Raw genomic sequence first — 1139945 nt, forward strand, 5'->3', positions numbered from 1 at the left:
ATATATATATATAATATGTATATCCACATTTGATAAAAATAGGTATCAGCCAGGGCAGGACAGGCAGTTGGGATATGAATAGGAACAAGGAGGTAGTGATGTATCAGAGTTCTTTATTGGTTTCTGGCTGGCTAATTTAGGCAAAAGTAAATTTATTGGAATTTACTGGAGAATGTGGGACTCACAGAATCAAAAGATGTCTGGGACATCAGGCTTCAGAATAAACAGGAATTAAAGGAGCTATGGGAAGCCAAGTAACAGAAAGCAAGGAAAGAGCAATTGTGTCATAACCTGAAGTGTTTAGCCAATATACTGCTGCCTCTGCTCATTCTGGAATGAATGACCTTCCTTGGGTCTCTTCCTAAAGATGCAAATTCCCTGGAGAAAGTACTGAACTTCCTCATCCCACTACCCACCAGTGTCCCTGATAGGGTGAGAAGATCTAGCCATTTTGGCTCCTGCCATGAAAGTCCTGAATTATTTTTCCCAAATGTTATGGAGAGGCTGTGGCTAGAAATAGAGCTGCTATTAGAAAGGAGGAGCAGAAGCCAGAAGACAAAAGAATAACAAATGTCAACTGGAAACCTCATCAGGTAACCAGGCAGGGCTTTTGGCTGGGGCTGCTTACTGACTGCAGATGAGATAGGACTGGTCTTTGATAAGTGAATAACTGTAAGAACCTTATGATCTAGAGTACACAAGAATCCTTCACTGTAATATGTATGATATAACATTTAAAGGACAAACTTAGAAATATGGGAATACATTGAAATAAGCTTTAGTAATTGAATGAAGTGATGCTAAATAAAATTACCTTAGAATAGGAAAATAATTATTGATATTTTGCTGTGTTCAGACCTGCAGGTCAAAGTTGGCTATCATGGTGCTTCTGAGAAAAACGTTCTGCAGGCTGAATGAGCACCAGGGGCAACAGCACAGAAGTAGAAAGTATAACTTGAGTTTGAGGAATGGCATATATCCAGTCTGGCTGGGGTGCAGGGAACATGAGATTGTTCAGATATTTTCATGCAGACTTTAATTCTTTTAAAAGCTGAACAAATCTTTTAAAGACAATTACCTGCTTTACAAAATGGTTTTTAATTCTCACTTAGCCTGCATGATCAAATACTCAAAATCTGACTCTGGATCTCACCAATTGAAGTTCATAGTTCATCTTTTGGCCTCTTGTCATCTTTTATTTTTTAGCAGGCACTAAAAGGAATTAAAGGGCAACTGACATATTTGTACACCAATGTTTCATAGGCACTATTAACAATAGCTAAAAGGTGGGAACAACTCAAATGTCCATAGATGTATGAATAGACAAAATGTGGTCTATACATACAATAGAATATTATGCTATATCATCAGAGAATGATATAGGCAGGAAATTCTGATACATGCTACAACATCAAAACTGGAACCTGGGAGATATTGTGCAAAGTAAAATGGGACACAAAAGGACATATACTGAATGATTCCGCTTGTGTAGGTAACTCGTGTAGTCAATTCATAGAGACAGAGTCAAATGTGGTTCCCAGTGTCTGTGGGCAAGGAGAAGGGGAGTTAATATTTAATGGGGTCAGATTTTCAGTTTGGGAAGATGAAAAAAACTCTAGAAATGGATGGTGGTAATGGTTACACAAAAATGTAAAAGTTCTAATGCCACTGATGTATACACTTAAAAATGGCTAAAATGGGAAAAGATGGTTGGAATGGTAAATTTTGTGCTGTATATATTATATTACAACTCTTTAAAAAGGCAACCGATAGTCTTTCTCATTGAATCACCAGAAAAGTACAGCAATAGACACTCTCTAGGGTATCTGGACTCTGCTTTCTTCCCCAAAGCCAATGAATAATTCCTGCAATTGCATCCAAAGATGTAGTGGAAATGAGAAAGACTACCTCCAGATCCCACCTTCATGGAAGAATTTGTTGCTCCATTACTTGGTGTTTGTGGTCAGCAGTCTGACCCTTTAGGGATCCTCTTGGCTGTGGACAGCCACTTCCTGCCAAGGTCTCTCTCCTTTCTGGGGCAGCCCACACATAATGATCCATCTAGCAGGGGCTAAGGCCCAACCATTCTGGCCCAAAGCAGGATACCTCTGATGGACCATTTTAGTTCTGGTCGACCATTTTAACTCCCCATAGGTTCTCCCTTTCTCTAGTTCTTTTTCCTTCCTCTCCCTTCTAATCACAAAACACTCCCTCATAAACATCCTGTGCACAAAATTCTATCCCACAGTCAGCTTCCTGGAGAATATAGCCTGAATAAACAGACCAAGTTCCTTAAAAACAGAAAGAAAGGAAAAGATGTACAAAGGAACAAGGATGACAGTGGATTTCTTGTTGGAAACAATGTAAGTAAGAAGCAATGGAGTAACCAGGATGCTACATGCAACAGAACCCCTTTCAGAGTCTAAGCCACAAATATTTTCAGATATGCAAAAACTAAAAAAATCATTCACCAGCATGTCCACACTACAGAAAAGGTCAGTTTGAGAAAACTCATGAAACTATATGCTAACAATTTGTGCACTTTTCTCTATTTTTTGCTTTGATGAATAGTTCATTAAAAAAAAAAAGGGATCCCTGGGTGGGGCAGCGGTTTGGCGCCTGCCTTTGGCCCAGGGCGCGATCCTGGAGACCCGGGATCGAATCCCACATCGGGCTCCCGGTGCGTGGAGCCTGCTTCTCCCTCTGCCTGTGTCTCTGCCTCTCTCTCTCTCTCTGTGACTATCATAAATAAATAAAAATAAAAAAAAAGAGGCAAGCAGAGTAGTTGACATTTGTTGTGTTATGAGTAAGGATAGCTTTCTTCTCTACACAACCTGATCCTTTGTCCTGGCTGCCTTAATAGTCCCTGATGATTTTGTACAGATGGTACCTCAGTATCTCTCTAATCAGTCCAATTATTTTTTAAAATTTTATCTAACTTTTCAAGTTTTTCTTGATAAGAGTGTTGTGCTGATATAACCTCTTTCATTATAGATTAAAGCAGGGTTTTCTGTTGCCTTTCTTTATTTGTGAAATTCTTGTTCTGCTAAAAGTGTGAATGAATTTGGCAATATTAGAAAATGATTTTAGGAGAAGGGTATTGTTTCCATCTATACTCACTGCTTCATGTATATACTCTCAATAATAACAAGGGCACAGATAATTTGGTTAATTCATTGGTGAAAATAGTCAAGGGACATGAGATAGGTTTGTCAGGCATCTTGCTGAATGAGACAATCTTCTACTAACTCAGTGGATCGATCCTCCTTTCTTTATCCTTTAAATTCCCTGATTGGCTATTAGGTGAATGGTACATACTGGGAGCCTCCCTTACGTATGAAAGTCACCATAGCACTCATGTCTGGCAAAAATTTCTATCCCTGGATCCATCAACTGTGAAAAAGACAGCAGAAGTGTAGCCTGGATGTATGAGTGTTATATGTCTATGGTACCCTAAAATATAGGTGACTGGCTAATTGGATTTTTTCTTTTAGAGATGTGGAATTTGTATGGAAAGATGTAGGGACTAAATTTCCAGTAAAACTAAAACATTTTAAGGGCTGCTGCTACAGAATAAATTGAAGAACTCCTCTTGTTATGGTTTTTAGAGCTGTCCTTATTCTGCCTTCCTTCAGCTTGTTTGTGGCAGCCTGTTATTGATTCTGCTACTTACCTCAACAGCCCTCTAATGAATCCAAATTTTTTTTTGCTCAATATGGCTGGATGAAGTTTATTTCTTTAGCTTGCAAACAAAAACAAAACGAAAACCAGTGTAAGTGAATTACTCTGAAATTCACCCTTAATATTTCATAACCTTTCATTGCTGGAGGGAGAGACAAGGGGTCTACTCTAAAAGTTCTAGAATTTTTCCTCAATGTCTCTAAGAGGGAAGCAGGAAAAAAGCACTTCAATCTTAGAGAATCACTTTAGTGTATATTCTTATGTCATGCACACATGAGTCAGGTCCCTATCCTTTGTTTTTTTTTTATGCAGACCTCGTCATTGGTATACCTGGTAAAGTAATTCAAATATAAAATGTAAACTTTTTAAATGTAAAATTTTAAAAGTTTAATATGCCAGCTTCTGGTCTCAAATGTACATGCAGAAAAATAAGTTCATTGTAGTGAGCCATGTGTGGGCTAACCAAAAAATGAGTTGGAATGCGTGTATAATTGTATAACAATGAATTTTTCTTTCTCCCCAGAAGATGTACAGTTAATTTGAAGTGAAAACAAGGAACTATATCTCAGAGTATTGTATTTAGGTGGTCTTATTTTTTCTAAGAAATAAAAATAATAATAAAAGATGAATACAAAATAAGGACAAATTTTAAATTCAAATGTGCAAATATTTTTTTGTCAAATGTATATTTTCAAAATCTATCCAAGTGTCCAGAAATTTTGTTGGAATAGTTGGCAACCATAGGAATTTTACCTTTAGATGTGGTCATAGAAACATGAATCATCATGTGTTTTCCAATTAGTTGAATAACGTTTTAAGAGGAGATAATACTTAAGGAATCTAAAACCCAAAGGATAAAAAAAAGCACACATCGATATTGGACTTACATGTGTGAATGAAAGAGATTTATAGCAAATTTATAAAAGAAGGCAGGGAAGTCATACGGTGGAATAGAATGAAAAAAGACATCTTGTGTTACTGCCTATCTCTCTTATGTACAAGGGCATATTTTAAAATGTGATTTTACTTAACATGAACTTTTCTTTTTTTCTCCTACATATTTTTATACGATATAACTGAATTTCTTCCTCATGTGTTAAGTGTAAAAAATATGCCTTCTATTAAAATTCAACATTTATTTGGTTGCAATTTTTTATGACATGTTATCTTATGGAGAGAGTCTTCTTTAATAAGAAAGATGTTATTTTTCAGAAGCATGAAATAAATGTAATTCTGAAGTTCTTGCATACACATCGAAAGAAAAACAAACATTCCTTAGCCAGAGCTCTTTTTATTCTTTGCAGGGGAAAAAAAAATGAATAAGAAAACATCTTTTGCACTTTGCTGTGTTATGGAACCAAGTTAAACTTGGTTAGATACCAGAGGAAACTAATTTCAGGTAGACAAGAAACCCCTGAAAAGAAGAGTAATGAATAAGCATTTCATTTTATCCTAACTAGGATGCAGGCAAGGATACTCTGCAATCTGAAGCTACACATTTTGGGGGATCTGTCAAATGTCTGTCAATATTACTTTTTACATGCTTTGTGTAGCAGGCCTAGAGAGTGAGCAGTCCAGGTTTGAGCAAAGGAACACAGGATTCTGGGACAGAGTTCTCCAGGAAACAACTGCATTTGGAGAAGTTCCTCCTCAAGGATTTGGTTTTCCTGTTTGGGATCCTGTAACAGCTGGAGTTCAATCAGAAAAGCAGAGCTTCTAGAATATATAAGGGATGACCTTATGCAATTGTGGGGGCTGGTGAAGTGGTCTCAGAAAGCCCCTTTTTTCACATTTGATGCTGGAGCTACACAGCAGGTCAGTGTAAAGGGCAGTTGTCTGGCTGTAAGGGAAACACTTATCCAAGAGGATGAGCTGAAACCTATATCAGTTCTTATTGCCTCTGACCTTGGGTGTCCCATAGGAGCTGAACCCTAAGCCATGAGCTGAAGGAAGATCCAGGGGAAGGCAGGGCAATTCCAGGCCTGACCGAAATCTTTTGCCACCAGGATGAGCCAACGGGTAGGCAACAGCACATGAAAGCCATATCTGTAGAAAGCATTACTATATTTTAGTATCATTAATTTTTTTTCTATGGGACCATTCCATTTCTCCCAAGAATTCCTGTCTCCTGTCAAGAAATATAAGGGCGTCTGACAGAAATCGGATTTGAAAAAGGTGGTTGGGCACACTCTTTCTATCCATATTTTCATTTAATTTCTCTGTGTATGACTCCTACCTTCCAATATTCCTGATGTATCCAAATGAAATGACTTTCCAAATCAGATTCTTGTAGGAATAAAAGATGGGCAAGTGGTAAGTAAATAAAGGTGACACGGGGTGGGGAAAGGCTATTGGGCCCAACTACACTTTATATATTATTTCATCAATTCCACTGCCTGCCCTCCCCCCATTTTCACCCTTTACAATTACCCTTGAATTTTGTAGTTCCTCTAAAACCTCTACCAATAAATTATAATCTCTTATCTTCTCATGTATCATTTCTGTTTGCTTAGACATTGCAGATATGTGCCTTTTTGTTTCTTTACTGTCATTTTAAAAAGATTTAGGGAGAAAACATAGATAAAAGTGTATAGTCAATCCACCACATTTAACAAGGTTTTGATAACAATTTTCTGTTTAGTGACAGGCAGATCCATATTTATCTTCGGGAGAAAACTTTTCTTCTGCTTGGTGGGTGACATTTTAATGAGCTTTTATTATACAAAGTACAGCCCATATTATATTCTAAAAGGAGAAATTTTTTTGATGTAAGAGGCAAAATTTCTCTGTGTAATCCTGTAAGTGGTTTTCTTTAATGTGGGCATAGCTATATCACCACCAGTGCTTATGACTTAATTGGCTGGGAAGATAGGATTTTTCCCTTTCTTATGAAGAAGGAGAGGAGTTAAGGGTAGGATCTGGTCAACGATACTTCTGCCCATGGAAGGTTACATAGCCCCTTCAATATGGGAGTAGTTTGGGTCCATGGATAAAATGAGAGAAGGCTCATGGGGGACCTCTGTGGAGAAGAAAATAGTCATAATTATTATCTCTGTTTATACTTTCCTTCTCTGCATCACAATTTCCTTCTATTTCAGAACAGTTTTGCAGACATCACAGCCTGTTAAAAGCTTGTTTTGGGGTTTCAGAGAGGGACTTATGACCAAGTCTAGGGTAGATTAGGAAAGGAGAAAGTAGCCTTTTCCCACAACTACCACCTCCATCTTGAAATCTACCTGGTAGCAACAGCAGCATTTCAAGACACTACCATGGTCCCAGAACATCAGGAGCTGGCCAAGAACAGAGCAACAGTGTAATAATATGGGTTTTCCATTATACAATGTTATGTATCAGTTATACTTTAATTTAAAAAAAGAGTTTAACTAGATAAAATAATAGTAATATGGGTTTTCCAACTTGATAATTGCAGTAGCTTTGTCATTGTCTGTTTAGAACACCAGAGAAGCTGTGAAGGAGTCTCTGACTTATACGACTCTGTGTCTGTCTCAGCTCCAGCCTAGTTGATTCACACATTACATATATTTATCAATATTGCCTAGTTATCCACGAACTCCCCTATGATATAAAATGTTAATCCTCATTATGTTCTCAGGAGGTTCCTTGTAGATGATAACAAATGAGCAAAAGAGAAGAATTTAGGGGCATCTGGGTGGCTTAGTCCATTAAGCTTCCAACTCTTGATTTGGGCTTAGGTCATAATCTCAGGGTTGTGGGATCAAGCCCCATGCTGAGTCCCTTGTAGGGCTCTGTGCTCAGCATAGAGTCTGCATATTCCTCTCTTTCTGCTCCCCCCCCCACTCGCTCTTTCTCTCTCTCAAATAAATAAAATCTTTAAAAAGAGAAAGAGAGAAAAATTTAAGAGTAGGAGTGGATTTTAGGGACTAGTTGATCTAATAGCTTTATTTTACGAGGAAATTGAGGTTTAGAGAGCCATGACAGAGCATGAATATCAATGCAACTCTCAATTTTCAGTTAATTGTTTCCACTCATTTGACTGTACCATTCATACTGACATAACATGGATTAATTCCATGTCTAGCACATTCCAGAGCTATTTACTTAGGATCTATTAATTTTTAGTTTTCCCTAGTTATATAGACAATAGAAATAGGGTCATTTACTACAACATTGGTTTAGTTTTACTAATTCAAAATGCTTCTCTAAAGAAATCTCTCAGTCCCGTGCTATGTGAGAACAAGTTTTGTATTGTTTGAGGACTCTGCCTGTGATGATATCCAAACCAACATTTTAGGAAAGAGTTTTGTTACTTCCCCCTGAAGAGGCTCTGTTGCTTGAATGAAGACAGTTCTTGATGACATTTTTGCTTGATACTTACAATATACTTCATTCTAAATATTTCAGTAAAAGGCAAATTTTAAGTTTAAAATGTGATCATTGTATTCAAAGCACAGGATTTCGAAAGTTCCATAAAGGATGCATCTCTCTGAATTGAGAGTTAAGGCTGGAAAATATAACCATCAGAATATCTGCATACATGAAAGGATGTAGGATCAGCTCTCTGAGTCTAGTTCATAATGGGGCTGAGAACAGACATGTTTGATGCTGCAGCCTTGAGCAGATTAGAGATGGGGAGATCTGGAATTAAACCTTCCCACTGGGACTGGGTCAGGTATCAGATAATGGACAGGTGTCCAATCCAGCAGACACAATCCAGGATCCAGAGGGTTTGGATGACAATTGTACTAAAACTGATGTATGAATTGAGTTCTCTGAATAAGGTCTTCCAAAAGAAGAGGGAGAGAACTTGTCAGTGCTCATCTAATCCTGTCCTGGAGCCAAAATGACCTGATCTTGGTGCAACTGTAACTGTTGTCCAGTGGAAATATTCTCAGGCCAGAGAAGAAAAGTATATCTAATTACTTTACTGTGGAAAACAAACAAACAAACAAAAAAGCCTCTAAGATTATCAATACCTTTATTCATGTTCTTGGTGCACCCAAACTGCTTTTGCCTCACTCTCCAGGGTGATTTTGCCCGCCCATGAGGAATCTTCTGTGCAAATAACTAAACAGATTATCTTACTAAGCAATTCTCTTTTTCTAAACTAATGAGCTAGTTTTTCTGTTTTATGTATCCCTTGATAAACTGTTGAATGTAAGTTAGTTCCTGAGAAACTAATCACACTTAGGGTAAGTGAATTAAATCCAATTTCTTAGACAAGCTAATTTAAGATATAAACCTTAATAACCTCACTATTCTGTTCAGTGAAGCTGTCTTAAAAAAAATCCCCAAACAGCCTGAAAGTATGCATGCCAACCCTTCTTCCATTTCTGGTCCATCTCCTCCAACACTGAATCGAACCTGCTCCTCTTAGAGTGTTTTCTCACTTCTTTCAGCCAGTTATCTCTGGTCCCATTCTCATTTTAAAGGTTTGGTACAGTTAGCAAGGTCACAAATTTGACTTTTTCTCTTGAGAATTCTTCCCCCATATTCTTCAATGCATCTGTAGACTAAAGGAATAATATTTCTCCTATCAAGCTCAGTGTCTGTCAAGCTTTCAGGGAACATTGACCCTAGATTCTATCCTTATTGTCTGATTAGCTTTCTCTGGGTTTTTCTTGAGACAATGTCCCCAAAGACCACGTCCCCAATAGACAGCATTATCTATCTTTAATGATGAAGAGCGCAGACTCTCAGTATGACTATCTTTGAATCCTGGATCCACCTGATGCTACTTGTGTGACCTTGGGCAGGTTGCTTAAACCTTTGTGCCTTGGTTTCCTCATTTGTAAAATGGAGATGGTAACAATATCTTCTCATAGGACTGTTGTGGCTGACTGAGTTACTATATTTACCATGTCTAGCACATAAGTGTGCCACATGTAAGGGGCATTGTTATGGATATTATTGTTCCTTCTCTGATGAAGTGAGCACAGTTTATTAAATGCTTGACCGAGGAGAAGGCAAAAGGGATACAAGGAGGAAAAAACAGGTTGTATTTCAAAATATTTCATTTTACCACAGCCAAATAATCCCATACTTTTGCTTTTGACATTTAATGCCAGCAGCTTGAATTCTCTATGATTATGAATGCATAATTTTCACTTCCGTGTGTGTACATCACTGTCAGGGAGGAAAACTTCTAGTCAACCCGTCTATGTTCTTTGACTAGCCTAATAATTAAATTAACATAAAACAGATTAACAGGAAAGAAATTAATTTTGTATGTATGAGAGGCCCAAAAACAGAGACGCAAAAGGCAGTCAGACAGTTGAAGCATGATTAGCTAAGGAGAAGCAGGTAGTGGTTTGGGGCTTCAAAAGGAGAGGAAGAAAAGTCACTGGAAGAGGAGTAGGGCAAATGTTTGATAAACAAATGTTTGCCATGCCATGCAGATATATCTTTCTTTTCTTTTTTCTTTTTAAGATTTTATTTATTTATTTGAGAGAGAGTATGCACACAAATAAGCAGGGTTGGGGTGGGGGGCAGAGGCAGAGGGAGAAGCAGACTCTCAACTGAGCAGGGAGCCTGGGATCATGACCTGAGCCAAAGGTAGATACTTAACCAACTGAGCCACAGGTGTCCCCAAATATGTCTTTCTGACAAAAAGTTCTCTTTGGTATTAACTCCCTCCTGGTACAGAACCTCTATTTAAATTCTTTTAAGCAATTAAAGGAAAGATGAACAGCTCTTCTTGAGTCTGTTGAGATTTGATGGTCTTCAGCTTGAAATAATCCACATGTCAAAGTGGCATATTTAGGGGTCACGTATTCTGTTCCCCACTCAACTTCAACCTGTTTTCCTTTCCAGTAAATCATCAGGATTAGCTTTTTCTTCATAAACTTAAAATTTCTGAGTGAATGACAGGAAAATGTTTAATGGGAAAGTCAAACACTAGCAATACTTGAGTGTGGAAAACAACAAACGACAGAAAGAAAACACAACTCCTGTATTTTACTGGAATCTGAGTTAATAAATAGGGATCACAGAATGAATAGCAAACAACAGCTTGAGTTACATCACACAAAAAAAGAAATGATGAACCTGGTTTCCAGCCTGAAACTATTACTCAACCAATAGAGCTAGCAAGTTGAGTGTTACAGATTTGAAAATCCTCTAGAGTTTAAAACAAAAGGAACAACTCGTACAGGGTGTGATTGATGCATACAGATAAATTTCGTAATTTTGCACCTCAGGGAGTTTTTGTTTTTCTTAAAGATTAACTAAACTGACCATTTCATCTTGGCAATTATTAGCTTGCCACATTTTTTATAACTAAGAAAATTTGGACATATTGTAGTCGAATGACACTTTAACCCATATCTTTGTAGGTAAAACTTTATTATCCTTAGTACTATAAAGCAAAGCTTCAGCTGAACGTTGGTGTTACTTAACCTTCAAGTGAGAATTATCAAAGTTCCAAGTACAGAAATTCTCTGGATGAGTACAAAAATATGAGTTAAAAAATGAGAGATGAATTTTCATGAAGATACATTATTAGACCTTTCATAAAAAATTCATACAAATAGAAAAAAAGAAAAATATCTGAGTACTGTGATTTGTCATTGAATTTCCATTTTTAGCTTTCCTTCCAGTTAAACTGATTTCCTCATTTATTTGTTTCTGGATTAAAGCCAGAATCAACATTCTCCCTATTTCTAATCAAATAACAGGGAAGCAATTACAAATTCTGAATGCAGTTAGAGGATCCTGGGAGGCAGAGTGGCGGGACCTAGTCTGAGCTGTGTCTCTGACTCATTTTTTACTTCAAACAAGGTATTTAACATCTCTGTGCTTTTGACATAACTGTAATAATGCTAATTGATTTCATAGGTATGATATTAAGCATAATTCAGAAAACAACCATCGACTCCTAGGAGAGGTCAGGTTAACTACAGAGAAGACCACCTCTGCAACTTGGAAAATAGAGTTTTATCTCCTTTCCACTCCCAGTACATCTTGAATGTATTGGATGGGAATATGATGCAAAAAATAGGATTTGCAGTTTTAATATACAAGACGGGGACAATATTATAATTTCCATTTCAGAAGCAAAATCTTCAGAAATGCTTTTCTTTACTTCTCTTTTGGGAATCAAACGTATTTAGCTTTTTAAAGCTTTCACTGAGTATAAATGCTTAAGATAGGTAACAAAGATACTGTTATACTTCACCTTCAGAAAAAGAAAAAAAATAGAAGAAAATAGTCTAAAAGGAATGTCTAACTCTGTGTTAATGGGCAAACTTTTAAGTAACTGTCTTATATTAAGGGTATAGTCCATTTGTGAATGCTAACTTACTAAACATGTTTCTTTCCAATAGCTCTCTCTTCTTATAATTTCTTATATCTTGTATCCTTTCATAATAGCTTGCTTAAAACACCATTTAAAATTTTTTTACATTAACATGTATTTTTGTTTTGTAATTGTTTTAAAAAGTTATATATCAGCTGAACAACACTTCAGTTTAAAACATAATATTTTTGTCTTTATTTTTTAAGATTTTTATTTGTTTATTTATGAGAGCTACAAAGAGAGAGGCAGAGACATAGGCAGGAGAAGCTGGCTCCCTCTGGGGAGCCTGATGCGGCACTGGATCCCAGGACCCCGGGATCACACGTGAGCCAAAGGCAGACACTCAACCACTGAGCCACACAGGTACCCCTGCCTCTAAGTTTAATTCACTATCAACTGACCTAAAAAAATTTTAGTGAGGGAGAAATTGCACTTTAGAGACCTAGAAAAAATTATGTCAAATAATACAGTACATCAAAGAATAGTCATTTGAAAACTATTTTTGTTTTACAAAAATTGAAAGTTTTGTAACAGCCTAAAGCAAAAACACTATAAAAGAACTACAACTGTATAGTAAGGAATTGGATAATCTGATGCAATTTTATCATAAGCCAGATTTGCAAAATAATAATGGTTTACTATGATGAATGATAGATACCAGACTTTCAAAGCATTTGAAATACTCAATACCTAAGCATTTCTTCAACATTGTAGAAGATATCTAGAATTACATTGGATGGAGGGTTGTCTGGGTAGCTCAGGACATGATTTCAGCTCAGGTCATGATCTCAGGGTCCTGGGATGGAGTCCTGTGTCAGGCTTTAGGCTCAGCAGGGAGCCTGCTTAAGATTCTCTCTTTCCCTCTTCCACTTCCTCTACCCACCCCCACCTCCCCACTCCTGCTATCACATGTATGCTCTCTCTCTCTCTCTCTCTCAAATAAGTAAATAAGCCTCTAAAAGAAAGAATTATAATTGGGCACTGAGGAATTTATATGATTTGAGACATTATCAGGCATTATTCTAAAGATTATCAAATTAAAAAATATATTTATAACGACATCTTGAAATGCCTTATTACTGAAGGAGCTGCCAGACTAGAGGCTGCCTCCTTTCTCTGGGAAAGATCAGATTTGATTATTTTAATGGCGATGAGATGGAAATTTGAGGACACCAAGAGTCAGAGCCTGCCAAAACATTTTATTGACGCTTTATTTTCTATAACATCTCATGTATAGCAATATGTATACATGCTATATAATCTCCCAGCATCTCCCAGAGCTCTTTCAGCATACACTGTCTCTTATACAAGACCTAGAAACAGACATAGATGTAAGACCATAATTTGTTTTGAAGCTCTTTAACTTTTTAAGCTAATTTATTCATTTCTAAAATAAAGTACTTGACCCCAGAAATAATAAAGGAACTTGATGAACCAAAGAAAATATGCTAATTTCAATAGACAGTATAAAAGCAAAGTCTGGAAGGCACAAAAATTTTGTGACTTTGAATTCTTGACTCCTGAATAATTTATCTGATAGCTGGAAGTGGATTAAAATAATGAAGATTTGGTTGCTATCACATTAGAAAAACGAGACATTCTTTTTACTACTGGAAAGAAAAAGGGAAAGTCCCAATCAATAATCCATTAAAATATATTGTTTCTTTTCAGTCAGAAGACTAATTTGAATCAGAGTCACAAATGAATGGTAGTACATCATATTTTTATGCTAATCTCCCAAATCAATGTGAATATACTTAGTGAAAATTTATTTTATTTCTTTAGCTAAATAATTTTCCCTCTCTGAGCCTTGTTTCCTAAGGTGTTAATGATGTTTGGATGATCTCATTTCCTTTTATTATAGTTTTATTATAGTGTACTAGGTTCATGGGATAATGCTTTCTACTTCCAAAATCTCTTTATGTGTTTTTAAAAAAAGATTTTAATTTTCCATCTTCATTTTCTTTTGCTTGCTTATAATAAAACAATTATTCTTGCTTCTTATTTCCTGTAACATTAAAAAATTTTACATGTTTATGACTCTGCCACTGATTAAATGTTAAGAAACTTCCCTGATGTGGAAGGGTAATTTTTTTTTTTAATTTTTTTTTTTAAATTTATTATTTATTATAGTCACAGAGAGAGAGAGGCAGAGACATAGGCAGAGGGAGAAGCAGGCTCCATGCACCGGGAGCCCGACGTGGGATTCGATCCCGGGTCTCCAGGATCGTGCCCTGGGCCAAAGGCAGGCGCCAAACCGCTGCGCCACCCAGGGATCCCTGGAAGGGTAATTTTTTACTCTTTATGACTTGAACTTTATGACAAATTTAAAAATTAAATGATAAATAACCATAAAGGTACAAATGAAATTTTAAAAAATTAGCGGTATAGCTGTTGTAGTTCTGCTTGAGAAATACATTTATTACTGGGATGCCTGGGTGGCTCAGTGGTTGAGGATCTGCCTTCAGCTCAGGGCATGATCCCAGGGTCCTGGGATACAGTCCTGCATCGGGCTCCCCACAGGGAGCCTGCTTCTTCCTCTGCCGGTGTCCCTGCCTCTCTTTCTGTGTCGCTCATGAATAAATAAATCTTTAAATATATATATATATATTTTAAAATATTTAATATGTATATATTATGTAGATAAATATATTTTTAATCTTTTAAAACCTTTAAAATATATATATTTATTACCAACTGAAAAATATGAGTCAGACTAATAATTTGTATTGAGTAGGTATGATAATATCTTTAGCCCATTAAGATAGCCAAATTTTAAAAATGTAAGGTTTTAAGTTTTCAGTTATTTATTTATTTATTTATTTATTTTAATTTATTTTTTATTGGTGTTCAATTTACCAACATACAGAGTAACCCCCAGTGCCCGTCACCCATTCACCCCCACCCCCCGCCCTCCTCCCCTTCTACCACCCGTAGTTCATTTCCCAGAGTTAGGAGTCTTTACGTTCTGTCTCCCTTTCTGATATTTCCCACCCATTTCTTCTCCCTTCCCTTATATTCCCTTTCACTATTATTTATATTCCCCAAATGAATGAGAACATATAATGTTTGTCCTTCTCCGACTGACTTACTTCACTCAGCATAATACCCTCCAGCAGTTATTTATTTTCTCTTGGGATTTTATAAATTCAAATATCTCTTTTTAAAACCAATATAAGCTAGCACACACCACAATGTCATATTTGCAAATCAATACAAACTTTAAAAAGCCATAGTTTATGAATGTTCTCTGTCAATGCTGAAAGAGGGGAGATGACAGAGGCAATCTGATAGAGACATCTAATAAATTCAATAGACAAAAAGAATTTGGTCTCTAATAAGCAACTGTAAAATTACAATAACAGAAGTTCTAAAATTCTAACTTTGTTTCATAAATTTTCTTCTCATCAATTCACCAAATATTTTGTTGAGTATTTGACCCAAGTTGAATTGTTTCCCATAAAGTATCATGTTCAATCCTAATTTGCATTATCTGAGAATGTAACCTTATTTAGAAAGAAGTCTTTGTAGATAGAATCGAGTTAAGATAAGGTCATCTGAGTTAGGATGAACTCCAGTCCAGTGGTCTGGTGTCCTTGTATGAAGAGGGAAATTTAGACACAGGGAGACACAGAAACATGTGAAAGTGGAAGCAGAGAGTAGGGTGTTGCTGCCACAAGCCAAGGGATGCCAAGGATTCCTGGCAGCCACCAGATTCTAGAAGAGGCAAGGAAGCATTCTCTTCTAGAGGCTCTCAGAGGGAGCATGGCCATGTTGACTCCCTAATTCCACACTTCTATCCCCAGAAATGTGAGACAATAAACTTTTGTGGCTTTAAGCCACCCGCTGTGTGGTCATTTGTTATAGCAGCCCTATGAAACTGATACAGTACCTAACTATCTACCAAGCACTGGGATATGGCAGAAATAAAAAGGGTCAAGTCCTTAATTTCATGGCACTTACATTGTAGACAGCAGTGGAGGTGGGTAGACCATAAACATATGTATAATATTTCATTACATTTGAATATATTTATAATTTCCTTAGTGCCTAGTTGTCCTTTCTTTTAGGTTGAACTGTAAGAAATGTGTGTTTGAATGTTTTAGGCCTACAAAAATGACAATTTCTTACACTTCAAATTAATATACATAATTCATCTCTAGGAATTTGATTACTCTAGGTACTTTATACGAAGGGAAACATACAGTATTTGTCCTTTTGTGTCTCACTTGGCATAAGTCTTCAAGGTTAATATTTCATTGTGTATATATCACATTCTGATCATCCATTAATCTGTGGATGGACATTTGGATTATTATTCACAATACCTTTTGGCTGTTGTGAATAATGCTGCTATAAACATTGGTGTACAAATAACTATTCATATCCCTATTTTCAATTATATATGTTTTTTAAAGAATGCAGTTTTATTTGTTTTTCTTCTTAAAATTAGAATTAAAAAATATTTATTTATTGGGGTGCTTGGGTGACTCAGTTGGTTAAGCATCTGCCTTTGGCTCAGGAACCTGGGATCAGGACTTGTCCGGCTCCCTGCCCAGCAGGGAGTCTGCTTCTCCCTCTATCCTGCCAGCCCCACCGTCATGCTCTCTCTTCCTCTCCCTCTCTCAAATAAATAAATAAAATCTTTAAAAAATTATTTATTTAAGTAATTTCTATACCCAATTTGGGACTCAAACTCATGACCCTGAGATCAAGAGTCACATACTTTTCTGAATGAGCCAGGCAGGTGCCCCTAAAATTAGAATTTTAAAATCATAATTTTATCACAATTTTATATAGTACTGAAAAATATGTTAACTGAGAGAATTAGCAATAGTATTAAAGTCTAAGGATAATTGCCTCTTCTATTTTGCAAAAAGATAGGTAATTCAGAAGATAGGCAATGTAGCAAAAAACAGTGCCCTTCGAGTATTTATGATTCAAGTAGGGAAGTACTACATAGATTTTTATAAACAACTCGGCAAATTCAAGTCTTGCATAGATAGCTTTTCCTTTCTGATGATCCTTAGAATGTACAACTCACCATTTCAGCTTTTCTTAGGAAAGATCAGTCCTGTTTCCAATGAAATACTGTTAATAATTATGGAAATTTAAACAGACAACAGTAAATACATTGTCAACCTATATCATTTTCCCATATGATTTATGAAGTATAATCATTGAAAGTAATTTGCTTCTTTCTATTTTTTCTTCCTATTTTTTCTGTCTTTCATTCTGATGGAGGAAAGGAAGAAACATGTTTTAGGGGTTGTTGTATTTTATAAGGCCTTAATTGCATATAATTATGTTTAAATGAACAAGAGTATACAACTGGTATAGCTATATCTATATCTACAAGAAAATAAATCTTACTGTAGTAGTGTTTGATTGCTATGCCTAATTTGAAAGATGGAAATGTATTCATACCTAAATATATACAATATATCTAAAGTAAATTATTATAATTGTAGGAAGAATTTATTTTTCTGCTGGCTCTTTTTCCACCAACAGACCCTTGACAGGTAGAGCAATTATAATCACAGTTCCTTCCAAGAGCTCCTGGACAAAAGAAACATGAAACTAGGCCCACAACGAGAATGAAAATGTGTTTGTTTAAAACATCAGATGCCCTTGGGTAGGGTATTCATTTCTGTCTGAAATTTTGCTAAATGTGCAAAATCTCAATATCTACAATGCAAAGTTGAGGACACTACTGTATTGTAAATAAGGTTTTTAGTATAGTTGATGTTGGCATCTTAAAGAAGATGATTTTGTCTTTCATGACAATAGTAAAAGCCACCTAGAAAAGTTTTAAAATTATAATTCCAAGGTTATTTTATCAATTAGAAAGTACTAGTTGATAGCAAACCATTCATCATACTTCTGTTTCTTGGCAATTCTCTTCTCATTTCTGTCCTCTCTAAAAGCTCACAGAAAGGTTTTTTGTTTTTTTTTTACATTGGAAATTATTTTAAATGTCATAATTAAACCTCATTTTATGTATATTTTAATACAAGCTAATATTTTATGTTTGTTTATTGAGAGAGAGCATATGTGTGTGCACACACATGAGAGGGTCTCCTTTCTGGTCAAGGAGCTTCTCTAATTGATGGTTGATATTTTGCAGGTGGTTTTCAGCTCCCAAAAGGGTTCTTGCTTTGAATAACAGATCTGGAAGGCTGGATGAATCATATGTTTCCTTTACACGGGGTTCTCTCTCTTGAATATCCGAATAATCTTGATGAAGCTGTTTTTGTTTAGATAAGAAACCTGTGGCATCCCTAAGGGAAGATTTTCTCTCTGTAAATTCATCATACTTTATTTGAGTATGATGAACAGTTGTTTCATCTGTGGTTCTAACCAAAGCAATTCATCCTGGAGTTCAAGCAGACATTGCTTTTCTTTTCAATATCTGAAATAATCTTCGTGTTCTTCCTTTTCAGAGTTTTTGACATCTGGACTTCTTTAAGCATTTTGATGAGCTTTTCTTTCATATGAGAATCAAACTTTTTGATGGCTTCCTTACAAATTTTAGATTCTACTTTTTTGTTTATAGTCTAGGATGGTTTTCTCAAATGCATACAAAATGACATCTAGTTCATTAGATGTCATTGGCTTTCTTTCCTTTCAGACACCAAATATGTACACAGTCAGAAATATCTGAGTCTATGGCTTGGGGTCAGAGTCTATGGGGGATGGCAAGAGGGAGAGAGAGAGAATCTTAAGCTGGCTCTATGCCCAGTGCAGAGCCAAAATGGGACTGGATCTCATGACCCTGAGATCATGACCTGAGATGAAATCAAAAGTCAGATGCTACTGAGCCACAAAAACCACTCAATGTAAGTTAATACTTTAAATGTAATTCAATATCTTTAATATAAGCTATATATAAAAGCATCTAGTGTACATAGCACCTGGCATAAAGCAGTCGTTCAATACATGTTTGAATTTTAAATGGTTACTAAGATCACATAGTAAAATATCAGTTTTCCTAAACTATGTTGCTCTAAATTATATCATATGAAGTCATAAAAGGATGACTAACTGAAGAAAAACTGGATCTACAAATACTTACTAGAGCTTTTCTGCAATGAGTTATTGTATGTGTTCTTCTATTTTGTCTGACTTCTTTGCCCACTTAGCTGTGCAATATACACAGCACTCCACTTCTTTCTGTACATTTTGATCATTTAGTTTACAATGTTAGATGAAAGGATTAAGTTATAACAGGTAAATTATATATCTTCGTGGTAAATTGATTGCTATTGTATGGATTTCTGCTCAATGATATTATACAGAATGTTTGGTCTTTACATGTTTCTCACTTTATTTTTAAATTTTTGAGAGAGAATGAGTGGGGGGGTGTGGGGAAGGGACAGAGAGAGGATCTTAAGCAACCTCTTTGCTCAGCGTAGAGCTGGACACAGTGCTTAATCTTACCACCCTGAGATCATGACCTGAGACAAAATCAAGAGTTGGACACTTAACTGATGGAGCCATCCAAGCTCCCCTTTAAGTGCTTCTCTTTAGACTGTTAAGTAAATATGGATATAGGAAGAAACTTAATATATGCCTGCCTTCAGAGAGAACCCTTTTGAAAGAAATAAACAAAATACTGTGCTTATACCTTTCCTGTGTGCATGAAAGAGACTTGTCAACCGGTGGAGTTCTTTGGAGAATGATCAGGCAAGAACAAGGCTCTTCTGTTGGAGTATCACTCAATGTTAGCCTCTGATTATCTTTTCTGTGAGCTTGTTCAGTCCCCCAGAGAGGATCCCCATGGTCTCTGGCCTGGAAAGTGATGGAAGGAGTAGAAAGCAGGTTGCCTGGCCGCCAGGACAAAGTATCCCAATTGTGTGTGTGTGTGTGTGTGTGTGTGTGTGTGTGTAGGTGCGGGAGTGTTTGCAACTTATAGAATAAAGTACTCTCCCTTGACCTCTAGTGTGCCTGTGGTCATGCTACCCAGAGACTCTCTGGTTTAACTAGTGAAAAGTAAGCCTGTCTGATGGGGTGAGAGAAACAGTATTCACAGACTACTCAGGGTTTAGATGAGGATTTAGATGAGGTTTAGATGAGGATTGAGTGTCAGCACGTCACCTCCAACCCTGCATTTGAAGCTAGCCTGATGCCTTTAGCGCTGTACCTGGCTGGCACATTGCAGTGCAGCTTAGCTTGGTGAGAAAGAGAAAATAAATTCATGTCAAAAGTCTCTACCTCCTTCCTAACGCTTACTTTCAAAAATACACTGAGCCCATTGTTTTCCCCTTGACCAGGATAAACACAGAGAAGGAAGGAGGATGTATTGTCACTGCAAACAGACTAGTTTTATGGCAAGGGAGGGACATTTTCCCCTCTGAGAAAGATTTTCCTTCCTGGGGAATATTTTCTACAGAGACAAATGACTTTTTTGGAGGTCACTGTAACAAGTTAGATGCGGGGGATACAATTAGCAAGGTGGTGCCTTTGCCTTCAAAAATCTTATTCTAAGCAGTTAGAGAAAGACACGCAAAAAAAAAATCACTCCATCATTTGGCATCGTGCCTGGAACAGAGCAAGCATGCAAACAATGTTTATCCAGTGGATAACTGCTATTTTGGTCTGTAAATATAGTATGGGGGGTCATGGTAAAGGAAGTAATTAATTTTGTCTTGGGGGTGGTCTGGGAAAGTTCAGTTTTTAAACTTAATCACATTTGGGTTCACATATACTTAATTCATATGGTCCTTAATTTCTTTTTTAATAGTTATTTTCATTTCTGACTTGAAACATTGCCTTGCTGAGGCTGCCCTGTTTCTGCTTCCACAGCATGCAGCACAGTGCAGAGCGCAGCAGATTGCTGATCATCAGTAAAGGCTTGCTAACGCTGCTGTTCCCTGACATTGCTGCTGCTTTGGTGCAGCTGTCTCCTCTCCTACCAGATTCACCTGATGTTCCTTTGCAGAAGTGCATGGCTCAGGAACAAATAAGTCACAGCCACATACAGGAGTGAGGTTGAAGTTCACCGGAGAAGGCCAAGTGGGATGTCCCCCATGTGTCCATGCAGTCCATTTCCCTGTGCGTTGCAGGCACATGTGGATAATGGGACAGGCTGTGTGGAGTTCAGGTTAAGGTCATGGGTGGTCAAGGTGGAAAATCCTCCACTCAACTGCCGGGTCTTATAAACTGCTTGTGTGATCTTAGGGAAGTAACTTAACCCTTATTTATTCGTTTGTATGAGGATAGCAGTACTTGCCTTGGAGAGTTATTTGAGAATTAAAGAAGGTGCATCTAAAATACACAGCACAGTTCTAGATTCATAGTAAAAAAAAAAAAAAAGTCAGCCAAAAGTAAAATTATACAGTTATATCTAGCAGACTTTTTATTACTCCCTGTAATGCACATACTCTAAAAACTCATATTCTATTCTATGGTGCTTCCCAAGATGGCATGTGCAGTATTTGTCCCTGAATTTAAGTGTCTTTCCCGTTGTTCTGTAACTGTTTTTGTTGGCCTCAGAAGGACTGAGAACGAACTACTTTGTTACAATATCCATAAAAATTTTTGAATATTAAGTCCTTAAATCATCGCTTCCTGAACTTTGCTACACATTGGAATCAACAATGTTTTAAAAACCCCATGCATCTGACTGCCACCTTTAGACATTTGACTAAATTCTTGGGTATGGAGATTTTTTAAAAGCTCCCCAAGTAATGCTAATGGGCAGTAAAGTTAGGGACCACTTTTTTAATTACATAAAAGTTGAGAAAGAGATACATGAAAAGACCTAGTGGTCATGGGTTCTATAAGAATAAAAATAGGCTAACAATAATTCAGTTGATTCCAGTTTTCTTTTTTTCAGTGGAAACTGTAAGCATAAAATTTGAAGATTATGCAAATATTTCTTCCTGTCTGTGCTCCTTATCTTCCAAAATGTATGAAAAATCACCACTGGCAGCACATAGAAGTTATTTTGAGATGAACAAAATTTTTCATCAAGACTCATGACCTCAAGAGTGATTTATTTTATTTTATTTTATTTTATTTTATTTTATTTTATTTTATTTTAGAGAGCACATACATGTGGTAGGGGGCTAGCAGGGGAGGGAAGAGAGGGAATCCCAAGCAGGCTCCACATTCAGCAAAGAGCCCGATGTGTGGCTTGATCTCACGACCCTGAGATCATAACCTGAGCCGAAATCAAGAATCGGACCCTTAACCTACTAAGCCACCCAGATGCCCCTCAAGAGTGATTTTTTAAACAATCTCAAGAAGTGGTAAAGTGAGTTTTTCTCTACAACTTTAAATAGAGCTTAAAGACATATCATCTTGTTAGCTTGCTTATCCATTAAGACATCAAGAAAAACATTACCTATCATTTCTTTAGTTGTAACTTTTTTCATTTTTCTTTTTTTAAAAATAAAAGCAGTCTTCCATATACAATATGAGTTCTTGTTCATTAGGCAATTATTGTATACCAGGGTATCTAAAAGTATGTCCAAATGGCCACAGTCCTATCGGGTAGAAATTGTGATTTCCATTTACAAATCAGAAGCATTTTAGTAGGTTGCCTAAGGACTACACAACTAGGAAGTGGCTCAGCCAAAACACTGGAGGCAGGGCTTTGTGTTTACAGAGCCTTTGCTTTTTCTGCAAAAGCAACACATGAACAATAGAACACAGAAGCAGAGTCCTTTCTCTATTTCTGCAATTGAATGGATTCAATCTATTTAAGGTAACAGCATCATTCTGTGGGAAGCAAGCATGGGAAAGTTCAGGAGAATTTCCTTGAAGACTCTCAGATTAGAGATGAAGCTGCATTGGACATCCTGGATTCTGCCAGTTCTGAACCCAGTTCTGGTCTCATGAATAATTCGCAGTAAATTAAGTTTATGAAATTTCTTTTGTTCTTGTAGTTGTTTCAGTGAGAGAAGTGTTGAAGATGTTCAGTTTCATCCTTGTCACCACCATTCTGGTAATTGGCAGGGAAAGCTGGGTAAGATCATTTATTTATAATACCTGCTTTGACCTGAGTTTTCTTTTATTTTGCAGAAAACCTTTAGTAATTTGGTGCTGAAAAAATTAACTAAGGGAAAAAAAATGAAAAAGGTTTCTGGAAGCACCTGGCACATGATGGACACTTAAAAAGTGACATAAACTTTTTTTCTGAAAGTAAAAACCAGTATTCACAATAAATGAGTAAAAGCTTTTTTAATTTACTGAGGCTATTTGGATAGTTAAATAATCTTAGAAATTTAAAACTATCCTTAGTGATTAAAATTGACCCGGGGCTTTCCCAATATTGAGCTTTCCAATATTAAACCCTATTAGTGTAAATTAAACAAATTATTTGAAAGTAATTATAATGAACTCATGTCTTCCTCCATAAATAAAAGGGAGAAATACTCATTTACTCAAAGTTCTAGGAGTGAGAAAACTTCTAAATTTTAAATAAGCTCACTAAAACCATACATGCAGTCTCATAAAGATTGAAGACCCTTGCCCTGTACTTTCAGTAACTTTTAAATTACACAGTGCAATTTATATTTAACTATATTTAACAATATCACAACCAATGTCCATTTGTTGGAAAACAGCACAGGATTCCAGACACCATGAAATGTCCTTGCTATTCATTTTTGAGACTAGTAGGAATCAGGGAGCTAAGCAAATAATTCAGAGTGGATAAATCAAGGAGTATTGAGGAGAGAGCACCAAGTGCAAATAAGAAATGGTCCTTGAGCAATAGCCAGGGGGGATTCAGCAAAGTGGACTTAGAAATGGGAGAAGACCCGTACCACCATTTCCCTATTCTCTTGCTATGTGACTTCCAGTTTTGAGGCTGAATTTTTGTGTTTACAGTACAGGCCTTCATAAGAAGGGAGTGTACCATCCAAATAGGGTGTCTAGTTGTGCTGTTCCGGGCCACCGAGCAGCGGGCCTGGAGTATAGTAGCTCCTCCTATTTATGGAATGAATATAAGGCAGTACACAAAGATATGTACCAAAAGGCAATTGTAAATGGTGAAATCTATCTGGTCGCTGTTTTAGGAAAGAATGTGTATAAAGGTAGTAGTGTAAAGCAATCACACATGAAAACACAGAATTTCTCAGAAGTGAACATTGACACTTATCACAGGAGATCATGACGTAAGTTGAAAATAGAGATGTCAAGGTAAAAGAGGCAAAAATTGGTCTTTTGTCCTTTTTTCCCCCACCCTACCTCCAGGAACTCTTCCAGCACCAAGTACTCAAGAGCCTTTATTGAAGCTTCTAGTCCTAGTACCTCCACCAGTTTACCTCCCCCCGACCTCACCTTCCCAGTGAACCCCGCCCCACCATTTTTGCTTTCTCTTTGGAAAGTTCTCAGCCAGAGGCTGAGAAAACTCTTAGAAAGGAGCTGATAAACTCTTTCACATTCAAAATTCTTGGGATGTTTGCCCTTTTAGAGAAGATAAACGACTTCATTGGAAAACTCAGGCTCCTCCCATCCCTTTCTGAAGTAATTGAAGGAAAAAAAAATACACAAAAAGTTAAAGTGACTTCATAGAATTTCCACAGGTAAGTGGGTGAGATACTCAAGGACATGAGGGTCTAAACTAGCATCCTTTATAAAGGCAACCACATGTCATCAGATTATAAATCAAATTTTTAAAACAGTAATGCCAAAAGGTCATTCAAAAGCTTGTGTATTTTAGGGATGGATACACCAACAATGTACAATGGTGCCATAAAAACTTTACTGTCAGGAAAGCATTTAGGTGGCATCATGTAGTAACAGAGTAGGGATCTTGAACTGGATTTGAATCCTGACTCTTTCTACCTGCTAGGAATTCCTGAGCAAGTTTCATCACCAGGGTTGAGCCAATTCCTTCCTCCTGGAATCATTATGAGGATGGAATGAGACGAGTCTAAAGCTGCTAGCATAGTCATTCAGATTACTTTATATTCATATATAATTTTTTAGTAAGCACTTTGCCATAGTTATAACTACTTATTCTTCAAACAACAAATGGCATCAGAACTTTCAAACTGCATTCTGGTTAGAATAATATCCTGAAATTGGAGTTGGGGACAAAATTGAATCATTAATTTGTCCAACTGGTTAGGAGCATTTATTTCCCAATGAGAATGAGATGCACATCACTTTGCAGGCTCTTGAGAACTGTCTCCAGGAGCAGGCGCGGCTCAGAGCCCAAGTGCACCTGCTCGAGACCCGGGTCAAACAGCAACAGGTCAAGATCACGCGGCTTTTGCATGAGAAGGAAATCCAATTCCTCGATAAAGGAGAGGAGAATAATGTCATTGACCTTGGAGGCAAGAGGCAGTATGCAGGTCAGAACCTATTTTTCCTAATTGCTTCAGGAACTTAAAATATACACCCATGTGCAAAGGTGATGCTCATTGTTTGGTACTTCAGGTTTTGCTAAAGAGCTTTTCCTATTCCAGTAACGAGCAACATGAAGCATTATACCAAATTTAAATACCTTCTACCACATTTAATCCTTTTCTCTCTATAACCTCTGCAGGCGATATATAATACCAAAGCTAAATATCTCAGAATTTATATATTTTAATGAGAGATTAAAGACAATAGATCATTTAGATACCGGTGGGCAAATAGTCAATTATATTTGTGAAGTTCTACAATTGAGTTTTGTTTTTAATCGTGCATCATTTCTTGTTACGTTTATACAGTTTTCCCTTCTGAAACTGTTACGTGCTTTAGGGTAGTAAGTAAGGTAATAGAATAAAAAGGCAGGGAAAGAAAAAGGGTCACAATTATTTAGGGAAATACAAGGGCTGTTTTTCCCTGTATATTTTATGGTTTGGTAATTTCCTTGTTGATTGGGTCAGTGTTTCCACCCGGAAACTTAATGACCTTAGATTGTCAACACATTGCACATATCATTGTTCCAATAGAAAATTACTCACATGCCTTCCTCCAGACATCTTTTAAAGTAACCAAACCATAATTGTCAGAAACAAGAATGTCATCTAGAGCACTTTGTTTCTATGTTCGCTCTAGCTACTGCAATGATATGTTATCATTTCTTTGTCTATGTGTCTGTCCTGATCAATCAACCAGGCACTTTGTAAGGTCTAGGATGATGTTTCATCATTCTTTCTTCCCTCTTGCCTATTAGAGTACCTGGAATATAATAGAGCCTCGCACTTATGAATGAAAGCAAGGTAGTACATAGAGATAGGAAGAGCTAGATAAGCAAATATAAGTTGGAAAATAGATCTGACTATAAATGGAAAACTGTAGAGGCTAAAGAGATTCCAGGCTGATAGAATAAAGACATCTTTATTTTGTGTTTCTAAATACACTCATCAGTGTAGGATATAAGAATTGGGAGGATTTTAGAAACTATGCTTCAACAAAGTGCCCCCTTTTTCTTTCTTTACCAAGAACCCAATCTCTTTCTGGTCAGACTTGCATCTAGAGGCTCCTGACACTCTATTGTCCAGCCCCTTGATCTCCTACCTTTGATTCTTGGGAGTCCAACTGCCCTTCCTTCACGTAGGGATCAGAAGAAGGCCTGTGGTGAAGGGATCGAAGGTAGTGTGAGGATGGCCGGTGGCTCGCGGCATGCAACAAAGAGGAAGCAAGGACAGCTTGGGTAAAAATAGGCTTGGGAAATAAAGGCACTGTCTGAAGCAATCTCAGGGGCAGCGAGCCAGGAACTAGAATCTAAGAAGAGAACCATGGTGATGATTAGGCAATACAATGAAAGAAAGCTCAGGAAAGCCATCAAACAAAAACAGAATCAGTAGAAATTCCTTGAAGACCATGGGTAGCCAGGGCTACCCATCAGAATCACCTGGTGACCTTGTAAAATGCTGATGCCAATAAAAGAACTGTGAAGGGTCTGAGGTTTTACTCTATTGGCTGCTTGACAAATTAAACTGCCGCTGTTTTATGGATGCCAGGAGAAGATAAGAGACTGGGTCAGGAGTCTTCATGTTTGTACCAATATCTCTTGCTTGCAAATACTTCGGGAGCAGAGCAGAGTAATCCAGGGAGAATGTGGAGGCACTGGGCTGTGTCCCTGCTGAGGAACCTGAGTTTAAGAAATCAATAAAAATCAATCTTTTATTATGGGTTACAACCAAATTGGCCCATTCTTTTTTCCTTTGTAAGAGACGTTATTGTTACGAAAGTGGACAGAAACGAAACTGTCATCTGCTTTAGAGGGAGACACTGTCTCTATCTTCTAAGGCTATTTACTCTATGAAGATCCTTGAAAAAATAGTCCAGAACATAAACCCTGCTTGCAAAACGTGTAGAAAGGCAATGACCCACGGGAAACTATACATATAGTGCCTAGGTTCTATTCCAATTAAATGAGAATTTAGGTCGCATTTAATGAGAACCCCTACAGCACTGAAAAGGGATGTGCTTTTGCTGATGGATGTGGATGAGATTGTTCAAGACCAGAATCAGGTCAGGCTTCTCCCCAAAGTTCTTTTCATAGGCTGAGGAGGACCATGATTTCCTGGGGTCACCTGGTAGAAGGCTTTGCTTCCTTTCAGGTAGGAGGTAGGTTATTGGGGCAATTCAGTGCCTTTTTCAGTTGATGATGCTTGGAGCCTCATGGTAATGTGGTCAGTTATCCACTTAGCAGGTTTTAGCTACCTATCCTGAGACTGTAGAAAGTGTAAGATACAGATGTTGGGGTAAGATCTCATTGGATTAATTAGGCCAATCATTGTTGATAACAGGGTTGACTCAGAGAAGGGAGTAACTAGAATGGCCAAATGGCCATTTGATTGATGACTTTGTCTTATGGGCTGAGTTGTGCCCCACTCCCTATTCATATGTTGAAGTTCTAACCACTAATGCCTAAGAATATGACTGCATCTGGAGACAGAGGCTTAAAAGAAGAGACTAAGTTAAAATAAGGCCATTAGGATGGGTCCCACCAATCTGACTAGTATCCATGTAAGAGGAGACACCAGGGACACTGGTGCACAGAGGAAAGACTGTATGAGGATGCAGCAAGAGGCAGCCACCTGCAAGGCAAGGACAGAGGGTTCCGAAGAACCCAACCCAATGCTACTGGAGCCTTATATGATTCCAAAAGTGGTACACAGCTAATCTCAAGGGCAAAGAACTGACGGGTGGAAGGGAAGTTCCCATTATTCCAAATTCCAAACTAAGCTCAAAACCCAGGGTATCTACTCAAATATAATCTGAGCAGGTTGTGAACACAGATTCAAGTGTTCAAGTGTCCCATCATGCCAGGAGGCAGGTGATTGGATGATTGTTACTAGTACTGTGCAACCAGTCATGGGAAGAATGAGGTTTACGAGTTAAAACTCCAATCCTTGTGTCAGGAGCGCTGCGTGGAGTCCTTGGGAAACGAGAAGTCACCAAGGAATAAAGCACAAATTAGTTACTAGGAAATGGAAATGCCACGGTCAGTGGAAGACTGTATAAGCAGGAGTTGGATGGAAGAACACATGGACAGGGTCCAGACAAACCATTATAGTGTGTGTATGTCTTATAATGTTACAATGCATGTAATTAGATAGACATTTTCTGGTTTTGGATATAACATTTTTTTAAAGGTCTTATTTATTTATTCATGAGAGACACAGAGAGAGAGCCAGAGATATAGGCAGAAGGAGAAGCAGGCTCCCCGCAGGAAGCCTGATGCGGGACTTGATCCCAAGACCCTGGGATCATGACCTGAGCCAAAGTCAGATGCTCACCTGCTTAGCCACCCAGGCATCCCAGGATAAAACATTTTTTTAAGAACCCAGAAGTTAGTAGATCTGTGTAATATTCTTCATATACAGTAGAATCATGAGGGAAAAGGAGGAATAAATTATAATTTGGCTTTATCTTTTAGCATATAGGCACATAGTACTGGAGAGCCTGCCAAGGGCAAACCCTGGATAAATGAAATATATAACAACCATAAATACTAAAAATATATTTAACATAATATATGTAATATTGTATAAGATATATAAGAACTTGCTACCAAAGTTTGTTTTTGGCTCCCTTAAATTAAAAAAATTAAATTTTCATGTATACCATCTGTCAAAATATGAGTTTCTTTGTTTTTATTTACAAGTTGCCGTATTAGTACTAATTTGTTTTCTGAATTCTAATTCATCTCATGGTAGAAAACACCTGGTTGCATACAACTTAGCAATTTGTGCAAATAATGCACAAATCATGTGATTTTTATACAACATATAATTAAATGCATCTTTTGTTGAAGCTTTTGGCTGCTATTGAATTATGTATATAAATTAAAAGATAATAGTGGTACAGTCACATTAATTGGTGACCATCACAACAGCCTGTGGCATCATATCTATTCAACCAACAAGATCACTGGTTTAACCAGATCCCCTTCTGCAGGGCCCTCAGTCTTTATGAGACAAATCTCTTGAGGCAGTACGTGTAGTGGTTAAGGTCAGAGGAGGCACTGACTATATAAGCAGGAGTAGGATCGAAGAATCCCAAGAATAGGGTCTAGACAAACCATTATAGTGTGTGTATGTGTGTTTGTCTTATAAAATTATAACACATATAATAAGATAGATGATAGTCATTTTCTGGCTTTGGATATCACATTTAAAAAAAGAAAACCCAGAAGTCACTAGGTCTGTGTAATATTCTTCATCTATGGTAGAATCATTGAAGTCTGGTTTCAAATTGCAGCTGCCCATCTTGCTAGCTGTAGCCTTTGAGCAAGTTACTTAACCTTTATGGCCCTCATATTCCCCATCTGTAAAGTGGAATTTTAAGAATGCTTCTTTATTGTAAAGATTAAGAGTTACCACATGTAACATGATTACAATAGCAGTTAGTACAAAAGAACCGCCCCATGAAAGTCAGCCATCTATCTGCATTGTGTACTCTCTCCCTTGTTTTCACAGGAGAGAGCCCACACTCCCTATCCCTCAAGAATCATGCCCTCTCCAAAGAAGCAAGATCCTTTCTTCCTTTAAGTTTCCTTCTTAATGTCACCTGGGGGGTGAGAATGACTATAGCAGGGCTAGCTCTAGCATTTCCCAGCATGCCCCTGAGTGGCTGCTGAGCTCACATTGGCCTTTCTTTGAGTTTAGAATGTGGGGTACACTGTGTCTTTGGTTCTCAGCTTTGAGCTCAGCCACCATCCCGGGACAAGAGGGAAGTCCATTTGGTAGGCTGTCATGTCACTTTGTGAAGCTTAAATGTTTAGCCTTCCAGCATGTCTTGCTTTCTGCATGATCAGAGAAAGTATTCACCTCGTCCAGTTTAGTGCAGTGTTTGTCAGAGGGCAGGAAATCTTGGCCTCAGTCTAGTATTATGTAAGTGCCCAAAACTCCCTTTTTGTTTTTTTGAACTCCTATGAACACAGAGCTTTGTAACCCTGCCTTTGCCTGCCTATTATTCTTCAGAGAGTTGAGTGGGTCGAAAGATTTTGAAAATCATAGTTTTAAATACCTAGTTAATGTTTCACAGCCTACATTGCTTGACCTTCCTGCTATCACAGTGCAAGTCACATTTCCCCAAGGCAGGTTCCTTGTTTCTAACTTATTTCTTATGAGCAATTTTAATACTGGTGGGTTTTTTTTTTTTTTTTTTTTTTTATGTTTTTTCACTTGATGGGTATTTTTTGTGTTTATCCCCCCCCCCCCTTTTTTTTTAAGTTGAAAGCTTTCCTCTGGATTTAAGTTGTGTTTGGTTTTTTCCTCTGGGAAGAAGGAAAAAAAATTTTTTAAACACAAACAAACTTGCAGTTGGCATAAAATAGAAACAAATAGAAAATATTGGCTGCAAATGCTATTTTCACAAAGTTTTCCAGAGGAAAAAGTTATAGCTAATCATTTCCATATTTGCCTGGAAAATAGTTTGAATCTTTGGAGTCTTTACTATTCAGCTCTTTGGTAGGAGATTATATGTAAGCAAAGAGCTCCTTTCTTAACAAGGTTAAAATCTGCTTATTTTAATGAAAAGTGTTGTACAATTTACTTGACCACAAAGTGAACAACACTGAACCAATTTTAGGTAATGTTTTTCTTCTTGTTTAATTGCCAAAAAAGGATTTTTTTTTTTTAAGAATCTAGCACACATAAAGAATGAGCTTCTGAAACTCAGAAATAAATACACAAATAAAGCCTAAATCATTACAAAGATGAACATCTCACCAAAGCAGTAGTATATGATTGGTCTCAAGCTGGTGAGGGCTTTTTTTTTTTTTTTCCAAGATTCTATTTATTCATTCATGAGAGACACAGAGGGAGCAGCAGAGACATAGGTAGAGGGAGAAGCAGGCTCCCTGGGGGGGGGTGGGAGGCAGCCAGAGTGGAACTCGATCCCAGGACCCCAGGATCAGGCCCTGAGCGGAAGGCATACCCTCAACAACTGAGCCACCCAGGTGTCCCTGGTGAGGGCTTTTGGAAGTGACTAAGTAAATTTTCCTTTCTCTTTTAATTCATATTGCCTATTCACCAATTTAATGTGCAGTATATTTTATTTGTAACAAAATAGAGTTGTAGACAGTTTGGCATCAAAACAGTGAAAATGAAGATAGAACTTTAAAATATGCTAACAGAATAGAATTATCCAATCAGGAACAGAAATTTTTTTTTAAAAAAAGAAGGAAATTAACAAAATGATAAGGGTAAAGAGTGAAAGTTAGCTATAGTGTTAAGCTATAGTATTTTTACTCAAAAGTCTGTAACCATCTGAGACCATCTCTTAATGCGACCACAACTTCAACCAACCTGTAAACATAGCTTCCTAGGCATCGAAACAATGGTGAAGTCCATTCTCTCGCCATATTCTCTAAATGTGTATGTATCTGCCTAGATGAGACCCGGGGCAATTAATTTATCCTACCCTCAAGCAATTTAAGAAATTCATATCAAATTCAATTCATATTGAAATTCATTATTCAAATTGGTATCTAATGCTTGCTTCAATAGTCAAAGAACTATCATGGCAAAGAAGAATACAGGGATAAAAGGAAGAGTGGAAACTTGCAGTTTTTAGCAAAAACATCTAAGAATGCATGGACTGTTAGAAATTTCAGTGGGTTAGCCTGGGAGGTTGAGCCTGGGAGGTTATAAGACTCTAACAAGAAGATTACTATTTTGAATTCATCTCCAGATGTTCAGAATGATTTATAATGCTTGAAGTCAAGATAACCCATATTAAATTGTTTGAGGTTTTATTTCTACTTCCATTTCAGCATCATAGGGGTGATCAGTTCTGTTATCCTGTCAGATAAAGCTATAAGCTCCACTTAAATATACTGTAATTAACTGAATATATATAATTTTTTCATTATTTTCCACAAAAATCAGAAATAAGAAATCAAATCCCTATTTTATTTTTGTGATCATGTCAAGGAGTCAGATGATCATTAAATACTAGGAAAGGAAATGAGACTTGCCTAATATCTACTGGAAGACATCCAAGATGCAATTTTAAAAAGCTGATTATCTATACCATGTGTTTATCTGTCTCCATTAGTATTGAGGTAATCTCATCCAGAGGCTCCCATGGGGGTGAAAAAAGACACATAACAAATGTTACATTACTTTGTTTTGCAAACAGACTGTTCAGAGATTTTTAATGATGGGTATAAGCGCAGTGGATTTTACAAAATCAAACCTCTCCAGAGCCCAGCAATATTCTCCGTTTACTGTGACATGTCTGATGGAGGAGGATGGACTGTAATTCAGAGACGATCTGATGGCAGTGAGAATTTTAACAGGTGTGCTAATTATGACATAAGGATTTATTTGGAGTAGCATGTGTGAGATTAGAAACTAAGCCTTTTTATTATATCCTGAGGTCTATAATTAGAATTTCACTCTCTAAGTAAGAGACTGAAAGTTCATTTAGTAATCAAGAAAATGTTGGGGGTTGTGAGCAGTAGTTAGGAGGGGTGGGTACCTGGGTTACTCCAAAGGTCCTTTCGGGTTTTGCTAAAATCAGCTTTTACTTTAAATTATTTTAGGGGCTGGGATGACTATGAAAATGGCTTTGGAAATTTTGTTCAGGAAAATGGTGAATATTGGTTGGGTAACAAAAATCTTCACTTACTGACCACGCAAGGTAAGGTTTGCCTGTTACCAAATTCACTTGAAGTACGATTAAAAAGAAACAACACTAAAATGTTTTCACTAAACCATAGGCAACGGAACCAATTCAGTAACTGCTGTGTTTTGCAGATGGCCACGATCCCTTCTGGGCAATAATCCCCCTTATAAACTGTGGTCACTTAAAACTAGGACCAGAAGCAAAGAAAACTAGATCTGGACTGGAATGGGAGATTTCTCATATATTTATTTTCTATTTCCAGAAAGGAAATATAATGTCATCATCTTTTTTTTTTTTTTTTTTTTAATGCTTCAAGTTCCTCAAATTATACTTGGGTCAGCTATCTACTGTCACAATAATAGTATGTAACAAACCACTTCAAGATTTATTGGCTTAAAGTCACAAACATTTATTATTGCTCACAAATGTACAAGTTGGCTGGGCGGTGTTGCTCATCAAGGCTGCGTGCTGCCGATCTTGGCTGGGCGTGCTCATGGGTCTGTGACCGATGTCCTGGTCTGCTGGAGGCTGGCTATTATAGTGGGTCTCAGATGGAACCACTGAGCTCTGCTCTTTACCGTCTCTCACCTTCCAGGTAGCTTGCCTGGACCTGTTCTTGTATTGCAGGCAGTGTTCCAAAAAAGAGAGAGTTCAAGTACCGAAGTTTCTTGAGACCTAGCCTTAGAACCGGCACATGATCATTTTTACTGCCTTCTTCTGGTAAAAGCAAGTCACAGGAGCAGCGCAATTTAATGGGAAACAAAACAAAACAAAACAAATCAAAAAAGGGAAACAGACTTGATGGAAGGAGTTACAAAGTGGCATTGCAAAGGTTGAGGCCAACATTTAGGTCATTGAGGCTGTTTTTGCAAAAAACACCATAAGAAATCTTCTTGTCTCTATCCCCTTCAGCTTTTATTTTGAAAAATTTCGAAGATACAGCAAAATTGACAAAAGATTCAACCTACGACCTAGATTCTACACTAACATTTTAGTGTTTTTATTATTTTAATCACATATCTAGCCATCCATCAAGCTGTTTTATTTTATTGACACATTTCAAATTGAAGACATCTGTATGATTCCCCTTGTCTTATGTACTGCATGGGTATCTTCTGTTAGGGTTCAGTATTTGCCTAAAATATCATTAGTTTGATGAATTTTCTAAGTTTCTCTTTCCCATGATCAAAATTTACTCCAGCCCATTGCCTTCCTTGTCTCAAGTGTAAAGCCAAGATCATAGGCAGCCCCACTGAGGTCTGATGCAGAATGTTTTATAAAAGGCAATTGTATTGCTCAAGAAAGTATGCTATATCATACTGGCAATGCATTAAACATAAAAGCAAGAGTTTGCTTGTTTCATCCAAGTTAAGGAAAGTTATTGGTATTTCTATATTCATAATTCATAAGTAGGATTATAATTATAGGGATCTTTGAGACACCAGAATAATAGACAGAGAGAATAGATAATCTTAGAATCCTGAGAACTTTCTTTGCTTGTCCTTCTTGTGATCAATGCTCTCTAAATTTATATAAGATATCCCTTCCTTCAATGTATTTATTTTCATAGTTTTGAGTGCTTTATGATAGATATATAACACTTATCATACCTGCTTTTTTTGGGACACATTAATAGTTATCTGGTTTCTTACTGAAACTATGAAAACTCTAAGAAGTAACACTTGGCTCTTTCTAAATACACAAAGTTCAAAATTATTTGTCAAATTATTATTTTTTTTCAAATTATTGTTAAATGCTTATTCACCCAGATGTACTTTGCCAACACATCTGCTTCCCCTTTATGTTTTAATTGGTGTTCAGTCTCCTACTCTCATGACAGCAAAAATGTATTTATCAGTTCCAGGCTTCACAACCACATATCACATCATCCCAAGGAAAACCCATGCTTTGTCCCTGCATTCTTTAATTGTGAGAGCACTTAAGGCTAGTGAATTTCCTCTGAAAATAGCCTTATCCCCATTACATAAGTTTTGACTGGAAGTGTTTGCAATAAAATGAATTTAGGAATGGTCTGTAATTGCATTTTGATTTAGTTATTGACCATAAAGATATTTAGATGATTACCTGAAACATTGAGACTGAGACTTCGTATCTCTCCTACAATGTAAAGTATATTTTAGGAGAGTTAACTTAGCCTGCCTTACTGTTCTCATCCACTTCACAGTCTTGGTTCATATAAGCTCTCCTGCCTTTCGATAAGATTAGAGGGGTTTCTTCCAGAATTCCACATTAGAGAGCTCCAGGGGAGGAAGAGTCTGGGGGCTAGAGTGCCACCGCCAACAGAAGCCCACACTCCTCCCACACTCAGTAACAGCCAATCCAGCATTCCCTGCCCAAACAGCCCTGAGCTTGTTTCCAGGACCTGTTCATGCCTCTTTTTATCTATCCCCCTTGAGAAGATTGTGTTGCTGGTGGGCACATCCCTAAGCCTGAGGGGAGGTAAAGCAATAGCTTTTCATGTGGGTGTAAAGAGAGCTTGGATGTGCGGGCTGGAATGTCCACAAATGTGGACAAGGCCCTTTTTGTGCATGATGGAGAATGGAGATAGGGAAAGGAAGAGAGGAAGCAGACCATACACGAGACCCGTGCGATGGAGTCCAGAGGGCCTCTCCCTCTGGGCTTGCAGGTTCTGACTTGGAATCCCAAGGAGACAAAGACACTAAATTCAAACCCAGCCTCATAGGTCATTGTGAAATATTACCTATCGAAGTAAGAGGATAGAACGTATATTATCTAAGTTAGTTTGGTTTATAACTCTCTGGCTTTTGACAATAGTTCTGTTTTCCAAAAAAAGAATAATCTTTGTGATTCACAAATGATGGGACAATGGAGAAAAGATCACTTGATGATACCAACTAGTTCAATTATTATTTACTTTTATGATCAACGTTCTTAAAGAAAAAGCAGACAAATCTTTAAACTTCTTAAAACTTCTATTGTTTCATTTTTAGATTTTTTTTTTGAGAGAGAGAGAGATTGAGAGAGCATGTGTGTGTGAGCAGGGGGAGGGGCCGAGGGAGAGGAGAGAGAGAATCCTAAGCAGGCTCCATACCCAGTGTGGAGACCGATGTGGGACTCGATCTCATGATCCTAAGATCATGATCTGAGCTGAAGCCAAGAGTCCAATGTTTAACCCCCTAAGCCACCGAGGCACCTCTCATTGTCAGATTTCTTAATCTGGTAACTAAATAATGACTTATTTTCTATTGTTCTTTGTCAAATGGATTTCACTAGCTTTTACCAGTAATAGATCTATAAAAAATTTCCATCTTTAATATTTTGTCCCTAGCTATTTTCAAGTAAAATACACAATAAAATGTTCATGCTGTAAATACAATGGAGTCACTGTTTATTCTTTGAAAACTGACTCATGGCAGAAGGAAATGGTTCAAGTAAAATAGAGCCTTGAATTGTTTTTAACCTCAATTAATCAATGTCATCTCACACATCAGAAATACTCAATAACTTCTTGCTTTTTTTTTTTTTTAGGAGACTACACTTTAAAAATTGACCTTGCAGATTTTGAAAAAAACAGCCGCTATGCACAATATAAACTTTTCAAAGTTGGAGATGAAAAGGTACTCAAATTTTCAAATAAGTAGCATCAGGAATTAATTGTGTAAAATATAAACCCTGAAGCCAGAGGAAACAAAGATATACAGTAAAACCTGTTCTTTTGTTTAATAAGCAATTATTAACATTAACTTAATTATTAACAGTAAATAAAACATTATAGTGACAACTAATAGTGGAAGTTGCCTCTTTTCCTTTAGAATTCCTATGAGTTGAACATTGGGGAATATTCTGGAACAGCTGGAGACTCCCTTGCTGGGAATCTTCATCCTGAGGTGCAATGGTGGGGTAGTCACCAGAGAATGAAATTCAGCACATGGGACAGAGATCATGACAACTACGAAGGGAACTGTGCAGAAGAAGATCAGTCTGGCTGGTGGTTTAACAGGTTTGCATTTTATAAACATAGTTGCGATGGCGTTGATGATATCTTACTGGTCGGCATTAATTATAATATGTGAGGTAATGCTGTCTTCTTTGTAGTACTGGTATTATTAAGTAATCATCCTTATTAGAATTCTTCAGTGATGACGTATTTTTGAGGATTTGCTCATTGTGTGCATTAATAAAGCTTGAAAGGTATTATAGAAATAAATCAAATTACTGCTTATACAAAGATTGCTTGCAAACTGAATTATGGGCAAGTTATCATAAACAGTTGACCACATGGACATGAAGATATAGAGAGCATTTATATATGAGAAATATTTTCAGCGCTCTAATAACCAGTTTGGTCTTTCACCTTCTCCTATCTCATGAAATGGCTATGTTATTTTTGCAATTTTTTCTATGTGAAACTATTTTTCAATCACTCTGCCTTTGGCTCAGGTCAGGATTCTGGGGTCTGGGGATTGAGTCCCACATCAGGCTCCCTGTAGGGAGCCTGATTCTCCCTCTGCCTATGTCTCTGTCTCTGCCTCTCTGTCTCATGAATAAATAAAATCTTAAAAAAATTTTTTAATCATTGAATCCAAGGTCCTCCCAATACAGAAATTTCCTCTAAAATGTTCTTGACACCTAATTCCACCCTCTGGCTGAATACTTCAAAGTTACTTTATCAACTAGCTCATTCTGTTTCTTAATTGTACTCAGTTTTTCCTTTTATTAGCTTGAAATCTGCCTTCTTATATCCTGCCAGATTTTTTTTTTTCTCAGTAGTTATAGAGAGTTGTAATTCCCTTTCAACATAACCCTGCAGGCAATGGATGAGAAGATATTTACTGTATTCCTCAATATTTTCTCTTCTCTTGGCCAGATATCCTTGACTCATTTCACTGTTCTCCACCCAAGATGGTTTCCAGATAGCTCCCTTTGTTGTAATTACAAAGTTTAGGCGAGAATGGAAACTTCATACAGTCTTCCTTAAAAATAACCTGAGGGGTCTGCTCTGTCTGCAAAGCAGATGTTCTCCATTAGGCAGTGCATGAGTTTTGAATGTCTTTTCTCTTTAGAAAACAAGGACCACCTCAAAATGTCTGAACATTTAGATTTTCCATTATAGAATCTTTAGTGAGTGAGTGTTTCTGGAGTGTCAGGTTTTCCTATTTTTGAAGACTATCCATTAAGTTCCACAATCCAAATTTTAACCTTATTTTTGTGATGTAAGTCTTTTAAGAGCATTCTGCAGTCCTCTATCTTATTAAGTGGAGGTATATCAGGCATAGTCAATTTTCCCTAAAATGAGAGTCCTTCGTAGGAACATCAGTTATTGTGATGTAGATTTTAGAGTCGAAGATTCTTTTTTTTTTTTTTTAATTTATTTTTTATTGGTGTTCAATTTACTAACATACAGAATAACCCCCAGTGCCCGTCACCCATTCAGATTCTACGGAGAGAGAGCTAACTGTAGGTAGTGTGCTGTATGTGTCATGTTGAAACTAAGTGGTTGTAAAAACAGTATTTCTCTGGATTTTGCTTGTTTAAAAGTTTTAAAAATAAAACAGTATTTCTCTGGATTTTGCTTTTTTAAAAGTTTGAGTTTTGCATTTAGTTTTTGGTCACTTGTAAAAGAATTGGAACAAATACAGCAGTGAGAGAGGACAGAGAAATAAAGGGATCTTTCCTTCTTACCAAACCAAAGGTGATGATAGTCTTTTCCCTGGTGGTTTTCTTGTGCTTTTAAAATGCCGTCTTTGTTATCGTCTCTTCCTCCTCCTTATTCCTCCCCTGTCCTTTTAAGTTAGCATTGTGTAAAAATTATCAGCATTATGTAAAACTTACCTATAACTCACTAAGTTGTGAGATCCCTTAATGTTTGATTTTGAACGGAAGACCACACACAGAAATAACAATTATATCTGTTAACAGTACCATGAACCGACCTCGTTGACTGGCTGCTATTGTGTCTAGAGGACAATTGGCACACATATCAACATGGGCAAATAAATGATTTACTTGACTTTAGATATAGGAGTTCAGACATAATAAAGAAAGGCAATTCAGTAGCTGAGGCCGCTGAACTTTTCATTATCCCTGAAGTCAAAGAAGATAAGTCTGTACAGATGAAAACCAGTAAAGCTGGAGAAAAAGTCAGTTGTTCCAGAAACTTGGTGCTACTTCTGCCATGCATTCTATTCCTCTTACTTAATCTTATCATTTTCTTCCCTCTTACCCTCTTTAAAAAAAAAAAAAAAAAAAAAAAAAAGCTTTTTTTATAGTTCTTCTTTGTTTTTAAATTTTATTTATTTATTTATTTATTCATGAGACACAGAGAGAGAGAGGCAGAGACATAGGCCAGGGAAAAGTAGGCTCCCTGTGGTAAACCTGATGTGGGACTCATCCCAGGACCCTGAGATCATGGCCTGAGCCAAAGGCAGATGCTCGACCACTGAGCCACCCAGGTGTCCCAATCCTATAGTTCTTCTGAGTTACATGAAATGTTGGCACTTCATAATTATCACTCACCTGCAAGATGTTCTTTCTCCACATAGTAAACCACTCACAGGGTGTTTATTAATGACTTCTCTGCTTTGCTCACGCAGAGCTCATGCTTTGCTTTTCAACAGTGTAGCCCTAGCCATCTTCCCATCTAGTCGCAAGTTCAGGGTTTTTCAGAAACTGAAAGGTGCTATAAAATTGGCCTCAGAATAGCTAAAAATTTTTATGTTGACCATGCTGTCAGTTTTCCTAATGGGATTCAAATCACAGACCAAATAAAAATTGTTTATGTCTCTAGGAATATAGAGATAGGCCAAAATATATATTCTGGAGGCTTAGAGTATTTTTTTCTCTAACATTACTTTCCATGTAGTTTTAAAAACACAGTAGGCTTTTGATTCTTGCAGATTTAGCATACGTGGTTTCTGTTACATCCAGTTAAATTAGGAGACTGTCCAGATGGTCAGCAGGAGCAAATCACTAATCTGGTTAAGTGATCCAAGCCAAAAACTCAGCATCTATGGATAAATTATATGCTCTTTTGATTCAATAATTTGGGTACTTTCCATAGATTTTTCAAGACTATCCCTTGTGAATGTTCTCCTTATATCCTATTGTCCTTTGTTGGTTAACCAATAAAGAAATATGTCGTAACTCATTCCCAACAGTACACAGAAAATTATCACATACTCTTAGTTATCCCTATCAGGGACAAAATTTATAGATTTTAAAGGAGGAAGTGGGACATTTTGAAATTTGTGATAAGCTAACTAACTTATCTAGATTGGAACAATATATGTTAAAAATTTAGCTCTGCAACTCGGACAAATGATTATTGGTTGATTGCTGGGAAAACTTTAAACAGTAGTTTAGGCTTTGTTTTCCTACCCTTGAGGTTAAAATAATGGAGATGTTGGCGATTTTTAAAAGGGGAGGAAGGGAGTTTGCGGCGTGAAAGCTAAGTCTTGGCAGCAGATGGATGAACACGTAAGAGCTAATTATCCAGGGAAGCTGGCAACAGAGTACCATGCCACACCTTGTTTTGTTAACCCATACCACTCTTGCAAAGGCCAAAGGTTACAAGGTCATGTTTTTGTTTTGTTTAAAAGCTATTAAGAACAGAAATGCTTCTTTTATAGTACCTACAGGTGACCTGGGTTGTATCCTAGGATTGGTTATGGCACTAAAATCCATCACTTAAAAAACCCATCTGCTGATGAAATATCCTGGCTTTGGAAATTAATAAATATTACATTTTCTAAAAAATACATAATTCATAGTTTTATTTTATTTTATCATTTGCTAGCAAATAAAAGGGCTTGGGACATTTATTTTTTCTAGTCCGACTGTTCTGTGTCTTTTTCTTCCCACTAGGTGTCACTCTGCAAACCTGAATGGCTTCTACTACCCTGGCCCCTACACGGCTAAAACAGACAATGGGGTTGTCTGGCATACCTGGCATGGATGGTGGTATTCTTTGAAATCTGTGGTTATGAAAATTAGGCCAAATGATTTTATTCCAAATATTGTTTAATTTTCCCTGCTGGGCTTTCTTTCTGTAATTCATCTAGGTTTAAAGGGATTTGAAAAACAGCAGGCCTAAACACACACATGCATATATGATGATGGCAATTGTTACGTGTACTACTTTTCATTCCTACTTACCTTTATTACTTAATGCACTTTCAGTACAGCAAATATGTGTACTCTTCAAATAAATATAGATTAATGAATTCCTATGTGCAGAAGGTTATGATAAGCACTTATGTTGAACAAAAAATAAAAAGCACAGAATATATAACATGTCTTGGGTAAATATATAATAAATTAAGTATGAATGCAGTTGAAAAAAACACATGAAAAAATCCAGTAAATAACGAATTGCCAAATCCACTGCATGGACAGTAAATATGAGTTCGGATTTGAACTCAGGTCTCTGACTACAGAACTGGAACTCATAAACACGATATAGGGTCTTAATCACTACAAAACATATTTTGGGGATGTTTGTGTAGGTTAGACACTTCTTTCAGAAGATTCATTTTCATTCTTACACTAATCCTGTGGGACATTGTTATCCTCCTGTAACAGAGCTAAACATTTGATGATCTGAGATTTTGTGACTGCTCTCAGTTACAAAGCTAATGATTCAAGGAACAAGGACTCAAATCCCAATTCATTCAAGTTCCAATCCAAAATTCAGTGTTTAGCTATCATGCTACAGCTTCTTGTGGATAGAACTTGGATGAGGTGTAGTAAAAGAGTAAGAGTAAAAGGGTAAAAGTAAAAGGGTAAAGGCAAGATATTCTTAAAAATATTTGAGTGCTGGGATCCCTGGGTGGCGCAGCGGTTTAGCGCCTGCCTTTGGTCCAGGGAGCGATCCTGGAGACCCGGGATCGAATCCCACGTCGGGCTCCCGGTGCATGGAGCCTTCTTCTCCCTCTGCCTGTGTCTCTGCCTCTCTCTCTCTCTCTGTGTGACTATCATAAATTAAAAAAAATATTTGAGTGCCAACTGTCAGGCACAAAGGACATAGTTCAAGCCCAAATGAGGCTCATTCTTTTTAATTAAGACATGCACTATAATCAGAAATATAGAAATAATTTTAAAAGCTGATTAGTATGAAGGAGAAAATATGTTCCTGGGGAATGTACAGCAGGGGACCTGACCTGGCTTGGTGGGAGGGGATCCAAAAAGCTTCCTGGAAGAACTAACATTTTGAGCTGAGATTTTTAAACTTGGTGTATGTGGGAGATCATTGCAGGCTGAGAGGGAAACCTTGTGTAAAGAACACAAAGTAGGAAAGTGCACGAAAACAAATAAAACAGATCAGAGAGACAATAGAGTTTCGTGATCCTTAAATCCTTAAACCAAGGATTCTGCTACTTGATAGCTGTGTGACCTTCGGTAAGCTACTTAACTTCTCTGAGCCTCAGCTATCTCATCTATAAGATGAAGATTAGGATAGTACCTGCCTCACAGGGTTAGGTTGAGGATTACACAAGTATTTCAAATAATGCCTTGCATATTATAAGCAGTGAACAAGTACTATGTGATTATTAGTGTAGTAGGCATTCAGGGAAATAATAACAGATGACTTGAATAATAGTTCACATAAAAATCCTAAGGTTAGTTGTACTTTATCCTCTCTCCAACCAGTCCTCCAGAAGCAGTGCTTCTCAACTTTTAATGTCACACAAATTACCTGGGGTCTGATTAAAATGTAGATTTTGATTTGGGGCTGGGGCCTAAGGTTCTAGTTTTTTAAACAAGTTTGCGGACGGCGCAGATGTTGCTGGTCTAGGGATCACAAGCTGAAAGCAACAGGGTAGGAAACTGAGTTCTATGGGGAGAGTCATAATACAGGAAGAAAAGGGCTCCTTGTTCAAATGACTTTAGGAGATGATCTATTGAACAAAATTAAACAGATTTCTTCTTTTTAATATTCTACTTTGCATTCTGAATTCCTAAGAGGGACATATACTATGTTGCATTTTTATATCTATTTAGGAGTGTGGTCAGCTGCAAGGTATAAGTCACCTGATTCTGGCAGTCCAAACAAACAAGGATTTGTTCATCTTAACAAGAACTCAGAAGGTGGAACATTCAGTGCTTTGCAATGTGGAAGTGGGTATCTCTGCAATTCACTTTGCTTTTCCCTCAAAATCACAGGTTGTCCACCGCAGTTCCTGCTTTGAGTCTGAGTCAAAAACAGGAAGAAGGGTGAAGGGTCAACAGACTTCAATTTATACCCTATTGGCCAGACTTGTGTTACGTGGCCACCCCATCTGGAAGTAAGATCATGAAAGAGCATATCTAATTTTTCAGTCTTCAGAACACACTAGCAAGAAAAGTGTCTGCTGTGACTCCTCAATGTTTGTCTTTTAATGCAGTCTTGTGAGAACATGATTTCATATGTCACACTTTGGGAAGGCATAAATAATGGGGCACGAGTGATAATTTTAAATATGGGTATTATTTGCCCAAGTAGTAGCCTAAAGAATTCACACAATTAGAAGATCAAAAGAAAAGCTTCTGAAGGAGAAAAGAAATGACTCCACAGAAAAGTGGGAGGGAGCTAAACAAGTATAGTGTTACATAAATCTCAGAATAATAGTTTTTCAATGCAGAAGGAATGATAAAAAAATTAATGCCATAAGAAGATGAAAGAGAAAGCATTCTAACGAAAGACCACTGGATTTAGTGATAATTTTTTTGTGCCTTTAATTTCAGTGGACTAGCGGGAAAATAGCCAGAAGCCAGAAAATAAAAGCAGTTAGAAAAAAGTAGATCATTTGAGGAGTTTATACATAAAAGTGGGAGATTGGACGGGTGTACCCAAAGTCAAGACATGAGGAAGACCCCAGTCCAATGTCCTCTGAAATTTCACCACTAAGGAATCATTTATTAGGCTTTATCGCTTTCTTTTTAAAATGCAAATATGCTTTCAATTTATATCAGCTGATTACATGTTAGGGCCAATAAACTCATGAGTGTTGTGTGTGTCTGTTTTAAATAGAGCAAAGTATAGAGAAAATGCAAGGACGCTGATTGGCTGACATGGGCAGAAGGAGTTTCTACTAAGAAACAAAAGGTATTTTTAAGAAAAGAGAGGGGCTATGTTCCTGAAACCTGAAAGTACTCACTTCACAAATCTGCCCAATACCTAGAGTTTCAGAAAGACTGAGTCATAAAATCACAACCCATCCATAAAGCCCATAATCTCTCCTTTGGCCAGCACAAATTTAGTTGGGGAGAAAGACAAGTCAATCTATAGGATTGACATGAAGCGATAAACAAGATGGTTAAGTGTTTAGCTGTTGCCCAAGAAGATTACAGTCAGACTGTTAAGAACTTAAATTTTACCTTTGCCATTTTTTAGGTGGCAAATTACATCTCTGTGCTAAAATGTGAATAATAATACAGCTGTCTTACAGTCATGTTGCGAGGATTAAATGAGCTAATACTGTGGTTGGCACACACAGAAGTCCCACCTTCTCCACAGTTTCCATGGCTTCAGTTATCAGCAGTCAACCACCAATGGGAACCAGATGATCCTCCTCCTGAAGTATTGTCAGGTCAATAGCTGCCTAACAGACATCACAACACCTAATCTTATCATGTAGGCATTTTATCATCTCGCAGCATCTCAGGAAGAAGGCTGAGTACAGAGCAACAAGCAATTTTGAGAGAGAGAGAGAGAGAGAGAGAGAGAGAGAGATGACATTCACATAACTTATATAAAAGTATATTGTTATAATGTTCCATGTTATTAATAATGGTCAAGCTCCTACTGTGCCTAATTTACAAATTAAACTTTGTCATAGGAATGTACTTATAGGAAAAACTTTGTGCTCCTAGGGCTGGGTATGATCCACAGCTTCAAACATCCATTGGGGGTCTTGGAACATACATATACCCCATGGATAAGGGAGGATGACTGTACTGCGTTCTCTGTAAATGCTTACTGTGATGATGATGATGGTAATGCTAACGAAGAAGAGGAAGGTAGAAAGGAATATGGTAATGGCGAATTCTGTGTTCTGTGAACTTCTCCAAGGGTTGAAGGTGTGAGAAGAGAGGAGATGGTCAGACATTTTCCTGATAAGATAGTATATAAAACGAATTATGACTCTGGGTATACTGTATCTTTTTTACAAGCTCAGCAGTTCAGTGTCTTACTATTACTGGGATTTAAAATTCTCAACAGCAACAACAAACAAAAAATTAGACACCTGGCTTTATCACTTTTTGGCTCAGTCGGTTAAGCAAGCACCTGACTCTTGATTTCAGCTCAGGTCATGATCTCAGGGTTGTGAGATAAGGCTCTCAGCAGGGAATCTGCTTGAGATTTTCTCTCTCAACTGGCCCTCCCCACCCTGCTCTATTTCTCTCTTTCTCTCTCAAATAAATAAGTAAATCTTTAAAATCCTCAAAAATTAGAGGTTGACAACTGTTGTAGAGATTGTCCGGTCCCGTGGTCTCTAATATGGGCCCCAGGGGAGCCTTAGATTTTGATAATGTACCTCAAGCTTCTTGCAGGGAACAGGAAGGTCTTCCCCTTTCTCCTTTCATTTGCTGTGGCTTAATTTGTATCTATTTTATATGTTTGGGTTCCAGGTAACACTTTGTGATTTTATTTTGTTTGAAAAAGAGAAAAAGAAAGAAAGCTTTCATCTCTAAAAAAAAAAATAATAATAAGTTCAGATTTCTCCCTTCATTTTATAGATCAAGAAATTTTCTGCATTTTTCAGATGACAGGTGTTTCTGGGAAGGACTCTTACTCCCCTGACTCAGATGAATTAACAAGCGTTGTAAACCCAAGGCTGTACTCTGTTCTCACGAATGTTGGCACTTCATTTAGAATACTGCCTTAAAAAGCATATACACCCAGTAAAAACTGTGCTCTATGGTGGGCAAGCCCAAGACAAGCTGCAACCTTTCAAAGAGGATAAAAGGGGGAATTAAGCATTCAGTCCTAACAAGCCAACCTCATCTCACAGAGAAAATGACATAGGGTATTGTCTCCTTAACTCCTGGGGTGTTGGCACCGGTTGCAGTTTCAAGGCCTTTCTAATTATAGATGTGCTGTGTAACATTGCCTCCACCTGTACCTATAACACTAACAACGTTCAGCACTTAGCATTATCAAAGACTTTTCCAGCTTGAACTAATTAATTCATACAATTCCAACCATCTGGGACAGATAGTATTATTACCCAGGTTTTACGGACACAGAAAACTTCAAAAGAGGTTTCTCCAAGGTCACATAGCAATTGGAATGGGGCCAGGAGTATATTTTAGAAGTACTAGATTTTTCCATTCATTAGAAGGTGACAACATTACAGTTTAGATTTAGGGGTAATTTGATTTTTTTTTTTCTTCAGGGTGCTAAACAGATACTGCTTTGTTCAATACCAGCTCACTCTTTGGTTTCTTTTGTAGCTTGTCTCCCAAATGGAATGATTATACCCTTAGGAATTATCAAGTACGTCAAAATTCTTCGGAATACCAGGTAGTCTGGAAGCAATTAAAGGTAGCTAACATGAGCCAGCTGTTTCAACTCTCTTCTTTTCTTCCTGTATTACACCTGTAGTATCTCTTTTCAGTTGAGTGATATTGGAACACAGAGCTCTTGAAACGTAAAATGAAACCTCAGAAAAGTCAGTTATAAAGGCTTCTCTGTTCTCTTCTGGTAGCTAACCAACTAATTCAGATTCTTGGGAAATCGCATATTCCTCAAAGAAGGTCCTTTAGAGATAATACTGGCTTTTTCATCACTAGTTTTAGAAAGATTAAAAATAGCCCATGTTACCCAGTTATGAGAAAGTTAAATTTGAAACAACACTAACTCGTGAGTAGAAAATCAACACCATCCCCTTGCAGCTTTTGTGCTAGTCTAATAGTTGTGACTTGAAAGCATATTGTATCCTCCCATGTTTACTCATGGTGAAGAAGTAGTAAATCATATACTTTGGAAAAAAGATATATATGTATACCTTTCCAAAAAGTCAAAAGCCAGTACATTTTTATATAGACAATAATTATGCGAAGCAAGCAATGTCAAGTTAACATATCTTAATCAGAGTTCCATGTTGACTCAGACCAGTAGGACCAGAAAAGAAATTATTGTAAAAACTTTCAGAATATAGAAGGAATTTGGTGAATATGATTAAGAACTTTTTCTAAATAGGCATCTTTTGAAACACAAGGTCAAAGAACATCTGCATATTGTTTGTATGTGAGTCAGCATATAGTAGGATGTATAACTCAGAGGAACTTAGAGTTTGGAAGGATAATGTTTTACTATCAAGCCTATTTTCAATATCAAGTCATAGGTCTAGGCCACTTAATTTTTAACAACTTCCATAAATACGTCTGATTCACCCTAAACTTTAGAGATTCTTGGTGTCATTCCTCAGAACTCTTCTCACTCAGAGAAGCTGAGCAGTTTGATGTATTAGTTTCAGTTCAAGGCTAATCTTCCAGGATAAACCTAAATGTGAGAAAAGTTTATGTGAAAAGTTCAGATCTATATTCTCACACCATTTTCTGAAACAGAGCAGGAAAATGCAGTGGTGATTGCAATATGCAGATGGCTCTCAGGTGTGCTGCACAATCCTTGAGCAACTCCTGAGGATCAGATGGCCTGGGGCAGGATGCTGAGACAGCTGGTGGCTCTTCACACTCATTCCTTCAGTCAGCAAGCCTGTATCAGCCTACCTGCCAAGGGCATGGATGCCAGCTCTCCCTCTCCTTGTTCCATAATTTAGTAAAATACTAATCCCTGGAGCTCACTGATCACTTTATTTTTTTCATAGGAAAACATTTATCAAAGCTGAAGCAGGGGTGACACACTACTTTTCTTTATACCATCTTTGCCATCATCCAAAACTTCCTGAAAGAGCCTTTTTAGAGACTCAAACTTTTCCATGCTGGATATAGGCCCAGAGGGATCTTTTTCTTTCTTCTAAAGTGTGGGGCGGTCTGTTTGGCCATTTTCAGTTACACTTTCTTTCCCCCTATATCCATAAATAAAACCTGTCAAAACAGCTTTCCATCCCAAGATGTGACAAGTCCTCAATAAATAATACTTTTGGGGCCAGCCAGCACTTTAAAAGATAAAGATTTAAATATTTTAAAATAAATATTTGTTCATTTTACCTAAAAAATAATTCGCTCAAATTTCCTAAATTAATCTTGCTGGAAAATCTTGCTCAGAAAAATATAAGGAAACTCCTTATGTATGAGGAGGGGATTTTGCACAGTGGTTGATGGAGAAAGTTTCCAGAGGTGGCAAGTTATGAGGACACTCTTGTTTGCCTTTTTTTTGTTTTTTTTTTTTTAACCACTGGTGTTTATTGGCAGGAAGGTAATACCAGACCTAAGGCCCTTCATAGGGCTGGGCTCTGTCATCTTGGTAAGACACTGTGGCCACTGTTTCCAGAATCAAATACAGTTTAGTCCTCTTCTCCCTGCCAGTACAATGTGGGTTCTAGCAGGGTGATTGCCTCTACTGACTCACAGCCCAAGGGGTCTGCTCCTGCTACTTCTTGGGGGGATTGTACTGATTCGCTTACCCTGCAAAGTTATAGTGGCAGAGGACACCATCCATTGTCAACTTTCTTCGCAGATCAAATCCTAGGAGAACCCAGGCTTTTTCCTCTCCTGTCTTTGTTCTTTCCTCTGGAAGAGGCCAGCCTGGTGAACTCCCTAGACATTGGCTGAGGTCTTCATGTTCCACTACTGCTTGACATTCTCTGCCACAGCTGCTCAGAGTCTCCAGAAAGGCTCCATGTGTGGGCAAGTTCAGTCACTAGGAGCTGGGGTTGGAGACTTAGTCCTTCAGATAGGTTCTCTCTTGTGCCTTTTCAGATGCTGATTCACCAACGCCTCGTAAGGTAATAAGAAGGAAGGGCTGGAATGTCTTCCCTTCCTTCTCAGGTAATGGAAATGCCCTTCAAGCAACAGCTTTAAATTAATTTTGGTTCTAACATTCCTGTTGGGAATTTCCAGATAGAGAGGAAGGGAGCTTTGATGGGATGCACCCTGTATATCACATCAAAGACATGGATGCCTCCTTTTTCAGTGTTCCAGATCACCTGAGTGCCCACAAGAGCTCATTGTTAGAACTTGTTTCAACATTTTCTATTATCACTTGGAAATATTGCTATCAAAGTTAAGCTGGAAATTGAATATCAAGTTTGCAAAACTGTGTAGAATTTAAGGTCTTGAGATAGCTGTTCCTCTGTGTTCAGTATAGCAGTTGTTACCAAAGACTACATATTGATCAGATAAAATAAGAAAAAGCATGAAGTACCTATAAAAACATAGGTGACATAAATACAACATAAAATCATCTAGGCCACCAGTGTTTAGTATAAGATCAGATTCATTGTAATCTCCTGAAAGTCATGCTTATTCTCTAAGTAAGTTTTCTTGGTCCAGACTGTTGGATGGCATGTAACTGCCAAGGCAGCAGAATTCTCTGAAAGTTTCCAGCATCAGGTTTCCTTGGAACAGGTCCGTGCATGGGTCAGTCTTCTAAAGCAGATGACCTTGCCATGGTTGGTGCTGACTGTCCACTGTAAGCCATCCATGCTCTTACATGTTTCCAAAGGTTGTACAGTTGGAAATATGCACAGGGCATATACTTGGCCAGCATTTGGGTTTAATAATCCCTTATCTTGTTGCTGATTAGATCCAAGTTATACAATCTTTCAGCTGGATGGTTTGGTATAAGCAGAACTCTAAGAAAGAGGATGGGTTATTCATTTCCATGGACCTCTTCTATCAAAATTTTCATGTGACATTGATCTTTGTTAACTACAGTTACCTTTAAAAAGCAGTATGAAGGGATTAGTTCAATATTTATTTGACAAATGTGTTTTGAGCAACAGATATGTTATTATTCACTACAAGAAAATAATGAAAAATGAACCTATGCAGAATTCATAGTCGAATGCAAAAACACAATGAAATAAATAGAATGACTTTTTACTTTGTCTTACAATAGTAGTCTGTACAAAATGCTATGAAACTTCCAAGGAATGAGCCACTAATTAGACCTGAATCAGGACAGTGAATTGGGTAGAATTAATACATGTTAGGGCAGCCCGGGTGGCTCAGTGGTTTAGCACCGCCTTTGCCCTAGGGTGTGATCCTGGGGAACCGGGATCAAGTCCCATGTTGGGCTCCCTGCGTGGAGCCTGCTTCTCCCTCTGCCTGTGTCTGTGCCTCTCTCTCTCTCTGTGTGTCTCTCATGAATAAATAAATAAAATTAAAAAAAATTAATACATGTTATTTACAAAGATGATGTAGCTACCAAATATAAGCAAATATGATCTTGGGTTCCATAATAGAATTATAATAATTAGCATCACAATAGTAGATATAGGTAGTGACTACTTGGGCTTATCCAACTATATATGGAATACTGGGTTCAATTTGGGGCCAAAATTAAGAGGATTTTAATGAACCATAAGCTGATTCAGAAGAAACTATCCACAGTGAATAAGATGAGTAATATTTAGCTCAACTGGTATATCCAGAGAGAACTTTAGGAGAAACATGCTAGCAGTCACAAATATGTAGGGGATTTTTATGAAAAGATGTGTTTTGTTTATCGCACAGGACCTCAAGAGTAAAATAAATAAATCGATTAAAATATATGATGGATGGAAACTGAAAATATACCAATTTTGGCTAAAGTTAAAAGAATATCCCAGAATCAGAGCTCTATAAAAGATAAAATAATCTGCCTCTTGAGTTCTTAAGCTATTATCATCAGGGAGCTTACTTAATTGAGGCTAGACCTTTTGTAGACAATATTACAAATGCACCTAAGCACTAGTTGGGTAGTTAAACCAAGTGACCTTTTTTGACTCTCCCAAATCTTAGATTTTATGATTTGGAGTTGTGGTTTTAATATTACACATTATTTCCAAGGAATAACAAAGTAGATGAGTGTTCTTTTAATCTCCGCCTTTTGATTGTCTTATGACCAATGTATGACAGCAGTGGGTGATAAATGAATCACTTAGCAAGTGACAGTCTTAACATTCTATACTAAAGTCTTGGTGGTTAGTAATAAAGTCATTCTCTACCACCCAGAGTATCTTATGATTCAAAACTGTTGGGGAAGATGAATACCAAGAAACAAACAAATGAAGTCAGTATGTTGATGCTGAGCAAAGGCTACATTAAGGCTGAGAGAGAAACAGCACCAAGAGGGGCAAATCATGGAACAAAAGGTACAAGGGTATCCTTCAGCAAGAACAGGAATACAGCTGACACTTAGCATGGTGTTTACTAAATGCCTGGTGTTTCATTTCTGCTTACACAGCAATGAACACCCAAACACCAAACACCCCTATGAACTAGATTCTATAATCATCATCCCCTTTTGATGAATGAAGAAACACGGCACAGAGAGGTTAAGGAATAATGCCTAATATCACATAGCTAGTAGTTGATGAACCGGGATTTGATCCTAAGCATCGATGCTCTAGAATTCACACTCTTAACACCTATATCAAGAACCTCTAAGCTGAGGAGAAAGAAACAAATCATAAAGGAAGCAAGAAGTAAGGGCAAGCATAAAAAAAAGGAAAAAAAATCTAGTTCTTTAAATTCCACCTTAAATAGGTAAATAACCATTATACATGAATGTTTTATTTAAAATCAGGGAAAAATGGGAAGACATTCATAATGAAACCCCAATTCTCCTCTGTTAGAATCATTTTAACAAATTCACTTTTGACTGTCTTTTAGGCACTTGCCAATTGCGACTCATGGATCGCAACACCCCAATGATACAAGCCTGAAAGGATTCCCTTTGCAATTATCTACAAGGACAAAGGAAAGAAAGCACTGCCTTTAATCATAACCTCTGTACCAAAGCCCAAATGCAGGATGAGTGAGAATTGAGGCACCTTCAGATGCAGAGCAATTAGAAAAGGTTATATCTTTCACGTGGCTGGTGGTGGGGAGCAGTGGAAGAAACACACAATATCAAAATGCTATTCCACCCTATAAGCATTAATCTGTACCTGCTGCTACAGGCCAAGGGAATATAAAGTTCAGTTCTTCCTCTGGGTCCTAGAATATTTCTCTCCCATGAATTTGGTACAGTCAGTGTTGAGTGAGGGAAGAGCTCACAAAAAGTCTTTACTATTTCTAATATTCTGGCCTTACAAAAAAGTTTAAGCCATGCGGCTATGCAGAAATTTTAACTTCTCCCTTCTGCCTACATGGTAGGATATATCCTTGAACCTGAGGGTAGGAGCCAACTGAATTCTACTTCTACCAGTTAGTTACATTTGATGTGTTTCACATTAGTTTTACAGAATGCAGAATGATACACCAACACGTTGACATTCATAGAGACATCACAAAATTTTTACTTTGGTAGATGTAATCTTTCAAGCAATTTCTAAAAGTTTGTTAATAAAATCTTGTGGGATTTACCTTAATCAAACACTGCCTAGAGCACTGCAACAATAAGCAAATGAAAGTCCAAAGTAAAAACCCAATTGTTACTTCTTAATTCAAGTCCAAATGTCCAACCCATGTTATATTATGAGTAAAGAGGGCAGAAGGATGGGAAGGGATAGAAGTGGCCCACAGGGACGTCTAGAAAACATCTAAGGCATCTGCAGGCCCGAAGCATGTGTCATTTATTTATACAACTTGTATTTTAGAATGTGGAAAACCATAAAATCTGACAGAAAACCCCTAATAAGAGTCAAAGCGAAGAATTTGTGGTCAGTAGGGGCGCCATGTGGGAGAAGAGGGTGGGGATGATTCCATTTCCTCCTCCTCCAGATTCTGACTCACAAATTTAAAGCAATTAGAAACAAGCATTACTCAACAGAAAGCATATTCACTGTATATTCGTTATTTAATATTCTCCCCCAAATGCTCCAGTGATGCATTACACATAATGGGTAAAGTATAATATTACTATGTCAATTCCAAAGTCAGCTGTGAATCCTTCTGACTAGATGAATATTCAATACTTTTTCAGTCTTTTAATCTTTCCAGAACTAGAAAATATTTAGTGTGGCAATATATATTTCATAATATTAATCAGAGAGATTGGTTTTGCTTTCCTCTTTATTGAGGTGTGACATATGTACTGTTAAGTGCATAAACCTTACTTGCACATCTTGATGAATTTTCACTTGTATTCACCTGTGTGACAACTACCTAAATCAAGATACAGCATATTCCAGTACCCCAAAACTCTATTATGCCCCTCCAATCAATTATCACTACCTATCTTCCAACATTCAACACAATCACTATCTTAATTTCTGCTTGTTCATGAACATATAAAGTTACATATGTGTGTATATGTAAATATGAATGTGTGAATATACATATATATATATACATGTATTGTGGGTATATATACAAATACCTAGACAGACATATAGAGAGACAAAACAGTAGAGTAGTAGAGTAGGTACATTTATGCCTGGCTTCCTTTACTCAACATTTTGTCAGTGAGATTTACTCAATTTGTGGTGTGCAAAGATAGCTCATTCCATTTTATTGCTTGTAGTATATTCCATTGTATGAGGATACCACAACTTTCATATCTATTTTATTCATGAACATTTGGTTTGTTTTCAGTTGAGTCTGTTATGAATACATCTGCTATAAACATTTTTGAGACATTGCTAGGCATGCTTTCCAGTGGGCAAAAACATGAATTTCTCTCATGTATGTACCTGATTCACAAGATAGGCATATATTTAGCTTTAGGAAATCCTGGTAGTTTTTCAAAGTGGTGTTTCAATTTAAATCTCCACTAGCAATGTATGGGAGTTTGACTTGCTCCATATTGTCAACAACAGTTGGTATCATCAGATATTTTGTTTTGTCTTTATTTCTTCTTAATATTAGCCTTTCTAATGGTTATGTAGAGGGGTCTCAACTGGTTTTAAGGCATTTTTCTGGTGACTAAGAGTCTGAAAACCTTTTCATATATATACACCATTATGATCTGTTGTATATCCTATTTCAGAATGTGCCTATTTAAGTCTTTTTCCCATTTTAAAGTTCAGGTGTTTATCATTTTCTTAAATACTTTATATATTTTAGCTATGTGATCTATATTGGATGTAAGGTCAGCAAATATTTTCTTCTCATTTATAACTTGCCTTTTCACTCTCTTAGTGATTTTTTTGATGAATAGCTCTTAAAGTTAACAAGTCCAATTTATCAATCTTGATTTTGTGGTGTTTCTTGTGACTCTTTAAGAAATCTTGGCCTGTAGCCAGAGGATGATGAATTTCTGATTAGGCATAAGATATACAAAGGATTATCCTATCATTCTGAAGTTATAGTGCTTGGTTGTTTAGTGGTTATATTCTATAAGATAGTAATTTCTATGGAAAAAACAAATGAGCTAATGAAATATTTCCTTTGATTTTAGTCAGCTAAATATTTATAAATGATATGACATTCTTGATAATCATTTCCATGTCTATATCAAAAAGACTAGAGATAACAAGTGTTGGCAAGGATTTGGAGAAGAGGGAACTTGTGCACTACTGGTGCACTACTGGTGGGAATATAAATTGTCACAGCCTCTGTGGAAAGCAGTATGGACATTCCTCAAGAATTAAAAAATAGAACTACCATAACAATCTAGCAATTCTACTTCTGGGTGTTTACCTAAAGAAAACAAAAACACTAACTTGAAAAGATATGTACATCCCTGTGTTGATTGCAGCATTATTTATAGTCAAGATATGGAAACAACCTGTGTCCAATGATGGTTAAATGGATAAAGAAAATGTGGTGTGTATATACAATGGAATATTATTCAGCCATAACAATGAAGGAAATTTTGCCATTTGCAACAACATGGAAATAACCTGAGCTCATAGGCACAAAGAACAGATTGGTAGTTGCCAGAGGCAGAGGGTGGTGGGTAGAGGGTAAAAGAAAGAAATGGGTTAAGGACGTCAGGAGGTACAAACTTTCAGTTATAAAATAGATAAGTCATGAGGATGTGATGCACAGCATGGTCACTCTAATTAATAACACTGTGTTGAATCTGAAAGCTGCTAAGTAAGTAAATCTTGACATTTCTTATCACAAGAAAACATTTGTAAGTCTTTCTGGTGACAGATGTTAACTAGACTTATTATGGCAATCATTTTGTAATTTATACAAATATTGAATCACTAAGGTTGTTGTACCTGAATCTAATATAATGTTATATTTCAATTATGCCTCAATTAAAAAATGTTCAGAAAAAAAATTTACCAGAAGCTAAAAAAGAATATGATGCCTAACATACAGATACTGCCTGGATTTTAAGGCTTTCTATTCAATGATCTTATACTACATTTTGTGCACACACAAAATCACAAATTGTACAATCACCTATGCAAATGTGTTTTCCTTACATTTATAATAACTTATATCAGGGAAAAATATTTAAAAAATAAAACGAACAGAAGGCCGTTTATATGTTGGCCTTGGAGAAGCTCCTTAACCTCTCTGGACTTCAGTTCACTGCCTGGAAATGGGGATGATAATAGCACACATTTCAGAAAGTTGTTTTGGAGAATAAATAAATGAATGCATGTAAGGCACTTAGTAAGAGTCCAATAGATATTAGGCATAGTGATTACCATCAAGGAACACCAAACTTGGGGTATGTGTAGTGATATCCAGTTTTACTTTTTTTTTTTTTAATATTTATTTATTTATTTATTTTAGGGAGAGAGGGAGAAAGAATCTCAAACAGACTCCATGCTGAGCTCGGAGCTCCACAAGGGGCTGGATCTCATGATCCTGAGTTTAGACCCTGAGCCAAAATCAAGAGTCAAATACTTAACCAACTGCATCACCCAGCTGCCCCTGGACCCAGTTTTAGATGAGGAAACACTATGAGAGAAGTTAAGCCTATGACCTTAGCAATAAAGCTTGTCTTTAAGCCTACATCTGTATTTCATGGGCTTTCAATTCACCATGTGACAATTGTAAATTGTTCACTGGATACTGAGCATGGACATACCTGAATTTGGGTAAAAATTAATGAGAAATAAGTACAAGGGGTACCAAAACTTATTAAAGATTCTTGAGCTATACTTTCTATGTAACTCACTGTTAGGAGAACCATTTAAACAGATCATAAAGGGGCTCTCATTTGTTTAAACTTGTTGCAAAGCCTCTTGATAGCAGAGCAGTGTCTTCTATGTCATTGTATTATTCATAATAAATAGCTCAGTGCTGGGCATGGTGTTGATTTATGGATCACTGAGAAGACCTCAGAGAAGCTAGCTGCTGAGACATGTTATCTTTAGATCCTATTACATTTTAGACTTTAAAAGTCTTGCTTATGTTTTCTATAGTCTGATTTCTAACTCATCACACATTTTCATTTTGGCTTTGGAGTGTGAAGAGGTGTTCTACAATGCTGGTGACTCATCTCTGATGGAACTGATAGGACAGTGATTCTCAACATGTATTCCCCAGAGCAGCAGCAGCAGCACGTAGAAGTTTGTGTGAAATGCAAATTCTTAGGCCCCACCCCAGAACCTATGAATCAGAAACTCTCAGGTGTAAGGCCACATAATGGTTCAGAACAAGCCCCCCTGGTGATTCTGACACATGCTAAAGTTTGGGAAGAATGTGTTGGAGAAGGATTACTAGCTTACCCATCTAACCATGTGATGTAACTTGACTTATTTATTAATAAATTGATCACGAACTCTCCAGAAACCATGTAAAAAATAATCATTTTATTTGTAGTCATTTGATTTAATTTATCTGCTTTTTGGACCACTATAAAACTAACATGAATCAAATTTTAAACATACAAAAGAACATACAAAGAAATCCCTCTTCTTTACTCTTATGTCCTAGAGGTGAACCACCATGAAGTCTCTTTTTGTATCTTTCTAGCATTATTTTGTACATATACCAGCAAATAGTTGTGTTTCTTCCTTGATTTCTTTTCTATACAAGGTGTAGCATGCTCTATACACTGCCCAAATGTAACCATCTTTAATAGTGCTCAACATATATAGTTTCCACATTAAGTTTTGTGGTCTTTTCCATGTTTTGTAAAAGAGGGTATGCTTTATAGAACCTTCTTAAAATAGGGATTTGTTTTGCATTTATGTGTTTCCATTAAACAAATTCTAATGCTATACACTAATAATATCTTTTCTTTTAACTTGATTTCCAAATATCCCATTTAAATGATCACATATATAGAATTATCATATCACCAGGTGTAATTTCTCCTACATCACTCCCCAAAACCTCAGCCTTCTACAAATGTCAAGGGCTTCATCATATATAACTAATTTAGTTTTCAGATTTAGATTTGAACCATGTGTTATTCATTCAATAATGCTGGAATTTATTCCGAATTATGCTGGAGGCCCCTTGCTTTTAGCTTCCTATTAAGAATTATATTGAAACTCCTTTTTGAATTTACTTTTATTTTAGTCTTCTATACCTGGCATAATGCCAATTCATTTTTTTTCTAAAAAATGCAACCATATTCTCCTTCTTTATTCTTTTAGCAATATTGCAATCCTGACATTTGATCTCTGCAAGCAATTATCTTGCTTCTTCAATTCTCCCTTTAATATACTTTAAAGGGGTTGAAACATTTAAAATAGCCCTCTGGTCTACGCCAAAACGTTCCCAGCTGTCTTAAAATATGTACCAAATTATACCAAGGGACTTATCTCTTGAAAATAAAGCCCACAGGAATGGTTCTAAATTCCCTAACTTTGAATTCAAGGCCTCCAATATTCTCCCTTTTCAGACATATCTCCCCTAACTAAGCTCTCAGCTCAATAAAGATTGTTATTTTTAGTTTCTTGAGTTTTTGTGGTGTCTTTCTCTTTCCATGGCTTCATGAAGCCCATTCCCCATGATAGCCTGTCAACTTGTTTGCTATCCCTATGTCAAGATTCCTATGACTGAGATGCCCAAGTCCCTAACAATACTACTGCTTGCTTGTAAGCGGGCATATTTTATCTTACTGGGCTTTGTAACCACCTTCCAAGATAAAAATTGTGAGTATCCTTACCCCATGTTACCAATAAGGAAATGGAGACTTATTGGGCTTAATCCTTCTCCTTGATTCTTCTGTGTTGACACACTTGGCACTCACTCTACACTACCTCATAATGTTATCTTTCTATATGTGTATGACTTGTCAACACAGCTCAATTTTCTTAAAAGCACACACTTTATCAGACTGTCCTTCGGTTCATCCCCCTGTGACTTGAACAGGGAAGGAACATGGTAAATGCGAGTTGTTTGACTTGTTAGAATCAAAGAATCAAAACTTTGAGCAAAAAGGGAGCCTTATAGATCACTTAATGAATACTTGTATGTCTCAACAGATTTGAGGTTTGCATAGCCCTGGAGATAAAAGGTACGATGCCACTCATTTTTATTAAAAGATTGGTGATTAAAATTTCTTTAGTTTTAAATAAATGATGACATAGGATAGTATGAAATTTGAAATTTAAATAAGTTATAAGATGAAACAAGAAATGAATTTTTAAGATGAAACGTGAAACTTCAAAGAAACTCTAGAGAAATATCAGAACTGTAACTGGCTGCTTCAAGCTACCCAGACTTCTGGGCGGTAAATTTTTTTTCTCTTCTGCAGTTGGTGCTATTGCTGTTGAAAAAGTTGAGAAACATAAAGTGCAATGTTAATTGAGGCCTGGAGAAGGTAAGCAAATTGCTCCTACTCACATTAACTCAACCAGTATTGATTCAGCATGTGCAACTCACTGTGCAAACACCCAGGCTAAAATAATAAGTAGAACGGACAAGGACACCCACCTTATAAAGTTTGTATCTAAGTGGGGGTAAAGGGAAGAGAGATTCATTAAATTAATATTCAGTGTCTGAACCCATATAACCAGCCGCTCACTTGGTTAGTGCAGCAGAACACATTAAGTAAAACAACTCAAATCTTTGTTGCAGCCTTCCCAGAAAACACCCAAGGGAGAGTCCACTCTCATTGCAAACCAAAACATCTTTAGCATGTTTTCCTGTATCTTACATCCCAATATGGCTTTCAGCAGCTGGTCACTGACAAAAACTTAACTTTCCCAATGTTCTTCCTGAACTTCAGCCTGAAGAGCTCCCAGCACTTTGGCCTCTCCCCTCATCTCTCTTCCCATCCATTTAATTTATTTATTTATTTATTTATCTATCTATCTATCTATCTATCTATCTATCTATTTATTTATTTATTTATTTATTTATTATTTAAAACATTTTATTTATTTATTCATAGTGACACACACACACACAGAAAGAGAGGCAGAGACACAGGCAGAGGGAGAAGCAGGCTCTGTGCAGGAAGCCAGATGTGGGACTCGATCTCGGGTCTCCGCGATCACGCCTTGGGCTGGAAGCGGCGCTAAACCCGCTGAGCCACCAGGGCTGCCCTATTTTTAATTTAATTTTAAAAATTTATTTCAATTCAATGTTATTAACATATAGTGTATTATTATTTTCAGAGGTAGAATTTAGTGATTCATCAGTTGTGTATAACACCCAGTGCTCATCTATCAAGTGCCCTCCTTAATGTCCATCACCCAGTTATCCCATGCCCCCCGCCCACCTACCCTTCAGCAACTCTCGGTTTGTTTCCTATAGTTGAGTCTCTTATTGTTTGTCTCCTTCTTTCTTTTAATCTTATTTTTCGGGGCATCTGGATGGCTCACTTGGTCAAGTGTCTGCCTTCTGCTCAGGTCATGATCTCAGGGTCCTGGGATCCAGCCACACACCTGGCTCCCTGCTCAGCAGGGAGCCTGCTTCTCCCTCTGCCCCTTCTTCTCCCCCTGCTTGTGCTCTCTCTGTCAAGTAAATAAATAAATAAATTTTTTAAAAGCTTATTTTTCCTTCCTTCTATGTTCATCTGTTTTGTTTCTTAAATTCTACATATGAATGAAATCATGATATTTGTCTTTCTCTGACTGGCTTATTTCACTTAGCATAATACCCTCTAGCTCCATCCATGTTGTTGCAAATGGCAAGATCTCATTCTTTTCGATGGCTGAGTAATACTCCATTGTGTGTGTGTGTGTGTGTGTGTGTGTATATATATATACACATCTTCTTTATCCATTCATCTGTTGATAGACATCTTCTTCCCATCTATTCTTTCCTCAAAAATGAAGCTACCTTCTTATAAGAGATTTCAGTGGTTGTAGTGATGGGAAAAAATGTGAAATCTCATGAACTGATTTTCATATCTCTCACTTTTTAAATCCATACAGCATGGTAAATGTAAAAATGCAAAGTATTTGACCTAGCCTGAGGAATTAGGGCAGACTACTCTGAGAAAGGGACCCATTGAGCTGAGCTCAGACAGTTAAATAAGCATTAACCAAGAAAAGGAGGTAAGAACATTCCAGGCTTAGGGATCACAGTCATTGAAATTTCATGGTGGGAAAAGCATGGAAATAACAAAAGGCCATTGTGGCTAGAATACAAGGTAAGAGGGTAAGGGGAAGAAGCTGGAGCAGGAGGCAAGGTCCTGTAATGCAGGGCCTTGTGGACCATGTTTAGGATTTGGTCCTTTTCTCTGAGAGCAGTGATAAGTTACCAAAAGGAAGAAGGGCAGTAGGGGGATCAGATTTGCATTCTGATGCAAAGAATTGATGTAGGTTAGAGATTTGGGATATTTGTAGGAAGCTCTAAGTAGATTCCTGGTGAGTCAAGGTTGTGTCAGAGGAGATGAAAAGAAGAGTAAAAATTCAGAAGCTTGGGGCTCCTCAGTGGCTCAGTCAGTTAAGTGTCCAACTCTTGATTTCGGCTCAGGTCTTGATCTCAGGGTTGTGAAATCAAGCCCTGCATTGGGCTCCATGCTAGGTGTGGAGTCTGCTTTGGATTCACTCTCTCCTTCTCCCTCTGCTGCTCCTTCTCTTTCTCTCTCTCCTCCTAAAAAAAAAGAAAAAAAGAAAAGAAAGAGAAAAAGAAAAAGAAAAAAAATTAAAAAAAATTAGGAGTTCTTTGGGAATAAATGGTCAGGATTTAGTGCTTGATTGGAAATGGGTACTGAAGAAGAGAGATATCATGGGTAATGTCCAAGCTTCTGGCTTGGGCAACTAGATGGATGAGAATAATAGACAGAAACAGGAAATTCTAGAAAACCTGATTTTGTGGAGAAATTTTAAAAACTAAAATGGCTTGATAAGACAAAAAATTGTGCTTTTACTCAAGCAGTCATGAAACTTCAGAATTTTTTACTTAGTCTTGCTTGCTTTGCTTTTATTGTTTTATCTCATCAATAACCACTTAAGAAATGCATACAAAGCACTTTGAGTTTACTGGGCTATTTTTTTTTTCACTGCTTTCACAGAATGAAATATACATAGTATCATTTAGTAAAATTGGTAAGAAGCAGATTTTATTCTAAATTTCTTTTTTTTTATTTATTTATTTATTCATGAAAGGCACACAGAGAGAGGCAGAGACCTAGGCAGAGGGAGAAGCAGACTCCTCGCAGGGAGCCCAATGCGGGACTAAATCTCCGTATGCTGGGATCATGCCCTGAGCCAAAGGCAGACACTGAACTGCTGAGCCACTCTGGCTTCCCTCTTTCTAAATGTCATATGTTGTACTGTGAAATGTAAGCATAAGTATTATCTGTGTTCACAGTAGGAGTAAATAAGAGATGTTGGGCTATTACTGTATAACAAATCACTCCAAGACTTCGTGGCTTAAAACAACTATATTATTTTATTACTATTTTTCATGATCCTTGAAGTTGACTGGATGAATGTAGCTATTCTTTCAAGCTTCCTTAGTCGTATGTCTGACTGGTAATGTGCAGCTTTTGACTGGAATATCCATCTAAGACAACATGTTAACTTCTCCATGTGGCTATATACACGGAGCTTCCACATAGCACAGTGGGGTTCCAAGAGTGATCACCCCAAGAGAACTATGCAGAATCCATATTGATCTTTATGACTCAACCTCAGAAGCCACGTAACAAAACTACTGTACTCACAGGCCCGCCTAGATTCAAGGTAAGGGAATACAGTTCCCACCTCTCAATGGCAGGAGTGATAACTTCACTGTAAGATGAGCAGGTAGGGTGGGATATGTTTTTGTAGCCATCTTGGGAAATAGAGTCTTACAAGATGAAAGCAGAGGGATATTGGACCACAGTAGAGGAAAAGCCAATGCCACTGAGGTTGGATGAATGTAGCCAGGAGACAAGGAGAGCCTGAAGCCCAAAGAAGAGTCTTGCAAGAGAATCTCCCCACGAGCTCCAGATGGAGCTACCCACAGACACCTTGACTCCAGCCCCCTACAACTTATTTTGCACTTCTGACCTCCAGACTATTGAAGAATAAAGAAAGTTGTTTTGTTATAAGCCATGAGGTTTGTGGCAAAACATTATAGCAATAACAGAAAAGGAATACTGTAATAAACTAATGAAATGGAAGAAAAATAGTTTGCATTTCAAATAATTCAAGCCTATATAGGAAACAAACTGAGGGTTGCTAGAGGGGAGGTGGGTTGGGGACGGGGTAACTGGGTGATGGGCATTAAGGAGGGCATATGATGGGATGAGCACTGGGTGTTATATGCAACTGATAAATTATTGAACACTACATCTGAAACTGATGACGTACTATGTGTTGGCTAATTGAATTTAAATTAAAAAATAATAAAATAAATAAATTTACACCCCTAAAAAAAAAGAAAGAAAAAATAATTCAAACCTATATGTTCTTCTGCTGACATAAATAGAAGAATGATATGGTAAATTAAAATGCTGAATAAAGAGTATATATATTAAAATGAGTATATACGGTTATAAAATTTTTTCTTTTGATACAGGTAGAATAGTAATTAATCCTCCATCTTTTTCACATTACAAGTTGCTGCCTTTAAAATCTTATGGTTTTATTGATATCTTGCCTATGTTCCGGCTCTAAGACTAAGATAAACGGGCCAAGAGTTCCATAAATTTAGATGACTACATTTTGCATAATGTATTATTTTAAAGTGATTTCAAACTTACAGAACGGTTGCAAGAATAATACAAGAAACTTCTGTAACCCTGCACCATATTCACTATTTCCATTTTGCCCCATTTGCATGCACACTCTTTCTGCCTGAGCATGCGCACACACACACAATTTTTGAACCATTTGAGAGAGTTGGAGACATTTTCCTCTTTTACCCCCAAGTACTCCTGTATATTTCCTCAGAATATAGACACTCACTTTCATAACCACACTCAAAATTTCAAAATAATTAAGCTTTGACAAAATGCTATTATCTAACTCCAAACCCATTTTTAAATTTTGCCAATTGCCCCCAGAGTGTCCTTTTGTAGCTACTTGTTCTCCCAGTCAAGCATCCAATCCAGTCACTCTCACTGCATTCAGATGTCATCGCTTTGAGACTTCTCTCCTGTGTGACAGTTCCTCAACCTTTCTTTGTCTTCCCTGGCCATGGCACTCTTGAAAAGTGCAGGCCAATTACTGTGTCCAATTACTGTGTATCCCTCAGTTTGGGTTTGTCTGGGGTTTATTCCTAGTTCAGGTTTGCATGCATCCTAGTTCAGGATGCACAGTACAATGTGCCTCAAAGAGTGTATCTCAGAACATCAAATCAGGAGTCACTTGATGTCAGCTGGTCTCTCCATGTTGATGATCATTTTGATTACCTGGTTAGGGTGATGGCTAGGAGGTTTCTCCACAATCAAAGTCATTATTGTTTTCCTCTTACATTAATTAAAGAAGGTTGTGGGGTGAAACTCAGAGACTCTGTAAACACCCTTTCCTCTCTATACTTTCACTCATAGAATGAATTTCTAATTCCACCATCCCCTCAGTGTTTGGTAGCATAGTAGAAAGCATTTCCTCTTTCTCGTTTTCTCTTCTTTCTTCTTCTTCTTTTTAAAGATTCTGTTTTATTTATTCATGAAAGACAGAGAGAGAGAGGCAGAGACACAGGCAGAGGGAGAAGCATGCAGGGAGCCAGACGCGGGGCTACTGTGAGAAGTGAAATACGTCAGACAAGAAAGGACAAATATTGTGTGATTTTACTTATATATGGAATCTGAAAAACAAAACAAGTGAACAAATAAAGTTAAATAGAAGCAGACTCATAAATACAGAGAACAAACTGGTGGTTGCTACTGGGGAGATGTAAGGGGGAAATGGAGGCACAAACTTTCAGGTATAAAATAAGTAAGTCACAGGGGTATAATGCACCACACAGGGAATATAGACAATAATATTGTGATAACTTTGTATAGTGACAGATAACTATTCTTATCATGGTGAGCATTTTGTAATGTATATAAATGTTGAATCGCTATGCTGTATACCTAAAACTAATATAATTTATGTCAACTATATTTCAATTAACAAAAAAATCATGTAAGTGGACTCATACAGTGTTAACTCTTTGTGTCTAGGTTCTATCTTTTGCTGATTATAATGTCCAAGGTTCATCTGTGATTTCAGGTATTCTTTCCTTCTGGATAATTTTCCAGTGTTTGAAGATACCACAATTTGCTTATCCCTTCACCTATTAATAAGTGCTGGATTGCTTTCAGTTTTTGATGGCTATGAATGTTCTTGTTCATGCCTTTTTGTGTATGTACGTTTTCATTCTTCTTCGATAAATATTTAGGAGTAGAGTTTCTGAGTCATAGGGTAGATATATGTGTAACTTTATAAAAAATTGTCAAATGCTTTCTAAGTGGTCGTACCACCTCACAATTTATGGGAGTTCCACCACAATCTGGCCAGTATTTGGTATTTTCAGTGTTTTTATTTTTAGCCATTCTAGTTGGGTATAGAATGGTATCTTATTGCTGTTTTTTAAAAAAATTATTTTGATTCCAGTACAGTTAATATACAGTGTTATACTGGTTTCAGGTGTACAATATAGTGTCTCAGCAATTCTATACTTTACTCCATGCTCATCATGGTAAGTGTAGTCTGAATTCCCATCACCTATTTCACTCATCCCCCCACCCACTTCCCCTTAGGTAACCACCAGTTTGTTCTTATAGTTAAGGGGCTGTTTTCTTGGTTTCTCTCTCTCTCTCTCTCTCCCTTTTTCCTTTTCTTATTTATCGTTGCAGTTTTAATTTACATTTCTCTGATGACTAATAATATTCGGAGCACTTTATTGGGTGTTTATTAGACATTCATAAAACTTCATCATGTGTCTCAAAGTTTTTATTGAATTTTTTCTTGGATTTATGTCTTTTTAAAGATTTTATTTATTTATTTATTTATTTATTTATTTATTTATTTATTTGAGAAAGAGTGCATGTGCATGCACATAAGCAGGGGGAGGGGCAGAGGAAGAGGGAGACGGACAAGCAGACTCTGTGCGCTGAACACAGAGCCTTAACTGGGGCTCCATCTCACTACCCTGAGATCACAACCTAAGCCAAAACCGAGAGTCAGAAGCTCGACTGGCTGAGCCACCCAGGAGTCCCTTGGATTTATGTCTTTTTATTAGTGAGTTGTAGCACTCATTTTAAAATTCTGAGTACAAGTTCCTTGTCAGATATATGTTAACATGTATTTCCCAGGCTGTGGTATCCTATTCATTTGCTTAAGTGTCTCTTGATAAGGAGTCTTTAATTTTTAATTTTGAGGAAATTTAACTTATCAATTTTCCTCTGTGGTTGTTTCTTTCTCTGTCTTAAAAAATCTTTGCCTTCCCCCAGGTTTTGACAATATACTTATGTTTTCCCTTTAGAATCTTGAATTATTCCTTTACATTTAGGTTTGTGATTTATCTTGAACTAATGAGGTAGATGTTATGGTTTTTTGTTTCCATGCAGATACTTAGTTTTCTAAATAATTTATTGAGAACTTTCCTGTCCTCACTGAATTGCTTTGGCACCATTATTAGTGTGGTTTCATCATGCAGTTTGAAATCCGGGAGGATGATACCTCCAGCTTTGCTCTATTTTCTCAGGATTGCTTTGGCTATTTGGGGTCTTTTGTGGTTCCACACAAATATTAGGATTGTTTCTTCTATTTCTATAAATGGGTACCTTTGTACAAAATGAAATAACCATTCAGGTGTTGGTCAATTTCTGCTTTTTATTCCATTCCATTGATCTATTCTATTGCCAATACTACACATCTTGATTACTACAACTTTATATTAAATTTTGAAGCTAAGTGATCTAAATCTTCTAGCTTCATCCTTTTATTTCATTGTATTTTGCCTAACCTAGGTCCTTTGCATTTCCGCATTACTTTTAGAATGAGATTGTCACTTTTACAAAAATATCTGCTGAGATTATGGGTAGGATTGCAGTACATTTCTATGTCAGTTTAGGAAGAATTGACATCCTAATAATATTGAGTCCTCCAAAACATGAACATAGTGTATCTCTATATTTTTTCAGGTGTTATTTAATTGCTCTTATCAGTGTTAATTTTTAGCATTGAGGTTTTGCATATCTTTTGTTAAATTTGTCCTTATTTTATGTTTTTAATGCTACTGTTAATGGAATTATTTCTTGCTTTGATTTTTTAAATTGTTTACTGTTAGTACATAGAAATACATTGATTCTTTATATTGACCTTATATCCTGAAATCTTACTAAGCTCACATTTAGTTTCAGTACCTTTTTTGTAAATTTCTTAAAATGTTCCATATAACAATTATATTGGACAGCCCAGGTGGCTCAGCAGTTCAGCGCCACCTTCAGCCCAGGGCCTGATCCTGGAGACCTGGAATCGAGTTCCACATCAGGTTCCCTGCATGGAGCCTGCTTATCCCTCTGCCTGTGTCTCTGCCTCTCTCTCTCTCTGTGTCTCTCATGAATAAATAAATACAAATCTTTTTTAAAAAATAGAGGAGGAGGAAAGACTTCCTTTAAAAAAAAACAATTATATCACCTGCAAATAGGAATCATTTTACTTCTCATTTTCAATTGTTATGTCTTTTGTTTCCATTTCTTGCTCTATCAAAATTTTTCAGAATACCAATAAAATAGAAGCAAAGGGGGAGTAGACATCTTTGCCTTGTCTCCATGTTTAAGAGAGGAGCAGTTGTTTACCATCGAAAGGGTCCAAAAGATGCTGCTTCCAAATATGTCACTTTGACATAAGGATTATTTTGAATTGAAGGAAGCTGAGAATCAACAGATGGAAGAAAACTCCTCTGCTTTCCCCTTAACTGCCTAAAAGCAAGACATAAATTTCCCTTTATGAAGGTATCATTGGCATAAACTTCCTCCCTCCCCCTGCCATCTTCTGAACCAGGATGAGAGAACAACTCTTATCACCAGAGATGGAGGGCTAGTGTGGAGATGAGGCTGCATGAACAAATTTTACTAAAATAATATTTACCTCAAATTAATTTCCCTATATATTTCCTACCTTCCCAAAATTTATCAGCCCTAGAAGCCCAAACTTCCTTTCTTTTGTCAAGTCACTTTTCTAAAAAGATTTTATTTTTTATTTTATTTATTTATTTATTTATTTATTTATTTATTTATTTATTTAGGATGTGAGAGAGAGAATGAGCAGAGGAGATGGGAAAGGGAGAAGCAGACTCCCCGTGGAGTAGGGAACCTGACTTGACTTGGGGGGGGCTTGATCCCAGACCTCAGGACCATGACCTGAACTGAAGGCAGATGCTTAACTCACTGAGCCACTCAGGTGTCCCTGCCTAATGATTTTGTCCTTTGTCGAAATGGTATATAAGCCCCTAAGTCTAACCACTTCTTTGGGTCTTCACCTTTCTGTGATGCTCCTATGTGCATAAAAATATTAAAATTGATGAACTGGGTCAGCCTTTTTTCCTGTTTTCTGTCTTTTGTCAGTTTAATTTTTAGGCCTCAGTCCCTAGCCATTGAACCCAAAAGGGTAGAGGAAAAGTTTATTTTGTTTTTTTCTCCCCCCTCCATATCATATCAAGTATGATATTAGCTGAGGGGTTTTCATAAATGCCCTTTATCAAACTGAGGAAGTTCCTTTCTATTCCTAGTTTGTTGAGAGCTCTATCATGATGGGCTCTGCTTTATCATGTACCCCAAACTTTGCCCTTTAACTTTCCAAGCCACTGACTATATTTTTCTTCAATTAAAAAGTCACATATAATGCCTTTCTTTCTTTCTTTCTTTCTTTCTTTCTTTCTTTCTTTCTTTCTCTTTCTTTCTTTCTTTCTCTTTCTTTCTTTCTTTCTTTCTTTCTCTTTCTTTCTTTCTTTCTCTTTCTTTCTTTCTTTCTTTCTTTCTTTCTTTCTTTCTTTCTTCTTTCTTTGTCTTCTTTCTTTCTTTCTTTCTTTCTTCTTTCTTTGTCTTCTTTCTTTCTTTCTTTCTTTCTTTCTCTCTCTCTCTCTCTCTCTTTCCTTTCTTCTTTCTTAAGATTTTCTTTACTTATTTGTGAGAGACACAGGGAAGGAGAGAGAGGCAGAGACACAGGCAGAGGGAGAAAGCAGGTTCCATGCAGGGAGCCTGACGTGGGACTCGATCCTGGGACTCTAGGATCAGGCCTTGGGCTGAAGGCGGCGCTAAACCACTGAGCCACCCGGGCTGCCCTAGTACCCTTCTTTCAAGAATTGACTCTCCTCTAGTTTCTATCCACTTCTGGTCACTTTCCAGTGCCTTCAAATAGAAGGCGCTGTTTATATTTTTTTCTTAGAGTATAATTTTTTTCAGCAGCAGGTCTAATCTGATACAAGCTACTCTGCCATTAACAGAACTGAAATTCCAAATGACCACTTAAAAAAATATACTTTTATGCACACATGAAGCAGAGAAGCAGAAGGAGAAGTCACTTAGAATGTCAGGGGATAACACTCAAAATAATTTTGATTTCAAGTGCTTTGTTGACTACTGATGTGTCCACAGTTCTTGAAGGATTGACTACTGATGTGTCCACAGTTCTTGAATCCTTCCTGTAATGTACATCACAAAGTTCATCGTTAAAATAATTTATTGACATTTCTAAGGGAATTATTGTACAGGGAAAGGAAGGATATACATGTTACTTGAAATTTCAGATCACAACCAGAGTAAGAAAATGAGTTTATGAAGTCCAAGTAATAAAATAACTGGTTAAAAGAATAATGAAATGGGAGAAAATATTTTATACGAATTTCAGGTAATTATTACATACTAGCTTTTTTAGGACAGGAACAACATTTTATACATTGTGTTATACTTTATACAGTGGATTTTTAAGAGCATTTGCGCATGGTAAAGCACACAAGAAACATAGTATCCATTTTATAAGTATTCTGGGATGAGTTATGATAAAAGAAAATGACACATTGCAAACTCATATATTTTATCTCAATTTCATCTCCATTAAACTGGAAAAAATAAAATGATTATTACATGTATCCAAGTATTCCTTTTCCATAATAATAATTGGGCTCTCTTAAATATTTACCACAACAAATATGTGATTAACATATTTTAAATTGTAGGGGGCATTATTTTATTTAAATCTACTTTAAGGAAGATAAGACATACTGTACACTCAAACCAAAGATGTGCTCTTCATTGGAAACTGGATAAATCTGCAATAACTGTCCCATAAAAAAGAACTGGGTCCACTTGGAAGGATTCTATAAATCACGAGCTTGGGTTGAAATCGGTTGAAAGTAAATCTTAATAAAAGCACTTCTCAGTTAAACAAAACTATTTAGTTATTCCTCAAAGAAGGCAAAACTATACCTGAAGCCCTTTAGGGGCTTTCGATCTTTCCAGTGACCCCATTCTTCCTTTTTAAACAATTAAAATCATGTCTGGTAAAAGAATGCAAAGTTATTCTGTTTCCTATTTTAATATTCTTGTAAATAGAGTTCAGTTACAGTTTAGTATCACTTGAGGTCTTCATTAATAATGAGAGGATAGACTAGATAAAAAGATCTAGGTTCTAATATTTCATTTTTGAAGCAAGAAGAAAGAAAAATACTTGCCAGTCATGGAATAAACCTAAGAATCTTTCAAAACCATTGAATCTACTGAAAGCTTTTCCTAAGGACAACCCACGATCAATATAAAAGGCACTGCAGAGAATGAATATTTAATGATCAACAAGCCAATATGCTGAATGTAAGGAATAATGGCTTGGGAAAGTAGATAGAAGGATTTTGTTACATTGAGAGATCAAATGAATTACAATTAGTCTAATGATGAAACCTTTTAAGTCTTTGCTTTATTGCTGTTGCCCTGAAATTCTAGTCATGGGTTTATTATAAATCCTATTTTCATGGTCCACTGAGCCTCTCCACATGCATGCAGATAATACAAACTCATTATTATCCACAATGGGTCTATGAACCAAAGATTAAATTTAACATTATTATTATTATTATTATTATTATTATTATGTGGCTTGTCATTTTTACCTTGAGTACAAAACAAAAGACATATCTATAGCCTATGATGTTTTTAAAAAGCTGTTTCAAAGATCTCCCAGCTTCCAGTTCACCTTGGTCTCTGAATGAAAGATAAGGAATAAATCCATCAAGCAGCAACAAAGAAGTGTAATAGGTCAGGTTGACCTGGGAACAGTCAACCTACAGAAGGCTTGAAATCAATCTAATCCGAAAAATTTCCTCCTTAAAAGCAATGGCTTTCTTAATCCATTCCCTTAGAGATGGAAATGGCCAGTCCTCTGATTCTACAAGGATTTTTTTCCTGGAGGTTTTAAACTTTTTTCTAGAGGGAGCCATTCGATTTCCTCAAAGCCTTAGGATTATTGGGGCTCAGTGAGTATGGTGTGTCTTTGCCAATTCATGAGTCAGGGAATTAGGTGGGAAATGATTCTGTGTGTGTGTGTGTGCGTGTTTATGGTAGGGGAGGTAGCTATGAAAAAGCCTCTTTTTTGAGGCTCTCCATGCAGGGAGCCTGATGTGGGACTCGATTCCGGGTCTCCAGGATCACACCCCAGTCTGAAGTCAACAATTCATTGTTTTCACTTCTTGGAATGCTCTTGAGATTTTCCAGTCTTTTCTTTTTTTCACACTAGAGAAATGAGGATATGGACAAGAGATGTAAGGCCCAAAATGTGGGGGCAAGTTAAAGCAACCAGCAAATAGAAATCGTCTAAACTATTTTAAGGCGCTGTCACTTTGGAACAGTTAAGCTAAGCTGTGTAACCTAGAGTAATTTATTTGACCACTCTGTGCCTCAACTTCTCTGTCTAGAAAATAGAGCTTAAAAATAGTACCCAGTGTATAGGGTATAACCAAGATCAAATAAAATTAATAGATATAAAAACACTTAGAACAATGCTTGGCAAATAGCAAGTGTTCTGTAAATGTTACACATTACTATTGCAATTATTTGCATTAAAAAATCTAATGAACAGTTTTATGCCACTTATATCAATCAAAATCTCTTTATGATATAGATAGTATTTCTATATAATTTTCTATATAAGTTTGTAATGTGGTCATGGGTTCAAGTTCTTTTACTTTATTTTCATACAAACATATCCATGTATTACATCTTCTAGTTACTTGTCATTTTAATTTGTATATGGTAATATAGGATGGTTTTACATATTTAAATATTTTTTGGCATTTAAACTAATGCTTATTCTCCCCATTACAGGTAATGCTACATTGAAAATTTTGATATATTAGTTTACTTCCACCAAGAGAGGGAGAAAGGGTAATGGGTCAAAGAATACGTTATAGATTACTCTGAAGGAAGATGTAGCCATTTTATATTTCTACCATTAACATATAATGTATATCCTCTGCCTTTCCCCAAAGACTTGTCAAGATTGGGTTTTACAATTTTTAAATTTCTTTCTTTAGTATGTCTGTCAGGGGAGATTTCAAGTTAGCTGGGTTTGCCTTTTTTTTTTTTTTTTTTTTTCATTTTCAGTACAACTATGATTTTTTTTTAAAAAAAGCATGATGATTTAGTTTATATTTTCTTGAATGTCTACTGTTTGACTATTCACCAAGTGGAAAGTGGTTATTGATTTACATAATTGCTGATTTTCTCATATATTCTTGGAGAAATCCATTACCAGTTTATGTTGTAGTAATCTATTTTATTTTGGAAATTTTCCTTTATAATATTTTTATTCCATATTTTGTCACATGACAATTGAAAGTTTTCAAAATATGTTCAATGAATCCATCATTCCCCTGGTAACAACCTTCATTCATTTCTCCAATGATTAGAAATGCATGTTCTCTTCACATCTGGGATAAATAAGCTACTCTTCAGTTTTTTTAAAAAATCTTTTACTCTTTGATACAGCTGGAATTTATTTTAGTGTTTGAGTCTCATGTGTTTATGTAGCTGAGTTGATTCCTTCCAAACTGTCAGCCAACTATTTGGAAGACCATGTATTAAGCACTTACCCCTTGCCCTATGTTTGTTTTGTCTCTGTTCTAGGTCAAGTTCATGTTTCAAAGTGTGATAACTCAATTCCATATGATTTTGATCATTGTTGCAGTGTGTTTGGTTTTCCAACTAGGCTTGATCTAGGCTGGTCTGAATCTACCTTCATTACCTATGAACATATTTTGACATTTTCATCCATTTACTTTTCACTAGTAATTGTCATAGGAATTTTAGTTGTACTGCAATAACTCTATCTAGCTATTTCTGTTTTTTTTATTTAAATTTAATTAGCCAACATATAGTAGCACACCATTAGTTTCAGATGTAGTGTTTAATAACTCATAAGTTGTGTAAATTAAATATATATATATATATATATATATATATATATATATATATTAAAATAAAAGATTGGGTAGCCCCGGTGGCTCAGCGGTTTAGTGCCACCTTCAGCCCAGGGTCTGATCCTGGAGACCTAGGATCGAGTCCCACGTTGGGCTCCCTGCATGGAGCCTGCTTCTCCCTCTGCCTGTGTCTCTGCCTCTCTCTCTCTCTCTCTCTCTGTGTCTCCCATGAATAAATAAATAAAATCTTTTAAAAAAATAAATAAATCAGATTTATTCCAAGGTATTTAATGATTTGTTGATATGGTGAATTCTGTTTTCTTATTGCGTATAATGACTAGTTTTTGTTTGATTTCATTTAAACTTTAAGTATGCAACCATGTAACATGCAAAGTCAGATCTGTTCATATTCTTTAAGCAGTGATAGTGGTGACAAGATTACCTTTTTACATTTCTGTTTTTTGAGTAATTTGACTCAAATGTGACCTGATTCTAGTGTTCCTTTGTTGAGAGATCTTTAACAACAGACTGAACAATTACTCCTGTTTCTTTTCATTTAAAAAATACCATTAAATTTGTATATGATTTTTGAGATATACATTTGGGATTGAAACACAAAAGCAAACCTAACACAGAACCAGGAAGAGTTGGGCTCCTGGGTGACTCCATCAGTTAAGTATCTGCTCCGGTTGTGATCCTGGGGTCCTACTTCCTCTGTCTCTGCCTTTCTCTCTCTCTCTCTCTCATAAATAAACAAACAAACAAACAAACAAACAAATAAATAAATAAAAATAAAATATTTTTAAAAAAAGAACTGGGAAGAGTTATAAAGGTTCAGTTGTTTGGTGCTTAGAGGTCAGATTGACCTGGTTTCTATCCTAATCCTGTATTTATTAGCTGTGCAACATTGGACATATTTATAATTAGACTGGGTTTCAATTTATCATTTGTAAAGTGGGTAAAAATACTCATTTAAGGAGTGCCTGGGTGAGTCAGTCAGTTAAGTGTCTTCCTTCAACTCAGGTCATGATTCCAGGGTCCTGGGATTAAGCCTTGTGTCTCTCTCTCCCTCTGCCTGCCACTCTCCTGCTTGTGCTCTCTCTCTCTGTCAAATAAATAAATAAAACCTCAAAAAATATCTACTTAATAATCCAAAAAAATGAGAAGATATGAATAGACATTTTTCCAAAGAAATAAAGAGATGGCCAATAAACACATGAAAATACGCTAAACATCACTGATCTTCAGGGAAATGCAAATCAAAAGTGCAATGAAAAAAGAAAATCTGCAATGAGATGTCACCTCACACCTGTCCAAATGGCTAAAATCAACAACACAAAAAAACAAGAGGTGTTGATGAGGATGTGGAAAGAGGGGAACCCTCTTGCTCTGTTGCTGAGGATACAAACTGGTACAGCCACTCTGGAAAACAGCATGGACTTTCCTCAAAAAGTTAAAAATAGAAGTACCCTATAATCCAGCAATTGCACTACTGGGTATTTATCCAAAGAATACAAAAATGCTAATTCAAAGGAATACATGCACCCTAATGTTTATAGCAGCATTATCTACAATATCCAAATTACAGAAGTAGCCCAAGTGCCCATCAACTAATGAATGGATAAAGACAATTACTATATATATATGTATATATATAGTGGAATATTACTCAGCTATAAAAAAAGAATGAAATCTTGCCATTTGCTAGACATAGATAGAGTTGGAGTATAATGCTAAGCAAAATACGTCAGTCAGAGAAACACAAACACCATATTGATTTCACTCATATGTGGAATTTAAGAAACAAAACAAGTGTGCAAGAGGAAAAAAGAGAGAGAGAGGCAAGCCAGGAAACAGACTTTTAACTACGGAGAACAAACTGATGATTACCAGATGGCAGGTGGGTGGGGGGATGGGTGAAATAGGTGATGGAGACCACTTTTGATGAGCACCGGGTGATGTTTAGAAATGTTGAATCACTATATTGTTCACCTAAAATTAATATTACACTGTATATTAACTAACTGGAATTTAAATAAAAAAATTTAAAAACCTTCTACTTAATAGGGTTGTTATGAGTATTAAAAAATTAACATATGTCAAGTGTAAAATGCCTACATAATGCATTGTACATCATCAAGAGGTTGTGGTGCTCAATAGATTAAATCATATGAAATAAGTATGGAACTACTAGCAAAATATCTGGCACATAATAATCCTCAAATAGAAGAAGATGGTTGCCTTCTGATTTTTCACTTTTATTTCTCTATGGTTGCTTTTAACATCCACAGCAGGCTTCTACAAACCTGTTTAAACATTTTATGCTCTGTGTTGTCAAGGTGTGTACATCATACAGGGCGTCTGGCGATGAAAATCTTCCATTTGATAGTCACTCATGCCTGGAAGATGAGAGGTCATCATTTCTGAACTTGTCAATCCCCCTAGGAAGAAAGAGGAACGAGGAGAGCAAAATTAAAACCCATGGACAATATCTATAACAAATAGATGAAGGTATGTGCATGAAGCCCAAAACACTAGTAGTTGAGGAAAGCTACAGACAGCTACAAGAGCTGAGTGGCATCAGCAGCTGTATTAGAACCCAGAGGGAAGCAATGAAGCATTTTGTCCTACAGTGACAAAAATGCCAAAAAGGCACAACTACCAAAAAGCTTAAAACCACTACCTACTATTTCTACATGAGCTAAAAAAACATTAAAGAAATCATATAAGATAGGAGAGGGTAATAAAAATGGGAATTAGAAAACCTCAGAGAAGAGGTGCTAGAATCAAGGAAAAAGAAGTAGAAACAAAATCAATTCAGAAATGAAGAATACACTAAAAATAACACAAGAATAAATGAGAACAAGAGATATTATGTAAGAAAATAGAAGAGGGAAGAGAAAAAATTAAAAGGAAAAAGTAGAAGGGAAAATAGTAAAAGGATTTGAGAGGGAGAGACAAATTCAGAGACAGGCAAGGAAGATGTAACATATGTTTAATAGGAGTCCCTAAAGAAAAAAAGCAAAGCAGGGAACACACACACAGAAAACAAAACCCTACCCCCCCAAAAAAAAACCCCATAATCAAGGACACTTTCCTGAAATGCAAAACAATTGAAACTTTGAAACTGTTGGAAAGCTACACTAAATATTTATAAAACTTGACCCAGAACTAGTAATATAGATAAATATTATATATATTTAAGCTAGATTTTATTTAAAAAATTGTTTTTCATATTACTCTCTTCTACTTTGACTTTTTTTTAAAGATTCTATTTATTTATTCATGAGAGACACAGAAAGAGAGAGAGGTAGAGACACAGGCAGAGGGAGAAGCAGGCTCCATGCAGGGAGCCCGATGTGGGACTCAGTCCTGGGACTCTAGGATCACGCCCTGGCTGAAGGCAGGTGCTATACCACTGAGCCACCCAGGGATCCCCAGTTAAGCTAGATTTTAAAGGGAAAAAAATTATTGTGGACATTCAGGCAAAAAAGTCCACTCATAAAGGAAAAAAAAATTAGATTTGTTATCAAACTTTTTGACAGCAAATATTTAGACAGAACAAAATGGACTAACATTTAAGATAAAGCAAAAAATATGAGTTGAGGGTTTTCACAGATAAAGACTGCATACAAAATATTATTGCTGCACCCAAACTTAGCAATGGGGTTCCCATGAGCACTTGCTGAGAAATCCACTTGAGAACAAGACTTTTACAGCCAATATGTGTAATATTGAGACATATTGACACATTAATAAGGATTAAGCATTAAACACACACATACACATAGGTATAGATGTGTAGGTATATGTCTGAATACAGTAGTACAGATGGACTAAGTAAGGATATATGAGAGTACAATCTGGAATGGCAACACACTTGACAATGCAGATAAAATACAACTATTAAAAACATGGAAAGATAATAGGGGAAGCAAATACAAAAGAAAATTTTAGTTGTTTTCAGTAATCTTTTTGGAGTTGGTATTAATGGCGTTATATCCTGGAGCCTTGTGTGTGTACCCTGTGTGATTAAGTAAGTTAATAATTGCATAATATTCTAATTCTATCATCTCTTTTGTTCTTGGAAACCAAAATTCTCAGTATGGAAAAATTATATAGGGTCCAGGTACAGATATTAGACAAAATGTAATAGATACATTTATAGAATATTGCCAAATATTCTATATATATTCTATATTCAATTATTGCCAAACTCTGTCCTTGAAATAGTGACTAACCTGCTATCAATGAACTTCTTTAATATCCCGATTGTCCTCTGGGAATACCTTTTACCATTAAAAGAAACTAGCTTCTTAGAGAAATGGCTAATTCCAAGTCTAGGTCAGGAAGTGTTTAAGATAATCCTGGAAAATATTGTCATCTCAGATAGCAAGGAAGTTCTTAAAGGTGACTAATATTACATGATGGGGCCTTAGGAGCCAACTTAAAGAGGTTCTCAAAGGCCAAAGATGAGAAAATTTAATAACTATAATGGATTGAAATACATGAGTTCATAACTGAAACAAAAACAGTGACCCATTTAGTTACTTTTGTGGGATTCCATTCTGGACACTTCCAGACCTCTAGAGTGAGGTTCATCTCTTTATCTGATTGTTCTCCTGTGTCCTTTATATCTTTTATAATAAACCAATAACTGTTAAGTAAATGTTTCTCTGAGTTCTGTGAGCCTCTTTACAAATTGATCCAGCCCAAGGAAGAAGTCACCGGGATCTCCAATTTATAGCCCACTGGTCAGAAGTGCAAGTGACACCCTGGACTTGGATTTGGCATCTGCAGTGGAAGCAGTCTTGTGAGACTGAGGCCTTAACCTGTGCAATCTGACACTAAGAACTGAGTTAAATTTGTAGAGTACCCAGTCAGTGTTCATGAAGAACTGAATTGCTTGTGCTGGGAAAAACAACTGGAGAAGACTGAAAAAAATCCAGCCATGTCTTTCTGGACACAAGGTTTGAAATAGTTAAATTAATGTTTAAACTGTTGTTTCCAGGTATATGTATTTAAATGAAAACCTGTTGAAGTTTCCTTAAATTGCCAAACTGTTAAAATAGGTAACTCTAGGCGTTTACACTAAAAGTGGTATTTATTTTTGCCTTTTGATTTTTTATCAATGGAAAATTTTTCTACACTAAAGGCCATTGAGAGAAATGGGATCATTTCTTGGTACCAGAGTCTATCATACTAGTGTTCTCTAGTATGGGAAGAAAATACAAGAACTTTTATCTGGCTGTCAGCCTGTGCATCTATATTCTTAATCTTATTCTTTTTGTTTTTGTGTATAGTTTATTGAGTCCATATTAGCACTCTAGTGTTAAGTGTAAATAGTGTTAAGTGTAAATATAATTTACAATTAAGTGAATATTGGGCATGCATACTCATTTTTTTAATAGATAGGGAATTATAAACAGAATGATTTAGAGACCACTGGTCTACTCACTTGAACACTTCAGGCATGAACTGAGGGATGGCAGGCATTGGTATCCTGGAGGGAATGATGTCTTGGGAATGCAAGTCTGTCCATAGCCTTAAGTTCATAAGCCAACGGGAAGAGAAATGAGTGTTTTCAGTAATTTCAAATGTGAGATCATATACAAATCATAAATACATGTAAAATAAATCTGTATTTTATCCTTACAACATCCCCATGAGATCCAAAGAACTAAATTTATAAAAGAGAAACAGAGATCCAGGTAAGTTGAATCAATTAAAACATATCTAGGTGTCAAAACTAAATCTTCTAACTCCAATTGATATCCTCAGTTTTGGGGTGATAACAGTATTTTTTTGTTTGTAGTAGATGTACATTCTTATATCAGATTTGTAGACAATACATTTTTTTCCTGAGTTAAACAACAAATAGTTAGCTGTAGGTTTCTATAGCAGATAATCAAATTGTACATTAGTGGGGATTAACCATAATTTTGTAGGTACTCAAAAAGAGATCAGAAGTATACTTAACCAAAATAGATAAATCTTTGGTGGTGTTAAATTACTGTCCTGGATCAGCAACCTGACTTCTCAGTGTTCTAGATACCCAAAGGTAAGATTGTCTTACTTTCTGGTAACTAATCAGGCACTGACTGACAATGTTGGCACATTGCAATGTGTTTCAGGCAAACATAGTATTAGCCTTACTCATTGTTTGGAGAAAATAATGATGATAATATTCTCATCGGCTCTTTTCTGATTTGCCAGCCTATGTTTAGAAGAGTGATTGTATTCTGAGGAATGCTTGTGTAACAGCATGAAGGCTAATTGCTATTGTTCATTTAGTTTATGGCTCTTCCTAAGTCATGATTTGCAAACATTTGTAAGAATTTAGAGCACTAAGCCCATTTGACTGCATACCATCTGCAAGGGGTAAGATCTTCAGTGTCAAATATGGATGGGGAGCTATGAATTGAGACCAAAAGTTCCAAAATGAACACATGAAGAGTCCATCAGTAGATCAGGAGTGGATGCTGGTTTACCAGCCACAATGCAGCAACACCGAACCCATTAGGCTTCATGGATTTGCATTCTTTGCACTCTTTTCAAGGGATCACGGATCAGTTATCAGGGTCCACGGTGGACGGGGGCAAAAAGGAAGGCAGCCCCCAACTCCCTATGGGCCAGAGAATAAGGCCAGTGGTATAAATTAAAAGTAAATTAAAAAAATCTAAGTAGACTGTGATAGTCTCAAAGGTATACGACTTCAAAGCCACAGACTTATTATATTTGTCATGAAGCAATAAATACTTTGAAAATGAAAATACATCCCCTTTCTTAAGGGAAGACTCTGTCTGACTGGAGCAAAAATTAACCGATTCCAAGCATGACACAGTGATGATTCATTGTCAAGAGCAGATTACGCACACCAGTAGTTTCTTTAGTCATGACATTTTAAGCACTCAAAGTAAACATTTTCAAAGTGGTTGCATAACAAACTGGTAGTGCTATATTTTTCTTAATTTCTTCCTAATATGAAGAGGTCAAAAGTAGAATTGCAGAACAAGTTATTTGTGTGTGAGCTAAGATAATCTTGGCATCATGCTATAAGAATGGTTCCTTCTCCAGAGTCTATAAATGGAATAGGAGGACTGCTGCAGATGCCTTCCACGGTATGGGAGGATGAACAAGTTTCTCAGATGCTCTCAGGTCATTCTCGTAAGAGGAAACTGTACTTCCTTATTATTGCTTCTGTTCTGAACTTGCAATAGGAAATTTCTTTCTTGAGATACTTGATTTATAAATCTGCAGACTTCTACACAAGAACAATCTTATTCTGCTAGTCGCCCTTCCGGAATATTGATGGGAGAGTCTACTTGAGTCTCCAAGTCCACTGGGAGGATGGATGGATAATTAGAAACCCAGGAGAAGTTATTTGTGAATAAATCAAGACCATTGACTGCTCTCATACTGTTTTCTTGCAATCATGGCTACAGCGAGTCAGTGCATTAATTGACCATGTATGTCTCACCATCTTGGGACACAAGAATTAAAGATCATGTGGTTATTTGCAATATATATTTTCTCTCAACAGAAAAGGGAAACAGGTCATCAACAGTGCCACATAATTCCAACATTCTGGATCTTTCTCACGCCTACAGTTCTTCAGCACTTACTGAAGCCAAGGGATTTTTGGACATGTTAGAATTTTACTATGAGCATATTTGACTTTCAAAAGCATATATGAAAGAACTGCCATATATACACATATATGTCTGTTTACAGTCAATCCTTGAACCACTGTACTGTTATAAAGCTTGATTGGCCTTTGCTTGGTCCCTGACTGGGCAAACATTTTCAAGTTGAATAATACTTTGGTTTTATTGAAAGCCATTATGAAAAATAACGACATAAAGTTTCTTATGGTATTATATACAATATATTGTTGTTTTCTTTCTTTTTTTAAAATTTTTATTTATTTATTTATTTATTTATTTATTTATTTATTTATTTATTTAATTTATTTATTTATTTATGATAGTTGTTTTCCATTCCAGAAGTCTTGATTTGAAACACGAGTCCGAAAATTTTCCCTTTGGAAATTAGTGCTAAGAAGAGCTTTGCTTCCCTTGAAGAACTATCAGCCGCTTTTTGCAAATGGCAATTATGTAACTGGTTGGGGCACTTGACTAGCAGGAAGCTCAGTGGTTTAATTTGGTTACTCAATAGTATGTTTACTCTTACCTGTATGTTTTTCCTTGGATCCTATTATACGCTTCTAAATATTTATTTTTAAAAGTTTACTGTGCCTGTCTTTTGGAGCTATTCAAACCCCTCATTTAATGAAGTGGTGGGATAAGCAAATATTACAAATAAGTAACTTTTTAAAAAGGGATCAAGTTTGGGAGTAAAATAAAATGACCCCTGGAATTCCCATGGAATTACTTCCTCACTACTTAAATCAATGTATTGGAGTTTCCTCTTTGGGAATTAAGCTTGGAACTCTTTTTTTTTTTTTTTCCATTTCTTATTGAATGCAACATTGGAAAAATTAGCTAAAAAGCTCTACCCTAGGGAGATGTCAACGTTAATAAAATTCTAAGGAATTTGCTAATTTCTAATAAAATGATACCAACTCATCATTCTCACCATAATCACAGCCTGTTAGAATTTTATGTACTGAATACTTTCTTTTTAGATAGAGAATAGTTTGAAAGCATCAATTAAGCATTTTTCTTTTTATCCCCTCATTAATGCATGAGAAATGTGACTATTTTATCTGTAAGTGAAATTAGTAGGGAGGGAATTTTAGTCATTTTTGATGGCAAAACTTCACATTTTGAAGTTTTGAAACTTAAAATGTGTCAAGTAAACATTTTAAAATGTTGGAATGGGTATTATTTATGATTCAAAATTCAAAAAATACAAAATTATATCTAGTGAAAAGTTTCTCTTCAAATCCTGCCCTCCAGCTGTCCAACTCCCTTCCCAAGGTGCAATCAATCTCAGCAGTTTCTGATATATCTTTTCAGAGATATTTTATGCTTATACAAACAAACGTATATATATATATATATATATGTTTACATACAAGTGTATATGATTTTTCCCTTTTAATAGAAAACGTAGCATACTATTAGGTAGTTGTTTTACATTTTTAAAAATTGTGCACATAATGTGTCTTGGAGATCATTTCAAAAGACTACAAAGAGCTTTCCCTTTTTAAAAATTTTTTGGTTACTAGAACATAGAGCAGTGCTTATTAACGTTGGCATGTAACACATTTGTTTAAATGCAAATTTTCTTTTAGTTTCTCTTTTCTTTTTTTCTTGACTCTTTTCTTAAGCCCTCATAGGATGCCATTCACGGCTGTTTCATAGCTTACCAGTCCATTATTAATGAACATTTATACTTTTTTCAATCTCTTGTTATTGTAAACAATGCTGAAATGGATAAGCTTATACACATCTACCATTTCTCGTGTGTTGTAAGATGAATTATGTTTAGACTTACTGGCTCAAAAGACATGTGCTTTTATAATCTTGTTAGGTAGTATGAATTGCCCTCAGTGGAGTCATTTTAATGTACATGCACATCTGCATTGTGACTGCCTGTTTCTCCACCCTCTTGCTAAGACACAGTGGTAATCAAACTTTCTAATCTTTGTGGTTCTGATAAATGAAAAGGTGTTTTCTCAGTGTAGACTTAATTTGCATTTTTCTAGTGGAGATAAAATTTATGCTTTTTTTTTTTTTAAGGACAAAGGACCTGTAAGTTATGTGGAGTATTATCTGACCCTTAATACTGTTCCTGGAGCCTGTAGCAGGTTAACATTGGAGTTCAGAGATCAAGAACGTGGTAAAATGCCCAGAACCAAGATGGAAAAAAAAAAAAAAAATCAACAGGCCCCATTTCAAGCACATTTGCCTTGACAAAGTCCCTGATGATGTCCCTAGAAGGTAACTTCTGTTTTTATGTGCATGCAATTAGAAGCTAAGTTTCAGATTCCCCGAGGACCACAAAAGTTGCTTCTAATTGCTGAGGAGAGGGACATCCCCCCCCCCCCCCTTTGCTTCAATCTATCTCTTGGAAAAATGAAGTAAAACAGGTTCTATATTTATAGATAAAACTAAGCCACACAATAGAACTGTGGGGGGTTGGACCAAATCATCTGGGTCACATGAGGGTTATAAAGATTAAATGATATGTTTAACACTAGGACTATTCTGCTTAGGAAGGAAGCATGTTGCTAATTAGCATAATTGCCTCATGACTTGTAATAACTATATCAGTGCATTGATGTGTTTTTTGGTTTTGGTGCTTTTGCATTCAGGAGAATCATTCAATGGTGTTTAATGCTCTTCTCTTTAAAAATAGTCACACACCAAGAAAAAAAAATCACACGCCTTTTAAAGTCACAAATATGTTAGTTACATGTCTGTTTTTGCAATAGGTACATTCAAAGCAAGTTGGCACGCGAAAGAATAGAAAGACAAGATCATGAGTTAGGCTAGATGGGTTTGCATCACCTCTCACTAGCTGTGTGACCCTGAGTAAGTCACTTGACTTCTGAGCTTTCATTTCTTCAGCTGAAAAATGGAGATAATAATCTGACCTATTTACCCTGGGTCTCATTGAGGAAATATTGGGACATTGTAATGTGAAAAGGCTTTGCAACTCTAAATGGCAATACATCTGTTAGTTGATTCCACGTTGCTGGTATAGAAAACTTAGTCAAATACAATATCCTCAGATTAATTCCCTGAAAAAGCTTCTCTTAAAAAGCTTTTAGCAAATTCAAGCCGGTTATAATTATCATTCTTTTTTTAAATTTGGGTCTGGGTTGTCTGACAATAGCGAAGCAACATTATTATACATATTATACATCATCTCTCGTAAGCGGAATAGCGTTGAATGAAGGATGTATCTACAGAAGAAAACATTTTATGAGTCTAATAGACAGCTATGGATGAAATTCATTCAGCTTAGCAAAGAAGGACTGCCTCTGTGTTTAGAGAAAAGTGGGTCGGACCTCGTTGATCCCCCTAAGTGTTATAGAGTCTTTCCACTTCTTTTTCCAAGATCTTTCAGCTGAAGGCTCATTTCTTTAACCTTTCATAGGCGTTTGCTAGTCAACCTCTTAGTGGTACGAAGATAAAGCAGACCGGGAGTCGGACGCTCTCAAAAGACAGTCAGTGCCTGTTCCTAGCGGCCCTCGGTCGGGATAATTCTGCAACCTCCGGGCTCCCCGCCCCCCCCCGGCCCGCCCCCGCTGCAGTGCCCCGGGGCTCGCTGGAGCCGGAGGCTCGCGGGGACAGCGCGGCGGGCCGGACCGGGAGCCGGAGCAGGAGCCGGAGCCGAGCTCAGCTGCGACCGCCCGCGGGGACGTGAGCGGCCCGGGGACGCGCGGCTCAGCCAGGTGCGCGGGCAGCAGCCGCCGGGCGCCGCGTTGTGCACGTGGCAACAGGTGCAGCGCGGCCCTGGGCTGGCGCCGGGGGGGGGGCTCGGGGCGCGTCCGCCTGTAGCCCGGGAGCGTGCGGGGCTCGGGGACCCGGACGGGGACGCGGGAGCGCGGGAGGAGCGGCCGAGACGCGGGGCAGAGCGCGGCGGGAGCTCCCGACCCCGCCTCCCGAGGTGCCGCCGCGCCCTCCGCGGCTCCCTCCCGGGGCCCAGCGCCCCCTCCGCGGCTCCCTCCCGGGGCTCCCCTCCCGGGGCCCAGCGCCCCCTCCGCGCCGCCCGCCTCTGTCTCCAGCAGCGGAGGCGCAGGCTGGGGCCGCTGGGGGGGGGGGGGCGGCGGCGGAGCTTTTCTATTTACAAGTTTCCCCGACTCCCCGCCCTGGCTCCACCCCCCGCGGCTCGGGAGGCGGGGAGGCTGGGGCGCCCCGGACTCGGGGTTCCCGCCCGGCCGCTGCAGCCTCCCGGGGCGGGGTGCGGGCCGGGCCGTGCGCGCCCAGGTGCGGACGCCGCGCGCGGGGCGCCTCCGCGGGGGACCCAAGGGCGCCGGGGCGCTCGGGCCAGGGCTCCCCGGGGCTGCGCCTCTGCACGCCCCCCCGCCCCCGAGGAGGAGGAGGAGCTGCGGGTGAGTGCGGGGTCGAGACCCGTCCGGCCGCCGGCGCGCGGCGGGGCGTGGGGCGGGGGCGGAGGGGACGGCGTGAGCGCGGCGCTGCGAGGCGGGCGGCCCCAGCTGGGGGGGGGCGGGGGCTCTCCGGGGCTCGCTGCCTAAGGCGGTCTCGCCGGGTCCGCGCAGCTGGCGCGGCGGGGGCGGATGCGGAGCGCCCCGGAGCTGTCACCTTGAAAGTGACCGGGGCGGGGGGGGGGCTTGCAGCGGAGTTGGCCGGGCTGTGCTGGCAGCTGGAGGCCGCCCGCCACACACGCGCCCCCGGGCCCAGCCGCCCCAGCCTCCTGGCGCTGCGGGTCGCTCGGGCCGGTTCTCAGCATAGGCGCCCAGGGCTGCGGTGGGGCTCCAAGGAGGTTGCCGCAGCTCCCAGGGCCCCCTCGTGCCGTGCCTCCCCCCTTCCTGCAGCTGCCTGGTGCTTTTCTAGCTCTCTAGAAAAATTTACGCCTGAATCCAGTCACCCGATTGACTGCTACGCTGCACTAATTCTTGGACTTGTGGGTTGACTCCCCTTAAATTCTCCTTTTTCAAGACTCACTGCACGTGTGACTAAGTTATTTGTTGACTTTGACTTAGCATGATCTTGGAGTAGGAATGGAGAGATCCTGCCGTAGCCTGCAATCAAGTTTCACCTACTCTGGGAACTACTACTGAGAACTTCGTAGTTTGTGTGCTAAGAAAGGAAATCCAGTGTGTCGTGTTTGAATAAAATCAAAGTCTTATGCCAAACGGTGGTGGGGGTGGGGAAATGACAGGGTTCACGTTTTGCCAGGTGATGGGATTTCAATCATCAGCAAGCTAAATCCTTATCCCTGGGCGTGGAGGGTGGGGTGCAGGTGTTAGGAGGAGAGGGAAGGAGGGGGGACCTTCCAGGAGGGAGGGGAATAAAAAGGAAACAAGGCGCTGCTTCCTGGGAACCTATGACCTCCTTAAGGAGTCTAGATACACCAGAGAGCAGTGTGTGGTTAACCCGAAGAGAAACTGAAGAGTTTGGAAATGCAATAGAGTAGACCAGCTTCTTTTTCAGGGATAATTAGGGCAGGAATTGGACAACTTAAGTTGAAACAATGATGCCTTATTTACATGGTGCTTTGCAATGTGTAAAATGCTTTTATGGACTTTTTTTTTTCCCCTTAAATACAGTATTCCATGAGGAAAGCTATACAAAGAAATGCTTAGAACTACTTATCCTTAAAACAAACTTAGTGGAATGGAGTTTAAATTAATATGTACTATTTATTTAACTTGTGCCAACTTTTCCCTCTTAAAAATCAGAATTGTAGAGAAAATAGTGCTTGTAGAAGATCTGCACCTTTTAATTCTGTATCAGTGATACATGATTACACTTTTGGATTATTTCATAAGGTTATAAAGTTCTAGCTAGATTTCTTTCTCAGTATTTCAGTTATTAGACTGAAGCATTTAGGAAGCATGTCATGTCATTGTCCTCTTCTGTTGGCCTTGTTCTCTGTATGCTTGTATAAAAATGGGTAGATTCAGAAAAAGTAGGAGTTAAATAATTCCACTACCCAAATATCACATTATTTTCTTTGTGCTTGTTAATAGAACATAGAGTTTTTTTTTTTTTTTTTTTTTTTACAGTTATATAGTTTATACAAATAACACTGCTGACTTTTTTCCTGCTTAGCATGAGGGAAAAGTTTCCAGGTCACTACAGTTCTCCAGGAATCTTATTTTAGTGGCTACATAATGTTACGTTATAATGAGGTAACAAATTATTAAGCTGAATTTTATTTCCAATTATTATTAAATATACACTGTTGCAACAAATATCCCTTATAAAACTTTATCTACAGGGTGTATTTCCTTAGGATGTAGTCTTTGAAATACAGTTTTTGGCTCAAAGATATAGAGGGACCATTTGCTTTGCCAAAAAAAAAAAAAAAAAAAAAAAAAAAAGTCTTACCCAAGTATGATCCTGCCAACACTCTGAGTACCTGTGTTACTATATGCTTGTCAATAAAGGGGGAATCATTCTTAAAAGGAAAAGTAATTTTTACAGCTTTATAAGTAAACAGTGCTTTCTTGATACCTAAATTTCCAGGTTGGTTGGTTTGTTTTGAGAACAGCAGGCACAAGTAGGAGGAATGGCAGAGGGAGATGGAGATGCACGCAACCTGCTGAGCAGGGAGCCCAATGTAGGGCTCAATCCCAGGACCCCGGGATTAGGGCCTGAGCAGAAGGCAGGTGCTTAATGGACTGATCCACCCAGGTGCCCCTACTAAATTTCCAGTGATTTAATTACAAATCATGAATATCCAGAGAATTTAGTTATTTTTCACTTTTATTCACTTTTTTGAATGTAGTGCCAAATTTCTTCTGCTGGTTTGTTAGTATTTTTCTAGTTATAAGAACTTTTATGGATTAATAATAAAGTTTTGCGTTCTTATTGTAGATTTTTACCCCATAATATCTTGGCCTTTTAAAGACCAATACCATGTATTTATAGTGGTTTTGACTTCGAGATGTTCTATAATGTAGTCAAGTCTGTTGACTTTCTCAACAAAATCAACACTTCTGAATCATAGCTTCAGAATTGGGTGATGATGGCGGGCGATGACTTTTAGGAGAATCTCACCACCTCCCCCCATCAAATTCTGAGTCAGACTTTTCAAATCCAATAGAACAACCTCCAGGTCCTGGAGTAGAGACTGTTGCAAACCAGATTAGGTTTGTTGATAAGAAATAGTTGTGCATGGTATAGACCATTAGGAACAACATTCTTCAAAATCAGAACAAAGTTTTAAATCCCAGGAAATGTTTCAGATCTGTTGTTCAGTGATTATGTAAATAGTGATTAGGCTCACAAACCATTTTTATTGATTTGTAGGATTCGTTTGTAGTGTTTTGCTAGATTGTACAATCATTACAGTTCATACTAAATTGTTGATGCATCTTTTCTTGATGTCTAGATAATGTATATATTTAAAATTTTTCCCAAGTTTCCAACACTACTCACAGATGAAACTATTTGAAGGTGGGGATAAGCAGCCTGATTTTTCCAAACTTGAGTTACCTTTCCATACTAAAGAAGCTTAAATATATCCTGAGAACTTCTAAAAGCCTTGCTGAACATATTCTCCATCTCTTATAGCCCCCAAAGAAGCCACCAGACCATGTAGGAACCTTGAAGATGAAGCTGGTGTGTGTTGTGTTTGAGGGCGTGTAAAAAAAAAAAAAAAATGAGCCCAAATCATCTCTGGAGGCAGGTGAGCCTCCTAGGAGATGACTGCTACTTGCCTGGCAGGGACCTGGGCAGCGGTGGTTTTGGCCTTTGGAGAAGTAAGGAGTGACTGAGGATGCGTGATCCTATGCTGCAGGAAAAGAATTAGGTCATATGGGGTAGGACTTCACCGGCTTGAAATTTTTTTTTTCCAGAAAACCCTGCTTTTACCAGGGTTTCCCCATACTTTGGGAAATCTGTTATAACCAGTAGCTGAGTTCAATTGGCAACTACTTCTAAAGATGTATTTTTCTCAATCGGTTTATACAAGATATCTCTGATTTTTTTTTTTTTTTTAAGAAATGATAGCAATATTATTTGAAATCAGCAGTTCTTCCTCTTCTGTGTGGGCAGTTATCCATGATATTAATGCATGACTTTTTTCTTACTCAGGATGAAAAGACTTTTACAGTTGAGGGTGACGTATTTGGGGGTTAATCTTTACTGTGTAGATAAATACAATAAAACTTCATTCCCATATACCATAAGGTATTTTGCGATTTACGTAAACAATATACATCAGGGTAATCACAATCAAGGAAGAGAGGGTTTGCTCAACAAATAAAGAATAATAAGATTGACTCTAGAGGTGTTAGGTAAATAGCTTTCAATCACTTCAGAATTCCATTTTTGGAATCTTTGATTCCAAAACAACTTTATGTATTAAAGCTGGTAGATTTTCTGTAGCCTGCAGTTGAAGCCCGATATTGAAGAGAAAATACTTAAACTGTACTCGCATCTTGTTAATAGGCTTATTCCTAAACTTAGTGTTCTGTGTACGTATTACTTGCATGAGTAAAAGTAAGAAAAATCATACAACCCTCCATTCTCACATAGAAGTTTTATTTCATTTTGAAGTTGTAAAACTAAGTAGATTTAAAGTCACTTAAAAGTTCTTTTGAGGAGACCTGTTTACTTTTTAGTAGGCTTGATTCCATTCATTTTGAGCAGTAAAAGAAGATCACATGCAGGTCATAAGCTTCTCAGACTAGCTGCAAAGGGCAAAATGGTTGCTGGGAAATTACTTCCAGGTAATGTGAATTTTGCCTGAAATTGTAATGATTTCATGTTTCAGTAAGAGTTCAGCTCCACTTAAGCTGAAGAGCAGATCTGGCCAGCTTCCCACCATGTGCACACAGCAAGAGAAAGAGCAGACTGGGAAGAAAACAGACTGAGGAGACCCCAGTCTTAGAGGCAAGATGCCATGGAAAGAGGGGTTTAAAACCATCAAATTCCTTATTTTCACTCTTCTACATTCTTATAAGTATTTGTACCTTGTCAATTTATACTTACACTGAATGCAAAGAAAATTGGTGCTTATGTTCGTGGGCTAATCAACCATGATTCAGCTGATCTTCTATGATTAAAACATTCCAGGACATGTGTGTCCTGAATTGGCATTGAGAAAGCAGTTCTTGAGAAGAGTAGGAAGGAGATGTGTAAAAATATATTCTGTTTAAATAAGCGTAGAGCTTATATAATGTCTGTGGCTGTGTTCCTTATGTCTTGACTGTTGAGTTGTTTAGCTTTATACTTTTTTTGCATTGGAAAAACTTGGTAATATTTAACTTGGGGATTATTTACATATATACCAGTATTGAAGAAAATGTCACTATTTCTTTATTTCAGGTGAGTGGTTCATACATGTTTAGAAGTATTCAGCGACAAATGAAAAATTCTCTTAAGTTTATCTCTGTTTTCATGATTATTAACAATAATATCAAGTTAAAACTGCATGTTCTTTTAAAACCTAGCTCACTTGGCTAGCTGCATGGAACAAAAATAGAAGCCTTTATAGATACAGGTCACATAAGAGCTGACATTGAAACATGGGCCCCCTCCTTCTCCCAGCCTTTGTGTCAAGTCAATTGAGCTATATTTACCAGAATACTACCAGTTAAATCACCTCATGCTATAAAAATCCTGTTCTTTAGTTATATAATAAATTACTATACTATAGGCCTCTTATCTAGGCAAGTTATGGAATTGAATCATATGTGCATATTTCTACTAACCTAATTGTCATGTGAGCCAGGGTTTCAGAATTCCTACTTGTTGGTGAAAAAGTCCAAAGAATTGGAGAAATGAGAAGTGGGTTAAAAAGGGTAAATTTTTACACTTGCAAGAAAAATACACTTGTTTTATTAGATCTTCAATCTAGACTCCATGGATATAATGCAGTCATTTATGGAGAGTGTATAGTTAGGATTATGTTTTCACATTAAATGGTAAATGGCATGAGTGAGAATCCTTACTGTTAGAATTTGAAGTTTGCTAAGTCTCAGGCCATGTATTGAGCACTTCCTGTGGGCAAACACAGCAAGGTAGAAGGGCACAGATGTGGAAAAAACTTTGGCTCTAGTTTTCAAAGGAGTCAGCAGAAAAGTCCCCAGAGTGAGGTTTTGGAAATGTTACTGTTGAGGGTCCTAGAAATATCCCTCCCAGATCCTGAACATTGTGCCCTATGTTGGAAACTCTACCTGCTACTTTTACTAAACTTTGGTAAAGCTAAGGCAGTTTTGACACTTTTGGTTATCTAAAGACTCTTAATCTGGTGTGTGTGTGTGTGTGTGTGTGTGTGTGTGTTTTAAGATTTGTTTATTCGTGAGAGACACACAGAGAGAGCCAGAGACACAGGCAGAGGGAGAAGCAGGCTCCATGCAGGGAACCCAATGTGGGACTCCGGACTCGATCCTAGGACCCTGGGATCATTGCCTGAGCCCAAGGCAGATGCTTAACCAGAGAGCTACCCAAGTGCCCCTCAAGACTCTTAGTCCTTAATCAGGAATCAGGATTACTCCTAGAATTGTCGAGAAGCAGGATACTTAGCAGTGTAGTCTAGTTTCACCTGCTTGCTCTGGACAATCTTTTCAGTGACCTCTTCCAACATAATTTTGTTAAAACTTGTAAGCTTCTTGAGGATAGGGTCTGAACCTTATGATGTCGGGGTACATTTGCAGTTTTATAATTATTTGTACCAGATGTAGCCTGGGGTAAATCCTCTAGAGCACTAATGGCATAGGAATTTGAGATTCTTTCCTCCAACAGCCACAGCTCCTCGAAGGTCTTTTTTAAGCCAGACACAATAGTTTACTTTTCTAGACTCCTTCCTCTTTGTCCTGTCCCTCGCACTCTTCCCCTCACCCTCTAGGGGAGACAGCGAGAGCAGAGAGAGGTGGCTCGCCCTGCCTCCTTCTGAAAGCCTGTGCCTTTAGGCGTTAGGGTAACATGAGCTGGAAGGTGTGAGGTTCGTATTCCTTCGGAGTTATAATTCTGTTTTATTACCAAGTGCCATTCTCAAAACATCTGGCAAGCCCATGTGCAAATACTTGAGCTGAATTAATTCCACTTGTGCTAATTTATTATAGTCTCCATTTGTGCAGTCCCAAGTTGACAGCTTCTCAGACTTGGGCTGTTTCTTGTTTGGAGAAATATGTACTTACATTTTAAAGAGTAATTCAGATGAAGTTTCAGTCTAGAATTCTTCTTTCTCTCATTGCATTTAATAAGATTTGTTTCAAGAGTTTTTTTCGCCTTTCTGTAAAACTTCTTTATGGCCCACAAGACTTCCTGGTTATTGAATTTGATTCTGTACTTTTAAGAGTTGACTTTTTGTTTAATGCTTAAAAAGTCTTGATGGTGCTTTATGGAGATGCTAATTGCAACTCTGCAAAGGAATTTACTAATACATTTTAATTCCAATATAAGAGGGGAGTGGGTTTAGTCAATAAAATGGGAATGGGCATAGGAAGAGTCCTGCATTTCTCTTTTCATAAAAAAAGTTGAAATGGTTTTATATTGCAGGTATGACTGTTAGGTTACAAAATGGTTGTATCTTGTTACGCCGAACACTTAAAATTTGAAACCTTAAATATATGTAACCAAAGGAAAACGATTTTCTACTTAGTTTAATTATTAGCCTCCAGGGCAGGGTATTGCCTTTTCCTCCCCCTCCTTTCTCTTGCTTTTATTAAGATTGGAATAATAGAAGAGGTATTTCATCATTTTGGCTAGATCTTGTTCACCCTAATATCCAGTGTGAAACCTTGGAGACCTACTTTGTTAATAGAATTGGAAAAAGTGTTACTGGCATCCAGTACATTCGGTATTGGATTATAATGGAGAGTACACAGACTTCAAAATATGACCAATTTGGACTCATGTCTGAGCTCTTCTGTGTTAGCCATGTGGGTTTGGCAAGTTACTTTCCTCTTTTGCACCCTTTCCCCCTCATCATGACAGTGGGGGTAATACCCATTGCTTGGGGTTATCACACTACAGTGCCAAATATATGGCACCTTTTCTGATTTAATTTCTCAGTTGAATTTTGAGAGAATGGTTGCTTAAGGCCTGCTTGTGCTCTCTGCTGGGAATTAAATTCCGGGCACAGGAGCCTGATAACTTTTCCTCTTGCTTAAAAAGAACTGGTTTATACCAGTAGTGATTGAGAATATTTATTTTTGGACTCCAGCTTTGTTACCTTTTGGTTTTCTTTGGAGTTCTAGTTTAGGGGATTGCTGATATTTGGTTATATTTGAGCTGTAGTTTTTAAAAATCGAAATAGAAATGAAAATCCCAAAGTGCCTGTGTGTGTGTGACACACACAAATATGATTAAAATTAAAGTGAAATAATAACTCTGGTTTGGGAGAGTACCTTATAAGTTTGACATTAAGGACCTTTAAATTTATTTAGCACAGCAACATTTGAAGTAGACGGTATAGGTTATGAGAGGTCTGTTTTATTACAGGAGAAGATTGACTGGAACTACTTGGATAAATGTTTTATATTACGATGAGTCAGTTATAGAACCAGGATCAGGACCTGCGTCTTCTCTCCTGGTCTATTCTGTACTTCCGGTAGAATACTGATATTTGACTACTTTTAATGCCATAAGAAGTAATCACTGTTGCTAGGATTTTCTTTATATAGGTGCTGAAGTGGGATCAAAAGCGTCACTGGTTTGAGTATGTGACATTTCAGTTGACATTGGTTGGAATTAGGGCTTGTTATTTTTCCACTAACTACAGAACATAAAACAGAATGTTAAATCCTGTAACCAACTAAGATTTGTAGCACAAATGGAAAATTGATAGTTCTATAATATTTTGCGGCTTTTACACCACTTCAAAGAGAACCAGATAAAATTCTAACAGTCATCTGAATCATTAGATTGTGTACAATAATACATTGTAAAATGTACCCATTTTACAGATAGCAGCACAGGGTCATGTATGTTGAATAGGGATTAATACTTGTTTTTGTGAAACACTTTTTTCTATAGAAATACTGAATCCTATTTCCTTATTTTAAGCTACATGGGGGCAGGTAATTCTTGGGCAGATGGAGTTAATCCCAGGTAGAAATTTAACTAGGAGGTGAGGCCTGGTGTCATCAGAACGGGGAAGAGAATGTCTCATAAAACCAGTTACATCCTGAGTATCAGTCATGGTTTTTAGCCCTAAAGGTCAATAGTTCTGTGTTACCAAAATGACTTCTATGGAATGTATGGTGTTAGGACTTGACAAGTAGGTCTCTTTAGGGAGGTTGGCTCTTTCTTCCTTGGGGCTGACCCTATGAGTTTGATGTACTTACACTGATCCGTTAAAGAACTCTTATTTGCCAATGGAAAGCCTAACATAGGTAATCATTTTCCAAGTAAAAGGTACAGGAAGTTGATGTTTAATAAAGGTTGGGAGATAGTGTGAAGTGCCAACTTGCATAACCACACGCACACATGCTGACATTTTTCAACTGGTCTTGGCAGGATTCAGATGGAAAATTATTTCCTTTTAGCCAAGTGGACTCTGAGGAGATGCGGCAACTGTCTGAATGATTCTAAACAAGGAGCTGCTCATAGGCATTTAACGCTTTCAGGCAAAAGAATTCATTTTAGCTTAAAACTCTGTCCTGCATACTGTGTCTAGCCCCATTTCCCTACAAAAGCTGTGCTACCTTTTGAGGAATTCCTTTACATAACTGTGTACAACTTGGAAACAGAAGAATGCAGAGTCTTCACGTCAAGTTATATCTTTAGCCAAACTGTACAGTCCCTGGCAGTGGTCCTTGACAGGCATTGTGTGTAAGTGATGCTATGGTTTTAGTGGTTTACTTTTAGAGGGACAGCCAGCCCCTTCTATATGGGCTCTGTGGCATCCTGGAATGTGGTTTTACTGTTTATGACTCTCCTGCTTCTTAATGATTCTCGTGAAAAAGCTTACTTTGTGATGGAATTCATGTCGACCGTATGATGTAATCTCTTCAGGAGGAAGAATTTAATTTTGTTCACCTCTCTGTCAGGAGTACTTAGAATAGTGCTTCTGTTAAGGCACTTAATATTTTAGTGTCTCAGTGGTCTCTTGATTTGAGACTGTAGGTGCCTGGCATGTGGTCCTCAATTGCTTTTCAAGATGATTTCCAGTCTGGGGCTATAGTGCCCTATAGGGTCCTGGACAAAGCCTCCTCTTCTAGGAGGGTTTAGGTGAACGTGTATTGGAGCTAACAGTAAAATGAAAAACTGGAGAAGTAAAGCAGGTCTCATTTCCACAAGATCAGACAAATATGGTAGTTCATGTAGTCAACATGCAAGATTTTCAAGAGGGTCAGAAGGATTAGTTGAAAAGTAGATTATAGAACAAGAACGGGGGGGCGGGGGGGGGGGGAGACCTCTGTAGGTTCCAGAATGGGTTAATAGATATGTTTGGGAATCTGTGCCATTGTTTACTGGCCACATGATCTGTGAAAAAAATTTTGATTGATATAAAATTAAGTATCACACAATGTACCTAGGTCTTGACAGATAATCTCCCATGTGAGCAATGGTCATACCAGTTGAGATCTAGAACATGTACATCCCTCCCCACCCAGAAAGTTGCCTTGACTGAATGACCAAGTTGCTAAGTCATGGTGCTAAAGTGAAGGTAGTTAATAAAGCTGTAATAATAACAACAAGGTTGTTGACAGTATAACAGTAGCAACTAACAATTGTACTTGTTAGGAAGTTTCCAGAAATTTCATTTCACCCCTAAAACAACTCTAAGGAATGGATTGTTACTGTTGCATCAGTTTTTAAGGAGGAGGAAAATGAGGCCAAGGTTATTTTTGGCTTGGCCAAGCAAGACAGGTAGCCCAGTAACTGAGCACATGAGGGAGCCCTCCATGTCTAGGCAGTTTACAGAGCTGGGGCTGTGGCTAGCAAATGTTAACCTTATTAGCTGTGGGAAGGAAGGTGGGTAGAGACCAAGAATACACATTTGAACTGGGTTTTAATGTCCATTGTTACTCATTAACTATGTTCCTTGGGCAAGATCTCCCACTTCTGGAAAGATCTATAAAGGGGAAGAGGCGTAGGAAGGAGGTAACTGTCATGGAGCCTGTCTGTTTTGGGGCTGTCACCTGGGAGGACAACTGTGAAAGCACTTTGTGGACTTTGAAGGGCTGTGGGCTGGCATCCTTACTTCTGTGGAAGAATTCACTGCCTGCTTGCCCATCCTAGCCTCACATATTTCATAGACTGTGGGCGGACAGGGAGGAATGACAGTGTGTCACAGAGATGGTCCCCACTTGACAGTCTTGATGGGCCGAACAGTGTGTTTACTCAGCTTTTTCTCTCACAGGTCTCTCTGACATTCAAAGCCTTAGTGTTTCCGCTATTATGTCAGCCAACCTCTACAATATTTTAAGATCCTTAGTTGGCAAAATTAAAACCCGACTTTCTCATGTTGTCTCTCCAGATTTTGGGAGGGAAAATGTTACTAGTTGGTAAAATCTGAAAGGCTCAGAAACACTCTCCTGCCTGTTCTTACCCCCCAGTCCAAGCTTCGTCTTCAGGGAGCTACACTCATTCTCTCCTTGTCCACACCAGTGGAATCCATCCTTTGGGTTCCCTAATGCTGAGTTCCACCTCTACTTTTGCAGCTTTTGTAGTTACTTACTTGTACTTTCTTGTGTTAAGTATTGGCTCTTTGAAGGCTCCTTAAACACGTGGACTGTTTTGACCATTGTCTCCCTACCACAGCAGCTGGCATGTGGTAGGCAAGTCATCAGTATTTGTTGAATGAATGAACATTGTTCTAGCAAAAGTCACTTTATATCAGGAGTATGGAAATGGGCACAGTGGTGCATGAAGTGACTGACTCCCCACTTAACTTCTCTGGGACTGCTCTAGTCCTGTTGTAGGGGATTCCTCTTTTTGTAGCTAATTGGAGGTTCTGAATATTTTTTAAAAAATACTGAAACATTATCTGCTGCTTGAAAGTCTTTATTATTAAGAAAATAATTATAAGAAAATCGGTGAGGTTTGGATAGCTAACTATAACATCTGGCATTTATGTAATGGTAGGAATAGAATTTTTCTAAATTGTAAATGTGGATTAAGTTAAATCACACATTTTAGGTATAAAAGCTAATTTAGAAAGTTCTTATCCCAAATGAGAGATGTTATTTTGTTTAATGTCTGATTAAAATACTTTATACAGGGGTTAGAATCCTTTAGAGAAAGGCATGAGTAGATCCTGAAATTCTTCATTTAAAAAAAAAAAATCAGACTGTTGAATTCCACAAATACATTTGAGTGAGCATGGGTACAAGGGTACAACCTTTTTCCTCCCATTTCTAAGTTTGAATCTTCTTGCATACATCTCTTCCTTTAAACTCTGGGCCAGCCAGTCATGCCATCAGGGCCCATACACCTGTGAAATAAGAGCAGTGTTCCTGAGTTTGGTAAGTTTGAGATTTCTTGACCATACCCGAGCCACAGATTGCTGTTAAGGATGGAATCCTATTACTGAATTGTTTCTTTTGAGAATTTATTGCTGAGGGTAGTTACTTAGGAGCTTCTGTTTTGATTGACTTTTATGTGCCATTGATACTAAAGGCTATTGCAGTCAGGCTATCATAATTGGTAGCCAGACTTGGACCCTTCTCATGAACCTAAAGATTTTGCATTAAACACATTAGCTTTAGAAATATAAAGCCAAAAAAAGCTCAATATGTGAGTTTCCAAATTTTTCTATAGCACAACCATATGCATATTCCATGTCTTTTAAAAAAATTATACCATCTATCCCTCCAAATCTGTTGAGGACAGACTCTAAGATCCCATAGGCTCCCTCTTCCTACTCTCCCTTCTGAGAAATAAATTTTAAAAAAATTAGCTAATTTTGGAGCAGTGGGATTTTTGTTCTGCTAATGAGGGTAAGGGAGGGGACTTGGCTGGGTTTCTTGCTTCCTGAGGTCCATGCTATACTTCTTTGTTCTCCTGGCACACTGCCACATTCAGCAATCCTTCATCCCCAGAATGGATGGAGAAAGGACATCGGAGCAGAGGTGTGCTCATCTTTAGGGCCAGAGACTCCCAATGAGCAGATGTCACAGACAGAACCAATGAGTAAATCTTCTTTACTCATTGGTTCAAGCTTGTCCTTTCAAATACAAAACCCAGTGTGTGTTATCCTTAACATTTTCATGAGGTCTTCATTTGATGGTATCAGGAGAAATCTGGAGAACAAGCATTTTTGATGCTGTCAACCTATGGGTTCAGAAAAGATGCACAGTTCTTTACAAAATCCAAGATGGGGGATGAGTGAAAGAGATGAATTTTGATGTCATATGATATCCTTGGAGGAAAGGTATAAAATGAAATATATACATGTAGTTTACCCTATTCTTTCAGATGTGCTCTCCCTTGAAATTTCAGTTACCAAATATTCAAACCTAGTTTGAGGTTCTTCTTCTTTTTAGTAGTGAGCTGGAAAAACCAACAAAACGCTTAACTTGAAATTTGTGTTACTATAGTTGTCTTTAATAGAGGTGTAGCAGTGATGGTGTAGAGTTTTAACATCAGATATATTTAGTGTTTCTGGTAGGCCTGTACCAATTATAGATGTTATAGTATGTGGTTATATTAATAAATAGCACAAGGAGATACTTAACTTTTATTATACCATCTTGGTATATTATTCCTTTTTTTTTTTTTTTGAAAGGTAACTAAAATTTTCTTTGAATATTTTTATCAAGATGTACCTCTTTCCAGGGTTAATAAATCCAAAATTTCAGTGTTGCTACTGTATGATGTTTTGGGGAAAAAATAAATCTCAAAACCAAATTGCTTTAAATTTTTTAGCACATGGGTTAAAACTTTCAGAAAAGTAGAAAATCTCAGCTTTGGTGTTTGGTTGGTTGTTTTTTGCCTGATGAAATTATGGATACCATGGATTGCATGTCTGGAATGGGAGCCCAGCCTTGATTGGGCCAAGTGAGGGTGGTGGGTGGGTTGGGCTGTAAAGATCATGACCCTGCTATGCTTGGGAGGTCATTCTCCTTTGTAGCCTTTGGGAGATTCTTGTAGTGGAGTGTTGTTAATCCTACTGGGACTTGCCTGGCTCCTGAAGGATTTCTCTCTGCTTCATGATTACCTAGGGCCAAGTTAGGAATCAGAGAGGGGCCGCTGGCCTAAAAATAGTCACAGTTTGGGAGGAGGGCCTGAATGGCACAGCGCCACTGTTCCCTTCCTGCTGCCAGAAGATGATGCCATAAGGAGAGCGTCAAATGGGAAGAGTGTGTGTGTGTCTGTGTGTGTGTGTGTGTGTTTGAAGACAGGTGTGAAAAATGTAGAAGAGAGTGAATGTTTTCTTCCTGGCTTCTGTAGAGGAAGATAAAATGTTTTTAGAGATTGACTTTCAAAAAGCTTTAGAAGTAGTAAAAGCAAATATGGGAGGCTGTTCTTTTTATGAGACTGGGCTTAGTGGGATATATTTCTAGATGTTTCTAATTTGTAAGAAAACATTTTGTATTTAATGTTGGTCACAGATTGTTGAGGAATGGAAACAGTGATGTGCCTTGTTTCCTAAAGTGCTTGAGAACATAGAGTGAAGCATTGTTTGAAAACTTGAAGATGACAGGTCATTTAAACAGACATTTTTTTTCTGATTCAAGTGTAGTTGACATACATTAGTATACTAGTTTCAGATGTACAACAGTGATTCAACCTTTTTGTATTATGAAGCAATCACAATAAATCTAGCTAACATCTATCACTATATAAAATTTTTGCAGCATTAACTGTATTACCTATGCTGTACATTGTATTCCATGTCTTATTTTATAACTAGAAGTTTGTTCCTTTTAACCCTTCTGCCCATTTTGCCCATCTCCCTGCCTTGCTTCCTTGTAGCACCCACTAGTTCTCCATATTTGATTCTGTTTCAGTTACCTTTGTTTTTGTTTTTTAGGTTAACACATTTATTGTGAAGTTACGATATTGTCTTAGTATGGCTTATTTCACTTGATATAATACCCTCTAGGTCCATCTGTATTGTCACAAAGGGCAAGATTTCATCTTTTTTATGGCTAAGTACTATTCCATTGTATATACCCCATATCCTCTTTATCCGTTCATCTACTAGCAGACACTTAGGTTGCTTCATATCTATTGTAAATATGCTGCAGTAAACATAGGGGTGCATATATCTTTTCAAATTGGTGTTTTTTTCTTTGGATAAATAGCCAGAAGTGGAATTGTTGGACCATATGATAGTTCTCATTTCAATTTTTTGAGGAACCTCCCTACTGTTTTCTATAGTGGCTGTACTGGTTGTATTCCCACTAACAGTACAGGATTCCCTTTTCTTTACATCCTTACCAACACTTGTTATATCTTCTTGATACTAGTTATTCTAACAGATGTGAGGTGATACCTTGTGGTGTTGGTTTGTATTTCCCTAATGATTATTGATGTTGAGCATCTTTGTATGTGTCTGTTGGCCTTCTATGTGTCTTCTTTGGAAAAATCCCTATTCAAATCCTCTGCCCATTTTAAAATCAGTTTGCTCTTCCAGTGCTGAGTGATAAGAGTTCTTTATATATTTTGGATATTAATCCCTTATTGGCTATATCATTGCCATTCAATAGGTTGTCTTTTCAGTTCGTTGATGGTTTCTCCTGCTGTGGCCCCACTTATTTTTGTTTTTGTTGCCCTTGTCTAAGAGACAGATCCAAAAAAAAACATTGCTAAGGCTTTTGTCAAAGAGATTATGTTTATGTTTTCTTCTAGGATTTTTATGGTTTTGGGTCTTATGTTTATGTGTGTAATCTATTTTGAGCTTATTTTTATGTATGGTGTAAGAAAGTGGTCCAGTTTCATTCTTTCAGTTGTCCAGTTTTCCCAGCACCATTTTGAAGACTTTGCCCACTTGTATGTCCTTGCCTTTTTTGTCATAGATTAACCATACAAGTGTACATTTATTTCTGAACACATTCTGTTCCACTGTTCCATGTGTTTTTTTGGTACCAATACCATACTGTTTTGATTACCATAGCTTTGTAGTACAAAGAACATGTGGTATTATATGTTAATATAATAGAAATCTGGGCACCTTATGCCTTCAGCTTTGTTGTTCTTTCTCAAAATTGCTTTGGCTATTTGGGTTCTTTTGTAATATAAATTTTAGGATTATTCTACTCTGGGAAAAATGGCTATTAGTATTTTGATAGGGATTGCATTGAATCTGTGGCTTTGCTTTGGGTAGTATGGACATTTTATTAATATTCTTTCAAGCCCAAGCATGGCATAGATTTCCATCTATTTGTGTCAACTTCTATTTCTTTTATCAGTGTCTTATTTCAGAGTAGAAGTTTTTCACCTCCTTGATTACATTTACTCCTAGGTATTTTGTTCTTTTTTATGCAGTGGTGGACCTATACATTTTATTTATTTATTTAAGATTTTATTTATTTCTTCATGAGACACACACACAGAGATAGAGGCAGAGACACAGGCAGAGGGAGAAGCGGGCTCCATGCAGGGAGCCCAATATGGGACTTGATCCTGGGACTCCAGGATCATGCCTTGGGCTGAAGGTGGTGCTAAACTGCTGAGCCACCCAGTCTGTCTGGACCTGTACATTTTGAACTAAAGTTTCTGGGAAGATTGTTTTACTTACTAACACTTTAGATACCTTTGGTACACATTTTATGTTGAAGCCCTATTGGTTAGAAGAAATTTCTGTCTGAAAGTGATAGACAATCTCTTTCAAATGGTGGCTGTTTTCTGATTGAGTATAATAGATTCAAAACTTTAGTATTTATTTTCCAGTATCCTTTTCTATTTAAGGTGAAACAAGATTACTTCAGAAATTTAAAATATCTGTGATCAAAAGACCAAGAGCTTTGTTTTCCCTCCCAGCCTTCAGGGTGACTGGGAGATCTGATGAGATAAGAAGTAGAGAGTATTTTGTTTGAACACATTGATTTAGGGATGGATGGTTATTGATTTTTTTTTTTTAAGATTTTATTAATTTATTCATGAGAGACACAGAGAGAGAGGGAGGGAGGCAGAGACACAGGCAGAGGGAGAAGCAGGCTCCATGCAGGGAGCCCAACGTGGGACTCGATCCTAGGTCTCCAGGATCAGGCCCTGGACTGAAGGCAACACTAAACCGCTGAGCCATCCGGGCTTCCCGATTTTTTTTTTTTTTTTTTTTTTTTAATTAAAGGGATCCTTTCACTGCATCTGAGTGTTGATTATTAAGTTTAAGCAATATTCTCTGATTTAGGGGTAGCAGAAGGACTGGACTCACTTGACTTTGAAGATATTTCTTACTATCTTCAGTGCAAAGGCTAATGTGTTGCTAACTTCTATATGAGTGGGTCTATATTTTTTGCATCATGAGGGCCCACAGAGGGCTTTGAGAGGGGATTTCCAATGAGCTGAATTAAAATGCAGAGAGCTCATTCTGATTGCTTTGTGGATAATGTACTGTAAGGAGGCAAGAGGCTAATGATTTACTTAGGCCTTCAGGAGAGGGAGATGGGTGTCTTGGACCTGGAGTAATAGGGAAGGTGAGAAATAGTTGCATTTGGAATGTGGTGCCTATTTGGGTTGCTCACAAGTTTAAGAGGGGAAAGAAAGGAATCAAGGCTGACTGCTAGTTATTTGGCATGGTCAGCTTGGGCTCGTAGAGATGTCTTTTATTGCGAATAAGGAACACTGGGGCAAGAAAGAATTTATGTGAGTCTAGAAGCCCGAAGTTCTTTTAGATGCAGGAAGTTTGAGATGCCTGTTAGATAGGCAGGTGCAAATGTTGGGTTAACAGTTGAGTCTTCAAATCTGGAGCTTTGGGGAAAGATCCGGGCAATGAAATGCTTGTGGGGCTTGCCATCAAACAGAATGTTTTAAAACAAGATGATGATGAGTGTAGCATGAGAAGGGGAGTAAGGAAAAAAAAAAGGGGGGGAGGAGTAAGGGGCTGAGCCATGAATTACTCCCAACGTTAGGAGGTTGGTCAGAGAAGTCAGCAGAGGACTTGGCTAAGGAGCAGCCTGTGAGTTGAGGAGGTAAAGGGAGAGGAGTGCCTCTGAAGCCAAGTAAAGGCGGTGTCTTGGAACTTGAACCCTATAGTGTGAAGAGTTTGTTTATCAGACAAAGGACACTTCTGTTCACTTTTTTGGTAAGTAAATGTATGTTTAGTGATTATTTAGAATCTTGATAAGTTTGAGGAAACCATGGCAAAGTCAGCCAAAATTAAAACAAGTACAGTACCTCTCTTGAAAATACCAGAACAGGAGATTTAATTACCCTTAGGCAGTCTCCTTTCAGGGAACTGTATGCATTCTATTACTCACTATTGAAATCTCAACAGTGGATGCAGGAACCATAATATTCTTTGAGGGCCCCCCAAATCCACAACATTTTTAAATATCTGGCTGCTGGCCATAGTGCTGTTTTGAGAGCTTTGTTTGCTTACCTAGGAAACCTCATTCTGCATTATATCGAAATATTAAAATATAACCACTTCGTATATTTAAACAGTTGAGTTGCTATTCAGTTGTTATTAACTGTTAATATAATAGAAATCTTTCCATTCTTTTCGTCTTCCCTGTTACTTATTCCTCAGCTCTCAGCTAAACATCTGATTTGTTCTGAGACTTTCAACCTATAATAGCAACCAGAAAAGCCTGTGCTTTTTTCTTCACTGACTACAATTTTTGTTTGTATAGTTGTTTTGTTTATTTTGTTCACTCTGTAGTAACCCCTAGAAGAGTGTTGGGCACATGTGGGCACCTGATAAATTTGAATGCCATCCAGTATTAGAAAAGAGGTGCTTCAGTAGCTTTGGTTTGGTTTCCAAGCTCAGTGTCTCTATCTTTAAGTCAGATTGGCTGAGGTATCATTTAATCATGGCAAAAAATTTAGGTGGATAGTTCATTGAACTTCAGCAAATATCATCAGCCACAATAAAATTAGAAATTTCCATCATGCAGTTTCTTTCTGTCCCTTTCAGCCTGTTCCTTGACTCCAAGGCAAATACTAATCTGTCTTTATGGTTTTGCTCTTCCAGATATTCTGCAAGAGCAGTACATGCCTTTTGTGTCTGACATCTTTCACTTAGAGTGCTATCTCAAGCACTTAGGCTGTTGTATAATGATCTACCTTTTGATCGACAAGTGGTATTTTGTTGTATGGATGTACTTCCATTTTTCTTTTTCAGCCACCACTGATGGACATTTACATTTTCTAGTTTTTGGTGATTAATTAGCTTTTTATTCCTGGTTTTAATTAGTAGATAGGAAATTAAAACAGCATCAGTGACCCATAGCCACATACCCCTCTTCATGTCTGTTTTCATTTTCCCATGTTTTTTTTCTATGTGTTTTGCATGGCTATCATCCTAAAACACACTAACCTTTTTCCTAGTTCTATAAATTGCATAGTTTCAAAATGGTTGCATTTCACAGAGTTACTATAACTTTCTAGTCCGTTCCTTGGTGAAACTCAGATTGTTCCTAAGCCGTCACAGCTGTAGCAAATGTGCTAACATCTGAAGTTTTCCTATGATAAATTCTTGGCAACAGTTTAAGACTCTTAACTGAAAGTAATAGAAATCAATTCAAGCTACCTACCAGGGCAAAAAAAAAAAAAAAAAAAAAAATGGGTAGGGGTCAAAAGGGTATGAAATATTTCTCAGAAGTTAGTGTCCAGGAAGTTGTCAGGTCATTAATTCTTTCTCATTGTTCCTATCTGCTTCTCTTGGGACTCTGGTAGCATTCTCTCTGCAGAGACTTAGTTCACCTGATTCTGGGTGCATGGCACTACTCTGTAGTGCTGGGATTTATGGTTTCCAGTTCCCAAGACTTGTGCAGATCCACTGTGCCTAACTCGCTATTTCAAATCCAAATGCCGGGGGAGAGGCAGCCTGACCCATTTGAGGTAGTTGTTCATAGCAGGACCATTCACTGTTGTGCGTGTAGTGGAGCCCACCTCAGTGAGTAAAAAGGTGATATTCTTAGAGAAAAGGGGTGGCTATAAACTAAGCCCACACTCAGAGATTCCCATTTAAGTAAGATTGCACAAAATCCATTTTATCTGACTGCTAAGTTGCTTTTCAAAAGGGTAGTTACAGTATGATCTTAGGGGGGAGTTGGGAGGGTTATATAGATCTATTTTTTATGTTCGTATTTAGATATTAACAATCATTTAGGTACCTGTTTCAGCAGTTCACATGCTAAGATTGGAACAATATAAAGAAAGAGTCTCATGGTTCCTTCCCAAGGATGACACACAACTTCACGAAGCGCTCTGTATTCTTAAGTCCTGGGGCTGTAATGTCCAGCATAGTGACTATAACGAATAATACTGTATTGCAACATTTAAAAGTTGCTTAGGGAATAGTTCTTAAAAGTTCCCATCCCAAGGAGAAAAAGAGTTGTTTGCCTCTTCTTGGGTTTGATCCGTCCCCTACGAACGATGTTTAATGGATAGCTAAGAAAATCTGATTTGTTAGCATTTATTGAATGCTTGCTTTATGTTAAGCATTGTGTCTGAGACTTCTGTAAATACAGGAAGTTTATCAGACAGCTTTTATTCTTGGAACCATGCAATCAAGTGTAGATTTTTGTTTAACCCAGGAGGCGTTCATTACTAAGTGGGCCTGGAGTGGAAATGGTGGAAATGTTCCCTATACAGGTAATCGTGTCAGTCTTTGTCTGGAAATAATAACAACATGGTGCTAAGTGGTTTGGAGGGCCCAGTAGGAACCTAAGCGCTTTAACTATGGAATGCTTGCCTAGAAGCCAGTTCCTAAGTTGTGACACATTGTTGGGTTAAGTGTCTTATGCTTGCTTTGAGTTTCAGGCCCTAGCTGGTGTCCCCTAGGCTGGCCAGGCTGCTTTACCTGGAGTCTGCTGGACTCACCTGGGGACTATTGGCCATGGGTCCCACTGGTTGTCCCAGTGCTACCTCCTTAATTTTAAACAACTTCATCTAAAAACCTTTGTCAGCAAATGCATTCTGGTTGCTCTCATAATCTTACCCTTCTCTAAAATCCTTTTTTAAATGATTTTTTTTGTTGATCTAGGAGAATCTAAATGAAGATTTTAATGATGAAATGTGCCAAGTTAAAGTATCTGTGTGTATAAGTGGATTTTTTTCTATGTGATGGTCTAACTCAGCTTTTCCTTGGCAGCTGTGTAGTGCCACAATGGTCAGCATGATGACGCATGCTATAGCGTAGACCCTTCCCTCTGTGGGTTTAGTATTTCAGATACCAGATAGTCATGAGGCAGCTCAAAATTCTAAGATACGTAATATTGTGTGTTTTTTCTCCTATCCGTAGACTGGGAAAGTTGCGGTTGCAGTGAAGTTATGCTATTAGCTCTGGCTCTTTTAGTTTATGGTTTGCTTTTGGTTTATTTGTGGTAAAATATACATAACATAAAATTTACCATTTTAACTATTTTTAAGTATACAGATCAGTGGTATTAACTGAATTTATAATGTTGTGTAACCATCACCACTGCCTAGTTCCAGAATTTTCCATCAATGCAAACAGAAACTTTGAGCTCATTAAAGAATAATTTTCCATTCAACTTTCCCACCAGCCCCTGGTAACCACTGTCTGTATGAATTTGCCTATTTTGGTACCTCCTGTAAGAAGACTTCTACCGTATTTGTCCCTTTGGTCTGGTTTATTTTATTTAGCATGTTTTCAGAGTTCATCTATTTGTAGCATGAGTCAGAATTTTGTTCCTTTTAATGACTGAGTAATATTCATTGTATTTATGCACCACATCTTGTTTATCTACTCATCTACTTATCTAGTCATGTGTTGATGGACACTTGGGCTGCTTTTACTTTGTGGTTATTATGAATAATACTGCTGTGAACATGGGAATGCAAATATCTGTTCAAGCCCCTGCTTTCGGTCCTCTTGGGTACATACCTAGGAGTGGAATACCAGATTGTATGGTAGTTCGATATTTAACTTTTTGAGGAGCCACCAGATTGTTTTCCACAGCTGCTATGTCATTTTACATTCTGACTATGAATTTGAGACGGTTGCAGTTTCTTCACATCCTCACAACATTTTGATAATAGCCATGCTAATGGGTGTGAAATGGTATCGCATGGTTTTGATTTGCCTTTCCCAGAAGACTTCTGATGTTGAGCATCTTTTCATGCACTTATTGGTCATTTGTACATGTGCTTAAGGGTAATGTCTCATCAAGCCCTTTATTTCCCACGCAGTGTTAACCTTTTGAATTAAATTTTCTGTTCCTTGGTTTCACTTCACGATCCTATATATTAGTTTTCTTATGTATGAAGAAAGTTGGATTCAAAATTCAGAGGGGAAAATTTTCTGTTTTGGTGAAAGATGTCTTTTTTAAAAAAATGTCATTTTTTAAACATTTATTTATTGGAGAGAGTGTGTGTATGTGCCCAAGTTAGGGAGAGGGGTAGAGGGAGAGAGAATCCCAAGCAGACTCCCCACTGAGAGTGGAGCCCAACATAGGGCTTGATCTCAGGGTCCTGAGATCAGACCTGAGCTGGGACTAAGAGTTGGCTGCTTAACCAACTGTGCCACTCAGGCACTCTTGACAGATTTTAGCTTTTGAAGCAAAACTTTCTCCTTTTTTTTTTTCCTTTGCCCCCCACTCCCCTTCCTCTACTCTCTTCTGACTTCTGAGACTGCAGATGATGGCCACTGGAGTCACGTAGTAGAGCAGCTGCTTCCGTTCTCTTCTCGGCGAGAACTGTGTTTCCCCATTGACACCATGACCTAACTGCTGTTCTGCTCCTTGGTCTTTATACAGCTGTTAAGTGCTAGGTGGGTCTTTCTTACATTATGGATTCAATGTGCTTTAGTTTGGGAACTAGCCCTGGAACCTAATCATCATTAATAGCATCTCTCTAGGAAAATGAATTTAAGCTAGAATACATTTCCAAATAAGCTTTGGAGGATTACTTGTAAGTTGGGGACTGCCTATCCCAGCAGTATAGCTCAAGGGTGTGTGATGAGGTGCCTGGGATTTGGAGGATGAGTATGTGCAGGGGCTGCGGAGTGGGTCAGACCGTGGGCTTTGGAATGAGTAGATTTATATTGGAGCCCCACTTCCCTGTTGTGTGCTTTGCACCTAAGTTTCCGTCTTGGAGATGGTACTGTTGCTCCATGTGTCTGTAGATACGGTGTCTGAATGTGGGTTGACTCCAACCAAAGTGATGAGGGAGATGTGAGAGTTTTTCCTCAAAGTCCCTGCAGCATTTTTGTGCTATTCGAATTGCAGCATCTTACCTAAGCTTTCCTTTGTGCAGAGAGGCCACTGCTGCAAGCACTGGGTCTTCTGACTTGCTTCCAGCGTCTTCAGAGCACCTCTAGGCATCTTCAGAGCACCTCCAGGCCGTCTGTGATAACCGGTGTCGGCTGAACCCTTGAAGACTCTTCCCCCGCCACCGCACCTGGGCTTGTGGTCTGTGGCATCATAAAACATTTTCAAAGTTTGGTGCAGAGATGTTAATTTCCAGTGGTGATTAATTCAGTATTACTTTTGCTTTGGGGATGGTTTCAAGTCTTTGTTTTATTGCATAACTTTTTTCTCTTGGATCCTCACTAGCATGTCAGGAAATAGATAAGTTTCTCAACACAAGTTAACTTTTTAAAAAATATTTATTCATGAGAGACAGAGAGGCAGAGACATAGGCAGAGGGAGAAGCAGGCTCACTTCAGGGAGCCCGATGCATGACTCGATCCCAGGACCCCTGGATCACGACCTGAGCCAAAGGCAGATGCTCAACCACTGAGCCACCCAAGCACCCCCAAGTTAACTTTTCAAATCAAGTAGGAGAAAGGAAGGAAAGTTCTGAGTGTGTGTTGCACGTGCCTAGGAAACTAGAAGAATGATTTAGTTTATAGTAGGGGGTTTGTCTTTCTTAGGAACACATTTTTGGAGGTTGAATCTTCTTGATTCTCTTATGTGGATTAATTTGTCTTGTCCTATAATCTTCAGAGTTCTCATGCCACTACTTTTTCAAAGACCTATGTTGATTTTTTTTTTTCCTTCTACTCTATCCCGTTGATTATTTGTGCTGATGAACAAGTAGTTGTGCAGTTTCAGGAATTGGAAGAACTGCTCTGTTTCTTTACTCCATTGAGTAATCTGAAATGTTTTCATGCCTAGATCATCTTTATCATTGAGAGATACTGGGTTGCAAAAATGTGGAACATAGGGTGTTTAGATGGGGGCCTAGGTTCTCTTTGTAGAAAAATGTAATCTGTTTTGAGACCCAGTAGAGGACTGAATGTCCTGGCTGCTTATCTTAATTGGCATCAATGATGGTAGCCACAGTGCTTCCCTGGTATGACATTAATGCAGATGAAGCTGGCCTCAGGACCAGATAGTTTTGTCTCCGTGGACGCACATGGCAGTCATAATTATGAATCACTTTATCTCCTTTGTGGTGTAGTCAGTGAGAGATAAAGAACAAGAGGGGTTTGGGTTTAGGTAATACAAGTGAAATATTTACTCCTGTTTACGTCTGTAGCTTTGGGACACAGTCTATGCAATGTGTTACATTAGTGTAGGTTGTCTTTGGTCATTATATGTTTTTTTAGCAAGTTGTTTTCTGTAGATTTGTCTCTAGTTCGTGCAGATTTTCCTTTTAGTGTATTTGATCTCACTGTAGGATTAGTCTGTAACTTAATGCCATTTCCTTTAACATAGTTGAATGCGTAGTGTTTAAAGAGATAAAAATTTGCTTATATCTGAATAGCACCATTAAAGAGCAGCTAGAAATAAGGGTTCTGATCCCAGTCCTGTCTCCAAGCAGCTGTATGAACTCAGAAGCCCTCAGGGCTACTACACTTCACAATTCTAAGAACACTTACCATCCTCTTCAAATGGTACTCCTGTGTTTCTTTTCCCTAGAATGTGGTGTGAATGGTGACCCCTGGAGTAAGGCAACAGGCACTACTAAAAATCATAATTTACACTATAGACCCCCGTTTTCTCACATACAGAATAAGGTTGGGTAAAATGAACTCAAGTGCTCTGAGCGCCAGAAGATGCATCCATCATCACTGTTAACCTCTCCCAGGAGAATTGTAAAATTAGTTTTGTTACCAAAAATCTTGTTATAGTTCCAGAAAATTGATGTAATCATTAACAATAGCATTTCTCTAGGAAAATGATTTTGAGTTAGGATAAATTTCCAAATGAACTTTGAGAAATCACCTACTTCTACGCTGCACTCTGCCCCTGCCAGAGCAGAGCTCAGGATGGTGTGTGATGTGTGTGGGGCTGGAGGAGACCTGCATGTGCAGGCTCTGGGGCATGGGGCAGAGTATAGGCTTCAGCACCACCAAGTTTGCACCCGAGTCCCACTGTTAGAGCTCGTGTGTAGACTGCCTGCTTGCAAGATTTCTCGGCATGGTTTTCAGGAACTGAATTAGACAATCTGTTGTTGGAATTTAAAAGGCATTTATTTTAGGGCCTATATTGATTCTTGGGTGAAGTCACAGCTTTAGTGACACTACTTATTCATAATGAAAAAGAGTGGTTTTACTGGTTCAAGGTTCTGATTAAATGATCTCAATCTTCTGATCTCAGTTTCTACCAAAGAAATGCTGATCAATCAAAGTACAATCTGTAAAGAGTGGGTTTTATTCCATTGGAGCATAAATATTTTTAATACTTTGGTATTTCAATAAGATTCTCAAGATCATAAATATTTAAATAATTATGAGGCAAATTTTACAAAGGTCCCTTACACATAAATCGCTTGGTAATCTGTGAGCATTCAGAATTCCCTGAGCTTAAAGGCTATGAAAATCATAAGAGTTTTTAATATAGAAAATAGTATTCCTGCACTGGTAGGAAATGAGAAATCAAATTGTACATAGATTAATAAAGATTATACTTTAAATCTGAATTCCTGTTGTGATGTAGATATATACTTACTGGGTTTCCTTCAAAACTTTTTTAAGTCACTGGAATATTCTGGGTTCCTTAATTAAGAAGCAGTCACCCAGCAACAGTGAATGCTAATTTAATCTGACAAGCAAAAGTCCCTCCTATTTGCAGAGATGTTCCAGATAGACCAGTAAGTTGCTTGTTGTACAGAACTTTGCGTTTTTGTTTTGTTTTCAGGCTTACTGTAAGTGACGTGCAATATAATGAAGAGACATCTGTGTACAAGTTTTCCCCCTTTTAAGCTTCAGACAAGGCTGTGATGTTTTGTTGGCAAAGAGTCCAAGGAAAATTCTTTAGTTTGAGGGGGTAAAAGGCATTAACGCTCAGTTGAATTACTCTGCAAGACCCAGCTGGTCTTTGAATAACCATGGTCTCCTGAGAGGATTCATTGAATGGTCTGGTGTTTGGATTTCTTTTAGTCGGCTTGCAGTTTCTGCTCTATGAAAAAGATAATTTCTTTTGTACAATCACAATTTTTTTTTGAACAAATAACTTGAGTAAGACCTCTCTTTATTTCACAGGTGTTGATTTTGATACTTTGAGGAATGTAGGCAAGTTACTTGATACAACTGATTAGGACATTTACATTAAGCAAAAACTCCAGAGTTAAGTTTTAGAAATGATCGTTTTTTTTTTTAATAAGCTATTTTTAAAATCTTTTTATCTATACTTTTCATCTCCTTAGATTTTGTGTTATTTATCAATATGAAAATCTCTACTTCAGGATAAATTCTCAAATATGTAAAAATGGAGAGATTACTATGAACAAATGTGAGACATTCTTACCTATTTTTTGGAGAGGAAGAGTTATCAGTGTGCTGTGTTTTGGGCTTATGTTGTCAAATACCAAAACTCTAAGCAACACATAAAAAAAAAAAAAGTTTGTTGTTAAAATGGACTGTGGTCATTTTATGGTCACATTTGCAGTAGCATGGAGTGTGGCAGGAAATTATATGTAGTTTAGTTTATGTTATTGTTTTTTGGTTATAGCTCTGAGGCAGAAGGGGAGGATCACGTATAAGAATAAAGAATAAGTGAATGAGGCAGAAGGGAAGGGGAGGGTAGAAGGAAACTAGTGCTATCTGAATATTTAAAATGCTTTGAGAAAGTGTGTAAGGCAAATTGCCAGGCCAAACAATCTTAGTAACAAGATAGGAGAATTGGGGTAACACAGCTTTGTTATTTATGCTGCCTTGTGTTTAAAGAATATAGGCTGTCCTGAAACATAGTTATTTGTAAAAGGAAAATGTTTAAACATTTTACTTAAGGAAATTACTGACTAAGCTTGCAGGAATGCGGTTTTAAGAGTTTGTGAATGTGTGGGGTCTTCCACATGCTGGTTTTGAGGTTTTAGGAAATTCTTAAGACAGAAAATCTTGGAATAAAAGTATATTTTTGGAATAAAGTCCAGGAATCAGAATTCTTGAGCCTCAGCAGGTCAGTTAGTTGGTTTTGTGTTGACTTTTCAGTAGACTCTAGCTAGGTAGTTTTCTTCAGTGGTGGTGTCTTTGTCATCAGCTCCGGGCCTCTCTCTACCACCCTGGAAGGCTTTTTAATTACACAATGTGAATGTCCTAAGACTGTACTACATGTTTAACAGAGTAAGTCTGTTTTGAAATGCCAGTTCTCATAAAAATGCATCCATAGGCTTAAAGCAAACTTTATTTACCCACAAGGTTTAAACAATATCAGTTAATTTCTTAATCTTTACTAGTATAAAAAGTTGTTTTTCCCTTGGAGGAATCTTTGTTCTGGGATGCTTGATGATGGTTTTGAGGACTTTGGTATGCCATCTGTCCACCAGCACTATCTCTTACCGCTTGCTTGGTGGTCTTGTAACTGGGGTGATTTTCCTGTTTTGTTGTTGTTGTTGTTGTTGTTTGTTGTTTGTTTGTTTTTGTTTTTCGAGGCGAGGGGATTCCATCTATTTTAAGGATTCTTGGCAACATTCCATTGTTCCTACAAAAATATTCTAACTAGTGAAATGCAGCTATAAAGATGTTTTAAACACAAACCTCATGTGCTTTTGAGGGCGGATGAGGAAAGAGAGTGATAAATTACGGGGGTAGTTTTAATTGTTTTACCATGGCATAAACAAAGTTTCTCTGATAGAGTTCATCGTTGAGTAGTATTTTCACTTAAAAACACTTAATTCTGGGTGTTTTAGAAAGAAGCAAATTACTTTTCCTTGGATGATTACATAGTATCTGCCTCTGTGCTTAATATTAACTTTAACCTAGATCTCTTGTTTGTTCTTTGAATTTTTCCTTTATTGCTCGGAGTGGGAAAATAAAAACCTTTTAGCACCTTTTAATGTAAACAAACTAAAGAAAAAAAGAATCAAAAGCGCATGTAATTTATACTAAAAGCTTAAATCCCTTTCGTATCTACCTAACATGATTATTTATGCAGCTTTCCTGTACTGTCTGTTGTAGTTTCCTTCTTAAAATATTAACATAAGTGAAATAATGTTTTATTTAACACTTGTGTGTTGGGCACTCGCTGTGTGCCAAGCTCTCAGCCGCTCTGTGCAGAACACAGAGGTAAGCCTTTAAGCTTGGTCTGGCATTTCGTCTCCCTACCATCACTGTGTTCAGATCCATCCCAGCGATTTCCTGCCCTTGGTCTTTCCTCACTGGGACGTCTTTCACACTTCAGCCAAACCAAAGTGTTAGTATCCATTTTAACAGTGTTGGCAGACTCACGTTGTTCCCAGAATAGAATGCAGAGTCTTGAGCTTACCCAACTGCTGTCCTTGATCCTCCCATGGCCACTTTGAGCTTCTTACTCTTTCCAATCATCGTGGTCATTTCAAACATCAGAGCCAGTATGATTCCTTCTGACTGAATTGCCTGTCTTTCCATCTCTACTTGATATTTTCCTTTGACTTCATTTGGCACATGTAAATCTCCTCTCAGTGGTGGTCTGTTGGTTACCTCTGTTGTGTATACATATGGGTCGTCTTTCTAATGAGACACTTGCCTCGATGCAGACACAAGTGTTCCTAACCGTCTACAACAGCCCTAGCCCTTAACTGTGCTCCAGCACATGGTTGACATCAAATACATGTTTCAGACAGTATCCCTGGTTGTATTCATTTTGTAATTTGAAAGTGCACGATTTTTGCTTGGATACAAACTTTAGTCCAAGATCCAAAATCACAGTCGCCATTTATTATCACGTGTAAGAAGTGAACCGTTCAAGGAGTTTTATTCGTTGATAAGTAAAACCAGACGTAAAAGGAGCTTGATTTATGATCTTTATGAAAACCAACTAAACTGTTCTGTTATCAGAATAGTTCAAAGTGATCCATGAGCAACCCTACCACCATGGTTGTCATAACTAGTGCATCTATGGCTTAACTATGAAAGGACCATCTTCTCCCCTACATCTGGCCACGTACTTTCAGAATACAGATCTGTGTTGAAGGCTTTCTGGTTTCTAGAAAACCTCTATTAAAATGTACAATAGATAATCATGGAGATCTAGGTTCAAACCCATTTTCTTTACGGTGAAGAGCAGTGATCTGTGGAGTAGGGCATTTGGTCTCTGGGGAGTGTGGCAGAGATGGCCATTTGCCTCTCAATCCCTATTTTTCCCTATCTTTCATGTTTATAAGATCTTTAGCTGGGTACAAGTAGCTGGTATTGGTGTTCATTTCCCACCCTGCCTTGTAAACAGCTGTGGCCATGTGGTTAGGCTATGGATCCTGGAATAGCGTAGGGAAGTAGCTTCCATACTTGCTGTCTTTCCATCCTGCTCAACAAAATACAGAAGGTTCTATTTTGGGCCATAGGTTGAGGTCATGCAAAACAGAGGAATGAGAAAGGTGGAGCTGGGGCTTCTGACAGCTGGGTCACTTAATCCTGGACAACCTATGCAGACTTCTGCATGAGACAGAAATAAAGTTTGGTCTTTTGCCACTTCATTTGAGGTTTTTGTCTACTGTGGCTAGCCTTTGAATCCCAAATATTATAGTATGCTTTATGACTCTGGATGGGAAGTGTCTAGACCAGGGAAGTAGGAACTGCCTTAGAAATGTGGTACATTCTCTGGAGTGGGCAGAGATTTGGTTGATTATGGTCTAAGAGGATTCAAGGTCTGAGTAGTGTTAAGATTCCATAGATCATTTTTAAGGCTTCCTCTAACCTCAGAGTCCATGACTTTGATGTGTTCAGCTTTATGTCAATTACTATATTTCGTCATTTCTAAAATGGACATTTCCATACCGGAATGTTTCTGATATTAGGATATGTTTTATAAGACAGCCCCTTAGCTTTGGCATAAAATCAGAGCAGAATTTGACATTTGACTTGATGATACATAGGCATCCCCCAAAGAAGCTAGAATTAGCAGAAAAACAGTGAAGCGTGAACACTGGCTTAAAATAAACAGGTTCCAGTAACCAACCAGGACTGATAGTATGAGCAGTAGCTGAAGAAGTGACTAACCTTACATTCAGAAGATGGCCACTTGCAGCTTAAGTTTGTAGTTTCTTCATGGAGCCCATTTGGTGGTCACTCTTGGCTTTTCCTAAGGTTCAGACCAAGAACAGCTGAGCTGCTTTAAGATTTAAGGAGGAGCTAAGAGAGCAGCCTGATTTGGTAAGATGATTCTCTATGGAAGGAGGAAATAAGATAGATAGTAAAGGTTTGAAATAATCCTCTTACAGAATTCTTTAGTTTGTGTCCTATGCTCAGTTAAGACAAATGGTGCTAGAAGGATTGTAAGAAAAAATAATCTACCCTGTACTCTCAGAAGCAGTTTTCCTCTCCACTACTTATCTTATTTACTTCCATATTTTAAATAAAACTAGGACTGTAAATATTGTCTCTGTGACCGAAGTAATGTACTAGTTTTTTTATTTAATCTTTTTTCCTATTTGTTTTCTTTGAATATCTTGGCAGAAATAGCTCCTATCCTCCAAAAGCACCCTCAGATTTCTCTCAGTTCTGTTTTTCAATTGTTAAAACTTTTCAGTGTGTACTAGTTCCATGTTGTTCCCAGAGACATCCTTATTGGGTCTCTGACTTCCTGCTGCCATATGGGCTGCTTGCCATCCAGATGTTGGACACAGGGTCATCCAGGTGTTTCTGGGTATTCCTTTTTCCCTTGTCCTCCTGGATGACACTCATACCTGGTTTATTCCTGTTTCCTGGAGGACACTCCGACCTGGCTTAAATTCTTCACTTTGTTGGCTTTCATTCTTAAATTCCTGAGAAAGCAGGTAAAAGGTAAGATTGAGGCTTTCTTTGCCTAAAGATTCCTTTATCAGCCCTCATATCTGGTGTATGGTTTGGCAGGATTGGAATTCCAGTCTGAAAATATTTTTCTCTCAGAACTTTGAAGATAATGCTCTATTATTTTCTAGCTTTCAGTATTGTAGCAAAGTCTGTAATTCTGACATCTGGTCTCTGTATGTCCCATTTTTTTTTTTTTGGCCTCTGGAATTATTTTTTAGCATATTCGTTAACAGATGAGTACAAGACCCAACTGCTTAGCTTTGTCACTTCCTAGCTATGTAACTATGGCAGATTATCAAACTCTTATGCCTCAGGTTCTCGTGTGTACAGTGAAGATAAAAGTACTTTATACCTCTGAACAGTTGTTTGTGGATTGTAGGAGAATTCATGTAAAACACTTAAAGCTTTTTTGTGCATGAGGTACATATTGGCTGCTATTTGCTGTAATCAAGCTATTCTAAAATATCACAGTGATAAACAGTGGTCAGATCTTGTTTATTATGTAGAACAAACAGTGGACCTCTTTATTTTGGAGACTTTGTCCTTCAACTCTGGGAAGAATTCTTGTATTATTTCTTTGATTATTTCTTACCATGCGATTTTTACCCCCCCTCTTTCAGTTAACTCTATCAGTTGAATGCTTGATCTCTTGGATGAAGCCTTAATTAAAAAGAAAAGAAAAAAGAAAAGCCCTTCTCCTTTTGTACTCTTGTGTGTGTCTTTTGCTTAAATTCTTAAGCTGGGTCTTCTAAAAATTTTAATCATGGCTTTCATGTTAATTTCTATTTTTTTAAAAAAGATTTTATTTATTTATTCATGACAGACACAGAGAGAGGCAGAGACACAGGCTCTATGCAGGGAGCATGACGTGGGACTCCATCCCAGGACTCCAGGATCATGCCCTGGGCCAAAGGCAGGGGCTAAACCACTGAGCCACCCAGGGATCCCCATTTTCATGTTAATTTCTGAGCATTCTAATTTTCTGCTTATATTACTTTAAACATCCTGTTTTTGTATGAATATGATACATTTTTTAAGATAACGATCCTCCTTGCCTCAATTTTCTGAGTTTTTTTTTTCTCGTTTACTTTTCCATTTCAAAGAATATCCTCAAATATTAGGTTGATGCTTGACTTCCTTTTTAAGATTGAGTTCTCTGGACTTAATTTAGTTTCTGCCAAGAACGATCCTCTCCTATTTTGCCTATGGGCTATCAGCCTGATTATACGCTTATTGTGGAGTGGAGCACAGGAAGTAGGCTGGTAGTCCCACAATTCAGTGTACAGAGGAATGTCATTACATTTCCCAGTATGCACCCTGTGCCTCGCCTCCCCTGGGTCTAGTAGCTCTAAATTTGGAATGTCTAATCAATTTCTTCTAAGATTATATAGCTGTTTACTGAGTGGGGGTAGTTGTCTAAATGTACAGGGTATTGGTAGGTGTCTGGGGGCGAGGGGGGAGAAGGGATGTCCCGTGGATCCGTACAGAGAATTGCAGTTGATCTACCTGTAGAGGCCCTGCCTCTCTCTACCTTCTGTTACTCATGTGTCCAGTACCCGGGTCATTCTGGGGTTCTGCAGAGTGTCCTGCCTTCCGTCCTGTGTGATATGTTCTCTGTGACCTTGTTTGACCTCCCTGTGCTCTAATAAATCATTCTTGCTTTCAGATATTGAGGTTTGTGATTACAGTGTCGTATACTGTTGCATTTTTTGTTACTTTTTTCTTCCTATGCAAGAAAACAAATATTTAAATTTATTATAATGGCTTCAAATTAGGAAGCATAAGTATGTTTGCCACATGTTGTTTTGACATAGAAGTGGAAAGATGACCTTCCTGTTTTAGGAAGTATAGGGAAAGGTATTACTGTCCAATTTTAGTTACAGAATGAAACATTCCTGGAAGTGCTATTGTGTTTATAGCATTTTTATCATAAATGTTAAAATCACTTTTGTGATTGCCGTATCACTTTTGTGTTACTATGTATGTGCGTTGCACTCACTAAACTACCATCATGCTCAAGGTTAAATTTGGTATTTGAATCTTTCATAGCAATTAGTGAGTTTTAAATGAATTTGTGAAACTTTGAGGCTACATGGGAGTCTGTTTTGATTTTTTTTTTTTTTTTTTGGTTAAACTTATACCGATTGAAACTCTAAGCTGAGGATTTTATTAAAAGGTATTCTTGAGAATATAAGAAGTCTTAAGGGCACAGGGTGTTAACTGATTTTTTGCTGGACCCCATGGATTATCAGCACTTTCATGATTGGCTTAGACCAGTCAGAAGGTACCCTGGGCTGGGTGGAGTCTTCTAAATTACGATGAGATGGACACCTATATGAATCCAGGTTTCTGTGAGCAAGGAAGAAGGGCAGGATGTGGAAAAGGGAAGCACCTAGTGGTAACTGCCGTTAAGAGTAGAAGTTGCGGGAATTTGGAGGCAGGGGATCCCAGGAGGCTGTAGCTGCAGGAAGAAGCTGAATAGAGGGATAGGGCCTGTATGTGGCCTTTGGTGAGTGGAAGTGATACATTTTCGCGTTTCCTCCGTGTCCAATCAAGGTAGGTGATTACTTGTGTACTGGGTGTACTTGTGTGTGGTACTCTGGGGACATTTAATCACCCACCAGTTGCCAAGTATCTGATATTGTCCTTAAAGTGCAGATACTGGTAAGATTTATTCTTGCTAATGAAATATGCTTTCAATTTCTGGTGTTGGGCATCTCAAACTTGTTGAATAAATTCACTAAAATGGCACCTAGTGTCAGCTATTCTCATATTGCCTCTAAACTCAGAATTGGGGTTTTTTGTTTCCACAAATGCTAGCACAAATGTCTTTACTTTTAACCTATGACAAAATTATCATATAGTATCTTATGAGAATTGATGAGGGAGGATTTGTGCAAACAGGAACCAATTTTTAGTGATATTTTTTGTGTCAGTATGTAATTCCAGGAGTCCTGTGGTACTTGGTTTTGTGATCAGGTGTCTTTATCAAGATAAATACTTAATTGACTGTACCTAAAGAGTTGAGACTGTACTGTCTTTGCACTAATTAACCTTACTGAGTCAAGAAATAAAAAGAAACAGTTTTTTAATGAGAGTATAGTGCCGGTGACCGCTCATGCTGATGCTTTAAAGAAAGGACTAGTGCAAAGGTCATCATACTGCGGCCTGAGGGCCAAATCTGGCCCACTGCCTCTGTTTTATCTATTAGGACATACCCATGCTCATTTACTTATGGTGTAGGGCTGCTTTTTTTCCTACAACACTTGAGTTGAATAAATGCAATAGAGATAGTATGGAACATAAAGCCTAACATACTTCCTGTCAGGCCCTTTATGAAAATAGTTTGCCAATCCTTGGACTAGGTTAACATAGAAAGACTTCTTAGAAGAATCAAAGTTAAGAGGAATTAAAGGGGGGGAAAATGGGACAAAGCAGTTTTTCAGTGCATAGGAGATGCATTTTGAATTACTGTTTGTATATAATTTTCTTCCATACCAATGCAAGGCATAAAGACTACTTTTTTCCTGTTTTTAGATATCACTATCTTTTATGTCTGGACATTATCAGTAAAAGGGCGATTGGAATGAGCTACTCAATTTGTATCCACAAGAATTTGTAGATCTTAGGCTTTTTCATATTTTGGAAATGCTATCTATAAAATCTACCATTTTGCCAAAACAAGAGCTGACTAAAATGATATAGTTTGTAATGATTACACCTTTCCTTCAAAGTAGTTATGGTATTAAGAATATAATCTGCTTTTCCTCTGCCCTGCCCCCCCCAAAAAAAAAACCCTCATAAGAATACACTAAAATAATAATTTAATTCTTGTTCTGTTGCAGTCCAGAATTGGTAATTCTGATGGGTAGACAATAATCCTCTAAGCAGTGATTCACAGATCCAGGCTTCTTCCATCCTGTGGTTCCAGTTGGTTCATCTGTGTCAAGCTACATAAAGAGGAAAACCTAGGAAGGATTATTTGTGAGTTTTATGGTCCAGGAATAGAAGTTGTATCTACAATTCCTGCTTACATTATATTGGTTTAGAGAATATGGCATTTACCTGCAAGAGAGGTAGGAAAATACTGTGTGCCAGGAAAAAAAAAAAGAAAAAGAAAGAAATGGGTTTTGGTGACCAGCCAGTCACTGCCACAATTCCTTACTTACTGTCACTAAATCTGCATTTTGAAAGCATTCAGATGCTGGTGACATAGAAGCCTTCACTTACTTTTTTATCTTTTCTTTTTTCCATTTTGTTCCCCTTTCAGGGAATCCCTGATAAATTATCTCAGCTGAAGTGGTATAGTTTGGGCAGAGGAATTGTAGTGTCACTCATGGCAGATTTTAGTGAAGATCCTATGTTTGTATGATGTGCCATAAACTGAATATTGACATAATTACCCCATGTTAACCTTAAAACTAAAACTGCCTGTTATTTTACCACCAGAAGATGGGTCTGTTCAGAAATGAGAGAATTGCAATCCAGGCAAACAAGCTGTGTCAAAACCGTAGACAAGTCCAGGGGGCATCCTTTTTTCTTTTTTCTTTTTTTCTCTTTTTTTAAAGATTTATTTATTCATGAGAGAGAGAGGGAGAGAAAGAGAGAGAGAGAGAGGCAGAGACACAGGCAGAGGGAGAAGCAGGCTCCATATAGGGAGCCCGATGTGGGACTTGATCCTGGGACTCCAGGATCAGGCCCTGGGCTGAAGGCAGTGCTAAACCACTAAGCCACCCAGGGATCCCCTGAGGCATCCTTTTTTTAAGAAGAAAAGGGGTCAGTTGGGAAGGCTGTTAAGAAGTCATGGGCAAAAAAAAAAAAAAAAAAAAGAAAAAGAAAAAAGAAGTCATGGGCAGCCCGAGTGGCTCCCTGGTTTAGGGCTGCCTTTAGCCAAGGGCCTGATCCTGGAGATCTGGAATTGAGTCCCACATTGGGCTCCCTGCATGGAGCCTGCTTCTCCCTCTGCCTGTGTCTCTGCCTCTCTCTCTCTCTCTCTGTGTGTCTCTCATGAATAAATAAATAAAATCTTAAACCAAAAACTGCCAAGTCCATTAGAATAAACTGGGAGTTCAAAGTATGATGGTTTCTCATTGGTTGACCTATTTCTTGGTGGATGGGGAAAGCAGCTCTTCCTCTGGCTGCGGTCTAGAGTAGTACATGTATGCAAGGTCGAGTGTGTCTCTTCCTGTAGGGTCTGCAGCAGTAGGACATGAGATCTCTCCCTATCAAAACTTCTTGACTTCATTGTAGTGAGATTTCCATTACTGATTTTCACACCTGTAGTGGAGATAAATTCTTCTAAAACTACACTAAAGCTCTGCATAAATATATCTAGTTCTCTCACTCCTTGGCAAGGGTAAGATCGCACTTTCCAACTTGGCTGACGGTGTTGTCCTGTGGCCTGCTTTGGTGAACTGTGAGCAGAAGTAATGTGTGTCACTTCTTGGCAGAGGCTTTAAGAGTGAGTGGGGCACTTGGTTGTGGTCCTTTCCTAGTGTCTGAACATTATGGAAGTTTGTTTTTGTTGTTGGTGGTGGTTATTTTTTTGTTTGTTTGTTTTTTGAGATGAAGACTCCAGCAGGCTGACTTCAGGTTGACCATGAGTGTGAGTGGGGCTCCCTGCCGGAACCCCTGGACATTTAAGCCACTAAAGTTCCAGATGGCTTTTGCACTGCACCTGTCCTGAGGGGTAGAGGGCAAGTGTTCATGCCTCACGGTCTTCACCCCACTAGCATTTAAGGTTCTAAACTCACATTATATTTATAATTAAAAAAATCCTTTTCTTTTATTTCTAAGAGTGCTAACCATTTGAACTATTAGTTGCTACCCATGTAGGCTTCTCTCAAGGACAAACCTACTTTGGGATTTATACCAAGATTTTCACCCCAAATATCTTTTCCACTGATACTCCTCTTTGACAGGAAAGACTCTTGACTTCTGCCTTTACAAGTGGTGGGAGAGAGTTCTGGAGGTCATCTAATCTTTCCTGTCACTACCTGTACAGCTGGTGTGGGTAAGGGGAGCAAGGATGGAGATCTTCTCATTGTCTGGGCAACATAGAACAAGAAATCACTTTCTCTGAGTGGATGGGTGAAGAGTAATTACTGTCTCCTCGGGGCTATGGCTGCAGCAAGGGATATGTGGTTTCTAACCTTTGGGGCCACATGTGCAATCCTGGCTGTATTTCCCATAATTCTGGGGGAAATAGCAGTATTTCTGGGCAATAGTTATGTTCCAGTATGGGTTAAAATGTCATGTATAGGCTGTCTGGAATCCTAACAATTGTTTGTGTATTTTTTTTTAAATAATGGAAACTGTGTTCTGAATTCTAAACAACCAATTCATAAAAGGACTCGAACAATGCACTAATTTTCTATGAAGGGAGTTGTGCTAGTTTGTGACAAAGCACCACAAAATGGGTGGCCTAAAACAACAGATTTATTCTTACAGTTCTGAAGACGGGAAGTCTAAATTCAAGGGGTCAGTAGGTCCCTGCTCCCTCTGAAACTTCTGTGGGAGGATGCTTCTTTGCCTATTCCTAGCTCTTGGTAGCTTTGCATATTCACTGCCTTGTCAGCGTGACTTCAGTCTCTGCTTTCCCATTGCCATCTTCTGGGTGTGTCTGCATCTCCATGTGGCATTATTGTGTTTCTTCTCTTTCTATAAGGATTGTAGTCCTACTGGACTAAGACCTACCCCAATGACCTTATCGTGGCTTGATTACATCAGTGAAGATCTTATTTCCAAAAAAAGGTTCCATTCATAAGTACTGGGGGTAGGATGTCAACATATCTTTTTGGAAGAAACAGTTCAACCCATAATAGGAGTTGAAAAATATCTCTGTTCCAGTGTACTATTTAAGTCCATCCTGCTTCCCAGAGAAGAGGAAAATAAGCCCCTAAATCATGATTTTTTTTTTTTACAAAGTTAGCTAATTCAATAACAAAGATTATTTCAAAAATGGGCAAAGGACTTGAATAGACATATCTCTAAAAGAGGTAAGCAAATGGCCATTAAGTACATTAGAAGATGCTTGGCATCAGGAAATCCTTAAGCAAATGTAAATCAGAACCAGAAGAAGATACCACGTCACAAACATTAGGGTCTCTCTTATATAAAAACAAACAAACAAACAAAAAACAAACAACAAACCAGAAAATGCTGGTGAAATGTAAATATATTAGAACTCTGCATTGCTGGTGGGGATGTACAATGATACTCCATAGCTGGTGGGATGCTATGGAAACCAGTTGTGATTCCTCAGAAAAATTAAACCTAGAATTACCATATGATCTACTAATTCCACTTTGGGTACATACTGAAAAGAATTACGAGCAGGATTTTGGAGCTAGACATTCACTGATGTTCATAGCAACATTATTCACAACTGTAAAAGGGTGGAAGAAATCCAAGTATCCATCAATGCATGAATGGATAAACAATGTGGCATATACAATAAAATATTACTCAGCCTTAAAAAGGAAAGAAATACTAGCACATGCTACAACATGGACAAACCTTATGTTGAAGGAGTTAAGACGGACACAAAAGGACAAAATATGATGTGATTCCTCTGAGTTACCTAGAGCAGTCAGATTATTTAGACAACAGTAGAATGGTGGTGGGTAGGGGTGGGGTAAGAGAATGGGAGGTTATCATTTAATGGGTACAGAGTTTCATCTCAGATGAAAAATTCTGGAGATGGATGATGATTGCACAGGATTGTTAATGTGCTTAATGCTATATAATGGTACAATTAAAAATAATCTTATGTGGATTTTTACCAGAATAAGAAGTAGACTTCACAGAAGTCATAGATTTAAGATAAGAATTAGAGAAAAACAGGTCAGTAAGTATTACATAGTTTTTGTCTGATAAGTAATACCCCTCTTCTCCACCTCTGTTGAGGAACAATGGAGAAATGAGATGGAGTAAGGTATCTGGTCTATGAAGAATCAAACAATCTTTGTTGAAGGCTATTTGGAAGGGGATAGCTTAGTGTGAGTGATCAGGGAGCTCCCTAACAAAAAAAAAAAAAAAGAAGCTCCCTAACAGAACACCCCAGAATTTGGTCCTCGCAGTTACCACAGGGCTGCTCTTGAAGATAGAGTGCTCCCGTGCTCTCCACGAGCTGAAACATCCCCAGGAAGACAGTGGGAGGAGCTCTGTTTATTCTCCCAAATTTTCAAATCAGATACATTACTGTACTACTTTGGGCAGGATGAAAGTAAAAGGTCAGATTAAAGCAAAGAAGGATATACTGAACTCCCCCATTGGAAGAAGCATTCCCCTGCAACATCCCTACTTCTTGTTCTCTTCACATACCATGCTTGCAATTTAGTCCATGGTTAATCAGTGCCTCCTATTCAGGAGGTTGCTTCTCAGTCCATTGTCCCTTTGGGCACCTTCCTGGCACTTCTGAAGAGCAGTAGAGATTTGGAAGGCTCTGGCAATTAATTATATCAATCCCAAGATTATAATTAATTATATCAATCCCACTCTGTGCTCAGGGCTTAAGTTTGCTTTCCTCTTTTCAATCTCAAATGATCTACAGCCATGTTGTCTTGCATAGCTTTTTAGAAGTGTGTAGTGAGATCCTGTGACAAAGTTAAGGTGCCAGGGACATAATGGTGCCTACATTTGAAAATAAACTTCTGTCACATGCCCAGGAAAAAAATTAATTGTAGGATGGTCTAACTTTGCAAGTTCAAGTCCAATATGTTAAAATCCAATGGAGTGAAAAGTTCAAAATAGGGGTGCCTGGGGGCTCAGTTGGTTAAGTGTCTGCCTTCAGCTTGAGTCATGATCTTGGGGTCCCAGGATGGAGCCCCGTGTCAGACTCCCTGCTCAGTGGGGAGCCTACTTCTCCCTCCCTCCCTCCCTCCCTCTCTCTGTCCCCTTCTTGCTCATGTGCCCTTTCTCACAACATCTTTTTTTTTTTTTTGGAGACTTTGAAGCAAAACAACAACAACAAAAACCCCAGAATCAAATTTCAATAAGCCTAGCTTACCAGGCTAAAGTATTCTAGAAGCCTCGGTGGTCTGATTGTTCTGGAAGCCATAGTCTGGGCTGCTTCACAAGAAGGTCTGTCTTCTCGTGGTGTCTGAAGTTGTGCTGGTTCTCAGCCCCTGGTGTGTGAGGAGGATGCAGGTGATCACAGAATGGTCTTCTCTCCTTCCCACTGCCCCCAAATCACCACGTTTTGAAAACAACCCAATCCTCTAATCCTGAAATAATCAGGGCAAAAATCACATTCTTGGAATGTAGTTGATAGTGTTTATGAAGACTGCTGTGGCACCAGCTGAGCCCTGCCTAGTGAGTGACCTACCTTTCACTCTTTGACGAACAGGCATTTTCAGATTTCTGCCACAAGAGCTACTTCTACTGCCTCTTGCTCTGAATCTACTTCTAAGAAACATGATTCCTGAGGAAGATTGATCTCTAATATCTAACAATCCAATCAAGTGCTTATTGGGAACACTGTGGTGGTGGGGGTGTGAGTGTGTGTGTGCACACGCGCACATGTGAAGTTGTGATTCTTGAGTCCTTAAAAAAAAACAACACATGGATTGCAGCTTCTCCCATCCACCACTACCTTCTTGTTCTCAAATACAGAGTGGAATTTCAGTGACTTACTAGCCTAGCATTGCCTATCAGACCTATTATTAACAATTTAAAGCTGGGAACAATCTAGTTTTCTGTAGGGGGGACAGAAAGCTGCTTTGCTATTTTAAAACAATAAGTACCGTGTCGGCCACTCATGTCAAAAAGGGCCTGTAAAGATGCTCTTGCCTAGAGTAATTGTGTCACACTGGTATCTGCCTACCAGCTGTCTGCACACACCTGCCAGGAGGGTAGTTGAAGGTGTATCCGTGTGGCATGCACAAAAAGCGTGCTAAAAGCCAGTGCTTGTGCTGAGGTCTGAATGGTTTTGTTTTAGCTATGCAGCCTGGGCCTTGTTTTCTTTGAGTTACAGACTTGTGCAGTGTTCCTTCCATGGAACCGGCCACACCACCTACCGATAGAGTTGCCATGAGCTAGAGTTTCCTACTCAGATCAAAAAGATGTATGGTCTTAAGCTTAAAGTTTTTCCTCAATCTGTGCTATTTAAAACCATCCTCCTCACTGAAAAAGTGAGCTGGATTAGCCAGATATAGGTGGCAAACCACCAATATGTAAAAACACCTGACCTTTGCTTTGAGCCAAAGTGCCATCTACGTTGCTCATGGCAAAGGCCTGGATTACTCTACGCGTGTTTTGCTCCTGTAGGTGTTACTCCTTGTTGTTTTCTCCTGGTTTGTTCCTTCAGTTAATATCTTTACAGTACTGAGAGGGCGCAATGAAGAATAACCCCTTTTCTTTTCTTTCCTTTTTTTTTTTTTAAAGATTTTATTTATTCATGAGAGATAGATAGAGAGAGAGAGAGAGAGAGAGAGAGAGAGAGAGAGGCAGCGACACAGAGGGAGAAACAGGCTCCATGCAGGGAGCCCGACATGGGACTCGATCCAGGGTCTCCAGGATCACGCCCTGGGCTGAAGGCTGCGCTAAACCACTGAGCCACCGGGCTGCCCAAGAATAACCCCTTTTCAAGAATGCTATTAGGAGTGGCTGAATTGGTTGTTTCAGGAGAAAATATTTTAACAATTTGTGAAAAGTCACTTCCCAAAACCCCATATGCTTCTTTGGGTTGCTGCAGCCACTGCAGTCCTTTCTGGATGATTCCGTGGACCTCCTCCATGATCCTACACCTGAGGGGTGTGGCTGGCTCACCAGGGCTCTGGCTTCCAGGGCTGTGGTCAGTACATGTTCAGGATTGGCTGTTGACTTAGGAGTAGTGTTCGTGCCCTTTTTTTTTTTTTTTTCTGGTTATGAATGTTTGAGAAACAGAATAAGGCCCATAAATTATTATGGATGACATTGTAGATGAATTATAATTGCAGATTCTATAACTATAGAATTTTAGCCACAATTATAGACAAATTATAGATGAAAAGTAGTTTGACGGGCTGGACTATGTTTGAAAGACCCACTTAGGCTTGACTGTAGAGCAGAAGTAGGGCAGTTCTCGCATGCACCCCTCTGCCATAGGGACAGGGTCTGCTCCGGGGGGAGGAGGGGGAGTTTGTACTGTGTGGTTAGCAGGATTGGGACTAAGGTAGGATCAGGTGAGTGAGGGCCTGGCCTCAAGTCAAATGTGAGGGGTCCCAGGAAACCTTCAGTGATCAAGATAAGTAATACTTAACACATTATGGATTTTTCCATCAATTTTGTTTATAATAATGAAATATATATATACCCTTACAAGGTAGGGTTGGTATTCTGACTTTTCTCTTTGCCTCAGGCTCCAATATGGCTCAAAGGGGCACAGTTAGTTATTGTCTTAAATTTAGTGCCTGAGGGATGCCTGGGTGGCTCAGTGGTTGAGCGTCTGCCAGCGGAATCCCGGAATTCTGGGATCGAGTCCCATATCGGACTCCCTGCATGGAGCCTGCTTCTCCCTCTGCCTGTGTCTCTGCCTCTCTCTGTGTGTCTCTCATGAATAAATAAATAAAATCTTCAAAAAAAATTAGTGCCTAGGGTGAAGGACACTCCCCTCACCCCAGTCCTTGCCCAGCTAGGTCTTCCCAAATTTACCTAATCTACTAATCCACTCTATTTCTCCTGGGTGGAGCAAGTAAAAGGACAGAATGGGGCAGGAGAATTATACAAACTGAACTTCCTCTGCAGGTAGATTTAGAAGCAACATTCTCCATGACTGTACAAATTTCCAGTTTTCTATGAACGGGAGTATTCATGCTCAGAGACGAAAGTATAAAAGCCTACATTAGGGTTCAGAGGTAAGGAAAGCCTATCTTCAGAGTAACAAGTTTTATAGTTGGGTGTGGAGGTAACTGGCTCTGACAGTCCACAGAGAGCATATTGATTGGCTTGTCTAGATGAACATTTTTTCCTCAAGGCTCTGCTACATCCTCCTTGCTCCAACAGTGGTCCATGGATTTAGAGCTTCTCCATCACCAAGGAGATGGAGAGAAATGCAGAATCTCAAGCCTCAACCCAGACCTACTGAATCCATCTGCATTTTCTCCACAAAAGGTCCAGTTGTGTGTAAAACCAGCTGTGCTGTGAAACTTCCATAGCCTTCATTTTGAAATCCATTAAACCAATGCTAGCCATCCTTCTGTTTAAATGGCCTCACCGGAAACCCTCCTGCTCTTAGGAAATGGACTATTTGGTACGCTTGTTCTTGGTTCTGAGGGGTAAGATGTGCTTTACTAAACTCTACTGGAGGAGGTCGAGTTTGTGAAAAGGTAGGTTGCAGGAGCTAACTTAAGAATTCCAGCTGAAACTGTGAAAAATGATACTATGATGAGGCTTAAGGGTAAAACTTTTAGTACCTTGAATGGTTTCAAGAGGAGAGATTTATGAGTATGTCAGCAACACATGCTGATGATTTTTTGTTCAACTTCTTTATTTTTCACTTTCGAATAAAATAAAATGGGTAGCTCAGATATTGTACATAGATCGTCTTTTTTGTTCTAAAATAAGTTCAAGACCAGATATATTTTGGGTTTTGAAGCCTAGGGAGCTTTAGTGGTAGGATTAGTGAGTTCATAAAAACTATAAGAGCTGACATGATTGCATGATTTGAAAGCTGTAAATTATAACTATATTCAAATCTTAAGGCTGGTATGCCATATGTAGACATAAATAAGGAGTAAAATTAAAGTTCTTTATGGTTACAAAGTAATGAAACTAGTTTCCGTATATGACTTCTGGAAACCTCCTTTCTTAATTACCATATGAGGTAGCAAGTTTATCTGTACTAAGTTCAAATTACCAGGTTAGATATTATAGGTAATGGGAAGATGTAGAAGATATGTACTGATGTATAAGCCTCTACTGAGTTTATAGTTCAGTTGGCAAATAAAGCACATAATTATTGCATAACGTAGTAGTAGTGTTCTAGCAACCCATTTTTTTTTTATTCTTTTATTTTTTATGATAGTCACAGAGAGAGAGAGAGAGAGAGAGAGAGAGGCAGAGACACAGGCAGAGGGAGAAGCAGGCTCCATGCACCGGGAGCCCGACGTGGGATTCGATCCCGGGTCTCCAGGATCGCGCCCTGGGCCAAAGGCAGGCGCCAAACCGCTGCGCCACCCAGGGATCCCTCTAGCAACCCATTTGACGGAGTCCTGTAGTTTCTGTCGTACAGGTGGTTTTCTTATTTGTAAGATGTTTGAAATATCTTCTAGTATTAATATAATGATGGTGAGTTCAATTGAATCACAAGGATTTCATTTATATAAATGATCTTTTTAGGTGTATCTGTTCAGTGTAATAAAAATGGAATTTCTACCTTTGGAAAACAATCATTGTTCTTTTTTTTTAAATTTTTTAAATTTTTATTTATTTATGATAGTCACAGAGAGAGAGAGAGAGAGAGAGAGAGAGTGTGAGAGAGGCAGAGACACAGGCAGAAGGAGAAGCAGGCTCCATGCACCGGGAGCCCGACGTGGGATTCGATCCCGGGTCTCCAGGATTGCGCCTTGGGCCAAAGGCGGGCGCCAAACCGGTGCGCCACCCAGGGATCCCAACAATCATTGTTCTTAAACTAAGATTTAGAAAGTAATCTTATGCTTTCCAAAAGTATTGAAATAGCTCAAATCTTACACTGTTATTTTCATTGACCTTTTCTTTTAGTACAAATAGTTTTTAACCTTATAAATCATTATAAAAATATATATTTTGGTAACCTTACTCCTCTTGAATCAAGAGGAGCTAGCCTATCATATTCTCAGATCTTAGTAGGTAGGGAATTTGTTCTCCCTCATCCAAAATGTTCTCTGAGAAAGATCTCTTTATTTTCCCAAATGACATTCTTAAAAAGGAAACTTGACCATTCTGTTTGTTCTGATAGATAATGCTGCTGAAAGACAACTTGAGAAATGAACTCTTTAGGGGAGAATAATTTATTTCAACCTTTTTGCCTTTTTTTAACTTTTGATTTTGCTTAATAATAAACGTTGCCCAAATAGTAACTTTGAAGGTGTCACAAATGACATTGGAGTTATAGAAATACAAAGACACAAATTCATGGATCAGGTGAGATTATCACAGAACATGAGTCCAGCATGTAGTAGAAACTTAGTCCAGCATGTAGTAGTACTGTTCTTTAAGTGGGAGGGAAGGAATGAAATTGGCCTTCAGGCAAAATAGCTTTCAGCTTTTTTGATAGAATTCCTGAGGGAATCCTTTCCTGACCATGGATTTATCTTCATAGTGATGACTTGAAATTTTTGTTTTCTTTAGAGAAAGTTGAGCTTCCAACTAATTCTATAACTGATAATCTTAAGAAATTTTTAGTATCCAAATCTTTGTACTGCAAATTCTTTACTCTTAGCTACAAAGGTAGAAAATACTTCTGTAAATTCATTTCCTATCAAAACTCTCCTGAAGTACTTCTCAATGCATTGTGTGTGTGTGTGTGTGTTTTATATAGCTTTGCTCACTTAGTTTGGTTGTTTGTGAATTTAAAAAAAAACACAACAAAACAACAAATATATTAAGCAGTCATGTGAAGATTAGAATGGTTGATGGGTTTTTTCATTACACTTCGTAAACTACTAACTTATAAATGTAAAACATTTAAACTTTAGTGAAATTTAACAACCATTAGAAATGTTTTTATAGTATAATGACTTGGAAAAATATTTGGGGGAGAATGCTGAATAAAATACATGAACTTTAAAAGTAAAACTCAGGTCCTATATCTGTTACATATATATATATATGTGTGTGTGTGTGTGTGTGTGTGTGTGTGTGTGTGTGTATATGAATATTTTTTAATAAAGAATCTCCCCCCTTCCACCTAACAATTTGGCGAACTATATCAAGACTCTTTAAAAAAATCACATTCTTTGCCTTGATACATGCTTTTTTTTTTTAAAGGATTTTTTTTTTTTTTTTTTTTTTTTTTTTATTCATGAAAGACACAGAGAGAGAGGCAGAGACACAAGCAGAGGGAGAAGCAGGCTTCATGCAGGGAGCCCGAAGTGGGACTCGATCCTGGGTCCCCTGAATCAGGCCCTGGGCTGAAGGCGGCACTAAACCAGTGAGCCACCTGGGCTGCCCTGCCTTGGTACATGCTTATATTTCTAGGAAGTTGTTCAAAAGGAAATAAGCATAGGTAGTCAAAGATTGCAAGTATGTTTAGTGTTATTTATAAAGGAGAAAAACTGGGGAAAAACTAAATATAGAATGTCTGTGTCCTATTATACATTTGTATTCTATTATGCATTTATTTCAAAAGTAACTTGAAATGCCTTGACATATGAATCATTTATTCGGTTTTTATCAGAGTTTTTTAAAAACATAATTTTCTACGTACTTTGGAAGAAGGAACTCAGATAGTAAAACTCCTTAATTGAATCTAATGATTGTGTTTATGTAGACAAAAAATTTCTTTGAATTACATTAAAAGCTTCTGTTTATAGTGCTCATATTTTCTACTACTACTAGAATCTCTTAAATGAATATTGACCTTCATGGAAACAGACAGTTATAATGTATTTACTGCTTTTTGAAATTATAGTCCACACACATAAGTCTAAAGGTGAATAAATATACTTCTTCGTTTAAATATTTAGCTTGAGGGCAGCCCCGGTGGCACAGCGGTTTAGTGCCGCCTGCAGCCCGGGGCGTGATCCTGGAGACCCAGGATCGGGATCGAGTCCTACGTCGGGCTCCCTGCATGGAGCCTGCTTCTCCCTCTGCCTGTGTCTCTGCCTCTCTCTCTCTTTCTGTGTCTCTATGAATAAATAAAATAAAAAATCTTTAAAAAAATAAATATTTAGCTTGAACATATTTCCTACTCCCCATAATTAATGCATCTTAGCAAAACTTTTATTAGGGTATTAGCCAAACAACTATTACTTCAGTGAATTTATTGACTTCAGAACTGTGGTGGAAGGGCTCCTGGGTGACTCAGTTGGCTAAGTATCTGCCTTCAGTACAGGTCATGATGCTAGAGTCCTGGGGTTGAGCCCCAGTCAGGCTCCCTCTCCCTCTCAAAGAAGTAAAATCTTAAAAAACAAAATAAACAAAACCTAATGGTGGAAAAACAGTAATTTATATTTCCCATCAGTATATATAAATCATATAGGCCTTATTTTAGGATTCAGAATGTCCTTTTGAGTGTGTGCATGTGTATGTGCTTGTATACGCACACATGCATGCTATTGTGCTGAACATTGCAGCCTTTCTTTCTCCCCACAGTAGAAACTGATTTCAGGATACATGGCCAGAAACACACAGAGTACTGTTAGCGAAGATACTGATCCTTTCAGTTCTTCCATGGTTCCAATTCTGGTTGTATTTAGGTCACTGAAGTTTGATTACAGAGAGGATTACAAAATGGAAAAATGAGATCTCTTAATTCACAAATTTACAGGTCACGGAATGTCATTTCCCCCCCTCATGTATATTTTATTTCTTTAGGTCAGACAGCGACATCTGATTGACCCTTAATACCAGGATTAGAAATTCAATTCAAGTGAATGTATATCTCTGTGACTTACTTGCAGTCCTCTCTTGAACATTGGGTCTTTGATCGAATGCATTTTTTAGGCACGTAACTTTGGCCAAAAGCATAATAAACTTAGTTATTTGCAGAAATCTTTGGATTGGAAAGCTTTAGTGGGTTGTTTTTTAATGATCTTTTATGTGTTCAATTCAGTAGTTTTAAGTGGTATATATAGTATATATATAGTGTGTGTATATATATATATATATATATATATATAGTATTGTGCAACTATCATCATAGTCTTTAGAACATTTTCATGACTCTCAAAAGAAACATCATCCTGATTAGCAGTTGATGCTCATTCCTTTCCCTCTTACCCTTTCTCAGCTCTAGAGAATCACTGATCTGTTTTGTCTCTATAGATTTTCCTATTCTGGACATTTCATGTAAATATAATATATAATAAGTAGTTGTCTACCACTGGCTTTTCACTTAGTATAATATTTTTGATTTGTAACACTATGCATGTTGTGGCTGTGTCAATACTCCATTTTTTCTTTTGCTGATTGTTTATTCTGTTGAATGGGTATCAATGTTTTGGTATTTACCAGTCTTTTTTTGTTATTTACCAGTTTGACGTTGACTTCTACTTACCTCTTATGACTAATGCTTCTATTAATCCTGTACATTTGTACAAGTGTTTGTGTAGGCATAAGTTTTCATTTCTCTTTAGTAGGTACTTCAGAGTAGAAATCCTGTGTCATGCAATTTAACACTTTTAGGGACTTCCAACAGAGTACCACTTTAACTATTAAGAATTAACAACTTTTTTTTTTCAACTTTGAAGTATGTTTAAGAAATGAAAGCAGGGAAAAGAGAAATGTCCTAAATCTTCATTGATCTTCAGCTCATTTGCTGTGTTTGACAGGTCTGTCTGGTAATCACCCTTTATGGACACAATAAGGAACCCTTCTGAAAATGGAAAGGATATTATTATAATTATGTTGGGACAACAAGCATAAATTGGAACTGTCCTCAGCAAATTAGGATCAATGGTTAGCCAACAAGAAGGAAAGGCTCTTCTGAGATTTTCTTCTCTCTTCTGACAAATAATGAGAATATGGGGAGGGAAGGTATCTCAGATGTAAAGGCAGTCATGGTACAATTTTAGCAGTGTTTCTGTCTTCTGCCCCATTTCCTCACATAAAAAAGCATCTTTGAAAGGAGGTGATACTGAGCTAAAGATATTTTTTTTTACCTCTATCCACAGGTTCCAAATGTAAAAATAAAGTGATTGAAATCAAGCAGTGACTTACTAATTTTAATAATACTTATTTGATCATTTTGTTTCTTCCAGGGAACAGCAAATCATTATAACTTCAAAGCATCTTAGAACCTTTGAACTGTGCTAAAACTTAGGAGATGGACAATTTTTTCTTGCCTTTCATTTGAAAGGATTTAACGAAGAGAATAAAATGGCAGAGGTTTAAAGTTAATATTCAGGATGAATGATGATAATTCAGATGAGAAGACAGAAGATGAACTGCATTCCTTATTTATGAGTGACAAAAACGGAAACGCATATGCATTCAACCCAAAATCTCCACATACACAAAACTCTTCAGCCAGTAATGTGAATTGGAATTCCGCCAAGCCTGATGACATGGTGGTTGATTACGAAACCAACTCTGCTGTAGACATTGACAAAAATGTTGCTTTAACCCCTCCGTGTTTGGAAGTACTTGATTGCCAGAAGTCTTCAAGTGAGTTGATTGGTAGGGAGGTGTTAGATCTCCATAAAGATTCGGTACTTCAGTCTTACGCACATGTTGTAAGCACAGAGGAGCCCAAGTACCTGTCTAACAGTTGTCATTCCCTAGAATCCTTTCAGGACCAGAGTGCTAAGACAGCTCTGCCTTTCGTGTGGAAACCCAACAACGAGGATTTGTACTACGCAGACTGTCCTGCTGCCTTGGAGCTAAACCAAACATTTGACATGACAGTGGATAATGTTAACTGCACCTTTATAACACGTCGTGCCATTGGAAAGGATCAGTCTTTGCATACCCCTGGAAATCTGCAGCCAACCAGCACAAGGAGTGGAAATCCATCTTTATCCTGTTCCATTCATACATCTTCCCATTCTGCTGAGGTACATGTGAGAGAAATGAATTATGATCAAGACCGCTTTGAAAACACACAAGCCCCAGCAGCAGAGGCCCAAGACACAACTTACACATTGTTTTCTGATGTGATGCAAACTGATAGTGGTGTTCCAGATACTGGCAATCAGTGTCAGTATTCGTCAGGACAGGTCACCAGTGACTACACAGATGGGTCACAGCGAAGAGTGGTTGGCGAAAAAGAGATACAAGCTCAAACACCAGTTTCTGAGGGCATGGATGTTCCCAATGGGTCTGTATTACAAGAGTTCTTTTGTTTATCTAAAGATGAACCAAATAGTGAGACACATTCACAGAGCTCATATGGGCAAAAGGAAATGGGCCAAAATCTAAGAGAAACAGTGTCCAATTCTCTTAGGGATGATGAATGCCCTTTACTGGTGCCAGCTTTTGATAAAAATGAAGCCCAACTACTGAACCCAGAACGCAAAGTCACTGTGGCTGAAGACACACAAAATGCCTCTAATGAAAAGGATTCGGAAACCCAAAATCGTACCACAGAACTGATCTTGAGTAGCCCACCGGGACAAAAGATGGCTTCATCAGTTGAATTGAGTTGGGATGCAAATGATACGGTCATTAGCACAAATCACACAAATCGCATGTCAACGCCAATCTTAGATTCCTCAAATGCAACCTTTTCTATTTCACCTATTGAAGCGACCAAGAAATGTAGTAAAGTGGAGAAGAGTCATCGAGAGCTTAGAAATTTACCAAACTTGAAGGGGGCACCGATGACCATGTCTAAGCCTAATCTAGGAAAATTGACATCTAAAATAAATACCCCTATAGGGAGCAAAGTTAGAAAAACCGAAATTATAAGTTACCCAAGACCAAACTTCAAGAATGTCAAAGCAAAAGTTGTGTCTAGACCAGTGCTGCAGTCCAAAGACCCTGCTTTATCAAAGGTCACCCCCAGTCCTCAGTTAACCAATGCCTCACCACCCTCATCTCTCTCTTCAAGACAGTTGACAGCTTTGAGCAAAACCCCAAGGTCTGACTTGAATGCAGATACAAAAGCAGAAATCCTAATTAACAAGACGCATAAGCAGCAATTTAATAAACTCATTACTAGCCAGGCTGTACATGTTACAACTCATTCTAAAAATGCTTCACACAAGGTTCCAAGAACAACATCTGCCATGAAATCGAATCAGGAAGATGTTGACAAAGCAAGTTCTAATTCAGCATGTGAGACCGGGTCCGTGGCTCCCTTTTTCCAGAAGATTAAAGACATACTCCCTGTTAAAATGGAAAGCACAGAATGTTTGGAAATAACATATGCCTCCAGCATTGATAGGATTAGCCCTGAAAAGAAGGGTGAAAAAGAAAATGGGACACCTATGGAAAAACAAGAGCTAAAAAAGGAAATTATGAATGAGACCTTTGAATATGGTTCTATGTTTTTGGTAAGTAAGATTTTTTTGCTTGCTTCAGGGAAGGGTGGAGGAAGCTGAGAGATGTATTAGCAATTATCACAAGTAATCAAAAATGTTGCAGACGTAGTTGTGCAAATTTGCTTTCAGGTGTTGATTATTCAGTAATTCTTTGTTTTGTAAGGTGCACACTTTAGAGTGTCTTATAGGTTGCACACTTTAGAATGTTAAGGTATTCTGAAGTGTCTCCTGTATATTACAACATCGGAAAACTGCATATGGGGAAAATAATCAAGTGCAATATTTTGTGTTGCATACCAATGTTCCTTTTAATAAGGTGAAACAATAAGTTAATATTTTGGTGTAATAGTTATTTGGAGTTAAATATCTGATTGTATTTTATACTTACGAAAATAAAAGAGATTTGTTCATGAACTTTAAGATGTGTTGGGCCATATTTAAGAAATGACATGGCTGGGGAGAGCTGGTAAACAGTATCAACATAAAAATAACTCCTGGTCTCTTGTGGAGGAGGCTGCTCTGGGAAGCGGAGCCCTCTCCTGTGAACAAGATAATTGCAAATTCTGCCTTGGATCAGCCAGTGTGACTTTGGTGGAAAAATCTTGGACACCCAGATGTGAAAGGGTTGGCCTGGTAGATGTCTGAGGTCTCTTGTAGCCCTAACATGTTGATTCCTGGTCCGTTAAAATAAACCCCTTTGATTCATGTACAGTGAAAAAGCAGCCTGTTGTCTATAGTACTTGTGGCATATCTGATGTTTGTGGGGTGGGAGGAGGAGACTAGATCATTTAAACAAAAAATTCATGCAGTTGGAAGATTATTTTTCTTTAAATACACCTATATTTTTGTCAATAGCATGAAGAAACTAGTTTCTGAGTTTTAAAAATGTTTGTCAGGCCAGTTTTGAGCTTTGTGTACTTGTCCTGAGCCCTGTTTTTCTCCATAGGGACTTAACATGTATCTTTGGTCCCACGTAGGCTTTTCTTGGCTTCTGTCCTCTGGGCCAGGAATGGAACTGGGTGCCAGGTAGGAGGGATGTGAGACATGGGTGTTCACCGTGGAGGGTTCATGTCTCAAAGAAGCACATGTGGTGTAATGAAATGTCAGTGGGCTGTTTTAGAAGTGTTTTTAGGGTGTGTTAGGGAATTGTTAGGTCCCTTTAGGAGAGAAGTTAGGAAAGACTGGATATTCTTGAGCTACATCAGGTTAGAGATGTTTTGGCTTTTCCAACTTTTTTGGGGGAACAATGATACCCCACGATGTCTAAACTAATGCAACTGTATTTTGAAACTTGTCTTATTTTTAAGTTCTTTTCAGGTGAAACATAGGAAGCTTGTCTTATATCATTGATAATTTGATGTTTTGCCAAATTAAATTATAACCTCTGGTAATTCTAATCAACATTCATAGTTGAATAAATACATTTATTCCTCCTTGACTTATGGTAGGCTTTCATTGTGTATTGACATCTTACTGCCAAAAAAAACAGCATAAAGTTTCTCTAAAGAACATTTGCCATGAATATAAATTCATTGTATAATTTTGAAATTAAAAGTTTTTCTGTGTGCATTGAGTAAATCTTAGGCTTTCATTCTACACATGGGAAACAGAAAGCCGTTTTTCAGACTCCATATGGAGTCAAGTGATAGAATCATTGGGTTAAAATGGATTCCAGTACCTTGGGGAAGAAGCACATTCCGTTTCTGGAATCTTGCAGTTAGGATTCCCATATTTTCAGCACAGACACTTATCAAATGGTACTAAAACAAAGCAAACCCAACTTATTCTTTATTGATGTCTTCAATTCAATTCCCTCCAATAGCACTGGTTCACCTCTTAGGTATTTTCATATATCCTGCTGAAGGGAGAGGACAAACCATCACAGGCCACAGATTCTGTGCTTATTGTAGAGAGTTGAATTAGTGAAAATTTGCTTCATGCTGACTCAAACTTCCATTTCTTGATCACTTAAGCAGTACCCAGAGATTCTAAATACACCCTGGATCTATGATGAGATAGTAACGGAGGGATGTTAATTTTCATTGTGTTCTTTTGGTCTGGGGGCTAAAACAGGCCTTGAGTTTAAAAAATTTTTTTTTAAGATTTATTTATTTTAGAGAACACGCCCACACGTGAGTGGGAGGAGGGGCAGAGAGAGAGCACAAGCGAGTGAGAATCTCAAGAAGACTCTCTGCTGAGCATGGAGCCTGCCATGGGGCTTGATCTCAGATCATGACCTGAACCAAAATCAAGGATGGAACACTTAACCGACTGAGTCACTCAGGGGCCCCTAAGTTTATTGAATTCCTCAGTTGCCTACAGTCTCAGTTGTTTGGTCAGGGTTTATCTGAAATTTCAGAAAGGCTGCTTATTTGGAAGAAGGAATTTGATTTTAATTTGATACAAGTTGAGCATAGCGACACATTACAGACGTTATGTATTGGTGATAGTGATTCACCGCCCCTTTAGCTAACACAGTAACAGGGAAGGAATTGATATTTTTGTGATGCCTGCTCTGAACCACATTGCTCAGGTTTAGTATATCTATGTCATAAAATTTCCCTGTAATATACAGGTTCTGGACTGAGCCCTCTATTTTGTTTTATTGATCTCAATGTGTCTATTTTTTTCTTTTTTTTACCAGTACTATACTGTTTTGATCACTATAGCTTTGTAATATAACTTGATGTCTGGAACTATGGTACTTCTAGTTGTTTGTTTGTTTGTTTGTTTGTTTGTTTGTTTTAGGATTGCTTTGGGTATTCAGGGTCTTTTGTTGTTCCATACAAATTTTAGCATTTTCTTCTGGTACTGTGAAAAACGCTTTTGTTGTGTATGTATATGTTTTGTTTTTTTAAGATTTATTTATTTGAGGGTGAGTGAGTATAAGCAAGAGGAGCAGAGAGAGAGGGAGAGAGAATCTCAGGTGGACTATGTGCTGAGCATGGAGCCTGATGTGGGGCTCGATCCCATGACCCTGAGATTATGACCTGAGCCAAAACCAAGAGTCTGACACTTGACTATGCCACTTAGGCACCCTGTTTTTGGTACTTTGATAGAGATTTCATTAGTCTATAGATTGCTTTGGGTAGTATAAACATTTTAACATTTGTTCTTACAATCCATGAACATGGAATGTCTTTCTCTTACTTGGAGTCATCTTCAATTTCTTTCATCAGTGATTTATAGTTTCCAGAGTGTAAGTCTTCCCCCTCCTTGGCTAGGTTTATTCGTAGATACTTTATTATCTTTGGTGCAGTTGTAGACATGATTGTTAATTTCTATTTTTGCTGCTTCATTATTAGTGTACAGAAATGAAACAGATTTCTGTTCAATGATTTTTGCATCCTGTGACTTAATTCATTTATCAGTTCCAGTAGGTTTTTGTTTTTTGTTTTTGTGGGTTTTTTTTTTTTTTTTTTGAGTCTTTAGAGCTTTCTATATATAGTATCATGTTATCTGCTAATAGTGAAAGTTTTACTTCTTTTTTACAAACTGGATACCTTTTATTTCTTGTCTGATTGTTGTGGCTAGGATTTCCAGTACTACATTGAATAAAAGTGGTAATAGTGGACATCCTTGCCTTGTTCCTGACCTCAGGGAGAGAAGGTCTCCATTTTTTTTCCATTGAATATGATGTTACTTGTAGGTTTTTCATATATGGGCTTTACTATGTTGAGGTATGTTCCCTCTAAACCTACTTTGCTTGGGGTGTTTTATCATAAATGGATGTTATACTTTGTCAGAAGCTTTTTCTGCATCTTAGAAATATGATTTTTATCCTCTTTTGATTCCCTTTCTCTTCTTGATTACATGATGTAATATATCATGTTGATTTTTTTTTTAAATTTTTTTTAAATGTTTATTTATTTATGATAGTCACAGAGAGAGAAAGAGAGAGAGGCAGAGACACAGGCAGAGGGAGAAGCAGGCTCCATGCACCAGAAGCCCGATGTGGGATTCGATCCCAGGTCTCCAGGATCACGCCCTGGGCCAAAGGCAGGCGCCAAACCGCTGCGCCACCCAGGGATCCCTATCATGTTGATTTTTGTGAACATTGACACACTCTTGCATCCAAGCAATAAATCCCACTTGATTGTGGTGAATGATTTTTTCAATGCATTATTTTTTTTTTCAATGCATTATTGAATTTTGTTTGCTAATATTTTGTTGAGAGCTTCTGCATCTATATTCACTGGAGATATTGGCCTGTAGTGTTTTTATTTTTTAATTTATTTTAATCAATTAATTTTTTTGGTGGTCTTTCCAGTTTTGGTATCAAGGTAATGTGGCCTCATAGGATGTATTTGGAAGTTTTCTTCCCTCTTCTATTTTTTTTGAATAGTTTGAGAATAATAGGTATTAACTCTTTAAATGTTTGGTAGAATTCACCTGTGAAGCCATCTCATCCTGGACTTTATTGGGAGTTTGATTCAGTTTCTTTGCTAGTCATTGCTCTGTTCAAATTTTCTAGTTCCTGCTTCAGTTTTGATAGCTTATAAGTTTCTAGAAATTTATCCATTTCTTCTAGTTGTCCAATTTATTGGCATATAGTTTTTCATAGTATTCTTATAGTTTGTATTTCTGTGGTGTTCTTATTTCTCCTCTTTCATTAGTGATTTTATTTATTTGACTCTGCTCATTTTTGATGGCTTTGTCTAGAGGTTCATCAATTTGGTTGATCTTTTTTAAAGAAATAGCACTTGGCTTCATTGATCTGTTTTATAGGATTTTTAGTTTCAATATGATTTATTTTTGCCCTAGTGTTTATTATTTCCTTCTTTCTAGTGGTTTTGGGTTTGTTTGTTTGTTTGTTTCCTAGCTCCTTCAGACATAAGGTTAGGTTGTTAGGTTGTTTATTTGAGATTTTTCTTGTTGAGATAGGCCTGTATTACTGTACACTTCCCCATTAGAACAGCTTTTACTACATCTCAAAGATTCTGGACCATGGTATCTTCATTTTCATTTGTTTCCATGCAATTTATTTCTTTGATTTCTTGGTTGACCCATTCACTGTTTAGTAGCATGTTATTTAACCTCCTTGTATTTGTGTTCTTTCTAGTTTTTTTTTTTTCCTTGTGGTTAATTTCAAGTTTCATAGTGTTGTAGTCATACAAGATGAATGGTATGACCTTGGTCTTTTTTAATTTGTTGAGACTTGTTTTGTGTCTTAATATGTGATCTATTCTCAAGAATGTTCCACATGCACTTGATTAGTATGTGTATTCTGTTTTAGAGTAGAATGTTCTAAATATATGTTAAATCCATCTGTTGCATTGTGTCATTCAAAGCTGTTGTTTCCTTGTTGATTTTCTCTTTGGATGATATGAGCATCAGTGTAAGTGGGATGTTAAAGTCTACTACTACTATTGTATTGATATCAATTAGTTCCTTTGTTATTAACTTTTATGTATTCGGGTGCTCCCTTGTTGGGTGCACAAATATTTACAATTATTATTTCTTCTTGTTGGGTTGTCCCCTTTATTATTATATATGTCCTTCTTTGTCTCTTGTTCCAGTCTGTTTTTTTAATTTTTTTTTTAAAGATTTTATTTATTCATGAGAGACACAAAGAGGCAGAGACACAGGCAGAAGAAGAAGCAGGCTCCCTGTGAGGAACCTGATGTGAGAATTGATCCCAGGACCCCAGGATCATGCCCTGAGTTGAAGACAGATGCTAAACCACTGAGCCACCCGGGAATCTCTAGTCTTTGTTTTAAAATCTATTTTTTTCCAATGAAACAATTGCTACTCTGGCTTTTTCTTTTTGACATCTATTTGCATAATGTTTCTCCATCCTCTCACTTTCAATCTGCATGTGTCTTTAGGTCTGAAATGAGTCTCTTGTAGGTAGCATAGAAATGGGTCTTATTTTTTTATCCACTCTGTCAGCTTATGGCTTTTGATTGGCGAGTTTGGTCCAGTTACATTCAAAGTAATTATTGATATGTATTGCTGTTTCATTACTTGTTTTGTGTTTGTTCTTGTAGCTATTTTCTGATCTTTCACTTTCTCTGTGTTTGCTGGTTTTCTTTAGTGATATACTTGGATTCTTTGCAGATCTTTTACTGGTTTGCTTTGATTCGTGGTTAACATTAGGTTTGTATGACAACTTCGGCAAATAGCAATCTATATGAAGTTGATGGATTCTTATGTTGAACCCATTCTTTACTCTTCATATCCCCCTCCCACCATGTGTTAGGTATATGATGTCATATTTTACATCCTTTCATAAATCCCTAGACTGTTTTTTACAGAAATATTTACTTTTACTTATTTTATGTTTCCTACTTTTCATACTCTCACTTATGATCTTTCTTTTCCACTCAGAGTTCTCTTTAGAAGTTCTTATAGGACTGGTTTAGTGGTCATGAACTCTTTTAGTTTTTGTTTAAGAAGCTCTTTATCTTTCCTCCTATTCTGAATGATAGCTTTGCAAAATAGAGTATTCTTGGCTGCAGATTTTTTCCTTTCAGCGCTTTGAATATATCATACCACTCCTTTCTGGCCTGAAAACTTTTTCCTAGCCTTATGGGGTTTCCCTGGTACGTAACTACCTTCTCTCATTGCTTTTAACATTCTTTATCACTACTTTTTGCTATTTTAATTACTGTGTGTCTTGATGCGTGGACCTCCTTGGGTTGATGTTTTTTGTGGGGATCTCTGTACTCCTAGATTGAATATATTTCCTCCCCCAGATTAGGGAAGTTTTCACCTCTTATTTCTTCAAATAAATTTTCTGCTTTTTCCTTTCTTCTGGGATCCCTGTATTGTGAACATTATTATACTTGATGGATTCCCTGAGTTCCCCAAATCTGTTTTTATTTTGCATAGTTGTTTTTTCTCTCACTTGTTCAGCCTGATTACTTTCCATAACTCTGTCTTCTAGGTCATTAATTTGTTCCTCTGCTTCCTCTAGTCTCTTATTCTGCAAACATATTTTTAATTGCAATTATTGGATTCTTTATCTCTGATAGGTTCTTTTTTGTTCTGTGTAAGGGTTTCACTGATGTCCTCCACTCTTGTCTAGTATCTTCATAATCATTAGTTTAAATTATCTATCAGGTTTATTATCTCTCTTTCACTTATTTCTCTTGCTGTGATTTTGCCCTGCTCTTTGATTTGGGACACATTCCTCTGTCTCCTCATTTTGTCTAACTGTGTGTTTTCTGTGTGATGTGAAAGTCAGCTATGTCTGTTGCTCTTGAAAGCAGTGAAACCACACTTTAAATAATAAGGCCATGTTGGTCCTCTTCACAGGGGACTTGCCACTGCCTACAAGATCAGGCCTACCAGGGTTGCTTCATAAAGTGCATGCAGGTGGGGGCAGGGTGCTGCAAGCTATTCCTGTGGGTCCTTTTCCACCAGGATCATGCAGCCTCTGTGGAGACTGGAGGCCAGCTGGGGCAGCTCTGGGAAGTATGGCAAGTGAAGTCTTGGTGCCACAAGCTGTAGGTACCATTCCTTCTCCACAGGGGACACTGGAGAGTGGGGCTGCCCATGGCAGCTCCATGAAGTGCATTTGGGTAGAGGTATAGTTTTAACAAGGTGCATGCCTCTTCTGAGGGAGGTCGGAGATGCAGTGTTGGCAGGGTTTGGGTGGGTCTTATGGGGGAGGGAATCCACGGCATCAGGAGAGGGGTTGGCCCAGCTGGAGGGAGCAGGGCATGGGATAAGCAAGTTTGGTAGTGAGTGCTAGCTGTTTCCTGCAGTTGGCTTGGTGATTATGCTGGAGGTAGGGGAGGGAAATGGTGCCTGCCAGCTCCTTTGTTTCTGGAGAAGTCCCTCAGGGAACTCTGAGATTAGTAACTAACTTTCCTTCTTGTATACCCCAGGCATTTTCAAACTGCTGCTTCTAAACTGTATCTCCTCAGGCTGTTCTTTCTGCTATCTCTTTAAGGGCAAGGACTCAGCTTCCTGTTGGCCCTCCAGTCTTTCCCTGAGCAGCCTGCTGATTTTTAAATTCAACTGGTTGTATGAAAATCAGCTGCTCTGATTTTCAAAGCAGAATGTTATGGGGATTAGTCTTCCCCATGCAGCTTCCCTGGTGTGATTGTTTCTTGTGGCTCTCCTGTGCTTAAAGCTCCCTCTCTTCTGTATCCAGACCCTCTGTGTTTAGCTCTCCACCATGTGTGTGCCCTTCTCACCCTCTTTAATGTGACCTCTTTTTCACATTCAGTTGTGGAGCTTGTTATGCTAGTCTTCAGGTCCTTTTCCAGGTTATTTGCAATAATGTGAGGGTTATGTAGTAGTATATGTGGGTGGACATGAACTTAGGGTCCTGCTATTCCACTATCTTCCCTAGAAGTCTTGCCCTACTAAATTTTTAATTCACCTGGTGTATGAATTCAACTGTCAGTGAATGAATTACATATCTGTGTTAGAAATCATCTACTTATGACTTATTAAAGAAGGGTACCAATGGGGAATACACAGGATAGTTATTAGGAGTATGGATTTAGAGTTACATAGGCTTTCAGATTAGCTCCATCGTTCAGGGGAGAATGACTGGGCAAATTACTTAGTCTCTATGAGACTCAGTTCTTTTTGTAAAGGGAGAATGCAAATAATAGCTTATGGTGTTGGAATTTGCCCTTGAATAAAGCTCAAGGTCTCGTTTCCTGTGGGTAGAATGGGAATATTTATTGACTGCCTATTGTATATTATGGTGACTGTTGGGATACAGAAAGGAAAGCTACCACCTCTGGTCAAACCTCATACCTGGTGTGGTAGGTAACAGTAGAAGATAAAGGGGATGTTAAATATTAAGTTGGGAGTATGTATAAGCTACTGAGATGCAGAAGGCAGGATGGGGTCGGGGAGGAATGGGGAGAGTTGTCAAGGGAGGCTTTAGGGGAGCTATGACATTAGCCACTAGCTGGAACTCAAAGGGTATGTATAAATTGGAAGAGTACTCTGGGTAGAGGAAATAAAATATACAAAGATGAAGAAATATGAGAAGATACTCTCATTTAGGGGATTCCAGGGTAGTGAGTATGATGGGAGCCAGGGGTATAGGACTGTGAACATTAAGGGTTAAACTGAAGGGTATAGCAGAGGTTGCTAGATCCAAAAGGGTTGGGTGTGCCTTGTTAAGGGTTGACTTTATCTGGAAGACAGAGGAAAGCTGCCTAATCCAGTTTGGCCTTTAAGGAGATTACCTAAGCAATGGAGTAAAACATGGATTCGAGTGGAAGCTGGTGAAACCAGAAATCCTGAGGTTACGGTTTCAGTAATTCAGGCTCATGTTAAGGTGGATGCAAAAGAGAAAGCAGTTTACCAAGCTTTAGGAAGTAAAGGAAGCACCTAGAAATAGCTTTTATTATGTATGTTGGGTACCTGGGTATGTTGTGGTAAATATGGGAAGGCAGAGGTGCCTAAAGGATGCTAAATGGAAAGGTAAAGAAAGCTGGGAAATGCAGGAAGTGCTAACTTGGACACGTGGACTTCAGATATAATAGGGTGTAGGTGGCAGTTGAACAGTCGACAAGATCACCAAGGGAGAGCAATATAGCAAGGAAAGACCTGGGTCAAGTTTAGGACCCTTGAGACCACTAACATTGAGACAGGATCCAGAGGAGAAATAACCAGGCAGGTAGAAACAAAACCAGGAAAGTGCTCTGTTGGAGAAGTCAGAGGAAGACCCTGCCATCAGAATCCTATGCCTCAGGAGGGGCTACAGGGGACAAGATGAAAGCTGTAGCTTGACTTTAGTTCGTGGCACTGGTCATCTTGGGAGTAGTTCTGTGGATGGGCACAAAAGACAGATCTTGGTGGATTTAAAAGAGAACTATGAAGAGGTTTAATTCCTTCATACTAAAAATGACATTTAAACATCCATCTGGCACATCTGCATAGACAGAAATTGTTGCTTTGACGTAGTGCCAAGAGGAAATGGTAGGAGGAAGGTATGATCTGGATTAAAATCTTAACTATTTTTTTCACAGGGTTCTGCTTCAAAAACTGCAGCCACATCAGGTAGGAACATATCCAAGCCTGACTCCTCCAATTTAAGGAAAACATCTGGTTCAAAAGCCAAAGTGGGGCCTTCTGTTTCCTGTTTGAGGCGGAATAGTGACAGTAGAAATCTCAATTCTGATCGGGCCTTATCTCCACAGAGGATCAGGCGTGTGTCCAGTTCTGGTAAGAATAAAATAAATCAGCTGTGCCTTATAGCAGTTTATGAATTATTTGAATGTAGGAATAGGCATGTCAAAGAGCAGAAAGACAGGTTTTGGTTATAAAACTAACACATTCTATCCACTACAACATTTAGGCTTTTGCTGACCAGCATCTTACACAGGGAAGGTAGAAAAAGAAGTTATAGACATAGCTCTGATCTTTGAGTGATGTAAAGGCTAGTTCAGTGAAAGATATAGGTGTATAAACCAACTTATAATACTAAGAAAAATTATAAGCAAATAATTGGGTCCCTCTTACATACAAATAATTTCAAAATTAGAAATTTTTTTTTTTTTTGTAAATGTTTACGTGCTTAATAATACTTAAGTATTATATCCTGGACTCATGGTGGTGGAAAGAGATTAGTTTTTCCTTAACTTTTACTGAAAGATGTATTATAAATTTGCAGGGATGTAAGAGTGACTAAAAAGTTAAACTTCGCTAAGATGAACATTTATTTATGTTTATATTTTAGAAGCAGTAATTTCAAATTCCTGCTAGGTTTATGAAGTTGGAGCACTTTAAGAGTAGCTGTTAAGTGTCTTATTGAAATTTGGCAGATGGACAGACTTCTCTGGGTTGCAGATCAGAACAGGAAATGGAAAAGTCAGCCTATGTTGTAGAGACTAAGACAAAAACACTGCTAGCCATTCCAGTTGATTGAGAACACTCTGCAGGGAACAACCTTTATTTTAACAGGTACAACCTTGAGCGAATTAAAGGCAAGCCTGATGGATTTAGAAGTAAGTTCCCTTATAAAAATAGCAACTACTGTTGAATGATCTGGGGAGAAGAAAAAGTGCCTCTAGACTGATGTGTCACACACATGAGAACATTTTGCAGAAACTAACAAAACCAAGCAGATCCCAGAGGATCTCCATACTACTCTACACCTTGATAGTTTTAGGTTTTCTTTTCTAATTCTGTTTTGAGAACTCCTGTTTGAGAAGCCTATAATGAGCAGAAGTATTTTAAGGGTGATTTATTTAGATTCAGACCTAGCATTAAGATCTTGAGGTTCTGAGGAGCAAAGCCAGGAAGCAGTACGGGGGGAGGAGGAAGGATCTGCAGCACATTTCTATTCCCATCCCTGGAGGAGCTGCATAGGAGGAAAGAATTCACTTGAAGTCGTCTTCATTGGAGAGAAAAGAAGAGAAACAGAAGAGAAACAATGATCCTGATTATAGATATGCCACAGTTAGGGAGATCAAAGCTTTGGTTCTTATCATTGATGATAGGTAAGCGTAGTGGTGGTTGCCCGATGATGGGGAGTTCTCTTCCTGTTTGGATATTAGGAGCACCTATGGCTTGGTGGCGCTGCAGAGTCATGGCCAATCACTCCATAGCCTGTAGTTTAGGAGCCCTATATTCTAGTACTACTCCAGCACCAGTGAGCTGCACAAGCAAGTTGTTTATCCACCCTGGGCTTCAGCCTTGCATAGTGAAATACGAGGATTTGAGCATGTAAGGACCTGTCAGCTTTCACAGTCCTTATCTTTCTGGGTGAAGTTTGAGGACTCGCCAAATTTTCTGAGCAGTGGCTACAACTAGTATGATTCTCTAGGCCACAGGATGCTTAAAACTCAGAAAACTGGAAGCACACATACTTTCAGGAGACTAGGCCAGTACCCAGGATAGGATAGACAGTGGTCCCCAGCCATCTGGGGTTCTGCTTTCAATGATTTCAGTTAGCCATAGTCACGCATGGCACAGAGGCAGGTGACCCTCCTTCTAATGTGTTGTTACAGTCAGGAGTAGCCTAACACTGAATTGTAATGCCTAGATCATTCACCTCAATCCAGCTCCTCATGAAGGCATTTTATCAGCTCACCCCTTCACAGGAAGAAGGCTGAAAAGAGAGAGAGAGAGAGACCACATTCACATAACTCTTATTATAGTATATTGTTATAATTCTTTATAATTCTTTATTATAATCTTTATAATTCTTTTTTTATTCTTTCTGTGTCTCATTTGTAAATTAAACTTTATCACAGGTAGGTATGTATAGGAAAAAAACAGTACACATAGGGCTTGGTACTATCTGTGATTTCAGCCATCCATTGGTGGTCTTGAAACCTATCCTCTGTGGATGGGAAGATGGGGAGAAGGAGGGCCAACTATATTTTCAAAACTGGGATTCATTTATGTAGGTGATCTGTTCTACCAAAAAGTTAAGCATTTTAAAAGTCCCTTTTCTGTATATTATATAATATCATGCCTTAAGAGAAAGTAGGTCTGTTTACTCTTATGAAAAGACAAGGACATTTATTGAGCTTTGATTAACATGTATAAAGAAACTTGATAACTAAGTTATGTATTCAAAGTTTTCAGTCTGAGTTAAAAACTAAGTTTTCTTTTACCTGGTGGTTTTCTGTATAGAAATGGAAAAAAAAAATTAATATAACCAGAAACTTCATGGATTTGCATTTGAGTTTTTATGTGAACTGTTTGAAGACTAACTTGATTATGCTGTATTTAAAAAAAAAAAAAAAACAACAACAACTAGCTTGTATGGATGCTCACGGTAAATTGAGAGGTGTTTGTCGTGGGGGACAGGAAATTTAATCACCACAGAGTTAAAAGTAGAGCAAAAGATCAAGGAGCAATAACAATGTGCCTTTAGATCATTGAGAGTGTGTTGCCATTTACTGTACAATGTGGTGTTTGTGTATTAGAAAATTGAAACCAAATGAACATCCTCTGTATTCTGTATACAAAGTTACTCTCCTGAAAGGTAAGCAGCAGGAATGTTCCAGCCGACTGGGGTTTTCAATAAATCCTTTCAGAGAACTAAGTAGAAAACCAGATCTGGAATTGAAATAGCCATTTTCTTGAAGCTTTAAACTGAGCAGGACAAAGAATTATAATTAAACCCAATGGAGCTCTTCCATTTTACTTGTCAGTATCTGGAAATGGTGATGTGTACAGCATGATGACCATAGCTAATGCTGCTGTATGATCTGTATGAAAAATAAGAGAGTTAAATCCTCATCATAAGGGAAAAATTTTTTTTGCTTTTTATTGTGTCTGTGTGAGATTGTGGATGCTAATTAAACTTATTGAGGTCACCAATGCACAGTACATGTTAAGTCAAGCCATTATGCTCTACTCCTTCAACTTACACAGTGATGTGTGCCAACTAGATCTCAATAAGACTGGAAAAATAATTTTAAAAATCGGGAAATTTGTATGAAACCAGATTATGACCAGTAACAGACCAAATTCAAAGTATCTTTGTTTAGAATATGGATGTGTTTTAACCACTCCAATTAAATAAGATGAGGTAGTGAGGAAAACTAGGATAATAATAATTATAATGCCAGTGAGATAACACACTTACAAAATGCTTATCAAGTTTTAGGCTCTGTCCTAATCATTTCATTTATAGATGTGTTTATCCTCACAGTAGTTTTGTGAGGCTTATTCTCATTTACAGATTGAGGAAAACATCACACAGAAATTGAATAACTTGTCAAGGTTGTGCAGCTAGCAAGTAGCAGAGGTAAGATTCAAACCATGCAGTAGAGCTCTGGAGCCCATTCTCCTAAACTTCACATTATCGGTCTAAAGAACTACTCTTGAGGCACCTGTATTGGTCAATTGGTTAAGTGTCTGCCTGCGGCTCAGGTCATGATCTTGGGGTTCTGGGATCGAGCCCTGCGTTGGGCTTCCTGCTCAGTGTGGAGTCTGCTTCTCCCTCTGCCCCTCCCCTGTGCCTGTACTCTCTCAAATAAATAAAATCTTAAAAAAAAAAGAATACAACCTACTGTAGTAGGACTCTGAGTTTTGAAAGATTAAAATTCTCACACTCAGCTGAGTGCTTTAGAAATTGGCATTTCTCTTTTCAGGGCCTTGGCTTAAAGTTCTGTCAGTTTACCATAATTTAAAAGATGTTACATGATTATTGCAAATTAATGCTGCTAAGGAAATCACCGCACAGTTAAATACTTCATGATTCATTCAGGCATTTTCAGGCCTACCTGCCACCCTCTTGTGAAGGCGGTACCAGTTCTTATCAGGTTTTAGATTATGAATGTGTGTGTTCCTTCAGACACACCTGTAATTGCCCTTCCAGTGACCAGCCTGGGCAAGGTAGGATTACGGAAGTGAGACGAAATACACTCCCTGCCCCGTGGATCCTATAACCCACCTGGGGAGGGTAAGTGCATGCTTATGATGCAACCAAAGAGCAGCATAAAAAGGGTGTATTAAGGGTGTGGGAAAAAGCCCCTAAGTACTTTAGGACTTTGGGCAAAAGAAGAATGTTCAGGGGTTGGTCTGATTATACCAGAGCCTGAAGAAAGGCCTCATGAAAGAAACAGTCTTTAGTTTTTCTTCTGGAGAAAGAAAAATAACTTTTTAAAAGGATAAACCTTTGTTGTAATTCAGTTTATTGTGGGTTAATAAAATAGATTCTTCTCAAACCGGGAGTACATCCCAAACTTGTAATGACTTGCCTAGCATCATAGGTTTCTGAGCTTTCTTGCTACGTTGTTTTTTGCATAGTTGTGTTTTGCGAACTAATTTTGTCTCTTTAGTGTTAAAAGGGAATTTAAAATTATTTCAATTTTATATCATTTTATGGTGAGGTGAGAGTTTGAGAGAAATAGCTAGCAAAATTATGAGGGGGGATACTCACTATAAATTCATAATAACCAGAAATTATCACCTAATAACTTATTCTAAAAACTAATGTGTTGGTTTGGATGTTTCTGTGTTTGCATGTAATTAAAACCCCTTGTAAAAAATGTATCCTAAATTTTCTTGGCATAAAAATAATAGTAGTAGTAATGTTTTTGAGGGCCAGTGATGTGCCATGCTCTGTTCTAAGCTTTCTAAAGCCTCACTTCATTTACTCTCACAATTCATGAGGTATAGACAGTATGCTTATCCCTCTTCTGCAGATGAGGAATTTGAAGTTTTGAAATCTTAGTAACTCACACAAAGTTACACAGTTAATAATTGGTGGAGACAGGAAACCGAACAAGTAGTCTGGTGCTGGGGTTGGCGCTCTTGGCCTCTGTGGCGTATATCCAGGAGTCCGACACACTGACTTCCTCGCTTGGCAAGTGTCTAGTGAGTGCCTGCTTGTGCTGGGCATGAAGAAAGGCACAAAACAGATAAATTCTGGACTTTGTGGAGCTTCAGTTCTAGTCAGGCGTGACAGAAAATTAAATAAAATATTTAGAATGTAATATGATAAGTGCTGAGGAAAAAAGGTGGTGAAGGGAGTTAAATCTTAATATCAGGTGGTTACAAAAGGCCTCACTGAGCAGGTGACAAATGAACCAGTGCCTGAAGGCACAGAAGGAGGGAGGCATTAGGACATGAGATGACAGGCCTTCCGGGGCAGAGCGAACAGCAAATGCAGAGGTGTAGATGAGGGAGCACTGGGGTGCTTGAGGGACAGAGAGCTGCCCAGTGTGTGCAGTGGGGGGGGGGGGGGGGCCCGGGAGTAGCAATGAGGACAACCAAGTAGGGTCTTCCAGGCACCGGGGTGACAAGTGTCTTCTCTTTTATTCCTTCCTGACATTTTCACTGTAAATTCTCCATCTTACAGGCATTCCACTCAGTTCTTACTTGGCAAGTAATTGCAGAGAAGATTGCTTTATAGAATGACACATAATGAGGCTTCATAGGTCACTATGAACTTTCTCTTACCTTATGAATTCAAGAAAAGTCTTGAGAGCCTGCTGTGTACTGGGCAGTCTACTAGATTCAGAGAATACAAACATGAAATAATAGGCCTTTATAATCTCACTAGTTGGAGGCTGAGGTGGAAAGGGGTATTAAATCACATCATCTGAATGTAAACTAATTTTTCAAATTGCAGCTGACCTGGCCTGATATCTTGCATTTATTCTGTACTGTAACTATTTTTGTACATGTCTGTCTCCTAAATTGTGAGGTCCATAAGGAGAGTCCAGGTCTTATTTTTATTTTTTATTTTTTCAGTGCTCAGCACAGCCAGACCTATTACACAACAGGTGTTTAAAAATGTTGTCTGGCCTGATTCAAATGGAGACATCTCTGAAATACTGTGTGTCCACAGTAAAGGGAACACCACTGACTGGGCCTAAGGGCAGGCAGGAGAATAGTGATGACATTTGTACTGGCCTTGGAATGTGCCCATAGAAGTATGCCAGACGTGGAAAGTTGCTGGCATTCCCAAGGGTGCAAGTGGAGAGTTATGAAAGGGTACGGTGCGTCTGGAAACACCGAGGGCAGGTTGGCATGCCTTGAACAGATGGAGTGTTGGGGTAAGTGGTGGATGAGTCCCATAGATAGTTGAAGCAGATCAGTTCTTTCGTAGTTGAGACACAAACTTGTAAGAGTCGTGCCAGGATGTGGGAATAGGAAGCAGGGTGAAAATATCAAAAATGTTTTGGAAGAAGAGGGTCTGCTAAGCTTCTGTGGGTGGCAAATAGTCCCACATGTCTCCTCTGTTTGCTTTTTGGGTGGCCATGAAGCAAGATGGAGAAATAGTAAGAAGAGATTATCAGGAGGAGAAAGAACAATGGGTTTAGTTGGGGACATGTTGAATATGAAGAGACTGAGAAGCACCTCAGAGAGTGTGTGAATGTTTCAGGTTTAAGATGATAAAAATGTGTAGAGAGCAAGGAAGCATGTAGGAAAAGACCTGATAAAGATCAAAGCAGGGACATCTGGGTGGCTCAGCGGTTGAGCATCTGCCTTTGGGTCAGGTCATGATCCCGGGGTCCTGGGGATCATGTCCCACATTGGGCTCCCTGCGAGGAGCCTGCTTCTCCCTCTGCCTATGTCTCTGCCTCTCTGTCTCTTGGAATGTAAATAAAATCTTTAAAAAAAAACGGGGGTGGGGGTGGGGAGCAGATGGCTGATGGTCAGCTACTGAAGCATTGGAATGCGTCCAGGGTACAGGCAAGTTAAGCCTTAGAAATAAAGGGAATGCAGCAGTGTGTCGGTATAGACCTACCTGGAGATCAAGTGGGGAATTTTGAGTCAAGAGTCAGAATAGCAGTGGTGGATAATGGACCGGACAGTTTCCTCCTTCATATTGGCCAGCTCACTTTTCTGAGGTTAGGTGATATCTTTGAAGTGAGTTTGTGTAAGATCTGTTCACATATTTATTTTTGTAACCTTTGAAAAGGAAGTAAACTGAAGATGATGTTTGCTTTTGAGTCTCCATGACCTCATCAAAAGAAGCTCTGCTGCTGAGCCTTGGCTTCTGATGAGCCAGGATGCTCACCATGTGCCTTTTCCCACTGGAGTGCCAGTGAGCTCATTCATCACCACATAAGTAAATCTGTTGACAAACCTATGAAGACCCTTGTTCATCCTCTTTGTATGGTAGCTGGGGGAAAGGATGCAACTCTTTTAAGTTTCCCTTGAGTATATTACACTCTCGAGTTTATTATACCTTTAGTTGTGGGACACATATTCTCAGGCCCGTGACCATGGAAGTTATTTTGGTTTCATTTCCACGTGAAGCAAGAGACCTCTTGTGAGCACACTTGCAGAGGCAGGTACGGACAGTATCACCATGAACACTGGGCTTCTATGCAACTCAAGCCCTCGTGAGAACCTTGCTCTGTCTTCCAGGATGTTCTTGTTTCTCTGTCAAATTACCACCCTCTTAATACTTGCTGTGTTTTTATTATGACTCACCTGTACTACTGTGACTTTGTTTTTGCGTTTACTCTTGAGTTTAAGCTGTCGTTTCTTATGCCTTACTAATACAACCTCGTCTTGGCTAACTCAAGAGTGTGGACTATGAAAGTCACATTTTGCAGTACATATATATAGAGGGCTACTGAAATTCTGTGTTTTGGAAGATAATTCATTCACCTGACAGCTTGGGAGTGTGTGCTCTGTAAGTCGTACTGGGGACCCAGAGGAATTGTGGGATAAGTAAGACTTGGTGTTTACCCTCAGCTATGACCAGTCAGGTAGAGGAGGTGATGAGTTCATTCCTTATCACGTGTATCCTTAGGATACTTTAAAGAAAACTGTAGGATTTCAGAATAGGGTAAAATTATCAATACCAAAGTTTGCTGAAAAATTTTTGCTAGAATATAGATAATTCTATAAGATGATTGAAGTATACCCTTAAAATATAAGTACCAGTCTTGGTTTAGTGTTAATGCTTTCTGCTGTTTAATTTTTGCCATTGAGACTCTAGAAATACAGGGACGCCTGGGTGACTCAGTGGTTGAGCATCTGCCTTCCACTCAGGTCAGATCCCAGAGCCCTGGGATTGAGTCCTGCATTGGGATCCCTGCAAGGAACCTGCTTCTTCCTCTGCATATGTCTCTGCCTCTCTGTCTCTCTCGTGGGGGGGAGGGAGTGGAAGGAAAAGTCTTATAAAAAAAAAAAAAGGACTCTAGAAATACAACTAAAAAGGATACATCCGGATTGAGGTAATTTTTAGGACTTAACTGATGTACTAGGAAGTAGAAATGAAGGGACAATTAGAGTTCAGAGTATAGAATGTAGAGATTGAAGACCAAGTCAATAAAGGTAATTGGAAATACAGAGGAGGGCAGCTGGGCCCCAATCCATTGGTGTTCTGGCCGTCAGTGGGTCCAGACAGAGCCCAGGTCAATGGGCTCAATATCAATGTAAGGAAAGGAGAAACATGGTCTCAGCAAAGGAAATCTTATTTTACCTCTCTTGTATCTTGAAATTAACCAGTTAATTTGGATAGCTCATCAGGTTTCTGCTGCCCCCTTCCTAGTAGGCTTTTTTTTTTTTTTTTTTTTAAAGATTTGTTTATTTTTGAGAGAGTGAGAAAAGAGAGCGCAAATGTGTGAGAGCATGCAGGGGGGGCAGAAGGAGAGAGAATCTCAAGCAGTCTCCCTGCTGAGTGCAGACCCCTGCATGAAGCTGGATCCCAGGACCCTGAGATCATGACCTGAGCTGAAACCAAGAGTTGGATGCTTAACTGACTGAGCCACTCAGGCACTCCCACCCCTACTAGTAGGCTATTTTAAAAGTATAACTCTTTCAGTGAAAAGTGGGAAAGAAAAAAAAAATTACTCTTGATTTCATTAATGCCAAATACTTCTAAATTTCATAATAAATGATTCAATACCTTTTCTTTTTGCATTCTCTCCTGTATGTGTGCTTAAATATATTTAATGGAGACAAACAGTTCCCACTGTTTCAGAAATCCCACACCTAATAGGCACTTAATGAGTTGATTGAATTTTTTTTCATTTAAGAGGTGGAGTGCCAACTTTCCTAGATTCTTAAGTTCTTATTCTTTAATAACATGATTTTAAATGACCTTAAAATATTTCATCATTGAAATGCCATATATTTCTTCGACTTCTTTGAACGTCCAGTTGTTTCAGGTTTTTTTAAGATTTATTTTAAAGAGTGTGAATGAGCATAGAGAGAGGGGAAGACAGAGAATTTCAAACTGACTCCATGCTCAGCTCAGAGCCAGACGTATGGCTCGATCTCACGACTCTGAGATCACAACCTGAGCTGAAAACAAGAGTTAGACATAACTGACAGCGCCATCCAGGCGCCCCATTATTTTGTTTTTATAGTGCATGAAACAATTCCACACTGAAGAACTTTGTACATGAGTATAGAGCTGGTCAGATAAATTTCTTGGATACATTCCTTTAGATGGAATCAGAGGGTGTGAGCATTTTTAAGACTTTTGATACATGTTGCCAAATTGCCCTTCAGAAACAGCATACAAGTCGGTTCTCCTACTCTGAGTATATAAGTGTTTTCCAACACCCTTGGCAGTATTTTGACATTGCTAACACTCTTTTCAAATGTTTACTGTTTCAGAAAGTGCAAAACGGTATCTTATTTTAATTGTCATATGCTTGGCACGAAGTCTTTTTTGAGTAAATGTAGACTTGGTGATCAAAGTGCTGAGGTACAGAAGTGAATACAAGATAAAACCATGCCCTCTTTGAAGCTACATTCTGGTGGGAGAGACAGGTAATAAATACATAAGTAAAAGTATATAGGATGCTTGAAATCTAAAGTACTAAAAAGTGGTAACTCTACACACTTTGGGTGCAAACAGTGGAAGGCCAATGTTTCCATCCACTGAGATAGGTATAGATGGTGGTGACACAGATATTGGGAGATGGGTAGCAAGAACCAAGCTATAGAGATACTAAATTGAGATGAATAACTTATAAGTGAAGATTTTGAGTAGAAAGTGAGATATACAAGTGTAGAGTGCATAGAAGTCTGATCTACAGGTATAAATTTGGGATTCATCAATATTTAGATGGTATTTAAAACTGCCAGACTGGATAAGACCACTAAGAGAATGCACAGAAGAGAACAGGTCAAGGATATCACTGGGGAACTCCTAAATTTTAAAGGATTAGGGAGATAAGGAGGAATCACAAAGGAGATCAAAAAGAAACAGCCAGGAGGGTAGGAGGGAGTCAGTTAAGAGTGTTGTTCTGGAAGCCAAGTAAAGAAAACCTTTCAAGGAGGAAGGAGGAATCAACTGCATCAGATGCTGAGAGAGGAACACTTGGTAGTTAAGGATGCCATTTGGTTCAAAACAGAGGTTGTGTGTTTAACAGAAAGTCTAGAGATGGTAGGTCTAGGTTTGGTGATTCAATAATGTCATCTTCCTGATGCAGCATGTCGTTTTGTCAGTGACTTCAGTTAAAATGTGGTCGCTACGAGTTCCAAGTTCTAAGTCCTCCTGCTACTATGTAAAAGGCTAAAGGTGAAGGACAACATCCTAGAGTTGAAGCTTACTCCCGGCATGTGTGCCTATCTCTATCGGGGAGGAAAAATCCTGTTCAGCACCTTACGTCTAACCCTTGTGTCTTTAAGTCGTATTGGCACAGACCAAGATGCATGGTCACTCCAACTTGAAGAAAGATTGGGAATGCAAGAATTAGGGTTTTTAAATCTTTCTATAGTGTGTGAGCAATGGAAATGGGGGTGAGGGATGGCAGTTGGGGAGCCAGGAAAGATGCTAGACACAGTAAGGTTAAACATTTTTAAAAATTATATGGACTATTTTTATTTACTGTTTCATTAAGAGCTTTTGCTCGCTTACATTTGGAAGCATATGATTCTTTGTTTTGATATTGTTCATTGTCCTTTGTTATTAATTTCCTTTTTTTGTGTATATGGTGACTTAAATTTTTCAATTTTTTTATATGGTCCAATATGTTTTCCTTTAGTTTTGCCTATGTTTTTATGCTGAACAAGACCTTCTCTATTGAAAGAGACTAATCTATATCGAGTTATTACAGCTAATTTGTATGGTTTTGTTCTAAACTCTTTATAATCCTATTTTATTTTTTGTGGTGTGTGTGTGTGATAAGACTAGTGGCTAAATATTTAGGTCACTTAAGATGTTACAAGTATTGTTCTAAGCATTTTAAAAATAAAAATTATTTAACTTTTAAAAGAAGGCATAAAGTAAGTAACCTATAATCATGCCCATTATTTCATATGTGAAATAACAGCACAGAGAGGCTAGTTAACCTGCTCACAGCCGGTGTGTGCTGGAACTGGGTTTAAAACCTAGGCATTCTGGCTCTGGAAAGTTCACTTTTAATCACTACATCATACATGCTTCTCAAATTGTAATTTTTAAAAATTCAGTTGTCTTAAAACTACAAATAAATCTCTTATTTGAAAAACTCTCCCTTATCCTATTCTAAATTTTTATATTTCTGGGATTTATACAGCAGTTTATTAATCTGTCAATATAGTTTTGTGCCAACAACAGACTATTATTTTGTAACATCCTATAATAACTAATAATACAACCTCTTAATTTTTTTATTGTGATTAAATTTGTCACATAAAATTTACCATTCTAATCATTTTTAAGCTTGTAGTTCAGTGGTATAAAATAGATTCCCTCTGTTGTGCAAGAGTGACCATCATCCCATCTCCAGAACTTTTTCTTCCCCAACTGAACCTCTTTATGCATTAAAGACTAACTCCTCGTTCACCACCCCCTTAGTCTCTGGCAATCACCATTCTATGTCTCTGAATTTGACTACTCTAGGTGCCTCATATAAGAAGAATCGTGTGATATCTGTTCCTTGTGAGGGACTTATTTCACTTAGTATAATGTCTTCAACTTTCATCCATATCCTAATATGTGTCAGAATTTCTTTCCTTTTTAAAGGATGGAATAATATGTCATAGTACATATGTACCACATTTTGTTTATCCATTCCTCTGTCAGTGGACAACTTGGGTTGTCCATTGGAACAACTTGGTATATACCTAGAGGTGGAATTAGTGGATCATATGCTAGTATATTTTTCGTTTCATTTTTCAAATGGCCATACCATTTTCCACAGCAACTTTGCCATTTTACTCTCTAAGCAATTCACAGAATTCCAGCTTCTTCACACTGAGCATCTTTTCAAGTGTTGTTGGCCATTATATATATTTTCTTTGGAGAAAGGTCTATTCAAGTACTTTATCCAATTTTTTTTTAAAATCTGAGTTTTCTGTTCTTCAGCTGTCATCCCCTCATGTTTATATTCCAGAATTTTTAGCTATTCTTAGTTACTTTTAAACTAATTTAAATGGTTTTCTAAAAATTTTCCCAAATCCCCCTTTAAAGTAACCACATGTATTTAGATTGGAATATGATTCAATTAATATATTAATTCAGGGAATAATTAACATGGATATTCACTTATTCAAATCTTTTATGTCCCTCATTTAAATAGTTTTCTGTCATAGCACTTTTTGATAAATTTATAGAAATAGTGTGTACATGTACATGTCTCTGTGTGCAAGGATTTTTATTGCTAAAGTAAAGGATCTTTTTTCCATTTGCTGCTACATTGAAAAGCTGTTTTACAGTATTGATTTTTATAAGCAACTTATCAGGTTTATTTATGTAGTTTTTAGACAATAACACTTACCATTGAAATTAAATTTTTCTAACATCTACATTAGTATTAATGAGAAAACATGGTCCTTTTGGGTTAAGTAAAAATGAACCTGCAGCCACAGTTTTGAACATAATTCATTTCTCCCATAACTTATTTTTTTTTATCCTTTTGGGTAGACTGATCTTAGCTTTATAATAATTCCCAGCTACTGTAGATAATTATCTAAAGGTCACTTTTTCTATAGACTTGTGCTAAAACTGCCCAAGTTATAATTACAGCTATAAACATATTCTCATCTTTTAGCTGTCTATTTGGCACTTTCTCTTCCTGACTAGTTAATGGCCCTACCTTATTGATACTTATTATATTTTATAAAATAACTTATATTTAAACTATATATGTTAATGTGTAGTTTCTGTATTCTAGACTGGCCTTGGCAATTGTTGCCTTGTCCAGTGAAAATCTCCATGGCCTCCAGCGCTGGCAAGTGTGCTAGCCTCCTGAGCCCTTCTCTGATTTCAGACTTGAATTCAAACTCTTCCTGCTGGTCGGTTAAGCACACCACCATCCCTTGATCAAACCCCAGGGCAAATGCCAAGAAAACTGCAGTCCCCTGCCTTCTCAGTCTTCCCACCATATCCCACCCACAACAGTTAAGCGCTGAAGTTCTTAGCCTGGTATTTCATGCCATCCTGAACAGTAAACTGTCTACCTTTCCAATGTCATCATCTTCTTCCCCATGATACCTGCATACCTAGTATGCCGCGTAAACCACAATCCTGTTAAAAAATTTTTAATGAGATACTACGTATTCTCTAGTATTCATAATTATTACTGAAAATATTTGGCAGTGATTTCTATAGAAAGATGTCGGGTGTTTCTAGCACACTATACATCTATGCTTTGGGATTACCTTACTTTCCAGTTACCTTACTATGCAGAGAAGTAAATGCTTCTATAGCATCACCCCCTTGTGAATCTGTTGTCCAGATTTTTATTAAGATCTGTATCTTCTAATAGAGATTATATAGCAGTTAAGGTTTCATTTTTTTTTTTTTCATTATTGTCAGTTCCTTGAAACTTCTTCAGAACACTTAAATTTAATCAAATGTGAAGAACAGGTCATTTGGCTTACTGCTGAATCATCTCGTGAAAAATATATTAAAGCTGAATTCTCCTGGTCTGGTTGAGAGTTCAGAGAGGAGAACTTGCTTTGACGGGTAGATACTTCTGTGGCCTGGAAAACTGCTCTTCTTACTTTGAAGGCATTTTGCAAGCTTCTGGGACCCACCTTCTTTCCCAGCCTTCCTGTCAAGAGCAGAGGAAGCCGGGCTGGAGCTGAGAGAGGACACTGTACACCTGTGAATGCCCTGGGAGCTTTCTCCTGGACAATGAATCCTTTAATAGAAGTGTCGAAACAAAGGAGTACCATTCAGGAGTTCCTTCTTTGGCTTTAATTTTGAGTCCTAGGAACACACCATTATGGCCTCATGAAGAACTTTCCAGTAGCAAAGGGACTGTTTTCATCATAACCATATAAAAGCCTCAATTAGGCCATTGATGTCTTTGTTGTGTTTTTCTTAGTAAAATTAATGGGAGTGAAGAATACTGATGCTTGCAGAAGCACAGGAATAAAAAAATGATTAGACTCTCCTTACTTTAATTGTTGATCCAATTTATCTTTTCTTGGTTTATCTGTTTTGAACATCATTTATCTGATTAAATATTTGACTCCACTGACTTTAATAATATCTATTAGTGTTTTAATGTTTTATGTTAGCTTTTATGATAAAATATGCTTATTATCAAAAGAAAATACACATGGAGTAATAAGCATATAAAGTGTGAAGGGAAAATTGCCTATTTCTGCCTCTTTCCTCTGTGTGCCACTGTGCTGCATTTCATAACCGCCTCCTAAGATCCTGGCAAATCTTCTGGAATTTTTGGATATATAGGTAAGTGTGAGCTTAAAAAATAGGGTAATATTAATATCTTTTTTCCACTTAATAAATCATTTTATTAGATTTTTAGTTTTACAAGGCATCCCTTAATGATGTTTTGCTGTTAAATGCAGCACGTTTAATTGGATTTTCCAAGGTGGATGTCCAAGTACATTGCTTGTTGATGAAGCCATACTTTAAGCCCAATAGACTCTCTGTATTACTGTCTGAGGCTAAGTGCAAATGCTGTTCCTTCAGTGTTTCCCGTAGACAAAAGATGGTAATAATTACAGGGTCAAAACAAATCTGTTGTCTCTGTGGAAGATTATGCTAACAGCTTAAGTTTAAAAAAACCGCTGAGGCTAGTGATACCTCTGCAGGTAGGTCTTAAATCTTGATGGTTTACATCTAGGGTGGGTTACATGCTGTGAAGTGAAAGGGTAAATACTACCCCTCTGAACTGTAAGAGCAGTCCTATAAGGATTTCCTTGTTGAAGAATTTGGTGTGCAGGTGACTCAGTCTCTCAGCCCAGTATTGCCACATCTTTTAATATTAGTTATGGTGTATATGTTTTACTGCTTCTTTAGATGAAGTCTAATTACAGGTACCTGAGGTCAACTTTGCTCTACAGTTAAACATTAGGACTGTTGGTAAAACAGTGAAATACCTTGGTCGTATCTCCACTGTGTTTACCATTACACTAGGGGAGCCCCCTTCTAGAAAGAGAAGCTCAGGAGGCCTCCAGCCTAATGCTTCTTCTCTGCTGCTGAGTAGAGAGAACTCTGGGCTGGTGGTGGTAGGTTGCCTGCCTTCCTGGCATCACTGTCACTACTTCGGTGTCCGACCCGAGGAAGCCGTTTAACTACCCAAGTAGCTCTCTCCTCTGTGAGCTGGAAATAGTAATGGCAGTGCACTGTTAGGATTATTCTGAGGTTCAAAGGTGCTGAATCTGTGGTGATGGAGGCGTTGTTTAGTACCCTTACTGTCCTCTAGTCAGACTAATGGCCCAATGGGGAAGTCTTTTGCTACGACTACAAGTTGCTATTAAGTGGAGGGTGTGGATCTGGGTGGGAGGGACAATGAGCCATGTGAATGTGGTAGGGCAGGTCATGGCAATCACAGGCTGACGGGGTGACCTTGCTTCTGGTGCCTGGCTGTTTGTTACAGTCAGAAAGGATGCAGGTCTGTAGTAATTCTGAGGCACGCTGGGAAATGTCTGTAAACTCACGATGCTGTCAGAAACAATGCTATGAAACATCCTTTTCTGAAAGACAAGTTGAGTTCCCAAACTTGTTTGGCCTTAACTATACTGTTGCTGTAGCCCAGAGATTTTCATCTGTTACTTGCTGTATCTACCTTACTTACTATTTCCAGTGATGATGCAGACTCATCATATGTTTTTGCTCTCAAGGGGCCCTAATTTACTAAATGCATATTCTCAAAGATATGTTTCTGTATCTCCAAAAGCAAGTAAAACTGGTGGCTAGATATATATTTAAAAATCAAATGAATATTTGAATATCTGTTACTTGCTAATTATTATAAGGACTATAAAGGAAAATGTTTCCTTTTATCTAGTTAATAGACTGAAGAGTCTATTAGTATTAACAAAGGACAAATAAGCTTGTAAAAATTAAGTGTTTAATGCTTCATTGTAGATGACAGAAGGTATTATCAGAATTTACTCCTGGCCTTTGAAAAAAAATTAATAGCTATTACTATCATCTGTATAATTCTACATCTAGTTTTTTCTAACTTGATTGAAGTCTAACTGACAATTAAAATTGTAAGACATTTAAAGTGTACACTGTGGTGATTTGACATACATAACAGAATGACTTTAGTTATGGAGTTAATTAACCTATCCCTCACTTCATGTATTTCTCTTTTCTTTTCTTTTCTTTTCTTTTCTTTTTTTTTTTTTTTTTGGTTGATGTCCTTTAAGTTCAACTCTTAACAAATTCCAATTATATAATACAGTGTTATCAGCTATAGTCACCATTTTACATTAGATCCTCAGACTATCTTCTTATAGCTGAAAGTTTGTCTCCTTCCACCAACTTCTCCCTATTTCCCAAACCTTGCTCTTGGCCTTAAAAAATTCATTCAGCGAATATTTATTAAGTCTTACCCCATACTAGACACTTTGCTAGGTCCTGAGAGACAGATGGAATTGGGTCTTTTTCCTGTTCTCAGGGATCTTAGAGAGTAGTCTGAGAGCCCTACTGAAACATGCTGTGGTGGAAGCAAGTGCAGGTGTGGTAAAGGAAGGTATGGCCCATGGCACATGTGGGAGGGTGACCTGGCAGGAGAGGTTTTACAAAGAAGTTAGGATTCTCAACAGTGTTTCTCATACTTATGTGTATTTGAATCACCAGATTTTGTTAAAATGGAGGTTGTGATTCAGTAGATCTGGAGTAGGGGCTACAAATGAGTGGCAAGGATTTAAAAGAGCTGTCAACTTTGTATTCATCAGGCAAGGGAGGGCACCAGATGGAGAAGAGGCTAGTTCATTCACAAAGATGGGCATAGCTGAAGAATAGAGTAAAAATAAAAAGGCCTGCGGAAATAAGGTGGTGTGTGTGCACGTGTAGGAATAGGAGCATGGCAAAGCATAATGGGGGAGAAGTTGATTGGAATCAATCCTAGGACTGCCATTTCCACCTTTAAAATTAAATGTTAAGGTTAAAAATAAGATTACCCTGTAGATAATGGGGAGCCACCAATTTTAGACTGGGTCATGACCTTTTTTTCATGTTCAGGAGATCAACATTATGGACTTGGAAAAAGTGGATGGACATAACTTTAGGAGTCTAATATAGTTGTTGAGGCAAAACATTAAGGGGGTGAATAAGGATTAGTAGGATTTGGATAGAGAGGAAGACGACCTCCTCGAAAAGAAATGATGTGCCTCATGAGATTAGAATAGTACTTCCTCGGGGATCCCTGGGTGGCTCAGTGGTTTAGCACCTGCCTTCAGCCCAGGGTGTGATCCTGGAGTACCGGGATTGAGTCCCACATCAGGCTCCCTGCATGGAGCTGGCTTCTCCCTCTGCCTGTGTCTCTGCCTGTCTCATGAATAAATAAATAAAATCTTAAAAAAAAAATAGCACTTCCTGGTGTCAGCAAACTATATTGATCGGAGCAGAGCATATACCCCTGTAAAAGAATAGCATGTATAAAATTAGTAATGGGAACCCTCACTATAATGAAATTGGAGGTTTGGGCAGGGGGAGCCCTACCACCACTTTGTTGTCAGTAGCAATACCTATGAGAAGACTAACTTGCAAGCAGATACTATCGTCTCTGCAGGAGGAAGCCCTCCACCCCCACCCCACAAACAACCCAGCCAGTGAAAAGCCTTTATACATCCAGCTCCCAACTTACTCCAGCAGACTTTTTATTTATGACAGCCTTCCCAACTTCCCATTGCCCTCTCCTATGTTCGAGGGACCTGCATATGGCTTTGCCATGGCTTGCTGATCTTGAGTTGCAATTCTCTATTACCAAATAAACTCTTCTTTTGCTAATAAAATAACTGGCCATTTGATTTTTATAGTTATTAAGCACAAGGATATGGCTGGAGATATGTAGAACTTCAATGTGTGTGACTTTAAATGCTGGATCTAAGGAGTTGAAGCTCCTTCTCTATTAAGATGAAATTTTTATGAGCATAATCACTGAACTTCTACAAAGCAATGAGCATCACTTCCCAGAAATACTGCTTCACTCACTTATGAGGCCATTAGGAATATATGACACCATCTTTTTCATCTAAGTTTTTTCAGCTCTTCATATTTTTCAGTGGCATAATACTATTTAGTATTGAGAATCTTCATGTTAGATCATATGGGGATGTGAGGAAGAAAGGATGATTCCAGGGTTTTGAGGCTGGGAAAAAGGAAAAATGGATTTATAATTAGCAGAAATAGGGAGAAAGGCATCTAAGTGTTGAAATTGAAACATTCAGCAAGGAATTTAAAATATGAGTGGCATTAGTATCCAGAAAGGATAAAGCTGCAGGTGAGAATTTGGGCTGCATCCATATGGACAAGGGTTAGAGTAAAATAAATGAAGATTCTGTGAGAGATAGGAAAGAAGAAAGTTGTAAAGGTTGAATTTGGGAAATGCCCATAATCAGGTAGCAGGTGTGAGCATCAGGATTGTGTGGTTTCAAATATGCCAGAGAATATGAAGCATACATATTTCATTGCCAGGTGGAAATGCTTCTGCAAGAAATTTTTTTTTTTTTGCTATTTTTTAAATAGGAGTTCGATTTGCCAACATAGTATAAAACCCAGTGCTCATCCCGTCAAGTGCCCCCCTCAGTGCCCGTCACTCAGTCACCCCCACCCCCCGCCCACCTCCCCTTCCACTACCCCTGTTCGTTTCCCAGAGTTAGGAGTCTCTCATGTTCTGTCTTCCTCTCTAATTTTTCCCACTCATTTTCTCTCCTTTCCCCTTTATTCCCTTTCACTATTTCTTATATTCCCTGTATGAATGAGACCATATAATCTTTGTCCTTCTCTGATTGACTTATTTCACTCAGCATAATACCCTCCAGTTCCATCCATGTCAAAGCAAATGGTGGGTATTTGTCGTTTCTAATGGCTGAGTAATATTCCATTGTATACATAGACCACAGCTTCTTTATCCATTCATCTTTCGATGGACACCGAGGCTCCTTCCACAGTTTGGCCATTGTGGACATTGCTGCTAGAAACATCGGGGTGCAGGTGTCCCGGCGTTTCACTGCATCTGTATCTTTGGGGTAAATCCCCAGCAGTGCAATTGCTGGGTCGCAGGGCAGTTCTATTTTTAACTCTTTGAGGAACCTCCACACAGTTTTCCAGAGTGGCTGCACCAGTTCACATTCCCACCAGCAGTGCAAGAGGGTTCCCCTTTCTCCACATCCTCTCCAACATTTGTTGTTTCTTGCTTTGTTAATTTTCCCCATTCTCACTGGTGTGATTATTTCCACAATAATACAAATCTTATTGTGGTTTTGATTTGTGTTTCCCTGATGGCAAGTGATGCGGAGCATTTTCTCATGTGCATGTTGGCCATGTCTATATGTCTTCTTGTGAGATTTCTATTCCTGTCTTTTGTCCATCTCATGATCAGATTGTTTCTTGGGTATTGAGTTTAATAAGTACTTTATAGATCTTCGATACCAGCCCTTTATCTGATCTGTCATTTGCAAATATCTTCTCCCATTCTGTAGGTTGTCTTTTAGTTTTGTTGACTGTTTCTTTTGCTGTGCAGGAGCTTTTTATCTGATGAAGTCCCAATAGCTGCCAGAAATTTTGTTGTTGTTGTTGTTGTTATTGTTTTAAGATTTTATTTATTTATTCATGAGAGAAACACAGGGGCAGAGACAGGCAGAGGGAGAAGCAGGCTCCATACAGAGAGCCTGATGTGGGACTCAATCCTGAGGCTCCAGGATCACGCCCTGGGCTAAACTGCCGGGCCACCAGGGCTGCACAGGCTGCAAGAAATTTTGAATGAAAACCATTTTAAGTGTGACAAAGTCAAGATGAAAGGGGAATGAAAAAAAATAGTACAGCACCACCTGGTGGTAGGCAATAGGTAACTTTTTTAATGAATTTTTTTCCTCAAATTTTTCTTTCTGTTTGGGTTTTTAAATTGTCATCTATTTATACAGTAGCCTAGTGTGTGAATGGACTAGTTTGTTTACTTTTTAATCAACAGTATGAGCAGAAGTCATAGCTTTGATTTTAACTTTGCCAGAAGCTCCTGTGTCACATGGCTCTTTTGATCGATTGCTCTGTCCCACAAAACTGAGTTAATTACTCCAGGTTACAGGGTTACATCTACCCTTCACATGTCCTGATGGTCTCCTCATCGCCTCTGCTCTTCTGCCTCTAAATCAAAACTAAAAAACCACGTCTGTGTGAAGATTTCATGATTCTGAGTATTCATTTTGTGTTTTGACTCAGTAGTTAGCACAGGAGATTAAGTTTATAAGCCTAAAGCTTTCAAAATGAAATTTTTTTTTTTTAACCTCAAGGAAAGCCTATGAGGAATTCTGTTTTCTGTGTATAAAATGATTGATTTAATTGAGCTATGTTTTTCCTGTTCGGTATTAGTATCTATTTGCTCATTTCCTCTTTAAAATTTCCTCACCAAACAACTAACAGATTTATTAACTTGAGCAGTTGTGGACTGTCAGTGTACAGGCACCACGACAGATGCTGTGAGGGATATGGGATATCAAAGAACTGGTCCATATCTAAAAGGTAGTTGAAGAGGATCATCACGTGAGTAACTAGAATACCGGATAAAACAGGATTATTGGGAGTGAGGTTGGAGAGGAGGGCAATTCGCTCTGCTTTAAGGAGGCATCAGTTTGTTTCTGGTGGAAGAACAAGGACAAAGCGGTCATAGTTCTTGAACCTTCTGGGTGTGGAGCGCTGTTACAGGGTTGCCATACATTCATTCTTTCTTTCTTTTCTTTCTTTTCTTTTCTTTCTTTTCTCTCTTCTCTTCTCTTCTCTTCTCTTCTCTTCTCTTCTCTTCTCTTCTCTTCTCTTCTCTTCTCTTCTCTTCTCTCTCTTCTCTTCTTCTTTCTTTTCTTTTCTTTTCTTCTCCTATAACTTCTACCACTGCCCTGACTATATACATGAGGTGAGCAAGGGAGGCTCAGAGAGGTTGTCGATGGTCCAGGGGGGCCCTCAGCCAGCGCGTGAGAGAAACAAGAATGTGAGCGTGTGGAGGACGAGGCATCCAACTCATGGCTGAGTTCCTGAGCACGTTTCCGAGAGGCAGCAGTAGCTTGTCTCACAGGATAGTGAGGAGCCGTGTCCTGGAACTTGGGGAATATTAAAATGGGTCACTTAAAATTTTAAAAAGGTGACTGTCCGCTTATCATTTCACCTTTAAAGTTGTGGCATAACCTAAGAAAGGTTTGCGTGGAACCAGCAACGCTCTGTGACTTTGCCGAGGCCGCTCGCACGCGTGTTACCTTAAGGTTACTTCCCCTTGCAGCTTTCCCCGGGTGCGGCGTGAATTTTAAAAGCAAACCGGCGAAGCGGGCCGCCCAGTGTGCTCCCGGGGAGCCGGTGGCCGAGGGACGTGGCCCTTGGCTGCAGTCCCCGGTGCCCTGCCCGGCGCCTCCCAGGGACAGCCCTGTTGACTTGGCCACCGTTCCAGTTCTGTGTCTGACTCCCCGAAGGCGGTTGTAAAATGCTTTTGTCCCTTCCTTTTTGTCTCCTGACAAAGGAGTTTACCCTACACCCACAGAGCCTGTCTAGCGGCGATGTGTCCCCGTTGCAGATGAAGCATTGAAATCAATGAGTCTTTCTGAGTGTGATTTGCTAGCTGGTTTGATCTGTTCTGTGTAGCGCCTTGGAGCTCACAGACCCCCCCCCCCCCCTCTAATTCACTAAGAGCAAGCATGAGGGTAGGGGAGTGAACATGGCTGCAGTTTTTCCTGCTTAAGATCGCTTTGATCTTTTTAAATGACTGTACCAGGAGGATTTCGCAGTTGTACAGAGACGGATATTTCTTCAAAAATATTTATCAATTCTACACTCACCCCGCCGGCTGGCTCAGAGAGGCACTATGATGCTACCTTGTTGACACTGCTGGTCCTCGGATCCTACAGCCTTTGTATAGTTCCTTTGTTAGCCACGCTTACTGGGAAGAGAAGTAGGTCGCCGATTTCTGGTTTGATTCTTTTCTTTGTAAGCATGCTTGCATTTTATTCAATAAATGGATTTAGCATCTCTTGATTGTTATTTTTTTTTTTTATGACTTGTGATTTGTTGATGGCCATAATTGTGGGGCGTATTTAAATTTAAGTTGTGAATGGTTCTAATAGAGTCGATCTTATTCTAGATTTTTCTGTGTTTTTAGACTGTTAATATAATTCAGTGGTGTTGTCGATGTGCTGGGCACATGGAATTACCTTATTATTAAAGAGTCTTTGGCCTCATTTCTGATTAAATAACCAGTAGTTTTACGTGTGTTGCTTACCGTTGTGTGAGTATAGAAAAATATTTTTCTAGAATTCAAACCTCACATCTTTGATGATTTTACTCATTATAAGCAAAGATTTTAAAGATGTGTACCTTTTAAAGATCACCTTAAAACATGAAAAAATCATTTTGAATGGTCTTTTTTCTATTTCTGATAATGATGGGTCATGTGAGGAAATAATCTCTTGATCAGTTTTTTGGTACATATTGGGTTAAACATTTAAACCCCTTTCAAGAATGTATTCTTGCTTTGCTGCTCATTTCTTTGTGATGCGATACTGCTAGTGGCATCATTTAAGAACTTCTGAGATTGCACAGTGCTGTTGTAAAATGAGCAGCTGGTTCTTGGTACTTTGGAATTCTTTAGAAATTACCGAGTTATAAAACAAAAGACTAAATATATAAGAATAAATTTCTCTTTGGAGGTTTTAGCAGGTTCTTTCTGTGTATTCTTCTATGGATAGAACATTTAAAATGTAATGGTTTTCTTTTGGATATTAGCCTGAAATATTGCACAGTAGTTTCTATGTCAAATGTGCTCATGGATAGAGTTTAGACATTGATAAGCTCTCCGAGATTCAACTAAAGTCCAATTATTAAGATCATTGGCTAAAAATACATATTGTAGGTTTGGGGCTATTGTATAATTGTAGAAGCAGTCTTTAGCAAATGTGTAATTTTGCCCGCTTTGTGAACGTGAAATCCAAAGGCTTCCTTCTTCAACGCTGGCAAAAAACAAAAACAAAAACACTTATTTTTGAGAGACAGTTGATGGTGAGGGGGGAATTGCAAGAGATGCACACCAAAGCTGCTTGTACTCTTGGAATTGAGGCAAATAGAAGCATAGCTAAAGAAATGGAGTATTCTTTTACCTTCACCAGCCCTGGCTTAGCAGGTGTGCTATATAGAAAAGGGCGTTCACCTCAGACTCATCCTAGTTTTTCTGCTCACCCCTGGGAAGTTGAATTATCTTCCACTATCCTTAGCCTCGGGATCCTCACCTGATGAACGGGAGGGCAGTACTACATCATCTTAAAAATCCTTGCAGCAACAAATATTTCTGACCACTTCGATTTTCTTTACTACAATAAGACAGTGTCTGGTAGTATGGAAGGTGGTTGTTTGATTTGTTGGAGTGATCAAGCTGATAGAAGGGTTCTTCTTATTTACCCACAGTCTGATGGCAAGTGAGTATTGTCTCACCTGCCAACACAGGTCAGTTGGTCAGAAGTACCTGGAGTAGATCATTGAAAAGTTTATGTTTGACTAGGGATGTCTGCCATAGGTGCGGAAGGGGTGAGAGGCAGTGGATGTACTCTGGCCCTGTATTACATGCTTGATACTATGCCCATACAAATGGACTACTTAAAAAGAAAATGCTATTATCTAGACCGGCATTAATTTTTTTTTTCATTTTTGCAGTGTTTTTCTGGGGTGCAAATGAGACATTCTTGTTACTACACAGTTGAGTAACTTTGCTTTTAGAATTTGAAAGTGTAGATTTCAGTAGCGACTTGGTTTCAAGCCAGGTGGGCAGATGATCTGGCACAGTGGGTAGCATTACACAGATTGACAAAAAAAAATTCAAGAAATAACAGAATGTTGGCTCTGTGTATAAACATAACTCAACGAACAAAACAAAAGCTAATGTTAACCAGATGCTAGAATGTACTATGAAATGTTAGTTTGCAAATAAGTCTGGTACAATGAGAAGCCCTTCTGTAATAAGAAAATAATTTCTTTTGCCTAGACTTCTCTGAGAATTTCTTTGTGTTCTCTTCAGATTCCATCATCTCCCTTACTCTTTTATTTTGTTTGAATCACATTTCGACCATGGGGAGATGAAACTAAGGATTCCAGAGAATCTATTATTTTGCCGTAATTGAGGCTGCTAGGACCAAAGCTCACAACAGAACAGGGGCAATTCTAAATTGTTATCACAGCTGCTGGGGCCTGGGTGACCACACGTGGGATATCATGTATTGATTCTACAGACAAACCGTCACCGAGGGGTGGTGGCCCGTGTAGCACTGTGTTGAGAATTCTGAGGATGCATGTGGCTTCAGTGGGACTATAATAGAAAACCTACAGTTCTTCCTTCCCATATAAGGAAAAGCCAGTCCTTCCTAATGTGTGTCTCCTTGACTTTCACACTGCTACCCCACTCACAACACTCTGGTCACAAGATGTGTGGCAGTTTTTACCACCACAAGCAAGTCATTAGACACCAGCTGGGTGGTCTGCTATCCTGACACCGTCTACCAGAGATGGCATCTGATTCCACAAGTTAAGGGCTCACCCCCTTCAGATGCCAGTCAGAAGTCCAGGTGACAACATGGACTTCTCACAAACCAGCTGTAGATGGAAGATTCCAATGACTCCTATCTGAGTATGATAAATTTGCTAGAGCGGCTTACAAAACTGAAGTACACATTTATTTACGTTTACCAACGTATTATAAAAGGATATAACAAGAGGATACAAATGAACATCAGAATGGAAATGATGCTAGGGGAAGGTATGCAGCTAGGGTGAAGAGTGTCCATCCCTCCACAGGTGTGCTACTCTCCCAGCACCTGCGCATGTCCACCAGCTCAGAAGCTCTCTGAACCCTATAGTTGGGGATTTTTCTGAAGGCTTCCATAAAAGGGCATGATTGATCATTAAATTCATTTTTAGCCCTTTTCCCTTCTAAAAAAACGAAGAGCCGGACCGAAAATTCTAAGATTCTAATCATGGCTTGATCTTTCCAGTGACCAGCCTCTGTCCAGAAACCTACACAGAGTCACCTCATTAGACAAAAGCTACTCCTGTCACCAAAGAAATTACAAGGATTTCAGGAAATGTGTGTTAGGAATTAGGGGTAGAGGCCTGATATATATTTTCTATTATCTCATAGGTACTGACTACCATATTTGTTTATGAGGGCCCTGTGAGAGCATATGTACCATTTCCAAACTTGATTTTCAGACCCACTCATTATACATAGAGAGATGAAGGGATTCATAACTAGGCAGTGGCCAAGTCAGGGCCAGAACTGAAATATCATAGATCCCATTCCATTGATTGAAATTATGAGTTATTATGTTGGAACTTTTGCCACTAGAGTTTATCATTTGGATATAATAGCTCTGGACAAGGGGAAATTTAGATACCATCAGGATATCCAACCAGCTGTCATGTTAGGAACTGAAAGAGAAGGCAGGAGAAATATTTTCAGCATATTATGCCTCATAGAGAAATAACATTTTCCAAGTAGGGATTACTAGAAAGCAACGCACAAAGAGTATTTAGGGAATTAAACGATGCGTAATTGTTGGTCATCAAAGTGTGTGCAGCTAAGTATAATATGTCCCCACCGTTAGTGAACTGGGAAAGACTGAAGGTGGGAAGTATGTGCCGTAGATGATCAGAAAGAGTATGTTAGTACGTGTGTGTGTATGTGTGTATGTGATTGTACCTAGTCAAACTCAGAAATTTTATCCTTGTGTACGGATTTTGACCCATGTTATGAAATTGATAGATCTGTTGTTGGGTCTAGTATTCATGCTGAGCCTGAAGAGTGGCAGTTTGTTTCTGGGACAACACCTCCTGTCTCTGTGTGTGGCAGAGTCCAGGGATAGGAGTATTGTGCCTCTTGAGAAATTTGTGCTTTGGTAAAAATCATTTTAGTTTGTTCTTTGGAAACTGAGGTCTTTGTTTTTAAAGCTGAGAAATGAAAAGTATGAATGAATTTGGGAATCATACAATTTTTTATTAGGTCTATAAATTAAACTCAAACTTTTCAAAATCTGAGGAAGTGACTTATGATGTCGCTTATGATCATCAGTGCAGCTGATGAATTTAAAAAAACATTCCAAGAGGGGATCCCTGGGTGGCTCAGTGGTTTAGCACCTGCCTTCGGCTTAGGGCATGATCTTGGAGACCCGGGGTTGAGTCCCACGTCGGGCTCCCTGCATTGAACCTGCTTCTCCTCCTGCCTGTGTCTCTGCCTCTCTCGCCCTCTCTCTGTGTATCTCATGAAGAAATAAAATCTTTAAAAAAAAAAAAAAAAAAAACAAGTTTCAAGAAAAGAAAGACAAAATCCGGATTGTTATAATACATGGTTAAGACCTTAACATGATTTACTTCTTTCTGGAATTTTGATTTAGCAAAAGCTAAATGCTATTGAAACCCAATATCCATTTTATATGAAAACCTTAAGATAGGTTTTTGATGAAATTTTGCTTCTGTTAAGACTGTGAAGTCCTATCCCATCCATCCTTTAAAAAGTATGTTGAATTTTATAGTAGTTGTATCTTCACTATTATCATTTATATTAGCTCCCTGTAATTTTAAGCTTGAGAAAAACCAAGTCTTTGGGTTCTGGAGAAAGAGAACTGGAAAGGAAAATAGGAAGTTGACAGATCTCTCAGTAGGAGGGAAGACTCTGTTGATATGACCTAATATTGGAAAGGTTACATGGTCACAGGAAGAAGGGACAGATGGTTCATTGTAGAGTGACTTGATGTCTTTACAGGTTTAATTGTGGCATCTATAAACACTATTGTAGGAGTTAGGATGGTATAACCTAGCGAAAATTTCTGCTTTCAAATTTACAACAGTTATAAATAAAGTAGAATCTTACCCTTTTCTAATGTGAGATGAAGAATAGAATCAAGGTTGGTGATAAATGTATGATTATGTGTTGAATATTAGAATAGAACTGGATGCTTAGAACTAAGATTTGAACACCATTGAAAATGATGATAAAAAATCCAATCTGGGTTGGTGGCAGGGAGCTTAATCTTGAGAACCAGGTAGTGAATGAGTGCACCTGTAGATTTCCCCTCTGGCCCAGTGAGTCTATAGGTATATGAAAATGCCAGTGGTTTGTGTGATTAGTAACAGAACATGGATAAAAAGATCAACTTTTATAGGAGAAGGGGACCAGAAAACTTTCCCCAAGTATTTTGGTTTGGATTTTTTTTTTTCTTGGCTATGGAGAAGTGCTGGGTTTATGCTTGAGCATTGTGTAACATGGTGATCCCTTAGGAAAAACAAAACGGTAATGTTAAAAATCCTTATAGAAGCTAAACTTCTGGACAGTGTACTTTTTCAAAGATGACTTAGTTATAGAGAATGGTGAGTTTAGAATGGCGTTTTAAGGAAAGACTAATTTTTTAGTTGTTCCCACATTATTAATACAGTTGGCTGCCTGTGTTTATTATGTTAGATTATTGGCACATCTGCCTTGTCTTCTTGAAGATAGATGCTCTTCCTACCTGTACCTCGGGCATGCTTATTACATGGCATGGATGGCCATATAATTTATCTTCCAACTTTTATTGGGGATGAAAGCTCAACTGGACAACATATACTTCAAACTTGGATTATGCCAGGATGTACGGTTGCTTTGGTTGTAGCATTTACCTTGCATCCCTGAGGACAGGAGCTACATATTATCAATCATTACATTTCCAAGGTGCAGTAATGACTGGCACATTGTAGATGCTTAGAGAACACTTGTTGATTCATGGAGGAAGGAATACATCTTGGAAAGTTGATGCTCTATTTATCTATAAATAAAGTGCACTTTTCTGTTTTGTTGCAGCTGGTAATGCCGCTGTCATCAAGTACGAAGAAAAACCTCCCAAACCAGCATTTCAGAATGGTTCCTCGGGATCCTTATATTTAAAGCCTTTGGTATCCAGAGCTCATGCACACTTACTAAAAACTCCTCCGAAAGGTATGTTCCTCATTGCAGTGAAAAAAGGGAAGACAAGACTTTTTTAAGTCCTTACCTTGTAGAGAGTTAAATTTTGACAGCTAGGTTCGTGGTATATTGAACAGTTATTTACAGAGTCTCTCTGAAAAAAGACACGATACATTTTTACAGCAAAGGAACTCTTCTTCTGAGAGTGGGTAGGTTTTGTAGTTAAAACTTGACATATATAAATTAAGAGATAGAACACAAGTATAAGGTAAAAATAAATGAGACTTCCAGAATTAAATTATTCTAAGCTAGTGCTCTTGAACAGTGAGATAGAAATGCATAATTTACTTCCCACCTTTGGTCCAAGCCATGTTTTTTTTTTTTTTTTTTTTTTTTCTGTTCTTTCCCTTGGTGTAGTACTCGGTAACTGCCGTGGCTATGAAGGACTTTCAGGTTTATAAAATATGTGGTATATACTTAATGTGCAGCTTTATCACCAAATCTCAAGTGCATCTGAAGCCCATTAGAAGTTGGATTCATGCTTAGGGAATTGAAAGACTGCTTAACTGAAAGAATTATGGATGACAAACTTGAGCTCTGATATGTGACCCATATTATAGGTAATGGTTCATTAGTTTTTTTTTAGAAAAGTATTTTATTTATGCTACTTAGTAGATCTCAGCTACTGTAGTTACTCTGGGATATGTATGTCTTATCAGTAACAGGAAAAATATCTTCCAGTATTCCAATTTTAACAGGACGAAATTGCTTAGTTATAGAGTAAGAAACAATTAATGATTTTGGAGGGGAGGAGTTTAAAATATGTACGTACCCTACCCTGATATCTAGGTTAAGACCTATCTAATGAATTTTCTTGATTTCTCTTAGTCATAAAAACAAAGGAAAAACAGATTGCAAATATTTTCTTAATAGACAATTTCAATTAGAAAACAGTTTCATGAAAACAATGCAGTGGTTTGTGTAAGTGAGCTGACAGGGAGGCAAGAGAAGTATTCCAGCCTGGAACAGAGAACATCTTGTCAAATATGACTGAAGAATATCTGCCTCGATGACACCATGTACAAGAAGTCATTAGACTTTTATATATCTCAGTTTTACCTTATGTTCAAGGGAAATACAAGTCAGCAGGTTATGATCCTGAGTTGTAGTTAAGGACCCCCTCTTTTTTTAGCCTGTACGAATTAGCCTTTTGATTTGGCAATTCCTCTACTTTTAACAATGACTGAATGTGTCAGTACCCACAGTGGTACACACTCGCTCACTTTAATGTCCAGGAAAACAGAGAAGCAGACAGAGTCCTCTTTCATTCCATCAACCACAGATAGCTGTTGCATTCCTTCCACTTTTCTCAGGGTGCAGCGTGTACACTCTGCTCTTTTTATTGTGTGGCGTATCACAAAAGCTGCTTCCTTTTTGATGGCTATGACCTACTCTGTTTTCCAATTCCATAAGTTCCTGGACTATTTCTGACTTTTACTGTGGCACATAACACTGAGAGGAACAAACATCTCTTGAGTGTAAGCATTCCTCCTTTCTGATTCTAGTTAGTTCTGATGGGATATCTCTGAAAGAGGAATTGCTGGTTAAACTGTATGAATCTTTTTGAAATTGTTAATATGTTACTCAGCACTTTTCCAGAAAGGTTTAATCTCTCACGGCAGTGTGAGAGTGTCCATTGCTATTCATCCTTCTCCACGTGTGTGAATCTATGTAAAGAATCCTATGATAACTTGAGGTTAATCACCTAGTAATACATATCCGTGCTTTCTCTTTTCTACACCATTGAAGAGAAAATAGGCATAAATACTGGCAAAAAGATTCTTCAGTGTACCAGCAGGTTATTATCTGTGCATGGTCTTAAATACGTCTCTAGTACATCAGATGACCCATTGCTGGGATGACATTCTTCCTGGAATCACATCAGTATGTGAATCTACAGGTTTTATTGACAATAATAAAGTCCTAATATCTACACAAACACCAGTAACTAAAAAGAGATGTCATACTTTGATGCTAAATAACTTCAGAGAATTGGGACTTTGATTCCACTGACAACTTTATGGAATAGAGTTGCTTGTCTTGCTATTGAATTTGAAAGCTTTTATATAATCACAAAGATTTTACTTGACTGAGAATGAATGATTTTTATTTATAATGGCCACATATTTTTTTTTAGAAGATTGATGATTGAGAAAAAGAAATGCTAGGGGAGGGGCTGGGGGAGAGGGGTAGAGAGAATCTCAACAGGCTCCTAAGCATGGAGCCTGACACGGGGACTCTGAGATCATAACCTGATCTGAAACCAAGAGTCAAAAAAGAAAAAAAAAAAAAGAAACCAAGAGTCAGACACTTAACCAACTGAGCCACCCAGGTGCCCCTTGATGGCCACATATTTAAGAGATTCACATATTTAAGAGATTATGGTCTCTGTAAAATTCTATAGATAGAATGTGGCAGCTATTCTAACAAGTAATCTACAGATTACTCGTTACATAATTTTACATAATTTCCAGATTATGCTCTGGAAATGACAATTTCTGGTCAAGTAAAAGCATTCCTAGTTTTCTTCTAGTGACGTATCTTTGTAGCCCTGTATGTATTACCACCACCACTTGTATTTTTTGCCATATTTGTTAATGTATAATTAACAAAATTGTAATACTTATGGTGGTTTGATAGACATACACATTGCAAAAGGATCCCCTAGTTATGTTTCATATTGTGTCAATTTGGAGAAAAAGTTTCAGTATTTTTTCCTTCATAGCTGAATAGCAGGTGAATTGGATTTAATGGCTGGCAGTTTTAGAAATCACACACTAGTCGCTGTCTTTCATAAATACCCTGCTTTTTTGCTCTGTCAGCAGTGGGATAGCATAAACTGTGTAATATGTGTGTAAATTCAGTACGGTTAACATTTGTACTCCAGCTGTTCTTGACTGAAAAAATACTTTAGTTTTCATATCATATTTAATTTGTGACAGTGAATTCATATCACCCTTAAACTAACATCCTGATGTTATTTGGAATATCATTTTATACCTAGAGTGTACTTGATAAAGTTGGTTGTATTTCAGTGGTATTTCTCATCTGGAACCTAAAATGTAGACAATGGATTGTTTTTGAAAATACTTTCTTTGTTTTGAAAATATTTTTGTTTTGTCTTTTGTGTAGAAAATATTTTTTTAGAAAATATTTTTAAATGGCTAATTTTTGTGTGATATTTTACTTAAAATGTGTATTTTACATTTTTTTTTTATTTTTTAGGTCCCGCAAGAAAAAACCTATTTACAGCTTTTAATGTGGGTAAGTGACAACTTTAAATATGGAAGGAGAAAAAAGAATCTTTTTGTAAAGTCATGTTATTGTTGCAAGTATTTAGGTGTATTTACAGTGATGATTTTCACTATTTTTGCTTAAAAATTGAAAGAATTTCAGGCTTGTGGCATGAATTTAACTGCTGATGACTTGGACCAGAATAGTTTAAAATTTGGTCAACATGATTAACAGCTATTGGATGCAAAAGGACATTTTATTAATAACAGATAATTTTAGATTTTTAAAATTATTTTTAAAAATGTGATCTAAAGTGGAGAATATACTTTTTCACAATAAATGCTCTTTTAAAATTGTATAGTCTTCCATTGCTAAACCTTAGCATCAGGTTTTAACACCTTTTAACAGTTCACCTTAACATTTTTCTGTTCTTTTTTATACTTCTGAACAAACTTGCATCTGTCCTTAAAACAGCTTCACCCATTTGAAGCACTACTGGGAATCTAAAAGTTTTGTCTCTTGAAAAGCCTTAAAAACTCATAAAATGTCTTTACTACAGTTCCTGTATTTGATCGAGGCTAACCAGGTCCCCATATACTACTGCATTCTCTAATTTATTATTTATTCATAAGACAGTTATGTGACTTCTAAATGCATTGAAGGTTAGAACAGCAATTTAAAAGAGAGAAAGGTTTTGTAGTACACTGACTATGGTTTACCATGCTTGTGACAGTGTTGAGTGCTACGGATAAAATGGTGAGCCAGAAATGAACAAGGCCCTTTTCTTCAGGAAGCTCGGCAGGAGGTATAAATTTGTGAGGCACTGTATTTAGGCAGTAATTTAAGAAAATAGGATTGATATATTAATGTAGGGAATAACTAATATGCTTGATGTTTCAAAATTGTGTCCAGTTTCTCAGCTTAAACAGGGATGCGTGAGGGAATTATATCACAATTTGTTAACCTTTTGTAACTTCTTAAAGCTAGAGAAGACTCAGCCATCCAGAATGATTTAAATTCTTTTTTTTTAATTTATTTTTTATTGGTGTTCAATTTACTAACATACAGAATAACCCCCAGTGCCCGTCACCCATTCACTCCCACCCCCGCCCTCCTCCCCTTCTACCACCCCTAGTTCGTTTCCCAGAGTTAGCAGTCTTTACGTTCTGTCTCCCTTTCTGATATTTCCCACACATTTCTTCTCCCTTCCCTTTTATTCCCTTTCACTATTATTTATATTCCCCAAATGAATGAGACCATATAATGTTTGTCCTTCTCCGACTGACTTACTTCACTCAGCATAATACCCTCCAGTTCCATCCACGTTGAAGCAAATGGTGGGTATTTGTCATTTCTAATAGCTGAGTAATATTCCATTGTATACATAAACCACATCTTCTTTATCCATTCATCTTTCGTTGGACACCGAGGCTCCTTCCACAGTTTGGCTATCGTGGCCATTGCTGCTATAAACATCGGGGTGCAGGTGTCCCGGCGTTTCATTGCATTTGTATCTTTGGGGTAAATCCCCAACAGTGCAATTGCTGGGTCGTAGGGCCAGAGTGATTTAAATTCTAAAGGTCCCCAGTGGCATGGGTTCAAATATATTCTTACTAAACTTTTTCTAATTAAAAATACACAAAAAGGGGATCCCTGGGTGGCGCAGCGGTTTGGCGCCTGCCTTTGGCCCGGGGCACGATCCTGGAGAACCGGGATCGAATCCCACATCGGGCTCCCTGCATGGAGCCTGCTTCTCCCTCTGCCTATGTCTCTGCCTCTCTCTCTCTGTGTGTGACTATCATGAATAAATAAATAAAATCTTTAAAAAAAAATACACAAAAAGTATCCTTATACACATTGAGATTTTTATTTTCTTTTGTTTTAAATTTCTGGCACATCCTGGTATTTGGGAGAAAAAGAGAGCTAATGTGCTTTAGAATGATTTTATGTTGGAAAATCAGGTAACTTTTAATAGGAAGCTAGATGGTATGATAACTCTGTTTAACTGAGAAACTTCCAGCATGTTTCCCAAAGTGACTGCACCATTTTACATTTTCACCACCATGTATGAGGGGTCCAGTTCCTTCACATTCTTACCAACACTTGTTTTTATCTTTCTTTATTATAACCATTTTAATGGGTATGAGGTGGTATCTCACTGTGGTTTGGGGTTTTTGTTTTGTTTATTTGCATTTCCCTGATGGCTAATGGTATTGAGCCATTTGTATGTCCTCTTTGGGAGAAATGTTTATTCAAATCCTTTGTCCATTTAAAAATTACTTGCACTGTTGAATTGTAGGAGTTCTTTATATATTCTGGATACCAGATCCTTATCAGAAAATGATTTGCAAATATTTTTCCCTACTCTTTCGGCTTTTTCAATAGTGTCATTTGAAGCACTAATATTTCCAATTTTGATGAGGTCCAGTTACTTGATTTTTTTCTTTTATTGCTTAGGCTTTTGTTGTATTTTTTAAATTGAAGTAGAGTGGACATACAATATTAGTTTCAGGTATATAATGGAATGAGCATTTATATACATAGCCAAATGGTCACCACGATAAGTCTAGTTACCATCTAACACCATACAAAATTATTTTTTTTTCCATACAAAATTATTAATGCATTATTGATTGTATTCCCAATGCTGTACTTAACATCCCTGTGACATATTTATTTTATAGCTGCAAGTTTGTACCTCTTAATCTCCTTCCCCTATTTGCCCATCCCCCCACCACCCTATTCTCTGGCAACCACCATTTTGTTCTTTTATTGTTGACCCCAGATCAACATGGATCTGAACTACATGGGTCCACTTTAAGACTTTTTTCAATAAATACAGTATAGTAGTGTAAATGTGTTTTCTTATGATTTTCTTATTAACATTTTTTCTCTAGCTTACTCCATTGTAAGAATATAATATATAATATAGCATACAAAATATGTGTTAATAAACTCTTTAGGTTATCGGTAAGGTTTCCAGTCAACAGTAGGCTAATAGGTAAGTTTTAGGGGAGTCAGAAGTTGTATACAGATTTTTGCCTGGGAGACTGTCAGCACTCCTAACTCCTGGATTTCTTAAGGGTCAACTGTATTTACCATCTATCTCTTTTGTTCATTTCTTGTTTTTTAGATTCCACATATAAGTGAAATCATCTCTACCTGTTTGACTTGTTTCTCTTAGCATAATACCCTCTAGGTCCATCTGTGTTGTCGCAAATGGCAAAATTTCATTCATTTTATGGCTAATATTCCATTGTATATCTATACCATGTACTCTTTAGCCATTTATTTATTGATGGACATGTAGGTTACTTTCATACTTGACTATTGCAAATAATGCTGTACTGAACATAAGGGTGCATGTATCTATTCAAATTAGTGTTTTTATGTCCTTCAAATAAATATCCAAAGGTGGAATTGCTAGATTGTATGGTATTTCTATTTTTTTTAATTTTTTTTTTATTGGAGTTCAATTTGCCAACATATATAATGGTATTTCTATTTTTTATTTGTTGAGGAGTCCACCATACCATTTTCCATAGTGGCTGCATCAGTTTATATTCCCACCAGTGGTGCATAAAGGTTTCCTTTGACTCACATCCTCACCTGTACTTGCTATTTCTTGTCTTTTTGATAATAGCCACTCTGATGGGTGTAAGATACTGTCTCATAGAGGTTATGATTTGTATTTCCCTGATGGTTAGTGACATTGAGCATTTTTTTCATGTATCTGTTGTCCATTTATAATATGTCTTTGGGGGAAAATGTCCAGTTTCTCTGCCCATTTTTAAAAATTTTTTTATAAATTTATTTTTTATTGGTGTTCAATTTGCCAACATATAGAATAACACCCAGTGCTCATCCCATCATCTGCCCGTTTTTTAATTGGACTCTGATTTTGTTTTCATTTTTGGTGTTGAGTTGTGTAAGTTCTTTATATATTTTGGATATTAACCCTTTATTGGATAGATCACTTGCAAGCATCTTCTCTCATTCAGTGGGTTGTCTTTTAATTTTTTAATGGTTTCCTTTGCTGTACAAAAGCTTTTTAGTTTGATACAGCCCTAATTGCTTATTTTTTCTTTTATTGTCCTTTGCTGAGGAGACAGATCCAAAAAATATATATATACTGTTTACGCTATATATATATTTTTTAGTTTTATTGTTTCAGGCCTTACATTTAGTTCTTTAATCCATTTTGAGTTGATTTTTCTGTATGATATATAAAAAAAAAGGGGGTCCAGTTTTATCTTTTTGCTAGTAGTTATCCAATTTTCCCAACACCATTTATTGAAGAGACTGTCTTTTCTCCATTATATATTCTTGCTTCTTTTGTTGTAGGTATTGACCTTATAGACATGGGTTTAGTCTGGGCTCTCTGTTCTTTTGATCTATGTTCATTTTTTGCCAATACTATACTGTTTGACTACTAGCTTTGAAATATAGTGTGAAATCTGGGAGTGTGATACACCCAGTTTTGTTTTTCTTTCTCAAAATTGCTTTGGCAAGGTATTTTGGGTCTTTTCCGGTTCCAAAAAAATTTTAGGATTCTTTGTTCTAGTGCTGTGAAAAATCCTATTGGTGTTTTGATAGGGACTGCGTTCAATCTGTGTATTGCTTTGGATGGCATGGGCATTTTAACAATATAAATCCTTCCTATCCATGAGTATGGTTTATCTTTCTATTTATATGTGTCATCTTTGATTTCTTTCATCAGTGTCTTACAATTTTCAGAGTGCCAATTTTTTATCTCTGGTTAAATTTATTTCTAGGTATTATGAATGGAATTTCTCCTTCATTCCTTTTTCTGATAGTTTTTAGTATATAGAAGTGCAACAGATTTCTGTGTATCAATTTTGTATTCTGCAACTTTATTAAATTCATTAATTCTAGTAGTTTTTTTGTTTTTGGTGGATTTTTAGGGATTTCAGTGCATAGTATATGTCCTCAGTCTCTTCCTTACCAATTTAGATGCCTTTATCTTTTCTGTTGGCATGGCTAGAATTTCCAAAACTACGTTGAATAGAAGTGATGACCATGAGCATTCTTGTCTTACTCATGCTCTTAGAGGAAAAGCTTTTAGCTTTTCACTGTTGAGTATGATGTTACCTGTAGGTTTATCATATATGGCCTTTATTTGTGAGGTATATTCCCTGTATACTCATTTTGTTGAGAATTTTTATCATAAAACGTTGTTAAATTTTGTCAGGTGCTTTTTCTGTATCTATTGGGATAATCATATTTATCTTTCATTTTGTTAAGGTGGTGTATCATGTTGATTGATTTGTGGATGTTCAACCATCATTGCACCCCTGGAATAAATCTCACTTGATCATGGTGTATGATCCTTTTAATGTATTGTTGAATTTGGTTTCCTAACCTATTGTTGAGGATTTTTGCATTGATTTTCACCAAGAATGTTAGCCTGTAAATTTCTTACAGTGTTTTTGTCTGGTTTTGGCATCATGGTTTTGGTAGAATTCACATGCCAAGCTGTCTCGTCCTCAACTTTTATTGGGAGCTTTTTGATTACTGATTCAATTTCATTAGTAGTAATTGGTTTATTCAGATTTTCTATTTCTTCCTGATTCAGTCTTGGAAGATTGTATATTTGTAGGAATTTATCCATTTCTTCTAAATAATTCAGTGTTTTGGCATATAATTGTTCATTGTAGTGTCAGTTGTAATTTCTCTTTCATTCTGACTTTATCTGGGTACTCTTTATTTTTCTTGAAGTGTCTGGCTGAAGGTTTATCAATTCTTATATTTTCAGTGAACCAGCTCTTACTTTCAGTAATTTTCCCTTTGTTTTTAAAATCTACATTCCCATTTATTTCTCCTTCTGGGACCCCACAATACAAATGTTAGTCTGCTTGATATTATCTCATAAGTTTCTTAAACTATCCTCATTAAAAACATTTTTTTCTTTGTGCTGGTGAGCTTGGATCATTTCTACTCCTCTGTCTTCTAGATCTGTCTTCCAGAACACCAATCCATTTTTTTGCATTCTCTAATCTGCTGCTGATTCTCTCTAGTGTATTTTCATTTCAGTTATTGTATTTTGAGCTATGATTGTGGTTTTTTTTTTTAAATGTTATCTATCTCCATATTGAAGTCCTCACTCTGTTCCTCCATATTTCTCTGGTGTTAGATGAGTTTTATTTAGGCTTAGGACTGTGATCTCTTATCAGGTAGATGGCTTATCTTTGTTTCATTTAGTTCTTTTTCTGAGGTTTTGTCTTGTTCTTTTGTTTAAAAACCTATTCCTGTCTCATTTTGTCTATCTGTGTTTGTTTCTATGTATTCAGTAGATCAGCTATGTCTCCTGATCTTGAAGGATTGGCTTTATATAAAAAGTGTCCTCTGGCGCCTGGAAACACAATATCCCACCGCCCCAAGTCCCCCAGCATCAGAAGCAGGTGCTCCATGGTGTTTTCTTTTTTGGGCTATGTGTTCATTCCCCTTTCACTGGATCACTACCCTCGTGGACAAACTGGTGGGTGGAGCTGGTCTCCCTCCAGTTCCTGGCAGGAGCTGCTTTAGCTTCATGCTGTCTGAGGCTACTTGCTAGATGTTGCAGATAAAAGCTCCTTGATACATTGCGGGGGAGGGGGGTGGTTGTCCCAACTGGGATCTCCTGCTGGGTGAGGTAGACCTAGTAGGCTGGAGGTGTGTTTTCTGTTATGGGTATGTTGAGCAGGGCACATCCACAGAGGGGTGCTGGGGTAGCCAAGTGGTGCTAGTAATATAGAGGGAGAATGTCAGAAATGGTACCCACCAGTGTTAGGCTAGCTAGTTAAGAGGGCAGAAAAATGGTACCTGCTAGCATTTCTGCCCCAGAGAAAGTTCCTGCAGATCCCTGCACCTTTGGCACATGCCCTAAAATCAGTCAGCACATCTCTTTCATATATAGCCCAGGTGTTTCTCAAACTGCTGCTTTGATGTGTCTCAGATCAAGTAAGTTTGTGTGCAGGCCTTTTAAGAATGGAGTCTTGGTTTTCTGCAGCCCTCCAGCTCTCCCAGAGTTAAGCCTCATTGATTTTCAGTGAGGGACTCATTTCTTGGTACCAGGCTCCAGGGCTGGAGGCTTGAATGCCTTGCTCGTCAGGGAGGATCTCTAAGGCAATCCCTCCTGCTTGTGTATTGTTGTGCTGGAGGTATGGGTCCTATACAAACTGTCTCTCTGCCTCTCCTACCCATCTTGATCTTGCTTTTCCTTTATATCTTTGTGGAAGAGCTGTTCTTCTAGTCTTAAGGGCATTCTCTGGAAAGTTGTACATGTAGTTGAAGCCTTGGTGTGTCTGGGGGAGGAGGTAAGCTCAGGATCCTCCCGTTCGGCCACCTTCATCCTCTCTCTGATTTTGATGTTCTGTGGAAGAAGCCATTGATTGATGCAAGGTTTATGCCTATGTTTTCTTATAACATTTTTATACTTTAAGCTCTTCAGCTTAGGACTGTGATCCATTTTAAGTTAATTTTTGTAAATGAAGTGGAGGGTCCATCTTCATTCTTTTACACATAGATATCCAGTTGTTCCAGCACCACTTGTTGAAAACAGTAGTCTTCCCCTCATTGAAATGTCTTGGCACTTTTGTTAAAAATAGTTGCCTGTAAATGTGAGGATTTATTTCTGTATTCTCAAATCTATCCCATGGATCTATGTGTCTCTCTTTGCTAATACCACACTGTTGATTACTGTGGTATATAATAAGCTTTTGACATCAGGAAGTGTGAATTTTCTTACTTGTTCTTTTTCAAGATTCTTTTGGTTATTCTGGGTTCCTTGAATTTCTATGTGAACTTTTGAATCAGTGTCCATTTCTGCAAAGAAGTCAGCTGGGATTTTGCGAGACATTGCATTGGATCTGTAGATGAATTTGTGGAGTGTTATCATTTTTACAATATCATGTTTTGATCTTCTTTAGTTTCTTTCAATAAGTTCTTTTGTGAATATTTGTATGCAACTTTCCTTTGCTTTGGAAGGTGCTATTGATATTGGTCACAATAAAAGTGCTGGTTAAATCAATGTAATATGCTAATCTTAATCTCAATTAAATCTGAAATATGGAAAGACATTCTTCATGTCTCAATTCTATATGTAAACTGTTATAAAGGATATTTTTTTCTGAGAGGCATAGTAAATAATCCCAGTATATTATTCCCTTTCTACAATAAACTATTTGCATTAGACTTTTCTACAATAAACTCTTTGCGTTTTTCCTTTTTACAATGTTGGACTAACATCATGCCATATTTCCAAAGCATATCATTGACCCTTGATGTATCAGTAACCCTTGACAAGTGTGGTTATCAGATTGGCAAATTAACTCCTGATTAAATGAGAAAGGAAGTGGAAAATAGGAATCAGATTGTGGTTTTCTTTGGCAAAGCCTTTATCTATGGAGTAGAAATGAGGGATATGATAGAGAATTCTTGTCTCCAATTAACCCTTAATAACTAATGTTATAATAATTGCAGTGGGGAAGATTTTTTAAGGTATCTGGATAGCAGTTTAATCTATATTATGTGGTATAAACATGTATTTTTCAAAATTCATAAACATGATTTTCCATTTTTCCCCCTGGCTGATGGTTACTTATTATTTAAGACTAACCTAGCATTATGATGAGCCCACTGAGGAAAAGTCAGTGTTTTGGCTTTTGGAGAAACATCTTTGATTTTAAGAAGTGGTATCCAAGTAGCCAATGACTTTGGGTGGATCATGTAACCTCTCTGATAATAGTTTTCTGTGTAATTGAAACGAATGATCACTAAGGTTTCTCTCTGCTATAGTATTCTATGACTACAAAGCACCTTGACCTTCCTTATATTCTGCTTGCAAATGCTCTTTTAGATGATACAGAAGACAATGTTCCACACGCAAACATGTTCCTCTGAGCATTAAATTTAAAATAATTATACCATGGCTTTGAGATAGTTTTTTTTTTTTTTAGCAACAAATAGTTGTGAAGATTAATCTGGCCATCTCTTCATATTTTGTTTTAGTAAAATGGTCACTTAATTGTAGAAGTTTGCTAAATTCTAAAAAGTTTAGCATGTAGAGGTTTAAACATCAACCCAATAGTTTTTTTAAATTTGTGATTTTAAATAAATCCAGATAACTTTATGTCCTGTTTTGTTACTTAACATGAGTAATCACTTCTATTGACTATTACATTTAGCAAATGCAGAAATTTTTAACTATTCCTCTTGAATATTTGAGACACCTCTATCACATAAATGATTCTATGATGGACAAGTCTCTCTTTCAAAGTTTGGGGAAGTTTCTTGAGATAGATTCTTAAAAGTAGTTTAAACAAATCAATACCTTTGCATATCTTATAGTTATTTCACTCAAGTGAATTACTTTCTAAAATCTCCATATACCTGTATACCATGATTACAACAGAAGACTGTTGGCTTCACTATACTCTGGTTAACATTGGGTATTATTTTTAAATTGTGGCTAATGTAATAATTGAAAGCTATATGTCACTGTTTTAGTTTAACTTTTCAACAGTTACTTCAGACACTTCCATTATCTCATTAGGCAATAAAGAGGAGCAGAAAGAGAATAAACTTTTGAGGCATTGAATATTGGATTGAATCTTGGTCCTGTCACATTCTTTTTGTGTCCTGACCTTAGGCTGGTTTCCAAGGCTCTCCAAGTCTCAGATTTCTCATTTGGGAATATGAGAATGTTATAGGAATAATTCCCAGTATAAAAGTAATTTTGGCTTCATAGAATTTTTGTATAAAAAGCTCTCAAATGGTAGCTGCTTCTGGGGCTAGGGATCGTGATAATGATAACCCTTTCCATTGCTTAGGGTTCTAGTGACTTATTCTGAGTTCTTTTGCAGATGTTTAATTATTCTCAAAGCAAGTAGGAAAAAACACCTAAAGTCAAGAACCATCCTCCTGGGATCTAGCTGCTGTAATTTATTTAAAGAATCTGATGCTAAAAGATTTTAGCCAACATTGATTCTAAATAAAACATGGTTTTAGAAGGAAGATGTCCCACATACCACATACTATAATTACCTTGGTTCTACCACACATTAAAGCTGTTTGGGATACCAAAGCATGAGAGATGTATTTATCCAGTCCCCTGAGTGTTTTACACAAGATCATCAGGCTCAGGAGCCACAGTGTCTGCCTTGGAGACTGGAAAATGCACTGCTCTCTGCATACCCATTTACTAAATACAGCACAGGAGGATAAGGTTGCTTTTTTGTATCCCTTATTTCCAAGTGTTAGGAAACAGTTGAGAGTTGGAAACCTGCTCTGATGAGGTAATACTCACATAGCCAGCATTTCCTCTGGTGAGAAAAGGGATGAGCCTGTCTTTCACTGTTGGTTTATGATTATAACTTTTATCCTACTTAAAAAGCAGATTTTGTTTTGATATGTGATAAATTTAGTGTTTCACATCAAAGTGTGGATTATTTAGCAACTCTTGTTGGGACACAAAGGGTCTCTTTTCAGCAGGAGCTAGATTCCCACTTTACATACTACATACAAATATAGTCCATATTGATGGAAGTTTTAAACAAAAAAATAGGATGACGAGAAACACTAAGAATATCGACTTGGAAGAAAAGACCTCTTCCAGGAACATTAGTACAAAAGAAAAAATTAATAATTATGACAACAAAAGTTTTAGACTTCCCTTTTGTCAAAAACATTGTAAACACAGTGATGGACGCTAACCATAAGTAAATTTATTGTAGTGATCATTTTTCAATCAATACAGGTATTGAATTATATTGTACACTTGAAACTAATATGTTCTGTGTTGGTTATATCACAAAAATTATAAGCAATAATAGCAAACAACAAACTGGGACGGCACAAGTAACACATTCCATATTTCAAACCAGCAAGTAAAGATGACCCCAGCAATAGACAAATAAATGGACAGACACAAAAGAAAAAAACATGAAAAAGTTTACAAATGGCTAATTAAAATAATGTGCTAACAATGCTTGTGTGTTTTTAAAACTAATATTGGTTTTGGTGTATGAGTGAGGACCAGGTACCACACACACAGTACTGAGGCTGTATAAATTATAACAGCCTTTCTGGAGGTACTATGGGGTTATAAAAAAGTCTTCTACTGGGCAGCCTGGGTGGTTCAGTGGTTTTGCGCTGCCTTCAGCCCAGGGCCTAATCCTGGAGACCTGGGATCGAGTCCCATGTCAGGCTCCCTGCATGGAGCCTGCTTTTCCCTCTGCCTCTTTCTCTCTTGTGTCTCTCATGAATAAATAAATAAAATTTTAAAAAAGGCTCCTACCCAGGAATTCCTTTTATCAGAATTGTTTAAAGTGAAAATACTGATTTTTTAAAATTGCCTTTCAAAGTTGTTTAGAAGGGGAGAGGGAATTGGAAACAACCTGAATGATTTCAGCAACACCTGTTTAAGTTAAACCACTTGTTGAAATTATGTTCACTGACATTTCAGTGACATTTTTGAAGCCACTAAAGCAATATATAAGAGGTAGCTAATGCCTTGGAAAGATAGGAAGTTTTTAAATATACTAAGTTTATTAAGTTTGTGTTAAGTTCAAAAATTGGTTACAGAGCACTATAATGTATAGGTAATTTCACTTCTATTTTTTAAGAAATATTCTACAGTGAAGACGGGTTTTTGTTTTTAAAAACATTTTACATGGATAAAACATAACAGCTTTCATTTTTTGGAGATCAAAGAAATAGAAGGCAATGTCACTGGTCTTGGAGAACTTATAGTCTTATGGGTAGACAGAAGCTAATTTTTCTTTCTAATAGTTTTATGTGAATTTTAAAATATTCATAATATAGGCATTCCTCTTCCTACTAAGGAAGAGGACATTGTGGAAAAATTGGACCCTGAGTTGAATTTCCTACAATTGGAACAGAGATGTGAACATAAGACAGTAAAGATTACAAGGTATAAAAATGAAAAGAGTGTGGCAGTTGTGTCGTGTTGGGAAAGTAAGGAAATAAAGATTAAGATGGATATACTTGGTGTTAGAATTTGGGGGAAGATTGGATAGAGATGCTTGAATCCCTGGTTTAAATATTAATCGGCAGATTCTTCATGATCATTAACAGGACACACATCAGCCCTGGTGTAGTTGCATTTCCTAGCATCTAAGCAGCCCTGCACAGCATATGCTTGAATCCCATCTAGAATCATAACATCACTGTATTCTAAACTGAGTCTGATTAAGTACCTGCACATACACACACATGTGCACATACACTTCCATGCAGACTGCAGTGGAATCTGCGATTCTCTTGAATGTACTAGGATACTGTAACATATTGGCCTGCCAAAAACTTGTATCATTCATATCACATCTTTTTTTGTTTGTATATTAAGCCTTCCTAAAGACTCTCCACAGTTTTTTATTTGTGCCATTAATAGAAACTCAGCTTATTCTGTACCCTTTTAATAAAGCTGTTCTGTTACTTCAGTTTGCTTAATTTAAAAGTCTATTTTTTCTTTGGCTCCTATAATTTTTGTTTTTAAATATGGGAAAATAGAGAAACCTATGGCAGACAAATTGAAAAAATCCTACCTACTCCAACTCTCGGCAGTGCTGACATTTTTGTATACTTGGCTTCAGGTATTTTTTTTTTCTTATTCTTTAAAGTTGAGATCTTACTATTCATACAATTTTAAATCATGGTTTTTGTTTTTCCGCTTGATATCCTAATACAAGCTTTGCTCCCCTTCATAAAAACTCCTCTTATTCCTAATTTTTATAACTGTAATAACATTGTTCTTAGGTAACAAAAGTTCCTTAGGTTTTTCTTTACTGTCCTCAGTGATCTTTAGACATTCTCTTCAGTTAAGTCTTTGTATAGTAACCAAGATGGGCACTTATCTTTAGGTACTCTTCCTATATTTGGCATAATTTCAGAAACTACCGCTAGTGCAGAAGTGATAACAGCTGACCAAATAAGTAATCAAGGAACCTTTTTGAGCCAGTTTTTAAATCCATGCTTCCTTATCCACCCCTCCCCAAACTTCATATGTTATAAAAATAGTTGTAACACCTTAACAACTTCTCATTCACTTATTTAAAAACAAATACATATAAAGTGTTTAGGGGAGTACCTGGCACATTTTTTTAAGAGTTGGCTGTTAGTATGAATGAAAAGAGCATCCCTTTGCTTTGGCTCACGTGTGATCGCCACCAGGGGGCAGACTGTGCTGGGAAAGAAGTGAAAACCCAGCTGGAGCTGGAACACCTTTCCTGTGCGTGTGTGCCTGTGGTGCACCTGACTGCACCAGCAAGAACCGCTTTCTGACTTTTGACTTTCTGACTAGTGCTGCTGCTTTTTATTCTCATAGTTTCTTGTTCTGTTTAAAAAAGATCATTAGCGACATTTACTTCTGATAGATGTGGGAGCTTAGTGCAGTTGAAGTCAAAATTTTAATGAATGTGATGAGCTGGTGGCATGTTGCTAATTTCTCCTTTTGGATAGTCTGGGCTAAAGGATTTCCCTTTTGCACCTGGATTGCTCAGTCGGTGAAGCGTCTGCCTTCTGCTCAGGTCATGATTCCAGGGTCCTGGGACTGAGTGGAACATCGGGCTCCCTTCTCAGCAGGCAGCCTGCTTCTCCCTCTCCCTCTTCCCCCAGTTCATGCTTGCTCTCTCTCTCTCAAGTAAATAAAATCTTACAAAAGATTTCCATTTTAACCAGGATAACCTAGAGTTTACTATTAACTAACAGACAAAAAGCCATCCAAAACAAAAAACTGCATGACATCTGAAATGGGGTGGTATCAGGTCTGTTTTTAACACCAACATTTAATTTGATTCTATTTATGATTGTCATGCTGATTGATATTTTATTTATTTTTTTTCAAATTTAAAAATTCTTTTTAATGTTTTGCTTCCCTTGGTTTTCATTGTCATTATGATATCAACAGACTTTTATTAATAAAAATACATTTTTACTCATATTGAAAGCCTGTGTTTTTCATTGTCGATGGATAAGACTGGAGGGATGTTTCCCGCTGTCCAAGGTAGGCCTAGTTCTAGCCCTTGACCTGGAAACACAGACTATAACTCTGGTGGAGTCCCAGATCCCATCAAGGTTATTTGCACATTCTCAGCCTAATTATGCATGAACACCTTAAAAATATTCTTGACCACTAGGCAGGTGGGAAGTTGTTCCAATTGTCAGTTACTGGAGAAAAAGAAGCTGGTACCTAACTCTGTTCCATCTAGAACAATCCATGTGGCTTTGGGAATGGCTGTATGAATGTCAGCATACTGGCTGAAATGACAACAACACATCTGACTGTAATTCCAAGGAAAGATGAACTCCTTTGTTTTAGCTATTCAATTTTATTTTTTAAGTGAAAAAGTAAATATTAAATACTATTATCCAACTGTATAAACTCTAGTATTATATATATAAATATGCATATTTATATTTATAAAAATAATAATTCATTTTCTGGATGAAGAACAGAGGCTTGGAAGTTAACTAGGTGATTCACAAGCTCTGCTGAGTCTCAGAATCAAGGGTAGTAATGTTCAGGCCACACCGACCAATTACATCTGAATCTCTTGGGGTAGGATGTTCGTATTCTCCTTTTTTAAAGTTCCCCAAGCTAAACATGAGAACAAATGAATTAGGTCCTATTAGGTCAGAGGCCGACACAAGTTGTACTATTGGTTATCTTAACTCAAATATAGCTTAGCTTTTGCTGTGTTCTTGTGTGTGCAGTTTCTAATAAAAGGAAGGAAGCTGATCCTTTGCTCAACGGTACTGAAAGGTGAGCTATAAAATTGTACCCCAAGAATGTAACAGTGCTCTATTTCTAACTTGTAGAACTAGTCTTCATCCACAGGTGCTTATCAGGCTCATTCTTCAAACTTCAAAAGAAATACAGATATCCAGAAATTATTCTAGAGCAGCTGAATCAAAATCATTAGGAGAGGCACCTGAGCTTGTAAACTTTAAAAAAAGTTCATGATTTTTTTTTTTAATTTTTATTTATTCATGATAGGCACACAGTGAGAGAGAGAGAGGCAGAGACACAGGCAGAGGGAGAAGCAGGCTCCATGCACCGGGAGCCCGACATGGGATTTGATCCCGGATCTCCAGGATCGCGCCCTGGGCCAAAGGCAGGCGCCAAACCGCTGCGCCACCCAGGGATCCCTAAAAAAAGTTCATGATTTTTGATGCCAAATTTTGGCTGAAGATCTTTAGAGGTGTGCCACATGGTATGTGCTTAGCTGTATTCGGTTAAATTATAGGGAAGCCGATTTTTAGAAAAATAACTTTAAAAAATCACAGAGTTATCCAGCAATGGAACAATCTATTTTAAGGCAGTGAGCTCTCAATAGCTAGAAAAATAAAGACAGAAGTTGGATTACCACCTGCTGGGAATGTTGTCCAAAGGCCCTCAAATTTAGTAAGTAGTTGGATCACCTGATATCTAAGGTTACTCTCAATTCTTAAGTTTCTTTAGCCAAAACCTGCAATCGATCACCTACAATGGATGTTCACATTGTTGTGAAAACTCATGATTTTTCCAGAAGTATCATAATGATATTGTTTCTAAAACTGGCTAGAATGAAGTAATATCAATGAAATAGTGTTAATGGAACATTGTCTCTTATACTGGTCTTACCAAGGGGAATACCTTTCCCCTTGCTCGAATGGACAGAAGGGACTTTTTCTTCCTCCCTGGGAGACAGAAGTGTGGGAACAAGCTCTGTGAATCCTCATTCATTTCCTCTCAAAAGACTCTCATCTGATGAGTGGTTTTGGGAGCAGGAACTCAGCACGTGTGGCCCAGCCCCCAGTGGGTTCTCTCACCTTAAAAGCTAAATGGTCTCAGAATGCCAAGGTGGCCTCTATCTCTGGCAAGGCAGAGGTTTGCAGTTGTATGCAGGCAGCGAGATATTTTAGGGAGCCTGATAGGAAAACAAGACAACCTGGCTCTCTACTTTGGCTTCCCTTTTATAATAAAGCTGACATTTTGATCTCTCTCAGACTCCCATGTTTTATTTCTTAATTTGTTCCAAAGTAAAGAGGGGAATAAGAGAGTTACCTATTGGTGTCCTTAAGCCCCATAAGCATCACAATCGAGTCATAAATTGTAATTGCCCTTGAGTTCTGAGATAGCATTCCATTATTTTCTTGAAACTGATGAACAACCATAAAGTACAAAGTATTTCCAAAGTTACAGAAGGAACACCACATGTAAAAGGCCATCTTTCTTTACTGACATAATTTGGGAATTCTAACTGCACAACTATCTGTTTTTAGCAAACAATAACATTTTCTAAGATTGTACTTCTTGAGAGTAATCTTAGTCATGATCTGCAGCAGTTGGTCCTGGGCAATTTGAAGAGAGGTCTTCTTTATCTTCAGAGGCTGTTCCACACCAAATACAATACAGATGTTCTTCTCTTAAATAACCAGTCAGTATTTGTAATTTTTCCAGTATACTTAAGTCTTCACTTTTATAGTCATCTTCATCTTGCTCTTTTTTCTCCTCTTCGTCAGTCTCCTCTTCAAGCCCTAACCAGTACCATGCTTCCCTGGGAACCTGAATGTTCTTCTGTGTATCCAACTGCCGGCAGGCTCGCTGGCTTCTTTTCAGGTCCCCTTCCAGCTTCACTTCATCTTGCTTATATTTAAGTCGCAGTCGAAACTGCTCTGCAGCTGTTTCTTCAGCTTGGTTTTTCATGTGAATCTTTCTCCTATAACTTTCTAGTTTTTCCTCTGCTTTCTGTTTCAGTAATGCCTCATGACCAAGGCTGCTTTTTCCTGTTTTGACGTTAAGGGGGATTGGCTCAACAATACCATCTCCACTCTTGCCAAGGGGCTGACCACTTTTATATCCCATCTTTTGCAGCAAGGTAAACCCTTTGTTTTCACAGCCTAGTGCATTCTTCAACCCAATGTCACGTCTTTCTTGTTCTTCTTCTTTTAAACTCTTCTGCCTGTTTTCAAATTGGCTTCCTGTTGCTTTTCTTCTTTCCGATGGGCTTCTCGGATCTGCCTTAGCATTGGCAATCCTGGTCTAATGTCTTGTTGGACATTAATGAAGGAATCAGACATATAGTCCTCTTCTTCTGCCGTGTTCAACTTCATATGGCAAAGGTATCTGGTAGCTCTACTAGCCCTGGACCAGCTGCCGAGAGCGCGCGCTGCACATGCGCCCACCTACCAGCACAGGACTTCTGAGCCTCAAGTCTCACCTGAGTTTCCCAAGCAAGCAATCCTGATTGATATATTTTAGTCACAAGTTTTTGAGGGATGTTGGCAGGAGGAAAGGTAGTTACAGCATATTAATATGCAGAACCTGGGAAAAGGGTAGTTGTTTAATAATAAACTGTGATAAAGTGAAAAGACAACATCTAACTGTAGCTCTTCCTTAATTCCTTGGATATTTGTGGTTCTGTTGCCATGGATACAGGGTGTTTTTTGAGATCCATCCTGTGTGTGTTAACAAGTTATATCTTTCCCACAGCTAACCCTTGATAGAAAATTGGGTTTGTGTCCCTTGTTGACAGCTTTTAAGATGTTAGGCTCCTGGGTGGAGGAGGAGAAGGGAAAAGGAATTATTCAAAATTTATCACTAACAGTTTCTACATTTATTTCTAAGTCTTGTTTTCTTAGGAAATCTTGGAAACAAGCATAGATCCTTTTTTATACATTGTTTTCTTTTTTAAATCAAAAAGGGTTAAGTGTTGGGTTATTCCTGGTTATTAATAATATTACCTTTGCTTAAGTGAGCATGTTGCCTGGCTACTTTATTTATATTCCTACCTTCATCTTCCTTTAGTTTTTGCCACCATATTTTAATGTACTTTTACAAACTACCAAAATAAACACTGAACAGATCCCAGTAAAACAGATCCTAGCTTGTTCCTAGTTTCAAAGCATCACCATGAGAGGCCACCTGATTTTCCATAAATGCAATTTATAAAGCAGTAACTGTAGTCTTAAGAATGTGGCTTGATTAATTTTATTCCTCTGGAACTATTCTATTACATCCGATAGAGAAAAATTGCATTAACCTCTTCTGTAGATTAGTGCAGTCCTCAGAACCTATTAAAGTTGAACTTTAACCTTTTTGTCAATCTGTCATAATAGAAGTTTTATTAAAAACCGTACCTGGGAGCATCCATTACCTGAAGGCATTTAAAAAAAAAAAAGTGTATCCAAAGTATCAGGTTTACATAGAGATTTATGTTCAAAAGTGTTAGGTTTTTGAGATCAAAAAACATATGTTATATGTTTTATGTTTATTGGGAAAAAATACCCAGTGTTATTAGTGTGAATATAATTAAAATTTTTAAAATCAGAATATAGATTACTGAAAAGAAATCTTAATTTTCTCCTAATTCCTAAATCAGCATGAGATACTCAAAGTAGTTAATTTCCCTCATCCATCTTTCAAGTAGTGAGAGAATCCGTGACATTATTGGTGGTTATATAAAGCTCCTAAGACCACCCACTTTCTCCTCCCCTTTACCATCTCTGATGAAAACCATAACAACCCCTTAAGCGTGCACAGTGTGATGTCATTCGGAGGCTCCTTACTGCTGGATCTGCTAACAGGAGATTTTAGTCAGAGGACGGGTATTGTTTTGGCAACATCTGGAAGTGAAAACGGAAGCCAGGAACACTTGGATAGCTCTGGGTTGCCTTTTTTTTTTTTCCCCCTTTTGTGTCTGTACAGTGGAATGACATTTGCTATGTAGGCATGTTTTCTCCTGCGGTTATTTCTTGGCTTTGAAGAGTACTGAGTTTAAAAAGACAGTATGTGATAGTTCTGGAAGCTGTTTCTTCTGTGAAATCTTTTTACCTGCTCTGAAGACATGTTGTTGTCTCCCAAATTCTCCTTATCCACCATTCACGTCCGACTGACCGCCAAAGGACTGCTTCGAAACCTTCGACTTCCTTCAGGGTTTAGGAAGAGCACTGTCATTTTCCATACAGGTTTGTCTTGCATACATGTCGGTTTAGTGTTGCTTGGGGGACATCTTGATTAACTTGCAGCTGCTTATCAGAAATAGTCTAAGGAGATACCTAATTGAGGAAAGAAAGCTGGGAGAGAATGGGGCTTTCTTGGTAGAAACAGGCATTTTTGTTCTTAACATTTCAACACATGAGCATCTGATACTTTGATTCCGTGTAAGCAGACGTGTGTGCGTTTTGTTTGGAGAGAGCAGAATTGTTGCCTTGGAGCTCCCTGGCTCCTTTCTGACACTTAAGATCTGTAGAAAACCACACCTGTTAAATTACTTTTTGCTTCAGATGATTTTGGAGCTGGGACATATGGACGTTTCTCTGATCCTTAAAGGAGATGAAAGGAGAGGGTTTCTATAGTTTTTTATTAGATACTGTCTCACTGAGATTATGATAGGTTAGTTTAATATGCTAAACGGTTTCTAAATTCAAAATATTTCCAAAGTAAAACATCCTAGTAGTTGTGGAGAGGTAATAAGTGAGCCCCCCACCCCTAAAAAAAAGTAAGTTTCCTAGCTTCCTGGTGAAAATGTTTGCAATCGCAAAAGACTGCCTTTGATATTTATGCTTGTATCTGTCTTTTATTCTCTGTGCCTAAGATGGAAATAAATGTAGTGTATATTTTAGGCATACGTAAACCTGCATGGGATTCAATTAATTGCCTCACACTGCTCCCTTTTGTTCACATAATAACTGCAGCTATGGGTAAATTATGTTGGTTTTATGCTGTAAAAACAGGTGTGGTAGTATATTTACTCTGGCTGGTTAGCATTGACTGTAACAGGACTGTCTGAATATGTAAACAGATTTTTTTTCTTCTTTCATATTTGTGTCAGCCCTGATGTGTCTTGTTTTCCATCCCATACCTAGTGATTTTTTTTTCAGCTGACTGTTCTTAGTTTTCCCAGAGGCATCTCCCTTCCCTGAGGGATATCTCTCATTTTTTTCCAGCAGCTTCTCCTCATGTTTCATAACTCCCCTTGACCTGTCACTGAAGTCTGCCAACCTTTCCCTTGGTCTGAGCTGGCAACTGAAGGTAAAACAGCTGTTAGGAGGCAGAACAGTGGCTTGCTCTCTCCCAGCCTAAATGCCTTTGTCATTTTTTTCTGCCTTTATAAAAAAAAAAAAAAAAAAGGAAAAAAGGCTGCCTTGTATTTGCAATAATCTGTATGATCTAAAATAGCTCCAAGTTAAAAAAAAAAAATCTGTGCTTCAAGTGAGAAAGTCAAACTGTACAGAGGTTATATAATTTAAAGTGAGTCTGTGTCTTGCCCGGGACCCCTGTCCTCTCTCCAGGGACCACCACTCTCGTGGGTGCTTGCAAAGCCTTCTGGTAACTTGCTCATTATATGTAAGCCTATGTAAATTTTTATAGATTCTTTCCTTATACAGAAATAATATATATATATATATATATATATGCATTTTTCTATAAATTGCTTTTTAAAGTTAATATAACTTAGATTTTCATGTTAACACATTTATCCCTGCTTTTTAATAGTTATGGGCACCATGATCTATTTAACCAGTTTTTTTTAAAAAAGATATTTTTCGGGGCCCAGGTGGCCCAGTGGTTTAGTGCTGCCTTCAGCCCAGGGCGTGATCCTGGAGTCCCAGGATCGAGTCCCACATCGGGCTCCCTGCATGGAACCTGCTTCTCCCTCTGCCTCTCTCTCTCTCTCTCTCTCTCTGTGTGTGTGTCTCTCATGAAGGAATGAATGAATAAATAAATAAATCTTTAAAAATAAAAAAAAAGATATTTATTTATTTGAGAGAGAGAGTAAGCATGAGCTTGGTGGGGTGGTGGGTAGAGGGAGAAGCCGACTCCCCCTTTGAGCAGGGAGCCCGATGTGGGGTTCAATCCCAGGACCTCAAGATCATGACCCAAGTGAAAGGCAGAAACTTAACCTACTGAGCCATCCTCACACCCTTTACCAGTTTTCTCCTAGTGAACATTTCAGGTTGTTTATTGTATTTCTGTGAAGCAGATAGATTTCCAAGGCAGTTTAAGCAAAAAACAAAAGGCTTTTATTATCAGAGTTTGACTAATTGTTGCTATTTTTAGGTACCTTTTGATTTTGGAATTTCTCTAAAAACACTTTTCAACATTAATTTGGCTGCAGTGAAATTTTTAGAGCCTGGGTGTACTTAGAAGTGATCTAGTTGGGCAGCCCAGGTGGCTCAGCGGTTTAGTGCTGCCTTCGGCCCAGGACGTGATCCTGGAGACCCGGGATCGAGTCCCACATTGAGCTCCTTGGATGGAGCCTGCTTCTCCCTCTGCCTGTGTCTCTGCCTCTCTCTTTCTCTCTCTCTTTCTCTCTCTCTCTGTGTGTGTCTCTCATGAATAAATAAAAAACCTTTTTTAAAAAAAGTGATCTAGTTTACCTTCTTTTACGCCAGGAAGTCAGAGGCCCAGAGAAGTGGATTAACGTGTTCAAGGGCACACAGTAGCAGACATGGGATGAAAACTGAGACCTCTGTTTAGAACTCTTGGCTTCTAGATTTTCCCGGCTCTGACTTTTGCTGTAATTCTGTTAGATCTGGTGAATAGTCATGATGAATAAGAGGGTTGTATTGTTTCCCCCTGCGTGAGAAGCATTTAAAAATTATGTAAAGAATGTAATTCTACTTAGCCCCTGTAAGAATCTTTTGTGAGCTTATCCTGTATTACATAACTTTAAGGTCAGAGAAATCTTGCAAGGAAATGGGTACTAAAGTCCCCACATGTATTCTTAGGGTCTATAAGCTGTAACTTGTGTTTGTATTCTTAATAAAGTGAATGCTGTTGGTTGTCAGAGTGGCAGTGGTGCTGACCTCGATTCCAGGAACCTGGGGTTGTAGCCTTGGTTCTGCTAGTAACCAAGTGAATGACCTTCATCACTTACACATACAGAGCTATAAAATAAAGGAATCAGATGAAATGATTTCTGAAGTCCCTTTAACCTCACATGCTATAAATTTTGCTGGCTATAGATTTAAAAAAACCTGGATGAATTACATCTGAAAATGCATCTTATCTAAATCTTATCTAATTCTCTCCTTATTGCCCAAACTCAGTTAATACTCAGGACACCATGTTTTTCATGGTGTCTCTTTATGACACCATGTTTTTCCTTTATCCTGTCATATAACATCAGTCATGGTGAATCCTTGTTTTTCCTCATTTAACCACAACTAATTGGTTGTAAGAACCTAAGACTCTGTCCTCTGAAATCTCTATTTGGTTTTACTCTGCCACTGCTCTGGTTGTCTTTTTTATTAGGTGGAAGCACTTGAAATTACTTTTCTTGTAAGTGAAAAATGGCCAAATATTGGCAGTTTCATATGTTTGGGTTATTTGAAGGATTTTGTATTTGATCTTTGCCACTAGCACCCCCCTCCCCCATTTCTCTAAGTGATTAATTTTTATTTTTATTTTTTTAAAAAAAGTAAGCTCTACACGTGACTCTTCATCTTAGGGTTATGAGTTCGAGCCTCATATTTGGTATAGAGATTACTTCAAGCAATTTTCTTAAGTTTTTATTTATTTTAAATAAGCTCTAAATCTTTAATAAACCAGCATGGGGCTTGAACTCAAGACCCTGAGATCAGGAGTTCCATGCTCTACTGACAGAGCCAGCCAGGCACCCACTTATGACTTCTTCCCAAATGCCTTTCACAATCTAGGATTAATTCATTCATTTCATAAGTAAATACTTATTTAGACATGGACTGTGTGCCAGGTTCAGTGCTAGATGCTGATAATCTAACCAGGACTGAGTCACACATGGCTCCTGCCTTCACACAGCACATAATTAAACAGAACATCAAGTGATTACAATAGAGCATAGACTAGATGCCCAGGCAGCTCCTAGCAGGTGAAGCTAACCTTATCCTGGCCTTCCAGAAAAAGTGCTAGTTAAGCTGAAATCTCAGCATACGTGGAGTTAGCCAGGAAACAGTGTTTGAGGCGAAAGCCTGGAGCTTAGGGAGAGGTTGGCTCCTTCAAGGAAACAAAAGAATTTTAATAGGTGTGAGCATAGAATATAGACAGAGGTGTTAGCAAGAAGGAAGTAATCACAGGGACCCAGGTAGACCAGGCCCTCTCATTGAACCTTTAGATAAGGAGCACCATCCAGTATGTTGTTATCGTGTGGCACCCATTCACAGAATGTGTTGTTGAATCCAGGATGTCATGGTGTCTGTAAATAGGGCCAAGAAAAGGAAGAGTGAATTTGTCAGAGTTCTGAGTGATCTTGCAGGAGGGCAAGCGTGGATGAAGATCTCTGCGTCAGGGAAGGTGCTAATCTTCTACGAAGTCTATAAGTGGTTTCAGTGACTTGCCAAAATGCTGGCAATAGTCTCTCTTGCTAAAATTGTCAGCTCTATTTCAGAATTTTGCTTCTGCATATTGGTTCTGATTTTATAATGAGTCTGTGGAAGGAAAAGAATCTTCTCAGTTGAAATCTTACTTACCACTGGTTTTATTAGAATTCAATTTTTCTTTGAACCTGGAGATACCTGTACTAGTTATTATAAAAAAAAAAATGCCATTTTGAACCTCAAAGAGTTAATATATGTTTTTATTAAAGTGAAAGCAGTTTACTGCACTTAGAATTCATTTTGCTGAGCTAGTGATATTAAAAGCAGTTATTATAGGGGTTTCTGGGTGGTTTAATAAGGTTAAACATCCAACTCTTGATTTCAGCTGGGGTCATGATCTCAGGGTGGTGAGATCTAGCCCTAGGTCATCTTATGTGCTGGGTATGGAGCCTCCTTAAGATTCTCTCTCCTCTTCTCCAAAAAAAAAAAAAAAAAAAGGCAATTATCATAGCAAAGGGAAGGGGTGTAGTACATATATATTAAGAGGGGCAGAAATACTATTTTTTTATTTTTATCATTTTTTAAAGATTTTATTTATTCATGAGAGAAGCAGGGACATAGGCAGAGGGAGAAGCAGGCTCCATGCAGGGAGCCCAATGTGGGACTCAATCCTGGGTCTCCAGGGTCACGCCCTGGGCTGAAGGCAGTGCTAAACCACTGAGCCACCCAGGGATCCTGAAATATTATTTTTAGAGCGAGAAGAGGGGGAGGAGGAGGAGGAGGAGAGAGAATGTCAAGCAGACTCCCACTGAGCAGAGAGCTGAGGCGTGATCTGACCCTGAGATCATGACCTGAGCACTCACCACTGAGCTGCCTGGGAGTTTCAGAGGAGGGACAGAAGTCTACCTGATAGAACAAAATATTCTATTTACTTAAAGCCACACGAAAGAGAAACATTTTGACTAGATGGTAAGAGCAAGGTAGAATATGAATAAATCTGTTTATTAGAATGGAAGTCATTAAATTATGTTTGGCATTCATTTTTGAGACTGTCAAGAACAATTTTTAGCTGCGATTTAAGACAGCTTGACTAAGAAGTAGGTTATTTGTTTCACCTAACTTGTTTGTCTCAGCTAAAATGTTGTCCAGTGGCTCAGCAATGTATCAACATCTCTGCTTATTTTCTTAGCTTCCTCCTCGTGACCGTTGTCTCATGATCTCAGGATGCTGCTCTAGGCAGAAAAAAAGGTTGGAGGTGGTGCCAAATCACTAAAGCTTAATCTCATTGGCTAATTCTCAGTCACCTGGCTAGCGACCTGCAAGGTAGGCTAGGGAACTCAGTGACTCATCCAGTCTCTAGAGCATGCAGGTGTAAGAGGCATTAGAGCCTCAGTAGAGTACCTGACCCAGAGAGGGTTAAACCCTTAGTTCTCCAAAGCTGATATTGGCTGCTTATAAAAAAGGGGAGTATATCATTTAACAAGTCTGATCTTATAACAGACTTAATTTTTTTTTTGTTTTGTGACATGGATGGGTTTTGGTTATGGTTAGCTATTTTGTCATTATTTCAGTTAGACACTTTGAAGTCACTCTATTTGATTCTGATGTTAAGTGAAGTAGTTTTCAGTGATAAAATAATATGTTGAGAAAGAACGTCTCAACTCGACATACGGCTTTTATATATGTAAAACATGTTAACGAAAGGTTAATGTTTTTATTAGTACATTTGCGGTAGGTATTGCCAAGGTGACCCTAAATAAACTTGGATTTCTCTTGTGTTTCTCTCTCACATGGCAAAATGAAGGAGTCAATGAAGCCATTTTAGAAAGCTTCCATTAAAAACGCTATGTATTAGAACTTGTGTGTAAAAAGTTAAAAGATTCAGTCGTTTGTAGATTACAGAAGACATCAGAGGGACCAAATTCAAGAATAAAAGGTGAGAGATGTAGCCTTCCACCACTCCTTTGTTACTGTACTGTGAATCCACATTCTTCTTTTGGCTTCCTTGAAAGCAGGCTTGAAGATCTTGCTGGCCTTTTGCCACACTGGCCACTCACCGTTGTGCATGACATTATGCTAAAAACATTTGTCAGTGATCCATACTGAGCTCCTGTAGTTGGGGCAGTCTTAGAGCTACAGCTTTGGTATGATGCTAAAATGTACCCTTAGGCAGTTAGAGCGGTCTACTTAAGACAAGGATGTGTTAAATCAACTTTCACTCATAACAGGTTATATTTTGATAAATTTTTAGAAGTTAGATGTAACTCACAAGTTTCACATAGCTGAAGTCTTTTACTACTCTAAGTTGTGTTTTAATGTAGTAATCTGTTTTCTCACAAACGTGGAAACTACATCATACATTACAGTTTGGAGTTGAATTCAGGATGGGAAGAATAAGCAGTGTTTTTCAACAGGAACAGCTGGAGGAGTGTGGCAAGAAAATTTAGTAAATACGTAATTATAACAATTAGAATATTCTGATTGAGTTTTGGTTAACAGCAAATCATCCTATAAATAAAACAATACAGATTATAATACTTTGTGTTAGCTCTAAAGCATGTTTTAGAGCTAAAAACACGAATTTTAAATACACATTATTTATTATGTAAAAAGGCATCAGATGTGGCTTTAAATGTTTCCAATGTTGAACATCATTTTTCTGTGGTTGTCTTAGGTGATATGTTGTTATTTTAGCACAAGAGAGTCCTCTTTATAAATACCATTTGTCTGGCTCTTGGGGGAAAATTAAGACTAATAAAGCTTTCTTTTGGGTGAGAGACTTGCCCTTTTTCCCTTTGTTCCCTGAGAACAAAGGGACCTGAGTTTGAGGTGCTTGTCTTTTCAATTTCTTTTCCTTAACTGGTTAGTATTTTTGAGAATAACCTCTTTTTTCATTATTTGTGTCATAAAAATTTCTAGTGTTGGTTGTTTTAATTGGCTTTTTCATTTCAACTGTAAGATAGTGTGTACTGTAATACACATCTTTGACCCACTCTGGCACATTTGGGCACATTTTTCCCCCACATTCAGGTCTTATCGCTACATGTGCCTGGGCTCAGTCATGCAGTTTTCCTAGGGTCCCTATTTTGCAACATAGGATTGCAGGAACAGAGATACAGCGGTTACGGATGCTCTCTGTGGCTGCAGAGCACTGACCCACAGGGGATGGCCTCATTGGCACATCAGTGACCTCATGTCAGCTGGCTAGCTCAGCATGTAAAAGTCAGAGAAAAGAACGCATTTAAAAATTCCAAACTGGATACTCCCTCCTATTAGAACATGTATTTCCCAATAGTTCCCATTTAGTGCTTTGTTTCCATGGGCTATCCCAGGGTAAGCACCCATGACCCAATGCATAGGAAATGGACTGAAAGAACTTACATAGAGATAGGGGTCCCTTTAAAGGGTTTGGGAGTGCTGGGTCAGGTTAAGGCAGAAAGAAGGGAATTAGTTGTCTGTCCAAGCTGCTAGCAGAGACAGGACCCTCACCAGCCCATTAGTTCATTAGCTACATTTTGTTAACCCACACATAATAGTTTTCAGTGCAGATAGGTAGATACTAAGATAGCTGAACAGGAAGATATCAAAACTAAGGAAATATGATTCAGCCAAGATGCTGGGAGGGGGTCTTCATGCATCCCTGTATACCACCACCTCCTTCTTCCCCAGAAGACACCAGGACAGGTCCTCCTACCACCGCAAGGTTATCATGGTAGATTTCGAAAAAAAAAATATTTGGTGAACAAATGACTAGGTCAATAGGTATACAAAAAAACTAGGCAATGTTGGTTACTAAACAGTGTATAGTTTTGCATTTCATGGAAGCCAAGGCAAACTATTCTTTCAGGGCTTGTCTCTTACTTGACTTTAATATTTGGAAAGTCAGCATGTTCAATAAATGGCTTGTTTGACCTTAAGGTGAATGTGTCTTCAGGAGATAATAGGTTGGTCCACGTCTTAGTGGTTAAACTTTTCTCAAAAACCTTTTTGTCTTGTCATGGGGGTCTATATGCCTGAATGTTGGAAGCCTAAAAAGAGGGCCTATTTCTCTTTACCCTACTACTTTCTTCAAGACAGTGATAAATACATTCATTAGGCTAGTCTGAAATTTTATTAAATTGAAATTTTGGATTGAAAGGAGCAAAGATAGCAAACAGTGTTATCCAATTGGCTTTCAAGTAAGCACATGTCTTAAATTCACGACTTTTGTTTTCCTGATGGAGGTTTCAATTTCATTAGAGTCGGTACCAGGAAGATTGGATCACACACGATATTCTAACTATCTTGTTGATGGATATCCAGATCTGTGTAGAAGGTAACATGCAACTTTAAGGGTTTCTAAGTTGATTCTTTGAAATCACATGTCCTGTTAATGGTAAAATAAACGATTTTACATTTTTAAATTCAGCTGCATTATAAAAATGGAAACATGTTAAAAAATACACAAGGGCAAGTTTGGTTCATATTTTGATTTGCAATAAATCATGATTCCTATAGGATTTAAGCAAAACTGTTCTTTTAGTATTATGAAGTACCCTCTTTATGAGCATTAGGGCTTTGAGCATCGCTGGAGATTTTTGCATCATCTCTGATCTTCAATTGGGCCAGGAGTGAGGAGGGGGGAAAGATGCTCAAACTAGGTCATCAGCTACCATGTACGATTTTATCCTTTGGGAGTACTGTATATGGAGCAGAAGATTGAGGTCACAACTTGATTTTCCAGCTCTAGGTGGAGGGCAGTCTGTTTACAGTTTATTTGCTCTTAAGTTAAATTTTGAAGACATCTACTCTTAGAAGACTAATATATCAGTGTTTTCTTTCCTCCTTAAATGTAAATCTATTTTGAGTTGTCACATATAACAACAAAATCTGTATTATTTAGATTCCCATCTCTATTCCCCAAGGAAGAAACACAGACTATTTTTTTTTTATGGCTAAGTGTTGATGATTAAAGGGCTCAGAATTCAGTTTAACCACCTTTAAAAAATACTTCTTAATTTTGAAAAGGTGATAGGTTTACCCAACGATTAAAGAGTATAAAAAAATATACTAGAACACCTTGTATCTGTCTGGTTCCTATTCTCTTTTCTGAAAAGGTAAACATTGTCAGTACTTGTATGTGTATTATGTAATAATTTTGTTAGGAATTTATAAGCAAAATAGAAAATGTACTCTTACATTTTCATTGTCTTTACACAACAGAGCATATTATCTACATTGCTCTTTACTGTTTTCTCATTTACTGCAGAATCTGTCCTAGTTCTTCATTACAGTTGTGATATTTCACTATGTAAATGTACCATAAATTTGTTTAGCCAGTCCTCTACTTATGGACAGTTGGCTTGTTTCTTGATCTTGTCTTTGCAAACAAGTTTGCAGCATCAATCCTTCAGTTATGTCATTGCACTCCTGTGTAGGATTCACAATAAGATAAGTTCTTGCTGACCAGCTATGAAGTCAACAGTTGATGTTAGAATGTAGTAGAGAAGGCTTATCACAAAGCTTTTAAGTTCTTAAACATCAATATGAGTGTATAAAATTATGCAGACCAACATGATCAGAAGTGTTTTAAATGTTTGAATGCAGTTCTTGGTGGGTAATGTTGAAAATGGCCTCATGATGCTCAGGTCTGACTATTTCATTACTACCAGAGGCAGACCAGTGTTGCATTCCAGGGGTTGCGTCTGAGGTCTTCGTGACTGGATAGGTAAGAGCTGGTGCTGATACTAGGGGCTCCCTGACTCTCAAAATGCCAGTTCCCCAGCCATTAAGAAAGCCTGAAAGAAAAGGTGGCTATCATGTGAACAGCTGGCTTTTATTGAAGCACAGGTGTCATCGCTCCCCCCCTCCTATCCTTAGAGTTAACACCTTAGCACCAGAGCTGCAGGTGAAGCCGGAACCAGGCAAAGCACAAATGAAAAACAGCTAAGCACCAAGAGATGTGTGTCACTGGGGTGTAGTCAGACTTGGGCAATTGATGTTTTCCAGGCTGTACCTTAACAAAAACTACTCACGTTCATTCTAGAGTGATCTTAGCATTCCTAATACATTGTTGGGTCCAAGAGAATTTTCTACCCTTCCACAGAGTTTATGTGCCCTTGAAAACAGTTCACAGTCCCAAAATATTGGAGAATAGGACTTTTATAAGCACAGATGCCACTTTGTTATGAGAAGCTAAAGCAAACAAAATAATAAAGGAAATGTATAGTTAGTTGCCAGTCTCACTCATGGACTTAAGCCATCTGAATTCTCAGCAGCAAACTAGGGAACGGTTGATCCTGTTCCACTGACATATTGGAAAAAACTAAGAGTTTGTCTTGGGGAGTAGGGTGGGGTTGTGAAATGGGTGAATAAGGTCAAAAGGTGCAAACTTTCAGTTTTCAAACAGGCCTTGAGTATGTAATATCCAGCATGGGACTAAGTTGATAATATTCTATTGTATATTTGAAACTTGTTAAGAGAGTAGATATTTAAAGTTCTCATAATAAAAAGTTGTAACTGTGTCTGATAAAATGTTAACTAGACTATTAGCGTCATCATTTCCCAGTATATAGTGAATCATTACATTGCGCATCTGAAACTAATATAATGTTAAATGTCATTTATACCTCAAAAAATGGGGAGAAATTATATTTCAGATGGTAAAAGGGGGGCAATTAATTTAAAAAAGGAAAGAATGTGTCTTAGGAATTTGAAGCCACTATGGCTTAAGAAAACCTTTAATGGGGGATCCCTGGGTGGCTCAGCGGTTTAGCACCTGCCTTTGGTCCAGGGCGTGATCCTGGAGTCCCAGGATCGAGTCCCATATTGGGCTCCCGGCATGGAGCCTGCTTCTCCCTCTGCCTGTATCTCTGTCTCTCTCTGTATCTCTCATGAATAAATAAATATAATCTTAAAAAAAAAAAAAAAACCTTAACAAAATTGATCAAATTAAACAAGCTAGTAAAAACCATAATGGTTTCAGAGGCCCGGTATACAGTCGACAAATCCAACTTACATTTTTTAAACACCTCAAAAACAGTATGGACAGATTCTTGGCATGATACAGATGTATTATTTTAAAATCTACTTTATGTACATTGAGAAACATAGCTAATCTTAAACCAGAGAAGAATAAAGCTATCATTCTCTTTTTAAAATAATATTAGAAATGGAATTAAGTGTTTAATAAGAAAAAAGATAAACAATATCAAGTGATTTATCCAAACAATATTACTAGCAAATACTTTAAGTAAATCGTAAGAACATACAGTGAGAGAAATTTAGTTTACGAAAAAACCAAACATGATATGTAGCTCTTGCCTAACTTTGGCATAAGAAATTTGAAGGAAGATATAAAATCTGGTGTTACAAAAGGAGTACCTGTATTTTGAACCTGAAGGTGGAAAAAGAATGTTCAATAAACTAATTTAAATGTATCTCCCTATGAAATAACTTACTAGAACATGGCCAGTGAAATTCATCTGGAAGTCTCAGTAGGCAAGAATTTTAAAGAATGTTTTCTTCAAATATGTTAATATAAAATATTTACATCTCAAATTTTATAAATAATTATAACGTAACATTTTTCAAACTCTGATGTTGTGTTAAATTAAAAAAATAATTAGCATAGAAATTCTAGAAAGAGAATCAAACATTGTTAAGGGATTCAAGAAATGATAAAGCAATCTATCAATAAATTAAAGAATATTTCAGTAAATATTGGTAGGACATAGCAATGATATTAGAAGAATGAATTTATATCAATAGGTTACAGGAAATTCTAGATTACCAAAGAGTTAAAGGCTATTTTTTGCTGTTTGTATACAATTATGTAAAACTGTAATAAAACACAGATGTTTATCTATATGTAGGTTTATTGAAGAGTATCCAAATAACAGGCTTGATATGCTAAAATGACATTTTGTTACAATTATAGCATAAATAGTTATTTTTAGTTTTTTTAATTTTGTTATTTATTTATTTATTTATTTATTTATTTATTTATTTATTTATTTATTTATTTTTCATTCCTGATAGTCACAGAGAGAGAGAGAGGCAGAGACACAGGCAAAGGGAGAAGCAGGCTCCATGCACCGGGAGCCAGATGTGGGATTCGATCCCGGGTCTCCAGAATCGCTCCCTGGGCCAAAGGCAGGCGCCAAACCGCTGTGCCACCCAGGGATCCCCTAGTTTTATTTTTTAAATTAGTTTTTAAAGACTTTTATTTATTCATGAGAGACACAGAGAGAGGCAGAGACATAGGCAGAGGGAGAAGCAGGATCTCTGTGGGAAGCCTGATGTAGGACTTGATCCCAGGATCCCTGGATCATGACCTAAGCCAAAGGCAGACTCTCAACCACTGAGCCACCCAGGTGCCCCTATTTTTGGTTTTATAGGACATCTCCACCCTATCTCCACTTTCCAAGGTGGGTGGGAACAGTAGAGAATGGGAGGAAGCCTAGCTTCTGACTTTGAACCTGTCCTATGGATGCCATCCGTGCATGGACAACACCCTTCCCATCCTGGAACCTTGCTTTCCCTGTGGAGAGCTACTGAGTGGATGAAAGAGAGGAAAAGTGAGAACACTCAATGAGCAATAAAACACTATGTAATTATTATATGTTACATGAGAAATAGAACACCTAAGAACATTTTAGGAAATGATTTAAATAAAGGACTACTAATTTCAAGTACTTTGACAAACTGTAAAATATTTAGATTATTTTTCATTAATTAGTTCATTAATATGGGACCTTATAAAGTTCTCCCTTCAGGATTTTAATATTATGACTATGAACTAGGTCACTTTTCTTCATCTGCTTTGGAAGTGGTGGTTAGTGCTAAACAGCCGTTAAGGATTACTGAGAAAGACTAATAGGCAAATACTTTCCCCTTCTCTTTAAGTATTTTTAAAACACAATAGATATTTTAGTCATCTTAGAATCATGAGTTATCAAGTATTAACACAAATACGAATTCTTTAACCATAGAAAGTACCATAGAAAATGAGAGCCTCCCCCCATCTCCTATTTTAAAAAGAATATATTGAGTGTATTTTGTCACTGGTTCTTGGAGCATAAATACTGAGGATTGTTTATTTTCCTTCAAGAAATTACTATAGCTTTCCTCCTCTGAAGAATGTTTTTTAAAGAAATCTGATAGATTTCTCTTTTTTTTTTTAAAGATTTTATTTATTCATGAGAGAGAGAGAGACAGAGACAGAGAGAGAGACAGGCAGAGACACAGGGAGAGGGAAAAGCAGGCTCCATGTAGGGAGCCTGATGGTGGGACTCAATCCCGGGTCTCCAGGATCACGCCCTGGGCTGAGGGCAGGCACTAAACCGCTAAGCCACCGGGGCTGCCCTCTGAAGAATTATAGAAAATAATTCCTGTCTATAAAATGTTCTTAGGTTTGCTACCACAGAATGTGAATATTGTAGGGAATGCCTCTGAGAACAAGGGAACATTTTTTTTCTCTCTCAGCTTCTTGTATCTTTTTTTCAGATTTAGTTTTGTTTTGATTACTTGGCCTACTTATTTCAAGAAGCTAAGGAGCTTGTTTTGTGTGTTCCGTTAAAAAAATTGTTTGATATTTAAAGTGACTGGGACATTTGGAATAGTTCCAACACTGAACAGTTGTTCATTTAAAGGAGACTAATTCCCAGGACACTGGGGCATAGAAAATGAATAATCAGCACAGCATCTTAGTTGGATTTGGAGTATTAGTATGAGCTTAAAAAAAATACATAGGCCCTTACTACTACTTGGAGAAGGGAAAAACAGTAAACGTTGTGTTTCATAGAAAACGGAAAAGTATAGTCAAGAGTATAAGTGCTTTTAGCACTTAAGGGGCAAAATGTGAGTAGATTTTTCAATATATGTAATGATTTACTAGAGATTAGGAAATGACTCATCAGCAGTATAAATCTTTGTAATAACCTGGCCATCAGCAGGAAAAGATGGGAAGATGTAGAAAATGTGTAGGAAGAGGGAGAGGCATTGAAAGGCCAATCACTTATGTTTTTCTTTCAGCATATGTGATCAGAATATAGTCAGGGAACTTGTCACAGGGTACTATACCAATTTACCTAGAAAATTAGAAATTATGATATGAATATTATTTTGCACATAATTTTCATGTTTTTGGATTGCTAAATCTAATTGTTTCATATACATAATTCTCTGCCCCACGTAAATCTTAAGTCGGAGCTAAAGACATTGTCTGTGTTTATAAGTTCCAAACATCTAGATAGTTGATTAATTCCTGTTCTGATCCATATGCTTTCCTTACGTAAACATAGCTTAAATGTATTTCTGTGGTTTATCTAGTTGTTTTTGAACCCAGATGGTAGTGATTATAAAAATTAAAGTCACATATTTTCCTATGTATACTTATTCCCTTTACAGTTGAAAAGGGCAGGCAAAAGAATCCCAGAAGTTTGTGTATCCAGACACAGACATCTCCAGATGTGCTATCCTCTGAAAAAACACTTGAGTTGGCCCAGTATAAAACAAAATGTGAAAATCAAAGTGGATTTATCCTGCATCTCAAGCAGCTTCTTTCCTGTGGCAATATCAAGTTTGAAGCATTAACAGTTGTGATTCAGCACCTACTCTCTGAGGTAAGGATGTCTACCCTCTAAACAGTTTTTCTGATTGAGTTGAGGGGTGTAGGAGGGGGGCCAGTGTTCATGCTCTTGTCTTGTGAGTACTGTTCAGTTAATGAATGATAAGACCAGATATAATTCTTGCAATTATGCTTTGTCAACTCACTTGATACCTGAGTCATTCTCTAGAAATTTGGGATCGAAACATTTCTCCCTATTTTTTCTTTTCCAGAATCATTTAGACCAACAATGACATAAGGTAATTGTTACGTACATCTCCAGCCTATATTGGCATTATTTTACAGTTGTCTAACTGTATGTAGCTTTCCATATCACCTTTAATTTAATGCTTTGAAAAACGAGATTTATTATATTTGTGGGTCAAAGAACACTTCTGAAGTAACCCCCATTATGGGTCTGGGGACTTTCAGAATTTCCATCTAATTCTAAACTAGTTTCTGGTACAACAAATGCAAAACAGGTTTTCTTTGCTTACTTATTCTTCTGTGACATTCTACAAGGATATTAGTTCAGAGACTGCTTAAAATTCATTGAGAAAACCAAGTTTCTGTGAACATATGCTACTGGCCTAGCAACAAAAACTACAAATATCTAAGGGGAAAAAAAAAAAACCACTGGGATGAGATTATACTTAAGCTCTTTAGATTTTATTTATTTATTTTTTAATAATAAATTTATTTTTTATTGGTGTTCAATTTGCCAACATACAGAATAACACCCAGTGCTCATCCCATCAAGTGCCCCCCTAAGTGCCCGCCACCCAGTCACCCCCACCCCCCGCCCTCCTCCCCTTCCACCACCCCTAGTTCATTTCCCAGAGTTAGGAGTCTCTCATGTTCTGTCTCCCTTTCTGATATTTCCTACCCATTTCTTCTCCCTTCCCCTCTATTCCCTTTCACTATTATTTATATTCCCCAAATGAATGAGACCATATAATGTTTGTCCTTCTCCGATTGACTTATTTCACTCAGCATATTAGAGAGAGTGTGTGCACTTGAGCTGGGGGAGGGGCAGAGGGAAAGAACCTCAAGCAGACTCCCTGCTGAGTTTAGAGCCCAACCCAGGGCTTGATCTCATAACCCTAAGATTGTACCTGAGCCAAAATCAAGAGTGACATGCTTAACCGACTGAGCTACCAAGGCTCCCTCCCCTCTTTTGATATTTTTCAATCACAGTTTAAAAAGAGGCATATTACATAATATCTCAAGAAGAAAACTGTCCAATTTGCTTGTTCTGTAGTTCAGTTCAACAAATCTATGTTCATTTCCTGCAGAGGCTACTATGATATGGTTGCTGGTCTGGGGCAGGAGAGCCAGGCACTTGCTCTGTGCCTTTGCAAGTTACCAAGCTAAAAGATAGTAAGATCAGTATTTGATGAACATTTTACAGCTTTGTCCAAAAATATTTTTTTGAGAAGGAGTTGTAAACATTTACCTAGTTTTTAAATTACAGTAGTATATAGTCTTTCTGTTTCTCTTTAATATGTAAGGAAGGAATTGGAAAGCTGGTTTATATAACCAACTAAGCTAAATTGGAAACCATGTAATATCAAATGTAGGAAATAATTTGTCTATTTTCTAATAAACCAATTACTTTGTTTTACTATATCTAGCCCAATCAATCCCATGTTCAATGCTCGCTTCGGCAGCACATATACTAAAATTGGAACGATCCCATGTTCAACCCCTTTCTCTCCTTTCCCTCTCACATGAGATGAGTCACCAAGTGCTGTGAGCCCTCATTCCCACAGTGTGGCTCTCCTTCATCCCCTCTTTTCCATTCATACTGATGCCAACCTTGTTCAGACTCTGGATAACTGTCCACTAGATTATGATAACTTCTTAGTCTTTAGACCTGCATTCTTTTCACTATAATCTACCCCAAGCACTGCTAACAGATTTATCTTTCCAAAGCATTCCACTCTACTGATTAAAACCTTCAGTGGTTCTCCATTGTCTACAGCTGACCTGTCCAATATGGAAGCTACTAGCTTTATGAAGCTACCAAGCACTTGAAGTGCAATGAGGCTGAATTAAGATATGCAGATAGGCGTTAAAATACACATGGATTTCAAAGACTGTAGATAAGAGGTGATGTAAGATTCCTTGTGAATAACTTTTCTGTTGACTATATGTTGAAATGGTGATATGTTGGATATTCTGGGTTAAATAAAATATATAAAATTTAATCTTTTAAACTTTTAAGAAATGTAGCTAGTGGAAATTAAGGTTATATACATGGCTCACATTAGATTTCCTCTGGATGACTCTGGGGTATAACTTGGAATGTAAGTTTCTAATTTGGCACAAGCTGCCCTTGTTAGCCTCACCTCACTGCCTGTCTGCTCCTGCAGTATGATTAGTGAGGTAGAGGAGAAGCAAGAGGAATCTAATATTATTGAATATTTACTAAGTTTTTTTAGGGGGTGTGGGAGGCTATTGGTACTTTTATTTTTGTGTTTTGTTTTGTTTTTAAATGTATTTTATTTAAATTAAATTTGCCAATATAACACCCAGTGCTCATCTTATCATGTACCTTCCTTAGGATATTTATTTACTACATCATAGACATTCTTATTAAGTCTTGTCCAAAAACATAAGTTGGAATTTACTAGGAAGAAAATGGAGATGTAGAGCTGTTAAGTAACTTGACTATCAGCAGACAGCTGGTTAGAGGAAGACCAGTACTTGAACTTGGGTCTAGGATACAAGAAACTCAAAATTGCCTATGAACTTCCTGTACATTTTCATTTAAAAAAAAAGATTTTATTTATTCACGAGAGACACACAGAGAGGCAGAGACATAGGCAGAGGGAGAAGCCGACTCCCTGCAAGGAGTCTGATGTGAGACTCGATCCCAGTGTCACGTCCTGAGCTGAAGACAGATGCTCAATGGCTGAGCCAGCCAGGTGTCCTACTTCCTGGATGTTTTTATCCTTTGTTCATATTCCATTGCTGGGCTATTGCCCTTCTCCCTAATACCTACATATTCAGTGGCATCGCATCACTACCTATGTTTAATTTACATGAATTTATTATACAAACAAGTAGAAAATGCAAATTAAATAGATCAGGCAAGGAAAGGCCTCTCAGTGAGGAAAGGCCCAGAAGTGAATGTGAGATGGAAGGTGTCTGCTCTTCCTTTGGTTCCTAAATCCCTCACATGGCATGAACCTTCCACAATCCATGTAATCCCAGTGTTTCAAAATACTTTTTCCCCCTATACAACCTGGCCCCCAAATACAAACCAAACACTTTATCAGATACTCAGAGAAGGAGTAGATCAAACACTAGAAGAAAAACCTCGCTTGGTTGGACATACTGAGAGATGTTTTGTCAGTCCACAACAGGGCAAACTCTTTTTTTTTTTTAATTTTTTTTAATTTATTTATGATAGGCACACAGTGAGAGAGAGAGAGAGAGGCAGAGACATAGGCAGAGGGAGAAGCAGGCTCCATGTACCGGGAGCCCGACGTGGGACTCGATCCCGGGTCTCCAGGATCACGCCCTGGGCCAAAGGCAGGCGCTAAACCGCTGTGCCACCCAGGGATCCCCAACAGGGCAAACTCTTAATGAGTTTCTGGGAGACTTTAACTGTATGTGTTTTAATGCCCACATAATTGTAACTCCACTTCATTTCTTAAAATCAAAAACTCTCTTTTAGGGGTACCTGGGTGCCTTACTTGTTGAGCGTCTGGCTCTTGGTTTCAGCTCAGTTTTGATCTTACGGCCATGGATGCATCTGACTCCAGGCTTAGCAGAGTCTGCTTGAGGATTCTCTCCCTCTGCCCCTCCCCTCACTTGCACACATGAATGCACGTGCACACTCTCTCACAGTCTGTCTCTTATTCTCTCTCTAAAACAAGTCTTCAAAACAAAATAAAACAAAAAACCTCCCTATTTCCTGGTCCTTCTATTTCTCTATTCTGTTCACCTTCTGGATGCTAGGAGCACTTATATTTCTCTGTCGCTCTCTACTATATATTACAGATAGCCATCTGTAATCATTTTGCTTAAGACCAGAAGCTCACTGAGAGCAGGATCTGTGTCTAGTTCTTTCTTAGGAAACCACCCCAGCATCTATGGTAGGGCTTTATACATAACAGATGTGCAGTGTATGCCTGCATGAACAAATGAATGGACAGGGTGAACTCCCAGATGTGAGATGAACATGTAAAGTCTTTATGTAAATGTTCTTTGCTCTTTATAACCAATCGACAAATATTTACTGATTGCCTAATATGTACAGGGCACTATTATAAAACAGAAAGGAAAGACATAACCAGGGGAAAAGTTAAGTAATTCTGCAGAACAATTTTCCTCTTAACCCTTTGATTCTCTCATACCCATTATAGAAGTGATTGATTGATGTATAGACAAGATGTAGATTGTAGATGTAGACTGATCTATATATACATATGTATCTTATTGTTTTTCTAAATGGTTTTAGAACATTAGAGTATGGGTAAAGATGATTGATTATAGGGAATCCTAGAACCAAGACTTATCTTTTTGTTGCAAGTCTGTTTAACAACTATAACTTTCCACTTTTGTGGCAGACATAATTCATTACATAGAAGTTCTTTTTTTAAGATTTTATTTATTTATTCATGAGAGACAGAGAGAGAGAGGCAGAGACACAGGCAGAGGGAGAAGCAGGCTCCATGCAGGGAGCCCAATGCAGGACTTGATCCCGGGACTCCAGGATCACGCCCTGGGCCGAAGGCAGGCACTAAACCACTGAACCATCCAGGGATTCCCATTATGTAGAAGTTCTGATAAGTATCTCATCAATCTGGAAACTAATACCATGCTTTCTGTCTCCCAGAGTACTCACTATTGCTAGTTTTAATTTGTTCCCATTCTTGGTTTATCCTTGCATAGTTGTGCAGTGTTCTGTACAAACAGCCAAAGTGAAATCCAACGTAAAGTAGCAGCCAAATAAGGTGAATTTGGAGTGACACTGTTTACTATAAGTAAAAATATCTCAGAACAACAACAACAAAAGAGTGGATATAATTCATTGTGTGAGTGGCAGGAAGGAGAGGTCAGAGATAGCACACATCTGAGCCATCTGACGTGACTCTTTTCTGCAAAATCCCCTGTGCTGTTGATGCTTTTCAATAGCCAACAAATTCAGGCCCACTGATGGGACAACAGCCAGAGATTAAGTGCCTGTGTCCCAGGGCCTCCTAATTAAATTATGGTGAATCCATTTTTTCCTTGGAGCACTTAATATATTTAATGCATGCGTACGAAAGCATATTTCTATCCAGATTCCCACCTCCCTCTTTTTTGCACATTGTGTGGAATTCTGTAGGTTAAAATACAAAGAGGATTAAAAAAAATTATTATCTAGACTATAAAGAGTTTATTATCTAAGGCAGAAACACTGATATAGGAGCAGCTGAATAAAAAGAAATAGGCAATCAGTACCTAAGTGACAAAATGTGTTTTTATCATCTACAACTGAAGGATAGGTATCTTAAAGGGCAAGCTCCCAAAGAGAGGCAGAAGCTGACACTTACTATGGTGTGGGCACTGCAGGTGGCATTTCACATAGGATCATATATAAAGCCCTTGGTTTTTCTATTATTCTGTACTGCTTCCCCCCAGATGAGGTCATCTGCCTTGAGTGATGACTGAAGAATTGAGTATGGACATTTTAGTTCTATCTAGGTCTCAAGCTTCTTTTTTTAAATTAAAAAAAAAAAAACACTCATTTATTGATGTGAGAGGCAGAGAACTAGCAGAGGGGGAGAAGGAGAAGTAGACTCCTCACTGAGCAGGGAGCCCAACAGAGTACTGGATCTCAGGACCCTTAACTGACTGAGCCACCCAGGCACCCCCATCCCAAGCTTCTTGAAGGTGAGAACCAGATCTTAAATTTCCTCCATGTTTTCCCTAGCATTTGGAATGGTCCTTGATTAATTGGTACAGAGTAATAACTTGCCAATCAATTCAGAAAGATAAATGTCTTATCTAGGCTTTGGGGGGAAGGAGATGGTGACTATGGTTGACATGGAGTATTCCCTGAAAGTTTATATAACAGGTCAGATAAAGACCATACATCCAAGATTGTGGAGATAGGACACGCATGGCAAGCATGACTTGACCAAAACAGGAAGGGATGTGAGTCTAAACAGGTAGTGGAACACTGAGGTTCATGGAACTAGGGTAAAGTTTCTTTTTCGTGTACTCCATGGAATACTCTTTGTGAGGAAGGGCATTTATGTGTACAAAGAATATGGGACATTGATCTAGCAGCCCTCTGCAGGGTCGTGGGAAAGGTTGCTTTCACTAGTACAGGAATGAATGGTGGAGGTAGCAGTAATAGAAAAAGTGTGATAGATTCATGACACCTTAGGAAGACGTGACTGAGTTTGGAACAACCCATTTAGACAAGAGACAGAGATGACCTCCCGGCTTTCCTGCCACCATGTACTCAGATTGACAGAGCTTGGGAGAGAGACATCAGTGGCTTCTGGGCTTTAGTACAGGAAGGGTGAGCACAGTAGAGCTGGGGGGAAATGTTCACGTGGATTGAAATTCCTTGTCCCCAGAAATCTCTTTAATAAGCCAAGAGATCGGGATCCCTGGGTGGCGCAGCGGTTTGGCGCCTGCCTTTGGCCCAGGGCGCGATCCGGGAGGCCCTGGATCGAATCCCACGTCGGGCTCCCGGTGCATGGAGCCTGCTTCTCCCTCTGCCTGTGTCTCTGCCTCTCTCTCTCTCTGTGTGACTATCATAAATAAATAAAAATTAAAAAAAAAAAAATAAGCCAAGAGATCACATGGTATGTATTTGGGCTAAGATGTAAGCATTTTCACAAAATTACTCCTGGAAATGATATACCAACTTAATTTTCCAGTCCTCACTTTTCACATTTCTGGAAGTTTGAAAAGTAATTTAGCTTCTTGCAGCTTTGCCTTCTACTAGAAAATTAACTCTCGTTGGGAAGGGAATTTTAAGCAAGTTCCTTAATGTGTTGCAGGATTGTTTATGGGTATTATACTGTCTTTTAGTTTTCTTGACACTGAGTGACAAAACTTGCTTATATTTACTTGACCTAGATTACTAAGCAAACAAAATTAAGGCTTAAGTTTATGAGATCAGGAGAAACATGTATTGTATGCATTTTTCTATGCTTTTCTTCCAATTTTATCCAGCTTGATTTTCCTCAGTTTAATTTCTACATTAGAAAACTCCTGACTTGTTCATTTTTAAAAAACTGGGACTCACTGATTTGGGATTTCAGAACCATGTAATACTTCACTTTAAAGATCAAGCATCTAGAATCCCAAGAATGGCAAAATGGACTCATGAAGAAGTGTTCCTTAAATCTCATCACTGTTAATTATCCGTAAGACAGCGTTGGTGACTGTTTGTTAACCTCCTTAGGTCTTTAGTAAGAGACCATCACAAAGTAAAAGCTTTAGAAGGTATCTGATCCCCAACTCTCAAATCAGCATTTCACACTTTACCTTTATAAACACCAGCGGACCATGTTCTAAAGCATCCCAATTAAATTTCGTGGCAAACACCATGCGCTGCATCCTAATGTCATTTTCAATTGTAAGTCACAAAACACACACTTGGATTGCTCTTCACCTAGTTCATAGGCTCCTCTCGTCCACAGGTTTTGGAGAACAAGTTTTTCTTTTCTCCTAGTAAGTGTGATAATCTAACGTCCTCAATTAAAGAGGAGACTAAAAAGGCTCACAAATCTAAAAATAACTCCATCATCCAGGCAGAGGAGGTCAGTTTTTCTTTCCACTGTACCAGCTGATATTTAAGTAAGTGGCCATCGATCAGTCTAATGTCTGGCTCTCGTTTTTCATAAATGAAGGGCTGTGGCTTTAAGTAATCGCAGGCTGCTCGTGCCAAAGGCAGAGGCTGCAGAATCAGCTTCTGCCAGGAGAGAGGCATACGGTAACCTGCAGGACGGGAAGGAAGGTTCCCGAGGACCAATGGCGCTCCTCCTGGTAGAGCTTTGAATGTAGGCAGACCGACCGGTGGGTGGTGTGGCCACCTGTGCACTTCTTGGACAGTGCGGGGGGTGGGGGCAGTTGGAGACAGAAGCTGGAAATGGGCTGCTCCAGCAGCAAAATGTGCCTCTATGCTCCATGTGCAGCAACAAGGGTAATTAGTATTTGCTTATAGTGCTTTTCTGGAAGAATGTCAGAGACGGAGGCAGAGGTTGTCTGGAATTAGGGGGGGAATGCTTTGAATGACAAGCAACTTTTGCCCGCAAAAGACTTGGGTCTCATGATCTCTGCAATAGTGTGATCAAGATGCGGCGGGAGCTCCGTCTTGGGTGATCTAGTAAGGGCATTTTCAAAGAGCTTTGAATCCTGCTTTTTTTCTCAGTCATGCCCTGATGGTAGGGAATCTACCTTTTAAGAAACTGTATCTATTGCTATACGTGTGTGTGTGTGTGTGTGTGTGTGTGTGTGTGTGTGTGTGAGAGAGAGAGAGAGAGAGAGATTGCTTTGAGTTGTGGTAACTTGGAAATTGTTCTTTTTTTGCAGGATAAATAGCTTTTTCTGATACTGAAACAGTTGCCTGATTTTCTTTGATTTGTTTCTCTAACATCTCCTTACAATCATAGCTGATCCCAAATATAATAATCCTTAGAAAAATAATGTGGAATGGGGTAAAATTAGTTTAATTTTGCCTTTTTTTTTTAAAGGGTCCTTTTTTGCTGTAGCTTAACCACAAACTTCTATCTTCTTTTTAGAAGGATTGACCTTATAATGAAACTTTTTTATTTGCAAATACAGGACAAAGTGCATATAAGTGCATATGTTTAGAACATTAAATATTTATCTTAAACTGATTAGTGCTTTATTGCCCTTGGAGGAGGAGAATGCATTAAGACTTAAGTATGCATTTGCTGAAAGGTTCTGCAAATCAGCAATGAAGCATGGCTCAAAGTAAATATTTTTAAAAGTGCCTCAAACGAAAGTTTCATGGGGACCTGAGAAAATAAAGATTTTTTGAAACATGAATTTCCTTAACAACTAAGGGACATCTGTGTTTTTTTACAACACAAACTGTTAGCCTAAATGATTCATATCTTGGCTTCTCCGTTCTGAGTCTCATTTTCCTGGTGATAACAAATGTGTGCCTTACTGAAAGGGACCCTCTTGAAAACATTAGTAACTTGATGTGTGTTTTCTGCAGCGGGAGGAAGCACTGAAACAACACAAAACCCTATCTCAAGAACTTGTTAACCTTCGAGGAGAGCTAGGTAAGAGCCTTTTTTTTTTTTTTTTTTCTGCCTAAGTTTTATAAGATGAGGGGACGAATGGAAAATTTGGTTTTCTTCTCTGCATTGTGGCTGGAGTTGCATGCTGGCAGTTGTTAGCTGTCCCACTCTGGTATCTGTGCAAACACTTAATATCAACATTTCTTTTGAATCTTGGCAGCTTGACCTCAAGTTCACAGAATTCCTGGCACTCATCTGACTAAGCCTAGCAGAGCTTCTGATGACCAAAACATGGCTCTTCCTGAAGGCAGGGACAGAGTGATTTTTGTGATTGTGTGGGTTCCTGTTAGATAATCCCATCATATTTTTTTCTGAACCTCTGTCCATATAGAAGGATGGTGAGAAAATGCCTTCTCTGATTATGGCACTCACATTACACTTGCTCAGGGCACTTTGCTAGGAGTGAGTATATAGAAAAAAAGGATGCAATGCATCCAGGGTTGCCTGTCTAAAGAAGGCCTATTCTGTGCTAATGTCACAATATGAACAGCGCTGGTGGTGAATAAGGACCCAAGTAGGGGCACTGGTAGGCTTGTGCCTCTGATGTCTGTGGCACTCATCACCCATTGCTGCTCTTCCCAGGCTGAGCTCCATTTGAGTTCTGGTCTCTCCTGGAGGGGTCTTCAGGGCTCATGCAACAGATTCAGGACTGCCTTTTCCTACCTCAGCTGCTGTGCTGGAGTGAGCCAGCTGTCTTGGGATTCCCCTGTCTGCCACGGGCACCTCAGCCCTACAGAATCAGCTTCCTGCATTAGCCTCAGCCAGGTCTGGAGTTGTTCATTAAAAGGCTGGGTTCCTTGCCCTTTGCAATTTCTATGTATGCTGGCAGCTTCCTCTTAACGTGTGAGTAGCGATGTGTATAAATAATGCAAAAGCAACAGCCAGAGATGAAAATTGTGTTTGTCCAGTTCTAAAAGAAGCTCTGCTCACTTTTCTTTGGACGAGACTAGAATTTCAGCACTGTAGATGTAATTTGCTGGACTTGAAGTTTTGAGGTCTTTCTGCCCCTGCAGCACTCCACCCTCACCAAGGCAAAGATCAGATAGCCATGAACGTGGGCCCAAGGCCTGTCCCTGTTCCTCATCCCTCTTCACCTTCCAACAGGAGGCAGCCCTGAACTCCTAGCTAACCCTCCAGGTTCTTAATACCTAGCTGGGGCTTCATTTTCTCCTGACCTTATTTTAGGCTATGGAAATGAAGAACTCTTTATAGAAAAGTAATTTTAATACAAATGAAACTTCGGGACCCCAAAGACTTGTGAGTTCTAGGGGATACAGTTCAAGGAAACCACAGCTGAGAAACAGCCTCCTGGCTGTAGTGGTCAAGGCTTTCTGCCATGTTACTTAACTTGATTACCCAGATGAGCAACTTAATTTGCTTTTGTCTGTGCCTTAAATAACGTAATGGATATAGAGTGAGCAGGTCAGGAAAGAAGCCTTTTTGTGTATGTGTTTCAGAGTTCATTATGGCCCAGTGGAGGTGGAGATGAGCCTACCTGATGGTTCACATTTCAGCCTCTCCCCAGAATGAGGCAGAAACGCCAGCAGAACACTGTTCTCATTCATGCTGCTTGAATGGGGGATCCTCTTCTTACCTTTTAGTGGACAGCTCAATTAAATGATTTGAATTGGGACCCAGGTCCTTAGCACCTCCAGTTGGTCACATAGCCTGACAGGAAGTAGCCATCAGTTTGTACCTCATCTGTGATAAGGAGAGTGTGCCCTGGAGTATCCAGATGCAGTGGGTGGCCTATGCCTATTGTTCAGTCACCCAGGTGGGAGCTGGGTGACTCCAGGAGTAGAGGACTCTTGTCAGGGTGATGAGTGAGACAACAGTGGGAATGTCTGTCAGTGGAAAGGACAAGGGGGAATGTGACCATGCTCCAGGGTCATGAGGTAGAACTGCTGAAGGAACTACGAAAAGCATTTTGGGAATGGTTTCAGTCCTGTGAGGGGAGAGAAGAGAAGCCTTTATGTAGTTCTTCTGATGAAACCATCCAGGACAGATACTCGGAAAGCTGCCGGTGGGATTGTGTGTAGCATCAGCTGAAATGGAAGACTATAGGTTACAGAGCAAAGTTGGAAATGCAGTTTTATAATTTGAGGCAGTAGTTTATTTTTTTTTTTTGTAAGATTTTTTTTAAATTTTTTTTTTATTTATTTATTTATGATAGTCACACAGAGAGAGAGAGGCAGAGACATAGGCAGAGGGAGAAGCAGGCTCCATGCACCGGGAGCCCGATGTGGGATTTGATCCCAGGTCTCCAGGATCGCACCCTGGGCCAAAGGCAGGCGCCAAACCGCTGTGCCACCCAGGGATCCCGAGGCAGTAGTTTAAAGTGGTTAGACTGTGTGGCCACACTGTCTAGGTCCAAAGCTTCAGTGGCTGAGTGACATAGAGCAAGTGACATTACAGGTCCTGAGTCCCAATTTCATTCTCCGTCAAATGGCACTAAAAATTATCTGCTCAGGGGTGTTCATGAGGAGGTAACTCACTGTAAAGTGCCTGGCACCGAGTGTTACCTACTAGTAAACAGTAGGTATTAACGTGTGTGCAGTTTACAGCTGTGTAGCAATTGCCCACATTTGCTATTTTGTGGGCAGTGACTACTGCAGTAAGGAATTGAAATTAGACCAAATATTATTAGAAATCCCTTGAGTTGGGTTGGGTTTTGTTTTTGTTTGTTGTTGTTTTGTTTTTTTGTTTTGTTTTGTTTGTTTTTTTGTCTTCAGACTCCAATGGCAGTGAGACAAGATTGATTCTCTCCTCGCCCAGTAGAAGTGCTTGCAGAATGGATGGAGTCCATAGTCTAGGATTTCTGTCTGTGTATCCCCAGCTAGGAGTTGCTTGACTTCTTTGAGCCTAGTTTCCTCACTGGGAATGCGAAGTTATTATATATTTTGCTGGATTGTCATGGAGCTTGGTAAAATAATAGTCTGTATGAAGCAACTGGCATAGTGCCTCATCCACCACAGGCACTTCGAGAAAGCTGCTACCATCACCGTCATCCAAGTAGCCACCATTTCTCTCCAAAATAATGGGGTGGGGGCTGTTGGTGTCACTCTCCCGTTGAATAATGTTTCTTCTGCTTCTCTATGAAAACAGAGGCAAGGTTCCCAAACTAAGAACTACAAAACAAAACACAAAACAGCTGAAACTTAGGAGCAACGAAACCCAAGTAGAGTCTGTGATAGTGACCTTCAGAATCTAATTGCCTCCAACCTGTCCTCTCCATTGACCGACTTTTCTGTTGTCTCACTCGTTAGTCTCACAAGTGTCCTCTACGGCCAAGTTCACCCAACTGAGCTCAGAACAAAACCGCAAGGCTCCCCTCCCTCCAAGGAGTCCTCTGTATTTTACAATCATGTATTTATTTAATCTTGTGCTTTCTTGTTGTCTTCAGATAGTAAATTGCTTAATTTCAGAGATTCTTTTCTTCTTCCTATGCAAAAAAAAAAAAAAAAAAACCCGTATATATAAGCTTTTCATTTTCATAAGTAATTGATAAATATTTATGGGCATTTGAAGTATTTGAGGGTTTTAAAATTTCTTTTTATTTAAGGACGTTGTGCAGAAATTAAAATTGCAAAGTGAAAGGAAAATAGCCAATGGTTTTAGTACCCCTGACAGAGCTTTTATTTCTGCATATTCTCTTGGGTATTTATATGAATATTTATGACTTTATATCTTCAGTTTTTTTTTATGAAGGTATGACTTACAAACAACAGAATACTTATTGACACATATACTCTTGTAACCTACATCTTTATCAAGGTATTAAAGGTCTCTGTCCTCTCAGAAAATCTCCTCATGAGATGAGGATGACACCCCTCCTTCCCCAGAAGCGAATATTGATCTGATTTTTATCACATAGGTTAGTTTTGTGTATTTTAGAATTTCATATAAACAAACATGCATTCTCGTCTTTTTGTGTCTGGCTTTTTTCATACAGCAAAATGGCTTTGAGATTTATCCATGTTATTTTATGTGTATTCTGATCTGTTTAGCTTGTGTCAAACACTTTGCCATGTTGCCTTATAATCTTTATTAGATTATGCTGAATGACTTGAGAAAGTCTTAGTGAGTGGATGTAGCTTAATTTCACTTGCCCCTGTAGTGTTAGAGCGAGGGTTTCATCATCTGCTGTTATCCCATCTATTCCCCTGGTTTTAACTACAACCTATAGGGTGATGATGTACAGATTTATTTTTCTAGTTCTCTCTTTCTCAAGCTGCAGATACATTTTGCCTAGTGAAGAGCTGCCTCCAGGAGAGCCAGTTCAATGTAATCAGACCTTTCTGACTCTCCAGCCCCTTGCTTCCTAGAACCCCTGCAGTGTCTCCTGATTCAGACCTCTTCCTCAAGGTCTGTTCATCATCATTTGCAGTGACCTGATAATTCACTCACCACCTAAAGTATCACACACCTTCTCCTCCATCCTCTACATGATAATGATCTGTGTTCTGAGTATCGCCTGAATCTTTCCTTCCTCAGCCTTCTGGCTCCTGCTGTTCTAATTTAAGCCTCATAATTTGTCACCCCAAATATATTCCAGTGGTCACCCAGCAGGTCACCTTGCTCCAGGACTGCTTCTGTCCTCTGTGCTACCAGGACTGTATTTAAAATCTCACATCTGTCCTATACTAGACATTTTTAACAAACATAAATGATTTAATTTGGGCTTTGACAAAAAGTTCAGATATACTATAGGCACCATGTATGATTTGACTGGAACCTGCCAGCCCAACTTTAGGATGTCAGGACATTCTTTTGCCTTTCTTTACACCTTCTTTCCCCTCCTCATGCCCCAGCCATGAGTCCATTCATACCTCCTTGGACCTCTTTGGCACATGTTATCCTCTCTGCTTGAAATGCTCTCTCCTTTTTCACTGCCTTTCTATTTTTGTCTCTTAAACTCCTCACTAGCTACAATACCTAGCTAAGTCCTAATTAAAATACCATAGCTTCAGTTGAGTTTTACCTCATCTTTCAAGCAAGTTACTTGTGCCTTCTGTGTCCTTCAGGATGCTCTGTTCTTAGGGTTGTTTCTAGACCTCCTCTCACAGTCCAGAGCCATGAACCCTGCAAAGGCAGCATCTCCCTCACATTTGCTGCTCCACCTGCCGATACCTTGTGCCTGGCACTTAACTACCTCAGTGAATGAATGACTTTCACATTAAAGATGGTAACCAAAGAAAGTTGGTTTTATCCTTATAATATTCTAATAGTGGTTTTTGTGTACAATTGTTTTCCTGTAAACCATTTAAAAATAACATGTATGTTTTTAGGAATGAATAGTAATATAAAGTAAGGCAAGCTGTAATTCTCTTGGAAACATTTTATAATTATGTCTGAGCACCCCAGTTAGATCATATTGAAAGTGTCAGCCCTTGAAATAGATAACAGTTCAGTTTAATGGTCTGTTATGCACAGCAAGCATTTGGCCTCTGAGATAGAGGATAAACACATCAATGATTTTTTTAGGAGTTGTATTGGATCAAAACCGGTATAATAGAGAACCATAATTATGATCTTTGAAGGTTCCTACTGCTTTTTGGTAATGTTCATCATTAGAGTCCTATTTTTATCTAAATTAATGAAGAAAAGGTATTTTCTTTCAAAATCTTTAGCCATCAGAATTAATAGCTAATGTATATCCCTTTTAGAGCCTTCCATCTATTTTTATTTAAGTTTTTTTCTTCTAAATCCTACTGAGACTTAAATATCTGGTCAAGTGAACTAGATTTCAAAACTTTGAAATGCCTTTATTCCCAGGCATTCATATAAACTTAGAACGGTTTTTACTGAGCTGTTCAGACAATGCACATCTTCTCTATACATTTATCCTAATTGTTTCTATTTAATGACACAAATGGGATTTGAACCTTTAATTCACTAAGAATTACAGTAATTCCCATAATAATTATATAAAAGACCAGTTGATTTTTTCCTGTATATATAAAAATAATGAGCTGAGTAGGCAGTAACATTTATTGAATGCCAACTCTTTCCTGACAGCAATATTCAGCTCTAAACCTGCTGGTTAGTATTTTATTAAAAGACAGGACAGGGAAGGGAGGGAAGAGGAAGGAAAAGAAACTGAGGTTTGAAAGTGAAGTAACCTAAGGTCAAACAGCTAGAGAGCAAAGTGCCTGGATAAGGACCTAGGATAGGTAGGTCCAAACTCCTATTCACGGTAACAGGAAAAGCATGATGCAAATACTTGAAAGATCAGAAAATGATGTGATATAAATCCTCCTTTGTGTTGGTAGCAACTTTTGGAATCTTTTTATTTGATTCAAGAGTTCAAAAAGTATGTTAGATTAAAATAGGACTTGTTATTATCAGAGGAAAGTGACTTGATTCTGCCAGAAACAGTATATAAATTGTCTAATCAACACTTGTGTCTATGAACTTGAGGCTACCATACACCTTGTGGAATGTGTTAATTCTTTCATTAGTTTTGTTTACAAAATTAATGTCTTGGCCTAACAGCCTGTGTATTTTAAAGTAATTTTAGAACTCTTTACAGTGACTTAACTTTAAAGTTAAGAGTTGCAGCATTCCAGAAGTGATTTTTGAAGTGGACTTTAATGAAAAAACGGTTAATATAATGAAAACCAACCATCTACCAAAAGAGAATTCTTTCTCTCACTGAGTTGAGGATAGTTTTTTTTTTTTTTTCAGATTTTATTTATTTATTCATGAGAGACACAGAGAGTCAGAGACATAGGCAGAGAGAGAAGTAGCTGCATGCAGGGAGCCCAATGAGGGACTCGATCCCAGGTCTTCCAGGATCACACCCTGGGCTGAAGGCAGGTGCCAAACCGCTGAGCCACCCAGGTGTCCCAATTTAGGATAGTTTTGATACCACCTGAGACTTAACTCATTTTTCCCCAACCATATCCATCTATCCCAAACTCAGCCTTTGGCTGGCCGTGTCTGTAAGTAAAAGGTCATGTACAAGTCACCTATACAGATGCACGGCATTCCCAAGGTTATCTGTTTTCAAAGCCTATGAAGTCGTCTTCCTTGTTCTCTTCCTTGTCCTAACTTGTCCTTGTCCAGTTTTGATAGGTTCAGTTTGGACTAATTTAATGTCATTTGTCCAGAACAGTGGTTCCCAGACTTCACTGTGTAATAAAATAGATTGGGTTAGAATGCTGATTCACAGTTCTGACTCAGGCGGCTTGGGAATGGAGCCCAGCAACCTACTTTTAATGACCATGAAGGTGATTATCTTGTAGGTGCTCTGTGGGCTATACTTTGACACCACACGGGTTGTCCAGAATGTTGTTTCTTTTATTTAAAGTGTATACAAATCAAATAAGCACAATGAGAGAGTAAACAGTAATTCCAAATAACACCAGCTGAACTGAGTCCATTCTTGTACATAGGCTTCCAAATGAACATTACATTTATTATTTTTATTTCAATGCGATTTCTTTAAAGTCCTAACTGATTTTTCTCAGGCCTGAAGCTTAGAACATTATTGCAATTACGCAGCCAGGCTTGCATCTCTGATCCACTTTCATGCTCAAATGTTTTCATTGGTCCATGGAATGTTACTGCTGTGATTATGAGAGCATCTGTTTTGCAGCATGTTGTTGGCCAGTGGGTAAGTTGAAAAACAGCAAAGCCTTTTCAGACTCATATTGGCAGGAAGAACCAGAGGCTCCATGGAGGCCCAGCTGGCTCCTATGTACCCAGATTAGCTGGCTGGGCCAGATCATCTTCCCCCATTCGAGTAAGATTTTGTCAGGACTAATCTTATTCGAATGGGGGTAAAAAAGATTTGTTTTGTTTACCTGCCTTATCTTGCAGTCAGTCTTTCTAGCTTGCACAAGAGAATGAAGCCCTAAGACTCTCAGGCTTAGAATATGTATGGATTAAATTCTCTATTACGCATCTAAAGTTGAGAAAGTAGCCATGCAGGTCAGGTTCTGGGCTCTGCGCTGTGGAATCCGCATTGAAAAGGTTGAACGGATTGGAGTCCTGGACACAGTTCTGCCACTTTGCTACTTCAGTTCCCTTTCCAGGAAAATGAGATTTAAAAAATATCTTATTAACTTCAAAAACACTATTACATGAAATCATAGGCATGAGAGCACTTTGTAAAGTACGAACTGAATTTTAAAAGTAAACTGGTATGAGTTATGGGAGAATTGAGAGTGCAGGCATTTTGTAAAAGCAAATTCCTCATAAGTTATGACTAGTGAGGGGCTTTTGAAATCAGTTCATGTTGGTTCATAGAAGTCCCAAGAGCTATCAGAAAGCCATCTGTGGCTCATTTCGAAATTTAGAAAGAGACCACGGTCTGCCTCATGACTGCCAAATTTCTTGATCATATGAAAAAGTAGTACCTTTTGGAAAGCAAAACTGGAGCTCTTGTGAGTTGATCACTCTGCAGACAGTTTGTGAAGACTACAAAACCATCACCAAACAGTAAGGTTGGCAAAGCAGGTGGTATGTGCTCCGCCTGCCTTGCTCCCCAGGGAACTGAGAGGCGGGAAGTTGGAATCTCCCACTGTTGGATAGTCTAGGTCCCTACCCTGAGGTTTGTAGGCTACTGCCCCTCTATTAAGTAGCTACTGCCCCTCTATTAAGTAGCAATTTACTACTTAAAAATGGTATACTGATGACCTTATTCACTTATATTACTATCTTCAATTTTAAACAGATGAGACCCTGGTTTAAGAGAATAACCTACATAGGCATTCTCCTGGGAGTGCGTCATGACTAAATAGCCCTTGGTAGAATAAGAATAATATTTTAAAGTAATTATGCTACTGTGGTAAAGTATAGTGTTCCCATTCATGGTTCTGGGGCTGGGGTACAGGAGAAGTAAGATAAGTTACATATTTGTTTCCCCTTTACTTTTATACACAGTTGGGAGCATATTATACATGCATTTCTTTTTTTTTATAGATTTATTTATTTATTCATGAGAGACAGAGAGAGAGAGGCAGAGACAGGCACAGGGAGAATCAGGCCCCATGCAGGGATCCCAATACGGGACTCGATCCCGGGTCTCCAGGATCACACCCTGAGCCAAAGGCAGGCGTTAAACCACTGAGCCACCCATTTCTGCACCTTGCTTCTCAACACTTAACATTCTTTATATATTGAACTTTAAGAACTGTTACCAGTCTAAAGAACTATTAAATAATCTTATTTTTTGGAAAACATTCCATTGTATGGATACACTACAGTTAATTTAACCAGTTCCTTCCTAGTGGACATTAGGTTGTTTCTGATGTTTTGCTGTTATGGAAGTACTCCAGTGAAAAACCTCAAACATCTTCATTTTATATATGTGGGAATATAAGATAAATTCTTACTGGTGGAATTGCTGGGTCAGTGGACTGTGCAGAGAAAATGTGACAAGCCAAAATTGAGGGACGCCTGACTCCATTATGGGGAAGAAAAAAAGGAAAGACCTCACAGACCAGGGAAGACTCAGGAAACATGACAACTAAAGGCGATGTGGTGTCTTGGATGGGATCCTAGAATAGAAATAAGGGACAGAATTTGGAGTTGAGTTCATAATATTGTACCGAGGTTGGTTTCTTAGTTCCAACCATGTCCCTTGGTAACGTGCAATGTTATTAGGGAAGAATGGGTGAGAGGTATCTGGAAATTATTGCATTTTGCAGCTTCTCTGAAGATCTAAAATTAATCTAAAATTTTTTCCTTAAAAAAAAGCATTAGTGGAAAAACTCGTGAAATCCAAATGAAGTCTATAGTACAGTTACTAGTATTGTTCCAGTGTTAAAACCTTAATTATGACAAATGTCCCCATGATTATGTAAAATGCTAATATTTGAGGACAGTTAGGTGGAGAGTGTATAGGAACTCTGTGTACTATCTTTGTAAGTTTTCTATAGATGTAAAATTATTCCACAATTAAAAGTTTTTTAAAAGCAATTGTATTTCCCTGAAAAGTGTGTACTTTTTTTTCTTTTCAAATTTTTATTTAAATCGTAGTTAGTTAACATAGTGTGTTATTGGTTTCAAGGGTAGTTTATTTATTTTTATTTTTTTATTTTTTTATTTTTTCAAGGGTAGAGTTTAGTGATTCATCACTTACATACAACACCCAGTGCTCATCACAGAAAGTGCCCTCCTTAATGCCCACCCCTCATCTAGCCCATCCCCCACCCACCTTCCTCCATCAAAACTCAGTTCTCTGTAGTTAAGAATCTCTTATGGTTTGCCTCTTGCTCTTTTGCCCCCCCCCTTCCCCTATGTTTATCTTTTTTGTTTCTTAAATTTCACATATGAATGAAATCATATGGTATTTGTCTTTTTCTGGCTAACTTATTTTGCTTAGCATAATACCCTCTAGTTCTATCCACATTGTTGCAAATGGCAAGATTTCATTCTTTTTGGTGGCTGAGTAATAATCCATTGTGTGTGTGTGTGTATACACACCACTCCTTTTATCCATTCATCAGTTTATGGACATTTGGGCTCTTTCTATAACTTGGCTCTTGTTGATAATATTGCTATAAACATTGGGGTGCATGTACCCCTTCAAATCTGTATTTCTGTATCCTCTGGGTAAATATCTAGTTAGTGCAATTGCTGGATTATAGGGTAGTTCTATTTTTAACTTTTTGAGGAACATCCATACTGTTTCCCAGAGTGGCTGTACTGGTTTGCATTCCCACCAACAGCACAAGAGGGTTCCCCTTTTCTCTGCATCCTCACCAACATCTGTTACTTCCTGTATTGCTAATTTTAGCCATTCTGACAGGTGTGAGGTGGTATCTCAACATTGTTTTAATATGTATTTCCCTGATGATCAGTGATGTTGAGCACCTTTTCATGTGTAACCATCTGGATGTCTTCTTTGGAAAAATGTATTCATATCTTCTGCCCATTTCTAAACTGGATTATTTGTTTTTTTGGGTGTTGAGTTTCATAAGTTCTTGATTTTGAATACTAACCCTCTATAAGATAGCTCATTTGCAAATATTTTCTCACTCCGTAGGCTGCCTTTTAGTTTTGTTGATTGTTTCCTTTGCTGTGCAGAAGCTTTTTATCTTGATGAAGTCCTAGTCGTTCATTTTTGCTTTTGTTTTTCTTGCTTCTGGCAACATGTCTAGTAAGAAGTCACTATGGCCAAGATCAAAGAGATTCCTGTCTGTGTTCTTTTCTAGGATTTTGATAGCTTTCTATCACACATTTAGGTCTGTCATCCATTTTGAATTTATTTTTTTATACGATGTAAGAAAGTCGTCCAGCTGAAAGGAGTAAAGGTCTCTAGCACTTAAAGCAGGTGCCTTACGTCCTGAGTGGCCAGAAAGAGAGAGGGACCCAAAGCAGGCAAGAAACACTGGACAAAAGCATCTCATCTCTCTCATAGCTAGTGCAGAGAAGGGGAACGCGGCTCAAAGAAGAGGTGGCACCTATAGCAGGCCTGCCGGAAGCACCTAGAGAATGTGTGACTGTCTAGTTGGGGAATGAAGTCCTTTTATTCTCCTCTTTATTTATTTATTTTTTTTCTGTTACAACCTCCTATGTGGCATCATGAAAATTGGTATGATTTCCATATGACCTTACCTCTTCCTTTTTTCCTTTTTTTAGATTTTATGTCCAGCTTAGATAAAATCATCTAAAAGTTGGCAAAGTTCTATTATACCCAATGTTAAGAGCAATAGGAAGTGAAGATTGGAAGTGGGGTGGGTATTATAGTGCTCTATCGTGTGTGCATTTGTGTGTGTGTATGTGTGTGTGTATTTGAATACTAGACAAGGAAGTCTTTTTTTTTATTTTAAAGATTTTATTTATTTGAGAGAGTACACAAGTAAGGGGATAGGGGCAGAGAGAGAAGCAGTCTCCCCATTGAGTAGGCAGTCCAATGCAGGACTCCAAACTAGGACCCCCAGATCATGACCTGAGCCAAAGGTATAGATGCTTAACTGACTGAGCCAGCCAGGGACCCGCAAGGCTGCTTTTTAACTATCACATTCTGTTATGGAACCTCAAGCGTGCCTTTGAGGACTCTTCAAACACATTTGAACTGGTGGACTTTTGCAAGACCAGGAATAATAATAACAGCACCATTTATGGTGTCCTGACTCTGGTCAGGCACTGGGTCAGGTGCTTCACATGTATTACTTTATCTAATCCTGCAGGGGAAGTACTAATATTATCTCCATTTTTTCAAAAAAAAAAAAAAATGAGGAAATAAAGGCTTAGGAAGCTTAAGTAATTTGCTCAAATCACATGGCAGGTAAATGGTGTGACTGAGAATTAAACCTAATTATTCCAGCTCTATTAAGTCATTTATTTATGTTCTTGAGAATTAAAATATTTTGGGTTGTCTCATGATGAAGCATGCTACCCAGATATAGAAGTGAAGAAAGCTCTGTATCATTGCAGAAGAATATTACAACTTCAGGGCCATGGTTGTGTAATGCTTTTCTCTGTAAACAGTACATTTATCAATCTCCAAAGGGAAATTGGTCTTTATGAAATGGAGAGAATACAAATCTAACCTTCCCCTGTCAGAAAGGACTAATTAGGTAATGGCTGTGCTTCTGCTCCTCAGGACTAATAGCTAAAGGGCCCAGGATGAATCCAGTTCTATTTTTCAGTGGTTATAATTGACTATGACAGTGGGCCTTTTCTAGAGGTCATCCAGATAATTATATGAAAAGAGAAAATTTTTAGCACTTCACTTTTTCTGAAATATTTTTTCCTTGATCAGTTATATATGCTTAAACCTTGTTGTTCCTGTTTTGTCGCTGGCCTAGAATTCTTTACAGGCTTGGTTTGTCCCAGGGTGAAAATGTCAACTTCTGTCACATGGCCTCCTGCTTTAGGGCTGATCTTGTAAATGAGTTAGTTTCTTTCTTTCCTAATTCTGAAAATTCTTTCTCATTCTAAGGTGGACTGCTGGAGAGGGCTTTTGTAGTTGACCCATGTGTACAAAAGTTACAGTTCCTCAGCTCTTCACCAGGCATCCTTCATCACAGACAGGCTTTTTAACAATCACCTAATAGAAATGTTTAAATATCAGGACAAAAAGAATACTTTGTACTATATGGACTTTGTGCAATAACTTCTTGAAACAGTATTACCTAACACTGTGAAAACTCCTTGCTTGCTTACTGGAAATTCTGAAAGATCTCCTCTTGTTTTGGCTTTTGTTGGGTACCTGATAAATTGCCTGAAAGGGAGTGGAATTCTGGAGAGTATTTGAGGAAGAGACAAGGCTGAGAACAAGGGGTAAGAGCAAGCACGGGTGGCATTAGAAATCTCTCCTAAACTGTCACAAGCACAAAAAAAAAGTCCATGACTAAAGCCAGAGGGTCACATCCATCACCCCCTGGTTCCCCGCACAGTGTGTGTCTGGCAGCAAAGGAGCACTCAGACCCCTTGATGTGATGTTTACATGGATGTCCTTTAAAAAAGTACTTCATGAGTCTTTATGCCAAATAAAAATGATCCTTCAGGAGGCCGGGGCCAATTAATTCAAAGTAAAGCTGTTTGTGTGAGGGATGATTTCAGCCCAGCTGTCGTCCACATGGCACACCAAGCCAGTAGCAGAGCAAAGGTCTGTGCACAGCTGTGGGCTGATGTCACTGCTTGGGGTTGGGCCTGCGCTTCGGATTGTTGTACTAACAGCAGTAAATCCTCTGCTTCCCATTCTGACCCATTTTTCCTTCCCCTTCCCTTCACTTAGCTCACTTAGCTTCACTTAGCTCACAGTGGCCAACCAAATGTAAACACTTTTAAGTTTTGTTTTCTTTTTTTTTTTTTTTAAAGATTTTTATTTATTTGAGAAAGAGAGCAGGCATGAGTGGGAGAGGGAGAAGCAGACTCCCCAGACTCCCTGGGGAGCCCAGTGATGCAAGGGGGCTCGTTCCCAGGACCCTGAGATCACGACCTAAACTGAAGGCATACACTTAACTAACTGACTGAGCCACCCAGGTGCCCCCCGCCTTTTTTTTTTTTTTAACAGTGGCTCATGTGAGAGGATTTCCATATATCCTATTTGATTTTGAAGTCTGCACCATAGGTATACATTCAAACTGACGGTGGTTTCACTACAAATAAATCTGTTAAAATTCAGCAGAAGTAACATACTGTTAACTTCACATACAAGATCGTCTAGTTTTAGGTTCCCTTAGACATTCTGTCTCTATTAAGGAACATTCAAATCAGCTGGAAGCATACTATAACTTTTTATTTTTTGACATTTGAAATTCCAATGGAATTAAGTGAAAAGGCTGTATGAAACCAGGAGTGCCCTGACTAGAAAGTTGTTTGATGTATTTACTGACTGCTTGCAGAATATTTTTCTATTGGCTACTTTCATATAGTGTGTGGAATTCACACACAAAAGCATGTGGGGCTGTCATTTTGTTTGTGTACTTGGGAAGGTTAGTGGAAGGTTAATGGAAGCTCGTGTTGTGTGTACTTGCTTGACTAGCATTTGTCTTTAAGTTTTAAAACACTTTTTTCAAAGATTGATTGATTGACTGATTGATTTGAGAGAGCACACACAAGCGGGGAGGAAGAAATAGAGAGGGAGAAGCAGACTCCCGGCTGAGGAGGGAGCCCAATGCAGGGCTCAATCTTAGGACACTGAGATCATGACCTGAACCCAAAGCAGATGCTTAACCTACTGAGCCACGCAGACGCCCCTAAACATTTGCCTACTTGAATCATTGTGAATAATACAATAAAAAAGAAAAGTGGAAAGAGTTTTGTGTGACCATCAGCATAGTCATTATCTTTCATTAAGTTCTTTTCAAGAAAAGAAAGAACTTCCAAAATTTAGTTCCACAGGACTGCTTGTCAGTGATGGTGCATTTGATTGCCTCTATAATTGGGCCCCCATCTACCTTGTTGGGTCTCATCTCCCATTGTTCTGCCTCATGAACGTTCTAGTTCCCAAGGCACACTGACTGCATCATCTCCCACCGTTGCTTACGGTAGAATAGTTGTCACTCTCAGTATCAGAATGGCATTTATAATCCTATGGCTCAGTTTTTTAAAGTGCTGACGTAATCAAAACCGCAGAGAGATGACATTTCACACCCATTAGGATGGCTCAGAAGAAAGGAAAGCAAGTTTTAGTGAAAATGTGGAGAAACTGGAACTGTCTTGCATTGCTAGTGGGAACATAAAATGGTGTAGGCATTATGGAAAACAGGATGGTGGTTCCTCAAGTAACAGAATTACCAGCTGACCCAGCAATTCTACTTCCAGGTACATACTCAAAAGAATTGAAAGCAGGGACTTGAACAGATATTTGTGTGCTCGTGTTTATAACGGGAACATTCACAGTAGCCAAGAGGTGGAAGCAGCCCAACTGTCCACTGACAGCTGAATGAATACACAACATGTGAGCTATCCATATGATAGAATATTATCCAGCTTTACAAAGGAAGGAAATACTGACATGTACTACAACATGTATGAACCTTGAAGACGTGATGCTGAGTGAAATAAGCCAGGCACAAAAGGACAAATTCAGTATGATTCCATTTATATGAGGTGCTTAGATTCGCAGAGACAAGGTAGAAATAATTGCCATGGGAGGAGGGATTGAGGAGTTACTGTTTAAGTGGTAGGGAGTTTGAGTTTGGGGGAAGGGAGAAAGTTCTGGAGATAGCAGCAATGGTTGCACAACAGTGTGAGTGTACTTAATGCCACTGAACCATACACTTAAAAATGATTTGCAATGGTAAATTTTATGTTGTATATATTTTGCCACAACTGTACAAAAATTTGTTTTAATATGCTACCAAACCTTCCAGACCATCCCAGCTGGATGTAAACCACTTTGAGGGCCATTTATTGGATCCTTAGTACTGCCCTGTATTGTTGCTTCTCAAAAGTATATGTCTTGTCTTATCAATTAGACTGTGAGCTTCCCAGTGAGCTCCATGTTGTTTCTCACTAGTTTCTAGCACAAAAAAACAGCTGGGTGGGATGGGAGAAAGCACAGGCTTTGGGTGCAGACCATCAGAATCCAAACTGCTTACCACAGTCCAGCTTCTGCCACTTACTTAGCTATGTGCTTATAGGCGAACTACTTAACCTTTGTTGGCTCCCTTGTTCAGTTAGTGATGAGGTTCTCACAGAACTTCTGGGAGGATCGTATAATGTGTAGGGAGCTTCATTCTGTGCCAGTCACTGAGTAGTAGTTTTATTCTTTTTTTTTTTTTTTAATGCTCCTTTCCCTTTCAATAAATATTTATAGATTTATTTGAATCTCAGTGGTTCTCTTCAGCAGACACTATCCTTGCCATTATTCAAGACGGTCCATTTTGCCTCTGAAAGAATCCCAGTAGGGGACACATGACTAATATTTCTACTGCCACATGGCATATTCCCCAGAAAACAAGTCTACCTCGTTGTTGGAAATTCATCCCAGGAACCAGCCAGTTCACATGACTTAAGTAGAATGATCATTAAGCTAACCTATCCTTCTCTCTGCCCTAAAACTCCTACTCCTTCCACAGCTGCAGAAATATATAATCCTTACCAAAAGAGAGGTGAGGACTAACAGCTGACTTACTGGTACTGATTTTATATTAGTCCATGGGTATTTTAGGATATTGAGAACTTGCATCTTCCTGACAGAGTAGCACTCCTTTCACCTGTATTGAGTGTCGGTAAAGGAAGGTCGGAAAATCAAAAGTCAAGCTTCCTGGGAAATGATAGAGATCTTCCAGGATTTATTATAGTGTGAGTGGGTATGCAGTTATGTGCAAATTCTGCAATGTATTGTTAATCCTTATGTGTTTTCAGTAGTGGTGATGAAGAGGTAAGATGATCTGATTTTAAATTATGTTTTTCAGATTACTTTGTCTTTAAAAATAATACCCTTTTGATATGTTCATATATAGTTTTTTGGAGATTTTATTTTTTATTTAAATTTAGTTTGCCAACATAGAACACCCAGTGTTCATGCCATCAAGTGCCCTCCTTAGTGGCCATCACCCAGTCACCCCATCCCCCCAACCCCCCCCCCTTCTGCAACCTTTTTTTTTTTTTTTTCATTTGTTTCCCAGAGTTAGGAATCTCTCATGGTTTATCTTCCTCTCTAATTTTTCCCACTCAGCTTAATAAAGATTTTATTTGACACACAGAGACAATACAGGCAGTGGGAGCGGGAGAAGTAGGCGCTCCTCTGAGCTGGGAGCCGGATGCGGTGTCCCATCCCAGGACCCTGAGATCATGACCTGAGCCCAAGGCAGACATTTATGGGACTGAGTCACCCAGGCACCCCTATGTTGTAGCTTTTAAAATGTGTTCTTTCTAAAGTTGGTATGCTCTGGTGATTTGTGTTCAACATACTCTAATACTTTGTTTTTATTACTGTATTTTTGAAATCAGCTTAAATTAAGTAGAAGCTTAAAATCCATTTATTTCTTATCTCCGATCTTCCTTGCCCCTTGTGTCTTAGCTTCTCCCTACAGGCTCTTCAGCCTTAGAGACGCCTCAGCCAATCAGAGCCTCCCCTCCTTATGGCCCCTGCACTGATCGGTCAACACACAAAGGGTGCTTCTCCCTTGGAAACCTGGTTCTTTTCAAGTACTAACGTTACTACTTGCTAGATGGTTGTGTGTTAGGCGGGGTGAGGGGGTCGAAAAGGGGTATTGGTTTTGGTTTTTATTTTGTGGTTATGGGGCTTTTATTTTGCTGCCAGTGACCATTTCTTCTTGTTCCTATTTATCGTTCACTTTTATACCATTATATTTGAAAATCTGGTCAAGAGACAACAAAGTACTCAGAGTACTGTGCTAATGTTTCCAGAGTCCTCACAACTATGTGAGAATGTGGTGAATTTAGGATATTCAGCAGATGAATTTTTTTTTTTGCCTTTTTCCCCTCTTTTAGTCACTGCTTCATCTACCTGTGAGAAATTAGAAAAAGCCAAGAATGAGTTGCAAATAGCTTATGAAGGATTTGTCCAGAAGCTGAACCAGCAGCACCAGACCGATCTATCAGAGCTAGAGAATCGGCTTAAAGAATTTTACACCGGGGAATGTGAAAAGTTCCAGAATATTTATATTGAAGAAGCAGAGAAGTATAAAACTCAATTGCAAGAGCAGGTCTGTGCCTTTGGAGTCTGATCATGTCCTTGGTCATGACTATTTGAATTCTAATTGTTTGATGAAGAACTTCCTTTGAACTTCTTTTTATTTAAATAAGTGAAAAGAGGTTTTTCGATTTTTTCTTAGGATCAAAGCAATGTTGAGTGAAAGAAGGAAAGAAAAAAAGAAAAGTTAAAAAAAAAAAACCTTCCTTACTACCTGGAAGTAATCCCTTTTGATGTTATACTGCTACATGATTGGTTTGCATTTCTTCTTTTTCAAACTGACACTTAATAACCCACATTTTTCATTTAATAGTATATCATAAGCTTCTCTTTAATTTTCTCACTTCCTTTTAAAATCAATTCTCCATTTAGTAAGTATTTACTGAGTGCATACTATATGCTGGGCACGTGCCAGGGACTGCAGATATGAAGACCAGTATGACAGGCATGGATCTTCTGTGGTCCTATCACCGTGAAACATATCATTAATTATGATGAACTTGGCCTTTTGCATCAGTGAACCCTGGAGAACCTGTGTGTTTGTGTTCCTGAGCGAGGAGAGAGTGGAGAATTGGGAGTGACAGATCCAGCTTGGGTTGTTCTATCCATATTGTCAGGCAGCCTTTTAACTTGAACGCAAGTTTATGTGTCAAGTGTCCTAATACTGCTGCTTATTATTCAACTTAAGACTTTTAATTTTACTGGTAAACTATTTTTTTTTCGCTTCTAGTTCGACAACTTAAATGCTGCCCATGAAACTTCTAAGTTGGAGATTGAAGCTAGCCACTCAGAGAAGATTGAATTACTAAAGAAGGCCTATGAAACCTCCCTTTCAGGCAAGAATTCTTTTTTTTTTTTTAAATAGAATCAGATCTAATGGAACAGCATGATATGTTTTAAAATGGAAATGATTCATAACTTTCCCTTCCAGAGAATACCCTGTGGTATTCAGTTGGGAATGTTTTTGCTTTCTTTTTGCACTGTTCATTGTAAGCAGATGACCTTTCCCCCTTCGGATGCAAATAATAGTTTGTCACAAATGCCTTTTAAGATGTGAGACTAACTTTTATAGAACATAAAGGTCTTTTTGGCAGTGGTTGTTCTTTACCACCTGAAGTTGCGGGAAGTTGAAAGTGTTAGTTTATATCCTGGACATGGTAAAGGACCCATGCTAAGCAACACTTGCTTGCCAGTAGTCTTGCACAACAGACAATGCTGTGAAAAGAACATGGCACTTGCTGAGTTAAGAAATAATTTTTTAAAAAATTATTTTATCATAATTAGAAAGATTGAAGTAGAAGGAATAGAAGGAGCCACTTCTTTAAGAACACAGAGGGTAGTGGAAGTTATTACACTTAGCTCTGCTTGTCCCATAGAAGAAGCCTGTAGACATGGGGTAAGAACTGGCTGGCCTACCTTTGGCAAAGGCTTTTCTCATCAGAAAAATAGAGTTGTCACATGAAGTCAGAGATGATAATATGTAAAAGTGACTGGCCCAGGGTAGATATTTAGTAAACATTGTCATTCTTCCTTCCTGCTAGAATTGGGTTCAACTTTAGACTTGTGTTTGATTCATGAAGAGCAAATGGAAAAGTGCACAGGAACTCGAGTGCAGGAGTGTGAAGGCCAGTGTTTGAGGCCCACACACCTGAGATGGACATGCTGTATCCTGTGGCCTCTGGGCCTCTGTGCTCTCCATCATAAAATGGAAGTATCTGTGTTCCTCCCATCATAGGCCTAATTGGAGAATAGCTAGCTTAATTCATTTAAAAGCATCTTACAAATATAAAGTAACATAGTCATATGGCCTCATAATCAACTCTTAGATCTACGTGCTTTAACAACTATTGAATACAATGATCTCATAGGATGTCATTGCCTCCAAAAAAATCCCTTCTTTCCAGAAATCAAGAAAAGCCATGAAATGGAAAAGAAATCACTTGAGGATATGCTTCACGAAAAGCAGGAATCACTGGAGGTAGGTAAATCTTATTTACACCTGCTTCCCCAAAATACCCTCATTCCTGAGGTTTGTGTGGTTTGGGCAGTGTTTCTGTGTACATTTGCTATGTTTCTGGTCTCTGCCTGTTAACTTGTGCTCCACATTTCATTGTTTGTTTTAGAAACAAATCAATGATCTGAAGAGTGAAAATGATGCTTTAAATGAAAAGTTGAAATCAGAAGAACAAAAAAGACTATCAAGAGAGAAAGCAAATTTAGTAAGTTGTGTGTGCTTCTCCATCACTACCGAGTTTTCTTCTGTTCAGCTGCCTTGGAGGGTCAATTAAGTGTTCAGTAGCTAGAGAAATGATATGGGTTTGGGGTCCTTTTCATATTTTGCAGAATGACTTTTTTAAACTGGCTTCTTTGTTTACTGGTGTCTTTTTTAGAAAGCCTCAGAACTGACATACAGATGAAGCTCAGTACATTGCAAGTGGCCTAAGCTGATAGCCACAGGAAAACAAGAAAACTGACAATGAGAGTTAGGGTATCATGGGAAAGCTACACTTTTTTTTTTTTTTTAACTAACTGGTATATTGAGATATAATTGACATATCAGGACATTCATCTCTTTAGATGTGCAGTTCTGGATCACAAGCTGCGCATCAGTCACCTGTTATCTACTTTCAAAACATTTTGCCATCCCCAAAAGAAACCCTGTACCCCTTCCTCTCCACACCCCATGTCCTCCCTGCCCCCAGCTCTAGGGAACCACCAGTCTACTTTCTATCTCCATGGATTTGCCTATTCTAGACATTTCATACAAATAGAATCCTGCTCTGTGTGGCCTTTTTGTCTGGCTTCTTTCACTCAGCTTATGTTCTCTAGGTTGATACATATTGTAATATGTGTAGGCACTGTGTTCCTATTTATGTCTGAACGGTATGTCCTATGGATAATCCTCACTTTTGAAAAAGTACAAATTTATCTCATAAGCTCAACTTTCTCTTGCAACTTGTATCCTTACTCCCCCGCCCCCACCTTACTTTTGAGAAGAAAGAAATTCTTTTCTGTTTCTATCTCCACCACCATTTCCATTCCATATATTTGTGCACGGAACTGCAGAAGCAAAGTTATTTTGCCACTTAAAATCTGCCAGCTTGAAAAGTACGTCTATGTGGGTTCTCAGTGAAATCTTTTGCTGATGTCTTTGGAGGACACCCTCTAGACACTTGATTACAATTAGATTAGATGAGATCATCTCCAGTGAAACTTCAAAGCTATTTATTCTGGAAGATTCTTAGACAAAGCAGCGATTTAAAAAAAAAAAAAATCTCTAGATTTACATGCAGGGTGTAAACCTTCAAGTGGTTCCAGAAGCAGATTTTAAAGAGCTTCCTGGAACTGCAGCAGCTTTTGAAAATGAACGGAAACAGATTGAGGAAAGCAGGGTTACCTGATGCCTGACCTCTGTGGCAGCACATCTGAAGCAGGCACAGGCTGGCTGGGAAGTCGGCAGAGCTGCTGTGGGGACAGGGCTGTGAATGCCCCAATATTAGAAATGGATGGAGTGATTATTCTGTCCCCTTTTAACAAAAACAAGATGGGATTTGCTACCTCTGGGGAGGGCGGAACACCATATGTAAAAGGATGGCAGTACTTGAGACCTCTGAAATTTGGGAACGAGCCCTGGATTTGCAGGCTTGGGTGTTACGCCTGCTCTGGCACTTTCTGGCTCTGGCATGTTCCCAGATCTGGGCGTCTGAGTTGTGGAACTCACTATCTCCCATGAAGTGAGGGGTTTGAATAAGTAATCTGCGAGGACCCATTCCCTGATCTTCCTTAAGGATTGATCCGGAGCATTAACCACTGCCCAGCAGGATAGTTTGGATGATCAACACTATTGACACTTGTCTGAGAAAATCCCTATTAAACAGCTGATCAGTAGATCTGATTCTATCAATTTGTATGTTTTGAATGGTTCACTTGGATTTCCATAAATAAAACAAGGAGTCAGGATTGTACCCTGGTGGTGTGCTCCAAGAGGATGTCTCCCCTTATGTGGTGTTTATTTTGGACAGAATTTTCACAGTGCATGTGCTCTATGCCGTATAGGGGTCAGGTCACAGAATAAAAAAGAAGTATAGGCCAGGCCAATATAGTCCCATCGTAATAAAAGTCCCAAAGACACAGGACATTATTGTCATTTTGTTGTTTTGCAGAGCATCCTATAAATGGATTGCCTTTTCATTCCTGATCAGTTACTGACTTTGTTGAGAGAGAACAATGATTCCCTTTTTCCCTCCAAACACCAGTAAAGGACTTGTAATAGCTTCATCTCTAGCCAAAGTTGTTTTGTATTGTGAGCAATGGGTTTTTTTCTCTTCCAGTAAAGTACTTGGTACGACCAATATTTTTCCATGTTAAGTTCTGATGAATGAGTGAAATGTTTGTTTTCAAAGATGAAATGTTTAATTTCATTCCTATAACCAAAGCCTTTGAGATTACGGTTCTTAACCCTTTTTTCCACTTCTTTCTCTGAAGCTGCTGTAAGAAAGTCTCTTGCTACTTGTTTGCCCAGTTTCTAAATCTAATCAAATACACTTTCTATTAAGAATTTAACAACATGTGTTAAGCAGTCAGTCAGAGCTGTGTTCTGTTGTGTCTGTTCCAGAAGAACCCTCAGCTCATGTATCTGGAGCAAGAGTTAGAAAGCCTGAAAGCCGTGCTGGAGATCAAGAATGAGAAACTACATCAACAGGACATCAAGTTAATGAAAATGGAGAAACTGGTATGTTTCTTTCAGAGTTTTACCCAATAGAACAATGTCTATGGCATAGGAACTGAGCTCTGAACTAGAACTGTGGAGTCGTTTTAGCTGCTGCTTAAAGATACTTGGAAATGTGCAGACAGTAGAAGAGGTTACATTTTCTTCTGTGGGTTTGCTTGAGGCTTATCTGTTGCTGCCTTCTGGAACCTTTTTTTCAAGGAACATAAAGCAGCATTTGGGTCCTTGGAAAAATCACAACAAACTAATTAGGCTTCTGTTTCAGGCATCTGTGAATCTTGACCCATCTAGGAAGAATTTTAAAATCATGTAAAAATCAGTACTTGAATATATCACCAACTCTAGGCTGGTGTCTTTATGCCCAAAGCAGTTGAATATGTAAGCTAACCACCTTAGGGCAATTCAACTTTCTTTCTAAATTCTTAATCTCTCTCGTGAAGTAGAATGTGATAGAAAAGTCGTGCTCTCAGAAAATTAATCTGGTTGGATAAATGCAAATGTTATGAAAAATATGAATGAAGCTGAGTTTGAGGCCCCTAGGCCAGAGCACTGATGTCAACCCATGACAAGTCTCCCTGGAAGTCCGTGCTCGCCCAGCCCTGGAACACAGATGCTGGTAGCCAGGAGTCTCACCAAGTGGACAGGGTTTGACAAGGCAGCCTCAGTGATCCCAGCCATTGCTGTACTTTGCTCTTGACTGTGCCAGCTGCCTCACGGTGCTTGTCCCTTGTCCTCTGTCCCCTAGTTATGAGTGATTCATTATTGAGTAACTGAGTGCCTCATTCAAGCTCAAACCAGCTCTGGACAACAGGGAGTCTAGAGGCAACTCTTTGTTTACTTTTTTGTTTGTTCGGGTTTTGGTGTTTGGTTTGGGTCAGTTTTCTTCTAGAGACACCATTACCTCACTGTGGAGGGGAAGGTAAAGGTGAAGCCCCCATCTGGATATATGAGTGCTTTGAATTGCCAGGAAGTTTTGATTTTTTCTTTTAAAGGAAGGAAAGAAGAATTCTTAGGATTTATTAACATGCCTAATCTAGTGTAGACACCAGTTCCTGCCAAAGGGCATCCTGTAACATCAAGCCTGATACCTCAGCTAATATGGCGCTCACTGGTGATACAGTTAACCTTGTTAATAATTTGTTGCCCCATATGCCATTCATGCATCCAAACTTTTTAAAATACCATATACATGAAGAACAGTCTCTGCTGTAAAATTACCAAGACATTATAATTTTTGTTGATCCATAAATATTTTTGTTTCTTGCCATGTCCAAGAGGTTATCATGGTATTAGCATTGCATGCACATATGCAGAAGAATGAGTTGATTGATAAAGTAGTCACGGGTTTACCTGTTGTATCTATAGGTATACCTCAGTGAATGTTACTGTGGGCTCGGTTTCAGACCCCACAATGCCAGTATTGCAATAAAGTGAGTCAAATGCACTTTTGGTTTCCCAGTGCATATAAAAGTCTATTAAGTGTGCAATAGCTTTATATGTAAAAACAAACAAAAAAACCTCAATGCACATACTTTAGATAAAAAGTGCTATCTAAGCTTTCAGTGAGTTGTAATCAGTACTCACTGTAATCACAAGTCACCATAGCAAATGTAATAATACTGAAAACGTTTGAAATATTTCCAGAATTATCAAAATGTGTCAGAGACCTTGAAGAGAACAAATGTTATTGGAAAAAATTGTGCCAGTAGACTTCCTTGACACAGGGTTGCCACAGATCTTCGATTTGTAAATAAATAAATAAATAAATAAATAAATAAATAAATAAATACAATATCTGCAAAGCACAAGGAAGTGAAATATGATAAAATGAAGTATGCTTGTATTTGTAAACTCTAAGCCTCTGTAGAAATAAGGCTCGTAGAAAGCAAGGAGGCTTTCTCAGCACAAAAATTTTGGTATGAAGACTACCTTTGCCAGTGGTCAGCTGTGTGGCATCACCGGGGCTAGTCTCTTCTATAAAAAGAAGAATTGGATGAGATGATACTATCAGGCCAGTCCCTGCCCAGTCTCTCATTCCAAATCTCACCACCTCATGTTTTATCTTGAATTCCTTTGTGATGACTGGGAGTTCCAAGGCTCCCTTTTTTTCTTACATTGTCTCATTTGGGGGAAATTTATTCCACCTGACAGGCTTGTCCCGAGCATTTTCTGGATCATAGGAAATGGTAAGAACACCAGGACTCCCAACCAAAAGTCATAATCAGAGCAGATGAGTCATATGAGTCATACGCTGTAGAGACAGGGATTAGAATTAATTCTGTCAGAGCTGTGATGTCACTACCAAAGCAAGTAATAACAGCTTACCTTTAGAAAGTCATGGGATGTAATCAACTCTTTGTCACGTTAAGCAATTAGATGTCTTCTGGGATTATAACTTTTAATCTCTCCCCTGATCAATTTGTTTTCCTTGAAAGCTTAGCCTGGGCAGGCCAGCAGGAGAACAAATGTCTCTTCACTGAACCGAAGAGGGAGGCTCTCTCTGATGCCCCTCTTCCCGGTTGGTGCTCTACAGAGCTTTGAGAATCAGCACTTTGTGCAGCCACCCCAAGGTAAAGGCTCCAGAGAACCTGGAAACCATGTGGAGGGCCACAGTAGACATTGCCAAGAACTGTTAACTGCTGGCCTGCTAGGAATTTTCTTCGAACATGGGAAATTTTTTTTCTCCCGAATTTACTGTAGGAAGCTGTAGTGCAGGCGAGCTGCTGTTCTCCTTTTACCACCTTGAAACTGAAAGAGGCGCACAGCCCCCAGTGCTGCCCAGGGCAGAGCACTGATTCTCAGGAGCGGTTCTAAAACAATGTGACCCGGAACAAATCCGTTCCCCCTGGGTGTCTCAGTGGCCTGGCATACATATTTTTAAAAATCTGTCTCCAGGGATGCCTGGGTGCCTCAGTGGTAGAGCATCTGCCTTTGGCTCAGAGCATGATCCTGGGGTCCGGGGATCGAGTCCCGTATCCTGCTCCCTGCAGGGAGCCTGCTTCTCCCTCTGCCTATGTCTCTGCATCTCTTTGTGTCTCTCATGAATAAATAAAATCTTTAAAAAAAATAAAAAAATAATAAAAAATAATAAAAATCTATCCCTAGATGTTCTGTGTTGCTGCTTTAGATTCTTCTTGAATGCAGATACTTCAGTCTATTACTAAACCTGCCTTAATTAAATCTGCCCCAGTGCTCTGGGGTGAGGAATGTGCTGAAGGGGAGGGGCTTTATTTTTAACCTATAAACATTGGCATTCTCGTTTACACCAAGGTGGACAACAACACCGTGCTGGTTGACAAACTGAAGCGATTCCAGCAGGAGAATGAGGAATTAAAAGCTCGGATGGACAAGCATATGGCAATTTCAAGGTAAAAAAGAAAAAAACAAAAAACAAAACGGTCCTGCGTTTCCTGAGCTCCTCCCTTCCTTGAGTGACAAGTGTTGCTCTCTCAACCATGCTCCAGCAATGCACCTCTGCAAGTGGGACTGAAGCATGTGGTTGGTTGAACAAGTGCTCACGGCCCCATGGAAAATTAGATGGGAACACTTTTGTGCATTTGCCACCACAGTGTGGGCCACTGCGGTCCCTGGCTTATTGATCCTGAGCGTGCTTTTGGGGAAGGAGCATCCCAAGTCCAAATAAGAAACAGCCCCAGACATAAGAGAGTCAGAAGACATGGAGAAAGGCTGTGGGAGGGTCACCCAGCCAACCATGACCCCCCTCCCCAGCCTACCCCCCTACAAAGGTACTTTACCTTTGGCTCAGGCTCAGGTTCCTGGTGTGTGGCCAGCAGCCACACCCCCTTGCCCAGCAGTTCTGTGCAGGGCTCCCCTTTTGTTCCCAAGGGCTTGTTTCGGGGGCTCAAATTTTAAATGCTAAGCATTTTTTTTCAAGTGGTTTTTTTTGTTTTTGTTTTTGTTTTTTGTTTTCAAGGCAACTGTCCACCGAGCAGGCCGTTCTGCAGGAGTCTCTGGAGAAGGAGTCCAAAGTCAACAAGAGACTGTCCATGGAGAACGAGGAGCTGCTGTGGAAGCTGCATAATGGGGATCTGTGCAGCCCCAAGCGGTCCCCCACGTCTGCCGCTGTCCCCTTCCAGTCCCCAAGGAACTCCGGCTCCTTCCCCAGCCCCAGCATCTCACCCAGATGACGCTTTCTGGAAACCAGGAGACTGTCCGAAAGCATCTGTACAGGTCTGCGGGACTGACCCTCACCATGCTCACGGGAGCAAGAGCTACAGTGGTGGACGTGTGATGCCCACGCTGGGACTGGAGGGTCGCCACCCCCGAGGCTCCATAGGAGACTGGAATGCTGCAGGAAGACTTGCACCCAGCCCAAGAGCCTCCTCCCCAAAGATCTCCGAACGGATCTACATGGACACCGTTGCACAAAGCACTTAAAGAATGAGAGGGTCTTATTCATTGCCTTTTTCACCTAAGCATAAGGGGAAAAAACTCTCAGGGGCCTGTTAAGATTTATAACCTTTATAATGTTCGTCACCACAGACACCTTCTTGTGATTTTTACTTTGGTCTGACTGGGGATGTATGAATGAAATGGATGCCCGGAGTGTCGTGTGTCTGACGCTGTCTCCTTTGCTGTGTACTCAAAGTCAAACGCGTATATCTGGGTATGTACTAATCAAATAATAGCGTACGCATTTCTGCAAAAGCCATAGAAGGAGGAGCAATAGTTGCTTGGATCAAGATTCTCTAGCACCAACTCGGCTCAAGCCCTTGACAGTGGGGAGCAGTAATGACAGGAAAGGCTTTGACTTGTCCGCGTCTACACAGTTCTGTATCCTTCTAGAGTAACTTGGCAGTGTTTCGGTGTTGAACCATGTCAATTGATGCTACTTAGATTTTTTTTCTGTAGATTTGTAACGTACCCATGTGAACCTAACTTGAGTCTACAATCTATTTTCTCAGGCTATGAGCAAATATAGAACCCTAACTTTTCTAAAAATCTGTATAAAGAAAAACGGCAGCACCAGTGGATTTGCTTCTGCCTTACTTTGATCTATGCCCACAGATTGAAACTATCTGCTCTCCCATCATCCTCATCCCCCCCTTCCTCTTCTCCACACCTCCTCCCCCACCACCCCACCTCTCAGCAGAGCCACAAAGGCAAACCTTCTACCTCCTACCTACTTTTCTCTGGGACAAGGAATATGCTTTTCCAGAGCCAGCTCGTCATCAAAGTGCCAAAACCACTTTCCAAACAAACCAAGGCCTGGCTCTCATAGAACACATTTTGGGAAACCCTAGAGAGGATGAAGAATAAGTCATTAGCTATGGTAGGATTGCACGCTTACTGATGCGTAGCAACAGCCTGTTTCAGGCAGTGATGCAGTATTTAAAAAATAAAATAAAAAATTGGGGGGTGGTGGAGGAAGATAATGCTAAGTTTCCATGTACCCTTTGAGGAATCCTGCCATGAGAAAGTAGCAGAATAGTCAGTCAATGAATAGAAAATATGTAGTATACACAGCTCTGAGTTATATTTCAGTTTCTTTTCAGAACTTATTACCGAGTTATATTTCAGTTTCTTTTCAGAACTTATTACCTCCCCCAGTTCTAATAGTTTGGAGGGAAGTAGAAGGAAGAATTGTGGCTTTATCTCCTTCTCCCTGCAAGTCAGTATTTACTAACCTGTGTTGCTGAGGTCCAGTGGCTGTACAAGTGACCCCTATAGTGTAGTAACAGTCGGGATACTAGAGGTGGATATTTGAGTCCTCATTTACACACACACACTACATAGCGAACTGATATTCATGGTGCATGGTGGGATGCATGGTGGTTTTATTAGTGACTGTGTCTGAAGCCTTGAACCTCCAACAGCTTCTTATGTATATAACCTTCTATGTTTGCTTCTGATAAATGGGAATCTGGGTTCACTGCTGCCTCCTGGAATATCTCTCTGCCTGCCCTTCTGGGTTGTTTTCAATGCCATTAGCCAAAGTTGGGTTTGCCATCTCCTACACATGGGAAATCTTGTGCTGTTCCTTGCTGTCCTCCATACTGTTTAGGTGTCTGGGGAAATCAATCTCACACAATTAGTACAAAATGTCTTCAGATAATGGGAGACAACAGGAGAGTAGATAGGAAACGAGACTGAGAACTTTAAGATTTTTTTCCAAACCAAATGTTTTTCACGTAGGATGCAAAATGTTGGCACGTCATAAAAATATGGATGTGTAAACTAGTTGTGCTCAGTTTGTAGTGATGGAAAATGTATTTTACTTTGATCAAATAAATAATGCTGGAATATTCAATATAAGAACCGCAACCTCTGACCTACTCCACCCTCCAAAGAACCCAATTTTTCACCCTTCTCAAGACCCAGGTGACCATTTGTTTCCCAGGAGCTTCCAATGCAATGACCAAATTGGTCACAGGCTGAAATCTGGCTCTGAGAGCCAGACTTACAGGTAAGTTTCTCTGAATTCTAAGCTGTGTGTATTGGAGAAATTTTGACTGATCTTAACAATTTTGCTGTATAAGGTAAGAAAATGGGAAGAGCTAAGCTCTAAATATTTTTGAAGATGGTAAAAAAGCCTAAATGAGGTTGAATCCTCCTTGATCTAGAAATCTATCTTGTATTGAAAATCTTTCAAAACACATACTCTAGAATGACCCATCTAGAGCTAGTACTTTGGAGTGCAGCAGCTTAAAAAAGCAAATTAATGTCATTTTTTTTATAACTTTATATGCAACATGATACATAGTTGAACCATGTACTGTTCCATTTTTAGATCCTCATGTATTATGGTTGTGTTATCAAATAGTATCTTAAGTATTGACCCAGGCATGCTGCCAACAAGTCCTTCTGGGTGTACTTCCTAAACAAATACTTGGCTCATTTTGTATTTTTTATAAAAACTTGCTCATTTAATAGAGTTTTAATTTTAACATCAATGCTTTTTTATTATAAAAAAGTAGAAAATGCATGTACATAGGTAAGCAATCAGAATACATGCTTTCTGTCAGAGGAGTTAACACTTCTATTATTAGACCGAGTGACTTCCTTTTAGTTTGGATGTCTGGGTCTGACTCACAGGGCCGGGGGTGGGGTTTGGCACTTGACATCAGCCTCTGGCAAAGCATGAGTCAAAAGAACCCCAAAGCGGGTCATGTATATACGAATGAACTTTCCATCAATTCATTATACTTCATTTTCCAAGTCAGGAAAACTCAACAGTGGTGGCAACTGTAGTCTCCCCTTGGAGATTCTGAGCAGTGCAAATATAATATCCTACATCAGTGGTCTCCAAATCTTCGATTGTCATGACGCTCTGGGAGATTCTTGTGGTGTGCCCCAGGCCTCTATGGATCAGCCGCCAAGTGTCTTGAATTGTCACAGGCCTTTCATCCTGTTGAATGACACCCCCATGCGCTGAAGCACAAGCAACAAGCTGCTATAAACAGCTCCCATTCACCCTACACCGTTGGGTGTTCTTTTCAAAGTGTAAAATACGTACTTAGACTATTTGGTATGTGTAGCACAGGGGAGCTTTTATGCTGTATAAACATTATACTGTTTGGCACGTTCTTTCTGCTCTTCAGTAAATGGCTACTTAATACAAAATTTATTCTTTTGGAACCCCAAGAATGTGGAACTGTTATTAGGCAAAAAAAAAAAAAAAAAAAAAAAAAGGAAAAAGTTTCCACTGCTCTCCTCTTTACATTGCTCACTCAATAGTTCTTAGTCTCAGAATTTAAAGCCAAATGTGAATGAATAAGAGCTAACTCTTATTCAGATTCAGATTCAGAACTCTATTCAGATTTGGGGGAGGGAGAAGTAGAATTAGTCAAATATGCCAAAGGACTCCAGTGGGGAGAAAAGTTGTACCGAGGATAGGTAACATGATGCCCTTGATGACATAACTCCCTATTTCTAGAAAGTAAGATGGTCACTTTTAAGATGCTTCATCCAACTTTGGTAATAAGAATGTAGTGTGTTCTGGATTAGTTTAACATAACTGTAATATTACCAATGTTAATAAATACCCTTTCTGCTCATTAAAAAAAAAATCTGTTGAGCATCATTGATGTCTTTGAAGTGTGGCAACACTTCCTTTACCAGGAAACTACTTTTCTCTGGGGAGAGTTATTTTCCACCAATCATAGCCCGTAAGCCAGAAGTGTATTGGCTACTGAGTCTGTCTTGGGAGGCCAAATCTCTTCTGGCAATGAGGGAATTATTCCATGTTGGTAGCAAAGCTGTTTATTTTAGTGAGCAAAACAGGCACAGAGGCTAAATGGGTAGTTATTGCTCTTTGGAAAGTCTATTTTAAAATTATCTCTGGCCTCATAGCACCTTTTTGCCATGGCCTAGGCTTATATGCCCACTTGGTGGATGTCCTCACCACAGGGCACAGTTTGTATGGGGAGAGCACTCTGCTGGAAACTCATTGGCCTCCAATTGACCCAGCATTGGGGGTGGGGAAAGAGGGAGGCCCCATCCTTGCTTAAAGGTTATGAAGAAAACCTATAGAGAGAGTATGCTGAAGTGCCTAATGGAATCCACTTCTTCCCTGTCCTTTAAAAAAAAAAAAAAAAAAGATACTTTTAAATATACTGAAATCTCTTAGAAAACCAGTAAGCCTGCACTTCTACCATAGTTCCACATATTTCTCACACTTCTTAAGTTCCTATCTCTTCATTTAGGGGTGAGGATGGGGGACAAAACTGTGAATGGAGAGAGCCCACCCTTACCTTCTGTCCTGGATAGATCCACCTGAATTCCACCTCAACATCAGGTTCCCCTAGGACAGTGCAGAGAACACTGAGGTCATCCCCACTTCTCACTTTGTTTGAGGATGCCAAGATGGTTGTTGATGGAGGGCCTCTGGGAACTGAAAGAAAGGAGACAGGGAAAGTGAGATGGAATCCATGAGTTTGTCTCTAACGGAAAAAAAATCTTGAGACCTGCTTAGTTCTTTGAACGGAACTGTAACATTTCTGCCTGCCTTCCAGTTTTCCCAGCCAGCTTCAAGCCTAGGCTATCCCACCACTTGTGGTTTCCTTGGATGCCACCTCTCTACCTTGATGGTCCAGGATGGGGTACTCATCCAGGACTCCTGGGCCCAGCCATTATATTTACACTAGGAGAGGAGGCTCAAAGTTCTGGCAATAAGAGGAATAAGAAACATGAGAAGAAAGTGTGTGGGGAAAGAGCAAGCAGACTATCAGGAAGGGGCAGTCTGGGAGGAGGGCAGCTGAAGGGGTGAAAAACAGACCAGTGTGGGGCTGCCCATCCTCAGAAGGAAGAGGAGAATGTCTGAATCTGAGGAAAAAGACGTTTGCAGGAGGGGCACGAATACTACATCTGTTCATAGTACCTTTACTTCACAGCACTGCAGAAACGTTTCTTCACTAGGGGTTCGTTCCCCCAGGACATTTTGATGGCAGCCTCGAGCAAGGCAATGGATTAGGAGCTGGGACTGTAGCAGTAAACAACATAGACGTGGTCTCTGAGCCCTTGGGAGCCTCTAGTCGTGGTCTGGGGAAGGCAGACACTGAGCAAGTAATTGTGCAGTAAATGTAAAACTTGAGCTGTATTATGAATGATGGAGAAGCCCAGTATGTTCTAGAAGTTCAGAACAGTCTGAAAAGCAAGGAAGGCCTCCATGATTGGGAGAGCAGTGTTTGAACTAAAACCTGAAGGGTGAGCCTAACAGGTCTCCTAACAGAGGGAGAAGCTAGGAGGTAGCAGCAACCTGGGAATCACAGTGTGCAGAGCCTCCAAGGTGAGGAGGATGAAAGCCAGGTGGGCTGCAGGGCAGGGAGGAGGAGGAGCGCAGAGGCTGGTCCAGCAAGCACTTGAGTCCACGAGCAAGATTCTGACTAGAGGCCTGAGAAAAGCAGGAACCTACTAAATGGCTTTAATTTTAATTCTAATCAGCTGCAATGTGGAGGACAGAGAGAAATGGGGAAATCAATTGAAAAGATAGTTGTATTAGTCCCAGGAGCAGATGACGACAGTTTGAACTTTTTTTGCAGTAAGGATGGGGAGAAATAGGGCATGAAAAGTAAGATGTGAAAAGGATTTGATGGAAGAAGTGAAAAGGACTGGGAGGGAGGAGACAGGACTGTCAGGGTGACTCCCAGTCTTGGGCCAGCACATGGGTGACTAGTGCTATTGCTAAATCTGGGAAAACTGAAGAGCCAGGTCCTGGAGGAAGACTCAGTTCGAGGCAGGGCCCATGAAGCAACCAAGTGCAGATACCAGATTGGGGGTTGGACACCAGAAGCTGGCACTCCCAGAGCTGGGCCACACACACTCGGGAGCTACCGGTGAGCAGACATGAAGCAGAGTGTGGATATGGCCGAGGCTGGCCAGGAGGAGAACAGGCATGAGGAAGAAGAGTGTCTTGTGGACCTCCAACATTCACAAGCTGGGGAGAAGCAAAATGCTGACAAATGAGAATGTGAAAAGTCAGGGGAAAGGAAAACTTGAAGCCAGGGAATGTGAATAGGTGTCATGTAATCTAATAGGATGAAGATGGACACTTATCTACTGGATTTAATAGCCTGTGAGTTCCAAGGCCCTGAGCAAGAGCTGCTTTGGTGGGACACAGGGTTGAGAGATGAGGAGCGTGTAGGAGGGAAGGAAACACGGAGAATGGGGAGCACCCTCTCAGGGCATTTGGCTGTGATGGGATAAAGAGAAGACCTTAGTGGATGTCTGACGATGGTCAAGGAGGGTGTAGACTTACTTGGCGGTGGCGTGTGGGGGTCCATTGCCTGCTAAATCCCATGGCTGAGAACGAGAGGCAATAAGGAGTCCACATTCTCATTTCGGAGAACCATTTGTTCTTGGGGCTACTCATGCCTCTTCAGGGCTGCTCAAGCAGCAGGATTGCACACACAGACCACCCACCTTGGTCAAAGAAGAGTTCTTGGGGAAAAGTACATGAAAAGGAACCATTTCTTCAACTCACCTACAGGGGCTGTGGGCAGGGGGTGCTTTCTGTCCTGGAAGTCAGGAGAGGGAACCCCAAAAGAATCAGTTGTTAAGGGGATAACATGTTATCCTGCAGTAGGAAACTCTTTGCTGGCTGCCCCTGTGCCACCGGGGCAGGGACAGGGGACCTAGATTGTGTCTCTGCTGTAAGTTTCTCATTCTGACATGTTCCAGAGTTAGGGGAACAGAAGGACATAGAGATGTCAGGGGCTATATCCTTTCTGAGACCACAACACATCATGGAGCAAAGAGTACATGTGAACAGCAGGGCCTTCAGCAGAGGACCCAAAAGGAGAATGGGGTTGAATCCAACACAGGCATATGCCCGACAGGGGCTGCTTAGGGGTGAATTCCTTATCCATGGCAAGATATTGGAGCCACCATCTGTCCCATTGGGTTCAAGGATAAGCCAGGTCAGTAAATACTACCAAGAGACAACTGCCTCTGGACTGCAGCCTCTCTCCTTCTAACCCCTCCACCACTACAACCCTCCCCCCCCCCCCCCACCGACTCCGAGATGCTGGAGTCACCAGTACCGCCTGCATGCAGGTGAACAGAGCAGAAGCAGACTTCATGTCAAATGTAGGGTTAAAGATTTTAAATGAACAGTGTTAGAAACTGGAATGAGACTGTCTTACTAATCAAAGTGCCTGTTGAATGTCGAATTGAACTGAGATCATTAAGGGACCCACGTCCCTTAGGAAAGTGGGTTTCAATATGGCAGAGTTGAAGAAGAGGAGAAAGACGTATTTCATACATGAATGAACTCACTGAGTCAGAACTCACTAAAATCACTCAAAAAATAGTTCCATTTTTACCAGAGAGATTTGAGCATACTTCAGTTGTGTCAAGAAGTGGGAAATGAGGCCAACTGGAAGAGACTGAACTTACCCATCCATAGCATTTGCCAGTAGCTCTTGGCACGGGAAAGGCTAGAATCATGTTCTCCAGGGTGGTATTTCCATGGACAGTGGGAGGACAACAGATGGGCAAGGAGTTGAGGGCACTGACAGAAAGCATAGCAATGTCAAGGCCTGCACCCCAAGCTGGAAGGGCAGGAAGGGCAGGAGGGCACTGGGAAATGTGGGGAGGAGGGTAGAGGTGAGGACAGGCCCAGCGGAGTCACTGATGACTGAGCAACGATCTGAGCAGGGATGAGGCTGTGTGTGAATTGGACGTCTGACTCAGCGAGTGACTATCCAGTTAGAGCAGCTGTGGCTGAGGACAGGCTGAAGTTGCAGCTGAAGGAGGGGTTCCCGAGGTGGAAGGGATGAAGTGGTCAGTGAAGCAGGCGCGATGAACTCCAAGTGGATGTTGATGTCACCCAGAAAGTGAAGTGACAAGGAGGACAACGAGCGAACAAAGGCAGTGACTGGAAAGGAGAAGAGAAAGGTGGTGAAGCCATGAGACTCAGAGTAGCAGAGGTTCCTAACAGAGGATGGGAGGGTGAGGGTGATGGGAAGTGAGAATGGGCACAAGAAAAACTTGACCTTGAGTTGGGGAGGGATGGTGCCCTTAGGAGACCATGGATTTTGGTTACAACAAAGAGGATGCTCTCATCAGAGAGGATGTTTTAAGAGGTTGGAAATACTGGAGAATTGCTGATCCATCACACAGAGGTAGTACCAGAGTGAAGAGTGGATGAAGGGAGTTGAGGCATGTTGGGTCAGGTCACAGGCAATTCTAGAAATGGCGGTACAGCAGAGGAGCCTTTAAGAGCAGCATTCTGTGCCTCCTAATTTCCATCCACAGTTGGGAACAGCAGTACATGATACTGACCAGCCGGAAGAGACTAAAGTCTCCGTACTGGTAGGAGCAGGCTCACCTTCCACGTAGAGCAGCTGGTACTTGACTGAGATCTGAGACTTGCCCCCAGCCTCCGCCTTGCAGTAGAGCACCCCCTGGTGGTCGGAACGAGGTTGCAGATACACGAAGCCTCTCTTCACATCATAAACAATGTCTGTCCCATTGACTGGGATTTCCTTGGCTGGGAACTCCCTGTGGAGGGTGACTTTGGCTGACAGGACAGTCACCCGACAAGGAACCACAGCCTGCCTGTCCGGGTTCAGGTAGACAACATCAAAGTAACTGGGAGAAGGTACAAAGAGTTCTCCTTTCTCTGCAAAGGGAAAGATAGAGATTTATTTATTCTGGAGAAACAAGAGTACTTTAAGGATCTTTACATTCTTAGGGCACAAAAAGGGACATGCCAATATACTCCGATACTAAGTTTTTATGCATAGAAAAAGCTATTTTTTTAATGCTTCCCCCCCCCCCGCGCCTTTTTTTTTTTTTTTTTTTTTTATAAAACAGATTTTACTTCCCATCTCCTTAAAGGAAACAAAGAGGTTTGAGATCAAGCCCGAATCAGGCCCATGAATTACCCCACTGAGGAAGCAGGGAAAGAGACTGATGTCTTTAGGAGGTTAAGAGAAATTTTAAAACTCTTGAACAATCTGCTGTGAGTCTGGAGACGTTAGCCCCAGAGCACATGCTCCGTAATGGCCCAGTGGGAATGGTTCCCAGCCCAGCAGAACCTCTGAGAGGCCCAGCCCAGCAAGAGTGCTGGTATCCTCATATGTCCTTACAACCCAGAGGACCTCATTTCCTGCCAAGGTCAGTGGAAAGAGAATCAAGTAAGGACAGCCAGTTCACTAGTCTCAGGTTCTGAGCTCTGCTTGTCTAACTCTAGGCTGGGGAATTCAGTCCATTTCTTATATCCTCCTGTTTGCTCTGAAATCACTCTCCCTGTACTTTAAATTCTGATGATGGCATTTGGTCTTACAGAAATGAGAGAAACAAGAACCGGCTTGCCCATACATTTATTCCTGAGGAGAGTCAAGGGACTGTGGGTTAGGGTTTTGTTTTTGGCATGGCACATTAAATCCTTTGTTTTCTGGATGATTCTGTGAGGGAATATTATAGTTTTTGCTAAGAGAAATCTTTGAACGTAATCATACTCCAACATTTATTAAGTTGTTCCCTGTTTTTCCCTCTCAATGTTCCTGAAACAAATAATTCTTCTTGGCTCTCTCCTCCACTAGCCCTCATTGTGTCAGTTATATGATATTTTAGGTTGGGGACAGAATTCCTAGACACAACATCAAATGTCTTCATGGATCAAGAGTTCTTTGGCTATGAGTGCCAAGTTCAATGACAGGGAAGTCTTTCCCTGGCTCTGAGATGGAGAAGGAATTGAAATAGGTCATGGCTCAGTGAATCTCCATCTTTGTAAGGCTCTATATCACACTGAGTGATTTGTGCCACTTTCATGATAAATTGGCTGAAAGTTAAGGGGCACTTTCGTCAATGTTGTATCTAAAACCCATGTGTTCACACAGAATAAGTCTATATCCTTGGATGTATCACCATAATCTCTGTGCTTCTACATCCCATTTGCACAGAGAAGAATCTGGAGTAGTAAAGATAGCTTTTGAGCAAAAGCACTTGTGGAATTTCTGATTGTGAGATTTAGAAGCAACATTTATTTTAAGGTTTTATAGAGGGAACTGAACCAGTAAACAAAGCCAGGAAAATAAGTGAATAATCCGAATTCCAGAATATAAAAATATGATCTTGTACTATAAAACAGTCTTTGATTAAGGAGGGCACATATGATGTGATGAGCACTGGGTGTTATACTATATACTGGCAAATTGAATTTAAATACAGAAAAAAAATATCTGAAAGAAGCGACCACACCAGTTGCTTTAACAGAAAAAAAGACATATTTGTAATTAGCAGATTCCATCAACCACCAACAAAAACTTTGCTGAAGTTCATCTAAAAAGTTTTAGATGACATATGACCCCTGCAAACATTTGCAGCTACTCAAGTAGATGGCAAGCATTACTTTAAGAAAACTAAACACAAAAAAAAAAAAAAAGAAAGAAAACTAAACACATGGAAATTCAGATATTCAAAAGAAAAACTACATAGGCTATAAATTCAAATCCAGATTTCAACAAACTCCATATTTAGTAAAGTGCGCATTAATGTGGTTTTAGTACATATGATAATTGGTGCCCAAGGCTTTGCCGGGAGAAAGCCCTCCTGTTGGTAATGTTCTCCCCTCCACCAGGGTGGTAGTTACATGCGTATACTCATTTGAGGATAATTTATTGAGCTGTATACTTATATTTTGTGTAGCTTTCTTTATATATACTTCAATAAGAGCTTAGAGAGAAAAATAACCCTGAGAGCCTCCCACCCCAGATAAAGATTAAATAGAACATGTGGCAGTCGCTTAATCAAAAATTGTGCAAATCAACAACAGTCAAAAAGAGGCTTCGTAGTGTTTGCAATCAGACTCTGGGAAACACACAAACATAATGAATGCCAGACATTTCTCTATGTGGGTAGCGGGGCAGCATATGTTCTGAAAGAATCAGAGCCAGCAGCGGGAAGCTCAGCTTCCAGAATAGCTCATCTTGGTTTCACAAACCCACCCATGCCTGAAAAGATAAATGCTAAACCCTATACTGAAAATCTAATTGGTCTCTTGGCTTGGTGTGGAGAAAAGAGAAAATGATATAACTCAAAGGTCATGTCCCTTTTTCATCCAGGTTTCTTTAAAGTTGAAGTAAATATTTTAGCCTTCCTGGGATTCACTAAGGAGCTTGCCATAAATTAAGAATGAGGACCTGGCTCTGAAACTCAGACAGCCCTTAACCCTAGTGGGATGTTCAGCTCAAGTGGTGGGGGAGGGCCTTTAGTTCAAAATCTCAATTCAAAACCCAATATTTTAGGAAGATGTGCTAGTGCTAATCATGGCAGGGAATCTTCATTCTGCAATTTGAGATATGGCATCAGTCCTTGTCCAGGATAACAGGCTCTAAGGGCACATGGGCATTTCTGTGCAGCACATTCCAGAACGAGGCTCACAAGGGATTACCTATGAACAACTGTTAGCAATTCTCCTGACAACACCAGTTATGCTAGCTAGCGTCCTTCTGCCTGTCTATCTACCTATCACTTTGTCCTAGAAATGGATCAGGGCAGCAAGAGCATTAGATCCCAGGTCAGGAAAATAAGGGTTGACTCTTTCTCCCCACTACTGACATGGAACACTGAACGAGTCACCTTGCCCTTTCAAGTCTTGGTGTGAGCATCATAATTTCTAAAACAGAGACAGTAAAGTAACTTCTACTTATTTCCTGGGGTGTGGTGATAACGGAATGAGATACATGTGACTCCCAAATCGCAGAGCGCTCTGCTAATGCATCTTCTTGCTAGAGAGGAGCTATGTGGGAGGAAAGGGGACACACATGAGATCCTGCTAAAGTATTCACTAATGGCCAGGTCTTAAGATCATTTGGGTCACAGCGGCTACATCAGTGGAGGTCTGAAAGGTGGAAGGATTCAGGATGTAGACAAAGCCCATAAAAGAAAGCCTTCTGGCTTCATCCAAAGTACTAAGGACAACAGTAGCACCAGAGGGTGGCATTTGTAGGATTCTGGAAAGCTGTTCCTTACCTCTGAACCTGTTGGAGAACATTGTGCCCCAAACGTCATTGTGTAGACAGCTCTGCAGAGAAAAGAGACTGGCAAGCTATTTAGCAATGCCTCTTTCTCCAAAAGCAAATTTTACCTGGCAGAAACACACCCAAGGCTGCCCAAGAAGAGGTTTCCCTCTGACCTGTGCATTTTTAGGCACCTCACTTGGCACAGGGATGGGGCTGGAGCCACTAGGGCCACAACCTTTGGGAATCTTGCCCCCAAATTTCTGCTCACAGTATTCCTAGGAACAAATGTGAGGAGGCATCCTATGACTGAGGATAGGACTGAGCATCCTATGACTATGGAGCTCTAGAAAGGTCATCATAGGTCCTGAGAGCACAGTGACTAAGAGTCTGCAGCCATGCTGTCCAATAGAGATTTGTGTGATGATGGGCATGTTCTCTGTCTGCAGTGGCCAGGAGGAGCCACCAGCCACATGTGGCCATGGAGCACTCCAAACAAGGTGAGTGCCACTCAGAAATTGAGTTTTAAATTGTTTGATTTTAAGTAATTTCCATATAAATCTAAGTAGTCACACATGGGGGCGACTGGGTGGCTCAGGCGGTTAAGCAGCCGACTCTTGATTTCCGCTCAGGCTGTGATCTCAGGATCATGAGATCAAGTGCTGAGCATGGAGCCTGCTTAAGATCCCGTCTCTCCCTCTGGTCTTCTACCCCTCTCCCCTGGCTTGCACACATTTATTCTCTCTCTCTCTCTCTCAAAAATAAATGAATAATAAATAGTCACACATGTTTAGAGGCTGCCGTATTGGACAATGCAGGCACAGACTCTGGAATCAGACTAGGTTCAAATCCTGGTACTGTCACTTACCCATATGACCTCAAGGAAGTATTTAATCTCTCTAAACCCCCTCTTCCCGTGGAAGCAATGGAAATGCTGTTAGTACTTACCCTGGAGGGTTGGTGTGAGACTTGCATGAAATGATGGACATAAATCCACAGAGCCCAGCAAACAGGGAGTGTTCTCAATATCTCATCATTAGATACTCAGAAACTCTGGCCCAGTCCAGAATTCTGAAGAATCCCACCAATACACCAAAGAGTTTACCTGTGAAGAAGATGTAGGTGGAGCCTGTTTTGGTCTCGTCTTTCCTGCAGATGTACCCGTGACAGAGCTGCCCCCAACAGCTGAACTCGCCCGTGTCGGCCGCCGTGGAGTTGACAAGGGTCAGCTGGCCATAGCGCTCGTGCTGCTTCACGCTGTCAATAAAAGCAAAGCCAGCTCACCTGGGCTGGGGCCTTGCAGCCCCCACTCTCCGCGACACTGTTCCCATACGTAAATCCCTGGTGGCCCAGGCAGCGTGCCCTCTCAGAGGGCACAAACTATGAAAAGCAGACTTGGGGGAAACGTGTTTGTAGGGGTAGGGTGGTAGTCAGAGAAGCTTCTAAAAAGAAGAAATGACAATTATGTTTACAACTAGAGGAAATTCTGGAGTTTAAGTAAAATCACTGGTACATTAGCCACACACCCAGAGAAACTAAACCAAAGAGCTCTGGGCAGGTGTTGCTTCTCAGGAGTTGGTTTAAACAGCAGTCAACATGAATGAAAGCACACACCATTATCCAGTATGCAAGATCTCTGGGATCAACAAGCATAAATCTCTGAATATGAGCTTGGAATCTCTGAGATGCCACATTATTATAATAAAAATTAAAACTTCCCTTTGGAAGTTTGGGGGGGAAAATGCTTGGTTGCTAAGATCCTGAGCCCCAGTGATGCAGCCCGCCTCTGACACAGTATTTAGAACTTTGGGGCATTTAACTTTTCCTCTAGCCTCACACACTATTATTTCTACTTTAATTTTTTTCATTTTGTCCCTTGTATTTTTATCCTGTTGCATGTGAATATGTTTGCAAACTGCTTCAGTTCCTTCTGAAATGAGGAGAGACATAAATGTTAACATTGAACACTTTTATTAGCTGATCATAATGGTAATTAATTATATGATATTGTGACAGGAGCCCAGATGTTTCATCAATGGAACAGATGTTCCCCTGCGGCTTATGAGCCTCTGCATGTAGGGATGCCAAAAGAAATGGTTTTAATCTGAGGATGCATCTCAAATATCTAAATGGCTCACCCCTCTGAGGTCCATATGCTTTTGTGATGTAGTTGAGATTCTCCTGTTTGTATTTTGCAGCAACGTCAGTGTGGTCACCATGTTAAATTTAGCACACAACAAAACGTCAGGTTGGTCCTAAACGCAGCCCTGTTCTGGTTCACCACTGAATGGCTGCTTTGCCCACCAGTTCTGCCAAGAGGTGCCTCTGTACTCCCACTCCATCAACTGCCTCCTTTCAACCGAACGGAAATCTCTCCTCCTTCAGGAAGCTTTTAATTAGAATCAACTCTGGATTTCTCCTAGTGATGTAATTAGCTCCCTTGCTCTCTCATGGGTGCCTCAGACACCCATGGCTTCCTGTTATTACAATGGATGGTAAAAACTTCTGAGGGCTGGGACTGTGCCATATTTGCTTTATATTCCCTAAGCAATAAATCTGTGCAGAGCACACTGTAAAGATTCCCTAGAAATGAGGGCATTGAAATTGAATTGAACCACAGGGTTAGAACTGGAAAGACTCTTAAAAAGAAGGCATCCTGGGCAGCCCGGGTGGCTCAGTGGTTTAGCACTGCCTTCAGCCCAGGGCCTGATCCTGGAGACCCGGGATCGAGTCCTACATCAGGCTCCCTGCATGGAGCCTGCTTCTCCCTCTGCCTGTGTCTCTGCCTCTCTCTCTCTCTCTGTATCTCTCATGAATAAATAAATAAAATCTTTAAAAAAAAAAAAAGGCATCCATTCAGTGATATATGGAAAAAAGAAAGTACTGGAGAGCTGGGTGAAGAAACTGGATGAAGAAACTGAGTCTCAGAGAGAAGTGACTTTCTTGAGACCCACAACTGGAGGACACTAAGTAAAAAACTTGAATCAATTAAGTATGTACTGAATAGCCACTCATTAGATAAGCAAATGCATATAAAGCACTGCATGCCACACCAGGTTCATTGTATTGTTCTGATTATAGCTTAATTACATATAATTGCAGACTAGTAGTAACTATTGTGACTACCAGATGTAGTCAATGACAAATAATACACACCCAACACTGGAGATAATTAACACAGCAAATAAGAGTGGATCTCAAAGATACTACAATCCAGGCAAGGGGTTAAGACTAATATACATGAAAGGATCAGGGAATGACAAAAGGGGAATTCACAACAAGAACAACAGGAATTCTGAAAAGGGATTCATCCCCGTGGGTTGAAGAGGCTGAAGGCAGCTTTGAGGAGGAGGTGAGACAAACTGGCCTTTTAAAGGCCGGGGGTGGAGTGGCAGGGAAATGAGCTCACTTGCTCAGGAAATTACAGCACCAGCAGGGCTGGGATGGACCTGGTCTGCTCATTTTACCTCAATGCCATGGCCTGAGTGCCTGGTGGGTGGAAGGCACTCAATACTGATTTGGGGATTTAATATATTATCACAGAGGAGATGGTGGGAGGGGGTTGGGAGTCACCAGGCATCTGCTTGAGAACAGGCAGCAGAGATCCTCAGATTTGGAGGTGTTAAGTGGTGGCCCACATTAGCCAGGGCAAGAGTGAGGAGAACACACGTGGGAGAGGCAGGAGGAAGAGGGGGAGGTAGGACTGAGAGCCTGTCACTGTGATGAACAGCAAGGGAAGTGCTGGGGCCAGTCTGGGTGTTGGCAGAGGAATGGAAGCAAATTCAAGGCATTTTTTCTTGGGAGACATTTATGACAGACCAGGTATAAGAGGTGGAAGAAAGAGATATATTAGTCATGACCACTTAATTTGTATTTCTATGTGTCGGCAAGAATGGAGTTTTAACCAACTGAGATGGAATCATTGAGAAGAGAAAGGAGATTAGGGGGCAAAATAATAGATCAGCCACTGGAGATTTTGAATTTGTGATGAATTTGGGTCACTGAAGTGTGGATATCAGTTGATGTGACAGTTGGAAACACAAGCCGGGACACAGAAAAGATGAAACAGTACTAGATTTGTATTTGGGGGAGTCATCTCCAGAGTAAAAAGTGAAGCTAAAAGAATGAACTCAACAAGAGAAAGCATAGAAAAGAAATAGAAGATTGAGGACAAATCTAGAGCCAAAATGGGGGCCCAACAGGAAAAGGAAATGTAGATAGAAGAGAGAAGAAGCAAGAAAGTATCTTCAAGGATAAGGGTCAAGAAATGGATGCTTGAGCTATATGTTGGCAAATTGAATCCCAATAAAAATTTTTTTTAAAAAGGAAAGATGGATGCTTGAAAGCTTCATATGCCTTTAAGAGAGATTCATGAACACACACACACACACACACACACACACACACACACACACACTTCATTTGGCAGAATGATAGTTTCTGGCAATGACCAAAAGGGTATTTTCATTTGGGAGGATAGTGCTGGCATTCAGCAGATAAAAAATGGAAAGGTAGAGAGAAAACAGAGGTGGTTATCTTCCTAGGTGGACCAAAATATCTGACCACACTCCCTGTAGAGCTCAGAACTGGGGTATAAAATCAGTATTTTGTTGATAAATGTTGAGCACCTTCTACAGACCCAACACTTGCTAGCACTGTAGTGATAGAAAGTAGAAGATGCCATTCCTACTAGGAAAGTAATTGGGCACATAAAAATTTAGCACTTGGGAATAACCCTAGCATCATGAAATCTACATGTTGTATCTTTAGCAGGATTGGGGGTGGAAGGAAGGAAATCCGCTGGAAAACATTTCTGGATTTTTCCACCCCCTCTTGTATGCAAACAATATAAAACAGGAAACAAATTATTTAGCAGGATTACAGTTTAAATGCCTGGATTTAAAATGTCCATTTCTTTTAATGGTCTCACATAGTCCAAGCAGGAGGCTACCCAAAGGGGTGGACTATGACCTAAGGACTCTGGGGACAGAGTCTGCACACTGAAATGGAGACTAGAATTCACAGAGCCCTGCAAAGAACTGGGAGACACTTCATATAAAGACTTTCCCCTTCTCTTATAACCATTTAACAAATCCCCAGGAATGGAACAGTGGATGGTGTAAAGTTTGAGTGGAGAAAAAGAGGTGCCATGACAAAGTATCCCCCCAAATTATATTTAAGATAAACAGAATTTGCACTAATTAGAGGCAGCTCTGAACATCCCAGCACACCTCTGCTAGGTCTTTCTCTTCCAGACCTGGCCCAATGAGCTCAGTGATGGGCAAGTCCAAGTTTCAAAGAGTATTTAAAATTTAAGGGTATTTAATATTTAGGACTGTGGGGGTACCTGGTTGACTCAGTCACCCAGCATCTGTCTTTGGCTCAGGTCATATCTCCGGGTCCTGGGATTGAGCCTTGTGTTGGGCACCCTGCTGGTGGAGAGTCTGCTTCTCCCTCTGCCCCTCCCCCTGCTCTCTCTCTCAAATAAATAAAATCTTTTAATAAAATAAAAAATAAAATATAGGGCTGTGTATGTGCATCCACACATGAGTATACATGTGGCCTTTACAAACAGTCTGTTCCTATTAATAGAGGCTTGAAGCTTCTAGCATGTTGCCCAGCCTACTCTTTTCTGGAGGGGTAAGAAGGCTATGTCATGGGATAGAAAAGGAGGTTGATAACTCTCAAAGTTAGGGACCACTGTGGATCTCACCTGGCCAGTGACCAGGTAATGATGGTGGGGTCCATGTTCTAACCTTTCCCTAAGACTCTATAAGCCAAGGGCAGTAGGTAAGCTCTGGATTACAAAATAATTATCAGTCCCATAAATACTTAATGAGTGCAAATTAAATGAGAGATTCCAAAGTAGACAGTAAGGGACACAATGTTATCTAAATAGCTTCTTCCTTTCAAGTTTCCCATATACAAAATGCCATGGAAGTCCAAGAAGGGAAACCAGGAAAAGCTTCTGGGCTGAGAAAGTCTTGAGAGAAAAGAAAGATTTCAACATATAGAGTAGGAGGGCATGCATTCCAAGTTAAGGAGATCCCCTGAAAAGAAACAAAAGGTACTTTTAAGTATGATAAAGAAATAGTTGACTGGAACATAGGTGGACAGAGGTCTGTGGTGACAGGCAGCAGTCACCTGAGGCTTAAGATCATAGACTCTGGAGCCAGATTGATGGGATTTAAAGCCTAGCTCCACCAGTACCTTCAGACTCCTTAGCTAGAGCTTCTGCCTTTCACAGGCTGACCACACCTACTTCTTCAGACTTGAATTAACAATAGATAACACTTAGGAGTGTGGGGCATTGCACTAAGCCCTTTGAATAAGTTCAGGACTTAGAACAGTGCCTGACACAGAGTAAGAACTTAATATATTTTGGATATTGCTAATTATTATGGTCCTTTAGTTCTCATGACCAATTAGGATGGAGGCGTTATTTTTCCTCTTTTACTGATGAGGACATTGAAACTTAGAGAAGCATCCTGTCCACTGTTTTCAAAGTGGGAACAGTAGAGCTTCTAATCTTAGTGTTATGAAGACTCAGCTTAAAATGTTTGTAAATGAAAAGGGCATGGGTTTCTATCATACTGAAATGAAGCAACCTAAAGGAATTTTGACTGAGGGATGGTGCCTCTAACTAGCTTGCAAATCCTATTGAATATGGACACACACCTCAAACAAAAACATAAAAGATCTGATTAAATTACCTGAGTAATATTCTATCCCATTTTCTATTTAAATGGCCAATTAACAGTTCAGTGAGTAATTGAAGGGAACAAGAGCAGGAAAACAACTAGTCATTAAATATCTACTGTATAGGGATGACTGGGTGGCTCAGTGGTTGAGCACCCACCTTCAGCTCAGGTCATGATCCCAGGGTCCCAAAATGAGTCCCATATCGGACTCCCTGAGGGAAGCCTGCTTCTCCCTCTGCCTGTCTCTGCCTCTGTCTCTCATGAATAAATAAATAAAATCTAAAAAAAAAAAATCTACTGTATAATGGACAGCACCTAAGGCACACATTACTTTTTCTCAATCCCATGAGATGGAGATGATCAAACTAATAATAATACATAGGTAGTGCTTAGTAGTGTTAAGCCCTGGTTTAAGCGTTTTATAGATTTTGACTAATTTCATCCTCATAAAAGCTTTGTGAAGTAGGTGCTATTATCTGCCCCAAGTTATAGGTGAGCAAATTGAGGCCAAAGAGGCTAGGTAGCTTTCCCGAGTTAAGTGTTAGAACCACAGAAGAAGAATTAGAAGGTTAGTTTGAATAACGTTCCCAGGGCCACTCAACTATATGAACCCAGATATTTTGCAATGGAGACTGTGTTGCCTCTATTGACATGAAACAGAAGCATAAGGAGTAAGGGGGAAAGATGCAATCCAGAATCATCCTCGTTCAACATTCACTTCAAAAAATTAATTATTTATCTTCTACCACATGCAAGGAACTATGCCACGTATCAAAGGATATAAAGATTCATGTATATTTGCTTGTTCATATTTCAAGTGTTTGTACAGGGCTTGTGTTTAAGCTTCTTTTTAAGAATGTGTCAGAAAATAATTGTTCCACGATACTCTGGGAATGGAGCCATATCAACAAAGTACAACCCTGGGAAACAGACAGCTGGTAAAACATACCAAAGTTTCACAGTTTATGATTTTAAAAAAATGATGAAAAGAAACATGTATGAGAAACTAGTAGAGAACCAAATATGCAAAATGAGGAACTAAGTGAATATAGTTTCAATATCAGAAACTAAGCTGAAACATCCTTCCCTCCTTTCTTTCCTTCCTTCCCTCTCTCCCTCCCTTCCCTGTCTCTCCCCCCTTCTCTCCCTCACTGCTCCCTTTCTCTCCCCTACCTCCTTCCCTCTATTCTTCCCCTCTATTCTATAGTATGTTTGAGGACTATTCAAGGACCTACTCAAAACTCTTGCAATATAACTACCATATTTCTATTCCAACAACAGGTTATGTTCATGTATGTGAATGGGACTCAGGATTTTTCTACTATAATGACTTATGCCAGATTCTTCTATATTTTTTAAAAAAAAGAAGTAATAGAAGGACCCTGAGCTCACCTCCTCCCAGAACACAACAAAACTATAATTACATATAGAACAACTTATCTCTGGAAACACCTTGAAGGCTAGCAGAGCAGCTTTATAGATATAAGAAAAAGCAACACTAGATATAAAGCAACTATAGATATAAAGAAAAAGCCACACTGAGATAGGGAGAAGGGTCAAAGACATGGTCTAGTCAGGACACACAACCCTGGAACAATGAGGAGGTACTCCCTGAGGAGTGAGAGCTTCAAGCCCCACATCAGGAACCCCAGCCCTGGGGACCTAAAATAGGAAGATGAGCCCCAATAATGTCTTGCTTTGAAAACCAGCAAGGTGTAACTCCAAGAAAGCCAGAGACTATAGAAAACCAAAATTCCACTTTTAAAGGGCTTGCACACAAATTACTCCCACTAACACCTAGCACAGAGGCAGGAGTTTGAAAAGTGCTTGGAGGGTGGGGTGGGGAAGGGCACCTGGGTGGTTCAGTCAATCAAGCATCTGCCTTCAGCTCAGGTCATGATCCTGGGGTCCTGGGATTGATTCCAATGTCGAGCTCCATGCCCAGTGTGGAGCCTGCTTTTTCCTCTCCTTCTGCTGCTTCCCTAGCTTGTGCTTTCTCTTTCTCTCTCTCTCTCAAATATATATATCTTTTTAAAAAGTGTCTGAGTCATATGTCAGAGAGATTTACTGACTAATTTTTGTGAGGGCTGGAGGGGCAGGGATCCCTAGGAACTTCATCTAGGAAGGAAAGTGCTGGCAGGTATCATTTTATTTTGCTCTCCTTCTATCTACCTGCAGGGGGGCCCAACACTGATGGGTGCCATTTCTGACACATGCTCTCTACCTTGCTAGCACCATTCACCCCACCTCCACAATTCTCCTGTGGACCCATCTGACCAGCAGATGCCCCACCAAAGTGGCTGCCACTCTGCCACACCCAGGAGGTGGTCTTGGCTAGGGCTGGTACTCCCCAGTTCAACTGCCATACTTGGTAGGCAACTGTGGTATGGATGGTTATCCCTCAAATGAATCACATCCTGAGAAGGGGGAGCCTGCCACATATTCCAGCACAACCACATACACCAGCACTACCACAAATCCCAACTGGTCCTCACAACTAGCTGAACCAGAGGCCATCCCTACTCTCTAGCCCTGCAGCACCTATTGCCCAGCCACAAGAAGGTGTATATGGATCACCCAGGGGACACCCCTGGAGTGCCTGGTTCTGCAGACCCTGAGAGGATTGCTTTTCTGGGCCCCAGAGGACACCTACTACATAAGGCCATTCCTTCAAGACTTATCTACCTAATAAATAGAAACAAACACAAAGAGTCAGACAAAATGAGGAGACAGAGGAATATGACAAAACCTCAGAAAAAAAAAGAACTAAATGAAAGAGAGATAAGCAATCTACCTAATAAAGAGTTCAAAGTAATAGTTATGAAGGTGTTCACTGGGGTACCTGGGTGGCTCAGGTGGTTAAGTGAAGGTGTTCACTGAACCCAGAAAAATAATGGATGAACACAGTGAGAACTTCAACACAGAGAAATATTAAAAAGAACTCATCAGTATTTTAAAAACACATTAGAGAGAATCAACATCAGATTAGAGGATGCAGAAGAACAAATCAGTAATGTGGAAGACAGAGCAGTGGAAGTCATCCAAGTGGAACAGAAAAAAATTGTTTTAATAAAGATGGTTTAAAAGACCTCTAGACAACGTTAAGCATAAAATTCACATTATAGGGATCCCAGGAAAAGAGAAAGAGAAAAGGACAGAAAACTTATGTAAAGAAATAATAGCTGAAAACTTCCCTAACCTGGGAAAGGAACTAAACATCCAGGCCCAGGAAGTGAAAAAGCACCAAATAGGATGAACCTAATAAGGTCCACACCAAGACACATTATAACTAAGCTATAAAAAAAATTAAAGAGAAAATCTTAAAAGCAGCAACAAATAAGCAACTAGTTACATACAAGTTATATACATCAGCTGATTTTTCAGTAGGAACTTTGCAGGCCAGAAGAAAATGACATATTCAGAATGCCAAAGAAAAAGTTTGCAATCAAGAATACTCTTTCCACCCAGGTTATAATTTGAAATTGGAGAAGTAAAGAGTTTCCCAGACCAAGAAAAGTTAGAGGAGTTCATTACCACTAAATAGACTTTACAAGAAATGTTAAAAGGATTCACTGGAGAATGAAAAAAATATCAATGATAAAAGTAAATGTATACATAAAGCTACTGGATCAACCATTTATAGAGCTAGTATGAGGGTTAAAAGACACAAGTAGTAAAATCAACTATACCTATAATAATTAGTTAAGGAGTATACAAAATAAAAATATGTAAGATATGATGTCAAAAACATAAAACATGGCAAGGGAGAATAAAATTTAATGCTTTTAGAATGCATTCAAACTTCAGTGACCATCAACTTAAAGTAGGCTATTATACACATAGGTTGTTATATACAAATTTCATGATAAAAAAAACACAAAGGGAAGAGACCAAGAAAAAAGTAACAGAGAACTAAAAAACAACCAGAAAAAAAAAATAGCAATAAAAACATACCTATAAAGAATTACTTTAAATGTTACTGTACTAAATGATTCAGTCAAAACATATACAGTGAGGGGCACCTGGGTGGCTCAATGTTTGAGCATCTGCCTTTGGCTCAGGTAGTGATCCTGGGGTCCTGGGATCGAGTTCTGCATCAGGCTCCCTGCCGGGAGCCTGCTTCTCTCTCTGCCTGTCTCTGCCTCTCTGTGTCTCTCATGAATAAATAGGCAAAATCTTTTTTTAGGCATATAGTGAATGAATGGGTAAAAAAAAAAAATAAGATTCCTTTATGTGCTGCCTACAAGAGACTCACTTCAGACTTAAAAGCACATTTAGACTGAAAATGAAAAGATTTTTAAAAAGACATCCCATAAAAATGGAAATGAAAAGAAAGCTGACATAGCAATATTTATATCAGACTTTAAAACAAAGACTATAACAAGAGACATAAAAGGGCATTATATAATGATAAATGGATCACTCCAAGGGGATATAATGATTGTAAATATCTATGCACTCAACATTGGAGCACCTGAACATAAAAAGTAAATAATAGCAGTCATAAAGGGAGAAATTGAGAGTAATACAATGACATTAAGTGACTTTTAACATTCCATTTACATCAATGGATAGATTATCCAGACAGAACATCAATAAGAAAAGAGTGGATGGCTTAGTCAGTGAAGTGTCTGCCTTCAGCTCAGGTCATGATCCCAAGGTCTTGGGATCGAACCCCATAACACACTGAGTCCCTGGTCAGTGGGAAGTCTGCTTCTCTCTCTCCCTCTCCCTCTGCTTGTTGCTCCCCGCTGCTTGCACTCTCTCTCTAATAAAAAATAAAATAAAAATAAACAGTGGCCTTAAATGAAACATTAGACTACATAAACCTCATAGATATACACAGAATATTTCATCAAAAAACATCAGAATGCACATTTTTTAAAGTGCACAGGGAACAGTCTCCAAATTAGGTAACATGTTATGTAACAAAACAAGTCTCAATAAATCTTATCAAGCAGTTGGTCTTTTCTAATCACAACAATCTGAAACTAGAAAATTTCACAAGAATAAAACAGGAAAAAACACAAATGAGGCTAAATAACATGCTACTAAATAATCTGGGTCAATGAAGAAATCAAGAGGAAATTTTATAATACCTTGAGAAAAATTAAAATGGAATCACAATGCTCCATAATTGGAGGGAGCAGTATATAGTGACACAGACCACCTAAAGAAATAAGATAGAAAATAAACAATCTAACCATACATTTAAAGTAACTGGAAGAAGCATAACAAACAAAACCAAAGTAGTATAAGGAAGAAAATAATAAAAGGAGAACAAAAATAAATAAAATATGTACTATAAAAAAGTGAAAAGATCAATGAAACCAAGAGCTGTTTCTTGGGAAAAAAAGAAACAAAATTGATAAACCTTTAGCCAGACTCATCAGGAGAAAAAAGAGAAAGGGCTCCAAAAAAATCAGAAATGAAGGAAAGGTTACAACTGATACTACAGAAATACAAAGGAGTAAGAGATGCTGCTATGAACAATTATACACCAGCAGCTTGAAGAGTCCAGAAGAAAAAAATTAATTCCTGGAAATATACAGTCTTCCAAGACTAAAATCAGAAAGAAATAAAATACCTGCACAGAATGATTATTAGTAATAAGATTGTAAACAAAACCTCCCAACAAAGTCCAAGACCAGACAGCTCCAGAGGTGAATTCTGCTAAACATTTAAAGAAGAGTTAACAGCATACTTCTCAAACTAGTCCAAAAAATGAAAGAGAAGGAATGCTTCCAAATTCATTCTACAAGTCCAGCATTATCGTAAAAACTAAACCAGACAAAGATATTATTAAAAAAAGAAAATTATAGGCCAATATACCTGATGAACACAGATGCAAAAATTCTCAAGTATCAGCAAGCCAAATTCAAATATACCTTAAAAGAATGATACAGCAATTCCATCTGTAGGAATAAATCATAGCTACCTATATGTTTACTGCAGCAATGACTCAGATAGGAAAAGTGAGAAATAATCTGAAATTCTAACAATAGGGATTTAGTTAAACATAGTATGGCATTATAGGCATAACACAGAAAAGTATGCATGATATGTTAGGGAAAAAACTAATCATAAAACAGTTTGTACATTTTGATACAATTATTTTATATATAAAAATAAAACTGGAACCTTATATCTAACAGGGATAGAAAAAGAACAAAGTGCAAAGTCAGTAGGAAGAAGTAAATAAAAGATGACAGCAGAAACAAATGAAATAAAGACTAAAAAACAATACAACAGAACAATGAAATTAGGAGCTGGTTTTTTGAAAGGATCAACAAAAGTAATAAGTCTTCAGCCAGACTCATTAAGAAAAAAAGAGAGAGAACTCAAAATCAGAGATGAAAGAGAAGTAACAACCAACACATCAGACACACAAAAGATTATAAGAAAATATTATGAAAAATTACATGCCGACAAATTGGACACCCTAGAAAAAAACGGATAAATTCTTAGAAGCATATAACTTTCCAAAACTGAATCAGAAAGAAATAGAGAATTTGAACAGACCAATTACCAGCAATGAAATTGAATCAGTAATCAAAAAACTCCCAACAAACACAAATCCAGGACCAGAGATCTTCACAGCTGAATTCTACCTAACATTTAAAGAAACCATACATATTCTTCTCAAATTATTTCAAAAAACACAAGAGGAAGGAAAGCTTCCAAATTCATTCTATAAGGCCAGCATTACCCTGATACCCAAATCAGGCAATCACTACCAAAAAAGGAAACCAAATACCAATATCTCTGATGAATCAATGTAAAAATCCTCAACAAAATATGAGCAAACCAAATCCAACAATATACTTAAAAAATCATTCACCATCAAATGGGATTTATTTCTAGGATGCAAAGATGGTTCAATATATGCAAATCAATCAACCTGACACATCACATCAACACAAGAAAGGATAAAAAATTTGACCATCTCAATAGAGTCAGAAAAAGCATTTGAAAAAGTACAACATCCATTCATGATAAAACTCTCAACAAGGTAGGTTTGGAGGGAACATATCTCAACATAATAAAGGCCATATATAATAAACACACAGCTAACATCACAGTGGTGAAAACTGAGATCTTTTCCCATAAGATCAGGAACAAGAGCAGGATGCCCATTCTTATCACTTTTATTCATCATGGTACTAGAAATGTTAGCTATAGCAATCAGATGAAAAAATAAAAAGCATCAAAATTGGTAAGGGAGAAGTAAAATTTTCACTATTTGCAGATGACATAATCTTATATATTGAAAACCCTAAAGAGGGCAGCTCCGATGGCTCAGCGGATTAGTGCAATATTCAGCCCAGGGTGTGATCCTGGGAACCTGGGATCAAGTCCCACGTCAGGCTCCCTGCATGGACCCTGCTTCTCCCTCTGCCTGTGTCTCTGCCTCTCTCTCTGTGTCTCGCATGAATAAATAAATAAAATCTTAAAAAAGAAAAAGAAAACCCTAAAGATTCCACAAAAATACCTACAAGAATTGATAAAGTCCATAAAGCCACAGGATAGAAAATTAATATACAGAAATCTGTTGCATTTCTCTAAACTAATAATAAAGCTGCAGAAAGAGAAATTAAGAAAATAATCCCATTTACAATTGCACCAAAAATAATAAAATACTTAGGAATAAATGTAACCAAGAAGGTGAGAGACCTGTATTTCCAAAATTATAGAACAATGGTGAAAAAATTTGAAGATGGGACAAATGGCAAGATAGTCCATGCTTATGAATTGAAAGAATTAATATTGTTAAAATAAAAGAATTAATATTGCCCTAATATTAGGGCAGCCTGGGTGGCTCAGCAGTTTAGCACCACCTTCGGCCCAGAGTGTGATCCTGGAGACCCGGGATGGAGTCCCACGTCGGGCTCTCTGCATGGAGCCTGCTTCTCTCTCTGCCTGTGTCTCTGCCTCTCTTTCTCTCTCTCTCACTCTCTCTCTCTGTGTCTCATGAGTAAATAAATATATTTTTAAATGTCCATATTACCCAAAGCAATCTACAGATTTAATGTAATCCCTATCAGAATAACAATAGCATTTTTCATAGAACTAGAACAAATAATCCTCAAATTCATATAGAACCATAAAAGACCCCAAATACCCAAAGCAATCTTGAGAAACAAGAACAAAGCTGGAGATATCTCAATCCCAGATTTCAAGATACACTCTGTAGCTATAATAAGTCAGTACAGAACTGGCACAAAAATAGACACATAGGTCTTTGGAACAGCATAGAGAGCCCAGAAATAAATCCACACTTACATGGTCAATTAATCTATGACAAAGGAGGTAAGACTATCCAATGGGTAAAAGACAGTGTCTTCAAAAATGGTGCTGGAAAAACTGGAAAGCTACATGCATAGGAATGAAACTGAACCACTTTCTTATATCACACACAAAACTAAACTCAAAATGGATTAAAGACCTAAATATGAGACCTGCAACCATCAAACTCCCAGAAGAAAATATAGGCAGTCATTTCTTTGATATCAGGCATAAAAACATTTTTCTAGGTAAGTCTTCTGAAACAAAAGCAAAAGTAAACAATTGGGACGACACCAAAATAACCATCAACAAAAGTAAACCTACTGAACAAGAGAAGATATTTGCAAATGATCTATCTGATCAGGGACTGGCACTCAAAATATATAAAGTCCTATATAACTCAGCATCAAAAGAACAAATAACCTGACTAAAAAATGAGTGGATGACCTAAACAGACATTTTTCCAAGAAAGCCATACATACAGATGGCCAACAGACACATGAAAAGATCCTCAGCATCACTAATCATCAGGGAAATGCAAGTCAAAACCCCAATGAGGTATCATCAGTAAGAACAGCTACAATCAAAAAGACAAGAAATAAATCTTGGCAAGGATGCGGTGGGAAAGCAACCCTCATGCAGCGTTGGTGGGAATGCAAATCGGTATAGCTGCCATGGAAAACAGTATGGAATTTCCTCAAGAAATTAAAAACAGAATTATCAGATGATCCAATAATTTCACTACTGAGTATTTACCCAAAGAAAACAAAAACACGAATTCGCTAAGATGTATGCATCCCTAGGTTTATCGCAGCATTATTTACAAGAGCCAAGATATGGAAGCAACCCAAGTGTTTTATCAAGAAATGAGTGGATAAAGGCGATGTGGTATATATACAGTGGAATATTACTCAGCTATAAAAAAAAGAATGTAGAAAGATCTTGCCATTTGCAACAACATGGATAAACCTAGAGGGTATAATGCTAAGTGAAATAAGTCAGAGAAAGACAAATACCAGATGATTTCACTCGTATGTGGAATTTAAGACACAAAACAAATGAACAATGAAAAAAGGAGACAAACAAACAAATAAAAACCCAGACTCTTAAATACAGAGAACTGCTGGTTGGCTAGAAGGGAGGTAGGTAAGGGGACAGGTGAAAGAGTAAAGGGGATTAAAAGTATGCTTATCATGATGAGCACTGAGTAACATACTGAATTGATGAATAATTACATTATACACTTGAAACTAGTATAACATTATGTGTTAATTATAACCTAATAAAAATAAAACTAAAGCTGGAAGATTCTATGCTACGGTGTTAACAGTGGATCTTGGGGTTTTTAGCAACCTCTTCTTTTTACTAACCTATAATTTCTAACTTTCTAAATTATATAAACTTGATTATTTGGTAATAACAAAATAAAAACTATAATAAAAGCAAAGCAACTTAAAACCATTTATAAAACTTTAGAACAGATATTCTATAAATATGTGGTCATGGTTGACTCTTTTGTAGTTTAAAAATCTGGAGGTGAGTCATTTTTTTTTTTTTTTTTTTTATGTTGCCTTTCTAGCATGTGGATTCCAAAAGGCAGGAGCAGTAGAGATTCATTTGGAGGCCCGAAAAATCCAGTCTATTATTTTGTTCTGATTAAGAAAAATATTGCCAGTTGGAGTGTAAACGTAATTGAATACAGTATGACTTTGTTCTCAAATCTGCCCTACTCTTCTTGCACATGTAACCTGTCCAGGCTGTGCCACCTCCCTGGAACTTAATCCTGGCTTCCCAGGCTCCCAGATCTTGTTCAGGCTCCCCTCTCACCTGGTTCCCACTCTCAGTTTTGTTTTTGTTTTTTAATGGAGCCACAATTCCATCTGTCACCCAGGCTGAATCTTGATTATCAAGCTGAGTCATGACATCAATGACTCTCCATGCTGTTTCCATTCCCTACGTTTTATCAACCAACAAATTGATCTTTCCAGTAAAACGCCTCCTCTATCCCCTTCAGATATTCTACAAAACTGTCAGATATACTTTCCTAGAAACCGTTTTATTATTACCTCCAGCTTTATAATAACAGGAGCACAGAGAGTCAACTGTGGTCATCTATGCTTGGTATTCAAGTCTCCCAAAACCTCCATCATTTACCCCCCTCTCTACACAACAAAACCCCCTCCTACCCCAGACACACTGGTTTATTTCCATCCCAGTCTTCCAGCCATCTCTTTCCCACTGAAAGCCTCTCTTATTTTCCATCTGGGCTAAACCTGTTTATTCTTCAGAGTTGTATTCTTAGATCATTTGCGGGGTGCCTGGGTGGCTTAAGCGGTTGAGCTCATGCCTTTGGCTCAGGGCATGATCCCGGGATCCTGGGATCAAGTCCTGCATCAGGCTCCCCAGAGGAAGCCTGCTTCTTCCTCTGCCTGTGTCTCTGCCGCTCACTCTGTGTCTCTCATGAATAAATAAATAAAATCTTTAAACAGAACAGGATGTGCTCAGAAAAAGACACGTTTGTCTACTTGAGTGTTTCCCATTTCACAAAAAAAAAAAAAGAAAGAAAGCAAGATCATTTGTGTTCAGGGACATTTCTAAAATGGTGATATTAAGAATAGGCCCCAAATAGTGTCACTTATGTTAAGTCCCACCAAGACTGAATACCTAACCTAACTGTAATTTCAGCCTCTTCTAGGAGTGGAATTTTAAACCTATCAATCTGGAATTTCCTGATTAGCCTTAGTGAGGTCGTCTGTATGATAAACCTCCTGCCACATCCCCTGAGCCAGTGACCACGCTTGAAACTACCCTTTCTCTTCTTTTGCTAATAATTTCCTTGTCCCCACCCCTCCCCCAATTTCTGCTTACAGGAGCCCTCCATTCTGTATAGCTCTTAGGAGCCTCTTCTATTTTGTTTTTGAGATGCTACCCGATTTATGAATCTTTGAGTGAAACCAATTAGATCTTTGAATATTCCTGGTCAGATTTTTATTCTTTAACAGATTTAGTGGCAGTCATAGAACTGCCAGAGACTTCTGCTGTGGGATTTCTTTCCATGTAGCACCTGTGGCTCTTGATCACACTGCTTTGAAGAATGAAGAGGGAGACCAGATGAAGAGCGGTGGGCAGCAAAGTTTATTGAGTGATAGTACAAAGCTCCCAAAGAGGGAGGGGACCTGAGAGGACTGCTGATTTGGCATTCAAATCTAGGAGCTTCTATAGGCTCTTTGGTATGGGCTCTTTTAATCTGATTGACAACCCACTCCCCATGCACCTGTCACCCAGTCAGGTTTCTGTCCATGAGCTCCTCTACTGATCAGAGTTGTTCACAAGGGAAAGGGTGGAAGGCTCCTTCCAAAGGTTTCCTAGCCTCTGGAATCCAGAATTCATGGCTACTACTGCCCTAAGGCATGCCGGCCAGCTACAAGCCACCAGACCAAGCTGTTTGTTTAAATAAATATCCCACTGACTGTTGAGCTAGCCCCGGGGGCCTGGGTTAGGATGCTCAAGGCCATTCCAAGGCCATTCCCTTCCTTTTGGTCACAAGTCATAAGCCCTCCCCCAGTAGGAAGACCTAAAGCTAGGACACTGAGTGAAGTTGAGAATAACAGGATGAGGTCTTTTTCCTTTGCAAGGGAACTTTCCTCTTAGGACAGGGGCCCCTCGTCCTGCCTGCGTTTCTTCTGACTCTCCTTCATTACTCCTAGCAGCTTTGTGGACAACAAGAACATGGGTGTGGCAGCCGCAAACACTTTGTGTTCTCTTTCTCACCCTCTCTGAGGCCTACGGGTAAGCTCCTCTTGGTTCTGAGCTCCACTCACTGTGCGTCCAGCTCCAGATCTCATTGGCTTCCAGTAGTTCCCTTTAGAGCCCTTGGTTCTATCCCTAGATTCCACACTGAGTACTGCTGTTGGCGGCTGCAACTCCTAATGTGTTTGGAATCAGTCCCCATTTTTGGATTCTGCTAGTGCAATCCTTGCCCCGACCCCCAGATTCACTATAGGGAACTGCTGGTGGTTACCAGCCACAGGTGGACTAGGTCCAACCTAAAAACTGGACAGGGCCTAGGATGTGGCATTTAAGAAATGCACTTGACAGCAGGGGATCCCAAATGGAACAAACAGAAAGGATGCCTCCTTTAATTGGTATGCTTCCAAAAGTCTTCAGGATCCCAAAATAACTCCATTGAAAGATCCATTATAAAAGGCTAATGAAAAATTAAAAACACAAGAGGTACTTAAAGCAAAAGATGATAGGGTGGATGTGACTCCCACTTTCTCGCATCTTTTTTTTTTTTTAACCTGAGTATTCACATTTTACTAATTCTCTGTCCGAACTGCCTTTTCACTCTGAAGAGACTATTAGACAGTTACCTTTTAAAATAAAACTACTTGAGGTTGTAGACAAACCACCTCAGTTATCCTTCATTCCTTGGTCAAAGACCAAATTAAGGGCCATTGTTAAAGAAATTTCTAAGCCTAGGGAGGAATTTTTTTGTTTTTTGAAGAAATTTTTTTGAAGTGTTTTGAAGAAGTTAGAGTCATTTGGGCGGGGGGGTGGGGGCTATGTCTTCAGGGAGCCAGATTTTTCTCAACCTATACACATGTGAACAGGACCTGGTAACACCCAAAATGGATGCAGGAAGCAAGATGGCAAAACCCTGAGGATGATATCTGAGATCCTCAATCTTTAACATCTTGGGGACCAGGAAAAGCTCGAAAAACAGCAACAGAACCCTTACAAGCCATTCCTAGAGTCCTCCCTGCCTACACTGATTGATCTAAAATACAGATGTGCAGGATCCCTGGGTGGCGCAGTGGTTTGGCGCCTGCCTTTGGCCCAGGGCCCGATCCTGAAGACCCAGGATAGAATCCCACGTCGGGCTCCCGGTGCATGGTGCCTGCTTCTCCCTCTGCCTGTGTCTCTGCCTCTCTCTCTCTCTGTGACTATCATAATAAATAAATAAATAAATAAATAAATAAATAAATAAAATATAGATGTGCAAACAAACAAAAAAGATAAATCCGTGGCATACTTTAAAGCCCATTTGGAATCCTTTTACTAAAGCCATTCAGGATTCCATACAATAAGTTCACCCCACTGGCTCTAAAATGACAGCAAATAGGATAGGAGGCCACTCATCTGATTGAATTCATGTCTCAGCAAAGCATTTTATTTTTTATATTTTTAAGTAGGTTCCACACCCAGTATGGAACCCAACATGGGGCTTGAACTCAGGACCTGGAGATCAAGAATTGGTCTCCCAACTGTTCAAGTCATCCAGGTGCTCCTAAGTTAAGCATTTTAAAAGGACCCTGGAATAAGACTCCAAGCAAAAATTGCCCCAGTGATTAGCTTTACAGCCACAAGAGCTCCAAGGCCAGAGACTCAAACAATACCTGGGGCTCCCACAATGCACCCTGTTAGGGGTCCTTCAAAATTCTGGTCCAAAGATTGATTCCTCCACTATGATCTACTGGAACATTAAAAGAGATTGTTCTTCAAGGTCATATGCAAATTCATCTCTAATGCCCTCATCCCTACTTGTAAAGGAGGGTTCTTATAGAGGACCTCCCACAATTAATGGGACTGAGGAATTTGCCAGTAAATGATGACTATAGTAATTCCTTTACACAACCATGGGGAAACTAAAATCAAAACTAATGGGAAAGCTTGCCAAATTGTAGTTAATACTCGAGCTTTGCTTTCTCCTTTAAACCCCACCCTCATAGGCCAACAAATCCTTTAGAGTAAAACAGGGGTTCCCATAGTGGAGGTATCTCAAATTCAGAGAGAATTTTTATCTCAACCAGCACAGATCACTCTGGGACCTTTGACTGAAAAACATTCCTTTCTGCTATGTGAGACAACCCTAACCAGTCTGCTAGGTAGAGATCTTTCTAAATTAAAACATAGTATGTTTTATGTTCAGTGAAGACCTCACCTTCGAGTTTCCTGACCAACCTGATCTTTTATGTTCTCTACATTCTGTCTTTGTAATGAAAGAGGAAGGTTTCCAACAAAAGTCCTCTAATTTAATTGAGGTGCTCACAAATCTGTGGGTTACTTCTAATGTGGGCATTGGAAGAATAAAAAGTGCAGAATCTCTAAAGATTCAGAAAAGATATAACTAAACCTCTCCTGAAAGTACCTCAATATCCATGAAACCTGAGGCCATACAAGGCTTCACCCACAGAGGAGACTTCATCACCCAGGCGCTAATCATTCCCTGTACTAGTCCCTGCAATAGGCAGACTTTGCCGGCCCAGAAACCTAATAGGTAAGGTGGTAATTTGTCTAGGATCTGAGAGCTATTGATAACATAGTTACTCGCCTAATAGTCCCAAACCTGGATATCCTGCTGTCACAAATTCCACCAGACTTAAAATGCTTCACTATTGTAGACTTTTGCGAAGTCTTTCTCAGCATCCTTGCAGACACCAAGAGCTAATGTCTGTTGGCCTTTACTTGGAACAACAGACAATCTACCCTGACGGTTATGCCTCAAGAGTTCAGTGACGCCTTTCTTATTTTCTCAAGTATCTAGCCAAAATTTAAGCCTTCTCTAGTTCCCTGCAAAATTGACCCTTTCACAATTTGGACATGGCCTTTTGTTGTGCTCAGTTACCAAAGGGGCACCCTTAAGAGACTGCATTTACTTGCTGCAAATAGCTGAAAGGGACACAACGCCTCTAAGGAAAAATTGCCATTATCTCCACGCATTGTTCATTACTGAGGTCATCATATCAGTGCTGAAGAAATTCAGCTGTCTCCAAAAAGAATTAAACTAATCCAGGAATTTCCTCGATCCACAACCAGGCAACACCTTCATGGATTTCTGGGCCTGGCTGCTTATTGTAGACTAAGGGGTTCCTAATTTTTCTCTATTAGCTTCCCTACTCTATATGAACTTACTAAAATTTCCATCCCTGAGTCCCTTTCTTGGGAAGACAAACATGAGCAGGCTTTTACTAAGCTAATAGGAGTGCTGTAAGAACCACCCACCTTGGGGCTTACTATTCAAAAGCTTTCACTTTATTTGTGCGGGAAAGGGATACTCAAGCCTTGAGAATGCTCACGCAGGAACATAGTAATAAACATAGACTTGTTGCCCATCCTAGCATACAACTTGATTAAGTTGTTCATTCCTACCTAGCCCAGCTGTTGTAAGGCTATAGCCACAGCTGCAAGATAACGGAGGACTCAGCAGATCTGACCCTAGGAAATGGCATTTAATTGCAAATTCCACATGTGCTCCAACGTCTTAACTCTGAATTCATCCAATATTTCTCTGTATGTAGATTAACTTCCTATGAGATCCTTCTGCTTTCACCATCTACTTTACATCCTGCTCACTGCAATATCCATATTCCTGCTATGTTACGACCTGCACTCAAGGCAGGAAAGCCCCATAACTGTGAGGTAATAGTGTCCCATTCTGTGACTGCTGATTTACGAGATATCCCTCCAACTAATCCTGATCTAATTTTGTTTGTTGATGGGTCAAACTGTAGGAATGAAAAAGGGAATTTTCAAGATGGTTATGCTATTACTATGACCTACTCAAAAGCGGAAAACTCCTCCAAGCTAAAGCCACCCCACAAGCAGGGCTCTGTGTCCTTACCCAAGCATGTCAGTTATTGGCAGGACAGACGGTTAATATTTACACCGACAGCCTATATGCCTTTGGGATTATTCATGATTTGGGGATGCTATGGCAGCAAAGGGGTTTTCCTACATCTTCCCTGGGACCCCAGGGAAAAATGAGCAACAAGTAAATAATCTTTAAAAAAAAAAAAAAAAAGATTTTATCTATTTATTCATGAGAGACCCAAAGAGAGAGGCAGAGACATAGGCAGGGGGAGAAGCAGGCTCCCTGCGGTGAGCCTGGTGTGGGACCCCATCCCAGGACCCCAGGATCACTACCTGAGCTGAAGGCATATGCTCAAACTGAGCTCAAACTGAGCCACCCAGGTGACCCAAGTAAATAATCTTACTGCTATACTTTTACTTTCTATAATTGCTGTAATCAAAATAAAGGCTCACACTAAAGGGACTGGACCTGAGTATCAGGGAAATGCCCCAGCTGACTTTCCTACAGAGGTGGAACCAAAAGAATCCATAAGATTGTAGTACATGTTGATCAAGTCCATCCTGCTTTTACAAAAAAATGGCCCTCCATCTCAGAGTTTTGCCATCTTGACATCCTCATAAAATGGCAACTATCTGTTCCTGAGTCACAGAAATTAAGATGGGCCAACAATAACTATTAAGTAAATGACCACTTGGGACTACAGGAACCTCAAGACAGCTGCGTGATTCTTCTTGGCTCCCTGGCAAACCTCATTTTTCACTTTGTGCATTTCTTCACCCACCATAGTGCATTTAGATGACTCAAATTATGAATCAACACTAGTAGGGATATTAGGACTGAGTTGGACAGGTAGGTAGTCAGGGCCAGAGTCCCCGGCAAGAAGATACAGAGTCAGGACAGCTAAAATCAAACTGCACTGTCATCCTGTGTTGCAGCTTAGACTGGACCACACTAGCATTCTGCTTTGCAGCCTTTGCAGAAATGACTTCTGCAAAATATCGTAAAATAAGAGAACGAACCACAGAAGCATTTGCCAATATCATGGGCAAGGGGCAAGGAAGACCTAAGCCCCCAGATTTCAACAACAAAAAAAAGGCACATGGACATTAACCTATAGGTAGAGAAATGTGTTACCAAGGCCCCGATTGGCACGACTCAGCACACCCTGATCACTTAAGATAGCTCCGCAAAAGAACTCATAAAACTCCCTAAACTTAGAAACTCTGAGGGCAACCCACTCAGATCCCCTCTCTCTCTGGGAGCTTTATATCCTTGCTCAATAAACTTTGCTTTGCTGCCTACCACTCTTTGTCTGGTCTACCTCTTCATCCTTCAGAAAGGCAGAACCAAGAACCCAGGCACTGAGGCGCCACACAAATCTGGAACAGGGAGATTTCTATAAAATTACCAAAATAGTCTACCTGAAAGGTTCATGATCCTGGAAAGATTATTTTTGCTTACAGAGGCTTCAGACCTCTTCTCTCTGGACACTTTGAACAGCTTCAGCTGGCTTCATTCAAAGTACTCTTAGTGTGGTTATCAACATGTTATCATACATGTGTTTTCCAGATGGGTTGAAGCCTTCCACTAGTGTAAAGCTGATGCCCTCACAGTGCCAAAGAAACTGTTAGAAAATGTATTTTCCACTTGGGGTACACTTTCCTCAATCTCCAGAGATTGAGGCATCCACTTCACTGGGAAAATCATACAAGCCTTAAGGGAAATCTTGCAAACTTCTTGGAATTATCACCGTCTGTATTATCTTCAATCATCAGGCACGGTCAAGAGAACTAATGGGATTCTTAAATTTAAAATTTCTAAACTTTCCAAAGCTACTGGACTCCCCCGGCCTACGGTATTGCATTCGGTCTTGCTGACTGTTCATAGAACATCCTCTGGAAACAAACTCATTCCATACAAGATAGTCATTAGCAGACCAATGTCTCTTGATATGCAACTTCTTCCAATTCCTTGTTCTCTCATGTTAGTATGATCAGCTAGTGTACATCCTTAATGTTTTATGTTCAAGCTAATATCAACAGATTAAAGAGGCTTTCTTGGAACCCAATTCAAAGGATCCTGTTGTTCACCTTCTAGAGCCTGGTGACTGGGTAGTCTAGAAATGTCAGCAGAGGAAGACAGTCTTTGAGCCTTGTTGGAAGGAACAAGTGCTTCTGACCACCGACATTGCTGCAGGACTAGAAAGCACTGAGCCTTGGATTCACATCTTCGAGGTATAGAAGCCTCCACCTGACATTTGGCCCTGAACAGATGCTACAACTCAAACTGACAAGGAAGAGAAATAGCTGACACTGAAGTAGACTACTGCTGCATGAGATGCCCAATCAAGACTTCATACTTAAACTCAAGAAACCTTCTCTCCTTTTTTCTTTTCTTCATTCTATCATTGGCCTGGAACGATAATGCCCTCATCTATATCTCCCAGGGCACAACTAAGGGGATAAACTTTCAGATTGCTAGATTTGTCCTAGTGTAAGAGATGCACTGGTCTCCCCTGTGACCACTTTCTCTATTCCCAACGTCACTGCAACTACAATTGACCCACCTTAGAAATATGTGTCCAATTAGACACATTTCCACCTGGAAATCTGAGTACATTTGTGTCTCCACATTCCCATGATTATTCAGATCTGATTTACCTCCACTGACTACAAGATCTCACTAACCTTTGTGAGGCACTTTGGATGACTTTTATTTCAGGATAGGAGATTCTCTTCCCATGTGCACTAAAAACCTCCCTGACCCCTGGCTTAGGAATAAATACAAATGAGAATATGGTTAGAAACCTCTCCTTAACTCAGAGACACTTCAAATTCCATTGCCAAGATACTAACGGCCCAGCAAAGATCCTTAGGTTCTCTGGCCAAAATTATTTTTGAAAACATAACTATCTTTCAGCTGAGCAAAAAATGCCCGTGCAATGGCCAAAAGCACCTGCAGTACCTAGTCTATTACTTCAGGGATAGCTGAAACTCAGTTATATAAGGTCACTGAGCAAGCCACGAGGTTTAAGAGGGGGACTCGATCTACATGGGTCTGTTTGGTTTGTGTCCTGGGGACCATGACTCCAAAGTGTGCTCCAAACATTGGGAATTAGCCTGCTTAGTTACCATAATAATAATCTCTCTGGCATGTTGTATTCTCTCAAAAGCTTTAAATGCAAGTCTGCACCAAGCACCAAGCAAATGTCTTCCTAAACCTGGAATGTCAAAAAAGGAACAAAGAGGATGGTTGACTAAAAAGCTGTGAGCCCTAAGTCATGACCTGTGAATATCACAGAGATTCAGGAAAAAATAGGAGCCATGAAAGCTTTGAGAACAACCTGGTAGCTGAGAGTGGTGCTAATGCCTTAAATCTTTATCACATCTCTCAGGCTGAGTTTCATCAAAAGGGGGAAATTGTTAAAGAGAAATAATAAGCTCAAGATGGAGTCACTTATGTTAAGTTCCACCAAGACTTAATATCTAATCTAACTGCAGTTTCAGTCTCTTCTTGGAGTAGAATTTTAAACCAATGAATCTGGAATTTCCTGATGGGCACTTGTGATGTCAGCTGTATGATAAGATCTCCTGCCATAACCCCTAAGGGAAGTCGATCTTGCCTGAAACAAACCTTTCTTTTCTTTTCCTAATGACTTCCTGTCTCACCCCATTTCTGCTCATTAAAGTCTGCCTGCAATTTTTGTTCTTCAAGGAGTGGTTGAGAGCATGCATTCAGGACTCAGATTTCCTTGGTTCAGATCCTGCCTCCACTACTTATGACTGGCTCTATTAGGATAGACGGGGTCTAACAGGATACCTACAGGTCAGCAATGAGGAAGTCAGGGCCAGCAATTGGGAAGATCAGAGACCTGACTTGGCAGCCCTCCACAAGAAGCCGGATCAAACCAGACAGGCCCAAGATGGCAGATGCCATGGCAGGATACCCCCAACCTAATTGGGAAGAAGTGCAAAACCCTGCTTCCCTGCCCCAAATAATAACTATTATGCTCCCAGTCAACAACTCCTGATAAAAGCTAGAAACCCAAACCTTGGGGGAAGAACACCCTCTGGCTCGCCTGCTCTCCTATCTTGAAAGTGTACTTTCCACTTTAATAAACTTTTCTGTTTGTGTTATTTATCCTCTACACTATGCTAGTGTTTGCCCTTGAATTCATTCTTGTGATAAGATCAAGAAAATTTGGCAACTCTTTTAGCTCTGGCTGGGTGGAGTCCCTAAGGTTCAGGATCTCCCTAACTCACCTGGTAAGAGCTCTGTGACCATGAACAAGTTGCTTAATCTTACTGTGCTCAGTATTCTCGTTTGAGACATGGAGATAATCATAGTCCCTACCTTGTAGGGTTATGAGAATTAAACTAGTAAATGACCAAGGTCCTAGAAGGACGCTGGCACAGCCTAGGTGGGCACAGCCCACAAATGTTAGATGCTATTGGGTACGGCCCCAGTAAACACTGATCAAAGCTTCTTACATCCTACATTTAAAATACCTTTATCACATAGTGCTTTGCAGTGTGTAACTCTCAACTCCCTATTATTTCTATTCTCTAGTGAAATGATCCCTTCCCAAGCAGAAACCATGTTTGTCTGTACCCATTGCCTTCTGCCTGGCATAATGCTATACAGATGAGAGTTATAGGTGACTGAGCAGAAGAGAACAGAATTCAGTGAGTGAAACAGAGCCGAAGGTTCTTACTCACTGGCCCCACACCATCTGACTTATATTAAGTACAAATGCCAAAAGTCATTTTTGAACTAGAAGGGACCTTAGGAATCATCTAGTTGGATCCTTCATTTTACAGAGAGCAAGTGGCTCACCCAAGGTCACACAGCCAGTTGGAGCCAGAGCTGGGAATGGACTCCCTTGGCATACTTTCCACTGTGCACTGGAATGGAAACCTATGTATTATTTCCAAAACATAGCCAAATTCTGACGTCATGTGTGACTTAGAGGAAGTTTACAGGTGACGGTAAGAGATAAACGTAGCAGATGTGCACTCACCATGTGGAGACACTCGTAGAAATAACAGATCATTGTTGTCTTGTAACTCTGACCAGGTCATCTTTCAGACTTGGCAACCATAGGATTCTGAGGCATAGGGGTTATTTATGTTAACAATTCACATTACTATATTTCTGGCAATTCTAATCATATTAGGTAGAGGAAGCCCATCAGCACTTCTGTGAGTGACACACACAAAAAAAGCTTTCCCCAGCTCTGCTTAGCTAAAGGCTCAAGACCACATTTTCAGGGAAGAATAGACCCTGGAAGAGGAGGGGCAGAAGACAATGGAGCCAGCCTCCACCACCCTTGTTAGGAAAACAAGCTGTGGGTTACTAATCTGCTGGCATACAGCCACAGTGAGTGTATATGGCCAAGTTATAATAGTGAATGCAGAGCCTGAGGGCCAGGCCCCATTCACACCCTGCACAAGGAATACACAGCAGAGAAAGATCCACCAAATCTCCCTTCTTGCTGACATTTTCAAGGTGTCCACTCACACTAATACCACTTGGTTGGTAAATCTGAACGAGCCTGAAGAAACAGACTACCTTCTTGAGACTAGAGGGGCATTGGAATTTAGATTCAAGCCTAGTTTACTTTTACTAAAAGCTGCACAAACTTTAGAAACCCTTTTAGACCCTCTGTGGGTCTAACCTAATCACTTATAAAACATAGGGTCCAGGCTGAAGCTGTGGTTCCCCAAGCTGATGGCATAGGCTGACCTCTTGGAGAACTTTTATGTTCTTTCCACATCTCTCCATCTTATCCTCAAGGCCAGTCTGCTGTGATCAAATAATCAATCACTCAACAAATTGATCTGCCTCTCTAGCCCTTGCTGACAGCCACCTTCTCTCCTTCCCATGAGCCCCCCACATACTCGCGCTTGACCACAAGTTGTCCGTAGTTGCTCTGTAATTACATATGGTATGTGTGTCATTTATTCCACTAGTTCAAAAGTTTCTGTGGTCTGGACCATTTCTGTTTTGTTTTGTTTTTTTTTCTCACATATGCTTTCCTGACATAGTGGATATCTTTATACATAAATTAAGCTACCAGTAAGTCTCTCTGGCACACACTCTGCTCAGCTGAATGCCTATTAGTCTCAAGCTGCGACACACATGCCCTTGTCCCCCCTTCTGCTTTTATACATACGGTTGTGGTCACCTGCCTCTTCTCCCAGGGTGGCCTGCTTATCTTGTACCATTTTGTGAGCCACCTACGTAAATAAATGTATTAGGGCATATTCTCTTATATAATTTTTGGTTGGTACACAGGGTCCCACATCATGCTTTGTCCCAGCTACTATGTCAAGTTCACAAGGAAGCGCAAGGTTCTAATGGGGAGGTATGAGTCTGCACCATCTGATCTCCCCTGAGGCAAGTGAGGCATCAGGGGACTTGGCTACTATGAGGTAGCCAGGGTGAGGTTGGAATTAAGGCAGTACACAGTAGGAAGTGATCTGAAAGATGGAATCCAGGGCAAAGTCAAGATCAAGCCCCAAATAATCTAAATAAAAGGGCTTGCACTGTAAAACATCAAGCAAGAGAAGAGGAGAGGCCCCAGGGCAGAGTGGACAGTTTGCAAATGTAGGATGATAGAAGGTGACAGCCGAGCATCTGGGCATATTCCTCTAGGGCAGTGACTTCACACCAGCCCACCCACAGCCAGGGCCATGCTAGAGAATATTGCTGTTAAGGGGAGCTGAGCCCACAACCAGGAAGCCAAGCTCTGACATCTCAGTTTAGCTGGTTTTTATAATGTGCCATTGTATACACTTATATACCAGTGAACCCAAAATTTCCCATTTTATAGTTTATCCTTAATTCCTCTCTTCTTGCTTCCTCTCTGACATACCTTTCAAAATGGCTTTATTTACATTTTGCATATTTAAGTACTCGTCAGAAGGTGATCATACTATGTTAACACCCGTTTTCACTTTTTTGTACATTACATCCCACATCTCACGCATATATACATTTATGTGTGTGGTGGGTATACGTCTTTTTTAAAGCAGGGTTCATGTGTTAAATATAGGCAATCACTTAATGCTATCCTATAAACAATCCCCCCGTTTTGCAAAGAGTCTCCAAAATTATGATAAAAGAACGTGTTGTGATATTCCTATAGTGTCTTTGGTTTGAGGCATTAACTCGACTTTACTGTAATCTTACTATATTTTGATACTGTGCAACATATCTGGGATAAATCCAGCCTTATGAGAATGCTCAGGAAATGAAATGTTTTGGCTAACAAAACAATTCTTTTTAAATAAGTGCGGGAAGCATTTTCCCCCCAAATTGTGTAATTCACTTCAACCCAATCTTCCACCTTAAATGCCTAGGAGATAGGATACATTATCTTCAAGTACTAAGGACTATTAGTCTACATATCAGTAAGCACTCGGTAGCATTGCAGACCATCTAGAGTTTGTACAGATTGAGATAAATGTCTACAACAATTTTTAAAAACAATTCTTGAGAAACTGGCTGTTTTCTCATGATTTACTTCTTTGGGGGTAGTCTTCTGAATAAAAATAGCTCATCTTTACTGAGATGGCTTACTGTGTATGCCAAGCTTTACTTGCATGACCTCATTCTATCCTGACAACACCACAATGCGGCTGGTTCTATTATTGTCCTCCCCCACCCAAGTCCTGAACGGAAGAGAGCTGTGTTTTTCTGCAATCTGAACACCGTAAGAACATCTAGTACACCTAGAGAAGTCTTGTACCCTGCCACCCCCGCCAATCCATCTCTGGAAATGCTGGAAGGCCTGACACCGGCGCCATTGAGTCTGGGAAGAGAGCTGTACCTTTAGGGCTCGATAAGCTACTTTTTTTTTTTTTTTTTTTTTTTTAAGTAGGCTCCATGCCTAGCCGGGAGCCCAATATGAGGCTTGAACTCACTACCCTGAGACACCTGAGCTGAGATCAAGAGATACTTAACCAACTGAGCCACCCAGGTGCCCCTACTATTTACTTTTAATTCAACTGTTTTCTGGAGTAGAGAGCCATTTGAAGGTAAGCATCAGAGTTTGGTTGCAATATAGCTTCTATTTCCTACTGCGGCAAATTGATCCTGAGGGGCACATCCAGGTAAATCCCAAAGCCGAGGGAGAGTGCCAGAATTTTCATGAAACCCCGTCATTTGTTCTGCTCAGAAAATAAAGCAAAATGAGCTTTGAAGGAAAATGAGTTTGAATTAAAAAGAAACCTGCACAACCATATGAAAGTATTTACTGCCTTTGAACCGTATACTTAAAAATGGTCAATATGCTTATAATAGTCAATTTTGTGTTACGTTTGACTAACATAAAATATATCAAAGAAAAAAAAAAGACATCTTGCTCGGTAATAACACCAGAATATTATTCACAATATTTACCAAAATCTGGACAGTGGGATTCTTCTGTTTATAAACACTTCTTAACCTCCTTCTCTTTTTCTTTTAAAATGTCCTCCAGACCACACTCCCTTGTGATGCCATGAAGGATTAGATTGGCCTGGAGCCAGCTGTCTGCTTCTTGGCCTGCCCTCCCTTTGTGTTGTCTGTGGGTGGAGTGAGCTGTTGCCCACTGTGGTGGAGAGAGAACTCTGGTGCCCTCCCTTCTTTCTGGAAGCTATTTATTGTTTTCAGAGGAACCAGCCATCAGAGAGATCTCCTGTACCCCACCCACTCCTCCCAACTTAAAGTTCTTGACTGGAAAATGCTAACATCCGACCAGACACACAGAAACATCCTGAAAGACGATGTCTGGGCCCTGATTTTCTAGGGAGGAGAGCCAGGTTTTCTTTATGACCACATCAGCCCAGCTTGTTTTTTACAGTTTTGACAACCCTAACAAACTAGCCTAAATCTACAGCATCTGTCTGTTCTTGCCCAACATTGATTTATATTTAAGCCATCATCTGGGCCACCCTTCCTGTTTTTTATTTTCTTCCCCAGCTCAATACTGTGCCAAGATTCCTCTGTTCTAAACTCTGAAAGTGTGTTATGAGAGGAATAAAAGGTTTCTAGAAAAGATGGAAATGACTTATGTTATTTGCCCAGTAGAGGTTGATCAGATGGTCCAGAATATTAATGTTTTTTTTTTTATAGTATCAACAGAAAAAAGCAAGTTTTTAAAAATTTTTTTTAATTTGCATGGAAACATTATGCCTAGAATATGTCTGTAGACCTCAGTTTGTGGAAGATGGGTGTGAGGTACATGGAGGGAGAGTGGGTACACCTGACACTAGGAAGTGATGTTGTCTTTCTCTTAAAGGCAGTGAGGAGTAATAACCCTCACAGTGTGGCGTATAGATCCCTCTGTACTTTCGATGTGTGTGTATTTGTGAAGGCTTTAAGTCAACAACTCATAATGCCCTTACATTTCACTCTAAATTCCTCAGCATGACCGACAGAGTCTTCTACAGGCCGACTCCTGCTTACCTTCCAGCATCATTTCTCCATGGTCACCTCCTTTCTGTTCTACTACCTCAAGCTACCCCATCTTCCCCTCAACATCCTCAATGTTCCAGGTGCTATACTCTCTGAGCTCTAGGCAGCTCCTTATGCTGTTCCCTCCTTCTGGAATTCTCTTACATTCTTTTCCCACCCCTTTCTTTACCTGGTTAACTCCCAGCCTTCAGGTTATTACCTTGAGTTTTCTCTCCTCTGACCCTGTGCTTCACACAGCTATATATTAAAATTGCTTATTTAATAGTGTCTTTCCCTATTATTAAAAGATCTATGGGCAAGGACTTTGTGTTTATCTTGCTCATCATCATATCTCCAGCATCTACCTAGCATAGGACCTTGAACATCATAAATACTAAATAATAATAATAATAATAATTGTTGGAAAAGAAGAACAAAAAAAAATTAAGGGAGAGTGGTGGGGGAAGATGAATGGACAAAAGCAGGAAAGCAGGAGGGGGGCCAGAAGAAGAGTCAGGAAACAGAACAGTCAATAAATGGTACCAAACACAGTCAGAAAAATATCCTTGCTGTTTCCAATCTCAAAAGAGAGTGGAGATATATGTGATCTGGAATGGACTGAATTCAGTTGATCTGAATCAACTTTAGCACCTAAAAATTCAGACTCTTACTATTAGCTTCTGAAGCTCTGCCCAAGCTGTTCAAGGGCCCAGAGCTCTGGGAAGACTCAGGAGGACTCGGCACTACCAATGAATTTATCCTAGGGTGGGCACATGAGGTTAAAAATGCCCAGCCCTTTTTTATTTGTTAGGAAACTGATTTCTAGACTGCTTAAAATATAACTTGAAACTGTGACCACTGAGTAGCCCAAAAGAATGAAAGAACCATCAGCACAAGTATGCAATCATTTTACCCCACCCACCTTCCTTTGAAATGTTTTTTTACTGGTGAAAGGAAGAGAAGTGTAACACAGCTGAAACCTGCCATCTAGTGGGCCTTCTAATGACATGAGCTCGCCAATGTGAAGGAAGCAAACATCACAGGAGGAAGACCTGGAAGAAGCCCAAGAGCATGCATGCATCATCTCGGGTCTTCCCTGATGGTCAACGTCTACCTTTCAGGATAAGGGATCCTTTACGGCCTTCTGACAGAGCTCTTCTTTTCAAGTAGCCCAATGTAATGTTTTCACATTCTGATTTCAAAAGGTTAATGGAAATCAATGTAAAATTTTGATCACTTTCAATTCAAAGCTATCCTAGCAAGAAATCAGAGTATCCCTTTGGAAAATCATGTTTTATATCTGTTTTGGGTCCTAACTGTAGAAATCAAAGTATCCAAAAAGCAACCAAAAAAAAAAAAAAAAGAGGAGGAGAAGAAGAGGAGGAAAGGAAGTCAACAACAAATCTATCTTCCTTGAAGTTACTACCTCCACAAGGCCAAGGGTGGTCTCTGGTCTAAGTGTGTCCCATGTGACATAGCTTAAAGCACTTGAGCAGAACAGCAGCTCCATGTTGGGACCAAGGGGCCGGGGTCTAAGGCTCACACTGCTATTCACCCATTGTCACTTGGGACAAGCCATCTACATTCTATGATCCTCAGTTTCCTCATTTGTTAAAAAGAGGCACTTAGAGGACACCTGGGTGGCTCAGCAGTTTGGTGCCTGCCTTTGACTTGGTGTGTGATCCTGGAGTCCCGGGGTTGAGTCCCACATTGGGCTTCCTGCATGGAGCCTGTTTCTCCCTCTGCCTGTGTCTCTGCCTCTGTCTCTCATGAATAAATTAATTAAAAAATATTTAAAAGAGGCACTTAGGCATAACAACTACTAAGCTTCCTTTGATCCCTCAAGTTCCATGAACTTGTTCCTGAGTTACAGGCCTCATGACCCCAGAGAGGCCTGACTTTCGGCCCACTCTATGCTCAGCCCCCCACACCATACTCATACTGAGATACTGATGGAGGGCATGAGTGTATCGATGAATAATTATGATCATCTCTGTCAAGCCTACAGCTAAGTCAGGGACACAAACATAAAACAGTGATTGCACAATTGGTGATGAGGGCTTCAGTGAGGGTGTGTAACTCAGCCTAGCAGGGGGCTGAAAGGATGGGACAGGCCTGGGTTTGAAGATTGCTGAGCAGCTTTTCCAGTATGTTCATTACAAGCAGTAAGACTCAAATGGGCAAAGGCCCAGGCAAGAAGGAGACTGGAACATCCAGGCATCAGAAAGAATCCCCAGAGCCTGAAGTATGAATAAGAGAAGGAAAGTGAAACAAAACAGGAGGGGAAGGCAGAGGCCACATTATGTATCAGGAGTTTCAACTTAAATAAAATCTTAAAAAAAATGAATTATTTATTTGATAGACAGAGATAGGGACAGAGAGCACGAGCCCAGGAGGAGAGGTAGAAGCAGACTCCCCACTGAGCAGGGAGCTCTACACAGGGCTTGATCCCAGGACCATGGGATCATGACCTGAGCCAAAGGCAGATGCTTAACCAACTGAGCCACCCAGGTGCCCCTCAACTCAATTCTAAGAGTAACAGAATTACTCTGTAGAAGGGCTTGAGGCAGAAAGGTGGCAGGACCAGATATGCTCTTCTGAAAGATCTGACTGCTTGCAGAAGACTAAGGTCAGGTTCAAGATTGGGTACAGAAAAGCTAGTTACAAGATTATGCTGTAGTCCATGTACAAGATGAGGGTCATTGCTTCCATGATGGAAAGAAGAAGGAAGATTCAATAAATAATTAAATAGCGACATCATCAGGACATCCGGTAGTCGTTGATTGGATGTGGAAGTAAAAGGTAAGCATCCAAGGTGATTCCAGACCTTTGACCAAGGGCAACTGGGTAGAATTAGTGCTAATCACTGAACTGAAGGACATTGGGTGTGAAGAAGGCTTATGAGCTCAGTTTTAGATGGTTCTGTTCAGAGAAAGACTCAGGTAGTTGAGCAGGCCACCAGAGAGTCAGATCTGGAACTCAGCAGAAACATCTAGGTGTGCCATATGATCAGTGGAGGACATTTGGTAGCATGTAATGAGAAGAGAAGAAGACACGGAACTAATATTTTATGTCTTGGAGAGTAGATGATGCAGAGCTGCCAAAGCAAACTTCAAGGAGAGGCCTAAGAGCCAGGAAGAAAACTGGCAAAAAATGACATTGTGGAAGCCAAGAGCAGATCGTTCTTTTCTGTGGAATGGATGTGGTAGGGCAAGTCACATGGTGACTGGAAAGTAAACACTGTACTTAATGATCTTGACCTTGGTGATGAAGTGCATGTGAAATAGGGCAGGAGTCAGGTGCTTTAGGTGGAGGGTGATAGGAGAGGACAGTGAAGATGATGAGGGTAGACAGAGACTCTTCTAAGGGGCCTGGCTCTGAAGGTGAGAGAGGAAGGTGGCTGGAGGGCACATGGGGGCCAAGGTTGGTGGGGTTTCTTAATATGGAGAAGGATTTTAGGAGAGATCTCATTGAGAAGGGGGAGGTTGACAATGCCAAAGAGGGAGGCAACAACTGATATCTCAGGGCTTCTGAGAAAACATACTAGGGTGAGATCCAGGACACAGGCAGAGTTTGGCCTTAGGAAGAGAAACCCTTCCTCCACTGTAACTGTCAGAGTAGGGAAGGAAGAGATGTGATAAGATGAAGTCAAGGCAATTCAAGGGCTCTAACTTCTCAATACGTTAGGTGAGAAATGAATTAGATCAAAGTGAGAGAGATGGAAAAGATCAGAGGTTTAGAAAGAGAGAAAAAGTGAGCTCTCTAGAGAAATCTATCCAGCATTGCCAGACACAAGTGAAGTGATCATAATCTAATGGCACCCATCCACCTACTTGCATGGTTTCCTCTATCAGTGTTCAGTGCCCAAGTGTGGACAAGAAGAAGTGGGTGAACAGGTTCATTTCAGGTTGGAAATTTCCAAGAAGGAATAAACAAAAAACAGAGGGCAACATAATTTACTTAGGTTTACCAAGAGGTTGGTAGAAACAACAGACCCTGGAGTCTAATGAGCACAGAAGGGGACTAGATGGATAAAGAAGGAGAAATTCCTGGGCAGGGTGTGTGTGTGTGTGTGTGTGTGTGTGTGTGTGTGTGTGTAAGTCAGCTAACAAAATGGCTCCATGATGGGAAGCAACATCAGGCTCTGAGATAGTGTGGATGGATCCAAGGTGGCATATCACCCTAGATATAAAATATATTCACATTTTGTTGTCACCCTCTGCCCTACATGTATAGTACACACATGTATTTATCTTTGAATGTTGAGTGTACAAATGCATGACCAGGAACTGGCTTCTGATATGACCGTTAAACCCATGGAGAAACCAAAATCTATTTCCTTAGTTTAGGTGTATGTCAGGCTCTGTTGGAGGTGCTAGGAATCTGATGATGAATCAAATAAACATGGTTACAGGTTTACATTTTCATGGGGGAAGATGGACTTAGGCTCCAGTTTGTAAAGAATTAATCAATTAAATGAAAAAGGAAAGAGGTGTACAATCTTTTGTGGACCCTCTATATTAAGTTACATTGGCTGTGTGACATTTGAGTCTTGATCAGAATTGACTGTCCCAAAAGATCACTTGATTGTTGTGCTTAAGAAATATACACTGCTTAGTAACAATTAGTTGCAATTTGCAGAACATTTGCCATTGGCCAGGCAGTGTTTACAATAGATAATATAATCTCCATATTCCAGATGAGGAAAGTGGGTTTTTAGGCAAATTACTGATCAAAGATCGCTTTGCTGGTTGGTGGTAAAGGCAGGATTTGAATCTAACTATGCCTCTGTCTGACCTCTCTGTTCCATAACCTGTTCCCTCTTCTGAATTTGGACAAAGCTGGCAGCGTTGTGAACTTTGTTTCAGAAATCTACCAAAATTGCTTAAAGGGACCTGGGTTTGTTGGAAGCACACCTGGGGAGCTTCCAAACCCAAAGCTGTCAGAACACTGGTAAGAACTCATTGCACAGGGAAAGAAAACACAGGATGAATACCTCTCTATCCAAGGGTACCATGTTCTGGGAAAGATGTCAAGAGTTAATTTGTGGATTCTCTGGTGTCAAATAAATCATGATTTTGTTGTTGTTTGATATAAAGTTATGACTAGATGTTTTTCACATTTTTCACATTTTTTGGTAAAGTCCTTGGGGGCTCACATCTGTCTTTACTTTCTTATAAAGCCCTGACTGTATTTTGAATGAATACAATTTAATGTTAAAAAGTCAAAGTTGGTTTTTTTTAGCTCTCAGATATTTCTCTTCAATTCAGATTCATGTGCATTTTACTTTGAGTCCTTAAGATATTTTCAAACATACTATGACTAATACAACTTTGAAAATACTTCTAGAAAAAAAAAAGAAAATACTTCTAGAAAATACTATATTTTCAAGAGCCAAATCATGTAGATTTAAAATACTATGTGTAAATCAAAGACTAACTGTTCATAATAAGTTAAAAGAGTTAATTGGGTTTTTTTTAAGTGTGTAAATATCACTTTGAAAAATTAAGTCATTTAAAAGGTATACGGTAGTAAATCTTTCCAGATTTGTCCCAAGCAGGGCACGTATGCACATACTTTAATATACACACACCACACATACCACTCTTCTTCCAACCCAATATCCCTCAAGGAAAACTCTACACTATTATATCCCCTGAAGCCAGAAGAGTATCTTCAGAATAAAATGTGAAAGAGTCTTAATACAAAAGGGAAGATAGATGAAGAGATATTACTTGTATATATTTTAACTTCTTTATTCCCCGAGGTGTATGTGTGTAAGAAGGGGAGAAGACTACCTAATCATTCAATAGCTAAAGCTAAATGCCAAGGACTCCAGTAAGCCCTGTGAGAAATGCAGATTAACAAAAGGAGTCATAAGTATGAAGAGTGATTAAAAGAGAAGGTACCCAGGGCCATTGGAAAGCACACCCCCGGGAGTGGGACACGGCCTCCAGGAGAAAGCCAGGCAGGCAGGCTGAAGTTAGCCAGGTGAAGACGGGGCCAGGCACATTTGATGATCTTCCGGGAGCCCAGGGCAGTGAAATCAGATGCTAATCAAGAGATTAGAAGCAACTCGAGAGAGATTCTGAGTTAAGGGAGGGTCTCATTGGTCAGGTGAAGATGCTGGACTGTATCCCCAGTGGAGCCTCACCCATTAAGCAGGGAAAGGGCATGGATAGATCCACATTTTTAAGACCTTTGTCCAGCCGCAGTGTCAAGGAGCCCAGGAGGACAGGGGTGTGGTTCGTTGCTGCATTTCAAGATCAGAGTGAGGGACAACACTGGCTGGGGCTGTGGTCAGACGGGTTTACAGTTTGAGAGGATGTGGGATTGGGAGGGGAGATGGAGGAGATAGGGATACTCCCCAGTTTAGCATCTGAGCTGCTGAGTGGGTGCAGGTGTCCTGGAGGGAGGGGAAGAGGTGCGAGGGTGGAGTTTGTGTGGAAAATGAACCTGTCAGCAATACAGAGAAGTTTTAATGCCCAAGATCCCCATTCTTACTCCAGTCAAGTCATCCCAAATAGACAATATCCTGCATTTCCTTTTCCTAAGTCATATGAAGAAAAGGCTGGAAAGAATCCTGGTATCATGCAGTCTGAGTCCCTTCATTCTGTGCATGAGGAAAGGGAGGCTCAGGGATTTTGGGGGACCCCCAAAGATGCACTGGACCCCCAGCCCTAAGGCCCTGGGGCCCCGCCTAGGACCTACTGAAGCATGCTCCATGTTCTTGCTTTTTAACACTTTTCCTAAGCATCACCTTGGCCACTTTTCGTGCAACCTCCAGAAGACACTCAAATATGGTCCTGTCACCAACTGAAGCTCTGAACATAAACCTCACATATTCAGGAAACTTAAACACAAACCAGAAGCAGTTGAAAAGTTCAAAATCAGTTTAAATTGGCTTCTCCTCAACTCGCTTATAGGCATCTCCAAGTAGGTCATTTCAAGTTTTCATTATGATTACATAAAAAATAACAGAGACCGGTGATGGGGCTCATTTTTTTTAACGGTATGAATTCTTAAATATCTATACATCATATTCAATTATTTGTCTTTTGGCTTCCTATAAAATTTCACCCTTTTAACTCATGTGGAGAGTATTTGCAATAATTTTTTTTAAAGTGGTCAAAGAAAATCTAAGGCTTTTGCTCTTTGAGCTTTCATTTTTTATAAGCTATTAAGGTGAAGTGGTAGATGGCAGAAACAATGCAGTATTTAACACTAAACCCTTGACCAACACAAGTAAAAATAAATAAATAAATGCTCACCTGAGGCGAGAGTCCTTAAAGGTGTCAAGATAGGCAGGATAACTCCATTCAATTTTGTTCCCTTTACATCGAAGCTCTAGAGTTTGCCCTGCTGGCAGACTCAAGGTAGCAGCGGGTTTCTGGAAGCGGCCTTTATCCATCATATGTATCATTATTGACTGTGTCTTTGGTGGAGCATCAGCTGCATCCCTGTCCTTTATTTTAGGAATTTTGGGTTTCACCCTTTTGTTGGTAGGCTTGATTCTATTCTCTCCCGGCTCCTTTGGATGCTTGTTCTTGGGAGGATGCTGGCCAGTAACTAGTACAAATGTGAGGAAAGAACAATGCACTCAAATAGTAATGAACCAGAGGATTCAACATCTCAAGCAGGTAACTTTTTGACACTCTTCTCATCCATGAAAATTATTTTCAGGAATAATCTTTATTTTCTCAATTCATTCTTTAGTTGCAAAACAATGAGTCACTGAGAGGGAATACATTTCAGCTTCAAAGATTTTATTCAAATTTAGCAAAATACTGCACATATGAACTAAAACTTGCACTTACCAAACAACAAGACTATTCCTGTAATTCACCCTGTCTCACAGTCTCTAAGGGGTCACAGAGAATGGAAGCATCAAAGCTACTCAAGGCTGTTTCCTGTCCTTGCAGTGTCAGGGCTATCATTGCTCATTCTGAATTTACTGTTTAAATGCAGAAATAGGTAGCCTCCAGGGAGCGCAGACACAAACTACACCACAAGCACACTCAGAATAGGCCAAACCACTATGAACTGTCTCCCAAATGAGTGTGCACAGCAGAGTCTGGGTGTATCTGAGTGGACAACATCCACACAGCATACAAAGCTTAGGAAAGAATAGGACCTAAACTTGTGCTCATTTATAATTGTTTTAATTTTTAATTTAAATTTTTTAAAGAATTTAGAGAGAGAGCGTGCATGCACACATGAGTGAGGGGAGGGCCAGAGGGAGAGAGAGAATCTTAAGCAGACTCCCTGCTGAATGAGGAACCCAACAGGGGGCTCCATCCCTAGACCATGATCATGATGTGAGCCAAAACTGAGTTGGCGTAACTGACTGAGCCACCCAGGTGTCCCAAACCTGTGCTCATTTAAGGCTTCCACATAAGTTATTAAAAGCTCAACAGTAACTGTAGCAATGGTTTAGAACTTAGCGCACAAAATATTTGGGGATTTGGGGGATTATTTTATCACCAACATTGCTGATAATTGCTGGCAAAGGGTGATAAAAAGCTGACCTACTTTGGGTCCATTTTATTACTGTATTTCCTTTCTCTATATAGAGTTCACCCTATTGCCTGCACCCAGGGAAGATCGCTTCCACTTCCCTTCCCTTAGTATGCCTCTGGGCTCCAGAAACCTGAAATGTCCGACATGCCTGTACAGCCATGGACTTGTGTCCATCCAGCAAGAACAATGAAAAGAAGACCATGCAGTTTCAGTTTGCCCATCTGTCTGCATGAACTCAAGGGCAACCTCATTATATACCCACAAAATTACAAAATGTCCAAACTTATAGGGTCCTGAGAGGCCATTTAGGTAAAATTCTCATGTTGTAGACTTAAAAAATTAAGAAGATCCTGAAAAGTTAAGTAAGTTGCACACAGTTGGTTAGTGGCAGAATGTGAGAGTAGAATTCAGGTCTTCTGACTCTTCTCCCAAGTGTTTATTTCACTATATGTAGATAAATATCCTGTATATATTTTGAATAGATAGCCACACAAATCTTGGCCAACTGAGGGAATTACAGGGCATTTGTATAAAATGGGGAGAAGTGACAAATCAGGAGAAAATCTTTTCCTTTTTGATGTATGTATTTATCTAATAAGTGGTATACTTCAGATTTAGCATGGTTAAAAGTACAAAGATACTGAAATTAGGATCAAAAAATGGAAAAAAGTAAGTGTTGCAAACTCTTATACCAGTGGACCAGGTAGGTGGCCAAAGTAAACCAAGTGGGCCTGATAAGGCCATGACCTGCTGTTGCTGGACCTGATGCCTCAAAGGATGGTAGAAATGTAGATTTCCTGATTGTTAAATATCAGAAACTCAATTTCTAGAAATTTCATATGTGAATCCTGAGGTTAGAAGTCAGGTAGTAATTTTCCTTGGATGGGTGAGATGACCAGGAGGGGATATGGGGAGAGATTCCAGGAACACTCTCTCTTGATCTGGGCTAGTTACAGGTGTGTGCAGTTTGGGAGCATTTCATGGAACCATACATACTCTTATATACTAAAAGTTCACTTGATCTGGACTCAACTGTGTACTGATAAATTTGGCTTCTTTTGCATGTTGCCCTTTGTCCTTTGAAATAGGAGCCATTCAGATTCCACTTTTAGTTCAGCTGAGCCCAGAGTCTGGAACTAATCTCACTCTGAACCCAGTATCAATCAACATCAACACCTCAACATGCTGTCTTCTTGTATGCCTTGCTCCTTGAGCCCTGCTCTTTTCTACCACTTCAGGTTCAGTTGGGATCCTTCTTTTCCTAGGCCTGAGTCCCTTATTATTTCCCATTCTTCCTCTACTCTGGCTGCTCTGGGTCACGGGCCCTGCTGAACTTTCTCAGTTCTTCCAGGGAACAGAATCGTGTTCTTGAGCACCAGTCTCCAAGGTGAGTCCCCAGTGCCTGCCATTGAATCTGCTGTTTGCCAAGATTTCTCCTGATCCTGCACATTTGGCTTATTTACCCTTGAAGTTCTAAGGACAGAGGAGGGTGGGCAGTGGCACACATGCACATATTTCCCCAACCTTCCAGAAGGAGAAGCACTGTAATCATTGGGAACATGTCAGATGAACATGAATACACTAATCCAGCAACATCTATTGTGAACAGAAGCCTTAAGTTTGCAATAGAGTCAAAGTCACAGTACTTTACTCAAGGCAGAAAATTAAAGTGTACCATTATAATGTCCATCATCTGTGCCCCACAGGCATTTTGATCACACTGTGCCTATGGGATTCATGGACCTCTGGGTTGAAGTCTAATTTGACGTGTTTTCTTTATCATGTAACAGGAATCCAAGCTATCAGAAATGACCACAACTGTCTGTAAATCCTACGGAATTTAGACAACCAGTGCAACTCACCTGACTTCTAAGCTCTCAGATCCTGTGGGACTCTGCTACTCAGGAACATTAGATTACTTAATTTTGGATATTATGCATCCAAATATGTGGTATTATCCCTGCAAAGTAATCTGACTTGTTCACCAAATAGACCTATCAACACGTCTACCTGTATAGTTTGTCCAGCTGCCTGAAAATGGAATGGATCCACGGTTTGATAATGACACTAAATTAGTAGAGCCAGCCTACTGGTCCCACAGATACCCAGACAGACCTGAAATTGAGTGATTCCCAAATTCCATGTCTAACTTCTTAAGGAATATGACTTTTCTACCTATGTAAATTATTTTCCAAAGGACTAAAAAATTGTATTATAGATAAACGAAAGCCCATTACCATTGCATTTTTGAGACTATAGCAGTATAGTATATTTTACAGAGAAATAGGTGGCAAAATTCACAAATCATTAAATATTATTGACTTCAGGACCTAGCTGCCACTTAGTAGTTGTGTGACATTGGGAAGTTATCTATCCTCTCAGTTTGCTCATCTGTAAATTGAGAATTATATGGTAATAATGACCATCTCATTGGCTGTTGTGGGAATTAAATGAGTTAATACATTTAAAATGCTGAGAATAGTGTCAGACCCATTTAAGTAAGTGCTAGTTAAGTGCTGCTTACTGTTTTGTGATTGTCTCATGATAATGTTTCATGGTGATCTCCATGATAAACTTGTGATGGCAGTAAAGCAGTTATTCTTCTTCCTAATTTACGGGAAATAATTGAGATCACAGATGCCAAGTAGCTCATCCCAGGTTACTAAGAAGCTAGTGAGGAAACAGACCCTTGGATGCCAAGTCTAGAGTCTTCTCCAATTCATGCTATTGTCTTTTGATTCACTTAAAGATTAGCATATTGTAACAGTTTCTTTGCTTCTTTTTTTTCTTCACAAACCTCATGTGTAGTACCCTTGTCTAAGTGGTTTCTTTGTGTGATATGCCCCAGGCTTTGACAAGAAGTTCCAAATCAAACAGAACATGATGCCAGGGAGAAGAGTACAACCTTCCTGGAAGGACTGGTTATGCTTTTCCAGGCATTCATTAGAATCCCTAAGTGAAGAGACACTGGTCAAAAGCCTGCCAAAAAAATAAAAGGAAAGGAAAAGAAAGAAAGAAAGAAGAATAAATGTTATAAAACAAGAAGTAAGCAGGACAAAAGATTGTAATTCTTCAGTACTGAGGATTCCAATCAAACCTTTAACAAAGGTGACCTGACCATTATCCTAATTCTGTAGATGAGAATTACGTTGCATGAGTTAAGAAAGAAAAAAAGCCAAATTCACTAGCAGAATCACTAACAGCTGCTCAGATGAGGACTCGATACGAATACAATCATTAATACAAAGATCTGTAGCTGTTTGCCTTTTTTTCCTCATGGACGGTTAAGGGTGAAGATCTGATCTAATGTGAGGGTAGCATGAAAATAACCACACTATAAATTTATTGAATAGCTCAGGGTTCCCCAGCAAGTTATATAAACTGATGAACATGCCCTACTCCAATTTTTTGTTTCTTCATGAAATACCTCACAAAAATACAAGAACAACTCTGAGAAGGTGGGAAAGAAATGACAAACTGGGAAATGAAAATGTAAAAATGAGACGCTTTCCTTTCCTTACTCCCTTTGAGAACCCTACTCCAAAATACCCTCCTGCCATTTCTTAAAGTATCATTTACTTAAAGTATTTCTAAGAATAAATACTTCTATTACAGGATAAAGATATTACTTTGATAGCTCCTGCCCAACTTGCACTAGGTCGCTGGCCTCTTCCGGGGCCAGTGCAACCCCAAAGTGGCTCCCCATGACCAGTCTCACCCAAGAGTGTGCCCACAGCAGCTGTGGCCCAGCCACAGCAGGAAGGCATATGCAGCCCTCACAAGGTGACCCTGGAATGTCTGATTCTGGCAACCCAGAAGGACTGCACTTCCAGGCCCCACAGAATGCCATTTACATGACACTATGTTCTTCAAGACTGGAAGATATACTAATCTACCTAAAACATAGAAACACAGAGAGTCAGAGAAGGAGGAGACAGAGGAATATGTTCCAAACAAAGAATAAGACAAAGCCTTATAGAGAATTAAACAGAATGGATATATAAGCAATCTATTGCTAAAGAGGTAAAAGTCATGGTCATAAAGATGCTCACTGGACTCAGGGAAAGAATGGATGAATACAGTGGGAACTGCAACAAAGAGAGAAAATATTAAAAAGAATCAATCAGAGATGAAGCATATAATAACTGAAATGAAAAAACACTAAAGGGAATCAATAGCAGATAAGAAAATGCAGAAAAATGGATCAGTGATATGGAAGACAGGGTACTGGAAATAACACAAGATTTTAAAAAATGAGAATAGCTTAAGGAACCTCTAGGACAAGATTAAGCATACTAACATTTGCATTATAGAGTTTCCAGAAGGAATAGAGACAAAAGGACAGAAAATTTATTTGGAAAATAATGGCCAATGGAATCCCTGGGTGGCTCAGCGGCTTAGTGCCTGCCTTTAGCCCAGGGCCTGATCCTGGAGTCCCGGGATTGGGCCCACATTAGGCTCCCTGCATGGGGCCTACTTCTCCCTCTGCCTGTGTCTCTGCCTGTGTGTGTGTGTGTGTGTCTCATGAATAAATAAATAAAATCTTTAAAATATATATATAATGGCCAAAAACATTCCTAACCTTGGGATGGAAACAGGCATTCAAATTCAAGAAGCACAGAAAGCCCCAAATAAGATGAACCCAAAGATGTCCTTACCGGGAGAAGCTGAGGTCATCATCGAATTTGAGATATTTAAAGTGGATACAAAATTGTTTCAGCAATGGAGACAATTAAGTACATTGTTGTGGGTGATGGTGCCATTGGTAAAACATGTCTCCTGACATGACAAACAAATTTCCCTCAGAGTATGTACCAACTATTTTTGACAACTATGTAGTCATGGTTATGATTGGTGGAGAGCCATATGCCCTTGGACTTTTTGATACTGCAGGCAAGAGGATTATGATAGATTATGACTGCTGAGTTATCCACAAAGAGATGTATTTCTAGTCTGTTTTTCAGTGGTCTCTCCATCCTCATTTGAAAATGTGAGGGAAAAGTGGGTGCCTGAGATAACTCACCACTGTCCAAAGACTCCTTTCTTGCTTGTTGGGACCCAAATTGATCTCCGAGGTGACCCCTCTACTACTGAGAAACTTGCCAAGAACAAGCAGAAGCCTATCACTCCAGAGACTGCTGAAAAGCTGGCCTGTGACCTGAAGGCGATCAAGTATGTGGAGTGTTCTGCACTAGTACCAAAAGGCCTAAAGAATGTATTTGATGAAGCAATATTGGCTGCCCTGGAGCCTCTAGAGCCAAAGAAAGCCACAGGTGTGTGCTACTATGAACATCTCTCCAGAGCCCTTTCCACACAGCTGGTGTCAGCATTGTACTAAAAGCAGTGTTAAATCAAACTAAAGATTAAAGATTAAAATTTGTTTTTGCAATAATGACAAATGCCCTGCACCTACCCACCCACATTCATGTGAGACAAGGCCCATAGGTATGGTCCCCTTCCCCCTCTCAGTACTAGTTAATTTGAGTAATTGTGTATTGTCAGAAAAGTGATTACTACTAGTTATTCTGTTGTTTCAAAAAAATTTTTTTTGTTGTTTAAAAGCAAGGCATGCTTGTGATGATTCTGTAATAGACTAATTTGGGTTGTTGAAGCTGCTGCTGGGCTCCATTCACTCTGGAGAATGATCTGGGACATTTAGGGGTTTTTTTTCCCTTTTTTTTTTTTTTGCAGGGGTGGGTTGGTGGTGCAGGGAGTGTGTGTGGGGGGGTTTGTTTTTATTTAGTCATGTTTTTTAAATTAATTAACCATTGGACAGCCCATAAGGGGAGGAGAATGGATTGATTCCACATTCCACTTCCTAGATCTAGTTTAGAAAACTTGTTCCCCACCTAGTGCTCTTAGGAAGGAGTAGTAAATGCCTCATTTAATAACATATTCCTTTTTGAAAGTTGCCTTTTCTCTCCACCCTTGGGTAGGTCCAGTATTTGATGAAACTCATGAAAGTGGGTGGAACCTGTCTTGCCCCTTCTCTTTTCTAGGATGCACTATATATGTGACTGTGATTTTCAAGGAAATTTGTTTGCCATTTGCTGAATTTTTTTTTGAAGTTAATTTCTAACTTCTTTCATTGATAAATGAAGAAAAGTATTGCATCTTTTGAAATACATCAAATGGATTGAGTATGTAATTAAAAAGCATTTTTTCCCTGTCATTGTCTTATATGCTTAGCATAGATGTCCAGCTTAATAGTGTATGATATGGTGTTCCTAGAATACAACTGAAGACCTGGTAAATCGAAGAAATGTGAGAGGTGGCGCTAGGAGACAGATGTCTAGGGGATGGTACACATCCTCTTTTAAGTTGGGAGGATGGAGACCTGTTTCATGAATAAGCTGGGGAGTAGGGGTGAGGAGAACATTTAACAGCATGGGGACCAGTTAGGGGAATCCCCTTTTTTCTGTTTTGCATATTAGGAACCCTAGAGTAGCTAGTTAAGGCTCTCTAGTTTAATAAAAAAATTATGGAGTCTTATGAAGACTCTTCATAAGCGTTAATAGGGATTTTATTCACTTATTTTTGTCACAGTTTCCAATTTTAAAAAATATTTAGGTAATCTTCTTCCCCTTCCCCAAATCCTATTTCTTGTAGATTCATTAGTGTTGAACCAATACTTTCTCATGTCTTAATTCTTTGTATATGCATTCTTTTCAGATGTATTAAACAAAAAAACCCTTCAAAAACAGAAAACACAAAGATGTCCATACCAAGACATTCAATTCAATTGTAATTGAATGTCAAAAATTAAAGATAAAGAGAGAAACTTGAAAGCAGCAAGAGAAAAGCAACTAGTTGTGTACAAGGGAACACCCAAAAGACTATTAGATGGTTTTTGAGCAGAAACCCCACAGGCCAGAAGGGAGTGGTACAATATATTCCAAATGCGGACTGAAAAAACTGCAATCAAGAATACTCTACCCCACAAGATTATCATTCAAAACTGAAAAAGAGAGAAAGTTTCCCAAACAAAAGTTAAAAGAGTTCATTACCTCTAAATTGGCCTTACAGGAAACATTAAAAGGACTTTAAGAGGAAATGAAAAAGCCATAAGTGGAAGAAGAAAATCGTGAAAGAAAAAACTCTCACCAATAAAAGCAAATGTAAAGGGAGTAGATCAAAAACACCTATGAAGCTAGTGGGAAGGTTAAACGACAAAAGTAGTAAAATCAACTATATCTACAATAATTATTTAATGGATACACACAAAAAATAATGTAATATGATGTCACATACATAAAACATGGAGAAGGTAAAAATGTAGTGTAGTGCTTATAGAATGTGTTCAGACTTAAGCAATCATTAACTTAAAATAGATTGCTATCTACATAGCATGTTTTATATTAACCTCATAGTAACCAGAAACCAAAAACCTATAATAGTTTTACAAAAAAAAAAAAAAACGAAAACAAAGATTTCTAAACATAGCACTAAAGAAGGTCATCGAATCACAAAAGAGAGCAAGAGATGAAGGAACTATAAAAGCAACCAGAAAACAATGAATAAGTATATATCTGTCAGTAATTACTTTAAATGTTGATAAATGCTCCAATCAAAAGACATAGGGTGAGTGAACATATAAACAACAAGACCCACCTCTATGCTTACTATAAGAGACTCAGTTCAGCACTAAAGACACACATATAGACCAAAAGTGAAAGGGTAGAAAAAGAGTATCCATGCAAATGGAGATTTAAAAAAAAGACCTGGGGTAACAATACTTATTTCAGACAAAAGAGATTATTTACTTGTTTGCAGGATACAATATTAACATACAGACATTTGTTGTGTTTCTGTAACACTAATAATAAACTAGCTGAAAGTAAATTAAGAAAACAATCTCATTTATATTTGCCTCACCAAGAATAAAATATTTAAGAATAAATTTAACCAAGAAGGTGAAAGATCTATTCTGAAAACTGACACTGATGAAAGAAAATGAAGATGACATAAAGAAATGGATCATGGATTATAAGAAATGCTCATGGATTATAAGAGTTTATATTACTAAAATGTCTATATTACCCAAAGCAATTTACAGATTCAATACTATCCCTATCAAAATATCAATGGCATTTTTCACAGAACTAGAACAAATAATTCTAAAATGTGTATGGAACCACAAGAGACCTCGTTAAAGCAATCTTGAGAAAGAAGAACAAAGCTTCAGGTATCATGCTCCCAGATTACAAGTACACAACAAAGCTACAATAATCAAAACAGTGTGGTACTGGTGCAAAAACAGACATACAGCTCCATGGAACATAATAAAGAATCCAGCAGTAAACCCTTCTATGGTCAATTAATCTATGACAAGGGAGTAAGAATATATAAGGGGGAAAAACAGTCTCTACAATAGTGTTGGGAAAACTGGAGAGCTACATGCAAAAGAATAAAACTGGGTCACTTTCTTACACCATTTACAAAAATCAATATACAAATCATTATGTAAAATCAGAATGGATGAAATACCTAAATGTAAGACCTGAAACCATACAAGAAAACATAGGCAGTAAATTATTAAACATTAGTCTTACCAATATATTTTTTTGATCTCTCTATAGGCAAAGGCAACAAATGAAAAAACAAACAATTGAGACTACATCAAACTGAAAAGGTTTGCACAGCGAAGGAAACCAAAGACAATCTGCTGAATAGGAGAAGATATTTGCAAATGATGTATCTAAAAAAGGATTAAGGGCAGCCCCGGTGGCTCAGCGGTTTAGTGCAGCCTTCAGCCCAGAGTGTGATCCTGGAGACACAGGATTGAGTCCCACATCAGGATCCCTGCATAGAGCCTGCTTCTCCCTCTGCCTGTGCCCCCCCACCCCGTCTCAAACGAACAAATAAATAAATAAAAATTTTAAAAAAGGATTAATATTCAAAATATATAAAGATGTTGTGCAACTCAACACCACAAAACCAGTCTGATTAGAAAATGGGCACCGAACCTGAATAGACATTTTTCCAAAGATGACATACAGATGGCCAACAAACACATGAAAAGCTGTTCAGCATCACTAACCATGAGGTAAATACCAATCACAACCACAGTGAGCTATCACCTCACACCTGTCAGAATGGCTAAAATCAACAATATAAGAAACAACAAGCATTGGCGACAATGTGGAGGAAAATGAACCCTCCTGCACCACTGGTAGAAATGTAAATTGGTGCAGCCACTATTGAAAACAATATGTGAGTTCCTCAAAATATTAAAAATAGAAATACTATATGATGCTACAATTCCACTTCTGAGCATTTATCTGAAGAAAATTAAAACACTAAATCCTAAAATATATATACACTTCTACATCCATTGAAGCATTATTTATAACAGCCTCAAGATATGGAAGCAAAACCAAAGTGTCCTCTGATAGATGAGTGGATAAAGCTGTGTTATACATACACAACGGAATAGTACTCAGCCACAAAAAAATGAAATTTTGCCATTTGTGACAACATGGATGGACCTAGGGGGTATTATACTAAGCAAAATATATCAGACAGAAAAATTCTGTAAGATTTCACTTATATGTGGAATCTAAAAAACAAATGAACAACTAAAACAAAACATAAGCAGACTCATAGATACAAGAAATAATCTACAGGTTACTAACACCGGGGTGGGCGGGTGGGGGCAGGGAACAGGTGAAATAGGTGAAGAAGAATATGAGGTACAAGCTTCTAGTTATAAAATAAGTAAGTCCCGGGGATATAAAGTACAGCCTAGGGAATATAGTCAATAATATTGTAATGACTTTGTGCGGTAACTATAGTCATGGTGGTGAGCATTTCATAAAGGATATAAATGTTGGATCACTATGTTGTACCCATGAAATCAATGTAATACTGTAATACTGTATGTTAATATTTCAATAACAAAAACTTTACTTTGAAACATTATTATATCCATTAGAACAGAGTAGATTGTGCTCTTTTTTAAAAAAATAATTGATATATTAGTTTCAGGTGTTCAACATAATGATTTGCTATTTGTATGTGTTATGAAATGATCACTGTCTTCTTGAAGCACTCTATTTTCCTGCCTCCTAATACACAGAGCTCTCTTTTGGGGCTTGTTTTATTTTTACCTCCATTGCTGACAACTCTGTTCAGCATCCTTTCCTCATCTTCCTTTCCTGCCTGACCTGAGTCCCAAGGGCTTAATCCTTGCAACTCACCTCAATCATTTATGACACTCATTCTCTTAAGTGGCCTCACACAGCCCCCCTGTAAGAGCAGTATTTATATGCTGAGAGCCGCTGCCTTGTCCTGTCCTGACTTTGCCTCTAAACCCCAGATCTGAACAGTCTGCCACTTACTCAGCACTGCCACTTGGAAAGCTAGTAGGCATCTCAAATTGAACGTGTCCAAACTGACCTCTGGATGCCCCTTCAGGCTGGCTCCTTCCCCAGCGTCTCTTTACCCATAGATGACAACTCTATTCACCCAGCTGCTCAGGATAAAAACCTCAGAGTCCCACATCGTTCTTTCCTTTCTCTCCTAGGCCACATCCAATCCAGCAGCAAATCCTTTTGGCTTAATAGAACCAGAACCTTGTCTGGAGGAAGTACGGCCTACATCCACTGCGGCTGCGCTCACCAAGCCATTTTGCACAGAAACTATTAAAATTATTCCCTGGGTAAGCTCCCAACTTCCTCCCTAGAGCTCCTACCTTTGAAAACATCAATCGCATCATGGGCACTCCTCTGGTCAAGACCCTGCAGTGTAGAATAAAGCCCTAAGTCTTCCTGTGCCTACTAGGCTTTGCCATTTCCTGTCTCCCACCTAAGGGTCCTTTGGCAGCCCTGAGCCCGGGGCTGCCTGGAAGCCGCTGCCCCTCCCACCTCCCATCCACCCCCAGCCTGTGCCTTTGGCTCTTCGTGACACCTGCTGTGCACATGCTCGCTCTCTCCAGGCAGGCATCTGACTCTGCTGTCCAAATCAAGTTCTCACTCCCCTCTGTGCTCCTTCCATCCTCGTACCCCGTGTTACACATTGAATTGTGCCCACCAAAAGGCACGCTGAAGTCCTACCCCCCTGGTACAGCTGAGTGTGACCTTTTTGGAAATAGATCTCGGCAGTTGTAACCAAGTTAAGATGAAGTCACCAGGTAGGCTCCCATCCAATGTGCTGCTGTCCTTATAAAAAAAGACACATGGGGTGCCCGGGTGGCTCAGTGGGTTAAGCATCTGACTCTTGATATGGCTCAGGTCATGATCTCAGGATTGTGAGATCAAGCCGCAGGTAGGGCTCCGTGCTCAGTGGGGTTGTGGGGAGGTAAGGGGATGCTGCTTCAAGATTCTCTCCCTCTGCCCCTTCCCCCTGCTTACTTGCTCTCAAATAAATAAATCTTGAGAGAGAGAGAGAGAGAGAGAGAGAGAGAGAGAGAGGAAAATGCCATGTGAAGGCAAAGACAAATGGGGGAAGACAGACCACCATGTGGCAACAGAAGTGACCATTGGGGTGGTATAGCTGGAAGCCCAGGAGCACCAAGGACAGATAAGCCACCAGCAAAAGCCAGGAAGAGGCAAGAAGCCACCAGTGTTGCAGAGGCAGCATCATCCTGCTGACACATAGATTTCTGATTTCTGATCTCTAAGCTGGGCAAGAGTGAATGTCTGTTGTCCTAAGCCACCTGGTTTGTGGTACTTTGTATCAGTGGCCATAGGAAACTAATACATCCTGGCTATTGATTCTTCATGCCACTTTGCACTTCTTGATATTTGATCTTGTCTACTGTCTGTCCTCTCCACTAGATTACGGGCATCACAAAGTCAGGGCTTTTCAACCCTGTCCAGGGAAGTCCATCAATCCTCGGGACTCAGTCCTCTGGCCGGCACGCTGCCCTGTCTCTCTGTGTTACCCTCAAATTTTTCTCATTTTTGGCTCTTAAGATCAAAAATTATTTTGTATCTCAAACATAGGAGCCAAGATCCCACATGCTTAGAAACATTATTTGCACCCATAAATGATGAGAATTTTCACAATTCTTTTTTCATTATAAGGATTTCTGGACTAATTTTTACACTCCTTTTCCAAGGAATACATTGAGACACAAAAATGCTGCAGAGTCCTGGTTGAAAAATCACTGGCCGTGTTTCCTTCTCTACCCCTTAGACATCTGACTGCTTTGCCCTCACATCACAACAAATCTCTGCAGTCCTCCCAGAGAGAGAACCTTTCCCAGGATACCAAATAAGCCCACGTTAGACTGAAGATCACATTAGCTTGACCAAAGGTCTGGGATAAATTCAGCAAAACAGTAACAAATCCATTTTAATGTATTTAGTAAATAAATATTATATATTAAAACTATTTAAGTAAATAATGAAAAATTGGTAAATGCTTGTGGTTTTCTACATTTTTATGTAAAAATAGCAGCACCCCATGAAGAACACAGTGGTACCTATTCCTATACAAATGCTGACAATCCTGTGCTATAAGTCATGCCTGCCTCTAAGTGGGATCTTGGGCTGTTTATTAACTGTTTTCATGCCTCACTTTCACGCCACCTGAGTAGTACGTGCCCTCCTGCCTCCTGCTCTTCACGAGAAGAAATAACACTAGTTCTAAAAATGTAAATAAAGCATTTTAGGTTTAGGCAAGGCAAACCTCACTGACTTAGAAGAGATATAGAACCAATATGTGCTTGCAGGGAAGTCTTTTACTATTAGAAGATTTTTTTCTAGAAATGATCAGAAAAACAAAAACCTCAACAAAAGGATGAGCTGAGTCATGGGCCTTATGCATGCAGTGTGTGTTTTGGGGTGGACAGGGTGTAGCATATTCCAGCCTGCCCATCGGAGATTGGTGCTGGAAGGGCTTCTGTATATGCCTCTCTCGTTGGCCTGTTCCTGGCCCAGCCAGCAGCATGTTAACTCAAAATAGAAACAAAACAAAAACAAACATTCTTAATGGGTTTAGGAAAACCGTTATGTAATTTAATGAAGCAGATATACTTTTCTAATTATATATTCAATATTTTCTGGATAACTAGTATACCTATACTTCTAAAAACAAAGCCATGGTATTATTATCACACCTAAAATGTATCAATTATTTCTCATAAGATATCGCTTGTGCTCAGTTTTCTCTGATTGTCTCAAAGGTTTATTGCTGATATAAATTACATTTGACTTAAATGGATGCTAATTGATTTAAGCAGATGTTTGTAATCATCCTCAGGGTCTGGACACATATTGGCTAGGAAAGATCCGGGAGGCAGTGGGTGAACCTGCCTCCTGATGCTTGGAGGGAGGTATCTTGGGTGAACTGTACAGCCAAGTGAGTGGGCTATTTGAAGTTATTTTGTCTGGCTATCTCCTGCCTTAGTAAAAAAAAAAAAAAAAAGAAAGAAAAAAAAAAAAGATACCAGAATCTGCATTTCTCTCATTTGAGCAGTCATATACCAGGACCTGCCAGGAGCCTTTTAACAGAGCATTTTATAATGTGACCTCATGCCAACTCCTCTCTGGAGAAAGGGTGCCTGTTGCTCCTGGTGCAGAAGCACTGCCTACACTTGATTCAGCAAGTCTCCAGGCTGGAGTGTCCTCACCTCAGCTTCAAACTCCATGACCATTTTGGACTTTGCTAACTAGAATGTGGTTTTGGGGGTGGGTGGGGTGCGAATGCTTCCAGTTTCACGGGAAATACAGGAACTGCTCAGGATGGAATAGTGGATAAAATGTGAGCCAGGTTGAGGTGGTTCCAGAGTGAGATTGCATAACAGCAGAAGCGGCTTTCAAGCAAAACTAAGCAAAAATCGTGGCTGTAGCTGAGGAATTCCGAGGGAGGTTCCAGAATACCAAGATGTACCCAGGCGCCAAATGTACTGTACAAATAAATAACATTGTTTGGATAAAAAGAGGGGGAACCAAACAAATGCTAAAGTCATATATAAAAATATAGATACAAGAACAACACACACACATACACACACCCAAAGCCTGAGCCTGCGGTTGTGAGTCTAAACAACAGGATGGACCCAGGACAAGCACACATTCAAAAAAGTAAAGAGGCACAAGGGCGCCCATATGCTGCACAAAAATGCATTATTTTCTTCATCTTTCCCCAATCAGTTAAGAGGGGTTAACAGTTGCAGGGTTTTGATTCATTTTGGGGTTTAATACATAGAATATCTGGTCCGAGATTTAGGTAGATCTTGCAGGATTGAAGCCCAAGGTGGTATAGGAAACAAATCAAAGACTGCAGCTGGGAGGAGGAGGGAGGAGGAGGAGGAGGCTTCAAATCTTGCCAAAGCATCGGCGACGGCTTGCTTGGGTGGCACCCGCCCTCGGAAGGAGCCCCGGGGAGGCCACCCGCGCAGGGTGGAGGCGAGCCCCGCTCCCGCCGCCGCCTCCCAGGACACGTTGACACTCGGGGCGGGCCCAGGCGCTGCGGGGGATGCTCGCTCGGCCCGCCAAGGGCTTTCCGGGAGCGCGGGGGCGGCCCTAGTGGGGACCCCCAGGGTCGGGGTCGGGGTCGCCGCCCAGGGGAGCCCCGGGGAGGTGGAGAGAGGGAGGTTAGGAAGAGGCAGGTGCACAGGGCAGGGTCAAAAGTTCCGGGAAGAGCTGGCTGGAGGACTTGGCCGCGGGAGCATCCTGGTTGGGGAGCCGGGCTCAGTGCGGGCACAAGCTGGGTAGCCCCCCCCCCGCCCCCCCGGGGTCGCTCACCATCCTCCAGCGCTTCGTGCACGAGCAGAAGACCGAGCAGCAGCCACACGTTCATCTTGGGGGCCGCGGCGCGCGGGCAGAGGCGCAGGGCCCGGGCAGGGGCGCAGGGGGGGCGGGGGCGGCGGGCGAGGGGCGGGGCGGGGCGGGGCGGGCGCCGCAGCCGGAGGATTCGGTTTCATGAAGTGGAAACCAGTTTGGGGGAAAACTTTAGTTTTTCTGGTCTTTCTCTTCTTTCTTTAAAAAAAAAAAAAAACAAACCTGTACCGTGACCTCTCCTGCCCCCGGGCGGGCCAGCGGGGAGAGGCGCTTTGGTGCGCAGAGAACAGGACGGCGGGGACGGCCTGTCCCCCCTTGAATTTCTCCCCCTGAGGGTTTTACCGAGTTCAAAACGTTGGCGAGGCTCAGTGTAAGCCCTGCAGGTCCCGATGGGGTCATGTGTAGCCGTAATTGTCCTACTATCACCAGCGCTCTTCCCCCCTGTCGCTCGGGCAGAGCCGTAATGCTCTGTGGAAAGCGCCCTCGAAATATTTCGATTTTTTCGCGCTCACTAGCAAGGCCGTGGCCCTCAGCTGTTTCTTACTGTTCCTGTGTGTGTGGCCAGAGATGGGCTCTGCACCCGGCTCTGTTCCTGCTGGACCCCGGCATCTCCCCGGCCACGGGGATGCTAGAACTCTGGGGCTCCCAGAGGGGGAGGCTGGCCTTCCAGCAGAGGGACCCACGCAGGCCAGCTGCTTCCTCAGGCCCCCAGCACACACATGTTTGGAGAAATGACTTGGTCCTTTTTATTCAGAAGTCCCCCCTAAAAAAGAAAGGAAAGAAAAGAAAGAAAAGAAAGAAAGAAAAGAAAGGAAGAAAGAAATCCCACTGCCCTGTGTGACACTCAGGTGTGAGGAGGGACTGTGCCAGAAAGCAGTTCCAAGTAACACCATCAGGGCCCCCCGGTCCCCAACATGTACAAACACATCTTTCCTTCTGAGTCCAAATCAGCACTCTGGGTTTCTTTTCAAGGTACTATCTGTGTTCTCTCAGGAGGGTCCTCAGTTCTAGCAAACTTGCCCAGCTCCTGCAGGTTAGGAAACCCAGACAGGTTAAATGGTGCTGCATGGACCCTTCTGTATTCGATAGAACCATGAGGAGGTGGTGATTAAAAGGAAAAGGAGAGGGCAGCCCTGGTGGCTCAGCAGTTTAGCGCCACTTTCAGCCCAGGGTGTGATCCTGGAGACCCGGAATCGAGTCCCATGTCAGCCTCCCTGCATGGAACCTGCTTCTCCCTCTGCATGTGTCTCTGCCTCTCTCTCTCTCTCTCTCTGTCTCTCATGAGTAAATAAAATCTTTAAAAATAAGGAAAAGGAGATAGTTTTGCAAACCAAAATATAATTAAAAGCTAAATGGTGTGATGTAGGCTATTAGTAGTGAAGTTCACAGAGGTAAGAAATCAGTGAAAAGAAAGAAAAGAAAGTGAAGTTGGAGGAAGTCGCAGGCTAGGGCTTGACTCTGGAAAGTAAAGGAGGGATTGGAGGGGTCAGGAGTGCGTCCTTACCAATTGCTTGGCCAGTAGTCAGGAGAGCATGGGCTGAGGCACAAAGCACGACTTGGCCGGGTGGCACAGGCTGGCCAGGCTGGAAGGGTAGCTTCACTGTGGGAGGAGTGTGGGAAGGAGACTGGGGCAATGTCTGGGGGCTGTGGTGCGGTGGAGGAGTTAGGCCTTCATGTGGGTCTTGGCAGAGAGGGTCATAGGTTTCTGAGCTTGCAGACTCATGGCCAAAGCAGCTTGCAGGTACAGGCATGCAGATACATTCCCCCAGGTGAGGAGCAGGGTCTGGACTCCTAGCCCCTTCATTCAAACATTACTCTTAAAGTGAGCTTAATTCAAAATGACAGGAAAGGAGCTTCTCCCTCAACACTGAATAAAACAAGCTGAACACAAACCAGTACTTATCAGCCACTTCACGCCAGAGGAACCAAGGCTTCCCGTCCCCAGCTCTGGTGTAGTGGAGAGAACTGTTGCCTGGGAACATGGGAGACCAAGGTTCAGGTCCTGGTACCACCACAAGCCCTCAATTCCCTCAACCTTTCAGGATTTGGGCTCTCTCCTTGGTAAAGGAGAGGATTAGTGCAACATGTGTTTACCAGGTGTTTCTTATGAAGATGGAGCCATCCTTGCTCTTTCATGGAGTGTTTACTAGCCTGAAGACAAACACTTGAACCACCGTAATGGGGTGCTTCTCAGTCATGGAGCACACACAGTTGTGCTAAATCTGCCTGGTCTGCCCCCACTGAGATCCCTTTTCATTCTGACTCCATGAAGTTGACAACCTCACCTCTTACTCTATGTTGGAGCTTGGGTTCCACCCACACCTCCTCTCCCCAATTCCACACAGTCACCAGGTGCCACTCTGTCATGCCCTCCATAGCAACAGCACACTGCCCTCGCCCACCCCCTAGTCATCCTGTGGGTTCAACTGCACCCCATAACCCCCTCCCCTGTTATACCACCTGCCTGCCCTCTCACCACACCCTAAATCCTGGCCTCGCTTGCCCTCCAAGACTTGGCTCAGACCTTGCCTCCTCCCAGCTGGGCTTAGCACTTCTCAGATAATGAAATTTTCTATCACAGCACTTAGAACAAAAGGCAGAATTTAGCTGTGAATCTGTTATGCTCCTTTCTCCTACACTATTCTATGAGTGCGAAGGCAGGGAAGTGCATCTTACTAAATTTTGTATTCCACCACCGGTTTCTGGAAAGAAAGAATTATTTGTTAGGAACTTAGTGTGTTCCAGGCAATGTGATGCACCCTTAGCATCCATTTTTGTTCATCCAATCAACAAGCCTATAAGGTAGGCTGTATCGTTAGTGTCGTCCCCATGTTATAGATGAGAGTGCCCAAAGGTAAACTTATAGCTGAATCATAACACAGGTTTTGCCTGACTTCCAAATCTGCAGATCTAACCCCTCGCTCTACTGGTTAAAATGAAGGGCTGAAATCACTACGGATAAAAGCTGTCAAACAGGGCCTGCCTGACCTATAAACTGGAGATGCCATGAAATTGTCCCTCTTAAGCTCCTGAGACTAGAGGCAAATGAGTTGTGACTTGCCTCAATGTTGTACAAGATGGCAAGGGAACCAGATGAGTGGAATTGCACACCATTCCACGGGGACAGCAGACACACACTCTGCTCCTCCTTTTGTAGGAGCCCGCAGAGTAGATGGCTGCCATAAAAGCAGCCATTGAAGAACAAAGCTAAAATTATAATGAATTGTTTAAAAAAAAACCTCATGCAGACTGAAATGAAGGTTGAGCATCAATCTTCATTCAGACATGAGGAGAGTCCAGAATCACTCAGGAGCTCTTCCCATCAGCCCCTACGTGGTGTTGACAAAGAAGAGAGACCAGATGGCACCACATAGGAAGAGAATTGGCGTTAATGAAGAGCTGCACTCAGTTGCTCCACATATGTTTTCTTTTATTTAAAGAACCTCTCCTCCCCCAAATTACTCAATTAACCCACTTAAAAATATTTTAAACCTCCACGGAATTATATATGACAGAACATGATAAAAGTAAAAACACCTTTTCATGTCCCCTACTTCCTACTAGCTATGAAATAGTCCATAGGCAAGATGCACCATGGCTTAGTAGTTGTTCTGTTGATAGCTAGTTTGGTTGTTTAAAAAACTCTTTTACAAAAAATGCTGCAGTAACTATTGTGATCAAAATATCTTGATGCTCATGAAAATTCTATAAGATAGACACCTAGAAGTGAAATCATTCAGCCAAGTTCATGATCTTTCATATTTTTGGTGAACACTGCCAATTCAACAAAGCTGTCCCTGTTTACAGCCAATTCCACTTTCCTTGGGAGCAGCTTGACCCCCGCAGTCGTGCTCTTCAGTATTTACAACCTGGGGAGGGGTGGGGAGGTCTCATTATGCTCTTTTTTAAAAAAAAAATTAATTTATTATTTATTTGAGAAAGAAAGAGAGCATGAGCGAAGGAGGGAGATTGGAGGGGAAGAGGGAGAAGAAGCAGACTCTCCTGCTGAGAAGGGGGGGCTCCCCACACCCCAGGATCATGACCTAAGCCAAAGGCTGACACTTAACAAACTGAGCCACCCGGATGCCCCTCATTATGTTCTTTTAATTCCCATTCCTTTTGTTACTATTGAGAATTAGCTTTTTATCATATTTTTATTAGCTACTTGTGTTTGCCTATTTTTGAAAATTGAGTTATTTTTATTATTGTCTTATAATAGTAGAATCTTAATATATTCTGGCTCTTTAGCTCTTGGGTGTTATACATATTGCAGATATTTTCTTCTAATCCTTTGCTGGTGTTTTAGTTTAATCGTGTCTTTCTTCAAACAGTTACAACCAATGTTTAAGCAATTACATTTTCAGTAACGTCTCTCATGGCCTCTCAGTTTTGTATCTCCTAAGGTAGGTCTTCTCTGCCTCCAGTTTTCCAACTATTTTGTATTTTCACCTAAAACCATAATTTTGTTGTCATGTTTGGTCTTTAAAACCATCTGTAATTTTTTCCTGTTTTTAGTATCACAAGTTAGAAATCTAATTTTATGTGTTGCCAGTTGGATGGTCAACGTCACGTTATCATTTGTTAAACGGTTGGTCCTTTTTCCACCTTTTTGAATAGACCTTTAGTGTGTATTAAATTACATATGCACATGGGTCTGTTCTGTTTTATTCTATTGATCTCTTTATTTACACCTATGGAAATACCAGACTGCTTTAATTGGTACTGACCTAGTATGTTCTGTCATTTGTTTTGGTCTCCATCATTGTTCTTCTGTTACTTATCATTGTACATTTTTCTCTTCCAGATGAAGTTTGGAATTAGCTTGTCAATCTCCATAAAAACGTTATTGTATTTTGATAATGATTACATTCGATTTATGTTTGGGGGAAGAATGGTCATATTTACAATTTGAGTCTTCCCATCCAGGAATGCTATAATATAGCTTTCAACTTATTCAGAAAGTCTACTTTTAGGTCCCTATTATACTTTATAATCGGTTAAGGTTAATGCTGGTATTACAACAATATTAAAAGTCTGCATTTCCAGGTTTATTTTGTATCCTATATCTTTAGCTAAATGTTGGCTACCTAAATGTATGTGTGAGTGTGTGTGTGTGTGTGTGTGTGAGTGTTTAGCTATGTAGCTAAACACTTACATAGCTAAATTCACAGTTCTATTTTTTCCATGTAAGTCTTGCTTATTAATAGGTTGCAATAATAATAAGCAAGCCTTATTTCTTATTTTTGCTTGCTTATTTGCTTTGCCATTACAAATGACTTTCTCCCAGTGCCTTGTCAAATTGGTTAATTGGTACATCAAAAATGATTTTGGAATTTTACTTCCCCAGTCTCTTCTATATCACATGCAATTTAGATAAATTTAGGCATCTAAACTTATCTGAAGTCTGTGTTAATGGACTGAACTGTGTCCCCCAAAATTCATATCACAGAATGTGACTGTATTTAGAAATATGGTCTTTAAAGAGATAATTAAATTAAAATGTGGTTATTAGGGTGAGTCCTCAACCTATATCACTGGTACTCTTAGTCACAGGCACAGAGGGAAGACCACATGAAGATACAAGAAGATAACCTTCTACAAACCCAGGACAGAAGCTCAGAAGAAACCAACCCTGTCAACGCCTTAATCTCAGACTTCTAGCTTCCAGAGCTGTGAGAAAATACATTTCTATCGCTTAAGCTGTGAGTTTGCATTACTTCATTATGGCAGCCCAAGGGAACAAATAGTCTGTTAGGATGGGAGCAAGTCACAAGAAATATAGGGGCTTTTCTAAGACATGTAGCTGCTTAATCACAGGCTTATTATCCTTGAATGAGACCATCTCAAGATGACTGAATTTGAAAAATAAAACTGCCAAAAGTGTATTTTTATGGATTGTATTTCACTGTAAAAACCCATTTGCTTCTTTTCTAGAGTGAGAAAGAATTTTATTACTAGACTCTCTGTTTGCCTTGGTCTTTTCCATCCTTCCTGCAACAATTGCTGGAATACTGGCCAATTAAAATAAGCATTTTCTTACAGGTCCAAGTCAAATACAACATGAAGCCTGGTTTCCCAAGGCATGATGAAGTGTTGTGTGCTTGTATCTGATCACCTTAATGGAACTTCTTATGAGTCCAAATAGCTTTCTACTGATTTGGGGGTTTTTTTAGATAAATGATCATACTACCAGCAATACCCACTTTATTAGCTGCTGCCTGTGGGCTCCCTCCACCTCACTTGCACAGCAGCCTTTACTGTTTGTCATCCACTGACCCCCAACATCATGAAACACAGAGTGGCTCAGGGACAGGACAAATCAGGGAGTCCAAACCTTCTCCAAACCATTAGATCCTTCCTGATGTAGGAAGAAGAGAGGCTGGAAACACAGCAATGGCCTTTTAAAAATAGTGTCCAGGGAACCAGTGTCACCCTTGGGAGGAAATAGCATTACTTGAGGGACTGTGCATTACTGCCTGTTTTTAAAGAGCTACAACAGCAGCCCCTAGCACTGGCTTAACAATGACAAGCTGGAGAAAAAAGATGAGCAGCAGAAGGGACAAGCGAAACTTGAGAACTGGAAGGGAGAAGTGAGTGGCATCAGGGATGGGGAATAGGCTGCTTCTGGAGACTTAGGTCTAGAGAAGGGTATTGCTTTCAGTTGTCTTTAAAAGCCCAGTTGTTACACAATGTGTATCCCATGGATGCAGTGTCAGCAATCCCTTTAGGTTACCAAAGGCCAAAGTGAAAGGTCTGGACTTCCATTACTATTTCCTTGTTTGTGAGTTACTTTGTATGTTGCATTTTCATTATAAATCTTAATAAGTTTTCTATGACTAACCTGTCCTGAAAAATCTCCCTACTCCTTTGCTCCCTCTACTCTTTCTCCCCTTTTGAACCTGTATAGAGCAACAGGTATTTGTTATGTAAGCCGAAGGAAAAAAAAAAAGTCCAAAATCAGGACATTTCACTCCTCAAACTGGTCTTCACTAACTATAGAAATACAACCAAGATGAATATCTTTTTAAATCAAGGTTTTAGCAGGAGGTAACTTTCGTGGTTTTAAATACAGCTCTGAAAATCTAATAGAATGCCAATCATTGTTGATGCTCCTGTAGCCACTCATCAAGAGACACATGGGGATCCCAGAAATTTGGTTTACTTAAAATAGGTGAAACAAAGACAAGTACTTTCCCAGCTCCAGGATATAGCATGCTGTAAAAATGTATTTCTTGTCTCTTGGTAACCAGAGCCTTTAAGTGGCTAGGGGGAGAGGGACAACTCTAGGCTAACATGTAAGTGACTTAAAATGCCCATTCTCTCTTTCCTTTTTCTCTTTTTAGTGGTAAACTATCAACTATCCATTTTTCCCTGCTTACTTTCTCTAAATGCTCATTTTTAAAAAAAGATTTTATTTCTTTATGAGAGAGAGAGAGAGACAGAGACACAGACACAGACAGAGGGAGAAGCAGGCTCCATGCAGGGAGCCCGACATGGTACTCGATCCCGGGACTCCAGGACCACGTCCTGGGCCGAAGGCAGGTGCTATAACGCTGAGCCACCCAGGGGTCCCCATAAATGCTCATTTTTTAAAAAAGTACCTTCTATCAGTCATTTACAACTCTGTGCCAGGTCAATGTTTCATTTCCAAGAACAATGGCATTTTAAGTCTGATTTCTACCAGGACAATGAACTCCTGGGTCCTTGCTTGAAGAAATGGCAGATATCAATGCACAGATGGGGGAAGATTTTAGAGACCTGGAGACTCAGCCACTGGGGAACTTATGTTCCTCAATAGTGTAGTACTAATGGGTTAAGGGGCCCAGAGTCCAGAAACAAGCTTGCTCTCCATTAGGGATATATGGGCCCACCTTGAGTGGTAGAGTACTCCTGGGTGGTACAGTCTGTCTTATTTTCCTCTCCATGTTGGATGCTCCAGTTTTATTTATTTATTATTTAAAGATTTATTTTAGAGAGAGCATGCATACACGCATGTGTGTTAAAGTGGAGGGAGAGGTAGAGGGAGAGAGAATCCCAAGCCAACTCTCTGCTAAGCATAGAACCCAACCAGGGCTCCATCTCACTGCCCTGAGATCATGACCAGAGCTGAAACCAAGAGTCAGATACTTAACCAACTGAGCCACCTGAATATGCTTGGTTGCTCATTTTAGCAGAGAGCAACAAGGATTCTTTATCCAGCTTTCACTAGAAAAATTCAGGTAAATCAGCATTGAATTCTTCTTTCTGGATAGTTTCACCCCTACTTTGACCTACTTTAAAAGCCAAATTGAGATACTGTGATAATGGGTTATTTTGGTAGGTCTTTGAGATTTCTTCCCCCCGAGATGTTTTATGGTATGAAATGAATCACTTCTTCCACACAGATGGGGATTTCTCAGTACAATCTCTTGGCAAGTGGGCTTTAAGCCCTTCACCTGAAAAGGAAGCCTATTGGTGGCCTTCTTTAAAGAACACTAGGAGATAGGGCACCTGGGTAGCTCAATGGCTGAGTGTCTGCTATGGGCTCAGGTCATGATCCTGGGGTCCTAGAATTGAGTCCCGCATTGGGTTCCCCACAGGGAGCCTGCTTCTCTCTCTGCCTATGTCTCTGCCTCTCTGTGTCTCTCATGAATAAATAGAAAAATATTTAAAAAAAGAACATTAGGAGATGGCATTCTTATTGTCTGGGTTCCCGGCTGTACCCACAGACCAGATGCAGTTCCTTGGGCAACTAATTGCCTTCATGGGATCACATGGTACCAGGGCGGACACAGGGCATGGAAGCCTAGTAACAATGGTAACAGCCAACAATTAGATAAATTAGCTTTTAAGCTTCTGCTTGGTAAATACTTTGCTGTTTCCGCTTGGTCTTCAACACTGGCTAAACTGGTATTACAGTTTTAATTCAACATGGTGTTCCCTCCAACTTATTAAAATCAGTGGGAATTAAGTATAGATACAAAGACATTTCAAAATAACAAACTAATTTAAGAGATTTGAAATTTTAAATAACATTGAACCATGTCAGAAAGCTCGAACTCCTTCCTCTCAGAGGTTAAGGATGGTTGAAGTTGGTAATATTTCTTTCTTACACTATAAAGAATGTGTTAGTTGTTCATAATGGACCACCAATTATTAGAGGCTATGATTTGATAAGGGAACATTGAAAAAGGAGCTTCTTGCAGATAAAAGCAATGATGAAGAGATTGACAGTTGAAGGTGTGTGGTCAGGTGTGTGGGTCCTGGGATGGTATGCTTCAGGAGCAAGTGGTATTTTTTAGAACGTGCCAAGCAGATTGAGGGTATGTGAAAACATGTCTTTTATCTAATAGGACTTGGGAGTCCCCATGTAGCCCCTAGGCTGCCAGGTGAATATTCTTGATGTTATAATCATTTCAGTTTAGATTGTACCATATTTCTGAGCTTTAAAGGTTCTCAAAAGATAAATGTGAAAGGTATGCTCTGGGTATGTGTGATACATACACATATTCTATTATTACAAGTTGTATTACAATTTATTTCAAAAGTACATGGTCACATTAGAAAGCATGTTTTACAGTGGTAAAGCAGCAATAATTTTTATTTAATTCTAAAAAATAATCCAATTTTGTAAGTAAAAGGAACTCTGATTATCATTTAAAATATTGAAATTTGAAATTATCTATCAAACAGAAAATCTTTACATTCAGACAAGTCCATTCCATCTGTTGGTTTTTTACAGACATAGAATTTCTGTAGGGTTTTGGGCCCTATCAACAGTTTCTGTTAAGTACAAAGAACACAACAGAACAACAGAACAATGTGGCTGCCTTGGTGGGCACCAAAGATGAAGAGCCCATTAACCAGGCTGGGGCCAGAGAAACTAACCCTATTGGCAATACAAGCTCTTCACCAGCTGAGCCTGGGACCATGCACTTTCTACCACAAGGCTGTAAGCGCCCAGACAGGGACTGCAGTGGGCCAGTATCAGTTCCAGGAAGCAACCATCCTTCCCATGAGTCATGGAGGTTCCTTATCATTTACCCTTTATGCGTCCCATAGGATATTCAAAACTGAAATTAAGGACCGCAAATTCCTAACTTTCATGTGAAGTCTTTCACTTTATATACCACCCTATCATCCCAAGACCCCACTCAACAAGGGTAGCTTTAGATGCTTACACTTTGCAGGCTGCCTGTTCCTAGAACCAGCCCAGGCTCTTGGTCATGATCCTCATGGGATGCCAGTAGTCACAGAAGGTTCTTTAAGGCCAGAGATTATGGCAGCGGCTTCAGCCATGGTGTAGAAAAGCTCAGTATATTACTCACAGCCCATAGGGTTGCCAACTGGGTTGAGCCATAAGAAAATGCATTTGAGATCAATAAGACTAAACTGTGTACATATAAACATAATGAATGTTACAAAAACCAACAACCACAAAAACAGAGCAGGCCTCTCAAAATCTAGAAACCAGAAATCCATTTAAAAATGTTTAAATATAATTATACAAAGAGAAAAAAATCTCAGCTAAACAACAAAGTCAAGCAATCTCATTTCCAAATCTACATGGCTAAAAAATGATCTGTGCTGGCATTATTTACTACCTGAACTTTGGTACTTTTTCCCTTGATATTTTAGGACATGTCAGAGAATGTAAGTAGAAAATGTACAGAGAAGGCACTAGCAAAAAAAAAAAAAAAAGAAAAAGAGTTAATCCCCTCTCCCCCAAATTCACACTTATCATGTGAATTTTAATACTCCATGATGTTCACTCTAAACCTGATCCTTCCTTTAAAATTCTGTGGAAATGGTAGTTTGGGTGTTAACTAACATTGCTTGACGGAGAAAATCAGGCAGAGAGCATCATGAGCAACAACATGAGGGAGAGTTGGAATCTTGGCACAACGTTATCATGTGGTTTGTAATCTCAGAATATGCCCTGATTTATGAAGAGAGAAGACTGATCTGCTCCCCCAGCGTTATCAGTACTGGAGGACAATAATTTTCCTTATTCTCCTTGCTAAGCATTCAAATTAGTTTAGAAAGTAACTCGGTATATATAGAGTCTGATTCAAAATAGGTTTAACAACTATCTGCAAATACCCAGGACTTAGCAAATATTTTGGCTAATTTTTTAAATTAAAAAAAAGTAAAAAAAAAAACTCTTTCATTCAGAAAATTAAGAGAGGCTTTGTATTTTAAAGGAAAATAATCCTGTAAGAGCTACTTTCTATTGACTATGGTTGGTAATAGAAGAGTTTTAAATGTATCAATCAATGTTACTTTTTCCTCAGTGTATATATCCCAAATGATGTTTTTGGTTTTACAAAGTTTTCTTGATGTTTATCTCTGGGGGAAAATGTAAGTCAGCAATAATGTGTATTTCAGTATTTATCAAAAGTTGTAAGTTTTCTCATAAATAGGTTTTGAACTTGAATTTGTATGGCTACCTTTTTAAATGGGGATAGGCATGGCCTTTATGTGGTTATTCATGAATCATCTTTTCCCTTTCTTGTAAAGTATAAAATGAAGGTGCTATTATGAGAAGTTTCTCATTGAAAATATTAAGAAAGCATATTTCCTAGTGTAAGGAAGAAAAGTAAACTGTTTTTACTCAACCACAATTAAGAGAATGTACGGTGTACATTTTTTTCACGTCTGGAGAGGAGTTTATATAAGTGTGATTGATTCCTTGTCAGATCTGTACAAAACATTTTGGTAATCCTAAGAAAGTAAAAGCAGTATTTTGTTCAAAAGGTTATGAATTCAGCTACAGGCACAGGGAGGTGGTAAAAGAGCTGACAGTACGGGCTTTTACTAATAAACACATAGCAAGATAGAGATATACCAGGAAAACAATAAACAGAAAAACCCTAACACCTCCCACCCCTACTCCATGTCAGATTACAAAGCACCTGTTATAATGTACGAGAGTTTAGTGATTCCATATTAGATACATTATAAATATCTTTCTTAAAGAATCTATAGAAAATATACATATAAAATTGCTGTATATTGCAAAATAGTTTAAAACCTAACAATTTTGTATAAGCATACCTATCAATATAAAACTTTATTTTTTCTCCACATCAATTGGGTTTTTTATCCATACAAGGGTATCGTTTCCAAAGCCCATCATAAACCCAACTGATGTATATACTTTTTGAAATACACAGACATATACATATATATACATATACTCATACAGAGATATGAGCACATATTTGAGTCTTCACAGAAAAAAAGCATAGTCACCGACCAACAAAGCATCTTTTCATAGATATTTGTGTTTGCAAAGTGTTTTAATGTGGAAAATAAATTTTAACTAAATTTTGCTCCTAATTGAACAGAGTGGGCATTAATAGTTTTAGCTGCCTATCACATCCTAAATAAATTTCTTTATTTTATTATGGTAAAAGACTTACATATTTTTATATGAAATTCCTTATGTTCCCCGTGTTAAGGGCCTAGTCTAGATCGATTAGAGAATTAAAGGGAGTTCTCAGTGTAATACTATAACAAGGATTTATGATCTTGCCTACAGTCCTTACAAAAATATTTTACTCCTTGCGTATCCAACTCTTCCCCTCAGTAAAACATGCTTGAAAGAGAATTGTGGGCTTCAGATTTTACCATGTGCACCCTGGAAATTGTGGAATGTCAGTACTGTAGCTCTAGGTCAGGGAAGCTCCAACACTAGCAGCCAAAACCCAGGCTTTCTATTTCTTTGATATTTAATTACAATAAACTCTTGGTTAGACAAAATAATCACAACTTGCTTTTTAATGGCATCAGTAAAATAACTAATCTCTTGGAAGAGCTGTCAGAAAACAAATGTTTTCCTTGCTTTTGGATTATGCTGGTCAACTGGTGTGCTTGATAACATTCATCCTGGGAATGTGACCCATATATATGTGAGTGTTTCGCCCCTAGCCTCACCTAGTAAACCATTTAATTATTTGTAAGAAAGATAATTCATGAGAAGCAAAGCACACTGCAGGTAAAGAGTTCACTATTAGAGAACCCTATGAAGTAAAATGTAGTAATTATCTCTAATTCTTACATATAAAAACAAATCATTTACTCCTATAAAGGTTACTGTGTTTATATAGTTTTAATTCAAATATGTTAATTTTTTTTTTTTTTAGCTTAAGGTTTTAAATAGTCATGTATTTAACCCAGGTATCTTATTCTCCAAATATGGGTATTGACAGATTTAGTGTGCAATTAAAAATAAATGAGATAAAAAGCGCTACACAATTCATGGGATGGGGGGAGGACAATATCCTTAAAAGGTTTCCAAAAGAAATGTCAAAGGCAAATTGAAATCCAAACCCCTCAAATTGGGGCAAATGCAATTTAATATATGAATAGGCACTTTAAACTCAGAATAGGGAAATTTTCTTGTTTCCCTTCATTTCTTTCTCTTTGGCATGTGGTAAAGACATAATTTGCGAGCATACCCCTCATATCTAGGACAAGACAAAATAATAGAAACAAAGGAGTGAATTCTGTACCCGATGAGCTTTAAAAAAAAAAAACAAAACAAAACTGAACTGTGATTAGTTATTAAGTAAAGGAGAAAAGTGTAAATCGTTCTATCAATTGTGTGATCTGGAAGGTTCTATCGCCTTATTTTAAGTGACTTTAAAGACAAGGATGCTTGGTGTCTACTTATCCAAGCGTTTGCCTGACTCTGATTTTCAAATATATCCTCATCGCTGCCACTTACATAAGCTTTCTGGCCACGAGACCACCTTCACTTTCTAGAAGAAAGGGTCCCAAGTAGATCACACATACTGCTCTGCAGCCTCTGCCTGGACTGAGGGGACTATATCATTTACAGCAGGCAGAGGCCACTTCTCCCCAAAATGACAGCCACAGAGCTGGGTGACCCAGAGCGCCGCCCCTGCCAGCTGCAGCAAGGCAGACGCAAACACTCCAGTTGGCTGGAGTTCTCGCCAACTGCCACAGTCTGTAGAAGAAAAATCTGTCTTAAACCCAATGCTGGCATTTACAAGTTATAGAAAAGGCTCATTTCTTATCCCCCCTCTTCCTCCTGACCAATGACAGACACCGGGATGGGTAATTGCGTTTTTAGTGCATTCTAATTGACATTAATGACACCTACTAAGGAAAAGCAATGGTTGTTTCCCCAAATGCACCAGGCACATACAAAACACTTTTCTACTCAGTGATTGCTTCCATTTCAGCACGTGCAGCATAAGCCACCAATTAATGACAACACCAGACAACTCTAATGCAGTAACAGTAAGACACAAACAACTTCTCACATTCATATACTGCAATGTATACATACATACGTACACACATGCTCCTACTATTTGGGGGATATTCATCGCTGAGGAGAGAGCTTAGGAGCTTCCCCCAGATACGCAATTCGCCATCTGAGGAGGTGCTGTCCAGGTGAGTAAGTATAAGTTAGGGTGAACTATGTCTGCAGCAAAGCCACGGCAACCTAGCATGATGATGACACCCTGTCATGGTTTACTCCGTGTAGGATATGTATGTTAAGACTGTGGACCAGCTCAGCTCCTACAAGTGTTAGCATTCGCTCGTCTTTTCATGGAATATGAAAGGTAAACTGAGGTTTCTTTGGTGCTGGTCGTTGGCTTGAATGGCAGATTTTTCTTCTGTTGCTGCATTGATGTTGTCTGGGAAAGTCTCTTCATCGTCGTCTTCCTCTCGTGGATTACCCTCCAGGCTGTGTCTAATGCCGTAGGCGAAGTAGATCAGGAAACCTTTTAGGGGAAACAAAAAAGAAAAAATACAAAGAAGAAAACAAACCTCAATGTTTTAAGTATGTCAGAAAATGACTGAATATGGAAACTTTAATATAGAACTGAATGGTTTTTTGTTTTTGTTTTTTGCCTTCTCTTTCGGGGCTATTTCAGAACAGAATGCAAGTACAGGATACATCCACAGAAGGTTCCTGGTGGACAGTTTCCCGGCTTAATGTGCTTCTGCGTTTTTAACACCCAATCTTTATGGAATTTATGTTTCTCTCAGTGAAATGTTTTTCAGACTTTCAACTTTATGTTGAAAAAAATTGTACTTATTTTCTCAAAACTCAACACTACACTGTAAACAAAAGGATATGGGGATTAAAATCTCAAATTACACCCCAAACACAAGTGGTGGGTTGTCAAAATCAGTCATATACTTCGGAAAATATACTCTGTGTAAATGAAGGGGACATGGGTATGCTTTATGCATCACTGTTACCAGGAGAGGCTAGATAATGATGTACAGAGCAACTGGTTATTAACGGCCATGCTGATTGGGATTTAGAAGGAAAGGTTTTACATATCCCTACCAAGTAGTTTACTACTTACATGTAGGCATTTTGCTCTGTTTTAGTTTTATGTTTAAAAACTGGTTGAGAGTTTTTGGTTGATGTGAAATGCACTATGATTTTCCCATCTGAAATAACAGGAAGTATAGTTATTAGGGATAATTCTATTGCCTTTCCTGTCCTCAAAGGTTTAAAGACCCAGCCCTAAAAAGGTAACTGAGTAGGGAAAAATTAGAGAGGGAGACAAACCGTGAGAGAGTCCTAACTCTGGGAAACAAAGGGTTGCGGAAGAGGAGGGAGGTGGGGGGGATGGGTAACTGGGTGATGGGCACTAAGGAGGGCACTTGATGGGATGAGCACTGGGTGTTATATGTTGGCAAACTGAATTTAAATTAAAAAATTAAAAAAAAAGACCCAGCCCTCTCTGCCCTCAAATAAAGGTACTACCATCACCATTTTACAAAGAAACAGGCACAAAAACAGGGAGGTAACTTGGCCTGGGCCGCAAAGTGAATAAATGGCAGAGGTGGATTCAAATAGAGAGAGTCTGGCTCCCTAGTTCATGCTCTTAACCAAGATCAAGTACATTAAACCATGGTGGGCTATGTTTGGGAAGAGAAGCAGGGGTTCACAGAAAGGCAGGAAGCATGCTGAAGTTCTCTGCCACATTCAAAAGAGAATCTTCTGGGCTCAGAGGAGGGGAGTGAGTTCGACAGTCCTGTGCCCTGGGGTTTTTGGGCTTGCCTCCCTGGGATCATATGGGCAGGACCCCAAAGGAATGGCTGTATGGTTACATCCATCCCTGAGGGTGTGGCTGACTGGCAAGTGACTCCTGTTAGGATCCTGGCCCTGAAGCAACAGAGCCACCTACCAGAAGTGGTCACAGTGACAGAAAAAACAAACTAGGGTAACCTATGTGGAATGACCACCTGTGACCAAGGCACCAGCTCCCCAATCCCCTTATAGAAGGTAAGGTCCCCCACTTATGGGCAGAACTCTGATGTGGTTATGGGGAGATAAGCAAAACTGACAAGTTAAATCTCCCATCAACTCAAGTGGATCAGTGGCTTAAAACTGAAATTGAATTAATTTCCAGCAAAAGCAAACAATTACATATACAGGAGTGAATCAGGCTCATTCCTGCTGAGCCAATGAGGGGACGGTCAAAAAGCATACTCTTCAACTCCTCAGGAGACCCAAATCAATGCAGATTTAGCTCTTGTTTCTCACTGCTTCACCTTACACACATTTCTGTTCACATTTTTAACACATGTGCTCAGTGCTCTAGTTAGAACAAATGTAAACTCATTTTTTAACTCAATTTTCACATAGGAAAGGAATCATAATAAAAATGTAGTAAAGATATAAATAAACTCACTCCTGTTGTTTAATACTAAATCCCAAGGTTCAAATAATAAAGAATTTAGATAACAAAAGAAATTTCATGCTATTAGCTCAATCCAAATGTCTTCAGAAATCCACTGGTACCCTGGAAAGAACTGGGTTTGGAATCAGAGCCTTGCATTGCCATACACAACTTCGATCCCTTAGCTGTTGGGGGCTTTTTCTCACCTATTAAGTTGGAGAAAATAAATCTACAGGGCTACTGGGAGAATTCAATAAAAAGATAAAAAAGTAAGAACACCCAGAGAAGTAAGCACTCAGGTGATCTGAAATTTGGGAAATGAAGAAACTGACAGGAAACCTTTATTTCTAAGAAGGGGAAGGGGATATATCTCTAATCACAGAGCATGAAACGGGAAAGACAGAACCATGGTTCAGAGAGCTAAAACATTAAAGGACCTACCGAGTGCCATCCAAATGCTAAACCTGATCCAAGTGTCTGCGCTCAACTGGACCATCAAGTAGATGTTCACCAGGATGCTGAAGGCTGGCAAAAATGGCAGGAATGGAACCTAAGGGGGGGAAATAGACTCACATTTGCAAAGCACATTCCCCAACTCTTTCAATATGGTAACAACTAATTTGACATATATACTTCCACACAGTATCAGGAAGCTTATAGTCTTACAAAAAGGACAACCCGAAGAAAGATCTTTCTTGTAGAGTATATACTAAAGGGCGTGTCATATTTTATATGAGGTAAGTATGGCCTGAAGCCAACAAGGGATTCCTTCAGCCTGCTGACATCGGCATCATCACCAGCATGCAATTGGAATCACGGTTTGGTTTAGTTTAGGGTTTACTGGTTTAGTTCAGATGTCAACAGGCATGCCCTGGAAGTCTGGATACACATGCCATCTGCAGGGGATCCTTCCAGGAAGCTCTCTTAGTTCAAAACGGACAGGATAATTATAGCAGAAGGGCTTTGGGTAAGAATAATCTTCCTGAGAGAGTACTGAATTTCTAAAGGAAAATATTCTTTTTTTTTAAGATTTTATTTATTTATTCATGAGAGAGAGAGAGAGGCAGAGACACAGAGGAGAAGCAGGCTCCATGCAGGGAGCCTGAGGCAGGACTCGATCCCAGGACCCCAGGATCATGTCCTGGGCCGAAGGCAGGTGCCAAACCTCTGAGCCACCCAAGGATCCTCTAAAAGAAAATATTCTACTTATTCTTTGATATTATAGGTTACCTGACAAGGCATTTGTTTACTATTATGTATAATAACATGATGGGAGCATATTCAAATTTTTGAAAAGCCCTGTATAGAGAATCCTTGTGTCAATAAGGACATCTCAAAGAACTGTGACACTCTGGTTCTGTACTGGTTAACTTCACCAGAAGCGTCTTTTTTTTTTTTCTTTTTTTAAACAGCTTAAAAACTAACACACAAGATAATATTGAAGATTTCTAATGTTCGTGATACATACCATGAAGGCTACTTTTTGCTGATTCTGGGGCTGCCTCCAGATGGTGAGCACAACAGCAATGCAGAGAACAAGAAACAGGACAAGAAGAGCAAGGCTCCATGCTTCCAGCCGGGCAATAGCTTGGACTCCGTAAGTGGTCAGGATACTCAGGCCCAACACAAGAAATGCTGCAAAGGTGATATGTGTATAGCACAAAATCAGAAGACGCATTTCACTCAGATTCCCCCTGGTTCAAACAGCCTATGTTGAGAAGATATCAAGTTCTTTCCACAGCTTCTTTGCCAAATACTAAGATTCTTCATTTTCATTACAGGAAGAAATGGCTGATTCCACTGATGTAAGAACCATTGCTTGCTTACTCACAACTATCTCCTCCTCCCCTCTTGGCACTACCATCTGGCTTTTTCTGCCCAAGTGTCATCTGGGTCCACCTTTGCGGAATAGTCCTCAGACTATATCACATGGATTGATGTCATACTGTCAGGGGTAGAGATTTTCTTTTTTTCAAATGGGAAATGGCAAGTCTGTCCATTTTCTGCTGTTGGCTAATGCAAACAAGCATTAAATGATCTGTGTTTTTTCTCCCTCTTTCAGAAGGTGACATCACCCCTGCCCCATTTCTGACCATCACGCCTGCATTCGGGGGTCCCTCCTCCGTGCTCTAGAGAAGCCTGTACTTCCCTTAGCTTGCCACCAATAATCCTGTTCCTCAAAGCCCAATGAGAGCAAGGACCATCTTTCTTGCTATCCCAAGGGCCCTGCAGAGTTCTTGGCACATTGAGGGTACTCAGTAAATGTTGCTAAAAATATGACTGATTGTGTAACTGTAGGTGAGCAAACAAGATGTTCTGTATTGCCTCCCAGTTTCATTACTGGCAGGTGTTCTTGGCTGGATGCTTGCACACAGGGGGAGCACCCTACCAGACACTGAAAGGCACCGGTTTTGTAGAGCTGCCACTCACACCTCAGGGATTTCTTCCCTTCTTCTTCAATACATGACCAATTTATCCTGCTAATATAGGATCTCAGCTATTAGCGACCTGTTAGGTAGAGATTTGGGGGCTCGTGACAGTGGCAAATATATTTTAAGGCAAGATAAGACCGTTTGCCTTCTTTCACATCACACCTGCTCCACCTATGCACACCTCGGGCCTTCTCTAATGGACAAAGCGCAAAGGACTTACCAAGAAATCCTACCAGAAAGCTCACAAGAGAAGATGACTGCTGTGTAGGCAGAGCTGAGGGACTGAAGAGGATCCGCAGGCTGAAGCCCTGCCCTTCCAGCATGGTGACCTGGGACTCGCTCTTCGAGGTGGCACTGGCACATGATCCCAGAGCTTCTTTTTCAGGACAGCACTTGGGCTGCTCGTAAGATAAGCCGGGCTGGTACCTATCCCCAAACAGATGTCTGTGTCTTTATTCTCAAATAGACACTCGGCCCAAATCAAGGAAACACTGAAAACTCTAAGTGAGACACCTGCCGGGTCCCCTCTTGTGCAGTAAATTGACACTTCTCATGACTCTATGACTCCAGCCCCAGAACTCCCTCTACAGCAACCATCAGTTTCCTCTACAGTCATTTATTTTTTTTTAATTTTTATTTATTTATGATAGTCACAGAGAGAGAGAGAGAGAGAGAGAGAGAGAGAGGCAGAGACACAGGCAGAGGGAGAAGCAGGCTCCATGCACTGGGAGCCCGATGTGGGATTCGATCCCGGGTTCCAGGATCGTGCCCTAGGCCGAAGGCAGGCGCCAAACCGCTGCGCCACCTAGGGATCCCTCTACAGTCATTTAGTTACAGAGTTACATATTAGATTGCACAAGAGAGTTACACTTTCACTTGAGGCAACTGTGGCTACAGGAGGATTATCCCCAAAATATATCTGTCAGAAAACGGCACAGAAACTCTGGTTATGCATCAGCTACAGGATGACACTCAGGCTTCAGGCTGGCATTCAGCTAGCTGCCCCTGGCTATCTAACTCTGGCCTCATGTCCCTCGGCCTTCCTTTCTGTCCTCCAGTTTAACCCAGACTAATTGCATCTTCCATTCTGCCACCTCCCAACCTCACGCATGCCATGTCCCCTCATCAATCTATCCTCTTCTCCAACCTGTGCCGGGATTTCCCTGCTTCACCCCCTAGGATCTGCCCCAGTCCCCTCAATGTGGTCTCTTTCCCTCTGAGCAGCTTTTTTTTTTTTTTTAAAGATTTTATTTATTCATGAGAGACACACAGAGAGAGGCAGAGACACAGGCAGAGGGAGAAGCAGGCTCCCGGTGGGGAGCCCATTGAGGGATACAATCCCCAGGATCACAACCTGAGCTGAAGGTGGATGCTCAACCACTGAGCCACCCAGGCATCCTGAGCAGTCTTTACTTAAATTGAAAAGTAACATTTGTCCTTAGTCTAAAGAAGAAATATGCTCACTGAGAAAAAAAATACACAAAATATAACAGAAGAAAATCAAAACCACCCACAATACTACAACCCAGTGTTAATCACTGCCAGCATTTTGGTACAATTTCAGCCAGGCATAAGTGTATATGTGTGTGTGTGTGTGTGTGTGTGTGTGTGTATATATATGCAAAATGACTTCTTCACATAAATTTATGTTACAATTTAAATAAATTCAGATGCTACATGCAGCTTTGCTGAGTTGGATACATTTCTCCATATAATTAAGTACAATTAAGAAAAAGAATCTACTGAATAAATGTACCCTTATTTAACTATTCTGTTAGTGATATTCAGGTTAGCTCAATTTTTTCACTATTGTAAATTACCTTTTCATAAACAGCCTTTATATGTGTGTGTGTGTGTGTGTGTGTGTGTGTGCGCCTCACTGAATAAAATCTTTATTATAAAATCTCAGCAGTTGAAATATTGGGACAAAAACTATAATATTTTAAGTGTTTTTATACACTATAAGAACTTGCCGTTCATATAGAATTTTTTAAGATTTATTTATTTATTCATCAGAGACAGAGAGAGAGAGAGAGAGAGAGGCAGAGACATAGGCAGAAGCAGGCTCCATGCAGAGAGCCCAATGTGGGACTCGATCCTGGGACTCCAGGATCATGCCTTGAGCTGAAGGCAGACGCTTAACTGCTGAGCCACCCAGGTGTCCCCCCCGCCTTTTTTTAACCATTCATATAGATTAAGCCAACTTATTACTAATTATCAATTGAATTTAATTCTTTGCTAAGGACTAAGTACATTTATTATACTTTATACTGATGTTTTTCTGTCCATGGCCTCTTACCTCTGTGAGACTGCTAGCTTCTTGAAAGCAAGGATTTTCTTTTTTCCCTGGGCCCGATATGACACACACCCTTGAGAACAACAAGGACACTCACCTGAGGATGAGAACACACGCAGCAACCAGAGAGTAGGCCAGAAGAGTGCCAATGGACATCATGTCCACGAGTGCCTTCAGGTCAAAGAGGAATGCCATGACAGCTATTGGGAAAAGAACATAATGATAAAGAAACATGGCCTATGATAAAACTCCATACAGCTGACAACTTTCCAGTCAGGGACAACAGGCATTTTATGGTTCCTGGACCAATGATATGTCAAACAAAACTATAGAACATTTATTTCTCACAGTTAGAAAGATGATCCTTGGGTCATATAAACTGCTAGTAAAACTTCAAAAACGCTCAACCATCTATCAAGTATAAAACACATTCTACTTTGATTACTTAAAAAATATTGGCCTGACAAAGAGTGAAAATATTATTTGACAGTATACTCTCCTTTGATGTTTCAAAAAAAAAACATTGCTCAGAAACGCTGGCTAACTCCTTTTAAGACAACCATTAAAAAATTCAAACAGAAGAGCTTTCATTAGAAATGTTACATAATCATTCAACTTCCATCCGCATTTTGAGTTGTGCCATATACAAAATCATTTCCAACTAAATTATGTTTCTGATGTAGGCGAAATTCCACTTGCTGGTTAAAACCCCCAGTCTGAGCAGACTGACTAGATCTGAGAGATGAATCTATGTCTTACACTCAAATCTCAGTAATGTTGTGAGGCAAAATATACTCTCCAGTTGAACAGGGAAACTTGCACTTAGCAACTGTTTCTCCACTGAAACATCAAATCGTGGTAACTTGACTTGACCACAGAGCTGTCCCCTATCATCCTAAGTAGAAACACCACATTCCATTCACATGGTATTCCAGATATCTCTTAGCAAGCTTTATATCTCTATGATCTCAATTTTTCTTTGATCCAACAGTTCTATGAGACAGGGGTTATTATACAGGTTCAACCAAATGCAGTGGCCAGAATATGACTGTGTTTGACCCCAAGCCCAGCCATTTCACATGGCTTGACCTGACAAGATTATGATCCTCATTTTATAGGCAGGCTAACTTCGCATGGTTACAACTATGAGGTAGCAGTAGAGTTCTTTGGAAATTCTACTTGTACCCTACTTCCCCGTGCTCCTTCTACAACATCACATGGTTTCTTTAAATACACCTCATGCCTTACTTTGAAAACCCTCTGTTGCGAGTGTACTTATACATTAGATTATTAGAATTTCAATATGTTTTATGAAAATTGTAAGTAGCAAAATAAACAGCCAAGGCAGAAGAAAATGATGAATTATCCAGACAAGCTCTCCGATCTAAGGTAAAAACAATCTAAGTAAGGCTTTGAGGAGTAGAAATAACAAAAATAGTGTACTTTAGAATGCTTAAAAACAAAACAAAAAAACCTTCTGCTACAATTATCTTCTTTTAATTATTAATGTCATTATAATATATTATGCTGCTACATTAAATTCTTCCTAAAGAAAGAAGGATAATTTTTTTTAAAGCTGGGAATACAAAATTTCAGTGGAAAAAAAGTAAATGTTTTTATGGAATAAATAAAATGTGTGATCCTTTATCAAGATTTATATTCTTTTTAATAGCATAATCCACTGTTTAATAATAAAATGGGCTTTAGATCATCTAGTGCAACTCTCATTTCATGGGGGTAGAAATCTAAGCACTAAGATAATAGGGGACTTGACCTTCCAATTCATGTCCACTATAGTGCCAGGTGTATTAGAAAATATGTACAGGGCCACCTGGGTGGCTCAGTGGTTGAGCATGTGCCTTTGGCTCAGATTGTGATGCCAGGGTCCTGGGATCAAGTCCTACATCAGGCTCCCCGCAGGGAGCCTGCTTCTTCCTCTGCCTATGTCTCTGCCTCTCTCTGTGTCTCTCATGAATAAATAAGTAAAACCTTTAAAAAAAAGAAAACATTTACAAAGTGAAGTTGTTTAGGTCATTACTTTCTGACTCTGAAAAAAATACCATTTCCTACACAATTAAGAATTAGCATTGTGTAATATCCCCAAAATTCAGAGTCTCAACCAAGTTACCAGTTTTGGTTGGGACTTCCACTATCAACATAGCTTTATAAAGCTTGAGGAAGTCTCTCTCTCACTTTCTGTAACAGGACCTTTAAGGCTACTCTCTCAGTCTGCAGAATCTCTTTGAAGATTTCTACGTGGAATAAGAATCTGGCCAACAGCATTTTACAAAGATGTTATGACATCCCCAAAGGTAGGCATCTGGGTTTGTTTTTTTTTTTTTTTTTATAACATGAGTTAAGTATCAAAACCGTTGAAAGCAAAAACAGATTCCTAATAGGGTGTAAGAAGAAATAGTTGTTAGTAGGTCTTAGAGAACTGTGGTGGTCCGGGAAGTGCAGATAACCCCACGCCAAAGGCAGTGATTACCACAGCCAAGTATCAATTACTCTCTCATTTCTTATACTTAATTACAAATGAGTAAAAATACAGTGAAGAACCATTACAATTCTCTGCACATTTGTTAGAAACCTAAAAGGTTAAAATAATGAAACAGTAAAAAATCCCAAAGGGTCAGTTAAGAATAAATTTCAGCAGACCACCACCACCACAATTTCCAGATCTCAATGCTCACAATTTATCAGTGATTGTTTTTTCTTAACTTACATGCACAGCAAGCAGACCCTCTTTATAAGTCCATGCATGCGCATAAAATGTTCAAGGCCAATGTTGAAGAATCCTATGTTTGTAAAGCTTACCAGAAATGACCCCTGCCGTCAACGTGGCAGCAACAGGTGACTGCCTCTTACTCACTCTGCCAAGAAATCTAAACAGTAAACCATCCCGGGCCATGGCAAATAGAATTCGGGGTAAAGGAAACATAGAGCCAAGAAGACTAGAACAGAAAAATTCATAATCCACATGTGAGTTATTGCAAGTATTACTCTAGACAGGTATATACAGGTAAAGGTGGGACACACTAAAATGCAGAACCTATCCCCCAAAACTTGAAAATATGAAAACATTCACAAAAAAAGTTATTTATATAAATAAACACAGAAAACTGCCTAACTTTGCATTGCTCTTCAGAATCCTTGTTAAAAAAAAAACAGATCCCCCTTTTCTTAATAAAAGTCGACTCTCTCTCACCTGCCACCGCACCCGATGATAAAGTAGCAATTATTGGTGTCTTCGTTTTGGAATTGATTTGAGCTAGACATTTGAAAAGCAACCCATCCTCCGCCATAGCATAGATTACACGAGGCATTGGAAAAATGGATCCAAGAAGACTGAATAAAAAGCAAACACATGCAGTATGGCAAACACATTCATGCAAGATTACATCTCAGAACAGAAATTAAGTACTTGTATAAAACTCAGCATCACAGCTTTGATTACAAAGTCTTGTTATTTTCAACACGTGTTATGATTGGGCATTTAAAAATATTTGCCAGTATTTACCATTGTGCTACTTATTATTCTGCTGCAGACATTTGCCCAGCACACTTTCCAGACTGAGAACAATATTGCAAGTAATTTGTGCATGCCCCCAATTATTACTGAATTAAGACTAGGTAATTAAGATTTAGGAAAACCAAAACCGATTATACCATTAAGGCATCTTTAGTGGCAATAACTCAGAAATTAAAATTCCTAAACTGATATGAAATTAAAGAAGAGATTACATAATTTGACTTCATAGTATAGTCCCTTCCTTTATTCGATGGTTATGAACTTCTTATATTTACTTTACCATTATTTTTCCTCATTTAACCTGATGTTTCATCAAATTAGTAATAATAGCCAGCAGCATAAGATAATCAAGAGAAAAAGGGCAAAAAACCACAAAAAAAAAAAAACCAGAAAAAAAACTCACTGTAAATTTAGTACATAGAAGTAGCCACGATTGTAAGTCAGGAGCAGCGAAGTTTAAGAAAACGCTCTATGCTTTAGATGCTTCGAATTTCTTGTGTGTTTACTGGCTGCACCATTCCATACATGACTTAGTTATAAAAAATAACCATTTAAGAGAAAATATGTAAAATATCTTATTTTAAAAATTCATTTTCTTTATCTTTTGATAAAGCTCGGCTGTACTTGGCCATGGATAAGTCTTTGTCCATCTATCTTCTTAAGACCATGATGGTATGATGTCTTCATAGTTCAGATTTTTGAAAGTACTTGAAATTATTCAGAACAAACCTCAACACTAGCACTTGGCTGAGAAACCAAGGGGGGTAAATTTCTAACTGCTGCTTAATATTATCTTGAATGGAAAATAAACAAGATTTTCAGACAGACTAAAAGCTAGGCTGATGAATTCTATAAAAAAGATTTCTTTTTCCAATTTTGGACTTTCAAAAACTTATTTTCACTTGAAGAAAATAGTAATCAGGCAAATAGATGAATTTTCTCTTTGTAAGAATGTCCTACAGTATACCATGATATGAACTAGGATGAAATAGCTTATGATCATGTGTTAATTTGAAATGTGAGTAGCTCAGGGAACCTGAGAAATGAATTCTCAAGTACTAAAACAAGTAGCTGCTGCAAATCTGAGTACTTGAGATTCAACTCCTCTTTGCTGTCCACATATATTATATGAACTTCCACCATTGGTTTCAGACTAGTAATTTCTATTTCTAGACCAAATTCATTCTGCTGAGTGCTAAGAGAAAAAAGCTCAGTGTTTCACAATAAAAAGCACATTACACTGACAACGTCATAGCATACAGCTCCCAGTCATATAGATGCGATATTATTTTAAAAGACAGCAGAAAATGTGGGGTCTGCACATAAGGTCTTGCTCGTCTGTAGCACTATAATACCACAGGCAGCAGAGAAACACGCTAGTATAAGCATCCTACAGTTTTATACTGCATTCATATATGAAGATGCATAACATACATATATGTGTATGTCTACAGGTATATCAAAGCCATTTACATTTCTCCTGAAGCTTGGGACCATCATTATCTTGAAAAACTGACTTTTAACTGATGGGTGAAAAAGGTTTTATCACTTACGATTTTTATACGGCAATTCTGGTCAAACTATTCAGGGAAGACATAGTTGCATAATATATTCCTTATTATCAAGATTATTTTTTAAACTCATAAAAGCAATTCTTTGAACACTGACTACTTTGCAGTATTGCCAACAGCCCCTGAGTCAAAGGCAAGGTGATGTACCTCGTTGACAAAGCACAGAGGGAGCCAGCAGCAACAACGTATTTGGCAGGACCCCATCCAACATATTCAAATGCTACTGGAAGTGGGCTTTTCTCATCCAGGAGGTAATATGGCATCATAAGTGTTAAAGCTGCAGAGACCCCAAAGTAGGCCATAAAGCAAACAAGCAAAGAAGTCACGATTCCAATAGGAATAGCTTTCTGAGGATTCCGGACTTCTTCACCTAGGGAGATATAAACAAAAGATTTGCATGCTTAATGAAATATTAATAGATACATGGGTTCTTCTCATGCACAGTCATTTCACTCTGCTTTTGTTCCTTCTGTTTTCTTAGGTTGCTCCATGTATTCTACATGAAATGTTTCTTTTGTGTAATAGCATAGAGTACTATGTTATTACACAAAATTCCAATTCCCAGAGGCAAGAAGAGAAAGCAAGAAATTGTGCAGGTCAGTTTCCTGTTTCAAGAAAGAAAATGATATACTGGTGTTATTAAATATTTCGTGATAGAATGGCAGTCTTAATCTATTTGGAAAATGATTCACCCACAGAAATTAAGTGAAATTTAATTATTAATTATTAAATGTTTATTAAATTTAATGTTATTAAATTATTAAATTAAATGAAATTAAATGTCATGGCATTCTGTGGGCCCTTAAATAGGAAGGCTTCCATAAATATGAACATAAACTTTTTCTAGCCAGTGCATCAATTTATATTAAACTCTGGTTTCAACACGAAAATAGTACTTTGAATCTTTCTAGTAAGATTTGGCATTTAAGTGCCCCAAAATGGCCAACTGCAAAGCCATACAGTAATACGAACCAGAAGAAGCACTTAGACTAATTCTGGCATGATTATTTTGTTGCATAAGATAAAGAAAAACGAATTACCACAATATGTTTTGTCCTACTAAAAAAGAGACAATTTAAGAGCATGATCATCATTTGGTACTCATTGAGATAGTACTAGAGGTTACTTTCAAATTGAAGGTTAAGGACAGTGATCAGGACTAATATTTATAAAATATTTGACAGCTTGCAAAGAATTTTTCACGTGTATTGTAATCTTAAGTAACCATAACATGAGAGGCCTCCCAACTTTACCAACTAATGGAAACCAAGGCTCAGAGCATTTCACTAAATTTCTTCTTATCATATGCCGTACGTGTCACAGCTGAGTCTGGAACCAACCCTTATTACCCCAAATCCCACTCTTTCCTTAACCCTCTGCTGCCACCCATGGGTACTCCTGTAGAATAAGGAACACCTTTCCTTCTACATGGAATCAAGATTCTGCCCTTACCAGTTGTTGCAATGCAGTCAAATCCCACAAAGGCATAAAAGCAGGTAGCAGCCCCAGCCAAAGTTCCTGCAAAGCCATAAGGCATAAAGCCACCAGCCCCATAGATACTTGTTCCATTTTCAGAAGGCAGATCTCTAAGGAAGAGAACAAGCACAGTGGAAAGTCATTTTCATAGAAAACTGTTTCTTGGAAGGCTACTGTGTTCACCAGCTCTTTGAAGCCCACATATATAAAATTAAAAGTAAATCCTGATTTTTCTCACCCTGTCCTAGGGTCTTAGTGGTGTTCCCAAAAATGGCACCCTCTTGGGTTGCCAACACTTAACTGGAGCCTGATCAATAGCATAAGCTCAAGGCCCAGATCCACTCTGGCTAAAACTCAGAGCCAGGCAACACTGTGATAGCAGAGATACCATATATGGGCCGTGCTCTGAAACAAAGACATAAAACTTCCTCTTCTCATGGACAGTTGGGAAGACTGCACATTTAGAAATTTTACTAATAAGACATTTGAAAAGGTGAAATCAAATTCTCTTGGCTTGATTAATATTGAAGTTGAGTATTTTATACCATGTTAAAAATAGCATAAAACCAGAGGACTCTAATTTTTTGCCTCAAGAGAATGGCTTCAAACAACATATGTAAAGAAAAACATGTAGTTACACTTCACTTCATGTAAGAGATATTTCTGTAACCTTATTTTATTTACATATCAGAATATTAACATAAATGTTCAGATGAAACCTTTTGTAAGTAATTATTACTAATTTAAGTTTTGAGACTATCAGGTTTAGAGCAAAATACGTGAGCAATTCTGCTTATGTAACCAATGACACTTTTCAAAAATCAAGGCCTGAAAATTACTAAGAGGCTAAAAGACTGCAATAAAACCAAATGGTACTTTCAAAGGAGGAACTAAGGGATGCATGACTCAAAAGGATCTACTGTTTTGTAAAGGTGGAAAGAAGGGGAAGAAGCATCCTTCCAATAGTTAGGATCTCACTTAGCTCTTCTCCTATATCTCCTGCAGAGCTTGAAGCTGAGAACCAGCCACTTCATGGCTTCAAGTAGCTGCTCAACAGTGAGTGCACCTACGCATTTATGTTTGGGGGGCGAGACTGTAAGAAGAGTCTTGGAATAGACCAGACCCTCAGAAATGTCTCCAAAGCAAAAGAAAATTGAGAACCTCTGTTGTAGAGGAAAATGTAAGACAAAAGCAGGCAATTAAAACAAAACAAACCAAACCAAACCAAAACCAAAACCAAAACCATTCAGTTAGAGGGAAGAACCCAAATATTATACCTGGCACTCGCTGATATATTTTTGAGAAACTCTTCACTAATCTTCCAGTTTGCCACATTTCCTTTCACAAACCCAGCAACCATAACAAAGAGAAGGACCAGGATATTAATAGCTGTGAAGATTTTATTCACCCAAGCCGATTCTTTTACTCCAAAAGATAAAAGACCTATGGAAAAAGAAAGGGGCTTTTAAATTTTTTTTTTTTACTTAAGTTTTAGCAAAAGCAGTAGCATTTTGAGGCATTTACAGTCTTTAGGATATTATTTTACCAGCATCCATGTATTTAACTTACATTTATCCCTTTCTCTTGCGAGTTTGACTCACCTAACCGTAACAAGATCTGAATACAACCAACTGGATTGCAGAAGGGAGATGGTGCTCATAGCCCAGAGATATTACACTCCAAGAAATCAATAAATCTAGTAACTTTGGCTCTTATTACCAATGGGTAGGTAGAGGTAAAGGACTAAATTTTAATGAAATACTGTTCTAAAAAAGCCACCTCAGAGTTAGTGGCTGCAAAATTCTGAAAATAAAAGCTCAATCGTATGTCGGCTTCATCATGTTTACAGAATGCATAAGATAATTCAACGGCCTCACCAGAAAAAATATGTTTTTAACTGATTCCCATTTTAATAGCTTTATTTTATATTCTGATTGCAAAAGTAATCAATTTCCTATTCAAGGAATTTGAAAACACAGAAAAAATACAAAAGGAATAAAGACCAAGTATAATTTCTTCTCAAGAATTTCGGGTGTAGGGGATCCCTGGGTGGCACAGCGGTTTGGTGCCTGCCTTTGGCCCAGGGCGCCATCCTGGAGACCCGGGGTCGAGTCCCACGTCGGGCTCCCGGTGCATGGAGCCTGCTTCTCCCTCTACCTGTGTCTCTGCCTCTCTCTCTCTCTCTCTCTCTCTCTGTGACTATCATAAATTAAAAAAAAAAAAAGAATTTTGGGTGTGCCCACACACACACACACACACATTTTCATATTGACAAATAGATAACTTCATGTTTAACAACCTCTTCTACAATATGAAGACACTATAAGCCCTTATTTAGAGACTGTCTGGTAACTCTCAGTTTCTTACATCTATAAATAGTACTGACAGCATCATCCTTTTATAAATATCTTTGTACACTTTCTATTTATTGCTTTATAATAATGTTCTATAAGGTAATAGCGTATCAAGGGTATGTCCTTTCATATAAGGCTTTTGGTTCACATTGTCAGAAATATTCTCCAGAAATTTTGGCCCAACTGAAGCTGCCCATTTTTTTCTATTAGGTTATTCTATTTATATCAATTTATAAGATTTATTTATATAATAATGCTATAAACTCTGTCATATATTGCATATTTTTTTCCCAGTTAATCATTTACTTTTTCTCTTGGGGTTGATTCTATCTATCTATCTATCTATCTATCTATCTATCTATCTATCCAACTATCATATATATATATACACACACACACACACACACACATATTTATTTATATATATAGATAGATTTAGAACATAAATTTTTCCTCTTTAGTTTTCTACCTTTAGAAAGATTTTTCCCAATATTAACCACAAAACATTTACCTTTGTTTCTTTCTAGTACTTTCATGACTGTATTTATCATATATATGTGTGTGCATGTATTTTTTTTTTTAGAAGAGAGAGAGAACAAAGAGAAAGAGCATGTGCAAGTGGGGAGTAGGGGCAGAGAGGGAGAGGGAGAGAGATCTTAAGCAGGTTCCACATCCAGCATGGAGCTCAATGCAGGGATCAATCTCATGACCCTGAGATCATAACCTGAGCCAAAATCAAGACTCGGATGCTTGACTGAACCACCCAGGCACTCTCATCACATTTTTATCTTTAATACATTTTATATAGGATATGAATTATGGACCAAAGATACTTGTTACTACTGGGGAGAAGATAGTGATACTCAGGGATTATGTCCACATCTATTTGCTTCTTCCACAAATCTATACCACCCAGGATCAAATAAGCAAAATTACTCAAGTAGAGATGAGGAAAGCTGAATTTCATTTCTCTATCGGTAAAATTCCCAGAATTTCACAATAATGGAAGTAAAAATAGGAGAAAAGATAGTGCATGAACAGTATACTTACTGGCTCCGTCACACTAGAAACCACTATACACCTACACACTTTGGAAATACACACTATACACTGTACCACTATCCACTTGGAAAATAACAAAGCCATTCACATGTTTTATGAGAATTTCCCAATACCCCACGTGCACTCTCTATTCTGGGACCCCTACTTTCTGCCAATAGATTATATGCCAATGAATATCTCCTCGAAATACTGCATGCACTTTCCTGGGTCTTTAACAAAGCAAAAGCTTTAGCTGACAAGACAGTTGGTATTACAATAGAAATTAAAATTTATAATCAGAGGTTCTGATCTTTGGAGATCCTAGGGACAAAGGTATCATGTGAGCTTAGCCTATATTTAAAGTAAAAGCACACTGGTCAATGACACAGGGCAATGATGCAGGCCAAGGCTTGAGTCCTGCCATGGACCTTCATAATTATGTGTCACAGCTACATGCTTCTCATCGCTTTGAGATTAAAGCTGAATATGTTAAGATCATTGAAACCATCCCTAAATAAAATATGATGTAAGTAACTTAGTGTTAGCTAAGCTGTTTAGAAACCAAAACAAATGAAATCTATCACCTGTTGAAAACAATTGTTGTAATCTTTCTTGATTTTACAGATAAAATGCCAAGCATGTTAGAGCTATAAATTTTGTTGATGTTCCTAACCCTAAATAAAATATTTAATGAATGACTAACTCTTTTAAGGGTAAAGCTATTTTTAAAATCATATAATTGTATAAGTAAAAAGTTCATCGTAGAAAGATATTTCTGTCACATTTTTGTAGTAAGCAAGGGAGAAAGTAGCTGGAGAGAAGGTTAGATAGGAAAACAAGGGGCGGGCTATCCAGGGGATATCAGGTAAGAAGTAAGAGTACAGATTTTATTCTGAGTGAAACTTTGATTGATTTAAGCAGGAGTGCCAGTGAGGATAGTAATCCAAATAGAAAATGTTTAAATAATTAAAACAAATATAAGGTGGCAGTAGGGATTAACTATGCCTACAAAATACAACTATCTGCCAGTTTCTTACTATATAATGAGCAAGAAGTCTAAACAAGATAGACAGTCATATCCCCATTTTATGGATGAGGAAACTGAGTCACAGAAAGATTATACCACTCAATGTTCCAAAGATAGTGAGTGGCAAAGTAGTACTGAAAACCTGATTGTTCTAATTCTAATTCCTGCGCCTTTCTAAACCACTAGACTACATGGCTAGAAAAAATGGGAAAATACTAGCATCAAGTTTATCTACATAATGTCTACATTCAAAAATGATAGGTGGTTTGAATATGCCTCCTTTTCAGCTAAATACCTACATTACATAGACGAAGGCATGAATAGACAGAAATTCTTCCAGAAATGGTATGCTCGCAAATACCCTCAGTTGTAGCTAACGAGATAAAATAATGACAAAAATTATACATTCTTTCTTACTGAAACTTCAGTCATTCCTGCAAATCTCCAACTGGTATTATAATGATGTGCCTTATCTTACTCTTTAGTGCATTCCAACTACCATTTACTTAGAAGTGCTATTTCGACCATTCCACACAATATAGATTTATTTAAAAAATATGTCTATCATATAATATAAAATGTGATTCCAGCTGGTGGCGAGGCCCACGGACACCTAACAGTTCCCTAAACATATAAATATGCCACGTGTTTTGAGAACTCAGGCCCCAAATCCAGTAGTTACTTATTTTCCTGGGATAATTAATCTGGCTCATCTCAGGGAGGAATGTAATTGGTTTTCTTACCTGCTAGCAGTAATATAAGGCACACAGCAAAAAAGTCAGGATACTCTGCAAGGCCGGTATAATTCATTTTGAAGTATGTCCTGAAAAACTGACCAATCTGTTTGCTAAGAAGTTCATCAAAGGTGCCACTCCATGCTCTTGCAACACTTGATGTACCTTCCCAAAACACAGAACATTTAGAGAATGAACGGGTCACTGGGAGAAGATGAACAGAACATCCTTTGCTATCTATTCTGGGATGAACTTGGGTTAGTTTGGACAGAACTGAAAATTTTAATCACATATAAAATTGTCTTGATAATTTTACAATTATACATTAGTAACTGAATGTTCAAGTTCATAACTGAAATCAGCTAACTTTATTTGCATTTAAGAACTATGGGGTGTTTTTAAGAAGCAAGTTTCAAACCCACTAAAAAGTGTATTCAGAGAGGAAGCAGAATCACTGAATTTTGCAAGTAGGAAACATTTTAGAGGTGAGATAAATGGGACCTAGGGTGGTCACGTAATTCAGTCATGATCACGTAGTCACTAATGCACACCTACAAGGATCTCTGCTTCAGGAGTGCTAGTTCTACTATTCCATACAACTAGATTGATCTTTTTTGTTTTTGTTTTTGCAACATACCTATCACGTAAGATAAAATGAGATTCCAGCCAGTGATGAATGCCCACAACTCTCCAACAGTGACATAAGTGTACAAATACGCAGACCCAGTTTTGGGAACTCGAGCTCCAAATTCAGCATAGCAAAGGCCTGCCATCACAGAAGCAAGGGCAGCAATGAGGAAGGACACCACAATACTGGGGCCAGAATCTGCTTTGGCCACCTCTCCAGCAAGGACATAAACCCCAGCACCAAGAGTGCTTCCGACCCCCAGGGCAATGAGGTCCATGGTGGATAAGCAGCGGCATAATTTGGAATCTTCTAGACTGTCCATAGTGACGATTTTTCTCCGGATCAGACATCGGGCAAAAGATAGCGCAGCTCTGCAGGGAATCATTCTGAAGTGGATGGCCTGAGGAAGAGAAGGGAGAAGGTTAGAAGGAGATCAGGAATCATCATCCCCACGTATTGTTGGCCCAGCTTTTTTTTTTTTTTTTAATTTATTTTTTATTGGTGTTCAATTTACCAACATACAGAATAACCCCCAGTGCCCATCACCCATTCACTCCCACCCCCCGGCCCTCCACCCCTGCCCAGCTTCTTAATACAATTATGGCACCGTTTTGTTCTTGGTTTTGTTTTACTCGTTACTAGAAATGCAGCCTAGAGCAACCAGAAGGAGGACGGAAAAAGTCAAAGCTGTGAATTTCTTAGAGTTCACCCATACATGGCCTTTTAAAAGGAACTGCAACAAATGGCTTATTTGGGGAACAAAGGAATGGAAGCTTTGGGTGATTAAAAAGATTTGCCATTGTTATTGCTACAATTTTTAAAGATTTGTTGATAGAAATCCCTTCCAGGACATGGATCATTTGTCCTCCCTACAAACAAGGGGATGAATTGCCTCATCTTTCTTTTTGTCAATCATTCATTCGACTCCTATTTTTTATGCCTTATTACATGCCAGTGATTGTGCTAAGCAGTATGTCTAGAATGACGTGCTACATATTTATGGTCTCCAGCTTTATGAGGCTAGCAGTCTAGCTATTGTCTACAAGCAGGTTAAAAAACACCATCATTATGTATTTTACAGCTTTATCAAATAGGTCTTTTTTCATTTCAGTCTGTTTCATTTTAATATGAAGCCATTTGAATCTTTTAGAATAAAAAAACTCCCCCAAAAAACATACTTGGATTTTTCTAAACAAAACTGCTATCCAACGATGCTTTGAGTAAGAATTTGTAGTAAAACACATATGCTTATTTACATTTACTTGAGATTTCTAAATAGATAAATAATCCCCAAGCCCATGCCAAATATGATGTGTTTTTTTTTTAAATAGAATGAATAAGGTAGACAGAAAAGACTTACTCCCCAAACCACACAGGCTCCAACAATTTAACACTGAAAAACATTATCAGGTTATAAAACAAAGTATGGATCCTAATAAGGAAAAAATATATATGTGTTACAATAAAAAGTCTGAAGTAAAAAATACCAAAATATTAACCGTGATATCTTTGGATGGGGGGCTAATTTTTACTTTCATGTATTTCATAGAATATATATTATATTGCTAATATATATTTCTAAATGATCTCCAACAGACATGTATACCTTATGTGCAAAAGACCTATAAAATTTTTTAAAGACCCTACAAGGGCCTTGAGACATATAGCTCAGCAGACAGGGAAATAACAGAAATAAGGAATATAATAGTATATGAAGCTTATCAGTAAATAAAATGAAATGTATTTATGAATAAACAAATACAAAATCTAAAACAATAAAATAAAATAAAATAAAATAAAATAAAATAAAATAAAATAAAATGAAATGAAATGAAATGTATTTAACTTTCAGAAGTACAGAAGTACTCCACTTCCGGAGCACAGTGATGTACAGAGACGGAACGCTGTCTCCTTTGGTCTCACTATACTCATTATCAACAACATAAACTTATGAGATCACAGCTTTGCATCTTCTCTGAAGAACTTAGAGCTTTTTATCCTATAAAATTTATCCTTGAACATTTCTCATCCTTCATACTATAAAAGACAACCATTATTAAAATTATTTTATTTAAAAATAATAAATAAGATGAATTTTCTATGTTAAATCTAAATGATTTGATGCTGATAAGAGACACAGACATTTCTGATGAATAACCCAATTTCCATTAAACCTCATAGATAAAGCAAACTCCCTGAACATTATTTACATATCAATATAAGTGCAAGTCCTTGACTTTGAAAGCAGCTAGCTCAAGGAACGCAGAGAAACATCCTACAGAAATATGAAAATGAGTGAAACATTCCTTGATAGTAAAAATAAAGTTTTACACTTTGGTGTTGTCCATACCACCTAACAGAGTGCCAAGGCTCACACTTCACAAATGCTTGTTGAAAAATTTGCAAATACACGAGACATCTCCAATTTTGCCAATATTCTAGTTTCCAAAGTGAAAACCTAATACTTCTCTAAATCAAATGTGTATCGATTTCTACACCTATCTAGGCCTTAAAGGGCTATTTCTCAGATAACATAACTAAAAGATAAGGAATAAAGTGAACTGCTTAAAAAAGAATCAGGAAGGGAAAAAGGTGAAGTTATATAAAGCCAACTGAGATGGGGAGAGGGAACATGGGGGTGTTCAGTAAATGCTGACCTTCCAGAACATTCAAGTCTTTTTATACAGAGGTGTGCAGAGGTCAAGGAATAGGGATCACTGCCAACTGAAAGTTGCTGAAAAGTGCTCAGAAATGAAGAACCACTGAATTTTAGCAATGATTTAAGATCATGTGAAGATGGGGGGATGCCTGGGTGGCTCAGTGGTTGAGCATCTGTCTTCAGCTCAGGGTGTGATCCTGGTCTGGGGATCGAGTCCCGCATTGGGCTCCCTGAGAGGAGCCTGGTTCTCCCTCTGCCTGTCTCTCTACTTCTCTTGGTGTCTCTCATGAATAAATAAATAAAATCTTTAAAATAAGAAATCATGTGAAAATGGGACATGTCATCTACAACTTTAGGAAACAAGTGATGGGCAAAATGAGTCATACCTGTTCATCGTTTAACTAAATAAAATGCTCTTGATACAGTACTTCATCAACCCCAGTTTTTATGAATAAAAGATGCAAATTCTCCAACGATTGCATATTTAAGGAGAAAGGACCTAGAAGGAAGCAAGGAAACTAAGAAGAAAGGTGAGTGGAAGGATTGTGAAGGAGCTTTTATTTTATTTTCTTAATTTTTTTCTGGTAATATGGCCATAATGCTGTTTGTGAAATTTCTAAAAACAGACAAAAACAACAAAAAACCCACACAAAATCCACCATAAAAATGAAAGGGAATAAGCCAACCATTATTACAAACCTCTCTGAAATGTTAAAAATAGTGAACACTTTCATGAACATTTACCCAAAATGAATACATGAGTGACCCTCATCCTTGTCAATAGAAAAATGAATTTAATTTGCTCCAGATTACATAGGAAGCCAAATGGTTTACAGAAATTTATAGCTTTAATCTAATGATATCTGATAGCTACTGCCTCTTGTGTATTAAAAATGGAAAGTATTTTACATTAGTTTTTCTACGTTGCCCTGGGGAAATACGACAGAACTGCCATTTGTCAAGCATTCATTTGCTTTGAGTAACAGAAACGCATACGTCATAAAATCTTCTCAGAACGAACAGGTTACACAATGTCCCTCACAAACAGTCTCAACTACGCACACCTATCTGATAAAATACTGATTGCAAAAGCTATGACACAAAACCAATTTTGCAGAAATATAATGGGATGGAATTAAAGTAACGTAAAAACATGCTGGGCCAATTTAATGAATCATTATTAAGCAAACATATGTTAAATCCTGGCAGGTAGATCACGCAGTGTTTAGTTAATAAATAAAAAAGAACACTCTGCTTTTGTAAAATAACGTTTTTTGTGGAGACTGATGATGAAAGTAGAATGGCAACAGGGGAATGAGGGGAAAAAAGATACCTGGGCCTACTATCAGTGGTAGAATTTGATTATTTACATATTTTTAATAACTTTTCCTTTAAAACGCTTAAAAAAGATCTGCTCCTTTTGCGAGATGGTTATGATAACCTTGTCACACTTCTCCAAGTTATTTTCATGGCTGAAAAAAACTCTTACTCATCCTTATCCTTTGATTCAGGTCTGTATCTACTGAATTTGTCTGAGCTTTGCTGGGTTGTCTCATCAACAAATAACTATACAGAGAGAATACGCAGGAATTCTGAAAGTAATTTTTTTTAAAGATTTTATTTATTTATCCATGACAGACACAGAGAGATGCAGAGACACGAGCATTGGAAGAAGCAGGCTCCATGCAGGGAGCCCAACGTAGGACTCGATCCCGGGTCTCCAGGATCATGCCCTGGGTTGAAGGTAGCGCCAAATTGCTGAGCCACCAGGGCTGCCCTCTAAAAGTAATTCCATTGGTCTGGAGGGCACAGTTTATCCAAGAGCAATGATCCACACCATCATATCCACTGTGAGCTACTGCTATTGTGACCGAGGACTAGTATTTCCTACAGAAATGTATAGTAATGGATAATTATCTAGGTTTTGGAAGAGACTTTTTGAAAGAAAGCTTAGATCTGAAAATGCTATTGACCAAGAGAGGGTTAGAAGGGATCTACAATATACTCTGTCGCAGAAAAATATCTGAATGAATTTACTGAGCTCAATGATACAGTGAGCTCTCCCCCAGTCCCTCCCTCACCCCTAACCCTAAGTATGATTGTTTCAAGACACCTAATTCCCTACTGGAGCCCTATTAATTCTTGCCAGGAACTAAACTACTTTCTTAGAAACTTGGAATCACCTCCACCTCAAACTTCTTCAACCCCAGTGAGCTCTCCCCCAGTCCCTCCCTCACCCCTAACCCTAAGTATGATTGTTTCAAGACACCTAATTCCCTACTGGAGCCCTATTAATTCTTGCCAGGAACTAAACTACTTTCTTAGAAACTTGGAATCACCTCCACCTCAAACTTCTTCAACCCCAGTGAGCTCTCCCCCAGTCCCTCCCTCACCCCTAACCCTAAGTATGATTGTTTCAAGACACCTAATTCCCTACTGGAGCCCTATTAATTCTTGCCAGGAACTAAACTACTTTCTTAGAAACTTGGAATCACCTCCACCTCAAACTTCTTCAACCCAGGTTACAAACTTGACAGTATAAAATTTTAGGTCAAGTAAATTCCTAGCCCTGATGATATGACAATGCCACAGAGCAGACTTCCTTTCAACTAACCACAGAAATCTTTTAGAATCTGCTAAATACAGTCAAAAGTTGATCCTGGATTTTCACTTGGGCTCAAAAGTTTGATGTAGTATTTAGTCTCACAGAAACGAATCTTTCCTCTCCTCCCCTAAGTGAAATCTCACACTTAATCCTCTGTATCAGTATCACAGGCCCTGACAATAAATCTTATAGGAAAAAGCAGCTGCAGCCAGACAGGGGGGCGGGTTGTCCAACAAATTCTCAACAAATTATCTGCTCAGAATCCTCACCAATTCTTCCTGCCTCATTTGAGTTGCTAGTTTCATGGTGAGACAATCTGCACTTTCTGTTTCTGGACAGATAAGGGAAAAGGAATTAAACCATAGAGAACTGGTATCTCTGCCACAATGTGTTTTCCTAGAGCTTTGGGGCTGCAAGCTTCAAACCCAGTGTCAGTCACATTTCTACAAATTTAAAGTTCAAAAACATATTCTCAAATTATACTGTAGGTTAAATAATTTAGTGAAAAGGAGAGGAGGGATATGGACATAATATCATGAAATTATTGACTTTCATTCTTTTTACTTAAGTGTAAGAGATTACTTTCTCAAAAAAATATATCAAAAATATAATTCAGGTTAAGGGATAGTACAAAATGGTTAACTGCTCACTTTCATTAGTAAAAAACAAAAACAAACAACAACAAACCTTTGCATTCAAGCCTAAAACATTTCTTTTTTTTTTTTTTGAAAACCAAAATACTTTTTCATATACATTTATATTTGGTCCAAAGCTTACCTTTTTCCCCAAATCAAATTTTCTGAACAATATCTTCCTCCAAAGTTTTCTCATATAGGTGAACACAAATGTAGAAATAAGTAAAAGTTAATGACCCAATTCAGGCCAATAATCAATGTAGCAATGGCATTTAAATTTGCTTCCCTTTTATATCAAATCAGTACTATAAGGAAGTTAAACTTTTTCAAACTTTCTGATACAAAATCCAGAGAGAGATAAGCATCTTTCCTAAGGACATCCAACAAATGAAAAGCTGGTAGAGTTTGCAAAGGTACTTTACAATCTGAACCCATTTAGCTTTATTTAGTAAAGGCAAAAATACAGGAATAAGGCAGATCTAGCTGTCTCATTTAGATAGATGCAGAGCAATTAAAAAACATTATGCTTTCTAGGGGTGCCTGGGTGGCTCAACTGGTTAATTATCTGCCTCTGCTCAGGTCAGGATCTCAGGGTCCTGGGATTGAGCCCCCTCCCTGTGAGGAATCCCTGCTCAGTGAGGGTCTGGTTCTCCCTCTCCCTCTGCCCCTCCCATCCCCCACTCATTCTCTCTCTCTCTCTCTCTCTCTCCATTCTCTCTCTCTCTTTCTCTCTCTCAAATAAATGAATAAAATCTTTTAAAAAAAATAAGTTTTCTAGCATCAGTTTTTAGGTTGGAAAAGAGGGAAAGTAAAAAAAAAAAAAAAGAAAAGAAGCCAGAGCCCTCAGCACCTTGGTAACCAGAGTATCTGCCCAGTCAGCACCCACTTCCACAGTCAAGGATCTTGGTGGCACACTTTGGTACCAGGCGGACGCCCGTTCCCGTTAGGTTTTAGCAATCTCTGGCTAATAAATCACTCTGAATGCCAGAGGTTACCACCTGTTCCCTCTCCCCTGGCAGCTATGGAAGGAAGTGTCCTCTGCTAGGCCCTGTCATCTTATATGGACCATTTCCAACATCAGGAGAGGACCTTCCCAAAGTGATTGCACACCCACCCCAACTCTCTAAGAGCTATCCTGATGAAACTGATGAGCATTCATTCAGTATTTTCCATATGCCATGTCCTTCTAGTTTACTCCTTCAAGAATCTTCACAGTATCCATACAAGATCAGGACTGTTGTGAATCTCACAGCATAGAGGAGGAAACAGAGACAGAAAAAGGCTAGGCAAAATTAGTTAGCAGGTGGAATGAGGGATGAACCCTGCTTGTGTGACTCTGAAGCTTTTATTCACAACCACAAACTCCTGCCATCTTGCCAGGGAGCTGTCATTACCCATCTACCCACACCTCCTTTAAGGAAGAAAAAGATCCCACAGCACTCTCCTGCCACTCCCAAGCCACAGGTGACCAGACCAGAGATAGGCCCCTGACTCAGGGTTACATATCTAAAGGCTGAGTACGCTCATTCAATATTCTTGAAAATCTGAATAATATAACTGAAAGGGTCGATGGTCCAGTGCTCAGGCCGAAGTCATGCAGACTGGGAGCCAGGCTGACACCATGTGGAAACCAAGTGGCTGAGAGCAAAAGCAGTGATTCAGGGGAGCAGAGAGAGAGACCTGCCACCCCAGCGGTGAGACAAGGAGGGGAATGCATAGGTCCACTTCTCCCTTCCCTGAAGCCTTGTCGTCCTTCCTGACTTTGGGTGTGCAGAGTCCCCTGAGTCATCTCAACAAACTCACTATTCACCTAAGCTATTTTGAGTGGTCTCTGTTCCTTGAAAGCAGAAGCTACTAAAGAAAATTAAGGTGGTATCAGCACATCCTACTCTCTTGGGTTCCACTTCATTTCAACCCTTCAAGTCTTTCACTACTTCCTCCCATTTCTGGTGAATTTCCTGATAATCCCTCTTCTTTCCAAGAGCAGGTATGCTGATGGGATAACTTGATTTATTCAGATATTTTTCCAGTAAGGTACTCAGTTGAGTTTAACGTACATTAGTCCTGTCTTTTCTACTTACCTACAGACATACATACCCTCTCTCTTAAACACAGCCTTTTACAAGACAGAACAAAATCTTTTCTTCTTGGACTTACATACTTCCAGTCTGGGCTCCCGAGAACACTATTTCTCCACTGTCCACTATTGATCAAAGAGCACCCTACACCTGGTCAAGTTCCTAGCAATAGCAAACAAGGGTTCTACAGTACTTACTCAAGACGTTCAAAACATTGTTGTCATCAATGAATTTAAACCAATTATTCACTTAATGAAAGGAGGGCTAGCAAAGGAAGCACAGGAGGTATTTTATCACATTGTAGAAGGTTAAGTTTCCTGAGTCAGAGAAGGATGAGCTGAATTTGGCCATCTGAATGCAGTTGCCAAATGTAGTGGCAGAAGGAGGTCGGGAAGGGAGCAGTCGGGATTATGAGTGTTTTGGGTGGAGGGAATGGCAAGGCCAAAGGAACAGAAGGTGGTTCAATATGCTATAGAGCTTAGGGGCATGAGGAGAAGCTACAGGAAAACAGAGTAAGCAGAGGGATCCCTAGGCCACACAAGGAGTTTGGACTTTATCCTGAAAGCAGTGGGGAATCACTGAAGGACTTTAAGCCAGATATACAACTTGAAAACTGTTTATCGTTTTGACTATATTATAGGGAAAGGATGGGAAAAATTAAGACTGGAGTTAGGAAGAAAGGAAATCATGTTCCTGCAATGATCAAGGCACAAAGGACTGTGACCCTGGGGTGAAGGCAGTGGGGTGAAGTGGATGGATCTCTGAGCTGTTTGGGAGGTGAAGGAAAGAGAAGTTGGTGACTATGGTATTTGGGCCCATGGCTTCTAGATGGTTTGTGTGTCCTTCACTTAAGGAATGAGAGAGGAAGGTTCTTTCTGACCCCCCTGATTTTTAGATCTGTATGGGACTGTCACGTGGTCAAGAAAGCTCTAGAGCAGAAGGCAGGAGACAGGAGAATTATCAGCACAGAGAGAATAATTAAAGGGACAGTATCACCCAGTGAGAGATTGTACATGAGAAGGGAAGGGAACAAAACACCAAAGATCCACACATTTAAGGAATGGGAAGAAAACGACAAAGAAGAACCCATAGAGGGGCTGAGAAGAGACAAGAGTGGTAGAAGGAACCAGAAGTTCTGACCCAAAAGGGGAATGAGCCTTCGAGGAAGGAAAGAGTGGTCAACAAGGTCAGACAGTGCTTGAAAAGAAGGAATGAAATATGATCTTAGGATTTAGTGACAAAGAAGTCTTTGGTGACCTTGAGAAGAGAAATTTCTGCAGCTTTGTGGGGAGTGTAAGTCAGGTGCCTTGGGCTGAAAAATGAGGAAAGGTGGGGAAACAAAGACAAGTTTATGTGGTTTTCTTCAAGCATATGACATGAGGGGCCCATGGAGTCGAAGGGAGACTTTGTATAAAGAAGGAATTTACTGGGTTTAGACCCTGAAGGGAAAATGCTAGGAGAGACAGAGATAACATATAAGAGGGGGGCGGGAGGAATGGATCAAGAAGGTCCTTGAGATGTGGAAGACTGAGATCCAGAACTGAGATGAACAGTCAGTACAAGGAGAAATCCATCTTTACCCTAAGAATCAAGAAGGAGGACAAGGTGGTACAGGGACACACAAGTTCATAGGCGTAGGTGGTAGACTGCTATACTGTCATTTGGAGAACTTCTAAAATTCCAACTTCATGTGGTGTATGCAGTGACCCTTGAAAAACACAGGTTTGAATTGCACAGGTCCACTTATGCACACATTTTTTTGAATACAGTACAGCACTATAGATGTATTTTCTCTCCCTTATGATTTTCTTCATAACATTTTCCTTTCTTTAGCTTACTTTCATGTAAGAATACTGATATAATAGATACAAAATACAAAATATGTGTTAACTATATATAATATATTATATTATAAGGTTTCTGGTCAGCATTAAGCTACTAGTAGTAAAGTTTTGGGGGAGTCAAAGGTTACACCTAGACTTTTGACTATGAACAAGGTTGGTGCCCCGATCACCATGTTGGGGGCAATTGTAGTTTATAGATGACAATAAATGGGAATGAAAAAATAATGTCAGAATAACTTCAGCAAAACCGTACATGGATAATTTTTTGTTTTGTTTTCATCACCAAAAACTTGTACTACCATTCTAAACATGAGAAAATAAATGCAGAGTAACTTTAAGTATATGCTTCTAGAATATAGTTAAAACTTCCATGTCTAGCTCTTTGTATACTCAGAAAACAGACACGGTAATATGTGGTATGGTGACTTTGTGGAACAAGGTATTCTAAATAAATGAGATTTCTAGATAACTAAACTATAAATCTCTAAATCATTGACTGCTGTTGCTCCAATCTTGCCACAATTTAGAAATGCTACTGAATTCTCTAATGGCTATCTGCTGTGCTAACAGGTGCCTAAGCTGCTCATCTTGGTTAAGAGGGTGATGTATTAGTATTCCTGTTTAAAAACAAATATATAGGGATCCCTGAGTGGCGCAGCGGTTTGGCGCCTGCCTTTGGCCCAGGGCGCGATCCTGGAGACCCGGGATCGAATCCCACATCGGGCTCCCGGTGCATGGAGCCTGCTTCTCCCTCTGCCTGTGTCTCTGCCTCTCTTTCTCTCTGTAACTATCATAAATAAATAAAAATTAAAAAATATATACATATATACTATTTCCTTAATTCTGATTTTAGGCCACTGTTCACACAAATTAGAGCCAGCTCAAGGATGTCAAAAAATCCAGATGAACTGGACAAACGCAGGCTCCTGCTGAGAGCCATTGCTGAGGAAGATTTTTTACTTATTTCTAAATTGTTAGCTGAATTTCAGATTAAAGAATCTAGAAGTATGTTCATGGACTAGGAGGTGTGTTAAAAATACATGAAAGCTCTTATTGTCTGAAGAAATACTTCAGAACACTCTGATTTCCTCTAATCATTCTCTTTCCAAACACAGCCAAAGTATCCCTCTCAAGTCACCACCCTGCACCCTCCCTTGAAAGCTAACTAATTTAATTAATTGTTAGAATTCAACCACTTTTGTTTTAATGCTAAGCAAAATTCCTTTCAACAAACTGTGGCAGAAAAGGAATTCAAGCAGAATTCAGATTCATTTTTAGTTCAAGTTCACAAAATTTAGACAGATACTATGCTGTGCAGTCATGGTTTATGGTTTGGCTGGAAAGTCACCTTCTTGAAAAATTGTCGTTTTTGAAACGATATTTTCAATTTTGCAAAGCATGCTCTGATGTGATACTTCTTAAAATACAGAAACAATGTGTCGCTGGAGATTTTTTTATCATTAGCAATGACATGTTGGCAGATTGCTGAAAAACTGCTATTGGCTGAGAGCGGTTTGGAAGTTCATGTTGGCTTCAAATAAATCTGAATAAAACATTTCTATTCTGTGTTCAGAGAAAGTAATTAAAACAGTGCCAGTTCTTCATCATCACGATTCAGAGCCTCTAAGATTTAAGTTTAGAAGGTGAAAATTAAGAAAAAAATTTTAAACTAAAATAACTTGAAATAATGAGGTCCTTAACACCAAGGTCTGACATTTTTTGTCGCATATATTCTACTTATTAATATGCCATTACTGCAAACAATTTCTTCAACTTGAGTTTTCACCAAACTTTTTCTTAATTTTTGTAGTACTATTGCATAGACTGAATTTCACCTATCAATTGCTGAATGAACTTCAAATTTCTCTAAAAGATTAAGGTTTACAATTTCAAAAAGGAAAAAGGAAATGTTCTAAATGCAATTTACATATATATATGTGTATATATATTACATCTCTTTTCCATTCTTCCATGGATGGACACTTAGAATGGAAAACTACTCAGCCATTTAAAAAAGAATGAAATCTTGCCATTTGCAACAACGTAGACAGAGCAAGAATGTATTATGCTAAGCAAAATAACTCAGAGAAAGACAAGTACCATATGATTTCACTTATATGTGGAATTTAAGAAACAGAACAAATGAGCACAGGGAAAAAGAGAGGGAGAGACAAATCAAGAAACAGACTCTTAACTATAGAGAACAAACTGATGGTGACTAGAGGGGAGGTGGGTGGGGGATGAATGAAATAGGTGATGGGAATGAAGGAATATACCTGTTGTGATGAGCACCGGGTGATGTATGGAATTGGTGAATCACTATATTGTACACCTGAAACTAATATTTAAATATTAGTTAACTGGAATTAATATTTAATTAAATATTAGTTAACTGGAACTGCTAACTGGAATTTAAATAGAAATTTACTTAAGAAAGTAAATGCAATTTCTAAAGAACACTCCAAGGGGCATGAGGATACAGGCTGAGGGAGAAAGACACCACTGGCCATGACCATGTAGTATGCTTGAAGGTAAGGGAAGTTCAGGGTACTATGGGGACAGAGAGGAGGGTGCACCCTGTTTGGACTCAGGCTGGGCCTGGGGACTTCCTGGCAGGAGCCAAGACTAATCCGATTCCTTATCCATACTTTCACTCTAGAAGTCATTGAAAAAAAAAGAAGAAAGAAGAAAAAAATGGAATACTGCTTAACTAGTCCTCAGAACAAAGCAGCATCCTTAATCTTTAAAAACTAATTTTGAAATTCTGACAATTTATATAATCAGCCACTTTTAAAATCAATTACTTTGGGATACCTGGGTGGCTCAGCAGTTGAGCGTCTGCCTTAGCTCAGGGCACGAACCCCGGGATTGAGTCCAGCACAGGGCTCTCTGTGAGAATCCTGCTTCTCCCTATGCCTATGTCTCTGCCTGTCTCTCTGTGTCTTTCATGAATCAATAAATAAAATTTTTAAAAATAAATAAAGTCAATCACTTCAAAGTTTGATCTTTCCTTTTCCTTACTTTATTTGAAAATTTACTTTTTTTGGGAAAAAGATCCTGAATTTTGTATAAATAATGAATAACTACTGAAGTTATTTCCCTAATAAATCGTTAACAAATCCTTGAAATAATCATATGAATCTGTAAATCCTTAATCAGAAATTCCTGGAAACATCTATATTGATTTTTAACTTCCAATAGCAACGGCTTAAGTTGCTCTACAATTTAAATTCAAATGGTCTCTTAATCTGCTGAAAACTCTACTTGGTAATGGCTGATTAATGAGAGTGCCCTATACAAATAAATTATTTAGATAACATGTGAAGAGTGGGCTCTGCAAGGAATACAATTTATAAAAACAAAAAGCACTATAAGACCTACCAGTTAAGCAGAAATCTAAAATATAGGTATACATATATGTCCTACTCATAGAGATTTTCAAACTTCTTTTTAAAAACATTCATTTTTAATCCTTTTTGTTAGCCCCTATTAAAAACTATTATCTTGGCCTTCTTGCCTCTAAAATCTCTATAAGTATTCCGTATTACAACGGGGCAACGGTACATGTAGGGTAGTAAAACAAGAATGTAACAAAAAGATAAATCAGCTTCCTTCATCCTCACACACTCCTTTGCTGCTTTGCAAAGTTCATCTGACCTTCAGAATGTTTAGCACCAACATGCAGAGAGAGAAATATCACACATGGGGCTAGGAATCCAGCTCCAGCCAGGAAACCAGCACTGTTATGTCCTAATCTTGACTTTACATGATGCCAGTGAGAGGAAGCAACTCTTTGAAAGCATGCTGTGCAGAGATGTGAAAATAATTATTTTGGTCAAAGAGTTTAATAATGTCTGTAACTTTAAAATATGCTTGGAAAGACATTTAAAAAAATAACTCCAAAATAACAGAGGATTATGAAATAGACGGAGTGAGCTGACCTTTAATACTTTGGATCTGTTTGCTTACACTTGTATCTAGCATGCCTCCTGCCATCTCTCCAACTCCAACAGGTGAGCCTGGGCTTCATGACCTCCCCACCTGCCCTGGGGTTCAGCCTGCCTTCTTCCTGACCTTCTATTTTGCTATTCTCCACTGGAATGCCGTAGTCCAATCTGTCCACCGACTACCCCTTGCACATTTGCCTTCTTGCCCATATACAGGTGACAAGATTTATTGGCCACGGTGTTTCTGGTCACCCCAGATCATGTCTATGGATCATGTCTATGGTCACCCCAGGTCATGTCTATGGAGGGCTCCTCCCCAGGCCTTCCCAGCCACTGCAGAGACAGCAGGAAGGGTCTGTCTTGCTTTTCTCTCTCGGCTTCTGAATTTCCTTCTGACTCAAAGAAGTGAAAAAACACACACCACACACTTAAAGAAATTAAAGCCAAGAAGCCAGGCTGGTTTATATAATAAAGGGCTGGTGGTGGGGGGAGGGGAGGGGAGCAGGAGAACACCTACAGCTCAGAGAACGTCCTCTGGCAGGGAGAAGATGGAAAGAGGGGGAAGTGCTGGTGTGGGGTAAGAGCTGGATGTCCTTCAAGAGGTACAAGGGAAAGTTGAAATTCCATTTAGGTATACTGTTGGCAGCTGGTCAGTGTTTCTTTGAATATGACCTCCCCCACCCAAGGGACTGGGTCCTATGGCACTTGGGTAGTGCTATTAACTTTCCCTTGTACTCTGCAGGGTGGTGAGACCAAGACCACTTGTTTGGTGTAAAAAAAGATTGCACCTATTTAGATACCATCACTTCGAAATAGGATTTATTTGGCTTAACATAAAGGACTGGCAATTGGTTCCTAGGAACCAGTTTGCTAGAACGAGCCAAGTAAGGACAGCTGACAGATCATCAGGAAGGGGAAGAGGTAGTTGTACCCAAGATGCAAGAGGAAGGACACCTGCTGCCATCACTGCAGAGTGTCCGGAAAGACACATGCATCTAAATAATTCTGCAGATTTTTTTGGTAAAGATTTTATTGATTTATTAGAGACAGTGTGTGTGTGTGTGTACATGAGCAGACGGAGGGGCACAGGGAGAGGGAGAGGCAGGCTCCCCGCTAAGCAGGGAGCCAGACAAGGCTGAAGGCAGACACTTAATTGCTTAATCCACTGAGCCACTTAGGCGCCCCAAAGGTTTTTTTTTTAAATTGAGATATAACTGACATATCGCATTATATTACAAAGATTTTTTTTTTTAAGAATTCAGTTGTTGAATAATCCCCAGTGACATTTAATCTTAAAGCCTTTTAATGCTCTTACATTTTAATTCCAAAGTATGGTAAATGTATTTTAGAAATCTGAACATCACATTTGAAACCCTAGGGGATACTTCTCGTAGGGGACCTTGGAGGAAATCATTCCCCACCTCATCTTCAGTGTGGAGCCCCTTTCACTGCTGACGAGGGCGGGCCAGGCACAGAAGGCCTCTTCCCCAGCACCCTGTTCTCTCCTAGTAGCTCCTACTGCTGGGCGATCTCTTTCATGGAGCCCTCCTAACTCCTGCCCATTGGTCTAATTTGCCCCAACAACAACCACAGAGAAGTCTTCTCACTCAAATAATTCCACACGGCTACCAACCCATGACTTCTCTCCTCTCAGGAGAGAACATGAATTCAAAGTTACAACTACTACACTCTGAAAAACACTAACTAACAAAAGCGTTCCAGGTGTGGTCACACAAGTATAGCCTCAGTTGCTTATTATCTTCTTCCATCCTATGAACTTTTATTAATTCTTTGTTTTGTTTTTACTTGCCGCCCCCCAAGTCACCTCCACATTGCATCTGAAGTTCTGCTGGTCTGGTTCCTCGCGATCTCCTAGCTCATCTTCTGCCTTCATACCCTTGCGCTACTCTGGGTTTCCTTTTAACTTTCTCAGAACTCAGAGCCTCTTCCTGCCTTCTTGCTTTCAGCACAGTTAGCTGTTTCTTCTTCCTGGAAGGGGACTCCGCCTCTTTGCCTGGATAGCTCCCAATCATCCTTAATGCCCTCCCCCAAGCTAACTGTGGTCACCCTATTACTTGTTCCCATGGTGTTGTATTTTTAGGGCACTTTTTCTTTTTTGTAATTACAGTCAACCACTTGGGTGAATAGCTTTTAATCCTTGTTACAGGTTGAACAGTGCTCCCCCAAAAGATTTGTTGAAGTCCTAAACTCTGGTACCTTATTTGGTGATCTTATTTGGAAACAGGGTCTTTGCAGGTGTTATCAAGTGAAGATGAGGTCATTAGTGTGAGCCCCAATCCAATATGATTGGCGTGCTTATGAGAAGAGGGAAACGCCATGTGAATGACACACACAGGGAGAATGCCATGTAATGACAGGGGGAGACATCACAGTGACGCAGCTGCAAGCCGAGGAGCACAAAGATTCAAGGTCACCACTAGAAGAGAGACAGGCAAGGAGGGAATCTCTCCTACAGGTTTCAGAAGGAGCATGGCCCTGCTGCCATCTTGATTTTAGACTTCTAGTTTCCAGAACCATGAGATAATAAATTTCTGTTACTTTAAGTTGCCCAGCACGTGGTACTTTTTTATGGCAACCCTGGGAAATTAGTATGTTCCTTTAGACTAGAAGCTTCTTGAAAGAAAGGTCTTATTTTATTCACTTTTTGTATTCTCTGTATACCTAGTGATATGGATGAGAGCACAGTCAACATTTGTTCAGTGAATAAATGAACCAGACTTGGTTTGTAGTCAACTAAAAGCCTAGTATTCTCTTCTCAAAGATATGAATACAGATGGGTCATTTAGAGTTCATATTGTTTCACTGATTATTTTAAAACCCAATTCAGAATTCTAAGTTTTATATTACTTGGGATTATGTTGTATTACGAATCCATCAATCTACTAAGTGCCCTGCCTAGCTTTATATCACTGCAAATTTAAGCATGTCTTCTATCTTAATCCAATGATAAATGATTAAAACTGTTAAACCTGACATGGCCAAGGGCAGAGTACCATGGCATGCCACCAAGAACATCCCTCCAAGCTGGTATCGACCTATTAATCAACACTCTGGTATATCATGCAACCAACTAGAAATCCACATTTCTCTCCAGCTCAACCAAAGGTTATCATAACACATAATGGGAAATGCTTTCTGAAATACTAATGCATTATGTTTAAATTTCCCAAATCCACCAGCCTGATAACCATGTAAAAACAGAGTATGGAGCTTACAAGGCATAACTTGTCCTTGGTGAACCAGTGCCTTTTGGAAATCTGTCACTTTCTACCTGAATGCCACAAACTGCTAAGATTTTGCTAGTGAACTGTGTTCCAGCACCCTCATCTGTGGTTTCCAGGATCTACACTGGCCTCCATTTTGCAAACTCTTTCCTTTCTTCTGCCCCCTTTCATATATTTCAGGACACCTCCAAGATTACAGATGGTCACTCCACACTCCTAACTGCAAATTATTTTGGTATCATGAGGTATAATTCATCCGGGCCTAAAATTACAAACTAGCTGAAAGTAGCAAGGATCTCTCTCACCAATTTGGTTTATGGGCTCCCTTCCAGTTATTTGTTCTATCCTTCTATTTAGATAATCACCTTTTGGAAAAGATAAAAGCAAAATAGGGATAGCTGGTCATTTAGGGAATGTTCTAAGGTATGAGCAAATGATTTCCTTGTCACCAAAAGACAAACATTTTATGACTATCACCAAAAAGTGTAGTTTGTGAAAATTCTTTGGACCTTCTAAACTCTCACTACTCACACTCTCTATTTGGTTTATCTTATGCCAACAAAGACCAAGTTTGTTTAAAAATCTTTCACTGGAAGGTTTCAACAAATCCTACTTGCGGGAAAGTCCTTGTTTGCAAGCAACAAAACAAAGTTTCATCATCTATGGCTCTAGCACCATCGCGTTGTTTAATGTACTCTGAACATGGGCTCACATGCACCCAATCATCACCAGCAAAGCACAAAGAATTCTACCGCGATAATTTGAAGGTAAACAGTTCATTGTCAAATTAAAACCCAGGCAAACAAATCCTTCTAGTTTATCACTTATGTTTACCTCTCAGCCCTTACCTTCTCACTGGTAAAATGAAGATATGGTTCTCATAAGGTAGTTCTGGGGGACAAATGAGATAATACACCTGAAGTGCCCACGACAAAGCAGGTACTCCATAGAAGGCAGTAGCTGTTGTTAATTTATTATAATATAAACCAAAGACACATGTTTGACATTCATATCTTGGAATGCCCAATATAATCCACTTATAAAAGCCATTAATTTTTATTTTAAAAGATTTATAGATAGAAATTAAGATTTAGGATGAAATAGACTGCTAGTCTAGGACTCTAAGTTTTCAAAGAAAAAACCAAAGCCAGGGACAGACAGCTAATGGGACTTGCTCAGAATGCAGGTCTCCCCACTCCACCCGAGCTGTGCTGAATGTAAAACATGAGATGTAGAACCTATAGAAAACACAAATTAAAATGATGAAACATGTCTAAAATATCAAGAATTATACTAAGTATGGTTGACACATTTTCCAGTTAAAAGAGTATCATGTTGAGTTCTCTAAAAAATTACAGTTACGTGTGTTATTACAATGAAACATCAAATCAAAAGAACCTGGAAATGTTGATAGTACAGAAAAAACAACCAGGTAAATGCCAGTAATAAATGAACAGAGACAGAAAAACCAAATAAATAAATACTAATAAAAAACAAAGCCGAGGGGATCCTTGGGTGGCTCAGCGGTTTAGCGCCCGCCTTTGGCCCAGGGCGTGATGCTGGATCCCCAGGATCAAGTCCTGCGTTGGGCTCCCAACATGGAGCCTGCTTCTCCCTCCTGTGTCTCTCTGACTCTCTCTCTATGTCTATCATGAATAAATAATAAAATCTTAAAAAAAAACAAAGCCAAGGTAATTATATTAACATAGGATACAATAGGCATTAAAAACAAAAACCTTATTATATAATGTGGATAGATTACATCATGTGAATAGATTAAATTTATTGGGAAATTATTCTAGATTTCTATGCACTAATCAAATAACCTCAAAATACATGAAGCAAAATTTGAGAGAACTATAGAAAGAACTGACAAATGCATGCCCGTAGTGGGAAATTTCAATTTCCCTCCCTCAATTGTTGATGTTAAAGAAAAAAATTATCAATGCTGCAGGTGATTTGAAGGTCACAACTGGTTTGACTTAGTTCACTTACAATCAGTAATTATAATATGCTATATGTCAGTCTATTTTAGCTAGGGGAGATAGAGCAGTGAACAAAACACAGTCCTACCCTCATGGAAATCACATCCTAGATGAGGAGACAATAACCACTATGGAAATAAATGTAGAGGACTAACAGGCAAAGAACCCAGTATCTAGCAATTAGAGAATCCATACTCTCTGCGAGCCTATGAGAAACATACACAAAAACTGATATAACTTTAGACCATTTAAAGTAAATCTCAACAAGTTTCAAAGGAAACCAAATCATACAAATCTGACCACAATGCAGATTGGTCAGTTAGATCAATCACACATCCATTTTAAAACCCAAAGTTTTGGAAATTTATGAATATACTGAAGAAATTCAGAATAACTTGATAGATTTTATAGAGCTGCAGGTTTGGAAAAATCTTCCAAGTTTTAAACGTTCCATTTGTATGAAAAGAACTACATATAAGCTACTCTAGTAGAGTTGGGCTGAATTTTTCAATATGCTTATCCCAGAATTTACCAGTTCCTTCCAGTTTTTTTTAAAACACTGTTCACCATTTAAAAAGTTATCCTTATAAAATCTTAAAAAAAAAAAAAAAAGAAAAGAAAAAGAAAGAAAAGAGGGAAAAAAATAAAAGAAGGGGGAGTCGGGGCACCTGAGTGGCTCAAGCAGTGAAGCATTCTACTCTTGATTTTGGCCCAGGTCTTGATCTCAGAGTGGTGAGTTTGAGGCCTGTTGGGCTTCACCCTAGGTGTGGAGCCTACTTTAAAAAAAAGAGGAGATCTTCTCTTCATCCCTTTTGTTATAGATTGAATGTGTCCCCTTCAATACCTCTTTTGAATCCCTAATCACTTTGGGAAGTGATTAGGTCGTGAGGGTGGGTCCCTCATGAATGGGATTAGTGTCCTTATAAAAGAAACTCGTGAGAGCTTAGTTGTCCCTTGTGCTTCATGAAGACACAGCAGGAAGGCCATTTATGAACCGGGAAGCAGGTTCTTACCAGACCCTGAGTCTGCTGGTGCCTTGATCTGGACTCCCCAGTCTCCAGACTGGGAAATAAATGTTTGTGATTTAAGTCATCCTGCCTCTGGTATTTTTGTTTTAGCAGCCCAAACTGAGACACCTTCCTGCTTCCTACTTCTCACTGATTGGAAGGCAGATATGGGGCTGAAATTTGAAGACCTTCCTTAGACTATGAAGTTGAATGCTGTCTAGTGAAGATGGCAGGAGAAGAAGCTAGAATACCTCTTGATGTGCCCTTGATCCAGTGGAGCCCGTGCAGATGCCCTCTAGACTTTACATATCAGTGAAATAAGTCGCTGGTGTAAATCACTGTTGTCTGGGGTTTTCTGTCACTGACAGCTGAATCTAAATCCTAATGAATACAGAGAGTGTGGTAATGAAGTTGAAATGAAGATACGCAAAAGAGGTTTAAATTTTCAAGATTTTATCCATCTATTCATGAGATACACACACACACACACACACACACAAAGAGAGAGAGAGAGAGAGGCAGAGACACAGGCAGAGGGAGAAGCAGGCTCCATGCAGGGAGCCCGACACTCCCCAGGTCTCCTGGATCACGCCCCAGGCCGAAGGTGGCACTAAATCACTGAGCCACCCAGGCTGCCCTCCTCCTTCTTTTAAAATATACTTCGCGGGATCCCTGGGTGGCGCAGCGGTTTGGCGCCTGCCTTTGGCCCAGGGCGCGATCCTGGAGACCCGGGATCAAATCCCACATCGGGGTCCCAGTGCATGGAGCCTGCTTCTCCCTCTGCCTGTGTCTCTGCCTCTCTCTCTCTCTCTCTCTCTGTGACTATCATAAATAAATAAAAATAAAATAAATAAAATAAAATATACTTCGCAAAAGACACTTTCCCTTAATTGCTACTAGCCAGAATTAATCCAATGCTTCAAGAGGAGCCAGGAACCCAGTCTTTATTTCGGGTGTTCATGTATATGCCCAGGTAAAAACTGGGAAGATGTGGAAGAAAATTAGGTCATCTGAGAAAATGTGATAAAATACGGTTAAAAGAGTCCCGTCCAGGGGCACCTGGGTGGCTCAGTGATTGAGTGTCTGCCTGGGCATGATCCCGGGGTCCTGGGATCGAGTCTGGCATCAGGGAGCCTGCTTCTCTTTCTGCCTATGTCCCGGCCTCTCTCTGTGTGCTCCTCATGAATAATGAATAAAATCTTAAAAAAAAAAAAAAAAAATCTCACCCAGTCTCTCCTCTCTGACCAGGTGCCACACAGCAGCGCATGGCCTACTCAGGTCCCCACATGTCTACTCAGCCTTGCTTGGCTGGGGCCAGTAGGGTTTTCTCGTACCTCCTTGACAGTTAATTCTAGGCACACTCTTTCTGTGTCCTGTTAGTTTGTGTGAACTTCTTGGCTAAGGAATTACAGTGTCTTATCCGTCCCAGATTCTTTCTTTTCTTTTCTTTTCTTTTTTTCTTTTTCTTTTTCTTTTCTTTCTTCTTTCTTTCTTTCTTTCTTTCTTTCTTTCTTTCCTTTTTTCTTTCTTTCTTTCTTTCTTTCTTTTCTTTCTTTCTTTCTTTCTTTTCTGATTTTTATTTATTTATTCGAGAGTGAAAGAGACAGCGAGACAGAGAGGCAGAAGGAGACGCAGGCTCCATGCAGGGAGCCCGATGTGGGACTCAATCCTGGGACTCGATCCTGGGACTCCAGGACCATGTCCTGGGCTGAAGGCAGGTGCTAAACCGCTGAGCCACCCAGGGATTCCCCCCCGCCCCCAGTAGGGTTTTCCATCCCTCAGGCCTCAAGGATAGCCTGGATCATTCCTGTCCTCTTACCTACAAGAGGTTGTGCTGCTACAGCCATTTGTCTTTAAAGCACAGTCTGATATTCTGTAGCTTCGGTTAAGAGAACTTCAGTTAAAAGAAATTCCAAACAGAATTTCCTGGGCACGGCCCAGTGGATCCTCTCTCCCTAATAAGGAAGCCACTTGACAGGCAACTTTAAAGTGGGAAATGAAAGCAGGAAGAAATCTGCCTTCACATTTGGGGTTGATTTCTTCCTTTTACAACCAGCTGCATGCTAACAATGTATCATTCTGGGCATGAACACAAGAAAGGAGTTGGGCTTTCTTCAAGGCTTTGCTTTGGGTTTTCCTCCTTAGCCAAGCATATCCCAGCACCCATGCTAATGAGGGATTTGCTGCCAGAAAGCCAGGAAGAGGCCACAGCCCAGCTCTTCCAGGGAAGAGCCCCTGTGTGGGGCTCTTGGCACCACCTCTGGGCTGAGTCCTGCCGTGGCTGTCTGCACCGCAAGGTCTGGCCCAGGAGAAGGATTCCAGAAGCCCTCAATAGATGGCAATCTGGGACGGATAAGACACTGTAATTCCTTAGCCAAGAAGTTCACACAAACTAACAGGACACAGAAAGAGTGTGCCTAGAATTAACTGTCAAGGAGGTACGAGAACCCTACCATGTGAACCTGATATAAATTCTTCCAGTCCAACCCTGTCCCCTTCCCACCGATCACAAAGAACAAACTACAGGCATTTTTTAAAATTATTTTTTGTGCGTGGGAAAGACACAGCTAGAAGTATGCCAAACATGGCCTAAATTCTGTGAGGCTTTCCCTCCATTTTCCTGAAATACAAACATGTCTTTTGACCTCCCTCTATCAAAATATACAGTATCATATTTTAAATATATTTTTCCTAAAAGGCAAGTACCCTATAAAAGGCCCAAGGACTACAAAAAAAAAAAAAAAAAAAAAAAAAAAGACAAATAGGAAAAAAGATGTAGTTACCTTACATATGTATTAACCTAAATAATAGTATCAACAAATGGGTGACCATAAATATCATAATGGTACCATGTTTTCTTCCAAAATCAAATCGTATCTAACCCTAAAGTAGCTTCACAAAGGTCATTTCATAACACATGTTTTAGCTTGAGGTTAAGATTTTAAGTGATGTTAAAGCAGGTAACAGAACTTATCTGCTTTTAAGATACTTAAAACTTTTTATAGAGCGGCGCTGTGGTCACAAATCAGTACTGGAATATAAAATAAACATGCTACTCTATTTTAAAAGATATCCTCCTCCTTTGAAGACTTGGAAATTTGTATATATGCAAATACTAACACAACTTCTGATGGGACTTCGCCATTATGCCCAATTACCTCAGTTTAAAGTGTCAGTAAGCAAGGTTCTCATTCCTGTCCTCTCAGCTCATCCCATGGTCCTCAAGTCACAGGAGCTCAGTTACCCCTTGTTGCAACCCAGACACCCCATAGCCCATCATAACAAACACCGTATCTCCTCATTCGAACTCCCAAACTGAACCCAATCTGTATTTTTAGCCTCACCCTCCTTAGGATTAAATCAAGTAATACAAGTAAAGTGCTTAAAACAGTGTCTAGCACATAGTACACACTCAATAAATTACTGACCTCTTACTACTATTCCGCTTCTTGACTCCTTCCTTTCCCCCTCCCCCTTTCCCCTTCCATTCCACCTTACTTCAGTCAATGCAAATTATGTGTTATTTTGTCAACAGATCATATAATTTTCAGAGTCCTTTGCTTATGCTGTTTCTCTGACGAGAATGTCTTCTTAACCTCCTCTCTGCTATCCTTTCCAGATAGCCTACCCTTTCTAGGTCTTTTTCAAATCCCACCCTCTTCATGAAACTTCCTCTTGATCCCCTCAAGTGGAAGTGATCTCTCTTTGAAGAGTCCATAATATCCTGTGGACACCTCTCTGGATATGGCATTCATCACCTGTGCTCTGGACTAGAGCACCATATGTATTGGCTTATTACCCTGTCCCTAACACATACACATTTGACAAACCTGCTGGGCAGAATCTTTGTTCTAAGAATCTTCATATAATCCCTTTGGAACATACCACACATCCCCTGAATTGAAAAAGATACTAAAATATTTTAATTGTTTAATTTTTTTTATTTTAACAATTTCTGCATTGAAGAAGTAGACATTTGAAGAATTAAAGATTTCACATACACATATATATTATTTATTATAGGCAAAAAGAAATTTTCCATGTACCTCTAAACTCGATAGGACTCTGCTTTGAAATATTTGACGAAACATACCACAGCAAGAAATTTTCTACCTTTGGTGATTCTTTCCTAAAACACATTTTCTATTTTTTAAAAAGATTTTATTTATTTATTAATGAGAGACACACAGGGATAGGCAGAGACATAGGCAGAGGGAAAAGTGGGACTCAATCCCGGAACCCCAGGATCACGACCCGAGGCAAAGGCAAACGGTCAACCACCAAGCCACCCAGTTACTCCACATTTGCTATTTGTTATACACAACCTGTTTTAAGATTTAAAACTCATTTGTTGCTTATCAAAGCTTTAAAATGGCCCCAATTCTAAAATCAATGCCAAACAGTAAGCAAAATTAAATATAGCTTGAATACTGTGTTTCAGTATGGTAATCACTAATAATTCATTCTTACAGCAAACTCTTATTTTCCCTCAATTCATTGTTGAGGAAGAAGATGTTTCATTCTATGAAATGTTCAATAGGTAGACAATGATGGTAGACTGGATCCATTATCAGGGTTCATATAAGAGGAAACAGAGTATTCTTCTTGGGTCATTCTGGAAGGCTTTATGGAGAGGGCAAAGTAGGAATATTTTAAGCAAACAGAGTCAGCATGGCAAGCTGAACGTGAACATTTGTTTTAGAAGCCTGGCTATTCTTACTCAGAAGACCTGGAGAAACTCATCTTCTGTATAAGTTACCCTGAAGTGAATGAGGGGAACAAGATGTAGAAGCAGGGGAAAAAGAGAGAGAGTCAGAAGGGTTTGCGGCAAAGATTAGGGAGCCTCATAGCAATTGGCAACAAGCACCTATGTATAAGGCAGGGTCGGAGGCAAAAGAAGAGCCCAAAAATCCACATCCTGAGTAAAGGCTGACCTGGAAGAACTGAGCTGAAAGGAACAGGATTCAGAGCAAACAACTTGCAGTTACCATGGGAAAAGAAAACGGCAGCAAGAGTACTGATACTTTTTGAAGAGAACTCAATCATCAATTTAAAATTCAAGAAGGGTCTGGTAAGTTCCTAGAATGAGACACGTTTATAAAGAGCATAAAAATAAATCATTTTCACTTTTGCTGCTAGTACTGATGCTTGCATTTATCAAGGGCATTCCAGGTTATAGGAGCAGGGGAAGTGTATCACATATATTAGCCTGACCAAATCCCCAATACCTTTATGAGGTAGGTACTCTCACTATCCTTACTTTACAGATGAGAAAACCAAAGCTTAGAGAGGTAAATACGAGTAGCTAGTGCCTATCCAAGTGAGGGCACAAAGTCATGTCTTCCTGACTCTCCATAATATAATAGAGTATGATCATTAGCATTTTAGAAGCAATGTCATGAAGTCTCACAATTTAAAAACAACAACATCACAATTAAAAAAAAAAAACTACTACTACTATTTCTCCTTTTATTCTCTTTTTTGCATATGCTTCTCTTTCATTACAGCCCTGGAAGTTCTTGGTTGGTTTCCACCATCTAAAGAGACAAGCATGAAGTTTACATTTCTTTCAGAACTGAAAGTTTCCCAGGAAGAGGGCCAGTTTGGGGAAACAGTGGTCTGATGAGCAAAGTGTTAACTAGCACATCCCAGAAAGTGAAGCACAGGCAGTCTCTGCCAATAAATAGTCCAGTTATGAAGTACACATTCTAAACTGAGCTGAAACACTATCCAGAGTGTGCCTTAAGGAAAGAAACTTGTCCCCTCAGCCTGGTTAAAAGCCAATGTTAGCTAATGGTTACATCATCGAGCTCAATATAGCATTTCAGGAGAAACTCAGAACGGATGGAGTTGCAGGGTACTCTTCCTTTAGTTTTGTATGTTGTGTGGAAAACAAAATGGAAGGAAAAGGAATATATATTTGAGACTATCAACTAGGGAGACAACACAATTCAAAGGGGGTTCCATTTTACCACAGGCTTTGAGATACGAAAATGAAAAGGAATAGCTGGGCTCATACATGGCTCTCCTATGATGTTCTGGGTGCTTGACATCCTTTCCTTTATTAATCCCTCACAACCATCTCAGGGCAAACACTGTCTCATCTTCAGAGGGTGCAAATGCTTGCTGCTCAGAGATGTTAAGAGATCTGTTTAACATCTCAGAGCCAGATTTGAATCTAAGGTTTTGTAGCTTCCAACATCTACGCCCCTTCCTCTAAGCCAAAGAAAAGTGCAGAATTCCAGCTGTTTCCAGGCTCTTGGCAGCCCACCTGATACCCATCTGATTAAAGAAAGACAATTTGAAGGTCATCACTAAGATGTTACCAAAAAATATATGTGGAACACTTTGGGATTTTAAAACCTTATCTCCAATAGAGTTTCACCCTTTGAACTCATGAACCACTACCATCTTATGACTGAAAGCATCATAATTATTAAAATATAAGCTATGGAGGAAACATATTAAGAACCAGGAAGAATAAGCATCATAACTTATGTCTACATTGACATTTTTAACATATTTAAAACTCATTTCTTCTAGCTACAAAACCGTCCAGTGATCTACTATAAGAAGACTTCCTGTGATAAAAAGCTGGGGATGTTTACTGCTTGTATTAAAACAAACATTTTCTGAAACATCATATTAATTTCATAATTTATCTAGTTTATTCTTTACCCATGTCTTGGGTTGTCAAATACCTAATATTCTCAATTCTCCCCATACTTCTAAATTCAAAACATTATTTCAAAACAAATGAAGTCTTGTGGTTCTACAAATCACATCTTTCATGTTTTAATTTTGCTTAGATTTTCCTCCAAATGGCCTTGATAACATCAGGCACCTTTCCCTTCTATTACCAAAAGCTTTTCTGTGCCCTCGCTTTGCGCCTGGGAATTAACTGATATAATTCATTAGGAGTCAACATTATGCTTTTAATCCACACAAGCAATCTGTCTGAAGGGATGAAAAGGGGGAAATGAGCAGAGATGTTAGATACGTATTTGATACACCATCTGAAGTTTTATATAGAATTCCCATTTAACTCCTTAATGGCACAGAGCCTGCTGCTCTAATTCTGGTGTCCTGTTTTGACTCCTCTTGGGTGCTGGTTACAGGGGCGAGGGCCTAAAAGTAATCCCTCATGACGTAGAAGCTTCAAAAGGGCAGAGACTTCATTTGACTGCTTTGTTCACAGGTATATTCTAGATACCTACAGAATGCCTGGCACATAGCAGATACTCGAATAATTCCCAAATGGATGATTGACACCATCTTTTTCTTAAGTGTTGATCAAGTTTGTCTAGTAAGGAGTGACTGGGATATGGTGAGGGGTCTGGAAACCATGTCACCACTTGAGCAATGAAAGCAGCAGCAGATGTTCAGGTATGAAAAGCAGGGATGTAGTTGGGGCCCAGAGAGAACCCCGCTCTAAGCCCAGCCTATAAGCCTGAAAGTTAACCAGCCATGTGTCGGGGCAAGTCCCTGGAGTCTCCATCTTTCCATCTTTGAAACAGAACTGCTACAAGGATTAAATAAACAAGAAAGGTGTCTGGCAAAAAGCAAAGAATTTATGAAAAATAAATTAGTATTATTTCTACATTTCACTTCTTTTCACTCTTGGGGGAAGAAAAAGACTTAGAAATGGTAACTTTCTTCAGGTATGTGAATGGCAACCTGTAAGAAGACAATGACATTATCCATATTATACTAGGAGACAAAACAAATAAAGGACGTAATACAAAAAAGACTAAAATATTGACCCAATAAAATACAGACCTAATAAAGAGTGTTTCTACCCATAAAAAATCATCCACCAATAAAGGTATCAGATTTCTGTCATTATTTTAAACAGAGGACAGGTGATTCAGAATGATCCAGAAATTTGCAGAACCAGGTTTAGTTAAAAGGGTATTAGCTAAGGTATCTGCCAACTCGGATTCTCTGATTTAATGATATGATTTCTTTTTCTATGGGTAAAAAAACTACATTTTTTCATGATTCTTTGAATGTATAAACCAGCAGTCAGATGATAGACAATTTACACCAAGGACAATATTAAGAAATCTCCCATCCCAATCATCATCCTCATCTTTACCCTCTTCCAAAAAGTAGCAGTCATATAAATGTGCAGTGACTAGAGAACAAAACCCCCCCCAAAGTATGTCCTCAAAATAGTGATGACTTTGGGAAAGTGTCAAGGGGTATTACACCATTACATATCCGCTATTCAGATCAAATAAATATTGCTTTGGTAATCCTTTCTCAAGTTTAAAGGTTTACCTGATGCAATAAGTCTATTTTCAGGCTAACAACTGTGATTCCTCTTTCTTTCCCCTTTCCCCTATAGAGCATATTTAATCACAAGAATAGGTCCTGCCTTTAAGAGTAGCTCCAACAATGTACCTGCAAAAACCAATGTCCTACAAGACCAGAAGGAAAAGCTCTATCGTTTACTCTTTTGGCCCAGATGATGATAATGCTTAACACTGGAATATTCAGATCACACACTAAGAGGAGATATTATCTTTCTCATTTCAGTAAAATTTATCAGCGTCTGCACTGCTTTTATCCTCATTACTGTTATGCTTCCAATACGTAAGGTAGTTGTGATTCATGAATTTGAAACCGTAACATCTGTTGGAAGGTGAGGCTTTAATTGGTCATTTTCACAAGGCAACATTTTTGGCTGAATGAAAGGATCGTGAAGGTAGCCTAGGAGATGAATATAGAAACTAAGAAGCAGGGAAAAGACATACTACCCAGGCAAGGTGGAGTTTTGTTTCTACTCAGAATAACTTTTAAGAGGAGAGGGAAATCTGGAAAACTTAAAAGTTTAAGTTATTTCCGAATTAGATAGAAGGAGTCAACTGCCATCAGTTGCTGTTACATATTTCCCAGCTTCTTCCTTTCTATGTGCAGTTTTAAGAAGGGAAAAGATATTTGGAATTGCTTTATATACAGTGTGTTCTGGCATATTTAAAGAGAGCTAGAATAAAAATAGTTTTTCTTGTTGTTGTTGTTTTTCTGGGTCGCATTCTCATGCCACACTGACTCTTTTCACAACGTCAGGGACTCTGATGGGCTCCTCACCAGCCATTCCTCCCAATTCCCAACCTATGTTTTAGTGCATGTAGTATTTTTAAAAAATGCCCTCTAGTTCACCACATACCTTACTATTTTGCACTAACCAGTTTCATTCACTTGCATTATATGCCTGGACCCAGGAAATTGGGACCAAATCAGTGGGAGCTTCTGTGAGGTCAAGGAAGCTTCATGAATGTGCAGAGCGCCTTTTGCTCCCAAGCAATCCTGTAAGAGTGGAGCATGCATATTATTGCCATTTATATGCTATTTGTGGATTGAGATAAGCTCAGGACTTTCTTTACTGACCTATGCTATCACATAGATGTATACAAAAGGTAACTTATCCTGAGAATAAACGGAAACTTTTCAAATCTTAGAAAAATAACCAGGCAATATTTTAAATTTCTTTTTGTGTGAATAAAGGTAAAACACTTGATTTTATTTTTATTTAGTTAGTTTAAAGACAATTTGTAACTATAAAAGCACTTTAACACCTACTAGGATGGCTACTAAAAAAACCCAGAAAGTATTAGGTGTTAGCAAGGATATGGAGAAATTAGAATCCTCCTGCACTGTCAGTGGGAATGTAAAATGGTACAGCCACTAAGGAAAACAGTATAGCAATTCTTTAAAAAAAAAAAAAAATAACCACATGATCCAGCAATTCCATTTCTGGGTCTATATTCAAGGAAATTGAAAATGGCAACTCAAAAAGATATTTACACATCCATGTTCATAGCAACATTATTCACAACAGCCAAAAGGTGGAAGCAATCTAAGCATCCTTTGGCAAATGAATCAACAAAACGTGGTCTAAACACACAATAGAATATTATTCAGCCTTAAGAAAAACAGGATATTCTGACAAATGCTACAACATGAATGAACCTTGAGAGCATTATGCTAAGTGAAATAAGCTGGTCACAAAAATACAAATACTGTTTGATGCCACTTATGTGAAGTCAAATCCACAGAATGATGATTATCTGGGATTAAAAGGAGAGGGGGGGAAAGTTGTTTAATGGGTATAGAGTTTAGTTTTAAAAAATGAAAAAGTTACAGAGATTGGTTTTACAACAAATGTGAATGAACACTACTGAATGTACACTTAAAAATGGTTCAGACAGTAAATTTTATGCCATTTGTATTTCAACATAATTTTTTTGAAGAAAAAAGACTTTAAGACTGTTGAGAAAGGCTATATATAGTTTACTCCAGATCAACTTGGGCTTCTTTTCTTTTTTAATTTGAGAGAGAGAGAGAGAGAGAGAGAAGCATGTGCAAATGGGGAGAAGGGGCAGAGAGGATAGAGAGAGAATCATAAGCAGACTCCCTGCTGAGTGTGGAGCCCAACGCAGGCTAATCTCACAACTGTGAGATCATGTCCTGAGCCAAAACCCAGAGTTGGATGTTCAACCAACTGAGCCACCCTGGCACTTTGGGTTCTATATTTTAATGATAGATATTGAAGTGTATGTCCTAGGGCTTAGAAAAAAGCCATGTCATTTGTTACTCTGTTTTGGGTATAGAGATACTAGTAAGTTTGACCTAAAGTGTAAGTTCTAAAAGCTCAAAGAACATGTCCCTTTTTAAAATTGTGTCTATGTATAAGTACACAGAAAACTCTTGCACTTGGTGGGCATTTGTAACTATTGAGTGGCCATATGTCTTAAAGGGAAAAAATGAAATTATAAAGCTTAAAGTTTTCTTTGGGTCAATGAGCCAAACATTACATTTGCTTAAAAAATGCCAAAAAGGGACATCTGGGTGGCTCAGTGGTTGAGCATCTGCCTTCTGCTCAGGGCATGATCCCGGGGTCCTGGGATCGAGTCCCGCATTAGGCTACCTGCAGGTAGCCTGCTTCTCCCTCTGCCTATGTCTCTGCCTCTCTGTGTCTCTCATGAATATATGTGCTGCCGAAGCGAGCACAGTCTCTCATGAATAAATAAAATCTAAGAAAGAAAGAAAGCCAAATACTGTGGTGCAATCGTTAGTTCCATATGTCCCAGTTTGTCAAGAGGTGGCCCTAGTATGGGTTTTAACTCTCTAAATTCTAGTTTTCAGGGCCTATGTTGTAAATGGGAAATTTTTTCAATGACAGGTTGCTATTTAGGCTTCATAAAACCCCCAATTTAATTACCTCGTAGCAGCAAATCCATGTAAGATGGTTGTTACCCTTGATAACGCTGATCTGAAATATGTTCTGCCAGTAGAGGTTTTTTAAATGTAATAGTTTTCAAAACATATACTGATTAAGGTTTTAGATCTTATTTGAAAACAAACCAAATTCACTGAATTCTATCCCTTGAATGATTTCTATAATAACAAAGGTAGTAAATGGTAATAACAAATGTAGTAACTGGTAATAAAAGGATTTCCAAAAGGAGTAACCATGTTACTCTAATTCAAGTCATAAACTAGCTCCATTTAAAAGTTAGTTGGAAAAGCAGTAACTAAAAGTGATGACTCACAGGCATACTTCTTGAGTAAACACATCAGCCTTTTTTTTTTTGAGTAACTACAAGGTGCTCTTCCACACAAGGTTAATGGTATTCTATAAATGGATGGAAATGCAGATTTTTCTTAAAAAGTTCACAGAATTACCCTCCCTATACTCACTGTTCATTTTTATGCTCTGGAAAGGTTGCCCATTATCCAAAAGTTAGCATTTAGAAAGAGGCTTGAGGGAAAGGGAGAAGAGGAAGAGAATGAGGAAGAGGAGGAAAAGCAGATGTTGTTTCCACACACACTAGCTCCCTAAAGCCTCTGCCAAGTGCATGTAACAATGTTCTTCAAGGCTGACCTTATCCAAAGGAGAAAATACAACTCAGATGCCAAGGAAAGCAGACAGTTAAGGATGACACCCAGAGCACGGTCTACAAAAGAGCTCAGCCTTGATGGCTAAGTCTCTGATGAGCACTAGGCTCAGGTTTAACAAGATAGTTTGCCCATTCACTTGCAACTAGAAGGAGAATAATTAAGGGAGGAGGAAGAGGAAGAGGAGGAGGAGGAGGGGGAGGGGGAGGGGGAGGGGGAGGATAGAGAAGAAAAGAAGACAGCGAATGAAGAGGAGGAGGAGAGAAGACAAAGGAGGAGGAAAGAGGAGGAGGGGAGAGGAAGAGGAAGAAGAGGACCAAGAGGAAGAAAAAGAAGAAAAGAGGACAAGAGGACTAAGAGGGGCGGGGGAGAGGCAAAAACCTGGAGTCTGCTTATAAATGCTTCCTTGATTACAAGCTGAATCATCTTAAGTAGCTATAGAGGCCACCTACATCCCAGCTACATATCAGAGTCTCTAACATCTGAGTGGTATCATACTTGATACGGTCAGAAAAGACATCAAGAAGTTCTTGGTAGGAAAACCTAGGGAATAATAAACAGGAACTATCTACTTGCTATTCTTCTAGAGCGGGAAAGGAACTTAAGGGATGGATCTTCTGATGCTCTAAGCCCCTCTTTTCCTAAGCACTGAAATAGAGTTGGAAAAAAATTAGCATTTACTGGGAATTAAGAGAAAATGTGGTTTTTCCTACAGCTATAGATATTCTCAGCGTTTTATTGTTTTTAAACATGAAAACATTGTCATTTATCAGTTAGGAAATTTTGACTTTTCTGCAGATATGTCTGCACATATACAAGCTCCAGCTCACTCTTCCATTATATACACACACCTCTGAGGAGTGGCTAGGCATGATTCTGCTTGGAATGAAATGTATAGGTGCCTTCTGAGCCTAGAATCTCATGATTTATTAAAACTAGCAATGTGGTATTTTATGCTTTCAAAGATGTGGAAAATTCAATTTAGAAAATAACTGCAGCATAAGTTCTGTTGAAATGAATACTGGAGAAAAATTACTTGCTCTGCCTTAAAACACAATTCTACAGGGGCACCTGGATGGCTTAGTGGCTAAGCGTCTGCTTTCGGCTCAGGTTGTGATCCCAGGGTCCTGGGATGGAGTCCCACATCAGGCTCCCCACAGCCTATGTCTCTGGCTCTCTCTGTGTGTCTCATGAATAAATAAAATCTTAAAAAAAAAAAAAATCCACGATTCTACAAACATCATTTTGTTGGCGGGGGAAAAAAAAAGAATAAGGATTCTTGCATTCTTTTTACATCTTTTATTTCACTCAATAAAAATTACACTTGGTTCAAGAAGATGACACTTTTCTTCCACTTCTTAAAAACAGCCTGACTTCTGATTCATGCATACAAAGTTAGAAGTGAAATTATATGATTTAACTTTGCCAGTTTCCCTGGTCTAATAGGTAATGCATTAAAATTATGTGTGACGAAGTCAAGTTTTCAATTGAGCTTTCAATTACCATTGGCACCAAAAGGCTGGTGTCTGCACTCCTCACTCACCAATTCACCTCCGCAGCAGCCACATCATTCTGCCTGCCTCCCGTCACCATCACCTCCACCTTTTGATGTCACACAAGAGTTAAGCAAAAACCATGAACAGGCTGGTTGATTAACAGAGAGTCAAACATTAGCTGTCCTGAATAATTTCAAAATTGGGGGATTAGAGAAATGATAGAATCCTCAAGGCTTTAAGGTTTAAAATCCTTAAAAAAAAAATGAAGTTACTACTATTCCAATGTAGTTCAATGAGATCAAAGTGCCTGGAGTTTTCAAGATGACCGGAGCAATTTATCAGTTTTGGAAGTAGTCGGGGCATGCAACATGCCTAGAGTTGGTATTGTGGTCAGAATAAAAAAAATACTTTAAATATTGTATAACTTTTAAAGTGGCAACGCTAGGTTTATCCTTTACATTTTTGTACTCTGTAGCAAAAGAGATCAGAATAATGTAAATATGCTATTCATTATTCAGAAGGTTCCTACAACCTATTTCAGTGAGATAAAATGCATCATCAACAGAAATTTTATGCAAAGTCTGCTCTTTGTTCGGTTCACTGAACTAAGTGCAAACCATCTGTTACCTATGATAATCAGAAAAAGCAAAATATCAAACAGCTTCTTTTTTAAAAAGATAGCACAACAACACTCCAAACAGAACTTACTTACTTAAAAGCACCACTTAGGAGGTTTGAATGCTAATGACTTTAGATAGCTTAGATCCCATATTTTAAAGTCATTTTATTTTCAGGTTAAGATTACATTTTTCTTTTCTTTTTTTTTTTTTTTTATAAAGCAAGCTATTAAAAAAAAAAAAAAGTTGTTCACATTCTAAGAATGCCATTACATGAAAACATCTTATTCAAATGTTAATTTCCAAGAAATTTTAAAATCTAAAAGCTAAAGTTAAAATTGTACTTTGATTCTCATTTATAAAATTCCTACCACATAAGTGGTATGATTATGATTTGCTTTCACAGAAGCAGAATAGCCTGATATAAATCAGGGCTTTTGCTCCATCAAAATCTTGAAATCAGTTCTTCACTCAGCCTAGCTGTCTGACCTCAGAGAAGTTACACTTCTAAGGATCTCAATGTCTTCACCTATTAGAAGAAAAGTCTAAAATGTCTTTTCCAGGAGCTTACCCCCTTCTTTTTCAAACTTGTCTAGCACTATATTTGGCTGACATATACAAGTGCTAGGAGTCCGAAACCATCCACGGCCAGGGAGGATGGAGATGAACACTTCCAAAGCTTCACAAATTACCCACAAATTACAGTTTTCAATGCATTGTAAGGTTGGGATTTGGAATACAAACCCAGCTACCATAACAATATCTCATCTTTTTTCCAGTGGTAGGATCAAATTTCTGGGATACTGAGACTTATTTATGTATTATCATCTAATAAAAAAGTGATTTTGTTTTAAAGTGAAATTGTTTCAGGTGACTTTAAAACCAGTCCAAGATACGTTTTCAAAGTTCTAGTACTACAAATTTTATCAACACCCACTATTGCTTCTCAATAGCGACAAATGTGCTTTGTGCTCTTTTCTTGATGAATACAGAAGTATTCATCCCACTCCACCTACACAACCACTACACAACCTACACAACCACTATGTCACCAACGTAATGCATTTAAAGAGGGCAACAAAACATTACAAATTGTAAACACTTACAAAGCAAGTTTTGTGAAAGACAAGAATTTCAGTAGAGAAATCCACTCTAAAATTCTTGACTTTGCTTCACTGTTACTCATTAGGTACAATATTAAGCTTCTGCATGGCTTTTTAGTTACTCTTTAGTTCTGCATGACCTCTTTAGCCCCATTAAACTGTAAATTTATTAACTTCCAGAACTTTCTATAAGAAAATCCACATCAGACTGACATTGAGCCATAAGGTTGGATTTCAGGTGTCTCTCCAAGGATGCTCTGATCTTAGATAAGAAGAAAGGGCGTGGACTATTCTCCTCTATTATTCTTTTCCTTCCCATTTATATATATATTTACAACTGTTCAATTAAAGTGATCTCAGCTCAGTTTAGAATCAAATTTATTTCCTGGCCCATAGATGGGCATAGAAATCTGTGAATCTGAGAACTTGGAAGAAAAAAGATGGTGATGCTGGAGATAAGTGAAGTCCAAAGTGCCCCTCTGAGGGCAGGCAACTGCTTTCACCATTGCACAAATGAGAATGGTCATCATTGTTTTTACTGTCATAGCTTTTAACTGGAGCTTCCCAGGGCCACACTTACCTCTGAGCCTTTTCTCAGCTTCTCCATGGAGGCCAAGAGCAGCCTTAAATCAGCAAGAAGAAAGGATGTATGACCCAAGAAGGCCCCATCCTGCCCCAAAACATTCTTTCCTAAGGTACTTCTCCCAGGAGTTGAAATGGCTTCTGAATCACAGGGTCCTAAAGCCCCAGGTATGAATTCAGGGCAGCTTAAACTGCCAGATACATTACACAGAATACTGGGGCATTTGTATTTTTCATGTATATGTGAGGTTCGTCTTCCTTCCATGAAAATATATAAAAAAATATATATAAACAGAATCAAGATGGACAGAAGGAGGGGCTCCTTCTCTATCAAAAAACCATAATTACCATTCATTCAAATACCGCTGATCCAAATTATATGAAGCCTGTCATGAAACCTTTCATTAGAAAAGACTAAGTCAATGCAATCTTTCCTTTTCAACTTGAATCACTTTACTTCTCCCATTTGATTCACTTGTCCAATCTTTTAAGAGTTGGACAGTTAAATTTCAGAGACTGCTCAAACAGCAAGGACCTCAAGTTGTGAATATTAATGACTCTACTGTGATTACATTAATATAATTCCCCTACCTTCCCCTCTAAAAATGGTCATGTAAATCTGTAATCTAGTTTGAGGGGCCAAAGAGGAGAGGATTTGGTAGAGAAGTAACTCTGAATACCATCAAATTTCATAGAGATTAAACTGTGATTCACTGGAGCCATCTCATTCATGAGGTACATCCACACACAGCACAGAGTGGGTGCTCAATTTTTACTCCAAGCTGAAACTCATTGAAACACTCAGCAGTGCCACCTGTTTTAGGTGATGAACAAAGTGAACTCTCAGTATGTTTTGGACTTGAATGACGTTTCTTATTCTTCTGCCAACTCCTTCAGATAAGTTTAGGTCAATGCAAATGTCAAACCTGAGAACTGAAATAGCAATCTCATTTTGCTTGTTTAGAAACAGTCAATACAGCTTCGTTTTCTTGCACACACTGCCCTGGAAAAAAGAGTTAAGAGTCCTAACATGGCCAAGACACTCCAGAGTCTTGAGCCTTCAAGATGGAGTGTCAAAGCTCACCCCGGATCTAAGTCTCGCAGAAATGTCTCCTAAACAATTGCTCAAATAACAATACAATTAAAGAAACTTCTTAAAACTTGCTGTTGGATTCAAACACAAACGTAAAATTGTGTTAACATGGTCATTAAAAGCATATAAAAAGTCTACACAGACTAGCCTGAATTTATTGGACATAGATTTTCCACATCTAAGTTGACACAAACTATCAGTGAGTTTTCCTTTAGATTTGTATGCAGTTGCAAACATCTTTGCAGACTATGAGCCCATGCAAAAATGGTAAGCATCCTTTGCTTCAAGAGACCAGGAACATTATGGAAGTGAACATAAAGTGAATTTCAGGAGAAAAAAAAAAAGTCACTCTAAAGAAAGCTGCTTTTCTGAATGAAAGAGGAAAATTTCATTCAATACAAACATTCTCTACTTGAAGGAAAAACACAAGACATTTATAAAGACTTTTATTTGCTTATTTATTTAGGAGAAATTTATTTAAAGTTTTATTTATTCATTTTGTATTTTAAAATAAAAATAAAATGAATATCCACTCACCATCCAACCGAAAAACTTAGAGATAACATTAATGGTCATAAATGAGCCAATCAGTAGCGGCATGACAATAGAGTGCTACAAATGAATATGGAATTCTGAGTACCTACGGTCTAGTAAACAAAAACCTTGTGAAGTGATTTTTACTAAGTAGAAATAGAAAGATTTGTCTAGTACACTAAAGATGTAAATTAATTACCCGTCCTTCCCCCCCACCCCAACCCCCCTCAGGAACAATGATCAGGTGTTTTGTTTGTTTGTTTAACAGTATATTCACAAGAACCTGGAAACCTGGAAGGTGAAGCTATGGCACTCAGCCCCATGTCTTCATGGAGCCCTATCACGTGCCACGCAAGAATTACGTCTGACAGCAACTGAAGACTGTGGTCAATATAGTTTTAGTTGTACAATCTCTTTTAAAACATTTTTTTGCTTCTACTAGGTCAACAGTAGGACACTAAACTAAATGTGCTTTCTTCTAACAAAATATCTCTTCCCTCTCTAATGTGGGATAGTATCTCTTCAGCTATCAGCACTTTTTCTCCGGTTCTTGTCCATTCCAAGCTGAAAGCAAAGATCAGAGCTATCACTAGACTGGAGACAGGGACTGCCTTCCCTATCTTCAGTGGGTGTTCTGTGCAAGAAGCAATAATGGGAGGATGGATGAAGACCTCTTATGACCTTTCCATTCTTTTCTTTTTTTTTTTTTATTTATGATAGTCACACACACACAGAGAGAGAGAGAGGCAGAGACACAGGCAGAGGGAGAAGCAGGCTCCATGCACCGGGAGCCCGACGTGGGATTCGATCCCGGGACTCCAGGATCATGCCCTGGGCCAAAGGCAGGCACCAAACTGCTGCGCCACCCAGGGATCCCTGACCTTTCCATTCTTGACAAGGCCCTTTATGGGTTTTAAACTCATTAAGTTTGCATAAATGTGTCATGCTTGCCTAATGTAACAACTCAACTGTTAGAGTGAGAAATTAAAATAATCTCATGTTCTTAATTTGATTGCACTTTTGGAATGGCTTTATTTTTCAAGATTTCCCTCTAAACTATAATCTCCTAATGTGTTTTAACTTTTCTTCTAAGACCCGTCAGGGTAGTTTGAATTTGCAGTTAAACATAATCTTCTAGAGGTCCAGGGTAATAAATGATACACAATTTTGCCAAAATCACAGTATAAGTCTTATTGCCCTCCCAAATGCATATTTTGGTGAATAACTGCTCAGCCAGAACTCAAGTTCAAGTGACTCAAGTTTTACCAAAGAGCACCTAGAAGGAGAAAGAAGACTGACTGGCTTTAACAGCAATAACAGTGATGGTAATGATGATAATACCTAAAATGATTGGGCATTTAGTCTATGTCGGAAACCAAACATGTACTTTTATTAGAAAGTAAAGTTTAGAATAGATTGTTATCCTCTTGTCCTGAAACTTTCAGCTGTCTGTGTCACTCATATGGTAGCTTTATCATTCTGTTTCCATTGTATGTTTACTTGTTACCTTCTTCACTGGGTGGTCAATGCCCAGAAAACAGGGACTAAGTTATTCTTTGCTTCTCTATGGACTCCAGATCTGGGCAGTAAATATAAACAACACATAATCATACAAAATGGATTAACTAACTGTTGTTCCTGGAAGACTCCAAATAGAGTATCTCATAGGATATTCTTAGAATCAAAGTTACAAAGTTGTATTTCCTATTCCAAGGCAATCCTAATGTAGCAAAACAATAACTTGGATGCACACACAACTGCTGAATATTAACAATTCTGCATATGAGTTGTGGTAAATTTTGCATATTAATTTCACAAAAATAAAATCCAGTTGTTTCTACTAAATGCATACCTTCTTTTGGAAGCCAGACAGCATGAATGGGGAGAGGGAGGGAATACAACCCACATGCTTTGGGAAAATACACTCTGCATATGATACAGAGAGGACTTCCCACTCCCACCACTCAAAGATATTTCAAGTTCTAGAGATTGTAGTGTGATTTTTAAAAGTAGAAATTGAGTTGGATTCTGAAAATCTGCCTCAAGTTCATATTGAGTGTAAAAAAACCATGGCTGAACATGCAGACACCCTATTTTTTCCCTTAAGGTTCAATATACAGTCATTTAATTCCACTATTACTTACACTACTCTCTCATATTCCGCTAGTGACTATCATCATTTACGAATATGACAGCTAGATACCCAGAGCCAAGGCAAAAAAAGACTCTAACCAACCAATCTTTATTTCTAATGATTAAAGTACCAACTCCTATAACATTTTTCGGTCCACATAGAAGTTAAAAAAAAAAAAAAAGAAGAAGAAGCTTTAAGGTGTACTTTCTTTCTTGATTTTTTGAAGAGACAATCATTTCTTTTTAAGTAGAACAGATCCACATATCTTACAATCTGAAGTAAAAAAAAAAATAGGGGAGGAGCAAAAGTAGAAGTATAAAGTGAAAGCCTCTTAATTACAGTATCATTCGACATCCCCAGTGATGTGAAGTTCCACCCACCATGATCAGTAGGCTCACTAGGAAGTAGGCTGTGATAGCATGAACAGGATTGTATTACATATAATTGTATAAAGACTTAGGGAGGCTTCCTGAAGCCAGATTGGGTTAAGAAAAGAAAAGAATTTTCCCCAGAACTGTGGGAAAAACTAGCAAGAATTAACAAGGGACATAAAAAATCTTTGCTGTGTATTGTTCACAAAATATTCCAAAAATGAATACAACATAGGGCTTTTTTTTTTTTTTTTTTTACACTCCTGGAAGAAATGTTAAGGAATGTACTTCTATCATCTGCCTTACTACCAAGTCCCAGATTGGCTCATGTTCTGAAGAACGTTAGTAATGCGTAGCACCAGAAATTAGTATGGATTTTATTTTTTATTTTATTTTTTGAAGGGGGATGGAGAGAGGCATAAAATCAAATGTATGACATCTTTAGAATGAAATCATCAAATAGGACATGGTAGCCTGATAATTCCATTTTGGATGTGAGACACCTAATATTTTCAAGAACTTATGTCCATACACACCCAGAAAAATAGAACCACAGATTTCCCTGTGCAGAAAGATCCAAAGTAAAAGTCTAAATAGGAACAGAGAGATGTGACCCACATATTTAAAACCAGTCTTTTAAGTAAAAACCACTTCAACTCAAATCTTAAAGTCAATACTAATGGTACTTACCAATGAGAAGGTTAACTCATGGCAGAAGAGGCCATTCCCACAAACATTTAAAGTTTAAGAGTCAATAAGCACACAAAAAAAAACCCCAATAGAATACTGCATGCTTCCACAGATTAATATATGTTTATTAAGTTAGACAAGAAAAATTGATAAAAAAGGAAAAATTAATAGATAAATCATGCTTTGACTATTTTAGCTGAGCTACTGAGAACCTGGTCGTCTACTTAGAGCCTAGTGGAAACGAACCCCCAGTTGTTGGTTTGTTTTTATCAACAGCATCTACATTATTTCCACAGCCACAGATAACACTTCTAAAACAGCCAAAAAGGTAAGTGAAATACATAAGAAGAATTATGACAATTTTATTACTACCAGTAAAACAAAAATGCCAAGCACAAGTGCTTTTGACGATAGACTAGGAAGCACCAGCTTCTCCATGTATTAAAGAGTGTGTTCCTCACTCGCTTTCTGGTGTAGATGATACTCAAGTCATCTGCTTACAAGTATTGTTACTTTATACAAAATTACAACAAAAAACCTACTTGTAAATCCATCAATGAAGGGTTTCCCAAATGTAAAACTAATTGAAGAATCCTTTCAAAATTGGAGCGACACATTACTTTTGGTGGTCCGGTGACTGCTACAGAGTAGGAATCCAACAATTTTCAAGGAAGGATTATACATTCAAAGACGTACATAACACCTTCTCTCAAATTATTGAAATCAGTTAGCATTCACTCAACAATAAGACATACAAGCATGTGCCACGTGCAGACACTGCATTAGGCAACAGAATGAAAAGTTACTAAAACAAAAGACAATGAAAAGAATGATTTCATGAAGTTTTTTTTTTTAATCAAGGCTTTATCGGTGTGGCTTTCTATACTCAGATTAAAGGTATAGAAATAAGCACACAGATTTTCCAAATCATTTAGACGAGCTGTATCACATAAGTGATATCCTACTGTTAACTGAGTTTTTCAGTATTCAGTTGGATGATAAAACTTCCAAATGAGGCACACAGTACTAAACATGTGACTATTTAGAAAGATATTCAACTGAAAATTCTGCTTTTGTCTTAAATGTATGATATTCCCTTAAGTGGTCTACAAGAAGCCAGTCCTTAAAAATCCATGTGTTGGGATGCCTGGGTAGCTGAGTTGGTTAGCCGTCTGCCTTCGGCTCAGGTCATGATCCTAGGGTCCTGGGATCAAGCCCCATGTCGGGCTTCCTGCTCAGTGGGGAACCTGCTTTTCCCTCTCTTCCTCGCTCAGGCACTTTGTTGCTCTATCTCTCTCAAATAAATAAATCTTTAAAAAAATATCAATGTGTTCATATCATGTTTGGGGAAATAATAAAACAAATAGCAACATAGGGTGTTTCCAAACCTCTGTTCTGAAAGTTGGTCACGAAGGACATCAAAAGAAAACCAGCAGATGGCCCTGAACACTTAAAAAAAATACTTACATAGGTATACAGATGGGGATATACGGAGTGGCAAGCAAATAAAACAGAAGGGAAGACAGAAACTAAGCTAAACAAAGTAGTCACCAAAGGAAAACTATGGGAGAAGGCCCTTTGTAAAAGTGGGCTCTTCTGAAAAAGCAGAAACAGCCAGAGATGAGGATCCAGGTCTGGCCAGAAGAGCCAAGAGAAGCGAGGAGAACTTCAGCAAGGAGGCGTGGGAAGACAACAAAAGGTGAGCCATGCAGAACTGAGATCAGGCCCTCCCACTCTGCAAAGGGGAGTAGTTTTGTAGTGGAAAGCAAGAACTTGAAAAGTCTTCAGTTGCATATGCGCAAAACCCAAAAATATATGAGAAGATGAAAAACTCCAGAGTATTCCCAGATTTTTCAAACTCCAACAGCTACCTTGTCTCCCCTCCCAGCCTCTAATTCTCTTTTACAGACTCTAAGTCCAGTGATAATGATTAGAGACTGGAATCAAAAGGCTTTGCGGAGGACGTGCTAAAGAGGCCAAGGATTCTGCAAACTGAATCCCAGGAGATAACCAGGCAGCATTTTACTCCGGTCTCTCCAAGGCTGAGGCACACCCTTAAAGATTGTAATGCCTTAAGGTAAATGTCATTCCCCAATCGGGAACAATATGGAAACCGAGTGAGAGCAAGAGAGAAAACAGAAAAAAAAAAAAAAAAAAAAATCATAAATAATGTGGCCTCCCAGCATTAACCCAGAGTAACCAACTAGGAACTTTTGAGTAATGGAACAAATAAAAAATGCATATGTTCTTCTGCACTAAAACGTCATTTCATATTAGGCTTTAGTGCAACTAAAAGAAAAAAAAAAGGATTTGATTTACAAAGGGAAAAAGCAGCTGTAAGAAAGTATACACTTAAACTATTCTTATCCCGTACATCCCTTAGAAAAAGAGCACAAACATAATTGTTTGCAATTTCCTGGAGAGATCATTATTAATGCTTAGAGGGAAAAGAGGTGACTGAAGTTTTTAAGGACTGGCCAAGCCAAGGGTGCAGAAGTATCAAGTCAGAGGCCATATACCCACTAACCCGATATGCCAGCAGCACCCCTCCCTTCAACATTCTGAGAGCTCTAAATAAACCCTCATTAAAAGTATGATTGTTTCTGCACATGCGACTCGATTAAACCTTATTACCAGCCCTAAGGGTCAACGAAACGCCTCCGGAGGCAGTTCTGCATAAACGCACGAGAAGTCTGAATAGGTTGAACGTTTTTAACTCCTAAGCAACCCAAGCAACTGTTTGCACTGATAAAGACGTGCAGGACTTCCCGTGAGCGTATTTGTAAGCATCTTTAAGATGACCATCCCTGAGGACGTTACTCCACGGACTGGGGGGGACACGCGTAAAGACATGCTGGAGAGTTCCGCGGAGGAATGGATCACTCTGCGGCGACGGGCTTGGCGATTGCCTAAGCCTCGGGGACGGCATTTCGAGTTCGAGGCTGACGACCGCACGACATAGGCTTTAGAGAGCACAGCCCGCCCCCGACGGGTTCGCAGCTCAGCCCTCTCCTTGCAAGTAGCTCAAGCACGCAGGCAGCACGTTTTACCTGTCCTTCCAGTCCCGCTCAGGTCTGGGACGCGAAAGGCTCCCGCAGCTCCACGCGCCTTTCTATGTTTACACGTATTTATTCATGAGAGAGAGACACAGAGGGAGGGAGGGAGGGAGGGAGGGAGGCAGAGACACGGGCGGGGGAGCAGCAGGCTCCACGCAGGGAGCGCGACGCGGGACTCGATCCCGGGCCTCCAGGATCACCCCGGGCTGCAGGCGGCGCCACACGGCTGAGCCACCCGGGCTGCCCGCCTTTCCAAGTGCAAACCGAGAGTCTCCGGGCCCCTCGGGGTGCAGGGCGGGCGGGGGGGGCGCGCGGCTGCACGGGGCTGGCGGGGGCGAGGCGCCGCAGCCCCCCCGGGCCCCCCCCCGCGGCCCCCGCGGCCCCCGCGCCCGGGCCGCCCCTCCGCGCGGCCGCACACTCGGCAACTTACTGGGGCGGTGGTGGGCGAGCGGCTGGAGCGAGCCGGGGGCTCCGGGAGGCCGAGCGAGCTGCGGCCGCCTCGCTGGTCGGCGCGGAGAGGAGCGCCCGGGCCGCCGCGCTGCCGAAGGCGGGCTGGGCACGTGGGCGCCCCTGTGTGTAGCCGCGCCGGGGGCGGGGCGGGGCGGGGCGGGGCGGGGCGAGGCGGGGCGGGGCGCTGCCTCCGGGCCGCCGGCCGCGCGGGCCCGTCCTCCCGGGAGGCGGCGTCGGCGGCCGCGCGCGCCGCGGGGCGGGTCTGCGGCCTGGAGCGCGGGCCTCGGCGGTGCCCCCCGCCCCCCCCCCCGGGTCGCTCCAGGCGCAGCCCCTCCCAGGGCGGGGGTCGTCCCCGCGACCCTTGTCACATCCTCCTAAGAATTCGTTAAGAAGCAGAACGACGACGTGCCACGCACCGATATGGTCACCGGGAGCCCAGAGTCCGCTTCGCCCGGTGGCGCCACCCCGACCAATACAGACCGTGGAAGTTCATTAAAAAAAATGTGCAGTTGCTATTCTGAAAATTCCAGGAGTGTGACTAGGTTGTCATGACTATTTTAGGGTGGGCGATAAGAAAAATGACATCTGCTATTTTCCAAAAAAGCCAGAGCAGAAGTTGCGCAATCACGGTTCCTCATCCTGCGCTATTGTCTGTTTTAGGAGCCTCCGATAAGGTTGAAGGCACAACGTGAAACCCTCGGTAATTTTAATCCGAAAAGAGGCAAAGCGTTGGCTTGAATGGAACAGTGAGTGTGTCTTATTATTTTCCTTTGATAGAAAGATCTGCCTTATTTTGTTGAATATTATGCTAAACATCAAAGGATTCAGTTATTTTATTTTATTTTATTCATTTATTTTTTTTAGGACTCAGTTTAAAGGAGAAAAAAAAAGGTTATGCTATATGTCTTCTTATTCATCTACTAGTAATACTATTAGCTTTGGCAAAGCGCCAGATTCATATTGAAGCTTTCCACGTACACTTTTATGTGTGGCATTCTAAATCATGCCTAACTTCTTTAAGACCTGTGTTCCCAACAGAATCTGATTAAAGATTTGGGACTTCAAAAACTCTTACATGCACACGATCTCAGTGACTATTTCCAGAATCCAGCTACCTCCTTGAAGCCATCAGTGGGCTTCTTGGAAGAACTAGAAGTCTAGTAGCATGGCCAACTGTAAGGATATTTATTATCTCTTCTAGTAAATGTCCTAAGTAAGAGAGGTTTTTTTTTTTTAAATCAATATAAAATTAGCTTTACAATATAAAACAGATTACTTATACAACTAATCATTAATGATATAGAGGAAAGTGATACATGTTGATACTGACACCAATTTTACTCCGTCCCATAAGGGTTAGAAGGCATTTGCATCAAGGGGTGAAGGAGATTCAAGATGTTAAGAGACTTTGTCTAATTTCTAAGGATGAGGCATCCGATATAAAATTCTCCACCTGGTTTTCTTAGGAAATTACAGGTTGCTATTTTAAATACAAGAAATTATTTCCCCATATATTTTTATCTAAACACCCTCAAGGGACAGTCTGTGATGAGGTTGCACCACAGTGATTTGAGATAAACTAATCTATCTGACATTTAGAAACTGCCAATTTAGTCAGAATACCAATCTTTGAGTTTATCTGGTAATCTGACTATCTGATGTTGGTGCTTCCTGAAACAAGAACACATTGTGTGCATGTGTGTGAATAATAAAAGCTATTTCATCTCTAAGCAAAAATGAGCAAGTCCTTTCTAATAAGCACAATGTTTGATAGCTATCTTGATGCACTAGAGTCTTTGACTTATGTATTCTTTTTCCTTTTTGAAGTTATTGATTAACTGTGAATCCCACGTCTCATTTTTGGGTTGTTTCTCAGCTTTTAGAATGTATTTAGACGTAGAAAGAATGGCATGTGTATGGATCTATCGTGAGTCTTTAAGATGGACTAGGAGAGCCAAGGAAATGCCATAGGTAGAAACAAAACACTTGAAACGGATTAAGCTACTTTGACTCTATCTTCATCTTCATTTCCATATGCACTGTTCTGTTCCTACTACTCAGAATGGAATTTGCATCCTCTTCCCAGTTGAGTCACATTTTCACCCACCTCGTTCTACCTCACCGTGTCTGATGTACTACACTTTTCACTTGCATCTGTCAAGCTTCCTCCTTTGGGAGGGAACAGAAAATCCAACTTAGTCATTTTTCAGTAGCAGGAATGATCTAGGTGGTTGTGTCCCAAAGATTTCAGAAACATTTGTGCATCTGAACTGCTACGTTTTATGAAATTGCAGGGAATTTCAAGGGACTTTTGGAGCTGAATAAATTACACACCCTTTACTCCTACACTTGCCAAATACAACCCAAAGTAAATCTCACCTCGCACAAATAAGGGAATTACTTTAACTACCTAGACCGGAGTTGATTCCTATTAGTTCTAATTTGACTCCATTATCCTGAAGCTATTTCAGCGAAGACAAAGCTAAAAACCTCCATTTTTTTTTTCCTTCTAAATCTTTGGATACTGGGTACTGTGTTACAGTTGAATTGGCTCGAAAGAGAAAAAAGATTGGATCGGAGTTCAGGCCACTAAAGTTTCGAGGGCTTTTAGGCAACTCTTATTCTCCACTGCCTTTTCAAAAACGTGCAAAAAATTAAAGGCAACGTTCCACTGGACACATTCCATATTTGCCCATCCCTAAAGATAAGCAATAAAATATTGAAAAAAATGGTTGGAAAAAGAACAATAAATCCTTAAAATGACAAGTCATACTTTAAATTTGTATTTTTGATTCTTGTCTTTAAACTAAGACCAAAGCATGGTTTCGCAATGGTTTCTCAGTCCTGCGCTGCTCTCCCTATGAATTCCCTGCGTCCTGTCACTTGGCTTGTTTCTGGGGTTTCTTTACATTGGCCATTAATCAAGAATCACCCAGAGCTCCACCCGCTCTGTGCTGCTCTGTTTCCTTCTGCCAGGATTCCTGCTGGGACTGTATCTGCTGGAAAAAGTCAGCTTTCTCAATCCAAACATCTTTGGTCGGCCTGTTGGTCTAAGGATTGAAAACCAGGGGTTTGGAAGAGAGCTCAGCTAATGTAAATCCTCTTTTTTTTTTTTTTTCCCCTTCAGCTTCAACAAAGATTCTCATTGCTTTAGAGATGGCTTCCAAAGCATGTTGAATAGACTTTTCTCAAATTCTCTCCTGCTTGCTGTCCCTTTCTGCTTTGAAATTGTCTCCCCCACACCCTTGACTTCTGTGATCTCCTCCTTTTCTTCTTGGCATCTTCAGCACTTTTTGTCCTGCTTGCTAATTATGGAACTCTTAAGATTAAATTTTTAATTTTTTTTCATTCTTATCCCTATCTGCCTTCACAATCTTAGGATTGTAAGGCTCAACCAACTTAATGGCATTGATCCCAAAAGCTACTTTGCCAGACCTCATCTTTCATCCTTGCTTCAAACTATGCCTCTGGTGAGATGAACTTGCCAGCACCTGAAATTACATGGTTGAAAACAAATCCCTCTCTTTCTTAGACTTGTTTCTCTCTCTCTCTCTCTCTTTCTCTCTCTCTCTCACTCTCCCTCTCTCTGTCTGTCTCTTTCTCTCTTTCCCTCTCTCTGACTTCCATCTCACTATTCTTTTGGGAATTCCAGGCTTATTACCTTTAATTCTTGTTTACTTCTTCTCCATCATTCACAACGTTCTGCTATTTCCCCATTTATTTTCTATCATGCGAGTCATCCTTTCTCTTGATTTCTATGAATTCATAGCCTTAATCTCTATTCTTACTATGTTAAGACATGCTATTGCAGCCTTCTAGTCTTCTAAAAAGTTTCTTATTGATGGAAAAATCAAACTAAACTCCTTCTATCTTGTAAGTCTCCATCAACTGCTTCAGTAAATTTCTGCAAATTATCATTCAGACCTGTGCTATCCAATAAGGTGGACACTAACCTTGCCACAGGTGGGTCTTGAGCACTTGATTTCTGACTAGACCAAATTGAGATGTGCTGGAGAGTAAAATAACATACCGAATTTCAAAGACTTAGTACAATCAAAATCATGTGAAAATGATAGTTTTTTCATGTTGATTACATGTTGAAATAATGTTTGGGAATTCAGTGGGCTAAGTAATATATATTACTAGAATGATTTTCTCCTGTTTCTTTTGACTTCTTTTCAATGGGACTCTAGAAAATTTCAAATGACAAATGTGGCTCATCTTATGTTTCTGTTGGACGGTGTTGTGTTAGACAATCAACAAGCCAATTCTGGGCTAGACACTGCAACAAGCCGGAGGCAATTTTTAAAAAGGAAAGATTAATCCAGACAGCTCACTCCTTACAACCTGGTTGATGAGACAAGACATCGAGAGCCATTGATTGACACAACCAGAAGGTAAACAGCGAATAACAGAAGATTCCCCGGTGGGAGCTTAACAGAGAGAAGTGGTCTGAGATACCTTTTCTGAAGCAGTGAAATCTCAAAAGATGGTTGCAGGATAAATAGTGTTTCTTTTCTGTAGCTATAGAAGTAAGAGAACAGCATTCTGGAATAGAAGAGAAGGAGAGCACTGAGTGGGCCTGGGGTAAAATGTGTAGACCAACGTGTCTAGAATGAGCATTGTACCCTGAAAGGGACTCAGGTCTACACAATCTCCTGTATGTTGATATGCTCAATCATCTCTAGAATGACTTCCTGCCTGCTCTTCATGAATTTCTGTCCTTTCTTCCAGATTTCTCCATACTCAAGACCTGAAGCTACAAAATAAAGGTATATGCATGTGTTGCCAGCCAGATGTTCACTCTGCTTCTGACCAGGCTTCCAGAAAGTATACTTCAATGTATGCTTTTGGACAATGGTACAGCATGGTGTTTCACTTTCTCCTCAACCAGGTAATCCTTTGAATGGAGAGTCCAAGTCATGTAAAGAACAGAACTCTGTTTATTTAAATTGCCACCTACATAGGTTGAGTAACCATTTTCATTTGCCTGGGGACTGTCCCAGTTTCAGCACTAAAAGTCCTGTGCCTTAGGAAACCCTTCAGTTCCAGGGAAACAGAGATGGCTGCTCCACCTCACTTACTCTGCCATATTCTGGACTCTGACTTTGTTTCTCATTTCTAGCTACTGGCCTCCTGCTAATGTGCTTTCTCTGGTCACAGCAGTGCTGACTTCACAACATTTTTTCTTGGCTTTGGTTTTGTGATTTCCGGGGGAAGATTGAGGGGTGGGTCACAATTCTTCGTATTAAATTCACCTTCCCTTTTAAAAACACATCACTGCATACTGTAAGGAGGAAAGGTGTTATGCACTCAATCAAAAAGGGAGAACTTTTCGTGTTCCAAAAAGTAGGAACCCAGAAGTCCTAGTCCAAGTAGATTTATCTCATCACTGGAACCTACTCATCTGTCACTTCCCTGTCCTCCTGGGATCACTCCTGGTTCTTTTGAAGCCATACTTCTCTAGTAAGTCCTATTCTTGTTCTCAAGGGCTGTTAGCTAAGGGGAAGCATCAAAATGATGTAAAAATTCCTAGATCAGAAATTCAGAGAAGTAGGTTCAATTGCAAGTTTTGGCAGCAAAAAGGTATGTAACCCTTTTGGAGGTTAAGAAGCCTCCAAGTCCCAAAGAAGTGAAGCCCAAATGAGGAAGGTGGATTTGAGTTTTTAAGGTACTGAACTGAAATGAAACCTTTCAGATCATTTCACCCATGTCACAGATTCATAAAACTAGCTATATTAGAATCACCTACCCCAGAGTTCTAGCATCAGTCTGAAAAACTGATTCCAATTTCCACTTAACAACAACAACTTGCACAGGGCTGTGAATTCCAAGTTGCAAAACTTGGGTCTCAAAATATTTGTGTGGAAAATGTTACTGTCTAGCACCTTCCAAGGCTCCTCGGTAGCCTTGTCAAAAGATTAAATTCTTTGAGATCAAACAACAAAAAGTAAATGAACCTCTGGTGGTAGAGAGCACAAAGGAAAATGGACAGTTGATTCCTGGCAAAGCATGACTTTCATGCCTTTAACCATTTGGCTTAGATTCACAAGATCCATACCTTCAAAAGCTCCATGAGTTGGTAATATGTCCTAAGACCTCAGGGGTTGCATGCTTCAGAGAAGATATTTAAAAAGTTCCGACCTGTTTTACTTTTATATTTGGATTGGCATGAACTTATGCCTCTCAGCTAATTAAATAGTCTTCCCCTCCCACCCTTTTCTGTCCTAGACAGGTAGGCAGAGTCTGTTTTAATGATGAGCAGTCTGGTCCACCACACTTCTTCATAACAAGTCAATGCGGGCTTACTCAGGCAGGGGGAGAACACCTGGCATTCTTCCTTAATTATATAGAAGGGTCAGAACTGCTGGCTCTCATGTGGTTTATCCCCTAATCTCGGCTATCACATCAGACCACACTGTCCAGGGCAACTGTGCATTTTCTCCAGCTTAACAGGAAACCTGCCCTTTTATGATTTTGCACGGAGCTGGAGGGAGAACTCTTATAGCCAGGCTAAAACTGAGTAGGATCCTGGCCTAATCTGGAAGGCACTCCAGTTCTGTTTAGGTTAATTTTGAACCTTTCCAAGATTTAATTCTGTGGAAAAGATCATGAAATAAAAAGATACAATTGCATACAAATGTACAATAAAAAGCACAAATTAATGCTGCTGGTTGCTGACTTAACACATGATTTTGAACAAAAAGTTCTCAATTGCATTTTTTGTTTCTTTTTTCTGTGCAGTGGGGATAATAACACTTTAACTTCTTCAAAAGATTATGAGGAGACACACAGGGGAGGGGAATTACTGTGAACAAGTTAAATCACTGAGGTTTTATTCTTTTTTTAAAAAAAAGATTTTATTTATTTGAGAGAAGAGCAAGATAGAAAAAGAGAGCATGAGGAGAAGGAGGGGCAGAAGGAGAAGGAGAAGCAGGCTCCCCACTGAGCAGGGAACCTCACTGGCAGCTAGATCCCAGGACCTTGAAATCATGACCTGAGCATAAGGCAGATGCTTAACTGACTAAGCCATCCAGGTGCCCCAAATTTTGCACCAGCCATCCAGGTGCCCCAAATCTTGCACGAGTTCATACCCCATTTAGTTTAAACTTTGGACCCAGACACAATTTAAAGTTAAAAATCTAACTCTTAATTCTCAGGTTATATGTGTAAATCATGCAATGTAACATTATCTTCAGCATTACGCTGAAACAAATAAAATAGGGTTTTAAAAACTGACCCTTCAAACTAGATTGATCTAAGTAAGTCCTTTAACAATAGTTCTATCTTTGATACCATCCTCCATTGTCAGCAGTAGTAACTGCCACAGTGTGACCTGTGACCCATGGATTGGCCAAAAGGACTTCAGCATGCTGGTCATGCTTCTTCCTCTTTTTCTTTCTTTCTTTCTTTCTTTCTTTCTTTCTTTCTTTCTTTCTTTCTTTCTTTCTTTTTTTTTTAATTGAAGTATGACTGACAGACAACATTATATTAGTTTCAGGTGTATAACATAATAATTCAACAATTGTCTATATTGCAAAATGATCACCACAGTAAGTCTAGTTACCATCCATAACCACCCAAAGTTACAAATTTTTTCTCTTGTGATGGGACCTTTCAAGACTTACCTTCTTAGCATCATTCAGGTTTACAATACAGTATTATTGATTTTTCACCATCTGTACATTATATCCTCATGACTGATTTATTTTACAACTGTTAGTTTGTATCTCTTGATTCCTCCCTACTTCCCCTTTCTCCTGAGCCTGTGTAGACCTTCTTTGTAGTCGTACAGTTTTAGAGAAGCTTAGTGCAAAAAGTAGCTAGCAGAAGAAAAACAGGGGAGGAGGAAAACCTTGAAATGACAATATTTTATTTTTTTAAAAAAATTTGTTTATTCTTGAGAGACACACAGAGAGAGGCAGAGACATCGGCAGAGGGAGAAGCAGGCTCCCTGCAGGGAGCCCCATGCAGGACTCCAAACCAGGACCCCGGGATTGGGATCGCTACCAGAGCCAAAGGCAGATGCTCAACCACTGACCCACCACGTGCTCCGAAATGACATTTTAATTTTAAACTCTCAAGCATGTCACAGCCTCTGCAGGTATGTGATAATTTTTCAAAGTATACAAAAATACGTATTTTGTTAATAAAGGTATCTAAGTATGGCTCTCAAAAAACTCTACTGGGCCCCCAGTTCAATTGCAGAGGCTGCAATCTCAGCCTTCCAGTGAGGCCAGGCAGCTAACACCAAAATGTGAATCCAGATGGGCATCAGACCATAATGAGGTGGGGGAGGGAAGCTGTGGAACTAAGAAAGCACTCAAATACAAAAGTTTAAAAACACTGAGCCAGATGGTGATACACAAATAGGCTGAATCATACCTTAAGGCTGCAAATTTTCAACATCTGCTCTAAGGTTTACTTATATAATCAAGGAGTCAATCGAAATCATTTATCAAAATTATTTTTTAAACCCCATTCACTACAGGCTTAGTGGATATTTAATTTTCTGTAACATTCTAGTATGGTACTCGCTTGAAGGTACTCTGTATTTGTTTAAAAATCAACAAATAAAAGTTCAGTATAAATTTCTTTCAAAAAGTTACATAATATTTCCCATGAGAAACTCCACTTGCTCCTGTGGGAAACTATACAATGGAGTTTATTAGCAGTAAGATTGTGCATGATCATCAGAATAGCAAAGCGATCTTTTTTACCTGAGTGCATATTCTAATCTGCCTGTATGAATTATGTGAGTAAAATCTTTGAAGTATTGTTGAGGAAGTAACTTGGGTAAATTGAACTTGACAGAGCCCCTTTATCTAGTTCCAATGTGATTATATTTTGAGGCACATATAGAATCATCAAGAATCCTGGTTTAAAATATGATTCAATGAGTACATTCCAGCATTAGATAAAGCAATACAGGACAATGAAAACTGTATTGAATAAGGGGAAATTTAACATCAATAATTCAACATTAACTTTGGGGGGGTTTAATTTGATAGACTGTCTCACATCCTTTTACATTTAAGAAACTTGTCAGTAATATATAAGGGAGTAAGCATTCATTTTACAACTATATGTTGCAGATGCATAAGGTTTGGTTGGTTGTGCCCTGCAAAGCTGCAATAGGTGCCATTCATGTGAACAAGGTAAAAGGCATCCCTTTATGCGGAGTATGATTTACTCAGTCCTAAAGGTAGCCTCATTGAGGATTTAGGAGTTAAGTAAGTTGTTCTGCCTCGTATGATTCTCAAAGAACAGAAATCTGTCCATTTAAGTACCTAAATTTAAAGTGCCTTTGTGTCTCTGTGTGTATGTATACATAAATATATAAAGATTGACAGAGAGAGTGCGCATGAGCATGCATGCACAAGGGGGAGGGGAGGGGCAGAGGGAGAAGGAGAAGCAGATCCCTCCTCCTGCTTAGCAGAGAGCCTTGCAAGGAGTGGGACTCCATCCCAGGACCCTGGGATCATGACCTGAGCCGAAGGAAAGCAGACACTTAACTGACTGAACCACTCAGGACACTTAACTGACTGAACCACTCAGGCCACCCTATAAATATATATATTTTAATATATATTAATATATATATTTTATATATTTATATATATAAATGTAAATATATATTTTATATATATATTATATATATAAAAATATAAATATATATATTTTAAAGATTTTATTTATTTATTAATAAGTTATACACAGAGAGAGACAGAGACACAGGCAGAGAGAGAGACAGAGAGAGAGAGAAAAGCAGTCTCCATGCAGGGAGCCTGACGTGGGACTTGATCCCAGGACTCCAGGATCACGCCCTGGGCCGAAGGCAGGCGCCAAACCACTGAGCCACTCAGGCTGCCTAAATATATTTTTTAATGGACTTTTTCATTAGTGTACAGTTTCCTGGAACCTTAAAGAGACTCTGAAGAAGAAACTTGTACCTTTGGGTCAGGCTTATGAGCATGAAAATAATTAGAGTGCTGTTTTATCATGGATATTATCCCAGTGGTTATTGAAGTGTGCATGCTTAATGACAGCTTCAACAGCATTTTAAAGAATGTTATTGATATGACTTTAAAGGAAAGACAACTTTCAAGGATCCTACTCTACTTTGGAATTTCTCAGAAACAAACACTGAGACAAAGATTTGAGTGGAAGAAATTTAGATGGGAGGAATAAGAAATAGGGAATTAAGGCAGGGAAAGAAAGAGAGCAAATACAAAGTGTGTTAGCAAAAGTAGTACCACAAGTGGAGTGGAACCTTCTGCAGAAAGTGTAGATGGCATATCTCTGAATTATTTCACAGAGGGAGAGGGAAATGGGATATTTATGCACCACTTCCACCATCTTTGGTCCAGAGCTTTTCCTGGGGTCTGTTAACTCTCTCAGAACGTGGGCAAACATGCTTTAATGACCAGAGAAAGCCCTACAAAGGCATGTAGGGCACAACCTTCCCTGTTTTCATTATGTAATAGCAACCCTATATCCTTTTTTCAGCCAGGACTTCCTTCTCTGCTTATTGGTCATCTGGAATAAGAAGCTGAAAATGACAAGGGAGAAGATATAACTTCAGATTCAGTGAAGGGGCGCCTGGGTAGATTAGTCAGTTAGGTGTCATGACCTTTGGCTCAGGTCATGATCTCAGAGTCCTAGGATCAAGCCTTGCATTGGGCTCCCTGCTCAGCAGAGAGTCTGCTTCTCCCTCTCCACCTGCCTCTCTCCCTATTCATGCTTTCTTTCACTCCTTCTCAAATAAATAAATAAAATCTTTTTTTTTTTTTTTTTTTAAAGGAAGATTCGATGGAGCCCTTACTCTGTCCCCTTGTAGAAGGATCCCTCTGCCTTCCAGGAACCAGGACCTCTGGCCCACCCTAGACAAAAGTTGTGGGGGTGGGAAGCCCAAATTCCTCAAGTCATTTCCTGATCTATGCGTTTTAAGCAGGAGAACTTGTTCAATTAAAATGGACTATGACGTGGATCAAAGCCCCATTTTGCCAAAGATGTGACATTGCTTTTGATTTATTATCATGGCTGATGGGGGCATTTTCAGGGACTTCCATCTGGCTTTTCTTCACATATGACTTACCCTGTGTAGGCCAATGAACCAGGGTGAGGTAAGGTTTTATCAGTTCTAATTATAGTTGTTTCCATGATGCCCTTGGGCAACAGAAATTTCCACTTGCTAGTTCCATAGATCCACTGGTTTGACTATGAAATGAACTGAGGCCAGGACTCCGATTTCATTTACCACCGGTGCACCCCCACCCTAAAAGGTGGCTATGATGCAGGTTTAGATCCACGGGCATGAGTGATCTAACAGCTGCATCTAACAACTGAGCTTAAATCTGCTGAGGAAATGTAGGAAATAGTTCGAACATGTGCCTCGAAGTTATCTCACCCACATCAAGAGAGAGCTGAGGTATGTGCATACCAACTCCCTTGCAAATATCTCAGTCATAGGATGAGGGCTGCTCTAGGAGGGGTGATTCTGAAGCCTATCTGGCTGCCATGTGCTCAGCTACAGCGGACTATGATGGCAAGAAAAAGCCTTCAGTTGCAGGCACTGGTAGTTGGAGGTCAGTATTATGTGCACCCACTAAAACAGAAATAGCCAAAGGGGTAAGCATGAAACACTGATATTACCTTCTACTTTTAATTAACTTTTAACTTTTATTTATTGTATTTTATTTTATTGTATTTCTTAAATACCGCACAAACATAAAACTAATTGTTAACTCCTTTGCTTATTTATCTTAGAAAACAAGAAAACCAACCCAAATTACAAGTTAAGAGGACAGAAAATTTGCAAACCCATAAAATTTAAGTTAACATTAATTCAGTGTGGGAGATGATATTTTGCTAAAACTAAAATGCCACATAGACTATGAGTATGATACTCTGCCAGGATTTTTGAATTAGTCTTCCTTTGTTTCATGCGAAGACTCAAAAATTTCCACCATTTTTCCTTAATTATTAAAGAACTTTCATGTATATAGTGAATGTAAAATCGTTTCCCTTCACTTGGCTTGAATGCATTATTTACATGCTAAGCCATTCTCTTTTATTCTTAAGAGATATAAATCTTGGCAATATACACCTATAAACCTTCGGACAATATAAAAATATAATGTTACAAATTCAAACCAGAACGTGGGGCTGAGAAAATGCAAATGTCTAAGTGGAAGCACTAAATTTATCATTTTTCATAACATCCAAAGGTTATCTGTAGTTATCTAAAGGAATTCAATAATAAATAAGTAATAACAAATGAGTAATAAATAAGGTATCTAAAGGTACCAGGAATGGGGGTGCCTGGGTGGCTCAGTTGGTTATACATCTGCCTTCGGCTCAGGTCATGATCTCAGGTTTTGGGATTGAGTCTATTGTCAGGCTCCCCACTTAGCAGGGAGTCTGCTTCTCCCTCTCCCTCTGCCCCTCCCCCACCATTCATGCTGGCTCTCAAACCAGTAAATACATTTAAAAAAAATAAAATAAAAAAGGCTATCAAGAATAGCACATATTGTGATGTTGAATATTATTTCAACTTCTTAAGGATTTTAATTTTTTTAATTTTGGAGAGATTTTTAAGGAACCGAATTTTTAAATGTGGAAATCCTAATCTCAAATATCAATTCTATCAGTTTTTCATTGGTAACTTTTTCTTTGATTGAATTGAAGTAAAATTATACTGAATGCCACTATTTCTGTAAAAGTAACATATACACCATGATCCTAGTTTGTTTTTTTAATTTTCTTTCCTCTCTTCCTTCCTTTGTTCTTTCAGCAGAGGGAGATGGCTGGAGTTATATATATATATTTTAAGATTTTATTTATTTATTCATGAGAGACAGAGAGAGAGAGAGAGACAGGCAGAGACACAGGCAGAGGGAGAAGCAGGCTCCATGCAGGGAGCCTGACGTGGGACTCCATCCCAGGTCTCCAGGATCAGACCCTGCGCGGAAGGCGGCGCTAAACCGCTGAGCCACCCGGGCTGCCCTATATTTACTTTTGACTATTTAATCTTGGCTATTTCATTTCTGGGTGATAGGAATTTGGGGACTTTTAATTTTTCTTTAAATTTTTCTTGAATTTTTATAAGATAAAATCAGGAAAAGTATTGGGAAAAACTAGTGTAATCGAGCTTGATTTCCATTATTTTTAATTATGTCATAGCTTCTGTACTGATCTAAAGATCAAGACATATTTTTAAACCAATCTCGATTATAAACCAACCTAATTTCTAGGGGCCAAGTGGTCCAGGCATAGTATTATATTTATTTTTTGACAGTTCTCTTCAGCTTTTGGATATTAATTCATTGGGATGAGTATCTTTGGCCCAAAGAAATGGAAAAGATTTCTTATTCTTTACCTAGTTATGGTTAAAATCTATCATTCCTCTGTGGCTGAACCCATATTTTAAGCCCCTGCAATCTGTTGCTATGATGAAATCTCACAGAATTAACAAACTTGAGCCAGTGTGACCCTATATCAGGGTGATTCTCCAGGAGTCATAGGAGGCTCAGTGGTTAATCCCCTATATAGTTCTTGAAATGGAACTGGATGAAAATCAAAACTATATAAAGGAAAAAGGCAGTTTTAGGGTAAATATGATTCAAACCTCAGACATTAATGTTCTCTATTCCATGGACAATTAAGTGTGTTTGAAATTTAATGTCTTAACTTAACATTCCTTGTTGATAACTCGGCAGCAAGAGGCAAAAACTTAGAAGGTCAGGGGGCACCTGGGTGGCTCAGTGGTTGAATGTCTGCCTTCAGTTCAGGTCATGATCCCGGGTCTTGGGATCGAGTCTTGCATCAGGCTCCCTGCTTCTCTCTCTGCCTGTGTCTCTGCCTCTCTCTCTGTGTGTGTCTCTCATGAATAAATAAATAAAATCTTAAAAAAAATAAGAATCTACAAAGTCCATACAACTAAAATGCTATTTTACTCAAAATCTAATACCTGCCTCAGCTACAAATGCAAGTTCCCCCCAGTTCAACTGATGTTAAATTCAGCCACAGGAATTCACGTCAGACTGTACAAGGTACAAAGGACTCACGTCTATTAAAAACAATCCTATACCTGGAATTCCCAGGTGCTGCAGCTGTGTCAGGATAATAGATATTTTTTTATAAGATTTTTTTTAAAAATTTTTGTTTATTTATGATAGTCACAGAGAGAGAGAGAGACAGAGAGAGGCAGAGACATAGGCAGAGGGAGAAGCAGGCTCCATGCACTGGGAGCCCGATGTGGGATTCGAATCCGGTCTCCAGGATCGCGCCCTGGGCCAAAGGCAGGCGCCAAACTGCAGGCTGCGCCACCCAGAGATCCCAGGATAATAGATATTAAGTGGAGTTTTTCTTGCTGTCTCATGATTGCTGTTAAGACCCAAGCCTGAGGGAAACAGAGACTGAGGGTCCTATACCCTAAGTTCAGAGACACTAGCAGTTGGGGCCCATACCTCTGTAGCAGAGAGGAAAGGCCTGGATGAGAGGGGTGGGCTTGGGGAGGATGTGCTACTCGTGGAAAGGAGTTATCCCATCCTTCTCTACAACCAAGGATGGGGATGCCGCCAGGAAAATTATTTCTAACAGTGGAAGGAGAGGTTAGCATTGAAGTTTGCTATTTAATATATATTGGGTCAACAGACTGAGCGACTTGACAGAGGTCAAAGAAGGAGTGTTAGTGTGGTACTGAGATGCTCAGGGGAGCTAAAATCCCACCAGAGCCCTGGCTGAGTTCTTGGTTTAAGAAGAGTACAGCAAGACCTACTTGTGCCCATTGGCCCAGGAATGGCCTTGGGAGTGGACTGGAGGCATTGCCGGGACCATGGCATTATGGGGGATAAGGAGGTGGATGCAGTGGGGCAACATGATATAAGTTACCAGCTGGCTAGAAGATATTAGCTCTTGAAAGGGGCTCCCAATGATCAAGGAGGCTGCTCCAAAGTGACCTCTTCAACCATTCACACAAGGACAGTGAGCTAGAATAGCAGGTAAGGTTGTCAAGAGAAAAGGACTGCAACCTCACAGGATATAGTAATTAGATGTCTATCTGTCTGTCTCTGGTTCTCCAAAGCCAGAAATCCATCTCATGCCTCCTTCTCTGTCCCTTAGACTGGCTGCTCTGTTGAGGTGAAGGGAGATGGCTAGGTTCGAAATAGTTATGAGATTAAAATTTTGAAATGAACTGGATGGGGACTTCTGGCCAAGATGGAGTCGGGGCACCAGGCTTATATTCACTCCTGAAACTAAACACACACACACACACACACACACACGCCAGGCAAAATATACAAAGCAATGCTTTTTAAGACATGCAATTAAGCATTGTTGGTCATTATAAAAGTGCATATTAAAACTAAAATGAGATATCAGAAGGAGTAAAATAAAAAGACTATTTCACACGTTGGCAAGGATTTGGAGGAACTGGAACTCTCAAACTATTTTGATAGGACTATACAACTACTTTGGAAAATAATTTGGGAGTTTCTAAAAACATTAAGCAGAAGTCTATCATATGCCCCAGCCATTACTCAATTAGGTATTTATCTAAATTTTTAAAAGCAGAGATGCCCAGATATAAAAACTTGTACGCAGATTTTTCACAGCAGCTTTATTGGTCATAACCCCAACCGGAAGCAACTCAAGTGTCTGTCAGCAGGCGAATGGATGTACAAATTGTAGTATAACCATATAATTGAATACAACACAACAAGAAAAAGACATGAACTATTGGTTCCTACAACAACATGGATAAACCTCAAAATATTTACGTCAAGTGAAAGAGACCAGACAACAAAATGACAGCATGCCCTTTAACGGAAGGAGGGCAAAGAAGGGTTAGGAGGGAGAGATTCCAAAGAGTAAGAGGAAATTCTGGGGAGTGATGGTTGTATTCACCATCTTGAGCGTGGTGATAGTTTCATGGATGCTTCTAAGGGTCAGAATGTATCGAATTGCACACCTGAAACATACTCAGCTCATTCTAGGCCAATAACACCTCAGTAAAGCTGATAAAAAGTAAAGAACCATAATGTGGCTATAGGATCTAAAATGGGACTGATCGAATCGAAGTTATTGAAAAGTTATGAAATTGGACTGAGGGAGAATTGAGTCCTTCCTCAGGCAGAGATAGAGTAGATTAACAAATATAGTGGGGATGGGATGGGGACTGCTATCCTTTGTATTCTAGTTTCCTGAAATTTGGCAGTGCATTAGTTACAAAACCAGCTATTCACTTGCAATCACCAAATGCTACAGCCAACCCAAGAGCTTTCATTATCCTCTGATATCTTGAAAATGCAATGTTAGTTCTGCTAGTGCATTTTCAGGGACTCATGGCCGAGATGTCATGTGCTCAGGCTTGAGAATTAATCTTATTTCTCTTCCCTCCGGGTTCTGAGGGACAATCAAGAAATAGACACGGAAATTGGGGTTAAAATATTATCTTTGATTTATTATAACTGGATCAGGGAATTAGCTTGGATCTAAAGTTTGACACCTTTACGTATGATTTGAATATTTGTTTATTGTGAGAGAGAGAGAGAGAGAGAGAGAAACAGCACTGGGGAGCGAGGGGAAGAGTGTAAAGGAGAGAAAACATCAAGCAGCCTCCCCACTGAGCACGGGGCTCCACACAGGCTCCATCTCATGACCTGAGATCATGACCAGAGCCGAAATTAAGAATCCGATGCTTACGTGATTGAGTCACCCAGGAGGCCCATAATTTGAATTTATTTTACCAGCACCTGGACAGCTGAATTTCTTCCTTGCTCTCCTCCCCACTCTTCCCCAATGCCAAGGCTGAGACCATTGTAGTAAATTCACCCAAAGGAGCAAGTGCAGAGGAAGAGAAAAACATTCTGTCTGTGTAGGCACTAATATGGCACTGAGAAGAGCTACTTGAGAAAACGTTTGGAATCATAGGAGGCATTAAATGTCATTACAAGCATCAAGCTGACTAAGGGTCTTCTGTAAATAAGTAAGTGGATTGGCATTCAGGTGCTATGAAGTTTTAAAAAATTTTTTTGCTATTTTTTTTATTTGATGCACACATTGCTAGTATCAACACTAATCTCAGTACATTTTTTTCAACTGATATCTAGTTTACAAACTAGTCTTTAGTTGAAATGGATCTTCTCCATAGCAAAGTTGTATAATACATTTCTTTCAGGTATATGTCAAGAATTCCACTTAAGTTGTTTAAGTACAAACTGAAATAAGATAGATATCATAACTATGATAGATATGAAGACATGCACAGGATTTGCTCTTTCATTTTGAAACACATGATTGATGCAAAAGTGTTGTATCATTTGCTCATTTAATTTAGGTATACTCAAGTCTATTATAAAGGGAAAGTGAGAGGGAGGGGAACAATTCAAACAGCACAGTTCACTTACTCTTCTACTCATTCTTTATTCACCCAAATTACACATGTGATGCTCTTGACTCCTTCACTGCTCTCAGATCCCATGTGTCTCATATCTCACTACACTGAGTATGACTCTAGGTACAAGGTACATGTACTTGGGATGCCTGCCTGGCTCAGCAGTTGAGCATCTGCCTTCTGCTCAGGTCTTGATCCAGGGGTCCTGGGATCTAGTCCCACATCAGCCTCCCCACAGGGAGCCTGCTTCTCCCTCTGCCTATGTCTCTGCCTCTCTTTGTGTGTCTCTCATGAATAAATAAATAAAATCTTTAAAAAAAAATTAAGGTACATGTACTTTAACATAGTCCCTACATGCAATCCATCTAACTCACTCGCTGCCAACCAAAGAAGTAGTGATCTGTTCCAGTGTTGGAGGAAGTACTGATCTTATAATTAGTAAGAGATTCCTTGTCTCTTATGTGGGTGGCTGTTGGCATCCAAACACCACCAACCTAAGAGATTTTCAAGAGGAATGATTTTTCTTTACCTTTTGTTCTACCTATTTACCTGAACCCCTACATAAGATATAGCACCTCTGTAATATTTGCTATCCACTGGTGTTATTTAGTAAAGAGATTTGAGGAAGAAATAATTCTGTTTTCTGTCAGAGCATAAATTTGCCATCAACTTTGTAGCTGGTTGGCTAAGCATATTGACTTAAATGTGAGGCTTACCCATGTTTTGTCCCTCTATAAAGTACAATTTTTGAATATCTTTGTATTTTGTTCCCTTTTCCATCTTTAGCAACAAAACTAATCAATTTTATACTAGAAGGTATTATTTTGTACTTGTTCCTTTGTAAGTTCACCAGAGGGGTCATTGCACTTTTTGTTTTAATGATAAAAGAGTTTCCATGGCTTCTTGCCACTCCTAGACAAGGTTGTAAAACAAACAGTGACCTGGGGACTATAGGTGACAGGGTTGTTAGTCTAATAAAAGAGTTTTCAAATATTCTTCAATATCCTTCTTATTTATTTCTCTCTGTAGCTATTATACAAGATCATCTTTCATATTCATTTGTCCCAGTCCTTCAACAAATATTCTGCATTCATGCCAGTGTGCTGTGTTCTGTATTTGCAGTTAATGACTTTACTTGGAATTAGATATTTAAAATATTATTTATTTTTAATGACTCATTCTTGGGCAGTCAATCTTTTATTGATTAAACTACTGAAAACATAACTTCAATAGAATTTATAACTTTACATGTTTATTTCTTCTCATATTTGAGGTTACTATTGATACAATTTACATGTTTTTTATATTGTGCAGCTAGTAACAGAATATTGTAGTTATGATTGTTTTTGCTATATTCCCTTTTTTAACCTTTTATAACTAGAATTGTGATTTATGCACCACCATTACTATTTTGCAGAATCTTACTATAACTATATATTTACCATTACAAGTGAGATTTGCACTACCTTTTTATGTTTTTGTGATGTTAATTTGTGTTCTTTTATTTCCACTCAAAGAACTCCATTTAGCATTTCTTGTAAGGCAGATCTGGGGATAAAGAAGTTCCTCAGCTTTTGATTGTTGAAGAAAGTCTGTATCCCTCTTTTGTTTCTGAAGGATAGCGTCTTGGGGTATAGGATTCTTGGCTGATAGTTATTCTTCTAAAATATTTTAAATATGACATCCCATTCTCTTCTGGCCTGAAAAGCTTCTGTTGAGAAATCTGCCAGTAAGTAGTCTTATGGGGTTCCCTTGCATCTAACTTCTCTTTTTTCTCTTGCTGCTCTTACAGTTCTTCTTCTTCTTCTTCTTTTTTTTTTTTTTGTCTTTGATTTTTGACACTTTTATTATACCGTGTCTTAGTGTAGCTCTATTTGGGTTCAACCTATTTGAAATCCTTTGGGCCTCGTGGATCTGGATGTCTACTTCTCTCTTCAGGTTTTGGAAGTTTTCAACCATTATTATTTTAAGTATACTTTCCACCCCTTTCTCTTCTGAAATTCCCATAATGTGAATACTGTTTTTTTTTCATTGTGTCCCATAAGTCCCATACACTTTCTTCACTGTTCTTTTTTTTTTTTTTTCTCCTCTAACTGGATAATGTCTAACATCCTAAACTCCAAGTTGCTGGTTCTTTCTTCTGCATGGCTGAGTCTACTTTTGAAACACTCCATTGAATTCCTCAGTTCAGTTTCTGTATTTTCAAACTCCAGGATTTGTTTCTTATTCTTCTTTTTAAAAGAAAAAAAAAAAGATTGATTTATTTGTTTGTTTTAGAGAGAGAGAGAGAAAGAGAGAGGGCAAGTGCAGAGGGGTGGGGAAGGGCACAGGGAGAGAGAGTCCTAAGCGGACTCCGGACTGAGCATGGAGCCCTGCGTGGGTCTCCATCTCACATCCTAGAGATCAAGTTCTGAGCTGAAACTAAGAGTCAGATGCTCAACCAACTGTCCCACCCAGGTGCCCCATGTTCTCCCTTTTTTTTTTTTTTTTAATGGTGGCTATCTCCTTTTCAAACTTCTTTTTTCGTTCATAGTTTGTTTTCCTAATTTTATTTTGTTATCTGTGTTTTCTTGTAGCTCACTAAACTTCTTTAAGAGCATTATTCCAAACTTTTTGACAATTCATAAATCTCCATTTTGGGGGGTCAGTAATTAGAGCTTCATTAGTTTCCTTTGATGGTGTCACACTTATCTGATTTTTTGTGGTCATTAATTCCTTACATTGGTATCTACACAATAGGGTAATGGGGCTCCTGTTCCATACTTTATAGATTTAGTTTAGCACAGACCATTCTTCATCAGTCAGCAGCTTAGTTTGAGTTTTTGGATGTGTCTTCTGGTAAGGTCCTTGGGCAGGTAGGACCTGTGACCTACTATTATGGTTTCTTTTGGGGCAAGGCAACTGTTTGAGCTCTGAGGACAGGAATGGGTTGGTGTGGGGGTGCCACTGGCTGAGAACCATTGCCTAGCATGGTTCCTTATCCAGGTGAGGCTGAAAGATGGGCTCTATGGTTAGGCTTACTAGATGGTCAGAAATGGGTACTATATTCAGTTTTAGATGAAACTATGAATTAGATTCCCTATCCTGGTAGGGCAGAAGGACAGGACCCAGGGCCTGTAAAACTCCGTGTTTGGGAGCCTGAGTCAGGCCAGAGCATACACTGAATTCCCTAGTCAGGTGAGGTCACTGGTTTTGCTCTGCAGATGGGGGAAACCATTGAGCTGTACTCTCTGTTTAAATGCTACTGTATGTATGGCTGTTGAATTGGCTACACAACTGCCCCTATGCTTTGGTTATTTCCCCTTGTTGGATAAGCTGAAGGCTATATTCAGTGATTAGTGAGTCTATGGATTAGATTCCCTGCCCAAACACAGTGGGGAAGCAGCACTAAACCTAGTAAAGCTCTTTGTTGTCTTTTCTCAAGCCAACCTGCATCCCAAGTTCCTGGCCAAACAAGGTCACTGACTTTGCTCTGCAAACTATTGGCTCTCCCTGTCTTTCTCTAGCCTTGAGAAATGCTGAGTTGCACAGCTTCCAAGCGTTGTTACCAGTCCTTCTCGTCAGATAGGACGAGAAGACACTCTCCACAGTGGGTGGGGTTGTGACTCCACTTCTTGCCTGGGCATGGAAAAACCAGGCCCTAAGGACAACAAAATTCCTTATTTGAAAATCTGAAGCAGGAATATGTGCACTCTGCCAAGTTCTCTGGTCAGAGTGAATCTCTGACTTAGGTGTGCAGATGAACAAAGCTGGTGGTTGGGATTTCTACTTGGGCACTGCAGGTATGAACTCCATCTGCCAAGATCCTTGTGCTGGTTGTGGCAAGTGCCTCCTTCCTCTATCATCATCAGATTTCTAGTGGTTGAACTCCCAGATTCCTCTGCAATCCTCATAGTGTGATATCAGAGTAGGGGCTCCCACAAAATGGCCCACAATGCTGGAGAGGGCTGGTTGTACCCCTTGGGTTTTCTTTTCCTACTGTAGGAACCAGCGGCTCAGGAGAGACTTTTGTGGTACTGTGCTGGCCTGGGGGAAGGACAATGTGGCCAACATTTAGCTGCTTCTCCTATTCTCCTAATGTAGTTTGTCTTGGTCCTCTGGTACAGGGGATGTGTAGCCTCACCCCTATGTTTTAGGATTCTTTCAGTGGTGACTCATTATTGAATAATTATTAGTTGTTCTTCTTGTGGGGCAAAGTCAGGAATGGTGTATGTTGTCTTTTCTGTCTTCACTACCATGACTAATTATAAAAAGAAATCTAATCATCAAAGAATAAAACCCATACGTACATTTTTCTCCAGCCCATACTCTCCATTGATCTTCACTGGTGATAGAGAAATGAAATCAGCAACATTTTCAACTTTCTAATAAGTGTATGCCTATGTGATCAGGTGAGTGGATATTTTCAAGCCTGGGCTAGATAACTTCTTAAGATTTTTTTTTTTTTATGCTATGGTTCACTATCAACTCCAAGAAAATGAGGCACGTTGCAATCCAAGGTGTCATAGGGCAGTAGGGAACCTGGGATTTGTATTTCTGCTGTGCAGTGCTCTCTTCCTGTCCATTGGTAAACCACCTTGTAGCCATAGAACCATTGAAAGCTAGAGCTTCAGTGGGTCTCTGGCATGACCCAGTATAGCTATCTCATTTGTCACAAAAGGAAATAGAGATCTGAGTAATTTAAATTGTCTTTCCCAAGGCCATACCCCTAGTTAGTGGTGGAAGCAAGTGGGGTGGCGGGGGTGGGGGGAGTCCAAGCAGGATGTTATGATCTTTCCACTATCATTTTGCTCCTTGGAGCAAAGCATGTCCTATGACATACATAGCCTATATGTAATGTAGGAAAATTCTCTAGAATTTCTCTAGTCAACTGGATGTCTTGACCCCAGGGAAGAACATAATGTCAGGAGAGATGCACCACCAATGCATCGCTGCTCTTGTAATGAAGGTGGCAGGTGTCCTGTGGGTCAAGGTTGAAGCAGTTGGCAGGAGAGTAGTACCTGCCTCAAACATGCTTCACCACTAGACAAATATGGGATTTCAATACTTAGGACAACTTGTCCTTTAACCTTGTGATTTCAAACAGAGATGTGAGTGGAAGTGTAGGTGGAGAGACAGCAAGACAATGACTAGGCATTTGTCAAAACCGTTTGTCAACTGGTTGAAACGTGGCACAAGCCTGTACAAATACAAAAAATAAAGTACCAGTGGTAAATTATCAGAAAATAATAATAATTCTAGTGTTGCTTTATTCATCTCTAATATACTGATTGATTTTTCTCCTAAAAGATTAAAATGATGTCTTCTTAATGGTCAGGAGAAGTTAGGTTATGTCTCCAGGGTTAGGTGAAGTTAGAGGAGAATATTATACAAAAGGCAAAGCTTTAAAAAAAAACTTAGGAAAAAAATAAAATAAGGCTAAATTATTTTATTGTCCTGTCTGGCAGCCCTTGATTAGCGTTATCAGGGGGTGTGTGGAGGGGGTGTGTGGAGGGGGTGTGTGGAGGGGTGTAGCTGTAGAGCTGCAATCGCTGCTTTCTATCTGGTGTTGACGTAGGTGTCAAAAACCAGCTGACAAGCTTGATGTTGGGCAATTCTTGTGATAACTTAGTTCAAGCTTCTGCTCTTAGGCAAACACCGAAGTGAAAAACAGACTGTAAATATTCACTAGCTAGAGGGTCCAGAGACTAATCAGGTTTTGCTCCATGCATGTAGACATTCGATCTCAGCTGATGGTCAGGACAGGGTGGTGCAAAGGCATTATATGCTTTCTTATTCAGAAGCCCACTAATGACAAATTCTCTGCTTTATACCACTCACACTGATCATGAAAATAAATATTGGGCTAATGTTAAATAATGTTTTTAGGGAAATACACAACAGGGGTAACCTGATTTTTTGAGTATAAAAGGAATACTACAACACTTCTGCAGGGGTTCGAATACAAAAATTATGCTTAATCTGCTGCACCCACGGAGTTATCTATAAAAAATCATTTCAAGAATCTTGTGTTTTTAGAATTCTCTGGAAAAAAGTAGACCTTTCTAAAAATGATAGAGAATACATATACAGACGATTTTTTTCCTTTTGGGTACAAATAAAGTTTTGCTTAATTAAAAAAAAAGGTAATGCTGTGTAGTTCTGAAGTACAGCTGATATATGTCTGGCACTTAAAAATTAAACTTTATGATAAAGGAATAAGGAGTTACTACAGTTTTGAGTTTCTTTGTCAATAAGAATGAGGTCTTATAATGCTTCAAAAATTCTTTAAGGCAATGCATTAGTTTTTATCTAGTTCACAGAGAGATATGGGGCTTTTTTTAAAACAATGTTTTATTTATTTATTCATGAGAGACACACACACACACGGAGAAAGAGAGGCAGAGACACAGGCAGAGGGAGAAGCAGGCTCCATAGACGGAGCCTGATGTGGGACTCAATCTTGGGTCTCCAGGATCAGGCCCTGGGCTGAAGGCAGCGCTAAACCACTTGAGCCACCCAGGCTGCCCAAATGTGGGGCTTTTAAAAAAAATCATACAAGTAGAGAAAACTTCCATAGTCTACTTTCCAAAAGCTTTTGGTTGAAAATAATAATCAATGTGTTGTGAAAAATTCAAATATGAAACATTACAGCAAAATAGGGATAATACAGCAAGATCCACATTCCTGAATTTCTTTCTTTCAAACACAATAGTTGATTTTAACAATTTTTTTCTCCTATGTGCTCATTAACTCCTAAAGGAAAGAGATATTGCCAATTTCACTTCTACTTAAATTAGTAAATTTGAACACAGAACTTTCTCTTCTTTTTTTTTAGTTTCATGTATTCAATAGAAAATCATAAGCCACACAGTGGTGATCCATAGAGCCTGAGATTAATAAGGCATATCCTCAAGTGAGACATGAAAATAGGGAAAACTAAAATTCAACACCTTGCCAAGCCAAGTTTTTACTAGAATTCATTAAAGGATACAAACAAAAAGAATTTCACTGAGTTTAATTGAGAAAAACACTGTACCACGCTTTTCCCAGGGATGTTTTGACAACCACTGTTCTGCTTGATTTTTAGGCTTATACGTATTTTAAGGCAAATGAAATCCATATGTTTCTGATTTACTTATGCTCAACTCATCAAAATGTAGTTGTATGAGCTTCTTGAAGTCTGAGCAGCTTCTAAACCACACTTATCCTTGTGAAATAGAACTCAAAGACAGAATTGGATTGTATTTAAGTATATACTTATTTTTAAACTATCTGAGGAATTTCACTGAACTCATGTGGCTTAATACATATTATTATGCTATCTTTTGGAAATAGGCAAGTGGTACAAAATGTTTAGCCAAATAAATCCTCACTATTCCTTCTGCCCACTGCCTTTTTGATTGCATTGTTTTTCAAGGGAAACAGAAGGAATTTGGCCTGCAAAGAGAAATCTGTCCTTTCCTCAAGGAACATAATATATTCAATTGCTTTTCTCTCTAATTCTTCATATAAACAATAATGCTTGTCAGCTGTGAAATCAAGTAATTCTCATTTCTAATTCTTCATTGGACTTTTATCCAGGGAATTTTGGTCAGAGTTTGATTATGGTTTAAAAATAAAGTGTTAGCTCTATGAAGGCATGAAGCCAGTGACTGTGATCATCAGCCTTGCATTCCCACATTTGGCACAAAAAACTATTGGTTGAAGGAATGAGTATGTCTGGTTTTGTCAAGGTCACTGGTATCCACTCTTTGTTCTTTGGGCTTCAACAGAGTATAAGCAGCCCTATATTTATTAATAGTAGATGTGCTTTGAAGATAATAGAAAGACATAACAGTAATTCTGATAACTGGGTTTTGCAGAAGATTTAAAATATTTTAGGGTTCCCTGAGTGCAGGTTTAGCTCCTGCCTTTGGCCTGGAGCATGATCCTGGAGTCCCAGGATCGAGTCCCATATCGGGCTCCCGACATGGAGCCTGCTTCTCCCTCTGCCTGTGTCTCTGCCTCTCCCGCTCTCTCTCTGTGTCTCTCATGAATAAATTAATAAATAAATCTTTTTAAAAAATAAAATATTTTAATGGCTCAGATCATTATATTATCAAACATTCCTCAGGCAGCCTTTCAAAGCTAAAGTATTACAACCAAACTGAGATTAAGGAGAGTCACACACACACAAAAAATCCATAGGATACCTCTACTCTGGTATCAGTAACATTCCATGCTACCTCATGAGAAAAGTTCTTCTCCAAAGACAATGCTTCTAGGGTGAGGGGTTTCTCTGTTGCCTCTTCACCCACCTGTTGGTGGCTGGAGCTCAGCCCCAGTTTTGTCCTTTTTTCACATGAAGCTTATTCCACAGAGGACTCTACCATTATTTTGCAGTCCTGTCTAAAGGAGATTTTATCATGACATTCTCTCCTCTCAGTAGGGCTTAAGGTAGCAGTAAGATGTAGACAAAAACAAAGCATTTATGGACAGACAGACTTAGGTTACCCACTCTCACCTCCCATCCCCCCAAAAAAACAGTGTAACTGCTCTGAACTTCAACTTGGTTATTTCAAATGCAATTATAATGGCTAGCTTGAGGACTGTAATGCAAATTAAATAAGAAAACATACACAGTTCCCAGCACATAATTGACTTTCAAAATACTAGGTTTATTTCCTCTCTATTCCAACACCCTGAAGAATATCATATCTACCTATGCTTTCATTTTTATTATTTCAGAGCATACTTGTCACGTGCCAATTGTGAGCTAGGCAGTCTGTTGGGTGACTTGGACCCTAGAGTGCAGAAAAGGGTCACGACCATGTTCTTCTGGGATTTCAAACTGAGTGGGAGAGAGACATTAAAACATACAAATAATTCACTCATATTTGAAATTTAAGAAACAAAACAGATGAGCATAGGGGAAAGGATGGAAAAATAAAATAAGATGAAAATTGAGAGAGAGGCAAACCATAAGAGAGGCTGAATTCTAGGAAACAAACTGAGGGTTGCTGGAGGGGGGTGGAGGGATGAGGTAACTGGGTATTAAGGTGGGCACTTGATATAATGAGCACTGGGTATTTTATGCAACTGATGAATCACTAAATTTTACCTCTGAACCTAATAAAAATAGGAAAAAAATTTAAATTGTACATATGAATAAGTATTTACAAGTTACACCACATTGTGAAGGAAAAGTAGAGATCTGTAAGCACTGTTACTATCAAACATGTCTCCTGATCAGCCAACTCATTTCCAGGCAAATATCAGGATTCCTAACACGCAAAGCATTTTCATGGTCCTAGCCACAGTCACATGTGACACTTTCAAATCATATTAGATTTTTATGAATTGGGAGGGGATAGATACTTGTGTTTATCAGACATATATAAACCCATAGAAAGAAATGTGGGATCCATGTTAAAGCCTTAATATAAAGCGAGACTATCTTTAATGTTTATTTATTATAAACTGCCAGATTATTAACAGATTTGCACCTAGAAGACTGTATGATGCACCTGCTTGCCCTAAGCATATCCTATAGGCAAGACTTCCGCTGTAAAGTGAACAGAGAATAGCCATCATACTGCCCAGGAAAGGCAGTGGGTTTGTTTATTTTTTCAGTTTTATTGATATTTCTCTATACGTAAAAAATTGCAGGTATTTAATGTATACGTGTTGATGAGTTTGGACATATGCCTATACTTGTGATACTATCATCACAACTAAGGTAGTAAACATAGCCATGATCTCCAAAAGATCTCTTGTGTCCCTTTGCTTTTGTGTGTGATAAGAACATTTAACATAAGATCTGTTTTCTTAACAAATCTTTAAGAGCACAGCACTGAACTGTTAACTGTAGGCACTATGTTATACAGCAGATCTCTAGAATGTATTCATCTTACATAACTGAAACTTCTACCTATTGAACGACTTCCTAGCCCACCCCAGCCCACCCAAATCATCTGGCAACCACCACTCTATTCTTCTATTCTCTGTTTCTATGAATTTGGCTCTTTAGGTACCTCGTGTAAGTGGCATTATACAGCATTTGTCCTCCTGTGACTAACTTATTTCACTTAGCTTAATGCCCTCCATGTTGTTGAAAATGGTAGGATTTCTTTTTTTTTAAACCAGATAATATTTCATTGTATGGATATACCATATTTTCTTTACCCATCCATTTGTTGATGGACATTGGGTTCTTTTCAGATTTTGGCTATTGTAAATAATCCTGTAATGAATATGGGGATGTAGATACCTCTTTGAGAGAGTTGTCTCCTTTGGCTGTATATCCAGAAATGGGATTGCTAGATCACATGGTATTTCTATCTTAATTTCTTGAGGCACATCTGTACTGTTTTCCAGAGTAGCTACATCAGTTTACTTCCCACCAACAGTGTGCAATGGTTCTTTTTAATTTTGTTGACGGTGATTGAGAATTCAGAAATAATGTTAATGAATGATGAATAGGGGCCCAGGCCATATGCCATAGAATATGCATAGCAGAGCTAAATCATTATTGTTAATAGTGCTCGACTAAGTTCTAGACCATGTGAAATAGAAAGTAGAATGCAGAGAATATCTTCCTCCTGATATAAGACTTCTCTCAAGCCAAAATTAAAAACAGACAAGTGTGATTTGTTTCTATCTTGTCCTTCCTACTCCTCACACCAAACATCCAGAGCCATGGTGTTATCCAAAAGCTAAGTACTTGAGCCTCTTCAAAGTGGTAAAAGTAAAAATTGGTAGGTGGGAGATTTTATTTGTTTTATTTTGTTTTTTAGATTTTATTTGTTTTGAGTATGAAAAAGTGAAATTATATTTAAAAGGCATTGAGAATGCACAAAAGCAAAAATCCAAATCCTCATTATACCAATACACCTCTATTCTTATATATTTGTTCCTTCTCTTTTGCATACATGTAATGCAAACTATTTGGCATCCTGATTGTGTCCTTTTTATTAATTTCTATGCATTTTTCCTTTTGTTACTTTGTATTTTTAACCATGACATTTAATGACAGTTGGGTACATGCATGTCTTATGTCATTAATCCTCCCACTTGTGCTGGAAAATTAGATTGCATCCAAATTTTTTGTTACTGCAAATAACACCCTGAAAAATGTCTTCCTGCATATAGTTTCCTCTTATTAAAGATATTCTCTTTAGAGATCCCCAAAGGGAGACTTCTAGGCAAAACGTTTAGAAAAAATGTGTGCCAAGTTATTTTTCAAAAAGACTCTTTTTTGAAGTGCCCTTAGAAAGGTGTGAGAGCACCAACTACACTTATTTCTTGCCCATCCTGCCTACTGCCTGGCTTTTCAAAATCTTTCTACTTTGAAATATTTATAGCTTCACAGACATCTGCAAGGAAATGTAAAGAGGGGTCCTGTGCACCTTCACCTCCCTCTTCCAATGTAACATCATTGGAAGTTTCTATAGAAGTATAATATCCAAATCAGGACATTGACATCAGTACAATCCACAGGGCTTAGTCACTACTTAAACTTGTAGTTATTGTATGTGTGTATGTTTATATGTGTGTGTATGTGTGTGTTTATGTGTCTCTGTGCAATTTTATCACGTATGTAGCTTCATGAAGCCACCACTACAATCATGATGCATTACTATCCTGTCGAGAGACACCTTTCATTACCCTTTTATAGCCACACCCACCTCTCCTCCCCAAGCCCTAACCTCTGGTATCTACTAGTCTGTTCTCCATCTCTATAACTATATTGTTTCACTAATGTGACATAAATTGAATCTTACATTATGTATCCTCTTGAGTTTTTTTCTCTCTTCATAATTTCCTTGAAGTTCATCCAAGTAGCTGCATGCATCAGTAGTTTGTACCTTTGACTGCTGAGCAGTATTCCATGGTATGAATGTACCATAATTTGTTTAGTCATTTACTTGGTAAAGCACATTTGTTTAATTGCTAGCTTTGGACTGGGAGGAACAAAGCTACTGTAAACAATTATGTACAAGTTTCTTCGTGCAAATGAGTTTTCATTTCTTGGGAATAAATGCTAACAAGTGCAATTTTTAGGTATAGGGTGACTGTATGATTAGTTTTAAGAAACACTGCCAAACTGTTTTCCAAAGTGGCTGTGGCATTTAACATTTCTATTAACAATGAATGAGCAATGTGTTTCCCTGCATTGTTGCCAGCCTTTCCCACTATCATTATTTTTAAAAATTTTAGCCTGATACTTGTGTAATGATATCTCATAGTTTTATTTCTCTAATGGGTAATGATAGTGAATATCTTTTCATGTGCTCATTTGATGTCCATATATCCTCTTTGGTTAAATGTCTATTCACGTCTTTTGCCCATTTTCTAACTGAATTTTTCTAATTTAAATTTTTTAAATTTATTTTTTAAAAGATTTTATTTATTTATTCATAAGAGACACACAGAGAGAGAGGCAGAGACACAGGCAGAGGGAGAAGCAGGCTCCACGCAGGGAACCCGACGTGGGACTCGATCCCGGGACTCCAGGATCATGCCTGGGCCGAAGGCAGGCGCCAAACTGCTGAGCAACCCAGGGAGCCCCTCTAATTTTTTAAAAATTCAGTTTTGCAAGCTTTTTATATGTTCTGTATATAAGACTTTCATTAGACGAGTGATTTCCCAATACTTTCTCCAAGTTAGTGACTTTTATTTTTCATCTTTTTAACAGGGTCTTTCACAGAGAAGTTTTTAATTTTGATGAAGTCCAATTTATCAATTTTCCTTTTATGAATATGCATTTATGGTCAAGTCCAGAACTCTGTTTAGTCCTCATTCCCAAAGACTGTCTCCTACTTTTTTCTAGAAGTTTTATGCTTTTACATATTATTTAACTCCATGATCCATACTGAATTAAACTTTGCATAAGGTATGAGTTTCGGTTATAGATTTTTGTTTTGCCTGTGGATGTCCAATTGCTCTAGCATCAATTATTGAAAAGGCTGTATCTCCTTTATTGAATTGCCTTTGCTCCCTTGTAAAAAAGAAATTGAATCCACATTTGTGTGGACCTATACTTGGGTATCTATTTTGTTTCACTTACCTATGTGTCTCTTTCTCTGCTAGTACCACAGTCTTGGTTTACTATAGCTCTATAGTACACTTAATCTTGAGAAGAGTGATTTGTCCCAATTTATTTTCTCAAAATTATTTTGACTCTTCCTTTTCTATATAGATTCTTGAATAAACTGGTCTATGTCAACAAGAAAACTTGCTGAGATTTTGATAGGAATTGTGTTAAACCTATAGATAAATGTAGAGAGAATTGACAACTTTATTATGTGGTGTCTTCCAATCCATGAACCTCATCTGTCTTTCCAATTATTAAAATCTTGATTTCTTTAATCAGCATATTGTAATTTTCATTAACTAGATCTAGAACTTGTTTTGTTAGATTTATACCTAAGTATTTAATTTACTTTTTAAATGGTATTGAATTTTTTGTTTGGTTTTCACTGTTCATTGTCAGTATGTAGATTTTTTTAATAAATTAATTTTTTATTGGTGTTCAATTTACCAACATACAGAATAACACCCAGTGCTCATCCCGTCAAGTGTCCCCCTCAGTGCCCGTCAGTATGTAGATATTTAATTTCTGTCTGTTGATTTGTGTCATATGACCTTACTAAATTCACTTTTAAGATATAGAGGTTTTTTTTTTTTTTTTTTTTTTTTTGTAGATTACTTGTTATTTTTATGTAGCTAATCTCATTGTCTGCAAATGGAGGCAGTATCCTCCTTTTTAAGCTGCATGTCTTTTATTTCTCTTAGTTGCCTTATTACCCTGGCTACAATGGTTTGAATAGCAATGGTGAGAATGTATAGACTTGTGTTGTTCCTGATCTTATAGGGAAAGCAATCATTCTTTCATCATTAAGTACGATGTTAGTTATAGGTTTTTTTGTAAATAATCTTTATGAAGTTGAGGAAATTTGCTTGAATCTCACTGTTCTGAGGGTTTTTTCTTTTATATCATGAATCAATGTTGAATTTTGTCAAATACTTTTTTTTTACATCAATTGATATGATAATTTGTCTTCTTTAGTTTGTTGATATAATTGGTGGGTTACACTGATTGATTTTTGAATATTGAACCAGCTCCACTGAGGGGGGCACTTGACCGGATGAGCACTGGGCAAATTGAACTCCAATAAAAATTTTAAAAAAAGAAAAAAAAGAAAGAAGATTAGGAAATTGAAAAAAAAAATTGAACCAGCTCTCTATACCTGGAATTAATTCTATTAGTTATGGCATATTATTCTTTCTATACATTGTTGGATTACTAAAATTTTGCTGGGGATTTTTGCATCTAAGTTCATTAGAACTATTGGTCTGTAGTTTTTCCTGTGTATTGTTGTCTGGTTTTGGTATCAGTTATTATAGCCTTGTTAAAGAAATTGGGAAGTATTCCCTCCTCTTTCTGAAAGACCTTGTATAAAACTGGCATTAATTATTTGAATGCTTGGTAAAATTTTCCAGTGGGAACATCTGGGGCTGGATACTTCTTTGTCAGGAGCTTTAAAATTACAAATTTAACTTCTTGAATACTTACAGAACTATTCAGGTTATCTCTTTCATCTTGTCTGACTTTTGATAGTTTGTGGAGGGCAGGAAAGGGGAAGGAGAAAATATCTGGGTAAAAGTAATATTACCACAGTGTTAAGAAAGCTATACCTGGAAGTCAGCTCTAAATTAACTTCCTAATAGATACCATTTGTTACTTTTCTCACTGACAGAGATTCCACACTCATAGATTTTTTTAGAGGATCTACTTTTGGTATTGTTTTCTTTCAAGAGCACATATGATTAGAGTAGGTCACTGTGGCATAGCTATTAGTCTATATATGTGGTTCAAATATTTTTATAGTTATAATGTGTGGTGATATAGGCTCACTACCAGTTTAGCAATACCCACTTCAGGGTACATCTAAACTTAGTCAGGTACAGACACTGGATGGTGACAGAAGACCCAAGCATCTGTCACACAATGAACTAAGCTAGAGTAATCCCAAATGCCTTAGAAACAAATAAATGTCTTAAAAATCAACTCTAGGAAATATGCTCTTTAATTTCAATTTAAGAATATTGATTATAAAAAAGAAAGAAAAAGGCTGAAATTTATTTCTTAGAGAAATTAATCTCAATGTTAATGAAATTGTTGTTGATTATTAGGAGCAGCAAGTCCCCATCCACTTCTTCCTCTTAGCAGTGGCTGAGTATCATGGCCAAGAGTTTCCTAGCACCACACCCTTGGAACCATGGTTGGAGGCTGTTCCAATGTCTCCAGCCTCTACGGGATCCATACTCTATAAACAGAGTTTAGTCACTCAAACCTTTGGCTGTTTAATCAGATAGTTGGCAAGGTTGCTATTGGCTGCTCACAAAAAATTCTTGGTTTTGTAAAGCATACCTGTTGAATGGTATTTTTGTGTTGGGTTTTCATCTTTATCACTTTTTTAGCAAATATTCATTGCATGGTTACCCTCTCTTCAGAAACAGATCTGAACATCATGAGGAATCAATTTTGTTAAGCCTACTGGAAGAATGCAGGACTTGAGGTTGTCAACCAAATCTCCAGGCCTGAGTATGAGTGGTCATTAGACCATCAAATAATCAAGGACCCAGCTGGTCACAAATACCAGCCAGGAACATCCAAAAGTTATCCTGACACATACTAAAACTATATACCCATTACTAATCCAGTTTTTGGCCAGAATGCCTTTAAGAATACAGTCTAAATTTCATAGGTCACAAAAATGGGCATTTTTTGGTGTTGTTTAGTTTTAGAAGACACTGATGAGTACTGTAACTTCAAACTATACAAATACACACATTGTAGGATTTGATCCTATACCATTGCACATTGTAAGGATTTGGTCACCACATGAAAGTTATCAGATTCCTAAAACATGTGTTTTATTCATGTTTCTGCTGTTGTATTTAAGATATTTAAGAAATAAAAATACTTAAATCAGAGATCCACTTCTAACATATTTATTCAATCTTTTGTTCTTTCCTAGACAGATTATGTGGTGTTGTTGTATCAAATGGAAGTGAAAACAGTGAGACATATGTCCTTTAACTTTATGAACAAATTTTATTGCCAAGTAAGCTTGTAACAACATCTTAAAGTGTTCACAATATGCAGGAGTGATGAGTTGAAAAACTGAAATTGCTTCATATATCATCTTGCAGAGTATGACAACTGGAAAGAGGCATTGTGGACAGAAACTCCATAAATAACAGCTGTTCATGCTTAAAACTGCAAGGGAATGTTCCCAATATCTTCTTTTATGAAAACATTTAGCTTGTTTCAAGTTCTCATTCTTCCCTGAATTTTGTACTTCCTGAATGTTTTTCAAGTCTGCTCCTCTATCCATACTATTTTGCCTTTCTGTTCCATTCTGAGAGGTAATAAGACCAGGAGTCAAAAGATGCCTCTGATTTCCCTAATGGGAAAACACCCAATGATAAATGTTGCACCAGGGTTATGTCATCCCTTAAGTCAGTGTTTCCCAAACTTCTCTGAGGCAAAGAATGACCAAAGCATGTGTTAAAAGCACTAATTTCCAATCTGTACCTTTGAAGACTCTAATACAATAGGCTTAGTGTGAGACCCAGGCATCTTTCATTTTAATAAGTTACTAGGATATGTTTATCTTCAGGATAGTTTGGAAGATGTTGAATTAAAGTAGGTTTTCTCTTATTGTGTTTCAAGAATCACCTTTAAAGGATCCCAACCACTGAAAGAGACTGTGAAGATTGGGAGGGTACCTGGGGGGCTCAGTTGGTTAAGCCTCCAACTTTTGATTTCGGCTCAGGTCATGGTCTCAGGGTCATGATATTGAGCCCAGCTTTGGGCTGCATGCTGAGTGTGGAGCATGCTTGAGATTCTCTCTTTCCCTCTGCCCTTCCTCTCACCTCTTTCTTTGAGAGAGAGAGAGAGACTGTGAAGGTTGTATTGTACCTAGCCAAGTAGCAGGTGCTGGAGCTGAAGTTCCATCAGCCCTGCTGGTTAGGATGTTCTTGCTGGCAGGAGTGTGCAGGACCTAAAGAAGGAGAGCTTTTAAAATCAGTCTATTCAAAGGAGACACTTTTTTTTCTAATTGATATCCCATTGCACACATGCTAGCACCCAGCTTAGAATGCTGGTTTTATATACAGATTTCTGGATTGTTACTCCAAATCTACTGAAAAAAGATCTCCATATTGGGTTGTATTTTAAACAAACTCCACCACTTTCCACCATTGTGACTCTAATATGTATAAAATTTGGAGAACCACCAGCAGCTTATATCCCAATCCTTCAAATGGTAATCTCTTTGATAGATATGGGTCTGCATTCTTTTCATCTCTCATTTTCAGGCCTAACATCAGAAGTTGCAGGTGGCACTGAACAGAAATTAGAAAGGCTTCTGGGACTCTAGTGTGCTAACAGCACAACTTGAAAAAGCAGAGCTCATTGGTCCTCAGGTCCTTGAGCCCAAAGGCACTTTATCCATTTCTATATCTTTGGATCTGGAGCCTCATTAAATAAACACTGCACCCCTGAACTGTGACTCATTTTGGACCTCAACCAACACCATCACGACCTGCATAGCTGCATTAACCAAGCACTTCTGTGTCCCTCATTTTCCTCTTAGTTTCCACATGTTACTAGATTCTAGTCCCCATGTTCCCATTGTACTGCAACTCATTTCAAAGTTTGTCTCCATTCTCTGTACATCTTGTAATGTCCCTGAACCCAACTTTCTCTGACAGCTTATCTTGTTCTTGCCACGTTGCCTCCCAATCACTGATTCTCTCTGCAGCCCTTTCTCCTTAACCCACTCCCCCCCCCTTTTTTTAAAAGATTTTATTTATCCACTTATGAGAGACACAGAGAGAGGCAGAGACATAGGCAGTGGGAGAAGCAGGCTCCCCACTGGGAGCCCGATGTGGGACTTGATCCTTGGACCCCAGGATCACGCCGAGTCAAAGGCAGATGCTCAACCACTGGGCTCCCCAGGCGTCCCACCCCACTCTCTTATCACCACCCAACTGGCTATGATCTACCCACAGGGATGGGCTGAGCCCCTGGTAACCTTGGCAGAGGTATGCTGCTTCAGGACATGCTAGTTTCCTTCTTGTGAGACAGAAAAAATGGCTCCTTTGGATACTCACAACCTATTAAGCTGTGCAGGGGCCACTCAGGCTTGGATATCTGGGAACAGATGGTATTGACTTGATTTTTACTTCTCTTCTCATTTAGTTCTATGACTTGGCCCTTTTTACAGTAATGTGAGTCCAACACATTTCACAAGGCAGTCTGATTTAAAGCCTGGTGAAATGGGACACAGGAGAAAGAGCAAAATTGAGAGTACCACAAAACACTTGTGATAGGCACTGAGTGATGAATCACAAAATTCTACCCCTTAAACCAATATTACACTATATGTTAATTAACTAGAATTTAAATAAACACTTCAAAAAACCAACTTAGGCAACTTTCCCAGGACTTATTTATCTTACAATGGGAAGTTTGTATCTTTTGACCACATTCACCCAATTCCTAACCTCCTAACCCCCACCTCTACTAATCACAAATATAATCTCTTTTTCTTTGTGTGTGTGTTTTTAAGATTCCACTTATAAGCAAGATAATATAGTATTTGTCTACCTCTGACTTGTGTCACTTAGCATAATCCCTTGAGGTCTATCTATAGTTAACACTGCTATATAGGGTATTTGAAAGTTGCTAAGAGATTAGATCCTATAATTTCCCATCACAAGGAAAATAAACTTTTTGTAACTATATGAGGTGATGGATTATATTAACCGAGTTTACTGTAGTAATCATTTCATAATACATATATATCACTATGCTGTACACCTTAAACTTATAAGTGCTATGTGTCAATTTTATCTCAATAAAACTGAAAAAACTTAAGCAAATGCACTTCATAGTTGCCTGTGAACTATACATAGTGATTTAAACACTGCTAATGTCATGTTATTGTATATAGAAAATCCTAAAGACTCCACCAAAAAACTATTAGAACTGATAAATGAGTTCGGTAAGATCTCAGGATACAAAATATGAAGAAATATTTTTTATTTCTATACACTAATAATGAAGTAGCAGAAAGAAATTAGGAAATCAATCCCATTTACAGTTGCATCAGAAAGAATAAAATATTTAGGAATAAACTTAACTGAGGAGGTGAAAGACCCATACTCTGAAAACTATAAAACACTGATGAAAGAAACTGAAGATGATACAAACAAATGGCAAGATATTCCATGCTCATGGACTGGAAAAACTAATATTGTTAAAATGCCCATACCCAAAGCAATATACAGATTTAGTGCAACCCTTACCAAAATACCAATAGCATTTTTCACAGAACTAGAACAAGTAATCTGAATATTTGTATTCAATCGCAAAAGACTCCAAATAGCCAAAGCAATCTTGAAAAAGAAAACAAAGCTGAAGGTGTTAGAATCCCAGATTTCAAGATATCCTACAAAGCTGTAGTAATTATTTTTTTTATTTTTATTATTTTTTATTTATTTATGATCGACAGAGAGGGAGGGGGAGAGAGAGAGAGAGAGAGAGAGAGAGAGAGAGAGGCAGAGACACAGGCAGAGGGAGAAGCAGGCTCCATGCACCGGGAGCCCGACGTGGGATTCGATCCCGGGTCTCCAGGATCGCGCCCTGGGCCAAAGGCAGGCGCCAAACCGCTGCGCCACCCAGGGATCCCCAAAGCTGTAGTAATTAAAAACAGTATGGTACCGGCAGAAAAATAGACACATAGATCAATTGAACAGAATAGCGATTCCAGAAATAAACCCATGCTTATATGGTCCATTAATCCATGGCAAAGGAGACAAGAATATGCAATGGCGAAAAGATGGTCTCTTCTATAAATGATGCCAGGAAAACTGGACCACTTTCTTACACCATACACAAAAATAAAGTCAAAATAGATTAAAGACTAAATGTGGGACTGAAACCATAAAACTCCTAGAAAAAAATCACAGGCAGTCATTTCTTTGATGCTAGCCACAGAAACATTTTTCTAGATATGTCTCTTCAGACAAGAGAAACAAAAGCAAAATTAAATGATTGGGACTACACCAAAATGTAAAGCTCTGCTTCTTTCTTTTTAAAAATATTTTCTAATCTTAGCATTTCCTTTTGAATCTATAGCTGAATTTTTCTTCCGATGCCTGTCTTCCAAAGCAGAAAATGTCCGTAAGTGTTCTAAGTTTCCCCACTTTGAGACATGGTAGGGGACGGCTTTCCTATTCTCAGATTCTTTCTCAGTATCTGTTACTGCTGTTGCTCCTGCAGGTTGAAACCAGGCTCCTCCTACTCGAGTTCAGATGATTCTATTAGACATGTCTGAAAACATTTCCCTTACAAAAGGAATTGGTCTTTAATGTGGTTTTGCTAAGCTTCGTATAACAAGAGTCATAAATAACATCACTGGAGATCAAAAATAAGCTTTAATCTTTTTAAGTTTTTTATTGATGTATAGTTGATATATATATATATTATATATATATATATAACGTAGTGATTCAATGTTTACATGTACTACAAAGTGATCACCACAAGAAATCTAGCTACCATCTGTCACCACATGAAGTCATTACAATCTTATTAACTACATTCCCTATGCTGTCTATTACATCTTCTGTCTTATTTACTTTATAACTGGAAGTTTGTACCTTTTAATTCCCTTCCCCTTCTTCACTCATCTATCCCGCCATCCCCTTCCCCTCTGGCAGGATCTCTATGAGATTGTTCTCTGTATCTATGAGTCTGCTTCTGTTTTGTTTTGTTTGTTTTATAACATTCTTAAATAGCTTTCCAAGGGATCAAAGAACATCAATTTGGGGAAATCATTTGTTAGGAAACAAAAAACACAGCTGCAATCAACTGGTTCTTTCTAGATATTATCTTGTCAGCAGGTTGGATTGAGCTCTGATTTCTTGTTAGTCTACGATCAGTAGAAAAGGACTGTTTCTGAAAGGGAAAAGATACACATTTTGTTTATTAAATGTCATAAACGAGGTGCACTGTTTTCTTTGATAACACAAATGAGGATTTAGTCTTATAAAGCAATTTTTCCCCCTGGAATTTGCCCTGAGAAAACGGTGTTATCGGTGGATGGCTGCTGATCCCACCTAACTTAACCATGCTTGGGTCATCCTTGCCGATGCCACTCAGTGATGTCAAACATCTTGTGACACAGGTGTCCTAAAAAGTTTTGCTAACTGATGGGACTTTCAGTGGCCTTGAGTACAGAAATCAGTGCGTCAAAGCCAGTTCTTAGATTTAAAGAGAGTCTCCCCTTGGAACAGAACCACCTGAAACTATTCAAGGTTCTACATGCTTCAGTGACTGACTCATGTGACCAGAACAACACACCGGCTCACGGGGTAACGTCACAGAGGAAGAGGAAGGGGGACAGACTCAGGCAAATTTGCCAAATGATGTCCTGTCTCCTAGTGTTGTTTTTCTATCTGCTCATCTTTCATTGTATTTAAAGCTTTCAAGAGAACACCAGATTGAAAGAGACTTTTATTTGCAAGACCAGCAAAGGAAAAAATATAAAATCCATCACTTACTCAGATAATTAGGAAAATATTTATTGCTATACCACACCATGGTAGCTTGGATTACCAGTGGCAAACAGCAGAAGGCTGGGGAGTGGATGGGATTGCCGAGAGCACAGCTCTTGGTATTTTCACTCAGCCCTGGTATTCTTTCTTGAAGAGAAAGTAAATTAGTGCTCTAATATTAAACAAGAGTGCCCCAAAGAGCATACATAATATTTGAAAACCAGGGTTTATATTTGGAAAGCTCTAGAAAGTGATCTGGTGCATTTCTTTGTTGGTTTGAGAGGATGAGGAGATAGATGGGAAAGTTGTGGTTAAGGATTTTGAAAGGTAACAGGTGGTTTGTTATTCCTCTTCTCATTTTAAGGCCCAGGTATAAAGAATATCACCTCAAATCTTAGTGGGTTGAGGTTGAGGGGAAGGATGAAATAATGGCTAGTGACAGGGTTCAGATAGCAATTCAAAGTTTATAATAAGTTCATAAACTTCTGGAAGCCCCCAAACCCACCTGAATTGGTCACAAGAAAGCCTCTCATGAGATTCTTCAGTTACTTCCTGCTCTAATCAGGACATATATATGTAAATGTCTTTTACCAGTGTATCTTCACTTTCACTTCCAGGCGAAATGGGATGTGTAGGTATGATTGAGATGTAGAATGAAACAACATATTTCACATATTATTATTTGATGACTATTTCTATAGCTTCTATCATAAGCCTTTGGTAGTCAATAAGCTCTATCTGTTAATTTTTTTGAAATGTAATTTTAATAGAGCTTGTTCTATCTCCCCTCTTATTTATTTATGTATGTATGTATGTATGTATGTATGTATGTATGTATGTAACTGTGTTTATTTATAAAAGATTAAGAAAAGGGCAGAGCAATCTGGTGTTCAGAGATATGGACATAAAAATGCCATAATCTTTTCATGTTTTAGGGAGAAAAAGTGTAGCATGTCTGAAGAGACATGATTTTACCTTTATCAAAATCTCTATAGGAAATGATAAGGCACATTTTAAAGACTTTTTTTCTAAAAAACAAATATAGTAACTGGCTTGACAGAGGGAAAAACAGATAAGACTAACATTTAAAATGTCTATATTTTTCTCCAGGGAGCAACTACTTAGTACTATGAAGAATGGCAAATATTAATATTTTCAGTTTATAGGGAAAGTCTGAAACTTATACCAAAAGTTTCAAAGCCCTGAACCTTGGGCCTTTGCCAATACACAACATTTATTTTTGGCTCTGTGTGTACTCAAAGAGTTTGATTATACTGAGCTTTATGTAGCCTTTGATTTTTGTCCAAAAGTTTTGTCCAGCACTCTTAACGAGTTCTCCTTTCAGACAGGTTAGTGGCCTTTGCATAGGGACTGAAATGTTTGCAGCAGTTTGGCTCATTTTAAATAAACATATAAAACCAATGATGGCAATGGAGAAAATACACAGAAACACAGCTCTGGGGCCTGTGTCACAGCGGCCATGATTCATCAGTAAGGCAGTCAGAGTTCCAGAGTAAATAATTTCCATTTTACCACTGGACGGGAAGATAGAACTGATTTCAAAAAATTAAGTTTAAGAATTTTGACATCTTATACTTGGGACTATTTTAGAAATACATATATTTAAACTTCCTGGTGCTTAAAGTACTTGGGTGGAGGAGATCTTACCAGTGAGGAGAAACTCTCCAGGGGCTAACCATGAGGGTAAGAGGTTACAAAAACTTGATTATGAAGCCTAAGCACATCTAGTTAATAAAGGACAAAGATATTTCTCACAAAAAGGCAAAAATAATCAAACTCATTTTATTTTGTTTTAAATTTGTTGAGTCCAATGATTAAATATTTCTAAGGTAAAGTCTGAGTGATCCTGTACTCCTTGAATTTAATGAATGGTAGGTTGTGGTTATTAATTTATTCAAACACATATCAAAGAATTTTGAAAACAAACAACTATGCTAATTTAGTATACTATCCACAAGGTGTGGAGGGGCTCAGAGTTCTTATTCAAGCAATGATAAAAATTTAGATAAGAAACATTTTTGAGAATGTGTAATCGAGCTACTAGATGTGCAAGGAGAACCTCATGAAAGTTCCAGCCAATCATTCAGTCATCAGTGATGAATTATCTATCTATATGGCAAGTGCTGTGCTAGGCAATGGATCTATGAAAATGAAGAATTGAAACTGAGTCATTCACCATCCAGGGAGCGTCTGAATATATATCAGATTATTGTAATACACCATGACAAGTGCCATGACAGAGGTATCAATGGGGTACTGTAAGAAGACATAGGGAGCAAAAGATAGAGAACTAGAACACTCAGAGAACTAGAAAAGGCTCCATAGCTGAGTCAACCTTTAATTAAGTCTTGGAGGATGATCAGGCATATTCCTGATGAAGAAAGAGCTGTCATTCCAGGCAAGGGAACTGTCTGTTCCAACATATGGAACCCTAAAATCACCAGGTCTTTTAAAAAAGCTTAATGTTGCTGGAGTATAGTTAGCTAATAGGTGAGTACAGGGTGGGATATGGGTAGATTCTCCCATTATTATCCTGCCTTATCCATGTCTGCTCATTCAGTTTATAAAATTAGACTCAGTGATCTCTGGGTTTCAAAATTCTAAAATCTTATGAAAGGAAAAAAAAATCTGTTCTTAGTTGGAAGGAAAGAGCTCTTTGGGGTGAACAAGGGTGTGGGATTGTTTCCATGAAAATGAAGATTTGCAGCTGCCTCACATAAGCTACATTAACAGTAAAAAGAAAAAAAAAAACAAAGAGAACTTTTTTTTCTATTATTAGTATGTTTTGTCATGTGCCTCTAGCACTATTTGGAAGGAAAATGACAATTTTCTCTCCAATACTAGATATTTTTCTTTTCTTTTTTTTTTTTATTAGACTCCTTCAGCAAAAGGAAAGTTTTTGTCCTTTCCTGAACAGAAAGTATGTATTTTAACACCAGTTAATCTACCTCTAAGAACCAATTCAGTGTCTCTTATAGATAGGTACATAGGCAGGAAATTTAGAGTCCAACTTCTGGGTGGAGGTACCCTGTAACAAGATTCTTTTCAGAAACCAAACTGAACCTCAAGTTATTGGGATGAGAGGAATGACATGTAAAACTGATATCCTGCTAATGAGTGAAAGAAAAATAAAGAGAAAACAGAAAATATTCCCCACACAGTACATAATCTCAATTAAAAATGCAGAAGTTGGTAAAATAAAAAACGTGGGTTATGAAAAACAAAAACACCTGAGCCTTTTTTTAAAAAAACACATTATACTGAAAATTACGTGAGTCACATTCATGGGGAATGAAGGAGTCTGTTGGTTACTTAAATAATTAAACTTTAACTCAAAATCACAGAGACTGTAGCTAAACTTTAAATTGAAACTCTAAAAACAGACAACTACTTTTTCAAATGATATTTCATTAGAGTGTAGTTATACAAGCAGTTAAAGGAAATTGGAAGAAAGTTGTTATCTGATTTTTTGAAACTTGGATCTTAGGTAATTTTTTTTCTTTTGGTCTCAAACTCCTAAGGAGTACTTGACATGTTTTGCTTCTTTGAGATCAATATAGACCACAGATTGTTCTGACATGAGCAACTTCAACTCAACACCCTTACGATCTATCTTTAGTGGAAAAATAAGCTGTCAGATGAGAAATCTTTGCATTTCCCTGTTCCCTGACTCTCCATAGCAGACCTCCACACCTTCATGCACCCAAAGCTTAGCCACCCTTTATGACTGAATTCAAGCCATCTCTCTGTAAGATGTCTACTTGATCATGTCTGCTTGAGTAATTGCTTTCTGCTCAGACATTCTTCAGGATCTATTGCCCGTAATTTAACTGGCAACAAGTCCCATGTTAGTTCTTTTTATTATCCTGGAACTCTTGTACTATTGACTTGCAGTATGAGCAGGTGTTTGTGCCTAGTCTCCTCAACGAGATCATTGTTCCTTGAAGACAGAGACCTTTTCTTCTTGGTGCCTTTACAGAGTTTAGTTCAGCAAATATTTGGTGATTTGAATAACTGATTAATTCAACAAACATTTACCAGGCAGCTACCATGAGATGAATTGACATAGACCCTGTGTCTTTTTCTAGGTTTGTAGTAAAGGCAGACAGTCAACCCAAAGTCAATTCAATGTAAAGATCTTCATCTTCCATAGATAAGTTTTTTATAAGTTAGTAATTTGAGAATTTTTATTTAGCAAAAAGAAGAAGAAAGAGGAGGAGAAATTGAAAATTTTAGAGGACTTTAAAAATCTAAATGTTTATATTCTCTTCCATCTCTTTAACAGCATTACTGTTACATCATATATTTATGGCTAATGGTGTAATGACAGAAGGGATATACATTACTGCTCTGAGCTTAGGGGCTCCCAACAATGCACATGAACCAAATGTGAGCCTCTGTCTGAAAAAATCTGGTGATTTGTGTGACGTCAGTAAACATACTACCCCCCAATAACATGATATCTAATCAATAACCTGGTAGAAAGGACATAATATGGGAGTTTGAGTTAGATCATCTGCTTTTGAACCTAGCTATATTGTTTAATGAAGTTACTCAGCTTAAGTTCTTAGAAACCTGCAGATAATTATGAAGATGATAATTATAAAGTCTGTCTTCACAGTGTTGGTATAAAAAATAAAGGAGATAAGTGTAGGGAAAGGGTTTTGCAAACCATAAAGTCCTTTTGGCTATGACTATAGATGTTATGTTGGCCCATCACCCCTCCACAATTCATTCAACAAATATTCATATCATAAGCTAATAACTGGATATTTTTCTGTTACATATATTGGGATTTTAAAACAACTAGTCATGGCAATTAAATGACAATATTACCACATAATTTTTTAATTCCCTTTTAGAGTAATGCTTTTTAAAAGCTGTAGATATGGGAGATCGGGCTCTTCATTTCCTCATATTTTAAGTAAGGTAGTAACTATTTAATCACAGACTTACATTCCTTTAATTGATTTCAAACATCAGCATAAAATATACTGCAAAAGCCTTATTATAAAACAGAAGACATTTACTATATTTCTTTTAAAAACAATAGTTCTTAAATGCCTACAAATGATTGGTATAAAAGATTGAGGTATCAGATCAGCCAATCCCAACCCATACAATTAAAAAGAAAAGAATTTATCTGGTAATAATAGGCTGGAAACAAGAAGAACTGAGACTAAGCACTATGTCCAAGCTAGTAAATTTATTTATCACCAGAGCAGAAATCAGAAATTCTGAAACTACTTTACATGCATACTAAGGTTGAACAAATAAGTAAATGAATTATAGCTAGTGAGAGCCAGGTTTCTCACTGTTCAGATAAAAAGTTAAAAATAAGTAGGAAGAGAAATTAGAATGGACCCTGTGGTTTTGGATTAGAGTCAGAGATATCAGTATGAATTCCTGTTTATTTAAATATATATGCAAATAGAACTAAAAGTGATTTTAGCTATGTGTGTATATGTGAATTAGAACACATACATATATTGGCTCAGCAGCAGTAACACCCCAATATAAGCACACTCAGTGCCAGATTTTGGTTTCTAACTATCATTCTGCAATAAAGAAAGCAGGCTCCTTGGAGAAATGGCTTATTCTATGGCTGGTGCGAGGAAAACAAAAAAAAATGAGCCTGGAGCATCTTATAGTGTCAGGATATAAGGAAATGCTAAGGAAGAAGGATGAAGAGAAAAAGGAAAAGGAGGAAAAGAAGAAAGAAGAAAAAGGGCATATCAAAGGATACTGGAGCCAACTCGAAAGAGCTCTCTATTGACAAATCTGGAACAATTTGAAGAAACAAACAATGTCAGTATTGGGTTAAATATGTATTGATGAGTCTGTATTGGTATAAATGATTAAATAAGTGAATGAGTAAATGAAAAGGGACAAATCTTCCTTACGTAAGAATGCCAAATAATATATGTAGCTGTTCCCATCTCTAGAAGTTAAGAGCTTGATTCCCCTACCTTTGAGTGTGGCCTGGATATAGTGACCTGTCACCAAAAAAACAGAGAATGGAAAGGGAAAACCGTAAATTTATGGAGGAGAAACTTGGTAGACATCCTAGGTAGGTGACCAAGTTTAACCTCACCATGTGGATATCACCCATCCCCTAACATCATGTGAAGAGAATAATGCCCCACCTCTGTGGTATTCTTACCAAAAACCTATAACCCTCATGTGATCATGAAAAAAGAAACCCCAAATATGGGACTAGCCCAAAATGAGATAAAGTCTACAAAATATCTAACTTCAACAGTGAAGTCTTCAAAGTATCAGTCATGAAAAATGAGGGAAAATTGTTATAGACCAGAGGAGAAGCTAAGGGGAAATGTGATAATTAAATGTAATTTGGTTTCCTGAAACAGGAAGAAAAAGACATTTTTTTAAAATGTGAAAACAAAATAAAGTCCATAGTTTAGCTAATAGTGTTATTTCTTCAAATGTACATGATGACATAATATGTTAGCATTAGGAGAAACTGGGAGAAGGGTAAGTGACATCCACTATCTACAATTCTTTGCAACTTTTCTGTAAAATCAAAATTACAGCAAAATAAAATGCATGTTTAAAAAACTCTCATATTTGTCAATAAAAAAGAGTTAGGTACAAATGCATGCTACAATCTGGATGAATCTTGTGAACATTATATTAAGTGAAAAAAACCAGTCACAAAAGGCTGTATGTATGTATGATCCTATTTGTCTGAAATACTCAGAAGAGACAAATTCATAGAGACAAAGTAGACTAGTGGTTTCCAAAGACTTGGGAGAGAAGAGGAAGGGGGAATAGTATAGGTCTCTGTGGTGGGCAGGGAACAAAAATAGTCTAAAATTGGTTGTGGGGATAGTTACACAACTCTGTGAATATACTAGAAACCGTTGAATCATTCACTTTAAAAAGGTGGATTGTATGCTACATGAATTATGTCTCATTAAAACTGTTATTAAAAGAAATCTCCATGGGAGTCTTTATCTATGGCTGGATGTTGAAATTCAAACATTATCATTTCTTATCACTATCAGTTTTTCTCCATTTCTTGGTTCTGCCTTCCTTTTTGCTGGTGACTCCCCCAGGCTCCACATGGAACCTCCCGGTTCACATTGTGTTCACTTGTTCACTTGCCAGCAGTTCTGGTGACATGAGCCATCTCTCTCCCTTTGGTCCCTACAAAAAATCTCATTTCACTTTGTTGGTTCTGATTGAATGGTGAAAAAGTTCTTAAACCCCCTCCACATTGGTGTGATGGGGCAGGGATAAAAGGGGTGGACCAGTTTGGGTAGTGTTGATAGTTACTCAGGAAAACAAATAAATGGTTGTATGGTTACCAGGACAAATGTGAATGAACGGGGACGAGCACAGTCACATATATCTGCTGTAACTTTCCTGTTCCCCATATAGAAGTTGATAGAAAGTAATCTTTAACTTAAATATATTAAGTGGATTTCCCTTAAAAAAGAAAAGAAATATGTCTTTTCTAAAATTTTCTCTGAATATTCACCAAAAAAACACAACAAGAATAAGAAAAAAAAATCGTGCCAGTTTTTGAGATGCTCTCAAATGCAAAAGACAAAACTGGGCAGGTGGTCTTCTTTTATAACAATTTAATTAGTTTTTAAACTTCACTCAAGGCAACATTATACACCACCAACTAAAATGCAAACCATTTCAGGCTAGGTGAAAACTGTTCAGTTCTGTGGCTATTAGCCACATGTCACTCTTTTAGATACAGATTAAAATTTGTTAAAATTCCATGCAACTAAAAACTCAGTAATGGTCCCATTAGCTCCATTTCAGGAGGTCACTGGCCGCATGTGACTGTCTAATGGCTAACATGTTGGACGATGCTGTTGAAAACTATTCTCAGCATGGCGGGTCATTCCAGTATGCAGTAATGGTTTAAGCTATTATATTTATTTCTAGAATTGTATCACAGATCAGATACCTAAAAACATCTCCTATAAGACAACTTAATTACCCAGATAAAAGGCCATTCTAAGAAGGCTACAGAGAAGGCTCACGATTCTTTACCTTCCTCTACTTAATATCCAGTTTTATGAGTTTGGCTGATGCTCTTTAGTGGCTATTGATAATGGTCCCATCTAGGCATGACATTTGAGTCCTTCGTGGCCAGACCCCAGAGTGTCTTTCACTAGTGCAGTCACCTCTCTCCCCTACCTGAGTAGACGGTTCCCTCTCAACATCATCTTGATCACTGGCCTAGTACCTCTGGCTGTATGCAGCCCTATGTGCATGCCTGGATGGAACCAAAGTAATTTGCTCCTGGTCACTGCTGCTGGGACCACAGATAAACAGTGGCACTTTCTGCTGCCACCAGAGCCAGCACAACTATTACACTGAATCTTTTCTTTTTAATTGAGATATAAGTGACATATAACATTGTGTAAGTTTAAGGTATGCAATATGCTGATTGATACAAATCTCTATAGTGCAATATGATGAACACCTTAGCCTTAGCTAACACCTCTGCCAGTTACATAATTACCATTTCTTTTTTAGTGGTGAGAACAATTATGATCTAGTCTTTTAGCAGCTTTGAAGTTTATAACTTAGTATTATTGACTATAACATAATGATTCACCCCCTCTCTCTTTCTCTCTCTCTCTGTTTAAAAGATTTTACTGGGCAGCCTGGATGGCTCAGCGGTTTAGCACTGCCTTCAGCCCAGGGTGTAATCGTGGAGACCCAGGATCGAGTTCCGTGTCGGGCTCCCTGCATGGAGACTGCTTCTCCCTCTGCCTGTGTCTCTGCCTGTGTCTCTCTCTGTGTGTCTCTCATGAATAAATAAATAAAATCTTTAAAAAAGATTCCAGGACCCCAGGATCACGCTCTGAGCTGAAAGTAGACGCTCAACCACTGAGCCATTCAGGCATCCCAACACAATGATTCTCTTATTGGAATTGTCAGACATATAAAAATCAGGTGCAGAGCATACACCTGGATTACCTTGGTCCTCTTTGTTTTTCTCGGCTTCTCAGGAAACAGAGAAAAACAGGGATCTCTGTGTAATAGCCTTTTCATTCCCCAGGACCAAGCTTTGTGGTTGCCTTCCCACAAGTTAGAAAGAAGAGCCGAACAAACATACAGGTTGTCAGATAGGCACATTTCTATTGACAGCCTTGTGCCTATGCTTTCCCCATCCCGATAATCCCAGCTACCAAGCCCATGTTCATTCATATCAACTTTTCCTTAGGATCCCAACTACTCTGGCTCATACAAATCTGGGTCCCTAGAGACAAGGCCTTTGCACACTCACCAACAGCACTCTACATAGCACCGGGTGACAGTGAATGACGTCACATTACTTGATTACACAATAAGCCTTTTACAGACCTCACTGTAGAGTTTCACTTTTCCAGCCATGCCATTCAAATGTGAAAATGTTCTTATAAAATGACTGCATGGAGCGTTTCCAAAAATTATTTACTTTTTAAATTTCAAACTATAGGATATAGAAATAATTCAGATTTCCATAACTGAAATAAATTACAATCATTAAAAAGGTTTGTGTATAACAGCTTTATGGAGGTGTCATTGACATGCATTACTACCATGTTTCCAATATACAATTTGATAGGTTTTGACATATATGAAACCATCAGGATCAAGATAATGATTTACCACCAAAAGTTTCCTTGTGTCCTTTGCAATCCTTGCTCTCCTATCTCCACATCTACCAAAGAACCTGCCCCTCCCAAACCCTAGACAACCACTGATCTGCTTTCTATCATTATAAATTACTTTCTATTCTCTAGAATTTATGTAAATAGAATTATACAATATGTCTGTGTGTCTGTGTGTGTGTGTGGGAGTCTGGCTTCTTTTATTCAGCTTAAGTATTTTGACATTTGTCTATGCTATGTGAGTTAATAGCTCTCTCTTGTTTTCACCTGCTGAGGATTACTCATTATATGGATATGCCACAATTTATATACACATTTACCTGGTAATGAACATTTGGGTTGTTTCCAGTTAGGGAATATTACAGAGTGTGCTATGAGCATTCATATTTAAGACTTTGAGTGGACCTATGTTTTTGTTTCCTTTGGTTAAATACGTAAGAGTGGAATGGCGGAATCAAAGAGTATGTATATGTTTAACTAATTGAGAAATTGCCAAATTGTTTTCCAAAGTTTTGTACCATTTTTCATTACCCCCAGTAGAGAATGGGAGTTCCAGTTAATTCAACAACTTTGCCAACACCTGGTAGAATTAATCTTTATAATTTTAGCCATTCTTATAGGTATGACATGGTATCTTATTATTTTTTAACTTGACTGATCTATGGTTCTATTGACTGATCATGTTGAGCATATTGTCATGTGCTTACTTGCCTTCCACATCTTCTGTGGTGAAATTGTTTAAATTTTGGGCCCATTTTTAATTTTTAACTTCTTTCCAGCTTTAAAATATAATTGACATATAACTCTGTAAATTTAAGGTGTGTGCAATGTGATGATTTGATACACATATATATGGTGAAATGTTTACCACAATAAGGTTAGTTAACACAGTCTTCATTTCGCATAAATACTACTTGTATTATGTTGAGAACATACTCTCACAGCAATTTCAGCTGTACAGTACTGCGTTATTCACTTAGATTCCCTGAATTTAGATCTGGGAGTTTATACTCTTTGACCAACATCTCCCCATTTCCTCCACCCCTCACCAATCAGTATCATATTTTCTATTTCAATGAATTGGATGTTTTTAGATTCCACATAAAAGTGAGATCGTGCAGTATTTTTCTCTGTTTGACTTATTTCTTTTAGCATAATTGTCACAAATGGCAGGATTTCCTTCCTTTTTTGTGGCTGGATGATATTCCATTGCATATGTATGCATGTATGTATATTATATATTATGTTATATATATTCATCTGTTGTTGGACACTTAAGTTGTTTCTGTGTCTTGTTTGCCTGTTTTTTTTTAATTGTATGGTTTTCATATTACTGAGTTTTATTTATTCATGAGAGACAGAAAGAGAAAGAGAGAGAGAGAGAGAGAGAGAGAAGGAGAGAGAGGAGCAGAGACATAGGCAGAGGGAGAAGCAGGCTCTTCGCAGGAGCCCTATGCCAAACTCGATCCCAGATCCCAGGATCACGATCTGAGCTGGAGGCAGCCGCCCAACCGCTGAGCCACCCAGGTGTCCCCATATTACTGAGTTTTGAGAATACTTTACATACACGTCCTGGATACAAGTCAGGTATGTGACTTGTACATATTTTCTTTCAGTCAATGGCTTGCTTTTTTCATTCTCTTAAGATGCCCTTCAAAGAGCAGAAGTTTCTTAATTTTGAGAGCCTGGTTTGTGATGTCTTATTAATGGATTATGTTTTTGGTGTTTTATGTAAGAAAACTTTGCTTAGCCCTAGGTATCAAAGATTTTCTCCTATGCTTTCTTTTAGAAATTTTATAGTTTTATTTTATATGTAGACCTATGATCCATTTTGAGTTGAATAATGTGAAGTAAGGATCACAGTTTGTTTTTGTTTTGCTTTTAATTTGCACATGGATATCCAATTTTCCTAGCACTTCTTTGAAAAGACTATTCTTTCTCCACTGAATTGCTTTTGTACTTTTGTTGAAAGTCAATGGACCATATATGTGTGGGTTTATTTCTGGACTCTGTACTTTGTTTACTCTATTTGTCTATTCTTAAGCCAATATCACATTGTCTTGATGACTATAAGTTCACAATTTGCAATTTAGATATTGTAAGTCCTCCAAAATAGTTCTTATTTTTCAAAATTGTTTTGGCAATTCTAGGTCTTTTGCTATAAATTATAAAATCAGTTTGTCAATTATATAAAAACAACCTGCTGGAATTTTGACTGAGATTGCACCAAATTTATAAATAAATTTGGGGAGCAAGAAAGTAATAATATCGAGTCCTCCAAAACATGAAGTCTTCCTAAACATATATATAGGTCTTCTTTAATTTCTCTCAGCAATGTTTATACTTTGCAGTATACAGGGTTCACACTTTTTTAATGTTTATTTCATATTTTAAACTTTATTATAAATGATATTATTATTAATTTCCAATTATCAGTTGCTGGCATATAGAAATATAATTTTTGTATTGTTGTTGCCTCCTTCATCCTTTTAAAAAACTTTATGTAAGTAATCTCTACACCCAACATGGGGCTTAAACTCACAACCCCAAGATCAAGAGTCAGATGCTCTTCCAACTGAGCCAGTCAGGCACCTTGTATTCTCTATCCTTGATAAGTTTGTTAGCCAAATAGCTTTTTTTATAGATTCCATTAGATTTTCTGTGTATATAATCATGTTGGTTGCAAATAAAGACATTTAGTTCTTCCTTTTCTATCTTTAAATTCTTATTCTTGCCTCATTGCACTGGCTAGAACCTATAGTACAATGTTGAGTAATAATGGTGAGAGTGGACATTTTTGACTGCTTCTGATCTTAAGGAGAAAGTTTTCAGTCTTTCATCATTGAATATGATGTTAGCCATAGTCTTTTTTTTTTTTTTTTTGTAAATGCCCTTTATCAAGTGGAGGAAGTTCCCTTCTATTCTTAGTTTGGTGGGAGTATTGTACCTTTAATCAGGAATGGATGTTAGATTTTGCAAAATGATTTTTCTTCATCTGTTCAGATGATAATATGGTGGTTTTTTAGTCTATTAATATGGTGAGTACATTGATTTTGGATTGTTAAACCAATCTGCCTACCTGGGATTAATAGGGCTTTTAAACAGAGAAATACATCAAATTGGATTTGAGTTTACTTTACTTGACTACTTAGTGATTGTATCACAGTTTACTAACTCATGAAAGATTAGTTGTTTCTCTAGCTATGACTGCTCTCAATATATCTCAAAAACTTAATTTTTTAGAGTGAAATAATCTTAAAACATAAAATTTGTAATGATAATTGGTTTTCCAAGGTTAAATGCGATGCGTTCTTTTCTTCAGTCTTCTTAGAAATAAGAAAATATCTGAAGTATCAACTTTTTATGAGCTGTTAGGCATTTTCAACCACATAAGTTTTCAGTCTAGGACAAAGTATTTTGTGTGGTTCCACCTGTTTACATAACTCTCTTTCTCCCACTCCATTTTGTGAGAACATTGGTTGGGAACTAGTGTAAATCAACTCCCCTTTGGAGTCATTTTCCCCAAAGGAGGTGGCAGGAACACTGCTCTGGGTGACCCTGGTAGTCCACAGAAGGACATAAAAGGATTGAGCAATAATACCACCCATTAGCTACTGTTTCCCGAGAGATGTACAGGAAATGTTCGTGATCAAATTTCAGTTGAAACTCAGGGCAGGAAATGACTATTCTCATCAAAGGGGATTTAAAAGATTCCCTCAGGCCTCAGAAGGCAGTGAGGCTGATTGTACTATTGAACAAGTTGCCAAAGTGAGAAGGCAGATAATGAGCTCTTGAGTTGGAGACACAGAGCCAATCAGCCATCAACCATTTTATTAACCAGTAAATCAGGAGTAGACTGGAAGGAATCCAAGCTCTCAAAAGAAAAGAAATGATCAAGACATAACTTTCAAGAACATCAAGCAAACATGCAAGCAAAGACTAGGAATTTTTGCAAGACAGTGTCTATTAGTATATGATTTTGGGTTACAGAGACCGGGGTCTGAGTACTGCCTGCACAACTTCTGATCTGTGCCTTTTCATTTTCTTTCTGAGCCTCTATCAGTCTTCTTATTTGTATTATCATAAGGTGAAGTACAAAACGCAACTGGTACATAGTTGTAAAAGGAGAAAGATGCTATACCTACTCTGAAGTGACTTCTAAGATCAGATTCTGTTCAATGGAAAGGTGCTTCAAGTTGCTGAAGACTTAACTGGTTGGTACGTGGTAAAATAAGAACTGGGGAGTGCTGACTTGCTTTGCAGGTCACAGAAACAGAGTTTGGAGTTCTCAAAACAATCTTGGCAGAACAGGCATAGAGAAGTGCATGGGAGTAGAGAAAACCTGAGAGGAAGACTGAGTGAAGAGCCAGTGAGAAATTTTCCATGTTCAGTGCAACAGCATTTCAACAGCAGGAATGACATATTTTAAATGAAAAATTTATAGAACTTCCCTATATATTGAACAGTTATGCAAAATTGTATCTTTCTTCATTTCTCTATAATAAACTAAATTTTGAGTTACCCTTTCTAATGGGTAGTGACAAGAATAAGCTTGATTCAAGGTTAGCTTCGATCTGCAGGGTTTGAAATTCTGTGGATTATGGCTATTTTCTCCCTCATTCTCATTCTCCCTCAACCGTTTCCTCCCTTCTGCCCAGGAGGTGACATGAGTCCCAGAAAGAAGGGAATTTAACTATTATTCAGATCAGGGGAAGACAGAGCTTGGTATTCAGTCATCCTATGTACATCTCTGGCAGCTGCTGAGCTTCAACTTATCCCACCAGTCTCTAGATGTGTGTCCTACTCTGTGTGCTGAAAGAAATACCATCCTCCTGATAACCCTCCAGATTATCAGTCATTGCAGGTCATTCTGGGTCTTCCTCACTAGAGCATATATGAATCCTGGTTCCCTCCATGTCCATTGACCTGGGTACCATCCCCATGCCCCTGTCAGGGCCATAGTAACTTTCTTCTGCTGTTCCCATATCACCCTGAGGATGCATGAGGTTGCCTTTGGATCAGATGTCTAGGCATATCTCTCAGATTTTCCTGCTGCCAGGATGAATGCAGAGACTCACAGCCCTCCTAGGCTAGGCTCTAAGAAGGAAGGCCTGGGTCCCTTTCTGCTTTGGATTTCTAGTTGCCTTTCCTACCTGGACTCAGCCGAGGTCAGGGGTAGGGCCAGGGGCCAGAGACACTCAGAAACTCCCTCTCTTCTTTGAAGTCCTTTCTTCTAGCCAAGAAAAGTCTTTTATCCTCTTCTTGTGTGGCTGGAAATGGGCTCTTCATCTTTCTTATCCCTGTTTATTGTTTGAGGATAAACTTGATGTCTTCTTCCTTCTGGCTTTGATTCTTAATAATGAAAGCTAAATTTTTGGAATTCAGAAAACTCGTTTCCACCAGGTTTATGGCTCTCAGCTCAACATTCTGCTACTCAAGGGCTTTTTGGTTCTAGCTTATATCTGACCTCTTAAGTGTAAATGAAAGATGTTATAGTTTGCCTGAGTAGAGGGAGGAAAGATAATGATAAAAGAAAACATGAGATGGAACTTCAATTACTATTTCAAATATTATCCATTACATTAACATGTACTTTCAGGTTGATAGTACTACTGAGCGATGTGACATAAGCAACCCTAAAAATCCTTAAAAATTATCAGCATTGTTTATATATTCTCAAATATTTAGTGTGGTTGTATTAGGTAGAGATAGAGAAAAAGGTTGAGTTGTAAGTCTAAGAGGACATACCATGGAAGAAAGGCAACAGGACCCAGATCCTGCATTGACTTTCCTTTTCACCTAAAAATCTACAAAAATTCGGATTTTCATGAGGTATGGACTGTAGATTCAAGCCAATTTTATCTCAGAGAGTGACTATCACCCAACTGATATCTGGGTTAAAGAAGAAATGGCAATAGATGTTAGCTAATTGTAGTAGTAATGGTAGAAATATAAATTGTTGTGGTATGAATGTTGTTGAAGAAACAGACATCCTGGTATCAACTATCTTAGGAAAAAACATGAGATAAGACTAGCACGGTGAGTATTCCCTTGGCAACACTTGTTTGGAGTCCTAAGTGAGAGAAACTGAGCTGATGTTCTAATCCACCTGTATCTTCTATAAATCACTAACTGCAATATAAAATGGTGTTCCAGAGGATCTCAAAATAGTAATTGATCAATGTCTCGTTATTGACCTTGCAAGCAGGTGATGCCTCTGAATATCTGTCTAGAGTTGCTATAATTGAGTACTTTTGGATTGTCTGAAAGAGGATGGGATAAGTGTATTAATCTGGGTTCTCCTGAGAAACAGAACCAATAAGAAATATACAGGAGAGATTATAGGGAATGTATATGTACATATATATATACACATTCTATAATTCTATTATTCTCTATATATCCTATATCTATAAATCTATATCTATACCTATATACTCTTTATATTTAGGCCTAGATATAGATAGATTTATTCTAAGAAATTGGCTCATGTGATTACCAGGGCTGGCAAGGCTAAAATATGCAGAGCTGGCCAGTAAGCTATAAATTCACACAGGAGTTGACGTTGCATTCTTAATTCCAAAGGAAGTTTGGAGGCAGAATTCTTTCCTTTTTGGGGATCCCAGCCTTTTTCCTAAGGCCTTCAACTGATTGGATGAGGTCCACCCACATTATGGAGAATAATCTGTTTTAATCAAAGTCTGCTGATTTAAATGTTAATAACATCTAAAAAATATCTTCACAAAAAATACCTTCACAGTCTGGTTTTTGACTCAACAACTGGGCACCTTAGCCTAGTTAAGTTGGCATATTAAATTAGATACCAAAATTAGGAGGTTTACTGTTTTTCTTCTTTAGAGACAAGGACAATGGAAAGCATAACTGACATAATAGTATTTGCTCCGTTTAATTTGAGCACCAGTGTAAAGATGGGTGAGCTCAAAACTAAAGGAGCTTCATGAGAAATTCTGTAGACTCTGGGCTCAAGCAGAGCCACTTTGTGGTTCAGGAAAATGTGACCCAGAGGTGGGAAGAAAAACATCCTCCCTACCTCTGTGGGAAATTCAGTATGGTTCTAAGCTGTCAAAATGGTCAGCCTGGAAGTGCCAGGAAATAACTCTCTTGGCAGAGATGTTAGCCCCCTCCTTGAAGGCTTCAGCAGCAATGGATGAGGTACACCCAGCTGGGGCTTTCATGACAGAGGCTAGAGACCAGCTTGTGGAGAACAGGTGTTCCTGGGCATATCTGAGCAGCTTCTAGGAATGCCTTCCCATGCCTGAGGGGAACATTTCTGGAAACAGGAATTTCTGTCTGAGCAAGTGGAGACGATGAGCCAGTGATAGACAAATCCACAGGCTAGAAAGACCCAGAGACTTCTTGGTTATACTCTCGTTATTTTATAGACTGTGAATTCAACTAGTCTCAATACAAATTTTGAGGATTTCATAAGAATTCTTACAGGTATTGTCATCTATATCTATCTACAAACTGTATGAACTCTACGTAATTATTAAAAACCAGTCTATGGCTCAGGCTGAGCTCTGCTGAAGGCATACTATGTAGACGTATAAATGAATGTATTAACTGCACAAAATCTGGTTTTTGGTCAAACTCATAGAGCTGTCTGAAGGTCAGTTGACTTAATTAACTTAAAACAGTAAGCTAGCTAGTTTGATGAACAAGAGCATAAGATAAGGAGTAAGATAATCATGAATTCAAATTCTGGTATCACCTTGACACCTCTGTGACTGGGATTGGTTGTTTAAGTTTTGTTTCTTCCTCTCCTTACAGTTCTGTTATAAGCTCTGGCATATAGAAAGGATCCATTAATTAGTAGTTATTAATCTTATTACTGTCTACTTCATCTATCACCAGTTCCATGTTTTTCCTCTTCTACTTTAGCTGACATTTGTAAAAGTTAAGTGTATAGTCTCAACTGTGGTTCCTAACCTGGGTGGGTCTTTGGAATTAGGGGGCATTTGTGGATGCTTTGAGGGAAAGACTATTTTACTTGTCACAATGACTGGGTGGGGGAAGTGGGGGAGGGTTCCACTAGCATTTAGTGTCCAGAGATCAAGGACAATAAATATTCTGCAATTTGTGGGTCAGTTTTGCACTCTGAATTAATGGTCCCATTTAATTGTGCCACCCAAAATACCATTGAGAAATGCAGCATTTTCTTAACACAGTGAAATAAAGCAAATCTAAATTAAGCAAAATAATTAACACAAGGCACTCACTGTGAGCTTTGGTTTAGAGTTTCCAATGATAAATGAAGGTTCTTTGGTTTTCTTTTAAGCTGAAAAAGATTAAAATAAGTAATTTTGCTTGGTAGTATCTCTCATTACGTCTTGGGAGAAATAATTTGAGGAAAGTATTCATCTTGGCAATACCATGTATACACTTCGCTACAATCTGATTTGTAGGAAATAACCCTTCTTGGTGCAATGAATACTGTGTGTGTGTGTGTGTGTGTGTGTGTGTGTGTATGTATGTATGTATTTTTATACTTTCTATTAACAGAGATAAATTTATATGGAAAGAGTTTTCATTCTCCATAGTATTCTAATTGATATTAATTTTTTTCAGAAAAAGTGTTGCTTGAAGGATGAGGTAAAAGAATAAAGGTAACACCTTGACTTATAAATAACCTACATGACTTTAAAACAGTCTGTACTTTATGTCTTCCATAATGATGACCTCAATTTGCAGACTCTGCACTTCTTATCAGCTGATGAATATACATTCAGAGGTGTCTCATGGTGATGTACTGGCCAGTCAACATACTACTTTACATTAAGCTGCTTTCTTTTCTTTTCTTTTCTTTTCTTTTCTTTTCTTTTCTTTTCTTTTCTTTTCTTTTCTTTTCTTTCTTTCTCTCTCTCTCTCTCTCTCTTTCTTTCTTTCTTTTTTTTTGCATAAAACTACTTGGACTGTTTTATTGCATTTTGTCATTATTTTAAATAATTAGTAATAGGAAAGGGATACTAGTGTCATAATGATTATAGCAGATGTAAATAGCCATGATCAGGCATTTAGCTTTAGTTATAAGCAAGTATTTTTGAACTAAGTCTGTCAAGTATGTATTAAATTATGAGGGAACATTTTTTTAAATGCACACAATGCTAGAAATACATTATTGAAGTTTGAGACTTATAGCTGAAGTGTACTAAGGTAGCAATGGAAAAATCTTTAAGATTAAGGATTGGGGATTAATAATGAAAACACTCCAGAGATCTGAGGCTCAGGGACTTTCCCAGAGTCCCTGTGAGTGAATGATATGGCTTGTAGCAGCTCCCTCTGCTGAAGCACAAAGGCTTCAGATGTCCAATCTTCACTCAATAAATATTTTAACATAGTCAATGAACACTGTCACATTTCCTGCTGGATCCTAGGCAGCTTGTTTCCTAGTCAGCTTCTCCTCCTAAGATTAAAACAAATTGCTGGGGATCCCTGGGTGGCTCAGTAGTTTGGCGCCTGCCTTCGGCTTGGGGCATGATCCTGGAGTCCCAGGATCAAGTCCCGCATCGGGCTCCCTGCATGGAGTCTGCTTCTCCTTCTGCCTGTGTCTCTGCCTCTCTCTCTGCCTCTCATGAATGAATAAATAAATAAATAAATAAATAAATAAATAAATAAATAAAATCTTAAAAAAAAAGATTAAAACAAATTGCTTCGTTTCATGACAAGGCCACCTCAAGTAACCTAAGTGAATTGAGATACAAAATTATTTCAGAAAAGTATTTTTGGGGGCACCTGGGTGGTTCAGTCAGTTAAGTGTCTGCCTTCAGCTTGGGTCATGATCTCAGGGTCCTGGGATTGAACCCCATGTTGGGCTCCCTGCTCAGTGGGGAACCTGCTTCTTCCTCTCCCTCTGCCACTCACCCCAGCTCATGCTCTCTCTCTCTTGCTCTGCTGTCTCAGTCTTTCTTTCAAACAAATAAATAATCTTTTTAAAAAAAGTATTTTTTTGTCTCTATGTATTCGCCCTATATTTTGATGTTTAGGGTATGCATTATGTATCCTGCAAAGAGACAAATAATACCAATTTCTATCACTATTGGGAGTTTTGTAGTGTTTTTTAAAAAGATTTATTTATTTGAGAGGGAGAGAGAGAGAATTTCAAGCAGACTCCCCATACAGCACAGAACCCCATGCGGGATTCAATCTTACCACCTGGAAATCATGACCTAAGTCAAAACCAAGAGTTGGATGCTGAACTGACTAGCCACTCAGGTGTCCCAGTTTGTAATATTTTTACACTTTCTAGGAATGAAAGCTCTATTTTTAGTCTGTTGTGAGTCTATTGTCCTGCTTTGGTTTTCAGGGATTGCGTACACACAAAGGTGGGTCACTAAAGATAAGGTCATGGAGAGTGACTGCTGAGCCACTTCTATCCCTCTCTCCTCTCTTGTGTTCTTTTTTTTTTTCTTGTGTTCTTTAATTCAAAACTTTTACAGTTTAAACGATGCTTTCAAAGCTGGACCAGAATATTGTCAGTTAAAATAAATTAAGATCCATTTTTCTCAATTAAAAAAATTAATAGAACCATCTCTATTGGGGGAGGAGCAAGATGGCGGAGGAGTAGGGTCTCCAAATCACCTGTCTCCACCAAACTACCTAGAAAACCTTCAAATTATCCTGAAAATCTATGAATTCGGCCTGAGAATTAAAGAGAGAACACCTGGAATGCTACAGTGAGAAGAGTTCGCGCATCTCTCAAGGTAGGAAGACGGGGAAAAAGAGATAAAGGAACATAGGCCTCCAAGGGGGAGGGGCCCGCGAGGAGCCGGGCTGAGGCCGGGGCGAGTGTCCCCAGGACAGGAGAGCCCCGTCCCGGAGGAGCAGGAGCTGCACCGACCTTCCCGGGCGGAAAGGGGCTCGCGGGGAGGTGGAGCAGGACCCAGGAGGGCGGGGATGCCCTCGGGCTCCCGGGGACAGTAACAGAGCAACTGCGCGCCCAGGAGAGTGCGCCGAGCTCCCTAAGGGCTGCAGCGCGCACGGCGGGACCCTGCGGGACCCGGAGCAGCTGAAGGGGCTCGGGGGCGGCTCCGCGGAGGGGGCTGCGGGGCCCCGGGAGCAGCTCGGAGGGGCTCGGGCAGAGGAAGAGGCTCCGTGCGGAGGGGGCTGCGCGGTTCCAGGAGCAGCTCGGAGGGGCTCGGGCGGCGGCTCCGCGGAGGGGGCTGCGCGGCCCGGGAGCGCGAATCCACCAGCGCAGGCTCCGGAGCACAGGGCGCCGGGACACAGCCCAGGATCCCGCCTCCCCCGGGACAGGCAGAGGCCGGGAGGGCCCAGGACAGTGAGGACGCTCCTGCCCCAGCTGAGCACATCAGCGGCCCCGCCCGGAGCCTCCAGGCCCTGCAGACGGAGTTCCTGCCGGAGCTGAATCCAGGTTTCCAGAGCTGCCCCGCCACTGGGGCTGTTCCTCCTGCGGCCTCACGGGGTAAACAACCCCCACCGAGCCCTGCACCAGGCAGGGGCACAGCAGCTCCCCCAACTGCTAACACCTGAGAATCAGCACAGCAGGCCCCTCCCCCAGAACACCAGCTAGACGGACAACTTCCAGGAGAAGCCAAGGGACTTAAAGAACACAGAATCAGAAGATACTCCCCGGTGGTTCTTTTTTTGTTTGTTTGTTTTTGTTTTTGTTTTTGGTTTTGTTTTGTTTTGCTTTTTGATTTGTTTCCTTCCCCCACCCCCTTTTTTTCTCCTTTCTCTTTCTTTCTCTTTTTCTTCTTCTTTTTTTTTTTTTTCGTTTTTTTTTCTTTTTCTTCCCTTTTTTTTTCTCTTTCTCTTTTCTTTCCTTCTTTCTCTCCTCTCTTTTTCTCTTTTTCCCAATACAACTTGCTTTTGGCCACTCTGCACTGAGCAAAATGACTAGAAGGAAAACCTCACCTCAAAAGAAAGAATCAGAAACAGTCCTCTCTCCCACAGAGTTACAAAATCTGGATTACAATTCAATGTCAGAAAGCCAATTCAGAAGCACTATTATACAGCTACTGGTGGCTCTAGAAAAAAGTATAAAGGACTCAAGAGATTTCATGACTGCAGAATTTAGAGCTAATCAGGCAGAAATTAAAAACCAATTGAATGAGATGCAATCCAAACTAGAAGTCCTAACGACGAGGGTTAACGAGGTGGAAGAACGAGTGAGTGACCTAGAAGACAAGTTGACAGCAAAGAGGGAAACTGAGGAAAAAAGAGACAAACAATTAAAAGACCATGAAGATAGATTAAGGGAAATAAACGACAGCCTGAGGAAGAAAAACCTACGTTTAATTGGGGTTCCCGAGGGCGCCGAAAGGGACAGAGGGCCAGAATATGTATTTGAACAAATTCTAGCTGAAAACTTTCCTAATCTGGGAAGGGAAACAGGCATTCATATCCAGGAAATAGAGAGATCCCCCCCTAAAATCAATAAAAACCGTTCAACACCTCGACATTTAATTGTGAAGCTTGCAAATTCCAAAGATAAGGAGAAGATCCTTAAAGCAGCAAGAGACAAGAAATCCCTGACTTTTATGGGGAGGAGTATTAGGGTAACAGCAGACCTCTCCACAGAGACCTGGCAGGCCAGAAAGGGCTGGCAGGATATATTCAGGGTCCTAAATGAAAAGAACATGCAACCAAGAATACTTTATCCAGCAAGGCTCTCATTCAAAATGGAAGGAGAGATAAAGAGCTTCCAAGACAGGCAGCAACTAAAAGAATATGTGACCTCCAAACCAGCTCTGCAAGAAATTTTAAGGGGGCCTCTTAAAATTCCCCTTTAAGAAGAAGTTCAGTGGAACAGTCCACAAAAACAAAGACTGAATAGATATCATGATGACACTAAACTCATATCTCTCAATAGTAACTCTGAATGTGAACGGGCTTAATGACCCCATCAAAAGGCGCAGGGTTTCAGACTGGATAAAAAAGCAGGACCCATCTATTTGCTGTCTACAAGAGACTCATTTTAGACAGAAGGACACCTACAGCCTGAAAATAAAAGGTTGGAGAACCATTTACCATTCGAATGGTCCTCAAAAGAAAGCAGGGGTAGCCATCCTTATATCAGATAAACTAAAATTTACCCCAAAGACTGTAGTGAGAGATGAAGAGGGACACTATATCATACTTAAAGGATCTATTCAACAAGAGGACTTAACAATCCTCAATATATATGCTCCGAATGTGGGAGCTGCCAAATATATAAATCAATTATTAACCAAAGTGAAGAAATACTTAGATAATAATACACTTATACTTGGTGACTTCAATCTAGCTCTTTCTATACTCGATAGGTCTTCTAAGCAAAACATCTCCAAAGAAACGAGAGCTTTAAATGATACACTGGACCAGATGGATTTCACAGATATCTACAGAACTTTACATCCAAACTCAACTGAATACACATTCTTCTCAAGCGCACATGGAACTTTCTCCAGAATAGACCACATATTGGGTCACAAATCGGGTCTGAACCGATACCAAAAGATTGGGATTGTCCCCTGCATATTCTCGGACCATAATGCCTTGAAATTAGAACTAAATCACAACAAGAAGTTTGGAAGGACCTCAAACACATGGAGGTTAAGGACCATCCTGCTAAAAGATAAAAGGGTCAACCAGGAAATTAAGGAAGAATTAAAAAGATTCATGGAAACTAATGAGAATGAAGATACAACCGTTCAAAATCTTTGGGATGCAGCAAAAGCAGTCCTAAGGGGGAAATACATCGCAATACAAGCATCCATTCAAAAACTGGAAAGAACTCAAATACAAAAGCTAACCTTACACATAAAGGAGCTAGAGAAAAAACAGCAAATAGATCCTACACCCAAGAGAAGAAGGGAGCTAATAAAGATTCGAGCAGAACTCAACGAAATCGAGACCAGAAGAACTGTGGAACAGATCAACAGAACCAGGAGTTGGTTCTTTGAAAGAATTAATAAGATAGATAAACCATTAGCCAGCCTTATTAAAAAGAAGAGAGAGAAGACTCAAATTAATAAAATCATGAATGAGAAAGGAGAGATCACTACCAACACTAAGGAAATACAAACGATTTTAAAAACCTATTATGAACAGCTATACGCCAATAAATTAGGCAATCTAGAAGAAATGGACGCATTCCTGGAAAGCCACAAACTACCAAAACTGGAACAGGAAGAAATAGAAAACCTGAACAGGCCAATAACCAGGGAGGAAATTGAAGCAGTCATCAAAAACCTCCCAAGACACAAGAGTCCAGGGCCAGATGGCTTCCCAGGAGAATTTTATCAAACGTTTAAAGAAGAAATCATACCTATTCTCCTAAAGCTGTTTGGAAAGATAGAAAGAGACGGAGTACTTCCAAATTCGTTCTATGAAGCCAGCATCACCTTAATTCCAAAGCCAGACAAAGACCCCGCCAAAAAGGAGAATTACAGACCAATATCCCTGATGAACATGGATGCAAAAATTCTCAACAAGATACTGGCCAATAGGATCCAACAGTACATTAAGAAAATTATTCACCATGACCAAGTAGGATTTATCCCTGGGACACAAGGCTGGTTCAACACCCGTAAAACAATCAATGTGATTCATCATATCAGCAAGAGAAAAACCAAGAATCATATGATCCTCTCATTGGATGCAGAGAAAGCATTTGACAAAATACAGCATCCATTCCTGATCAAAACTCTTCAGAGTGTAGGGATAGAGGGAACATTCCTCGACATCTTAAAAGCCATCTATGAAAAGCCCACAGCAAATATCATTCTCAATGGGGAAGCACTGGGAGCCTTTCCCCTAAGATCAGGAACAAGACAGGGATGTCCACTCTCACCACTGCTATTCAACATAGTACTGGAAGTCCTAGCCTCAGCAATCAGACAACAAAAAGACATTAAAGGCATTCAAATTGGCAAAGAAGAAGTCAAACTCTCCCTCTTCGCCGATGACATGATACTCTACATAGAAAACCCAAAAGTCTCCACCCCAAGATTGCTAGAACTCATACAGCAATTCGGTAGCGTGGCAGGATACAAAATCAATGCCCAGAAGTCAGTGGCATTTCTATACACTAACAATGAGACTGAAGAAAGAGAAATTAAGGAGTCAATCCCATTTACAATTGCACCCAAAAGCATAAGATACCTAGGAATAAACCTCACCAAAGATGTAAAGGATCTATACCCTCAAAACTATAGAACACTTCTGAAAGAAATTGAGGAAGACACAAAGAGATGGAAAAATATTCCATGCTCATGGATTGGCAGAATTAATATTGTGAAAATGTCAATGTTACCCAGGGCAATATACACGTTTAATGCAATCCCTATCAAAATACCATGGACTTTCTTCAGAGAGTTAGAACAAATTATTTTAAGATTTGTGTGGAATCAGAAAAGACCCCGAATAGCCAGGGGAATTTTAAAAAAGAAAACCATATCTGGGGGCATCACAATGCCAGATTTCAGGTTGTACTACAAAGCTGTGGTCATCAAGACAGTGTGGTACTGGCACAAAAACAGACACATAGATCAGTGGAACAGAATAGAGAATCCAGAAGTGGACCCTGAACTTTATGGGCAACTAATATTCGATAAAGGAGGAAAGACTATCCATTGGAAGAAAGACAGTCTCTTCAATAAATGGTGCTGGGAAAATTGGACATCCACATGCAGAAGAATGAAACTAGACCACTCTCTTTCACCATACACAAAGATAAACTCAAAATGGATGAAAGATCTAAATGTGAGACAAGATTCCATCAAAATCCTAGAGAAGAACACAGGCAACACCCTTTTTGAACTCGGCCATAGTAACTTCTTGCAAGATACATCCACGAAGGCAAAAGAAACAAAAGCAAAAATGAACTATTGGGACTTCATCAAGATAAGAAGCTTTTGCACAGCAAAGGATACAGTCAACAAAACTCAAAGACAACCTACAGAATGGGAGAAGATATTTGCAAATGACATATCAGATAAAGGGCTAGTTTCCAAGATCTATAAAGAACTTATTAAACTCAACACCAAAGAAACAAACAATCCAATCATGAAATGGGCAAAAGACATGAACAGAAATCTCACAGAAGAAGACATAGACATGGCCAACATGCACATGAGAAAATGCTCCGCATCACTTGCCATCAGGGAAATACAAATCAAAACCACAATGAGATACCACCTCACACCAGTGAGAATGGGAAAAATTAACAAGGCAGGAAACAACAAATGTTGGAGAGGATGTGGAGAAAAGGGAACCCTCTTACACTGTTGGTGGGAATGTGAACTGGTGCAGCCACTGTGGAAAACTGTGTGGAGGTTCCTCAAACAGTTAAAAATATACCTGCCCTACGACCCAGCAATTGCACTGTTGGGGATTTACCCCAAAGATACAAATGCAATGAAACGCTGGGACACCTGCACCCCGATGTTTCTAGCAGCAATGGCCACGATAGCCAAACTGTGGAAGGAGCCTCGGTGTCCAACGAAAGATGAATGGATAAAGAAGATGTGGTATATGTATACAATGGAATATTACTCAGCTATTAGAAATGACAAATACCCACCATTTGCTTCAACGTGGATGGAACTGGAGGGTATTATGCTGAGTGAAGTAAGTCAGTCGGAGAAGGACAAACATTATATGTTCTCATTCATTTGGGGAATATAAATAATAGTGAAAGGGAAAATAAGGGAAGGGAGAAGAAATGTGTGGGAAATATCAGAAAGGGAGACAGAACATAAAGACTGCTAACTCTGGGAAACGAACTAGGGGTTGTAGAAGGGGAGGAGGGCGGGGGGTGGGAGTGAATGGGTGACGGGCACTGGGTGTTATTCTGTATGTTAGTAAATTGAACACCAATAAAAAAAAAAAAAAAAAAAAAGAAAAAAAAAAAATAAACGCACGTGTGTTTGAAAAAAAAAAAAAAAAAAAGAACCATCTCTATTCAAATTTTCCCCCTACAAATTTTGTTTGTCATTCCCAAGACCAAAATGAATGTACAATTGCTAATAAATATTACCATAAAAATCAGGGCAGGCTATGAAATAGATCTTTTATTGAGACGTTATTGTAGTTGAGATATTCTAAATAGGACTGCAAAAATAGTCACATAGTTATATATATATAACCTCATATCTTGGTAGAATATTATTTCATAGTCTGCAAGACCATGGAATCTCCAGCTATTCTTTAACCTAGCAAGCTAAATGAGACAGAGTTGAGATATTGGTCCTCAAGAGAAGTCATCTCTGCTGGCACCTCTTTCACTGAAGGCTGCCAGCCACTACTACTCTTGGGCTTGTGGAAATGCCCTCTTCTGCTTCCAAGGGGAGGAGGAGGACTGTTTCTAAAATGCATGCTCAAGCCAGTCCCTATGCATTGTGATGTAGACATAATGTTATAAATAAAAGTTCAATACAGTTTTAAGTAGCAGCATAATTAGTACCATTGTTTGCATCACTTCTGAGGAATGGCCCAGAAATTTAGTCATTATTTGTGAAGACTGAGCAGTAAGCAACCTACTTATAACACGGCTTCTGGACTAGAATTCATTCATCAACTGATGATTATCCAAGGAGACTCTCTGCAAAATGGTAAAATGACCAGGGACAAAACACTGAAAATAAACTGCATCTGTTCTACTTGAAAATAATGGGATTCCTATTCTGTGCTATGTTCAAGCTGTTTTGTGCAGTGGCAAGACTGTCAATATTGACTGCCAGATCTAAATGTGAACATAGGTGGTTCTCAACAAGTTAGGTCCAGATCAAATCCTTGTTAGTTCACCATTCTGAACAAATCTTGTTCATTGCTTTTGTTTACAAAAATATTCTCTCTGCCAAAGAAGAGAAGAATTTTCTTGCAGAGCCATCATTCAAAATTACTCATTATCTCCACAAGAAACTGTAATGCAACCCAAGAATAACTCTTACATTTGTTTGTTAAAAATCTTGAGTTGGCCTGTCTATGAGTTCCACGTTCATACACACTTTGCTAATATTTAGTGTCTGTATCTAAATAAAAAGATGAGGCAGATTAAGGTAGGTTTACTAATTATATTAATCCTGTGACCTAAACATCAAAGATGCATTTCAGATTTTTACTACAAGATCAAGTAAGTAATTTTTACAAAACATTGGCTTTAAAGCTCCACAGAACATTCCTACAAACTTGACTGTACTTCATAGAAAAATTTTTTTTGGTTGTAAAAATAGCACTGCCAAGATCCTGACAACTCAATGGGGAGCACCCTCCTTTTTTCTTTTTCCAGCTATTGTTTTACATTTGGGATATTTGTTTTTATTATTTCCTCATGGAGAATAAGCCTGCTTTTATCCTTAAAAAAGGATTACTTCTCAGAAAGATTATTTTTGAATTGAAATTTTAGGAAGTATATACTTAGAAGGTCTCTCAACTCTTCAGGATCCAACTTAAGTTATGCTTTAAAAAAACAAAATAAAGTTTATTCTCCACAAACATATCCACTTTAAGTTATGATATTATGTCATGATTACTGATTATGACTAGTTTTGAATTGAAATGGCCTTTAAAAATCATATTTTAAAAATATGATTATTACAATCTTTACAATTATTAAAATATGAACTGTGAATATTTATAAAATATTTTAATATAAATTTTAGTTAGTATACAGTGCAATATTGGTTTCTGGAGTAGAATTCAGTGATTCATCACTTACATACAACACCCAGTGCTCATCACAGCAAGTGACCTTAATCCCCATCCCTCATTTAGCCCATCCCCTCCGACCCTCCTCCTCCATCATCCCTCATTTTGTTCTCTATCATTGAGTGAGTCTCTTATGGCTTGTTTCCCTCTCTCCTTTTTTTCTTTTTCCCTTCCCCATATGTTCACCTGTTTTCTTTCTTAAATTCCCCATGAGTTAGATCATATGGTATTTGTCTTTCTCTAATTGACTTATTTTCCTTAGCATTATATTCCTTAGCTCCAATCATGTTACTGCAAATAGCAAGATTTCAATTTTTTGATGGCTGAGTAATATTCCATCTTATTTACATATATATTACCTTTTCTTTATCTATTAATAAGCTGATAGACATCTGGGCTCTCTCCATAGTTTGGCTATTGTTGATAATGCTGCTATAAACATCGGTGTGGGTGTATCTCTTTGAATCTGTACTTTTGTACCCTTTGGGTAAATATCTAGCAGTATAATTGCTGAATTATATGGTAGTTCTATTTGTAACTTCTTGAGGAACCTCTAAACTGTTCTCCAGAGTAGCTGCACCAGTTTTATAAAATATTTTTTAAACATTAAAACCACCCACAAACCCACTACCCAGATGTGATTGCCATATGTTTCTTTCTTCCATTTTATTTCTCTTTACTTTCACACATATATACCCATGCACACATGGATTTTGAAACCCAACTCAGATCAGACTGTATATAGTTTTGTATCTGGCTATTGGGCTTAAAAATTTGCCAGAAATGTTTTTCCTGTCATTAAGTATTTTTTGAAAAATTTTAAAGCTCATGCAGCATTTTATATATGGCCACATAACATTTAATAATTCTATTGATTTTTGATATTTGTGGTTTCTAATGGTTTACTAATCAAAATGTGACCAGGAATACTGGCTGGACTGGAACTGGGGCCCAAATACTTCCAGATTGTTACGTGAGGCAAGTCCCGTCCCATAAGGGTTCACTGGAATATGATTCTTTCCACAGGAGCTTTAGAGCTTCCTGAATTTACAGAAACTTGAACTTTGGACAGATATTTGCTAATTTCTGAAGAATTAGGGAAGCCTGTGATGCAGGCTGAGTACCAACCTACCCTACAAATACACCCAACTGAATGCACAATGGAAAATGGGATAAAAATGAAAAGCTGTCCCCAGACTACAGGTAAAACTGGTTGGGGTCTTGATGCCAGTTAATTCCTGGATGATCTGGGCCCTTGTGTATCTTTCCTGAATAGGGTTGCTGCATCTTCTGGTGCTGTTACCCCTGGACAAGGCAGTACCACCTAGGAAGTATTCTAGAGATGCCCTGAGTTCCAGGCGTACCCCATCAGTGCCTCTACTGGAGAGCAGCAACCCCATTTCCCTCTGCATAATTAGTTAGGGTCAATCTCCATGGCTAATCACATATCGCTTCTTTGGTATGCTTTTAGTTTAATGCCAATCTCAATTTCCAATTCAACAAAACCATTGTTGTGGCCCCCAGTAGAAGCAAAAACTACCTTGGTTTTTACAACCTCTAAACCAAAAAGTCCAAAATCATAGGGAGCAAAAAATAGTCAGTGTTTCAACAGGTTTCATAGTAAGAGGTACTATTCCCATTTCCACCCCTGGCTCCTTGGATTCCTATATTCTACCTATAGGAAATGGATGAGAATATTGAAAACTCATTCAGAGCATACACTCCATCTTGTAGGACATCACCCCACTCTTTGAAAGTGTTTGTCTCTTAGCTGGAGTCATAACAGAGTCTTTAATAGGTCATTCCATTAGTATATGAGGCCAATAGTTTCTGATGAATCCATGTATGGCAAGACCAATGAATCCTGTGGACATCTGCCCACTTCTTATTTTTGTGTAGCACTTTTTTTTGGGTGCAGATATATCTTGTGGGAGACTCTGAGAGTGAAGAAGCATGAAGTAAGTCCAATAGTGAAGTGCTGACAGAGGTTATTGTGGGGAAGAAAGAAAATTCATATTTAAAGTAAGTGTTTATTCTATTGAGAGAGAATATCTACTCTTTCCATAGTGGAAGGGGTTCAGTATAATCAACCTACCACAGGTGGCTGGCTGTTTCACCAGGGATGGTGTTGTATAGAATAGGGGGAAGGTAGGGGCTCAGCATCAGTCTCGGCTGTGGTACTCAAATCAGACTCAGTGAGGGAAGGCACATTGCTGAGTTCATATACAACCTTTTTCCCTACCACTAATGTCACTCACGCATGAGTCCAAAAAGTAGGCTCTGCCAAGGCTGGGAAAGTCTTGACTGACTGACAATAATAAAATGGACCATATTGTGCATATAATTATTGAGAATGTCACCGTGTCACTGAATCAGATGTCCTATAGTATTTATATAGGACAGTAATATTTTCATACTCTGGGCTCATCCTTAGACATCAGTCCATAAATATTTTCCTTAGTTCTCATTGCCAATCTCCAATCCTTTTCCTTCCAAGTTCCTGACATTTGAACAAATTGGGGGTCACCTGCCTTAAACTGCCATTGATCTGTACACCTAGACAGCTGTCCTTCAAGGCACATGAAGTTCCCAGAAAAAAATAACATAGAGCTCTGCACATCAGAACAAGTGCCCTCCCCCCTCCATCCTTTGTAGGAGTAGGTGGGAGATAGGAAGTTACTGTTTTATGGGTACAGAGTTTTAGTTTCACAGAAAAAGAGTTTGAGAAATGGATAGCAGTGATGATTGTATAGCAATGTGAATGTACTTAACACCGCTAAACCATACATTGAAAAACTGTTAAGATTGTAAATTTTGAGTTATGTGTATTTTTCCAAAATCAAAAATAAACGAAAACTTTAAAAAATTAGCATAAAGGCATGGTGGGCCTGGTGGTGGGCCATGCTGGGAACCATGTGTGATTCCTTAGCTGCAGCTTGCCAGAGGCTCCATACCACATCTCTATCTGCCACTGCAGATTCCTTGAGCATATTTGGATCTGCTGGGGTCAAAAGGCCACTGTGGTAGGTGTGTTTTCACTACAACCCAAACCAGCTGGAGAGCCTTTTCTTGCTCCAGATCCCACTCAGAGCTGGTAGCTCAATGGGTTAGAGCAAGAAGTGGTAGGGGTGCAAAGAGAAGTGACATGCCTTTCAGACTGGAGAAGCTATTTCAACTTCTGGGAAGTGAAAGCTATGTCCCAGACTATAGCATATCTCCAGAAACTTCACTGTGATGGCAGGCCCCTGAATTTTCCTAGATCGTATCACCGACCCTTTGACATGAGTGCCTTGCTTGGGCATCTAGAGCACATGCTACCTTTTGCTTATCAGATCTAATCAGCATGATGTTGCCAGTGTAGTGGGCCAGCAGGGTATTCCTGGGATAGTGGAGTGATTGAGGTCCCCTGTGGACAAGTTGTGACAGAGACGCATAGAAGTGCACTTCCAGATGAAAACAAACTGCTTATGTTAATCTCTGCTTATTGGAAGGACAAGACAAGAGCTATTTTGGAAGAACTGCATCTGGAGGGAATACTGAAGTGAATTTTGAAACCTCAAAGAATTTGGCAGACAGGAACAGTATGCGCAAAGACACAAAGATAAGCCGATACAAGATAAAGGAGGTGATTGAGTGACTCATTGATACATTCAAAAAAATATTTCTGGAGCACCTACTAAATGCCAGTGACTCACTTTGCTGAGTTTGTACAAGAGAAGGGCAGGATGTGGTCAGGCCTGAAATGACAGAGTAAGGAAATGGTACTTCATTCAGAAGGCTGTCGCAAACCACTTGAAGGTTTGTCAGCTGGAGAGGGCCAGGAGCGAAGTGGCTTTTTACAGTGATGAATCTGGTAGCAGAAGCTACTATTCCAGCCAGGATGAAGCAGTGGGGACCTGAACTAGAGAAATGAAATGCGAAAGGAATGTGAAGGAATGCGAAGGGATCAGCTGAAGGAGGAGGGAATGTACATGTGTCTGAACATGGGAGCCATCAAGACGCATAGCCAAATATAACTAATTAACTCCAAGCTTTCGAGCTTGAGTGATTGGGATCAACACGAGAAATAATGAGGTCAGGTGGAAGATCTAGGATTAGGTAGGTCATAAAATAGCTGGTATCATGGGACTGAAGCTTCCTGAGGGCAGGGGCTACCACTGCTTTGGTTCCCATTTTATCTCCAGTCCTTGGCACAAGGTGAACATTCAAAAAGTATCTGTCACAGAATATGTTAAATGCTCAATCTTACTGAATTGTCACATCTACCCTAGGAAGGAGGTGTGATTATCTCCTTTCTTTTTTTTGCTATTATTATTTTTTATAATTTTGAAGTACTTAAGGCAATAAAAATATAGTAAATACAATAAACATCCATATAGAGAGAGATCTAGTCCTCAGCTTGAGAAACAAAATAATACATGTTTTATCATTATGCCCATCTTATAGCTGAGAACCCTAAGGCCCAGGATGGTTAGAAAACTGGTTTATGGTCACACAGCTGACACACACCAGAGTTGTGATAAGAAAAGGGACCTGTCTGCCCCCAGCGCCCATGTTCTCAACCCTACCCACTTTGTGGCACTGATGAAACCTCTGGGTAGAAGCTCTCAGCAGGTGGAAGGAACATAATACATGTGGCAGAGAGAGAACTGAGAACTAAAAATATTGATAGGGGAATAATTCGCATTGAAGCGACAGCTGAAGGGATGGCAGTGGAAAGGCAATACACAGTAATAAGTGGTCTGAGGACAATACTTGGACTTTAGCAATGTGCCTTCTTGGAAGGAGAACAAAATTTAAGAGACTATTTTAAAACCTTTCCTGTTCACAGAGTAAGTGCTGTTTTTATGCTGCTCTAGAGTTTCTTTTTTGGTTCCTAGAGAAAGGGCAGAGCTGCCTGTAATCCATGGAGTGCTTACTCTCTATAACTGGCATAGGGCGAGGCCAGAGAAGGCATCGATATTTTGCATCATCGAGACTATAAAAATCTATGTTATAAAACCTATCCCCCCCCAGGCAAAAATATAGGTTTTCTGCTTCCATCATACTGAGTACCTAATACAGGTCTATCTGAGACTGTGCTTTTCAGAAACATGTGCCCTCCTCCACACATTACATGGACCACTGAGGTTTGATAGGGCTGAAGAGGAGTGTATACAGTTTCTAATCATTAGTAATACTACCCCCTGAGGAAACATTTTTTGGTCTTCACTGCCAAATCAGAAGTTTTTAGTTGCCTCAGGAGAAATGTAAGTATTCCGGAAAAAAGTCTTGCAAGCATTTGATAAGTATCCAAATCTCCTCAGGCCAATGAAGATCACAAGATTTTTGGGTAAGTTCCAAGTTAACATCAAGGTTTTGTTTAAAAAGTCCTATAGCAATATTATTTACAATCGAAATATCTACGTGATAAAAATTTCTTAAGATGTTCTCCAGAAGTTTCGTAATATACAATAGAGTACTTTAAGTCTTGGCCTATAACATATGTCCTTAGGGCTCTTTAAGGACATTTGCAACCCCCTTAAAAAATATCAGAAACACAGAAGGGGGAGATAGGATATTACTGTAACTCTCTCTGTAAAGTCAGGATAGGCTAGTCTAGGTACAAAATTTAAACCATTAAATCTCAGTGGCTTCATGCAACCACCACCACCACCACCACAAAAACATGTTCTTTTCATTCAAAAGAATCTGCTGTGACTCTTCAGTAACTGCTTTTCAAGTAATGACTGGAGCAAACGGTCTATTTCTTTCTTCCTTCATTTCAGTCTAATGCTAAATAGTTTTTTGAGTATCAGTCACATCATATATGTAGAGTGAATTTACCATCATTATTTCTCTATAACCTTAAGACTGATCTCCAAATATCAAGACAAAGAAGAGGGGGCACCTGGGAGGCTCAGTCGGTTAAGCTTCCAACTCTTGATTTCAGCTCAGATCAAGGTCTCAGGGTCCTGGGATCCAGTCCTACATAGGGCTCCATGGTCAGCAGGGAATCTGCTTGAGATTCTCTCTTCCCCTCTGTCCCACTCCCTACTCATGAGTGCTTGCTCTCTCATGCTCTCTCTCTAAAATAAATAAATCTTAAAAAAAAAAGGGGGGGGGCAGAGGAAGCTGAAGGGCCTCACCCAGGTTTTGCAGATCTTTGGCTCCAAAATGGTACACGTCACTTCTCACAACCAACTGGACAGAAATAGCCACACGGTGCCACCCAACAGTAACAGAGTTGAAATGTATAGTCTTCTGTGTGCCCATGAAGAATAGGAGAATATTGATGTGTACAGTCATATCTCCCATTTTTACATGGTAAAAAACCACTGATACTGTACTGTACTGATAAAATCAGTACAACTATGTTGTGCCTTGGCAAGGGAAGAAGTAGTTTGATGAATATGCAGGTAACTAGATATAACCCTACTATCTGATGTTTTGCTTGATGATGAGAATAGTTTTGTTGAAATATACTTATTTTCCATCAAGGACTCATAAATACTAGAGAAAAATAGCCATTTTTGCAACCCATTGGGCAAAGGCTGATGTAGTGCAAACCTAGGAGTGCATCCATCTGTAAATTATGTAGTGTTTTAAGATTAAGGTTTTTTTTCTCCCTTTCTCACTTCTTGGTTCTGGGGCCATCTGGGAATTTCTGCTTCTTGAAGACTCACAGATGCAGCATTCATCCAAATTTCCCATGGTTTGTTCTAGATACACCAAATATAGAACTTTAAGGACTAAGTATATGATTCTGAGTCTGCCCATTGTTTCCTGTACATAATTAATATGGAAATTGCAGGAAGTGAATCAATCTCCTGGAAGCTTCTTTCGGCATTTCCACATGCTCTGCTACCTTCATAGCTGGTCTACTTTTTGTTGGTGTTATTTGCATCACTATTTTGGAACTTGGTATCCTTCTCCTCTAAATCTCCTTCAATCTCCCAGTATCTGCCAAGGTAGCTTGTGTGTGACCATCAGTTAATTAATGTTAGTGTTTAAGTTTTTATTTTAATTCCAATTAGCTAACATAGTTATATTAGTTTCAGGTGTACAATATAGTGATTCAACACTTCCATACAATAACTGGTGCTCATCACAAGAGGTGCATCCCTTAATCCCCATCACCTGTCACACCTATCTTCCCTCCCACCTCCCCTCTGGTGACCTTCCGTTTGTTCTTTATAGTTAAGAGTCTCTTTCTTGGTTTGTCTCTCTCTTTTCTTCCCTTTCCTCATCTGTTTTGTTTCTTTAATTCTACATATGAGTGAAATGATGTAGTATTTGTCTTTCTCTGACTGATTTATCTCATTTGACATAATACTTTCTAGCTCTATCCAGGTCCATGCAATTAATGTCCATGTTTCTTAAGTAAAGTAGTGACTAGTTTCTCATTTTTGACCTACTTAGGGTCAACACAGTTTGCACTACAATGATGTACTCTACATTCCCTCAAGTCACTGCCCTCCAACTCTTGTTGCTTTCTTCAATCTCTTTTGCCCCACTGAGTGGTGGCTCAGAGAAGCAGTGAAACTTGGGGATGAAGGGAGGGTAATTACCAGAAAGTACAGAGTGGCCATCAAAGGTCAATACAGTGTATATAATCTAGTAATCTGAATAGTGACAAGTGGGGGAGGGTTCTTCAGAGAATTGTTAGATCAAACTAAAATGTTTATTTATAGAGATTTCTTTCCCTATTATTTTATAAATTTATTATAAATTAACACAGCTTGTTTTATTGCTGATTTACCCTGATAATTTGAATATAATTTTTGACTCGTTTTAACCTAATGCTGTTTTATAGCTATGATAATGGAAGATGTATTTCTGAACTAATCTGGAAATTTTTTCTTCAAATTAGGCCATTTATACCATTCAGATTTATGTCTTTTCACGCACCAGTTAGTGTTGTGAGTGCTTAAAAAACAAACAACTGCACTAATATGAAGGTCAGTTGTATGCAAAAATTACTTACCGAGTAAACTGTTGGTTTGCCCACCAGCAGAGGAATAGAAGAGTCCTGAAATCACATAATTCCAAGATTGTTATCCCATTCAGAATGCAAACCTCAAAACGAATATAGGATTCTTAGCACTTAGGGAATTTGGAGATGTTAAGCGCCCTTTAAGATCATTTAGGCTGGTGACTTTCACGTTCCAAATGAGGAGACTGAGCAGAATGAGTTGAGAGCGCTCCTGACTCTATTGCTGGTGTTCTTTATTAAGGTAGAAGTTATACCCTGGGTCAATTTTGCCAAATGCAAACATCAACTTATCTTTTTTGTTCTAATGGTCTCCCAGGGCACTGGGAGGTTGAAATGATACTCCGGTTCAGTCAGAGCTAAGTGGAGACGCCAAAGGAGCACCCAACACGGTGCCACGGGAAAAGCAGCTCTTCCAACAGTTAAGTGGCAGGTTGATGTGAAATTCCCGACTTCACAGAACACCTCCTAAGGATTTAACACTGCTGCTTATCCCAAACGCTACGCGCGAGCTGCTCCCGCGTTCCAGCATGTTCCAGCATGTTCCAGCATCGCAGGGACATACCCACTAGGCCGTCCTGGTCCGGAGCGCAGGTGGCAGCCTTCCGTCCGACCCGCCTGAAGTCCCACCTATCCTGGGACGCGCTGGAGGGAGCGGATCCACGGGCGGCGCGGGCTCCCCAGCGCTCCTCCAAGAGGCCACACCCCGCGCAAGGCCCCCATTGTGTCTGGGGGAACAGGGGCCTCGCTGGGTCACGCCGGCGGCCCCCCTGCGAGAGGAGCCAGCCGCCCCAGGCCAGCCGGGCCTGCAGCGGGCGGGGGGCGGGGGCGCTGCCGGGACCCACAGGCCGGCCTCGCGCGGGCGCCGCCGCACCTGGAGGCGGAGCCAAGGCCCGTGGCCCGCCCGCTGCCGGGCGCGAAGCCCCCTCCCCGCGCCCCTCCCGCCGCGCGGCAGAAGCGCGCAGGTGCGGGAGGCCGCGCCCGCCGGGACCTCGGCGAAGCGGGCGCACCATGGAGCACATCCGCACGCCCAAGGTGGGTGCCCGGGCGCGGGCCGAGGAGGGGCGGCGGGGGCTGCGGGAGGGATGCTGAGCCGGCCCGAGGCCCGGCTTCCCGCGGGCGCTGGCGAGTCGGCACCGCGAGCGAGCGAGCGAGGGAGGAGGAGGAGGAGGAGGACGCAGCGCTCGAGCATCTCCTTCCAGGCCTAGCTCTGGCGCTGGCGGAGCCAACCTCTTGTCCTTGAGAGCGCGCGCTGGGCAGGGGGCTGGGCGGGAGGGAACCCAGTTGTCCCTTGAATAATAGGGCTGCTGATCTGCTGATAGACGCCCCCTTCTAGTCTGGCACTACACTGCTGCTGCTGCCGCCTCCCCTCCCCCCAATTTTCTGTTGGCTGCTCTGAGCAGCTGAAAGAGAAACCAGCCTTCCCGATTGATGACAGGTGCAAGGAAAGGAGTTAAAGTACGCGCAGGTGGATTGAAGGCTCTCTTGGAAGCTTGTTGAATCTAAGGGTTCGGACCCACACGGCTCCCCCTGCGGCTCCCCCATCGTCAGTGGACCTTACACAGAGCGGACGATCAATATTCGCCGTGGGGTGAACGTTATTGTCAGTCCTTGCGTCTCCTTGCCTTTTCCACCAGTTTTCTTTCATTGAGGGGAAGGGGGCAGCTTACAGATTGGTCCGCTGGTGTGTTTGAACACAGCACCAGCTTTGGGGCCTCAACGAAAAACGCCTGGTCCCTGGTCCTTCCAGAGAAATTACACTGGAATCGTCGATGGCTGCACCAAACTTTCCCACTCGTAGTTGCGCTAGTCATGTAATTTAGAGTGAAAACGATGGTCAGTATTCCTGTCTGATTAAAACCCTGAACTGGTGAAAGAGTATATTTCAAAAGGAAGTTGGCTATCTCTCTTTACCACCACCACAGCTCTTTGTGTTTCCAGGATGATCTCAGTCCCAAATCTAGGCCCTTGATAGAGTTAAGTCAAAGGTGGGTCTGTGTGGTCACAATTTAGGTGGCCCCAGGGATCCCAACCATTTCATGCGGGTCTGAGGGGTGGGAATTGCTTTTAAATCCAGTAAGAAGAATTCATCTCTAAATTCTAGAATGGTTCCTAAGTACCTCTTTGTAGAAGCAGCTTTATGATGATCTCATGTCAGTGGAAGAATAGATCCTTTAGTTTGCTAGATAGTTCCAATGGTAAATTTAAATTGTATTGATTTTGCACTATGGAATTAAACTGTTGCTTTACTATTGGGAAATTGTAAACATAGAAGAGCGCGCCATAAACCACAAGGTAGGTGGCTCAGAGCTTTCAGGATTTAAGTGGTGCTAAATTATTTATTCCGGGATGACAAATTTAACTCATGAACTCCCTTCGTCCTTGCCAAGGGCATATTTTCTTTGTCGTGGTGAAGGGGGCCCTTTATAGAAATATCTGATGTGATTGTCAATAGCAAGAGTGATAGAGTGACATGTCACTATAGAATATGAATTTGGGGGGTAAAGGCTTTTTCTAATGTATGTCTAAACTTGTACAGCAAGTTTAATGTATGTCTAAACTTTGTACAGCAAAGCCATGTGTTTAACCCTGAGCAGCAAACAATATTCTTTTATAATTGGTTTTTGTGAACACCCTCTAAACAGTGTAGTACCTCAAATCAGAGATCCCTTTCTATCTGGAAATGGAAAAAATGGAGAATCATCTGAAATGTCATTGGATGGAGGATCATTAACATTTAGGATAACACAGGTGGAAAAATTATATACAGAGATTTGGTAGATCAGATTCATTTACTCATTCATTTCATTTCACAAGCCTTTGACAACTTTGAGGCTCCATTAGGTCCTGGGAGCATGAAGCATCAGGGAAGTCCTTGTTTAGAAGGAGGAGCAGTTGTAAGTTTGGACAGAGACATATACAAGAGACAGTGACCAGAGGGGTGGATGGATGGAGAACGAACTCAGCTATAGAGGGCGAGGGAAGTCTTATAGAAAAGTGGAGTCTTAACATGGAAGACTGGGAGCTGTCATGCAGTTGTGTCAATAGGATATATTGTAAGATATCATTACAATCTCAGAGAAGCTGAAACCTTGTGAGTGATAAAGATGGAAGTGATGAAATGATTGCTTGAGGCTAAACAGCATCTCTTCATTTTGCACTTTTAAGTGCAAAACTAATTTTCACAGTATAAGTGAAAAATAGAACATGGGAACTACTTACAGAGTATGTGTTGCAAAGTATATAATTAATGATGGTTATATTCATCTTTATTATTTGCTTCCAGTATGCTCTGGGGGAACTGGAATAGGTAGTTTGCCTTAGATTTTTCATGATTCATGTCTTGGGCTATAAGGATATAAGGTCATTCACAAATTTTGTTTTTTTGACCCACTGTGGGTTTGAAGTGATATTTACCATGTAGATAGTAGGTTTTGATTTTAAGAGGAAAAGAAATGCATGTATGGGTGGATAATGTACAGTTGCTTTCCTACTACAATGAAAGTCATTCATTTACTCTTTATAAGCTGTATGAAATCCATCACAGCCTCTGTGTTCTGCTTCAGTCTCTGGAGTGTAGTTTAAGGAGACAGATGCACATGAATAATCTGGAATACTTTGCACATATTTCTTTGTGTGTGCGTGTTTAACTGAAGCCTTTAACAGAGCATATGTTAAGCAGGGTGTTTCTCTCCCAGAATGGTTCCTTTATAGAAAAAAAGAAATGTTCCCAGGACAAGCTAGTTTGCAGCTGGGTCAAAGTGAGGACACCAAGCATTACCTGTACTCATCACAGTGAACTTTTGGGTTTCTATTTCACTGCCTGGATTGATTGATTGATTGATTAATTGATTGATTGATTGATTTTACCACTTGAAAGCTTGCTAGTAAGAAAATATTCTGCAAGAAGTTTAGGGATAATTTGGGTTTAGTTTTATGAAAAGGCTTCAGGACTCCAGGATATAGCTTGAAGTGTTTTGCGGAATTTGGTTTGGTACTGGACTAGGATCCTGGCTAAGTAATCTCACTTTTTATTCTTTGATTTTTCTGGAACAATTTTTTTTTTTCTCCCCACATCAGTAAATTTTAATTGTAAAATAAGATATGTGATGACCTCTCAAACTGCAAAGCTGATCTTGAAAATGTCTGCCCTTTCCACCCCATCCCCCACTCTGAGCCATTACTGGAATAGCCTACTAACTGGTAATGTCCTCTTCACTCTTCTCTAACCGCTTGTCTACAGAGGGAGTCTGGTGATGCTTTTATGGCACAAGGTGATCATGTTACTTGCCCACTGAAATTCCTGGGTGGCTTCTGTTTGTTTTTGTTTTTCGGTTATTTTTTTAAGATTTATTTATTTTAGAGAGAAACAGCATGAGTGCTGGGTGGGGCGCAGAGGGAGAGGAAGAAAGAAGAAGAAATCTCAAGCAGACTCTGTGCTGAGTGTGGAAACTGACTCTGGACTCCCTCTCACCGCCCTGAGATCATGACTTGAGCCAAAATCAGGAGTCAGAAGCTTAACCACCTGAGCCACCCAGGAGCCCCAGGTGGCTTCCCTTTGTACCCAGTATATAAAGTGAGAATGCTCAGAGTAGTCCATAAGGTCCTGTGTAGACTGAGCCCTCTTCACATTCTTATTCACTATCCTCTGGTCACAACTAGCCTTAGTGGGTTTCTCAAATGTAAATTCTTTTCCACCTCAGGACTTTTGCACTGCCGTTCCATCTGGAGGATACTCTTATTTTCACTCTTCATGTGGCTAAAACTCATCTCTCTAGTTACAGACTGGATGGAATTTCCTCAGAGACATTATTATCTAATTCCTCCTCTAAGTCATACTTGCCTGTTATATTGTATCCCCAAATGCAATGTTTCACCTTATGCTCCTCGTTACAAGTTTTAGATTTATTTGAGTGATTGTTTATTTTTCTTAAAGATTTTATTTATTTGAGAGAGCAAGCATAAGCAAGGGGGAGGGAGAGGGGGAGAGGGAGAAGCAGACTCCCCACTGAGCGGGGAGCCCGATGTAGGACTCGATCCCAGGACCCTGAGATCATGACCTGAGCCAAAGGCACACTTAACCCACCGACCACCCAGGTGCCTTTTGAGTGATTGTTTAATGCCCAGCTTCCCTGCTAGACTGGGAGCCCTGTGAAGATGAGGATCATATCTTTGTTCACCCCTAACATGTTTCCTGGCACCAATTAAGCATACAGTAAATAAGTTAAATAATAGGAGGAGTGAGTAATTCTTGGTCTCAGCTCTTCAGTTATTACTGTTTGCTTTGGTGATTCAGGCCTTGTGTGTTGTACCCGTGACTAGGGACAGTATTGTGAATCCTCTAATGGATTTAGTGTTTAGTACTTGTAGATGTCAATATATTATGTTACATATATGTAATGATATATATTTTGTGATTATATATAGTTTTACTAAGATAGAATCCAAATACTATGAAATTCACCATTTCAGTCGTTTCAAAGTATATGGTTCAGTGTGTGTTAGTGCACTTAAACTGTTGTGCAACTATCACCTAATTCAGAGCATTTTCATGTTCCATCCCCAAAAGAAACCCCGTGCCCTTAGTAGTCCCACTAATATACTTTCTATCTCTGTTAGATTTGCCTGTTCTGGACATTTTGTATAAATGGAGTAATCTGAGATGTGACCTCTTGTGACTTCTTTCATTCAGCATCATTTTTTCTAGGTTCATCCAAGTTATACCCTGTAATGATATACTTCATTCCCTTTTACTGCAGAATAATATTCCACTGTATGGATAGACCACATGTTGTGTATCCATTCATCAACTGATGGACATTTGGGCTGTTCCCACGTTTTGATTATTATGGATACTGCTATGAGTGCTCCAATACTTGTTTTTTTAATGTGTGTGAAAGTAAGGTGGGTTTTGTTTTGTTTTGTTTTTGTATAATTAACTTACAATGTTACCTTAGTTTCAGATATACAACTTAGTGATTTGACAAGTTTATACAATATGCTGTGCTCACCACAAATGTGGCTCCATTGGATCCATTTCATCACTGTTACGCATCATTGACTGTATTCCTTATGCTCTTTTTATTCCCGTGAGTTTCTCGTTGCATAACTGGAGGCCAGTATCTCCTTCTTCCCTTCACTCATTTTACCCAATCCCCTACACCCTGAAAATAAAATTTTAATTCTCTAATTCCTAGAAGTGGAACTACTGGTAATATAGTGATTCTATGTTACTTTTTGAGGAAATTATGATTACATTTTATGTATTATATAACTAAAACTTTATATGTGATTCAAACAATATAGAATGACTTGTATAAAGAACCTAGATACTTTGGAAACAATTGTTTATGAATAGACGTGTGTTATGAATAGGTGTGAATAGATGGTTTGCATCAAAAGGGAACGGTTTCTCAGCCAATCCAGTGAGCATGACATCATATTTCTATCATTCCAAATTCAATTCTAATTTGTGAGTGATCCTTTTTATATAATCATAGTATGCTTTCTCTATTTTTTGCTTTTTCTCTCTTACTGAACTTTTTGCCCACTCTTATATATATATATATATATATATATATATATATATATATATATATTCAGAATTCACTTACCTGTTTATTGTTTTTATGACTGCATATTATTTGTGTGACTGTAGTTTGTGTAACCTATCTCCACTATTAGGCATTTGCATTTTGAGCCCCTGTGAAAATCTCTGGTACTGTTTTCTTAATATATACTGTCCAAGTAGTAGGAACAATCTTATGAGGGTGTTACATAATATCTTTCAGTATTTGAAAGATTCTCATATGGCCCAGTGTTTAGGCAAATTCTTTATAGTCTCAGCAGAAACAAAGGATAATGATGGTAGAGAAGGTCTTGCTGGATATAGAGAAGTTGTTTCCCACAATTGTGCCTGTTTGTATAAAAGAAATTAGTTTATCTCTTAAAGGAATAGAGGTATCTAAACAAATGTCTCTTGGCAGTGAAGATATGGAGGTATTTCAGGCATCTGAGAAGAGAATGGACTAGAATCATGTTTGTTTTTTTAATTGAAGTATAATTGACTTACAAGATGATCAGTTTCAGGTCACTATACACTATATACACATATAGTTATATGTTAGACACTATAACATAGTGTTTCAACATTTACATACATTATGAGATGATCACCATAAGTCTAGTCACCATCTGTCACCCTATATAGTTATTACAATATTATTGACTATTCCCTATGCTTACACTTTACATCCTTGTGACTTATTTATTTTACAACTGGAAGCTTATACCTCTTAATCTTGTTCATCTATTTTGCCCATCCACCGCTCCTCCCCCCTGGCAACCACTCATTTGTGATCTGTGTTTCTAAGTATGTTTGAGTATGTTTCTGCTTTGTTTTGTTTGTTTAATGTTTTAGACATTTACATATAAGTCAAATCGTATGGTGTTTTTCTCTAACTTACTTCACTTAGCGTGATACCATACCTCCAGGTCCATCCATGTAGTTGTAAATGGCAAGACTTCATTCTTTTTTAACACTGAGTGATATTCCATTGCATAAATATGCCAAATATTCTTTATCCATTCATCTATTGACAGACTCTCAGGTTGCTTTCATATCTTGGTCATTGTACATAATGCTGCAATAAACAGAGGGGAACATCTATCTTTTTGGATTAGCATTTTTGTTTCCTTTGGGTAAATACCCAGCAGTATAATTGTTGGATCATATGGTAATCATATAGTAATTCTATTTTTAATTTTTGAAGATCCTCCATACTATTTTCTATAGTGGCTGCACCAATTTACATTCTCACAGTAGTGCATGAGAGTTTCCTTTTCTTTACATCCTTGCCAACATTTGTTACTTCTTATCTTTTTTATACTAGCCATTCTGACAGGGGTGGGGTGTTGATTTTCCTTTCCCTGATAATTAGTGATGTAGAGCATCTTTTCGTGTGTCTGTTGACCATCTATATCTTCTTTGGAAAATGTTCAGATCCTCTGCCCATTTTTTAAATGGATTGTTTTGGGGTGTTTTAGTGTCAGGTTGTCTAAGTTCTTTATATATTTTGTATATTAGTCCCTTATCAGATATATCATTAGCAAGTATCTTTCATTTAGTAGGCCGCCTTTTTTGGTTGACGGGTTCTTTTCCTATGAAAAGCTTTTTAGTTTGATGTAGTCCTATTTTTTTATTTTTGCTTTTGTTACCCTTGTCTGTGAAGACAGATCCCCCCAAAATATTGCTAAGACCAGTATCATTGAGTTTACTGCCTATGTTATGCTTTACAAGTTTTATGTTTTCAGGTCTTATATATCTTTGATCCATATCAAGTTTATTTTAGTGTATGATGTAAGGAAGTGGTCCAGTTTCATTGTTTTGCATATTCTGTCCATTTCCCCCAGCTTTGGGAACATGATACCTCCAGTTTTGTTCTAAGATTGCTTGGCTATTTGGGATCTTTAGTGGTTTCATACAAATTTTTAGGTTTGCATTTTCTAGCTCTGTGAAATATGCCATTGGTATTTTGATAGAGATTGCATTGAATTGTAGGTTGCTTTAGGTACTATGGACATTTTAACACTATCGATTCTTCCAATCCATGAGCACAATATATCTTTCTACTTATTTGTGTTGTCTTCAATTTCTTTCATCTATGTCTTCTAATTTTCAGAGTATAAGTCTTTAACCTCCTTGGTTACATTTATCTCTTAGGTATTTTATTCTTTTTGTTGGAGTTATAAATGGGATTGTTTTCCTAATTTATCTTTTTGATATTTTGGTATTAGTGTATATATTTATTAGGAACAGATTTCTGGGTATTAATTTTGAATCCTGAAACTTTACTGAATTTGTTTATTAGTTTTAGTAGTTTCTTTTATGGAGTCTTTAGAATTTTCTAGAGCATTTTGTTGGCAAATAGTGACAGTTTTACTTCCTCCTTTCTAACTTGGATGTCCTTTTCTTTTCTTGTCTGATTACCAGGGCTAGGATTTCCAGTACTACGTGGAATAAAAGTGGTGAGAGTGGGCATTTTTGTCTTGTTCCTGATATCAGAAAAAAATCTTTCAGCTTTTTACTGTTGAGTATAATAGTGGGTTTGTTATATATGGTGTTTATTATGTTGGGGTATGTTTCCTCTATACCCACTTTGTTGAGAGTTTTTATCATTTTGTTAATGTAGTGTACACATTGATTTGCACATATTGAACTATCATTTCAAAATCCCACTTAATCGTGCTACATGATCCTGTTACTGTATTGTTGAATTTGGTTTGGCAATATTTTGTTGAGGAATTTTGTGTTCATGTTCATCAGGGGTATTGCCTGTAATTTTTTTGTATTGTTTTTGTCTGATTTTGATATCAGGGTAATGCTGGCCTGAATTTGGAAGTGTTTCTTACTCTATTTTTGGGGGGAATAGTTTGAGAAGGATAGGTATTAACTGTCCTTTAATATTTGTTAGAATTAACCTGTGAATCTATCTGGACTTTTGTTTACTGGGAATTTTTTGATTACCTATTCAATGTTATCCTTATATTTTGTTCAGATTTTCTATTTCTTCCTAGTTCAATTTGGAAGATAATTTGTTTCTAAGAATTTAGCCATTTCTTCTAGGTTTATTCATTCGTCTTCTAGGTCCAGTTGGTTGGCGTATAATTGTTCATAGTAGTCTTTTATAATCTTCTGTATTTCTGTGGTGTCATTTGTACCTATCCTTTCATTTCCTATTTTATTTATTTGGGCCCTCTCTGTATTTTTCTTACTGAGCCTGGCTAAAGGTTTTTCAATTCTGTCGTCTTTTGACAGAACCAACTCTGAGTTATGTTTACCTTTTATATTGTTGTTAAAGTCTATATTTTATTTATTTTCCATTTATTACTTCTAACTTTGGGCTTTGTTCTTCTTTTAGTTCACTGGGTGGAAGTTAGATTGCTTATTTGAGATTTTCCTTATTTCTTGAGGTAGACATGTATTAATATAAACTTCCCTCTTAGAAATGCTTTTGCTACGTCCCATAGAATTTGGACCATTGTTTTTCCATTACCATTTGTCTCAAGGTGTTTTTGGATTTCCTATTTGATCTTTGTTGACCCATTGGGTGTTTAGTAGCATGTTGTTTGACCTCTCTGTATTTGTGGGGTTTTTCCTAGTTTTCTTTTTTCTTATAATTCATTTCTAATTTCATATCATTGTGGTTGGAAAAAATGCTTGATTTCAATCTTCTTAAATTTATTGAGACTTGTTTTGTGGCCTAACGTGATCTATTCTGGAGAAAGAAATGTACTTTCAAGTACATTTGCACTTGAAAGGAATGTGTATTCTGTTGCGTTTGAATGTCATATTTTGTATATATCTATCAACCTGTCTTGTCTAATGTATCATTTAAGGACTCTGTTTCCTTATTGATTTTCTCTCTGGATGATCTGTCCACTGGTGTATATGTATGGGGTGTTAATGTCTGCAATATTATTGTATTGCTGTCAGTTTCTCCCTTTATGTCTGTTAGTATTTGCTTTACATATTTAGGTGCCTTATGTTGGGTGCATAGATATTTATATTTAAAATATCTGTCTTTTTACATAAATATTACAATTACTACGACCTCTTGTTGGAGTGATCCCTTTATCATTTTGTAATGGCCTTCTTTGTCTCTTGTTAGTCTTTGTTTTAAAGTCTGTTTTGTCTAAGTATTGCTACCCCTGGTTTCATTTCATTTGCATTGAATATCTTTTTCCATCCATTCACTTTCAGTCTGTATGTGTCTCTAGGTCTGAACTGAGTCTCTTGGAGGCAGTATATATATAATACAAGACAATGAGTCTTGTTTTTTTTTTTTTTTTTGTTGCCATTCAGCCAGGTCTTTTAATTGGTCCATTTGGTTCATTTACATTTAAAATAAGTACTGATAGGTATGTACTTATTGCTATTTTTTAATTGTTTTCTGGTGGGTTTTATATTTCTTCTCTGTTCTATAATCATGTTTGAGTTTCCTCTAAGCCAAGTTACTTCAAGTTTCATACTTCTCATGCATGGAACTCACTGTGTCCCTTGGAAGTCCATAATGACCATGGACAGCTCTAATCATTAAGAAGTTTTCTTTAGTAAGAATCTGTTTCATTTTAGTTTTTAGCAATTAAGTCTAGCTCTGTCTGTTGGGATATTGCCCAGTACATCAACCTTCCTTCCAGGAAATGGCCCTTCAAGTATTTCATTTGATGCTGCCATTCCCCTAGCTCTTTCCTCCTACCTAAGTAGTTAGCTTACTGTCACCTTTTCTAGCCACCAACCAGTGGCTTCGTTTAAGTCCTGGTTATTTTACTCAGGGACTTACAAATATATGATTACTTCAGAGCTTGTTGAATTGGAAGAGAGTAAAATTCACTATTTTTAAATTGTGCATACCACAGAGCCACATCTCAGTGGCCTTTTGGTGAACTGACTGTGGAAGAGAACCCTTAACTCCACATATTGTGCTGTGAAGTATATAGCCTGCCCTGCCTTTTCCATGAGTGATAGTGTTTTACCCTCATCTTTGTTGAATATAGTCTCATTGGATTTGGTTTATTGCCTAATCCCTTACTCTGTCTTTGGATCCTGGTACACTTCTTTTGCCCTCTCAGTTTGGTACCACTGGGATTTTAACAAGCTCACCCCATTACCTAATCTGTAATCTCATCCAAGAAGGAAACTAGATTAGGTGGATGTGACTTCCTAGTAACTAAAGCCACTTTGGCCCCATCTCCCAGGATCTCAATCCTGATAGAGATTAACTTCTCTCAGTTTGGTGCCATCCACCATTTGTCCTTCATCACCTCTCCAAATAGCTTATTGAAGAAAAAAATGAAGTCATCTGTGATGATGACTGAGTGAAACCACAATGTTACTGCTGATTGATGGTTTCCTTTTCTAGGGTCATACAAAATTCCATTAAAGAAACAATTGTAGAATGCTACTTTGAATTAATGTCAAAGTCACCAACTTATAATTACAAAACTCCATATCCCCCATTTGAAAATAATGGTCTGAGTTGCAAGTGTTCTCTGTGATAGAGATCAATAGAGTCATGAGAAGATTCTTTTTCTGTGTCATCACCAAGTGTTCTCTCTTCTTTCAGTTTCATTTAACAAATAATTTTCAGGTCATAAAAGTATTATTTTTGATTCTATATTAGAATTTATATAGAAATTAACCACTGTTAATATTTGAGAATATTTCCTTCTGCCATTCTTTTTCTTTGCATGATTTTTTTTGCATAAAATACCTTTTTATTTGTTTGTTTAGAAATTAAGGATAACCTAGTTCAGTTTTGTAGTAAGCTTCCATTAACTTACCGTATTGTGGTCTTTGAAAACATGCTTTTAGAAGACTGTTTTATAATATGGAAATATCATTATCACATTAACCATTTCCCCATAAGGCTATTACAATGTTACAATTAAAATCTTGTTTGTTAATTATTATCTGCATGTGTGATTACTGTCTTAGGATAGAACCCTAGATGGAATTACTGTGTCCAGAAGATGAATGATGGACATATATTGCCAAATGGCCTTACAAAAACATTGTCAATTTTTAGAAACGAGGTATAGTGTCTTTCTCACTGTGCCTTTTTTTTTAAATTTAAAAAGTATTTGCTAATTTGAAGAACGGGGATGGCACTTCATTCTTTCATCATATATTTTTTTTTACTAGTGTTGAAACATTTTCTTTTTTTTGTTGTTGTTGAAACATTTTCAAAGATGTTTTTGACATTTTGTCACTTTTCTGTATTATCTACTTTTTCCATTTCAATAATTGGTGATTTCATTATGTGATATATGTATATATATACGTGTGTGTGTGTGTATATATATATTTAATAACAACTTTACTCAGAATCCACATAATATAAAGTTCTTTTAAAGTATACAATTCTGTGCTTTTTTTTGTATATTCAGAGTTGTATATCCAACACAGTTATCTAATTCTAGAACATGTCATCACTCCAAAAAGAAACCCATACTTATTAGTCACATTTCTCCCTCCTGCTCACCCATCAACCACTAATGGACTTTCTGTCTCTGTGTATTTGCCTTTTCTGGACATTTCATATAAATTGAGTCATGCAGCATGTAGTCTTTTGGGCTTGCTTTTTTCACTTAGCCTAATGTTTTCAAGGTTCATTCAAGTTATAACATGTATCTGTACTTTGTTTATGTGGGGCATGTTTTTCTTTCTCCTAGGTAGAATCTTACTTCTCTAAGAGTAGAACTGCTGAATTGTATGGCAACCCTAGGTTTAACATTTTGAGGAACTGCCAAACTTTTCTAAAATGACTGTACCATTTCAAAGCTCCACCAACAATGTATGAGAGTTTCAGTTTTTCCATATCCTTGTCAACACTTGTTACTGTCTTTTTTTTCTTTTATTCACCTTAGTGGGTGTAAGGTGGTACTTGTCACGATTTTGATTTGCATCTCCCTGATTACTAATTTTGTTGTGTGTGTCTTTTCATGTGCTTAATGGCCATTGGTATATCTTCTTTGGAAAGCCATCTGTTCAAATCCTTTGATCTTTTTTAAAATTGATTATTTGTCTTTTATTTATTATTTAGTTGTAAAAAGTTCTTTATATATTCTGGGTACAAGTCGCTAACTACATACATGACTTGCAAATATCTTCTCCCATTCTGTCCATTTTCTTTTTGTGATCTTGATGGCATCCTTTGAAGCACAAGAGATTTTAATTTCGATGAAATCTAACTTAAGCATTTTTTCTTTTATTGCTTGTACTTTATTTTTTTTGTTTTTTTTTTTATTGCTTGTACTTTAGGTATCAGTCATATCTATGTATATTTTTTGAAAAGCCTTTTTTCTGCTTATGAAAGTACATTGAAGAAAATTTAGTTCAAAAATGCATAAAGAAAATAAAAATCATGTGTATCTCAACACCTAGGAAAAACTGCTGTTAACTCTATGTAGATTATCAGCCCTTTTCTTTATATATAAATAGAAAAGTAATATAGAAAGATTAGGTTCATTTCTTTCTTTGTATGTATATATAATTTTAGGGGGTGAGAACTGCTTTTTTATCTGTCATAATACACTATAAATATTTTCCTCATTTTAAACATTCTGAAAAGTCATCATAACCACAGCATCTCACATTGGATGCATTATAAATTCTTCATGTTAGTAGGCACTTCTCCATGGCTTTTAAATGTTTCTGCACTTTTACTCTGAACTACCTTCTCAAGGATGATTTTACTGCAAATGGCCTTGGAAGATAGAAATAGTTTCTCCCTCAGGGGCAAAGGGAAAATGTGTTTGCAGTCCAAGATAATAAACATTATGTTTTCCTTGGAGGCAGAGGTTGGTTAGGGTTGCTGGCATACTTATGAGATGACTTGATTTATGAGATTGACTTTTCTTAAACACTAGGCTCTGAGTTTCCTCATCTGTGACACAGATCTACTCTATGTGCAACATCCATCCAGGCTGTTCTATCTTGCCCATTAGACTTGGAGTTAGGGTGCTGGCATGGGAAGCTGATGGAAACATGAGGCTTGTGCTTCTAGGTGTGCAGTTAGCAATAAAGTGCTTTGTTTCTGACCCAGGAGTCTAGTGTCTCTGTCAGCCTCCATGAAACCGTGGGAGGCTAACAGTATGTTGCAAGTAGATTAAAATCTCAGACACTTCATAGTTTTTGACAATTTATCCCCTACTATTTGATACTTACTTTGTCTCTGTTTTTCTCTCTATAATAAAGAACTGTGGTAAACATCAATGTATTTAAATTGCTGTGCAATCCCTGTTACCTCAGATTAGATTTCTAAATTATTTTGTCAGATTTTCTATATATTTTTATTGATTTTTAATTTTTATTACTGAAGCCTAGTTGACATACAATGTTATGTTAGTTTCAGATGTACAACATAATGATTCAACAATTCTATACGTTACTCAATGCTCACCATTACAAATTACTGTCTGTCACCATACAATGTTTTTATAGTATTATTGACTGTATTCCAAATGCTGTATTTTTCATTCCTGTGATTTATTTATTTTATAACTTGAAGTTTGTAATTCTTAATCTTATTTACCTGTTTTGCCTATCCCTCCATTCCCCTCATCTATTGCAACCACCACTTTGTTCTCTGTATCTATGAGTTTGTTTCTGTTCCTTAGTTTGTTCATTTGTTTCGTCTTTTAGATTCTGCATGTAAGTGAAATCATGGTATTTGTCTTTGTGTCGGACTTATTTCACTTAGCATAATACTTTCTAGGTCCATTCCTATCATTTCAAATGGTAAGATTTCATTCTTTTTTATGACTAATATTCCATTGTATATACATATATGTATATATACACACCACATCTTTCTTTCTCCATTCATCTATTGCTGGGTACTTGGATTGCTTCCATATCTTGCCTATTGTAAATAATGTTGCAGTGAACATAGGGATGCATACATCTTTTCAAATTAGTGTTTTCATTTTCTTTGGGTAAATACCCAAGAGTGGAATTACTGGATCATATGTTATTTCTATTTATAATTTTTTTGGAGAAACTTCCATACTATTGTCCACCGAGGTTGCACTAATTTACATTCCTACCAACAGCCTACAGGGTTCCTTTTTCTCATTCTCATCAACACTTGTTATTTCTTATCTTTTCGATCCTAGCCTTTCTGACTGGTGTGAAGTAATATCTCATTGTGGTATTGATTTGCATTTCCCTGATGATGGGTGATACTGAGCATCTTCTTGTGTGTCCTTTGCCATATGTATGTATTCTTTAGAAAAATGTCAAGGGGGATCCCTGGGTGGCGCAGCGGTTTGGCGTCTGCCTTTGGCCCAGGGCGCGATCCTGGAGACCCGGGATCGAGTCCCATATCAGGCTCCCTGCATGGAGTCTGCTTCTCCCTCTGCCTGTGTCTCTGCCTCTCTCTCTCTCTCTCTGTGTGACTATCATAAATAAATAAAAATAAAAAAAAATAAAAAAAATAAAAATGTCAAGGTTTTCAGCCTATTTTTAAATCAGATAATTTGTTTTATTGGTGTTGATTTGTGTAATTTTTTTATGAATTGTGGATATTAACCTTTTATTGGACATATCACTTGCAAATATCTTTTCCTATCCAGTAGGTTAACTTTTTGTTTTGTTAATGGCTTCCTTTATTGTGCAAAAGCTTTTTAGTTTGGAGTGTCCCAGTCATTTTTTTTTTGCTTTTGTTTTCCTTGCCTGATGAGACATACCTATATCTGTATATCCATAAATATGTTGGTAAGGCCAATGTCTAAGATATTACTGCCTATGGTATCTTTTTTGTAGTTTTATGGTTTCAGGGCTCACATTTATCTCTTAATCTATTTTGAGTTTATTTTTGTATATGATGTAGGAAAATGATCCAGTTTCCTTTTTCTGCGTATCCCTGTCCAGTTTCCCCAGCCCATTTATTGAAGAGACTCCCTTTTCCCCATTGTGTATTCTTGCTTCATGGTCATAGATTAATGGCCTACATAAGCATGGGTTTATTTCTGGGTTCTCTATCCCATTCTATTGATCTGTGTGTCTATCTTTGTCTTAGTGGTATACTGTTTTGATTACTGTAGCTTTGTAGTATATCTTGAAATCTGCTACTATAGTGTCTCCAGCTTTCTTCTTTCTCAAGATTGCTTTGGCTACTTAGGGTCTTTTGTGTTTGCATACAAATTTTAAGATTGCTTATTCTGGGTCTGTGAAAAATGCTGTTGGTGTTTTGATAGGGATTGCAGTGACTCTCTAAATTACTTTGGGTACTATGTACATTTTAACAATATTCATTCTTCCAATCCATGAGCATGGAATATCTTTCCAGTTATTTTTAATCATCTTCAATTTCTTTCACTTATATCTTAAAGTTTTCAGAGTACAGATCTTTCACCTCCTTGTTTAAATGTATTTCTAAGTATTCCATTCATTTTGGTTCAACTGCAAATGGGATTATTTTCTTAATTTCACTTTCTGCTACTTGGTTATTTTATATAATCTTTTTTGATAACTTCTGCTAGATTTTCCTCTAGAATTTTCTGCAAGCAGTGTAGCAGGGGAACTTTTTATTAATAATAATAATGTTATTATTATTCTAGAGAATGGTATGTGAAGTAGGGCTTCTCATTAATTTATATTTCTGCCTATTGGTGAGATGGAATATACTTTTTGTGGCTGTTTATAACAGTAGCAATACAACAATAGTACTGATGAAAGAAAATCTTTATTTTTTTTAATTTTTATTTATTTATGATAGTCACACACAGAGAGAGAGAGGCAGAGACATAGGCAGAGGGAGAAGCAGGCTCCATGCACCGGGAGCCCGACGTGGGATTCGATCCTGGGTCTCCAGGATCACGCCCTGGGCCAAAGGCAGGCACCAAACCGCTGCGCCACCCAGGGATCCCCAAGAAAATCTTTAAATAGTACTTGCTATGTGCTAGGCACTATATTAATTGATTTGCACTAAAGCTACTCTATGAGGTAATTAGTATTATTAGCCCCATTTCACAGATGAGGAAACTGAGGTAAATATTCAGCCAGAGATCAGGAGCAGAGTGAGGTTTCAAAACCAGACAATGTGGCTTCAAAGATGTATGCTTTCAAACACTACACAATCTTGTGTTTTGCTATTGAGAGCAGACGAGAGAATGCAGTTTGGGTTCTTGGTGGTTTTATAGTTGCAGTCCTTTCTTGCATTCTTGCCTTCAGGTTAATGGGCTGTCTCTGTATTATCAAACATTCCCCTCATTTTTTCTTATTTTTGCAGCTTGATTTTATCAAAGGAATCAAGCCCTACATTGTGTTTTGATTCAGATCTGTCTAAAGACAGACTATTGCCCAATTGCTAGAGGTTCTCTTATTGCACAATATTTAACAGTATTGGGGGGGTATAGTCTCTGTCATCAAATATGTTCTTATACTTCAAATACAAGGCTGATAGTTATGGTGAAATAATCTACTTAAAAGTTGAGCTGTGACAGTTATATTTTCTTTAGTTTTCGAAGTGGGAATGGATGGTCTGAACCAAATTATCACAGGAGTTGTGGTTAAGCATTCCTTAAAAACCACTTGCACTTCTTGAAATTCCCCCCTTAGTAGGTTCAGCAAAAGTTTATTTGAAGTCTGGTTGTCCCATGTGTGGCTTGGGTGTACAGAACACACAGTGTGTCACAGAACTTAAAAATCCATGTTCTTTCATTCAGTGTTTATATATAAATGCAAGTAGCTGTCAGGTAGCTTTCTAATTAGGGGGATACAGACTATGTGCGTATGTATATGTGTGTGATGGAGAAAATGACATGAAGAAAAATAGTGAAATAAAGGGGGAGGGGGATGTTGGTTGGAGCAATTTAGGATTGCTATTTTGTATATAATGATATCATGGCCTTCCTGAGAAAATGCTTGTAGAGCAGAAAACTAAGAAAGTGAGGAATCAAGCTATCTGTATATCTAAGGAAAGCAGAGGAAACACTTGGTGACAAGGTCCTGAAGTGACTATGCTTGGAATCTTCAAGAATAGCAGGGAGACAGCATGGTGGAAAGGAGGGAGTGGGGTAGTGGGAAATGAGGTTTGACAAGGAGCAACGCAGGTAATGTACCGACCTTCACTCTGGGGAGGAGATCCATGGAAGTTGATCTGAGCTCTGACTTACATTTAGCAGGGTCTCGGGCAAAAGTAAAGTGGGTGGAGGTGGGAGCATAAGCAAAAATGTCAAGAGGGGACTAGAGGGTAGCAGTGGAGTGAGAATAAACTGGATATAATAATTTATAAGTACAGTGGTGAGGATTTGTTAATGGAGTAGATATGAGAGCAGAGAGAAGGAGGAATCAAGGATAACACCAAGGTTGTTGGCCCCAGCACCAAAAAGATGGATTGCCAAGATTAGAACGGCTACGAGAGGAAGATTGGAGGTAAGCCAAGAGGGACCCCAGGAGTCAATTTTGGACATACTGAGTCTGAGAGTTCTGTTAGACACACAGGTGATGTCCTTAATAAAACCTGGGCACTCCCTTAAGGAACTACAAAATGACAATACAAGAGCGGCATGCATTTTTTTAACACTATTTCTTTTTTATCATATATATTTTATAAAGAACTCAAATCTTTTTTTTTTATTTATTTTTTATTGGTGTTCAATTTACTAACATACAGAATAACCCCCAGTGCCCGTCACCCATTCACTCCCACCCCCCGCCTTCTTCCCCTTCTACCACCCCTAGTTCGTTTCCCAGAGTTAGCACTCAAATCTTTTTGAAAGTAATCTGATGAAATCAATTCAGTGAATAAATACACATTATGGAAAAATTTCTCATAACACATACGTTTGTATTTTAGGTCTTACTTCCCTCTGGATTCCATTGTCTTTAAGAACAATTTAATGTTGAGTAGTCTGTTATATATCATGTACATAAATGATGTATTTACTTTCAATAGTTTAATATTTCTGCTTTACTGACCTTGCCAGTCACCCATCAACATGGCCTATAATCAAATACATTTTCTTAGAGTGAGAGGTATGTAATATTTAAAGGCATGCTGGATGATTCTTTTGTAATATGAGAGATCCTCCTTTGCTTCACTTTCTTTGGTTTGTATATTTGCATCTGTTTTCAACAAACAGGTACATTTATAACTTAACAGCAACAATGAAAAAGAAGCAACTCAATTAAAAAAATGAGTGAAGGACTTGAATAGGCATCTCTCCAAAGGAGATATACAAATGACCAATGAACGTGTGAAAGATGCCTAAAATCACTAGCTGTTAGGGAAATGCAAGTCAAAACCATGATGAGACACTTCATACCCATTAGGATGGCCATTGTAAAAATAATGAAAATAACAAGTATTGACAAGGTTGTGGAGAAATTGGAACCTTTGGACATTGCTGGTGAGAAAGCGAAATGGTGCAGCTGCTATGGAAAACAGGTTGGTGGTTCCTCAAAAAGTTAAATATAGAATGCTCATATTGCCCATCAATTCCACTTCTAGCTATACACCTAAAAGAATTAAAAATAGTGAAACAGATACTTGTATGTCCCTATTCATTGCTGCATTATTCACAATAGCCAGAGTGGAGATATACATGTGTTCACTAACAGATGAGTGGGTGAACAAATTGTGGTATATATATATAATGGAATATTATTCAGCCATAAAAAATGAAGTTCTGATACATAATACAAAATGGATGAACCCTTAAGATGTTTTGCTGAGTGAACTAAGGCACACAAAAGGACAAATACTGTGTAATTCCATTTATATGTGGTATCTAGAATGAAGACATTCTTAAAGACAGGGGTTGGGGGTAAGGGAAGTGAGAGTTACTGCTTAATAGAGAGTTTCAGGAGATGAAAACGTGTGGAAATAGAGGTGATGGTTATATAAAGAATATACTTAATGCTACCACATGGTGCACGTGAAAATGGTTAAGGTGGTAAATTTTATGTTATGTGTATTTTGCCACAATAAAGAATACAGCCAACAAATACATTGTCTGCCACATACTGTATGCTCAATAAGTATTTATTAACTAAGTAAATTTTTGGAAAGAGGGAAGGAGGGAGGGAGGCAAGAGGTAAGGAAGGGAGGAAGGGAGAAGAGGAGGAAGGAAGGGAGAGGGAGAAAGGGGAGGAAGCAAGGGAGAAAGAGGAGGGAGGGAGGAAGGGAGGACTGAAGGAGAGAGGGAGGGAAGGAGGAAAAAATTATTTAAAGCTCAAACATTTCTAATTTTGATGAAGCCTCACTTATCTATTTTTCTTTGGTTGTTTGTACTTTAGGTGCTTTATCTAAGAAACCATTGCCAAACCCAAGGTTACAAGGTTATACAGTTTAGGTCTTTAACTATTTTGAATTAATTTTTATATTTGGTGAGAATTAGAGTTGTAACTTAATTCTTTTTTGTGGAATTCCAGTTATCCCAGCACCATTTATCAAAAAGTCTTCTCTTAATTGTCTTGGCACCCTCGTGGAAAATCAGTTCGCTAGTGAAGTGATTTTGCATAGACCATAGATGCATGGGTTCCCTACTGGACTCTCAGCTGTATTCATTTGATCTCCATGTCCATCCTTACTTATCACACAGTCTTGATTATTGTATTAGGTATATGATCTTGAATGAGTCACCTGAGGTCTCTCAAAGCCTTGGTGTTCTCATCCATAGTTAGGAGACTAAACCAGAGAATACATTTAGAGCACATAATTACTTGGCATTCAGTACATTATAGTTGCTTTTATTATTTTTATTATCATCTTATTGCACAAAGAGGTGGCCACAGGATTATATGCTGAAAGAACATCTATGAAGTTTGATAATAGAAAACATTTTCTTAATCCAAACATTTCATTTGACACTCATTGACTTTCCCACCATACAATGGGTGACATTGTTTCCTCTGAAGGCACTCTACAAAGACTGCCTTCCTGTAACCCTACTCTACTTCACACCCATATTTGAAAGCATATTTTTCTTTTATAAAAACATTAATTTATCAAACACGATGAATCTGGATCGACATGGATTTTAGGAAAGGTGTCAAGTTTTGTTCGGGAAGCCTTTGCAATGGCCTGTGTTCCTCAAAAAAAGGCCTCAGTGACATCACCCTGGATTGCTGGGGGAGACTTTTTGGAGTGTATGTGTGCAAAGAGACACACTTTGATTTTTTTCATGGATGATTTTTTTCATGGTAACATTAACGTTTTCAAAAGGGAGATAACGGGAGGCATTATATACCAAAGATGACTTTGGATATCTTGTGAGGAATGATAGACATGAAACTGTAATGTTATATATGTGTGTGCTTTATTCTTATTGGTAAATTTCAGTATTTGTCCTTGAACTTTCATCATTATCTGATTTTGTTTGGTTATCACTTCTATTCCCGCCAGAAAAACTGTCTAGAATGTTTGTTTTCACAAAACAGATGTACATATACTTTCTCATCCTTATTTAAAGCTTATTTTTATTGGCTTTTCTATTCTGAACAAGCTGTGAAGTATGCATGAAATTAAACCATTTGACCAAGCACTCAAGATTCCATGATTTTGTCCCGTGTGATGGTTCAGTTTTGTGTTCTTATGTTGCACTCAGAGAGAGTCCAAGCAGCTCATTTTGTACCATATTTCTTAGGCCAGGAACAGTCTAAGCTATTTTTTTTTTAGTGCCCTTTCCCCTGGTGGACAGCTAGCTGAAGCCTTTGGGAGTAAAAGTACTTCCCAGGACATAAACCCAACCCTTCCTCCCACAGCCATTTAAAATAGTTTAAAAATAACCCCCACTTAAAGTTTTGTGGCAGGCTATGACAACTTTATAAAAATTGTGTGTTTACTTTTCTCCTCTTTTTCATTTGTTAAAACACTGCTTATCACAGATTCCCGGAGAAATAAATTTATTGCCAAGCTATGAAAGAAAATTTCATTCCCTAGGGCATGTAGCAAAGTATAAGTTATTTAGAACGTTCTAGGTGCTCTTACACAATAGACTTACACACTGAAGTGAACTGTTCAGCCAGGTTGGGGAGTAGTGCTTGGAGAAAGGAATTCTGCTTTCTGGAGCTAAGTGCATAGATTCAAAGACACCATTCAGGCATTCAGTCATTCACATGTACCTTCGTCAACTATTCCATGAGTGCTTCATGGATGCCGGGTACTGTTTAGGCCCTGGAGATCCAGGGGTGAACTAGACAGACAATGTCCCTAGTTTCATGGAACTTACATTGTAGGAAAGAATTAAATTTAGAAATATTGCCATATTCTTTAAACATGTATATATAATCATATAATCACTGTAAGCCAAGACCTTAGAAAAATCCTCCATTTTTAGATTTGCCAAATCCTATTACCTTTCCCCTGGAAACCCCCCAGTTATTTCCCATGCCTTTCAGAGTGAAAGCCAGAGCCCCCACATTGTCTTGGAAGGTGCCACAGATCACCCTGGCTACCTGGAGCCCCTCACAGACTCCGGTCCAGACATCAACTCCTTGTAGCCCCATGAACATGTCCAAGCTGTTCCAACTCAGAGCCTTTGACTTGTGGTTCCTTTCGCCTGGAATGCTCTTTCCCCAGATTTCCTTATGGCCAGCTCTCTTACTTACTTTGTTTCTCTACTGAAATATCCAGTCATTTGATAGGAGGGGACTTTTCTGGAATTGCTGATGCCTCTCTACACCCACCTGCTTATCCTGTTTGACCTTCCTCCCTAGCATCTTCTGTCATGCATGTATGTATGTATTTTACTCACTGCCTGTTCCCTGCCCACCCATTCCTCAGCTGAACGCAAGCTCCATGCATGCAGTGACTTTGTCTTGTCCTCTGCTATATTCTCAGTGCCTGGCAGAGAGTAGAGCTGTACAGCGAATAGTCACTGAATGAATGAATCAAGGGAATGGTTTAATGTGATGTTGTGTCTAAGCTTTACTGCCTTTCAACAGCCTTGTTTCTTAATATTTTCATTCTTATTTTTTTATACAATTATGCTAACATTTCATTAATTCAAAAGTACTTTACAAGAAAATAGGAGACTGGCTTCCAGTAAAAATGTTGTATCTGGACTTGGTACCAACCTCATATATTTTAGTTTTGCAAGGAAAATCAGACTATAAAGTTAACATTATTACCAAAACTTCAATCCCAAGGATTTTCACAAAACCTGTTAAAAATGACAGCGTGAAAAAAAACCTCTTACACAGTAACTCAAAGTTCAGCTCTGCAGTGTACCCACAAACTGGCGGGACATTGATATCCTGATCTCAACTCAACAAATAAGGATGTTATGAAGAGCTATGTATTCACCTGCAGCAGTCACATAATAAATTTAGAACCTAAAGCAGAGGTAAACTAACGTTCTTGAAAGTTCTCAGATTCTACACTAACAGGGTAACCTCTGCCCTGTGTGAAGGAAGACAAGTGGACTTAAAAAAATAAAAAAATCTCCAATCTAGTTTAATGGTGTAGTTCTTATTTTTTCCTGGTGGCTTGTGTTCCCAGCAGCTTTTAAAGACTTATTTCTCAACTATAGCTTCTTACCATATCCCAGCTGTGGAAAAAAGTCAGAAGTCTTTGTTCTAAATTAGTTTCATGGCACTTAGTATTCACCTTTGCAAATGAAGTTTGGTGGGGTTTTATTCCCCCCCTCTCTATTCCTTGTTTTGTACTTGCAACATCTTCCACGATTGAATATTTCTTCTTGTCTGAAAATTCAAATTCAGTAATAAAGCATTCCTAGATAATCATACCAGATTTTACCTACTAGTGCTCACACACTTAATTGTTATGATAATGTTCATTTTGATTCACTGGACAAATATGTTAGCACATACCTGTGCTAGGCATCAGGATAGAAAGATGAAAAGGGCTAATGCCTGTCCTTCATGTCTGACGATCGTGGGGTGTGATGTTGCTCTGAAATCACTGCTGTGGTGTCTCATTTCAGGAAGCTAATAAGCCACAAACTGTGCCTCTTTCTTTCTTCCCACAGTTATTTTTTTTTAATTTTATTTATTTATTAGAGCATGAACAGGGGGAGGGAGAGGGAGAAGCAGTGAGCTGGACGCGGGGCTGGATCCCAGGACTCAGCCAGCCCCACTGAGCAGGGAGCCGGATGCAGGGCTGGATCCCAGGACCACAGGGTTATGACCTGAGCCAAAGGCAGACACTTAACAGCCTGAGCCACCCAGGCACCCCTCTTCCCACAGTTCTAATGTAAGTATGGAATTAGTGTTGTTCATGGTGCTGCAGAGAATAGTGGGAATAAAAGCCCATGCCTTCCATGAGGATGAATAGTCTGAGAAACAGTACAAGTGATCCAGTGAAAATAGCAGGTAATAAGGCAACACAGAGAAAATCAGAAATAAATAGCAATGGCCAGAAGGGTCACGGTGATCCAAAGGGCAGAGAATGGTCCCTGTGGAGTGGAGTGGTTGAGGAAAGCGGTGTTACAGAGGCAGGTCTTGGGTGTTCAGCTGGAGGGGCCACATTGCCCTTGGTAGCCTCAGCTCATTGTGATAGGAAGCTGTGAACCTTTTCTTCCTGGACCCAGAAGAGACCACCACATCCTCGTGTCTGCAAAGCATTCTGCTTTATACTTATTTCCCAGAAATAAGTGATGCCTCCAGAGGGCTGTGCTAGAGGAGGAGAAGGAGAAGAATGTGGTGTGGATTACAGGTCTGTCCTTCGGGGCTGGGAGCCCTGGGTGAGGTATGGGAATGTGTAAATGAGCTGGAACCTGGCCTTGCCCTGGATTGACGACTGTACCCCTCTATCCTCTGGCATTGATACTTACCAAAAGGTGATGGGAGGGAGGTATACGACTCCATGGTTCTCTCCATGACCAGCTGTCTCCTCTCTTTGGACCAGCAATAAGTTCCAGTTGGCACAACTTGACCTCAGAAAAATGTTTTCCCATAGAGCTATATAAGTAGACGACCTATGCTTTGCTAATAGTGCCTTTGTCAAAAATATGTCAACTTCAGAAGCATTTTAGAATTTTAGAAATACTTTTGGAGGAAAATCATCATCCAAATAAGCCTTTGACTTTCTGTAGTGCTTCATAGTGAGGTCTTAGTCTCCTGAGACTGTTTTAGTTTTTTAAATGATTATTGTTTTGAAACCACTGATCTTTAATAGACCATTCCATACATTTATTCTTTGAGTTACAATGGGCCTTGCATCTGTTCTCCATTTACTTGCCTCATCACATCTTTCTTCCTCTTTTTCTCTTACTTGGGCTTGTTGAAAATGGTATTTTTGGTTGAGGTTATTTTAAGGTGGTGTTGAAATAAATCCTGGGACTGTCCTCTTATTCAACAACACATGTGCTTTTAAGCCTACACATCCAGGGTCATCCTACCAAAATAAATTATATGGACCCTGCACAAAACTCTCAAGTGCCTGACTTTTTATTTATGAGAGTTGGCTGCTGGCATAACGTTTGTAGTTTCCCCAGAGCAAAAATGGTCTCCCCTTTTCTTGTCTCTGCCTTTTCCAAGAATTCCTAGCAGTTAAGTAGCTACGGCTCTGTGTCCCCAACTATTTTAGCTTTATTATCCCTCTCAGGGAATTTTTTTTAAGTTTGTTAAATTTTGGCCAAATCTGTTTTAACAATTGAATAGGTAGATGGAACTCAACAACCTGCCCATTTATAGGCATTCAAGGCTATCTGAAGTCCAAATATTTCCTTCACCTTGACTTGAGCTGGGTAAAAATATCTTATCTATATAGGAAATTTGACTGATTTTTTTCTCTTTTAAAAGCAAATTCTGCAAAGCTTTTAGTTTTCCCAGAGTATAACATTATTTGTTGGAATTATTTGTTGGAAAGATTTGTAGGTGGCTTAAAAACCTGTAGAAATATGTCTATCAAGTGCCCAATTTCTCATGTGGAGAAGACTTAAATTTTCCAGAAAACTGGGGAAATATATAGATACTTTACCTTGGAAGCTGACACACTAAATTGGTATCCTTCTAATGTGCATATAATTCCAGAATCTATTGATTTTCAGTGTCCTTTTGTGCAACTACCCTAACAAAATAGGCTAGGTAGACATATCTATCTTTTCCCCCCTTACTTTTAAAAATTAGATCAAGCTTATCATGATGAACTTTTCAATCAATATCTGCCCACAGGTCTACCTAAATCCCTTGCATTAGGGATTTCTAACTGGATTTTCATCTTTCCAAATTTGAACCATCTTACTTCAGTTAATCTGGTTGGATTTGGTTCTGTTCAGGTTCTGCCTTGGGGTGAGGGGGTAAAGTTGAAGATGTGAGCTTCACAGGCTGGATGGTAGTGGAAGAAATGGAAGTAAGGATTATCGTCACATGCATAGACTCTTGTAGATCAGTGTATCTTCAAAAAATAATTGGTGGCGTCTGGCATATGAACTGGCAATGGTTTGAGGTATGCAAAAGGGAACCTGCTGAAAAGGTAAGGGTGGGCCAGGTTGTGGAAAGCCACAGCAGCAGAGAGCCACTGGGGTTTTATATATGGAGTGACATGAATGGAGTGTATGATAGGATGACTGCTTGGGTGACAGTACTGGGAATAGATCGTGTGGTGGACATGTGCTGGCCTTGGCTGGTTACCCTCCATTCTTACCACTCCCTCTTGGGGACATGCCTGCTCTGTGCTCTGTCCCTGTGTTGGTATGGCTTGTGCCTCAAATCTGGCCACCATCGTGTCTTTGTTGGTTTAAGGATAAGCACATGACCCAATGAAAGGCAGGGAGTGTTTGCTTGGGCCTTTGGTACTTTTCTTCACTGGTGGGAGGTGTGTCTGGGTTGCTGGAGCCTCTGTGAGGAGAGAGCCAAGAGCCAGCAGAGACGGACCACTGAGAAATGAGGGTGAAGAGCTGGGCATTTTGAACCCCTGGCCAGTCTGAAGCCAGCCCCATCCCAGATGTGTATGGATGCATATTTCAGTAAGATCCCTTTTGACTTAAGCAATACAGGTTGAGATTTTTCTCTCTTGGTCCTGGAAGATTCCTGACAGAGGTGGAGTTAGATAATCTGCTGGCAGTATTACTCATTAGAAGCCTTTTGATAAATAGTCAGGGTGCTTGGTACAGAGTAGACACTCAACAAATTAATAACATTAATTAACAAATTAAAAGGGCTTAATTAAATTAAAAGCTGATGGATGGCAGCTGCCTAATATTCATGGGGTTCTTTCATAGGTACTTTGCTTTGGAGGCAGCTTGGAAATAGGATTATTTTTATGTAGTCTCAGTGTGTATATCCCACTAGTATTTGTGTTATAGCAAAGAGGGGCCTTATAAAGGGCCAAATGTCCAAGTATTTCTTCTGGTTACATGTCATATATTTTCTTGGACTATGCTTTGTGATTTTTGCCCTTAGTTCTCCAATATCTGACCTCTGAATAAAATGGTCCTGGGAAAAGACTTTCATTGGTTTTACAGTTTTAAACAGATTATATCTGCCTTTTGGGAGAAGGATTAGTGTTCGTGATTATTCTATCGAATGGCTAGATTAGAGAACTCCTGAAGCCTCATTATGACCCCTTATTATTTGTTTAAACAATTTCATGTCAGTGGGGGGAAAAGTGCTTTTTATTTTTAATTTTTTTGCAAACAAGTTTATTATGTAGCATTTTGAATATGATTTTATTTTTCCAGTTTTGTTGAGATGTAATTGACATGCAACATTGTATTTAAGGCAGACGACATAATGATTTGCTATGTGTCCATATAACAAAATGAGCACATCAGGTCTAGTTAACATCCGTCCCCTCATATCACTGCAAATTTTTTTTCTTGGGATGAGAACTTCTAAGATCTACTCATTCAGCAACTTTCAAATATATAGTACGGTATTAGAAGTGCTTCTTTTTAAGTTGAAAAAACCAAATATCTTTTCTTCTGTTTAAAGAGATTATAATGATTCTAAATGGTTCAGGAATGTTTTGTTGCTTTCTTTTTCTTCTTTGTCAAGTAACTTTGCAAACACAATCATGTAGTCCACCTTTCTTATATTTGTCGCTACCACTACTTTAACAGTGGAAGATGAAGTCATAGACATGAGGTAAGCATTCAGTGGGAGCAAGAAGTAAGTCTCTGTTATGGATTTGTTTATTCATTACTCTTCATTAATAACTACAAAGGTACACACTATTTTTTTTTCCTCACACATGAACTTATAGGTGGGATCATTCATTATCCTGGAGCTCTGGCTTCAAACTTAAAACATCTTACTTAGCAACACAGGGACACCTACATAAATGAAACCATTCAGAATTTCTAATAGGGTAGACATTTCTATAATTAAAGCATGGTTGGCTAGAAGAAGTGGAATTTGATTTTTTAAATGGTTCTCCTGATGCTGGAGGATGTCATTACACCTTAGGATGTAAAACATGCCAATACTCATTTCCAGACTCTGTCCAGCTAGTCCTGGGACCACTTGAGGGACCAGACTTTCCAGGCTGTCATGACCACAATACCATGGAGAGTGGCTCCTCCAGACAAGATGAAGCAAACAGGCAGGGTTAAAATGGCCAACCAAGCTGCTCTGTACTGAATTATGAATGCTTTAGCTTTAGCCAGAGATTTTTACTTATGTAGCTCTCTAATTGAAATTTTAGGGAAAATGGAGGATAGGCTATTGAGAGCCATGATGCCTTACCTTATTTACAATATTAGTCTTGGACTGAAGAGACAGTGTAGAGGAGGGGCTTGGAGAAATGGATGTGGGAGTCAGATACTTCTGGTTTAAAATCTGGCTCTGCCACTCTCTAGCTGTGAGTCTGTGGGCAGTTGATTTACTCTTCACACACTTCTATTTTATCATTTGTAAAATGGGGTAATCATGTCTGCTTTTTAGCTAGGGTTAGAAATAGGGTATGGAGCACACTTAGTACAATACCTGGCACATGCTAGTTGCTCAGTAAATCATAGTATTGCTGTTCTTATTACCCTTCCTTCTTTCACTCCCTCTGCTCAAGGGAGAAGTTAAAGGGACTCTGCCACAATTGTGCTTCCTTTTTTACCGTTGGCATTTCTGGAAAAGTAGTCCTGAATTGGCCTGACTGTGATTCTCAGCAGTTAGCTAGTGGGGGAGTGAGGGAGGAGGCACTGCTTTAGGCCAGAGCAGCCTCCACCCACAGGCCTGTGAATGCCCAGGGATGGCTCCCCAACCTGGGAGTTTCCATGTCCCAGTTCTCACATCTCACCACCTCTCCTAATCATTGTGTTCATTACTGTACAGTGTCCTGGACCTATATTAACTGTTGTGTATTTCAAACTACTGTGTATTGTGTATTGTGTTGTCCATCCTCACATTTTGTGGCTCATATGACATGTTCTGCTTACGATGGAAGAACCCTTTAGGAGAAATTAACTCTGTCTTGACTTTTTAGTTTTTCATTATTGTAATGGCCTCAAGTTTGGTCTCTGCACAAGTTCCCCCCTTGACACATAGCCACTTTCTGACCAGTGATGTGGGAATTTGATGGGTGGGCAATTAGAAGCCAGATTGGTCTGTCCACCATGTAGCTTGAATATCACCTTGTTAAAGACTGTAAAAAAGTGGGTGGCTAGACTGATAGACTTTAATATCTTATGTTTTCAGAAATCAGATTGGCATTCTGATGTAAACATACATCATGTATAATGTCTTCTTTCATTTTAACTTAAAGAATTTTATGAGCATTAATATGAAATATAATACTTTAGGAAAGATGCAGTCTGGTGTCATTTGTTAAAGAAAGGCAACCAGGGTTCTTTCTTTTAAACACTACAGTAAGATTCTTTATTGGTTCAGACTTAAAACCAAATGATACTTAATTATCAGAGGTAGAAATAATCTAGGAAGGCTTATACCAAGTCCTCCAAGTTCCCCAGGGAACCAGGTCCTCAAACTCCAAAAAGAGGAAAGAAATGGAAAAGGAGCCTGGAGATTGGGAAAGAGCCAGTGGTGCTCAAGCAGCTTCTCCCCCAGGCTAACGGGCCATGTGCTTGGACTTGCCGTGTTCCTATCTCTCTTTTGGGCCCTAAACGCTGGATGTTGGTGCAGAGTCTGGTGCTTCCTTTTCTTAGGAGATCTCAAGAGTTCGTTTGGCCAGCCATGTTATCAAGTGCCTGGATTTCTGGAGAACTTAATACAGAGTCATTATGGTTTGTATTTTCACAGTTACAGTTGCATGTGCTCTGTGACCTCTGTAAAGGACCAGTACCACTGCATTCTTTTTTTTTTTTCTTCAGATTTTATTTCTTTATTCATGAGAGAAAGAAAAGAGAGAGAGAGAGAGAGAGAAAGGCAGAGTCATAGGCAAAAGGAGAAGCAGCCTCCTTGTGGGGAGCCTGATGCGGGGCTCGATCCCAGGTCCTGGGATCATGACCTGAGCCAAAGGCAGATGCTCAACCACCAAGCCACCCAGATGCCCCAGTACCACTGAGTTCTAAGTGTGGCCTGGTAACTTGGAGAAAGACACTAAATATCTTTTTGGTCCTTTACAGAAGTGGGAGCCCAGAGACAGTGAGTAAGCTCCCTGGCCCCACAGTGCAGTTCCAAAACCAGAACCGGCACCAGAGCCCAGGCCTCCTGACTCACAAATACTTTACTTTTCATGTTGGTAGAACTAGAAAATGTCATGATACCAAATTTAGCACAACAAACTATTTATCTAGCTGCTTTTCTTAGATTAGAACATAAACTTGTCCCAGGTTTTGGCCACGGTAGGCATTTCAATTTCTCTCTGTTCAGCAACCTCTGGATCCCTTCCCCCAAATGATTGACAGTGACCTTCAGCCTAATTTATATATGGTATTGAGGACGTGGTCTTTGGCCCAAGCAGAACTGGCTGCCAGTGACATTTGCCTTTCTTCTGTCTTCTTCACTAAAGGGTAATCCTACCCTGCACTGTGGACTGCTTGTCCTGCAGAGTAGCTCTACCTTTGTAAATAGTCTGGGATGATTCTGGAATCCAGAATGTTCCGTAATCCAATATTCAACCTACAGAATAGAAGATCAAGGCTCATATCCTATTAAGATTGAAATTAGAAAGTGGTGTGATGGAGAGTTGCTGAAGAGAGGCTCTGTGTCTCTGTGATTTACAGGGTCCCCCTGGTTCCCAGGCAGCGAGGGACGGTCGGAGCAGGACTTGTGTTCCGCAGCCGGGTGTCCTGTTTCAGACCTCGCAGTGACGTGGTAGGGCCCTGGGTTTACACTGAAGCTTTTCAGCCTTGGCCTAGAAAAGCTGATGAAACCTTTTTTTCCCTCAATCTAAAGCCAGCAAAGCAAGGATGGGAATGAAAAGGCCGTTAAACTGGGGCACACGCTCTTCCAGTGAGCCTGGAAGATTCCTGAGGATAGACAAAATTTCAGTCTTCCTCACCCTTTCGTTCTTTGGGTCTAACACGGTGCTCCGCATAGGCATTTTGTTGAATGGAGGTGGATGTTTGGTGATCTCTCTTTAATTACTTCTGAGGACCCTGAATATCTCCTGCCAGCATCTAGGCTCTTATATTTTGGGCTTTCTCTGTCTTTGGGTTAATTTCAAAGAATATACTGGTAGTGGTTTGTGAATATGGTTTTATAGAATAATTTTGTCTGAAAGCATTCAATTTTCAAACACCAGTTTTCATGTGTTCATTTAACCATAGAACTGGTTAAAATAAATGTTTATAAATATGTATTGATTTTGAAGAATGAGACTAAAATGTCCTCAGAGGCATTCACCAGTGCTCACAGCCCTGGTGTTATGATGAAGTTGGGCCCTGAGTTAGGCAGACCATAGCTCCAGGCTGAGCCACACGCAGCCTGAGTGGCCTGAGGAAACTGGTCCCCAATAACTGTGAACTGGGGATTATGTAAGGACCTAACTCATGAGGTTCTTGTGGAGATTAACTGAGGTCGCTTATGCAAAGTGACAGCACAGTTCATGGCATGGTACTCTAAAAATATTTGTTATTGTTTTTATTATTATTATTTTGGTAATTTTGACATAAACCAAATGACAGCTAAGATTGGCCTGATCCATGAACTATCGGGAAGGCTATTTTGAACACTCCCATTCTTTTCTCCTTGGAAATCCAAACTCTCCCTGGAATTCCTGCCAATTCCCATGGAGGTTTGCATTTCCAGTCTTTTCTGGTATAATCTTCTACTCCTACTGAGGTAGTCAGGTCAGAGATTGTCTCACATCCACTCCTGCATCTATGCCACCCAGCTATGGAGAATTAAAACCTGCCCCTTACTTAGCTACCCAGCCCTCATCCAACCCATCAAGACATCATGATATATAGCAACTATCCTGAAGATTTGGGGTAAAAGCAAGGCTCAGTAAAGCAAAAGAATTTTCCTTCCCATCCCTGGGATTATTTCTTCTGGCACTTCACTACCTAATAATGCTTAAATGCAGTATAAGTATTTTCTAAAATACACCAAAAAATTATAAGTGCTTATGTTTGGGTTGTGGGACTAGGACTGGTTTTCTTTCCTTCCTTCTATATTTCTGAAACTGTAAATATTATGTAAATAAGTATACATTTTAAGTTTTGTTAAAGGACCAGTTTTTAAAGCTGGGGGAGAAAGCTTTATAGGATTGGGGAAGACGTCAGTATTAGCAGGATAAATAAATCCTTGCCCAGGAAACCTCATCTCCTTTTCCGATCCTTTCAGATGTATTTCTCACAAGTTCCTCCTAATGGGAATTGTTGTATTTCCTGTGAGTATCCCAGTTCCAGATGCCCCCTTGTTGGCAGCATAATAGGATTTTTTTCTTTAACATGTCTTAACATGGCAGTTGCTTCTGGAAGGCTCCTTCTATCCTTTGGGCTTCCACTGTTCCAGGATGGAGTTTCAGTGGTCAGGCTTTACCTGCCCAGTTCCACCCTTCTACAAACAGAAGAGTCTCTACTTTCTCAGCTCCTATGAAGTTCACTTCTCCTTCCTCTGCATTAGGGCTTCTGATCCCTGTGCTCCTAGGACCACTCCTGCCAAGGTCACCAGCATCTTCCATGTTACTGAATCCAGTGGACAGTTTACAGTTACTGCCTTACGTGATCTCGTAGCAGCATTGAGAATGGACACTCCCTTTCTCATAAACTACTCCCTGTGCCCATGGTTCCTTGACAGCACATTCTCCTGACTTTTCTCCTCCAGCTGGATTCCCTTCTAGTTTGCTCTTCTGATTCCTCTTCTATCACATCTTTAAAGGTTGGATTTCCTCAGATTTCTTTTCTTCTGTCTCTACATGTTCTCCCTGGGTAAGCTCTTTGGGTCTTGTGGTTTCAAATATTATTTATGTGCCAATGACTACAAATTTAACTGCATGTCAGCAAATCTAAGACATCAGTGATGGTAAGTTGCACCCAGATTTTTTTTTCCCCTACAAAGAAAGACAGAAGTACTGCCAATTAAATGACATAACAGCTTCTTACACATTAACTGTAAGACGAATTCCATTTTCAGAAATGTCGGAATGTGAATAAGGCACACCCAATAATTAATGTTTTGCATAGATGAACTGCTGTTCGCAAAGCATGAATACCCAGTGTGTCTTAAGCATGGTGTTCCTGAGAATGCACAAATGAATTATAATAACATTATCTAGAGAAGCTGGTCCTGTCTCTCCAGGCATGAAATAAGCCTTATTATCTTATAGCTTATTGTATGTCTAAGTTAGAATTAAGTTAGCTGAACAGTGAGATGGAGTTATTGAACCAGTGGTTCATCAAGATGGTGGCCAAACTCTTGAGATTTGTTTTATTTTATCTACAGTTGACTGACTCTAGAGTCACAGTCAAGAATGTTCTAGCTATCTTAGTGTAAACCATGCGGTGGCCCCTGAGCAGTGCTCCCTATCATCATAGAGCTTCTCAAACAATTGAGTTTTAACTTTTTTTACTCATTTATTTTGTTGCTACAGATCACTGGGAAATCATGCTCTTCTTGTTTCCCTCATTTTTTTTTTCTCCCTCTACTTCAAAATTACTTTTAACAGCAATGGGACCTATAAGAACTATTGCCAAATTTTGAAATGTATTTTTCCTGCAACAGCAGCCAAAGTTAACAAAAAGACACAGAAAAAAAAATCTCATTAAGTATTCTAATCTGCCACCATCTGTGAACCTCATTTTGTTTCACTGATGCTTTCTAAAAATAATCTGAGTGGTATAGTTTCCTTCACTGCTATTAAAAGAATAATCTATACTAAATATTTTTGCCTCAAAATATTATCTTATGTTCAATCTGATTATCCCGATAAAGTTTTGTCTCCTTAGTCCTAAGGGCAGGGAAAATTATTTATATTCCATTTTTATTTTTTTATTATATTTTTTTATTTATTTATGATAGTCACACAGAGAGAGAGAGACAGAGAGAGAGAGAGAGAGAGAGAGGCAGAGACACAGGCGGAGGGAGAAGCAGGCTCCATGAACCGGGAGCCCGACGTGGGATTCGATCCTGGGACTCCAGGATCGCCCCTGGGCCAAAGGCAGGCGCCAAACCACTGCGCCACCCAGGGATCCCCTATATTCCATTTTTAGATACTGCTAACTAGTGTATCACCCCTGAACCTCCACTTAATTTAGGTAGTTATATTTTAGCATGCAAATCAGTATTTTCCCATAGAAATGTTCCAAAAATAATATATCCCCTTGCTTTTCTTCTCCCACAACTCTCTTCCATAAGGTCTTTCTTGTAGTTAGTTCAGAATACAACATTTACTGACAAAAGTTTAAATAAAATAATCTGATCATGTGGGAATTAAAAAATAATTTTTCTTAAATACTCCTGGGTCAAACAAGCAATAAAAAAATACAGTTATAGACTCTTCTAGGAAGGAAGAACAATAATACTGCAAATGAAACTCATAAGGTGCAGCCAAAGATTTACTTGGAGGAAAATTATTGGACTTAAAAGATTTGTTATTAAATAAAAGGGATGATAATGAATGAGGTGACTCAAACCTGAGAGTTCAGAAATGAACAAAGAAACAAAGTCACATAATAAACCAACAAAAGCTGAAATATTACTAACAAAGGAGCAGAAATTAAACAATTAGAAAAGAGAAATATTATTAAATCTATAGGCCCAGGACCTGTTATTTTGAAGAAAACACTTTGCTTATCTAATCATAAGAAAGTAAAAACATAATTCACAACTTAGGAATTAGAGACAGGGTAAAGAGGGAGGGATTCATCCACAGATAGGAATTAAAAGAGTTTAAGAATTTGAAAAACAGCTATTAGAATATAACTTGTAAGGAAAATAGATGCCAAAATGAGATTTAGTAAAAAAAATAGTAACATTCAGGGCATCATAACCATGACGAATTCACCTGATAAAAGTAGAACAAATAGGCTGGTACTTGTCGGTATCTCTTGAAAGCAGAGATGCAAAAACAAAACAGAAATCAAAACAGTTATAGCAGATAAAATAATAAGACATATTAAAACACCAATCCGGAGAATCCAAGACTTCTTTAAAGATTGAGAAATATATTCCTTTTATTGGTAATATAGGACTAAAGTAAAAAAGCAAATATTCATCATATTTAAAAAAGACAGTATTCATTCCTGATTTTTAAAAGTCAAAAAGTGAATGAAGAATAGGTCACTTCCCCAATGTGATTTAAACAAGTCTCAACATCAAACTTAATGGTGAAATATTGGAAGTGTTCCATTAAAAACAAGTACATGAAAAGATGCTTATCATCATTAATCTTGGGGGAAATGTAAATCAAAATCACAGTGAGATACTGTCTTACGCCTACTGGGATGGTTGTAATCAGAAAGAGATATAAAAAGGGTTGTCAAAGATGTAGAAAACTTGGAACCCTCATACACTGGTAGTAGGAATGTAAAATGGTACAATGGCTTTAGAAAACAATGTGGGAGTTCCTCACAATGCTAAACAGAGTTACATATGACACAGTCTTTCCATTCTTGGGTGTATTATGTGTGTATATATATGTATACTGAAGAGAAATGAAAACGAATGTCCTCACAAAAACTTGTAAAAGAATGTTCATGGCACGTCATTCATAATAGCCAAAATGTGAAAACAAGCTGAATGTCCACCAACTGACACATGGATAAATATAATGTGATATATCTGTATCTATGTAATGAAATATTATTTGGCAATACAAGGAAATGCAGTACTGACATATTTCACAAATGGATTAATCTGGATTGAAACATGAGTTGAAAACATATTGCTGAGTGAAGGAAATCAGTCATAAAGTACATACAACATATTGTAGGATCCCTTTTATATGAATGTCTAGAATAGGCAAATCCACTAAGAAAAAGTATACTGATGGTCACCTAGTGCTGAGGTGACTGGGGAAGAAGAGAAGCCTGAAGGCTGTTGGGCACAGGGTTTCTTTCTGGGGCAATGAAATTTTTTAAAAAATTGATTGTGGTAATGGATGCACGAGGAGAGATGTACGGCACAACGTTGTGGATATACTAAAAACCACTGAGTAGCACACTCTAAGTGAGTGGATTGTATGGAATGTGAATTATATCTCAAAGATGTATTTTAAAAAGAAAAAAATGAAAATGTGAGTGCTATTGCTATTCACTGTTAATCTGAAGGTGCTAGTTACTGCCAGTAAACAAGGAAAAGAAAAAGATGTATAAATACTGGAAGAGAAGAAACAAAGTATTGCAGAAAATATTCCTGTCTACTCAGAGCATCTAAAAGACATTGAAACAATTAATAGAGGCAATAAAAGAGTTTGGTGAAGAGAAAGTTACAAAACACACAAAAATTTGGCCGTCAGCCATTCTCCTTACTAATATAAAAAGTTCTTACGAATACCTAAAAAACGATGATCACCTAGTAGGAAAGTAAACTGGTGACATGAAGACCATTTGCAAGAGACGCAATGATGAATAATGATATGAAAGGAACATATCAATAACAAAAAAAATACTTTTTAGAACTATGAGCTGGTAGGTTAAGACACTCTTATTGAATGAGCATCTTTTACATAGACATTCACAAGGCCTCAGGAATCATGCAACCGCCTCAGACTAAATTGTACGAATAAAAACATATTTTAAATACCAGATTCTTTATTCACCTCATCAGATCCCTGGAAATTGGGAAGAAGTGGGATGGGATTCCTCCATGCTCTTCTCAGAAGGTTGGTTGGTTCCAGGGCTGAGAAGACTGAGGCAGCAGAATGTCTTGAGTGTTGTTTGACCTTGGTGTCCTGAGGAGTGCTCATTAGGTCTTCTATTCCCCTGCGTCTTCCCTGGAGCAGGGAGGAAGCCCTGTGCTCTCAAATACATCAGGGCCACCACTTCCATATTAGACTGAATACGGAGCAAATGTGATTCACTGTTCCCCGAGGCTTCCTCATGGAAGCAGGTAGCCATCCTGACCTGAGGGGGTGAAGGCTGAGCCAGTGTCTGTCTGTAGATGGTTGACCCTTGACTGTAGTAAGTAGTGCTGCCAAGCCCACCATCATTTCAGGAATGTTCATCTGGTGGTTGTGGTGACCTTGCCTTGTTAGAGTCATAGTTCCTTTAATTTCCACTTACCCTGTAGAGGTTGTCTAAGAATTTCCATTATATTTCCTATTGGAATGATACCAGCACCCATATCCTTGAAGCTGCTCTGCTTAGAAGAGAGGTATGCTCAATAAAAATTGTTTCCAGAGATCTCCCATAACCATTGAAGGTCATTGGTGAAAATTCCATTTATTAGAGAAATTTTTATTATAAATGAATGTGAGCATCTTAATTTGGTAGATTTTTCCTTGTAAACATGCAGAACATTTCTCTGATACTTTTTGCTCCCACATGTATATTTCCTGCTAGTTTATGCAGAAGCAAACTGCCTTGAGACTGTTTCTACTACCGAGAAATACATAGGGAAATACATTATTGTCCATTTAATAGACATAATTCATACGTGGTGGTTGTAAAAACTCTGATGCATACACTTCTTGCTTTATATAACTATAGTGAAATAAAAATGCTGACTTATTTAAAATACAGAAAGGCTATTAAAGAATAAGGTCTACAAATCTTTTATGGTACATTTAAAATAATATTTTAAGTAATTGATGAATTTTTGTCTTGATATACAGAATCATATACTGGTATCTAATTAAGAGAACAAGTTTTGGGCTTTATTATTGGAAGAATTCTCAAAATTATATTTGGGATTAAATTCAAGATGTCTTACTATTTATTCATATGAAGTCTTTTGCTTTATTATAACTCTGTCAAACTGATTTCTCTAGGTCGAAAATGTCCGTTTGGTAGATCGGCTATCTTCTAAAAAGGCAGCCCTAGGTACTTTGTATTTGACGGCTACTCATGTCATATTCGTGGAAAATGCACCTGACACAAGAAAAGAAACATGGGTATGCATTCTCTATTTTTCTGTTGCTTAAAGTAACAAGTTTTGACCCTCCTTTTGTTTGTGCTTAGGGTGAGGTGGGTGGGCTTTTGGTATTTGGGTGTTGAGAGGACAGTTTCTGGAAGGTCAGCTTTGCCTTTTTCTGCAGAGAGTCAAATCCACTTGATCTGATTATTCATCTTCAACACTAATTATTTGAACATCATCAAAGACAAGCCTAGAAATAGCCAGAGATATAAGTGCTTCATGTCTCAGCTGTCAAGTAGAGATTCCAGAATATCAGTGCCAGATACAGCATTAATGTAGTGCTTTATTGGAAAGACGTTTTATTTGCAGGATGCAATAATGCAGGCCACTTAGTCATCTTATTATGTTGTCTTCACTTTTCCAATTTGAAAAAGAAGGCAAGAAAAGCTAGGGAAGTGTCCCATTGTCAGGTATTTCTGCTACTTAATAATAAGACCCTTACATCTTATTTGATATAGCCACCCAACCGTGACACTATGACTAGAACCAGAATCCCTGCATTGTAGATTTTTCCCTTTTCTATATTCTATAAACATTGCTACATTTTCAGCAGAAGGTGGCAGGCATTACTGGGTGGAGAGGACTTGTGACAGGTAGTGACTATACTTGGGAGCATAGCATGTGTGGACTTAATAAATCACTATATTTTACACCTGAATCTAATGTAGCAATGTGTGTGTGTGTCAACTATACTCACATAAAATAAAATAATGAATGCTACCATTGATTGAGCAGAAGCCCCAACCACTCTGGCCACTAAAGCACCAGAGAGATGTATTTTCAGCATGACTTTCTTTAACATAGATCTCTTCTCCAGCCTGCCTGACCACCAGCAACTTAGAAAACAACAATCTTAAGTTGCTATTGAACTTGAGCATTCCATGTGGAATTAAGGAGCATGGTGGCACCTCCCAGTGGAGCCATCTCTAGCTTTTGTTGATTGCGAGGTTTATTTTACTAACTTCTCATGACCTTCTTTAATTTTAGCTATTAAGTGCATTCAGCATGTGACTACCAATATGTTCCCTTACCTGGACTTGTACAAAATTATATGCTGAATAGTTGGCTCTAAATAATTAGCCTGGATATCAGAAGGCTTGGTAATGAAAAATAAAATGATACATTTAGATAGTTCTTTCCCAGAACATTGGTTCTTGTCATCTGAGTGCAGCTGTTGAGCTAGCTTGAGATGGGGAGAGTGTTTCTTGTCTGTGTTCCTTCAGAAATCTGTGTTACCCCTTGTCTCATTTACCAGTTATTTGTGCACAGCTTCTCCACATGACTTTTGGTTGTAGATTCTTCACAGTCAGATTTCCACCATCGAAAAGCAGGCAACAACCGCTACTGGATGCCCTCTGCTTATTCGCTGCAAGAACTTCCAGCTGTTGCAGCTCATCATACCACAGGAACGAGACTGCCACGATGTGTACATCTCTCTGATACGCCTTGCAAGGCCAGGTAGGGTGCAGGAACCAGGCATTTTGTATGTCGCACCCTTAAGTTCACAAATTGTCTTCAAGAAATATGCATAGCTTAAGAATTCTGGTGTTTTAGGAATTATATGCTATCCCAGTCCTCAGAGGGGCCAAGAACTCTCCATGATTCCTTGCCTTTAAGGCAATGAACCTCTTTGATTATTCTTACTATTCACTTTATCTTTGGGAAGGGGGGGGTCATAGCTTTTCATTTTGTAGTGAAATCGTACTAAAATTGTGCCCTTGCCAGACTGTGATAGTTGAGCCACTGTGCTTGAAGCCTAAGCTAAAACTGATAAATTGTTTTGTGTGGAAAATATTAATATCAAACAGTTCTAGGGCAGTTTCCCCTCTTGGGGCTTTTAAGGCTCTGGTTTTTTTTTTTTTTATTGCTTTTTGATGGTGATATATATTTTAGGAATTATATGCTATCCCAGTCCTCAGAGGGGCCAAGAACTCTCCATGATTCCTTGCCTTTAAGGCAATGAACCTCTTTGATTATTCTTACTATTCACTTTATCTTTGGGAAGGGGGGGGTCATAGCTTTTCATTTTGTAGTGAAATCGTACTAAAATTGTGCCCTTGCCAGACTGTGATAGTTGAGCCACTGTGCTTGAAGCCTAAGCTAAAACTGATAAATTGTTTTGTGTGGAAAATATTAATATCAAACAGTTCTAGGGCAGTTTCCCCTCTTGGGGCTTTTAAGGCTCTGGTTTTTTTTTTTTATTGCTTTTTGATGGTGATATATGTTTCCCAAGGTTGTAACTAGACCTTTGTTAGCAATAGTTGTATTCACAGTATGGATATGTTAGTTCTCCTAAACAGAACCTTCTTAAGTGTCATGGGAAGAATGTTTAGTTGATTTGAAAAATAGATGCTGACAGTTAGTCTCCTGTTATGTCCCTCGGGTTGGGGTCTTCAGAGTTACCTCTTACTATACACTTCCAGAAGTGTATAGTCTTGTCTTTCTGTGTGGCTTGTATGGATTGTGGTGTCCTCTCGCTTAAAAGAAATAGACATCTGAGTTTCTGGGGAGAATTTAGTAAAAATAAACCTTTTATATAAGAGTAATGTCTATGGTAGTGTTACACCAAAGTCACTGACAAGGAAGATGGGATACGTCTTTACAGTTACTTTGCTAACTGCTTTTGGATTCAGGACAAGAAGTTCGATCGTAACGTCTGCATGGGGTTTAGTTGGGTCCTCCGTTTCTTATGATGTGATCATCTCATGTAGATAGTGAAGAACTAAAGTTATTTCATGAATATGATGCCAGGGAGCTGTCAAAATCTGATAATTTTGACTTGACTTTGCTCCGTGTTCCAGGCAGCCAGTGGAGGCTTTTTCATCTCACTTTTTCATCTCACTGTGTTGCAAAGAACTGCAGAGTTAGCCAGAAAAGCAGTTGAACTTTTTAGAGAATGCACTATAATTGGAACAGAAGTTCTGGGAAGATGTATGTTAGGTTGCGTGCAGCAGGGAATGCGAGGAGAATTGTGTGCCAGCAATTTCTGTGTCACTGATTAATGGGTGTACTGGATAATAAATGTGCTCTGACCGGATTAATAGGATTTAGGAATAGCCCAGAGAACTGGGAAAGAGCTGAGTGGCTGGAAGAGCAAATCACAGTGACTGTGAGGGCTGTGGCCAGTGATGACAGCGAGTGCCAGGACTCTCGTTGTGAGGGCCCTCAGGGAGGAAAATCTCTGTGGCCCTCACTTTTTAAAACACACACTTTTTCTTAAAGGTGACATTTGGGAGTTAGGTATTAGAAATAGCCGGAGAGCCAAAAAAAAGGAAATCATGGTAATTAATTGAATTAAACCTATTACCTTAGAAGATTTTTAGAAAGCTACTAGCATTTTCAAACATGGAATTAGAAATGCCAGTTTGCATAAAACATAGTGCTCTAATAAGTGTGGGAAGATGAACTAGAACCCAGACAATTTCACAGTTTAATGTCAGAGGCAATGCTAAAATTAGGACACGTGACAGCCTATAACCTAGGGACCAGGCTTTTGAATCTGGGTGGAGGTAAAGAAAGGTGGAGGGGGTCCCAGCTGGGAGTAGAGGTGGCTTATCAGAGCCATCTGAGGATCTTTTACAAAATACACCCTCCCCCTCCCGTAGGTCTTTCAGAATAGGAGTGTGTGTGTGTGTGTGTGTGTGTGTGTGCATGCGTGCGCGTGCATATAGTATACTTTGAATTCTAGTAGCACGATATAGCTCTCTGTGGTTCCAGTTAGTCACCAACACAAATCAACTTTTTCCAGCTACCCTCATAGACATAGCTAAACTGCAGGATCCTATGGAGGACACTATATATATATATAGTGTCATTTATCATTTTATTATATAAATGATACAATATATTTATACAATAATATATAATAAATATATATATGTATATTTTTTTATAAAGAAGAAATGCTTGGGAGTCCATTTCAGTCAAGTCTTATGAAAGAGATATTTTCAGAGCTCTTGAGATTCCCTCTTCACTGAGTTAGGTTTTCTAGAATAAGGGTACATCAAACTACTAAAACATTTAGCGAGGTTTTATTGGTTTGTCCTCTGTGTGAATTCAGACTTGGTAAGAGTGAAAAATTGAAGTAGCCAAATTCAGTAAACTCTTTAATTCTTAGTCAAGAATAATTTAGTTTAAAGTAAAGCTTTGGCCCCAATGAAAAATGGATCCAGCGTACTAAGAAGGATATACATTTTTCTGATGAGAAGACCCCTATTTCTCAGAGAGCTCCCACTTTTCCCATGTGCATTCTCCTCTCTCTGATTGGCCTTCTGTTGTTTATTTTTCTATCAATTATCTTTCCCTCGGTAGTGTTCGTGGACCATTTAACATTTAAACCATCTTTGTTTATTTTCCCATTTTTTCTAAACAAGTGTTTTTTTTTTTCCAGTTCTTAGTCCCCAGTTCTTCTGTACACTTATATGTTTTTTAAAATCTCATGATTGAAATCCTATCATTTGCTTAATTTACCTTTTTAATTTTGCTTAATTTTACCTTTTTGGCTTAATTTCACTTTTAACGTTCTCGTCTAAGTCATGGCTCCATATACAGTGTCTGCGGTGGTGATTTGCTTTTTATTGACGACACTAATCTCTGAGTCCAGGAGTCCTTTTCCACCACGAGGTAGCTGCCTCAGCCCTGGTGTTTCATTCAAATACTTGTGCAAAAGAAACAGCAGACCTTTCCTGATTCTTATTCTAAATCTGCCAAGTCCAGGAATAGCTGTGCTGTCTTCTCACCCCGTGTAAATGGTTTTCCAGCTCTGGTTATTTGAGGGTGCCTGAAGGTGCAGAAGGTTGGGAGCAGCTGAGCTTTCAGTTGTGATTTTTGGTTCTAATAAACTGCACGTATGTGCATCTCCCGGTGCTGCCTTTCCCAGACCCACCTCTGCATTCTGCAAATGCCCATTCCTGTTTGTTCTTTCCTTTCGATTTTTAAAAACTTTGCCAAAGGGAGACCATCAGGAGACCATCAGTAACATAACTTTTCTTTTTATTTTTTAAAGTATTTTTTTTATTATAGTATTAAGTTACTTTTTGTTTCTCCCAATGAGTCTATCATGGTAATTCCCCAGTTTTGTTTTGTTTTGTTTTGTTTTTTTCTGAAATATTCTGTTCTCCAGAACCATTTAGCCTGATACCTGGGAAACAAACTGGGTTGTTTTTCTTTTTTCTCTAATTGCTTTGTCTTACCCACAGCTGCCTTATCTGGTGGAGTGAACACCCTTTCCTTTTTTATGAGAGAGAAGGAGCAAGGGTGGGGTGCAGAGGCAGAGCCATTTGTAAGCTTGGTGGTTCCAAGTTGAAAATTGCCACTTGATGGCGTAAATCTTCCCCAGAGAGGAGGAAGAGGGGGATGGCCCAGGAGCCAAGGCCCTGATGAGAGCAACAGGTGTGGAACCCCTTGCAGGATCAGGTGCTTCCCTGTGTTAAGGAGTCCATGATGAACGGTAGTGCTCAAAACCTGCATCTCTTATGCTGTCTCCTGAGTCTTGAAACACCGATCTGGCTTTCCTAGAAACATCACCCAGATGCTACCCACTCTTGATTTAATCTAGTATTTTAGAAATTATTTTTTTTTTCTTTCTGAATAGGAAAACCTTCAAGTCTGCCTTTGCTTAGCAACTGTAAGCTTTAGGTGGGTAAATAAAGTAAATACCAGAATGATTTCTGATTTTAAAAGTAAATACCAGAATGATTTAAAATTTTCTTTAAAAAAAATAATGTTTTTTTAGATTGGAGGTACACATTCAGCTTACTCCAGCATATGGAGTGTTCACTTCTTATGGGAGCAGCCCTGGGGGAGGGTCCTTCAGCACACCTCCTGTTGAACCCTGCCGCCTCTAACAGCAAAAGGCATTTGATGTTGGATGTGATGGCTCAGACTTTGTGGTGTGAGAAGCCAGTGGAGTATTTAACATGTCTGTTTTAAGAGATGAGGGTGAGAAACCAGGGCTCTGACCTCTCTGAAGGAGGTGTGTCCTCTCAGTTCAGATTCTGTAAAGACTAGATTTCTCTAGCCCTACTTTTGTTGTTTTTAACTCCCCCTCTTGCTGATTACTAAGAATTCTGCTATGTATTTTGCAGGAGATGGAGGGCAACAGAACATTGTGAATGGGAAATATTCAGTAAAATTTACATCTGTGTTAGTGGTACTTTTTAATTTCTCAGAGTAGGCTATCGTCTGCCAAAGGCTTCCCCTGGGCTGGCCTTTGGGTAAGAAGCTCGCCTATGTGAATAAGACCGAGTTTTGGCTGACAAAAATGGCGGTTTCTTTGCCCTCATGTAGAATTTTACTTAACTTGAGCCAGAGCTATGGGTGATTACCCTTTAGCTTAAAAATAACTCAAAACATTTCACAGTTTTAATGGCAACTGATTCTAATGGCTCCCAAATCAAGAATGATCTTCTTAATGACTGCTATAAATTACTCTTCCTTTAGTTGGTGTTCTGTGTGCTTGTTTTCCCCCAATGCCAGCCAGTGTGAGCTCATACACAGAAAATTCTCAATAGTTCTAGAATGGTTTTCTCCTTCTACCTTTAAACTTAGTTGTAACTATTCAACAAAGAGAAGTTAGCTTCCATTATTAACCCTATATTCACAAGTTCTTCTTTGACTGCAGGAACTGAGGCTTTCTCTAGAGATTCTCTTGGCCTCTTGAACAAATTGCATTTGCGGTTAACATTATGATATCAGAGGCCTGAGTCATGAAATGGTACTGAGAGATGGAAAAGATGTGTCAGTGTCCAGATGATGGTTCCCAGAACAGGATCTCACTTTCATAGGCTGCCTACCGCAGTAGCTGAGATTACAAGAGATGGTTCCTACTGAGAGCAGCTACTCTGTGTGTGTACAGGTACCTGGAGGTGTGTGTTTCCTTATTGGTCAAAATCATCAGTATTCTAAAGCTTGAAGTTTAGAGATACATCAAAAGAAACTGAAATAGGACATAGTTTAACTGATAAACCGACTTTTGCTTCTTTTCTACAAGAAAGAGTACATGTCTAATGAAAAAGTCTAGTTCTTAAAATATGACCCTTATCTTTCTTCTTCCTTGTAGATGAGTCATTTCCATAGTAGTCACAACAAGCCCGAAACTGAGTTTAGCTCCCAGGCTGCTAGTGTGTTACTGTGGCCTTTTGCTGGTGGTGAGATCCTTTATTGGGTCTCCAGACACACATTGAAGAACAATTAAATTAGCCACATCTGAATGCATCAACAGATTAAGGCATAAAGGTGGAGGGGACCTAAGAAAACTGTGAAGAGAAAGAAATCTATTGGAGAAAAAGATGACTCGGGGTGGAACAAGGGAAAAGACACAAAAGTGGTCCATCTGGGGAGAAGGAGAAGGATCTGCCTTAGAGAGGCAGTGCGTGTGATTAGGGGCATGCACTCTACAGCTAGATTGCCTAATTTAAATCCAGAGTTCCCACTTACTAGCTGTGTGGCCCCGGGTATGTTCCTTAACTTCCCTTTGCTTCAGATTTCTAGTCTGTAAAATGAGGCCCATCATGGGTTAATACATTTATCAAGAACAGAATCTAGAATGAAACAAGGATTCAGTGAGTATCAGCTATGATTTGTCTTTACCAGATTGCTTGGATCTGCACTATCCAAGATGGTAGTCTGCGGTATCCAGTATGGCTGCATGTGGCTGGTGGGCCTTGAAATGTAGCTAGAATGAATGAAGATGTACTGTCAAGTGTGAATCACACACAGAATTTCAAAGACATTATGAAATAAGATATATGAAATATTAAAAAGTTTATTATGCACATATCAAAATGATAATAATTGGATATGTTGGGTTTCTAATGAAGAATATTGGTAAAATCTTAACTTCATTATTTCTTTTTAGTTTTTTAATGTGGCTACAAGGACATTTTAAGTGACATATGTGGCTTGCTTATATTTCTGTTAAATAGCACTGGCGTAATTGCTTCCTTCAACATAACAAAATCAGAGCAGGAAAATCAGATCCTAGCTCTAAATGGGAAAGGCTGTTGGGCCTGGCCTCACAAGCAGAAAGGGTGTTACATAAAGACATGGACATCTTGGCAGAATTGAAAGCAGACTTTCATCATGCCTCCTTGAATTTGACCCTCATGACCAGGGTGCCTTGCACAATGAATTGATTTTTTTTATGAATCCTATGAATTTTGTATGAGCAGTGCAATTATGGCATTGATGTGTTTGCTAAAAATTCATATGTTTTCAGGGCAAACCCTTGAATACATTCCACAGCTTTTCAATTGTTATTTTATTTTGCATATTGTGGCAGGGGCGTGGGCCTCCATCTACCTCTGAGAGGCCATCCCAAATCCAAGCTTGATAAACATAAATTGAATTCTTGATGTCTAATGATGCATACATTCTTAATTAATTTTTTGAAGATTTTATCTATTCATGAGAGACACAGAGAAAGAGGCAGAGACATAGGCAGAGGGAGAAGCAGGCTCCCTGTGGGGAGCTTGATGTGGGACTCAATTCCAGGACCCTGGGATCAGGACCTGAGCCAAAGGCAGATAGATGCTCCACCACTGAGCCACCCAGGCATCCCTCTTAATTAATTTTTAAGCTCCATTTCTTATTTGGAGAATATGTTTGTCTTCAAAAACTTTTTTTTTTTAAAAAAAGGCAAAAAATGGAAAAGGCCTTGTTTCTGAAAGGAAAGAAGCTCTTGTGAAGTTGAGTTTGCTTGTCACAAAATCCCTGTGCCACTGATGGGAGGAGGTGGGTGGACCTGCCCACAGAGATGGGGTGCTCCAGGAGCGTCCCAAGAGGCAAGAAGCTGGTTTGGCTTCTTGATAAACTCCAACCCAGGCAGAATGCTTTTGGGGAAATTTGGTCCTAGTTTTGATTTGGCTTGATTTGGCTTTATTCTCCTTTTTCTTGCAGTGAAATATGAGGAGTTATACTGCTTTTCATTCAACCCCAAGCTGGATAAAGAAGAAAGAGAACAGGGCTGGATGCTGATCGATCTCAGTGAAGAGTACAAGCGAATGGGCCTCCCTAATAATTATTGGCAGCTCAGCGATGTGAATAGAGACTACAGAGTGAGTGCAGGCATCTAGTCAAATCCAGATACTTAATTCAAGTGAACTCATGATCCAAATAGCTTAGCGTGACTTCTGTTTAATCTCCTTTAGTTTTTATAGCTCTTTGTAGATATAGATCTGTGGATTTACAAGTCTCCCTTGGTTATTACAAGTGCAATTCTCACCTGCAACTAGAAACAAAAAATTTGGCCAAGGGAACCATAGAGACCACCCCCCCCCCACACACACACACACATACACACCTTTCCCTCATGATTGAGGAGCTGGAGACCCAGAGAAGCCCAGTGGTGGGCCTCTTCGCCAGGCAGTGGTGGGGAGAGCCGGCCAGTGCCAAGTTCTCCCATCAGCTCTTTTTATAGTGTAGCGAGTGATTAGTGGGGAAGTCACAGAGACTCTGATGGCAGTCTGGCACCAGCTCCTCTCTGTACTCACTGAACTCTTGATTGGTACACAAGGTCACCAAGAGGCTTCCCTAGAGAAATGGGGAGAAATGTGTCTATGCTTACAAAGGCGTATGGAGAGGAAAGGAAACAGGAGAAGCAGAATCAATTTCGTATTGGTCCTCATGATGGGCTTACAAATCAATGTTGGTTTCCCTATTAATTTTTTAAATATTTTAAGTAGTAAAAGTAATTTAAGAATGTTGCAGAGCATTTATAAAAGAGAGGAAAAAGAAAAAATATCCAGCATCTCAGTGCCCTCACATTCTTCCATTAGATTTTAAATTTTTCCTTCAGTATCTTTTCCTCATCTGCATAGTTTAATAACTCCTTTCTCATCTAAGTAATACATTTAATTATTTGAAATTGGAAAACACAGAGGAAAAGGAACTGTTCAAATATATATAACAAATACGGAATCATGTTACACATGCCTTGTGTTCTGCTTTTCTTCATATATCGTGTTTTTTTCCTGCCAAGAAGTATATTTTGTATCATTTAAAAACATTATGTAACGTTAGATAGTATGGCCATATCCTATTCTTTCTACCTAATCTCCAGACATTCAGAGGACTAGTATTTTTTCCTATTTTAAATAAACATGGTGAGAACATCCTGGTAACTATACCTCCACCCATATTAAAATCCTTTTTAAAGACAGATTCCTAAAGGTGAATTTCTATGTCAGAAAGTTTATACAAATTTTTTTTTAAGATTTTATTTATTCATCCATGAGAGACAGAGAGAGAGAGAGGCAGAGACACAGGCAGAGGGAGAAGCAGGCTCCATGCAGGGAACCCAATGTGGGACTTGATCCTGGGACCATGGGATCATGCCTTGAGCTGAAGGCAGATGCTAAACTGCTGAGCCACCCAGGCATCCCATACAAATTTTTATACATATTGTCAAAAGAACTGCAGGAAAATTGTCCCAGTTTATATAAATTCTCAGTAGTTTGTATGAGAATGCTTGATTCTTGTGCCTCACTGGGAAAGAGGTTCATTCTTAGAAAGTTTTCTTGACAACTTAGTAGTGGGACAAGTGATTTCTCATTTTAATTTACTCTACATGCTTTGATTCCTTGATATGTAGATTTGTATATGCCAATTGACCATTTATATCTAATCTCCTGTTATTGATCATTTCTGATTACATTTTTAAAATTTTTTATTATTGAAGAATAGGTGACAAACAATGTTATATTAGTTCCAGGTGCACAACATAGTTACTCAGCTATCTTTATGTTACCTAATGCCCACCAGGGTAAGTATATTCACCACACAGTGTTATTACAATATTATTGACTATATTCCTATGCTTTACTCTTCATCCCGGTGAGTTATTTATTTTATAATTGGAAATTTGTACTTCTTCCTCCCATGCTTCCAGAACCTCTCCCTTCTGGCAACCAATTTGCTCTCTATTTGTGAGTCTGTTTCTGGTTTGTTTTTTTGTTTTTGTCTTTCTCTATAATGACTTATATTTTACTTAGCATAATGCCCTCTAAGTGCATTCATGTGCAATAAGATGGCAAGATCTTATTCTTTTTTATGGCTAAGTAATATTCCTCTGTGTGTGTGTGTTTATAATATCTATATATATTATATAGATTTTCCTTATCTATCAGTGGACACAAATTGCTTCCGTATCTTAGCTGTTGTAAATAATGCTGCAATGAACAGAAGGATGCATGTATCTTTTCAAATTAGTGTTTTTGTTCTCTCTGGGTAAATACTCAGTAGTGGAATTGCCAGATCTTATGGTATTTCTATTTTTAATTTTTTGAGGAATCTTCATACTGTTCTGCATAATGGCTGTGCCATTTACATTTTCACCGACAGAGACATGATGGTTCCCTTTGCTCCACATTTTGCCAACAATTGCTATTTCTTGTCTTCTTGATATTAACCATATTGACTGGTGTGAGGGGACACTTCTTTGTGGCTTTGATCTGCATTTTCTTGATGATGAGTGATGCTGAACATCTTTTCATGTGTCTGCTGTCTATTTGTATGTCTTCTTTAGAAAAATAGTTATTCAGGTCCTCTGCCCATTTTTCACTGGGATTATTTCTATTTTTTGTGTTGAGTTGTATAAATTCTTTATATATTTGGGATATTAACCCTTTATCAGATATATTATTTGCAAATATCTTCTTCCATTACATTTGTTTTGTTGATAGTTTCCTTAGTCCCAATAGCTTGTTATATAAATTTAGTAATAATTAACTATATTGTATATATAGTATGTAACATATATATACACACACACACACATACACACACACAAATATATATATTTGATTGCTAGCTTAGAAATAAAAACAGTATCGTCCTGGTACAAAAATAAACACATAGATCATTGTTATTAAACCTCCCTAATGTTCCCTCCATATCACCTCTGCTGTAGTGTCACTGTCCCCAATTTGGTGTTGTCCTTGTCTCTATGTTTCAACATTTGTAAGTAGTAAAAATGTGGTATTATTTTGTGTTTTTTATGCTTTCTATACGTGGTATTTTACTGAATGTAGTTTACTGAAACTGATATTTCACTCACATTGTATTTGAGAGTCATCTCACTTAGAAAACACGTCTATTATAGTTGCCACATGCCAGGCACTGTTCTAAAAACTTGACAGATGTTAGCAGTCCCATGTGGTGGGTGTGGTTAATATTCTTGCTTTGCAAATGGAGAAACTCAGGTATAGCCCAATAGGTAACTGTCTAAGACATCGAGAAATGAAGAAGCTGTTGATACCTGTAGCTCTCCTTCCTTCATTCTTCACTATTGTATTATACTGCATTTTACAGATGGACCATGGTTCAAAAAAATTATCCTTATCACCCTCTCCCTCCCTTTTTGTTTTATCATCAGAAAGCTGTTAACTGGTTTATACATGACTCATAGTGTATTGAGAGTTTCCATTTAGGAGTAGAATTTCTGAGTTAGAAAAATTAAAGAGATTTTAGCCTTACTAGGTATTGCCAGATTCTTTCCAAAGTGAATGCATGGACATATAGACCTAATAGCAAGATAGACAAGTTTTCCCTTCTCCACAGACTCGCTGATAATTGATACTGCCTTTGTTTGGTGATAGACCTACTCATTGACTCAGCAGTCTTACTTTTGGGAATTTATTTTAAAAAGTCAACAGTATACATACACATAGTGATATATAAGGTGACTTATTGAAGCATTGTTTGTAACAGCATATATTAGAAGAAAGCCAAGTTTCTTAGTAGAGGATGAGTTAAATAAGTTTTGCTCTACCCATATATTAAATTAATGTGTAGCCATTAAAAAATATGGTAGATTCCATCTACTGATAAGGAAAGATTACTAAAGTATATCATTAGGTTTAAAAAAAGTAAGGCATAGAGATGCCTGACTGGCTTAGTTAGTGAAACATGTGACTCTCAGGGTTGTAAGTTCGAGCTCCACATTGGGTATAGAGATTACTTTCAAAACTATCTTAAAAAAAAAAAAAAGCTAGACACAGTATATTGAATATAGTGTTATATCTTTTATCTGAAAAAAGAATGAGAAAAATAAGAAAATATGTTTGTATGTGTGTAATTGTCCCAAAGTGATAACCTGGAGAGTAGATGGGTATGGGGTGGACAGAACACAAGGATGAGGATGTGCATCTTTTTGTATTGTTTCATTTTATAACCATATGAATTAATCAAAAACTTAAATTGGAAAAAGTGCCAATCTTATTGGTGTGAAATGGATCTGTGTGGTTTTATTTGTATCCTCCCCATAACTGGCAAGTGAGCCTGTATTTATTGGTAACTTAAGTTGATTCTCTGTGACTTGCCTATTTGTTATTGTTTATCCTTTTTTTCTGTAAGGTTATTTGTCTTTTTCTTATTGATTTGTAGAAGTTCTTTACATATTCTAGCTCATGATGTGTTACTGTTTATAGCTGTTGCAAATATCTCCTCTTAGTAGATATTTACATATTGCCCCTGGGGAATCTTTGGATCCTCAGGGTTTTGAGTTGTGTTTCCTATTTTGTTCCATGTTTTAGCTTATTGCTTTTTAAAATAAACCCTACCTACCTATAAATTCTCCCAATTAGAGACTATATAATTTCCATAATTACATTTGTACTAATTATGGTTATTATGGTTTTATAATGACTTGATATTGTGCAGGTCAGTTCCTTACACTAATTCTTCTGATATCTTTTTTTTTTTTTAAGATTTTTTTTATTCATTCATGAGAGACTCAGAGAGAGGTAGAGACACAGGCAGAGGGAGAGGCAGGCTTTCTGTTGGGAGCCCAATGTGGGACTCAGTCCCAGGACTCCGGGATCCCGACCTGAGCCAAAGGTAGATGCTCAACCACTGAGCCACCCAGGCATCCCATTCTTCTGATATCTCAAATTTATAGATTTGGGGGGTAAAATGGACATGTTCACGATACTGAATTTCCTTTGTTATCACACTTAAATCTAACAACCAGAGTCGTACAACTGTGAATAGATATCTGGGGCTTCTCTGTCTCAATCATGATGAAGTATGTGGCAATTAATTTTTAGCCTTGAAATGAAAGGAAGGAAAATCCAAGTTTACTAAAGAAAATTGGATACCTTTTTAAATTTTTAAAAAAATATGACACACCCTTGAGTCAGGAAGAAAATGAATCTAAGCTACATCTTGTGGAATAATATTTTCTTGGAAACACAGGTTCTTCCTATTTTTGATGAGATTTCCTTCTAGAATTAGCACCACAAACATGACTCATATTTAGTCACTTAAGTCTTAAATGTAGAGACTACAAAACACGAGTTACTCAATGTTTATTTTCCAAAGTAACACACAGCAAACCAAAACTACAACCAACAAACTGCGTTGAAACAGAAAAGGTGAAAACCTAGGGGATTTTCTGATTTTACTAATACCAATGAAATAGGGGGAAAGATTATATACCTTTATTTATTGCCAACTTATATAATAAAAGTTGATTTTCTCAAAACTTTCAAATAGTCCATTGAGAAAGTTATGGTGTCATCCGTTACTTTTGCTTTTCCTCTTGTGGTTGAGAAAATGTTTACTTTTTCCTCCCTTCTTTTTCTTTTTCTTTTTCTGTTTCTTTTTCTTTTTCTTTTTTAGATAAAGTGGGGGAAGGGCAGATAGAGAGAGAATCTTAAACAGGTTCCATGACCAGTGTGGATCCAAACATGGGGCTTGATGTAACGACCCTGAGATCATGATCTGAGCCAAAATGAGGAGTTACCCAGGCACCCCTATTTCTTTCTTTTTTTTTTTTTTAAGATTTTATTTATTTATTCATGATAGTCACAGAGAGAGAGAGAGAGAGAGGCAGAGACACAGGCAGAGCAAGAGCAGGCTCCATGCAGGGAGCCCGACGTGGGATTCGATCCCGGGTCTCCAGGATCGCGCCCTGGGCCAAAGGCAGGCGCCAAACCGCTGCACCACCCAGGGATCCCCTTTCTTTCTTTTTAGAAAAAAACACAGGTTCAGAGCCTGTGCTGCTTTGTTCTGTTCATGCGGTCTTTGGAGGCTAATTATCACATCACCATCATCTCTATCATCATTATTCATAGTCCTACTCATAAGACTTGTCTGCAATAGTCAAACTCTCAAAGTGAAGATTTCCTTCTGTATGTAACTCTTGAAAACATTTTTTTTTTCAGATTTTATTTATTCATGAGAGACACAAGAGAGAGAGGCAGAGACATAGACTGCCTATGGGAGAGAGAGGGAGAAGCAGGTTCCTAGGGAGGCTGATTCAGGACTCAATCCCAGGACCCTGGGATCATGCCCTGAGACAAAGGCATACGCTCAACCCCTGAGCCATCCAGGCATCCCTGAAAATGTTTTTCTTGAATAAAGTAGTTGTCATTCATTACTAGGTTAAAATTTTACTGTTTCTCTTGGAATAAAATGTATAATCTAAGCCAGTAATTTAAAATCTTGTTTATTTCAGTTTTCTCCAGCTATATTTTGTGTATTATATATTATTTAATTATATATAAATCATTTTATGCAGCTTATTCCCTCCTTCTTCTTCCCTAATATTACATGGTATATTCCTTGAAATAAATTTTAGATCTTAAATGTTTAAGAAGAAAGTTGTCAGGGTACCTGTGTGGCTCATTTGGGTAAGCATCTACCTTCAGCTCAGGTCATGATCCCCAGGTCCTGGGATTGAACGCTGCCTCTGTCTCCCTGCTCACTGGGGAGTCTGCTTCTCCCTTTCCCTCTGTAGCTACCCCTGCTTATTCTCTCTCTCTCAAATAAATAAATAAAATATTTTTGAAAGGTAGTCTACAAAAAAAAAAAAAAAAAAGATAGTCTATGTAGATCTATCTCAGTCTCTGACAACTAACTCTCCAATGTGCTAAATTGATGGTCCTCAATAAATACAGAGGTATAATTAAGATGCTTTGGATGGCATCTCAGATGGTTACTACCCTGCCATGGCAAATGCATTTACTGCAAGATTACAACCAGGTCTACAGAGATCAGCTTTCCTGGGAATATAAAGTCCTTGAAGCCAGTAGCTGTTTTATTATTCATTACTATCCTAGCACCTAACATAATGCCAGGCACATATGAAGTATTCAGTAGAAACTTGTTGATAGACAACAGTATTGTACTATAATCAACAAACTTGCCAAGAGTCTAGAAGTTAATGATTCTGACCACTGAAAAGAAAGGAGAATTATGTAACGTGATAAAGGTGCTGATTATCATTACAATGGCAATCACAGTACAGTATATAAATGTATCAAATTAACGTGTACAATGGTATATGTCAAATATATTTTTAAAAACACATGTTGAATGAATGGAAGAATTATCAAAAGAGATTTTTTTTCTTGGCAAGACCAAACCAAGATAGGCGGGTATTCCACACAGGCTAATTTATTTAGTGGAGGACAAGCAAAATCATTTCCTCATTAATAAAAAAAAAATGTATGCAGAAATTATTTTAACTTCACTTTCATTGGCTCAGGTAGTCATATAAAGAAGGAAAATTCAGAGGAAAGCCTTTTCTGAATATCTCCCATTCTCTCTGAACTTTCTTATGTGATTTTCCAAACCAGGCAAAATTTTGGAAATTTTGATTAGTTTCAGAATTTGGTGGTGTAAACTTCACTGTGCATTATTCATTGTCAGAATTTTAACTATAACTGTGTGAGCTTCTTGCAAAAATGACAGTGGTCAGTGCTATGCAGAACCATTTTTTAAAAAAGATTATTTGAGAGCACGAGAAAGATGCATGAGCAGGGGGAGGCACAGAAGGAGAGGGAGAAAGAGAAGCAGGCTCCCCCAGCACTCGATCCCAGGACCTGGGATCATGACTTGAGCCCAATGCAGATGCTTAACTGAATGAGCCACCCAGGTGCCCTCAGGACTGTTTTTAAATTTCTACATGAGGGCAGCCCGGGTGGCTCAGTGGTTTAGCACCGCCTTCAGCCTGGGGTGTGATCCTGGAGACCTGGGATTGAGTCCCACGTCGGACTCCCTGCATGGAGCCTGCTTCTCCCTCTGCCTGTGTCTCTGTGTGTGTGTGTGTGTGTGTGTGTGTGTGTCTCTCATGAATAGATAAATAAAAATCTTTAAAAAAGTAAACTTCTACATGAAAGTGCTGTCAGCTTTCATGAAAGCTTGATGAATTCACTATTTTCTAGCTTGGTTAAGAATTTGTGTCTTGAAACTTGAGCTAACTGGCACTATGGGTCTGACTTTTTATTCCAAAGGTGTTTTAGCTTTTTGTAGAGCTTCCCACTCAAGTGCTTATCAGAATGCTCTTATTTCAGTTCTGAACCTTGAATTCTTTTCATCTAGACCTTGTGCTCTGGGGAAAGCAGGAGTCCCCCATAACTGGCCTCATCGGCCCTCACTCAGGCAAACCTCAAAAGTCCATGATTTCCAACACTGTGGAATGGGAACACCCGGTACTCTTAGAGGGTGGGAAAGCCTTTGCTTCTTTTCTTGGGAAGGAGGAGGGTACAGAGTGGATAGCAGTCAGGTCCCTAAGTAGGGTGGGGCCAAGAGCACTCAGGAGAGTTGACTCTGTTTACCTTCCTCTTGATGCACCAGGGATGGTGCATGTAAAGGTTACAGCATGAGACAAGCTGAGCATCCTTGGTCCTGGGAGGCCACAAGAGGACCCAGCAGGAGCTCCCCAGTTCCAAGACCCACCTCTGTTATTCAGAAAGGCTGTATGTATCAGGCATGTTGAGAAATCCCATTTATTACTTTCTTATTTTATTTCATCATAAATAACTTTGCAATTCCCTAGTGTTGTAATAATGAAGAAAGGTGATTCCTACCTTACTGAAAACCTCCCAACTTCCTTCTTAAAACTGTTATTTTAAGAAAGTGTCATAAGCCTGGTGCCATGACTACATGTCTCTTTAGCCTCAGACAAGCAGGTGTGGTCTGTGGTGTCATGTTTTGGCCAACCGACTGAAGATGGGTTCAGACACCAGATTTGCATGGGGAAGAAGGCGTAGTGTCTTGTGACAGTAATTCCAGGCAGAGCTCTCTGGGTCCAACTAGGTTGAGCCATCTGTTCTTGGTACAAGATTTTCCTCCAGAGTATCGGTGTTCCTGGAACTGGATTTCCTCCAGAGTACCCAGGCCAGAGTCTCAAAGTCTTTCAAGTCTTCGGTAATCTTCCCTAAAATGTCTTCGGCTCATTGCTGAAATCACACGTTGAGCCAGAGAATGTCACTTCTCTGGCCCTTTTATCTCCGGCTTGATATTGCTCACCAGTCTGGTAACAAAGACAGAGGATGCAGGCGAGGGAGGGCTACACCCTGGGGCAGGTGTCAGGAGCTGAGGTGGAGGCTGGGCTCTTCCTTGGGGTGGGTTTGTATTCCCTTCAGTTCCATTTTTCCAGAGGGGTAGGTGTGAGCAGAGATGGACAGAGGACATTTGTCTAGCACATTTCCCTGTTGCTACTCCTCCTTGGGGACTCCTCTTACAAGACCAAGAAGATGCTTGACTTCTGAGAAATAAACAGCTACTTTGGTGAAGCCCAGGAACTGCCATCTGGGCAATCTTCACTTTGCAAAGAGATTGATCGAGCAATGTCAACATGCCGAGCAACAAGTCAGTGATTACTGTTGCCACCACTAACGTTTATTTATGTCAGACTTTGTGGTTTATAAAGTGCTTTGTCATGGGTATTATCTGATTTGACCCCTCTATCAACAGCATGGGATATTATTTCTGTGTTTTATCAGTTTTAGAGGCCAGCATAATTTGACTCTCGGAAGGTCACGAGGTTGGCAAATCAGAGCCACGTTCTAAACTGCTGATTTCTGACTAATTCACAAGATTATTCTGAGGCTCTAGAGTTTCCACAGTGGGAATCACTGCTAGTGATTTCTGCTAGTGCAGGAGGAGTAAAGGCATTTCTTACCATTTGTGAAATCACACCTAAGAAACGAAAACAAAGCTGTTACATTGTGTGCTACCGAGTCAGATCTAGAAACTTACCTGAGCTGGAGGCTTTGGGAGGAAGCTTCTTGAAAGAGGTGGAGTTGGGTTGTCTCTTGAAGAATGGAGAAGATTTGGGAGGATCGAGGGGGAGAAATATCCAGGGAGGGCATGGCCTTGACTGCCAGCTCAGAGGCAAGAGTGAGCCTGGGGTGTGCCAGGGACGGAGAGGTTCCCCTGGGGGGCTCACTGCTGGCACTTGCCTCCCACTGGTGGGCTATCTTTCACTCCAAACAGGCAGCTGAACTTTTTTCAGCTACCAAGATGCCGAATTATAATTTCTTCATTTTTGATGAAAGAAATGCTCACCTGTTGCTATCTTGCCACTCAGAGTGCCCTCAGAAGGGACCATGCCAAAGGATGGTGTTTGCTCTCCTTTGCCATGATTTCATGGAATCAACAGCTCCTCACTTCTCTGAAGTGGCTGTTGGTTTCCTCAAAATAGTCTCCTCTGTAACTTGATTAAGAAAACTTAAATGTGCACCTTAGAAGTAAGTATGGTGAATGGAATTTCTTGTGGCAGTTCACAAGGCATTACTAGATGGCCTTAAAATCCCCATGTATTTTCCGTGACAGGTTTGTGATTCTTACCCTACTGAACTGTATGTTCCCAAATCGGCCACGGCACACATCATAGTGGGGAGTTCCAAATTCCGGAGCAGACGGCGATTTCCTGCCCTTTCTTACTACTATAAAGATAACCACGTAAGTCTCAAGGCATGCTTTTGTTTTATGTTTTGCTTTTCTTGTTTTATCATAAACAGGCATTTTTCTAGCAGCCCTCTGCTGTGTGTGTGTGTGTGTGAGTGTGAATTCTTAAAGGTATGTGGATATTGCTGTGTGTGGTATTACACAACATAACTGTGCTTAAACGTTACCTCATGTTGACCTTTCATGTTTATTTGATAATAAAGTAATGGGATTCAGTCTGAAAATACCTAAACTTAATCATCCAAGTGAATGCCTGTCCTTTTCTAAGTGGTCACCTTGGGAAGCTCTGTGCTTGTTCAAACAGTGCTGAAGAGACTCTTTGAAATGCTTATTTTAGGAAGGCTCCCAGAATCCATGGCACCTTCTTCTTTTTTTCTTTTTTTTAATGGCACACTCTTTTGAGTGTCCTCAGTATAAGAAATCTTTATTTCTTTGCCACACACTTCAGAAGTTATTTGACTTTAGCCAGGTGACAAGTTTGATTTTCAAGCTAGATGATATAGTTTGGGATTCAAAGGCAAATTCATAGCCATAAACAATTGGTTGAATACATGTGTGTGAGTGTGTATGCACGCACATGTACCTATGGGCGAGGGAGTAGGGTAGGGTCTGTGTCTGATTTCATTTAGCAGTGGGAGTTCCATTAATTGAAAGGATATAAATCGTCTTACTTCTAGTTATGCTCACTGCTATGGAATGAGGTCTAAAAAAGGCCAGTATTTTGTTAATGTTCTGTATTACTTGACTCCAACTATATTTCACTCTACACAGAACTGGAGCAGTGATGAATGAAAGGTATGAATTTCTTAAAAAAAAAAAAAAGATGGAGCGAATAGAGAATTTCATGATATTGCATTTGAAATTATGATGCCAGGAACACTGACACTGTTTATAATATCCATTGATAAAGAAGTAAGAGAGGGAGGATCTTTTATTTTTTTATTATCATTTAAGAGGCAAAGGTGGGCTGGGCATTTAAAAAGTAGGCGTAGTGTCTATCCTGCTTCTTTTCCTTCTGTTCTGATATTCTTGAGAAAAGGGATTTTTTTTTTTTTTTTTGGTCAGTGTGAGTATTGCAAAGGGCAAGTATGTGATGTCTCAGAAGAGACTAGAAGTCTTAGACATTAGACCACAGAGGCCAGCTTCTTCCCCAGCTGACCTCAGATTCTCATCATTTCATTCCTGCTCTTGTGTGCCATTCTTTTTAAGATAAAAAAAAATAAAAATTATTCATGAAAGACACAGAGAGGCAGAGACATAGGCAGAGGGAGAAGCAGGCTCCCCGCAGGGACCATGACCCGAGCCAAAGGTAGATGCTTAACCACTGAGCCACCCAGACATCCCATTGTGTGCCATTCTTTACTTGATCTCCTTTTCTCTTGAGAAGGAATCATACAGCCATCATTTATAATTTAAAATAATTGATTTCCTATATTTAGAACTTTAAGAAAGACAATACCTCATGTTTTAGCTCTTCTTACAAAGTACAAAACAGAGATGTGTTTTTGAGCATTGCTGTATGAACTGGTTACCCCAGGGAAGCACTGAATTTGCCTGTACATGCATACCCCCTCTCCCACCTCCATGAACTAGACTCTGTCCAGCATGTAGCATAATGATCCATTTTGTTTTATAACAATATTGAGGTTTTAGTATCAAGGTTTCATTATGTAAATGTATCTGATGCATCCAGTAATTTTTTTATCAAGGGAAATATTGTCGAAGGTGGATTTCTGTGGTTAGATGGATGATTGTGAGGTAACATAGCAACAGCTCATGTTGTCATTGCTCAGGAAAACTCACACATAAACCAGGCAGTCCTCCATAAAAAGTAAACAGAAAAATCAGGTAGAGATTATGTAAACTTGCTGATCTTTCTTCCTTCCCTTTTGTGGTTTTTAGACATTTTAAACTTAAGAATATATATTCCTCGCCCAATAAAACTTATGCTTGTGAGTAAGAATATCATATGTTTTGGTTAAACTGTTCCTCACAAACTGTTTTGTTATTTTAGGGATCCTTTTGTTGGCTGGAAAGGTGGCTTAGCTGATGTGGGGTTGTGGGATCCGTAGTTAGATTAAGATGCGAAATGCGCATCATCGCATGAGCTAGAAGTCCTGTGGAGAATCCTCTGATCTAAATGCCCCTGCCGAGGGTACATCATTCCTTTTGGATCAGCTTTTAAGATACGTGGTGTTGTAATCACTTCCTATTCACTTGTTGGTGAGATTAGCATTCCTGCCCTAGGGTTCCAGGGAAGGCTGAGCACATGACACCTGACAATGGGCAGAAGAGGTTGTCAGCAGTTTGTTAGTTGTACATACTCACTCCCCAAGGGAGGAGGACACGGCATGCTGTGCAGGGCCACAGAGCACCTGCACTCAGGAATTGAGTGAACCAGCAGGGATTGCAGGAAGCAGGCTTTGTAGTGAAGAGGGTGAGATGACCTCAGGTTCCACTCACGGCAGGATGTGAGTGGCTTGTTTAATTCCATGGGCTAGCAGGAAACAGAAACCCACTATTCAGACGGGAGCAGGAGCTGCATCTGGTCTGTAGAGAGAATTGGTTAGCCAGGAGGCTTTATCCATAGGAGCAGAGTGGGCATTTGAGGCCTTCCCAATTTTACCAGATGTCAAGAGCAGCACAAAATAAAAATTTAGGCCTTGAACCGCACAGGAGTTATACAGAGCCATCCAGACTCCTTTCGGATATCAAACTATTAACAGCTTTGTAGATAAAAGTTAGAGATGTATAAATGAGAAATGTCGCTTATATTCGGAAGCCTGTTACCTACCAGCCCTTAAAATTGCTGTATCCTTTGTTCTTTCTTACTAAATGTTTCAATTATTTTTAAGAAAGCAGTTTTGCTTTCTTATCACAATATTGTGATCTCTAAAAATCACAGTGCAAATCTCTGTGAAACCAAGCTCTGCAAGATTTCCAAACAGGTGATGTCCCTTAAGAAACATATAGACCTTTTTCTTCCTTTTATAACTCATGTTTATTGAAACTCGCTATGTGTTAGGTATAGTTCTAAGAAAATTATATATCTCATCACAGTCTGTAGGTTTTTTTTTTTTAGAGATTTTATTTATTTATTTGATGGAGAATGAGCAAGAGAGCACAAGGACAGAGGGAGAGAGAGAAGCAGGCTCCTCACTGAGCAGGGAGCCCGATGTAGGGCTCGATCCCAGGACCCTGAGATCATGATTTGAGCCAAAGGCAGATGCCTAAACGACTGAGCCACCCAGGCGCCCACACTCTGTAATTTTGATATTATTATCCTCATATTGTAGATGAGAAAACCAAAGTTCAAAGACAGAGGCTACCGTCTTTGTGTCAGTTACCCATTTTTTTAAGCATTAAAAAAATGTTGGATATTTTAATTACCAGTAGCATTGTAAATGAGCAGCTCTGGTGACAGTGTACCATCGAAGCTTTACCTCTGCCCTCGGGTGAAAGACATCAGTAAGAAAGGCTGCCAGGTAAGGGGAGTGTTCTCTCAACAGCGTGACTGTCTGGGGTACGTACAAGGTGAGCAGAAGCGCTTCAGGACTACTTACTGCTCCACACAAAATTGGTCACTATGTTAGCACCAAGGCAACAGAGAATTCCATGTGGAGTGTATCTATCGGTTATTAAGAATATATAACTACAAAATATGAAAATGTAGTTGGTTTAATATATCTGGTTTAGTTTATTGACCACGTTCTGTAGTGTAACTGTTCTGATCTAACCCTTTACTTCAAACTAGCTGCTCTCAACCTGCAGGTGATCATTTTTGGTTGTGGTCATTCCCTGGCTGCTTTTCCTTTCTTTTATTTTCTTAAAGATTTTATTCATTTATTTCGAGAGAGAGAGCATGAGAGTGGGGTGAGTGGCAGAGGGAGAAGCAGACTCCTCCGCTGAGCAGGGAGCCCCAGACGGGGCTCGATCCCTGGACTCCGGATCATGGCCTGAGCCAAAGGCAGACGCTTCGCCGACTGAGCCACCCAGGTGTCCTCCCGGCTTCATTTCATAGTTGGAGTCTCACTTGTTTAGTGAGCTCAGGTGTGGTGCGTGACGATTTCTCAGACAAATTCTCACCAGTTAAATGTGCTTCCTTCCCATCCAAGTCCTCTGATAGTCTAAGACCTTACCTGGGGGGAGCTGCATTAATGATCTTTCCCTAACCCCGGTGAAATATCTCATAGAACTTGCTCAGAATTGTGCTCTCACCTGTCAGAATAGCCTCAGGGCATGGGGCAGAGCCTGATCCCTTTGAAGAGCAGAAGCCGCAGAACCCACAGGAGAAGCACTAAGAAAGCCATCTGTGGCCATCTCTCCGTGGCAGCCTCCTGCCTTCTGTTCCCAGCGCCCCCTCCCCGCCAGTGGTCCCCACCACTGGTCCCCGCCAGGCCTGCCTTTCTCCCCGACCTGTCCTCATCCAGGTTCAGCACTGCCCACCCCCAGTCGCTTTCTCTTCCATCCTGCAGTTGCACTTCAGCCAATAATTCAGGAATTCTCCAACTCCGAGCAGCTCTGCTGCCCCTTTGCTTCGCTTGCCGCTCTCCCTTGCGCTTCCCTCCTGAATTCTGAATCTGGCTGCAGGGCCCAGAGTTTAGTTTAGTTTTGTTTTTTTTTTTTTTGTTTTTTGTTTTTTCTTTAAATCTATTTATTTGTTTGAGAGAGAGAGAGAGAATCTCAAGCAGACTCCCTGCTGAAGGCAGAGCCTGACATGGGGTTCGACCCCAGGACCCTGAGATCATGACGTGAGCTGAAACCAAGAGTCAGATGGTCAATTGACTGAGCCCCCCAGGTACCCCCAGAGTTCTTGACCGACCTCGGTGACTGCCCCTCACTGTTACAGATGGTACTGGAACTCTCTAGCAGTCGCGCATATATGTGTCTAACTGTTCTGCGAGCCTCGGACTGGCCAGCAGGTCCTCAGCTGAAGGATGGTATAGTGAGTGAGAAGCATCCCCACCTTCTCCAATGAGGAGCACCCAACACTTCCTTTTCTTCCAGGGAAACTCAAACCTGAGCTAAGTTGTCCTGGGTTGAGCATTAGGGACAGTTAAGCTGTGCTGGGACCCTGAGCTGGGTTGTCCCTTTCTGGATAGAGTCTGAAGTGCAGGCACCCTGAGCGAGCTTAGCCATGATCGTTTTCAGGGTTTGGCCTGCTTCGCCTGTCCGCCTGGAGCGAGCAGGTTCCCTTCCTCACTGACCCCCGCTTCCTCCATCCTCCCATCTGGAGGACTCACAACCTCAGTGCAGATTCCTGGAAAGAGTCATTTCTTTAAGTGTGAAAATAAAATCTAAGTCCCTAAAAAGTGCTTTGCCATAAAGTGTAAGTTTTAGGACTGTGAGGATGTATCCATACTCCCCTACTGCTAACTCAGGGAAAGGTTTATGCTATTGTTTATGTTGTCTGAGCATGTCTATACAACATGCTCTGTCGGACTTGCAGACTAGGGAAATTGCAGAATAGAATACAGCCTGATTCCAGAGAAACCCCTGCTTCTAACACGCTAGGGGCAGCCTGGGGATGTGTCTGCTGTCCTAGGTGTCAATGCCAGTGGCAGCAGCCTGGGCTCTCGTCACAGTGGAAACACCCCCATTTAGGATTAGAATTGGTTTTTAGTATTCGTGAGGTTTCTAAATGACTGGTAAAAAACTGATGGAAACCATTACAAAATAACTTTTTTTTTTTTTTAAACCAGTCTTGCTATTAGCAATATCCTGTAAATTTTAGGACAATAGTTATTTACTTTATATTTCTACCTTCAGCAGGAAGATTAAATAATGCCAGTGAAAGGGAAAGTAGGCTGTTTAAGTGGCTTTATATTTCATAATTTAGGTCCAGCCTAAGCATGCATGTTCACTCCTAATTTTTTACACAGAAACTTTGCACTGCTTACCCTTGTAGTGGTTTCTTTGGCCTGTAATTAAAAAGAAACCAGCCTTGGTTTTTGGAAGGCATTGAGATCCTTCTGCAGGTTGGCTCAGGGTGTGAGAGAACCAGAGGCTCGTTGTTGGGGATGCAGTCGCGAGGTGCCGGTGGGAACAGTGGGGCACCTGCCTGACCCTGCCGTGTCCCGCAGGCCTCCATCTGCCGGAGCAGCCAGCCCCTGTCCGGCTTCAGTGCCCGGTGCCTCGAGGATGAGCAGATGCTCCAGGCCATCAGGAAGGCCAATCCGGGAAGCGACTTCATTTACGTCGTGGACACTCGGCCTAAAGTAAGTGTCGCTGTTCACATCGGTGTCTTTGCAGCTTTGAAGTGTGGACCTGGGTGGGAGGAGGCAGAGGTACAGGGGCCACCATCCCCTCTCCGAGGGCCTCATCTGCAAAGAGGCTGCTCCTTCTTGGATAGTCAGGATGTGGCTGTCCTGCTGGGCTGAGCGTGTCTCCACGAGGTTTCCACATCTGTGCGAGTCCACGGGTGACCTGAGTGCCTCACCCACCAGGTACTTGGGAGAGCTCCCGGCTCCTGGCATTGTGCTGGGTACACAGTGCAAACAACAAACGAGCATGGCTTAATTCTGGAGTTTGCCCTCCTAAGCACCACCAGATTTCTTTTTTTTATTTTGGTTTGTTTCTAAAATGACCTTTTCCACTCTGACAATAAGAAATTACTGTGGATCTCCCACTGTTTAATTTTTGTGAGGTGTTCAGCTATATATACCGTGTCAAATTCAACTTGCAGCAATCCATGTCTGTGATTCCAGAAGATTTACAATATATAATGTCAAGTAAAAAAAAAAAGATTACAAAATACTATGTATACTATTATGTTTGTGTCAAATAAAACTCGGGTATATAAACGTTTCTATTGAAATTTTTAAAAATCTGAAAGGATAAACACCAGCCTGTTAAAATTCCATGGAGAAGAGAGGATTTAGAGAGGTAGAGAACTTTCTACATGTCTCTTGTTGAAAAAATTACTTTAATTATGCAAGTATTTATACACTGATTTTATAATTTAATAAAATAATCCAGAGGAAGTAATGGATCTAGTTGTCAAGAGGTAAGCTAAGTTCATCTTGCAGGCTATCTTCCATACAGATTTCCATTTTTTAGGTCCAATTTAACTTCCTATTTCACTGCTTAAACCACTTCTTTGTAAACCAGTCAACAAAACGAGTCCTCAGAAGGATGTGCCAGTGAATACATACCAAATCACCTACAAGTGCATGGAATATATCAGACACAATGAGATTATAAAGCAAAATGGCCTTATTCAACAGATTTGGCATTCTAATTTCTTGCCAATAATTAAAATGTACCTGGACTTATGCCTAAAGAAAGAAAAAAAATACATATAGCCCATCTCTCCATATGGGTTTGGAAAAGTGCTCAAGATCTACTAGTAAGCAACAAGAGTGAGATACAGAAAATATGTATAATGTCATCCCATTTATGTAATAATAATTATAAACAGATATTATTTTTTTAATTTTTATTTTTTTTATTTTTAATTGGATCATATATTATTCTATGTATTGAAAGAATCTGAAGGAATGTATGTGAAGCCGTTAACAGTGGTTTTTCCTGTGGGGCAAGAGGAGGATTTTAAGAAGGTTTTCACTTTTTAATTATTATAGTTTGAAAACATTTTAATCATGAAAAGGTTAAAAGAGCATTAGAACCTTTAATGTTAAACATAGTTACCTTATCATCAACAATTCTACCCCTAACTTGAAAGAAATGAAAACATATGTCCACCAAAAACTTATCTGTGACTATTTCTTCATAGTTAATAATAGCTTAAAAGTAGAAGCAACCACATGTCCATCAACTGAGAATGAATTATTAAAATGTGGTATGTCCATTCAATGGAATATTATTTGGCCATAAAAAGAAATGAAGTACCAAGATGTGCTACAATGTGGAGAAACCTTGACAATGTTACACTAAGCAAAAGAAGTCCGTCACAGAGGACCACGCATTGTATGATTCCATTTATATAAAATGTCCAGAACAGAGAGATCTGTAGAGGAAGAAGGTGGACTGGTGGTTGCCTTGGGCCAAGAGGATGAGAGGAATTGTGGGTGACAGCTAAAGGGGAGAGGATTTCATTTGGGGGTGATTAAAGTGTTCTAAAGATAGATTGTGCTGATGGTTACAAGACTCTGTAAATACACCAAACACCACTGAATCGTGCTGTGCACTTTCAGTGGATGAATTGTAAGGCCTATGAATTATATGTCAATGAAGCTATTTTTAAAAGGAACATAAGGACACAATAAACATTAGAACAGGAAGCAGAAAGTATGATCAAGAGCCCAAATCACTGAAAGTATCACCAATATTAAGAATAGGTAACTGTAGACATAGTCTATACTCGTGAGCCATATAAGAATTGAGAATTGGATATTATCCATTATGTAGGCACTCAGCCCCTGGCGGTTTTCAATGCTCCTCGGAGCCTCATCTCACCAAATACGGTGATTCATGACCTGGTTCACTTAATTTGATGTTTTCCTCGTTTCCGATCTGTGCCCTGGTCATACCCTCAACCTCCGACTGTCCCGTGCTTCTGACGGAAGTGCAGCTGTGGGATGGGTGTGGGCGGGGCAGCGGAGCAGGAGTCCCTCTCAGACACCAGGTCAGCAAATCAGTCCTGGAGATCAGTGATAAGACCCAGGTTACAGCTAGATCCCGTTCTAGTAGATTATAGGCAAAGGATTCTCTTGCTTTTCGGTAATCTGAAAGCAAAACACACTGGTAAGAATTTAAAAAAAAAAAAACAACAACGAAAACAAAACAAACATCAACAACAAAGCTGTTCTGCTTACAGATTTTCACTTGAAAGAAACCAGAAGACCTCTGACTTTATTTTGTCTTCGGATTTGTGCTTTTCTCTCTGGCTGATCGCCCTGTAACCCCTCCCTTCTAACCTTGACTCTCTTCTGTCCTCTCCATTGTACCTTTCTGTAAGTGAAGTGCAGCTGTTTGGAATTTCCTCATGACCAGAGGTGAATTAAAGAATGCCTGCATCTTAGCCAAATGGACTGAACACAGGATAAGGAAAGAAGGGCCAGGGCTTTGCTGATTTGGGGTGCCCTTCTCTTGTCCTATTGTCCCAGATTTAAATAAAGCCAAACAGATTCACCTACTCATTCCAGGGCCAGGGATTCAAGTGTGTACTATGCCCCACGTAAACCTTCTGGGAAATGTGACAGCTGTTGAGGCAGGCATATTCCGGATTTAAAATGAATTAATCCAGAGGATTTGATTTGAAGGGTATATTTAGCTCTAAGCATGTTTACTGTCGGCGATAAGAAGTATGACGCTGATCCATTAAAGAAAACTGGCGTCTCATACAAGTGCCCTGTTCTTGTATTTGCTCATGCATACGTACACACACATCCTGTGAGTTTTAAACTGTCTGTTTAGAACAAAGTCTGTTGATTTTTGGTTCCTGCAGAGTGTTAGGCTTCCTTGGTAGCCAGGAGACGGACCCCATGCCTGCTAGAGGTGGTGGGGAGCCGGGAAATGGGGCACTGCTGGGTTTGCTCTCAGGTTTAATTAAAAAGAGAAAGGATTAGGAGGCCACTCGGATCATTGCTGCCCTGAAAGCAAGACTGGTGAACGCATGCACGCTGCCTGTTGTGAGGAAAGCCTTCTGGATTGCTCGTTGACATTAAAATCTTGAGAGGCAGAGGCAGTAAGGTCCTCAGCATGTATTGAATATCTGCTCAAAAACAACTATACCCTTGAGGTCATATATTACTGCTGGGATTTGGTGCATTAAGAAGATAGGAAACAGTATTAATGCAGTAGATGTTGAATTGTAAAATGAGAGGGAAATAATTTTATCCCAGCCTTGTTGATGACTTCTTGTTACTTCATCCTGGGACTTTGCTCAGCTTGCAAAAATGGTCATTTAATTCTTACAATAATCCTGAAACTTGGGAGATGTTTTCTTTTTATGGCTAGGGCTGAGATTTGGAGAGGTCAAATAATTTGCCCAAGGTCACACAGTTCAGGACAGTGCCCACATGCCATCCAGGCTCATCTGACACCAAAGCCTGTGCTCCTTCCACTCGACCATGGTGCTGTTCGCAGAAATCTCCAGGAGAGCCTTGTGTCCAAAGGAGGCTCAGGAGGGCTGCTTACCTCCGAGCACACACCCAGTGGAGCTGGAGACACAGAGCTGAAGGACCAACCCCAAGCTCATCCAAAATCAGGCCAGGCCAGAGGAGCCAGCGGGGCTCTGAGCGGGACTCTGATGGCAGCACCTTGGGAAGAAGCACTGAGAGGTTCTGAGAAGGAGTGAGGCGAGGCCACCACCTGCCTTTTGTCCTTGCTCCTTCTCCAAAGACAGCTTCATGGCTATGGTTTCTAACTGCACCCTGTACGCACTTTTTTTTTTAAGTTGCATGACAGGATGTTAAAAGTTTTTGTGTTTCTCTAGGATCAGTAGTTAGGTGGTTTCTACTCACCAAATCCTGTGAGGGGGGATCTGAAGAATTGGTTGTAAAGATTAGGGTGCCTGAAAGAGAGCGTGTCTGTCCCATCCTTGCTGATGGCCTCCATGGTGGTGAGCAAGGGGAAGGGGAATTGGAGAGCACAGCGTTCAGGGGCAGTGGAGCAGTCTTTCTGCCTTTTGTTTGGGAGTACAAGGATGGAGGAATTTCCTGGGGGGTCATGTACACACTGACTTAGGAAGTGCACAGGAACCATCTTGCTAGTGTCCCTCCAAAACAGGCACGTCCCCTGGTGCTTCCCAGCTGCGTGTGACTGTGGGGTGGTTGCTGGGGAGCAAAGGTGAGGGGATTGGAAGAGTCTCAAGCCAGGGGGTGTCCCATGTCAGCAACCTGTGTACCTTATATCTCCAAGAGCCCACACGCGTGCCCTAGGGGATGCCGCATTTGGACACTTGTCACCGAGAGGGCAGCGATGCCCAGTGAGTGTCACCAGGAAAGCAGTGACGTCATGCAGAGAGAACCAGTCTTGCCTGCTTTGTAGAGAGATGTTTACCACATATCCCTCCTCTGCACTTCCCCCGCTACACACACCCTCCCAAAGCAGCGCCTAGAAGAAAGAGGAACAGGAAGGGAGTGGGAGAACAGACCCCTCACCTGTCCCCATAGCCTGTAATGAGGAAAACAGAGAATTTTCCCTCATATAGGGGATTGGAATTTTAATGGAACTGCATGGTGATTTTCTCTGTTGAGCATAACCCAAAAGCTATTCATTCTGTCTAAGATGTCCTCAGGGGTAGGAGAGGAGGCTTTCCCTAGCAGAGTTGTAGACAGTAGTAGCAAGAAAGCAAGCCTTCCCATATTTTCATGTTTATGCCACAAGTTAAGGTTCTTCATGTCACCAGTTACAGATGGAGGGAGGGAAAGGATCGTCATGTGACGCCCGCTGCGAGGCCGTGGCCCAGTCTTCCTCCTGCCAAGATAACTTTTGTTCTCATTTCCCAACGCCGTCAGATCGGCTCCTGTCATTATTCAGGTACAGGGTGTACTCTACTGAAACTTGAGACTGCAAGGCTCAGATAGTTGTAGTCTTTTGAGTGACCAAGCTGACCATTAAGTTGATATTAAGATTATCGTTGGCTAAGTTCTCATGGTTTAGCTGTCTCTGATTGATTTAGGGTCAGAGGAAGAATCTGATTGTGTTTCTTAACATTCTTGGGCTGTTCACCTCTCTACTTCAATCTTCAGTCCTTTGTTTGGCCGGCCAGTCAGCAAGTCTTCACTGAGTCGTGCTGTGTGCCACTTGGAGGGATTTGACCACAGACCGGCCCTGCAAGCTCCCCATGGAGCCTACATCTTCTACCCTGGTCTAGTGGATCTTCTCTGCCATCAACACTAAATCTTAAAATTTTCAAATAAACCTGCTCAGAATCCTCCAGTTGCCCTCCACCACTGTGGGTAAAGTCTGACCTTCTGAATTGAGCCTCTCTGTAGAGGATGCTAAATGATTTTTAGCTTCCTCTCTTGCCTCTGCAACCATCCATGAACCATCTGCTCCCCGGTTGGCTCACTGATCCCCATCTGCCCCTTGATTTTGCCTCTTGCCTCTTCTGGAATGCCCTCCCCTTTGTCTCCGTTTTCCAGATGATTGAAGTCGATCTCTCAAGGCTTTTTGCTTTCATGAAATGTGACCCCCAAACCCCTAGGCCACATGGGGCTGTTCTGGACTCGAACTCCTGCCGCCGTCATAGCCGCTGCCTGTCACTCAGCAGCCCTGGCTGGTCGAGTCCATTGTGATCTGGTGCCGTGTGCTTTCCCTGCCACACTTAGAAGCTTATGGCCACAGAGACAGTTTCATATTCATCTTTCTATTCTGTTCAGCATCTGACACACATAGGTGTTTGTTAAGAGTTTGTGGAGAAATGAGTAGGTTCTTTTTGTTTCACTAAAGAGTTTGTGCCTAAAGATGTTGAGATTATCAGATAGTAGAGTGATCTTGGGTGAGAAAACAGGGCACTTTCTTTCCAGCCCTCCTAGCCATTTGTCTCTTGTGTTCCTCACACATAAACTGAAGCTGTAACACATTTACCTTCAATGTTTTATTTCTTTGAGAGTTTTTCGAGCTGAGATGAATAGCTTTTCCGTCAGTCATGAGATGGAGTTCTCAGCCAAAGGCAAAGGGACAAATTACACTTACTCTAATACTGTTTGGTTCATACAAGGGACACTGTATCTGGAAATTTATAAAATAGGTCCAGATAGCTTCTTGAATTTTTATTAATCACACAGCCTATTTCCTGCTTTGAGGGTTAGGCATTTGCTACACTACCCTGATAGGTCTCCTGTGAAATCCGTGGAAACCTTGACAAAGTACACTTTGGATGATAGATTAAATATTGCCATCTTCTGTTCATTATGAGAAGTACCATTGACTTTCAAGAAGCCATCTTGTGTTGCTCCTTGGCTTTGAAAGACTGTCAACAAATTATCCCAGGTTGCAGGTACTCAACCGTTAAAAATGGGAACACAGAGTTCTAATTATACATTCAAATAATAATAATGGTATTTGGGGTTTTACTTATTATGCTGTTTAAAAAGAGTATCTTTGCAGTATGTGGTGAGTAGGCTTAACGTGAATTATTCAAGATACAGAAGGAATATAAGGCTCATTATTGCAAAAGGATTCTTGCAAGTATCCTATCAGTTGTTTTATTTTATAAAGCTTCTCGTTAGGGATAGGCCAGCGGCTTTGGAAAATAATTATACAAAGAGATGATATTTTATAACAGTAAGTTTCAAATGAATGATGTGTATAGGTAATTTTAGAAAACAATTTCCCCTTTAAATATGCAAAAATTTTAAAGCATAAACATAGGTTGTCTTCAAAATAACATCATTTTTGTATTTTTTTCCTTAAGGCCAAAGCCCTTCTCCTCATAGTGTGCCCAGGAGAAAGGTGACAGTAACTGGAAACAGTGTCTGGGGCTGATGTGGCTCAGCTGACATCACAGGAGCTAAGTCATGAGCAGAACTGCTGTGGAGATGTCAGGCATCTGCCGGCCCCAGCTCTGAGTGGCACTGGCTTGCCCTCTGCTGTTTTATTTTTCGCTTCTAATATGTGTTATGTCTATTATTTAAATTACAAACCTAATATATCTTGTTGGTAACGAAAAATACAAAAGCATCAAAAGTAGTATTGACTGTGACCCCTGGCCCTTGTCACCTCTGTTTTTTTGCTGTACCTGTGCCAGGTTGGTATAGGTGTTCATATGTTTTAATCCACTTAATCAAACACGTATAAACATAAATACGTTATTTGTACCTTAATTTGTTTTACAAGAAATGAGATAATTGTATGAATATTATCCTGTAGGTTACTCTTTTCATTTAACACGTCATGGGCCAATTCCAAATCAGTCTGTGTGTGTTTCTGTCTCCGTGTCTGTCTCTTTTTCTCTCAAATCCATGTCTTTTTGTCTCCGTAGAAGTTCAGGGTAGGAATATGCCATAGATGAAGTATGGTACATTCTTAGGTTTTTGAGTCTTTACTATGAGGAAGTTCTAATAAACATTCTTAGACATCTGTCTTTATGTGCTGGTACTTCTAAAGATCTGGGTGAAAGAATATTTATGTTTTTAACCTAGCTTAATTTTTTAAACTCCAGCTTTTTGCAAGTATTTGTTCCTATCCTCTCAGTATCACTGTAGGCCTGAGACTGATCTATTTCTTCTGGCGTTGAGTTCTTGGTGTCAGGATAATCCACCTGCTTTTTGTGGACAGAAGAGGAACACGGTCAGTGACTGGTGTTTCCTAGAATGGGACCACCTACTTAGCCAAACAGCAAGGATGGAATATTAGCAGTAATACATCCATCCCAGGAATGTACGTATTTCCCAGCAGAGGCCAAACTTGTCTCCTTCCTGGTTTTAGTTACATAGAACGAGGGCAAAAGTTTGCATTTAATAAATGTCTTCAAAGTCCATTGTCTTTAACCCAGTTTGCACTGGGAAACCCCCCACCATATACAAAATTGTGGTGATGACAATGGTCCCAAAGCCCTCCTAACAGGTGTCTAGACTGAAATAAAGGGCCTGGAGAAAATGGCTCTGGAGGTAGTTCTCCAGGCGCTCGTGATTTGAGTCAGTGATTCCTGCTCGAGGTTTAATTGGTGGATTCTTGTAGACAGATTAAAATCACATTGCCATTCCTGTAGGATAATGTGTTTATTGGCAATATAATACTGGAAGATATAATTGAACTTACGGAGCTTTCTATTGCCAGCTGCCTCTGCTAATATTCTTCTGCAAACCTACAGGTTATAATGTTTGGTTAAGTCAGGGCAACTTGGCTCTATCCCAGAATTCCATATTCAAATTTGGCATCTCTGACCGAACCCATGAAGAGGCATCTCCCGAAAGCTTTCCAGCTAAGAAAGTGTGCCTCACATCAACACATTTATGGTGTTGAATGTAAGCGTGAGTGCCTGGAATCACACAGCTCAGTAGAATGTTCCCATGATCTCAAACATGTTACGTTTCTGCACATCATTTTGAATGCTGTTATGGCTGTCGGTGAGCTGTATCGGTCGTTTTCTGCCCTGAATATCACTGGTGACTAACTCTGTTTTGCTGACCACTGGCAGCTCAATGCCATGGCAAATCGTGCTGCAGGGAAAGGCTATGAGAACGAAGACAACTACTCCAATATCAAGTTTCAGTTTATCGGCATAGAGAACATCCATGTCATGAGGAGCAGTCTGCAAAAAATGCTGGAAGGTAAGTCATTTCCTTATGCACAGCATTAAAAAAAATACAGTGAACTATGGTAACGTCAAGTGGAATAAGATAGTCTTTTGTTTCTTACATTGTTTTTACAATAATGCTGTTTATATAGGTGGGATAAGTTGAGATGAGAATATCATATTGCAGGGACTCCCGAAACATTTAAGTCTTCCTCTTATTTTTTCTAAGTGTCATGGGGAAATGGTTTTTTAACTTGGTTAGCAAAGCCACGCACTGTCCAGTGCTTAGTATCTAAGATAAAAGTGCACAGGAGTTTTTCTTTCTCCCTCATCATATTAGTTTGACCCACGTTCAAGGCTATTCGGAGATAAAGCAGTCCTACATTTAAAGCAGCAGCCGACTCTGTTCATGTGTGGAGATGAGGTGTATAAAATGAATCTGAGTGGCCGAATGGCCATTAGAAGGGAGGGTGTTGCAGTACCTGATACTCATTTCTCAAAAGCAGCAACACTGCGGTGCATCTGCACTCAGATCACTTTCCCATGCGACGTCCCTGCGCCCCGGCCCCCAGCACCTTCCACCAGGGGACACATGCACACAGGCTTATGGGGGAGGAAATGACAAAGATGGATTATGTAAGGTATGATGGCCATTCTTGCGGCCAAACCAGCCATAAGCTGATTAGCAGAAATTCTGCATTTCAAGCAAAACCAGCCTCATTTACTGCTTATGCTCCACATGATTGTGAAGGCACTCGAGGAGGAATCTGCCACCCCGTCCACGACTTCTGGCTCTGGTGGGAGTCACAGGGAAAGGGGGATGCAAAACCCTTGGCTTTGTGCATTGAGGTTGCGGAGAAGCTGTGAACGCTGTGCTTGTGCTGGCGGTGAAGGCCCTGGAAAGGGTGGGGGGTGCTGAGTGCGGGGACAGTGGGCTGTGAATAGGAAATGTGGGGGTGGGGGGGTAGGTGTGAGGGAGGACCAAGAAAATGCTGAATGACTTTTCCCGAGGAGGACACATTTGCTCTCGGTGTGCAGGTCTCTGCTTGACCAGGAGGACAGTGGGTAGTGAGAACGTGCCCACAGGGCTGGAGGGCCTGGAAAGACCCGCTCCTGATTTCCATTTCCCTTGCCGGACTCCCGGGGCCGGCTCCATCACTGTAAAACATGCAACCAAGCAGTTCCCCCCCTTCCCTGGGCTGTGTTACCTGCCATAAAATGAGAGGCTTAGACTAATTATTTCTGTGGGTCCCTCCAGCTGTGTCAGGTCTGTGACTACAGTTTGAGGCCCCTGGTTGCGAATATTTGAGACTTGGGTGTTTGAATGCTTAGGAGAAATCTCATCCTGTATCTGAAAAAAAATCAGGGCCCCAGAGAATCTCCGTCTTATTTCCACATGAGAACTGCCATGTTTTATGCCACTGTGATACCTTGGGCATGGTTGTTTGAGATGCCTTTTTTTTTTTTTTTTTAGAGGATACCTGGGTGGCTCAGTGGTTAAGCATCTGCCTTCAACCCAGGGCATGATCCTGGAGTCCCAGGATCAAGTCCCACATTGGGCTCCCTGCAGGGAGCTTACTTCTCCCTCTCCCTATGTCTCTGCCTCTCTCTTTCTGTGTCTCATTAATAAGTAAACAAAAATCTTTTAAAAAAGAAAGATTTTATTTGAGAGAAACAGAGCGAGCACAAGCAGGGGAAGAGGCAGAGGGAGAGGGACAAACAGACTCCCTGCTGAGTGGGGAGCCCCACAGAACCCTGAGATGTGACCTGAACCCAAGTCAGACCCTTAACAGACTGAGCCACCCAGGCGCCCCGATTGTTTGAGCTTCTTAAACTTGAGCTCACTTATGTTTGAGCTTCTTAAACATAAATAATCATTGACAGTTTGGCTGTCCCTGCTATCAGCTTTACTTTTTAGGTGTCAAAAAATTGGACTAGCTTTGCACTGTTATTAAAAGGATGGTCTAACATTAGTATGAAGGGTGTGCATCACTGTCAGAATCATTAAAAAACACGTAGTTGCTATGCTTCATATTTTTCATTTAGTAGTTTCATAAACTGACTTTTGAGCCACATACATTTTCTTCAACGCAGAAAGTAGCTCTGAGGAGTTTTTGTACCCCATCACTCTGACCTTCGTTTCGGAATTAGCCTTTTTTTTGGTCTCTTATTAGGAACCATTTCTGCTTTGTCCTCCTACCTGTGGCCTGACTCTCTTCTCCTAAAGGATAGCAGACTGACCAAGTCCTCGAGGGCAGTCCCTGTTGCATGAGGGATCACAGTAATTGGGCATCACTTTCCAGCTCACTGTCAGCGCAGTGAGCAAGGACAACCTTCTGGATACCTTTCAGGGAACTTGACCAATGTTTGACTATCTGTTTTTACCAAGTAAATTATAAACCACTTGTGGAGGCTCAGCTGATGAAGTGATGCAACCAGACCCACCTTCTAGGGCTTTTTCTGTTTCCAACAGCTGTCCTTGGCATCAAGAGAGATTGAAAGGTTCATGCTGCTGGTTATGTGGTAGGAAGAGGCATAGTGAACTTTTATTCATGGTTATTATTTTCTTGGATTCTTTTAACCACTGTTAATTAATATTATCAGAATGGATTTAAAAAAAAAAAGGAAAAAAAAGGAAAAAAAAAGAGTGGATTTTGAATGACAGAGAAGAAAAAATTGCTTGCATTCTGGCTCTGTGAGCAAGAGCTGCAGGATATTTCATCAGAAACTGATCTTGAGGACTAAGTTCACATCCGGTGTAGGTCCTTTTATAGAGCTCACTTAATTTTAACTTTGATTTATAAGTTCTGAAGCAAACTTTGTTGCTTTGCAGTATTTATATCTATCTCCCAATGAGACAGAAATGATGCCTTCCAGTTATATAGCAATTTTGTAATTGTTTTCTATTTCCTTCTTTTTCAATCATATAATGTTTTTCCCTCAAATAATAAAATGGTGCCCTACATTTTCTTTTTTTATTGGAACGGTCAATAAGAAAGCCCACATTTCTTTGCCATGTGGACACTTCTATATATGCTATTCACAACATGGCAGCTTATTTTTTCAAAGCATAACTCTCCAGTGCTACAGTCTAGCATATTACATTTCATATCCATCTATCCATCTATCTATCTGTCTATTTCTTTACATAGGCTCCACACCCAGTGTGGAGCCCAACATGGGGCTTGAACTCACAACTTTGAGATCAAGACCTGAGCTATTGTCGAATCAGACGCTTAACCAACTAAGCCACCCAGGTGCCCCATATTTAAAAATATTTTTATATTACATAATTAATTTAAAAGTTTTTAAAATATTCACTTCCCAGGATCTCATAAAGCAAGATTTGAGCCTAGTACCTCCTGTCACGTTAGAGCATTCCTCATTGATATGTGGGTACAGCATTGGAGAGGCTCACAGATAACCACCCCACGTTCTAATGGTGTTAGAACATCTACAGGGTGATTACTATGTACCAGACATTATTTTAATTCTCTCAGGTGTATTTATTCAAGTAGTCCTCATGGAAGTCTTGCTAGAGCTATTTTTAATACAGTCATTTTACAGATAAGGAAATGGAGGAAATACAGAAGCTAAGGAACTCGTGCCAGCTCATGACAGTAGGTGGTAGAACCAAGATTTTCACCTAACCAGTATGGATCCAGATGCCACACTCTTAACCACTTGACTTTATGGCCTCTCTAGGTAGCGGGTTGGGTAGAAAGTGCCCTGGCCTAAGAGTCAGAAGATCTAGGTTTGGGTTCTTGCTTTATAAAAGTCTCTGAATAAAGGTGAATAAACCTCATTTCCGGTATTTGTAAAACAATGTGAACGATGTATCGTCTCTAACTTACAGATTTATTGAAAAGATTCCTTGCAAACTGTAAAGTGCTTTCTAATGTAAAGTGTATTATGCTTTCTCTTGGGAAGCAACACTGCACTTGGAAGTAAGTACTGAATAAAATGGGTGAGTTAATGCGCTATGGATGAAGTTGGGCAGCCAGACAAATATTTGATGGGTCCTAGGCTTTTTTTTTTTTTTTTTTTGTAACTTTTCTCAATTTCTTTATTCAAGAGACATGGAGTAAAACAGTGCAATTTCAGAGGTAGGGAAGTGCTTTCCTGGTGACATGGTCACTGTCCACTCAGCAAAAGTCCGTCAAAAATAATTTACAAAACCACCTGTCAGGCCTTGTAGATGTTTTCTCAGCAAATTACTTTACAGAGATAGAAACCTCAGCCTGATGGCAGGTCATATGGTAATGGGTCCAGAGCACAAGAAGAAAGGCCAGTGTCCATTGAGCGATTTGGGCAATACTACAGTGAAAAGCTGTTTGAAGGGGGCCAGAGTCAATGCAATTAAAAAGATGGAAATCTTTGTATTGGACCCCGAAGTGTAACCACTTTTGTCTTTTCCCCCGGAATTGTGGGCATTGACAGTGGAGAACGTTTTGTGGCAAAATCAGATGGCCCCAGAGAGCATATCTGATTTGTACTCTGTGTGAAGGTTCTGAGGCCCATTATTCAAAACCTTCATTAGGTGTAGAAAGGACAGTTGAAAGCAGAGAATGTTGAGTACATCATGGGAGGCAGCGAGTATTATGGGTATCTGACTAACCACTCCGGTTGCCCTGCCAAGTTGCCTTGGGCACACCAAGGTCTAGAAAGGAGCAGTCCCTCACACACCCAGCTCTAAGAGGTCCATGAAACACTTCTCTCTGCTTAGAATTAGGGTTGTGGCTCTCAGTTCAAATGCCCCTTTTGTTGGATACCTTCTTGCTCACCTCCTGTCTTTATGAGGTGATGGCTACTTCTACCTGGAAGAAATGGAGTTCAACTCTTTATAGATATTCAGATTTAAGTTCTTCATTTTAAAGTGTTTCCTATTATGCTGCCTACAAGTTGTTGAAGTTCTACCACATATGAGCTAATAAAAGGCAACAGAAGTTCATCTTGTTTCCGTTCTCTGTGGTTTGACTTTTTACCACTATTAATTCCCTCAATTACTAACCTGTTAGATGAGACAGTCAAGGCCTGGCTGAAAATCTGGTTATTGTCCTTCAAAATTTAGCAATAAGGCATGAGTTTCCATGCAAAAAAAACCTTATTACCCATTAAAATAGAGCTAGATCGCTTCACGTCTAAGGCTTTCCAAAGAGCATTCTGCATGACCAACAGACCTGTCCTGTCAGGCTTTACTAGTTATCAATTCATGGTCACTTGGAGGCAAGAAATGGATCATGAGCGTGTACCTTGCTCTCTGTGGTGTTGTAAGAGGATGTAAAATGTGGCTGATAGAGTGCTGGGTGGTATCAGCTAATCTGGACCATAATATCCTAAGCACTAAGGCATGGAGGAAAGAGCCTGCGCCTTGGGGGTGTATGTGCAGCTCAATTATTTACTGGCTGGGTACTGGATGATGACTAAGTAAACTTCTTAAAGCCGTCTTTCCAATCCTTGTATTGGGAGTAAATAATACCCTTACGGGAGAGACTGTGGAGAAGCAAGCCCAGTACCAGCTGGGTCCTGAGCACCGTAGTTTGCTCAGACATTCATCTGTACGTCAAACAGCTATTGAGAGTTTTCTACATGCTGGGCATTGGACGGAAAGATGTTTCATTCATTAATACAAAACAGAGTGCTAATTTTGTTGTAGGGCAAAAATCATGGGCGGGGAGAAAAGATGATGCTCGCTTGTTACTGAGGGCTGTCCCTGGGTAAGGCAGGGGGTCCGGTGTTTTCACTGGATGTCCACGCCAAAGACTTTTTCTCTCTTGACATTATCAAGGAGAGGACAAGAGAAAACAAAGTGATTTAATGACAGACTAGGGACTATTTTTATTCCTAATTATGCTTTCTCTTGACATTCACTGAGACATTTCAAAGATTAATTTCACCTTCAGAATTACTGCTTTATATTTTGTTAATCACGATGGCCAGTTTTTGTACAACTAGGACATTTACAAAAGGAATGCTTATAGAAGACAGTGCCTCCCATTGCAACTAAAGATAGACGTGACTCATTTGAGTGACAAGGCAAGCTGTTCTTCCATAAGGCTGAGGTTGAGATTTGGCAGTTCAGTATTTGCTTGTAGTGACAGTGAGGTTTGAGATTTGGTGAGAATGTTGGTTCTGGCAGCTTTTGCAGCTGGTATGATGGGTGTGGAATGAGTCTCCATCCGCTCCCTTCCCTGCCACTTCTGCTGCTTATTCACCACGTCCATCATCTGCTGTCACCATCCTCATTGTCCAGGAGCCCTGAGCCTTCTCTCCAGTGCCGACCGCTGGCCGATATCTTGCATCCACCCTGACTTCCCAGCCTCTTAGCATCTTCTCCCGGCCTAGACTTCTGTATTGCCATTTGCTCTCAGTTCCCTGTTTAGACTTTCAGCCTTACCTTCAGCTAACTTCCTGCTCATCCTGCCTGGCTCAATTTGCAAGCTGACTTAATTATTCTCTGTTATTGGAAAAAATATGGAAATTGGAGTCAAGGGAATGAGACTCCTATCACAGTGTACTTACTGGGCCACTGGCATCTGAACCTGTACCTCTTCGATAAGTTGAGAAAATCAGACCTACTGTAGATGGGAGGTTGTGTCAGGTCATTGAGAGAAAACCACCAAACACCAAGCCTTGCATATAGTAGGTATAATATAAATGGGCACACACTTATTTATTTGTTTGCCACAACTGGTGTTTTTAGACAAATTCACATGCAAAGCTAATAAATGCTGAGGGCATTCTTTTGTGAACCTGCTGCTTGATTTCCTGTAGGCCAATGGTAATTAATATTCCCAGAACACGTGTATATACATGGATTTATACACACGTTCATGTTTATTCGTAGCTGGACATACACATACTCATGCACGTGTGTGCTTGTGTACAGTGTTTTCTATGCTACAACTTAGGCAGTGCTAACAAAGATATAAAGAATTTAGGCTTGATTGCATCTTACTAATTTATATTATCAACAAATTCTTTAAAAGAAAGCAAAGCTGTACAAGCATGGGTTTCATAGAATTATTATATGGCAATTCCAGAAAATAACATCATGCACAAGGCTGGAATTGTTCTAAAGAATAATCACTAATCTTGTTGGTATTCAGTGGAGATGCTAATATGCGAAACTCCCTAGTTAACGTAGAGTTCTCTAAGAGAGGGGCCATGTTGCTTGGCCTGGGTAGGGAAGTGCATACCACTAACATTGATAAATTGAATACAATTCACGCAGAGCTCAGAAGTTCATTCTATGTCACCATGGTGGGCTCTAAGTAGATGGCAGACCGTAAAACAGGCTTAACCAGACATTTCCATGTCACAGGCCATCGTTAAGTCTTCTTTAATGGGTTCACCTGCCAGGATGTTCAGTGAAGGGAAATTATTATCCTTTTACCAGTTCTTTGTTATTCTTTTTCTTTTTCTTTCTTTTTTTTTTTTTTTTTTTTTTTTTTTTTTTACATTTTTACCAGTTCTTTGAAGATCGTCTCATCGGATCTGGCATTTTGACTCCAAAACAGGAAAGGGACAAATCAAACCATCAGCAGAACTCAGGAGGCTATCCTGCTGGTAATTAAGGGAGTGCCATGAAATTTTCAACTTTAGGTCTTAGGAGACAAAAAAGAGCGATCCTGTGGGGGTTCAAATGGAGACCACCTTTGCAGCCTCCCTATCCCCCCCTGCCCCAACTGTACACGGAGAAATGAGACTGGTGTTAGGAACTCTCTAAAGAAGATCACCCAAGGCTCTTTTTCTTCCAAATAGATTTCTTCTTCCTCTTATCTCTTATTTTCTTATGTCCTGTAATCATCTATCTTTTCTCTTTTTAGCGTTATCTATATGTGTTTAGGGGATATGGTTGCCCTTTTATGTAAAACAAATATTGTTAGACCTGGGCATTAAACTCCCAGCGAGTACTAAGTGCGATTCTCTGTGGCATATGCCTCTGATGTCAGCTGAAATGAACTTCGTTCAGCAAAATGGTTTGTAAATATTGGTTTGGGTTTGGCAACAAGAGTGAACAAATCGGTATTTCTGCCTTATCCTGAGTTTATCCAAACAAATCCACTAGTTTTATATTTAAAAATGCAGGCACGGATTGTTTGAGTCTCAAGTGTTCCCCCATCTGTCCCGTGTATTAATCATCTCCAGAGCTGTTTGCTCCGACCCGGCCGCTCAGCATTTGGCGCTCACACCCTCGCAGTGGTTACCTTGCTTGAAAACCTGGTGAGGTTATTCTACTTGACGTACACAGTTTTAGTGTTCCTGAAAACAGGAATGTTCAACGAGGAGCCATTCTCGGTGTGGGAAGAAAGGAGCTGGCCTGGCAGGAAATACAGCAGCTTGTCCCCTTGCTGAGTGAGCTAAACGGAGAGGGCAACACTGGAACATTCTCTCTGGCAGTACATGTGAGGGCCTCGTTTCTGTGAGCTGTCTATGCCTCTCTTGCTTTTGGCACAGACCCATCTCCAGGTTAGCTGGAAAGCCTGGTGTCTTTATTTTTAAACTTGCTGTCATTTCCATGCCTTGTGGGAAGAGAAGGTGAAAAGGATCATTTGTTCTTGGGCTGAGCTTCAGAGTTTGGGTGCCAAGATATCCCTCAGGCTCCCCGGACCTTTTGAAGTAAACAGGAATGCCAACGAGCCCTAAGCCCTATAATAACAACCAGAAAGTTCGGCCTCTTTAGTGAAAAGGGGGGAGAAAAGAGTGTTTGCAAGGTAATGTTATCTGTGGAAGATTTAAAGGAATCAGTGGAGTCCTGAGACTCTACGTGGTGGAATGTGTGTATTTTAGGATTAAGTTGAACACTTTGGGTCATGGCCTGGGGTTAAACAGAAAGACCAAACAGCAGGCGCCCAGGGAGTGGTGGGAGGTCCCAGGCCGTGCTGGAATTTCAGGCCTTCCCACCGGGCTGGGTGCACAGGCAGAGGCGAGCCTGTCCCCTGCAGGAACCGAGTGGTACTGCTGGGCAGTGTCACTTGGCGGGCAAGGCAGGCTTGCCCAATTTTAATCGGGAGGCTGTCTTCCTGCCTTTGCATCAGAGTGCACAGTCTGTCTTCAAACTGGGTACACGCAGCTGAACTTGCGAGAAGACTTACGAGGTGCGCCCTGGCTAGCTGGCTTCACGGCATTGACTTTGATGTGTTCTCATTCCTAAAGCTGCTGCCCCTTGGAACGCTCCTTGGCCTGGGCTGGAAGCCGCCTCTCCTTTGCCACCTCCCCCTTCTGGTTGCCCTTTTGCCAACTTTATAAAAGACAGACACACCCTTTAACACATCCTCAGTCTTATGGTGTTTTATCGGAGGGTGCAGGAGAGAGTGCATCATTTCAAACATTATTGCAGGGGTGCACGTGCAGGAACGTTTGAAGACTGCTAATCAGGTTAATCTTCCTCGAGCCATCTAAATCACTGCTGTCCCAGAGAACTGTAATGGAAGTCACGCGTGTAGACAATATTTGTAATTTTACATTTTCTAGTAGCCGTGTCAAAAAAAGGGAAGGGAAATGGGTGAATTAATTTTTATGCTACATTTGTATTTAACTCGATATGTCCCAGATATTATTTTTTTAAAGATTTTATTCATTTATTCTTGAGAGAGAGATAGAATCAGAGACACAGGCAGCGGGAGAAGCAGGCTCCATGCAGGGAGCCCGACGTAGGACTCGATCCCAGGTCTCCAGGATCACACCCTTGGCTGAAGGTGGCGCTAAACCGCTGAGCTACCTGGGCTGCCCTGTCCCAGATATTATCATTTCAACATGTAGTCACTACAAAAACTATTAGTGAGATATTTTTTTATTCTCTTTTTCATACTGTCTTTGACATTTGGGACACACTTTGTGCTCACAGCATGTCTCAGTTCAGACTTTGCTCCATTTCAGATGTTCAGCAGCCACGTGTGACTAGCAGCTGCTACACTGGATGGTACAGTTCTAAGTGACAAAATGTATAATCTTTAAGCTGATAGTATGTGGGAGGCAAGGAACATTTAGAGTGGTTCGTGTTTGAATTGCAAAAAATAATATAACTGAGATCGATAGACATTGCTTAAGAGCATGGACTTTGGAGTCAGACTGAATCCCAGCCTCACTGCTTATCAGCTGGTGACCTTGGACAAGTTACTTAACCTCTCCTTGCATTGGTTTCCACTTTTATAATAAAAAAATAACAATAATAAGAGTCCCTTCTTCATATGATTGTTATGACTGTATATAAAGCACCTGGAGGAATGTCTAGCATCTGGTAAGCACTATTTAAGTTTTGCTATTATTATTAATAGTAGTAGTACCATTTCTAGTTAAAGCCACCAGGGTAGCCATGGTATAGTAGCAGAAACTCTAGGCTTTGGTCAGAAGACTTGTGCTCTCCTTCCATTGATCACATTGTGTCCTAACCTTCCTAACACTTTGAGGTCAGGTGTGAATGAGTCTGTACCTCCTACCTCTTAGGGCACCACACTAGATGAACAAATAATAAAGCGTATTTCATAGCTACCATTTCTGAGTCTTCTATCTCTCAGCATAATATTTTCTCTCATATTACCCTTCAATTTACTCTTTGAGGAAAGTTTTTTATCCCCCTGGCACCCTGGAGGAAATCAAGGCTTGGTAACTAGCCCCAAGTTGTGTGGCTGGGTGGAGACTGAGCTGGAATTTGAATGCTAGAAGGTTAGACTCTGAAGCCCATGGCCTTGAGCAGGGCTGTTGAGCTGTTGCCCCTGCATACATCATGATTAATACTAAGATGCACAGATTAGTTCACATGAAATTAAAATCTAAGTGAAACCCGGAGGTTTTCCCATTTCCCCAAGATATCAGATTAAGTTAATATGAAACACCCTCTAATAAGAACACCTAGAAGTGCCAGACAAGTATAGCAAACATTTTCTTTCTTTTTTTTTTTTTAAGATTTTATTTATTTATTCATGGCAGACACACACAGAGAGAGAGGCAGAGACACAGGCAGAGAAAGAAACAGGCTCCATGCAGGGAGCTTGACATGGGACTCGATCCCGGGTCTCCAGGATCACATCCCAGGCTGAAGGCAGCACGAAACCGCTGGGCCACAGGGGCTGCCCAGCAAACATTTTCTTAAATGAATATCGAACTTATAAGACAGAAGAGGAATAAGCCATCAGGTAATCAAGACTGTGGTGAGATACCACTGCACATCCACGAGGGAGGTGATAGTCAAAAGGGCAAGTGATAACAAGTGTTGGCTAGGAGGTGGGGACATTGGAACCCTCACACATTGCTGGGGGGAATGTAACATGGTGCAGCCGCTGTGGGAGACAGTTTATCTGGAAGCCTCTCAAGTGGTTAAACCATGTGACCCAGAGAGTCCACTCCCAGGTATGTCCCCACGAGAAATGAAGCATACTTCCACATAAAACTTGTATGTGAATGTTCATAGCATTATGCATCAGAGCCCAGAAGTAGAAATAACCCAAATGCCCATCAGCCGATGAATGGATTAAAAAATGTGGCAAACCCATTCCGTGAAATATTTGGCCTTAAAAAGGAGCGAAGTACTTATATGCTACAACTTGTATGAACCTTGGGAACATTATACTAAGTGGAAGGAGCCACTCACAATGAGCCAAATGTTGTATGATTCAGTTAGATGAAGTATCTGGAATATGCGAATCTATACAGAAAGAAAGTAGATTAGTGGGTTGCCTAGGGCTGGCGGACAGGGAAAATGGGTGACTGCTAATGGGTTTCTTTTGGGGGTGATAACATCCTGGAATTGAATATGGTGATGGATACACAACTCTGTGAATATACTAAAAATCAACGAACACTTTGAGTGAGTGAATTGTACTGTAAGTAAATTCTATCACAAAACATTTAGAAAAGAAATATGAGGAACTCCCCACCCACCAGAAGGGAAGAGTTGGGGGAAGGGAGGGGGGGGACATTGCCTTCAGTGAAGGCTGAGAACTTCAGATTTTGTTTAGATTTGCTTTTCATTTTTCAAAAAGTGTTGTAATTATAGAGGGTTATAAAAAAAATCCTATAATTCTATGTGTGTAACCAAAGCAAGAGCCAAAGTGCCATCCTCTTCCCCAGCCATGCCCACTTCCATTCCTGCTTCTCAGGAAACCGCTTCCTCTTACCTTAGGCCTTGGCCTGCATGTTTCCAGTGTCACCTGAGTTCACTGCTGTTGCCTGATGTTTCCACTTTGGGTAGTGTCTGCCGACGTCCCTCTATGGAAGAGGAAGGATGGCTGACCTCTCACATCCCTCATCTGCCTCAGAGAGTTAAATCACAATTTTGATTAGCTCCTTATTCAGTGTGTACAGTTTTGTTGTGTAATTATTCTCTTAGCTGAGGCTTTTTTTATAAAAGTGCTCTGGTCCTGTTTCCTTTCTAGAACTGTCTTCCCTGATGTTAATAAAGTAGGGAGTCTGCACTGCCCTACAGAGTTAAGCACGGGGAGTCTGCACTGCTTCATTTTTGCCTTCCAGATATCCTGCAGATGCCTGCGGTGGATCCTTACCTGGGACCCTGGAAGGGGGACTGTGGGCATCCTGGCTGTGAGTTAGCCGAGGTGACCAACCATGCAGCCCCACCGCGGTGGCTAACATGATGCTTTTCCCCAGCTGCTAGGAGCGTGAACTCAAACACGTCGGGAAAGCGATGCATTTTGTGTTTCGTTGGTGGAGACTTCCATTCTTCTGCTCCAATTCAGTGATATGAAACCGAGGTTCAGATTACTGTTCTACTGTATCATATTCTTGGGGTGCTAATCCTGTACCTTTTCTCCTGTGTCTCTTTGCTCTTACCTGAGAATACTGTACTCTGGTGTGTTGTAATTTTTTATACTTATCTTCAGTGAAGTTAACCTGTGCAATCCCACAAAATTATGGAAGTGTTGCTCTTGAGCAGTTGTTGGTTTGCTGCTGCCAGGGATCATGAGGCTGCTGCCCAGACATGGTAATTTCTCAACTAGGGAATCTCACATGTAAGGAAAAGATACCTTTGGATCCCAACCACATATCAAGACTCGACCTAGCATTTCAACATCTCAGGATAAAATTAAATTTTTCAATTTTTTTTTATTTTCTTAGGATAAATTTTTATTTTCCTCATGTGGAGCCCAGGCATCCTGGTCACCACCCTGCGTCCACAAGTGGATTTTTTTTTTAATGGCTCAGTTTAATCCCCATTCCAACTCCGACTCACACAGACCCCACATTTGACCGTGCCTTGCTGCCGGTTATATTTAGTATACTGAGGCATGTATTCACCCGCTCCCTGCACCCCCACTAAAATGATAAGGAAGTGGTTAAAAAAAAAAAAGCAAAACACAGAAGAGTGAGACAGTGGGATAACGGGAAAGGATGTGGCAGCAACAAAAATGTCAACGCTGGAAAATAGATGGATGAGTAATAACAGTGAGTGAACCGACGAGACAGAAGCTGAAATTTATGGTGGGGGTGTGAGAAACACCGAAGCAAGCCCGACAATCCCGCAGACCCTCTGAAAGCTCCAGAATGAAGCATGAGGTTCCTCTGAAACAGGTGAACTGATTGACTGTTCGTCCTTAGACCCCCAGCCTCCTCCCTCACCTGTGCTGCCCAGTGAAGGCTCTTACCTCACCTTCACGAGGGAGGATGAGTGAACTTTCTGGAAAAGTTGACTAGAGAGACTCTGGGCTCCCAGACAGCAGGCGTAGCTGGAAGAGGGGGCAGGAAATACCAGGCCAAAAAAGGAGGCAGTACGTAAACGAGAATGGAAGAAGATTCCCCATGGTTCACCTCCCAGCCCTGTTCTGAGCACATGGCATCTGGTCTTACTGAGTCACTCAGACATCGGAACATCCCTCCCTGGGGCCTGCAGCCATTCCAAGAGAACAGTTGCCGAACCTGAAGTTTGGGGGTTCAGGCCCCCCACTTCTCACACAGCAAAGCCCCACAGCTAAGAGACCTGCAAGTGCACCCAGCGCTTACGTATAAATGGACAGAGGTCACCGGACACTTGGGGAAAGCCCACCATGGAAGACGGAGACAACACGCACACGCACACACATAAGCACACGCGCAAGCAAGGAAGCGAACCTAATGAATCCAGAAAAAACCGATTCATCCAGACAGTAGAAGAAATGAAAACAAACTGGCATTAATCACCTTAGAGAAGTAACAGTGGCCCCACCGAAAGCACTGGCAGAAGCAGGTGTTGGGTAGGATGTGGGAGGAGGGACTAATCCCAGGCTGCTGGAGAGGATGCAGCAGCTCCTGGAGCGGTTCCGCGATTCCTGGTGGGATCCGCTGACCCAGCCCATTTCACTTACTGAAATGCATGCACAGGGAGACTCTCCACCCGGAGATTGTAGACAGATGTCTTTTGAAGCACTGTTTATAAATATTGAAAAAGAAGACATGACTACAAAAAAAAAAAAGAAAGGAAATCTTGCCATTTATGATGACGTGGATAGAACTAGAGGGTATTATGCTGAGTGAAATAAGTCAATCAGAGAAAGACAATTATCACTCATGGTTTCATTCATAGGTGGAATTTAAGAAACAACAGAGGATCATAGGAGGGAGGAAAAAATAAAACAAGATGAAATCAGAGAGGGAGACAAACCATAAGAGACTCTTAATCATAGGAAACAAACTGAGGGTTGCTGGAGGGGAAGGTGGGTGGGGGAACGGGAGGTAACTGGGGGACGGACATTAAGGAGGGCATGTGATGTGATGAGCACCGAGTGTTATGTAAGACTGGTGAATTACCTCTACCTCTGAAACTAATAATATATGTTAATTGAATTTAAATAAAAAAAAGAACCAACTAACAACTGTAGGGGAAAGGATACATAATCTGAGATATATTTAGAGTGGGGTGTTATGTGCTTGTGAAATGCGTGAAATCTAGTTGTATAATATGGCTGTCTCAGTAATAAAATGTTGGATAAAAAGATCAAGTTGCCAAGGCTAGAAGTGGGAATGAGGATAATTAATAGTCATGAGGGCTAACATATAAGATAACTCTTTGTTCTAGGGGCTGTTATTATCCTCACTTTATATAGCCAAGGAAACTGAGGCGCAGAGAGGCTAAATGTCCAAGATTACACAGCTAGTAAATAGTGAAGGGGCATAAACCTGCCTGGTAATGTTCATAGACTTTAGGCCGAAGAGCAAGAGGACATAGGAACATGGGACTTTATTTGTAACATTTTTTTCTTTTCTTTTTTTTTTTTTTTTAAGAGATCTGAAATGATTGTGGCCAGTCTGAGTGTCCATTATATTATTTTAAAATCTTTTATATGTTCAAATATTTCATAACACATTTTAATGACCAAGGAGACCATAACCTTGGAAATAGCCTACTGCTGAGTGCCCAGGGCGGCGGGGCTGACCCATAGAGCTCGATTCTATCCATCAGTCTGTGTATTTTTCACTGAGCTTCAGCAAAGCACCTTTCCCCGTCCTGTTCCGCACGTGCTTTATCATCGATACTGGCGGTGTGCTCTCGTGCAGGTGGTGATATGGGCCGGAGGGAACAGCACCGTAACCCCAGACAAAGGGACCATGCTCGGGGGTCAGAGCAGGGCCAGAGAGAACTCAGTTCTTTAGCTGCTGATTAGGTCCCCGGAGAGCTGTGCTTCCAGCTGGGCAAGAGTTTGAAATTTTGCCTAAACTACTTTATAACATGGTTAAGTAGAGCCTTTGCCGGGAATTTTGGTGTTATTTTCTTCATCATTGCTGTCATCTCTGACTCAGAATTTAATCACTTGTGTGTTTTCTTTCTTTCTTTTTTTAATGTGGCTCTTAGATTGCGGGAAATGAGAGTGAACCTTCTCTTATGTGGCACATTTGAGGAAAGGACAGCTGACAAATATTGTAATGAACAGTTACTCTATTCCAAATGTGCAATACTTTTTTTTTTTTTAATATTTCACTTAGAGAGAAAGAAAGTACCCAAACATGAGTCGGGAGAGGGAGAGGGACAACAGACTCCACAGGTTGAGCACAGAGCTGGACCGGTGGTGGTGGCTCCATCTCATGACCCTGAGATGACTGCCTGAGCCTGAAACCAAGAATCCAACACTTAACTGAGTGGGCTAACCAGGCACACCCGAGTGTGCAGTACTTTAAAAAATTAACACAGTTGAATCTGGGAGGTTGGAGTTGGAAGGACACTGAGATATGGTTTAGTACACCTTCCCTATTTTAAACATGAAGAAACCAAGGCTCAGAAAGTTGAAATGACTTGTGCAAGACTATGCAGCTGTGTACTGACAGCACTGGGAATGGGAGAAAGGGCTCCATGCTCCCTGCATGTGTCACTGCACCACAGAGTACAATAAAATGTACTTCAGCCAACAAACAGATATTTTCATGGAACATTATTTGTCATTGGTTGATTTAGAGGACTCCTTAAAACTACTTCATACGTATAAAACCCATACACTTTGGAATTGTAATATTTCTGATACGTAGTCAGAACGCTAGCTCTGAAGCTTTTTTGTGCTTTACGTTAACTAAAAGTAAGCTCTGGAGCTGAAATTGCTTGTGATAATATAGAAGTATTGACACACCCGCCTTAGTTGTGTAAATATAGATATCATTATGATTCCAGATGACCTTTCTTTTCAAGGGGAAACCTCCTAACTTGATGTTAGAGCAGCAGTTCAGAAGGACAGGATCTCATTTTTACTCCCAGTTGGTGGGGGTTGTTGGCAAGAGGAGTTGGAACATTTCCTTCTGAGATGTTTCGGTTAGTTCTGTGTTTTCACAGTGGTCCTCAACTGACATGGTCGAGTGCTGCGGAGTTCGGAGTGGGCAGGCGCTGGGGTTCATCACAAGAACTTTCCTCTGTAGCACGCTCATTCACGTACACCAGAGATAGTGGTCCACTGCCAATATCTTTGCTGGAAGGGTAGATAGATCTTCTCTGCTGGACCTCTACGATGGTCACAGTCAATGATTTTCATTAATATTGGGGTCTAAACTTTACAAGTATGATACTGCTGAACAAATGCAGCCTCCCCTGTGACCACAGAACGTAGAAGTGCCTTACTTCAAGTGGTTTAGGAGAACTTCAGTAAGTATGGTCATTTATCCTGATGTAGTTTCTTCCAGGAAATACAATGAAGGAATCATTAACAAACTACCTGCAAATATGATCGTATGTAAAGTAAGAGCTTGCCATTATTTTGCTTTCATGACATGATTTATCTTGCAGTGTGTGAGCTTCAGTCTCCCTCCATGAGTGACTTTCTGTGGGGGCTGGAGAACTCTGGCTGGTTAAGGCACATTAAGGCCATCATGGATGCAGGAATCTTCATTGCAAAGGTACGTAGTAAGGGCAGAGCAGCTGGGGGACTCTGACTTCAGAACAGAGATCCCATTTGCTCCCAATCTGCTGTGGCTGCCCCCCTCCCCGCAAGTAAGCTGTGGCTCGCTGAGTGGGGAGCTGGCTTTGCAGACCACAATGCTTGGCCTCTTAACATGTGACTTTGCAGAAGAGAGGACAGTGCTCTGCTGATGGTATGCTAGCACAGCAGTAAATGATAAAACATTGTTTAGAGTGTTCTCTCTTTGGTTAGGCTTGGTCCTAATTGGAGGAAAGAATTTTCTGTAGGAGAGTGCATACATCCAAATGTGTGACGCCTCAGGGACCAAGGCCGGGCTTCCATCTTAGTAAACAGCAACTCCTTTGTCATGAGGGCAGGTCAGGTTTCCAAACCTGGTAGGCAGGTTCCCTTCTGCCACAGGAACAGCGTTGCTGCAACTTCCATGTAAGCAGGGTTTGAATGTGTTGTCTATTTTGTTTCTCAATGTTTTTTGTTGGTTGTTTTTATAAATCCCTCTCAGATTTATACCTAGAGACAGCCATGTCTTTTCTGAGGATATGATATGCTCCCCTTTATTAGATAATTCGTTTCCCAAGAATTTATTTAGTGCCAGTCACTTTTATAGGTGCTGAGCATGCAATGCTGAATAAACCAGATCAAGTCTCCTCTCTTACAGAGCTTGCATGGGACACAGAAAATGAATAAATAAGAATAAACAGAATTTCTGGTACTTCAAAGTGCTATGCTGCAATCTCTGCCATGTTGCCCAATTTACATTTCCTGCCAGGATACTCAGCTAAAAATTGTGTGTGCATTTGCAATAGCAAATAGAAATTCTTTTCTTTGAGACTTGCTGCTATAACTTTTACCTTGTTTTCTCTTCCTTCCCCCACCCCTGGATGCATGACTTGACTCCTATCCTTTTATCTCTACTTTCATAGTTGTACTTCTTATAATTTTTGTGTCTTTCCCTTTTTGGAAATGATTGAGACCAGTAGCAGCTGCAGAATTGCAGTATTGGAAAGCTCTTAAGGGAACCTGGAGGGGAGGGAGGGGTAGAAGGTGGGCCAGGACACGTTTGGGCAGGAAGCATGCTTTTGTTGTACCACATGTGCTTAGCTGTAGTGGTCTGGGGGGGTAGCGCCTGGGTATGATAGGTTGGAAAAGTTTTGGTTGCCAGCACCAAACCACTCCTTGGGCTCTACCCTAATGGATGGCGCGTGAACACTAAATTAGCTGTCTGGTTTTTTTTGTTGTTGTTGGTTTTTTTTCTCCTCTCTTTTTGTAGGTATAAAACCAAAACTGGTTCTGATGAGACATTTTTCCTTTCTGTAGCCATTCTTTCTGACTCTGCTGATTCTGTGTTTTTTAGGCAGTTTCAGAGGAAGGGGCAAGCGTGCTTGTTCACTGTTCAGATGGCTGGGACAGGACTGCCCAAGTGTGCTCAGTGGCCAGCCTCCTGCTGGACCCGCATTACCGGACCCTGAAGGGCTTTATGGTGAGTGTGGCTGCCAGGCCACTCGGCCCACACCGGGTCTCTAGCAGAATGGACCTCTCTTTCGGGCAACTTCTTTCTCTTCCCTTGTTATTTTTCTCATAGTAGATTAGCAAGATTAAAGGAGAAAAGGTTGGGGCTCAGTTGATGAGTATCTGCCTTTGGCTCAGAGCGTGATCCCGAGGGCTTGGGATAGAGTTCCTTCCATATCGGTCTCCTCAGAGGGAAGCTGCTTCTCCCTCTGCCTCTCTCTGTGTGTTTCTCATGAATGAATGAATGGATGAATGGATGAATAAATAAATGTAGAAAATTGGTCTTGGAATAAAAAAGTGAATTTCTGGGATGTTGGAACCAATTCAAACTGGTGCTGTTCAATGTGAATTTGGGGGCAAATACAGAATATATTCAATAGTTTATAAAATATAAAATAGCTTTATACATTATTTGCTCACAAATATCTTAAGCTTGAGGTAACATGTAAACATGTAGTAGAAAATACTTTCCAGGAAAAAATATTTGGAGATAAAAAGTCTTCTGTATTGTACATGCAAAGTCCTTGAGAGGAAAACCTTTTTATTTACTACTTTGATTTTTTAGATAGTCCTTCACAACTCTGGATGAGAGTATTGAAAGTTTGTTTCTGTGCTCTTTGTTGAAATTATGAGTACACCCTTTCCTAGATTTTCACCTTTTAGGTGTGCATCACGGGGCGACGTGTTACTTCCACCTGCAGAATCTGTGTAGTTGCTGGGATGGTGAATCTCTGGCCAGGCTGGAGCCCTGTTCTTAACATGATGGCAGGGGCTTCCTAGTGACTGGAAGATTACCTGGTTCTTGCCTCTGGCACCATGGTTTGGTAGAAAGTGCTTCAGTGGATCCTGAATCCATGCTAGGGATAGATGCTGACAGAGGAGCCTGAATGGGATATCTCTACTGCTAGATCTCCTTCATCAAGTAATACCCGCTGACACTCTAGGGACAAGAGAGAAAAGGCAGAGGCAGGTTTCCTTTATAGGCTTTTTCTTTTTTTGTGTCAGGGAACTTCCAATTACCTGTGAGAGCACTGAGACTTCAGATTGATCTCTCAGCTTTAGACTCCTCCCCTGGATTCCTTCATTCCATTTGGAGAGTGGAGGGTCTCCGGCTCAGGCACTCCTTCACACCATCCTCTACCATTATTGGTTCTTGATTCTGTCCCATTAAGTTTACATATTGTCAAGGGCAAACTTCAACCACTCCATACATTTGTAAGGGAAAATCTCTGGCCATTTTAGAGCATTGGTGATAGTGATGGGATTGGTCTATATTATTTCTTTTTAAAATCTAGACAATTGAAGATTATAAACCTATGCTACCCCAACTCCAAAGCAGGTTGAAACTCCTCCATTATGTCCCAAACCCCCAACATTTTAGAATTTGTCTAATGTGTGGTAAAAATCACAGGAAAATATTCCTATTACCTCTTGTAAGGAGGTTGGTACTTTCTGAGACGGGCTTTGCTGTAGAAAGAGCTAGGTTATGAGGTAGCATCAACCACTTCCTAGTTGTGTGATCTTAGTATTTAACTTCTTTGTTTTCCCTTCTGAGAAATGAGAGTGATCATACTTGTCCCACAATGAAATGAGATTATATATGAGCAATATGAACAGTGCTTTCTAGAAAGCTCTCAGTGGGTGCTGCTATTACCTTTTCATGTATCCATTCCCATTTACCCTTCCTGTGGATGACCTTCAACTTTACCCTTCTGCTATGCATCTCTATATGGGTGGACAATGAGTGCTCATTTATCTACAGGCTACCCGAGGAGTGACTTCTCTAAGAACCTTTGAATCCTTCAACATTGATGGTTGGGGTCTCTTATTTTTCCTTGTTTGCTTCTCTCCATGATATTTATATATTCTTTTTTGTATAGGTATTAATTGAAAAGGACTGGATTTCCTTTGGTCATAAGTTTAATCACAGGTAAAAAAAAAAACTTAAAAATCTGTTGATTTGAATGTGTAGGATAAAAAAAAATCTGTTTTTTAAGTTTTTAATTGAGTGGGGGAAAACAGCCTTATTTTCTTTGTGTATCTTATTCAAAAAGTTAGTTATATATGTTGTAACACAGATAAACGAAGTTCTAATTACTGTTGGTATTTATTTGTTGAGCAGAACCAAATAATGTTAAATTGCTCCAGGAAAGACAGAATGCTATTAATTGGCTGAGAACCGATTTTTCCTTTTTTCCTACCATATGCATTTGATTCATTAAATTATTCCATTTTTGAAGTGCAGATAGTTACTCTAAGCTATAAGGTGTGATATGTCTGTGGAACAGTTTCTCTTTGACCTTTCACACTGGGAATTAAATTGGGAGTTTGTCTCAGATGTCTGCAGAAAGTTCCTGAAGGCTGCTGGTCTGGGTTTTGGAGTCAGATTCAGCCCCCAAACCCAGACTGTGGCATTTACTAGCTGTGTTGGGCCTCCCTCCCATCTGTGAAATGGGGATACCCTCCCTGTTCCACAGGGCTATAGTAAGGCATTGCTAACTAATCTAGTTCCTTGCCTACCCATACTAAGCTTTCAGTAAATAGAAGTTACTGTTTCTAGAGCCACCAGTGTCCCTTCTGGTGACAGGGTTGATAATGCCTGACAGGTGTTTAATCAAGCTCTTAATGCTGGGGTAATCGAGTCTTTTAGAGCTAAAATTTTAGGCAACATGCTAATAATATTTTAAATACACATTTTTGTTTCAGTGTTCCTAAAGTAAATTCTAAATTCATGGAACTGCCCATATTTAATTGTGTAACTTTTGCATTTAGCATTAATCATTTTCTGTGGTCTTCTAGAATAGTTTTTGAAATTATTTTTCCAGGAAAACACAATGATTCTGTTTTATAAATGAGAAAATTAAAGCCCGCAAACATTTAAAGTAACTTCCTTTCTTTCTTTTTTTTCCTAAGTAGGTGCCATGCCCAAAGTGGGGCTTGAACTCACCACCCTGAGATTAAGTCAGATGCCCTACCGACTGAGCCAGCCAGGTGCCCCTTGAGTAACCTTCTTAAGGTCACATTGTTTTCAGTGTTGGGGTTCTACTATCTTATGGCAGTTAGCATCTCTGAGATAGAGGATATATGGACAGAAAAAATGTGGAAATGGCTAAAAGACTAGCTATATAATTGTTTTATGAGGAAACCATTTTTAAAGCTACCAAGTTGAGTGGAACTCAAACTTTTAAGAAGTTTTCAGACAGTTTCTAATATTTTCACTCTTGGAAAAACTCCTAAGGTGATATTCACTCATTTCTCTTCCTAAAGTTGGTTATCCATTGCTGAGCAGATGAGGTTCTCTATTGTTATTTTCAATGTAATGATACCCAAATCATTCTTTTGGATTCTAAAATTCACAAATAGCACATAATAGTGTAAAGACTATGCAGCCTTCATTTAAAAATCAATAGAAGGGGCGCCTGGGTGGCTTAGTTGAGCATCCGATTCATCTTGGCTTGGGTCTTGATCTCAGAGTTGTGAGTTCAAGCCCTGCATTGGGCTCAGTGAAGGGCATGAAACCTATTTAAAAAAAAAAAATCAATACAAATGTGAAGGAGATTCTAAAATACTTTTGAAAAACAAAGATGGGAGATATAAAGGTATATGGGAGTCTGGGAATATGGGAATTACCAGATGGGAAATAAATTATGTGACAGGTTTTAACATTGCTCTAGAAATATCCTGAGAAACTTGGGAAACCACAATTTTTTCAAGATGTCTTTCTTCCTCTTCCCTTTCAACAAAATAGAGCAAAAGCAAAAACCTCTAATGTTGCTTAGATATTTCTTCCCACACTTCCCCAAATTGCTAATTAAATAAAATGGAAGATTTACTTAAAAAATCCTGATGTACTTTTGAAACTTGAACTAAAGGATGCTCAAAACAAACAAACAAACCAAAAAAAACGTTCTTTTGCCATGGAAAGTTCCCTTGAATTTTACCTTTTGCACTAATGCTTTCTTTTCTGTGTGTCCCTTCTATAGCCAGACCTTCAGCTCAAAGCTTCTCTTAAAAGTAGAATTAAAGAAGTTAATTTTTTTCCACTTCTGCCCTCCAGGTTTATATGTTTATTTAAAAACTGAGGTTTCTTTTGTGATTGCTTTTGCATTCATAGCTTTATAATTTAAAAAAAAAACCCAACTTGCTATAAAGTCTCTAATATTTTTTTCATAGATATGGCAATCTAGATGGTGATCCAAAAGAAATCTCTCCAGTTATTGATCAGTTCATTGAGTGTGTCTGGCAGTTAATGGAACAATTTCCCTGTGCCTTTGAGTTCAATGAGAGATTTTTGATTCACATTCAACACCATGTTTATTCCTGCCAGTTCGGAAACTTCTTATGTAATAGCCAAAAGGAGCGACAAGAACTCAAGTAAGTGTTTGGTTGTTTAATTTTTATCTAAGGATTTTGTGATTGAGAATTTCAGATGGCGTTTTAACATTCTGGAGACTATTTTAGCTACATATCTATAGCAACATTTTAAAGTTATTTTTTTTTCTGACATCACTTCATAAATGGTTTAATGTCAGCAGCCGACAAAGATAGACACAAGCTCATTTGCCCCAGTGATATCTACAGACAGAATGGTAGACTTGATGCTCTCATAGTGAAAGGAAATTTCCTGGAGTCAGAGAATGTGATTTTTGCATTTAAAAGAAAAAAGTTAGATATCTTCAGTGGATATACTGTCTTAGTAAGACCTGCAAATCTAACTGGGAAAGCACATTTCAAACGCAAGCCGTTCTTTTATTCAGATTAAAACTGTATTGTTTTTATCCAGAGGGAGAATCAATGAAATGTAGAATTTAAAATAAATTGCAAAAGATAAATAAATAATAAAATAAAATAAATTGCAAAGTCAAAAACTTAATAGCCAAATGCTTTAGGAACTACAATGAGAGAACAGTTTTCAAATTTTCATACAATGATTTTAACTGTGGTGTCTAATAATATCAGATTTAATATTGGAAATGATCAGTTCAAGTAAAATGGACTCCACTGTTCTCTCAGGAACTTCAAGTGTGATTCTGGGTAAATGGTAAATGATGAAAAGTATCAGAGTGCATCCTTCAAGCTCAACTGTTTTCCTAGACTGTTTTGTGGTTTGCTGTGATGGACCAGTCACTTTAATGGTGTTTGCTTGGCTTTGAATCCTGGCTCTTCCACTCACTATGTGTCTTTGTGACTATGTGACTTTTAGAAACTGCTCAAATCTCTTTGCCTTGGTTTCCTCATCTGTACAATGGACACATCTCACAGTTCAGTGAGGACTGGATGAGAGAAAACAGGTGAAGCATTTAAATAGTACCCGGCAAATAATAAAATGTCAGTGATCATTTGGGGAAAATTTCCCCCAAATTATATAGTTTTATTTTGCACTCAGAGAAATTAAACATCTTGCCCAGGTCAGTACAGATAGCAGAGAGGTTGAGACTATTACAGTGCCTTCGGCTATATCATGAGGACACACACCGACTGTACATTTTCCTGCTACAAAACAGGGACACCCCAGATATTCACGTAACAGTTATTGGTCCTTTTCCAGCTTTAATATTACACATCTACAATTTCTAAGAACCAAGATAAGGTCATTTTCAGGCTTCTTTTCTTTATAACAGAATTCAAGAAAGAACATATTCTTTATGGGCTCACCTGTGGAAGAACCGGGCTGACTACATGAATCCTCTATTTAGAGCTGATCACAGTCAGACCAGGGGAACACTTCGTCTCCCCACAACGCCATGCAACTTCATGTACAAGTATGTAAACCTTTAGATCTTACTGAGTATGGCTATGAAAAAAAAATATGTAGATTCTGCTACTGTTTGTTATCTGGAGGCCAAAGCGTATGAAACACTGAGCCTCAAGGCTTCTTTTGGACATAAAACACACCAGAGGTTGCTTAAATATCTGATCTGGTATTTTTGCCAGTGTCCCCTCTCCCTCTTCTTTCCTCCTACATGTGGAATTCTCTTTAGAAGTTGATGTTTTATAATAATAATACTATTTTAAAAATGTAAATTCCAATATTATTTTTTAAGATTTTATTTATTTATTCATGATAGACATAGGGAGAGAGAGAGAGGCAGAGATACATGCAGAGGGAGAAGCAGGCTCCATGCCAGGATCCTGACGTGGGACTTGATTCTGGGACTCCAGGATCATGCCCTGGGCCAAAGGCAGGCACCAAACCGCTGAGCCACCCAGGGATTCCCCCCAATATTATTTAAAGGCAAAAAACAGGGAGGGAGGAAGAAAGGAAGCAAGAATGGACAGATGAAGGATGATGGATCAAATAAACCAAGTGTCTTGTAAGTTAAACCACAAATTTAGGTAGTGATCATGACCTAGCTTACCTTCTTTCTCTGCTGAATCTCTGCCTAGTGGAAGGAACTATCTTCCCATGGAAATAAATTATTTTAAGACCATACATATTGGGATGGGAGAGCAGGGTGGCATCCTACAGATTCTATTAGGGTTATATGTTATATTTTATCCTTTGGCTTCTCTATGTAGAGGTTGTATGATGTGGAAGGATGTCTCAGAGGTCAGCAAAAAGACAAACTTCTACAGAATAAAATGAGAAACGCTTTTTTCTCCCTACCCATCCCCAAAAACGCTCTTAGTGCTTCATAGCTTTTCTCTGTAGTTTTTTTTCCCTCCTCAATTTGTTTTTAATTATTTCTATCTAATTATTTCCCTAGAATTGTAAATAGCATTAATTGTCACACTAAAAACAAAAACAAAAACCTGTAAAACAGAAGTTTGAGAGCTGTTGAGATACAATATAATCAATTGAATTGCTCCAAATTTGTTAGTAATAGTCAACAAATATGTTGAGTCAAGCACTATTCTAGGCACTATGGATAAAACAATGAATGACATCAAAACCCTGCTCCTTTCTAAGTAAAGCATGGATCAACAGATACTCCTGTGATAATATTATTTATTCTTTGCAATCGTGCAGGATTAAAAAAAAAAAAGGAAGACTTATTGCAAATGGAAATGTCAATTTTTGGTGGTTGTGAGAAAAAAAAAAGCAAACCAAACCCTCAAATCTGTAACTGAAAGATTCCAAATGTTAATATAATCACCGATTTTCCAAATTTACTTCAAAATTAAGAGCCATTTTCTTAAAAAAAAAAAAGAGGGGCAGCCCAGTGGCTCAGCGGTTTGGCGCCGCCTTTAGCCCAGGGCGTGATCCTGGAGACCCGGGATCAAGTCCCACGTTGGGCTCCCTGCATGGAGTCTGCTTCTCCCTCTGCCTTTCTCTCTCTACTCTATGTCTCTCATGAATAAATAAATAAAATCTTAAAAAAAACACAAAAAATAGAAAAAAGAATATGGTAATATGTGCTACTTCAGTCTGCTTTAAAAACATACATGCCTTCTTATATAGGACCATACGTATAAGTAGACTCATCATGAATTTACCCTCCCAAAAGGGTACTGACCCAACAAAAATAGAGCATCAATATGAAATCATTACCTTAAATAGGTGTCTTCTTTGAGCTCGTAATTCTTGACTGTTAGGACTTTGGGACTGTGGCATTAAAGATGCCTTAGAAGACTTGAGGAGGTGACTTTACAGATTGTGATATAGTGGCATCCTAAAGCTCTACCATCTTTTGCAGGTTTTGGAGCGGGATGTACAACCGCTTTGAAAAGGGACTGCAGCCCCGACAGTCTGTTACAGATTACCTTATGGCAGTGAAAGAGGAGACCCAGCAGCTGGAGGAAGAACTAGAGGCCCTAGAAGAAGTAAGACACACTTGTTCTTGTTCGTCTTTCTGTGCTTATTTCTTGACAACCACTGTTCCATGAAAGTCTCTCATAACTCAGGATATATGAATCGCAGCAATATAGCCATTTCATACTTTTAGCAAAGTACCTGAAACAGAACCCTATCGGGTGAGCACCCAGATGTTGGAAACCCCAACCCAGGTACTCAGTACATTTAGACATCTTGCTTGGGGCTCACTTAGATGGTTTGTTGAACTAGTTGGTTATTCCTACTGTAGGTCAGGTTTTATTTTGTTATTGTTACTTGAGAGAACTAAAATGAATTCTTTCTGGAGAGTACATGAAAAAAGGGATTCAGAGTGAAGGAACAAAATCAGATATATGTACTTGTAAAAATTTCTCTACTTTTAAGAATAATATTATATTAGGCTATAAATGGTAATAGCTGAGATCAACTTAGCAACAGCCTAGTTTTGACCTTTTATAATTTCCCAGTAATTGGCCAGAAAGGTTATAATATACATATTTTTGCTAATTATATAACTTTGTTTCCAGTGATACCACGGGTTTTACTTGCTCACTAAAACCACTTGGATTCTTTGCTTCATTCTGCCTCACTTATGCTCAAAAATTTCCTCTGGTCTTGACGTAAATTATGAATTAAGACTAAATATTTAAATAAGATGAAAAGCCTTTTCCCCCCTCCTGAGATCATATGTATATTGGTATGTTTAAATGAAAGTTCACAAAATACCACAAGATGAGCTCTAACAAAGTCCACTCTTTTACCTAATGGATAGTCACCTGGAGGTCATCCCTAAGAATGATGGCTTGGGGGACATGCAATGTGGTTCAGGGACCCCAACCATAAAGATAATCACTTAGAGGTAGCTGATGTGGCTTAATTTTACATAATTGGAGAAATAGTTTTTGACTGTGCATCAAAATCACCTCACCAAAAATCGTACTGCCAGGGCTCTAAGCCCAGTGATTCTGACGAGAATCTTTGAAGCACCACAATGATTATAAATTGCCACCAAGGCTCAGAGACCTTGAATTAAATAACACACTTAGAAAACTGAAACGAGGCACAGTATTTTAGGATTCTGGAGCTCTGGTAAAAACCTATAATTTTTGCCATTTTAGGTCCACTCATGACATCACTAGGCCACTTTTATTTCCTCTTCCTAAAGATACCCAAGCTTTATGAAAAACTTAGGATTCTTCTAATCTATTCCAAAATTCCTTTTGTTGAAATACTAAAAATGAAAAAATTACTTAGAAAAAACCTTAATTAAAAAGACTTTGGCTTTTTTCCGTTTATAATAAAGTCAAAACCCCTCAGCATGGCATTTAGGATCTTCCCACAATTCAGTAATCAATCCTTTCAGCTTTATTCTCTATTCCTCTTGCTCAAATTTAACTGTTTTCTGCTTCTTGTACACAATGACATCTTCCTACTTTTGTGTTTTTTCTTCTGTCCCTCCCTACTGCCATAAATGCTCTTACCATCACCTCCCAGTTTAATTCCTTCACAGACCTATTAAAATGCTCCATTATTCTTGAAGCTGACTTGGATATCTTCCCCCTAGCCATCCCATCTGCCCTCTTAAATAATTTTTACTCTTCCAAATTCTTACATGATCTGAACTCTGCCTCCATATTCCAAGTTCTTTATGGCTGGCTCTGTATTTATCTCTGTTATTCACACTGCCCAGTACAGTGCTCTTTGCACATACCAACTTAAGATGAATGCTTTTGAAATGAGTATACAATATTTGGTCTTTTAACACCTCCTTTGGTGACACCAAAGGATGAAATCTGGTAAATGTATTTTCAACAACCCTAATGTCCATCATCTGATGAAGAAGAGATGAACAAAATGTGGATATTCATGCAATGTGGTATTAAATAATCATAAGAAGGAATGGAGTTTTGTATACAAGCTATATTGGGGATGAAGCCCAAGAACATAGACTAAGGGAAAGAAGCCAGACACCAAAGAACATGTGTTGTATGATTCCATTTATGGGAGATGTCCAGACCAGGCAAATCCATAGAGATAGGAAGTAGCTTAGTGGTTGCCAGGGCAGTGGGAAGGGGGAATGGGGAGTAACTGCTAAAGGATATGGGATGTTCTGGGATGAGGAAAGTATTTTGGAATTAGGTAGTAGGGAATTGTTGTGTAACCTTGTGAATATACTAAAACCAATGAATTGTAGATTTTAGAAGGGGAAGTTTTATGGTAAGTGATTTATATCCTAATTTAAAAACTTAGTAGTCATCCTTCTTTCTATACCTGTAAGGTTTTACATAATGATTTCATCCAATGAACTCAAGGTACATTTTTTTTTTTTAAATCAGGAATCAGGAATGAGGTGTTTATTACCTGATTGCCGGGTGCTGAACCTAGGGTTTTTTGTTTTGTTTTGTTTTGTTTTGCAGTTTACAGAAAACCTATATACTAAGGCAGGTATTACCTTCCTTAATTAGAGATGAAGAAACCAAGTCTTGGAGAATCTTTCACATTATACCCAGCTGGAAAGTAATAAATACTAAATTATTTATGGTTTTTCCTTTTTTTTTTTTTTTTAGAGACTGGAAAAAATTCAAAAAGTCCAGTTAAACCACACTAAAGTGAAAAGTAAGCCGAGTGAACCCAGCAAACACTCAGGGTTTTCTACCTCAGACAACAGCACAGCCAACACTCCCCAGGATTACAGTGGAAATATGAAGTCATTTCCATCCAGGAGTCCTTCACAAGGTGATGAAGATTCTGCTCTCATCCTAACCCAAGACAATTTGAAAAGCTCAGATCCAGATCTCTCAGCCAACAGCGATCAGGAGTCTGGGGTCGAGGATTTAAGCTGCCGGTCTCCAAGTGGTGGGGAGTGTGCACCAAGTGAAGACAGTGGCAAGGACCGCGATTCTGATGAAGCTGTGTTTCTCACTGCCTGAAGTTTCCCTTGTGGAGATCCAACATAAAGGACACACAAGAAACACTTTCCAAAAATAAGGGAGCAGTGCAATTTAAAATAAAAAATAATTCAAGCAATGGTACATGTCCTTGAGAATTGTAAAATGTAGCAATGAAAAGGGAAAAAAAGTCCAACTCCTAGTTTCCGTAGATGCTGAAACAGGAAGTAGCCATTTCTTTTATCAAACAGATATAAAAGAAAAATTATTCCCCATTTTAAAAGTTGTTCTAGACTCTGAAAGTTTTGTTCACTATGTAGTGTTGACCTCTTCCATCACCTGAGATATCAGTACAAATCTTCCTTGTCATAGCATGCATCTGCTCAAAAAGTGCCCTGACTCCTCCTCCTCCCCTCACACCTGTTATCCTCAGCCTTTCCTCCTATTTTACTTCCAGACAGAGATTTTGTTTTCTAAAATATTTGACATTGCCTTCCCTCATGACTCTGTTACCAGTATTTCCAGTAACAGAGTACACTGTGGAAACCTACCCCTTTTGGTTGGCAGATGTGTCTAATTGAGGAGCTTTGTGATTGCTTGAGCTAATCTTTCAGGTTTAGTGATCACTTTAACTTTTCCTTAGATGATATATTTTGAATCGTTATTATAATCTTGTTTCCTTTTTCTGGAATCTCATTTAAAAAATGCTGAAACTTCTAGGATTCCCTTTTCTCTAACATAGGTCTAATACCTAATAAAATAGAAGCAACATTTACTCTTTGGTTCTTAACATCAGAATTCAGATATTAGACATAATATTTTAAATTATAAATGTTATAAAATATAGCAGTTTAAAATAACTGCCTTTTATTACTATTCTAGAGACTTCATTACCATGACAGTGTGGGCCAACCACTAGCCTGATTCTTTTAGTATAACAAAGTTAGTAATGTAACATTTTGATGAGGAAAAATACTGCTTAAAAACTAGAGAATTTGGTTGTCTATTTAATAAGTTTTATCACTTATCATTTTAGACATTGTGTAACTGGTTACTATAATTTAACATTAATAACCACTCACTGCTGAAAGTTCTAAAGAGTTTGGTTATAAGCTTTTGATCTGAAGAAACTTAGTGGAGAAAGTTTGGACAGAGATAAATAACATTTACAACTGCATGGTTTTTAATCATCAGTACATTCTAGAATGTAAAGGACCCACTTTTATAATTTGCATCAATATTTTTTTTTCTTTTAAAGATTTATTTTAGACATAGTGTGGAGGGGAGAGGGAGAAAGAATCTCAAGCAGACTCCCTGCTGATTGCGGGCCTGATCTCACAATCCTAAGACTATGACCTGAGCCAAAGTCAAGAGTTAGATACTCAACAGACTGAGCCACTAGGCACTCCTAAATCAATATTTTGAATAGGTAAAATCTGTTGATAAGTTAATGTATTAAATTTTGCTGAACTGGGAATAAGAGAAGGAAGAGGAGTGACAGAAGTTTCTGATTTTACTCCCCTTCACAAGATGACTAACAAGATCTAGAGCTCAGGAGTGAGGTTAAGCACCCCCCCCCCCCCCATACACACACACACCAGGGACCGAGACAGACCGCATTAGCTATATGCTGACCACATTGCCCCTGTGCCAGGCTGGCTCAGCACTATGTGGAGATCTTTCCCTTGACCCTATCTGGTTCTCTAGTAGGACTAGCCCATGGATGACATCTAGCCCCCACCCACCCAATGTTGTGAGTTGCTTAGTTGGAGCCCCTCCTGAAGTTTTACTTCACAAGGACTGCAGGAAAAGCTGTGGGTTCAATCACTAGAAGCCTTAGATGGAGAAGGGGCAAGACTGAGCACAGAACAGCCTAAGTAATAGTCCCATCCAGTAGTTTTGTTCATCTGCAAGCCAAATCAGTGGCACAATTTGGGGAATTTGGAAGGATTCAGGCCTGTCAAATTTGGGTCTCAAAAGAAGCTGTTCTGCTGGCTCTGGTGTTTGGTCTTCCCATGCCCTGGTAGAAGAGCTGAGCCATAACTACCCCTGCTGCAGATCATGGCTCCTGGCCCCTCATGATCAGAAAATCTATTCAGGAAAATTTGAGAATTGCCTGAAGTGGGCCCTTCCAGTCTTGCCCACACAGTAACCAGAGACACAGCTCTCTCCTGCCCCTACGTCTACAAAGCATGGCCTCCTGCCCATCTGACAGGAAGGGCTGGCAAAAAAAAAAAACCCTTGGGAGCTATGTATGTAATCCAACTCTTAAGCCAAGGAGTGGATAGGCAGAAGTGACAGCACCAAGAGCAAACTCAGTGGTCTTACTTGGCCAGGGAACTTGAGGCATGGCTTGGCTTGAGTCAAGAGAAGGGCATTAATGGCCTTTGAACTGTTTCTCCTGCTGCACCCAGCCAGGGAAACTAATTCATAGCCCCACTTACTGTTGAATACAACCTTCAGCACACCCACACAAACAACCTAACCAAAAACACGCAGGAAAATGTAGAGCCTATCCAACAGCCCCATTTACAGTACCACTTGAATAGAGCACAGCCTATGGCTTCCATGTCTATAGAGCAAAACCTGGTGGCTCATCTGACCAGGATATTCAGTCTTTACTTTTGCCTGAATCAGGTCCCCAGACAAGCTCTACAGGTCCTTGTCCTTATCCTGCTGTCCTACTAGGGCAGAGAGGCTAATTCATTGCCCCAACAAATGCTAAATACAGTACTCAGTCCCAACCTTCTAGAAAGCCTAATCAGAGAATCCAGGAAATCACAAAGACCATCCCACAGGCTGACTTGAATAGGGAACCAAGCCAGCAGTATTATCCAGCTATTCTCAATCCCAGACATACCCCTGACCTCAGAGCATGAATAGCTAGCTGCCTTGCCCCAAAATAGACTCTAATAAGATATCCCACTTACCCAAAGATGTTATCAGCAGACATGTGCAGAATCCCAGACCGAGCTTGACTGGTGAGGAAATGTCTGCCAAATCAAACATGCTAAGTCTGAAAGAGGAGACCCCTTATTCAAATGTGCAGGTACCAACTAAGGAATCAAAGATTTTGTGAAAAATCAGGTAAGTATTATACCATCAAAGGAAATAAATGAAGCTCTAGTAACTGACCCAAAAGAAATGGAGACCTGTGAGCTGTCAAATAAAGAATTCAGAATAATTCTCATCAAGAAATTTAGTGAACTCTAAGAACACACAGCTAAAAAAAATAAAGAAAATACACAAGAAGTTCAACTAAGAAATAGAAATCATTAAAAAAAAAAAAAAAAAAAAAAAAAACCACTCCAAATCCTAGAGCTGAAAAATATAACTGAATTGAAGAATTCAATAGACTTTCAAAAGCAGACTCGGCCATGCAGAAAAACAATGAACTAGAAGAAAAACAATTGAAATTACACAGCTAGAGGAGCAAAAAGAAAAATGAAAAAAAGTGAAGAGAGGCTACAAGAATTATAGGACACGATGAAAACAAATAATATTGGGATTATGGGAATTCCAAGAAAAAAAAAGAAATGGACAGAAAGTATATTTAAAGCAATAATGGCAGAAAACTTCCCCAACCTGGGTAGAGAAATAGATACTCAGATCCAAGAGGCCCAAAGGACCCAAAGAGAGCTAAATCAAAACACTTTACCATTAAATGGCAACAAAGACAAAAACTTTTGAAAACAACAAGAAAAAACTGAGATTACAAAAAAGAGAATCCTAAAGGTGGACCTCTCAACAGAAACTTTTCAGGCTTGAAAACAATGGGAGGACATATTCAAAATACTGGGAGCAAAAAACCCTCAAAGTTTCAATCCAGATTTGTATACCCAGTGAAGCCGTCCTTCAGAAATAAAGGAGAGGTAGACTTTTCCAGACAAAAGCTGAGGGAGTTCATTACCACTGGATCTGCCTTAAAAGAAATTCTAAAGGGAGCTCTTTGAGTGAAAATAAAAGATTGCTAGTTAATAACACAGAAACATAAGAAGGCAGTGTAAAAGTCACTGCTAATGATAGTGAAAAATGATTCTATAATAGGGGAATGGTGGTGTTTAAGTCATTTAAGTTTTAAAGTTAAAAATGAGCACCTAGGTGGCTCAGTCAGTTTAGCATCTGCCTTCAGATTGGTTCATGGTCCCAAGGTCCTGGGATCAAGCTCCACATGGGGCTCTGCTCAGCAGGGAGCCTGTTTCTCTGTCCCCCTCTGCTGCCACTCTACCTGCTTGTGCATGTGTGGTCTTTCTGTCAAGTAAAATCTTAAAAAAATTGTTTCTTATAAAAAACAAAAAAAAAGTTAAAAACAACATAGTAAAAGTAACTATATCTTTAATAATGTTATTACACAATAAAAATGTAAAATGTGAGAAGTGTAAAGCTTAGGAATCCAATTAAAGTTGCTGATAGTTAAAAATAGGGTGTTAAATTTTAGGATAGTTTATGGTTCTCATGGTAACCACAGAGAGAAAACCTTTTAATTACACAAAAGAAGATGACAAGTCAAAGTATACTGATGACAGGACATCAAACCACAAAGACAACAGGATAAGAAACAAGGAACAATGGACCTACAAAACAAACAAACACAAACAGCAATATTAAATCCTTACTGATTGTTACTTTAAATGTCAATAGATTGGGCAGCTCCAATGGCCCAGCAGTTTGGCGCCGCCTTCGGCCCGGGGTATGATCTTGGAGACCCGGGATTGAGTCCCACATCAGGCTCCCTGCATGGAGCCTGCTTCTCCCTCTGCCTGTGTCTCTGCCTCTCTCTCTCCTTCTCTCTCTCTGTCATGAATAAATAAAATCTTAAAAAAAAAAGTCAATAGATTAAATTCTCCAATATATAAAGACACAGACTAAGTGGATTAAAATAACAAGACCCAATGACAGTCTCTCTACAAAAGACCTGTTTCAGAATTAAAGGCAAACAGACTGGGGATCCCTGGGTGGCTGAGTGGTTTGGCGCCTGCCTTCACCCCGGGGCATGATCCTGGAGTCCTGGGATCGAGTCCCACGTTGGGCTCCCTGCGTGGAGGCTGCTTCTCCCTCTGCCTGTGTCTCTGCCTCGCTCTCTGTGTGTCTCATGAATAAATAAATAAAATATTAAAAAGAAAAGGCAAACAGACTGTGAAGAAAGACATTTCAAGCAATGGGTAACCCCCCCCCCCAAAAAAAAGCTGGGGTAGCTATACTTCTATCAGACAAAATAGACTTTAAAAATTGTAAAAAGAGACAAAGGTCATTATATAAAAGATAAGGGGGTCAACAGAGCAAGATAACATAACAATTGTAAATATTTATGCACCCAGTGTTATCATCAGCACATAAAGACAATGCAAAATGAACAAATCTAAAAGGATAAATAAGCGACAATACAGTAATAGCTGGGGACTTTAACATTCCACCCAACAATGGATAGATCATGCAGACAGCAAATCAATAAGGAAAAAGCAGATTTGAACAACACTATAGACAAAATAGACTTAACAGTGATATATAGAACATTCTATCTGGAGAGCAGAATACATTCTTCACAGGTGTGAATGGAACATTATCTAGGATAGAACATGTGAGGCCAAAAAACCCCCAATTCTTAGCAAATTCAAGAACAATGAAATCATACCAAATATGATTCTCTGACCACTCTCTTCAGGAGAGTGTTGTATAATTTCCATTGTTTTTCTATAGTTTTCCTCGTTACAACACTCTCCTGAAGAATGAATGGATCAAAGAAGAAAGGGAAAATAGAATATTTTGAGACAGATGACAATTGTGAGAGACAATAAGAGCAATTCAAGGAGGGAGGTTCATAGCAATAAGCATCCCAGATAAATAATCTTTTTTTTAAAAAAAAGATTTAATTTATTCATGACAGACACAGAGAAAGAAGGCAGAGACATAGGCAGAGAGAGAAGCAGGCTCCATGCAGGAAGCCTGATATAGGACTCGATCCCAGGACTCCAAGATCATTCCCTGGGCCAAAGGCAGGCACTCAACCACTGAGCCACCCAGGTGTCCCCCAGATAAGTAATCTAACTCTAGTCCTTAACAAGTAGAAAAAGAATAACAAAGTAAACCCCAAGTTAGCATAGAGAAGGAAAAAGTAAAGATTACAGCAGAACTAAAGGAAGGTGAGAAGCAAGCAGTAGAAAACATTACCCAGACTAAGAGGTAGTTCTTTGAAAATATAAAATTGACAAACCATTAGATAAATCAAGGAAAAAAGAGGAACCAAATTAACAAAATTATAAATGAAACAAGGAGATATTACAACTGATACTCTAGAAATACAAAGAATCTTAAAAGGTTAATATGAACAATTATATGCTAACAGGAAAACATAAGGAATTAAAAAATATTAGCATGCAATTTACTGAGACTAAGAAGAAACAGTCTGAATTAGACTAATTACTAGTATGGAGGTTTAATCAGTAATTAAAGCTGTCCCAACAAAGAAAATTCCAAGACCAGATATCTTAACTGGTAAACTTTATCAAATATTTAAAATAAAATTACATAGATCCTTCTGAAATTCTTCTAAGAAATCAAAGAGGTGACACTCCCAAACTCATTTTACAAGCAACATCACCAAAGCCAGAAAAAGATGCTACCAGAAAACTATGAACCAATATCCCTGATGACAGATGCAAAAATTCTCAATAAAATACTAGCAAATTGAATTCAGCAGCTCTTGAAAAGGATCATTTACAATAATCAAGGGTAATTTATATCTGGGATGCAAGGATGACTCATCATGTGCTAATCAATCAATGTGATACATGACATTAATAGAATAAAAGAAAAAATAATCGTGTAGTCATTGCAATAGATACAGAGAAAGCATTTGAAAAAATGAACCATCCTTTCACGATAAAAACTCTTATCAATTATATATAGAAGGAATGAATCTCAACATAATAAAGGCCATATATGAGGGATGCCTGGGTGGCTCAGCAGTTGAAAGTCTGCCTTTGGCTCAGGGCATGATCCTGAGGTCCTAGGATCGAGTCCTGCATCAGCCTCCCTGTGAGAAGCCTGCTTCTCCCCTCTGTCTGTGCCTGTGCCTCTGTGTTGCTCATGAATAAAATAAAATCTTAAAATAAATAAAATTAAACAATTAAAAAATAAAATATAAAGGCCATATATAAGCCGACATCTATTACAATATTCAATGGTGAAAGGGTGAAAAGCTTTTCCTAAAGGGAACATGACTAGTGTGCCCACTCTTAACCACTCATAGTGAATATTGTATTGGAAATCCTTGACAGAGCCATCAGGGAAGAAAGAAAGAAAAAGTATCAGAAATGGAAATGAAGAAGTAAAACTGTTATTTACATATGACACGATTTTATAAATAGAAAATCCTAAAGACTCCACCAAAAAAAGTTAGATCTAATAAATGAATTTGGTAAAGTTTCAGGATATTTAATTAACATACAAAGATTCATACTATTTCTAAATAGTATGAATTACTATTTTGTTAAATAGTAACAAATGACCTGAAAAAGAAAGAACATGATCCCATTTATGACACCATCAAAAGCAACAAAATACCAAGGAATAAATTTGACCAGGAAGTAAAAGATCTTTACTCTGAAAACTATAATATACTGATAAAAGAAACTGAAGAAGACACAAATACATGGAAAAGTATCCTGTGTTCCTGCACTGGAAAAATTACTATTGTTCAAATGTTCATACTGCCAAAAGCCATCCATAAATTCATGCAAATCCTTATCAAGATTCTAGTGGCATTTTCCTACAGAAGTAGAAAAAAAATCCTAAAATTTATACAGATCAACAAAAGACTCTGAATAGCCAAAGACATCCTGACAAAAAAGGAAAACTACCAGTAGGTGTCAAACTTTCTCATCTCAAGCTGTACTATAAAGCTATAGTAATCAAAACAGTAAGATACTCCCACCAAAGCAGACAAATAGATCAATGAACAGAACTGAGAACTCAGAAATAAACCCAAACATATGGGGTCAACTAATACTTGGCAAGGGAGCCAAGCATACTCTGGAAAAAGACAGTCTCTTCAATGAACGATGCTGGGAAAACTGGATATTCACATGTTAAAGAATGAAACTATATATCTATCTTACACCACTTATAAAAATTAAAGTAAATTAATGACTTAAATGTAAGACTTGAAAAAATGTAAGACTAGTAAAAAGAAAAAGGAATAAAGGTCCCTGACATGGGTCTTGGTCATGACCTTTTTTGGATGTGACACCTAAAGCACAAACAACAAAATAAAAAATCAGCAAGTAGAGTCACATCAAATTAAAAGTTTCTTTTGGAAAAGAAAAAACACAGTGAAAAGATAACCTGTGAAATGGGAAAAAAGTATCTGCAAACTATATATCTGATAAGGGGTTAATATACAAAAAATATAAAGAACTTATAAAAACTCAATTATAAAAATAAAGATAATCCAATTTAAAAATGGGCAAAAGACTTGACTGGACATTTCCCCAAAGACACAAGAAAGGCAACAGTTAATATGAAAAGATGCAAGTCAAAATCACTAACATATCACCTGATGCCTGTTTGGGGGGCCATCCTCAACAAGACAAAATATAACAAATGCTGGTAAGGATGTGGAAAAAGGGAACACTTGTGTACTGGTGGTAGAACTGTAAACTGGTGCAGCCAATATGGAGGATCCTCAAAATATTAAGATAGAATTACCAAACCTATCAGCACACAGCAGCAGTTGAGGTCAGGACCCACAGCCTTCCAGACCAAGGGTCACCCCATGCCAACCAATTACCCGACAGGGCTTATGGTTGGTCCTGGCAACCGCTCAGGCTAGGGGCCACCAATAACTACCATGCCCACAGCACTTGTGCACGCACTGACACAAGAGGGAGTGTGCAGCTCACACAGGGGGTACCCTTGGAGGATATGGCTCTGGTGGCCAATGGAGATTGCGCTTCTGGGCCCTACAGGATATCTCTTACTTTAAAAAGCTACTCCCTCAAGACTAGGAGACATAGCTGAAGTACCTAATACACAGAAAGAAACAAAGAGAGGCAAAATTAGGAGGAGACAGATTAGTATGTACCAAAAGAAAACCTAAAACAAAACCTCAAGAAAAAAAAACAAAACGGAGATGATTAATCTAACAGAGAGTTTGAAGTAATGGCCATAAAGATGCTTATCAAAGTTGGAAGAACAATGGATAAGGTGAACATTTCAACAAAGAAAAAAATGTAAGAAAGTACCAATCCGAGAGTAAAATAACAGAAATGAAAGCTACACTAAAGGGAATAAACAGCAGATTAGATGATAAAATATGGGTCAAAAATCTGGAAGACAGGGTGGCAAAAAATTACCCAAACCAAACAGAAAAAAAATTAAAAATATGATAGTTGAAGGCATCTCCAAGGCATCAAGAATACTAACAATCACATTACAGGGATCCCAGAGGAAAAGAGAAAACAGTAGAAACTTTATTTCAAGAAATAATGGCTGAAGACTTTAACCTGGGAAAGGAAGCAGACATGCAGGTCCAGGAAGCACAAGTCTCAAACAAGAGAAACCCAAAGAGATCCACACCAAGACAAATCACAATCAAAGGTCAAAAATTAAAGACAGTATCTCAAAATTAAAAGGTCAAAAATTAAAGGTAAAGAATAGTATCTTAAAAGTAGCAAGAGAAAAGCAATTAGTCATACAAAGGAACCCCCCCGCCCCCACCCCGCCATCACCATCACAGAACTATCAGCTGATTTTTCAACAGAAACACTGCAGGTCAAAAGAGAGTGGCACAATATATTCCAACTGCTGAAAACCAAAAACAAAAAACCTACAACCAAGAATACTCTACCTGGCAAGGTTATTATTCAGAATTGAAGGAAGAATAATTTCCCAGACAAGAAAACGCTAAAGGAGTTCATCACCACTAAACCAGATTTTCAAGAATATTACAGGAAGAGAAGAAAAGCCTATAACTAGAAATAAAATATGTGGAAAAAAAATCTTACTGATAAAAGCAAACATATAGTAAAGATAATGGATCAACCAGTTATATAGCATGAAGATTAAAAGACAAAAGAAGCAAAATTAATTATATCTATAATAATCATTTAAGGGATTCACAAAATTAAAAGATGTAAAGCATGACACCAAAAACATAAAACGTGGGACAGGGGAGTAAAAATTAATTGCTTTTGGAATGTGTTCAAACTTAAGCAACCACCAACTTTGAAGACTGCTATATACATAGGTTGTTATATATGAACCTTCTGGTAACAACAAAAAACCTGTAATAAATACACAGTAAAAGAAAAGGAATCCAAGGGTAACACTAAAGAAATCACCAACACCAGGGAAGAGAGGAAGAATGGAATAGAGAATATAAAAGCAACTAGAAAAAAATTAAGAATATAACAAATTCATACCCATCAGTAATTATTATAAATATAAATGAACTAAATGCTTCAATCAATAGACAAAAGGTAGCTGAATGGATAAAAACAAAACAAAACAAAATGATGCTGATTACAAGAGATTCAGTACAAATGAAAAGACATACAGACTGAATGGGAAGGGGTGAAAGAAGATATTCCATGAAAATGGAAAAGGAAGCTGGTAGCAATATTTATATCAGACAAAATAAATTTTCAAACTGAGGTTATAACAAGAAACAAAGAAAGGCATTAAATAATAATGGATCGGGCAGCCCCAGTGGCTCAGCGGTTTAGTGCCGCCCTTCAGCCCAGGGCCTGATCCTGGAGACCTGGGATGGAGTCCCATGTCAGGCTCCCTGCGTGGAGCCTGTTTCTCCCTCTGTCTGTGTCCCTGCCCCACTCTCTCTCTCTCTCTCTGTGTCTCTCATGAATGAATAAATAAAATCTTAAATAAATAAATACATAGATAAATAGATCAATCAAACAGGAACGTTTAACATTTATAAATATTTATGCACCCAACCGAGAAGCACCTTAATATTAGGAGATACAAAGAGAGAAATTGACAGGAATATAGTAATAGTGGACTTTAACAATCCATTGACTTCAAAGGACAGATCTGCCAGACAGAAATTTATTTATTTATTTATTTTTTTCAGACAGAAATTTATTAAGAAAATATTATCCTTAAATGATACATTACACCAAATGGACTTAATATATACATAATATTCCATCCAAAACAGCAGAATATACATTCTTCTCAGGTTCACATGGAATGTTCTCCAGGATGAATCACATGTTAGGCCACAACAAGTCTCCATAAATTTAAGACAACTGAAATTATATGAAGCATCTTTTCTAACCACAAAGGTATGAAACTAGAAATTAGTTACAAGAAGAAAACTAGAAAAAAACACACATGGAGACTAAACAACATGCTACTAAACCACCAATGGATTGATGAAGACATAAAAAGAGGAAATTAAAAACAAAAAACCTTGAGACAAATGAAGTAACAACATTCCAAAATCTATGAGACACAACAAAAGCAGTTCTAATTGCAAGTTTACAGTGATACACGCCCACATCAAGAAATAAGGAAAATCTCAAATAATCTAATCCTACATCTAAAGGAACTAGAAGAACAAACAAAACCCAAAGTTCATAAAAGGAAGGAAATAGAAAAGATCAGAATAGAAGTAACTGAAATATAGACAAAACAAAACAAAAACAATGAAAAAGATCAATGAAACTAAGAGCTGCTTTGTTGGAAAGATAAACTTCAAAACATTTAGTCAGACTCATCAAGAAAGAAGACAGGGCCCAATAAGTAAAATCAGGAATAAAAGAAGCATCATAAGAGACTACAATGAATAATGATATACCAAAAGATTGGAAAACCTAGAAAAAATGGATAAATTACTAGAAATACATAATCTTCTGAGACTAAATCCAAAAGAAATAGAAAATCTGAAGAGACCAATTAGTAGTAATTGAAACTGAATCAGTAATCAAAAAACTCCCAACAAAGAAAAGTCCAAAACCAGATGGCTTCACTGAATTCTCTCAAAAATTTAGAGTTAATAACTATCTTTGAACTATTTCAAAAAAAATGCAGAGGAATAAATGCTTCCTTACTAATTCTATAAAGCCAGCATTACCCTGATATCTAAACTAGAAACAAACAAACAACAACAACAAAAAGTTATAGGCCGATATCCCTGATGAAGATAGACGCAAAAATTCTTGACAATATATTAGCAAACTGAATTCAATGATAAATTGAAAGGCTCTCACCACAACAGAGCTGCACTTATTCTGGGGATGCAAGATGGCTCAACATTTGCAAATCAATGTGATAAACCACATCAACAAAATAAAGGATGAAGATCTTACGATCATCTCAATAGATGCATAAAAAGCACTGGACAAAGTACAACATCCATTTATGATAAAAAGTCTCAATAAAGTAGATATAGTGGAAATGTACCTCAATGTAATAAAGGCCACATATGACAAACTCATAGCTAACACACTCAACAGTGAAAACCTAAAAGCTTTTCTTCTAGGAGTAGGAACAAGACAAGGATGTTTATTCTGTTTTTTTTTTTTTTTTTTTTTTTTAGATTTTCTTCATTTACTCATGAGAGACACACAGAGAGAGAGAAAAAGAGAGAGAGAGAGAGAGGCAGAGACACAGGGAGAAGGAGAAGCAGGCTCCAAGGAGGGAGCCCGATGTGGGACTGGATCCCAGGACCCCAGTATCATGCCCTGGGCCAAAGGTGGCGACCAAACCGCTGAACCACCCGGGCTGCCTGATTCTCACTTTTATTTAACATAGTATTGGAAGAACAGCCACAGCAGACTACCAAATCAATACACAAAAACCTGTTGCATTTCTATACATTAAAAGAGAAAGACACTAGAAAGAAAAATATACTAGAAAGATAAAATAAAATTCCAAGGACAATTGTATCTGCAAGAACAAAGACTTAGGAATAAATATTACCAAGGAGGTGAAAGACTGCTGAACAGAAAACTATAAGACATTGATGAAATAAACTGAAGATGATACAAATAAATGGAAAAACATGCCATGCTCATGGATTGGAAAAATATTGTTAAAATGTCCATACTAAAAAACAAAGTGATACAGATTCAATGCAATCCTTATGAAAATTCCAATGGCATTTTTCACAGAACTAGAATAACCCTAAAGTTTATATGGAATCACAAAAGACCGTAAGTAGCCAAAGCTATCCTGAGAGAACAAAGCTGCAGATATCCTGCTCCTAGATATAGGATTATTATAGCATGCTATAATAATCAAAACAGTACAATAATGGCACAAAACCAGATGCATACATCAATGAAACAGAATAGAGAGCCCAGAAATAAACTTACACTTATGTAGTCAATTGATCTTTAACAAAGTTGGCAAGAACATACAATGGAGAAAAGACAGTTTCCTTAATAAATAAATGGTGATGAGAAAACTGGACAGCTATATCCAAAAGAATGAAACCAGACCACTTTCTTATACCATACCCAAAATAAAATTAAATTAAAAATTAAAAATAAAAAAATAAAATAAAAATAAAATAAAAAAGTACTAAAGACTTAAGTGTATCATATGGATCCACAAAACTCTAGAAGAAAACACAAGCAGTGATTTGGTTTTAGCAACATTTCTGGGGGACCTATCTTTTTAAAAAAGGACAGCAGTAAGCAAAAATAAACAGGACTATATCAAACTAAAAAGGTTTTGCACAGCAAAGGAAACCATCAACAGAACAAAAACACAACCTCCTGAATAGAAGATATTTGTAAATGAAATATCCGATTAGGGGTTAATATCCAAACTATATTAAAAACTCCAAAATATATTAAAAACTCATCAACTCAATATTAAAAAAAATAAAGAATTTTGATTTGAAAATGGGAAGACTTGAAAAGCTATTTTTCAAAATAAGACAAAGAGGTAATTAACAGGCATATGTAAAGATCTTAACATCAGCAATCATGGTGAAATGCAAATCAAGACTACACTGAAATATCACTTTGAATCTGTCAGAATGGCTATTATCAAAAAGATAAGCAATAAAATGTTGGCAAGGATGTGGAGAAAAGGGAACCCTGGTGAACTGCTGGTAAGAACATAAATTGGCACAGCACTATGGAAAAACAGTATGACATTTACTCAAAAAATTAAAAATGTATCTACCAAAAGATCCAGCCATTCCACTTCTAGGTATTTATCTGAAGAAAACAAAATCACTAATTGGAAAAGACATATGCACCCCTTTACTATATTGGCAAAGATACTGAAGCAACCTAAATATGCGTATATACGAATGGATTAAATAAGTGTTTATGTGTGTGTATGTATATTTATATACAGATACACAGTGGATTATTATTCAGCCTTAAAAAGGTGAAATCATATTATTTATGATAACTTGGAAAAACCCAGAGGGTATTATCCTAAGTAAAATAAGTGAGAGAAAAACAAATACTGTATGATTTTGGTTATAGGTGTAATCTGAAAAGCAAAAAAAAAACACAACAAACAAATAAAACAATACATGAACACTCACAGATACAGAGAACAAACTAATGGTTGCAGAGAGGAAAGGGAGGGATAGACGAAATAGGTGAAGGGGATTAAGAAGTACAATCTTCCAATTACAAAATAAGACGGGATATAATGTACATGTAGAGCATTTAGGAATATTGTAACAACTTTGTATAATGATAAATGGTAACTAGACTTACTGTAGTGATCACTTCGTAATATATATAAACAAATCATTATGTACACCTGAAACTTAGAAGAAAATATTGCCTGTCACAAAATGTCCTTGAAAAAGGAAAACTGAACTACCATGTGTTCCAGCAATTCAATTTCTGGAAACACATCCAAAGGAAACAAAAACATGTAACTCTAAAAGGTATCTGCATGCTTATGTTCATAGCCAAGACATGGAAACAATCTGTTCATTGATGTATGAACAAAGCAGGTGTGTGTGTGTGTATACATATATACACACACACACACACAATGTGTATGTGTATATATACATACATACACAATGTGTACGTATACGTACATATATACGTTGTATATATACACACACACACATTATATATATATTGTATATACAATATATACAATAATACAATGGAGTATTATCCAGCAATAAAGAACAAAGGTATCCTATCACTTGTGACAACAGGAATGGACCCTGGGGCCATTATTATGCTAAGTGAAATAAGTCAGAGAAAAGCCAATATTGTGTATGCTCTCTCTCATATATGGAATCTAAAACAAAAAACAAAACAACTCAGGAAAAGGGATCAGATTTATGGTTGCTGGAGGTAGGGGTATAGGGAGGGGGAACTGGAGAAAGATGGTGAAAAGGTGTAACCTTCCATAGAGCATGAGTACAGCTAACACTGCTTCATGATACACATGAAAGTTCAGTTAATCCTGATAATTCTAATCACAAAGAAAACAGCTTTTGCTTTTTAGTTTATCTATCATAGATGAAATGATAGACACTAAGTCTACTTATTGTGGTAATCATTTCACAACATATATACGTCAAACCATTATGTTATATATCTTACACAGTGATGTTTATCAACTACACACCAATAAAACTGAGGAAAAAAGAGAAAGGACAAGAAAGCTACATTGCTGAAATCTCTAGTATGAATGGTTTGGAGGGGGTATAGTAATACCTTTAAATAAAATAATCAATATTCAGTTGACCCCCTGAACAATATCAGCTTGAATTGCATGGCTCCATGTATATATAGATTTTTTTTTCAATAAAGCACAGTAGTATAAATGTATTCTCTCTTCTATAATATATAATTTTAACATTTTCTTATCTCTAGCTTACTTTATTACTACAGTATATAATATGTATGACATACAAAATATGTGGTGATCAATCATTTATGTTATTAACAAGGCTTCCAGGCAACAGCAGCCTACTGGTGTTGAAGTTTTTGAGGAGTTAAAATTGTACATGGATTTTTGTCTGTGAAGTCGGTGCACCTAACCTCTACATTGTTCTAAAGTCAACTGTAATTGTTTATGTGTTAATTAGTTAAAAATAGGACTCTTAATATGTTAGAGATGTGTTATATAAAAATACTCTGTTAATGTAAATAAAACAAGTGTAATTCTTTTAGAATATAAAAGTTAGCATACTATACTGAGGAATATTTGTTCATTTTTTGCAACTTATTATATATAGTAATACCCTATTAATGATACTTAGGATATAGTTGTAATGGATTTTCTATTATTATAACACAACTCACTACATGCCATTCCTATAGTTATCTACTCTTAGAAGCTTCTTTACCTAATACTGAGGATGGGATTTTAATTTCTTCCATTTGGCAATTTATATCTACAAAAATAGAGAAGTAAAAAAATTTTTAAAAATGACACATTACATATATGAAACAAAACTATGCATTTATTCTGAAACACAAATAGTATAAATATATAATATTTTAAAATGTCTTTAATGTGATGTCTTTCACATTAGACACAAACTCTTTTTTCAGCCTTCCCAAACATTTTACAAGTTACTATAATTTATACATGTTCATTTAGACTTATTAGAAGTTAATCTAATACTGATATTTATATAAAAGGTAACATTTATTGCATATTAAAACTTTATTATGCTTTCACAGGGTCTAGAAAGAGCATGGCTAATCCAAAAGACTAAAAATCTCTATTAGCACATTTTCAGTTTAAATGAAACATCAATCAGGAAGTATTTTATTGAGGGTACCTGGTCTAAGGCATAGGTAATAAACTAATGTAAGTATTTTATTGATGGTACCTGGTCTAAGGCATAGGTAATAAACTAATGTAAAACTGACTCAAGGCAGATTACTTCTCAACTAGTAATATTTAGAGTTCAAGTGACTTGCTACTCACTAATACTTTGGAAAATTTAATAACTTTGACCATGATTCATCAATCAACAAAGAACTTTTTTTTAGAGTAAAGTTAGGTGAGGATAAGGAAAAATCTGGCATATGGTTTTATTCTTTAAGATCAAGTTTACTTTGCCCCTAAAAATGAATTCCAATTTTAACTGAAATTCCTTCCATTAAAGCAAAATGTAATTTATGATCAAACTTATCTATCAAAGAACCTCTATTCCAATAGGAATTTCCTACTCTTATTTCTAGGAAATCTTCCAACTTTGAAAGGGATATCTTTACTGTACATCCCACTTATTTATAAAACCTTCTTCTATTTGAGATATTAGTGTTTAAATTTCTACCTATGACAAACCTGTACTCTGAATAATAACTCCTAAGCTTTCCTCCATTTCCTGATTTCCATCTGGTTTTCTCTTACATGTTAAAGTAAAATCAGAATCTCTGCCTTGCCACGCATTTTTCCCCCTCTGGCACAACTTCTCCAAATGACCAATTTTTAGAAGAAAACAATATAGCCATAAAATTGCCCCCAAAATCATGTACTTTTTCTACTGCAATAGAAACCAAAATTCACAATTATTCAAATGCAGACATTTTTCTGTCTTGGACAACTTATACAACCTATATCTGAACTAATTGTCTATTGGTTAAATGCAAATATTCATGATTGAACTCCTCTTTTTAATGACTGGGTTGTAAGGAAGTTGCCTAATTAATTTTGGAACGAGGAAACAAGCTAGGTTAACAGGTACAGAATGAAATGAGGAAGAAGTTTGGTTTAAAGACTAAAAAGCGTTGAGATGAATATGTGATTATATAGAAATTTACTGTGTAAGAAAATGTGTTTTTTTGGTTTGTTTGTTGTGTTTTCTTTTAAATTTGTTTTTATGTGGAGGGGAAGTTAGATGAGCACCCAAGCAACTAAACCATGTTTGAGTTACTGTATAGTATTTCCACAGTGCCTTATTCTGAATAGGTGTTTCCTAAAATTAGTAGATCAAATGAATTTATGTCCCTTTAAACTGTCTGTGATCTGCTGGTCTCTTATTATGGGTTCTATATAGTTTCTAAGAAAGATACCTGATTGATTGCAAAAGACTGGAACTATTATACCCTCTATTGCAGTGACTGCTGGGAAAATCGGAAGTTCTGCTGGTCTGTACAATATGGAAAAGTTTCTAAATACCCAGAAGACTCTGCCACAAATTTAAAACACTTACCTCAGTTATTTCATCTACAAATCCATAAAAATCATGTCTGGTCATTTTGAAGATTAAACAGCATGCCCTTAGCACAGCGCTAGTGAGACAGGCAATTAGTGAAAGTTAACATCTTTATTCCAATTATATATTTATAGTCCATATGAATACTTGCTCTTCCACAAAGCAAAGACAGATTAAATATTTTTCAAGTCTAGGAAAATAATTTTGTTTTTCCTAAAGTTCTATTGCCAAGAATGTGTATAGAAAGAAACAGAATGAAGGAAAAAGAAATCTGTACTACTATATGCTGGCATTTGGAATAACAATATATATTGAGATGAAATTTAAACAAAAATTTGCACTAAATTGTTTTGTGATTTAGATACTAACTTACCAAGCCTCAGATACATATAGTTACAGATTTTCTCCTTTATTAGCTTTTACAGCTACCCATAAAATGTGTTCATTCTGAAACATGGTACAGAAGCAAACTACTGAACACTGTATCATTTAAAGAGCAAATTTAATAAAACTAATTAAAAACTGGACTGCCTAAAAGTTAAATATTATTACTAAAGCTGTTCTCTTATGAAAAGCTAACTCACAGTAAAGGTCAAAAAAATTCATTGACTTCTGTGTCTAGATTTTCTATTTATTAACAAAAAGATTGTTTTTAACACTAGGAATTTATAAAGTATTTCATTATCCAATCATAAATCTATCATATTTATATAAAAAAATTAGTATGAAAGTTTATGTTGGACTGGGTGAAGTGGAAGGCAATTTTTTTTCTGCTAGGTAAAATAATTATTTAACTGTATTGCTTCTTAAATGTATCTTTAATTTTAAAAATTAAACAATAAATGGGCAGCTGATGTATTCTCTTGATTTATTGTGTATTAAAAGTTACTTTTTTGAGATGGCACATTAGTAGGTTTGATATTTCCTGACACTATGAATAATTTAAAAACAAATGTTTTTTAAAGTTTTATCATCATGATAGAAGGAAAAATAAGGCTTTCTATAGTTGAAAATAGTCATTTTTCAAAAAGGTTAAGAGGAAAAATATCTAAACAAACCATTTTTGATAAAGAAATGAGGCAGTTTCAAACTAAAAATATAAATTTAAATGAAGCAACTTTATAAAATATTGATACTAGCTAAAATTACATGCATAGGTACTTAATAAAAGAGGAACAGCAGTGGAACTTAAATATGATAGGATTTATCAACAATAAATAAACATTTATAGTGCAAATCATGCAGAAAAATTTCTCAAAGCAAAGACCACAGCAGTTATTCTATAATCTGTACAAAATCAGTCTCAGTTCTGCATATAGTCTATCCAGAATATTTATGAATTCAGCCATTGTGATGAAATGCCAATTTGCAAATCATACATATAAATGTGCTTAGTCTTGTGTCATTTCTGTCTTGGTGGTTTATGTTTTCAGGAAAATCTGAAAAGAAAAGAACATAAAAAACCCTAAGATTTAACTTAAGATGATAAATTTTCATCTTCTTACATTCTTTTCCAATTAAGATCTACCTGTAAGAAGATAACTTGACGATGAGGGAAAAGAAGTAGGGAAAGGATTCTAGCATGTCTGTATAAATACTCAGTGCCCACTTTCTTCTTAAACCATATTAAAAATCAACCCTTACCCAAGGGACTGGCAGTGTGATTTGTAAAACAAACAAACAAAAACAATTCAATGTTAGCACCAATGTCATATACAACTAGATTAAGAGAAGGGGCACAGAAGTCTGAGACAGAGATGAGAAAATCCTGCCACTTCCCTACCTCTAAATGCTCCTTTCTCAGAGTCCACTCCTTCAGCCCACTTGTATCAGCACAAGATCCCATGACCCAAACTGTTGCTGGGCCGGTCTCTTTTCTGAGGATCGGTAGTGAAACCCTTGTTCATATCCCTGGGCTGCTTGAACTGTCATTATATGATCAGATCTGCGGGCAGCAATGGTGGAGCATGTGCAAGTGGAGCAAAGAAAGGCTCTCTGAAGAGCATGTCAGGAAGCACAAGAGAGTGAGAGGAAAGAACAGAGACACAGAAAAGAGAAACAAGTAGCCTTGGCAAGAGTATGAGAAGGAGAAGTTATTATGGCCTCCTGTCGTGTTTTCACTCTCAGCAACTGAGCTGTCCAGTGTGCATTTTGCCTCTATAAAGTATGAATTGTTCAATAATACGAGCTTTTATTTAACACTTGTTGGGGTGGGAACTAGTTTTCGCAACCAAATCACCCCTAAAACTAAACAGAGGAGAGGAGAAGAAATATCTTGAGATCAGATAAAAGTGTGACCAAAGATACAGTGATAGGAGAAAGAACAGGAAATAGAGAACTTAAGGGGAAAATGGAAAATTGAAGTGGGTACTCTCAAATACATGCCAGATTATAGAAGGCTTAAAACCAGAGAGAAATTTAACATTTATCCTACCATTGCTAAGGTCTCACCGTAAGTTTGCAGCAGTGAAATTATACCACAGGGTGGTATTTGAGGAAGATTATTGTCAGTGCTGTGCAGGAAGGAGAAACACTACATTCAGGGGACTGGCAAGACAGTTACCGGAATCATTCTGGTGTGAGATGAAAAGCGACAGATGAAGTTCATTGTAAAGGAAGAACTGACAAAGGAGACTAGTGAGAAAGATGTCAATGAAGTGATATGGTATACACCATACACCAGCTAAGAGATAAGAACTAACTATAGTTTCTGATTCTACCCAACACTGAAAAAAAAATATTTAAGCTGACATCATTGTAACAAAATATCCAAAAGATTTCCTGGTTACATGCTAATGCATATAAAATTATGCTTAATGTATGAGGCATTTCATGTGTTATCTAACACAGAAGCTACGACAGAATTATGTCAGGCCCTGGTAAGAAGACTTCAATTAAAGAATATTCATGCAATAGCCTTCCGACACAAACTTTCTGGAAGACAGTTTACCTATAGTGGGGCATGGAATTGGCTATGCACTGTTATTGCTTGTTGAAGTTTCTCTTCCTTGGCTCTTCTACAGTGGCAGATCTAGAAGATAAATGATTTAAAATACCAGTCACTTCTCCAATGATTTAACTATTACTTCTTAAATTATGACAGAATATGAAGTAAGAATCCTTTAACCTGTTGACATTTTTTAACTTGTGAATGTTTAACGTAGCTCAGAATTTAAGAATACCCAACTCCGTAAACACTGACTTGTATTGGGAAGATAACCTTTGCTTGTGAACTAACAGAATGTTAAAACAAACCTTGACCCTTTAATTCTGATTGTGGAATTTCAAGCATCTGCATTTTAAAAATATAAAAACAAAACCCTACTGTTGTTAACCAGGAAGCTTAATAAATACAAGCTTCAAGGTATAGTTATATAGTACCAGAGAAGAAGGAGCCAGAAACCAATGCCTTACCAATGTTCTAAGCATAGTCTTTAACGCCCCTAAACTTTTTCTCTCATGGAAAATGGGGATAATAAAATCTGCCCACTTTCCTTAACAGGATATGCATACATATAGCACATGTTTTACAAAGTTTATTAACAAAAGGTTACTTTTCAAATGTGATGTTTCAGAGAAATTAGGTAAATATTTAAAACTCTATCAAAGGGCAAAACACTGTTAAGTAGATTTTCTTAATTTTTCTTTAAGTATAATGGAAATCAGAACAGAATAGAAACTATTCCAGAATGTTCTTAATATTATTTACAAATTTTAAAATAATTTGTAGGTTATTCCCTTTTTAAATAACTTGTTGAACCTAAGAAGTTGTATACTCCTATAATTATTAAGACCAGACTTAAGCTGATTTACTTGCTTCAGTACAAAATGAAAGTAAGATGTTGCTATCATTCTTAAAGAATAGAGGCTCTTCAGTTTCTCCTCATGGCACTCAAAACTCCAGCTCAGTAACATATTAAAGTTTTTTTACTCATGAATATACTTAAGTAATCTGATATTGCTGTCACTTGTCCTCAACTGAAGAGTATTACATACTGTTCTCTTTTCCATGAAGCTACTGAGAAAATCATCTATTTCAGTTTTTCCCTCTAAGAAATCTTCAGCAATATTATCAGATTCTTCCTCAGCTTCATGTGCAGCTACTTTCAGTCTTGCCTGTAGGGCACTCACACTACAACTCTGAAAAAGAAAATCAAGTACTAATTTAGTTTACACTGCTCAGAAAAACTCCTTACAGGCAAAGGAAATGAGACGGGATAGTGAGGGGCAATTCACTATATGCTTTAAATAGCCTCTTTTTTGAGGAAATCTGCTACCCACCAACTTGCTCAGCTTTTGGATACAGTAGATACCAAATACAAAATAACCCAATCCACTGGCTGCAGACCACTGAATGAGGGAAACTGAGCCAATCATTGTCTTCAAGAGTTAGGAATTAGGTCATTGTGGTAGGCACCCTCTAAGAGGACCCTTGTTATCCCCACCTCCTGGTACTTCTGTGTAAGCCCCTCCTCTTAAGTGTGTGCTGGACATGGTGACTCCCTTCTAATGAACAGAATATGGCAAAACTGATGGAATTACATATAATCAAATAGACAAAAGACCTGTACAAACACTGCTGAGAGGAACTGAAGAAGACATAAGTGGAAAGACATCTTATGGGCATGACCGGAAGACTCAGTATTGTTAAGATGACAATACTACCCAAAGTGATCTACAGAGTCAATGCTATCAATTCCTACCAAAATCTCCGTGACAGTTTTTTTGCAGAAGGTAAATAAAAATTAATTCAAAATAGATTGAAGACCTAAATGTATGAAGTAAGACTTTATTTTTTTATTTTACTTTTTTAAGTAGGCTTCATGCCTAGTGTGGGGCCTAAATGGTGCTTGAACTCACAACCTTGAGAGCAAGACCTGAGCTGAGATGAAGCATTAGACGCTTAACTAACTGAGCCACCCAGGCATCCCAAGACTATTTTTAATAGTTGTCATACTAGTGGGTGTAAGGTAGCAACTCACTGTGAAATATTACAGACAAGAAAGAACAGGAATGAGCCATTTTCTCAACACCCTTGCCAACCCCGGTCATCTATCTTTACAAGTTTGGCTCATAAGGATGATATAAATTTTGATTATTATTATTACTAAAAGGTTCAATATCTGTTCTAATGTTTCTATCATTTATTCCTGGAATATTTACTGAGTATCTACTATGTGCCAAGTACTGGACCTGGTACTGGGAACACAGGGGAATAAGATATGGCACGTTTCTGCACTGCACAGTCCAGTTAAGTGATTTATATACTTTACACAGAAGACTGACTCATCATCCCCAGAGTCTGAGTGAACACATGTAGAGACAGGAGTAGGAATCAAGGTTGTATTTTTTTAAGTGTTTCAAAAATCATTTTAAGCAAGTCTTATATAAATGGCACAGAAGACACAGTAACTGTTAAAGCAGTTTGTCTACTGGACATTCATACTTCTCTTTGAGTTTCTTGTTCTTTTCTATGCCTATCTTAGGCATCACTATCTTATTCCTAATATTAAGAGGATCCTGGAAATTGACAGTTGTGATGCTTGCTATTGGTTTCTAATATTCTTTATCAAGTTAAGGAATTAATTTCTATCCTTAGCTTACTAAGAGTTTACAAAGAATGATGTGACTATTATAAAAAGCTTATTCACCATCTTCTAAACTCTAATGTGCAGCTAAGAGTGCTTCAGTTGCCTCTCTCAGACTTTCTGGTTAAGAGAGAGGGAGGACTGCTTACCTTTGATCCCTGACTCTGATACTTTCTATTTATACGACCTCATATAAATATCCCTGTGCTTCAGACTGCTTATCTGTACTATGAAAAAACTAATGACATCACCTACCTCCTAGGATCTTGAGGGAATAATGGGCAATATATGAAAATAGCTTAATGCAGTGCAAGACACATAATTATTATTCAATGTTAGCTATTATTTTTGTGTCTTTAATTCTAAAGGATGACCAAATTATCTGAAATCCATTATAAATTTCTATTCTCCTTTGCCATCATTTTTTTTCCTGTTGTTTTATTTTCTATTTTTTGTTTTATTACATTGGCTTTATCTTCCAGTATTGCTTTTAAAGGAAAGTGGATGTTGTTTTTATGACAATGGTTATTGATATGAGATAAAAAGATTTTATCTCCTATTCCTATTTTTAAAGATTTTTCATAAATACGGGTTGAATTTTATAAAGTGCTTTTTTCAATTTAACTGGATTTCTAGCATAAAATCTATTATTTGTGGTGAACTAAAGTTTATAATTTTCATTTATTTTTCAACTTTCTAAGTTTTCATTTAAGATATCTATACATAAGCTTACAAGTGAGACTAAAGTTCAAGTTTTAGATTTTATTAGAGGACGTAAACTGGCATTTATAATAACATTTTTAGGAAAGTTATTTATAGGGCTTTTTGTATTTTTCTGCCTTGGAACCAAATATAGTCTTGCATGAGCACCAATAATTTATAATGCCCCATAACTAAGAGCTATTCATCTCACTTGAAAGTATCAAGTCTTATAAAGACAGTCACCTAATAAATGCTTTCTGATAATAATGAAAGTAAGAATGCAGCTCATACATATTGAGATTAAAAACTCTTATGGCACAGGAAATGAGCTAAACATCTTACCTCACTAAGTTCATGCTGCCTTTGCATCTTCTTTTCAAAAGCAGATTTCAGTTGTGTAAGCAATTCATACTAAAACATAAAATAAAAATGTTATTTTATTACATTTTTAAATTGTATGAATTTCTTTAAAATGATAATTAACTCACCTTATCTAAAACAGTTTGCCTTTTGGCTTCCAAGCTGGGCTCCAAAAGGAGATTTTTTCCTGTAAGATAAATTTCTGGTTTATTTCTAGGTAAACATCATATTTTTCTTAGGAAATTTAAGAAGTAAGAAAGACATACTTGCTAGCTCTTCAATACTTTTTACTAAGTCATCCTTGTCAGTAATAATCTGTTTTAGTTGGGGCAAAGTCAGAAACTGTTCTAGTAATATTTCCTCTTGTTCATTCATATCTGTAAGCTGTGACACACTAGAAACACAACAGAAAAGTTAATGAATATCAGTCATCTAGTTTTTCTCCATAATAAATATTCGTAATTTTTTCCATTTTATTCGGTTGATATGCCTCTAAATAATTTTTGACCTATCAATATTTATACATAAGAAGGGAAATTATAATCTTAAAAAACAAATAAAAATCAACAACAGTGGAACATAAAGTAGTCTGAAAGTAGTAGTGTCCAATCACAATAGGACCAGTAAGATGAAGATTCATGAACAATCACAACAATGTTTACCTGTATCTATTTAGCTAATAGATGTATGGCTATCACAATAAAAGATAAGTACATGAATTTGTGTGTTTACTGATATTCATAAAATAGTTAAATAAAAGCAATTATGAAGGACTAAATCAAAACCAAAAATCAATACCCATAGGGTGAAAGAGGGAAATGGATGGGTGGGAGAGGAATAGAAGCTAAACCTTTCTGATCATATCTATCTATTAGTTTTGACTACTGAGCTATATAAAGCACTGTATGATTTTTAAAAATCAAATTAAAAAAAAAAAGCAGTCCTTAAAATTCAGAGCAAATGAAAATAAATAAACTTTTTTTCCTCAATTACGTATCATCCAGAGAAGTATTATCTGGTTAACTTTAAAAAAAGCAGTATCCAGCTGTACATGTCAGGTGTGATAGAGCCAAAACATAAAATAAGTATAAAAACCAAAACTCTTGGGATCCCTGGGTGGCGCAGCGGTTTGGCGCCTGCCTTTGGCCCAGGGCGTGATCCTGGAGACCTGGGATCGAATTCCACATCGGGCTCCCGGTGCGTGGAGCCTGCTTTTCCCTCTGCCTGTGTCTCTGCCTCTCTCTCTCTCTGTGTGACTATCATAAAAACAAACAAACAAACAAACAAAAAAAAAAACAAAAACAAAACTCTTATCCTGAATTCAATAATCACAGTAATACTACTAGTATTGTAATTCTGAAAAAGAACAAGCGCCTTTCAGAGAAATTATTTCAGGCCAGGGAAAAGAAATTTCACAATGAGCCCATGGCATCTTTGTTTTGTCAGAAAGGATATATAGAATCCAAGGTGAAGAGTCTGCTAGTGATTAAAGATAGAACTGTTTAAGCATCAAAAAAGAACAGTGCGGGATCCCTGGGTGGCGCAGCGGTTTGGCACTGGCCTTTGGCCCAGGGCGCGATCCTGGAGACCCGGGATCGAGTCCCACGTCGGGCTCCCGGTGCATGGAGCCTGCTTCTCCCTCTGCCTGTGTCTCTGCCTCTCTCTCTCTCTGTGACTATCATAAAAAATAAAATAAAATAAAATAAAATCTTTAAAAAAAAAAAAAAAGAACAGTGACTGCAATAGATTGAAACACATCAAATATTTTTAAAAAAAATTTATGAGTTCTTAATAACACAGAAACAACTACCAAAACAAAAAACTTTCCCTCTCAAAAACTTTGGAGCTTGTTTGTGCAACAACTCATTATTCTGAAACTTGAAAAAAACAAGGATTTATCTTTCCATTCCTATATGAAGGGTATTTCAATAAAACTGAATAGTTGATAGAGAAAGTTGTTCTTCAAAAAATTCTGGCTGATTTTGGTAGTAGAAAATCACATTTGCAATCCTTAATGAAATACTGGATTCCAGGTTTCTGTTTCAATCTTAATGTCACTAAAAATAGGGCAATGAGACATCATTGTTACCTCATGTGATGTAATAGGAAGTATGCACGCATTAGGATGTTAAGTATTCTTGACAAAAGAACATATTTTTTTGCAGCATTGAAATATAACTGACATATAACATATAACATTGTGTAGGTTTAAAGGGTACATACAGCTCAATGATTTAATACAACTGAACCCAAATTTAACTAAAATTCTAGATCCAGCCATGAAGAGAAAGAAATAGGGGAAAAAGAATATCTTCAATGGTACCACAGGATGCAATCAGGCAAAAACTGGATATAGAAAATTCCACAAAACAACCGATTTCTTCAATAAATGTACAATAATATAACATGTATAATATAGCATTTTCATAATTTTTTAAAAGAAGGAAAAAGAATCCTTCATAACATTGAACAGTAACAACAACAACAAAAAAATTGAACAGCAACTACTTCCTGAGGTTGCTGCAAGCATTACAGTGTATAGGAAATCTTAATACATATGTGATACATTGTAAACTTTCACTGACTATTACTAGCAGGAAATAATGAATCACTATTTAGTATAAATGAATATAAAACACTGGGTCAATTAAGGTGACCTTTTTTTTTTGAAGAGTAGTTTTTCTCATGGGTATTTGGCCATATATCCCTAGTGGGGTATGTCCTAGAGACAAAAAGAACTACAAAATTGTTTAAAATTATACTCAGAAGTCTTGTAATAACAGCCTTATGAGTATTATAAAACTTCCATGGGGTATAAGGGATGCAATGCTTCCCAAGTTGAGTGGCCACAAAACAATTTTTTTCATAAAGTACCGTAGAGAAGTAGCGTTCCACGAGAAATGAGACCTTACATTTGAATACTACAAATTAATGTGTCATCCATTGCAATACAATTTGGCTGTGTAAAAACACTGTGCTATTACTTTATAAGAACATTAATGTGTTTCTCTGTGTATAAAGTTCTACCTAAAAAGGAACAACGAAAAGGTCTCAAGCCAAAAAATATATGAAATCACCAGGAATGATGTCTTGAGAAATAATTTTTGTAATAATGTAAGCCTCAAGAGGGAAAGGACACCATTATCCTGGTAACTATTGTATCATTCCCAGCAATGAGGACAATCCCTGGGTACATACTAAGTCACTCAATAAAGACAAACTACAAGACATAAAACTGACTTATATAACTATATAACTTTCCTATCCAACCACAATTTAGAAATATTGAGGATTTAAAAAATTTTTTTCTTTAATATGAGTATGAAAATGATGATCTGCTTTGTATTTATCATTGTCAAATAGACAGTGAATACTATCATTACTTTCCCAAGTTTTTTACCTTAGTTCTGAGAGTTCTGGAAATGTATCAGGAACATCTGGCATCTTGTAACCAAAACCATTTTGGCTTATCTAAAGAGAGTTTGAAATGATATTAAGTTTTAGCCATTTTTTACTTCCTATTTACTTGCAAATGTAATTTTTAATGTACCACATCCTATAATGTTTCAGCATCCACCTTTATTTCTGCACATTACATTGTCCTTATTCTGCCCTTCTTTCTTTACTACTATTTTTCAGGGTACTTTATACATAGAGGGTTGATTTTTTTTGTTTTTTTGGGGGGTGAGGATCATGTAAGTACTTGTGTTAGCTCTTTCTTAGGCAAGTATATGACTGTTCAATAAAACTCTTAAGTGTATCTGTCTGTGACAAGTACAGAGAATTATCTGTGGATTTCATTGATATATATGGACACACTTGCCTCATGTAAAAGACACTGAATTTTAAAAAAAAGTAGTAAGTTGCAAAAGTCTTGAATAGTTACATAACTAAGACAATAAGATAGATAAGGAATAGATAATTCATTGTTTTATAAATGACTTTTTAAAACTGAGGATCTGGGGATCCCTGGGTGGTGCAGTGGTTTGGCGCCTGCCTTTGGGCCAGGGCGCAATCCTGGAGACCCGGGATCGAATCCCACGTCGGGCTCCTGGTGCATGGAGCCTGCTTCTCCCTCTGCCTGTGTCTCTGCCTCTCTCTCTCTCTCTCTGTGTGACTATCATAAATAAATAAAGAAAAAAATATTTAAAAAATATAAATAAAACTGAGGATCCTGGAAAGGTTCTCTTTTAATTTTGTTTATACTAATTATAATTAAAATTCATAATATTCACAATATTTGTTCATAACATTCTTTAATACAATGATGAAAGGTATTGGAAAGTAAAGTCTGCTTGGGCCAATATTTTAAATTACTACAAACATGAAAATTAGTAAGATTAAATACAGTAAGGTTTTATAATACTTAGGTATTACTGTGGATGATACTCAAGGTTAAAATGAAGATTTTAAAATTGCTTCAGATGTTTTATTCATTAAGTATTAGTCTCAGTAACATCCCACATGGCAACAGCTACCAGCTTATTTAAGGACACAGAATATTTTCAAAACCAATGAGACACTTGAAGCCCTTGGCATGGTAGACAGCAGATCCTCCACAATCTGATACCTACTTCTCTTACATGATCACTTCTTGCACCTTTGCCTATTTCCTATATGACCGCCAGAGAGATCTATTAAAGGCAGTTTCACAAAAACGCAGTTTGGTTTATGCCTCCGTGGTTTTTTCAGTACTAATACCTCTTTATGGAAGGCTTCATATAACCCCTTTCATCCTGACAAATTCATTACCATCTTCAAAAGCTGGCCTTAAACATAAACAAATTTATTTTTCTGTCTCATATTGAAGTGAGCACCTACTACATGTATCAAGTGTGGTTTGAGGCACTAAGGATAAAGTGGTGAAAAAGGAGAAACACATTTTTTATAAAAGTATCCCTTCTAGGTCTACCTCCATTCCTAGGAGCACTAACCATTTTCTCAACTGCATCTTCACTCTAACTCTAGACTCTCTCTTCTACTCTACTGGAAGTTTCTCACTTACATTTAAGTGAGAAAACTCACTGGTTTCCTCTGAGTTTTTTTTTTTTTTTTTTGAATTGAAAATGTGATTTAATCTTTTAACCTTTGTGCCTTAGTTAGTGGCTGGCATGAGAAGGCATATAATAAATATTTGTCAATTGGATGAACTGTCAAGGATACAAAAATAAGGAAAACTGAAGATACCCACCGGTGCTGATGTGTCTGTTGTAGGAACAGGTAGCGGCAGATTTGAAAGGATGCCAAAAGGAGCTGCAGGTTTGGCTGGTGTGTAACTTGTTGTTGAAGAAGAAATAGTGTCAGCAACAGACAAAGAAGTGACAGTCCTGTTAGGTTCTTGTGGGGGAAATGGAGAAAGAAATGGGAAACCCTGAGATGCATAAGGAGGCAGCCCACTTGGATTACTGTACAGGCTGAAGAGAAAGACAAAAAACAAAAACAAAAACAGGAGATTAAACTTTAGGGGGAAACCTATAAAACTACTGCCAATTAGTTTGAGAATAATAGATAACAATGGTCATGCCACAGAGACAGGATCTTGTTACTATAATCATATAACTGAATTAAAAATTCTATAAATTGATTAAATATGACCCCCTCTCCCCCCAAAAAGAAAAACGTTTTAGAAAACATATAATTCCACTCATCAGAGTAGAAGTGAATAGATAGGCTTTTTGGGTTTTGAGCATTCCATTAGCATAAATCACTGACATCATAAAGAGAATGAAGAACTTTGAATCCAGAAAATGTATTTACAACAGGTTGCTTGAACAACAGCTCTCACTTTATCTAGAAAAATATAAATGAAATTCATGACTGGTTTTCTAAATGATCTTAAAGGAAAATAGTTAAATGTATAGAAAAACTGCTAAAAATGTTAAAATATAAAAAATACACATTAAAAAACACACACGTAGATTAGAAAAAGTGGTACAGCAGCATGTACTCAGGATTGAATCAGGGAGCACTATTTTTTTCTGCATGTAATAAATATTTGGGTCCTGGTTCAAGATGACAAGACAGTAAGATCTTGAAATCACCTCCTACCAGGAGTGCACTAAATCTTCAGAAACATGAATAATTTCCTCAAGAAAAAACCCCTAAAATTTAGTTGTGTAAGTCCTACAAATCAGCAAGCAAGAAAAATTAATATTGAAGGAAGCAGGAGAGGCTAAGCCACAATCTCCCTGTAAACCCAACCCTCCACACAGAGATGTCTAACCAGGAGAGAGCTCAAAATCTGAAGCTTCTTCCTGAAGGGCAAGAGTTTGAACCTCACACTGAACAGTCTCTCTTTTAAGCTCTGCATCTCAAAGAAGAGTCCCCCAAACATCTAGCTTTGAAAACCAAAGGGGCTTGTGTGCTTGGACTCACTCACCCCACCCAGAACCCAGCACAGAAGCAGTTGATTGAGAGGCACCCAGATTTTTAGCTGAAAGAGTCTCAATTCCTAATCTTAAGGAATTGAGCTTAAGGGACAGGTACCTAATGTAACCCACAACCATCAACCCACTGGGATATGCTCTGGGGACAAAGGATGGTGGGACCTCTCCTCATGTTCTCTGTCACATTCCAGACCACTAATATCTCTTGGAGGAAAGCTCTTATGCACATATGGTGCCTTATTTTTATGTCTGGTGCTCCAGTTTTGGTAGCTGTCATCCACGAGATCCCACTGACTGCACAACTCTGGAGGTAGGGGGTTCATGTTCCTGGGTCCATGGGACTGTAAAACAATGACAGGCTACTACTCCCAGGGCGCTGCACAGACAGCAGATTGAACACACCCCTAGTCTTCCTGCGAAAGAGTCTGATAAACACACCTAAAAGCTTTTGCTTGATGAGGCTTCTGGTCTGGCACAAAACTAGAGGTCTAGGGAGGCAATCCCAGGAAACGTTGGTTGGTGGATGCCATCTCTGCACACTTCCTCAGCCTCACACCAGCTTACCAGTATCTCCAGAAAGAAGCTTATACAATCATCTGGAGCCTCAATTTTGCAACTCTATCTCAGGACCACACTTCTAGATCACCTGGCTTCGGTGGCCAGCAGGGCTTTCACTTGCAGCCCCACAAGACTACATATATTTGCATACTTTAAAAAAAGCTACCTGAGGGTCTGGCTTCTAATCAGCCTGAATCTAGGTGATGGATGAGATCCTCTCAGGCCCTGGCACACTCTCAAATACTGGAAGCTATTAAGAATATAATAGGCTCCTTGGACAATTACAATGATTTTACAGACAATCAAGAGGTAGGGCAAGTAAATAATAAGGTTCATCTCCTGGTCCAGTCCTCAATACTGAGGTGGCTTGAGTCTTCAAGGTGGCTGTTTTATCTTAGGCATAGAAACAAACAGAGAGTCAAGGAAAATGAAGAAAAAGAAATACAGTCCAAACGAACAAACAAATAGAAAACCTTGGGGAGGTGGGGGGAGGATATAATAAAATGGAATTAAGTAATTTACCTGATAAGAGTTCAAAGTATTATACTTGGGGGAAGAATGGATTAACACAATAAGAGCTTCAACAAAGAGATAAAAAATATAAAAAAGTACCAAACATGAGTCAGGGAGGTTAAAAAAAATACACTGGAGGATCTCAACAGCAGACTACGTGAAGCAGAAGAAATGTTTAGTGTATTCAAAGACAGGGCAGAGAAACTCATCCAATCAGAAAAAAAAGAAAAATGCTCCCTGATTTGAAACTATATTACAATGTTACAGTAGTCAAAACAGAATGTTACTGGCATAAAAGCATGCAAATAGATCAATGGATCTGAATACAGAACCCAGAAATCTATGCATATCCTGTAACCAAGAATACACAATGGAGAAAGGACAGTCTCTTTAATAAACAGTACTAGGGAAAATGGATGGCCACATGCAAAAGAATGAAATTACCACTTCCTTACATCAAATACAAAAATTAATTCAAAATGAATTAAAGACTTAAGTTTAAGATCTGAAACCATTAAACTCCTAGAAGAAAGCCTAGGAAGTAAGATTCTTGAAACTGGTCTTGGTGATTTTTTGCATCTGATACCAATGGCAAAGGCAACAAAAGCAAAAATAAACAAGTGCGACTATATCAAACTAAAAAACTTCTGCACAGCAAAGGAAACTATCAACAAAAAGGCACCTTACTAAATGGGAGAAGATATTTACAAAAAATATATCTGATAATCAGGAGCTAATATCCAAACTACGTAGAGAAACCATATGATAGCAAAACACAATCCAGTTAAAAGAATGGTCAGGGATATCAATAAATACTTTTCCAAGATAACATACAGATAGCCAACAGATACATACAAAGATATTCAGCATCACTAATCATCATGAAAATGCAGATCAAAACCACAATGAAATATCACATGATACCTGTTAGAATGGTTATCACTAAGAAGACAAAAAAATAAGTGTTATGGAGGATGTGGAGAACAGGAAACCCTGTGTACTCTTGGTGAGAATGTAAATTGGTGCAGCATAGTATGGAAAACAGTATAGAGGTTCCTCAAAAAAAACTTAAAAATATAATTACCATACGATCCAGCAATTCCACTTCTAGATATTTACCCAAAAAAAATGAAAACACTCAAAAAGATTAATGCATCTCCATGTTCATTGCAGCATTATTTACAACAGCCAAGATATGGAAGCAAACAAATGTTCATCAATGGATGCACAGAAATAAAAATGTAGTGTTATATATGTGATGGAATATTATTAAATGACACCTTGCCACTTGTGGTAATAACATGGATGGCTCCTGCAGGCATTTTAAGTGAAAGAGTCAGGAAAAGAAAGACAAATACTGTATGATCTCATTTACATGTAGCATCTAAAAACAACAATACAGAACAGTCAAGTTCACTGATACAGAGAACACAGTGGTAGTTGCCCAAGTAGGGGGTTGGGGTGAGTGAAATGCATAAAGGTGGTCAAAAAGTACAAACTACCACTTATAAAAGAAATAAGCCAGGGGATGTAATATAGAGTATGGTGACTATATTTAATAATACTTACTGCATATTTGCAAGCTGCTAAGAGACCCTATGTTAAATGTTCTCATCACAGGAAAAATTCCAGTTATATATAAGGACAGATTAAGTAGATTTATTGTGGTGATCGCTTTGCAACATTTGTACTAATGTGGAATTACATTGTACACCTGAAACTATATAATGTTGTATGTCAATTAAACCTCAAAAAATATTTTACATTTTTTTCTCTTAGAGAAGTTCAGAGAACCAGACTCTAAAATAAGTAGGGTAATTCAGGCCTTACTGCAGGTAAAAATAATCTAAACCAATATTTAAATTAGTATTAGTTTTATATGGGTCAGTCATTCTTATGTAAAGGATAAAAAGGCTTATGCTGGTTTTAAATAAAGTGCTAATACTCAATAGTTCACATTGTTTTCGTGGTATAATAAGAAATGTATTTGGTCTTCAACTAGGTTCCTGGCACAGAGTTCCTAAGTGATAGGAACCTGTTTTTGTTATTCATAACACTGAATCTATGCTAATGAGGTGACTCTGTTTGGGCTCCTACAGTCTCAGAATGGGACAGGTCACTAGAAAGACACAATGATGAAGGGCTGGAATTATGAGCTACACCCACTGACCTCAGGGAGTAAGGGGCTGCACACTAAGCTCTATGAAAACTCTTGAACAATGAGATCTGACAAACTTTATTGGTGAATGCATCCACATCGGGAGGGTAGTGCATTCCAGCCCATGAGGACAGAAGCTTCTACATTTGGGACTCTCCCAGTCCTTGCCCTGTGTATCTCTTCACATGGCTATTCATCTGTATCCTTCTTAAGTTCTTTTATAATAAACTGGTAAACATTAAGTAAATATTTCTCTTGAGTTCTTTGAGTGGCTCCAACACATTAACAGAACCTGCAAGGTCGGGGGTGGTTATGGGAACCTCTGAGTTTATATCCAGTTGGTCAGAAGCAGGAGAACAACCTGTGGATTTGACTCGTGTTGGAAGCGAAGCAGTCTTCTGATACTGAATCTATAACCTGTGGGACCTGACACTATCTTCAGGTAAACAGCATCAGAAATGAATGAAATTTATAGGAAACCCAGTCACTGTCTGCTGACAACTGGAGAATTACTTGGTGTTGGAAAACACACATAGAGTACTGAAACATGCTCCAAAATATATAAAGCTTGAACAATTTTTTAAACTGGAGTATTATTATTTCATTAATGACAAATTAACGAGTTGGAATTATGTTGGAAAGTAATTTTTATTATGGATTTTGAAACATACAATGGTACTAAAGTTCATATGGAAAATTATAGAGAAAAGTATCTGAAGGAGGGTTAAGAAGAGATTAACTGTGACAGCAACACAAATTATAAAACTTTAATAATTACAAGAAAAAAAGAGAAAAGAGAACTTTTTTTTTAGAGTAAATAGTGGTAAATGGATATGCAGATCAATGGAACTAAATATAAAATCCAGCAAGACCCCAAAACACATAAAAGAATAAGGATATTTAAAAAAAAAAGAGAGAGAGAGAGAATAAGGATATAAGACAGATCAGAAATAAATGGAAAAAAAGATCAGTCAATAAACAGTGCTGGAAAAATAAAAATAAAAAAAAGTAAACAGTGCTGGGACAGCTTGAAAAACTGAATTAGAGTCAAATACTTATAACAGGATAAAAACCAAATTCATCAAAAATTTAAATGCTTAAAACTAAATCTTACAAGAATTAGAAAAAATCATTGGGAAATAATAACCTTCGGGTGGGAAAGAACATTCCATCATCCCAAATTCTGAGGTCATAAGAGAAAAAGATTAATTGCTTGATATTAAGAAAGAACAAAAAACAAAAACCTCTACATGACAATGCCCATTATAAGTTAAGACAAATAGCAAATTGGGGGAAAACATTTAAAACTCATATCATGGACACAGAGATAATTTCTCTTCTAAGATATAAAAAATTCCTACAAATTGATAAAAGACTAATAACTCCATAGCAAAATGGAAAACAGGATAGAAGACAGATTACAGGAAAGAAAAACATCTCTAAATCATAGAAAAAAGATACTGAACTTCATTGTTAGTAAGATAAATACAACTAAAATTATACTAACATATTATGTTCTGCTTATAAATTGACAAAGATCCATTCCAGTAATATATTATGATGGCAAAGAGTATGGGAAAGTAAGCATTGTGTATAGTGGAAGAAGAAACTGTTGGAACTTACTCTGCAGGGCAATTCTGCAGTATTTGTCAAAATTACAAACGTGCATGCCACTTTGAGAATGTATCCAAGAAATAAACTCATATTTGGCTAGAATTTTATTTTTAAGGTTATTTGCTACAGCAGTGAGGGGTAAAGAAGGTAGGCCTTTCAGGAAAGAGTGGAAACAAAAGTATCCATCAAAAGGAGTCCTGTCAAATAAATTAGACTGCATCTGTAAAACAAGTACTTTGTGGTCACAAAGAATAAAGAAATGCTTTATGTTCCAACATAGAAATCTCTCCAAACTATACCCTTTAGTGAAGAAAAAAAGGGAGGAGGGGTATAGTATGCTACTATTCATATAATGAAGGAGGGAATAATGCTCCAACTACATATTTCTTTATATGTCATAAAATATCTTGGAAATTCTATGCATACTTATTCGAAAAAATTCTGGATATCAGCAAAAAGAAAAACTAGTTTACACGGGAGAAGAAAGTTGGAAGGAAGACTTTATTCCCTATCACTTTATATTTTTTGAATTTTGATTCAAGTAAATACATGATCTATTGATAAAATTAAGTTAAAATATGTTTTCTAATTTAGCTTATTAAAAAAACAAAAGGGGGGGCTCATCTCGGAGTTCCTGTGTGGCTCAGTCAGTTAAGCATCTGCTTTCGGCTCAGTTCATGAGACCCGCGTTGGGCTCCCTGCTCGGTGAGGAGTGTGCTTCTCCCTCTTCCCTTGCTCCTTCTCTCTCTCTCTCTCTCTCTCTCTCTCTCTAATTCACACACTCTCTCAAATTAAAAATATTTTTAAAAATTAAAAAATGGCTCATCTTTATGTTAAAACTTTTATCTAAAGATATGATGTTAGTGACATAAATAGAAGTTACTTGGAAATAATATGACCAACATGAAAGAGCATTTGTGTTATCCTTGAATTAAAGTCTTTATTCTGAACCAATTTGCTTTGTTTTGACCTCAGTAGCATGTACAACTTACTAAAAAATCTCTAAGAAATGTATCAAACCAGCATTTTAATAACCTGCACATAATCATAGAACTTATTTGAAATGGGAATAAGTAAACTTATTGGCTTATATTTTCAAATAAGGTAAATGAACTTATATCCAACCCTACCCAGTCAGAAAACAGGAAATACAGTTTTTATGTAAGGAATATTGGTGAGGCCTATGACTCCAGGACAAAGACACAAGAGAGCAAAGATGAGGGCTGGGGCTGATGGACCTAATGAACTGGATAATCTAGCTAAGGAGATTTCCAGGCAGTGTTCAAGAGGCTGCCTGACTCCTGAGCAAGAGCAATTTCTTGAAAATTAGGTAGGACTGGGATATAAAACCGAGAAATATTCTGAGAAAAGAAAACAAAAAGACCAACAAGAAGGTGCATCATCATTAAATTTCAGAATACCAAAAATGTTTTCTAAAATTTACAACGGATCAGAAATCAAAAAGGCATTGGACACTTTGCAATAACAGAAGTCATATAGACAACAATATAGCAATATCCTCAAAATTGAGTGGAAAAGCACTTCAACTTAGAATCTGAACTATACTGATTATGAACTCTAAGGGGTAGATTAAAGATTTTTCATTTCAAAATTTATCTTCTAACAATCTGCGGCATATTGTATTTTCAAAAAATGGACACAGCAACATTTCTGGTCCCATACTCCCCCAGAACCTTGCCATTCCACCAAGAAGCCTATTTTTCCTTCCCTTGAATCTGATCAGGATATTGTAACTGCCCCCACAAACTGAATGCAGCAAAAATGACAGTGAATGTCATGCTGAAGACATCAGCGTCTAAGTCATAAAAGAAATATGACTTCCTCACAGCTCTTAATATGTTCATTCTGGGGATCACCATTATGTTGTAAGGAAGCCCAAGCCACAGAGAGAGGCCACGGGTAGATAGGCATTCCATCTGACATCCCCAGGTAAGGCCTCTGATGAGTAGGCTGAGAGCTCACTGATGATAAGGACAGCATACAGGAGCTCTCTGATGAACCCTTCCTGAATTGATGATTAGTGAGCAAAATTCATGTGTTCAGCATTTTTAGCCAAAATTTTGCTAAACCTTAGTAGCCAGAACAGATTTTATCACCTAGAAGTGGAAAGCTGCTGGTATTAAAAAAAAAAAAAATAGAAAAAGAAAAACCTAAAACATAGGAGTAGCTTTGGAACCTGACAGGTGAAAGCCAAATGCACCCTCAAAGAGAAGCCTGAGGGCCTGTGAGGATGCGCCAAAGAGTACTGGCAGGAAAAGTGAGGAAAATGTTGGAATGGGAACTTTGTTATGTATTAGTAGAAAGTTTACCAACACTGTTGGCTGCAATAACGGGGAAAGTAGACAAGTATGACTCATTTTATTGTGCTTCACAGATACTGTTTAAAAATTGAGAATTTGTGGCAACCATGCATCAATCAAGTGCGGGGTGTAGCAGCAAGTGCTGATAATAGAAGCTGCAGAAAGTTACCCAGAAAATCTAGCTAAGACAATTAATGAAGGTGGCTACACTAAACAAGATTTAATTCTAACCCTAATTAAACAGACTTCTATTGAAGAAGATGCCATCTAAAACTTTCATAACTGGAGAAGAGAAGTCAATGCCTGGCTTCAAAGGTCCAAAGAACAAGCTTACTCTCTTGTTGGGGGCTAATACGGCTGGTGACCAAACTGAAGCCAATACTCATTAACCATACTAAAAATCCTAGGGCCTTTAAGAATTATGCTAAATCTACTCTGCCTTTGCTCTATAAATGGAAAAAAAAAAAAAAAAAAGCATGGATGACAATACATCTGTTTATTACACGGTCTACTGAATGTTATAAGACCACTATCGAGATCTGCTCAGAAAAAAAAAAAAAAAAGGTTCCCTTCAAATTCTGACTACTCATTAACAATCCACCTAGTCACCCAAGAGCTCTGATGGAGACATATAATTAAGAATAGTGTTACTTTCGTGCCTACTACCATGATATCTATTCTATAGCCCATGGATCAAGGAATAATATCGACTTTCAAGTCTTATTAAAGAAATACACTTTGTAAGGCTATAGCTGCCAAAGACAGCGATTCCTTGGATAAACCTGGACAAAGTAAACTGAAAACTTTCTGGAAAGTATTTGCCATTCTAGATACCATTAAGAACATCTGTGAATTGTGGGAATAAGTCAAACATGTAAGGAGTTGAGAAGCAGTAGATACCAACCCTTACGGACAACTTTGAGGCATTCAAGATGTCAGCGGAGGAAGTAATTGCAGATGTGCCAGAAATAATAAGAGAACTAAAATTAGAAGAGGAGCTAAAGATGTGACTTAGCAATCTCAGGATAAAACTTTAATGTAGTTACTTCTCAGGTTTGAGCAAAGAAAATGGTTTTTAAGATGGAATCTACTCCTGGTGAAGATGCTGTGAAGATTGTTGAAATGACAACAAAAGATTTAGAATATTCCATAAACTTAGTTGCTAAAACAGCAGCAGGATTTAACAGCACTAATTTCAATTTTGAAAGAAGTACTACTGTGGATAAAATGCTATCAAACAGCATTGCATGCAACAGAGAAATCATTCATAAATGGAAGAGTTCATCAATATGGCAAATGTTACTGCTTTAAGAAATTGTCAGGTCATCCCAAACTTCAATAAACACCTACCCTGGTTTATCAGCAGCCATCAACATTGAGATAAGACCCTCTACCAGCAAAAAGATTACTATTCACTGAAAGCAAGTTCAGATAATGGTAGGCATTTCTTAGCAATTGACAATTTAATTTATGTAATTATTTTATCTTTTAATCTTTTATTAAGTTTTTATTTTAATTACCGTATAGTTAACATATAACATATTAGTTTCAGGTGTACAACAGAGTGATTCAACAATTCGATTCACCCCGTCCTCATCATGACAAGCACGCTCCTTAATCCCCATCACCTATTTCATCTAACCCCCACCAACCTCCCTTTCTGGTTACCATCAGTTTGTTCTCTATAGTTAAGAGTCTGTTTCTTGGTTTGTCTCCTTTTTCTTTGCTTGTTTGTTACTTAAATTCCATATGTGAGTGAAATCATATGGTATTTGTCTTTCTCTGACTTTTTCACTTTGCATTATACTCGCCAGCTATACCCATGTCGTTGCAAATGGCAAGATTTCATTCTTTTTATGGCTGAATAATATTCCACTGTATATACGTATCACTTCTCTATCCATTTATCTATTGATGGGCATTTGGGTTGCTTCCATAATTTGGTTGTTGTAAATAATGCTGCTATAAATGTAGGGGAGCATGTATCTGTTTCAATCAGTGTTTTGTATTTTATGGGTAAATACCCAGTAGTGCGATTAGTGATCATAGAATACTTCTATTTTAAAATTTCTGAGGAACATCCACACATTTTTCCACAGTGGTTGCACGTTTTCATTCCTACCAATGATACAAGAAAGTTCCTTTTACTCTACATCCTTGCCAACACTTGTTTCTTGTGTTTTTCATTTTAGTCATTTTGACGGGTATGAGGTGTTATCCCTTTGTAGTTTTGATTTGCATTTCCCTGATGATGAATGATGTTGAACCATCTTTTCATGTGTCTGTTGGCCATCTGAATATCTCTGAAGAAATGTCTATTCATGCCCAGTTTTCTGAACACTATTTCATGAAGACATTGCTGTTTTCCCATTGCCTATTCATTCCTACTTTAACAAAGATTAATTGACCATATAGCTGTAAGTTTATTTCTGGGTTTTCTATTCAGTTCTATTGATTTATGTGACTATTTTTGTGCCAGTACCATACTGGTTTTTTCAAGATTGCTTTGGCGCTTTGGGGTCTTTTGTGGTTCCATATACATTTTAGGATTGTTTGTTCTAGTTTTGTAAAAAATGCTGTTGGTATTTTGATAGGGATTGTATTAAATCTGTAGAATGCTTTGGGTAGTATACATTTTACCGATATCTGTTCTTCTAATCCAGGAACATGGATTGTCTTTCCATTTCTTAGTGTCTTTTTCAAATTCATCAATATTTTATTTCACAGAGAATAGGTCTCTCACCTCCTGGGTTAAGTTTATTCCTAGGTATTTTATTATTTTGGTGCAATTGTAAATGGGACTGTTTTCGTAACTTCTCTTTCTGCTGCTTCATTATTAGTACATAGAAATGCAACAGATTTCTATACATTGATTTTGTATCCTGTGGCTTTACTGAATTCATTTACCAGTTTTAGTAGCTTTTTGGGTGGAGTTTTTAGGGTTTTCTATATATAGTATCATGCCATCTGCAAATAGTTAAAGTTTTACTTCTTCCTTACCAATTTGTATGCTTTGTATTTCCTTTTGTTGTCTGATTGCTGTGGCTAGAGTTTCCAATACTATGTTGAATAAAACTGGTCAAAGTAGACACTTGTGCATTGTTCCTGATCTTGGGGGAAAAACTCAATTTTTCACCATTAAGTATAATGTTAGTTGTAGGTTTTTCATATATGGCCTCTATTATGTTGAAGTGTATTCCCTCTAAACCTACTGTTGAGTCTTTGTCATGAATGGATGTTGTGGTTTGTTAAATGATTTTTCTGCATACACTGAAACAATGATAGGGTTTTTATCCTTTTTCTGATATGTTGTATCATAGTGATTAACTTCATTTTGTTTTTAAAGATTTTATTTATTTATTCATGAGAGACACACACAGAGAGGCAGAGACTTAGGCAGAGGCAGAAAGCAGGCTCCCCATGGGAGCCTGATGTGGGACTCAATTCCAGGACCCTAATATCATGACCTGAGCCAAAGGCCGATGCTCAACCACTGAGTCACTCAGGTGTCCCAATGACTGACTTTTGAATATTGAATCATCCCTTGCATTCTGGTAATAAATCCCACTTGATTGTAGTGATGATTTTTTTTAATGTATTGTTGGGTTTGGTTTGCTAGTATTTTGTTGAGGATTTTTGCATTTATATTTTATCAGAGATACTGGCCTGAGTTCACTTTTTTGTGGTGTCTGTATCTGGTTTTGGTCGCAGAATTATACTGTCCTCCTAGAACGAATTTGGAAATTGTCCTTCCTTTTCTACGTTTTGGAATTGTTTAAGAAGAATAGGTAATAACTCTTCTTCAAATGTTTGTCAGAATTTGCTTATAAAGCCAGCTGGTTCTGGACTTCAGGTTTTTTGGGGAGTTTTTTGATTACTGATTCAATTTCCTTGCTAGCCATCGGTCTGTTCAACCTTTCTGTTTCTTTTTTCAGATTTGGTAGGTTATATGTTTCTGGGAATTTATCTATTTTTCCTGGGTTGTCCCAATTTGTTGGCATAATTTTTTTTTTTTCTTTTTTTTTTTTTATGATAGTCACACAGAGAGAGAGAGAGAGAGAGAGAGAGAGAGGCAGAGACACAGGCAGAGGGAGAAGCAGGCTCCATGCACCGGGAGCCCGACATGGGATTCGATCCCGGGTCTCCAGGATCGCGCCCTGCCCAAAGGCAGGCGCTAAACCGCTGCGCCACCCAGGGATCCCTCATAATATTCTCTTACAATTGTTTGTGTATCTGTGGCCTTGGTTGTTATTTCTCCTCTCTCATTTGTGATTTTGTTTGAGTTCTTTCTCTTTTTCTCTTAATAACTCTGGCTACAGGTTTATCAATTTTTGATTTTTTCAAAGAACCAGCTCCCGGTTTCACTGATCTGTTATATTGGTTTTTTTTAGTTTCCCTATTATTTACTTCTGCTCTAATCTTTATTATTTCCTTCCTTCTACTGGTTTACGGTTTTGTTTTCTCTAGCTCCATTAAATGTTAGGTTGTTTGAGATTTGTCTTGCTTCTTGAGATAGGTCTATATTGCTATAACCTTCCCACTTGGAACCACTCTTGCTATATCCCAAGGATTCTGAATCACTGTATTTTTTTCATTTTTGTTTCCACATAAGTTTTGATTTTTTTTTTTTTTTGATTTCTCAGTTGACTCATTCATTGTTTAGTAACATGTTACTTTATTTCCATGTATTTGCTCTTTCCAGAGTTTTTCTTATGGTTGATTTCTAGTTTCTTAGTATTATGGTCAGAAAAGACACATGGTATGAGTTCAATCTTTTTGAGTTTGTTGAGACTTGTTTTGTCACCTAAAATGTGATGTATTCTAGAGAATGTTCCATGTGCACTTGAAAAGAATATGTATTCTACTGTTTTAGGATGGAATGTTCCTAATATATCTGTTAAATTCATCTGGACCAGTATATCATTCAAAGTTTCCTTGATTTTCTCTTTGGATGGTATGTTCAATGATTTAAGTGGGAAGTCCCCTACTATTACTGTGTTACTATCATTTAGTTCCTTTACACTTGTTATTAACTGTTTATGTATTTAGGTGCTCCTATGTTGAGTGCATAAATATGTACAATTATCATATCCTCTTGTTTGATTGTCCCTTTTATTATCATATAGTGTTTTTCTTTGTCTCTTATTTATCCTTGTTTTAGTCTACTTTGTCTAATATAAGTATTATTACTCTGACTTTCTTTTGACATCCATTTGCAAGGTAAATGTCTCTCCATCTTCTCACTTTCAATCTGTTGGTGTCTTTAGGGCTAAATGAATCTGCTGTAGGCAGCAGATAAATGGGTCTTTTTTTAAAAAATTAATTCTGTCATCCTATGTCTTCTGACTGAAATGTTTAGTCCACTTACATTCAAAGTAATTATTGATAGTTACATATTTATTGCCATTTTGTTATTTGTTTTGTGACTGTGTCTTTAGTTTCTCTCTAATCCTTTCTTCTCTTGCTCTCTTTCATGTTTTGCTGATTTTCTTTAGTGATATACTTGGATTCCTTTCTCTTTATTCTTCATTTATCTATTACTGGATTTGAATTTGTGGTTATCATTAGGTTTGTATAACATATCCATTTCCTTCCCCAGATTAAGGGAAGTTATTATTTCTTAAAAAAAATTTTTTGCCCCCTTTTTCTCTCTCTTTTTTTCTGGGATCCCTTCAGTGTGAATGTTATTATGTTTGATATAGTCACTGAATTCCCTAAGACTATTCTCAATTTGCATAAATTTTTCTTCTCTCATTTGTGCAGCTTGGTTACTTTCCAAAACTCTGTCTTCTGTATCATTAATTTGTCCCTCTATTTCATCTATCCTGTTATTTATTCCATCAAGTGGATTTTAAATTTCATTCATTGCGTTTTTCATCTCTAATTGGTTCTTTTTTCGTCCTTTTAAGGGTTTCCCTGATGTCTTCTCCTCTTTTCTCAAGTCTAGTGAGTATTTTTATGATCAATACTTTAAATTCTCTATTGGGCATATTACTTACATTCATTTCATGTAGCTCTCTGGCAGTGGTTTGGTCCTATTCTTTCACTTGGGACATATTTCTCTGTCTCATTTTGTTTATCTCTCTGTGTCTCTTTCTGTTTTAGGAAAGTCAGCTATACCAACTGCTCTTGAAGGTAATGCTTTATATCTAAGAAGTCCTGTAGTGCCCGGAGGTGCAGCGCTCCCTGTTCCCCGGGACCTGCTGCTTCAGAGGGTGTCTCCTATGTATGTTGCATGTGTCCTATTGTGTTCTTGCCAGTTTTCCCTTCAGTTCAGTTTTCTGCAGTGGCTTTTTGCCCACTATGGGCTGTTTGGTCCCCAGCAGAGGTGGGGTGTACTGGTCTGTCTGCTAAGTAAGACCTGGAGCCTCTACTGTTGGGACTGGATCAGCTTAACCAGATCTGCCCACAGTGCCTGGGTAGGGCATGTACTTTTAAGAAGATGTACCTCAGACTTTTGTAGCACCTGCTACCACACCTGGTACAAGGACTGATGCCCTGCCAGATGTGTGGGTTGGGTGTCATGGTATTGGTGAGGGTTGTGCATGTCTTCTGAGGGATACACTATACTGCTAGGACTCAGGCAGTATGACTGGGGAGGGCAGATCCAATGCAGCACAGTAGACAAGGCTTGGTTTAAGCAAGTTAGGTAGGGAGTGTCGGTGCTGCACTGCTTCCCAAAGGTGGCTGTGTCTTTAAGCTGAGGTGCAGGGCAGAGAAATGCAGGTGCCAGCTCCTTTGTTCTAAGAGGTCTCTCTGAGATCTCTCTCTTGATAAGCTCTGTAATGAGTAAATCACTGTCCCTTCCATGTGTCCCAGGTAGTTGTCAAATTGCTGATTCTATGCTGTACCTGCTCAGGCTGTTTGGTGTGCTGTCTCTTTAAGAGTGGGGGCTCCACTTCCTAAGGTCCTCCAGGCGCTCCCAGAACTGAGCCTGCAGATTTTTAGAATTCTAGGCTTTAAGTCTCCTTGGTTCTAAGAACTCACAAAATTCAACCCCTCTTGCTTTCAAAGCCAGATGTTATGTGAGTTCATCTTTCCCTTGTAGGCTTCCTTGCATGATTATGTTCAGAGACAGCTATAGTCTGTCCAGAGATGGCCATAGTCTGTTTAGGTCTCAAATCACATCTTACCTTCTTTGATGTGGCCTCTTCTCTACCTTTGCTCGTGCAGTTTACCCTGACAGTCTTCAGGTCATTTTCTGGATTATGTATGCTGATGTGAATGTTATCTAGTTGTACTCATGGGACAAGGTAAGCCAGGGTCTTCATACTCCACCACTTTCACCTCTCTCCCCTCATGTGCATATTTTTTTAAACGTAACACTATTACATACTTAATAGTCTACAGTATAGTCTAAACATAACTTTTATATGCACTGGGAAATTCAAAAATTCATTTGATTCACTTTACTGTGATTTTCGCTTTATTATGGCAGCCTGGAACAGAATCCATAATATGCCTGTACTTATTGAATTAGATGATCTAGCTAAGAAGTCCAGGCAGTATTAATGGTACCACTTACTTCTAGTTGGCTATAGTAAAACCTGAGAGAAGAGAGAAAAATAAAAAGAACTGCTAAAAATAAAGAGAGAAGATCTCTTGGGTTTAAAAAGAAAAATGTCTCTCATTCCTAGCTTCTCTAAAGTTTTCAAATTAAGAAAGAGCTTCAAAGAGATGAAACCCAAGATGGGCTAGAAAATTCTTTGTTAATTCCTCTGAAGAAAACTGAGGCAGTGCCTTAGATAACTGTCTAGCCAGACAAAAGGCTTCCTAGGGCTTCTAAGAAACTTAAGGGAGCCTAAAGGCTTATTTTGTAGACTTGTGGGTATTAGTTTTGTCTAAAGAAATGGATGTAAAGTGGATTCATAAGAAAACTACAAATATTTTTAAGTAATTGTATCATCTTGGTCTAAAAGGGATAGAGACAGTATCAAATGAATAGAGGCCTATGGACCCTTAGCTTCTATAGAAGAGAAAACAGGCTAAAAAAACATCTCATCTGCAAGAGAAAACAGGCTAAAAAAACTACTCATCTGCAAACTACTCATCTGCAAACTACTCATCTGCAAAGGGCTACATTTTACAGAAAGAAAGCTGATTCAGAAGGCAATATGAAAAACCCAGAATTACTCCATCAAGAATCATTTCCAGAAAGTGAAATTAATTCCTTATCAAAGAAATGGCAACATCTTCCCAGCTGGATTCAGAACTGCTATGGCCCAGTGGCTCCTGCATAGCTTCCATTTTTGCCCTTTTTCAGTGGAAGGGCCTAGAGTAGTTTTCCTAGGCCTATGCACTGCCCTATGATAGGTGTGTGGGGGACAGTTACCTGCTACCCTGTCTCTTTAGTTCACTTGTCTTCATACCAAAAAAGACTGTACTTGAGGAACATACCCAAGAAACCTCATCTGTACCTGAACTTAGATACTTAACCCTCAGACCCTCAACATAGCCTGATTCTTTTTTTTTAACATGAGCCTGATTCTGTAATGTGACAGAGTCTGGAAGTTTCAGGGGAAGGAGCTGAGCACATTTTTGCACATAAGAGAGAAGTAAATTCTTATTGCCAGGATTGTGACAGATTGTATTTTCCCAAATTTCCATAGATAGACTTCTTGACCTTTGCCTCTCTATTAAGAGATGGAATCTATTTCCTCCTCTTTGAACCTAGGTGGGACTTTGTGACTAACTTAAAAGTGCCAGACAGGAAAGTTAAGAGAGCCTTTAGAGGATTCCAGTCCCTAGACTTCATGCCATAACAGCTAATACAAAAAGTGGAATAAAAACTAATTATCTCCAGTAGTCTCTAACCAAACTGCAGATTCACAAAGAAAATACATGTCGTCAAGGTTTGATCTGAAAGGTGCTTTGCAGAGCTGCTGAAACATGTGGAATATTAAAAAGATAAAACAACCAATGGAAAAATGGAAGTAATTATTAACTCCAGAAAAAGCAAAAAAATTATACCATAAAGAAAATATAATCACGACCAAGTACTTAGTTCAGCAATGGGGAATATTTACAGAAATATTTACAGAATTTAAGTAATGAAAATACCAAAAATGAAGTTAAGTAAAAATCATGATATCACAGAGAGAATGAGGGGAAACAAGCATTTATGAAAGATAAAGATAACTAAAATCCTCATCAATCATAATAGAAGGTCAATATATAATATCTAAAATGAAAGAACCAAGATATGTGTGTGTGTGTGTGTATACATTGTTTAAATTATTCAGAAAGATGAAGGTAAACATTGGAAAAGCAGCTACAAGAAGAAAACAAAGTTGCCTCTAAAAAGCATGAATGTATCTGCGTGAAGGTGGGAATGTGGAACAAAGAGAACTGCCTTTTAATATCATCTGAAAATTTAAACTATATTATGATTATTTTGATAAGAGTAAGTAAAATAAATATATGCAAACTTTTTTTGGTACAAACATACTTACTATGGAAATGCTGTTGAAGAAGGAGCTAAAACTGGAGGATTCTTCCAAAACTCATCCAACAGACTCTGAATAATTTTTCCAAGATCTGAGTGCATTGTAAACTAAAAGTAACAGTAATACAGCATGATCAAAATCACTTTCAGAATAAGTCTTATTAGGATAATATCATTCTAAAGCTTATCTTAAATCTCCTTTGGCACAGCAAGAATCAAATGAAAAACAAAGGATATTGTGTCAAATGACCAGATTAGTAATCTACAACTGACAATATTTTCCCATTGGCTCAATGCCACAAATCGGTTAAAAATCTATTTAACCAGTAATGGAGCAAAAATATTTCCACATTTTTTAAAATAATTTGAAGGTTCAAAGGTAAATACTCAGAGTACATTTAAGTTTAGTCCTTCAAATTAATCAATCATTGATATATCCTAAGGACTTTGAGACATATTTGAATTTTATCCCCTCCTAACAACTACGGAAAATCTACTGTGAACCAAAGTTCTAAGATCAACAGGTCCTCATCACAGAAAAACAAATAAAACAAATAACCTTCAAATCAGTATTATCTATTAGATATATTGACCTTTTGCGGGGGGGGAAATTACTTAGACCACATGAGATTTTAAATGCGTTTTAAATTTATAAAATATGCAGTAGTAAAGTAATAATACACCTGTTATACTACTATGAAATAAATTATACTATATACATACATTGTTTACTAATGGAGAGGTAACATATACTCCTTGTTTATCCATTAAGTGATGTTGTATTGGTGGGTAAACACTGATCACTGGTTTTTCCTGAGGAAACTGTGGAGGGAGTAATCTGTTAAAAGTAGAACAGATGAAAAAAAGATAAATGTTATGTTATATAGTCATAATTCTAAAATAAAGTTATAAGCAAATTAAATTTTCATGCTTTCATTTGGATTAACTATTCACAGTAATAAGTTGTATTATGGTTGTTGATTGAAAATACACAAAATGATACACTTGAGCAACAAAATTATAAAGCAATTCAGGGATCCCTGGGTGGCGCAGCGGTTTAGCGCCTGCCTTTGGCCCAGGGCGTGATCCTGGAGACCCGGGATCGAATCCCACATCGGGCTCCCGGTGCATGGAGCCTGCTTCTCCCTCTGCCCGTGTCTCTGCCTCTCTCTCTCTCTCTCTCTGTGTGTGACTATCATAAATAAATAAAAATTTTAAAAAAATAAAAAATAAAGCAATTCAATACAGTAAAATCTTCTTAATGTAAAATATGTATACCCTGAGTTACAAGATATTATTCACATATGTCAATTAATTGCTTTCAAGCATAATATACCAAGTTATGCAAAATCTCAGATAAAATCAGGTCAGGTATTTGTATCAAGAGAACCACAGGAACCAATTTGACTATTAGACCACAGGTTCTGGCCATATAATTTTCTTGTGGTTTTCCTACTTATGAAATGCTGCCAGGAATTATTACACCATCTATTGAATTTTTAAAGAATGAGTAAAAAAGCAAAAGCAAAAGCACTATGATTAAAACAGTACAGCTGTCATTATGCCTTGGTGTTATAAGGGTATCTTCTAATTGTCCCCACTAACACAATTCTTCCAAGTCTGAGGTCCATCACATGGTTTCAATCAAAGAACAATCAATTCTCAATACCAAAACAAACAACAACAACAAAAAAAGGTGAAAATCTTAACCTTTAAAACCACCACAAATTTAAAATTCAATATTGAAGTCCTAAATGGATTTTACTGGATATGAAACTCTTGATTTCTAAATGTCTCTAAACTCAGAAGAATATGCCCCTTTAAAACTGTCTCTCTGTTCCCCTGTTGGATCAGAAAATGGTTTGTATGGCAGCACTGTCAAGAAGAAAACTGGGTCCTTTTCGGCTTCTCCTACTTAGCCCTTCCTAGAGCATTTGGTAGAGATAAAACTACTTAATGTATATAGTTAAAGATGTTAAACCAGTCTGGTAAGGACAATGAATAGCCTTAGAGCCCAACAAATCTGGGTTTGTACCCTAACTATGTTACTATCTGTGTGTGTAATTTGTCCAATTTGCAGGGCTGCTGTGAGGATTCAAAAACTCCTATATCAAGATAACACAGCATAATGCATGGCGTTATTATACATTCACACTTTCATTCACTTATTCAACTAGGATTTAATAAGGCCTTCTCTGTGCAGGCACTATGCTATACAATGAGAATATGAAGATGAAGAAGCCATGGTTCCTATCTTCAAGTTAGGTGCTTCTTACCTCAACCAAACACCTACTCTAGCACCCAGCCACCTCCTGCAATCTGAGGCAATAACTTTAAATACTTTCATACTAAAGATTAATAATTATACTTACAGTTAAATGAGTACTTTAGCAATCATTTTGTCCCATCTTTCCTCTTAAATAACCTCATGACTGTAATTTTTAACTGAATTATTTTTCTTTAAATAGTAGACCAAATTCAGCCTTGAACTTTCTGGTTGACATAGTCTATCTGTTGCTGAAGACTAGAATATTTTCACTTGTTTCTAATATAGAGGTGGATATATGTCTAACAGTTTTCCATATGCAACTTCTTTGATTGTTTCTCATCATTTGTGGATTTTCTCTTTCAGTCTACCTCCGGCTAAGATTTTAGTGCATATCAATAAAAACAATGACAGTATTATTATTATTACATCTTTTTAGTGCACTTCTTCTTGAATAGTTTCTTTCTTACAACAATATACTTTACAATGTCTTTAAAAATTTGTTTCACAAAACTGTGTGACTTTAGTAAGTTATAGTTTCTAGAAAAGGAATATTTTAAATAAGTTCACTTTAAACCATTTACTTCTAATAACTAAGAAAATAGGAAAAGATTTTTAAAAGTACTAACACATAAAAATACAGGATACAATTCTACTCACATATTAATGTTAATTGTCAGGTTGTTTACGGTGAATGGCAATCTGTATTCCACATCTTTCTGTATTTCAGCTATACTGTAGGAGAAAATTTGAGAGAAAAATTCACCTGAAGGTATAAAACCATTAATGTTAAAAAGAACACCAAATGTTTTTAGACCCTACTAAAACTATTAATTTTAATCACTGAATCTAGCCATATAACTTGTATCTTGAGGGAAAAATGATCATAGATTTATCAAATAAGCAGGCAATAATATTCTGAGATATCCAAGTGTGTGTGTGTGGAGGGTATAGTAGAATGGGGACAGATGCTGAGGTAAAGTGGCAAAGAAAAACTCTCATACTAATGCTAGACTGATTTATTATCACTTTAATTCATCATTAGTAGATGTAATTGTGATCCCTCTGGTTAATACAAGTCAGCAAGAAATCTGGGTTCTGATTATAATTCTGCCATACCCAGCTATATAGACAGCTCGGGAAGTCTGGGTCTTAATAGCTTAAACTTAAAAGCCTGGATGAGATGTCTCCTATAGTCTTATGACAGACTGCTGGCTGCTCTCCAAAAACAAGTAACCTCCCTTTCTCTCTAAGCAAGAAAAGTCTGATTTTACTCTGAATAGCAATGTCCTAGCCTTTTTTGCAGCTAGCTGTTCTTACAAACTTAAGTTTTAGCCAATAAGATAGATACAGAGAGGTTGTAGGATAGAATTACCATGAAAACATCTAAAAGAGTCCATTTGCCCCTCCTGCCTCTACCTGATAGCCACACTTCTAACAAGCCATCCTGGGCCACGAGTGACCCTGAAAATGGAAGTCATACACAAGGGAGAGCTAAGCAGAAAGAAAGAAGTAGTTTGGGTCTTCAATGACTATGGAATTGTCAAACCGAATTTCTTTTTTGTGAGAGAAAAAAAAAAAATTCTATCTTGTTTAAGTCAGAATTTTGGGAGTCTTTGCTAGTAGCAGCTGAATATAAGCCAACTAATATAATTTCCTTATACTTTAACATTCTATATTTAGAGTCTAATTTAGTTTATTGTTAATTGCAGGGATACATTACTACAATTATAATCTAGCAGCCAAATCTTTGGGGGACTCACTCCAAATTCTAACGAATATTCATAATATTTCCAAAGAGAAAAATGTTAAGTAGTATTAAGGAGTTAAGGTTGAGAAGAACCTTAATATTCAAAAAGACATGAAGCTTTTTTAAGCATGCATACCTTTGGAAGATCTAGGGTTTACATAATTTTTTGTTCTTTTAGTTGCTTCAACTAATGCTCCGTATTGACATCCCATGGAATAGGGTTAGGATTGAGATGAAGAAACAGCTGAGAACAGACTCAAAAATATATTCAGTATTAGGACTTCCATAGTTTTATAGAAGTTTCTCTTTGGGGTTTAGTTTTGGACTAGAATACTGACAACCTGCTCAGTTGTAGGAACACCATATAATCAATTCAATGGCTTAAGTTTTCTATTCTTTTATATTATTTTTAGGACTCTATGATGTAACTGCTTCAAGGCAATACTGGTCACAAAAGCATCCATCAGTTCTAAGCTAAGCAGTACATATTCATGATTAAAAGTATGAACTCCTAATTAGGTTTCCTGGGTTCAACTCTCCCTCTAACTATTACTTATGTGATCATATGCCAACTACTTAACCTAAGGGACAACCCAGGTCGCTCAGCGGTTTAGCACCGCCTTTAGCTTGCTTCTCCCTCTGTCTGTGTCTCTGTGTCTCTGCATCTCTCTCTCTCTCTCTCTCTCATGAATAAATAAAAAATCTTAAAAAAAAAAACAACCCAAAAAACTACTTAACCTAAGCCTTGTCTCTCAAATGGAAAATAGGAATGTCAGTTGTTAGATTAAATCAGATAATACCTTCACAAAATACCATAATTGTTCAATACATGTTCAATTGTTCAATAAAGAATTAGCTATTATCAAATATGTATTTTGAACATGCATCGAAGTTGGAGCCTTTCTAAATCTGTAGTACCAAAGTTTTAACTCAGTTTTTCAGTGTATTTTTATATAAAACAAATTAAAGTGAATTTGACTAAAATAATTTTTACTTAAGCCATTGGTTAGAAGTGCTTTCCTTGTCTCCACAATTAGTGTTGACATTTATTAAGTTTTGACAAGTTTCCTTCACAAATGAAGTATAATAAATAAATGAAAGCAATTCTTATAATATTAGTGAGAGGTGTACCATCATTAACAAATTCCAATACAAGTTGTTCATGGCAATTGCTGGACTTCAGGACATGCCACTGCAAAATATGGCACTTCAGCATCTTGAATATTTTCAGCTGAAGGAGTTTAAGAGGAGAAGCAGGAAGGTTACCTTCTTCTCACCTCTTACTCTTTCCCTGAAACTGATCATGAAATCCTCATGTGAAATATGCTCTCCTCATACCAAGAGGAAAGTAGCATCCTCCACCTCAAAAGACAGAGGGACACTAAGAATAGTAACAAGCCTTGCTAAGCTGCCTGCCCCCTCCTTGACTACAATCACCTCACATTCCTTTACCCATTGTATTCCTCCATGACTGCGCACTTCTTAGAATTCTGTACACTTTTGATGAAACCCAGCATTAAAAAACTCAGGTCTAACTATTTCTCTGGGGTTTTCCTTCCTTATTAAGTCATCCATCTCATTTAAACTTACATTAAATAAGTTTGTAGGTCTTTCCTCCTGTTAATCTGTCAGTTTAATTTTCAGGCCCACCAGGGATCTTAAGAGGGTTGAGGAAAATGTTTTCCTCCTCTACACTAGCTGCATTAGACAAAATGGCAGATATCTGTTTACTTAATTAAAACTAGAACCATCCCCTGAATATTCACAAATGTGATTTCAAATTTTTTGCTATTTTAAATAACTTTTTAAAAAAGATTTTATTTAGGGATGCTCAGTTTAGCGCCACCTTCGGCCCAGGACATGATCCTGGGGACCCGGGATCAAGTCCCACATTGGGCTCCCTGCATGGAGCCTGTTTCTCCCCCTCCCTGTGTCTCTGCCTCTCCGTGTCTTATTAAATAAATAAATAAATAAATAAATAAATAAATAAATAAATAAATAAAATCTTAAAAACAATAAAAAATAAATAAAAGATTTTATTTATTCATGAGAGAGACAGAGAGAGGCAGGACAGAGAGAGGCAGAGACAGAGGGAGAGAAAGAAGCAGGCTCCCAATGGGGAGCCCGATGTGGGACTCAATCCCAGAACCCCGGGATCATGACCTGAGCCAAAGACAGATGTTCAACCACCGAGCCACCTTTAAATAACTTTTTAAAAACTTATTCTAGGGGTGCCTGGGTAGCTCAGGTAAACATCTGACTCGATTTTGGCTCAGGTCATGATCCTAGGGTTAAGGGATCAAGCCCTACATTGGGCTCTGCTGGAGATTCTCTCTCCCTCTGCTCTCCCACCATAAATAAATAAACAAACTTCTCTAAAAATGATTCATTCCCATTGGTGGCCGTGGGGGATAACAAGCAAAGAGAATATAAAAATCACTCAGGAAGTCGTATAGCCAAGATAACCTCTAACACATTGGTATATAACGTAATCTTTCTATATTTATACCTTTATGTAAAACAAAATACAATTGTATGTCTACACAATTTTGTAACTTGCTCTTTTCTGAATCAGTAAATGCTATTTTAAATTATCTTTTTAAAATGGTTATAAATAATGTTTTACTATATTGTTTAACCTATCCTCTATTAATTACTGAGATTATTTCCAATTTTTACTATTACAAATTACACTTTGATAAAAATTTTTTGCATCCTTATCTTTGAGCTGACAGGTAGCAGTATTTTGGATGTTAAGTACACACACATATTTTAAAGTAATACTGTAATCACACTATAAGAGCAAATTTGAATGATCTTCCATTAATACTATTATGTTCCAGTTTCTCTGAGAAGTGGATTATTATGGTTTTGCCTCATCAACTCTAAATTCGTTTGGAATTAAAGAAAGCTGAAAATTCTGTGTTAGAATGTGTGATTAATTGGCATTTTCATTTCTTCCATGGTCCTTGAAACTATAAACAAACAAACCTTGAGATGCAATAGAGGTACTGGTTATGGTTAAAAGACTCCTTTTGTAGAATCATTTATCTCTGATGTTATTACATTTTGTGTAAACTTGTATTTCATAAGAAAGACTTTGTTCAATTGTACAGCTACCTCTTAAAGAAAATACAGAAATGTGTGGTCTCTGAAGAGGGACACAGGATGAAGAAAAAATATCAAGTGACTAAAAAAGATCAAGATACTGAGAGCATGCTTTTTCCAGTGTTGGGTAAATGGAGGAATGTTTATAGCTAAACCTAGCAAATAAGGGATTCGAATGCTTTGATAAAGATGGCAGATCAAGATAAGACAACTTCCCTTTCCCAACTAAATCTCCAGGAAGTATTACAAAAGTCTAAACAACCAAATCTGTAACAGTGCTGAGAAGCAAAGAGTAAGCAGACAAGAAGTTCTGAGGAATTTCTAAGATATTAAAAAAATGGATTAGATTTAAGGAAAAGAATGATAAATAAAGAAACAAGAAAAAGAAAGCAAATACAGGAACTAATGACAACCCAAAACATAAGATCAATGTAAAGTAGGAGTTGTTTAAAGGTCCTCCAAGCCCTTGAAGGAAGTCAATGCATATCAAGAGTGTAGAGGGCCACGCAGAAGCATTTCTCAGGGTAAGGAATGGGAAGACATGTGCAACAGCAGGTAGCAATCTTCTCTTTTCCCTGCTTGTTCCAACCAACAGATAGCACTAATATTTGTACCCGTAAGAACTGTACTCAAAAGTAGCAGTGCCTTAGGAAGGCTTCCGTGCAGCCTGTTTCCAGAAGACAGCTATCAGCTTGTCCCATATTGGAGCAAAGCATTTTTTTTCATTCATCACCAGAGGCAGGCTATCATAAACAGAGTTAAATATCCACCAACAAGTCAACAAAGAATTTCAAGCAGAAATGAACATTGATATGAAAATGAAAAATTAAGAAACAGGAAATTTAAAATAAATAGCTCAAATATATGGTTCAATACTCTGTTTGGAAAATGTTTCATACTATATATTCTTTTCTTGGAGAATACAGATGCATTTTTAGCATATTAAAGGCTTTGAGAAATTCTAAAGCATTTGATTTTTGTTTTCTCAATCTGTTTGACATGGACCGCGTTCTTTAACAGTATTCTTTGCCTACTGTTGTGTGGAACACAGGATAATGAAACAGATGTGCAAAGGCCTACAGGAACACAGAAGAGAGCACCCAACTTAAACAAGGGTGGGGGGGGTGGGGTCTTCAGGGAAATAAAATATCTAAACTACATTTAAAAATCAAGTAAGAGTTAACATGCAGGAAAGAGAATCAGCAAAACCAATTATACATTCTAGACAGAAAAAACACCATTGGAAGAACTTCAGATATGAAATAACACCGGGTCCCTAAAAAGTCTACATATCCTTTGCCATTAAAAATTTCACAACCTCACTGACTTGTTAAAAAGAAAAGCAGAGGTCCAAAATTGAGACACTTAGGCCAAGTCACCATGGTGGGGATTAATACCTAACCTAACTGCAACCTCCTTAGAAATGTAGTCTTAACCAGTCAGGAATTTTCTACACAGCACTAAATGGGGTGATCTGTCACATGGGCCTTTTCCATAGCCCCCAAGATGAGATAACCCACCTAATTAATTAGACTCCCTACCCTTTACCCTTAGGGAAAAGTGACCCTGGTACAATCCTTTTTTAAATTTTGCTAACAATTTCTTTGCTCCATCATCCTTCCTATAAAATCCTCCGGTTTTGCACAACTACTGGGAGCTCCCTTGCTCCCTAGATGGGATGCTGCCCAATTCATGAATCATTTAATGAAGCCATCTACATCCTCAAAATTTGTTTTTTTTTTTTTTAACAGGTTTTGTGGAAGCAGCAGGATCTGAAGTGAACTTCTAAAAGGCCTTCAGGGATAAAGAGAAACATAGGTGCAGCACTCTGTGAACCTTTCAAATTCACTGTCTTGTCATACATTTCCAAGGACTGTTGGTGAGCTCCTCTGGGTTTGAGCTCCACCCTCTTTGCATTTGAGCTTGGGTCTAATTGGCTTTGCAGTCCAGGGTTAATGAGTCAGTCTACACAGACAAGAGACTCTAACAGAGCTCCAATCCTTAGCCCTTGGTTCAGTCTATAATTCCACATTGGAATCCCTTCTCCAATTGTAGTTGGAGTCCTCCTTGACTGGTATTTACTGGTTTAGTACCTTCCCCATTTCCAGTCCATTGTCTCCATTCACTAGAGTCTGCTGGTCAGCCTGTGCTGGGAACTGTTGGTGGCCACTGGCTAGAACTGGACTGGGTCTGCCTTAAGAACAGGCTGGGTCTGATCTGAGCTGGATTCGGTCCAGTATGAGGCCTGTGGTATTATTTTAAGTAAGGGCTAATTGATAATGGGAGTCTCGGATGCCAGAAATAAGGCTGCAAACACTGGTGGGCATGGGTCAAGCATTTAAATTCAAAGGCTATTAGGGCACCTGCCACCTTTAGAAAATTTCTGTGATAGAATAAGTTGGTTGCATTAATGCGTTATATTGACACTAGGTCACCCACCAAGATAATTTCTGCGCAATGAGGTACACTGCAAAACACGTCACAATTCCCAACTCCATCACATGTCCCTCTAGGTATTAGTTTGATTCTGAGAAACCCAGAGGCCTAGCTAAAAAAAAATGTGGGGGAATCTTTCATATCCAGAGTTGAGCAGGCTGCCTTCTGACGTACTTATTACCTCATGTCTAAAAACATAAACTTCTGTAGTCTCATAAGTTGCAAACATTAAGTTAAATGACAAGATCTTACTAAAACCAACCTAGGATTACAATGGCCATTATGATAAATGCTCCAATTAGAGAAATAATTAAGGAAGTGTACTTGAAAGCAAAGATTCTTAAACAGAATGGAATACCTATTTTAATTGGTATGCAGAAGCCACCAAAAGGTTTCAAAATTCCAGAGTTTCATTGATTCACTGCAAAAGGCCAATGAAAAAGAACAGTATCTAAAACAAAGACTGAGACTAACATATAAAACTGCATTAATTCCTACTGTTCTCTCTCCTTTGAGTATTCTTTCTAGTAATCCTGTCAAAAGGTCTGAATGGCCTTTTGACTCTGAAGAGACTAGTAGTTACCTTTTAAGATAAAGACCACCATAGGCTGCAGGCAATCCCCTACAGGTACTTTCATTCCAGGATTAAAGGCCAATAGTTAAATAATTTAAACCCACAGAGGATTTTCAAAAGGTTTGTTTTGTTGTTGTTTTTGTTTTTTCTCAAAAGGTTTTATAAATAAATTACCTCCTGAGCCCAATATGCAGGGGAAAAAAATATTCCCTTCCTTTCCGAATCTTATTAAAACCAACCTAGAATTACTAATTAGAACTAATAATTATTGAACTATTAATTATCTCCCAGAGATAACTACTGCCTTCTTGATTGTCTTATGTCCTGAGAATTTGGCTTGGCTTTCAGCCCACCTGGTACAGGCAGGTTGTGCCTGGCTAAATTTGGGAGTGACTGGATCTTGTAAAGATAATATCTTTTGCACCCTCTTTGAGGATGCTGCTCGAGTCCATGGGGTTAAAACTGCCAGAAATATTTACTGTATGTCCTGGCTGAGACCTGACAAAATATCTGAAAGGATTTACTAACTCTGTGATCAGAAATTTGGCCAAGTTTGAAGCAGATTCAGAGCCTGAAAAGAATTTAAAGACTTCTTCCCTGAGCTAAATATACCCAGAGGGTGGAAAAACACATAGGTGGATGGGTATGGGTGTCCTCTGATTACCATTTAGGTGGCAACTTAATTCTTTGAGGAATTAAAAACAGCTTTAAACCTGTCAGAAGGGCCAAAATCAAAACGACAAGAAATAACAAGTACTATGAAGATGTGGAGAAAAAGGAACACTCAGCCACTGTTAGTGGGAAAATAGTTTGGTACAGCCACTGTGGAAGAGTATGGAGGTTTCTCAAAAAAGTAAAAATAGGAATCCCATTTGATCCAATAATTCCACTATTAGGAATTTATCTAAAGAAAATTAAACCCTAATCTGAAAAGATACATGCGCCCATTTATTGACGCATTATTTATAGTAGCCAAGATATGGAATCAACCTAGTGTCCATTGATAGACGAATGGATAAGGAAGATGTGGTAACATATGCAATCAAATATTACTCCACCATAAGAAAGGATTAGCTCTTGTCAACTGACACAACATGGATGGACTAGGAGGGTATTATGGTAAATGAAGTAAATCAGATTGAGAAAGATAAATGCCATATGATTTCACTCATGTGGAACCTAAGAAAACAAATGAATTAACATACAAAAAGCAGAATCAGACCTTTAAATACACAGAAATAATGGCTGCCAGATGGAAGGCGGGTGGGAGAGTGGGTAAAATGCATGAAGGGGAGTGGGAGATTCAGGCTTCCAGTTATGGAATGACTAAATCATTGAAATAAAAGGCATAGCATAGGGACTATTACCAATGATACTGTAATAAGAAGTGTTATGACACATGGTAGTTACACTTGCAGTGAGCAAAGCCCAGGTATAGAGAAGCTGAATCATGTTGTAGACCTGAAACTAATGTAACACTGTGTGTCAACTATTCTCAAATAAAAATTCTTTTTTAAAGTATAAGAGGTCAACCTTTCATATTATATTAAAATTTAGCCCTTAAATTAAAAATAAGGAAAAACTTAGATGTAGCTTCTTTTACAACTATTGAGTTTTGTGTTTTTGTACCTAATTCATGGCAGCAATTTAAGGCCATAAGCTATGAGGTCTCTCTACATCTGTATCTTTATGTGTGCCTCTTTATATACAGTAAATGTGTGGTATTTTCTACCTCCAGATGGTATTTTTAAAGTTTATTTGTAAATTTAGTTGGCTTAAAGATCTATTTAATTGGCTTAAGGAAAATTAAGTGCTTATGTAAATTAAATTCTCAGAAATATAAAACACCCAAATATTTTTCAAGTACCTGGATAATCTTCTAGTAAATTAAAGCTAGTTTAAATTCATTGGCTTAATTAAAACAGGCATGTCTTTAGAGTTACCAACATTAAATATAATGCAGATAAATTTCATTCTACCTAAACTTATTAGTTTAATTAAATTTGTTATAATTTGTCAGTAAAAATAACTTAGAATGATGGTTGGTTTTATCTAATGTCTCATCAAGTTTCGTGGGTAATCTAAACATAATTGTTGGAGCAAATGATTTAGATGTTAAGTGGGATAAGAATTTATAGATAAGCTTTTTAGCAATTCTATTTTATGGTATGTGTGCTTAAAAAAACTTTTCCAAAACTCTTTAGCTTGGGATTTTAGGACTCTTGTTAAATCAAATGATGGAAATGTATTGAATATTTAGGTTATTTCCAGATAGGATAAAATGCTGTTATTGAACATAGGCTTATCTACTTTTGGTTTATTGCAAAGAAACTAAAAGATATTTAGAGGGACGCCTGGGTAGCTCAGTGACTGAGCATCTGCCTTTGGCTCAGAGCGTGATCCTTCCTGGTCCAGGGATCCAGTCCCACATCGGGCTCCCTGTGGGGAGCCTACTTCTCCCTCTGTCTATGTCTCTGCTTCTCTCTGTGTCTCTCAGGAATAAATAAATAAAATCTTAAAAAACTATATACATATATTTAGATTTGCTAATTTTACACTGGAAAACTGAAAAAAAAAACATATGCCTCTAGAAATTATGAAATGTATTAATAACTTGCTAATCTACAAAATGCTGATAGGACAGTTCACAATTCCTTCTTAGTTTTCACCAGAAATTAAGATTTCTGTTAAAAATTCTAATTGTTATTACAGCTACTAAAAATAAAAGAAACATCTTTATATGTAAACAAAGTAAAGAGTGTGTTTTTGTTTTTAATTAATTAATTTATTTATTCATGACAGACATATATATATAGAGAGAGAGAGAGGCAGAGACACAGGAGGAGGGAGAAGCAGGCTCCATGCCGGGAGCCCGACGTGGGACTCGATCCCGGACCTTCAGGATCGCTCCCTGGGCCAAAGGCAGGTGCCAAACTGCTGAGCCACCCAGGGATCCCCAAGCGTGTGTTTTTGGTCAGAGAAGATCTAAGGAATGGAGATACATTTTTTTTGTTGAGGGAAAAGAAAGTAATTTTGTCCTAAAGCAAGGTTGGTTGTTTAAAGAACAGGACAAAATCTGAATGTAAAAAACAAATAACAAACTTATAAAATAATGAAAAAGGAATCTTTGGAATGGAATTTTATGAGTGGTCAGGGCTAACATTAAAATGAGTAAGTTTTAATACCGAAAGTAAGCTGGTACAAAAGTAGAATTTGATATTCACTGTTAAAAGAACAAAGGGGTTTTTTGGACTTTGGGTCTGTTTTTGATAACAGATTGTGAAAGCATCTTTACCTTTTAAGTATCAAGTTTCATAATGATCTGTAATCGTATTTAAGCAAACTTAAAATTTTTTTTTTTTTTTGCTATTTTTTACAAAGTTCCCAAAACCAAGTTCCTAATGAAGGCTTTTTGACCTGTAAAAAATTTTGGAGTTCTTCCAGAAGTGTCTCTGGAACACTTTCAAAAAACTTGTTAAACTAAGTAGACTTATCTGACATATTAAATTACATGGGCAGCATTGTCAAGTAAGATGTAATACTGTGTCTTTCTTATATTGTAAGATTGTATTGTATGTGTGTGAAGTTCATTTTGCTTCTGCAAAAACTGGCCCCTCGCTGCCAGATCTTTGTCACCCTGATATCCCTGTAACAAGGCAACAGTCTGCTCCTGAATCAGAAAAAAATGAAGATGGGTCAGTAATAGCTGTAAGATAAATGAACAGTTGGCCTATGGGAACCCTAAGATGGCTGCTTGGTAATTCTGAGCTCCCAGGAAAACCCCACTTCTCGGGTTTTTGCATTCCTTTACCCACCGTAGGGCATTTAAGAGGACTAAAATTACAAATCAACACTGGTGGGGAGATTTCTACCTGTCAGGTCCATAATCCTGGAAAATAATTTTTGTCCAAAGAGGCCTCAGATCTCCCCTCTCTGGACCCTTTGAATACCTGCTGGAACTCCCTCTTAGTGTCAGTTATCAATATGTTCTTGTTATTGCATGTATGTTTTCTGAATGGGTTGAATCCTTCTTCTGTGGCAAGGCTAATGCCCTCTCTGTGGCAAAAAAAAAAAAAAAAAAGAAAAAAAAAGAAAAGAAAGAAAAGAAAAGAATATGTTTTTCAGTTAGGGTATACCCTCCACAATATCCAGTTAGTGATCAAGACACCCACTTCACTGGACAAATTATATAAAGCCTTCATGAAAAGTTTTCAAACTTCTTGGAATTATCATAATCTCTATCGCCTTCAATAAGACAAGGTCAAGAGAACTGGTGATATTCTTAAACTTAAAATTTCCAGACTTGAAACTACTGGGCTTCCCCGACCTAAGGTACTGCTTTTGATCTTGGGGACTATTTGCAATATCCTATTTGGAAAACAAACTCACTACACACAAGATAGTCACTGGGATACACCAATGTCTATTGGTATACAACCCTCTGTTCATCCTGTGTCTCATGCTAGTATGACCAAGAGACTCTCTAAGTCTCTAATGTCTTATGCTCTCAAGCCTATCATTAACAGGTTAAAAAATCCTTTCCAGCAAAAAAAGTCATGACCTATGGATGTCATAAAAAGGAACAACAAAAACCTCCACAACTTCAGAGCCATGGCTGAGAGTGGTGCTAATGCCTTAGATTTTGACCACATCTCTTGGTCAAATTCTAAGGTGACAATTTGATCAAAAGGGGAGTAATTGTTAAAAAGAAAACCAAAGACCCCAAATGGAGGCTCTTATGCCAAGTCACTAAACCTGGGCTTAAAACCTAATCTAATTGCAGTTTCAGCCTCCAGAAAATTCCTGATCAGCACCAATGAAGTAATCTATCTGTCATATAGGCCCTCTTCATCTCCCTCAAAGGAAGGTAATAATAAAACTCTGCCCTTCCCCCTAAGAGAAGGTGATTTTACCTATAACGGTTCTTTCCTTTTGTCAATAGCTTCCTTGCCCCACTCTCTTTCCTACAAAAACCTTCCATTTTGTACAACTCCTTGGAGCTCCTCTCTCCACTTGCTAGATGTGATGCTGACCAATTCATGAGTCATTAAATAAAACCAACTAGATCTTCAAATTGGACTCACATGAATTTTGTTTTTTTAAGTCTGTTGATATCACCACCTTCATGGACTGAGTGGAAACAGGATGATCATTTTTTTAACTTAGGTAGCACACAGCAGATAGCTTAGGAGTTCAGGGGGATGAGGAGAAGAGTAGATGTGGCTGGGTTCAACCAGCAATGGAGAAATGACTGCTTGTGTTGTTAATTTTTTTAAGCAGGTATGGACTGATAGTACTGAGGGGAAAACTAACTATAGACAGTACTTGAGCTGTTATGATCTACATAGGAAAAATTTTCTTTTTTTTTTTTTTTAGGAAAAATTTTCTTAAATGGTAATATGATTTATTATGACATATATTCTGCAATTGTAACTTAATCATGGGTTATAAATGGACTATATGATTTAGTGCATCAAATTAAGATTCACTTAATTATGGGACTGCTTGACATACACAATTTTAAAGTTCAAAATAAGAGTGCAATGCCCTTTATAGAGTCATAGTGTTGACATTTTGTAGATTTCTATAGCTTCAATAGGCTAAGGCATAGTAAATTCTTGTAGGATTTTTTATTGCAACAAGTTAAGGTGATTTCCTTCCACAAAGAAGTTTTAACCTCAAATACCTATAAAAAGATAACATACAATTGCTTGCAGCACAAAAGGCAGTAACCACAAACTGGGAAAGTAGAGAGAGGAAAGCCCCATAAATGAGGCAGCTATTCTTCAGCTCAAAGCAAATGCTATGTGGATCTTCCAGATCTTTTTATTTTAAAAGAAAAGCTGGAGGGGCAGTGATTATATGGAAAATCATTAAACCTGCTACTTAATTTTGTAGTGAACCTAAAACTGCTCTAAATTAAGTCTTATTTCTTTTCAAAGTTGAAAATCTGGATATTTTAATAAAAATTTCAAATTAAAATGCCAGCAATGGATCCACATTTTAAAATGTAATGTTGAACAAATTAAAATGCATACACATATCTTCTCATCACAAATTTGTTGTGTCACCAAATTTGTGTAGGAGTCCTTTTGAGCCAACAATAAAATCTATAGGAAAAAAATTATGGAATTTACGCTTACTCAGAAACCCATGAGGAGGAAGTTTTATTAACTATGAGCAAAGGGTTAAACTTAACAGCTACAGAATAAATAACTACACAGCAGCAGACTCTTCAAGGAAGTTATAAAGCTAAAGGTTTGGGGCAATTAGAACGAATGATGGTATCCAGGGACTGTCAGCAAAAGAAAACTCCAAAAACATTTTTTAAAGACTATGCAGATTAGCACCATTATTTTTAAGAAAAAATAACTGCCATTTACTGAGTATAACAAGTTTCCTTACATGCATTATATCTTAAATCCCTCAAAACAGGTATATTTCATTTGTGAGGAAACTATCTGAAATGGACGAGCTTACTGAATGGCAAATCCGAAGTATTCCTATCAGAGGCAAATGAGCTGTAGGTGAACTTCTGAGGGATTCACAAACAATAAGCTGGCAAGAAACATGCCGGTTAAGAGGCAAAGGTTCCATGTGTATGGATTCTTTGCAGTGGAAAGAAGAAATTTGATTGTCATATGCTTACTTACTATGTGCCATGTACTCTAATAAATACTCATATATGTCACTTAAATGTTAACAATCTTTCACGATAGGAATCACAATTTCTGATTTTACAGATGGGAACTGGAGGCTCAGGGAAGTTAGGTAACTTGCCAAAAGATCACATTGCTATCATGTGTTACAGCCTAATTGGAATCCAGGTCAGTTGTGTACAAAGCTTTCATTCACCTAAGTCATGCTGTTTTTCCTAAGGTCAATAATTTTTGCTTACTTCCATATATATTGCTCAAATTCATTTTGTCTTTTATCTTTACGAGAGTGCTTACATCCAGGAACCTGAGAAAGCAACAGACTTTCACAGTTGGGTGGGGCAATAAGAGATCAGGCAATTAATCCTCTTACTTCAGGGGTCCTAAGGTCATTAAGGTTATGTGAGCATCCAAGTTTGCCCTGCAGTTAATGTTACATCAAGGTCTCCTAACTTCTGGTTCAGAGCCTCTTCCATTAAGATAGTCATCGTAATAGAATGAAAAAAAGCAATTCTGACAAACATAAAAACCCCCAAATTACATTTCCTTATTAAATATAAAATAAAAATAGCACCAAAATTACCATGTAATTATTAAAATGTAGAAGTTCTTTACTGAGAGAGCTGATATCTCTAAGTAAAAGGTAATAAAGATTGTTATTTGTATAACTTTAAATTCACATAGTCAATAACCATTCCCAACACAGTTCCAGGTTACAGTTTTAGAGCTAAGGAAATAAAAGAAGCTAATTAACTTAAATATTGTTAAGAAAGAAGAAACCAAGATAGCTAGAATGGTTAACTGATAAAACCATCAGTTCTTAGTATTTTCTGATTGTAGTACAATGCAGGGAAATAATTAACAGCTTCACTTCTGAAGAATCTTTAAATACAGGGATTAGTATCACTTGGCAAATTTTCAATTGCAAGAAATTGAAAACTCAGGTTCAAAGTGGTTTAAACAGTGAGGGGTTACTAATCTTAAAAAGGATTAAATCCAGGGACGCCTGGGTGGCTCAGTGGTTAAGCATCTGCCTTTGGCTCAGGGCGTGATCCTGGGGTACCAGGAACGAGTCCCACATCAGGTTCCCGCGAGGAGCCTATTTCTCCCTCTACCTATGTCTCTGTCCCTCATAAATGAATAAATAAAATATTGGGGGGCGGGGAGGACTAAGTCCAGAGGCACCAAAAGTTCCAATGCTGATACAGTATCACAATATTATCACGGACATTCCATCTGTCTTTCATGATCCAAGCAGTTCCAGATGTTCCGTAATTAACAATATCCAAAACATAAGAGAAGAATTTCCTTCTGAACATATCCATTACTCAGAAAATATTTTGAGCAGCTCCCCAGCTGACTTCTCCTCCAACTCCCATTGATCAAGAGTCCTGCTTTCATAACTGGCAGTGTGAATGATTGGTATAAGCTATCACTATTTGCCTACTGGAATTAAAAGAGCACAGCTTCCCTGAAGTATGTGATCCTGCATACTGGAAACCCAGATAAAAACTGGTGTTCTTTCAAGAAGTCAGGAAAATTGGATTTGGGTGGGAAACCAAGAGTGTCCGTCAAAGCGAGCTTCTTTAGGAAAGGAAGTAGAAGAAACAACATAACTAATTCTACCCTTGTCCATAAAGACAGGACTGTTCGTGGTAAACTGAAAACTATGATGACTATTATTCAGAAAGTGGAATATATTATTTGAGTCTAGTCTACAAAACTTTCAGTTTCCATTTTCATAGCAGACAAACATGTTATTATGCTTTGGTTAAAAATTTTGTTTGTCATCTATGATAGTTTCCCATTTTGCCTGCCTTACCAGTAAGATCAACATGAGGAAATACACATAAAATTCAGCTCACCTTTAGGATGCACTCTAAGATAAGTTAAGAATTTCTTAAGGTAATTAAAAAAGGAGATTAAATTCATTTAAGGAAGGAAATCAAACAGATGATTTCCTACAATGCAATTTTTTTTTTATCATAAGGAGTTAAAAAAAGAAAAGAGCTGGAAAGTATAAGAGAGAATGTGGTTACTGAAGAAGTCAGAAGTTGGATACTTTCCTTTGCTAGGAAAGAGCAGTTGATCTTACATCTGAAGGATTAGAGTATGAAACATTAGGGAAGTGGGCCGCATGCAACAAGATATTGATATTCATAACTTAGAAAGTTTTTCTATTATTCACCAAAATATCACTTGAAACATTCTTTCAACTTTCGCAGAATGCACCTTCAGAATCACCAACCACAGTGTCTTACTGCACAACAATCTTTCAGTATAATTATAGTACTGAAATTTGGCTACTTAGGCAACATATTGTCATATACTGCATAAATAGATCATTTTTACCAGCTAGTTTTAGAATGTATGACATGAGTTCAAATGGCAGATTTAACAAGAACAGATGGATGACACTTTTTTTCTGGCATTGTAAATTCCTTGAAAACTGAAAGTACATCACCTAATTGTCTCCAAAATTATCCAAGTATAGTTTATAAATGTGAAATATTTCAATAAAACAAAACTACAAGTATTTTTTATAAAAGAACTTAAAAGCTTAAGCCAATTCCAGAATTTCTTAGATTAGCAACTGTTTTAGAATGTCACCTTATTTGGGAGCTCCCCCCAAAAAAACCACACAAGAAATTTCAGATCAGTCACTACCCTTATTTACTAATCTTAGCAGCAAGAGGCTGTATTTAAAAAATTCAACTCCAAACTCAAAGAATAAAAATTTGCCAGCAGTGAGAATATTTAACAGAATATATTCCAAAACCTTAAAGGCAATTAATTCCAAAGGTGTGGTTCTAAAAAAGTATTTTGGCAATATAGTACTAGAAACAATCTTCCAAGCTGATACTTTCTAAGGAGACAAACTTTTGTTATGCTTCTTCAAAATGAGTCAACTTATTTTATAAGCATATCTCTTTTTTTTTAATTTTATAAGCATATCTTGTAAGAACGGCTCCTACAGGTTAGAACAGAACACTATTTAGAATAAGACTGACTCGCGGGGGGGGGGGGGGGTGAAAGAGCAAGACTGACTTGGAAGAACCCTGGGAACTTAATTTTCCAGAAAGGAAGCCATCATTAAAACAAATAGCATGCCACTCTTCTGTTAAATACCATACATTTTCAGCTTTTGAAACTTCTGGACCAGCAGAATTGAGACAAAGAATCAAGAAACATCTGAAGTTCAATCAGCAGTAGCCACCTGTTCTAGCCGTAACAACTTCGCAGTGAATTTTTCTTTTAACAACGTATTTAATTTAAAACCATTCTACACTGTAACTTACTTGCTCCAGGAAAAATTATTAGAGTAACAGATAAAGTGGCCCCTAATAGTCTTTGAACAGGAATTAACCTTATTGTCTCATATGTTTGTTTGTTTGTTGTTTTTTTAAATGCATGGTCTTTTTAAAAAAGAGGGCTGACTGATATTGGTATCTTTACAAAGACATGTCGTGACACTGTTAAGTAAACAAACTTGCATATTCCATAAAAGGAGGTAGTCTTAAATTTTTGTAAACCATTAGAGGCCATAATATTTGCAATATAAAGGGCTGAAGTTTACAGAAAAAAAAAAAAAAACAGCTGAAATAATTTGAATTGCAACATATTTCTAACCTGACCTGCTGAAAATGAAAAACTCCTAGGAAGGGGGAATCCCTGGGTGGCTCAGGGGTTTAGCGTCTGCGTTCGGCCCAGGATGTGATCCTAGAGACCCGGGATCGAGTCCCGCATCGGGCTCCCTGCATGGAGCCTGCTTCTCCCTCTGCCTGTGTCTCTGCCTCTCTCTCTCTATCATAAATAAATAAAATCTTAAAAAAAAAAAAAAAAGCCCTCAGAGGAAGACAACAGATTAAGATGAACATAAAAGGCAATTCCTGGGTGTGAGAATAAGAATAATAAAGTGAGAGGAGCCCTAGACTAGTAGTTGGCCAGATTGAGGGGAGGCTGCTGGAACCGGGTAAATCCTAAAGACTTCAGAAGATTGAGTATGTCATTCCCAGCCAAAAAGAATCCACTGATAAAACCTCTGGCTCCTCTTGCATGTTACAACAGTTTCTTTCTTTTTCCCAAACGTTTTTACACTCTTGTGAAACCTGGAGGTTACTCTTTACGGTTCTTTTGAGCCACGGGCAGTACTTTAACAATCCTGGTAATGCGGCAATCAGGTGGGCAAAGGAGAAGGCCGGGGAGGAGGCCGATCATACTGGATACAGACCGCAAGGCAGATTACAGCCGCCAGAACTGATGTGTCAGGAGGGATGAGCAAGTCACAACTGCAAGAGCGGAGCCGCGGTGAGGCCCGAGGGAGGGAGGAAGGGTCCGGGGCAAAGTCCCGACCGCGGGTCAGGGATGGAAGAGCAAGCGTGCGACCCAAGACGAAGCCAGGTGTGCCAAGAGGAGGCAGCCGGCGGCAGCGGGCCTGAGGAGCTCCGAGCGGCTATGGCCGCGGCCCACCCTCCCGCCCTACTTCGTCCTCCTGTCGGGGAGGCAGCGACCGGCCAGTCACCTGGAGTGTGAATTCCGGAGGGACTCTATGAGGCGCTGCTTCTGCTGCTGGAGGCTGGTGAGGCCAGCGGGGGACCCAGCTGCGGAGGAGGAGGCGCTCTTGGTCAGCGGGAAGAGCCAGCTCATCCTCCACGGGTCCCCGCGCCCGAGGCCCCGGAAGGCTCCGGCCTGCTTCTGCCAGCTGCTCCGGCCCGCGCGCGGTTCCCCAGCGACAGGACGAGCGGTCCGAGACGCCCGGGTCCCAAGTGCCGGGGGGGCCGCGTCTCCTCCAAGGAAGCCCGGCCGGGGGGATCCCCGGGGCCTGGGCGACGGGCGTCAACACCCCGCTTGCCGGCAGCTAGAGCGAGGAAAGCAGCCGCGCGGCACACGCAGCTCTACCTTCCCGGCCTCCACGCGCAAACCAGCCCGAGCGACGGCCCGACCGCCCGGCGCCCCGCCACCCCCGCTTCCGCCCCCTGCGTGCTCCGCCCCCTCTGCGCGGCGCGTCATCACCGAGCGCCCCCGCCAGGACGTGCGAGAAGCGACGGCGCAGCGCGGTGCGGCGCCAGCCCCGGCTCCCCTTTCCCCCTTGCTGGGCGTGAGGTGTCTATGGGGCACCCGCTACTGCCGCCGCCACCGCCACCGCCGCCGCCGCTGGTTGCTGTCTCTATGGCGAGGAGGAGGAGGAGGAGCGCGAGCTCAGCGACACAAGTAGATCTTGCGTCTGCCGGGGGGGGAGGGGCGGGTTGGGGAAGTCGAAAGGGGGCGGGAACGACGAACCTGAGAGGGTGAGCGATGGCGCCAGCTGGAAGGCGGCTGGCGAAGGAAGGAGCGCGGCGGCGGCGGCGGCGGGGGCGGGGGCGGGGGCGGGGGCAGGGTAGCGGGCTGAGGGTATGTCAAGGGGGCGGCGCGGAGTGATGACGCAAAGGCTTTGTACCTGGGGCTTCGACGTTGTTGGACGGAAATTGGGAGTGGAGGGCGGTGGCCTGGATCCTCCGCTCCCCGGCTCCTCGTAGTTGTTCCCGCAGCAGTGCTCGGGAGTCGGTCTGGCTCCATCAGTGGTTATCAAGCACCTTCACCCCGGCCCCCTGCCAGGGAAGAGAGTTATCCATGACTTGAGTGCCTCGGTGCTTGTCCTCTCGTTTCTTCGGGAGCCCGCAGTACGGAGATTCGATCTCCCGTGATGAGAAGGCCTCTGGTGCCTGGTCGGGGCTTCTGGAATCGTAGAGAGAGAGGGGGAATGGCCGTGTTAAGCTACAGGGTCTTCGGAGTGTGGGTGTGGGTGTGGGTGTGGGTTCGCGGAGTGGGGAGGGTAATAAAGGCGAGGTCCCTCTAGATCTCGGACTTCTGTTCTTAGAGGACTTGAGGTGACATCTGTGACTGAAGTGTTTTTGGGGGGGGAGGATCATAATTCCCCTTTTTTACCCTTTTTAGGAATTTCTTCCCCCAAACTTCTGTGAAAAATGAAGGAGCCTTTGGAATTTTTCTGTCCAAGATGGGGCTGTACTCTTATCATTAGGTAGCATAATACTCTGCTTATGGACCAGAAACGAGAGATGTGTATTTGGTAACTTGGGGAGGGGGGGGAGATGCTCAAGCTTTTAGGAAATGAGAAAACAGTTTGAAATGCATACACCCTATTGTTTTCTCTCTTCCTCCAGTTTTGGACAGTGAAACAATTTCTGTGGCTGTTACTTATTTTTCAGAAAGAGCTTTTTTTTTCCCCCCCTCCCCTTCTGTTGGTGGTAGTGGTTTACTAAAAAAGGTCCCTTCTAATCAGACTTGAATAAATGCCACTAAAGTAGATTTTGTCATCAAGTTAGATTTTGAGTGTTCTGTTAATGAGTAAAAGCAAACACTCCTTTTGTCCTAGTAACATCCGATCCTGTTTATATCACTATTTTTTTCATTTTCTATGTGGAAATGGATGTCTTTATAAAGTTTTGTTCAGAGAAAGAGTTTCATTCAGAGCAATCTTTAATTAATGGAAAGTTTTTCAAAGTGATTAGTATGTACACATAAAAAAAGACTGTTACTTAATATTGATATTAGAACCAGAAAACCTATGTTGTAGGTCATTTTTTCCTACTGATTAACTCTGTGACTTTTAGACAAGTCATTTCCCAAACTGATTATCTTACAAATTAGTGACTTTGAATAAATAATTTTTTAGGTTTGTATCAACCCAATTATCCTGTGATTCAGATTTCTGATATTACTGGTTTTATTATTTATTATTATAAATTTGGTTTTTATTTTGACAGGTACAAAAATAAAGGATAAAGTATTTTATGAAACAAACAAATCTTCAATCAAGTATAACATTTTGATGCTTGGCATCTAGACTTCTGTGCCCTCACTATGCCAGCAGCAACTGTAGATCATAGCCAAAGAATTTGTGAAGTTTGGGCTTGCAACCTGGATGAAGAGATGAAGAAAATTCGCCAAGTTATCAGAAAATATAATTACGTTGCTATGGTATGCCTATGCTCACATCCTTAAGATGCTTCTTATAAAAGAGGAAGAGGGATTTTAAAAGCCCTGAATTCAACCCATCTAGTTAATATTTTAGGGATTAATCTAATTATAAAAAAATTTTATCAGTGTCCTCCAACCAGAGACCATCAAGAACGCTCCTGCAATGTGACAAATTGGGTTTATTACTCATTACAGTGAGGGAAAATGCATGCCACTGTAATCATGGGATATTTCAGTAAGAGTGTTAGAAAAGACTTTTAGGATTTGGGCTTCTGTCAGGTGGTTTTAGGGAGGGATTAAGGAAGCAGGGCCTTGTGCAGAATTGGATGCTGTTGGGAAGCTGGGGTAATTCTGTGACAGGGTATCTTAATAAGTCTTAACTAGAATGAGAGAAGAATAGAGTGAGAATAAAGCTATAAAGAAGCAGCATTCACTTACATCAGCCAAGCTAGAAGGATGTTTGATCATTTTTGTGGTTAGAATAATGTTTATGTTTTTGTCTATGTTCAGTCATGATGACAGAGTGGTCTTGTCTGGTGATGAAGTATGAAACTGTTTATACTCAACAACAGATGAATGTTAGAACTTAGCTGTGAGTGCCAGGTCAGCTCCCAGCAACACTTAAGGTGTAACTGATAATACCAGATGAGCGCCCAAAAGCTAGGGAGCTTCTGCATGTCTTTTCAGAAACTCAGATCTCCCAGTAAAACTTTGTTGGTCTGCAATTTTTGTGTTGTTTTAATCATTGGAGTTGATGAACACACTGCTGTTAAGCATCTCTGCTTTTGCATATAGTATTCAATCTACCTCGACCGTCTATTCAGTTAATTATTTTGCTGCTTTACCTACTGTACCTTGTACATTTGTGGTAATTACCGTACTGTTTTCTAGATGTAAGCTCTGCAAGGCAAGGGGTTAGTGTCCTAGTCTACCTTTTCTCTCCCACAGCACACCTACCATAACACAAACATCCAGTGGTGTGGTTGGTTGTTGAGTTGGACTGATTTAGAGTTTTAATTTCTTTACCGTTTCATAGTGACTTGATATTCAGATTTTGTTCTTAGCTTCCCAGTTTGTTTTAAAATTAAAGTGATATATCATAGTATCATTTCCTCAATATTTTTAATGCAAATACATAAATGTGCTTCTGTGGGGAGAGGCAGGTTGAATGGTGAATATATGAATATTTGAGTGTACCTAGATACCCTATTTAGTAAAGGTATACTTAACCCGTAATTAGAATTGAAGTTTTTTTTCCTACAAAAATTTATAGTGATCATTTCTTAGATGATAAGGAGTGACATTAGAGATGTGATACTGTTTTACAGGAATAAGTGGGTATCATGCAATTTTTGATGATGTATAGATTATAGAGAGAGAACTATTTTACCCCAAGAAATGAAGAGGGTTTTGATGTTTAGACAGACTTTGTCTCAGAGAAATGATTGCAAAGCATGATGCATTTTCCATTCTTTTTAACCAGTTCCTTGGTTTTAACACTAGCATACTGTGAGCATAGTTTCACATACCCCTTGAGGAACATGAATTTATATTTTCCCCTCCCTTGGGAAGAGAATATTTGGTGCACTTATCATTTATTACTGATACTTAAAGTCATTAAGTTTAAGATAAGAAAGTCATTAAGTTTATTACAGAGTTTTATGCTTCTAAAAAGTGAAGTTCTTCATAGTTAAAAGGTAATTTGTATTTGAACATGAATGTGTAGAGCATTATCTATAATAGGATTATTTGACTTGAACTGAAAATTACATATTTATTCTAAGAATTTGTGAATTGTGGTTTTAATCATTTAGTAAATAATGAATCTTAAAACTATTTTACAGGACACCGAGTTTCCAGGTGTGGTTGCAAGACCTATTGGAGAATTCAGGAGCAATGCTGACTATCAGTACCAACTATTGCGATGTAATGTAGACTTGTTAAAGATAATTCAGCTAGGACTGACATTTATGAATGAGCAAGGAGAATATCCTCCAGGAACTTCAACTTGGCAGTTTAATTTTAAATTTAATTTGACGTAAGTGGGAAATAAATATAACCCAAACTTTTTTAGCTTAATTTTAAGAATTGATTTCCCTCACGGTGAAAAATGCTAACTGAATTTGGCACAGTTATCCTAGAGATACTTAAAACCTAATTTCAGAAGTTTAGATTTCTTCTTATGGGATGAAAGAACTAGGATAAAGAAGACTTTATATTCAAATACTTTGAATTTTGAAGATGTTGTTTGAAAAGTATGACTGCCACTTTTTTTGAAACCTGAAAAACTTTGGGTATTGAAATCACTTCTTGATAGAAAAAATAACCTTACGTTAGTTTTACTTTCAAACTTTGTTTGCAATTTGAAATATATATATCTTTGTTGTAGTAATTATCCTTGTGAAGAGATTAATATATCTGACTCCAGTTTATGAGTAGATTACATGTCAGAGGCAGTAAGGCATTTCTTGGAAACTTGGGTGGATTTTCCTTTCAAGTCAATGTTACATAATAGTTACGTTTCCAATCAGCCCACAAAACCTCTTGTAACTTACATATATAGGAGAGGTAATGGTATCCTTGAACTTTATTTCTTTCAGATACAGTTCAGAATCTGAATTCTAAGTTAAGCTCATGGTTGATAGTTTAGGGAAGTTTAGAGTGTTTTTAAGTGAGGGCAGATTGTTTACAAACTGACTCTAAGGTGGGGAAATACTTAATATATTCTAAGTTACAATATTGCAGTGTCCTTTTATTTGACAGCTTGTACTTGTGTAATATCTTATATCTGGTTTAAAAAAATAGTAAAAGAAGCTGTGGGACAGTTAGCAGTAGTGCCAATGTAAGAACCTCAATAATGTGATATTTAGCATATAAGATCTAAAAAGCCAGGGCAGATGGTTTTAGAGAATAGTGTTATAGTACTGTGGCTTATAATTACATTGTATTTAGCCTCATTCTCTGTTTTACTTTGTTGGATTTCATAATGTATACTAGAATCTTGTAAAGATTCTGTACTCTCTATGTAAACTGGTAATAACCTTCTATAAGTACTACAGTACTGAAATACTGAAAAATGTCTTTTATCCTTTTCTCAAAAGAGAACCATTTTTAAAATTAGTTCTTCACCATTTCATTTGTTCCATGTTATTTTTTTCCCAAGTTGATCATTAGAACAATGTTTTTAAACTAAGATACTGTTGTGATATAAATACATGAGTAAAAGGGGACCCATCCATGTCTCCATTCTGGTAAAATTGACATTTTCCTTTGCTAGAAACATCTTTGTTATAGTAACAACTGCCTTATTATTATAATCTTTGAAAGACATTTTTTCTTATACAGAGAGGGCTACTTGTTACCAAGCTTTGCTACTATTTATACTAATGTTAATGTCCAAGAAGTTGTTTAAGGAGAAGGATATAGTAGAATGCACTATTTAAGTAGAAATGATTAATTGGAAGATAAAACTGGGACTACCTAATGTAGAGACAGTACGATGAATAGAATCTAGGTATTTTGAAGAAAGATGAAAATTGACTTTTTTCTTGAGTGCCCGGAATGTGTCAGCAACTGTGTTAGGCACCAGGGATAAATGTTGAGAAAAGTTGGTCATGGTTTATAACTTAATGTTCCTGTAACTTTTCTGTCTGCTTTCTATTGCCAAAGTCCAAAAATTAGAATTGTTAGATAACGATGAATGTATAGGAGTTCTCTCCAAACTGAATTTGGAATTGATAATGTAAAATGAAAATTGGAGTAGACTATTGAGGAGATGTGCAAATTAAAACTATCAAAGGAGATGAGAACAAATTTCTAAAACATCAGTTTGATGATTGTAATAATTCTTAGTGTTTGAGGGAATCATTTTGATAGTGTAATAAAGGTTATAGGACATTGTGGGTTCAGTGGTAACTGAAAGGAAGCTGATAATCATTTAAGCAAAATGGCAGAGGAAAGAAATGGAGAATCATAAGTAGAAAGGACAGAATCAAACAGTGGGTGGTTTTGATTTTGTTTTTTGGGTCACGGACAGGCATTTGAAGGCTAAAGGGCACCTAAGTGTCAGGTATGGAGTTGCAGGCTATTTGTGTTGTCTTTCATATAGCCTTTGCAGATTTTTTGAGCACCTTATGTATTCTTGGTTTGAGTTCATTAAATATTAAGCTAGTTGACCATTCATACATTTGTGACAGTCTGTATTCTGGTTTGCCTTTTCTCATGATTTTTAGCAAAAACAAATATATAGCGTGTGTGTTTTAAAATGTAAATGTAAAATGTACAAACTATAAAATGTTTAACTTGTTGTGTTTAAAAATGTGAATTTGTATAGTAGGCTGAGCTTATACTTATAGGTAGGTCGAAAAGTTGGGACGCCTGGTTGGCTCAGTTGATAGAGCATGCGACTCGATCTTGGGGTTGTGAGTTTAAGCCCCACGTTGGATGTGGAGCCTACTTGAAAAAAAAGTGAAAACATATTTCTTGAATTTAACATACTATTAAAGTTTGGTTGGTAATTTAACATACTATTAAAGTATGGTAGTAAAGTTAGGTTGGTTTCTGTTTTTAGGATATTATTTGAAATGAGCAGCCTTGTATATATCTGCTTTTTGGGAAAACCTTTTTTAGAGATTTGTACATGGCTTTCACTCCTGTTGGGTTATTATACCTGAATATTTTGCCACCTTAAACTTCAGTAGTTGATTAGTATTAAGAGCAGTCACTGCTGTTCTGAACAGATTGTTCTAATCAGTAAGTCAATCCCTACACCTGCAGCAATCCTTACATTTTGGACACAACAGTGTTTTCACTACTTTTTTGAGATTTGCATCCTCTAATATATTCCTGCATTTACTGAGATTTTTTTTTCCATTTACTAAGATTTTTGAGGGTGGGGAATGATTTGAAAACTTGAAATGGATTGGGAAATGGACAGTCTTGATTCGGAATTGAATTGTAACAATTTTGGAGTTTTCCTTACCAGCAGGAAATTTTCTTCATCCTATTTAGAGATTTATTAGCCTACCTGTATAGAGCTTTCGGCTTTCTCTTCTAATGAGTTGGGCATTATAACGCATGGAATTGGTTCCAAATTTTAAAATATTTCCTCCAAAGAAATTTAAATGACAGTATATTAGCTTACGCTGCATTGAGTTATGTAAACTATGCAGAAAAAAGAAAGAAGTAATTTATCCTCCCCTTTTTTTAACCAAACTTGTTGATCATCGAATGCCTGAAGTACTTATCCAGGTCTTTCTTCTGGATATTGTGATTCAGTAGGTCTAGGCATAGGACCTGGGATTCCATATTTTTGATAAGCTCTCTGGATGATTCCTGTTACTGTTCTACCTCACATGTTTTTTGGCATGGTGATAGACATTAAACAAAATAGACAAAAATCATTGCCCTCTTAAAGCTTACATTCTGATTGAGAGTGTATTGTAATAAAGATTAAGTGAGCATATGGCCCAGAATAATGTGAGCCTAGAGAAAGAATCTGTTATGCTTTGGGTTGGTTATAATTTGCTAAAGTATGCCTCCCAGTGTGGGTATCAGAGCCTGGTGAGTGAAACTTGCTGTTTAAGATACATATTTTTAGTGTAATAAGGCTAATAATATCTGTTTAATGAAAAAAACTTAGATTTATTCAGATATCTTTCCTAAAGGGTTTTTCTGTGGGGAGTTTTGGTCTAAAGTGATGATTGCAGTTCCCCTCTATTTTCTCAAATGTTTCAGAGGCTAGTTGTTTTGTTTTTTTTTTTAATTTTTACATTAAGGTACAGTTTATATACAATGTTATATTAGTTTCAGGTGCATAAGGTTCCATACATTGTGTAGTGTTCACCACAATAAATGTATTTACCATCTGGTGTCATAGAGCATTACGTTTTGTTATTTTTCAAAGACATCTAGAAGCAGACTGATGTCCAGAGAATAGACCTTAAGAATACTTTTTTACTTAAAATGTTTCTTTTGGTTTAGTTATATTGTGGCTTTTAATAGAGTTTTCTATTGCCAAGTGGTGGAAATTAATATTCTTGCAATTTAAAAAGTAAATGAAAATACAATGGGCAGTGCACAAAATACTTCTCATGTATTCTCAGAAACCTATACCTTTGTTTTGATCCTTTTTTAATTTAACATTTTGGATTCCTGTGTGTGCTTAGAAATTAGGGCTTGCTTTTTTGCCTTAAGTAAAATCTTGAAGGACTGGTTTATATTTAGATTTCCTGGTTTGACTTTTGGAAGGTGATTTTCTAGGATTAAGATTGTTAGAAGAAATTATTGCTGTTATAGCAAAGGCTTTCATTTTAAGCATGTTACTGGTTATTGGAGCCATTTGAAAGGCTTATCATTAGTGAGAGGAGGAATCTCCCTTTTTCTTTAGGATGGAATGTAGTTTCACTTAGCCACATCAGATGTTTTCTCCAGCTTCTTCCTGGAGCTGCTGGGAGATGGGAGATGTATATAGGCTGTCACCCCAGTGGCTACAGCTCCATCTGGCAGCTATAAAAAGACTGCTGAGACTGAAAGCCCCTGGAAAAAACATGTCTTTTATTTTGTGGTGGTAGCCCCTGGTGAGTAGAAGACCCTTTTTTCAAACTCAGTTAAATATATCTAACTTGTGAAAGGCGAATGAAATTGAATCGATAGTAAAGCTTAAAATCTTACCCTTGGACTGTTTTTAAAAGATGAATTACTGAACAGTTTTCAAAAATAATAACCTTTATATTTAAATTGTATTTTCCTTCATATATGTGAAGCACTGGAATAATTGGACCCAAGCCAATCCTCTGTTTCGTTGTTTCTGGCACTGTAGTTGTAGATGTAAGTGGGAGAAAAACAGTTTGAAGTATGGCGCTTTTGAAGGTTGTCTTTCTTTTTCTCCTGCCAGGGAGGACATGTATGCTCAGGACTCTATAGAGCTACTAACAACATCTGGCATCCAGTTTAAAAAACATGAGGAGGAAGGAATTGAGACCCAGTACTTTGCAGAACTTCTTATGACATCAGGAGTGGTCCTTTGCGAAGGGGTCAAATGGTTATCCTTTCATAGGTAAAAAAGAAAAAAAATTGCATTGAAAATAGCATTTGTGTTTCTGTTTCCTAGCTGCTTTATACTTGGTGTGGGTCACTGTTCGAGAGGGAACTGGCTGCCGCAAAACAGTCTCCTCTCTTAAGAAGCTAATGTTGGTCTGCTTAAGGGTTAATTTAAAGGTATGAGATTCATTTTTAGCCTATGAGAGAGACTGTATTACATAGTGGAAAAAGTTAAGCTGATAAAGTAGATCTTGGTTTAAATCCAGCAATGCCATTTGGAATCAATGTTACCAAGAGTCATTTAACATTTCTGAGCCTTAGAATTAAACCATTCATTCATTAAGAAAATATTTATTTAATATCTACCAATGCCAAGTACTGCAGTATAAGATTCTAGGAATTAAGCTGTGAGCCAAACAGACAAAAATCCTCATCTTCATGAAGTTTATATTCTGGTCAGAGTAGGCAATTTTTTTTTTTAAATGATGACATTTATATTGTGGTTTATTGGTTAGTAAGTGCAATGCAGTAAAAAACCAGAAAGAGAGTGTTAGGGGAGGGTAGAGGTTGTGGATTTTATTATTATTTTTTTTTAAATAGAGTGATCAGCTGGCATTACTTAGGTAAATATCTTGTTTTAATGACCAATGATATATTTAGAGCATTTTAGTAAAAGACTTTACACACAGTTAATTCTCAACAAATAGTCATTTTTAATTCTTATTATAAAATAAGACTGGATTGTTGAAGAGAATTCCAGAAGGGGAATTAGTTCCATTTTTTAAGAAGAGACTTCCAAATAAGACAGAGTTTTCCTATTTAGGTAAACTAAATTAAACTGGAAGCCCAGGGACTAAAAGTGGCCTTGGTAATTAATTTATTTGGCCTTCTCTTAATGTTCTTACATTGGGTCCATTCCACACATTTAAAAAAAAAAAAGGAGTCTCCTGCATTTTCAGCTCTAGCCTCTGGAATGATTACAGTGAAGGACTGTTCATATTGCAAACTCTGGTGTAATACTAAGCAGTAATTTTTAAGTTGGTACCGAACATAGTAATTCTCACCTGTCATCTTTTCTCTTTGTTCTGCATTTGAGCTTTACTTCAGGAGACAAGACTGAAGTCTCTGTTAATTTGAGGAATGTTTTTTCAGTTTTTTGTTTTGTTTTGTTTTGTTTTACTTCCTGGTCATAATTAGAGAGCATCATCCTTGTCCTTTTGTTGTATAGGACTTACTTCATTCAAAAAAAATACTCTGAGCAAATACTGTGTGTTAGGCATTGGAGATATTAAGAGGAACAAAGGGCTCATGTCTTTTTAGAATGTAGAGTCTAAAAATTAGACTCCACTATTTGTCAAGGTATGTTTTATTCTAAATGCCATTTTAAATATTTTCTTCATATTCTAACCTATTTCTAGGAGATAAAGACTAGTTTAAGAAATTCATAAACCGGAAATTCTCATAGTCTTTTACTAGTAGTAAGCAAAAGTATTAATTTATATATAGTTAGATAGTAATTACTTCCTTGCCAATTACCAGAAATTTAAAGGTTCTGCCATTTATCGCGTATACCGTAGTGTGCTTTACCAGTCTTCAGTAGTAAAGCTTCTTTTTTCTTTTTAATATTAGAAGTAATTCTGAATATTAAATAGAAATTTTATTTGTATCCCCTCAAAAGACCGATTAATATCGTCTCTCATCAAATATGTACTGAGTTCCAGCTATGTGTAATAAAAGATTTTGAGATATTTTTTAAAGTGTGATTCCTACTTAGACTAGTGTAGAAAACAATACCTGCATTTTAAAGCATAGTAGGAGAAAACACCTTGTATAAGAAATTACTGGGAGTTAGGCTCTTTGAGGAAGGTGCCTTGTAAGAGGCCCTTGAAGTAAATAAAGGTAGACAGAGAAAAAAAGTTAATTATGGCACAGGAATGGAGGGACATATAAAGCTATGGGGAAAAAAACACTAGAGAGAGGAGATCTTGATCTGAAAGTGTGGGAGTTGGTATTTTATTCTCTGGATTTTAGTTCTCATTGTTTACTACTCTTATTTCTTCCATGTGCAGCATTTTCATTGGTATATCTTGAGGAGCCATAGGAGATAGGAACAGAATTTTGAGGGAAGAGAATGACTGATAAGATCATGTAAGGAAAAGAAAATACTTCCATTAGGGAATTACTCTTTGGGTTCTTTTTGTTTTTGTTTTTAATTTTTAAGTATTTTAATGTGGGGCTTGAACTCACAACCCTGAGATGGGAGACTTAAGCAGCGATCAAGAGTTAACACCCTTAACTGATTGAGCCACCCAGGTGCCCCACTCCAGATTTTTAAGCACATGACCTCTTTATGTAAAGTATGGGAAGAATTGTATTATTTTTGCCAATTCTGCTACCTTTTGACATTTTCAGCCAAGTTTCCATTCATATTTATTTTTCCATTTCCATAGTTATTTAAAATTTTTTGAGATATCTATAGAGTGGTTTGATATTCCTCTTAAAGAGTTCTTCCTTCAGAGTTCAGCAAAATAGTAATCTGTGACTGCAGGTTTGGGATGCTAGTATATTGATATCTGAATGATAGTGACAAGTTCTTATCACTCTTGGTAAGGTGATGGCATTTTCCCATTATCATAAACGTGTCTTTTCTCTCATGTGCTTTTTTTTTTTCTTTTTTTGGTTGATTCCTTTTTTGACCTACAGTTATGACTTACTTATAATTTGTATCAGAAAAAAATTTTTTCACCTCTGGTATTTATGTGTCTCTATTCTATATTTAATTCTTTTGTAGTGGTTATGACTTTGGCTATTTAATCAAAATCCTGACCAACTCTAACTTGCCTGAAGAAGAACTTGACTTCTTTGAGATCCTTCGATTATTTTTTCCTGTCATTTATGATGTGAAGTACCTCATGAAGAGCTGCAAAAATCTCAAAGTAAGGCTTCAAGTGGCAGTTGGTAATCCACACTATTTAGACTGAGTGATAAGTAAGATCCTAGCCTAGGATGTTGTTTTAAGCCATATTTTAAATTTTATATTAAATGTAGTTACGTTATCTGGTTATTTTGTTGCATAAATAATTTGTAGGAAGTCTTTTTCAGAACTTCAGCATACATTGGCAATATAAATTCTCAGCAAAATTCAAACCAAGAATCAGGTTTCTCATGACTGCTGGATTGAAAATCATAAACCTGAACAAAAATGTGAGGACTAGTGAGGCTCTCATGCACAGAAGTGCAAGTTTACACTGCCCAACATATGCACTGTCTATCCATGCAAGATAAAATCTGAGGTGGCCAGCAATGTACAGATGGTAGTCAGGTAGCAAACAGTTTCCTCTTCAGCTTGGATAAAAATTTTGTTCGTTCTAGTCATAGGATCACGTTCCTAGGATTATACATGGAAAGGTTTTTTTTGTGTTTTGTTTTTTTTTCCTGTTCTAAAAGATGTCAAGCAGTTAGTGCTATGGTAATGTGTAGTCCTGTCTGGGACAGTAGCTTACATTCTGATACTGCTAAATGCATATGTAATAGTTTATTATTTCTGAAAATTCTTTCAAAAGGAACGTTTCTTTAATAAGTAGAGTGCTCCTTCAGTTTGAAAACTAATCCACCCATGGTGGCAGACTCCCAAGGAATAGAAGGGCTTTATTTTTTTTTCAGATGTGTTTGTATAGAAGCTACAACTAAAAAGCACATTTAGGTAAAGTGGTTGCTTCATAGAACCTTCGTCAAGGTTGATCATGTTTTTTTATCAGGTTTTTAGAAGTACAAATAAAGTTCTACTTTTAGGAGATGGTAAAAACTCTAAGAGCTTTACTTTTAAGCAGAAAGAATATTGTAGGAGTTGAATAAGGAAACTGCTTTTGACAAATGAACTTAAAATCAGAAGCGAAGTAGTTTTTTGGCCGAAGTTTGCTTGCCTTACAACAAAATATGGTATATAACTGGGGAAATTTTTAAGAAAGATTACTTTGTGTTTGTAGCACCTAAAAGCAGCAGGATTGTATATAATTTGAAGAGACTTCTTAGCTGTGAGTCAAGTGAACTTGCAGTTGTAGTAGGATAGCCTTATTGCTGTAGAAATTGAGTTCACCTCCTGAAAGTATTACATGCTGAGAATCCATGGTCTAAATGTTTTAATCTGGCTTTAGAAGTGCTTTGTAGAATCTGACATGTCTCTACAATGACATTTTTTTAGGAACAGAATCAAATTACTGCTCCCTATGTGAATGATATTGGGAAATTTCTAAGTACACCAGATATTCTGTATATGCCCTGAGTGAGCTGCTTTGTCAAATTTAGGTTGAAGGCAAAGGTGCTTTTTGACCTATGGTCACTCATGCTGACTGCCCTTATTCTGTTGCTCTCCTAAGCAGCTGCTAATGATACCTAATCCTCATGTTATTTTTAGCACAGAAGTAAGCACTGTTTGTGCAAAGCACTGTTTCAAGCTGTGAATCAGAGGGCTAGTTTGCCTTAACAATTTAGAGAGGAATTTGGGTCTGTTTTGTTGTCGTCCTGTTCTTTTTTTCCTAACTTGCCTCCAGTTCTCCCTCCATTATTGTGCTTCCCTCCCTTCCCTGTTAACTTCTCTTTTATTCATTCTCTCTTCTTTTCTTTCATTGTCATTTCTTTGTGAAGCCTGGCAATATTAACATAAGCAGATCTCAGGAGTTGTAACTTACTCTTCTTAACAAAACCGTAATTAAGCACTTAATGAATTTTTAAGGATTTGGTTAATCGTAATAGCTTTATTTGGTAACAAATTTAGATGAAACTACTTAGAGATGATTGATGAGAAGCTTAAGAAAATTTGAGAATTGCCAATGGGCAGTTTTATGTTGATGGATGGATTGACTGTGAATGTACTTGGTAAATGTTCCCTTGTAGATCTGTTCTCTTGTATAGGATCTGCTTCCCTTAAATCTTTAGGAAAGTTATTTGCCTGTCACATGCCTTAAAGCATATGATGAAGATAAATTTTCCCAATTAGGATCTCATTTTCTACTAAATTATATACTTCTCCCTTTATTCAGCAAGTACTTTAGTTTGTAATTCACCTTCTCTTTTTTTTCTGATCTTCATATGGTCCACCACCTTTCTTTTTTTTTTTTTTTAATTTATGATAGTTACAGAGAGAGAGAGAGGCAGAGACACAGGCAGAGGGAGAAGCAGGCTCCATGCACCGGGAGCCCGATGTGGGATTCGATCCCGGGTCTCCAGGATCGCGCCCTGGGCCAAAGGCAGGCGCCAGACCGCTGCGCCACCCAGGGATCCCGGTCCACCACCTTTCTGTGCTAAAGTCCATTTATATTTTGGTCAGCGTCTGAGTTACGTAATTTTTGAATTCGGGGATTGTACTGATTCTGTGTTGACAGATGGATTTTCTTTCTCCTAGGGTGGTTTACAGGAAGTTGCTGAACAGTTAGAGCTGGAACGGATAGGACCACAACATCAAGCGGGATCTGATTCATTGCTCACAGGAATGGCCTTTTTCAAAATGAGAGAAGTATGAAGACATCAGTGCCTTTTTCTCAGTTGGTTGTTAGGTTGAGAACATTAAAAATCTTACGGCAAAAGTTTTTGGGCGATAAGTGCTCATTAAATGAAGATCCGGTTAGAGGTGCATGTAGGCTGTGTCCACCGCACTTGAATATGGTGGAAAGTGTTCAAAGATAAGTCCTCTTGAAATGTAGTTCAGAGGGCAGTGAAAAAATGATTTCTTCATAGACTGAAAAATGAAACACTTTAAACTACCTTAGGAATCATATAGGTCCAACCATACTATTTCTTAGATTAGAACTGAAGCCAGAGGCTAGTAACTTCTATCAAAAATGTCACCCGCACATTACTAGCAGAACTCTAGAATTCTTTCTGTAGACCACATCGGTGCTGCTGCTGCCAAGTCAAGTAATCTACATGTTAGGTTTCCCTGGCATTGTCCTCTCTTAGACATTAAACTGCTGGTAAAATACCATTTGCTCATGCCATTTTTCAGCACTTTGAGGATTTGTAGAGTAGTGCTTATATAGTGCTTTTTAGTAGATTCTTACAGAGAGGTTCTGAATTCTCAAGTGGTTAAGTAAATCTGAAGTAGTTTTTGAATCAAAAATCACACTGAGCAGAGCCCTTCACGTGGCAAAAGGCAGTACTGAATATAAGCTAGTCATGGAAGAGTGGAATTGAATGAACCCAAGTTTCCTCCTAGCTTACGTAATGGAGTGATAGATATAGGTATACCTCACTGTAAATTAAATGCAAAGAATTTCTTTTTGCAAAATATAACTGTAGAATTCTTTAGAGTATTCCTCTTAGACGCTCAAGAATTGACTGAGAACTATCTGGAAATTTAAAACTTTTGTAGCAATTGTATTAATAATAGAAAGCATAATAGTTGTTTTGTTTTGCCAAGTATTGATTCAGAAGTGATTTGGACTGTCTATTCGTGACAAGTAAATACTTTGTTTTGTACTTCTTCCAGTGCTACATTAGAGAATTAAAGCAATCTTTGGATTTTCAGCTTTGCATTTTAAAAATACCTTAATGGTTCAATTAATGGTGGATTCTCTGCTGCTAATTTGTTATCTTTATTTTTCTGGGCTTCTTCAAGAATAGTAACCTAGTGTGAATGTTCAGATTTATTGTCCAGAATGTGTTTAGGGTTTGATTGTTTTCAGCCAACTCGGCCTTGCATGTAGACTCAAGGCTACTTACAAGCCTAAACTTTTTTCTCCCATCATTGGCGATATTCATTCATTTTCACCATTGAGTATTGTTACATTAATGAAATAAAAATGCCTGCCATTTTCCCATCATTACAGACTCTCATAAAATTGATCTAAAATGTTCATAGGAAAGACATGTTTATACAATTTTTTTGTAATCTTTTTCTTTGGTTTCTCTTGAGCTCTCTGTACTTCTTGAGGACATTAGTCTTACTCAGTGAATTTAAAATGTGTGGCCTCAAAGGAGCATCATAGGAAAGAGCTGTCATTTTAGTTAATGAACAGTCAGTACTTACATTGCTGAAATATAAGTTACCAGTGGTACCTTTTGGTTAAAATTATCTTTTTTTTTTTTCCCCAAAATTCCTTTTTAGATGTTCTTTGAAGATCATATTGATGATGCCAAATATTGTGGTCATTTGTATGGCCTTGGTTCTGGTTCATCCTATGTACAGAATGGCACAGGGAATGCATATGAAGAGGAAGCCAACAAGCAGTCATGACATGAAATAGTCCTTTTATTTTTATTTGAGCTACACACAAGCTTGTATATAGGTTTTATCTCTGGTTGAATCCCTTGAACAATAGATACTATTTTTTTTCTTTCATAGCCCATTTTATTTTCTGCCTTTCAGTACTAGTATGACCATTCCTATCTCAGATCTTAATAAATAGAAAAGCATTCAGGTTAAATTTGGCCTTAACTTAATATACTTGTTAGCAGGCATGTGTGACAGAGAGTGGGGAAAGCTGCATCGTATTGAATATTTTGATAAACTTTATCTGCTTGGGCTTGGTTTGTTTTTCCCCCTTCCTAAATTAACTAGCACTGACTGTAATTTATTTCCCTGTTTCATGTCTCCCTTCCATTCTGCAGGAGTTTTAGCTTTTTGAGATTGTGGACCATCAATTTTGCACTTTAGAGAGTGATTCTGACTCAAATCCTCTGTTTTATCAGAAATTTTGGCTTTTCTTGCTCTTAGCTGGAAAAATGACCATCTGCCAACCTTATACAGTATTTACTTGTTTTTGACCCACAGACATAACACATGCATTGTGCAAACGGTTGATTCAGCAAGACTACAAAAAAAAAAAAAAAAAAAAAAAGACAAAAAACTACTGAGGAGCTTAGTAACTGCTGTTTCTGTACGTAGTGTTTAATCTTCCAAGCACATCTAGTGTCTGTCAGTTTCTCATTGGCATGTATAGGCTGCTCTGTGACAAGAATTTTTCAAACCAGCTTTACACCCTTCAGGAGAAATCCCTTGTGATTGGATGTTTAATGTCTGCCAGGAAACTGGCATCCAAGATATTGAAGCTGCAGTTATTTTATGATAGCACACTTCTCTTTGATATGCTTCTTTTTATTCTGTCACCGTTTACCCTTATTTTTAATTTTTTAAACATTTTATAGCCATACTTACGATGCTCTTGCTTTTTTGTTGATTCCACAGATCAATTTCATTAAAGTCCAAAGATAGCAAGTCTTTAGGTATATTTTGTACCAAATTAAATTAGAAGACAAAAAATTGTGCTTTCATAGTTGTTACAAAGATAAATAATGGAGAGATTTGGTGCAAAACAAAATACAAATATATATAGCCATATGTATATATATGTACATATGGCTATATATATATATATAGCTAATTACAATTACCTGAGGAGTGTAATGCTTGTTTATTTTTTTGTGTATATCTTTGCAATCTATTTTATATATATTGACAAAAGAGACTGTGAAATATTTAGCCATGCAGAATATGTGACCAGACCAGAGCATGTGTAGGAAGACATTTTGGTAATCATTAACTCTTCCCTGAAATGATAGACTACAAGTTATGATGTGTGTTATCTACATTTCAATCAGTAATACTAGCAAATCATAAAATGTAGCCACATTGGTTTGTTTCCTTTGTACATTCTTTATTCATGATTATTACAATGCTGTTAACTGGGTGGTCCTTTTTAAACAAAATGTTATTTGCAAAACAGAGGGTATTTGTTTTTAAAGCTTTTGTAAATAAAGGCTTCAGAAATGTTTTCTTACATATGTTGATGCCTGGTAATTTTGTTTTAAAGATATTTATTTGGGGGATTTTTGTTTTTTAATTTGGGCAAATGAATTTAGTAACTCAGTAACTTCTTTAACTGTAGCTATTAGTCTCTTAATCGAGCCTTCTGCATTTCAAACACTGTCAGTTTATTCTTTTGAATACCTCAACTAGATGTTAAGAATTGATTTTTATCTCCTTTTCAGGAATGCATTTATTCTGAAAGACAAAGTAAATGCATTTGATATGACTTACTGTGGCTTCTTTTTAAAGCTGACAATATAACGGATAATTTAATTGGTTTCTTTTTGATTTTCACCTCCTTAAAAAAATAGGAATTATAAAGATTCCCTTTTGAATAGCCACATAGTTGCTGAATTTCATGTTCGTGTCAATTTTGGTTTTTGTCTCAAGAAGTAATAAAATTTTATAACTTCTACAAGAGGAATATTATGAACTTTACTAAATCTAGCTTTTGGGCATAATTTAGCTGATAATTTTGTAATGTTCCTAAGCCATTAATTCTGGACTCACCATCTTCTATTTAAATCTCTTGGATCAAAGATCAGTAAAGTACGTAAGGCCTACAGGCCAAAACCAGCCTACTGCCTGGTTTTGTATGGCCAGTGAGATGAGGATGGCTTTTATGGTTTTAAAATGGTTGGGGGAAAAAAAATCAAAAGAAAAATACTGACATGTGAAAATTAAGTGAATTCAAATTTTAGTGTCCATCAATAAAGTTATTGGAATGCAGCTACACTCATCATTTCTGTACTGTCTGGCTACTTCTGCACCACAGTAGGAAGGCTGAGTAGCTGCTACAGAAACTGCTTATGGCTTTCTCATCCTTTCACATTCCTTCTTGGTATGCTACAAAATCAGTGATGCAGATACGATGTGAAAGCATTTGGAGTGCCTGGTCTATCTATACAACAATTTATTTTTCTGTTACCAGCTTATATCCATTATATCCAAACAGAAAACTGTACTTTGAATGATGTGCCTTGAAGGCACAATAGAGTGTTAACTAAATCATATGGTAAAATAATGTGTCATGCAATGATACTGTAACTGCTAAAAAATGCAATATATGTTGACATAACCAGACCAAGCACTCATCACAATATACCCAACTATTGGGAAAGCGTAAACATTTTAAAACAGAGTATCTCATCACATCATGATTTCTTCACAAAAATAAGTGAAAAGTCTATGTCTGGCCCATTTGTTAGCCAAGCAAAGCCATTTACTGATAGTTATGTCATGGTTTCTGAATGTAGTAGCCCAAAGAAATAACGTCTAGAGAAAATAATTTTAACAACTTAGCCTTTTGGAAAGAATGGTTGAAGAGTGAGGACATTGGGTACAACATCTACAGTTAATTATAAAGGGACAGGATTTTGAGTATTGTTCTTTGCCTCTAAATAAAATGTTCTAGTACTTTCCCAGCTATTCTTTGAGAAATCAATGCTAAGTTTGAAGTGACCAAAGAATTAGTTTCTTTTCGTAGTCTGTATGGAAATACAGGTGAGACCATTTTCAAAGAAGTTGAGAAACCACTATGTCATTGCAACCCGAAATCGACTCAGATGTATTAACAACTGCAAATACGTAAAAATGCGCATGGAGCAGAGAAAGGTTGAGTTGGTCAAATTTAAAACCTTGTGAAAATGGCAGGTAGCCATTTCACTTATCACCTTTGTTCTCTTTTTTTTTTTTTTTAATTTATTTATGATAGTCACAGAGAGAGAGAGAGAGGCAGAGACACAGGCAGAGGGAAAAGCAGGATCCATGCACCGGGAGCCCGACGTGGGATTCGATCCCGGGTCTCCAGGATCGCGTCCTGGGCCAAACGCAGGCGCTAAACCGCTGCGCCACCCAGGGATCCCATGTTCTCTTTTTTTCTTAACAAGAATAAACATTTCATTGTTAGCCGGTGTCTTACTAGTGCAAAGACCATGTGAAAAGAGAATAAACCAAAAAAATCATACTTGTGTTACACGTGTGTACAGATTCTCCTCCAGTTGATTCTTTATAGCCATTCTGGGTTTACCCATAACGTCTCCTTGGCCTAAGGATATTTTTTAAAGAACTTTGAAACATTTGCATGTTACACTAAAATCAGTGTGTAATTAAAGTTGCTCTTTATTAATATTCTCTCATAATAAATGATGGGGTCATTTAAGGTGCTTCTAATACCAGACTTTAGGGGGTTATATTATACTTACTGAAAAAGACAAGAATTCTAAACTCTGTCAATAGCTTTATTTTCATAGTTGGATAAAAGACAACAGAAGAACTGAAGCTTTCTGTGATAATCAGTTTTTAATTCAGCATCAACAGAATTCTACTTTGGAGCATTATTTTTTTTCTCAAGCACCTTTATCTGTCAAACAAGATAAAGAATTGTTATTAATAAATTCAGGTCAGGAGAGCCCCTTCCCTGAAAGATGCAACATAAATGATTGTTTTTTATAAATCATAAAATAGTACTGTCCATTCTGAGTAATGAACTCCTTTACATAGCATACACTGGAGCTTAAAATCACTTCTCAAAAAGCCCCTTTGGTTTCACTGGTACTCAAAAATAAGTCAAAAGATGAATCATCCTAACACATTTTTTCCCCAACTGCTAATACTGAATACTAGCTACAAATAAGAACACCAAAGATCTGTGGGTACTGTCACCAGTTTTGTTTTTGCTATCACTTTCCTGCCATGAGAAAAAACTGCAAGTGATTTGTTTGGCATTGCCCAGTCATATTTTAACTTTTTGTGGAATAAGAACAATTAAAGAGCTCTGAGTAACCTAAACTGCCTTACATCCTCTCTTTTTGAGGATGGAAATACACTGAACATTGTGCTGTGGGACACATGTATGTCGAAATAGGGAAAATCTGCTCATCTAGAATTTAATGGAGTAATAATTTTTCACAGGTTGTTTTCCTGAAGCATGAATCATGATTACCACCTTCATTTTTAAAGAACATATTCTATAAATCCTTTGTATTTGAGTTCTCTAGAGGATGTGGTTATTGCCAAACATACGCCATATTTCCCAGTTACCTGTTGAACAAGCGTACTCAAGTTTTATGGTCTGTTTCTAATTGCCCTCAGAATCATTTTAACCAATACATACTTATCCTGTCATCCACCTCTCCTCAAAAGACCTATGTTATGACCAGGTTGTAGATCAGCTTTGTCTGCAGTAGTTCTGGTAGACTTAGGAAAAAGTGTATCTTTAAAGCAACTTCGATTGTCAGTGCAAAGGCAATTCCATATAGACAGCTACTAAAGGTGATCAACCAGACTTTATTATGGTATAACAGGAGGGAATTCATGAATAAGCACTTCCTTGAATGTCCCATCATTGATTTAGATGCAATAAGTTTATCTTTGAAAATACAAACCCTCTTTTCACTGCACAATGGCAAAGTTAACTAAAAGTATATGAAGTATTTGTACATTTAAAAAAAATCTTAAAAATTTTACCTATATATACGGTAGAATTTTGAAAAACAGGAAAAATCAAACATCAATCAAATGGATGATCAGGATAGTTGAAGTATAAGTGTCTAAGTATAAGTTTGAGTTGAACAATTAAATTTTTTAAAGCAAAATGTTTAAAATGTTTTTAAGGTACATTTTATAAATATGTACAAAATGTAGGTCTATTTGATGCTTTATTCACTCGGTAAACTTTATACTGCATATCTAATGAGATATGCCATCATCTCTAAAAATTATAACCACCTAGATTAAAAACAAAACAAAACCCTTAAAAGATTATTCACTGTATGAAAACAAAAAGGGAACCATTACAACTTAATGGAAAAAAATTTGTAAAAAAAATTTTTTAAATCTGATTCTAATGTGTACTGACTCATGTATATCAATAATTACACAAAAGGAAACACTTAACAGTACTCTAGCAAGGTAAAGAATAAAAACTTCTCTTTTTTTCTTCTCTTTTGACAAGGAACATGTCACAGAATCCTATCCACAAAAATGGCTATAGTACTGTGCTTTGAAAAAAACCTGGCTGCATATAATTCTTAATACATCATGTGATGCTGTTGCCCTTAAGACTTCTAGCAGTAGCTATAGGTTCCAACCTGGCACTTCAGGTAATAAAAAATGATGACCAAAAAATCCTTTAAAAGTAAAAAGTAAGAATGTATCATATCTTCTGAGATTTCCTGAAACAGATTGTCAGATCAAAGTCTTTAGCTTTAAAAAAAAAAAAATCTGAAAGAGTGCCATCCTATTACTCAAAGAATTACACTCAAATGATCTATAAAATGAACTTCACTGATACTGATTCTTTCACAAACTCATTTAAATATAAAAGTTTATATTTTTAGAAAGAATGGGTTTTGCAAGGATCTTTTTTACTCCATTATCCTCTGGTCTACTAGTCTATTATGTGTTGCATTTTTGTCTAACTCAGATTTTGAAAAGTTTAATACCATTTTCTCTTTGATTAAATACCAGTTCCTTAGCTATGTAAGTTTTAAAAGATAATCTGCTTTAAATTCTCAAAATCAGTACCAAAAAATGTTTACAGCTTATTCTAATCTCTAACATTTACAAAACTTACACTCCACTCAAAAAAAAAAGAAAAAAGAAAAAAAGAATAAGTTTTTTTCAAATAGTGCATACAAGGCACAAGAGCTTCCTAGTATATTTACTGAAGCCGAACATTTGGCATCAACAAACACACCACTTTAGTTTACCTTAAACTCAATTTCCAAACAGCACACCATTTAGTTCATATTGAACTAAATTTCTAAAAGTATATTTCTTTTAATGATTTGCATAATTTAATCTTAAGTATTTGAAGAAATATAAAGTATAACTGTCATACTTTCGATGAGGGGACACAGAAATAATATAGATACCAATGGAGGATTAATCTATTGGCCCATTAGGAATTATTAACAAATTCAATATTTTAGCTATATGTTCAATAGAACAAATAACTTTTAAAAAATGAGATTTTTTAAAAAGCCAGAATGGCAAAAGAACATCATAAATGATTTTTTATAATTTTCAGCCAATTTAAGAGGATCAGAAGAGATGAAAAATATATTGTGGATGTAGTAGTAATTAATGTATTAGTTATGATAAAAATTGCTAGCTAGTTGCTTATCAGTGAGCTCAGGCTTCAATGACCATACATCTTTCCCAGCAGGGAACAAAGGCTAGAATTAGATTAAAGTCTGGCAAAAATGGTGGTAATCTTCAACTGTAGGCCACTTAAAATTTGCAATGAATTCATAGTCATTATAGTTCACTCAGTCTGGGGCTGGATTCACAACAGAGGGAATGCTACCTCCAACTCGTTGGTAACTAGTAGGTTTTATAAATAAAGCTGTCATTATACGGTAATTTGAAATCTTTCAAATTTCAATATCTTAAATAGTCTCAATTTTCTGAATCAGAAACTCAGATGATTAATGGGCTTTTTATGTATAGACATTGTACTACCCAAATATTTGGGTGAAAATCAGCCCATGAACTTATTCCAAGTTTTTATGATAGAAGATACTTTTGCCTTTGATTCATAAACCATAATTACTTCTAATATGTAAGAGGAATTTGTGTTAGTTCAAACAATCTGTATATTGAATTTAAAAATGTGTTATGTTTTAAGCAACAGCTTGGAGAGAACTAACCAATTCATATTCTGCATATCCAGCCAAAGGAAAATGGGAACAACTGGCCAATGGTGCCTTCCTGTGGGAAGCCTCTTCCATCCACCTACAGCATGGATACCTTGAAATGAAACAGAAATCATGAAGCTATTGTGTCAACTATAAAAAAAACAAAAAAACTAACCACTCATTCAGTGTTTGTTGAATAACATTCCTTGTTCAAAATTAAATATTTCCTAGGCAGAAAGCTCAGATATGTTCTTGAATACAGACTTCTATATCAGTGCTTCTCAAACTATAATAAGCATATAGAAGAAGACTAGAGGAGCTTGTGAAAATGCAGAAAATGCAGATTCTGACTCAGTAGGTCTAGGGTAAGGTCCAAAATTCTACATTTCTGTTGAGCTCCCGAGTGATGCCAATACTGCTAGTTTGGGGCAGCAATTTGAATGGCTGGTTTCCTTGTTCTGCATTTGTCTGAGGCCAGTAGGAGTTTAGGAGTGACAGCTGAGTTGGGATGGGGATTTAGGAAAATACGTTTGAAATTTCACATACATAGAAGCACAGCATTTTTTACTCGAATAAAGAGAGAAGGTGGAAAAGGCTAATTTGACTTATATATTAGTGCTACTATGGGTCTAGGCACATGGCTATCTGCAAAATATGATGAATGGACTAATAAATATTTTATAAAAAATCCCAAAGGTAATTTATTAATGTACATCAAAAAGAAAGAATATGAAAATATATTTCAGTATTATCATTAAATTAAGCATATCAATATCAGATATTATTATTCAATATAATGTACACTGAAGGAATTGCAAGTCTGAGATGTGAAGCAGGAAAAACCATTTTTAAAACTTTTAAAAACTATTTGGAATATTAGCTACTTTGGGAAAATTCAATTTTTTAAAGAAACATTTAAATGTCATGGGTTAGATCAATAGAATGAAAAACATATCACAAAATCTTTTTTTTTTTTTTTTTTTTACATAGCAGCTGATTCATGCTTCCATTTGGCTATTATGACCATTAATGTCATATATTTGTATATAATAAAATCAAGTTTCTGTGAGATTTTTAATTTTAACCATGTTATTCTATAATTATTTACAAAATGTTTATTTAGAGCCTACTATGTTGTCTGATATTATGCAATGTTGAGAATAATGATTTTCAAACTACATTAATCTTGTGTCAAAATACCGGGAAGTCTATGTGACTTACACACAATGTCACTATGTAAACTACTGTAAAATATTTACCACGTATGACCTCACAAACATTCATAATTAGGACTAATGATTCAAATTACTGAAAAAAATCCTATACAACTTTATATGGTTTATAGAACTATTTCTGTAAAATATTTTAATAGTGACATTTTAAGAATTACTTCTGGAAATTTAATATTGTCTCTTTGCTATTTAACCAAATTAAGATTAAATTTTCACTACCCTAACCATAGTTATGAATAATCTGATCCACTACACCTTATATACAGTCATCCAAAACCAAAACATTAGTCAACTGGCAAACTGCCAGATCGGTACTTTGCTGTTATTTACATAGCTATTCATGAAAACAAAACAAAGAAACAGATTTAAGAAAAAAAATAACACAGATTTGAGGATTAAAATGGGTTAAAAGAAACAAAAAACAAACAAAATAAAAACGCAGATATCCATGAAGTACCTTGACACAAATGATTTTGTTTCAGATTCCACTCTCTTGTTTTCTTTAGAGTTTAGGATTCTGGACTACAGTTTTGTAAATAAAAATTTGTCTTGATAGCTTTACTGTTCAACTCTACACTGTTTATTTTAACAGTATATATAGTTGTTGGTTTTCTTTAGATGTCTATGGCTTTGTTTCAAAAGGGCTTTTTACTGTATTGACTGCAGGCTTATAAATAAATAATCTTTTAAAGATACTGATTTGGAGCAACAGGTTTAAAAAAAATTATGGTTTAAAGAACATTATTTGGAACACTTGTTTTAAGGATAACACACACTAGGGGGTCCTACAGTAACCAAAAATGATGGAGGTTTGCACTAACAAGATATAATTATCTTGTACTGAGACCCAGTGAGATTCTACTGATAGATGGTCAAGGTTATAACCACTGTATATCTGAAGGATAGAAAAACTAAAAATAAAAAATTACAAGATTCTATCATATGACAAGATAATTACCATGTAAGTTCAATAGTTTAGGAACAATCCTTGCCATTTAGTGCATTCCTATAAAAATTAATTTTGTACATCAACTCATTTCTATTTTGTGTCAAGTTAATCTTACATATAGCTAAAACCAAAGCTAGGTCCACATTCAGAGGTCTCCAGCATAATGAATAGGATCCTAAGGGTGAACTACAACATCTTAAAATTTCAATTACTCAAAAATAAATAATAATGTCTATGGAAACTATTTGCCCTAAGAGAACAGAAAGGCTATTAAAAATATAAAACGTCACAATAAAGGAAAAACATCTTACTTCCATAAAGTATGAATTTATTTTGTTTGAAGAGTTAAGTCTCATTCTCCATGGTTAATGCAGGATTGCTCATACCTTCAAGAAAGAATATAAATTAACATTTTGTTTGCAGGGGGTTGCTTTTGAATAAATAGGCAGGACTTGTTTATCCATCTATGAATCCCCCCAATATGCTTCCAAAGGTGCCCTGCAAGTAGTACAGATTTGTAAGGTAGTCATATGGAAACACACACACACACACACACACGATACAGTGTTGACTCCCACCAGTGTCACAAAAGGCTCTTTTCTTTTTTTAAAGATTTTATTTATTTATTCATGAGAGAGACACACAGAGAGAGGCAGAGACAGAGGCAGAGGGAGAAGCAAGCTTCTCGCAGGGAGCCCAATGCAGGACTCAATCCCAGGACCCCAGGATCACACCCTGAGCCAAAAGCAAATGCTCAACCACTGAGCCACAGAGGTGCCCCTCAAAAGGCTCTTTAAAAAGAGATATTCAGGGGGTGCCTGGGTGGCTCAGTCAGTTAAGCATTGAACTCTTGATTTTGACCCAGGTCATGGATCTCAGGGTCGTGGGATCAAGCCTCAAGGGGGCTCTGCACTAGGCATGGAGCCTGCTTAGGATTCTCTCTCCCTCTCCCTCTGCCTCTCCTCTCACCTCCATCTCTAAAAAGATGAATAAAAAGAGATATATACCTCAGGAAGTGGGAGGAGTGAACAAAACCATGAAAGACACATTAGACCTGGCAATTCTCACATCATCTTAGGGTATTCCTTCTAATTCTACATTTACCTCCCTCAGTCTGGTGAAACTAATCTTTGAGCCCTTTCTCAGCTCATCCTTCTCACATTTTCCTTCCAACTTTTAAGCACCCTTTATACTTTAAATAAGTTTTCAATTCATCCATCCAAGTAACAGAAAATTAATCTAACATGCCAAATGATTAATAGCACATGGAAGCCAAGAAATCACTTCTATGTTAGTGCAGAACTATACAAGGCAACATGAATTCCTTCTGAAAGAAACAGAGTTCTTTGTCTTTCCACCACCTGAAAATTATTCTCCAACTATAGATCATTTCTTTGCCTCTAAGGAAACTGATGGAGTCAAAGGGCTAATAGGTGACATCAACTTTGTTGCGGCAAGGTCTAGTTCTTCCCATAGACTGGAAAATGTAACGGCAGGTTTGAAGGTGAAAAGACAGACCAAATTATGGATATTCACATAATAGGGATATTCATGCCTATATATAGGCATATATATTACTTAAGAATAAGTCTCTTTAAAGAAAGCCTATATTTTAGGAGGATATGATTGATTGTAGATTAAATAGTGACCTTAGAATTTTTACTTAGGAATGCCTAGTTTTCATTTTCACTAAATCCCAAAGAAATTTCAAAGAAAACAACAATCACTTTAAAATGGAGGGAGCCAGGGTATCTGGGTGGCTCAGTCAGTTGAGTATATGCCTTCAGCTCAGGTCATGATCTCAGGGTCCCGGGATCGAGCTTTGCATCGGGCTCCCTGCTCAACAAGGAGTCTGGTTCTCCCTCTCTTTCTGCCCTTCCCCTTGCCCCCACTCATGCTCTCTTTCTCTCTCCTTCTCTCTTTATGTTCTCTCTCTCTCTCTCTCTCTCAAATAAGTAAATATTTTTTTAATTTTTTATTTATTTTTATTTATTTTTAATAAATATTTTTTTAAAAAATAAATAAAGTGCAGGGAGCCAAAGTCAGGGAGGCTAGGAGAGTTTGAAGAAAGGACTAGAAATGAAGGAGCGATTTTCTGGCTAATAGTGCCTTAATCATGGTTATTTATAGGGACACCACACATATATTTATACACTTGTATGTATGATCATACGTTTTGATTAATCTTCACCAACCTGAGAAATAAATAGCATTTTATTTATTTTTTTTTAATTTTTATTTATTTATGATAGTCACACACACACACACACACACAGAGAGAGAGAGAGAGAGGCAGAGACATAGGCAGAGGGAGAAGCAGGCTCCATGCACCGGGAGCCCGACGTGGGATTCGATCCCAGGTCTCCAGGATCGCGCCCTGGGCCAAAGGCAGGCGCTAAACCACTGCGCCACCCAGGGATCCCAATAAATAGCATTTTAAAGAAAGAAAGCTACATCTAAAAGAGGTTAGGTTGCTACAAATATCACACACTAATCAGGTGTCCAAACTGGGATTTAAAATCAGGTCTGACTTCAAAGCCTTGCTTTTTCTTTGCCAATAAACTATTTTGACTGAAGTAGTCAAAGGTTAAAATCAATAATAACAAGGGAAATGTAAGTGGGATCCAAAGAAATAACAGCTAAAGTTATGATAAGTATGCAGTAACTTTACTTTGACATTTTGAAATTGGATAGAATCTTAAAAGAACCATATGGTTTAAGATCCCTTTTACTAGATATTTTTCACTCTTTTGTCTGAGTTGATTATATTTGCCATTACATATTTAGATTTTGAGTATATCATTTTATTTGTTAGGCAGTAGTAACTATTTGTTTCTTATACTGGAATAAAAGCAATGCAGATCTTTCACAACATGATCTTTTCAGCTTACAGACCTTAATCAAAGTATTTTACAAACAGAAGTTCCTGAAAATAATTCTAAATTTAAAATGGGAGTTCAACTCCGAAGCTAGGAAGAATCTATAAGAATATGATGAAATTTGTGCACTACTTTCACCTTTTATAAATAAAATCTATTAAAATAGCCATGTAAGCACACCCTTACCAGCTTTGCCTTTTCCCGGGTTTGTGCTGCTTTCTGTCCAAGACTGAGAATCAGTGAGAAGATGGCTCTGGGACTCTCTCAATGGCTTTGCAGGAAACTGATGGTTTTCAGGACTGAGTAATAATAATCAACACCATAATCATATGTTAACTCTTAATAGTATTAAGCTAAGGGTTTCTCAAGGTACAGAATTCAAACCACTTCCCAAGAGAATTGGGTGAAGGGGGAATAAGGCATTTAATCACATTGACTCACAACGAGAAAACCATTCTTCCTTCCATTCTCTTTTCATTCTTCTAAATACAGTAAGATGACAATCTTTAACCTTGGCAAGTCTCCATTTTTAAGACAGAGAACAGGCTTCCGCCCCTAACTTTAGCAGGTGAGGGAATCTAGTTAGAATTTAATAGGACTTTATTAACAATTTTATTTTTTAAAGTCATATTCTATTTATGGTAAATTATACTAGTTTTCATTTCATTTTTCATTTCATTTCACTATATATTAGTGATATAATGTATGATTTAAAAATAAGCTTCAGTACCAATTTAAGTATATCAAATAAAAATATTAGTTTGGTAAGTGGTATGGTGATATGGAAAAAAATATATGAAGGTGATGGTAGAAAGACAAGTTTGAGAAAAATTGGTCTAGTGTTTCTAAAGTGGCCTAACTTGTCTTGAACAAAGAATTCTCTGTCTTCCTCTATAAAACTGAAACAACAAATTTGAGCACTATCTTGCAGAAACGTTGAAAGCATCTGATATCATCAGGTCTTACAAATGTGATGTTTAACCTGAGGAATAGAGTCTTAAAAGAAAAATTTAAGTTTAAAAATTTAAGTAGACATGCTATATATCAACATATGTCAATATATAGCATGAAAAAATATAAATTAAAATAGCATTTCACTTAGATAGAAAAAGTTATTGGCAGAGAAACTATAAGTATACTTTTAGAACACCCTGAAACCGTAATTACTATAATGTTCAAAAGAAAAAAATACTTAAAATTCTTCCAAGAATAATTTCACATATGCGAGTTGACTATATTTTTTAAAGGATATGCTTTTGCTCCTTGATAATTACCTTATATCTAAAATTTGAGAATAATTCAATTTTGTGTAGTTTTAACATCCCCTTATTGAAATTTTGGAGGTAAGTCTAAAAAATAAAAAGGATATATTTTATTTCTATGAAAAAAAACCCCATAACTCTTAACTCTCTTTTCCTCTAATTATTATTCTTCAAGAAAGGGACCATATACCAGGTATAGCATAGTAACTAGGTTGAGGTTTAGAGACTCCTTGCAGATTCATTGCTGCTTATAAGACTCTAACAAATGACAAGGAAGGATCCATTCATTCAACAGCATTCATTGAGTGCCAATTACATCAATGAATAGTTTCTGATCACATGGAAATTTCATTGTAATTAGGGAGGAATAATAATAAGTAAGCATAGATATAAGAAGTCAGGTGACAGTAAGAGCTATGACAATAGATAAAGAGCAGTAAGGGGAAGTGGAAGAGCAGGTTGCTATTTTACAAAGGGTTTTCAAAGATGGCCTCTATTGTGAAATTACACCTGAGCTAGAAGTGAATGAAGAGAAGCTGAAAGAGCATTCAGAAAGAGAAAGAAAAATGGTTAGGAAGAGGAATTGGCAAGTACAAATGTGCTAAGTAAGGGACATGCTTGGTATACTTGAGGACCAGCAAGATCTGTGTGTCTAGGGATTGTGAGAGAAGGGAAAGTGGTAAGGGATCAAGTCAGAGAGGTACTGGGAGTAGATTAGACAGGACAAGGTCAGGACATGCATTCACTTTTATGCTGGTTAAGATGGGAAGCCAACAGAGGGTTTTGGGCACAAGAGTGACACAATCTGATTCTTAATCGAGAACAGACTGGAGTAGGGCAAAAATGGAATCAGAAAGATCAGTAAGGACGGTATGGAAATAATCTAGGTGAGAAGTGACAGCTTGGACCAGAAAGTAGTCTGAAGGTGGTAAGACTTGGATTAGTGGAATATTTTGAATGTATATGTGATAAAATTTGCAAATGAAGTAAATACAAGGTCATTGAAAGAGGAAGCTAGAATGACTGCACAGTTCTGGCCTGAGCATCTGGGAGTCTGAGCATCACTAATTGGGACATATGGAAGAATGTAGGAGATTTAAGCTGAAGGTGAGAATGTCAATGTCTGGGAATTAAGAATTCTGCTCTGCATCTGTTCAGAGGGAGAGGACTTTTAGGCATTTAAGTGGTGGGAATGTTGAGTAGATAGTCAGATATAAAACTCTAAAATACAGAGGAGAGACTATCACTTGCCATAACAATTCTATATGGGCTAATCAGGGGAAATTATATAATTATGCAAAAGATATGTTAGCTGTCAAAATACAATCTCAAAATTTAAAGGAAAGGGAAGAGAAGCCCATAGTGGTTACAAGATCACCTAGCTGGGCAATAGTGCCAGAACTAGGATTTCCCCCAAAGCCTATTTAGCAAAAAGAGAGATACTATTTCAGAAACCCAAATCTTCTTGAACTACAGAAGCCCCTTAAGAGGCCAAAAAAAAAAAAAAAAAAAAAAGATTATTGAAAACTACTACTAAAATTTATAAAAGCCTGGAAATATTCTAAGTAATCTATTAAAATGAGATTTTTCTGCATCAAGATATAAAAAAAAACCTCTTAATCCTTCAATGTTCAAGCCAAAACTCAGAGGGTATACCCCAGTAAGACTGATGCCTTTGAATATCCCTGTAAAACACATTGGAATGGCCTCCTCATTAACTGGTTGAGTCTGGTCTGTACAAAGGTCACTCTAGGGATGGGGTGGTAAACAGGTTTCATCTCTTAACAATTTAAAATGTTTTGGAAAGGCTACCAGGATCACTAACTCAAGAAGAATTCTAGGGTCATGACAGGCTCCACCAGAGAAAATACTGTGATCAGTAGGACATCCACACTAGATGGGAGTCATGTAGGGTCAGGTGTTATGAGCATGGCATTCCAGCAACTAAGAAAAATCTCTAACATTCAACTAAGAATGATATGGTTATGCTCTTGCTATCAGCTTTCATTTAATAATTAGAGGTATGGCCATATTCAAATAAATCTGTCTTAAATATGCAAAAATTAGTGTTTCAAACTCACAAATTCATAAATAACATTTTAAAAAGTTTGAGTAGTTTTGCCTTTTTGCTTGTTGGTAGCAAAGTCAGAATTAAATTTCAAGGTCTTCCTCAAATTCTTGATAGACTGGAACCAAAAAACTTAGAGCAAGGGCAAAAGTCTCCAAACACTAAATTTCCAAGACTCCTTCCCTTCTCTTTCCCCAAAAAAATGGTTCAGATGATGTTTACAGGTTTTTATCAAACATTAAGAACATGGCACACTATTGAGTGGGTGTGGGGGATTCCATTTGATCTCCAAAAACCTAATCCAGGTAAGTTCTTCTGATCTTTTTATAATATTATAGTTACCTCAGAAAGGACCTGGAGGGTCAGAGGTCAAGTTTATTGTCCACTCACCTGATCACTGGGGGAGCTAATGTGGACTGAATATTCTCTTTTATGCATTACATTTTAAAAATCAGTCAACCAAAATGTACAGAGAATCAATATCTGTTTACCCACTACCTAGAGTAACAAGTTTTACAAGTATAATTGAAGCTTGCTCTGGGCCCCTCTCTAATCATACTTTCCTTTCCCCCTCATTCCAAGTGGGAACCATTATAGTGAATTACGTTCTTCCATTTTTTTCAAAGAAATATAGAATCAAAGGTCACAGGAAGATAAAATACATTTTTTGAAAGTAAAATAGAAAAAAATATGGGATTACTTTTTCGATGTTGAATTCAATCCTGCAGAAGTAGATGCTTGTTCAGGATCCTGATTAACAAGGCAAGTTGGAAAGGAGCAGCCATCACCTAGACTATAATTAAAATGAAAACTTATAATTGAGCAGTAAACAAGACAACATAAGTGAAGCTTTGATGTTTGCGAACAGAACACAGTTATATTATGGACAAAACATGTGTATCAGACATTGGCTTCCATACAGAACGTTTAAGGAGATGAGTTAACTGACTACCACATTGATATAACAGTGAATCATAAAACAATTCTTAAAAAAAACAGGAACTTGCATGCAGGAGGATAGTTCTTCTGGTGGATTACTTTCATTAGTTTAAAACTTGAATATTTTCACAACAAAGTACCTTGAAAAAATGGGTAGCAACCAGTACTTCTTTTCATCACCAAAAACTTGTCGCATGTTTTTACTGAAACCCAAGCTGAATCCATTCTTATCTGTTCCATGTCGAAATACGGGACTTCTAAATGCCTCTACAAAACACGGTAGAGCAACTCTGTGAGTTTAGAACATATCTAGTAATCCCCGTAGTTATAAATTATTGCTCTGAATGAGAGAACTCTAAAAATTGATGGCTAGCTTCCTGTGAGTACTTATGTCCCTATCAATAGCTCTGCAACACGGATTGTCTACTCTGTTTTAAAATAATCATAAGATATGATTACATGTATTTTAATATTTAAAGACCCTGCTCTTATAGCAGCACATGTGCATTGCAAAACATTAGAAAACACAACTGAGCAAATAAACTAAAACTTTACATCTTCTGGATCTTTATTAAATAGATGTGTGGATGGATAGATGGATGGATATAGATCTACACAAACCTATACAGTTTTTTTAACCAATGAGACTGTACTTTACATACACTCTACAAATTCCCTTTTTTCCAGTCAATAAATTCCATTTTCCAATTTGATTTAAACTTCTAGCTGGTCAAAAATTTACTTTAAAGCTGGCTTATCTGAAGCAGAATCCAGTGCAAATGCAAACACTGTGCCTGGTTGTACATACTCTGCCTAATGAAGCTGGGCTTCAGAGAGGCCATGGGACGTGTCCAAAATCATACAGCAAATAAATGACAGCAGTGGAACCTGAGCAAGGTAATGAATGTCCCTTCTATTACGATACAAATTCTTCTTAAATAATGCTGATAGGCAAAATCTGAACTTTTATTTTTGGAACATGACCAAACAGAAGTTTGTTTACTTCTGAACAAACAGAAGTATAATGATTTTTTGTCCATCATTTAAAAAAAGAAAATACTAACAGAATCATGGTACTATGAAAAATGTGGCAATTTGGAAGACCTTTAGCATTTGTCACCCTGGGTTATATATAGCTTTTAATAAAATATTTTTATAATTTTAGGACTATATTGCCTAGAGGAAGTTCTTTCAGTGGTATAAGTTAAATCTAGAAGTTCCTAAACTTCTAGAAATAATTTATTTTCTGCTGAATTATAATTTATTATAAATTATAATTTAATTATCTAACATATAATTTGAAATAAGATAATTTGTTTAGAAATTATTATATCAATATAATATTTGAACAATATCTGAACAATATTGAGCTGACTACCACATTATTTGAAAGTAAAATAGAAAAAATATGGGATTATTTTTTGAACAATATTTGCTGTAGTAAGATTTCATCTGAAAATTAAAAATTAACATGTGCTGACTATATACTATAATTAAATCTTCACTACTCTAATCATGGTGTCTCTCAGCTCAAAGTGTTCTTTGAGAGACCATAAGGATTTATAAGTCCTCATTGCATTCCAAACTCCTAATCTTAGCCTAGAAGATAAGTCCCTCAGCTTAGTCCCTACTTACTTCTCAAACCTCATAATATATTTTTTGTTCTTTAGCTTTCAATGCTCTAGCCATGTAGATAGTTTCACAAACATTTTAGCTTTTTCTTTTTTTTAACTAGAGTGAAGTTCACAGAATATAAAATTAACCATTTTAAAGTGAACAAATCAGTGGCATTCAGTATATTCACAATGCTGTGTAATTAATGACCAGATTCCAAAATATTTTCATCATCCCAAAAGAAACTCCAAATCTATCAAGGAGTCTTTCCCTAGGCCTCCTTCTTCTCATCCTCTGAAAACCACCAATATGCTTTTTTTTTTTTCTAAGGATTTACCTAATCTGGATAGTTCACATAAATGAAATGTAATATTAATCTTTTGAGATCAGCTTCTTATTTACTTAGCATATTTTTGATGTTCATGCATGTGGTAGTATCTCATTTCTTCTTATGGCTGAGTAATATTCGATTGTCTAGAAAATATTCATCTGTCATGGACGTTTGGATTCTTTCCATCTTCGGGCTATTGTGAAGAGTGCTGCTATGAACACTGACATAAAAGTATCTTTTAAATTCTCTGCTTTCATTTGGGGTATATATCAAGGAATGCAATTGCTGGGTCATATAATTTCATGTTTAGCTTTTTGGGAAGCTGCAACTGTTTTTCACATAAGTGGATCCACCATTTTATATTTGTACCAGAAAAGTATGAAGGTTCTGATTTCTTCACATCCTCAGCTACGCCTGCTTTCTAGTTTGTTGATTTGGGTGTGCATTGGTATCTATGGTTTTGATTTACACCATCCTAATGATTAGCAATGTTTTTTATGTGGTTTTTGGCCATCTATATATTTTCATTAGAGAAATGGCTATTTAAATGTTTGTTCATTGGCACCTGGGTGGCTCAGTCAGCTGAGTGCCTGACTCTTGGTTTCAGCTCAGGCCATGATCTCAGGGTCGTGAGATCCAGCCCTAGGTTGGGCTTTGCACTCAAGCAGGGAGTCTGCTTGAGATTCTCTCTCCCTCTCCCTCTGTCAGTCTCCTACTCTCTTTCAAAAAATATATCTTTAAAATAAATAATTAAATGTCTATTCAAATTCTTTGCCAATTTTTGAATTGAGCTGTTCATCTTTTTTGGTTGTTGTATGATTTCTTTTTATAATTTAAATACTAAGTCCTTATCAGATAAATGAGTTGTAAATATTATTCTTTCTGCTTTTTTGACAATGTCCTTTGATGCACACATTTTTACAATTTTGGTAGAGTCCAATTAATCTATTTTTTCTTTTGTTACTAATGCTTTTGATATTATATCTAAGAATTCTTTGCCATATTAAGCTCCTTAAGTTTTACCTCTATGTTTTCTTTTAAGAGTTTTATAGTTTTAGCACCAGTTGTTAAAGACACTATTAAGTTCTCCACGAATGGTCTTCGTACTATTGTGGAAAATCACCTGGCCAAAGGAATATGGCTTTATTTCTGGATTCCTCATTCTACCATTCTATTTCATTGGTCTATATCTCTATCTTTGTGCCACTACCACACTGTTTTGATCATTGTAGCTCTGTAGTAAGTTTTGAAATCAGGAAGAACTTTTATTTTTTGCTGGGTCCTGTTTTGGCTATTTGGGGTATCTTGCAATTTCACATGAATCTGAGGATCAATTTTGCCATTTCTGGAAGAAACGCTATTGAAATCGTAATTGATATCACATTAAATCTGTACATCACTTTGGGTCATACTGCCATCTTAACATATTGTCTTCCAATATATGAACATGGGAAGTCTTACCATTGCCTAGATCTTTAATTTCTTTCAGCCAAGCTTTGTAGCTTTCAGTGTACTATTGTTGCACCTCCTTGGTTGAATTTATTCCAAGGCATTTTACCATGTTAGATGCATTTGTAAATGGAATTGTTTCTTTAATTTCCTTTTGGATGGTTCATTGCTAGTGTACAGAAATACAACTGATTTTTTTTGCATATTGATCTTATGTCATGCAACTTGTTGATTTTGTTCATTAGCTCTAATAGTTTTTATTGTTGATTCTTTAAGGTTATTTATATAGAAGACCATGTCATCTGCAAAGAGAGATAGTTTTACTTCTTCCTTTCCAATCTGAATGACTTTATTTACTTTTTTTGACTAATTTTTCAGGCTAGATTTTCTAGTGCAGTGTTAAACAGCACTAGTGAAAGTGGCAGTCCTTGTTTTGTTGCTGGTCCTAGGGTAAAGATTTTTGTTTTTCACTATTGAATATGATACTATTTATAGAGATCTCATAAATGCCCTTTATCGTTTAAGGCTTAAGGAAGCTCCTTGTGTTGAGGAAATTCCCTTGTGTTCCTAGTTTGTTAAGTGTTTTTATCTTGAAAGGGTGTTGGATTTTGTCAAATACTTTCTCTACATCAGTTGAGTTGATCATGTGGGGTTTTTTTCCTTTCATTCTATAAATGTGGTGTATTACCCTTGACTGATTTTTGTATATTGAAACACTCTTGCATTCCTGGGATAAATCCTAATTGGTCATGGTATAACCTTTTTATTAAGCTGCTAGATTTGGTTTACTAGTATTTTATTGAGGATTTTTGTATATACTCATAGGGGATACTGGCCTACAGTTGTCTTAGATGTCTTTATTTGGCTTTGGCATTAGAGCAATGGTGGCCTCATAGAATGAGTTACAAAGTGTTATCCTCTCTTCTAAGTTCTGGCAGAGTTTGAGAAAATTTTATGCTAATTTTTTTTTTTTTTCTTCATTGGGAGGTTTTCGATTACTGATTCAACCTCCTCCCTTGTTACAGGTCTGTTCAGTTGTGGTGATTGTTTTGTTTGTTTTTAAAGATTTATTTATTTATGTAAGAGAGAGAGCAGGGGGAGCGGCAGAGTGAGAAGGAGACAAGCAAGCTTCCCACTAAGCAGGGTGCCTGACTCCAGGTTCAATACCAGGACTCTGAGATCATGACCTCAGACAAAATCAAGAGTCATTTAACTGACTGAGCCACGCAGGCACCCTGGTCTGTTCAGATTTTATATTCCTTAGATTAGTAGTTTGTGTGTTTCTAGGAATCTGTCCATTTCATCTATGTCGCCTAAGTTTTTGTTGTTCCAGGCATTCACTTATAATTCTTTTTATTTCTGTAAATTCAGTAGTAATGAATTTACTACTTTCATTATTGATTTTCATTATTTGAGTCTTCTCTATTTTTTCTTTCTAGCTAATGACTTTCAAAATTTGTTAGTATTTTCAAAGAATGAATTGTTGATTTCATTGAACTTCTATTTTTAATTTTTTAACTTATTTATTTTTAAAGATTTATTTATCTATTTTTGAGGGTGGGGAAAGGGACAGAGAGAGAGGTTGACAGAGTCCCAAGCAGACTCTCCACTGAGTGGAGTCCAACATGGGGCTCCATCCCACGACCCTTGAGATCATCACCTGAACTGAAGCCAAGTGTTAGACACTTAACCCACTGAGTCATCCAGGCACCTCATCAACTTCTATTTTTTAAATTCTCTATTTCTGTTCTCTTCTTTTTACCATTTGCTAGCTTTGAGTTTACTTTGCTATTATTTTTGTACTTCCTTAAGATATAAGGTAATTGATTTGACCTATTTCTTCTTTCTTAATGAAATAATTTATAGCTAGGTATATACATTTCCCATTAAGCACTGTTTTAGTGCACGCAGCTCTGTAGGGCTTTTGAACATACTGTTTTCTCTGCCTGAGATGTTAATGGTTTTTACCATGACTGACTTCTTAAGTTAAATACTCATTGTTTTGGTGAGCTCTGTCCTGTCCATTCTACCTAAGTAGGTTCTCATCCACAGTTCTTGGGGCCTGATTCACACTTCAGCATCCTATTTGTTTCCTATATAGCACTTTGCATTTTGCAATTACTTTTATGTTTGGTTATTGATTTTCTGTGCCCCTTACTAGACTACTTAGCCCTTGTTCACCACCATATATACACAATGCTTTACACACAATGGACAGTCAATAAATATACAGCACGAGTGCATTTGTAGGTGTCTCAGTCGCCAACCCACAAAACTGTGTGTGAAATAAAAATGATTTTTACCACATCAGAATGGGTTGGCATTTAATCATATGGCAACTTTCGATGAGTATCTATTTATGTCTTTAAAGTTCTATTAACTACAATAATTGAATACTCACCTAATGTAGATTTATTTTTGCTGACTAGCCAACAATGATAGCCAAACAGAGAAGACAAGCTGACAGAAAACATAGCTGCAGCAAAGAATAAAAACATAATATGGAACTTGGCTTGAGTATCGGGTAGGCCATTCTATAAAGAAAGGAAGAAAATAAAATGTTTTGTCAAAGGGATAAGTATTCCCCTACTTTTGTAGTAAGATTTTTTTTTTTTTGCTCTACTTTTTAAAAATGTAGATATGGAGAAAGATACATGGCTTTACGTTAAAACTTTGAGGAAAAAATAATGTCATAAGATAAAAAATGTTTACTATTAATGAATACAGATTTTAAAAGTATTAAAATTTGGGATATTTTGTTTTTCATAACTGAATCATAGAAAAATGATAGTATATGGGTAAACTGTAACACTAGGAAGCAAGATAAAAAGAACTACAAAATATAGTTTTTAATTTACTTCCTGAAAATGTTCTGTTAACATACTACAGCTTTCAAATGGTTAGTTTTATTATAATGCCTGTAAATGAAGGTTAATTGGCACAAATACTATACTTATTGATGTTTTACATTACTACAAAACAACAGCATCAACTACAAAAACACATACAACAACACATCCACAATAATGCTTTAAGCTATTTTAAATAACAGCATCACAGAAAAGATCGACACTAGTGCATAACACCAGTCTGAAACAAACCTTTACAATATCCAGGTAATAAAACAGGCCCTCTCAAAGCAAAATTAGCTTGTCTCTTACTATACGTACTGTCCAAGGAGACCTGAACCCAGTCTAGAATAGTGGGCTTGGTCTATGAACACTTGGTGAAGCATCAGAGCTGCTAGGAGGTATCCCCTTCTGAGAGTAGGTTATACTATTCCGATATCCTATATTGACACAGGTTCACCAGGTCTCACTCCTAGCTTTTGACAGCAGAATCCTCACAGTGAAAACTGGTCATTCCTTTACATATATATTTATGGTTTGGAACTAAAACCATCCAGAGGATTGAGAAGCAATGAGGTAATATTCTTTCAGACACTGATTAGGGATCATTCTTCATGCTAGACATAAAAGTATTCTTGAATGCTAGGAGCCTGTCCTGTATATTCCTAGTGGTTGGCAATGAAACTGGCACACAGAGGCATTCAATAAATCTTTACTATTCAGTGTGGCTCAAATCTGACCTAAATTATCTAGGAATTTAGAGAGTCTTACCATCATAAAGGATAATTTAATGAAAATAAAGCAATCCTGGCCTGGGATAACTGGTTTTTTTACTATTGTTTGGGGTCAACAAGGAGTATCTATGGATATTTATAATACTTGGATATTTATAATACTATAATTTTGTTTTGCATACATTTAAAATACATAGCACAGAAAAACAAATGAACTACTTAAAGCCTAATCAAGCAATACCTAATAAAAACTCAGGATATTATAAAGACATAATAGTTTTAAAAAATAGTCTTTATACACATAAAGAAAATACTTCAATTTTTAAATACTGAAAAAAACACTCCTAATAAAGTCAATTCTCATTATTCGCAATTGTTATGTTCTATAAAGGTGTCATGAACACTGACTGTGTAAATATGGAACCACTACCACATGAAATTTACAGGGTTAGGTTCTTAGGAGCTTTTGGTCACAATATTCTCATCAACTGATCAATACAACCTTGTTTTATGTGTGTTTCTGCTTAAAAACACCATACTGACATTTAATATATATAGTTGATTCATTACTTATAGCCAACAGCAGTGTAACTCACATCTGTAGGAAGCTTCTCCAACACATGTATTTTCACCATAAGGTATATTAGTCTTCTTTTGCTTAGAAACACGAGAAGCACTTCAGCATCATGCATGAAGACCATTTTAAATAGCAAAATCACCAACAAAAAGTACAAAAATGCAAAAAATAGGTGACACTAAACAGACTGAAAAGCATACTTGTTTACAGTAGGAGAACAAGAAGAAAAAAGAAGGCAGTGTGCTGCCTTGTTTGATCTCAACTGGGAATGTGCACATGGGGTGAGTCAAATTTTTCCCACGCTGTGCATGTCTGCAAATGACCACAAAAGCTCTGTGAGCACTGAGTTGGGGATTATAAATAAATTTTAGCAAGCAAGAGAATTCACAAATACAGAATCTGTGAACAATGAGGACTGACTATATATAAAAGATTGACTATATATTAATAAATCTGTGAACAATGAGGATTGACTATATATAAATGAACAATGAGGATTGACTATATATATATATTGATTGCATATAAATTTTGCAGACCCTAGTCTATAAAATTAGTGTCTGAAATAACTCAATTACTGAAAATCAATTATATATTTTGTGTACCAGAAAAAATCACCAAGGTATTGACTTACTGTCCAAAATTTGATAAAATACTGTAAATCTGTAGCAGCAATAAAAAGGCAGTACAGCAGAGAATAAGCCAAGAAAAGGAGGAAAAATTTGTAATTTGAAAATCCAACACAATTGTTCACCCTGTTAACAAAACAAAAACAACATTTTCAGTGAGTGGTACACTTTTAAACTAGGTCTACATATGCACACCTTTAACACAGAATTTGGTTTCCTATCATTTAAAATTTATCGGCATTTCTTTAAGTATGACATGACTCATAAGATTTCTTTACACATACAAATATTGAAGAAGTCCATTTCACTAAAAAGGAATTTCTATTTATACTTTTAAATTTGATATGTGGTATTGCTTTAATCAATCATGAACCATGTAACTATGTTTCATGTCCAATTTTGTAAATAAGCACATCCCTAAAAACAAAGAGCCAGTGAGAAACCCAATGAAGTCAGGCAGATAAGAGGTATCTACTAAACTCTTTCTCTTTGGATTTGATTTCTAACTATGATTAACTTAAATCTTTCAGGTATTCCCAAATTAGATGAAATATCTGCGAACTACTCACATGCCATCAGCATACCAGTGAAACAACCAGATTATCCAGAGGAGGTTTAAGAAAAGAAATAGGATTGAGAGTCAGACAGCCAGGGTCAGAAAGTACATCTGACACTCAATAATTATGTGGTTTTGACCAAGTCTACAGGAATTTCATTTTCCCTATCTGTCAGATAAACGTTCCAGGGGAGCTGGCTCTATAACCTTTGATTCTAAACATGGAGATTGGTAATTCTCAGTTTGAGTATTTTGGAGAGAGGAGGAGAATTCAAACTATTATGTCAATTAAGTATAAATACAAATACAACTAATACTTTATAGTCACACTTTTCCATCAAAAGTTTTTTTAATTTTCCTTTTGACGAAGACAAGGGAATTGCAGGATGATCATGTAAACACGATACAACACCTAAGTGGAAATGGCCAGTATCTTCACTGATCAAGGTCATTTTGTTACTTGGTCTAAATAAACCTATCGCATAGAATATACACAGATTGTTTCCTCTCCTCAAATATCTATCTTACTCTAATGTTCCCAAGCTGATCTCATTCTCTACTGACTTTGCTAACAAACAGAGACATTTTTCTTTTAATACTTTTAAAGCGAGGGGCACCTGGGTGGCTCAGTTATTGAGCATCTGCCTTCAGCTCAGGGCATGATCCTGCAATCATGTCCCACATCAGACTCCCCGCATGGAGCCTGCTTCTCCTCCCCCTTCCTATGTCTCTGCCTCTGTGTCTCTCGTGAATAAATAAAATCATTTTAAAAAATGATTTTCACAGTGAAACAACGTACACGTGAAAAATGTTTACTCAACTGTGCAAGACCAATAAGCTCTAGAAGTCTGCTGTACTACACTGTGCCTATGGTTAACAATAGCGTACTGTGCACTTAAAAATTTGTTAAGAGTAGGTGTCATGTAAGTGTTCCTACAATAAAAAAAAAATTTAATTAAAAAAAATAAAAAGGTAAATGTTTTCCTGGCTTATGAGTAAACTGAAAATTTGGGGATGGGGGAAGAAAAGTGTTGATATCACCTATCTCAAGAAACATAAAGTAAAGGGAACAACACTGGATTTAGTAACTTTGGAACATAAGGGTTTTGTATATGGCAAATAAGTTCATAAAGAAGACAAAAATTGTAGGTGCACATTGTATAAAAACAGCTATGGTTCTAGTGTGAGTGCAGACCAATTACTAAGATTGCCTTCTATGACATCTGAATGAAGTAATGGCAAGGAATAATACTGCAGAGTTCCAAACAAGCCTAGTCTAATTGCATTCTATCTCCAAAGGATATAGGATATTCCCTTGGCTTCCCTGTGAGGAGAGAATGCATAGACAGAAGCTGGGGAGCCATAATACTTTGGAAGAGGGGGTGAAGACAATGACTCTCTTGTGGACTAAGGGAAAATAAAAAGGGATAAGAAAGATGGTTTCTTTCCCTATGGGAATGTAAGAAGCAGCTTTTGTATTAAATAATACAAGCATGGCGTAATGTGCCTTATCTGCCACTTAGGAAACAGAAGAGAAAGTCAGTAAATAAAAACCAAGTATCTTAGACTTTGATAAGTACTTTACTCTTGAGGAAATACAGTAATAAAATATCTCTTCATAAGACACAGTGAAATGTTTTAACTCCCTACTGCTTTGTAGACTCAATTTGAAAAGGAAGAGATGGGGAATCCCTGGGTGGCTCAGTGGTTTAGTGCCTGCCTTTGGCCGGGGGTGTGATCCTGGAGTCCTGGGATCGAGTCCCACATCGGGCTCCCTGCATGGAGCCTGCTTCTCCCTCTGCCTGTGTCTCTGCCTCTCCCTCTCTCTGTGTCTCTCATGAATAAATAAATAAAATCTATTAAAAAAAAAAAAAAAAGAAAAGAAAAGAAAAGAAAAGAAAAGAGATGTATCCTGAGTCTGAATGATTTTATATGGAGAAACAAAACATGCCCAAGGCAAATATCCCTTATATACTGTTTAAAATTCAGTGCAAACAGCTATTGGCCCTAGAATCAGGGCAATTGCTTTCTGATTCTAAATGAAGAAAAGAACATAATATAGGCAGGGGGAATAAAAAAGGAAAAGAATGTGGCCTTTTGGAGTCCAAAAAATTTGTCATGTGACCTTAAGCCCACTCTTTAACTTTTCTGAGCTCTACTTCCCCCTCCTCTTTAAAATTGGACAAAGCAGGGATGCCTGGGTGGCTCAGCATTGAGCATCTGCCTTTGGTTCAGGTCATGATCCCGGGGTCCTGGGACTGAGTCCCACACTGGGCTCTCCACAGGGAGCCTGCCTATGTATCTGCCTCTCTCTCTGTGTCTCTCATGAGTAAATAAATAAAAGAACAAATAATTTCTATAATTTCTAGAAAATTATACAGTACTTACAACACTAAGTTGTAAGTACTACAGATTTCACATTTATATCTATATATAATCTCTAACACATTATAGGCACTCAATAAATTAAAGCTAAAATTACTGAATTTAATTAGTGTTACCTTATCTTTGGCAAGCATGTCAAAACATATCATTAATATAATTAATGAATGAACGAAAATTTTATGTTAAAAGAAAAAAACTCTTCGGTGGGAGACTCAATAAAGTAAATACTACAGGATTTCTATTTTAGTTCAAACACAAGTGTGAGGTTGATCCCCTGACCATCTTAACTACCCACAGCAAATACGCTGAAGCCACTGACCACGGTTTTCTGATTTTTCAAATGCTCAAAGTTGACAGATACTGAACTTTAAAATTATATGTAAGACCTGCAAAATAAGGTTGCCCTAGAGATTGGGAACATCCTGAAGATCTTTTAATAAATGACTGTTATATTGACATAATAGCTATAAAAAAGATTATATACGGATAAGAAAAAATTTTACAGGATATATTAAGTGAAGAGGGGAAAGAGGCACAGACTCAATCCACAGTGGAACTACTCGCATTAGAAAATGTATAAAATATTTTTGTGTGTGTATAAAAAAATGTAGCGCGCACACACACACACACACACACATTTATATCTGAAAAGTACACATGACATTTAGTGATATGTTCCCTGTGAAGAGGAGAGGCAGCGGGGGAGAGAGAACCAGGAAGATCACTTTATTTTTGAAAATTTTTTTATTTTTTAAGATTTATCTATTTTAGAGAATATGAGGGGCAGAAGGAGAGAGAAAGAGCATTCTTAAGCAGACTAGCAGGGAGCCCAATGCGGGGATCGATCTCATGACCCTGAGATCATGAACTGAGCCAAAATCAAGAGTCAGCCCCTTCACCGACTGAGCCACACAGGGGCCCCACTTATTTTATTTTTGAATTGAGAACCGAGAGTACGTATTATCTATAAATTTTTTTAAGTTAACATTGTAACTTGAAATTTCAAATAAATAAAATGGCTGCTTCATTCAGCTGGCACCAAGAGAACACAAGGCCCTTGGCACAAAACCCTTCCTAAATCCACCTGGCTACTGCTGGCAGCAAGGGCGTGCCCAGAGCTGAGGCACTGGCTGTGACGGTGGCCGTGGCAGGGGATGCCACAGTGCAAAGAACCAAGGACACAGAAGCTGAAAGGCACTGCAGTCAGCTCATCCAACTTCCATGTTGCCATGCAGAGTGAGCATGCTAACAAGGAGTACATGGGTATGTAATCTGCACCTATTTTTAAAACCTCTATAGCCTTATATCTGTTCCTCTTCACTTATTTAACAGGATCTGTCAAAATTTGAAAGACTGTCAAATTATGTCAAAAGTCTCTTATAATGGCAAATTAATAGCAGGTTTAGAAAAATTGCCATCATAGTAAATTGTTATTTCCTATTTATGTGCTTTAGTGAGGACAACAAGGGGATGTAAAGCTTGGGATTAATACTGGTTGTTTCCACTTCTCCATTCCTTATCATCACAATCTCATACTACTGTTAAGTCAGAAAAATCAAGGTCAATTCTATGTCCCTGATTTCTTTCCCACTCTACTAAATTATACCGAGAATACACAGCTATTTGGAACAGAAGAGTGTCTTTGTATGCGTTCCCCCACCACCACCCCAAGAGCAGACCCTGAGACAAGAACTTGGATACAGTTTATTTGAAACAAGGAGGACAGAAAGGCACATAAAGCATGTCTTGTTGGCCAGGCACTTGCCAGTTGGGGGTGGACTCTGGAGGCATTAATGCCCTGGCATGTCTGGACTGCTTGGCTGATCAGCTGACCCAGCCTCCTCGGCAGAAGAGAGCGCTCTTGGGCAGAGAAGAAAAGAAAACAGTAGTGCCTGAGGCAGGAACTGCCAAGGGCATGCCAACTGTCTGCAGCAGATGCAACGAAGGCACAGGTGGATCGTGCACCTATGGGTGAGGCCCGGACACATGAGCTACTGGGAGGAGCAAGAGAGGAATGCAGGGAGGATTAAGAAAACTTATAGGGATGCGTGGGTGGCTCAGTGGTTGAGAGTCTGCTTCAGCTCAGAGTGTGATCCTGGGATCAAGTTCTGCATCGGGCTCCCCACAGGGTGCCTGTTTCCCCTCTGCCTATATCTCTGCCTCTCTGTGTGTCTCTCATGTACGTATAAATAAAGTATTTTTTAAAAAGAGAGAAAACTTATAAGATGTTGGGGGAAAAATCACTTGCTGAGAAAGAACAGAATGAATGAAAGAACAAGGAAAGCAAAAGAATGACTACAAATGAATATTAATAGCAAGCGAGGCTATTCATTGAGAACATTACTCTCATAGGAGTTAACTGGCCTTAACATCTGAAAGAAGAAAATCTAGCTGGAGAAAAGCAAGAGGTCTCTAGAGAGAGAAAATATTGTAAAGCCGACATTCCTCTATTATTTCCTGCTAAGATAATTATTCCCTATATGTTTCCACTTACACCTAGCACAAATTTGAAAGCATGTCTACTGTTTTCTAGGGTCACTGGAAAGAAGGCAAGCCTTTGTAGAATAATCATGCCCTATGTCCAAATCCAACCTAGCTGGCACCCTGAGTATAGTTGTCACCGATAGGTGCACACTGAGAAGAAAAATCAGAGGGAGAGGTAGAAAAATCAATCTTCATTAGTTAATTAGAGCTTTCAAATCATCCTCTGTTAAAGTGCCTGATCTAAAATTATTTTTTAAGTGTTAATAAATTTCAAGTGGAAACCTTGTTTAAACACATGTGTATTTATGTATTTGCAATTCTCCTCAATGTCAAGTTTTATTTAAAATAAATTGTCAAAGCTTGAGATGAATTAATTTGTTATTCAAAACTTCCAGTGAGGTATTGTATATAATTTATGAATACATTTTGGTGTAGTTTCTGGGAAGGGTTTCAGAATCTTTCTGTTTATGCATGTGCAGACAAAACCATTTGTTCTAAGTAAATATGACAAATTAACTTTTATGATGTTAACCTACTGGCTTTAGGGCAGCCCAGGTGGCTCAGTGGTTTAGCGCTGCCTTCAGCCCAGGGTGTGATCCTGGAGACCCAGGATCGAGTCCCACGTAAGGCTCCCTGCATGGAGCCTGCTTCTCCCTCTGCCTGTGTCTGTGTCTCTTTCTGTGTCTCTCGTGAATAAATAAATATTAAAAACAAAACAAAACAAAACAAAAAAACCCTACTGGCTTTAAAGTTATTCCATGGAAATTCTCCCGAGTAAAACCTCTTTTGAGCTAATTCGACAAATACTAGAAACTAAATCTCAAAGTACCTCCTGGTTCAGCTAAGGCAAGATTTCACTTATAAAAAGATTTAAACAGATAAATGATTCAATTTATTAAGTTCTAAGGGACAGAAAGGTGTTTAAATATAGAGCCATACTCACCATGGGCAATGATGATCCATCTTCAAAATACATCTAAAAGAATAATAAACACACACACACACAAAATTTAACACCTCATAAAATTTTAATCTCATTAAGTATAAAAAGGAAATATAAAAGTTATTTAGAAAGTTGTGGCAAGTAAAATATTGCAAACCTACTTATCTAAAAATTCAATAAATAAAAGTCCTCATCTTAAATACATTATAACCAATCCTAGTTATGATATATAATTATAGAACTCTCAAAATATACAATCTTTAAAATACAAATCAAAAACCATTTCCTAAAAACAATCCAATATGTTAAATACAATTACCTTATGCTAAAAAAAGTGCAAAATTGTCAATAGATTTACAGAAAGTCTGGATAAAAGTTTACCCTTTAGTATCAATCTTTAAGCTAAGTAACACTGTCCTTGTGGTGTATTCAGTATCTAACAATATCTGATTGTTGTGAAGTCAAATGAGCTAACTTTATAAAGGTGAAAAAAGAGTCACAGAAGTCTTTACTAAACAGAACTAGCCAAGTCTGAGTTACCAAAACTCGTGTACTTCATTCACATCAGCGTGAATCTGGGGGGAAAAGGGACAATTAGGTGATTATGGTCCTAAGCCACACTCATATTAATGCAAGGGGCTGTCCGGTTCTATGTCCTAAATAAAGGTCTCAGAAGCACAACTAAGAAGAAAAGGAAATAATCTGGAAAGCAGTGAGGAAAGAAACATTATTAATTAAAAAGACCACCAGCATGTACACATTTTAGAAGTAAAAGGTTTTCTTACTTATCACAGACGGAACAATGATGGCAGCGGTCTGGTTTTATGAGTTGGCATCTGTCACAATATCGGATTGCTAGGGACAAAAAGCTCCACTTAGTCTTAGATTAAACACTGAATTGAATATACAATTAAATGGCTTTTTCATCTATCCAAATTTAACTTCTAAAAAAGCAAAGTGAATTTGAATTTGGTAAAAATGAGATATTCTGCTGTGTAAATACAAAAATAGAATGGCTTGCCTACAGCCTGTCTCTCTTTTTCTTTCTTCTTTTCTTTCCTTCCTTCCTTTCTCTGTAATCTCTACACCCAACATGGGGCTCAAACTCATGACCCTGAGATTAAGAGTCACTCTGCTCAACAGCCTGAGCCAGCCAAGTGCCTCCAGCCTTAGTTCTCTAGAGAGGTTTTTCAAGAAAAGAGAATCTTTGGGAGGAATTTTTCTAAGGCATTCCTAATTGTCAGTAATGGTGGAAGGCTCACAAAGAATGCAAATATGTCCATTTCTATCAAAGAAAACAAAATGTCTCCCTCAAGTAAATCAACTTCTTTCCAGTACCTTAACAGGATAAGTACCTGATGATACAACCACATTTTAGAAGTTTTATGTGAAACACATTTTAGAAACACTATTAAATTCTATTAGTTGCTTAAATTGGGAAAGAGCTCACATGTTCTCTGTTGGGTGAGATACAAGGTTAGAAGTGAGTATTGGAAGAAGCATTTCCAATACACGATCTTAATTCTTGTAATGGTAATCCTGATCCTTTCTTCTCTAATACAGATAGCAAAGACAATTATGGATGACTAAATTGAAGATGCTATTTCAGTACACAGACATCTTACAAGATACAAGCAGTCTCCAAAATTACAGGAGAACAGTTATTAGGTGGGCCATGGTTCAATAAAAATCAAAATAGTGAATTTAAAATTTGGAAAAAGTACTTGAAACAAATAATTACCACTGTTACATTAGCTAATATTATGATCTTTGAAAAAGGTAACAGTTGCTATAAACTAAGATTAGGATGAGTTTTTTCAGACAAGACCTATATGAATTATTTTCAGTATTAAAATAAGTTTTCAATCATCCCCCTTACACAGCTCTCTTTTTTCCTGAACTACAGAGATTAACGGCATGACTGGCTCATTGCTGAATGAAGAGGTATCATAGCTACATTCCAGGGAAAGCTACACAGTATCACTGACTCATGCAGAGCATTACAGCATATTGTAAGCAGTATCATCCAGAAGAAATATAATGTGAGCCACATAGTACTTTTAGATTCTCTAGGAGTTATGTTAAAAGAAAGAAAAAGAAACAGGGAAATTATTTTTAAGATAATATAATATTTGACCTACGTCAAAAATGTTATTTCAACATATAATTAATATACAAATATCAATCAAATATTTTATATTTTTTCATACTAAGTCTTTGAAAACTATTATATATATTTTTTACATTTATAGTTGCACTTTAAGCGGTGAGTTTGGTGAGCAATGCTATATTTTCTCCAGATGGTGATTATTTCAACTTTAAAGTACACTGGGGAAACAAAACAAAACAAAACAAAACAAAAGCCAAAACAAAACAAAACAAAAACCTCTCAAATAAAAGTGGGTAATAATTCTCAGGAAATCAAAACAATGTAGAAATAGTTTTTTTTTTATAGTCTTTCATAAACAGAAATTTACTCTCATTAAAAAAAAAGAAAACAATCCCATTTACAACTGCATCAAAAATAATAAGATACCTAGGAATAAACCTAACCAAAGAGGTGAAAGGCCTGTATTCTGAAAACTTTATATAAAACAATGCTGCAAAATATTGAAGATGACATGAAGAAACAGATAGATGTTCCATGCTCATGGATTAGAAGAATCCATGACACAGTTAAAATGTTCCTACTACCCAAAGCAATCTACACATTTGATGCAATCCCTATCAAAAAACCAACACCATTTTTCACAGAACTAGAACAAATAATCCTAAAATTTGTTTGGAACAAAATATGTGAATAGCCAAAACAATCAAATAAACCCACAATTGTAACATCAATTAATTTATGACAAAGGAGGCAAGAATATTCAATGAAGAAAAGATAGTCTCTTCAACAAATTGTATTGGGAAAACTGGACAGCAGTAGGCAAAAGAAACTGGACCACTTTCTCACACCATACAAAAAAATAAACCCAAAATGGATTAAAGACCAAAATTATGAAGAAATTTACAGGAAGACAGGAAACCATAAAAATCCTTTTTAAAAAAAAAAAAAGATTTTATTTATTTATTCATGAGAGACCGAGAGAGAGAGACAGAGACAGAAATACAGGCAGAGGGAGAAGCAGGCTCCACGCAAGGAGCCCAATGTGGGACTCGATCCCAGGACTCCAGGATCATGCCCTGGGCTGAAGGCAGGCACTAAACCACTGAGCCACCCAAGTGTCTCACCATAAAAATCCTAGAAGCACGGCAGTAATTTCTCTGACATTGGCCATAGCAACTTTTTCTAGATACTTGCCTAAGGGCAAGTGAAAACAAAAGCAAAAATAAACTATTGGGATCACATCAAAATAAAAAGTTTCTGCCCAGTGAAGGAAACAAATCAACAAAACTAAAGGGCAAACTACAAAATGGGAGAGGATATTTGCAAATGATGTATCTGATAAAGGGTTAGTATCCAAAATATATAAGGAATTTACACAAATCAACACAAATAATCCAATTAAAAATATGAGGAAGATATAAACAGCTACTTCTCCAAAGAAGACCTCCAGATGGCCAACAGAAACATGAAAAGATGCTCATTATCTCTTATCATCAGGGAAATGCAAATCAAACCTCACTGAGGTATCTCTTCACACCTCTCAGAATGACTAAAATCTACAACACAAGAAACAACAGGTGTTGGTGAGGATGTGGAGAAAGAGGAACTCTCATGCACTGTTGGGAATACAAATTGGTGCAGCCACTCTGGAAAATACTATGGAGGTTCCTCAAAAAGTTAAAAATAGAACTACCCTACCATCCAGCAATTTCACTACTGGGTATATAGCCAAATAATACACAGACACTCATTCAAAGGGATACATGCACCCCTATGTTTATGGCAGCATTATTTATAATAGCCAAGAAATGGAAGTGGCCCAAGTGTCCATCAATTGATAAATGGATAAAAAAGTCATGCTATGTATATATACAATGGAATATTACTCAGCCATAAAAAAAGAATGAAATCATGCCATTTGCAATGACATGGATGGAGCTAAAGTGTATAATGCTAAGTGAAATAAGTCAGAGAAAGACAAATACTATATAATTTCACTCATGTGGAATTTAAGAAACAAAAAAAAATGAATAAAAGCAAAGAGAAAGAGACAGACAAACCAAGAAACAGACTCTTAACTATGGAAAGCAAACTGATGGTTACCAGAGGAAAGGAAGTGGAGATATGGGTAAATAGGTGATTGGGATTAAGAAAGGCACTTGTCACGATGAGCACTGGGTGATTAAAATAAAAACGAAAAAAAAAAAATTCCATGTGCCAATATCAACTAAACTTATACCGCTGTAATTTAAAATGAACCACCTGATTATCACTTAAAAGCTCCTACCAAAGAGAATTTTAACTGTCTTGTTTTCATTTTTTCAGAGTTTATCCATATATCTCTTATGTAATTTAAAACCCTTTTGGGTAATGTTGAAAAGAAATTATTATTAATTTCTGTGTGCAAAACGATAAGCTCCATCACCTCTAGCTGTTATCTTCTTAGTCAAAATCTACAAAAAAAAAAAAAATTTTTCGTAGAAAGAGATCAAGGGCAAGAGAGAGCTAAAAAAGCAAAGAGTCCTCATTAATAAGAATAAAAATAAAAAACAATCTAATAAAGTTTGGTGATCCCTGTAAGAAAGCAGAAGATGGCTGGATCAGGAAAAAGCACAGGACTACCAGGTGAGATAATCTCCTGCTTCACCTTGCCCAACACTAAAGTGTGAATGTGGTTGGATTTTTCCCCTTGTTAGGGCAGTCAGTTTCATATAGGCAACCGGCATTGTTCTCTTTGGGGTTTGGAGGAAGTACTGTGGATTTAAAATGGATAGTAAAATCTTCAATTACATTACCATCCACTTTCTTCAATTCTGTCTATAAAATATAAAGTACATGAACATCAACTGAACTTTTCAGTAGCTTTAGTAATCCACAAAATTTCTCAGGACGAAGAAGCAAGTTTTCTAGAGAACCCTGAGGTCCTGGCTGGGGGTGAGGTAAGAAGCACCCCTCTCACGTTCTCGCCTTGGTGGGACTGTGGCTGCTCCCCTGAATGTCCATTCTGCACCGTGTTCACCTCTACATTCTATATATTCCAGAGGGGGATCAATCAGACCAACATCATCTATTATGCTTTGTGTGTAATTTAATTTAGTTGATGACTTTAGTCAGCTAATATTGATTTTTGCAGGCATCCAGAATTTTTGCACTGAAAATATAAACAAAGGTTATATTAGGAGATCCAGACTGTATTCCACACTTTCACAACTCTTAAGAACCATAAGTTCATCTCAGGAGGTAGGTATCTAACACCTGAGAGGAACAGAGATTAACAGCCTTAACATTATACAAACTACACAAGGAGATGACTTATAAATCCAAAGTGTAGTTATTATTAATAGAAATTAATACTTTATTATGGTATGACTTATGCTTCTTCCCTCTTAATCCAGTGTATCAAGCTGTACAGTTAAAAAGCCCTGTCCTAGGAACATGGAGACTAGTTTTTCATACCTGATACCATCACTGTCATTACTAGTTTTGGAAATTTGTGCAGTAATTTATTTTTAAGGAGATTAAATTTCCTCAGTATTTGCTTAGGCTTATCTAGGGTCAATATACATAGAAGTATACAAGCACATCTGTCTTTGTGCCACAGAACCAGTGGCATTAATATTAAATCAAGAAATTGCCACTTGCCCATTGAGAAATAGGAAAAACAAACAGGAAAAAATTGTAAGACCTTGACTTAGATTCAATTATGATTCTCAAGTGAGTTAGAAACAAATATAAATAATATAAAAATATTAATGAGATATGTTACAGTCTTTTTGCCATACTAAATCTTTGAAACCAGGTGCATATTTTACACTTAGAGCACAACTGAATTTGGAGTGGCCATATTTTAAATGCTCAACAGGACATAGGGCTAGTGCTACCAAAGTGGGTGGCACAGGCCTAGAGTTATAAAATTTCTGGCTGAGTCTTGGTGTGTGTCCATTTTAAAGACAATTCTTTAATTACATAGTTGTTAAACTACCTAAAAGGTCTTGACCCAGGTAAAAGAGATTTATTAACTGAATTGCATAAGGAAAAGGAAAAGGAAAAGGAAAAGGAAAAAGAAAAGGAAAAGGAAAAGGAAAGGGAGAGAGAGAAAAAAAGGTGAAAATTACCATACATTTTAAAGATAAAGAAATTATAACAATACCTTAAGTTTTATACTACTTTATACAATTACTGCTTTAAATTTGTGTAAAATTGCCAATGTTATGTTCATTATAGATATTGCTCCCTTTTAAATACGAAGATCTATAATTAAACTTTTAAACTTTAAATATAACTACAAATCAAGATTTCAGCAGTTCTAACATCTCCACTGAGTCCCAGCTAAGTGACTAGAAAAGCCACAAGACAAGTAAAGTCAGTGTGGATGCGATTGAGATCTCTGGGCCACGCTGTTATTCACAGGTCTGTTTTGTGGAATTGTATAGGAAAGATTCAATAAACCACCCAAGACATAACACAATGCGTTTCAATGAGTGTTTGACAGTTTCAAGTATATAAATATGCTGACAGTCACCACAACAATCGTGCCAAAGCGCTCATTATCATGTACCTCCAGACATGGTCCGGGTATAGATGGGAAGATCTTTGGCTGCTCGCCTAAGAACTTCCTGATGGGCTTCTCCTCTTGGCTCTCTCTCCAACAATTCTTTTTCTGCATAAGAGAGATGGAACTGTGGAAAAAAACTGAATTTCAGTCAGAGTTCTCAAGAAACAGCACACTGGTCTACTACACCTACAAAGAGGTATATATAAAATATCAATAGTATGTATCATAGAGTGGTAATAGAGTTTGAATCTGGGCAAGTCTGTTAATCTGGTAGAGCATTAGTTGATGCATCTAGAAAAAGAGAATAATTACTAATATCTGCTTCCTTTGATGTTCGTGAAACTCAAGAGGAACAGAGTATGTAAAGTTGTTTTATAAACTGTAGAGTTCGGGGCACCTGAGTGGCTCAGTCAGTTAAGCATCTGCCTTCAGCTGAGGTCATGATCCTGGGGTCGTGGGATAGAGCCCCAAATCAGGCCCCCTTGCTCAGCAGGAAGACTATTTCTCCCTCTGCCTCTGCCTCTCCCCTGGCTTTTACTCTCTCTCAAAGAAATAAAGTAAAAAAAACAAAACAAAAAAACCAACAGCAGACTTCTACTCCAATATTAGTTATATTAATAAATGAAATGGTAAAATAAATTTGGCTTGATGGACACATTTTTCAACTGAATATTATTAGGATAAATAATATTCAGAAATGAATTCATCAAGTATGTTTTCTCATCTAAGTGAGTTTTAATTTAGGGATAATCATATGAATTCTCCAGCACTCAAAAGAATTAATCATGTATTTTACTTCTTAACCTGTCAATTTGGCCTACCCAATTAAAAATATATATTTGACAAAAATCAAATTGGTTTGAGCTGCACATATACCCACAAAAATGTCACAAAAAAACAGTTTTAAAAGTCTGTATAAAAAAGTATAAATCTGTTCCAGGAGATATGTACAAGGATACTCACAGCATCAAAGTTAAAAATGTAAAAAATTAAACACAAGCCAAATGTCCATCAAAAGGATAATGGATAAATAAACTGGAGTATGACATATCCACATAATTGAACCCTATATTACACTGCACAATTAATGAATCACATATATTCATATATATAGTAAATTGTGCATTGTATATGCTCTTTTGTATGTATATTCCATAATTTTTTAAGTTTTAAGAAAGTGATCTAATTATGTCAATGAAGGAAAGAAATATAATTTATTTAAAATGCAGTCATCATATTTGAACCTACATCTTTCTCTTTGGAGAAATATAAATTAAAAATCTTTGTTTAGAGGTTGACAATTCTATTGAGGTTATTTTAAAAAGAAAAACAAATTTCCAGCTTTCAAATGTAGATCATTTCTAAGCTACCATGCTATTACCATATGCAGAACATTTAGTTAAATATACTGTAAAATTTCAGACTTATTAAGGTAAAGAAAATAAAATATTTTGCCTAAGTAGAAATTTACATCATACAAATTATTCTAAATTAGTATAATAAATTTACTGGCATTAAACTAGTAGATAAAAAAAATAAACTAGTAGATAGGTTATAGTTAGGTCTTTAAGAGTTTCTAAGATAATTGAAAAAAGAATTCACATTAAACATTCCTTCTGTTATAAATCCACAGCATTTCTTTTCCTATTAATTTCATATTGTTCCAAAATTACACTTCAACCAGTCCTTTCTCAAATGAATACAAATAACAAATAAATAAAGGTCACATATATGAAGGCATAGTGCATTCTGTCAGCTGCTCTTCACTTGCTTGCTACCCTAAATCTCAGTTAAAAAAAAAAAAAAAAAAGAAACATTTATACAAGTATTCTGATTGGTCGAATATATATGTGAAGATGGTGAGTGGCTGTGAGTAGTGCTGAATTTCCAGCCTAGAAAAGAAAGATCTTGCAGCCTGATCCCAGAGGCTGTGGCAAAGGAACAGTAGATTAAATATCTTGGAATCAAAGGAAAATTTGGGAACCACATTTCAAATAGGTAAACAACTATCTCCCAATTGGATAACAGATTCCTACAAGTTATTCCATTGTTTTCGAAGATACTCTTAAAAAAAGAACTTTGATAGGAGGCGGGTGCACTGAGAATGTTGTCACTCTTTAGATCTTATTAACTAAATTAAAGAGCTGGCAAAGAAAAATTCAAATTTTTTAGTGATCCATCATATGCAATTGTATTGGTTTATCAGGGGATTTGTCAGATATTCTGGCTTATTTAACAATTCTAGGTTAGGGGGATCCCTGGGTGGCTCAGCGGTTTGGCGCCTGTCTTCGGCCCAAGGCGTGATCCCCGGGATTGAGTCCCACATCAGACTTCCTGCATGGAGCCTGCTTCTCCCTCTGCCTGTGTCTCTGCCTCTCTCTCTCTGTCTCTCATGAATGAAAAAATAAAATCTTTAAAAAAAAAAAAATTCTAGGTTAGACATCATGCACCTTACTACTTTAACATTTAAAATGTGCATTCATTGTTTTGAAAGAAAAAAAAAACAGTGACATAAAGGTAAATGGTCCTAACAGAACTGCATATCTTGTTTGGAAATATTTAATTGGTATAAAGGGTATAATATCAAATGATGTCATAATGCTGTAAAAGTCAAGAAAAAGACATGGTCATTGTAAAAGTGTCTGTGACACACTTGTGAAAGTGTCTTCGCACATGCTGATTCCTCTCCCTAGAAGGCTAGTCCTCACTCTATAGATGGCTCCTTCTCATTTTGCAGATTTCAGCTTAAATGCCATCTTCTCAAAGAACTTCCATGATTCCCTTACTAAGGTAAGTACCCTGAAAATTCTGTCCCTTCCTCCTGTCCACCCTCCCTTAGGTCCATATATTCCTTCTTTGCATTATGCACCACAATTTTAAATCATTTTGTTTGTTCATTGGTCCTTGTCTAACTTTCCCACAAATACGTAACCCTACAAGGGCAAGAATCAAGTCCTAGCACAGAGTCCGCACTCTCTTACAATTATGAAATGGATAAAATGTCAGTAGTCCTATGTTAGACCAATCAAGGAAAAATTTATTTTATATCTCAGTCCCCAACATTCCATTCTCAGATTCCCACCATTTAGGCAGATATATTTCCCCTCCTTATTTCTTTTTTTTTTTTTTAATTTTATTTATTTATGATAGTCACATAGAGAGAGAGAGAGAGAGAGAGAGAGGCAGAGACACAGGCAGAGGGAGAAGCAGGCTCCATGCACCGGGAGCCCGACGTGGGATTCGATCCCGGGTCTCCAGGATCGCGCCCTGGGCCAAAGGCAGGCGCCAAACCGCTGCGCCACCCAGGGATCCCTCCCCTCCTTATTTCTAAAATTAGTTTAAAGTATAGTATTGAAAATCAGTTTAATAAAGACTTAATATAGTCAAAAGAATTAAAACCAACAACATGTTACCACATTTTCTTATGGAGTTTGGGATCCTTTTTACCTTAAAGGAAAGTTTTAGTGAGTGAACTGAAAGACTGCTGAGATGTTTAATGCTTTTATTAATAAATAAACAATATACTTCATCATGTCCAGAAAACCAAATACAGGTTGGTAGAATTATTACTCATATAATAAGGATGTTCAAATATCTAATATTAACGTGGAATACACCAAATAGAGTCCTGTCCCCCAGAACACTTTAATGTGCCAAGGTTTGTCATGGATTTGAAGAAATAACATTTGTAGATATCTGAAAGAATGGAAGATCTCCTAGGGTGGAAAAGATAATATCTTTGACCTACCACCAACTTGTAAGTTATGGCAGTCCTCTGGCCAGTTAATGGATGTTGTTTTGTCTTGTTTAAATAGCTTTATCAACTTTAAAATTAAAACACTTTAGATTTATAGAAAATTTGAGAAAATATTACATGCTTCCCATATATCTTCTCGCCAAAATGCCCATATTATTAACATCATCTATTAGTACATTATGGTACATTTATTACAATTAATAAAATCAATACTGATGCATTATTACTAACTAAAGTCTATAGCTTATTCAGATTTCCTTTGTTTTCACTGAATATCTTTTTCTGCTCTAGGTTTCCATCCAGTACACCACAGTACCTTTATTTGTCCTATCTTAAGTTCCTCTTGGCTGTGACAATTTCTTAGATTTTCCCTGTTTTTGTTGATCTTGACAGTTTTTCTGGATGCTGCTTTATTAAAATCTGATTTTTTTTTATGATTAGGTTTGAGATTTGTTGTTAGAGGGATGAAGACTGCAGAGGTAAAAGTGTCCTTCTCATCACATAATATCAAGGAGATATACTACCAACATCGCCTATCCGTGCTTGCATTAAACTTAATCACCTGGTTGAGGGAGCGTTTGTCAGGTTTCTCTACACTAAAGTTCCTCATTATTTTCCCTTTTCCATCCTCTGTACTCTTTGAAAGAAATTTACCACCTGCAGCCTACATTTAAAGAGTGGGGATTTATTCTTGCCTCTTCTAAGAGCAAAATATCTACATAAATTACTTGAAATTCTCCAATAAAAGAGATTTTTCTCCCCATTTATTCATTTACTTATATTAGTAGATTGATAGATATTTATTGTATACTTTTGGCTATAATCCAATACTATTTTATCTATTTTGTTGCTCAGATTGTTCTAGTTTCAGTCATTGGGAATTTTCAACTGGCTTCTGTGTCCCTTTGAAATACCACCATCAACCTACAAATGCCCCCCACGTAGAATGGCCTCACAATTTTTTTTTTTTTTGACTTTACAATGGTGTGAAAGTGATATCCATTCAGCAGAAACCATACTTCAGCTTTTGAATTTGTATCTTCTCCTAGGCTAGTGATATTCAATATGATCTTCTCTGATGACGTAGGGCTGTGGCAGCAATCCACAGCTCCTGCCAGTCAGGTGATCACAAGAGTAAACAACTCATACACTTAAAACCGTTTTGTCCCCATACAACCATCATTCTTCACTTTCAGTACACTATTCAACAAATTCAACAATTTATTATAAAATAGGTTTTGTGTTAATGATTTTGCCTAGATGTAGGCTAATATAAGTGTTCTGAGTATGTTTGAGGTTGGCTGGGCTAAGCTATCACACTTAATGGGTTAGATGTATTAAATGCATTTTTTACTTACTATATTTTCAATTTACAATGGGTTTACCAGGACATAACCCCATCAAAAGTCGAGAAAGTGCTCTATTTTATTTTATCTTATTTACTTTTAAGCCCTACCTTACTTTTTATCACCATAAGATGATGGCTATTACCTTATAGATGGCTCTTCTTATTTAATTTTGATTTTTACTTTTTATTGAGGTATAACTAACATACAATATTATATTAGTTTCAGGTATATGACATATTGATTAAACAATTCCATACATCACTCTGTGCTCACCACGTTAAGTATTGTCACCATTACAACGTTATTACAATACTATTGACTATATTCCCTGTGCCATATTTTTCATCTTTGTGGCTTATTTATTTTATAACTGGAAGTTTCTACCTCTTACTCCCTTTTCCCTATTTCACCCATTTCCCCCCCACCCACACTCTGGCTCATCCTGAGTATTTCCTGCCCTAGTTCTAGAATCAGTCATTTCTCCAAGGATTCCTCCTTCCTTTTACTAGAAATTAGAAACCAAGATTGGAAATCAAATAGAGTTTTCAGGCTAAAGAAGAGTATAATTTTACAAGGATATACAAATTAAGAAAAAACCTGAAATCTAATAACAAATAGGACACTCACGGAATTGTATGCTTTACTAAATAAAATCTTTATAAATAAATAGGCAACCAATGGCTTTTCTTTTTCTTTTTTTTTTTTTTAAGATTTTATTTATTTATTCATGAGAGACACACAGAGGCAGAGACATGGGCAGAAGGAAAAGCAGGCTCCCTGCAGGGAGCCTGATGCGGGACTCGATCCCGGGACTCTGGGATCATGACCTGAGCTAAAGGCAGATGCTCAACCACTGAACTACCCAGGTACGCCACAACGAATGGCTTTCTTAATGACATGTAATGCCAAAGGTCTGATTAAACTGTTGGCACTCTAACTTGCTACCATTCTCTTTTCAAACGATTTTGCAAGTGATTTAAATTTCCCTGGTCTGGTCATTCAACTTTTGAGAATATTAAGGAAATAATCCAAAATATAAAGTGTGCACAAAACATACACAAACATATTAACAAAATCATTGTAATACAAAAAATTGGGATCAACCTAAAAATCCAAGTTAGGTTTTTACATATTTAGTGAGAATATTATGCCATTATTAAAAATGACAATAAACCAATGATGGACTATTATGTGGGGAAAAACTAAAAGATGTGCATGTTGGATACAACCAGGAAAAATAACTCAAAAGAAATTCAGCATGTAAACTGTCTATATTAGCCTGGGGTGATTTTTTTTTTCCTTTTTCTTTTTGTCTAGTCACCATTCTCAAAATATAATTTAGTATGGTTATCTTACTTTTATGGGAGAAAATCTTATAAATTGAAAAACTATTAGCAATTTAACAATCCTGTTATATAAAAGGTATATTTAGTTCCAGATTACTTATAATTCTTTCAATAGCAACAAGAAAATATTAACATTATTTTCTTATACTACATCTTCTCTGCTATTTTAGTCCCATTTTCAAAGATTTTTAGCAGTTGAGAGCACTCTATTGTCAATTTAAGTCAAGGACTCCACAGTTTATAACTGGGAGGGTCTCTGGATTCTGATCAATTAAAAGATTAGGGTGATATCTTGCATTTTACTAACTCAGGATTCTTAGCCAGAGAGTTGGGGCTCTTTCTTTCATAATAATGGCCTCCAAATTCTCCTGATAATGGACCCATCACTAAAAAATACTCTGGGACCAATATGCATATTTATTTATATATGTAGTATTAGCTAATATACATATGAAATTTTCATATTACATATGAAACGTTTTATATGAAACATTATATTTATATATTTTATACTTATATATGTTTATATATATTACATATATATTTCTGTAAATTTCTATACCTTATACATGTAACTTAAGTTAAAAAAAAGAAACACTAAAAAATAATAAATGGAAATGCTGTTTTTTTTTTTTTTTTTTTTTTCTCCATGCTCCAACTGATGTCCTGGATGCACCTGCCCACAGTAGTGTCCATTCTCTGTATTAAGCCATGGATACTGGCAAGAATGTAGGCTTGATGGTCAAAACAACTTCAGTTTGAATGTTAGCTGTACCACACCACAGAGTTCTAGATGCTCTGGGATAATTAGCTAACATTCAGAGCCTATGCTCCATTTGTAAAATGGTAATAAATAGTATCTAGCTCAGGGTGCCTGAGTGGCTCAGTTGGTTAAAGCATTTGCCTTCAGCTCAAGTCTTGATTCTTAAGTTCCAGGATCCAGCCCCAAGTCAGGCTCCCTACTCTGTGGGGAGCCTGCTTCTGCCTCTCCCTCTGCTGCTTCTCCTCCCACTCATGCTCTCTCACTCACTCACTCTTAAATAAATAAATAAAATCTTTTAAAAAAAATAGTATCTGTCTCACACAGTTGTAGGAATCAAATAAAGTATATGGATTTTGTTTTTGTTTTTTTTGTAGAAAAATCATAAACAAAGCCTGGTACAGCTGTAAATCACTCTCCTCAGTCTCGACTGCTCCCTCAATACTGTGTCATTTCTTCCATTTCTTCCACTTTCCCACTCTCTCTAACCACTATTTCAAACCTCTCCTCTCCCCAACCTCAGTCAACTTCCCTCCCTCCCATTCTTAGCCAGTGATCTCACACATAATTTTAGGGGGGAAATCAGAAGTTACTTCAACTTCTGCCAAAGTCATAAACACAAACCTGCATGTGTACACGTAACTTCTACTCTACATCCAATCATTTAGCAAATACTTATTGAGCACCTTTTACGGGTCAGATACTGCTCTAGGTACTGGTTATGGGTCAGTGAACAAAACAGATAAAGTTCATGCCATTGCAGAGCTTACATTCTAGGAATGACATTAAAAAGTGATTATTTATGAGTCATAGAATGATATGCCATGGAGAAAAATATAGCAAGGTTAAGGTTTATAGGGGATTCTGGAGATAGGGTTTAACCGCTTTATACAGAGTGGTCATGGAAAACCTCAAAGATAGGGTCTTATTTGAGCAGAGATACAGAGATAAGAAGTAAGTAAGGGACCTGGCCACACAGTTATCTATGGGAAGAATGTTCCAGGTCAAGGAAAATACCAGGTTTGTAGATCCCTGAAGTAGAAACACGCATATTGACATTTGAGCAAGGAGAGAGGAATGTGACTAAGGCAGTGCTGAAGAGGGTCAGAGAGGTGGTGTGGGGCCAGACCCTGAGCAGCCTTTTAAGCTACAGCAGAGAATTATGTTTTTACTCTGAGGGAGCTTGGATATCAAAGAAAAGTTCTAAGCAAAAGAATGGTATGATCTGTCTTGTGTTTTGAAAGGATCCCTGGATACTATATTGAAAATACACAGGATCGGGAAACTGGTTGAAAGGGCTATCAGATAGCAAATGGAAGAATTAAAAGTTGATTTTAGACTTCCAGCTTTGGGATGAAGGATGAAGCTTCGCAGGACTTTGGGAAGGGAATATGGGCAAGACTGTAAATAGTGAAACCCTATGGGGGATTGCAATGACTCAGACAAAAGAGATGATTGAGACCCTGAATTAGGGTAATGGTATGAAAAACAAAGAATGAAAGAAAATAGAGGGGAGGGGTTGGAATCAAAAAAGGAAAATTAGAAAGTAAAAACAGCAGGATTTGGAGGTTGGGGGAAGGGGCAAGGAAGCAGGAGAATTCTGGGCAAGGCTGCCAAGCTTCTAGAAGGCTGGAATGTCCAGAAAGATGAGCTGGATGGCAGCAGCATTAACCAGTATAAGAAACAGATGAGTCACAGTTTGGGGAAGGGGAAGGGGTGACTTCAGCCCTTGATGTGCTGTATTTGAGGTGTGAGTAGATTAAGGAGCTATGTTTGGCAGGGAGACATATAAATTTGCAATGGGAGAGGTCAGAGCCAGAAATAGATTTGGCAAGTGTTAATACAGAGGTCATAGGTAAAGCACCAGATAGGATAAGATCACCTAGGACAGGCGTCTGCATTCTTCTTCATACCTACAGCTAAGACCAAGATGGGGGTAAGAGAGATAATAGGAAAGAAGCAAATCCAGCAGGAGGGATGAAAAAAAGTTAGGAAAAAAAATTAGTAGAGAGTAGAAGGAAAAAAAAAAGGCCACATGTAAAACATTTTAGGCCAAGCATACCACTAATTCTGTGCAAATATCTGTGGTTTTCTTTTTAATATCCTTTCCTAGGTCATATAGCAAATTTATCAGCCTTTCTGACCACAGCTGCATTTTAAACAGATTACTTCAGGGAACAATTTGCCGTGGTGCTTCGATCTGTCTTTTCTTTTTTGAACTTGGCCAACTAAGACTCTACCATTATTACTGGAACAAAGTTTATTTCAATTCAACAAACATGCACTGGACTAAGTGCCAACAATACAGCAATGAGTAAAACACAGTTCTTTGCTCCAAGAACTTTTAACCAGGATGAAAGACTCAGCAACAAATACTTTGAATGCTCTTTTCAAAGTGTAAATTTGACCGAATCACTCTACCTAAAACTTTCTGTAGCTGGGACTGCTAATCCCCCCCGCCCCCTACAAATAAATATCCACAGTTTTCTTCTTGTAACATGGTTAATATGGTTAACATGGCCACTGAGAATAAAGACTACATTCCCAACCTTCTGCACAAAGATATATGGTCATAGAACTAAGTTCTAAAGTAAGTGGAAATGTCATCAGCAACTTCCAGAAGGTATCCTTAAAGGGAAGGACATTTACTTCTACTCCTTTATCCTACTTTCTCTGACCAGCTGTCTGGAAGGTAGATGTAATGGCTGAAAATGGAGCATTCATCTTAGGCCAAGAAGTGATGTTGGAAATGGGGGCTACACATATATCAGAGCAAGAAGCTGTGAACTAGCTACAGACTTTGAATGTAAGATAAGATTAGTTACATTGTTATTTTGTTGTTGTTTCTCGTGGTTGACAGCCAACTAATCTACTGTTAGTATAACTGATAATTATAATACAGCAATATCTACCTTCAGCTCTATCTATTTACCCATCCACCACCGTGATGTTTGAGTCTACAGTAGAAATGGAACACACAACAGATTTAATATTGGATATACAATACTCACCCTGTGCAAAAATAATATTTGCCAAATGAAAATTCAAGTATTTACAGACACATTAATATAAACAAATCACTACACTTAATAAATTTGCAACATTAACAAAAAGACATAAAATTCATTCTTTAGACATCAATATTATTGACTTCCAACTTTAAGATAACTTCATTAATATTTTAACTTACTTCTTTTGAAGGATTCATTGGTAATGTAAAGATAGTTTTCCAATATGACCAGACAAACATTGCAAAAAGTAGATGATAAGCAATCAGGCACACAACTAAAATGAGAAGAACATAATTACCATTATAGTATGCAAATGCAAACTAAAACCATCCATGATATTTACAAAAGATCTACTTGTTCTCAACCAAATTCTTTAATAATTTAATTATTTCATATCCCATGATTAGAAAACTCTCATCTGTAGACAAGCCCGTCTATTGGCCAAATGGCTACAGGGACCTTTCCTAAATTATAAAAGTAAGGCAGCTATGCCTGCGACTTTAAATCATAAACACAGAATTAAAGCATTGGAGGCTTTAAGAACTTTACTTCACTGACGAATAATAGCAAACCCAGTTCCTATTTGAGAAGCAGTTTGCTAATTTTGCTTAGCTGTGGTCAAATCTGTGGCCCTGATTATGCTAATGACAACATATTTAAATAGAGACCATCTGGACAAAAAGAGATTTCCTCCAACAAGAATTCAAGTGTCTTGTTTATAGCAGGGGACAACTGTTAAGAAGAGCATAGTTTTTTTCAGGCAATGTGTATAAACACACCTTGTATGACTTTAGTCTTGAAATACTGTACTATGCAAAGTAAAATATTAATTTTGTATACAGTAACAAGGATCAATTCTGAAAATACATTAATATACAAATTAATTCTGTAAGACAGCTGAATAACATTTGTAATTTAAAATGCAGCCTATTTGGTATTTTAAAACTGTGGCACTTTTTAAAAGAATGATGACATTCTTCATTTATCATCTTTTTAAAGAATGACGATACAGAATCATTTAAAAATTCAATTATTCATTAAGGCACTTAAATGAGTGTGAAATGACTAGAGCTAATGACATTTTCTACAAACAATACGGGTGACTCAGGTGTGAGGCAATACTCTAAGTTGACACAGGAGTTGTTTGATATTCCTACATCTCCAAGCCACAGGAATCTTTGGCACAGTGGCTACCATTTCAAGGGAGAGGTCTGTGCCAAGCATCTGAGAGAATTCTGTCTGGGGAGTGAGAGAAGTTTTTAACCCCACCTTGACTCTGCATTCTCAAAGTATGATTTATTAATCCCAACCAAATCTCAATGAATGCTATTTTTTAAAATTCTTTTTAAAATTTTATATCAAAAACAATAATAAACCATAATCTTACCTTGTTCTCCAACATTTTCCATGGACACTAGAGAAATAAACAGAAAAAAGCGTATAGATTAGGACACTTCTGGCAAACACAGGGCCTGAAAGAGACATAGGGCACTCGAGTAGGTTAATAACCTGGCTCCCCTTCAAACCAACATTCTCCAAATATTTGTTCAACTTTATTTCGGGGAGAGGTGAGAGTGAGTGGAAGAAGGAAGCCATGGTTGCATTCAGTCAGGGCTCTGTTGGCATTTCAGCCCTGAACACCACACAGAGAACAAAACCAGTCAGGCCTGCCCCTTCTGGGTCTTAATCCTAGATCGATGGTTTCTCAGTCTTCCCAGGGTTCAGATAAAAACAGTGTTCTCCAGGTCATCACATCTCCGGAGACATTTATTGCTCTTTATACATTGGCAATTGCCTAGTTAACTCCCCGGAAAGCATAAAATGTTGTGTCCATGGCATACACTCTTGTCAAGTTTCTCAAGTATAAACGCTGGTGCCCAATGAGTAATAGCTCCCTACTGTACAATGAGAGATGCAGGAAGCATGCCTGAGAAACTGCCACTCCTTGGAGGCTGCTGTAAACACCCCAAGGTAGATGAGGACCCTCCATCAGGGACCACATAGCTGAAACACGCTGGGACAGGAAGCTGTATTTATAACAACCCAGGCAGTTTTCCTACCTTCTATACTGTCTGCTTGTTCTGTTTTCCATATGGTCTTCCTCCATTGTGACTAGAGTCTTTTTTGGAAGTTTTGGCCTATCTCAAAGTTGGAAGTAGTAGTGAGCAAAGGTCTGGTACTTCCTGGAATATGATTCCATTGCTATTGATAAGAAGCAGTTCAGTAAACCACTGGTAACTTAAGTCTAGTTCAACTTTTAGTCATAAGTACATCCGAAATCCAAAACTTCAAATACTAAAATACGCCCTCATAGTAGGAAAAAAAAGTATTTCCCCCTTAAATTAGCAAAGAACAGTTATGTAATTGTTGCTAGAACAATTTGATTTTAGGTACTTTCATTGCAAATGTGTATTGCTGTGATCTTTCTTAGTCAGAATTTTCCTTGCCTTCAAATTCAAACTCTTTTTTTGGAGGAATTATTTACACCACATATACACAGTAACTTTTCTTTATAAATCCACAACACTAGTCCAAATTCAGTTCAACACAGATACATCCTAGCCCCATATATTCAGTCTGATGATGACGAATGCCAAGAATAAAGATTTGATTCTAATGAATGAATTGTAAGGAGAACACTATAGCTACGCTCTTTTTAATTTATCTTTAACTCATTTACTGAAAGACATTCACTACGCTAGGCTTAGTCTTGAGGATAAAATGGCAAATAGGATTCCATCCCCGTGCTCAAAAAGCTTAAAGTTCATGATCACTCAAATTCAAAATTAAAACTAACAAAAGACAAGGACACGCGGTCATTAAGGCATTGTCAATTAAGAAATCAGAGCAGCTCAGATTCAGAAGATTAAAACAAAAATGGTAGTAGCAGCACAAATACGCTTTAATATCTCCAGTCCTCACAAAGTGTCTGTGTGTCTCACGTGTCTTTGATCTCCTGTCTAGCTGCTACCCATTTTTCTGGCCTTTTCACGGGAAAAATGATTTTAACAATCATTCAAATGTACTGTCTCTACCCCTGCCAAATTCCTATTACCATCTCAACCAACTCCAGCTGGCCTTGCACCCCAGACTCCACTGCTCATCACTCCCATTTAGGTCACCAAAACTCTCCCTGGCAGTGGAATCTCCAGACTCAAGTTACTCCAACACAATTAATGATGCGTTTGTCAAAACAGTTCGTCCAATTGACAGTGAATTCTCCGACTGAATTGGCCTGCAGAAACACCCTGAAGTAGAATCTTTTGTCCCTTTAGCTACTTTCCAAGAAGCTGTAGCTCATTTTTCAGGTATTACAGATCAAAATTTGGGCGGTAGGAGGTACATGACAAATCATTCCCGGGAATGCTAGTGACACTGCTGCCAGACCATTTTAATGACAGACTTAAGAAAATACATTATTCAGATCAGTATTTCCAGTTGAATTCCAATTGTATTTTCTTCCTAGCAAATGTTTTTAATTAATGTTCCTTATAACAGATTTACTTATATTTTTAAGCCTTTATCAAACTGTTCCTTTCTCATTCTCATCTGTCATTGTGATTGTATTGACAACTGCAGTCCCTCCCTAACCTCAGCTTAGGCCATTCCCCTTTTTATGCAGGATGCTTCACCACTGGAGGCTACCTTGCTTCTTTTTCTTCTTCTTCTCCTTCTTTTAAGATTTATTTATTTTAGAGGGAGAAAGAGAGCATGTGGGGGTTGGGGAGGGGCAGAGGAGAACCTTCAAGGAGACTCCCCACTGAGCGCAGAGCCTGACTTGGGGCTCCATCCTATGACCCATAAGATCATGACTTGAGCCAAAACCAAGAGTCTGGATGCTTAAAACAACTGAGCCACCCAGGAGGCCCCAGGCTGCCTGCTTCTTGAATATGCTAATATTGTGTCCTCTGCACCTGCATTTAGCTGGATGGTAGGAGATCTGGACTCTAGTCCAATCCTCCCAATATGTGTGACCTTGACCATGACATTCAGCTGTTCTGTGCTTTGATTTTATTGTTTAGAAAAAAATCGTACTTTGACAGTTCCTCTGGCTCTAAAATTATCCTAAGTTCTACCCTGATGTATTCTGAAAAATTACTTACTTTTAAAAACCAAGGACAAAAGTCACCTCCAAATAAATCTATCCATGGGTTTATAGGAAGAATTTGTCAAGGACAAAGTGGTGGCCTTCCAGACAGAAACAAAGAGTAAGGATAAGGCTTCTTATGCAGAACATCCCAACCCATGGCTTCCAATTGTGCTCAAGACTAAGAGCCTAATAGCCCTGACCACAAACATCATGCCAGTCTACATTCCTCATTGGATCCTCATCTAATTCCTTAAAAACTCATTTTATAACAAGGCAACCATGGTCTCTTTTAAAATGTAAACTGATAGCATCATCTCACTAAAAACCATCCCATGGCTTTGCACTGAATTCACAGTGAAGTCCAATCTCCTTATTTTCTCTGGGTTGAACAAACATGATCTGGCTCCTACTTACCTCTCCAATATCACTTCTCAACAGTCATCCTCTTGCTCACTAAGCTACAAATAGGCTGGCCTTCCGTTTCTAGAACATACTAAACCTCAGTGTCTTCATGCTGTCTGAAAAGCTCTTCCCCAGCTCCATTCTTGGCTAGCGCTTTTTCATGCTTCAAGTTGCAATTTCAGTAACAGTTTCGCACAGAGTTTCGCACAGGTCCAGCTCACCCCTGCAATCATTAGGATATACTGTTTCTTTCTTAACACAGTCCAATCTGCAATTATTTTTGTTTCTTTTCCATGTCCCTCTCTAAGGTTTGAATTCTATCTCTCCCTGGATCCAGGTTTTATCTCAGCCAACTTACTTAGCCCCTCTAAGCGTTATCTCAATATTTATCCCATTGGGTTGTTTTGTGAGTTAAACTAGGTAATGTAGGTAAAAGAACCTAGAATAGAACCTGGCACTAAATATTAGGGGCTCAATAAATGTTAGCTGAATATGGAACATAAATATCACAAAAGAGGGAAGTGTTAGGAGTTCCCCCAAAGTTTGGTGTTAACTGTGTTAAAAACAATCTGGAGAAAGAGGTACGCAGTGCATTTTCAGCTTGCAGGAATGCTATAATTTTCTAGAGAGTGTCATGTGAAGTCAGGGGGAATAAATTGCTGGAAGACTTTTTGAGTGTGAATAAGAAAAAAAAACAACCCTGCAAGTGAATTACAATGTGGGCAAATTAATACAAGAAAAACTAAAAAGTGACTTTTAAAGTATATTTTCTTTCCCTACCCATTCCAGAGATTTTATTTATTTATTCATGAGAGACACACAGAGAGGCAGAGGGAGAAACAGGCTCCCTGCAGGGAGTCTGATGTGGGACTCGATCCCAGGGTCCCGAGATCACCCAGCTGTCCCCCTGTCCAGGTTCTGATAGAGCCTGACATGCACCAGATTCTCAGTAAGAGGAGCTGCGTCATATGGAGAAAACTAGGACTTGCCAGGTGGCTTGAGGCATTCCTCCTGCCTCTAACCCAGAATTTATATCTAACAAACACTCCTGAACTAAAGTATATACTAGAAATTATCAAACAACCACTCAAGATGGTTGAGGAATCGCTGGAGAACTTTCCCTGAAGGATGGCACAACACAACCTCAAAGACAAAAATGAACCACAGTAAGTCAGGCAGTATAAACCACATAGAGGAAGTCTCTTACATAAGAATAGGTTATGGTCCAAAAGATTATGCAAGGCATTTGTCATCTGGGTGGTTAGGCCTCCATACTGGCCACCAAAAGCTTTTCTAATGCATAACCCGCCTGGAACAATATTGCAAAACTGTAAATTAACATGTTATAAAAATGAGCTATTCTGTGAAGGAAAGGCTTTGGAGTTTACAAAATCCAAACTCATCGCCTTTCCATAGCAGGCATTCATACATATTTTTAGCAAAGACCCCTGGATTCCTCAGCTTGGGAAAGCACCACAGACTGAGTGGCTTAAACACCACACAGCTGTTTTCTCAGTTCTGGAGAAGAGAAGTCCAAGAACAAGGTGTCACAAGGATTGGTTTCTTCATAGGCCTCTTTCCTTGGCTTGTAGAGGACCGTTTTCTCCCTGTATTTCACATCATTTTATCTCTGTACATGTCTACGTCCAAATTCCCTCTTGTAGAATACCAGTCAACTTAGATTAGGACCCACCCTCATTAACCTAATTATTTTAATTTAATTATTTCTTTAAAGGCTCTGTCTCCAAATACAGTCATATTCTGAAGTCCTACAGGTTAGGATTTCAAGCTATGGATTTTGGGAAGACACAGTAGAGTCTATAACACTCCCCAAAATAAGACTGAAGCTTGAGCAGGGTGAAGGCTGGTGGGGTTTAGAGGGCATCACAGGCCAGGGAGGGGCAGGAGGCAGACGTCAGGGGGGTAAGAGAGAACTAAAGGAAGGAATAGTTAATTGAATGCTTACTATATGCTGATGATTGTGCTAAATTTTTCAAATGTTTCTCTCATACAGATCTTACAGCAATCTGTGAGGAAGGTATTATCACAACTTTAAAAGTTAGGACGACAGTCTTACAGAGGTAAAATAACTATTCTAACGTTATTCAAGTCATAACATATGGAGCTAGGATCTAAATATAAGTCTGTCTGACTCCAAAATTCTTTCAAGGATTCCATGTGGTCTCCCAAGTTCTGAATGCATCCCCCAGGGCTTCTCTGTCCAGGGCAGCCATTCCTTCTTTGTTGCCATCACATAATCCTGGCCTGTTTAATATCATGCTACCACCTGTTACTTCTGATTTGGGATGCAGGGTTTAAAATGTCCTCTTTGTCACCCCTTCTCCAGTAACCTAGAAATCGATCATTTTACAAACTTTGAATACAAAAAATTAAAATATTTGGTCAGATTGGGGTGCCTTGTTGGCCCAGTCCACTAGGTGTCCGACTCCTGATTTCAGCTCAGGTCATGATCTGAGAGTCCTGGGATTGAGCCCTACATCAGGCTTCACACTCAGCAGAGTGTCTGCTTGTGATTCTCTCTCTCTCCCTCTCCCTCTGCTCTACCCCCCCTTGCATACTGGCATGCTCTCTCTCTCTCTAATAAATAAATACATCTTTAAAAAAATATTTGGTCATATTTCAGAACAGTACTTGAAGTTGGAGTTTTGTGAGCTCCCAATTCAGTAATTAGGAAGGGAACAGAGTATCAGGTTCCTGGGACAAGAGTGAGATGATGATATAGGAAAGATTAGGAGATGGGAAGGGGGTTTGCTGATCTTACTCCTGAACAGTAGAGGGAACAGTGTACAGGCTCCTAAGGTACATCTCCCACGTGTAGAAACTGGCAATAAAGAGAGATGGACCATTCATCTGTCCTGATATGGTGATCTGTAATTCTTACAGTTATCAAGATCTTCTAAGTTAGAAATATTTTTCTCTCTCAATAACATGTTTTAGCAACGTGACCAAATCATAGCTCCAAATATCTAAGAAGATCTACTCTATAGAAACAGTGTGAAACCCAACTTGTCCAATTGAAAGCTGAGAATCAGCTTAAATCATTAAGAATGTGTGTGGGTCTTTCAATACATCATTTTTGAAAGGGAAATTAAAAAGCTTTGTCTCATGATTATGGCTCTGAAAACTCACTGCCACTTTCCCCTTGGCAAAGGCCAAGGCAATTCCTGAATCAGTAACTGTACTAAACAGTGCCGTGAAATACGGACATATGACCTCAGGGCTGGTCTTAGCGTCCTCATTTCACAGCTTACTCAGTGGAATCCTATAATCCCTCTGTCTCAAATTAAAACAGAAGAGATTCCCAGGGCCAGCAAGTTGTGCGGATTTCAGTGCAGAGGAGTTTACCCATTCCATGAAATAGAACTGTGTGGTCCTCCCTCTTTCACACATGGTCACAATCCACTCAGATACCTACAGTGCCTGGATCTTTTCAAGGCCAACTGCCTACCTTTCTAATTGCAGATGCCCTTCTCTGGGTTGGAGCTGAAGGGCATGACCAACTCCTCTGAGCCATGCAAGTCTGTAGTGGACGCTACACCCCTAGCAACGTTTTACCTGGTTCCCATATGCAGGTTGTCTGCTATGAGGGAGAAAGTCAAACAGGGGTTTTAGATCCTGAAAATATTTCCCTCATTAATCAGAACTAGAGTTTTAGAATTGGAGGGGCCTTAATGATTACACTGCCCAATGTAACTATCACCTTTCTTACACAGGTATGTACATATTTATTTATTGGTAGCAAGCAAAAATGCCACTTGTATTTTGTTTCTTTCAGCATTTAAAGATGTACATGGTAAAATGGAAACAATTTTTGTAGTATATTTTTTAGTGTCATTGTATCAATCTCATTATTTGATATACTCAGAATAACCAGAGAAGATAATACTAGGAGTGCTTTCTTCTTACTCCCAAACATTGGCTGTCTGATTAGGTAGAAAAATTAATGCTTCTCATCTGCTTTTCCAAAGAAACAACTCTGAAAAACCTCCCCAAGCTAGCGCTACATGCCGAGTACTATATGACCAGGGTACATATTGCAAAGCACATATAAACAAAAATTAGGCCAATATTTCTAGGTTTGTGTAAAATACTTGGCACTTATGTAGTACCCCAGAGGAAGGAACTGTATAAAGCTGTAATTCCAACCTTTTTGCCTCTGATGTTCATCAGAAGAGAATTTACAGTAGCACCCCTGAAGGGATAAGTCAAAAGATTTAAAACAACATTAGCATAGCAATAATTACTGCAGTATCGCACTGGGTCACAATATCTATTAACACATGCAAGGGTGTCAAACTGGGTATCATCCTTCTATACGGAGACCCTGGGAAGTACTATCTTCTTTTGTAACTTTACTGTCACATACTCATGCAGGAAACTCACACACACAATCTTCCTCTGATCTCAGCTTGAATTAGTGTTCTCCTTCTAATGTGCAACCAGTCATACCGTTGCACTACACTGCTTTTACCTACAGCACTGGCAGTCTGCCTGACAGTAACTGCAGGAATGTATATTCCATTGCAGCAGATTTGGTATAATTTGATATAATCATAAGCCGGCAGCCTCCACACAGAGAAGAAGCGTGTTATTGCTCCCGCTATATGATACAGTATATGACAACAGTGCAGTATTATACAAATACCACCTAATTATATGGTAGATGGATTCATTAACGTTAAGTGGGAAGTTCTAATATTTGTGTTCAGAATTGAGTAAGAGACATCAATATTTGGACTGAGTCTCTTCCTCTGTTCATTGTGTGAGCTGCATTTCGTTTTACTGCCTGGATCTCTCCCCAGTTGTACGTACTGATTTTTGCTTCTGTTTGTAAATCATTTTCACTTACCCCAGCCCTGCAGACAACACAAATGCCTTGCTATTCATTGGTGAATTGTGTAGTCCCTGTACTGTGGATAAGGAGCTAGTTCAGGATTAATACCACAGGTTACTGATGCATCCACAAAAACACATGTGTTTCCCCCACTTTTCCCCACCGGCTCCTGTTTGCCAAGTATGTGTACCATTGACACTCGTGAACGTGTTGCTCTTTAAAAAGATTCAATTTGGGCAGCCCAGGTGGCTCAGTGGTTTAGCGCCGCCTTCGGCCCAGGGCGTGATCCTGGAGAGCAGGGATCAAGTCCCACGTCGGGCTCCCTGCATGGAGCCTGCTTCTCCCTCTGCCTGTGTCTCTGCCTCACTCTCTCTCATGAATAAATAAATAAAATCTTAAGGGCAGCCCCTGTGGCTCAGCGGTTTAGCACCGCCTTCAGCCCAGGGTGTGATCCTGGAGACCCAGGATCGAGTCCCATGTTGGGCTCCCTGCATGGAGTCTGCTTCTTCCTCTGCCTGTGTCTCTGCCTCTGTGTCTCTCATGAATAAATAAAATCTTTAAAAATAATAAAAAATAAAATCTTAAGAAAAAAAAAGATGCAATTACTGCCACTTAGCAGTAGGGTTCTGGTTACTCAAGAACTATTGCTGAGTTTTAGACTATGTACGATAGGCCAGCAGCTCTCAGCATTTCTGTGTTCGGCATACCTGATGACCTGTGTTTCATGAGGGACATGCTCCCCAGTAATAAAGGCCACCTCATGGGCAAAATGGGATTATTCACAATTCCCTGACCACCCACTTTCCTGCTGCACCATAAAAGGACAAGGCAGTTAAAAACTGTTACAGTGACATTGGGATGGACCTGACAGATGCCTCTGGAAACCTTCAAATTTGGATGTTTACAAGGGCATACACAGACTTCTCTGGAATCACACTTTCATCAAAAATCAACTGTTGCAGGAAAACTGTCTGGTGATCCCTAAAAATATTAAACCTAGAATTACCATATAATCCAACATCACATTTCTGGGTACATACCCATAAGAATTGATCTCAGGGACTTGAACAGATGTTTATCTGCACAACCATGTTCAAAGCAGCATTATTCAGAATAGCTGAAAGGGGGAGACAACGTAAATGCTCATCAACAAATGAAAGATAAACAAAATGTGGTGTATACATACAATGAGATATTACGGATCCTTAAAGGGGAATGAAATTCTGACACAGGCTACACCATGGATGAACCTTGAAAACATGCTTAGGTGAAATAGACACAAGTGTACAAATATATAATTCTACTTCTATGAATTACCTAGAACTGTCAAATTCACAGATACAGACAGTAGAATAGGGTTGCCAGGGGCTCAGGAGGGGAGAATGGGTTTTATTGCTTCATGGGTACAGAGTTTCAATTGGGGAAGATGAAAAAGTGCTAAGATGGATGGTGCTGATAGCTGTACAGCAATGTGAATGCACTTAATGTCAATGAACTGCACGCTTAAAAATGTACACAGAAAATGGCAGATGGCTAGGGGCATCTAGCTGGCTCATTAGGAGCAGCATTTGACTCCTGATCTTGGGGTCATGAGTTCGAGCCCCACATTGGGTGGAGATTACTTTAATAAATAAACTTTTTAAAAAATGGCAGGTGGCCAAAATGGTAAATGTTTATATTATATATATTTTGCCACAATAAAAAAAATTAAAAATCACTTTCTTTAGAGCCTTTCCTCAAACTGACAAATTATAGCAATATTCAACTTGACCTAAAATTTTCTTTCCTACCTTTGGTTATTTCCACAGTCAAGTGTTTTGTGTGTGTGTGTGTGTGTTTCCTTTTCCTTAATCTTTTCAAAAAAAGGAATCTCAGAAGTGGTAAATAGAGAAAAGTCTCTGTAAGATGTAGATGCCTGGCTAGGCATTTCCACTGAAGTGCTTCATTCATGAGCCTTCCCAGATTCTCAATGCCTGGGTTTCAAAAGAATTTTTGTCAAGGCAAAATGACAAATTCCACTCCTTCTTGACCCTTCCAGTCAGTAGGAATCAGAGGAAACTGGGAATGTAAAGGGCCTTGGGTATTCACTTCATATGTGTATCTGTCTCGGAATGATAGCCTTAACTCAAAGTTAAATTATGCAGCATACTCTATTTGAGAAAGGTTGGGGCAAGAAAGAGGGAGCTGAAACGTTTTAGAAGGCCTTTCTTTTTTTAATCTAAAAGGGATTTAAAAAATGTCAGCACATCACGAGGAAATTTCAGTTATCTGAAAATTATTAAAATGGAATTTGAGTGCTTTATGCACATGTATTTCACTTCTTTCTTAGTGATTATTTTTATACTAGTGCTAAGATTTAATATACTCTATTGTAATTGTTCTTTTAAATTTTCAAATGGATTATACAATTAATTTTATCTCAATCCTTATTATAGATGATTACATTTCCAAATCCAGAAAGAAAAAAAAAAAGTAGCTGATTGTTGTATTTGTGTATCAGTTTGCTAAGGATGCTATAACAAAGTGCTGCTGAAGGCATGCGACCTAAAGAAGAAAATGTATTTTCTCACAGTTTTGGAAGCCAGAAATCTGAGATCAAGATGTTAGCAACTTTGGTTTCTTCAGAGGTCTCTCTCCCTGGCTTGCAGATGGTCATCTTCCTCCTGTGTCTTCACCTGATCTTTCCTCAGTACCCATGTCCAAACTTCCTCCAGTCATATGGTGCTAGAACTCATCCTAATGACCTAATTTTAACTTAATTGCTCTTTAAAGGCTGCATCTCCAAACACAGTCACATTCTAAGTTACTGGGGGGTAAGTTTTCAACATAAATTTTGGGGGGCAGGGTGGGGAGATTCAGCCCATAACTTGAAACTATAAAAATATTACAAGCTTGTTTGCGAACATCTGAGTGATCAAATAATGAAAAGGTAAAATAGAGGCACCTGGGTGACTCAGTAGGTTAAGCATCTGGGTTTGGCTCAGGTCATGATTCCAGCATCTCTGGCTCCAGCCCCAAGTCAGGCTCCACGCTCCCTGCTGAGCAGGGAGTCTGCTTCTCCCTCCCCCTGCTCTTGAGTGCACACTCTCTCAAATAAATAAATAAAATCTTTTCTTTAAAAAAAAAAAAAAGGTAAAACAGATAATGCTCTCATAAAGGCTTCATGTTCTTCGAAGATTAAAAATGTCTACTTGGGCTCACAAAAGGCTCAAAGTTCAGCTGATATTCTTTCATTTAAGAAAAGTAAGTATTGAATGCTACTATGTGTCATCCTCTGTGTCAGAGCTACAATATTAATCAGACATTGTCCCTGCTCTCATGGACTTTTCTGTAGACTATCTTCGTATAATGAAAAAGTTAAGCTTGCCTAATAGAGTAAAGCCTTTTTTAATTTGGATTGGATGATTTCAGATTTCCCAGCAACCCACACGCTGGTATATATGCTTCTTTTGGATAAACCTTTTCAATTTGGAGTCTGCTGAGTAGTCAGTAATACATCCAAAATAAAAATTCAATATCCACACTGTTAAATTCTCAGTCCTCATTTGATTGAACGCATGAGTCTATTTGTTGATTCCCACCTCCTCCTTGAGACCCCCTTCCTCTCCAGGCTTCAGGACACCATATCCTCAGTTCTCCTCCACTTCATGCTGGTTCCTACTCACCTTCTGAACTCTCAAAGTTTTGTCTCTGCTCACTTTCCATTTATTCCTTTGGGGGGACAAATGTATCCAATTGTTCTTGAAATCCATTTGTATGCTGAAGACTCCCCAATGTATTCCTCCAGTCCTGACTCTTCCCCCAAATGCCAGTTATAAATGCAACTGCTCACTCAGCATCTCTATTTCAACATCAACATGCCCACTACTGATCTGAGGTCACCTCGTTCTACCCAGAACTTTTCCATCTTAGCTGATCGCCCTCCTTCCAGGTGTTTAGCCCAAAATACTGGAATCGTTTTACAACTCATGAAAGTCTGTCTGGAAATTCTGTGGCCTCTGCTTTACAAGTGCATCCAGAATCTGACCACCTCTCATCAATTCCACTACCCTCACCGTGATGTGACATATCATTTTTTCTCACATGGAGTGATGGAAGTAGCCTACATTACTCAGCAGTAGGAACGATCTTTTTAAACGTTAAGCCAAAGCATGTCACTCTAGTGCTCTACATCTTGCAATGGATCCTCCTCTCATTCCAAGGAGAGCTGAAATCTTCACAATGGCCTAAGAGGCACTATACAATTTCTACCTTTCTCTATCTCTTTGACCTTGTCACCTACTTCAATTGCCCTTGGCTGAAATGCACTTAATTCTTGGATTTTGTAATTATTTGTTAAAATGCAAGTTTTTCTGGGGGGGGGGGGGGTGTTATTATGAATCCCTACTCTTTACTCTCCTCCAAATGACATTCTGCCCTTAGTTGTTGGCCTTTTGGAGGTCCCAGTCCTGGAATAGGCTGCATTTCATTAAAACTACACTATGATCAAAACCTTGACTAAGTCAAAGTGATTTCTGCCCTTCACCCCTTCACATTAACTGACCTCTCTGGAGATGCCCCCACAAGTCATAGTTAAGCACATCAATCTCTTACTTCCTTTCTTCCTAAAACATGTCATATGGAGTTGCCTACCTAGAAAGAAATTCAATCACAGATTAGCTCCTGCAATTCACAGCAGGTGAGTTGTAAGTGGCATCAGGCGTCTCTCATAACAGCTTGACATCAGCTGTTTTGGAGCAGGCTGCTCTTCCCACTTGTACCCCCAATGTGAATCACATGTACAGTATAGAGACCATATTTTAAGTCACACCATCTTTCATCCCTACAAATTTGGTGAAAAGCCACACTTCACATTCAGCTACCTACCACTGTGAGATGACCCTTGGGGCCCCAAAATGATTGAGGACAGACTGCAGTCTGAGTTTTAGACACCTCATTCTAAACATACCCTTCAAATACAATGAAAATCCAGTTTTCACATAATACAATTAACACAGAGAAACTTGATTTTACCTCTATATAAGAAAATATACATCCATGACAAAGCATTTTAGTTTTCCAAATTTCACTGAATTATAATTAAATAAGTCTATAAAGTTCTTGGAAATAAACTGCTTTTTTACAAGGATTCTATCTATTATTAGATGATCATGAAGATAAGCTGCATTGAAACTACTGTATTCTTTGGATGTTGCTTTTAAGGGATGCTTTTAAAAAAGGATTTTTATTTATTGGTGTTGGTTTTGTTGATGCACTCCTCTAGATCATTTTGCTCCTCCAGGATGGCAATGCTAGTGAAAAATAAATAAATGCTAGGAATGCTTAATTTACACTTCACAAGAGGAGAAATTTCAGGATACCATGAAAAAATACTGGCAAAGACATAAAAATCATCTATAAAAGCACTGCTCCTTCATTTGCATTGTTTAAATGTAATCAACAACATATCTGAAATGAACTACTGTCAAGTATGCATTTTAGAGTGCAGAGAAGTGCTAAGATGATCAATGCAGCACATATTTTTGCTCAAGAGGACCTCCCAAATAAAAATGGATTTTGTAACATTTCTGGCACTAATATTTATAATTAAATTTCAAAGTTGCAATCAGATAAAAAGTCAAATTAGGAAAAATGCTACACAAATGTTTCCAAATGTGGCAGGATTTTGAAAGGAAAAATTTCAAGCAATCATAGCTTGTTACCTTATTGCTACCATATGCTTCTTAAGAAATCAGGTCACTTGTCTCCTCCTGCTGCCCTCACCCCACCCCCTGCCCTCCAAATTCCACCCTTTTGCACTCTCAGCGTTTGACTGAGATAAAAATTAAGACATGACAATAAAGCTACCCTTAAGGGAATTATAAGATATTTCAACAATTTTCTAATAGACTACTAAAGAAATTAATTCAATTATGTTCTAGCTTTATTATTAGTTCCCTGTGGTATCTCTAAATGGTAATATGAAATCATACGGTTCCACATAATATTAAGAATGTCTTTCTAAATGATCTTTCTTTGGAAAACTATTTTTCCAACAGAGAGCATTAAGGATCTATGCCATGTTCTAATCTATCACTTTGCAAGTTAGATATTGTATTTCTATGGTCATGACACACAGTGCTGGAGTCTCGGGAGACTCATGAACTCACCACTTCCAGGAGAAAAGAGGGCTGAGGGATGTGATATAACCATCAAAATACATGAAATCAGCAGCATAAACTATAAAATATAAGTCATGGGTCCTTTTTTTTTTTTTTTTTTTTGAGATGAAAAAGCACAAATTTCCCAAAAAGATGAAAAATAAAAACAAAAACATTAACGAGAATCCTCATCCATGCTAATCTCTGGTGGGATATGTGTGTGTGTGTGTGTGTGTGTGTTTGTTTTTGGTCTTCCTGGCATTTCTCCCTATGATGTAAGCCAAAAAGATCAAACACCTGCTCTTGCTGAACCCTGTTGCCTGGGACATGGGCACAACAATTTCAGCTCAGCCAGCTGATGCTCCTGGAATCATCTTTACAAGAGTCACAGTAGCTGCAGCGCTCTGTGATGGCCAGCCACCACAGCAGCAGCTCTTACCAAAGACCATTCCTCTGGTATAATGTCCGCTTCATTTCATCCACCTTCTCTCGGTTTTTGCCTATTTTCTAAGCTAGGTTCTCCAGTCTTTCCATAGATTCAATGAGTTGTTTTCAGGAAGTTCTCTGCTTCCTCCATTTCACCCACCAAATCATAGGCCCTGAACTGGAAGCTGAGTAAAAGTTGCCCTGGCAGCAGGTAAGGAAGGTGGGGCTGAAACAGCCAACTAGTTCGTAGCAGGAGCAAAAATTGCTGGTTGTAATCTTACTCTAAGATATTTACATGTGGTATGATTTATAATATAATTAGAAATTCATTACTACCGAGGTGCTCTCCATCAGCTCTTTTTACCTACGTCATTGATTATTCTTTTATGCTGGTCCAGCAACCAATTCACAGGCTCCTAGCAGTGGGGTATTTTGTTTTCCATTTCTGCTTTCCTGCCTCTTCGCTGTGGGAGTGGCATTCCGAAAGGGAACAACTCTCTCTCCTTATGCCAAAGCTGGACAGAAGGTTTCAGGGTTTTTTCCCACCACTCCAGAGGTAGTTTTTTCCTTAGCTATTAGGACAAGATCTCCATTATGTTTTCCTCTAAATCACCTCTGTGGGAAAGTAACTGGCACAAAACAGGATTCAATAAATGCTTTTGAATGGACCTTCCCCAAACCCTTCTAAGCTGACTTCTTTCTAACCTTGTGGAAATGCACCCTCTCAGGAGACAATTAATTATCGTGATTTAAGAAACCATCCCTTTGGCTTCTGCTTAATTACTGGAAACACTGGAGCACATATTTAATTTAATGGCATGGATGACATTCTCAGTAGGCATTTGAAAGCAAACTTTCTATAACAAGTTTTAGTTTAAATTGAGTTTTTACTACTGGATCCTGCTCTTTCACTTACTTACATTACCCAAAGGCGTGTTCTTATATTAAAACACTGATCGAGTAAGACTTACTAAAATCACAAAGAGATCAATTCATTCAATAATTATGGAGCACCTCTGCATGCTAAGCACTGTGATGATTGTTTGTTGTCTCTGTTATATAAGATACGTTATCTCTAATAAGATTTAATAGCAAACAGTAATGCTGCATTGTCCAATATATCAAAAGAAAAAGAATTCTCTGACACACTAAATGGAACCAAGAAAGCATTAAGCAGAGTCTTCTCTTCCCCTGCTTTCCTGGGAATCATTTAAATTAAAGTCAAATGGCAGCACAGATCAAGAATTTGGAGCATATCATCTCTTATACATTTGAATTTCAGATTTGATGAAATGTTTTTATCCTCCTTTCATATAATTTAAAATCTTCAAAATATTTGAGAATGTCAAGAAGTCACAGAACTGATATATTCTGAATCATTACTGTCAACAAGAAATGATTTCTAAGTCATTTAAGACATTAAACATTTACATCAATTTTCTTTGGCTCAGTTATCTTCTATGTCATCTAAAACTATTTTGTAATTATGGAGAGGTAACACTTGTATTCCGAAGATCATCTGCCTGTAGTTTTTTTTTTGTTTTTTTTTTTTTTTCAAAAGAAGCTTTAATGTCCTGGAGATTTTTTTAAATGATAGTTTACCAATAACAAGAACACACTTCTATCTCTGTCTAGCTCAAGTTCAATTCATAATGGAAGGTAATTCACTGCCCCATTCAGTCTCCATTCTTGAGCTTGCAATGACCTTGAGTTAATGGTAGATCGTAGGTTAACAGTATCCAAGCTTTGAGATTTTATATATTCTATCATTAAGGATGTTTGTTTAAAGGAAGGAAAACATAACTGTATCTCTCCCAAACTGATCTCAAAGTATGTAGATTAGCTAATTTAATTCTTGAACATCTTCAATAATCACTGTGGTACATAAGAAATTGCAATCATTTTTGAGGATTGTTTATTAACAAAGACTTGCAAACCTGTGAGCAAAACCCCAATATTCTAATGGGCTCGCTTAACATACTCCCAAGTCAGCAATCTATTGCCTAAGGGCTAAGTCCCACCTGCCAACTAGTTATAAACTTTCACTGGAATCGGGTCACACCCACTTGTGAAGGTAACTGTCTACAGCTGCCTTTTTGCTACAGCAGCAGAGTTGAGTGGTTGTAACTATGTGGCCCAAACTCTAAATCATCCTAAAATTCTGAAATCATTTTGTAAAGACTGTTAGCTCACTTTTAGTGCTGTGTTAACTCTTACTCAGCAAAAACAAAGTTTAACAGACTTGCTAAATAATCCCATTAGGCTAGAGAGATTTAAGAGGTTTGAAGGGAAAGAGAAACAGACATTTTAACATTCGCACCGCAGCAGCTGAAGTCACAGCTGACACCTTCACTGGTTCATTTGGAGAAAGAACACAGATAATCTCTAAGCTTGTCAAGCTTCATGGTGGCTTCGAATGCCTCAAGTAAAGCCATAAGCAAATGCAGAACCACATGAGTACACAATGATTAAGAACTGTTTCATGGCACCTGCCTCAAGTGAGGGCGGAAAAGTCCTACGTTTTAGAAAAATGTAAGCCAAAATGGTAAAACGAGGGTAAGGGGGAGGTTTCTTGTACTATTCTTGAAACTCTTCTGTAAATTTGAAATTATAACAAAATAAAAAGGTAGAAAAATAGCTAAGACAACTTTGAATGTTAGCACTTAGAAGGGAAAACTTCAGTTACCGTGGTCAACAAGCAAAGTTAACAAGGTAACTGCCATAATGGGCTTGTAAAACATATGAACCATGTCTAGTGTGTCCACTGAACCAAGGATGATGGAGACTGCAACTACCTTTATTCCAATTCAGCATCCTAAAGTACCATCTTACAAATTTTACCCTTCAAATTTACCTAATTCAAATTAACTAAAGGCATCAAAAGATGGATAATACACAAAAAAGGCTGGGGTGGAGAGAGAGGGAAGGAAGGAGGGAGAAATAATATGAATAAAAAATCCTAATCAACACACATGTTCTGACTGTTCACAAGTATTAGCAGACCTCTTTTACCTTTTCTTTGGTAGACTGGAAAGAAACTTAACCAAAAGACTTGACTCTCATACAACATATGTATACCCCATATATTTTTATATATAAATATTCCAAGAAGAGAGATGACTTTATAATTTCATTAAATACAACCACTAAACAAACATCATGCTAACTGAAAGAGTGCCTAGAGAGCCACACACATTCACATTGTTAAATATAGAAACTAACTGTAATGAGAATCATTATCTCCAGTTTCCAAGGATACCAGGATAAGCACTACTCCTAAATTGCAGTTCATTCAGCAAAGGGCACAGAGTAATTTACATTCAGGGTCATCCTCAGCTGACAGCAGATGTAAAAGGAGGACTAGGGTAAATCACCCTGTTTATTCTATTTCTATTCTGTTACCTATTTCAGTTTCCAGTTACTACCACGCTCTGGTCCCAACCCTGGCCAATGTTTATAGGTGAAATTTGGAAAATCTGATTGTAGATAGCAACTTCCAACAGAATAGGAATCCACAAAGGGCAGGGCAGTCTGAGATGTGATTAATGCAGGGGAGGGGTGGGGGTGGAGGTAGGGAAGGTTGGCATTCCCCTTTGCTTGGTTTATGGAAAGGAGAGGAGGCTGGTTTTGTGTCTGTCATACTAGTACCATCTTTCCCAGGGCTTATAAAGGAACTGTTCAGTTCAACTCCCTACTCAACCAAGGCTATCTAGCCATGCTATTAGAGCTTACTATTCCTAAACTGCCATAGTGTCTAGAATGAAATTTGTTTTCAATTTGTCCTGCCTTCTAGACTCTACAATCTAGACTTTCACATGATCACTGTTTCTATAGTAATAAAAATATAAAAACTACTGTCTGACAACCTCAGAGATATTGCCTCTGTATCATCTATTTGTTTATTCAGGGCCATTTATTGATTGCTTTCAACGTGACAGGCATCGTACAGGCCAGATAGGCAGTGAGTGACAAGAGGTGATACGAGACTTCACTTTTGATCATCATGGAAATAACAGGCCATGTCACTTAGGCAGTTTAAACCCACCAATTCAGGTGATAAAGATTTCACAGATGCTTTAGATTTATCTTAAATTTCCAGAAAGAATATATATAAATGTGATCCCAATATAACTGTGACTTTCTATTTATTCTTTTCTCTATTACTCTTCCTCTATTACCTATCTATCCAATACAGAAAAACCTCCTGTGTAACACTTTACCAGGATAGAGGTAGTTGCAAGGAAAGAAAAGCTCTGCCTGCCTTCATAGGCTTCCTCCTGATGAACATGAGACAACGTACCAGGCTAAGCTTCTTAGCTTAATGTGATGATCTAGGAAAATAAACTCCTGTTTTGATAATCAAGACTTCCATGATTTCCCTCTTCTGAAAAAGGCTCAATAGCTGAAACTGTTCATTGCTTTTAAGAGGGAGAACCAATGCAATGCAACAAAGGTTTCTAGTAGTTATGTAATGTATATAGTATATCTCAACAAGACCAGCTATTTTGATAGTAACAATAATACAAAAAACTAAACCATGTTTTTGAAAACTTTCTATACATTTTAGACCTCAATGTAACATATTTAAATAATATGATGATTTGAGGGCAACTCAATCCTTTTTTTAAAAAAATAATTTCTTTTGTACTAAAATCATTTTCAATTCAATAAATCAATAGTATCACATTTAAAAACTAAGTTAGTTAAAAGTGATGTCAGTAATGACTTGGGGGCATTATAATGATACCTATTTCTTACAAGGAGCAACATTTTGAGGTAAGATGGCTTCAGACAAGATTCCACGTCTGAGTTGAAGTTTTGAAATGCTTTAGTTAATAAGATTCAACTAAGCAGGCCACTGTTTAACGTTTCTCCTTGTCCCACCCGAAGCTAGTGCTCAGTAGGGCAAAAACATAGACACTTAGATGAAATACCAAACACAAAAAGCATTTACAAGTCACTGGCAGAAAGGTCATCCTGTTTTAACACACATTCCGATAGCATAGATTGGCTTTCACAAACCTCCGAAGGTGGAAGCCTGCTCGTGTGAAGGAACATAATTAGATTCCCTAATTATGGACACTCAATCCCCCCCCCCCCCCCATCTTCAGCACTGACAGTACCCTACTCACCAGTTCAGGACCTAGAACTTGGACCTGAGCCACCTTGGCTCTCTGGATGAAAAAAAATGCTCCTATAGTCACCTTTTTTTTTTTCTTCCCCTCCCCTATTACCGGAACATCTACATTACGGGTCCTGCGTATTGCATGTGTCTTCAGAAATACTTTCCAAGAGCTCCCCCACCTCCGCCTCCCGCTACCTGGAGTGTACCACCGGCAGCCCCAATCACACGCGCTGCAAAGCCGCCCCTGGGCGCTGCCACAAATGTCCAAAAAGTGGCTTAAGGACAACGGGAGGAGGCGAGCTGGGCCCCGGAGGCCGAGGCCACCCCCCCCCCCCCGCGCGGGCCCCGGCGGTCGGGCGACCCTGGCGCGGAGGCTGCGGGCTGCGGGGCGGGCGGGCGTCCCCCGAGCGGGCCCGCGAGGCCGGGGGTGTGGCCGCGGGGGGCGGGGGCGGGGGCTGGGGCCGGGGGGCCGGGGCCGCGCTCTCCGGGCAGGGTGACCCCGGGACCGGGGGGCGCTCACCTATGCACAGCTGGACGGCGTAGGCGTAGTAGGACCAGCCGAGCAGGAGGCTGATGAACACCACGGGGACCCAGTAGAGCACCCGCCGGCACCGCCGCCTGACGCTGCCCGGGCCCGAGGGCGCCATGTTCCAGCCGCAGGCACCTGCCCAGCTCCGCCGCCGCCGCCGCCGCCCGCGGGCCTGGCTCCGGGGCGGACTGGCCGCGCCCCGCGTGCCCTGCGGGACCGACCCGGGGGCGGCGGCCGGGTGCGCTGCGGCCACTGCCGCCGCCGTGGCGCTAAGTCCCCATCCCGCAGCCCCACGCCGGCGCCGCGGGGTCCCCGCTGCTCAGCCCGGTGGAGGCGGCGGCGGCGCTGGGAGGGCGGGGGAGGGGGAGGGGGAGGGGGAGGAGGGGAGGGGAGGGGAGGGGACGAGGGCGGAGGGGGAGGGCCGAGAGGAGGCGGCCGGAGCCTCCGCCCCGCCCCGCCCCCCCCCCCGCGGCCCGCTGCGCCCTCGGGCGGGCTTCCCGGGCGCTCCCGCCCCGCCCCGCCCCGCCGCGGGCACCGCAGGGACGCCCAGGGGACCTGGAGGCGCCCCCCTCGACCCTCCGCCCCCGCCCGGGTCCCGCGCCCGGATCCGGCCCCGGGCGCCCCTCCCCCAGGTCCCCGCTGGGCTCCTCGTCCCGGACCCGGCGGCCGCACTGCGCGCGGGGGGGGAGGGGGGGGGACCGAGCCGGCCTGGGGCGCGCGCGACCGGCACCTGCCGAGGCAGATAGGGAGCCCCCGCCCCGCCCCGCCCGGCCCCACCCCGCCCCACCCAAGTGGCGCGCCCACCGCGAAGTCTGCGGGCTGCCTCGGGCCCCTGCTCGGGGTCGCGGTCCTCGGGCGGGGGCAGCGGGGCCCCTGCGGGGGGCGGGGCCACGAGGCGGGGCGCACCTGCCCCACCGGGCCGCGGCGTGCGGGTCGCGAGGTCTCCGCGGTCACAGCCCACAGGACTCCCGCTGGGAATTGGGGCTCTTCTGTTGGTTCCTCGGTGGCCCTCCCCTGCCGGGGTCCGGTGCTCGCGGGCGCCTTCCCCGGCCCCTCCCCGCTGCGAGCTCTTCCTTCGCGGCGGCGACTCTAAATGCAGCTGGTTCTAGGGTGGTCGCTGAAACTCCTGGGAGGGACCCGAGGGGTCGTTTAGACCAAAGCCCTGGTTCTATGGGCGATGAAATGGGGGGGGGGGGATCTACCAATGCTTTTGAGACTGTTTCCATTTCGCCTTCTGTTCAGGAACGCACCTGATTCCAAGTGGAAACATCTCAAGGAACGTACAGTGTCGGAATTATATACATAATTACCGCGGATAGTGTGCACACTTTCACTTAACATAAATGAATGTATGTGTTCACACCACACAGCAACCACACTGAATGAGGAAAGTGGCATAAATTCAAAGAAATACAAGCTCTGGTGTCTTTGAGATTATCTTGCTGTTGACCAGATTAAAAGCAAACTAATCTCCCCCGAAGTAGCTACTATATGTTACACACGCATTAAATCCCTTCGCACTTCTATTAAAAAAGGCACAGACAATGCCAGTCAAATTTCTGTGGGATTTTAAATAATTCAAAAGGAATATTTCTAACCCAGTGAGCATTTTATTTTGGTGCAGCACCTTACATCCTTTACTCGATATCCTGTAGAGTAGATTAGTATAAAAACACAACTTGCGTGGAATCAACTTTTTCCCATGAATATCAACCTTATGCTCCCAACCAGAAGAATCTAAAAACCAGAAATAAAATCCCTACCAGGACTGAAATACTCCTACAGAGACTAGCAAATCCGTGATGGAAGGTCACTGAGGACTACCAAAGTATGAAAAGTCAAGTCACATTTCCCATACTGGAAACTGGAATAAAGTGGAAATTGTGCCTATCTGGGTAATAGATGGATGCTGCCCCTCTTCAGATGGCCTTACCAAGGTCTTGAGGTCTGAAATGGATAGCATTAAACAGTTGCTTCTTTTGGAAAAATATGCAGGTGGAACATCTTTGAAGGATGCTACACTGTTACTCCTTATCTAAAATGTTAAATGTCGGGATCCCTGGGTGGTGCGGTGGTTTGGCGCCTGCCTTTGGCCCAGGGTGTGATCCTGGGGACCCAGGATCGAATCCCATGTCGGGGCTCCCAGTGCATGGAGCCTGCTTCTCCCTCTCCCTGTGTCTCTGCCTCTCTCTCTCACTGTGTGCCTATCATAAAAAAAAAAAAAAAAAAGTTAAATGTTCATATTTATAATAAATATTTGTGGAATAATTGCAATCTATTTTTAGCCATTTTAAGAGTACTACTATTATTGAATTCTTCAATGGTATCACTCTTATCTTGAAAAAAAAAAGTCTAGCCCAGAAATAATAATTTCCAAAGCCATACGATGACAAGACTTCTCTCTGCACAGGCTCTAATAAGGCGGACATAAGCATAGGTGCACAACTAAGCTCTTTGGTGAGTAGCCAATCTCTAGATATTAGGCTCTAATGAGAGTGGAGGTATAACTTTAATTTTAGAATAGAGAGCTTTTTTTTTTTTTTTTTTTTTTTTTTTTTTGCCTTATTCAAGGCTGTGCATCAACAGGAAAACAATTTGAAGGTCATGGACAATTAAACAACTTCACTAGAGGTTTACTCTTTTTTTAGAGAGAAAAGAAGAGAGAGACTCTGTGACTATCATGAATAAATAAAATCTTTTAAAAAAAAAAAAGAAAAGAGAGAGAGAGCATGTGCATAATTGGGTGGGGGTGGGGCTGGACGAGGTATGGGTAGGGGGGAGAAGGAAAGAGAGAATCTCAAGCAGGCTTCTCAAGCAGGCCATGCCCAGCTCTGAGCCAGACATGGTGCTTGAACTCAAACCCGGAGATCATGACCTGAGCCCAAACCAAGCATCAGATGCTTAAATGACTGAGTCACTCAGGTGCCCCAAGACTCACTCTTTAGCTAGAAGTACAGGAGGTTCAACTCACAAATTTTAGATATTCAATAATTACATTAAATTGTGAATTTCATGTAATGTTTTGATTAAACTGCAATGGCCATTTATGAAAAATGGAGTTGGCCACAGCTAAAGAGGAAGAGGGCAACATAAGGAAAAGGGAATGGCTGGGCAAGCAGGAGACCAACAAGGGCCCTACAAGCAGAAGAGAGAGGCCCCCTCATCTGGCCCACCAAGACCCTAAGAACAGTCATTCTGTCCTTACCAGGCCTCTGCCCGATGCTCCACCCATTCAATAGTTTATAAAAGTCATTCACCTCCAAACTTTCAAAACCCCTGTGAGCAGACCCTGTCCCCACAAAGGAAACTTGATTTTCCTCTTCTCTCTCCAGTCAAGATCTCCTTTGAACCATTTTCCCAGATTCTTTAGTGCCCACATCTGAAATCTATTCTGCTATCCTTGTTAATACTCCAAATCTTCCTTCTTCCTCCAGATCCAGATTAAAGTTTTCACTTCCTTCCTTCCATAGTGTGAATCATGAATAGCATGACCACCAAGCCGGGGGAGCCATGGACCCGCCCCATCTCTAGAACCTCCGTCCATGCTGCCTATACTGTACCATCCTTATGTCATCTTTTCAGCCACATCACCTACCAGAAACTTTATTAGGTCATTTGCTTGATAGTGTCTCTTTCCTTTTAAAAGTGTTCTTAGGGGGAAACATTGCATCTTTAAAGCATAAGGTCAATTTTGTTACTCTCAGCTAGGTGAGAAATTGATTGTATTGATTTCGCTATTAGGGTATGGTATGTGACAAATACTGCCTTTTAAATTTACAAGGACAGAAAGGAATGAAGTTGAGATCTGTATGTATTCTTTTACTTATGACTCGCCCACCCTTCCTAGAGTGTTCTGCAAAAACCTCCTGTACTTCCAGCAAAAATACTGATAATTCTCTTTCAATGTTTTCTTAAAGTAGACTTAACAGTTTTTTTGGGGGGGGAATCCTGTTATAAGTCATCAATGCACGACATCAATGACTCTAATGTTAATTTGCACTTTTATAATAGTGGCCAAGATCCTCTCTGTCCACATGTTGTTTTTCTGGATTCAGAAAGAAAGAAAGAAAGAAAGAAAGAAAGAAAGAAAGAAAGGAAGGAAGGAAGGAAGGAAGGAAGGAAGGAAGGAAGGAAGGAAGGAAGAGAGAGAGAGAGAAAGGAAGGAAGGAAGGAAGGAAGGAAGGAAGGAAGGAAGGAAGGAAGGAGGAAGGAAGGAAGGAAGGAAGGAAGGAAGGAAGGAAGGAAGGAAGGAAGAAAGAAAGAAAGAAAGAAAGAAAGAAAGAAAGAAAGAAAGAAAGAAAGAAAGAAAGAAAGAAAGAAAGAAAGAAAGAAGAAAGAAAGAAAAAAAGCAGTCTCAGGAAGGGAAACTCCTTTAGGGAATGTAGTTACAGGTAATGCTGAGATACACTTTGGCTCTCAGAGACCCATAGTTTGAAATTAACGTGAAATGTAAATTGAGTATAATGGAAGATAATTCCAAAGGCTTAAGAAATATGAGGTTGATTGGGTCAAAAGATTGGGGAAATTATAAAGTGGAAAAAAACTGTCTTGCAAATTTGGCCTTTGAAGCCCTTTAGAGCTCTAAAATGGTATTAACGTGTCTTGCCACTAGATGGCAGGGGCACACCAAGCAGTGCAGCTCTAGACTTTTCATAGATTACAATAGCACCAACCATTGGCTTAACCAAGGCAATTATAAATTATGAATTTAATTTCATGACAATTATACATAACTATAATTATGTTATACAATTAATGTTATACTTCAATGGCAAGTGATTAATAAAAACCACATGCAGAAAATTGAAAAAATTAAGATAACATTTTTTTCTATAGAGCAAGTCAGTTTGATTCTACTTCCACTTCTTTACAGTTTGCACTAAGGTTAATTTTTTTAGAAATAAAAAAATTCATTTAAATGAATGCTGAAAAAATTCACTTAAATGAATGCTGTGGCCTACACAAACCCACCTCCCTTGCCTCAAAATGGAAAGAAGGCAGTGTCTATGAACTCAAAAGGTAGGCAAATATTTCTACCCCACGGACTGACAGTATCTTTAAAGAGTAACACAATGACAAAGGTTTGATTAGAAATTATTTGAGCTGGCCATTGTGGAGTTGAAAGGTCAATGGCCAGCAGAGCGAGGGCAACAGAATCCTGCAGCATGGTGGCAAGTGTCCAGTGCTGTCAAGGCCAGTAATGGCATCCTACTCAGACTGTTCGTAATGGCAAGAACATGGTCATGCATCACATTCTTCTGTGCTGGCTCAAGGTTCATTCTTCAGGCTTCCTGTTGATTCTGTGAGGAGTCTACATACCAGCAAAAATATTTTTGTGTGTGTAAGTCAACCAGCATTGACTTGTGTTTGCAACCAGGAATGTCAAGTGGATCATAGTTTTAATTTCATTCCGCATCCCATTTCTTATGGGGTCAGTTTCAGCTCATGGAGACCAAGGTGCTTTGAGAAATTAGGGATACAGGAATTGGGGACAGAGGAACCTGCTTGGTGCCTTTCAAGTCATAATGTCTAGGCCTGCACTGTCCAATAAGTAGTTGCAACCTATATGTAGCTATTTAAATTCAAATGAAATTAAATACAATAAAATTAAAAATTCAGTTTTCTTAGTTGCAGTAGCCACATTTCAAGTGCCTATTGCCAGATGGATCTAGCAGGAACTGTTTTGGATAGTGAAGATCTAGAATGTTTCCATCATCATAGGAAGCTCCACTGGACACAACTGACTAGACATTTTATCTTGTCTGTATATTCATGAGGCAGGCTTTAAATGCATATTTATAAGTGCAAGAAACAAAAAGTCTCCTCTCTAATTCTATCTCTACTGTTTTAAAGAAACAAAAAAATGAGGGTTAGTAGACAGTTGAAAACATTTTTTTGGTTTGTAATGTTAGGAGCTTTATTTGAAGATTAAGTCTAAAGATAAGGAGCCAGATGAATCATAACAGAGAGGGAAGAGGTAACACTATCTTTAACCTGAGGCTTGTATACAAATGTTTACTTTCGAAAGATTTGCAAGGAGAAACTTATCAGAATACGTTTCCCAAATTCCTAAACTTTCTTCCTAGATACCAGCCTTAAAGCACAATATCGGCTATCTTCATCCAGTGGACATCAGGACACTTTGCCTTTTGTTGTTTGAGCAGATAATCATTGAGGTGCCCCCAAAATAATTGTCTATATTCAGCTCTGTCTCTGTCAGGCTCTGTCTCTGTAGGGTAGATGATTAGTCATGCTGGATTTTCCATGTGGCAGAAGTTGGGGGAGGTGGAATTAATGTGTCTTGTCCAGTGATCTGTACAAACCCACATTAGCTCTGGTTCAAGACATTCTCTTCTGCAAAAATAAATAAATAAGTTTATTTATTTATTTAATTTAATTTAAAAAACGTTCAGTGTTTTGTATTGGTAAGTATTTTTAGGGGCTTTATATTGGTAAGTATTTTTAGGGGCTGCCAGAGGCTTTAAATGTAACTTGAAGATCAAGCTCGCATTGAAATTTATAATTGTGGAAAGAAAAATAATTAACTAGGGTTTTTTCAGGCCTATGAAAAGAACTGGGAAAATGAAGAATAAATATTTAATGATGACGTTTAAGAAAAAAAGGCATGTTGGCTTTGGATTTGTAGTAGCAAAATTTTGATTGTCAGGGATTCTTCCAATGGCTAGAATTTACCCAGTGTAAATTATGTCTTATGCACAAGAGTCTTTGAGTCTATAATTATTTCCAAGGGATACTTAGATACTCTAGACTCTGAATTTCTTTGGATTATTTCACTGGTTGATAACACTTTTCCCCACTGGCTCATATCTCAGTCTCTTTGATAATGGGTCATGCTATGAAATGCTAGGTGGATAGTGGAATATCAATGATTTTTATATCTGGAATATGAGACAACACGACTTTTTGTTTTTCAAATACTCAAAATAGTAGTTGAGGGTTCAAAGTCCAAATGACTAAAGATTTTGGATCTTATGCTCAGAACCAAATAATAGACTTGAATAATAAATTTTCATTCTTTTAAGCTTTCCCTTGAATTCAGTAAAATAATAAAGATAACATTTTTCTTAATTTCCAGAAAGTAGAAAAGATTGAACAACTTGGGATAGTCACTTTGTGAATTGTTGGAAAATGTTCATTGAATTATAATGTAGAAATTGTAGAGTTTTAAAATATTTTTAATGGGTAGGAAAGTTAAATTGGACTTTATTTATACATGATGTGCTAATGAAATATTTCCAGTGGTAAAGATAGGGACCTATAGGAATTTATCATTACTTTTTAAAATTTAAATTCAATTAGCCAACTTATACATCATTAGTTTCAGATGTAGAATTCAGTGATTCATCAGTTGCATCTAACACCCAGTGCTCATCACATCACATGCCATCCTAAATTCCCATCACCCAATTACCCCATCCCCCCACCCACCTCCCCTCCAGCAACTCCCAGTTTGTTTCCCAGAGTTAAGAGTCTCTCATGGCTTTTCTCCCCCTCTGATGACTTCCCATTCAGTTTTCCCTCCCTTCCCCTATGATCCTCTGCACTATGTCTTTTGTTTCCACATATGCATGAAACCATATAACTGTCTTTCTCTGACTGACTTATTTTGCTCAGCATAATACCTTCCAGTTCCATCCACATCAATGTAAATGGTAACTATATCATTACTCTTTGATCAAAAGGCAAATTCCAGTGACTTAAACTAATGTTATAAACATCAGTATTCTTTTACTTTGTTAACTAGAGTAACCACTGCCATGACTTATACTGCCTCCAACACTGGAATAAAATATCTAGATTGGCTAAAAGTACTAATTAATTTTCTTTATAAAAAGGTAGTTATAAATAGCTGAAGAAACATAGAAAATCACAGAAGTTTCCAATATGTTTACAAAATTTAAATATCATGAATCTATTGAGGCTACTTAAGTATCAGCCACAGTATCAGACCTTTTAAAAAATCCTGCAGTGTATTATTTAACAAATATTCATTGAAAGCCCAGATATACAGACTAGAGAATGTGGTCTCTAGCTTCAAGGAGCTTAATGGGTTAATGAGACCAATGTACAGGTACTTTCAATAATAAGATAAAGTACATTTAATACTGTACCAAGTACATCACTGGTAAAGGAGAGTGCCTCAGGATGCCTGGAACAGTAAAGGAAACCTTCCTCAGGATGCCTGGAACAGTAAAGGAAACCTTCACAGGAAAAGTAGAATTTATACTAAAGCACAAAAGATAAGTAGGAGCTTGCATCATGGGGAAATGAAGGGAATTTTTTTTTTTTTTTTTTCCCACAGGGAATGCCTTCTTCTCTTGAGCAGCCTATTTTGGGAACTAGAAGTAAAGGGCATATATGAGTCAAGATCCAGCCAGGAAAGCAAAACTCACACCAGGGAATTTAGTGGGAGGAATTAAATATGGGAAATCAAATTTTAAAATGTTGGAAGGTTGAAAGAGCAACCATGGGGAGGTGAGACAAACCTAATATTGGCAACTGCAGGGGGAGGTCACTACCAGCCCAGGTCCGGAAGGATGAAGGGAAGGTGGTGGTGCTACAGCCCAAGATGATGGGTCACCTGGTAGATACTGGGGACCACTAAGGTGATTTATCTACTGGTGGAGACAAGGCTTGAGGGAGAAAAAAAGGGAGAGAGGAGGGAGAAAGAGAATGAGGGAGAGAGAGAAACACAAAATTTATTTGGAAGCCAGATGGCAAAGGAGCCAGGAGGACTGTGATTTACAGGAATAGTTGCCCTAAGTGTAAAGCAAAGCAAAAGAAGGATGAAGAATAATCTAAGAGCAAAGAGGCAACTGATCAGTGCAAGGGAAATTAGAATGGAGGAATCTTCAAAAGATGAAATAGGTGCCAGCTCATTAAAACAAAAGATGAAGGTCTTATATGGGTAGAGCTTTCACTAGAGAGCTTTCAAACAATTTTAAGCAGGAGAAGAAACTCTGGGTATGAATTCCAGTTCTGCCACTTACTAGCTCTTTGACAAAAAAGATGCTAAATTTATGCTAAAGAGACAATTCTGAAAGCACTGTAGTGAATACGGTGGAAAGACAGAAGAGTCTAGAAAACTCTTGTTCTTGACCAGTGGAAAGAGAATGAAATCCTGAATTGGGACCATGACAAGGGGGATGGAGAGGAGGAGTCAGATTCTAAAAAGACCAGAGAGATCTGAAAAACAGGAAAGATCAGATTTCCTAGATTTTGGAGTCTGCAGAAAGGGAATCCAGGGGAAGGCCCAGGGGCCAGGCCCATCACCCCCACTGGGCTCCAGTCCACGATAGCAGGGCCTGAGTCCATTTTTGAGGTTCTGAGATCTTAATTTTCAGAATCCCCCTGCATTTCCTTCGTGACCTCCAGTCCCCACGTGACTATACAGTCTACCGAGGAAAGACATGCTCCAGCCGCCTCCGCTGCCATTAACCATAACTTCCATGAAAATGTTACTTCTATATAAGATGCATACAGGATTACAGAGTTAGTAATGGAAATGGTGATTTCTTTCTGCTTGGGAGGGGCCTACACAAACCCATTCCATTTGGATCACACAGGGCATATGTGAAATTTTCGTTTGGGATTTTATCTGTCAGTTACTCCTTGTATAACCCTTCACTCTCTTTTTGTTCTGTTTTGCTAAAGTTTGCTCCTTACTCAGTGCTAGGGCTGCAACTTTGAAAAGTGACTTCCTTGTCCTCCATGTTTGAAATGAAAAAGTAGAAGCAGTAAAGAGATTAGGCAACTTGCCCGAGGTCATAGGGCTCTGCTACCCAGTCAAGGAACCAAGGACCCAGGCCTTGCGACTCCCAGACTGCTGCTGTTTGCTCTTCACTGTGAGTCTAAAGGGACTGACTGACTTGGTTTCTTCTATAGTCCACATGTGGCTATTTTTTTTTAAAGATTTATTTATGTATTTTAGAGAGCAAGAGAGCACATGAGGTGGGGGAGATGGCAGAGGGAGTGGGAGAAAGAGACTCTCAAGCAGACGCCCCATTGGGCCTGTCTCCCAGGACTCCATCTCATAACCCTGAGATCCTGACCTGAGCCAAAATCGAGAGTCGGATGCTTGAGTGACTCAGCCACTCAGGCACCCCATGGTTCGTTTAAGAAGCTAAATCCAGGAAGTTCAAGTTCACAGGGGAACTAGTGAAATGCCATTGTTAGATTGTATTTAAAGAATATGAAATATGCCTGGGATAGTCAATAGAGTCAGGGAAAAGATCTAACCTAGCAAAAGTTGAAGAGTCACTTAGAAGCTGAGGTGCTGTTGGCATTTAGGGCAAGACAGTTATTCATTGTGTGGAATTGTCCTGAGCTCTGCAGACACAAAATGAGAGGACCACCTCTCCTTTGCACACAAAATGAGAGGACCACCTCTCCCAGGCATTCTGACAAAACCATCATCTCCATCTTTGAGACAAATACTGTTAGACTAAAGAAGAATACAGAAGTTTCAACCTTAAATAGTTGGTGGAATGTGGGAATATTTTGCCATAATGTTCATTCATAAAGAAAAAGTACATTTATGTCAAACTATATAATAAAACACTCTCATCTGGAAGAAGATTACATTTATCTCCAGAGATATTGAAGACAAGATGAAGTTTTATCATGTTTGCACTGGCATGAGCAGGGTCATATTCTCAGGCTAGATATTAGTAATAGAACCAAAGTACCAGTGTTAGAGTTCCATTTACCTCAGGTGGTTGCATCAAAAAATCTGGTGTGAATTCTAGTTGGGACACTTTCTAGCTGTTTGATTTTTTTTTTCAGATTTTATTTATTCATGAGAGACACAGAGAGAGAAGCAGAGACATAGGCAGAAGAAGAAGAAGGGCCCTGTGGGGAACCCAACGTGGGACTCAATCCCTAGACTCTGGGATCATGCCCTGAGCCGGAGGCAGACACTCAATCACTGAGCCACCCAGGTGTCCCACTAGTTGTTCCATCTTAAGCAAGTGACTTAAATTTTTTGACATTTCTTGAGGATACTTCTTGTTTCCTCAACAACAACAACAACAACAACAAAAATGGAAGAGCAACATGTGGAAGTCCTTTAATAAATCCATTCATTCATCCATTCAATAAATTTTGGTGACTTCCCATGTTTAAGGTATTATGATAGGTGATGGATACATGGTGAGCAAAAAAGCCAAACCAAACCAAACCAAACACAAAGAGCATGGCTTAATGAAGTTCATAACACAGCTAAACAAAATGTCCACTTTTTATAGCTGTTACTTGAATGTGAATAACTTCCTAATGAAGTATGATAGTATATACTATCAAAAATATCCTCCTGGTTTGTAAACTGTCTAAACTTACTTAAAACCTGTTTGAGATATGTACTTCCAGTTTCAAGAATTAATCTGAATTGGACACCTGCTTGGCTCAGTTGGTTGAGAACTGAGGGTGGTGAGATCTGGCCCTGCCTCAGGCTCTTTGCTCAGTGGGATGTTTGTTTGCTTGAGGATTCTCTCTCCCTCTCCCTCTGTCCCTTCTCAATAAATAAATAAATAAATAAATAAATAAATAAATAAGAAGTGATCTGAATTGCCATGACCTACAGCGTGCGTAGTCTATGTCTAAAAGTGAAAATGTCCATAACTGGTGTGATATCTGGACATATCTATATGAACAATTTGATGCCAAAATGTATATTCCTCAAACATCGATGTCAATTTTTAGTATAAAGTATAAACTTTATGCAAGATTTTTGGAATCTTCTCATCAAAGTAGAGCATTGCCCAACTATTTTAAATAATCTCCTGGGTAATTTAATGGATATTTCCATTTGGTTTTTAGATTCTTCATCTACCCTTCTTTATGTTATAGGTGGCTCACCTTTTAAGATCTACATCAAAGGATTCCTTCGAACTCTGGATTCTGGTTGGTTCAATCCGTGGGAGGCAAGCAGGTGATCCAGAAGGCTAGAGAATAACATGGGGGTGTTTTTTTCACCTCCCACAGCTGGGTGTCTCAAGATCACAACTTCTGTGAAGACAGCTGCTCTCCTTCTTTGCCTCTTCAAGCCTGGGGCAGGGCCACCACCTACCTCCCGGGGCTGCTCAACTGTCTGCATTGGTTTCCTTTTATTAGATTCTTCTCAAAAACCACTTTTGGCTATGCTTTCTTCCCTACCTCTTCCACCACTGATATGACCCCTCGCAAGCCTATCTATAAATCTGAGTACAGTCTATTTTTTGCTGCATAAAAAAGCACACAAATGCCTACTGAATCCTTATTTAGAAAGTCGGTATTATCTTTAATTACCTCTTTCAAAAAAATAACAGAATTATACATTATAGAACAATACATAACAGAAAACTTGGAGATAGAGAAAGAAAAATCTTCCATGAGCTCACCAATTAACACAACCATTGTTGTTATTTTAGTATGTTCCCATCTGGCCTCTTTTTTTGTGCATATTTTTCAACATACAATTTTGTGTTCTTTCATAAATTTATCACAAATGTTTTTCATATCACTCTACAGGCTTCAGAAGTTTATATAATTACACAATATTCTGTTCTTTAGAAATACTATAATTCCTAAGCCATTCCTCTGTTGCTGAATATTTAGGTATGTTTTCTAATTTTTCACTGGTATAACATAAATAGCTTACTGAGGTCATATAGCATTTCCCTTATATTTCAATTTTCCTTTGGAAATAGACAAATTAAATAGAAAAGTCAACTTTGAAAAATGATGCAACTGTAGTAACTTTAAATATGTCTACAGATTCTCTCAAATAGTGGAGGTTAATTCTCCTCTTGAGAATTAGACTGGACTTAGTGACATATAAGTGACTCACTTATAATGAATAGAATAAAGCAGAATTTGTGGTGGACAGTTTCAAAAACTAGGTAAAAAGAGATACTGTGACTTTCTCCTCTCTTTTTCTCTGATCACTTCTGGAAAAAGTTAGCTGCCATGTCATGAGCAGCCCTATGGAGAGGCCCAGTTAGCAGGAGACAAAGGCCTGCAGTGAACAGCCATAAGAGCGAGACTTCTGAAAGTGGCTACTCTAGCGTCAGTCAGGGCCACAGTCTCCTGGCAGTAGTCCAATGTAGAGAAGGACTTATCTCAAAGATATTTGTGAGTGTGGCATTTGGCTGGAGAGAACCCATAAGGTTACATGGGAGAGCCCCAAAGTTTTGAAGAGAATTATCTTCATAGCAGCATTGCCGGAAACAGAGTCCTTTGGATTTCCAAACTTCATTAAGTTGGGAACTACTGAGGAAATCACACAACTGCACATACAAGCTACATTTCATGAAAAAAGGGATAACTAAGGTGACAGAACCAGAGAGCAGAGCTCAGAGCCGTAGAGCATTATTCCTGGGCAGGAGTAAGACTGAATCTTAATGAAGATTAAGATTTTCTAACATTTCAGCAAGGCTTTCAGAATTGTTATGAACCATTGACTCTTTTATTCTTCTCAATTTCTCTCCTTTTTTATTTTATTTTCTATTTTTTAAAAAAAAGATTTTATTTATTCATGACAGACACACAGAGAGAGGCAGAGACACAGACAGAGGAAGAAGCAGCCTCCTCACAGGGAGCCTGATGTGGGACTTGATCCCGAGATTCCAGGCTCAGGATCACACCCTGAGCCGAAGGCAGAGGCATAAACCCTGAGCCACCCAGGTGTCCCCCCCACCCCAGTTTCCCCCTTTTAGACAAGAATGTCTGAGTGGTTATCCTGTCTCTGTTCTACTATTGTATAGTGGGTATGTGTGTGGCGGAGGCAGGTAACTCTTGTTCACACACCTTCAGGTTGAGAGGATCTTTACTGAAGGACTATACCTAAGGGGCCTCCTCCATACCAGGAACTGATATGATGATGAGATTCTGGAGTTTGAGCTGACCTATTTGATTTTGTGGACCTTGGGAAGTATATTTTACATGCAGGAAGACTGTAAATAATCTGTGGCCAGAGGATGGACTGTGGTGTTTTAAAATGTGCACATAGATTCTTTGATATTGCTCCCCTCAAGAGGCAGAGTCCAATCCCCCTTCTTGTGAGTGTGGTTGGACTTAGCGTCTCATTTCTCATGGCTAGAATAAAACGGATGTGAGAGAGGGAAGCTTTCGGAACTAGGTTACAAGACATTGTCCCTCCATCCTCTTGCTCAGATAGTTTATTCCGGGAGGAGTTAGCTGTCATGGCAAGAGTAGCTGTGTGGAGTGGCCCATGTGGCAAGAAGCAGAGTCCTCAGAGTTAGGTGTCTCTCGTGTTTTGTCACCCTCACTGAAATTTTCACTCATTTTCTCTCCTTTCCCTTTATTCCCTTCTCTGGGAAATGAACAGGGGGTAGTGGAAGGGGAGGTGGGCAGGGGGTTGGGGTGACTGGGGGGCAATGAGAGGGGCACTTGGCGGGATGAGCACTGGGTGTTATGCTATATGTTGGCAAATTGAACTCCAATTAAAAAATTAAAAAAAAAAATAGAAGAAGACGACAAAGCAGAGTCCTCCAGCTGAGAGCACTGGGAGGGAGCGTTTGGGAAGTCAATCCTCCAGTCGCAGCCCATGCCTTCAGATGCCCAGTCCTAGCTCACAGCTTGATTGCGACCTTGCAGGAGACCCAGAGGCTGAATCACCCAGCAGAGCTGCTCCCGAATTCCTGACACTCAGGAATTGTATGAGATATTAAATGTTTTCTTAGGACACTGCATTTTGGGGTGATTTGTTATGCAGCAATAGATAACTAATACAGCAAAGGAGAAATATTCTTTTGTAGCATTGGTCAAGTAAGTTCAAATATGAAGCACTTAGCTTTCCAATGTCAGGTAATCATGGCAAATGATTGCCACTTGAGGTACATGGAAAAAGCCAGTGAGAGACAGAGGGCACATGTATTTACTCTCAAGTATGTGAGTAATTGTATTTATTAGTTTTAATATTAGAAGGCAGACACATGGTTAGGAAATGTGTACAGGAACAAGGTAAAAGTCAGGCAAACACAATATTTGCCATTCAGGCTTGAAATGCCTTACTTCATTCGGTCATTCATTCATTCATTCACACATTATCCACTTATTCTTTCAACAAAGATACATTAGTTATCTATCCAATCCCATGTACTACACTAAACACAGGGTTGAGCAATGCTTTGCAACAAGAATAAAGATTTATTCCCACTTCTTCAAGGAAAACACTACATTTAAAAAAGGTGTTGTGTGGGAATATGAGTGACTAGCGATCTGAAGCCAAATTAAAAAAATATATATATATATCCACACATACACACGTATGTCTTTCAGGATGACTAGATTTTGTTTTAAATTAGCTTTGAGCAATAGAAGCAATTTTCTGCTATAAAAAGGGATGCATTTTAGCTTTTGACTTAACTCGATTTTTTTAAACTAAGAGTGGGAAAATGTAAATTATGTCAATATGTAATTCAGAATCCTGGAGATAGGAGCAGAAGGAGCTGACAGGAAGACAGAAGATTTTTTCTTTTTTTGGCCATAGGCAACCCTCTTTTCTGTTTTTAGGAAGAAAGAAAACTAGTAGACAGAAATAGTCTTAGGTCCATGGGCTCTATATTTCATATGCATACCACAAAATATTTAATAAAGTCAAGTAGGTGCCTGAAAACCAAGAAAATTCAATAGCTCATCAGCTATTGGTGACAGCAATGAAAATAGGCAATATACATATAGGTTAGGTTTAAGACATTCGGCAATATCATTAAAAAAATTTTCAAAAAATATTTTCTTTTCACTGTGTTTAATTCCCTATGATAATAAACATCATTCTATACTTTTCAATAGCTCACGAAGTCATTACTTTTGTATTCATCTTCAAGGTCAAGTTTATGAACAAGTTACAAATAAACTGATTCTAGATGAATTAGGGATATTATTTTAGGAGTAATGATAACCAACATTCATTAAGTGTTTGTTAAACTCGAAGCCTGACAGACCACATCCCCTCGAATCCTCCCAAAGACCCCAGGACTCAGCTGTGATCACTGTTGCATGTGAAAAAGCCCAGACCTGGAAGGTGGAAGAACCTTGCTTGACTACGGGGGCAGGTGGTGGTAGAGTCAGGATTTGAACTTGAGAAGTCTGGCTTCAGAGCCTTGCTTAATTAACCAGTCTATTCTGAATGGATGGGTTAAATGTATTTCACCTCTTTATGTATATTTCCCAATTTATCTTTTTTGGAAAAGTAACGTTTTCTTGGATTCTGCTGTAAGTCCTTGCCCATTTTCTCTGTTCTATCCAAGGATCATTGAACCTGAGAATTATGCAAGTCCATACCTGTCTGCATGATACACTGACTCATTCATTTTGTTGAAAGGTAGAAAGCAAATTGGCTTTTAAAAATACATAGGAATCTAATTGAAAAATGTCATGAATCACTTTAATGAGAAACTAGTAGCGAGATCTCAAGTACAGAGAGCCTCAGACAATTGCTTTTTAAAAGCACTGCTTGGCTATACATATTCATCTCGAATGAAAATGTCTCTCTAGCAAGACACTGTATGACAATTGTAATCACTGAAGTTTAGGATGGGAGAACCATTTCAGTGACTTTTAAATAATTGTTCCTTATTCCGGCTCAGGTCTGACGCTGCTGGACCAATGCACCACCGTGCTTGAGCTGGAGAGCTCCCTGGCAAAGTCCAGTCAGACATCTGTCTCTGCTTTCCACGGGCCTGATGGTCATGTGGATGGGCAACTCCCAAGGGTATAGCAAGCTCTAAGTTAGAAAGTGATAAGTACTCGGATTAGGAGTGGGTGAAAGGCTTGTCTCCACTGCGTTGTGATCTCTGGCTGGCTGCCGGCGATGCATCATGGCACTGCCATGGGTGATAGTGGAGGGCAGGAGGTCCTCCACCATCCTAAGCCCCGAAGTGCAGTGGGGTGTGGGTGCCTGCCCCATTCCTACCCATACCTGCACCCAGGTCCCTGCCAAGGGCTGGAGGTTGGAAACAAACAGTTGGGCTCCAAGCCCAATCTCCATTGTCTCAAAGATTTCACCTATAAAACAAAAATTCAAAGAAAACATTATTAAGAATTTGAAGATGGTGACTGGAGAGCAGTAGACCCCAATTGTGATGCCCTCCTGTCCTGGGCTTTGTGCAACTCCATCGATCATATGTCTATGAGACCAGTGCTGCCCAGGAATACTATGAGCGAGTTAGTTGACCTGCAAGGGGGTAGGTGTTTTTATATAAAACATAGTTGTAAAATAAAATACTGAGAAAATAACCTTTTATTGTTTCTTCCCATGATTCATACATGAGAAATTTAAAATACTTACTTTATTTTCTTTAAGACAATTTCAGAAACATTTCACTCATGCAAATAAAAAAAATCCCACAGGAATCTTGCCCACTCAAACCACATTCAGTCCTCTTGGTTAATAACAATTGTAATGATACTACTAGCTAAACATACCTATGAGCCAGACAGACATGGTGCTAATTTTTTTTGACATTGTGCTAATTAAGCACTGCATATAAATTTACTTTATATACATTATTTCATCTAATCCCTATAATATGGGACAGATACCATTTTTAGCTCCACTTTGGAGATGAGGAACTTGATGTAGGGAAGTCAGCTTGTCTAAGACCAGGATATGAAAAGAATGGTCTGCCACAATCAGACTTTATTACATTAATGTAGAATAATTTAATATTTGGAAGCCTACAAAGCAGATATAGCGCATCTGGAGGTAAATTGGAAAAATGTCTAATCGTCAGTGGAAGCTGAAAAGGCATTTGAGATGATTCAGCTCTCATTCCTTTTTCCAGACTCTTTTAAATCCAGGAAATAAAGGATACAAGATAAAGTATTTATTTCAAATCAACAGGAAAATATTATCCTTCATTGAAAACATTAGAGATAACCTTATTACACAGGAAATCAAGATTTCTGCTATTGCTATTAGTATTTTCATTGCTCTGGGAACTATAATCAGTGAAATAATACTGGAAATAGAAATAAAAGCAATAATATAGAAATGAGAAAAGACACACTTGCATATAATAAAATACACCATTTGCATATAATGTGATTTGCCACCAGAAAACTCAAGAGAATCAATAGAGAAAAATGTCAGAACTGCTAAGAGTTTAGTTAAGTAGCTGAATAAATAGATGATTTTCTATATTCCAACAGTAATGATAGAAAAATCAATGGGAAAAATTCCCATTATTAGAAGCAACAAGTATGTAGGATCTAGAAAAGACCTTATCAGAAGTAGTATGACCTAGATAATGAAAGCTGTACATTTTGAGGATAAATTACTGGGATAATTGTTCCTGGATGGGCTAAAAATATTATAAAGGTGTTGTGATGGTTAATTTTTTTAGGTCAACTTGACTGGGCCATGGAGTACTCAGATATTTGGTCAAATGTTACTCTGGGTGTTTCTGTGAGGGTGTAACATTTAAACTGGGAGACTAAGTACCGCAGATTGTCCTCCCTAATGTGGTGGGTCTCATCCAGTCAGTCGAAGGCCTGACTAGAATAAAAGGATGTCTTCCTCAAGTAAGAGAATTCCTCCTGCCATATTGCCTTTGAACCGAAACACTGGCTCTCCAGCCTGCCAGCCTTAGGACTGGACCCAAATCATCAGCTCTGCTGAATTCTCAGGACTTCAGACTCAGATTGGAACTAGACCATCAGCTCTCCTGGGTCTCCAGCTTGCTGACTCACCCTGCAGATTTGAGACTTGTCAGTGTCCGTAATCTTGTGAGCCAATTCCTTCTCATAAATCTCTGTATACACGTACATCCTATTGGTTCTATGTCTGTGGAGAACCTAGTATGGTGTCATTTCTTCTGAAATTAATTTGTCATTTTACAGTGATTCCAATAATCACTTGGGAGGAGATATGGTAAGACAATTGTAAAGTTCATCTGAAAGGATAAACAGGAATAGTTAAAATTTTTGAAAAGAAGAGAAATTTCACTGTGGCTGTTGTAGGGGTTGGCAAGCTAGTCTTATGGAATATGAAAACATTATGAAGCTACAATAATTAAAACAATGTGCTTGCAAGGATAGTCAGGCCAGGAAAGAGAACAATATCTTAAAAGCAGATTCAGATATAAAAAAATATTTAAAATACAATTTGCTTTACATTATATGGCAAAAAGGAAGAATTACTCTGTAAATAGTGCGGGATAAAAATTGGCTCAATATTTGTAGGGGAATCTAGTGTTAGTTCCTCATTTTATTTTACCATTTAACAAAATTAGTCCTAGGTGAATTTTTTTTAGTTAAATGCAAAGATAATGCAAACCATAAAATATATGACAGAGTGGTTATCATATTGGGAGAGGAATTTCTAAGCTTAAAGGCAATGGAGGCAGGGCTCCTGGGTGGCTCAGTCAATTAAGTGTCTGACTCTTGATTTTGGCTCAGGTCATGATATCAGGGTCCTGGGACTGAGCCCTGAATTGGACTCCATGCTGAGTAGGAGAGTGCTTGACGATTCTCTCTCCCTCTGCCCATTGCCTCCCCCCAACTCTGGCTCTCTCTGTCATTCTAAAATAAAATTAATAAATCTTAAAAAAAAAAAAAAGGCAGAAAGATGGGTGGTTGCTCTTCTAGGTGGAGTGATTGGTCCCAACTACTAAGAAGAAACTGGGTTCTGCTACTCATTAGAGGCAAGAGGACTGCTTCTGTGACCCAGGATATTTTGTGGGTTTCTTTTTTTTTTTTTTTAGATTTTTTTAAAAAATTGATTTATTCATGAGGGATATAGACACAGGCAGAGGGAGAAGCAGGTTCCCTGCAGGGAGCCTGATGTGGGACTCGATCCCAGGATCCTAAGATCATGCCCTAAGCCAAAGGCAGATGCTCAACTACTGAGCCATCCAGGTGCCCTTGTGGGTTTCTTAGGTCTCTATACCCCATAGGAAAGGTTCAGGGGAAACTGCTACAGCAGCAGCAGCAGCAGCAGCAGCAACAACAACAAAGGCAGGATGACTGGGACTTTTCAGGAATGAGGGTTTAGATTAGTCTACCAGGTAAAAAATGCTGATCGGCTGATTCTTCTGGCTCAAGTTTGGATAAAGAAAGAATAGTGGAAGAAGGAAGCCTCGGGTAACAATTAGGACCTTGTGACCAGTTACAGAAATGACTATAGTTGCTTTTCATATTTTCCTTTTGCTTCTTACAGATCTGTGCTTATGGGTGTGTATATGTCGACAATATCCATCTCTTCTCTTCCCTTTCCTTAAAAATATTTCTATACAGATTGTTAGAGGTTAATTCTACAGTTTTTTCATCATTAGGCAACAGAACATTTAGGAGATTTTTGAGAGGTGATTAATATAGCCACAGTGGTATCTAGAGTGATTTTTTGGGTTCCGGTAGGCTTGTTGCATTGTTGTAGGGCATTCTGGGGTGTGTACAGGTTATGCCGAAAGCTGAGTGGTCAAAGGGGCGGACCATGCTCTTTATCAACTTATTTCTTTTTGCCCCCAAATTCACCCTTTTTGCTCACTCTGTAATAATGAAGGTGGATTTTGTAAAGGTTTCTCCTTTGCCTGCCAGCCTGGTGTTAAACATCATCAGAGGAGGGTTCTGGGAGGACAGTGGAGGAAGAAGAGATCCTCAGTTCTGGAATCTGAGTCATCCTGTTGGTTTGCTGGACCCTTATGGAAGGCTGCCTCTCCAGGTCCTGGTTCCAACGGCTCCCAGCCACCAGCAGCAGTCCCTGGCACCTAACAAGCTCCAAGGCTCACTGAGGACTCCATGATGATTGAGGGCTCGAGGTCTATGTAGACGGTCTTCCCTGGTACCTTACAGGTTTCCAGCAAGTCCCACATAGGAGGCACCACAGCATCTTACCACCTGGTGAGTCAAAGTGGCGCCCTCTCCATAGAGTCTTTTCCTTTAAACTCTTTAACATATTTATAAACGCTCTTATTAAAGTTTGTGTCTGCTAATTCAGACATCTGGGTCACCACTGGAAACACCACTGTTTCCATGGTCCATTTTATCCCGGTTAAGGGTCACATTTTCCTGCTTCGTGTCTATAATAGTTGTCTATAGTAGATATTGTAGATACTACATAATTAAAGATATAGATTTTGCCATCTTCCTTTGAAGAGTACTGAATTTTGTTTTGTTACTACACTGGCGGATCAGCTTGTGCCTATTGTAGATTAATTTTAGATTTTATTAGGATGGGTCTAGAATCACTTTTACTCTAGAGTAGCCTTACTCTTAAGGCATTCCTTTAATTCTCGAGTTGTTCAATGAGACCTTTGCACCCTGCTGATTTGACCTCTGATGTCTCCCAGGGCTGTGTGACCTCCAGTAGCTGCTTTCTGCCAGGCTTCATGGAGTCTTGCCCTGCTTATGTGCCCTTGGTATTCAAAGATTTAAGAATTTCCCTCTGCAGATTTCTGGTGCACGTTCCCTGCACAGCTCCTCCTTCTCTGGTCCTCTGTCCCACACATTCCCACTACCTGAACTGGCCTGAACTCTGGTTTCATTTCTTCCATCCCATGAAAACTTTTATATATATATTTTTTTCTTTTTTCTTTTTTTTTTTTTTTAAGATTTATTAGAGAGAGAGAGAGCACAAAGTGGGGAGTAGCAGAGGGAGAGGGAGAACAGGGGGCCTGATGTGGGACTCGATCCCAGGACCCTAGGATCAGGACCTGAGCCAAAGGCTTAACTGGCTTAACTGAGCCACCCAGGAGCCCAAAACTTCTATATCCTATTGGGGCTTCACTTCCCTTTGCTGCAGTTTGGGAAGTGTTCCCAGGGAGAGAAACGGTGAATATAGAGGTCAGCACACTGGTGTCTTCCTCTCAAGGAACAAAGCCCTAAAGTGTTTATTGTCCAGTGTTGTAGTTTATGATAGAAGAATATGTCTACTACTGATTTCAGTCATGGCGGGACCCAAAACTCTTAATTGAGGTTTTGATTTCAGCAATTAAATATTTTATTTCTAGAAATTCTATCTGGTAAGTGTATCTGTTTAATCCCAGTGGCTTTTTTTTTTTTTTTTTTTAAGTTTTTGTGATTTCATAGTTTGTTTCATACATGGCTCTTGTGCATTCTGTATTCAGTTCCAACATCTGATTCTTCGGGCTCTCATGCGTGGTCTCTGTTGATTCTCACTCACAGTGGCTGGCCTTATCCAGTCTTTAAGAGATTATGCTTGATTGTAGTCTATGAGAGTCTTGGTGGATGCTTTCTTCTGCTGTGGCCAGTGTGTTTCTCACCCTGTTTGTGTGTCTACTTGTCTCAGGACCTCCTTCAACATTTTAGATCAGAGAAGGGGGCGGGTCTTGGATTCAGCTTCTCCTCCTGACCCTGCTTCAGGGTTCAATATGCTCACAGATTGTCAATAGAGAACTCTAGCCTCAGGGCAGTCCTGCCTCTTCACAATGCCTGAAGGCTCCGCATTATTCTAGTTTCAAGCCCTTGTGAACTCTGTTGCTCCAGCCTGGGATCCTTACCTATGTTCCTGGTTATTTCTAGCAAGTCCAATTCAGGCTGCCAGCTACCTAACCTAGTCTTCTCCCTGGCTACTTGAGGCTCAGCTCTTGGATTTTTAAAAATTTATTTTTACCCCCCTCCCTTTACCTTTTTTTGAAGGGAGAAACCCCTGGAGACTAGAAATGCTTGTGTGTGTTGTATTTGGTGGTCTCGCTATTGTGGAAAGAAGTTTACCTTTGACCTTCTAAAATCTCAAGTATTGGGGAGCAAAAACACATGTATTCATTATATAATTAGGAAAATAACAAAGAAGTCAACAAATATCTGTATCTGAATTACTAATGTGCATTATTTGTGTGGTAAATAAACACTGAGAAATTGAGTTATTGGTATATTCTATTTAGTATTTTCGTGATGTCTGATTTTTTCTCAAGTCCAAATACTAAAGGATACTTTCTGTAGACTGAATCTTTGTAAGTTTTAGAAAAACATATTTAAGTTGACAAATGAAGACTGACATTTGGCTATGCTTTAATAGGCTGAACACCAAGCAAATCTTTTCCTTTATTTGTTCATTTTGCAATAAGTCTTGACATCACCTTCTCCTCTTTCTTAAATTTGCTTACTTAGCAGGGCACAATGCAGTTTTGATGTGCAATCTGATTTCAAAAGAATCTTTGAGACAGCTAATCTTCTGTACACTCACTGTAATAAAATATTACAGCACAAATGGTACATAAGATACTCACTTTCTTGAGAACCTCTTAGCACCAAAGAGCAATGACATAAAAAAGTATAGATTTTCAGAGTGTTTTTTTTTTTTTTTTTTTTTTGGTAGATTTTCCAGCTTGAATCTTTAACTCTTATAACACCTAGAGCTTGCAAAGAGTAAAGCATTATATGCCATAGACTGCAAATATGTTTATTCATTGTCTTTCATTACTAAACTCATTTTATTTCAGTTTAAAATCCACTGGCTTTACCCTTGAAAATATGCGAGAATGCCTTACTGAATTAGACTAATAATCAACTTCAGTTCTTTGTCTCTTATGGTAAAACATCACCAAAATATGTTTTGTGAGAGTATGGCTGCTATCTTCAACTTTTTTAATCTACTGATTTCCACCATCTTCCATTATCAATTAACCCCTTTCTTATCCCTGCCATCCAAACTGAAATCATGTGATATTCCATAAATTCATAATCATCACTATGCTTTAATTTTTCTTAAGTGCTCGCTTCGGCAGCACATATACTAAAATTTTTCTTAAAACTGTCTCTTTGAGAAGTAACCTAACTCTGGATTTGGTGAATAAATCCACCCAACATGTGACCTTCATGATTTATTCTTTTTCTGCACTGAGATTCTAAGTTTTAAAAACATGCTTTTCTTGAAAAAATAAACACATGGTAAAAATGCAAAGTAGTCCAGTAACAGCTCATTAAGTCTATGAGCTTATGGTCCCCTTCCTTAAATAGATCTATGGCCCTGTCTCCACAGGTGACCAGTTTAGTTCTATATGGGTACTTCTAAACATATTCTAAGTTTGGAGGTTAAATACATTGTTTTAGACACAATTTTTTTCCACTCCCTCTTAGAGCCATACAAAATGACAGAAAAGTATAGCTTTCTTTCTCAGGGACAAGAGAAGATGGGCTCCAAATTTTCAAACTTCAGAAACAGATGGTAATTAACTTCTAGACCAAAGTGAACTAAAATGCCTGCAACAAAGAGACACTCTGAAAGAGGCAGATTGACCCTGCAGAGGTCCTGAAAGACTTAAGAGTGGAAGGACCCAGATACCTCTGAAGCTGGCACTGTAAACAGGATGGACTGAAATTCTGTTTGTAAAGCATTGAGACCCCAAGCTCCCTCCTGCACCAACACCACCCCACCCCCACCCCCCACACCAGCAGAAGACTCTTCAGAGGTCCAAGCACAGGGATTCCGTTTACAAAGACTGGCACATTTGACTAGCACAGCTCTAGATAAAATAGTGGCTAGGCTTTGAACCAACAGGCAGAAGAGATCTGACGAAAGAGAGAGGTTTATCAATACTGAAAAAAGTCCAGCTCCCTCGTACAAAATGACTAAGCCAGAACAGCAATGAGACTCACCTGTCAAAGCTAATTCCATGTGCTTGCAATTTAAGAGTACAAATGTATAGCAAAAGGTTACCAGATATTTGAGAAAAATCTGAGACACCCCAAAAACAAACAAAAAAGAAAAATGAGGCAATGAAGAGGACAGAAGAAAATCTATAAGAAACTAAAATAACCAGAGGATAAAAGCTATTGAATAAACAAGAACAGGAGGTAAATTCAAAGAATGACTTTAAAAAGTGACAGAATAAACAAAAAGCTCAAGAGAATGGTTAGACTGTAAGAAGGTTTTCAAAAAATCTCAAGTAATTTTTAAAAAAATGACAATAAAAAGTGGCACCTGGGTGGCTCAGCTGGTTAAGCGCTGGACTCTGTTTTGGCGCAAGTCATGATCTCAGGGTCCTGGCCTTGAGTCCCACATTGGGCTCTGTGCTCAGCAGGGAGGCTGCTTGAGATTTTTCCTCTCCCTCTGCCTCTGCCCCTCCTCCCATTCACATGAGTGTGCGCTTGCGCTCTCGGAAATAAATTAATCTTTTAAAAAATGACAATAAAAAGAGATTAACAGTAAGAAAGAAAAATTACAGGTGGTGTAGAAGCAATATCTGAATAGAAACTCTCAGTGGACGGGACAGAGAAAAGAGGGGAGGGAGCACTCAAAGAAATTTTTATTATGGTTTTGTTATATTTGCAGAAATAAATGACATTAAGTTTTTAGACTGAAGACTATGGGGTGCCCAGCACATCAATGAGAAACAGTCTTTACCAATTTATATCAATGTGAAATTTTAGAACAGTAGTGACAAAAAGAAGATTCTATTGACTTTTAGAGAAAGAAAAGAAAACCAAACAGGTCAGGAATCAGAATGAAATGTATCTTGAGAACAATATTGTAAGCTGGAAGACAACAGGGCAATCCTTTCAAAGTTCTTAGTGAAGAGGTGTGCCATTCTCGATGCCTATCCCTGGACAACTTGTTACCTGAGCATGTGTTAGAATAAAAGCATTTTTAGGCCTATAGATCTCAAACATTTATTTCTAATGCAGCCTTTCCCAGGACACAATGGAGGATGGTGCTCCACTTCAAAATATGAAAAGATAAGAGGAAGACCAGGAATATGGAGAAGGTGAAATAGAATGATAGAGAAGGGAGATCCTGGAATGACAGTTCTGCGTCAGGACTAGAAAACAACCATTGTAGATGGAACGAAAGCCCTAGGAGGCATCTCTAAAATCATGAGTAAAAATTTACATATTTACCTGATGGGTTGGAATGCATTAACAATGTATGTTTAGTTCTGGAGATGAGTCTGGGGATGAATTAGTGATGGTAGGTAAATGAGAAGTATACAAAAAATTAAAGATAAAAAATACGGGATCCCTGGGTGGCACAGCGGTTTAGCGCCTGCCTTTGGCCCAGGGCGCGATCCTGGAGACCCGGGATCGAATCCCACGTCGGGCTCCCGGTGCATGGAGCCTGCTTCTCCCTCTGCCTATGTCTCTCTCTCTCTCTCTCTCTCTCTGTGACTATCATAAATAAATAAATAAAAATTAAAAAAAAAAAGATAAAAAATACCTCTAGGGAAAGTAAGATGTGTAAAAAGGGAAATAATTGATGATGCTGTAATAATTGATTTCACTAAAATTATGCTCTAACTATGCTGAAAGGATGGGGAAGGGGAAATGTCTGTCTTGGAGGGGGATTGTGTAAGACAAATTCCTATCTTCCTTTGGAGGAAGTCAACGATTAGTAATCTAAAAAAATTAAATAAATCAATCAATATCTGTATAATATATTATCCTGAAATAGGAAGGCAGATTCCAAGAGAAACTGCTACAAGATTGGAAAGTGGCATAGCCTCAGAGGAGCAGAAATGAGGGCTGATGGGAAGAGAGATGTTGGTTTTTATTTTAACCCTCTAGAGCTTTTTGACTTTTAGAAATATATACATAGAACTTTGATGAAGATACCTTAAAATATAATTCTATGCAATGAAAGTGTGTTTTGAATAGACGCAGCATATTGTAGATTCTTCTGTACTTTGCTGTGCTCCTATAAAAGTGCCTTGCAGATCATCTCATATCATAAATGGACTTCATTCTTTTTCATAGTCACATGAATGTCATTGTACAGTTATATTTGTTGGCACACAAATTTATCAACATATGTATTGGGATATTACAACCCAGAAGTAAAATTCTAGGTGAAAACTTTGGGCTATTTCTATATATTGCTCTCCAAAGATGTTGCACCCAAACATATGGCCTCACTGTTAATTGCCACACATAGTTAACCAACACTGTACATTCCAAACTATTCCATCTCTTCAGTTTGACATGAGAAGGGATATATTGTCATTAATAATTTAACTTGTATTTCTTTAAATTTGTTTTTTTTAAGAACTGTCTATGCATTTCTTTAAATTTTTCTAAAAACTGTTCAATCTCAATTTAAAAAATCTTTCCTCATTCAGATCCCTTCTCCAATTCTCTACTTACTTTCTCCATCCTGCTTCCCATAATTGTTTGTCCTTCTCTTCCTTTATAATACTGGACAAAATTTATCTTTTCCAGAAAACGTTAATAACAATGTTTTTATTTCCTCTAAGCATTGTATATTTATGTGCCTGTAGTCACAATTATAGGTATATTCCTCAGTTTTTAGTGTGCCAAAAATACTGATTGTGATCTACTGATTATAAAGATATAGAGAATTATATCTTTGCATTGATTTTCCTCATACAGTATTTCACAGAATATAAGATGTGATTGATTGTAGGACAAAGTTATTTCATGAGCTACGAAAAAAATAAAAGTGCTGCCAATTAAAAGAAAAAAACACATAATGTTTTCTTATCACTTAGAATTTTTATTTAATACTTAGTGAATATTACACAATTCATATTTTTACAGCCTATGGAAGTAAAAGCACTATGTTAAATGTTAATTTATGGCTATAAAAGAATAGGAGTTGTCTTAGTAAAATGAGGTCTACCACATACCAACATTAGTAGTGTTGGTTTAATCACTTTAAGACATTTAAACACTCAGTTCTGTAAAGCAAAATTGATACTTCATTAAGTCACATGAAGCTTCCTGAGAAGCTTTCCAGTACCTATGACTATAATTCTACAATATATGAATTCCTATTATACACTTTGAGAAGCTTTATGGCTCTGTGATTTATTTATTTACACCTACTAAAATACTGGTGAGATTAATCTCATTGGCATGTATTGCCATACCAGAAGGTCTAAAATCAATGTCGGTTTGGTTATCAACAAAAATTTTCAAAGTTCAAAGCTGACATTTTTCAGAAAGACAGTAGTCCACAGATATACATAAAACAAAGTACTAATAAGTTTCTTAGTTCAAGGGCAGGTATATTTATTTTAAGATAATATAAGAATGTACAACACTTTGTTATTTTACAATTATGTATTATAATAAAAACAATAAATTGGGACTTAAGTTAAATGAATTTCTAAATATGAAATGATCCTGAGAAATAGCAAAAACCTTTTAGGATGTAGATTTTCTGTAAAGTATGACACTAAAATTTATCTATAGCTTCATGTTTCCAAAGAATAATTTGTAGAAGGAAATACTGAGGATAACAGCATACATTTAGTCTGTTACTATTTTCAGAGCATTAACAGTTTTTTAATTGATGTAAACAAAAATCCAGGGAGATGTTTTTACCTCCCATTTTATAGATGATAGAGTTCAACAGTGATAATACAGAGGGACTGTAATTTACTACTTTTTTCATTTAATCAGAATATTTTATTTATTCCCATTTTAGTATTATGCTGCAGCCTTTTAAGTAAAGGAAAATTCATTTACACTGAAAAGCAATAAAGACTGCATATGTAGGATACCTTAGGAGACTGACAGAATTATGAAGAATTTTAGTGAACGAATTCATTTTTAAATCTATATTTATAGAACTGTTCTCAATAGCAATTTCTCCACGTAGGCAAGATAATATAGCTTATAGTCAAAGATAAAAGTAAATTGCATTAAAAAAATTTTTCTGGATATCAAATAATTACTATCGAGAACATTCAGTGCAAGATAAAACAGGCCGTGGTCATGTTAAATGAGTGGACTGGCATTTTCATGTAGTTAGTCAATTGAATCAACCTTCAAAGCAGGTGAAATTAAACTATTATACCATATGGAATCTTCAAATCTATGAATCATATAATTCTATATCAATGTAATAAATAATACCAGATAAAGAATGTTAAAAAGTTTAACAAATACATTAATGCTAATAGTAACTTTTTCTTGGAAATAATATTTTTATAAATAGGCTGATGTGGAACTATCAACTTCACATTAATAACTTATAAAACCAAAGTATTTCCTATTTTCATATGCAAAAGCAAGGTAATAGTTGGAGTGTGTGCAATTTACATTAAATACATCTTAAAAAAGAAGATAAATGAACTTATCTTCTACATATAATATATAAATATATTAACTTAAATTCAGTCTTATTTTTGCACAGTATCCTTTTATAAATTACACTTTTTAATTGAACAGACTTCCATTAAGTACTATCAAATTATTTTCTCCATGTGAAAGTCTCATTTTGTTTCTCACTAGAAAGTTTCTCTTTAAGTCATATTGTTTTGAAATAATGAATTATTCTTAAATTATTCATTATTACTGACTGGCATCCCTTCTGCATGTGGTCCTTTTACAAGAAACAAAATATTCTATTAAATATATACATCACTCTTCTAAACCATTTTATATTTGCATTTTATAGTACTCACAGACTAACAATATGCAGGAAGTTGCAAAGCTGCAAGAGACTATTTTGACTGGTGTTATGAACATATGCCATCTGCAGTGAGGAGCAGCAGCATGTTCAAGACCATAATTGCAAGGACAGGGATGGCTGCCATAAATGCTACTGCTTCTACCATCAAGATGTGACTTTTTTTGAGAAAAAAGAATCTACATTTTAAATTTCTTTACTGCATACATAAAAGAATACCAAACATTCTGATGATTTTGGTAAATGAACAAAAACTTTTTAAAAACTTTATATGATTCACACAATGTATAATGAGTACTTTTATAAGTAAAAGTATAATGTAAACCATCACAGTGTATTATATAGTTGGCTTAATTTCTATTTGTTTTTCAAAACTATCTTAATGTAATTAAAAACTTGGTAATAATGGGGATTTATAAACAATTCTAAAGGCCCTAAAATAAATCTCAAGGAATATTCATTTTCTGAAAATAAGTTCACAGTTCAAAACCAAAGAAAATATGTTGTTGCTGTTAATTTTTAAATGATCTAGATTCCAGGAGTCACATTGTATTTTAAAATGAGGCAATTTCTAATAAATAAAAAAATATTTAAAATACATTCTTATATAGTCATTGGAAGTATCTACATACTTCTGAAGGGAATGAAAAAGTACAAAGAATTCAGTAAATCAAGGTAAAAGCTCAACTTGATAACATGTAACATGTAAAGTTAATGAGAAGATGCATTTTATCTGTCTTTTGTTTAAGAGTTCGGTCAAGAAAAATTATAATTAGCATTTCATCTTTTCCTTCATTTCCACATGTTCTGATCTCAGACCTGCTTCCACTCTCTGAAATTTGTGCTTCTTCCATTGTCGTGTAGATAAGAATCGTTAAAACTCTGCTTTATAAGTACCTAATTAAAAAAAATACATATATGTATATATATGTAATATTATATGTATTACCTATAAGCAATATTTAGGATGAAATCAAGAGGTGATGACATTAACTAACTAGTATTATGATATTAATGTGAAACAGTAAGGCACATCATAAAAACACTCAACAGAAAATACAGGATTCAAAAACAACAAAACATTTCCTTTAAACTTAAATTTTAGTATTTTGTTTAGTAACTTGTCTAACCTTCGGTATTACAAAGGTTTAAAAGAAATGTTGTTTTTGTCTATGGTTCTATGTACTACTACATGGTTGAGAATACTACTTAAGTGAACAAATAGTATGGTCCTACTTTTTTCTAATGTTAGCGAAAGTTCTTATATGCAGATGAAGTTCTTTCAAATAGAGGAAGAAGATCTGACTTCTTTTGTTCACTCAACAGTTACCACCTTAGATAGATAAATAAGCTTACTTGCTGCTAAACATTTTAGACCCAAAATGAGTTTCCCAAATGTGTTCCATAAAACATTAGATCTGAAAGCTTTGCAAAATAGTGGATACTTGGGTTTTCTCTTAGAGAGACAAATAAATAGTGGCATATTAACATTTCATAAGTTCTAACGTAGAAGAAACTTACCTAACCATGCTTATTATTATGGTATTTCTCAAACTTACTTGACTAAGCAGCTTTTTTGTGTTTTTTGAATGATACATACTGATAGCCTATGGAACTACTCTGGGAAACACTGCCATAGACAAATACAAATGTTTCAAGCTCGGGAGAAACAGCAGGGAATACACATATTTGCAAGCATGTATAAATTAACGAAACCTTCACTGTTTAGATCTACCTTAAGGAGAACCTACAATCCAACCAAAATTTTGTAGCTACGATAGACTTTCACAAGAAAAAAGGAAAAGCAAACCTCTCATTCTGGAGATGAGCAGCAAATTTGAATTATTTCTTTGGACTGACATAAACTGAATGAATTTCCTGCATCTTCCTCAACTACTGCATTCTGTGGTGATAGTTTAGTGAACAATAAATAAGATAGCTTTGCCATCAGACAGAATGGGGCTCAAATCCTAGTGAGCCATTTACTAGCAAGTTATCTTGGGTAAATTACTCAGTACATCTTTATTTTCCCTGCTTTTAAATGGGACATCCATCTGTGAGGATTAAATGAGACACTACATGTAGAACACCTCATATAGGGCCAGGAACCTAAATAACTAAAAAGTTACCTACTATTATTACAGCAGATGTTTGGACATGATCCTATAAAACAGTAACTAATATTCCTTAGATGCTAATGGTCCTAGATTATAAAAATCCTATTTGGATTCATTGTATTGTATCTTCTCAGATACAAAATTGTAGGTTTAACAGAAAATTTTTTATTCAAGACCCTCCAAGAGAATTCCAGTCAAATGATTATTCATTCTAGTTCATTTTTGGACCACAGCCTAATAGCAAACTAATGCTTTGGAGTGACTGATTCTTAAATTACTGGTCTAAAATGAAATCATTAGAAGATTAATTTGTAAACTGAATTAGTGACCTAAAAGTAAAAATAGTTATAATTCTGTTTCTTTCCTAAATGTCATAATAAAAAATAATAAATTATGATCCTTCGTTACTGAATGAACTTAGAGAGACTAACATACTTATCTGCTATGAAGTTCCTTCTTTAGACAGGATTTAAAAGTGGGATACTTCTGAACTGTTTTATAACCCTGTAGAACAAAGGATTAAAAGTACGCAAATGTAACTAAAACGTTACAGGGCATGCAATAAAAATATGGGGTATGCAATAAAAAGTAAACCAAAAGAAAAACATTAAACATTTGAGAGAGAAATACAGTGTCACAGGTTTTATAGCATAGTTTGTATTTTAATTCCATCTTGCTGCTCTAAAGTTTTTGAGGAAAAGTAAGTTATTTTCAATGTATATTTATCCTTTCAGGTATTTGTGCTATCAGACTCAAATGTTAACAACTGACCACTAGGTGGCAGTTAAGTACACAATATCTTGACCAACAGGGCTTGGATTTACAAAAATCATGAAAAATCTTTAAAAATATTAAGATTTCTTGATTTTTTTCTTTTTTTGGCATATATAACTTTTTATCTTTTTAGATGTATAGTACTTTGGGGTATTCTTACCAAAGAGAACATTCTAGCTGTTAACAGAAAACTTTTTCTTGTGGCACATCTACAAATATGTTAAATGTATGAACTTTTGTTGACCTATACTACATTTCATTACTTAAAACACATTTCTGAGAAAAAAAATCATTAATAATTTTCAATATAAGATGTAAACAGGAAAAAAAAAACAGTTCAACAAAGTTTTTTTAACTTTGTTTTCTATTTAAAGTTACTGAAGATGTAGTGACTTAATAGCCTCAAATTGCTGGTCGAACTCTGCATCATGCAAAATGGAAATCGTGCTATTTGATTATCTAGTACCAAGTCTGAACTGCCTGTGTGCTGAATGAATTAATCAAAAAATATTTGGCAACATTTCTCCCCACAAACTGAGATGGAGACATTAAGTTAATTGCATACGAAAAAAAGTTACTAAAATTCAAATTGATTTATATTTTTAAAAAGCATTAACTTTTAACACCTCAAAGTTTTGAAAATAAGTACAATCTTATGTTTTCTCTTGTCAAATATAACATTTCATGTTTATATCCTTAAAAATTAATAGAAATTGTTTTTGAAACAGATGGAGCTTTTTCCTTTTTTTGTTTTTAAAAAGAATATCAATAGGCTTCAAATTTATAGGTTTACCCGGAATCCTCTATGGAGTCTGTCTTTCATAATTCCAATAAATTCTTTATAACTTAATTGATCATCTTTGTCAACGTCAAAAATCTTGAAGACTGTATTCACTAAATGTGGTGAAAGTTTGAGGCCAGTAGCTACATAGACAGCGCGCTTAAATTCATCTAGACAAATGTTACAGAAAAGAAGTAAATAGTTAATAATGTTTTTATAATGTGTTAATTACTTGAAAGGTTATAAAAGAAGTTTTTCCAAACGGGGGTCATGACCTTATGTAACACATGACTCTTCCGTTAATCATGCTATCTTTTAGGGAACAGAAAATTTCTGTGGTTTGAATTAAAAGGGCCAATAAGTAGCTGTATCTTAGGTTAATAATGTATTTATAGTCAGTGGATGTTTAATGAGCACCTACTATCCGCGATAGACACTTTAAAGATTAAGATGAATAAGTTATCAAGACACTTAAGCCAGTTGGCTCTTCTGTAGATAGATATACATCCCTCAAGGTTACCAGCGGTTATGAGGTTTCTTCCTCTTTGGATATTTATAAGCATCATTAGTTCTTCCCCATAAAATGAAATGAAGGCCAGTAATAGACTCAATGGAAAAACTTAGCAAATTTCCCCAAAACTCTGCTTAGGGAAAATAGATTTCCCATCGAAGTATACACCATACTTTCAGGCAACTTGATGGCTAATATGAAATACTGCATTAATTTGTTGTCAAAGTCCCTAGAAACAACATAGGATTATTTTTTGCTTTTAAGTTTTGAAAGATGATTACTTACCTTGTCCTATAGAACGACTTGCAAAATTATACATATTCAAGGCTATTGCAAAGTCTTCCAAGTTGTTCAAAAACTGGAAAAATGATCTGAATTCATCAAATGTGATACCCTATAGTGGGAGAATATATGTAAATATATTTAGTTTTGCCAAATTTATTATAATAAGTATACTTACTAGAAATAAATAGATTAAGCATCTGCGATGTATCTTGTAAATAAACATTTCCAGGGTAGATTCTGAAACCTTTCTCCAAGCAGAATGTAAAATTCACTCAGATATATTTCCACTGCATAGGGTTGTGACCAATAGCAATAACAGGTGAAAATATTTTTAAAACACTGTCATATCGGGATGCCTGGGTGGCTCAGCAGTTAGGCATCTGCCTTCGGCTCGGGGCATGATCCTGGAGTCTCAGGATCGAGTCCCGCATTGGGCTCCCTGCATGGAGCCTGCTTCTCCCTCCCTGTGTCTCTCATAAATAAATAAATAAAATCTTTAAAAACTAAAATAAAAAAACCCCACTGTCATATCAGCACAGGTTTCAAAAAATGATACAACAAAAATGAATAAAAAAGTTTCAGTTGTGATAATTCTGTATTTCAGGCCTAAATTTTTTAAACCCTGTAAGTAAATATGATTAAGAAAAAAAAAAGAGGAAAACAATCCCTAAAACACCTGTTTCTCCTCTACATGTATTCCTTTAATACAGCTTAGTATTAGGTAATCAACATCTGTAATCATGACAATGCAAAAATCAACATGTTGAATAAGCCAAAAACAGTGTACTTATTTCTGCCATGATAGCACTGTCAGGACAGCAGGAGGAAGTGCAATGAGTGTACACTCACAGGTCTGGGCACTACACACAGGGCTCAGTGAGGAACTGTGGAAAGAATTCTAGAATGTCACTTACATAAATTGCAATTATTGCTACTGCTACTAGTTCAAATAAACAGGAACATTATTTGAAGCAAGCACAATGTATTTCAGATAATACAAATTTGGACATAAAGACCTACATTTAATTACTGTGTTCTCAGCAAAATTAATTGAGAAAGAAAACAGAAAAAGAGCAGAGGCCAAGAGCTGAGGCTTAACAATTGAACACTTTAATATAGTCGAAAAAGGGAAAGGAAAACTAGCAAGGTAGCACTGGAAAGCCAGGCAAAGAACCAGAAGAGTCTAATATAAGCCAACTACTGATTAAATGATTATCGAAATAATATTCATTACCAATTTATTATCAAAATATCAAAATAATACTAATTTTTGGTATACATTTTTTCCACTTCACTTGCAACCCTAATTTTTACTTGTGAGGAGAATTCTCACTGTCATTTCTTTTCACAATTTTCTCTTTGTCTTTCCTTATATCCATTTATGGCCACCCCAGCCCTGGATCCTGCTTTGTGACCTGATCCCACCTGCCGTATTTTCCAGGGAGAGTGTATGAATCAATTAGGGGGACTGAGCCAGAAGGGGTCTGTCTTGATGCGGAGCGCTTGTTGCTAGGGAAACTGGTCACTGTTTGGGTTCCGTGTCAGTTTATGCTGCGACCAGCTGCCACGGCAATTTTTAAGTGAAGTATAAACAAAAATGCCAATACTTGTAAGGAACATAAGACTAAGAAGCAAACCACAGAATGACGGAATACAATGTTCGCCATCTGAATCTTCATATATTTTCAAAATAGTGTTCTCATGTTGAGAAGCCAACTCAAATTCAAAACTGTATAGTAATTCTTCTATATAGGTTTAAACTCTTTGTGTTTGGAAATATGGAATCGTAAACTGAAAAACAGGGCATTCATCTTGAGGGAGATAATTTAAAGCAATCCATTCTAACAGCAGTGAGGGAAAGTGGGTCAGAGAGAGGGAGGATGGCCATTTCTTCTTCTTCTCCACCTTCACTACCAGAATCACTTTTGTAATGCATCATCTGGATTTGAATGAAATGTGTCCTAATTGTTAGAAGTGAAGTGAAAAGAAGTAACTTACATTTTAACAAAAACAAAGTGATGATAACTGAAAAAGTTAAAGCATCAGAAAGACATGAACTGAGAGTTCAGAAATAAACCCAAATACCTATGAAAAGATTGATTTTCAGTAAAAATGCCAAGGCCATTTACTGGAGAAACAATGTCTTTCTTTTTAACACCTTTTTAAACAAATAGTGCTAGGAACACTGTATATCCACATGTAAATGAAAGGAGTTGAATTCTTAATTCATTCTATATACAAAATTTAACTGAAAATGGATCAAAGACCTAAATTTAATAGCTAGAGTTGTAAAAATCCTACAAAACCAGAAACAAAAATTTCATGATCTTGGAATTGGGCAACAGTTTCTTCCCTCTTTTTTTTTTTTTTTTTTACATTGATATGTTATTTATTTTCAAAGTGGAAGGGATGTTGTATCTCCTACTTGGTAGTGGTGTGTTAAATATGACATCCAAAGTATGAGCAACAAAACTAAAAATAGACAAATGAGACTTTGTCAAAAGAAAACACTTTTGTATATTAAAGGGTACTATCAAGGAAAGTAAAAAGACAACCCACAGGAGAAAATATTTGCAAACTATGAAGACATGGGCAAAAGACTTGAATAGATATTTCCCTAAAGAAAATGTACAAATGGCCAAAAAGCATAGGAATAGATGCCCAGCATCATTATTCACTGGAGAAATGCAAATCAAAACCACAATGTCCCACTTCACATCCACTAAGATGACTAAAAATAAAAAGACAGGCAATAATAAGTGTTATTGTGGAGAAAAGGTGAAGAAATTCGAAATTTCATACATTATTATTGGGATTAATATTGCTATTTTGGAAAGCAGCTTGGTAGTTCTTTAAAATGTTAAAAATTAAGGATGCAATGTGACCCAGCTATTTCCTCTGAAGTATATATCTAATTCTCTGACAATTCAAAACATATGTCCACATGAAAAAATTGTATATAAATGTTCATAGCAGCATAATTTGAATAGTCAAACTGAAAACAACTCAAAAACAATTCATCAACTGACAAATGAAGAAATGTGGTATATCTATATAATAAAGTATTATTTGGCAATGAAGTGCTGAAATTTGAACTTTGAAAAAGTTATGCTAAGCAAAAAATTACAATGCATACAAGAATTAGGAAAATATGGCCATTGACAGGGGAAAAAGTCAACAAACCATCCCTAAGAAGTTTAATCATTGGACTAAATAGACAAAGATTTTGAATCAACCGTCTTAGATACACTCAAAGAGCTAAAGGAAACCATGGATAAAGAAATAAAGGAAATCAGGAAAACCATCTGTAAAAAAAATGAGAATATCAATAGATGGAGACTGTACAAAGAACCAAATAAAAATTATGGAGCTGAAAGGTACTATAACCGAAATGCAAAGTTGAGTAGATGTTCAGCAGCAAGTTTGAGCAAGCTGAATAAAGAATCCATGAACTTGAAGATGGGACAATTAAAAGCATTCAGTTTGAGGAACAGAAAGAAAAAAAAAATTGAAGAAAAGTAACAGAACCTAAGGAACCTGCAGATACCATCAAGCATACCAAAATACACATTATGGGAAAAGAGAGAAAAAGAGAGAACAGAGCAGAGAGAATATTTTTAAAAATAATGATTGAAAACATTTCTCTGAAATTTGATGAAAGATAAAGTCTACACATTCAAGAAGCTTTATGAACCTTAAGCAGAATAAATTGAAAAAGACTCATAACAAGACATATACTTAAACTGTCATAAGACAATAGCATTCATGAAAGCAGCAGGAGACAAGTTCTTCTTCATAAATAAGAGATCCTCAGTAAGACTAACAGCCGATTTTTCATCAGAAACCATGAGGCCAAAAGTGAGTAGAACAGTTCAGGTGCTAAAAGAAAAAAATCTGAAAATCAAGAATTCTATAAGTGGCAAAGTCAAAAATGATTATTCTCAGATAAACAATATGTGGTAAAATTATCCTTCAAAAATGAAGTAAGACATCCTCAAATAAACAGCAGCCAAGGGAGTTCATTACTAGCAGATCTGTCCTATAAGAAATGCTAAAGGGAGTCATTAAGGCTAAAAAGAAAGGAAACCATATTCTAACTCAAAGCTATATGAAGAAATTAAGAATTCCATTTAAGATAGAGCTAATGGTAATTACACAGATTCCACTTCACATCCACTAGGATGGCTAGAACTAAAAAATCTATATATTCATCCATGGACAGGTGAATGGATAAACAAAAGTATACATACAGTAGAATATTACTCGGCCTTAACAAGGAATGAAGCACTGATACAAGTTACAACATACATGAACCTCAATAATATAATGAAAGAAGCCAAACATATAAGGTTACATACTATATGATTCTATTTATATAAAATAGAATAAGTAAATCCACTGAATCAGAAAGCAGACAACAGATCCTAGAGGCTGGAGGAAAATGCTTAATAAGAATAGGGTTTACTTTAGATGTAATGAAAATGTTTTGGAAATAAAGATGGTATTCACACTGTGTCCACTGAATTGCTCAATTTAAGATGGTTTACGTTACATGATGTTTACCACAACAAAATAAACAAAAGACTAGAATGAGAAAAAGATTAACTCGAAAAATCCAAATAAATCATTAGAACATTATCAGCCAAATAAAATAACCATTCAGAAAATATGGACTTACAAGGGCCTCAAGAGTAAACTACATTTGTTCTCAACACAAAATGCATGTTATGAATAATTTGAATAGGTAACTGATCTAACTGACAACTAGATAATAACTTTTAATATATAAACAACTTTAAATGGTTGAGGGAAATGGACCATTTTGGAATAAACAGAAAATTCAAACTTGAAAATTTACTGGTTGAATGACCTGAGACAGGTCACTTAAATCTTTCTGAACAAGTTTCCTCAAACTTAATAGTGAATTTTACTACTTTCTTATTAGTATTTACATTACATAGTTATTATGAGCAACCCTCTCTCTTCTATAGTCTCTACCTACATTCTCTTCTAGATAAGTTAACCTGGTCTGAGGGCATTTACAATTTTTAAGTTATTTTATATGGCACTATACTCATCTTTTCAAAATTCAAAAGGGACAAAAGCATGTACAATGCAAAATTTCCCTCCCTCCCACCCTTCCTTAGCCATGCAGTTCCTTTCCTTGGAGGAACCACTGTCTCTAGTTATGTGGGTCCTTCCAGAATTAGCATAGGCTATCTTTTTAAACAATGGGCACTGGGGGTTATTCTGTATGTTGGTAAATTGAACACCAATAAAAAAAATAAATAAAAAAAAAAAACAAATGGTAGTATATTATACACATTGTTTGAGACTGTGCTCTTTTTCACTTGCTGTGTGTTGGAGATCATTCTATAGTAGTATATAAAGAATCTTCTTCATCTTTTTTCGGGAATACCTTTTCTATTCTATAGATACAACATAATTCATTTAACTACTGATTTACTAAAAGACATTTAGATAGTTTCCAATCTTTTGCTATTACAAACAACACTAATAAATAACCTTGTATATCTGCCATTTCACATGAATGAATGTATCTGCTGGTAAAATTCACAAAAACAGAAAAGCTTTAAGTTCTACTTCTTTAAATACTATCAATTCATTCAATAGGCATTCTAGGTACTGAGGATATATGAATGAATAAAAAAGATGAAATACCAGTGCTACATTCTAGTCGGGGAGACAGACAACAAATAATAATAATAATAAAAAACAAGTTTTGTTGCTTACCTAGATAAATAATGAAAAATAAACAAAAACTAAGCCTATATTATATTGCATACTATAATATAGTATGTTAGATGATGATAATGCTATGGAATAAAAAGATAAGGGAAAAAAGAATAGGGAATACGAAGGGAGGGGGTTATAGCTTATACAATAGATTATTACTTATATAATAGATTATATATTATTTATATGATAGGTGATTATTTATACATTAGATTGGAAAGAGTAGGCCTCATTGAGAAATAACATAGGAAGCCATGTGGATATCTAAGAGAAGAACATTCTGGGCAGATAAAGGACATATACAAAAGCCCTGAGATAGAAGACTGCCTGGTGTTGAAAAGCAATCAAGCTGTCAGTGTAACTGAAGCAGAGGAAGCAAGGCGGGGAATGGGAGGAAATGAGGTAGGAGGAAATGAGGGAACAGCTGGTGTGGGCTTTGTAGGCCACTGTAAGGATTTTAACTTTTACTTTGAGTAAAATGGGAAGTTAAAAAGATCTGAATCATGTTATATGTCATTTCCTTAATTGCTAAATGGAGAACAAATTGTAGGGAGGCAAAGCTAGGAAGAAAAGAGATGATTTAGGAGGCAACTGTAATAATTCAGGCAAGAGAGAATCCTGGCAAGGGTAGTTTAGCAGTGGAGATGACAAGAATGGTCAAATTCTGATGGAGGCAGTGTCGAGAGGATCTGTTGATGGATTCTATGTGGAATGTGAAAGTAAGGAGTCCAAAATTTTGGCTAGAACAACTAGGGGAAATGGAGATTTCATTAATGAGGCAGGAAAGATGGTGTATGAAATTTTGGGGATGATCAGGAGTTTTGAGGTATCTACTAGATACCCAAGTTGAGATCTGAGTAGACAGTACAATGTAAAAGTCTGAAATCCAGGGAACATGTTTAAGCTGTTTGCAAGTCTATACACTAATGATTACCAAAAATAGTCCTGATTGCACCTTAACATTTCAGAGTCACCATAACATATCCAACTGCCTAAGTTGTTTCTTCATTTAGATACCTTATAGCAATCTCAACTTAAATTGTCCGAAATGAAACGATTTCCTAACCCCAAACTTGCAGTCTTACTTATTAGCTCAATGAATGGCACCACTGTTTGACAACGCGGTTCAGGCCCAAACCCTAGGAATTCTTGATTCCTCTTTTTCTTTTACACTGAAATCTAATCCAGCAGCAAGTTAGATTTTTGCAACTAAAAAATAGTATAAAGAGTTCCCATATACTCTTCACCCTGGAATTGAACTTTTTGAGTTACAGATTTCTATGTTGCCATTTGATAAAAGAAAAAGAAAGCCGACTCATTAAGGCCCTAAATAATATCCTAGCAGTAGTAGAACTTCTAATATTTATTTTTAGGGACGTGTCTATGAATTGAAAAATTCAGTTTATCATGTAAAACAGATAAAAGTCCCCTAAGAGATTATGTAAACTAACAGCCAAATGCATCAAGTCTTTTCTTCTCATTCCTTAGGAAACTGAAGAATTGTTAGCACTGTCACAGTGTATCCATTTTAAACAAAGTCAAACTATTTGCAAGTTTCTCTTGGATAGATTAACTTGACCCTTCTATAAACACAAATAGAAGGCAATATATCCAAAACATCTCATGCTTGAAGGGGTACTTGTAACACCAGTTCTATTTAGTTGCAGTGATGCATTCAAATACCACTAGGTAATGCAACTGCTCAGAATTGCTGACAACACATTTGCTGCTAAACAAATAGACAATCAGTTGTCCCACGTTCTTAACCATTCATGCCATCCAAACTCTTTGAAAAACTTCACTTCACTTCACTTGCTGATAAGATCACTCACTCATCAATGGCTATCTTCAAATGACCTTTTATTAAGAATATTACAAAATAAAGTGTGACTGAAATGATATCAATATAAACTTTTATATGAGGGGATGTTTATGTAGTAGTCAAAGCATATATCTCAGCAGAATTCTCTTCAAAAACGATATTCAAAATTTGAATAAAACAACTGCTAATAACCTTAAAGGTTTTAAGCATATCTAAGATCTAATGAATCTCTACCCAGAATTTTACATTAATCAATTTTTAAAATTTAGCCAGACAACTTAGGACACTGAGGAAAAGAGAATGAAATATATCCAAAATATCTAATAATCCACAGAGGAGAAAAAGAACTAAGAAAGGATGATATATTCTATAGATGTACACAATTATAATATATGTAATAAAATAGATATAGGGAATTAGATACCTTTTCTTCAGGTATACTGTAACGCACATTTTCCAAAAATACTGATGTATTTTCCACATTTGTATATCGTAAAAGAATATGAGCAAAATCTTCTTCACTGATAGTGTTCATCCCATTAGAGTAGGAAAGGAATTCTATTTCTAGAACTTCTGTCTGAAGGTTATCCATAAATCTATGACAAAAACATAAAGAATGAATAAGATAAATGAAAGATGATGGCAACAGATGATTTATCAACAGATAAATGAAGAGTGACAGCCTCTCAGGGCTTTGGCTTCCTCATCTGTAAAATGAGGATAACAAAAAGACTTTGCAGGGTAGCAATGAGACTTAAGAGAGTTATTGTGTAGTGCCTGGGATTTACTACAGTAGACACTATATCCATGCTTATTACTATGGCTTGCTGAGACAGAGTTGGTAATATACTTTCTTAGGAATATCAGGAAATGACCAATCCAGATATCCAGGCATTTCTTATCATTCAGTAACCTCCCATTATACTTATCAGTATAGTGACTAGTATACAGGTACTGATGGAAATGCTTGTTAGAAAATCTTCAGTTAAGAAGATGAAAAAAAAAAAAAGATGAAATCAGCAAACAGGTGAGTGTTTCTGCATCAGATTATTCCTAAAGACCACTGACTTTAGCATTTTAACATTTTTCAAAACAAATACAAAATTAAGCTCACCTATAAAAATCTTCAAAGTTGAGCTCAGCTTTTCCTTTCTTTCCAAAAAAGTGTACAAGCAGTGTAGTATCTGTTACTAAACTTGTAATGTCATCAGCACGCTTAAAAAAAATCACAATTTAAAGGTTAGCTGCAATAAACAAACAGAATAGGGATACCCAATATATCTCAAAGAATTTTATCAACATTTAAATGCCAAGAACATGAATGTATTAACATTAGAATGAAAAGCTTAAGGCTGCACTAATAAATGCCATTGCAGTTAAAATGAAGTGCAATATTTGAAAATAGAAATATGACTGATATTATCTTTATCCTCAAAAAAATTTAAAGATAGGACTATATTATTAGTTTTCTTTCTTTATTTATTTTTATTTTTTTATATTTTCAATTTTCAACCTCAAAGTATGTATATAGGATATCTGTGTTTGGGATCCCTGAGTGGCTCAGTGGTTTAGCGCTGCCTTCAGACCAGGGTGTGATCCTGGAGACCAGGGATCGAGGCCCACGTCGGGCTCCCTGCATGGAGCCTGCTTCTCCCTCTGCCTGTGTCTCTGCCTCTCTCTTTCTCTACGTGTCTCTCATGAATTTAAAAAAAAAAAAAAAAAGGATATCTGTGTTTTAAATTATCTAAAATAATTAAAATCTTTTAGTAATCATCTAAATGTTTTATCTTCATTTATGTCATTTAGTTCAGATTTTCCTAATCAACCTAAAAAATCAATTTTTTTAAAGGATGTTCAAAAGAGGCAAATTCTTCAGATGTATGGAATATACAGGGCTGACAAAAGAATGGTCTTAAGCTGCACAAAATAGTTTCCTTTGAGCATGATACTTTTCTATTGTATTCCATATTTATGATACTTTAAACAGAAGATACTGTATTTTGAGAAACTCCTTAAAAGTCTTACATTATTTTTTGAATGGATAAGAGATTAATTCCAGAGGACTTCCAGAGGTTCCAACAAGTGTATTCTTAAAATCATTTAATTCTAGTCCTTATAAAGTTTAATGGCCTATGAAAGTAGTCCTTCTTTCCTTTAATGTGGCTTTATAGATTTTCCTTTCTTTTTCCTCCCTCCTCTTCCATTCCTTACTCTTTTTTCCTTCCTTCCTCACTTGGTCATTAACTCATATCTATCTTATAAACTCAGGTACAAAAATCATAAAATTCAAATGATTATAACTCTCCCCCATACATTATCCTGGGAAATATAAGAAAAATAAGAGGCTTAATAATAACTAGCATTTTCTGTATTAAAAAATTAGCTGTAAATGTCCATTCAAAGGTACATACCTGAAATGTTACTTCTTGGACAGTATTCTGTTTCACAGAAAACAGAAGTAAAAAGTATTTATTTCTCTACAAAGGGTAAGTTGTGTTCTATGATCTCTGACAAAAAGTCTTCATCTTACCCATTTCACACTAACTCTTGGTAATCTTTTGATTTCTTATAGCTCTCTTCCCAATCTTTCATAAAGATAGCTATTCTGTCCTTCATTACATTTGTTGGATCTGTATTTCCTTCTCCCTAGACCAAATATTATTAACTTCTAATGACTAATTTGGCATCATAAAGACATCTTGTGATTGGGCTTTTTCCCTCCTACATGCCTTCTTTTAATCCTTGTTTTTCTTAAGTGGTCCCTTTGCTACTTTGATTACTTAGGCCTCTCTTAAAACCTCCAACATGTAGGGTATCTTCTACTTTAAATTATCTAAAATTGTTGAAGCTCTTTAGTAAATTGTGTAGTCTTATTTATTTTTGTTTAGCTTGGATTTTCCTAAGTAATCTCTAGCATATAACCTTCTTATAATTGGGTTGAAAGATTTCTATTTAGTTTAGTTTGCTGACAGGTCCCAAGTATTTTTCATATATATAAATGTGTTTGTGTGTGTGTATATACTTCCTCCCCTGTAATATATATAACTTCTTCAAAGATCTGATTGCCAGGGAGAAAGTAACAGAACCTGGAAGCCAGGTGTCACATACTATCTTTTAAATATGCCTCCTAAACAAGCTTATAATGGATATTGAGGAATATTAGTGGTGCCAACCTTTCAGTGTTCTATATATGACAACAGACTAGGATAATTTTGAGTAGTGCTCAAAAGACACTATTACTTTCACAATAGCTTTAGGTTGAGGAGACAGACTGCTATAAGAAGAGGATTTAAAATCAGAATGCCTGAGTTCATAATCTTTAGTTTCCTTATCAGTAAAATAGGCATAAAACTATCTATGATCATGGTTTTGAGGATAAAATTAGACTATGAGTTTAAATGAAGCATATAAATGTTAATATTGGCATATAAGATGCTTTGGAATAAAGCATTAAGACCTTTGGGAAAAAAAGAGAGATCTATAAACAGTCTTTTGTGATTGTATATAATCAAGCCTAGTCCATTATTATCCATGGAACAAGCTTAAGTAAGTTTGGGAAGAAAATATTTGAGAAGGCATGCCTAATGGAGCACAAGAGCTCTGGAGGTTCCATTGAATCAGAAATCAACATTAGGAACTGGGGTATCTATCTAGAAGCTGGAGGGGTGGAATGTGGGGGAGAGATAAGGTAAATCAGAAGAGAGGCCATGGCGTTTTAGAAAAGTTGCTTACTTCACAAATAAACACTGGTGTGGTGAGCATATTAAGATGATGAGCTCAAAGCCAGTCAAGGATTCTGCCTTTGAATCCTGACTTTTCTCCTTATTAACGAAGTGACCTCGGGGAAGTTAATCTCTCTGAGGATATTATTACCCTCAAGAATAACAACAGTACCTACCTTAAAGTGTTGTTGTGAGGATCTGGTAACACATCTAAATCATTTACCACTAACTGGCATATTGTACATGCTCAACAAATATTATTATTATTTTTGCCAAATCAATATATTTCAGTTGAAAAAGGACTTGACAAGACAGAAAAGATAATAATGTTGAAGCTTAGTGGAAAAAAGTTTTACATGGCACACTATTACTTCTTTTTTTAACTGAAACTACATATGTGTTATATAGATCTGACCAAAAAATGCCTTCAAATAAGAGGTCACAGGAACACCCAAAATTAGTGAACTCAGGTAACAATTATGAAATGTTTTCCTTTAGTGCAGTGATGTCCTTTACCTCAAAATCTAACACAGTGAAATGAGATGGCTTTGTTTTATACAGGTTTTCTATAATGACCTCATTCTTTCAGCTTTTCTCATGCCCACTGAGCAGAGCAGATCTTCGTTTACAGTCTTTCATCATCAAAATCTTATTAGACTTAGGTTGCACTTATCCAGATAATCCAGACCCACAGAGGCATAAGTAACAGTTTGACATTAGAAAAAAAAAATTAGAAAATGGAAATGGTGAAAACTTTTCTCTCCCCATTCAATGAAACAGAGCACTATTGGGAGTCATTGAAAACCATACCAGTGTCCTTAGTATCCTAACAGTGTTATATAACTTAAATCACAGGGGAGTTGGGACAAAAATAGAGACTTTATCCCTTTGATTCTTGTGTCCATTGTTAAAATAAAAGGAATTCAGGTGTTTTCATAACAAAGCAAGAAAAATCCACAAAAAAATCCCATGGGCCATTTACATGAAAGGCCCTTATCTTTGTTGTCAAATGATTTCATCAAAAATAAAATAGACAGATACATTTACATGGAATTAAAAAGTATGTAAAAATATTACAGATTTTAAGATAATCTTTCAACCTATTTTTACTGATTACAATGGGATAATAATTTTATTGAACTCTATCTAAGGGCAAAGGGGAGGGAAATCAAATATATTTCTAAGCTTTCCTTCTGAATCAATTTGAATCCTGAAATACTTCTACTATAAGCAATTCAATGTTATGGTGGCATTAGTAGTAACCTATAAGGAATTTCAATGAGTTGTAACTCAACTACGGTTAATTTTCAATTATCCTTTCTAAAGTGGGAGGGTAGTAAGAGATAATCTCCAAATAATTATTTTACTTTAGAATACAATGTAAGTTTTGTTTTCTTCTTTCTTCTATCAGATTTACTTTCATGATGTTTGAATCAATTCATTAATTAATTTTGTAATTTATGATTATAGTGTGGATTGATTATAGCCCATGATATGCTAGTAAACTAGCTCTTTAGGAAACAAAACAAAAGCCTGATTTGTAGTGTTTGCCAATTTCTATGGTATTAATACTTCTTTCATAGCCACTTTCAAGTACCAATAGGATATTACGGATGTTGAGTTGGAAGACATGTACAGAATTAACTCTAGGAGCCATAAAAGCCAGCTCCAGCAACCTCTGACAGAATGATAAACATCTTTGAAAGGTCTTATGCCTACCTTATAATCTTTGAGTATGTAAGAACTGACTAGGCTTCTAATACTAAACCTCCCAAGACTTGAATTAAATTCAACATTGAACTAGTGGATTGTGTCTAATTGTGAGAATTTCGAGCAGAGTTAAATTAGATTACAGATAGGCTGGAGGCCAAGGTGAACAATCTAGGAGGGAGAGAGAGCAGTGATAGGCCTGTTAGTTTGAAGCTAGGACCCAGTTTGTTTCTAGGACTCTAGGGCCAATGTCCCTATTTGCTCTTATTTGTAGGCACTGACTAGTATGTGCCTGCATAAATGATTATAGAATTAAGTACTTCTGAAATATCTTACATGAAACATCTATTACCACTTTATGCCTAAAGAAACTGGTTCAAACCCAAAAGGTGATTTTAAAAGGTTAATTACTGATCATAATTACATCATATTGACATATCAGGGGTAAATTAGAGAAAGGGCAAAATGCTTTATTTGTTTTGGGATTTTAAAAATTGAGCACAACTGACAACATTAACATTTCCAAGTACCTGTGCCAGTCTAGAGATGCCAATTGGAGAAACACTACATACAGATAAGAGAAGTCACACCTGGTTCCAGTTTACTTCTCTAGATATTTTTAGGCATAATTTTTAAAAGTCAAACTTCAGAAAACGAAAGGAGAAGCCAGCTTTAAAGATGCAAAAAATGAAAAATATATCTTCGTATTTACTGAAAAGTTCTTTGTGGTAAGACTGATAGTCATTTCTAATAAATTCTTAATAGGATATATGAAATCATGTTTAATGTAGAAGACATATAGTCCATCTTTTAAAATGACAAATCCCTAAAAAAAACAACAAATAAACCCAAAACAAAATGACAAATCCCTAGTAACAGTGGCATGATGAGTGAGTGGTGGAAGTAGTCCACCTGAGTGCAGCAATAAGGTGCATGCCTATGGAATTCCAAAATAATAATAAATAACAGTCAGTCTGTTTTTAATTTTCTATGCACTGGCAACCCAAAACAATGTCAAGTTAAAGTAATCCTCCCTTCCTTGATTGACTGCTCCTACCATACCTCCCTTACTCACTCTTGGTAAGCTACACACAACTAATATTAGGAAATTAAATGTTTGAATCTACCATAACTCTAAAGCATTAGTTGTCTTTTACTAAGTTAGAAGTTTCAACACTTCATGAAACAATGTAAAATTATAAGGTTAAAAGATTCAGTGAAACTATAAAATAGTATTCTCAAATTTCCTAAAGTGATCCTTAAGTTAAAAATAACAATATCTCTTTTTAATTAAGTTGGAAAGTCACATTTTCTACAACAAGCAAGTTGAGACTATTATATTATATAACATAGACTCTTATAGGTGATCTTGCAGCCCCTGCCAACACAGGTGACATATTCAAATATACCATTTACATATAGAAATTATTGCTTTACTGCAGAAAAAGGAAAATATAAAATTATTTTTGGTTTCATCATTATAACTCTAAAATGAAATGAAGACTAGTTTAACAAAATGGCAAATAGTACAGGGTCCTGGTTGAGGTTTAATTATACCTCTGCGAGGTCTGAAAAGAGTGCTTGGCTTGTATTACGTCTCAGTGTATCCCAATAGCTTCTGGAGACAAGTTCCTCAGCATCTGTTTTAAGTACCTGTAGAAGTTTTAAGAAGTACATCTGAAATCTAAAGAATAGTCACAAAGAATGATAATTTATACACTTTAAGTCTCTTCTAGCCAACCTTGAAAAGAAAACACATTAGCTTACCTGTTTTGTTTTCTGCTGTGCACAACAGTATTATATTACATTGCTGGTAAACCCAGGGTATTTTCAAAGGTGTAATGGTATATAAGCACTAGCTGGACATACAATGTGGCTTTGTCAAAAAGAATCACATTCCTCAGCCCTCCCCATGCTGTCTACTGAAACATGGGTAACTTCTAAGAAAGTGTGAAACAAAAACTTTATTCACACCTTATGTGAAGTAAATTCATTCTGAGAGTATTGTGGTAATCTTGTAGCAACCTATAAAAATTATGCTTAATTTAAAAATCAATTATTATTGCCTAGTATATATCATGTTGATGCATCAAAGAATAAAAATGACCACATTCACATGTAGAGAAACAAAATTCAAATCAATCTAAAACTTGTCAAAAAGAAATATGCCAGTTTAGGTTAAACTAGTCAAAGCTACTCAGCAATTTGGTAGGTTTGTCTACTGTGAGTAGATACGGTACTTTCTACTCTATCGCAAGGACAGAACACTAGCTTCTGTCTCAGAACTGGCTAATCTGAAGAAGGTGAAATCATGATTAAGATGTGCAGTCTAATCTTCATATGAAAATGTAGAAGTACAAGCGTAACTTGGGTCTCTGTAAACATAATTAAATGCAGTTTCTGTCAGGATTTATCAGGGAAGATTTCACAGGGTCTCAGGCTTAGTATTCTGGTTCTTGTGAGAAGAAAATGCTGCCTGATGTACATAGGAGTGAGTGTCTGATGATGAAGAGAACTTTTATTTTTGTGTGTTTATTTTAAGTCTGGTGCCACTAACAAAACTATAATGTGTTTAGGAGTTATTTCAAAAAACTAAGCTTTAATTCATTATTATTAATTAGAAAAACACTGCCTACTGCCTATATTTTAATAAAATCTTAATAATAAAGTATTATTTTGCAGGAACCACTTAGATAAATGTAGAATATTTATTACAATCAGTGTAAATGCAGCAATATGTCAGAGAATCTACTCTTCACACCCTCTAGTAACAAAACAAACTTTAACTAAGAGTTATAAGCAAAGTAAAATTAGCTGAATTCAGAACAAAGTTCATCTCTTTATATAAATATATTGTAGAACCTCAATAAATGTTAGCTAGATTGAATATTCTGAGAATATTATCTCAATATTTTTCAATGTGGATACATTTTTTATTGTAAATGAAAAGGTTAGTATATGATAAAGAAAGGGGTTGTTAAACCTATCGGACTAGAAAATCAGGCTGACCACACTACTATTTGGAGGTTAACAGGAATAACTGATTCACTTTGTAAAGTAATGCCTCCTTCCTTCTTCCAACCCTGGTCACCATCACCACTCACACACACACTCCCATATGCACACACACCAACATGGATGACATCAGAAGGATGTTTACAAAATATTAAAGGGTAAAAGTAGTTTGACAAACTATATTGATATGGATCTCTATAGAAAAAAATACACTTTCTGAGCATAGAAGTAAATATATTCGAACATGATGATTATCTCTGAATGGTGAGATTAAGATGTTTTCTTTTTAAAAATATTTTAAGAATGTATATTTACTTTTTTCAATTAAAAAAATCTTATTTAGAACATAACAGCTTAATAGTCCCCTCTGTTGAAAGCTTTCACACTCAATATTTAGGTCCAAAGATTAAATTCTGATAGAATACATAACTGAATTGCTGTAACTGCTGATATATGGTTTTTTATCCATGCTCTTTTAGATTAGAGTTTCTGAGAAAAGGAATAATATTCTCACAGCAACTACTGTCATTTCTATATTAAGGGGAAAAAAGCTCATATATCAGTGATTTTCTTGGCATAGTCATAGATTCCTATAAACGTGTCTCTTCAGGAGCCAGTATTTAATTTTTTAATGATTTAGCTGATGAGAGTAAATTTTCAGAACATGCAAAACTAGTGGAAAAGCTCAATATCAGAAAAATATAGTATTTAAAATAAGCTTAAAGTAGCAATGACAATCAGAATAGATTTTATAGCAAGAAATGCAAAGCAGATACAAAACCAAAGTATCTGCCTACAGACTAAGGAGAGACTGAGAGGGGAGATGCCCAAATATAACTAACTGAGCATTGTGATGGTTATGTAATAGACATTATGATGCTCTGATATGTAAATATGGGAAAATTTGCAAAGAGTTCCTTAAGTCTTCTTCTCAGGGTCTTTGATTACTACATGAACTTTAGGCTTCCTTACTAGAATGTTAAGTCAGTTGTAGACTTTTATTAAAAGAGGTAAAAGAAGACATAGATAGTTCAGAAGAACTTCAAAAATGAATGGCACAGGCAAAATGATGTCTCAAATGTACTGTATTCTGTAAGTATGACACATTTTTTTGCCGAGGTTTAGAGTCTGTTATTAGTAGAGTTTTGGTCAAGAATCCCCTATGCCTTTTTGGCTGAGCTAAAGTAGGAATTCTACTGAAGACATTAATGACAGAAGGAAATTAATGATGACATTAATGATAGAAGGAAAGAAGGAGGTATGATCTGAAAAGTTCCTAGGCTGAAACCCTAAGCCCCAAGGTGATAGTATTAGGAGGTGGGCCTTTGGGAGGGGATTATCAGGTCAAGGTGGGGTGGGGCAGAGCCTTCATGAATGGGATTAGTGCCTATAGAAGCCCAAGGGAGTTCCCTTATCTTCTTCCACCACATAAGGACATAGGGAAAAAGTGCCATTTATGAGACAGGAAGTAGATCCTTATCACGCACCACACTGCATCTGCCAGTTCCACGATCTTGGACTTCCCACCTTCCAAAACAATGAGAAATGTTTGTTCTTTATAAACCACTCAGTTTATGGTATTTTTATTATAAAAACATGAATTGACTAAAACAGAAGGAAAGAAGGAAGAAAGGAAATAAAAGAAGAGAGACAGGAAAGACGGAAGAGAAAACAAAGTTAGGAAAAAAGAAGACTGATTTCAAGAAGGGAATATTATCACTGTGGTAAGCAGAATAATGGCTCCCTGAAGAGGTAAATACCCTATTTACAGTTAGTATCTGGGAAAGATTATACTCAGAGATTGGGCAGGCTTGGAAAACAAAAACAAAACAGAAGCCCAGAGAACCAGAGAGTAAACTGTCTTTACTATTAGTGATGCTCAAAAAACACATACACAAAAATTAAAAACAAACAATAAAAAAATTTGTATAATCTGTGCCATTATGACAACTGTGGCCTGGAAAACTATAATCTGAGACTTGTAATTTCAAGTTACATAGAACTGCAATTTTCCACAGAAACACACACACACACACACACACACACACACACACCCTTCCTGGAAAAAAACACACCCTTAACCCAGTCAGTAATGAGTCTCCACAGACACATTCCAACAAATACATGCTCAAAATACAAAATTACTAAACACAGAAGAGCATAAACCACAAGTGAGAACCAACAGAAACAAACAAATAAACAAAAATAGAAGACCTGCCAACTTCAGATATTGAAATTATTAGGTATAGAATATAAAATAAGTTTAATAAGCTTAAAGAATATGAAGCTGTATTTGAAAGGATTTTTTTAGTAAAAACAAACTACCAAAAATTAGTTGGCTGATCAGAAAAAGAACTAAATAAAGCCTCTGGACATTAAAGATGGAACCACTGAAGCTTGGTATTATATTACATGTAGCTAGAGAGAAAATTAGTGAACACGAATGTAATATGACTAAGTTATACTGAAATGCAATGTGATGATAAAAATATGGCAAATTATTAAAGAAAAGTTAAGAAAAAGTTGTACACATAGAAGACAACATGAATGTCTATGAAAGTTCCAGAAAGTAGTAACAGATAAAATGGTAAAAAGACTATATCCAGAGAGATATTGGCAATGAATTTCCAAGACTTAATGAAAGAAAACAATACCCATACTCGAGAAGCCTGATAAATTTCATGATAAATAAAGGCCAAAAGACAGATACACTGTAGTAAAATTGTAGAATACGAAAGGAAACAGAATCTTAAAAGTAGGTAGAAAGAAAAACAAGATTAAGTACAAAATAATTAGATTCAGAGCTGACCTTTCAATTTCAATAACAGAAGCCAGAAGACTGGAATGATATAATTTGCTGAAAATAAATATCAAACTACAATAATATATCTAGTAAAATTATCTTCCCAAATAAGGGCACAGATAAATAAAGATAAAAAATGAATTCATAGAAACAGAACAGATTGGTAGTTGCTAGAAGCAGGTTGAGGGGTAGAGGAGTGGATGAAGATGGTTAAAAGATACCAACTTCTAGTTATAAGATAAGTAAGTCCTGGAGATGTAAGATACAGCATGGTGACTACAGTTGATATTGTACTATGTATTGGAAGTTGCTATGAGAGTAGATCTTAAAAGTGTTCATCAGAAGAAAAACAATTTGTAACTATCTGAAGTGACAGAGATCAACTAAACTTACTGTTGTACTCATTCTCTAATATATATACATATCAAATTATGTTGTACACTTTAAACTGATATAGTATTATATGTCAATTATATCTCAATACAACTGGGAAAAAATAAGGGCAAAATAAAGTATTTCCAGAAAGAACATCACTTGAGGATATATATGTTCTGAGATTAATATTGTAAAAATTAGGAGAGAAGGAGATTAAAAAGGAGATTAAGAAATGGTAAATATGTAATTCTAAACTAACACTGATACTATATACTTAAGAAATCTAGTTTCTGAGATTTAAAAAAAAAATATTGTATAACCTCAAGTATCCCTGCCAGGAGAATGAAAGACATCAAAGCACTGTAAGACTATTTTTAAGGAAGAGGTGAAGATAGAGCTTATCTAGTGAGAGACTTGATTATTTTAAGTATACTTAGTATTAAAATTTCAAGAATAACTATACAAGAAATAGAAATATAATGAGTGTCTTCTAAACTAATAGGAAAATGAAAAGAGTAAAAATAAATCTTAGTTAATTCAAAAGAAAGGTAAGAAAGAAGAGTATATACAATGGCTAAAATCCAAATAAATTAATAGTCACAATAATGTAAATTGATTGGATTTGTCAAATTAAAAAGTACAAATTATCAACCCATATAAAAAAGAACGAATAAAATACACAGATTATATGCTTTAAAGAAGACATATCTGGATATAAGGAGAGAGGCTGAAAAGATAGATCAGACTTCTATTAATGACAGGATAGTAAACAGCACTGACCTTCTCACTGACAATAACTGAAAAGGTTGGGCAAAATATAAAAGATATCTTTTTAGAAGTATCATAAAGACATTATTTGCCTCTGGTACTGTGTTGATTGCTGGTGTGGTGGGTGAAACTGCTGATGCCTTAGTACAGTGACAGCAATGGCATCAAAGACAAATCATTACATTCTATGTAAATCATTACATTCTTCAGTTCCATATACTCACATCAAAGAAATTTACTTAAGAATGTACTTGCTAAAGAATAAAACTTACAATTTTTAAAATTAACCTTTGAGCACACATATTTTTCATATTTATTGTGATGAAACTAGAAACATACATAAAGCACTTCTGTCTTCTGAAGTATGATGGTTGTCCTGAGAAAAAAACATTAGTGCAAGGGTTTGTTTTGCAGGATGAACTAGTCATTTATTTAATGAACTGTCATTTTTACTTGCAAGAACAACGGCTAGAGAAACTGTAGTTATTCAGACTTTGGTAGCTGACAGGCATTTTTGTGAAAATGAACCAAGTGAGCCTGTCACTTCAAGGCCAACAACTGATAGTATTTGTTGCCAAAATAACAGGTTGCAACAGGTTGAATGCAGAAACATCTATGAGAAACAGCTCTCTTCTATTAAACCAGACATTATAGAGATTTGCAAAAAAATGTGAAATACCATTGTCTTCACTACATTTTTAAACTTATTTTTCATAAAAAATATCTGTCTTGTGAATTTATTATTTCTAAACAGATTAATAAATACTTTTAAATTTCTCTTTTAATTTCTAATGTGATAAATATAGATGCAACCAACATAAAAACTCTTTTGGGTCCTCTATACTTCTCAAGAATGTAAAGGGATCCAGAGAACAGAATGCTTGAGAACTGTTGTTACAGTAAAAAAATTAAGTGAACTAGGATTTGATACAACAGTGCATATGAAACTGACAATCCTGATGGTTGTGTCAAAGAAGCAAGAACAGAAAAATTCATATAATATTATTCCATTTGTATGAAGCACAAAAATGGGTAAAACTAATATTGTGGAGGATGCATTAAGTAGGTGGTAAAACCCCAAAGCAAAGCAAAAAAGTGATTTATATAAAAGTAATGATTGTGGTTATCTTTTTGGAGGAGAAGGAGGGATTATGACTAGAAAGACCTGTGAAGGGGCATTTAGGGACGTGGCAATGTTTTATTTATTGATATATATGAGGGTTAAGCTTTTATTATTCTTTATTTTATATTTATATTTTGTTTGCAGTAAATTTCTTTTTTTTTTGCAGTAAATTTCTGAACTAAAAAGTATATTTTAAAAATAAGAGAAAGTTGCATCATTATTAGAGTAAAAAATAAAATAGAAATAGAAATATATAAAATATTAATAAAAATAAAGTTGATATATTTATTTTGACAACTATATTGATTTTTAGGCAAAAAAACATTTCTAGAGATCTGCCTTCTTATATCAGGCAATAACAACACTTCAAAATATATAAAAAATTTAAAATAACAAAATTTTAAGTAGAAATTAACAAGTCTATCACTGTAATGTATACTTTAACATACTAATTAACAGATCAAGCTGACAAAAACATTAATGATACAGGTTTAAAACCTGTATTAACATGTTTGGTCTTAACAATATAACCCTATACCCCCAGTTGGAGAATACACATTCTTTTCAAACACATTGTTTTAGTCCATAAAACATGTCTTAACACATGTTGAAAACTGTATAAAAATTGGCATGTTTTCTGATTACAACAGAATTAGGGTAATTAGAATAATCTTTAAAACACTTAAAGAAATCATATGGGGCATTTCAAAGTAAAATATACTTGACTCTGCAATATTTATTCTTTTGAATTTTTTATACTTATTTTCATTGCTGTGGCAAGATAATCAATAGTTGAATATGAGAAATATGGGAAGAATCACGGTTGTTTGCAACAGAAAAGGCTATAAGGTAACTATCTTCATAGATATGAAGGAGAATGTTCAACCTTACACTCTACCAAGAAATAATCTGACATAATACAGGCAGAAGCTCCTGTAAGAGTGATTAAATTTTCTAACAGGCTATTGCGGAGGCCACAGAACCTCTCTATAGTCAAAGTCAGGAGGGTCCCTACCTTTCCTGAATGAACTTCAGGAAAGAACTAGAAACCAGGAACTTCTTCCTAATAGTAGAATCTTAGGTTATATTCAGCTCCAGGATCTGTATTCGCATTAGATACTTTGACACTACAGTTGATCTACAATTTTGGAAACCAGCACATAACTACCAGTTAATATATAACATTGTACTAATATATTTGTGCAATATGGATATCATGGTATTTCACATAAATTTTGGGGCCAACTGAATTTTTTTCTAATTTTAAACAAGTTTCCCTTGGTGCTTCCATTTTTAAATTTTTTAAAATAATCATCCCCTTCTGAACAAAAAATCATTCTATTAGAGGGAAAAAAAAGTCAGTATATATAACCAAGTAAACCCTAAGGGAGTTGAAAAGTCATGTAACCCATTTAATAATAAGATGGTATCGTTTAAAATGACATCAAGTTATATCCACTTAAAATATGTGTTTAAAAAAAAATGTGTTTTATATTCTTAGATGGAAAAATTATGTCTTCAGTTAAATAATAAAAATAAACAAACATTACCACAATAAAATGTAAAATCATATATTTACTTTCCTATTAAATAAGCAAACAATATAAATGAAATAGGCAATTTAAATCTGCTTAATATTATTCTCTTACTGTCTGAGTGACTGCAATTTATATATGTAAATTAAACTAGAGCTATGTTAGTACCTGTTTCCTTTTAACAATAATACTCTGGAATGTATATGTTTAATAACTGCATAATCATCTATATGAAAATTATTTGCATTTAAAGGAAAAATATAAAATGCCAGTTGGAAAAATGGGTCATGCAATGACACACGAGATTAGAAGATTAAGTAATAAACTCACAAGTATTATTAACATTTATTAAGTGTTGGAGGGCATATGGCATTATAATCAGATTTTCATTTTATACATTCTTACAAATTTTTGCAATGATTAATAGAGGAACATTAAAATCTTTAAGAAAATGGCAGACTTTATCTAATGGAAAACAGTAGTGAATTTTGCTGTAAAAGTTCAAAGTAATTGTAAGGTATCAATTATGTTTCACTCATAAGGGTCTCATGGACTTGGCTTATTCTCCAACGTGTTCTAGGTCCATTCCTTGTGACTGAAGCAAGATAACTTGGGTTTATTTTTTGCTGAATCATTCTCCAATGTATGTTCAAATCTAGGACAGAGTTAATTTTATTGTTTGGAATTTTGATTAACTCTCCAACATAGGAGACAGCATACCTGCTTGTAGAGTTGGACACTATAACACTTTCAGCAGGACACTGAGTCAGTAAACCTGAATTCAAGGGCTTCTCTCAGAGGGAGTTTCTATAATTTGAAAGATTCTTCTAAGTGACTTAAGGATCCTGGGGAAATTAAATGAACTGTGCACATTTACATACAAAAGGGGCTATGGCCTATTCTCAGTTGTTTAGTAGCTGGGCTAACCAACAAGCTCTGACTTTCCAGGAAGAAGGAAAGAAGAAGAAACCTTAGCATAAGTATATCTGGAAGATCATTTGCAGGAACTCTCAACTTTTTCAAGAAAAGAAGAGTCTGAAAATCATAATCCTCTTTGCGAAATAACATGATACACTGATACATTAAACATATCAGGTATCATACCAGACTTCTGTATATACCACAGGCAGTATCCAGGAATCAAAAATTTTAGAAAAATTTTGCAGAAATACTGATGACTAAGAAAAGTCTATCTATTAATATTCTCTTTATTAGAATTGAGAAAATACTATAGCTGATAGAAAGATCTAGATCTTAAAATGCCTGTGTTCTGCAGGAGCATAGCCTGAGAATCTGCTCCATAATTTGTACTTAACTCTTCAAAAACTGCTGAAAAATATAAAATTTTGATTATTTTACCAGAGCTTCTGGCTGTTGTTCACTCAGCTTTTCCTTATTTTAATCTAAAGTTAAAAATATACAATTGCTCTGTAAATTTTATTCTTCTCATAAATCTAGGAAGGAAATAAAAATTTTGGCTTGGCTGCACCTTATCATATTCAATAAATTCCTAAACATTCTCAATAGCAGATATAGCTGTATATAAAGAAACAGCATTATAAGTATAACAAGTGAGGGCTATTTACATAAAGAACATTTAAAGTATTGTACATACACTATTAGTAGGAGAATGGTATCCATAAAGTTGAAGACGCTGACATAGAGCACAAAGGGCCAAATGAAGTGTCACATTTCAGAATGAACCCAAGTATAGCAAAAGAAAAAAGAAAAAGACGACAAAATAATCAATTAGGAAGGGCAAATCATTATGCTACATTCTATATAGAGCACACACACAATACAAGTGGGATAAATGTTAAAGATGAGTAGCAAAGTTTTCAAATCTCATAATTAAATATTAAATGAATCTGTGCTCATTTCAACCATTTTCATTTTAACTTTCTGATAGAACTATTGCTTTGAGTAAAACATTCCTCTGAAGTACACAGTTCCATTTAGACATGCTTCAGCAATTCTATACGGGTTAGGGGAAAAATCTAGATGTAGCAGCATGGCAGTGGAAATGGTATGAGAGATCTGCAGTGGAATCTTGTTCTATTTTTAGTGCTGTGATCTTAGGCAAGTTAATGAACTTCTCTAAGATGGCTTTCTCATCTGCAAAACAGGTATGATACTTACCTGGCAGAAATGTAATGAGGACTACATGGGAGTAACATTTATAATGGATATAGCACAGAGTGTCTCAGAAATGTTATGTTGCCTTCTTTCCTTCGGAAGCATATACTGGTAAGTGGCTACATGTTTTAGCTCATTTAATCCCTGTAACGATCACATGTGGTCATTACTACTATTATCCCCATTGCACAAATGAAGAAACTGAGGCACAGGCAGGTTAGGACCTGTTCAAGGTCACCCAGATAATGAATGACAGAGCTAACATTCAGACTTTGAAAATCTGGCTTCTGAGCCTGTGCTACACTGTCTCCCTAATGAAATCTATGTATTTTCACTATAAGCCAAATATCAACTGTTTAAAAACTCAAAAATCTCATCAGTTCAGATTTGCATTATTTAAAATGTGGCAATAATCAACAATAAGTTACCTCTAATTATCAATGTTGTTAAACATAATAAAAATATTTGTAGAGAGTTGTACTGTCTTAGAATGCTGTTTGTTTAGTTCAGAGGCTGTACTAAAAATTATTTCTGAATTGTTTTAAGGAATTGTTTTAATAGCTAATTATGTAAATAAATTTCAGGTGCACTAATTAAACTGTACGATAAACACCTATGAGAACCTGTGCAGATCAATGTCTCTAGGAAGCATTTCTTTACATATAAGCAAATTATACAGTATATTACTTATAAATTATTTTTGTTTTTTAAAACAAGTTTCCTCCGTATATTTACTAGAGAATGCTTCACTGACCTATATACATATAAAATTATACAATTTAGGGTATGCTAATATAATTTAAATTTCATAATTCAGATAGACTTTCCCTAATTAATCCAAGTTAGTGAGGTTTTATTGTATCACTATTATGAACTATTTGCATTAAATCAGCATTAACTTTACCTAAAGCTCAGAGCCCAGCTTTGTGCTGACACTGTAACTTTTCCCAATATGGGTTGTCTGCTATCATTTCTCCTTTTCCTCTCTCCCTTTGTTATTTGATTTATGTATTTTAGTAAATGTTAAAGATTAGAACAGTATTGTGTTTTTCCTGAAAGATCCATAACTCCTTTTTCGAAGTAGCATAAATAAACAAATAAATATTCTGAAACTAATGTAAAAATTGTTTCAATTATGCTTAAATTAAAAAAATTAAATTTCTATCTACCACTGAAATATAATCTATTCTATCACTGAGGTATATCAAAAGATTAATTAACATAGTTCATGTTTTATTAACAACTTGTTTATCCAGTTAAGTATATTTAATCTATCAAAATTAAAATAATTGCTTACTCGTTCAGTATGTTATCTACAGAAAACAAAATTTCTGAAGGTATTTAATTCTCCATTGTTGTTTGCTAATACTCTAAAAAATGGCATTATGGGGTTAATTCCTTTGGGATTTATTGATTATAATTTGAAAACCATGAGACCTGAATTAGACAACTTGAAATGCTCCTTTTAATCCTTGGCTAACATTATAATCAGCTCTTTGATTTTTTGAGTGTCTTCTATAAGCTTTGTCAATTAGAATATTGGGGGTGGCTCAACAAATATTGATAACTATATCACAGTCAAAAATCCTATGAAAAATAGGTATTTCACATCCTGATAATCTGATTTTATTAATATAAATATAAATACACACTTAATCTATTAGGATTGAATATGGCACCATTTGCTACAGATAATCCATGTTTTTAAAAAACTTATTACATATCCTTACAACAATGAAAATAATAAAAAATGTTGCAACTCTCTGAAGTTAATTATTTGAATTCCAAGTAGACCAACTAAACTACTGTACAGAGCCACTAGTTTGCAAAGGAAACAGTTATCATTTACATCTCAACAAAACTGTGTTTCTGCTATCTAAGTAAGTACCAGATGAAAAATACGTTATAATGGGTAAAAGTACAGTTTGGGAACTGCCCAGGTTAGACTCCAATCTTGGCTTTTCCATAATTACAGATAATAACAGAATTGTTGGCAAGTTAAATGCATGCAAATCATCTACTACAGTCCCTGATAGTAAGATCTCAGTACTTGTTTGTTATTTTTATTATGTGAACCTAGGATACTATCAGGCTGAACTATATGGGACAAAGAGAAAACTGGTAGGAAAATGGTGGGAAATGTTGCTTAACTCTACCTTCAGAATAAGTTGAAAACATTACTCATCCGTGAAGAGCCTGTATTTTTAAGAATTCAAAGAAACACTATTTCCTTGTTTTTGCTTCCACATTCATATGGCTATAGTGCCACTAAATTCACTCACATACATAATTAAATCTTTGCAATTCACCTTTAAATTTTTTCATGCATAATGATCTGTATTCATCTATTATATGATATACCCTTCAAATCTCATGGTTAACAACAATATGGATGAAAATGATATAATGAGTGTGATTACAGACACAGATGTTTAATATCAATATTTGATATAATATTGATACAGATGCATATAAATCTGAAGCAACTTTTCTATGTAAGAACTTTAGGAAGTTTTCCTGAAAGGGACAGCTCCAAAGTTACAGACTTTAAATATTCTTTCTCAACAAGAATAAAATAATTCTCAGCTAGAAAGCCCACCTTAATCTACTATAAATTATTCTTACCAGCATTGCACGTTTTTCTTCATCTCCTTTTGTTTCTCTCTTTTCATTTTTTTTCCTGAATATCTCTTGAAGCTGAAAAAGAAAGTGATCACAAATAAAATATCCAGTGAGTTTCTTGGTACCTACTTACCACTCTGCTATGTATATATTCTAAAAGAATTAGCTTCATCTACCAAGAACATTAAAACTACTATAGATACATTTTCTGATACCAATTTTCTTTTTTTCCCGAGAAAAAGAAAACACACCCTTTGCAACTGGCAGCCTATGGTTCAGTTAAATGTATACAATTATACCTTTATCTCTAAGACATAAAGACAGGGAGTCTGTAACACAAATAAGAGATGAAGACTACTGGGGTATAAAGAACACTGGAATAGAATTCAGGGACTCTAGGTTTGGGCCCATCTTCTGTCACATGCTAATTTTATGATGGTGGACAGGTCATTCATCCCTTATGAGGCTCCAATGTACTCATATATGAAATGAGGATGCCCTCTAAAGTCCCTTTCAGGTAACTGTACATTGTGGTGGAAGCATGCGCTCTGCATATAACCCCCTGAGTAAGTTACTCTAATTATTCAAGGGATTGTTTTCCATTTTGGGAACATGGAGATAATTCCTTACTTCAGAAGAGTATCTCTTTTCTCCATTATTACTGAAGTATAGTCACAAATCTTGTAAGAATGTTGTGCAGAGTAAATATTACAGACAGTTACTCAGGCACATTGCCTGTCACATAGTAACCACTCAAGACATGTCAGCTATATTATCAATGGTATTATTTCCTCTTTAAAATCCTATTTTATGGGCAGCCTGGGTGGCTCAGGGGTTTAGCGCTGCCTTCAGCCCAGCGTGTGATCCTGGAGACCTGGAATCAAGTCCCATGTCAGGCTTCCTGCATGGAGCCTGCTTCTCCCTCTGCCTGTGTCTCTGCCTCTCTCTCTCTCTGTCTCTCTCTCTGTCTCTCATGAATAAATAAATAAAATCTTTTTTTTTAAATCCTATTTTACAAATGGAAGCCTAATCCTCTATCACAGCTTTCTGGTGAGGTTGCTGTTCTTGGCTGTGTAACTTGAATAGGTTTTTTTTTTTTTTTTTTTTTTAATTTATTTATGATAGTCACAGAGAGAGAGAGAGGCAGAGACACAGGCAGAGGGAGAAGCAGGCTCCATGCACCAAGAGCCCGATGTGGGATTCGATCCCGGGTCTCCAGGATCACGCCCTGGGCCAAAGGCAAGCGCCAAACCGCTGCGCCACCCAGGGATCCCCTGAATAGGTATTTTTAGCTCGTTTCATTTTGTATGGCAATACTTGAAAGTCAAATAAAATGTAATATCTCCCAAGACAGTAATGACACAAATACAGTACAAAATAAAAGTTATTAATAAATATATTTATTTTCATACTTTTTCTTCGTGTAAAGAGTTTTTATAGCAAAGGTTATTAATAAACATTTTATAAATAGGCAAGAGAATCATAGATTTTAGACCTCTATGAGGAAGTAAGCTCAACTCTACCCCCTGCTTTCAGGAATTCTTTGCTGTTTACAAATAAAACAAACAAACAAACAAACAAAAAAATGACTTACAAAGGCAGCAGTATAGCCACTCCAAAGAGTACATTGCAGCTTTTTATAAGAGTATAAAGGGGAAACAGAAGTTCTCTATGAATGTTTTTACCTCCTATCTCCACAAACAGACAATATTCCAAATGGCGTCTATACAGGCATCTTTCAGCAGACTAAGTTCTAAGTTACTCTGTTAGTCGATGGGGTAGAACTTGGCAGTGTTGCCACAGAAAATTTATTAAAAATCATTTAGATTACTAGGCCCATTTTGAAAGACCTAAAGTTTTATGCTATTATAACAAAACTATATTAAGTTAAATCTGTGTATTTTAGCATGTTAGGAACATATGTCTATTTTGCAGTGAAACTGGAAACTCTCACCTCCCCACCATTCTGAAAAGCACTCAAATGAAGGGCCTTTCATGGCTCTAGGTCTAATTGTGTGGCTCAGGAACTGTCCTCAGGCAAGGGCTACATGGGTATTAGAGCAAGCCATTTGAGAGATCCCAGTAATTAATCTGCTGGCTTCCTTTTGAATGGCTACTGATTAGCTACAACAAAGATTTTGATCTTTTCCCTTTCCTACCACAGAAAACCATGATTTCATAGTTTCTCTTCCACATTCCAGCCTCTGAGGAAAATAGTAAGCTGTTTAAGAGGTTTTTTTGAGGGATTTTTTGATGGCTTGTTACAAAGGAAAATAATAAATAAAATGGCTATTTATTTACTATCTTTCCCTTTTCTCTTTATTAGGAAATACAGGTAAAAACAGAGTTGAACATAAATGCTAAGGGAGGAGTTGTTACTGTAAGGATCTCTTCTTCGGAGAAAAAATAGAATAGGCATTTTCTCACACAAGCAGATGCTTGTTCCATGGGTAAAAGGAAATAGAAAAATTCTGGAAGGGGGAGTGGCAAGATGAGTGAGCTGTGAGCAGTGAGATGATGTTGCCAAACAAGTACCAATGCTGAATCCATCAGGTAAGAAAGACTGAAGGTAGATAGGTAGATACCTAAGAACCATCTTATTTCTCCTCACTTTAGATCACCCCTGTTCAAAGATAAGAGAAGGGAATAGCAGAATGGTGACAAGACTGGAATGTAAGGCAGTCATGAGTGGAAGAGAAAAGCAGAAAGAAAAATCACAAATCCTATTATGAGGAGGAAAGGAAGTTCTGTGGCAGAGCTGTGGCTGGGGGCTGATATGATGGGGTATGAGTCTAACTGAGCATATACCACCTCTCTGGATGGCCTGTATCCACCCAATGGAAAGTATCTGACTCATTTCAAATGTTCAGAAAACATGTAAACAAGTATAATCATCTTTATATAATGGTACAATTTATATTTTTATAATATAAAATTATTTAAAGTACACAATACTATACTTAAGGTGAAAGCATAAATTTTTCACTCTTCCTTCTACATTATTCCAAATGATGCAAAAACATAAGAATATAAATAAACAATATTTAACTATTGATGAAATGCAGCATTTAATATACATACCACCAAAAACTCCTTTTTATCCACCATCTCATTGCCATCAGTGTCAAACATGTTGAAAGCTATTCTAAAACCTGCATGTGGCTCTGCCAGAAAGAATAGAAAAGTACTTGTGAAATGGAAATTTTTTTAAAGATTTTATTTATTTATTCATGAGAGACACACAGAGAGAGAGGCAGAGACATAGGCAGAGAGAGAAGCAGGCTCCATGCAGGGAGGCCGATGTGGAACTCGATCCCAGATCCTGGGATCATGCTCTGAGCCAAAGGCAGACGCTCAACCGCTGAGCCATCCAGGCGTCCCTGGAAAAATGTTTTTAAAGTACAGTTGTAAAGAGTTAATTGTACAAAAATACTTTCTTTAACCAAGAGATTAAAAGCAGTAGGTTACTAATACTTAAATATAATAAAAGCACTCTCTCTCGCGTGCGCGCGTGCTCTCTCTATATATATACATATATATATATTTCTGCTTCATTTATTAGCATACTTAGTAACAAAATTGATAATACACTTTGAAAGCATTTGTGTGATACCTGCTGCACAGCACAGACAGTAATATTTAACTACCTTACTTCTAAAAATAAATACTTCTTTTTGTTATCTAAGTTTGTCAGTTTAAAAGGGAAATATCAAATCATCACTTATGTTCAACACTTAGAACAAAAGAATAAAAATATGACACAATGGTCCAGTCCTGATTCTTAGGAAAATCAGAATGGAAATGACCTATGAAAATAAATGTCAAGCATAAGAGATTACATATTTGAGTTTAAACTTCTAGAAGCTTTAGAAGCAGAAACATAAAAAAGGCTTGAATAATTCTCAATTCCCCCAAAATACAAGGAACAACTGCTTCCTGAGAAAGACATACTTTTACACACTAAGAACTGCTTTAATTTTATGAACCTTATAATGAGGGTCAATCCCTTTATCCCTTCTAAAGCATAAAGAAGAAAATCTGAACAGAAGAAACTTTGAACATGTCCTTCAAAGAAGAGCTCAGTGCACATGCCTTTGAGAAACATCTGACCTTTGTTTTTCTTAAAGATTTCATCCATTCATTTATTTTAGAAAGAGGTAGATAGTGCATACACACACACACACACACACACACACACACACACCCAGGTGCATATGCATGCATGAGGTGGGGAGAGGAACAGGAGGGGGGAGAGAGAATTTCAAGCAGAATCTGTGCTGAGGCAGAGCCTGATGCAGGGGTCAGTCTCAAGACCCAGAGATTATGACCTGAGCCAAAAACCAAGAGTCAGTAGCTTAAGGGGGACTGATCCACCTAAGTGCCCTTCTGATCCTTTCTTTGGAGATGACTGGCAAAAAGTTTTTAAAGGGGGCCTCCCACAGATACATTTGGTATTACCTGTCATAAAATCTTGAAGCTAGCAAAAGAGAAGCATGTAATCCTACTTTCTTAACCGATAATAACGGTCTCTGAAAATAATGGAAACAGAAGCCAGTCTTATATGCAAGCTCATTTCTTGCATATAGTTTACTAACTGAACTTTCTTTCATTAGCATTCAGTTAAGAAAGAAAACATTTCATCACCTCTGATAACCCAGTTTTAAGCTTTAAAGTGATCTTTAAAATATACAATGAAAAGAAGTCCTTACAAGCACTGTTTGGAAGGGAAAATGAAGTTAAAACAATAAAAAGCAAAGAAGAAAAAACCATAGACAGGTAAGGTGGATTCTCTAGCCCACTCCCTACCAGCTCTGTTTTCACATTTCTGTTGGTTCTACTCTAAACGACATTACAATTTTTTGGTTCAAATTCCCAGAAGTTCCTCAAATGGGTCCTGAACTCCAAAGGAAGATTCACTGCATTCAAAGATCCCAACCTTTACATATAAGCAAAACCACCATGTATTTTTTCTAACACTCTTAACCATACCCTGTAGCATCTCAACAAATGGTTTTCCTAACCAGTTCTATTATATTCTTGCCAGTCACTCTACTGCTTTAGGTATTTCAAACTTAGAGTTTTATAAACCAAAGTTGTTCTATAGCTAATAACATTAACTTTTTAACAAGTCTCTGAGACACTCCCTGGCACTCTTCTAATTTTCAAGGCATATTCCTCATTGACTATCCTTGAATCATAGTGTCTTCTAGTCTGGAACAACCTCAGATAGTGCTATTACCACCTGCACCAACGCTTCTTGTTCTTCAGCACCAACATTTTAATTTCATTTTGAGTCCAGGAGAAAAAAAAATACAAGAAAAAAATAAAGGATGATAATTTTCGAAATACATATGCACAATGTACATTCCCCAAACTTCCCGTAATAGAACTCCAACATAACATTTATTACTAAATTCAGAATAACACAATGGCTCTTAATTTACTAATCCTAGAAGTACAAGGAATTTTAGGACTTGTTTCTAATGACAGAGTTTCACTGATAATTTGTATTTCCATACATCTCCACAAATCCCCACAAACAGAAATCCCTCTAGTGATATTCTTCCATTTATTTTTTTTTTTCACTCATTTACCAACTGGTTTTTGAGAGGCTACCATGTGCTAGACACTGTTCTTGATACAGAGATGGACAAAAAAGAGACAATCTTTGCCATCATGGACTTTGCATTCAAGTATGGGGAGATAGACAAGAACATGAAAACCAAAAAAACAAATACTTTCAAATAGTTTTAAATGCTATGAGGAAAATAAAGCAGGGTAAAGGGATAAAAAAGGGAGAGGTAAGAGAGGGAGCCATTTTAGGGAGGACTGTCAAAATGGGTCCCTATTTCACATTCAAAGGAAACCTGAATAATGTTTATTATCATGAGGCTCTTGAGGAAAAAGCACTGATGGCAGAGGGAGCAGAAAGGACAAATTCCTGAGGTGAGAATTCAAGGAACCGAAAAGCCAGGTGGCTGTCTCACAGTCAACAGTAGCAAGTAAGTTCCTGCATTAAATGCAATGAAATTTAACTGAAAACATTAGTAAGCCCTTCATATATTTCATAAAAATTGCTGCGTATGAAAGGCAGAGAATTAATTACAAAGCTGTTTTAGGATGTAAGATGGGTATTCTGATACATTAGCTAGTTAGAAGACATTCTTTCACGCTAGTCTTAAGAAATATGTGATTTCAATGAGTGTACTAGGAAATTTACAAATCCTTATATGACTTTCACGTAGATTAAACCACAAGAACTGATATGATATAAAGCTTATAATTTATGAGCATAAATACACCATAAAAACATTTATGTTTTCGACTCTTAATAGTGTTATGATTAACATTTGCTGCTAACATTTAGACATGAGTTTTGCAAAATAACCATGGATAAACCTAAGGTGATTTTCAATAGTAAGAGAATCTAAGATTTATTTTGCAAGATTCTCATTTAAAAAGAAAACTATCCAAAAGTAGATTTAATGAGTACACTTACTTGTTAAAATACATAAAAGAAAAAGATATTCTGTGTAAGAAATCACACCTAGAAGAAAAACAGTATTAGTAATGCTATATTTCAAATATTACTTTATATTTATCAAGTAAAATATTATTCTTATAACAATAAGCAATATTAATAAGGAACTTATTTAAAGAACTGCTAAGTATTGTTTTAAATAAGACTAAATTATTATAAAATCACAGCAAAAGAAGCAACACAATTAACTTTGATTTGTTTCACAATGCCTCCGTAGAAACCCATGCAAAATTCCCATTAATGCTGCTAGATATATTGGCAAAGAAAGGAAAATTATACTATTTACTAACTTTAAACTTATGTCAATGGATGAATCTAACATAAAACAGAAAGGTTGAAAATGGTTAAACTTTAAAGTGTTTAAAGTACTTAATTACTTCTTAGTAACTCTTGAAAAAAACATTTAGATATTCTTGCTTACAAATCAGATTTCTGTATTGCATTAAAAAAATGAAACTGTATTTATCACTTTTCTGCTTTCAAGTTACCATTTATTATTCTTGACAAACTTAATGCTTCTATCAAATGTACTCTAAGATATATTTGTTTTAATTAAATGGCTTACATTTTCTGAATATTGCATCCTGAATTCCCTGTAATCCCAAAATTACAAAGCTTAAAAGGCATTTGTTTGTAGTAAATACAAATATATAATCTGTTACTCAGAATCTTGCTTTTGGATGTAACACCCAAAACTAGAATAATGCTTAGCTGAGTTTCCAGGTGGACCTTGAGAAAATTAAAATCAGGAATAAGTCAACAACACTTCTCCAGATATCAGATAATTCTAATGTTCAGTAAAAAGGTATACAAAAATCCTTAAGTAATCAGATCATAAACCTTGAAACTCCATTTTACCTGATGTTCTTTTAGGCTACCCCCTCTTTGTTACAGAACAAAGAAAGGAGTCACTGTCAGGCAGTTTGTCAGAAGACTTGAAGGGAACTGGCTAGAGGCCCTGAAAGCATTCCCTTCTTTTGTTTATACTACAATATTGTGACCTATGGACAGATAGTTCTGGTTGACTGACATGAATGTTATGGGAGAAAGATTCTGGAATGGTCAATGTATATAAAGATAGAATACCTAGGTTCCATAAGATCCCTCAAAAAGGAAGGAAGGAAGGAAGGAAGGAAGGAAGGAAGGGAGGGAGGGAGGGAGGGAGGGAGGGAGGGAGGGAGGGAGGGAGGGAGGGAGGGAGGGAGGGAGGGAGGGAGGGAGGGAAAAAAGAAAGGGAGGGAGGGAGGAAGAAAACAAGAAAGGAGGAAAAAAGGAGAGAAGGAAAACAGGGTTAGAAAATGGGCTCTATGTCACTACAATCCATCTCACTGACTGTTGTTCTAACTAACCTGGTGGAATACAAAAGAGATGCTGGTTGGTATAAAGAAGTTTAATAACCACTATGTATCTTTTATTTGTTAATTGACTCAAGATTTCCCTCAGTGAACAATTATTTAACAGTTAGAGTACTAATCATAGTTATCATGGCAGGTACTTGTCTGTAGGACCAAATAGTCTCTGGGGTAGTATAATCCACAGACAAGGAAAACAAAGTTAAACTCAGGATATAATTTAATAAAAATGATCAAGAAAAAGAGAAAATATTACTAAACATGAACTGTCTAGATTCTTAATGCTTTCCAATTACAAAAATGGAAAACTATTAGACTGACCTTCCAATTTATTTTAAGGCCACTCAAGATCAAAAAAATAAAATAAAATAAAAATACATATGCTAAGCATATAGTAATGTTGTGATCTTTAGAGAAAGAGGGTAGAAAGATGTCAACTAGGTTTCTTTTAAAAATTCAAGGGATCCCTGGGTGGGTGGCGCAGTGGTTTAGCGCCTGCCTTTGGCCCAGGGCGCGATCCTGGAGACCCGGGATCGAATCCCACGTCAGGCTCCCGGTGCATGGAGCCTGCTTCTCCCTCTGCCTGTGTCTCTGCCTCTCTCTCTCTTTCTGTGACTATCCTAAATAAATAAAAATTTTAAAAAAAAATTAAAAAAAATAAAAATTCAATAAAAAATGTTCTAAGGGAAGTTCCTTAAAAACATATTTAGTTCCTATATCATGATACATTACAGTTGGCTGTTATAACTAAGTTTATGTAAAATATGTCTTCAAAAATGTTGCATATCAATTACTTTTTTGTAAAACTGCGTAACATTTTCTTGCTGGGTAATATTTTAAGCAGATAAAATTCATTTGTAAATTAATCTTCAATAGCTCATTGGTCACATGTGGCTATCTAAATTTAAAACAAATAAAATTAAATATAATAAAAAATTCAGTTCCTAAGTTACAGTAGCCACATTTCAGATGCTTAAAAGCCCACATCTGGCTAGTGGCTACTATGGGAGACGATACAGAAATAGAACATTTTCATCACTACAGATAATTCTGTGGGATAGCACTGAATAGATCATTTCCCCCCAAAAACTTGCAAATATGCATGTAACACAAAGATTAGGGCAAGCCTAAACCTAGGGTTGCCATATTTAACCCTTTCTTTGAATACAAAGAACCACACATTTATTTTTCTCAGATTATACTTGATCCAATTTGTATTTTCCCATGAGAGGTGTTAACTAAATATTTTTAAATTTGCTAACTTATCTTTCTGAGCTTTGAATTTTCCTGATCCTATCATCCCACTCTAAGACTTGAATGACAATCTTTAAAGACAACTTCCAGGAAAAAACTTCTAAGAGCTTTAAAGATTCCATGGCCCTGATTTCACAAAGATTTTAAAAACCTACTTATAAAAAGCCTACAGTAAAAGGTAAGGTGTTTACCCCTTTCAGACTCCATGTGAAAAAGGTAGAAGCAATCTGAATTTCTAATTCTACTCAGATAAAATACATGGATTATAACTACTCCTTTAAAATATTTGTCTTCATGCTAGAGTATATATAATTATATTTAAACCAATATCCATTAAAATTGATGAAAATGAAAAAGCTAACTATATAATTTCTTTAACATTTTATTTCGTATTCTCATAGTTGAGAATATTAAAAAGTTTATTTACAAGAAAAATTCCTTTTTAAGATTAAAGAGATTTTATTAATTGGTCTTTTCTATAAATATGTACGAAAAGTAGAGTGTAAAAGAAAACTGCAATAAAGCTAAATAATCTCATTGCAAGGAAATGTATGAATTAAGACTTAGCTTAGAAACATAAATATGGATCATACAGTAGGTCGAAAAAGTGGATTTTGCAGTGCATGTTATTTTGTTTTTTGTTTTTGTTTTTTTTAAATGGCACTTTTTTTTTTCTTTTTAATTTTTATTTATTTATGATAGTCACACAGAGAGAGAGAGAGGCAGAGACACAGGCAGAGGGAGAAGCAGGCCCCATGCACTGGGAGCCCGATGTGGGATTCGATCCCGGGTCTCCAAGATCATGCCCTGGGCCAAAGGCAGGGGCCAAACCGCTGCGCCACCCAGGGATCCCAGTGCATGTTATTTTGAAAAGAAACATATTCAAACTGGGTGACCAAAGGACGCATCCAACATGCAGAGGCAGAGGCAGACTCCCCGCGGAGAAGGAAGGCTGATGTGGGGCTCAATCCTAGGACAAGAGCCAAAGGCAGATGCTTAACCAACTGAGCCACTCAAGTGCCCTGAAAAATGCTTTCTGTAAGTAAATATATCCTATACTGCTCAATGATTGAAAAATATTTTTTTGTAGCTATAACAGTTCATTTAAAAAAATAACAGTTCATTTTCTTCTAAAATATTTGAAAGACATGAATATATATAAAAATAAGAACCACCTTTAATCCTGCTACCCAGAAACAATCATTAATATTTTGGTATTTTTCTTGTCAGTTTTTTCTCTATGCACACACACATAAACACACATATGTAACTAAAACAATTTTAAATATAAGGAAAATATATATAAAGAGTATAAATAATATAACGTCCATTTCAAAATGTATAACTACTAAAGTTAACTTGCCTTTTTCTTTAAGATTACGAAAAAGCTTTGATGATCCTTTCCAAACTGGTGGTGTTTCTGAGAGCATTTGATTTAATTCCTATAACATAAGGTATCATAACATTGATTAACAGGTAAACCACTTACTTATAAAACAGATAAAAAAATTTTAATGCCTTATACAAAAAAATTCTCCACTTAAAAGACCTGAGATATGGTTATATTTATTCTATTCTATATGTGTGGTTCGTTTAACCACAAAACCCAGTATTTGCCCATAGTCCAAACATAAATTATAAAGAAGCAACATTGAATTCAATTAGAGCTACCAAAAATTTCAGATAAATTTAGCAACTGGAGGAATACATATAAAATAATAAAATTAAGATAAAATAGTGAGTTTAAGTTCAGAAACCAGTTAGAAAAGGATAGTTTCATGAAAGTGTTAAGTAATGTTGGATTTCCTTATCAAGGTCAGAGATGATGACCTAGCTTCACATGCTGTCTCTTTTCTGTAGCCGTCTTGGGTTTAGGGAGTTTTGTAGAGGAAGTAAATGAACAGAAGCTCAAATTGAGAAAGAATAAAGAATATTTTGGTGGTGACTCAAAGAATGCTGACATCAGATGAAGTACAAGTGCAAGAGTATTGAGTGATTGTGATCACTATTTCCTTTTTTTTCTAATTTTAACTTAAATAGTCAATAAAGAATATAGGCTTCAATTGCTTAGTCAGTCTTTTTTGTTTTAAATCAAATTACCACAGCAGTTTGGGAAACTATTTTGGAAAAATTAAACATTTGAATCATTGCTCAGATATGAAAGGAATTTTGAATTTATTGTGCACACTAAGTACAAAATAATTATCTGAAAATTTTATTTTGGCTAATTGTGAAGAAAAATTCATAAGGATTTGATGAGATAAATTGAAATAAGTTGAAATAAGAAAGGTAGTTTGCAGGATCCCTGGGTGGCGCAGCGGTTTGGCGCCTGCCTTTGGCCCAGGGCGTGATCCTGGAAACCCGGGATCGAATCCCACGTCGGGCTCCCGGTGCATGGAGCCTGCTTCTCCCTCTGCCTGTGTCTCTGCCTCTCTCTCTCTCTCTCTCTGTGTGACTATCATAAATAAATAAAAATTAAAAAAAAAAAAGAAAAAGAAAGGTAGTTTGCTAATAAGTAACCACTGAAAACACCAGAAACCATTTCTATTTCCAGAACTGATTCTTATTACTTAATGTGAGGTTCCCCAATAACCCAGGCATAACCTGAGAACTTGTTAGAAAAGCAGAATTTCAGTTCTATCTCAGATCTACTGAACCAGAATATGTATTTTTAACAAGAACTCTAGGGGATTTTTTTTTTGCACATTCCAGTTTGAGAAGCACTTTAGACAAACCCTTCCTGATGTGGTTGTATCTAAAAATGTTCTGTGACATTATAAACCATTTTTTTTCTTTCCTTTTTTTTTTTTTTTTTATTACAAAGCTGGCTGACAGGCAAATAAGGAAATCCTGTAATGCCAAAAGCAGGAGAGGTATTTTTAGGGAGTTTATGGATTCCCTGAAGCCCATCTGTGAACTGTGCTTCCATTTCCTTCATAATGCTATCTATCTCTGCACTCCAAGTAACAGATGCTATTTATCAGTAGTGTCTGATTAGAGTAGCAATAGTACAGAGGTAAGAATGCAGGTATGAATAATGATGAGAAACTAGATTGTTTACTGCTTAAAAAATAATAAACTGAAATATTTTTGTTAGAGCAGGAGATTAAAAAGAACATTCTGCATATATTTTATATACCTTAACGTATACCATATCTATTATATAAATATTAACTTCTTTCTCCACTTTTAACTATTTCTATGTATTCAACTTCATCTCTTCTATCTTGAACTCGACTAGAGTTTACAACCAAAAGAATCATAGCTACCCTATGACTGAGTGACTGATTGCCCTCTATGTGTTTAACAATGGGCTAATACAATCTCTCATTTAGTTTTAAAAAACAATCCTCATTATGCATATTTTATTGAGATTTAAAGAGGATAAGAACTCAAACTCATCCAGGGTCACACAACTACTAAACGATTCGCCAGATCCTTACTGACTAAGCAGTTTATTTTAGTAATAATTTGGCTTCTTCTGGTCTGGATTATCTCATTAACACACACTGATCTTTGTCTTCTGTTCGCTTTAAGAAGTTTTAAAATGTATTAAAATCTGTATTTCCACTCAGACTGGGAATTTCTTTCCCCATTCCCAGCCCGTCATATGTCTCTTACATGTGGTGGTGGTGTAATAATAAATAATTTGACTGGCCTTTGCCCCTGGTTCCTGGAAGACTCTATATCCCTGAATCACACTTAGGTTATGGGATGCCCCAGGACAGGTTACCGATCGCCAGAAAGAACCACCATGGGATTGGAGGATTGGGGCTCTGAACTCTCCCTACCTCTGGGGAGGGGTAGGGAAAGAGACTGGAGATTGAGTTCAATAATATCTATATAATGAAACCCTCAATAACAACTCAATACCCAAGCTCAGTGGAGATTTCAAGTTGGTAAGTATACTGACATGCCAGGAAGGGTGACACACCTCTCCATGGGGAGAGGGCATGGAAGGTCTGTGTTTGGAATCTTCCTATACCTGTCCTCAGAGTCTCTTTATGTGGCTAGTCCTGTTTGTGTCCCTTAAAATAATTATAAATTTTTAATTATAAATATAAACGTGCCTGAATTTTTAATCAGTCTAGCAAAGTACTTAATTTAAAGGGGGAATTATGGGAGCCTCTTGGATTTGTAGCCAGTTGGTCAGAAGCATGGGTGGCCCTTGAACTTGTAGCTGGCATCTGAAATAAGGGCAGTGTTGTTATGGACTGTGCCGTACATCTGTGGAGTCTGACACTAACTCTGGGTGGTTAGCATCAAAGTTAAATTGTAGTATTGCAAGTTGGTGCTAAATAAATATTTGCTGGGTCAAACTCATTTTCCTAGAATTATAGCTGCCTTGTAAAAGATTTATATAATTGTCTTAAATAAATACAATTTTGTCTTATATAGTTAATATATATATACATTATAGGAAAATTAGCAAGTACTGAAAATAAAAGCTAATTATAATCCAGGTATGAACCATAATTGAAAGTTTTACTTAAATCCTTTTAGTCTAATTCTTCCTCTAGGCATAATTACATAGCATTTTTGTTGTTGCTGCAAATATTATTTTCTACATATTGTTTTATAACATACTCTTTACACTTAATACTTCATGGGCATATTTTCCTGCCAAATATTCATTTCATTTTAATGGCTACACAGCCATTAAAATATTAGCAGTTCTGAAATGTAACTCTTTATACTTTTGAAAATTATTATGGAACCCAAGGAGATACTGTTTATGTGGGTTATATCTATGAGTGTTTAATGCATGTGGAAGTAGATATGGTAATTTTTTAAGATCTATTTATTTTAAAGGGAGAGAGAGAAAGAGAAAGTGAGCAAGACTGAACATGGGGAGGGGCAGAGGGAGAGGGTGAGAATCCTTAAGCAGACACTCCGTGAGCGGGATGTCCTATGCGAGGCTTGATCTCAGGACCCTAAATCAGTCCTGAGTTGAAATTAAGAGCTGGCTGCTCAAACAACTGAGCCACCCAGGCACCCTGAAATGAGAAATCTTTAAAACATAGAAGTGTATAAACATATATTCTATTAGGTGTCAGAGTGATGGTATCATCACTCAACACTTAAACAAGTATCTTCTCAGTGTTAGTATAAAAATATTTTTTACTTCATGGACTCCTGAAAAGGTGTTTGCACTTTAAGAAGAGCCAGTCTATATTATTCTGCAATTTGCTGTGTTACTCAATCTTCAATCTTCTAGGTTCATTCATGTTGATTCCTATAGCTCAAATGTATTTATTCACTGTGGTTTTGTATTCCTGTAATTTGTCTTTGATATGCCTATTTCACAATTCTTTTATTCATTTCTCCACTGACTGACATTTATGTTATTTTTTTTATTCTGGCTATTATTTGATGCTGCAGAAAATGTGTACAGTACTACTGGTATATTTCTCTAGTATACTTCTCTAGAAGTAGACTTTTTGATATACACTTTCAAATTTATTAGATATTGCTAAATTTCTCTGAAAAGTGAATATGCAAATTTACACCCTCACCTGGTTCTTCTTCTTCCTTGCTAATTATTGGTACTGTTAGATTTCTGGAAGCTGATAATCTGATGGGTGTGAAATAGTATATTATTGGCTTAGTTTGCATATCCCTAATCACTAGTAAGGTTGAGATTCCCTTTTTTTTTTTTTTTTTTTTTGAGATTCTTTATATATACCTACCAGCCATTCTACATTTACCTTTTTTTTTCATATTGAGCTGATCATCCTTTTTTATCAATTTACAGGAATCTTATACAAGTACAGTACATTTAATGTTTTCTGTTAATATAGTGCAAGCATATTCTCCCATTTGTCACATCTCTTTTAATATTGCTGGCACTCTTTTTTTTTTTTTCCTAATTTATTTATTTATGATAGTCACACAGAGAGAGAGAGAGAGAGAGAGGCAGAGACATAGGCAGAGGGAGAAGCAGGCTCCATGCACCGGAAGCCCGACGTGGGATTCGATCCCGGGTCTCCAGGATCGCGCCCTGGGCCAAAGGCAGGCGCTAAACCGCTGCGCCACCCAGGGATCCCTGCTGGCACTCTTTTTATGCCAAAGTTTTTGATATTTACTTTAGTAAAATTTTCCAAAACTTCCTTTGAGTTTTGCTATATGTCTTGTCTAATGAAACCTCTTGCATCCTTTATTTTACTTCTAATATTTCAGAATTTTTGCTTGTCAAAATAAGAACTTAATCCATCTGAAATTTACTTTTGTATATGGTGGTCAGTTTGATATTTAATTTTATTTAGCCCCATGTTAGAAAGACTACTGTTCCAATACCTAAAGGTCAATCTTTCCTCCAGTGATTTAGAGATCTCCCATACATGCCTGGGTCTGTTTCTGGATTCTATATTCTATTATTTTCATCTAATTAAAAAATTCTTGCAATAATATAATGCTATTTTAATTATAGATCTATTATTAATCTTAATATGAGACAGGCCCAATGGTTCCCATCCTAATAATGTTCATCTGTTTGCTTCCCTTCCATCCTTTTCAGAATTGTTCTGAAAATTCTGGGCCCTTACAGTTCCAAATGAATCATCAGTGAACATGATATATTTCTGTATACTTATATTATTTAAAAAATATAATAATATCTTGCACATCTTCTGTTAGGTATACTAAGATCTAAGAGTTTTTGTTGCGATTGTGGGAAGTGTCATACTTGATAGCACAGTTTCTAACTGCTGTTGTTGATGCAGAAACACCAGCAGTGACCTTACTAAGTTTAGTAAAACTAAATTTGAATAAATTTGAAATCTATGCATTTTTATATTTTTCTCTCATAGTTATTGTCCCAATCCTTAGAACCTCCTTCTTTTGTCTCATCATACTACACGTTAGAGCCTGAGTTAAGTCTACCTCAAGTTTACATTTGCATAATTCTCAGTACCCCTGAGCATGACTATATTTAGAGACAGGGCCTTTACAAAGGTTAATTAAGTTTATTACATGGGGTTATTATGGTGGGTCCCAATCTAATATGACTGATGTCCTTATAAGAAGACATCAAGACAGAGACATGCACAGAATAATGATGTGGGAAGATGACACAGGGAAGAAATGGCCATCCACAAGCTGAGAGAGGCCTCAGAAGAAACCCATCCTGCCAGTAACTTGATCTTGAACTTCCAGTCTCCATATCTGTGAGAAAATAAGTTTCTGTGGTTTAAGCCACCTAAACTTTGGTATTTGTTATAGCAGCCCCAGCAATTTACTATACTACTTTAGCCTAGATTTATAGTAAAACAGTGAGTAATAGCTGTGATAGCAGACATATTTGTACTCTATCTAATTTTAAAGAGGATTTCTAAAATTTCACATGAAAACATCATGTTTGACACTTGATGATCAGATGAGCACTGGGTGTTACACTATATGTTGGCAAGTTGAATTTAAATTAAAAAATTTTTTTTAAAAAACCCCAAACAGAAACATCATCAGCTATAGGCTATAGGCTTTTAGAAAAATCTTTTTTTTTTTTTTTAAAGATTTTATGTATTTATTCATGAGAGAAACATAGAAGGCAGAGACATAGGCAGAGGGCGAAGCAAGCTCCCTGCAGGGAGCCTGATGTGGGACTTGATCCTGGAACTCCACGATCACGCCCCAAGCCAGAGGCAGAGGCTCAACCGCTGAGCCACCCAGGGGTCCCAGGAAGATTCTCTTTAACTGGTTAAGGAAGTACTGTAGAATGCCATACTATTTTTTTTTTTTTTATGATATACTAATGTTTTTTATCTTTTTTATATTGAAGGTTATCATACATTTAAAAAGTGCAAAAGGAATACACACACACACACACACACACACACACATATGTAATTTAAAGTCAGAAATTGTTAAGAAATAGAAAATACCAGTACTTTGGAAGCCTCTTTGCACTTCTCACTGATATATCCTTCCATCTCCCTAGAGGTAAATATTGTCTTGAATTTAATATTCATTGTTCCTTAGTTTTCCCACCTATGAATGCATCCTTAAACGGTTTTTTTTTCCTAGCTGTAGACTTTCTATAATGGAACTATAATTTATGTTTTTGTGAATTTGCTTGTTATTATGTTTCCCAGATTCATCTAGCTTAAGCACCAGTATAATTCATTTGTTTTTACTTGGTATAGTATTCACTGTATGAATATATAAAAACTTATTTACCTTATTGATATTATATTATAGTCTTTCTGGCCAATTATGAATAACCTAATAACATTTCCGTGAACCTCTCATGCATGTACAAGTTTCTCTAGGTATATTCTCTAGTGTAAAATTACTGGATCATAGGGCATTTTCAAGTTAAACTTTACTAGGTATATGTATATGCACTGTTTCAAAAGTGAGATCCAAGAGAACTGCTAGGTACAGGGTATGTCTATCTTTAATTTTAGTAGATAATGCTAAACTATTTTCCAAAATGGGTATGCATATACATAATGTGCATGCATATGTACACCAAGAGCTTTAACCTACCTGTTTGGTAAGTGACTTCCATGTTTTCACAACTGTAATAAACAAATATAAAAGAATTAGATAATAAATACTTCATGTAATGTATATCTAAATTCAGTAACCATCTAACCAAGCTTATATACCTTAAAGACAAAGTATTTTTTAACTTTGAGATGTGGATCTAAGGTATGGTTTTATTTGTGTTTTGTATTTGTTTCATGTACTACAAACTAGTTACAACAAATGATATCAGTGGAATAGGACACATATTTTCCATAATCATTATCTTACTTTGGGGATTTCTGGATTTATAAAGTTAACTTACTCCATGTTAATCATCCTTTGGGCTTAAAAACACAAATACTGATATTTATTAAATATTCATACTAGAATATAAAATATCAACAGAGAGAAATTATATTTTAATTATAATGTTACCCATGATTTCTACGATGTTAGTATCTCTGGTTATAATTCAAATCCAGGTCTCTCTAGGGTGAAGGGGAAGGGTGGGGGCAATGAGAAAATGAGATGAAAAAGAGAGCAGGTAATGGCAATAGGGAGCTAGCTCCTCATCCTGTTTTCCATTCTTTCCCTGTATTTAAGAATAATTTCTGGAACAAGAGTGTTATCACTGGATAAATTACCTGAGATCACTTTCTTTTTGTGATTCCTCCTCACATCCTTGAAGATCTCAAACACTATAAATCTTATAATACTGGAATAAGTGCACAATCAACACTGCTGTATCCTTTACTCAGATTTGAAAACTCTGAATATCTGATGTCAGCCCAAGAAATTATCTCCAGGTTTATATGTGATTAAGCCCTATAACACAGCTGCATTAGGAACTGGTAAATATTATTTCAGCTACATTACAATAATGACAACCAATAATTTTTCTATATAGTAATGTGGCTATTTCTTTATAATTAATGATAGTTATAGTAAACAGTATATCAAAGTCAAGACTAGAACAAAGGCAGTTTTCGCCATTTAACATTCTTAGTTTTTAAGCAATATGAGTCACTTTTAAGATTGAAAGGATAGAAGTCCGTTCTAAAACTCAGCAAACTGATTTTTATGGAGATCGATTTGTTCTCTATGTAGCAACAACATCCTTTCTTTACCTAAGATAGTCTGTACAAATGTGTAATCAAGTGATTAAAATCACAGGTTTATAAAGAAGAATTCAGCAGTTAGCCTTAATTCCAATACATTTATTTAATAGAGACATCCACCTTTCCATAATGAACAGAAGATTGTAAATAATATTTATTACCTTCCTTACTTGAAATGTTGCAGTATGATCAGAAGAAAAATAAATGGCACAAAAGTACATGCACATGCTCTTAGGCAATGTTCAGAAGCAATTTATCAGAAGAGGAAGTTAGACACACTCTTGAGTTTTGTAGGGTTTATGAGATTTCCAGGGTAAATTATTCACAAAAGACATATTCATTCTGCCGGATATGTCACTATGTTCAGTATTATTAGCTTTTTTTTATAAAGACTAAAGAGCCATTAAGATTGTTCTTCAAAGGATTTTCTGATTTTCTAAATTCCTTATTTAATATGAAGTTACTACATATATAAATATAACTCTGGTGAAGAGGGACTTCAATGCTATAGGATGTATTTTATTTTTTCAGTTATAAGTTGATATTCATTATATTTTTAATACTTTCATGTACATCTGAAAATTTTTAACAATATATTTTTAAAACTAAAAATAATACTTGTAGCTATATGCAAGTAATCAATTACTTATTTTAGTTCTAGAAGGGAAACTTGTCTTTTGGGTTCTATTTAAGTAGGTAAAATAAGAAATTTACTAGATTTCAAACACAAACCTATAATCAATCAACAAATGCATATCTCGATTAACATTTATTTGAAATATATTAAGAGAATGTTTACACAGTATATCACTTTTTTCCTGTTAAAGACTTTTTAAAAAATGATGATTATGAATTCAAATGATGATGATGGTGACAATGACAAAGACAGCTACCTACATTTATTAAGTGCTTACTGTGTATCTGGTATGATACTAAATACAACCAATATCACTCAATCCTAAAAAGTCTCATGAAGTTGCTATTATTTTTATTTTTTATAAATGAGGCGACAAAAGATTAAATAACAAAGTTCTCAAAGCTAGTAAATGAATGCTAAGGTTTAAATATGTCTGTCTAATTTCAATATGCCACATTGATAAACATATATGATTTAATTATTCAGTCTATGAAACACATTTTCTCTTCTGAGGTAAATACTTCTTTTTATAATCCTACACTTTAAAAAAAGTTTTTACAAATATCTTGATATTTAGTGATCGTTCTTAGCTATGTTTTAAAAGTTTCAGCTTGAAATTAACTAATGTTAATTTGTGGTTGTTAAATGCCCTGTGCAGATGTTTTATAATGGAATGTTTTCCTACAAATGATGGTTCTAGAATACCTTGAAAAGAATCACCATAAAATTTATTTCCAAAAAATAAAAAGCCACCAGCAGGCTTCCAGTGACTATATTATGATGAAGAAAAAATTAAGAAAATAATGAATTAAAAAATTTTCAAACTATGAAATTCTAAATTAAGCATTACTTAATGAATGACTTCTCAAATATAAGTTTGACAAATTATAGCATTTGATGCAAAAATACCATTTGATATTCTAAAAAATACATAGTTATATCAAATCTGTGCTAACTTAAATATAAAAGGTCCACATTGTATGAAATCAATTAAATGTATGGAATGCATATCTGTTTTTGTATAAGAGTCTTTTTCTACATAGTCTCTATACTTATGAAGCTTAAAATATTTAAAGAGGATAAAAAGTATCAAATAACCAATTCTAAGGCTAAATATGGTTATTTGGCACATGGTAAGTACTCAATAAATATTTCTAGAAGGGAAGGAGGAAAGGGAAGGTAAAGGAGCAGAGATATAATCCTTACCATAGCCCTCAAATTTTTCCAAAAGAGTCCTACTTCATTTGTAGCCTTTTCTATTACTACTATCTTACATACTCCCAAAGTGGACTACTTTGAATATACCATTTGCTCTCCTGATCCCATGTGTTTGTTCACGTAGTTCCCTTTCCATCAGTTACTAATTTCAGAGTCTTCTGACAAAATATAGCATGATAAAGTTTCTCCTTCAACTACTCTATTTCATTTCCTTTCTATTTTACAGCCAAATATCTTGAAAGAGTCCTTTATACTCGCTGTTTTCATTTCTTCATCTTCTGCTATTGCAATCTGGTCTTTCTTTGCTCTAATGACTACACTGAAACATCATTTTAAAAATCATCAATAGCCTTCAAATTACTAAATCTAGTAGACATTTTTCTGTTCTCATCTAACTTGACATCTTATTTGACCATTCTGTTCATTTTTCTTGGCTTCTATGACTCTATACTCCTGATTTTATTCCCATGTTTCCAGATACTCCTATTTTTCCTTTTGAGGCTCATCTTTCAAGCCTTTGCACCTTCATCATTTAAAGTCTAGGAATTCCTCAAGGATTGGTTCTTGGTCAGCTATATTCTCATACTATACTGCCTTATAGGCAGTATTATCCATACTTACTGTATTAATTACCAACCACATAGATAAATCCTAAATATACACTCTACCCAACCCTCTCCCCTCATCTCCAATGGAAATAATCTAAAATGTCAAAAATTAATTGATTAAAAATTAATTTGCAAAGTAGCCAATTTGCCAAATTATTTAGATTTTTTTTTTTAACTTTTAGACATTTGTTTTCATCTCACATAGTTACTTTTTTGGTTACTGCTAAAAATGCTTAAGAACTTATCATGGCACCTTGATACTTTTTCTTCTGCTGAAATGCTCTACTTTCAACTTCCTATTAGCCTACTTAACTCTTACATGCAATTCATATTTCATGTGGATATTTATTTTCCCAGGGAAGATTTCCCTGAGCTACCTAACTGACCTCTCAAAAATATGCTCTCACAGCTTCAAGTTTCTTTCATGGCACTTATCACAGATGTAATTTACTATTTATTTGTATACTTCATTGATCAGCATGGGTTTTATCCACTAGACTGTAAGCATCATGAGGGTGGAGAGTCTATTTTTGTTTGTTTGCTTCCCTCACCACTTTATTTCCAGTGCCTAGTGCAACACCTAGCATTTGACAGGTGTCTTTGATTACATGTCATAATTTGCTATGAGAAGAAATGGGAAGTGTGCATAAAGTACTCTGTTGCATTCCAAAGTACTATGGCTGTCTTGAGGAAAAAGTACTGTGATTCTTTGAGTTGTGAACTGAACCCTTTTTCATGGAACACAATTTTTACTTGAAAGAACTGACAAATTATGATTATTTGGACTTGGGTATTTGGCAAGCATTTTCTTAAAAATGAACAAAGCTATTGCTTCAAAAAAACAACTGACAATATTTGATGCCAGTGATAACATTTGAGCTTTCAAGTAAAAATTAGAATTTGGGAGAACTTGTATACACCACCATGAGTTTGACAGCTTTCCAATAAGACTTTCATGGTAATATTATGACAATATCACTGAATTATTTTTTTAAATAAATCGCCTAAAAATATGTTAATATTTGGAAGATCTGCATAACTAAATCAACCAGTATCTTCCATTTGATGTTACTATATAAGGGTAAAAGATCCATTCCAAGTGCAGTGGGGGCCAATGGATTTTTTCATAACAGATGACAAAGTTTCAAATTCCACATTACAACTAAACTCTAAGGAACTACCACTAGCCTTTGAAGTATCAAAGAAGAATATCTACAATAATCTGAAAGGGCTATTAAAGTACTCTTCCTTTTCCTTACTTCTTTACCTGTGAGGCAGATTTGCTTAATATACTTCATGAAAAACAACACACTGCAACTACTGGATAAAAAAAGCAGATGAGAATACAGCCATCTTTTATTAATCAGACGCTGAAGAAATTTGCAAGACTGTACATAATGACAAAGAGTTTGAGAACCACTGCTCTAACACATGGAAAGATGAGTAATAGTCTATATTTGCACTGTAGGGGCCATGACAAATACAGAAAAGATATAGGTAGAATTCTTGCCCCAGGTCTAGCTTCAAAGCCAGTCCTCTGAATTACTCTGTTCATGCTGGATATAAGAATTGAATAAGCAGAATATGAACCTATTATAAAGAATATCAAGAGTGACGTGGTTTTTAAGTTTGATGAACTAAGAAAGAGTAAATAAATGCAAGTTTGTGAAAAGAGTTTATAAGAAATATTAATTTAGTAAGGTTATATAGCATAACGTCTTTTGAAATACCACATTACTTGGTTAGTTGTTCTAAAAACTTACCCTGCTCCACACTTTAACAAACTGGAAATAAGAAAAAAATCTTATAAAATCATTAAGAGAATTAAAAAATATATACTTACATTTGGGCTCATCTGTTGTAACAGCCAAAATAAAATCATATGGAGTCATGAATAACTGCCCTTCACATTCTATAGAAGCAAACAAACGAAATCTCCTTTCCCGAGATGTAGCATAGAGGTCTAAGTCTTCAATGTCTGATCTGTTGATAGCAACCTAAAGTTAAGCAAGCAAATAAATATGGACTGTGTGAAATAACATCTCCTTCAGAAGCTAAATGCTTTTAATTATGCTAAAAGTGAATTAATAAGAGTAAATGACAAAGTGTGAAAACGATGTCTTCTGGAGAATTTAATCATTTTATAAATAAGTTACCCATATGAATAAAATGAATTCATGTTTAAAAGATCTTACTATAAATATCATTATGGGCCTGAAAATTCTAAACTGGCACTTGAAGGACCTGTGATTTATTTCTGAAGTTTCAGTTTCAGAAAACATCAAATTTCTGAGCTAACAGTTTCTTTTTTTTTTTTTAATTTTTATTTATTTATGATAGTCACAGAGAGAGAGAGAGAGAGACAGAGAGGCAGAGACATAGGCAGAGGGAGAAGCAGGCTCCATGCACCGAGAGCCCGATGTGGGATTCGATCCTGGGTCTCCAGGATCGCGCCCTGGGCCAAAGGCAGGCGCTAAACCGCTGCGCCACCCAGGGATCCCAGCTAACAGTTTCTTTAGAAGGAACATTAACTCTTGCTGAATGCTTACTATGTGCTTTCTATATAGCCTTACTGATCTAATTAGAAATCTACTCATAGTCTATGGATTTTCTAAAAGAAGAATTCTGATATGCTATTCAGGGCTACCACTAAGAAAACCACTTAGTGGCAGTGCTTAGGTTACAACTGAAGTTGCTAACTCTAGATCCCTAGAGTAGAGTTGCCACCAATGGTTGTTCTGAATTCTACCTAAGGTGAAGATTAACAGAATTAGAAGGAATGTTTATATATGGGGGTGGCGGGGGGCGGGGGGGGGGGGGGGATAGAGGAAGGAAGTGTCTTTTGTTTTCCTTAATTTCAAGACCTTTCTTTGTGGATAATTTTTCATTGCTATTTATTTTTTCTCTGAACTACAGCAAATTTGTTAATAGGATTTTATTTTTTTGCTGATTAGAAAAGTGATGCATAGTAATTGTATATAATTTAGAAAACAAAATTTTTAAAGTTTATAGATACAATTTTTTTCTTTTTTGGCAAAAATGGAATTACACTGCACTGTTCAGTAATCTGATATTTTTCAGTTATTAATATATCAGGGCTATTTTCTCACTAAATACTCTAGTAGATAATTTTTTTAGTAGCTGTATATTTCATATCAAGTGTTTACGCCACAGCACAATTTATGAATTGCTCATGGCTAAATATTTACTTAGGTGATTCACAGTATTTTACTATTGTAAAACGATGTTAAAATGACCAGCATAGAATATATTTACATATATGTACAGAGTTCCTTGAGATAAATTCCAAGGAGTGGATTTGATTGGTCAAACAAAACCTTTTCATATATATTTTCACTCTGCCTCTAGGGAATTAATAGCAATTTACATTACTATCAATAATGAAAAAATTATATTTTATACATTTCATAAAAATTATTTTATAGTAGAAGAAATTATTATTTAGGATGGCAAGCTTATTCTTTTTATTGTTTCTTCCATGTCTATGATGTCATAATGCAGATTATGTATAAACTATTAAAATTATTTAAATATCAATATCTTGAGAAGCTGTCTCAAAATAATCCATAAGAACTTTCAATAAGGAGATTACATCTTGCATTTCTAAGTTACACTTTATTAAATGAAGAGCCAGGCAAATGACTAATATTTTCCCCACTATTCTGAAGATTAAGACTTTTAAAAAGTAGTCAAATAAAATACAAGTACTCAAATAAAAACTAAAAAAAGGGATCACTCCCTACTTTTTAATGGCATGTATAAGAGACAGAATATATATGTCAGTGCCTTTAAGAAAAAAATACAATCTATACGGAGGGACAAAATACTAGTTGGAGAGACAAAAGGTGCAAACTTGGAAGAAAAGAATGAGTCAAGTTAGAATAAATCAAAATAAAGCACTATAGAAGTTGAGGTTAATAGGAAGGTTTCATAGGGCACCGGGGTGGCCCACTTGGTTAAGTGTCTGCCTTCAGCTCAGGTCATGATCCCAAGGTCCTGAGACTGGGACCCTGAGTTTGGGGGGATGGTCCCTGCTCAGTTAGTAACCTGCTTCTCTCTCTCCTTCGGTTGCTCCCCAGCTTGTGCTCTCTTTCTCTCTCTCTCAAATAAATAAATAAAATCTTAAAAAAAAAAAAAAGGTTTCAAGAAGAAAAAAATAGGAGTTTTAACATTAGGAAGAGATATGAACATCCTAGGTTTACACAGCATATTTGAAAAGATGGTAATAATCTTCCCAGAGCAGAAGATTTACATTCATGGAAAAGGGTAAGTAAACTGATAACGATTTCTGAATGCCAGACAAAGCACTGGAATTTAATCAGATAGAAAACATGGCTTTAGGAGATTCTTACGTAGAGCAATGACACAAAGAAAATGATGCTTTAGAAAGATAAAACAGCTCCATACCAGAGACAACTTAGTTCAGTAGTATGTTAATAACAATTACTCAGGTAATCCATAAGTATTGGGAAATTGTTTTGGCTCTGTCATGATGAGAAGTGAAACACTGAACAACTTAATGTCAATAATGGGCAATAATTTCCCTGAAGAGTCTAACAACTTAGGTCCCTTTCTATACATATATCCCATGGGGTTCTTCTTCCTCCTAGGATAGGGAAATCAATCTTGTCTGTGACCACAGCTTACTTTCTTGCTTATTTCCTGCTAGGCCATTTCCTTGGACCTAATTGGCGCCAATCAACCAAGACTCATTTCCAGGGAACTTCGGGAAGGATCACTCTGTGTGGAGCTCTCATGGTTTCTACACCACTATCTGAAGCCATGCCTTAGTCTAACATCCTGAACCACCACAATTTTTGCATCTAACATCTTTATTTGTCATGATCTAATATGGACTTGATCTGTGATTTCTGCCCCTGCCTGCCGCTGCCATTGCTGCTCATGATGTATTTGTGTTTTCTCATCAAACTTTTCTTTCTAAGTGTCTGTCATTGGTCCCAGCAGGTCAAACCTGCTTGACCACTGCAGCTGGGAATTTGATCCACCTTCCATGAGCTAATGCTGACAACTCTTCCTTCTCCTTAACTTCTACTAACAATCAATCCACAAAACCTGTTACTCTCCCTCTCATTTCTCACATCTGCCACAGTCATCACTTTTTTGTAGGCACCCAGTACTTCCCTAAAATTTTACAGTAATGGCCTGTGATTTTTGCCTCTAATTCATCCTACACTGAGAGAAAACAGGCAGAACTACAGAACAGTGTGAAATCTTTTAACCACCTGAGTAAATGTCTCAGAAAAAAATCTGACCAAGTGGAGTTTAAGGTTTTCATTAAAACTCTACTGTATGAAAGAATTCAAGATTTCAAGTAATATTACAAATTACAATATTATAATATTATTACAAAGCTGTAATGATCAAGACACTGGCACAAAAACAGACCCTAGATCAATGCAACAGAACAGAAAATCCATGGGATCCCTGGGTGGCGCAGCGGTTTGGCGCCTGCCTTTGGCCCAGGGCGCGATCCGGGAGACCCGGGATCGAATCCCACATCGGGCTCCCGGTGCATGGAGCCTGCTTCTCCCGCTGCCTATGTCTCTGCCTCTCTCTCTCTCTCTGTGACTATCATGAATAAATAAATAAAAAATCTTTTAAAAAAAAAAAAAGAACAGAAAATCCAGAAATGGACCCACAACTATATGATCAGCTAATCTTCAACAAACCAGGAAAGAATACCCAATGGCAAAAGGACAGTTTCTTCAACAAAACGTGTTAGGAAAACTGGGCAATAGATGCAACAGAAATAGAGGCAATAGAAATAGAAAACATGCAAGAGAATGAAACTGAACCACTTTCTTATACCATATACAAAATTAATTCAAAAATGGATGAAAGACCTAAATATGACACAGGAAAACATCAAAATACTAGAAGTGAACACAGGCAGTAACTTCTTTGACATCAGCCTTAGCAACTTCCTACTAGGTACTTGGAGGCAAGGGAAACAAAAGCAAAAGTGAATTACTGGGACTTCAAAACAAAAACCTTCTGCACAGTGAAGGAATCAACCAACAGAACTAAAACACAATCTTCAGAATGGAAGAACATGTTTGCAAATGACATACCTGACAAAGGATTAGTATCCAAAATCTATAAAGAACTTATCAAATTCAACAGCCAAAAACCAAATAATCCAATTGAGAAATGGGCAGAGGAAATGAATAGACATCTTTCTGAAGAATACATACAGATGCCTAACAGACACATGAAAAGATGCTCAACATCACTCATCATCAGGAAAATACAAATCAAAACTACAATGAAATATTACTTTAAATATGTCAGAAAGGCTAAAATTAACACAGGAAACAACAGATGTTGGCAAGGATGTGGAGAAAGGGGAACCCATGTATGCTGTTGATGGGAAAGCAAACTGGTGCAGCCACTCTGGAAACAGTATAAAGGTTCCCCCAAAAGTTAAAGATAGAACTACCCTATGATCCGGCAATTGCACTACTGGGTATTTATTCAAAGGATATAAATGTACTAATTCAAAGGGATGTAAACACTCCGATACTTAATAACAGCATTATCAAAAATAGTCAAATTATGGAAAGAGCCCAAATGTCCACTGACTGATTATTGGATAAAGGAGTTGTGGTATGTGTGCCTATGTGTATCTGTGTTTGTGTGTGCATGTCTATACACACACGTAAAATGTAAATTAATCAGCCATCAAAAAGAAATGAAGTCTTGCCATCTGCAAAAGTATGGATGGAACGAGAATGTATTGCTAAGTGAAATAAGTCAGACAAAGATAAATACAAATATGATTTCACTTATATGTGGAATTTTTTTTTTTTTTTTTTTTTTTTATGTGGAATTTAAGAAACAAAACAGGGCAGCTTGGGTGGCTCTGCGGTTTAGTGCCTGCCTTCGGCCTAGGGCGTGATCCTGGGGTCCCAGGATCAAGTCCCACATCAGGCTCCCTGCATGGACCTGCTTCTCCCTCTGCCTGTGTCTCTGCCCCTCTCCCTTTCTCTGTCTCTGTCTCTCTCATGAATAAATAAAATCTTAAAAAAAAAGAAAAGAAACAGACAGATGGGGGGGGGGCAGAGAGAGAGGCAAACCGTAAAACAGATTCTTAACTATAGAGAACAGCTGGAGGAGAGGTGAGGGAGGATGGGTTAAATGAGTAATGGGGATTAAGGAGGGCACTTGTGATGAGCAGTGGTGTTATATGCAAGTGATGAATCACTAAATACTACTCCTGAAACTAATATTGCATTATATATTAAGTAACTGCAATTTAAATAAAAGCTTGAAACAGTAACAAAACTCCACTTAATGAATTCTACCCCTTTTTATCTTAGCAATAGTATCCATCATTTCTGATAATGGCATTAGGTGATGCCTACAGGTCTACAGATTTAGCAACACCTTAAAAAGAAGGGCTGGGAAGGAGTTTGAGAATGGTTTGTGGCCCAGACAAAAAAGTGAATCCTAAAAGGGAAGAATCTGATTTATGTATAAAAGAGAAAACCAGAGCCTGGTGCTTAAAAGGGTTTCCTTCTACTGCAGACTTGTTGCTTCTTTCACTGCCTCTTCTCAATTTAGTGTGATAAATCATGTAGTGCAATAATATACATTGGCACTGCTCAAGTGTAACATAAACTGGTAAAAAGTAAAAACCAATTTTCCCACGTTAACCCAGTATCCTGTCCCGATCCTAGACTATTATCACTGAGTAGGAGGAATGGGTTCATGTGGGTGGAGAATGGGATGAAGTAAAGAGCAGAACAAGAAATCAGTACTTTGGTTGGTTTTATATTTTCTATTCTCTCCCACTGACTTATTTATCTCTTCCTACTCAGATGCCATACTGTTTTAATTACTAATAGCTTGTGGTTATGTTTTGATATTCGGTAAGGCAAAATTTCATCTTATTATCAATCTTTTAAAAATATTCATGGTGATTCATACTCAATTTTCTCTTCTAAGTGAACTTTGAAATTAATGCATCAAATTCTATTTAAATAAAACTACTACCATTTTGTTGGGGATGACATTCAATTTTGGTGTAAAAGACTTGATATTTTTTTCCCATCTGGGAACATGGATATCTATTTATTCAGGTCTTCAACTATGTCTTTCAGTAAAATTTTGCAGTTTTCTTCATATAAGTTTTAAATATTTTGGTACATTTTATACCTTCTATGTAATTATGAATTGTGAATGGAACCTTTTATTCCTATTACATTTTCAACTGATTATTTCTGATGAATGGGAAAGCTACTGACTTTGATATATTTGCTTTGTATCTAATTACCTTTTTAATTCATTCATTTTAATAATTTTTCCTTTGATTTTCTAATAATTATAAATTCTTTCACAATAATGACATTTGTAGCTTTTCCTTTTTAGTATTTATGCTTTCATTGCCTTAATTATGAGAGGTCTATGTCTCTATGTTGAATAGGTATCAGTTAATAGAAAGCATTTTTATCTTTTTCCATGTTTTGAAGAGAATGGTTCTAATGAATTGCCATTAAATGTAATGTCTGCTGTTGGTTTTGATCATTATCTTATACCTTAAATCAGGAATGGGTATCTGTTTTCCTTTGTTCAGTGCAAATAAATGTGTTTAGAGTTAGACTGGTCCTCAGACACCTTAGAGATCATCTGGTCCTCTTGTTTCTTTACCTTTTTTACCAAAATAGAAGCATAAATATGAGTCCTCAAACAAAAATTTTAAATGTGTTGGCCAAGTACAAGCATAGTAGAAATCCTCAAACAAAAATTCAAAAGGTATTGAAAAAAACTCTATTAGTTATATTAGCTCTTTAACAATTTTTAGTTTCCAAGATGAATATTTAAAATCAATTAATCAGCTAATGTAAATTCATTAATTCATCCAACAGATACTTGGTGTGTACCTACTTACAAATGAATTAATTATAAAATAATCAATTGGAAGCTTACTTAATCTAAAACTGTGTTAGAGACAAATGTGAGTAAGCTTGGTTTAATCATGGTCTACCTATATATGCCCACTTACAAACCTTCCAACTGTCCACGCGCTTCTTTCTCTGTAGTTTATAAATAGACTATTTTCTTAATGAATGATCTAACAGCACAGAGGAAGAATTTAGGTTTGGTTTTGTTTTGTTTTACTGTGCTATAGTTCTAACCACATTAAACTTTACAGTGTTTAGGAGGTCGATAAGGAGCGGTGGTCCATGAAGTTCAACTAAGGATACTGATTTGATTCACTAGAAGCTCTGAGTAAAGGGACAGCTTCAGCCTAGTAAATTCCCAAAATATTAGAAGGAACTCTCAGACCTTTAAAGGATTCAGCTTTACTTTTGAACTTTCCAAGGTTTAAAAAATCTAAACCTTCTGAAGTTCTAACATCACTATTATGAACATTGAAAAACAAGAACCAATAAATAAAGGTGAAAAATGATATTCAAACCAGTTTACTAATCCTCTTGGCAGTCTTGCTTGCTTACAAATGACAATGATCTTGTATCATGTTAATGTTCTGAGCATTTTAAAATACAGCCATTTCCCTGTAGCACACTGGTGTGAACCTATGGGTATAATCCTTATATTACAAGGTATACAAAAGTATACCAGTATTCACTGGCTGATCTACTTTACTTTAATACCTTTCTGCTTACCTACAACCAATATATTTTTCTAAAGTTAATTTCTAAAGCTTAAAATTAACCTAAATATTTTCCATTAATATGTATTGTTTCAGTAAATAATACCTTTTGCATCACAAATTCCCAACATAGAAAAACTTATCAATAAGTACAATATACTTAAGATGAATGGAAAAACTGACCTGTAAGCCAAAAAACCTGAATTATATACTGTTAGTTGTTAAAGCATTATTAAACTGAAAACCTCCATTATCAATCCTATTAATATTACATACTTAAAAAGTAAGCCTTTCAAAAGTAGTTATACAATATAACTAGTCCATTTGTGGACAGCTGGGAAAATACTGACAGGAGTTAATATAAGTCATGGTCATTTAAGAAAAATTCTTAATTTCCATAGGTTGACAAACTTAAAAACATCTATTTGGGAAATTGAGGAAGTGACAGCCTTTAAATTGTTATGGAATATTAAAGAGAAAACCCTCAAGTTTAGAGTGGTTACAAAGGGAAATAGCCTCTGTAAGAAGCTGGAGGAAACTAGAAGCATAGATGGAGCTGAAGACTGGTTAAGCTTCTAAGAAATAATTTCTCCAAAGTAGACACAACACAAAGTTTCCACAATCCACCTTTCCTGGAGATGCTTCTTTTAAATGACTTATTATAAGGTGAAATCCTTTCTTTCTATATACTCCTGCTTTTGGAAGTTTTTGTTGTTATCAGCAGACCCACTGAAAAGGCTCATGAAACCAAGCTAACACTGACCAACATCTAGTCCTAACTTGTTCATAGAAACAAGAATGAGTCTAGTTTCACTCTGCCTGAGATGAGCTCTGGGAACTATAATAGTCTATGAGCTATAGTCAGTTCCAGGAATATTTTAGATCAACTCAACCCTTCATTTCTCTGGAAGTGAGAAACATTTGCAGCTATTTCCAACAAGATGAATTTTTGCTCCATATCAAATAGTCTAGTGATTCTTCCACTCAGACTCTCAGAAAGAATAACTTCTGCAGCCATGCCCTCTCTACTGTATAAGATATTGCTCCAAATCAAGCCTAATTAATCACATCCTTGTAATAACATACCTGAAACTTTAACAGTGAGAGTGTTGAGAGTTCCCTGAGAGTCAACACTGTACTTTTAATAAATCCTAGTTATTTTCTTCACACATCTCTATTATGTCACTTGTACTCCTTTCCCTCATTCTTATTGGGTTGCAATTATCTGTTTACATATCTGTCTCTGCCATTTAACCAGGAATTCCTTGAAAGGAGTAGTTGTTATGTTTATAAGAACTTAACCAGTGATTAACAAAATGCCTGGCTCATCTAAGGGGCTTGGTAAATGATTATCGTGTGAACAAATAAATGCCTGTAGATGAAAACAAAATTAGCTACTAATAAAGAGCCAAAGGGCTACTGAGTCTGGGTCAGGCAGGAGACGAGGACAAACAAAAGAGAAACTTCTGATTCCAAACTAGGAATTCAGAGTAAGATAATAAAAGATAATCTAAAGTTTTAGTGAGAAATATATGGCATAATTTATGGGTATCTTTTTTAAAAGTTGTTCAAACACATCTTTAAAATTAACGTTAGTAAATGCTTAAGTTTAGCTATTGCAATAAGAAGGCATATGAGATTGGGACACCTGGGTGGTTCAGTGGTTGAGGGTCTGCCTTTGGCTCAGGTCATGATCCTGGGGTCCTGGGAATGAGTCACACATCTGGCTCCCCACAGAGAACCTGCTTCTCCCTTTGCCTATGTCTCTGCCTCTCTCTGTGTTTCTCACGAATAAATTTTAAAAAAAGAAGGCATATGAGATGTATTTTTTATTTTATTATTTTAATATAGTAAAAAGTCTAGTTAAATGAATCTATTCTTAGGTAGGGATGAAGACAAAAGTAATTTGTGGAACACTCAATTCTCAGGCACCCCTCCCAAGTGACTGCAATATATAAAAATTACATATGTATATTTTTTTTCATATTTAGATTTTAAAAGGGTTCTATGTACTTAAAATTTTAAAGTTCAATTGACCCTTGAAAAACATAGGTTTGGGGATCCCTGGGTGGCGCAGCGGTTTGGCGCCTGCCTTTGGCCCAGGGCGCGATCCTGGAGACCCGGGATCGAATCCCACATCAGGCTCCCGGTGCATGGAGCCTGCTTCTCCCTCTGCCTATGTCTCTGCCTCTCTCTCTCTCTGTGACTATCATAAATAAATAAAAAAAAAAAATTTAAAAAAAAAAAAAAAAGAAAAACATAGGTTTGAACTGCACATGCCCACTTACACATTTTTTTCAATAAATACAGTACAGTTCTGCAAATGTACATTCTCTTATGATTTTCTTAACATTTTCTTTCCTCTAGCTTACTTTATTGCAAGAATACAAAATACATATAACACACAAAATATGTGTTAATCCACTGCTTATGTTATTAGTAAGGCTTTCCAATCAAGTAGACTATTAGTAAAGTTTTTGGAGGAGTCAAAAGTTACACAGGGATTTTTCAATTGGAGGGGTGGTGGTGCCCCTAACCTCTGCATTATTCAAGGATCAATTATAATTATGATGTTACTAGCTACATATTACTTCACTTAGCTTCCTTCGGTTACACATTATCAATTCTTTTCTACAATAAAGAATAATTTTTGCTTCTATTATAATATTGCTTCAAAACGGGTAATGAAATTCACAAATTTTTCTAACTTTTGATTATAGGAATAAGAACAAATGGATAGTGCATTTGGTGAGAATTTTATCAGTATATGGATTAGGGAGAGCCAGAAGAAGGAGAATACACCTTTTCAAATTTGAATGAATAGTGGTAGTTATAACATAGACTTGGGGAAAGTCATTTCTAAAACAAACCACATCTGTAGGATTGGAAGCCTCAAGGGAAGTAACACTTCCAAATACCTTTATCATTTCTTCAGGAAATACTAAACTGCTGTGATTCACTTAGGTTGACAAGTCGACACATTTTATCTTCCACCTTCTGTATCTGTTTCTAAAGTCTTAGACACAGCCACTATTGACCTCAAGTTTAATGTTTGCATTTGCACTCTCCCTAGCTGTTTTTCCAAATTTAGCAAAATGCTTCTGTATCTCTGACCTTTTCACAAAACATTGCCCTGAGATTAAGAAAACACTGGGTCTGGCCCACCATCCTTAAATGTTGAGAGATGTCCAGTGTAAACAGATGTTTTGTGCTCCACCTCCACAGACCTATACACATTAGCTATGGTAGGCTGAACAGTAATTACTGTCCTGAAGCTTAATATATAAAATCTGAATTGAACCACCTACAGGGAAAAATATAACAGTCTTCAAATTTTTGTTCTACAATTCTAAAATTGAGTTATTCCTCAACTAAATTTGGTGACAGATTGCTATACTCAAAATATTAAAGAAAAAAAATTTAAAACCTCTAAAAATCTAAAATCTAAGTAACAGAAAAAACCAAAATTACCGAAAATTCATATATATATATATACTTGTTTTATTGTTTTTCAACTTAAGTTTTAAATTCTAACAACTTTGTTTCTTTCATTAATACAGTAAAATTCACTCTGAAAATAAAGTATCATCACACTTCAAAATAATGAAACTACAGCATGTGTGACTGACAAATATTAACTATTAAATGTAAACAGTCATGATTTCTTGGCTTCATATGGGCATATTCTAAATTGAGATGTTAAAAATTTTATAGGGCTATTTTTCACAGATTAGGAAAATATGGACATTTAAGAGACGGTATCACTGCAAAATTTTTAGATGTGGCAAATTTTGTGAAAGAAATGGAATTTTTCATTTCAAAAAGATCTTGCACAACTGCTAATGAAAACTATCCAAGCACAGACCTCAGATTTGGCACATAAATTATCTTACATTTAAGTACAAGGCTGCACAGCAGAAAAATGAAACCGAGAAATCTAGAGGTAAAAGAGAATTAAATTTGCCTTTTCATTTTATTCCTCCTAGGAAATTACATTTTATGCCTTCTAGGAAATTATTTTATGGGAATTACTTAACATTCTTTTCAAGTTTGCTAAAAATGTTTAGGGAATTTTCTTTCCAGCTCTAGAAAGCTCTACCTTTTTCTGTTTCACTGAAAAATTGTGAGCTACATTTTAATCTCAGTTTTCCTATTTATAAAAAGGAAGCATTGGGATGTCTGGGTGGCTCAGAGATTGAACATCTGCGTTTGGCTCAGGGTGTGATCCTGGGGTCTGGGGATGGAGTCTCACATTAGGCTCCCTGCAAAGAGCCTGCTTCTTCCTCTGTCTCTGCCTCTCTCTGTGTGTCTCCTATGAATAAATAAAATTAAAAATCTTTAAAAAATGGAGCATTAACATGGAAATAAAAATTTCAAACACATCTGTAAAACAAAATGCATAATTTACTCATAAAAATAAGTAATGATCATTTTCAGGTAACTTCGTGGAACTTAAGTCATGCTGACATGAGCAAGATGAGTGTTGGGAGAAACGATAAAAGCTACATTCTTTTAATTACCTCATCTTTCCAAAAGAAATAAAAATATTGTGTCAGTGCAATTATCTTCTTTGGAATTTCCAAACTCAGACCTTTGCAACTAGTACTTAGATGTTACTTCTTAAGGTAGTGAAACAAGGGCCTTCAGGCAATAGAGTACATCATTATCCTTCCAATGAATAACAGAAAGCGAGGGTTCACTGCCAAGGCACAGTCTCATGTTACTTCAGGTCAGCAATTCGAAAATTTACTCTGTGGTAAGGTCTGATTTTCCCAGGGAGGCAAGATTAAATGCCAGATAAAGGATTCACTACTTGACAATTAGAGAAACTGATGCCTACAAGCTGATAATACCCTAAAGAGGTAACTTGAAACAATTATATCAATTATCTAAACACTGTATAATATATTATCTTTTAGCAGCTGAGAAATAGGGCCATGAGAATGAAAAATGGAAGAGGGAAAAATGAAAACCATTTGTATTAACCAAAATTATTTTGATTACTCATCCTTATTTTTTCTTTAAAAATTGTTTGATATCAAATCACATCAATACTAATTTTTAAAAATAAAGAATGACTAAACATTTATCTGATTTCATGTAGGAAGCTGAGCATTTGTTATTAGGTCCTACCTGATATTGGCGATAGTACTAACATTTTTATGAAACACTGAAGGGCAAAAATCTTTTAAACTTGGATTTTTATTTTGTATTTTCTGGATAAGAACCTTATGAAATTCTATTCATATCCATTTTTATTCTAGCTAAAAAAGATGTTCACAGAAGTATTATACTTGGCTTTCTCAAATGGCTTCAGGCTCATTTAAAAGCTTCTAAGAAGATAAAAGGGGTAACATTTTCTTTGCTTGTTGGGTGGTCGAAAGGTTAAATATCAAATTCCAGTGTGGGAAAATCCCAAGTACTCTAGGTGAAATGTTTTGATGCTACTAGGCAAATGTGTCCATGTGGAAATACACAGTCTGAAGACCAGCCAATAGTATTTCCCTGGCTAAGATCAAACAGAAAAAAAAGTCGTAAAATTAAAAAAAACAAAAAAAAGTAACTGACCACTTACTCTAAAATCTCCACTTGTATTGCTATAGTAGCTTACATTATAAGGTTCTTTACAAGTTTACAGAGTACTTTCACAAATATCATCTCAATATTGACAGGAGGATAAAGTAAGTAAAAGTAATCTAAAGAGGCAGTATGCATAGTGGTTTAGCATGTGCATCTCATCTCTTCCAGCCTTTGCTCCAGCAATACCTCCCTTACCCTGATTACCTACCACCCCACTATTTTTCTCTCTTATACTGAAAACTTCCCTTCAGCATACATATCCTGGCATTCCTCTGGTCCTAGAAGGCTTCCTGTCCTATATCCTGTCCCACTTCATTTAGCTACTCTTCCCTTCCTCCCCACCTTGTCTCCTGCATTCATTTCCTGTCTCTGAATTCCTCTACTTCAATTGGTTCTCCCCTCTACCACTCCACTAAAACTGCTTATCAAGGTCATCGATGACCTCTTTGTTGCTAAATTCAATGGTTAATTCTCAGTTTTCATCTTATAGCGTCTGACAGAGTCTGTAACTTTTTTTTTCCTTGAAATAATTTTCTCAGTCCCCAAGACATCACTTTCCTGATTTTCTTTTTACTCCTCTGGCAGTTCCTTCTTGGTACTTTTTCTGGTACTTCTTTGCTAGTCCTTAGAGCTTGTCTCTTTTAAAAATCTATAATTACTTATTTGATGATCTCATCTGGCCTTTACATATTATAAATACACTGACAAATACAAAATTTATACATCTAGCTTTCTGAAATAATATAAGAATCTGTTTAACAAAACAAATAAGATGCTTATTTGTTTTTAAGAAACAAAATATGTAAACTGACCATATGTAAGTATTTACAAAAATATCAAGATAAAAATATGGAAGTTATAAAGGTTCAATGAATACTCAGAATTTATACAGTAGTGAAAATAAATTTACCAGGAGTACCTTTATCAATATAGATAAATTTCTTAAGTATAATATTAAATAAAAGTATGACTTATAAAAGGATACTATAAAATAAGTATATATTACTCAGAAGTATACTCATTTGTAACAGAATTATGAAAACACGCAGGGGAATTATAAAAATTAAGTTTAGAACAGTGGTTATCTCTTTGGGGAAGAGAGAATTATGATAGAGGTATATATATGGTGATGGTTTTTTTTTAAGCTGTCAGTGCATATATAGCTATGTATTATATTATTATCTATTCATTGTATTTTTGAAAGTTGGATATATATTATTTCTAAGAAAGAAATCATTCAGGTCTTATTCCTTACCTTATGTGGAAAAATGCTAAAATTTATCAAACAAACATAAAAAAGATCACTTTGGAAAATTTTAGATAAACTACTATACAATTACACAATTCTTGGGTTAAAAAAGAAATGAAAACTGAAATTACAAAGTTTTTTAAAATAAATGATACTTAGGGACTCACAAGCAGCAGTCTGTAATTTGGTCAAAGCCATTACTGACACGTGAAAATTAATACCCTTAAATATATTTTTAAAATAAGAATTTAAAGTAAATAAATTATACAAAGTAAATAAACTCAAGAAGTCAACAAACGAATAAGATAAATTTGAGGAAAACAGAAGAGAATAATCAATAAGATAAAAGCAGAAGTAAACAAAACAGTAAGACAGTAAATGAATTTAATTTTAAAAAGTAGTATTTGAAAAGACCAGTGAAGCAGACAAACCCCTATCAAATCTGATTTAAAAAAGAACTGAAAATGAAATACATAAACTGAACATAACTATAGTATATAGTATATAGTTTACTATAGTATATCCAGAGTTTGGAAAAGTACCCAAATATAAGAATCAGAAATCTATAATATATTGATACAGTAATATTTTAATATAATAATCAGTTTAAAAATAATCAGTTTAAAAGGCAAAAATAATACAGATAGTATGGTCACATCTGTGTTACAAAGAAAATGATATATGTGTTGTTTAAGTTTATAGGTCTGTAAATATATTTTAAAGGCCTCACATGAAAGAAAACATTTATGACCTATAAAGTGGAACAGGATTTAATTTTTACATATCCTAGAAATCAATAAATTAAAAAAATTGGCAGAAAATATTAAAAGGCAATTTCTAGGAAACTACAAACAAAAAAATTCCCCACCTCACCAATAATCACTAGAAATGGAATATAAATCATTTTTTCACACTCAAATTGGAAATAGTTAAATTTGATAATATTTCATAAATAGGACAGGAGTCCATTACAATTGATGACAGAAGTGTATTTTGATTTAACCATTTTGAAGAACAATTCAATGGTTGCTATTAAAATCCAGTTGCTGTGGACCTAGTGATGTAACATGTGCATCTCCACAGAAACCTGAATATTCACTGCAGCACTGTTTCTAATAGTGAAAAACAGAAACAAAATTCCGATCAGTGAGATAATAGTTAAATAAATTATGGCACACTGGAGTACTACAATGGAGTAGGAGTGTACAGTATAGTAAAGGATATGGTAGATGAAGAGGTGGTACTAGCGTAAGATTCATAGGACACATAGCTGGGTGAAAAAAACAAGTTATGAAAGAATGGGTAAAAAAAAAAAAGACAGAAACCAAAGTCATGCTTTAAAGAAACACACACACACACACACATACACACACATAGACTTTAGAAATAAAGTTGTGGAATGCTGTATTCGTTTTTAAAAAGCAAACAGCACATGCATCATTATCATGAGCCTGGTTTCATAAAAAGGTTACTAGCCTAGTCTAGAGAAGCCTTCATCAGGGTCAGACAGACAGCAACTGAGTCTAGGACCAAATCCAGTGTTCTTCCACATTACATCACTCGGGATATTGGAATAAAAGTGTACTGGTTTTGTAATCCTTCAGGCCTATGTTCAAATGTCAACTTTACCACTTCCTAGTTAGGTAACCTTAGGAAAAATATTCTCTCTGAACTTTAGCATTTTCAACTGTAAAAAATGGGCAAATAAATAGTAACTCTACAAACTGTAAAGATGAAAACTAAATGGGAACACTTCCTTCTCCCTCGGCCAACAGCATCAGCTCATCAAGAGTGTCTCCTCTATTGATTAACAGGGTCCAGAAATAGCCTTTGGCAGCTCAGCTCCATATATAAAGTTTGAGGGATCAAATGCCTCTGTGGTGCTATAAGTTGGAAGTCTCTAAATATGTCCATGATGATAAAACTATTCCAAAGGCCTGGCATTTCTTATGGGTCCCATCAGCCTCATGGTCTACCACCTTTCTCTCTGCCTTCCTAACTCAGTTCCAAACATCTAGATTATACTGCATATGGTATTCTATTTATTTCTTCAGACTGATGGCTGACCCTTCTTGACAAAATCTCTATGTATGCACTGAGCCACTGTCTTCTGGGCCTCATTCCATGACTCCCAAGACAGTTTTTCTAGACTGCAACTGAAAAAAATGAACATAACACACCATTAAGTTTGGACTATTTTACCCTAAATGAATCACCTTGAATTTAGCCAACTATATTAGTTAGGTTGGGCTGCCATAAAAAAATACCACAGACCAGATGGCTTAAACAACAGAAATTCATTTTCTCATAGTTCTAGAAGCTACATGTCCAAGATCAAAGGGCCAGCATATTCAGTTTCTGGTGAGAGCTCTCTTTCTGGCTTGCAGATGGCACAGTCTTTCTATTTCCTCACATGGGCATATTAAGAAAGTGTGAGTGAGCTCCCCAATGTCGTTTCTTATAAGGACATTAATCCTATCTATCTGATCAGGAGCTTACTTTTGTGACCTCATTTGACCTATGACTTCCTTAGTGACCTCATTCCCAAATACAGGCACTCTAGGGGTAGAGCTTCAACATACAAATTTTAGGGGGACACATTCAGTCCATAACACCAACTATCGAGTGACTCATGTGCCCTTTCTTTCTATTCACATACAGAGGTCTCAAAAATGTTGGCAGTTCATCTCCCTCAAGCTGGCATTTTACCGTCTGGAAGAATTTGAATATCTGGAGATATTATTATGTACCCCCTCTTTTGGATCCTTTATAAACAAACAAACAAAGTAAGATAGGTCCTAGCATCTTTGGCCTACTTGTACCCCAATGGAGGGGTTTCCTGCCCACACCAGCCTTGCCCTACTTGCATCACAGTGGGTGATCCCCTGCATGGCAGTTCTAACCCAGGTTCCCTGCCTGCCAGCACTGGCCCAATGCACACAGCTTCCAGGTTGCCAGTCCTACCGTATGTTTTCCTGTTTGCCAACCTCAGCCCAGCAACTGTGGGACAAAGCTCTAGCTGTGAATCCACCTTTTCTAACAAGGCCTAAATCTCAACCTAGGGAGGCAGCTGCCCTTCCAAGTTTGTTCTCTCCTTAGGTTCTCTCCCTCAGCCCTAGAATATTCTTCTGAAATTTGATTCCTTCTCAGTAGCTAACCTCCTATAAATAGTGAAGAATTCTTCATATTGAACCTTATCTGTTCAAATTACTGGGTAGTTTTCATCTTCTGACTGGCCCTTGGCACAGAATAGCTTGCGGTGAGTGTTACTGGGTGTTTCACAGTGCTGCCCTAAGTACAAGCAGAACAGAGACACACTAGAGGCAGAGAAAGAAGCCTCTGCTGCCTACAGTGTCCCGTGCTGCAAATTCTAATGGCAAAAAAAGCAATGTTTGCAAGTTCCAATACCAGCATTATAAGCAGGGATCTGAAGGGCACATTTGAAGCTGAGGCAATAACTTGACACCTAGCATTGTAACCTTGCTGTTATCCATACACAGTCCCTATTTAACTGCATTTTTAAAAAAAGGTAACATATACCAAGACCTACCTATGCGCCTGACTATTTTAAGCTCTCTGAATAATCCTGTAATATAGGGACTATTACTATTCCTACTTTACAGAGGAGGGAAATGAGACAAATTTAATTAGCATTGGCAAGGTACTTGAGTGAAAAAAGCTGAGATTCAAATCTAGGTGTTCTGACTACAAAGACCACACTCTCAATCACAACACTATGTTAACTTCTGTTTCTATTGCTAAGACAAAAACAAGCTTTAAAATGTGAAGCGATTTGTTCCTTTTCTGGAGGCCACTTCCCCCACTGGTCCTGACACATCATTAGCACGGCACTGTTTCCTCTCATGCGCTTGGGTGCTGCTCTGAGCAGCATCACCATTTAGACCAGAAAGCTGGTGGGCACAATGAGAAAGAAACAAAACAAGATGACAGTGGAGGGGATGCTACAAGAGGAGGAGGAAGGATATGTGGTTTAAAAATTTCCCGAACATTGAGTGGAAAAGGCAAAGTGGAGTACCTCCTAAAGTGGAAGGGATCCTCAGATGAGGACAACACACAGGATCCAGAAGAGAACCCGGACTGCCCTGACATCATTGCTGAGTTTCTACAGTCATAGAAAACGGCATGTGGGACAGAAAAAAATACAGGAAAATTGACTCTGATTCTGAAAATAAGGAAGAGAACAAATCAAAGAAGAAAGAAGAGTCAGAGGAGCCATGAGGTTTTGCCCAGGGTTTGGAGCTGGAACAGATTATTGGAGCTATGGACTCCAATGCAGAGCTTGTGTTCTTGATGAAATGGAAAAAAATCTGATGAGGATGACCTGGTCCTTGCCAAGGAAGCCAATGTCAAGTGCCCACAGGGGATCAATATCCTTCTATGATGAAAGGCTAACATGGCATTCCTACCTCCCAGAGGATGGTGACAAAAAAAATGGCAATAATTAACTTCTGAGTACCAGCCCCTGTCACATCTGACCATGGTTTTCAAGTGGGAAAGGAAGGCGTTTTACTTGTCTTGACACCATAGAGGTGGCCTGAGCAGATGTCCTTTGAAGAATCAGTACAGTTTTTGTGCCTTAGAGCAAGTGCTTTAAAGCCTTTCCAGCTATGTAGTTTGCACACTCATCCCAGTGCGGGGAAGGAAGAGAAAGAAGTGCTGCAAGGGCAGCTCATTCTGTACGTGGCTAAGAAAAGGAGAAAGCCTCCATAAAGGAAAAAACTTGCAGAATGAGTGTATGAGTGTAACAAACGATACTCTAGATCTTCAAAGAGCATCTCCACAACACAAAGCCTGCTTTTCAAAAGTTTTAGCTCTGCATTTTTATAGTGCAGTGTGTATTTAGTTTCAGCAATTTTTGGTATATTATTTGGTGGTAGGATGGATGGAGTAGGAAGGAAGAGAGAAACAGGTAGGATCATTCTTGTTAAAATTTGGGGCCTGACTGGGAAAATGGTGAAACAATGGAAAGAACAACCTAATGATGATTTGGTTCTATGACCAGAATATTTAATCTTTAAAAAAAAATGTCACTGGTGACCTCAGTGAGGACTGTGAGAAACTGTTTAAAAGCTGTGAGTACCTGAAACTTACAAGTCAAGGTATTCCCTGCCTGTGCCTAATGCTGTTCCCAACGAAGGACTATACCAGTCAATTAGTCACCAGGTGCCATTTGTAGAATGGAAACTGGTTGAGGAGGGCAAGTTTTATTGAAGCATATACCAGCCCAGCGTCCCGTCTTAGAGGGGTGCTAATTCTTGACATTGACAAGACTCTTTCTTTTTCAATTATAAAGCTATAAATATCAGCCTGTTAATCCAAGCAACTGGCTGAGGTATTTGGGGAGGGAAAGAGGGTGGTATAGAAGGTAGAACTTCAGGGGAAGAAAGGCCCATGCTCTTAGAATGGAAAACTTTTGGAGCCTGCTTTTTGAACTTTGAACTCTGAAACTACTGACAGCACAACTTCACACAATCACTTTGAGAGGTGAATGATTTCAAAAGCCCTGATCTCAGAAGATTAAACTTTCATACCGGGGCAGTGGTTCACTTTAAAACACAAAACAAAGCAAAATTTTTTCTAATCCTAAGAATTACCTAATACCCAAAATGCTGTCTTGAATCATGAGATCCATCAGTTCTTGACATTGTCTAGACCTGTACCTAAAAATGTATTGTAAAATCTTTTTAGGCATGTGTTAGGTTTCTATGAAAACTTGAAATATAAACTTTGTACCACATTGTCAGTTTTTGTCTTAAAACTATAGATTTAAAAAAAAAGTGAGGAGAAACTCTATTAGAGGCAAATTGTCTTCAATATTGCTATTAAAAAAGACAGCACACTTAGTATTTATCTCTGAAAGGAAACTAAAAACAAGTATGTCAAAATGTTAACAAGTATTAATTCTGAGTGCTGGAATAACAGTTCACCCTTGAACACAGGTTTGAATCACATAGGTCCAGTGCTATAAATGTATTTTCTCTTGCTTATGACCTTCTTAACGTTTTCTTTTCTGTAGCTTACATTGTTATAAGAATAAAATAAGGTGTATGTATATAATAATATGCATATAATACATATCACATACAAAATATGTATTAACCAACTGTTTATATTAGAAGTAAGGCTTCTGGTAAACAGTAGGCTATTAATTGTTCAGATGGGGAGAATCAAAAGTTATAAAAATTTTTGACTTTACAGGGGGTTGATACTCATAGCCCTGCATTGTTCAAGGGCCAACTACATATATTTATATACCTGTTAAATTTGGCAAAAACAACTTTAAAAAGAGAATGTAAGAAAAAAGCACTAATAAAAAGTATACAATCTTAAAAATAATTCAAATTTTCACTTGTAGAAATTATTATTGTAAAGGGTAAACAGGTTTTAAAAATCATATAATATTACTTAGTTTTGACAGTTTATTCCCATTATGTTTACATTTTATTTTCTGAGAGAACTTAAATGTCCCTGAATTTAACAAGAATGAAAGCCAAAATGGCATCACCTGGGACAAAGTTTATAAAACTAATGTTTCAATTTACAAAACAGATTTAAAAAATATATATACAATGGAATATTACTCAGCCATAACAAAGAATGAAATCTTGCTATTTACAATAACATGAATGGAACTAGAGGTATAATACTAAGTGAAATAAGTCAGAGAAAGACAGATAGCATGTGGCTTCACTCGTATATGGAATTTAAGAAACAAAACAAATAAGCAAAGGGGGAAAAAGAGAGAGAGAGAGAGACAAATCAAGAAACAAAAAAACAAATCAAGAAACAGACTCTTCACTATAGAGAAAAAACTGATGATTACCAGAGGGGAGGCGGGTGGGGAGATGGGTGAAATCAGTGATGAGGATTAAGGAGTGCACTTGTACTGATGAGCACTGGGTGATGTATGGAGTTGGTGAATCACTATACATCTGAAATTAATGTAACACTACATGTTAATTAACTGGAATTAAAATAAAAACTTTAAAAAATTTAAGTTTAGAGAGGATTAAAAGATGGGAAGATCAAAAAAACAAGTTATAATCAAATAAATTGTTAGAAAAAATAGTGATTTTAAGATTAAAGAACTAGTATAGCTGAAATGGACCTCACAAATTCAAATCTATCATCCCTAAGACATTTCATAGAATAATAACCCTGAAAGGTTAAATGACTGAGTTAGTGTTACAAAGGCAGACAGTGGTAAAGTATTAAAACTGAACCTCTTTACACACCATATCTCATTTGAGATATAAACGTTTTTAAAGGCCTAATTAATATGTACTCTCTAACTTCTCAAGATTAATCAAGATTTTATACTTAAGAGAATTTTATATGGGGATTCAGTTTCATTATCTAATAAAGTGAAACATTCCCATCTAGAAAGTTCTCTAGGAAGGAAGACAAAAAAGGCTGATGCTCAAAGAAATAGATTAAGTTCTTCTCTATCTTCAAATACAGAATTATGCAGTGTTTATTTGCAGGAACCATAGCAGGTTCATAAATTTCTATCAGATTATAGAGTATACACCTGGAAAGTGGCTCTAGATCAGGTTCAAAGAGGTAATGGTTGTACAGATTAGGCCAATGAATTTCTCCTACCACAAGGAAACATGTAAGGCTTGAGGTAGTAAAGCAGGTTCTCCTTCAGGTTTCATCAATGCAGTAAGATTATTTTTGCAGACTAAAATTTACTTAGATTGCCTGAGGACAATATAAAATCTACACCTTTATATATCATGTACATATTTTCAATTAAAATTCCTATTTAATAAACTTGAGGCATTATTAGTTCTTATGAGAATTAAAAAGTTATGGTTATCATGTTTGAAGTAGTTGATGGTACAAAAATATATTAATTATATTAATGAAATCATTAACTCTTCTTTCCAGGCATACAGTTACAGTTCATTCCCCACTATCTCCAGCACTTAGATGTGGCTATATGACTCAGTTTATAAAATGTAATATGAATGGCAGTGATGTGTGCCACTTCCAGGCCAGGCCCACAAAACCTTCCCACAAGAATTCCTCTGTCCTCCACCACCCCTTTTTGGCTAGCTGGTATGTTGACATGCTAAGTAACTTTGGAAGCCACTTATTAAAGATGGCAGAGTCACTATCAGTTTAGATGCCTGAATGACATCTAGAAGGAAAGCCACATGCAGGAGTCTTCCTTTCAACCCATACACAACCCTAGGATTATTACATAAACAATAAGTCAGCTTTTATCAGGTCAACTCACTGAGACCTGAAGGTCTACTTATTAGTGCAAACTAGCCTAATAAAGGCCTATTTGAATCCAATTCTGCATCTTAAATGGATCCTGAATCTTGGAGATGATGTGAATGTCTTGACAAGAAGCAGAAAATGAAAACTTATAGTTAGTTAGTTATGGTGTTTCTTTAAAAAAAAAAAGTATTCATTTATTTATTTGAGAAAGAGAGAGAGAGTGAGCACATGAATAGAGGGTGGGGAAGAAAGAGAGAGGGAGAATTTCAAGCAGACTCCACTCTGAACACAGAGCCCAACATGGCATTTGATCTCATGATCCTGAGATCATGACCTGGGCTGAAATCAAGGTTCAGATGTTTAACCAACTGAACCACCCAGGCACCCCAACAATCTGGTATTTCTTTCTGGAGAAGAGTAAGTACATTGTAGGACTGTGATAGATCCTAAAACTTAAGAAGCTACCCAAGGATTTTATGTGATTGAGGGTGGAATGTTTACTTTTTCAATAATCTTCCTTCATCCATAAAAACTGGTCTTAAACATACTCCCTAGTTTAACATTTTTGTGGAACTAACTGATTCTGGTCACCTGTCTTTTATCAATCAATTTTATTTATTTTGTAATTCATTTTTATATTTTTGTCACTGAGATGATGAAGATACTCTGCTCTTCTTTGCCACCAACTTCACTTAGGCACTAATATCAGCCAAATAAATTCTGAGTCACTGATGCTGTTAGAGGCAGATATGCCCTAGTTATATAACTTTGCCAATGGCAACTAGTAGGCATTCCTACTCACTTAAAAGAGGACTCTGAACATAACTCATGGTTTTCCTCATCACCACAAATCATGTCAGAGAGAACGTCAACATTCAATGTTGGCCCATCTGATAACTTAGCCTCAAAGTTCTCTCGCTTCCCCACTTCAAAATTCAAGGGCAAAATTCTATCACCACACTACATTATCACCTAGAACTGCTCCATTTCTTAGGCTACTGGGCACTGCTAGAAAAAAATCAAGGACTCTAAACTCTAAACTCCTTTCTCTAGTTTTGCAAGATGATATCTTCATTCCTATGGAACCAGAAGTGAGGGAGAGATAAAGGTAAATTTTGTTATGAAGAAGTAATAAACTGAGCAAATTTACTTCTGATCATTTTCTCTGTGAAAATGGAGGTCATTTGCTTGAGACAGAACAGAGAGGTATGCAGCAGGTAGAGTGAAAGACAACATTTTGAAGTGGCTGTTGTAGGATTAGAAATATAAGTATTAGAGACATCTAAAAAGATTGTTAAACCTATCTCCTCATTATAGGTTTCCATTTCTCAAAAGTTTATACCTAGATAGAATTTCTGAATTATTAGGCATGTGAATCTTCAATGTAAACTTATTTTCCAAAGATTTTATACTCCTACTGAGTATGAGAATTTTTGTTGCAAAAGTTATTGTCAATTTTTTTTAATTTTACCAATCTGATTGGTAAGAAATGATACTTTGTTATGGCTATAATTATATTTCACTATGGTTATAATTATATTTTCCTATTATCAATGATGTTGATCATCTTTTCATGTGTTTAGTTTTCTGAGTATCTTTCTCTTGAATGGCCTGTTGAGACTCCCTGTCCATTTTTTTATGATGTTGTCTTTTTTAAAAAATGATTTGCAGATCATTGCTTTTTGGATACATATGCTTTGCAAATGCCATGTATTACATATAAGTATCTTCTGTCATTCCAAGACTTTTATTTTATAGATACTTTTGCTTTAATGAAGTGAAGTACAACAGCATTTTCCATTCTAGATTGTGTTTTGTTTTAAAAATCCTCCCACCACCTTATGCCAAAATTTTGTCTTCATATATATATCCCTCTACGTAGCTTTAAGTTTTGTGGTTTTTTTTTAATCACATTTAAGATTCCAATCCACCTGTATTATTATGGCATGAGGTAGACATCTAATTTTATTTTTGTTTCCCACATAGAACACTTTACCTTCAATCAAGCCTTACTGTCTTACATATCATTGTTCAATATTTGAGGTCCACCTTGTTTTAACTCCTTTCAACATAGTAATAATTACCATTTTAGTTGTAGTATATAGTCAATGTTTAAGAATTCATTTTTTTATCAATTTTTAAATTCACCATTGCTTCTTGAATTTCACCCTTCATTCTATGTTCCTGTTTTCCTCATATCTTCTTTAGTTTTTTCAATGATGATCTGAAAGTGGTAAACTGTCCCAATCTTACAAAAATGAATTTATTTTACCCTCCTTCCTTAATGACAATTTACCTAGGTATAGAAATCTAAGATGACAGTTATTTTTCTCTCAGCATTTTGAAGACAATATTATACTGTCTTCTGGCTCCTATCCACCACACAAGTTAGTCTTGAATCAGGCCAACTAATATCCCATTTGTACACATCTGTCCTTCTTCCCTTTATCTTTAATTTTATAGTTTTACTGCAATCTGACTAAATACATATTTATTATTTATCCCAACCAGGACTGTTTATGCTTCCTAAATCTGGGGATTAACATCTTTGTTCCTTTTGAGAACTGTTCAACCACTCCTCTTAGAATGTTGTCTCTCTCATTCTCTCAGTCTATATGCCCAGGTAGACAAATTTTAGACCCAGTCTATTTTTCATGTCTATCGAATTCTCCTTAATATTTACCACTTCCTTAAAAGTGTGTTACATTCTGTGTAGTTCCTTCAAAATTATCTTCTGGATTCCTAAATGCCTCTTCAGTTATGTTTTATATGCTGCCTTAGCTATGGAGCCTTCAAGAACTATTTTTACATGGAAATTCTTTATTGATTCTTTTTCATACCAATTTTTCATTATCTTTAATCATTTTGCATACACTTAACTTACAGATTCAACCAAATTATCCTAATATTTAATTGTTAGGAATCCACTCAGTTTATTAACACTTTTGAAATAAAACTTCATATATTTTTGTACTTTTGGATTACGAGCTTACCCTCTTCCAGACCTTCTCTGTAAGAATTACAAATGGTCAGTGTTCAAAGGTATTTTCCTCCGAAAAAGTTTTGTATTTCTTTCTGGCAGTGATATCAACTCTTTCTCTGAGTAACATAAGTTCTAACTCTGAACTTATATGAGGTGGTAAGAGGCCATGTTTATACATTCTCAGATTTTTTTTTCGACTTGGAATCCAGGCAGACATCGTCAGGTTTCCCTGTCATCACACTAGGAGAATGATTTTTTCTAGTCCATTTTTTTAAAGAGGGCTCTGAGTGTTTCAGTTTCAACTTCCCAAGGTCTTGTTTCTATCCCCAAACAGGCATTAAAATCCAAGTCCCTACAGTTCTATGAATAATAACTCACTGCTTACCCAAGTAAGCCACAGCTCACGCTGTTCTAGTTACTAGTTTCCTCTTTATTTCTGCCCCTGGCAATTTCCCTTAATTTCTTATGAGTACAGTATGGCATTTATAAGGAAGTTTAAAATATTTTTATGACAGTTTATATAGTATGCTATATTATTAGAACCAGAAGTCTAAATCGTTTTATTAAATGAGCATTCCATAACTTATTTATGAGGATTTTAATTTAATTTAAAAGCCATTTAAAAAAAAAAAAGACAATTTTGCTAATAAAGTATACTTCACACCTAACCGAGACTGATAAATATCTATTACTTATTCTCCAGTTTTTCCTTAGAAAGAGAACTCTGATTTTCAGCTAGGCACAATAGCACACAGAATAAAGATTACATTCATCGGGCTTTGTTGTAGTTATATAAGCTAAGTAAAAATGACAATTTAGACTAAATTCTGGCCAGTAAAATGTAAAGGAAAGTGCTTGTTGAGACTTCCTGAAAGGCCAATTAAAAGGCGCTGACTTGGGCAGCCCAAGTGGCTCAGCCGTTTAGTGCCACCTTCGGCCCAGGGTGCGATCCTGAGACCGGGGATCGAGTCCCACGTTGGGCTTCCTGTATGGAACCTGTTTTTCCCTCTGCCTGTGTCTCTGCCCCTCTCTTTCTCTCTCTCTCTCTCTCTCTCTCTCTCTCTGTGCCTCTCATGAATAAATAAATAAAATCTTAAAAAAAAAGAAGAGGCACTGACTTTGCTATACAGGGCCCAGATAGATTTCAAGCTATCTGCTCTTGATGGCACCTTGCTTTCACTTATTTCAACCAATGTTATTTCCATAATCTCTAATCCCTGAGTTTAAAGCTGCTGTAGAAGGCATTCATAAGTAGAAATGGGCACGCTGATCATTGTAGAGGGAGGAAGTAAGGGATAGGAGAGGGAGGAATCTCTATATTTTCCCAAGCTAAACAATTACATGAAGATCACAGTCACTTTTGCATTAGGATGTAGTGCTGTGAGTGAATCAGCAGGATACCAAGATGCCTTCAGAGATTTTTCTAGGTTAGGTACCTCTGACTCCTCTGTCTGTGAATACCCTGATCCTAGTATTAGTACCAAAAGAATTAAACTAACTCCCTAGGGAGCCACTCTGCTATTCTACAACTAAGAAAGCACAACTACAGATAACTTGAATTTTACAATATATTTAAGAATGCCACTTTCTCAAAAAAAAAAAAAAAAAAGAAAGAAAAGAAAAGAAAAATGGCACTTTCTCTGTAGAATCTAAGAAACCCTCCTTAATAAGACACATCATCAAAATATGAAAGAGACATGTTTCTAGAACTTCCCTCAAATACACTCTCAGGTACCTGACTAACTTATGTTCTTGTTTATCTGACATCCAGATGATCCCTCTATGGTTCACTTCTCCATATCCTTCCAATTTTACCATTCTTTTGAAGATCAATGTGCAACCCAATCTCCAGCTTTAGCCATGTTTTGTATTCTGCTGGGCAAAAGATGTGCGTAAAACACCAAAGACACAGAGTGCTACTCTCCTATAATTTGCAAGTTTGCCTGCTCGCCTGCACTTTTACAAAAATTTCAAAATAACTACCATAGTAATTCAAGATAAGTTCTAGATTTTAGTGATACATATGAAATATTTTTGATAATTAAATATTTAGTTCACAATAGCACCCAGTATTTGTACTTCTAATAAAATTTAGAATACTAGGTCAAAGTACCAATTACAAATTTTAATATTACTCCCCAAATAGGTTGTATTCACTTTGATTAAGTCTGTGTTATAAACCACTTGAATCAAAATTCTTATCTTTCATGATGATCAAGTAATCACCAGGGCTGGCAGATCAGAAGAGAACATGACAGGCTTATGTGACAGTTCATGTACATAGTCCTGGACCAAAAAGTTACTAAGTCTGTATTCTTTACTAGAAGGACATAAAATCCTAATATGATCAATTTATTTGGAGAGCAATCAGTATGGAAAAAGCCAGATGACAACAAAAGCTCAAGTTACACTCATCTCCTTTCACCACAAATCCTAGTCCAAAAGCTGCCTATGATTGTTTGCCCATAGGACTCTATTATTACGTTTGATGGTAGTAACAGCTTCAAACCTTTCTTAATTTTCTGGGGATGATAAATGAGTGTGCTTGTATATATATGGAGAATTACAAGTCACATTTTATCTTCAGAATAGTAAGAATAAAATTAAAGTACATTTGACCCTTGAACAATGCGGGGGCTAGGGGCACCAAATTCTGTGTAGTTGAAAATCTATATATAATTTTTAATTACCCCTAAACTTAACTACCAATAGCCTCCTGTTAACAAAAAGTCCTACCAATAACTGAAAGTCAATTAACAATTATTTTCTATGTTATATGTATACATACTGTATTCTTACATCAAGTAAGCTAAAGAAAAGACAATATATTAACAAAATCATAAGGAAGGAAAAATACATTTACAGTACTGTATTTATGGGGGGAAAAAATCTGCCTATAAGTGGACCTGCACAGTGCAAAAAACTCCTGTTGTTCAAGGGTCAACTGCAGTTGGAAGAAGTTTAGATGATCCTATTCCACTATAACTAATATTAACAGGTTGAAGCTACCTTAAACTGCATGTAACCAGGATGCCTGGGTTGCTCAGTGGTTGAAGGTCTGCCTTCCAGCTGGGGCATGATCCCGGAGTCCCACATCAGTCTCCCCACAGGGAGCCTGCTTCTCTCTCTGCCTGTGTCTCTGCCTCTCCCTCTCCATATCTCTCATGAATATATAAATTAAAAAAAAGAAAAAAAGACATTTAAACTGGATGTAACCTATGGGAGCCTTTCTGATCTGATGTGAAGCTGGTTAGAAAAAATCTATTTTGAATTGTTCCCAAGCAGTCTGAATAATCTATTAGATCCTTCCAGAGAAAGGGATATTTCAAATATCTCATTTAGTCCATATATATCTATATATACACACACACACATATATATATCAGATAGATACCATTCTTATCAGAAAGCAGAAAAAATGGAATTATTTAAAATTCTCTTATATATTCTTTCTATATTCTACATTCTGGAGCTGGAGTGTTAAATGAGTAAAAGGTAACTTAGTGAATGGGGAAAAAGCAGAAAACTTGGATTCTACTCTCCAATTTAGAAAAATAACTTTTCAATGAATAAAAACTATGCTAATCAATTAAGTGATACAGCACTAAATTTTCACATTTTACTTTGCTTATATAATCAATATGTCAAAGCATAAAGGAGTAAAGGATTACTTAAAAAGAAAGATGAAAAACATATCTAGAGAATCCTGTTGAGTACACAAATGACTAGGCATTTTCTTTAATGCTAGATAGATGCTGTAAATAAAACTTGTTTAATTTTTTTTAACACATTTTTCTTCATCACAAGTGTTTACACTGTTAAACAAAATAAAGTTACTTAAATTCTTAGTGTTTGGTACAACAATCACAGGAGATCAGTGAAAACTAAGTCTCTAGTTTAAACTCGCCCATCAAGTTTAAATAATAGAATAAAATCTCTAGTGCATAAGTTTGGCCTATTTCCTACATAAGTTAAATATTACATCATGGGTAAAAAAGTACTAATCAGATCATATTACTAAGGCTTATACATCCTAAGAAGTGGAGTAACATAAACAAGACTTAAAATAGCAAAAGCTGTGACCATGTAGAAATATCCATTGAAAAACTTCTCCATTTCCTGAGCAAGTTAAAAACTCATTTTATCATTTAAAAACTCATATTCAACCTTGCAAATACAAAACATGAGCAAATTAAAAGATTTCATGGTCTTTTACTCTGTTTAACAAACAAAATAGTTGTTTGTTTTTTTAATGGCTATTTCCATTCACCATTCTTTCCCAAAATCTCTATCTATAATGGTTAACCTACAAATTTCTATCATCTTGCTCTCAGAAGATGACATCACCTTCTATTTCACAGTGAAAATAGAAACCATCAGGCAGGAACTCTTTCAACCATTTGCTGCTAAGAATGTGTAATCTTTGTGTCCTCCCATCCCTTCTTCCTATTACACTGGAAATGGCATTGTTCCTACTATCTACGATTAAATTCTTCCATTGTGCTTTAATGTTTATTTCCCATCTATACCTTGGTTCTTGGTAATTTATCCCCTCTCCTTCCTTTGGTTTAGTGTTCCTCTTCTTTCGTTCAACATTTAAACACATTTAAAGGTCTTTCATCTTAAAAAAAAAAAAAAAAAAACTCTATGTCCCTATGTTCTATGTTCTACGTTTTTCTCCCCCTTCTCCCCTTCATGGCCAAATTTATAAAAGCGTCTCAACACTTACCTCATCTTGCCCACATCACCTTTTCTTTACCTTTACTCCAGAATTTAATTTTCACCTACCAGATCTCACCAAGATCATCCCGGACCTCCTTATTGGTAAATCCAGTGAACACTTCCTATTGCTCATTTAAGATGAACTCCTCTGGTAGCACCCACTGAAACTGACTACAGTACTTCTTATCAGTACTTCTATAGTACTTTGTTGGCTTCCATGACTCTCCTGGCTATGCCAGTCTAGACATTACTTCTCAGCTTTCTGCAGGGTTCCATTTTTCTGACAGTTTTTTACATCACTGATGCTCACCAGGACTCTTTCCCTAGGTGCTTTACTCTTCATGTTCTACGTATTCTGAACAACATCATCCATTCTTATAACTTTCAACACTTGGTGATTTCCCAATCGATTGCTATTGCACAGATTTCTCTCCTGAACTTCTGACCTGTGTATCCAACTGGAAACTTCCCTACGGCTATCCAGAAGATACCTTGATCCACTGTACAAGTTAATAACATCATTGATGTCCACTGCCCCCAACTTTTTTTTCTCCTGAGGGTCTAGTCTCAGTGAACACTCACAGCCTAGCCAGTGCCCAAGACAAAAACTTGAGTACCCATCTCAAACTCATACCTCTCTCATTCCTAAAATCCAGTCAACTACCAATTCTGTTGATCTGATGAGCTCTTGAATCTCTCTCCAATGCAGCAACTTCTCATTGCTTCATTGCTGTTTCCCTAGTAAAGTCATAATCATTTCTTGTCTAAAGAAATAGTATGAGTAAAAACTGTTTGACATGCATTTTTTAAATTACAGAATATAGAGAATGATATCCTCTCACATTCTCATCTAAGAAGTAAGAGCATTTTACCTGGTCTCCTCCTTTCCAGCACTGTATCCCTCCCTCTACTTCCCCGTCCAGTCAAAGAATATTCCTAAAATGTAGATTTGATTATATCACCCTCATGCCTCAAAATTTGTCAATGCTTCCCTATTGCTCTTAAGGTAGAGTTCAAACTCCTTGATAAGCCTTAGCAGATCTTGTACTGTCTGCCTCCTGGTTACATTTCTGGCCTAAAGTCGGTCTGATCACTCCTGCCTCAAATTCTCTGCTATACAGACACACTGATCTTTCAATTCTGGAAACACACCATGCTCGTTCCCACACACGTTATTTCCTCCTGGAACACATTTCTTCACCCGCTTTGCCTCCCTGTTTCCCCAACAATTCCTACCCATCCTTTAAATCTCAACTTAGATATATCTTCCCCTTTGAAGCCACACTTCACATTGCAAGCCTGGTTATAGTCCCTCCTGCGTGATCCCCCCTATTTTTCCCATCGCATCACTTTACCATATTGCATTACAATTATTCTGTATCTTCACTAGACTGTAAGCTACAAAAGGACAGGAGTTTAATTTCATCCACCACTAAATCTCCAATACTATATTTCAATAAACATTCCTTGAGTGAAGTATTTGAATGAATAAATGGATCAGTGGGAAAGATGGATAAATTGTTTCCAAATTGGACATGAGATGGAAATTTTGATTTTTATGATGTGAAATTGAAAATAACTGCTTAATACACGAATCTTTAAAAAAATTAATCATTTGGATAGACTCATATACTCATATACATACATATACTTCCCTAATACTTTTCCAGGACCAGGAAAGGTACTACTCTTTACACATTAAGGGCCATTAACATAATATATACTATTTAAAAGAGAAAGAAGTGGAGGCGGAAGAGATTAAAGGAGCCATTTGGTGACAGAACTGCTACACTGACAACAATTAAGAAATTTAAAAAACTGGTATGGGAATCTGGTGGTCAACAGTTTAAATACATAATTTCACACAAGCAACCACCTCATAAAAAAACATTAAAGTATTTAAGACTAAGGACTCTAAAGAGAATGAATCTGTTGTCTTCTCATATGCTTAGAGAAAGAGAAGAAAACAAAAATGTATGCGGTATGCATCTATTATCTAATGAAATTGAAATTAGTTACTAAATTTACACCTACTACTAATGCTATGACTCAGTGTCTAATCATTAATCCTCACAGATAACACAAAGAGGTAATACACCCATTATTTTATCTGGCATTAATTTTCTAATCTTTAAAGTCACATGCATATTTGTATGGATAAGGTGATTCTGTGAAAGCAAGCTTGCTAAAGAACTGTAATAATAAAATACTGTAATTTATTTCAAGATTTAGAATTCATTCATTGAATTATTAAATAAGAATTTATTAAAATCTCATGAGCTACAAAGCTTATGTGCTTTATGGAGGATGAATGAAGCCTCCCTCAGAGAAGCTTCAAAAATTTAGGGCTTGGGAATCGCTGGGTGGCCCAGCAGTTTAGCGCCTGCCTTCGGCCCGGGGCGTGATCCCGGAGTCCCGGATGAGTCCCATGTCGGGCTCCCTGCATGGAGCCTGTTTCTCCCTCTGCCTGTGTCCCTGCCTCCCTCTCTCTGTGTCTCTCATGAATAAATAAATAAAATCTTTAAAATACACACACACACACACACACACACACAAAAACCCTTAGGGGTAATATAATTGTTTTAATAATCTCAAATGTCCGTTTTAATCTATAGGTAGAAAATGACATCCATTTCTCAAAAATTATTAAGGATAAATTATACATTCAACCAATAAGAAGGAAGCTACATTTTACTTTACTTGGGATTCATAAACAGTCCAGCCCCAAATTATATAAACAGAATTGCATGTGAGAATGTGAGAATCAACTAGGAAGTCACATTAAACCCAAATACTATTTACCTGAATTCCAATTCAAAATACAATTCAATGTTTTTATCATTTTTTAATGTGATTATATATACCAAGGAAAAAAACCTGTATATACCTTCATTCAAACTGATTGTTGTGGATTATTTGACAATGTCCAAGTCTTAAAAAAGAACTACAAATGAGAATTTTTTAAAAAGTTAAGTTTAAAGTCATGACATTTCATTTCCTGATTCACAATGTGGATCTGAATAAAAAACATTCATAAAATGTTGTAACTATCTTTCACTGCAACCAAGACAAAAGGTGTATGCACTTTTATATAACTAACTCCTAGCTTGGTATAACCAGAAATAGGACTTTTTTTCCCCCAAATTCATCCAAATTTTATTCTGTAATTTACTTAGAAAAAAAAACCCTACACTCAAGTCATTGTATGTGAATCTATAACATGGTCAGGCCACTAGAAGAAATGTTAGGTTAGAATCTGGTCCATTTGCCATGGAGTGATTCAGAAAGCAAAAAGAAGGGATCACCCACCTAGTTTAGCTATTCTACACAAAAGTAACCTATCCTCAGTTTTACATCTATGTGGCTTTCCTCAGTCTATAAAAAGTTAGGAATCTTCTCCATTTACACATCTGGCAAATTCTTCAATATTCTGGGAAAAAATAAACATAACTTTGTCTCAATATGTGCTGCTTTAAAAAGAGGTTGGGAAAAATATACAGTGAAAGGAATAAAAAATTCATGATTATTAACAATTATAGAACTATATCAAAGAGATACAAATACTGTTCTTGAAAGCAAAACTATGTGTAAGTCCTAAAATAGATGTGTTCTGTACAATAAGTAAAATATGGATTAAAGTGTATTAAGCAACCAAACTTTTTTATTTTGGACCTAAAACTAAAACACAGTTATAGAACAAAATTTTCCCACTACTAAAAATAATGTTTTAAGGCTAAAATTGTAAAGTTCCAAACAGAATCTTGTCACCATCTCTTTATAGTATTAATAAAGTTCAAGGCCATGTCTACTGAAAAATTTTGGCAAGCCAAACTTCACAATTAAAATAAATATAGTGTCACGTGACTGGTCTTCCAAAGCCTGGAATTTTGACCTTCACTGAAGTCTTCCGAATTCTAATGCTATAAATAACCAGCATTTAGCTGAACAAAATATTAAACTATTAATTCTCACAGAATGTGGTTGTGGCTTTTCAATGCATATGTCCCATGCAATGTTTAGCATGGGCTTATACACTTGACAAATATTTATTGTGTGTCTACCAGGGCTAGGCCCCTTATCAAGCAATGAAGATTTAAAGGAGACCACGACCAATACAATGCCTCTCCTTACAGGGCTAAAAAAGCAGAGAAGACAACAAACAATTGCAAGAAGTCATCACCTAGGAGGAGAGGATAAGCAGAGGCATTTCAATAACTATAAAGTAAGGGAAAGCCTCCTGGAGGACGTTGAGAGGCAATGTCTTAAAAACAAAAATCTTTTGTTGGTGTATATATATATATATATATATATACACACACACACACACAATGGAATATTACTCAGACATCAGAAAGGACAGATACTTATTGTTTACATCAACATGGATGGAACTGAAGGTATGCTGAGCGAAATAATCAATCCGAGAAAGACAATGGTTTCACTCCTATGTGGAATATAAATAAACAGCACTGAGGATCATAGGGGAAGGGACAGAAAACTGAATGGGAAGTCACCAGAGAGGGAGAAAAACCATGAAAGACTCTTAACTATAGGAAACAAACTGAGGGTTGCTGGAGGGGAGGTGGGTGGAAGGATGGGTAATTGAATGATGGGCATTAAAGAGGGCAAGATGTGATGAGCACTGGGTGTTAGACGCAACTGATAAATTATTGAACACTACATCTGAAACTATGTATCATATGTTGGCTAACTGAATTTAAATTTTAAAAAAATCCTCAAGGCTATATTAACAGATCTGTATATCTGTAAGTTACTGCTATTCACGCCTATCAGTTAAATTCTGTATTCTCATACATGTACAGGTTAATTTATTGCTAGGCTTATGCTCAGCATAACACGCTGCTTAAAAGAAGTTTTATAAATCAAAGGTTCTTATAGCTTTAAAGCACAAAAGGAATAATTTCTACTACTTCAGGAAAATCAAATGAGCAACATGAGTAAAGTGGCAATTAAATACTTCTGAAAAAATGGCAGACCTCATGAGTTTCTTTCAACCTCTTCCTCTCTTAACCATATGAAAATTACAATAAAGGTAATTAAAAAAAAAAGACATAAAAGAAATAAGAAAGAGAAAAGGAGACTAAAACATTCAAGAGAATTCATCAAATTTTTATAAAATGGAAGAGATGGAGGAATGATAATTGATGTAAGGAGGCAGAGGCAATACTTGAGTACTGTGGAGAAGGAAACCAAAGGGAAATAAGCTGACTCAAGATACAAACCCTAGGAAGGATAAGGCCTTGGGGATACAAGGAGTTGTGAAGTCAGAGTAGGTGTTGGGGCTGAAAACAGAGTATTAGATAATAATACATAAGAACATCAATAGATTATCCTCCCCTTCCCCCCACAGGCTCTCACATACAGGCACATATGCACCTGCATCTAGATTACAGCTCCTCCACCCTTTCCTATTCTTTGGAGAAACTCAATGACACCAAAGAAAAGGACTTATAAAACACTGACATTTGGGGGCACCTTGGTGGCTCAGTTGGTTAAGCATCCGACTCAAGATTTTAGCTCACATCATGGTCTCAGGGTTGTGAGATAAAGCCTGGCAACCAATAGAGTTTCCAAAAAAAGATCACGCCCAGTGTAGTGCATGCTTAAGATTCTCTGTCTCACCCATCCATCCCTTCTCCCTCTCTAAAATAAAACAAAAACCAAAGAACACTGACATTTAGATGCCACTCTATTAAAAAGGCCAGATCACTAAATGAAAAGCCATTCTCACGTATAACTAGCTTCTGAGTAGCTCTCAAATACAGAGACGCAACAACCACAGATATGTGAGGAAAACTCTAAAAATGAAAGTGAGAGCTTAGAAAATCAAACAGGAATAAAAACGAACCTGGAAGAAACAACACAATGCTTGAAGTGGAAGACAATTAAAAAACAAAACAACACTATGATTAATATCCTTATACTAGAAAGAGAAATTTAGCAGCCATAAAATAAAATAGAAGGCTATCCCACAGGAACATCAGAGAACAAAAAATAGTTTAGAATTAAATTAGGATAGCAGAAATAAAACTTTCAATAGGACAGATGAAAGACCTAATCAAAGACATCACCCATTAAAGCAAATAAGCAAGATTAAAAAATTAGAAGATCAGAATTAGTTTAGGATCTGTCAGCGAGTTTAACTTCGGACTGATAGAGGTTCCAGAAAAAGAAAAAAAGAGAAAATGAAGGGAAACTGTCAAAGAAGTAATACAAGAAAAGTATATAGTACTTTCAAACATGAATTTCTATATTGAAAGCAGTCTCAAGTTCCTAGCACAATAAATGAAAACACGCCCACAAAAAGCTCTTTATTGTGAAAGTTTCAATACCAGGGGTAAAAAGAGATCATAAACGTTTTCAAAGGGGGGGCAAGACTGATTGCAAAATGAATAACAATCAGAATTGTATGATTAGAGACTTGGGAAGAGTCAGAGAGAGGCCTTTGGTATTATTTGTAGAGGAATTTTTATAAACCCTAAGCAATTACCCCATGTAAGTATAAATAAGTAATTAAAGGAATACAATTACAAAAACAAATTTATTGAATGCTTACATGATAGATGTACAATTCTAACTATCCTACAATTCTATTTGAAATGTATTAATTCGGGGATCCCTGGGTGGCTCCGCGGTTTGGCGCCTGCCTTTGGCCCAGGGCGCGATCCTGGAGTCCTGGGATTGAGACCCACATCGGGCTCCCGGCATGGAGCCTGCTTCTCCCTCCTCCTGTGTCTCTCTCTATGTCTATCATAAAATAAATAAATATATCTTAAAAAAAATAAAAATAAAGTGTATTAATTCATTTAATTTCATACTATGAGGAAAACAGTACGAAGTGTGGTCTCTTAAAAACTACGTGATACTATGTCTCAACTTTAAAAGTAAAATTAATTTAAAAAAGAATCTGGTTTTTTTAAGGTAATATTGTTTTAATGCTCTCTACCTTCCCTTTTTTTTTAAAGATTTTATTTATTTATTCATGAGAGACACACAGAGAGAGAGAGAGGGGCAGAGACACAGGCAGAGGGAGAAGCAGGCTCCATGCAGGGAGCCCGACGTGGGACTCGATCCCGGGTCTCTAGGATCCCATCCTGGGCCAAAGGCAGGTGCTAAGCCGCCGCGCCACCCAGGGACCCCCTGGTTTGGGGTTTTGATGGATAGGTGATACCTGCAGCAACCTCTGAGGTCCCGATGCATCATGACAGCATCATCTCGGTCTTCCCAACAGCTGCGTGACCCCCCCCCCCCCCCGACCCCGACAGCCTGGCCTACGCCTGGTGTCACTCACTGGAGGTGCCGATCGGGGCCGCGCGCCTCACACTGCGACAACCTGCAGTGCCGCTGTCACAGCGGCCCGCAGCCCCAAGCGCACCGGCACGACCGTCGCGCCTTCCCTCCCTCCCGGCGCTCAGGTGCACCTGGCAGCCCTTCCCTCGGGCGTCACCTGCGCCCCCCCCCCCCCCGCGCACGCGCTCACGCACCTACCGTTTCCTTGGCAGCCGCGACCGGGATGGGCAGCAGCCCCCGGCCGCGGGGCGGGTCCTCCGGGTCCGCGGCCGCGCTGTCCGAGGCGCGCCCCGGGGCGGGCGCCCACGCGGAGTCGGCCCTCGGGTCCCCGTACAGCTGGTAGCACACAAGGCCGACCAGACCCCCGCCGGCCGCCGCCGCGATGCTCAGCTCTCCCCAGCGCCGCCGCCGCCTCCACGCCGCCTCCGCCACAGCCCCCTCTTCCTCCTCCCGGCAGGAGAAGTGCCGGCCAGGCGGGCCCGGGGCCGTCCCCGCAGGCCGCCCCCACAGCCCGGGAAGGGGGTGGTGGGGGGAGGGCGGGGGCGGCAGCCGCGGCGGCGGCCACAGGAGCCTCCGCAGCGCAGCCATTGCGGGAGCTGCCCGCACCAGCGCTCGGAGGGGGCGGGAGCGGAGGGGGCGACGAAACCTCGCGAGAAGTGGGTGTGCGGAGGCGCGAGGCTGTGCGAGAGCGACCCCTGCGACCGAGCGGCCCGGGCCCCTGCCCTCCGCCTGCCGCTGGGCGCGCCCCGGGGTCTCGGGCGGGGGGTCCCGGGGAGGGGCGGGGCGCGCCCACCGCCCCCCGGCGCCCCGGAGCCTGAGCGCGCCCGCCCCGGGGCAGCACCTGACTGCGCGAGAAGCCGACACCGCAGCGCGCGGCCGGGTCAGCAGACGGAGAGAGCCGTCGGGTGCGGGGTCTACGGGGTGTGCGGGGTGTGCGGGGTCTGCGGGGCGGGAGAAGGTCCCGGCCCTCGAGGGCGTCCAGGGCGTCCCGATCTCCAAGGTCGCGAAAGTTTTCGTGGTTGCACCTTCAGGTGTCAGGTGTTAGCGTGGCCCAGGTCAGAGGCTGTTGTGACTGCACAGTGACAGCAGTCCAGGGGGGAAGGCTAACGTTTTTGGGTTACAGTTAATTTTTGTTTAAGATTTTATTTATTCATTCATGAAAGATACAGAGAGAGAGAGAGAGAGAGAGAAACAGAGGGCGAAGCGGGCTCCATGCAGGGAGCCCGACGCGGGACTCGATCCAGGGTCTCCAAGGTCACGCCCTGGGCCCAAGGCAGATGCTCAACCGCTGAGCCACCCGGGGATCCCCTACACTTAATGTTTTTTGAAGAAAACGTTACCATGCGTAGGGTCACCAATTCAACAAATTAAGTGCATGGGACGCTATTGGTATCAATATGAAAAATAAGTGTGACCGTGTCAGCTTTATTGTTGCGACTCCTGTTTGCTACCCTGTCGGTGTCACTTCCGTGAGAAAGTATATGTGGCATTCTTCCCAGTTTCCTACCCCTGAGCCCAGTTTTGGTTAAGTGAGTAATGCTAGCTTTGGTCTCTGCTCTGGAATGGTGCTGGGAGCTCCTAAAATATTGTGGGTCTAGGGGTGGGAACTACAGAATCCAGTTGTCTCACTTGAGCTGCAGTCACAAGGGAATATGACTAAGGGCAAACAAAATGAGGTTTTCTGACCCAGATCCTGCCAGCCCCTTGCCTATAGGTAATTCATAAGATAACACCTCAGTTACATCTCGTTTTAATATAGGTTATTGGAATTTTCACTGAAAATGGTAAACAGAAAAACCCCTATGAACAAAAATGTGCTTATTTTAGGATGCCATCTTTCTGTTTCTTTTACTTTTATCCTGTTTATATATAATCAATGCCATGAGGAAGACCCAGTAGTTCCTTGTGTTATCACTAAAGATTCCTCACATTTCTGTCTTCCCTGAATTTTGGAAAGTTTTAGTATTCCCAAAGAAACATTTATTCTCTGGATATATATATAACACAGTTCTTCTTCTGGCATTGTTTACTTTGAACTCAACACAATTTCCAGATTTACTCATAAATTTCCAACATGGCCTAATGACAAAATTCTTCGACAGACAGACTGATGAATTTTTATTACTGGCATATTAAAAGCTGAGTAGCTCTAAGGAGAACTGAGGAGGTAACACAAAAGCATTGTATTACAGATCAGGAAAATGACAGAAATTCTCCATCTGAGATGGCTTTCAAATAAGTATGTATTTTCTTTCTAGTTTAAATAGATTGAATGCTCTTCTGCAAGTCATTTCTCTGGCTAGAAACCAAGGTCTGCTGTGAGAGTTGCTGGATAAAGGTTTGTCAAATACAGAGCTTTAGATAAAGCTCTCTCTGTATGCAAAAGTTGATCTAATTATAACTTTCCATAGTACTTTTCCTCTAAAAGCAAAATTTCCTTAAGAACATTGCTTTCTTCTCATATTTGATGCTCTGTGACTACATAAAAATAACCATATTCCTTTAGTACCTGTGTATTTTAGAAAGTTTACTTCTCAGGGGGAAAAATTATAGGAAAACGATAGTAGGAGTTTTGGACTTTTTGCAGATTAAAGATAATATTAGATCAATGTAGGTTTAGTCCAATTTCCTTCAACTTTTATGTCAATTCCCTTGCACATTAATAACATCCAAGAAATGTCCCTATTCCACAGGGAGAGTCAACAATTCACTTTTGTTCACTATGGTCTAAGTAAAAAGAAATGCTCTGGAGCATTTTAAAATCTCACAACAGCAAGAATAAAGCCAAAGAAGTTTTTACAAGAAAGCATATTTATCAACATAGAGTGATAAACTAGGCAGCAAAAGATTTGGACTCTTGGTTTTGCTACATAATTTTGCTACATCCTTCCATAAACTTACAATGTTTTAGAAGTCACAATTTACTATGAAATAATGAAATTGAATAGGTGGTCACTTTCTGAACCCATGGTCCTTATACACCAAAATGCTCCAAGCTTACCAGTAAAGCAAATATAAATACTTTAGGAGATTTTTCACATATAATTTCCCTTTTAAAAACCTATAAATGCCTTGCAATTGCTTTAATTCTTTCCTATTAAAATTCCATACTATGACCTAATTATTTTATCTTTTCACTACTTTTTTTTTTAAGATTTTATTTATTTATTCATGAGACACACAGAGCAGAGACCGAAGCAGGCTCCATGCAGGGAGCCGGATGCGGGACTCGATCCTGGGACTCCAGGATCACACCCTGGGCCAAAGGCAGGCGCTAAACCGCTGAGCCACCCAGGGATCCCTAACAAAATTCCTATTAAAATATTCTGCTTATATTAATCTGAGCACTGGAATCTTGACTAGTTAAAAAACGGAGCAGAGCACTTGGGTGGCTCAGTTGGTTAAGCATTTGCCTTGGGCTTAGGTCGATACCCTGGGGGAGTACCAAATCAGGCTCCCTTCTCAGCAAGGAGTCTGCTTCTACCTCTCCCTCTATCCCTCCCCTACTTGTGCTTGCTCTCTCACTTGCTCTCTCTCAAATAAATAAAATCTTTAAAAAAAAAAAAAAGGAGCAATTATATCTAAGGCCCTACATCAGAGCACATGAGTCCCCTACCAACAGGTGCACTCAATTCTGATGAGAGGAAGTTACCAGCCAAAGAGCAAGGCTGCAAAAAAAAAAAAAAAAAAAAAAAAAAAGAGCAAGGCTGCAGCAAGCCCCCTCTCTTGGGAAAGTTGTCATAAATATTGTCCTCATCTTCAGCACTGCCTTCCTTAGGGTACAACTGGCAAATTCAAAGGAGAAAGTAGTGGGGAAGAAGTGTCCTCTGGATTCACAGCTTTTTCTAGGTCTTTTGTCTTTATAGGGCTAGCCACTAGGAGTCTGGAACTCAATTCTTTAGTATCCAGGGTTATGAAAGTTACCCAAGGCACTGAGGGTCTGGTGTTTTTTTGTTTTTGTTTTTACTATCTTCCATCCCTAAAGACAAATTGACAGTGGCTTGTCTCCTGTCCTTCTCTTAGTGAAAACTAAGCTGTATCTAAGCTCCATTAAGCCAGAACATGGATTTAGCCCTCTGCAGGCACATAGCAGGACCCCAGGAAATGTTTATTAAATGGAGAAGGGAAAATTTTATTGTTGTAAGGGGAAGAGGCCAAGACGGGAAGACAATTCAAGGACAAGGAAATAAAGTAGTATATCAAAGGCTAAAGGAGCTGATAAACCAAGTGGCACATCTGGAAATGTAATTAATGCAAACGGAAGGCCAAAAGGAGAATGCAAAGGGTTGGCAAGGAAGGATCAGAGATATAGTTGTGGAGAAGGGTTGATTTGGGAACAAATTCTGTGATTTTTTTTATTTGAAGCCATCCTTGTACATATCATATTCTGGTAAAATCCTGCTGGACTTAGAGCCTTAAAGCAACAGGGGTTCCATCAGGTTCTTTTGATCCTCTGAGGAATCCCAACATAATCCATGGCTGAAGGTCAGTAAGTAGAGCTTGACATTTGCCTTCTTGTTACTACATATCTCACTGGTGACAACAACCAAGCTGCCAGTTGTATACATTTAAGTTTTTAGTTTCAAGACAAGTGATAAACCTACTTTGACCATTACATCTGTCCAGTCTGATTTATATGATTTCTGACTTTATGTGATTTTCAGAGTCTTTGCTGACACTGTATCACTGCTCAGTTCTTGCCATTCGTCCCTCATTTGGTGGCCAGAACTTGTCTTTTTATGTATTTGGGAAACACGGAGAAACAAGCATACCTCCTATTAGCAAAGCCTCTTTATTTTTTTTTTTAATTTATTATTGGAGTTCAATTTGCCAACATATAGCATAAGACCCAGTGCTCATCCTGTCAAGTGCCCCCCCTCAGTGCCATCATCCAGTCACCCCAACCCCCTGCCCACGTCCCCTTCCACTATCCCTTGTTTGTTTCCCAGAGTAAGGAGTCTCTCCTGTCCTGTCTCCCTCTCTGATATTTTCACTCATTTTCTCTCCTTTCCCCTTTATTCCCTTTCACTATTTTTTATATTCCCCAAATGAATGAGACCATATAATCTTTGTCCTTCTCCGATTGACTTACTTCACTCAGCATAATACCCTCCAGGTCCATCCACCTCGTAGAAATGGTGGGTATTTGTTGTTTCTAATGACTGAGTAATATTCCATTGTATACATAGACCACATCTTCTTTATCCATTCGTCTGTCAATGGACACCGAGGCTCCTTCCACAGTTTGGCTATTGTGGACATTGCTGCTAGAAACATTGGGGTGCAGGTGTCCTGCCGGTTCACTGCATCTGTATCTTTAGGGTAAATCCCCAGCAGTGCAATCTCTGCATTGTAGGGCAGTTCTACTTTTAACTCTTTGAGGAACCTCCACACAGTTTTCCAGAGTGGCTGCACCAGCTCACATTCCCACCAACAGTGCAAGAGGGTTCCCCTCTCTCCACATCCTCTCCAACATTTGTTGTTTCCTGTCTTGTTAATTTTTCCCCATTCTCACTGGTGTGAGGTGGTGTCTCATTGTGGTTTTGATTTGTATTTCCCTGATGGCAAGTGATGCAGAGCATTTTCTCATGTGCTTGTTGGCCATGTTTATGTCTTCCTCTGTGAGATTTCTGTTCATGTCTTTTGCCTATTTCATGATTGGATTGTTTGTTTCTTTGCTGTTGAGTTTAATAAGTTCTTTATAAATCTTGGATACTAGCCCTTTATCTGATAGGTTATTTGCAAATATCTTCTCCCATTCTGTAGATTGTCTTTTAGTTTTGTTGACTGTTTCTTTTGCTGTGCGGAAACTTTTTATCTTGATTAAGTCCCAATAATTCATTTTTGCTTTTGTTTCCCTTACCTTAATAGATGTATCTTGCAAGAAGTTGCTGTGACAAAGCCTCCTTCTGTGTGAAAACACGTTAGCTCTTTCCCAGTTGTCATATCCTGTTTTCATGCCTGATAGTGATTAAAACTTCTATACCCATTATAAGCTGTCTTCTGGAAAAGAATAACCTCAGAATAATATAATGATCATCCATTATACAAGATGACAAATAATACAATCTTTCTAAAACTGTTGACAATAATAACTAGAGTTGAACATGCGTATACCCAATGACCCATCAATTTCCTTTCTAAGGTGAAATACTCAATAGCAATGAGTATTTATGTGCAGCAAAAGATACACAGAGGGATAGTAGTAAGAGGCCCAAAACTAAAAAGTATCCATATGTTCATAAACAGTGGCCTGGATTTATTTTTTATTTTTAATATTATTATTATTATTATTTATTATTTGGGTTTGGTTTTTTTTTAAGTGTGGTATATTCACACAATTGCATGCTATATAGCAATGAAAATTACTGAGCTGCAACTATATGCATTCACATGGTTAAATTTCACAGAAAGTTGAGTCAAAGAAGGCAAAGGCAAAAGAACAAACTACTATTTCATTCATAATGTTCAAAGACAACAACAAATATATATGTATGTATATATGTATACACACATATCTATACTTACATACACACATACACAAACATACAGTTTAATAAATCATGATAGTGGTTTCCTTTGGTACAGGGTAGTGACTAGAAGGAGGCTGGGGGCAAAGGGCGATTCTAGAATTCTGTTCATATTTTATTTCTTGATCTGCGTGCTGAGTAGACAGTGTATTCACCCTGAAAATTCATAAAGCTGTCTGCCTACAATTTGTAAGTGGACAACCTTTTAATGTATGTTATAGTTCACTAAAAAGTTTATATAAAATAAAAAGTAGATTTTCTTCCTAATGCTCTTACATGAATGTGTTATTTACTAGAGGACTTGATAAGTTATGAACTGTATGACTGAGAAAGAATGTACAAAGTTTGCGAAGAGTTAAGAGCAAACATTGAAAAGTTGGAAATTAATGGAAAAGGTAATCTTAATATAGCATAAACTAAGATGCTTAGTAGATATTTTTCTCATTCACTAAGAAAATACCAAAAAGAACTTGTTTTTTTAAGCAACAACTTAGTGTTTTATCTTCTTCGACCTGTAACATTTTCTCCTGTAAAATGTCCATGTGGACAGACCTAGTATATCTGGTGGTACAACCAATATATACCCTTGTTGCTGGCTCTAACCCCAGACTGTCAGGTGTTAGATGGGAAACTGCTTTAAGGGCAGATAACTAGGGATGCCTGGGTGGCTCAGCGGTTGAGCATCTGCCTTTGGCTTAGGTCTTGATCCCGGGGTCCAGGGATGAAGTCCCACATTGGGCTACCTGTGAGGAGATTGCTTCTCCCTCTGCCTATGTCTCTGTCTCTGTGTGTGTGTGTGTCTCTCATGAATAAATCAATAAATAAATAATTTTTTTTAAAAAAAAAGGGCAGATAACTAGATAGAAAGGCAGCCTTCAGAACAGATGGCAAGATTAGCACCAAGAAGGAACCATTAGAGAAATCAAACATAGCATAAGGTTAAGTTCACGTACTTCCCTGAAGAAGCTTATAGGAATGGCAAACCAGTTTCATTTCTTACCAATGCCAATTGATTGGTACTGGCTATCCAGAACACTGTGCTGAGCAAAGTTTTCAGATCAGGTCAAGAATTCACAGGAAAAAGTACATTGATAGATGGGTATGTCTGCAAAAAGTAGGCTATCAGATTGGTCTGAGCTGTGTTATGGGACCACCTTGGTTTCCTTGCAACTCTCCAATCAGAGAAGACAGTGTAAATAGTAGAACAGAAAAACTGGAAATGTTTAAATGTTTCCATAACACACATGTGAACATTTTATATTTGCCCCTGAAAAATTTAGCAGATGGAAAAGAATTTAGAGATAAATTAATCTGGAAAATTTGTAAACTTTTTAAAGTTTTTAGGGATAGTGTGGGGAGTTCTTAGTGGAACTGTCAAAAGAAATCTGATACAGAAGCCCCCAAATACATAGTAAATAACGGAAGAATGTTTCTAGCTGAACACAGGAGGGTGTTTGGACCCTGTTCCGTTAAAGCCTCCCTTTAAACTCCCAAGGCTGGTCCTGAAGCATTTCTGTAGAATCTAAGGGCCTAAAAACCACTAACATGTATGCAGTTTTATTTTTTTTTTTCTGATGTGAACATTGAGAGGCTGTCAGGTTAACAAATTCTCTCTGGGTCTCACATTCAGGACTTGTGCTTCAATATTCTGTCCTACTGCATAATTCCTATTTTGGAATCAGAAATAGAACTTGAAACAGTTGTGTGTGTGTGTTTTTAAGGCATATTAACTTGCAAAAAAAATGGTATTAGCTCAAATAAAAGATATTTTTAGGATAAAATCATATTGAGCCAGGGAAGAGTGGTACTGGGTCTTAGGAAGTATGATATGCAGGTCAGCTCTAGAGATCTACACAGTAAGAGTTCAAGGACATTTATTCTAACATACTGCTGTGAACATGACTTGACTACTAATTCCATCATTCTCTGTGAATCTTAGTTTAGGTTCTAAAGAGAAAACATTGACTTGGTGTGGCCATGGTGTGTTTTCTACCTTTGTTAGTTTCTCACTGTTGAGCTAATCAGCTGTGCCTGGAAAGAAAAGGGTTGAGTCACAGAGGAGCATTTTCTAGCTTTTCTGTTCTATTATTTCTGGGAAATAGGGAGAAGAGCTTCTTTTAGAAGGTCCCATGGGCTTCAATGGTGTGCTAGTGAAAGTTTAACAATGAATTCTGGGGTAGAAGAGGAGAAGAGTTGTGATTTGTAGCATTTATAGATTTCCATGCTATAAATACTCTGACCATGGCTGATGCCAAGCTACCTATGTGACAAAGATACAGTAGCACATCATCATATAGAATCTTCACTAAACATGCAGAAAGATAGAATAGGTATAGGAAAATAATTGGGAAGTGATAAGTTCTTAGAACTCATTATCTTTGATTTTAAGACAATTTATCTGATTGTAAGTTTACATATTTTAATTTTTTTTCCCAAGAGATGAACTTTATTGCAAGCACCCTTGGGCGAGGTTCCATGACTCAGAGAGAGAGAGAGAGAGAGAGAGAGAGAGTCGGGGAAGTCGCAGTGAGTCGGGGAAGTCGCCATATTTTAATTTTTAATAATGTCTCTATCAGCTGGCTCACTAAATTCCTGAAAATTTAGTAATCAGTTCTATTGAACTAGCTGGCTCCAGGACACTACTAGCAGGTACTTAACAATTATCATATCCATTAGAGAATTTGGGAGCTCTTGAAGACCAGTGTTTGAGACAAGAAACAAACAGTATAAGTAGGACATAAGAGTAAGCCAAAAAAAGATCAGAATTAAAAATTTACCTCTAGCCACAAATAGCTAATTAATTTACCCATCCTTTAGTCAATGTGGGTTAACAACCTTCCTTCCCTTCTAGGGGTTGTTAATTAGTTTCAATCAACCTATATAGAGATGTTACTGTATTCTTTCCAATTAATTATATTTGCTATTCCAAAGACTTGAAGTTAAAGAATTATGTCAGGTCTGGATGGGAAAACGGACAATCCAGAACCAAGTGGAGACTACTTTTTTTTTTTTTATGTTCTCCTTTTCATTTTTTAAAAAATTGAAGTCTAGTGGACATACAATGTTACATTCGTTTCAGTATACAACAAAGTGATTGGACTTGTCTGTGCTCATCACAAGTGTAGCTACATATGTTACATACAATGCTATTACAACACCATTGAGTGGTTATTCCCTATGCTGTACCTCTCATCCCCATGACTTAATTATTGCATAACTGGAAACCTGTTTTTCTCCCACTCCCCTTTACCCATTTCACCATTCCCCCCCCCCCCCACTCTGGCAACCATCAGATTACTCAGGAGGAAACTATTCTTTTTTTGGGGGGTGGGGGGAAGAGACTACTCTTGAGCTGAGTCTGCAGCTCCCAGCTAGAAAGCTGTGCATTTAACAACTGATACCCAATAGGAATCAGCTCTGATCTCACCAGGTCATTAGGTCTTGCCTATGCTAATGTTAATCCTTAGCTTTGATTAAAATATTTCAGCAGGATGGTCCTTAACCTCCACGTGTTTGAGGTCCTTTTACAATACAACAATATAATGCATCTAGATAATATTTAAATTTATTACACCTAAAATTTCTATATTGTCCACAGGAAGATAGTCATTCTGAAGCCAAAGTAATCAACAAGTGATTTAGGTCACTATGCATCTTTTTCTGTTAAAAATAAATCAGTTTGCCTCAAACACTGGAGACTGATCTGAAAACAAAAAAGTCTGAAAATATAGGTGTTCATAAATCCCTTGGCGACTGAAGCATATCAAAACTCCTGCACTTTGGAAAAGATTCCAAGTTTTTCAGGAATGTTGCAGATCTTATGTTCAGGAACCTGTAAACCTCAGACCACCACATCAAGGGAAATGAAGTGAACCTTTCACTTGGAAATAAGACTTTATAGAAAAACCACTAAATGAGCTACTCTAACATCATCCTGCAGGTGCATGGGGCTCCTTAAACAAATTATTCCAGATTAAGTAGGCCTGTTCCTCCATCCTCCCAGCGTTATACAGGGAAACCATGTTTGATTAGAATTTTAGTGTGTGTGGTATTTGTTTCAGGGCACATGCTTTGATCAAAATCTATGTAATGGAGGCCTGTGTTCTCTGATATCTAAAATTAATCGTTGAACTCTTGGCTATGACTAAATATAATAATTACACTGACCTATTAAATATCTATGTGCCTATAAAGAATTTGTCCCTAAAGTGAATTTTAAATAAAGAGAAACATCAAACAATGATGAAAACAATATGTGAAACTCAAGATCATTATCCAAACCAGGTGCTTTTTCAAACTGAAAATGAACCAAATGAGGAAGAAGGATGAGCTAAAAGTAGGGGTAATAGAGTAATTCATCATTAAGTCTTTTAAAAGTGGAAACAAATGAGAAATGAATCTCAGAATATTGTGTGAATGCTCTTTGTTCTTCTTTCCAAGTTGCTAAAATAAAATTAAAATTTCTCCAATAATTATGAAGGACTCATATGATATCTAGCTAGAAGAGGTCATTAGGCAGTTAAAAATTTGGAACTAGAGCTTTGGGAGTGATGTCTTAAAGGTGGTGACTGACCATTATGCAGCTTTACACTGAAATTTAGTTGAGCTTTAAATGTGGTATTAGTAAAAAATATCATATTTTGAAAGCTTACAAATACTATAAGTGGATTATGTTAGAGTAAAAAAATTGTAAGTTATATAGTATTTACATAATGGGAATTTGCAGATACATCTATGAAAATATTATGTTTAAGAGAACTTCAGAAGTTAGAATCTCATGTATATAGATAAATATCGTGATCTACATATTTATTTTGATAACAATATTTGAGTTTCATAATTAGAACCTTCCTTATCTTCTTTAAAACTCTAATTTTAAGAAAAGGAGAATTTAACTGATTTGAAGAGAGAGGTTTTTCTCTAAAGGTTTGTCTATAATTAGTCTATAAGGCAAAGCTACTAAATTTTATTTTCCAATTAAATTTAACCTTGAAATTTGGATAGCAATCATAAAATTTTAGATTGAATGGGACCATAGAGGCAATTTAGTCTGAGGTCTGTGTTTAGATAGGAGTAAACTAAATGGAACGTGTCTTACCAGGAGATGTTTTCTGATCTGGCTTTTGTTGGCTACCCCTCCTTTCTTTGGCATTTTCCTAACAGGACTCTGCTTAGATAGAACTTCTTCTGAATGCTTCCCAGTTCCAAAGCCAGTTTATCTGCTTTCAACAAAGTACTTCAAACTTGCCCATCATAGCACCACCAGTATAATGTTATTTAATTATTTATATCAGCCAGCTGGACCATAAGCAACAGGAAGATAGGGATGGTTTTTGCCTTGTAACTAACACAGATAGTACCTGTTATGTAGTAAGAACTTCTATATCTTTTGAATGAAAGACAAATATTTGTTTTTATAAAATTACCAAAAATCCATGTAAATTTAATATGAATAGAGCTCTTTCTTCAAGACAATAAAGAATATAGATATGAATTAAATTATTGGTCAACATTAAGAAAACCAAGTCAATAATCTACTAGGTTCAATTATTGTCCTGAAAAATACATTTCAATGGATATAGCTCATTAAAAATACTTAAAATTCATTACACTGATAACTTTCAGGAAATAATAGTGGATCAGAGTTTACTGAAGTCAATCATAAAAGGCTACTGTCTGAACATTTCATCTCTTATTTTCATAGGCCCACACAGAGGCTATTTGCTGTTGCAATCACGTGTTTTGGTTGTAGATCCTGACACATGCATTTTTAAGGGTGTTAATATTCTCAAAGAACTGCTCTTTTTATTTGTTTAGTATTATGCAAACTGCTCTGAATCTAGTTCCTTGCCGATTCATTTACTCGACTCCGCTCCCTGTCCTTGAGCTCATTTCTCAATTTCATTGCCAGCTAGAAACGTAGAGCCTTGTTCACAAGAATAGCTGGAGTCAAATATTTTCAGCGTCAACACTTTCACGGTATCCTGACAGCTGTACGGTATATGCTGAGCTGTATTTTATTCCTGCTGAGATTATTGACATCTTCACAGTTTTCCTGTGATTTTTATCTTTGCCAATGACATGCTCATTATAACTGTGCCATTTCTGTTTTCATTTTTGGAAGGGAGACTTGGATGAGGAATTTAACAACAGCATGACTAGAAGCTGAAATGAAACTTGGCACCATTTATTCCTGTCTATCAAGGTCCCTCTTGGCCTTATCAAGGGTCTGGCAACGTGTGTTCCCACACCGTCCTCTAGTGGCTGACCCCAAGGGAGACCTGCTATCACTCTGCCACTGTGACGAAGACTGTCCTTTCAGTGCATGGACTTGTGAGCAGAGTTTATTATTTTTTAGGATGAAGAATTTTCTCCTGGGGTGTTTGCGTTCTCTAACAGTCAAATTAAATTTTACAGCATTGAATATACATCCTATGACTTAGAAGCATTCTTAGGGGAAATCTAAAAATAAATTTAAAAATCCATGGTTCTGGAAAAAATCCTAAAATGTATATCCATCAACCAACAAAGATTTACCAAATATAAAAAATATGCCAGGCACCTTTGTAGGTGCTTGATATACATAAGTGAACAAAACAAAGATTCCTGCCCACAGGGACCATACATTCTAGCATGAGGACAACAGTTAAGAACATGGTTCCTTTTGGATTGACATTCAGAACAGACTGCTTGTAAATGTGATGTGTTTCAAAAATTGTACTACCGGGAACTGTATTCTTAACATTCGGTAATGTAACTGATGTTTGCCTTATCTTCTCTAACCTGCCTTCAGAGCAAGTTGGAAGTGACTGGCACCATGTCACCGGTACAGGGTACCATAGGCATTACTAGCCTCCCATGTGCTAATGTTGCTCACTCCAGAGTGACCATTCTGGAAAGCTATTTCTTGTCTTCCTAAATTGTGTGCCAAATGCAAGAAGTGTCTTTAAGTCCTCTTTCCACTCCCCTTCTCCCAATTCTCCTCCCTACACCAGCACTAACTTCACTAAAGTCTTTCTGAGCAGTTTTTGCCTGAGGCTATGCTCCAGTTCTGCAAAAACAGGACTGGTTACTGGGAGGCCTCTAATTAGGGGAGAAAAATGGGTAAATAAGGCATCAGTTACTCTTATCGTATTGCTTTACTGGAAAGGTGAAATTTTAAGGTAGTTTAATTAATCACTTTTCCATTTTCTTTTTTTTAAAAAGAATGTAGTTCATCCATATTGATGTTACAATAAATTAAACTATTGTATCTCCATTCTTGTGATGGTGTGTTTTATTTTTAACTCATTCGAAGGAGAGACAATGAACAGACTCATTAATTATTTAAATCTACTGACTTCCTGAATTTTATGAAGATTCTTTTTTTTTTGAGAGTAGTCATTTTTTTTTCAAATCAGAATTTTAATGGCAATTTTATGCCCTCAGAAAATGTGGTTTATTTGAATATTTATGGTTTAATTTTTATTTATTATAATAAAAATATTCTTTTAGTGTTTATGTGGAATTATGTTTCAGTAGGATGAAGTGTATTTAATTTAAAATACTGTTTCTTGGGTGCTTGGGTGGATCAGTCGGTTAAGCATCTGCCTTTCGCTTGGGTCATGAACCCAGGGTCCTAGGATTGAACCCCATGTCTCATGGGCTTCCTGTTCAGCAGGCAGTCTGCTTCTCCCTCTCCTTCTGCCACTCCTCCTGTTTGTGCTCTCTCTCTCATTTGCTATCTATCAAATAAATAAAATCTTTAAAAAAAAAAAAAGATACAATAATCACTTAGGGGCACCTAGGTGGCTCAGTCAGTTAAGTGTTGACTCTTGGTTTGGGCTCAGGTCATGATCTCCCGGTCAGGAGATGAGCCCAGTGTCAGACTCTGTGCTCAGCAGGGAGTCTGCTTCTTCCCTCCCTCAACCACCCCACACCCCACTCATGAACACACTCTCTCTCTAAAATAAATAAATAAATCTTTAAAAAAAATCACTGAGATGTCGTAGCACTAATGATTTTCATACACATTTGTCTATTTGTAGGCTTCCTACAATACTTCTGCAGGTTGGACAGAACATGTAATTATCCCAATTTATAGAGTAAAAGATTGAGCCTTGGGGCTCCAGTAATGTAATTTTCTCAAGGTTTTATAAATATTGAGTGACAATATCTTGCTTGTAACTAAAAAGTAAGGAAAGAAAAAAATACAAGGTAAAAATCAAACAATGTTTGTTATTACTCTTGTTGTTCTCTGTAAAGCGGGGATGGGGGGGCTGAAATAAGTAGGCAATGACAAAGATGTTCAATTTGTGCCAGAATTTTATTCTGCTTAAGTTTGGTCCCCTGAATTATGTGATTTCACGGTCAATCAACTTTCCTTTGGGGCACCGGGGTGGCTCAGGGGTTAAGCATCTGCCTTTGGCTTGCGGCGTGGTCCTGAGGTCCTGGAATCGAGTTCCACATCGGGCTCCTGGCAGGAAGCCTGCTTCTCCCTCTGTCTTTGTTTCTGCTTTTCTCTCAGTGTCTCTCATGAATAAATTAATAAAATCTAAAAAAAAAAAACTTTTCTTTTTCCATGTCTGATCAATACTATTCCTACAAAATATCCAACCTGTTCCAGTAGAAGTTTGGGCTTTTGTGCAGATCAAAACCTATGCAAAGAGTTCAGGAATTTTGATTTAATGTCAGTTATCATATTTAACATCCGTTGAATTTAGATTTTTCTCTCCTACAGTTAAAGTGCTTCTAATATCTGAGCTGTGACTTTTCAAAATTTACACTAAAAACTTTTATTTTGATATATTGCATGCTTACCAAAAAGCCACAGGAGTAGTACAAAGAACTCCACATACCCTTTATTCATATGCTTTGTTGACACTTCACTCCACCTGCTTTGTCATCTCTCTTTTTCCATTTCTAGTTGCATAAACATTTTTTTCTGAACCATTTGAGAATAGTTTTGCAGACATAATTCCTCTTTATCCATAAAGTTTTATTTTGGATTTCCTAAGACCTTTTCATATGTAACCACAATGCAACTGTTAAAATCAGGAAATTTAATGTAGATACAATGCTATTATTTAACTCACAATCCATATTACAAATTTGCCAGTTGTTTCAATAATGTTCATTATAGTTTTATTTTTTTCTGGTTCATACTCCATACCGGGACCATAGGACACATTTAGTATTCATGTCTCTTTAGTTTCCTTTAGTCTGGAGGAGTTCCTCAACCTTTCTTTTGTTGTGTTTTTTGATTTTGACATTTTGGAAGCATGTAGGCCACTTGCTTTATAGAATGTCCCTCGCTTGGGGTTTATCTGATGTTTCCTCATAATTAGAGTGTGCATTTTTGATAGGAATACCAAGTAAGTGACATTATCCCCCCTTCTTGGAGTATTAAGAGGCATATGGCACTGGTTTGCCTCATTGTTATTTACTTTAATTATGTGGTTAAAATATCATTCACTAGATTAGTCCACTATAATGTTACTGTGCTCTCTTTGTGATCAAGAAACAACTTGTGACTGAATACTTGAGACTAAGTAAATAGCCTCTTCTTCATCTAACATTTTACCCCCTAGTTTTAACAGGCATTGATGATTTCACTGGATTAACAATGAAGAATGCAAAATGGTCATTTTTTAATTCCATCATTCCTTCAGTATTTATTAATTGATACTCTCCCATAAGGAAAAGTTCTCCCTTGTCCTGTATTTATGTATTTGTTTGATTGGTTGTTTATTTAAACAGTTGCACTCATAGATTGTTATTTCATTCTATAAGTATTTTGTTCCTATCATTATTTTGATGCTCAAATCGTCCTGGATTTGACCTATTTCCTATTGACATGTCTTCACTACTTTTTTAGTACTTTCTTGCCATCTGGCACCAAAAGATGCCTCGACCCTGGAGAGGAACTTTTTCAACTTGATAAAGAATATCCATTAAAAACCCTAAAGCTAACATGTAACTAATGGTGAGAAACTTGAAGCTTTCTCAACAAGATCAGGAACAAAGCAAGGATGTCTCCTGTCATTATACCTTTTCAATAACATACTGGAACTACTAGCTAATGCAGTAAGACAAATGGAAACAAAAGCTAAAGCTATACAAATTGGGAAGGAAGAAATAAAATTATCTTTATTTGCAGGTGACATGATCATCTATATAGAAAATTCAAAAGAATCAATGACAACAACCAAAAGTCCTAGAACTAATAAACAATTATAACAAAGTTGTAGGATAAAAGGTTGATTACAAAAGTCAATTGCTTTCCTATATATGCCAGCAATGAACAAGTTGGATTTGAAACAAAAAACACAATGCCATTTATATTAGTTCATATATGAAAAGGTATAAATCCAACAATATATGTATAAGGTCTAAATGAGGAAAACTACAAAACTCTCATGAAAGAAGTCAAAAAAGAACAAAATTAATAGATCACCCATGTTCATGAACATGAAGACTTAATATCGTCAAGATGTCAGTTCTTCTAAACTTGATCTATAGATTCAGTGCAATCCCAATCAAAATCTCAGCAAGTTATTGTGTGGGTATTGACAAATTGATTCTAAAGTCTGCAGGCAGGAAAAAAAAAAAGATCCAGAATAGCCAACATAATATTGAAAGGGAAAAATGAAGTTGAAGCACTGACAATATTTGAAGTCAAGACTTACTATAAGTTATAGTAATCAAGACAGTGTGATACTGATGAAAAAATAAACAAATAGATCAAGGGAGCAGAATAGAAAGCCCAGAAATAGACGCACATAAATACAGTCAAGTGATCTTTGACAAAGGAGCAAGGGCAAAACAGTGGAACAAAGATAGTCTTTTCAATAAATGGTGCTGGAACAGCAGGATATCCATATGCAAAAAATCAATCAGCCTAGACATAGACCTTAAAATCTTCACAAAAATTAATTAAAAATAGGTAATAGATCTGTGAGATAAAAGCTATAAAACTATAGAAGATAATGTAGGAGGAAACCTAGATGACCTTGGGTATGATGAAGACTTTAAAAATACACCACCAAGGGTGCAATCCATGACAGGTATACTTAATAAGCTGGAATTCATTAAAATTAAACCTTCTGCTCTGTGAAGGATAATGTCAAGAGAATGAGAAGACAAGCAACAAAGAGGGAGAAAATTTTGCAGAAGACACATCTGATGAAGGACTATTACCCACAATATGTAAAGAACTCTTAAAAATTCAACACAAAGAAAACAACCAGATTAAAAAGGCTTTCACAGATACCTCACAGGCAGCAATAAATATATAAAAAGACAGCAATAAGCACATAAAAAGATGCTCCACATCTTATGTCATTAGGGAATCGCAAATTAAATTAAACCAACCAGGTATTACTACGCTCCTTTCAGACTAGCCAAAATTCAAAACTCTGACAACACCTAATCTTGGTGAGAATGTGGAGCAATAGGAACACTTGTTCAGCACTGGTGAGAATGCAAAATTGTATAGCTATTTTGGAAGACAATTTGGCATTTTCTTGCAAAACTAAACATAATCTAACATACAATCCAGAAGCTACACTTCTTGATATTTACCCAAAGGAGTTGAAAACTCATGTCCACACAAAAACATGCGCACAGATGTTTATTTTTTCACACAGATGTTTATAGAAACTTTATTCATAGTTGCCAAAACTTGGATAACCAAGATATCCTTCAGTAGGTAAATGGATAAATAAACCATGGTATATCCAGACAATGAAATATAATTCAGTGTTAAAGGGTAATGAGCTATAAAGTCATAAAAATAACACGGAGGAACTTTAAATGTATATTACTAAGTAAAAGAAGGCAATCTGAAAAGGCCACATACTGTACGATCCAAATCACATGATATTCTGAAAAAGGCAAGACTATCCAGACAGTAAAAAGATTATGGTGCAGGAGTTGGGGGGCGGGTAAGGATAAGTAAGTGGACACACGATTTTTCTGGCCCTAGAACTACCTTGTGGGATAGTATAATGATGGATACATGTCATTTTATATTTGCCTAAGCCCACAAAATGTCCAACACACCAAAAGCGAACCCTGCAAACTATCAATTTCAGGTGACAATGATGTGTCAGTGTGTATTCATCAATTTTAATAAATGTCTCACTCTGGTGGAGGATGTGAAATTTCTGTGCCTTGCTCTTATTTGCTGTGAACCTAAAACTGCTCTAAAAAAATAGTCTTAAAAAAGAAAGCAAGATGCCCCAGCCCTGGAACCAGATATTTTCCATGGATCATTTTAGGAAGAGGTTGAATCAAGAAACCAAGATCTAGTATAGGTTTGCATCTAAGCCCCGTGGTCAGAGTGGAGGTACACACCTACACACATACACATGCTTGCACCATAACTGTAATTCCAATTCAACACTATAGGATTCATTCTGGTCTCATCTATCTTCATATTTGTATCTCTACTCTCTAGCAGTGAAACATCTAGCTCTCGTTATCATAAATATATTTACTCCTTTGTTCAATCTTACATCAATCTAACCTCCACTACTGAGAAAAACAATCTTCGTAACTGAAATTTCATATTTGTTCATGTATTTTTCCTTTTGTCTCTAGACTGTGGCTATATAGTCTAAGAATTGTTTCTGAAAATTAGTATTTAAAAAAATTATTATTACTCCCTTCTGTGTGGTTATGTTATTCACTTGAATTCAGTTAGGTCATTTGTTGCTGATTTTATTCCTTGCCCCTCCCCACCCCCCCAATTTTTAAACATTTTCTTTTACCTAAAATATTAACAAGATTAATATTTCTCTGAAAGTCAAAACTCTATGAAAAGTTGTTCTTAAAAAATTATCACTCTTGGGATCCCTGGGTGGCGCAGCGGTTTGGCGCCTGCCTTTGGCCCGGGGCACGATCCTGGAGATCCGGGATCGAATCCCACGTCGGGCTCCCGGTGCATGGAGCCTGCTTCTCCCTCTGCCTGTGTCTCTGCCTCTCTCTCTCTCTCTGTGACTATCATAAATAAATAAAAAGTTAAAAAAAAATTAAAAAAAAAATTATCACTCTTTCATCTCCTCTACTCCATTCACATCCATCCCAGATAATTAATTAACAAGGTAACCAATTTCATTAGTTTCTGGTTCATCTATGTTTATGTTTATTTTTGAAAAAAAAAAAGGCATATGCACATGGAAGTTTCTTTTTTCCCTGCTTTCCTACAGAATATGTAGCACACTATGTGCAAAGTATGCTAAAGCTTTGCTCTTTTCGTTAATAATATCTTCTGGAAACACTTCATATTAGTTCATAAAGATCTTTCTTATTCTTTTTTTCCCTCAGCTGTGCAATGCTCCATGGTATGAGTGTACCATAATTTATTCATTTAGTTTCTTATGTGCAGAAATTTATGTTGTTGCCAATATTTTGTAATTATTTTGTAAAAATAATAAATAATGTTAGGCAAATGTACTTATATTTTATTTAGAGTGTAAGTCGTGACTTTTAAATCAGCTCTTTTTCTTTTTCTCAAGTTAAACACATGTAGAAGTATCAAAAGGCATTGACTTCTTTTTCATGTGTTAAAAAGAAAGATTCATGACAATATGCTTGCTGAAAAGCTATATAGGAATTATATGGTCTGGAAAAGTGTAACTACATTTTGTGGAAGTAGAAATTGTAGCACATATTTGTATAACAGCAAGGCAAGTGTGGTCTCTAGGAAGTATAGGTGAAGTTGATTAGATTGCAGTGTATACTTAAAAGTTGAATAATGCACTCTTGTAAAACACTCTTCAAAATTATTTAACTTCCCATGATATCATCACAGCATGTGCAAAAAAAAATCTTTAGTGTTATCTTTTCCTGTCACATGACTAGTGCAAACAAAAGAAATCCTTATCTTTTTGTTTCTATTCTGGCCCTTTATAAAATGGCATTAAGCACCATTCAAAACTTACACATTAAAGGTTTGATTTGGGAAAAAAAAGATTTATTTCATATTTCAAACAAATTACATTTGCTAAATTATGAAGCAAAACTTTTTCCAACAACTGAAAAGTCTAGCATCTTATATGCACAGAAAACTTTATAGTTTTAAAACCACTTTCCTGTATTTTCTCACATTTAAGTCCCATAGCAACCCCAGACATAGTGAATGAGGCAGGAGTTATATCGTACTTTTGTTACAAAAGCTGAAACAGAGGCATGTAGAGAGTTTAAGGAAATTGCCCTGGGATATAGCACTCTAGACTAAGCCCTGAACTAGAATCCAGAAAAATTTTTTTCTTTATAAAGTGGGATGTGCTTATCTCATAGGGTTATTGTGGTGATTGAATAAGGTAATGCACTTGAGAATGCTAAATTTGTAGAAAAAGAAGGTAGTTTTATTATTAGAGTATTTGGGCTTTGGTGGCTATGTGTAAAATTTCCTGATATTTATATCTGTAAGTAATACAAGAGACTTAAACAGTCTAAGAGCTATAGATCACACAGCAGGACTTCAAGTGTTCATGTGGGGAAATATTTCATAGACTGATCTAGTACCTCAAGGAGCAGGTGACCGATACTAGATATCCATCATGGAATAATTAACAGTATTATATGTTGTACAGAACTCAGACCTTGAAACAAACCTCATTAAAAGGTACCTGGTCTTAGTTTTAAAACCTTTAAGTATCTCTTCTGTAAAAGTAATCAATGTATGCGCCGGCTACTTTAGTTATCCTGCTATGAGATTCACATGACTTTGATCTAACTTTCTTTGATTTAACACTGCAATTAAGAAGATTTGGTTCAAAGTAAAAGCTCATTGGTTGATGTTTTACACTGATGTGATAATGTTTACACAGATGTGCTTTGAAATCTTGCTTATGGTGGATTTGGGGGTCCTGCCACAAGACAGATCGCTGTTATCTGAAAGGTGAAATAATGTGGCATTTACCTGGTACAACCTTTAAAAGAGACTTCGAATATACGTTTCTAAAGTGATTTATCTGTTTATTGTTTTTACCTGGTGTTTTTGTTTTATTTCATATCTATCAACAGTAAATCACTTGCTTTAAGGACTCTTTTATAACTTGGTTGCACAAGGGTAAGTACTTAGGGCTGTAGTGATGAAAAGGTGTAACTTTACCTGCTTTAAAGCACCTGCCAATTAATTAGCAAAACAAAACAAAACAGAAAACCCTTCAGAGCAAATAAAATAAAGCAGTCACATCCATTTGTGCTCCCAGGTTCAGGCTTCTACTGGACAGACCATGAAATGACTAAAAATAAACTTTAGTGATTCCCTAAAACTTTTTGCTCAGGGGAAGCATAAATCTGCCAAATGATTCTCAACTCCTCTGCCACTGAAAAATGTTAATGGGAAGATCTTGAATTAACTAGTGGTAAAAAACCAAAGTTTCAAGGTTTATAATGGGCAATATCCACCCCCTTCACTTCAACGACTTTTTATTTTACAAATGTGCCCGGACACTCATACATTTTTTTTTACCAGTAACTTTTCCTGTCTCAAAGACACATTCAAGAATCAGTGCCGTTTACTCATTTTTATAATTAAAATGTGAACAACAACAACAACAAACAAACCTTAAAGAAAATGCCTAACCTGAAAAGAACAGGGAAATGCTCTTAGATTGAATAAGGGCAGTAGAGGCCACTCACCATTTATGACACTATCACAGATATTCATTTTCTATTTGTGGCAAATATAAGAATATAAACCATCTGTTTTCAGCCTATTTGGGTTTACCCTTAATCCCTAGATTCATGATTATATTATGTTATTATACGATGTTCACGAAAAGTCCATGACCCCAGCACACAATTTAAAACTTCCATGTAGATATAAGGCGATCTTGGTTATATCATGTGCTATCCGAGTAAAGATAAACATTAAAGAGAACCTGGGAAGGTGGTGGTGGTGGGGGGGTGTATGTATTCCTAACCTAACCTTGATTATGTAAAGAAAATCCCCCATCTAAATGATAAAAGAAAAGAGTAATGCTTGTACATTTTATTAGTGTTTTAAAATTAGTGAGTTAAACTGTCAAAGCTTTGATTTTCCTTTCATGTGTGTCTGGGCAGGTCTAAGCCTCAGGTAACGCCCTTTTTCCTTCTCTCTCTCTCTTACTTTTCTTTGCACCTGTCCACTGCAGGCTCCCAGCAGCTCCCAAGGAGTCCAATTCTCCTCCTCTTCTCTCCCTTTCCTCCTCCTACCCATTCCCTCCTCCACCCCCTCCTCCCGCCTTCTCAGCTGCCCCACGCCGCCCCCCCGCCCCCTTCTTCTCTATACCTGCCAAGCTGGGCTCCTTTTTTAGCAACGATCCATCACTGCAAAGGAGCCCAACATCAAAGGCGGTTGCACAGCAGAAGCTGAACAGCATCTCGGTCGTTCCAAAGACGACCCCAAAGAGGGGCCTTAGCTGCGCCTCCCCGAAGTTGCTGACTAGCTCTGGCCGGAGTGTGGGAATGATTTTTGCGACAGCATGGATAGAGGACCGTCAAGGGCCCCTTTTGGTCACTTCCGAAGAGCAAAAACGTGTTGAGAGGAGGCTGGTTTAAGATTTCAAACAGAACCTCCCCAGTGCGCATGAAAGGACTTGATTAGCATATGTCAAGAGGACCCGCATATATACTCGGTGTGTATGTACACAGGACTCTGATCTGATCAGTTTGCGGAGTTGGAGCCTCAGCCCCCAGCCCCAGCCCCAGCCCCAGCCCCAGCCCCAGCCCCAGCCGGGTATTGGCAACGGCGGCGGCAGCGGCAGCGGCAGCGCATAGATGTTCCTGCAAAGCCAGCAGCCGGCTCCCACCTGCCCAAGGAGAGAAGATCGCTCCAAGGGAGTGAAAACTCCCCTGCCATCCCAGTGCAAAGTCCACTCAGCGACCTCACCGGACTAACCGGGTCTTTCTGCGCTTGTTTTTGCTATATATATCTTTTTTCTCCCTCCACTTCCCCATCCCCGCTACACTTTTTTCCTGGGGTCTTTTGTGCTCCCGGATCCTCCGCCTCTCCCTCGGGCCCCTCCATGGCTCCCTTAGCCGAGGTCGGGGGCTTCCTCGGCGGCCTGGAGGGCTTGGGCCAGCAGGTGGGCTCGCACTTCCTGCTGCCTCCTGCCGGGGAGCGGCCGCCGCTGCTGGGCGAGCGCCGGGGCGCGGGGGAGCGGGGCGCCCGCGGCGGGCCCGGGGCTGCGGAGCTGGCGCACCTGCACGGCATCCTGCGCCGCCGGCAGCTCTACTGCCGCACGGGCTTCCACCTGCAGATCCTGCCCGACGGCAGCGTGCAGGGCACCCGGCAGGACCACAGCCTCTTCGGTACGTACGCGCACCCGGAGCCCCGGCTCCTCCTCTCCCCCGGTGCTGAGCGCGTCCCCGGGACCCGTGCGGTGCACGGTGCGGGCTGGGAGCGAGGGCGGCGGGCGCGGGGACCGGGAGGACCCGGCCTGCCCTCCTGCCGCCGCGCCCTCCTGCAGGCCTGCAGTCCGGACGCTGGGGGCGGGAGGAGAAGGGCTGGTGCTCCGCACGCACCTGGCGGCCCTGCCCTTTTCTGCAGCCCGGGACCAGACCTGGACTCGGAATCACATCTTGCTTGCACTTCTTACCTCGCAGGCAGTTTTTGCTTTGCTTTTTTTTAGATCCCTGTGTTATTTTCTCCTGCTTCCTCTCACAGTTTCTCCAGTACCATTTACCTAACAAGAATTAATAATATCGGACGTCTTCCGTTTCTTTAAAAACATGCCTCACAGTCACGCACTTAATAATGCATCCATGGCTTCTGTTCGGACGGTCGCTCTCCCACAGGATGGGAGCATTTACGTAAAGATTTAGCACCCTAAGAGGTAACAGATTAACTTTCAGTGAGCACCGTCGCTACTCTAAGGCTCACCTGGCTGCAATTCTTTGAGCTCTTTAATTTCTATTTGGGTGAGAAAAGGAAGGAAAAAAAAAAAAAAAAAAAAAAAGCCTTCCAAGCTACTGAGCATGCCCAGTCGTTCAGCCAGGCTCCTCTTTAGAAATTGTGAAATCCGAAAGCAAAGATCTTGGTATTGACCGTGTGTAAGAGGAAATGGGGAAGCGAAAGAGGATATGGGTGGGAACACAGAGGGACGTGTTTCCGAATACCTCCAGCAATGCCTGGGAGCAGAAGGAGTTAAAAGAAAGAAACAAGCGAGTGATCCTGTGACACCAGATTGGGAAATCATATGGTTTCTACTGTGAATTACTCTCTACTAGCAAGTGCCTTCAACAGCCTGAGCCTTCATTTTCTCTACAAATGATGAGGTTAAATTAGGTGATGATTTAAGGATGCTTTCAGGTTCTAACATCTCAGGATCTTTTCGCCTTCGCAGGAGTTTTCATTATATTAGAGTTAACCCGGTAGGATTCTCAAAGGATTTTTGATCATCAAACTTGGGACGTCACTGGAGAGATTTATTGTATTTTTTTTTTTTTTTAAGATAGAGCATTTACTCCTCGACAGCAATGTGAAAGGGCCCAACATCTGTCTTCCTTTCTCTTCCTTAGCACTGAGGGATTGAGAATCTCATTTCGGAATGGCCCTCTTTTATCTTGTCCTCTTCCCCTTGTTCTTAGACTCATTCCTTTTTTGAGTTGCAGTACTCATTAAAACTTTGGAGAAGTGTAAATCTCGGTTTGAGGGGCATTTGTAACTCTAGATGTAGAAATGAGCATGTGGTGGTCATTTGGTAGCACTTAAAGGCTTAGAAAATTAACTTTTTAAAACCCATATGTTTGCAGCTTTCCCTGATCTCTTTCAAATTCCCATTGACTATGAGTCAAGAGTGTCATGACCTAGTGGCCAACCTTGGGGTCACTTTTAGAAAGTGGTTTCTAAATGGAGGAGGCTGAGATTCTGATTCTAAAGAACTTTGCTGACACCAGGTGGCTCAGTTTTCTTGCTTTTAAGAATTACTGCCCTCCATTCATTTTAGAAAAAAATCCTCCAGCTACTAGAAAGATTTAGAAAGGGACACAAATGTGGTAAAATTTATAAGTACAGCAGGTAGACCTTAAGTGGAGGTAATCCTCAGACCCCCTTCCCTACCCCCGCCCCTTGTGATACATAGTATAGCCTTAGACACCTTTAAGACACTTGTGACTCAACTGTAATTCCCCAATGACAAGAGTGGTTTCTTTCACATTGTCTCTCTCTCTCTCTCTTTTTTAAAAAAAGATTTTATTTATTTATTCATGAGAGACACAGAAGAGAGACGCAGAGATGTAGGCAGAGGGAGAAGCAGGCTCTAGGCAGGAAGCCTGATGTGGGACTCGATCCTGAGACTGCAGGATCACACCCTGAGCCAAAGGCAGGTGCTCAACCGCTGAGCCACCCAGGTGTCCCACACATTGTATCTCTTTTATAAGACTATAGGAAGAGATATAAATCTATGGGAAGAGACTATAAATATTGGAGACTTGATAACATTCATTAAACTGGTATTTAAATCATTTCCTTAAGAAATGAATGTTGTATATCAGAATTACTATCTTGCTAGAACATTTTCTTGCTAGAATTTTGCATAATTATTTAATAATTGCAAAAATATGACTTAAATCAATTTTGTGATGGCTTAAGTCACTCTATAGCAGAAGGCTACATATTAAGACAAAATATTTACTGTTACACAAAGGGAAAAGAACCCAGATTAGTTCTGATAGCCTAAAAGAGGTTTTCTCTACCATGCATTACAGTGCATCCTAGTGGCCTTGGAAAGCTAAGACATTGTAATTTACTAGAAGGAAATATAGGTGAGAAGAAAGTTTATGTTTAGCATGTATGACATCTTATGCTTCTCTCTGTACTTGCCTTCTTTTCCTAGTGCTTGAAATATTAATTATAAAATTATTTTGCTATTTTCTTTTCAACTCATTTATGTCATCAAAGTGAGAATTTTGAAAAAGCTTAAGAATGGCTATTTGTGATGTTAAAGTAAGTAATATGTTTGATAGTTTATACTAACTTGCCCATGAATGATTAAATGAAAAATTCAGAACCCTGTATTTAAAATTTGAAAACCACATCAATAGAAGCTAAACAAAAAGGTCCCCGTGAGGTTAAAATAATTTCCTATCTGATTTCACTCTACATTTATAATAGTTTTTCTGCACAGTAGTACAGTAGGAAGATTTTGCCTGATATATAAACATGGAATCATTACTTAAAAAAAAAAAAAAGTTTAACCCGAGATCAAACATATTCTTTTAAAGGCTTTTCCTTTATTCTCTCCTATTCTCCATAGATTTGTCTGATGTGGTTGCATTGTGGGTTGACTCACCTGTTTATTATGATTCTTAAAAAGGCTGGCTTTGAAAATGATACCAGAAAGACAAAGTACCCCCAAGTCTTTTTATGGGACACTGGGCATTAGAAAATCTATCTAAAATCTGTGATTACCTCTTAAGGAAAGTTTTTCATGTCTACTCTTTGTTAAGGAATTAGCTTAGTTGCCACCTCATATTATAAATAAGAAAGACTTGTCAAATCTCATTTAAGAATCAAGTGATTACAAATTACTATGCGGTATACTATTTCCTTGAGGAGAAAAAGGATCAGAATTTAAAAGTGTGGCTAAAATCTCTAAGGAACACAAAAAACACATCACCTTTTTCCCATCAATCTCTGTGAACCATTGCAAAATTATTAATACCCGGTATGGATGAAGTTTTAGATGTTGCTCACTTAATATAGTTGAAACTATTGAATACAGTTATTCTAAAAATATATGTAATTTCTTATCTTTCTGCAACTACATTTTTTACAAGATAAAAGCATTACCTTAAAATCAGAAGTAAGATATAGGTGGTTTACCATTTAGTTTTACAAGGAAAAATGGATACTTTATAAGACCTGTTATATAATTGGTTCATATGGAAATGAAACATATTTTATTATACTTGAAAATTGGTTCTATTACACATCCTAATAGTCAGTTTGTTCATTGAAAGACAAGAGCATCAATGTAAATCAGATACTTACAGAGAATTAAGTTATATGTGAGCCATAGTACACTTTTCCATTTGAATTCAACATTCAATACAAATTCAAGTAATTATACATTTGTAACTGTATCCTGGATGAAATCCTATTAATATATCTTCTTCTCCTGATCATGTTTTGGATCTATATTTTTGTTTCTAACAGGAATCACTCACTAATGAGCTTGGTAGTACGTTTAATTTTCATTTACTCCCCACTTCTATGTTCGTTATTTCAGTGGCTGTCTTATGGAGCCTGTGTCTTCCTGCTATATCTTATCTTCCCTCTACCTTTGGCTCTCCATTAAGGCACTGACTCTTTCCAGCCACTTATAGGCTATTTGGTAGCGTATTCTTGCTATAAGATCCTTGATAGCTCTAGTGTTCTATGTGATCTACTAATGGTTTGAAAGAGCTCATTTGAGCCCTTGGGAATCTATGTTTAGAGCTTAAGAATCTATGTTTCTGCCAAAGAATGAATTACGCTCTGGACAGAATAGAATGCTCTGTATAAGGGTTAGCTAGATTTTGTGCTTTCTCTTGGCCTTGGGAATACCACATGTCCAAACAGAAGCTTGTACAGTAAATCAAGATATGACTTAAGAGCAAGAATCAGGATAAATGGTGCACATTTATACTGTTTGTAGAGCTTAAGAAGGAGTAAAAGGTGAAGGTAGAAAGCTATTGAGGAAGGCAGTTTCAAGCATCGAAAGCAGGTTTATATATTTTCCAGCAAAAAGTCTGAAGAATAGGACAAAGAAATTAGTCCAAAGGTTAGTATGTGTGGAGAAAAAGGGTGATGCAAAGGGAAGCATTACTTTTTTTACTATGATGTTTAGTGTATTATGTGGAGAATGTATGATACTAGTTTATCTATTGATAAATGAAAATAATGTTAGGAAGTTATTGATAGCAAAATCTACTTGCATGCTAAAATCTCGGTATTTGGCTATCACATTTAATGAATTATAAAGTCCTTTTACTTCTTTGAACTATTAAATTTATTTTTAAGAACCATGTGAGAGGAAACAGCATACTGTGTAATCTATAAAGTTTTGAAACCAATGTATTGTCCTGAAGTAGAAACACTGGATTATAGGGCTCAGAAGATGTGAGTTCAAGTATCCATTCTACTAATTCCAAATATCATATTCTTAGGCAAGTTGGTAAATCTTTTTGAGTCTTGGTGTCTTTAGGTGTAAAAATGGGGAGAATATTATCTTCCATTCCTATCTTGGGAATTGTTTTTTGGGGACCAGATAAAAAATGTAAGTAGATGCCCTTTATAAACTATAAAACACTAATATATAAGGTATACTGGCTGCTACTAGGAAAAGATTGACTTGATTCATAGTTAGCAAAACCAAAACAAAACAATCGATAGAACATATATAACTAATGGAATCACAGAGAACTAAGAACATCTCTGTTATGTACTGATTTATGATAATAATAGCTTCCATCTGTTGAATGCATAAATGTGTCAGTCCTTACTGCTGTCTTAGAAAGAGGCATTTCACTCATTTTGTACATGAGGAGATGGAACCCCAAAGAAGATAAATGACTTGTGTAGACAGAATGGCCAGTAAGGACTATCAAATTTTAAGTTACTGTAAATTTTACAGTAAGTTATGCAAGTCAGTCTGGTTCATGGTTTTATATCTTTACATTACGCCATGATGGACAACTTTACTTTTTATTTTTTTTCCATCTGTAAAATGGGAAGATCATCATAACTAATATGATTGTATAGTACTTTTCAGCTTATAAAGGACTTCTACCTACATTATTATACTTAGCAATATTGGTCTACTATTTGAAGGATTTTCAGTAGTCATATGTTCATTAATATGTCATTATTTGTCATTACTTTGTTTATAAATGTAGGTATCCTGGAATTCATCAGTGTGGCAGTGGGACTGGTCAGTATTAGAGGTGTGGACAGTGGTCTTTACCTTGGAATGAATGACAAAGGAGAACTCTATGGCTCAGTACGTATTTTAAAAACATTATTGTAATTCTTGAAGATATGACTCTATTGGCAGTAAAAAAAAACATAATAATGCATGTCAGAAGAAATACGAAAAATATACATATGTAGAAATTAAATATCTATATCCTGATTAATTTCCATGTGTCTGGGCAGTAGTGTAGTCAGTCAATTTCAGTTTTTGGTGTTTTGTTTTTGGTTTTTTTGTTTTGTTTTGTTTTTGTTTTTGTTTTTTTAGAGAGAGAACAAACACAATAGCAAGTGGGGTAGGGGTAGGTAGGGCCAGAGGGAGAGTGAGAGAGAGAATCTTAAGCAGGCTCCATACCCAGTGTGACCCTGAGATCTTATGACCCTGAGATCATGATCTGAGCTGAAATCAGAAGTTGGGCGTTTAAGTGACTGAGCCACCCAGACACCCTCAATTTCAGTTCTTAAGCCCCAAACACTTACTGCTTTTAGCTTGCTAGTTCCACCTGCCCATTATCCTGGGTCTTTCTACTCCCCTCTATATTTTGATCATTTCCTACCAAAGACAGAGAAAAATGATATTTTCTTCTTGCCATGTTAAGTTCTTTTCTCCTTTAATCATTTATTTAATGAAATTTTCTCTACCCAAGATCATCTTCCATAGCTTCCATAGCTATGTGGCTGGCCTTCATAAATAGGAAATGAATGAATGAAGTTTTAAGTAATTGTAAGCAACAACAGAAAATGGCAGCCATGCTAGTTTGATCATATCTTGATAATTATAGGAACCATGGTTCAAAAAAGCAACTGTGATCCATCCCTTAGGATAATATACAGTTCATCTTAAAGAGGCAAGAAATCACTGGGCCTTTACTACATTTACCTAATAGTAATCTCTAGATAAAAGTTAATAATAGGTAAAGTATCATCAAACAATTAATAAATACATGTAGGGAAGATATATGATTTGGAATGATGGTTTTGAATTAGGAATTTAGATGTTAAGATCTTGAAGTATTTACAAATGATAGTAGAAACTTGCTATGTAGAACTTGGGCATCTAACAACAGAACATGATTAACTATAGGCCTGTTATGTGGGGGTGGTAGTAGGAGGGAGATATATAATGAAGCATGGGAAAGTTCTGCATATTTATTAAGTATTTGAAAATGAAATTGAGAATTGATCTTTAAGTTCTTCCAACCAAACCACTAGGAAGTTTAGCTGCCTGGGAGAAAGAATTCCAGATAACATAAGAACTAAAACAAAATAAAGCAAAAATAATTCATCCTTTTCCCTTCTTTGACAAGGATATTATTATAAGCAAAGCAATAAAAATATAAAGATGAAACTTTTCTAAGGAAATTCTCACTAAGGTATTTTTTTAATGGTTGTTACATTTTTTTATAGGAGAAATTGACTTCTGAATGCATCTTCAGGGAGCAATTTGAAGAGAACTGGTATAATACATATTCATCCAACATATATAAACACGGAGACACTGGCCGTAGGTATTTTGTGGCTCTTAACAAAGATGGAACTCCAAGAGATGGTGCCAGGTCTAAAAGACATCAGAAATTTACACATTTCCTGCCTAGACCAGTGGATCCAGAGAGAGTTCCTGAATTGTACAAGGATATACTGATGTACAGTTGAAGCATGATAGTGTCTTCACTGAACAGCCAAAATATGACCATTCTTTCTTGTCAGAGTTCACATCATAGAATAATAACCCAGGCTCAGAATGTTATGGGGTTTTCTCCTGGGAGACTGAATTTGGAAAGAATACTGAGAACAAACAAAAAAAAAAACTTATTTTGACTTGAAGTAGACCAAGACCTCTCTTTATAAGTGGATTAAGTTCCCTTAGGTACACTGGCTCAGTACTTACTGGTAGCTGAAAATCTATTGAACTGTGGATAATGGGAACCCCACCTGGTTTGCTGCTGGTACCTCACCTTTCTGGATTATGTTTACTTTAAAAGTTATGGTAAAAATAGAAACTTCATGTTGAAGAACTAAATTGACACAGTCGGCCAAGATTATTGCTATATAAATTCTGAGGACCTTGCAGGGTTTTGCAGGTTATGGAGTTATATGTGAAAAACCTGGATGAAATGTGGACTTTGGAACATGCCTCTACCAAGATGGAACATTTTTTTTAAAAGGATGGACCTATTTATACATTTTCAATTTGCAAATATTTATTATATATATTTATTTATTAAAGAGTTTATTTTTTACTGGTATATGAAGATAATACAAAGAAAAAAAACAACAAAAATTCTTTTATTGTGCCATTACTTTGTTGTGATGTCCTGAGCTGTAGAGAAGACATCACTTTTGCAACATAGTAAACGTAGAATAAATCTTGAATTTCTTTTAAAAAATATAGCATAGATTATATATATTTTTTGCAGTCAATTGCCTTCTAAGTGTAATATTGGTTCCTTTGGCTTAGAAAAATGCTTTATCAAACTGTATTGAATTCAACACACATTCAAAAGGGAATTAAACATTTTTATTTTGTGTTTTGGTTTCATTCCTTTTTAGGTGAAAGTTGTTCTACTTATATATTTTTAAATGACAAAATTGAGAATATTTTGATATTTAGAGAACTTCTAATGTTGAAAATTATGAAATAGTATAGGCAATTTATGCTCACTTATTTTCTTATTCAGTGTGGCAAAGTCCAATTCCTTCCCCTCCAGTATGATCATGGAAAGAATTAGTTTGTGTGGCACCGGCATTAATACTGGTTTCTGAGTCTGGTACCTTTTTTATTATATCTCCTGTTTAGTCATTTATTCAGGGAATAGTCATTAAAGCCTACTACACAGAAGAAATATTAGGCACTAAGGAAGATGGTGGTCAAGACAGAAGTGAACCCTTCATGGAACTTAATGTGTTGTAGGAGAAACAAATGGGAAACAAGTAAGCTAACAAATAAATACCATAATTGTACATTGTGATGTGCTCTTTGGAGGAAATAAGGCTCTGTCTGACACAGAAAAGAAAGAACACATTTAGGTAGGATGAGTCAGAGAGGGCTTCTCTAAGGAGCTGACACTTTTGTTGGCCGTGAAAAATAAGAAGGAGCTGGCCAGATTAAGAGGAGGCTAAGATCCTGGTAGGAAGAGGAAACAAGGAGCCCAAAGTCCCGATGGGGGTGAGAAAGAGCTTTGTGGCTGGAGTTTAGTGAGCAACTGGGACAGGGGCACAAATAAGTTTAGAAAGCTTTGCACAGACACCTGGGTGGTTCAATCGTTAAGTGTCTGCCTTCAGCTCAGGTCATGATCCCAAGGCCCTGGGATGGAGCCCCACATCAGGGTCCCTGCTCTGCTGGGAGCCTGCCTCTCTCTCTCTCTCAAATAAATAAAATCTTAAAAAGAAAAAGAAAGCTTTGCACATACAACTCTGGTGGGTTCTTAAAGGTCTTTCTTAAGGTTTGGTTTTCTTCTTCCCAATAGTTGTCAATGTCACGACCCCCTAGATGAAGAATTGAAACTTAGGATGTGCTAATGATAATGGTAGCAGCCCCTGCCAGCAATCCCCAACCTGCAAGGCTTGGGAAAACACAGATTGCTGGGTCCCAGCCCCAGAGTGTCTGATGTGCAGATTTGGGGTAGGGTCTGAAAGTTTGAATTTTTAACAGATTTGGTCTGGAGATTATACTTTGAGAGCCACTAGTCTAGAGCAATGCTTCTCAAACTTTAATGTACATACCGTATCACCTAGGGAGCTTGTTAAAGGATGGGTTTGTTAGATTATAGGTCTGGGGTGGGGGTGGGTCTGAGATTTTGCATTTCTAACATTGTCCCAGGTGATGCTTGATGCTGCTAGACCACAGATTGTACTTTGAAGGGCAAGACCTACTAATGCTTTAATGCTGTTTGGAGTTATACATGTTCATTACTAAATTTCATCTAGCATGACTTTAAATGAATAGAAATGTGTGGGGTGAGGATAGGGTATTCAAAATACAACTTTAATAAAGCTACATGGAAATGTGTGTGTGCAGTGGGGGGGGAGAGTTGTGTGTGTACTTGATGGTGTACTTGATTGTGAGAGACAGAGATAGGGAAATGTTTTGGCTCAAAACCTCTTGGTTTTATAAATGTAAAAATAAAAAATGTTTTTGTGGTAATACTTTAATAATGTTCGAAATAAAATAGGTCTTATTTTTACTTTTATTTATAAATAAAAGTAAAAAAAACCTAGTTTGGTTCAATGTTTGATACATTTATTATTTATTTGTTTATTTAATTTTAAAATTTTATTTCAATTTGCCAACATACAGTATATTGCCCAGGGCTCATCACATCATGTGTCCTCAATGCCCATTGCTCAGTTACCCCCTCCCCCTCCCCACCTCCCCATCAGCAACCCTCAGTTTGTTTTCCAGAGTTAAGAGTCTCTCAGGATTTGTCTTCTTCTCTGATTTTTTTCCCATTCAGCTGCCCCTCCTTCCCTTTATGGTCCCTTGCACTATTTCTTATATTCCACATATGAGTGATACCTATATATAAAGTATCCATCCCCAAACAAGCTTATGCAGCATTTCAAGTCTTTTCCAAAATGATGCTGGTGTCTACACTTCATAATTATGAAGGAAGTTTTATAAATTTAAAGAGACTATACACTGATAAAAGATAGCCCACAATACATATCGTTACTCAAACAAAGAAAATACTTTGGAGATATGACGAGAGTACAGGTTAACTTTTTTTTTATTGTAGTAGCTGCTTGTAGTGATTTGAAATATGAAGAATGACTGAAGCAATAGTTTGACAAACTTTCAGAAAACTAAGAAGTCACTGTATCTTGTATTCTCATTATACTTATATTTTGGCAGCTCTTCCTAGGTATGAAAAACAATTTGCATCTGCTGAATTTGCACTATTTGAAGAAATGATCTATTAGGTATCTGAATAGATTTCACTTGATACTCCTAAAGGGAGATGATGTATGAACACATTATTTAATGCATGAAAGGATAATTTAGTTTATTATCAAATCAATAGTTTTATCTATTAAATTAATTATTAATAATTAGATAAATTAGATATTATTAGATAAATCTACTAAATTAGATATTATTTAGTAATATCTAAAACTATTATATCCTCAGGATGCTTGGGGGAAAAATCCCACAATTAGTCATCCATTTTGCTTGTTTTAATTTTCTTTCATTTTTAAATGTTCTATTAACAATCACATTAACTTACATTTTCCATTCTTTCTTCCCTGAAATAGTAAGTATCAACTGCTCAACTTCTCTACATTTCCTGCAATGATATAAGAGATCTCAGTACATGAAGGTCTTGTCAAGCTTTGGTATGCCGTTCCAAAGAGTCTGGTTTTCAATTAAATGCAACATTAAAACAATTCAGAAACCTAAAGCTATCAACCATTTGTGAGAATATGGATCTATTGTAAAATTGATATATGTAAGTTAGAAAGCCACTCAGGCCAGCACTTACATTGATAATGCAGGATGTGGAAACTGCCAGTTCTGTGAATTAATTAATGATTAGAAAGATTATGTATATACACCAAAACTCTGACTTCAATAGATAAGTTGTTATGCTTATAAAAGGCAGTTTCTAATTTCTTATGATACAATTTAAGAGGATATTATATATTATTGGTAAGTGAGGAATTAGTACATCAAACAACTCATATGTGTTCAGTGCACACTATTTCCAAAAATAATCTTAGGATATCTGGGGGATTTAGCCCAAATAAATCCTGGTTTCAAATTTCTCACGATCAATACCTTGATAAAATGTTTCCATTTCTGTTTACTCTAGTTAGAGATCCATAAACTGAAGTTGGACTCGATTAACCTCAGCCTGTTGGTTCTTAGGATGATATCTTATTCCTCGAGATATATATGATACATGAGACTAAGACACATCACTTTCCTTTAGCCATCAATATAGTGTTACTAAGTAGGGTATTTTGGTTGATAGTATAATGTTGGTTGGTATGATTAATGCATATAATTTCTTGATCCATTGTTAGAGTTACTCAGTATCTATGACACGCCCTTAGATCAAACCTACATATTTTCATAGAACCTACAAATTATATTATTCTAAGGTTTCCAAGCTGAGCCTATTAGCCAAACCTACTGTGGGCTAGTAGCGTGTACAGGGGTAGTGGTGAAGAAGTTGAAGGGAAGAGGGTTGATACATATTTCATGCAGTTGGTTGAATAGTTCACTTCTGTCTGAACAAAACAATTCTGCAGGCCACATTTAAGTATTTAAATTCCTTAACAATTATCTTTCTTTTACTTGGTTGGTAATATATATAAATGATGATGTGGTAATGAAGGGACAGTATTAAATTGATAATGTTTATACCTAATATCAATTTTTTTCTAGTATGGGCACTTATAAATCATACAACATGATTTTAAACACTTCACAATCTTTTTCTAAGCATATTAGAGCAAGTTTCATTGTTCCTGTGATTATTTTCTGCCCAACAACACTTTAGTACTTTGGGCAGGGATGAGTTTTGAACAGTCTGACTTATTAGAGTGGCCATATATTGACTGATGAATTTTTTGACTGAGTTTTGCAAAAGAATTAAGCCCTATAGATTAATAGTGTGAGTATTTCTTAATTTTTCCAGGGAGCATATGTGTGGTACTATTTTAAATGTATAGAACACAAGTTAATGTATTACACATAATGGGTGTTTGGGGATTTAATTCTTTCATGAATCCTATTGAGAGCCAATTGTGAAGTTGGCTATGCTATCATCCAGAGTGCTCCCTTCTCTCTGCAGAATTAGCTGTTTCCCACAGGACTAGACATGTTAATATAATTCTATTAACCAAAATTCTACATACCATAAAATCTTTAATGTTTGGGTACTAAGGTAATCTGAGCATGACACCAAAGCCAATCAGATCTAAGGAGTTTCTAAATGGTTCACCCTATTTCATACTCTTCGTATTTCGACCCCAATGGGCTCATGGAGCTGTAATGAAATGTTCTAGTTACATGGCACAGGTGCATTGCCTTGGATTTGTGGCAACAAACACTTACTGAATAGCTTACCCAGTAAATAGAAATATTTAATTTACATTGTTGGGCAGCTGGAAGTGTTCTAGTGTTCTTTTTAACCATTTTGATACATTAATCTCACCCAGAGACAATCTTAAGATGTATATAAATCAACTTTTATTAGCATTAATTAGTTTTTTAAATTGTTAGAATAGATTGATTTTTTTTCTGGTAAAGTGTTCTTTTGCATGTCCCAGCTATTGCCCTGTTCAATGTACAATTGGATATAATTAAGAATTTGACACCAAGGATCTTCTCTGTATAGATACCCCCCTGGAATGGGAGGCTAAAATGTATCAAGTAGCTCATGACTGCTGTTTAAATGTTTTCAATATATGCTGAAAGTAACCTCGTCTCTCATCAGTGTAAGCAACCTCAAGGTCAGGCCTCCAAAGTGCAATTGACTGGACAATTAGGGTGTAGTGAGATTATAGCCTATTATTATTGATGGCTAAAGGAAAGTGATGTGTCTTAGTCTTATGTATTATATATATCTTGAGGAACAAGATATCATCCTAAGAACCAACAGGCTGAAGTTAATTGAGTCCAACTTCAGTTTATGGATCTCTAACTAGAGTAAACAGAATTGGAAACATTTTATCAAGGTATCGATTTTGAGAAATTTGAAATCAGGATTTTTTTGGACTAACCCCCCCAGATACCCTAAAATTATTTTTGGAAGTAACATGCACTGAACACATATGAGTTGTTTGATATACTAATTCCTCACTTACCAATATTATTATTATTATTATTATTATTATTATTATTATTATTTCCTATTATTACCTAGTAGTATTTATCAACAGAGTAGAAGGATCAGAGAGAACTACACTAGAAAAGAAAAGTATGAGGAAAAAAGATTACTAAAGGCTTCTTAGTTTTAAAAGATTTCTGAACTTTAAAATTTCCCTGGCTCTGTCTGGCAAAATATTCAATATTTCCTGGTTCCTTGGTCACTAAAGCTCCGTGTAATATATGAATTGGCTTTTAAGTGGTTTATATGTATGTTGACACCTATTTGGTCAATGGGAGTTTTAATTTTTACTTTAACATTTCTAGCATTCAGAAATGAGTATCTGTGCTTATTTCATTAATAAGTTTCCCCCCAAAATAACTAAAATATAAGAAAATATAATTTTAGACATGTGTTTACTTTTATTTTTTTTAAACTCAGTTTCCCCCAGTGAATCATGTATTCTTTGTCTCAATTCAGTAAATAAGTCAGCTTTACTTCTCTTTTCTCTTTAGTGCTTTAGTATAAAGAAGCATTCAGGACTTACCATCTGAATTGCATCAGATCCCTTTATGGTGGTGGATCTGGCCAGGTATGTCTGAAGTTCTAGCATATTTATTGGCTACACTGTTACCCTCATCTCATTTGCCCTGGAGCATGAGTTATGGGAGGTGGTACTCTGAAGGGAGCAATTATTGAGAAGATAAATTGTTATCATGAAGAAGACTCCACCTTCAATCATATTGTTACCAAACTTGGTTGGGGTCACTAAGCAGTAAAAATTGACTAGAGGCTGAGCGGACATTCCAGGTAAGGCTTCTGCTAGAGTGCAAGGATGACAGCACAAAGGAAAGAGTCCTGGGGTTGGCTACCTGAGAAGAGGTCAGGGAAAGTTTTAAAGAGGCTTGGGGGCGGGGGGGGGGGGTGTGTGGGGGTGGGGGGAAGAGTGATGTTTAACCATGTAGAGGTAGGGATTTATCAGTGCCTGCACACTTGGAGATTATGCTTTTTCATACATTGCATTTATAATTAGCATGCTAAATCTCCATCCCTGGGCATGATTTTTAATATTATAATGGGGGGAGAAGTCAGTGAAAGGTCAGCCCTAGGGTCCACTGTGGTTTGGATTGGTTTGGTATGGTTCTCACAGGGGCTAACTGGTTGTAAGGTAGGCCATGGGGCTTGTTTGGAGCTTGTGGATTTTGGCTTCCTGATGGCAAGCAGCACCCACAAGCTGGGCTAGTGAAGTGAGTTTTTTGTTTTGTTTTATTTTTGTTATTACTAATTTTTTTTAGAGAGTCCAGTCCCTGCTCTGTCTCAATTTTGTTTGCCTACAAACCGGGATTTTGTAGCTACAATATCTTGTCAGATATAACCAAATTCTTAGTGGTGGCAAAAAGGACTGTTCTGTCTTTGAGTTGCTCTGTTTTAACTATGACTCAATAAGTGGCTGATAATTGATTTTCAAGATGAGTCCACCATTTGACAGACTTGACAACTTTGTCATCTTCTCAGAGACATGCCAATGATTCTATGTCAAGAGATCACTGGAAAGTCATGTCTTGGTTATATTGGCTATATGGGCTGAGAGGTTAGAAAGTTGCTTGTGTAAACTTTAAGGAATCTTCTGTCCAGGAGGCCATATAGTCCAATGATGAGACTGCAGCATATTACTGGGATATGTCAATATCCATACATGGCGCTTACTTCTTTGCCTCTGGTTTAGTGATATGGGTTTTAGGAAAAAATGTATCAACTCATTCCGTGCATAATTTATTTGTTCCAAATAATAGTACTTCCAGGAAAGTTATTGTTTAGTGAGGGCCCTTGAATTTCTTTTTTCTGTTAACTTATTCTATTATTTTTGCTAATGAAACTAAGAAGGGAAGACAGAGCCTCAGATATAATTATTTCTGCTACTCAAAATGCCACTTATGAAATGAATACATTTTCTTTCTTTGTAGAGATTTTATTTATTTATTTGAAAGAAAGAGAGAGAGTGAGAGAGAGTACTGAGCATGAAGGAGGGGGGTACTGGCAGGCAGCAGAGGGAGAGGGAGAAGCAGGATCCCCACTAAGCAGGGAGCAGGATGTGGGGCTCAATCTCAGGACCCTGGGATCACGACCTGAGCCAAAGGTAGACACTTAACCCACTGAGGTACCCCATGAACACATTTTCTATTGAATTAGGTCAGGAACATCTCTTTAAATATCACCATATTAGATTATAACATGGTGCTGAGAGTTTATCCTTGTAATAGGACAATAAATGTGTAATTCTGGCCTAATGGAAGTAAACTACATGGTGACCAAAATTAACAGGGATCTAATAGAATGCTTTTGCTATATCACTAACCACCGATTACTGAAAGGTTGATTCAATGTCCACCTCTGTTTTAGACTAGTCAAACCAGGGAATTAAAGAGATAAATAATGTTTAGGGTTATTCCTAGTTTTTTCTGCATCCCTATTATGTGAATTGTGATAGTCCTAATGTATCTTGGTATTTTTGTGTTTGCAATAGTGATAAAGAGTTATTCTAGAGATTTCCTTTTGGCATGTCCTATTGTTGGGGTCCTACTCTTTAAGATTTTTAAGGTTCTTTCCATCCCTAGAATCACAATAAGTCTGTTGAAATTGCTCAGGGAAAGGAGATATCATCCTGGGAAAACATCTTTGGTCCTCTGTGTCAAGCAATTATCACAACTCAACAACCTCAGCTACTTTCTCCTCCATATACTACAACTGTCAAAATAATTTCTCTCCCTATTATCAAGTTTTCCAGAATTAATGTTATCTTTGATCCTATATCTACCCCCTGAGATTCTTGAATATTATCCTTTGTTCAGAACAGGTTACAGAGTTTAGGGTCTCTCCAGGCAGATCTAATGTTTTAATGGGCCTGCATGTTAAGGACTTTGGGGCAATTTGTCCTTCCCTTTGAGAGACTGGGCCCACTCTCAACTTTAGGGCCAGGCTTCTTAAATTAAAGAGAGATCAGAAGAAATCAAAGAAAATGCTTTAGAACTTGTCCTTTGTTTTCATGAGCAGGGAGTTTATCCTTAAGATTTATGAAGTCCTTGTCTCAGTGTTCCCTCTCTTGGCTCAGCTCCCAGTGATTTTGAAGTGGCTTGTTGCTTCTGTGTGGAGGGTTTGCCAAGGTTGTTGCTATGGATGCAGTGCCTGCAAGTATAGCTGATTCTTGTATCCTATTGATCTCCTCTGAATCTAAGCAATTTGCCAGTGTTCTTCTTAGGAACTGAGAAAAATCTAATGACCCTTTGTCTTAGCCCACAGGGAAATTATTGTGCACACAGCAGGCCCAATCCACATCCAAAGCTTTCCAGTAGTCAATTCTCCAGCAATATCCCATGAAATACATGCTTCTGGCTTTTGGGAGGTAGTGACATAACCTTTTGGGAGACACTTAAGATGTAATTCCCTTGCATTTCAGCATGAAGATACTCATCTGGGTTATTTTGGGTTCACCTCTCCTGTTGGTCAGGTTGGTAACTATTTGAAGCTCTTCCTTTTTAACCTCCTTGATCCCTTACTTATTGGTTTTCCATGGTCAGGGCAGCTCCGTTACTTGCAACTCAGCTCTTGGTTTCCATGCTTTCCCCACCAAAGAAGCAAAGTATTAATTTCAATGGAGGTGTCTTCCCTCACATACTGTCTTTACTACCTCTCCCTCCTTTTTTTTATTGTGCTAAACTATACATAACATACAATTTCCCTTTTTAACTATTTTTAAGTATAGTTTCATGGCATTAAGTATATTCACATTGTTGTTCAGCCATTACCATTATCCACCTCTAGCATATTTCTTTTTTTAAAAAAGATTTTATTTATTTATTCATGAGAGACACAGAGAGATAGAGAGGCAGAGACATAGGCAGAGAGAGATGCAGGCTCCATGCAGGGATCCCGATGTGGGAGTCGATCCTAGGACTCCAGGATCATGCCCTGAGCCAAAGGCAGACGCTTAACTGCTGAGCCACCCAGGCATCCCTAGAATATTTCTATTAGCCCAGAATGTTCCTCCTTGCCCCTTGAAGTCCCTCCATCCTGCATCCACAGCTTGATGCAACTGATCTGCTTACTATCACTATAGATTAGCTTCTATTTTCTAGAATTTAGTATAGATGGAATCATTCCCTAAAGCCTCTTAATGTTCTTGAGATATTTTCTATTATTACATGTGTCAGAGGTATATTTTTCTTTACTGCTGAGTAGTATTCCATTGTAAGAATATGACACAACTTGTTCATCTATTCAACGGTGGATGGACATTTGATTGTTTCCAATGAATAAAACTGCAATATATTCCTAATTTTCTTGGATAAACATTTAGGAGTGGAATTGCTGAATTGTATTTATAATAAACTGCCAGCCAGTTTTCCGAGTGGCTATACCTTATTACACTTAAAGAACATTGTATAAGTGTTCTAGTTATTTCACATCCCCATCAATGGTATAAACAGTCTTTATAGTTTGAGAAATGCTAGTGATGTAGAAGTATCTCATATAGTTTTAATTTGCATATAATATGCACTTTAATTATTAAATTCCCTAGTGACTAATAATTTTAAACATATTTTTGTGAGCTTATTTGCCATCTGTATATGTTTTGCTTATATTCATTGAGTTATTTATCTTATTATTTTTGAGTTGCATTCTAGGTGTAAACCCTTTTAAAATGTGTATTTTGCAAATATTTTCTCCCAGTCTATAGTTTATCTTTTCTTTCATTCACACGGACTTTGATGAGCAAAGCTTTTAAATTTTGATGAAGCCCAATTTATGAATTTTGTTTATGCTGTTTGTTTTGCATCTAAGAAATCTTTGCCAAGTCCAAAGCCACTAAGAATCTCCTATATTTCCTTCTTGAAATTTTTATAGTTTCAATTCTTATGTTTGTGTCTATGATCCATTTTGAGGTTATTTATGACTGTTAATGTTTAGAATTTTAAAACATATGATGTAACTTTCCTATACTCATCAGCTAAAGATATTTGAGAATTTATTAACATGCCATCTCAATTATCATAGAGTGACAAGTATAAGCCCAAGAAAATATAAATATATATACTTATAAATGCATTTTATAGATTCATAAAAATGTTCCAAGATATTAAAATATCCTGGAGTCTCCCATGGCTCACTCCCTTTCCTGAGACTCATTTAGAAAACATAATCTAGATTGGTTCTTTTAGACTCTGAGATGAAGTTTAGAGAATAAATGTCTCTTAGGAAGTGCTCATGGATTAATAACTGTGGAAGAAAAGGCAAGCAAATATAGTTAGGCAGAAGTTGAGCAGTGATGCAGAAGTGATGTCAGACTTGGCCATCTTGTACTATGGAGCTACCATGGCCCTAACTCACTGGGACAATTGGCTCAATTTTTTTTTTTTTACTCGTGCTTGAATCAGTTGCTGATTGAGGGTCACTGCGAGTAGTGGGGCTCTCTGCAGCTGAGGCAATTCATGAGGGGCCTGATAGTGCCTGGGCAATTGGGGCAATAAATCCCTCCTAGTAGAGACATGTGGATAATGAATCTCCATGTCCATACACTCTACCTGTTGTTGCTCAAATCAATATTTTCATGAAGGGAATATGAATTGTATATCCCTTTGTCTTGTGCTCACTCTCATATCTACCCTGCTGTGTGTCGGATCCTATGCAGGTAGAGCAAATCTTTGGATAGTGCTTCTGGCTGAGACACTGTGGGCAGAAAAGACAATCTGTACCCAGAAACTCTATTTCTATCTGAATCAATCACAGTCCTTCTCAGAGTGGAAGGGGTCAAATTGGAGATAACTTGCCATCAAATGTACAGATGGTCTGTCTCCTTGAGGAATGGTGCCATAACATGGACTCAAGATTGGTCTTTGTTGCTGACAGGTTAGATATTTAGAGGAAGCTGTAGACAGATGCATTATGGAAAGTAGGAGCCTGTGCTGCTGGGTTGGTGCCTAACTTCTGTCTCTGTCACCAATGCCACTTTTTAATATGTCCATCGTTCCAGCCTTGGGCTGGCCAATAAGAGCTGGCTGCCATCATCTGGTTGTCATTCTGTCTACCTGGTTGTTTAGTGCCTCTTTCATGGAGGGTGCTCTTAGATTGGTGTTAATTTTAAATACAAAGCTCTTCACACTATATACCCACTCTTGTTTATCATATATATTCTTTCTGCCAGACCTCTTTGTCTCTGATCCTCTGATCTTTTTTCTTTAGGATTTTGACCAGCTATCCAGCCTAACCACGAGTCCTTTTATGTTCTAATTTCAGGCCACTTCTTTTAGTGTACAAAGTAAATGATCAGATACACTCTCCCAAACACTGCCAATTGGGAGGATTTTCCCTTTGTTAGACTATGTAGTGGCTTGTATCCACGTACTGAGCTGATCCATCTGCAAACCAAGCTAAGGCTTTTCCATCTTCTATCAGCTATTCCTTACAGATTCTCTTTCTGATCCATGGGAGAGAGCTGAGGAACAGGTACTGGTACAACCATGTTGGATGACACGAGTATGGCTATCTAATTTGGGGGGTCAAGTAGGCTTTAGCTCATGATTGGAAATTCTAGCTGTATAGTCACTTGTTGTCCCATATTCAGGCTTTCAAATTGTATCATAGTTCAATAGCATGCCAAGAGTTGCATTTTAAAAGATGTATTCCCTATTGAAAATTGTGTGACTAGGACCGGACTTGTGATTTTCTCACTGGCCTTCCTATAAATTCCACATAGTATCTTTTTCCACCACTAATATCTCTAATACAAGAGGGTCTTTTGGCACAAGTGACAGGGTACAACTTGGAACTTACCATAGGCAGTCCTAGAATCTCTTGCTTGCTTAAGAGCATCTTTGACTAGATTTTATTTTAACTCTATTACTTTTAAGCTCTCTTTCCAAGGTCTGTGAACAAGGATCTGACCAAAATGTCTTCGTAGTGCAGGAACTCTAGCTGAACTGTCAGAGGAGACATCTAAAATGGATTCTAGGAAGGGTTGTTTCTATTCTGTGGCTCCTGAGGATGCTCTCTGTTGCCCTTGACAGATTAGAAATGGTTATATTCATAATGGACATCCTGTTGTTGTTGTTGGTTGTGTGTGTGTGTGTTTAATAGAACTGGGGCAGAGAGGGGGATATAAAAGAAGAGAATGAAGGGGTAGCAGAAAATCCTCCAAATTAGCTGTATGTTCAAGCTAGGTGGTGGTAATGAGTTTCTCTTTTGTATTTTCACTTCTTAGAAAGGCATGACTGAGCCCAAAGCTACTAGTGTATTAGTTCAATACACTACCCGTTATTAAATATGAATAAAAATACAGAAATGGTAAAACATAGATACCAGTACTTTTACTCATGAGAAGAGGAAAATAAGTACTATTTATTTAAGAGCAAAATAATTGAATTTTAGGACTTAAAGATATCTTAACTATCATCTATCTAGCTCAGTCTCTTCATTTTACAAATGAGAAAATCTTTTATCTTATTGACTCTTTTCAATAAAGTCATGAAACATTTTGTTGTTTATAAGTTAGTAAATGTATCCATATGCTTTTATAAGTTTCTTTTATGATTTTCGCCAGCAATGATGAAATTAGTATGTTTTGATCTTTGTGCAACTTGCTCAGAAGGAACTTAAAAGAAGTATTTAGGAAAATCCAAGTGCTGAAACATTTAAGATATGCTTTGTGGTCTAAATTTTGTGTGATTGTCAGCCAGGAAGTTTTCTGATTAAGATGGCTTGCCAATTCCCTGCCAAATACATTATTTATTACACTAATGGGGATTTCCTATTTGAGATGTTAAAAACAAAATGTTACCAATATTATTTCCCTTAAAGTAATTGACTTAGACCAATTGATGCATTCTAATAAGTTGAAATCAAGAATATAACAGATGTCCATAAAGACATATAGGTATTTTAATGGCATATACATATTGAAATAGGCTAAATTTCACTGTATTAGAGATTTCTCATTCATTATTGATAGTGAAACGTGAAGCTTGATGTTACTGAACTTACGCTTCCTTTTTTGGATTTAATATTTTGTAAAAATGAAATAACTTTTAGCAAGGACTGAAGTGTGTTGGGTTAAGATGGCAGTTAGAATCCCATAGTTATATGCACAAATTTTAGAATTTTAGAGTCTCCTCAAAGTTATAAAGAAGCTTCTGCACACTCATGTGCGTGTGTGTATGTGTATGTGTGTGTGTTCTCTCATAGTAGTACCTACCAAGGGAGGTGTGTTCCAAGAATCTAATAAAGGCTGTATATGTGTAGGTGAATTAGCAAGCACCCTACATTATGCCTAATTTTTTAATAAAAAATATTTATTTATTTCACAGAGAGAGAGAGAGCGAGCAAGCACAAGCCAGGGAATAGCCAAGGAAGAGGGAGAAGTAGGTGACCCACTGAGCAGGGAGACTGACATGAGGCTCAATCAGAGTACTTTGGGATCATGACCTGAGTTGAAGGCAGATGCTTAACCAACTGAGCCATCCAGGTGCCCCATATCATGCCCTAATTTTAACCAAAGAGCAAAATGTGAGGCAAATTTTCATAATTGTTATAATTTGTTTGTAAATTAAAATAAAATTTAAAACTACAGATAGTGATAAGTATTACAGAGGAAAAGGACAAGGTCCTATAAGAAAGACCACTGGGCCATTTCCTTTAGTTGATACAGTCATAGCCTTTCTGGAGGTAAATAGGTAGACAAAGGATTTGTGCAGAGTATGTATGGGTGACAGGATGTGTATGGACAGCAATCTAGACAATCCAGAGAATAGCATGGAAAAAGCTTTTTGCATTTGGAAAGGAGTATGATATGTTCAAGAAACTAAAGGAAGGCCAAGTAAATATAATGAGGACAAGCATAGCATAAGATGAGAATGAAGAGGCTAGCATATATTTACCACAGCATGTAGGGCCTTGTGCAGCATACTTAGTTGGTTGAGTCCTCTTTTAGTGCAATGGGAGGTCATGAAAAAATTTTAAGTAGGACAATGACACCATTTTATTTATATCTTTAAAAGGCCACATTGGGGCAGCCCTGGTGGCCCAGTGGTTTAGTACTGACTTCAGCCCGGGGTGTGATCCTGGAGACCTGGGATCAAGTCCCATGTCGGGCTCCCTGCATGGAGCTTGCTTCTCCCTCTGCCTGTGTCTCTGCCTCTCTCTCTCTCTCTCTGTGTTTTTCATGAATAGATAAATAAAATCTTAAAAAAATAAAAATAAAAGACCACATTGCCTACAATATGGACATTGGGTTGGATTGGGTAAGAGTAGAAGATAGACATTGTTTGGAGACAATAGTGTTAATCAAAGTGAGAATTGAAAGAGCTTGGACTGAGATGTTGGCAGTGAAAATGGAGAATAATGGATAGATTCAGGGTATTTTGAGGATACAATAATCTGTCTTAGTAATAAATAGAATGTGGGAATAAAAGAGAGCTATGTCAAAATGTGCCCAGATTTTTCACTTGAGCAAATGGGTAAGTAAGGGTGTATGTGATAGTATCATTTATTGAAACAATGTAAGTCTGGAGGAAAAAACATGTTGGTAAAAAATCAGAACCCCAGTCGTGGAAATGTTAATTTTGTGATATCAGTGAGTTGATAAAATGAATAGGTCAGCAAGCCATCGAACATATAGGTCTGGAAGTGTGGGCTAGACATATATATAATTTAGTAATTACCAGCATGTGGGTGTTGGGGAGGAAAAAAATGAAATTTTGAGTCACATCAGGTCAAGTAGAAGAAGTGTTGGATGCTAGATAAGACAATCATGAAAATTTTGCATTACATAGACCAAGTAAAGAGCATTCTAGAAGGAGGGAGCAATCAACTGTGTTGCTTGTTACTGAGAGGTCTAATAAGATGAGAATTAAATACATGTTGATTAAATTTAGGAATATGGGTGTCAATGGTCATTTCAGGAGGTGATTTCAAAAACAAGAAGGACAGATGTCAGATTAGAGTGGATTGAAAAGGGAAAAGGAGATGAGAAAGTGGAAAAAAGTTGTAGAGACAATTGTGATAGACACCATTGGTTGGCTACCCAACAGCTATTTCCCAAATGCTAATAGAACCCCAGTTTTTTCAGTGGTATTTGAGTGGTCAAGTCCCTTGAGGCAGTGAATTAATATGCTCAAATCAAGCAGAGTAGGCTCATTCACCTTGCCATGTGATTGAGTCAGCCATGAGCATTTTCTACATTCTGGATAACTTCCTCCCAGTCTTAGCATAATACTAACATTTAAATAAAATATTCCAGTTAATGAAATAACTTTGATTTAGTGGTGTTTATTCCAACATTCTAGAACTAATCATGAGGAATTACTCTAAACTGAAAATCTTTTACTCTTTAACAAAACAAGAATTGTAATTATTAAAATCTATTTCTCATTTGCTATATGCCAGACATTGTGCAATGTGGTTTTTGTATAATAGTTCATTTAAATTGCCAATAACATTGTGAGGCCTATTGAGTATTATTTTTCAAACAAGTCAATCAAGACTTAGAGAAATTAAGTAAAATGTCCAAGGTTACAATCAGATTAGTGGGAAAAGCAATCAGTGATTTATTCAATCCATTCGAATCATTCAGTCCCTACAGAATACAGTGCACTTTCTACTGCATCTTTGGAAAGAGTGTCCTATCCCTGTACTCGTCTACACTTGCCTGCTTTCTTCATTGCTCAGACCTGCCCTTTTGATTCCATTGGCTTTCAGCCAACTATTCCACATAAAGATTAAATATGTTGATTTTACCAGGCCAATTGTAGTGGAATGATAAGCTTTCCCTGAATATAGTTGGGGAGGGAGACATACTATTTAAGGGCTGACCATAACAATAAGCATTAATTTAAGATCGTATTACCATACAACTTTACATTAGGCTCAAAGAAAGGAATTCATTATATATTTATAATGTGAAATCAAAGAAATATTACATAAAATTATACAGCTCTGACAGAGAACCTGATCTTGGTAGATTATTTAAATTTTCTTTTTCAAAATATGCAAATATGTAGTGTTTTTGAAGAGTGGAGGAGTTAAAAAAGTGTACCTGGTTACAAATCAGATAACAACACTTCTAAAGGCACTAGTATTCTGTGACCCTAGCAGAGCTCATAACTTTTTTGAATCTGTTACCTCATCAATAAAGTGGACATAAAACTGCCTTGTTTCCAAGATTGAAATTGAAATGAAATAAAGTTAAAACCATGTTTTCTGATCATAGTAAAGCATTTATACAAAAAAACTGTAATTTGATGTTTATTGTGTTTAGCTACTGTGGTCACCGGCAGTTATTATAGATAGTGAGAAAAATGCTGAACTACATTCATATAATGTAAATAGATAATAAATGCTGTTATAAAAACATCACAAAATCTTACAGGGGTACAGAAGGGTAGATATAGTGAGAAATGAGGTTGGAATAGTAAGTTAGGTAGAGAATATAAGGTCAATCAAAGATATACTAAAGAGTTTGGCTGTTACTACAATGTGCTTACTCAGAGTTTCTAAGTATAGGAAAAACATGACAAATGTCAGTGTGATAAAGATGGTGGTTTTGGATGAATTGGAAGAGCAAATATAGGAGTTATGGTTATCTTGGTTATATCTACAGTTATATTGGTTATCTTGCTACTCTCAAAGTCCAGAAATTCTAGTGAGTCTCAGGTAGGGCTATCAGCACAAAGAGGAAGGGATGGTGATTCAGTTAACTACTGTCACCTAACAAGATACCTCAAAATGAGTAGCTGCAGCAAAGGATAATTTCTTTCCCATCAGTATATGGATTAGCTAGATGGTCCTACTACTAGTTTTGTTGGTGCACATGCCTGTGGTTGCAATACTATAGCTGAAAATCCTGCAGAGTTCAAAATGATGGACTCACTCATATGTTGGGGTGTTGGTGCTAACAGTGAGTGAGGGCATCTCTCCACTCTTCCATGTGGCTTCTCATCCTTGAGGCAAGATTGATCATGTTTAATCTATCACAAATAGTTTGAAGGATTTTGGAAGTAAAGTTGATGGTATTTTGGGGCGGGAAGTGAGATATGGGAAATAGAAAGAGGGAAGATCAAGGTGACTCAAGTGAGGAGTAGATAGAGGTGCATTCATTGAAGAAATGAATACAAGATTTGTTGGAAGGTGGCCCTGGGGATTGGGAGAGGTTGAAATAGATGCCTATGGAATAATCACAACAAGACTGTGGAAATAAAGATTGGAATATAGAATAAGTTTAAAAAAATTTTTTATTGGAGTTCAATTTGCCAACATATAGCATAACACCCAGTGCTCATCCCTCCAAGTGCCCCCCTCAGTGCCCATCACCCAGTCACCCCAACCCCCCACCCATTTCCCCTTCCACTACCCCTTGTTCATTTCCCAGAGTTAGGTGTCTCTCATGTTTTGTCACCCTCACTGATATTTTCACTCATTTTCTCTCCTTTCTCTTTATTCCCTTTCACTATTTTTTATATTCCCCAAATGAATGAGACCATATAATGTTTGTCCTTTTCCGATTGACTCAGCATAATACCCTCCTAGAATAACTTTTTAAGAAAGGAATAGAAATTTCGCTTACAGGTCTGTAATACTGTAAAAGAGTGTCAAATTTCCTAGTGATAAAGGGCAAAATAAAAAGGAAACTAGACCAAAGATGGAATTCGGAGAAATAGTAATATTTAAGGGGTAAATGACAAAAAAAAAAAAAGCTAGCAAAAGAAATTAAATTTAAAAAGTCAGAGAATGAGAAAGATACATAGTGAGAGAGAATTATTACAAGAGTAAGTCTGTAGAAATCATAAGGTAATTATTAGAAAAACCCCAAAATGTATGCTATGCAATGCATAATATTTACTTATCAAGAGATTTACAGTTGCAATGAATCTGTCCTCACTTTTTTCTTTGTATAAAGGATTTGTATTTACTTGATGATTTTTTCGATTGAAAGAAGAGATCTAAAGTAATAGATATATTTTTAGATATAAATTTATAACTGAGAATTTTATACTTAAATAGAAAGTTAAAAGTGGTTGAGACACCAGGAAAAGTCATCTGGAAATTAACAGTGAACTTCCTGAGAAGAGCAAGTGTGTGAATTACCCACAGCATAGAAATGTTCCTGAATCTGACTGAATAGTGTTAGTACAAACCCCAACAGTGGATGTAACTAAATAGTTCTTGAGTGGGGGAAGGAAAATGCTTAAGTTAAAAAAATGCATTGTTTCTAAATGTCTATCATTTCAATCTTTAATCTTTAAAATTTATTCTTTAAGAAGTAGGAATGGTAATAATGTAAATGAAATGATGCAACTTACTATGTGACTTCCAAGGGTACACTGTAGTCTGAAACATGGGGACAGACTCAGTACAAAGGACCCAGGAAGCTGATTTAAACCTCTCTTAAAACAATTCAGTTTTTGAGTCATATTATATTTACTACAAGGGAGAGATTGTGGGGCCTGTGGGTTGGTTTAAGGCTCCAACTATAATTGTGAATTATCTATTTCTCCCTTCTCTTCTGTCCGTTTTTGATTTATGTATTTTCTGGCTCTGTTATTAAGTGCACACGTATATGTTTGTAATAATTAATATGTATTCCTGATGGATTGATCCTGTTGTCATTATGAAATGTCCTTTTTTGTCTTTAACAATAATTGTTGTCTTAAAATCTGTTATGTCTGATATTAGTATAGCTATTGCAGCTCTCTTTTAATTACTGTTTGAATACAATACCTTCTTCCATCCTTTTACTTTCAACCCATTTGTATCTTTAAGATGTGCCTCTTGTAGACAGTATGTAGATCAATGATTTTTTAAAATGTACTTTGCTAAAGTATGCCTTTTTATTGAAGTTTTATCCTTTTACAGTCAATAAAATTACTCATAATATTTATTCTGGCCATTTTGCTAATTTTTATGTGTCTTATGTCCTTTTTGTTCCTCTATACCTCTATGTCTGCTTTTTTCTGTTCTAAATAGACATTTTTCTAGGGTACCATGTTAATTGCCTGTTGCTTCATTTACTATATATCCTGAGTTATATGTCATATTCTAAGCTAGCATTTAAAAAGTACAATACTTGGGACATCCGGGTGGCTCAGTGGTTGAGCATTGTCTTCGGCTCAAGGCATGATCCTGGAGTGCCAGGATCAAGTGCCATATTGGGCTTCCTGCATGGAGCCAGCTTCTCCCTCTGCCTATGTCTCTGCCTCTCTCTTTCTCTGTGTCTCTCATGAATAAATAAAATCTTTAAAAAGTATGATACTCCATAAGAATCATCTAAATTGCTTTGTATACATGAAAACTTCTGGCCCCATACTAGAATTACTTCATCAAAGTCTTAGTGTGTGTGTGTGTTGGGCGGGGGGGGGGGGTTGTCCAGAAATTTTCCTTTTTCACAAACTCCATATGATTTTTATGAATCTTAATTTGAGAAATTTGGGGGAAAACTATTTTCTCACCTCAAATATTAGAACAGAAAGAGGAAACTAAGGTTAATCAAAATTTCAATGCACCAGCATCTGTGCTAGATATTTAAAATACATTATTTTGTTTAATCCTCACAACTACCCTGTGATGGCCAGAGTATAGTCCTCATCTCTAATTAATTAACTCGCCTAAGAACATACAGATAATAAGTAGCAGAGTCAAAAATGTAATTTAGGCTTTTCTAGTGAATAAAGAGAAGGAAAATCCCAGACAGTGTAGAAACTACAGAAAAAGAAAAGTACTCAGAAGGATATTAAAGGAAAGGGAATACATCTACTTTGTTTTCTCTACCTGGTAAGAGACTCTGATGATTGTTTTATGCAAAAGACTTAGATGAGCAGTTTGAATCCTGGTACTAACCTACTTGTGAAAAATCAGAGGCAGCCCAAGCCTTAAAAATAATCTATCCTCTGTAAGAATTAAATTACCTGTGGTTTTATGCACATTTCTTTTAAAGTCGTTTAGAAGTGATTTTTCAAAGGTTCTTTCTCTTTTTTTATTGATAATTTAATCTAAAGAATATTTGAGTGCCTTTTTCATAATATGGGGAATGTTTATTGAGTGCTTACTACATCACTGCATTATGTTAACTACATGCATTTTTATCATATTTAACAATAATACTACCAATGAGTCAGCCCATTTTACAAATGAGAAAAAAGTGACACAGAAATATGTAGTAATATGACCATGGCTGTCTTCAGAACCTGTATTCTTAGGCACTAAGCTCTCTGCACTTTGTTTCTACTCTAACCATCTAATGATAAATAGGCTTTGAGTGATAACAGTAGTCCTTGAAACCTTTGCATGTGTTTCTCATTTTCTAAGTTGGAACTCAGCTTAAAACAACCTCTAAAAATCTCTACCTATTGCCTTCTCAAGGTCTCCAGACCAAGTAATCTGTGATTAAAATTGAGTTTTACAGGTATCTTTCCCATGAAGTTAATAATACACAGGTAATATACTTTCCATACCTCCCCCCAAACAGACATTGGATAAAGTGTTCTGTAACCTATGTGTGCCTACAAATTATAGAAAAGAAGGTGTAAGAAAGAGGGTAAAAATTTGGGAGTGAGAAAATGTGAGTCTGAGTTCTGATTCTGGCACTGTTTAGTTACATGACCTTGAGCAAATAAAGCTAACCTTAATTTTCTCATTATAGAGGGAGCATAAAAACAATATCCCTTTTTTAAATAAAAGACTTGATATGAGGATCAAATGTGATAATAAACATATGTGAAATTATTTTCCATCAATAAATTGAGTGCTATCTTTCAAGGTATTTGAGCTTTATGCTTTAGAATCATCTTTAAAATAGGATTAATTATAATGGACTCTTCCTAGGCAGTGAAAGGTCTATAATGAATGACACTTAAAATTTATATACCTTTACAAACCTGCAAGTAATTTCAATCTTGGCATTGAGCATTCATTATCAATAACTGTGACACATTTTCTCAAAATTTACAAAATCCCACTCTATACTTTAGTTCATTTGCAAGATGGGAATAAATCTGCTTTGCCAATTTATTGTGAATTTTAAGTTAATAAAACATGAAAATGTATTTTATAAACTGGAAAAAGCTATATAGGTGTTATTAACTATTATCCATGATTTTGGAAAATGTGTTTTGATAAAAAAGAAATAAACAGTATTTTAATCTTTTGTATTATCTTTTTTATTTCACAAACTTTTGTTTTAAACAGCAGTTTCAGGTTCATAGCAAAATTGAGCAGAAGGCACACAGATGTACCATATATACCCTGTCCCCCCATATGTAAACCTCCCTCACTATTGAGATCCTACCTACCCCACAGTGGTACATTTGTTACAGTCAATGAACCTACATTGAACAACATTATCACGTAACATCCATATTTACACTAGCATCCACATTTGGTGTTGTACATTCTGTGGATTTTGACAACTGTATAAATGGCATATATCCAACATTGTAGTATTGTCCAGAATAGTTTCACTGCCCTAAAAATCCTCTGTCTTCTGCTTATTCGCTCTCCCTCCCTTCTGACAACATTGTCTTCATAGTTTTTCTTTTCCAGAATATCAGTTGGAATCAACAGTGTAGTCTTTTCAGATTGGCTTCTCTCAGTAATATGCATTTAAGTTTCCTCCAAGTCTTTTCATGGCTTGATAGCTCATTTCTTTTTAGTGGTGAATAATATTCTGTGGTCTGATGTGTCACAGTTTATCCATTCACCTTTTGAAGGACATATTAGTTGCTTCCAAGTTTTGGAAATTATGAATACAGATGCTATAAATAACCAGATGCAGACTTTTGTGTGGATATACTTTCAACTCCTTTGGGCAAATACCAAGGATATGATTGTTGGATCATATGGTAAGATTAATGAGTTTTGTAAGAAACTGCTAAACTGTCTTCCAAAGTGGCTGTACTTTTTTGCATTCCTACCAGCAATGGATGAGAGTTCCTTTTGGTCCACATTATTGCTAGCATTTGGCGATGTCAGTGTATTAGATTTTTGGCCATTCTAATAGGTGTGTAACAGTATCTCCTTGTTTTGTCATTCCCTAATAATATGTTATTTGGAGCATCTTTTCATATGCTTATTTGCCATCTGTATATCTTCTTTATTGAGGGATTGTGGTAATGTCAAGGATTGATGGCCACCAGCACAAGTTAGAATGAAGCAAGGAAGGATTATCTCTTTCAGGTTTCAAAGGCAGTGTGGCCCTGTTCATATCCGAATTTCGGACTTCTAGCTTCCAGATCTTTAAGACAATAAATTTCTGTTGTTTTAAGCCACCTGGTTTGTGCCATTTTGTTTTTATTTTTTTTTAAAGATTTTATTTATTTATTCATGAGGTACACACAGAGAGAGGCAGAGACATAGGCAGAGGGATAAGCAGGTTCCCTGCTAGGAACTTGATGCAGGACTCAATCCCGGACCCTGGGCTCACCTCCTGAGCCAAAGGCAGACCCTCAACCACTGAGCCACTCAAGGTGTCCCTGGTTTGTGGCATTTTGTTATGGCAGCCCTAGGAAGCTAGTATATCACTTCATGGGTTGTTTTGAGGATTAGATTATTTTATGTCTATAAGTTATCAAGCCCAGAGTCTGGTGCATGGTAAGCCTTAAATATAGTGGTTTTAGTAATTTTAATGCCATTGCACTGAATTATGATCATCTTTATATTTGTTTGTCTACTGTGAAAGAGACTCCAAGTTGTCTATCATATTATTAATAAGATCCTAAATTTTACCAGGCATATTACATCCATTCTAAAAGACTGACATTGATATAGTTAACCAGTCAATGATATAGCCCCCTTTTCCTTCATTTTATTTTACTCTTTTATTCACGTTTCCCTTAACGAGTATGATTACAATAATTGTTTAAATGTTAAGTCACAAGAGAAAAGAAAAAGTTAAAGATTCTGCAATAAAATGAATCTTGGTGTACCTGTGTATGTTACCTGTGTATTATTAACTTCATGGGAAAGATAACTGTACACTGCTTTTTAGTTGTATTTTGGGGCATGTATCTACAGTGATGTTACCATTATATATGCTATTGCATTCTCACAGACACATCAATGATGTTCTTCATGAATTCTGGTTCTCAAATCTAAAATTAATTTGGGCTGACATAAAAATGTCAGTGTTCTTCAAATAAACATTTTTAAAGAATCATTTTATATTTAAGAATTCAACTTCATCATGTACTTTTAATCAGAAACTCACGAAACAAAGGAATTCATTTTGAGAAAACATGAAGCTCAAAAAACATTTTATGTGCTTACTGCTAGACCTCACAAGCTGTTTTGCTAGTTTAGATACCCATTTGAAGAAGAAATTCACCTGAGCACTGCTTTTAAGAATGTTTTTGGGTAGTAATGCAATCAATCAGGTGATTGCAGGTTGAATGATAGCCTGGTCAATTAGGAAACCATCAAAGCACAGAAATGTATCAACTGGTGTCTTCTATCACAAGATTCTAACAGAGCTCTAAGTCTGACCAGTAGCTTGTTGGGTAGACCACCTTCATTTTCTTCAAACACATACCTCTCACAGAGAAAACTTCTTGCAGGGAGGTTGAGAGTACAGAGAGAAAACAAAACTGAAAGATGAGAAATTGAAATGAGGGTAGGGGAAGGTAGTAAAAAGGGGAGGAGTGTTAACCTTCTAAAGAAACTCTATTGTTCTAACCCTAGAAAGTCATAAATTCAGAGACTCGTCCTGTCACAGACTCAAAGGGTCAAGGAAATCCAAGTCTATTTTGGGATACCAGATCTGTGGGGAAACCTAAATTACCAAGTAACACACAAGTAACTGAAAAATTTGACCAGCCATCCTTCAACGTTAATAGGTTACTTAACGTCTCCTGTTGCAACAGTGCAATTGAAAATGAAGGCTCACTCCCTAGAAGTAACATAAAGATGGTGAGGAGGAGGAGTCAGCTGGGTACAAACAACTTCATTCTCACCAAGGCATATTCTCATTCTCACGTGTGCTCCAAATAATTCATGGCATGATCAGTCTTTAGCAAATAATTCACATCCATAGGCTTGTTAACTTTCACAGAGTCTTTGAAGGTTTTTTATATATCAATTATAAGAAATTATATGTTATTACATATTACATACATAATATATATTGTATATATTAGCTACTTTGTGCTACCAACCAGGGGAAATACTTAAATAGAAATCTCAGAGACCTCTGAAAAAGGACTAATGTGCTAAATAAGAAAAAAGAAGCAAAATTTTCCTATGTGTAAATTTCAACAGTAAGACTGGAGATCACATAAAATAACATTCCTAAATATAGTCTAGATATAACTCAAGGGGGGAATCTTTATTAAAAAACAAGTAGGCCTTTAAGTAAGGAGACACTACTGGCCTAATGGAGATGCCACGTTGACCTTTACATACATTTGCAAACATAATAGCATTCATCTCTGAGGATGCTATTTAAAATAGTCTCTAATGATAAGGATTACAAATATGAACAAATTGCTACTTCAATGTTTCCTCTTTCACCATATAGACTCTTTCAACACAGTATCAAGGTACTTGGCTGTTATGAAAGCTCTGCCTGACTGTAAACACTAGCACATCTTCACAGTCATGGGTATGGATGTTATTCCATACTCAGAAGAGAAAGTATGACTTGACACCTGGAAGGTTTGGTAGGTAACCCTGCAGGAGGGTAGACCCCAGTGTTGCGTGAAAAGGTGGAAATAGCTACAGTAGATGAGGTTTGTGTTCTATGATCAAGCCCTCTTGACTCATCTGCACCCCACTCTTGTTTCGACATCCTTAGCTCTTTGGTTTTTGTGTTTACAGGCTCAGAAGATGAGGCAATTGGAAGGATGAGAAATTGGTGCCCTGCAAAAACAGAGGCAGTTCTATCAAGAAAATGACTTCTGATTCTAGCTTCCCCTCTACATCATGGTCCTTTGGTCTCATTACAGGACCTTCCATCTCTCACACACAGCAATTCAGTAGTCTTTTTGTCTCCAGTCACCACTTTGCAATCCAATTATTCTCCAGACCATTTCCAGAGTGACATTTCTAAGAATGAGTTTATTTATGGCATCCGGATGATGCAGATTTGTCGACAGTTCATTGAATCCAAATAACTTTAAGAGGAGAGGATGCCTTCCCTTTATTCTTCAGTAAGGTTATCCTTTAGGACTTAATTCCAGGAAACCATGGCTGGTTTAACCATGGAAACCATGGCTTAATTCCTTTCTGGGTTAGGGGCCCTTTCACTTTGCTTCTTCAACAACCTGTGCTTATCTGTTTTGTAGTCTCTATTGTACTGTACTATAAACATCTCTTTGCTTCCCTGCTTCTCTCACCAGATTGAAAATTCTTTCCTCCTGGTTTCATCATTTAATAGAATGTATCATCTTGGCCATGGAACATTTTCTTTCTGAGGTTCACTTGGTTCTTTAATATGAAAATGGGAATGACATAACACCTATGTCACAAAGTGTTGGTCAGACAAAATGAAGTGATTTAGGTACATCGCTGAGCACGATGCTGGCACACAACAATAATATTTGGCAGGCAGAGAGATAAGCACTTCACATGGATTATCTCATTTATTCTGTAAAGTGTCCCTATGAGGTGACTATTATGTTACTTTCTTTTCCAGACTAGGGAACTCAGTCTTGAGGAGAATAAGCCTCCTACCTAAAATCGCATAGCTAGTGAATAGTGTAAGTGGGTTCAAACATAGGGAGTCTTCTTCACTCAGTTTTTCTCATTAGGCTATCCTGTCTACAGTAATAAATGCTGAATGGACATTGTTACCATAATTTCTCTTTTAGCTCTATACACACTGCATGGATTCAGTCAGAGCCAGGTAAATGTTCATTGAGTGCACATTTTCCTTATCTTTTATATTTTTAAATGTTAATTCCAATATAGTTAACAGTGTCACATTAGTTTCAGGTCTACAATATAGTGACTCAACACTTCCATACATCATCTGGTGCTCATTTCAACAAGTCCACTCCTTAATGGATGGGGATTAACCATCACCTATTCCCCCACCTGCCTCCCCTCTGGTAACCAACTTTGTTCTCAATGGTTAAGAGTCTGTTTCTTATCTTATCTCTCTCTCTTTCTCCCTTTTTTCCTTTGCTCATTTCTTTGGTTTCTTAAATTCTTTTATTTATTTTTTATTTATTTATTTATTTATTTATTTATTTATTTATTTATTTATTTATTTATTTATTATAGTCACACAGAGAGAGAGAGAGAGAGAGAGGCAGAGACATAGGCAGAGGGAGAAGCAGGCTCCATGCACTGGGAGCCCGACGTGGGATTCGATCCCGGGTCTCCAGGATCGCGCCCTGGGCCAAAGGCAGGCGCCAAACCTCTGCGCCACCCAGGGATCCCGGTTTCTTAAATTCCACATATGAGTGAAATCATTTGGTATTTGTTGTTTTCTGAATGATTTACTTCACTTAGCATTATACTCTTTAGCTTCATCTATGTGGTTGCAAATGGCAGAATTTCATTCTTTTTTATGGCTGAATAATATTAAATGAGATATATATATATCTCACATATCCTTTATCCACTCATCCGTCGATGGACACCTGGACTGCTTCCATAATTATAAATTATGCTACTATAAAAATAGGGGTGCATACATCCCTTTGAATTAGTGTTCGTATATTTTTTGAGTAAATACCCCAGAGCATAATTATTGGATTGTAGGGTAGTTATATTTTTAATTTTTTAAGGTACTTCTCTACTGTTTTTCCAAGTGGCCGTAACAGATTGTATTCCCACCAAAAGTGCAAGATTTCTTTTTCTTCACAAACTCACCAACACCTATTATTTCTTGTGTTTTTGATTTTAGTCATTCTGACAGGCATGAGGTAATAACTCATTGTAGTTTGATTTGCATTTCCCTGATGATCAGACATATCGAGCATCTTTTCTTTTTTTTTTTTTTTTTTCGAGCATCTTTTCAAGTGTTTGGTGGCAATCTGGATGTTTTCTTTGGAGAAATGTTTGTCCATTTCTTCTGCCCATTTTTATTTTTTTTATTTTCATTTTATTTATTTATTTTTTGTTTTTATTGAAGTTCGATTTGCCAACATATAGTATAACACTCTGTGCTTGTCCCGTCAAGTGCTCTCCTCAGTGCCCATCACCCAGTCACCCCATCCCCCCACCTACCTCCCCTTCTGCAACCCTTTGTTCGTTTCCCAGAGTTAGGAGTCTCTCATGGTTTGTCTCCCTGTCTAATTTTTCCCACTCAGTTCCCCTCCTTTCCCTTATAATCTCTTTCACTATTTCTTATATTCCCCATATGATTGAAACCATATGATGATTGTCCTCCAGTTGACTTACTTACAGCATAATACCCTCCAGTTCCATCCACATGGAAGCAAATGTTGGGTATTCGTCCTTTCTGATGGCTGAGTAATATTCCATTGTATACATAGACCACAGCTTCTTTATCCACTTATCTGTCAAAGGACATCATCATGGTTCCTCCCACAGTTTGGCTATTGTGGACATTGCTGCTATGAACATTGGGGTGCAGGTGTCCCGGTGTTTCACGACATTTGTATCTTTGGGGTAAATCCCCAGCAGTGCAATTGCTGGGTCGTAGGGCAGGTCTATTTTTAACTCTTTGAGGAACCTCTACACTGTTTTCCAGAGTGACTGTAACAGTTCACATTCCCACTAACAGTGCAAGAGGTTTCCCCCTCTTCCACTTCCTCTCCAACATCTGTTGTTTTCTGTCTTGTTAATTTTCGACATTCTCATTTATGTGAGGTGGTATCTCATTGTGGTTTTGATTTGTATTTCTCTGATGTCTCCTTCCCATTTTTAATTAGATTATTTGGTTTTGGAGTGTTGAGATTGATTATTTATATTTTGGATATAACCTTTTTTTGGATATGTCATTTGCAAATATCTTTTCCCTGAATTACATTTTAACAATGTCTACAAAAGAAAAAAATCCCCCGTGCTTTTCACACACCTAAAACTCAGACATATAAAAATTACCTTGGGAGGCACTTGGGTGGCTAAGTTGGTTCAGTATCCGACTCTTGATTTCGGCTCAGGTCATGATCTCAGGATCATGACATGAAGCCCTGCTTGAAGCTCTGTGCTGGGCATATAGCCTGCTTAAGAGTCTCTCTTTCTCCCTCTGCCCTTCCCCCCTCTAAAAACTATCTTTGTATCTTAGAAAGATATTTTCTTTTAAAAATTCTTAATGTCTTTTTTTTAATCTCTGTGTGAAAAATCTCACTTTCCTACCTTGCCAAATAAACTCAGTTTTCAAGTCCCTTTTTGTCTATGAAACATTCCCCAGCTCCTAGATCCACCAACATTTGATTGATGCCTCAATTTCAGCACATATCTTCCTGTTCTGAAAGAAGCTATCTACGTGTTCATCTGCATCACTAAACAATTAGGTCCTTAGGGGCATGATGTTCTATTTCATCCGTGTTTCAAATGCAGGGGGTGCCTAGTGGGCACAGAAGAATAGTCCAGTACCTGGATAAGAGTTACAATATGCTGAAACCCATTTCTAAGAATGCTATGAGTTTTTCAGTAGTTTAAAAATAATATTGATGGGTTACAATTTTTTTGCCCCTATGAAGTTTTTAAAAAATATTTTCAGAAGTATTGGAATTCCATAGATAATTTCTATTTTTCATTCTGTTATTCTATCATGCATAGATATTTATATAAAAGGTGTAATACTTGCCTTAATACACAGGCAAGAATTTATTGAAATAAAATAAAGTTTATTGGTTCCTACAAATAATGAAATAGTAACAGACTGAATCATATCTCAAAAAATAAATGGGGTTTTGGCCTTGGGAACAACAGTTCTATCCATGGACAATAGACCATCTCCTCCAAATTAGTTTATAGTAGTGTTACATGTAAGAAGAAACCAAAGAGGCACACATTTAAGTAGATTCTAGGAAATGGTAGTGCTCTGTTCTGAAAATAACCAGAAAAGGTAAAAAGTAAAGCATGGCTTCTTCAATAAGGAAAACTTTATAAGGAATTGGGGGAGAAGAGAACCATACATATTTCAAAGCTTCAATTAGATTTAACTGCATGAAAATCAGATTGCATCCAGATGAAAATGTCAGAAACTATAGATTAAAATGCTAGATAGATTCTAAAAAGAGTTATTAAATTCAGAGTTCTGTTGGGTTGGGGTCAATAAGATAACATTTAAAGAATCCCTGTGTCCTAAAATATTTATATAAAAGGTTGCACCTAGAGGGGAAAAAGGCTTTATTAATAATAAAGCTGTGTGTGACTTCCCAGAAGCTGCAGTATCTTCCAGAATGAAAAACAAGTGAGTGAATACAGAAAAGCAGAAATTCCAAGAAACCAGTAATGAGTACTTTGTGTAACATGGTAACATGCTGAAGGCTAATGCTATGCATTCATTAATAATATCCGAATACAAGTTGGTAAGAAGAAATGACAGCTCTGATTAAAGACAGGTAGTCAACTAATTCTGTGTGGACCACATGTGAGAAACAAGATGAACTGATGGAAGGTAGTGACCTGACTGAGAAAGGTTAGAAAGAAGCAGGTAGTATAGGTACAATTGCGCAACTGAAATTTACTCTCTTGCCATAGTTAATCACAAAGGCTAAATTTACCTGGATGAGATTGAAGAGATTTTATACAGGACAAAAATATTAAAGTTGACTTTAGCTGTTATGTGTAAATAACATATAGCAGTGTTTTATATATATATATATTATATATATTATATATTGTATATTATATATTATATATGTAATGCATAAATAATATAGAAAGCGTTTCCAGTATGACAAAGATCATAGCAACACATATCATCGTCAAACCCTGCCTTGGCCATTCAGTCCCTTAGCAATCTATTACGTCAACTGTGACTTCTCTATAATTTCAATTCCAGGCATCCTGAGGGGTGACCATTCCTTGTTATTTGTAGTTTACCTGTCAAAGCATTCTGTCCCCAGTGATCTTCCAGCCCCAGTGGTGCCTCCAGTCCATTCATCCTACTATCCTAAGGATCTTTTGTCATCCTTCATGTGCTCACTTCTCTTCCTACTCCAATTTCATGATCAATCATTATGATGACTCCACTTCCCCTTCCCAGCTTTGTTGAATGTGTACTTGTCAAAATCACAGTTTTGATTAAAACCACCTCTTCCTATCTGTACCTATGAAGCTGAGTGAGGCTGGAGAAAGACATTTGACTGTACTGTCTTACTCTTAGAATCATGACCAAGAATTTCAAGTGGTTTCTTAATGCCAGGCAATAACATTAAAATTCTCTAGTACACTTACTCCCACATACTCTTTTGGCCACCCTATATCTACTAGCATCTTCACCCACAAACTTTGCTTTCATGCCTTTTGAACTTTCCATGTGGCTGTCTGAGGCCAATCCTGCACTAGATCCTATGTTTTCTCATCTGCTCAAAGACATCTTCAGCAATTCTCCACTTTCTCTCCTATATCATCATGTTCCCTGCTCTCTCTACGGAATCATTCTGGCTGGCACACCATCTGCTCTGCTGTTATTTCCTCATTTTAAAAGCCAAAACAACAAACTTTCTCTTGATCTCACTTCTCTTACTGGATAACAGCAGATTGTCTTTCTTGCATTGACATCAAGATGCTATATCCTGTTGATTTTCTCCAATCTCACTTATCATTCCTCCTCACTTTCCTTTGCTAGTGGCTCCTCCCTAACTTTTTAATTTTCAAGCATCCCAGTGCTCAGACCTTGGTTCTTTTCTTTTCTTTGATGATCTTGTTCAGCATTATGGTTTTAAATATCACATGTACCCTGGTGAATCCCATTTATATATCTCTAATCAGGACCTTCCTTGTGAACTCCAGGCTAACACTGTATCCAAATATTGTATTGACATCTCTTTTTCGTGTCTAACATTGAACTCAACATGTTCAAAAATACTCCCTCCCCCAAATTTATTTTACCCATAGCCTTTGCCATCTCATTTATGGATGACAGTTCCATACTTCCAGTCATTCAGGCTAAAAACGTTGAATTCCCTCTTTACTCCTCTCAACTTTCTCTCACCTTCTGTTCAATCTGTCCAGAATCCTGTTGGGTCTGTCTTCAAACTATATCTAAATCTGACTGCTTCTCACCTCCTCTATTACTATGGTGATCTGAGCCACTGCCATTTTTCACATTGATGATGTGATGGTCTCCTTACTGGTCTCCCTGATTCTACCCTTGCCCCCACCCTCTGGCTGCTCTATTCTCTATCCCAACAGCCAGATGATGCTTTTTAAATCTAACCCAGACTGAGTTACTTTTCTGTTAAAAAACTTAGCAAAATGTCCCAGTTTTACTTAGTGAAAGCCAATGTTTTTAAAATAACTTACAAGGCCTTACATTATCTGCTCCTTTTCCCTACATGTTCCTCTCTTTGATCTAATTTCTTACCCATCTACTCACATTTTACTCTATTTCAGCAATATCCTAGTCTTTAGTATCAGTTGTTTCCTCTGTTTGGAAGAATCTTCTAGTGATCTACATGACAAATTTCCTCATCTCCCTGCTGTTAAATATTATATTCTGACTGCCTACTCCAGCATGTCGGATTCCCTTCTTACCCTACTCTACATTATTTTTTTCTATAAGCATTCATCATTTTCTAACATACTAGATAAAATATTAATGCATCATTTCTATTTCCATTAAATGTCTTCCTTCCTCTTTTGGAACGTAAGCACCAGGCAGGCAGGGATCTTAGTTTTGTTCACACGTGTAATTGAAGTATCTAGAATAGTCCCTGTCACTTAGTTCTCAATGCATATGTTTTGAATGAATGAATATGAATATAATTTGTGTGATGTTAAATCTGTTTTCACACATTATATTTGAGTTTAGTTGGATACATTCAAGATATCGTAGAGGGAGCTCATGTAAATACTTAACTTTAACACATTTAATTCTCTTCTTACACCTTCTAAGAGATATCCTATCCTTCACCAAAATGTTAGACTTTGGTTTTGAATGTTGTGCTGCCATCTAATGAGGTAAATATAAATTACATAAATGTTTTTCTTCTGCTTGTTGCTATAACTTTTTCTTCAAAAACAGTAACACCTAACCCTCACAGAGTTTCAAAGACTTGAGGAGAATGTTAACTAGCAAAATCTGATCCAGATCCTTGAATGCATGCAAGTAGAAGCATGCAAAGAGCTCTCTTGAAGTCTGAAAGCACTCGATGTACAAAGCTGATGCAGAGTAAAAGATTATATCAATTACAAATGTATTATCTTTACTTCAAATAACATTTGCACTGGAAAATGAAACAAATCACTTTATGGGTCACACTTTTATTTACAAAATAAACCTCTGGTTTGACCTTGTACTGACCTGCAACACAGGGAATTTCTTTACCATAAAATGGAGCTTAAAGGGAAAATTTGCAAGAAGCTTGGGAAAATGAAGTAAAGAACCATATTTTTTTCTCTACTCCTGGGACTCAAAAACAGCTTACGGGGGGCTGGAATTTTAGAGGTAGTAGACCACAGTAGAGTGATTTTTGCATGAAATGCCTCACAGGACTACAGACATGGTTAAACTTTAAGGACCTTTTAACAAATGGAGATATTGAGGCACATAAGCCTATCTGATAGTCTTGATTGGTTAGGTAGCAACATCCTGGGATAACCAATTAAAAACCCACTCACAACTTGAAATATCATACACAAATTTATTGCTGTGGCTCCATTATCTGTCATTTTACAGGTGCCGTGCATATCTAAGTGTTTCCCAATGACTAAAAAATTATCTACAGTATATTGGACATCTAATCCACAATCTATCGTTAGTTCATATATTTTTTCCTCTTCCAGGAAGTTGTTTCTCTACCCTGTCCTCTGTGATTGATAAGAAAATAGTTTCTTTCTATTTGCTTTAGTTTCTTTTTTTTAACTTAAGTTGTGTATGTTTAGAATATACGTAATCTTGAATTTTCTCCTTTTGAAGAACAGACATCTTAAAATTCACCAGTATTTTATAGAACCACAAAACCAAGTCACTTTTTCATTGGTGACTGACTATCTGAAAGGTGATAAACACAAAGTGGAAAATTAACATACTGGCTAAAGTTCTATGCAAAACTTATTCTGGAATGGCTACTTAAATGCATTTTGAGAAATCCATTCACTTCCAAATATTTTTAAATCAATTATCTATAAATGAATTTACTAATAAAACATCTGTTTTTGATTCCAAAATCATTTGAGATTTTGATTTGGTAACTCTCATAATATGACAAAACCTTAACAGCCTCTGGATCACTATGTCAGCTAGAGAGTCATGAGGCTAAATCTGTGTTCCTTCTTACTCCACAATTCATTCTGTCTACTGAAATGTTTGAAGCTCCATTCTATTCCTACCCTTATCACTCTTCTCCCATCTCATGCTTGGAATCTGAACTTAGGAATTATAATGATCAGCAGTTATCATATCATATGAGGGGGGAAACACTACTTAAAGTGATTAGAAAGTTTTGACCATGCTTGTAGAAATTGACTTGTGTCTTACACTGTTTACTACTCCTGGCCTTGTATTTAGAATGAAGTACTAATTTATTTAAACCATGTTCTGTATATTTAAAAAATCCAAACCACCCTATTTTTATCTTCTAAGAAGCAATAGCAATCTACCAATAGCTTTTTGAAGGTGCATGGATTGCTTTTTATGGCTGAAGAAGTATGATCATGTACTGTATTGTTCACCTAGTACAATCCAACATGAAAATCAGAGTGCAAACTGTTAAGTTATAAATGATTATTATCTTCACGACTTTTGCTTTTAGAAGCTTTTGTTTTCTTCAAATTATGTGAAACTCACATTTAGTTTATTTCTCTTGTATGTTTCATCACCACTATATTATACAGTATGTGATAGCTCTAAACAGGTAGAGGAGGGATGCCTGGGTGGCTCAGCGGTTAAGTGTCTGCCTTCGGCTCAGGTCCTGATCCTGGAGTCCCAGGATTGAGTCCCATCAGGCTCCCTGCATAGAATTTGCTTCTCCCTTTACCTGTGTCTCTGCCTCTCTCTCTCTCTGTGTCTCTCATGAATAAATAAAAAATCTTAAAAAAAATAAAATAAACAGGTAGAGGTTAACTAAAGATCTTGTTGAGTCTTCCTTTCTTGTTCAATCCTTTTGTTAATTTCTCCCCAGATTGTTCAATTGTTCAGTGGTCAGTCCCCCAGATAGATGAGAACCATCTCCTGTCAAGGGTATGAGTAAGTACGAGCTACTGCCAGAAACATGAAAGCAAGTGCAGGAATTTCATTGGAGCTTACTCTCATTTCAACAAATAATTAAAGGGGGTTGAGCATGTGAATCATTTCTGAACCAGAGCATTGAAGAAGAAGATGTATGACACTGAAGAATTTGCTCATCTTTGTGGATGAGGGTTTGTCTAAACTCACCAAGATGTGATTAAAAGGCTATGTAGGGGCAGTCTAACGTGAATGGGTAACCATATATTTAATGAAAAAGTAGAGCATTATTTAATTGGTCAATAATTAGAATTAGCTTTGTACAGTGCATACTTACCAATGTAGAATAAGGGCATTGGCCAATTACCAAGGGTTAGGGAAAGCTTTATCCAAAACCAAAAGATTTTCTCCTAGTCACAGTTCTATAAACGTTCATGTTGTGTAGGAAAATGCCTATTTTCTTTTAGTGCTTGAAGTGTAACTTCCTGCCCAAAGCTATTCCCCAACTTTGTGCATTTCTTTCACAGCACTTAGCACAACATAGATCTGTTGCATATGATATGTGTGTGTGTGTGTGTGTGTGTATGTGCTTGTGTGTGTGTGTATGTATCTTCCCCCACTAGACTGTAAGCTCCCAGGGGCTGGAACAAATGTCTCTCATTATTGCATCTTCATTGTCTATCGCAGGGTATAGCCCATAGCAGGTATTCAGTGCATAATTGTTGAATAAATGAAACTGGCAATTATATATTGTATTGTGCCAGATAATTCTTTAATGTAACCAGGAATGTCTGAATTCCAGGGAGGAGCACAATTTTATGTTCAAACTTGATCTGTCCCATTTCACATCCCTATGCTAAAAAAACCTCATACAGATAATGAAGCAAGAAGGGGGCTTGAATACATTCAACGTAACTAATGGGGAGCTTCTTTTCCTGTAACAACTTAGAATAATAGAGATAATTCCTACCGTAAGAATACTGTAAATCTGGTAATGGCAGTGGAACTAGCAAGGTGTCACAGAGGTGATCAGTAGGTAAAGACTGAAGTTGCATGCATTCCATTAAGTGGATATAATGGCCCAGAATGAGCAACTTGGCTTCCTCTGGCTTCACTTCCTTCATCTGAAAGATGAGGAGGCTAGACTACATGATGTAGTTTCTTCCTGTTTACAGATCTTTGTTGTACACAGAGATTTGAGATTAATTTAACAAGAATGGAAGACAAAAAGAGATGTTGGCTATCCTAGAGAACTTGACACTCAGGGAACTTGTGAAAAAAAGCATGGATAGAATGATCCATACTTGATCCTGCTGTCAGGATCAAGCTTCAAAGATGATAATACATCTAGGATATACTTCAGCTCACAATATTGCCAATGCACTCCTGGGCTTTATACTCTGCTTCCCCTACTGTGAATAAACTTTGGCTAGCTCTAGTTTTTAATTTTTTCCTTCCATCACTCCCTAAAGATGCGAAGTCTTAGGAGTAACCAATCAGCCAGGGTTGGTCTCCTGCTTATGGCCTGGTTAACCTGGACTATCTGTCTCTTTGTCTTTCCATACAGAGAACCAAGGCCTTGTTTCCTTTCTTGTGTAGCTGATCAGTTCCTGGAGAGGCAAAAATAACAAACCTCTGCTATATTCAACTTGTGACAAACTTACAATCCAGTGAATTCTTTAATCTTACGATTCCGAGGCTGATTAGTAAAGCTTCATGGCATCGATCCGAGATGTAGAATATACATTTTAGGCAGAACTAGAGGATGAATGGTTTATGTGCCAACCTCTGTTGCTGTGCAACACAGCATACCCACTGCTCTGAAAGCTGCTGTTCTGGGTTTTCCAGAGGATCAGAGGGCACTCTGGCTTTTTTTTTTTTTTTTTAAGATTTTATTTATTTATTTGACAGAGAGAGCACAAGCGGGGGTGGGGGAGGGGGAGGGGTGGGAGATAAGCAGGCCCCTGCTAAGCAGGGAGCCTGATGTGGGGCTCGATCCCGGGACTCTAGGCTCATGATCTGAGCCGAAGCCTTAACTGACTGAGCCACCCAGGTGCCTCGAACTCTGGCTTTTTGAGATTTTGGGTGGCAGCCCAGAAACTACAGTCATTGAGAACGACATTTGTGTTCTACTCCTGTGCTAATTCCATTTTCTTATTGCCCTGGAGCTTTGAAATTTGACTACTGCTATGGCAATAAAAATGTACCCCATTGATATGTGTGCCATGGCTGCTTTTATGTTATCTTGTAGTCTCAAGGAATTCTTGGTTAGGAAGGGAGATATGTAAAGGTTTCGAACTGACTTGATCTTACTTAAAGAAATAACCTAACATAATTTCAAGCATCCTTTGTATGTGAGTAACTCCACTCTAATCTGCTAACCTCCTCAGTTCTGATCTCCAATGTTTCAATCATATCTTCTAGCGTTTGATTTAAACTTTGTAGTTTTATGTATGTCCATACAAACGTATCATGAATCTTTTATGGATAATGCCTATATATAGTAATTTACTCATTTAACAAATAAGTAAGCACATGTAGTTTTCTAGGTGCTGAGTATACAATTAATGCCCAATACTTGGTTTCTATTCTCAAGTATGATTGAAAGTGGCACTAATGCAGATGTGCATAGCTTTATGTGGGTGTAAGTGGAATTGTCTGGGAAAAAGCTATACCCAGAAGGGAAGCTGAATAAGACTGGCTAAATGAGAATAAATTTGTAATGGGACAGCTATACATGAGTACTAATTTTGAATTAAATAAAGGCTCACATGTTTATATAAATTCACATGGCATGTACATTCTCAGTTAGGGCTCTGTTTGCAAGCTCAAAGCATCTAGGATTGCTAATATGTGTACACATATGCCATGGGGTAGAACATTTGTTGGTTCACACACAAAAATACAGTGCTGATCTCAGAGCCATCTGTCATATGCTTGACTAGATGGTGTTAGAAAATTTGCAGATCTTTGAGGCAACTGAAGAGTGAGAGGCTGAAGTAGTATGAATAATTTGCCCAAGATTGGGAAGGGCTTAGAACTATTTGATTCTTCTAGTTAATGACCACTGTTTATTTTAAACCTTACTCATTGTATATGATCAAAGACACAGTATAAGAAAAGTAGGCAAATATTATTTCTGGTTTCCTTTCTGCTTCCCTCTATCTTTCTGTTGTGTGTTTCTGTCTACCAGGCTTTGTGCTACATCCTGGGGATTTCAGGAAGACTAAGACACAGATCCTGGCCTCATGGAACCCAATTTCCCTAAGGGAAAGCAGACAGGACAAGAAGTAAATGTAATGCAATTTTATAAGTACTGTGATAACAGCATGACATGAAGTAAATATAATGGAATATGATAGTATTATGGTAATAGCCTGGGTCAAGATTTGGGAGAACAGAGAAATGAACATTTAGTTGTTACTGCCCAGCAGGATTGTAGAAGTCTTTACAGAGGAGGTGACACCTGACCTGGTTGTTGAAGGATGGACAAGATTGTGCCTTGTTAGGAGATACATCAACAGGGAATTGCAAACTTCAGACAGACCACATTTCCTTGCTGTTCAAAACAAGCCTACTGAGTCTATGTTCAATGTCTCAAGAACTTGAGGACATGTGTTAATGCTGAAGCAGCAGGCTAATAAAATTCTAAAATTGGATTAAAAACTTGGACCCCCAAAAAATAAAAATAAAAAAAATAAAAACTTGGACCCAAGTCAGGATTTGATGCTGATACGGGGAAGGAAAAGAAAAATAGTATTTGTTGATTGTTACTCTTCCTGGTGCTTAACATAGCTGATCTCAATCTAGAAATCAGTGAAGTAGGTATTAGTACTTATTCTTTTTAAAGGTAGGAAAAATGTTTAGGGCCACTTAGCAGTGTCATGGCCAATATTTGGACTTGGATTGTTCTGACTGAATAAGTCAATGTAATTTTCTCTGTTTTTCACCCTGTTTCCTCTATGCCCCTGTCTTGAATATATGCACAAATACATAACATTATAAATAAACAAAAATACATGCATACATACATAAATCCACATACACATGTATATCTTCTTTATGTTCTTTACCATGGTATGAATCTATTTTTGCAGGAATACTTTTTCCTGCCAACTTAAATGATTTGGAAATAAAATATAAATGCTTTATTAGGGAATGACTTTGGAATTTTATGTGAATGGATATTATTAGACCTAAATCTGTTATAAGGCATGCTCTTTTGTCTTATTTTGGTACAAAATTCAGTAGGACAGCCTGTACCGGAGGCAAGGCTCAGCCCATCACCAAATCTTTTTACTGAGAAGCTTTCAACACATAGCTCAGTTACTATTTACTAACACTTGCAAGTGTTAAAATCTTTCATGTCAACAGTTTGGGGATCTGGCTATTGAGTCAATGGGGGCATTTTGTTGACTTCATAGGGTTTTTACAAAGAAGATCAAAGGGATGCATTATGTTTCAATACATAACTTTATAGGACAGATGGAATCCACCTTTAAAGACTCGTGACACTTAAAGCCAGATTACCAAAAGCTTCAGACACTAAAACCTATTAGCTTGCTCAAATCTTATCCTCACACTGTCAGCACATTTTACCTTCATTTATAGGTAGTGGACAATTCAGTGTGAATTTTAACTACTGCCAAAGTTCAAGCGTGGGTTAGAAGGATGGGCACTGAGATATAGGTTGTTCTAGTGATGCTCTGGTTTGGTATGTGGACTTGCTCTCTTGAATGGTTATATCACACGAGTGACTAAATCACTTTATTTGAATATAAAAATTACTCACTCACGGCTTTTGGGAAGAATTCCAGAGCTTGATATTTGGCTAGGTGATAGCTTCACAAATCTGTTCTATCTCTATTAAGAAAAGAGCATGAAAGAAAGTTTTTTCATTTTCTAGAAACTCCAAAGGGATCCTGCTTGTGACCACATCTAACATCGAAATACTCCAAACTTTGAGCTTTCCCCCTCAAGCCTTGAAACAAATTGCAGTGCTATAAATGAAAGTGATGTATCTGAATACCCTTATTTTTTTAATAAATGAAAAGAAATGATTTCTATGTATCCAAACCATTATTAAAGCTCATCAAAAATCTTGTTTTGTGAAATCCTTTTAGATATTTATGGTAATTTGAAATAATTATTTAATAAATTAAAATGCTTTAATGACATCTTGTCGTTTAATGACATAGACATTTAACTCAGTGTTTGAAAAATATTTAAATGTAATTAAGTTTCAATTGCTTTAACATATACAAAGTCCCGATACTTTAATATCTTTTATACATAATGCTACTTTAAGTGGTGCTGCAAAGTGAAATCTTTTGGATTTTCTATAATGTGATGCTTATTAGAATTTTTATTTTTCTTTTACTTTAAAATAAGCAGTTGAGTTAAACATTTTCCCAAATAGATGCTGTATTTGTTCATTTCTTAGTCACTCATCTATTTATCAACTTAGGGTTTCAAAAAATAGATTAAGACAATTATATACTATTTCTAAAATGATATGAATACATATGGCACTAAATTAAGTGTGAAAATAAATGTTTAAAGGTCATAAATTACATGTCTGGTATTTGTGAGATAACTGTTTTTCAAAAATGTTTTTTTTTTTCCAGCATATATATATGCTCGATTTATGCTTGATACATTTTCTGGTAATAACATAAAAATTGGCTACCATACCTGCTACTGAGTGTCATCAGTTTAGTTTCCCTTAATTAATAATTTCCTTTGGTGTTTTTAGAAATTTGCTTTACCCTCCCCTCATTTTTGCTTAGGAGCAACTAAACTTTTCTTTTTCCTATTAATCTATCATTTCCTTCCAAGCATGTTGCCAGATAAATTCTATAACAAAGCATGTAATCTTTGGAATATACAGCAGTTTTGTTTGCGGGCTCTTTCGAGCGTCACCCTTTGAAGAGGGTGCTTTTCCACTTCTGTCTTGTGAGGACCCATTAGGAGCAGAAGAGGTGAAAGGCATCCACCCATCCAACAGGTGTGTAGGTGGAAGTCTCTGTCTTCCTTTGTTGGCAGCTCTGAAAGTGCAGGTGTGGAACAACAGCCTCATCATTCTGTTTGATAGTTCAGCTTTTGTGTGTGTCAGGTGGGGACATTTACACTAAATCTGAAGGGAAAAACCTCTCATAACTTTGTTGTCTAGTCTGAGAAGCATAAAACAGATTTTTTTTTTTTGACTGGTTTTAAAGCTGAAAAGATTGGTGTGGCTTTACCTGTCAGGCTTATAGGTAGAAGTCTTGTTTTAACTTGACCATAAAACAGATACAATTTATTCCTTATTAAAAAAATAAACATTAAACAGTTTTCAGTGGAACACTAGATATTTCCTGGATTTAGCCAAGTGATCTTGGGTGAAGTGAATGCTTTGCCCTGATTGGAAAATATACCACCTTTAAGACACTTCTGTTTATTTAGACCCTTTGGGTTTAAATTATAATTGTACTTTGTTTTTTATCACACTATCTGTCGCCTTAAATTAAGATGTATGTATCACCAGGTCAGAGGCACTGAAGAAAATCTCCCTTTAAAATACCAAAATTATCTCTAGTATCTCTCGGCCTCCCTGGCTCCTATCCAGCTGTCACTTCTGCTCCATGATTCATTCTTATAATGTTAACCAGCTGTTGATTTAAAAATCTATTGTTGCTGGAGTGCACTGCGGGATTTTTGGTTCTTTCTGAAATAGCCAAAATAGTGTAATGATTTTATATTCTTTATACAAAGAAGATATGTTACTGTCATTCTGTAATCCAGGTGGAAAAGTACATCTCTTATGCTTTGAATTACCTTCATGTCTGAGCATGACTAAAATGGAAAAATAATTCCTATGTTTGCCCCTTATGGAAAAAGTATCAGGAAGGTTACCAGGGTTCCAGAGTAGCAACATGTGACAACGTGGATTTTCCTAAATATCTTAGTATCACATGTTCATTTTTTCTGATCCATTAACATTTTGGTCTATGTCACCCAAGGGAAGAGGCTGCATGATTCAAGGAATGTCAATGACCTGGCAAATTGAAAATCATTTGTTCTTCCAATTACCATTTATCTTTTAAATCACAGAAATGGTTAGAAAAGTGAAGCCGTTTGATTCAAGGATTTTAAAATATCCTTTACATATTTTTAATGTTAAACCTTGTTTATGATGCAAATCAAATATTGAGTACTGCAGTAAAAACTTTAATGTAAAGATCAAATAACTACATACATTATAATAATTATAAGAGCTACTATTTATTTTGTGCCCTACTCTGTGTCAAGTAACCTCTTTAATCTTTATACCAAAAATTGTTCAAAGTATGAGAAAACCTAGGATAGGAAAATTTGCATAACTTGCGGTCACACATCTAATAACTAACAGCTGAAATTCAAACCCAGACCCATCTGATTCTCAAAACAGCTTCTCTTTCCACCATCGTACTTGCTTTTTAGTTAAGTAGGAAAATAAAACTATTAAAAAGAAAGAATTAGGAGTGCCTGGGTAGCTCAGTTGGTTAAGCATCTAACTCTTGATTTCAACTCAGGTCATAATCTCAGGATAGTGGAATGGAGCCCCTATTGGGGCTCTATGCTCAGCAAGAGTCTGCTTCTCCCTCTCCGTCTGCCCCTCCCCCTACTTGGGCTTGCGCGTACACTCACCTGCACTAGCTCTCAAATAAATAAAATCTTTGGAAAAAAAAAAAGGTTATATAAAAGGTGTTAGAATTAATTGCATTTTCAAGTTAGAGTACATTCATTAACAATCTACCATTGGGTTCACTGTATTACCAAAAGTGAAGTTTTACTATATTTTGAATCTTATCATTGAAAAAAGATAATATTGGAAAAAGAAGAGACAGGAAGTCAGCTCCTCCTACTCAAATGCTGCCTACAGCTAACTTAACACACCCTTGGCCCCAGAGTTGGTCTGCTTTGGAAAGAACGGTGGGTACAGATTTGGTCAGAATTTGGCTGAATGACGAACTTGTTCTTTATATTCTTTGTGGTAATATTACCATGTGTATGGTAATATGGATTCTTATGGATTTTATGACATTGTTTTTACTGTTCTTATGGATTTTATGACTTTCTTATGGATTTTAAGACGTTGTTTTTACTGTTCTAAGTATTTTTACCCTGTATTTTTAGTGTATCAGAAGAGCATAAAGAAATTAAACCTAATTCGCAGGTGGATTGAGGAGCTCAGATGAGTTCACAATCATAAACTGACAAACCACTGTGTCCTGTTTACAGCAGAGGCTCAGTAGGTATTTGGTTGCTACTTTTAATTAAATACAGCATTTCCTCCTGATCAGAACTTAGCTTTATATCCTGAATGATTTTTCCATTTTACTTTTACATCCTTCACAATATGGTTAGCAACTCTATAGTTAACATGTTACAAGAACCAAATTAACTCCAGGCAAGATATAACTTCTGTTAAGCCCTTCTTTCTAATCTTAAAAATTTTTCTTTTGTAGACTCAACTTATTATAGATATTTAGCCAGGTATTCAGTCTTTTTTATAGAGTTCATATTCAACTTCATAGTAATGAATTTGGTATTATTGAAATGTAATAGTAAGCCTCCAGTGCATGTAATGCTGAAGTAAGTCTAATGTATTTGTGTTGATAAACACATATGCATGTTGCCCTACCTAAATCTGTAATATTTTTACATAATTAAAATATACAATTTGTTTTTTCACATGCAAGTAAACCTTAAAGAAAATTATATGCTCATAGGTTTTTGGAAGTGAGGTGAATTTTTGAGATATTTTCTTTTTCTCTCTTAGACTATTCTTTTGGAAATAGCATTATTTGTTCTTTTCTTAACTGTTCTAGGATACTTTGAAGTAAAGGCAACATGTTAAAGCAAACTATATTGTTTTATATTAGATAAGTTACTGTATAAGATTATATATAAAACAGAAATGCCTTCCAGTACTGTGTAACCATTGTTCAAGAGTAGACAAGATGTACCAAACGGATCATTGAATTTCTTTATGTGCTAAAGATCCAAATAAGTTTAGTACATTGTGATTAATTGATAAAACTCTTAAATATCTTTTAATCTCAGATTTCTCTTCCTCTCTTTGTGATTTATTTTCTCTAGCTTTATGGAGATGTTATTGACATAATACATTCTGTCAGATGCATGATGTATTGCTTTGATGCACCTACATGTTGCAAAATGATTACTACTATAGCTTCAGCTAATGCCTCCATCAGGGCACATAGGCACATACTTACTCTTTCTTTTTTGTGGTGGGAACATTTGAGACATACTCTCCTAACAACTTTCAAGCATATAATACAGTATTATTAACTATAATCACCATGGTGTACATTAGATCCCCAGAACTCATTCATCCTATAACTAGAAGTTTGTGATTTTTGGCCAACATCTCCACACTTCCAGATCATATTAACTGATCATATTTATTTTATTTTAAAAATATTTTTTAAGATTTTATTTATTTATCTATGAGAGAAACAGAGAGATGCAGAGAGAGAGGCAGAGACACAGGCAGAGGGAGAAGCAGGCTCCATGCAGGGAGCCCAACAAGGGACTCGATCCCGGGTCTCCAGGATCACGCCCTGGGCCGAAGGTGGCACTAAACCACTGAGCCACCTGGGATGCCCTAACTGATCATATTTAAAGAGGTACGTATCTTCTACTGAGAAGTAAAGTCTAATTTTTCTTGAAATGAACTATCTTCATCCATTTATCATCTTCTCACTTTTGAAAGGGAAATTTGGATATGAGATCTTATATGTTTTGTTCTCCTTAATCTGGAACATAAGCAAATAGCACAAACCCCATGATGAAAGACAGTTGACCTAATTTCACAATATAGACTACCGAGGAGCATATGACTTTGTACTAGACAGTATGACCTTGGACATGCAGCTGCAGGTGATTGTTAACCATCTAAGCATATTTCTGATGCATTTAGGAGAGCCAGAATTTGTATTTTTATGTGAGAAACTTCCAATTTTTAAAGATTGGCAATGAATTAAAAAACACCATGTTTGCTAGAATGAATCAAACAGCTTACTGCCAACAGGGCCTCCAGTTTGTGAAAACTGGGCTTAGTTTTCTCTTCGTTTCTCTTCGTTTTCAGAGAAATAATAGATTGCCAAGATATATTTCTCTCCTCTCCAAATGTTTCCCTTTCTTAGCTTTATTAATGATATTTTTGTTGTTCTTCTTTTTATAGAAATATTAGTGTCCAAGCATTCAGATTACCTATTTTGAGGCTCTGTGTTGAGCCCAAAACTTTAGAACTAATGTAGCCCACTTTCCTCATTTTATAAGTGAGAACATGAGACAGGAGCACTTGTCTTTTCATACTCCTTTATCTTATGATTTGACCAGTAATGTTTTTTTCCAGAGGATTTCCCCCACAAAGTAAATTTCAGTTTAGTTCACTTGACTTAGACTGTGGTATTCTCAGAATAGAGTTTCTATAAATATATATATATATATATATAATATTATATATTTATATATTATATATATATATAATGTACTAAGAGATGCTGTTGTATATATTGTCTACTTTGTCCTTTAATACCCATTTATGAGAACCCTCACTGGAGAAACTTCTACTGAATATCAATGCAAGAAAAAACATTGTTTCTTTGATGCAACCAGAATTCTGTTTCTTCTGTGTTTTGACCTCTGTTGGCCCCTGGGAAAGTAAGAGTCAAATTAGCAATTGACATTTAGTAACAAACTTTAAGATTTTAAGGCCTGGTTTTATCTGCCTAAAATTATCCTTGGTCTTTTTATTTTATTATTATCTTTTTTTTGTTGTTAAAGATTTTATTTATTTATTCATGAGAGACAGAGAGAGAGAGAGAGAGAGAGGCAGAGACATAGGCAGAGGGAGAAGCAGGCTCCATGCAAGGAGCCTGATGTGGGACTCAATCCTGGGACTCCAGGATCACACCCTGAGCCAAAGGCACTCAACCACTGAGCCACCCAGTGGCCCCTTTGTTGGTCTTTCTAATGGTAGTGTCTTATCTCTCTCTCTCTCTCTCATTATAAATGTCTATTATTTTTATTACATTATATATATTTTTGTAAGTCACATAGAATATTTTGCAGAAATACTTGGAATGTAAATAAAAATATGCCTGTATACTTACATTTATACATGCATGCACATATACACATTTATATGAAAACAACTCTTGAGAGCAGGTGGTATGCTATTACATTCTTTACAATTGTCGACTAGCTTTAGTAGCTGTCATTTTTAAAATTAATAATCCACAATAAGCAGACTATTTTTTTAATGAATTGATTTCTTTAACATATTTATTGTGCCAAGAGTGAATGATTAACAAAATAATTTCTCATTATTTCAGGCCAGGATGCTATTTTTCAGGACAGCATATAAAAGTGGCTATAGAAAGGATAGCCCCTTTGTATTTAGGTTCTTTAAATTCATCTGCTTTGCCAACCTTGAATTATAGGGTTCCTAAAGTTGAGACAATGTTGCAGTAATATACATTATACATTGTGTAATTCTGTTTCTCACAGATGCTAACTAAAACCCTTCAGTGATGGAAGCAGTTGGATTATTTTCATTTTTATGGGAGAGCATTGTTGCTCCTATTTTTATAAGGAATGGAAGTAAACCAAAACATTGTTGAGAATCTGTATTGTTCCAGGTACTCTGTCTGTACATTTGCTCATTAAATTCATCACCATTCTCACAAAATAGATTATTACTCTCATTCAGATTGGTTAGAAACTAAGGTTCACACTTGCCTGAGGTCATGTAATTACCAGTGATTCCCCAGTTGGGCATCAAACTTCATCCACCCACCTTTGTATGGCATTGCTCTTCAGGAAGAGTAATTTTGGGGATTTGTCTGAATTAATTTTATGCTCACCTCCCACCTACCCACCTCTGCAATATGAGGTTTTAATGTTCAGATAAAGAAAAGATTTGTTAGGTGTGGAAGTCAATGTTCATGTATGTCTAATGATAGTGTGATTAGAAGCTTACATGTATTTGTCTGAACTGAACCCATATAACAAAAATATTTCATTTAGAATAAGAGTAATTTAGAATAATTTTATCTTCCTTACAAAAGTGTTTCATTTAACTTCCAGTGCCCTTAGTTTGATTAACAATTTTAAAACATTTAAATTTCTTGTTAGTTAAATATATAAGTCAGAGGAATTCTTTGCCTTCATCATGCCCCAAGCTATGTTCCTGCCCTTTCTCCTAAGACTTGTGACTTATTAATAGTATAAAGCATTTAATATCTAATCTATATTTAGATCTTTTTATACATGTATGGCAGATAATTCTACTGAAATCACCAGGATTTAGCTTGCAGCTAAACAGTCATTCTTATCTAATTAGTTTAATATCTTAAATAATGCTAGTATAATTTTAGAACATTTGGGTTGATTTTTTAATACATTACTCAGTGACAAATGACTGACCCAAAGACATGGGCAGATGGTTTTGCATTGTAAACTCCTGAAAGATAGGGGCTCTACGGGCTACCCATTTTTTTTCTATTGTGATTAATGCCATGACAAATAATTTGTTTTAAATAAATAAACTTATTAGCTAAAAAAATACTACAGGAAAAATAATTTCAGTTGACCTTTACTTTCTTCTTTTTTCATATTGTGAAAATTTTCTTCAGCAGGCATGTGTTATTTATACTATCAAGAAAAAAACAATGGAGCCATTATCATTTTAAACAACTAAAAATGAACCAGTGATCTGTAGGCTATGTTTTTGTGGATCAAGCTGTAGATTAGATAATACCTCAGAGGAAAAAACCAACATATTTTTGTTTTTGTTGTTTTGGTTTCGTGTGTGTGTGTGTGTGTGTGTGTGTGTGTATAGATTGGAATGCATTTACAAATAAGTAGCCAGAAAACAAAACAAAACAAACAAACAAACAAACAAAAGTAGCCATAATACAAAACAAACATCATTTGGCACACTAAAGGTTGGGCTTGTACAAAGATTCGGGTTTTCATATTTTGCTTTTATAGGAGAACTCTAGACCCCAATTCTATTGACAATATTATTTATGTTGCATGGAGTGAAAAGATTCCTGTGCTTTTGATTATCACCATTTGAGATTCTCTAAATTTAGTTGAGACACAGAGTGCAAGAATAACTTAGGCTGTGGAATAAAAGCTGGACCCAGTCCTAATGGGTGTTTTTAACCTGAGGACTCTATATATAAAGTGATCACATGAGATTGAAATGAAGAAAATTCGGGCTTCTAACTATCGGGCTCTATCAAAAAAAACAAAACAAAACAAAACAAAAATCCCAGCCCAGTCCTTATTATCAATAGATTTTAAAAACATATTTTGATATTTATTAGTTCACCTTCAAAATAGATACAGATGAATCTGGAGAGGAGAAACCTTGTTAAAACAAGTAGGGGCACACCGGGATTTAAGATGATATCTCTAATGAAATACAGAGCTTCGGCACTGTGAGAAAATGAAGACTTGGGCCAAGAATCAAAGAGGAGCTCAATAGTCTTCAGAAGGCGTTTTTATAGTCTGGGATCAAGGGGGTTTCATCTGCTGAAGTGTCGAGGACCAGTAATGGTCTGTTAATCTAGGAGGTGCTTTTATATTGTTTTCTTTGCAATTTCTGGGATTGTTAAAGCTTAAGAGTAAGAGGTTGCAGGCTAGAAATCAGATGTGCTCTAGAGGCAAGATGTCCCACCTTCGTGCAGTGCCATGTGATGTTCAGGAGGATTCCCTTAAAGGTTAAAGATGTCGATTATTCTTAGTTGCTTCGTTCACATTCACATTTGAGGGACCAAAAAAGCCCCAAAAATTAGAGATGGAAAGGAGAGGATCCAAAGGCATAGTCAGTTATTCAGTTTTCTGAATTGAGAATAACAGTTGCACTTAATTTATTTTTGGATATATGACGTTTGATTCTTCCACACTGAAATGGCCTGTGGCCAGTATAAATTTGCTCTACATAGACTTGCCATCTAATTTGAATGTTTATAAAGAAACCTAGGCTCTTTATAATAAATATTGATGTTTTAATATTGGAATATAATCTTAATTTAAAAAAAAGTGAATAAAAATTGCTTGTTTTCATTTTGAATGTAGTAGTACCACATCTTACCAGGGGCTTACTTCTTACATTAGAGCCTGCAAAAATCACATAGAATCAAAATTATGCTTGAAAACTCCTTATATCTTCCACAAAGTATGACATATCTGATTTTATGTGAACAACTTGTGCAATAATTATGTACATACTGAAATAAAATATACAATAAAGAGAAAATAGAGTGGAATTTCATGGTATATAAAATTTGTCAATTGCAACTTTATTATTTTTATTTTTTCCAAACATACTGTTTATGCAAGTTAAGTATGCATCTGAAGAAACTGTACTCTGAAGAAAAACCAATTAAATATTTGATAAAGTGAATGAAAAGCTCTTTGGTTTTCAAAGGTCAGTGTAGTAAGCATACCTAAAAGGTAAATGTTTTCTTGGCATACTTAATCAATAGTAAGATTGTGGATTAAATCATCATCATTGGTCTCAACTTGGCTGTTCTCAGGAAAGTGCTAAATTGTCTAAAAAACCTTCCTAATGGCTTTGAAAGATGATTTCAGCAGTTAAATCCATGAAGTAATTTTATTAAACACCCTCACTCCTATCCTTTCTTTTCTGTTAAACACTTAGAAAACACCAAGTAAATCTGCCAACAGATGACCTACTAAGAATATTCAAAATTCTGGTATAAGTAAAGGACAAAAAGTCGTTCTGATTACTTTTTCCATCACTGATTTGTCTGCAAAACCTTCCCATCTTGAAAATGATCACCACCACCATAAGAGTCATGAAATTTATTTGCTAAATAGAAAAAAAAAAAACAAACTTCCCCTCCTTTTTATCTTTAGAACACCTCATGGTAGGATGACAGGTAGGCTAAATTAAACAAAAATACTTTAAAAATTGAGAAAAATATTTTCATATTTTAGCTATCTCATAGTTTGTGTTGTATATTACCATGGCAACCGTTTTTCCTCCATGGCTATTGTTTAGAAATCTAAATGACTGTAGCTGTTAGTTAAGAAAGTGGTGTTTAGATTTGACAAGTTATCTCTTTTGAATTAGGCCAAAGTGAAGGCAGTTGTAGCCCTGGCTTTGAGACTGGGCTCCACACAGAATTCACACTGTGCGCCTCTATGGGTTGTCCTGAGGGTTAAATAAGAGTAATCTGTAAAATTCTCCATACACCTTAGAACATTTTAAATTTATAGTTTGAAGGCAGTATTGCATAGCACAGAGTAAGAGCATTATTGTCGCAAAGTTAACCTCAAAACCCCGGCTCTTTAACAAACTGTCAGCTCTCTCAGTGTACCTAAGTTCTTCAAATCCTAGAATAATCATCAATAAGATGAACACAATAGTAGTATCTAGCAGATAAAGATGCAAAGGTTAAATAAAATAATGCATGTGAAGTGTATGGCCCAGTGCTTATCACCTGGTAGGTATGCAACAAATGTCTGTTTTTAAAAATTATAATTCTTTAAGATTCTCAGGGACTAAGGAAGTTTCATAGCAAATGCACACATAAACAAAAACATGTTTTCTTACTGAAGTCTACAAAGTATAATATTTTTGAATAGCTTTACATATAAAATGGAACACAAATAAACAAACAAATGACATATCGTTCATTATTTGTCCTCTGTCCTCTTGAATTTTCTACCACCATGAGGTTCGTCGGTCTTCAAAGACTCAGCAGAAGGGATCTTTTAGCTGAAGGGATCTTTTAGCGTTATCTGCTCTCAGCCTAAATCCATTACACCAAGGGGATCCTTTTCTGAGAGGAACTAGGTGGACTTTTTTGCTTTGTTAACATGTGTCTGTGAGATAGAGTGAGAGAGAGAGAGAGAGAGAAGGAGTAGTAGTAGTAGTAATAGTAGCAGAGAGCCATTGAAAATGACCCACCTTAATGTCAGATGAGTTGTAATAGCTCAAACCTTAGTGAAGCTATATGCCAGAAAGTAATTTTTAGCTATGGTAGAAGACTTTTGTATATGGAGCACAGTGTTCTATAACTAACAAATTCACAAATTTGTACATTTCTTGTGAAAAATAATGATTTTAAAATGAGTTCCTATTAAGACAGGAAAACTATGAAACCTAAACATCTTAATAAAATTCAAATATACTGTCATTTGTTAATAAGCCCAATGGTTTAATGTGTGCTAAACAGTTCGGTTCAAATACATCAATACTTAGATTGAAAACAAAAGTCTAAAGAGAAAGAGCTCTCTAACCTCCTCATGAACTTTAAGAGTTAATCTTTGCTTAACTTTGAACTACATATTTTGAAATTCAAGAAAGTTTTGTTATATACTGTAATAAATTTACCTATAAACATGTATGACATAATCTTAGGTAATGCCAAGTACATATATTCTAGAAACCCAAGGATGATCCCAGATAAAAATTTAGTAGCATGGGTTTCTAGAATATATGTACTTGGCATTACCTAAGATTATGTAGGATTACAGACCTGTTTATTGCATCTTATCACCTAAAGGGAAACTTTCATAGGGAAATGGACTAAATGGATTATACTGACACCTCAAGTATTTAGTTAATTTTATTGTGATTATTATTGTTTCTTAAGTGGTAACTGGGAAAAAATAGGGGTGAATCTATTGAGTTTTAACCTTCTGAGTACTTTATGCTTTTTTTGCTTTTATGGTTGGATTTAGGAGTGAAAATTGATATATTTAATAATCAGTATGATATAAATTAATATAGAGATCAAAACTTTAAAATACATTACCATTTTCTCTAAATAAATACTAATATAAAATATAATACTGCTTATTAAGTGATTTAAGTTGAAGTGCAACTCTTCAAATTATTCAATAATTTTCAAAACATTCAAATCTAATTTCTTGAAACTATTGACTCCTTTTGAAACTGTTGCTATAATCTTCTCGTTTTATGTGACTGTTACTAACTAGATGATGCTCATGATTTCTCATGGAAACTGTCATACTACATGGGAAAGTGGCAAGCAGCCACATGGTATCTTGCCTCAAACACTGTGCTGATTTGATTTCTCTGGAGCCTTGCAACAGGCCAGTTCTTTTTTTCTGGGAGGATGGCCAGCAAGTTAACCATTACCTTCATAATCGCACCACCTTACAACTCTTCCCAATTAAGTTGGTATTCAGGTGACATAGCTTCCACGAGAAGAGAATTTCTTTTAAAATCAGTGATACGTTGATGACACCATTTTTTTTTTCTCAGCTTCTGCTAAATTTAGGGCAATTATTAAAATTATTTCTTTTGTTTAGTTTTGTCTGTTTCAAGTTTTTATTTACATTCCAAGTAGTTGGGCAGCCCGGGTGGCTCAGCGGTTTAGCACCACCTTCAGCCCAGGGCGTGATCCTGGACACCTGGGATCGAGTCCCACGTCAGGCTCCCTGCATGGAGCCTGCTTCTCCCTCTACTTGTGTCTCTGCCTCTCTCTCTGTGTCTCTCATGAATAAATAAATACAATCTTTTTAAAAAATTCCAAGTAGTTAACATATAGTGCAATATTAGTTTCAGGAGTAGAATTTAGTGATTCATCACTTACATAAAATACCCAGTGCACATCACGGTGGCCTTCTTAATGCCCATCCCCCATCTGGCCCATCCCCAGCCCACCTCCCCTCCAGGAACCCTCAGTTTGTCTTCTAGAGTTAAGATTCTGTTTTATGGTTTGTCTCTTTTTCCCCCCTCATGTTCATCTGTTTTGTTTCTTAAATTCCACATATGAATGAGATCATATGCTATTTGTCTTTGTCTGCCTGACTTATTTTGCTTAGCATGATATTCTCCAGCTCCATCCATGTCATTACAAATGGCAAGATTTCATTTTTTTTATGGCTAAGTAATATTCTACTGTATGTATACCACTACTTCTTTATCCACTCATTAGTCAATGGACAGCTGGGCTCTTTCCATCAAAATTATTTCTAATCAGCTTAATACTTTCTACAACAGACAAATACTAAGTATCTGTATCATACCAAGTAATAAAAATTATATATTGGAAGTCATATTTAATAAAGACAAACTTAATTCTTCAGCTTAGAAAAGAGGTATTATAAATAGTATCATTAAGCATGGTCATTTGCAGGCTGCCTGGGATTTTTTTAACACCTAACCTCTGTTTCTATTTCCTGACCTAAAATACAAATGATGATAATAATCATAATTTTGAATAGATTAATGTATGTTTAGAATGGTATTTTATGAAGGTGATTTTATTTTTAATAATCAAATCAAATATATACTGTTATGTACATAAAGGATGGACATGTAGTGAGGGTTTTGGTTTTTTTTGTGATTAAAGTTTAAATTTTATTCTGAGGACACCTGGGTGGCTCAGCAGGTGAGCATCTGCCTTCAGCCCAGGGCGTGATCCCTGAGTCTCAGGATCCAGTCCCACATCAGGCTCCCTGCATGGAGCCTGCTTCTCCTTCTGCCTGTGTCTCTGCCTCTCTCTCTCTCTCTCTCTCTCTCTCTCTGTGTGACTATCATAAATAAATAAAAATAAATAAATAAGTAAATAAATAAATAAATAAATAAATAAATAAATAAATTTTATTCTGATTGCAGTGGGAAGTCATTGGAGGTGTTTTTTTCTTTTTTTTTTAACTGATTTTTACTTTTTTTAGAGTAGTTTAGTTTCATAGCAAAATTGAGCAAAAGGCACAGAGATTTCTTCTATTCTGCTCCCCTCCAGAAATGTCTAGCCACTCCATTATCAACATTCTCCACCAGAATTGCATATTTGTTTTATTAGTCAACTAGAGTCCATAGTTTATGTTGAGGTTCACTCTCGGTGTTTATACTATGGATTTGGAGAAATGTATAAAGACATGTATTTGCTATTATACTGTGGTACAGAGTAATTTCACTAAAAATCGTCACTCAAAATCTTCTTTGGTGAGGTGTCTGTAAGATCTTTTGCCCATTTTTAAACCAGGTTGTTTGTTTCCTTATTGCTGAGTTTTAAGAATTCTTTGTATAGTTTAGATTAACAGTGCTTTATCCAATGTCTCTTTTGCAAATATTTTCTCCCTATCTGGCATTTGTCTTTTTGTACTCTTAACTGTGTCTTTCACAGGGCAGAAGTTTTTAATTTTAATAAAGTCCAGTTTACTAATTCTTTCTCTCATGGATCATGCCCTTGGTGGTGTATCTAAAGGTCATCTAGGTTTTCTCCTATGTTGTCTTCAAGGTGTTTTACAGTTTTGTGTTTTACATTTAGGTCTGTAATACATTTGGAGTTAATTTTTGTGTAGAGTGTGAAGTCTATATTTAGATTTGCCTTTTTGGTATGTGGATGTCCTTTTGTTCCAGAACCATTTATTGGAGGGACTATCTTTGCTCTATTGTATTGCCTACGCTCCTTTGTCAAAGATCAGTTGACTATATTCATGCACTTCTCTCTCTCTGAGTTTTGAATAATATGGGAAAATTTCTAAGCTGACCTGACAATTACCACCAGTTTATTTGTTAATAACAATGCACTTATTTGTTCATTCAGCATTTTTTAGTAAGTAAATAAATAAATAATACTATTTACAAGATCCTCTGCTAGCTGCTTTGGTAAATACAGAGATCAAGACATGACTCTATTCCCTAAGAAGTTCGTGTCATCTTTTTGCTGGCTACACAGGAAGTTAACTGGGTCAAAAGACTGTGTTTAGAACTTAAGAAGATCTTATTACCTTCCTCACCTAAGTTACTGTGTCAGATACACATATATACATTCATGTACAAACATGTACCAGGAACTATCACTTATTTTAGCTGGAACATATAGAAAATGCTGTCATTTGGTTTGTTCTCTGGTCTTTTTGTAAGGACCAAGACCCAAGTTCTGGAGAGAAGGGGTTCTAACATAATCGTTAAAGTTAAAAAGTAAATTCACTAAAGTATCCACAGGACTTTGAAAACACAACTCAGCACTGGCAAATACAATGGCTTTGATGCTAGCAGCTTTGACAACAATAGAAGTGTCACCACTTGTTCACTACCATACCCAGTTCTTTGTCACTGGGCACATTTTCCTTAGCATGGCCTCAGTAGTATTGGCAAAAGATATTCTTATAAGAATCTAGTATAAAGAAAGGGGGTGGTGAGTAGGGGGGAGAAGATCACGTGGAAATTTTATGAACATTTGTGAGATATCCCAGGGAGCTTTGAAAAATTGATCTAGGAAAATTCTGGCCAGAGTTTGAATTGGTATGCTGACAGCCAATAAAATTCCACAGATAGGTTTAACTTAAGTTTACACATAGCTGAACAGAAGTGAAATAGGATGTAGTTCAGTGGACAATACCCAGAGGAGAGAGGAAGAAGAGATCTTCATCGTTACTCTTGAACTTCTCCAGCAAATTTCATCTCCAAAGCTTTTTTGAGGGAGACTTATTTTTGTAATGTATTGTTGGATTCTGGTTGCTAATAGTTTGTTGAGGATTTTGTTTGTATGTTCATCAGAGATATTGGTTTATAGTTCTCTTTTATTATAGTGTCTTTATCTAGTTTTGGTATCTGGCTAACAATGGCCTTGTTGAATGAATTTGGAAGATTTCCTTCCTCTGATCCTGGACTTTTGTTTGTTGGAAGTTTTTTTATTACCAACTCAATTTCATTACTAGTAGTTGGTCTGTTCAAATTTTCTATTTCTTACTGATTAAATTTTGGGAGGTTGTATGTTTCTAGGAATTTATCCATTCCTTCTAGGCTATCTAATTTGTTTGCATATAGTTTTCCATAATATTCTCTTATAATTCATTTTGGATTATAATCCATTTATTTCTGTGGTATCAGTTGTTATTTCTCTTCTTCATTTTTGATTGTATTTATTTGACCCTCTCTTTCTCTTCCTCTCTAATTTTTTTTATGCCTCTGGCTAAAGGTTTATCAATTTTGTTGATCTTTACATGGAACAAGCTCCTGGTTTCATTGTTCCATTTAATTATTATTTTAGCCTCTATTTCACTTATTTCTACTTTAATCCTTATTATTTCCTTCCTTCTACTGGCTTTGGGCATTGTTCTTTTTCTAGCTCCTTTAGGGTATAAGGTTTAGTGGTTTATTTGGGATTTTTCTTGTTTCTTGAGGTAGGGCTGTATGGCTATAATCCTCCCTCTGAGAACAGTTTTTTTGCTCTATCCCAAAGATGTTGGACTCTCATGTTTTCATTTTCATTTCTCTTCATGTTTCTTTTTAAAAATTTCCTCTTTAAAAAAATAAATAAATAAATAAATAAATAAATAAATAAATAAATAAAAACTTCCTCTTTGATTCTTTGGTTGACCTATTCATTGTTTAAATATTTTTTTTTCAATTTTTATTTATTTATGATAGTCACAGAGAGAGAGAGAGAGAGAGAGGCAGAGATATAGGCCGAGGGAGAAGCAGGCTCCATGCACCGGGAGCCCGACGTGGGATTCGATCCCGGGTCTCCAGGATCGCGCCCTGGGCCAAAGGCAGGCGCCAAACCGCTGCGCCACCCAGGGATCCCCTATTCATTGTTTAGTAGCATGCTATTTAACCTCCATGTATTTGTGTTCTTTACAGTTTTTTTTTCCTGTGATTGATTTCTAGCTTCATACTGTTGTAATAAGAAAAGATTTTTTTTTTAATTTTTATTTATTTATTTATGATAGTCACAGAGAGAGAGAGAGAGAGGCAGAGACACAGGCAGAGGGAGAAGCAGGCTCCATGCACCGGGAGCCCGACGTGGGATTCGATCCCAGCTCTCCAGGATCGCGCCCTGGGCCAAAGGCAGGCGCCAAACCGCTGCGCCACTCAGGGATCCCTAAGAAAAGATTCTTGATATGATTTCAATATTTTTAAAAAAAATTTTATTTTTATATAATCTCTACACCCAATGTGGAACTCAAACCTACAACCCTGAGATCAAGAGTCACATGCTCCACTGACTGAATCAGCCAGGTGTCCCATGATTTCAATATTTTTGAATCTGTTGAGACTTGCTTTGTGGCCTAACATGCAATCTATTCTGGAGAATGTTCCATGTGCTCTTGAAAAGAATGTGTATTCTGCTGTTTTGGATGGAATGTTCTGAATGTATCTGTTAGATCCATCTGGTCCAATGTGTCAATCAAGCCACTGTTGTCTTATTGATTTTCTGTCTAGATGATCTATTTATTGATGTAAGCAGGGTGTTACAGTATACTATTCCTATTGTATTACTATCAGTTCCTTCTTTTATGTCTGTTAATAGTTGCTTTATGTATTTGAGTATTCCCATGTTGGATGCATGCATTTACAACTGTTACATCTTGTTGGACTATTTCATTTATGACAATGTAATGTCCTTCTTTGTCATCTGTTACAGTGTTTGTTTGGTTTTACTTTATTTTTTTTTTGAAAATTACATGTGATTTTTATTACTATAGTCTTTCACTGACTTTTGTCTCATTTTCATGGAGGCTTTTGACCTTTGTTTTTATTTAAATTCAAGCTAGCATACAGAGTAATATTAGTCTCAGGTGTACAATTTAGTGATTCAACGTTTACATGCAACACCAAGTGTTCATCACAAATGCCCTCCTTAGTCCCTATCACCTATTTAACCCATCCCCCTACAGACCTCCCCTCTGGTAACCATTAGTTTGTTCTCTATAGTTAAGAGTCTGTTTCTTGGTTTTTCCTCTCTTTTCCCTCCTATGATCATTTGTTTTGTTTCTTAAATTCCACGTATGAGTGACATCACATGGTATTGTCTTTCTCTGACTGACTTATCTCACTTAGCATTATACTCTCTAGCTCCATCTGCATCTTTTTGCCATTATAATTATTATCTGTCTTAGTGTGGATTCTATTGGGCTGATTGTGTTAGAGCTCTCTGCGCCTTCTGGATCTAGATTTCTGTTTCCTTGCAGATTCAGGAAATTCCTTCCAGATTCAGGAAATTTTCAGCTATTGTTTTCAAATAAATTTTCTGTCCTCTTTTCTCTCTCTTCTCTTTCTAGGATTCCTATAATGTGAATATTATTATACTTGATGATATTGCTGAATTCCCTTAAACTATTCTCACTTTTTATTATTCCTTTTTCTTTCTGCTGTTCAGCTTGGTCACTTTCCTTTACTTTTTCTTCCAGGTCAATGACCTTCTTTTGCTTCCTTTAATCTACTATCGATTCCCTTCAGTAATTAGTTCTCTTAATCTTCCATCTCTTTGTTAAAGTCTCACTGAGATCCTTCACTCTTTTCTCAAGTCCAGTGAGTATTTTTATGACCATTATTTTGAATTTTTTATCGGGCGTATTGCTTATCTCTATTTCAATTAGTTATTTTGCTGTGGTTTTGTCCTGCTCTTTTATTTGGGACATTTTCCTCTGTCTCTTCATTTTGTCCAATTCTCTGTGCTTGTTTCTATGTATTAGGAAAATCATCTATATCTCCTGATCTTGAAAGTACTAGCTTTATGAGAAAGAGGTCCTGTGGTGCCACATAGTATAATGTCCTCTACTTACCAGGAACAGGTGCTTCAGGAGTATGTATTAAATGCACACTACTTTTGTGTGTGGGTTGCTTTTGCCTTCATTCCCGTTGGCTGCAATTGCCCACTGTGCCTGCTGTGGGCAGAGTTTGGGCCCCATGTTGTTAATTCACAAAATTAAGCCCCACTGGTTTTCAATGCCAAATGTTTTAGGAACTTGTCTTCCCAGTTGTAGGTCCTTTGTGTCTGGAGTGTCTAGGTGTGAGATATGCTCCTCTCCCTTCATGTTTGTGGTGTCCTTCCCATTTGTGATTCATCTCAGCAGGAGTTTGGATCTAGATCATGTCTCTACCCCTCCTGCCATTCTACTCCTCCTTTCCTTTTTGACATGGTTTCCCCTCAATGATTAACTGTGGAAAGTATGATCTGCCAGTCTTTGGGTTGTTTCCTGGGTTAGTTGCAGTGGCTATTCTCAAGGTGTGTCCATGGAACAAAGTACGCTTCTGATCCTCCTAGTCTTCCATCTTTCCCTAGCCCCTCAATCTGATACATTATTAACAGGAGTGTAAACTGGTACATCTATTTTGGAAAATTATTTGGCAAGATCTAGTAACATCAAACACATGTACATCTTATGCCCTAGCAATTCCTCCCCTAACAGAAATGCAAACAGAGGTACAAGATATATTACATGTACAAAATATTCATAGAAACATTATCCTTAATGACCAAAAATGGGAAAAAAAACAAAATATCCATCAGGTAAAGAATGGACAAATAAATTGTGATATATACATATGGTCCATTATATTCAGCCATAAAAATAAATTAATGGGTAAATCTTATAAATGTCAATTCAAGAGAAAGAATCTAGATAGAATATAGTACATATTGTGTGACTTTAGTTACATACATACAAAAACAGGCCAAAATAATTTATTGTTTTAAAATTCAGGATAGTGGTAATCTCTGAGGAGGAGTGATGTGTAATAAATGGAAGGAGGAATATGAGAATATTTTATTTTTTGGCCTGTGTAGTAGTCACATGAATATGTACACCTCATGAAAATTCATAGTGCATCTGGGTGTTACACTATATGTTGGCAAATCAAACTTCAATAAAAACAAATAATAATAATAATAAAACTAAAAAAAAAGAAAATTCAGAATGCAATACACTTAGGATTTCCATATTTTTGTATATGTATGTCATGCTTCATAAAGAAGTCATTAAAGCTCAAAAACAAAGCTTTGAGGACATTGCAGTTTCCATTTGCATCCTTTAGCTACCAATGGCTATTCCTACAAATCAGTATGGTGGTATGTAAGCATAAGTGCAAAGAAGAAACAATACACTCAAAGTAATACTGTTTTTTTAAAAAAGATCATGTGGTGTTGCTGAATTTAGATGGAGTCCAAAATGGAATATTACATATGTTTTACTGACATAAAATGAATGTGTGCCTTTTTCATTAAAAAAAAAATCTAGGATCTTTGTGCAGACCAAAGTAAATCCATTTTACATGGAATAAATGCCTTTTCTAAAGATGTGTCAATGCGTATATAAAATGTCAATTGTCTTGCTCTTTTATTTTCTTGATTAGTAATAAAATCAGAAACTTTATTTGTATCAACTCAATAAAAGCATTTAGCATAGAGTTCCGACTAACATTTAGAGACAATAGCTGTTTGGGGTTTTTTTTGTAGTTATTGCCAATACGTTTATTTAGTTGAACATTATTTAAATCTATGTAAAATATAATCAGAAAGAAATCAATTTTTCTATTGGAAGGAAATTGACTATCTTTTAAAGATTCGAAAATTAAAATGTCAAAAGTCAAATGAAATGCAAAGAATATAAGTATTGCTGTTTTATTGCTGTATACAAATTTGCTATCACAAATGAACCTTATGAAATGACCATATTTATAGGTCATAAATGTTTAAAATTAATAATGTTATTTGGAAGACACTAATATAAATGGTGGGGAAAATTTCAGAAATATAGAAGGAGTTTGTAAACAAATTACTTTGTAAGAGTCTTTCAGTTTTTTTGTTTTGTTTTTGTATTCTTTAAGTATAATTAACACAGTGTTATTACTCACCCCTATGCTAATTGCAGCATTGTTTACAGTAGCCAAGATATGGAAGCAACCCAAGTGCCCATCCATAGATGAATGAATTGAATGGATAAAGGACATGTGGTATATACACAGACACACACTCATACACAGACATACACACACACACTGAAATATTACTCAGGCATAAAAAAGAATAAATTTAAGAAACAAAACAAATGAACAAACAAAGAAAAAAAAAAGACAAACAAAAACCAGACTCTTAACCATAGCAAACAAACAGATGGTTACCAGAGGAAGTTCTGTGGGGGAAGGGATGTAATAGGTATAGGGTATTAGAGAATATACTCATCATGATGAACACTGAGCAATCTATAGAAGTGTTTAAATAGTATATAGTATATATATAATACTATATTATATACTATAATAATAGTATATAGTACACCTGAAACTAATATAACACTGTATGTTAATTATACTTTGATAAGACCCAAGTTATGATTTAGTTCTTCAGTTTAAAATCACAGTAAAAAATTAATTTTCCTTTGGCGAGCCATTTAAGAATCATTTATTACTTGCATTATATGTGCAGTGGAATATAGTATACCTGTCTTTTAATCTTGTTGTGGATCCTGTTGGAGAATAAGGAAGGGCTCAAAAGTGCTTTATGTTCTGAGTGGATGCATACCACAAGTACTATGCATTTTGGATTTTATTTGTTGCACAGCATTCTAATAAGTGAATGCAAGTAGCAAACTCACTTATAATGTCTTAGTTTGTGTTCTGTTATCTGGCCTACTGCAATAACCTTGTACTTCCCCTGATGACATTAAGGTTTCCTTCTAGTTTATCCTTTACACCAGTGATTTTCAAACTTAAAAAAAAAGAATGCAGCCAAATCTTTTATAATCAAGCTAACTCTCAGTTGAACCCAAACAAACTCAATACACAGATAAAAGGAGAACCTCTGATGTCTTTGGAGTGAGATGACTGAGGCTGGCCTCTCTCATCTCTCTTATCCTTCTTCCTTGCCTTCCACTGAGGTCCACCCAAAACTTGGTAGAACTGCATGAAAAGTAGTACCACTTGGTAGGGCCTCTTAAAGAATCGAAAACTAGTTTAAGTTTCATTTCTAAAGTCCAAACCTGGTCATTCCATTCCCATGCTTAAAGGCCTTTGTATGTCTCTTTGCCAATAATTACTAAGCTTCTTAAACTGTTTTCAATACCCTCTAAAGTCTCCCCTCCCCCATCAAACTTTAGGGTTGTTATATATTTGTATCTGTACCCAGATCTTTACAGTTATAGTTCTACCTTCCCATGCCAGTTTCCTAAATGCTGAAACAAAACCATGTAACTTCCCATCTCAGAAAGTACCATTGACATTCTATCTGAGCATTTGCGCAAGTTGGTGTCTTTGGAATTTTTTTCCCCTCTTGTTTATAACTAATTCCTGTCTTCAAAGCTTCGGTCAAGCCCTCCCTCTCTGTAGAGACTTCTATGACACTGGAACAATGAGAGGAGCTTTCCTACTCCAGCGAAGTATCTGTTTCCCCAGTGGTCTATGAACGTTGTCTCAAGAACAATGTTTCCTCAAGAACATTGTCTGTGGGATCCTTGGGTGGCTCAGTGGTTTAGCGCCTACCTTCAGCCCCGGGTGTGATCCTGAAGTGTCAGAATCGAGTCCCACATCGGGCTCCCTGCATGGAGCCTGCTTCTCCCTGTGCCTGTGTCTCTGCTTCTCTCTCTCTCTCTCTGTGTCTCTAATGTATAAATAAATAAAATCTTTAAAAAAAAGAATGTTATCTCCATGTTTGAGTCTTCCCATCTACTCTTTCAACCACAGCCCTTGTGCTGAATGGCACACAGAAGTAGTCCGTTAAACATCTGCGAATGAATAAATGAATCAAATGCTCCCACATAAATAGAAAAGAAATGAAATAGATAAATAGATTTGCTTGGATACAATGAGTTTGGATGCAGATCTCTAGGTTCCTTAAAATGGTGAAAAAATGAATTTTGAGAAATATACTTGAGTGTATGTTAGCCTATTCTGCCCTACGAGATTAGATCCTTTTGAGTAATAGCTGTTAATGTCTAAAATTTTATGTCATGCTATTTACCATCAAAACTTTTCCTTTTTACTGAAGTGATGCACTTTTCTATTCCTAAATGTGTACCTAATGTAGGAGAATGATCCTAGCTCAGCAACAGATGTGCTTACCAAGAGTTGTTCCTGCATGTTCACTTCAAAAAGAAATAGTGCCTCTTTAAGAGAGGCCTTAAAACTTAAAGAAAATTCTTCCTTAATCTTAGATTTTAGTACTATTTTTTGAGCTTGAAATTCCATGGTAATCTCCTGTCTGGAGTACTAATCTTTACCACTTGAAGGGACACTTAGCATTATTATTATTTGATTTACGAGGTTAATCCTTAACTGTAGGTTTGTCATTGAAGGCCATTTTAGGAAGGCAGCATTTTGGCAGGAACTTTAACCACAAGTATTTAGGGAGTTTCTTTTTCATTCAATGACCACGTGAGACCCAAAGACAGTAGATGATACCAAATACTTGTTTATTTTTTAGAAGGCAAACTCTTAGAGGGCAGGGCCCTGGATTTTTTCAAGGTATTTTGCAATAGATTATGATTATGAGTGGGTTGTAGTGAAAGCAATGTTTTGAAAATTATATGTCTCGAAAATTTTTGTGTTATAAAAAACTATTGCCATTTGAAATGCCCTGTTTCACCTTTGAGCCTGTAAGGAAGAACATGCTGACTATTAATATTCCACTTATCCTATAAACATGATAACTCTGCACTAGAAATAAATATTTGGTGATTGAAGTACTAATGGTATCTACAATTGTTGCCACTTGTTTGTTCAGCGTATAAATATCGTCTCCTATTTTGCATCTTCTCCTTCTTATGTTTCTCTGGATTTTAAACACATGTATATTTTCATAAGTCATAGAAAAATGAATGACAGAAAAGAAGGAATATAGAAGTAGATCTTGAATTATAGCTCTGGAAGAGATTCTATAAAATGAGTGCACCATCTTAAATTTATAGATAAAGAAATAATAGTCCATGAAACTAAGGGATATGCTCCAGGTCACAGTTAGCTAATTGCAAAAAGATTTCTGGAAAACATAGTTCACCAGGCTCTCAGTTTCTCCTTCTATTGTATCAATCTTTTGAATATGTTTAAATTGACCAAGTCATTACTCATTTGCCTTCTCATTTCAGCATTAGTTATAGAAAAGTTTTCTAGGGCTTACTTTAGCCTTTTCATGGTGGCCGCTTTAAGGGTATGTAGGTGACTCTCAGATGAAGTTTTAGGTGACTTGATGCAATTTCCATCTCAGTTTCATGGATATAATTTTAGTTTGGGACAGCTCACAGGCTATGGGACCTCTGAGTAGGGCATTTATTTCAGACTCTCTCCTTTTTTTTTTTTTTTAACAGCTTTAGTGAGTTATAGAAATTAGGTAAACTACACATATTTAAAGCATACATTTTGATAAATCTTAAAATGTGTATACACCTGTGAAACCATAGCTATTGAACATATCCATCACAACCAAAAATTTCTTCATGTCTCTTTATAATCTCTCCCTTTTGCCTCATCCCCTAAATTGGTACCCAGCCCCTGTTGTCAGGTACCCACTATTCTGCCGTTAGTCACATAGATTAGTTTTTATTTTCTAGAATTCTAAATACATAGAATATATAGTAAGTACTCATTTTTTTGTGGCTTCTTTCATTTAGCATCATTATTTCGAGATTCATTCATGTTGTATTGAGTATTGATGGTTTATTCCCTTTTATTAATAAGTACCATTCCGTTGTCAAATATACCACACTTCACTTATTTATTCATCTGTTGATGGACATTTGGGTTATTTCCAGTTTGGGGCTATTACAAATAAAGCTGCTGTGAACACTCAGGTACAAATCTTTCTATAAACATAAGCTTTCATTTCATTTGGGCAAATACTCAGGAGTGCGATGAATGAATCATGGAACAGGTGTAAATTTACCTTCATATGATTCTGTCAAACTGCTTTTCAAAGTTCTTATTTTGAATTCCCACCAGTAGTGCAGGAGAAATCCAGTTGTTCTACATCCTTGTCTATACTTGGTGTGCTTGTTTTTTTTTCATTTTAGCTATTTTAATAGATGTGCAGTGGTATCTCATTGTGGGCTTAATTTGCATTTACTTAGTGACTAGTGGAGTAGAACATGTTTAATCTTATTTGCCATCAATGGAATAGATAAACTTATCTATTTACAACTTTTGTCCTTTAAAACATCGTATTATTTTCTGACTATTGTATTTTGAGGCTGGTTTTTATATTTTGGATCAAGTCCTTTATCAGATACATGACTTCAAAATATTTTCTCTCCTGGGGCTTGTGTTTTAATTTCCTTAGCAGTATATTTTGAGAAACAAAAGCTTTTATTTTGATGAAGCTCAATTTGTAACTTTTTGAAAATTGATTTGGTTAGAAATGTCTAAGAAATCTTCACCTAACTGGGGTCACAGTGACTTTTCTTACATTTTCTTGTAAAAAGTTTTATAGTTTTAGGTTTACATTTAGGTCTATAGTCTATTTGGAATGGATTTTTGTATACATTTTTTTCATATGGTTATCCAATTATTCAACATCATTTATTTTAAAGACTATTATTGTTTCACTAATTTGCTTTTCCAGTTTTATTGAAAATCAATTGTCCAAATAAGTGTGGATCTATTTCTGGACTTTCTATTTTGTTTCCCTAATATATTTATTTATCTTTATGCCAGTACTCACTCTTTTGATTGCTGCAGCTTTATAATAAGGCTTGAGATCAGGTAATGTTAAAATTCTAATTTTGTCCTTCTTTATGAAAGAGGGTTTTTTTTTGTTTGTTTTACTATATTAGGTCCTCTTCATTTCCATATGAATGTTGGAATTGGTTTGATAATCTTTACAATATAAAACTTGCTGGGATTTTATTGGGATTATGTTTAATATTGAGTTTAGTTTGAAGAGAACTGACATTATAACAATATTGAGTTTTCAACCATAAATGTGGTATATCTCTCCATTTATTATGTCTCAGAAATGCTTTAAAATATTCAGCATACAGGTCTTGTACATCTTTTGTCATATTTTTCCCTATTTTGTATTTTGATGGTGCTACAATTTTTTAAAATTCAGTTTTTAATTTTATTAAAGTTTTTATTTAAATTCCAGTTAGCTAATGGGCATATGGGTGGCTCAGTTGGTTAAGCATCTGCCTTCAGCTCAGGTCATGACCTCAGGGTCCTGGAATGGAGCCCTGCATTGTTTCCCTGCTCAGTATATTATTATACTGTCCTGTCCTTTAAATATCTAAAAATTCTACACATTTTCACAGATACTTTGCCACATGCCCCACAATTCGTGAATTTTTTCCAGACTGACTATTGAGAACAGGCAATGTAGCCAACCCTGTAGCAGTGCCACTGTCTTTCCTGTAATCCTTTTTGGATGTTTTATTCCTTGCCTTGATGGTTTCCTTGAATGCACATTTTTATAACTACTTAGGACACATATCTGAAGTTCTCTCCCTGTGCTATTCTTTTATTTCCAGTACCATGTCTTGTGAACTCTAGCTGCTTTGGTCCCTAGGACTCTCTGTAGCATCTTCTCAGTTCAGGTAGTCCACTGGGCTGTGCCTGGCTCGCCTTCCTTACACATGGCCTGGAAACTCTTTCATGTAGTAAGTGGGGGGAGGTGTAGTGCTGGGTCTCATTTCCTGTCTCTCATTATTTGTTTTCTCATGTTTAATTTCTTGAAAACTGTTATTTCATGTATTTCATCTGGTTTTTGGTTAAGTTGGGCAGGTAAGTCTCATCTCTGTTACTCCATTTTGACAGAGAATGGAACTCTCTTTGTCATTTTTATGTTATTGTAAGGAAGTTTTTGATTGATCTGTACTCCAGAGCTTTATTGATTTAAGCCAGGTAGAATTTTAACACTTCAGTTAAATTCAAAATTACTTTGAGGTATATATTAAATGAAATATTACAGTAACAGGTGATAAAATTGATGACATACAGGACGCCATGAGAGCACATAGAAAGATAAGAACTAGGGGATCCAAGGACAATTTTCTGTAGGAAGTGCCATTAATCTGAGATCTATTCAATATTAACTAAGTTAAAGTAGAAGGGAAAGACTATTCTGGATGCAGACAGTGGCATTCTTTCATTTATTTATATCCTCACAACACACTCAAAAAGCCATTTTTAGGCCTCTCTATGTGTCAGGTTGCACTGCAATGAACAAGATAGGCATAGATCATACCCACATGGAACTGACATCGAATGAAAGAGACAGAGTGAAAGTAAGGATGGAAGATATATAAAATAAAAATAAATAAATAAAAAAGAATATATATAAAATAATTTTGTATTATTATAATTATTAAGAAGTAATCTATCAACAGGATAACTGGGATCATGTAGAGTCTTCTTTGAAGGGTAATGAGGAAATGCTTCTTTGAGAAGATTGCACTTTGAGCTAAAACCTAAAGGATAAAAAGGACCTATTTATCTGGCTTAGGTCATGATCTCAGGATCATGGGCTCAAGCCCTGCATCAAGCCCCATGTCAGGCTCTGCCCTGGGTACAGAGTCTGCGTGTCCTTCTCCTTCTGCTCCTCCCCTTACTCTCTCTCTTTCTAAAAATAAATAAATAAATAATAATCATTATTAATATATTTGTCTATATCCTTATAATCATTTTCTTCTGCATTTTAAAATATGATTGCCATCATATACCATACATACAATTTTAGTTACTAATTTTTAAAATTAATTAATTTTTAAGGCATAATCTTAAAAGAAAAAATGGTTATGTAAAAAGGATTAATAAACAAAATGACAAAGTGTTCTGACATCTAGAAAATTACCATTGTTAATATTTTGATGTATCCCAGTATTTAACCTTATTTTTATTCTCTCTCCCTTAAGAAGCCTTTTTAGACATTATCCTATTGCCCTCCCCATCACCCCATAAAATTTTAATACCGTAGATATACAGTATATTCATTTACTATTTTATGTTTACCTGTGCTTTAGACATACAAAGTCTAAGGTTGTTTTTTTTTCCCCCTCTGCAAGAACTAATTCTGTACCCTTGGGAGTGATGTTGCCCAGTTGAGAATGCATGGTCTATTTGTATGAAAGCATTTTTTTTCCTTCTGTGAACATATATTTTTATGTTATTGAGATATAACTATATGTATTGATTTTAAAGTATTCTTAATGCAGAGCCATTCATGAATTTGTGGTAGAATATGCTATGAAGAAGGTTATTGTGACAGATAATAATAAACTACTGGATGGTTTATTAGTCTTTTTAAAATTAATACACACTGGCTCACTATGAATATGAATTTTTCAAAATAAAAAATGCTTATTTGTGCTAAAACACACACAACATAAAATTTACCATTTTAATTTTTTTAAATGTATATTAAATGTACTCATATTACCGTGCAACCAATCTCCAGAGCTTTTTCACCTTGCAAAACTGAGATTTTATTCTTAATAAACAACAACTGCCCATTCCCTACTCTTTACAGCCCCTGGCAACTTCTATTCTGTCGCTATGAGTTTGATTATTCTCGATACTTACATATTCATCATTTTGTGCCTGGCTGTTTTCATTCAGCATATTGGCCTCAGTTTCTTCCATATTGTTGCATGCATTAATATTTCCTGTGTTTTGAAGGCTGAGTACTGTTCATTGTATGTACAGACCACAGTTTGTTTATCCATCTATCTGTCAATGGACATTTGTGTCGGTCTATCTTCCAGCTATGGTGAATAATGCTTCTACGTACGTGGATGTAGGTCTCTCTTTGAGACCCTGCTTTCAATTTTTTTTGGATATATAAGAATATGAATTGTAAAGACACAATAACCAAATACATTTCCCAAGATAAGAGTAATAGCAGAAAAATAATTACCAACTGAGTCAAACACTGAAAGTCAAACTTCTACCCTATTCTTTGAAATTCTCCTGACCAAATATAATCTATCTGAGTTTGAAGTTCAAACTGGTTAAAAGCACATTTCATAGGCTTCATGATGTTTCTTCCAATTTTTGAGTTACTATTTGGTATTTATCTGTACTTAATTGGAATTATATGTTCAAATAACTTTAAAGAAAGAAAAAGACTAATATATTTTCTCAGTCTATGTAATAGATTCAATTTCCTATTCTTTTCATACATTTAGGTTATGTTACAGGGTAGAAAATTCTTGGATAACAATCTTTTCTCCTGCAGTGACTATAGATATTATACCACTGTTTTCAGATATGTAGGGTAGAAAAAGTAAGAAATTTGTGGCTGACCTGATTTTTATTTTCATATATAGAGCTGAATACTTGTGGAGTTTTTATTTTATTCCAGTATTTCAAATATTTTCCAAGGATACATCTATAATATAAAGTACATTTCTTAAAGGCAGTGACTTTTGACTAACTGGAAACATTAGTGTTTTGCTTTTCAAGGAGGAAACATTTCTTCAATTGTGAGTATAGTTATTTGTTTCCATCTTAATTTGTTTGGTTTATCCTTAGATTGGATCTCCATTCCTTATTCTTCACTTTTGTTACCATTTTCCTCATTATTTCCAGCTTCTTTCTTTCTTTGTTTCTTCCTTTGTTTTTTCTTCCTTCCTTTCTTTCTTCTTTGCATTTTTTCTTTCCATTCTTTTTTTTTTTAAAAAGATTTTATTTATTTATTCATGAGAGACACACAAAGAGAGGCAGAGACAAAGGCAGAGGGAGAAGCATGCTCCTTGTAAGGGAGCCTGATGTGGGACTTGATCCCTGGAACCTGGGATCATGACCTGAGCCAAAGGCAGGCACTCAACCAATGAGCCCCCTAGGCTTCCCCTCTTTTCATTCTATTTGTTTTTTTTTTATTTTAAGATTTTATTTATTTATTCATGAAAGACACAGAGAGAGAGACAGAGACACAGGCAGAAGGAGAAGCAGACCCCATGCAGGGACCCCCGTGTGGGACCTGATCCCGGGACTCCAGGACCATGCCCTGGGCCGAAGGCAGGTGTGCTAAGCCGCTGGGGCACCCAGGGATTCCCCCCTTTCTTTTCATTATAATAGAATTTTATAAGACTGTCTCACAGTTCATTGATTTGGTTTTTCATGTCACCAAGTTCTGCCCTTCACTGCCTCCTCTATACATTTTAATTCTACTATTGTTTCTTTGGCTTTCTAAAAGTCCTTCCTTATTTCACCTTTGTCTTTTAAAATTTCATGGCTTGGGGGGCATTGTAGTGTCATTAAGTAAAAAATATGCCGAAGTTGGCAGAATTTCAAACACAAATGCTCCAAATTGGAATTAAAATTTATGAGATACAAAAAATAAATAAATAAATAAATAAATAAATAAATAAATAAATAAAAATTTGTGAGATATTCATATGCCTTCCTTTATGCTTAAGAGTTGGCAATAGATGACCACAAAACATGAAAAACCACATGCAGCACATTGTGCCTGATGCATAGGAGTAATCAGTAAATGTTTTTTTGTTCTTTGTTCCCTGTTCCCATTGTCCTCTCTCCCTTTTTTCACTCCTCCTTTCTATTTCATTGTGGGCTGAGATTGAAGATACAGGCATAGAATTAAGTAGCATATAATGTGTCTTTGTTAATGGGAGATAGCCATCATGTCAACTCCAATGACATGTTGAGTGTCACAGATGAATAATGCCTGTGTGTATACACACATATACACACATACCTACATATACATAGATATGTATATCATATATAGACACAAACATAAAAATATATATGTATATGCTGGACACAAAGTCAGTGAATTCAAAAGAAGAGAAGGATATAAATTGTATATCATGTTTCATTAGTAATACAAGGGTAATAGAGTAAAGAAGTATTTTGCTGTCCCTTTCCATCTTCATCATTTCTGTGTATACCTTAATATCAGAAATATAATTATTAAATACAGATTTGATATTTGAAAAAATATATTTTGGAAGTAATTACTTAAAGCTATATAGTTTGACTACTGCTCTTTATACACCCTGGGTGGCTAAAGCTTTAAACACCTCAGGTGTCTTGAAGAATGATCAATGGACCATTAAGCAGCTATATCATGCCATAAAGCTATATTCCTGGCAGCAGGTGACCCATGTCATCATGTTCTTCCTTGCCTGCCTTCTAAAATAACAGTCCGACAGCTTTATGTACCCATGTGTAGCCTGGTAATGCGACCCCAGGCAGGGTGCAGGGATCATGTTCAGCTCAGATATGTTGACCTATGGTCAAACAATGAGTAATATGTCAGTCACAGCATTCACTTCCAATACGAGAACTTTGTTCTAAACTATAACATCCTTTGGTATATGTCACCTTTGTGTAAATCTTCAGCTGAAATCATAATTTTGAGGAAAAGAGATGGGTAAATGTAGTTTTGAGCCCTTTCTGTTTTTCTTCTCCTAATGTGTATACCCCAATCAACTGCCAGTCAAATTCATGGAATTCACTTCATGCATAACTTTGTGAATGCTTTATGATCATGAGAGTCAAATGAAAAAGGTGGCAAACAAAGCAAAGGAGAATGACAACTAAGGACAGCATGGTAGGTGAATGGAGTGATGCACAATTCATTGCTTTGAAAGATGGGTAAGATACAGAGAGGTCAAATAGAAAGGTTAGGTTATGCTGGGCAAAAGAGTTTAGTGTTTGGTGTGGAAGACAAGATTCTTGAGAAGAGTAGAAACTTGACAAAAAGCAGTATCTTAATAAAGCAGGGAGCCACAAAAGAGCCTAAAGCAGGGGATGGTTAGAGATAAGAGAACATAACACTATTTATCTATGGGTCAAGACATGAGAGCCATAGAGGACAGAAGGAAAGTATCACCTAGAAAGACAAAAAGAGGCAAATTTGAGAAAAATTATGTAAAGAATCATTAAATTACGGATTTGTCATGCAACTGACTAGGTGAATGGAAAATAGAAGTCTACAAATTATATGTACTAGAATGTATATCTCTAAATCTTTCTCCTTAAATTATATTTTGATATAATATGAAATACATATGTATATACATACATATATGTAACACATGATAACTCATATATTTTCAAATACAGGAAAGTAACACCTAGAAAGTTACAGAAGATAGGTTAGCAACTGAGGGGAAAAAGAAGACAATTGATATTGTAAATATTGAAAAGAGATAATTTCAATAGAGTAGAGTAGAAGTAGCCCACCTGCCCTCTCTCCCTCCCCCGCTGCTCGAATATCCTTGAGATAAACAAAGAAAGTGCCAAGTACACAAAGGTTTTGACAGTATATCCTTACATCCACGGGCATGAAGAGAACCATCTGACCTGGAGTCAGGTCAGAAGTTCCTGGTAAATTCTTACCTGGCTTAGATTTTTCATGGCAGACCTGAAGTTCTTTAACTGCATTGCTGGAGAGGTAGCTGGAGAGATGCCATAGTGAGGTCATACTATAATTGCATACATTTATTGTTTTCTGAACCAGGCACTCTTCCAAGACTTTTGTATGTTTTCATTTGGTTACCACAATACTTTTATGAAGAAAGTATTCTTCTTTCCCCACATTTTGTAAGTGAGGAATCTAAGACCCAGTGAAATTAAGTAACTTGATTTGTGTTACCTAGCTGATGGATGTTAGATCAGAATTCAAACTCTGACAATCTGACTTCCAGATATCCTGATGTCTTTAATTATCCTGAATTAAATGAGAAAATGAAGCAAAGCTTTTTCTTCAACCTCTATCAAAGAAACACTAGGGGCTCCTGGCTGGTTCAATCAGAAGAGCATGTGACTCTTGGTCTTGGGGTTGTGAGTTGGAGTACCAAGTTGGGAATAGAGGTTAAATAAATAAAACTTTAAAAAAAGAAAAGAAAGAAACACTGAATTGCTGCTCCCCCTATTAAAATCAGAATATGGGAATCAGTGAAATATAGTTGTTGAATTCATACTTGTGTTGGGTAATATTGCCATTTGCTCTTATGTTTGTTCCTACAATCTGTTTTACTTACTTCTCCTGGCTCAGCTACTTCCATCTATAGGCCTTGGGCTCTTCATACCCTGGGACTAATTGCTGTATTGGAAAGAAGCAGATGTACAAAACATCCTGGCTGAAGCATAAGACATCATTAGCATGTTGTGACTAGAGTTCTTATCTTGCAGCTAGACCCCCTTCCTGTCTTTCTGATATTCCTGTTTCTAGGTAGACTAAATTCCTGATACTCTAATTGTAGTATATGGACTGTCAGGATTGGTGTTCCCTGGAACTTGTTAGAAATGCAGAATTTCAGATCCTGCCCTGGGACTATTGAATTAGAATTTACCTTTTTAAAAAGGATTATTTATTTGTTTGAGAGAGAAAAGAGAGAGAGTACAAGTAGGGTGAAGGAGCAGAGGGAGAGGGAGAAGTAGATTCCCCACTGAGCAGAGCCTGGTGTGGGGCTCAATCCCAGGACCTTGGGATCATGACCTGAGCTGAAGGCAAAGGCTTAGCTGAATGAATCACCTAGGCACCCCCAGAATCTGCATTTTTAATAAGGTTCCCAGATAATATGTATGCACATTCAAGTTTGAAAAGCAGTGATCTAAATGTTTTTCTCCTCTCATTGGTGACATCTTTGTGTGGTACCTGATTTCAAATATAATTTCTGATCTATTGTGTAAACTTTGTTTCTGGCACTTAGAATCTATTGGTTTGTAGATATCTACCTAGTTTCTCAAATACATCCCTGTCCAGACTTTTACAGTCTGTGAATTTCTCAACTTTTCCATTACTAGTTTCTTATTGCTTCTTCCATGATCTATCCCTACTCATACCCTTAGAACTAAAAGAATAATAGTAATTATATTACTTAACTATTTTCCTATTAAAAATAGAGCAAAATGAAAATATATATAACCAAAGAAGCAATTAACCTATGTAGAAATTAATATTAATGATTTAGACCTAATACTTAAGCTGTTTTGTTTTTATTATAGTTAGTTACATACAAGGTCAACAGAAAGCTCCACCTCCATTCTTGCCAAATCTGCAGTATGTGGCGTTACACATGAAAGGGAACTTGATAGTGTATAGTAGTTCTTATTTTCTCATTACCTTAAGCAAAAAGACAAATCTCCATTCATCACTGTTCTGTGGGTAATGATTAATGAGTGTCTTTGGTTGCCTTTTTCAGAAGTATAGAAGAGGTCAATTGGCTGTTTTCCTCTGTTGTTACTTCTAGGATTCCTGTGGTGTGTGAGATATTTATTCAATTTAAGTATTAGTCATTCATGGGGATTTCCTGTGTAATAACTTTTAAAAGTAGAATGTCAAAGGAGAGCACAGAGGCATATTTATAGACACCCATCCACACCCTTTTCCCTGCAGAGTGTGCTTTGCAAGCACTGCCCTGAGATTTCTTTGAAGATCCAGCAACAGGTAGAGTCCAAAGACAGAAAGCTTTCTTCTTGGTAGAGTTACAAAAATATTTTACCTATGAAGTTTAGAAAACTGCACAATTCTAGGTATAGAGAAATGTCAAAATGCATGGTAATTTTAAAATTATGAATTAACAATTTGAAAATTAAATGGTAGAATCAGGGATAATAAGGGATTATTCATTGGCGCCTTCATGATGACATTCCTATGACTGTTGCTATTGTATTCCCTTGTTATCTTTCATAGACATGCACTGAAGAGTGAACCAGGCACCCTGTCAAAGGACTTCCTCTTGTGTGATTATTTTTACCAATGCTGCAAAGCTGAGCCATTTGGAAAGATTCTGCTCTCCCAATGAGTGTTTGCAGCTGGGGAACAGTAGCCTACACTAAAAACTTCCAGGAATCCCTTGGGACACTTTGAAACATTTTGGAAAAGCCTTTATCCTGAGTTGCTCTCCAAAGGCAAGTAATGACAACCAGAAACACTTGCTCATTTTTCTAAATGATTGAATTCAAGCTTTTTTTTTTTTTTCAAATGATATTCTTGAACTGTAAGACTGTGTCATCATAAAGCGAGCAGAGCTCTAGTTATATATATTCATGTTTGCATCATGGTTGTCCTCACCACCTCTAAAGATTTCTATGGTGAAGTTATTGTGTGGCAATCCATATGGAATTTTACAAACTGATTGGCTATTCACTGAGATGTAGAGACACAGCTAGATTGTGCTGGGTGGATCTGCTACTGAGGCAAAAATCAATTTCAAGCCATTTTTAGGGACAGCATGAAAGCCAGAGTAATTCTTAAAAGTGTGGTAAAGAGATTTCATACTTTACAGTCTCAGAATATAAATGTAATCAGGGGGCAAGATAGTTTTTCACACTGAATAATTTTAAAATCTCGTAAAATAAGAGCATGTTTAAAAGGAAAGCCTCATCAAGGTGTTTTCATTTGGTTGTGCCATGTATTGAACAGCTACAACGTGATATAGTGCTTTCCTTGATATAATTCCTTTCTCTACTGGTTCAGATCTTACTTGATACATGCTGAGATCCTTTATTCATATAATTTTTTTTTTATGATAGTCACAGAGAGAGAGAGAGAGCGAGAGAGAGAGGCAGAGACACAGGCAGAGGGAGAAGCAGGCTCCATGTACTGGGAGGCCGATGTGGGATTCGATCCCGGGTCTCTAGGATCGCGCCCTGGGCCAAAGGCAGGCGCCAAACCGCTGCGCCACCCAGGGATCCCTAATTTTTGTTTTGTTATACACCAACCTATTTAAATTCAACCTGTATTTCAAGGAATATTATATTTCTTTGTGATTATGCTCTTTCATGAGAACAATCCTGCCTGAGTTAGTCCCAGGCTGATCCCAAGATCAGTAAGCACAAGGTCTTGCATCTTTTGAACTGGAAGTTCCCACAGGGCCAACCTAATCCAAAGCACTAATTTTAGAGTTGAAAGAACAGAACTCCCAACAGATTACATAATCCATGGCCCAGGTGGGACCAAGATTTTTGTCTGCATCACTGTTAATGCTCTTCATACCTCTTCATGGTATATTACTTAGCACTTAGATAAATACTATTTTGCAATTTTCAATTTTAAAGTGTGCTTTTCTCTTTCAAACTAGAAGCTTCTTGAAGATATGAATATTGTCTCCCTTGCTTGAAGATTGGCATAACAGTTACCATATAGCATAGTTATTAATATCTGCAGTAAGTCTGCATATTAGTTAGCAATTGCTCTAATAATGCTATTTAACAAACTCTTCCAAAACTCAGTGCCTTATAAAAATAGTTTTATGTAGTTTACTTGTGAGTGGGTTGGTTGCAGACTGGCTGATTTAGATTTTGCTTGGCTGGTTCTGCTCCAAGCTGTGGGTCCATTTGGGCTTGTTGTCTGCCTGTGGATATGGTTTCAGGTCTACTCCAGGTGTGTTAATTGTGTAGTCCAAACTGAATGGGGACTACCCAATGGAAGCTCATCTTGTGTGATGGTTCAGGTGCCAGGGGACAAGTTAAATGGCCCTTATACATTTCCAACCTCATTTTGAACCACTTCTGCTAGGACCCTATTGGCTAAAGCAAGCCATATCCCTGTGGCCAAAGTAAAACAATCAGAAGTTCTTTTGATACACCATGAGGCTAAAATAAATCTCATGATCAAGGGAAGAGAGGAATAACTAAATAATAATCCTCCACAATTGTGATCCTATATTCAGAAGTCATTCTTGCTGTTGCTCAGACTCTCTACACCCTTGGTAGATTCTTAAGAAAGAAAAGAAAAAGTTGAAACATGATACTTCTTGCCAGTTAACCTTCTTGCTTGGGTAAGCCTAAAACACTCCTGCTGCCTACACTTTGCTGCCCCAAACGATTTGGACAGTGCCTTCTTTCCTTGTTCACCTTGGCTTTCTGAACTCTTGAAGTCAAAGGCCTTTTGGTTATAAGTAATGAAAATATGACAGAATTAACACAACAAGGGCAGCCCGGTGGCTCAGCGGTTTAGCGCTGCCTTCAGCCCAGGGCGTGATCCTGGAGACCCAAGATCGAGTCCCACATCAGGCTCCCTGAGTGGAGCCTGCTTCTCCCTCTGCCTGTGTCTCTGCCTCTCTCTCTGTGTCTTTCATGAATAAATAAATAAAATCTTAACAACAACAAAAAAGAATTAACACAGCAACAAAAGGAGATTTATTAGTAGAGTGACTGTATTAGTTTGCTAGGGCTCATGAGCTAGAAAATACCACAAACTGGGTAAACAACATAAATTTACCATCTATAAGTCCAAGGTGTTGGCAAGGTTAGTTCCTTCTGAGGGGTATGAGGAAGAAGTTGTTGTACTCTCTTTTTGTCTTATAGATGGCATCTTCAGTTTACATGGTACTCTTCCTGTATACATGTGTGTCTCCAAATTTCACCTTTTAAAAGAACACTAGTCATATTGAATTAGGGCCTAATGACCTTATTTTAGCTTTATTACCTTTGTGAAGACCAACCATATCTCAAAATAAGGTCACATTCTGAGATACTGGATTAGAACTTTAACATATGAATTTGTAGGGATGGGGCAGGACACAATTCAACCTATTACAGGGACCATAGATTTGTTTGCCTGGGACAGTTCCAGTTAATACTGTTTCCCTGGAGTTAATTACCTAAGAGTGTCCCCTTTCAATTTCAGTAATGTACTGGTTTGAGTGATAAACTATATGATCTTTTACTTAGGAGAATACAGGGGTACCTTATTAATTTCACAGGCTTCAAGGGGAGATTTTGACCCAAACCTGGAAACGATCTAGTAATAGAGTGTTTATCCTGTGCTCTATAGTCATATCATTTATTCATTTAAAATTGCTTTTTTAAAAATTAGATTGCACCTTTTTTCACATCTTTTTAACTTAAATTCAATTTACCAACATATAACACCCAGTGCTCATCCAATCAAGTGCTCTTCTCAGTGCCCATCACCTAGATAACACTTTTTTTGTAAGAATCTGTGCTTTCTGTCCATTTGCTTAGTGAGTAGTTCATATTTTTAAGCGTTTAAAAGCAATAGGTTCTTAAATTTAATAAATATGTATGTAATATCTATCTAATACACATATATAACATATATATAATGTATGTTATTATATATAAAGTGTAAGTTATACATATAATACATATTATATATAAACACACATATAAAGAAAATAAACACACACACACACACACACACACACACACACACATATATATCTGAGAGTATTTCCCTTTAAGGACTTTAACTATTTTGTGTCCATCAATTCCCATAACACTTCTCTAAGCAGTTATGGGAATGAAACTTATAAGCACTATTATACTTTTATAGATGATAAGAGCAAGACGACATGGCAGTGCCATGCTAGAGGCAGAGCCATGCTAGAGGCAGAGCACACAAATTGCCTTCTGTTCTAATCAAATGGTCTTAGTTATACAAATTTCTAGGCACAGCAGCTAAGTCAGCTCAGCTCTTTGAGCAAACCAAGATCCTCTTAGTCTTCATCTTGTCCAAAGGAAATTTTGGGAGTTTCGACAAACAAAGAAATAAAAGCAGATAAGGGGATTTGGGCTAATTTAAAAAACAAATGAAGACAAGATAAGAAGCTTTTAGGACTGTCTCTGTTGGGTGAGAGGACCTACTAAACTGTGAAAGGGAGGGGACCTGTGGGCTTAATGCACAGAGGAAATGCCTCTCTGAAAACAAGTGCTGGAGATGTGAAAATGTAGATGATCTCAGGAAGGAGATGGCAAGAGACACTTTGAGGTCGGGCTCTTTCCCAGCTCCTGTTCTCAGAGTTTGCATTAGCAGGAGAGTGAGGATTTGGGAGGAGGAATCCAGGACTCCCTGCTCCTGTCTCAGCACTCATGGGTGTTGTTGTATCAGGACCCATCATAAAGACACATTTTTCACATTTCAACATAATGCCTTCTTTTATAGCAAATAGGTAAGTACTATTAAAACAGTACTAAAACAGTAGGATTTGCATTTAAGTGTGTGACTATAAAATGTCAAGTTAAATCCAGCTGTAATGAAGACTACTTCCACAGAAATCTGTTGGTCCGAAAGAATGCTCCAAAACTCAGCCAGAACCCGTTCCCCATTCCCCCAGCTCTGTGTCTGCTCACATCTCTTTTACCTTTCAAATTTCTTTCTTTCTTTCTTTTCTCTCTCTTTTTCTCCTTTCTTTTCTTTTCTTTTCTTTCTTTCTTTCTTTCTTTCTTTCTTTCTTTCTTTCTTTCTTTCCTTTTTTTCTTCTTTCTCTCTTGTTTTTCTATCTGTCTGTCTTTCTCCTATCTATATCTGTAGATATAAAGATACCAAAGCTATCTGTTGAATCCTGACCCTTGTTTTGAGTCCTACACTTTCATTTCCAGCTGTGGATAGGAATGTCTGTGGGATAGCTTGTGTATGCTCTTCTCACTTCACATGCAGTATTGCTAAAAATTATAATCATCATTCTTCTCCACAAGTAGGTTTCCTATTTGAAGTTCTAAATTCTCTCAATATTACTACCATTTTTCTGCATCTCAGCATCATCTTGCTTCTTATCTTTTAATCATCCCACCCTAACTTGCTGATCAAATCTGTTGTTTTGTTTTGCTTTGTGACCCTGTTCAGGATCATATCTCCCTTTCATTTACTCTACGTCTGGCTTTGTTCAAACATTCAATCACCGCTCCCCTGTACCATCATGACCACCTCCTAACTGGGTTCCAGACTACAGATATTTTCCCCTGGTCCATTCTATTTCAGGTCAGATTAATATTTTTTAAATCTTTTTAAAACAAAAATCTTTAAAAAGTATAAAATCTTTGACATATTTCCTCTGTTCAAATGCCTTCAATATCTATTACTAATAGAATAAAGTCTGAGGTCTTGAACTGGCAACCAAAAATTTCTGTTGTTTTAATTTCTTCTCTACCTTTTGTTCTTATACTTCACATTTTTCAGGTAAAAAAAATATGACATAATAATGATTTCTTTTAGCTTCCTACAAGAATGAGATATTTAATGATGATTTTCATCTTATTAAAACTTCTTGCTACAATAAGATTTTATAAAAATAATTTGTATTTCTTGATTTTTAATCTTAAGAACAATTTAGAGATTATTTTAAGAGATTAAATCTTCAAATAATATTTTCAATTTATTAAATGTGAAAACTTACAGATTTATTTGAGTAAAGAGTCTATATATTTCACTGGCTTACCATTTTAGTACAATTTTAAGTAGAAGTGATATGATGTGTTCTTCACTGCTTGGTCAAACACCACCTTCAAGTTAATCCAGACCACATAAGAATGTAATAACATAAATCCTTCCCTAATGATTCTTAGTTGAAATGAAGGCTTTATAGAATAGATGTGTCCTGAGTCACATCTGTATCGGAGTTCTCACTTATAAGATACATTCACTGCACTCCACAATTTGTATGATTTTTATCTCTATTTTTCTATAACCCACATTCTCTCTGTTTCAGGAAAGCTTCACTGTTCCCACTTGCCCAATGAAGTAAGGAAATGAAGGCCTTGTTGAGGTTGGTGAGCATGAAATTGAAAAGGTAAGTCAAATATAAGAATTATTGTACAAGAAAAATGAACTAAATTGATTACAGATTGACAATAGAGGATGAAATTCCAGGTTGCTTATGAGAATTGTAGTACTGCTGACCTGGAAATAGGGAATTAGGTGTTAGAGGTTGACTTAAAAAGAAAGATGATGAACTTAGATTTAAACATATTTAGTTGCAATGTATGATCATAGAATGCCCAAGCAAAGGTAGAAAATTTAAGATTTGAGTGGCTAGGATTGTAACTGTCAATTAAGGGTTATAAGATTAGAGATAATATTTAAAATTGTGAGAGTAAATAAGATCACTTAAGAAGAGACTATAAAGTAAAGAGAACAGAGCTGAGGACTGTCAAAAATCCATTGCTCCTCAATTTAGGTTCAGTATCTATTCAAATATATTCACTTAAAACTTTATCTCTGTTGCATTGGTATTTTAACTACCTGTCTGCCCTGCTTTTTCAATTTTTGCTAAAAATCTCAAGTTAAAAGAATCATGGCTCTTATTCTGACCTCCAGAATCTGCATCTCCTTGATTTCCATTAGCTTTTCTGGACTCTGACCACACCATTGACTTGATCCTTTGCATTTCATTTCCTTCCCTGGTCTTAGTTTCTCATATGCTGTTCATTTTTGGTACTATGATAGTCTTAAACTATGGGTATGAAGAGAAAAAGAAACTAGTGGAAGATGGGGAAGAGTGGTTATAAAAATTTGAATATCAGAATTATGAGGCATAATGGAAGCTAAGAGGGAAGGCAGAAAACAATTCAAAGACTCTTGAGGGCTTATATTATCAAATACAATATCTATCTATGTCATAAGAATGCCAGCAAATTATAGGACCATCATAGAAACTCCTCCAGATTGAATTGTGTCTCTCCAAAATTCGTATGTTGAAGCCTTAACATTTAATGTGTTACTATTTGGAGATGGGGCCTTTGGGAGATAATTAGGTTTAGGTAAGGGCCTGAGGATAAGATCCTCATAATAGAATTAGTGCCTTTATAAGGAAAGACTCCTCTAGAGAATTTGTTCCCCCTCTCTCCCTGTCACACACAACACAACGAGAAGACAGTCATCTATATGACTCTCTAAGAGAGCCCCACCAGAGAACCTAATTGGTCAGATCCTCGATTTTGGAATCCCCAGCCTCTAGAGACATGAGAAATATTGTTTAAATCACCTGGTCTATGGTACTTTGTTTGGCAGACAAGGTTGACTATATAAGGACTTTCATTATTTCATTTAGGCTTTACAAATCCCTATCAAAAATCATACCTTAATGTTGATATTTTCAATGTTCAATAAAAACTGACAAAGTAAAGCTCTCATGGCATTGTAGTTTATCAAACTGAAAACATTTTTAATTGATGAAGTGTAAGATTATATTTTCTGGGATTACAAATCTGATGGCATCTTTTTTAAAAAAATTAAATTCAATTAATTAACACATAGTGTAGTATTAGTTTCAGAGGTAAATTTTGGTGATTCATCTTCAGGAGTACTTCTGACTTCTAAGATCAGAATTAGCAAAATTCAATATTAGCTAGAAGAGGTTTCATTAATTTCTGTTATACACACTTTTCAGTAATTTACAATGTAACATTCATAGTTTCATGGTAAACAAAAAAGATCTATTACATTTGACTTACAAAAATTATGAAAGACCTTTTAAAAGATGCCTAGTTCATGGCAAATGCACAAATCTGGTATGCTTCCAGGGTCAATATTCCATAGATTAAGAATTCAGTTATTCCTGGATAGTTCAAGGCAAAGTAAATGTAGATTTTGTGCCTATTTTGTATCTTTCTAGAACTATGGTAGACTTGTGATCAAGTGTGTACCGGACTATTATTTTAAGCTCATCCTTAGATACCTTACCCTTTTGCTACTCTGTTCTCTGCCCTTCAAAACATAGTAAACTACGTTCTCTTTTGAGCAGTCCTGGTAATAACTATCATTTCAGCTCAGTGGAGGTGACTTAAATACCAGTAAAATCTGACAATCTTGTAATCCTTTGGCTTAATACCCACCTGTGAACTATCTGGAACTATCACCTGCTGCTAGGGATATTGACGGCTACCTTATGTCTGATTGCACAGATAGTGTAAATCACTAACAAAATTCTCATACTTCTGAGCTGTAGGGCATTAAGTCCTGATAAGAACATTTTTTTTTTCAATGCAGGATTTTGCTTGAGCCTCATGCTCCTTATTTGGATTTGGTTTTGATAATGATATCATTGTCAAAGAAATTTCCACAAAGTTCAGAACCCCATGGATTAAGGAGGAAATGAGTTATGTCATTATTTCATCCTATTTGTGCTTTCTTGCTCCTTCTCTGCTGTAGCGTCATGGCTGTTAGAACAGTTGAGGCCTAAGGATTTCAGAGCATGGAGTTTTTACCAAGGAGACCAACATTAACCTTTAGTTTGTTTTTGTTACATATGGCATAGGGATTAAAAGTATCTTCTGACCCAAGGCCTATGGTCTCCTTTGTTCCATTTGGAAAAAGAGCTTCTGAATTTTATCAAGTAGTATACAAAGAACTCTAGAGTGATTCGTGTTCCTGTATGTGGGTGAAGACTTTTAAACATACAAGCTAGCATGAAATCAATGCTCCTGTCCTCAATAATAAGCAAAACAAAAAAACCCACACAATCTGAATCACTGCAAAAATGACTCTGGAGAGTAAATCAATACTGGTCCAAGCCTTGTTTTAACATGCACTGTAATGAGATGACTATAATTTTTAAAAGACAAAGGTAGGGCAACCTAATAACTTCCAGAAAAACTTGTCATAACCATTACAAACAGACATCCTAAATTGGAGAATGAAGTTAATTCACAAAAGATCACAGATGAACTGCAAGGTAAATCTCAGCAATCAGGCATTTGAGATTAATAGCCTAACTACCAACTTTTCTTAAAGGTCTCTTCTTGCTTCCTTCTTGCCTCCTTTTTAAGATCCTCCCCCTACCCACACCATAGGCCTTTTGGTCTCTGTTTCAGTGTTTCTTCTTTCTTTCTATGTCTGTTGAAATACATATTTTATGGTTGTTGGATTTAGAGATTCATGCTTTTAAAAAAAGATTTATTTATTTATTTATTTGAAAGAGAGAGAGACAGAGAGAGAACACAGGAGGAGGGAAGAGCAGAGGGAGAAGGAAGGAATCATAAGCCAACTCCCCACTGAGCCTAGATCCCAGGACCCTGAGATCATGACCTGAGCCAAAACCAAGAGTTAATCACTCAACCAACTGAGCCACCCTGACGCCCCATGCTCTTTAATATTTCTCTTTCTGAAAGAAAAAAATAAAAACCCTTCACAGTGAATTTAATTAAAAAATTTTTTTTCAGTAGAAGGAATAAAAAGAAGGAGCAACATGTATGAAATATAAAAAGACATAAAAAAGTAGAAAAGGAAGCAATATAGAGGAAAATGAAGGAGGATGGGTGAAAGAAGAGAGATGAAATGGGTATGAAATGGGACAGGCAGAGGGACAGTAAAGTGTAGGTGGTGTTGGGATGATCTGAAAAATGAGATCAGAGAAGGTTAATGAGATCAGAGGAGGCTCAGATTTAAATTTGGCAGTTTGGTTTAACAACATAAACCCAACATTTAATTCTTTCTAATTTACGACTTTTTACATTATCTCAAATTATTTAAAATGCAGTGTTGGACAGAAAGAAGCACCTTTAAATGAGGCTCTTAATTACTTACACTGTTGGTTGTTTAAACTGTTAATGCTGAAAAGTGTTAGGACAAAAAGCAAAATTTTCTTCCAGTCAGTGTAATTCATGCATACTTAAGTCAATATTAAGTCAGGGTACAGACAATAGAACTCTTGAAGCTAGGTAGCCAGATGATACAACTATCATTTTATTGTCTTTTTTACAACAAAAAACTCTTCTTTTGATAAGAAGTAACAGTATTTTCAATAATATGCCTACTTTTTGCAAAATCTCTATTTTCAAACAACCTCAGTGAAGTGTATTGACGTATAAGGACACACATATTTAAAGTATAAAATATAACATCTTTTAATATGAAAATGCCCATACAATCCTCACTTACATTCATTAATTAACATATCCATCATTGCTGAAAGTTTCCTTCAGCTCTTTGATAAGTCTCCACCACATTTCTTCTCTTCCATGCTCCCACTATCTCTGAAGTAACCCTGGTTACTATACATGAGTTTGCCTTTCCTAGAGTTGTGTATATGCAAAAACAAACAATACATATTCCCTTTTATCTAATTTATTTCCCTCAGCTTCATTATTCTGAGAGACATCCATGTTGTAGTGTATACCAATCCTTTTTTTATTTTAAGATTTTATTTATTTATTCATGAGAGATAGAAAGAAAGGCAGAGACATAGACAGAGGGAGAAGCAGGTTCCTTACAGGAAGCCCAATGTGGGACTCAATCTCAGCCCCGGGATCACACCCTGAGCCAAAGACAGATGCTCAACCACTGAGCCACCCAGGCATCCCTGTATCAATCCTTTTTGTGGCTAAGTAGTATTTCATTGTCTGAACATCCCATAGTTATCTATTTGCCTGTTCATGGACATTTGGGTGGTTTCTAGCTTGGTTATTGCAAATGAACATTTGTGTACAAGTTTCTGTGTGAATATATGTTTTTCTTTTTCTTAGGTAAATTTTTAGGAATGGAACGACTAAGTCTTATGGGAGATTCCTTTTTAAAGAAAGTCCCAACAATTTTGCAAAGTGGTCAATCATCTCAATTCTCACCAGGAGCGAACTAGAAGTCTTTCATTTGCATTGATATTTTGATCTCTTGTTTCAAGCTATAATGAATTCTAGGACCTTTTAATACAGCAAAGCTTGAAACCATTTTGCAACATTGAAACAGGTTTGCTGAAGTAACCCTTGCACATTTTCTTAAGTCTCTAGTTTGAGAAACCTGGAAAAATTTATGCCAAATTTGAATGCCACTACAACTTCAGGAAGTAAATTATACACTTATATTAATATTTTATATTTAATATTTTAAGGAATCTTTGTTTAAAGGGAGACCAGAGAAATACTCACCCATATCTGGTGAATAGGAAAAATGATGACTGTATAGGTTTGATACACACATTTTATCAGATACTATTAGGAAACCAATGGCTGTGCTATTTTGGGAGCCAAGATTAGTGTCCTCCTAGTCACTTACATTTTGTGTTATTTGTTCTAAATTTATCAGGGTTTATTTGATCAGAGAGCAATAATTAGGACTGATTACTTCCAAAGGAACCTTTCTTCTCCTCTGCTTCTCACTAGGTAAAATGCTGCTAAATTAAAAATACTATATCCATGAGATACATATGAGTCCTGCAGGCTCTGTGATAACTTCAAATATATTTGGAGAAGGTATTTATGATTCTGACTTAGATATTATTAAGTTAGAATTGGATATAGAGGGGATATACCCAACATTCTTAGCAGTAGGATCAGCACTGTTTTGCTTAATCAATCACAAAACCAATTCACACTTGATAACCTCCACATCAGAATTTAAATATTTTGGTTTTCCTCATTTTCCTTCTCTTCCATTCATTTATTTGTATTAAGTCAAGGATTGTACCAGTTCCATCCCAAACCTGTATTAATACTGTTTTACTAAGGATTTTTGGACATTTCTTAAGGTTTTTTCTTCCCTAATAATTTTATTTGTTTGTTTGTTTGTTTATTATTTATTTATTTATTTATGAGAGTGAAAGAGCATGAGAGGAAGATGGAGAGAATACAAGCATAGGGAAGGGTGGGAAGAGGGAGAAGCAGCTCAGCAGGAAGCCTGACATAGGGCTTGATCCCAGGACTCTGAGATCATGACCTGAGCTGCAGACAGACACTTAATCAACTGAGCCACCCAGGCACCCAATACTACTTCTTAGTCAGAAAGTACTTTCTAAGAAAAACAAAATCTCTTAGGCCTTCCCATGTGAGACATTGAATTGGCTGGCATGCTAAAACAGAGTTGGTTTAGAGAGATTATCAAAGAAAAGTTAGAGTATGAGCTACTCAGTAGATATAGTTATTCTTAAGAAAAGAAGTTTCCTATTTCCAGTTTGGTAAATTTTCCTGGAGTATAGAAATATCTAGACTAAATAGGATAGAACTTATGGCAATATGAAGACTTGGTATTTATTAAGGATTAAAATTGTCCCTTAGTTCAATTTTTTGCTTTGGAATCGTAGAAGGGAGCAGGCCCATAAGCAAACTTTGGGGCATTTAAATAGTGCTTGTAGTAGACTTTCCCTTATTCATTTAAAACTTTGGCATCTGTGTCACAGGCTTTCTATTCATATCAGTCTCTGCCATCATCCTGCCTGGCTTTAGCATATCATGGGAGAAACAGCTAAGAGCAAGACCTCTCAGCTTGGTGCACTTCTCATCTTCAGTCACTATAATTCCTAAATATCTGAGCCACAGACCCCCATGAACATACAACTGACCCTTGGTAGGAGCATAACAGCTTCATCTGCAAGATCATTATTAATCCAAATACACTACTCTAGCATCACAATCGCCTTTCTCTGCTGTGAACTTACTACTCTGATCACTCTTCAATTTCATTTGCACCTTCAGTCCATGGATTATCTATTTTCTTCCAATTCATCAGCCCCTTGCCTTTCTTCTCTTTCTGCCATATTACACACATTAAATTTTCCACATCTAACATTTTGTTTCACCTATCTGGAAAATACCCATTGAAGATGAACCTGGTACACATGTTTTCTGCATCTACATCTGAACCATAGAGCCCTCTTGGAGAATGCCACAAAATAAAGTTTGTTTGTTTCACAGTCCATTTTTGACAATGACTTCAAATGGACTGTCAATGTGGCACGCCATTTTCTCAGGTCAACATGCTTCCACACAACACTGGTGGAGGGATTGCTCTTAATTAGAAAGACGAATGGCTTCTTTATTATAATAGGAAGCACTATGCTAGGATGTAAGTTGGCAGAGTAAAGATAAATCAAAATAACTTCTTATTTTCTAGAAGGATAACTATCTATAAATAGGGATAAACATTAGCTAAACCACGGATTATTTTATTTTATTTTATTTTATTTTTAATTTTTTATTGGTGTTCAATTTACTAACATACAGAATAACCCCCAGTGCCCGTCACCCATTCACTCCCACCCCCCGCCCTCCTCCCCTTCTACCACCCCTAGTTCGTTTCCCAGAGTTAGCAGTCTTTACGTTCTGTCTCCCTTTCTGATATTTCCCACCCATTTCTTCTCCCTTCCCTTATATTCCCTTTCACTATTATTTATATTCCCCAAATGAATGAGAACATATAATGTTTGTCCTTCTCCGACTGACTTACTTCACTCAGCATAATAACGGATTATTTTATATGTCAGATAGTCTTTCCTGCAAAGAAAGGTTGTTGACATTATTTTCTGTCTATCTGTTATAAATTGTTCACCATAACAGGTGAATTGAGAAATTTTTGTTTAAGTTTCTAGCATCAATATTTGTTGAAGCATGTAGTTTTATGTCTTGAAACAGTGTCTTGACAAACGAGAAACAGCAACAATAGATACACTCAGCTGGAAAGTTCAAGTTTTGAGTTCTGGACATGGCATTTTCCTTCTAATTCATCTTTTAATTGATAGTCCTAACACATCATCGTGATCATATCACTATCTTCCATAAAGGTACCATGGGTCCCATGGCCTGCCATATCATTTTCAAAACAATGAAATATAGTTGTCAAAGTCATCCATATTTGATCCCACTCAACATATTCAACATTATATTTTTCCATATGTAACCTTATTCTAAACCCTTCTGGTTCAATCCATTACCTGTCTCTTAATTATTTCACACTTATATCTCTCTTTATGAATCTATACTGTCCAGCTGAGAGCAATAAATAGGTAATAATAGTAGAGAGGGAATTTTCTCATTCAAAACCAGCTAATTCACAATCATGAGGTAGAATCAGCCAATGGGCCTTAAACATAACATCTGGGAAGATTAATGTGAATTGAGTAAAGAAAAGAACATGGCTATACTAAGAAGGAGTTTCCAGAGCTGAACAGAAGAGAGGTCATCAAGATTGGACATAATAATAATTTAAGCAATTAATCATCACATATTTTGCTCTGTAATCATTCCCTTTGAGCAGGAGGGAATAATTCTCAGGTCAGCTGAAGGAAAAAAGAGGCCAAGTTTTTAACCCCTCAATTGATAACGTCATGGTCTGTTTCTCAGTTGTAAGAGAGGAAAGTTTGAAAGTGAGCTGGTAGTACAGCCACATCTCCCTTACCTGTCTTCCATCCCTTCATGCCTACCCACAGACTTCAAAAACAAAATGAAACAACACAAACAGCTTTCAAGCTAAAGTGGAATTGTGCCAATAATGAGACAAGAAGGGTTAGAAGTGAACCAGGTGCTCAGCACCCTTTATTCCTTTATTCCGCTCCCCAAGAAGACAGTTTTGTAAGACATGATGAAATTTTGGTTTGCAGATCCCATTCTTGTCTGCCATTAGCTGTTTTACAGAGATGATAGGGAGAGGTGTTAGCAGCAGACTGTCCCCTGACAACCCCAGGTCTCCCAAGGATACCAGAAAGGAGTGCAAGAATCATTGAACTTATGTATTGCCTTCAAGAAGGACATAGAAAGGCTGATGGAGGGTCTGGTGAATCCCAAGAGGTCTAGAATTCAGGGAGAGAAGACCGTAAAAGACCTGATTTTACCTGGTGATTAGACACTGTGGCCAAAGTGCAGACACCTCTGAAGAGTAGTGTCAGAGATGGAGACCTGGTAGAGGTTGGCAGACAACAAAGCAAATTATATTTAGGGTGGGATGTCAGCGTGGGATTGCTATTGAGCAATCTAGAGAAGAAGAACCCTTCCCACAGCCCTACAGCAATTGTATAAAACTGTAGGAGATTAGAATGAACTCTAGCAAAGAGAGGGTAAGGACGGTATCAAGTGCATCTTTGGAACTAGCAAGTATCACCCTTCACTGACTGAAAAATCCTGAATCTGGATTGAGTGTATCTGAAATTAACCAGATAAAGTTTCTGACTTCCCAGCAGATAGTTAGTATAAGGATAGTTTTCAGTCATAGTATAATTGAAAAATTTTGCATTTCAGTGCATATCAGTTTTCTAGGCTGTCGTGTATATGAAGTGCATTCCAGTTTCAGTCAGAAGGCTCAACTTAATTGAGACATTAGGGAAAAGCAGTGTGGGCTTAGTTGTAAAGATTCATAGCATGACAGATTTTATTGAATTGTATCTTTGTCAACTGGCTTTGGTTTTCTGAAGTGGGTCATATATGCAGTGGCTTTCACCTCAAAGGCAACACTGGGCCCTGACATGAAAATCCCTCTCCTTCATTTTTCTAAATCTTACTCTCAGTGTCTTTCCTCTGCAATAGGACTTCTTTGTCTCTTTCTCAACATATTGTTAATGAGTTCACTTTCTCTACACCTACTTCATTTTTAGTTTTCAGGTGCATTTTCTAAACATATTAATGAATATCAGTGTGGAGTAGGATCAGGGAAATACAAAGATAATCGAACAGAGTTAGATTCAGTCTCTCAGGGAAGGTCGATGAGTGGATATGAGCTATCTTAATAAAATATAAGAAGTGTTCTATTAGCATTATTGTCCAAGTGAGTAGAAGTATAGAAGATCACATGTATAATTCTGTTTAGTTAGATCATAGAAGACTTTCACAAAAGGTGAAATTTTAGCTGATTATAGATAGATGAGTAGAATTTCCAGGTCAATGAGAATGGAAAGGATATTTTAAACAGTAATATAAGTTATAAAAGTTATTTTAAAAAGTGTAAATGTTAGTAAGACTATTAGTAATTTTTAATGGCAAAGAAGGAATATCACCTGTGATTTTGAAATATAAACCAACAAAGCAACAAAATAAAAAATAAAAAAATTATGGAGAGATATTCAGGGCAGAGTGGAGCACTAATGGTAGATGACTGGATAGATTAGAGGGGACACATGCACTCCGATGTTTTTAGCAGCAATGTCCTCAATAGCCAAAATATGAAAAGAGCCCAGATGTCCATTGACAGATGAATGGATTAAGATGATGTCGTGTATATATACAATGGAATATTAGTCACCAAAAAGAATGAAATCTTGCCATTTGCAACAATATGGACAGAACTGGAGGATATTATGCTAAGTGAAATAAGTCAGTCAGAGAAAGACAAATACCATATGATTTCACTCATACGTGGAATTTAAGAAGCAAAACAGATGAACATAAGGGGAAGGAAATGAAAAATAAAATAAGATAAAAACAGAGAGAGGCAAACCGTGAGAGAAACAAACTTAGGGTTGCTGAAGGGTAGTGGAGGGTGAGGGTGGAGTTATTGGGTGATGGACATTAATTAGGCCCTTGATGGAATGAGTACTGGGTGTTATATGCAATTGATGAATCAATAAATTCTACCCCTGAAACTAATAATACAGTATACATGTTAACAAAATTGAATTAAGAAAAGGAAGTGAACTAGATTACTTAGGTAGAGGAGGTGAAGGCTCAGCTATAGCAGCAGCAACAGAAATATAGGAGACACTTGTAACTTCACTTCAGCAATTGATGAAAATCAAATTTAGCATATTCAGGATATTTAGTGTCTTAATTATTTCCTATGTGGAAGGCCTATGCCCTAATTTAAATTGTAGGCACCTAGAAAGAGGGACTCCATCTTTCATTTCTCTTATTTTTTTTTTATTGGTCAGCAAAGTATCTCTAGAGTGGACACTGCTTAAATAATTTTTGTTGTCTGACACCCAGAAATGGATGAACTATTTATTTATTTATTTATTTATTTATTTATTTATTTATTTTAATTTATTTTTTATTGGTGTTCAATTTGCCAACATATAGAATAACACCCAGTGCTCATCCCATCAAGTAAGGCAAAGATTTCTTAAAAAATAAAATAGAAAATATTGTATTTGTACTGACACCATGGTCTTACACACCTGTTCCAGAATAATATAAAATTACAACCTCACGTTGTCAGTCTTTGATTTTATTTTATTTTATTTTATTTTTATTTTTTTTTTTTATTATTTTTTTTAAAGTTCAGATTTTATTTTATTTTATCTTTTTCAATAATAAATTTATTTTTTATTGGTGTTCAATTTGCCAACATACAGAATAACACCCAGTGCTCATCCCATCAAGTGCCCCCCTCAGTGCAAGTCACCCATTCACCCCCACCCCCTGCCCTCTTCCCCTTCCACCACCCCTAGTTCATTTCCCAGAGTTAGGAGTCTTTATGTTCTGTCTCCCTTTCTGATATTTCTTACACATTTCTTCTCCCTTCCCTTCTATTCTCTTTCACTATTATTTATATTCCCCAAATGAATGAGAACATATAATCTTTGTCCTTCTCTGATTTACTTATTTCACTCAGCATAATACCCTCCAGTTCCATTCACATTGAAGCAAAAGGTGGGTATTTGTCATTTCTAATGGCTGAGTAATATTCCATTGTATACATAAACCACATCTTGGATAAACTCATTTTGAGCAATGGTTTGCAACTGCTTCTGAGATTAAAAAAGTCAAAATCACAGACAGTGATTGGACTGATTGGTCATATATAATAAAAGATTGTAGGTCTCATTTCTGTCAGCACTGTAAACATCAAAACTGTTTACCAATGGTTTATTGCTAACTGATTCCTCCTAGACACTATCTTGAACATGCAGATATTAAAGAATTCTGAGCACTTTATATCCTAAGGTAAAAATACCTTACTTTTAATTTTAAAATTAGAATTTTAAATATTCAAGCTTTTAAACCATACTTCACTATTGGTAACATTATTTGAACTTAGACATAATATTAATAGTAACTTATCATTCTTCTATTTTTTCCATTACAGAGGTGAAGGACAGGCTCTTAGTTTGTAAAACTGGTCTACCTATTTTCATCTCTAATTAGCGTGCATATAAAAAAATTCTTTACATCTATGTAGTCCTGCTTTATTTTTATATATTTTTCAAAGATTTTATTTATTTATTCATGACAGACCGAGAGAGGTAGGAACACAGGCAGAGGGAGAAGCAGCCTCCATGCAGAGAGCTTGACATGGGACTCGATCCTATGTCCCCAGGATCATGCCCTGGGCTGAAGGCAGCACTAAGCTACTGAGCCACCCACTCTGCATCCTGTAGTCCTATTTTTTTAAAATTTATATTTATTTATTTATTTATTTATTTATTATTTATTTATTTATTTTCTTATTTTAAATGAAATCCCAAACCTTAACATTTATTATGACTCCAACTTTGCCTCTCTTTTGTAAAGTTATCAATTTTTATTTACATTGCTATACTTCTATTGACATTTTATTTTTTTCTACTTTGCTAACAGATATTTTCCATTGGTTAAATTGGCATAGCCAACTTGGATCAGCAGCAAGACACATACACACACACACACACACACACACATTGTCAACCATACAATCATAACTGGGTTGCGTTATCAAGATCAAGTTATGGGTCTCCTTATCTGGGAATAATTTTATTTATTTATTTGTTTGTTTATTTATTTATTTTAAAGATATTATTTATTTATCATGAGAGATACACAGAGAGAGAGAGAGAGAGAGAAAGAGAGAGAGAGGCAGAGACAGAGGCAGAGGGAGAAGCAGGCTCCATGCAGGTTGCCGAAGTGGGACTCGATTCCAGGTCTCCAGGATCAGCTAAACTGCTGAGCCACCCGGGCTGTTCTGGAAAAAATTTTAAATTGTGTCATAGTTAGCACTTGAAATAATACGAAACCGATCTATACAATCTTTCTCAACTTCTTTTGGTTCTTTGTCAGGTGAATGAGATAAAAAAAAGAGCCAATTTGTTGGATTACCACTACAATACTATTGCTTACTCTGATGATTGTTTTCCTTCTTAGACTTTACCTTTTATTATGCCTACCTCAGGGAAGGGAAGCCACAGAAGAAATGTAGAAAGAAACAGAACTTGAACTTCTAAGGGCAAGGTCCTGGCAATAATGTTATGATTAAAAGAGTATTATAGCAGCCCAAATATAAAACCCTGGGTGAATATTTACCATTTACATCAACATGGATGGAACTGGAGGGTATTATGCTGAGTGGAAATAAGTCAATCAGAGAAAGACATTTATAATATGGTTTCACTCATAAGTGGAATATAAGAAACAACACAGAGGGTCATAAGGGAAGGAAGAGAAAACTGAATGGGAAATTATCAGAGAGGGAGACCAACCATGAGATACTCTTAACTCTAGGAAACAAACTGAGGTTGCTAGAGAGGAGGTTGGTGAGGGGTTGGGGTAATTGGGTGGTAGGAATTAAGGAGGGCATGATGTGATGAGCACTGGGTATTATATGCAACTGAAGAATTATTGAACTCTACGTCTGAAACTAATGATGTGCTATAAGTTGGCTATTTGAATTTAATTTAAAAAATAAATAAAACCTGGGCTGAGTAGGATGAAGGCAAAACAAAGAAAAATCAGAGATAGAAAAGAGCTGAACTCTTCATGGGAAGAGTGATAGAACCCAGCTAGGCTTGGGAGTTCTAGAATAGAGGAGACCTGGGTCTTGTTTCCTAGGCAGAAACCATGAAGTTGATAAGGTCCCAAGTATGTCCTACCCTGTTGCAGTGAAATGACAATATAGTAGCAATGACAGATAGCCATGTTTAGATACAGTGACGCTGACTAGGCAGCAAATTTCCTTGAGTCCCTGAGTAGTGTGTGACTTTTCCCATGCTGTTGCAAACAGTGTGGACATTAGATGGTAGAGAACTGAGGAATTGAAAGGAGCTTATTATTTAAGAGTACGGTAAGAAGGCTACATCTAGAAGTAGTGGGCTGAAAGACTCATACCATGTGGAGATGGAGCAGCTCCATGGAGGCCATAAGAGAAGACTGAATACTGTCAGGATGATGCCAGCTGACAGGTGGCCAAAGATCTCCTCTAGATTCGTGTCCCCTAAATAGTGACCATAAAAATATACACTGTCCTGAAGAGAAAGATTAGGTAGGAAAAATCCTGAACTAACTCTGTTTAACCACAGATGACCAAATTTAGCCAGAAAACCAGGCTAAGTCCTGGTTTTCTACTACATGGAAAAATGAGAACTTTGAAGAGAAATTGTTAGAGTAAGAAAAAAAAAACACACACACACTTTTGTATATGTCTCATATTCATTTATGAGACTTCAAGAGATGAACATAAAATATATATAATATATATATTGCCAGAAATTGATATAGATCAATGCAGAAATAACTGACCTTTGGGTTTAGGTCCAGAAGCTTAATATTCATTGAACTCAATTAATGATTTGATTAATGAAAACCACAGAGTTATTGAGAAAAGATCAAGGCATGTCTACTTTGAAAGGCTGTTCAGGTGTTAAAAATTCCTGTAGTGCTAGAATAGTCCACTAGACATTGAACAGACAAAGGGGACCTCTGTTGCATTTCAGCCTTCTTCCCATTGGTGGTTGGGCACGAGTGGGACATCATATGGTTATGATGGAATCGAATGAAATCTCAGCTGGGGGAGCCTGGCTGGCTTAGTCGGTAGAGAGTTCGACTCTTGAGCTTGGGATCATGAGTTTGAGCCCCATGTTAGGCATAGGGATAACGAAAGAAAGAAAGGAAGGAAGGAAGGAAGGAAGGAAGGAAGGAAGGAAGGAAGAAAGAAAGAAAAGAAGAAAGAAAGAAAGAAAGAAAGAAAGAAAGAAAGAAAGAAAGAAAGAAAGAAAAGAAAGAAAGAAATATTAGCTAGAGGTAAAAAGGAATCAAGGGAGTTTTGGGTCAACATTAGGTTCAGGATTCAAGTACCCCTCCTAGCTTCATCAGTAACTGACATCTGCAGGACGGTCTCTGTTTCTTCACCTGTAAAAGCAAAAGAGTTGATCCACAATGTTTCTTTAACTGTAGGTGTTTAGGAATGATAGGTAGGAGGCAATGTGTGTAGCCACAGACATAGAAGTATAAGCCTTACTTTTCAGTATTTAAAAATCATGAATGGGACTGCTTTATTTTCCGTCCTCTCTTTGGAGCTCTAAATAAACAAAAATAGAAAAAGTCAGACATTTACATGCCTATATCCTTGACCTCTGGTCCAGGGAACACCTAAAATTTAGAATAATTAGAAAAAAAACCCTTCAAATTGGAAATAGCCCTTAATTTATTTCAGTGCCTTCTCAATGTGATTTCTCTGAGATGAGAAAACAGTTGGAGCATAGTGGCGATTGTTGGTGTTCTAGTTTTAGACAATCTGGAAGAAAGGAGGTTAGCACACAGTGTTCATTCAATGTGTAATTCCTTCCTTATGCTGAAAAACTTTCCCCTCTTATCTGGATCCTCAATACTCTCTGTAGCTTTCTAACTTCCTCACTTAAGTGATGTACTAATGGGCTTAGCTCTATGTGGAATTTCTCTGGCAATGCAGATAGTAAACCATACAGAGAGTAAACTCAGGGGCCTATTGACTTTGATAACAAAGTCCAAGAAAGGAGACCCTCCTCGGTGCTTTGCAAGAAACTACCTGTGTCAACACACCCACTCAGGTGAATAGCACACCCGTCAGAGGCCAGGTGGACTAAATACCCTCTTCGCTGTAGAAAAGAGGAGCAATGAACTCAAAGGTGAACAAAATCTTGGAAATAAAAGAAAGAGCAACCAGGATGACAATGTGGTATATAACTTCGCTGTGGGGAGAATGTCACTTCTGTAGGTAGAATTTTTCTAGCAATGAGTTTTGATTACTAGGGCAAATGGAATTAGAAGAACACTTTGAAATTCATCTTCCTATCATCATTTACAAAATCATTCATTGTTGTGATATATTATTCAGTGCCAAATATCGCAAGAGAATCGATTCTGTAAGAATACAGGATGGGCTTTTTCTTTCTTCCCCCTGATTCTCCCTCCCAGCCCCAGGTTATTAGGTGATGATAAGTATTTGTAATAAGCAAATACCACTGTCTAAAAATTCTGCAAATAACTCAACTGAGAATTAAACTGGATTATTTTTAAAGGTCAGTAGATACCAATGGTTCACAGAGTAATAAATCCTTGAGATATGAAACCTTACACCATTTTCTTCTGAGAATTATTAACAGTTTAAAATCAAGTGGAAATATGGAAAATCACCAGCTCTTGGCAAAGGTCAGAAGATGAGGATCTCAAACTCAATTCTCATTCTTCAGGAACTGGTGCCCTGGAACTTTACATTAGTTCTGAGAAAGTCTCAATTGGTTTGGAGAAGATTCATTTTGCAAACCTTTCAGCTCCTCCCACAGAAGTTCCCCTCTGCTCACTCCCAGGAAATTTGCTCTTCAAGTTTTGTTTAGAGAGAATCTTCCCTTTGGAATGCTTGCCAAGTGGCTGGAAGCTCTTTGCTTGAATGGCATTGTCTGTCCTGGGAAAGGCTGTGTGTCCAGGCTGCTCTTGTTTACCTCTACTGGGATCCAGATACAATCTCATTTGCTTGTCTCATTGTTTCATCGGGAACATTCAAACCATTTCCCCACAGTGGCTCGTGGTGATCTTGTGAGGCCTTCAGAAAAGCTGTCGGCAGTTGTGTGGCTTTTCTTGATGCGTTCTTGAAGAACAGCCTGGCTCACCTTTTTCTGAGGTTAGAACATGGTGAAATACCATGCTTGTGTTAGTCCTGTTTCGTGGCTTCTTTTACTAGATGCTGGTGCCCATAAAAAAGAAAATAGGATTTTTCCATCTGTCATTGGAAAGGAGCAGTGGTAGCATCAATTTTTAGGCTGTATTTCCCTCCCCAAATGTGAAAATTTCATATTGCAATTCCGATGTAGGATATGTGAGACGTATTTTATGTGCTAACTAATGTTATATCGGCCCACATTTTTTGCTGTTGCTGTGGCAACCGGCAGTGTGCGGTTGTAGCCTGAGGCCACCTTGCTTCAGGGCATTGCTTATCTTTTGCTTTCTGCTCTCTGTTTGCTTGCCTATTCCACCCCTGCAAACTTTGGCCAATGGGGATGGGAGGTAGGCGGTAAAAACTCTTTTCTTTCACATCTTTGGGCAGATAATCTGAGGCACATTATACATAGTTTCTCAGAGAGCTCCCAGCTCTGGTTGCCAGATAAAATATAGGATTCCCAGTTAAATGTGAATGTCAAATAAACAACAGATACTTTTTTTTTGAAGTAGAAGTATGTCACAAACATTGCATGAGACATCTACCAAAGGAAAAAAAAGCGTTGTTCATCTGACATTTAATTTCATCGGAGTGCTTGCATTTTTATTTTCTGAATCTGGCAACCTTATGTCCAGTGGAATTGAGACCTAGTTGTGTGTGGCAGTACCCAGGTAGCACCATACCCTTGGATCAGAGTGATTTCTTTTCTCCCCAACCCCCCTGGCCTTCCATCTTCAAAGAAATTATCCACAAGCCAGCTTTTGTCTCAGGCTCTTTTTTTTGAGAAAGTCAAGCTAAAATGTAAAGCTAAATATGAAGCACTGTAGGCGGTAGCTCATTGGTTCGTAAATATATAGACTATAGCTCACTGAGAATAACTGGGTTTATAATTACTGGGTATTTTCTGAGTAATCCACATGTCATTCTTAGTTCTTGTCTTTTGAAATCTAGGTAAGATTGATTAGAACTGCCAATGCTCTCTGAAAGGCCAAAGCTGCTCCTTTTTACCCACAGATATATGCATTTTCTGAGATGCTTATATCCTGTTGTCAAATCATAATCCTGTGAATTAGTTTGGTTTGTGGATCACCTCACTGACCTACACATCTTGGATTGTCCTGCCTACTGATAGTCCAGATGTACAAATCAGCTCTTTCCCCAATCCCCAACCAAGGTTCAAAGGCCAAACCCAATCAGGCACTAACCAACCTAACAAATAAAAGGTTTTTTTTTTACAGTAAACTTGATTGCACATTTGGGTTTCAAATTGAATACCACAAATCCTTTTTCTAAAATGATCCTTTGCCTTTGCCATCACTGGGAATTGTTTCCTGGGCTGCCTTGTCCCTTATAGTGCTCAACTCTGGGTTCCCAGAGCCCCTTTCCTCACTCCCTCCCCAAGTCTTCTCAAAATGAATCCCTAGCCCTTAGCACAATGTCAGGCAAATGGAGAATGCTTGTTGACTCTATAGATGAATATAGTGCTTTTTATGCACACAATTTTAAACCAAAATTTGTCCAATGTTTCTTCTTTCCAAAACACTTCTACTTAATTTTTTTTTTGAAATTTTCATTATTGTTAACCACCCTCCCCACCCAACACATAATTAAGAAGGTAAAAACAGAAGAAATTTACCATATATCAACAGAATATTTCTCACAGCATGTAACAGTCAATAAGTTTATTATTGCATCAGAAGCACTGATTAGAATAAATTCTGTGGATTTAGGCTATATGGATTTTTAGTAGAAAGCTAGCTATTGAAGAAAACAGCAATGATTACATCAAAGTGCTGATAACTGGGAAAAAAGTATCAAGAAATATATTTTATGGTGGTTGGCCATTTATGAAACTCTTTATTTATGAGATCTGTCATTTACAAACCATATGTGAGAGCCTACTACTCGGTTCATAAAGGTATTTCTTTAAGGAGAAAATTCTCTAAAAGTGTATTATTCATCTCTTCTATTTTTCCCTGGGCCTGATATTTTTAAACTTTATTTTATTTAACTTATTCTTTTTTCTTGGGTTAATCCCTTTGTGCCTGGCTCTAAATTGAAAAGCAAATAAACATTTTTTCCAGCTTTATTGAGGCATAATTGACAAATAGAAATTCTATATATTTAAGGTGTACAAACGTGATAGTTTGATATATGTGTACATTTTGAAATGATTACCACAATTACATTAATTAACATATCCATCAACTCACAGTTATTATTTTGGGGGAGTATGGTGAGAACACTTAATATCTACCCTCAGCAAATTCCAAACATACTGTACTATTAACTATAGGCACCTTAGTGTGCATTAGATCCCCAGAATTTACCATGAGGCTTACCTGAAACACCTTACTAAGTAGTTTTTGATGGTAAATCTATTTAAGTGACTTGGTTAGATAAACTGTAGGTGAAAGTATTGGAAACCACAGGCAATCTGATATAAGGGTAAATTATTTCCTAGATCATGCCAACAGAAACTTATTTATTGCATCAATGTAAATAACATTAACAATAATATTATAGAACAATATTAAATGTTTCTGTGTATGTCAGACATTGTGCTGAATGATTTACCTGTCTTCTATCTCAATACTCTTGTGCAGAAGCTGCTGCCATGACTTACATTTTATACATAAATTAAGTGTTTGATTTATGGCCCCTACAAATAGTAAGTGAAAAAAAATCAGAAGTCAGATCAAGGTATAGTTGAACTCAGAGTCCACATGCCACATCATTTGGGAAATAAGGATGTGAACTAAATGGGTGGTCCAGGGATGCCTGGGTGGCTCAGTCAGTTGAGCATCTGCCTTCAGCTCAGGTCATGATCCCAGGGTCCTGGGATCCAGCCCGGAGTCAGGCTCCCAGACCAGCAGAGAGTCTGCTTTTTTCTCTCCCCCTTCTCTGCCTCTCCTGCTTCAAACAACTGCCCATGCTTTCTCTCTCAAATAAATAAGTAAAATCTTTAAAAACAAATAAATAAATGATGCGCATGATCAGGGTGAGGTCTCTTGGTAGTAGAATGAGGAATTGTTATAATTAGAAATCAATACAAAATTTATTTCTGTTGCTCTTTTTCCTCCTCACTACATATTGATGAAGTTCTTATTTATAAAATCTGAACAAAGTGCTCATTAATCTTGCTTTGTCATAAATCACGTTATGTCACTACTATACACACATGAAGGAAAAAGAATCTTTTAACACAATTGAGGTCCTGACTCCAGGTTTGAAGCTTAATTTCCTATTTCTGTTTACCGTTTGGGAATATCTGTGGTTAGTTTGGTGACTAAGCTGATGAACTACAGTAGCTGCTTTGATAATGATTCAATCTCAGTTTAGTTACATCAAAAAAAAAAAAAAAAATCCCCACTCCAAAACAAACCCCACAGAACAAAGGCAAGTTAGGAGAAACACTATACGTTAGAAAAAGTCTTTGCATGTTATTGCCGAGATAAAGATAAAATAACTCTTTGGCATTGTTCTAATATAGGAGTCATTTTCTTTAGGGTCTTTGAACTCCAACTTCTTAAATATCTTTAATGTTTGTGGGCAAGAGATAATGCTAGTAGGTAGGAGACACACAGCAGCATTCTATTTCTGTCTTCTCTTATTGGATTTTTTAAGCCCAAGAGAAAACCCCAAAGCTCTGCAATAGAAGGATTCTGATAGCTCTTTATGCCCTGTGGAGATAAACAACTTTATATCCAATATATAACTAAATATTTTTCATTCTGCTACTATCTCTTGGAGTGATTATTCTCTTAAGCAAATGACATCTATCAGCTCACTTCATTAGCATTAAACTTTTGTTTGCATGAATTCAGGTTTTCTTAATTTTGAAGAGAAACCTTATGATAGATGGTGTATTCATTTATTTTAAAACCCGTGGTTTAATTTTGTTTAGTAAAATCAGCTTCCAACAAGTGTGTTGTGGGTGGAGCATCTCACATCGTTACTGATAATTCTGTCTGGGGCTGGCAGTAGGTATGTGTGGCTTGTTCTTTGCTCATGCCATTTTGCAAGAGATTGGGCCGAACAACTGCACCCACGAATCAGTTATACCACCAGGAATTGAAAAACTTTTCAGCTGTTGTGAATGAAGTTGGGGGTGACACAAATCTTGTTTGGAGAGCTTACTGTGTGGTGCTGGAGAATTAATCTTTGACTGTAAACCTTCTTCTCTTTCCTTAATCAGATAAACTGTCTGGCCTGAAACACAGGTCTTTTCTTTTCACAGACAGCTCTGTTTTCTCCCCAAAAGAGATTTTGTCCAACATAAGGACATAGTTCAGTCTAAGGAGAAAGAGTCTTAGACTTGTATTAGACTTTTATTCTTCTTCTAATAGTTATGAGAAATAGAGAAAATTGCCATTAAAAATTTAAAAATTTGCTTTGGGAAAATTTGAGGTGAGAAAATAATTTGCATCTTCCTGCTTTGGTGAAGTATAACTAGACTAATTTAGTTTTTAAAAAGGTATTTATCTCATTTCAATAGGAAATACAAACATGACTTAAAAACGAAATATGCCTTTACCATATCACTGATGGGTAAGTAGAGTTTAATCATAATGGTACAGGCATAGCTCTTACTTTACAAAATGATAGTATATTTTTTATTTGATGTTTTTTACTTGGTATTTAAAAATTTTTGAGATTTTCATATCTCTGTTGCTGAATATTTTTCATTTAAAAGATTTTTTAATGTAATGACATAATTTTTACTTTTTTCAGCCAATTGTTCACCAAGTGTTTGACAATTAAATCACTTTTTTTCTCCTCTCTTTGCTTTTTCCCTTCCCTTCTTTCCTCCTTAGTGGTTTTTTTTAAATATTTTATTTATTTATTCATGAGAAACAGAGAGGCAAAGACACAGGCAGAGGGAGAAGCAGACGCTGCATGGGGAGCCCAAGGTGGGCCTCCATCCTGGGACTCTGGGACTCTGGGATCACGTCCTGAGCTGAAGGCAGATGCTTAACTGATGAGGCACCCAGACCTCTCTTTAGTATTTTTAAACTGCTCTGGATACTGGTCATATAAATAAGTGTATTTTTTATTATCACATCATAGGATACAGTTTAATGACTTACCTTGTGTCTTTTCTAGTTGCTTTCTTAACAGATTAGTCAATTTATTATATTTACGTTCAAATATTACATTTACATGTCACACTGGATCTCATGCATCAGTTAGTAAATTCAAATAATTTTTTTGGCATATGTTTTTATTGGAGTTCGAATTGCCAACATATAGTGTAACACCCAGTGCTCATCCCGTCAAGTGTCAAATAATTTCTTGTATATGAAATATTTTTTGTAATAATATTTATAAAAAGGAAGATATATAAGGAAGAGAATTGGACACCCCCTGATGTTATAAACGCTTTTGATATGAACTTTAATGATCCCCACCTCTTGGCAGTCCTAGTTTTGTGAATTCTCTCCTCCTGAATAACTCGCTTCTAATAGAATGTAGTAGTGTTGAGAGGATGTAACTTTTGTGATTAAGTAGCAAAAGATTGAGACCTCCATCTTGTTAGCAGACACTCTCTGTTGCTGGTTTTAAAGAAGTGAACTGCCACATGGAAGAGGCCCACACAGCAAGGAACTGAGGGTCGCCTCTGGCAATAGCCAGTGGTGAACCATCAGTCCGACGCTCCTCAAAGAAATGAGTCCTGACAACAATCATGTAAGTGAGCTTGATTCTTCCTCAGTCAAGACTCCAGAGGAGACCCCAAGGCTTGATTGATGATGTAGTTACCACCTTGTGAGAGTCTGAAGTGGAGATCCCAATTAAGCCCTGCCTGGATTTCTGGCTCATAGAAATAGAAAGATAATGAATGTGTGTTGCTTTAAGCTGCTAATTTTGGGGGTATTGTGACTCAGAAATAGATAACTGATACAATTGATAACAGTTCATTGTTTTCAAGTCTTTTTTTTTTCAAGAAACAAATATATATGCATATTAAAATTAGGATAACGTAAATATAGTTTTGCTCCCTGATTTTTCCTACACATTTCTATAATTAATACTAAATAAACCAACAGAACCCAGATTTTTCATGGTAAAATATATTATATGATTATATAAATATAATTGATGAAATAATGCATAGACTTTTAGTTTATTATTGATTTTATGATATTAAATAATTCTGTGAAAAAATTCTTCTACATAAATATGTTGCTTATTCATTACTTTTTAAGCATATGAATCTAAAAGTGATTTACTTGAATAAAAAACATTTTATTACATAATATTACTGATGTTGGTGATATTACCAAGTCCCATCATTCCAAGAATATTGGTGATATTACCAAGTCCCACTGGTGATATTACCAAGTCCCATCATTCCAAGAAGATTGCCTTGATTTTTTATTTCTACCGGAAATGTGTGAGATAGTCATCCCCTTGTCATGTATTAGTTAACAGTGATATTATAATTATTTTTCTTACTTAAAAATTTGATAGATAAATTTTATTTATGTTAATTTCTAAAAAAAATTGATCAAATTTTCACTGTTTAATTAGCCATTTGGATATTCTATTTTTTAGTAAAACTCTGGCTCAAATTTCGGTGATTTTTATATTGTGATATTTGTTTCTTTCTCTACTGATTTTAAGAGTCATTCCATATTAATGATTTCAGTTTATTAGATAGTATGCAAATAGCTTTTTCTTAATAATGTACCATACTTTAAAAATCATTGTGTTTTAAAATAACATTTATTTAGATCTTGATTCTAAAGCAAAAGGCACCAAATATTTTCACTTTTCTAGCAGCATCTCTCTTTCACCCATACACATTCATTGTTGACATTCCACCTAGTAAAAATATCAATGCCAACAGTCTTTATTAAACCTGTGTTATATGTAAAGCATCTTTTATTTACTTAAGCACTGTAATATGTATTTTCCTATTTGATAGTCATCACAGCCCTGTCTGTCTAGGTAGGTACAGAAGGTCTTATTATCCCAATTCTATTAATATTTTAAATGTAAGTTCAGAAAAGTTACTTAATGTTGCAGAGTTTAGTAGTTGGTAAAGTTGGACACAAACACATCCAATACTTTTCCCTTCATGGTTGTACTCCATACTGTATATCCAATATTATTCTAGGTATTGATGGCTGCAGACAAAAGAGGGTAGAGAATTAATGTCTATAATGTGCTAGATTGTTTATGTACATTAGCTTATTTAATCCTTACAACAATACTGTAAGTAATAATTTCCTTATTTTTATAAAGGAGGCATAGAAGTCTCAAAGATTTGCTCACTCAAAGTTATAAAATTATTAGAGGATATTATCCAGCTCCTAGGCAGGGTGTATTTAAGGCCTATGATCTGCTCTTTTATAGTTTTGAAATGGCTTAGTGTAGGGAGCAAGTGGAATTTATTAAAGAGCTGGTTTCTTTTAATACTTCTCTTCTTTCATTGTCTTTGCAATTCCTTTCTTAGGACTCTTTCACATAAATGAGGTTTCACTGGGACTGAATTTTTTACTTGGTTAACATCTAGTGTTTGGGTAAGGCTTATGTCAGGCATTGCCACCTCCAGGAAGCCTGACTTGAACTTTTTTGTCCTTGCTCAGAAACTACGTGTATCTCCATCATGATACTCATCTCATTTATTCTATTTGTCTATTTGAGTATTTGCCTAACCATTTAAAAATGTGAATTTCTTGGAGGACTACTTGTGATTCATTTTGAATTCTCCTTGCCCACTACAGTACCTGGCTCATGGTGGGTACTCAATAAATGTGAGTGAAGAAAAGGATGGAATGGCAGGGATGTTTCAGACTGTAAGGGGATGTAGCTGGCTCGTCTCTATTTCTGTAGAGCGTAGGAATCTTAGGTGCTTAGAATATACAGTCTCAACATCTGCTTGTATTGGAGTTCCATCAGAAAGGTCAGAAAAAGGGTTGTTTTAGGCTTTACCACTGTGGGTACCTATTTGAAGCTTTTAAAATAAATTCAAGAAGATTAAGATAGAATGGTTAACTTAAATATGACATTTTAGATTAAATGACACTTTCTAGAGGTTCCATAGCATTCTAAAAAAAGAAAAAAGAAAAAAAAAGGTGGAAAATCTGCCCTAAAAATGATACACATTTTAATTTTACTGTCAAATGATACATGCTTTAATTGTACCATTTTTCTTGAATAAATTTGGAGTAGTTATATACTCCATGCATGAGCATGAATATGTGTATGCATACACATGATATTTACCATATAGCTTAATTATGGACTATAGTTCAAATGCTGGATATAAATGGTAATTCTATCATTTTTTTTCAGTTTCTGCAAGTAGAAATTGAAGGCAGTGATAATCATCATGTTTTATATATAGGAGAGAATTTAAAACCCTTTTTCTGAAAAATAAAAATAAAAATAAAAACTTTTCCTGAAAAAGCATTAATATACTAAAAATAAAAAATACTAATTTTAAATACAACAACCAACTAAAATCCATTCATGTCTTTTATTTAGTAGTTTGTGATTCATTTTTAAATTAATATAGATGAAATGAGCATAGTGCACAGTAATCTTCTCTTTAGTGGGCTTGCTGATGAAAGTGGCTTATCTTCAAACTTCAAAATACATTCCTGAAAAGATGTAAACAATTAAATTGATAATTAAAGCTGAACAATGACATATTAGAAAAGTTAGCTATAGAGTAGTTAGTACTAGGCTATGTGTATGCAATGCAAAGGAGTTGAACTATGTATTTGCATTTGCCCCATTTGAAATTATATAATTTGGGAGGGAAACATTTCTTGACAAATCAGCGGGGTCACTGCCAGTTTGGATCAAAGAGAAGCTTCTGGCAGAATAATCTAAATCCCAAAGATCCTTGGGATTTATAAACCAGTTATAAATTCTCTGCTGAAGAATTTCCCAAATACAGGAAACACGTTGATACTATTAATTAATGAGCAAAGTTTAAAAAAAGAGGATTTCAAAAGGATGGCACTTCTGAATATGAATATTGATGGACCTACTTTAAGGTCACAGAATATATGTAATAAATATTAATGGATGTCTCCTTTTTTTTTCAAAGAGACAAAATATCACTCTCAGAAGAGTTAGATTTTTAAAGAATTCTAATTATGGTATTCTCTTTAATTCCCAACAGAATCCTATACCCTAAAAAATCTGAAACATCTGTTTGATTAGTAATTTCCATTCAGTAACTGTGCTGTACCCACTAGCCACACACATGCTCTAGCACCATCTAGCTAGATTCCAAGGTAATTCATTACAACTCAGTTTATTCTAGTCTGTAATTATTCCACCTTTTCTTTTCATCTTTTAATTATACTGTATTATTTAGGTGTTTTTGTCTTCCCTTCTCTTTAAACATTGCCCCCAGGGATTTTTTAAATCCTGATTTTCATTGTCTAATGTGGTAAATGGAGTCCCACTCCTCTGAAGGGGTATTCATCAGTGATAAATTCCTGGCGCATTACAATAGCATTTATTTCTATCATAAACACGAGGCTCTGATTAGGTTTGCATTTTTGGAAGGTTGTTCCTTGAAGTTACTAAAATTCCAAGATTAGTTGCCTCCACTCACACTGAAATTAGTTTTTGACAGTCAAGAAGAGGTTAGGGTAAGACTCTGGGTTCAGTAAGTACACCCTTCTGCAACAGGCCAACCTTGGCAGGTCTTGAGTGCCAGGCTGAGGAGGTAGGACTAAAACACAGTAAGAGAATGGAGGTGAGGGTGGGAGTGCCAGTGACAGAGGCACAATCTATGGAGAAGCAGAGGATGGCTTTCAATAGGAGAGTCCTAAACAAAACCAAGGAACTTGAAAAGGAGAGAGTAGAAAAAGGAGATGGGAGACATGAAATAGAGAAATCAAACCGAGGGAAGACAGGGGTCAGTCTGGGGTAAAGAAAGTATAAGAACAAAGGAAGTCCAACAAAGAAAAAAAAATAAAGGAAGAATAAAAGAAGAAAACCGAGAATAGGGATTTGTTTTCACCTTCGCAGTTAACATTCTTATGTGATACTACCTGTCTGAAAACCAGGGTCTGCAAACTGGAACCAAATCAACATTGTTGATAGTTAACTAATCCACCAACATTCACTTTCTTGATCTTAATTCGATAGGGAGAAATTTACACGAGTTGACAATACATTTTGAAATAAGAAGCTGGTCTTTGTATCCCCTCCATCTTCAGAGTCAGTTTACTCCTACAAAAGAAAAAAATTAAAGAAAATCGAGATTTACTTTAGTGAGTACTTTACATATTACTAACTTTTTCTCATGGAGAAGCTGAGATGCTCATGGGTCCCCAAAGAAGCTGAGAGACATTCAGAGCTTCCTCCATGAGAATAAATTGGTATTATTGTATAAAATCATATTTCAAATGGCTTTTTTTGCAGTTGACAATGAGTCAACTCATCGTAATAGGTGCATATGTAAGGATTTTTGACAGTTCCTTAATGTAAAAGAATAGGAGCAGAATTCTATACAGTGCTCATCGAGGTAAGTGTCCTCTTGGGGCAGCCCAGGTGGCTCAGTGGTTTAGCGCCACCTTCAGCCCAGGGCCTGATCCTGGAGACTCTGGATCGAGTCCTGTGTCCGGCTCTCTGCATGGAGCCTGCTTCTCCCTCTGCCTGTGTCTCTGCTTCTCTTTCTCTGTATGTCTCTCATGAATAAATAAATAAAATCTTAAAAAAAAAAAAAGGTAAGTGTCCTCTTAATCCCTTTTTATCTATTTCACCCAGCCACCTCCACCTCTGGCAAACACCAGTTTGTTTTCTGTATTCAAGAATCTAACTTTTGTTTATTTGTAATATTAATGGTTTTGTAAATATTACTTACCATTTCTCATTTAATGAATGTGTCACATGATTCTGCAGGACTTTCTCTTTGCTATTCCTCAGTACTACTTTGTGTCTCTATGATACCCAATCTCCCATTTGTCTTGCCCAGCTCTCTAGCTTCTGTACAGGAATCCCTCCATCACGAATGCCATCTGTACTTTCAGGAGACTTGTTACTAATCCTTGCTTGGTTATGAACAGGTAATTAAGATATCAGCAGGTATTGGGTTGAGACTTACCTCCTTGTAAACATTTTTCAGAGGAGATCTATATCTATCTATCTAATCATCTATATTTTAAATGATAAGATAATTTATTCCATTCTACAAGAGACCCAGAAGTGGGTCAGGCTCTAGATTAGGTAATGCAATGCTCAAAGATGTCAAGGACTCAAGTTCTTTCTTTTTCCTTGATATCTTCAAAGTCACCTCTACCCTTAGGCTGATTTTTGTCATGGTTATAAATGGTGGCCACAGATTCAGATCAACAATGCTCAGAGGAAAACAGACTCAAGACTTTTACATCCTATTTTTTTTAAGAGGTGAAGAATGCTGGGGTGCCTGGGTGGCTCAGTCAGTTAAGCATCTGCCATAGGCTCAGGTCATGATTCCAGGGTCCTGAGATAAAGCCTTTCCCACCATCCCCCACCACTGCACTGGGGCTTTCTGCTCAGTGGGGAGCCTGCTTCTCCCTCTCTCAGCTCCTTCCCCTGCCTCTGTGCTCCCTCTCTCTGTCAAATAAGTAAATATAATCTTTTTTTTTTTTTTTTTTTTTTTTTTAAAGGTGGAGAAAGCTTTCTTAGTAGCCATCCAAGAGACTTGTAATGCCTTGGTAAGGATTGGGTCACATTTATTCCTTAACATGGAAAGAGGGGATTACAATGATGGGCTAACGTGCTTCTCAGTCTTGGCTGCATTTGAAAGTGGGCAAAACTACTGATACCTGGATGCTGGGATGCAGCCTGGAGCATTGAGACTTTTAATGGAAAGATATTTTGAAAGGGATTCTTAAAGGAAAGAAATGTTCAAGAGTTAAAGTGATAAAAAAGGTACAATAATAGTTGGTTGAATACATATTTTTAGACGAAACTTCCCAGTCACCACAGGGGTCTGCTGTTAAGGCAGCCCCTACTCCTACAGTCCCAAGAAGTTTTAGCATCACCACCTTCAAGCCTTTACAGAGATTTGTCCATAGGGCTTGTTCCATATGGCTGGAGAATTGCAGGAATATGAAATTATTAGCCTTTCAGTGCTTTGGCCTGGTCCTGTCTGACTCCTAGGCACCATCTGACTGCATCTGTGAAGCCACAGTATGCTTTCATGCACGTTGAACAGGTGAGTGCGGGCTGAAATCCAGCTTTCTCTGCTGCTTGGAACTTCACTCTGGAGCCAGAGTGTCCTGGGGGACAGTGGGGTCTTTATGGAGGGTTACAAATGCAAACCTTTTAATCACTTCTACTCTCTATAGAATGACGAATTTTGGCTTATTGCTAACAACTGAAAGAAAAAATTAAAATAAAGTATAAAATACATTACACTCTGTATAGTCCTGTTTTATTTAGATTCTCTTCTTAGGATACCATTATAAATACTCTTTGGTGTGCTATCCAAAACATGGCAAATTTTCTAATTTTTTATTCTAAAGATTCATGATAAGGTAATAGAGAATACTTCAGTGTTCTCTCATTGTAAAAATACTAGATCAAGAGAGGTTCCATGAGACTCTTTCCTGAATATCTAATCAAATTCCTGAGCTGTCTAGTTGCATGTATTCATGATTCATTTACTGAAGTTTTAAAGTAATGAGCCCTGACTTTTAAAAAATGAGCTATTCTAAGTTGCTTCAGTTGGACTCCCAAGGACAGATAGCATCCCCAGAAAAGTGGAAACATAAGACCAGATGGCAGTTTTATTACTAATTCAGGGCTTCCTAATAACTAGTTTTTTTTTTCTAATTTCAGGAAAGGCAACCCTTATAATTTTCTCAATTTCTTCATTGGTATAAGTAGCACTATAAAAAGTACTTCATTTTAATTCTTTTCCCATCACAGCTATTAATAAGCATTGCATTTCACATTTCATAGGCATTGTCTCATTTATTGTTCATAATGACTCAACTAAGTTAGGCATTTTGGCCTTGTTGCAGATGAGGAAATTATAAAGCAACATATCCAAGGTCACACAGCCAGTAGTGGTAGAGCTGGGATTTGAGTTCAAAATCTAACTTGGAAACTAGTGCTGAGGTGGGTCTAAGTTGGAAGCCACCCTTTCATTAGGTGATATGCGCACCAAATAAATAAATAGATGATAGAAAGATAGATGGATGAACAGATGGATAGATAAATGTGTAAATTGTTGTCCTGCTACAATACTGGATTACCTAATGTTGGATTTGTTATTCACTGTACCATTTAAAGTTACTTTAAAAACTTAACTTTAAAAATACATATTGGTCCAGGGTGCCTCAGTGGTTCAGTTGGTTAAGTATCAGACTCTTGATTTCGGCTTAGGTTATGATCTTACGGTCTTGGAATTGAGCCCTGTGTCTGGCTCTGTGCTCAGTTGGAGTCTGCTTAAGAATTATCTCTCTCCCTCTCTCTTTGCTCCTCCCCACTCAAATAAGTAAATAAATCTTTCATATATATATATATCTTTCACATATATATATATGATATATATATTATATCCCTTCATAGGTCATATATATATGAAAGATATATATATAATCATATATATCATGATATCATATATATATATATAGCCTGTGAAGGGATATAATTATTGCCAGCTAATAACAATAGCAACAACACCAATGACAGTCATTAGAATTAATTATACACTTATTATGAGCAAGCAAGGTCTTCTGCTAAGAACCTTATATAATAAAAATGATGATGATAATAAAAAGAACAATAGTACTATCATTACAACTATAAAGTAAGAGCAAATAGTACTTAAAATGCATTTTAACTTAAAATGTCCCCGCTACTTTTCCAAGTATTTCACATGGATTTTCTCAGTCCTTCTAACAACCGTATGAGGTTGGTCCCATTATTCCCTCCATCTGTCGAATGAGAAAATGGAAGTGCATAGAGGTCAAGTACTTTTCTCAGGATTGCCTAGTTGGTAAACAGGAAAGTTGAAGTTTGAACCCAGGCCATTTGAATATAAAGTCCTGTATTTCACTACATGATTTAATGTGGTCATTCAAGTAAAATAATATATGTGATTTGCTCCTTGAAATAAAATAATGATTCTTTAAATTCAGCTATGATCTCAGGGCACCTGGGTGGCTGACCTAGCACAGAGTCTACTTGAGATTCTCTCTCTCCCTCTCCCTCTGCAACCTGCCCCCACCAAATAAATAAGTAGATCTTTTTAAAAAATCAGCTATGATCTGTTTCACTGAATTACATTTAAGAATAAACATTCTTGGGAAGTCATCAGCGAGGGAGAAAAACCATGAGAGACTTTATAGGAAACAAATGGTTACTAGAGGTGGGGTAGGGGGAAATGGGGTGATTGGGTGATGGATCTAAAGGAAGGTATAACGTGATGAGCACTGGGTATTATATGCAACTGATAAATTATCAAACACTACATCTAAAACTAATGATGTACTATATATTGGTGAATTGAATTTAAAATTTAAAAAATATTAAAAAATAGGCATTCTTGTGGTAGTAAGACTCTAGGTCAATATTATATAACAAATATGTATAACATTAAAGAGACTAATTGCCTAAATTAGATTCTCTGAAAAGTCTCTTCTAAATAGAATACATCGTTTTCAATATTCTATGTCCTATGGACAGGTTCACATAATGTAATTTGATAAATATTGCTTTTGGGATTTTAACAACTCTATTTTCAGTTTTAATGAAATTTTGAAGTTTTGACATAAACTTAGGCAGACCATAGAACTAGTCTTTCTCCAGAATAAATTGAAATCTAGAATTATATATTTTATTATTATGTGAGACTGCCATTCTTAAATTTTAAAATTTCATTAAGTGGGTTTTAGACTTTAGGGACTTATAAATTTGGAGTGTCTGTAGAGTTTGTAAATGTGTGTACCATATTTTTTCCAGTTTGCTGTCACTGATGAAACTGTGTAAGATGGCACTAGGTTTCTATACCTACCAGTCTCCCATAGATATGCAGGATGGGCTTAAAGGCAGCCTCTCTGACTTTAGGAAAGGGCTACTCAGGTGGTTCTATTTGTTGTTAATGATGAGCCTATTCAATTCAATGTGGAATTGCTGTGTTCATTGTATTTGGCTCTATGACTGATGCAAAGATGGGGCTTAGCTCCTGTTCTTGAGTGGCCCAAACTAGTGGCAAGGTGGAGCCTTCATAGGGCACTCTAACATTAGGCTGGTGGTTGTACAAACTGGTAATAGTAAATCAAACCCAAGTACTATAACAATATATGGTTGAGAGAGTTCATTTCTGATTGAGGGGGATATTGAGAAGTGTTTTAAGAGATGGAATTTGAACTGGATTTAAAGGATATGCAAGTCCTTAACTTTGATGTATGGGAAGGAAGATCATTAGCAGGAGTAGAAGCTTTGGAACCCTCTAGGCCAAGCTAAGAACAGTCACCCAAACTCTTTTCTCTGTTAATATTGGGTGTATCACTCCACCTTTCCCTCAGTTTTCTCACTTGCAAAAAGAGGACAAATTATTTGCTTCATACAGGTTTTTCCCCCCTCTGAGGGAGAGGGAGAGAGCGAGAGCAAGAGGGAGAGAGAGCACATACCTGAGTACAGTGAGGGGTAGAGGCAGAGAGAATCCTAAGTAGGCTGGCTCCACCTCCAGTACATCACTGGCCATGGGGTTCCATCTCAACCCTGAGATCATGACCTGAGCTGAAACCGAGAGTCAGTTGCTTAACTGACTGAGCTACCCAGGTGCCCCTGCTTTATTGAATTTTTGTGAGGATTATATGAGAACCTAAAATAAATGCCTAATGTAGTACCCAGAATGTTATAGGTACTTGATAAACTGCATAAGCCCACACAGACCACACATACACACAAACACTCTGGAAATAATGTGGTATGTGAATATAGATTGTCACATTTTCAGTATTTTACTGGAGAATTGCTAATTGATAGTAGAATTAAGTGAATTTTATTCAATTATTAGTTATTTTTCCTTACCTTTTAAGTGATCCTTATGTGGTTTGCCTTTCTTCCTTTGCTATTCATAAAAGAGATCCCAGATTTTCCTGGGAATTAAAGTTTCCCAGGAAAAGAGAGTTCCGAGGTGAATATATGGAAACCGTACTTTTACATATTTGGAGGCCTGTTTCCTATGTAATAAAAAGCAGAAAGCAAAATCTATTTCTTTTCATGACAATTTACTCTTTTATGTGGGAGACAAATATTGTTATTACTGAGAGAACCGAACAACCATTGACCTGCGAATGATGGTGGTTACCTAATAGTCTGCAGAGTGGGTGATGAGTCTAGTGGAAAGCAGCCCAAGGTGGAATAAATGATGAAATAAAATGAGAATTCTTTCTTCTCTGAGTCCTCATCTGTGGACTGAAGGAGCCTTGCCTTTTACATTAAATGAGGACATCACAGAGGATGTCTGCGGGGAGATGAAGAGGTTTTGTTCTCTGAGTGGACCTAGTCAGAGGAGGGCGATGGAGCACTGCTTCATCTATTTGAATGACTAGAAATGTGGCATGGTGCCCAGAAATTAGGTCAGAGCCCTTGGATGTGGAGGAGAGGTTTTTTCAAGATTTTTTTTTTTCTGGTGTTATAGCCTGACTCATGGAAAACAAATCGATTCCATAGGAATTTGCCCCTGAGTCTAGGTTTTTAGTTGAGGAATCAATTCAGAGAAAAAAATTGCCTATTTATTCTGTCTTCAAAACAATTTACCTTCAGTAATATTGGGTAACATGTAGGTTACTTGTATTCCATTCAATTATCTCTGTTTAAAAACACTACTATTATTCTGTATAACTTCTAAGAAATATATAATTTGTGGACCTCTTCCAAAGAATTCTTTTCGACAAGATGGAAATTGGGAATAATTATATTAAACATAATCTATCCTAAGAATGTTCTATTAAGAATTCCTCTTTGAACATAATTATATATATTAATATTATTCAAATAAATGTTATTGTCATTTAATTAATACTAATAGTAGTCAATATTATTAACTATTTAATCATAATTACATTAACGATCCCTCTCATTAAAGAGTATTTTAAGTGGCATATACTTAACAGTATTTCACTTGGGGGAGATGTTGAGATACTAACTATAATGTTTAATGGAGAAATTTTTAAACATGAAATTTGTAAATTAGTAATTATCTGTATTGTTTTAAGAGTACTTAAACTGAATATGGAGTTTTCTTCAATAGTTGATATTGTGAGATTTTAAGTTTGTTATTATTGAGGGCTTTACATGAGTGATTTAGTGGAAAAAAGGTTTTTAAAATGTAAACATTAGATAAAGAAGTATTACAATAGTCTTGGAAATACCAACAGTTTGCTTTTAAACATGAATCTTGATTCATGTTGATTTTAGGACATAGTTTTTTAAAAATAATATGGAATCTAAAAAATATCTCAAAAATTTTTTAAAAATTTATTTAAAATGAAAACAAGAAGTCTGTTATACAATACTCTGATTCCAGGGTCATTGAAAACATTTTTTATTGGTTACAGAAGAGAGGTGTTTTTTTTTTTTTATGATTCTCTGAGTATTTATATATTGTGGGGGTTTTTTTGAGGTGGATCTGCTGTAAAAAATGCCAATTTCTCCAAAAAGTAAAAGCTATTGTTTAATTTCTCCTAGTTCAAACACGGAAATTTTAGAGAACTCTGATAGATAAGTACCTATTTCCTGTGAGATATATCAAATTCTTTTTTAAAAAATTGTATTAATTTAAAAATGATATATAGAATGGAGGAATTCGTGGGACATGAATGAACATGCTAAGTATACATTTCTTTTTACAATGAAAGAAATACTGCTTCCATAGAGAGATAACTGGGGAAAAAAGTTTGAACCATTTTGGAATGTTGTGCAGAAGGTGTGTTGAATGATTCTACTTAGTAGACAGATATTCCATAATTTCATGTGAACATTTTTTTTTAGCTGTCAAGTGTATATTCTGTGATTGTGTTTTGGAATATAGTCTATAGAACATAATGACTTACTTTATTTGATAATGACCATAAGAAACTATTTTTATTACAGAGGCAAGCAGAGGAAAAACTAAATTTCAAAATGGCATTTGATCCAATTTATATATCCCTTATAATATTTTGAGGGCTACATTTAAATATTTACATTTATGCACTTTATAAATATTCCAGGGAATTTTTAAAAATTCATTAATTCAAAGCATATATGAGGCCCTTGAGGTAGCATTGTGAAGAAAAATAGATTTTAAAAAATGCCTGCTCTTGGGGATATTACCTTTAAATTGAGGGAAATGGATAATAAACAACATAATAGATATTTAATCACGTAGTCTGGGTTAAAATCTGTGAAAGCAGGAACATAAGGCAGAGTACAAGGGATCAGGAGTAAGGTAGTACAAGAAAACAATAAAAAAATGTTTTCTTAGGTTGGTCGCTTGTTTGACAAAATAAATAAGATACAGCAGTTCAAAATCTAGTGGTAGTAATGGTGCTGGTATGTGAGGCAAAACATGATATATAATGCAAAAGAGAAACAATCTTTAAGTTCTTTTCTATGATTTTGTGATTTCAATCTAATTATGAGCATTAATCATTCCTTTACTGGATACTTTCTACATTCCAGGCCCCATAATTGAACACAGTAAATGGTTATAGCCTCCTTCCCAAATTGTATATCAGATTATTCCTTATGCCTGCTGTGTGCATTTTAGAGGTAAATTTGTGATAAATTTCATATACACATAAAGACTCAGATGTAGATATATTCATTGCCTTAGTGTTTGCAAAGATGGAAAACTGGAAACAGACCAAATAAATGTCCATCAATGGAGGAATGGATAGGTCAATTATGGCCATTTTGGAAATTGTGGAGCAGTTAATATATTGAGCTAAGATTATTATATGTTGTTGTAGAACACACTTAAGATACACTGTTAAGTTTTGAAGAAAATAGGTTTCAAGACAATGCATCTAGGAAGATGATAATATTAAACAAATTCAAACAAAATAACTGTATTTTGGTTTGTATGGTAGATCACTTTCTATTTCCCAACTCTTCCCTTTGCCTCTGTACTGGAATTGCACATTAACATCATTTTTATATGAAATGCTGACTTTATCATACACTAAATTGCTATGATTATTTTTGTCTGTATATCCCTGACCATCATCTTCCTGGACATAATGTGTTGATTAATGGAATGCTAGAGGGCAGGATGTGAGCAGAAGCTTTAAATGTACTTGTCTGGTTTCACCTGATCTCTTACACGTCTGCTGTCTGCCTCAAGGATCTAAACTGATCCAGAGCTTGGAGCAGAGTTGCTCTAGCTGCCCCATAACCCCTTGGCCAATAAAAATAAATGTTCTAAGGGGTGACTTGATGGTGCAGTTGGTTAAGCTTCTGGAACTCTTGGTTTTGGCTCAGGTCCTGATCTCAGGGTTGTGAAACTGAGCCCCACGTCTGGCTCGAATCTCAGCGTTTTGTCTATTTAAGACTTTCTTCCGTCTCCCTCTGCTCTTCCTGCAGAGTGCTCCGTCTCGAAAATAAATAAATAAACCTTTAAAAAAATGTTCTGAGTCATTGATTTTTGAGGTTGGTTGTTATGCAACATTATTGCTACAATAGCTGACCCATATAATAATACATTTGTGTGTGAGTCCATAGCAAAATCAGGAACAGTAGCCACCGGATTATTAATTTTTATCTCTAAGAATTCAGATTTAAATGTAAAGAGGGAATTAAAATTATTTTTTATACTCTTGAATTTATTTTAATTTTTTAACTTAAGTTTTGAGTAGGTGACATAGTTTTATGTTTCACATATCAAAACATTACAAATATACACTAAGAAAATCAGCTTCCATTCTTTTCTCCCTCCACTCCATTTCTGCCATCTATAGATAATAAATTAGTATCTTGTTAATCTATTCAAAGCCCTTAATGACAATAAAAGAAAAAACAAATTTATGTTGTTATTTTCCCCCTTTAGTACCTATGTTTTGTTCTTGGCATTGCTTTTTTTCTTGCATTTGTATGTCATAGAGATCTTGTCATTGCAGTATGTACTTTCTTCTTTCTTCTTCTTCTATTTTTTACAATGGCATAATATTCTACAATGTGGAAATAACTTAGTTTTTTCAACCAGTCCAATATTTGCTAGGCACTTGCATTGTTGCTAGACCTTTTCTGCTACAAACAGTACCCAAAATGAAAAGTCTTGTATCATTCTCTAAGTGTAGAACCATCTGCAAATATAGTTTCATCTTTTCCTTTCCAGTTTTTATGCATCAAATGTTTTCTCTTGTGTAAATATGTAGCTGAATATGTTTATTTATTTATTTTTTTTAATTTTTACTTATTTATGATAGTCACAGAGAGAGAGAGAGAGAGGCAGAGACACAGGCAGAGGGAGAAGCAGGCTCCATGCACCGGGAGCCCGACGTGGGACTCGATCCCGGGTCTCCAGGATCGCGCCGTGGGCCAAAGGCAGGCGCTAAACCGCTGCGCCACCCAAGGATCCCGCTGAATATGTTTAATACAAGTCTAAGTAGCAGTGTTAAGAGAGGCCATCTTTTTCTTGTTCTTTCAGCATTTCCTCATTAGGAAAGATGCTGGTGTTTGGTCTGGGATGATCTATAGTCATGTTGTATCAGTTGGGTTCTTTGCAATAGATAAAGGAAGATTGTTTCTCTACTCACACACTTCTGACACCAAATGTGTGGGGTTTTCACTCCAAGCAATTCCCCAATTCTCTGCAGAAACCAACTGGATATCCTACAGTTTAATTCAATTCTGACATTAACTGCCTGGAGTTAAGGCAGATCCCTCAAGTTAAGGGCTCAGTCCCACAAGACTGCCTCAAACTCCAGATGCCAATTTTAAGTATTGGATTCCTAGGTTACCTACACTTCTGTCCAACTTGACTACAAATTGGGGGCTCCCATGACTTCCTTTTCAGGTTCAATAATTTGCTATAACAGCTTACGGAACTCAGGGAAATACTTATTATTACCAGTTTATTATACAGAATATAAAGGACACAAATGAATAGTCAAATGGAGAAGTACACAAAATGGTCTGAAGGGTTACAAGTGTAGGAACTTCTGTCTCTGTGGAATTTGGGATATGTGATCTTCTGGGCTTATAGGGATTTGCAGCAAATTGGGAGCTCTCTGAACCTCCCTATTTAGGATTTTTATGAAAGTTCCATTACATAGGTATGATTGATTAAATCCACTGACCATTAGTGATTAACTCAATCCCCAGCCCCTCTCTCCTCCTTGGAGTTGGGGAACAGGGCTGAAGCTTTCAACCTTCTAATCCCATGATTGGTTCCTCTGGTCACCAGCCCCCCCTTCTAGGAATCATCTCATTTGCTTTAACTCAGGTATGGCCTTGAAAAGGGCTTATTATGAATAACAGAAGATGCTCCTCTAGCCCCTCCAACTCAGGAAATTACTGGGGATAAAGAATAAACTTATATTTCTTATTATATCACAACAGTACAACCAAACTAAGTAATTAATGAGAGTTTAATGAAGAAAAGGCTTTTATAAAATGGTGGACAGTATTAAGGCTACTGAAAAGGGATGGTAACGTTTATAGAACTAACAGTAGCGAGGTGGCATGTCCCTCCTTAGGACCAAAGGGGAAGTAGGAAATGGAGGTTCTGGGAAGAGAGAGAGCTGTGGGCAAGAGCCTCCCAAGAGAAGTTGTTCGATTAAGACAATGTGTTAGATTTCTTAATATTGAGTCATCTCTCCCTGCCTAAATCTAACTTTATGCCTAATGTTTTACCTTTTTTTAAACTTCATAAAAATTAAATAATAAAATACATATACTAATGTGTCTGCTTTGTCTGTTTAATATTTTGAGATTCACCCATTTGTGTGTAGATATGTATAGATGTGTATTTTATTCGGTGAATATTCTATCCATTCTACTGTTGAATATTTGGTTATTCCAAATTGGGCCATTAAAAATATTGCTCTTGGGCAGCCCCGGTGGCACAGCAGTTTAGCACCGCCTTCAGCCCAGGGTGTGATCCTGGGGACCCGGAATTAAGTCCCACGTTGGGCTCCCTGCATGGAGCCTGCTTCATTTATTTGAATAAATAAATAAAATCTTTAAAAAAAAATTGATGTTGAACATGCTTGTGAATGTCTCTTGATGTACATATGTACACATTTCTATTTACCTAAGAATAAAATTGCTGGGCTGTTAGGAACGCTTATTTTAAGTCTTACTAGATACTGCTAGGCAGTTTTCCAAAGTAATTGTACCGCTTTACACTCCCAGCAGCAATATAGTAGATCCCCAATTGCACCATATTCTTGCTAACTCCTTAATTTTAGCCAGTCTAGTGGGTTTTGAGTGGTATCTCAGTGTGGTTTTATTTTAATTTCCCTTCTGTCTAATGAGGACAGATACCTTCTTTTTTGAAGTGCTATTCAAGTTAGCTAATTTTTCTACTGGATTTTTTTTTCTAATTTATTTTTATGAGTTCTTTATATATTCTGGAGATGAGTCCTTTGTCATATTTGATTATATTCTCTCACATGTGAGTTTGTCTCTTTGTATTATTAGGATTCCTTTTGGCAAATAAAAAGTCTTAATTTTTATGTGGGATGGTTAGTTAACGTTTTCCCACATGGCTACTGCCTTTTTTCCTATTTACAGATTTCGGTTGTCTAAAGTTCCTGAAGATAAGAATTATCTGTTTTATTTTTTTATTTTTTAGACTTATTTTTTTAAAGGTTTTATTTATTTATTCATGAGAGACACGGAGAGAGAGACAGAGACATAGGCAGAGGGAGAAGCAGGCTCCATGCAGGGAGACTGACGTGGGACTAGATCCCAGGACCCCAGGATGACAACCTGAGGCAAAGGCAGATACTCAACCCTGAGCCACCCAGATGCCCCTCTGCTTTCATTTAAGACTGCCTTGTCCAGTACCGTAGTGACTATTTAAATTTAAATGCAAGTTAATTAAAATTAGATGATATTAAATAAAAGATTGTCTTTCCACCACTCTAATCACAATTCAAGTATTTAGTAGCCAGAGGTGGTTCAATGGCTATCCTATTGGATACAGCAAATATAGAATATTTCCAGTGTCCCAGGCATTTCTATTGGCCTGTGCCATGCAGAATAATGGGAAGATGAAGGCCATATTCCTATAGGAACTAGAACTCCTTATATTTGATTTTTAGCAATGAGAATTAATCATGTTATTTTTGTAACTAAAATAAGAAAGGAAATAGTAAATATTATTATTTATAATAGTAAATTAGTTTCATGAGCTTTGTTTTGAAAAGAAGCAGGTATGATTGTAGGTATATTGTAATCTGATACCTAGCCAAATTTCGTTTTTTTAATTTTTATTTTATATTTTATTTTATTTTATTATTTTATTTATGATAGGCACACAGTGAGAGAGTGAGAGGCAGAGACACAGGCAGAGGGAGAAGCAGGCTCCATGCACCGGGAGCCCGACGTGGGATTCCATCCCGGGTCTCCAGGATCGCGCCCTGGGCCAAAGGCAGGCACTAAACCGCTGCGCCACCCAGGGATCCCCCTAGCCAAATTTCTAAAAGATCATTTGTACTATAAACTAACAGGAACACAAATTTGGTGTTTTTTGTTTTTTTTTTTTTAATTTTATTCATTCATTCATGAGAGACACACAGGCAGAGGGAGAAGCAATCTCCATGCAGGGAGCCTGACATGGGACTCTCCCAGGTCTGCCGGATCACGCCCTGGGCAGAAGGCGGTGCTAAACCGCTGAGCCACTGGGGCTGCCCTGGTATTTGCTTGTTAATGATACAGCCTTTCCCCAAAAGAGAATCCTGTTGTCATGTAGAGGTGTTTAACAAACTTCCTTCAACCGTTCTGATTTGTTTGGAGACCACTCTAAATTGTTCCACTTTACAAAGCTCCTTAATTTAAAAATCTTTACTCCTCTCTTTAACATAGTTTCATCTTTAGTACATTAAAATTTTTTTGTTTTGTTTTTCTAAAATGTAGCTGATACCTTTTCTTTCATCATAAAGTTCGTGGTTGTCTAGAGGATTACCTTATGGTTTGTTTTTTTGAAAGATTTTATTGATTTATTCATGAGAGACACAGAGAGAGTCAGAGACACAAGCAGAGGGAAAAGCAGGCTTCCCAGGAGGGAGCCTGATGCAGGACTCAATCCCAGGACCCTGGAATCACAACCTGAGCCAAAGATAGATGCTCAACCACTGAGCCACCCAGGTGCCTCATGATATGGTTTTGAAGCAAAAGTTTACAAATATTTTCCTTGCTTCAATTTTAAATTGATAAAATTTATAAGTCGGATTTTAAGTAATTTATGTGATTTTTCAGTGTGGAACCCAGATAGAAATCCAATGATTAATTACTGCCTCCCACTTGATGAATTCCTTCACAGATCAAAGGGTAACTTGTTAGCTACTTGAAAATACAAATTGGTTAAAGCCCATGTAGTCCTGGATTGTTCTGATTTCCAAAGTTACCTGTCAAACTTTGAACTAGAGAAAAATGACAAGTTGGAAGGACTAAACAAAAATTACCTTCCTAAAGGGTCCACTGACAATGATAATACATTCATTCATAGCTAGCCTGTGTGTGGATGTTTAACTCCAAAGATAACAATGCAGCTTTCATGATGGTTTTGCAGCATATTTGTATTTTGGTAACTTAATTTTTTTTAAGATTTATTTATTTATTTGAGAGAGAGAGAGCACAATATTGCACGAACATGTGTGTGCAACGGGTGGAGCGAAACAGAGAGGGAGGGAGAGGAAGAGAGAATCTGAAGCAGACTCAGTGCTCAGCATGGAGCAGTCTCAGGGCTCAATCTCCCAACCCCGAGATCATTACCTGAGCCAAAACCAAGAGTTGATCGCTTAACCAACTGTACCACCCAGGCACCTTGATAACTTAATTTTTCTAAACACAAAGCAGTCTACATTTTCTCAAATAAAACAGATGAATATTGAAATCTGACAATTTCTCTGTAATACATACTTCCAGAGCATATTGTATGCTCTTCCAGCACTTTTCACAGTTGTAATGATTTCATTATTTTGAAATCATTTGTCTAATATCTGTCTTTCCAGCTATACTATCAGCTGTGTCTTTTTGTCTAAAATTATCTCCACTTCAAAAATAAAATAAAATTATCTCCACTTCTTAAGACCGTATCCAGTCCTCTATGTATACCAAGGCTATGGGACACTTAGAATTTAAAACTGTTGGGATACCTGGGTGGCTCAGTTGGTTAAGAATCAGATTCTTTGTTTCAGCTCAGGTCACGACCTTGGGGTCCTGGGATCAACCCTGTGGGGCCCCTCATCTGGAGCTGCATGTTGAGCCCGGTGCTCAGTGGGGAATCTGCTTGAGGCTTTCACTGTGCCTCACCCTCTCCTGTGTGTACACCGGAGCTCTCTCTCTCTCATATAAATAAATAAATGTTTTAAAAAAGTAAAAGTGCAAATAAGTACTCCAATGTTTGTAGGTTTATTTGGATTCTTATTCCAAGGCATTTTTCAAAAGCTTGTTCAATAGGATTTCTAATAATTGGTAAATAAATCTACTTTCCCCCATAGTATTCTGCTTTCTGTTGTCTTTTTCTCTCTACTCTTACACAGACATTACTTTGTCTCTTCTACTAGATTGATTATCTGTAGGGCCAAGACTTAGTATTTCCAGTAGGGACTCAATTTTTCCTGATTGAATGATTGCTTGGTTGAACATATAAAAAAATACCAATCCATTATTAACATAAATGTCCTTATTAAGTGAGCTTCTACCAAGGAAATAATTCTTAAGTAAAAGTTACATTTTTATTAAAGTATATTCACTCTAGTCCTCTTGGGGGAAAAGAGAAATTATGAAATATTTAATGTATTATAAAAATTTGAGTTATTTCTAAATAAAATTAGCCAGAACTCAATATTTAATAAGTGCTACTACCCCCCCATCTAAACACTGTTCTTAAAAAATAAACTGTTCTTAAAGTTAAGCCTAAGTGCACCTATTGGGAATGCCTCAAATTTTGAGAATTAATGTTGATGAGTAGCTTCAGTAAAATCATCTTGTTATGATTGAACAAGATTAATACTGTCATGAGGATAATAATCAGACTCTGAAGGGATTTTGAGAGAAGATTTCTAAAATACATTTGTAGTGATGATAGTTCAGTGAAATAAGTATTTTTGGTGGAATACTTGAAAGCTAGACTGTTAGATTCTATAGTTTTTACTAATAAAGTCTCATTATAGTATGAGTATAAAATATTTGTATAATACTTCAGAATTTATAAAATGTAATTTCATGGTGCATCTCATGTCATCTTTGAAATCAGAAGCTGTTTGGAATCTACTTTGTTTTACAGAATAGGAAACCGAAATACAAAAGCATTAAGTGGTTATTCAGGACCTAGTAGTTTGTCAGTCTTCAGATTTTACAGTCCAGTCTCTTGAGGGAAGGTAGGACTCTGATCTTCATGTTTGCCTCAGTGTCTTTTCCATATGAACAACATGGGTTAGGATGGTTTGGTTTCCTACATATATGGGTATAAAAACTATGTATAAAACTATGTATAAAAACTACATATATGGGTATAAGCATATGCTTAAGCATATTAGGATGGTTTGGTTTCCTACATATATGGGTTTAAAAACTATGTATAAAAACTATGTATAAAAACTACATATATGGGTATAAGCACCATAAAGCAGTGTCTCTACACTTTCAAGATGATGGAATCAAATGTAGCTAGAATAAAGAAATGCAAGCTGGTTCAAGATGGTTAAAAAATTCTCAAAGATATTTGAAAATACTTCTTTCAACGTAGCTTCTTTACTTAGTAGTGTGAGTATTTTAGCCACTGAATTATGGATTTTTTTTATTAGGGTTTATCATTGCAGGAGTGAAAAGTAAAGATTGCTTATGTAAAAGTTGACTTAAAACTCTATTCTCTTCCTTAGTCTCTCCCATGTACAGGCATGTATCTTATATAAAATATACAAGGTAATTATTAAATTCAGCATTTTTTTCTTCTCTTCCCATTCCTAAGATTTTACTCTTGAATCCTTAATTTATTGAGAGCTTGCTGGGAGGTTCAGAATGGAGTGTTTTTATTTCAAAAGATGAACTTCAAATACAATCTTCCAGCAGGATTTTATCATGCAACAGGCTTTCTTTTACTAAGTACATGACTTGAGAAAAAGATTTGAAAGAGATGATACATCCAGGGTCATTTAAGAGCTTCCAAATGACCCTAGGAGGCAGCTTGTGGCCTCTGTATTACCAAAAGAAATAAACTTGTCTAAAAAACCCCAACTTGTTGTTATCTAAGACATTGACAAGTATCTGACCTTGATGTTCCCAGTAAATTGTGATAGTAAACATATGAACAATTACTTTTCTTTGTTTCCTTTCTCTATTGCCCAAACTTAAGGCAACATTAAGATTATAATTTTTTGATTTTGACCTTCTCAATGCTATAAAAAATGAAAATGAAAAAAAAAATGAAAATGGTTAGAATTCCTTTCACATGTTGATACACTAATATATTCATTATTATTTTATTTAAGCAGTAATAGAAGTAGTGAACATTTTAGAATTCTAATATCTTTAATACTCTGGGTCTCTAGAAGGATGGATTCTAGAAGAGAAATATTTTAGCTAGTTGTAATATGCTTTATTTACTGTAAAGCTTGGAATCAATTGTAAAAGAAATGAGAAATATTTAATTTAATTTAATTTGGGTAAAATATGGAATAAAGTAGTAAATAGAATCAATACTAATATTCAGGATGTGATTAAGCAGAAGTTATAGAAGTTCTTTCATAACTTCAAGATTTATATTTACCATCTCGTTGCCAATTAATTATTTAATTAATTAAGCAAATAATACCTCACCATTTGCCAGGCCTTGTTCCAGGTACTTGATATTTGTAGGTTAATAAAACAGATGAGCAAAATAGACAATGAGTCCTGCCCACCAGCCACCTATATATAATGCATAGGATCATTTTATACAAGTTCATGCTGTGGATAAAATGCATGTGCACATTTAATAGATTTTAATAACACAGTAAACAATGCTAATGGGGCATCTAAAAGCTAAAGAACCATTGGAAACACATTATATTAAGTCACATGTTGGAGACCCATTTATTCATTATGCAAAAAATACTTCACACACACACTCAGCATGGAAATGCTAAATGAAAACATATTCTTTACTGATCTTAGTGGTTGTAATAATCATGGAGTTGTAAATCCTAAAAATGCAATAACTTGATACAGAAGGTAGATGGGAAAAGCTCACTTACTGATGTCTAAACAGCATTAACCCATGCTACTGTTGCAATAATCCTCAATAATGCAGTGCAGTTTTTTTCTTGATGAAGCAGACTTGTTGAGCCATAGAGGATCAGTGTGGCTTGTAGTAAGTGCACACTCCATTTGGGTCAAGCAAGATGTCCTTGTTGGGACATTTTCATCTATTGATAGGAGACTGCAAAAGAAGTGATTCCCTCCACCCATTACCCCCCAGTGCTTGTCACACTGTGTCTCAAGAATAGAATATCTCTGGAAAAATACCAACATTTTCTTGAAATATAAAGCCGTAATTTTATTAAACAATTTATATATCTTACACTGATTTTTAGAGCATTCTTGTAGATTTTTATTTATTATAAATTATACATACATTTTTATCCATATTTATTAAATGACTTATTTATTTGTTATACTTTTTTACATTTAGAAATATGTGGACTAAAAGTAAAATGTTTTAGATGATTTTAAGAACATACACAAGAAATTTACAAATCTTATTTCTATGTTGATGACTAAAGAGAATCAATGATCTATTTGATTGTTTTTAAGCATATTGAGACAATTTATAAGAGATAGAGTCATTCCAGCAATTCACCCAACTTAAGCATTTTAATAAAAAAAAAAAGACTCTGTTCTTGTTGCTTTTGTCCCAGAATTGGGGGGAGGGGGGTTGAAGGGAGAAGCAAACTATAGAGTAAGCTTTTAAAAACAGACAAAATGATATTTTCCTTTAGAATGAGCAAGGCAAGTTTCATTGAAAGAAACACATCTCAGGTAAAGCTAGTTTTACTTTTATGCTTCATCTTCTTAAAACTGACTGTAGAGAGGCTCATTGTGTGCCCTACACTTTTTGTTCTGGGCACCTGAGCAGTGCACAATGTATCACTTATCAGTAGAACAAAAGACTCCTTCATCAGGCGAGCGCCAGGGAACATGACAGCTGCAGGCTCAGAGCTTCTGTAGGCTGCTACTTTGCTGGGAAGGAACAGGAAATAGACTATTCATGTGGACTTTCATGTCTAACCCTATTTAATTTGACTCAAGTAAGATTAGCCTCTTTCAAAACATATCCATCCATGTTGAATGGTAATCCTAGATGTTTGTTTCTTATGAGAGACTTGGTTCAGAAAATGTAGAAAATAAATTGTATCATGTAGCTTTTACAGTAGAAACTATAACGATTTTACTTAGCCAAAGAGTACTGCCCTATATTTTGAACAGCCTACATTTTGGAATAATATCTGTTTATTAAAAATTACAATATAAAAATAATAGGTTTTTTTCTGACTGCAAGACCAAAGAAAATCAGGAAGGTTTTGTGCTATTGATAGTGTAAGTAAATATTTTAAAATTTTTCATTTTGTTTCATTGTAGTTTAATTCTAAATATTGATCTTGTTATTGAGTATATTCCTTTATCTTTATGAAAATATATTTATTCTTGTAGTTCTCTAAGATTATACTCATATTCCTGCTAAACCAAACAAGAATTCTGTTTGGAGGGTTGCTAAACTATAGAACCCTAAACTCTTGAGCCATTATAAGAGAAAGAACTTTCTTTAAGCTCAAAGATCTCTTAGCCTCTATGTAGGTCACCCCATGTGAGAATAATTTAATGCAGAATATTTCATGCATAAGATGTCAGCACTGATCATGTTTTCTTTCATTTTATGTGTCCCTGACATAAATATTTGAGTAATCATGAATTAGAATAGATATAATGATATTTATGCCACCATATACTCTACGTCAAGACTAAAAACAGAATAATGTTATATATTTGCAATAGGATTAATTGTAGAACCTTATTAATTGAGAACTCTGGGGGAAAGAAAGTCTATATTAAAAAATTAATAGAATGAAAACATTTTACCAAACACCTAATTTATAGCCTGATTCTTAGTGATGTAGTAAAGATATGTCATATAGAGGTTCTTGTTTCAATAGTTAAGAATTGCTTCTATCAGTTTTTGCCAGTAATTGAGTCTATAAAGCTTGAATATAATTTTCTTCCTTCCAAGAATTATCTCTTGATCATCTATAATATTTATGACACGGAGAATAACTATAAATAAAACAACATGATGTATTTTAGGTAGTTTGTTCATAAACACTAGAATATTTGTATTAGTCACTTAAATAACTGAGTGATTAAAATTAATTTTATCACAGTATAATTACAAACTTATGTTTTGTACAGATCTAACCTGCCATTTAGTGTTTTCTGCGTTAGGTCAGAACATTGGTCCAACGTTCAATAAAGAGTATCTGAAATTTGTATTTGGTATGTTGCTTTTGTTCTAATTTGACACCAGATTATATATGCATATCTATATATCCATATCTTTATATATATCTGTATCTATATCTTTTATCCAATCTATTAATTTAGATATAGATTACATGCATCTACACACTAAATAAAAATGTATATATTTCTGTATTTAGATAGAGATATATATAGATACACCCTCGTCCATATACAATGGGCCTGATAAAAATTATAGAATTTCAAGAAAACAATATAATTGTCTCTTAAAAATATTCCCTTTTTCGAGGCACCTGGGTGGCTCAGTTGATTAAGTGTCTGCCTTTGGCCCAGGTCGTGATCTCAGGGTCCTGAGATAGAGCCCCATATGGGCTCTCTGCTGAGTGGGGAGTCTGCTTCCCCCTCTGCCCATGCCCCTCCTGCTTCCTGCCATGTTCTCTCTCTCTTTCTCTCTCTCTCAAAAAAATAAATAAAATCTTTTAAAAATTCTTTTTCTTTACTTTTCATAAAATTCTTGTCACATTGAAGCAAAAATGTTGAAATAGTAAAAAAAGGAGTTTGAATTGAAATTTAATTTCTGAAGATTTTTTTGAAAAAAAATTTGAGATGAACTTTTGATAGTGTTATTTGAGCATTATTATGTTATCTTCTCTCCATGTTATACCCAGCTGTTACTTTCATCATCTTCTGTTTTAAAATCAGCCAATTCACCTGTCTCCCAGACTATTGTTTTCCCTGACATACACTGCTGACTGTAGAATCTACCAGGGATAATTTTTTGGAGTGGTCTAAATTTTCTTGTTCTGCTCCATTCTCAGAATTTCCGGCCACATGTGCTCTGATCATGGTACAGTTAGAACCAATATGTCTTTTTTCAGTTAACTTTTTAAATTTTATTGACCAATATTTGAGAAATTTCTGTAGTCAAATTTCTTCACTGGTGTTTCTTATTCTTTTTTTTTAAGTTATTTATTTATTCATGAGAGACAGACAGAGAGAGAGAGAGAGAGAGAGAGAGAGAGGCAGAGACACAGGCAGAGGGAGAAGCAGGCTCCATGCAGAGAGCCCGACGTGGGACTCGATCCCTGGTCTCCAGGATCACACCCCGGACTGAAGGCGGCGCTAAACTGCTGAGCCACCCGGGCTGCCCTCTTATTCTCTTCACAAACATCTTTCTTCATCTCATTACCACTTCTGTAGCTGTTAGTAAAGTAGTACATTTTGTATGGTGAAATATAAATGACTCCTGTTAAGAGTTAGAGCATGTGGGGTACCTGGGTGGCTCAGTTGGTCAAGGGTCCAACTCATGGTTTTAGTTCAGGTCATGATCTTGGGGTTGTGGGATTGAGATCCACCTCAGCTCCCTGGTCAGTAGGATATCTGTTTGACAATTCTCTCTCTCCCTGTCCCTCTGCCCCCTCGGTGCATGCTCTCTCTCCTTCTCAAATAAATAAATCTTTTAAAAATAAGGGTAGGGTTATGTATTGGTACCTGGTATGTTTGATCATTCTGTATGTTCCAATAAATGCTTGCTGAATTAATCCTCAGAAGATATCCCTGATCATTAGAAAAAAATATATTCTTTTTTTTTTTTTTTTTTTTTAGTTCCTGGAAGCTCATTTATTTTCAATATTATTCTTCCAGGGAAAACAATTTTTGTAAATTGCATAGCTGTTGGAAAAATGGTAATATTAGAGTAGTAATAAAATAAGCTATTGGAAAATTAGCTTCCTTTATTGTCTTCTCTTCCCTGCCTTTCCTGGGGCTGTTGGTCTTCTATACAGTTCTACCTCTATATTCCTTGGTTTGTTTGTTTTTTTTTTACTTTTATTGCAGGAGTGTATTCATCTTCTTTAACCCGTGCATCAGCACTGCAGCCATCCTCTGTATCTGCATGTCTCCTCAGCCGAGATCTTGGGAAACTTTCCTGTTTCAGTGTGCATTAGGTGTATGTATGTGCTTGAACAAATACACTACTGATGAAAATCACGGCCTCTGCCCCCTCCCCACTACTCAAGATAGTTAAAAATCATGGTTTACATACTCTGTGCAATTTTATGTTCTCACATGGCTTTAACTGCTATCTCTCTCTAAACCAAAGAACCCCAATTTATTACTTATACGGAGATATTTATCTTCCATTTCCAATTTATATCGTATGTGCAGGTGCATGTGTGCATCCACGGCACCAGGCTTCTGAGATGAACCTTAGTGTCCCTTGTATTCTCTTCTTCGTGCCTCTTACCCATTTCATGCCTCATTTGCATTGAGGAGTGTATTTCTATCATAACTGTACTCTCCTTGATTCTCATCTACTTCTTTCTTGACTGGATGGTTCTATTTGCTCCCCTCCTCTTCTGATGGGAATTTCTATCACTTCCCAGTTACCTTACTTCTTCATGTTGCTATTAGAACTATTTTTTGACAATCACACTTCTGCCTTTAAAAGTTGGTAAGTTGTCAGTATCTAAGCAAACCAACCAACAAACCTTAACATGGCACATAAAATCTGATACAAAGTGGCCCACATGCACCTCAACACACTCCCTTCTCTGCTTGCCACACATTATTACTCCAGAAAAAAAATATGCATGGAGCCTAGCACATAGTAGACACCCCATGAATGATTGTTCATGAATAAGACTCAGTTTAGGTACCAAAAGCAATTTAAAAATAAACTAAAAATAGACAAATAGAAATGTGTGAATTCTGTAGTGATGTAAGCAATGGTCTAATTAATTGGTTCATAGACTCCAGCATCAGAATTACAGAGTGGGCTTGTTAAAACCAGAATCGCTGGGGTGGACCTCAAGTGTCTGATTCAGCACATCTGGAATGGGGTCCAAGACAAGGTCCCATGATGGTGATGCCTCTGGTCCAGGGGCCACACTTTAAGATCTGCTGGTCTAGTTAATACCATTTAAATTGTCAACTAAACTGAAAGTCATTAGTTTTGCTGTTATTGTTGTTGTTGTTCTCCATCTACTTAAAGGGCCTACTCTTGTTCATGGCACTTGTGTACCATCTACATGATTTCTATTGTATCTTGAAGTCTTCCAAACCTCCTGTGATGGTTAATTTTATATATCAACTTAGCTAGGCAGTGGTACCCAGATATTTGATCAAACACCAGTCTGGATGTCTCTGTTAAGCTCTTTTAAAAGATGATGTTAACATTTACCTCAATAAAGTTTGAGTTAAGCGGGATTACCTTCCCTAATGTGGGTGAGCCTCATCCAAATAGCTGAATGCCCTAAGAGAAAAAGACCCAGCCCCCTGAGGAAGAGGAAATTTTTCCAGCAGTTGGCTTTGGCACTCCAGATGCAACATCACCTCTTCCCAGAGTCTCCAGCCTGACAACCTACCCTGCAGATTTCAGACTTGCCAGCCCCCATAATTGAATGACTCAGTTTCTTAAAGTAAATCTCTTTCTCTAGCCCTTTCTCTCCCCCTCCCCCACCCTCTCTCTCTTTTTCTCTCTCCATATAGACTTCCTAAAGTTTCTGTTTCTCTGGAGAGCCCTAACTAATATGCTCACAATGTCCTTGTTCACCATAGGCTGCCACAGCATTGGGAATCACTTGGTAGCTACCCTTAGTCTTTTGCCAGGCCTCTGTAGAGTGACTTGATACCGTAAGGACTTTTTTTTTTTTTTTTTTTTTTTAGTATTTTGGATAGATATGATATAAGGACTAAGATTTAAAAAAAGTACTATTCAAGTGTCAATTATACATATGGGCCTTAAAATTTCTAATCTTTGTTTAGACTAACAAATCCTACTGTTTTTTAAATGACATCTGTTAATCAGAATACTAAGCTAATAAACAGAATATAGAAGAAGCAGTACACTTTTTAAAAAATTTCTATTTAAGAGCTAACATTTTTAATTGGTAGTTCAAGGTTAATTAGGAAGGGAGACAAAATTAATGGTCATGATGGAGTGGAGTTGTATCTTTTTTGCTTTTATAAATATACTGATTTCAAGTAGAAATTAAGTGCTGGAGAAACAAAATGGAAAAATAATGACAAAATGCCCCTATCTCAAGCTTCTTGGTTCATTGTAAGAAAATTATTTTCTCATTTTCTCTTAGTTGTAGGCACTTCAGTGGCTTAATTACATTTTAGCAGAAACAAAGCATCGACAAGCATTTTGTCCAATTTCACACTAAGGAACATGACCATTATATATACATTTTTCTTTTCTCCAGCTTATATCAATAGGAATGTAAGGATTACACAAAATAATTGCATAAATGCTTACTTCCTGCCAATATAAAATGTCACTGAACACAATGGCAGGGTCTTTCTCCAAATCACTGCTGACTTTTTGGTCTGACCTATGAACGTAAATCACATAAGCTACTTAAAGTTGGAATAATGATCTCTGGAGATTAAAATGATGAAAGCCCTAAGGCTGGCCTGATGCCAAATTTTGATTTCCTGATCGACCTTTGGGGCATAGTGTGGCAAATTTTGGAAAATTGGTCTCCTTTTTTGCAATTCACCCCAATTTAGCTACTGTCATATTTAATATGTGGCAAATTTTTGGCCAGGTAATGTACTCTAAGAACCATGACACTCTGGTATCGTTTTCCCATTTATTAATAATGAGGCTGTGTAGACTAGAGGGTAGGGTGCAGATTTTGAGTAGACAGAAGAATGGTCCAAATTCCAGATTTTCTTTCAGTGACTTAGGGCAAGTTAATTAGCATCTGAGTACAAATTATGAATAAAGTTGTGAGAACCTCTCAAATAGTATTATGCATATCAGAGGCCTAGTTCACTACTGGTCACTGTTGTATCACTTAGGAGAGTCATGCATTTCCACTTCAATGTCTCCTAGACATCCCCAGTTTTACACCCCAATACTAGACTCCTGATCTCCAGCCCCTGCAATGTTTTATCTCAGTTGATCTTAACTCCATCCTACAATTGCTCAGCCTCACTATTTTCATTCCCCACAGAAATGTTTGAGAAAGCTTTTAGATTTCATTCCCCACTTGCAGCCACTTTGTTGCAAGCTATCACCATTCTGCTAGCTGACTGCAATAGCTCCTGAGTCTTCTCTGTGCATTCATCCTTCAACCACTAGAGTTACTTTTCTAAAGATTTTATTTTTTAATTCTTATTTATTTATGATAGTCACAGAGAGAGAGAGAGAGAGGCAGAGACATAGGCAGAGGGAGAAGGAGGCTCCATGCACCGGGAGCCCGACGTGGGTTTCGATTCCGGGTCTCCAGGATCGCGCCCTGGGCCAAAGGCAGGCGCCAAACCGCTGCGCCACCCAGGGATCCCTAGAGTTACTTTTCAATAGAGCCACCATAGTGGTCTTTCAAAAATGTATGACAGATCATGTCACACCTACTCATGAACCGCCAGTGGTTCTGCATTTTCCTCAGAGTAAATGCCCAAGGCTCCAAATGGCTCACATGGCTCCTTCTGCTTTGTCCCAAACTGTATCTACTGCATCAGCACTCTGTGATCTTATATCTACCTCTTCTCTCCTAACACTTTTTTTTTTTAGAGAGAGAGAGAAAGAGAGCGAGGGGGGGTGGAGGGGGGTTGCTGAGGCTGACGTGGGGCTTTATCTCATGACCCTGAGATCATAACTTGAGCCAAAACCAAGAGTCAGATGCTTAACTGACTGAAACACCCAGGCATCCCTCCTCTCTCTCTTTCTCTCTCTCTCTCTCTTTTTTTGCAGGCTCACTCCCTCTCTCCCTTAACTTGTGCTCACAAATCACCTTCTCAGGAAGGCCTGTCTTGACCATGGTACTTTGAATTCCTGTGACTTTGCTATACTTCTCCATATTATTTACCACCTTCTAACACATCTGATAATGTATTATTTACCATGTTTGTTATTTATTTTATCACATTTACTGTCTCTCTCTATATGCTAAAGTATAAAGCCCCCAATAGTAAGGTATTTATCTTTTTCATGGACACATATACCCAGTACCTAGCACAGTGTCTATACATGGTAAGCTGATACATTATCTTATATATAATCAATATCATGTTGGTTCACCATCAATTTAAAGATACACAGAACACTTTCATTTATATTATTTTCTTTGAATTATAACTTGTCTTCTCCAAAAGTACACTGAGTAAATTATGTAATCTGGATTCAAATTCATGTTCTCATGCTCTTCCTATTTTTCTTCCTCCATTACTGCACTTCCCTAGGAAAGGCAATGGGAAAGCATATCTGAATTTAGATCAAAGATTAATATGATTTAATCTGTGCTTTAGGAAGGATCACATAGGGAAATTATGTAATGATACTGGGGGGAAAAGAGGCTTTACAAATGTCAAGGAGGCTTGAACTAAGAAACATTGTGTGAGTCTTTTTAGTGTAGAGTCTACAGGACTTTGAAACTGGGCTTGAGTGGCTAGAAATAAAGAAAATTCAAAGATGACTAAAACTTTGAGCCTGAATAATTAGACAATGGAGCTACCAAAAAAGTATTCACTTTCAAGAGGATCAAGGAAACAAGTTTAGTCAATGGGACGAAGTCCTTTCTTTGCTTAGAAGTTAGTTATTAGTGAGATACAAGAACCTCTCTGTTCAGTCTAGACAACTTTTCTAACATTGTAGCAGATTTAATGATTGAAATACTCTGTTGATTTAAGATATACTTCAAAATACTTGGGGAAAAGGAGGTGAGAATCCTTTTGGATAAGAAAATACTGTGTTTGATGTAGAAATGAGAATTGTGGTACATAAATACACATTCTATTTTCTGATAGGTGATGTCATTTTGGGGATCACCTTATCAACTTTTTTTCTATATTGATTTCTATATTGATTGATTGTTTGGTTTTTATTTTGCCCTTATACCTTATAGTTCAAACTATGAAACTCGGTTAATTAATATTCTATAATTTACCTTTAAATGCTTTTTTATTATACAACTGGAAGAAATAGTACAATGAATGCCATACACTCGCAATTTGGCTTCAATAATTATCAACTCTTGACTAACCTTATTTCATGTATTCATCCATTCCTTTTTCTCTCCTCAACTGGGTAATTTTGAGTTATATTCTACACATTATATATTTTGTCTATCAATATCCAGCATATTTATTAAAGATAAGGGGGATGCCTAGGTGGCTCAGTGGTTTAGCACTTGCCTTTGACCCAGGGTGCAATCCTCGGTCCCGGGATCAAGTCCCGCATAGGGCTCCCGGCATGGAGCCTGCTTCTCCCTCCTCCTGTGTCTCTGCCTCTCTCTCTGTGTCTATCGTGAATAAATAAATAAATCTTAAAAAAAATAAAGATAAATATGCTTTTAAAGAATCACAATGTGAATAATTTCTTAATATCAGTAAATATCCAGTTTTATCAGTATCCTAATAAGCATTATTTATTCAAATATGATTGAGTACCTCCACTTAAAGCTAACATTTATCCTCTTATTCCATATTTTATTTTGGCAATATCTGTAAGGTGATTTTCCAAATTAAATGTTTTTTCAAATAACCTGCAGTCTCCTCAAGTAATAAATGGTATATGAAGTTCAATAAAAGAAGGGACCATTGTATATTTGTTCATCAGTTATCACCAGCTCTTAGAACATTATTGGTACATAATTATTGACTTAATGAGTGAAGATTCTATCCATCATTTGTATATTTTGTCTTTTTAGCTCATATTAATTATCATTATATACTAGGTTTGTCTATTAGGCCATAATGTTCTTCCATTACTTTGATTCTTTTGATTTTATTGTTTTAGTGACAATGCTTTCACTTTGATTAACTCTCTTACTTATTTCTCTTTTCATAAAAAACTTTGAAATCTTTCCTATATATAAATGTATCCATTTATATAAGTTATATATGTATCTAAATTTTCTTTCTCTCTTAAGGAGGGAAAGACAACTTTCTTTTTGACAGCTATTTCCCCTCTAAGTTGTAGGATTACCATAAGTAGCCAAGTAGAAGTATGTATCTTTCTGTAGCCTTTAAAAAAAATAAAAGACTTATTTATTTATTTGAGAGAGAGACAGATGAAGCAAGAGCGCTAGTGAGTAAGAGGAGGGGCAGAAGGAGAGAACTTTTAAGCAGACTCCTTGCCAAGTATGGTGCCCAACGCTGGGCTCCATTTCATGACACCTGAGATCATGACCTGAACCAAAACCAAGAGTTGGATGCTGAACCAACTGAGCTACCCAGGCTTCCATTTTTGTGGCTTTCTTAAAAGGAAGGAGGTTTTTTGTAATTTCCCAGCAAAATTCTCTTTGCATCATTAGTCTTATGTGGGTCATTTACTTATTCCTGAACCTGTCTCTGTTTCCAGAGAGATCCCAATGATGATGACTTAAAATCACAACCAAGACAAATGAAGCCAATGATTGTTTTAGATGAACACAAGGCTTGCTCCGAAACTGTAATGTTGATATGTAAAATGTGGTGGGGAAAAGGTATAAGGGATATTTAGAAAGAGTGAATTACAATGGTGAACACAACGTCTTTAACAATGTTTTTTTAGTATTAAATATGTGTATATTTATCATATACATATTTAATATATTTTTATAATATATAAACATGCATTATACATGAGAACTTACAGATTCATATTCTGATGGGAAATATGAAGTCTCTGGATGAGAAAACAGATCACTTATTAGTTTATTTATTATCTTAGTGCTGGTTCAGAGCTCCCATTTCCATGAGGCAATACGGTAAAAGCCTGATGTACATATGGTGGGATTACATCTCAGGAGATGAACTTTAAAATTATGAGACTCCAATCTCACACAGAGAGGCTGGCCTCCCAACCCATCTGGCCTGTGCAGGGAGGGAGAAGGAAACCTTTATACTGCAGAGTATACAATTCTTCTCCAGGGAGGTGGAGGAAAAGTTCTCTGGACTCCCTGCAATATAAGCAAATGGCTCCAGGGGAGATATCTCTAAATCTCTCTGGAGCAATACACCGTCTCTAGCTTCTAGCATATTTGTTCTCCATCACCCTTTAACCAATACCCTTTGCTCAGAAAGCTCATATTGCCCAAAATGTAAAAATACTTTCAGAGAATCATCTCCCAACATTTAATAGCTCACCAAGATTCTCAAATAGAGATTGTAGAGCTTCATGGAAATTTCAGTCTGGTATATTAACAATACTACTTACTTTAATTATTTTTAAAGATTTTATTTATTTATTAGAGAGAAAGAAAAAAAAATGAGCAGGGGGAAGGGCAGAGGAAGAGGGAGAAGCAGACTCCCTGTCTGCTACCATAGTACTGGATCACCCAGGAAGTCTGTGTCATTCTATTCTTCTCCATTAATAAATTTGAGAATATAGTCAATTGTCATGGGTATTTGTTTAATTTACCAGAATCTACTCCAAACCCTTAGTTTGGGTTCTCATTTAGTGAAAGGTTGTAAGATTAACTTGTGGCTCTCTTGTTCTTTATCACCAGTGACTCTTTCCTCTGCCTGGTACTGTAATTGTGATGTTTACCTGATGATGTCCTTGACTACATTGTGATCTCGTTGAAGGGGTAATGTGGCTATGTATTTTATTCACTTTTGTATCTCTGATGCTAAATCCCAAGTCTAGGGTTAAATACCTCAATAAATATCCTTAAAAATATTTTTAGGGGATCCTTGGGTGGCTCAGCAGTTCAGCGCCTGCCTTTGACCCAGGGCGTGATCCTGGAGACCTGGGATCGAGTCCTGCCTCAGGCTCCCGGCATGGAGCCTGCTTCTCCCTCTGCCTGGGTCTCTGCCTCTCTCTCTCTCTCTCTCTCTCTCTCTATGTCTATAATGAATAAATAAATAAAATCTTTAAAAAATATATTTTTAATTAAGATATTCATTACTTAAAGTAACATTCACCCATTTTAGGTGTACAGTTTAATGAATCTTACTAATTAAATATAGTCAGGTAACCAGCCCACCACCTAGATATAACCCAGATCTCTCTCCGTAAAATATGTCCTTATGGCCCTTTGCTGTTGTTGCCCACCCCTGAACCCTGGCTAACGTAACTACTCATCTGTTCTAAAAAAAAAGCAATTTTGCCTTTTGCAGAATTTCACGTAAAAAAACCCCCAATACATGGCATTCAGGGCTTTTATGTTGTGTTGGACTGTTTGATATTCTCTATCAGGTTCCTGGGGTGTATGTTCTCTCTTTTTTGAATTTTTTTCATTCTATTCCTCATCTTGAGTAGTGTCATGGTCTTTCACACTTGGAAGTTGAAGTCTTCTATCAGCACTGATAAATAAAATCTGAATTGAATTTGAAGTTAAAGAAGGACTTTGCATAGGAAGAAGCAAAGTTTTGTGTTAGAATTTTATGTACATATAGTCAATAGGACTTGACTGATGAAATATGAGAGATAAGTAAAGGCAGAGAATTGAAGTATAATTCTGAACTCCGTGACTTTAGCAATGATATGAAAGTCACGGAATTAAATGAGCTATTACAGAAGAGCAAATTGAAGCAGGCTTTTAAAATAATGCACTTTTAACCTATTTAATGAGCCTTTCTAAATTCTTGATCAAAGGAGTACTATGATAAGAATTTCATGTTAAGAATATCTTAGAATCATAAGAAAGGTCTGAAAGGGGCTTTGGATCATTTCTAGTTCAATTTCTGTACTGCATTAGTAAAGTAGTTAATATCAGAATAAGCTCTTCTGAATCTAGGATTGATCATGTTATGCTGTAATTGTCATTTAATCAGATTGAATGTCTTCTTATGGTTTCATTCTATACGACAAATTAACATCTTCCCCTTCTTCATTAAAATGATTTTCCTTTCTCTGCTTTCCTTAGAAATCCTGTTCCTTTTTCTCCATCAAACCATGTCTATTTCTCAAAGGCTTCCCAGACAACCGCACATGCTCTACTCATTCTAAAAGTCCATCCTTTCCATTGTATGAATTTCTGATTCCAGAGAGCTATGTAATTGCCTCTGTATGTTTTTGTACTTCTGCTATTTATGCTTTATTAGATTTTTAAAAAGGTAACATTTATCAAGTACCATGTACAAGGCTTTTCACTTTTTTTTTTTTTGGCTAAGTCTCTCACTTAATCCTCACAATGGCCTTAGAGGGTAGTATTCTACTTCTCCAATTGAACATAGAGACAGGAAGAGATTAGGTACCTGAACACTGGTCACACAATTAACAAAAGGCAGCATTTGTATTCATCAAAGAAGAAAATGCACATAGAGTTCTCTGTGCAAGCTGTACACCTCCATGTATGTAGTTATGGTAAGAATCATTTATACTTCCATCTCCTCTGTTAGATATGAAATGACTTTAGTGGTAGAGCTCTATCTTTTTTCACTTTGCAATCTCCCAGGGTTTATTCCTATGTTCCCAGTGTTATTCATACTTAGTTTTGAGTGACCAGATGATTATCTTTTCCTAGAATAGCAATTGTTTCATGACTTGATGTAAAGCAATAGCTGATCTGACATTTGCTAGCAAATGCTAGCAGCAGTGCAAGCCAAACCATACTGCTTATCAAGGTCCAGCAGAGCCCTGGTCACTGAGGCAGTGACTGTTCTTTCAGCCGATTACTTGCCACTTCACCGCCACCGGCAGTTACTTTACGTAGCTTGGCCTGGCTGTTCTGTAGCTTGCTCTTTAATATAGATCATTTACCAGAAGTAAACCTATCTTACAATGGTCATCTTTCAAATGACTTTGAGAGAGACTCAACGCAGTAATTATTCAACTTTATTGCCTCACTGACTAAAGAATTTTTCGCTTTCATGGGCTGCCAAGCTATATACAGAGAAAGTGCTGGTGGCATGACCAGAAAGAAGAGCCAGAAAAGCAAACTCCTCTCCCTGGAGCCTCTACTAAATAGCTGGCTTTTAGATTTCTGTGTTTCAAGTAACTCTCTGATATTGGCAGCTGTGATTAGGTATTTGACCCCCTTTATCACCTGTTCATGTTAACACGGAGGTTCACAGTGTTGTTTCTTGTCACAAGAACTACGCTAAGATAGAGGAGCCTAATTGCGTATTTTGTCATGCTGATATTAACGACCCAGAGGGAGGCAGAGAACCAAAACAAATTGAGTAGAGAGAATATTTTACCAAGGTGGCAACCCATGGCGCAGAGTGCTCTGGAAAGACGTGATTTGGGCACAACCAGCCAGGTCTCAGATGTATTTGTTACCACGTGTTTATGCTGTCTGTGGGCAACAGGTGCCTGAGGTATCATTTGAATGGGGACAGACCGCTATTTTTTTGATAATCCAGGGTTACCATTATCAACAGATACAAGCATATTAAGTGCATCTTAAAAGAACACACCAAGTAAGTAAGATAATAGTTATTTGATCCTTAATGAAGACTTTTATCTCATTTTCTATTACTCTGACAGTGTATTATATTGCATTAGGCCAATTTGACTTACAATTTTGTGGAATACAACAGCATTTAAAATCATTCCAGGAAATCTGGTCTGCCTTACACGATTTTGTACTTAGCTGTGGAGGATATAGTGTAAGATTTAAGGCAGTTGAAAACAAAGTACCCAGCAGGCGATTTCAAGGCTATGGGTTCTATTTCGTTTGAGGATGAAATGAAAGAAATATGTTCCTGTGAGATATCTGTATGAGATTCAGTGATAAGTATAATCTCAACACAAGAGGTGAGGAACTAATTAGAATTAAGGAGAGGGGAGGGTTAATGCTGCAGCTCTGAGTCTTCCTTTGCAACGGATAGCAGAGGGATAGGTAATAGGAATGGCTCGCCAAAGTAGGGATGCTAAAAAGGCTGATGTGGCTGAGCCAACTTAACAACAAAAACAGAAGAGTATTATTTGCTGTATAAAAACTTTATCATATAAAGCTGTTGAAAGCAATGAGATTTCACATCAGGATTTTTAGGGGTCTATATATTCTTTTCTTGGGTAATCTTAAAAATGAAATCATCATATGCACTGTACATGTCTATGTACATGTATAATACAGTAATAATAGTTCCCCCAAAGAATTATTGCAGGGAGTTAACATATGGATGTTATAATTGACTTTCTTATATATTTTAAAGCAACAAACTTTTCTTAGGTTTCTAACATTATGCTTGACTAATAAATAAACTAAAATTTGACTAAAAATAAACTAAACCAAGAAGGTAGTATGTGATTTTTATATATGACAAGATTTATGGCCACATCCCGCACATGATGGCTTCTTTAGTCCAATTTCAAGATATAGGCAATAAATCCCCCTTCCTCTGAAAACATCTTTTAAAGCTCATAGACAAGACTAATATATAACCTATATATATAGGCTATGTAATATTATAAAAGAAGGGGGCTATTGATAGGAAGCCTAAAAGGAGTAGCAATAATAAGACACGACAGGGCAGCTGGGGTGGCTCAGCGGGTTAGCTCTGTCTTCAGCCCAGGGCGTGATCCTGGAGACCCAGGATTGAGCCCCATGTCAGGCTCCCTGCATGGAGCCTGCTTCTCCCTCTGCCTGTGTCTCTGTGTGTCTCTCAAGACAAATCTTTAAAAAAATCTTTAAAGAAAATAAGATATGACAAATAGAAATGTTTGTACATACTCTCTGTTGAGAAAATTGTGTGTAGGTTTGGTGGGGGAAGAGTTCAGAGACTGGTTAGTTCTGCCTTTCATGCACCGTGGAATAAGGGAAGGTGGAATAGTTGTCTTTTATTTGCTGAAGTTGTAAGTGAAATGGTGTCTTTATTTTAATCTAAATCAGAAAATGCAGTTCATGCTGACATAAGGTAAATATTCTACAAGTGGCTGCACTGTTTTATGTTCCCATTGAAATAGGGTTCTTTTTGGTTTCCCTGAATCCTTGCCAATACTTGACAACTGTCTGGTGTTGAATATCTTCATGTGTGTATTGGCCATTCCTATATTTTTTTTGATGAAATAACTATTCAAATATTTTGACCACTTTTCATTGGGTTGTTTATCTTCTTAATTATTGAGCTGTAAGGGTTCTTTATATATTTTGGATAGAAGTTCTTTATTGGATATGTGATGCTCAACATGTTTTTTTAGTGTGTGGCTTGTCTTTTTAATTACTTTTTTAAAAAGATTTTATTTATTTGAGAAATAGAAAGAGAGAGGGAGATAGCAAGCGAGCAAGAGAGAGAGAGAGAGAAAGGGAGAGGGCCCTCAACTGGCAGAGGGAAAAGCAGACTCCCTCCTGAGCAGGGAGCCCGATGCAAACCTTCATCCCAGGACCCTGAGACCATGACCTGAGCCAAAGGCAGACACTTAACTGACTGAGCCACCCAGGTGCCCCTACTTACTTTCTTTCTTTCTTTCTTTCTTTCTTTCTTTCTTTCTTTCTTTTTTTTAAGATTTCATTTATTCATTCATGAGAAACAGAGAGAGAGAGAGAGAGAGAGGCAGAGACACAGGCAGAGGGAGAAGCAGGTTCCATGCAGGGAGCCCGACGTGGGACTCGATTCCAGGACTCCAGGAACACACCCTGGACTGAAGGCGGTGCCAAACCTCTGAGCCACCTGGGCTGCCCACCCCTACTTTCTTGATGATGTAGTTTGATGTACAAAAGTTTTGAATTTTGATGAAGTCCAAATTATTGTTTCTTTTCCTCGTGTATTTGATGAATTCAAATAATCATTACATAATTCGAAATGACCAAAATTTACTTTTACATTGTCTTCTAAAAGTTTAAAGTTTTAGTTCTTATATTTATATTTATGATACATTTCAAGTTACCTTTTATGGAGTGAGGTAAGGGTTCAGATTCATCCTTCTGCATGAGGATGTTTAATTGTCTTAGCACCATTTGTTGCAACGACTTCCTTCCTCCATCAAATTGTCTTAGCACCTTTGCTCAGTAATAATTACTTGTTGGGCACAATTCTCATTGAAAATTAATGTGCATATATTTGGTTACTGTATACTGCAGTCAATACCCTCATCATGTTCACAAAACAACCTAGAGGTAAATGTTAAATCTATAAATTTAATAATATTCAAGACATTGTGCAATTGTATTAAGTGTTTGCTATTATAGAGGCCATAACAAATGCAAGAAAGATATTAATCACTTAATAATATAATGTATATATGGTTATGAACTATGATAAGTACTAAAATGATTTTTATTATCAAAACAGTAGTTCAATGGTAAAACTACCATAATTGCACTTTTCTTATAGTACTGAAATATTAATTTTTGTACTGATTTTATAAATTTTAAAGCTAGAAAATATTATGATCATATTAACAACTGGCTATGTGGGTTATAAAAAGAAACTACATAACTAAAGTCATTTGCTATGGTCTGAATATTTCTGGCTTTCTAAAATTCTTATGTTGAAACATAAGCCTTAAGGTGGTTTTAGGGGATGGGTCTTATGGATGGTGATTAGGTCATGAGGATGATGCACTTCTACATGAGATTAGTGCCTTTATAAAGGAGACCTGAGATAGCTTCCTCATCCCCTTCTGCCATGTGAAGACACAATAAATCTGCAACTTCGAAGAAGCCCTCTGTGCTGACACCCCAATGTCAGATTTCCAACCTTCAGTATTGTAAGAAATATATTTCTATTTTTTATTAGCTACCTAGTCTGTGATATTTTGTTACAGAAGCCCATGTGGACTAAGGCATCCTCTAACAGTTCAGTGAAGATGAATTTATTCACCAAGTTTTATTGAGCACTGAGCTAAGCACTGAGGATTTATGATATTCTTTTATAAATGTTTGCATTGTAATTGTCCTTTGAAGGTTAAAGCCAAGACTTTATTCGTATGACTCTGGGCAAGTCACTTAACTCTTTTTACCCCAGTTTTCTTTTTCTCTTGAGTGGGGATACTAATTATATTGATCTCACCAGGTTGTTGTAAAGATTAAATGAGTTAATATATATAACATACTAAAAGTGACACTTCACTCACAATAAGAGTGAACTGTTATTGCTCACTTAAATGTAAGCTTTTTGAGAGCAAAGATTTTTGTTACTTTAATTCATTTATATATTCTAATTTCCTAGAAACACGTCTGACACAAATTTAGGGTTTAACTATTCGTTGAATGGGTAATAGAAGATATGGAATGCTAGTTTTCATTAGGGCAAATCGTAGGAATTTGTTAGACTAATGGCTTATGCCACTGAAAGTCTTTCCCATGTCCTTCACCTGTTATAATTTCCAAAGTGTATGACATGTCAACAGGATGCACAGTTAGAATTACCTTTGTAAGTCATAGATTTGGAGCAATGTTACATTGTGGAAGTTTTATACAGACACATGGACTAAATTGAGGTAAGTGTAGAGAAAGACACAAATGGATTTGGGGCAAAACAAAACAAAACAAAACAAAAACCAGAAAAAACCCCACTCTCCCAGAATACCTGTTTAAGGATTTCAAAGATTTTAAGGGAAAATCTTGTCATCACTTTCAGGTGGTAGTTGATGTTGTGAAAAGAGTTTAAGAGACAAAAGAAGAGTAAGAATGGGAAGTCTCCTTGGTTTCCACAAAGCTTCCTCTAAAATTATTGAGTCTCCAATAACATTTAGGATGGTTTGAGAGAAGAGTCAGTTTCTAGAAACAAATTTAAATGTGAATACCACTGTAAAAGACGCCTTGGAAACTCTCATTGCTCGACACTCTGAGCTAAAGATCCAGTCAAGTCTAGATTCTATCAAAGGAAGATTCTTACTTTAAAAGGAAAAAGAAATTTGATCACTTCTGAGTGTAGGCAAAGTCAATTGCTGAAATGAATTGGAAAAGGACACAGTTTCAAGAAGAAAGTGAGAGTATCAAAGTTGGTTCTTTCAATATGCTTCTTGACAGATGTGCCATCTCTGAGCTGCTTTTCTTGAGGTAGTTACGAAGTGAGTGTCTGACAAAGAAGGGCTCTCATGTGCCTCCCAATGTGGAAGGTGGCTTCTAATTGCATTTGGTTACTTTGAAAAGCTGTAGTTCTTGTGGTTTGAGCTTTTGTGGTTTTCAGGAAAAAGTTTGAGGAAATCTAATATACTTATTTCCAGAACCTGGAGAGACAGATATCATCAAAATACGTCCAGGGTATCCTTTATGAAAACTAAAATTTAATGCTAACTATCTCAGGAGTGAGTCATTTAATGATTTAAGATGTTTCATTGCAATCTAGGTGAATATTAATTTATCATCATCTTTTCCCCATTATCTCAATGGGCTTGTTTCAGTTTAAATATATGTATATCGATTTAAGCTTTGTTTTGGAAGGATTATTCTTTTTTCAGATCAGTTCTGTGACCCTGTCCTCTGCAGGCAGCAAGTTAATGAAAAATATGGCTGAGATTTTCCTGAGAAGCTTACTATTTGCCATACTGGATACTGAGTAAGAAGAGATGAGGATCCTAGTTCTAGTAGTTATCATAGAACAAAACAAAACAAAACAAAAGCCAAAGGAGTAAGAGAAAGCAGAAAAATTGTAAAGCAAATAAAAGTTTGAATTACTGTTTTAACTGGAGGAAAGAGAGTTTGTGGATTCCACATAACAATAAAAATAATGTTATATGTGCAAAAGTACTTTACATTGTTTATTTTCACACATACTATTAAATTTGATTCTTGCAGCACTATTATGACATAGGCAGGCCAGGGCAGGTTTATATGAACCCCATTTTGTAAGTGGTGAAGCTGTGTGTTGCCTAAGGCTTCCATAACAGATGGCCATAAACTCAGTGGCTTAAAATGACAGAAATGTATTTTCTTGCCCTTCTGGAAGCTTCAAGTCCAAACTCATGTTGTCAGCAGGTCTGCACTCTTTCTGGGGACTCTAGGGGGAAAATCCACTTTTTTGTCTCTTCCAACTTCTGTTGGCTGTCAGCATTCATTGGCTTGTGGCCACATCCATCCCATCTCTGCCTCTGTGGCCACATTGCCTCCCTCTCTTCTGTTCTATATCTCAAACCTCCCTCTACTTTACTCTTACAAGTATGGATTCATGGCCCACTCAAATAATTCAGGATGATCTCTTTATCTCAAGGTTCTTTACAAAATTTTATTTACAAAGACCTACCATACCCGTGTACAAAGTACACTCACAAAATTGTTTGGTTTTCATGTATGTTAAAGAGAAATGAAATGATGTCATTTTAGAAAATTAAGACCTTGGAATAGAGAGTACAAAGACGAACCAACAAAGATGAAGAGAATGAGAAACTCAGAAGTCAAGTAGTCTTAAGGATGTGAGATTCACGAGCTTAAACCAAAACTTTCCAATTGTTGATCTTTAAAAAGTTTTTAGTATTTTAGTTTCAGTGTATTTTGAATTCTCAAGAAAAATGCAGTGTTTTCCAAGATGGTGGGAAGAAGACAATTCTTTTTTTCTGAACTTCAGGGAATAGAGGGCTTCCGAACACAGTATGGGAAACAGTGCATCTGCTGCTCAACAAAGAGAAATGTAGCTCAATTTCTATAAATAACCTGAGAGAAATGTAGTATGAATAGTTAGTATTTGTTGAGAATTCGCTGTGAGTTAAGTACTGTGTTCAGTGCTTTAGATGAATTAACTCATTTGATCTAACACATCTGTGAGAAAGGTTCTATTACTTTGTTATATTTATATAATACATATAGTATATGAAATTTATATTATTACTTCCCAGCTGAGGATACTGAGGCAGAGGTTTGTTCAGGTTTACACAGGCTTGGCATCTAACGGAGGCAGTCTACCCCATCAAGCCTGTTGTATTCATCCCCATGTCATTCTAATATTAAAATGTTCTAACAGAGCAGTTCCAGTGCACTCGGGTAATTAAATATATATGCAAATCAGGTCTCAAGACTCTGGAAAGCAGCAGCCTGGGTTACTTTGGTCTGTATCTGGCATCAGGGGAGCGAGGCTTGCTTTCAATCAGTCCATCATCGTTTCTGTCATTCACGGCTCTGACATGAAACGAAGCTCATGTTCTGAAGAAGGAAAAGAAACATGTTGCCCTGTTCTCAAGACTTATGTCAAAAATGCCTCAGTCCTCAGGTAATTCACTTGGGCTGGTTCTATTCCTATTTACTTCAAAGCTTCAGTAGAAATGAAAGGGATGCAAAATGGTATTTGGTCTTGCAGAGAGACATCTGGATTCTTCTCCTGGATCTGGTCTTGCTGACAGGAAATGTCCTTTGACAATCACATGGCTCTGCTGAGGTGGAAGGTATTTATTTTCTTTTCTCCTAAATAAAATTCCAATTTTTTTTTTTATAAATATCCTCCAGCAAATTTTCTATGGAGCATTTAAAGTTTATCCCCATAGTTAACAACTACTGCCTTGCTCACCATTTAGTTTGGAAGCGAAAGCTGAAATATTTTGCAATGAAGAAGAGGTTTTTAGGTAGAATGAGACTACAGGCCATATTCCAGGGGATGGCATCAAGCTCATAGAATTAAATCAGTTATTGTTTGTAAGTGCTTTACCATATACAAGTGCTTGTCGGCTAACAAAATAAAAATACCACTCGGGAGAGTTTGTCTTCTCCAGAACTAGTCCTGGTGGCATCTGAGAAAATATGAAAGGGGTCAGCTAGTACAGAAGAATACATGTTTGTAGGTGAGCTGAGCTCAAAGTGTAATATGTAATGATTTCTAACTTTTTTAAGCCTTGGAAATTTGGCACGGTGACGGATGTTCCTAAATGATGGCTGGCTTCTATTTAGATGGAAGAAGGGCTCTAAGGAGCCTCAGGAGATATAGAGAGATATTATTATCATTGTTTTTCAGACAAGGAGATTGAGCCTCAAAGAGATGAAGTTTCTTGCCCTAGGTCAGGTGGAGTGTGAAGGCAAAATCATCCCTCTAGGTCCCATGTTAACAGTTCCATCTCAAGATGCTTCCACTGTGCTACTCAAGGCAAATAGGCATGCTCAACAAATATTCTCACTAGAGCAAATATTTGTTTACATTACTTTTTTGATCTTAACAAATTCAGTTCCTCACAAGACAGTAATTCTTGTTGCAAAATTTAAATTGACAGTTTTCCTTTGCTCAAACTAATGTTTTCCATGATAGACTCAGAGAGGTGACAAAATGGTTATTAGCCCGTGTGAGAACTAGGGGAAGTTATGTGCTTTGGGAGGATGGGAATTTATATCTTCTTTTTAAAAATAACTGATGGGAACAGGGAAATAATTTTAAGGTTTGGCTGTATGGGCTCTGGATTCACTCACTTAGCAAGTAATTTTTTGAAAGCCGACTTCTATACCAGTAGCTGTACCGGGCTTGGGGAATACATGTGTCTTGTATTCAGGAAATTCAGGAAGACATGTATTTTGTAATGAGTTTACAACCTAATGTACACACAATCTAATCGAGCAACTTGTAGCTCTCAAAGGCACTAGATATTGTAAAAGAAAGCAAAAACTATTTATTATTCAACCACTAAGCTAATGTGTTCAATCGACATTTAATCTTCTACATTCAAAAGTTATATGTATGTATATAAATAGATATAAATGCATGTGTTATATATATCCGTATTTTCACTTACATTATGTCAAAGTCTGGCCATGAGGAGGAAGAAAAGACTAGGACAATTTATACAAGATATGAAATAATAAAGCTAATAAAAAGCAGACAAAATAAAGCCAATCAAATCAAATTATACTTCTACTATGATCATGATAACTAATGACCATATGTGTAGTCACTATCTGGGTCAGTTACCATGTGTTTTCATACAATGTCATTTGCTTACTTATTGTATATGTTTTCCACTTCAGTAATGACAGAGTTGTATCTTTCACTTAATAATCATGACTAGCTAATACAATAAGATAGGTACCAGGTTCCATTTAATATTAGTCTTCACTAAACAATATTCATGAAAAACTCAGCCCACAGAAGCATCTTACTTATTCTTTCTCTCCATCCCTTGACAATACATATAGGACATTTACCATTAACTATGGCATGTGTCTCCTAACCTTTCCTTAAGACCTAACTATCAGGGAGCCAGAAATAAAACACTGTCAAAGGCCCACAACCTGCTTCCTGTCCAAAAAAACACCAAATTTGCAGAGTGTGGTATATACATTCCAATTTCATAGTTGATATGAGGAAGTGTCATGGAATTAATTTTAAATTGCACATGAGAAGAGTATTCCTAGAGAACTTAAACCTAAATGTGATTTAGAATAACCTAGTAAATCACAAAATTCCAGTAATGGGGTTCACAATTCCCTCATTTTTATCTTTCCTTGAGTGTTCTTTACTTCCCTACTTTTTTCTAAAACAGATTTTTACCCCCTGTTCAGTTCTCTGAATCTATTTTTGCTTTTGTATAATGGATAACTTTTAGTTTTAGAAACCAGCAGAGCCTACACCTTATTCTTCAAGATAAGTGGATAAGCAATGAGTGCCTTCAGGCTGCAGTTTTAGAAAAAAAAAACCCTCAGTATGAATTTGTAGAACAATCTGCGTCTTTCGTGTCTGCTATTTTTCACTGAGAGCAAATGGATCTACTTCACCCTTAGACCCCCATCAGGCAAGTTTGCCTTCCTTCTTCCCATCCCCAAGACAAATTAAGAATGCTGAAACCTTTCACTCATAACAAAACAGTGATAAAGCAGGTAACAAGACCTCACATTAATCAGGTCTTTCAAAGAAGAGGCCCCAACCTGTACCCTTTGTCTAGCCTGCTGGTAGGTGGGTTTTTTTCAGACTCTTTTTAGGGTCCTAGCATTCTTTAGTCCCGAAGCACATTCTCCTTGGAAATGTTTCACTTTTCAGACAGCCTCTGTGTTGATCAAAAAACCCAGAGAGCACTACAGAAATCTGAACTTCTAATGATCTTCTTTTATATTTTCTTACAATGGACAATGGCTCTCTCAATACTAATGGCATCAGTACACAAAGAGGCAAGAATGCAAAGGGATGCAGGCTGGAGAAAGAGTAGCCACTGTCACAAGATGTGCCGTATCATCTTGGTGGTATAAAAAAAAAAATCCTGTTTTCTGTAGCCAAATTGTTGCTATCTCTTCTTGAAAATATTCAAGGTCCCTGCAAACCAACGCTGAGATGAGAAAAGATAAGAGTAGTTGAACAATTTTCTTCTTAGGAAAAAACATTACCGTCAGTTAAGTGTAATACGGATTCTGTTAGTGCTTTTCTATTCCCTTTCACTACCAACGCAACAATAGGCATCCAACTCACTAAATCTGTGAAATTTCCTCCACGCAGCGCTGGACCTTTTCAACGAGGCCATTGCGTGCAATTATGTTGAGTCAAGCGCGCCCTCTACTGATCAATTGAAATATTACCAAATTGATCCTGGATTCACCACATTGCTGAAACCAGAAAGCAAAGATGTTGGGGCAGTTTTATTTGTATGTATGTTTTCTGAAATATCATGTTGTAAGAAAATTATTTTAAAAATTGTATCAGAATTGATAGAGACATAATTAAGTATAAGTCGGTTTTTATGATTTAACGGGTATAAATAATTTACAAATTGGCAGGAAGTTTTTGGAAAAATTAAAATAGCTTTCTTTAACTGCTCCCAAGATTTTTGTGATAAACACTAACATTTTTTTAAACATTTTTTTTTAATTTATTTATGATAGTCATACAGAGAGAGAGAGAGGCAGAGACACAACAGGCAGAGGGAGAAGCAGGCTCCATGCACTGGGAGCCCGATGTGGGATTCGATCCCGGGTCTCCAGGATCGCGCCCTGGGCCAAAGGCAGGCGCCAAACCGCTGCGCCACCCAGGGATCCCCAAACACTAACATTTTAATAATACATGGTAATAAGTTATTATTATAAAGCAGAGATTGGCAAGCTTTTTTTGGAATGATACAGGTGGTAAATATTTTCAGTTTTGCTAGGCATCGTGTCTCTTTTTCAACTACTCATCTCTGCCATGCACAGGTACTCAGTCAATAGTGAATGAATAGGAGTCATGTGTTACATAAAACTCTGTTTACAAAAACAAACTTTAGGCCAGATTTGACCTATAAAGCAGTAATCCTTCAGGTAAAAGTTAATGCAAACACCTCCAAAATGTTGCATTATTTAAAAAAAAATTACCGTGGGGCAGTGGCTGTGATTTTTGCATGAACAATGCTATCACTTTGAAACATTTAGGAGCTTTTCTTTTTGATTAGTTTCCAGACTGAACTGACAAAAAACATAATGAAAAAAAATTATTCACTAAAAATAATAAAAAATTAGAAGTGGCAGGATCTTCAGAGGTTATTTAATACAAATTAAATATAAATTTATTTAATTTACAGAGGAGGAAGCTAAAGCCCAGAGAAATTTCTGAATGCTACTTTAATCGCCTGTATTTTTTGAAAAGATTTTATTTATTAATTCATGAGAGATACAGAGAGAGAGAGAGGCAGAGACATAGGTAGAGGGAGAAGCAGGCTCCATGCAGGGAGCCTGATGCAGGACTCGATCCTGGGACTCCAGGATCACGCCCTGGGCCGAAAGCAGTTGCTAAACCACTGAGCCACCCAGGGATCCCATAACCATATGGATTGTTGACTGAATCAGCTTTAGATGATTTTTGGCCATTTTTATAAGATAATGTGTGAAATATGCTTTGAAACTAGAAAGAATTAAACAAATATTATTGTTATTAATATGTTAGGAAAAGAGTGCACCTGGGTGGCTCAGTCCAGTTAAGCATCCTACCCTCTCAATTTGGTCATGATCTCAGGGTCGTGAGACCTAGTCTCATATCAGGCTCTGCACTTGGGTGTGTAGCCTGCTCAGCATTCTTTCTCTCTCTCTCTCTCTCTCAAAAAAATTATATATATATACATATATATATATATATGTATATATATATATAATAAAATGAAATATAGATATATATTTACATGTTAGGAAAAGAAAATAAAGGACATTTTCATTTTCTCTCCCTTTGAAGACCAAATCTACATAAATGATAAAACCACAAGTTAGTAATGTCTTCCTTGATTGGAACTACCCCAAGATTTTTTTAGTATAAACTCAAATAAGTGTTTCATATAAATATCACAATTTCATAGATTTTAGAATTTTTATTGGCAATCGAGTGTCAAGGTGACTGTAATTCACCTTGGTGTATATGAGCAAAATTGTGACTTACAAATGTTGATGCATGATAACCAAAGATAGTTATGTTTTTTCTACTGAAATATTTTTAGCTATGAATGTCATTATATGAAGAGAGAATTTTTGTGACAATCCATAAAACTAAAATTTCCCTGAACTTGATTCATTGCTGCCTAGTCTGACCAAATAGTGAATTTTAAATGTCTCTCAAATTAAAGTTAACAATGAAGACTTGAAAAAAATCAATTCACCAATTATTCATTTATTCAACATTCATTCACAGTAGTGACAGGCTCTATGTTAAATGGTAATGATACATTTCTGATTAAAAAAAAAAAAAACCTACCTGGTCATTGCTCTCAGTGAGCTTTCAGACTAGAGAGGAATTATCATTGACAGGGCCTTGAGCTCTGACTTTGGAAACACAAAAATAATCATATCACCAAGTTTGTGCTCAAGGATTGTACATAGGGATAGAGAGAGGATAAGTGAGAAATAATGAGGTGAGGGTAAAAATAGAACAATTATGAAATGAAAATAATAATTAGCTGGCACTAAAACATCATACAGAGAGAATATCTCTTTATGAGACAACTTTGTAGTAGAGTGACTATTTGATCCAGGCCTTGAAACCTGAATAAGATTGAACAAATATAGATGAAGCAAGAGAGGAAAGAAGGAATAGACTTTCCTAACAGCAGAAGGAACATCATTAAAGATCTAAAATGGGTGTATTGGGGGTATAATAAATAAATAATTGGGATTTGAGCATTATGCTTTTGTGAGGGGAGGGTTATGACAAGAGGTTGTTTTGACCTAGACCATGGGGAATATTAAAGATAACGAAAAGGTGTTGAATAGGTAGTGGAGAGCCATTGAATGCTCAAAACTGTGTTTTCGGACAGTAAACTTAAATGGATCAAGTTCAAGGAAATTTCACTTATAATCATAAGACTGGCTATTGTAAACAATGGGAGAAAAGTAACAAAAGCCTGAACTTCCTGGTGGTGTATGTGAATACACAGAAATTCAATCTGATTCCAATGGTGGGGAGAAGTTTTCAAGCCGGATGAGTAATTAACTAAGGAACTGGTTGATGAAGGAGAAATGAAAGTGGCTTTTAGGATTGGTCATACACATGCCTAATTGGTTGGTAATGGCATTAATAGATGAGGAAACAGGAAAAGATATCTATTTGATGGGGAGAACACAAAGTTTTCTTTTGGCTTATACAGTTTGAAGTAAGAATAGACTATCTACATAAATTGTAGAAATTTGCCAAAGTTTCTGATTCTTAAAAGAGATTTAAATTTAGAAGTCGTCTGTACAAAGTGGTAATTGAAGCAGTGGAAAGTGATGTTTTTCCCTTATGGCTTTAAAGTTTTAATTTTAATAGGACGAAACTTTTCATTTTAGTCAAACTGGAGCTATGAAATCTTTGGAAACCTAAGATATAAATTTATATGCACTGCATATTTGATAAGAATCTCTTTGGTGCTTAAATTGGAAGAAATTCCTTTAGAATGATAGCATGTTGGACTCAGCAAGTTTTTTCTTTTTTTTAAATGGGTAGGAAGGAAGAAAAATCAGCTATTAGTTTGGAAGGAATGCTTAAGACCTTGATATATTGGACATGTTACCTACTTGTCAATAGGATGGAATCAAAAGAAAGAAAGAAATGAAAGTCTCTTAAAGGTTCTCTGCAGCCATTATTACTAAGGAACAACAGCATTAAAATCATTTTCAGGAAGTTGAGTTTAATGAGCGTGTAGAGTTTAGAAGAGATGTACATCATCTCTGGTTTTCCAGCTTGTATTTTCATTCCAAGATAATTTCTAACCAGATTTACTAATTTAATCCCTCATAATGTTTTATTAAAGCATTTACAGAGCAGGAAAAGATTAATGGCTAGGATGAAAGCCTCTCATTTAATCGTAGGCACTTAATATTCAGCTAAAAAGGAAGAACAAAGCTTAACCAGAATGGGTAATGTTTTATGGAGTGAAGGCCCAGTAGCTCACTCTGAATGAAGGGAACAAGTCAACATATTAGTGAACAAAATAAAACGCAGTCCAGGATTTTATGAAATGGAAAAGAAAATGGAGAAGGGACCAACGTCATCCGTCCATAATGCCCACAGCTGCATTTCCTCCCTCTTGTCACTTCCTGTTTCCAGGTGAATGAAAAGCAGGGGAATCCAGCCCAATCTTTACACAGATGCTCAGAAGTTCTCAGGTAAGATAGGAAGGGTTCAAGAAAAGATCACACATGGGAAAAAAGAAGAGCTGCCTATGTCTAATGACTGGAATGAGAAAAGATAGGATAACAACTATGAGAAATTATTTTCTTTTAAAAATAAGATAATTAAACTTCCCATGCAGAGCAGTCTGTGTATGATTGCATACCCTGGGAAAAAAGGAAAAATATTCACAACTAATGCCTTGCGTTTTCAAAGAAATTAAAGAGAATGTAGAATATATGAAACCATAAAACAGAGATGAAGAGAATATTCTAGAGGATAATTTGAGATAGCTAGAGAAATAAATTGAATATAAAAAGACATAATTTTGGAATGAATTGAAAACCAGCAAGATGGTGTTAAATAGTGTTGAAAATTGAGCCAATGGTAAAGAGAGAGTCTTGGAAGATAATTCAGATTATATAAAGAAGAAAAACAAGACTGAAAGAAATTAGAGAAAATATAATACATATGAAAGATAATGAACCTCATCCTGAAGTTAAAAAAAAACCAGAAAGTATTCCAAAATACAATTTAAAAAAAGTTCTTAAAATGACATTGATGTTATAATATCTGAAAATTGAAATGTACGCCATCCAGAACACTCAACACTAATCTATATCAAGGTAAAGTTACTGATCCTCAAGGAAAACTAAATGATTATTTAGGATTCAAGGAAAAAAAATTCACCTAAAGATCAGGACACTGTTTTCACAATAGCCAGAAGACAGTAGAAGAATATCTGAAGTGTTGTGTAGGAGGTGGGGTGCAGTTTTTTGAAGAAAAATATTTATACCTGAGACGTTTCAGTTGAGGTGTAAATGTTACAGATGAATGGTTTCAAAGATACAAGGGCCCAGGCAATACAGCATCTATGAATTCTTCTTGGATAAAATATATAATAAAGAAATCCAATCCACCAAGAGACTAATTGACATACAGAATTCAAGGTTGGATTTGTAACTGAATTTAACCAGGGCTGATGTTTTGTTAGCTGAGTATAATGCAGAGAAAGAAGTTCAAGGAGTCGACGATATAGGAGTTAGTGATTATAATAATAGGCCATAGAACCTAAGCTGGGTAAGTAAGGAAGGAAGTGAGGACTTGAAATATGTGATAACAGCGTAAAAGAGTGGTCAGGTCTGTGGATTGGAAGTTGTAGTAAATTTTTGGAATGAGGATTATTGGAGTGACAGTTCTAGAGTGTGAGCTCTAAAAACAGGAAATAATGATCACAGAATGTGTTGATTGAAAAAGATTCTGGAGATGATATAGTAATTAGTGGAAGAGGTAGGATGAAGTACAAATGTTTGGAAGCTAAGAGGTCAAGAAAGGGAGTAGTCAAAATGTTGAATCTATAGGCATAGTGAGTCTGTCAAATTGATGATAGGGCTAGCGGTTGAAAGAAAAACACTAGGTAGGTGATAATATTCTCAGTGAATGAAGGATATCAAGTTTGGATGGCATGTGTTCAGAATTTTCAAGTTTTAGGAGGTGAAGATAAATTGTCTAGATGCTGCAAGGAGGAGCAAGTCTTACACTTAACTGACCTCTGGGTTTGGTAGTATGTGTGGAAGTGGGACAAAAATCTCCTGAGAGCTGCAGAAAATCGGTATCCTCAGGAGATAGCCTATATTCATGAGCAAAAAGGAGAAATACATGTTTAAAAAAGAGACTGAAGATATAAGAGATTATGATGTTGAATAAACATTATTTTTAGAGGAGGAATATAAAAGGTTGAGAAGTGAATTATTGAGTTCACATGTAGATATACAAAGCCATATGAGCTTAAAAGTCTGAGTAGGGAGGGATGCCTTATAGAATGGGACATTTTTTTTTAAAGATTTTATTTATTTATTTATTCATGAAAGACACACAGAGAGACGCAGAAACACAGGCAGAAGGAGAAGCAGGCTCTCTGTGAGGATCCTGGCACAGGACTCGATCTGGGGACCCCAAGATCACACCCTGAGCCAAAGGCAGATGCTCAACCACTGAGCCACCCAAGTGCCCTAGGATTCAACTTCTTATAGTGAAAAGGAATGAGGGTATAATGTTGATCTCTCAGGGCAAGAAGAGGGCGGTGGATAACATGTTCTAAAAGACTCCTTCTTGGCACTGACCTGCTAGTTACTTTATTATCACAAGGGTTTGTAGGTACGATTGGATAGGAAAGGAGGTTTTACTAGAACACAGGTTTTTCTCTGGTCCTCATTAAGTTTTATCTTGGGTAACAAGACCAGAAGAAGCACAGTTGTACTTGGGTGATGAAGGAAAATTTTTTGTGCAAAGCCAATGTAACACCGTTATCAAAACCCTAACAAGGCTTACACAAATATGTGAGCACATGTGTATTAACATGTACACACACACACACACACACATGCCTACATTAAGACCAATCATATTTATGGATAGTAATTCAGGTCTTAAAGCAGACACTAGCATTGATATATGCTAGACACTATATATTGATATATATTATATATATAAAATATAAGAGTATATATATAAAAGAGTATATATATATATGATTTTATTTATTTCAGAGGGAGAGAGTGAGCAAGTGCAAGCATGAGCAGGGGGAAAAGCAGATTTGAGCCCAATGTGGGGACTTAATCCCAGGACTCTGGGATCATGACCTGAGCCCAAGGCAAATGCTTAACTGACTGAGCCACCCAGGCACCCCATCATTGATATTTTTGATGAATGCTCAAGTCTGATTCATTTTTTAGTGTACATTTGTGGGTTTTTGGATGCCCCACTTTGCAGTTTTCTGACATGGGTGATGCACTCTCCAGCTAACCTTATGTGACTCATCCTCAGAGCCTTTTCTTGGTGGGGTCTGGTTACCTTGGCTGACTCTTCTTTTTGGAATTGATCTTTTAAGAGGACTCAGCCTGCTTAAAATCCCATGCATCAAAGAAAAAGAAGTCGATTCCTTAGCTTTTCTCTTTGTCTTAACATTGCAGACAGCTCATGGCACAGATCTTTTGCATTTATTCTTCAGGCTAAGGCAAAATGCCAGTCTTTTGCCTTTTATATGATGGGGAGTAAGCTTCTAGCTCTACCAATGGTCTTCTTAAATCTCCTTCTAGACTTACGATAAGGGTTGATGGGTGAGAAGAATAACACAGTCCTCCAGTTTTCATTATTTCAGCCTCTTAAGTTGCAAACTGTTTCTTATCCTTGGGTGATTGTAAGCTAAAAAATCTAAAAGAGTTTATGACCATCTCTTCTGCAAACTTTGTACCTTTTGTTTTGTTTCTAAGCCATTTGTAAACTCAGCAAAATTTGGGGCAAAAAAGATATCCATTTTAACATGCCATTATACAATTATTTCTCCAAAGACTAGATAGTCCTTAGGAAAAGACTTCCATTCTCTTTATGACATTCTCAGTCTTAAGTTATGGAGCTTAAATGGGATTAAAAGATAAGTGCTATTTATATGTGAAAAGAATTTATTTCATTTTATTTGACTATAACAGAAATCAGTATAATTAATTGGCCTTTGGTATCAGACAGCCAAGGTTCTAATTCTGGCTCCATGACTGTGACCCTATAGACCATGACCCTTGAGCAAATTGACTAAGTCTTTTATAAAATGGTGATAATAATGGCCTACCTCATATTGTTTTCATAAGGATTAAGATGTAAAATGTTAATATGTTATTAATATTAAAGAAATAATATGAATTTTATAAATCTCTTCCAGAAAATTCTTCACAATATATTTAAATACTATGCTGATGCTGAAACCAGACAAAAAATTACAAGAAAACTATAGACCAATGACTCTTATGAACATGAATGCAAAAAAATTCATAAAAACTTTAGTAAATCAAATCCAAAAATATTTATAAAAGATAATATATCATGATTAAGTGGGGTTTATGCAAGAGTGCAGCTTTGTTTAATATTTGCAATTTAATCTACATAATCCGCCACATTAACAGATTACAAAAGAAAAACAATACGAATGTCTAATGCAAAAAAAGCTTTGACAAAATCCAACATCCATGTCCAATAAAAGTTTTCAGCAGAGAAACAAGTTTCCTTAACCTGATAAGGGCATCTTTGAAAATCCTGTTGTTAACACAAAACTTGAGGATGAAAGACTAAATGCTTTCTCTCAAAAATAGAAACAAATCAAAGATATCTGCTTTCACTATTTCTATTCAATCTTGTACTAGAAGTACTTGCCAGTGCAATTGGAAAGAATAACAAATAAACGGTATATAAATAAGAAAGGAAGTGGTAAAACTAATTTTATTTACAGATTACATGAAACTGAATTCAATTGTATTTCTTTTTTTTTAGGATTTTTATTTATTTATTAATGAGAGACACAGAGAGAGGCAGAGACATAGGCAGAGGGAGAAGCAGGCTCCATACGGGGAGCCTGATGTGGGACTCGATCCCAGGTCTTCAGAATCACGCCCTGGGCTGAAGGCAAGTGCTAAACCGCTGAGCCACCCAGGCTACCCCTCAGTTGTATTTCTACATGTGGGCAATGAGCAATCAGAAATAAAATTTTAGAAAGTACATTAAAAAAGCGTTGAAATAATTCAGAATGCATTTTACAAAAGATGTATAAGACTTATACCTGGAACACTATTGAGTGCTAAGATAATTTAAAGAAGACTCAAATAATTGGAGAAATACATTGTGTTTAGATTTAGATGACAATATTGTCATCAATTCTAAATTGCTTCATATATTCAACACAATCATAAAATCACAGAAATTATTTTTCTAGAAATTTCAATTTATATAGAGATGTAGAGGATCTAGATATTATTAAAAAGCTGAAAAAGAAGAAATTTGGAGGTCTTCTCTACCTGCTTTCAAGACTTACTATAAACCTGCTGTAGTCAAGAGAGTGTGATATTGTAAGAGATCTGAAATTAATAGACAATACAATAATAGTAGTGGACTTTAGTACCACACTTTCAACAATGGGTAGGTTATCTAACCAGAAATCATAAAGAAAACATTGGATTTGGACTATACTTTAGAACAAAATGACCTGAAGACGTACACAGAACATTCCACGCAATAGCAGGAAAATACAGTCATCTCAGGCACATAAAACATTCTGCAGGATAGATTATACGTGATATCATAAAACAAGTATCAAATTTAAAAAGATTGTAAACATACCAAGTATCTTTCCTTGACTATAGTAGAATGAAACTAGAAATCAGTAGCAGAAGGAAAACTAGAAAATTCATAAATATGTGAAAATTAAACAACACCTCCTGAATGCCAGTGGCTCAAAGATGAAACCAAACGGGAAATAAAAGTGTATCTTGAAACAAATAGAAATGGAAACACAACACAGCAAAACTTACTCGCTGCAGCAAAGGCAGTACTAAGAGGGAATTTTACAGTGATAAATGCCTATCTTTGGTAAAAAAAAAAAAAAAAAAAAAAAAAATCCTCAAATAAACAAGTTAACTATACAGCTGAAGGGACGAGAAAAATAGGAACAAACTAAGCCCAAAGTTAGGAGAAGAAAGGAGATAATGAGATCAGGGTAGAAATAAATGAACTAGGGACTAAAATGACAGTAGCAAAGGTCAAAGAAACTAAGCTGATTTTTGAAAAGATAAACAAAATTGACAAACCTTTAGCTAGACTTACCAAGAAAAAAGAATATTCAAATAATAAAGTTATAAATGGAAGAGGAGATATTACAACTAATACCACAGAAATACAAAGAATCATTAGAGACTATTATGAGCAATTATATGTCAACCAATTGGACAACCTAGAATAATTGGATAGGTTCCTAGAAATATAAAATCTTTCTTTTGAATCATAAAGAAGTACAAAATCTGAAAAGACCAATAGCAAACAAGAACAAAAACCAGTAAATAATCCTATTAAAAATGGGCAGAGGTCTTGAATATTTTTCCAAAGAAGACATAGAAATGGCCAACAAGTACATGAAAAGGAACTTAGCATTACTCATCATCAGGGACATGCAAATCAAAATCATAATCACTCTCTCAAAGAGGTACCTCATGTTCACTGCAGCATTATTCACAATAGCCAAGATGTGGAAACAACCAACTTAAGTGTTCGTGCCAGATGAATAAATAAAGGAAAAGTGGTATATATATCCAATGGATTATTACTCAGCCTTAAAAAGGAATCCTGATGTTTGTGACAACACGGATGGTACTTGGAGGGATTATTAGATGAAATAAGTCAAACAGACAAATTACTCTATGATCTCACTTATATGTGGGATCTAAAGACATTGAATTCATGGAAACAGAGTAAAATGGTGGTTACTATGGGCTGAGGGGTTGGGGATATGGAGACATACTGGTTAAAAGATATCAACTTTTAGTTCTTAGAGGAGTAAGTTCCGAGGATCTAAAATACAGCATGGTGACTGTAGTAACCATGTTGTATTGCATACTTGAAAGTTGCTATGAGAGGAAAACTTTAATTATCTAATATAATGACAGTAACAACAAAATGATAATTATATGAGATGAAGGATGTGTGGACTAACCTTACTGTGGTATACATTTCACAATATATACATGTATCAAATCATCACATTGTACACCTTAGGCTTACATAATATTATACACCAATTATATCTCAGTGAGGCTGGAAAAAAAGTGTGATATTGGTGTAAAGATAGACAAATGGATAAATGGAATTCGGTGAGGATATAAATTCAATGGGGAAAAAGGACAAGCCTTTCCAGAAATGGTGCAGAACAATTGTTCAGTCACATGCAAGAAATTGAAGGTTAAGCTTACCTTATAGCATAAGCAAAATTTCCCTTGAAATTGTTCAAAAATTTAAATATAAGAGCTTACACCCCGGAACTTCTAGAGGATCACACAGGAGAGAGCTTAAGTGATGTTGGCCTTGGAAAAGACTCCTCAACAGCATCAAAAACACAGTTCATAAGAGAAAAATAATCAATATAGTCGATGGTTATCAAAACTAAAACCTTGTACTCTGTTAAGCAAATAAAACTAGGAGAAAATATTGCAAAACATTCATGTGAAAAAGGACCTGTACTTAGAACATAAAAAAGTCTTACAACTTAAGAAGAAAACAGTATAATAGAAAATATGCTAGACATTCGAGCAGATATTTTTTATTTTTTAAAAGATTTTATTTATTTATTCATGAAAGATAGATATACAAAGAGTCAGAGACATAGGCAGAGGGAGAAGCAGGCTTCTTACAGGGAGCCCAATGCGGGACTTGATCCCAGAACCCAGGGATCACGACCTGAGCCAAAGACAGACACTCAACTGCTGAGCCACCCAGGTGTCCTAAGCAGATATTTTTTCAAAGAAATTATATGGGTGGCAAATAAACACATAAAAAGATGCTCAAGATCATTAGCCATTATGGAATATAAATTTAAACCACAATGAGATGTCACTACTCGCCAACTTGAATGACTAAAATTTAAAAAATTTGACCACATCAAATGCTGGCAAAGATGTGAGCTGTGATTTGCTACTGGTGGGAATGATAACGCCACTTTGGAAAAAATGTTAGCATTTTCTTAAAAGGTGTACATACACCTACCATATGATCCTACCATCCCATTCCTAGGCATTTATCTAGGAGAAGTGGAAGTACATGTTCACAAAAAAGGCTTCCATGTGAATATTCATAGAGGTTCTATTTGTGATAGCTTAAAACAGGAAATGGCCAAAATTTCTATTAAATGTTGAATGGATAGAAAATAGAATATCCATACGATGAGAAGGAAAGAATCATTGACACATGCAACATTATGAATGAATCTCAAAATGATTATATTAATAAGTGAATGAAGCTAAGCCAAAAGGGAATATGCTGTAAAGTTCCATTTATATAAAATTATAAAAAATGTAGACAATCTATCATGATAGAAAACAGTTCAGTTGCCTGGGGATGGGAAGACAGGAAAGGTGCAGAGATCAATTATACCATGAGTGCTCAACAAATTTTAGCTATTATGGTAATGTAGGTATTGGGAATGTGCAGAGTTCTGCTGACATTTTAAGGTAGGAGCCAAAGCTGTTCATTCTCTTGTCAAAACCATGAATTGTCTCATTGAAGGCACTACTGTGGGGGAAATACTGAGTTCTAGTCTCTGTTACATAGCAAAGAAAATGGGAGTCCGAGGATGCTGCACCAAATGATCTTCATGCTCTCTCAAGTGTATTTTCCTTATAATTGGAAGTTTGGGCTCATTGTTTATAGTCTGTTATGATTGTCTTGCAGTGGGAATGGGAACATATTTATCCATATTAGAGATGACCCTGCTATGTACCATCGACTTCAGTACAACACCAAATGGCTTCTACTCTAGGAACACTAGAAAAAGAAGCAAGTCATGTCATTACAAAGCTTCAAGAAATGGTCAACGGTTAAAAGGGAAGAGAAGTCAGAGACAAAGTGAGAGCCCAGGACTTCTTATTGTTACTTTAGTGCTTGTGGGAACAGTGAATTAAGATGTTAGTAACTTCTTAAAAATTCTCAAATAAATAATATAAATTAGAAAAGGATGCAACTTATCATTGAAAACATTGAGAAAAGTGCATTAGCTTTATATTTTACTCACTTGATTCCTATTTTAATTCAGAGATTGAGAATGCGGCCCCTGGAGTTTGACCAGCTAGTTCACATTGCAGTTCTGCTACTTGATGCTGTTTATTCTGATGGCCCTGTTTCTTCATCTGTGTGAAGGGGAATTTAGGATTGTTTTGGGGATTATATAATAATTTATATCAAGTTTTTGCCAGTAACTAGAACATGTCAAATCCCCAAAAACTAGCATAATTTTTGTTTAATCTCTACACAGGTGCTGCAATTCTAATAAATACATTATACAGCAGAGTTATAAACCTCAAATCTGTTCTTCTCTAGAATTTAGTACACTCATAATAAGCCATACAATTTGGAAACTATTATATATGGTTATAAGAATCCTACAACTGCCTTTGAAAGTGACATAATTTAGAGACACAATCACTTTTTGTCTCCTGACCCTACAAAACCTTGGCTTATCCACAGGTCTGATGAGGAGAATGCCCTAGATACTGATGGCTTATCTTCCATGGCAATGCATGTAGTGTTGAGGATTTATGATCCAGAGTCACTGCTGCTTTGAATCATGCACATTTTTAATCATCTAGCTAAATGTTCTCCATATAACTAAAACTTTGCTTTCTTTCACTATCTTCCATTATCTAGATTTACTTTTAAAAATATTATTGGTGACTGCCCTCTCCCTGTCTCCCTGAAAGATTGGGGGATTCTTTTCAAGTTTTGCTAGGCTTGAAGCGTAAACAAGAATGAATTGCTGACATTTCTATTTTGTCTCTCTTTTAATAGATCTATTGTGATACTTTACTGTGTAAACCCCAATTTAAACTGCAAAAAACAAATTCTTGAATTATCCACTAGGTGGAAGCCTTGTTCTTCTTTTAAACATAGATCTTTTTTTTTTTTTTTTAAGTGAAATTTATATATTTTCCCCCTTGTGAAAAGTTGAATGCATCTGTCCTGGTATTAAGAACTCTGCTTAAGAAGTAATGGTTGTATCTCAGCTCTTTTGAGGTTGATGATGGAGGATTCATTTAAGGAGAAGTGTGTGGATCTGTGAACAGTGTTTAGTTTCCTATTTTCTCTTTATCCTTCATGGACTACTCAAATAAACAATCTCACATGAAACATTGTTCTCCACAGAGTGTCATGTTTCTCTAAGGACTGAATCTGAAGACTCCTTTTTGTCTCTTTACATAGGTGATTTACGGGAGGATCTCCCCAAATTATATTCCTGTATTTCCTATCAGTCTTCATCGTTCGACCATTTTGATGGAACTTTTCACAGCAACTGTAAAGTGATACGTATGTTTCTGACATTTTTAAAGCAGATCTACAAAAAGAAGGATAACTTTCAATGGTTCATTTGTGTGTGACTTCTCTAATGGTTCCAAGTAACCAGGATACCATTTTAGCAGTATATAAGGATGATGAAAATTATGGAATGATGGGAATGCATTAAATGATAAGCGCTGGTAGGAGTTTAGAGTTGGGAAATCTCGGCTTGTTTAAAGCACTGAGATATTTATCTAGTAGTCAGGAAATTTCAAATTAGGTAGAATGATGATACAGCCACTTTGTAAAACAGTTTGAGTTTCTTAAAACATTAAACATAAACGTATCATCGACCCAGCAACTTCCCTCATCATTATCTAGCCAAGAGAAATGAAATTATATGTCCACACAAAGACTTACACATGAATGTTTATTAGCAGCATTATTTATATTAACCAGGAAAGGAAAATGATCCAAACGTCCATCAACTAGTGAATAGACAAACAAAAATGGTATATCCGTGCCGGGGTGCACTGCTGAACAATCAAAAGGCAAGAAGTAGTGACGTGTACTAGAGCATGGGTGAATTTCAACAACATGTTAGGTGGAAGAACCCAGACGCAGAAGATTACATATTGTATAATTTCATTTCAGAAATCACGTACAGAAAAGGTAAATTTATGACAGAAGGTAAATTAATGCCTGAGAGTTGGAGTGGGAATAAGGAATACCTGCAAACAGGCATGAAGTTTCCTTTTTGTGGTGATGGAAGTATTTTACAATTGAGTTGTGGCGATGGTTGCACAACTCTGTACATGTATTAGAAATTACAGAATTTATAAACTTAAATTTTATTGTATGTGAAAATCTGTTAAAAATTGATAGAATAGAGCAGCCCAGGTGGCTCAGTGGTTTAGCGCCACCTTCAGCCCAGGGCATGATCCTGGAGACCGGGAATCGAGTCCCACGTGGGGCTCCCGGTGCATGGAGCCTGCTTCTCCCTCTGCCTATGTCTCTGCCTCTCTCTCTCTCTCTCTTTCTCTCTCTCTCTCTGTCTCATGAATAAATAAATAAAAATTTTAAAAACATTAATAGAATAAATCTGAAAGTGAAAGGTTCTTATAAAATCCAGAGACAGAAACTCAAACTCATTAGATAATCCAGCTTCCAGGTCATGCCAGCTTGTCTTAAAGTTTCAGAAAAGAGTAAGAATACATGTCTTTCATTTCCAGTACCCTGAAAAAAATAGCCAAATGCTCCTGAATCAAAGGATCAGAATTCAAGCTATGGGACTTGTGTTTGCCAGTGAGTTATGAAACTTTTCCCTAGTTCACATGATCTACCACACATCAAATGCAACCAGACTCTATTAAGTCTGATCCTTTTCTCTCAAGGAGCCTGGACACTCTGTTGTTTGTATATCTTTTGCAATTTAATATTATTGGGAAATGAGATGGATCCAGAAAAATTTTTTTTTCCTGGGTGACTTTTGATGGACCATAACTTTGTCCACCTTCTCAGAATGCCTTTGAGATGTTCTTTTGCCATTGTCTGACCAGAACAATGGGTTGTTTTTTCTGACATCAGTGACAGTGAATTTATGGCATGACATAGGTCTAAAAACTGACTCAGGGATCCCTGGGTGGGCGCAGCGGTTTGGCGCCTGCCTTTGGCCCAGGGCGTGATCCTGGAGACCCGGGATCGAAACCCATGTCGGGCTCCCGGTGCATGGAGCCTGCTTTTCCCTCTGCCTGTGTCTCTGCCTCTCTCTCTCTCTCTCTCCTCTCTCTCTGTGACTATCATAAATAAATAAAAATTTAAAAAAAATAAAAACTGACTCACTTAAGACGTATTTGGAAGAATCTTCACAAATATATTGATTAATTTCACTTATAGAAATGAATTTCTTCTTATCTCCTCTCCAAATACTATTAATAATTGTTACTATTTTGAGCCATTGAAAATGCCTAGTTTGTTTAACAAAACCCATCCCAAACCTGTTTTTTTTTTTTTAAAGACTTTATTTATTTATTCATGAGAGACAAAGAGAGAGCAAGAGAGGCAGAGACATAGGCAGAAGGAGAAACAGGCTCTCTATGGGGAGCCTAATGTGGGACTTGATCCCGGAACCCTGGAATCACTACCTGAGCCAAAGGCAGACACAGCCACTGAGCCCCCCAGGTGCCCCTCAAACATGCTTAGTTATAAAGAGAAATGGTGATACGTTTGCCTACATAATGCATCTGCATTTTCCATTTTGAAGGGCAAATACCCCTTCCTTTGTGCCTTTGGGAAATTTTCCTTGATGATATTACATTGTGGGTGTTCTTGGACTCACCTCTTTTCCTTCCTTGCCTGGGCCAGGCTTTCAGTGGCTTCAGGAAGAGAAAAAGTTGATGCTTACAGTGTTGACTAGAAGATGAACTCTGCTTCTGTTTCTCACCTATTTTTGAATGTGAGGTACGATCAACAGCTAGCTTTTCAATGATAGTATCAAGCTTGGTTCTTCCCTTTACCGTGAGAGGAGGACCAAAGTTACCATTTCGATCAATTCAGAGCAGAGAAGTTGTCTTTTGTATCACAAACATACACCAGCTTCATTGGAAGAAATTTTTCATTTGTTCCATACAAGAAGCTTCTGGATGAGGATTATGGGTGAGTTTTAAGAAAACTATTATTTCCTAGGTTCTGCAAATTATTTTCATGGTTGGGTCAAACATCTCAACTTTTTGTCAGTGGGCTTCTAACAATCATATATATTTTTAAAGATTTTATTTATTGATTTGAGAGAGAGACAGAGCATGATCGAGAGAGCACAAGCAGCAGAGAAGGGTAGAGGGAGAGGGAGGAGCAGACCCTCCACTGGGCTGGGAGCCCAGTATGGGACTCGATCCCAGCACCCTGGGATCATGACCTGAGCTGAAGGAAGATGCATAACTGACTAAGCCACCCAGGTGCCCAACTATCATATTTTTTAAGCTGCCATGATTGTGGCCATTTTCTTCCATGGTGACAGTAGTTACTATGATGGTTGCAACTAACTGTAGAGGCTAAATAAATTTTGCTTGTCTAGTCTCTCTACTTTCAATGCAGTTTCTCAGTGTTGCTTGATGAAAAAATCCTTTCCACCTTTTTTTTTTTTTTTTTTTTTTTTTGGTTTAGCTGAACAGTTTCTTCACAAGCTTGGTGAAAGACTCCCTCTCTTCTGCAGACCCCTCTGGTATTTTATTACTCTCCAATAATCAATCTTTTTTAAACAACCAAAATTTGGTAACATGGTTATATTAAGGGACAATTATTTTTTCTGAACCATTACTCTGAGAAGAAAATTCTTACAAATATTTTTTATTTTTTTTAAAGATCAAATATATTTCTTCTTTTTTTAAAAAAAGATTCATTTATTTATTTTAGAGAGAGAGAGAATGAATGAGCAGGGAGAGGGGCAGAGGGGAAAGAGAATCCTGAAACAGACTCCCTGCTGACTTTGGAGCCCAACACAGGGCTGGATCCTGGGACCCTGAGATCATGACCTGAGCCAAAATCAAGAGTCCGTTGCTTAACTGACTGAGCCACCTAGGTGCCCTTTACAAATATTTTTTTAATGAAACAGCTTTTAGATGTATGTTATGTGCATTGTCATTGAAAATAAGAAAATCATAAATCATATAACATCTGAACTATTGTGAAAAATCCAAAATTTATATGTACTATAGTAATAGAAGGTATTTTATTCTATTTGGCTTGTATTTATTTACATACTTATCCTTACCTCCTCTCTGGAGCTGGGCAGTGAAGTCTCTGAGGGCAGAAAACAACGTTCAACCAAATTTGTGACTTTCACTGTTTTTTGCACGTTAGACGTTCTCAGTGATACAAAGCCCGTGAACCCCCCAGAAGAGTGATTGACACAGAGAAGTCAGAAAAGATGTGTCTTTCTTCTTTCTGTTTTCTCAACTTAAAGTGGCCTGATTTAGTTTTAAGCAGAGACGCAGTGATGGCAAATGCCACAGAGCTACTAGGGATTCTGTGTTTTTTTGTTTTTGTTTTTGTTTTTGCATCCTGGCTTCACAATGCTTTTGGTTTCAAATGGAAGAACCAATATGTTATTTTTGTTGGTATAATTATATATTATATGAAGCTAGGTAGCAGATTATCTTTCTCTTCAAGGACCTTTCACTTTTCTATTTGGTTATATTCTCCCTAACATTTTCCCAACTAAACCTTTCTTCTCACCCACTTGTTGTCTATGGAATACCAAAGAATCCTATTGGGAATTAGACCCCACCCTATAAATTCCATTCCCTGGTCCAAACTTTCTGTCTTTGACTCAGTCACTGAGTGCTTACCCTGGGCCAGGCCCTATACTAGGCCTAGGTTTGGTGTTAAAATAGCCAATTCATTACAGTTTCTATCTTCAAAAACCATTTTAAAAGTGATCTTCAAAACAGAATCAACAGATAATGATCAACTGAGGTATATATGGAAAAATTTTGAACCTCTATTTATCTTTTCAGAAAAAAATTCCTTATTTCTATTTCTTAGAAGGTACATCATACATTAGCATAATAGAACATGTATATAGTTTATGAACTGTAAAATCCATAAATATTAAAGGTGCATAGAGCGAGGATGCCCTCAGGCTCCCTGGGACAGTACAGAAGAACTGCGCCCCGGGGAGAGTGCACCGAGCTCCCTAAGGGCTGCAGCGCGCACGGCAGGACCCGGAGCAGCTCGGAGGGGCTCGGGGGCGGCTCCGCGGAGGGGGCTGCGGGGCGGGAGCAGCTCGGAGGGCTCGGGGGCGGCTCCGTGGAGGGGGCTGCGGGGCGGGAGCCCAATCCAACAGCGCAGGCTCCGGAGCACAGGGCGCCGGGACACAGCCCAGGATCCGGCCTCCCCCGGGACAGGCAGAGGCCGGGAGGGCCCAGGACAGCGAGGACGCTCCTGCCCCGAGCTGAACAGATCAGCGGCCCCGCCCCGGAGCCTCCAGGCACTGCAGACGGAGTTCCTGCCGGAGCTACTGCGAGGGCTGACTCCAGGGCTCCAGAGCTGCCCCGCCACTGCGATTGTTCCTCCAGGGGCCTCACGGGGTGAACAACCCCCACTGAGCCCTGCACCAGGCAGGGGCACAGCAGCTCCCCCAAGTGCTAACACCTGAAAATCAGCACAACAGGCCCCTCCCCCAGAAGACCAGGAGACGGACAGTTTTAGGGGAAGTCAGGGGACTTAAAGTACACAGAATCAGAAGATACTCCCCCGTGGTTTTTTGTTTTGTTTTGTTTTGTTTCGTTTCGTTTTGCTTTTTGATTTGTTTCCTTCCCCCACCACGTTTTTCCCCTTTCTTTCTTTTTCTTTCTCTTTTTCTTCTCTTTTTTTTCTTTTTTTCTTCCTTTTTTCTCTTTCTCTTTTCTTTCCTTCTTTCTCTCCTCTCTTTTTCTCCTTTTCCCAATACAACTTGCTTTTGGCCACTCTGCACTAAGCAAAATGACTAGAAGGAAAACCTCACCTCAAAAGAAAGAATCAGAAACAGTCCTCTCTCCCATAGAGTTACAAAATCTGGATTACAATTCAATGTCAGAAAGCCAATTCAGAAGCACAGTTATAAAGCTACTGGTGGCTCTAGAAAAAAGCATAAAGGACTCAAGAGACTTCACGACTGCAGAATTTAGATCCAATCAGGCAGAAATTAAAAATCAATTGAATGAGATGCAATCCAAACTAGAAGTCCTAACGACAAGGGTTAACGAGGTGGAAGAATGAGTGAGTGACATAGAAGACAAGTTGATGGCAAAGAGGGAAACTGAGGAAAAAAGAGACAAACAAAAGACCATGAAGATAGATTAAGGGAAATAAACGACAGCCTGAGGAAGAAAAACCTACGTTTAATTGGGGTTCCCGAGGGTGCCGAAAGGGACAGAGGGCCAGAATATGTATTTGAACAAATCCTAGCTGAAAACTTTCCTCATCTGGGAAGGGAAACAGGCATTCAGATCCAGGAAATAGAGAGATCCCCCCCTAAAAACAATAAAAACCGTTCAACACCTCGACATTTAATAGTGAAGCTTGCAAATTCCAAAGATAAAGAGAAGGTCCTTAAAGCAGCAAGAGACAAGAAATCTCTGACTTTTATGGGGAGGAGTATTAGGGTAACAGCAGACCTCTCCACAGAGACCTGGAACCCAGAAAGGGCTGGCAGGATATATTCAGGGTCCTAAATGAGAAGAACATGCAACCAAGAATACTTTATCCAGCAAGGCTCTCATTCAAAATGGAAGGAGAGATAAAGAGCTTCCAAGACAGGCAGGAACTGAAAGAATATGTGACCTCCAAACCAGCTCTGCAAGAAATTTCAAGGGGGACTCTTAAAATTCCCCTTTAAGAAGAAGTTCAGTGGAACAATCCACAAAAACAAGGACTGAATAGATATCATGATGACACTAAACTCATATCTGTCGATAGTAACTCTGAACGTGAACGGGCTTAATGACCCCATCAAAAGGCGCAGGGTGTCAGACTGGATAAAAAAGCAGGACCCATCTATTTGCTGTCTACAAGAGACTCATTTTAGACATCAGGACACCTACAGCCTGAAAATAAAAGGTTGCAGAACCATTTACCATTCAAATGGTCCTCAAAAGAAAGCAGGGGTAGCCATCCTTATATCAGATAAACTAAAATTTACCCCGAAGACTGTAGTGAGAGATGAAGAGGGACACTATCTCATACTTAAAGGATCTATCCAACAAGAGGACTTAACAATCCTCAATATATATGCCCCGAATGTGGGAGCTGCCAAATATTTAAATCAATTAATAACCAAAGTGAAGAAATACTTAGATAATAATACACTTATACTTGGTGACTTCAATCTAGCTCTTTCTATACTCAATATGTCTTCTAAGCACAACATCTCCAAAGAAACGAGAGCTTTAAATGATACACTGGACCAGATGGATTTCACAGATATCTACAGAACTTTACATCCAAACGCAACTGAATACACATTCTTCTCAAGTACACATGGAACTTTCTCCAGAAGAGACCACATACTGGGTCACAAATCGGGTCTGAACCGATACCAAAAGATTGGGATCGTCTCCTGCATATTCTCAGACCATAATGCCTTGAAATTAGAACTAAATCACAACAAGAAGTTTGGAAGGACCTCAAACACGTGGAGGTGAAGGACCATCCTGCTAAAAGATGAAAGGGTCAACCAGGAAATTAAGGAAGAATTAAAAAGATTCATGGAAACTAATGAGAATGAAGATACAACCGTTCAAAATCTTTGGGATGCAGCAAAAGCAGTCCTGAGGGGGAAATACATCGCAATACAAGCATCCATTCAAAAACTGGAAAGAACTCAAATACAAAAGCTAACCTTGCATATAAAGGAGCTAGAGAAAAAACAGCAAATAGATCCTACACCCAGCAGAAGAAGAGAGTTAATAAAGATTCGAGCAGAACTCAACAAAATCAAGACCAGAGAACTGTGGAACAGATCAACAGAATCAGGAGTTGGTTCTTTGAAAGAGTTAATAAGATAGATAAACCATTAGCCAGCCTTATTAAAAAGAAGAGAGAGAAGACTCAAATTAATAAAATCATGAATGAGAAAGGAGAGATCACTACCAACACCAAGGAAATACAAACGATTTTAAAAGCATATTATGAACAGCTATACGCCAATAAATTAGGCAATCTAGAAGAAATGGACGCATTCCTGGAAAGCCACAAACTACCAAAACTGGAACAGGAAGAAATAGAAAACCTGAACAGGCCAATAACCAGGGAGGAAATTGAAGCAGTCATCAAAAACCTCCCAAGACACAAGAGTCCAGGGCCAGATGGCTTCCCAGGAGAATTTTATCAAACGTTTAAAGAAGAAATCATACCTATTCTCCTAAAGCTGTTTGGAAAGATAGAAAGAGATGGAGTACTTCCAAATTCGTTCTATGAAGCCAGCATCACCTTAATTCCAAAGCCAGACAAAGACCCCACCAAAAAGGAGAATTACAGACCAATATCCCTGATGAACATGGATGCAAAAATTCTCAACAAGATACTGGCCAATAGGATCCAACAGTACATTAAGAAAATTATTCACCATGACCAAGTAGGATTTATCCCTGGGACACAAGGCTGGTTCAACACCCGTAAAACAATCAATGTGATTCATCATATCAGCAAGAGAAAAACCAAGAACCATATGATCCTCTCATTGGATGCAGAGAAAGCATTTGACAAAATACAGCATCCATTCCTGATCAAAACTCTTCAGAGTGTAGGGATAGAGGGAACATTCCTCGACATCTTAAAAGCCATCTATGAAAAGCCCACAGCAAATATCATTCTCAATGGGGAAGCACTGGGAGCCTTTCCCCTAAGATCAGGAACAAGACAGGGATGTCCACTCTCACCACTGCTGTTCAACATAGTACTGGAAGTCCTAGCCTCAGCAATCAGACAACAAAAAGACATTAAAGGCATTCAAATTGGCAAAGAAGAAATCAAACTCTCTCTCTTCGCCGATGACATGATACTCTACATAGAAAACCCAAAAGCCTCCACCCCAAGATTGCTAGAACTCATACAGCAATTCGGTAGCATGGCAGGATACAAAATCAATGCCCAGAAGTCAGTGGCATTTCTATACACTAACAATGAGACTGAGGAAAGAGAAATTAAGGAGTCAATCCCATTTACAATTGCACCCAAAAGCATAAGATACCTAGGAATAAACCTCACCAAAGATGTAAAGGATCTATACCCTCAAAACTATAGAACGCTTCTGAAAGAAATTGAGGAAGACACAAAGAGCTGGAAAAATATTCCATGCTCATGGATTGGCAGAATTAATATTGTGAAAATGTCAATGTTACCCAGGGCAATATACACGTTTAATGCAATCCCTATCAAAATACCATGGACTTTCTTCAGAGAGTTAGAACAAATTATTTTAAGATTTGTGTGGAATCAGAAAAGACCCCGAATAGCCAGGGGAATTTTACAAAAGAAAACCATATCTGGGGGCATCACAATGCCAGATTTCAGGTTGTACTACAAAGCTGTGGTCATCAAGACAGTGTGGTACTGGCACAAAAACAGACACATAGATCAGTGGAACAGAATAGAGAATCCAGAAGTGGACCCTGAACTTTATGGGCAACTAATAGTCGATAAAGGAGGAAAGACTATCCATTGGAAGAAAGACAGTCTCTTCAATAAATGGTGCTGGGAAAATTGGACATCCACATGCAGAAGAATGAAACTAGACCACTCTCTTTCACCATACACAAAGATAAACTCAAAATGGATGAAAGATCTAAATGTGAGACAAGATTCCATCAAAATCCTAGAGAAGAACACAGGCAACACCCTTTTTGAACTCGGCCATAGTAACTTCTTGCAAGATACATCCACGAAGGCAAAAGAAACAAAAGCAAAAATGAATTATTGGGACTTCATCAAGATCAGAAGCTTTTGCACAGCAAAGGATACAGTCAACAAAACTCAAAGACAACCTACAGAATGGGAGAAGATATTTGCAAATGACATATCAGATAAAGGGCTAGTTTCCAAGATCTATAAAGAACTTCTTAAACTCAACACCAAAGAAACAAACGATCCAATCATGAAATGGGCAAAAGACATGAACAGAAATCTCACAGAGGAAGACATAGACATGGCCAACATGCATATGAGAAAATGCTCTGCATCACTTGCCATCAGGGAAATACAAATCAAAACTACAATGAGATACCACCTCACACCAGTGAGAATGGGGCAAATTAACAAGGCAGGAAACAACAAATGTTGGAGAGGATGCGGAGAAAAGGGAACCCTCTTACACTGTTGGTGGGAATGTGAACTGGTGCAGCCACTCTGGAAAACTGTGTGGAGGTTCCTCAAACAGTTAAAAATATACCTGCCCTACGACCCAGCAATTGCACTGTTGGGGATTTACCCCAAAGATACAAATGCAATGAAACGCCGGGACACCTGCACCCCGATGTTTCTAGCAGCAATGTCCACGATAGCCAAACTGTGGAAGGAGCCTCGGTGTCCAACGAACGATGAATGGATAAAGAAGATGTGGTTTATGTATACAATGGAATATTACTCAGCTATTAGAAATGACAAATACCCACCATTTGCTTCAACGTGGATGGAACTGGAGGGTATTATGCTGAGTGAAGTAAGTCAGTCGGAGAAGGACAAACATTATATGTTCTCATTCATTTGGGGAATATAAATAATAGTGAAAGGGAAAATAAGGGAAGGGAGAAGAAATGTGTGGGAAATATCAGAAAGGGAGACAACGTAAAGACTGCTAACTCTGGGAAACGAACTAGGGGTGGTAGAAGGGGAGGAGGGCGGGGGGTGGGAGTGAATGGGTGACGGGCACTGGGTGTTATTCTGTATGTTAGTAAATTGAACACCAATAAAAAAAAAAAAAAGACACAAGAAAAAAAAAGACAAAAAAAAAAAAAAAGGAACTTATTAAACTCAACACCAAAGAAACAAACAATCCAATCATGAAATGGGCAAAAGACATGAAGAGAAATCTCACAGAGGAAGACATAGACATGGCCAACGTGCACATGAGAAAATGCTCTGCATCACTTGCCATCAGGGAAATACAAATCAAAACCACAATGAGATACCACCTCACACCAGTGAGAATGGGAAAAATTAACAAGGCAGGAAACCACAAATGTTGGAGAAGCTGTGGAGAAAGGGGAACCCTCTTACACTGTTGGTGGGAATGTGAACTGATGCAGCCACTCTGGAAAACTGTGTGGAGGTTCCTCAAAGAGTTAAAAATAGACCTGCCCTACGACCCAGCAATTGCACTGTTGAGGATTTACCCCAAAGGTACAGATGCAATGAAACGCCGGGACACCTGCACCCCGATGTTTCTAGCAGCAATGTCCACAATAGCCAAACTGTGGAAGGAGCCTCGGTGTCCATTGAAAGATGAATGGATAAAGAAGATGTGGTTTATGTATACAATGGAATATTCCTCAGCCATTAGAAACGACAAATACCTACCATTTGCTTCAATGTGGATGGAACTGGAGGGTATTATGCTGAGTGAAGTAAGTCAATCGGAGAAGGACAAACATTATATGTTCTCATTCATTTGGGGAATATAAATAATAGTGAAAGGGAATATAAGGGAAGGGATGAGAAATGTGTGGGAAATATCAGAAAGGGAGACAGAACATAAAGACTCCTAACTCTGGGAAATGAACTAGGGGTGGTGGAAGGGGAGGAGGGCAGGGGGTGGGGGTGAATGGATGATGGGCACTGAGGGGGGCACTTGGCAGGATGAGCACTGGGTGTTATTCTGTATGCTGGTAAATTGAACACCAATAAAAAATAAATTTATTAAAAAAATAAAGGTGCATATAGGTTTCAAGCAAAAATATTTTCAGGCCACTGGTTTAGCACATTAGTGGTACTAACCTGTGGCTTAGGAGAAGTCTTAGACCTTCTACCTACCCAGAGTATTTATTAATCCCCCCACATGCAGTAAACAGTAAATGGTAAATATAAGTAAAAATAGTATGTTTATTATTTAAATTCAGCTTCAAGAGAAGTCCCCTATCACCCTATCCCACAAATTTTTTTCTGCTTTTAAATGCCTTTATAGATAGGAAACTTGCCACTGGCATGATCTCATGGTCGATAAAATAAGAAACTAAGCAATTACAGTACCACACCGATAAGGATACATATTAGGTGTGTTGGCAGCACGTTGAGGGGCATACTAGCCCTTTCTTAGGGTTAGGAGAACTTTTCTAGGTAGCATCTAACCTGAAACTTACAGGTTACATAGAAATGTGGTAGCAGAGAAGTAGGAAAAGCCTGTAGGAGGACTCAAGAGTGTGCAAGCATTCCAGAATCAAGAGACAGTATGTGAACTTGCAGGAAATAAGCCTGTGGTAGAAGTGTGGTGTGTGAAGGTAATGGGTGAGAGATGAAGTATGAGAGCTGAGCAGGACCAGACCATGAAGAGCCTTGTGGAGAAGTTTGGCTTACTTCCTGAAGGCAATGAGGGGCTATGAATACCTTTTAAGCAGAGACATGACATGGTAAGGGATGTTTTTTGTTTTATTTTATTTTAGATTTTATTTATTTATTTATTCATTCATTTATTTATTTATTTTAGAATGAGAGAGAGTGAGCAGGGGGATGGGCTGAGGGAGAGGGAGAGGGAATCTCAAGCAGACTCCTTGCTGAGTGCAGAACCTGAGGTGGGGCTCCACCCTAGGATCCTGAGATCATGACGTGAGTCTAAATTAAGAGTCAGACACCTAACTGAATGGGCCCTCCAGGTGTCCTGGGATGTGTTTTAGAAAGACGTCTCTCTAACTACAGTCTGATAGTATGACCATATGTGCTAGTTTTCTAGGACAGATCCAATTTCTGTCTATGGTCCTGCTATAAACATCAATAGTAAATAAAAATTTACTTTTCAATAATAAAATTTTATTTTGATGATATGTGGTTTTCCAAAGTGTGGACTGAAGGAGACAAAGTAGCATAAGGATCTTGGCTGCACTTGGCCGCAGTCTTCTGGAAGCGAGATGACATCTGCATTAAGTGAGTGATAGTGAGGATGGACAGAGTAGAAGAGATATTAGTAGCAGTGATATGTAACAGGTACATACGGAGCAGGTGATGGTTGATTTGATATGAAGAATGAGAAAGAACAACAAAGGCTATGTATGATACCCAGGTTTCTCCTGTGGCAGCTGGGTAGCTAGCAGACTGTTTACTGAGATACAGAATACCAGAGGATGGATACGTTTGGGAGATGGAGAATAATAACTGAATTTCGGGGACTGTGGAACAAGATGTCTGATGGATGTCTGAGAGGTCCGGTAGACATTTTGCTGTATGGATCTGAACTTCTGAATAGAACTCTGAGCTTCTGATAGAGATTTCAGGGTTGTCTATACATATGGCAACTGAAACAACATGAGTGGACGAGATGGCCCAGAGTGAAGACAGAGAGAAGAGGAGAGATGTGGGGTAGAGTCCTGAGGAACTCCAACACTTGATGCATGTATGAAAGAGTAGCTCACAGGAGAAATGGTGCAGAAGAGGCACAGAAATAGGAAACAAGGAGATGTGGTGTCCTGGTACCAAAGAAAGGGGGCATTTCAAATGAAGGAAGATGTCAACAGTGTTGAAGGCTGTACAGACTGAGTAATGAAAATAACCAACGGGTCTGACAATAAGGTGACCTTGCAAGAGAGTTTTAGTAAGAAAAAAAACAAAAAAACAAAAAAACCAGGCACGTGTAGCACCTGACAAAGTCGAGTGGGAAAACATCACTTTCCAATAGTCTTAACACTTCAATGTGTGTCTCTGTTAATTGAAAAGAGATATTAGTGGATGAATTAAATCCTTCATTTTATGAGCTAATGTGTTCCATTTCCTAGAAAACAGAACAATCAATCCAGTAAAGATACGTGTGTCCTTAAAAAAAAAAAAAGCCTACAAAGAGGTTAAGAGTAAGAATGCTCTAAAGAAGACTAGTGAGAAAGATCTTTACTACCTGTGCAGAGGAAGTTTTAAGGTCTCCTTAAATGTCATTACATAGTCAATGGCCTGCTTTTCCTACAGAGAAGGCAGGAACTTGCTGTAACTTTCCCTTTCCTTGCTCTTATAGCCTAAATGCAATCAATTACCTGCTGTCATTTGCCCTACACTATTTTTAGTACCTGCTTTTTATAATTATCAGTCAAATGCCCTGACTGTTAGCTGGTGGGAAGCCAGATGGCAGAAACACAAACTCTGAGGGCTGTGACCTCAGACAGGCAGCATAGGAGTTCGGACCCTGATCTTAGATAGAACCTGTTCTGCACCAAACCTCAGTTTCCCCATCTGTAAGATATGGATGCTAATAGTTATTCTCATCAAGTTGTTCTAAGGCTTAGGTGACACAAGAGGTAGATAAAGCACTTAGTTGACTGGTCCATAGTAAACACTCATATAAAAATTCATCACCAGATAAAGTTTTCTTTTTCTTTCTTCCTTCCTTCCTTCCTTCCTTCCTTCCTTCCTTCCTTCCTTCCTTCCTTCCTTCCTTCCTTTTTCTTTCTCTTTCTTTCTTTCTTTCTTTCTTTCTTTCTTTCTTTCTTTTTTCTTTCTTTTCTTCTTTCATTATTTATTTATTTATTTTGATGGAATGTCATTTTAAAAAGGCTTTGTGTGTAGGAGAAGCCATTTCAAGGTCAAGATTAAAGTCATTATCAAAGCTGTAAGAATAAGGCTGATAGTGTGTTTATCAGCAATATTCATTTGCCTGCTGTATTGAAAAACTGGGGATAATCTTCTTATTGTCAATCAACCAGCTTCCTCTTCTGCCACTGCATTAGCAAAAACTCAACTGTCCTTTCCTGCTTTATGTTGTTGTTAATTGATGATTGTTGGCATCACCATTTCCTGCAGAGGAATGTTGGCCTTTTTGGGTATCATTTAAATGTGACAAAGTTTAGCTGAATCTGAAAAAAAAAAAAAAAAATTCCAAGTCCCTAGGCACAGGATTTCTTAACTGTGTGATGATGATTGCAGCACATTTAGCCAGAGCTGTCAGAGGCTGGGGGTGTATCCCCTATGCTTAACCATGTTGGACCATCAGCTCACGATGTTTTGGGGAGTGTTAGATGGATTTGCTTTAGGGTTATTAGCACTATGAATTTATTAGGCACCAATAGCAAATGATTAAGGTCATCGGGGTCAGAAAGAAAAGGGCATATACTTTTCTCAGCAGCCAACCAAAGATGACAGTGATAAAAGGTAAACATGTGGGACACCTGAGTGGCTCAGTCAGTTAAGCATCTTTAAGCTCAGGTCAAAATCCCAGGACCCTGGGATGGAGCCCCACATCAGTTTCCTGCTCAGTGGGAGCCTGCTTCTCCCTCTCCTCCTCACTCATGCTCTCTGTTGCTATCTCTGTCTCTCTCTCTCTCAAATAAATAATTAAAAATATTTTTTTTAAAAAGGTAGAAACGCATATAGTATATTTTCACTGTGCAGAAAAATTACAAATTCCTGGTTTGGCTAAAATTACTCCACACGAGGACTATGGAAACATTTGACAAAAATGAAGCTTTCATGTGTTAAGCAGCTACTACCTTGATCTTATTTTTTTAAAATGATGATGATGATGATGATGATGATGATGATGATTATATTATAGCTCTTATTTATTTATTGAGAGAAAGAGCATGTGCACAGGGCAGAGGGATAGAGGGAGACAGTGAGAGACTGAAACTCAAGCTGACTGAAACTCGCTGAGCAGGGAGCCCAACTGGGGGCTCCATCTCATACCCTGAGATCATGACCTGAGCCAAAATCAAGAGTGGATGCTTAACCACTGAGCCACCCAGGCACCCCTACCAGCCTGATTTTAGCATCTCACTAATTTATTAATGACTATACCTTGGGTAAGGAAGAACAATGACACAGGGATTTAGGGCTATTGACAAAGTGTGAAAAAAGTGACAGATGACAGAATTTAGATAATTAGTATAGAAAATGAAGGCAGAATGAGTTTGAAAAGATTCTGAGAAAGGAGAGAGGACAGAAGTAAAAAATGTAAGAGTGGGAATTTAATGCATCAAAGTCAGACCAGTTCTAGATAATGCCTGACCAAGATAGGAGCCCCTCCTCTGGTCCAAGTGTCGGGTTCTTGCTCATCTGCACTACTGCTACATGACTACAGCTTCTGGAGATGGGACTGGAAGTAAGTTAACTTTATAGCATTTGAAAAATGTGGCAGGATGCTAGCTTACCCTTGGGGGAATGAGTCATTTTGCCTTTTATGGTGAGGAGATACCGATCTGTCTTCCTACATAAATTTTCACACTCATTTAACTGTTTTATGATGTGCTTTGGGATCATTTGGATTCAGAGAATACTGTACATGAGTCAGTATTTTGTGATAATATTTCCTCTTAGATTTTTTTTTACTGTTTTAAAATGTCGTTTCCAGAATTACCTTAAGAGTGGCTCCAGACTGTGTTCTACAAAACCGTGTATTAAAAAAATTCATTGCACACTCAATTGCATAGTAATTCTTAGAATTTTTAATGGCAGGAGTTTGTGAGCTACAGACTGAAATATGATCCAAGACCTATTAGAGCTGACGTTACTTCTATTAATAGTCATCGAAATGGCCCCCAAGCCCCGATGGCTTCTCATGTTCAACTCAAGTCACCCTGAACCGATCACCGAAATTTCAAAGGATTGGCTTATTCTCTTACTCAAAGTTTCACTGATGAATGTTTTTCCCTATTTGGTGTCTGCCTTTGGAAAGATAGCTGCAAGCAAGGACACTCATTAACTCAGTTATATGGGAGGGAGGGTGTGTGTGTGGAAGCGCCAAAGAAAGGCAAACTTTTCTTACTGATGTAAAGTCATTTTTAGAGCTATTGAACCTCTAGAGGAGAAAATGATTTTTAGTGCATGGTCCTTGCCTTGTAGAGTCTGCCACAAACACAGCCACTAACTTTTAAAGATACTATTAAAACAACAACAACAACAACAAACACAGCTGGTAGGCCTAATATTTAAATATTACCCCAACAGGATGCCCAGCAGCTGGTGCTGAATAGCAGGCGAAGTGCATAATAGTGAGAGCGTGAACTGGAAACTTGTTCCTTCTTCTTTCTCTCCCTGGTGGCAGGCAGTGGTGACAGGAGAGAGAGATTGGAGAAGGTGGACTCTTCTAGGTAGGTGAGTGGATGAGATAATGAAGTAAGTTAATTTGGGCTCCACTGGCTTATCTATCTGTTGCTGGCACTTTTGTCTGTACAAACACGGGAAGCCACCTCCTTCGTGAGGGTCATAATGAAACAATTTACTTGAAATAAGAAAAAAAAAAAAACTTCACATGCTGCTCACATTTAAATTAGAGTCCTTCCTCTGCAGCGTTGGGTCTTTGTAATCAATGAGTAACAATGGGATAAGAATATACTGCCTGTCTCTGGGAAAGCTGAATTAATTCACTTGTGGTCCACCAGGTGATTTGGATTGTTTTGCTCCTTCACTTCAAATGTGACCATGACAGGCTTTGAGAAGGTTATTATATGTATTGTACTTACAAAAGAGAAAAGCAATTAAAAAACAACAAAACAAAACAAAACAGAAAAATACTATTAGTCTTACAAAACTGTGACTAGCGTTCCACTACAAGTTTAAAATTCCATTTACTTATGTATTTATTTATTGTTTTCAAGTTTTAATTTAAATTCTAGTTATTTAGCATATACGGTAATATTAGTTTCAGGAGCGGAAGTGATGAATCACTTCCGTACAACACCCAGTGCTCATCACAAGTGTCCTCCTTAATGACCATCCCCCCATCTAGCCCATTTTCCCACTCATCTCCCCTCCAGCAACCTTCAGTTTGTTCTCTATTGTGAAGAGTGTCTTATGGTTTGCTTCCCTCTCTTTTTTTCCCCCTTCCTCAATTCCAACTTTAAAAGTGATTTCTGACTTAAACTTCAAAATGGATGTGGATCAAGTTTTTGAAATATTAGTACCATACTGTTCTGTACCCAATATGAACTCAGACAGGGCAAGCACTTTAATTTGGGACCGTTTGCTTAGTGTCAGGTATATGGGAGTACCAAGTGTTAATTGCTGGTCATCAAGCAGCAATTAAGAGGGACTTGTGCAGGATTGTAATTTTGAACACTAAGTTTGTTTGAAAAACCATTTTGGATGGAAGCATATAGCTTTTTGGGTTTAAACCTCCAAAAGGTTATTCTTCACTTTTCTAATGACTGGTGCCACCCTCTGAAAATCCCCAGTGCTAGGAAACTTATATTTAAGTATGATTAGAGAATCACAGAACTCTTTAAGAGATTATTTCTTTGTGTCCAGGTCACCCCCAGAGAGCACATTTCAACATTTAAAAACCTAAAATCCTGTGGATGCAACATTGTCATTTTCCTTTAGATTATATTCCAAATAACTTCTACGGTGGAGAACTTTTTCCTGCCCAAACTAAATTCCTCCCCTTACATTTTAAGCTTATATATCAGAACCCTGAACCAGGCACTGTCTACCCACCTTGTATAAAGCTATCATTCTCTCTTTCTCGTGGAATGGTGGGATTGAAGAAAAAGCTGTTAGGTCTCGTGTAAAGTGCTAATTTTTCACCTTGACAAACTCAGGAAATTACTGTATTTACTGACATAGTTTTATGACCAATCTTTGAGTCATCCGTTGGAGATTTTACCACTTTTGGCTACAAGGTGAAGAGAAAGTTATGTGGATCTATGGCTCCAAGAGCACTGAGTACTTGGAGAATAAAAACTGTGGGATAATGATTTCACCCAGCAGGCTCTAGGATCCTAGCAGCAGCTTTCTAGGTGATTAAAATTTCAAAGAACACAGATAGCCATTTAAATGTAATGGGATAGAAGATGAAAGTGCTGAGGCTCTTTGGTTATTTACTTAGGATCTGGTCTAGACTTGTTACAGCTAATGTCCAATAATGGGACAATGTCCATTATTAGTCTAAAGCTTTTTCTTAATTTCCATTTTTAATGCAAATCTAATTATCACATTATCACAAACATATTAAACTATTGGGGTGAATATAACAAACAGGAGGTATAATCGTAGCATATTAACCCTTGCTTTCGTTTATATAGTCAGTGCCCTGTTGGAGATCAAGATATATAATATAGTGTTCTTGCTTTTAAAGAACTAAGGCTCTGAAAGGGACAAAAAGTCAGTACAAAAGCATGTGTTTCACAATGTGAGAAGAGAAGAATCACGGAGATGGAAGAAAAATAGTCATTGTTGAGGGGAGACCAGTAAACCCCATGATGAGTATTTTTTTTTTAAGATTTTATTTATTTATTCATAGAGACACAGCTAGAGAGAGAGAGGCAGAGACACAGGCAGAGGGAGAAGCAGGCTCCATGCAGGGAGCCCGATCATGGGTCTCCAGAATCACGCCCTGGGCTGCAAGCGGTGCTAAACCGCTGCGCCACCGGGGCTGCCCCCCTCCCCCATGATGAGTATTGACCACAGTGCTGATTCCCTGGGATGGGGAGAGAGCATGTGGAATTGAAAAATGAAAGATATTATTTGCATTAGAGAGAGATCTAACCATTTAAAAAAGCAGCGGGAACTGAGCATATAACTCTAAGTGACATGAATGAGAAGACATAGCCAGATTTTTATTAAAAATATTCCAAGTCTTTCCTTGAATTTATAATGACTATTTTTATTGCTTCAAGATTTAGGACTGCTGCCATACTGAAAAAAAAAAAAATGAGAACAAAAACTTTTCAGTATTCCCAGAAAATTGCCTGGAAGGAGAAAGGGAAGCTATAAGTGATGATGACAAGAAAATGAGTCAAGGTGATAATAGAATTTTCCCATTATTTTAAAGCTGAGGCTGATTTTACATCTTTTATATTGCCTGGTTGTCTTAGGAACGGATCATTTAATTTACCTCTCAACTAAAGAAGAAATGATCATAAGAACTGTGTATTTTCATAGTATCTTTCCCTAAAATTTTTATTTTGATTTTCATGTTATCAGTAGGATGAAATGATTAATGCATGGCTTAGGAGGGAAGACCATGCCTTCTAGTCGAGGGACCAGTTTGAAGTCCTGTCTCATCACCACTCTGGGCCTCAGTATCTCATCCTTAGCATTTCAGGCTACTAGAGAAGAGCTGACTCAAGCCATCCGAATAATGGTTCTCTTCCTTGGATTGACCGTAGTCTTGCTAGGTCATCTAAAGGCATCCCACCTTCCCATGAAAGAGGTTGTTCCAGGTTACAGGGGAAGAAAGAGGAGAAAGGCAAGCAGCACACATATAGCACATACAGACTAAAACAGATAAACAATCACACTACCCAAGTATGTATGCCAAAGAGAGAGAATAATTGAAAAAAATGATAATCCAGGCAGTCATTTCAGATAGATGGTTGATTAGTTGATTCCTTTATTCATCCCAAACTTATGGAGTATCTACTGTGGATCAGACACTTCTTTAGGGACTAAGACAAACAAGGACTCTTCATTCATGGAGCTTACATTTTAGAGGGGTGAGAGAGCCAATAAACAAGTAAATGCATAGCTAAATAATCTAATTTTTTATTATGCTAATAATTATGAAGAAAGTGAAATATGGCACTGTGATAGTAAAGGGAGAGGGGCTAATTTAAGCAAGACTGCATCTTTAGGGAAAGCTTCACCATTCAATGAATATTGATTTGATATTTGTGAGGTACTGGAATTGACACCCATTGATCACTGCATCTTTTACCAAAAGTTCTTCCCTTGGTTTCCTGGCTGATTTCCATTTCTGTGATGCCACCTGAGGTGCTGTCCTTTATTAGCTTCCACCTAGAGACTAACTCAGGTGACTGGTATGTGCTCCTCAAGATAGCTGGGTCAGTGATATCACTTGAGATCATATACAGGAAATTGTTTTGTAAATTCTATTCAGCGAATATTCACTATGTATCTTTTCTATGTCAGCCATGCATCAGTGAATCTCTCTCTCTCTCACACAGCCCTTATGGAATTTACATTCTCATAAAGATATATTATGATTCTTTTTCTTTTTTTAAAAAAAGGCCAGAATTTCTGTAATGAAACCATTTTTTTTTTGTGGTGCTCTGTTAATTTGAGATTTCAAAAATTTGTGAAGCAAATACTGCATTGTGTTTATTCATAGGCATTCCTACCCACCATTCTGACACTTTTCATATTTGCTTTACTCTTAATCGGGCTTGGTCACTAAGCAAAGTGAGGTATCTCTATTTCAACTCGATCGGTCAGTGTTTCATATTCTTTGCCTTTTGGCTTACTTCAAGATTTTATTTACCAAGAATCTGTCCATTTTTGCAGTTATTTATTAGACCATAAGCGAGCATGAAGCTATCTCTTCCACATGCCTTATAGTTCAATCCTCTACCTCAAAACAGTTAGGTGGGTCTATTTATCTTTCCTACTTTTTAATGCATTTCAGCAGACTAAGGAATATTGGTTGAAGATGCAGAAACATACATCTTATGAGAAAATGGTTCGGCTTAACATCTTCCACTTTAAGATGGGCATTCTGCCCAAAACATTCACAGCAATAAAATTATTCCTTAGCTTACAATGATTAATGAGAAAAAAGCACCTCTTTACCTCAGCTAAATTCTACAGATGACAGAGCAAATAAGAGAGAAGAAATACAAGTTGTTCATGGTTTTTTCATGACCCAGTCTAGGTTAGAATAACCAGAAATGGGTGGGTCGTAGAATTCCCTCTTTCCAGTTGGTGAAAAAACTTCATACCACTATCAACTTGGAAATTGCCCATAGGCAAATGAATAGCACTCAGGTATTTCTAGGTAAGTGATCTGCAGGGAGGAAATGGACCCCCCCCCGTTTTTTTTTTAAACACCGACTCGATGATCTGGGCTCATGATTTTCTGCAGTGGAAATGACTTAAGGGATATAAAATTAACACAGCACTTTAAGAGTCCCTTGAAAAGTGCTTTGCTCACTTAATCATAAAAGAACACACAGTTTCAAATTAGAAAAGGGACACAGATAAGAACTATAAAATGTCAGGTACAGTGGTCAAATAAATGTTCTTATTGAGAAGACAATAAACTTATCTTGCATTGATGCAAATCTCCTATTTTCCCAATTAAAACTAAGTAAGCTATGAAATTCAGTGAAATTCATCCTAATTCATACTTTTTTTTAAGTGGGCTATACCTTTGTGGTAATTTATAAAGGGTAAGAAGATCCCTTTTGGAGATTACAGTGTGACCAGGCACTTATAGATACTGGCTGTGAGGCTGCAGAGCTTCTAGGGAGGGACAAATGGATGCCTGATAGAATCAGTGGGTCAGCACTGGGATGGTAGTGACAGAGGGAAGTGATGAAGTGAAAAAATAATTCAGACGGGAATCTTTTATTTCAGACAATGGTGCTGTTTTGTAGTGTATTTGTTTTTCCAAAATGTCACTTTCTAATTGTATGTGGCAAGCTAGGCTGCTCTGCGTTTTCTGTTTCCTAAGCTTAGCTAGAGCAATCAGGCAGGTGCATGCAATAATTTTTCCTTTTTCCTTTTTTTTGCCATTGAATCTATTTTCTTTGTTTTTTTGTTTAAGATTTTATTTATTTATTCATGAGAGACACAAGGAGAGACAGAGACACAGGCAGAGGGAGGAGCAGACTCCCTGCAGGGAGCCTGATGCAGGACTCGATCTCAGGACCCCAGGTTCACGCCCTGAGCCAAAGGCAGATGCTCAACCACTGAGCCACCTAGGGGTCCCTTGAATCTATTTTCTATCCAAAGATTGACTAGACAATGAACCTATGATAGGGAGATGCATGATGACAAAACATTATATTTTAGCTATCATAGCATTGGTTTTGCTGCTCTTTCTACTGCTGTGATAACCACTGTATTGAAAAGATCTAGATTATACCCAAGGACAGAGTTGTGGCTGAATGGGTTAGAAATCAATCAATCTGAGGTTCTGCAAAACTTAATTCAGAAACTGCTGGATTAAAGTTAGAATCTTGATTTGTTTTTTCCCTTTCAGGAGGCTCTGAGCAAATTTTTCATATTCAAGGACACTAATTAGCCCTTGCCTGTCAGACACAGAAAATTCTGCTTCATTTAGTAGGCCCAGGAGAAGGGCTCCCTGAACTTACTTCAGCATCCAGCTGGAGGGAGTCAGGATTCAGTAGAGCAGCATCTGGGCTGCTAAGGGATTGGGGAGCACTTGGGAGGTTTCCTCCTAAGGACTAAAATACTGCTTGTTGTAAAGATTTCTATGATACCAGGGTCAAGGGGAAAGCAAAACAAGGGTAAGGAATCAATTCTGTGCAGCCAGAATCTCATTTCTTCTGCTGATAAATGCAGTGCTTGGGAATTACTGTTAAGCATGGCTTGCTAAATGTTTTCTCCATTTCTTCCCATTACAATTAAATATGAAAGAAGGAGCTGCATATTTGCTCAAAGATATCGGGTTCCAGATTAAGATACTCCTAACATCTGACTATTCAAAAGATGCTCCTAGGCCAAAATAATTTCTATGAGAATGTAGTAACAGTAAAGCAAAGGGCCAGTTCCATTTTTTTCTCTCTTCCTTTCATTTTCTGGCGTGGCAGCATAAAGAGGCTAGTGTATCTTAGTCAATGCTATCCAGTAGAACTTTCTGTGGTCATGGAAATGTTCTATATCTGCACTTCACAGTAGCCACCAACCATAGGTTGAAATGGTTAATTTCAAGCACTTGAAATGTGGCTAATATGACTGGGAAATCAATTTTAAATTTTATTTAATTTTAGCTAATTTAAATTTAAATAGCTACATGTTGCTAAAGGCTACCACATTGACCAGGAGATTAGAGAGATAGAATAAAGCCATAGGTGTTGCATTTATCTTTGTTGACTAGACTTCTCAGAAGCTAGCATTACAATTGCAATGTCACATGGTGTCACCACTCCACAAAAATGAATTTATTTTGCTTTTTACTTTTTAAACCAAGGGAGGAATGTACATTTTCAGATAGGGTGAGCAATTCAGTGAATATGCCTTCATGAATACTTTAGCTTCTCCCTATTCTGTGTAGTCAATCGATCTCTGAATCATGTGAAGAGAAGTATCTGCTCCTGTGGAAGACATATCATGATACTCAGTAGTAATAGAACACGAATTGTCTGAATGTTGCAATATCTCAGCTTTCTTCAGGATTCAACTTGCATTTTTCAACAGGCCAGGAGAACTGTCAAGTTATTAGATGAGAAGTACTAGGTGAAGTTTTCAAGTGTGGTTAGTTCTTTTGCATTACATTTGTATTTGTAATCAAGCATCCAATAACAGATTTTTAATATTTTTCCCCTGATTGTTTATTATTCCAGTGGGTTTTGTTACATGATTTTTTTTGTGTGTTCATGTTTTGACTATATCATGGCAAACCAAAGTGACACTTCAGACCAAGAACCAGAAATGTCACTCTTTCAGGATGAAAGGGAGAACTTAGCCTCTCTTAATCGCATAAAGATACCAACATTTTTTTCAAAGCATATCATTTATGGAATGGCAAGAAAAAATGCAAAAACATGCAAATATAAATATGAGCTATTGAAATGAGTTTCTATTCCTATGAACATTTTTAGTTATGCACCCTTGTAACTATTCTCAGCATTCTGGCATTATCCAGTGGCTGAAGCATGCATTCCATAAGACATAAATGTGGCTTTTATAAAGAATTATGGCATTTAAGAATAGTAAGCATCACGGTCGCCAACAACATGGCCATCATTGTCCTGTCATCTTCATTCTCCCTGTTGCTGTGCAGAGAAGATTCTGTTGGTAATGTGTTTGAGTGCTGGCAATAGTTAACCAGAGCTGATTATACATCATTTCCCAACTCTGTGTTCAGTACCATTATGTTGGGAGCTTGAAATTGGCCACATGAGGGGGTATTTATACCAAATAATTGTCAAGCCCTACAATTCAAGGTTGTTTTATTTTGAGAGAGCAGGTTGTTAAACATTTACCAGCATATCACTAGACATGGAGGTGACCAGTTTGATGCTAATTATAATGGTGAGAAGAGGAGTATTGAAGACAGGAGATCCAAGAACTTTGTCCTCTCTCTAATCCTGTCTTCTCATTTCGAATGACAATTTTCTACATGCCAACAAGGAGGAAATAATATGTATGTCAAAATGTGCCACACTCTGTATAGCCTTTGTGGTAAGCTTTGGATAATATTTAAAAGGCTTTTATATAAGTAGAGCCTGCAGTGTGGGGAGTTAAAAGAAATTCATAACTGAAATGAAAACATTGCAAAGCTGCAGATAAGCTTTGTCACTGACCCATCTCATTTGGGATCCTCCAATCATTGTAATAGTTGCCAAATCCTACCACATTCATGAAGAATTTTGAAATGAATAACTTAAAAATGGCTTTGTACTAGAGCCATCCAAATTAAGCCCTTTAGGAGTTTATAATGGAATTCAACAATACCTAGAAGCAAATATGACCCCTTTCCTGTAATAAAATTAGGTGAGGTTCATTAAATCCTATGCAAGGCTGAGTGCTCCTTCCTGACTGTTAGGTATGGCTGACTACTGCCTATAATTTCAGCCTCCACTCTAGTTGCATGTCCTTCTACACTTGTACTTTTCACCATTCACACAGACTACAATCTCCTCTTGACTCCAGAAATAAAGAGAAGATGAAACTGGGAAGGATTCATAGGTTACGAAGGTTTATAAAGTATTCACACCCTCTGCTTCATGTCCTTCTTGTCACCTTCCTCCTACAAATCTTTTACCAAGATAGAAAGGCCAGTCAGTTTAGATACACAAAATGTGTAAAATATTGTGAGCCTTAAAACTTACCCTCTAATACCATTACTTTCTGGAAAGATGGCAACTATGCTTGTAGTGAGCATATAGAAATATTGAATCACTCTGCTCTATACCTGTAACTAATGTAACATTGTGTGTCAACTATATTTTGATAAAAACAACAACATTACTCTGGAGATGTTTTTATAAAAAGGAGGTGAAATTGCAGGCCAGATGTCTGAGTGACTTGTTGCAACACTTTTTACTGGAGAGAACTCCCTCATTTCCCCCCTCTCCTTTCTTCATTTTGAACTTTACACACTTCAGTAACCCCTCCCATTTTGTTGTACCATAGTTCTCCTTTTTTCATTTAAAAACATCTTAAAACTCATGTTTTCCAGAATATTTGGAGAGAAAGTATCAGGTGAAGTTACCTATCTTACCTGAATATATATTCAGAAACATCATTCTCCGGGTGCTGTCCATAGAAAATCTCCCTAATGTACGTCAGTATTGCCAATATGAACATATACAACAGTGGACAATCACATTAAGTCAAAAGATCTTTGGGGTGAGTGTGTGTTCAGGAAGGTGCAGTGCCAAATTCTGGAAGCTGATTATGTGGATAGACTTGGAAAGCAGGCAGCACTGAAATAAAATCTCTTTGGAAAGTTTTTTCTTTGCAACCAAAATTCTCTTGTAGGTAAAAATCAGCATATGGCAAAATAATAATCCTGTAATTCTGATTCTCTAATGTGGGTAAGCAGGGTTAGAGATAAATAACATTTCAACTTCCCTCTCTCCAGTGGAAGTTCACACATTTCAGAAAGCAATCTACCTTTTGGAGAACATAGCAACAAAAACAGTCTTACTTCAAGTAAAATCCAAACGGTAACAAGTTATCCTACAGTGCTTTGTTTCAGAGCACATTTTAAGAGACTAAAGGAGAAGCAGAAAGAAAGAAAAAACTCTCATAAAACCTCCCCCTGACTCTGACAACCTACAAGACTTAAATAAAACAAAACTGGAGCTGCTTCATGTAACAGATACACAACAGATGCATTCTTACATAATGTTCCATAGTGTTCTGTTTGATTCTAAACAGGCAGGCTTATGAAGCATTGAAGTGAATGCTATTTCCCCCCACAAACCACGCATCTTAATCTAACCTCTAAATGGGCAGAGTCAGAAATCCTATACTTGAACCCCAGTTTCTCTTTGACTAAATTTGAAATTCCATAAGCCTTAGTTTCTTTAGCTACAAAATTAGGATAACTATCATACCTATTTCACCGGTTTATTACTGCTATTTATTTTTATCTCCAGTCATATTGTGATTCAACATGCTTATCTGCACATCTATTGCCATCATCCTACCCTAATTGCTTGTCCTCTCTCTTGCTTGGACCCTGCTTGAATTCCCTATTGGTCTTCCTCTTTCCTGTCTTTTCTCTATTTCTCATCCTGTCACACAGCAAAGTGATAAAAAAAAAATAAAAATAAAAATAAATACCCATAAAAACAACTGAATCAGATTATGTTACTTTCTCATCCAAAATTATTCAACATTTTCATTTTGCTCTTAGAATAAAACCTAAACTCCTTTCTTTTTTAAAGATTTCACTTTTATTTTTTTTTCAAAGATTTTTTAACTATTCATGAGAGACAGAGAGGCAGAGACACAGGCAGAGGGAGAAGCAGGCTCCATGCAAGGAGCCCGATGTGGGATTCGATCCCGGGTCCCCAGGATCATGAGCTGGGTTGAAGGCAGCGCCAAACCGCTGAGCCCACCCGGGCTGCCCCCAAACTCCTTTCTAGGACCAACAAGGACTTCAGAGATCTGGCTCCTCCTCTACTTCCATCTCCTTTGGAATGTTGTACTCATTGTCTCTTCGGCCTAGAATGTTCTTTTCCCCCTTAGTTTTGAGTACAGGAGGCTCACCGTCATTCCTTAGGTCCATCCTAAATTATCCTTCTACCTATAGTCCTTGCTCACTGCTCTTCATCTTGGTTGTCCTCTCCTAGCGATTGCCCATCTAATTACCATGCTTATTCATCTTTATCGGTTACATTTATTGAGAGTTGTGGTAGGCAACCTGTCAAGTGCTTTACATGCACTTGCTCTTTGTGTGTGTATGTGGTTTTTTCAAATCGGAATATAATTGACATACAATATCTTATTTTAGTTGTACATAATACTGGCTTGATATTCGTATACATGATGAAATGATCTGCACAATAAGTCTAAGTTACCATCTATCAACATAAAATTATTACGATGTTAGTTGCTATATTCCCTGTGCTGTATATTACATTGCCATGATTTAGTTATTTTATAACTGGTAGTTTGTACCTCTTATTCCCTTCGCCAATTCACCCTCCAATCCATCCCTCCAATCCTTTCCTCCTGCTCTGTAACCTACAGTTTGCTCTCTGTATCTAGGAGTCTGTTTCTTTTTTGTTTTATATTTTAGATTCCACATAGAAGTGAAACCATATAGTATTTGTCTTTTTTGTCTTATTTCACTTAGCATAATATTCTGTATCCATGTCCTCACAAATGGCAAGATTTCATTTTTTATGGCTGAGTAATATTCTATTATATATATAGAAGATGTGGGATATATATATATATAGAGAGAGATAGATATATCCATATGTATATATCTCACATCTTCCTTTTCCATTCATCTATCAATCGATATATAGGTTGCTTCCATAGCTATTACAAATAATCCTGCAGTGAATAATGCTATTACAAATGATGCTACAGGGCAGCCCCAGTGGCGCAGTGGTTTAGCACCGCCTGAAGCCTGGGGTGTGATCCTGGAGATCTGGGATTGAGTCCCACATCAGACTTCCTGTATGGAGCCTGCTTCTCCTCTGCCTGTGTCTCTGCTTCTCTCTCTCTGTCTCTATGAATAAATAAAATCTTTAAAAAACAAAAAAACAAAAAACCCCCACAAATAATGCTACATACATTTCTTCAAATTGATGTTTTCAATTTTTTTTCAGATAAATACTCACAAGTGGAATTGCTGGATTATATTGTAGTTCTATTTTTAATTTTTTCGAGGAACCTCCATACTGCTTTCCACAGTGGCTATACCAATATATCCTCCCATCAACAGTATGAAGGTTTCCTTTTCTCCACATCCTTGCCAAGACTTATTATTTTTGTCTTTTTGATACTGGCCAGTCTAGCAGGTGTGAGGTGATATTCCATTGCAGTTTCGATTGCATTTCCCTGATTAGCAATGTTGAATATATTTTCATTTTCCTGTTGGCCATCTCTATGTCTTTTTTGGAAAAATGTCTATAAGTCTTTTGCCCATTTTGAAATCAGGTTGTTTTTTAAAATTTATATTGTTTAAGTTCCTTTTATATTTTGGCCATTAGCCAAAATCATGATATGATTTGTAGTTATCTTTTGCCATCCAGGGGGTTGCATTTTCATTTGGCTGGTGGATTACTTCACTGTACAAATGCTTTTAGTTTCATATAATCACATTTGTTTATTTTAACATTTGTTCTCTTTGTACATGAAGAGAATTGATTCAAAAAATATTTTACAGAATGATCGATGTCAAAGAGCTAACTGCAGGGGCACCTGGGTGGCTCAGTGGTTGAGCATCTGCCTTTGGCTCAGGTCAGATCCCAGGGTCCTGGGATCAATTCCCTCATGGGGCTCCCCACAAGTAGCCTGCTTCTCCCTCTGCCTGTGTCTCTGCCTCTCTCTCTGCATCTCTCATGTATAAATAAATAAATAAATCTTTAAAAACAAAACAAAACAAAAAATCAAAGAACTAACTGCTTATATGTTATTCTATAAGTTTTATGCTTTCAGGTCTTACCCTCAAGTCTTTAATCATTTTGAATGTATTTTTGTATATGATATAAGTAAGTGGTCCAGTTTTCCCAACATTATCCATTGAAGAGACTGTTTTTCCCCATTGTATACTCTTGCTTCCTTTGTCATAGACTAATTGATCATGTGTGTGGGCTTATTTCTGGAATCTCCTGTTCCATTGATCAATGTGTCTATTTTTATGCTAATACTATGGTTTTGATTACTATAGCTTTGTAATATGGTTTGGAATCAGGAAATATGATACCTCTAGATTTATTTTTCTTTCTCAAGATTGCTTTGGCAGTTTGGGGTCATTTGTGGTCCATATAAACTTTAGAAATATTTGCTCTACTTCTGTGAAAACTGCTATGGATATTTTGATGGGTTATTGGATTGAATCTGTAGATTGCTTTGGGTATTATGAACATTTTAACAATATTAATTCTTCTAATCCATGTGCATATTTATTTATTTATTTCATCTTTAATTTCTTTCATCAATGTATTATAATTTTCAGAGTACACATCTTTTACTTCCTTGGTAAAATTTATTCCTAGGTACTTCATTCTTTTTATTTATTTTATTTTTATTTATTTATTCATGAGAGACACAGATGGAGAGAGAGAGGCAGAGACACAGGCAGAGGGAGAAGCAGGCTCCATGCTGGGAGCCCGATGTGGAACTCATCCCAGGTCTCCAGGATCTTGCCCTGGGCTGAAGGCAGCGCTAAACTGCTAAGCCACCAGGGCTGCCCACTTCATTCTTTTTGATGCAATTACAAATAGGATTATTTTTAAAATTTCTCTTTCTGATATCTCATTATTAGTGTATAGAAATGCCACAGATTACTATATGTTAATTTTGCATCCTACAACTTTACTAAATTCATTTATTAGTTCTAATAGTTTTTGGTGGCATCTTTAGGGTTTTCTGTATATAGTACGTCCTCTGCAAAAAGCAATAGTCTTACTTCTTCCCTTCTGATCTGTATGCTTTCATTTCCTTTTCTTGCCTAATTGCTGTGGCTCAGACTTCCAAAGCTATTTGGAATAAAAGTGATGAGAATGGGCATCCCTATTTTGTTCGTGATCTTAGAAGAAAAGTTTTAATTTTTTTACCATTGAGTTTGATGTTAGCTGTGAATTTGTCATATATGGCCTTTGTTATGTTGAGGGATATTCCCTCTATACTGATTTTACTGAGTTTTTTTTATCATAAATGGATATTACATTTTGTCAATACTCTTTTTTTAAAAGATTTTATTTATTTATTCATGATAGATGCAGAGATTGAGAGAGAGAGAGAGAGAGAGAGGCAGAGACATAGGCAGAGGGAGAAGCAGGCTTCATGCAGGAAGCCTGATGAGGGACTTGATCCTGGTACTCTGGGATCACTCCCTGAGCCAAAGCAGACGCCCAACAGCTGAGTCACCCAGACATCTCAATGTCTTTTTTCATCTATTGAAATGATGTTTTTATCCTTCATTTTGTTAGTGTATCACATTGATTGTGAATATTAAACTACCCTTGCATCCCTGGGATAAATCCCACTTGATTGGTATTATGATCCTTTCAATGCATTGTTGAATTTGCTTGGTAATATATATATATATATATATATTTTTTTTTTTAGATTTTATTTATTTATTCATGAGAGACAGAGAAAGGAGAGAGAGGCAGCGACACAGGCAGAGGGAGAAGCAGGCTCCATGCAGGGAGCCCGATGTGGGACTCGATCCAGGGTCTCCAGGATCATGCCCTGGACCGAAAGCAGGTGCTAAACCACTGAGCCACCCAGGGATCCTCTGGTAATATGTTTTGAGAATTTTTGTGTTTATGTTCATTAGGGATGCTGGTCTGTACTTTTCTTTTTTTTGTGGTACCTTTTGTTGTTTTGTGTCAGGCTTTGTAAAATGAGTTTGGAAGCATTTCTTCCTCTTCAATTTCTTAACATAATTTGAGAAAGATAGATACTATCACTTTTTAAATGTTTGGTAGAATTCACTTATGAAGCTGTCTTGTCCTAGACCTTGGTTTCTGGGAATTTTAAAATTACAAATTCCATTTCATCATTTATAATCAATTTATTTGATCTTCTATTTCTTTATGATTCAGTCTTGAAAGATTGTGTCTTTCTAGAAATGTATCCATTTCTTCCAGGTCTCCAATTTGTTGCATGTAGTTTGTAGTAGTCTCTTATGAGCCTTTGTATTTCTGTGGTATCATCTGTAACTTCTACTCTTTTATTTCTAATGTTATTTACTTGGTTCCTCACTCACTTCTTCTTGATAAATCAGGCTACAGATTTAGCCATTTTGTTTATTGAAGTTATAGTTGTTTTGCTACTTCTGTCTTTTAACCTTCATGCTAGCTTATTAAGTGGCTGATCCACTGCCTTTGCTATATATTTGCCTTTAATAGGGTGATTTTTTTTTCTTTCATATATTTTTAAATTTCTCCTTGTGGCATTTTCTTTTCCACTTAAAGCAGACCTTTTAACTTTTCTTGTAAGGCCAATTTAATGACGATGAACTCTTTTTTGCTTGTCTGCGAAACTCTATTTCTCCTTCAATCCTGAATGGTAATCTTGCTCTGTAGAATATTCTTGGTTGTAAGTTTTTCCCTTTCAAGGCTTGAAATATATCATTCCACTCCCTTCTGGCCTGAAAAATTTCTGCTGAAACATCAGTCTTATATGATTCCCCTTGAATATGACTATTTGTTTTTTTTTTTTTCTTGCTGCTTATAAGATTCCTTTTTTTGTCTTTAACTTTTGCCATTTTAATTATAATGTGTCTTGGTGTGGATCTCTTTGGGTTCATCTTTGTTGGAACTCTCTGTATATCCTGGACCTGGATGTCTTTCCCCAGGTCAGGGAAATTTTTAGCCATTATTTCTTTAAATTTGTTTTCTGCCTTTTTCTCTTTCTTCTCCTTCTGGGACTCCTATAATGTTAATGTTAGTGCCTTTGATGCCCCAGGGGTCCCTTAAGCTATCCTCATTTTAATTTTAAATTTTATTATTCTTTTTAATTTTAATTTTTCTTAAGTTATCTCTACACTCAACATGGGGCTCAAACTCACGACCTTGAGAACAAGAGTGGCATGTTCTATCGACTAAGCCAACCAGGCATGTCAACTATCTTCATTTTTAAAAATTCTTTTTTCCTTTTTACTGTTCTGTTTGGGTGATTTCCACTAATCTGCTTTCCAGATTGCTGATCCTTCTTCTGTATTATGTAATCTGCTGTTGATTCCTTCCAGTGTATTTTTCATTTCTGTTATCGTATTATTTAGCTTTGATTTGTTCTTATATTTTATAACCTTTTCCTGAAGTTTTCATTATGTTCTTTCATTCTTCTTCTGAGTTTGGTGAGCATCTTTATGACCATTACGTTGAAATCTTTATCAGGTAAATTACTTACTATTTGTTTTATTAGTTTTTTTTCTGGAGTTTTGTTCTTTTGTTTAAAACAATCTTTTGTCTCCTCATTTTGTTTGACATTCTGTGTTTCTTCCTATGAATCAGATGGAACAGCTACTTCTCCTGTTGTGGAAGGATTGGTTTTGTGTAGGAACATTCCCTGAGTATATTGCATGTGCCTGGCAGTTTGGTGGGATGGAGCAGGGATCCCAGAGTGTGTCCAACTATGGCACCTTGGATGGATGGCTAGGGCTGGAGGAGGTGTGTGTACGGGATCTTGGGCATGGTCACTGTGGCTGCCTTGGTAGGATGGCTAAGACTATGTGCGCTGGAGCTGTCCTGGGGTGTGCAGTAGCAGGGTTGCCCTGGTGGATAGCTAGAGTTGGAGTGGTCATGGGTAGGGAGACCTAGGGTACATCGTACCAGAGCCACCTTGTGGGGATGGTGGGAGCTTGGGTAGGCCAGGCCTGGGGTGAACTAGGGCAAACCTAGCAGGCTGGACAAGGCACCAGGACCGTGCTCCCACCTGTACTATCAAGGTGGAGGAGGGTGTTAAAAAAATAGCACTCACCAGTGCCTTGGACTCTGGAAAGAGTTCCAGCAATTTTCTCTCAGTTTGGTGGATGCCCTGGAGTTAGTAAATGGATCTACTTAAAAGTCTAGTTTCCCTTTAAACAGCTAGTTTTTTGGGTTTTTCCCCCTCACTGTGCCCAGTATGAATGAGTCTGCCCATCAGCCCCTCAGTGATATTCCTCTCTATTGCATTCCCCCATATTGGGCATGGGGTTCCCATCATTACTTGTCTCTATCTCTTGTACCATCACTGTGTGATCCCTCTATCATTTGTTGTGTAAAAGTTGCTCTGTCAGCCCTCAATTCTTCCTCAGGAGGAATTGCTCTATTCGTAGGTATAGATACAATGTGTGTGTGTGTGTGTGTGTGTGTGTGTGTGTGTGAAGAGATGGGTTCAGGGTCTTCCTGAACCTTGACACCTGGGAACTTCCTCTTGCACATGCTCTTGTATTTCTCACAGGAATTATTTTTCATCCCATTTTACACATGAGAACATAAATATTATGGCCAAGATTATTTAGTTAAAAGTGGTAGATCTGAGACCACAACCAAGGGAGACTAGCTGCAGAGTTTAAGAACTCTGTAATCATTTTTCATATTCTGATTAATAGTTGTTGAATGTTTAGTGCATAGCATGTGCCTAGAATCTAACAAGTGCTAAAAAAATAAAGCTGTAATTAATACTGATATTATTTATATTGAAACAATTTTATTCTACTATTGGCTTGTTTCCTTGGAGTTATAGTGGCCAGAGTCTGAGATAAAGCTGTTAGGAAGTTGAATGGGGTGGTTGACTAGTCTGTGAAAGTTCTCTGGAATTAACTGTCTGTCTATAATAATTCTGTGGCAGACATGCCTTGAGTCAAATCAGCTGATTTGGCTTAAGGCTATCTCAAACAGCCTTGTAGAATACGAATCTTCATTTTAAATTTGAGGATCTAATGCTACTTGATGTTTCACAAATCTTACTTACAATCAATGTTACACTTCTATGGAAGCTATAAAATATATTTCAGTGACTGGAAGCCATTCAAAAGATTATCTAGAGATTTACTACTTTTAAATTGGAAGCAGAATAAGTGCAGTGGCTGAGCAACAGAGGAGAAACTTCAGGGCTGAATCTTCATCTGATCCTTACCACCATTTTCTGCTGGTCTTTCCTCATTTTAATCAAATTGACCTTTAATAAAAGACTTATGGTAATAAAAGGAGGTAAATATCCATTTAAATCTAAAATTGTTGTACTGATTTAGAGTAACAGCACATCCAAAAAGATTAGATGATATGCCAGGAAATATAAAGTGTGTTGGACACACTTGTTGTTCACAGAGTAGAGGGTTCTCCACCTTAACTCCAATGGTTAGATAGGGGGTTTTCATGATCTTACAGATTTTGCAGATTTGAGAATCATGATAGATATGCAACACTTGTGCAGGGCCACACAGTAAATAGTATTTTTCCTAGCCCAACTATTAATATAAAAATATTTTGAGACCTTTTTTTTCCTTATTAGAGACTTCTAGATACATAAAGGGATGTGTTGAGGATGACTGAACCTCTTTTTTAATAAGGGAACAATATACAAGTTACTGAATTTGTGTGTGTCTACAGCAATATGTGAGGCTATGGGTAGAGAGAAGGCATTATTTTCTTGTTACAAATCTCTGAGGAACTGGCAATATCCCAACCTCTGTGGCTAAGGTAACAGCCTAAAAAGAAAACAAAACAGAGAGTGGTCTGGATTCTCTTTTGTTACCATGTAGTCTGGCCTTGACCAAAGAACTTTTCCAAAGAAATTTTTGCTATATTAGGTCCTTTATTATTGAACACAATTGTTCTAATTCTTAGTTTTTAATCTGTCAGTGATGTCTGGCTAACTTGATACCTGCAAATGTGCTTTTTTGCTTTGTTTTACATGTTACAGAAATGACAAGACAGAGGAGCGTCTTTTGTTGAGATGAAGCTTTCATCTCTCTTCTTGGAGCTTATACCCTGCTTTTTTTTAGTACTGTGACATTTCCTTCTTAGAATATTAAATATATAAAAAAGAATATTAAATATAATATTGGCACTGGCAGTAAATAGTGAGAAGTTCAGAATTCCCAAGGGGAAATATTTTTTAAACTTCTTTATCTACCGCCCCCCCCCCATCCCCTTCAATTGAAGTAGTCTATTCATTATTCATTGACTTACAATAGAGATGCAGTAGGGAAGAAGACCAGGTAAAAAAAAAAAAAAAAAAAGTCCTGGAATTGGTTTCTGAAGAGTGAATCCATTAAAGAGTTTAGACTGGGTCGATCTGCAGGAAACATCAAAGCAAGGATAAATAAATTCTGAAGACCTAATAATGTACAGCATGCTGACTATAGTTAATGTATTATAGACAGGGAATTTGGTTCCAAGAGTTTTTTGCAGATTCTAGAGGTCACCTACATTCCTTGGTTTATGGGTCCCTTTGTCTTCAAAGCCAGCAACAGTGTGTTGTATTCTTTTCATGCCTCACTATTCCTGTCTTCCCTTTTGTATTCTTTCTCTCTGCAGACAGCTGAGGTCCTCATCTTTTCAGAGTCCATGTGATTAGATTGAGTTCCTCTGGATAATCCAGGCTAATCTCCTTATTTCACCTTAATCACATCTGCAAAGTCCTTTCTGTCATGTAAAGTAACATATATACAGGTTCTTATGATTAGGATGTAATCACTATTCATGTGGTGATTTGGGGAAATCATTCTGCCTACTATAGAGCTTTCTTTTCACACTTGGTTAGTCATGTGGGATTAAAGAGAACAGGGCTCACTTCCATTTTATACTCATCTACAATGCACAAATTCTTAGATTCCAGTTTCATTTACAGTAATCTATCTAAACCAGGGCTTCTGAACCTCGGTATCAATGATATATTGGACTAGATGGTCTTTCTTTCGTAGCTCTGACCTGTGTGGACGGTGTTGAACAGCATTCTTGGCTTTTACCACTAGGTGTCAGTAGTTCTTCTTTCAGTGTGACAACCAAAAAAACAAAAAAGCTCCAAATACTGTCAAAAGTCCATGTCCAGACAAAATCACTCCTCATTGGGAACTGCTCATCTAGACTGACCAGATAGATAACACTTGACTAAAAAGAGGATTTTTGTCTTTGTTTTAATAAGAGCTCCCCGTTTTTCTTCATGTCCGTAAAATTCCATTGGCATGTGTACAAGGAGATCTGATCAAAATAAATTTTTCTTCTTGTGGGACCCCACAGGAGGAAGACAATTACTTTCTATTAAGCTACTAACTTCTTCCTTGCTAATTTGATAGACAAGAACTACACATTATTTCTTATTTTGGATTTCTTTGTTAATAACTTGATTAGTATTTTTTCAAGACAATCATAGTTCTTTCATGCATTACCTATTCATATCTTTTGCACATTTTTCTGTTCCAGTGATTGTTTTTAGCTTATTAGTTTCATAGTTTTTATATTTAATATTTAACTTATTCTGTAATATATGCTATGGATACTTCTTTCAGATTTTTTGGTATTATTAATGTACTATGAAGACCAATCTATCAGCACAAAATTAAGATCCAACCTATAAAGTTATTCTGAAGGAAGATACCAAAATAAGACAATGTAAGCAACAATGTGGGATAAAAAGAAAAAAAATTCTAAGTTAAAGTCCATTAAAGTATTGAGAATTCATTCATTTGGCAGGTAATAATTACAGAGTGCTTTTCCTGTCCCTGGCACTATTCTAGGCACTTTGGATATAATAGTGAACATACTAGGGAAGGTTTTCTGTCTTTTTGGAGTTTACATACTAGTGAATGGGAACATAATAAAAATACTAAGTAAATTAAATGTCATGGCAAAAGGTGAAAAGTACTATGGAAAAATAAGACAAAATAAAGACAGGCAATCAGAAATTCTGGGGGCAGAAAGGGGGTTTCAGTTTGCAGTACCCCAATAGCATTGTCAGGTATCATTGTGAAGGTGAGATCAGAAACAAGACTTGAAAGAGGTGAAGGAATTAGCCATGTGGGTATCTTGGGGAAACACATTCCAGGTAGAGGAAACACCAGTGAAAGCCTCTAATGTGAGAGCATGCCTGGCTTATTTAAGGAATAGCAGAGAGGATAGTGTGGCAGGAACAGAGAGAGAATAATGAGTGATGAGCTCAGCTAGTTATTATGTCTGAGGAAATCTGGAAATGCAGGATTTGGGGCAGAGAAGCAGCATGCTGTGATTTTCTTTTTTGTTTAATGTTTTATTTTGAATGAATGTCAATCTTAGAAAAGTTACAAAAAATAGTACAAATAGTTCCTGTATATTCTTTACCCAGCTTCCTTCAGTCTTATTACACCATATAGCCACAGTATAATTATTGAAAACAGGAAATTGATATTGACACAATACTAAATCTACAGACATTATTTAAATTTTCCCAATGTCACGGCTAATGTCCTTTTACGAGATCCTTTTCTACACTCTCACACTGTATTTACTTATCACCATTTTTGAAGAGTACTAGCTATTTATTTTGTAGGATGGATCTCAAATTTTGTTTGCCTGATATTTTGTCATGACCTGATTGACGTTGTGCAATTTTTGGCGAGTCTACCACAGAAGTGATGTGCTCTTCTGGGTGGCTCAAGCCAAGGAGTACATGATGTTGATATGTCTCATTATTGGTGATGCTTTGATGACTTGATTAAGGTGGTATCTTTCAGATTTCTGTGCTATAAAGTTACAATTATCAATTTTAAAATAATAAGTATATTGTGGGGAGGTCCTCTGAAACTATGCAAAATCCTGTTTTGTTTATTTTTTTTTTTTTGTAATACTTTCACCAAATTTGTTGATGATTCTTGCCTGCAACAAATATAATGGGCTGTTTACTAAATGATTTTTCTAGTTCCATCATTATTTTTACATTTATTGACTAGAATTCTGTAGTAAGGAAGGGTTTTCCCATCTCCCCCATTTATGTAGGTATTCAGTTATTTATTTATGTAAGTGTGGACTCATGGATTATTATCATCTTATTTCTCATTTGTCCTTGATTTGGCCAGTGATAGGTACTTAAAATTAGTTTCTATGTCCTTTGGTAGGCCTCATTATTTTTCAAGCATTTCCTTAATTTACTGACACTGTAAGATGACTATAAGGATAGATATAGGGAGATCAGTTATGAGGATATTACAGTTATTTAGGTGAGATAAGACAGCCTGGTCCATGGGAGTAGCAATGGAAGTGAAGATAAATGGTTACATTCTAGATATATTTTGATGATATAACTGAAAGCTTTCCTGGTGGACAAGGGGTATGGAGTATGCTGAAAAGAGAGGGGTTGAAGATTGTTACAATTTGGCTATGACACATAAAGGTGGTAGAGAGGGAGGAGGGGCAAGACGGCGTAAGAGTAGGGTCCCCAAGTCACCTGTCCCCACCAAATTACCTAGATAACCTTCAAATCATCCTGAAAATCTACGAATTCCGCCTGAGATTTAGAGACCAGCTGGAATGCTACAGTGAGAAGAGTTCGCGCTTCTATCAGGTAGGAAGACGGGGAAAAAGAAATAAAGAAACAAAAGGCCTCCGAGGGGAAGGGGCCCCGCGAGGAGCCGGGCTGAGGCCGGGGCGAGGGTCCCCAGGACAGGAGAGCCCCGTCCCGGAGGAGCAGGAGCTGCACCGACCTTCCCGGGAGGAAAGGGGCTCGTGGGGAGTTGGAGCACGACCCAGGAGGGTGGGGATGCCCTCGGGTTCCATGGGACAGTAACAGCAACTGCGCCCCCAGGAGAGTGCGCCGAGCTCCCTAAGGGCTGCAGCGCGCACGGCGGTGCCCGGCGGGACACGGAGCAGCTGGAGGGGCTCGGGGGGCGGCTCCGCGGAGGAGGCTGCGGGGCGGGAGCGCGAATCCAACAGCGCAGGCTCCGGAGCACAGGGCGCCGGGACACAGCCCAGGATCCGGCCTCCCCCGGGACAGGCAGAGGCCGGGAGGGTCCAGGACAACAAGGACGCTCCTGCCCGGAGCTGAGCAGATCAGCGGCCCCGCCCCGGAGCCTCCAGGCCCTGCAGACGGAGAGCTCTGGAGCTACTGCAGGAGCTGACTCCAGGGCTCCAGAGCTGGCCCCGCCACTGGGGCTGTTCCTCCTGGGGCCTCACGGGGTAAACAACCCCCACGGAGCCCTGCACCAGGCAGGGGCTGAGCAGCTCCCCCAAGTGCTAACACCTGAAAATCAGCACAACAGGCCCCTCCCCCAGAAGACCAGCTAGACTGACAAGTTCCAGGAGAAGTCAAGGAACTTAAAGTACACAGAATCAGAAGATACTCCCCCGTGGTTTTTTTTTTTTTCTTTTTTCTTTCTTTCTTTTTTTTTATTTGTTTGCTTCCCCACCCCTTTTTTTTCCTTTCTTTCTTTTTCTTTCTTTTTTCTTCTCTTTTTTCCTTTTTTTCTTCCTTTTTTCGTTTTTCTTTCTCTCTTTTCTTTCCTTTTTTTCTCTCTCTCTTTTTCTCCTTTTCCCAATACAACTTGTTTTTGGCCACTCTGCACTGAGCAAAATGACTAGAAGGAAAACCTCACCTCAAAAGAAAGAATCAGAAACAGTCCTCTCTCCCACAGAGTTACATAATCTGGATTACAATTCAATGTCAGAAAGTCAATTCAGAAGCACAATTCTACAGCTACTGGTGGCTCTAGAAAAAAGCATAAAGGACTCAAGAGACTTCATGACTGCAGAATTTAGATCCAATCAGGCAGAAATTAAAAATCAATTGAATGAGATGCAATCCAAACTAGAAGTCCTAACGACAGGGTTAACGAGGTGGAAGAATGAGTGAGTGACCTAGAAGACAAGTAGATGGCAAAGAGGGAAACTGAGGAAAAAAGAGACAAACAAAAGACCATGAAGATAGATTAAGGGAAATAAACGACAGCCTGAGGAAGAAAAACCTACATTTAATTGGGGTTCCCGAGGCTGCCGAAAGGGACAGAGGGCCAGAATATGTATTTGAACAAATCCTAGCTGAAAACTTTCCTCATCTGGGAAGGGAAACAGGCATTCAGATCCAGGAAATAGAGAGATCCCCCCCTAAAATCAATAAAAACCGTTCAACACCTCGACATTTAATAGTGAAGCTTGCAAATTCCAAAGATAAAGAGAAGGTCCTTAAAGCAGCAAGAGACAAGAAATCTCTGACTTTTATGGGGAGGAGTATTAGGGTAACAGCAGACCTCTCCACAGAGACCTGGAACCCAGAAAGGGCTGGCAGGATATATTCAGGGTCCTAAATGAGAAGAACATGCAACCAAGAATACTTTATCCAGCAAGGCTCTCATTCAAAATGGAAGAAGAGATAAAGAGCTTCCAAGACAGGCAAGAACTGAAAGAATATGTGACCTCCAAACCAGATCTGCAAGAAATTTTAAGGGGGACTCTTAAAATTCCCCTTTAAGAAGAAGTTCAGTGGAACAATCCACAAAAACAAGGACTGAATAGATATCATGATGCCACTAAACTCACACCTTTCAATAGTAACTCTGAACGTGAACGGGCTTAATGACCCCATCAAAAGGCGCAGGGTTTCAGCTGGATAAAAAAGCAGGACCCATCTATTTGCTGTCTACAAGAGACTCATTTTAGACAGAAGGACACCTACAACCTGAAAATAAAAGGTTGGAGAACCATTTACCATTCAAATGGTCCTCAAAAGAAAGCAGGGGTAGCCATCCTTATATCAGATAAACTAAAATTTACCCCGAAGACTGTAGTGAGAGATGAAGAGGGACACTATATCATACTTAAAGGATCTATCCAACCAGAGGACTTAACAATCCTCACTATATATGCCCCAAATGTGGGAGCTGCCAGATATATCAATCAATTAATAACCAAAGTGAAGAAATACTTAGATAATAATACACTTATACTTGGTGACTTCAATCTAGCTCTTTCTATACTCGATAGGTCTTCTAAGCACAACATCTCCAAAGAAACGAGAGCTTTAAATGATACACTGGACCAGATGGATTTCACAGATATCTACAGAGCTTTGCATCCAGACTCAACTGAATACACATTCTTCTCAAGTGCACATGGAACTTTCTCCAGAAGAGACCACATACTGGGTCACAAATCAGGTCTGAACCGATACCAAAAGATTGTGATCATCCCCTGAATATTCTCAGACCATAATGCCTTGAAATTAGAACTAAATCACAACAAGAAGTTTGGAAGGACCTCAAACACGTGGAGGTGAAGGACCATCCTGCTAAAAGATGAAAGGGTCAACCAGGAAATTAAGGAAGAATTAAAAAGATTCATGGAAACTAATGAGAATGAAGATACAACCGTTCAAAATCTTTGGGATGCAGCAAAAGCAGTCCTAAGGGGGAAATATATCGCAATACAAGCATCCATTCAAAAACTGGAAAGAACTCAAATACAAAAGCTAACCTTACACATAAAGGAGCTAGAGAAAAAACAGCAGATGGACCCCACGCCCAGCAGAAGAAGAGAGTTAATAAAGATTTGAGCAGAACTCAACGAAATCGAGACCAGAAGAACTGTGGAACAGATCAACAGAACCAGGAGTTGATTCTTTGAAAGAATTAATAAGATAGATAAACCATTAGCCAGCCTTATTAAAAAGAAGAGAGAGAAGACTCAAATTAATAAAATCATGAATGAGAAAGGAGAGATCACTATCAACACCAAGGAAATACAAACGATTTTAAAAACATATTATGAACAGCTATACGCCAATAAATTAGGCAATCTAGATGAAATGGACGCATTCCTGGAAAGCCACAAACTACCAAAACTGGAACAGGAAGAAATAGAAAATCTGAATAGGCCAATAACCAGGGAGGAAATTGAAGCAGTCATCAGAAACCTCCCAAGACACAAAAGTCCAGGGCCAGATGGCTTCCCAGGGGAATTCTATCAAATGTTTAAAGAAGAAACCATACCTATTCTACTAAAGCTGTTTGGAAAGATAGAAAGAGATGGAGTACTTCCAAATTCATTCTATGAGGCCAGCATCACCTTAATTCCAAAACTAGACAAAGACCCCACCAAAAAGGAGAATTATAGACCAATATCCCTGATGAACATGGATGCAAAAATTCTCAACAAGATACTAGCCAATAGGAGCCAACAGTACATTAAGAAAATCATTCACAATGACCAAGTAGGATTTATCCCTGGGACACAAGGCTGGTTCAACACTCATAAAACAATCAATGTGATTCATCATATCAGCAAGAGAAAAACCAAGAACCATATGATCCTCTCAAGAGATGCAGAGAAAGCATTTGACAAAATACAGCATCCATTCCTGATCAAAACTCTTTAGAGTGTAGGGATAGAGGGAACATTCCTCAACATCTTAAAAGCCATCTACAAAAAGCCCACAGCAAATATCATTCTCAATGGGGAAGCACTGAGAGCCTTTCCCCTAAGATCAGGAACAAGACAGGGATGTCCACTCTCACCACTGCTATTCAACATAGTACTGGAAGTCCTAGCCTCAGCAATCAGACAACAAAAAGACATTAAAGGCATTCAAATTGGCAAAGAAGAAGTCAAACTCTCCCTCTTCGCAGATGACATGATACTGTACGTAGAAAACCCAAAAGACTCCACCCCAAGATTGCTAGAACTCATACAGCAGTTTGATAGTGTGCCCAGAAATCAGTGGCATTTCTATACACTAACAGTGAGACTGAAAAAAAGAGAAATTAAGGAGTCAATCTCATTTACAATTACACCCAAAAGCATAAGATACCTAGGAGTAAACCTAACCAAAGAGGTAAAGGATCTATACCCTCAAAACTATAGAACACTTCTGAAAGAAATTGAGGAAGACACAAAGAGATGAAAAAATATTCCATGCTCATGGATTGGCAGAATTAATATTGTGAAAATGTCAATGTTACCCAGGACAATTTACACGTTTACTGCAATCCCTATCAAAATACCATGGACTTTCTTCAGAGAGTTAGAACAAATTATTTTAAGATTTGTGTGGAATCAGAAAAGACCCTGAATAGCCAGGGGTATTTTAAAAAAGAAATCCATAGCTGGAAGCATCACAATGCCAGATTTCAGGTTGTATTACAAAGCTGTGGTCATCAAGACAGTGTGGTACTGGCATAAAAACAGACACATAGATCAATGGAACAGAATAGAGAACCCAGAATTGGACCCTGAACTTTATGTTCAACTAATATTCGATAAAGGAGGAAAGACTATCCATTGGAAGAAAGACAGTCTCTTCAATAAATGGTGCTGGGAAAATTGGACATCCACATGCAGAAGAATGAAACTAGACCATTCTCTTGCACCATACACAAAGATAAACTCAAAATGATGACAGATCTAAATGTGAGACAAGATTCCATCAAAATCCTAGAGGAGAACACAGGCAACACCCTTTTTGAACTCAGCCACAGTAACTTCTTGCAAGATACATCCACGAAGGCAAAAGAAACAAAAGCAAAAATGAACTATTGGGACTTCATCAAGATAAGAAGCTTTTGCACAGCAAAGGATACAGTCAACAAAACTAAAAGACAACCTACAGAATGGGAGAAGGTATTTGCAAATGATGTTTCAGATAAAGGGCTAGTTTCCAAGATCTATAAAGAACTTTCTAAACTCAACACCAATGAAACAAACAATCCAATCATGAATGGGCAAAAGACATGAAGAGAAATCTCACAGAGGAAGACATAGACATGGCCAACATGCACATGAGAAAATGCTCTGCATCACTTGCCATCAGGGAAATACAAATCAAAACCACAATGAGATACCACCTCACACCAGTGAGAATGGGGAACATTAACAAGGCAGGAAACAACAAATGTTGGAGAGGATGCGGAGAAAAGGAAACCCTCTTGCCCTGTTGGTGGGAATGTGAACTGGTGCAGCCATTCTGGAAAACTGTGTGGAGGTTCCTCAAAGAGTTAAAAATAGACCTGCCCTACGACCCAGCAATTGCACTGTTGGGGATTTACCCCAAAGATACAGATGCAATGAAACGCCAGGACACCTGCACCCCGATGTTTCTAGCAGCAATGTCCACAATAGCCAAACTGTGGAAGGAGCCTCGGTGTCCATCGACAGATGAATGGATAAAGAAGCTGTGGTTTATGTATATAATGGAATATTACTCAGCCATTAGAAACGGCAAATACCCACCATTTGCTTCAACGTGGATGGACCTGGAGGGTATTATGCTGAGTGAAGTAAGTCAATTGGAGAAGGACAAACATTATATGGTCTCATTCATTTGGGGAATATAAATAATAGTGAAAGGGAATATAAGGGAAGGGATGAGAAATGTATGGGAAATATCAGAAAGGGAGACAGAACATAAGGACTCCTAAGTCTGGGAAACGAACTAGGGGTGGTGGAAGGGGAGGAGGGCGGGGGGTGGGGGTGAATGGGTGACGGGCACTGAGGGGGGCATTTGATGGGATGAGCACTGGGTGTTATTCTGTATGTTGGTAAATTGAACACCAATAAAAAAAATAATAAAGGTGGTAGAGCAGGTTTTGGGGAAAAGGTTAGGAGTTTAGTTTTGAGTATGCTGCGCTTGAGATGTTCTTTAACCATCCAAATGGGGATTTTATTAGTCTGATTAGGCTGCTATAACAAAGTAGCACAGACTGGCTGGCTTAAACAATAGAAATTTATTTCTCATAGTTCTAGAGACTAAAAGTCCACAATCAGGATGCTGGCAAATGTTTCTGGTAAGGAAAATGACCTGCAGATGCTGTCCTCTAGCTACTTGTAATTGGCTTTTCTTTGCATGCTTTTAGAGAGAGAGAGCAGGCTCTCTTACGTGTCTTCTTATAAGGGCACTAATCTTATTAGATCAAGATCCTACCCTTGTGACTTTATCTAACCTTATTACTTCCTTAGAGGCCTCATCTCCAAATACAGCCAAGCTGGAGGTCAGGGCTTCAAGGTATTGATTAGGCACGGGGGGAGGGGGAGTGGGGAGCACACAGACATTTAGTCCATTACAGGGTTTTTTTGTAGGCAGTGGGAAAACAGTCCTGTATTTGAGAGAGATGCTTGAACTGGAGATATAAGTGATACATCTGGGAGTTATGTGCATGTTGATGAGATTTGTAACTCTGAGATTGATGGGATCATCAGGACAGGGAATGCAGATTGAGAAGACAAGAGACCAAAGACTGAGTCTTGAGTTTTTAGAGTGAGTTTAAGAGAGAAACTGGAGACCAAGTAAAAAGGCATGTCTTTTGAAGAACTTTGGTATGAAGGAAAACAAATGTAGTGCTATCTAGAAGAAAGAATGGCATTTTTTATTTTACAGGTGGAACATCAATAGAATATAAAGTGATAGAAATAATCCAGTGGTAAGAGGAAATTGATAATATAGCAAAGAGAGGAAAGAATCATCTGAATGATATCCTTGGATAGATTAAAGGGAATGGGTTATAGTCTACAAGTCAAAAAAGGGAAGGAATAATTTATTTCAGGGGAAAGTTAGGACAGATGAGTAAGTGAAGATGTTAGTTAAAGGATCAGTATGATTGTGGGAGTCTGTGAGGTTTCTTTTCAGATTGTTTGAATAAAGTAGAAAGCCAGATCATTTTCTGAGGATTAAGAAGGGGAGGAAGGATTGGAAGTTTGAGGATGGAAGGAGAAGATGGGAAATAGTCATCTAAGTAAGTGGAGTAGAAATGGACTGGAGAAAGTGTAATATGACTTCAGAAAGCATTAGAGAGTTCATTCATTCTCATGAATATAAACCAAAAAAGACCAGCCAACCTGATTGTGGGTTTTTCTTTGTCTAAATTCACTCACCCAAGTTCAGGTGAGAGAGTAGGCAGAGAGTTGGGTTTAACCCATATTTAGTTTTGTCAGAGAAAGACAAGGAGGAAGAGCTCATTGGAGTTGTAAACAGCAATGTGATTATAATAATCAATCATGGCATCTCAATGGGGTAAAGAGAGAAGTAGGAGCCAGGGGTTCAAAAGTAAAAGGTAGAGGTGATGATGGATTGGCAGTTCTGTGAGGACTAAAGATTGTTTGAAATGGGGTCCTACAGGAAGTGAGTGAAAAAATTAAAAAGTGGTAGTCAAAGAATGGGAATCTTGAAATTGAGACTATAAAGAAAGTGTTGTTATCGCTAGTGACAAAGTCTAGCTATGGCTGTAGGAATGATTGCAAATTCGTAAGTTCTGTGTGTGTTTGTTAATATATACCCTATGTAAAGAAAGAATAGTATGGTATCACCATGTCAGGGAGTATTTGAACTATATAGAACTTCTAGAATTTTTAGAAAAGTGAGTAGCAAAAAAAACAAGTACCTGATAGTACATGATTTTATCCCATCTCTATTAAAGAATGGTTTTGATGAATAATAATGACTTTTTAAGAGTTTAATATCATAAATAGATCCATGACTGATGATAGCAGTTCTGAATCTATAAAAAGGTAAAGATTTGAAAAGTGTCTTAATCTCAGCAAACTTTGACACACACATACACACACACACACACTTTTTTCTAAGTTCTGAAATGTGTGGTCATTATGCAGATCACTGACCATCTGGAACCTACTCAATCATAGACACTTTCAATCTGGTTTCTAGACAGTTCTCCTAGCAATGAAGCAGTTCCTCCATGAATACAAAATGATTTATGGATAAAGTGTAACCATAGCTTTCCTGCTATTTTTCTGACCTTTGAGAATCCAATGCAAAATCCAATATCACAGACGACAGATTTTTATAGGATCAAGACATGACCTGGAATTATTTTCATTGCACTTAAGTAGTTGCACTCTGATCTAGAAAATCATGGTTTGTTCAGATCAATGGGTTTCCATTATTTCTTCCTTGATTTAACTGATTTAAGTTCAACTTTAACTATATCTCATTCATTAGAAAGATGTTGATTTTTAATGTATATTCCAAAGATCTTTTGCTATCACTGAAATATGTTTTTAGTAACATTCAGACCAGAGGACTAAGTCAAAGATAAAATTTAATTGAACTACTTCCTATTTCTGGTTCTTGGCATTTCATTTTTTAAAAAGGATTACTTACCTACCTATCTACCTATTTCTTTTTATTTCTCTGAATCTATCACAATGTAGAACTTTTAAAACTGTCTTATCTCAACTAACCATTTTACAGAAAAGAATTAAGGCAGTCTATGGCAGTCTGTAATTGTTATACAAACATATTTGCCTTTTTTTTTTTTAGACACATAATCCTCTAACTGCGCTTATTTTCCAATTAGGTTCAGTCAGTCTTCTCCGGTACGTAATTGTGCTTCCAGATATAACACCTTGCTTTCTGAGGCTTTCATGAGAAGTTCTGGGTCCATGACTTTTGGTCTCTTTCTGGTCCCCAGATTCAGGACCAGCCGGGTTAAGCTTGGCAACAATGCTCCTCGGGTAACAGTGGTGTGGCATTTATATTCATTTATGCCACCCTATGATCTGTGAAGCTGCATATGAATATGTACTGGAATGAGAAATCCAGGTAAGTCAAGTGATGCAGGAACTTGGTAGAAAATTAAAATCTGGCTGAGGTGTTTCTTTGCTTTTATTGATTTTGAGAAGGAATTTAGTTTTCAGTCTTCTCCAACCCTAAGAATCAGAGGATAGAAAGTCTTCTGTTATATTTGGAAACTTTGAATGGTTTTCCTTGAGCATGGTTTTAACACCTTTGCAAATTTTGACCAAATTTCTGGTTCTAGTCTCAAAAAGTAGATGGATAGAAAGGGCAGAATTTATATTTTTTCAAAAATATTATATATTTTTTTCTTTTGAGAAGAGTGAGTTTCCACTATCTATTTGGTATGATTTCAGAATTCTCAGATCTCTGAAGTACATTCTCCACTAACTCCTTGTCATCTGCTATTTTCCCATTAACTTTCTTCTTCACTGACTTAAGCCTTTTTCATAGTTAAAATACAAATGCCTATATTTTATCTAAGTAATCATTTTGAGCAAGTATGGCATGCTTTGCAGCTTGCTGCCCTCTGTGCAGGTTTTGAAGGAGAGCTAACAGAAAAGGTGGAAACCACTGGCTCTCATGTTCTTCTAATCAAACTCTCTCCTCAACTTACTGGTGTATTCAAGCCTGGTTTTCTCCCTGCCTCGTTTTTTTCTCCTTTGTCCCTTGTTTCCTTCTGCCTTTCCTCTCTTCTTCTTCCATTATTACTTTTGTTTTCTTGGGCTCTTTTCCTGTTGCTTTGTTTTTTGTTGTTGTTGTTTTTTTTTTTTTTATTTATAAATTTCAGAAAATTTTCCAGTATATATCTTAGTTTTGATGATGCCGTTTCATATTTATTTTTAAACATGGTAAGCTCCTTTAATTAGCAGATCCACTTTTTCCCCCCTTGCATCTTGTGAAAAATAGTCTTTAATATATAAATGTACTATGGTTAGCTGAGGTCGTGATCTCAGGGTCCTGGGATGGAGCCCTGCATTGGGCTCCCCACTCAGTGGGAGTCTCTTTCTCCCTCTCCTACCTCTGCCCTGCTTGCTCTCTCTCCCTCAAATAAATAAACAAAATCTTAAAAATATATATAAATATACTGTTTTCCCCTCTTCCATTTATAGGACAGAATACAAGATTTCCCCAGAATGAAAAACAATTGATTTTCTTTTGCTGGATCATCATTATCTGTCTGAAGTATCTATTAACTCTCTCCTCAGAGATTCACGATCTCTGTTTTTTATTCTCTGCGTTTGTTTGGCCTCTAATTCAGTATTTGGCCCCATATATTGTTTTGCGCTATTTCAAATGTATTTATTTTTTTTCTGTAATAGTGTTGCTTTGATCCCCAGTTTGTCTTTTGAGCTTTGCAATCTCGTTTTTCACTTTATTCTGTTGTCTTATCCTCTCATCTTGGGTGTCTCATTTTATTGATTTCGTGTTGTTTGTGAGTTCTTCTAAAGTACAAATGACTCATCGTGATTTTTTTCCTCATTCTTTGGGTAGGGTTTAATTCGGTAATTACTTATTTTTGTTGTTCCATTTCTGTCTCTGTCTCTTCTCTTTCCATTTCACTGAACTTTTTCTCCATATTTTGTTTAGAATTTAAAGCAAGAATTAAATGTTTCTTGTAATTAGAAAACGCTCTGGAGATGTATGAAGAATTTTTTCTTTGCTATGCCTCAAGCCCCATCCCCTGAGGTTTCTATTGCCAAGTTATATGTATATGTTCATATTTTTCTTTCTGCTGCTACTGTATATGTACATCCACATATACATGTATGAATAAGCTTTTTTGTTTCAAAAATAGCATTCTATTCCATATAATTCTTTGAAATTTGCTTTCTAAAAAATTTGCTTTTTTTAATTTCATTTTTAAATAATCTCTATACCCAGTGTGGGGCTCGGACTCACAATCTAGAGGTCAAGAGTCACATGCTCCACTAAGGCAGCCAGGTATCCCCCAAATTTGCTTTAAAAAAAAAAACTTAATCGTTTATAGTAAATCTCTTTCTACAACACTGATCTAACTCATTTTTATTTATTTTCTAAAGTGGGCTCCATACCCAGGATGGAGCCCAACACAGGGCTTGAACTCATGACCCTGAGATTCAGACCCTGAGCTGAAATCAAAAGTCATACTCTTTAGGCAACTGAGTGGCTCAATTGGTTAAGCATCTGCCTTAGCCTCAGGTCATGATCTCAGGATCCTGGGATGGAGCCCCAACGTCCCATCCCAGCTCCCTGCTCAGCAGGGAAACTGCTTCTTCCTCTCCCTCTGCCCACCTCCACTCCCCCCTCCCCCACAACCCGTGCTTGCTCTCTCTCACTCTTTGTCACAAATAAATAAATAAAATCTTTAAAAAGAAAAAAAAGAGTCAAATGCTTAATGGACTGCAGGGCCCCTAACTCATTTTTAAGCATAGAACATAGCTGCCAGATACTCTATTTTATGGATGTGCTAAATTTATTCAATGATACCACTATCAGGGACATTTTCTTTTTGTAATTGTAAACAATACTCCAGTATATACTAAGGTGCTACATTCATGTATGCTAATGCTTTTGTACCTGTTGAATTGATTCTAAAAGGAGAATTACTGGGGTGGAGGGTATGTGCATTTAGTTATTGACAGACACTATTGAATTGCTTCCCAGAATGCTTCTAAAAGTTCATACTTGCTTTAGCATTGCATGTGAGTGGCTATTTTAGATATTCTAAAAATAATCTTTCTGGTGTCTATGAACTCTGATTTTCAAATTCTTACATTTTATGCTCAAATTAACTTGAGTTAATAGTTAAACCACTTTAAAAGTTACTATTTTGCTACCACGTAAGTTTTGTTTTTGTTTTGTTTTGTTTTTGTTTTTGTCTCCTGAGGTTGATTTTATTTTGGTTGATATGGGGCTTTTTAAAATTTTTTTTCATTTTTGGGCATTTTTGAACAATTATTCAGCAAAGACTTTTGAACACTTATTGTGCCCCAGGCACTGTTCTAGGCACTGTGGATACTGTCAGAAACAAAACTGACAACTATACCCCATGGAGCTTTCATCCTGGAGTGCAAAAAATATATATAAGTAGACAAAAAAATAAATATAAGAACTTGTTCATGGTACAAGTACCATGAAGAAAAATTTGGAAACTTATTCATATGATAGAGAATGACTAGGTGGTCAGGGAAAACCTGTCTAAGGAACCTGAGACTTTAAAGAAAAAAAAATGGTGGCTATCCATGTGAAGATCTGGGGAAGAGCATTTCAGGCAGCAGGAAAGCAATTATAAATGTGCTGAGGTTGAGACAGTCTTCAGAAATCTCTAAAGAGCCCCAGACTGGAGTGTCTACAGCAGAGTGAGAAAAGAAGAGGTATACATGAGATGAAGTAAGGAAAACTAGCACGGCAATGTCACTCGAGGCCCTCTAGCCTTGGTAAAGGGTTTGGATTTCATTGTGAGTGAGAAGGGAGTCCTCAGGGTGAATTTTAGGAGGGATATAACTTTTTTTTTTTTTTAAGATTATATTTATTTATTCATGAGAGACACAGAAAGAGGAGAGTGAGGCAGAGACACAGGCAGAGGGAGAAGCAGGCTTTATGCAGGAAGCCTGATTTGGGACTCAATCCTGGGACTCTGGGATCACACCCTGAGCTGAAGACAGACAGACACTCAACCACTGAGCCACCCAGGCATCCCTAGGAGGGATATAACTTTTGATTGACATTCTAAGAAGATCATTCTGGCTTCTCAATGGAGAATGCATTGTAGGGAATCAGAATAATTCTGAATGTTTTGTAGGAAATCCAGAGCAGAGGTGAAGGTAGGGTAGTTAAGAGGTAGTTAAGATAGTTAAGAGGATAATTAAGAGCCTAAGGAAAAGTGGACTAGTTTGGGGTAGCTTTTAGAGTCAAACTTGTCAGAACTTGCTTATGGGTTGAGGGGAAAAAGAAGCATCAACAATGACTCATAGGTTTTGGCTTGAGCAATTTAGGGGCTGGGTGTGCCAGTTACCAAGATAAGAATAGAACAGCAAAGAGATTTGAGAGATGGTAGATTAAGAGTTCTTTGCTTTTTGAGATTTAAAAATAGTAAAAAACTGATATTGTGGTATAGATTTGAGAGATACCAGCCTATCAGTGGTACTTGAAATAAGGGAATTGATTTTTGTCCACATCAAAGGATAACTTAATAGAAAACTTGACAAGAGGGTTCTGGGTATGTGAAGTGGGGCTAGTGGGATATAAGGCTTTTTTCTAAAGACAGCAGAACGGGAGCTGGTTTTAATTTTGAAGCACAAAGCATGAATACTGAGGAACTTACTCTTGGGTATCAGCCCTTACATTAGCTGCCCTAGTTCTCTGCAGGTAATTCATTCTACTATTGTATTATTACTAGCAATGACCTTTTATTTTTCCTTAGAGTCTATATGTTTGGTTTTACCACTCTGGGTGCAACAGATCTAAGTCAATATAGGCTAAAAATCCCATATAATGGAGCACCTGGGTGGCTCAGTGGGTTAAGCATCTGCCTTTGGCTCAGGTCATGATCCTGGGGTCTGAGAAGGAGCGCTCAGCAGGGCTTCCTGCTCCATGGGGAGTCTACGTCTCCTTCTCCCCCTGCCCCTCCCCTCTCTAGTGTTCTCTCTCTTGCTCTCAAATGAATCAATAAAATCTTTTTTAAAAAAAATCCTGTGTAGAGACTTTTAACCCATTTTCTTGTGCTCAGTTTCTTAATGTTATGCTGTCAGACCATACAGATATCCAGATCATTCCGAGATTCCTGATGAGCAGGCTGATGCTCTTCACTGCTTTAGGACCCTTTGCTTCTTTTTCTCTCACACTTGTAGAACATTTTAGAATCATCTCCTTCACGACAGGCTTACACCTTTTCTCTTACTGTTGATGTATTATATCTTTGTGAGGCTTTTATCATTATATTCAAGATCTCAAAAGGGAAAGAGAAACACTAGTATGCAGTTGGTCATCTTGAAATGGAAAACTGTGGATCCCTGGGTGGCTCAGCGGTTTGGCGCCTGCCTTTGGCCCAGGGTGCAATCCTGGAGTCCCAGGATCGAGTCCTACATCGGGCTCCTGGCATGGAGCCTGCTTCTCCCTCTGCTTGTGTCTCTGCCCCCCACCCCCCTCTCTCATGAATAAATAAATAAAATCTTTTTAAAAAAAAGGAAATGGAAAACTGTAATTTTTATGCAGACAAAAATATTTGTCCTTGACAGTTGATTCTTCATCTTTCTAAATATTTCTAAATATTTATTTATCTTTATTTTTGTAGTATTTTTGCATAGTTTTCATCCCATTTTATTTAATTGTATTGGCATTTATCGTGGGCAGTACTTTGTAGATCTTTCATGTAATATTTTTCAATTCTGTTAAACACTTTGCCTATCTTACCTGAGACATGTCAATGTCACTCTTGAAGGATGTACTTGCTTTTTGTTCTCCTTTCTGTATGAAATAAATATTCTTTGGTCCTGCAAGTTTTCACTTCATTTAGAGATTATGATCACCAAATATTAATTTCTGAAGGTGGTATTCATTTTTTTTAATCCATCTCTGCATTCCCAAAGGACCTTCCTCCAAGCTTTAACCATAGGGATTCAAGAAAGGCTTGACGAAATGATTAGCTGGACAGGGACATACATTGCTCTTACTCACTTCTACTAACTATACTTGTTTTTTTCATTCAGCCAACATTTATGGAGGAACCCCTGTGTTTCAAGCTTTGAGTACTGCTATGATATGGGGATCCAGAGCTGAACAGGACTGCCAATGCCTTCTAGAAATTCAAGAATGCTAACACTCAACATCTATCTTGTTTTATGATCTATTAAATTGTGAATATTTTTTCTCCTCAATACAAAGGTGGTTGAGGGTGAAAGCTATTTTATATATTTCTTTGGAACTCACCCTTCCTTTAACAACAACAAAAACAAAAATACATGAGTACCATATTAAAGGTCTATAGTTCCTCTTGGTCTGTGTTTTGCTGCCATCAAAGACCTTAACCTACTTACCCTGAAACAGAATGTATTTTCCATGGATTTTTTTCTTAAAACCACATTTATGGCTCTCTTACTTATGTGCTTCCTCAAAACTTTTTAAATAGTAAGGTTCAAAAATATTATCCAGCTAAATATCATGGTAGGGAAGGTGCAAGCTGTATCAGGTAGTGTCTGGAATAGAATTGTTCACTTGAACAGTATTGAGGCAGAACAAGACAAGTTCAGGGTTTAAGGCACTGGTTTTCAGGGGTGGCAGAAATGAAGGTTTGGGTTTGGAAGTGATCTTTCAGCATTTTTGAATAGCTCTTTCCATTTCCTAAAGCATAGAAGACCAAGACAAGAGACACGGTGAGTGGTAGAAAGTAGCTAGGTTCTATTGCCTGTTTAGTTGTCTTCTCCTTGTTGGCATTTTGCTGTACCCTACATTTTTGTCTTTCTTCTCCAGTGAGACTCCTAAAAGATCAATTTGTTATCTCATTGTTTTGTTTTTTGTTTCTCTCTGCTGAGCATCTGTGTTATTATGAGTGTGTTATTATGAGTGTGTTATTATGATTATCTGAGTGTGTTATTATGAGTGTGTTATTATGACTGTGTTTTTATTTCTCTCTGCTGAGCATCTGAGTGTGTTATTATGTCTTAAGTTTTTATGTGTATATTTTTATTTTTATTTTATTTATTTTTTTATATTTTTAGTTTTAAAAATATGTAAGGGTGGGAGCAGATCTTGAGTTAATTATACAGATTATTTCACTATGGTGTGTATGTCTGATGCATATATATATGTATCTATATACATAAACACACATATACACTGTAGGATACAACATTGTGTAATGTAGCCCACAACAATGCATAGAATCCTTCCCACTTATTAATTTAACTCTTTGATTAACTATCTAGAATTCATCTCACTCACTTATCTATAATATGTAGGAGCACTTAGCTGACAATACAAGGCAGTTTATGATATAATCTGTTTAAGTAATACGGGTGATATGAATAATAATAGGTCTCATGTATTGAGTATTCATTTTACACCAGGCACAATGGCAGGCAAACCCAACTATAAAATCCCAGTAGATAAGAATGATGTAGCCCCATTATATCATGGTGTCTACATCAAAAGAACACTGAACAAAATAATCAGATTTTTGCTTGAATTTTTAGATAACTTCAGATTTCTAATCTTTAACTTAACAATTTTAGAATTATTATTATATCATTAGCTCTCTAAAGTGCTTGAAAATACATACAACATTGGATTTTATTTATTAGATATTCAGAACTTTAGTATGATTAGGATGAAATATATTCTTGTCATAGAATATTATTAAATATTAGTAACACATTGATTATTTAATATTGATAACACTTACAGATCACTTATTATGCACCAGAAGTGCTGTAATAATTTTGAAGGAATAAATGTTTTTATCTTCAAGCTAAGTATCCTTATTACCCCAATTTCAGAGGAACAACGCCCTCCAGTGCTATGTGACCTGTCAATAAAAATAACATTTTGATTTTATGCCTGTGTTCGCTTTGGTAGCACACATAAGATTTTATGCTTATATAATTTACTTTTTTTCAGTGTCTAGCATTTGCTATCTTATTTGGATAATGTAATATATATCAGACTATATTTTTATAAGAAAGTAAAGGAAATATGTGGGAGAAAATATATTCTCAATAGTATATGACCTCTTTATAAGGATAGTCATTGAAAAACTGCACGAATGTAACCAGTGTTGAGGGGCTCTACTCTGGTTCTAGAGATACCTGAAATCAATTGGTTGCTTCATTCAGGATCAAGTAATTAGAACAAAAAAATTGATCCCAGAAAAATCACAAAATAACCCAAATGCTAGTGTGATCAATTTTATAAAAATAAAATAATTGTTATTACATCTGATCAAAGAATGAAAGAGAGCTTAGTCACGCATGAGATGAAATACATTTTTTAATGTGAAATTCCAGTAGAAGTGTGTTGATCCAGGATATTTATCACATGGTTTTTCTTATTGAAAACCCTCTTCCTCTTCAAATCATTTCCTTGTCTGTAAAGTAGTCAGGGATGAGAAAGTTGAGATACCTAGGATTTTGGAGTTTATTTGAATATGCTGATAACTCCAAGCATATCTATGCTCCTCTTAGCTTCAACATAAATTATGAGTTAACGATCACAGCATCCTAGAGAGCTGGGATCTAAATATTATTCTCCCTTTGTAGGTTGCTATGGGCACAGACCAGATAAGTGCCTTATCAGAGATGGCTGGCAAGCCAGGGGCAGAGTGGGAATTAGATTGTCAAACTCTGGATGCTTCATCTTGGGTTTAGTAGAGGGATTCTCACCAGCTCCTGTGCAGACCCTGTGGCAATTGAGGAAGTTGAGAATCCGTGCTACCTGGGTCTGCTTACGGCTCTCACTGTGAATTTTGGTGTGTTTTGAGGGGAGTTAAGAACCTAAGAGCCCATAAAATAACCTTCAGAAAATAATACAAACAATCTATTTTTTTCAAGTTCATATATTTCTTTGAGCTGGCAGCCTCAACTCCCTAGTTTAATGCCAAGGGCCAGTACTATGCTGCTGAGCTTTACCATGAAAATCTTCATCATTCTAGAAAACAGCTAAGAAAATAAAAAGACTTTTTTTCTTTCAGTTAACCCTGTAACTCTGTTTACTATAGAAAAGTGCAATGCTAACTGAAAAAAAGTCTATGATTCCGTATATTCTTATAAAACTAAACTGTATTAGATATATAAGAGGTATTATTACATAGGAGGTATTATATATAAGAGGTATATTAGATATGAGTGTAATTCTGCAAAACTGAAAAGGGAAAGTGGTATAAGAGGAGAGACTAGAGGTGAATTTACAGTTCCAAAATATTTATGGCTTTATACTGAAAACAAAACTCATGACTGAATAGGTCTACATATTGAAAACTCAGCTTCTGGAGATTCACAGCTTTGAAAGAAAGTTATTAAAACATAAATTGCTGGGTATTTTCTTGACAGATGCAAAATAGCAAATTTGATTTATGAAGATTGTCACTTGCAATAAAGCAGATCAGAACATAGTCGTTTTACCTAATAAGTGATACAATGTTATAAATTCTTATCACAACTCCAAACGTTACCAAAAGATACAGAAAGGAAGCTTTCAAAAACACCAGGAAGACACTAGAGCTGACATACTAGAAATTCACCCAAAAGGAGGAAAGTGGAGATGTGATTAAAAATACTATTCATTTTTCATTTATTAGAGAAAAATACAAAAAATTTTGAGGAACAGAAAAATTACATACCTTAAATGAGAGTAAGTATTTTGTTGTATTTTGTTCAGTATTTTTCTATCCACTTACACACATTATTAAAATAAAATCAATCAGCACATCCATTTTATAATTCTTATTTCATTTATAATACATGGCAATGATTTCCTACATTTTTCACTGTTTTTCTAATGTATGGCTTAAAAAACCTATATCTTAGTCTATCATTTCTGGTACTATATAATTCAATTAACTTTTGATTAATTCTTTAATTTTTTGATTAATACTTTGAAAATTTGATGTTTAAGTTTTTCACATTTAAGAGTAAAATTGACATTTCAATTTTTGCATATCTGATAATATGTTTGTTTGTTCTTCATATTTAAAAAATATTTGATGTGCTGATATATTGGTTTTAAGTTTTACCATCTAAAACTCTATCAATGTTGGCCTACTTCTTTCTGATATTTGATATGGAGAAGTCTGAGTTTAGTCTGATTATTTTCCCCTTTGGAGGCAAACTTTCTGTCTAGTCAAGAACTACACTTATGGTATTTTCATCACCCTTGAAATTATGAATTTCAACAGAATCACTTCGTGTTTTTGCCCTTATTAATGTTGTCTGTTAATCTATGAGACTTTTTCATCTGTAGACTCAAAGCTTTCTTTTGTTTAGGAATACATCATCCTATCATAACTAAAATTTATTGTTTTAGTTAAGATGGCTCCTTTTTCAGGAACACAAATTATGTTGCACATCATTTTTCCATCAACTTGCATCTACTTTTTCTTCTCTCATGATTTTAATCTCTGTTCATTTCTCATATCTTGGAGGCAGCTGTTCAAATTTGTTCTACACATTACTATTCAATTTTCAGCAGTGTTCGCTTTGTTCTTTAGCGAATCTAATATTGAGTGATTCTAATCTCATGAAGATATTAATTTTGCCATCTTGCTTTTAATTTATTTCCTTTCATTTTGACTTACCTTCTAGCCAAATTCCTTTTCATGCCAGTATGCTGTCTTATCCTCTCATCTGTGCTCTTATTTCAAAGGGTTATCCTTTGAATTTCATTGCAAAGAGATGACAGTGTTTCTAGAATTTTATTTCCTGTAGTATCCTTTAAAGGAATCTGTTCATGAAGCTATGTTCTCTTGTGGTACAGAAAAATTTTCTAATCTCCATACTTTCTTGGCATTTTTAATTCATTCTGTGGACAGGAAGTGAATCCAGCCTCATTGTAGCTAGTAAGCAGGGATGTTATGTCAGTTAGAATTGCTTTGGTCTGAAAGTAAGGAAAAGAACCACAGTGGTTTAACTGATGGAGTCTTGTTCTCACATGACCAGAAGTCTAGAGCTAGGAAGTCCAGAGCTGACACAGGGGGTCAAGGAAGTGGCTGAGAACCAAGGCTTCTCTAGCTGCTGAACCTCCAAAACAATGTGACTTATTCTTTTTATTTATTTTTTAAAGATTTTATTTATTCATGAGAGACACACAGAGAGAGGCAGAGACACAGGCAGAGGGAGAAGCAGGCACCTGGCAAGGAGCCCAATGTGGGACTCAATCCTGGGACCAGGATCATATCCTCAGCCAAAGGCAGATGCTCAACTGCTGAGCCTCTCAGGCATCCTATCAATGTGGCTTATTCTTATGATTGAGAAATGGCTGAACCAAATCTAAGCACAATTATATATATGTATATGAAGATTATATATATGGTATGCCATACTTACCCATGTATATGTATATATACATATATACCCATTATATATTTTATATATTAAATATATAAATATTTTAAAATATGTAATGGATACATATTATATTTAATGAGTATATATACATACACACACATACATGTGTATTTATAATGAGTATCTTTAAGAGGAAAAGGACAAAGAGGAAAGGTGGGTGTCCAATTTCTTTTTAACTTGGAAAATGTTTTATTTATGAAAGTTCCACTTAGGAACTTAGGAACTTTATTTATGAAAGTTCCACTTAGGACATTCCTGTTTCTGTTTCATTGCTTAGAACTGTGTCACTGTGTCACATGGTCACCAACAGTTGCAATGGAGTTGGAGGAAAGAAGTATTTTACCTGGTGCAAACCATCATATTTTTAAACAAGGGATAAAGACCAACATTCGTAGGTGCAAAGGCCTTTGCTGTTTTGAATTACTGGTACATGCATGGCTGTCTCTTGCCACATGAGAAAACAGGTCCCAGTGAAGACAATTAATCTTAGAACATCTTCTCTAAAGCAGAGGGCATTGCCTAGGATGGTGATTTTTTAAGTTATCTTTTATTTCCAAATTACCTTAAAATTTTTTTTAATTATTTTCAGCCTAGGATGGTGATTCTTATTGCAGCATTTTAAGTCTTATTACTAGGAGAAATCACTTCCAGATCTTGCAAGTAGGATGTTAGCTTTTGGTTGGTGTGAGTTTTTTCTTCACTGATGTTTTAGTAAGATAGAACTGACTTAGAAGTTTCAGTATTTATTCAGACATGATCATAGAAAAAGACACAAAATGAAGAATGGCATAGCAATCCTTGGTTAGATTTGTGGTCTCTGAAGTGAAAAAAAAAATCCATGGGTAGATTTGAAAGTAATGTCAGTAAATTACCTATAGAGTGGTAAGTACTAAGATATATACAAAGGTGAAATCTATTGATACTGTCTTTTTAAAAAAAATTATCAAGTAGAACAAGTAAAATAAGAATGTAAATAATTCCAGACTAAAAACTCTTTGAGGGCATTGCATATGGTTTGGTCAAAGTTTTTCTTCTAAATGTGTTTATTGCCTCATTGATAGAAGTAAATCGCCACTAAAAGCTTGCTAAATTAACAATGCAAAATTAAATGCTCTAGATAAATTCAATTATACAGATACATATGCTGTGCTCTGGGGCACAGAGTGGAAACAGAGCTCAGATCAAGTAGTTGGTCGACATGGTGGCCTTGAGCTAGGCCCTCCCAGGAAGTACGACTTGGTTAGGGAAGGGAAGTTGCTGAATGACAGGAAAACAGAAGAGGGAGGACTGGGGTGAAGGGGCACAGTGTTGAGTGAAGGAAGCAATGAGAGGAGAAAGGAGGCAGATCCTACCTGCATCACACGGGCCCTTGACTTGGTCTTCGTGAAGCTTTTGAAGTTCTGAGAGAAGGTAGCAGGGACATGTAGGCCAAAATGGAGAAGGAAACACTGGAGACAGGGAAATTAATCTGGATTTTCTACTTGGTCTCCCTGACTCCACCAGTGAGGATTTAAATAGGATGGTAAGATTATATATTAAGAAACTTTACGTAGTCAGGATTGGGAAAATTGTAATCCTCAATATGAAACGCACTCTTCGTTTTTGAAGTTTGGCTGGCTTTCATTCATTCACATATTTATTTATTTTTAGTAAAATAATGTAATAAGCACTATGAACAGCAAATACAAACTAAACAGATGGTTCTCCCCGACCACCTGGTACTCCGACTTCTTCCCAATTGATTTGTGTAGGAAACATTTCTTGATTTCCTTTTTATATAATTTTATTGCACTTATATGTATCTATTAAAAAGCATATTTTTTAAAGCTGTTTTTAACTTTCTATAAAGTTATAGAACTGGATGTATTATTTGGGGACTGCTGCCACTCATTTAGTATTATTTTGCTAAGATCCTTGCCATAATTTAAAATGTAACTTCCTTTTGGATTTTTAATTATTTTATTTTAGTCATAATGAACTTAATAATGACCCAATGGTATTCTAATTAATTAATTAATTAATTAGCCTAGTTGTCACTGGATGAATTCATGAGAAACCTGGGTCCAAACTGAGTTTCACTTGTCATAGCTGTGAATTAGTTAAATCTGTTAAATTTAATCCTAACTTAATTAAAATGTCTTTGCTACCATCCAGTAAATATCAGTTATAAAATATGAATATAGCTTTTTTGGCTATGCACGGTAGGACATTTTCTCAGATGCACCATAGTGAGACAATTTCAGCAAAATATCATAAATTTCATGAATTTGTAGTTATCAAGCCCCTAATCAGAATATTCATTAAAAATGTGCTAAAGTAGTAAATATTGGATGTGCCAGTTACAGATGCATATAAAGATATAACTCTGGGTGATGCTTAATCTCTCAGATCAAGCAAAGCTAAGTATAGGAATTTTGTCATATTTGACTATTTAAAAAATTTTTTAATATCACTCTATGTGAAAGATCCTGAACCAGATGGATGTTTTTTTAGTTATTCTCCATCTCTAGGAAAAATTTGGGACCTAATTAAGCAGAAAAAAAATATAATTGCCTAACTTCACAAGAAAGCATACATTCTGACATGCATTTTTCCCACATTATATCACATCATAAAGATGTTTCTTCAGACATTTGTGTCTTTCGTGGACCGTGGCTTTCCTTGCTCCAGAGATAGGACCTCTGAGAAGGGGACCTCTCCAGAATTAGGGGGACAAGCTTATCCCAGTTTGCCTGGGTGTTCCAGTTTTAACATTGAAAGCCCTGTATCCCAGTAGGTGCCATGCCTATAAATGCTTTGTCAGGCACCTAGAATTATGTATAGTTAGGTTATGTCATGTATCAGTAATACACTCTCTTCTAGTGATGAATTTCAGATATATTAGATTCTCATTTACATTTTAATATAACATTTGTACTATTTCAAATTTATATTTTGTAGTATGTACAAAAAACCTAAAATATAAATATTTAAAATCCATCCTTTTTAACTAATTTGAATTATAGAATATTTATAAAGTCATTTTATTTCTTTTAAGTGTATATAGTAATTTGAACTAGAAAGACTTTCTCATTATGCTTTAATGAAGAAATGAGAATGATTTGTGACTAGCATTTCAGTTGTTTGTATGCATTGCATGAAAATAATTTGTTTTAGCAATACTTAGATTGGGAGAGCTTTCTGTTTTAATTTTCTTTCTCTAAAAGGGCTTAGAAAAACTTATTCTCTCTTAGAGAGGAAATAGAGGGCAGTACTTTCAAGTATGTCTTCTGAAATCAAAACTTGGGAGTACAAAGACTGGCTCTTCCACATACTAACTACCCGATCTTGGGCAAGTTGCTTAAGCTCAGGAAAATGTAGTTTTTTTATCTTGGCATGGTATGATAATTATTACCAATTAGACTCTCTCCCCACTACTCCTTGGTTACTCCTCTCTCCTCCTCCTCCCCTCCTCCTCCCCTCCTCCCCTCAGAGCAAGTGTCCTTGGCTCTGCTGGCTGCCCACTGCCCTCCTGCTGCTCCTCTCTTTTGTTGGCACCACACACTGCCACACATGCCAAATGCACCCACCCTGAGCTGCTGGGTATCTGGGTCTTCCCAGTGAGCCCCCTTGATTCCCAGAATGACGTCAACTGCTCAGTTATGGGACCATCAAAAAAAATGTAGTATCAGATACAGCATGTGATAATTTTGCCAATAATGAACATTTCATCATCATTTACAGTCAAGGCTTTGGGATTGTGATGAATGACTACACATGGTTTGCCTTTTTTAAGTGTAAAGGAGAAGGCAGCAAGGTAACCAGTTACTGCCTTGTGGCATGGTCTCATGACCATGGCTGGATCAATACATGATGTGCTGGGTAGGAATGAAGCTTTGTTCACTGGAACTAAGGTGGGATCTACCTCTGAGAATGTGAACAAACACTGCATACCTTGAGAATCTCCAGGAAAATTATCCTAATGGGCTCTACAAATATAACCATGACTTTGTGAAAGCGATCAATGCCATTCAGAAGTCTTGGACTGCAACCACATACATGGAATATGAGACTCTTACCCTGACAGAAATGATTAGGAGAGGTGGTAGCCACAGCCAGAGAATCCTAATGCCCAAAGCTGCACCACTGACTGCAGACATACATGAAAACATTTTACATTTGCCAGCATCTAGGACAGATATTTGGAGAGATATTTGTGGTACCAATTTTGTTACTTCTGTTTGAAACCAGGCATTTGCTTCTGAAGGACATGCTGGAAGCAAGAGTCCGTATCCTAACCAACAATACTCAGACCCCAATCTTGAGTCTTCAGGAGGTTGTCTTTTACAGCCAGCATGTTCAAAGCTGTGAAGGTGACTTCTTTTACCTCACTGCAGAAAAATATGCTCAAGATTTTGGGCCGGTGGAAGAGGTATGCTCTCCCTACATAGGCATGACTCACCATGCCAATCAAAGGAGGACTGCTTTTGTCACTACACCTCTAGGTACTACTATGTGGGAGGCTGCTAGGGGGGCTGCAGTGAATTTAAAGCCCTGAGGAAGCTTGAGCTCCTCACGGGCCCATGGCAATTGCTTTTGAAGTCTGTGAAGACTTCCTCCACTGCCACAAGGGGATCTACTATCACACTGGTTTGAGAGGCCCTTTCAACCTCTTTGAACTGACTAATCATGCTGTTTAGCTGGTAGGCTCTGGCACTGACGCAGCCTCTGGGATGGATTGATGGATTGTTAAAAACGGCTGGGGCATTAGCTGGGGTGAAGATGGTTTCTTCTGGATCTGCAGAGGAATCAATGAAGGTACAATTGAAAGCATAGCAATGGTGGCTAATTCCTCAATTGTAGGGTATATGTCCTAGCACTTCTACCGACCACTATCAGTCATGAAAGGGGATTGATTTATTCAGACTGGGGACTTTTATAGTAGCAATTCAGAATATTACACATAGATTCTTATGAAGATTTTTGCCTTTAAAATTAAAACTGCCCTTGATTTGAATATACCTTCCCAATGACCACTGGCCTACTTTGCAGCTGATGCAATAACAATACATGGGATTTTGTCAGTCTTTTATAATTCAAATATGCTATATTTTTAAGTCTGTGTAACACAGGTTTATATATATATATTTTTAATTTTATTTATTTTAGAGAGAGAGAGAGCATGAGTGGAAGGGGCAGAAGGAAAGGGAGAGATAATCTCAAGCAGATTCTGCACTGAGTTTGGATTGGAGCCTTACATGAGGCCCGTTCTTAGTGCCCTGAGATTACTTCCTGAGCTAAAACCAAGAGCTGGACCCTTAACCAACTATACCACCCAGGTGCCCCAACACAGACTTATTCTTAAATTGTAAAAATCACAAGAAAATATGGCAATGATTGTTAAATTTTTAATAAGTATTTTGCAAGAAGGTAATTAGTACTTTTTAGTTTGTTATAAAGACTAAATGAAATAATGTATGGTAGTCCTGTACGATAGTGTCTGAGACTTGGAAGTTTTCAGTATTTTGGCTGTAGGTAGCTGCAAGTAAGTTGAGCCCAAATTTGTGATTCAGCAAGATCTGCTCTATTTATTTTATTTTTTCTGTAATGGGAATCAAGATTTTAGAATTAATTTTTGTTGTGTGTCTGTGTGTGTATTTGATGGCTACATCATTGGGGGACTACAAAACATATTTGATAAAGGAATTCTAATATCTCTGGCCAAATGCCCTTTTTTTGGGTTTCTTTTAAAGATTTATTTATTAGAGAAAGAGAGAGTACAAGGAGGGGCAGAGGGAGAAAATCTCAAGTAGACTCCCCTTCTGAACACAGTGCCTGATCTGGGGCTCAATCCCAGGACCGATGAGACCACGACCTGAGCTGAAATGAGAGTTGGAGGCTTAACCCACTGAACCACCCAGCTACCTCCAACTGCCTTTTAATTGAGAGCCTGGGTAGAAATGGAACAGTTAACCTGAGGTAGATTATTTCTTCTCTAACCCATTGTCTTCGGTCAAATTTTTCTCAGGAGATGGGGCTAGAGGCAATCCATTGACTATGTTTGCTCATGTTCACTCTTATTGCAGATATGTTTTACCGAGTAAATGTTGAGTTTTTAATTGGTTTCAGAATGATTTAATCAGTGTTTATGCTCCAGTCATAAAGAACACTCTGTGATAGGCTTGCCATCTGTTCAAGATAAAAATGAAATCCCTTTTGAAGAAGTGGGCAGTTGATAGAAAGATTTTAATGAATGTTTAATGTTATTGTATCTATGTGAGGGGCTTATCGTGACAGTAACATAAATGTGTAAGCCTAAGGGCTTAATCTTAGTGTTTTAGCTCCTATTAAGTCTCTGTTGGAGAATTGTATTCTGAATCTGTGAAGTTGTATACTGAAGTGATATAGGGTAGATTTAATGCAGGAAAATGTTTTCTCCAGTCAAGTTCTGTTTAGAATCTCTGTTCATTCCTGCCTGGTCACTACCTTCCAATAGAATGAGTCTATTCATTCCAAAGCGGTTTTCTCCTTCAAGAACCAATCTTTCTTTACACTTTATGGATTTTAGGAAGCACTTTAATCTGCTTGGAATCTAAACTCTGTTTAGATCTTACTAGTCTAATATACAGTAGGGTTTTTTGTTTTTGCTGTTATATATTCTAACAATATTCTTTTTTAAAAAAAAAGATTTTATTTATTTATTCATGAGAAACACAGAGAGAGAGAGGCAGAGACATAGGCAGAGGGAGAAGAAGGCTCCCATGTGGCAAGCCTGATGCGGGGCTTGATCGCAGGACCCTGGGATCATGACCTGAGCCAAAGGCAGACGCTCAACCACCGAGCCACCCAGGTGCCCCTAACAATATTCTTTCATGTTTGAATGACCTTGCTTCTCCTTCCTGATGTTTTGTTGCTGAAACATGGACCCATTACAATATCCTGCATGTCTTCTCTGATCATTGGTGTCTCTTCAAATTGAGGTACACAGTCCTAGCAAACTCAGTAAGAGGTCCAGCCAGGGACTGTCACTGCATATCATTTAGTTTCCCCTTGGATTTGTGATTGAAATTGTTACAAGGGTATTATAAAAGAAAAAGGAAGAGGAAAGCTTTTCCTCAAATGTGATATCATGAAGTATATAAACTTGACCTGCAACGTGAACATTTAGTATATTTTCTTCCATATAAAATGCCATTTGGCACAGTATATGTTTCCCTGTGTTATGTTGCTATAGAATAGTTGCCTATTTGTCAGAAGCTATTTGTCAGTTTCCTCAGTATCTGCAGGTGGTAAGTATGCTTCAGAATTCAAAGAAGGAAAACAATGTGCTCACAGGGATTTGTGGAAGTGCTTGACAAAAAATATAACCTCATTTCTGAATACTAGTGTAACCTGAATGTGCATAATCAGGACATTTGCTAGATTTCTTGCTACTGGGGACAGTGTAATCCAATCCTAATTAGTAATGGTGTAACCATATCATTACAATTTAGACATCAAAAATTTTCTGACATATTTTTATATCATAACTATTATATTTTCATTTAAATCAATGTGATTTACATATAAAAGAAAGAAAAGAATCAGGTACCTATCAGGAGAAATTGTGCTAATGTAAATGTTAGGATACTGTAACATGCACATACTTATGATAATGGCTTTGAGAATTGGAGGCAAGTGAAGTAAGGTATACAAATTAGGGTACTTTTGGCTGGGAGTGATAACATCTCATACTAAATGCAATGTTGGTGATAAGAGACTTTAATTTCACATGAAAAGAAGTTCAGAAGCAGTTCCGAGGTTGGTTTAATGCTCGGTGGTATCGGGGCTCTGCACATTCCTTTTTTCCCAGGGAAGAAATTCTGTCCCAGATGGCAAACTTCCCTTTAGACCTCACTGCTGAAAACTGGGTACAGCCAATCCATTCTCTGACAGCGATCCGGGAAGAGGTAGAAAGAACTCTGTGATAAGCAGGGACCCATCATGACTGACTAATTCCCTGGAGCTGTGCCTGTTCCCTGAGCCTGATGTTACCTCAACAGAACTAGAGTTCTATTAATGGGGAAGATTGGGATGGGGTCGAGCCAGCTGCTGGGGACAACAAATAGTGTTCAATGCATAAGCCAATCAAGAGCATGGAGAGAAACAGCAAATGGCCATCTCTGGCTATTTTACATATTCTGTTCAAATTCAAAGACCTGTTTAGTTAACATTGTGTTTTTCAGTTGGATGGAAGTGGCTTTAAATAATTATTTTCTGCTATATTTGTAATAAAAGTATTGAGCTTTCCCTGGTTTTAGTGCTAACTTCTCTTAGGCCATATCTACTTGGTATCATCAGGTAAAATCCATTTTCTCAGGTAAAATTATGTTGCTGATGTTCAGTAAATATACCAGTGGTGTGGTATGAATGCAAACAAGGCTCAGAAATTTTTGGTAGAGTTTGCTTAATTATGCAGACTGAGTTTGGTTTATCTTTGATGCATTAATTAGCCCATGTTGAGGGAAATTAAGAGAATTCTTCAACTCTTTAAGAAGGGCTACACTGCCAAATAAGCCCTCAAAATACTTTTCTTTTTTTTTTAATTTTTTTTATTTATGATAGTCACACACAGAGAGAGAGAGGCAGAGACACAGGCAGAGGGAGAAGCAGGCTCCATGCACTGGGACCCCGACGTGGGATTCGATCCCGGGTCTCCAGGATAGCACCCTGGGCCAAAGGCAGGCGCCAAACCACTGCGCCACCCAGGGATCCCTCAAAATACTTTTCATTTGCAGAAAACCCAGTACAATTTTCTGAGTCCTAAAACTTAAAAACCCATGGCATGACTAGTCAGAAACATGCATTTCTTACATTTTTTTGAAGGGGCTGTATTAAACGTTGGGTGATGTGGCATATTTTATTTTAAAATTAAATTCTCATACAGAGTGGCAATATCATTTAGTCACCAAGGGCACAGGCTTTGAAGCTAAAACATTTGGCTTTGAATTCTAATTCACAAGATTCTGAGGAGATCGTACCTCAGCTTTCTTATCCATAAGATGAGGACACTACCTACCTCAGGGTTATTATGAGGATTAAGTTATTATTTTGGTGTTCTTCAAATAGCATCTGGTACACAGTACACAACATTTAAGAGTTAAAAAGTACAGATATACCTTACATTATAGGCTCATGCTTTCTTTAATAGAAATATTAGAAGTGGCTCAGTTGGATTTTGGGTTATAATCAGGATCAGGAGATCAAATCCCACTTTGGGCTCCATACCAGCCATGGAGTCTGCTTAAGATTCTCTCTCTCTCCTCTCCCTCTACCCCTCCCCCTACACACTCTCTCTCTAAAAAAATACATTAGAAAAAAATAATTTAGAAAAATTTAATTTTCTAAACATAGCATTCCTGTGGCATGTAACATTTTTTCACTTACACATATTCAATAAAATTTTACTGAGCTTATATTATTTTTTCTAGATGTAAGTTTATTAAGAATAACAATAACTTCTAAATGGTCAAGCATATAACACATTATATACCATTCAATGATGTTGATGATGGAGGATAATATTATGTAATGTGGATGTAGAAGTCCAACTTGGCAGGTCCATTGTCAACATCAACATGTGTAGATAAATGAAATGTATATTATACTACACCCTGTGTTGTGAGGAGTAATAATGTCACTTAAAAATGTAGTATTTCAATGACTAGTTAAGTATGGACATGGAATAACCATGGAGAGATGGACAAGTGTATGAAAGAGAAAGAGATTTATTTAACTCCAAGTCCTAGAAGAGGGAGGCATGTGCACCACACAAAAGGCTATATGTGAGGGAGGAGCTCCGTGAGAGTGGGCTCAACCAAGCAGGTGGGGAGATGAAGGCAGGGTGAGAACCTGTGAGAAGATGCCTTTACTGGGATAGGGGTAGAATGTTATTGGTATGTTTGAATGTCACTAGTCACTAGAGGAAGGAAGGAGTGTGCTTGTGGCAGGGGCCAGTCTTATCACACTAGGACCCCTACTTCCTGGGCAGGGTGCTCACAACCTCTTTGTGGGGATGCTGAGGCAACAGGAAATGAGGAACTTTTAAAAGTTTACAATACATACCCCAAGACTTTCACTAACTGTCCATTAACACGTTACTATAATAGCCAAAGTTTTAAGGATCAAAGATGGTAGGCTTTGTATTTCAGGGCTATGTGTCTTATAGCAAAAATAAACAAAATTATCATAAACTAAATAAAACTAAAGGAAATATAACTGAAACCCACTAGTAGGCCAGTGGGACTGGGTAAAGGACTACATTTTGGAGGGTGAGTTTTCCATGGAGATGAGTTGGTCTCAAGGGTCAGATTTAAATAAGGGGATACAGTGGGGGTAGGGTGAGGAGGACATTGCGTGGGAGGTAGGGTCCAAGGGACCCTATGGAACTTGTCACTATCCTTGTGGTTATCGACATGGACTTCGTTATTAAAAGAACTGTAATTACTGAAGCTGAACTGTAATGAAATTGAATTAGGTTGATGCTGATGGGCTAATGGGAAGTCTGAATACGTGTGCTGGGGCCAGATCCTAGAGGCCTTGGAAAGTCAGGAGGATGTTAATCACAGGTATTTATAGGTAAAAATGATGCTCAAGGAGATAGTCTGAAAAATGAATGAAAGGGGAGGAATCCCTGAAGTCTGCAAGGAGAGAAAAAAAGGCTTTGTAGCAAAACTGAACTAAAGTGATGGGAACCTGAATGGCAGGGAGGAGTGGCAGTAAAATAGAATGGAAGCAATAGATGTGAGAGATACTGAAAAGAATGTGTTAATACTGATCTGTATGCATCTGAATGGATTTATGTGCATGTATTATTCACTGTTTTACATGCTACTGTTCCCCTTGATTAACACAGAAAATGAAAGGCTCTTCATTTGGGTCCATGCTTCATATTTCAATCTAGGGATGTCTGACTCCTTTAATCATATTTATTCATGGGTTTAGAACAGGTAGCAACTCAAAAATAAAATTATGGCTTTTAGTTCATGCAGAAAGTGAACTACCTGTGGATTTAATTGAGAACATAAGACATTGTCCCCCCTTCTGATTTTGGGGACTGAGCATATATTTCTGTGTTTTTTTCTTTTCATTATACATAATCACACTCTAATATACATAATCACACTCAATTCCTGTAAACTGACTAACGTGTTTTGAGGAGTAAGTTGGAAAAAAAAATAAAGTAGAAGGAAATTTGCTTGGATTTGGATGGCCACAAAATTCTCCTCAATGTTGTGGATTGCAGTTTGGCCTAAGGCATCAAATAAAGTCCATTTGAGACTTTATTTGCTGCCGTCCACAGTGAAATGATGTAGATGGTTAAGCCAGTATTCTGTGATAAGTTATAATGCTAAAAACTTGTGTCTTAAAAGTACATAGTGAGAATCCTCAGAGAAATGCTGTAACATTTTTATTCCTATCAAGGAAAGGGAAATAATCATAACAAAAAAGTTATGAAAAAAAGCAGATAAATCCAACTTGTAAATAATAAATAATTTTAAGCCAGATATATAGACCCAAGAAATGCTCACATAACTCCACAAGAAGAAGACTATAAGAATGTTCATGGCCCTGTTTTTTGGCTACAGAGTGTTGGAGGCACACTGGATGTCCATTATGCAAAGAATGGATAAGAAGATGTGTGCCCTGCTTGGAATATATGCAGCAGTTAGCAAGCAGGGGTGGACTAGCTACACATGTGGAAATATGGTTGCATATTTGAAGTTGAAATGCTAAGTGAAAAAAGAATCAGCTTGAAGTATGTAACACAACACTGTTTATGAAAAACGAAACATGCAAACCAACCAACAATAAGCATTTTACAAGAGCACAATGACAAAAAATTAAAATATTTGAAAATGGTTGCCTGTAGGGATGGGGTAAAAATAGGAATGGAGATTGAGGAAGGGGTAAATCAAGCAAAACAGGAGACCAAAAGTGACAGTATTTTGTGTGAAGAGTCTGCTTTCCTGAACTTTCTCTTCCCTCCCCTAGTCTTGGCCTCCGCTCTTCTCTCCCAAATACACAGAAATAGATGAAATATACCAAAAAGCAAAGCTTGAGTGCATAGAGTGTGCTTTGTTTTTAAATTTGCATTGTACTGATTTCGGTCTTTTCATAGCTGGTTTGAGTATGCTTATTTTTATGTAAACCTTTGTGTTACTATTTGTTCAATAACAAAGTTTACCTCTTCCTTAAACTTTAAACATTTTAAAAATACTGCTCTGAAGCATCTATTTTCCAGAAGCAAAAAGTCTTGGGGCAAGAAACATTTTCTCTGCTTTCTTTTGCTGAGGCTGTTTTTCTCCCTCAGAACCTTGTTCAGGGCTCTCAGCAGAATATTCCCTAGTAACCAGACTCTCATCTGGATGCTCTCCATCTCTGGGGCCTAGTGATTTCAATCACTTTAAACTGAAAAAGGCAAAGGACATTACCAGTCAGAAACTTAAGGATTCCTACTCCCTTTTTAGAACCAATCTGTGGTTATTTCTAAGTTGACAGATTTCTTCAAAATTATTTTAGTGTTAAGCTTCTGATGTATTCATGGTTTTTTAAATGTCTACTATCCATTTTAGCATAGCTATCTCATGTTCTCACCGGCTATGCTCCCAGTTTAAATACATCTTACTGCCCTAGTGCAATAAGAAAAACTCACTTTTGATATTTACTAGCCTCGTGTGTAACATTTACTTGACTTTCATGGAGCAAAAAATGGATTCCTTTTATTAGTCCTTGAATAGAAAATAATGCAGATTGAAACAACTGAAATAAGAATAATTCTGTTTAAACTGCTTGATGTTCTCTTTTGATCGTCTTGGAATTCAGTAACAGATCCAATCTAGGTAAAATTTGGTTCATTATGGACTCCTACAGAATATTTCTGGCAATAGAAGGTACTTTGTTTAATTTATGAGTTATAATTTTCCTATCATTCTTGCCCATCAGAATTGTAATTTTGAACGTCACTTTTGCTATTTTTATAGTGCACATTACCTATATTCAGATATAAAGACTCAGAACTTACCTGGAGAGAATATAGTGTGAACAAGACTTTTACTACTCAGCTGTAGAGTTATGTTGACAGGCAAAGAGAGAGACATGTTAAGATATTGAATTCATCCCGTAGTTTTTGCCAGTTTTAAAAGGTAGTCATTAACAGCAATTAGGTTATTCTGGTCAGAACTGCACCATTAATCACCCTAACAAGGGAGGTATATATCAAAACATTAGAAGATAATAGAATAAATTGGGAATTATACTTAAATGTCAGGTAGATCATTGAAAAACAGCCAGTGTTTCTATTTTGAATTGTGTGGCCTCAGAGGCTTAGAAGTAAATTCAGAAAACTTTTGCTTAATGTACTGTCATTAAACAAGTTCTATAGAACTAAGGTTTCTTATTTTTGTTAGTGATATAAAGGTAACAGACTTGATAAACAAGAAGCAGAATTTTCCATTATTACAAGTATGTTTTTGTTAAATTCCCATAGGATTATATTCTCTTAATCACAGTGTGTGTCATCGTTCATTCATTTCAAGAAATATTAATGAGCACCTACTATGTTCTCAGTTCTGTTCTAGATGTTAGGAGGACATCAGAGCCCCAAACAGATCTTTGTCCTTCTGGGTATTTGATCCTATTAAGGGGAGAGAGAGAAAAATAATGAACATAATAAGTGAGTGGATAATATTGTAGGCTAGAATGCGATAAGTGCTATGAAAAAACAAATGAGGGCAGAACAATGGAAATTAAGAGAGCTGGAAGGTGTGGAGGAGAAGATTGGAAGTATCAAAAGTATTGATTATTTTTGAGCAGGTAAAATTCATGATAAGACTTGAAGAGGGTGAAGAGGTTGCCAAGGAATATTTAGAGAAGAAGCTTTCCAGGCAGAAAGAATAGCTTGGGACACAGGCCCCAGGGCAAGGAGGGTGACTGGTATGTTCCCACGGTAAGGAAGCCAGTCTGATTGAGCCACATTAGGGAGAGGGATGTACAATTGAAGTCAGAGAAGTAATGGAGGAGCTAGAACTTGTAGAGTCTTGTGGGGCATTGGAAGAACTTTAGATCTATTTTAAGTGAAGCAGAGAATCTATTTGGTTTGAAGTTGGGAAGTGACATGATTTAACTTATGTTTTAAAAGGTTCATCCTTCTGGCTCCCGTGTAAAGAATAAACTATAGGGAGATGGTGCAGTAAACCTTGGTGAGAGAGGCTGGTGGATTGACTAGCAATGAAAAGTGGTAAGACTTGATTGGATTTTGGAATTATTTTAAGGGTAGAACCAGTAAAGTATCTGGTTGGATTAGATACAGAGTGGGAGAGAAAGAGAGGAATCAAAGAATATGTCAGAGCTGTGACTTGAACAACTGGAACAATTAAGTTACCAACAACTGAGCTAATTCAGGCTACAGGTGAGGCATGTTGAAGGAAGACAATCATGAGTTTGGTTTTAGAAATACGAGTTTGCAATGCCTAACAGATATTCAAGTGCAGAGAGTTGGATATATGAGTCTTGAGTTTAGAATAGTAGTCTAAGCTGAAAATACAGATTTGGAATCTGCCAACATAATGATGGTAATTAGTGCAATAAGACTGTATGGAAGTCTAAGGAAGTAAGTATAGACACAGAAGAGAAGAGACCATGGGGCACCTGGGTGGCTCAGTCAGTTAAGTGTGTCCCTTCAGCTCAGGTCACAGTCCCTGGGTCCTGGGAGTTAGCCATGTGTTGGAGCTCCCAGCTCAGTGGGGAGCCTCCTTCTCCTTCTCCTCCCCACTCATACTCTCTCTCACTATCTCTGTATCTCTATCTCAAATGAATAAATAAAATCTTTAGGAGAAGAGAAGAGACCGAAAGCTGAGCAATCCAAAATTATGTACTCTGGAATAAGAACACCAGACATGCATAATTAGCATGGCAGAAGGGAAATCAAGCAAGCATGATATCCTGAAGACAAGAATGCATTCAATGGTTCATCAGAGATTGAAACAAGAACTTGTTATTTTGAACCAGCTCACCACTGTCTATAAAATTGTCTCGGTAGATATTGTTGTTTGTATTGCTTAATGAACTTTGTATATAAAACCACAAGACATTCCATTGAGAGTAGGACCAGAGGAAAACTTGTTTCTTTTGAGAGATTAATATGCTTCCCTTTGAAAAAAATGACAAGACTCCCTTTATATTATATATTTATATACTTTGTTCCAGAAATTTTTTTAAAAGGAGAAAATTTGAGTTGACTTTCAATATACATGAGGTAGGAGGGAAGAAGCAGTAGGATGGCAATGTGAGGTCAAATGAATGACTAGGGGACTAAAGTATAAGACTCACTTTCATCTGTAAGAGGGAATCAAAACTTTAGCTTGGACCTTCCAGTAGCTAAGACAAACGGAGAAACATAAGCAGTTAAAAGAATGATTGTATCTGTAAAATAAAAATAATTAGTTCTGGTACTGAATTCATAGAGAAATTTTTCTCATGGGTACTCATAAAGGGTCCTATATGTCTTCATGGATGGTGCAATCAATAATACCCTTATGATATTCGCATATCATATTCATTGCTTCTTCTCATTATTCCTGTTCTTTTGAGATCAATTATATCATAGAGAAATTTCTTGAAATCATTCTGTGAGGAACCAAATCAGTTTTATTATTGTCTGGATTGAGCCAAACAGCACATTAAATGTCTAAATTACAGTTTTCCTCTCTCGTCTATTCCCTTTTGATTCAATTTATATGTGTGTGTGTAAAAATTGTGTATGTCTAGCTGTGTGTTTATCATAATGGGGGTGATGTGAATGTTTAATAAAGACAGCTCTTTGGACTTTTGTTTATATTTCCTTTGGGGAAAAAGGAAAGATGGCAATGTTAAGACAAGGCATTCCTGGAAGGGAAATGGCAGTTTCATGTACAGGTAATACATTTAAGTCACATGCTTCCTTCCAGATTTGATGACTCCTTTTATACTCTTCAGGCTAGATTTTCCCACCGTCGGGACTGGACCTTTACACAGAGAGGTGCAGCAATTATGGTGCCACTTTGAAGGAAGGAGATTAAATTCTTCTAGCCACTCAGCCATTAAATTATGTTCTAATGTTTAGTGGTGTTTTAAAAGTGAGTCTCACTATTTTAATATTAATGCATTCAAATTAGATTTTGTACCAGTCTTAACCAGTTCTGCTACTAGAGTAGAGATGGTAGGAACCTGGGAAGGAATTTCTGTAGCTTGCTTTTTTGTTCTTTAAAATATTTTATTTATTTATTTATTTATTTATTTATTTATTTATTTATTTATTTATTCATGAGAGACACAGAGAGAAAGGCAGAAACACAGGCAGAGGGAGAAGCAGGCTCCATGCAGAAAGCCTGACATGGGACTTGATCCCTGGTCTCCAGGATCTCCCCCTGGGTTGAAGGCGGCGCTAAACCGCTGAGCCACCGGGCTGCCCTGTAGCTTGCTTTTTAAAGGCAAACAATGTTATTGCTAGGAAGCAGCTTGCCAAAATGCCTATTTTTTAATCATATCTTTTTTTTTAATCATATCTTAATTAGAGAGGGGCTTGAGCAGAGATGACTTGGAGGAATGGCAGGAATATAAGGAAGGGCATTATATTTAATTATTTCCATCTTGTGTGGCTTATTGCATTTACAGAAAACATAAAATGCTGAATAGGTGATCACAGGAAACTAAGGATTCATTTTTTTACTTGTTGGGTAGTTCTTAGTGTAGTCATATAATTATTGCAAATACACATTTGAGTAATAATAATAGTATTTCAAATCAGTACACAAGGAGCTAAAATATAGAAGCAGTGTGTTTTGTCCCTTATCTCTCAAATACACACCAAATACTGAATATACCTGATATATTCTTCAGAGGCCAGCAGAACCATTTTTGGGGGGAAGTAGCACATGGCTCTTGAAACGGAGAAAGCATTATATAGAATTTAAAAGATGTCCATAAAATAGCACATTCACTGATGCACATAATAAAAGTCAAACTTTCTGAAAAGAAATAATGAATTAGATATTATTTTACTAACATAACATAATGTAGAACTATTCCATTAGGATCTACTTGTATGCTGCTATGTTTTATGTATCAGGGCAGCTATGCAAACAGTAGTGACTTGTTACAGTTGATCCTTGAACAACATGGGTTTGAACTTCGTGGATCCCTTTACATGCAGATTTTTTTGATAAAATAGTACAGCACTGTAAATGTATTTTTTCTTTCCTATATTTTCTTAACATTTTTCTTTTCCATAGCATACTTTACTGAAAGAATCTAGTATATATATATATATATCCTGTGACATATAAAATATGTGTGAATTGATTGTTATCAGGAAGGTTTCTAGTCAACAGTAGGCTATTAAGTTTTGGGGGGAGTCAAAGTGATAGGCAGATTTTCAAGTGCGCAGGGGGCCGGCACCCCAACCCCTGCATTGTTCAAGGGTCGATTGTACTTGCCGTGATAAATCTAATCCGGGCAGTAAGACAGAGGATAAATGCAAGTATCTATTTAATTATTTGTGAATTATGGATATGCACATTAGTTTACTGACTTGATAGTCATTCAGCTGCTGCCATGTGATGTACCCCTGGATAATGGAGAACACTTCATCAGTATTTGACTGAACAACATTTTATTACCTTTCGTTAAGGTGTTCCTTTTCACCTCATTGAGTTCACATTTTCTCCTTGTTCTCCCTGGAGTTCCTCGGGGGAGCACTTCATCTCACTCTTAAGTAGCTCCAATTGTTTCAGTATATAGTTCAGTGAATCAAGCTGATCAAGCATTAAGACTGTAAAACATTGTGGGTGATTAAAAAAAAAAAAGTAGTATTTAGAGGAGAAATATTCCTGAATAGACATTGAGAAACACCAGATTACAATAGAACTGTAGTTTCATGTGATTTCTCAGCACAGCCAAGACTGGTTTAGTTTTTAAGCTGCTCCATCCAGATATGGATCCCTCTGAGCTGGTAGTTAAATCTCCTATTTATTTATTTTTTCAAGTAAATTTTGGCTCTGTTTCACATCTTTCCCTTCTGTACTTAGGCAATTACTTTTTGGAACATAAATACAGGGTTTTAAATTCATCTTTTGCGTTCAAGATCCAACTTCACACAGTGATATTTGATCTTAGTTTCATTATATTACACTGCTTCTCAGCTCCATGAAATCTGCATTTTTGATGAGAATAAATTTTACATTTTAAGTATAGTTAAAATAATTATGCTAATTGTTAAGTATAAGTGTGCTATGTACCTGTAAAGTATTCCACTTCATTTTCATAGTATGGTTAATGGGCAAAGTTCAACAGCTACTGCAAGAAAGAAGACACTTTTGAAACCCAAATGTTGGCTCATGTAAAGGCAATTGAAAATATGTCCAAAGTGTGAAAGGTCGGAGTAAACAAGTCAGAGTGCAGGAGAATTTGAGCAATCTCTTGCGAAGTGCTCAAAAACAAACTGTAGGAGATCCTTAGGTAGTCAAGAAAGGAAGCTAGCCAGAGAATCAATAGGGTCACTTGTTCAGAGTCAATTTTGGGTTCAGCAATGAAAAGTGGATAGACTAATATTCTTTTTGTCTATGTTGTGAGAATGTGAGGAACAGAATGTTATTATTAAAATGTCCCCTGAAGATGTTTATATTTGGCACTTTCTGCTACATTTTAGATCTTAGCTACTTCACACGCTACTATTCGCACAGCTACAGTGAACATGACCTATTAATCTGGAATACCACACAACAATCATAAATGTGTTTGGTAAAGTCACAAAGTAATTTCTAAAATGCCTTCTGGTTTAAAGTACTTTTCTTTATCACTGGAGAAATGATTGTCTAAAATTACATGAAGTATATCCTCAGAGCCAATAGGGAGCAATAAGGAAGATAAAATGCTAGCTTTCACTATATGGGTCTATGTATTTATTCTTTCATTCCACAGGCATTTATTTAGTATTTTCTAGGCTGGGAATACCTTCCTTGAGCATTTCACCATCTGCTGGTGTTCACAGACTCTTCTGTAGCTAAAGCTGTTTGTGACTCCTTGCTCTGACTAGGCCGTCATCCCCCTATGAGTGCGTCCACTACTCTGGTGGTCTAAGTGGAGGCATGATATTATTATACATTGTGAAAAAAAAAGTTGTATTGGATGCTGCAAGGTATATAAAGTACTATCAGTATGCGGATGATTGGGCCAATGCAATGATTGGGTAAACCTAGCATCTCCTTTGAAAGAACAGTTCATTCACCCTACCACTACAGAGGAATTACATCTTAGGAATTACAACATTTTGGTTGATCTCTGTTTTATTAAAATATTTCAATGACTACCCAGTTCCCTGGCCTAAAATGCAACACAGAGAAAGGGAACGATAGTGTGTTTAAAATGCTATCTTAAAGTTTAGAGGCAATGTTGAATACGTTATTTTTGGAAATTGCTCCTTTACTAGAATGCGTAATTTTTATTTATTTCCTTTTCTTCATTTTTTTGTGTGCCAGAATTAGAATGTAAGGATCATAAAAATAAAGATTTTGTGTGTTGTGTTTATTGCTTTATCCCCAGGGCCTGGTGCAGAGCAGGTGCTCTGAAAATTTCTTTTCCCAGTGATTGAAATGGAAAATAAAATTCTCTTTAGCAGGAATTAAAGCAAATCAAAACAACTTCTCCCACATATGTTAAATGATTTAGGAGTCACAGAAAGGTGAGGTAGGACAAGGTACTACAGCTAATACTTGGGCATTGAAATGCATTCTGCATTTCTATTGTATGTAGGATAGAGTTATTTGAAGGGCAGAGAGGATCTCCTTTTTTTTTCCACTACTATTTTCAGAGTTGTTGGATATAAAAATGAGGTCTAAGTATATGAGTTGAATCTTGTCATTGCTGTATCCCAAATCTTAAGGTTATGTGCCTCAATAGACAAGCATTGTCACATATGCCTGAGAAGTCAACATCCATTTGTTCAACTGATGCTATCTCTTAAAGGCAAGCAGAGCCTGAAACAGGAATTTGGGTGCCTGTCATTTGTTGAGGAAATACTCCTGAGGGAAAAATCTTTAAGGAAGAAAATGAAACAGAGTAAAGGCAGGAATGAGAAAGGAAGAAAGAGCCCAGCGAGGATGTGGTGTTAGATGAAGCCTGACTTTGATCTGACACATGGTGGCTGGATATATGTATGGGGGCTTAGGCAGTGTGGAGGTCTGGAGTATTAACTTCCCAAAAGGTAAGGTGGTTGACCTTTTGAACCCCAGACTCATTCAGTCATTGTTTGGGGGCTGTGGTTGGGGTGTAGTTGGGGAGGACAAGGTAGCCCCTGCCAGCTGAGGGCAATTTCTGGAGAAGGTGGCAGCTGTGGGCCTTTAACTGCCAACGCAACTCAATTCTACCCTTGGGCTTAGGGTAGGTTTAAGATGAAGTACTTTGAATTAGTCATGGTCTTTACAAATATCAGGACCAAAAGAGTTTGCTGAAGCATCGTTAAAAAAAAATTATAAGAATTATAGCTGCAGATACTGACTCTGCCTTTCTTTTGACACAGGTTGTATTTCCTATAAGACAATAAAGTTATAAATGATTTAACTGGATAGAGATAGAATTTCTGTGTTGATTTATATAAAAACTCATGGCACCTCATACTTTATCACCGGTTGCTTTACCTCTGATTACAGCTTCTGTCAGGCCCCAGCTCATCATGTGTCTGAGGTTGGAATGCCTGGAAGTGACAGTTCTATGATAAGAACTTACTCTAAATCAAAAGCAGGATCAAGTTCAATTTCTCCGACAACGGGCTCTTGAAAGGCTCTGAAGAACAATAGTTGTAGGAGGTAAGGTTGTCTGGCCTCGTGGATTTTCCTCCTCTCAAGGAACACTGAATTTTCATACAAGTCTCTATGTGAGTTTTATCAGATTCAACAGAACTTGTATTTGCTTGATTGCTTTGGTTGCAGTACACCCAGTCTTTGGGTGACTGTCACTCACCGTTAGCTGTGAAATTTGCCTCATTTGAATTAATATTTATTACATGTAAAATTCTGATGATGCCAATAGTCCATCAGTGGTTACTACTATCCTCTCTAAAAAGAGTTGGTCCAGAAAAAAATGGTCATTTGGAAATTATCTCCAGTTTAAGTCTCCAATTTTATTTCATTATTTTCCAATGCACTATATTTTTAAAAACACTTATAATATGTATTAAGATTCATTGGTCATCCTGTACTCTGTTTAGAGGCTTGAAAGTGCTATGAATACTATGACACATAAGTCACAAATATCATTAGTTTATATTGCACAGTGATTGGATACAACTTATGTTTAAAATGCCTTTCTTTTAAAGATTTTATGTATTTATTTGAGAGAGAGTGTGTGTGAGCACAAGTTGGGGTGAGGGGCAGAGGGAGAGGGAGAAGCAGACTCCCCTGCTGAGCAGGGAGCCCAATTTGGGGCTCAGTCCCAGGATCCTGAGATTATGACATGACCAAAGGCAGACGTGTAACCACTGAGCCACCCAGGTGCCCCCTAAAATATCTTTAAATGATTTAATGTATAATCATACTATGGAATATTTAGACATGAGGAAATAAACAATCATTTATAACTTTACTCTCCATATCCTTTTGTGTTTTTTTCCTTGCAAACTCACTTGTTTCTCAGAGCTGTAAACTTGTTCATTTTTATAACCTGCTTAGCACTTATAGTATGAACATGGCCCAAGTTATTTATTATCTACAACCACCATTTTTAAAAACACTTTCTTTTTATCCTCTGAATAGAAACATCACATGTGATCACTGGAGAAAATAAGAAAGAATCCAAAAGTGAATAGATATTTCTCTGATAGCCTATCCCCACCCTCCCACCCCTGACCCCATGGTTCACAGTCTGAAACTTCTTGAGTGTGGGTAACAGAGGATATTGTCCTGATGACCTCTTCTGGGCCCCGGTTAAGCTGGGGTCAGGTTTCAAGTATTTATGGGGAAATCATTAGGTTGGCTCTTGTAGCAGCAGTGAGTGAAGCTATATACTCCAGCACTCTACCTCCAGCCTCCTCATGTTGTTGGCTTTACCTTGTCCCCTGTCAGAACAGGCTAATTCTTTTTTGACTAGTCTGTTTCTGCCATAGATGTTACAGTAGACCTTGAGTTTTCTCATTGGTTCATTTCCCTAGAATTTCTAGGTAGAGGAGTGGAGGGTCCACTGTGTTCAACTGTTTTGTTAAGTAAATATTCTCTGGCCAAGTCTTACTGATAAGTGCACAATAATAATTCATTATGAATTTTTAAATTAAGTATATTCAATATATAATCTAACTGTAATCATTTTGACTGTTATTTCTCTTTCTGTTCTATTGAAAATTCCTGATATACTGATGGGTAGTTGGTTCTCCTTTTCCTATACAACAAGCTAAGATGTTGAAATTAGAATTTTAGAAATCTCAAAAAATGGTTATGTGGCTTTTTGGTAGGAGAGTTGCCTGTTTATTTACTTTCATTATTAACTACAGTATTTATTACTGAGATATAATAGACATAATATTATTTTTTTATTTTTATTATTTTTTAAATATTTTATTTATGAGAGAGAGAGAGAGAGAGAGAGAGAGGCAGAGACACAGGCAGAGGGAGAAGCAGGCTCCATGCAGGGAGCCTGATGTGGGATTTGATTCCGGGTCTCCAGGATCACACCCTGGGCTCAAGGTGGCACTAAACCACCAAGCCACCCAGACTGCCCATAATAGACATAACATTGTGTCAGCTTACGGTATACAATAGTATATGACATGATTAGATACACATATATATTGTGAAATGACTGCCATAAGGTTAGTTAGCACTTTGCATCACTTCACATAATTACTATTTTGTGTGTGTGCGTGGTAAGAATAGTTAAGATCCATCCTCTTAAAATTTTTCAAGTATATAACTTTAACTATAATCACCATTACATAGATGCTGAACATTATTACATCACCAGACCTTATTCATTTTATAATTGAAAGTCTGTACTCTTTGCAAACCCCGTTACCCTCAACCTAAACCCAGGTCAACTACCATTCTAATCTCTGTTTCTGTGAGTTAGGCTTTTTAAAGATTCCACATGTAAGTGATACCATCCAGTATTTGTCTTTCTCTGTCTGACCTATTTCACTTAGCACAGTGCCTTCAAAGTTCATTCATGTTGTCACAAATGGCAAGATTTCCTTCCTTTTATGACTGAATAATATTCCATTAGGTATATAGATATGACATTTTCTTTATCCATTCATCCATTGATGGACACTTGGATGGTTTCCATGTCTTAGCTAATGTGAATAATGCTGCTACCAACATGGAAATGTTTTTGTACTCTTTGTAGTACTCTTTGAAGTAGTGATTTTATTTCCTTTGATAATATACCTAAAAGTGGATTGCTGGGTTATAAAGGCAGTTCTATTTTTAAGTTTTTGAGGAATTCCCATACTGTTTTCCATCATGACTGCACCAATTTACATTCCCACCACAAGTATACACATTCCCTTTTCTCCACATCCTCATTAATACTTATCTCTTGTTATTTTCGTAATAGCCATTCAACAGATATGAGGTCCTCACTGTGGTTTTAATTTGCATTTTCCTAATGATTAGTAATGGTGAGCATCTTTCATGTACCTGTTGATCTTAAGTAGAGTGTTTACACTTAATCATTTGTTAAGTGGGATTAACAAAAAAATTGTTAAGATTTGTTAATGGTTTGTTAATCCCACTGCAAATATTTCCTTCCACCTCAGTTTCTCTATTCATGTGTTCTTTATTTTAGTCTTTTTAATGGTTACTTAGAGTATGTCTGTAAGTAGTTCTTTTTTAAACATAGGCTTGCTTTATGAGAATTTTTGAGAATGTTCTGTTGATTGCCTTCATATGTGAACATTCACTTTTGTTTTGTTATAGAATATCTAACTTATAACTTTTTCACCCCTCATAAATCTACATACTTGTTTCATAGTGTTTTTTTTTTCAAACAATGCAGAACAGCCTGGTGCTAGTTTAACATATTTTTCTTTCTTTCTTTTTTTTTTTTTTTTTACCTTGATGCTTGTATGATTCTTTTTTCAGATTTGATGCTCAAAAAATTTTTTTTTCACAAGCATACATTAGGTTTTTATCTATGTTCATTAATTTTTTTTCTGGAAAATTTTGAGTCTCTTTATATATGCAGATTGTAGCCTTCATATCAGGGACATATATATGTATCATATATTTGATTATGGCTTCTATTATATTTTATATAATTTCTCCTTCTGTGATGTCAAATAACCATTTTGTCCTAGATTTCTATCATATACATATTTCAGTGGATTCTGATAGCTCTGGTAAATTGATTAATTTGCTATCTTCGAGTAAATAGTTCTAGGAAATTGAGTAACTTTTTATCTTGGGTTAAATCTTCTGACGCATTTCTATGTCTATTCTGCTGCTTTGTGGCATTTGCGATTTTTTTACCTTTTTTTTCTCTGCTTTATTCAGCTCCATTTTACTTACCCATTTATCATCTGATTTTTTTCTCTTATTTTAAATACTTTATGTTTCATAAAATTTTATTGAGAACTTCATAAAATGCCATCATTTACTTCTGTTTTCTCGGTAAATATCACTAACAGGCTATATTCTGTTCCTTCTTTAACTTTGCACAATAAATATCCAGGCCCCATGTTAATATATCCAGGGGTTTGTTAATATGCCAATCCATGCCGATATTTATCACAAACAGTCAGATGCAGTTCATTTGCATCCTGTCACTGTCCACAGGATGTTATTAGAATTCTGTTCTGGCGGGTTTTGCAGAAGAACTGATGAAAGGTGACATTATCAGCTCTGTGATCCAGCAGCTAGGATAAGGACATTCTAAATAAATGGACTTTATTTCAGTGCAGTGAGTTCTCTGTATCTGGTGTTGCTTATTTGGGAGGGGTCAGCTTTCTACATCTAATTCTTTACTCAGACTTCTTCCTGGGTATATGTGCATTGGGTGCTGGCATAATGTCTGCTTCATTCCTGGTACTACTGGCCCCATGTCACAGAGATGTCCCACCATTGGTCCTTTCTTGATTCTGTGGGGCTGTATGTGCCTCTGAGTACAGTAGCTGTCAGAAAGGTTTATGAAATGTTTCCTCTGTTCTATATTCATCCCAGGCTCCCAGCATTCATACTTTAAATTCTAGGTGTTCAAAAAATTTACTGGATCTTTTGGACTTTAGGTGACACTTTCTCAAAGACTGTGGCATGGGAATGTCATCTTGCCTTTGTGCTCAGTGTTGCTGCAATTTCTTCTTGATTTTATTTTTCTCTGATCAGTTGAATAGAGATTTGAGGGAAACAGTAATTAGATCCCAGTGGCAATGTCTTAGCTAACCTAGAAATACCCTTGCTACCATTTTTAATACTTGCATGTTAATATTTTTGAGGTCCGGGCAGCCCGGGTGGCTCAGCGGTTTAGTGCCGCCTCCAGTCCAGGGTGTGATCCTGGAGACCTGGGATCGAGTCCCACGTCAGGCTTCCTGCATGGAGCCTGCTTCTCTCTCTGCCTCTCTCTCTCTCTATCTCTCATAAATAAATAAAATCTTTAAAAAAATATTTTTGAGGTCCTTAGCATTTTATAATTTTTGTATATTTAGGTTAGATTTACTATTTGTATGAATAACTTTTTTCTGATATGTGAAATTTTGACATAACAACTTTTTTCTTTGTTGAGTTTTATTTTGTTGTTGTTGTTGTTTTTGGTGGGGACCCAAGAATTGCTTGTTTTATTTCCTTAGATGGTTCACTTTTTGAAGAATAAGATTTCTTTTTTTTTTTTTCAATTTTTATTTATTTATGATAGTCACACACAGAGAGAGAGAGAGAGAGAGAGAGGCAGAGACACAGGCAGAGGGAGAAGCAGGCTCCATGCCCCGGGAGCCCGACGTGGGATTCGATCTCGGGTCTCCAGGATCACGCCCTGGGCTGAAGGCAGGCGCTAAACCGCTGCGCCACCCAGGGATCCCGAAGAATAAGATTTCATTGTTTCTTAGTACAAACTCAACACTCCAAGGGACAAATAATGTATATTAAGACAGTGGTTTGCTTGTCTGGAGTCTCTGGTAGGATACAAATCAGGCCACTAGATCTCTGAGAAGAATTGCTCTTTGTCACAGGGTCTGATTTTTAAGTGTAGTGCTCAGATTCATCTGGCCTGCCCCTAGATTCCCCAACTGGGACCTCCTTTCTTATTCCCACATTATTATCTTTGCAGAAGTAAGGCATAGACATTGTTTCTAAAAGCTTGGGGTTGTAGGAATCCTGAATGGCTCAGCGGTTGAGCACCTGCCTCCAGCCCAGGGCGTGATCCTGGAGTCCTGGGATTGAGTCCTGCATTGGGCTTCCTGCATGGAGCCTGCTTCTCCCTCTGCCTATGTCTCTGCCTCTCTCTCTTTCTGTGTCTTTCATGAATAAATAAATAAAATCTTTAAAAAAAATAAATTAAAAAATAAAAGCTTGGTGTTGTAGACTATTCATCAGAACATTGATCATTAACCTTTTATCTGCAATGCTTGTTATCAAACATGCAAGGTAGAAATTTCTATTCTTCCATTGGTATTCAACTATGTGCAATTTCAATAGTTCCACAAAAACAAAATGCTGTAAAGATAATACCCTGACCTCCCATGTCAACCAACCTTATAGAAGCAGCATATAAAATGTACGTTTCCTAAATCCCTTAGTATTGTAAGCTGTAAAAAGTAATACATTGCCTTTCTAGATACTTTTAATTCCCCAAAGATTTGAAGAGAGTCAGAATGCCCCTATTTTTAAACTTTTCAGGGACTTGTGCTTTTGTTTCATGCGTCTCCAAAGGCTTGTGGCATCGGGTGATATATGAAACTCTTTCATTTGATGGATTACCTTCTGCATATTGCAGCATATGTTTTCTGTGCCCGTTTTATCCAAATGAAAAGATCACAGAAGACAAAAATTTTCCCTAGTGGTTTGCTTATGTTCACATATTGTTTGTTGTTTATATCCAACACTAACTGTGCCCATTGTTTGTTTGTTTTTTTCCTGGAGTTAATTCGACTCTTTTCTATGGGCTTAGTTACTGAATTCTTTCTGTCAAAATATATTAAAAGCACCAAGAATCAGACTTGTGGAACCAAAAAGTCTTTGGAAGAAAACCAGATATGAGATTTTTGACCACATTCACAGCAGTGATTGGGAATGGGAAATGCAGAGTGAACCCTTTGTTTAACTGATATTTGGATCCCCCTTCTCAGCTGATAATTTGGGCTTGATAGAGATACTGGGAAAAGGAAAATGGTATGCCTTGTGGATTCTAAAAATATACTTTTATGCTCAAAATACAGAAAGCATTTTGTTAGTAGCACATGCATACCCACCTTGTAGTACTATGTTTTTATAAGGGATTGTAGATACCAATTGTCTTCATTTTAGTATCATTTGTTGCTCTTGCCCTTGCTGATTTCCCTCCCTTGCACACTGTAAGAAATATTTGTCATGATGCATAATACATATTGACACCATGATCCTGGGTCTCAGGACCCAGGTGTTTTGATGTTAGTTCCCCATCTTTTTTTCCTCTTCTGCATCATCTTTCCCCCTGAATTACTTCTTTCTTTCAGACCTGTACACCCCTGATATGGTAAAATGAGGTTGGAGCTGTCCTGTCTCTCCTTTGGGGCAAGGCTCCTTCAATTCTAGAAGTCAAACATGGCCAACTATAGGGCACAGAAGAGGTGAGACTGAGGAACTGAAGTCAGAAACATTTATGGGTTTATCTTTGTATGCTTGATATCGCCATTAGAATAGTAAGAGCTACAGAGTCAGGATCAGGAATGAGCCTATGGAGTAATACAAATGATAACACACATTTTTGTGTGTGCTAATTTCCAGTTTGTAACTTTCCCTTTTGGTGAAATATTCAATCCTCTCTGGAACTTGGCCTATTCTCATTATATGCTCAAAGGGCAAAAAGAGTTTTTGACCTATCTCATCTGGACTTCTTGCAGTGGTAAGTGTGCCTTTACTCTTCGGTATCTAGTAGGCAGATAATCTATAGGCTGAGGATTTGAGAATTTAAAATTTTGCCCAATGTTTTCTGTGTCTCAGAGATGTTCCTACTATGGAGATCAAGAAAATTTGCAATCTCAGGATGTATTAATTAAGTTCTCTACTTTCTAGTAAAGGGCTCTCCCCTACCTCACACTCCTATGTTATTATAAAAGAAATCTCAGGGGCTACTCAGTGGCTCAGTGGTTGAGCATCTGCTTTTGGCTCAGGTCGTGATCCCGGGGTCCTGAGATCCAGTGCCGTATTGGGCTCCCCACAAGGAGTCTACTTCTCCCTCTGCCTATGTCTCTGCCCCTTTCTCTGTGTCTCTCATGAATGGATGAATGAATGAATGAATGAATGAATCTTAAAAAAATAAAAGAGATCTCATAGCAATTTTTAACCCCTGTGCACAGAGGTAAAAACCTTGTAATCAGTTTTAGTACAACTCAGAAGTGGAGACCTTGGTTACTCGTTTCCTTTAGTCAACACTAGAGAAAGTTATTGAAAATGACTTTTCCCTTTTCTTTTCTAGGAACTTTCTGAATCTTTTTGGCAGTTGAAGTCATTCAGCAACCATTTCAAAAATCTCTAATTCATCTATCCCTTAAAATTCTATCAAAATACTGTTATGATTAATAGATGCTATAAATGAGTATACACATTGAAGTATTTCTCACAGAACAAACTTGACATGTTGGTTTCAAATGATATTCACTGATAATTTTGGATCTTGGGCAAATTTGGGATTCAGAGGATATTTTCCTGTGCCCTTGGACCAATTGGATCATGTAGTCTTCTACAAGATTCTGCTTCATCTGTGAGGATTTGAATAAGCACATACATACATACACATCACACTTGTGACCTACAGTTCTTAGTGCCTGCAATGGTGTGGAAATCTTGCCTTTCCTCTTGAAAATTCTCTTTGTGACCAGGGAAATAGAGCAGATTATTAATCTAAAGATACTTTATGGCAGTATCTTGGTAAAATCTCAAATAACAGAAATTTATTGTTGCTCAAGACCTTTTTGTTTTCTTGGATGTTACTTTAATGTTAAATACTCACTTGTTGCACTAATTAGTGCTCTCTGGCATCTACTGGCATGACTAGCCTTCCCTGCTGCCCAAAGTCTAATCTATTACTGTTTTCCATACCATCATCCTTCTCAGCTTGTCTACATTTAGGGGAAAAGTTTCATCATTTACTGTATAGACCAAGAAAAATATTGCCTTACCTTTTTTTTTTAATGGTATTATTGCAGTTCTGCAGAAACTTAAAAACGATTAAAACAAACACATGAGTTTTCTGAATTCAGGAAATACTTAGTTGGCTTCTTTTTGGGAGATGCTAGGCCATGAAGGTACAATAAAGTCAAGAACTGGGTAGTTGGCATTTATAAGCATCTTCATAGCAATGACAAACTGGCTGGAGCCAACTGGCTCCATAGACCAACTGGCTAATTATAACAGTCCCAAACAAAACAGCATGTCCCATAGAATGAATAAATAATTGTTACATATTCATACAATGGGATGTAGTGTAACAATGATATTAAAAATGCAATAACATAAAAAATAAATAAAAATGCAATAACATGGAAAAGCTGACAAACATGTTAGATAAAAGGACTCATAAACTGAAGAATATATATATCCTTTTATATTACATATCTTATTATATAGTATATATATATATAAATGTTTCTATTTATATATAATTCAAAAACTAGCCCAAACTGATTGATTTTGTTAGAACTTGAGTGGTTACCATTGGAGCCTTCTGTCTGGAAGGGGTGCTGGGACTTTTGGTGTTCTGGAAATGCTCTTTCTAGGTTCTTATTTCATGGAGGGATTCACATTACAAATATAATTTTACAAAAAGAAGTTCAGCTTGATGAGCTTTACTATTTGTGCTTTTTAATTTAATTTGTTTGTTATGTTTCCACAAAATATTTTACATTAAAGGGGCACCTGAATGGCTCAGTTGGTTGGGCAACCAACTCTTGATCTCAGCTCAGGTCATGATCTCAGGGTGCTGGGATCAGGTTCCATGCTCAGCAGGAAGTCTGCTTGTCCCTCTCCCTCCCACTGCCTATTCCAATTTAGGTGACCTATGATTGACTTGCTTTCTTTTTTTGACAATCTCTTAAGAGGAAAGTTAAGTTAGGCTTAAATGGCATAAAGGATAGAAACAGGACTAATTTTTTAGGAGCCCATCTATGATTAGAAATAGGATAATTACAGGAAATGACTAATCTAGATGAATAATGGTACAATCCTATCAGCCTAGATTTCCTGGATAATTTCTGATTTTTCATTTATTCTAGACAAATTGTCTTTTCTGAATAAATTGCACATTTTCAGTGTTTGTTAGAATAAAGAAGAAAGAATCTGCATGGATAAAGAATATCAATATATTCTCTTTGCAAATGAGCAAGAAAAAAATAATTTATTCATAGCTAATGTCTTATTGAGCATATGTTGGTGGATTTTATGTCTGCACTTGCTTTTTTTCCAAGTTGAGGAATTTGGGGAATTTTTACAATAATCTTCATATTTTAGGGCAGTTTGGATTTACAGAAAAGTTGAGAAGCTTATAGAGAGGGTTCTTTTATATTCCAAATCCATTTTTCCTATTATTAACATATTTACAATAGTATGGTATATATATTACAAATAATGAACTGATATTTGTACATTATTATAAATAATGCTCATAGTTTACTCAGATTTCTTTAGTTTTTCTGTTCCAGGATCCCACTCAAGATGCCACATTACATTTAGTTGTTGTGTCTCTTTAGGCTCCTCTTAGCCATGACAATTTCTCAGACTTTCCCTGTTTTTGATGAACTTGACAATTTTGAGCAGTAATGGTCAGAAGTTCTGTAGGATGCCTATTATTAGTATTTATCTGTTGTCTTTCTCATGATAAAACTGGAGTTCTGGGTTATTGGAAGACCACAGAGGTGCCATTTTCATCATATCACATCAAGGGGACCTACTGTCAACATGACTCAGGACTGTTGATGTTGACCTAAACCAGCTGGCGAAGAGAATGTTTGCCAAGTTTCTCTACTACAAAGTTACTCTTTTTTTCCTCCTCCCCTTGTTTTAATAGGTAGTAAGCCACAAAATGAATTACTTTCCCCTGTATGATGATCAACTCATACCATTTGAAACACAAAACTCTCTTGCTTTTAAGAAGATAGAAATGATAGTCACACGAATGACATGATCATCAAAGTCTCTAACATAAAAAAAAAGTCTCTAACATAATGTTCATGTGCCTTGTGTCATTTCTCCATAGTGTTACTGCTTTTCTTATTACCATAGGAAAATAAGTAGAGGAGAAGCTACTAGTTATCATACTCCCTGACGTTTTGAGAATGTTTGCATAATGGAAGTTTTATTCAGCTAATCTATTTGGATATTATTTTTAATTATCCACAAAACTAGACTAATGTATAGATCTTTAAGAATAGTTGGTGGTACTAATACTTTTATTTCAGATTATTCCATTTTATACAATATGAAAAATGTATTATCATTACAGAAATGTTTACCACTTTTCCATAATATTAAGTAAGTGATATTTTAGGATAATTCAACAGAAAAAGAGAGGGCAGTCCTGTAATAAGACAGAGAAAGCTCATTCTGTGCTGTGTGGGAGGAGAACTTCTCTCAGTGTTACCTCTTCTTGGTAAAATTAGAGAACTTGGGGAGAAATTTCAAGTGCCACAAGTGGCTGACATGAAAAATAAAAGTGATTATAGGGGTGCTGGGGTGACTCAATCGGTTAAACAAGTGACTCTTGATTTTGATTTAGGTCCTGGGATGGAGGCTTGCATCAGGCTCTGTGCTCAGCATGGAGTCTTCTTGTCCCTTTCCCTCTCCCTCTGCTCCTTCTTCTACTCTTTCTCTCTCAAACAAAATCTTTAATAAAATAAATAAATAAAAGTGATTATAAGTTTACCCAGAAAAAACTGATCATCAGGTTTCTAGAGTTGAGCTACAGGATTTTGAATAAAGGTTGGTGAGTCATAGCATTCTACAACAAAGCTTATCACTTTTTCAAAATAAGTTCTCGATGATTTCTAATTTTATTTTTTAATTTATGACACAGCAGAATTATGTGTGATGAGTCTTCTAATTCCTTTCGAATAAATAATTCCCATTACATTTAAAAACACACGAAATACACCTACATAATAAAGCAATTCTTAAAAAAATAAAAATAAAAATAAAGCAATTCCTTTCAGGAAATTATGTTTATTCAAAAAAGACTATATAAATGAAATTGATTTAGGCAGGATCAACTGATAGACAGATGCAATTGTTCAGAATAAAACCAAGTAATGAGGGGATCCCCGGGTGGCTCAGCGGTTTAGTGACACTGTCAGCCCAGGGCATGATCCTGGAGACCCGGGATCGAGTCCCATGTCGAGCTCCCTGCGTGAAGCCTGCTTCTCCCTCTGCCTCTCTCTCTCTCTCTGTCTCTCATGAATAAATAAATAAAATCTTAAAAAAAGGTAATGAAAGACTAAAATAAGAGAAGCTGAATCGATTGGCAAATAACATAGTTTAAAGCAAAATGGTCTCCTCTTTATTTTATATTAACAATATATCAGAAAATCGTGTTGTTTCTGACAGCACTGATTCTAGCTAGGTTGAGCCTGTCAGGGCTCACTATAGCTTGTTTACATCTGATGGCTGAGTCACCTGGTTGACTTACACTCTAATATTCACCAATGGAGTTAAGGTGATTTTATTCAAAGCTAGTAGGCTTACTTGCATAAGTAAAGCTGGCAGAGTTTTGCATGCCCTACTTGCAGTTACCAAATTTAAAAAATTTCCACGTGATAGAGTACTGGTTAAATGAGGCCCTGTCAAATTTTTGACTCTGGCTGCCTCCCTCAAAGCCCCAGGCTTCCTTATAGCTGAAGAAAATTTAGTATTGGGAGAAAATCTTCAGAAATATGGATACCACGGTGTAAGTAAAAGAGAATAAAGTTTCAAGGAAAGACAGAAACAAAATATATATGTGTACATGCATATACACTATATATAAAACATGTACATTATATATATTATATTACACAGCAGAATGGAGGACTGAGGATTGAAATAAAGCGACACGTAGAATATTTATTTGCTTCTTGCTCTCCAAGGCACAAAGCAAGTCATTCCCTTGACTGAAATTCGTTAACATTTATAGTATTTAGAACTAAAAGGAAAAGAACAAGATTTTTTTACAACTGTGAAAGCACAAAATCATATAGTGTCAAGGATTCCAGATTTAGGAAACTGCTTCTTTTAGATTTTTTAACCCCTAGATCTTGGGCCATTAGTAAATCATTCAAATCTTTTTTTTTTTTTTTAATTGTATTTATTTATTTGAGAGAGCACAAGAGAGCATGAGCAGGGCGGGAGGAGGGAAAAGCAGGCTCCCTGTTGAGCAAGGAGCGCAACTCCGGGCTCATCCCAGGATGCTGAGGTCATGACCTGAGCTGAGGGAAGACTGATGCTTAACGGACTGAGCCACTCAGGTGCTCCCCATTCAGAACTTTAGTGTGTTGATTTGTTCATTAAAACAAATGAAACTACTTTTGGATCAGATGATAAGTCCTTATAAGTGCTTGCTGTTACTATGTGCCTACCATACATAAAAAATGATATACACCAAAAAAAATATACATTGTTATACTTACTTAACATAAAATAATGTATATATTTTCACAGATAATCCTTGTAAGAATTCTATGAGATCGTCTACAAATGAGTAAACTGAGGCTGAATAAGCCTAAGCAGTTTGCTCAAGGTCACCTGGCTCACCTGTGGCTGAACACAGATTAGAATACAGGTGGGCCGTCCTCCAGGTCTGTGCTTTTAAAATAACAATAGCCTTTATATGCCAGATACTGTTTTGTTTGAGGACACCCAGCAAGCAAGAGAGACAAAGGTCCTGTCTTCCCAGGAGGCATTTGCTAGTACAAGTGTTCCCCCAGGGCTAAGGCAGGCTCTACAAGGAAACAAATTCACAGGAGCCCACGAAACAATTTAACTTTTTGAGAGAAACACCGTGACCTCTGTCAGACCCCATACAAACTGTTATTTGGATGTGGTTGCTCAGTAAATTGAACTCTTAGGTATTTGTTTGGTTGTGAGAGTGCCATCAGCTGAAGAGTTTGAGAACTTACGCTCTGGTGGTTTTTGGTAAAGGGTGGGGTAGACGAAAAGCCTAGAACATTAAAAACTATACAAAATCAAAGGTACTTTCTAGCTGTGGTATCTGACAGTCAAAGCACTTCCCCAGGTGCTTTGAGGGTGAGGGATGCTTTCGATGAGGTGGTAGGTGAAATTTCTGAGAGATGGCTTTGGAATTCAAAGGCTGAGAAAGTGGCAGCATTCAAAAGCCAGAGAAGATGCTTCCAGGCCCAGAAGCTGACAGGGGAACTTGGCGTGGGTGAGAAAGGGCCACCCACGTGGCCTCCACGTGGAACAGAGGGGGCCCAGAGAGACAGAGCTGGGTCATGCGGACCTGAAGGATATAATGGAGAGTGTTTGATCCTAAGTGCCGTGTAAACTGAGCTTCCTTTACAATCCAGTAAGTCATTTATTTGTCATATTCTGGCTAATACATAAAATATCAATCCACAAATGTTTAGATTTATTTGTGCTCTTACAAATATCTTCACACTTAAGATGCATTATTGTCTGTCTATGGCCACATATAATCAAATGATAAAGATAATAGATTGATGCTGTGGGAAATGTCTGTAGCTGCTCAAGGTCACCTGGGTGGTATGTGGCTGAGTCCAGGAAAGTAAGGGGAATATTATTTCATTCACATGCAAAGTTAGCCAGTTTCTCTTTTTTTGGAACTAATGAAAGTATTTATTGTGGATTGCATTGTGCTCTCTGAAAAGATAGGTGGCAGTCTTAACCTCCAAAGCTGTGGACGTGATGTTTTTTTGAAAATCAGTTAAAATCAAGTTGCTATGTGGTCATGATGGGTGAGGATACCCTAAATGCAGTGACTGTGTTTATGTAAGAAAAAAATGTGAAGATACAGAGACACACATGAGGAGAATGCCATGTAAGAAAGAGGCATATGACAATCTCTTCCTCAAAGCCTACAGAAGCAGCCAAGCTTGCTGACACCTTGATTTGGATTTCTGGCTTCCAGAAAGATTAAATTTCTGTTGTTTTAAGTCACCCTGTTTGTGGTACTTTGTTTTAGCCGCTCTAGAACCTAATATAGAAGGATTTGTGGTTTTTTTTTTAACTTTTTGTTATTTTAAAATAGATTATTAGTGCAATAATATGCACTCAGCTTACCATCTTCCTTTTTTTAAAAAAATTTTATTTATTTATTCATGAGAGACACACAGAGAGAGAGAGAGAGAGAGACAGAGACACAGGCAGAGGGAGACACAGGCTCCGTGCAGGGAGCTCGATGTGGGACTCAATCCCGGGTCTCCAGGATCAGGCCCTGCAGTGAAGGCAGCACTAAACCGCTGAGCCACCCAGTCTGCACTTCCTTTTCTTTAAATACATCATATTTTGATTCTAGAATTTAGGAAAAGTTTATTTTGACATGTTGGTAAGGACTTTAACAGAATCTGATGCAGAATATAGATGATCTTATAGAGTACAGAATAATGTTAACAGCTAATATTTTTATTCTATTATCTCAAAGATTTCTCGTGAAATGTTCCATTATTTTAAAAATTAAGGGAGTTAATTCTTTGTTTGTTTGGTTTCGATAGTACAGTAAGAAGACAATGTATTTGTCTCTCCTATCCTGAAACATCAAGAAAGATAAATGGTCTCTCTCTTCATGCTTTGTCAGCATTAAAGAAGTAAATAGTGGCTTTTCACTCTGTTGGGTGGTGGTATAGTCTCCTCAGGAAATTGATATTTCTCATGTACTCACAGAAAATACTGTTGACATCTGAAGGTACAGGAAAAACTGCCCATTTAAAACAAGGCAGCAACATAACCAGAATTGGCACTTTAAAACATGATCAAATTTGACGCAGTGTATGGTTAACAACTCTCCGCCACATGGAAGTTCATTTTGATGAGAAGGCATCAGTGTAATGTGATGATTTCAACTTTTTAGACTGTTTTCCACAATGGTAATACATCAGAATTACCTGTAATATTTTTTAATATGATACAAATAAATGCCTGAGCCTACCTCTGACATTCTTATTTAGGAGTGTTGGCTGAGAATTGGATATGTGTAGTTTTAAAAAAAAATTCGTATGTGTGATTCTGATGTGTAGTCTAGATTGAGAACCATGGGTTCAACAGAAGTGAGGATTGTTTAAAAAAGAGGCATCAGTGCAGGGGCAGGTATTCATGCTTATTTGCATGAATATTGCATAAGATTCAGCATCTTAAAAATGTTTTAGTTTTTTAAAGGATTTTCTTTTTTTTTTTTTTAAAGATTTTATTTATTTATTCATGAGAGATACACAGAGAGAGGCAGAGACATAGGCAGAGGGAGAAGCAGGCTCCTTGCAGGGAGCCCTATGTGGGACTCGATCCCAGGACCCTGGGATCACGACCTGAACCGAAAGCAGACATTCAACCACTGAGCCACCCAGGTGCCCCAAAAAATGTTTTAGTTTTTTTGTAGAACTTCCATAACTGTTTGATTCTAAATGTCCTTGTTCAATTGGAGGTCGGGGCTGGTTTTAGAAGTTAATTTTGACCCAAACTAGTCATCTCTTCAATAGACCTTGATGATTTACATC

The 1139945-nt window shown here is 37.6% G+C and overlaps 10 protein-coding genes, 8 long non-coding RNA genes, 1 other non-coding gene and 4 pseudogenes across 54 annotated transcripts; 13 read left to right on the top strand and 10 right to left on the bottom strand.

Moving 5' to 3' along the window:
- The first annotated feature begins 11309 nt into the window (after positions 1-11309).
- FGL1 (fibrinogen like 1) lies at positions 11310-41264 on the top strand. Of its 2 annotated transcripts, XM_077848908.1 has the most exons (9): positions 11332-11439; positions 14090-14243; positions 22849-22928; positions 25086-25266; positions 32504-32663; positions 32910-33007; positions 36503-36591; positions 36787-36974; positions 40838-41264. In XM_077848908.1, exons 3-9 carry the CDS (start codon positions 22875-22877, stop codon positions 40995-40997), a joined length of 930 nt encoding a protein of 309 aa, XP_077705034.1. In that variant the 5' UTR covers positions 11332-11439; positions 14090-14243; positions 22849-22874; the 3' UTR covers positions 40998-41264. The 2 variants fall into 2 exon arrangements, with proteins under 2 accessions (XP_077705033.1, XP_077705034.1); XM_077848907.1 differs by lacking the exon at positions 14090-14243 and having other exon boundaries at positions 11310-11439.
- A 42624-nt stretch (positions 41265-83888) lies between these two features.
- Positions 83889-249772, top strand: MTUS1 (microtubule associated scaffold protein 1). Of its 7 annotated transcripts, none has more exons than XM_077848911.1 (14): positions 83889-84023; positions 133330-135564; positions 145500-145695; positions 174120-174254; positions 177507-177545; positions 211206-211420; positions 220610-220676; positions 238563-238777; positions 239495-239600; positions 240669-240742; positions 240888-240983; positions 243380-243496; positions 246764-246861; positions 247428-247789. In XM_077848911.1, the coding sequence occupies exons 2-14, from the start codon at positions 133477-133479 to the stop codon at positions 247639-247641; spliced, it is 3660 nt and encodes a 1219-aa protein (XP_077705037.1). In that variant the 5' UTR covers positions 83889-84023; positions 133330-133476; the 3' UTR covers positions 247642-247789. The 7 variants fall into 7 exon arrangements, with proteins under 7 accessions (XP_077705037.1, XP_077705042.1, XP_077705038.1 ...); XM_077848916.1 differs by lacking the exon at positions 83889-84023 and adding an exon at positions 84541-84683 and having other exon boundaries at positions 247432-249772; XM_077848912.1 differs by lacking the exon at positions 83889-84023 and adding an exon at positions 84541-84683 and having other exon boundaries at positions 243383-243496.
- On the top strand, positions 104441-104548 carry LOC144285177 (U6 spliceosomal RNA). The gene has a single exon (XR_013353560.1). It is a non-coding gene; the product is annotated as a U6 spliceosomal RNA (small nuclear RNA).
- Positions 193553-194775, bottom strand: LOC144283979 (G patch domain-containing protein 11 pseudogene; annotated as a pseudogene).
- A 617-nt stretch (positions 249773-250389) lies between the features above and the next one.
- PDGFRL (platelet derived growth factor receptor like) lies at positions 250390-315296 on the bottom strand. Its single transcript, XM_077848917.1, has 6 exons — positions 315156-315296; positions 299214-299511; positions 261026-261177; positions 256284-256577; positions 252208-252347; positions 250390-250862 (listed from the first exon to the last, which is right to left on the bottom strand). Exons 1-6 carry the CDS (start codon positions 315208-315210, stop codon positions 250674-250676), a joined length of 1128 nt encoding a protein of 375 aa, XP_077705043.1. The 5' UTR covers positions 315211-315296; the 3' UTR covers positions 250390-250673.
- On the top strand, positions 305106-305800 carry LOC144285098 (cell division control protein 42 homolog pseudogene; annotated as a pseudogene).
- Positions 315297-324742: 9446 nt separating the features above from the next.
- SLC7A2 (solute carrier family 7 member 2) lies at positions 324743-393096 on the bottom strand. 3 transcript variants are annotated; one of them, XM_077848928.1, is made up of 12 exons: positions 392959-393096; positions 348953-349343; positions 348325-348480; positions 344437-344602; positions 343136-343269; positions 341831-342053; positions 339398-339534; positions 336678-336780; positions 334505-334710; positions 333321-333487; positions 332294-332402; positions 324743-329932 (listed from the first exon to the last, which is right to left on the bottom strand). In XM_077848928.1, the coding sequence occupies exons 2-12, from the start codon at positions 349326-349328 to the stop codon at positions 329736-329738; spliced, it is 1974 nt and encodes a 657-aa protein (XP_077705054.1). In that variant the 5' UTR covers positions 349329-349343; positions 392959-393096; the 3' UTR covers positions 324743-329735. The 3 variants fall into 3 exon arrangements, with proteins under 3 accessions (XP_077705054.1, XP_077705052.1, XP_077705053.1); XM_077848926.1 differs by lacking the exon at positions 339398-339534 and adding an exon at positions 339789-339928; XM_077848927.1 differs by lacking the exons at positions 339398-339534; positions 392959-393096 and adding exons at positions 339789-339928; positions 392523-392541.
- On the top strand, positions 337757-345022 carry LOC144284402 (uncharacterized). Its single transcript, XR_013352748.1, has 5 exons — positions 337757-337969; positions 338786-338892; positions 342165-342279; positions 344165-344215; positions 344751-345022. It is a non-coding gene; the product is annotated as an uncharacterized LOC144284402 (long non-coding RNA).
- Positions 393097-393366: 270 nt separating the features above from the next.
- MTMR7 (myotubularin related protein 7) lies at positions 393367-571661 on the top strand. Of its 8 annotated transcripts, none has more exons than XM_077848923.1 (17): positions 393367-393724; positions 397172-397375; positions 397713-397872; positions 400884-401082; positions 507033-507155; positions 508474-508636; positions 516077-516234; positions 526742-526870; positions 532960-533094; positions 541929-542061; positions 559222-559331; positions 560706-560831; positions 562741-562790; positions 565034-565234; positions 566482-566622; positions 568498-568624; positions 571202-571661. In XM_077848923.1, the coding sequence occupies exons 4-17, from the start codon at positions 401065-401067 to the stop codon at positions 571562-571564; spliced, it is 1977 nt and encodes a 658-aa protein (XP_077705049.1). In that variant the 5' UTR covers positions 393367-393724; positions 397172-397375; positions 397713-397872; positions 400884-401064; the 3' UTR covers positions 571565-571661. The 8 variants fall into 8 exon arrangements, with proteins under 8 accessions (XP_077705049.1, XP_077705050.1, XP_077705046.1 ...); XM_077848924.1 differs by having other exon boundaries at positions 400894-401082; XM_077848921.1 differs by lacking the exon at positions 400884-401082 and having other exon boundaries at positions 393502-393520; positions 393639-393724.
- Positions 413477-429889, top strand: LOC144284404 (uncharacterized). Its single transcript, XR_013352750.1, has 3 exons — positions 413477-414161; positions 414681-414770; positions 426387-429889. It is a non-coding gene; the product is annotated as an uncharacterized LOC144284404 (long non-coding RNA).
- On the bottom strand, positions 449523-469133 carry LOC144284403 (uncharacterized). Its single transcript, XR_013352749.1, has 3 exons — positions 468854-469133; positions 468283-468327; positions 449523-449946 (listed from the first exon to the last, which is right to left on the bottom strand). It is a non-coding gene; the product is annotated as an uncharacterized LOC144284403 (long non-coding RNA).
- Positions 516294-526801, bottom strand: LOC144284401 (uncharacterized). The gene is made up of 3 exons (XR_013352747.1): positions 526166-526801; positions 516480-516709; positions 516294-516407 (listed from the first exon to the last, which is right to left on the bottom strand). It is a non-coding gene; the product is annotated as an uncharacterized LOC144284401 (long non-coding RNA).
- Positions 571662-587929: 16268 nt separating the features above from the next.
- VPS37A (VPS37A subunit of ESCRT-I) lies at positions 587930-641067 on the bottom strand. Of its 3 annotated transcripts, none has more exons than XM_077848931.1 (12): positions 640616-641066; positions 622230-622304; positions 620027-620141; positions 619311-619411; positions 601500-601722; positions 599709-599779; positions 596575-596702; positions 596437-596495; positions 596291-596359; positions 593655-593798; positions 592609-592689; positions 587930-589734 (listed from the first exon to the last, which is right to left on the bottom strand). In XM_077848931.1, the coding sequence occupies exons 1-11, from the start codon at positions 640738-640740 to the stop codon at positions 592609-592611; spliced, it is 1191 nt and encodes a 396-aa protein (XP_077705057.1). In that variant the 5' UTR covers positions 640741-641066; the 3' UTR covers positions 587930-589734. The 3 variants fall into 3 exon arrangements, with proteins under 3 accessions (XP_077705057.1, XP_077705056.1, XP_077705058.1); XM_077848930.1 differs by lacking the exon at positions 587930-589734 and adding an exon at positions 589755-591097; XM_077848932.1 differs by lacking the exons at positions 587930-589734; positions 593655-593798 and adding an exon at positions 589755-591097 and having other exon boundaries at positions 640616-641067.
- On the top strand, positions 609398-617305 carry LOC144284405 (uncharacterized). Its single transcript, XR_013352751.1, has 5 exons — positions 609398-609487; positions 609933-611295; positions 615768-615804; positions 615964-615993; positions 617032-617305. It is a non-coding gene; the product is annotated as an uncharacterized LOC144284405 (long non-coding RNA).
- Positions 641068-641107: 40 nt separating the features above from the next.
- On the top strand, positions 641108-658888 carry CNOT7 (CCR4-NOT transcription complex subunit 7). Of its 4 annotated transcripts, none has more exons than XM_077848935.1 (7): positions 641110-641304; positions 642858-643071; positions 644916-645109; positions 649967-650128; positions 652904-653048; positions 655514-655624; positions 657215-658888. In XM_077848935.1, the coding sequence occupies exons 2-7, from the start codon at positions 642955-642957 to the stop codon at positions 657341-657343; spliced, it is 858 nt and encodes a 285-aa protein (XP_077705061.1). In that variant the 5' UTR covers positions 641110-641304; positions 642858-642954; the 3' UTR covers positions 657344-658888. The 4 variants fall into 4 exon arrangements, with proteins under 4 accessions (XP_077705064.1, XP_077705061.1, XP_077705062.1 ...); XM_077848936.1 differs by lacking the exon at positions 641110-641304 and adding an exon at positions 641540-641753; XM_077848937.1 differs by lacking the exon at positions 641110-641304 and adding an exon at positions 641540-641720.
- On the bottom strand, positions 657208-727224 carry ZDHHC2 (zDHHC palmitoyltransferase 2). Of its 10 annotated transcripts, none has more exons than XR_013352753.1 (16): positions 726884-727224; positions 706713-706739; positions 705505-705599; positions 695106-695226; positions 689223-689292; positions 688438-688470; positions 682075-682195; positions 679682-679814; positions 674027-674153; positions 673648-673740; positions 669804-669916; positions 667050-667124; positions 664570-664669; positions 661120-661277; positions 660883-660962; positions 657208-660795 (listed from the first exon to the last, which is right to left on the bottom strand). XR_013352753.1 is itself a non-coding variant. In XM_077848933.1 (13 exons), the coding sequence occupies exons 1-12, from the start codon at positions 727008-727010 to the stop codon at positions 667084-667086; spliced, it is 1101 nt and encodes a 366-aa protein (XP_077705059.1). In that variant the 5' UTR covers positions 727011-727224; the 3' UTR covers positions 657208-664669; positions 667050-667083. The 10 variants fall into 10 exon arrangements, 1 of the variants encoding a protein (XP_077705059.1); XR_013352755.1 differs by adding an exon at positions 715713-715789 and having other exon boundaries at positions 661120-664669; positions 726884-727023; XR_013352757.1 differs by lacking the exon at positions 726884-727224 and adding exons at positions 715713-715789; positions 726559-726691 and having other exon boundaries at positions 661120-664669.
- Positions 727225-732812: 5588 nt separating this feature from the next.
- On the bottom strand, positions 732813-748341 carry LOC144284409 (uncharacterized). Of its 2 annotated transcripts, none has more exons than XR_013352761.1 (3): positions 745607-748341; positions 743835-743920; positions 732813-733246 (listed from the first exon to the last, which is right to left on the bottom strand). It is a non-coding gene; the product is annotated as an uncharacterized LOC144284409 (long non-coding RNA). The 2 variants fall into 2 exon arrangements; XR_013352762.1 differs by lacking the exon at positions 732813-733246 and adding an exon at positions 741800-743639.
- Positions 748342-754301: 5960 nt separating this feature from the next.
- Positions 754302-849657, bottom strand: MICU3 (mitochondrial calcium uptake 3). Of its 4 annotated transcripts, none has more exons than XM_077848939.1 (15): positions 849253-849657; positions 811142-811295; positions 805736-805767; positions 798612-798690; positions 794601-794648; positions 791183-791265; positions 788105-788176; positions 784959-784997; positions 775282-775377; positions 769407-769507; positions 768717-768888; positions 760714-760822; positions 759930-760087; positions 758798-758866; positions 754302-757142 (listed from the first exon to the last, which is right to left on the bottom strand). In XM_077848939.1, exons 1-14 carry the CDS (start codon positions 849640-849642, stop codon positions 758798-758800), a joined length of 1602 nt encoding a protein of 533 aa, XP_077705065.1. In that variant the 5' UTR covers positions 849643-849657; the 3' UTR covers positions 754302-757142. The 4 variants fall into 4 exon arrangements, with proteins under 4 accessions (XP_077705065.1, XP_077705068.1, XP_077705067.1 ...); XM_077848942.1 differs by lacking the exon at positions 849253-849657 and adding an exon at positions 849056-849075; XM_077848941.1 differs by lacking the exon at positions 794601-794648.
- On the top strand, positions 829709-830251 carry LOC144283980 (chromobox protein homolog 1 pseudogene; annotated as a pseudogene).
- Positions 849658-849986: 329 nt separating the features above from the next.
- LOC144284412 (uncharacterized) lies at positions 849987-862842 on the top strand. The gene is made up of 3 exons (XR_013352763.1): positions 849987-850085; positions 851313-851392; positions 861709-862842. It is a non-coding gene; the product is annotated as an uncharacterized LOC144284412 (long non-coding RNA).
- A 9186-nt stretch (positions 862843-872028) lies between these two features.
- FGF20 (fibroblast growth factor 20) lies at positions 872029-881037 on the top strand. The gene is made up of 3 exons (XM_077848414.1): positions 872029-872870; positions 878439-878542; positions 879919-881037. The coding sequence occupies exons 1-3, from the start codon at positions 872585-872587 to the stop codon at positions 880162-880164; spliced, it is 636 nt and encodes a 211-aa protein (XP_077704540.1). The 5' UTR covers positions 872029-872584; the 3' UTR covers positions 880165-881037.
- Positions 881038-973480: 92443 nt separating this feature from the next.
- On the bottom strand, positions 973481-977348 carry LOC144283982 (uncharacterized). 2 transcript variants are annotated; one of them, XR_013352462.1, is made up of 4 exons: positions 977178-977348; positions 975894-975953; positions 975731-975784; positions 973481-973625 (listed from the first exon to the last, which is right to left on the bottom strand). It is a non-coding gene; the product is annotated as an uncharacterized LOC144283982 (long non-coding RNA). The 2 variants fall into 2 exon arrangements; XR_013352461.1 differs by lacking the exon at positions 975731-975784.
- A 128337-nt stretch (positions 977349-1105685) lies between these two features.
- Positions 1105686-1107924, top strand: LOC144284151 (dipeptidyl peptidase 1 pseudogene; annotated as a pseudogene).
- Positions 1107925-1139945: the final 32021 nt, after the last annotated feature.

Source organism: Canis aureus, chromosome 15 (genome assembly GCF_053574225.1).
Source record: "Canis aureus isolate CA01 chromosome 15, VMU_Caureus_v.1.0, whole genome shotgun sequence".
In the NCBI taxonomy this organism is placed as follows: Eukaryota; Metazoa; Chordata; class Mammalia; order Carnivora; family Canidae; genus Canis; species Canis aureus.

What these genes read in the sequence shown, in the direction of transcription:
- PDGFRL (XM_077848917.1), bottom strand. Translation starts at nt 315,210, where the DNA reads ATGAACGTGTGGCTGCTGCTCGGTCTTCTGCTCGTGCACGAAGCGCTG. An exon ending in CACCTACATCTTCTTCACAG is followed by an intron (nt 256,578 to 261,025) that starts GTAAACTCTTTG and finishes TTCCCTTTGCAG; the next exon opens with AGAAAGGAGAACTCTTTGTA. An exon ending in CCAGCTGCTCTACGTGGAAG is followed by an intron (nt 252,348 to 256,283) that starts GTGAGCCTGCTC and finishes CCTTTCTTTCAG; the next exon opens with TTCCCAGAGGCCCTCCATCA.
- FGF20 (XM_077848414.1), top strand. Translation starts at nt 872,585, where the DNA reads ATGGCTCCCTTAGCCGAGGTCGGGGGCTTCCTCGGCGGCCTGGAGGGC. An exon ending in GCAGGACCACAGCCTCTTCG is followed by an intron (nt 872,871 to 878,438) that starts GTACGTACGCGC and finishes TTATAAATGTAG; the next exon opens with GTATCCTGGAATTCATCAGT. An exon ending in AAGGAGAACTCTATGGCTCA is followed by an intron (nt 878,543 to 879,918) that starts GTACGTATTTTA and finishes ATTTTTTTATAG; the next exon opens with GAGAAATTGACTTCTGAATG.
- MICU3 (XM_077848939.1), bottom strand. Translation starts at nt 849,642, where the DNA reads ATGGCTGCGCTGCGGAGGCTCCTGTGGCCGCCGCCGCGGCTGCCGCCC. An exon ending in TCGTAATCTTAAAGAAAAAG is followed by an intron (nt 794,649 to 798,611) that starts GCAAGTTAACTT and finishes TTTTTCTTCTAG; the next exon opens with GTGTGATTTCTTACACAGAA. An exon ending in AACTTTGAAGATTTTTATAG is followed by an intron (nt 768,889 to 769,406) that starts GTGAGCTTAATT and finishes TTTTTGTCATAG; the next exon opens with ATTTATGGATAACCTTCAGA.
- FGL1 (XM_077848907.1), top strand. Translation starts at nt 22,875, where the DNA reads ATGTTCAGTTTCATCCTTGTCACCACCATTCTGGTAATTGGCAGGGAA. An exon ending in TAATTGGCAGGGAAAGCTGG is followed by an intron (nt 22,929 to 25,085) that starts GTAAGATCATTT and finishes ATCACTTTGCAG; the next exon opens with GCTCTTGAGAACTGTCTCCA. An exon ending in GGCAGTGAGAATTTTAACAG is followed by an intron (nt 32,664 to 32,909) that starts GTGTGCTAATTA and finishes AAATTATTTTAG; the next exon opens with GGGCTGGGATGACTATGAAA.
- SLC7A2 (XM_077848926.1), bottom strand. Translation starts at nt 349,328, where the DNA reads ATGATTCCCTGCAGAGCTGCGCTATCTTTTGCCCGATGTCTGATCCGG. An exon ending in AGCAAAAAGTAGCCTTCATG is followed by an intron (nt 332,403 to 333,320) that starts GTATGTATCACG and finishes TCCCCCCCTTAG; the next exon opens with GTTCCATTCCTGCCATTTTT. An exon ending in TAGCATTTGGATGGCACTCG is followed by an intron (nt 329,933 to 332,293) that starts GTAGGTCCTTTA and finishes TTCCCCTAAAAG; the next exon opens with GTTTCCTGATCTACTTCGCC.
- CNOT7 (XM_077848935.1), top strand. Translation starts at nt 642,955, where the DNA reads ATGCCAGCAGCAACTGTAGATCATAGCCAAAGAATTTGTGAAGTTTGG. An exon ending in AAATGGTTATCCTTTCATAG is followed by an intron (nt 650,129 to 652,903) that starts GTAAAAAAGAAA and finishes ATTCTTTTGTAG; the next exon opens with TGGTTATGACTTTGGCTATT. An exon ending in AGAGCTGCAAAAATCTCAAA is followed by an intron (nt 653,049 to 655,513) that starts GTAAGGCTTCAA and finishes TCTTTCTCCTAG; the next exon opens with GGTGGTTTACAGGAAGTTGC.
- MTMR7 (XM_077848918.1), top strand. Translation starts at nt 468,829, where the DNA reads ATGTTCCAGCATCGCAGGGACATACCCACTAGGCCGTCCTGGTCCGGA. An exon ending in ACACAAGAAAAGAAACATGG is followed by an intron (nt 507,156 to 508,473) that starts GTATGCATTCTC and finishes TTTTGGTTGTAG; the next exon opens with ATTCTTCACAGTCAGATTTC. An exon ending in TCGTGGACACTCGGCCTAAA is followed by an intron (nt 533,095 to 541,928) that starts GTAAGTGTCGCT and finishes GACCACTGGCAG; the next exon opens with CTCAATGCCATGGCAAATCG.
- MTUS1 (XM_077848916.1), top strand. Translation starts at nt 133,477, where the DNA reads ATGAATGATGATAATTCAGATGAGAAGACAGAAGATGAACTGCATTCC. An exon ending in AATATGGTTCTATGTTTTTG is followed by an intron (nt 135,565 to 145,499) that starts GTAAGTAAGATT and finishes TTTTTTTCACAG; the next exon opens with GGTTCTGCTTCAAAAACTGC. An exon ending in TAATGAAAATGGAGAAACTG is followed by an intron (nt 243,497 to 246,763) that starts GTATGTTTCTTT and finishes GTTTACACCAAG; the next exon opens with GTGGACAACAACACCGTGCT.
- VPS37A (XM_077848931.1), bottom strand. Translation starts at nt 640,740, where the DNA reads ATGAGCTGGCTCTTCCCGCTGACCAAGAGCGCCTCCTCCTCCGCAGCT. An exon ending in CCAGAACTCTCAGAACTAAG is followed by an intron (nt 596,703 to 599,708) that starts GTAAAAAACTTG and finishes TTGTGTTTCTAG; the next exon opens with TGTGTCACAGCTTACAGATA. An exon ending in AAGTATTGAAGAGCTAGCAA is followed by an intron (nt 596,496 to 596,574) that starts GTATGTCTTTCT and finishes TTTATCTTACAG; the next exon opens with GAAAAAATCTCCTTTTGGAG.
- ZDHHC2 (XM_077848933.1), bottom strand. Translation starts at nt 727,010, where the DNA reads ATGGCGCCCTCGGGCCCGGGCAGCGTCAGGCGGCGGTGCCGGCGGGTG. An exon ending in ATGGATCATCATTGCCCATG is followed by an intron (nt 682,196 to 688,437) that starts GTGAGTATGGCT and finishes TTTTGTTAACAG; the next exon opens with GGTGAACAATTGTGTTGGAT. An exon ending in TTGAATTCAACATCGAAAAA is followed by an intron (nt 669,917 to 673,647) that starts GTAATCCCATAT and finishes ATTATTACTCAG; the next exon opens with TCCTGAAAACCATCAGTTTC.